This window comes from Microcaecilia unicolor, chromosome 1 (genome assembly GCF_901765095.1).
Source record: "Microcaecilia unicolor chromosome 1, aMicUni1.1, whole genome shotgun sequence".
NCBI classification, from domain to species: Eukaryota; Metazoa; Chordata; class Amphibia; order Gymnophiona; family Siphonopidae; genus Microcaecilia; species Microcaecilia unicolor.
In genome coordinates this window covers 278,000,121-279,125,699 of record NC_044031.1, presented here as the reverse complement: position 1 = coordinate 279,125,699, position 1,125,579 = coordinate 278,000,121, and the positions used below count along the sequence as shown (strand labels likewise).

The 1,125,579-nt window shown below is 45.5% G+C and overlaps 2 protein-coding genes across 6 annotated transcripts; one reads left to right on the top strand and one right to left on the bottom strand.

Annotated features, from left to right (window-relative positions):
• The first annotated feature begins 172,643 nt into the window (after positions 1-172,643).
• Positions 172,644-209,665, top strand: MB (myoglobin). Its single transcript, XM_030206998.1, has 3 exons — positions 172,644-172,809; positions 203,904-204,123; positions 208,425-209,665. Exons 1-3 carry the CDS (start codon positions 172,715-172,717, stop codon positions 208,569-208,571), a joined length of 462 nt encoding a protein of 153 aa, XP_030062858.1. The 5' UTR covers positions 172,644-172,714; the 3' UTR covers positions 208,572-209,665.
• A 122,680-nt stretch (positions 209,666-332,345) lies between these two features.
• RBFOX2 (RNA binding fox-1 homolog 2) lies at positions 332,346-1,101,680 on the bottom strand. 5 transcript variants are annotated; one of them, XM_030206954.1, is made up of 16 exons: positions 1,101,336-1,101,680; positions 1,072,237-1,072,272; positions 1,050,305-1,050,349; positions 812,435-812,659; positions 736,559-736,702; positions 730,306-730,359; positions 655,236-655,328; positions 617,349-617,409; positions 616,752-616,805; positions 616,503-616,595; positions 519,721-519,862; positions 417,625-417,654; positions 417,080-417,119; positions 366,870-366,961; positions 366,371-366,443; positions 332,346-332,654 (listed from the first exon to the last, which is right to left on the bottom strand). In XM_030206954.1, exons 1-16 carry the CDS (start codon positions 1,101,507-1,101,509, stop codon positions 332,610-332,612), a joined length of 1,401 nt encoding a protein of 466 aa, XP_030062814.1. In that variant the 5' UTR covers positions 1,101,510-1,101,680; the 3' UTR covers positions 332,346-332,609. The 5 variants fall into 5 exon arrangements, with proteins under 5 accessions (XP_030062814.1, XP_030062829.1, XP_030062822.1 ...); XM_030206969.1 differs by lacking the exon at positions 616,503-616,595; XM_030206962.1 differs by lacking the exon at positions 1,050,305-1,050,349.
• Positions 1,101,681-1,125,579: the final 23,899 nt, after the last annotated feature.

Sequence of the window (1,125,579 nt, the reverse complement as noted above, 5' to 3'; positions counted from 1 at the left end):
TCTTGGTTGTCTCAAAGAATGTGTATAGCATGATGTCATTAGCATACACATGATGTTCAATCCCAGAGCCTTTTGTAATCTCACAAAGAGGTTGCACATACAAGCAAAACCGGAGAGCACTCTGCAGAACTACTGATACCACCCTGACTCTTGAGAGCCTATCTACACTAGTTTTGTTTAGTTAGTAATATTTGACTGAAACAACTTTAAAACTGTAGCAGTTATCCCTACATTATGCAGATACTGTAGCAGTAATGAATGGTTCACAAAGTCAAAGCCAGATGTTAAATTCAGGAAGATCATTATGACCACAGTACTGGGTTTTCCAAGATAGCACCATAAGTTATTAAATAAATTAATTTTTTCATCTTCATGACCACAGTAAAATCCATGTTGTTGGTCATCCAAAGGCTGAAAAAGTCATAACTGTGCTACAACCCACTCAATCAACTTTGCTAAGAAAGACAGGTTTGGGATTCAGTGGTAAGAGTTAGACACAGTAGCATCTAAACTACCCTTCTTAAATTCAGGGTGAATATAAGCATGCAGATCATCTGGCATTACAGCCTTAGCAAGTGAAAATTCACTGATGCAAATAGCTTATGTCACTCGTAAGCAGCTTTATCCAACTAACAGAATAAGGATCAAGGGATAATGTGATATTAATTGCCAAAAGAAAGTATAACACTCCCTTCTCACTAAATTCCTGCAATTCAGCCTAAGTTTAATTGTTAATAGACAGACAGCTTCTGGGGCAAAAGTTAGTTAGTTTACAGACTATTATGGTTGCAGCATCTTAGAATCAAGGTGTGTTGTGAAATCACGAAGATCGCCCATAATTTGTCTCACTCTGTCAAATAACTCACAAGACCTATGCAATGCATGCAAGGCTCTCTGGGAAAGTCATGGGCGTAGTTTGACTGTTTCATTTGGGGGGGGCAAAGGATGGGGCGGGGGCATATTCATTGTGGTTATTCCCAAAAAAGCCAGCTCTTTCTCCCTTCTTTCCTTCTTACCCAGCACTCCATCTTCCTCTCCAGTAGTATTTCTCCACCCCCTTTCCCATACCATGCCAGTGTTGACCTTAGAAATGCATAGGCTCTATATGTAGATCCTTCGAGAGATAGTGTGTCATGATTTAGGCTCTAAAACCCTTTCTGATGTTTTGGTGCCACCTCAGTAAGGCCAACACACAATCTCTCCACTGCAAAACGCTATACACAAACTTGTGCAAAAACACACTCATAACCTTATCAAACCATAACAGCACTAATTCCAAGGACAGGACAAGCTACAACCTTATGCGTGAAAAGGCAGCACTGTAATTACACTGGGCTCTAAAACACCAGTACACTACCTAATGAAAAAAAACAAAACAAAAAGGGCTGCAAATACTACACACTAGCAGAATACTGCACCTTGATCACACATGAAAAACACATGACACAACAGACATGACACAAGGAACTAAAAATCAAAAAATATGAAGGCAAAATACTGAACTGGAAAGACCTCAAGAAGTCAGACTCAGCATGCAGCAATACTAGAGAAATTGAAACTTACATGCAAAATATCACAGATGCACATTTCCAAAAGCTGTAAACAAAAAGGTGGGAATATAAGCCAGGCTATCCAATAATTGGACCTGAAGTTAAGTTTAAAATAAACAAAATTTAATAATATTCAAACAAATAATAACACAATTCCACATTAAAAATGACTCGACACAACGTTGTGTTTCGGCCGGATGGCCTATATCAGGAGTCTTGTGGCTAATGACGATGATAAAATATTATCATCAAGTGACGTGATGAAGAGAACTCAAGTCACGAATGAGAAATGTGCAGACAAGGATTTAAAAATGGTCTTTAAAAAGACCGTTTGTTAAATGATCCGTCTGACGCTGCACGTTGCAGAAACAATTACAATGTTTTCCAAAAGCTGACATATTCCAATTATTAAATTCTGAATAAAATACTTTTTTCCTACCTTTGTTGTCTGAGCATTTAATATTTAAATTCGCTTTGGTCTCATTGTCTCCTGTTTTATGCAATGTCTTCTTTCCATTTGATATTTTTTCACTCACCATGTCTACCATCCTCCTGTGTCCTTATGCGTCCTGCTTACCATCTATAACCCTGTCCCTATCCTTCCTCCAGTTTCAGCATCTACTCTCAAAATGTTCTGATCCAGCCCTTAAATTCAGCAGTTCCCCTCCATCCATATCCAGCATTTCTCCTCACTCCCCTCCCCTACATCCATGTGCATCTACTTTCTCTTTCTTCCATCCCCTCCATCCCTGTCCAGCATTTCTCCTCTCTCTCTCTTCTCCTCCATCCATGTGCATCTCCTTTCTTTGTTTTTCCTTCCCTCCATCCTTGTCCAACATTTCTCCACTCTTCCCTGCCCTCCACTCCATCCATGTCCAGCATTTCTCCTCTCTTCCCTCCCCTCCATCCGTGCATCTCCTTCCTGTCTTCCTCCCCTCCATCCATCCATGTCCAGCAACTTTTCATTCTCCCCTGCCCTCTCCTCCCTCCATCCATCCATATCCAGCAAATTTCATCTCTCCCCTGCCCCCTCCATCGATCCATGTCCAGGAATTCTCCGCTCTCCCCTGCCCTTCCCTCCCCTCCATGTCCAGCGATTTCTCTTCTCTCCCCCTGCCCTCCCCTCCTATCCATGCCCAGCGATTCTCCCTGCCCTCTCCTCCATGTCCAGTGATTTCTGATTTCTCCCCTGCCCTCCCCTCCTATCCATGTCCAGTGATTCTTCTCTGCCCTGCCCCCATCCATGTTCGATTCTCCTTTGACCCACCCTCCCCTCCCATCCATGTCCAGTGACTTCCCCAGCTCCCCCCTTTTCAGTTCCTGAGTTTAGTTCCAACCCAGCCCCTCCTTCCTGCCCTCAGCTCCCCGACAGCCCTCCTCTCCGTTCCTGCCGCCCTGCGTTTAAACCTTTTATTTTAAGTCGCAGTGACGGCACTGAATACAGCACAGCAGGCTCGCCTCCAGCCTTTCCCTTCCCTCTCAGTGTCCCACCTTCCTCTGATGATGTATTTCCTGTTTCCGTGAGGGCGGGACACTGAGAGGGAAGGGAAAGGCTGGAGGCGAGCCAACTGTGCTGTTTCCAGTGCCGTCGCTGCGACTTAAAAGGTTGAAACGCAGGGCAGCAAGAACAGAGAGAAGGGCTGTCGGGGAGCTGAGGGCAGGAAGAAGGGATCGAGAGCTTCCTGCAGCTGGGTTGCACCAGCCCTGCGTTTCGGGAGGCAATGCCCCCCTCGGCCCCCCAAACTACACCCATGGGGAAAGTCATTCTTTTTCCTAGTTCCACAAATGAACAGTACCCAACTATTTCTGATAGTCTTTCTTTAAAGGTCGTCAGAATGTCAAAGGTTCTTTGTGCCATTTTGAACACCACTCTTTCTTTTTAACCTCAAGTAAATCATATTATAGAAGTTGTATTTTTCAAACTTTGTCAGTTATGTCAAATTTGTCATTTTTTTCATGCTCATCATTTTGCTACCTTAGTGCAGGCTATCATATTATCTCATTTTGACTATCATAATATTTTATATCTATCCATTACTATTAAACTTCATTCTTGCATAATACTGCAGCCAAATTGATATTGAGACTTCAAAGATTGGATAGCGCTTCTTCAGCTCTTATTTCCCTTCATTGACTCCCATTCCAAGCCCGTGGTTTGTTTAAATTGTCCAGTATAATATTCAAAATGTTTGATGGTTTTGTTCCTGCTTATATTCTTGATTTTTTTTTTTCATTTCCTACAGTTAACAGCTTTTTAGAACTAGAGATCCATTTTGCTTGTTTCTGCCTTCCTTCTTAAGGAGTCCGATACAAGCGTTATCTTGAAGCTTCTTTTATTTACCAAGCAACTCATTTTTGGTCATCTCTTCCATTAGAACTATGCTCTTTGGGTTCTTATTACTTTTTTCGCAAAAATTAGAAAACTTTTAAGAAATTTTGGGGATAATTTGGTTATATCATTCTTTAATTATTACCCTCTTTGAACCACTTTTTGTGGGATTTAGCGGGATACAAGAGTTGTATTATTTAATTATTTATGTATTGGGATTTATTAACCGCCTTTATGAAGAGATTCACCCAAGGCGGTTTATTATATTACATTACAATAACTGCTAAGTTATCTTATCATTATCAAGGTGGTACTTGCATCATTTCATTTTAGGGAGGCGGGGCTAGTGCTTGAGCAGACTTCTACGGTCTGAGCCCTGAAAATGGAAGATACAAATCAAGGTCAGGTATACACATAAAGTAGCACATATGAGTTTACCTTGTGGACAGACTGGATGGACCGTACAGGTCTTTCTCTGCCTTCATCTATTATGTTACTACGTAGTAGATAGAAATGCATATAAAAAACGTATTCGATCAATAATAAAACTCTTCACAACTTTTAAGTGGTAAATCTTGGCCTCAGAAAACAATAAAATACTTTTCATCCACAAATTAATTATTTATGACCAGATAGTATTGTACTAATCAAACCCATAACTCAACACATCTTATTTATTTGGATCTTGCTCACACCTTTTTCAGTAGTAGCTCAAAATGAGTTACATTCATGTGGACTGGGTATTTCTCTGTCCCTGGAGGGCTCACACTCTTAATTTATACCTGAGGCAGCAATGGAGGGGTAAGTGACTTATTCAAGATCACAAGAAGCAGTGGTGCTACCTCTGGATGTCAAGACTTGTATTCTAACCACTAGGGCACTCCTCCACTCCACAATAATGTCCCTTTATCCTCCAGCCTGTGATGACGCCAGACTTTATATCACTCCAATCACAATTCCTTCCTACCTTCCTTACCTTAAAAGCATGGCGGTGTTACATGTGCCTCATCAACTAAATTCCAATTATTCCCTATGACTAATCCTTCTAATAGTAACTTAACCTAACATTTAAGCTGCAACAATCTATGAGACAGACTCAGACCCCAAACCAAGCCAACACATATCCCTAACCACAGGGAGGGCGGGCGGGCAGACAATTTCTTATTAAAATTTTAAAATTAATATCTTCACAAGGCTGTTCTGACACCACTCCCCTACACGTTCCACACCAAGAGTCTTCCTGCCTTTCAGGTGCTCTTTGATTTTAACCAATCCCCTACATCTTCATGTCCTATGGTAACAACCACTCTAAAACTGAATACCAATTTAAAAAACTTACTGATTTACCTAGAAATATGTTCAGCCAAGTTAAGCACCCTTCCTTCAATTAAGTCGGGGTATCTAACTTATGCATTCACAACATTCTCAATCAGTACATACAAATGCATGCAAACTTCACTTATTCGATCAATAATAAAACTCTTGATAGCTTTTAAGTGGCAAATCTTGGCTGCAGCTTTATTCCAGTCTTATAATGGAAAACAATAAAATGTCTTTCATCTATAAATTATTAATTACTAGTAAAAAAAAAAGGCCCGTTTCTGACACAAATTAAACAGGCGTTAGCAAGGTTTTTCTCGGCTCCCCTGCAGCCACCCATGTCCAGCGACCCTCCTCTCCCCCTGCACCCACTGCAGCCACCCATGTCCAGCGAACCTCCTCTCTCTCCTGCCCCCCATGTCCAGCGACCCTCCTCTCTCCCCTGCCCCCCCTCCAACCACCCATGTCCAGTGACCCTCCTCTCTTCCCTGCCCCCCGCAGCCACCCATGTCCAGCGACCTTCCTCTTTCCCCTGCCCCCCTCCAGCCACCCATGTCCAGCGACCCTCCTCTCTCCCCTGCCCCCCTCCAGCCAACCATGTCCAGCGACCCTCCTCTGGACATGGTTCAGCTGTGAGGCATATTTTTTTCCCCTGGGTTCTGAAGTTGACATCATAATGGCTATGGTGATGTCAGCCTGTTCTACAGAGCCTAGCAGACCAACTCGGAATGAGCCACGGTCCCAGGCAAGTCAGAACGTTGGAGGTGAGAATTATTATATAGGATTTGTGACCAGACTATATCATACTAGTCAAATCCTTAATGCAACACATCAGCTTCCCTTTATCCCCCAGCCTATGGTGATGCAAGACTTTATGTCACTCCAATCACTATTCCTTCCCACCTCCCTTACCTGAAAGCACAGCAGTGTCACATGTGCCCAATTGCCAAAAGTGGGGACTGCCCCTGCATGTTCCCAACTTTCCATTATTGCTTAGCTGCTAGAAAGGATTTGCCACAGCCTTCTAAAACATCTTGAATACTACTCAAAAATATGCCCTGACCTATCTCTGATAGATGTACCCAGGACAATCATTTGTTAATAACGTGTGAGACAAAACTAAACTTTTAGATAAAACTACAAATTTTGAAACATCAAAATTTATGTGCTTTCTAAGCCTTTCAATAGCCTTTGGACACCTAGCAACTCTCCATACTCGTCGTTGAATAATTTCAAGCCAAATAATAGTAACATCAGGAAAATAACATGTTTGTCAAATAAGTTCCACACCTTTAATATAAACACATCATTTCCTCCCAAATAAATACAAATATAATTTGGAATAGAAAAAGTTTGATTCATCAATAACAAAGGCAATAACTGAGCCCACCTCATACCCTTAATCCCCAACCATAACAAATGTGTATTATAGAGAAGCTAACCCAAGATGCAGTCCCCAATTAGATTCAGCTGCTCTTTTTCTTGCCCAGAAAACATAAGAATGGCATGATGACGCAAACCCAGAAGGCCCCTCTAGAGGGCGGATTCCCAGTAAAACAACCCTAAGAATTAAAGCTCCTGGCTTTAGATCTAAGGGAGGAAAAGAAAAATCTGAATGCCCTCAGGAAGAAAGGAGTAGGATTGTTCCGTCTAAAAAAGATTGGACTTACCTTGTTTGGCAGTCAAAGGGAGTCCCAGTGAGGAAGTCCAGCTCCCCTGGGTGGAAAAAGCATGCCTCATCAGGAGGGGAAGCTTGGGAGAGGAGCCATTCCCATCGCCAGCTGAAAATAGGCAGATTTGAGCCAGAAGGGCAGAGAGGACCTAGGAAGAGGGTCACTCTTTCCTGCCCTGAGGTTAAAGAGTACATGGGGGAAGGCACCTCTAGCTCTGGTTGTGAAGTAGAGGGCGGATAGATGGAATGGAAAGCCTACTGAAGGAATTCCAGGTACTGCAAAAGCAGTTTTGGGAGGCCACAGAGAGAGAGCAGGGCTGTTGTGGAGCGGGGAGCTGCCAGCCCTCCAATAATGGAGGGGCAGACTGCTGAAAGATGTTTGTGAGAAACATTGGAAGTTGGACTGGATACCCCTGATGGAACAGTACAAGGTACAAAACTCTTAGGATTGATTTTGGATTTGTGGACACTGTGGGTTCATTGTTTTCCTTTTGTTTGCTGAACTTGTGTGAACACTGCTTGGCTGGAATAAAAGAAGAAAACCCAGAGTGGATCACTTTATGGCTTTGACTTGAACTCATGGGAACTACAAAGCCCTTGATAGAAGGGCTGAAGGGATCTGGGACCCAGGGTTATTATCACAATGTCCACACATCCATACGATCAATTCTTGAGTGTTCAATCTGAATGACACTGAAAGAAAACCACATATATCAATGTTAACACATGTAAGTTTTAAATGCACTTGAACGCCAGCGTCCAGTTTGCTTAATCTCTTGCGCTGTAAAACCTTGAGAAGCATCAAAAGATGCAGCCCCAATTCTAAATGAACGTGTACCATAAGACTTGGAGTTCAGTCCCAACTACTGTAAAGAAGCTTTCAAGATTGCACTAAATTGAAGTCTTGTGAGGGGAGAGCAATCTTTATGACACAACCAATAAAACCCATTCTGTGGGCACAATTTCAAAAATAAAATAGCCCTATGAACCATGCAAATTAGTAGCTCTCTTCAAAGTTATCCAAACTCCAACACCTTTCTGGTCAGTTTTTAAATGGCGGGTACATAAACATATTTCCTGTTTACAATCACATCATTAAATAATAAACCAAACTGACCATCTGCAAATTTTGAGGAAGCAACTAGTTCACCCGCACTTAAGGCTCCAAAACAAAATCGCACCCACCGAAAACGAGGTAATGAATCTGATATACCATTAGAAACTCCTGGCACATGTCTAGCAGTTAATGTTTTATTCATCTTTAAACATCGCAAAACCAAAATCCTAAGACATTCTACTAGCAGAGTAACGAGAATGATAAAGGGGATGGGATGACTTCCCTATTAGGAAAGGCTAAAGCGGCTAGGGCTCTTCAGCTTGGAGAAAAGGCATCTGAGGAGCGATATGATAGAGGTCTATAAAATGATGAGTGGAGTGGACCGGGTAGATGTGAATCGCTTGTTTACTCTTTCCAAAAATACTAGGACTAGGGCGGGGGCACGCAATGAAGCTACAAAGCAGTAAATTTAAAACGAATCGGAGAAAATATTTCTTCTCTCAATGTGTAATTAAACTCTGGAATTCATTGTGGTTTTCTTTCAGCGTCATTCAGATTACACACTCAAGAATTGGTCGTATGGATGTGTGGACATTGTGATAATAATCCTGGGTCCCGGATCCCTTCAGCCCTTCTATCAAGGGCTTTGTAGTTCCCATGAGTTCAAGTCAAAGCCATAAAATGATCCACTCTGGGTTTTCTTCCTTTATTCCAGCCAAGCAGTATTCACACAAGTTCAGCAAACAAAAGGAAAACAACGAACCCACAGTGTCCACAAATCCAAAATCAATCCTAAGAGCTTTGCACCCTGTACTGTTCCACCAAGGGGTATGCAGTCCAACTTCCAATGTTTCCCACAAACATCTTTCAGCAGTAGTAAAAGTGGTTAGCTTAAGGTTTGGATGGCTTCGGTTTGGATGGCTTCCTAAAAGAAAAGTCCATAGACCATTATTAAAATGGACTTGGGGAAACTCCACTGCTTATTTCTAGAATAAGCAGCATAACATGTATTGTACTGTTTTGGGATCTTGCCAGGTACTTGTGACCACGATTGGCCACTGTTGGAAACAGGATGCTGGGCTTGATGGACCTTCGGTTTGTCCCAGTATGGCAATACTTATGTACTGCACTATTATCTGAATACAGCACAAATCTTCTATTCTGCAATTCCTTACCCCATATAGATAAAATTATAACTGGGAATACTTCTAGAAAAGTTATATTCTTACACCAACCTCTCTCTAGTCAAAAGATTGGCCAACGTCTGACACACCACACTCATTTAAAATAAATTTCAAACCCAAGTCTACTGGATGCATTAGTGAATAAATTCAAATCAATACTAGAAATAGGCAGAAGTTGCCAAACACACACACTATTAAAATCTCTTTAGAATGTCTTCCAAATTTGTAAATCCTCTTTGACAGATTGATTCTATTATATAAACTTTAAAGTGATGTTTTCTCTTAATAACCATACTCAACAAACCTAATCATCTAGTACATACCCCCTCCCACTGGTATTACTCTATAAGCAAAGTTCAAATGCCCCAATAAACTTTGCAATTGATTTAAAGTTACCTCTTTTGCAGATGAAACCGTCTCTATCAAAACAACCAATCTTAGTCATTTCTCTTCTCGCAGACGAGATTCCATCTTTTCAGAATCAAGCTCGAATCATAAAAAAGTCAATTGCTTACAGGATCCCTTGGATTTCTCTACTGCTAATGGTATACCAAAAACTTTTACTAATTATTGAAATATAAACAAAGAAGAATCCGCAGGACCAACAAAAAAAATCATCCAAATAGTGATAATCAAATCAACCTGAACAACTTGCATCACTACCCATGGAAAAAGGAAGCAAATGTCTTGAAATAAACCCATGCCACAGAGCATCCCATAGATAAAAACTTATCCATATAATATTTCCCTGAAAAAGAAAAACCCAAAAGATGAAAAGATTCAGGGTGAATAGGCAATAATCTAAAAGCAGACTCAATATCTTTAGTAGCCATTCTTGTATTTGAATGTGTATTTTATGCTACTACCAGTAATTATGCAGTGCTTTTTGAAAGACGTTTTGGCTTTTTTTTTTTTTTGCAGAGAGCATTTGTTTGACCCCTGAGGCAGGCGCACTTTGCGCCGAAACATAGCCCGTGTCGGGTCTATTTCATTAAAGGATTCTCCATTGTTCCAGACTTGAGGGCTCATTTGTGCTTTTTTTGTCACTTTGCCATTAAGGAGCCAGCACCACAAACAGCCGGATCAAATGATGCATATTGCACTGAACGTACTGCTGGGTCAATAAAACTATTCACACTCATTCCAACGGGTAGGATAGATTGTGAATTAATCTAAGTTTTCCTTTTTCTTTCTTGGGGGTAATATCCAAAGGACAAATGGCCCAACACTTCTCCCTAATTCTAATTCTTTCTTTAATTTAGCTGCCACAATATCTTTCATTTTAGGAACAGAAAAAGCATTCCTTGCCTCATGTACTAAGCATGGTCCTTCATAAACAATATGAAATCCAAATAAAAATCCTTCTACCAACAGTTTCACAACTGAATGATCAGGGTATGTGCTAGGCCAAAATATCACTGCATTAACATTAATTGTAGACAGGGCTTTGCATAACATTTGGACTGACGAATTTCCCTGAGGGACAAAAAAACAAATCCCTTTGCACAGTCAGGTCCACTTGATGAACATTTAAACACAAGATGATTATTCCCACATAGGCTACATCTATGATTAAATCTACATGAAGGCTTGTCACAACAACTAGAATTAAAGTGAAAGCAGAAGTTAGGCTGACCTCCTACCATAACGAGTGCAGCTTAAGCAGCACCACTATTGATTCCTGAGCGAAAGGCAGAGAAAACACATTACTCATAGAATTCACTGTTCCCCAATTATTATAAACACCTTGCTTTACAAACTCACTTACAGCCTGCACAGAACCCATCGCTGTTACATTTACTGAAGTAGTGAGTCCTTGGTTCGTAGTGAACTACAATAGTCTGATCTCAGGACAGAAGCCAACATCAGCAGCCAGGCTAGAAGCTCAGGAAAAGGAAGACCAGGAGAAGGGCTTACCCAGAAACAGGAAGAGTATGTAGACCCCACTGATACAGGACAAGGCCTCACAGGACCCACTCTAACCCACTGAGCAGTGGCTTCACTGGAACCCACTCACACTCTGAAGCAAATGGATAGCTTCTCAGGAACCCACTTAGAAAATGGCAAAGCTAGCTGGAACCCACACACACAGAAGCGGAAAGCTTCACCAGAACCCCCACTCACAGAAGGCAGGCAGTGTAGTTGGAACCCACACAGACAGAAGCTGAAGGCTTCTCAGGAATCTACACTACACAGAAGGCAGGCAGCTTCTCAGGACCCACAGACTAGAAAGCACACAGGGTGGCATATGACGCAAAAACACTGGAACCAGTGTCGGCTGAGATTAAATGCTCTGCCAGCATTGTCCCATGTCTGACACCACTGCAGGCATGCACGCTGGATGCCCTGCCCCATGGGTCTTGTTGACACTCCCAGTTGGCAGAGGGAGTGTCTACATTTCTTTGAAGGGGTGAACAAACATGTGGATGAAGGTGAGCCGGTTGATATTGTGTATTTGGATTTTCAGAAGGCGTTTGACAAAGTACCTCATGAGAGACTCCAGAGGAAATTGGAGAGTCATGGATAGGAGGTAGTGTTCTATTGTGGATTAAAAACTGGTTAAAAGATAGAAAACAGAGAGTAGGGTTAAATGGTCAGTATTCTCAATGGAGAAGGGTAGTTAGTGGGGTTCCCCAGGGGTCTTTGCTGGGACCGCTGCTTTTTAACATATTTATAAATGACCTAGAGATGGGAGTAACTAGCGAGGTAATTAAATTTGCTGATGACACAAAGTTATTCAAAGTTGTTAATTCGCGAGAGGATTGTGAAAAATTACAGAAGGACCTTGCGAGACTGGGAGACTGGGCGGCTAAATGGCAGATGATGTTTAATGTGAGCAAGTGTAAGGTGATGCATGTGGGAAAAAAGAACCCGAATTATAGCTACGTCATGCAAGGTTCCACGTTAGGAGTCGCAGACCAAGAAAGGGATCTAGGTGTCGTCGTTGATGATATATTGAAACCTTCTGCTCAGTATGCCGCTGCGGCTAAAAAAGCAAATAGAATGTTAGGTATTATTAGGAAAGGAATGGAAAATAAAAATGAGGATGTTATAATGCCTTTGTATTGCACCATGGTGTGACCGCACCTCGAATATTGTGTTTAAATCTGGTCGCCGTATCTCAAAAAAGATATAGTAGAATTAGAAAAGGTGCAGAGACGGGCGACGAAAATGATAAAGGGGATGTGACGACTTCCCTATGAGGAAAGGCTAAAGCAGCTAGGGCTCTTCAGCTTGGAGAAAAGGCGGCTGAGGGGAGATGTGATAGAGGTCTATAAAATAATGAGTGGAGTGGAACGGGTAGATGTGAAGCGTCTGTTTACACTTTCCAAAAATACGAGGACTAGGGGGCATGCAATGAAGCTACAATGTAGTAAATTTAAAACGAATCAGAGAAAATATTTCTTCACTCAACATGTAATTAAACTCTGGAATTTGTTGCCAGAGAATGTGGTAAAGGCTTAGCGGAGTTTAAAAAAAAGTTTGGATGGCTTCCTAAAGAAAAAGTCCATAGACCATTATTAAATGGACTTGGGGAGAATCCACTATTTCTGGGACAAGCAGTATAGAATGTTTTGTACTTTTTTGGGATCTTGCCAGGTATTTGTGACCTGGATTGGCCACTGTTGGAAACAGGATACTGGGCTTGATAGACCTTTGGTCTTTCCCAGTATGGCAATACTTATATACTTATGAGGGCCACGACGTGTTGGGTCCAGGAGTCACGGTAAGACCGTGACAATCCTAAACATTCCAGCCCACACTGGGGTCATTTCTGCCAACCAAATATCCATGTCCCTAAAACCCCAGGCATCTAATCTCTTCTTAGCTAATCCTGGTCTGGAGAATTTCTTTGGAGTGAGAGTGAAGTTTATTTGCTCCCAGACTGATAAAAAAATAAGAGTAAAAGTGTGGCTTAAAACCCTACGGCCTACTGGAGTAAGTCCAGCCCCATCCTGTGTCCAGCTCAGAAAGAAACTAAACCTTTTGCTGTGACCCTGGTTTCAGGTGCTGTCTCGAAGAGCTAGTTGGTGCCCGGACCTTTATGGTGAGACCAGGGTTACACAAAGTGGCGCCCGTAATGTGAGGTGATAGGGTTTAAGCCAGGAGAGACTATTTAAACAAGGACCATGACCTGGTGGAAACAGGTGCCAGGACAATACTGCAAAGATATCATCTGAACTATGAGTACCTGGGAAGTGGCAGGAAGATTCTGCGAGACAAAGATGGCTGCTGTTCCTGCGCTTGCAGTGAAGGGATGGAGGACAGCGCGCCAAATTCTTGATCAATATATGGAATACTGGGACTGATCCTCCATTGGTGGGAAGCCGCGAATGACATCATGCACACCGCAGAATGGTGGAGGTCAAGCACAAGGGCCCAGGGCAACATGTGTGGAGATAAAAGGAGGAATGTAGCACAGGGACTGTGCAGAGGAGTTGGCATTCATTATCAATGAGAGCAGGAGTTGCGTGAAGGAAATGGCTCACCGGTGGCGAGCAGCCATCGAGCTGGTGGTGGAGGATGAGACAACTGTATACCAAGTGTACCCATCGGAGTGAGCCAGGCCCAGTGTGCTTGTGCTGTCAGGCATGTTGCATAGGAATCTACCAGCAGAAGGAAAGTGCGCGGTGGAACCCTCGGCCCTTAAAAAAACCAGGGAGGGGCAGCGATCTAGCAGTGACTGGAGCAACATCTGGACCGCAAGCGTTAATGGATTGTATTATGCTTCCTCTAGCCTCAGTTTCATGCGTTTGAAAGATAAGTGTATTTACTTTATCAATATTTTTGAATTAAGAATTTTGGTCTGTGATATCTGCAAGAACTGCTGTTAAATACTGAGGAGGTGTGATGACAGACAACAGTGGCCTTGATGAATGAAAAAAGCAAACATTTTGTTTTCACTGTATGGTCACGTTGGGTTTCTGAGCACTTCACACAAAAATTTGGGGGAAATTGTTTTGTTGAAATACATATTCATTGGTGATATTCTGAGAATAAGATTGGCCAGCGGTGCTAGGTTTCAGCTCATCTAATCAACCCTGGAACAGGAATTAAGCTTAGCTCACCTATCTAGGAGCAGAGAGCCCTAAAAGTGGCACAGAGCTCCTGAAAATATCATTCCTACCTACGCCTTGAAATTAGTGTCAAAGAAACCTCACTAATGGATTATAAGGTAGGAGGACAGTCACAATGAAAGACATATTCTGCTTTCACATGACACATTAGCAGCGAACAGACTCTAGCTTTAAAGTAACAGTGGAACAAAAAGAGAAACACAGAAAAGCAATGAAAACCCCCTTAGCCCTTTTTAAATGTTTAATTTTAATGAATATATTGAAGAGAACAATAAAGGGGTCCTTTTACTAAGCAGCGTAGGTGTGTAGGCGCGTCCTACGTGTATCAATTTGGAGTTACTGCCCAGCTACCGTGTGGCCCGGGCGGTAATTTTGTTTTTTACGCGTGTCCGCTACAGGCGACAGAAAATACTTTTTATTTTCCTGCGTGTGGCGGAAACCGGGCAGTAATCATCATTCTACACGCATAGATGATTACCGCACGGTTACCACATGAGGTCTTACCGCTAAGTCAATGGGTGGTGGTAAGGTCTGAGACCCAAAATGGCCGTGCGCCAATTTTTATTTTGCCGCAAGTCCATTTTCGGCAAAAATTTTTAAAAGGCCTTTTTTACAGGCATGCTGCAAAATGGATCTGGGTGCGCCCAAAACACACGCCTACATTAGCGCAGCCCATTTTTCAGCATACTTTAGTAAAAGGACCTCAAAGATTTTTTTTTTATCATAATACTTATAGGTAGAGTTTAAGAATAGTGGGAACAATAATCAAAGGAAGTATGCTCCTTTTAAAATGTACTAATTTTCAGCTGAGGACTTATCCACCTAAGTTTGACTAAAAAGAGAGCAAAAGTTTAAGTGCAGAAATTTAGGCACTCATGGGCTGATGCTCAGAACCAAACACGGGTGCTAGAGATGATTAGCGCTGAACCAGCACCCGCATTAGTGAGTGCAGAATGCTCAGCTCTACCATGGGGGACTGCGAGTGCATCAAAGATTAGCACAAATAGCATGCTAATGCAGTCAAATGGATGTTAATGACGTCATTTCCTATTCCCTCCCAATGCTCAGAGAACAGTACGCAAAACAAAGCCGCCTTACTGCTGAAAAAAATAATGCCAGCTCGAAGCAGGCATTAGGGTGTTTGAAGAAAGGATCATGAAAAATCCTTTCTTTTAAATCTGCCGGTTTTTATATAGTTTGGAAGCAGAAGGAAGCCTGTGCAAGTCCTTAAGCGCTGGTAATGAGAGACCAATGTGTGCAAGTCAGAGCAAACCCAAAAGTGAAAGCACACATTGGCGCCTGTTCCTGCTTTTAAATATAAGCTTTTCAGGTGAAAATTTTTTTGAAAAGCGTATATTTAAAGCACAGAAAAAAGGTGCTGATGAGTGCTTCATTTTTGTGTTTGTCAGGTGCATGGTCGATTTTCAAGGCCTGTCCTCTCAGACTCTGTAATGGGGAGGTGAATGGAACTGGGAGAATGGAGGAGCAGCCTAGTGCAGGGGTTCTCAACCAGTCCTTGAGACATGGCTAGTCAGTCAGGCTTTCAGGATACCGCAATGAAAATTCAAATCTTACTCATGTATATTCATTATGGGTATCCTGAAAACCTGATTGGCTAGGTTTGTCCTGAAAACTAGATTGAGAACTCTTGGTCTAGTGGTCAGAGCACTGCGTTAACAACCAGGAAAGCTCAGTTCAAATCCCACTGCTACTCCTTGTGATATCGTGCAAGTACCCTAACCCTATTGCCTCAGGTGCAACTTAGATTGTAATCTCTCCAGGGACAATGAAATACCTAGTGTACCTGAAAAAGATGTGACCTAAATCCAGATAAATAAAAGGGTGAAAAAGGTTGTCTTGGGTGAGGTAGAATGATAGAGGAATGTGATGGAGAATAGGAGATATACTGTAACTGAGGAATGGGAGGACATAGGGGACCATGAGAGACAGGCTCTGGGTGTAAAGTTGGAGGTAAGAGGAAGCAAAGAAGGGGGGGGGAACTAAATGAATTCATTTCTTCTCCTTTCTTGATTAACATTGGGGCCCTTCTTCTCTTCCAGATGCTAATGAATCCAGCCACAAACCTATAACTATCTGCCTGTCTGTAAATGTGTGCACCACCTTTCTGTTCCTATAGAAGACTCGGGATACCTACGCTGCGAGACAACCTGATTACTTGAAATAAATCAACAATTCTTAATTCCTTCCCTAGAATATCTTTTCTGTACTTTATTTCCCTCACTATTCTAGTTTCTTCCGGCTGGGCTGACTTCTTCCAGAAAGAAAGTATTCCTCTTAGGTTCACTCACACACAGCAATCAAAACTCTGAGCTGACCTCCTTTAAGAGGTGCCCTTTTTATTCTGTCAGGAAAATTTAGTTTATACTTTTTTTCTTGTTCCAAGCTAGCCAAGCTTAGGTCAAAGACAATTAATTCCATAAATTTCACAGAACTCTTTTAAAACCTTGTTCTATTTTTCTTAGGTCCCCTTTTACTAAACCACTCTAGCAACTCCCACATGGCAAATGTGACATTCAGTTGAATGGGCTGCGTCATATTTGCCGCACTGGGAATCAACTAGCACAGTTTATTAAAAAGGGCCCTTAATTACTTACAAGTGCTCATAAATCTCCCCTCTTTCCTAGAGGTTAGAGCACTCAAAGCTGTATTTAACTCAAAAGTTCAAATTAAGGTCTCTTTTTCTTCTACAGTATTTTTAAACAGACTGAGAAGTCAAAATCGAAATGCTTAGACCCAGACTGAAAGACAAAAAAAAAAACCCACAGGAGTTGGCAGATTTACTTACAATCTTGCTCTGCTCAGTCCTTTTCAGATTAATTACTAGGATTCACACACAGCTTCTTCTTACAAAAATGTTCAGCAGTATTTTTATAAAAAGCCCTTCAGTGCCTTTACAGTGCAACAACACTTAAATCACGTTCAAATATAAGAATCAGACTTCAGGAAAACTTTCAAGATTTACACAGCTTCATTCAGAGGAATTACATAAATACATAAGTACATAAGTACTGCCATACTGGGAAAAGACCAAGGGTCCATCAAGCCCAGCATCCTGTCTCTGAAAATCACTTTTCTTTGAGGCATTCAATGTTAAACCAAGTTTTCCTTTCTCTCAGAACATTTGCAAGTCCTGGCTCAAATAGTAGTTTCTACATTAACTTCAGCTTAGAAAAATATTTCTGTAACCCAGTGGGTTATATATATTTTTCCCTTTTTGTTTAGTACCTGGGGGTCCAATGACATTTGGGGGTCCTCCGGGGCTTCCAGACATCATTGGTGGCCAGTTCCAGGGCTCCGGTGCCCAAAGAGTCCCCAGAGTGGAACTGAGCTTTTTGCAGCTTACCGCAATGCTGCCCTGCCAAGGAGTGCTGTTTCCCAGCCAGCGCACTGAGAAGAATGGCTGGATTCAGCCTATGAAGCAGGAGGCACCGGGCATGTGCGCCTTTTCTCGCATGCATGGTAGCACACCTGGGCCGGCTCTAGGCCCAAAGTGAAGCCAGGTCCTCGATTTTTGAGGTGCCCCGGCAGGAGTTCCATGGTTGTTGCGGTAAATTGCAGTGGTTTGCCATGGCCGAGGAGGGACCTCCATGACCTGGACCAGTAGTGGAGGTCGAGTGAGAACCCTTCTGGGGACCAGGTAAGGGGACTGGTAACCCAAGATTTTGTTTAGCTTATTTTTAAAATGTATTTTTTTGGTCCCGTTGGGCTGGCATTTAAAGGATTAATTTTTGAGGGGTTCTAATAGTAGTTTGGGGTCCCTAAGAACCTCTTTAGGTGGCCTAGTACTTTGAAACATTTTGAAAAAATTATTTTGGGGGTTAAATGAGAAAGGTTTTAGTTTGGGCCAGTTCTGAGCCTTGGATTTGTTTATTTTGAGCTGGAGTCGCTTGAGTTTATGCATGGGGTGATGCAGAATTTTATTAGAGTGAATGTCTATTTATTTATTTATTTGTTTGTTTATTGCATTTGTATCTCACATTTTCCCACCTCTTTGCAGGCTCAATGTGGCTTACAATACATCATGGATAGTGGAAATAGGAAGAAAATAGACATTAGGTGTTACAGAAGGATTTTGGGTTGCATGATAGTAATATAACAGAAGGCATTATTAAACATTTCTGGATATATGTGGGGAGTTTCACATGTCTCTGGTTTTATGGGAGTTTTGATAGAGATTTATGACAAAAATATATGAACGTCTTTAAGTGTGTGTTTAAATTTATGAAAAATGTACTGTATGTGTAGTTCAACAGCACTAATGGTTAAAGGATATTGTGATCAAATTGCATAGTAATTTTTATGGTACTTTTTCTGAAAAATGTAACTTTTTTATTATTTTCTATGGAGGAATTCTTTTCCAAAATGAAGATTGTGAAAAATGCTAATTAGGGTCCATGCTGCAAACATCATGTGTTCTGAGACCTAATTGGCTAGCAGAGGTCAGCTGGTGACTCCGAGTTATCATCTCCCTTAGCAGCAGCTTGCCTGGGAGTGGGGAGAGGGGCTGAAGACACCAAAGAGTGAAGACCTGTGTGAGAGAGCTCTGACTGCACAATAAGATTTCTGAGCCAGAAAGTGGTTGAAAGTTAGTTTTTCTGCAAGTGCTGAGTATTGAGTGAAGGTGAAAAGCTGGAAGTGAAAAGTGCTGGATTAGAGCAGAAAAAAAAAATCTAAAACTGACCTTTTTTTTTCTTTACTTGTGTGCTGTTTAAAATTTTTGTAGTTAAGACTGAGGGAGAGAGACCAAGTACGTAACTGTGAGAAACAAGTTTGTTTAAGTAGATTAACCCCAGTTAAACCACTAGGAAAACTGGTCTCCAAGACTTAAGGTTGGGCCTGGGGTATTGCAGCTTGTGTGTTCTGCATGATTTGCTGGTGTGCTAATGTGGAAGTTTGCACCCTTTTGGAGAGACTGAGAATGAAGAGTGCCCTTATTTAGTTAGAATACACAGTAAAAGAATAGAAGAACTATTTAGGGTTGCAAAATTATTATTTATTTTGTCAACTAGAAAGCCACAGTTATCCCTATACCCCAGCTAGAGTTGTTCCTGGTGTTAGGAAGAAAGTCTTTGGTGATTTTCTTTAAATTGTGAGGCAGCAGGTTCCTAAGCTGGAAGAAAAGAACCTGAGCTCCATCCTTCAAGCAAGGTGAAGAAAGAAGCTCAAAGAAAGATCAAAGTACAGAAAAGTCTGCACTTCCTTGCACAGCAAAGAAAAGGGCATTGAGAAGTCACTGAGTTTAATCTTACCTGTTTAAACTTACCTGTTCTAGAGACTGCTTCTGGGTGTTCTCACCTGAAAGACATACATTAGTTCAAAAAGAATCAATTCTTGAGACATACACTACTAAGGAAAGTTATAACTATAGGGTAAGAGTAGGCAAATAAGATAATTTAGTCAATACTTATCTGATGGATTCACTGTTGTTCCTAAGCAATACTACTGCACCTGTTAGAGAAATTTGAGTTGTTAGTGTATGTTTATGCAACAAAAGATCCTAATGTTTACATCACCACATTTTCTATACCCCAAATTGGGTTTAACTTCATCCTCTCTCCTGTTTTCATCCAACCTCCTGGGCAGTGGCCGTGACAAAAAAAAATGCAAGTGTGGGGTCGCAGCAGCCTTCAGGCATGCGCTATTGGCTCTGCTGGTCATCTGCCCCGCTGACGTCATCTTCCAGTTTCGGGAGCAGAAGGCCGGCAGAACTGACAGAACATGCCTGAAGGCTGCTGCAGCCCTGTGCTTGCTTTTTTTGTTGTTTTGCCACCACTGCTGCTCATCGGGAGAAGCAGCGGCGGTGGTGGCAGTGTGAGAAAAAACAATTCCCTGTCTCAGCGAGAGACTTTCCTGCTTTGACAGAGTGCGGGAGATGACTTGCCAAAGTGGGAGTCTCCTGCTGAATGCAGGAGACTTGGCAAGTCTGCCACAATCACTCCCCCATCCATGCACAGTTCCCCAGCACATATCCCAGGACATCACAATCACTCTCCCCTCTGTGTACATTGTCTCGGCACATATCGGAGGCAGTGACATAGCCAGGAGGAAAATTTTAAGTGGGCCAACAGGCTGGATGGGTGTGCACTAGGGTTGCCAGCTTTTTGAAAGAGAAAAGCCTGCTGTCTTAAACACCCATGCTCTGCCCCACCCATGCTCTACCCCTACCCCACTCCCAATAACTTCAGTGAGGAGAGGAGAGAAGGCTTCAGTGGCTACAGGCCACATTGAGGGCTAGAGGAAGTACAAGAGACTGCACTCTTCAGCCTCCATTGAGCCACAATCTCCAAACCCACATATGCTCCCCCCCCTTATGTTATTGAAGCCAAATGCATTTTGTATCAAGCAAACCCCCTGGCCTCCCCCAACAATGGGTGCAGAGTTAGGACATTTTCCCATAAAACTCACCATAAAAAGACATTTTGTTTCTAGTGTAATCTCAATAACAGGCATATTGTAAAGTAATACTAAAATCTATAAAGCAAAAAAGTCACTCATAGCTGCTAACACAGCTTGATAAATGAGGAATTTCTGATCCCACTTCTATTTTAAGTGAACAACCTAGAGATATGAATTGGCTATTTGTAGCTACTGTTCCCTTTCCAGATAAAGTTCTGATAGGAGAAGCAATTATACTAATGGATGGATAACCACCCAATGGGTATCCCACACATGTTAAGCACATCAACAGCAAATCCACCATAATCTAAAGAGAAATGCAACACGGGGAGTCAAAAAAACACTAGCTAGAGCCTAAATAAACACAATTTATTTCAATAACATGCAAATAAAATTGGAAAAAACGTAGTAATGTCAATACAGTCAGCCTCAAAAGGATCCAGTGAATTTAAGGTTCATAAACAACCCAACACGTTCTGGTGCTATCATCTGTATTAGGAATCTGTCAATACAAAGGAAAACAGGGGAAAAAAAAACTCAAAGGAAAACATAAGAAAGAATAGAAGTCCTTCACATTTTCTGACATTTCATACATGAATAGTCTGCCACATTGATTCAAAACACTTTTGTAAAAACTCTAAGAAAGTAGAATCGTACCCCATCCCGATCAATCTCTAACCCACCCCAACACATTAATAACCTTGACCCATTCCCATTGCCCTACCTCCCCTCATTTCAAACATAGCTACAAGGCCCACCGTCGAAATCGTACTCTAGGCACACCACTCAAAGATAGACTCTTCCATCAACGTCTAACAAGGCACCAGAAACTATATAAAAGGTAAATGCCCAAACAGATCCCTTGCCCCCAGTGGGTGCAAAATTGAAAATCTTACTTCTAGCAGTGACAGTTCTAGTATACCAGAAAGGCTCTCAGATATCTTGGAAACACTGCCATTGAACTGATTGGGTATCTGACACTTGCAAGCATTCCAGCGAGAGCAGGTGAAGGAGTTGGGCTCACCAGAAGAATCTTAATAATTTAAAATAAAACCCACCCCTTCCCCCAGTATTCAACTAGTGGCAGTCAGCTTTTAAGCACTGTTCCTTGTCATCAAGCAGATGAAGCCATTACGTATGGGTTATGTCCATCAACCAGCAGGGGAGATAGAGAGCACTGAAACTTTCACAGTGCCCTCTTGGCCAGCTAGCTCCACTGCCTCTTCAGTATTCTCTATCTCCCCTAGTAGGATGGCTGCAGCTTGTTCGACCTCCAGAAAAATCTGCCGGGAGGTGGTTCCTGGCTTGCCAGTTGTTAACCGGGGTGTTGGAGGCTATAGCAGCCTCACTTTAAAGGCACATAGGTTAGCCCTTTCCCTACCTTACCCATACCTCTATGGATGTGGACATATTGCCTTGCTTTCCCTGCCCTTACCCACCAACAGTAGATGCAGGCATATAGGTTCGCCCTTTCCCTGCCTTTCCCACTCATCTGAGCCTCCGGAGTCTTCAATACCTCTGCTTTCCTCACAGCTTAAAAAAAAAAAAAAAAGTCGCGTCGCGTTTTTAAATGCAGAGACGCTGGAACAGAGGTTTTTGACCTGATTTTCAGCAGGATCGTAGTTGTTCACTAGATCCTTTGAGGTAAGAGTGTTTTCCAACTCCTCCAGGGTGGGCCCGCGATCGGGGCGATTTTGGCGCGAAACCGCCATCTTGGATTTTACCGCCGTTTTTCGGCGATGGCTGCGGACAATGTAAAGCGCTGTTCCACTTGTGGCAAGCGCAAATCAGCAGCAGGGCTATGTAAATCGTGCTGTACTGGCGTAGGAGCCGGCCCGAGCATGGCGAGCGATGTTTCTTCCTGCTCTGAGCTGGCAGCGGGCGCCATTTTGCTTACACCACATGGCGCGGCCTCCGTGGACACGGAGAGACCTGAGCCGGGTGGGGCACCTCGAGATGAGGTTATTTCAGGAGTGGCTAGCACCGGACAGGATTTGGGTGCCCAGGGTGAGATTTTCTCCCCGGATTTTGTGCTTTTGCTACATAAAGCATACATGATGAAAAGAGCCCTTCCTCAAGGGTCGCCTGAGGCTCCTCTGATTGCCCCCCCCCCCCCCCCCCCCGATGGATTCTGGCCTGGGACTGCCCAGTGAGGCTTTTTTCCCGGATGCTTGGCCTAAAGATAAGCGCAGAAGGGTTAATTCCCCTTCAGATTGTGGTGCACCTTTTTCCCCCCCGTGGTCGGGGTGTGAGGATTCGGAGAACTCTGACAGACGTTCTTGGTCTGAGGAACCAGAGTCAGGTGCGGATTTACCACAGGATCTGGAGGATCCCTCCGCGGTGAGGATTTTCCACCGTGATGAGCTGCCAGCGCTTATTTCAGATACCCTGCAGGCCCTCTCGATTGAAGATCCTGACAGTGGCATGGCCTCCTCGTGTAATCCCAGGATGGCTAGTACCAAGAAAGCTGCTCGGGCCTTCCCTTTGCATGACTCCATCCTAGAGTTTGTTTCGGCTCAGTGGGCTGACCCCGAGGGACCTTTGAGAGTTTCCAGGGCTATGGGGCAGTTATACCCTCTGCGTGAGGGACATATGGCTCGTTTTCAAATGCCTACAGTGGATGCCCTAGTCACTGCGGTGACAAAGAGAACTACCCTCCCTGTTGAAGGAGGTGTTGCGCTGAAGGATGTTCAAGACCGTAGGCTGGAAACAGCATTGAAACGGTCCTTTGAAATTGCAGGTCTCACTGTTCGGGCGTCTGCATGCAGCTGTTAGAGCCTGCCTAGCTTGGCTGCAACAGGCAGTGGCTCAGCCCGGAGATGGAGCGGAGCCCTTCTTGGATGTGGCTCCGCGGATGGAGGTGGCCTTGTCCTTTCTGGCTGATGCCCTTTATGACCTTGTCAGAGCTTCGGCTAAACAAATGGCAGTAGCAGTGGCAGCTCGCCGTCGTCTGTGGCTACGACACTGGGCAGCGGACATGGCCTCTAAGCAAAGGTTGGTGAAGTTGCCTTTTCAAGGACTTCTCCTATTTGGTGAGGAGTTGGAGAAAATTGTGAAAGGCCTGGGTGATCCAAAACCCCAGCGCTTGCCCAAAGATAGGCAGAGGCCTTCCTCTAAGGGCCAGGCGGTCCACTCCTCGTACAGACCTTGCTTCCGTGAAGCTAGAAGGTACCGCCCGGGGCGTTCTGCTGGGTTCACTTCACGTGCCCGTGGTCAGCAGAGGAACTCCTTTCGCTCGGACAAGCGTTCCGCAGCCGGTGGCTCAAGACCAGGAGTTCAGGGGCGACCCTCTCAATGATGGTGCGCCGGCCCTCTCCTCGATGCCTGTCATCAGAGGACGGCTTTCCCTCTTTGTCGAGGAGTGGGCCAAGATTTCCTCAGATCAGTGGGTTCTGGACCTGATCAGAGATGGATACAGAATAGAATTCAACGCCCCAGTAAGAGACGTGTTTGTGGAGTCCCAATGCAGTTCTACCGTCAAACGGGCGGCGGTGGAGGAGACTTTACAAGGTCTGATTCAGTTAGGGGCAGTGACCCCGGTGTCTCCCGCCGAGCAAGGCTGCGGCCGATACTCCATCTACTTTGTGGTGCCGCGAAAAGGTGGGTCCTTTCGCCCTATTCTGGACTTAAAAGAAGTGAACAAGTCCCTGAGAGTGCGACATTTCCACATGGAATCCCTGCGCTCCGTCATTGCGGCGGTACAGCCAAGAGAGTTTCTCACGTCTCTAGACCTGAAAGAAGCTTATTTGCACATACCGATTTGGCCCCCGCACCAGAAGTTTCTGAGGTTTGCGGTGTTGGGAAAACAGTTCAGGGCCTTGCCTTTGGCCTCGCCACAGCTCCCCGAACCTTTTCGAAGGTAATGGTGGTAGTAGCTGCTTTTCTCAGGCGAGAAGGTATCAGGGTTCACCCGTACCTAGACAACTGGCTCATCAGAGCAGACTCTGCAACAGAGAGCTTACAAGCTACAGCCAGAGTGGTCTCAGTACTGCAATCTCTAGGCTGGGTCATCAATATGGCCAAAAGTCACCTGTCCCCTTCACAATCTCTAGAGTTTTTGGGGGCCAGGTTCGACACAGTCTCGGGCTATGTGTTCCTACCCGAGCTAAGGCGGTGCAAGCTTCAGAATCAGGTCCGTCTGCTCCTGAGGATGCCCCGCCCGCGAGCTTGGGACATTGTCCAGCTGCTGGGATCAATGACAGCCACGATGGAAGTGGTACCCTGGGCGAGAGCGCACCTGAGACCTCTACAGTATTCCCTACTCCAGAGATGGTCTCCTATTTCTCAGGATTACCAATGCAGACTTACTTGGCTCCCTGCGGCCCGACTCAGCATGGAGTGGTGGCTCTCGGACAGCATGCTGCGGCGAGGAATGCCGCTGATGCTCCCTGTTTGGTGCCTGGTGGTAACAGATGCCAGCCTGAAGGGCTGGTGTGCACACTGCAAGGGGAAGCATGCCCAGGGTCTATGGACACCCGAGGAGTCGGAGTGGTCCATCAACCGCCTAGAGTTGAAAGCGGTGTTTCAGGCGCTTCTGGCCTTTCAAGTGATCCTGGAAGGATTGGCTGTCAGAGTGATGTCGGACAACACGACAACGGTGGCCTATATAAATCGACAAGGCGGAACAAGGTGCAGAGCACTAGCCGCGCAGGCCGAACTGATTTGCCACTGGGCCGAGCTGCATCTTCAGTGTCTGTCGGCAGCTCATATTGCAGGTCAGAGCAATGTGCAGGCCGATTATCTGAGCAGGCATCAGATCGATCCAGCAGAATGGAATCTGGCAGACGAAGTTTTCCTGCAGATCTGTGCCAAATGGGGCAAGCCTGTGATGGATCTAATGGCGACAAGTGCCAATACCAAAGTCCCGTGCTTCTTCAGCAGACAGAGAGATCCTCGCTCGGTGGGGTTGGATGCCTTGGCTCAACCCTGGCCTCCGGGTCTACTTTATGTGTTTCCCCCATGGCCCTTGATAGGGCGCCTGCTCTTGCGGATTCGGCTGCACCCAGGAGAAGTGGTCCTCATCGCCCCGGATTGGCCAAGGAGACCTTGGTATGCAGACCTCCGACAGATGCTCCTGGAGGCTCCTCTGCCGTTACCTCTGGTACCGAACCTGTTGACTCAGGGACCGGTAGCCATGGAGGACGCCGGCCGCTTTGGTCTTACGGCATGGCTATTGAGAGGGCGCAATTGAGGGATAAAGGTTATTCCAATAAAGTTATTTCCACTCTCCTGCAAGCCCGCAAGCGGTCCACTTCCGTGGCTTATGCCAGGATTTGGTGCCTGTTTGAGTCTTGGTGTGCTTCCAGAGCCATTGCTCCAATGCAGGCTCCTGTCTCGCCGATTCTGGACTTTTTGCAGGAAGGTGTACAAAAAGGCTTGGCCTATAATTCCCTGCGGGTGCAGGTGGCAGCGTTGGCCTCCCTTCGTGGTAAGGTGGAAGGCGTGTCTTTGGCTGCTCACCCAGATGTGGCACGGTTTCTTAGAGGGGTGCTTCGGCTCCGACCTCCAGTGCGAGCACCCTGTCCAGCTTGGAACCTGGGGCTAGTTTTGAAAACCCTGCAGGCATCTCCTTTTGAGCCGCTTCGGCGAGCATCGGAGAAAGATTTGACACTGAAGGCCGTTTTTCTGGTGGCCATTACCTCGGCGAGACGGATGTCAGAGCTCCAGGCGCTGTCCTGTAGAGACCCATTTCTGCAATTTTCAGAGTCCGGAGTCACGGTTCGGACCGTGCCTTCCTTTATGCCTAAGGTGGTTTCAGCCTTTCACCTAAACCAGCCTATTTTCTTGCCCTCTTTTTCAGAGGAAGAGTTTCCAGAATCTTTTGGGCAGCTGCACCTTTTGGATGTGCGCAGGACTCTGCTGCAGTATCTGCGAGTTACTAACTCTTTCAGGACTTCTGATCATCTGTTTGTTTTGCTATCCGGTTCTCGCAGAGGGTCTCCAGCGTCTAAAGCCACTATTGCCCGCTGGCTCAAAGAAACTATCTTTTCAGCTTATCTGCTGGCCGGCAGGGTTCCACCTGTAGCCTTTAAGGCACATTCTACTAGAGCGATTTCTTCCTCTTGGGCTGAAACTGGAGCACTCTCTCTTCAAGAGATATGCAGTGCAGCAACATGGGCTTCTAAGCTCTCCTTTGCCCGACATTACAGGCTGGATGTGGCTGCCAGGAGGGATGCGCGTTTTGGTGCACAAGTGCTGGCGCGTGGTGTGGCTTGTTCCCACCCTTTCTAGGGATTGCTTTGTTACATCCCATACGTAATGGCTTCATCTGCTTGATGACAAGGAAGGGAAAATTAGGTTCTTACCTTGGTAATTTTCTTTCCTTTAGTCATAGCAGATGAAGCCATGAGCCCTCCCTGTATGATTGTCTGTATGCTGTGAATCTGTTTTTCAGGTTCTGTTCTAATTTCCTGAAGTTCCTTCCTTGGGAGAAAGTTGGAAAACAATCTTCAGGATTCATGTTCAGTTTAAATTTAGGAGGATGTGTTCATTCCCTCCAGCATGTTTTTTTGTTTTGGAGGATGTGTTGATTCTCTCCAGGAGGTGCGTGTGTTCCCCTCCAGTTCTATAAATAGGAGGATGAGTTCATTCCCTCCAGTGTGTTGGGAGGATGTGTGATTCCCTCCAGGAGGCGCGTGTGTTCCCCTCCACTTATACAATAAGGAGGATGAGTTTATTCCCTCCAGGAGGATGTGCATTCCCTCCTTTATGAGTTCATGCCCTCGTGATGGGCCATCGTTCGCTGTGAGGAAAGCTCTTGTGATTCCCATTGCGGTTTGCCATACTGCTTTGGAAGCTTCAAATACTGAAGAGGCAGTGGAGCTAGCTGGCCAAGAGGCATATTTTCAAAGCACTTAGCCTCCCAAAGTTCCATAGAAACCTATGGAACTTAGCCTCCCAAAGTGCTTTGAAAATATGCCTCCAAGAGGGCACTGTGAAAGTTTGAGTGCTCTCTATCTCCCCTGCTGGTTGATGGACATAACCCATACGTAATGGCTTCATCTGCTATGACTAAAGGAAAGAAAATTACCAAGGTAAGAACCTAATTTTCCCATCACTGCCAACTAAATTAGACCCAGATATTCAATGCTGAGCCATGTCCAGGCGTCAACATTGTATAGCTGGGCATGAGCACTGTGGGGGGGGGGGGGGGGTATACATCTCCTCCCCTCTGCCATAACATTCAGTGTATCACATACTTTAGCTTATTTCCATCTGTAATGTTGGCTTTGTGATGTCATCAGACTACAGACATGCCTGCTTTGCATCTAAGAAAGACTCTTAGCAGTGCCCCTGACACTGTCTATCCAGACTGTATTATACCAGAATATAGGCAATATTAAATATAGCTCTCTTATTAAGGACTTAACATCTAACCACCATGATCTTCACAAGTCCCAATACGTGTTCTCCCCTCCACTATCTTTTTTTCTTCATAACTTTCACATATACTTCAAACACATCTGGCTTTATTCAGAGGCATGCAGTAAACTTGAGCAAGGGCATTTTGCTGATTCAGACCAGACTGCATAGAGCCTCAAGAACTGGGGATATCCAGATGATATCCAGATGATGTCAAATACATTCTTGTAGTTTGCCATATCAATAATAATCGGCCATGGACTAATTACATATCAAGATGATCTGAAGGACACTTCTGATAAGGTTTTGGATAAAAGATGCACCTGCAAAAGGCAGAAGAAGCACTATCTGGACCACAAAGAATAACATTATGCCACAGGGACCAAGACCATCGACAGAAGATTCCTGCTTTCTGCCTGAATTGCCAGCTACCAATGCAGATGACCAGATACCAACAGGCTGAGGTTACATACCTTTGCTTTATTCTAAAGTCTGCAATCACTCTGGGTCTTAGATAGCACTTGCCATAGGGAGTGTGTGTTATTCCAACTATCATCTGTTTGTTTTATTATTCTGTATATATGTACTAGGAACTTTTAAATTCTAATTTTACTTCTGATTTATAATTTTGCTTTTTATTTTATATTTGTAAATAAACCTTTTTCTATTTGTATATGTGGTCCTTGAATAATATGAGGGAATTCTGAACTCTGGGACCTCTAGTATTAGACATGTAGTTTCCTGGATTCAGTGTCATTATTTACACATCTTTGTCCTATGCTGCCTCCTACTGGTCAGTGTAATACTGTTACCATCATACCACCGCCCACAAACTAGCCGCCAGCAGTAGTTATTGGGGCCCTGGCTGAATATCCTCGACTTAAAGGGGTTCTGAAAGTCTGAACCCTAATAGCACTAACTTTCATGACATAAATATGATAAGAAATTGTATTTGAGAAGGCAGTACTGAAGATGAACACCAACACATTTCCTATTGGAAAAGCCAAACAAGTTGGACTGCTATAGATCCCCATACAGGAAATACATTACAGCAGAATCCCTCAAAACGGTCTTTAGTCACACAGAACATAGACCAACCCTCACCCATTTCAAAATAAAGGATCAAAAATTAGAAACAGAAGTCCTGAGAAAGCACAGTCTCTGTGACCAGTATAGCACAGGAAAAACAAAAATAGAAATGCATTTCCTCCTGTACTGAGCAAAATACAAAGATGTGAGAAATGCACGTTTCCAAAACTGACATTTCTCCAAACACTGAAAACTGAAAATAAAATAATTTTCTTTTTTTTTTACCATTATTGCATGGGTAATTTATTTTTTTTTATTGGGGTGGATTGTCTCCTTTTGCTTGTCTACCCCTAAATCCTTTCCTAAAGTTTCCTTTTTTATTTTTTCTTTCTTCCCTTTATATGTCTCTGACAGTAATCTTTCTCTTTTATCCATTTTCTCCATTTCTTTTCTCTGTGCCTCTCTATCCACTCCTAGCTAGATTTTACCTTTTTTTCCACTGTCTCCATCCTGTAGTCCTTAATCTCCCTTTTTGCTTCTTACCTAGCTACTTACTTTTCATCTTCCACTCTCACTCCTACCCAAGCCTTCTTTCACTTGATTCCTGGACCCGCATTTCTAACCCACTGTACTCAACCACTTCCCCAGTCCTCATATACCTGCCTCTGTCTCTTGTCCCCTAACCAGCCCTAGCTGCTTCCCTGTCAATCATCCTTTCTCCCTGGCCTCCAGCCAGGGGCATAGCTACCATTCAGCAAGCATGGCAAAAAGACCAGGGACACCTGGTCTGGTACCTCTCCTCCAATCAACTCCCCCATGCAAGCAATCTGGCATATCTCCTTCAACTCTGCCCCCCCTCCATGTCCTATCTTTAAACGTATTTTACTGCTAGAAGTTGCTTGCAACAGCAGCAATTCACTACTGCTGCCTTTGTCATGTCCTGTCCCACTGTTACACAACTTCCTGGTTCCATTTGGGTGGGATACATCAGAGAGAAGGCTCTGCATGAGGGCGCAGGCAGCAGGTTGAAGCTCTGCTGTTGCCGGTGACCTTTAGGAGTAAAAACAAATTTGAAGATAGATGGGGGGGGGTGAGAGAAAGGGCGATTTGCTAGATTGTGGAAGGAGAGAGGAGGGATGCTGGAGTGCAGGTGGAGTGGGAGAGGGAAAAAAGAAATGCTGGACAACAGGACAGAGGGAGGGAGAGGTGTTGGACCCAGGGTGGAAGGGATGAAAGGAGAGATGCTGGACAATGGGAGGAAAGAGAGAGAGGGAGAGATGCTGCCAAAAGATTCAGCTTTTCAAAATAATTGGGGGGGGGGGTTAAAATTTGCATAAATGACAGCTCCTCAAGATTAATACCCTGTATGTGAGGGGTTGCTAAACTATTGCCCTAGAGCTGATGCTGGGGTTTGGGGTTGCATGGGCTGGGGCGTGGGAGAAAAGGGTTATGAGCTGACATGGGAAAGGCAGGAGGAGGATGCTGTTTTCAGATTCTGGGGTAGTAGAAGGGAGCTCATACTAGTGCTGGGGAAAAGATCTGATGCTAGGGCCAGGAGAAGGGGATTTGGAGCTCACAGAGGGACTAGGCATGGAAGAAAGGGAAGATGTTAAGAGATGAATGTAGGAGAAAGGTTCTAGTGCTGGTACTAGAAGAAGGGGGCTGAAACAGAGGCTAGGGCTGACAGGGAGGCAGATAAGAGATAGGGTTGGAGCATGGATATGAGTCTGATGCAGAGTCTCGCGGAGGGGCCTAGGGGCTGATGCAGAGACTGCAGATAAGTAATAGGAGAAGGCATAGGTTGAGAAGAAGCTCAGACTGCAGGGGGGAGAGAGTAGAGTTCACTGGTGGGAAGAGGTCATAATTGAAGGGGAAGGGAAGTAGGGAGAAGGAATCGGAATGGAGGAAGAAGGGATAAGTAGGGAAAAGTTTGGATGGAGGGAAGTGAGAAGGGGGAAGGGTTGAAAGATCTGGTGGGGCTGGAAAAGGATTGAGAGGCACTAGAAAGGAACAGATGAAAGGGCAGATCTGAGAAGGCAATTTGACTAGCAGGTAAGACAAAGAAGAAAGGGGCTGATTGCCAGGAATGAGCTGGGGTTCGTGAGGGAATGAGACTTGAAGGAAGATAAATGAGGGGAGGAGAGGGGTGATGGAAAGCACATAGGTAGGTGAGATATGAAAAGAGGGTAACTGAAGCCTAGAGGGTGAGAGAAGGGAAGAATCAGGGCAAAATGTTGCTGCTGAGTGAAGATGCACAGAAGTGAGAAATAGAGAAAAACGATTAAGGGGAATGATTGATGTCAGAGACATATGTAGAGAGGAAACAAAGCCAGGAGAAGAAATTAAAAACATTAAAATGGGGCCATGGAAAAGAACTTAGATATGATTTATAGTAGTAGTAGTAGTAGATGAAGACAACACATGAAAAGTTCAAATGAGTGGGTGGGAGCTGATCATGACATGGGTGGGCAGAGGAATAACCAGCTATGATAGCTAGCACATGGGTTGATACTGTACACTAGCTGTCATGACTGTCAACATCAAGAGGAGGCAGTAAGTGCAGTCTCTCTACCACCAAATCAGTAGCCTGATGACAGAGTCCAACCCCCCATCAAAAGGTCTGGAACCCCTCTACCCTCCCGACCACCACATCTAACCCCCACCCTCTGATCACATGGCCTGAACTCCCTCATCCCCCTCGATCACACGGTCCAACCCCCCTGCCAAGCACTTCTCACAAGGTACAGCTTCTCCCAGACTCCCACCTGCCCCCAACCCAGCCCTGCACTCTTCCCAGAACCTCCATCCATCTTCAGGACTTACCCAGAGACGTGGTGATCCAGTGGATCCTGATCCATCTAGCTTCACGTTCAAAATGGCTTTGCTGACCAAGTGTTAGTCTTGCAATACCATCACTAGGGATCAGCCTTCCATATAAGTGCTGAGAGGAGTGGTAGAAGCAGGAGCGACAGCTGATTGGGTGATAATTAGGAGGGTGGAGGAAACATAGCACTACTGCAGCTACCTGTGCTATTGCAAGTTAACACACAGGCACCCCGTTACGTGCCCAGGTCAATAGTGTGAAGGATCCACACTCAGCCCTGTCATGTAAAACTGTGCCTGTATGTTAACCATCTGCCCTGGTAGGGCAGATGCAGGTCACACCACACGCCTGCATTTACTGCATAGGTTTTGCACATCACACATTACGTTTTGCTGTTAATGTGCAGTGGGTGTAAAACCCTACTGCACTTTTCTAAAATAGCCCCTCAGAGGAGAACTAGAGGGAACACACACAGAACAAAGCACAGAAGAACTGCTGCTATATTTGAGAGAAGAAGAGGTGATGCCCTGGGTATAATCTATACCCATGAATATGCCACCTACTGAGAAAGGAGAAAAGGGCTACAGAGTAGCACAAAGGAGAGTCAAGGCACCATGGTAAGGAGCAAGGAGTACAGAGGTGACCAAGATCAATATCTCTTATAAAACTGTTTGATTCTATTTGCAATTACCTGGTGTTGATTTTATTTTTATTTAATCATTTCAAATTACATTTCCAAGAATACACTTGAATAGGAAAGTGTTATAACTTCAAAATCTTCTAATAAAATAGAGAAGAAAAATAATGATTAGGTAATCATCATTAATAAGTGACAACACATAAGTCCTCATCAGTGGGATTCCAAGATTAAAGTAGGAGAAAAAGAAAACTTCAAGGAAATAAAGTACATAGCAAGCCTATTTCAAAGCTATTCTCATTGAACTCCAATAGCATTTTTTGAAGCCACAAATGCTGACAATTGGCTCGGGTCCATGAACACATATTTTAGGGACTTATAATTCACAATGCATTTGCATGGGAATTTTAAATAAAATGTTCCTCCTAGATGTAAAACGGCTGGTTTTAATAAAAGGAATAGCTTCCTCTTTCTTTGAGTATCCCTTGCAACATCGGGAAACAATAATACTTTGTGTCCCCAAAATAATTTCGCTTTATGCCGGAAAAAGAGTCTAAATATCCACTGCTTATCTGGTAGCAGGGCTACAACTGCAACCAAAGTTGCTGTCCTTGTCTGCTCTGTAGTTGATGTTTCAAGAAAATCTGTTAAATTCAAGGATGGTTGTTGTTCTTGTGCAACTCTCTATTTCTGTGGAATATAATAGGACTGGATAAGTGGAGGAAAATTAGATTCCGGTATTTCCAGTATCTCTTTCATATATCTTTTGAGCATATCTAGTGGACTAATCAAATTCACCCTTGGAAAGTTCACAAATCTTAAATTATGTCTACGCATACAGTTGTCGTATATCTCCCCCTTATTCCTAAGGTTCGATACATCCTTAAGAATAGTAACTTGAATATTTCCAACTTTAGAAACCTCCTTTTCTATTTTTTCACAGCGTTTTTCAAGAGTCTTTAAATCTGAGGCATTTTTCTCCACTTTTTTTTCAGTCTCAACTGATTTCTCTAACATAAGATTAGTTTGCTTAAAGAAAGCTTGAGACATCTGAACCATTAGGTCCCACAATGAATTTAGGGTTACCTCTGCCGGCTTTACCAACGTTCCAGGTGGTAAATCAGAGATTGGTTGGAGGACCCGTTCCATCTCTGTGGCGTCCCCCACCTCGAGAAAAATCGGGCTGCTACTTTCTGAGGGTGAACTCTGATCCTCAGACTCCCTCACCTGCTGTTCCGTAGGAGCTTCACTCAGAGAGGTTTCCCTTTCACCTTCCGGTACTGGGCCTCTCGATTCCAGGGAGGGGGAGCTCGTCCGCTGAGGTTGCAGGGGCAGAGTCCTTTCATTGGGGCTTAAGGTGACTTCTAGTCCTGGAGACGGCATAATGCCCTCCTTAGCCGTGGCGTCTCCTAAGGTACCGCTCCCAACCTGTGCACTTTGTCCCGCAGGCTGCGCAAATCTGTCCAAAGGACCAAGAGGAGTAGAGGTAGGCGTCGGGGGAGCTCGGACCGAGGCTTTCCATCTCCGTTTCGGCATAATGCTGAATGAGGTAAAACGCGGTCTGCTGCGTTGCAACATACGTGCGGCCATCTTGGAATCTACCTGGTGTTGATTTTATTATGGATAATTTGTCCCGTTTTTTGAAAATGTTTCTGCTTCTTTATATAATTGCACATTACTAGAGAGCTCATTAAAGGGGAGTTTCAGTAAAGCCACCAATCTTTTTGCTTTTATCTTTACTGTACTTAGATGATATTTTCAGCTCACTGGAAAGGGGATCCTTTATCTGCCTGTGTGCCATAAGGAAGAAAGCTGGAAGAGTTAGAGTGTATTCTGGCCATAGACACCACTAATTTGATAACGTTCCCATCTCTGAGATAGCCCTCAGCCCCAACTGATGAGAAAGCCGCTACACAAACTGATTGGTCAATGTTCAAATCTATTTATTCAGATAAGAGCTACTGTTTGTCTGGGAGCAAAATAACTTTCAAAATTAAATGGAAAAGGAAATTTGGCATGGGGGGGGGGGGGAACCAGTGAAATAGCACAACAAGTGCAAAAACGGGCCCGATTAGACTGGGGATTCCAGAGAAATAAGCCCCTCAAAAAATAAACCAATGGGAGCAGGAGTTCAGCCTCTGTGGCACTTTAACTATATTAAAGTGAAACATAGCAGTTAGGAAATACCTCCTTTCAAACTGCATCTCCCCATTCTCTACTCTCCATACCCCACAAACTGCCTCCACCCCCAAAACCTATCTCCTGCAACTTCCCCATCCTGCAAATTTTGTGTTTTATTTATGTACATTTATTATTTCTCTGTATTGTTCACCATCTTGAATGGCAATTTGTTTGCCAAGAAAGAAGAGGGTATATAAAGTTTTATAAATAAATAAATACATTTATCCCTGCAACTGCCGCACCACCACCCAAAGTGCTCCATCACCAGAAACTATCCTTGTAACTGCCCCATCACTTCCACACTGCACCCATCCAGTGGCGTACCAAGGGGGGAGGGGTGGGGGCGGTCCGCCCCGGGTGCACGCCGCTGGGGGGTGCCGCGGCGCGCCTGTCAGCTGAGTTTGGTAACTTCGCTGCAGCTCCCTCTGCCCCGGAACAGGTTACTTCCTGTTCCGGCCGGGGCAGAGGGAGCTGCAGCAAAGTTAACGAACTCAGCTGACAGGTGCGCGCCGCGGCACCCCCCCCCCCCCCGAGGCGTGCACCCAGGGGGGTATCATTTCGCCGGGGGGGGGGGGGGCGCATCAGCGATCTGCCCCGGGTGTCATGCTGGCTAGGATCGCCGCTGCACCCATCCTTCAAAAATTCACCTGCAACTGTCTACCATCCCTCCCAAACTGTTCCAACAAGAACTACCAGTCCTCAACTGTCTCATCAACCTCAAAGCTGCCCCATCTTCCTAAAATACCTCCTGCAACTGCTCCAACCCCCAAACCTACTCCCAACTGTCCCACAAGTTGCCTCCACCTGACAAACTACCCTGCAACAGTCCTACCACATCTAATCCCCCACTCAAAACTAACACTTCCCTGTAAATGTCCCACCACCCACAAACAACCCACCCTCCTACAATACTCCTGCAATTGCCCCAGCCCTCCAAACTTTCCTACCTCTTAAACTACCCCTACAACCACCCATTGATGCAGACAGAAATTTTTAACAAGGGGTGCACCCCATGCACCCCTCTTGATACCTTAAAATCACCTCGTTCCGCTCCCGTCTTTGCCCGGGCAGTGGCAGCGGCATTCATAGGTTGCCTGTGGCCTGCACTGGGGTTTTCTCTGTGAACCATCCTGCCCTTCACAAAATAGGAAGTTGCACCAGAAGGGGTGGGATGGTTCACAGAGAAAGTCCTAGTGCAGGCTGCAGGCAGCCTATGAGTGCCGTTGCCGCTGCCTGGGCAAAGACTGGAGGAAGATGATTTTAAGGCATAGATGGTAGGGCAGTCTGACAGGGGCTGCATACGCAACACATGCACCTAAAATAAATACGCCACTGCAGCCACCCCGACCCCAAACTACCCCCAAACTACCTCCTCCACAAATTCCCCAACTCCCAAATTGTCCCTGTCCCTCTAAACTACCCCTGCATCTGTCCCCAACCCCCCAAATTGGTTTATCCCCAAAACTACCCCCACAACTGCCACATCCCTAAACTGCCCCAATTCCTCAAAACTGCTCCCACCCTTCTAAAATATCCCAACTGCCCTCAACCCCCCCAAATTGCTCCCCACTCTCCAAAACTACCTCCTTGCAACTACCCTACCAAAAACTACATCCTGCAATCTACACACATACACATACATTCATAAACCCACAACAACATACCCATATGGACACACACATATACCTCGACATACCAACAGACAAGCAGATATACATCCCACATACATATACAATGGGGCTGAAAAAAATTCCATGCTTTCCCTACTTGTTATGTATTATATTCTATATTTTTATCTGTATACCAATTTGGGTAATCCCTGAATTTCAGGAGGTTTATAAGAATTTTTAGATAAATAAATATTACTCCCATCTTAGGCTCCCTTCATTGGCTCCCAAGATAAGATAGATGTCGGTTCAAGTTGTTACTGCATTTGTTCAAGGCCAAGTGAGGTCTTCTTTTAACACAAGCTTGCTATGCCTTATAGCCCTACTCTTTTCTTACGATCTTCTCAGGATGGACATTTTTGTTATTGCTTTTGCTTTCTCATACGCAAAATAGGGTCTTTTCAATAGCTGCTCCTCAGCTATGGGACAACTTCCTTCTTAGGCACATAAAGTTAGACCCTGATATTTGAGGTGGGGGTGTTTGTTGTGTTCAGAGGCATAGACAGACCTTGACAGGAGGGGGGGGCAGAGCCCAAGGTGGGGGGGCACATTTTTGCCTAACTCCCCGCCGCTGCCACCCCACCCCCACCACCACTTCCACCCCCCCCCCCCCCCCCCCCGCCGCTGCACAAAGGTACCTTGGCTGGCGGGGGTCCGCAACCCTCACCAGCTGAAGCATTTAGAAACATAGAAACGTGACGGCAGATAAAGGCCATATGACCCATCCAGTCTGCCCATCCTCTGTAACCCCTAACTCTTCCTTTTCCTAAGCAATCCCACATGCTTATCCCAAGCCTTTTTAAATTCTGGAACAGTCTTCGATTTCACAACCTCCACTGGGAGGCCATTCCACGCCTCCACCACCCTTTCTGTGAAATAGTACTTCCTTAGATTACTCCTAAGCCTATTCCCTCTTAACTTTGTCATATGCCCCCTCATTCCAGAGCTCACCTTCATTTGAAAAAGGTTCTCTTCCTGTACATAAATGCCCTTGAGATATTTATTTAGATTTTGCACACACCTTTTTCAGTAGTAGCTCAAGGTAAGTTACATTCAGGTACACTGGATATTTCTCTGTCCCAGGAGGGCTCACAATCTAAGTTTGTACCTGAGACAATGGAGGGTCAAGTGAGTTGCCCAAAATCACACGGCGCAGCAGTGGGATTTGAACTGACCACCTCTGGAGTCAAAGACTGGTGCTCTAACCACTAGGACTTAGTATTTTTATTGATTTTTGTTACAAGAAAAACATTAGTGTCAACAGTTGTAATACAATATATAATCTGATTTATCACTGAAAGTACAGAAAGAGAGAGAGAAAAAAAGGAGGATATGGAACAAAGTGTGATTCATGCATGTAGTACAAGATAATATGTATATATAAGGGCACTTCTCATTTTACATCTTTAAAATAAGATAACAAAGGAGACTACTTTTCTTTATACCAGGCAAAACAAAGTGAGTTTTGGCAAAATATGTTTCATATTTATAAGTTTCATGAATGGTGGAACCTGCGGTGTTCATACAGGCGATATGAGGAAATAGCTGCCATAAGATTTGGTCATATCTCATCTTTTTATAAAGCATGGTCACTGCTAGATAGCTATGTGTAATCTTGTAAAAGGGAATTACCTTCCTAAAAGTATGTTGCACATACTGTTCTGCTTTATTTTTACCAGCCCACTGTCACATTTATGTTTGGCTTGTTTTTGTTTTGTTTTTTTCTTTTTTTTTCTCACTTCTATAATGTATGCTGATGTATGTTTCTACAAGTACTGTATTGTTTTTAAATTAATAAATAAAGTTAAAAAATATATATTTATAAGTTTGAAATAACAAATTCCACCATTCTTGACAAGTAACTTGTTGCAGAACTTTCCAATGTGAGAAGATTACCCTCAAAGCTAAAGTCATCATGGTATTGACAGGTGCACATTCATTAATCTTTAAAGTGGATCTAAAACATTGATCTTTAGGTATCACATATTTATATAATATTAGACTAGAAAGATGGAATATATCTACTAATATGGACCAAATGGTCTTCTATTAGGGTTTGGTAGTACTATGATATTTGCGTGCAGAAAATGCCCTGGAGATGAAGAGTCTAATAAGGTTTGATAATAAGACATCAAATGAGTGGAGATGGAAGTAGAGAATGATTTATAAAATTCCACTGGTAGACCATCTGGACCTGGTGCTTTTGCTGGAGGTAATTTTTTAATTGCAGAAGTAATCTCCTCATGGGAAATAGGTTGATTGAGCTGATTAATTTGATGATCAGAGAGACGAGGGAGATTTAATGATGTGAGAAACTTGGAAATTTCAATATCAGGAGCTATGCATTCTGAAGAATATAATGACCTGTAGAAAGATTCAAAAGCTTCAAGTATTTGAGGAGAAGAGGCCAAGGAGGCTCCTGTAGATGATTTTATAACAGCTATACGTCGTTTTGATCTTTTGTCTTTAAGATAAGATGCTAGCAACTTACCAGCTTTGTTAGATTCCGTATAATATATAGCATTTCGCCTAAAAGTGATGATACTGGAGATGTTTGATAGAAAGAGTTGTATTGCATTTTAAGGAGTCTGAGATTTTGAGCCCTTGAGATATTTAAATGTCTCTATCATGTCTCCTCTCTCCCTCCTCTCTTCCAGCATATACATGTTGAGGTTCATAAACCTGTCCCTATAATTTTTGCATTCAAGACCGCTTACTAATTTCGTAGCTGCCCTCTGGACCGACTCCATCCTGTTTATATCTTTCCGTAGGTGTGGTCTCCAGAATTGCACACAGTACTCCAAATGGGGCCTCACCAGAGACTTATACAACGGCACTATCAACTCCTTTTTCCTGCCGGTCATGTCTCTCTTTATGTACCCAAGCATCCTTCTGGCTTTGACCGTCGCTTTTTCTACCTGTTTGGAAGCTTTAAGGTCATCAGACACAATCACCCCCAAGCCCCGTTCTTTCTTCGTACACTGAAGCACTTCACCTCCTATACTGTACTGTTCCCTCAGATTCTTGCGACTCAAGTGCATGACCCTGCATTTTTTGGGATTAAACCTTAGTTGTCAAATATCGGTCCATTCCTCCAGCTTCGCTAGGTCCTTCCTCATTTGTCCCGCGCTGGTCTCACATTGCCTGTCCTGTTCTCAGTCATGCCGTGCATGCTCGTTTTAATGAAACTGAGCATGAGCGAAGTGTCGCACATGCTCAGTTTCACTAAAATGAGTGAGCACAGCGCAACTGAGAAGAGCAGGGTAGGCAATGGAGCGAGACCAGCTTGGGACAAACGCTTCAGCTGGCGGAGGTTGTGGACCCCCTGCCAGCCAAACCGGGGTCCCCAGAGCCAATTTGGGGGACCCAGGCCCCCGTGGCCCCCATAGCTACACCACTGGTTGTGTTGTGTTTTGCTTTGTTTTTTGAAAACTTGGTTATTCTGATGGGTGTTTGCTGGTTGTTTAACATTTATTAAATATGCATTACTTTGTTTAATAATTGTCTATGTGAGCATTTGTATTTAAGTTGTGATTTTATTGTTGTACATCACTTTGAAAATGTGAAAAGTGATATATACATTTTATTAAAATAAAACAAAAAATGTAAACTAGCTACATAACTGGAAAGCTATTAATCCCAACACTCTTCGGTCATGTGGGGCTCTGGTAGATGGAGTTGCTGAGAACAGGATGGGTGTGTATGCTCAATACACTTACTGAGGATATGAGGAAGGGGTGTGCTGTCTCCAGAGAGAGAAATAATGGAAAGCCAGCTGAGCAAGTACAACGACCTGTGGAAAATCTGAGTGCAAATAGCTTTACCTTGCCTGTGTTTTGTTTTCCTTTGTTTCTCTGTGATATGAATTGTTGCTGGGGGGGGGGGGGGCGTGGAACATGGGCAAAGAGTCTTCCTTTTTTCTGGGCTTAAACTTGCTTAGTTGTTCCGAATAAACCTCTGCATTTGTTTGTTTGTTTGTTTGTGTGTGTGTGCATGCGTGTGTTTTATTTTCCTCTTGTGATATGAGCTGTTGCTCTGGAGATGTGGACAGAGAGTCCACAGGCAGCATTCTTGCACCTGTAGTATAGTGCAATTACACTGTGATAATAGTCTGATGATGAACAGTAATGCGGCGCTGTATGTCACTTAAATAGAAGTTAAACTGTTCACCCTATTTTTATTCCTATCTCCTGGATCAGAGATTCTTAACTTTTTGTGCCATGGATCCCTTTCAGAAACCTACAGACCCCTTCTCAGAAAAATGTATTTAAATGCATGGAGTGGAGGAGTGGCCTAGTGGTTAGGGTGGTGGACTTTGATTCTGGGGAACTGAGTTCAATTCCCAGCACAGGCAGCTCCTTGTGACTGTGGGCAAGTCACTTAACCCTCCATTGCCTGCTGCATTGAGCCTGCCATGAGTGGGAAAGTGTGGGGTACAAATGTAACAATAAATAAAATACATAGATATAGCCCCCCCCCCCCCCCCTTTTACAAAGCCACGCTAGCAGCTGTCGGTGTGGTAATGCTGCACTTTGAATAAGCTATGTTAGCACTGGAATGCGGCAGCTGCTAGCACGGCTTTGTAAAAGGGGATCATAGATTGTATTACAAAGAAAACCAATTATGCTCAAATACAGTTACTTTTTTGAACTTTATATTTTTGCTTTAAAGATTAATTCACAAATTAAAGTGAACAAGGAAATATTTACAAAATATACAAAAAATAAAATAAATATCATAAAGCCATCATCAGTAAAGTTAAACATCACCAGAATAAATGGCAAAGTTATTCAAAACGAAAATAAGATAATAATTACAATACAGTGGTGGAAATAAGTATTTGATCCCTTGCTGATTTTGTAAGTTTGCCCACTGACAAAGACATGAGCAGCCCATAATTGAAGGGTAGGTTATTGGTAACAGTGAGAGATAGCACATCACAAATTAAATCCGGAAAATCACATTGTGGAAAGTATATGAATTTATTTGCATTCTGCAGAGGGAAATAAGTATTTGATCCCCCACCAACCAGTAAGAGATCTGGCCCCTACAGACCAGGTAGATGCTCCAAATCAACTCGTTACCTGCATGACAGACAGCTGTCGGCAATGGTCACCTGTATGAAAGACACCTGTCCACAGACTCAGTGAATCAGTCAGACTCTAACCTCTACAAAATGGCCAAGAGCAAGGAGCTGTCTAAGGATGTCAGGGACAAGATCATACACCTGCACAAGGCTGGAATGGGCTACAAAACTATCAGTAAGACGCTGGGCGAGAAGGAGACAACTGTTGGTGCCATAGTAAGAAAATGGAAGAAGTACAAAATGACTGTCAATCGACAAAGATCTGGGGCTCCACGCAAAATCTCACCTCGTGGGGTATCCTTGATCATGAGGAAGGTTAGAAATCAGCCTACAACTACAAGGGGGGAACTTGTCAATGATCTCAAGGCAGCTGGGACCACTGTCACCACGAAAACCATTGGTAACACATTACGACATAACGGATTGCAATCCTGCAGTGCCCGCAAGGTCCCCCTGCTCCAGAAGGCACATGTGACGGCCCGTCTGAAGTTTGCCAGTGAACACCTGGATGATGCCGAGAGTGATTGGGAGAAGGTGCTGTGGTCAGATGAGACAAAAATTGAGCTCTTTGGCATGAACTCAACTCGCCGTGTTTGGAGGAAGAGAAATGCTGCCTATGACCCAAAGAACACCATCCCCACTGTCAAGCATGGAGGTGGAAATGTTATGTTTTGGGGGTGTTTCTCTGCTAAGGGCACAGGACTACTTCACCGCATCAATGGGAGAATGGATGGGGCCATGTACCGTACAATTCTGAGTGACAACCTCCTTCCCTCCGCCAGGGCCTTAAAAATGGGTCGTGGCTGGGTCTTCCAGCACGACAATGACCCAAAACATACAGCCAAGGCAACAAAGGAGTGGCTCAGGAAGAAGCACATTAGGGTCATGGAGTGGCCTAGCCAGTCACCAGACCTTAATCCCATTGAAAACTTATGGAGGGAGCTGAAGCTGCGAGTTGCCAAGCGACAGCCCAGAACTCTTAATGATTTAGAGATGATCTGCAAAGAGGAGTGGACCAAAATTCCTCCTGACATGTGTGCAAACCTCATCATCAACTACAGAAGACGTCTGACCGCTGTGCTTGCCAACAAGGGTTTTGCCACCAAGTATTAGGTCTTGTTTGCCAGAGGGATTAAATACTTATTTCCCTCTGCAGAATGCAAATAAATTCATATACTTTCCACAATGTGATTTTCCGGATTTAATTTGTGATGTGCTATCTCTCACTGTTACCAATAACCTACCCTTCAATTATGGGCTGCTCATGTCTTTGTCAGTGGGCAAACTTACAAAATCAGCAAGGGATCAAATACTTATTTCCACCACTGTATATTCAAAGAGCTAGACTACAATAACCCTGGACACATCAACCAACCTTAACAGCACATTTTTTCTGGTAATGATTACTTCGCATGTGAACTCTCTTGTAACTTAAGAAACTCAAGAAGTTGTTTTGGGTCAAAAAATGAAAAGGATTTACCCTCTAAAACAACCAAACACAAGGAAATTTTAATTTATTATTTGCTCCAAGCGCCAGCATTCTAGCTCTTAAAGCCAAAAACGCCTGACGTCTCTTCTGCGTAATTCTTGATAAATCAGGAAATATACGAACTTGAGACCCCAAAAAAACTTCATTCAAATGTCCAAAGTAAATACACAAAAATTGGTCCTGGTCAGGCTCCAACACAAATGTTACAATCATAGTTGATCTCTGCGTAACCACTTTTAAAGATGACTCAAGGAAGCTGGTCAAATCCATAGTAGCTATCTCCTCGCCTTGTTCTCCAACAACCCTTCCAAGGCCTGGAACATAGTAAGCTCTAACTAGGGGTGGTAATGCCTCAGATGGAATCCAGAATTTCAAGGAAATACTTGCAGACCACATCGAGAGGGAAATTAATGGTGAATGCGGAAAATTTAATAATCTCAAAATTATTCTTCCTCATTTGATTTTCCACAAATTCAAGTTTATGTTGGAAGTATTCCTTGTCCTTCATCAAGGCCAACATTCCTTCCTGTGATTGAGCAGATCTTTCCTCTATGGAATTTAGCCTCTCAGCATGTTGTTCCACACAGGCAGCCTGAGCTACAATCCGGAGGTTTGGAGATAGAGAAACCTACAGACGTGACTTACTGACTTTAGAGTCACTCTGGAAAGTGATTCAGGCAGTGAATAACTCTTTACAAACTATTGTTCAACAGTTGTTATCAGATATTAAAGATTCTCAAATACAGTTATCAAAATATTAAAAAATAGCAAATATTTGTTGACCGTGATCAATTACACATTTTCGGAGAAAAAGGTACTTCACATAACCAAATGTATTCTGGTCTCGCTGTTTTAGGGTATAATAATTTTAGATAGTTAAACAGTTTTGGGGGTATGTTTACTAAAGTGCATTAGTGTTTTTAATGCGCCTGTAAATTTAACGCGCGTTAAACGCTAATGCACCTATGCATTTCTATGGGCGTGTTAGCGTTTAATGCACATCATACACCATTTACATGCATTAAATACACTAAGGCGCCCGTAGCACCGCTTAGTAAACATAGCCCTAGGAGTCTAGAGGCCATAAATTACTTTGGGGGCATTTTCGATATGACGTCTAAGTCTGACTTTGGACATTTTGCAAAAAAACGAACAAAATCTGAACAGAAAAGGTCATTTTCAAAAATGAAAAAACATCTATTTTTTTTTCCCGAAAATACTGTTTTGAACAAGGTTTTGTCATTTGGACATTTTGTCTTTTGATCCATTTTCAAAACAAAAATGTCCAAGTGCAAAACATACAAAATCAAGCCATTGAGATGTAGGAGGAGCCAGCATTTTTAGTAGACTAGTCCTGAAAAAAAGGAGGTCCAATACTTCCACAAACAAACCAAGAACGTCAAAAAACACAGGAGTGGAAGAACACCAAATCCAAAGAGACCAATCCAGAAGACACAGAAGTAAGAGCACCAACACAAAGTTTATTGGGACCCTACACGGTCCGTGTTTCGGCTACACAGCCTTCATCAGGGGTCAACGGCTTGACGTATATGGATTTGGCTTCTTAATCTCTCAAAATGAAGAGCACATAAACAGCGTGGTGCAGTCCACAGTTCGCATTAGAGGAGATAAATGGGGCACCCTAGGGGGGCACTGTAGTGGACTTCAAAAACATACTCCCAGATACACATCTCACTGTTGCTCCATTATTTGGTCTGCTGAGCCCCTCAAAACCCACTACCCCCAACTAAACACCACTAGAGTAGTGCTTATGGGTGAAGGGGCACCTATATGTGGGTACAGTGGGTTTCTGGTGAGTTTTGGAGGGCTCACAGTTTCCACCACAAATGTGACAGATAGAGGGAGATAGGGACCTGAGTCCCCCCACACCACGGTGCACTGCACTGACCACTACACTACTCCAGGGACCTGCATGCTGCAGTAATAGACTTGCGTCTAACATCTGAGGCTGTCATAGAGTCTGGAAAGTCATATTTTTATTCACATTTTTGGGGGGTGGGAGGGGGTTAGTGACACTGGGGGAATAAGAGGAGGTCATCCCCGATTCCCTCCAGTGGTCATCTGGTTATTTAGGGCACCATTTTGTGCCTTATTCGTTATAAAAACAGGTCTAGCTCAAAAAGTCTTAGTTTTAGTTCTGGACGGTTTTGTTTTGTTCCATTATGACCGAAAAACGTCTAAGTCTTAGGAACGCCCAAGTCCCGGCCTGAACACGCCCCTGGCACGCCCCCTTGAGATTTAGACGCACTTCTGACGGACTTCATAGAAAAACGTCTAAAAATAGGTTTTGAAAATACTGATTTGGACATATTTATGAGAAAAACGTCCAAATGCTGCTTTATGCCACTTTTTAGACGTTTTTCTGTTTTGAAAATGAGCCCATTTGTCTACATTCATTGAATGAAAAGCTACATTTCTGTTAGAGGTTAGTGAAATTATAGTTGTATTTTTTTCCTATCCAAGGTCACAGACCTCTTGAAATCTATAAGAACCCCTGTCCTAGATCAATATGTACAGGCTGTGGCAATGGTGACAAACTCCAAGAACAGCAGGTACAAAGAACCAGACCTGGTAATACTTGAGATTGATACCAGGGTCAGAGGAAGCCCATGCTTGTCTTGTCATACATTTTGGAACTGTTTAGAATTTTGTTTTGGACATTATTCTCAGGAACTTTGCTCTATGTCATATGACACCACTCAAAAAATGTTTCAGTAGCATTGTCTACATCTTGTTGTAGACAGTGGAGTTTTCTCTATGTGGTCCTAACCCAGTGGGTCCCACAGTTATTGCTTCTTCTTAGTGAACAGTGGTGTAGCCAGATAGCCAGTTTTGGGTAGGCCTAAGTCCAAAGTGAGTGGGCACAAACGTTTCTCTCCATCCTCACCCTCTACCTCTGCCCACAATCTGGCATCTTTCCTTCTTATCCCCTGTTGACAGTCCGGCATCTCTCCTGGACTTTCAACCCCCACCAGCTACAGCAAGGATGTGCCATTGCTGGATGTGCCCACCCATGGCTATGCCACTGCTACTGAGGAAACCCAAGGAGCTGCAGCAAGCTAGCCAATACACTGCAGTCATAGTTGCCCAATATAAGAGACTTGAGGAAGCTAAGCCTTCCCAGAACCAGGATGGCAGATAGTAGGAGCAGGAGCAGAAGCTGGACAATTCAATACTGATAGTAAGGCTGAACACAGGGTAAGCAGGGTAGAGTCCAACTGAATTTCAGGTTCGGTTTCGGCACATAAATTGGCCTGAAATACATATTCAGTCTTGTTTCAGTTTCAACCAAATATGCCAACAATTTTAGCTGAAACTGAAATTTTGGGCTGTGTCCTTCCCCTTCTCCCCAGAGGAGCCGTGCCCATCCCTCCATCTTGCTATCCCTCCTCTTCCTCCCAACAACAGGAGGATTTCCTTCCCCCCCCCCCCCCCAGCCTACCTTAAATCCTGATGGTCTAATGGCCTAATCAGAGTAGGAGTAATTCCCACTTCCTCCTTCCCCTGCTGTTTCTGCCATCAAATTGGTTGTTGAGACCTTCTATTGACGTATTAACCAAAAAAAGACAATATAAGGAAATATGTCTTCAAATCCCTCTTAAAGTTTTGCAGATTAGTCTCTAAATGGAGATGAGATGGAAGGGAATTTCATAAGACTAGGGCTAGATAAAGAAAAAAAAGGAAAAGGAAAGCAGAGGATAAGTAAATTCACTAAATATCATGGTTATCCCATGTAAAAACCCTTATCAGTTTAAACTAACAATTTAAATTGCATATGAAATTTACACGGCAACCACTGTGCTTCTTTTAGAAGTGGAAAGAGTTTGTCAAAGAGCTTCGTCCATGTAACAAATAGCCATATGTTTGATGGATTGAAGTCTTTTAACCATGTATTGTGGTAGGCCACTGAAGAGAGAGTTAGCATAGTCTAGCCTACTCATTATCAACCTAGTCACTCCCACTACGTAAGGATAAATAGGGATGAGAGCAGTGATTGTCAACCAGGGTGTTGCGACACACTAGTGTGCACGTGGCACGTACTTGATTTCACTTCCGATGCGTGCAGCACACCAGAAGTGAAATCAGGTGAAGTACTTCTTGCAACTGTGATGCAAGGAAGGAGTGCAGCTCTCATGAAATAAAGTGCTGCTGCTTGTAGAGTCACTTCTTCTACTCTTGTCTTTCCTGCCACCACCGTTACTTCAGAGCCGCTGCCCTGACACCCATCAGACTGCTGGGGCTAGTGAGCCACTTCTGTACTGCTTAGGGGGGGAGGAGAGGGAAGATGCAGCACTGTAGAGGGAAACAGGGAGAGGGAAAATACGGCACTGTGGGTGGGGACAGAGGAGAGAGAAGATGCAACACTCAGCATTGTAGGGAGAACAGAGGGAAGGTAAATGCTTCACTGTAGGGGGACAGGAGAAAGAGAGGGTGCAACATTCTAGGGGGATCAAGGGAGAGGGGCAATGTAGCACTGTGGGAGGAACAGGAGAGATAGAAGATGCAGCACTGTAGGGGAATAACAGAGATGGGGAGATGCTGCACTATAGGGTGAATAGGAGAAAGGGGAGAGATGCTGCACTGTAGAAGGGGAACAAGAGGGAGGGGAGATGCTGTATTATAGGGGTACAGGATAGAGGGGAGATGCTGCACTATAGGGTGAATAGGAGAAAGGGGAGAGATGCTGCACTGTAGAAGGGGAACAAGAGAGAGGGGGAGATGCTGCACTGTAGGAGGAGAACAAGAGGGAGGGGAGATGCTGTATTATAGGGGTACAGGATAGAGGGGAGATGCTGCACTGTAGGAGGGGTATAAGGGAGAGGGGAGATACTGCACTGCAGGAGAAACAAACAGAGAACAGGGACTCAATGGTGCAACAAAGAATACAATACAAGGAGAAATAATTTGGGCCTCAGGAACTGGTGTAGAGAGCAATCTTTATTAAGATACCCGACATGGGCCATGTTTTGGCAAATGCTTGCTTCAGAGGTCTACAAAGTAAACAATAAAGCATGTGAACAATGTAAAAAGTATCAAACATAATAAATCTTTTTAAAAAGGTAACATTAGAAAGGAAATACAACTTAATAAATCTGACAAACCAGAAAATAAATACAAATGTAATACCAGGAAATAATTAATGTAATGCAATGAACTTAAAGTGGTCATTACCATTGTCTAAAGTAGGCTATCGTAGCAATATAAACTAAAAGTGCTAAGTTGTGCATAGGATAAGCAATGAAAAATGGAAACAAAGATGGGAAACTAATCAAGTTACCAGCTGTGATTGATATTCCAAAAGATTCATTTTAATATTTCAGTTCTTTTTCCATTGGATAAATATTGGAATGAATGCATTCCAATATTTATCCAATGGAAAAAGAACTGAAATATTAAAATGCCTAAGTAAAAAAAAAAAATCTAACATATACAAATGAGTAGTACATGAAATACTTCTAGAACTAGAGATATACATAATACATTTTGATCTTTGCATGTATATTTACAAACTTGATCTAAATCTGCACCATGATGGGGCCTAAAATACATAAACCATCTTGGTCATAAAACATCTGAATTAATAATGAAATATGCGCTTACAAATCCAAGTGGTATGTGATGTAGTGTGCCTACAAGTAATGCGCATAGACTAATGGCATGGGTGCGTGAGAGAACATATAGTAACATAGTAACATAGTAGATGACGGCAGAAAAAGACCTGCATGGTCCATCCAGTCTGCCCAAGACAAACTCATATGTGTATACCTTACCTTGAATTTGTACCTGTCCTTTTCAGGGCACAGACCATATAAGTCTGCCCAGCAGTATTTCCCGCCTCCCAACCACCAGTCCCGCCTCCCATCACCGGCTCTGGTACAGACCGTATAAGTCTGCCCTCCCCTATCCTCGCCTCCCAACCACCACCCCCTCTCCCATCAGCGGCTCTGGTACAGACCGTATAAGTCTGCCCTCCCCTATCCTCACCTCCCAACCACCACTCCCTCTTCCCCCCAACTGCTCCGCCACCCAATTTCAGCTAAGCTTCTGAGGATCCATTCCTTCTGCACAGGATTCCTCTATGCATATCCCACGCATGTTTGAACTCCGTTACCGTTTTCATCTCCACCACCTCCCGCGGGAGGGCATTCCAAGTGTCCACCACCCTCTCTGTGAAGAAATACTTCCTGACATCTTTCCTGAGTCTTCCCCCCTTCAATCTCATTTCATGTCCTCTCGTTCTACCACCTTCCCATCTCCGGAAAAGATTCGTTTGCGGATTAATACCTTTCATGAATAAAACTAAAGGGGATATAAGCTTAAAAGACAAATATGGTAAAATGTGTTGAAAAACGTGTCTTTTAAGGACATGCAGACTTACTTAGGTGCTCTGACACCGGACTGGATAGCATAAAGAACCTATTGTTTTGTTTTTTTAAAGGTGAAACATTTTTTTTTACATTAGATGCATCCTGGAACAAAATACTTTTGTATAACTTAGCCTTAATATTTAAAAAGGAAATAAGCGTGTACTTACTCTGATCAGCAATGCGAGTTGCTCAGATGAGTTCAGAAAAATGCTGCACAAGATCTTTTAAAGGAGAAAGCGTGACAAAAATCGATGTGTATAAATATGTACATATTAAAATTAAAACAAAATGTAGTCACAGAAGCAAAACAAATAGATAGATATAGATATAGATATATATAAAGGAGATGGGGAATATACATTTAAAAAGTGTCTTGCTCAGGTGAACAGGACATGTTAAGGAATATGAATGATGTCACATGCTCTGTTATCTATTAGAACCATGGTTCAAAAGGACCATTTTTAGGCATGGTGCTAATATGATAATATGCTTCTGAATGCATAAATAATGTGTGTATGATCTACGTGCATGAAACATGAAAAGCCACTGAAATATATAAAAAAATGTAAAAAGTATATAAAAGTATATCATATGTCCCTAAACTTACTAAAAATGTGTTTATAAAAATACAGACAGATCCAGTTCATTGTTCAATCCAACTGGTGTTTTTGTATGAGTAAGTTTAGTTTAGTTTATTTAATCTACCACCTTTAATAAAATCAAAGTGATGTGCAATAACAATAAAATAGCAATCAAAATGAAAGAGAAAAGGATAGGAATATGGTAAGATAAATTCATGAAGGCGCAAAACAGCTACAGTAAAAGCAAAGGGCAAACATAGCTGCCAAAACCTGCTGGGCCAGTACATCACAAGTCAAGGCTAGAGGAATAGGCAATAGTAAATAAGTGGGTCTTTAAAGTGACTTTAAAGCGTGGGTACTGTTCACTACAAAGCACAAAGGTTAAAGCATTCCAGAGAGTTGGACTTAAAGAGAAGAAAGTTGAATGACGGGTAGACTGAAGTCTGGTATGAGTAATGGCAGAAGTAGCCAGTTGATTCTGATTTGATGAACGTAAAGAACTTTTCGGACAATAAGAATTAATTAAAGAAGATAAATATGATGGGATCTATGTAGAGTATTTTCTGAGTCAAAATCAAAATTTTATATTGTATTTGGTAAGTTAGAGGAAGCTAATGATATTAAGTACTGAAAATATATGATCAAATAGTCGAAGACCTGTAAGGATGCATATGGAGTAAAATGGGAAATGGGAGAGATAGACACTGAGAAGAGATGGAAAATTGATAGGTTGCTGAAAATTAAAAAGAAGAAGGATGTGAGCAAGTGAATTTGAGTGGACAGAGGCAGAAAAAAAGGGAGGAAATAGCTGAAAGGGAAAAATCAATACATTAGAGATAGGTGTAGTGAGGGAATGGAGCGAGAGAAGAGAGGAGGAAAGAAAAATGGACAGCAGTCACTGGAAAGAGAATTAGCAGAAGACAGACAAGAAAGCAGGAAAAGAAAAAACTGGGATCAAGATGATGGAAAAACACAAATGTCTAGACAACAAAGGTAGAAAAAAGTGTTTTATTTTGAATTTATTAACTAGAATATGTTAGCTTTGGGATATGTGCATCACAGATGGGGTTTTTTGTATTGTATTCAGTGGCGTAGCTAGATGGCTGATTTTTTTGGGGGGAGGGGGGCTTGAGCCCAAAATGAGTGGACATCAAATTTTAACCCCACCCAAATACAAAATATAAATACTTGAGCTGGCAGGGATCCCCAAACCCCACCAACTGAAGACCTCCTCCTCCAGTCCGGCAGCCAGAAATCTCCAAGCTCTGAAGCTGGTGGCAGTATCCCAGAGCTCCTACTGCCACCTCCCCCCCTCCTTACCACATAAGTTTAGTTTTCAGGCATGTGTGAAAGCCCAGCAGGTGGGGGGGGGGGGGGGGCAGCAGCAGCTACTGGCTGCAGAGCTTGGAGAGTTCTGGTCACTGGACACGAGGAGGGGAAGGTGGTGGTCATCAGTTGGTGAGGCTTGGGGAGCCCCACCAGCCACAGCAAGGGAGATGTTAATTTTGGAGGGGCCTAAGCCTCCCTCCTTCGTGGCTATGCCACCAATTGTGTTCAGTACAAAATGAAGTGTATTTCTATTTTTGTTTCTTCAGTTTTGCAGTTTAACTTCTTGAAGTTTCCCAGTTCCGTTTTGGTGTTCATATTTCTAATTTGTGATCCCTTGTTCTGTTTTTGTTGAAGGTCTGTCTGTGTTTTTTGTGTGAAGAAGTAATTTTAATGTTGTTTTAGGTGTGATAGTAATGGTGTGTGGGGAAATCAGGGGAGGGGCAGGGAGGAGAGGGGATTGGGGAGCTCCCTCCTTAATTTTTGCCCTGGGCCCCAAAACATTTAACACCGGCCCTGCTTTGGAGGCATTTCCTTCTAGGTCAAGAGCCATGTGGGTAGTGTGGTCACAATACAGCATATGATATACATGTAACAAGTACCCTGTACCATGCATCAGCTAACAGAGACCAGGTTTTCTAACCACTTAAACACGTAACAAATGAGCAGTGTATGGGCCAAAATGATCTTTTCCTTGCAATAATATTGTCTATGTAATAGTCAGCTTATGGGGCAGGTGATCTCCATGCCCACTGTATCTAACTATTGGTAATCTAACGCTGACTTGACTTGAAAGGCATGTATATTGTATAACAATTAGCTTGTATTAATTAATCACATACACATCAATCGGAAAGGCAGTGAGGAGTAACCTAATGTTAGCACAGTAGAGGGCTGAGAATCTGGGATACCAGGTTCATTTCCCACTGCAGCTCCTTGTGACCCTAGGCAAGTTGCTTGACCCTCCATTACCCCAGGCACCAAATTTAGATTGTGAGCCCACTAGGAACAGAGAAAATACCTGAAAAGAATACGCAAACTGCTTTGGCTGTACCACAGAATGGTGGTATATCAAATCCATGCACCCCTTACAGAAGTGGCACCCCTCTATAGCTGTCATTACTTGATATTGTAAAAGCAGTCAATAGGACTGGGCAGGATTTCCTTTTTAAGACTTCAAAAGAGATAGACTTTAGCAAAGGTATTATTAAAATGATTTTGACACTTTATTATGTACATTCCTCTACTCTTGTTGTGATATATTTCTGGCAGTGGCGTAGCCAAAGTTGGGCCAGGATAGGCCCAGGCCCACCCAGTAGCAGCACACCTATGATGTGGCTGGCAGGGATCCCCAAGCCCCACCAGCTGAAAACTCCCAACAACTGTCCCTCCTGCACACCTTGTAAATAGCAGATCTTCACCTGCAGTGAGCAGTGACTGACACATACTGCTCTCACCGGTCCCACAGCCTTTCCTCTGATATATTCCCGTCTTTGCAGAAACAGGAAGTTGCATCAGAGGGAAAGCTGTGGAGCCAACATGAGCAGCGTGTACCTGTTGCTGCTCACTGCCAGTGAAAATCTGCTATTTAAAAGGTATGCGGTGTGGGGTGGGGGAGGGGGGTATGTTTGAGACACCATATGGCATGCAGGTGAGAGAGTGAGAGACCAAATTACTTCTGGGGCAAGACGGAGTTCTTCTGCCCACCCATCTTAGGCCCAGGCCCACCTAAAATTGGGTGTCTGGCTACGCCCCTGATTTCTGGAATGCCCAATTTTTGCTATCTTCAATGTTTGCTTTATCAATGGAGCCTTGTGCTCAAATTATCAAACAGTTCAGACATATCAAGCCTGTGTATGATTGGTATTGGCTAGCAAATGACAGGTCATTGATTTTGTCTAGACCCTAGTCATGCTCCCAAATGTTATGAAACTGTGTTCACATTTTTGAAAACGATCAGATGTTTGCATAAATGTTCCGAAACCTTCCAAAAAACCTCTTCCCTAATATAAAGAACTGACTCAAAAAGTGTTTTGTGCTTAGGTATAAGATTTGTTTCCTTATTTAGGCATCCATATTCCTGCTTATCTACAGAATCACAATAACCTTACATTTCTTCCAGTCCTTGAACAAATAAAATCAGATTATTTTAAGCGGTTCCATTAGGAAGAATCAGTAATGTAAAGTGAGTATCTCGCCTCAAGCACTGTTCTTATTGCATATGTTTCACTGAACTTAATAGGTTTACTCTGAACTGGAATGGTGCAGAATTAAACTAGTCATGCTTAGTAAAGCTTTAAAAAAATGGTAGGCTATCCATATGATCTCAGAGGCTTATTACCTTGCTGCTTAACTAAAAACAACCTCATAAAAGGGGAAGTGCACATATCTATCCTTATTAATCACATCTATCTATCTACTTATCATTTCTATAGCGCTACAAGGCATACGCAGCGCTGTACACCATACACAGAAGACAGTCCCTGCTCAAAGAGCTTACAATCTAGATAAGACAGGTAAACAGACAGAACAATTAAGGGTAAGGGAATAAAGAGGTGAGGACAAAGGACAGGGTAAGTGAGTTAGGAGTCAAAAGCAGTGGTAAAGAGGTGGGTTTTGAGTTTGGACTTGAAAACGGCTAAAGACGGGGCTAGACGTACAGGCTCGGGAAGTCCATTCCAGGCGTGAGGTGCAGCGAGATAAAAGGAACGGAGTCTTGAATTAGCAGTAGAGGAGAAAGGGACGGACAAGAGAGATTTATCAACAGAACGGAGCACTCGAGGGGGAACGTAGGGGGAGACAAGAGTGAAGAGGTACTGGGGAGCGGCAGAGTGAATGCACTTATAGGTCAACAGGAGAAGTTTGAATAGAATACAGAAATGGATAGGGAGCCAGTGAAGTTTTCTCTTTACTATAGCTGTTAGCTTGATGTGGAGAGCTTATTCCCCTTGCTGCTCTACAGTTCTCTGAAGGCTAGTCAAGCAGGTGGTACAGAGGACCATGCTTATTCACTTTACAGGAAATGATTATTAGTAGTAGTAGTGGGTCTTTTACTAAGCCGTAGTAGTGTTTTTAGCTCTTGGTAGAAATCAGCTGGCGGTAAATGCCAAAATGCCCATTATATTCCTATGGGTGTCTCAGCGTTTACTGCCAGCTGATTTCTACCATGAGCTAAAAACACTAATACGGCTTAGTACAAGACCCACTAAGTAATGAGCTTTGAAATCAAATTTGCAGATGATACAAAACTATTCAAGGTTGTTAAAACATGTGCGAACTGTGAAATATTGCAGGACGGCCTTAGGAAATTGGAAGACAGTGTCCAAATGACAGATGAAATTTAATGTGGATAAATGCAAGGTGATGCACATTGGAAAGAATAATCTGAATCACAGTTACCTGATGCTAGGGTCCACCTTGGGGGGTCAACACTCAAGAGAAAGATCTGGGTGTCATTGTAGATACTACGCTGAAATCTTCTGCTCAGTGTGCAGCGGCAGCCAAAAAAGCAAACAAGATGCTAGGAATTATTAGGAAAGGGATGGTGAATAAGACCAAAAATATTATAATGCCCTTGTATCACTACATGTTGCGTCCACACCTTGAGTATTGCGTTCAGTTCTGGTTACCATATCTCAAAAAAGATATAGCGGAGTTAGAAAAGGTTCAAAGAAGAGCGAGTAAAATGATAAAGTGGATGGAACTCCTCTCGTATGAGAAAAGGCTAAAGAGGTTAGGGCTCTTCAGCTTGGAAAAGAGACAGATCAGGGGAGATGTGATTGAGGTCTACAAAATCCTGAGTGGTGTAGAACAAGTAGAAGTAAATTGATGTTTTACTCATTCCAAAAGTACAAAGACTAGGCAACACTCGAGGAAGTGAAAAAATTTTACAACAAATAGGAGGAAATATTTTTTCACTCAACGAATAGTTAAGCTCTGGAACTCTTTGCCAGACGAGGTGGTAACAGTGGTTAGTGTATCTAGGTTTAAAAAAGGTTTCAACAAATTCCTGGAGGAAAAGTCCATAGTCTGTATTGAGAAAGACATGGGAAGCAACTTAAAATCGAGCGTGGTACTGGAAGATTGGAGGGTGGCCAATGTAACGCCGATTTTTAAAAAAGGTTCCAAAGGAGATCTGGGAAATTATAGACTGGTGAGTCTGACGTCAGTGCTGGGCAAAATGTTAGAGACCAGTGGCGTACCAAGGGGGGGGCGATGGGGGCGGTCCACCCCGGGTGCCGCGGCGCGCGCCTGCTGCAAGAGTTCGCTAACTTCTCTCGTTCGCTGCAGCTCCCTCTGCCCCGGAACAGGTTACTTCCTGTTCCGGGGCAGAGGGAGCTGCAGCGAACGAGCAAAGTTAGTAAACTCGCAGCAGGCGGGCGCTGCGGCACCCCCCCCCCCCCCAGCGGCATACACCCGGGGGGCTCTTTCGCAGGGGGGTCTTTCACCGGGGGGGTCCGCGCTGCATCGGGGGGGGACGCTGCACCCGGGGGGCGGGGCACAGCCCCGGGTGTCTGCCCCCCTAGAAACGCCACTGGTACAGACTATTATTAAGAACAAAATTACAGAGCATATTCAAAAGCATGGATTAATGAGACAAAGCCAGAATGGATTTACTGAAGGGAAATCTTGCCTCACCAATCTACTACATTTCTTTGAAGGGGTGAACAAACATATGGATAAAGGTGAGTCAGTTGATATTGTGTATTTGGATTTTCAGAAGGCGTTTGACAAAGTACCTCATGAAAGACTCCAGAGGAAATTGGAGAGTCATGGGGTAGGAGGTAGTGTTCTATTGTGGATTAAAAACTGGTTAAAAGATAGAAAACAGAGAGTAGGGTTAAATGGTCAGTATTCTCAATGGAGAAGGGTAGTTAGTGGGGTTCCCCATGGGTCTGGGCAGGGACCGCTGCTTTTTAATATATTTATAAATGACCTAGAGATGGGAGTAACTAGTGAGGTAATTAAATTTGCTGATGACACAAAGTTATTCAAAGTCGTTAAATCGCTAGAGGATTGTGAAAAATTACAAGAGGACCTTATGAGACTGGGAGTCTGAACATCTAAATGGCAGATGATGTTTAATGTGAGCAAGAGCAAAGTGATGAATGTGGGAAAGAGGAATCTGAATTATACCTACGTCATGCAAGGTTCCACGTTAGGAGTCACAGACCAAGAAAGGGATCTAGGTGTCTTCATTGATGATACGTTGAAACCTTCTGCTCAGTGTGCTGCTACGGCTAAGAAAGCAAATAGAATGTTAGGTATTATTAGAAAAGGTAAAGTCCATAGACCGTTATTAAATGGACTTGGGGAAAATCCACTATTTCTGGGATAAGCAGTATAAAATGTTTTGTACATTTTTGGGATCTTGCCGGGTATTTGTGACCTGGATTGACCACTGTTGGAAACAGGATGCTGGGCTTGATGGACCTTTGGTTTGTCCCTGTATGGCAATACTTATGTACTTATGCTTGCCCTGGGATTTGTAGTATGGAGTGTTGCCATGATTTGGGTTTCTGCCAGGTACTTGTGACCTGACTTGGCCACTGTTTGTAAAACAGGATACTGGGCTAGATGGACCATTGGTCTGACCCGACATGGCTACTCATGTTCTTATGTAAATCCCTGGGAAATAGTCCATACACACATAAACCTCTCTGCACCCAAGCCCAGGTCATTGAGTTCAGTTGGGCACAAATGGTGATAATTCCTACTTGCTAACAATTACTAAAACTTATACAAAGAAAAACAAAACATAGAGGTACTGCAGAAAATTAAACCATAGACTTCACAATTAAAAAACAACACCAACAAAAAAAACAAAGCTTACAGAAATAGTACATAAGTAATGCCACACTGGGAAAAGACCAAGGGTCCATCGAGCACAGTACATTAAAACAAAGTACATTAAAGCACATTATAACAACAACAAAAAAAATAACCAAGAATCTCCTCCATCTTGAATTCATTATCTGCCTATCCAGCATAATTCATTAGCAGAAGGGCATTTTAGAAAGGACATCCAGCTCAGAATATGGATGACCCAGTCATTATATCACAAATGGATGTCCATGTCACATGTATTTTAGAACAGCCAGTTCTACAATACATGTGAGATGGACATCCATATGTTGGAAACCTCCAGCATGAACATCCATTTTACAAACTGAAACATTCAAATTACAAACTGGGAAAATTAGGGACATGGACCTCTGTGTGGCAACATCCATATTATGAAATGACCACGCAACTGTCCATCTGGAGGAATGGTTAAAGCAGCCTGCTAAAAGACAGACTAGAGATCTAGCCTATTGGTTAAAGCAGCCTCTCAAGGGATAGAATAGAGATCCTGAGGTTGCAGGCTCAAATCCAACTGCAGCTATCTATAATTTTCTATTTTCTTTTTTAATTGTGACCACTCCAAATACAGACATCCATCTTTTTAGACTTGGACATCCTTTCCCCTTCTGTGATCACAGTTGGACTCCCGTGTTTTGGGCCCTCCCTAGTCCCACTCAAAACACACACATAGACCCCCCCCCCCCCCCCATGTCATATGAATGTACGGCAGTGTTAGACGTCCATATCTTGCCTTTGTAATATTGAGATTTGGATGTTCATGCAATATGGATGTCTAAATGCCAGTTTTCAGATACCCAAAACAAGAATAGAGCTTCTAAAATAACTACATTACTCTGTCCTGTGATTTAGTCTGAATCGTTTGACTTCTTGAAAGACAGATCATCATTCTTATGTGATCATGCTCCAGCTTAAATTCAGCTGGCCATAGGTCTGGGAGTACAGATTTGATATAATCCTTCCAGAACTGCATGTACAGGCCCCTTTACTAAAGTGTGTTAGGCACTTAGGAGGCCTTTTACAGAGCGTCAGTAAACCAAGGTGACTGAATGCTAAATTGGGACTACTGCTGGCCCAACGCAGCCACCGGTGGTACTTCCACCTCGAGCACACGCCATTTCCAGGGGAAAAAGAAAACCCCGGAAATGGCTTGTGTGGCGGTAACCCAGTGGTAATCAGACATCACCACGCACTACGTGGTTACCACCAGATTACCATGGGAGCTCTTATTGTCACCTCAATGGGTGGCAGTAAGGGCTTCCCACCGCATGGCCACACAGTAAGAGGTCTCTTACCACATGGCCATGTTTGTCGGGGGAGCTTTATACGTGCTGCGGTAAAAAGGGCCCTGGCGCACGGGAAAAACAGCCCCTGCTGCTAGTTGCAGGGTCCTTTTTCCTGCAGCTTGGTAAAAGGACCCCTTAAAGCATGGTTAATGTGCAAAAACAGGCAAAATATAGTTTGACCGTTATCACGCGGAAAACCACACGCTAGTGAATTTCTCTCTCAGAGGGAATGGGATGGGCGGGGAATGGACATGGAAATATTATTCAGTTAGCTCGCTTTACTTACTGCTAACAGGACCTTTAACCCACGACCTGAATTGAAAATATACTATAAATGCCTCCACTAATTGCCACATTAGATTTGCAGCTAATACATGTTAAGCTGCATTATCTGCAAATCTTAATGTACTTTAGTAAAAAAAAAAAAAAGGCCCCTTAGCTTACATTTTTATTCAAAGCTTCAGCAAAAGCTTTAGGAAATAAAAATAAACAGAGGTAAGTGCACAAGAACAGAAAGCTCCTCAGTCCTTCCATGGTGAGTCTCACTAATTACACTCCTGAGATATAACTGCTAATATAACTATTCCTTAAAGGCACAGGAAGGGCAGTTCTATAAACCAGGAGCTTACCTTATGCATGAGTTATATATGGAAATATGTAACATGAGTCAAACACAGCGAATGCAACAACAAATCGAGGCTAGATGATGTTCGAATAGTGCAGAAATTTTATTGAAATATCCAATGACTCAACACGAGCCATGTTTTGGCCACAATGGTCTGCCTCAGGAGTCTAGAAATTGACTTAGCATTAAATCTTAGTTGCCATTATCAGGCCATTCTTCGAGTTTCACCAGATCCTTCCTCATGCCATCCACACCCTCTGGGATGTCCACCCTATTACAGAGTTTGGTATCATCCACGAAAAGACAAACCTTACCAGACAGTCCTTCTGCAATATCACTCACAAAGATGTTAAAGAGAGCTGGCCCGGGACCGATCCCTGCAGCACACCACTGATAGCATCCCTTTTCTCAGAGCAAGCTCCATTTACCACTACCCTCTGTCTTCTCTCACTTAACCAGTTTTTGACCCAGTCAGTCACTTTAGGACCCATTCCAAGGGCACTCAATTTGTTTATAAGTCACCTGTGTGGAACCGTGTCAAGCAAAATCCAAGTACACCACACCTAGTGCCCCTCCCACATCCAACTGTTTGGTCACCCAGTCAAAGAAATCAATCAGATTTATTGACATGATCTACCTTTAGTGAAGCCATGCTACCTCAGGTCCTACAGTCCATTTGATTTGAGAAACCTCACAATCCTCCACTTTAGAAGCATTTCCATTAGTTTACTCACACTGATGTCAGACTGACAGGTCTGTAATTCCCAACCTCCTCCTTACTTCCACTCTTTTGCAGAGGGACCACATCTGCCCTTCTCCAGTTCTCCGGGACCACTCCAGACTCTAAGGAAGCATTGAAGAGGTCAGACAGCGGAGCCACCAGAGCATCTCTGAGTTCCTTGAGTACCCTCGGATATATCCCATCAGGCCCCCATCACTTGTCTACTTTTAATTTAACTAGCTCCTCACGAACACAGTCTTCAGAGAATTGGTCTTGGTCTACCATACATCCATCTCCATTAGCATTTATTTTCTGTGGTTTTACCCCCGGCCTTTCATCCATGAACACAGAACAGAAATAATTGTTAAGTAGTTCAGCTTTATCCTTATCTGCTTCTACATATTCCTCCCCCTTGGCTTTGAGCCTCACAATCCTATTATGGCACTTACTCTGGTCACTTATATATCTAAAAAATGTCTCATACCTCAATTTTACCATATCAGCTATCTTTTCTTCCATTTGCCTCTTTGCTTTCCTATGGAATAGATTAGCTCTGGAATTAAGGTTGGCATCTTCTTATTTTTCTTTTAGGAAAATGCTAAAAAAAAACTTTACTTATTTGAACAATAATTTTATTTTGAGTTAATGCTTGTTTCAGATTTTAATTTTTGTTCTTTTTAAATTTTTGTCAATGTAATTTCATTAGATTGTTATTCTCTCCTGATTTTTGGAGCTTCTTTTATAAATTGTAAACCACTTTCAGGGGCATTTTCAAAAGAAAAGGGCACCCATCTTCCGACACAAATCGGGAGATGGGCATCCTTCTCTCAAGGTTGCCCAAATCGGCATAATCAGAAGAGGTGTGGAACTGTGCAGTCAGTCTCTTTTCAAGTTTGTTTCAGTTAGCAGAAGAAAAGAAAAAGGCGCTATCAGCAACCACACCAAGTGACACAGAACTGAGACTATCAGTCTTATTTTCAAAAGAGAAGGGCGCCCATCTTCCGACACAAATCGGGAGATGGGCGTCCTTCTCTCAGGGTCGCCCAAATCGGCATAATCGAAAGCCGATTTTGGGCACCCTCAACTGCAGTCCGTCGCGGGAACGACCAAAGTTCACAGGGGCATGTCGGAGGCGTAGAGAAGGCAGGACTGGGGTGTGCTTAAGAGATGGGCGTCCTCGGCCAATAATGGAAAAAAGGGCGTCCCTGATAAGCATTTGGTCGACTTTACTTGGTCCATTTGTTTTCACGACCAAGCCTCAGAAAGGTGCTCAAACTCACCAGATGACCACTGGAGGGAATCCGGGATGACCTCCCCTTACTCCCCCCAGTGGTCACCAACCCCTCCCATCCTAAAAAAATTGTTTTTTTAATTTTTTGCCAGCCTCTATGTCAGCCTCAAATGTTATGCCCAGCTCCATGACAGCAGTATGCAGGTCCCTGGAGCAGTTTTAGTGGGTGCAGTGCACTTCAGGCAGGCGGACCCAGGCCCATCTGTTTCACTTGTGCTGGTAATTGTGAGCCCTTCAAAACCCACCCGAAACCCACCGTACCCACATGTAGGTGCCCCCCTTCACCCCTTAGGGCTATGGTAGTGGTGTACAGTTGTGGGGAGTGGGTTTTGGGGGGTTGGGGGGCTCAGAACCCAAGGTAAGAGAGCTATGCACCTGGGAACAATTTGTGAAGTCCACTGCAGTGCCCCCTAGGGTGCCCGGTTGGTGTCCTGGCATGTGAGGGGGACCAGTGCACTATGAATGCTGGCTCCTCCCACTACCAAATGCCTTAGATTTGGTTGTTTTTGAGATGGGCGTGCTCGGTTTCCATTATCACCGAAAACCGGGGATGACCATCTCTAAGGTCGACCATCTCAACATTTAGGTTGACCATCTCTAAGGTTGACCTAAATGTTGAGATTTGGGCTTCCCCGACCGTATTATTGAAACGAAAGATGGACGCCCATCTTGTTTCGATAATAGCGGTTTCCCCGCCCTTTCATGGGGCCGTCCTGCAGGGACGCCCTCAGGAAAACTTGGACGCCCCGTTCGATTATGCCCCTCTTTGAATCCTTTGGAATAACAGCGGTATAGAAAACTCCAATAGTATAGGGCTAAGGATTGGTAGAGGTTTATGTCATATACACAAATTGGCTTAACAGTTATACTTTCAGTACCAGGATGAAATTCCTTCAAAAAGGTGATAAATAAATCCTAATAAATAAATACATATCAGATTTGAATATCAATAATGTTATAAACTTTGCAAATTTAGCACAATGAGATTAAAAATCTTGGATTCTTATTATAAAGTAGACTGAGAAATATTTACTTGTTTTTTTTTCTCTGCTGGTGTAGTTGCATTTGCTTCAGACAAACTTCAAGATAATTGCTTTTTTAATGACTTGATACATAACAATAGCTAATACATGGCCATACATACAAAATTTCTAAAGCAATTCATTTCATTTATTTTTTTCCCTTTGCTAGTTTCATAATATGATAGAATGTTTTTGACAAAGACCCATGGGGCTACTGTTCTTAAGAAATTTGATACCTCAAGTTTTGCATGCAGAAAGAGTAGAGCGGATTGTGGGAAGAAAGTTCCTCATTATGCTTTGTAACTTTTTCTCAAAGCAAAAGCCATTGTGATATGTTGTTCAGCTCACTTTGGGCCTTTTTTTTTTAATCAAACTGCACTAGCCATTCCCACACAGCAATGCCAACTGTGGCGGAGTGGCCTAGTGGTCTAGTGGTTAGGGTGGTGGACTCTGGTCCTGGGGAACTGAGTTCAATTCCCACTTCAGGCATGGGCAGCTCCTTGTGACTCTGGGCAAGTTACTTAACCCTCCATTGCCCCAGGTACAAATAAGTACCTGTATATGTAAGCTGCATTGAGCCTGCCATGAGTGGGAAAGTGTGGGGTACAAATGTAACAAAAAAACAGAGCCCATTCAAGTAAATGGGCCTTGTCAGCATTGCTGTGCTGGGAATCACTAGCATGGTTTGGCAAAAAAAGCCCTTCATTAGGTGAACTCATAGTAAGGGCCTCTTTTACCAAACCATGAAAGCAATCACCAGCGCGGCAATGCCAACAAAGCCCACTCACTCCCAATGGACTTCGTTAGCATTGCTGCATGGGAATTACTAGCATGGTTTGATAAAAGAGACCCTAAGTTTTAATTTCTTGTAGACTATGAAAGGTAGAGTGTTCAGAGCTGTGGAAATGCTGCATTTTGGTATCAGGAAAGACCAACTAATTGAAGTGCTTCACCCTGTTGTGATCTAGTGGCCAGCACGAGAGAGTAACATCAGCAGCCTTTCTCCTTGTGTATAAAAGCTAGATGTACTGTGAAGACAAGTATTGAGAGCAGTAGAAATGCCACATTTTGGAGTCAGGGAAGATCTCCCTATTGAAGTGTTATGCCCTGCTGTGATCTGGTGGCCGGTGCAGGAAAGTGACATGGGCAGCCTTTCTCCTTGTATATAAAATCCAGCTGCGCTGTGGGAGGTTTTATCTGACAGATTTTTTAAAAGAAGCTACATGGTTGTAAAGATAATTCAAGATTTAGAATATACCACTTGATAGAAAGTAATTTAATTGGTCACCTTTCATTTTATTTTTATTTTCAGTTTCCTTAAACAGATAATTGTAGTGCACACATATCTTATATTAGGAATAATATATTATAGGAAGTGAGCAGAAGAATTTTAATGCTGAGTCAGAAGAAGAGAGGAATTTTATTTAATTGTTATACAATTACAGTAGTTTAATCTCTTTCTAAAATATCCATTTAAGTATATTTTTAAACAGGCAGGTAACAAATCTATACTAATGATGATTATGTAAAGGATTTGTTTATTTGAGGAAAAAAGTAGCTAGCTCCTACTGCCAAAACTCTAGGTGTCAGATGTAGAAATTGCTTTCTACAAAGCTGTATCTGTCTGGCTACGTCAGGAAATATAGAAATCTATTGATCACAAAAGGGAACATTTTTCTTAGAAAAATACAACTTAAATATCATGTTTTTCTCCAGAATTAAATTTCATCAGTAAAGTAGCATCATAGTAATTCATTCTTAAGATGACTCCAAAAATTGAGACACGTCAAGACTATCTATAGACACTATCAGACCCAAATCACTTTTAGTCACCTTAGAACTTCTCATAATATAAAATATATTCTCAACTGTCAATGAGTCAACCTGAGAATAGTGCAAAATCTTTTTCAAACACATTTTCAGAAGCTTCAAAGGTGCTAAATAATGAGTCTCTGGAAATTTTCAAAATTCTCAGATTTCTAATCTGAAAATGATTCTCCATTAATTCTGGTTGAAAGTGTGTCAAGCAACTATCCTTCACTACTGAATCGACAGTGGATTGCAAAATAGAGTGGACATGTATTTAAAAAAAGCAATCCTGGAAGCTCAGACCAAAAAGAAAGGCCAAACAACAGCCAGCAGGGTTAACAAGTGAGGTGGAAAAGGCTATTCGAGAAAAAAAAAAAAAAGCATCTTTCAAAAAAACGGAAATGAATGACAAAAATAGAAGGCAACAAAAGCACTGGCAAGCTGGATGCAAAGCATTGATAAGGAATATAAAACAGAATCTGAAAAGAAGCTTTGTCAGATACATTACAAGCAGAAAGCCTGTGAGGGAGTGAGTTGTACCATAAGATCCTCAAGGAATAATAGAGGCACTCAGGGAGGACAAGACCATAGGTGGAAAGACAGAATAAATTATTTTTTTGGTCTTTACTGAGGAAAATGTAAGGGAGCTAGCCTTGCCAGAAATGGTATATAAAGGTGATGATATGGACGAACTGAAACAAACCTCATGAACGTGGAAGATGTAAAAGGCTAAATCAATAAGCCAAAGAGCAGCAAATCACCTAGACTAGATGGTATACACCCCAAAGCACTGAAAGAGCTCACAATAAAATTGTAAATCTACTATTAGTAATCTATAACTATCATTAAAATTGTCTAAAATACTTGAAGATTCGAAAATGGTCAACATAACATCAGTAGAACATAATTACTGGGACAAGTCAACATGGATTTAGTCAAAGGAACTCTTTCCTCACCAATCTGCTGCATTATTTTTCAAGATGTGACTATACATGTAGATGAAGGTGAGTCAGTTGATGTAGTATATCTGAATTTTCAGAAAGCTTTTGACAAAGTCCCTCACAAGGAACTTCTGATGAAATTAAAAAGTCATGGGATAGGAGGCAATATCCTTTTGTGGATTAGAAGCTGATTTTAAGATAGAAGTCAGATTAGGGTTAAATGGATCATTCTTTCAGTGGAGGAAGGCGAATAATAGAGTACCAAAGGGGTCTGTAGTGGGACATGTGCTTTTTAACATATTTATAAATTATCTGGAAATGGGAGCAACGAGTGAGTTGATCAAATTTGCAGATAATGAAGAAGAGGGGTGTGTGAGCCTGCTGTGGAGGTACCTAGGGGATTTCCTGCTGCTGCTAAACACTTTCCCTGGATCCAACTCCCAGCCTGCCAGTGTGGGACCGGCGTTGGGGATAAAGTCCAGCAGCTTCTTGTGGCTGGTGGAAGAAGAGGGGAGCGTGAGCCTGGTGTGGAGGCACCTGAGGGAATTTTCCACTGCTATGGAACACATTCCCTAGATCCAACTCCTGGCCTGCTGATGTCATCAGTATGGGACCGATGTCAGGGATAAAGTCCAGCAGCTGCCACAGGGAATGGCCACAGGGCATGGCCAAAGAGGTGTGCCCTAAGGGGCACACCAGTCCCTTTGTAAGCCCCTTTGAAGCCCTGGTGGTGCCTTGGTGGGCCAGGACACTCTGCTTGTTTCACATCTGTGCAGGCTAGTTCTTTATTTTGAGGAAACGGAAAGTTAAAGTTAAACACCTAGCAGTGAGTGCTCCTTCCTAGGCATGTAGCCAGACCTCAACTTTGGAGAGGCCTGATCCCAAGATGGGGGGGCATATTTTGCCCTACCTCCCCGCTGCTCCCTGCCCTTGCTGCAACCCCACATACTTGGGCTGGCGGGGGTCCCTAAGTCCCACCAGCAGAAGCCTTCCTCCAGCGATGTTCACTGCCTCGATGCCTGCCTTGCTTCCTTTCCCCCATGCGCATGCTCAGTCTTAGTGAAACTGAGCATGCTCAAGGCTTCATGCATACTCAATTTCATTAAAACCGAGCATGCACGTGGAGGTGGGAGGAAGCAGAGCAGGCATTGTGGCAGCGAACATTGCTGGAGGAAGGCTTCTGCCGGTGGAGGTTGGAGACCCCCGCCAGCCAAACCAGCAGACTTTGGAGAGCCTGAATCCAAATTGGAGGGCCCAGGCCCCCAAGTCTCCCTCATGGCTATGCCACTGCTCCTTTCACACTGGGCCCAATAGAGAGACATTTGATAGCTTTGAATAAGAATATTTCCTCCTCTCACACTGCAGATATTGCCTCTGTTGCTTCTTTGAGTTCAGGGGAAAGGTATAATCCCTAATCCGCCTATTCCTTCCCATCTCTCCCCTACTGTGGGTTTATCCCAAGAAAGTGTTTCCCCTGATGCAGGGCTTCAATTTTGCAACAGTCATTGCCATATCCACCTTCAACTGTTGTATCTTTGATGGCTATTGAATTTTCTAAAGAAGTACCAACAGTGGATGTTGACATTTCACAAATTTCTTTATTTGATGTGTTGAAGGTGGCAAAGAGGACTGAAGCAATGCTGCAAGGTCCAGTACAACAACCCTACGGTTTTTCTCAACAAGTGGTCTCTAAAGATTAGCTCGAGTTATCTGCAGCAGGGCCCATAGGAATAAAATGGGACCTGATAACCTTTAATAAAAGACCCCATAAGCTTGATGATTTGTATTGTAAAATCCAGCAACTGGACATTTCCCTTAAGAAATATGACTCTCAAATTGGTTTGCTGTAACACGCAGAAACATCTGGGATTAAAGGTAATTTGTTTTTGCATAGATCGAAACGTTAGAAAATCAGACTAGAGTTTCCAGTTTGAGATTTTCCTGTTTGCCCATTATTATCCGCAGAGATAGTGTTGAGGAACTATTTCAAGGAAATCCTGGCTTTATCTAATGCTGATGCTATTGTTATCACTAAATGTTACTATTTTTCTAAGAAAGTTTTGAGGGAGGCCCAAGATCAGTTGGCACCAGATGTAATATCCATTAGAAAAAATGGAATGTTGAATTGAATTGCTTTCTTAGAAATTGCCCAGGATGATATTTCATTGTGCTCCACTCTCCTAGTCCTTTCTCTTCAGGAGCTGATAAAGTTACTATAATGAAAAATTACTTTTGAAAGAGAGATTTCTTGTTTTGTGGAGGGAAACTGCAGATATTTACAGATTACTAGAGCTGCTCAGGTTAGACATAAGCAATTTCTTCAGTTGAAAGCAAGTGCTTAATTACTTTTCCAGATGTAGGTTACGTCTTTTCTGAACCAGATCAGTTAGAAAGATTGATATTAGAGAGGGAAGTAAAGTGATGTGATCATGGGTGGAAATAAATATTTAGATTGTTTGATGTATGGTTCATTGATTTTCTTGTTGTAATTGATTATTTTCTTATTTGTTCCCCTCTTTTTTTCCTTGATGTAAACTTTCCTAGACATTTTCTAGACATTTTGTTCTTAGTGTGTCTATTTTTTTGGACAATTAAAAAAAAAACCATCCAAGTGAAACATGCACAAAATCAAGCCATTGGAATGTAGGAGGAGCCGGCATTTGTTGTAGACTGGCCACATAGACATCCCAGCGGAGCAGTAGGGCACCCTAGGGGGCACGGCAGTGGACTTCACATAAAAGGTCCTCGGTACACATCTCATCCTTAAGCCCTTATATCGTATGGTGAGCCCTCCAAAACCCACCAAAAACTTACTGTACCTAACTATACACCACTACAATAGCCTTTATGGCTGCAGGTATCACCTATATATGGGTACAGTAGGTTTTTGGTGGGTTTTCGGGGGCTGACACTTTCCACCACAAGCATAACAGTTAGAGTGGATTATGGGCCTGGGTCCCCTTCTCCACAATGCACTGCACTGACCGCTAGGCTACTCCAGGGACCTGCTTGCTGTCCTAATAGGACTGGCCATAACATTTGAGGTTGTCATAGAGGCTAGTATGTACTGTTTCATTCACATCTTTGGGGGGGTGGGAGGGAGTCATTAACCACTGTGGAAGTAAGAGGGTGTCATTCCTTTATTCCTCCAGTGGCCATCTGTCATTTAGGACACATTTTTGTGGCTTAGTTATTATTATAAGATTTCTACATAAACATATTCCAGCCGATATTCAGCCAGCGCCAGGCAGGGCGCTGTTCGCCCGATGCTGACGCTAAAATGATATTCAATGCCAGGTTGTTTCTGGTGACCGGCATTAAATATCTGAGGGGTTTTGTAGCTAGCTTAAAGTTAACCGGCTATGAAATATTCAGCACTGGCCGGTTAAGTTTATAGCGGCCAAAGATAGGCCTGCTATTTGGTCAGCCCAATTTGGCTGCCAAACTTAGCCAGCAACGCGCTGAATATTCAAGGATAGCCAGTTAAGTGCTTGGCTGGATAAATAGTGCTATCAGGCAAATTGGTTTTTATAACCATATATATCTTTTGCTGTTAATATAGGTTTTCTTAGAAAAGCCATTTTTGTGCTGTCATATGTTGCCAAGAGACAAGGGATATTTTTGAGATATTGCTTTGCAATTGGTTCAGAAGTGTCCTTGTGTAAAATCAATTTTCCTTTATTATGTGTTCTTGTCTCTTACAGAGTATTATGAGTTGTCAAATCTGTAATATGGAAGTGATTAGGCACAAAGTGAAGGTTTTGCTTCTATTATTTTGACGAGTCTACATTTAATTCTTAACCCCTTATCCACCTGTTCAATATCCATATTGTTTTAATCATTCCCAAAATAAATGTACTCTCTAATTCCTTATTTGTCCTGTTTGCTTGTCTTAAACAGATTGTAAGCGCCATCGAGCAGAGACTATTACATTTTTGTTTACAGCACTGTGTACATCTAATAACGCTGTAGAAATGATAAGTAGGAGTAGTAGTACTGTAGATAATTGATCCTTTACAGACTCTCGTCCCTACTTTCAATACAGCCTTTATCTGTATTGGCACCATCCATTGGTCCAGTGGTTTCCAAACCTGGTCCCGATGGCACCCCAGCCAGTCAGGTTTTCAATTAATATTTATGAGAGGTATTTGCATGCAGTGGAGGCAGTGCATGCAAATCTCTCTCATGAATATTCATTGTGGATATCCTGAAAACCTGACTGGCTGGGGTGCCTCCGGGACCAGGTTTCGGAAACAACACATTGGTCCATTTTAATAACTGAGAAGTAGAGTTATTTAAGCATATCTGCCCTAATGAGTGATTACTGTCAAATGTATGTAGTGACAGGTTAATAGGTGGCCAAAATAATTACTTAATGAGCGACAATGATTTAATTCTTGGAGCTAACAAGCACTTGATTGGCACTAATTATGATTTGAGTGCTGATCTGGCTGCACACTATGCTGTAACAATGGGCACCTAAATTGAATCTTATGCAACTCAGAGGGGGCGTGGCCATGGGAGGGGCATGGGCAGGTCAGGGGCATTCACAAAAGATGGACGCGCTGTTACAGAATAGTGGGGATCCAAGGCCAATGTGTGCACCAGGATTTACACCAGGTTTTAGCTGGCAAAAGTCCTCACGCACAAAATTGAGTGCGAAATTCAGCATCCAAAGTTTCAGTACCAAATTTGGCACTCGGTGCTATTCTATCAAGAGTGCTCATCGCAAAGTGCCCTTTATAGAATTGTGTTCAGCACCAAATTTTATCAGCACTGAATTTATGGCGCCATTTATAGAATCTGGCTCTAACTGTGCACTACACAAAATATTTAAAAACTTTTTGTTAAAAGGAGTGCGTCGGGGGGACAGAAAGTGTGTCAATATCAGTTCAGAGCTTAACCTGAAAGTTAGCCTAACTCAGGATTCAAGGCCTACTCAGAATGTCAGCTAAAGTTATCTGGGAAATAATGCAAGCAGCCCTGACCTCCCTCCTGGTCTGATCCCTAGTGATGTCACTGTAAGTAGATAGAATGTCTCTCTACCTGATGGGATTAATTGGCTTGATAAAATGAGTTGGCCTGAAGGGATTAGTTGACAAGGATAGCCAGACAGGCTATTTTTGAGAACTGGGCCTGGTAATCAGGAGTCATCAGATCAAACAAACCAAATTATAACACAGGCTGGTGCTGGGAGAAAGAATTCCGATATTTAAACCCAGAGGGGTACATAGGACATAGGATATACACACACCCAGACACTCACACCCAGGACATAAAAATACACTCAAGACACATACACACCCCACCCCTTCAGATATCCCCACATTCAGACACAGTACACACACACATTCCCCTTCAGCCCCAACAGAAGGACAGACACTCACTCACTGACAGACACACACAGAACCAGAGGGACACAGACCCAGAGACACACAGAAGCAGTTGCAATACCTTTCTGCCCTAAGTGCTGTAAGCCTCTCTCTCTTTCTCTGCACATATCCAACAGACTGCTAAAACCTGTTTCTTTCTCTATAATATCACCAAAATTTGTCCTTTTCTTTCTGAGCACACTACCAAAACTCTTATCCACATTATCACCTGTCGCTTAGACTACTGCAACTTGCTTCTCACAGGTCTCCCACTAAGCCATCTCTCTCCCCTTCAATCTATTCAAAATTGTGCTGCATGGCCCTTCTCCTCCACTGCCAACTCCAGACTCCATTCCTTTTATCTTGCTGCACCATATGCCTGGAATAGACTTCCTGATCCAGTACGTCAAGCTCCATCTCTGGCCACCTTCAAATCTATGCTAAAAGCCCACCTTTTTGATGCTGCTTTTAACTCTTAACCCCTATTCACTTGTTCAGTACCCATGTATGTTTTATCTTTCCCACCTTAGTATTTCTCTTATCCCTTATTTTTCCTGTTTGTCTGTCCTAATTAGATTGTAAGCTCTGTCTCCTCATGTTCAAGTGTACAGAGCTGTGTACGTCTACGAGCGTTATAAAAATGATAAGTAGTAGTAGTGAGCCTATTTCTAAATAAAACACCTTTTCCAAGTCACACTTGTGTGTTGTATTATTGTGTTACAAAACCCACTGCCCCTAAGAAGTGGACCCAGGACCAAAGAAAGGAACCCAGAACCAGATGAAAGCCAAAGCTGACATCTGACCTCTGGGGACCATGACTGACACTGTGTTAATCAGTTAGCGCATCTACATTACCACACGCTAACTAGTTAGCACAAAACAGCCACATGAGCCCTTACTGCCTACAAAATAGGTGTCGGTAAGTACTCTCACAGTAATATTGATTAAAAGCCATGCGCTAAAGGCAACATTAGAACATGGCTATTAATAGGAAAAACAGAACATTGGCCATTTTCTTGCTCTGGTAAAAATGGCCTTAGCACACAGGAAAAACCCATGTAAGGACACACCAAGGCCACTTTTTACCGCAGCTTAGTAAAAAGACCCCACAGTTAGTCCTTTGAATATCAGGCCCTTAGGCTTAGGATGAAAATAGGACACAAATTTAGAAGCTCAGTTGTTTGTTTGTTTTTTTTGGACCATCTGGCCCATCAAGGTTAGTTGAAGTGAGTTTACAAAAGGCTTTTGGACATATATCTTGAGGACAGGCCCTTTAGCAAGTGTTGGTCAGATAGACTGTAGTGCCTCCATTTCTTGCTTTGAGAAGTCTGCAGCATGGGACTGATTTTCTGCTGGGATCTGATGGGTATTTTTCAGGTGTCCGGCTACTGTCAGAATCAAAATGCAGGGGCAAGTGGACCATTTTTCCAACCAAGCGTGGTACATTGTATGTTTCTGTATTATTCCACTGTGGTAGCATAAACTGCCAGCTTTTTTCCTCCTCTGTGGAGGACATTTTATTTCTTTGTTTTTAATCACTTGTACATAAAGCAAATATAACAACACAAAACAATTCCACAATTCCAAAAATGCCACAATTCTAATAAAGTTTATGAGTTGGTGTGGATTTACATTATTATACAACACCTTCCTGTAGTAATATCCTGCCTCAAATGGAAAAGGATAATCCACTTTCTCTTAACTACTCGAGAATGAACAAAACATTTCTCGGAATGATACCTCTTTAAATAGATGAAAATGTTTTTTCAAGGACAGAACTGCATGTAACAACATTTCTTTGTGTTTATTTTGTTCATATATTTGACAGTATTTTTTTCTTTCATTGCTTAGTTACAGAAATGAACCATTAAAAAGACATTTTTTTTAAATGAGACAATGCAAAGGTTTAGCATCTCTGCCTTTTTATTAGATAAATCTGATGACTGCATTGATTATCAGGCCATTTAAATCAAAAGAAGTGAAAATAGAAATCTGGCCTAGGATATGACCTGAGGCGAGACTTGAAATAATATCACTACATTTTAAATTTGTTTATCCTTTGCAGATTTGCCAGGCTGAACTGTGTTTCAGATTGTTTGACTCCATCATGGATGAATAGGATTTGGACTGGGATGTCTGGTCAGGGCTGAAGAAGCTGCCAAAATGATGGCACCTTTTTTTTGAAACTGAGCTTTATTAAGCTCACATTTCAAACAACATGTGACATCACAGGCAAAAACTGTTAGCACAACTGTGAAACACACACCACTGTTCTGCAAAGGAAGACAGGAAAAACAGAAAATAGAAAAAAAAAAAAAAGGAAAATTAGCCAGGTAGCATTGATTTTAAGGTTGCAACAGGGGGGAAAGGCACAATTCTTGACAGGGAAGGATTTAGGGGCCCTTTTATTACAGCACGCCGAAAAGTGGTCTGTGCTGGTGAAGGCGCGTGGTTTGGACACGCTTAGGTCCATTTTTCAGCGCGCCTGGAATGGACGTGCGACAGAATTAAAACCGGCGCCTTTTTAGCCTGAGACATTACCACCACCCATTGACTTACAGGCTTATTTTCTAAAGTGATCGCCAGCCATTTCCCGACATAAATCGGGAGATGGCCAGCGATCTCTCAAAAGCGGCGAAATCGGTATAATCGAAAGCGGTGTTTTTGACAGCATCGCCGCTTTCCCGTCGCCTCGCCGGCAAAAGTTCTAGGGGGCGTGTCGGCGGCGTAGCGAAGGCGAGACATGGGTGGGCATGGGTGTGGCTACCAGATGGCCAGCTTTCACGGATAATGGGGAAAAAAAAGCGGCGTTAATCAGTATTTCGCCGGGTTTACTTGGTCCTTTTATTTTCACAACCAAGCCTCAAAAAGGTGCCCCAACTGACCAGATGACCACTGGAGGGAATGAGGGATGACCTCCCCGTAGTCCCCCAGTGGTCACCAACCCCCTCCCACACTAAAAAAATAAAAATAACAACCTTTTTTGCCAGCCTGTATGCCAGCCTCAAATGTCATACCCAGCTCCCTGACAGCAGTATGCAAGTCCCTGGAGCAGTTTTTAATGGGTGCAGTGCACTTCAGGCAGGCAGACCCAGGTCCATCCCCCCCTACCTGTTACACTTGTGGTGCTAAGTGTTGAGCCCTCCAAACCTCCCCAAAACCCACTCTACCCACATGTATGTGCCCCACCTTCACCCATAAGGGCTATGGTAATGGTGTAGAGTTGTGGGAAGTGGGTTTGGGGGGGATTTGGGGGGCTCAGCACCCAAGGTAAGGGAGCTTTGCACCTGGGAGGTATTTGTATATTTTAAAAACATTTTTAGAAGTGTCCCCTAGGGTGCCCGGTTGCTGTTCTGGCATGTCAGGGGGACCAGTGCACTACAAATGCTGGATCCTCCCACGACCAAATGCTTTGGATTTCGCTGGGTTTGAGATGGCCGGCATTTTTTTCCATTATCGCTGAAAAACAAAACCGGCGATCTCAAACCCAGCAAACTCTGGCATTTGGCCAGGTTAAACCGTATCATCGAAAGAAAAGATGGCCGGCCATCTTTTTCGATAATACGGTTCCGGCCAGCTGTAGTGCCGCCGCCAAAATAGATCGCCGGCAAACTATTTCGCCGGCAACGTTCAATTATGCCCCTCTTAACGGTGTCTCACACGCTAACTGGGCAGTAAGTGTCAGCACGTGTAAGCTGCCGATTACCACTGGGGTAAGTGCCATGTGGTAGAAAATAGAAAATATTTTATACCACGTGTTTTGGACACGTGTCAAAAATGGAATTACTGCCCGCATCACGCGGTAGCCGGACGATAGTTTCAATTTGAAATGCGTTGAATGCTTAGGCGCCTACACGCCTTAGTAAAAGGGCCCCTTAGTCTTACTAGGAAAGAAGGGCTGGTGTGTGGGGAACACTGTCCAGTAAAACACTGACTCACTAGAAGGAGAAGCAAGTGGTTAGGGTGCAGACATATGAACGCTCAAAGCAGTGGGTATGCTGAGAAGAGAATGGACTCCATTTGCAGTATTGTCACAATCTGTAGCACGCTGTCAGATAGCATTTCCTCCCTCTCCTTTATCCCTCTCCCTTTCATGGCCACCACAGGATGGGATCACCCAGCACAGGTCCAAGTTTCAGCATTTGGCAGCCGAGAACTGAATCCCAACCCCCCCCCCCCCATCAAAAGAGGCCCATGCACATACCGCCCAATATTCAGTGTTATTTAACCAGCCAGGAAGCGCTCCTGGCTGGTTAAATAGCATTGGCTGGTTAAATAGCATTTAGTTGACTAACCACTAATCTTCAGCGGAATATAGCTGGCTATCTCTGCTGAATATTTGTGGTTAATGGCTTGCCGTGAATATTCAAATGCTGGCCAACTAAGTTTTGCAGCCAAATCGGGCCACGTAAATAGTAGGCCTATCTTTGGCTGCTATGAACTTTGCCAGCCGGCACTTAACATTGACTTAGCCGGCTAAGGGGCCCTTTTACAGAGCAGCAGTAGTCCCAGGCTTACCACTCGCTATTCTGGGACTACTGCCAGCCCAACGCAGCCACCAGTGGTAGTTCCGGGTTAAGCGTGCACCATTTCCTGGGGAAAAAATTGGAAATGGTTAGCATGGCGATAACCAACTGTAATCGGGCATCATCGCGCGTTGCCCAGTTACCTTACCGCTACCTCAATGGGTGGCAGTAAGGGCTTCCCACTGCATGGCCAAGAGTTCTTTTACCACGTGGCCATGTTTGTCTTGGGGTTTTTTACCCACTGTGGTAACAACGGCTCCCGCCACTACTGCAGGGTCCTTTTTCCCACAGCTTGGTAAAAGGACCCTTAATTTTATAGCAGCCAAAAATAAACTGGATATTCAATATCGGTCACCAGAAATGGCCCAGAATTGAGTATCTGGACTCACCGCCGACTGCAGGAGTTAACCAGACCGCCACCCGTGGACTGAATATCAGCCCCATATCCAACATTTCAAAATGAATGGGGGTGCCAAAAACAATATAAATTACCCCTCCCTGGACACAGTGAAGGAGCTTGCTCAATATTGGAGGTGCTTAGCACCCTCTGGCACTCACTGAGCTGGCTCCTATGTCCAGACACAAACATCAGCCACTTAATACCTTGATGAGACCATAGAGGTCATGGCTTCAGAATCCATGGCATACCGGGCACAGAAGACTGTGCTCTGGCTAGACCTCATTCAGTTGCTCAGCATCTTGCTTCTTGCCCGCTAACCACTGTGCCTGCTGAACAGTTTTTCTCAATGGCTGGTGACATTGTGAGCTCATATTGTTCACAGTTGGTAGGAAAGTTGGCCTTCTTTATCATAAACCTCCCTTTGCTGGGTTTTCCCAAATTTCCATGCACACAGAAGGAGGACTGAGCATATGGGGCCAGGTTCTATTAAGATCTCACCAGTAACTATGGGCACCAGACTTGTGCTTGCTGAAACCTAGTGTAAATACTGGTGCCCAAGTTAGACGGATTGACCCAGTATTCTGCAACTATAGGACCAAATATTGGAATGCCCCTGATGCTGGCGTGGCCAAGCCCTCTTTTGAGATGCATGCTATGGGAGTTAAGCACACTGCATTATAGAATACTGTGCAGTCAGATGCGCACACAAATCCTAATGGGTGCCATTTGCTGTCAGTAATCGATTGTTAGCACCCAATTATTGCTGTTAATTGGCTTGTTAACCAATTAAGTTACACATGCATTTCAGAATGGCGTCCAAGTTTTGGCACGTAAGTTCAGGTGACCTGTATAGAATCTGGGGGATGATGCCTATATTTCACATCTTTAGGAGTTTCCTGTCCACTGAACACCGATGGCCAAAGCCCTCAGAACCTTGCTGGGTTGCTGCCCTGCCAATCTCTTGTCTCTACTGGTGTGCTTTGGCTCTCCAAGACAAAAAAAAAAAATTGTAAAAGAAAAAGAAATAAACTTTTCCTTCCCCGGTCCTCTCTGATGCCTTGGGATCTTGTTGCCACTTTTACTGCTGTTCTCTTAGTGCCACTAAGCTGTTTTACCCCCAAAACAGAAAAGAAAGTTTTAAAAGGAAAAGAAAAACTCTGCTCCTCTGCCCTGCTTTAAGATCTTATTGTCACTCCTGCTGCTTTGTCTGCCCTGCCACTCTCTTGGTTCAGTGACCTGTGTTAATGCCAATTTTCTTGATGTCGTATTCTGTGCTCTCTGCCTTGGGGTGTTGATACCTGAATTCTCACTACCTCGCTCTACACTCCATGTCTTAGGGTATCGATGTCTCACCCTTCATCTACCTAGCCTGCCTCTTGGTGTGTTCTGCTTTTTTGCCTCCTGTACTTTGGTTCTTACTATCGGTCTCATTCATTATTTAAGGGGGAAGTTATCAATGTGGGCTAAAATTAAGACTTGTTATTTTACCACTAACTCATGCTATTTTGCCACAGATCCCATTTTATGCAATGAGACTTAGTTACTAATAACCTGGGTTAACAGTAAAACCGTAGGAAGTGGCTGAAATAAGCTGACCCTAAGCAACATCCTCAAGTCCCTGATGTAGCCATGAGGGTTAGCCTGGCGAAATATTGGCATCCACTGAACATGATGGACAAAATCAGTGGCGTTCCTAGGGGGGGCGGTGGGTGCGGTCCACCCCAGGTGCATGCCACTGGGGGGGTGCCGCGCGCCTGTCGGCTCCACTCGTTCCATGCTCCCTCTGCCCCGGAACAGGTTACTTCCTGTTCTGAGGCAGGAGCAGCATGGAACGAGCGAAGCAGACAGGCACGCGGCACCCTCCCCCCCCCCCCCCAGCAGGTAAAAATGCACCCGGGGGAGTGTCCTTTCGCCGGGGGGGGAGGTGTCCTTTCGCCGGGGGGGGGGGGCGCATCGGTGATCCGCCCCGGGTGTCAGCCACCCTAGGAACACCACTGGACAAAATATGGGTGTTTTAAAGACAACTTCTGAAGTTTAACAAAAATTAAGTTGAATATGTGAATAGCCTTTTGAACTGTTATTGATGCAATAAGCAATTTTCAATAAGATGTTTTTTTATGCCGATGATCAGACTAGAGCCACCTAGCAGACTGATGTTACTGAGTCTGGACTCATTGAGGCTTTTTCCTCTTAATTGAAGTGCTATTTCACTGTTGTTTATGCTTTTTGGGTGGCGGTCTGAATATTAGAGTGATTTTTCAATAGTATTCCACTTCCTTCTGTGTTTATTAATGTAGGTTAATAGTACAACAACCTGACTTAACGGTAGCCCACGTTGATAATTTCCACCCCCCTTAGTCTTCAATGGATTTTAATACCCATTTAGTCATCCTCATGGAGTAAAAATAGAAGGGGTTCAGACTCTGTCCTCAAACTTGATTTTTATTTCCAAATTCATTTATAGTTTTTACTAACTATTGATCTTATCCAGTATATAGCCTTTAAATTATTTTAGTGGTCCATAGTCTGGAACTGACCTAAAACCACTCACAGTCTCAGTCTCAGTCAGAAGGACCGGGGCCTCTGAGTGGCAGCAGGGAGGAAAACGTCTATATGACATTTTCCATACTTGATCCCCTAGCCCAGTGGTTCCCAAACCTGGTCCTGGAGGCACCCCATCCAGTCAGGTTTTCAGGATACCCACAACGAATATTCATGAGAGAGATTTGCATGCTCTGCCTCTACTGCATGCAAATCTATCTCATGAATATTCATTGTGGGTATCCTGAAAACCTGACTGGCTGGGGTGCCTCCAGGACCAGGTTTGGGAACCACTGCCCAGCCCATTTCCCTATTGATTCCATATAGAACCTAACCTCTCCAGGGTTTCCCTTGGCTTCATCCTGAACAGACATAATTCACCAATATATCCAGGTCAGTTGACCAAATTATATTGAGGAAGTGATTGTTCTGGATGATGAGCTATTGTTATTGGTTCCCTTTGGCAGTTAACACCACTGTTTCTGCCTCTTTGCCCCACTTGTGGTACCATGAGATGTTCATACCATTATTATCAGCTACCTTTGCATCTTTCATGGTGCCTTGCAGTGTTCATGGCTCTGCTTACATCCTATTGTCCCATTTTGGTGTTTCTGGATGTTCATGTCACTGTGTAGCTTTATCCCTTTCATGCTGCCGTGAGTGCTCATTCTACTCTTTATGCCTCTTTGCAACTCTCAAGTTGTTCAAGCCACTGTTTGGTCACTCTGTTCTCTTGTGGCATCATAGAGTGTTCATGCCTCTGAGGGAGTGAATGATATAAATGCAGGTGGCCCTGAGAACACTCCCTCACGGAGGCTGCTTATTAGGCACCTTACGACAGGTGGCACTAACGTGCAAGGGGTGGGGCTCAGGCCGGGAGGTGGTAAAAAGCCTAGAGAATGACACGAGGACAAAGTTTGTCCCCATCCCTGCCCAGTCCCCGTGAGTTCTGTCTCCGTCCCCACCCCGTCCCCGCAGGTTCTGTCCCCATCCATACCCCGTGCCCATGGGCTCTGTCCTCATTTGCAGAAACCTTGAACAATTATGATTTTATATTTAAATCTTTTTATTAAAGTATGAAAAGGAACAATATGCTGTGCAACTATTGTGTATAAATTACAAATAGAAAACAATAATAACAGTGACCAGCTGTAATAACCCTCCTCACCACCACCCTCTACCCTTCGAACCCCCAACAATAGCTGATTTCTACTACCCCAAGAAATCCTAATCCACCGTGTTAAAATGTCCAGGGGTACAAAATACAACCCGTTCTGTATGCCCTAGAGGGGAGAAATATGCCCTATGAAGCACTGTTATGATTTTTTAATCTTTGGATGAGTAAGTCATCAACAATCTCAGGATTCAGTCTAGCTCTCCTATCTTCCACAGTCCTTCCTGTAATAGACGATGTCTTCTTAGAAGATGTGCTGGTAGCAGGATGTATAGGATCCCCCATGCAAATTTGGCTTGCTTGCTTGTTTTTCCAAAAAAAACATAATATCGTTGTCTGCATCACTCAAACATAAATAACAGTCCAGTTCATTAACAGGCTTCAAAGTAGAAAATGACATGGGAACAAAGTTTGTCCCTGTCCCCCGTGGGCTCTGTCCCCATTCCCGCCCTGTCCCCACAAGCTCTGTCCCCGTCCCCGTCCCCGCAGTTACAAGTGTCATTCTGTATAAATGCCCTGGAACTGAGTAGTTCAGAGAGGCCCCAAGGCAAGAGGTCTCCAAGAGGAAGACTGTGAGAAAAGAAATCCTCCCAAGGAGTTCGCTGGGCTAAAGTACCTGGGGGAGGCTCAGGGAAGCAGAGTTGTCTTCTAGTTTATGTCTCCAGAATCTATGTGGGAAAAACAATCAAAGTAGGAAGTCTCTGCAATTACTTTGAAGACTCATATGTTTTGTGTCCAGGTTGAAGGCTAGCCTGTGTTGGACTGTGTTTGGAATAGTAAAACTGTGTTTGGGGTGTGGCCAGAAGCCAGCCTTAGTAACACTGTTTCCTTAGGGTTCCACAAGAACACTGATAGCATTGAACTGAGCTATGATGTAAAAGGCTTTTGTATATTAGAACACAGTAATAAAGAATTCTTCTGTTTACTCGTACCCCTTTGTCTGCCTGTGTTTGTGAGTACTCCCTGCCTGTCGGTGGAGTCACATTATGACAATGCCATTCTTTATCTCACATTTTCCTTCACAATAGAAAAGAAAATCATACCACATGCAGCCACGTTCCCCTATTGGTGTGGTGGTTGTGTGTGATATCATTTCCCCTTTCCTGTTGGGAGGCAGGGAGGAGGACAGCCAGGTTGTGGATGAGTTAGAAAGGGTGGCCAGCGCTTGAAAAGTCAAGGAACTGCATGGCCCCTACCACCAAGCTGCTTGGTTTGGGGTTGGAGAAAAGGAAGAGGGGCTGACACTGCAATGCTCTAGTGTTTGGTGGTCCTGACAGCAGTAGTCAGGGAATGGGTGAAGTCTGACAGGGGTGCGAGATTTCCTTACTACTACTACTTAGCATTTCTATAGTGCTGCCAGGGTTACGCAGCGCTGTACAAGTTTAACATGGGGAAGGACCGTCCCTGCTCAAAAGAGCTTACAATCTAAAGGTTACAAACTATGTAGTCAGTGTAGGTATCATGAGTGGGGAAGGTGGTTATGCGCCAAAAGCAAGGGAGAAGAGATGGGCTTTGAGTAAGGACTTGAAGATGGGCAAGGAGAGCGCATGCCGTATGGGCTCGGGGAGGCTGTTCCAGGCATATGGTGATGCAAGGCAGAAGGGGTGGAGTCTGGAGTTAGCGGTGGTGGAGAAGGGTACAGATAGGAGTGATTTGTCCTGAGAGCGGAGGTTGCGGGTGGGAACATACGGGGAGAGGAGGGTAGAGAGGTAATGGGGGGCTGCAGATTGAGTGCATTTGAAGGTTAAAAGGAGAAGCTTGAACTGTATATGGTAGCGGATCGGGAGCCAGTGAAGTGACTTGAGGAGAGGGGTGATATGAGAGTATCGGTTCACGCGGTAGATAAGACGTGCAGCAGAGTTTTGGACTGATTGAAGGGGGGATAGATGGTTAAGCGGGAGGCCAGTGAGAAGAAGGTTGCAATAGTCAAGACGAGAGGTGGCTGCTGGATTGATGACTGGTTGACTGGCTGCCAGTGTGAGTGCTTCATTTCTCCCAGTGGTATGGGCCTCATCCATCCCATCCCACACAGCCAATTTACTTGCTCTCTGCCATGCTGGTGCCACCCTTAGAACTCTGTCACTCTATGCAGATGCCTAGTCTGGCTAGTGCTAGAGCTAGCCCTGTTGCTAACCCCAAGAATCAAGGGGGTATGAAGTCTATTTAATCAGCTGCTTATTGAACCAAACAAATCAGGCACAATATGGAGTAAATTATGGCTTGCATTAACCTTCTCACTATATGATAGTGCCAGTAAGTTACATACACTTCTGAAGGTGTAGTTTTCTTTGCCCCAGAAGCATCCACCCCCTAATTTGAGAGCCAATGCTTCCAGGGACTGGATTAAAAGAATTAGTGTGATTAAAACAAAAATGCCCCCACTCCAGCACCCCTTCCTGAAGACTGGCCTACCTCCCCACGCTGTCTGTCAATTGCTTCCTTTCTGGGGTGACCTGAAATCTCTGGCAGACTAGTAGCCCAAAAAGTGGCATCCAGCCCCAATAGAGGGCAAAAGCTGAGTGTAAACATCCCAGCAGGAAGCTCAACTCCACATGTGCCTAGCCTCATCTTGTACATTTTTGGGATCTTGCCGGGTATTTATGACCTGGATTGGCCACTGTTGGAAACAGGATGCTGGGCTCGATGGACCTTTGGTCTTTCCCAGTATGGCAATACTTATGTACTTATCTTCCAACAAAAAAACAAACTATCTGCCCCATAATACCCCCCCCCCCCCCCAAGACTCCAACTCACCTCTAAAGAACCATAGAGGGTAGGAGTTATCTAGAGTTCCTGTGTCAAACTAGCTCCCCAAAGAGATGGCTATATCAAGAAAGGTGGTAGGAGGATGGCCATAATGTAACTTGCATGTTATGGGAACATAAAAATATAAGTATTGCCATATTGGGACAGACCGAAGGTCCATCAAGACCAGCATCTTGTTTCCAACAGTGGCCAATCCAGGTTACAAGTACCTGGCAAGATCCCAAAACAGTACAATATATTTTATGCTGCTTATCCTAGCAATAAGCAGTGAATTTTCCCCAAGTCCATTTTAATAATGGCTTATGAACTTTTCTTTTAGGAAGCTATCCAAACCTTTTTTAAACCCCACTAAGCTAACTGCCTTTACTACATTCTCTGGCAACAAATTCCAGTGTATTTACATGCTGAGAAAATGAAATATTTTTTCTGATTTGTTTTAAATTTACTACTTTGTAGCTTCATTGCATGCCTTCTAGTCCAAGTATTTTTGGAAAGAGTGAACAAGCGATTCACATCTACCTGTTCCATTCCACTCATTATTTTATACACCTCTATCATATCTCCCCTCAGCAGTCTTTTCTCCAAGCTGAAGGGCCCTAGACACTTTAGCCTTTCTTCATAGGGAAGTCGTCCCATCACCTTTATCATTTTTGTCACCCTTCTCTGTATGTTTTCTAATTTCACTATATCTTTTTTGAGATGCGATGACCAGAATTGCACACAATATTCGAGGAGCGGTTGCACCATGGAGCACTACAAAGGCAATATAATGTCCTCATTTATGTTTTCCATTCCTTTTCTAATAATACCTAACATTCTATTTGCTTTCTTAGGCACCACTGCACGCTGAGCAGAGGGTTTCAATGTATCATCAATGATGACACCTAGATCTCTTTCCTGGTCTGATAAATTATGGCTTCTCAGAATGTTTTTTAGAAATAGGGATAAATTATTCCTTGGACTAAAAATAAATGTGTTTCCTGGTGCTTCGAAAGAGACTCAGAGAAGGTGGAAGCAATTCCTATTGTTAAAGCCAGCCGTTCTCCAACAGGGAGGAGTATTTCATTTAAGATTTCCTTGTAAATGTATCATTCAAAACAACTCGACAAAATATGTTGGGTTTTTTTTACCCTTCACATTTAACATCATTCATTGCCTCTAAAACAGCAACAGGAGTTTAAGTATATTAATTTAATGTCCTGTTCTAGGTGCTAATTACTTTAAAAGGGTTTTTTTCTTCCTTTTTCTTTTTGAAAACCTCCTGATTTTTGGTGTTCTTGGATTTCAACTTATTGTGGACTTGAGCGTTAGTACTTAAGTACAATATATTATAATATACTTTATTCTTCTTTCTTTGTATAATTGGAAGTACATAACACTTTTCCTGTTCAAGTGCATAACCTTAAAATATTATGTAAAATGTAAAAATAAAAGAACATTTTGGTTGCTTTTCACTTTCAGCCTCTTTATAGCTTTACTGAGATACAGGAAGTCACCGCACCTTGAGATGAATCCCAGATTCAGTGGCGAATTATCTTGAAGACTGGTGCATGGTCCTGTGGCCACCAGCAGGATTTTGACCAAGATCACTGGGTACCCTTGAATTGCCCTTCTTTCCCGTTGTTTTTGTATTTCTTGCTAAATTACCCCCAACCCCTACCCCTACCCCATGTTCCTGTGCAGGCACGCACCATCAAAGACAAAGTAACGTATTTAACTTGGTGGAATTCTGTGTGTATATTAGCTAAATATGAATATGCTGTGGCTGAAAAATATAACTCACTTGTTAAATACAATAAAATATGGACTTCTTTACTAGATCAACTACATAATAACCTCTCTTAGAGTTGAATTTATGTATGATCATGACTTATTATAGCAATAATTCTTGTATAATCTTAGTCTGAACATGTATGCTGATGCTTTGTTATTGTTAATCTGTTATGCTGGTTATTTGCTTTTATTTTAGCCATTTGTTATTGACTATAAAACACAATAAAAATATTGGAACAAAAAAGAATCCTGTGCATTTCAAATTTCACTTTTATTTGATATTCCAAAATCTGTGATTAAAGTCTAGATAGTTTCCACAAGTTATATAACTATGGAAATCAAATTGGCAGGGTAACGCTACATAAGAAGGCCTAGGTTATAGCATGCATCAGGGGAATATATATACTGTGTCCGGAAAAAAGTGAGCCCCCTAAATATTTTGCATGAGGCCAACCCTCGACCCTGCTACCACAGCATGAGCAAATGCAGCAAATCTTTACAGGAACCATCTTCTCGTCCAGGAGGAGATCAATGATCACTTAATTGGTTGAAAAAACACTGGTCCTCTGCCTCTAAAAGCCTGGCTATCCAATGAGACTGCACATTGTGAACAAGCAGAAAACGTGTACCTAGGGATTCTCACAGGTGCTCAGTAGTCACTGATTGGCTTGTTAAGCCAATTAAGTTACATGCGTTGTTATGGAATATGCTTGGACTTCGGCACAGAATGCTGGGCATGCTATATAGAATCTGGGGGAAAATGTGCAACTTTATTTAAATTAGTCCCCTTATTTTCTAATTCCTATTACCTATCTATATGTTCCATCTTTGCTTACACCCTGCACTATGAAAATGTTTTGCTACGTATTGTGCTGACATTGTAAGCAGAATATTATGCCATACTTTTATTGTTATTTGAATATTTTTACTACTATAATTGTCTATTGCTTGTGTTTGATTTATTCTTACTGTATACTGGCTTGAGTGAATTCCTTCAAAAAGGCAGTAAGTATATAAATCCTAATAAATAAATAAATAAATTTGCCTTGAAATCCGACTAGATGCAATAACACATTTCCCATGCAACATCGGGTTGACTTTACAAAATAGGCACATGAAAACACGTTAACTAGGTGTAACTATAAAATTACCCTCCACATTGAACAAGGCCACAACCTGAGAGCTGTCCTCTATGAAGTCACCTGTCATGTATTGCAAAACAAGATAGGGGCTTAAAGTGATCGTTACAATGACAAGCCAAAATCTCACTTTAATCTTGAACAGACAATCTGTTCACTTCTGTCACTCAGCTGTTGTCAGCTTAGAAGATAGTGAATGACAGAAAGAAAGATAGACAAGGACAAATAGATAAAAAGAGACAAAGAGGATGAGAGAAAAAGTGTCAGTTTTGTGAGTTCTTTGTACCAAATGGAGCACTGCTGAGTGTGAGGATACGCACCCTGACTGCTTGGCGGCCGAGCAACCCTGAAGCGGGTGGCTGACAGGACTTACGTAGAGAGAAAGAGAGGGGCGCTGAGGAAACCAGCTGGAGGAGAGTAGAAGGGAGTGGCCTGGGTACAGGCAAACAATCCAACAGGCAGGCAGCAGGGCCACCAAGAGACTGGGCTGGGTCCAGGGCAAGGCCGCCCACCCAGAGGTCGTCATCGTCGCCGCCCCCCTCCGTCCACCACCGGGCCAGGCCCCCCTGAATTCAAATCATAGCATCTCACCTCGACCTCGCTCCATGTGAAAGAAGCGCAGCAGCGGCAGTCTACAGATCGCCTCCCTTCGGGCCTTCCCTCCATGTGTTCCGCCCTCACGTAAGTTACATCAGGGCCCGGGGAATTTTGACCCCCCTCCCTGCCCCCCCGCCCCCCTCTCGGCGGCCCTGGCAGGCAGCTGGCAAAGGAGAGATCCAGGTACAAGCAAGGTCTTACAGGCAGGCAGCAGACGAGAGAGTAATCCAGGTATAAGCAAGGTCTTATAGGCAGGCAGCAGACGAGAGAGTAATCCAGGTACAAGTAAGGTCTTATAGGCAGGCAGCAGACGAGAGAGTAATCCAGGTACAAGTAAAGTCTTACAGGCAGGCAGCAGACGAGAAAGTAATCCAGGTACAAGCAAGGTCTTATAGGCAGGCAGCAGACGAGAGAGTAATCCAGGTACAAGTAAGGTTTTACAGGCAGGCAGCAGACAAGAGAGTAATCCAGGTACAAGTAAGGTTTTACAGGCAGGCAGCAGACGAGAAAGTAATCCAGGTGCAAGCAAGGTCAAGAACCAGGAACACAGGCATAATACAATGAAGATAAACGCTTACCAATTAGAAGCCGAAGCAATAAGGCAGAGGGACAGCTCTCCAGAAATAGTGCAGGTGTCTGACGTCAGCAGGAACCAGCTGGAGAGGAGAGCTTGTCATAGGTCAGGAAGGCAGCGAGGGAAGGAGAGCAGTAGTCCGCCCACAAGGGAGGCCAATCTCTGCAGAGCAGGGAGGCAGGCCAACAGCCCCAAGCAGCCCCGGGAGCTCCCCAAAAGCGCGCAGAGCCGGCAGGGACACAGGGTGACGTGGGCGACCTCGGGCACGTGTACCATGGCGGAGAAGACCACAGGGGAGCACAGCACAGTCCCGGACTGCCAGACCCATAGAGACTGCGGGGGAGCGCCCCCCACGCCACCGGAGAGCCCCACTGATGAGGAGGTAAGGGGCATGACAGTACCCTCCCCGGAACTTTCCCTCTCCATCCTCGTATGGGTAGCGGGTATGGAACTCCTGGATCTGTTCTGGTGCATGAACATGGCTAGCGGGCTCCCAGGAATTGTCTTCGGGACCAAAATGTTTCCACGATAGTAGATAGAACAGCCATCCCCTTTGGCGTTTGGAGTCCAGGATTTCATTCACCTCGAATTCTGGATACGGCTTAGTTTCAGGAACGATGATCCTTTTTGGCTCAGGGTGCCATTTCAAGGTCAAGAATGGCTTTAGCAGGGACACGTGGAAAGTGTTGTGAACCTTGAGGTTACTTGGTAACTGGAGACGATAAGTGACGGCTCCCACCCGAGATCGTACCGAAAAGGGTCCAATATATCAAGGAGCAAACTTGAAGGAGGGTAATCGGAGTCTTAAGTACTTGGTGCTAAGCCAAACCTTTTGTCCAGGTTGAAAGGTCGGTGCAGACTGCCTCTTGCGATCTGCAAAAAGCTTGTATTTAGCAGCGGGTCTCTGAAGATGTTGTTGGACCTTGTTCCAAACGTCCCAGATATCAGTGAGGGTCTGTTGGAGATGAGGCGAGGCTGAGGTCTGAGGGATCAGTAGAGGTAGTCGTGGGTGGCACCTGTATACCATAAAAAATGGTGATGTATGAGAGGCGGTGTGAAACCCGTTGTTATTGGCGAATTCAGCCCAGGGAAGTAAAGTGGACCAATCATCCTGATGGTTATTAGTATACATTCACAGGAATGTCTTGAGGGTTTGATTGACCCGTTCCACCATGCTATTAGTCTGTGGGTGGTAAGCGGATGAGAAGTGGGTGGTGATGCCAAAAGCGGAACACAGGGCTCTCCAGAAGTGAGAAGTGAATTGAGATCCTCAATCACTTATGATCCGGAGAGGCAGGCCATGCAAACAAAAGATATGCTGGATGAAATTCTTGGCAAGGGTAGCAGCTGTAGGGAGAGCTTTCATAGGAATGAAATGGGCCATACGGGAGAATCGATCCACCACTACCCAAATGAACGTGTGACCTTGGGACAGTGGTAAATCAGTAACAAAGTCCATGGATACGTCTTGCCAAGGAAGCTGTGGAACTGGCAGTGGCTGTAAAAATCCCCACAGCTTGCCAGGAGAGGATTTGTTTCACGCACAGATGGGACAGGTGGAAACAAAATGTAAGATATCTTGGGCCATGCGTGGCCGCGAATACTACTGAGAAATTAACTGAAAAGTCTTGCGGAATCCGGAGTGACCAGCAAACGTGGAAGAATGCCCCCACTTGAGAACCTTCTTCCTGGACTGGGATGGAACAGAGGTCTTCATGTTGATGGAAGGAACTACCGTCATGGAGGCAACACAGGCAGGATTAAGCATGGGGTAGGATTCCTCGGGTTCTTCGGGAGGATTGAAGGCCCTGGATAGCGCATTAGCCTGAATATTCTTTTCAGCAGGTCGAAATACCAGGCGGAAGTCAAAGCAGGCGTAGAAAAGACACCAGCGTGCCTGTCGCAGGTTTAGTCTCTTAGCATCTTGGAGGTATAGGAGATTTTTGTGGTCGATGATTACAGTGAAGGGGTGCAAAGCCCTCTCCAGGAGATATCTCCATTCCTGAAGAGCCAATTTAAGGGCCAGCAATTCCAAGTCCCCAATGGTGTAGTTACGCTCTACCGAAGAAAGGTTTTTGAAGAAACAGGGATGCCGCTTGCCAGAGTCAGAGGTTTGAGACAGAACGGCCCCTGCCCCCAGCAAAGAGGCATCTACCTCTAAAATAAGTGGTCTGTTGATATCCGGGCTTCGAAGCACAGGGGCTTAGAGGAAGGCTTGTTTTAAGGTGGCAAAGGCCTCTTGGGCCTCCAGTGTCCAGTTCGTCACATCAGCACCCTTCCTGGTCAATGCGGTAAGAGGGGCAGTGATAAGGGAATACTGATGGATGAACTGCCGGTAGTAATTTGCAAACCCCAGAAAATGTTGCAAGGCCCGGAGACCCTGTGGCATGGGCCAATCCCAGATAGCTCGGAGCTTGGTGGAGTCCATTTGGAGACCCTCTGAAGAGACAATATATCCCAAGAGTGGAATAGCTCGTTGGTGAAATGAACACTTCTCTAGTTTGGCGAAGAGGCGATGGTCCCAGAGGCGTTGGAGAACCGTGCGGACATGATGAGGGTGATCTTGAACAGAAGCAGAAAAAACCAAAATGTCATCCAAGTAAACTATGACTGAAGAGTACAGGAGATCTTGAAAAATGAAATTAATGAATTCCTGAAAGACCGCAGGTGCATTACAAAGGCCAAACGGCATGACCAGGTATTCGAAATGTCCTTCATGGGTATTAAAGACGGTCTTCCATTCGTCCCCATGTTGGATTCGGACCAGATTGTAGGTGCCTCGGAGATCCAACTTGGTAAAGATAGAGGCTCCCTGCAGATAATGAAACAGATCTGGAATGAGAGGGAGCGGATGCCGGTTCCTAATGGTTATTTCATTAAGCCCCCGGTAGTCTATATAGGGTCGCAGGGAGCCGTCCTTCTTGGTTACAAAGAAAAACCCTGCCCCCGCCAGGGAGGAGGAGGGTCTGATGAACCCTTTTTGGAGATTCTCTTGAATGTACTCCCGCATAACTTTGGATTCTTCCTGGGAGAGGATATACAGCCGACCCCGAGGCGGTGTCTTGCCCGGAAGTAATTCAATAGGGCAGTCAAATGGACGATGCGGAGGAAGGGAATCAGCTTCCTGGGCATTGAAGACATCCTGAAAGTCTCGATATTCCACAGGAAGGGAGGCATCACAGGGAAGCAGGACCCCAGGGGAGGCAGAGATAGTCCTAGGAGGAGGAACCAAAGCATTGGGAACCACAACTGTCTATATCGCTAGTGGTCCAATTAATACTTGGTGTATGTTGTTGTAACCAAGGCAGGCCTAAAATAATGGGATGGATGGCCTGGAGGAGAACCAGAAGCTGGATCTCTTCCTTGTGCAAGATTCCTACTTGCATCTGCAATGGCCAAGTGACATGGGTAATGGAGTAGGGTAATGTCAGTCCCTGAATGGAGGTCACTTGTAGCGTAGGTTTACAGGCCATTGAGGGGGTTCCAAGCTGGACTAGGAGACTGGCGTCAATAAAGTTTCCTCCGGCTCCTGAATCGATTAAGACCATGGTGCTAATGCAAAACTCCTTCCAGTGCAGAAAAATAGGGACAGAGACAAGATTATCCAGAAGAGGTGAGAATTGACCCAGAGCCACCCCCTTCAGAGGCCCTGGGCCAATGTGTTTCCTGGTTTATTTGGGCAATATCTCAGGAAATGACCGGCCTGCCCACAATAGAAGCAGAGTTGATTGCCCCGACGGTGAGCCCTCTCCTTCTCAGAGAGGCGATGCCGCTCAATAACCATCGGCTCTTCGGAGATTCCAGGAGTGGAGCCAGCTCCCTTAGGCGAGGAAGGACGTGACATCTGAGGCGATGGTCTCTGTGGTTGATGCTGAGCAGCGCGCTCCTGTGTCCTCTCTTGGAACCAGACATTGACACGAACGAAGAGGGTAATCAGGGCATCCAATGTGGGCGGACGTTCCCGGCCTGCCAACTCGTCTTTGATTTGGCCAGTTAACCCCTGGCAAAAGATGGCCATGAGGGCCTCCTGGTTCCATCTCACCCGAAGGCTAGGGTTCAAAAGCGTACGGCATATGCCCCTACTGAGCAATTGCCTTGTTGAATCCGTAGAAGTTCTCCGGCTGCCGAGGAGGGACGTCCAGGCACGTCGAACACTAACCTGAAGTGGCGGAGGAATTGCCCTAGATCGGTGAATAGGGGGTCCTGCCGCTGGTGGAGGAATTGCCCTAGATCGGTGAGTAGGGGGTCCTGCCGCTCCCAGAGAGGGGAGGCCCAAGCCAGGGCTGGTCCGGAAAGTAGAGAAATTATATACGTGATCTTGAGTTTATCGGAGGAAAAGTCTCTGGGTTGCATTTCAAAAAGCATAAGTCATTGGTTGAGGAACTCTCGACAAGAGGAAGGGATTCCCTCAAACCGGGGGGAGGGGGGGGGCTCAGGAAGCCTTAACCAAGGAGTAGGTAAAGCAGATCCAGACGGGACAGCCGGAATTTGTCATTGGGATTGAAAAGTAGACAACTGGGAACAAAAGTCCTGCAGGACTCCGGACAGACGATTCAGCTGAGCCTGTTGTTGCTGAAGAACCTGGGTCAAATCTGCCAAGTCGGGTTTGTCCAGCGAACTCATGGCTTCGGCTTACTGTCAGGTTTGTGAGTTATTTGTACCAAATGGAGCACTGCTGAGTGTGAGGATACGCACCCTGACTCTGCTTGGCAGCCGAGCAACCCCACGGTTCACCTGCAGTGACCGCTGTTCCCCAGGGGTTGAGCCCCCAGGTGCAGGCGGCCGACAGGACTTACGTAGAGAGACGATGAGAGGGGCGTTGAGGAAACCAGCCGGAGGAGAGTAGAAGGGAGTGGCCTGGGTACAGGCAAACTGTCAAACAGGCAGGCAGCTGGCAAAGGAGAGATCCCGGTACAAGCAAGGTCTTACAGGCAGGCATCAGACAAGAGAGTAATCCAGATACAGGCAAGGTCTTACAGGCAGGCAGCAGACAAGAGAGTAATCCAGGAACAAGCAAGGTCAAGGACCAGGAACACAGGCAGAACACAGTGAAGATAAACGCTTATCAATTAAAAGCCGAAGAAATAAGGCAGAGGGACAGCTTTCCAGAAATAGTGCAGGCGTCTGACGTCAGCAGGAACCAGCTGGAGAGGAGAGCCTGTCATAGGTCAGGAAGGCAGCGAAGGGAGGAGAGCAGGAGGCCGCCCGCGGGGGAGGCCAATCCCTGCGGAGCAGGGAGGTGAGCCGATGGCCCCAAGCAGCCCCGGGAGCTCCCCAGAAGCGTGCAGAGTCGACAAGGATACAGGGCGACGTGGGCGACCTCGGGCATGCACACTGCGCCGGAGAAGACCGCAGGGGAGCACAGCACAGTCCCGGAGTGCTGGACCCGTAGAGCCCCACCGACGAGGAGTTAAGGGGCTTGACAAAAAGAGAAAGAAGGCAAGAATGACAGAGAGAGGGGACAAGAGAGCACACATGGATGCAGACATTATAAATGGTGACTGGTTGCTATAACCTGGACACCCTTAAAAGGCACTTTTCTATTACCAACAGTGACTGCCACTTGGAGGCATCAAAGAGGCGTCTGTGGAATGACAGGCAAGAGTAGACTACCTTAGATTCTTCCACAGAGTTGATGCAGAGGACAGGACTCCTGGCAGACTGTTGTTCCCTCTTACTGCAGTTACTGCTGCCTACGTGACTGAAATAGTAGGAGGTAAATGACTTCTCTCAGCTAAAATAAAACCACAGAATGTAACCAGCAACTCTGATGCTAAATGATTGACAAGGTGGCTGCCTGTCATAATAGAAAAAGTAGGACATCTGTGATTCCCTGGTAAAATATATTTTTTTCAGGTCAATATTCAAAGCAATTTAACAGGTCAGAAACAGCTCCTGACTAGTTAAATCATCTGTTTGGGACTAACCCTTCATTTTCAGAGGAACTTAACCAGTTAGTACCACTGAAAATGTCTGGTTTGCACCTATCACAAAACCAACTATTTTGGGGATGTTCTGGGGACAGAGTCAATACTTGGTCAGTTAAATGCCGATATTCAGCATGTAACCAACCAAGGTCACCACATAAAAGCCAGTCCTATCTTTATGTGGTTTGCCATAGCCACTTAAGTACTGAATATTGCACTTAACTGGCTATGTTGTAGCCGGCTCTGCAAACCCAGAAATTCAATACCAAAGTCCAGGCATGACCCGGCACTGAATTTCTAGACATAACATCAGCAGCGATCAGCAAAATGCTGAACGCCACTGGCTGAATATTGACCCCCTTTATTCATGCAATCTAAAATTAGGCAAAATGAACTCTTAGAGAGCAATTCTACAACCAGATGCCCCAATGCAGCACAGGGAGTGCCTATCCTATAACTGCATCTGTGTGCTAAGACGCCATTATAGAATACTAAATCTGCTTTGACATGCCTACATTAAGGCATGACTACGTACACCAGGTCAACGGTCACGTGGAAGTGCACCATGCATTGTGTATAACCTAGAGTATTCCATAAGTTGTGCACAGGAGTTGGAGACTCACCCAGGTGTACATCCCTCTTACAGTTAAGACATAAGACACCCGCTATCTTACACTAACACTCACAAGGCACTTATAACTGCAGACACCCAGTTGTAGAATTGCTAAACAATGGTATAAGAATCATTTCTACTCAGCAGTTGACTGACAGTGATCTTGGCACCAGGACAGTAAAGGTCATTGGGCCCCTCTGGCTTCTGTCCACCAGTCCCCCACCACCACCACTGCCATGCTACTGCTGCCCCACCACTACCCACCCACCGCCGTGCTGATTCTACCCCCCCCCCCACACACACACTACAGCCCCCCTACTGCCACAGCTGCTCTTCCTTCCCACACACTACAGTCCCCCAAGCCTCAGTGGGCCCTTCCCGGTTCCACCTTGAAGGGCCCTGATGGTCTAGTGGCTTCTTCAGGAGCAGGAAAGAACCTGACTCTTTCCTGCCCACTACTGCTATTCTGCCCGGCGCCACTGTGTTTTCAAAATGGGTGCTGAGATTTCCCTTAGTAGTCTCGTGGGTCTCAACAGTCTCGCGAGACTGCCGCAGGGAATCTTGGCAGCCATTTTTAAAACTCAAGTGGCGCCGGGCAGAACAGCAGCAGTGGGCAGGAAAGAGTGTTGTTCTTTCCTGCCCCCACAGAGGGGCAGACCACCACAGAGGACCCACTGAGGCTTGGGAGGCTGTAGTATGCTGCAGTGGCAGCAGCAGGGAGGGGAAGCTTCTGGGCCCCCCATAGCCCTTTGACCCTTGGGGACTGCCCAGTTGCCTGAATGGTCAGTCCACCCCTGTTTCTACTAATATGGAGCCTTTATCTGAAACAGCATATTAACTCACATAACAACTTCAGCATTCTGGAAACAAGCATGCAGACACCTTTTGATGGCAGATCTAGCTATCAGTTTTGGTGGCTTATCTGAAGTAGAACCTCGTAAAGATGAAAGAAAGGAAAAACATGAAATACATGAAGAGCAGAAGGTCAGAAGTGGAAAGTCACTAGCAGCAGGGTAAGGCTCTTACTGATTGATACTGCAGCATGATACATTGATTGATGAGTCAAGATTCATTACATTTTTACTTTCCTTGACTACTTCTCTTCATGAGGAGAGACAGCGGGCTACTGCAGCTTACTCATTTCAGGGTCTTCACCTTGGCATTTACACAAAAGTTCATGCAGTTGTGACCTTCTAATCTATTTTTCGTGACCAAATGCCTAGGGCTATAGTGCCAAGTTGGGACTTAATACAGTGTCCTGGGGTTGCCAACTAGCTTCCAGTTGTAAGGGAGAGACTGAGCCAGTCCTGACTTGATACCCATTTCATCTATAGACTTTTAATGTTGCCTTTATTAGAAACATTGGAAAGATATTTCCATAGAGACAATGCAAAAAATTCAGACCTGGCTCAGTCTGCACTTCATGACACAAAGCTTGTTGGCAATCTAATTAGAAGCTGGTAACACCTGCTGTCTGCATCAACTATCACCAGACAGGAAAAGAAACAAGAATTCAGACTTCTGAAAAGGGAGCAATTTGAGACCCAGCATGTGCTGGTGCCTAGTTTTTAATTGTCTAGAGGGGTTTTTTTTTTCTTCATTAGCCCTGCAGTTTCCCTCCTGCTATTTTATACTTTGAGCTCAGCTGGAACCCAGGGTGCGATCTGGTACCCTGAGACTTCATTCACAATCGCTCAAGGACTTTTACCCTCTATTGCCTCCCTCCTCTCCCCCAAAACAACACACAGTGCCATCATTACAATGCTTCCCAGGATCCTGCCATTATGTGCCCTGTCACTAGCTGCCACCCTTAAGCAATACCGTAATTCCCCCCTCGTACCACGGCAGTCTTAGCCAATCTGGAGATTGATCCAGGAACCTTCTGGTTGGCAGTGCACAGCATTTACCACCTGAGGGGCAGATGCACTAAAAACCCCGTCAAAGCCCTTCCCTTACCGATTCCTTAGCAAATCGGTAAGCAACGGGAATGCATCAAGGATATCGCATGCAAATGAGCTGGTCGCTGCTAGCTCATTTGCATGAGATTTCCTTCCAAGCCAGTCGGCCAGCTGCGCATGCACAGAGCAGCCAAGCGTTATGCTGGCTGCTCTGCGCATGCTAAGGACATCCTTTATGGACGTCCTTCACTGAAAGAAAAAAAAAGTCATCCCCATAATCAGGAGGGAGATCAGGGCTACGAGGAGGCTCCCCATGCTGCTGGCAGCTATCGGCGGCTTCTGCTCCGGCCGCCTTGCTCCTTTCTGTCTGCCCCGGGGTGTTAGCAGCATGTCTGATACCCCTCCTCCAGGTCTCTCTCAGTCAATCACAGCGTGTTTAGCTGTCACTGGTGTCAGCTAAACGCGCTGTGATTGGCTGAGAGAGACCTGGAGGAGGGGCATAATCGAAAGAGACGTCCAAATAGTTTTTTGATTTGGACGTCCTCGCATGTCTCTCTCTGGTGGTGGTCATTACAGAAGGACACCCATCACAAAAAAATCTGGGGGAAAAATGTCCAAGTGCTCATCAGGGACGTCCTTTTTTTTGTTAGTGAAGGACGTCCATGTTAGGCACTTTAGAAGGACAGCCCTGACGAGCACTTGGACATGGCTAGGCAAAGGTTTCCGGCTAGTTGTTTTTTTTGTTGTTGTTGTTTTGAGTGAAGGACGTCCATAAAGGACGTCCCTGACGAGCCCTTGGACGTTTTTTATCCCGATTTTTGGGGGGGTTAAATTTATGGAAGTTTTTAGAGGCGAGTAAATCCCGCGTAGCCCCAACAAGAGGTACGGACCTCCCGTTAGATTTTCCACGGTTAGGCAATTGGAAAACAGTAGTGCATCTCATTACAATACGATTTATACACATTATAATACTAATTTGCTCATCTGCATTCTGTTTTCGATAGCTGCTACCGTGATAGGAAAATGCCTTTTTGTGCATGTCCTGGTTTACTACTTGCACGTTAAACTGGCTAGAACCAGTTTAAAACCCATGTTAATAGCTCGTTAAGTTTAGTGCATCTGGCCCTGAATCACCAAGCCAAACCACTCTAAACAAAAAATTGCTCCTATGCAAAGTGTATAGCACTACTTGCTAGTACTATATATTTCTAAGCTGAGAAGATTTATATGTAATAAATTTATATGTAAATTTTCCAGCGATACTACAGTGTGTGGGAGCAAGCTGCCATTTGTTTGGTGATCCCCTTTCACTTTGAAGTTGAGATTGTGCTGGTTTTTATCTGCCTTGGTACCATACTCAATTGATTCCCAATTGTGTATGGTGGAAGTTAACAAACACAGCATCTATTTTTTGTGGTGATGAACATTATAGTATAGCCCCTGACGCAGCCCTTTTGGCGAAACACAGCCTGTGTCGGGCATTTTATTTGATTGAGTTTCTACAATAAAGAGTGGTTTGGACTGATCACAGATCTGTTTTGTCTATTTCCACACTGGAGTTTGTGGATCGTTTGCCTTGTTGTTTCAAAGGAAAACAATTGCCCTAGGCCATAGGGGGGGCCTGAAACCTACCTCAGGCTGCAGGAGGTATAGCCTGAAGGAGGGCTTCCAGGCCTCCTCTACAGTTTATGAACTGGGACCCCACATGTCTAATACTAGCACTGTAACTAAAGGTGGTAATGCTGGGGACATAAACACTAGAACACTGGTTCTCAACTTAGTCCTCAGGGAACACCCAGCCAGTCAGGTTTTCAGGATGCCCACAATGAATATGCACAGGATAGATCTGCTTACAGTGGAGGTAGTGCATGCATATCATTGTGGGTAACCTGAAAGCCTGACAGGCTAGGTGTATCCCATAGAGGGATATGATAAATGGTTGATACAATCTATGCAGATGCAATGGGAAAGAAGTTTGCTCCTTTACAGGCAGGATATCCTCCTGGCTTTGTGTCCCATAGAACAACCACATGATGTCAGTCTTGGTTTTTCAGCCCCTCTTTTTCACCTGTGCAACATAGTTATATGTGGGTTACTACTCTATTGTCTATAAAGTTTTAGCTATAATGTTCTACTTCAGGTATGCTGCACTACTTCCCATCCCCCATCTTTCTTTTCTGCATGTGGCTATTAGTCTTTACTGTCAGCCATCGTATACAGGAATTTCTAGTACACCACGGGGCTCATTTTCAAAGGACGTAGACTTACAAAGTTCTATAGGTTACTATGGAGCTCATTTTCAAAAGAGAAAAAGTGGCATAAATCTGCATTTGGACTAAACCAATTTTTAGATATTTTTCTACGAAGTGCGTTCATATCACAAGGGGGCATGTCAGGGGTGAGATCTGGGCATTCCTAACACAGTTTTATTTTGTTCCATTATGGCTGAAAAACATCCAACACTTGGATGTTTTTCAGCCATAATGGAACAAAATAAAACTGTCCAGAACTAAAACTAAGACATTTTGAGCTAGACCTGTTTTCATAATGAATAAAGCACAAAAAGGTGCCTTAAATGACCAGATGACCACTGGAGGGAATCAGGGATGACCTCCCCTTATTCCCCCAGTGGTCACTGACCCCCCTCCCACCCACCCCCAAAATGTGAATAAAAACATTATCAGCCTCTATGCCAGCCTCAGATGTTATACTCGGATTCATTAGAACAGCATGCAGGTCCCTGGAGTAGTCTAGTGGTGGGTGCAGTGCACTGCAGACAGATGGACCCAGGCCTATACATCCCCCTACCTGCTACACTTGTAGAGGAAACTGTGAGCCCTCCCAAACTCACCAGAAATCCATTGTACCCACATATAGGTGCCCCTTTCATCTTTAAGGGCTATGGTAGTGGTGTACAGTTGAGGGTAGTGGGTTTTGGGGGGTTCAGCAGACAAAATAAGAGAGCAATGTTGAGATGTATACCTGGGAGCATTTTATGAAGTCCACTGCAGTGCCCCCTAGGGTACCCTACTGCTTTCCTGGCTTGATTTTGTGTTTTGTTTTTCAAAAATGGACTAAAAAAACAAAACGTCCAAATCACAAAACCTTGTTCAAAACAGTATTTTTGAAATAAAAAAGATAGGTGTTTTTCTTTTTTGAAAATGACCTTCTGTCCTCCACATATCTTTATAAGTCTAAGTGCTTTGAAAATATGCCTCCAAGTCATGTAGAGTGCAGAAGGGGGGCTGCATAATCCCTCCTCTCAGTACCCTTCTCCACCACCACCACCAACTCCAGGCTCCGCTCATTCTGCCTCGCCTCACCCTATGCTTGGAACAGCCTTCCTGAACCCTTACGCCAAGCCCCCTCCCTGCCCGTCTTCAAGTCTTTGCTTAAAGCCCACCTCTTCAATGCTGCGTTCGGCACCTAACCCTTACCGTTCAGTGAATCCAGACTGCCCCAATTTGACTGCCCCTATCGGACCGATCGTTCACTTGTCTATTAGATTGTAAGCTCTTTGAGCAGGGACTGTCTCTCTTTGTTAAATTGTACAGCGCTGCGTAACCCTGGTAGCGCTCTAGAAATGTTAAGTAGTAGTAGGTGCCTACACTGTCTTACTGGTCAGACTCATGCTGAGTGTAGAGATCCATCAAAAACAGTTTATCAAGCATAAGAATGTCAGTAACAATCTAATATTAGCTTACTAATGTTGAGGACTACAATCTGACACAGAGAAGATCCCCTGAGGCATTAGCTTGCATGCATGCTCTGTTCTCCAGAGATCTTTATAAAGCAGCTGTGGTCTTAGGATGCCTGAGAATCCCACAAAACTATGTGGTCCTGTAAAACTGCACTGTCTGATCTGCAAAGCACCTCCAGTGATGTGCCAGCCTCAGCACCGCTGCCTGCACTGGGCAACTGCTTTACCACAATGAGAATTTCTGGAGATGATCTGCTCTGAAATTGAAATTCAGGAATGTGGCATGACCCAGTCTCTGGAGGGGCTAGCCTGTTTCTTGGCATCCCCTCTCCTGATTCGGATGGAAGAAGTGGGACTATAAAGCATCACAAGCACGGTATTCAAATTCAAAACCACAGACCACTCTGGAAACAGGATCATATTAGCATCCCTGGGAATTGTAAAGCCAGGGTTAACTCACTTGATCCTCACAATCCAGAGCCAGAGTCACTGGAGAGTTGACTAAGAGCAAAAAAGGTTGAACATTAGAGAAGACTCAAGTGCAGCTGTTGAGAGAGAGAAATAACATGAAAAGCAGTCAGAAAACTAATGACAGGAGGACTATGATCCTGACAGGGCCTTCAGCTCTAGAGAGTGCTGCTGCTCTCAAGTGCATAGCACAGGCACTGCATCCCTTATCTCTTACGCTGCTTAGCTCTTTTGTACTGCTGGCTTTTGGAACTGAAGCTTTACTGGTTCCAGTGAACGATAACATAAAAATGACTTGTTAGCATGCATCTTGTGTCCTTCCGTGATGACCAAATGAAAAGTCATCCTCTCTGTATTTCTGAACAATTGAAAAATAGCGAAGCGTTCCCTAGTAGATTTTAAAGAATACATCAAGACTGGGAATGGGAACTCGCTGCCCTAGGCGTTCTGTATAACTCTGAACAGGTCATTTTATGCACCCTCCTCAGGATCGCTGGTCTTATTTGGAGGCTGGTATGAAATAGAAGTGAGCCACAGCTAGAGAACTGCACAGCAGTTAAAAAAAAATAACCTGAGCCCCATAGTGGGATGCAGCTGCACCACTATTGACAGCCTAAAAAGAGCCATGGGAGAGGTCGCCATGATTACATCTGCACTGCTGCAAGTGGGTCAGGTGCAGGCAGAGAGCAGGAGAACTGCAGCAATCCTGAGGACAGGACAGCCAGAGAAATCAGGGATGCTGCAATGAGAAGGGAATTAGCTGCTACAGAGGCAGCAGGGAACAGTGAAGGAGCCTGAAGCACAGTAAGTTACTACTACTACTACTTAGCATTTCTATAGCGCTGCCAGGGTTACGCAGCGCTGTACAAGTTTAACATGGGGAAGGATAGTCCCTGCTCAAGAGAGCTTACAATCTAAAGGTTACAAACTATGTAGTCAGTGTAGGTAACTTACAACTTATGTAGTCAGTGTAGGTAGCTTACAATCTAGAGTTGCTCTCTTCCCTAAGATCCTGGCCAGAGGGCAAGCCTGAAGAGATAGGAAGTCTGGCAGCTAAAGAAACACCACTCCAGGATCAACTGCAATTGAAGGGGACAGAGATATATTTTGCCCCAAAAGAATGAACATGCCATTGTCCAGACTTACAGCCAAGAAAAGTGCAGAGCACCAAACCATTGTGCCACTATTTATTCATTTATAATGGCAGCTGTATCCCGCATTATCCCAGAGTTCAGGTTCATTGTGGCTCACAACCCAGATAATTTAGTACATACATATTATAGTTATAAATCTTCTGATAAAGGAAAACTGTTGAGTAAATCTTCTATATACGACTATATGAAACTTTACAAAAATTAGTTTATTAATTATTTTACAAGGTTGTATTTATTTATTAGGAATTATTTATTGCCTTTTTGAAGGAATTCACTCAAGGCAGTGTACAACAAGAATAAGTCAAACATAAGCAATAGACAATACAGCAGCAAAATATTCAAACAATACAAAGTATGGCATAGTATGCTAGATTACAATCAGGCTTATTATCGAAAGTGATCACCGGCCATCTTCCGACATAAATCGGGAGATGGCCAGCGATCTCGCAAAAGTGGCGAAATCGGTATAATCGAAAGCGGTGTTTTTGACACCATCGCTGCTTTCCCGTCGCTGAGCCGGCGAAAGTTCAAGGGGACGTGTTGGCGGCAAAGCGAAGGCGGAACATGGGTGGGCATGGGCGTGGCTACCAGATGGCCGGCTTTTGCGGATAATGGAAAAAAAAGTGGCGTTCATCAGTATTTCGCCGGGTTTACTTGGTCCTTTAATTTTCACGACCAAGCCTCAAAAAAGTGCCCCAATTGACCAGATGACCACCGGAGGGAATGGGGGATGACCTCCCCATACTTCCCCAGTGGTCACCAACCCCCTCCCACACTAAAAAAAATTAAAATAAAACACTTTTTTGCCAGCCTATATGCCAGCCTCAAATGTCATACCCATCATGCCCAGCTCCCTGACAGCAGTATGCAAGTCCCTGGAGCAGTTTTTAATGGGTGCAGTGCACTTCAGGCAGGCAGACCCAGGTCCATCCACCCCCCCTACCTGTTACATATGTGGTGTTAAGTGTTGAGCCCTCCAACCCCCCCCCAAAGCCCACTCTACCCCCCTTCACCCATAAGGGCTATGGTAATGGTATAGAGTTGTGGGGAGTGGGTTTGGGGGGATTTGGGGGGCCCAGCACCCAAGGTAAGGTAACTATGCACCTGGGAGCTATTTGTGTATTTTTTAAACATTTTTAGAAGTGCCCCCTAGGGTGCCCAGTTGGTGTCCTGGCATGTCAGGGGGACCAGTGCACTACAAATGCTGGCTCCTCCCATGACCAAATGCCTTGGATTTCGCCGGGTTTGAGATGGCCAACATTTTTTTCGATTATCGCTGAAAAACAAAACCGGCAATTTCAAACCCGGCGAACTCTGGCATTTGGCCGGGCTAAACTGTATTATCGAAAAAAAAAGATGGCCGGCCATCTTTTTCAAAAATACGGTTCTGGCCAGCTGTTGCGCCGCCAAAATAGATGGCCGGCAGCCTATTTCGCCGGCGATGTTCGATTATGCCCCTCCATGTCAACACAATACACAATAAAACATTTTAATAGACAGCAAAGGGTGTAAGCAAAGATGGAACATATAGATAGATAAGAGAGAGTAAAAGGAGTAAGAAAATAAGGGACTATTTTAAGAAAGTTGCTTGAACATATCTTAACTAGGGTAGGAGTGGATAAACATGTCTTACTATAGTATGTGCAGCCGGTGTTATTTCCTTCTTCCGTTAAAAGCCTGGTTGAATTACTGTTGAATTATTGAAGTATTGTTTAACAAACATCAAATTATAAGCAGTTATACAGGATAAAGTTTGAAACAGCATTTTGCATTAAAGTGGTTATTCCTGTCTTCCATTATCTTGTTGCAGGAACTTTTTGAAAAGTTTTTAATAATTTCCGAAAGCAACTGCAATCATGTACAGATGATCTAACAGCCTTTGGAAGAAGATTCCACCAATTAGTACATTGATAGGAGAAGTCAGCAGAGAGGACTGTTTTGTAAACAATCTTTTTACAATTAGGATGATGGAGAATTAAGAATTCTCTGGATTTAGGGATGAATTACACGTAGGGAGGTCAATCAAGGGGAGCATATAGTCAGAGACCATACCGTAGATAATTTGGAATGCAAAGACACATAATTTGAAGGCAACTCTGGCTTTAATCAGAAGTCAATGTAATGAGTAAAGGAGTGGTGATGCCTTGTTAAATCGTGAGATGTTATATACAAGTCTTGCGGCAGTGTTTTGGGCAGTTTGTAGTCTCTTTATGATCCTGTCCTTACATCCTGAGTACATTGCATTACAATAATCAAATTGGTATAGTACTTGGGTTTGGGTTAAGTTCTGAAAATTTCTTTTGATAAAAGGGGTCTAATTCTTTTCAACCTCCATAAAGTTTTAGACTCTTTATCATTAGAGATACTTGCAGATCAAAAGAAACACGTTGATCAATTGTAATATCTAGAATTTTCATGTTCTGTTCTAGTGGGAACTTGCATTGATCTATAAGAATTCTTTGGCAAGGTATGAATGGAATGGATCAGTAAGGACTCATAATCTGTTTTTTTTCCCCCTATTTAGTTTCAGTTTGAAAGTGAATGCTCACGATTCCATCAGGTCTAGTCCTGCTTTAACAATATTCAAAATTGTGCTTAAATCGTTATTGAAAGGAATATAAATGGCCATGTCATCTGCCTAAATAAAGGTGTTGAATTCATTTTCTTCTAGTTTCCTATGATGATGTCACAGAGGATAGGAGAAAATGGAGAACCTTGTGGCATCAAGGATACCAGAAACTGGAGGATGTTCTTAAATAAAAAACTTTATTGAAGGTTTGAAGACTTCAAACCTTCAATAAAGTTTTTTATTTAAGAACATCCTCCAGTTTCTGGTATCCTTGGTCGTACTCCCACTTTTTACACATTATTGTTTTTACCGTGGGGTGCTTGAGTTTTCCGCTTGCTGGCGGATCTTCTCTCACATGAACCTTGTGGCACACCACATACAGGAGTCCATGATGGGGAGATGAGATCTGTGAATTTCACTTGCTATGCTCTTGAGGAAACCTTTGAACCACTGAAGGACTCTGTTTTGTAATAAGTGCAAGGCCTAATTGTTCATCTTCTATCCAATCACGGACAATATCTATTTTATTTATGAAAGAGCATATATGTAACCTATGGGAATAGGTGCATATGAATGATAATGGATTGTGTGGGTTTTTATTTGAACTGCTGGTTGATTTTATGTTTGGTGTATTTGATATCATTAATTTGATTTTTGGTAAAATATTATTATAGTTTATAGTTTATTAACATTTACTATACTGCTGAAATCAGAACAATATGGTTTACAAATCTAATATGCAACATGAAAGGAACTCCACGTTGAGCCTGCAAAGAGGTGGGAAAATGTGGGATACAAATGTAGCAAATAAATAAAATAAATACATAAATTATAGGAAAGTAATACAAGTACTGTCAAGAGACAAGCGAATCAGATGAGCAAAAACGAAGAGAAGACATAAAAAATGAGTCTAGTGGGTCACTGTCAGACAGTCCTAGAAGTTAGTCAGGAACACAAAATGCTTCTTTAAATAGGTATGTTTTAGGGTCAGCCCTGAAACTTTTAATCGAAGAATCACCACATAGAGAAAGTGGTAAGTTATTCCAAGGAAAGGGGCCAGAAAATAAAAAGCTGAATGTTGGGTGTAATTGTAATGGGCAGCTTTTGGATTTGGCAGTACAAGACGGTAGTTACTTAAAGATCATAAAATTCTATTGGGGCAGTATGATATAGTAAGGTTAGACAAATAATCGAGGATTCCAGTCCAGAAAGCTTTAAAGGTAAGTAAAGCAACTTTATAAATAATCTTTTGTTGTACTGGCAGCCATTGGTGTCTTTTGAGTAAGCTAATTATGTGATCAGAATGATGAGCATGACACAAAAATCTGACTGCAGTGTTTTGTATTGTTTGGAGTCTTTTCAGGGAATACTGAGGTAGACCAGCATACACAATATTGCAATCATCGATTCTGGATATAATAAATGAATTCATTAAGATGTGGAAGTCATATGGGCCCTGTTTACTAAGTCTCGCAGTAGGCGCACAAACTTTTTAGCGCGTGCTAACGATAGAGACACCCCATAGGAATATAAACAGGGCCCGTAGTGACTGATAAGATGTTGAATACTATGCAGTTGACAAACAGCACAGAAACAAGATTTTTTTATCAAGTTAGAAATTTGTGCAGAAAATGTTAGAGCGGAGTCCCGAATAGCAGAAAGAAGAAACAGGAGTTGTTATCGAATCAAAAAGCTTTACTGTAATAGGGAGTTGTAGCATGGTACCGGTAAACCAACAGGCAACTGGTTTTTTCTTTATTAAGGATGAATTTATGCTCTTTTAACCAACTAGCTACTTTATTAAGGCATGTTTGAAGGGGAGATAGATTAGAGGAAAAGGAATTGGTTGGGAAAAATAGGGAGGATGTCATCGGCATAAAAATAAGTTGAAATTCTAGAGGACTGAATTAGAGAGGCCAGCGGACTTAGGAATAGGTTAAATAGAAGAGGGGAGAACCTTGGGGAATGCCACATGTTAATTGGTGTGGAACTGAAATGGAATACATGGTGGTAACATAAAATGTATGGGAAGAAAGGAAGACAGTAAACCATGAAAGAACTGAACCAGTGATTCCAAGATCAGTAAGATGAGAAAGAAGTAACGAATGATCTACAAGGTCAAAGGCAGCCACCAGATCCAGTGAAACTGCCAGAACTATGTTAGGTACATCAAGGTGGAAATGTAACTCGCTTAGAAGGGCCTTAATGACAGTCTCAGTACTAAAATGGGATCTAAAACCAAATTGTCTGATGCAGGGCAAGAACTTTTTCAGAGAACTGAGTAAGCTGAGAAAAGACAACTTTTTCCAAAACTTTTGATGCAAAGCAGAGATTTGATATTGGAGGATAGTGACATGTACAGTAGGATCAAGGTGTAACTGGGCATTTCCATACAGAGTTCTAGAATGGGAGGTAAAAACGTTTTCTCTGGGAGGATGTCATCTTGGCCTCTGCTGATTTGATTGAACTAATGGGATGTTGTAGAATTCTGTGGTAGCTTTGATTAATGGACCTGTAATCCAGTAACAGCATTAAAGAAGTGACCCAGCTCTTCAATGATGTCATTATCTGTATTAAATGTTGGAATTTGATGAAAGAATTTTGAGAGGAATATAGAGACAGTTTAATTCTCTAGACAATTAATCTAAAGTAAGTTTGTACTAAGCAATAGGGTAGGTTGTGTGGCAGTATATGTATGTACAAGAAAAGAGCATATAGACAAAAAAAGAGCATCAGGGGTCCTCTTTGAAACAAATAGAAAAACACTTCAGTCCAACGTATGATGCACCAACTTCAGGGAAAGTGGTGGCTTCCTAATATGAAAACTTTGTTACAGAGTATGTTATTGCAGGTCATGTCTGCCTTTCTGTAACTCCATCCTGCAGACATTTGTCACCCCCTCTTGAGGCACACATCCCACAGCTGCAGGGCCCATTTTTGGAGTTATACATTGATATTAAATGCTTAAATGCTTCAACTCTGCAACACAGCATAACCTTAGATCGTATTGGACATTATATATTCCTTATTATCATTGACCCTTATTGTACCTTATTCCCTAACCTTACCTGACCCCTATTTCAATCTATATTTGTTTACCCCTACCGGACTTGGCATTCGCCTTTACGGTATTTTGTAAGCCACATTGAGCCTGCTAATGGGTGGGAAAATATGGGATACAAATGTTAAAAACAAATAAATAAATAAATATTACAGATATGCAAACCCCTTTTAAGAGAAAAAGATATTTACTGGTATGTGTGCGCCCTTACAATGGGTGGAAGCATTCCCATGTGTATGTGAATCTGCAGAATGTGTTGCTCATGCCTTATATATTTGGGATTCCTAACAAGATCCATTCCGATAATGGCACTCATTTCCAGAACAGTCTGATACAATAATTGACCTCTCTATTGCAGTGCAGTCACCATTTTGCTTTTGTTTACAGACTCCAGGCAAATGGTATCATTGAGTGCTGTAATGGCCTGTTGAAAAACCTTTTGAGAAACGTTTTTACAGCTACTGACCTTACATGGCTGCAAGCATTACCTTTTGCTTTGTTTTCCCTTAGGATTATGCTTCTGTCTCACTCAGCGTTGACCCCTCATCAGATTGGAAGAAAAGTATCCCCACCCTCTTTGGAACCATTACCTGTTTCATCCTCTGATGATCTTGTTTTATATTTTTCAGCTCTATCTGTGGCCAGTGACGTGATTCAGACAGCATGTCTGCAGATCCCTTCAGATACAACTCCTCTTCCTGTCTGGTATCAGCCTGGTGATCTGGTCTACCTGAAGTTGAACAAACATTTCCAGTGGCATTGTGGACCCTTCCAAGTGACCGCTGCCATTCCATTGGCTGTCTTGACCACCACTCTGTTGTCAGATCGTGCCCTACACCTGCAAAGCTTTCATGGATGAACTGTATGGACACTCTACATAAGCAAAAGAAATGGACTCACTGTTCTATCCTTTCTCATCAGACAAGTGTATAATATTGATCGTTGGGATATTCTTTTTCATTTTGGGCATCTTGGTTTTTCTCTATTTGGGTTTGAGGGTGATTCATTAACAGTATGAACATGATTACATTCTTTTGTTTTCTCCTCTGAATATTCCCCTATGACTCTGTGGTTATTCATAATTCATTGTTACAGCTTGTTGACTCCATCCACAATATAACCAATGTTGTTTGTTTTGTGCTTCTGCTCCTTTCTCTGTTCACACTGGATTTCCTTTTCTGGCTCTCCCAGTCCCTGTTCTGTCCCTATCTCAATATTCCTTTCTCTGGGGCAATTGTTCTGCTATTTATATTTATACCTGGGACAATTCTTCTCTTAATTCTCCTCATGCACCCTACTATGTAGCCCAGTATCTTCTTATGGTACACCTTTCTTTTGCATTTCCAATAATGGTTCTGGACCATATTTGGTTAATTCTAGTCATGATTATGTATGTACTCTTACCCCCTTGGATTGGAGAACGCAGAACAGGACTATAAAATTGGGATTTTGAGGGATGTGGAAATCTTATCGGGATCTACCTAGGCCCATTTACTTGCGGTACACTCCAACTGCATGACCCCCCAAATCTGCATGAGGACACAAAATTATATGCTCCCTTTCCTGTCTCTGGGTATTATTCCTGATGCCCCATCTGTGCCCTTTCCCTATGTTCCTCAAGGTTTAGTTGCTTTGGTAGGTCATTATTTTATTTGTGGACATCAAGCACAACATGTATCAGCTGACATAGTTGAATAGGTGGCCAGAGATTAGAACCAGTTCTGACCAGTACAAACATCCATAAGAAAAAGGGAAATTGAAACGAGGAGCACACCCAGCCATTGCACCAGAAAAAACTGTAGTGGTCCATTGGAAGCCTGATACCAAGCCTGATACCCTCTTCTCCTCTTCCCCCACTTTCTGTCTCTGTTGACAACACCCTCATCCTCCCCGTCTCTTCAGCCCGCAATCTCGGAGTCATTTTTGACTCCTCCCTCTCCTTCTCTGCCCATATCCAGCAGACAGCTAAGACCTGTCGCTTCTTCCTCTATAATATTAGCAAAATTCGCCCATTCCTCTCTGAACAGACCACCCGAACCCTCGTCCACTCGCTTGTTACCTCTCGTCTTGACTATTGCAACCTTCTCCTCGCTGGCCTCCCGCTTAGCCACCTATCCTCCCTTCAATCTGTCCAAAATTCCGCCGCACGTCTTATCTACCGCGTGAACCGATACTCTCATATCACCCCTCTCCTCAAGTCGCTTCACTGGCTCCCGATCCGCTACCGTATACAGTTCAAGCTTCTCCTATTGACCTTCAAGTGCACTCAATCTGCAGCCCCCCATTACCTCTCTACCCTCCTCTCCCCATATGTTCCCACCCGTAACCTCCGCTCTCAGGACAAATCACTCCTTTCTGTACCCTTCTCCACCACCGCTAACTCCAGACTCCGCCCCTTCTGCCTCGCATCACCTTATGCCTGGAACAGACTTCCTGAGCCCATACGCCATGCGCCCTCCCTGCCCATCTTCAAGTCCTTACTCAAGGCCCATCTCTTCTCCCTTGCTTTTGGTGCCTAACCACCTTCCCATTCCTGATGCCTACACTGACTACATAGTTTTTACCTTTAGATTGTAAGCTCTCTTGAGCAGGGACTGTCCTTCCCCATGTTTAAACTTGTACAGCGCTGCGTAACCCTGGCAGCGCTATAGAAATGCTAAGTAGTAGTAGTATTTTTGTGTTTTGACAGTTTCTTTTTTGATGACTTGTGTCACATGGTCAGTTGTTTATACACCTGAATAAAAAGGAACAACATAACTACAGGGGAGGCTGCCATCCGTAGGTAAGAAGTTAGCTAGGAGAGGTTCTCCCCTTAACCTGTGCTTTGCTTTGCATTATAGGCTGTATCTTATGTACTTCTGCTTTTGTATGACAACAATAAACGAACTGGGCTGCTGACAACATTGTCTGGTGTAAATTGGTAATCCACCACTAATGTGTTCGCCATAAGGGAGAAGGTGATCCCTCACAAGGGTGAGTGTAAATGAGTATAGGGGAGGGTCCCTGGCCCCCCCTCCTCTTACATCATTGACGGGATGCGGTGTGCTAATTCAATTTTCAGCAACTTGTCAAATGAGATGTCTAGTAATTTGGGGATTAAGGATTCCAGGAAGGCGACAGGGTCTTTGCCCTCTGCACCCTCCCGTATTTCTAGTATTCGGAGGTTGTTCCTGTGCGATCAGTTATTAAGGTCTTCAAGCTCTCTGCGTAGAATGTCAGTTTCCTTTGATTGGCATTGCAGAGATATAATGGCTGCTGCATTGGTATCACATGTGGCTTTAACTGTGTCTAGACAGGAGCCATTCTCTACAAGGTGCGTTTTGAGACCAGCGATCTCCTGCTTCATTTCAATGAGGGAGTTATGATTATGCTGCATAAGATCTTTTAGAGATAAAATCTCCTCCATTATGGTGTGGAGAGTAACTTCGCTGCATTCATGACTGGTGTTTTTCATCAATAAAAGCGGGGCCTGTTTCTGTCGCTTAGAAGCAGGAAGAGGGATATAGCTACCATCCACTTTTGTATTCTTGGTTGCCATTATTGTCTTCGCAGTGTTAAAAAAGGAAGCCTAGTTGTGCCTTTAAACCTTGCTGACCCAGGATTATTTCAGGTGGGAGTCAGGAGCTGAGGAATCAGGCATCCATATTCTCAGAGCACATCAGTGCCTCCCTCCTCTGTAGTTTTTTTTTTTTAATTTATTATTTATTCATTTGAACAATATTTACAAGAAACATCTTGCTTAGGAAAGTGTCGTATAACTAGGAACTATTACAAAAGGAAAATACTCTCAAAAAAAGCACATAAGTCTGTACACTTTCAAAATTATAAGACACTCAAGTCCATAATGGGAGATCCAAGACTTCAGGCAGTCTAAGGGGAGAATTATACTAAAGAAAAAAAAGATATTAGGTAAATCCTTCTCTGCTAAGAAATTATACATTATTCTTTAAAGCTTCTGCATTTTAACTGAGGCTACTAATGCTGACAGATGTTCAGGTTCAGTAAATACATATTTCTTCCCCCCTAGCCTTACTATGCACTTGCAGGGGTACCTTAAAAAGAAGGCACCCCCCAAGCGCAGAATTTCTGTCTTAAGGAGTAAAAATTGTTTCCTCCGTCGACGTGTCTCCTTGGAGACATCAGGAAATAACAATATTTTGAGACCCAAAAAGGGGTTCTCTTTATTACGGAAAAAAAGGTGGAAGATCCAACTCTTATCAGGTAGTAGGGCGACAGTCGCTACCAAAGTAGCGGCTGTCACCAGTTCGGAGTCAGAAGTCTCAAGCAAAAGAGAAACATCAATAGGTTTTTCAGTCTCTTGATTCAAGTTCCTTTCTGGGACATAATAAACTTGGGAAAAGGGTGGAAAATCCTTTTCCTGAACATTTACATTTTCACGGAAGTAGCGTTTCAACATATCAAGAGGAAGAACATTTTGAATCCTAGGAAAGTTAACGAATCTCAGGTTGTGATTTTTACTATAATTGTCAAAAACCTCTGTTTTCCGCCTGAGATTGGTTACATCTTTTACCATCGTAGTTTGTAACGTTTCCATCTTCATAACCCTTTGATCAATTTTTTCCATCTTTTCATTTAAAGCTTTAAACTCTTCCTCCTTTTTTTCAAGTCAGTTTCAATACTCTTTACTCTTGGTAAAAACCTCCTCTGTAGTTTTTTTACCATTTTTTATTATTATTCATTCATTAATATATTCTCCACTTTTTTCATTTTTGTGATCATAGTTTTAAATACAGCAAAAAGCACCAAGAGCCTTCAGAAACGGGACACAGTTCCTTTAATTATAAAAGTCAATATTCCAGTATGGACCCGACACGGACCATGTTTGGGCGCACAGCGTCTGCGTCAGGAGACAAATATGATATAATATAAAATGAATACGAAGAGACTTTCTGTTCCTAACACGTCGTGCAACCACTTTACAGGGTGGATGGAATTCCTCTCTATTTCATAAAGAAGAAGTTTGATCGCTGTACACAGTATTCATTTTACATCATATTTCACCCCTGACGCAGGCGCTGTGCGCCAAAACACGGCCCGTGTCGTGTCCATATTGAAATACTAACTTTTATAATTAAAGGAACTTTGTCCCGTTTCTGAAGGCTCTTGGTGCTTTTTGCTGTGTTTTGGACTTTGTTCTGTACTTTGGACCCTCTCTTTGTTGTTATATGTGATCATAGTTTTGTCATCAGCTCTTACATGAAGTACTTTTATTTATATGTGTTACTTATTTACCATTCAGTTCACAATTGTTGCTACCTATGTTTTTTCACTTCCATCATCATTTGATTACCGTGTTCACTTATTTTCTTACTCAACACCGTTGCACATTTGTCATTGTTTTTTAAACACTTCATTGAATCCTGCTCTGTTCACTCCAGCTTTCGGGGCATTACACTCTTCCTTATGTCATTAGTAACATCATTGGTTTTATTAAAGCAATATTTCTGGTTTCTCAGCATTTGACAGCATCGATTTTTAGACTGTGACTCATGTCTTTTTGGTAAGTGGCTCTATTCCAATGTCATTACTGCACTCTCACTATATTTTATCATCCGACTCACATTTCATTCATTTTTTTTTCAATTTTAATGTTCTTTATTTCACACACACTTCATATTAGTACGTTTACGGCTTGGTTAGTGTACTTTCATTCTCCCTGATTAGTTAACAATGTATGGTTTTTTTCAAGTGATGAGACCCTAATGGTTTCACTGAACCTTCACGGTATGCACACTAACCCCCAAATTCTATATAGTACGACTTCAGTTGTGTGCACAAATCTGGACGCATTCTGATTTGTGTGTGCAACTCAATTGGTTAACAAGCCAATCAGCAACGATAATTGGTTGCTAACAAGCAATTATCAGCACTAATTGGCACTAATCAGAATTTACACGTACTTGCTAAGCGTAGTCTATAAAGTAGTCCGCGTAAATTCTACCATGCAGATCTCAAAAGGGGGCGCGAACATGGGAGGAGCATGGGCGGGTCATGAGAATTCCTAAAATTTACATGCAATGTTATAGAATAACCAGTTCCATGCCTAAAGTTAGTCGTGGGCATTTACACCAGCTTTTCATTGTGTGGACAGTGCTATACATATTCTATAAAAAGTGCCTAACTTTAGGTGTGGTTTATAGCATACATGTAGGCTGTAAAGGGGGGGTCCGCTTCCTCCTCTTGGGTGGAGCCAGCAAGCCTGCAGGGCTCCCAGGGTTCCAGGACAGAATGCTGCAATTTCATACCAAAAATCATAATATATTCTTCAAAACAAAAAGTACAGCCCTCTTAATATAGTCTTCAAAAGAAAAAGGTACAGTCCTCATAAGATAATCTTCAAAAGAAAAAAAGGTACAGCCCAGGTCCCAAAATCCCTCAGGAAATGCTCAGCTCCTCAAGACCTCAGGTCTTCTATTAGGGCATTAGCTTTCCCTTCCCCCTCCTTCAGAATTTAGTAAGAGTTCAGCACATTTCCAATAAAGCACAACAGTTCAGAACAAATCTTCATGGACAGTCTTTGCACATCAAACCAATACCACAAATCACCTGCCTTTTCACAGCACAGAGGGAACCCTGTAAGGAGCAGGGTTGGCAATTTCCCCCACCTCTCAGCACCATGCCCGTTGTGGCCTCCTCCACTGCCTTCAAGTGCTGGGCAGGGCAACCTTTGAATTCTCCCATGGTAGCTGGCTCCTCTCCCTTAGGCAGCTCTAGTGGCAGGCTACTTCCTTCCTCCACATACTCCATGGAATCTCTCTCTCCATTCATCTCCCCTCTCTCCTGGTGACTGAGAGCCTCCAGGGAATCTGCTCTCCTCACAGCTGGGGGGAAATTATATACTGATGGCGAAGCCAGTTAAACTGAGCTTCATCCTCCCCTCACTCTCTAGTGGGGAAGGGAATAGCAGGCTCACCCTGCCTCGAGCCATTGCTCCCCCTGCTGGGACTGGGAATCCATTCCATCTTTTTAGGACTACTCTCCTCACTCATTCTTGCAAGGACTTCTGGGACCCGTAGTTCTGGGCTCAACTGCTTCACTGGGGAGTCTCTTGGGCTTGCCTTGTTACAAGGCGCTGATTTATATCATTAGTCTGGAACTCAGCACTTTTTTCATATTTACTGCATCAGTGGCTTATTTTCTGTACACTCCTTTCTGCGGTTTTCATATAGGGGCCCACTGTGGGCTTACCACACACCAATCTGGAGCTACCACCAGCCTAACGCGGGTACTGGTGGTAGTTCCTCCCCCAGCATGCTGCATTTCTGGTGCTAGCAGAAATTTTCAAAAAATATTTCCACAGGGTGTTACCCGACGATAATAGGTGCAGAAGTAGGTAGCTTCTGGTTTCTAGACTTGCGTTTCTTGGTGATAGTTCTATCATGTTTTGCATGTATTCTGGTGTCATTCTGAACAGTATTTTGAAAATGAGGGTGTTGGCTTTAAAGATTAGTCTTGCTTTGATTGGTAGCCAGTGTACCGATTCGAGTAATGTGGTGACTTTTTCATATTTTGACTTTTTGAAGTCTTGCTGCTGTGTTTTGAATGGTTTGTAGTGATTTTATTGTGCTTTCCTTACACCCTATATACACCGCATTACAGTAGTCTAACTGAGATAGTATTTGATTGTACTAGTGTCTGGAATGATTGTTTGGGAAAATAGTCTCCTATCCTTCTTAGTTTCCAGAGTGTTCTGAAGCATTTTGTTGTTACAGCTGATATTTGATTGTCCATTGATAGGTGTTTGTCTAGGATGATTTCCAGTATTTTCAGTTGTGTTTCAATTTGGTATGTTTGGTTGTTGACTGTGAAATTTTTCTAGGTTGTTGTGTTATGCAGGCTGGATAGGACGAGGAATTTGTTTTTTTTTCTCTATTTAGTTTGAGTTTGAAGGTTGTTACCCAGTTTTCCATTGTGTCCAAGCTTGTTTTCACTTTGACCAGTATATCTGTGATGTTGCTTTTGAATGGTATGTATATAGTGACATCATCTGCATATATGAAAGGGTTTTATGCCGAATGGTGCCATCATTACATTGTACAGTATTAGTGATATTGGGGATCCCTGTGGAACCCCACATTCTGGGTTCCAAGAAGCTAATATCTGGTTTGCCATCTTTACAATGTAGGATCTGTTTCTTAGAAATCCATTGCACCATCCTGCCACTGTGCCACATATTCCTATGTTGTCAAGTAGGGTCATTAGTGTTGGGTAGTCTACTAGATCGAACGTGCATGACATGCTGAATTGTAGCAGTAATATGTTCTGTCGTTGACTTATTAGGCTTCTGAACTTCGTTATCAGGGTGGTTACAACTGTCTCGGTGCTGATTGGGAGTTGTGAAGTATTGAGAATTGGGCTAAGTGTTCCATTAGTTGCTGTGCTACTAGTCCCTCCGCTGTTTTGGTCATTAATGGTATTGATGCCACTGGTCTATAGTTTGTGATAGCATTGATCTTGCTGGTTGTATTTTTTGGGATTGGTGTGACAACGTTTCCTTTGTCTGTTGGGAATTGACCTTTTGAAAACATATATGCGATGTGTTTGGTGAAGTGTTCGCTGAACCATTCTGGTGGGTCTTTCATCATATAGTTTGGGCAATTGTCCAGCATGCAATGTGCATGTGCGTATTTTACTGGTTTTAGGCTGGGTGTTTTGAAGGAGGACCGTATCCTGTCTGCCGTGGTGTGGGTGTCACTCTTTTTGCAGTCTTGTAAGAAGTCTAGTATGGATGTTTGTGGGTTTTTAGGTCTTATCTTGTCTTTATTATTTTGTTTTCAAAGTATTGTGTGAACTCACCTCATGTCGGTGGTGTTTCTGTTGCTGGTAGTACTTCTTAGGTATTTATTAGGTTGATATATGTGCTGTAGTAGTTTGCTTTGGCTTTCTTTATGTTATGTATGTATGTTCTTATGGCTTTTCTCCATGTGGTTTTGTTTGTGTCGGGGTTTTTTGGCCCATTTTCTTTCAAGTTTTCTGCATAGCTTTTTCATTTGTAGTAATTCTTCATTGAACCAGGGTCGTGGTTGTTTTTTAGTTCTTGTTTTCATTTTCAGTGGGGCCATTTCACTTAGTATATTTTCGATTGTTTCATCCCATTTTCTCATGAAGTGGATGTCCTCGAGTGTTATGTTGGTGTTTTCCTTCATCATTTTTGTCCAGAAGGTACGATTATTGTGGTTGTGTATGTGTGTGGCATTCTGTTTTCTCTTTTTTTTTCTGTTTTTTTTTTTCCATAGTAGTGTAAAAGTGAGCTTGTTGTGGTCTGACCATGGTACTTCTTCCCATTAGTGTTTTTCTAGTATTTGGTTGTTGTTCATTGAGAATCTATGCGCTAGTATGTCTAACTTGTGTCCTTTTGTGTACGTTGAGGTGTCTTGAGTTGTATTGAAATTCCATTGATATGAAATTCATTAGAGTTTTGTGTTTGTGTCGTTTTGTTTTTTAAGGTGTAGGTTGATGTCTCCTATAAGTAGGATATTTGGTTGGTTTGTGCATGTGTTCAATACGAAGTCCATGAAGTCATCTTGAGCATTTGTCCAGCTTCCTGGGGGGAGGGGCATAGAACAGTGTGATGCATATTTGATCTGCTAATGTTGTATTGCTGATTTTTGCATGCCAGAATTTCAATAGTTGAGGTTATGGTTTTGGCGATAGGCTCCACCTTAAGGCAAGATATATATATTATTGCTCAAAAGTAGCAAATCTGGTTACAAAAATTAGGGGTTAACACACAGTTTAGAAAGTCATGCGACAATGCCAATACAGCCCATTCAAAGTAAACGGGCTTTATCAGCATAAGCACACTGGCAGCCGCTAGTGCAGCTTTGTAAATAGAGGGGATAGCCAGTTAAGACGTGCTAGCCAGATTTGCAACTTGGAGCGCTTTTAAACATGTTTACTGGTTTTTCTTTTATCTTTTATTTCTTTGGCATCTTCAGCGGTTTGTTTTACTCCACTCACATTAATGGTTTTTTGTCTATATTTCAAATTTTAACAAATATGGGTACCTTTATTTGTGCAGCTAGCAGTACTCCTATTGATTCTATAGCTATCTGCATATACTATATCAGGTGCCCCTATAGAGCAGTGTCTCCTAAAGTGGGTCCTTATTTTCCTTTAGTACCTCTGCACTACATTTATACATCAGCCATATTTGCCTTTCATGTATACATACAGGTTATATCACATTTTCTGTCTGCATGTCCTATTTTCATGCTTTTTATCCCTTATACTTTTATACTTTGTACATTTGGATATATACATTATTTTTCTGCCACAGTAAGTATCATCATAATGAGTACCAGCACCTTTTTTCTACAAAAAAAGCACTGGTCTTAATTATAAACTATGAATCAAGTGATTTTTTAAAATTTAGTAGAAGTTGGGTAGGGGGGGTGGGAGTGATCTTTTCAGTTTGGACAGTTGTTGGGGTGAATTTTTTGCATAACTTTTTGTAATATTGTGGTATATGTGCGAAAGCTTTGCTTATACTGGTGTCTGTTTTTTGAGGCAACTGGTTCCAATAAAAAGACTTAACATGTTGGAAATGGGGTTGGGGAGAAAATGTGAAACTTTGATGATGATCTAGCTGTATGATTTAACTTCCGATGTATAACCATGGTTAGTTGTTTATTGTTTAGGGGAGACATATGGCGGTCTGTTTAACCTGTTGATCATCAATAAAAACTATTGAAACATAAAATTTAGTAGAAGTTGTTTTGTACATGCAGTCTACCACTTTTAAATTCTACATTTGGTTTTTAATTATGTATTGTTCTTCTGATTTGTGTATTTTTATTTATGTATTATATTTTAATATGTTTTGGTATCTCCATGTGAGATACTCATGCACTTTATTTATCTATTCTTATGCACGGTGTTTGCTTTCAGGCTTATTTTTGAAAGTGATCGCCGGCCATCTTCCAACATAAATCGGGAGATGGCCAGTGATCTCTCAAAAGCGGCGAAATTGCTATAATCGAAAACGGCTTTTTTTACACCATTGCCGCTTTCCCGTCGCCATACCGGCGAAAGTTCAAGGGGGCATGGTGGCGTAGCGAAGGCGGGACATGGGCGGGCATGGGCATGGCTACCAGATGGCCGGCTTTCGCGGATAATGGGGAAAAAAGCGGCATTAAGCAGTATTTCGCCGGGTTTACTTGGTCCTTTTATTTTCACGACCAAGCCTCAAAAAGATGCCCCAACTGACCAAATGACCACCGGAGGGAATGGGGGATGACCTCCCCGTACTCCCCCAGTGGTCACCAACCCCCCTCCCACACTAAAAAAATTAAAATAAAAACCTTTTTTACCAGCCTGTATGCCAGCCTCAAATGTCATACCCAGCTCCCTGACAGCAGTATGCAAGTCCCTGGAGCAGTTTTTAATGGGTGCAGTGCACTTCAGGCAGGCAGACCCAGGCCCATCCCCCCCTACCTGTTACACTTGTGGTGTTAAGTGTTGAGCCCTCCAACCCCCCCCCCCAAAACCCACTCTACCCACATGTAGATGCCCCCCTTCACCCATAAGGGCTATGGTAATGGTGTAGAGTTGTGGGGAGTGGGTTTGGGGGGGATTTGGGGGACTCAGCACCCAAGGTAAGGGAGCTATACACCTGGGAGCTATTTGTGTATTTTTTAAACATTTTTAGAAGTGCCCCCTAGGGTGCCCGGTTGGTGTCCTGACATGTCAGGGGGACCAGTGCACTACAAATGCTGGCTCCTCCCATGACCAAATGCCTTGGATTTCGCCGGGTTTGAGATGGCTGACATTTTTTCCATTATCGCTGAAAAACAAAACTGGCGATCTCAAACCTGGCAAACTCTGGCATTTGGCCAGGCTAAACTGCATTATTGAAAAAAAAGATGGCCGGCCATCATTTTCGAAAATACGGGTTCCGGGCAGCTGTTGCACTGCCGCCAAAATAGATCGCCGGCGATTTATTTCACCGGCGACGTTCGATTATTCCCCTCCACATGACCCCTGAAGCAGGCAGGTTGTCTGCCGAAACACAAACCCATGTCAGGAGGTTTTTTTTTTTGTGCCTTAATAAAGATCTGTCTGCAATTCTCATCTTGAGAGTCATGTGTCATACTCTGCTCCCTCTGCTCCTGTGAGAGATGATAGCATTCAGCTCCTAAGCCAATAAATGTATGACATGACTACTTTGTATATTGATACCTCAATGCAAACTTTTCTTCATTATAATTGTGTTCTGGTATATTGATTATTAGTGATTTGTAATTTTTTGGACACTAATGAAAAAAGAACACCCCAGATAGAGCAATAACATAATAAAATTCAAAATTCTACCAAACCAAGGGGTCCTTTGACTACGGTGCACCGAAAAGTGGCCTGAGCTGATGTAGACGCATATATTGGACATGCGCAGGTCCATTTTTCAGAGCACCTGCAAAATAGGCCTTTTTTTTTTAGCCAAAAATAGACATGCGGCAATATAAAAATTGGCGTGCGTCCATTTTGGGAATGAGGCCTTACCGCCACCCATTGACCTAGAGGTAAAGTCTCACACATTAACCGGGCGGTAATCATTAGTGCACGTACAGTGCTGATTACCACCCGATTAGTGCCACGTGCCAGAAATTTTCCAGGGCACGTGGTGGGCACGCGTAGAAAATGAAATTACCACCCGGGCCACGTGGTAGCCGAGCGGTAGCTCAAAACTGATGCACGTAGGACACACATACACGCTTATGAAGCTTAGTAAAAGGGCCCCCAAATCGACAATCATTTGTGCACACAACACTCTGTGCCAGCTGCTTTCAAAATTCATAAAAATGCAGGAAAAATATCTCAGTACTTACTGAGCCTACATACACATTGTGCTGAATAAGACATGTAACTGATCATCGGGGGTCATTAAAAAGAACCTCCATTTTTCAAATCATGCATGAAGATATGTGCTCAAATGACTTTTATACATTTTTATAAACATTGGGCAGTTACTTAACTTACCTTTATGTTTTCTTATTTAATTTGATTCTTACAGACAACAAGCAAACACCTATACCCAATGGTAGTTATTGTTATGCTTCTTCAGGAGTATTATTTCTATAAATATAAAAATGTCAAACATATCATATTAAATAAGCAGAATAAAAAAGTACTATACTTATTAGCATGTCCATTTACAGTGAGAAACTTTCCTTTTCAACTTGATACTCACAAAAAAATGGCTCTTCTATTTGAGTAAAATTCCAACCAGGATTTCAGCCAGTGAGCATCAGGCATGAAGAATCAATTGTTTACTTGACCACTGATCTCCTTTCATTTTCAACCAAACCATCTAACCTGTAACATCAGCTCTACTTAGCAAAAGGAAAAAAAAAAGCAAGCTCAAAATCATATCAACATTAAATGTTAATCAAGTTATACACTCTTAACGAATGGAATCAACACTGTAAAATATTCATTTTACGTTGCTGAGGTTCTACTACTCATACCTTTTTCCAAGATGATTACACAACAATAGCCAAAGTAACTGGCACCTGCCTTCCTGCACTGCTTACCCTATCCCCCCCAGCCCCACCCCCTTGATACTCCAGTGCCCTCCCATATCACCAACTCAACATACAATGAGCCCACATATTACTGAAATTTGGCTGCAGCTTTAATCAAGAACAGACAACAATACTGAAGTCAATTCACACTAATATGTTCAACCTTTTCAAACTGCACGCCAGCCACCAACATATTACTAGCCATCGACCCCATGAATTACAAAACCTATTTCTAATATCCCTTTCCTTCTAAACTTGCTGAAAAAGATAGTTTTCTCTCAGCTCACTCAACCTGTTGAGGCATCCAATATTCTCCTTCCGTCACACTATTCTCTTGGTTCTCTTCTTTCCTTACAAATTGTCAATATAAAGTGTGCACTCCTTTGACCAATTCAGAACTCCATTCTGTAACCTGCGGTGTCCTGCAAGGCTCAGTACTATCACCACTCGTCTTTAACATCTTCCTTGCTCCCCGGCCAATTTAATCCAGGCTATAGGAATGAGGTTCTACATACATGCAGATAATATTCTCTTTGTTTTCACCCAAAACCCCTATGTTCCTGACTTCTCCAACTTACAAACCTGTCGATTCAATTGATCAGTGGATCACCTCTAATCGACTGGTCCTAAACCCTTCCAAATAAATCACTCTCTGGATAACCAGTCACACAACCTAACCCTCTGCTGTCCCCTCAATTTGTGATACTCCTCTTCATTTAATAGAGTCTTTTAAATACCTTGAGGTACTTTTTATCCTCAACTTTCATTTTCACCACCGATTACAGCTGTTGTACAATCTTGTTTCTTGTCCTTATGCACTATATGTTCTATCTGTTCTTTTCTACATGTGGATGCCTGTGCAACACTCCTCCATGCCCTAGTCATTTCGCAGCTTGACTACTGTAACATTTCATACATTGGTCTTCCTGCCCTTCTTCTCATAAAACTTCAAACACTGCAAAATACCACTATCCATGTTCTTTCAGGTGTGTGCTGTTTCAATCATTAAAACAGCACCACTGGCTCCTTGTTTCTTTCCAAATACAATACAAAATGCTGACACAAACTCACTGGTATTCTCTCCTATCTATCAACACTGATGAAATCATTTAACCACCCCTTCCCTCTCATGTTCAAGACCTGAGTCCACTTCACACTCCACTTTCTTTTTCACTGATTCCTCTCTCTGGAACTCCCTTCCACCTAACCTCTGAGCTGAACCATCATATCCCCGATTTAAGGCTTCTCTTAAAACCAGGGCTTTTTTTGAGGGGGTACTTGAGGGTACTGAGTAGCGGTACCTTTTCCATGTCTGCTAAAATTGACCCATGGACCCCAAGTTTTAATGAAGGAGCACAGGCTCTACACTCCAGTTCTGCCTTGTCATAGATTCCGTGACTGGTTGCGGGGGGCCTGACTATTGTGGGGTGGGTGTCTCAGTGATCACCCCACCCCTGAAGGGTGGCCTTGCATTTGAGAACCGGCACCTTTTTTGCTGGAGAAAATGCACTGCTTAAAACCTACCTTTTTCTATGGCTTTTGATAGTGTCCCATAGCTTGGACGATGGGCTGGCAGTGCAGCAGACATCCTGGCTCTCTGCTCCCTTTATACTTTACCTTCCATCTCTTTTTATCTTTCCTATCTGTTTCCTGTTGTTTTAGCTATAAACTGCTTTGATTCACATTTTGAAAGACGATATACTGTGCAAATAAACTAAACTAAATTAATCTAGGTTGCCCAACAGATACCAAACCCACCCCTATACCCACAGGGATTAAAGATCTAACTCTGTGGGTACAGCGGTGGATTTGGTATCTTTTGGGGCCACATGGAGTGGACTACCATGCTGCAGCTTGTAGCATGGTAGTCCACTCCATGCTACAACTTGCAGGCTACCAATGCCATGCTTGGCACCCACTAAGCCCCTGAAAGGATTGATCAGCCCATTACTTTGACCAGGCCACCCCAGCATCAGACAACAGAACATATTCTTCCTCCATTTAGAGTCATTGGCTTGAGTACCCCACCTGCTGCAACAACAAACCCAGCCAGATGAGGCCCCCTCCCATCACTCCCCAAGGGCCCCAGGCAGGTCAGGTTTTCAGGATATCCATAATTAATATGTATGAGATAGTTTTGCATACCAAGGAGGCAGTGCACGCAAATCTATCGCCTGCATTTCCATTGTGGATATCCAGAAAATCTGACCTGCCTGGGGCTCTCAAGGGCCGGACTTGCCTACCCCTGACAATGGAGATCACGGGAAGGGGAAAGAAAAGGCATAACCAACAGGACCTAACTCCACCACAACTGAAGCCCCCTGTGAAGAACAAATCCCCATAGTCTCTAGTGACCCCCTTTCCCCACCTAAACTGTCATGATCCTCCCTATCTTCCAGTCAATCCCAGCATGCCAACCCTTTAATAACATCCCTAGCGACTCCTTGGTTTCTTCCCCTCCCCAATAAAAACCTTAACCCCTAAATCTCCTTCTCCATCACCCCTTGATGGATGTGTCCAGGACCAGAAAAGGGGAACCACCAAAGTGGAGGAACAAAGAGAACCTTACAAAGTCCATAGAATCAGTCAAACAGTAAGATCAATGGATGAGCCTTCCAACACAAGCACACAAATGAAAGAAGATTCTAAAAGGTGTGGTTTTATTGATGAACAAAAAGACCCGACATGGGACTGTGTTTTGGCTTTAAAAAGCCTGCCTCAGGGGTCTTTTGCAGTCTCTTTGGCAAGAGCGCGGGAGCAATAAAAATGTTTTTGCCAGAGAAAGCTATGACGGCTTTGTATGATCATCCCTGACCACATTGTTGCCTGATACAGGATATCCTTTGTGGTTTAGAATTGTGGAAGAACACCTGTTAGACTAATTGTCCTGCAAAAGACCCCTGAGGCAGGCTTCTTAAAGCCAAAACATGGTCCTGTGTTGGGTCTTTTTATTCAACAATACAACCACTCCTTTTGGCATCTTCTTTCATTTGTGTGCCTGTATACAGGACTGGGCCAGTACCCAGTTACACCTAGCTCCAGGACTGGGTCCGTCCACCTTCTGAAAACTTTTGTTCACTAGCTAGAAACTTCAATATCAATTAAGCTGAGCAGTTATATAAAGAGATTATTAAAAGTTCCAATTCTGCCCAATGGAATCAGACTTTTAAAAGTGTTCACTTTACACTACCAAGTTTCTAATTTTTTAATAATTATCAAAAGGTGAATACACAGTGAGATCTGTCACTTAATGGCTTCAAACCCTCAGTGTCAATGTAAATCTTTATCAAGCTAAATCACCATAAAGAAATTATCAATGCAGTTATCCAAGGACGGCTACACAGTGAGGGCTGTCACTCAATATCTACAAAACCATGGTATCAGTTTGAATTTTAATCAAGTCAAACCATCACACAAAGTTCTACTATGAATATGGTCTTTCATAAATGACTGAACGATAAAAGCAGCCTTTTCTTCATGTAACCTCAATCAATTGAGGAAGGTTGCGTTTATTGTTCAGTCATGTATAACTGCATTAATTACAGAATTTTTATGATAATCATTTCTTTATTGACTATCAGTTCCATGCTTAGTAGAGCATAGCATGCTTGTGGGTAGGACATGTTCTGAGATCTTTTTCTCCATTTATATAAATTTTGAAAGCAGTTGAATAGAAAGTATCACATTACGTAGACTGTTGTCTCAGTTTAGCAGAATTTTGGTTTAGTGTGTATTCTTTAAACACTGTCATTCTCTGAGGTTTTGTGAACCTAATATCTCCCCCCACCACAGCTAGAATTGTTCCAGATTTGAATGGTAGCAAACGTTCAAGTAAGGAACCTAGCCCCCTACCTTCACAGTGAGGCAGCTAGATCCTTTTTGAAAATTGCCCTCATTTTGAGGGTAATTTTATAACAGGGTACCAAAAGTAAAACCAAACAAATGAGATGATAGTGTTCAAAAAATACATTCAAAACCAAAGTTCTGCTGAACTGAGTCAACAATCTATGTGCATGTGATACTCTCTATCTAACGGAGGAAAAAGATCTCAGAACTATCCCCTTGCTCCCTCCAGACTCTCTGGGCCAACCTCAGTTTGTCCCTGGTGGTCCACTGCATCCTGGGCAGGAGTTATCCGCACTCATTCCTGTCCATATCAGCACTGGGATCAAACAGGTGCCAATAACCCCTAGTGTTATTCTCATTGTATTACTGATAGGGTCACAATTCTCTACAAGGGCAAAATATTGAAGCTGAATTCACCCAACCAACGCTAATCCCCATGACCACAACTCAGCCCCAGGCCATAATGGAGGAGGTACTTTCCACTCATGGTGATGCAGTATCTGGGGGATATTTGTCTTCCTGCTCCAGAAGTGTGCAAGTGGTTTTGGTTCCTGAAGTTACAGGACTGGAGGAAAGGGGGTGTATGTTCTGTAGCTGTAAAAAATCTAAATTCAGGGTGTATGTTGCTGCTCTCTGCCTTGAGTGTTGTATTCAACAAGGGGAGAAAGCATAGGATAGGATTATCTGCAATACCCTTGGGAATCATGTCCCCATCTTCTTCCCTGCTCAGCTTTTGATATCACTGAAAAGAGCTCCTAGTTCTCAGAGAATGGATCCGTTCTCTTGAGGCTAGAGTAGCAGACTTGTAGGAGCTGAGGGATACAGAGAGGTACATAGAGGAGACCTACAGGGACATTGTAGAGGAGTCCCTCCTCCAGTCTGGCAGCCTCAGTGCAGCCTTGGAGTATGGAGGTCTCCTAAAAGGAAAGCATCATCCTAGTGAAGTAGGAAATAATCCTGTAGCCAGGATCTGCCCACTAGGGGATGCAATATCCTCTTGCACTAAGAATCTGTCTCCAGGGACTTCTTCTCAGGAGGAAAGGACTAGGATAGCTGTTCTATTTGGTAATTCAATCATTAGGCATGTAGATAGCTGGGTTGAGCGGCTGGTGGACGTGAGAATCACCTGGTCACTTGCCTGCCTGGTGCAAAGGTGGCAGATCTCACGTCACCTAGGAAGGATTCTAGATAGTGCTGGGGAGGAGCCAGATGTCTTGGTACATGTGGGTACCAATGACATAGGAAAATGTGGGAGGGAAGTTCTGGAAGTCAAATTTAGGCTCTTAGGAAAAAGATGAAATCCAGATCCTCCAAGGTAGTGTTTTCGGAAATGCTCCCTGTTCCACACACAGGACCCAAGAGGCAGGCAGAGCTCCGAAGTCTCAATGCATAATTGAGATGATAGTGCAGGGATGAGGAATTTAGATTTGTTAGGAACTGGGCAACATTCTGGGAAAGGGGGATCCTATTTCAAAAGGATGGACTCCATCTTAACTGGGATGAAACCTGGTTGCGGGCACTAACATTTAAAAAGGAGAGAAAGAGCATCTTTTAAACTAAAATGGGAGGGAAAGCCGACAGTCACCCAGGAGCGCATGGTTCAGTATGGAGTATTCTTGAAGGATACAATTGAAACTGATATTGATATTTAGATAATCCCAATAGAGAGGTTTCAACAAAGGTGAAAAAAAACAGGAGTATTTCAAGGGAGAGTAGAGTAAAGGTTGCAAATTATCCCCATCAACTTCAAAGCAGCTTGTAGATGAAGAAAAAAAACACAATTTGAAATGTCTATATACAAATGCTTAAAGCCTAAAAAATAAGATAGGAGAGTCATAGTATATAGATATAGAGGTAGATATAATAGGCATCTCAGAGAACTGGTGGAAGGAGGGCAATCAATGGGACTGGGTACGAATTATATGGCAATGATAAAGTGGATCAAATTGGAGGGCGAATTGCGCTATATTTCAAAGAGAGAATTGAGTCAAACAAAACAAACATTCTACATGAAACATTTGTGAAGGAAAGGAGTATATGGAAGGGCTGTACTACCGTCTACCAGGACCGAATGAACAGACAGATGAAGAAATGTTTACATAAATTAGGAAAGGAAGCAAATTAGGCAATACTATAATAACGTGTGATTTCAATTACCCCTATATTGACTGGATAAATGTTACATCAGGGAGTGCTGGGGAGATAAAATTCCTAGATGTAATAAATGACTGCTTCTTGGAGAAACTGGTCCAGAAACCGACAAGAGGAGGCACTATTTTATATCTAGTCCTAAATGGAATGCAGGGCTTAGAATGAGAGGTAACGGTATTGGGTCCACTGGGAAACAGTGATCATAATATGATCAAATTTGATCTGAAATCACTAAGGAAGACTACTGTGACAGCATTTTCAAAAGGGCAACTATGATAAAATGAGGAAAATGTTTAAAAAACTAAAAGGATCAGCCACAAGGGTTAGGACTTTAATTCAGGCATTAACACTCTAAGAATACCATCTTGGAAGCCCATTCCAGATGTATTCCACATATTAACAAAGATAGAAAAAGGAGCAAATGACAGCCAGCATGGTTAAAAGGTGATGTGAAAGAGGCTATTAGAGCCAAACGAATATTCTTCAAAGAATCAAAAAAGGATCCGAATAAAGAAAATAAGCAACATAAGCACTGGAAAGTTAGATGCAAAGTATTGATAAAGAAGGCTAAAAGCTTATGAAGATAAACTTGCCACAGAGGTAAAAACTCACAGTAACTTTTTCAGATACATCAGAAACAGAAAGCCTGTAAGGGAATCTATGAGACCATTACATCACGAAGGAGTAAAAGGGGCACTCAGGGATTACAAGGCCATAGCAGAGAGACTGAATGAATTCTTTGCTTCAGCCTTTACTGAAGAAGACATAAGAGATCTACCTGTACCAGAAGTGGTTTTCAAGGGTAATGATGCGGAGGAACTGAAATAAATCTTGGTGAACTGGAAGTCAAATCAATACATTAAAGAGTAGTAAATCACCTGGACCAGATGGTATGCACTCTAGAGTACTGAAAGAACTCAAACATGAAATTCCTGATCTGCTGTTACTGATCTGTAACCTGTCATTAAAATCATCCATAGTACCTGAAGATTGGAGGGTGGCCAATGTGTTGCTGATTTTTAAAAAGGGTTCTAGATAGCACTCTGGCGGTTAAGAAGGCACCCTGTTGTGATAGTAATAAAGATGATTCACACATAAAGTATACCTTTAGCACGGATGGGGGGTGGTATTGGGGTTACATGTAAAATGTGTGATGGTTTCATGCTCTGTTCATTCAAGCATTATAGTTGTACTTACTGTGAACTTACCATCAATAAAAATGATTTAAACATAAAAAGGGTTCTAGAGGTGATCCAGGAAATTATACACCGATAAGCCTGCCATTGGTGCCGGGCAAAATAATGGAAACTATTATAAAGAATAAAATTACAGAACATGTGGACAGAAAACAGAGAGTATGGTTAGAGTTAAATGGAGAAGGGTGAATAGTGGAGTGCATGGGAGTGGGACCGCTGCTATTGAACGCATTTATAAATGATCTGGTTACATATGCAGATGACAAAAAAACTATTCAAAGTTGTTCAAACACATGAGGATTGTGTTAAAATAAGAATCTTGAATTTGGTTCTAGCATAGACAGGGAGCCAAAGTAGATGCATCAGCAAAACAGTGTAATATAATCTGAGCACTTAGCATTAAAAAGCAACCAGCCTACAAGGAAGATCACTAAGCAATGAATTGCAGTAGTCAATCTGATTAAGAATCAACGAATACACAAGAATAGTAAGTGCCTTGTGATTAATGAATGGTCTTAAGGGCCTACAGTAATTCAACAAGGGGAGAAAAAATGCTTTTTTTACTCATAGAAACAAAAGGTACAAAACTGAGATCACTATCAATTATACCCCTAAGGAAGTTATGCAGTCTTTGAACTCAGTAGCCAATTATTAATTATTAACCTTTACATGGAAAGGAAGAGGCTTATTCCTTCTCAAGAGCCAAAAAGCTTCAGATTTTTAGAATTGAGGATCAGCTTATTTGTGATAAGCCAGTCAGGAATCTGATGTTGTTGCCTAAGTAAGGTGGTGAACACAGTCGAAGAGAGCAGGTCCAAGCTGTCGAAGAAGTAGTAGTGCACCAGTGTGGCAGAAAACAGTTTATTGATAAGACCATCTCTTGTACAAAAACCTGACATGGCCACGTTGTCACGTCCGCTGCTCCTCCCGGCGCCTCTGCCGCAGGGGGCGAGAGCCGGCGTCCATCGCGGCAAGGGGCGGCGAGTCGGAAGCCGCGGCGGGGAGCCAAGGCCCGCCGCGGTGATGGCCGCTCGACCTGGGGCCAAGGGCAGATGCTGGCGATTGTGGCCGCCGGCCTCTCGGTCGCCGGCTGTGGGGGCAGGGTTGACGCTGCTGGAGGAGGCGGTGCCCAGGCGCGATGGCTGGCGTCCTCGTCTCTCCCGGGCACGGGGGTCTGGAGCTCCGCCTCCGAGGTGCCGGATTGGGCAGACAGAGCCAATCAGAAGGGCTCTGTCAGTAACCAGGCCCGGGTTGGTCGGCAATACCTGCGGGGGTGGGGCGGCTGATCCTGAGCAGTACTTAAGGGGAAAGACTGTATTAGAACTTTGCTTCAGGTTCTGTTCCCGAGGCCAGTCTCCGTTGGTTCCTGTGCTCCGTTGTCTTCCTTGTACTTCCGGTTTTGACTTTTGGATTGTTCCTGGTTTTCCCTGCTAGCCGCCTGCCTCAACCTCTTGCCTGATCTTGACTACGCTGTTAGCCGCCGGCTCTGAACTATTGCCTGTCATTGGATGTCCTCATTCTCCATCTGCCCTCTGCTCTCCTGGTCCCTGTCCGGGTCAGTTCGGCACCCCGCGGTTCCTGAAGTCCCGTTGACCGCCTGCAGCTGGGGGCTCAACCCTTGGTGAACGGCGGTCGCCGCGGGTGAAGACTTGGGGTTGCACGGCTGTCCTTTGAGGTCCCTCGGGACCTAAGGGCTCACCTACCTTGCAGATAAGACACACGTTTCAGCAAATGTCTACATCAGGGGATGACAAAATCACAAAAAATGAGACTAATAAGAAAGCAAGAACAGTTTGGAATTGATTGCAACTCAAGACACCTTATCTAGATCAAAAGAAGTAAGGAAAGAAGAGGAAAAGAAACAGCGCGTGTTTTCTAGCAAAAAAGGTGCCAGTACTCAAATGCCAGGCTACCCTTCAGGGGTGGGGTGATCATTGAGGGACCCACCCCACAATAGCCAGGCCCCCTGCAACCAGTCACAGAATCTATGACAAGGCAGAATTGATGTGTAGAGCTTGAGCTCTTTCATTAAAACTTGGGGTCCATGGGTCAGTTTTTGCAGACAATGGAAAAGGTGCCGGTACTCAGTACCCCCAAGTACCCCCTCAAAAAAAGCCCTGAAAAGAAATGACTCTGACTAGGTATTAAGGAGTCCAAGATAGATCCAGAAGAAGCCAGCTCCAGAGGTAGTGCAGAGAAGAAGTTAGTCAACAAAGCCAAAAAACCATGACAACCAACAATTTTGTCAAGCAGAAATTTAGCAAACTAGCCAGGTGTTATAATCAGGAGGTGAATATTGAGAGATTCCCTACCAATTAGAATAGCTGATGAGAAAAGGTTTCCTTGGAGGTAATAAGCCTTGAATAGTAACTTTTCTTAAAGTTGGAAGTAAGCAGCTTACGGTATGCACAATCGCAGGGGCGTAGCCATGGGTGGGCCTGGGCCCATCCATTTTCAGCACAGTCCCACCAAGTAGAAAACAAAACCAGCCACTATCAGTCCCTCCTCCCGTTGCAGCTTCAGCAGCAAAGTTATCCTCCCAGCTGCACACGTCACGTCAGCACAGCAGACAACGAATTGGCAGCATCCGAAGATCCGGCTGGGGAGATGTCATCCATTCCTCAGACTGCAGCGCGGGACCAGCCACATGCCCGCTAACAGCTCTACGCAGCATTCCGACTCCGAGTCCCGCCCCTTAAGACACAAACGTCCTGTTTCCGACACAGAAACAGGAAGTTTGTATCCTAAGGGGCAGGACTCGGAGTTGGAACGCTGCGCAGAGCTGTTAGCGGACATGTGGCTGGTCCCGCGCTGCAGTCTGAGGAATGGATGACATCTCCCCACAAATCTTCGGGTGATCCGGAGGCAAGCACCAATGAAGGTCGGGTCCAGCAGGGTTGCAGGGGAAAGGAGCTGCTGCAGTGAGTGAACAGGAAGATCATAAGATTAAGAGAGCTGAAGGGAGGGGGGAGGGGGATGGCTTGGCAGGCAGAAAATATGACCTAGATCATGTAAGGGCACCAGAGTTGGGGAATAAAGACATCAGAAGGTGGAGAGAAATAAAGAGGAGATGCTAGATTGGGGGGGGGGGGGGGAGAAAAAGCTTATAGAGAAGGAATGTTAGACTCGAAGAAAGGAATGAGAGAGGATTCTAATCTACACACAGGGAGAGACTGGACAGATAGAGGGCTTGCTCGTGGGGGGGGGGGGTAGAATTCTGGCCACAGGGAGGGGCAGGTCACAGAGAGGGGGTGATGGGTATGAGGGAAGGAATGGAAGAGATCCTTGCCATGGGGAGGGACAGGTCACAGTGATGGTGTGCTGGACATGAGGGAAGGAGTGGGGGAAATCCTGGCCACACTGGATCACAGGAGGGGGGGGCAAGACGAAAGAGAGAAGTGACAGGAAGATGCTGGGAGGGGGTGAAGGGTGGTGAGAAGAGAGGGAGCAGATGCTGGGCTAGAAGGGTGGAGGGAGAGAGACACTGGGAAAGGTGGAACCATGTGGGAGAGGCCAAGGGGGTGGCAAGGAAATAAACACGAGGAGGATGGTGATTACAGGGGAAAGAAATATGGTAATGGGGAATAGATTGAAGATGGAAGGGAATGGATGGCTGGGGAAGTAGAGAGATGGGGAATAGGAGAACTAGTGTGTGAAAAGGAAATGGAAATCTGACAGGTATCTGAAAAGTAAAACAAAGGAAAAGGGGTTAGGATAAAATTTGGGTGGACAAAGAAAAGAAAAGAAAAAAAAGAGAGGAAAGAGCTAAAATGGAAAGGTCAATATGTCAGAGGCAAGTGAAGTGAGGGAATGGAACAAGAGAGGAGAAAAAGACAAATGGACAGCAGCTGCTTGAAGGAGAAATAGCAGAAAGATTGGAAAGTTCAAAAGAGAAACTGGATCAACATGATGGAAAAAGAAAATGACCAGACAACAAAGGTAGCAAAGGCATTTTATTTTGAATCTTAACTGAAATATGATAGCTTGAGAAAATGTGCATAGCGGATGTCACTTTCCTCATGAGCTAAAGTGTTTCTGTTTCTATTTTGAGATGGGAGGTGCTGGGGGAGAGGTGGAGAATAGGGGGAGGAAGGGGCGGGGCAGAGAGAAAATTTTGTGCCCACCCACTTTGGGCTCAGGCCCACCCAAAATTGGCTGTCTGGCTACGCCACTGGCACGATCCAAACCCAACCTTGCCTTTCTCCACAGACACTCATCACAATGCTTTTGCACAAATGTATTTCCCAAAGCACAGAATAAAATTGTTTGCACATTCAGATCAGAAGGGAAGAAACATTTTAATGCAGTCTCTTGAGACTCAGCTTTCTTCTGACAAGGCTGAATGGGACACCAGCGAGCTGATTTAAACACAAATATATTAAAATATTCTGAAATTCCTAACAAAGAAAGAAAATTCTTGTTTTTCTACATAGAATTAGCAGGCAGTAGACGTTTCTGATTCTGTCACTTTAATAGAAAAGGAGTAGAGCCAGTGTTAAAAATTTGCCATTAAAATGTGTATTTCCAAGATAGCAGAGAGCACAGGTCATTTAAGGATGTAGAGTTCAACCTAAGAATGGAGACAGGCATAAATACAAATGTTATATTTGGATAAGAATGTGTTGTGGCAAGTCAGCCCAGGTTGCTTTGGCAGTGCTGAATGCTGCTATATGGATGGTCCCTATTTTGATTCCTGCATCAGACCTTTCACAGCCCAAAGCATCTGACAGCATTCACAGTGTAATGGGGGAGGGGGACGGTCTTGGCCATCACTAAGGATGATACATTGTGGATGGATTTAGATGACATGATAAAATGTTCCCAAAGGAGCCCTACTTCCTAGCTCCCAGCCTCAGGACGTTTACTGCAACGGCCAGACTAAGAACCCTAGAAGGGTCTATTAAAATAAGGGACAAAGCCACATATAGCTGCACATGAAGGCTCCAAGCAGCAGAAGCCCAGCACAGATTCCAATCAAGCCAGAAAACAAAATTGGCAGAAATGAAGAATTACTGGATCCCACCCCCCCCCCAAAAAAAAAAAACCAAAATCCGGTGTTATATGAGATCATCTGTTCGCAGAATCATTATGCATTTCAGAGATGGAAAGAATTACAGTAAAGCAATACCATCTGTCTGCAAGCCATTGAAATAAAATACATATTGATTGCCCAAGTGTTTTCTATGTTAGCATTGGAATTTGACCTAAGTGAAAATGAAAACAAATCCAAATGGTTTGAAAATATTCAAAAGAGTGATTAGGTAAAAATTGGGTGTCTCAGGGGAGTCTTCTAATAAGGCGGGTGGCAGCACAATGGATTTCAATTTATCAACCAATATTATGTCCATTCTAACTGCTAATGTACAATGCAAGCACTTATTATTATAAGGTAACATGGAGAGGTGTCTGAGTATCCTAATGGTGGGAGCAGTGGGCTGAGAACTTGAGGAACTCAGTTTGATTCCCGCTGTGGCTCCTTGTGACCCTGGGCAAATCACTTAACCCTCCATTGCCCCAGGTACAAAAACTTGGATTGTGACACCACTAGGGTCAAAGAAATTACCTCTATATATTACATATAAACCGCTTTGGTGGTACCAAAGAAAGGCAGTATATCAAATCATGCCCCCTCCCACTACACACAAACTATGCCTTGTGAACACCATTGCAAATGAAATTAGGATACAATTGGGCTGGTTGTGTTCACAAAAAAGATTCTAAATTGCGGTAGTTATGCCAAATTAGTGTAATGGAAGGTTCAGGGCCAGTCTTAAGAAGGGGCGACAGGGGTGTCCACGCAAGGCCCTGCATTTAACTGAGTCAGCTTTGCAACTGGCAGCTGACCAAAAATTAAAGCTTCTTTTCCCTTTCCCATCTCCCTTTCAATCTCCTTCACTCCCCCTCACCTTTGGTAATCCTGCTCCTCAGAACCCATGCTCTATACACCTCCCACCAGCCCACCAACCAGCCCTTACATTACATCTCCTCCCTCTCACTCTCCCTCACCCTTTGGTTTCATTGGGGTGGGGGAGGGAAACTCAAACTGGTCAGCCCAGGGCACTGCAATTGCTAAGGCCAGCCCTGAGAAAGTTAGGTTTAAAATGATGCTTTTCCGACAACTGGATAATTAATTTGTACTTGTCTGATTTACAACAAACACATAGAAATGTTAATATGCAATTTGATCAGATGATGCCAAAGAAAGGTGGAGCTTAAAAGTGCATAATGTTTCACTAAGGTCAAAGTGGTATTTGAATTCCAGTGCTGTTAAATGTGTATGTTTTTGATACTGTTTCACAGTAGATCTATTATTAGATTTCAATTTACTGTTTTCAAGTTTACCTCATTTATTGTATTTCGTTTATTCTTGATTATTTTACGTTATGCTGTTAACAACATCATAAGTTTTATGTTAAACTGTGCCTGCTGTATACCACCTTGGTTGAATCTTTTCATAAAGGCAGTTAATAAATCCCAATAAATAAAATAAATATCCTTCACCCTCCAAAGTATCATTGAAACCTCCATGGAAAGGCAGATGAATTCAGTATTATTAGGCAAGTGAGCACTTTGTAACAACATTTGCCATGAAACACCTGATTCTGTCGGCTACCTGCATTCTGAAAAAAGTGTGAAATACTTTTTTGGTTCCACGAGAAGGACCAAACCTTAGAAATTTTGAGGTTCATTTGTTTTTTTTTTACCATATGGTTCTGATAATTCACAATTCTATTAAGTTTTCAAATTTGTATTCCATCAAACAGGAACATAATGTTAAATCGGTACACTCATAAGAACATACCAGTAGCCATACTGGGTCAGACCAATGGTCCATCTAGCCCAGTATCCTGTTTTCCAAACAGTGGCCAAGCCAGGTCACAAGTACCTGGCAGAAACCCAAATTATGGCAACACTCCATACTACAAATCGCAGGGCAAGCAGTTGCTTCCCATGTCTGTCTCAATAGCAGACTATGGACTTTTCCTCCAGGAATTTGTCCAAACCTTTTTTAAACCCAGATACGCTAACCACTGTTATCACCTTCGGCAAAGAGATCCAGAGCCTAACTGTTGCGTGAAAAAATATTTCCTCCTAATTGTTATAAAAGTATTTCCTTAAGTGTCCCCTAGTCTTTTGGACCTTATTTATGATACAAAAAGATCATGAGGCCTCGTATCAAAAATCCCATAGCAGTGATCTAACATAAATATAGCAAGAGCAATGGGGCTTCATACAATGGTGTTGCTTTGTGCTGTTCAACTTAGAGCATTGTCAACACCCTTTATATAAACACATTCCTCTTAAAGGGCTCCTTTTACCAAGCTGTGGTAAAGAGGGCCCTGCGCTAGTGGCAGGGGGCCCTTTTTGCTGCGCACTGTGGCCCTTTTTACCGCAGCAGGTAAAAAGGCCAAAAATAGCAGGGCCATGCGGTAAGATTTCACTTACCATGTGGCCATGCAGGAAGGAGCACTTAACACCACCCACTGAGGTGTCGTGAAGGGCTCCCATGCTAACCCAGCGGTAACCGGGCAGTGTGCAGTGCTGCCCGATTACCACGGGGTTAGTGCCGCGCTGGAAAATATCTAGCTATTTTCCATAGCATGGGAAATGGCGCAAGCCAGGGCTGGAACTACCACCAGCACCAGCGTTTGGCCAGCGGTAGTTCCGGATTAGCGTGCAGGAAGCTAAAGTGCCCACAGAATCACACAATTTTATACTTCTTTAATAAGCAATGAAGGGCTCAGAGCTAAGCAGCATTCTCATAAAATACGTATCTTCAAAAAGTCAAAAGTATTAAGTCAGATTAAATACCCCCTATGAGGGTAATTCTATAAGGATGGCACCAACATGGTACATAAATGAGCAAAACACTGGCACACACACACACATACGTCAACCAAATTTTAAAAACAAGGTCTATAAATCAGTACTTTCCATTAATTTCACCCATATTGGAACCAAATGTTGGAACTTTCTCCCATAATCTGTTCAATCTCATCCTAACTACCTACAATTCCCAAAACTGCTAAAAACTGATTTCTTTACATGCTTATTTCAGAATTCACTCCATTAATTAATCTCTCTATATAATAATTTGTCCATCTGTGTCCCTGGATGGCTGGCCATCTAGGTTTGTAAATGTATGCAAATGAGCTTACGTCAGCTCGCCTCCAGTGTTCCCTTCCCTTACAGTGTCCCGCGGAAAGACAAAATGACATCAGAGGAGGGTGGGACACTGAGAGGGAAGGCAAGGGAAGGCTAGAGGTGAGCCGAGCCGAGCCTGCCGCTGCTGTGACCTCAGGTATGGAGTGGAGTGGAGGGGAGGATCGCTGGTCATGGAGGGAGGGCAGGGCAGGGGAGAATTGCTGGACAGGGAGGGGAGGGGAGGGAAAATCGCTGGACATAGAGGGGAGGGGAGAATCGCTGGGCACATAGGAGCCGATTCTGTAGATGCTTGAGCACCCCCAATATTGAGAAATTTCCTTGTATGTGTCCGGGGGAGAGTTATTTCCACTGGGCTTAGCACCCCCAATAATTCTGAAAAGTTGGCTCCTATAGCTGGGCATGGAGGGGAGGGCAGGGGAGGGGAGAGAGACGAGAAAACGCTTAGACGATAGCCTTCCTAGGGCCAGTGGCGTAGCCAAGGGTGGGCCTGGGTGGGCCCAGGCCCACCTACTTTGGGCTCAGGCTCACCCAGCAGCAGCACATCTATGAAGTGTCTGGCAGGGATTCCCAAGCCCCACCAGCCGAAAATTCCTGTCCTTCCTGCATACCAGCCTTCCCTCTGATGCCTATGCGGAAACAGGAAGCTGCATCAGAGGGAAAGGCTGTGGAGCCAACATGAGCAGTGTGTATTATTTGCTGCTTGCTGCCAGTGAAAATCTGCTATTTAAAAGGTATGGGGGGAGGGGGATGTTTGAGAGACCATATGGCATGCAGGCGAGAGAGGGAGAGACCAAATCACTTGTGGGACAGGGCGGAGTTCTTCTGCCCACCCATCTTGGCCCCAGGCCCACCCAAAATTGGGTGTCTGGCTAAGCCCCTGCCTAGGGCCTGTTTCATTTGTTCCGAAAAGGGCTTTTTTCCTTGTATAGCAATAACCAGCTGACAATACTATATCTTTCATATATTGTATATTCTATTAATATGCACATTACCTGTAGTTTATTTTCTAATATGTGACTCTCAACTACTTCACATTACTACTTTAATATATTTGTGTTTCTAATTTAACTGTAAGCCACATTGAACCCAAGCCTGTTTTGGGGATAATGTGGGATATAAATGTAATAAATTATAAATAAAAAATAAATAAATTAAATAAATATGTCTGCACATAAGCCTGAAAATGCCAATATTCTGGCTGCATGCTATTCTATAATAAAGCTGCTAAATGCAATGGTGTATTTGAGGTGGTTGCACATAGGCACACAGTTAAATATGTAGAAATATGTAAAATAATTTATGTACATTTTTCAGCAACCTAGATGTGGGTATTTACAACAGCTCTATGGTTGATGTAAAGTGCTTGTATCTAACTACATATGTGTGTATGTATCCAGTTACGTTAGTATTCTATAAAGAAAGTAAGCATTTATTTTCCTTTATTGAATAGGCTCCAAATATACCTTCCACAAGTGTAATCTAGTCCTATAGGACCCACACCATCTTCTGCTATTGGGATACACTATCTCATTATAGATTAGCTAATAGCCATAGAGTTCTGTTGTTACATCCAGCTTTTCAAGATCTTTATTGGCCCAGGCTATAGTTACAACACTGTATGTTGAAAGCTGATAGATGACTAGTATCTTATTCCATCAAGTTAAAGCACCTTCCAATAATAGATTCAGTCTTTGGCAATACTTTTTCTTGATCTTTTCTCCACTAATTTGTGCCGAATTGTTACACCGTCTTCTACTCAGATATCTACAATATACCATTCTGCTCAGGTTTCTTTTATATCACAGAGAGGTGTTTTCTGTTTTCCTTAGTTTCCATTAAGGCCTTTGCACATTTGTCCAGATCAAAAGTCATCCCGAAGTCATCTGAAAACTCTTCACTTCTTGAAGTTCTTTCAGTAAATGACCATTACAGGAGATGTACAGCTTTAAATCATCTACAAACAGTAGGTGCAATGTTATCTGAAGATTATTAGTGCCTCTGGGAATGAGACTACATACATAGCTCAATGAGTTCATAAGGGTACTAGAAAAAAACAAGAGTGATGTGAAGGAATTCCCATGTGATCCATCTTGTTCCCTCTCTCTTGGTCATATCTTGGCTTTGTTGGCACCACCTAAGCACAAGAGAGAGCCAAAGGTGTTTCCTTCAGAATATTCTGTCAAGACTGTTAACACTATTTCACCCAATATTTAAACGGCACTTAGCTGGCTATCTGGCAATATTCAGCGGGAAATAGCTGGCTATCTCGTGCTGAATATTGCCAGTTAATGCCTAGTGGACAGCAAATTATATCGTGCGATATAACTGGCTATCCACCAATACTCAGCATATCACCAGCTAAGTTTGGCAATAAAAATTGGCCACCAAAATAGATGGTATACCTTTGGCCAGTTTAAGCTTAACCGGTCAGTGCTGAATATCGGCTTGGCTGGTTAAATTTAAACTGGCCAAAATACACCCAGATATTCAATGCCGGTCACTGGAAACAGCCTGGCATTGAATATCTGGGTTCAGTGCTGACCAAGGGATGCAGCCCGGCTAACTCCCACTCTCTCTATATCGGGCCCATTGTGTCTAAGGACCATGTTGCCAGAGGTCTGAAACATGAAACTTAGGATTCTTGTAAAATATGTGGAAACGTGGGGAGATCTGAACCAATGTTGTCTGGACTTATGTTTATGCTTTATTACCAGCTTTGATATGCCACCTTTCCTGCATAGCAGAGCAAGGTGGTGTACAATCAATAAAAGGAAAAAAAGAAAAAGAAAAATGGAAAGGAACACCATCAACAGTAATAGAAAAGAGAAGAGGCGACCAGAAGGAAAGAATAAAAAAAGAGAGAGGGCAGGCTCAATGTATTATGGGCACCACATTGCCACCAATAGACAGATCATCAAAAGCCTTAATGGATTTTCAAGGCCTTAAAAAATTTGACATAGGACATTTTGAGCAGGGAGAGAAGTCTAGAGATAAAGGACAATACAAAGGGAGGGGAGGGAAAGGGAAGTGGGACTTGATATACTGCCTTTCTGAGGTTTTTGCAACTACATTCTAAGCGGTTTACATATATTCAGGTACTTATTTTGTACCAGGGGCAATGGAGGGTTAGGTGACTTGCCCAGAGTCACAAGGAGCTGCAGTGGGAATTGAACTCAGTTCCCCAGGATCAAAGCCCACTGCACTAACCACTAGGCTACTCCTAGTTGCTGAACAGATGGTTGGTAAACTCAATTGTCAGTGGTTTAAAGAATGGAATAATTTAGGAGGAGTGTATGGGTTTATAAGGGCTGAGAGATAAGAAGGAACTCTAGAGTGCAAAGCTCTATGTGTCAAGGTAAGAGTTTTAAAAATGCAGTAACTAATAGGCAACAAGTGATACTGGATGAATATAGGCATTACTAGGTCAAAGTGTTTTGCCTACACAAGTAATCGAATTGTACTATTCTGAATGGACTGGAGATGGTGGAGAAGGGATTTTGGAAGATCTGATTAGATGACATTGCATTAATTGAGACATGATATAATGAGGGCATAGAGAATGGTCATCTGGGATACTGTATCCAAATAAGAATGTACTAAGCAAAACTGCCTTATAACGAAGAAAGAGATCTTAGCAAAGTGGGCTATCTGAAGCTCAAATGAGAGTTCCCCATCCAGGAAGATACCCAGGTATTTAAGTTGTTGGACTAACAAAATCTGGGTAACCAGGAGCACTGAAGTGAAAGGAGGAAAAGAAGGAAAACATGAGATCAAAATTGCCATAATTTTCTCCAGATTTAAGACAAGTTTGTTGTTGAGGAACCAAGAGGAAACACCTTCCAAGGTGTGATTAGGTTTAGTAAACTCAGGGCACAGAAGGTTAGTGTAGTATATTAATAAAATGTCATCAGCATAATAAAAAGTTTGGACACCAAAATACTGGATTGGGATAGCCACAGGTCTTAAAAAGATGTTAAACGCAATGGTGATAAGACAGAACCAGGGATCCCACAGTGGATCAGGAAACTGTTAGAAATAGAGGAAGCAAAGGATACAGAAGAGGAGCGGCCAGAAAAAAAAAAAAAAAAGAGAAGAACCACCAAAATACAGTGCCAAAAAGACCAAGGGGTCCTTTTACTAAGGTGCGCTGAAAAATTGCCTGCGCTGCTGTAGATATGTGTATTGGACGTGCGCAGGTCCATTTTTCAGTGCACATGCAAAAATGGCCTCTTTTTGGGGGGGCTGAAAATGGACATGCAGCAAAATAAAAATTGGCACAGCTTCCATTTTGGGACTGAGACCTTACCGCCACCCATTGACTTGGCGATAAAGTCTTGCATGTTAACAGGGTGGTAATTGTCAGCGTGTATACACTGCCGATTACTGCCCAGGCCTTGAGGTAGCTGGCTGGTAGTTCCAAATTGGGCTCACATAGGCACCTAGGCAGCTTAGTAAAAGGGCCCCCAAGTTCCAAAAGTCTATTAAGGAGAAGGTGGTGGTCAATGAAATCAAAGGCAGCAGAAAGGTCCAGAGAAACAAGGACAGCAAGGACCTTTGTCTAAAGCCGAATGCAGGTCACTAAGAAGAGCAATGAGCATGGTTTCACAGTTGTTTTCAATCAAGAAACCAGATTGACGTGGGTGCAGGACATTATGCTGATCAACCAATTGTTGGAAGGCAATTCTTTTCATTTGTTTGGAAAGAAAACAGAGGTTGAAGATAGGTCAATAGTTGGAGTTAACAAACAGATAAAGGGACAGTTTTTTTAAGGGACTGGGCAAACAATTGTCCATTTCCAAGGAGCAGGTATTTCACCAGATGTGAGACTTCTTGCAATCATTGTGAGTGTCAGAGGAAGCAAAGCATGACAAAGCAGAAGGAGCCAAGAAAATGGGACAGAATCCAGAGCATAGGTCATTTTACATGTAGTGGAGATGAGTTTAATGAACTAATCCTCTTGTAAAGACTCTTTTTGGCAGATAGATCAGTTTGTAATGAGGATCACTTTATACGTATCTGCTTGCTTGTAACAATCACATAAAAGCAACGTGACGCAATTTGACACAGTTCCACATAGAGAACTAATAAATAAACTGAGTGCACTCGGTATGAGCCCTAAAGTGATTGACTAGGTTAGGAACTGGTTGAGTGGAAGGCAATAGAGGGTAATGGTAAATGGAGCTCATTCTGAGGAAAAGGATGTTACCAGGGATGTGCTGCAAAGTTTGGTTCTTGGGCCGGTTCTTTTTAGCATTTTTGTAAGCGATATTGCTGGAGGGCTTTCTGGTAAGGTTTGCCTCTTTGTGGATGATACCAAAATCTGTAATAGAGTAGACACCCCTGATGGTGTGGATAACATGAGAAAGGACTTAGTGAAACTAGAAGAATGGTCTGGAATTTAAGGCTAATCAATGCAGAGTCATGCATTTGTGCTTCAAAAACCCGAAGGAATGGTACAGTTAGGGGTGAAGAACTTTTGTACATGAAAGAGGAGCAGGACTTGGGTGTGATCATATGTGATGATCTTAAGGTGGCCAAACAGGTAGAAAAGTGGTGAAAACTAGAAGGATGATTGGGTGAATAGGGAGAGGAATGACCATTAGGAAAAAGGAGGTGATGATGCCCCTGTATAAGACTCTGGTGAGACCTTATTTAGAATATTATGCACAATCTTGGAGACCGCATCTTCAGAAAGATATAAACAGGATGGAGACAGTCCAGACTGTGGCTACTAAAATGGTCAGTGGTCTTCATCATAAAGTATATGGAGACAGACTTAAAGATCTCAATATGTATACTTTGGAAGAAAGGCGGGAGATATAATGGAGATAAATACCTATGCAGTATAAATGCATAGGAGGTGAGTCTCTTTCAATTGAAAGGAAGCTCTGGAAGAAGGGGATGAAAGAATGATGGTAAAAGGGTATAGATTCAGAAGTAACCTGAGGAAATTTTTCTTCATGGAAAGAGTGGTGAAGAGTGGTGGAGACAAAAACAGTATCTACTACTAAGTATTTCTATAGCACTACTAGATATACACAGTGCTGCACATTCACATACAGGTAATTTTTCTGCCTCTAGAGGGCTCACAATCTCAGTTATTTTTTTATTTGGGACAACGGAGGGTTAAGTGACTTGCCCAAGGTCACAAGGAGCTGCAGTGGGAATTGAACTCAGGTCACCAGGATCAAAACACTAACCATTAGGCTACTTCCCCACTCACCTGAATGCACAAGAGCTTGGGACAAGTACATAGGATCTCTAAGGGACTGCTATGGAGAGTGGATAGCATGGATGGGCAGATTGGATATCCATATGGTCTTTATCTGCATACATTTTTCTCTGTTTCTATGTAAAAAAAAAAAAAGTTGAGCCCAATATTTAAAAGAATTTAAACAGCCAGGAGAGGCTCCTGGCCATTTAAATCACCTGTCCAGGGCTTATACAGTGGAACTTAACCAGATAGGGCTAGATTCTATATATAGCGCCCAAAAGATTGGCACTGAAAAAAGTGCTATTCTATAAGCTGTGCTTAAAGTTAGGCACGGTTTATAGAATAGAGCTTATGCCCAGGAATCACACCTAACTTTAGGCGTAGCCATTTGCACCACCTAAAATGTGGTGTAAATGTATTGTGCCAAAATTAAGCGCATATCCCTGTTATTCTATAACAATGCAAATTAAGCACATAAGCACCGCCATACTGGGAAAAGACCAAGGGTCCATCAATCCCAGCATCCTGTCTCTGACAGCGGCCAAGCCAGGCTTCAAGAACCCGGCAACCCCCCCCCCCCCCACACACACACACACACACATACACACACACAAAAAAGAAAAATAATAATAATTTTTCCCTTCCCCCCCCCCCTTTTTTTCTTTTAATAATGTTCAATGGACTTTTCCTTCAGGAATCTGTCCAAACCCCCCTTAAACTCCGTAAGGCCAGCTGCTGTCACTACATTCTCCGGCAACGAGTTCCAGAGTCCAACTACACGCTGAGTAAAGAAAAACTTTCTCCTATTTGTTTTAAATCTACCATATTCTAGCTTCTTCTTGTGTCCCCTGGTTCTATTATTGTTTGAAAGTGTAAACAAACACTTCACATCTGTCTGCTCTACTCCACTCATTATCTTGTAGACTTCTATCATATCACCCCACAGCCGCCTTTTATCCAAGCTGAAGAGCCCTAACCTTTTTAGCCTTTCCTCATAGGGAAGTTGTTCATCCCTTTTATCATTTTCGTCGCCCTTCTCTGCACCTTCTCCAATTCCTTTATATCTTTTTTGAGATGCGGTGACCAGCACTGGACACAATATTCGAGGTGTGGTCGCACCATGGAGCGATACAACAGCATTATAACAATTTTTCCCCCTAAATCCACCTCCCCTCTTCCCCCATTCTCTATCTCTGTTAATGGCTCTCACATCCTCCCTGTCTCCTTGGCTCGTAACCTTGGAGTCATCTTTGATTCCTCTCTCTTCTTCTCTGCGCATATTCAACAGATTGCCAAAACCTGTCATTTCTTTATCTACAACATTAGCAAAATCCACCCCTTCCTTTCTGAATACGCTACCAGAACCCTTGTCACCTCTCGTTTGGATTATTGCAATTTACTTCTCACTGGTCTTCCTTTCAGCTATCTCTCTCCTCTCCAGTCTGTCCAAAATTCTGCAGCATGACTTATTTTCCGCCAAAATCGTTATACCCACACTAGCCCACTCCTCAAGTCACTTCACTGGCTCCCTGTCCGCTTCTGCATACAATTCAAACTTCTCTTACTAATTCATTCAGTAATGGAGTAGCTTCAGTATATTTTCCCTTCCCAAAAATCAGTTGAGCTGCAGTGTTATGGAGCAGTTGAAGTCTATTTCTATGCTTTCCCATTAGAGAGCAATATAAAGAGTTACAATAATCCAGATTAGGGAGCAATACCATCTGTGCAATAACTCTAAAATTATTAGGACTAAAGCCCGATCTAATAGCTCTAAGCCTTCGCAATGCACAAAAAAAATCTTCTTATCTTGTCCTAGGCTTTTCTCAAAGGATGTTTTCATTTTTTCTACAAGAGAAGAAGCTTTTCCAAGTGTGATATTAGTGCAGTGAAGTCCCTTATAAGCGATATGAACAATTTTCATTATCTCCTGAAAGATAATCTGTATGCAATTAATAAAATTGTTGTCACATGATAATAAAAACCACTCATTTCCATAGACTACCTTTCACCTCTTTTAGTCATATCTTCTAGCATATTGTATTTTCACTGCAGAAACACTTCATGCATTTAATTTTGTTACACAGTCTCTTTGGTGTCAATTCTGCAACTTGGCACCTCCTTTTTTTGCACCCCGATGCAGCGCAGGGAATTGCCAATTCTATAACAGCATCAGGGCTTCTTGATGCCATTACAGAATAGTAGCAGAAGTTGGTGTGCCAAAAAGAAGTCACACCTAGAGCTAGTCTTAGCAATTGCAGGGCCCTGTACACAGCAGTTCGGGGAGCCCCCTGGCTCTTTCCCTAGCTCTGCCCCCACCTAGCCCCATCCACTTTTCACAAGATGTTTATTTTTTTTATGTGCACAGCCCCCCCACCCCAGCCTCAGGGTGCCATCCCCAAACCTACCTTAATGTAGTGGTCTCTTTAGGGTAAGAAAGAACCCCACTCTTTCCTGCCCACTGCCGCTGTTCTGCTCACTCTTGTCGCTTCTTCAAAATGGCTGCTGAGACTTCAAGCAATGGTCTCGCAAAACTTCCATGGAAGTCTTGCATGGCCACTGCTTGAAGTCTCGGCAGCCATTTTGAAGAATGCGGCAACAGACAGCGGGCAGGAAAGAGTGGAGTTCTTTCCTGCCCTGAAGAGGCCACTAGACCACCAAGGTGTGTTGCATTAAGGTAGGTTCAGGGAGGACCATGGGGCCACTCTTAGTGTGAGGCCCTGTGCGGCAGCCCTTGTCACCCCTGCCTATGACTACTACTACTACTTATCATTTCTAAAGCGCTACCAGACGTATGCAGCGCTGTACACTTGACCGGTCCTGGGCACACCTACTTGTGTCAAGTCAATGGCAGACATAGGAGGGCATGTCTAGATCCTTCAATTAACATGCGTATCCAACAGTGTTCTGTAAAATGCATATATTGATGAGAAACACTTCCCTGTCACACACACACACCCCTGTGCTCCTGGCAGAAACCCAAATCATGGCAACACTCCATGTTACATGTCTGCCTCAATAGTAGACTATGGACTTTTCCTCCAGGAATTTGTCCAAACATTTTTTTAAAACCCAGATACACTAACCGCTGTTACCACATCCTCCAGCAAAGAGTTCCAGAGCTTAACTATTCGTTGAATGAAAAAATATTTCCTCCTATTTGTATTAAAAGTATTTCCATGTAATTTTCTCGAGTGTCCCCTAGTCTTTGTACTTTTAGAACAAGTAAAAAATTGATTTACTTCTACTCGTTCTACACCACTCAGGATTTTGTAGACCTCAATCATATCTCCCCTCATCCATCTCTTTCCAAGCTGAAGAGCCCTAACCTCTTTAGCCCTTCCTCATACAAGAGGAGTTCCATCCCTTTTATCATTTATAACATCATCTTTCTTGTATCAAGCATCAAGGGTTTGGAATGTATTACCAACTCACATACAAAGTCAATTTAACTATATGGGGCCAGATATTTAGCCAGTAGCGCTATTGCTGTCCGCCGCGGCATTAAACCCAGATAGTCAAGGTTGGCCGTTTCCAGCAACCAGCATTGAATATCTGAGGGGGGAGGGGGTTCACTGCTAAAACGCTAACCAGCTATGTCAATATTCAGTGCTAACCGGTCAATGTTTTAGCTGCTAAAGATAGGACAGCTATTTATGTGGTCCTATTTGACCACTAAACTTATCCGGTTAGGCACTGAGGGGCCCTTTTACTAAGCCGCGTAGACACGTACGTGTGTCCTACATGCGTCAATTTTTAACTACCACTCGGCTATCACGTGGCCTGGGCAGTAATTTCATTTTTAATGCGCATCTGCAGTAATCGGCATTGTACGTGCACTGATGATTACCGCCTGGTTAATGTATGAGACCTTACCAATGGGTCCTTGTCAATGGGTGGCGGTAAGGTCTCAGGCCCAAAATGGATGTGCACCAATTTTCATTTTGCTGCACGTCCATTTTCAGCCCCCCAAAAAGGCCTTTTTTGCAGATGCGCTGAAAAATGTGCCTGTGCACGTCCAATACACGCATCTACACCAGCACAGGCCATTTTTCGGTGCACTTTAGTAAAAAGACCCCTGAATATCGGTGCCTAACCAGATAAGTCACATGATATAAGCAGTTATGTGCTAGGCGCTAACCGACAATATTCAGCAGAGATAACCAGTTATCTCCCACTGAATATTAGCGGTTAAGAACTGATATGTTATTTAACCAGTCAATGGCCGTGTCTGGCCAGTTAAATAGCTTTGAATATTGGGAGATTGTTGTTTAAGAAATCTGTAAAAACTATTCTAATCCAGAAATACTTTGTGGATAGATGATTTTCCAGTTGATAGTTAGATATTGGATGTAAATTCATGTTATTTTATGAAAATGTTCTGTATTGATATAACTCCTGGGTTTCCAGTTTCTCCTAATGTAATCTGCTTCAACCTAATTGGTATTAGCAGAATATAAGAGATAAATGTAAATGAAGAGATGTTCAATAGTTTATGGCTCTTCAGCTTGGAGAAAAGATGACTGAAGGGGGATAAATAATAATCTATAAAATCATGAGTGGAGTGAATGATTAAATAGGGACAGCTATTTAACCTTTCAAACAACACAAAAACAAGAGGACACTTCATGAAACTAATGACCAGCAGACTGAAAGCAAATTATTTTATTTCTTGCAGCCAGTAGCATATCCAGGAACATTTTACAGGCGGTGCTTCTCCCTGAAGCCCCCCTACAACCGCAGCCCCTGCCTATAACCCTCCGCACCTTAAAATCCTCTTGGCTTTAGTCTTCACCTAGGCAATGGCAGCAGCACTCATAGGCTGCCTGGGCCTGCTCCAGGACTTCCTCCCTGAACTGTCCTACCCCTTCTGATGCAACTTCCTGTTTTGTGAAGGGCAGGACAGTCCAGGGAGGAAATCCTGAAGCAGGCCCAGGCAGCCTATGAGCGCCTCTGCCGCTGCTCGGATGAAGACTAAAGCTGAGAGGATTTTTAAGATGGGGGAGCTAGGTCTGATTAGGATTACTATATGGTTCCAGAAAAAGGAGGACAGATTGAGCCAGTCTGGGTTTTACTTCCATTGCTTTCAATGGAAGCAAGACCTGGACTGGATCAATGTGTCCTCCTTTTTCTGGAGCCATATGGTAACCCTAGATCTGATGGAGTGCGTATACCACTGATGCACCTAGTTTAAATACATCATTGCATGCAGCATGTGATTAAGCTGGGAATCTGTTCCTGGAGGATACAGTCAAAATGACTGACACAGAAGGATCCAAAATAGGTTTGGGTAAGTTCCTAGAGGAAAAGTTCAGATTAATTATTAGCCAGGAAGACTTGGGAGAGCTACTTCTCATCCTTGGAAATAGATCTGCTTTTTGAGATCTACCTGGTACTTGTGACGCGGTCTGGTCACTGTCTGACAGGATGCTTTTCTAATGTTTCTTATGTAGCCACTTAGAATACTATTTAGCTAGCTGCATCTTCGTCCCCCATTTTCCTATTTTCTAATAACCCTAAACTTTTGGAAACAAAAACTGTAAAACTACTTATGATCAGGAATGTGATAGGGTAGAGGGTCAGTATATTATGGTGAAGATCAAATGGATCATTCACACAAAAGGCTTTGGTAATCATACACTATTTGAACGAATCCTCAGAACTACAAATGACTACAAACACCCTTCAGGGATGTTTACCAGCATAATAATTTTGTGAGTTTGGGAAAATATTTAGGTCAGATTTTTTTTTAATTATGTTTAATTAAAACTCCCTGTATCGCCTCCTCTGACACACAGGTCGAGGAGGTTTACATTTAACAGAAAGAAACCTGATCATATCTGCAAGCTCGACAAAGGATACCAGCAGCTATATATGAAGAGACTGAATTTGCTTCAAACTAAACAGAGGAATGGAAGCCAAGACAGCATTACAGTAATCCAGCCAAGAAATCAATATTGCATGGAGTTGACCATGAAGCATAGTACATCAAAGTAACCGTGTATGGAACATAGTTGACGCAACACCAAAAATCCTGATCTAACTATGCTAGAGACTTGGAAAGCAAAAGAGAGTTCAGAATCTATTGTGACCCTCAAAATATGTAAAAGAATCTACAGGTTTAACCAGAATATCAAATAAAATAAGAACTAAGAAGGGATGAACTGAAGGACCCATAATTCAGTAGGCGGTCATCCTTACCCAACTGAGTACAAGTTTATGATGCTGCAACCAGTTTTTCACTGAAGCTAGGCGGAACTGTGGAAAAGTAAGATTTGGGGTAGAAGAGTAGGTATAAAAAACAGTAAAATATAAGCTGCACAATAATTTGCACTGATTCCAACATCTTGGATCAAAATGGCCAAAGGGCTGAGAAAGATATTCAACAAAAGGAAAGATAGAATGGAACCCTGTGGGACCCCACAGGACAGTGATTTAGGAGAAGAAGATAAAGAACTAGGCCCAATATTTCTATCTTGGCCAGACAGGCTCACCTTATTCTTAACTGTCCCTAACACAAGGTCAGTACAGAATGTAAAATACTTCATAATAATACATCATGTTTATAGCACTACTGGACATGCACAGTGCTTTAACAGTGGGGATAATTATTGAGGCTCTATGTGTCCTTGCCCTAAAGAGCATACTATTTCTAGGCAAGTGTCTGAGGTAACAGGAGATAAAATGATTTGCCAAGATTGCAAGGAGTATCAGTAGAAGAAGCCAGGCCTGAACCTGGTTTCCCTGGTAACACCTTAGACTTTGCATGATGGCTGTCTAGTGGCAAATTGATGAAAAGGGGTAAGGAAGGGAGAGAGGAAACATGAAAAAGTGAAATTCTGCCTTGTAAGATTCAGTACCTTTGCAGTGCACTAGGGTTCATTACACTGTAAAATTTCACAGTAGTAAATTTAGATCTGAACTTTACTTGGTGCCCGATATGGCTCTGGTAACTCTATCAGAATTTGTGGAGCTGAATCAACACCTGACTTTCATTTGTGTGCCTGAAATCTAAAGGGCATCACAACTATACTCAACCATATTCTGATAAAATTTGTACAAAAGCTAGACCTACACCTGTCCTTGAAAATTATTCGAAGGTCCATTTTCTTGGCATGCTTTAAAGTAGACAGGGTGACTCTCCTGTAGCAGCTGCTTTTGGCATTGTTAGCTCTGGCCGACATATATTATATGAGGCGGATGGGGAATAGTGCTGTTTCACATTTTGAGCTATGGACTCAGTGTCCTGAAATTGGCACTGAAATTAAGAGTGCCTTTTGCATTTGAAAGGAGGGCACCAATGCCATCCAAATGTTTTAAAATGCATTACTCATCACATAAATGTGATATACTGACACCCAACACAAAAAAATAAATCTTCTGAGGAGAGAAAAAGAGCACAAAACAGAGGAAGTGAGACAGACAATGTGTTAGCCAAAAATATTAATCGTAGGGTACAACCCAGGCCTCCAGTCACTTCCCTTGACACTTGCAGTCAGGTGGTCTGAGTGTGTCCAGTCTTCTTCCCCCTCAGACTGGTCTGCAATTTATAGGCCAGGTCTTCATCTTTCCGTTCCTTGCTCTTCAGGGTTACTTGTTCCTGTCATCAGTACCTCTCCTTGTTCTACTCTTTGACTTCTAACCACCACCCCCTCCCTCTACTGAGTATAGCCAGAGGCAAAGGGGTGGAGAAAACGTCTTCTCTCAAAGTTCTGCCTGGGGCTCTCCTTTTAGCGTTCCTTTCTTGGTATTTCTTTTCCAACTTGTCTGAGACCCTGGGCTGTCTTGCTACTCCTTTTCACATTTGACCTGCTGCATACCTTATGCTTTATTGTTAAGTGCCTCCATACATTCTGCTGGGGTCATGCTTCATGCTTCTCCCTTCCTGAAACTGAAGATTGGCGTTTGGGATCTGTTTTCCAGGTTGGTGCTGGACTTAAAACTTGGGTGACCCAGATGTAACTTAGCCCCTTGCTGTAAAAGTGCATGTTCTCTTTTTAAACAACACAGGGGAATAAATACCGAGATTGTTCTACTGATAGGCCATATGGTCTTTATCTGCCTACATTTTTCTATGTTTTGGTTTCTAAATTTGACTGAATAACTGGAGTGAAGTCACTAATGAAATCTACAGTAGCAGCATTTAATTTTCAAAAGGGCAACTATAGTAAAATGAGGAAAATGGTTTAAAAAAAAACTAACTGTATCAGCCACTAAGGTTAGGACTTTAAATCAGGCATCTCATCAACCCATCCCATCCCATCATAGCATCTTGAAATCCCAGGCCAGATATATTCTACTTATTAATAAAGGTGGAAAGAAGAACAAATGACTACCGGCATGGTTAAAGGGAGAAGTGAAAAAGGCTAATAAAGCCAAAAGAACATCCTTCAAAAAATAGAAAAACAATTCAAATGAAGAAAACAAAAAGCAACATAAACACTGGCAAATTAGATGCAAAGCATTCATAAAAAGGGATAAAAGAGAATATTTATATATTTATTTATTTATTTATGGTACATTTATACCCCACATTATCCCACAAGAGCGGGCTCAATGTGGCTTACAATATTACAAAAGGATACAATTCAGGGTGGGTACAGAATTACGAAGAGAAACTTGCCACAAAGGTGAAAACTCATAGTAATATCTTTTTCAGGTTTATCAGAAGCAGAAAGCCTGTGAGGAAATCCATGGGACTCGACTGTTCAATCATCAGGTGTAAAAGGGGCACTCAGGAAGGACAAGGTGATAGCAGAGAGACTAAATGAGACTAAATGAGACTTTACTCTTTATTAAAAATGTAAGAAAACTACCTGTGGGGGAGGGCGCGTTTCAAGATGGCGGCACGCCGCAATCTCGGATGAGACCTTTAGACGACGGCAGCGAAATTAATCTTTTTTCTACCATACCCGTATGCCGCACAAAAAGCGCAAAGGAGCGGTTAAGACCTGAGCCTCGGCGGTCAGGACCTCCTCCCCCTCGCAGCAGTCAATCGAAAGGTTCACCGTGAGGACTCCAGAAATTTTTACCGGGAGCCGCCCTGCTGTCTCTTTGCTGGGAGAGCTACGAGACTTGGGGCTCGATGTCACTCTTTCGCCCCGGGAGCCCAACATACCGCCTGTGCCCGAAGGTCCTCCCTCTCCTATTGGGACGCCAGAAACGGAAGTCGTCGAAGGGGTTTCCCAAGCAAGAGGTCAGGAAGGGAGTACAACCGACAGAGGCTTGAAGCCGGCAGGCCATCAAGCTTACAGAGTTTCTCTGATTAAACCTCAGACGGTAACTTTAGAGAGCATATGGGATGCTCTCCAACAACTTGATACCAAACTTACTGACTCAACGGAAGATATGGCAGCACTTGTGAGTACCGTGGACAATCTTTCTAAATCTATAGAAACAATTAAAACTGACTCTAAAACCCAAATGGTTCAGCTTAAAACTGAAGTGGAAAAGATTCAAGGAACTTCTACTATGTTAATAAAGGATAATGCTGGTATACATAGGAAGCTTGAACAACTGGAGAATTATAATCGTAGATTAAATTTGCGATTTTTAAATTTTCCACAAGCTACTGGGATCTCTCCTTTAGAAGCTTTTAAAAAATACTTGATAGAGGTCTTGAAATATTCCCCAGAACATATTCCTCCAATCAATCGAATTTATTATATGCCACAAAAGAAGAAAAGTGAACCAGGAATGGACATAGAGTCACAAAGGAAAACAAAATGGACAAAACTTGAACTTAACGGAACTTTTAGAGTCCTCATTAAATGAGGATTCTGAAAGAAATACTTTAATAGTGTCCTTTATATTTGAGCAAGATTTAGAAGCAGTCAAACGATTATTCTTTAGACATATACAGTCCCTATTTTGTGGGGCGAAAAATATGGATGTACTCCGATGTTGCCAAGCAGACACAAGAAAGAAGAAGGGCATTTTTAGCAATTAGAAAGGAGGCCCTAGAAATAGGAGCCTCCTTCTATTTGAATTACCCCTGTAGATGCGTGATAAAATATTTAGGGCTTAAATATATCTTCTTCAATCCTGAACATTTGAAAGCATTTATAGATTAAAAAAAAAATGTCAGTAACTTAGTATCTGATATTGGGCTGATTTAAGTTGAAGTCTGGATAGGCGTGTTAAGCTACAGTATATACATGTTTAATTTGTCTTATGTGGTTTTCCTTCTCCTGGAAGAATTGCCTAAACTGCCCCCCTCCTATATTGTGGTCTAAAGAAGATTATATTCAAAAATTTTTGGTTGTATTTATCCGCATTACTTATGCCTATCTGTTTTTCTTTACAAGTGTTATCACTTGAAATGTAAGTTTTAAAAAGCAAATAAATAAAAAAACTACCTGTACCAGAAATGGTTTTCAAGGGTGATGATGCAGAGGAACTGAAAAATATCTTGGTGAAGCTGGAGATGTACTGAGCCAAATCGACAAATTAAAAAGTAGTTAATCACCTAGGCTGGGTGACATAGACCCCAGAGTACTGAAAGAACTCAAACATAAAATTGCTGATCTGTTGCTAGTAATCTGTAACCTGTCATTGAAATCATTCGTAGTACCTGAAGCTTGGAAGTTGGCCAACATAACGCCAATTTTTAAAAAGGTTTCTAGGGTGATCCGAGAAATCACAGACCAGTAGGCCTGACTTCAACGCCGGGCAAAATAGTAGAAACTAGTATAAAGAATAAAGTAACAGAACACATAGACCAACATGGTTTAATGGAACAGAGTCAACATTGATTCAGCCAAGGGAAGTCTTGCCTGATCAATTTGCTTCATTTCTTTGAAGATGTGAATATAGATATGAATAATGGTAACCAGTTGATGTAGTGTATGGTGGTTACTGTAGAGAAGGATGTGAGTCTGGGGGAGGAATATGACTGAGGTGCATGTGTCAAGGATGTGTTTGGGCAGGGTGGAAAGTGTGGATGAACAGGTGAGTCAAGAGAAGGGTGTGATTGAGGGGGGTACACACAGTGGACCCAGTCATTCAGCCCCTGCACCTACCTACACACATATACGTATAATTGAGGAAGTTGAACAGTAGAGTGGGAGCTAGGTGAAACAGCTACTCTTGCTCATGCTTCCTGTGTCGACAGTGTGTCTTCTGCACCTGTTTAAAACCTGATCTCATGCTTTGCTGAATTGCAGCAATGTATAATATACATTCCAAACGTTCAAAAAACTGTCATGTGTCTCAGGTGTGATGAGCACATCAGATAATTACTTTAAAAGCATAGAATGAAGGAAATTGAAAATAGAAAGACAGGTCTACACATGCATGTCAATGAATTGGAGACTCCGACTCAAATGTTGCAGGCTACAGGAGTATCCAGGATGAAAAACAGTCTTCTGATTCACCACAAAAAATCACTAAAGCAAAAAATATACTTTTTTTGAATTTTCCTGTGATACATTTGCTTCTTCCTGATATCCTTCTCAGAAAATATTTCAAACAGTCCTATCTCGCTCTAATGCAGAAGAGATTGGGCTCTTGAACTGTTATTAGCTTTCTAAAAACATTTGCCTTGTTTCTGAGGTAGAGGGGGTAAGATTTTGGTAACAGCTGGGTTCTTAGGTGTGTCACAAGAAAACGTTTCTGATAGACCTACCTATGGGCGTAGTTTGTTTTATTTGGGGGGGGGGGACAAAGGGTGGGGCTTGATATTCATTTGCATACATACATCTCATACATATTCATTATGGTTATTCAAAAAACACATACACGCACCAGACTAAAACACTGCATATGAAGCCACCGTATCAAAACAGTGTTTTGTTTGTTTTTTTTTTAACTGAAACGAGCCAGCACCAAGGGAAATTTCTCTCATTATGCCCCCTCTCACATTCACATAAATTAGCAAGAGGAGAGCATACTTTCCCTCTCCCTCTTCCTTAAGCCTGTCACCAGCACCCTCCCCTTTTCTACTTCTCCAAATCCCAGCTTTTTCTCCCTTCCTCCCTCCTTATCAGCAGTTCCCCATACCATGCACATGGATAGAAAAACATAGTCCACTCTCCAACCCCACCCCAACAGGCAGAACATTTTCCTGGGGACATCCACAGGCAACACTTTTCCTCCTTCCCCCCCCCCCCCCGACCCCCCCCCCCCCCCACCACTTTTCTCTAGTCCTCTTCTCCCAGAGGTGGCACTTACCCCCCAGGCATAACTTTGATCCTGGGGAACTGAGTTCAATTCCCACTGCAGCTCCTTGTGACTCTGGGCAAGTCACTTAACCCCCCATTGCCCCTGGGACAAAAGTACCTGAATATATGTAAACCGCTTTGAATGTAGTTGCAAAAACCTTAGAAAGGCAGTATATCAAGTCCCATTCCCCTTCCCTTCTCTTCCCTATTTCTCAAAAAAGGATTTGTAGCAGTTTACAAGACAAAAATACATTCAATCAATAATTACAACAATGAGAAAATATAAAGTGTAAAATGGAATGACATACATCTCAAGATGTTTTTAAAGCACTTTGGTTTTGAATTTTAAGATCGTTTTTTTTTTCATTGTCGGCATTGCCATTTTTTAGTCACCATGGACTTTTGTACTGTATATAACACTCTTTTAAAACATTTTTTGAACAGTATTATATGTTTTTACTGGCAAATAACAGTTGGTTTTTGTTGTATTTATTGAAAATAAGTTTTTTTATTTGATTTTAGGCTCCTTACATTAATTATGTATGCATGGCATGCTGTATGTATAGGCTAGATTGTCACAGCTCATTTGTTTTCTCAATTATACAAATGCACTCGAAGGAAGGAGCATGTAAGTAGTTTGTTTGGCTTTTGCTTCAAAGTTTTAAAAATGCTTCACAGTCATTTTCATTTCTAACTTTGTGAGGTAAGCTTTCTTTTTTTTTTTTTTTTACTTCAGTGCTTTTAACCTTGTTATCTGTTCGACCAGACTTTTTGAAGTTTGTGCTTTTCCACCAGCTGGATAAGCCTTTGCCCCTTTTCATTTTAGGCGTTTTTTAACTGTTACTATTATTTATGTATAGTTTTTAATTATCCTATTTTTTCATGTGCTCATTTATTTATACAGCTAAGGAGTCATCTCCAAATGAAATATGGTTTTAATTCCTTATGTAAGTCTCTCAATTTTGTTTTTGATTTTACATATATTTATATGTGTGTTTTTATTTGATTTGTTAGCAACTTAGCCCCTGATGCAGCCATTTTAAGACGAAACATGGCCATGTCGGGCACAGATGTATAAATCAATGGAAGTCTTTGGATTTTAAATAAAGACTGTTTATCTTCTTATTATGTCTTCCTCTTGCTTTTATCCTCCACATTGGATTTGGTGGAATGTTTGCCTTGTTGTTTTCTCACCTCTTTTTACTGTGTCTACCTATAGCTTTCCATCTCTTCCACTCAGCTCAGCTCTCCTAGTCTCATATTCCCCAGTATCCTATTCTCTTGCTCTACTCCTTACATCCAGCATCTGTTTTTTTTCTCTCCCTTTCTGTCCAGCATTTGCTCTTTCTCTGCCCCCCTTCCATCCAACACCTGCCCTCTTCCTTGCTCGTTTTTTCCATCCAGCATCTGCCTCTCTCCTCCCTTTCCTCCATTATCTGCCCTCTTTCTCTCCCCCTCTTTGTTCAGCATTTGCCCTCTTTATTCCCTCCTTCTATTTAGAATTTACCCTCTTTCTCCCCCCCTTTACTCCATTGTCTGCCCTCTTTCTTTCCCCCATCCTGTCCAGTATCTGCCCTCTTTCTTTTCCTATCCTCTCTTTCCTCTAGTATCTGCCATTTCTTTGTCCCCTTTCTGTCCAGCATCTGCCCTCTTTCTTTCCCCCTTCTCATCCTAAATCTGCCCTCTCTCAGCTCGCTTCCATTCAGCATCTGCTCTTTTTCTTTACTCCTGCTATCCATTATTTGGCCTCTTTCTCTCCCCCTTTCTTTCCAGCATTGCCCTTTCTTACCCCTTTCCTCCCAGTGTATGGCAAATCTCTGTGCTTGCTCTTCTCCCGACTAAGCACAGCTGACTTCACATGTGAAAACCGAGTGTGTCACCAAACATTCCGCCGGTCAGGCTGCCAAAGAGAGGTGGCAAGAGAAGATGGAGGGGTCATCTGATCGAGTGTCCACGAGACTCAGGATTCACCTGAACAGAAGAATGGAAATTGCCTGCAAACACATACCGAGCCCCCTTGACCCCTAGCATGACGAGAACAGGAACCGCTGCTTCTCCTATAGTACAGCTCACACTAGTGGACATCCTTGAAGCTCAGGCTCCAGTCACAGGAGAAGAATGGAGGGCACCCACGGATCAATAACAGGCCCTCATGACCCCCAGCAGCCGAGACTCAGCCCGACGCAGGAAAACACAGCCTGCACCAAAGGACAACACAACCTGCTAGAGGAGCTCAACTCCCGACACTCCTCTAGATGAACATGTGCATGGCGAACGGTGGACCCAATGTCTAAAGAGAACGCAATCCACAAGAAGGAATTCAGTTCCTGACTCTCCTCTGCAAATACAAAGTGACTTCCGAGTGCACAGCAACCAGCACAGAGAAGAATCAGAGCTCCGTGCAATGCTTAAAGAAACACGAGCCTTAGAGAGGGAGTCCAGACCCAAGTACTCTTCTTTGAGACAACAGAAGCAACAGGCCTATGGGCTCTCTGCCATGGTAAAACCCCTCTTGAGAATGGGACATACACACAGAGAAAATCCATGCAGCACCTAAACTACAAAACCTAATCTAGGACCTTGCATCCAGAACACCTCCATTGGTGCTGAGCCCCCCAAAACCCACTACCCACAACTGTACAACACTACCATAGCCCTTAAAGGGTAACGGAGGGCACCTAGATGTGGGTACAGTGGGTTTCGGGTGTGTTTTGGAGGGCTCCCATTTACCACCACAAGTGTAACAGGTAGGGGGGATGGGCCTGGGTCTGCCTGCCTGAAGTGCACTGCAGTACCCACTAAAAACTGCTCCAGGGACCTGCATACTGCTGTGATGGAGCTGGGTATGACATTTGAGGCTGGCACAGAGGCTGAAAAAAATGTTTTTTAATTTGTTTTTTTGGGTGGGAGGGGGTTGGTGACCACTGGGGTAGTAAGGGGAAGTGATCCCCGATTCCCTCCGGTGGTCATCTGGTCAGTTTGGGCACCTTTTTGAGGCTTGGTCATGAACAAAAAGGGACCAAGTAAAGTCGGCCAAATGCTCATCAGGGACGCCCTTCTTTTTTCCATTATCGGCCAAGGACGGCCATCTCTTAACCACGCCCCCGTCCCGCCTTCGGTACACACCCCCTTGAACTTTGGTTATCCCCACGATGGAAAGCAGTTGGGGCCGCCCAAAATCGGCTTTCGATTATGCCGATTTGGGCGGCCCTGAGAGAAGGACACCCATCTCCCGATTTGTGTCAGAAGATGGGTGCCCTTCTCTTTCGAAAATGAGCCTGCAAGACACCCAAAAAAAATACTGTGAATTGCAGCCAAGAGGTCGTAGGCAAAACCAACAAAACAGCCCACATCTCACAACCAGCAAAACAACCCACATCTCATTTTGGCCCAAAAACGGTGCAGACACACAGCTTCACGTAGTTGCTGACTCACAATGACAATACAGCAAAACAAACAAGTACATAAATAGTGCAACACTGCTAGAATGAACCAAAACACATCATTAACAGTACAAACTGAAGACAATACTAAATACAACAGTAAACAATCAGACACATATAATTCATCCAGCGGATCATGGCATCTTTCAAAATACTAATAATACTGATACTTCTCATTCTCATTATTGGCACCTATGCCCTTATAAATGGAGGAATAGGCAATCCCTGTAATCACTCAACCAAGACAGAAACTGAAAAGCTACACAGGAGATGAAGGAACACACACTACTCACATCTCCTATAACTATGTCAGGAATGAAATCCCACCAGAAAAACAACATAACAGGAGATACAGAAGATACCGGAACAAGCACAGAGACCGCAACCACAGACAACTGATTAAGATAACATGAAAGCCTACACATGACGAAAATGTCTTACCCATTCCCATTGGTTACATTAACACACGATCAATACTAAACAAAGTAGACATCATCAAAGACTGGATCGAAGAAGAAAAATTAGGACTAGTCTTCCTCACAGAAACGTGACTCCACTCTAAAGATGACCAATTCTAAATGAGCTTTGCCCCCCCAGGATACACACTATCACACTGGATAACAGAAAAGAGAAGGAGGAATAGCTATGCTATACAGATTCTTCTTCAAAACCGAGACAATATCAGAAATCATAGCTCCCCATCTAGAAATAACTGCTCTCAAAATAATAGACAAATCACTACTGTGCCACCTTTGCAACATCCTACTTTATAGACCACCAGGCAACTGGAAAGAGTCCCAACCAGACTTCATGGACTTTATCTCAAACACCTGTGTGACTTGTTCCAATATCTTACTCATAAGAGAGATCAATACACATCTAAACAATGTGAAAAATGAAAACACAAAAAAGCATGCAGTGAAATCCTACAACTGTAGAATTTCCAACACCCAACAGTAACCACAACTCATTCAAAAAGTCATGTACTCAACCTACTAGCCTATAGATATACTGCCAACCATGAGTTATAAATGGAAGCCTACAAATGGGAGGAAATACTATAGTCAGAACACCAAAGATGGCACCTAACACTTCACTGGAAAGAAACTTTGTTTCCAACCAAGAAAACCCCAACCCAGTATGAAACTTGAGGCAAGATCAACAAAAAACAATTATGGGACAGAATCATCAACAGCAGCAGATACCCATCTAGCGAATCCACGGAATTTCTAAAAACATGGGACGAACAATGTAAATCCATACTAGACGAAAGTGCCCCAGTGATGAAGAAAAAGATATACAGAACCAAATCATCCCCTTGGTTCCATGAGGGACTAAAGGAACTAAAAGCCAGTGCAGAAGAAGAGACCAGAGATGGTAAAAAAAGCACAAAACAGACGAAACAAAGCTGGAATGGAAAAAAGCAATTAAAAACTACAAGGTGAGCATAAGACACACAAAATGGAACTACTACAGAGAACAAGTAGGAACAGACTACAGAAACACAAAGAGCCTATATGAGCTTGTACACAGTCTACTAAACATAAGCCCTGTGACATCGAAGAATGAACCAGCCCCATCCAAACAGGACCTAGCAAAATATTTTGAGAAAAATATCACAGGGGGCTAACACAAGACAACTGAAACCTAGACAAATACATAGAAGAAATGGAAGCAAATTCTCCAAAGCACACTGCATGCTTGACGACTGCCCCAACTAACTGATGAAGGAAGCCCCTGCACAATTTATTGACCAATTCTGATTTCACATATCGTACATGCTATCCACAGGTTTATTTCTAACAGAAAAGGGCAGAATAGTTGTGACACCAATCCCAAAGAACACACAAAAGAGCAAAAACAAAATCTCAAACTATAAACCAGTGGCCTTCATACCCCTCATGACCAAGATCATGGAAGGACTGGTAGCCACACAGCTCATGGACTACCTCAACATATTCTCTATACTCCATGACTGTCAATTGGGATCTAGGCCACAGTACAGCACAGAAATAGCATTCATAACACCACTAACCAACTTCAAAGGAGAAATCAGCAAAAGCAAGAAAATCCTACTCTCCAATGTGACATGTCAAGCACCTTTGACATGGTAGATCATCAGATCCTGATAAGACTACTGGACAAAATCAGCATCGATAATGAGATGCTAAAATGGTTCAAAGGATTCTTGACATCCACATCCGACCAAGTCAAGATGGATTGGATTTAGGACTTGATATACTGTATTTCTGTGGTTTTTGCAACTACATTCAAAGCAGTTTACATAGTATATACAGGTACTTATTTGTACCTGGGGCAATGGAGGGTTAAATGACTTGCCCTGGGTCACAAGCAGGGGCGTAGCTACGGGTGGGCCTGGGTGGGCCTAGGCCCATCCAGTCTTGGATCAGGCCCACCCAGAAGCGCTACACCCAAACCAATTCCCTCCACCCTCGCATGTCCGGCGCCTCTCTCTCCCCTCCCACAGTTCCGGCACCGTTACCTACGTGTTTTCCTTACCCACCCGCCATCCTTGCCGCGGAACTTGCTCTCTATGATCGCCGCCCAGCAGGAACTTCAAACAGCGCGTCAGCACTTTGTCAGAGCCTTCCTCTCTGACGCATCTCACGCAACTTCCTGTTTACGCAGGCTGGGTGGGACGCGGCAGAGAGGAAGGCTCTGACACAGCGCTGACGCACTGTTTGAAGTTCCTGCTGGGTGGCGATCATAGAGAGCAAGTTCCGCGGCAAGGATGGCGGGTGGGTAAGGAAAACACGGAGGTAGCGCCCTGGCGGTGCCGGAACTGTGGGAGGGGAGAGAGAGGCGCTGGACATGGGGGTTGGAGGGGAGGGAAGGGGCCCTGGACATGTATGCTTGTGGGTGGGAGGTTGGAGAGAAGGGAGAGATGTGCTGGGCATGTAAGGAGATGCTGGAGGGAAGGGATAGAGTTGCTGGATATGTAGGGGGAGAGAAGGGATAGAGGTGCTGGATATGTGGGTGGGAGGGAAGGGATAGAGTTGCTGGATATGTAGGGGGAGAGAAGGGATAGAGGTGCTGGATATGTGGGTGGGAGGGAAGGGATAGAGGTGCTGGATATGTGGGTGGGAGGGAAGGGAGAGAGGTGCTGGATATGTGGGTGGGAGGGAAGGGAGAGAGGTGCTGGATATGTAGGAGGGAGAGAAGGGAGAGATGTGCTGGGTGAGGGTGTGGGAGGGAAGGGAGAGAGCTGCTGGATTTGTTGGGGAGGGCAGGTGGGAAGGGGGAGAGGTGCTGGGCATGCAAGGGAGGCTGCAGCAAAGGGAGAGAGGTGCTGGATATGCAGGGGAGGACTGGAGGGAAGAAGGAGAGATGTGGACCTGCAAGGGGGGCGAGAACGAAGGGAGAGATGTACTGGACCTATGAGAGGGGGAAGGGTTAGTGTTAGAGGAAAGGGAGAAGGATGTTGGATCAAGGAGATAAAGGAATGGGGGGGGGGGGGGGTCAAATGCTGAACCCACAGTGGAGAATGAACCAGATGCATAAGGGGGAGGGAAGAGAGAAGGAAAGTTGCTGGTTAGAGAGGAAAGGTGTGTGGGAGGGAGAAAGGGGACATAGAGAGGTACAAAGAAACAGAAGGGATGAGCATTGGATGGGAGCATGGGGACAGGGACACAGATGAGATGCTGTATTGGGATGACATACGGGCACATAGGGGCAATGCCTGACATGGGGGTGGGGAGGGAGATATGGGAATAGAGATACAATGGACATGGGGGGGGGGGGGGTATGAGAAGAGATATAATGGACACAGAGGGGAGATACCAGACAAGAGGGAGAATAGGAACACAGATGGGAGATGCTGGGCATGGGGTACATGGGTGCACAAAGGAATGATGATGGATGCGGGGATATGAACACGGGAGATTCTGTATAAATGGACACAGAGATGGGAGATGGATGGTGGACATGGAGACAGAAGAAATGTCAAATGGGCAGGAAAGACACAGGGAAGCAGAAACCAGAGACAGGGACCAATATGATATGAAAAATAAAATGACCAGACAACAAAAAGGTACAAAAATTATTTTATTTCTATTTTGTGATTAGATTATGTCAGAGTTGGCATATGTCAGACATGGCTGGGGCCCAGGGAAGAAATCTAGGAGAGGACCCCAAAGCCCATTACCAGGCTGCACCTTCTTCAGCTTCTGGCAGGCTTGGGGCTCTCTCTGGCCAGAAAGCTAAGCACAATTGCCCTATTTGCACCCCCCCCCCCCCCCCCCAAAAAAAAAAAAAAAATCATCATCCCTGGCATGTGATACCTTTAAATTTTGCACAGGAGGAAATACCTTTCTTTTTTGTTTCTCTAGTGTTGTACTACATGCAAGGTCTGGTTTCTTGGGGTTTCAGTTTAATTTATATTTATAGAGTTTGTGGTCACTTATTCTGTATTTGGCTCTTGTGTTCTGTGTGCGTGGCCCCGAGGTATTCTGTCACCATGAAATTTCTATTTAGCATTCTGTAGTAATTTGGCTTGTTCAGTTTTCTTGATAGATGTATCGATATTTTAGAGCCGCTTTTCATAGGTAGAGGATCCTTGTTTTGGAAGTTAGTGCTGGCATGGTAGATTTGCTCTAGATTCTGAGTGACTTTTTGTTTGTATATTTTTTTAAATTACTTTACAACATGTCTATTATTGAGATTACCAGAATTTCTTTGTATGGTGAGTTTTATGGGGAAATGTCCTTGCTGTGCTCTGCATCCATTATTGATGGAAGGCCAGGAGGTGCTCTGGATGCAGAATATGTTTGGCGTTCAGTGTTTAGCTTTCAATACCATATGTGTGTTGGAGGACCTTGGCTCAATGGGGGCTGAAGAAGAGTGCAGTTCCTTGTACTTCCTTTAGCTCTCAATTAATTGGCCACTGAAGCCTGCACTGCTACCCTCATTGAAGTAATGGGGAGTGAGGTAGAGGTGCAGCATGGGGTGGGGTAGGGGTAAAGCATGGGTGTATTAGGTGGCTGGGTTTTTTTTCTTTCAAAAAGTTGGCAGCTCTAGTGCCCACCCATCCAACTTGTTGGCCCACCCAAAAAATGCCTTCTGGCTACGCCACTGGTCACAAGGAGCTGCAGTGGGAATCAATCCCAATTCCCCAGGATCTAGGTCTGCTGTACTAACCATTAGGCATCTGCTGTCTGCCCTCTTTTTCTCCTCCCTTCCATCTAGCATCTGCCCTCTGCCATCTTCTTCTCCCCTCTTTCCATCCAGCATCTGCCCTCTTGCTTTCCCCTTTTTCTATCTAGCATTTGTCCTCTCAACATCTTTCTTCCAGCATCTACCCTCTTTCTTCCCCCCTTTCTATCCCACATTGCCCTCTCCTCCCCCTTCTGTTCAGCATTTCTCTTCTTTCTTCTCCCCTTCTGATCAGCATTTGCCTTTCTCCTCCTTTCCTCCAGCATCTGCACTCTTTCTTTCCCCCTTTCTGCCCACCATCTGCCCTTTCTTCCCTCTCTTTCACCCAGCATCAGCCCTTTATTCCCCCTTCCATCCAGTATCTGCCCTCTTTCTCTTCTCCCTTTGCATCCATCTCCTTCTTTTGTGTCCTTAACCCACCACCACCACCACCGAACACCCCATCTGCTGCCGATGATGATTTTCCTGACCAGCAGCAGCAATAGCAAAACAGCAGACCTCACTTGTGGGGTTGAAGTTTCTCTTGCAGCTTCCAGCTCTGTTCCAGAATAGGAAGGTGACCAGAGGGGGCAGGATTTCTGTCAGGTAAAGCAGCGGCATGGGTGGCAGCAGGAGGGATGTAGGGGAGGGCTTGCTGACTTTGCTGCGTGGAAGTGCAGAACGGCTGCGTGGCACTCAAAAGAAATGTGTGTGGCCGAGCAGTGTAGAGGAAACAGTGGTGACACAGTCAAAACGCCAAGCATGGGACAAAAGATGAACTGCAGTATTATGGACTGGTTGTAGTAATACTTGCATATTAAACATTTTTACAATAGTCAACATGAGAAATGACAAGGGCAAATACTAAAGTACTATAAATCACTTCTATAGCGCAATTGAACATGAAGAAGACAGTCCCTGCTCAAAAAAGCTTACAATCTAAATCAGGACAAACAGACAGGACCAAAAAGGAGAAGGGAAGGACAGACAGAAGGACACATAAGGATAAGATAAAAGTTACAAGTCAGGAGTCGAAAGCAGCATTTAGCCTGGATTTGAAAGGTAGGCATTTAGCCTGGATTTGAAGGCAGCCAGGGATGGAGCTAGACGTAATGGCTCAGGAAGCCTATTCCAGGCATAAGGTGCGACAAGATAAAAGGAGAGGAGTCTGGAGTTAGCGATGGAGGAGAAGGGTGCAATTAGGAGAGATTTGCCTAGTGAATGGAGTTCTAGGGAAGGAGTGTAGGGAGAGATGAGGGTGGAGAGGTAGTGAGGGGCTGCAGAGTCAATGCACTTATAGGTCAACAAGAGGAGCTTGAATTGTATACGGAAATGGATAGGGAGCCAGTGAAGTGATTTCAGGAGAGGGCTGAATGGGCATAACGACTTTGGCAAAATATTAGTCGTGCACAAGTAGCACAAGATATGCCATCTATATAAACTCTAATAAAAGGAGGCAGGTAATGTAGAAGAATATGGAGGGAAGAGGAGGATTGTATCCCACGAAGCAGTGATTTTGAGCAAGATTGAGAACTCGAGGATAGTTCAGAAACTGACAATGAGGAGGGAACAAAAGCAGATACCCTTCCTCCCCTTTGTGTTTTTTCCCACACATTTTTTAATTCTCTTACCATTTTCATCTCTACCATCTCCCACAGGAGAGTATTATTCCAGGCATCTACTACCCTCTCCGTAAAAACGTACTTCCTGATGTTACTCCTAAGTTGACCCCTCCCCCCCCCCCCCCCCCCCCCCCCCCCCCCCCATAACCTCAATTCATGTCCTCTAGTTCTGCCACTTTCCCTTCTCTGGAAAAAGTTTGTTTGTATATTCATACCTTTCAAATATTTAAATGTCTGCATCATATCACTTTTATCCCTCCTTTCTTCTAGGGCCAGGTTCTCAACCCAGTCCTTGGGACACACCTTGCCAGTCAGGTTTTCATGATATCCACTATAAATATGCATGAGGCAGATTTGCACGCACTACCTCCATTGTATGCAAATTTATCTTAAAATATATTTATTGAGAGTATCCTGAAAACCTGACTGGCAAAGTATGCCCCGAGGACTGGGTTGAGAACCCCTGGGTATACATATTCAGGCCATCAAGCCTCTTCTCATACATCTCATGGCACAAACCCCATGAGAAACAGCCTCTGAAACTGAGCACGATATGCATAGAGGAGTGAAGCAGCAATTTGGTTCTAAATCCTATGGGACCAAGGAAAGAGAAGCCTCATTGAGGAGCTAGACTGGAAGTACAGATTATTTCTCATCAGAAGAGTCTGTGTGGATCTCAAGTTTCCAAGTTTCCACACATAACAAAAGTATGTCTACCACAATGCTTTTTCACCAACTAAATAGGAAACTTTGCTTATATTTGGAGGAAACGTCCACCAAGGGTGCGGAAGTCCATGCTATATCAACCCAAACTTAAGGGGGGTATTGGTGTGCCCCACTTTGAGCTTTACTTTAAGGCAGCTCAATTGTGAATTATAACGGACTGGATGCAAGGTGATGGGAAAAAAATGGATGCAATAGGAGCAGCATTGGCTGGGTGTTGTTCTTCTCTGGGCTATCCCGTGGCTCCCGAAGAGGGACCTTCTCCACTTGATCCGGAGGGTCCCTGTAGTAGTGAGCTATTCCCTTCACACATGATATAGGGTGTGAGGAAATTTTTCCCAAAAAGGAATTACCATCTCTCTACAGCTATACAGTATGCCCCCTCCTTTGCCCCAGGCTTACAGGATCAGGTTTATAAAAGGTGGGCCAGCAATGGCTTGCAAGTATTGGGACAGTTTTGGGAGGAGGGGGAATATATCTCCTTTTCAGACCTGAAGGATGAGTATGGCTTATTAAATAGGGACGAGTTTCACTACAGACAAGTAAGGGACTTTATCCAACGTAAAGCCCGGGCTGATCTTGGTTTACAGGAAACCTTTTTGGAAATAGCCCTCCAAATGGGGGGAGCTAGGGGAAGTATCACTCGCATATATACAGCTCTTTTGCTGTTTAGGTCTCCGCTGCTCTGTTATATTGGTAAATGGGAGTATGATCTAGATACAATCTTTTCAGGGGAACAATGGGACAGATCATTTAAATATTTGTTCAAAGTATCTGTTGCTAGTAATGTGGTTGAGAATGGTTTTAAGATTTTCTATCAGTGGCGTTATACGCCAGTGAAACTAAAACGAATGTTTTCAGGGGCATTGGATACGTGTTGGAGGGGTTGTGGAGAGAGAGGGATCTTCCTCCACATGTGGTGGTCTTGCTCAGTGGTGCAGACTCAGTGGGCTCTGATGGATACTTTGCGGGACATACTGGGACAGACATATCCTTCTGCACCACAAACCAGTTGCAATTACTGTCTCCCAACACAAATTTGTTACAATGTTATTCACAGCTACTAGACTGGTTATCGCTCAAGCATGGAAACAAGCTGTTTTACCTCCTCTTTTGCGCATCATGCAGAAATTGGATGTTATTTTTCAATTATCGAAACTTACAGCTTTGCGACAGGGTCGACTGGCTAATTTCTATGACATTTGGCGGGTTTATGAACAATGGAAGAGGAGAGATCATGACCCCTCAGGGTGAGGGACTACACCCTGGCTGACTCATTCTAGCCTTGAATCAGGATAAAGTCATACCACTGCATTAGATGGGTTGGGAGGGATGGTGGAGGGGGGACTTTCTTTGTATTTGTTTGGCTGTTATTCTTGTCTACAGTTTACTGCTTTGCAATCCTATATAATAAAACGCACCTCCAACATTCTGAAGCTGACTGCATGGCTGAGGCATTCCTGCTCTCTGTATCCATCTCCTGAATTGACATCACATACTTCCGGGTTCGTCACAAGCAGAAGTGACCAACCACATGAGGTTTCTCGGCTTCAGAATGTTGGACGTGCATTCTATTAAATAGGATTGGTCAGTTCATTGAAGCATAGTCAGAGCTCAGCGTCCTGCACATTAACGCTCAGACACCAGAGAGAGAGGGGGGGGGGGGCTGACACCAGAGAGAGGGAGGGAGAGAGGGAGGCCTGACACCAGAGAGGGAGGGGAGGAATCTCTGTCACACACACTCTCTCTCTCTCTCTCTCTCTCACAGTCAATGTCTTTCTCTCTCTCACTCACTGTCTCTCACACACTCTATGTCTCACACTGTATCACATTCACTCTCTATGTGTCACACAGTCACTCACACACTCTCTTGGTCTCATACACTCAGTCTCACAGAGAGTCTGTGTCTCACACACACTCACTCTCTCGCACACACTGTATCTGTGTGAAACACACTCTCTCTCACACTGGGTCTCACATACGCACTTGCACACACTCTCATTCTCACACACACACACTCTCTCTCTCTCACAGACACACTCGCACCCAGACTCACTCTCTCTCTCTCACACACACACACTCGCACATTCACTCTCTCTCTCACACTCAGTCACTCTCACATACATTCTCTCAAACATACACACTCCAAGGAAAGGTTGCCCAGAACCTAGCATTCCTGAAACCTTATTCAACCACAGTGCCTGGGGCCTCACCAACGACTTGTACAGGGGCATCAACACCTCCTTTCTTCTGTTGGTGATACCTCTCTCCATGCTACCTAGCATTTTTTTGTTACTTCTACTGTATTCTATCCTTCATTTCCAGCATAAAGGGGGGGGGGGTCCCAATCTTGGAGTGGTTCATGGCTAGAAGTACACCCCAGGCCCCCAAAGAACACTTATTTCTTCCCAGTCCTCTCTCTCTAATTCACTCTCAGCATGCACACTCTTATCTAATGGAGTAGGGTCTCTCCAGGAGGAAGGAATTTCTCTTCAAGGCCCTGGTGTAGAAATTTCTCCAAAGAGAACTTTATTGAACTTAAATGAAAAATGGCACAGTTCTGAGGTAGTATATGAATAGCTTGCAGTTGTATAGCATTAAACAAACACTTGTAGAACTCCACTTTCCTCCTCCATTAGTTTCTGCAATCCCTTGTTTATAATCATTGAATTGGGTAACAGGCATCCTGAGTTCTGGGCAACTTATCCCCTTCCATTCCAGCACACAGAGTTTTTCCTCCTTGGGATCCACTTTCACACAGACTCTTCCGAAACGAAATAATTTTGTACATTGTACTTACAGTCCAGCTCCTCTGTGGGGTTTCTCTTTCCTTGCTCCTGTTATACTCATTTCACAATGGGCACAGCTAAACGGGTCAAGGGAGTCTTCATAAGGCAGGAATCATTCACATCATAACCAGAACATGAATGGGTAAGTGGAGATAAATGGAAACCTAAGGATAAGTGACTGATATTTTCAGCCCTGGATAGTATATTACAGATAACATGGATTACAGCAAGCCTAGAAAAAAAAAGGTTCAACAGACATTTGTAGATTCTGTAAGAAAGGTCTGGAAAAGATTACTCATGTCATAGCTGGCTATGAAGTTATGGAAGAAATTTTCTGTACAGAAAGGCATATTTCATTCACTGGAAACTATAAACATTATAAAATTGCTCTATCAGAAAAACATTGGGATCACAATCCCAAGAGAATTATGGAGAATGGGTATATCCCCATCCCAACTGATAAAACAACTGGACACAGTGGTAAAAGAGAAAAACACCAGAACAGCACTGATCAGAGAATTCAGTCCCAAGTAAGTATTCTGAATCTGGATAGGTTGCCTTTGGCATGATATAAGTATTACAGTGAGCATTGACAGTAAATTTGAGAGACTGAAATCATACTTCATATACCCTGACTTAGGAGTGAGGTTTATTACTGTCATGGTATGTGCATGTGGCCATTGATAACTCTCAGAGAGGAATCCGAGTCATAGCACAAACTATCTGCTTGTGGATCACTCCTATTCAATCCTTTTCTCCCTCCTGGAAGAGCATGGGAAAAAGAAAACTCACAATAGACAAGAGGTTGTAGTTAGCATATACAAAGACCTTTGGAAGAAAGTCTCAGGCCACACTTAATTGAAGTGAGCTCACCCAATACTGTATCAACTTCCATAGGTCATTTTTTGCTCTTTTATTAAGAAAGCATTAAGTCATGGATTAACTGACAACAGGTTTACATCACAAATCATAGGATACAAACTCTGTAAAATCATTGGCTAAGTTATATTCTGCTTACATCTGCAAGTTAGAAGGGGTTCAGGACAAAGTTCAACAACTTCAAGAATTCCAGTAAGGTCTATGTCTATTATAAGATTTATATGAATGAGGAACTCTGCTTGGAGCTGGCCCACATTATTTCTGCATAGCCAGGGGTACTAAAGGCTAAGGCATAGATGTACATAAACAACCTAGTTCCTTGTACTTTATTTCTGCTTGCATAGGTTAATAATTTTGGTAACTTTCAACATCTGCTTCAGATATAGTTGCATGGCATATACAACTTGCTTAATAGAGAGTGCATGTCCTATTTCATATCTAATTTTTTTATCCTAACATTTAATTCTTAATATTCCCTTATGAACCATTTAAGAAAGGAAAAATAGGCACATGTTAGACAGAATAGAGACCAGGGAGTAGCTGGAATAGCAAGGCTGGAGACAGGAACAAGCAGGACTAGAGGACTGGAAGACTGGAACAAGCAAGGCTGGAAGCAGGAACAAGTAGGGCTGGAACAAGCAGAGCTAGACGCAGGAACTGGCAAGGCAACAAACACTGGAAAGGCACAACTCTGGATGCCTGTTGTCAAAGCACTGGAGAAGTGTAGACAGGAAGTTAGGTCATTTGTCAGCGCCCCATCTAGGGCTATAAAGGGAAATGTAGCAACCAGGAAGTAAACACTCAGAAGGCTCTTAGGCATGGCATGCTGCAGAACTCTAGTGGCTTCCTGAACCAGGTGAGGGATGTGACAGCATCCCCTCCCCAGCCCTCTAGGTTTGGACTTAAGAGGATAAAAGGTGATGAAAACACCAAATGAGTACTGGGACTCACATGTTGACAGCAGGTTCCCATCTTCTGGTCCGTACCCCTTCCAGGCCAGGAGATAGTGTAGTCTCCCCATGATTCTCTTAGCATCCAGTATGTCCTGTATCTTGAACTCAGGCTCAGTGGCAACTGCCAGTGTAGGTGGTGGAGGGTCTTTAGCCAATACTCACAATTGCCCCAGGTACAAATAAGTACCTGTATATGTAAGCCGCATTAAGCCTGCCATGAGTGGGAAAGCGCGGGGTACAAATGTAACAAAAAAAACACTACAGGTTTTAGCAGGGAGACATGGAAGGTGTTGTGAATTCGTATGGTAGGGGAAAGATGTAACCGATGTGTAACAGGACCCAGCTGACATTGCACTGCAAAAGGGCTGATGAACCTGGGTGTGAACTTTGAGAGGGCACCTTGAGCTGAAGCCACACCTTCTCCCCAGGGCAAAATGTGGGAGCTGGCTGTTGCTTACGATTGGCCTGCTTCTTGAAGCTGGCTGATATCTACATGAGTAGTCACTGAGTCTGGTACCAAATTTCCCGGATACCTCCAGCCTCCTGCTGGACCACAGGTGTGGAGGAGGAAAGGTGGACCAGTATTAGAATCCAGGGATGCAGGGCCGGCCCTAGGGTTTCTAGCGCCCTCCTGCAGTCTATTAGTCGGCGCCCCTACCTATCTAGGGGTGGGATCACTATGCTCCGCCCCCCACAGTAGACACACCCCTTTTACCAGCCATGGCATCACTGAAAATATTACACCAGTATAGAAGAAAAATAACTTAGTACACAGACCAGGAATTAGAAGAACAGACAGTCTTGCCAACTCTGAAAAACAGTGTGTTATCAACATTTCAGAATCTAACAAACAGATCCCTATTCAGACACATGTAGAACAGAGATAGCCCCTCTTCAAATTCTTCAAAAATTAACCTGAAATCCTAAGAAGTTAGACTCTGCATGCAGCACAATAGCCTTCCCATCCAGCACAGTTTAGGATCTAGCTAGGGCAGACTTAATCAGCATAAACTAACATATTCTACAATCTGAGTTGGACAGACTAACAGGAGTTACTGACGTGGGAATGAGAGATAGGAGATTGGTGATGGTTAGGAATTGAAAGCAGGCATCTAGCCCTCCTGTCCTATGAGTTGCTGTGTTGGGGGGTTGGGGGTGGAAAAGGGTGGGTCAGGTGCAACACTAAAGAGCAGTCTCTGACAAAACAAGGGTCCAGGCTCTGCTGTGCTGTCTCTGAGCCCTCTCTGGGCTGGATTCCAGCTCCTGGTTTCACTCTCAATCCCAATGTGTTGAAGGGGTGGCTGCAGAGAATACTATGCTGCTGCTTAGCTCCTGAGCTCAGCCAGGCATAGTGAGTGCCTGTGCTGGAGCCTCCTCAGGCTTTCCTTCTTGCCCTGAAGCCGCTTGTAACTGGGGGGGGGGGGGGGCAGGGGGCAGAGGTTAGCTGAGCTCCCACAAGTTATTTTGGAGCCAGATTCAGTTGGAGCAGTGACATCCTCTGACAAACACAAGGAGGATATTTCTCTGCTTGGGAGGGGGGAGGGGACAGGACGCTTTGGAGCCAGACTGAGATGAGCTGCAGAGATTAGATACTGAAAAACAAAAGCCTCAGCAGAGCGTGCTTGCTTGCAAAGCGGCGCCCTTGAAGGCAGGCGCCCCCCTGCAGTGCTTACCCTGCTTACCGGGTCGGACCGGCCCTGCAGGGATGTTGCTCATATACTGCATAGAAGGGAGAAGAGCTGGTCGCTGTATTAACATGGTTATTATAGAAGAACTTGTCCCAAGTAAGTAGGGGCGGCCAGTCACCTTGGCACTCATTAATGTAAGCTCAAAGAAAACTCTTTAGTGTCTGGCTTACCCTCTCTGCCTGGCCATTAGACAGAGTGATGGGCTGAGAAGTCCAACTGAACACTGAAGTTCTTAAACAGTTTCTGCCAGAAGTGAGAGTAAACTGAACTCCACAATTGCTATGCATTCCGGCAGTCCATGGAGACAAAAGATCTCCTTGATAAAGAGCTGGGCCAAGGAGTCAGCTGACGGAAGGGAGTTCAAGGAAACAAAGTTTGCCATCTTAGAGAAGCTATGTACCACCACCAAGATATTGGTATACCATTGAGAGGGTGGAAGATCAGTGAAAAAATCCATGGCAATATCTGACCAGGGTCATTCAGGAACTGGAAGAGGCTGGAGCAAGCCCCACAGGCATGCAGGCACTGGGTTATTCCAGACACAATTGGCACATCTGTTGACATATTCTTGCAGTTCCTGAAAACTTTGAGGCTACCAATAATGGTGTTCCAGCAGCTGGAGTGTCCTCTACTTCTGGGTGCCCTGACAATTTAGAGTCATGCACCCACTGCAAGATCTTCCTTCTTAGCCACTTGGAAACCAGCAACTGTAATCTTGGAGACAGCCAGAATCTTCCTTGGATCAGAAATCGTGCCAGTGGAGTTGAAGGACCTGGAAAGGGCATCAGCCTGGTCATTCTTCTCTGCTGGATGATATGTCAAGCGAAAATCAAAGCAGGAGAAGAAGAGTGACCTCCTGGCCTAACGGGGGTTCACACTTTTGTCTTCTTGTAAATATACTAAGTTCTTATGGTTGGTGGTGATGGTGAACAGTTAAGCAGCCCCTTCCAAAAGGTGTCTCCACTCCTCCAGAGCTAACTTGATGGCTAGAAGTTTGTGATCCCCAATGGTATAGTTCTGCTTGGCCAGGGTGAACTTCCTGGAGAAGAAAGAACAAGGCAAACGTCTCCCACTGGGGGAGGTCTGAGAGAGGACAGACCCAGCCCCTATGGCAGAGGCATCCACTTCAACAAAGAAGAGGTGTGATATGTCAGGTTGTTGCAGTAGGGGTACCAACAGGAAGGCCAGCTGAGCATCAGTTGACCAGTTGTGGGAGTCCGCCCCTTTGCAAGTGAGGGTGAGAGGTGCCGTGAGGCTGGAGTAATTGTGGATAAATTTCCGGTAATAGTTGGCAAAATCCAGGAATCTCCAAAGGACCTTAAGGCATGTGGGTTTTGGCCAGTCCTAGACTGCTGCAGATTTGTCCAGATCCATCTGAAGGCCAGAAGAAGAAACTATATACCCCAAAAGGAGAAGGGCCATATGCTCAAAGGAACATTTCTCCAGATTAGTGTACAGGCCACTCTCCCATAGGCACTGCAGCAGTTTGACATGAATTTGATGCTCGGACAAGGAGGTAGCAAACATCATCTAGATAGACCAAGACACCTCATTTATGAGGTGTTGGAAAACGGTGGGGGCATTGCATAACCCAAACAGTATCACCAAGTATTCATTTGTTTTCCTACGGAAGGGTGACTGGTAGACTGATAAGGGAGGTTGACATAATTTGAGGTGAGCATCTCTAATGTTTAGCACATGTCAATCATTAGTGCATGCTAAAAATGCTACCGTGGCTTAGAAAAATACTCCTTAGCATGCACTAAGTGCCATACAGCCCATAGGTATAAAATAGTTTGCACAGCAAATAGTGCGTGCTAATGTCTGTTCATGCATGCTAAGCTTTAATAAAAGGGCCCCTTAGTCATATTTCTTGCTAGATTCATACATTCAGGTGTAGCTTTGGGAGATGGTGTTCATTTGCATCTGTAGACGTGTTATCCAAAGTGATTATTTCACTGATAAACTTATACACTAGATCTGGACCTAATTGCTATTAATGGAAAGTGTCTGCTGCATTCTACAATCTTTTCATCCATTATTTATTTTATTTTTTATTTATTGCACTTGTATCCCACATTTTCCCACCTATTTGCAGGCTCAATGTGGCTTACAAAGATCTGTTATGGCAGTGCCATAACAGGGAAGAAATACAATTGTTGTAGCAGAGAGATAAAAGAAGACAAGAGGATCTGGTTATGCAGCTGTACAGTGAGACATTCTGAGTAAAGGAGTGTAAAGGTTGTGTTCAAATAGTTAAGGGTTCTCGTGGTAGGCTTTGTTAAAGAGATAGGTTTTCAAAGTTTTGCGGAAGTTGTTTAATTCGTGGATCGTTTTCAGGTGAGTTGGTAGTTCATTCCACATCTTCGTACTCATGTAGGAAAAGCTTGTCCCCCCCACACTGTGCTTGATGTGTGGTTATAGTATCCAAGAGTGTTCTGACCAGCTTTTCACCTCTTTAGAGCCAGGTAATAATGAACCGCTGAGTCAGATCTGCTTAATTACAACATGTTTTGAAACACATATAGAAATGTGATGAAAAAGAAAGGGAGGGGAGAGAAAGACCATGTGAAAAAAGTGAAAGAGACAGATACACAGTCAGTGAAAGTGAGAGGAGAAGGGGAAAGACAGACAATGACAGTAAGAGGGAGAAAGTGAAAGGAAAGGAGAGAAGAGAAGAGAGAAATATTTTTTTTTTAAGCAGGAAAAAGGGAAAGGAATAGAGAAGGAAAACATATAAAAATGTAGAATGGACATGACTGGGAGGAACAGGAGATACAAATGCTATGAAGTGAGACAAGGAAGAGTAGAAACTGGCAAGTGGAGTGAGAACAAATTATTTAGCAACTCTTTCCTTTAACCTTGCTATTGTGCTTGGGCTACGTGCACAAATTATCATGCCAATAAAGATTATGTAATCAGAAAAGAAGGGAGAGTGAAAGGGGAGACAAGGAAAGAATGAGAAGAAGAGAGAGAGTGAAACTAGCACTTGGGTAGAGAGAGAGAGACAGAGGACAGTGCCCATAAAGGACAGGGGGCTGGCACAGTGAACTAGGGAGGGCCATAGGTATACAGTGAAGCTTGTCACTTCTTGACTGACAGACTCCAGGTCAGGGACAGGCTATAAAACCAGAGCGATCTCCAGCAGTAGGATGCTTAGAGAAAGAAGGTTGTCTCTTCCTGCATTTGTTAATCAGCTGCCTCACAATGGCTCTCAGTGACCAGGAGTGGCACCATATCCTGCATGTGTGGGAGAAAGTGGAGGCAGATCTCACAGGCCACGGACACGCTGTGCTCATCAGGTAAAAAGCAAAATGATGTGTAGAGATATGCACTGCCTCTTAGACTGGGAATAAGAGGTACTGTTACCAGCTCTGGTTACAGCTCTATTCACTCTGAACTGCCTAAGACTGCAAGCAAAGTAACAGAGATTAATTAGAAAGTCAGGGGAATTAGCTGCTCATAGAGTTTTTAACAGAAAAAAAAAGCTAAGATGCTCAAACAAGATTTGTGCAGAATCCAGAAAATGAGAAGTATTTGAAGGAGCAGCTGCATCCCGGGCACTGCTGCTTCACCACAAGTCATGGCAGTCTTTTGCACAGGTATCAGATTGGGGGGGGGGGGGGTTCATATCTTTCTTTTTGTTTTGTTAAACATTTCTGTGCAACAATCAAGAGGTTGAAATCTTTTCTGCAAATATCACAGCAATAATTGCGATGCACTTGCGGCATACTAACACAGTACTACTACTACTACTACTATTTATCATTTCTATAGCGCTACAAGGCATACGCAGCGCTGTACACCATACACAAAAAGAGACAGTCCCTGCTCAAAGAGCTTACAATCTAGATAAGACAGGTAAACAGACAGAACAATTAAGGGTAAGGGAACAGAGAGGTGAGGATAAAGGACAGGACAAGTGAGTAATGGTTGGGAGTCAAAAGCAGTGGTAAAGAGGTGGGCTTTAAGTCTGGACGAAAGACGAAATGGGATGGGAAAGGATTTCGGAATTAGCTCACACCTTTTTTTTTTCATAGAAGCACAAGGTGAGTTACATCCAGGTACAGCAGGTTGTTTTGTGTCCTTGGAGGACTTACAATCTAGGTTTGTACCTGAAGCAGTGAATAGTATAACCCCCTCGCTCTAGAACTCAGTTCCTAGATGCCATTATAGAATTAGCATTCAGCGAGCTGCATCTAAGCACCAAATTTGTTGCCTTGACTTATCCAAGGTCACAAGGAGTGTCAGTGTGATCTGAACCCTGGCTTGGCTGGTTCTCAACCCACGGCTCTAACCCCTATGCTACTCTTCCTCTGGGAATGAATGGGGGAGATTAGGGATTAGGGTAGTAGCCGGGACACCTGGGTCAGAGCCAGGCTCTCCTGAGGACACGATGTGACCTCTAGCAAGGCACTTTAGCTTCCTGTGCCCAGTTAACCCAGCTGTAGTTCCTAAGACTATAAAGTTAGATAATCCCTGAGGATAACAGAAGACCAGAGAGAGGTCCCTGGAATCCAGCACAATTTCTGTTTGCCTTTGTGGAAGTGGAAGGCAAATCAAAACATTCCTCATTACATAAATGAAAAAGAAATTTCTCCCCAACTATGAGTAAAGTGGGGCGGCAGCTGTGTTAGTCCTCTTTTAAAGATAATAAATAGAAATAAAACAAAGCAAAGAAAAGAAAAGAAGATGATGCCTTTTTTATTGGACTAGCAATACATTTTTTGATTAGCTTTTGAAGCTAAAAGGGTTTGGATAATTTCCTAAAAGAAAAGTCCATAAGCCATTATTAAAACAGACTTGGGGAAATCCACTGCTTATTTCTGGGATAAGCAGCATAAAATCTATTTTACTGTTTTGGAATCTTGCTAGGTACTTGTAACCTGGATTGGTCACTGTTGGAAACAGAATACTGGGTTTGATGGACCTTCGGTCTGTCCCAGTAAAGCAACACTTATGTTCTTAATCCTTCATTTCCCCAGGTACAAAATAAGTACCTGTATATAATACGTAAAGCACTTTGTAACCACCAAAAGGCAGTATATCAAATCCCATCCCTTTTACATAAATCCTAATTAATTAATAATACCAGTGAGCTGGACTTACCTAGCTAGGAGCAGCAGCTAGCCAGAGAACTCCTACAGGCCAAGGTACACATGATGATATTTCCAAGGGTAATTTTCAAAGCCAGTTCCAAGGGCAGAACAGTGCTTCACCCATAGCAATGGGCGTATACAAAACTGTCTAATCAGTAGATGAAAGGATGTATATACAGCCCATATGTGTGTATTTTTACCCACAGCCAGCAGGATTTCTCTTTGGGAAATTCAAGCCAGTAACACTCTGTGCCCTGGAGAGCAGGTGTAAATGTGATTTTCAGAAAGGAAGCACCCATCTACTTTTGATTTGAAAAGTCTGCAACACTCACACAGAGGAAACCCTTCCTGTACGTTTTACCTAGGCCAGTGTTTGTCAAGCTTTTTGAGGCTCTGACCCCACAATGTACAGAATGATGTACCTATGGAGAGCCCACCTAGGTCGTGACCCCAAATGTGGGTTTGGTCACCCCAGTTGGGGTCCTGACCCACAGTTTGCAAGCTCTGACCTAGACACACTGTTTAAAATTATACCCTCAGTGAGTAATGAAAGTGGGGCTGCTGATATTCAGTTGGAAGAACAGTGCTCAGAGTTTGTCATGTAACCTTTCAGGACAGAGTGCTTCCATGTGCCCACTCAGTAGTAAATTTATCTGTTCAGTCTACTGAGTAAAATTACATTTCCTCTTCCCATTTACTGTACCCCCATGCTCCAGTGTCCAGGACGCACCGTCTGCTGGGCAGGAGGCTGCCAGTGATTATATGATCTCAGAAACAGCCATCTGTGCATCTGGGCTCAGTCCCCTGATTCGACTCTGAACCTAATTAATTAGACGCTGCCAGGAGGAAACTGGTTTCAGATGGGTTTGAGCCTGCAATTTAAAGGATGAAAAGTCAAATTTGAAATCTTCATGCCAAAAATGATACCAACGTCACTAAAATCTTTCCAAGAGGCTTGCATACTTCACTGACCTCTCTGCAAAGACAGGGTAAATGTTGAAAGCATCATACCAACTTATCACATGGCTCTGCAAGTACATCTAAATCCACTGCACCTCAGTCCTGCTCTGCAGCACCCCCAGCTATTCCTATAATGAGACCCACACTCAGCTCTGCTATTGCACCTCAATCCTGTCCTGCAGCACCCCCTGCCTTTCCCATACTGAGAACTTACACACAGCTCTGCTATTTCACCACAATCCTGTCCTGCAGCACCCCCTGTTTTTCCCATATAGAGAGCCACAACCATGTCTGCTATTGCACCTCAGTCCTGTCTACAGCACCCTCTGCCTTTCCCATAATGGGACCTTACATAAAGCTCTGCTATTGTACCTCAGTCTTGCCCTGCCACACCTCCTGCTATTCCAATACTGAGACCCTGCACACACCTCTGCTATTGCACCTCAATCCTGCCCTTCAGCATCCCCTGCTTTTCCCATACTGAAACCCTACATAAAGCTCTGCCATTGTACCTCAATCCTGCCCTGCAGCACCTCTTGCTATTCCCACACTGAGACACACAGCTCTACTATTTCACCTCAGTCCTGCCCTTCAGCACCCCTTGCTATTCCCAAACTGAGACTCTACACACAGCTATACTATTTCACCTCAATGCTGCTGCAGCACTCTCTGCTTTTCCCATACTGAAAGTCTACACACAGTTCTACTATTTCACCTCAGTCCTACCCTGCAGCACTTCCTGCTTTTCCCGTACTGAGACCCTACACACAGCTCTACTAATGTACCTCAATCCTGCCTTTCAACACGCCCTGCTATTCCAGTCCTGAGACCTTGCCTTTCCCCTCCCCATACACAGCTCTGCTAATATCTTTCAATGTTCTATCACACCTGCTAAGCCAATGAAAGTGTTAATTTTGAAATATGATTTACATCTACCAGGAATTGAACTGAGATTTAGCAAGCCTATATCATGTGCAACTTACCAACCCTACTACCTAGGTAGTTTCCCTTTGAATATTAATTATAAAGTTTGCCTGGTTAAAAAAAACAACATATTTTACAACTACACAGGCTATTCAAAATTTTCCCCAAAATGAAAAAAAAAACTATTGATACATACTCATGTTTTTGAATAGCACTTTCAAAAGACACGTGATCTCTTTAAATTGAGTTACAAGTTAATGTTAATAGGGTTTTTTTTTAGGGGAGGGGGGGTTCCAATAGTTGTGATGCATTTCTTCCTAAGTCTTGGTTTGAGGTTTTAAAAAATACACCTTTCCTTCTCCTGGACTAGAAGATGCACATACACGCAGGAAGTCCTACAGGATACTGTAGAACTTGAAAATTACAAATCGGTGGCCATAAATCTTGCAGATAAAGATGTAGGAGTGTGTTGGGGAAAAGGCAGTCATTACAAATAGACAATCGTAGGTAAATAGCTACTACAAAAAATGTTAGAGTTAATGGAAGGATGATCTGCCTTTATTATTGATTGCAAATTTGATTTTTTTTAATGTTATGAGTCATCACTTCTTTTCCACTGTTTGATTATATTTTCCACAAGAGCCACAGACATCTGATTCATGATACAGGAAGGTCAAGCATTTCTTTGAATGATTCTTGGCAGTAGTACTGCTGCACTCTAGCTATATTTAGGGGACCCACGTTCCAACCTGCAAGGATTCCCTGGAGATTAGTGACCCATTTCTGCCTAAAGTTTGCTATGTATGCAAACAAGCAAGAAACTTTGCTATGGGTAACCAAAAAAAAAACTATTTTTTTTGTGAAAACTGGCTTTTAAAAATGCTTTCAACTTGCCGGTTTCAGAAAATTCACAACTAATGAACTATTGTGCATGTTTTTGCATCACAGCAACTCTTTGCAGGAAGAAATGAGAGAGAGGAGGATAAGAGTAAGAGATATAGAGAAGTGATGGAAGGAGGGGAGGCAGGTGAAGACAGAGGGTGAGAGAGATGAGAGAGAATGGTGTGAAGGGCAGCAAAGAGAACTAAGAGGATGGAGTAGAGCTGCAGAGGGAAGGAAGGAGGGAGAAGAAGAGAAATGTAGAGGACAGAGACAGGGGGAGGAGAAGAGAACAAAGACTAAAAATATAGATGGGATAAAAAGAAACACTAGAAAATTCAGAAACAAAAGAAATGGTGCCTAAGAATGACATAAGCAGTGTCTTTAAAGAAGGTATTGTACTGTGCTCAGTTTGCTCCAAAAGTTCATTCAGTAAAGCTGGAGTTTCAGTTACATGACAGTGTGCTGTGGGCTTGTTTCTTGAACACCCCCTCTTCGAGGTATGGACTTGCTTTGGTACGCCCATCCAGACACAAGCTATGGAAGGGGCACCTGACAGGGGTCATTTGAAGAGTGAGTGGCTAGTTGTGTAGAGCCTTAAAGAAGGGTCTCCTTCCTTCCCTTCTCCACTCCCTCCCCCATGACCTCTAGGCCCACAAATGTAAAATTTGCTCTGTAGCCTCACAGATCTGCCCCTTTGAACAGGAGCTCCATCTGGGTCAGGCTACAAGCCAGTAGTGTATATCTGTGTCTGATCCTACCACCATGCCTCTCCTGATGAGTGTTCATGATGCTTAGATTTTCCACCCTGTACTCTTACTTTCAACCCCACGGTTATTCTGCTGATTTCTAATTTATCATTTTGAGAACTTAATGTTCAGATTATTGTGAGGTGTGTTTCCATTAAAGTATTCTTTTGGGTATGGTTTTACTACGATTCCCACACACTCTATTCAGATCTGGTCTGACACTGTCCAGTTAGGATTTCTTTCCTTCCTTTTAAATCCCACCTTGATCTTTTAGTTACACATAAAGACGCTGTTGTTCTTGTGCCTTTTTATCCTTTTCTTGCTTTCAGTCCTGATTTTCGGTTATCCGGTTTCTTCACCTTGTTGAACTGAAGCAGATAAAAATGCAGCACAATATTAAATATCCACTCTGATTAATGGGCTGACTGACAGTTCAGTTTTGTGATCAATAGCTCAAGCAGGCATCCTTTTAAAGGTGGGGGGGACAAGCTGTGCCAATAAATCTTACGGAGACCTCACATGGGTTCTGGTTACCCCTGAGGCAACAAAACAAGGGAGCATTCTCTCAGATTAAGGGAAAACAGATTTCAGAAGTTTCATAAGGCTCTAAGGAACTGTATTGATTTTGAAGATTTGTTTATGTGAACTTGTTAGCTGCCGAGAACAAGCTAGTAGGAACAGTGGGTGTAGATGCTTTTAAATAAATAAACATTTGCTCGCCTTGCTGCATGATCTGTACTCAGTTGCATAACCATCCAAAACAGCTGCTCAGTGGGAAAAAAATTACATTTCTTCTAGCTAACACAGTAGTTCCTAAATCTGATCTGGAGGCTCCCCAACCAGTCAGGATTTCAAAATATTCACCATGAATATTCATGAACTAGATTTCCATCCCTTGTATGCAAATTTCTCTCATGCACATTCATGGTGGAAATCCTGAAAACCTGACCGGATGGGGAGCCTCCAGGACAGGTTTGGGAACCATTGGACTAACAGACTGTGCAGCCTAAACATCATGGAATCTTGGGCAACGGCTTTCAAACTCAAACTCAACAAAGAAAAAACTCAATGCCTTATCCTCTCCTCCCAGTACAACAATGACCACCATACTACCATCAATGCCATGGACTCACCCCTCCCAATCTCAGACAAACTGAAAATCCTAGGCATAACTATAGACCGCAGCCTATCTCTAGAACACCAAGCTAAAATAACGACAAAGAAAATGTTCCACACAATGTGGAAACTTAAACGCATAAAACCATACTTCCCTAGAGACATCTTCCGCAACATGATCCAAACAATGGCGCTAGCCCACGTAGACTACTGCAATGGCATCTATGCAGGTTGCCAAGAACAAATCATAAGAAAACTACAGACAGCACAAAACACAGCAGCAAGAGTTATCTATGGGAAATCACGCTTTGAAAGCATGAAACCCCTCTTTCAAACCCTACACTGGCTACCAATAAATGTGCGCATAACCTTCAAGTTATGCACAATCATCTAATGCCCTACCTGCATCCCTTTGTCTGGTAATCTCATTTAAAACGTACCTATTTACTGACACATATAGGTTGTGACCAGCTGCAGTTCGGCCTACTGGTTGCTGGCTTATGGGCCAGTGTCCTAGCTCTGAGTATCCCTCTCCTTTTCCTCTATCCTATGAGATTTGTAGTTCTTTTCTGTTTCTCACTTATATTTATATTTACTGTAAACTGCTGTGACAGCTGCCTTAAGAGTGGTATATCAAGTCTTATTTAACAAAGCCAATCATACTGAATATACAGGAGTGAATGAAGCCATGACATACGGTACAAAGAAAGGGAGCATTTAGCATGTTTGCTGATAGAGAGTGAAGGAGCCTTGCTAACATGTATTAGGTCAAGAAGTGAGAAAGGCCGAAGGGTGTGCCAGTAGAATGAGCCTTGTAGACTAGGTTAAGGAGTTTATAGGTGATTTTATGAGTGACCAGCAACAAATGTTCTGTCTTAAGAAGAGGAGTAATGTTATCAAAATTTTCTAGAACCATTGATAAGTCACACAGCCACATTTTGAATAAGATCAAGATGGTAAATATTGTGTTGTCTGATTTTATGAGTGATCCTTGCGGGACTCCACTATTCACCCTCCTCCATTGACAGAAATGACCATTTAACCCTACCCTCGGTGCAGGGCAAAATAGTGGAAACTATTATAAAGAATAAAATTACAGAATACTTAGACAAACATGGTATAATGGGACAGAGTCAGCATGGGTTCAGCCAAGGGAAGACAGAAAACAGAGGGTAGGGTTAAATGGTCATTTACTTACTGGTCAGGCTTACTGGTCTATGATTTCCCGGATCACCCCTAGAACCCTTTTTCTTAAATCACTGAGGAGGAAGCTGCACGTTTTCTTTCCTCCTCCAAACAGACTACCTGTTCGTCTGATCCTATTCCCACCCATCTACTCAGCACTATCTCTCCTACTGTCATCCCTTCTGTCATATCCTCAATCTTTCACTTTCCACTGCCGCTGTTCCCAATGCCTTCAAGCATGCCACTCCTCAGAAAACCTTCATTGGACCCTACCTTCCCTTCTACCACCCATCTCCCTCCTCCTTTTCTTATCCAAGTTACTTGAACATGCTGTCCACCGCCATTGTCTTGACTTTCTTTCATCTCAAGCTATTCTTGATCCACTTCAATCTGCTTTCGCCCTTGCTAAAGTCTCCAGTGACCAGTTTCTGGCCATATCCAAAGATCTCTATTCTATCCTCATCCTTCTCAATCTATGTGCTGCTTTTTACAGTGTTGATCACCACCTACTCCTTGATATACTGTCCTCACTTGGATTTTGGAGCTCTGTTCTTTCTTGGTTTTCTTTTTCTCTCTCCTTTCGCACTTTTAGTATATGCTTTGGTGGATCTTCCTCCACTTCTATCCCACTATCAACTGGTGTACCTCAGGGCTGTGTCTTGGGACCTCTTCTTTTCTCCATCTATACTTATTCTCCCTTGGTGTTCTGATCTCCTCCCATGGTTTTCAGTATCACATTTATACTGATGGTTCCCATATCTACCTCTCCACACTAGAAATTTCAGCAGGAGTCCAGGCCCAAGTCTCAGCCTGCCTGTCTGACATTGCTGCCTGGATGTCTCACTGCCATCTGAAACTAAACAAGGCCAAGACTGTGCTTCTTATCTTTCCCCTAAATCCACCTCTCCTCTTCTCCCATTCTCTGTCACTGTGGATAACACTTTCATCCTCCCTGTCTCATCAGCTCATGATCTTTGGATCATCTTTGACTCTTCTCTCTCTTTCTCTGCACATATCCAACAGACTGATAAAACCTGTCATTTCTTTCTCTATTTCATCACCAAAATGCATCCCTTCCTTTCTGAGCACATTACCAAGAACCCTTATCCACACTCTTATCACCTCATGCTTAGACTACTACAACTTGCTTCTCACAGGTTTCCCACTAAGCTACCTCTCTCCCATTCAATCCATTCAAAATTCTGTTGTATGGCTTATTTTTTATTTTATTTTAATATTTTGTTTATTAGGCAAGTAAACGTTCAAACAGAGTGAGACATCAGTTTACAAATTGTGAGTTTACACTTATAGCTTTACTAATGTACATTTGTTGTCTCTATCATGTCTCATAACTCTCTCTACTCATCCAATTGCCTACTTCAGACTATGTGGTCTATTGTAAAGTACAAAGCTTAGGCCTAATTAAACATGCTAAGTCTTTCATTTAAACCATTCCTACAACTTCAAAACTCCCTTATTCTTCAGTCCCTTGCCTACATCTATGGCTCCTTTGACTATTCCTTCCCCCCCCCCCTTTTTCTGTTGTATGGCTTATATTTCGCCAGTGTCGCTATGCTCATATTAGCCCTCTCCTCAGGTCATTTCATTGGCTCCCTATCCATTTCTACATAAAGTTCAAACTCCTCTTATTGACTTACAAGTGTATTCACTCTGCAGCTCCTCACTACCTTTCCACTCTTATCTCTCTCTACACTCCTCCCCGGGAACTCTGCTCATCATCTTATCTGTACTCTTCTCCTCCACTGCCAACTCCAGATTCTGTTCCTTTTATCTTGCTGCACCATACGTTTCTGAGCCAGTATGTCAAGCTCCATCTCTGGCCTTATTCAAACCTAGGCTAAAAGCCCACCTTTTTGAGGCAGCTTTTAACTCCTAACTCCTAGTCACCTATTCAGTGCCCATATCTGTAAGTAATTTCCTTATCCCTTATTTGTCCTGTTTGTCTGTCTTGATTAGATTGTAAGCTCTGTCAAGCAGATCTTACATATTTAGTGTACAGCGCTGTGTATATCTAGTAGCACTATAGAAATAATAACTAATAGTAAATATTACTAATAGTATATTTTCTTGCTATTGTGCTTTGCTACTATTTGACTTGCTGCTGTTGTTACTTTCCAGGAGCCTGTTGCTGTTTCCCTGCTGTGCCCGCCTGATTACCTCCGGTGCCCATAGCCCTGCCCTGATTCAGGTGCATAGGTGATGTCACCACTGTCACTATTTTAATGCTACTACAAGCGGCATCCATGCCGCAGCAGCATGCACCCAAAGAGCAGAGACTCCTGGGCGACTCAGCTACTCCCCCGGACCTTACTCTATTTCATCCTTTGGTAAGGTTCGCCCTTTACTAGTAACATCGTTACTTTAATTTTTCTTCTGCCGATATTCCAGATAGCTTCTATTCAGATAATATAAGGTAAACATGTCCTACCTTCCCTTCTTTGTATTAGGCCTTGCACCCTAGTTTCTTTTGTCCCCTTTATGAAACCCTCAACTATGCCCCCCACCCTCAGCTGTTTCCTTAACAAATTTTCTTACCCTTTCTGCCCTGCTTCTGAACTGTCGTTCGCTTGGAAATAAATCTATGCTCATTGAAGATGTCCTTCAAGCCCATCCACAATCTCTCTTTTTCCTCATGAAAACTTGATTCGATGAAGGGGAGGCCCCCATGCTATTTTAATGTCTTCCCTCTGGCTATTCTGCTTATTCTACCTTCCACTGTTCTCTTTCTATAAGGAGTGAGGATGCAATCCTTGCCCCCTCCATGCTTCTTTTTTCTGTTATGGATTAAGACTCTGTCCCCTTTTCTGATTCTCCTTTGCTCCGCCTTGAAGGCATTCCCCCTGTTTATTTTCTCCTTCTTTACTTTCCTCCCTCTCCCCAGGCTTCCTTACTCGATCAATTTTTCCAATGCCTCATAGATATTACCTTAATTTTCCTTATTTTAGATGACTTCAATTTTCATATTGATAATTCTGTTCATTCTTTGGACAAACAATTTCTATCTTTATTGTCTGATCTTTCCCTTTACCAAAACGTTCCTTTTCAAACCCATCATGCCGGCCATACTTTGGACTTGAGCTTTTCTCGTAATTCTGATTTCATATCTTTAACTAACTTTTCCTTGTTGCCGCTGCCCTGGTCAGATCATCATTTAATCGAATTCTCTGTATCCTTAGCCTGTCCTAACCCCTCTATCCCTCAAATTAGTAAACCTTTCCTTGATTTCAGATCAGTGGACTCATCGACCATCCCTTCTCTTTTGACTGCCTTCCTGACAGATTTCACAGCTTTACCACTCTCTACCCAGGCCGATACTTGGAATATTACTTTTCATGCTGCTATTCAGTCCTTTATCGTACTACTTCTTCATCCTCAGTCTTTTGTAATCCCTGGTTTAACGGTGATCTACACTTCACTAAGCACCAGTTGTACCATGCTGAAAGGTTCTGGCATAAATTGCATTCTCATCTCCATCTTCATCATCAGCTTCTTAAGAATAATTATGGCCAACTGCAGTACATACACAAATTCACTGTAACATAGTGATTAAGGAATTGAATCTTTCAAAATGCCATCCTTCTCATCTCCTCTCCTGAACAAAGACACACAGAAAGCACACACAGATATATGCAAGCATGCATGCCTACACACACCAACACATATAAACATGTACACACATACATACCAATTCTCCTGCCCAACACACACACACACATACGCATCTACATGTAGAGGCTTTGGACAGAATTCCATGAGTGATGTTCTTCATGCTTTCCCCACTTGTGTTGGTTTTTCAACTATATAGTTTATCGATTTATTGGCCTTTCATTTATTAGTTTTATTTAACTGTTTATGATGAAATGCTGTTGTATTGGTTTTTAATTGTTTTTTTTTTAATGACAACTACATATATACAGTATATATATATATATATATATATATATATATATATATATATATATATATATATATATATATATATATATAAACACTAAAAATCAAGTTAGGGCAGCTATGCACACATGAGACAGGTTCACAAAACCACTTCATATTTCACTCATGTTTTTGATAAATGGCTGTAACATAATTCTCGTACATTTGTAGATGTGAATGCATCAACAATATTTCTAGAAAGCATTTCTCACTGGGCTGTTTTTCTGTTATTTATGTAGCTTACGGGTCTACATATTGTCTTCCACTAGAATTTCACCTCATGTATCACACACTGAAGCTTTATCAGCAGGCATGGCACAACCTATTGAATAGCACAGGAAGAGTCTTGCATTACTGGTATTGAAAACCTAATTTTGAGATCCCATTGTTAGCCTTCAGTTAAATTAAGATTCCTTTGGTTGGCTTAGCTTTACTCTGATTCCCATGCACTCTTAGCTAATCTGGCTTTGTATTGTCCATTTAGGTTCTCTTCCTTTTTTTTCATCATGTCTGGATCTTTTTGTTCTGAAATAGAGAGGTAATTGATTTTCTGCCTTTTTGTCCTCTTTTCTGTAGTCCAGTTTCAGGTCTCCAGTTTCTTCTCTCCATTTCAGTGAAGTAGATAAAATGTGATCCCTAAATTAAGCTCATGCTGTAAGTAGTGGGCTAGGAATTTATTTTTCTGATGAGTAATTCTAGCAAGCCCAGTGTCAAGAAGAAGAGTGAAGCTGGTCTCTCCCCCACAAAGAAATACAACCAGTCCCTCAGAGCAGTGTTGATTAAAATGAATTTTCAAGCTCACCTGGATAGTTTGCCTATACAAATGACATCTTATGAATTCCAGAAAGAAGCTCTCTTTGACAGGATGCAAGTGCTATGGTATGCGTTATCAGTAAATTTGAGAAACTGAGATCATATTCCACATATGAGGTTCATTACTGTCAGCGGTGACCCTATAATCTGGCCAACTGAGGTGGAGGCCTCAGGCGGTACTTTTCAGGGTGTGACATCTTGCCGACAACCAGCCTGCCTGCTTGCCAGCTTCTGCCCCCTCTTGCGAGTCCATCTCTCTCTTCAGCCCCCTCGCCCCAAGCCAGCATTTTGCCTGCCCCCCCCCCCCCAATCTTCTTCATTTGCAGGTCAAAAATCAACGGCAGTAGCAGTCATTCATATAGGCTGCCCTGCCCCTAGCCCCAACGTCTTCTCTCTACTGCAGCCTGTCTTAAGATTCCACGCTACTAATCCCAGGGCAAGCAGTGGCTTCCCATGTCTATCTCAATAGCAGACTAAGGACTTTTCCTCCAAGAACTTGTCCAAACCTTTTTTAAACCCAGATACACTAACCACTGTTACCACATCCTCCGGCAATGAGTTCCAGAGCTTAACTATTCATTGAGTGAAAAAATATTTCCTCCTGTTTGTTTTTGTTTTTTTATTTATTTAGATTTTGCTCACACCTTTTTCAGTAGTAGCTCAAGGTGAGTTACATTCAGGTACTCTGGATATTTCTCTGTCCCAGGAGGGCTCACAATCTAAGTTTGTACCTAAGGCAATGGAGGGTTAAGTGAAAAGTATTTCCATGTAACTTCATTGAGTATCCCTTAGTCTTTGTACACCACTCAGGATTTTGTAGGCCTCAATCATATCTACTTTCAGTCGTCTCTTTTCCAAGCTGAAGAGCCCTAACCTCTTCCAAGTTTCTAAGGTCTCCCTCCAATTTTTCACAGCCCGCATGTGTTTTAACAACTTTGAATAGTTTTGTGTCATCTGCAAATTTAATCACCTCACTTATAGTTCTGATTTCCAGATCATTTATAAATATGTTAAATAGCACCAGTCCCAGTACAGATCCCTGCGGCATTCCACTATTCGCCTTCCTCCATTGAGAAAAATGACCATTTAATCCTACCCTCTTTTTTCTGTCCAATAACCAATTCCTAATCCATAACAGAATAATGTCTCCTATCCCATGAGTCTTTAATTTTATCAGGAGTCTCTCATGAGGAACATTGTCAAAAGATGACTGAAAACCTAGATACACTATATCAACCTTTATCGACATGTTCATTCACGCCTTCAAAGAAATGGAGCAAATTGGTGAAGCAAGACTTCCCTTGGCTGAATTCATGCTGACTCTGTTCATTGCTTGCCTATGTGTTCTGTAATCTTATTCTTTATAATAGTTTCCACTATTTTGCCTGGCACTGACATCAGGCTTACCGGTCTGTAATTTCCCGGGTCACCCCTGGAACCCTTTCGAAAAATCAACATTACATTGGCCACCCTCCAATCTTCAGGTGCTACAGATGATTTTGACGACAAATTACAGATCACTAAGGCCCTGATGCTCAGAAGCAAATGCCAGACTAGCACCTGCACTTGCTACCACCAAATGCTCAGAGCTGGCAGCTCTGAGTGCAATGAGCATGCAAATGCTTGCTAAATGGGTCATCACCTATTCCTCCCCAATGCACAGTGGGCAGCGCACCAAACAAGGGCGCTCCTCCCTTGGCAAACCCTCCACCAGCTTGGAACTGGCATTAGGATTGTACCAAGCAGGGGAGGAATAGGGAAAACTAACCTGTAAAACCTAAGCCTTGGTGATCCAGTGGACCCCAGATCCTCCACCCCCCAAGGATGTAGGGGCCTGGTGGTCTGGTGGACCCAGTGCCATAGCGACGGCGGCTGACACCCGGGGCGGTTCGCCGCTGCACACCCCCCCCCCCCCGGGTGCAGCACGGCGCCCCCCCTCGGCGCGCACCCTCCCCCCCCCCGGAGCGCATTTTTAATTGATTTAAAAGCGAGAGGCGGGCGGGAGGGCCGATCTGCCCCCGAGTCCACATTGCTGGGAGCTGCATCGGCTCCATTGGTTCCTTGCTCTCTCTGCCCCGGAACAGGAAGTAACCTATTCCGGGGCAGAGGGAGCAAGGAACCAATGGAGTGGACACCCCCCCAGCGGCGTGCACCCGGGGCGGACCGCCCCACCCCCCCCTTCCTACGCCATTGGGTGGACACCGACCCCCCAAACACTAAACCCTAGTGGTCCAGTTTCTCCCTTATATGGTAGTTAAGTCCTGCCCAGTGCATCCCAAGATGCACTGGGCAGGGCGCTCCCATTTTGATGGTATGCCCAGCAGGAGGAGGGATGAGGACATCCCTTCACCTTTATCAAGGTAGAAGGGGGAGGGCTAGTCTTCAGGATGGAGGGGCATGGCCGGTGGTCCCATTGGACCACCACGGTTTTTGAGGGGAGGGTTGGGGGTCTGTGGTCCACCAGATCACCAGGCCCCTTCATCCTTAGGGGGTTCTGGGTGTTTGGGGGAGTGGTGGTCTGGGGCCCACCGGACCATCAGGTTTGCCGTTTCAAGGCTTTTCACTGAAATGTACCTGGGCATATGCTCAAGATCTGTGTGCACAATTCTCCCACATACATCAAAACAGTTCCCTAATGCTCAGCACTGACATTGCGCCTAAATTTGCATGTCATTAGCACTAAGCAATAGGGAGCTGTGTTGCAGCACCGTTGTGGCGGTATTTTTTCCGATGCTATACTAATCAGCACCAGAGTTTTGAGCATCTGCCCCTAACAGCAGATCAGCAATTTCATGTTTGAGTTCTTTCAGTCCCCTAGGGTGTATAACAACTGGTCCAGATGATTTACTACTCTTTAATTTGTCGATTTGGCTCAGTACATCTTCCAGGTTCACTGAGATTTTTCAGTTCCTGTGCATCATCTGTCTGCTTGGGGGCAAAATAACTCTCTAAAAATTTAACAGAATGGGGTCAAACATAGCATGAGGGAAAACTCAGTAAAAAAAAAAACACAGTGAGTTCTGAAATGGGCTGCATCAGAATAGGGGTTCCAGACAGTGGCATAGCTACAGGGGGCCATGGGGGCATGGGTCCTCCCAAACTGGATCTGTGCCCCTGGATTGGATTGGTGGGGGTCCCCAACTCCTGCCAGCTGGTGCATTTTCCAGCGCTGGTCTCCAGCGCTGCCATATTTCCTGCCTTGCTCTCTCTTCCCCTCACATCTGGCACGCTTGTTTTAGTGAAATTGAGCATGCGCACATGCTCAATTTAATTAAAACGAGCATGCCAGACATGACATAAGGGGAAGAGAGAGCAGCCAGGACAGGAAATGCGGCAGCACCGGAGACCAGCGCTGGAAAAAGCGCTTCAGCTGGCAGGAGTTGGGGACCCCCGCCAGCCAAGGCATGTGCAGCAGCGGTGGCGCCAGTTCTGGAGGTGCTTCACGGTGATGAGTGGGTGGGCGGTGGCAAGGTGATGGTGGTGGGGTTGGCAGGGATGCGGACCAAAATGTGCTCCCTCACTTTGGGCTCTGGCCCCCTCCCACCTCAAGGTCTGGCTACGCCCCTGGTTCCAGAGAAATGAACTCCCTAAAAAATGGCCTGATGCATTTGTTTGGGAAAAGGAATTCCAGCTTCTGTAACATACAAAAATTAAAGGAATGGGATAAAATTTGTCATGTGTGAAAAAATAGTAAAAAGACACATTGAGTTCAAAACTGGGCCAAATCAAACCAGGGATTCCAGAGAAATGAGGCCCCCCCCCCCCCCAAAAAAAAATACGGCCCAATGATTTTCTATAGGAAAAGGATTTTCAGCTTCTGTTGCGTAGATGAAGTGAAATGTAGCAGTTAGAGAACAGGGCAGTGCAGTTTACTTGGTGGACTTCTGTACTCTTCCAAACCCAGCCAAAATGAATGCACTAGTGCTTTCAGCCAGCCCCTGGGTCTTCTTTCTACCGTGAACTTCCACCTCTGATGCAAATGCAATTTCCTATGGGTGGGTCATGGCAGAGGGAAGACTCAGGGGCTGGCTGAAGGCATACTGTCATGCTGCTGCTGCTGCTGCTGCTACTGCTGCAGGCAACCACTGTAAACTTTACAGGACCACATAGGAGTGAGAGAGGTGAAGGGCACTGAGGAACCCACAGGAAGCGGGACATATGAGAGGAAAAAAGAGACTGGACTGGGGGAGAGACACTGAACCTGCGGGGGAGGGCAATGCAAAAGCAAATTGGGTAAGGACACCACTATCTCTTGAGCCAGCCCTGGGTTAAGGTGGAAGAAAATAGGGTAGAAAAATATTGGAGAAGGAAATGAGTGGATACTGGTGAAGTGGAGAAGGAAATATGGGAGAAGAGGTAGAGACAGTGGCTGCTGGGGAAAGGAAAAAACAGAGAGCTACAAAGAGTGTGAGGGATAAAAGAAGGTGATACAGATGAGAGAAAAAGCAAATAAGGAGGTAAAAGGGGGAATAGGAGCCTGAATAAGATGTAAGAAAGAGAGTGGAGGTGGGGAGAGGATGAAAAGAACATGGGTTGGTGAGGAGATGACAGGCAGTGATTGATGAAACTGTTTATGTTTTCCAAAAATACTAGGACTAGGGGGCATGCGATGAAGCAACAAAGTAGTAAATTGAAAATGAATCGGAGAAAGATTTTCTTCTCTCAACATGTAATTAAACGCTGGAATTCATTGCCAGAGAATGTGGTAAAGGTGGTTAGCTTAGCAGAGTTTAAAAAAGGTTTGGATGGCTTCCTAAAGGAAAAGTCCATAGACCATTATTAAATGGACTTAGGGACAATCCACTATTTCTGAGATAAGCAGTATAAAATGTTTTGTACTTTTTTGGGATCTTGCCAGGTATTTGTGACCTGGATTGGCCACTGTTGGAAACAGGATGCTGGTCTGTCCCAGTATGGCAATACTTGTGTACTTATGAGGAGGTGATGGATATAGAGGATAGAAATTGGGAATTGGAAAGTGAGTGAAATTCAGGGAATAGATGGCTGGGGAAGGAATGAAAGAGAGGTGGGACTAGGAGGAGAAGGGAGGAAAGCAGGGCTGTGGAGTTGGTACACCAAACCATCGACTCCGACTACTCTATTTGTCTACTGTCCGACCCTGACTCTGACTGATATTAGGCTTTACATTTTTAATTCTGGATCTAAAGTACTGGTAAATGTAACTTATATTTTTATCCTGGATTTAAAATACTTATATTTACCAGTACTTTAGATCCAGGGCAAAAATTATATATATAAATATAACATGATAAATTTCTCATATATTATAATGTAAGTTTTTATTTAGAAGCTGGAGTCGGAGTTGGTACATTTTTACTGACTCCGACTCCAGTGTAGGAAGTAGAATGCTGATAAGTAGATGAAAGAGTAGACAGAGGATTGTGGGGAGAAGAAGGGATGGAATCTAGTTACAGATACATAAAAAGGCAGATGAGAGAAATGGAGACAAAAATGAAACAGAAGGATCATTATCAGAGTTAGGTAGAAGGTAGAAGACAAGATAGAGAAGAAATAGAAAATGGAAATAAGATTCTGGAAAGGACTTGAAGAAAAGTAAGAAAAGGAATTGATAAAGAGAGACCAGGCACAACCCAATTGGAAAAATAAAATGGTCAGAAAACAAGAATACAGATAAATTTATTTTTGATATTTAGAGAAAGATAACAGCTTTGAAAATGTGAATTTCTTGTATTTTGTTCTGTACTGACAGAAATGTATCTCTGTTTCTCCTTTGAGGTTTCACTGCTCAGTCTGGTTTCTTTCGTTTTCCATTTCTTTTCTTTTTTTTTTTTTTGTCTGCATATTTGTTTCTAGTTTGTAGTCTCATTTTTTTTTAAACTAAATGATGGCCTCTGTTTTCCTTGTGTAACAGAGATGAGGAATTTGGTTGATATGTTGGTTCTGTGGAGGAATCTGTAACTCCCTATACTTAATAAAAGACCCTCCCCCCCCCCCCACACACACACACACACTCACATCCTGATCCCTGGAGGTGTGCTGGTGCCCTAGAGCGTTTGCAAAGCTGACTTTTTTTTTGTAGATAAAATTGGTACAGTTTATGTTCTAAACTTGGTGCTGATATGGTATATAGGAAGATTTTCAGTGTCTATTTGCAAGGTTATGTTTTACATCACACAGTGTCTGGTAGTGGAGGGAGTTTGTGTTGCTATCACTAATTTGACATCAGAGTTTGTACGTGGAGTTGTAAAGTAAAACATTCTACTTCTGCCCTATTCCTCATGTTAGGAGAGTTTTATTGGTTGATCTGGGAATGCCCATGCGAATGAATCATTATACTCTATATAATTTACATACAGTTGACTTCTCTTTGAGTTCTTGTGCTATTTACCCTAACCCTCAGAGGTGTGCAGCTAGGTCCTGGTGACCGCCAGCGCCAGAGGGCTCAACCCTGGTGGAATGAACTGTATATTTTTCTTTGTGTGTAATTCAACTCCATTAGGCTGTTCAACTTTGGTTTTATATGCATATAATCAGTGGCGTAGGAAGTGGGGGGCGGTGGGGCGGTCCGCCCCGGGTGCACGCCACTGGGAAGGTGTCGGCTCGCTAGTTCCCTGCTCTTTCTGCCCCAGAGCAGGTTACTTTCTGTTCCGGGGCAGAGAAAGCAGGGAAGCAGCAGAGCTGACTAAGCTCCCAGTGACGTGCACTGGGGGCGGATCGGCCTTCCCGCCTGCCCCCCGCTGCAAGGCAGGGTGCGTTTTGGGGGGGTGCGCTCCGAAGGGGGGGGGGCGCTGTGCCCTGCACCCGGGGGGGTGCGCAGCGGCGACCCGCCCCGGGTGTCAGGCACCCTCGCTATGGCACTGCATATAATATGTATGGTTTATGTATTTTTATGATTTTGTAATAAATTTAACTTCTTGATTCCTATCAGTTTGCTGTTTTCTATCACTACCAACCATCTTACTCCCTGACTGTAGTTTTGAGGAAGAGGAGGGGCATTACATCTTACCCCTTGCCTCAGGCAGCAGATTGCCTTGAGCTGCCCCCTAATTACTGTCATGCTATGCACAAAACTAACCCATTTGGAGACACCACACCTAGGAGAGGCATCGCACATTCTCCTTTAGGCTGCTTGCTTCTCTTTTTTAACCTGAGTTGTTCTCACAGTGCTGATCCAAATATTCTTCTTGGCACCAGGCCTCCTAAACAGGATCACAGAGTTAGAGAGTAGGTAGTTAACAAGTTGCTAGGAAGAGATACAGAAAATAATGCTAAAGATTGATTAATTTTCACCCAAACCCAGAAAATGTGACAGAAAGATACAGAAATTGCTGCAATTCCATTGGGCATCATTGCAAAGAAATTCCAAGCATGCCTGGCTATATTACCTGTATATAGGACACTCTATGAACTGCAGAAGGAAGCTCTGTCTGGCACAATACAAGCAAAAAGAAGAGCTCAAGCTGTAAATTTAAGAGATTGAGAACAAACCCAACACACCCAGGCTTATCAGTAAGGTTCTAAATAGAATATAATGACGAGACAGGGTTCCTCAGAAGTGGCGACTGTGCATCACATCAACCTGGGTCACTGATCCAGAATCTTTTTATTATTATTTTATTTTAGAATTTCAACATAATATTCAAGTATGTACTTGAAAAAGAAATCAGAAAAAGACATAAAAATACAGGGAAACCCCTCAAGTAATAACAAATCACCACCATTAAATTTTATGTGACATAAAACAGGACATTTTAAATAAGTAAGAGAGCCCCATAGCCAAGAACCTTAGGCAGAATCCCAAAAAAGTCCTTACGGCGACATGGGGGGGTCTCCAAAAAAGACTCAGGAAAAAATGTGAACATTAGAACCTAGAAATTGTTCATACATATAGCTGAAGTAATTACATAACACCAAATTTCTGTCCAGTTCCGGGGCAAAGGTTACTAACAGGGTGGATCTAAACACCCTGTATTTAAACCTTGGCCTGGAAATCCCCAGACTTCTCCAGAAACACCTTCACAGTTTGCTATAGGGCTTGATGGTTTCCCATAGGTCATCACAATTGACTATCGCTGGTTTCTGTAATCCACCAAGGGTGGTGCCATGCCGAACCAACTCAGCAGGCCAGAAGTTGTTGCAGGGTCAGGCCTTGATCCCCAATTACCTCTCTCCCAGCCACCTGGTGGGGGAAATGGGGCATTCCAAGCACTGGCTCCCTGCTCAATGAGGCTAACTTCTGCTCCTTCTAAGGCACTGCAAAAGCCAACTAACTGCTTCCCAATCTCAGTGGAACCAATCTATCTGCTGGGCTCAAAGACACTCACTCTGCACTAAGGCCTGATTCAATGAATGTTGGGCCCTCCAAAGTCACTGTAGCAGATCCATGGGTCATGATGCCAGCAACCTCAAGGATGGTCTGAATCAGCTCAAGAACAGAACAGAACCTAACGTTTCACCTGTGGGTAGGTACATATCTATCCTTTCTTCTTCTCCATTGTAACCAGCACAAATGGGGAGAAAATGGCTTAAAAGAGATGTCAACACTGGAGCTGACTCACAGCACTTCTGCCTCAAACACCCTCTTGACTCCCGCAGGTTTGGGACACTCTTCATCTGGTTTCTCCTCAGAGCCTGTCTGATATGAGTGGCCCTACAGCATAGCCCTCCGAGTCATTGAAACACACAAGCACCTCCACCACTACAAGATTGTGTCCCTTCAAAGGAGTAGAATCTTTGCCTCAGTGGTCAAAGGATCAGAAAGTATTATCAGTGGCCAAGGCTTCAGGCAGTGGCAGCAGCTGCCTTCTCAGACCAAAGAGAAAAAAAGATAGGAATTATCTTAGCAGTCCATGAGGCTGGAGCTAGCAGCAAAGGTACAGGGGGACAGGTATCGCAGTCCAGAAGCCCTGAAGCAGATTCATGAGAAAAGGAGAATCCCAAATGAGGTTTGTTTTATTACGGATCAGCCACCAGACAGGGACAGCAATGCTTGGTGCTCTGATTGACTCACTGATTGAGCGCATTAGTATTGGCCACAGGACCTCAGAATACGCACAGTGCTGTCATTCCTCACTCTATGTGCCAATGTCCTACTCCAGCATTCCCCTGGCCAAGACTGCTGGCTTTGTACAGTAAGAAGGAGAAAAGGGAGGGAAGGTGGATCAGGAGACAAAGGAGAGAGAGAGAGAGAGAGAGAAATAGAGGGGAGAGGCAGGGAAGAGACAGGAAGGGGGAAGACAATGGGAAAGAACGAGGGAAAGACATGAAGAGGAGAGCCATGGGATGAAAAAAGAAGAGAGAAGGAAGGAAGGAGAATGGTCCGGATGAATGTGAGGAAGGCGGGGAAGGAAGAAGAGAAAAAGAGGAGGAAGTAGAATGATGAGAGAAAAAGGAGTGAGATGAGAAGGGAAGGACTGAAGTGAGCGAAGGCAAAAAGCGAGGAAAGGGGAAGCAAGGAGAAGAGAGATAAGAGGGGAGAATTGAGAAGGAAAAAGGAGAGAAGTGAAGGAAGGAGGAGGAAGAAGAGGAAAGAGATGAATGAGGGGTAGAGGGGAGAGATGAATGTGAAGATATGGATGAGAGAAAAAAAGAGATAAAGAGGGAAAGAAGTGACATAAGACATAAGCATAAATGGTGTGGAGGATAGAGAGGAGAGAGGAAGGATGGTTGGAAGGGAAAAGAGATGAAAGAAAGAGCTAAGTTATATATAATGATATTCAAAATAAAATATGCGTTCACTGGTGGGTAGTAAATGCACAGTTGATTGGCTAATTAGAATCAGGTGCTTAAATGATTGGGTATTAAGTAAACCACCCTGCAGAGTAAACGTGTACAACTGAGTGTGGACATCCTGTTCTACATAAAGGTTTTGAATTCAGTCGCCACCATAAAAGTTAGTGGGAACTCATTATGCCACTATTGAAAGAAATTTCTGAGCACTTACAAAAAAAGAGTAGTTGATGCTCAAGCTGCCAGCCAGGTTTATAAGATCATTTCTAAACATTTGGGATTCTATCCATCCATGTTAGACAAATAGTCTACAAATGTAAAAGTTTGAAGACTATACTAACTCTACCCAGAAACCTTTAGCCTGTCACGATCACCCCAGAAGCAAACCATAAAATTATGCACAAAGTTACAGGGGAAACCCAGACTAACATATAAAGAAGATACACAGGCCTCTCTCGCTAAGGCGTAAGGGTTCCATTCATCAACCATCAGGGAATGGTGTTCATGGGTGGATAACTAGAAGGAAACCACTGTTTTCTTAAAAGAATATTGCTGCCATCTCAGATTCACTAATAAGCATCTGGATAACCCACAAGACTTCTAGAATAATGCACTCTAGACAGAGGAAACAAAATTGAACTTTTGGTCACAATGAGAAATGTTTTGCTTGACAGAAACACTGCCTTCCAAAGTATGAGGTATCATGGTGTACAGCTGCTATGCTACATCAGGACCTGAATACCTTGCAATCATTGACAGAACCAGGCTCTTTGACAGTTTAGAGAAAAATAAACATTTACAGTGGTGGAAATAAGTATTTGATCCCTTGCTGATTTTGTAAGTTTGCCCACTGACAAAGACATGAGCAGCCCATAATTGAAGGGTAGGTTATTGGTAACAGTGAGAGATAGCACATCACAAATTAAATCCGGAAAATCACATTGTGGAAAGTATATGAATTTATTTGCATTCTGCAGAGGGAAATAAGTATTTGATCCCCCACCAACCAGTAAGAGATCTGGCCCCTACAGACCAGGTAGATGCTCCAAATCAACTCGTTACCTGCATGACAGACAGCTGTCGGCAATGGTCACCTGTATGAAAGACACCTGTCCACAGACTCAGTGAATCAGTCAGACTCTAACCTCTACAAAATGGCCAAGAGCAAGGAGCTGTCTAAGGATGTCAGGGACAAGATCATACACCTGCACAAGGCTGGAATGGGCTACAAAACCATCAGTAAGACGCTGGGCGAGAAGGAGACAACTGTTGGTGCCATAGTAAGAAAATGGAAGAAGTACAAAATGACTGTCAATCGACAAAGATCTGGGGCTCCACGCAAAATCTCACCTCGTGGGGTATCCTTGATCATGAGGAAGGTTAGAAATCAGCCTACAACTACAAGGGGGGAACTTGTCAATGATCTCAAGGCAGCTGGGACCACTGTCACCACGAAAACCATTGGTAACACATTACGACATAACGGATTGCAATCCTGCAGTGCCCGCAAGGTCCCCCTGCTCCGGAAGGCACATGTGACGGCCCGTCTGAAGTTTGCCAGTGAACACCTGGATGATGCCGAGAGTGATTGGGAGAAGGTGCTGTGGTCAGATGAGACAAAAATTGAGCTCTTTGGCATGAACTCAACTCGCCGTGTTTGGAGGAAGAGAAATGCTGCCTATGACCCAAAGAACACCGTCCCCACTGTCAAGCATGGAGGTGGAAATGTTATGTTTTGGGGGTGTTTCTCTGCTAAGGGCACAGGACTACTTCACCGCATCAATGGGAGAATGGATGGGGCCATGTACCGTACAATTCTGAGTGACAACCTCCTTCCCTCCGCCAGGGCCTTAAAAATGGGTCGTGGCTGGGTCTTCCAGCACGACAATGACCCAAAACATACAGCCAAGGCAACAAAGGAGTGGCTCAGGAAGAAGCACATTAGGGTCATGGAGTGGCCTAGCCAGTCACCAGACCTTAATCCCATTGAAAACTTATGGAGGGAGCTGAAGCTGCGAGTTGCCAAGCAACAGCCCAGAACTCTTAATGATTTAGAGATGATCTGCAAAGAGGAGTGGACCAAAATTCCTCCTGACATGTGTGCAAACCTCATCATCAACTACAGAAGACGTCTGACCGCTGTGCTTGCCAACAAGGGTTTTGCCACCAAGTATTAGGTCTTGTTTGCCAGAGGGATTAAATACTTATTTCCCTCTGCAGAATGCAAATAAATTCATATACTTTCCACAATGTGATTTTCCGGATTTAATTTGTGATGTGCTATCTCTCACTGTTACTAATAACCTACCCTTCAATTATGGGCTGCTCATGTCTTTGTCAGTGGGCAAACTTACAAAATCAGCAAGGGATCAAATACTTATTTCCACCACTGTATGTTCCTAAAATGGCTGACATAAATGTTTATATTGCTATTTCATAAGATAAACGTTTATGTGCCCAAGTTGACCCATTGATACTTTATGTTTATAATTCTAAAATGGATGCTCCTGCCACATGTAATTGGTGTATAAATGTCCATTTCACTGTACATTTTAGAGGATCTGCATCAGCCGGTCCTGTTCTAAAGAACTAGAGTAACTTGCGGTATCCCAACCTGGACTTCTCAATTCCAATTTGTATGTCCTTCCTATAATCCGCCTTTATGTTTTGGATTGACCATTGAAATAGGGTATCCTTCTTTTTTCGTTTCTTTCTCTCTACCTTCTTTTTCTCTTTGCTTCCAAGTACTATATACTGTAGATGTTTTAATTCCTTCTCTTCTTCTCTTTCCTTTCTCTTCTCCCTATTCTTCTTTTTCTGCCTACTCACTTTTCCCCATTTTTCCTACCTTTCATCCTATACTATTATTATTGTTACATTTGTACTCCGCGCTTTCCCACTCATGGCAGGCTCAATGCGGCTTACATGGGGCAATGGGAGGTTAAGTGACTTGCCCAGAGTCACAAGGAGCTGCCTGTGCCGGGAATTGAACTCAGTTCCTCAGGACCAAAGTCCACCACCCTAACCACTAGGCCACTCCTCCTCTCCCTACTTGAAATCACCCTGCCCCCCCCCCCCCTCAAATCCTCGCTCCCTCTATCTTCGGTTCTTTCCTTCTCTCCCTCAACACAATTATTTTTTTAATACATTTGTATCCCATGCTTTCCTACTCATCGCAGGCTCAATATGGCTTACATAGTAACAAGAGAATACAATCTGTAGTATCAGAATCAACAAAGGAGGTATGTGGTAGGACAAATGAACAAGGGGTAAATGGGATAAAAGAGGTATGAGAGAAAGGATAGGGATAGGTAAGGACATAAAGCGATAAAGAAGAGGTAGGGGAAGAGTATGGAGGGTAAGAAGATTGGTAGGAGGTAATTTCAAAGTCATTGTTGTTAATGATAAGATGAACCAATCTTCTTCCTTTCCCCCTCATCCTTTTCTCTTGCACCCTTCTCTTACCAGAGCACTCTTTGCTTCAGTCTCAAGTCCTGCTGTATGGCATCTGCCCCCACCTCCCTGCGCCCCTTCCCCTCCATCCTGGTCCTCTATAGTAGTAGCCTAGTGGTTAGAGCACCAGGCTAAGAATCAGGGGAACCAAGGTGCAAATCCTATTGTCACTCCTTGTGATCTTGGGCAAGTTATTTCGCTATAATTTGCCCTCTGGGAACAAGGAAATATATACTGTACCTGAATGTAACTCACTTTGAGATACCAATAAAAATGCATGAGGTATATATAAATAAATCTCATCTTTCCAAACCAAGGTTCAATATTCCCTCTCCTCAGTCTCCAGAATGTTTTCCCCACATCACCATCCATCAATCTCCAGAAAAACCCTTTTATCAAATACTTTTCCTCTGGCAGAGCTGCAAAGGGAGAGCAATTTGTAAGCAGGAGATTTTGACCAAACATCCCAACCTGACTCATGCCCCACCTCGCCTCCACCCACTCCAAATTCACCACCTGTTCACTGCAACACTCTTCTCTGCCAGCAATGCAACTGTGAACAACTTCTGATCTTGCAGTTCATACTTCCTACCTGTTAATCTCACAACAGGAAGCGCTGGCCATGAGATTCAAAGTTGTTCACTGTCAAGTGCAGAGTCTCCCATGTGTTAAATTCCCTGGTAAATTGGGAATGAGAAAGTGTGTAGATTTCCCCAGGGGATTACTAGAACTGGTTTATAGAACTCTCCAGACTTACTGGGGAAAGGGTCAGTGTGAGTGGGAGGGTGGAGAACCCAGCCCAGAGGGAGATATTGGGAGATAAGCAACAAGGGATGTCATAAGTGGGGAGGAGTTTGAATGTTATAAAAGCTGTAGTATTAGAGAGCACATGGTCTTTGGTTACCTTCACCCCTGCCAGCACTCGAGAGGAGAGGGGGTACCCTAATCAGGCCCAATTACCTAAGGCTGAACCAAGGAGTAGTTTCTGTTAACCAGTGGCATTCCTACGGGGGCTGACACCCGGGGTGGATCGCCGATGCGCCCCCCCCCCGGCAAAAAAAACCCCGATCCCCCGCCGAACCCCCCCGGGTGCACGCCGCTGGGGGGGGGGGGGTGCCGCGCGCCTGCCGGCTCTTCGTTTTCATGCTCCCTCTGCCCCGGAACAGGAAGTAACCTGAGAGAGCATGAAAACAAAGAGCCGACAGACGCGCGGCACCCCCCCCCCAGCGGTGTGCATCCGGGGCAGACCGCCCCCCCCCTTGGTATGCCACTGCTGTTAACAAGAACAATAAATGTGAGGAGAGCTGCGGGTGGGTAGAAAGGGTTAACCCCCCCCAGGAGCAGAGCAGGAAGAAGTCTGTTCAGTGCCAGAGATAGCCGACAGGCGCGTGGCACCCCCCCAGCGGCGTGCACCCGGGGCGGACCGCCCCCCCTTGGTATGCCACTGCTGTTAACAAGAACAGTAAATGTGAGGAGAGCTGCGGGTGGGTAGAAAGGGTTAACCCCCCCTCCAGGAGCAGAGCAGGAAGAAGCCTGTTCAGTGCCAGAGATAGCAGGTCATGGAAGTGCACCTCTGGAAGTAGAGGATGAACAAGAAGGTCATCCTCTACTTTCTGAGTGGGTCTGGCAGCTAGGTAAAAGTCCAGCAGGACAGCTTGCCACGGGAGAGCAGGAAGCCACAGCCTTTGATTGTTCTGCCAGAAAGGATGAGTATTGGAGGACTGGATGATACTGTTAATATGTAAATACCCTAGAATTTTTCAAGAGATTATCAATTCAGTTACTAGAACCCTTGCCAATAATCTTGGACTGTTAGCAAGGCCTCTATCAATAATGAAGTTTGGATATCTACCCATTGTAGCATTCCAGTAAAGTTTGATATTACATGTAATATAAATCCTGGACTGGAGAGTTTCTTTGGAGTACTAGTGAAGTCAATTTGCTCATAGACTATTAGAGAAATAATAAAGAGCATGGCTTAAAACCCTACAGCCTACTGGGATCAAGCCCGGCCCCAGCCTGCACCCAGCTCTTAAGAACAGAACTATTGCTTGGGGCCCTTGTTCAGGTACCTGACCCAAGCGCTTAGCCGGTCCAGAACTTGTATGGGAGAACAAGGTTACACATGTTTAGCAGAAAATTTCTGCTTTTCTGAGGGGCATGTCTAGGGTATTTACATATTAACAGCAGGAGACTTAGCAGGTTTGCCCTGGAAGGCTTTCCTTGCATCCTCTTCATCACTGGAAGACTCTCCGTGCATTCTCCTCCTCCTCCTGGGAAGTTCCTTACACATTCTTCATTTCCCTCTCCCTCTCTAAAGGCCTCTCCACATTTTCTTGCCTTCTACAAAAGTCCACACTAGGTTCTTAGTATCATTCTAGTAGACAGCACTATTCTACAAAAGTCCTCCATGCATTATTCTTCTCCCAAAAGCTCTCATCCCATCCCCTCTCTAGCACCCTCTGATCCTGATCCTGGCCTCTTCTTGACCCTCCCTGCCCAGCAGGAGAAGCAAAACGTAACACAGAGTCAACTCCATGTGCTGTGTTGTGCCAGTCTTGCAGTATAATCCTTGAGATTTACAAGATCGGGCACCTTATACCACAAGTTTGAGCCAGGAAGCTGATGCTGTGATAAGTGTTGTGTCTCCTGCCCGCTGTGAGGGACAGGAAAAGGATAATCCAGGAATCCTCTCCACCATCTCATGCTGTTGTTCTGCTGCTGGGTGGCATCTTTGCTTCTTGGCTGACTCACATGGATGGAGGAAGAAAAGCCTAGATGCATCTCCATGATCTACCAATCTAGCTGGGCAGAAAACAGAGAGGATAAGCCAGGATCTGCGCTCCACCAGCAGTTCAGCTACAGGACGCTCCCCATCCGAGTTACTACTCCTGAAAGTGCGTGGTTTATAGAGCGGATCATGTCATGGCAGGAAAAGAAGCATCAGGGCAGTGCAGAAAAAGCAACTCACATGGGCCAGTCAAAAGAGGGAGCAATGTACAAAGAGTGTGCTCATTCATGAGCCTGCAGGAACCCCCCCTCCTTCTGCCCTGTGGCACCCTCATAGACCTGTTCCTGTATGACCCGAGCATGTGCCAGCAGAGAAAGGACTCAAAAGTGGTTCCTGCTGCCTCTCAGTGAATCAGATATGGCACAATCCATGAGATAAATGAAATAAAGAAGAAAAGAGGGAGAGAGGATCAGAGATCACACTGGAGAGAGGCAGTGTCAATCCATAGACCAAGCTGGGGAGAAGGAAGAAAAGAAGGGCAAGAGAACAAGGATCAAGCTGGGGAAAGAGAACAAGAAAGCACAAACTTTTGTATTTTGATCTGAAGAAAGGGAGGAACAGCCAAAGGCAAGAGGTTTATAGGGAGAGAGGGGGTATGGAAGAGATGAGTGGGAATAGCAAAGGGAGAAGAATGAAGCAGGAAAAGGACAAATAAGCACATAACAGTTCCTATACTGGGGGAGACTGAAGGTCCATCAAGCCCAGTGTTTCCAACAGTGGTCAATTCAGGTTACAAGTACCTGGCAAGAACCCAAACAGTACAATACATTTTATGCTGCTTATCCCAGAAATAAGCAGTGGATTTTCCCCAAGCCCATCTTAATAATGGCTTATGGACTTTTCTTTTAGAAAGTTATCCAAACCTTTTTTAAACCCCACTAAGCTAACTGCTTTTACCACATTCTCTGGTAACAAATTCTAGCATTTAATTACACGTTGAGTGAAGAAATATTTTCTCCAGTTTGTTTTAAATGTACTACTTTGTGGCTTCATTGCGTGCCCCTTAGTCCTAGTATTTTTGGAAAGAGTAAACAAGCGATTCACGTCTACCAGTTCCACTCCACTTATTATTTTATAGACCTCTATCATATCTCCCCTCAGCCATCTTTTTTCCAAGCTGAAGAACCCTAGCCGCTTTAGCCTTTCCTCATAGGGAAGTTGTCCCATCTCCTTTATCATTTTCGTCGCTCTTCTCTGTACCTTTTCTAATTCCACTATATCCTTTTTGAGATGTGGTGACCAGAATTGAACACAGTGTTCAAGGAGTGGCCACACCATGGAGCAATACAAAAGCATTATAATGTCTTCATTTTTGTTTTCCATTTCTTTCCTAATACTAACACCTCTGGAACCTTATTGTTAAAATCAGCATTACATTGACCACCCTCCAATCTTCCGTTACCATGCTTGATTTTAAAGATAAATTACATATTACTAACAACAGTTCTGCAAGTTCATTTTTCAATTACTCTGGGATAAATACCATCCAGTCCAGGTGATTTGCTACTCTTCCATTTGTCATATTGCCTCATTACATCTTACAGGGAGAGAGGAGTGGAGAGCTAAAAGAGAGAGGAGGACAAGGGGGAAGAAGGGCATGAAGAGAGAAACAAGAGATATCCTTCAAAGGAAATGCAGGTGGTACAGGGATTGTCAGGTCCCATAAGCTAGTCAAGAAATACACAACGCTACTCCAATAAAACAGGTATCACCTTAACAGTACATTTTTGGGTAGATCTCATCCAGGAGTTAGCTTTGCTTCTTCTCCTCACTCTCTCTCCCTCCTGTCCTGTGTTGAAGCTAAATCTGGCTGTCTTCCTTTCTCCCCATCCTGACCTTTCCTTCTGACTATGCAGGTGTGAACAAGGAGGAGTATAGTATGGCCTCAGTATTTGCACCTACCTAAGTTAGTCCTCAATCTTCTCTGGAGAACCTACTGGGTCTTTTGTTGCAAGCTTTGATGCCAAGCTGTTTTAGTAGTTGGCTTTCAGTTGCTGCAAATTCATTTCTTTTGTTGGTTTGGAAGGGTCACAATAAACATAGCTTTGAACTATTTACAGATTTGACTGACCCTTCTCCAGCTGTATCTCTTGTCCCAGTCTCCCAAATTCATATGATCCAGGCACACTCAGGAAACATGATCCACAAACTGCAAGTCACACGTTTTAGCTGAAGCATTCAAAGTTATCTTTTTTTTAACTAGTAAGAATGGCCAGCAGTCCAATCCTTAGAATAGGATTTTAGGGCAATGTTTTGCTTTTCAACCCAAAAGGGTGGAGGGAGATTATCTTACAGAATAAATTAAAAGCTTGGCTGTTTTCTGTATTATCTAGTAGCTGTAAGAAGTAACAGCGAGGGGATGCTGTTAGTTTATAATATTTCCTGATTTAAGGAAGAATATAATGAGATAGGGGAAAGGTTGAGCTGATGTGTGTTTTATGTTTTTATATTTTGTTTATACCTAATGTAAATCTCTTGGTGTGATCTAAGGCCGGGAGTGCAGCATATAAAAGTTTTAAATGTAATAAGTACATAAAAATTGAGAGAAATCTCAAAATTGCTACAGAATCCACTGGCCGAGAGCACATGTAAAAGTCGGGTTTCTGCCTCTGGTGCATGCAACCTCTTGCCATCCACACACACACTGATGCTTTTAAAGAACAGTACCAAGGCCTCAGGTGTTCAGCGCTGCGTGCGTCTGGTAGCGCTATACAAATGCTAATAATAAAGGCCTCTTTCACCATAACTTCTGCCTCCTACAGGCTCTTCCATGACGACCCTGACGCTCTGAAATTCTTTGAGAGGTTCAAGCACATGAAGCCCGATGAGCTGCAACACTCAGAGGATGTGAAGAAACATGGAAACACCGTCTTCACTGCCCTGGGTAAAATCATAAAGAAGAAGGGGCACCATGAGGCAGAGTTGAAGCCACTGGCAAAGAGCCATGCCACAGTACACAAGATCCCCATTAAGCAGCTGGAGGTATGTGGAGCTGACAGGGTGTGCATGCCATGCTCTTGTCACCTGATTAGTGACAAGAATTAGGGTTCCCTTTAACTTCAGGATCAACAGTGGATGATATAACTTTCTCTCCCTCTTGAGTTTGGGGGGAGAGAAGAAACTTAATACAAATGTATAAATTAGAATCAGGGGTGTCAAACTGCAGTCCTGGAAGGCTGCAAACCAATCAGGTTTTCAGGGTATCCCTAATGAATATGCATCACAACAAAAATGAATATCCTAATTTCAATCTAATTACAATCAAATAATGCTGCATTACTAGTAGGAGTGGAGGAGTGGCCTAGTGGTTAGAGCAGTGGTCTTGCAATCCAGAGGTGGCCGTCAAATCCCACGGCTGCACCTTGTGATCTTGGGCAAGTCACTTAACCCTCCATTGCCTCAGGCACAAACTTAGATTGTGAGCCCTCCTGGGACAGAGAAATATCCAGAGTACCCAAATGTAACTCACCTTGAGCTACCACTGAAAAAGGTGTGAGCAAATCTAAATAACTAGTAACCACTATCCACTCTTAAAATATATTCAAAATACTTTATTCAACATTTCTTATACCACTTACAAAATATATATATACCTTTATAAAAACCCACTAATCTACTACTACTACTACTTATCATTTCTATAGCGCTACTAGATGTACGCAGCGCTGTACACTTGAAGATGAAGAGACAGTCCCTGCTCGACAGAGCTTACAATCTAATTAGGACAAACAGGACAAATAAGAGATAAGGGAATATTAAAGTGAGGATGATAAAATGAGGGTTCTGAACAAGTGAATAAGGGTTAGGAGTTAAAAGCAGCATCAAAAAGGTGGGCTTTTAGCTTAGATTTGAAGATGGCCAGAGATGGAGCTTAACATACTGGCTCAGGAAGTCTATTCCAGGCATATGGTGCAGCAAGATAAAAGGAATGGAGTCTGGAGTTAGCGGTGGAGGAGAAGGGTGCAGATAAGAGAGATTTACCCAGTGAACAGAGTTCCCGGGGAGGAGTGTAGGGAGAGATGAGAGTGGAGAGGTACTGAGGAGCTGCAGGGTGAATACACTTATCTACTATAATAAAAGCACCTCCAACGTTCTGAAGCTGACTCCGTGGCAGTGAAGGGTTTGTGGGGTTCATGCTACGTGTAACGTTGTATACATCTCCTGTCCTGACGTTTGCATGCTTCCTGGTTCATCACAAGCAGCAGTGACCAACCACACGATAGCAGCACGAGGCACACCAATGTACCCTCAGTCCGCACCCAGCATCGCCGGCATCAACACTGCTGGTACTGACGCCGCTACCAGCCCCCTGCAAGCCACTCTCCTCACTACTCACAACCTTCATGCATACCACACACACTCAAACATCTCTCTTCAGAGCTTCAGATCAGGATATTTCTATTCAAACATATATATGTATTCAATATCTCTTCTGATTTACACTGTGTTAACACAAGAATTTAAACATTTAAACTGAAAAGAATAGTCCAGCTTCACATTAATAGTCCCACCTTCCTCTCGCTGGACAGTATAGTTCCATTCATAAGCTGTTACACAGGATCACTGATAGAAATTGTTCATTCATACTCCCAAACTGTGCTCAGAAATTCAATTTATCATTGCGTCGCAATTTTACTTCTTGCAACTCGTAACTCAACGAGTTGCCAATCTGAAATGCCAAATAACAGCAAACGCGAGCATGAGGGCTGTTTTGTAAGATTTATTCGGCGGCGCATTTCGGATTGGCAACTCGTTGAGTTACGAGTTGCAAGAAGTAAAATTGCGACGCAATGGCAAATTGAATTTCTGAGCCACAGAAATTAATTACAAATATCAACAAAGATGTGGATATAGCCCACACCTTTTTGTACCTGAGGCAATAGAGAGTTAAGTGACTTCTCGAGATCACAAAGATCAGTAGGTGGAGAGAAAATTTTAATTAAGCAATACCTCCATTTCCTTCTATGACGTTTGATTTTTGGATATTCTATATTAGCAGTCTGCCCCATGAAAAGAAAGTAGGCATTAGACTGAAAACGACTTCCAGCGCTAAGTTTACTCATTCACTAGGTGTCACTGTTTGCACGATATCTGGCATTCCCATTCTGCACCCAACTTCAATAGTGTAATGACAACAGAATATCAGAAGCCTAAGCTGGAAATTAAACCTAGAACCTGTTATGATGCTGTCCTGATAGCTCACAACATTGCAGTGCAGGGATCCAGGTTCACATATCTCATCTGATGGAACTCGTTGGGTCTGGGCATGCTATGGAGGTTATACAGTTAGTAGACTATATCATATGGGTATTGGCCAACCAGTGATGCTAAAGGTGCACCTTAGAGAGGTCTTCTTTCCAACTCTGAACCCAGCAAGTGGATTTTGTGCAACCCAGGCAAAACCATCTGGGGAAGGGAGGGTTATAAAAACAGAGGAAAAAGACATTCATTTCAGCATAGTCTACCTACCTTGCTGTTGTGAAATTAGGGTCACTACATTTTCAGGACTGACAATAGAACACAGTATACTGAATGCTGCTGAGGTCCAGGAAAGCAGGCATTCACATTTATCACTGAGGTGCTGCTCACAAGCCTGCATGGACCCCGACAAACAGCAGGGCATTAAAAGGTAGGCCTGAGAACCTACAGAGGGGTAGAGATGGTGGAGCCTGGTCTGGTTTCACACTTTGGGTGGGAGAGACCACGATCAGGGGGAGCAAGAGGTTCCTAAAACACTCTTCAGTCTCTTCTGGTATAACTACCAGTGTTGTCCTAACCGTGGCCCTTAACTGGTTAGCAGTGTGAATATCAGTGCTAACTGGTTATGTTTCAGCTCTTTCCAAGCTCTTCCCATGGACAGGGCAGGAGTGGTTAACAATGATATTCAGCGGCACTGTTCAGTTAAGTGCTGTGAATGTCAGCACTCAGATGGACACAAGCGATTTCACCTATCAGTAAAATCGCTGTTAAGTATCAGGCGGTAAACATCTAAAAGTAGGCAGGAGATTAGAGCAGCAGACTGAACACTAAACACCAAAGAAGATAGGGTTCAAATCCCACTTCTGACAACCGTTGTGACCTTGGGCAAGTTATGCCACCCTCTGTTGCCTCAGATAGAAACGTATAACCTCATTTAGTAACATATATTCATGTATGTTATATAATACAAGCCCAGTAGGGGTTATTTAGTAACTGTTGAGCCAATATTCCAAGGCACTTACATATGCGGAGACCCATTTTACATAGAGCACAGAGATCAGAATTAAGACATCCAGTTTGGGCTGTGCTCAGTGTCGGTGTCTTTTTAGAAAAGGATCTGCTGATGTTCCAGATTGAGATAGAATGACTTAAAAGTGGTACAGGACACTAAACTAACCAAAAGTCTTCTACTGCCAGGAAACAAAGGGGTGTTGAGCTTGTTTCTGCTAAGCTACCATTTGAGTCTCTCATGAGATTCATAGTACCTGGTCAACAATTACCAGGAAGATGCTAAGGCTCAAATAGGTATGCATAGTAGAGGTGCTGCTCCTCAGCACAGGGCCGCCGAGAGGGGGAGCAAAATTCCAAGGGGCCCGGGCCTCCAAGGGGGGTCCAGCGCCAGGGTCTCTCTCTCTCTCTCTCCTGCTCCTGACAGGACCCAGGTGATCGCATCCCAACAGGAGCAGGAAAGAGAAAACTCTGGCACCGGGCCCCCCTTGCAGGCTGGGGAGGACCCGGAGGAGCAGATACTGCAGGTTTTCCTCCAGCGCTGGTCTTCACTCTGCCCATTGCTTGCCAAGCAGCTGCTTTTCCTCTCAGGCCATGCTTGCTTGGTTTTGAAATTGAGCATTCGCTGAGAGAAAAAGCAGCCTCAAGGGCAGGCAACGGGCAGAGTGAGGAGCAGCGCTGGAGGAAGACCTCTTCTGCTGGCAGGACCTCGGGATCCCCACCAGCCAAGGTATTTTACATTGCAGTTGCAGCAGCGGTGGCGATCCAGGAGGGGAGGCGGCAACAGCGGCAATCCTGGGGGGGGGGGGGGGAGGCGGCAGCGGTGACGATCACAGGGGGGTGAGGCGGCCCTACCTGAACAGGTCAGATGTACACTGGCAGAGCTGTGAGAAAGCTTTCTGTGTTGTACCAAGTAGTAGATAAATGAAGGACTTAAGTTTCCAGCACTCTCTATGTGATGTCTCCCATCAGCAGTAAAGATTACAAATAGGAAGAAAGAAAAATAAAGTTCTGAGACTAAGAAAAGTAACCCAGAGACATGTTTCTCACTCTCTTCTCTCTTTGGTAATCTTTAGCATATTAGTGCAAAAATTATCGACGTTTTAAAGGAGAAGCACCCTGCTGACTTTGGCGCAGACGGACAAGCTGCCATGAAGAAATTTCTAGACATGTTCTGCCATGAAATGGCTGCCGGCTACAAGGAACATGGTTTCCATGGTTAAACCCAGCGAGGGGGAGAGAGTGAGGAGACTGCAACATTATCCCATCACTTTGTACCAGCATGCCTCAAAGCCTCTTCCCATTTCAGAGCACTAGCAATACTCATAGAGGCTCACAAAGTGTGCTATGCACAAATTAGAATTTAGTGTAATAAATATTGAATTTGGTTTAGGAAATAGCTGTGGATTCTTGTTAGCAAGGTGTAAGACTGGTAGTCGTTTTTCTCCTATTAAAAGGAAACAACAGGGCAGTAAATGCAAAAAGTCCACTGGCATGAGACTTAAAAATTTGTGAGCTGAAGCACAATTCCTCAATATTACTACCATGTTCTTGCATTTTGCTCCTTGGTACTAGGACCGGGCCTCCCATTGAGCAACCATGTTTTTCACCCGGCCTGCTTTTCAGCCTCTACTGACCTGCAAACGAGGCCCTACAATGAGTCTCTGCACATCTTCCACATCCCTCTGCATTCCCCATAGGCTGCCCTCGGTTAGTACTGGAGTTCAACTGGCAAGCTATGTATCACCAGTAGCTCAGTGGTTCCCAAACCTGTCCTGGGGGAACCCCAGCCAGTTAGGTTTTCAGGATACCTGCAATGAATATTCGTATTAGATTTGTATGTACTGTCTCCATTGCATGCAAATCTAACTCATGAATATTCAGACAGTGCATGCAAAATCTAACATGAATATTCATTGAAAATATCCTCAAAATCTGACTGGCTGGGGTTCCCCCAGGACAGGTCTGGGAACCACTGCAGTAGCTAAGTAGCAAGATTTCTTTATCCCATGTTCATCTATAGAAATCATCCATGGCTAGCTAATGAACTTAACTGTTACATAACTATACTTGTTATAAGCCGAGCGATCTGTATAACTGATTGTTGGCCAGTGTAACTCTGCCCAAATCACCAGAATTAGCTGTGTAGCCAGTTGTCCATCATAAGCAGAGAACAGCTTATAGAGAGACAGCTCAGCATTCAATGAGATGATTGGTCATCTTGAACACAATAAACTTTGTAGCATTTAATTTTAATGTGAGCATGAATTAGCTTGTTTTCTCAATGAATCAATAAAGTGTTTGCATACTAGACAAATGCAGTTGTTATCATTCTTGTTGAGCTGTGACTTGAGTAAGGAAGAGGTGCCTGACACCAGTGGCTCAGCCAGACACCCACAACCGTCTCTCCAGGTTACATCTCTTGGGCCTGCTTTGCTTCTGGCTATAGACACAGTACAGTCTCAATTATGTGACCTTTGCCAATCTGGCATATCTGACAGACACCCCCCCCCCCCAGGTGACATCATCACGTTGCCATTAAGAAGAGCGTAGGTTCTCTTCTGTTTTCTGGCTTCACACGCTGAAAGGAAGCCATGTTTGAACTGAGACCATGCTTCTCTGCAAGGGCAATGCTTTGCCTGCTGTACAAGAAGCACAATCATGCCCTATACAAACTTGTTTTCTTCTCTTTTTTTTTTATTTGTACCCCACGCTTTCCCACTCATGGCAGGCTCAATGCAGCTTAGGTACTTATTTGTACCTGGGGCAATGGAGGGTTAAGTGACTTGCCCAGAGTCACAAGGAGCTGCCTGTGCCTGCAGTAGGAATTGAACCCAGTTCCCCAGGACCAAAGTCCACCACCACTAGGCCATTCCTCCTTCAACTGTTGTTGATTAGTGTTAATAAACAATATTTTAAACACAGATACCCAATGCCTGTTCATGCATAAAGTATGTTTTCCATTCATTCTTTATGGGGTTACCATTGTTTTCTGTATTATCAGACTTTTCACTTATCCGACAACGGTTCGGTCCCATTTATGTCGGATAGTCGAGACTGTACTGTATTGCTACTGAGTCTTTCTACCCACAGGAACTCCAAAAGGTGCCTCTATGGTACCCCCGAGCTGGTCTCGGAATTGAAAACCGGTCTTTCCTCAGAGCAGTGCTCAGGACTTGTCAACAAGCCACCAGCCCCATTTGTGTTCCAATAAAAGAGCACACAGCAAGCAGTACTGCTCACTCTGTTTCAGGTATCAACCATGCTATTATTACTTTCACCATTCTCCAAGCAGTTGCCCCCTTCTTATTCTACAGAAGCTGCCAGGTTAGCCACAGAGTTATAAATCAAGTCCAACTGGTTTCATACTGTAGTCTCGCAAATGACCTCACATGTACACTGGATGAAGCATTTGAATCTCATTCTACACAAGGGGATTTGTGACATCATTATGAAAACACGACTGCTTTCAGGGACTCGAGGGAACAGTTAATGACTCTCACTGATAATGGGTTGGCAGTAAAATCTGCAGTTGCTAAAAGTGGATAATGATACGATTTGCTTCTTCAACTCTCTTCAAATGAATTTAAAATGTATTCATAAGTACATAAGTATTGCCATACTGGGACAGACCAAAGGTCCATCAAGCCCAGCATCCTGTTTCCAACAGTGGCCAATCCAGGTCACAAATGCCTGGCAAGATCCCAAAAAAGTACAAAACATTTTATGCCGCTTATCCCAGAAATAGTGGCTTTTCCCCAAGTCCAATTTAATAATGGTCTATGGGCTTTTCCTTTAGGAAGCCGGCCAAACATTTTTTAAAACTAGCTAACCACCTTTACCACATTCTCTGGCAATGAATTCCAGAGTTTAATTACACGTTGAGTGAAAGATTTTCTCCAGTTCATTTTAAATTTACTACTTTGTAGCTTCATTGCATGCCCCTTAGTCCTAGTATTTTTGGAAAGAGTAAACAGACGCTTCACGTCTACCCATTCCACGCCACTCATTATTTTATAGACCTCTATCATATCTCCCCTTTTCTTTTTAGTTCCATTTATTTATTGTTTTAAGCAAGAACAATAGGGTTCAGAAAAAAAAACATAATGATGCATTCACTGACACCCAAAATACGAGAGAGCAGATTTAACTTTCATCTCACTTTCTCATACATTTCCTCCAAGATGCTGTTTTTCCAGTTCTTTGGGTGAATTGGTTTAATGGGGCAGCAAAAGTGGATCAGGAAGCACTTTTAAAGTACTGCATGGTTTCCAAGATCCGTGCCTGGATGCTCCTTTTCTCCCAGAATCCAAGGATAACATTGTCTCTCTCTAACAGCTCTCCAGTTCTCTTGGTTTGCCCCGGAATCCACAGGCATCTTCCATTCAATTAGAGGCTCTGAAACTAAAAACCTCATTTACACAGCTATCAGGACAACTTTATTTTTTTTTTAATTTGTAGAAGTCTTTATTAAACTTTGTTGATACAGTACAGATCACAATTGACATTACATTACCATGTTGAGCTAAACATCCGCTGGTACATCAAACATATTGAACAATCACCTACCCTAGAGATAAAAAAAAATACAATCTGTATCATATTGATAATAACTCCCAAACGACCTTCAATTTTTTTTCAATTTTTTAAAACAAGTAGTTCTCCACCCCTCAAGTGAGAAACCCCCCTCTTCCCTGCACCTCCCCCCCTCCCTACTTATCCCGTCCTCTGATTCTCCCTTATATCATTATAGCCCTTTACACTGATCTCAACTGCGCACTCAGAAAAGGCTTCCATATCCGTTCCTATCTAGGCAAAGTCTTCCGCTTGACTGCTGTCAGCCTCTCCATTTCACATAAATAGTGCACCTTCGTTATTCACCGCACCAACGAAGGAACCAGGGGTGACTTCCAATGCTGTGCCAAATTCACTCGTGCAGCCTGCAGAATACACCTCATCAGAAGCCATTCATCCCACTTAATTCCCTCTGGTCTCTGCCCAAGTATAAAGACTAGCGGATGCCACCGCACAGACTTGCCCGCCCGCCCACACTTGGAGTCGGGATTGCACTCCCTTCCAGTAGGCCTTTGCCTTTGGACATGTCCACCAGATGTGACCCATGGTACCAACACCCCTGCATTTCCTCCAACAACTCTCCATAACCTGGACAAACATGTGGTGTAAACGCGCCGGTGTAAGGTACCACCTACACAGTATCTTCAGCGCGTTCTCCTTCATAGCCACCGACCTTGCTAAGCTCAAAATCCCCTTCTCCAGTTGCAACCACTTCTCATCTGGCAAAGTAAAATCTAATTCCTGTTCCCACTTCCTCCGGTGCCGTAATGAAGGCGCCTGATGTGCAATCAGTGAAGCGTATAAAAAGGTAATCATGCCTCTGGTAGTGTGAAACCGCATGCATACATCCTCCGCATACATTCTACATAATCAGGCCCCGTCAAGAAGTGCTTCAGTTGCAGGTAAACATAATAATCAGTAGGATGAAGGTGAAAATCCTCCACCAACGTTGCGTAGGGAACAAGAACCTCTCCCACATGCAGCTGCCCCAACAAATCCAGGCCAGATTCCGCCCATCTTCTGAAAGGCGTATATGCCCAACTCCCGGTTTAAATAAGGGGTTGTCCGCTATTGGCGCCAATCCCGAAACCGTAGGCCTACCCTCCGAGAACATATGGTCCCAATAACAGAAGGTAGCTTGTACCATTGGTGGAAAACGATCAACCTGCCCTCTGTATTTATGGGGAAGCCACATTAGAAAAACCTGCTGGACCCTACCAAGGATTGCTCAATGTGTACCCAGAGTTTGTGTTCTTCCCTCCTGAACCATTCAACCGCAGGTCGTGCCTGAGCCGCACAGTAGTACCAATATAGGTTAGGCACACCTAGACCCCCAAGTTGCCTACTTCTGTACAGAACCGCCCGTGGCAAGCGAGGTCGCTTCTGGTTCCATATAAATCTCATCAGCCGATCTTGTAGACCAGACAAAAACGTCCTAGGTAGCCTCAGAGGAATAACCTAAAAGAGGTACATTAGCCGGGGCAAAATATTCATTTTAATCCCTGCTATGCGGCCCAGCCAAGACAGTCCCGTATGCGTCCATCTATCCAGATCTCTATACAGCTCCTTCTGAAGCACCGGGTAATTGACCGCAAACAACTCTGACAGGTTTGCAGGTATATGGACGCCTAGATAACGAAGAGATCCAGATGACCATTTAAAAGCGAACGATGCCTGCAGCGCCTCCAACGTCTGCGAAGGCACCCCCACAGCCATCCCTGCCGATTTACTAGCTTATAACCCGATACCCTTGAGTATTCTTCTATTTCCTTCATCAAATTGGGCAGAGAGGTTATTGGACTAGTCAATGACAGCAGCACATCGTCCGCAAAAAGAGCTATTTTATGCTCCTGGGACCCCACCCTCACTCCCCCACCCCCCTGGATATTCACATTCACCCTAATAGCCTCGGCTAACGGTTCCATGGCCAATGCGAACAGCAGGGGAGAGAGCGAACACCCCTGCCTAGTGCCCTGCCCCAACAAGAACGCACTCGAGTTCCCACCATTTACCCGAACACACGCCTGTGGCAATGTATATAAAGCTTGAATCCAAGACCGAAAACCAGGTCCTATACCAGCTCTATCTAAAACCTTGTCTAAATACCCCCAATGAACTCGGTCGAAGGCCTTTTCCGCATCCAATCCCAATAATACAAGTGGACAGGCCCTCGACCGAGCTGCATAGATAAGGTCCAGAGTTCTATGTACATTGTCCATTGCCTGCCTCTTGATCACAAAACCCACCTGGTCTGGATGGATTAAGGTGGGTAGCATCTCCCACAAATGCAGCGCCAGGACCTTAGCCAAGATTTTAACGTCAGTATTTAGGATAGATATTGGACGGTATGAAGCACATTCCGTGCTATCCTTATCCGGTTTAGATATAACCGCTACCCAGGCCTCCATCATGGATCTAGGGAGAGGCTCCCCATCTCTTACTGAGTTAATAACCAATGTCAAGTAGGGAGCCACCTCACTGGCAAAGGTCTTAAAAAATTCGTTGGTAAAGCCATCTAAGCCCGGTACCTTACCCGTCGGGAGAGCTTTAATAACCTGCATCACCTCTTTTAGGGTCACCGGGACTTCCAATTCTCGTTTTTGCAGCTCCGATAGCACCACCAATCCACGAGCCTCCAGGTATCTATCAATCTCACCCATCTGTACAGTGGCATCCTCTTTATATAATGTCTCGTAAAATTGGGCAAAGCGCTCCCTAATCTGAGCAGATTTGTTTAACATGGCACCCCCCCGCACCCTTCACCCGCGCAATGTGTCTATCTGCCCTCAGCCTCCTGAGTTTCATTGCCAACAACCTCCCAGGCTTATTAGAGCCTTCATAATAAACCTGTTTTAACCTAGCATGCACAAATTTCAAGCTTTCCTCGTGCAACGCAGCCAGCTCCAACCGCACATCTTGCAACTTTCGATAATCAGACACCCGGCCTGTGGCCCTATACCTCTTCTCCAGTACACCCACTCTCACCATACATTGGGGCAAGCGTTCTTTCTGAATCTTTTTTCTCATACTCGCACATTTGATAAAATAACTTCTCGAGACCGCCTTAAAAACATCCCAGACTATATGTAAAGGCGGCCCCGAGTCCATGTTTATCAGGACAACTTTCTGAGGGTAAAAAGGGGTGTAAATCAGATATTCAAAAGCTGTGCTTTCTCTCAAAGCACACAATGTACTTTCAAAATTAGTGCTCTGTCCTTTCCTGGTTCTCTTCCTACCTCTCCCTCCGCACCTTTAGTGTTCACTCTGGTGGATCCTCTTCTACTTCTATCCCTCTGCCTGTTGGCGTACCTCAGGGTTCTGTTCTTGGTCCCCTCCTCTTTTCTATCTACACTTCTTCCCTTGGTTCATTAATCTCATCCCATGGCTTTTCCTACCATCTCTATGCTGATGACTCCCAAATCTACCTTTCTACCCCTGATATATCACCTTGCATCCAAACCAAAGTTTCAGCGTGCTTGTCTGACATTGCTGCCTGGATGTCTCAACGCCACCTGAAATTAAATATGACCAAAACCGAGCTTCTCATTTTCCCCCCCAAACCCACCTCCCCGCTCCCCCCGTTTTCTATTTCTGTTGATGGCTCTCTCATTCTCCCTGTCTCCTCAGCTCGAAACCTTGGGGTCATCTTTGACTCTTCTCTCTCCTTCTCTGCTCATATCCAGCAGACCGCCAAGACCTGTGGTTTCTTTCTTTACAACATCCGTAAAATCCGCCCCTTTCTTTCCGAGCACTCTACCAAAACCCTCATCCACACCCTTGTCACCTCTCGTTTAGACTACTGCAATCTGCTTCTTGCTGGCCTCCCACTTAGTCACCTCTCCCCTCTCCAGTCGGTTCAAAACTCTGCTGCCCGTCTCATCTTCCGCCAGGGTCGCTTTACTCATACTACCCCTCTCCTCAAGTCGCTTCACTGGCTCCCTATCCGTTTTCGCATCCTGTTCAAACTTCTTCTACTAACCTATAAATGTATTCACTCTGCTGCTCCCCAGTATCTCTCCACACTCGTCCTTCCCTACACCCCTTCCCGTGCACTCCGCTCCATGGATAAATCCTTCTTATCTGTTCCCTTTCTACACTACTGCCAACTCCAGACTTCGCGCCTTCTGTCTCGCTGCACCCTACGCCTGGAATAAACTTCCTGAGCCCCTACGTCTTGCCCCATCCTTGGCCACCTTTAAATCTAGACTGAAAGCCCACCTCTTTAACATTGCTTTTGACTCGTAACCACTTGTAACCACTCGCCTCCACCTACCCTCCTCTCTTCCTTCCCGTTCACATTAATTGATTTGATTACTTTATTTATTTTTTGTCTATTAGATTGTAAGCTCTTTGAGCAGGGACTGTCTTTCTTCTATGTTTGTGCAGCGCTGCGTATGCCTTGTAGCGCTATAGAAATGCTAAATAGTAGTAGTAGGACAACTTTCTGAGGGTAAAAAGGGGTGTAAATCAGATATTCAAAAGCTGTGCTTTCTCTCAAAGCACACAATGTACTTTCAAAATTAGTGCAAAAATTAGTGAAGGTCAAAAGTACCCAACAACTTTGCGCCTGTAACCCGGATCTTGTTGGGGTCCCAAGAAGACAGGGGGTGGAGACTACAATCCCAAGATCCTGACTGTATAGTCCCACTGTCTCCAAACCTCCCTCCACCACCACCACCGTAACTCAAAACAGCGTTTCTCCATAGAGGGCTCAGGGCAACAGCAGTGATTTGCATAGGCTGTCTGCCACCAACCCCGGAGCTTGCTCTCTGTTGCATCCCACCCCCTTCTGACGTAAGTTCCTGCTTCCACAAGGGTGGGACGCAGCAGAGAGCAGGCCTTCGGGCCAGCGGCAGACGGCCTATGCGAATTGTTGCTGCTGTCCTGGGCCATCTACAGAGAAATGCACGTTTTAAGGTAGGGGAGTTTGGAGACAAGGGGACATACCAGATCGCCAGGGCCCACCCAAACAGGTCCGCACAGGGCTCTGCAATTGGTAAGGCCAGTCCTGCTGAATGCCTGATACAGTGGGAAAAACTTCACACTGTTCCATACACAAAAAGAAATCCAGTCTCATTCAGAGGATATTTCCTTATGCAGTGGGTCTCCAGCAGACTGTGACAGGCATGGCTCCAGAGGCCACAGCTATGGAGGAGAAGACAGCTCCTTACCTCCTCACCGTGTATTAAGGGGCAGCAGGCAAGAATCATATTCAAGGCCCTGAATGACCAGTCAGTTTCTTAGTACATCTCAGTCTTTCCTCAGGTACTCAGCCACTCCAGAAATGCTGCCGTTCACACCCGTAGAAATAGATTAAAATATATGGGTCAATAGTTAAAAATATTTATCCATATAACAGCACCTGCTATCCAGCACTCTGTCCTTACAAATTCTGCCACTTTATATACCACAAATTCTCTTCTCACACAGGAGTCTGTCACACACACATCCTTTAACTTCACTGTCTTCAGCCCTTTGCTAACTGCCAACTCAGTTACTTCCCAAGAAAGTGTGACTCTGACATCATGGCTCCCACTGCAGCTCCTCTCAGCCAGTTCTCAGCATACACTTAAGAAATTTGTAAGATTCTGCATGCAAGCCACAACATTCTAAACTGCTTTTATCCATTAACTCTCAGTATAAATGATGGATTTTTCTCAGTTTTTCACAAAAATCACTAAATATTCCACTATTAATCTCTTCTTAGCCCATATTAAAAATGCCCTATCCATAGAGTGTTTTTTATATACTTAAAAGTACACAAATTCACATTTTCATACAAAACTCAGCCCAAACTCACTCCAAACCCCCTGATGTCCACCCCAAAAATTAAAACAAAGCTCCTTCTCACACTACAACCCATGTCTCTTTTTACAACTTTTTTCACCCATTCACAAAAGTACATTTTTAGTCAGTAAAACCCACTATACCAGACCCACAACCACCTCAGCAGACCTTCTCCACCTCTCACCAAACCCTGTCACCCTTAAAATAAGTTTTAAACTATTCCTAGAGCCCAAACTCAAAAAACATAAAGACTGTCCATAAATTTAAGATTCTGCAGCACAACTAGTCTCTTACCTGGCTCCCCTCATACTGCCCAGACTGCCACCATTGCTGGATCTGGTACCAGATTAAGGACCCCTCACTGCCAGCAGGAACAGTAATTCTTCGCCATAAGCCTGCCAGATACATTTAAAATGTAGTCCCTGGCTTCCTTTAGATTTACCAGAGCTCCAGAGAGCAAAATCATACATGCACAAAAATCCACGAATGGCCAGAAGCTCCAGAGGCCCGGCCCCAGCATTCTGCCGCTTTCCTGCCCATACTCCCCAATGCTGCCAAAGGCAGTTCAGCAGCTGCTGTGGCTTTAATGTTGGCTGCCCTCCCTCCTCTTGACCCAACTCGGGTCCGATGCAGTCCTCTGCAGCCTGAACTGGCACATTTAAAGGTTTCCCAAGCTCCGGCAAGCCTCTACGATTACTGGACCCAGTGTGGGTATGTACTGCCAATCCAATCCAATCCAATCCAACATTTATATCTCGCCTTTTTCAAGATAAGAATCAAAGTGGGTCACAAGATTAAAATTAAAACCAGCCCATAAAAGAAAAACAAAAAAAAATAATCTAAATACTTTTTGAACAAATAGGCCTTTAATGGTACAAAACGCTAAATAATTAGATGTGATCCATATAAATACTGGGAGACTGTTCTACAACCTACTTGGATTGATAACCAAATGAGCTTTCATGAAATCTTTTTAATAGAACTCCTCTAACTGTAGGAAAGCCCAAACTGCGAGTGTAGAACAAAATCGAGAAGTAGATCTAAAAGAAGGAACAGACAACAATTGTATATGAGAACTTGGGCATAGGCCATGAATAATTTTAAAAACTGTACATGCAACCTTAAACTCTACACAAGCATCGACCGATAGCCAATGCAACTCTCCCAGCAATGACGTTGCATGACCAAACTTCTTAGCTCCATAGATCAATTATACAAAGGTATTCTTCATCAAATGCAGTCTATTTAATAGTTTCCTATTAATTCCAGCATACCAAACATTACAATAGTCCAACTGAGTCAAGACTATTACATGAACTAATACTCAAAAATGTTCAGGGAAGAATAAAGATCTAATGGCTCTTAGCTGATGTAACTTGAAGTAAATCTTTTTATTCAAGCTTCTCAATTAATGTTTCATTGTTAGCTAAGAATTTAATATAACTCCTAAAACTCTTCCGGAAATTTCAAAATGTAATTGTTCCCCTGACTTTAAAGTAATGGCTTTAGGGATAGTCAATAAAGTAGGGCTGAAATATAATAATTTTGTTTTATCAGTATTTAATTTTAATAAAGTCTCTGTTGCCCAGCAATGAGTCTTTGCAAGAGAATCTGCAATTAATTTTTGACCATCCTCATAACCTGAAACAGAGGTACTAAAATAAAGATGTCGTCACTTCCGGTGGAGCGGCGAGCCAAGATGGCCGCTGTAAGGTGAGCTCCTGCAGGCAACGACCAGGGATCATACTGATTAAAACAGCCCAAGCCCCCAGAACAAGACAGAGAAGACGGGTTAGTGCGGAGGAGAGTCCCAGGCTCATAATTGGGAACCGCGAAGCCGCTTGGTGAAGACGGAGCGGCGAAAAACGGCGATCGCGCACCCGACTGCAACCACGTGGAGCCGGGGCCGGAGGAGGCCGGCGAGACGCGGGGAGCGGAACACCTAGCTCGACGCGGGCGGGAGACCTGGAGGCTCAAAGACAGAAAGGTCTCGCCGATGTTGCTGATGTGCTTGGGAGCGGGCGATTGAGACCGCAGCTAAGAGCAGCCAGATGAGAGCACGGCGGAGGACGGACAAGAACGTGGGGCAAAAGAAGCATAAGGTACCGTGCTATCAGGAGAAGATGGCGGAGAGATAGTGGGAAGAGAAGCGTGGGGAAACAAGAGCAAGGAATACAGCACCAATTCCTGTAAATGAACATGTGGCAATTGAAAAATAAAGAGACAGAGGAAAACTTAGCATAGAGACCAAGAATAATAAAACAGTATCCAGCACAAATAACAAGCCGAGTTAACTCACTGCAGCTGAGAAACGGGGACAAAAACAGTATTAAATCAGTGGAATAGACTGTAGTTGCCCCGTGCATTGCTGTATGGCTACCAGAAGCTCCAGGAGAGAGCCGGAGAAGAATAAGAACGGGGGTACAAAGATGGCGGACAAAAATTCCCCACCGTCACCAACAGTGAGCTCTGTTTGGGCCACGGAAATTGTCACGGAGGTAAAAATGGCGGTGGAGGAAACCATGAACAATAAATTGCAGCAAATAATTGACAAGCTTGAAGGAATGGACCAAAGAATCACCACGTTTACCAACGAGTTCCAAGAGGTTCAACAGCGACTGGGAGAAGTGGAAACCTCCACGCAGGAGGCATCAAAATCCATCGAGCATTTACAAGCAATGGTGACAACCTTGGAAGACAAAGTGGACGACCTGGAGAATCGATCTCGAAGGAATAATCTTCGGCTGGTAGGCATACCAGAATCAATACCAGAGGCGGAACTGAGAGGTTTTTTGGAGCCATGGCTCACCAAGCTTCTGACTAACCAGAGTACCGCGGGACCAATTAAGATAGAACGAGCACACCGGTTGGGTCCAAGAAGAGAGAATAATACACGGCCAAGAGTGGTCATATTGCGAATGCTACACTATCAACATAAGATGGATGTGTTGATAGCTATACGGAAAGGAGGGAAGCTGGAGGTGGACGGACATAAGATACTGTGTTTTCAGGACTATTCTACCAAAGTGTCCCTCCATAAGTACATAAGTACATAAGTAGTGCCATACTGGGAAAGACCAAAGGTCCATCTAGCCCAGCATCCTGTCACCGACAGTGGCCAATCCAGGTCAAGGGCACCTGGCACGCTCCCTAAACGTAAAAACATTCCAGACAAGTTATACCTAAAAATGCGGAATTTTTCCAAGTCCATTTAATAGCGGTCTATGGACTTGTCCTTTAGGAATCTATCTAACCCCTTTTTAAACTCCGTCAAGCTAACCGCCCGTACCACGTTCTCCGGCAACGAATTCCAGAGTCTAATTACACGTTGGGTGAAGAAATATTTTCTCTGATTCGTTTTAAATTTACCACACTGTAGCTTCAACTCATGCTCTCTAGTCCTAGTATTTTTGGATAGCGTGAACAGTCGCTTCACATCCACCCGATCCATTCCACTCATTATTTTATACACTTCTATCATATCTCCCCTCAGCCGTCTCTTCTCCAAGCTGAAAAGCCCTAGCCTTCTCAGCCTCTCTTCATAGGAAAGTCGTCCCATTCCCACTATCATTTTCGTCGCCCTTCGCTGTACCTTTTCCAATTCTACTATATCTTTTTTGAGATACGGAGACCAGTACTGAACACAATACTCCAGGTGCGGTCGCACCATGGAGCGATACAACGGCATTATAACATCCGCACACCTGGACTCCATACCCTTCCTAATAACACCCAACATTCTATTTGCTTTCCTAGCCGCAGCAGCACACTGAGCAGAAGGTTTCAGCGTATCATCGACGACGACACCCAGATCCCTTTCTTGATCCGTAACTCCTAACGTGGAACCTTGCAAGACGTAGCTATAATTCGGGTTCCTCTTACCCACATGCATCACTTTGCACTTGTCAACATTGAACTTCATCTGCCACTTGCACGCCCATTCTCCCAGTCTCGCAAGGTCCTCCTGTAATCGTTCACATTCCTCCTGCGACTTGACGACCCTGAATAATTTTGTGTCATCGGCGAATTTAATTACCTCACTAGTTATTCCCATCTCTAGGTCATTTATAAATACATTAAAAAGCAACGGACCCAGCACAGACCCCTGCGGGACCCCACTAACTACCCTCCTCCACTGAGAATACTGGCCACGCAATCCTACTCTCTGCTTCCTATCTTTCAACCAGTTCTTAATCCATAATAGTACCCTACCTCCGATTCCATGACTCTGCAATTTCTTCAGGAGTCTTTCGTGCGGCACTTTGTCAAACGCCTTCTGAAAATCCAGATATACAATATCAACCGGCTCCCCATTGTCCACATGTTTGCTTACCCCCTCAAAAAAATGCATTAGATTGGTGAGGCAAGACTTCCCTTCACTAAATCCGTGCTGACTTTGTCTCATCAGTCCATGTTTTTGTATATGCTCTGCAATTTTATTCTTAATAATAGCCTCCACCATCTTGCCCGGCACCGACGTCAGACTCACCGGTCTATAATTTCCCGGATCTCCTCTGGAACCCTTCTTAAAAATCGGAGTAACATTGGCTACCCTCCAGTCTTCCGGTATTACACTCGATTTTAGGGACAGATTGCATATTTCTAACAGTAGCTCCGCAAGTTCATTTTTTAGTTCTATTAATACTCTGGGATGAATACCATCAGGTCCCGGTGATTTACTACTCTTCAGCTTGCTGAACTGACCCATTACATCCTCCAAGGTTACAGAGAATTTGTTTAGTTTCTCCGACTCCCCCGCTTCAAATATTCTTTCCGGCACCGGTGTCCCCCCCAAATCCTCCTCGGTGAAGACCGAAGCAAAGAATTCATTTAATTTCTCCGCTACGGCTTTGTCCTCCTTGATCGCCCCTTTAACACCATTTTCGTCCAGCGGCCCAACCGACTCTTTGGCCGGTTTCCTGCTTTTAATGTATCTAAAAAAATTTTTACTATGTATTTTTGCTTCCAACGCTAATTTCTTCTCAAAGTCCTTTTTTGCCCTCCTTATCTCCGCTTTGCATTTGGCTTGGCATTCCTTATGATCTATCCTGTTACTTTCAGTTGGTTCTCTTCTCCACTTTCTGAAGGATTGTTTTTTGGCTCTAATGATTTCCTTTATCTTACTGTTTAGCCACGCCGGCTGACGTTTAGTCTTTTTTCCCTTTTTTCTAATACGCAAGCAATATTCGCAAATATGTGGGAGACTGCACAAAATGCAGATAAGGTTCAGTCTACTATATCCAGCAAAATTGAGAATCCAGCACAATGGTTCAGTCAGATTTTGTGACACGGTGGAAGCCGCTCAAGCATTCGTGGACCGGCTGGAGGAAGAAAGGCCTGGAACGTCGAGTAAAACCTGAGTAGTGCGGTGACAAGAAAAGAGAGACTGGTACAATAGTAAGAGGAAGAGCAGAAGTGGTGAGGAAACCAGAGACTATTTGATGCAGAGTTACAAAGTTTGAAGATGTTGATACTGTTTGTAAAGTTAATAAGGTAAACTGAGGGGGGAGGGGATAAATGACACATAAGTAAGGATTGGTCTAGAGGGATCCCTGGTCGGAAGCACGGAAGTACAGCACTATAGGTGCCAATAAGAATATGGGGGAGATGGGTAGTAGGGGGGAGGGTGGGGGAGGGAGGGGGAGAGGGTTAATGTGGAACAAAATCTTCATGGTAACAGAAGAACAGGGGAATACAGGCAATATAGTAGGGGACACACGAGTTGAACATCCATGTAGGAACAGGATCAACTACAGGGGGTGGGGGTATAGGCTGGGATGCCCTCCCCACTTAATCAGAGAAAGAATCAAGGTAGTAATACAGCAAACTTACGATATCACTTAATGGCCCTTAAAGTAGTGACATGGAATGTGGGAGGTATTTCTTCGCCGATAAAAAGGCAGAAGATACTCCGGGCACTCCACAGGCAAAAGGTGTCAATAGCATTACTTCAAGAAACACATTTAAATGCCAAGGAACATGAGAAACTATGCCGTTGGTGGGTGGGCTCATATTATGAATCCCCAGCGCAAGAAAAAAAAGCGGGAGTCATAATTCTAATCAAGAAAGGGGTGCAAATAACTACACACAAAGTAATAGCTGATAATGCGGGAAGATTTGTAATTGTACATTTAACTGTAGAACGTCAACCAGTGGTTCTGTGTAATGTATATGCTCCTAACACGTATAACAAAGCTTTCTACAAACAACTTTTACGTCAGTTAACAAGTTTTGAAGGAACACCCATGCTAGTTGGGGGAGATTTCAATGCAGTAGTGGATCCCACACTGGACAGATCACAGGGGGGAAGAAGAGGAGCAGGGATGGAATCAAGAGGACTGGAGGTGTTAAGTGAGGTCCTGGACCTGGTGGATGTGTGGCGAACACTGCATCCCGTAGAGCGGGACTATACTCACTTGTCTCGCGCACATGCCACCATGTCGAGGATTGATTACATATTTATATCTCGATCAATATTTACTAAAATATGTAGTGCAGAAATAGGCCCCATTAAAATATCAGATCATGCAATGGTAATGACCGTATGGGAGCCTATGGAGAGAGAGATTAGACAGTTCCAGTGGAAGTTCCCTATTTGGTTATACAAAGATCAGGGATTCCGAGATTTTATAATTAAAAAATATAAGCAGTTCCAAGACACCAATCAGGCACATACAACAACTCCTATACTTTATTGGGACACAGCAAAGGCTGTGCTTAGGGGAGAGATAATCGCGTATACTAGCCATCAAAAAAAGGCAAGGGAGAAGGAACAGATTTGGCTAGAGAAGGAAATAACAAGGGTAAGACGGGAGTATGGACGCCAACATACTGTTACACTAAAAGCCCAACTCTTGGAACTGCAGCAGACCCTTAATGAGAGACTTCATAGAAAGGCCCAACACAACTATGGCTCTTATAAATATAAATTATATAAATATGCTAACAGAGGGGGAAAGATGTTGGCTAGGTTAGCAAATCCAAGGCAAGGACCTCCAAAAATTAACGCATTATATTCGGCCAATGGAACTTTAGAAAACAAAGATACCCAAATAAACAGAATTTTGCAAGGTTATTACAGGCAGCTGTATGATGTCCCTGATCCACCCCCGATGGATAGTGAAATGTATCTGGAGGGACAAAATCTTCCGAGAATAGATATAGAGAGCCAAGAAATGTTAAATGCCCCCATAATGGAAGATGAAGTAGCATGGGCAATACAGCAGGGGCCTTTGGGGAAAGCCCCGGGTCCAGATGGGTATAGAGGAGAATTCTATAAAATGATGAGGGATGAAGTGGTGGTACCCATCACATTGATGTTTAATGCCATAGTGAAAGAAAAACAAATGCCTATCTCCTTGAGAACAGCTCAGATCATTGTGCTCCCAAAACCAGGAAGGGACACACAGAAACCAGAATCTTATAGGCCAATTTCGCTACTTAATTATGAGGCTAAACTATTTGCCAAGGTTTTGGCAAATCGTTTATCGCGAATTCTGCCAGATATTATTGAAGATTCACAGGTGGGATTTGTACAGGGGCGAAATATCACAAAAAATGTGAGAAAGATATTGGTAACTTTGGAGGCGGTAGCGGAGCGGGCCACGCCGTCGGTGCTGGTCAGCTTCGATGCTGAAAAGGCATTCGACAGAGTAGTATGGGACTTTATGTTCGGAATATTGGATGTGTATGGAATAACAGGGTTCTTTCAGGAGGCAATTAGAGCATTATACTATCTTCCACAAGCCCAGGTGTGGGCGAATGGAATATTGTCCCCTCCCTTTCCCATTTGTCGGGGAACAAGGCAGGGATGCCCACTATCACCTTTACTATTTGTATTAACTTTAGACCCATTGATTAGGAATATCCAACAAACACCCGATGTAAAGGGAGTTAGGATGGGCACGGAAACTTTTAAAATAGCAGCATTTGCTGATGATTTATTAGCACATGTGACTCAGCCAGAGGAATCACTACCAGCCCTCATCGAGTGTATGGCAGAGTATGGCGACTTCTCAGGCTTTAAGCTCAATCTAGAGAAGTCTGAAGCTATGCAGAGGGAGGGAGCCCAAGTTAGAGACTGGCAAAGACAATTACCATTAAAATGGGCGGCGGAATCGTTCAGATATCTGGGAGTGCGCTTAACTATGGATATAACTAATCTATATAAGATCAACATAGAAAAGCTGTTACAAGACACCAGCAGCTCTTTAGAGAGTTGGAATCATTTGCCTCTGTCATTAATAGGAAGAATCAATATGTTCAAAATGATTATATTCCCAAGGTGGCTCTACATATTGCAGGTATTGCCATTGCATATCCTGGGTAAGGACATTAGAAAGTTAAATAGAATAATCCGAAAGTTCCTTTGGGGGGGGAAGAAATCAAAAGTTCGCTTTGAATATTTGTATGATGGATGGACACAGGGGGGAGTGGGATTACCCTGTATAAAACGATACAATCAAGCATGCCTGTTGAGACATCTTAGGGATTGGCTGCTCAATACCAACCAGTATACCCCGACTAGCTGGGAGAGAACACTATTTGAGCCCTGGCACTTGAATTTTATATTGCAGGCCAAAACAAAAAACTTACCATTAAACCTCCGAAAAAGTATATTGTTAAGGCCAATGAGAAGCATATGGCGATTGCTCATGCAGATATGGAAGCAAAACCCCAATGTTAGCGATCAGCTACCAATCAAAGGAAATGGGGACTTTCCACCCGGTCTGGAGAAAGGTATATTTGACAGGTGGTCAAGGGCGGGGATTACCTTACTCGAACATCTAGTTAATGAGGAGGGAGGGTTGTATGGTTTTCAGGATCTGCAGCAAAGAATGTCTTTAGCAAACCAGGATCATTACTCATACAGACAACTACATCATTACTGGGGCAGTATGGACCAAGAAGCAATAGGCGCGAGGCTTGGTTGTAGACTTCGTGAATTCTTAAAGGGAGATGCACACGGGCAGGTATCAATATCGAGTTTACATAGAGCTTTAGTAGCATTGAGTCCCCCCCGTACCTATGAGATACTTAAAGAGGCATGGAGTAAGGATTTGGGATACGAATTGAAAGGAATAAATTTTGCAAAACTGATAAACGATATACCACATCAAGTAGGTGGGGCAGAGTTACAGGAGAGTCAATATAGGGTAATACACAGGGGATACATAACACAAAATCAAGCAGCAAGAGCGGGTTGGATAGGCGAAGCTCAATGCTCCAAATGTAATAGAGAAAATAATACCTTTTTGCATGCATTCTGGAAATGTGCTCGAATAAAAATATTCTGGAGAGCTATACAGAAGTATATCGAGCAGATCATAGGGCAAAGATTACTCCCCTCCTGGAGAGGAGTGTTGTTGAACAAAAGGGATGCATATGGGATAACAGACAGCTATATAGGGCTATTTTTATGCAAGGCATATGCAGTGGGGAAAAAATGCATACTTAAACACTGGATGCAGGAAGATCCACCTTCCTTTTGGTACTGGAGAAATAGGATGCATGAATTAATGCTTTGGGAGGCTAGGACGGCTTTTGGTAACTCAAAGAAAAGAAAGGAGTTTATTAAAATATGGAGTAAGTACTTGCAAAACATATCCCATAAAGCACGAAGTGCGGTACTAAATAGACTTGGAACGCCTTAGCCAGTGGGGTGTTTGGGAGATTAGCATTTCAGGATGTAAATGAGTATAGTCCTGTAATAGATATTGAAAAAGATTAGGTGCTATGAAGTTAAAAACGATCACTGTAAAGATGTCAACCCCCGGGGGGGGGGAGGGGAGGGGGGGGGGAAAAAATGATGATGGAAAATATTGATGAAGCAGTTATGATGTATGTATGCAACAGTGACCTGTTCTTAGGTTAATGAGCTGTTTGAATTTATGAACCATGTTTATAATGTTTATTGTCATCAATAAAAACTGTTGAAACATAATAAGCTGGTCAGTGTTGATGATTGGATGCTAACAGCCAATTATCGGCACTAACTGGCATTAATTACAATTTATGTGCAAAAAAAAAAATAAAAAAAAAATAAAGATGTCGTCAACATAAGAAGAAATGAAAAATGCTGAGAATTCTAATGTAGGTCCCAAAGTACTCATAATGACATTAAGTAATATCAGCAACAATGATGACCCCTGAGGGAAGCCACAAATAGGAGACCAACTCTTTGAATAATTACCCAGCTTTTTTACCTTATATCTCCTGTTCTGCAAAAAACCACTAAACCAATTTAGGACTGCCCCTGTCAAGCCAAGATCACTCCGTCTTTCCAACAGCAAAGAATGATCCACATCAAACTGTAATAAAACAGATGGTATTTTTTCCTACTCAACCATGTTTTTATATTAGAAACTAAAGTTAGCAACAAGGATTCTGTTTTATGTAAAAGTCTATAACCATGTTGTGTTGTGTGTAAACTTGAAAAGTATCCAAAAAATTCATTGTTTGAGAAGCTACTAATGATTCAATCAATTTTGCCATCCAAGGTATGCTAGCCACTGGTCGAAAATTTGAAGTTAAAGATAAATCAGCTCCCTCTGACTTGGAAATAGGTGTTAAAATTATTTCTCCTAAGGCAACCAGAAAAATTCCCTCCCAAAACAATGTAGTCACAAAATTAGTTATCCAAAGTACTAATTCTTTTGGAATACTCTTCAACAAAAATGATGGACATAAATCTAATGAACAAGACTTGTTTGACAATTCTTTCAACTTCATTGCGATCTCGGTTTCTTGAATCTCTTCAAAAGTAAGCCAAACTCTATCTGTTGGTATATTATCACTATAATTTCCTATAACTTTCTTAGTATCAAAAGAACCTCTATTAAAAGATAATCTAATTTTCTCCACTTTGTCAATTAAATAACTGGCCAATTCTTCCACTAAAGGATGCTGTCCTTCATAAGTACATAAGCATCGCAATGCTGGGACAGACCAAGGGTCCATCGAGCCCAGCACCCTGTCACCGTCAGCAGCCAAAAGAACAAGCAATTTGTCCCGCCCATCCTAGAAATATTGTATTCCCTCGTCTATTCAATAACATTCTATGGCTTTTTCCTCCAAGAAGCCATCCAACCCTTTCTTGAAGTCCGCTAAGTTAACTGCCTTAACCACCTTTTCCAGCAGCGAATTCCAGAGTTTAACTACACGTTGAGTGAAGAAAGATTTTCCTCTGATTCGTTTTAAATTTACCACACTGCAGCTTCATCGCATGCCCCCTTGTCCTAGTATTTTTCAGTCACTAATGAAGTCCTGGTGAGATTATTAAAAATCCCAAAAATGATTTTGTGTTCTGAGTTCCCTCATCTATTAATGTTTTTTATACTACTTTTTGGCATCAGATACCTCCCTTTGATATTTTTTAATCAATACACACCATAACTTCTCAGAACCTTTCTAACTTAGAACAAGATCTTTTCAAGTCTCAAAGTGTGTCAGTGTATCATGGTGATTTAAAAACTCTTTCATGTTGTTTAGTGCTATCTTCCGAGATTTGTTCTAAGGCCTCCTCAACAGTATTATTCCAATTTGATAACATGGCTTTAGTTGAAACTTCATTAAAAACTAAGTTACCTTCAAAATATCACCAAAACTTTCCTTCTTCAATCTTCCTTCTGGGACCCAAATTACCAAATCTCAGCTTATTCATTTGTTTAAATTTGCTGAAGTACATTGTAAACTTGGCAAGATAATGATCAGACCATAACACAGGCGACCGGAACGTTCCACTTCAGGTCTAATTTGTTGCATCCCTGACTGAGTTAATGTTGCTATCAACCTACCACCAGACTTCAACTCCAGCCCTACGGTACACCCTCTGCCCACCATCACCACAACAACCAGCAAGAGGTACATTTTTTAAAAACTTGAACCCAATAATAACAACCCCCACCCCATGCGGCCTTGTGATGCCTAAATTCAGGCACCCAGTTGTAGAATTGTCTCCATAATCATAAAAACAAAGTAAAGTGATGGCAAAAATTATCTAACAAGCTCAAAGTGTTTATGTATTCTCTGATCTTCTCTGTGGTGTGTTCTCTCTATTCTCCTGCATCTTGACTATGGCTATGGTTAATTACACTTGATCAGGGCTTTTTTTGAGGGGGTACTGAGTACTGGCACCTTTTCCACTGTCTGCTAAACTTGACCCATGGTTCTCGTATTTTAATGAAAGAGCTCAGGTTCTACATACAAATTCTGCCTTGTCATAGATTCTATGACTGGTTGCAGGGGTCCTGGCTATTGTGGGGTGAGTCCCTCAATGATCACTCCACCCCTGAAGGGTGGTCTGGTATTTGAGTACCGGCACCTTTTTTGCTAGACAAAATGCACTGCACTTGATATACAAACAGATTAAGGAAAAGGAAAGGAACACCATTAATCATAGAACAGAGAAAAAAAGGGGAGAAGGAGAAAGGGGAGAAAATTATAGGATATAATATGGGGGGGGGGGGGGGATATAGGCACTGATAACAGAATGTCTCATCAAGGCAGCTGTATAACAGAGTGCTGTCTGCCCCAAGGCTCATTTGGAAAGAAAAGTTTTGAGGGCAGCTTTAAACTTAAGGAAGGAGAGTTCTATGCAAAGTGAGGTTGGTAGCATGTTTCAAAGTAATAGGGTTGCACAATAAAAGGCACACTGATAAGCTTGGAGGAAAGGAGAAACAGGGGTGACATGATGCAGACGGTCAAATATTTGAAAGGTATTAATCCGCCAACAAACCTTTTCCAGAGACGAGAAGGCGGTAGAACTAGAGGACATGAATTGAGGTTGAAGGGGAGCAGATTCAGGAGTAATGTCAGGAAGTATTTTTTCATGGAGAGGGTGGTGGATACATGGAATGCCCTCCCACGAGAGGTGGTGGAGATGAACACGGTAATGGAATTCAAACATGTGTGGGATAAACACAAAGGAATCCTGTGCAGAAGGAATGGATCCACGGAATCTTGGAGATTGGGTGGCAACACCGGTAATTGAAAAGTAAAACCAGTGCTGGTCAGGCTTCTACAGTCTGTGCCCTGATCGTGACTGAATAGATATGGATGGGCTGGAGTGTAAATTTTAAGAGGCTTCAACTTTAACTTCAGAAATTTTAGTACAAGAACAGTGCTGGACAGACTTCTACAGCCTATGCCCTGAAAATTGCAAGGACAAATCAAACTCAGGTATACGTATAAAGTATCGCATACCATGTATAATGAGTTTTTCTTGTTGAGCAGACTGGATGAACCGTACAGGTCTTTACCTGCCATCATTTACTATGTTACTATGACTGGAGGAATGAATAGATGGCCGTCTGTAATCTTCTGGACTCTTTTGCTTGTATAAGGGTTTTGAACCTTCTCTGCTAGTAGTTAAGTGCCTTTCAACTCTCAGGGCCTTTGCAGCCCAATCTCTTCCTCCTAGATGTTTTCAAGTGTAATCTGCCTTTAGGGCATAGGATATACCCTGGTCTCCAGTCTCTCCTCAGTAGCACTTTGTGGCTCCTGCTCCACATGTATAAGGATTACCCTATTATATCTACACGATGCTAGGTTCCACATTAGGAATTACCAACCAGGAAGAGTGTTTAACATAATAACAATATAAATGATCTGGAAATGGAAACAGCAAGTGAACTGATCAAATTTGCAGATCATACAAAATTATTCAAAGCTGTTAATTCACATTTAGATTGTAAGAAATCGTAGGAGGATCTTGAGAGACTGGACATCCAAATGGCAGATGAAATTTAATGTAGACAAGTGCAAAGTGACCAGTATGGGAGAATAATCCTAATTACAGCTACATGGTGCTAGGTCTCAGAAAAAGGATCTAGGCATCATCATCATGGATAGTATGTTGAAATCTTCTGCTCAGTTTGTGGTGGCAGCCAAGAAGGAATAAAACAAAGAAGATCATAATGCCTCTTTATCAAGCTATCATGCCCAGTGGCGTTCCGAGGGGCGCTGACACCCGGGGCGGATCGCCGATGCGCCCCACCCCCCCATGCAGCGCGACACCCCCCCACCCCGACGAAAGAACCCCGCCGGGTGCACGCCGCTGGGGGGGTGACGCACCGGTCAGCGTCGTTCGTTTCCATGCTCCCTCTGCCCCGGAACAGGTTACTTCCTGTTCCGGGGCAGAGGGAGCATGGAAACGAACGACGCTGACCGGCGCGCGGCACCCCCCCCCAGCGGCGTGCACCCGGGATGGACCGCCCCCACTGCGCCCCCCTTGGTACACCACTGATCATGCCACTGTATCACGAGTACTGTGTGCAATCCTGGTCACTGCATCTCAAAAAAGTTAAGTTAGAATTAGAAAACGAACAAAGAAGGATGACCAAAATGATAACTGGGATGAAAAGACTCTCATATGATGAAAGAGTAATGAAGTTAAGGCTCTTCAGCTTGGAGAAGAGACAGCTGAAGGGAGATATGATAGGGAAAGGGGCTTGTGATGTAAAAGAAAAAGGTTAGCAATATAAAAAGTTTCCTTGAGGATGGGAAGAGGTAATTGATAAGATCAACAAAAAAATGAGGGGCCCGTTTACAAAGGAGCACTGAAAAATGGCCTGCGGAAGTGTAGACGCGTGTTTTGGGCGGCACCTACATGTGGGTACTGTGGGTTTTGGGGTTTTTTGGAGGGCTCCCATTTACCACCACAAGTGTAACAGGTAGGGGGGGATGGGCCTGGGTCCGCCTGCCTGAAGTGCACTGCACCCACAAAAAAATGCTCCAGGTATCTGCATACTGCTGTCATGGAGCTGGGTATGACATTTGAGGCTGGCATACAGGCTGGCAAAAAAATGTTTAAATATTTTTTTGGGGGTGGGAGGGGGTTGGTGACCACTGGGGGAGTAAGGGGAGGTCATCTGGTCAATTGGGGCACTTTTTTGAGGCTTGGTCGTAAAAATAAATGGACCAAGTGAAGCCGGTAAAATGCTCATCAGACCCGGCCATCTTTTTTCCATTATTGGAAAAAACCACACCCCCGTCCTGCCTTCTGTACCCTGCCGGCACACCCCCTCGAAGTTTGTCCGGCTCCGCAACGGAAAGCAGTTGGCGCCAGCCAAAATCAGCTTTCAATTATACCGATTTGGCCAGATTCAGGAGATCGCCGGCCATCTCCCGATTTGTGTCGAAAGATGGTCGGCAATCTCTTTCAAAAATACGCTGGATAGTAACATACTACTACTACTACTTATTTCTATAGCGCTACTAGACGTACACAGCGCTGTACACTTGAACATGAAGAGATACGGCGACGGCAGAAAAAGACCTGTACTGTCCATCCAGTCTGCCCATCAAGATAAACTTATATGTGCTACTTCATATGTATACCTGACCTTGATTTGTATCTGCCATTTTCAGGGCACAGACCGTAGAAGTCTACCCAGCACTAGTCCCACCTCCCAACCACCAGTGCTGCTAAGCTTCTGAGGATTAATTTCTTCTGAACAGGATTCCTTTATGTTTATCCCACGCATTTTTGAATTCCATTACCGTTTTCATCCCCACCACCTCCATCAGGAGGGAATTCCAAGTATCCACCACTCTCTCCATGAAAAAATACTTCCTGACATTTTTCTTGAGTCTGCCCCCCTTCAACCTCATTTCATGTCCTCTAGTTCTACCGCCTTCCCATCTACGGAAAAGGTTCGTTTGCGGATTAATACCTTTCAAATATTTGAACGTCTGTATCATATCATCCCTGTTTCTCCTTTCCTCCAGGGTATACAGGTTCAGGTCAGCAAGTCTCTCCTCATACATCTTGTAACGCAAATCCCATACCATTTTGTTGCTTTCCTTTGCACCGCTTCAATTTTTTTTACATCCTTTGCAAGATACGGCCTCTAAAACTGAACACAATATTCCAGGTGGGGCCTCACCAATAACTTGTACAGGAGCATCAGCACCTCTTTTCTTCTGCTGATCACACCTCTCTCTATACAGCCTAGCGACCTTCTGGCTACAGCCACAGCCTTGTCACACTGTTTTGTCGCCTTCAGATCCTCAGATACTATCATCCCAAGATCCCTCTCCCCGTCTGTACATATCAGACTCTCACCGCCTAACACATACATCTCCTGTGGATTTCTACTCCCTAAGTGCATCACTTTGCATTTCTTCGCACTGAATTTTGCCAAACATTAGACCATTCTTCTAGCTTCTACAGATCCTTTTTCATGTTTTCCACTCCCTCCGGGGTGTCCACTCTGTTACAAATCTTGGTATCATCCACAAAAAGGCAAACTTTACCTTCCAACCCTTCGGCAATGTCACTCAGAAATATATTGAACAGAATCGGCCCCAGCACCGATCCCTGAGGCACTCCACTATTCACCTTCCCCTCATCCGAGTGAATTTCATTAACCACCACCCTCTGGCGTCTGTCCATCAACCAGTTCCTAATCAAGTTCACCACATTGGGTCCTATCTTCAGCCTGTCAAGTTTATTCGAGAGCCTCCTCTGGGGAACCATGTCAAAAGCTTTGCTGAAATCTAAATAGATTACGTCTATAGCACATCCTTGATTCAATTCTCTGGTCACCCAGTCAAAGAATTCAATGAGATTCGTTTGGCACGATTTACCTTTGGTAAAACCATGTTGTCAATATTCAGCCCGGTGTGTGGATAGCTTGACAGATAAAGGGCAAATGCACTAAAGACTCGTTAAAGCCCTTTCCTTACCGATTCCCTTAGCGAATCGGTAAGGATCGGGCATGCATCAAGGAATAGGAATGCAAATGAGCTGCTCGTTGTAGCTCACTTGCATTCTCTATTCCATCATTAAACAGTCGGCCAGTCGGCATACGCAGAGCAGCCAAGCGTTATGCTGGCTGCTCTGCGCATGCCAAGGACGTCCTTCACTATATATTAAAAAAAAAGATGAGCTGTGCCTATGGACATCCTTTATGGACATCCTTCGCCCGCCCCCTCCGAGATCGCCGCAACCGTTCCCCCCTCCCTCCTGCATTGAAATGACAGCTTCCCGCAGCCCCGGCCTCCCTGCCATCCTCTGCACCCCCGCCCCCACCCCCCCTGAGGTCGTCGTCGCCACTGTTCCCCTCCTCCACCCGCCCCCCCTCCACCTGCTACCAGGTCGGGCCCTCACAGCGCCTCTCACCTCTGTGTGAATGCGCAAGCAGCAGGCAACAGCTGATCGCTTCCCTCCTTTCCTCCCTGGCCCGCCCTCATCTGACGTAAGTTACTTACGTAAGTTACTTACGTCAGACGAGGGCGGGCCAGGGAGGAAAGGAGGGAAGTCCGAAGAGAGGCAATCTGCTGTTGCCTGCTGCAGCGCCTTCACACGGAGGTGAGAGGCGCTGTGAGGGCCCGGCCCGGTGGCAGACGGAGGGGGGTGGGTGGAGGAGGGGAGAGGCGGCAGCGACAACCTCAGGGGGGCGGGGCTGCAGGAAGCTATCATTTCAATGTAGGGGGAGGGGGAGCAGCAGTGATCTCGGGGGGGGGGGGGGGCGAAGGACGTCTATAAAGGACGTCCATAGGCACAGCTCGTCTTTTTTATATATATAATGAAGTACGTCTATTAAAGGACATCCCTGATGAGCACTTTTTCCCTGATTTTTTTTTTGGTACATTTATAGATATTTTTCAATCCCACGCAGCCCCAACGACAGGTACAGACCTCTCATTAGATTTTCCAGCGTTAAGGCAATCGGAAAAGGTTAGTGCATCTCATTACAATAGGGTTTCTACACAATTTGCTCATCTGCATTCCGTTTTCATTAGCTGCTACTATCTCAGAGAAGTCTTTAGTGCATGCCAGGGGGTACTACTTGCTCGTTAATGGCTCGTTAAGTTTAGTGCATCTGGCCCACAGTTAGGACAGCCTTTGTGATGTCCTAACTTTATCCACTTACTGAACTTGTTAACAGATTGAATATCACCATTAACTGTTTAAGTACTGGCTCCACGAACACTCTGCCCACTGACTACCTTGGCACTAAGATGACACTGCCACAGCAGTCAGAGGCGATATTCAGCAGCACTGTCCAATTAAGTGCTACTGAATATTGGTGGCCAGGGCACTGAGCACTATTTAACCAGGCAGGAGCCAAATGACTTCGAATATTGACCCCTAAGTTATTATGGGGCCTTTACAAGTGGCTAGTAACATTTTAGAAATGCAGCTGCTTCTGTTCAGCAGAGTGGATATCTTTAAATCAGGGGTTCTCAATCCAGTCCTTGGGACACACCAAGTCAGTCAGGTTTTTAGGATATCCACAATGAATATGCATGAGATGAGATAGATTTGCATATGACACAGGAAGTGCATGAAAATTTATCTCATGCATATTCATTGTGGATATTTTGAAAACCAGACAGACTTGGTGTGTCCCGAGGACTGGGCCGAAAACCTCTGCTTTAGATGAAAACAACAGGAGGAACAGAGAGAAAAAAGTTAAAGAAGTAACACCTTTATACATGAAAATAACTAACCCCATTGCTGAATTCAGAGTTCCATAAGTGCAGGCTTCTTTGGGCATGAGTGAAAGAGAAAGGAATGGGAGTGAATTAAAAATAATAAAAAAAAGTGACATGGAGAAAAGGTGAACGAGATCACGGTAAGAAAGGAGGTGGAAATGTGAAATGAGACACACGTAGGGAGAGAAAATTTTTGAAAGAAAACAAAAACAAAAATTAAGAAGAGAAGGGAAAATGAGCAGAAGAGAGACAGGGAAAAAGAGAGAGAGAGAGAGAGTGAGAGGAGAGGAGAGGAGAGGAGAGGGGCTGAGCACGTACACCCAGACTCAAGTTACATCCCAGTCCTGTGACTTCCATAACATCACTTGTGAAAATAACAGCAAGGTGACCTCCATGGGAGCAGCTTATCTACTCCCCAGAAGGGGAGGAAGAGAAGCAGTTTGATTCTGTCATCACCCTCCTGTTCTCATTCCTCTCAGCCAACTGATTCCCTAATAGGAAGAACATCTAGGCAGAGAAGTGAAATCTCATTGTTAAAACGGACGGATTAGGGTCATGCTATTGAAGTTTATGGGGACAGGATAAGGTCAGCCTTAAAACTAATAAAACAGAGCTCCCCAAACCTGTCCACAGTCAGTCAGATTTTCATCATTGCCACAAGAAATGAAATGGGACATCACACAGGCAAATCTATGTTATACATGCTTATTTTGTGTATTCTGTAAACCCAAAGGGTCAGTAGACCAAGGTTTTGAAGCAGACAGATTTCTGCACAAGAGAAGCAGTTTCTGAAGATTTCAGTCAACTGTAGGTCCCCAATTCACATCATTTATCTCAAATGTAACAAATAAATAAATAAAATCTCATCTGAAAAAAGTTCTTAACCAGAAAAGGGAAACTTTTAGTTTGCTGATAATAAAACACAAATACACAATATATTCCAGATATAAGGTAGCACATAGACAAATGGCTGAATCAATACAAGTGTGAAACTTATGAGCAGTTTCACCATCACTGGGGGAGGGGAAGTCTCACATGTTACTTTTGCATTCACTCTTGCCTCACAAGGACCCAGCTCCCACACACAAATGTACAGGAAGTGGAAGAGACTGTGTTAAAGGTGAGGGTCTTTTATCTAACTTAAGTATTTGAATTGCAATAGGTCCTACTACTTTCCAAGTGAAGGAGGGCACAGCCTGCCAAGTACCTATTTCCAGGAGGGAAATTTTAGGGCAGTCCTGGGTTTCTAAGAGCTCTATCCTGATACATTGTGGGACCTGCAGTATTGATTTCAATGGGTAGAATGAGGAACTACAAACACTACACTGCATTGGGATGTAGGCAGACCTGCCACGTCTCCTGCATTCAGTGGAGTCTCCCACTTTTGCAGGTCATGTCCTGCAGTCCCACTGGGGAGCCAAGGCTTCCCACTCAGCTGCCTCCCCTTCCATCAGGAGCAGATGTGTTAAGACCAGGGCCAGTGGAACGCAGTAAACAGGGTATGCATGGCAGGGGATGCCAACATTTGGGGGGGGGGGGGTGCCAAAGACTGCCATGGTTACCCTTGCTTACCGTCCCCCCACTGTCACAGCAATGCCGCTATCCCTATCCCGTGTACTACTACCTTGCCGCCTGCCCTGGTGATGTAGTGGTCTCTGCGGCTACAGGGGCAGGAAAGAATCCCACTCTTTCCTGCTCGCTGCCGCTACTCCGTCTCCAGTGCTCTCCACTTTTTTCTTCTGTGCCGTGGACGGCCCCGCCGTATTTTAAAAATGGCTGCCGAGACTGCCACCAAAGTCTCGGCAGCCATTTTGGGAAAAACGGCGGTGGTGCCCGCAGCACAGAAGAGAAAAGCAGAGAGCACCAGAGACAGAGTAGCAGCAGCGAGCAGGAAAGAGTGGGATTCTTTCCTGCCCCTGTAGCCGCAGAGACCACTACATCACCAGGGCGGGCGGCAAGGTAGTAGTACACAGGATAGGGATAGCGGCATTGCTGTGACAGTGGGGGGACGGTAAGCAAGGGTAACCATGCAGGATGTCAGACTCACAGAAACAGAAGCCTGTGTGGCCACGTTGCTGATCTGCAAGGGCAGGCTTCTACATGGAATGTTGCTAGTGGAATAGCAACATTCCATGTAGAATCTCCAATAGTAGCAACAGAATCTCCAATAGTAGCAACATTCAATGTAGAATCTCAAATAGGGAAAGGGAAATGGGACTTGATATACCGCCTTTGAGGTTTTTGCAACTACATTCAAAGCTGTTTACATATATTCAGGTACTTATTTTGTACCAGGGGCAATGGAGGGTTAAGTGACTTGTCCAGAGTCACAAGGAGCTGCAGTGGGAATCGAACTCAGTTCCCCAGGATCAAAGTCCCCTGCACTAACCAATAGGCTACTCCTCCACTGTCAAGTACAAAAAAAAGAAACCAACTTTTGTTCTTCACCTATTAAGGCACTGCCTGAAAAGGGGGTGGGGTGGTAGAATGGGAGGAGGGAGAAGAAAGGAGATGCTGGAAGGGGGGGCACCAATTGATAGTTTGCTGGGGGGCACCAGAGACCCTAGCACTGGCCTTGAATAAGACATCATCTCTTGATACTGTGATACCAGTCTCGTGATAAGTACTGCAAAATCTCACAGTTCTTATTCCAAGTCTGGTCTCACAGCAGCAGATGATGTTTTATTAAGGCGCCTCCTAGAAAGGTGAGTAAACAGATCCATAGTATATATATATATATCCTGCCACCATCTTCTTGCCTGCACCCAGAACGCAGCCATCCTTTTCCTTTGGCTTTCCTTCTCCAGTATAAAACTAACCTATTCTACAACTTAGAACAGTTTTTATATTACCTGGTAACTCCTTCACTGCTTTTCCTTCTTTTATGAGCTGGATAGGAAAACTGAATGTTTATAGAAACATAGGAACATAGAAAAATGTAGGCAGATAAAGACCATATGGCTTATCCAGTCAACCCATGCATGCCATCTACTCTCCCTTTCACTCCATTACAGATCCTATGCAGGGCTGCCGAGAGGGGGGGACAGGGGGGACAAAAGTCCCGGGGCCCGGGCCTCCAGGGAGGCCCGCCACAGCCGTCTGGCCCGCCCTCTGTCGCCGCCTGGCCCGCTCTCCATCACTCCCAGAAGTAACCTTAAGCCTTTCACTTCGCAGCAAGCAGCAGCAGGTCAGGCCACTCCTTCCTTCCATGTCCCGCCCTCGCCTGATGTAACGTCCGTGAGGGCGGGGCACGGAAGGAAGGAGGAGAGGTCGGCCCTGCCGCTGCTTGCTGCGAAGTGAAAGGAGGCTTAAGGTTAGTTCCGAGAGCCCGGCCCGATAGCGGGTGGAGGGTGGCCCGGCAATCTCGGGTGGGTGGCGACCTCAAGTGGGCGGGGCCCGGCGATCTCGGGTAGGCAGCGACCTTTGTTCCGGGCCCGGCTCCGGTTCTCGGCGGCCCTGATCCTATGTACTTGTACCAAACTCTCTTGAATTCAGATACTGTTTTCGTCTCAATCACTTCCACTAGGAGGCCATTCCACAAATTCACCCTTTCCGTTAAGAATTTCCTCGTTACTTCTGAGTCTATCACCTTTCACTTTCATCCTATGCTCCCTCATTCCAGAGCTTCCTTTTAATTTAAAGAGATTCACTTCCTGTACATTTATGCCACAAAGGTATTTAAATGTCTATCATATCTCACCTCTTCTGCCTTTTTTTCCAAAGTATACATATTGACATCTTAAAGTCTGTCCCCATACTCTTTACGACGAAGATCGCTGACTATTTTAGTAGCTGGCCTCTGGACCAACTCCATCCTGTTTATATCTTTTTGAAGGTGCGGTCTCCAGAATTGTACACAACAATGGCGTAGCTACATGGGGGGCCACAGGGGCCTGGGCCCACTCAAACTGGCTTCAGGGCCCCCCAGTTTGGCTGGCGGGGTCCCCAACTCCCGCCAGTGAAGGTGTTTGTCCCGCTCTGGTCTTACATTGCTGGTGCCCTATCCTGCTTTTAAGCGCTGTGCACACTCAGTTTCATAAGTGAGCATGAATGGCACTAAAAGAAGGACATGGTACCAGGTAAGGTAAGAGCAGTGCGGGACAAACGCTTTAGCCAAGGTACCTTCCAGCAATGGCAGAAGCGGTACCTTCCAGAGGCAGCAGGGAGGCAGAAGCAGAGGGCGGCAGCAGGGAGGTGGGCCAAAATGTGCCTTGCCACCTTGGGCTCTGGCCCCCCCCCCCCCCAAATCGAAGTCTGGCTACGCCCGTGGTACACAATATTCTAAATGAGGTCTTACCAGAGTCTTATACAGGAGTATCATCAGCTGCTTTTTCCTATTGACCATTCCTCTCTCTGTGCACCCAAGCATCCTTCTAGCTCTTACCATTGCCTTTTCTACCTGTTTGGCCACCTTAAGATCATCACATATGATCACACCCAAGTCCCACTCCTTTTTCATGCACAAAAGTTCTTCACCCCCTAAACAGTACTGTTCCCTCGGGTTTTTGCAGCCCAAATGCATGACCTAGCATTTTTTGAGTGGAGGAGCTGCCTAGTGGTTAGGGTGGTGGACTTTGGTCCTAGAGAACTGAGGAACTGAGGTCGATTCCCACTTCAGGCACAGGCAGCTCCTTGCAGTGGCGTACCTAGGGTAGTTGACACCCAGGGCCGGTCATTTTTTAACACCCCCCCCCCCAAATCCAGTACTAGGCATGCCGAGAATACAAAACACTCAGGACCTATAGAGCAATTCTACCATACCATAAGCAGTCATTTCTACGAGTCACACAAGGAAAAGGAAAGCATCTTAAACACTATAGTGAGCACTAGAACATCAATTCACCTATTGTAAAACGAAACCAGACAGAATAGTACAAATCGTAGATCCTGCACAGTCAATGCCAACTGAAAGCCATGTCTTTTTCACAAACACAGATACACCCTAATCCACTATAGAATAAGTAATCATAAACTTTCTATTTAGACAAAAATTAAACTGAACCCCCAATGCCAGACTCTGCATACAATGCAACACCACAGAAACAGAAACTGTCCCCTAGTACTGTGCAAAATATAAAGACAGCAGATGTAAATTTGAAAAAAACTAACAAGTACCAATCACCACTTTACAAATTAACAAATAGAAATAAAACAAATATAGAAAGTAAAATAATACCATTTTATTGGACTAATACATTTAGCTTTCAGAGGCCAAAACCTCCGTCCTCGGGTCAGTACAGTATAGTGCTGTTACAGTATCCTATCCTGACCTGAGGAAGGGGGTTTTGTTCTCCGAAAGTTAGTCAAAATGTATTAAAATTAGTCCAATAAAAAGATTACCTTATTTACATGTTCTATTATAAACCTTTAACACATCTACAATACTTTATCCTAAAGCAAAAAAAATAAAAAAATATATTTTATTTACAGTTTGTTGTCTCTGGTTTCTGCTTTCCTCATCTTCTTTTCACTGTCTTCCTTCCATCCAGCATCTGTCTTCACTCTCTCTCTCTCTCTCTGCCATCCACTGCCTGCCCTTTCTCTCTGCCCCTTCAATCCACCATTTGCCCTCCCTCTCCCATCCATCCAGGGTCTGCCCTCCCTCTTGCTCCCCCTTCCATCTAGGATCTGTTCCCTCTCTCTGCCCCTTTTTTCAGCCCCCAGTTCCAGCCCCCTTCTCCCCTCAGAACACCCCCACCCCAGTCCCCTTCTCCCCTCCCCTTCTCCTGTCTGAGACCCCCCACCACAGTCCCCTTCTCCCCTCCCCTCCTCTGAGATCCCCACCCCAGTCCACTTCTCCCCTCCTCTGAGATCCCCACCCGTCCCCTTCTCCCCTCCCTCCACTCTGAACACCCCCACCCCAGTCCCCTTCTCCCCTCTGAGATCCCCACCCCAGTCCCCTTCTCCCCTCTGAACACCCCCACCCCAGTCCCCTTCTCCCCTCCCCCCCGTCTGAGACCCCCACCCCAGTCCCCTTCTCCCCTCTGAACACCCCCACCCCAGTCCCCTTCTCCCCTCCCCTTCTCCCCTCTGAGATCCCCACCCCAGTCCCCTTCTCCCCTCCCCTTTTCCCCTCTGAACACCCCCACCCCAGTCCCCTTCTCCCCTCTGAGATCCCCACCCCAGTCCCCTTCTCCCCTCCCCCCGTCTGAGACCCCCACCCCAGTCCCCTTCTCCCCACCCCAGTCCCCTTCTCCCCTCTGAGATCCCCACCCCAGTCCCCTTCTCCCCTCCCCTGTCTGAGATCCCCACCCCAGTCCCCTTCTCCCCTCCCCTTTTCCCCTCTGAACACCCCCACCCCAGTCCCTTCTCCCCTCTGAGATCCCCACCCCAGTCCCCTTCTCCCCTCCCCTGTCTGAGATCCCCACCCCAGTCCCCTTCTCCCCTCTGAACACCCCCACCCCAGTCCCCTTCTCCCCTCCCCCTCCCCTGTCTGAGATACCCACCAGTCCCCTTCTCCCCTCTGAACACCCCCACCCGTCCCCTTCTCCCCTCCCCCGTCTGAGACCCCCACCCCAGTCCCCATCTCCCCACCCCAGTCCCCTTCTCCCCTCCTCTTTTCCCCTCTGAACACCCCCACCCCAGTCCCCTTCTCCCCTCCCCTGTCTGAGACCCCCACCCCAGTCCCCTTCTCCCCTCTGAACACCCCCACCCGAGTCCCTTTCGCCCCTCTCTTTCCCCACCTCAGTGACTCCCGTTAAAACCGGCGAAGCAGCGTCGCAGGCAGCGCCTCGTGCCCTGCTTGTAAAAAAAAAAAAAAATCAAATCTCCTTCCTTCTCCTCCTCTTGACGTCGACTCGGGCCTTCCAATCAAATTGATTGGAAGGCCCTAGTCGACGTCAAGACGAGGAGGAGAAGGAAGGAGATTTGATTTTTTTTTTTTTTACAAGCAGGGCACGAGGCGCTGCCTGCGACGCTGCTTCGCCGGTTTTTTTAATGTGCGGCGCCGCGGGAACGGCCACGGGAGGCGGCGGGAGTGGAGCACCCCCCACCCACTGGCACCCGGGGCGGACCGCCCCCACCGCCCCCCCTTGGTACGCCACTGGCTCCTTGTGACTCTGGGCAAGTCACTTAACCCTCCATTGCCCCATGTAAGCCGCATTGAGCCTGCCATGAGTGGGAAAGCGCGGGGTACAAATGTAACAAAAATAAATAAATCTAAGCTGCCAAATTCCAGACCATTCATCTATGTTCGCTAAGTTCTTCCTCATGTTTTTCACACCATCAGAGGTGTGTCCACCCTATTGCAGATTTTGGTATCATCTGCAAAGAGGGAAACCTTACCAGGCAGCCCTTCAGTAATATCGTTTACAAAAATGTTAAAAAGAACCGGCCCAAGAACTGAACTTTGCGGCACACCACTGGTAACATTCTTTTCTTCAGGATGAGCTCCATTTACCACAACCCTGTGTCACCTTCCACTCAACCATAGGAGCCAACTTTTCAAAATGATTGGGGGTGCTGAATTTTTTTTTAACAGGTGGCGCATTCCCCCGCCCCCTCCCTCCCTCCCCCTCGCTGCCCCCCTCCCCCAAGTTCCAGGCCCCCCTCCTCCGAATGCCACTCCCAACCCCAGCCTGATCTCTTCTCCCACAACAGTCCTCCACCGGTCCATCCTCGCCTTCCTGCATGCCGCCCAGAATTTTAAAACTCATCTTACCTCGGGGTCCCCGCGGCAGCAGTGAAAGGCGAGCAGGCTCGGTGCTTCAGCCTTCCCTTCTCTCTCAGCTCTGGTCACGCCCTTGCGGAAACAGAAAATGAGAGCGGGACCAGAGCTGAGAGAGAAGGGAAGGCTGAAGCGCCGAGCCTGCTTGCCTTTCACTGCTGCCGCTGGGACCCCGAGGTAAGATGAGTTTTAAAATTCTGGGCGGCACGCAGGAAGGCGAGGACGGACCGGCAGAGAACTGAAGGAGAAGAGGGCGGGCACCAGGCAGGTGGGCTGGCTGGGAAGGGAACTTCCGACTTCCGGCGGGTGCAGAGCTGGTCCTAGGATTTCTGGCACCCTCTTGCAGCCTATTAGTCGGTGCCCCTACCCATCCAGGGGTGGGATCACAGTACTCACACCCCTTTTACCAGCCATGGTGTCATTGAAAATATTACACCAGTAAAGAAGAAAAATAACTTGTTTCTTTTTTGTTTTCATTATAAATAGTTTCTGTAAGCTGTTACAGCTCCATTATACTCTAAATGACACAAACCAAATTAGCATACGAGAACAGTCTTGCCAACTCTGAAAAACAATGTGTTAGCAAAATCTCAGAATCTAACAAACAGATCCCTATTCAGACACTTGGCCTTGCAGTCACACATGCAGAACAGAGCTAGCCCCTCTTCAAATTCTTCAAAAATTAACCTGAAATCCTAAGAAGTTAGACCCTGCATGCAGCACAATACCAGACAAACAGAAAGAAACACATTGCTATACATTGCAAAATAAGACAGCAGATGTAGCAGATGTAAATTCTCAAAGTGGACATACAGTGGGGGAAATAAGTATTTGATCCCTTGCTGATTTTGTAAGTTTGCCCACTGACAAAGACATGAGCAGCCCATAATTGAAGGGTAGGTTATTGGTAACAGTGAGAGATAGCACATCACAAATTAAATCCGGAAAATCACATTGTGGAAAGTATATGAATTTATTTGCATTCTGCAGAGGGAAATAAGTATTTAATCCCTCTGGCAAACGAGACCTAATACTTGGTGGCAAAACCCTTGTTGGCAAGCACAGCGGTCAGACGTCTTCTGTAGTTGATGATGAGGTTTGCACACATGTCAGGAGGAATTTTGGTCCACTCCTCTTTGCAGATCATCTCTAAATCATTAAGAGTTCTGGGCTGTCGCTTGGCAACTCGCAGCTTCAGCTCCCTCCATAAGTTTTCAATGGGATTAAGGTCTGGTGACTGGCTAGGCCACTCCATGACCCTAATGTGCTTCTTCCTGAGCCACTCCTTTGTTGCCTTGGCTGTATGTTTTGGGTCATTGTCGTGCTGGAAGACCCAGCCACGACCCATTTTTAAGGCCCTGGCGGAGGGAAGGAGGTTGTCACTCAGAATTGTACGGTACATGGCCCCATCCATTCTCCCATTGATGCGGTGAAGTAGTCCTGTGCCCTTAGCAGAGAAACACCCCCAAAACATAACATTTCCACCTCCATGCTTGACAGTGGGGACGGTGTTCTTTGGGTCATAGGCAACATTTCTCTTCCTCCAAACACGGCGAGTTGAGTTCATGCCAAAGAGCTCAATTTTTGTCTCATCTGACCACAGCACCTTCTCCCAATCACTCTCGGCATCATCCAGGTGTTCACTGGCAAACTTCAGACGGGCCGTCACATGTGCCTTCCGGAGCAGGGGGACCTTGCGGGCACTGCAGGATTGCAATCCGTTATGTCGTAATGTGTTACCAATGGTTTTCGTGGTGACAGTGGTCCCAGCTGCCTTGAGATCATTGACAAGTTCCCCCCTTGTAGTTGTAGGCTGATTTCTAACCTTCCTCATGATCAAGGATACCCCACGAGGTGAGATTTTGCGTGGAGCCCCAGATCTTTGTCGATTGACAGTCATTTTGTACTTCTTCCATTTTCTTACTATGGCACCAACAGTTGTCTCCTTCTCGCCTAGCGTCTTACTGATGGTTTTGTAGCCCATTCCAGCCTTGTGCAGGTGTATGATCTTGTCCCTGACATCCTTAGACAGCTCCTTGCTCTTGGCCATTTTGTAGAGGTTAGAGTCTGACTGATTCACTGAGTCTGTGGACAGGTGTCTTTCATACAGGTGACCATTGCCGACAGCTGTCTGTCATGCAGGTAACGAGTTGATTTGGAGCATCTACCTGGTCTGTAGGGGCCAGATCTCTTACTGGTTGGTGGGGGATCAAATACTTATTTCCCTCTGCAGAATGCAAATAAATTCATATACTTTCCACAATGTGATTTTCCGGATTTAATTTGTGATGTGCTATCTCTCACTGTTACCAATAACCTACCCTTCAATTATGGGCTGCTCATGTCTTTGTCAGTGGGCAAACTTACAAAATCAGCAAGGGATCAAATACTTATTTCCCCCACTGTATTACAAACACTAAAATGAAAATAAAATGATTTTTTTCTACCTTTGTCTGGTGACTTTGTTTTTCTGATTATGCTGGCCCAGTATCTGATTCTGCTGTTATCTGTCCTCTTAACTCCGTTTCCATGGCTTCATTTCCATTTATTTCTTTACTTTCCTCCTTTCTTCTTCATTTCTTGCTCTATATCCATAAGTAAAAGCTGGGTCCTCCTCTCTCCCTTGTCCTCCTCCATCCATCCATATCCAGCAATTCTCCTCTCTCCCCTGTCCTCCTCTCCACATCAAGCAATTTCTCCTCTCTCCCTGGGCCCTGTCCTCCCATCCATGTCCATCCGTGCTCCTCTGTCCCCTGCCCACCTCCATCCAGCCATATCAAGCAATTTCTACTCTCTCCCTGGGCCCTGTCCTCCCATCTGTGCTCCTCTGTCCCCTGCCCACCTCCATCCAGCCATATCAAGCAATTTCTCCTCTCTCCCTGGGCCCTCTCCTCCAAGCCATGTCCATCCATGCTCCTCTGTCCCCTGCCCACCTCCATCCAGCCATATCAAGCAACTTCTACTCTCTCCCTGGCCCTGTCCTCCAATCCATGTCCATCCATGCTCCTCTGTCCCCTGCCCACCTCCATCCAGCCATATCTACTCTCTCCCTGGGCCCTGTCCTCCAATCCATGTCCATCTGTGCTCCTCTGTCCCCTGCCCACCTCCATCCAGCCATATCAAGCAATTTCTCCTCTCTCCCTGGGCCCTGTCCTCCCATCCATGCTCCTCTGTCCCCTGCCCACCTCCATCCAGCCATATCAAGCAATTTCTACTCTCTCCCTGGGCCCTGTCCTCCAATCCACGTCCATTCGTGCTCCTCTGTCCCCTGCCCACCTCCATACATCCATCTCAAGCAATTCTCCTCCCTTCCCTCCCTGTACAGCAATTTCTCCACTCTCCCTGGGCCCTGCCCTCTCCTCCCATCCAGATCCATCCATCAATGCTTCGCTCTCCCCTACCCTCCCGCTCCCATGTCCATCTGCCCTACCCGCCCCTCTTCTCTAAATATTTTAAATTTACCTCCGTCGCAGCAGCTGAGCCTGCGCAGCGTCAGTGAAAGTGCTACCCCCTAGCCTTCCCTTCGCTGGTTCGTTCGTTCCCTGTCAGTGTCCCGCCTTCTTCTGACATCATTTCCGCGAGGACGGGACACTGACAGGGAACGAACGAGCGAAGCGAAGACTAGCGGGCAGCACTTTCACTGATGCTGCTTAGGTGGTACGGTGCTGCGACGTCGGAGGGGTAAGCGGCGCCCCCCGCCCCTGCCTGGGCGGGTGAAAACATTGGGGGTGCTCGAGCACCCACAGCACCCACGGAGTCGGCGCCTATGACCTCAACAAGTTCCTAATCCAGTCAGTCACTTTAGGGTCCATACTAAGGGCAGTTTACTTAATCATCTATGCAGATCCGTGTCAAAGGCTTTGCTAAAATCTAAATATCCAAGCCTCTGAATGGAAGCAGATAAAATTATCCTCTTTGTCTTCTATACTACCATACATGCCTTCTAGAACATCTCAACAATCTAGGGCAGTAGCTTCACGTTTGGAGAGGGTCAGAAACATTACTGCATCGTGCAGGGCCCTGAAAAATGTCCACCTTTCTTTTTCTCTCAGTGCATTGCAATTCCTCCAACATCTGGAGAGATAGAATATTCCAATGATTAAACCCTTTCTCTCGGTTGGGGGGGGGGGGGGGGAGGTGGCAGGGAAGAGAATCAATTCCAGAAAATACGCTCTTATATGGCATAGTACCATAATGAAGCTGCAAAATTTTTCTAGAACCTTTCCCATGGTGCAATCAGTATGTCGAGGAGTAGGCTACAGGTAGCCCCTGGGGCAGAAAGCTGGCAACACCGTGCAGAGTTTTTTTCTTCACTTTTTGCCAGGGCCTAGAGTTTGTCTTGTCAGCTTATAGGAAGCTGGTGTATTGTATTTCTCCTTTCAATAAAAACTAAAAGAACAGAAATTTCATCCCCCAGTAACACAGCAAAGAATAGCTTTCCAGGATCTCTCTCCACAGAACAAGTATAGAAAACCTTAAAATTCCCTTGCATAAAGGGAATGGAAGGGAAATGGGACTTGATATATCACCTTTCTGAGGTTTTTTTGCAACTACATTCAAAGCGGTTTACATATATCCAGGTACTTATTTTGTACCAGGGGCAATGGAGGGTTAAGTGACTTGCCCAGAGTCACAAGGAGCTTCAGTGGGAATTGAACTCAGTTCCCCAGGATCAAAGTCCACTGTACTAATCACTAGACTACTCCTAGTGTCAGGGCCAGCTAGGCTACTCCTAGCTGGCCCTGACACTAGTTGGACTAGGTGTCTGCTTTGGTGGCAGCACCACCTATGACCTTCTGCTCCAGTCCCAAAGCTCAAAAAAGCAGTAATTAAGTACATAAGTAATGCCACACTGGGAAAAGACCAAGGGTCCATCGAGCCCAGCATCCTGTCCACAACAGCGGCCAATCCGGGCCACGGGCACCTGGCAAGCTTCCCAAACGTACAAACATTCTATACATGTGATTCCTGGAATTGTGGATTTTTCCTAAGTCCATTTAGTACAGGCCCACAGATTTCCTGTCAGAGAAGGGTGGAATAAGGCAGCACTTCAGCATGGGCCTGTACTTTAAGGGCCAGTACAACATGCATTCTCCTTTAAGCCTGGGGCTGGCATTGAAGGAAGTAGGAAGGCAGTGGCAGCTGCGGTAAGCCCCAAAGTCATGAGGGAAGAGAGAGGGATATGCTGGTTGCAAGGTAAGGTAGGAAAGGGTAGATGAGATGCTGGACAAGTGAAGGAGGGGTTTAGACACACATGCAAGACAAATAAGAGGTTTTAAGCGCTTCTGTACCCAGAAAACATTGAAAGTCAAGAAAGCCATGAACAGGAAGGGTAAAGTTTTCAATTTGAACAGTGACTTCAAAAAGGTCAGTTCTTAGGCTGGATATGAATCCACTATGAGACAGAGAGGAAAGGAAGATTCTGGCCACCTTGGTAGATAGGGAGAGAGGGGAGGGGAAGGGAAGTTGCTGCAATAAGAGGGAGGGGTGCCTGGCTGAAAGTTCACCTAGAGTGTACAATATCCTTGGGCTGCCTCTATGTTCCTCTAACTTTTACCCAACCAAGTACCTGTAACATATCTAAAGCCTGCTCAGTAGTAGCCGATTCCACATCTTTAAGCACCCTCGCCTTTACACCAATTTTTCAACATTACAACATCCGCAGCCTCCATTTTTCAATATGGTTTATTAAACTTGCTATACCTTTAAACTACAATAGATCACGGTGGTTTAAAATAATAACAAAATAGTAACAAAACAGGAAATCCATTAAAAGATAACATAGAATTAAACACACAAAGAAAATCCATGCTACAGCTCACCAGTATGGAATATAGACAGCCTCCAAACATTTTATGTAGCACCCCCTTATGGTCATCCCTAGGTCTGTCAGTCCTTGAATGCTTGGTGCCTACTACCTCCACCTGACAGCGAAGGGCATTAGCTGGTAGGCTTTCCCTCCCTTCCCCCCAGGAAAAGCAAAACAAAGGAGTATGCTTACCAGGGGAGCTCAGTTTGTCTGACTCACTCATGCTGAGGTGTTCACATCATGGCAGAGATCTACGTCTTGGGGGGATTATTGGTTCATAGGTAGGTCTCTGTCCAGGTTCTGGTATCAGTTGCTCACAGTAAGTGATGGCAGATAAAGACCTGCACAGTCCATCTAGTCTGCCCAGTGAAGCAGCCAGAGCCACACCCACCACTCTCTGCAGGTTATAGCCATTCATGATTAAACACTGGTTGGCAATTTTGCCACAATGCCAACCATATAAGCAGTTAAATATGAAGCTGCCTTAGAACAATATCTGTTAAAAATCAAAGATATTGCTCACAGTATTTAACTTGCTAATTTAAACATTAAGATGTCTTCCCCTCCCCCTCAAGAGGCACAGCACCCTCACTCGTAGTACATGTTAATAAGGTAACATACAATATGCAGACTTGATCTTCATCTGTCTTTGCCATCTGTGGGACCCAGATCATAGAAGTATGTCTGGCACTCAGGGCCGGTCTTAGCAATTGCGGGGCCCTGTGCAAGCAAAACGATGTGCATGTAAGGACTGGATAAATGAATTAGAACAAATGCCCTTAATATGTAATACTTGGAAGCAATAATCAAACAGTGATTGAACATTCATTTAGCAAGCAGCCTGAGCCAACATATTTATTTTCCATTGAACATAATTAACTTTGTATGAACTTAGTTGCTAATAATGTGCTGAACTGGACAATGTTGGCACATTTAGACTGACTCTAAGGAAACCTTTCCCTCATTAATCAATACCTTCTCTGTGAAATAGTAGTAATGAATAAAAGGTAAGTGCATTTTTATAATATACCACTGCATTCCACAAAGCAAAAGGAGCAAGTTCCCATATGCCATCTTTTTTTCTTTTGATGTAGGCACAGGAAACAAAAGATGTTAAATGCTCCAAGGTTTTAACCTAATTCATGTTTATTATGGGATATAAATGCCATAAATAAGTAAATAGGTAGATAGAGAGAAACTCTGAATGTTGAGCAACTCATTCTCATAACATGATGTCTGTTTAGTGGTCCTTTACCAGGAGAAAATAAAATCTCAGCACAAATATAACAGTACTAGGGTGTCCCTTTAACCAGCCCCTCCAAATGACACACTGATTATGATTTATATCAAATTACTACTCTATCTATAAAAAGTTATTCTGTTATTATATTTCCTCTGTGTACAAGCCGGCATGTTTGAAAATCTAAGTGAGATTAAATAAAAATTCTACCAACAATAAAGAAAGACAACGTGGACGCAGCAGCTCATAGGTTTGCTTGCTTGCTTGTTTTGAGTGCACAAGGATCTGGCTACAAGAGGAAGGGGAAACAGATTAAAAAAAAAAAAAAAAACAAGGTAGATTAACAGTACCCTCCTCTCCCTTCCTCCCACTCTCCCACATATTCCAGACCTCCTCCCACTCCCCCAGTCCCTCAAGACACAGGGTGCCCTCCCGGCACATACCTCAAGCTACCCTGGTGGTCTAGTGGATTCTTCAGGGAAGGAAAGATCCCCAGTCTTTCCTGATCCGCTGCCGCTGACCCTCTTGAGGCCACATTTTCTTTAAAATGGCTGCTGAGACTTCCAATGGCGGCCTCGCAAGACTTCAGCAGAAGTCTCACGAGGCCACCAATGGAAGTCTTGGCAGCCATTTTTAAAAAGCGATGCGGCAGCAAGAGGGTCAGCAGCAGTGGGCAGAAAGACATCATCGTTCGTGTCACCTTTGCTGTGATTTGCCTGCTTACCCACTTGTGCGAGGGTTTGGTTTCTTCTGTTTTTGTCAATTCCTATTGACTGTTAAACTTATCCAGTTAGGCGCTGAATATTGGCGCCTAACCAGATAAGTCGCACGATATGTGCTAAGTGCTAACCGGCAATATTCAGTGGAGATAACCGGTTATGCCCTGCTAAATATTACCAGTTAGGTGCCGATATGCTATTTAACTGGTCAGCAGCCATGTCTGGCCGGTTAAATAGCTTTAAATATCAGGGGGAAAATGTACACACAACAAAGATAGGGAAAAAGTGTTTTATTTTGAACTTATTAACTAGATTATATTAGTTTGGGAAATGTGCATCTTGGAAGTCTTTGTATTATGTTCAGTAAAAGAGGAAATACATTTCTGTTTTTATGTCTCTTATACTGTGGTACATTTGTAGTTTGACGTCTTGGGGTTCCCAGTTAAATTTTTATCTTTATTTTTCTATTTCATAAGTACATAAGCACCGCCATACTGGGAAAAGACCAAGGGTCCATCAAGCCCAGCATCCTGTCTCCGACAGCGGCCAATCCACAACGAGTTTCAGAGTCTAACTACACGCTGAGTAAAGAAAAACTTTCTCCTATTTGTTTTAAATCTACCATAGTCTAGCTTCATCTTGTGTCCCTGGTTTTGTTGTTGTTTGAAAGTGTAAACAAACGCTTCACAACTGTCCGCTCTAATCCGCTCATTATCTTGTAGACTTCTATCATATCACCCCTCAGCCACCTTATCTCCAAGCTGAAGAGCCCTAACCTTCTCAGCCTTTCCTCATAGGGAAGTCATTCCATTCCCTTTATCATTTTCGTCGCCCTTCTCTGCACCTTCTCTAATTCCTTTATATCTTTTTTGAGATGTGGCGACCAGAATTGGACACAATACTCGAGGAGCAGTCGCACCATGGAGCGATACATCGGCATTATAACATCCTCGTGTTTGTTTTCCATCCCTTTCCTAATAATATTCAACATTCTGTGCGCTTTCTTAGCTGCCGCTGCACACTGAGCAGAAGTTTCTAACGTCTTATCAACGATGACTCCAGATCCCTTTCTAGGTCTGTGACTCCTAACGCGGAACCTTGCATGACATAGCTGTAATTCGGGTTCCTCATACCCACATGCATCACTTTGCACTTGTCAACATTTAACTTCATCTGCCACTTGCACGCCCAATCCCCCAGTCTCGCGAGGTCCTCCTGTAATCTTTCACACTCCTCCTGCGACTTGACGACCCTGAATAACTTTATCTGCGAATTTAATTACCTCACTAGTTACTCCCATCTCTAGGTCATTTATAAATATGTTAAAAAGCAGCGGTCCCAGCACAGACCCCTGCAGGACCCCACTAACTACCCTTCTCCATTGAGAATACTGACCATTCAATACTACTCTCTGCTTCCTATCTTTCAACCAGTTCTTAATCCATAGTAATAACCTACCTCCAATCCCATGACTCTCCAGTTTCCTCTGGAGTCTTTCATGAGGCACTTTGTCAAACGCCTTTTGAAAATCCAGATACACAATACCCACCAGCTCCCCATTGTCCATATGTTTGTTCACCCCCTCAAAAAAAAAGGTTCCAGGGGAGATCCGGGAAATTATAGACCGGTGAGTCTTACGTCGGTGCCGGGGAAAATGGTAGAGGCTATTATCAAAAACAAAATTACAGAGCACATCCGAGGACATGGATTACTGAGACCACGTCAGCACGGCTTTTGTGTGGGGAAATCTTGCCTGACAAATTTACTTCAATTCTTTCAAGGAGTAAACAAACATGTGGACAAAGGGGAGCCGGTTGATATTGTGTATCTGGATTTTCAGAAAGCGTTTGACAAGGTAACTCATGAAAGGCTACAGAAGAAATTGGAGGGTCATGGGATAGGAGGAAATGTCCTATTGTGGATTAAAAACTGGTTGAAGGATAGGAAACAGAGAGTGGGGTTAAATGGGCAGTATTCACAATGGAGAAGGGTAGTTAGTGGGGTTCCTCAGTGGTCTGTGCTAGGACCGCTACTTTTTAATATATTTATAAATGATTTAGAGTTGGGAGTAACTAGCGAGGTAATTAAATTTGCTGATGACACGAAGTTATTCAAAGACGTTAACTCGCGACAGGATTGTGAAAAATTACAGAAGGACCTTATGAGACTGGGAGACTGGGCGGCTAAATGGCAGATGACGTTTAATGTGAGCAAGTGCAAGGTGATGCATGTGGGGAAAAAAAGAACCTGAATTATAGCTACGTCATACAAGGTTCCACGTTAGGAGTTACGGACCAAGAAAGGGATCTGGGTGTCGTCGTTGATAATACACTGAAACTTTCTGCTCGGTGTGCCGCTGCGGCTAGGAAAGCGAATAGAATGTTGGGCATTATTAGGAAAGGTATGGAAAACAGGTGTGAGGATGTTATAATGCCGTTGTATCGCTCCATGGTGCGACCGCACCTTGAGTATTGTGTTCAATTCTGGTCACCGCATCTCAAGAAAGATATAGTAGAATTGGAAAAGGTGCAGTGAAGGGCGACTAAAATGATAGCAGGGATGGGACGACTTCCCTATGAAGAAAGACTAAGGAGGCTAGGGCTTTTCAGCTTGGAGAAGAGATGGCTGAGGGGAGACATGATAGAGGTATATAAAATAATGAGTGAACAGGTGGATGTGAAGCGTCTGTTCACGCTTTCCAAAAATACTAGGACTAGGGGGCATGCTATGAAACTACAGTGTAGTAAATTTAAAACAAATCGGAGAAAACGTTTCTTCACCCAACGCATAAGTAAACTCTGGAAATCGTTGCCAGAGAACATGGTGAAGGCGGTTAGCTTAGCAGAGTTTTAAAAGAGGTTAGACGGTTTCCTAAAGGACAAGTCCATAAACCACTACTAAATGGACTTGGGAAAAATCCACAATTCCAGGAATAACATGTATAGAATGTTTGTACGTTTGGGAAGCTCGCCAGGTGCCCTTGGCCTGGATTGGTCGCTGTCGTGGACAGAATGCTGGGCTCGATGGACCCTTGTCTTTTCCCAGTGTGGCATTACTTATGTACTTATGGGCTGGGCCTGGGGCAAGGCCGCCCCCAGGGCCATGCCCCCACCCCCTCCACCCGCCCCCCTCCGTCTACCACCAGGCCAGGCCCCCCTTAATTCAAATCATAGCGCTTCACCTCGACCTCGCTCCGTGTGAAAGAAGCGCAGCAGCGGCAGTCTGCAGATCGCCTCCCTTCGGGCCTTCCCTCCCTGCGTCCCGCCCTCATCTGACATAACTTGCGTGAGGGCAGGAAACAGGGAGGGAAGGCCCGAAGGGAGGTGATCTGCAGACTGCCGCTGCGGCGCTTCTTTCACACGGAGCGAGGTCGAGGTGAGGGGCTATGATTTGAATTCAGGGGGGCCCGGCCCGGTGGTGGACGGAGGGGGGCGGATGGAGGGGACAGTGGCGCCGGGCCCCCCTTAGAGGCCCGGGGAATTTTGTCCCCCCTGCCCCCCCTCTCAACAGCCCTGTCCTTACCCTCAAAAGGGGTCTTTTCAAACTGTGCATATGGATACCACATAACTGTGTATTCGTGGAGGAGTAGGAGACCCTAAATGGGACATGAAGTACATGCAGGAAGGTTTACTAGTGTAGGAGAAGTATGAAAAGAGACTTAATGGGCAATTTACAATGATATTTGGTAAACGGCAGCTAGACAGAGTAGACCACCTAGGAAATATGTGCCCTGAACTTTTCTGGATTTGACTATGCTGATTTCTTCCCTACTGCCCATTGAGAAGGGGGCGAATCAGTGGATTGCAGCATTTGAACTAAATGATACAAGACATGAATTGTGTACTGGGGATATCAAAGCATTACTAGCAAAATTACCAGGTGTTGATGTGGATGCAGTTTTTAAGAGAGCAAAGTTGAGTTCTGTTACCCTTACTACAACTTGGGGTGAGTTTTGGCACATATAGGCAGCAGGTGTGGCAAGCATTAAGGGATATGTTTCTGCACAAAGAGATTTCTCTTCCCTCATGCACAAGACCTGGGACCCCAATACAGAGTCCATACATACATGTTTTACAAACTTCCAGGAGGAATGGCGGAAGTAGATGGAGCAACCTTTTGATGCACTGGGAAGGCTTCCGCTATTCTTGCAATCACTAAAAGGGATGTTGCCACAGCCTGTAAAAAAAGAAACTTAAGAATACTGTAGCTTGGACAGAGGCATATGAATATATTGTACATTTTTGTCAGCAGCGTAAGTCAGAGTTGGAGAAGCCAGAAAAAGATCTTGTGCAGATGCACAGTAAGCTATGTAATCTTCAGTTACAGGAGAAGAAAAAGGACAGTGTCAAATCAAAAAAGAAAAGAGTGGTTACTAAGAAGGTGAAAGAGTGGATGTCAGATCCGAATTCTGATTGGGAGCACAGTGAGACGTCAGACTCCGAACTGGATTCAACAACTTTCAACAGCAGCACGGCCACGGAGTACGAAGAAGAACTTTAAAGATCTCGGGTCGGCTGGCGGGGGTTGGGGTCCCCTGCCAGCTGAAGAAATATTTTTAAAGGCAGCGGCAGGTGGAAGCGGACCTCGGCTGGCGGGGGTTGGGGTCCCCCGCCAGCAAAGGTAAGCAATGGCAGCGGGGGAGGGTTGACGGCGGTAGGGGGATCCAGGCCGAAATCTGCGGGGGCCCAGGCCCCTGTGGCCCCACGCAGATACTCCCCTGCTCCAGGGCGGGAATCTTTGTTCTGTTTCTATAACAGCTGCAGGCTTTGGAGGTCTTGATCAAACTACATACAGTGCAGAAGTGAGGTTACAGTTGCCCAACTTCTATATGCACCCCATTCTCCTGTAAATTTACTTGGTAGGGGCTTATTAACTGTTTTTCAATTTTCAGTTTCTTTTGCTCCTCCTCCTGAAACTGCATCGCCAGTTTTTCCAATTGCTATTGCAAGAGGCCAGAAGGGTGGCAGATTCAGAACCTGACTGTTATCCTTTACCTAATCATCATGCTGTAACTGATAACTCATATGGGAAAGTGAGATCAGTTGCGTCAGTTACTTTAAAGGCTAGATTTGAGGGCGTGGGACCCAGGAAGTCTCAATAATCCTCTTAGCAGAGCAGCTCTTGAAGGTATCTATCCAGAAATTCAAAATTAATTGGCACATGGTATAATCGAACTAAGTGACTCTTCTTTTAATACCACACTGTATCCAATCCCCAAGGGGGAGGCTCAGTGGCGTATTGTTCATGATCTGCAAAGACTTAATGAATTAGTGGACACTGAATTTTCTAATGTTGAAAATCCTGCTACTGTTTTGCAATCTGTTTCTCTGGGATCTTTCCACACTGTCTTGGATTTATCTAATGCGGTTTTTTGATGTCCCTTTAGATCCACAGAGTAGACCTATTACAGTTTTCAGTATGAGGGCCAAACTTATCAATGGACATAGTTGCCACAAAGGTATGTGGAGAGTCCTTCTATGTTTTTTAGGATGCTTTCTCACGATTTGTCGGCGTTTACTTCTTCATTGCCAGACAATGTCACTCTTCTCTCTTATGGTGATGACTTGCTTCTCTCTGCTTCAACTGCTGACTCCTCTATGTATTATGCACCACCTCATTTGATGACACTTCCCAAAGCAAATAGGTCTTTGCTCACTTCCCATCCCCCATCCCCCACACCCAACAACCACAACCCTGGATATTAATATCAACATCTCACTACCATGTGCTTACCTGTGTGGTCTTAGAGACACAGTAGTGCTATGGAACATTTACCTGGGAGCTAGCCTTCTCCAAATTTTCCATCGGAAACATTGCACTCTATTGCAGAGTTCAACCAAATGTAAGGATCATGGAAGCTCCCTAGAAACTTTGCAACCACATTGAGGATCTTCATTCTAGCAGCATACATGACCTGGATATTCAGTGAATAGAAATGTTTTTTGTTTTTTTGTTGCAGAATGTCACTTCTCTATTTGATGGAGGTATGAGAGCAACATGGGTGCAATCTGTTGCACCCAACATGTTTGACATGCCTGCAACATTAACAAAAAAAACCCTGTTTCAACTCCTGCCACTAAGCCTGCTGTTCTAGGAAGTATATATAGTCTCAGGCACACCTTGTGATAGCTCACAATACTTGAGTGAAGTGTCTGGAACAGGATAATTGGTACATCCCACTGGATACACCAACATTCTAGAATGTAAAATGTAGGATGGCCAAGTAGCTTTGTCAACTCTGGAATGGCATGCCCACCAGATCAATATCACACTTAATCTCTTCATAGAGGACTAATATCACCCCCCCCCCCCTTGTAGATAACTGGTAGTTACGCACTAGCCTCTGCCATCTCGCCCCCCCATCCCATCCAGTAATGTCCTTGGGCGATAAATACACTGTCTGGGCTGCCAGTTGGGAGCTCTCAACTCCTGGCATTGCTCTACCTTCCTTTCTTCAGCCTAATTACCACATTGTCCCCTGTTTTCACTATCTACTCCATTCTGACCATCTTCACAGACTGGAAACAAAAATTGTTTTAGAAGGGTGAGCAAAACAGAAAAGCCACCATCGAGAGGCAGGTTTCTTAAGGATCATACACAATTTTCTGCACAGAAGCACTGTTAGAAGGAAATGGCAAACTCGCAGGACACATGCACAGTCATGGTAGTTGCAAAACAACAAGCACAGCTGCAATAGGCACAGACAAAAGCATGCAGATGATAGGGCCCACTTCCCTCAAGCGCTTTCATGGTTTTTTCTTGTTTATTGTTCACTTTGCAGGAGATGAGCACAGAACAATTGGCGCCTAACATACTGAACAATTTCTGTATATTATTTATGGCCAAAAAATATTTCCCTTCCTATATATCACCTTTAGCAATTGTTCCTATGCTGTTATAGACCTTGGTGAAAATTTCAAGAGACAAAATCGACTCTTTCCTTTATTGAATTGTCGCAGAACTGACCTATTTACCACACATTTTAATACAATTTGCGGCCACATATATCCATGCTCAAACCTTTGGTGCATTACTCAGTCAATAAAGCGTTTATACCACACAGGTAAGCTTACAGTACTTTTCTGCATTGGACCCTCTGTTCCTTTAATCTGTGTCTTATGCCTGGAATAGAATTCCTTTTTAACGCTTAAACCCTATTCAACTGTTCAGTACTCATGTTTGTTTTAATCCTTCCCATAATAAATTACTCCTTAATTCCTTATTTGTCATGTTTCGAATAGATTGTAAGTTTGAGCAGGGACCATGTTGTATGTGCTTTGTGTACAGTGCTGTGTATTCTAGTAGCTCTATAGAAATGATAAGTAGGAGTAATACTAACAAGAATTGAAGTACTGTTGCTGCTGTTACCCTGAACCATCCACTGCAGCCAAAGCTACATGGCATCAAAACTAGCTACTGACGGTTTTTACCTTTTGCTGGCAGCAGCCTGGCCATGGAAAGCTGGTCAGGCTGGCTGAAAAACAGTCACAAAAATGTTTACACTATGGTACTTTGAAAACAAAAAGACCTTGGGGCCTGAAATTCAGCAGCCGCGGCCACTGGATAAGATAACATGCTGGCCATGATGCCAGGGGCGTAGCCAGACACCCAATTTTGGGTGGGCCTGGGCCCAAGATGGGTGGGCAGAAGACCACCGCCTTGTCCCACAAGTGATTTGGTTTCTCCCTCTCTCGCCTGCATGCCATATCAAACATCCCCCCTCCCTCGCATACCCACTTAAATAGCAGATTTTCACCGGCAGCGAGCAGCAACTAATACATACTGCTCATGTTGGCCCCACAGCTTTCCCTCTGATGCTACTTCCTGTTTCCGCATAGATGGGAATGCATCAGAGGGAAGACTCTGGGGCTGGTGCGAGCAGTATGTATCAGTCGCTGCTTGCTGCAGACAAAGATCTGCTATTTACAAGGTATGCAGGAGAGACAGTTGTTGGGAATTTTCGGCTGGTGGGGCTTGGGGATCTCTGCCAGCTACCGTGTTTCCCCGAATATAAGACACTGTCTTATATTAATTTTTGCTCCCAAAACGGCGCTAGGTCTTATTTTCAGGGGCTGTCTTATTTCGGGGAAACACGGTTGGCCCGCCCACCCTCCCTCCATCACTTCTGCAACTAACCCCCCACCCGAGATGGCCCCCCACCCGAAGTCGCCGGGCCACCCCTCCGTCGCTCAGAAACTAACCTGAAGCCTCCTTTCACTTGCCTTCCAGTTCGCATCGCAGCAAGCAGCAGGGCAGGCCTCTCCTTCCTTCCGTGCCCCGCCCTCGCCTGACGTTACGTTACGTCAGGCGAGGGCGGGACACGGAAGGAAGGTGTGGCCTGCCCTGCTGCTTGCTGCGATGCGAACTGGAAGGCAAGTGAAAGGAGGCTTCAGGTTAGTTTCTGAGCGACGGAGGGGTGGCCCGGCGACTTCGGGTGGGGGGCCATCTCGGGTGGGGGGTTAGTTGCAGAAGTGATGGAGGGAGGGTGGGCGGACCAACCGTTACTTTCGGAGCAACGGAGGGGGGGCGGCGATCTCGGGTGGGGGGTTAGTTGCAGGAGCGACGGAGGGAGGGTGGGCGGACCAACCGTGTTTCCCCGAAATAAGACATCCCCTGAAAATAAGACTTTGCTAGGCCTTACTTTCAGGGGAGGCCTTATATTTACTAAGGGCACCAAAACCTGGGTAGGTCTTATTTTCGGGGGATGTCCTATTTTCGGGGAAACACGGTACATCATAGGTGTGCTGCTACTGGGTGGGCCTGAGCCCAAAGTGGGTGGGCCCGGGCCCACCCAAGCCCACCCTTGGCTACGCCACTGCATGATGCTATACATATAAGAAATGCTGCAGAATATACGTTTTATGCAGCGACCATGTTGCCACTTTAATACCTAAGTTAGGCCAGATTTTTTTTTCTAGGTCTAATTTATGCATATAAATTATTGGGAAAGCGGCTGAATTTTGCCACTCCCTGGATTACTTCTAGTCTGGGCCTTGGCATGCCTCCGGCACCTCCTCTTCTTTTATATGCATAGCTTTTCTCTGTTTAATGACTTATGTGATTAAGTTACGCATGCAAACATCAGCAATTTCTAAAACAAAGGATTTATTAGTTCAGCACTTCCATACAATGCAGAAATCCTTTTGAATATTGCCCCTGATAAAACATTACAAACCAAAATTCATCAGTGTCTCGTTCTACCATTTTAGGTCTTGCTGCTGGCGTCTTTTACTGTCATTGCGCAAAGTACTAGTGTAGCTACTGTGTTAGCTCAATTTAGAGATAATAAATAGAAATAAAACATTGCACAGGCTTGTAGCTTGTTTTTCAATGCTAATGGCTGAACCAGCCTGTGCACATAGACATTCAAGCAAGAACCACACCTGTGGCTTTTCTTTGAGCCATCCTCTGCTCCCCTCTGCTGGACACTTGATTCATAACAAACCACAAAAATTGATTTGGTCATAATTACTAAGACAGGAGTGGGCAACCTTTATACACAGAGGCCACATGAATGTCAGTACTACCCATAGGAGGTGGCAACATTATATACTATTGGAAATAGAAATGCAGAGCTGCGTATGCCTTGTAGCGCTATAGAAATGCTAAATAGTAGTAAATAGTAGTAATAGAACTTGTGACAAATACATAAATAACATTTTAACTAAAAAAGACAGAAACAGACTGAAAATATTTGCAAAATACAGTATTTAAAATCGGTTAATGATATTTTCTGTGTATACTTTCCATGGTTTTGCAGGTCACATAAAATTCAATGGCAGGATATGTTTGGCCTGTGGGCTGCAGGTTGTCCGCCCCTGTACTAAGTTGATTAATGCCTTCCTTGCAAACTGAAATGTTAACATTAAAGGCCCTGTTTGCTAAGCTGTGCTGTAGGCACACGAGCTTTTTAGCGCACGCGGCCTACAATGGGTGTCTCTATTGTGAGTGCATGCTAATTTTTAGCGCATGCTAAAAAGTTTGTGCGCCTACAACATGGCTTAGTAAACAGGGCCCTAAGAGTATTGGGGGAAGGGGTAACAGACAAATTTGCACAACTTCAGTGTGTTTAGCAATCAATAAAAGTGTCTCGAAAAACACAACTTGGATGTCGTTATTTCACTGGCCTGTCTAATTTGTTTGTAAATATCTTCTGACAACTCATTTTAACTAGAAAAATAACATCCCATCTGTCAAAAATATACAGCCAGCCCTATTATTTTCAAAAAGAGACTGCTTTGGCCTAATACTCAACAAGCATACGAATCAAGTCAAAAGCAATTACAGAGGGAGATCATGCCAACTCTACATTCATCCCAACCCTGCCTGACCTAGGATTGAGGCCTAGATGGTCGAAGTCTTGGCCCATGGTAGTAAGTATTTGAAAGGAGCCAAACCACTTGTATCCCAGCCCAGGATACTGGGCACAATGACCCAACTAGGTATGTTTTATGAAGAATCATGGCTGTTGGAAATAATTAAAATTAGTTGAGCGGTATTATAGGAAGGAGAATTAGCTATCATTTGGTGATAAAGAATCATGGTGCCAGACCCCAGCCCATTTTTGACTGAGTCAGAAAGAACTGATTGGTCTAAATAAATAAAGACATATGTAAATACACTGAGTCCGGAAAAAGTGAGCGCCCTAAACATTTTGCAATAACTGCTAACCCGCACCAAATTAATTATAATTTTATATGCACAAAATTACACCTACTTCAAATAATGTTGTGTGGTTTCACAGAAATTCACCTTAATGTTACTGAGATGTCAATTTTTTTTTTTAATTTCTTTATAACATTTTAATATACATAATAATATTCAATCAAGAATAATAATACACAATACTGAAAAAAGCATTATCAGGAAAAAAGTAATAAGAAATTAACAAACTGTTATCGTCCACAAATTAGGTAAATGATCCAAGAATTAAGAAATATTAAACAAGCTATTTAGTACCCAGCTTATAATCAATTCTGTTAAACCAAGACTGCGCCATGTTCTGCCGACTTACTCGAAGCTGCTTTACAGTGTTACATTCGGGTCTAAATTTTCACAATAATACTCTCTTTACCTTTCAGAAAATCATTCAACTGTTTGGGTTCAAAAAATTGATATTGTTTTGTGTGAAGGAAAATCCTACACACACAAGGAAATTTCAAAAGAAAATTTGCTCCCAGGGCTACTGCCCTAGGACGCAAATCTAGAAATAACTTACGTCTCTTTTGGGTTTCCCTGGACAGATCCGGGAAAACCCTTACTTTTGAACCCATAAATAAAGAACTTAAATGTCTTAGAGATAATCTGAGCACTGCATCTCTATCTAATTCTAATGCAAAAGTCACTAACAAAGTAGTTCTTTGCGTGACCACCTCCAAAGATGATTCCAGGAAAGCCGTCAGATTCATTGCATTCTGGGGATTTAAATTTTCTGGAACTTGCCCAGGAATTTGAATATAATAAGCTCTTGTAATTGGTGGCAGTGAAGTCTCAGGCATTCCCAAAATATCAACAAAATATTTCTTAACCATTTGTACCGGGGAAAGTAATGGTGATTTTGGAAAGTTTATAAGACGCAGGTTAAGTCTCTTAGATTGGTTTTCCAAATATTCCATGCGTCTAGAAGCAAAATTCCTTTCTTTAATCAGTGATTTCTCCACAAGTTCCATTTTTTTCAACCTTTTCAGAGAGGCTTTTTACTTCAACTGCTTGGACCTCATTAATTTGCAATTGTTTAAGTGCAGTCTCAGCTAAAACTTTAATAGTTTCAGAATTCTTTGAAATAGATAACTGCAAAGCAGAGAGAGTTGTGGAATTCAGGTCCCAAAGTGACTCCAAAGTCACTATAGCAGGTTTTTCAATGTTCCCTTCAGTAAAAACCAGGGGAGGTGCTTGAACAACTTGTTCCAGGGTACTCACGATTGTAGATGCCACAAACGGAGTTGTTTTCTTCTCTGGTTCAGTCAATCGTTCAATTGATGTTCCTGCTGCCTGCAAGTTCCCTCCCTGCTCGCTCCCTTCACCACTTTGGTTGGAAGCGGCAGGACTCGTCTGGGAGCTCTCTCTTCCTGGTTGAGGGGGCGCTATACGTAAAACAGGGCTTAGGGAAGCCTCGTCGCCACTGTCGGTCAGCGCCGAGATGCTGGCACCAGCTGCAGGAGTAGAAGTGAGACCAGAACCGGACGCAATGCCAAAATGTTCAAGCGTCGGCTGTGAGAGCTGAGGTTTCCCGCCAGGGTCGGAGGGAACATCCCTGACTTTTCCTCGTCGCTTTCCCATCTCCTCGACAGGTAAAGGAGCTCTTTCCAGATTCTGCTTGAACACAGATTGGTAGCACGTCCGTCGGCGCAAGTCAAACCGTCGCCATCTTGGATCCCTTCGAGATGTCAAATTTTAAATAATACTATCCAAAAGTTAGTTTTTAACACAGTTAATGTCAACCTGAACAATCCAAATGTATAAATCCGATCTTTTAATGCCATATCCTTTTCCAATTTTGAGTATTTTAATTAAATATCTTCTTTTGACATTTTATCGACGCGCAATGACATCACAGATGACATCAGTAAGTAATTACTGTTCCGAGGGAATGGATCCTCAGAAGCTTAGCTGAGATTAGGTGACAGAGCCGGTCGTGGGAGGCGGGGCTGGTGGTTGGGAGGCGAGGATATTGCTGGGCAGACTTATACGGTCTGTGCCAGAGCCGGTGGTTGGGAGGCAGGGATAGTGCTGGGCAGACTTATACGGTCTGTGCCCTGAAAATGACAGATACAAATCAAGGTAAAGTATACACAAAAAGTAGCACATATGAGTTTTGGGGCACGTGTTGGGCAATCTGGATGGACCATGCAGGTCTTTTTCTGCCGTCATCTACTATGTTACTATCAGGCTCATTTTCAAAGCACTTAGCCTCCCAAAGTTCCATAGAAACCTATGGAACTTAGCCTCCCAAAGTGCTTTGAAAATATGCCTGTATGTATGTTTTATCAGTAAGTAATTAAGGGACGAGGGATTCCTATATAATTTGATGTCAGTGACGCAAATAGATGTCACTTTGTGCACGTACAATTTTAATTAATTCAGTGCAGGTTCAAGGTTGTTATTGCAAAATGTTTAGGAGACTCACTTTTATCTGGACACAAGTGTATATCCTACTATATAAATGAAGAATGACCGATGTGCGGCACGTCACACAACGCTTCAGACATTATTAGAAGCTGTAACAGCGCCAACAAGCAATACACACACTGCTACACACACGATTACAACGAACACGCATCCTCCTCCCGGTACTCACGCCACTAAGGGCAAATCAGAATTCCGTCCCACACTGACGGCCCAACCCGCACCCACCTCCTCTGCCCGCCCCTTACAAATGATCACATATGCTGAACACACCCACCTCCTGCTCCAGCCCATGTGTGGCACGTCACAAATCGCCGCCCCGGCGAGGTTGTACCGCTCCCTCTCTGAGGTCGCCGCCGGCCCCCCTCAACCCGGGCCATCTCCGTTGAACACTCTATTGAACACACCCATGTCCCCAAGCCGCATCTCTTAAGCGCCCAGATCAAGAGAGCTCCGGATCCCCCTGCCCTGCTTACCTTCACCTAACAGACCTTAGCCAGCACCTGTAACATGGCAGTTTTACAGCACTGCACGTACCCAACCAGCAGCAACTTACAGCGGCCCACAGCCGCAAATCACTATCCCGCCCACCCTGACAGATCTCCAGCAACCAACTCCTCCGCCCACCCCTTACAAACGATCACAGGTCTCCTGACATACACAGCAGGCGTGCCGGCACGAGTGCGGCTTCAGAAGGAAGCCTGGACGCTGACAGCTCACTTCCTGTGTGGTTGGGAATATGCACAAGCAGATGAGGGGAAGAACCGAAAGGAAGGAGGAGGCAGTAGCTACTATACGGCAAGCATGCGGCGCTGTCAAGGATGTAAACAACTATTCCCGCTGGAGCACGAGCATGAACAAAATTTCTGTTGTCAGAATTGGGGATAATTTTGCCTTTATGTCAGCCACCTATTTCCCAAAACTGGAGGGGGGGCAGAGGAGAGAGGAGAATCGGTGGGTGGCTGGAGGGGGGCAGAGGAGAATCACTGGGTGGATGGAGAGGGGGGGAAGGGGACAGAGGAGAATCGCTGGGTTCCTGGATGGGGGGGGGGGGGCAGGGGAGAGAGCAGAATCGCTGGGTGGCTACAGGGGGGGCACACACTCTCTGTCTCTCAACTCACTCTCACACAGACGCACACACACTTTCTCTCTCTCACACACTCACACACATATACACAATCTCTCTCTGTCTCTCTCTCCACTCACACTCTTGCACACACAACTTTCTATGTCTCTCTCTCACACACTCACACACATATACACACTCTCACTATCTCTCTCAACTCACTCTCACTCTCTCTTTCACACAGACGCACACACACACACTTTGTCTCTCACACACTCACACACACATATACACAATCTCTCTCTGAACTCACTCACTCTCTTGCACACAGACACACACACACACACATTCTATGTCTTTCTCACACACACATGTACACACACATATACACAATCTCTCTCTGAACTCACTCACACTCTTTTGCACACAGACGCACAAACACACACTTTCTATGGGGCTCATTTTCAAAACACTTAGACTTACAAAATTCCATAGGTTATTATTGAACTTTGTAAGTCTAAGTGCTTTGAAAATACGCCTCTATATCTCTCTCTCACACTCACACATATACACACTCACTCTCTCGCTGTCTCTCTCTCTCTCGCTGTCTCTCACTCTCTCTCTTTCACAGAGATGCACACACACACTTTCTCTCTCTCTCACACACACACACACACACACACACATACACAATCTCTCTGTCTCTCTCTGAACTCACTCTCTTGCACACAGATGCACACACACACACACTTTCTCTGTCTCACACACACACACACATGCACAAACATACGTTCTCTGTCTCTCTCACACACACATATACACACTCTCACTCTCTCCCTCTTTACATTTCAAAAATAAAATATATTGCCCGTTTGGCTATTTCATAGAAGACATAGTTCTATATATAAATCAATTTCTGTTCTCCAGTCTGCTGGAGGAAAGTTATCATCAATTCCATCTGTTAAAGTTGTGAGGCTGAGTGTCACATGCGGGTTTGCCTTTTCTGTTGTTGACCAACTGTCTGGAAAACCCTACCTGCAGAACTGACACATATATTAGGCTAATAGTAATACTGGGTTTAAGAAGTTGTTCGGTTCCCAATTAGTGTACTACAAATTCTCACAGAAACCAAATAAGTTGAAATAAAAACCAAACTATATGTGCAAAAAAAAGTCATATAAATAAAAAATTTAAAAAAAATGTTCAAATTGTGCTCATTTTTTTTGGTGTTTTACTGCGACTCGAAGGCTCGAGATATTGTAAAACCACCTATGCCAACATCATAGCACTCCCTGCCTCCACACCGCTATGTAGTAGAAACCATCTTAAATAATCTGTGTTTACAGCTTTTCAAAAATGACAAATGCAATAAATGGGTATCAACTTAGCTTGTTTTGATTATAGCTGGTGTGTTGCTGTTCATTAGTCAATGGGATGTTGCTATGCTGGAACTGTGCGAGCCTCCAGCCGGAGTGAAACTTTTTTTACTTCATAATCGTGAAAATAAATGTCCATTGTTCAATATTCATGGTTCCCTCAGGGGAACTGATCTAAAAATAATGTGGACAAAATTTAAAAAAAGAGAAAAAAAGAAAAGCTATATAAATGTAAGAATAAAAATAAAACAAAATAAAAAAATGAGCATAAAGCCAAAACTCAATCAATATCATGTATAATAAATACTCATTATACAAAACTGGTGTATAGTATAAATTCTATTACTTACGGATTAGCAACCGTAGGGAGGAACCTCTCCTATCTGAGTTAAAGCCTGCATGAACGCTCACACATGCGCACCTACTCTTATAGGCTATCAGCTGACCTGCTAGCGCGGGAAAATCTAGACAAGCGATTGCCACTCTATTTCCCTATTTAGACCACTAGGGGCCACTGTGTTCCATCGGAAAATCAGCTCCTGTTCTCTTCTTAAAAGAATCCTGGGAACATCACCACCTAAAGGTAAAGACACCTGGATAAGCATTATGAATTTCAAATCGTCCAAAGCATGCTGTTCCTGTGTCTAGTGATCAACCAATGGCGCTTCACTTTTATCAGTTCTTAAATTACTTAAATGTTCACCAATTCTTTGCTTGATCCATCTGTTGATATGCCCAATGTACCACTTAGTGCATGGGCAGATTATTCCATAAACCACCTGGGCAGAGTTGCAGTCCGTGGCACTGTTAAGATGAAAAGGTTTGCCAGTCTTCGGATTAGTAACTACTGAGGCTTGCCATGCATAGCGTCAGTAAACACATCTGCCACAACTCTTGTGGCCCCTTTCAACAGATGTAACTCCATTGACTGTAGTAGAACAAACAGAAGACAACATTTCGCCCACATTATGATCCCTGGTGTAGGCATAAGTGGGTAATTCATGAAATCCGTGGATTGCAAGCATAGGCCAATGTTTGTTAATGATGTTTCTAATGGCTCTGGTCTGCTGGGAAAAGGGCAGTACACACGCCAGTCTATCATTTCTTCGTGAGGGATTGGCTGAAGGATAGAGTAACCAATCACGGTTCGCATTTATGGCTCTCTTGTAAGCCCTATTGATGATCTTATTGGGATATGCTCGAGATCTGAATCTGTTGTATAAATCTGTTGCAGATTCTTTAAAATCCTTCCGAGTAGCAGCCAGTTTTTTCAACCGTAAAAATTGGCCAGCAGGAATACCATTTTTGGCTGCCATCGGATGGAAACTATGATAGTGAAGCAGTGTATTAGAGTCGGTGGATTTACGGTATATTTTCGTATTGAATCTCCCATTGTACAATTCAATAACAATGTCCAAACAATGAATGGATTGATCTCCCACCACAGTTTCAAATTTGATGTACCTATCCACAGAGTTTAGATACTGAAAAAACTGTTGAAGCTGCTCTTTGCTTCCTTTCCATATAAAGATGACATCATCAATGAACCTTTTCCACAAAACGATATATTGGAAAAATCTAGATGAATAAAGAAAGTTCTCCTCAAACTCGGCCATATAAAGGCATGCTATGGTTAGCGCGACTGTAGCACCCATGAGTCTGAAGGTAAATTTTCCCTTCAAATTGGAAATAATTTTTCCGTATCACAATATCCATGAGAGTATTCAGAAATTCCACTTTCTCAGAAGACATATCCAGTTGTTGAAAATGAAGATCTGCCATCTTATCTAAGAGACTCTGCGCACTTAATTCAGATTCTACATGATAGTGCATGCAGACTGGCAGAGCTCCAAAAATTAGAAGAATGGTTTAAGGTCCAGTAGATAAAATGTAATCAGAATCATACACAAAAGGAAGAAATAAATATATAAACTGTACTACTATAATAACTATCACAAGTACATAATTATATTAAAAAATCATTAATATATAAAAATACTTTATATAAACAAAAGTGCTCAGTGGCCAATCCAGGTCACAAGTACCTGGCAAGATCCTAAAACAATACATTTTATGCTGCTTATCCTAGAAATAAGCAGTGTTTTTCCCCAAGTCCATTTTAGTAATGGCTTATGGACTTTTCATTTAGGAAGCTATCCAAACCTTTTTTAAACCCCACAAAGCTAACTGCTTTTATCACTTTCTCTGGCAACAAATTCCAAAGTTTAATTACATATTGAGTGAAAAAATATTTTCTCTGATTTGTTTTAAATTTACTACTTTGTAGCTTCATTGCATGCCTCCTAGCCCTAGGGCCCCATTTACTAAGCCATGCTATAGGCACGTTAGTGTTTTTAGCACACGCTATCCATTAGTGTGTGCTGTGAAGGCGCCTACAATATTCCTATGGGCGCCTACACAGCATGCACTAATTTTGTGCATGCACTAAAATCGCTAGCACACCTTAGTAAACAGAGCCCTCAGTATTTTTGGAAAGAGTAAACAAGTGATTCATGTCTACCCATTCCATTCCCCTCAGTATTTTATAGACCTCTATCATATCTTCCCCTCAGCCGTCTGTTCTCCAACCTGAACAGCCCTAGCCGCTTTAGCCTTTCCTCATAGGGAAGTTGTCCCATCCCATTTATCATTTTCGTCACCCTTCTCTGTACCTTTTATAATTCTACTATATCTTTTTTGAGATGCGGAGACCAGAACTGCATACAATATTCAAGGTGCGGTCCACCATGGAGCGATACAAAGGCATTATAATATTCTAATTTTTATTTTCCATTCCTTTCCTAATAATACCTAACATTCTATTTGCTTTCTTAGCTGCCACTGCACACTGAGCAGAGGGTTTCAATATATCATCAACAATGACACCTAGATCCTTTTCCTGGGCGGTGATTCCTAATGTGGAATCTTGCATCACATAACTATAGTTCGTGCTCTTCTTTCCAACATGCATCACTTTGCACTTGCTTACATTAGACATCATCTGCCATTTGGATGCCCACTCTTTTAAGGTCCTCTTGCAATTTCTCACAATCCTCTTTCTATTTATTAACTTTGAAAAACTTTGTGTCATCAGCACATTTAATTATCTCACTAGTTATTTCCATCTCTAGATCATTTATAAATATATTAAAAACCACAGACCCCTGGGAAATCCCACCTCTACCCTTCTCCATTGAGAATACTGACTGTTTAACCCTACTCTATGTTTTCTCTCTTTTAACCAGTTTTAATCCACAATAGGACATAATCTCCTATCCCATGAACATAAGAATAGCCATACTGGGTCAGACCAATAGTCTATCTAGCCCATTATTCTGCTTCCAACAGTGACCAATCCAGGTCACAAGTACCTGGCAGAAACCCAATCAGTAGCAACATTCCATGCTACCAATCCCAGGGCAAGCAGTGGCTTCCCTCATGTTCATCTCAATAACAGAGTATGGACTTTTCCTCCAGGAACTTGTCCAAACCTTTTTTAAACCCAGATACACTAACTGCTGTTACTACATCCTCCGAGTTCAGAACTTAACTATTTTATGAGTGAAAAAATATTTCTTCCTATTTGTTCTAAAAGTATTTCCATGTAATTTCATTGAGTGTCCCCTAATCTTTGTACTTTTTGAAAGTTTGAAAAATCAATTCATTTTTACTTGCTTTACTCCACTCAGGAGTTTTTCATAAGGTACTTTGTGATATGCCCTTTGAAAATCCAGATACCTGATATTGACTGGCTCACATTTATCCATATGTGCATTCACCCCTTCAAAGAAGAAACAAATGTCCAAACAGTGTTATAAATCTGCATTTAGAAGTTTTTCTCACAGAAACAGCCAAAGTGGTATTTTCAAAACCAATTTTTAGACGTTTTTCTTTGAAGTCCGTCTGAAGTGCGTTCAAATCACAAGGGGTGTGCTAAGGGTGGGATCTAGGTGTTCCTAACACTTGGACATTTTTCTGACATAATGGAACAAAACAAAAACATCCAGGGCTATAAGTGTGGTGTTTTGGTCTAGACCTATTTTATTAATAAATAAGCCACCAAAAAGTGCCCTAAATGACCAGATGACGACTGAAGGGAATCAGGGATGACCTCCCCTTACTCCCCCAAAAATGTGATTAAAATATTATTTGCCAGCCTCAGATGTTATACTCAGGTCCATTAGAGCAGCATGCAGGTCCCTGGAGTAGTCTAATGGTGGGCATAGGAGCCAACTTTTCAAAATTATTTGGGGGTGCTAAGCCCAATGAAAATAACCCCTCCCTGGACACACACAAGGAATTTTCTCAATATTGGGGGTGCTCAAGCACCCACAGAGTCGGCTCCAATGATGGTGGGTGTAAGTGCACTGCAGACAGGTGGATCCAGGCCCATACCTCCCCCTACCTGTTACACTGGTGGTGGAAACCAGGGGCGTATCTGCATGGGGCCCTGGGCCCCCTAGATTTGTCCCTGGACCCCCCTACCGCCAACGCCTTCAACCCCCCTCCCACTGCCAACACTCCCCCGCCGCCGTTGGTACCTTTGCTGGCACCGCCAGCCGAACAAGTCCTGTTCTCCGGCGCGGATCTGGAAGGACAGGCTTCGCTTCTGTGAGTCTAACGTGCAGGACGTCAGACTCACATAAACAGTAGCCCACCCTTGCAGATCAGCAATGCGGCCGCGCGCTTCTGTTTCTTTGACGACGTGATGTCCACACGGTCCTTCCCGCCGAAGTCTGGCCTGATCTAGTTGGGTCCAGGTCAGCGGCTGTCCGACTCCACAATTCTTCCCGCTGCCGCCCTGTTGCTCATCGCCTCGTCGTGCCTCACTGCCGCCCTGGCTGGCTGCTCACCATGACCAGCCTCATGCCTCACAACTTCAGGTTTGCGAACTTCGCGCCAACCAGTTACCACTCACCAGAGGAGGAGGACTGGAGCACTGAAGAGCCCACCACCGACCAGAGCCACCATCCGCTGCCTAGCCTGCCTATCACTGCAGCAGCAGCATCAGTAGTCCTCCAGGCTCCACACTGCCCTGCCTGCTGTCCACTCCAGAGTCCGAACTGAGAATCCAGACACTCCAGGTAAAAAAAACAAACCCAAAACAAAACAAAAAACTTTGGGGACACTGGTGGAGTGATGCTGGGTTGGGTTGATGTTGTGTGGGTTGTGGAACTGTGGGAACTGTAGAGTTAACTCGTTGCTGGGTGATGTGGGGTTAGTGCCCCCCATTTTAACTCTGGCCCCCTCAAAATATCAGGTCTAGATACGCCCCTGGTGGAAACTGTGAGCTCTCCAGAACTCACAGAAACCCATTGTACCCACATATAGGTGCCCCCTTCAACCATAATGGCTATTGTAGTGGTGTATAGTTGGGGGTAGTGGGTTTTGGGGGGGCTCAGCAGACAAGATAAAGGAGCAATAGTGAGATGTGTACATGGGAGCAATTAAGTCCAGTGCCTGGTGACTTGTCTGCCTGATGCAAAGGTGGCAGACCTCACGCATCACCTAGATAGGATTTTAGATAGTGCTGGGGAGGAGTCGGCTGTCTTGGTACATGTGGGTACCAATGACATAGGAAAATGTGGGAGTGAGGTTCTGGAAGCTAAATTTAGGCTCTTAGGTAGAAAGCTCAAATCCAGATCCTCTAGGGTAGCATTTTCTGAAATGCTACCTGTTCCACACGCAGGGCCCAAGAAACAGGCAGAGCTCCGGAGTCTCAATGCGTGGATGAGAGGATGGTGCATGGAGGAGGGTTTTACATTTGTTAGGAACTGGGCAACATTCTGAGGAAGGGGGAGCTTATTCCGAAAGGATGGGCTCCACCTTAACCAGGGTGGGACCAGGCTGCTGGCATCGGCATTTAAAAAGGAGAAAGAGCAGCTTTTAAACTAGAAATGGGGGGAAGGCCGACAGTTGCTCAAAAGCGCATGGTTCGGGATAAGGTATCTTTCAAAGATATCACCAAAACAGGGAAGATAGGGTATCCTGATAGTGAGGTTGCAAAAGAGACCATAGTAGATCAGGTGTCCCTAAATAAAAATAAAAATCAGACAAAACATTGCAAATTAGTATTGTCAAGTACTAAGCATGATGTAAATAGGAGCAACAAACACAATTTGAAATGTCTATATGCGAATGCCAGGAGCCTAAGAAATAAGATGGGAGAGTTAGAATATATTGCACTAAATGAAAAATTAGATATAATAGGCATCTCTGAGACCTGGTGGAAGGAGGCTAACCAGTGGGACACTGTCATACCGGGGTATAAAATATATCGTAGTGATAGGGTGGATTGAATTGGTGGAGGGGTAGCATTGTATATTAACGAGAGCCTTGAATCAAATAGATTGAAACTTCTGCAGGAAACAAAACTTGGAATCACTGTGGATTGAAATTCCATGTGTAAAGGGGGAAAGGATAATGATAGGAGTGTACTACCGTCCGCCTGGCCAGAATGAACAGATGGATGCAGAAATGTCAAAGGAAATTAGGGACACAAATAAACTGGGCAACACAATAATAATGGGTGATTTCAATTACCTCGATATTGACTGGGTAAATGTAACATCGGGACACGCTAGGGAGGTAAAATTCCTTGATGAAATCAAGGACAGCTTTATTTATTTATTGCATTTGTATCCCACATTATCCCACCTATTTGCAGGCTCAATGTTGGAGCAACTGGTACAGGAACCGACAAGAGAAGGAAAAATTCTAGACCTAGTCCTTAGTGGTGCACATGATCTGGTGCGGGAGGTAATGGTGCTGGGGCCGCTTGAAAACAGTGATCATAATATGATCGGATTTGATATTAGCTTTGAAGTAAGTATACATAGGAAATTAAATACGTTAGCGTTTAACTTTAAAAAAGGAGACTATGATAAAATGAGAACGGTGAAAAGAAAAGTTAGAGAAGCGACTGCGAGGGTCAAAAATTTACACCAGGCATGGATGCTGTTCAAAAACACCATCCTGGAAGCCCAGGCCAAATATATTCTGTGTATTAAAAAAGGAGGACGGAAGATCAAATGACAGCCGGCGTGGTTAAATAGTGAGGTGAAGGAAGCTATTAGAACTAAAAGAAAATCCTTCAGAAAATGAAAGAAGGAACCGACTGAAAATAATAAGAAATGGCATAAGGAATGTCAAGTCAAATGCAAAGCGCTAATAAGGAAAGCTAAGAGGGACTTCGAAAAAAGATTGCGTTGGAGGCAAAAACATAGTAAAAATTATTTTTAGGTATATTAAAAGCAGGAAGCTGGCAAAAGAATCAGTTGGACTGCTAGATGACCGAGGAGTAAAATGGGCAATCAGGGAAGACAAAGCTGTAGCGGAGAGATTAAATGAATTCTTTGCTTTGGTCTTCACCGAGGAAGATTTGGGAGTGATACCGGTGCCGGAAATGGTATTCGAAGCTGACGAGTTGGAGAAACTTAATGAATTCTCTGTAAACCTGGAAGATGTAATGGGGCAGTTCTACAAACTGAAGAGTAGCAAATCTCCTGGACCGGATGGTATTCATCCCACAGTACTGATAGAATTGAAAAATGAGCTTGTGGAGCTATTGTTAGAAATATGTAATTTATCCTTAAAATCGAGCGTGGTACCGGAAGATTGGAGGGTGGCCAACATAACGCCGATTTTTAAAAAAGGTTCCAGAGGAGATCTGGGAAATTATAGACCAGTGAGTCTGACGTCGGTGCTGGTCAAAATGGTAGAGACTATTAAGAACAAAATTACAAAGCATATTCAAAACCATGGATTAATGAGACAAAGTCAACATGGATTTAGTGAAAGGAAATCTTGCCTCACCAATCTAGTACATTTCTTTGAAGGGGTGAACAAACATGTGGATAAAGGTGAGCCGGTTGATACTGTGTATCTGGATTTTCAGAAGGCGTTTGACAAAGTACCTCATGAAAGACTCCAGAGGAAATTGGAGAGTCATAGGATAGGAGGGTAGTGTTCCATTGTGGATTAAAAAATGGTTAAAAGATAGTAAACAGAGAGTAGGGTTAAATGGTCAGTATTCTCAATGGAGAAGGGTAGTTAGTGGGGTTCCCCAGGGCTCTGTGCTGGGACCGCTGCTTTTTTTTTATAAATGACCTAGAGATGAGAGTAACTAGTGAGGTAAGTAAATTTGCTGATGACACAAAGTTATTCAAAGTCAGTGGCGTACCAAGGGGGGGGCAGTGGGTGAGGTCCGCCCCGGGTGCACGCCGCTGGGGGGGGTGCCACGGCACATGCCTGTCAGCTGAGTTCGCTGACTTCGCTGCAGCTCCCTCTGCCCCGGAACAGGTTACTTCCTGTTCCGGGGCAGAGGGAGCTGCAGCGAAGTTAGCGAACTCAGCTGACAGGCGTGCGCCGCGGCACCCCCCCCCCCCAGCGGCGTGCACCCGGGGGGGGGGGCATCGGCGATCCGCCCCGGGTGTCATGCTGGCTAGGATCGCCACTGTTCAAAGTGGTTAAATCGCGGGAGGATTGTGAAAAATTACAAGAGGACCTTACGAGACTGGGAGACTGGGCGTCTAAATGGCAAATGACGTTTAATGTGAGCAAGTGCAAAGTGATGCATGTGGAAAAGAGGAACCTGAATTATAGCTACATCATGCAAGGTTCCACGTTAGCAGTCACGGACCAAGGAAGGGATCTAGGTGTCGTCGTTGATGATACATTGAAAGTTTCTGCTCAGTGTGCTGCTGCGGCTAAGAAAGCAAATAGAATGTTAGGTATTATTAGGAAAGGAATGGATGGAAAACAAAAATGAGGATGTTATAATGCCTTTGTATCACTCCATGGTGCGACCGCACCTTGAATATTGTGTTCAATTCTGGTTGCCGCATCTCAAAAAAGATATAGTGGTATTAGAAAAGGTGCAGAGAAGGGCGACGAAAATGAAAAGGGGGATGGGACGACTTCCCTATGAGGAAAGGCTAAAGTGGCTAGGGCTCTTCAGCTTGGAGAAAAGGCGGCTGAGGGAAGATATGATAGAGGTCTATAAAATAATGAGTGGAGTAGAACGGGTAGATGTGTAGCGTCTGTTCACGCTTTCCAAAAATACTAGGACTAGGGGGCATGCGATGAAGCTACAATGTAGTAAATTTAAAACGAATTGGAGAAATTGTTTCTTCACTCAATGTGTAATTAAACTCTGGAATTCGTTGCCAGAGAATGTGGTAAAGGGGGTTAGATTAGCGGAGTTTAAAAAAGGGTTGGACGGCTTCCTAATGGAAAAGCCAATAGACCGTTATTAAATGGACTTGGGGAAAATCCACTATTTCTAGGATAAACAGTATAAAATGTTTTGTACATTTTTGAGATCTTGCCGGGTATTTGTGACCTGGATTGGCCACTGTTGGAAACAGGATGCTGGGCTTGATGGACCTTTGGTCTTTCCCAGTATGGCAATACTTATATACTTATGTACAGTGTCCCCTAGGGAGCCCCATTGCTCTCCTGGGATGTTTTTGTGGCCAGTCTACTAAGAATGCTGGCTTCTTCTACATCCCAATGGCTTGATTTTGTGCATTTTTCCCTCGGACATTTTGTTTTTCCAAAAATGGACTAAAAAGACAAACACACAGAGCACAAAAACATCTAGCAAATAACCATTAAAAAAACAAACAAACAAACACGTTTTTCTGTTTTGAAAATGGCTATATTCCCCACTTGAATTTTGGAAGTTTTTAGCAAAATGTCCAACATTGGACTTAGACATCATATCGAAAATGCCCCTCCATCTCTTATTAATCTATGCTTATGTATATGCTTTGTAATTTTGTTCTTTAAAATTGTCTCTACCATTTTGCCCAGCACCGATATCAGACTCACCAGTTTATAATTTCCTGGATCACCTCTGGAATCCTTTATTTATTTATAATTACATTAACAGTCTCACAAGAACAATCTTGTTATAAAAACATGGACCATACAAACATAATTAGGCATATTCCATATCATAAAAAAAGAGAAAGAATCTAGTCACACTCTTAGACCACTATAAGAGGAAGTGGAGACTGGTAATTGAAAGAATATAAAAAATAATGAAAGAAAAAGGAAAAGGCTATTAACACATTATTAAACCCTCATACTATCTTAAATACTGCAAACTAAATCAGGCTTCAGGCAAAGACAACTTTTTAACATCAACGAAAATCTTCTGTTGCTTGGGAGCAAAAAAGACATACTTGACACCAAGATAACGGATTACACATTTACAGGTATACTTCAATAAAAAAGAAGCTCCCAGTTCTCTAACTTGTTGCTTTAGTGTTAAAAGACTTTCCTTCTTTCTTGTGTTAATTTTGTGACATCTGGAAAGATCCAAACTTTCTGTGGCAAGAATAACTCTTGTGACCTCCTAAAATAAAGCTGTAAAAGAAAGATCAGATCATTCTCAACAACAAATATTTTTATTTTTTTGTTACATTTGTACCCCGCGCTTTCCCACTCATGGCAGGCTCAATGCGGCTTACATGGGGCAATGGAAAATATCACACGCAATTTAGACCACTCAGTCACATCTATAGTAGAATTCTCCAAGAAAACCACCAAATTATTCACATCCACTCTGTCATTTTCAATCTGCTCTTCCATTTGTATATTTCCTTGGGAGGTATCGCTACCATTCTTTATAGAAGAAACTGGTAAAAAAGTAAACCTTAATAGTTGGAGAGATTAAGGCCCAGATGCACAAAACCTAATGAGCCAGCAATGTGGTTTTTAAACTGGTTCTAGCTGGTTTAGCAAGCAAGGAGTGCAGTCAGAAACAGTGGCGTAGCCACAGGTGGGCCTGGGCCCACCCACTTTGGACACAGGTCCACCCCGAATTCTAGTGCCCTTGTTATAGCTGGGTGGAGATCTTCAAGCCCCACCAGCTGCAGAGGTCCTCCAGAGGCAAGGACAGCTCACTTTCCTATTTGTTCCAGCCAGCGGCACTGTGCATGCTGCCTCCCCCTGCCGCACATGCTCAGTTCTTGCGCATGCATGAAAACCGAGTATGCACGAGCTGGCGGGGCAGGGCAGCAGCAGCATGTGCATAGAGCCAACAGCTGAAGCAAAAAGGAGAGGGAGGTGTTTTTGCCTCCAGAGTACCTTTGCAATTAGTGGGGCTTGGGGATCCCCATCAGCTCGGGTATTTAATGTTTTTTTGTTGGCGCCGAGGGGGAGGGGGATGTAGAGACTTCATGTGCCCACCCAGTTTGCCCAATGACTCATCCGGAATTTGAGGTCTGGCTACGCCTCTGGTCAGAAATGCACAAAATGGTTCTCTGAGCTCTTTTCCTATCACAGTAGCAGCTAACGAAAATGGAACGCAAAGCTATTATAATGAGCTAATTACTATACAAATGTGCATGCAAAGCGATGCACAGCCGTTTTCCAACCCGATACACAGTGGCAGCTCCTACCTTTACCATGGAAATTTTAATGGGTGGTCAGGAGCTGCTGGTAATGCCTAGCATGGCAGCTGAAACAGTGGAGGGATGGGGAGAAGATGATATCAATTCTAACAAACCAGCTGTGATAAAAAAAAAAAAAGCCTTATTATAATGTCCACTGCAAATTCCTAAACAGCCCTTTAATTGTCTAAGTCGCAGCTGCAACCACTTTCACTTTAAACCACAGCCAAAAGTTTGAGCACACATGCGGTCTTTTAAACTTCAGCAAAGCTTCCCAAATAAACGCACAAGTATGGACTACTTCATACACAGCAAGTGCAGGAATCGTTGCCTTACATGTAGAAGGAAGATGATTAGCTCTCACTTACCGGCATTAACAAAATCACTTGCCCCACATGCTCAAGCGCCAGCGATGAAAAAGTACTCCCCGGTAGCAAAAAGAAGTCATCATTTGTTCCTTCTCTCTCTCCTCGGCAGAAGGAAATCTGAGGAGCAAGTGCCATTTCATCAATCCTCCCCGAGGACAGCAAAAATCCAGCCGAAAGCTTCAAACCAGCAGCCAGGATGAAGGCAGCTGTGGACCTCAAATCCTAGAGAAAGTGGAGCTGAAGCCCTCCTCATATCCTGGTGAGTTTTCAGTATGTAAAAGACTGCTGCTCTGTATAGGCTGCACTGACCCCCCCCCCCCCCCCCCCCCCGACAGGAGAGTGCAGACTCCCGGTGAATTTTTGAAAGGAAAAGAAAAAAGCTACGCTGGCTTTCATACACCCAGCTTGTCTGCATGTATGAGAGCCATCTGTAACATGCTCAGAGCAGCCACCCTTAGTGATGGGCTGCTCTGCACATGATCAGCTGGCTGACTGACTTCCCCCACATCACATGCAACTGAGCTGGGTCGCAAAAGCAACTCATTTGCAAGTGATTCTCTTTGGGAATCCCTCTGTATTTTCAAATCAGTAATGTTTACTGATTCGGAAATACAGATGGATTCTTAACGGGGACCTTCATGCATCTGGGCCTAAATCTAGAGAATAATTCAGTACTTCAAATAAATTCTTTTTCAATATATCCAAGGGAGCCATACCACACACATTGGGAAAGTTCAGCACATGGAGATTTAACCCCCTGTTGAAATTTTCTAGTTGTTCAATTTTCCTATGTATGTTCAACTTATACTTTGCCAAAGCAGCAATAGTTTCTTGATTACACTGAACATTTTAACTTGTTGGAGCTGTGTTGTAAATTCCACTTTAACGTTATCCATATTAGTAGTCAGCAAATCAATCTTACTCAAGAAAGACGAAACATCTGTCAATGTCTTTGTTTGGAAAGCACCCTCCCCATCCAGGGTCACGTTGCTCGAGGCCAAAGATTGTGTAAGGCTAACGGCGGGGTTCTCAGCAGAATGAACCACCTCCTGTAGCCAGCCCAACTGGCTTTTGATCCTGCAGACTGGAGAAGCCTTGTAGACTGGAGGAGAGAAAGAATAATTCAAGCCCAAGCTCTGGGAATCCTTCCTTGCAGGGAGCAACAGGCTCTCAAACTCTGGATTCTTTATGAGGGGTCCCGAGCGCATACTGCTCAATAGTCTGAACTGGGGTCGACGTATGGCCCACAGAGGCAGTGGGCTTAACTACCCCTTTCTGCTTAGTACAAGGCATGGGAAGAAAAGAAGACAACAGAATTATTCTCAGTAGACGAGAAGCCAGCAAACCAAGTTCAGGAACATGCAGGCCATCTTGACTCAGTGGTGTGCTGGAGCAGGTTCTCACAGGCTCGCAAGAGCCGGTTGTTAAGTTTTTAAGAATTTTGGGAGCTGGTTGTTAAAGTAGGGCTCTCCATGGTTACTTTAACAACTGGCTCCCAAAATGTGGGCTTGGGCCCCCTGCTGAATTATCTTTTACTTTGCTGGTGGGGATGCTGAGCCCTGCCAGCCAAGTAAATAGACTACTGCTGCTCCCCGCTCAGAGCAAGACGTTGGGAGTGGTGGCAGTCCATTTATTGGCTGCCAACAAAGGTATGCCTAGCATGCCCACACGAAGGGAGGGAGGAGAGAGGCAAGTGTTGCTTCTCCACCCCCCACCGGCCACCCCTGGCCCTTCCAACTGCAGAGCTGGCTATGGAGAAAGAGCCTGTTGTTAAAAATTTACCAGCACACCCCTGTCTTGACTCCACTTCGCCCGAGGATCCCTCTTAGAATCCTTTTTAAAAATTGACGTTGCATTGGCCACCCTACAATCTTCTGTTACCATGTTTGATTTTAGATATAAATTACATATTACTAATAGCTCTGCAAGTTCATTTTTCAATTTGATCAGTACTCTGGGATGTATACCGCCTAATCCAGGTGCTACTCTTCAATTTGTCAAATTTTCCCATTACATCTTCCAGATTTACAGAGATTTGTTTCAGTTTCTCTGATTCATCAGCCTAGAATACCATTTCTGGCACTGGTATCTCTCCCACATCTTCCTCAGTACAGACTGAAGCAAAGAATTCATTTCAGCCCTTGGTCATCTAGTGGTCCAACTGATTCTTTTACTGACTTCTTGCTTCTAATATACCTAAAAATATTGTTACTATGCATTTTTGCCTCCAATGCAATCTTCTTTTCAAAGTCTCTCTTTGCCTTTCTCATTCATGTTTTGCATTTGACTTGCTATTCCTTATGATGTTTCCTATTATTTTCATTTGGATCTTTCTTCCATAAAGCAGTCCTTGAGTTCATCAAAGAATTTTACCTCCCTAGCGTGTCCTGTTACATTTACCCAGTCAATATCAGGGTAATTATTATTGTATTACCCAGTTTGTTAGTCTCCCTAATTTCTGATAACATTTCTACATGTGTCTCTTCATCCTGGCTAGATGCATCCACTCCTATCACTATCATTTTCCCCTATCATTTTCCACTATCCTGCAAGAATGAGATTTTCAGTTCCACGATATCCAATGTAAAATTAACATCCAGATTAGCGGTCTGAAACTTCCCAGTTGACCATCCCAAAAGAACAGTTTTCCTTCTACTAGCTATAGCCACCACCAGAGGTGCAAAATATCAGTTATAGATATGAATGATTCTTCCATGGTTATAGCAAAAATACAGAGAATGCATTAATCAAACAATAAAAACATTGCTGAACTGTCACAACTTAGCTCATTGCCAGCACGGAGGATACACCATTACAGTTACCATTTAGTGGCCTTCTCAGTCAGGTTAGATAATGAGATGCTGCTGCTCCCTAAAGTTCAATAGGTAGCAAACTCTGCAACAGAAGAGTGTCTACGGTCTGCTTGAATGGGTAAGATGAAGTCTGCATCTCCTCACCATGGTGAAATATCTGAAATCTCCTTGGTGGCTAAATTTGAACTTTGCAGGATACAGTAGTACAAAATTAATTTTTGTCTGCACCAGCTGCAAACAAATAAATGTTAATTCCTTCCATAGGTTGGTGACCTTGCTTGAATAATTCTGAAAGCTGAAAACCTTATGATCTCAATATTTAAATTTATTCTCTGGTCACACAGCCCTCAAGATTGCCTCTTTGTACACAAAATTAAGTAGGTGGAAAATCACACCTGCAGCCTTTGGTTTTGAGCGCACCTACGCCTTCTCGATTCTCAGTGGCCCAGCCATACTAGTAAGTTTCAGGCATTGGAGATCCAGGTCTCCAAGAAACACCTAAGTTCTGAGAGCAATCATCTCTGGGATGCCAATTAGTCTTGTTGTTCTGTCTGCTTTGATGTTCTAAATCATCAACCTTATCTTCTAGTTGTTGACATAGGGTTTTTTTTTTTTTACATTTCTGTTTTTCTTGGGCGAATTGTTTCTGCTTCTGGTGTATTCAGTCTTTGGGCCACTGAATGGAATTCCTGTGTTAAGGTCTCTAGTAATTCATCCATGCTGTCCAACTGATTCAAATCTTTTTGGAGCTTACATTCTAATGAAGTCTCCACAAGAGCCATGATCTCTACTGTGATTTCAGAGATCCATGCCGCTCCTGCTATAGGCGAGAAGGCCCTGCAGCATCTGTAATCTTGCTTTTGCCTGCTCTTCCTTGCTCCTTCTGTAGTAATTTCGTTATCTGGGGACCAGTGGCGTAGCAAGGGCGGGGCGGTGGGGGCGGTCCACCCCGGGTGCCAGCGGGTGGGGGTGCTCTGTCGAGAGCTCGTCTTCTGCCACCACCCTGCCTTTTTTTTTTTAATCCATGCAGCGATGCAGGCAGCGCTTCGCGTCTGCCCTGCATGTGCTGTGAAAGGGAAAATCGCCTCGCTGGCGTCGGGCCTTCCCTCGCTATGTCCCGCCCTCGAGGAAATAGGAAGTTAACTCAGAAGAGGGCGGGACACAGTGAGGGAAGGCCCGACGCTAGCGAGGTGATTTTCCCTTTCACAGCACACGCAGGGCAGACGCGAGGCTCACAGCACCCAACCCTCTCCAACAGCACAATCGTGCCCCCCCCTACAACATCCAACCCTCCCAACTGCCCATTTATCCACCATAGCACCCTCCTCAATGTGTGAAAACAAGGTCGACACATGGCAGCCTTCCCTGGCCCTCTCAACTCAGTCCCCAGTGTCTAGTAAGGCAGGAACAATGCCTACTACTACTACTACTATTTAGCATTTCTATAGCGCTACAAGGCATATGCAGCGCTGCACAAACATAGAAGAAAGACAGTCCCTGCTCAAAGAGCTTACAATCTAATAGACAAAAAATAAAAAATAAGCAAATCAAATCAATTAATGTGAACGGGAAGGAAGAGAGGAGGGTAGGTGGAGGCGAGTGGTTACAAGTGGTTACGAGTCAAAGGCAATGTTAAAGAGGTGGGCTTTCAGTCTAGATTTAAAGGTGGCCAAGGATGGGGCAAGACGTAGGGGCTCAGGAAGTTTATTCCAGGCGTAGGGTGCAGCGAGACAGAAGGCGCGAAGTCTGGAGTTGGCAGTAGTGGAGAAGGGAACAGATAAGAAGGATTTATCCATGGAGCGGAGTGCACGGGAAGGGGTGTAGGGAAGGACGAGTGTGGAGAGATACTGGGGAGCAGCAGAGTGAATACATTTATAGGTTAGTAGAAGAAGTTTGAACAGGATGCGAAAACGGATAGGGAGCCAGTGAAGGGTCTTGAGGAGAGGGGTAGTATGAGTAAAGCGACCCTGGCGGAAGATGAGACGGGCAGCAGAGTTTTGAACCGACTGGAGAGGGGAGAGGTGACTAAGTGGGAGGCCAGCAAGAAGCAGATTGCAGTAGTCTAAACGAGAGGTGACAAGGGTGTGGATGAGGGTTTTGGTAGAGTGCTCGGAAAGAAAGGGGCGGATTTTACGGATGTTGTAAAGAAAGAAACCACAGGTCTTGGCGGTCTGCTGATATGAGCAGAGAAGGAGAGAGAAGAGTCAAAGATGACCCCAAGGTTTCGAGCTGAGGAGACAGGGAGAATGAGAGAGCCATAAACAGAAATAGAAAACGGGGGGAGCGGGGAGGTGGGTTTGGGGGGGAAAATGAGAAGCTCGGTTTTGGTCATATTTAATTTCAGGTGGCGTTGAGACATCCAGGCAGCAATGTCAGACAAGCACGCTGAAACTTTGGTTTGGATGCAAGGTGAGATATCAGGGGTAGAAAGGTAGATTTGGGAGTCATCAGCATAGAGATGGTAGGAAAAGCCATGGGATGAGATTAATGAACCAAGGGAAGAAGTGTAGATAGAAAAGAGGAGGGGACCAAGAACAGAACCCTGAGGTACGCCGACAGGCAGAGGGATAGAAGTAGAAGAGGATCCACCAGAGTGAACACTAAAGGTGCGGAGGGAGAGGTAGGAAGAGAACCAGGAAAGGACAGAGCCCTGGAATCCAAGTGAGGACAGGGCTCAGGGTTCAGGAGCAAAGGGTGTGTGTGTGCTGGGGAAGGCTGCCATATGTTGGTCTCATGTCCACATGTGGGGGTTCCAGGGAGGTGGGATCCTTGCTGTAAAGGGTTGGGTACTATAGGGGGAGGGGTGATGGTGCTGTCAGGGAGATAGGAAAAGCTTGTGCTCTATTCCTTAAATATCACTCAAGTACAGTGGACTTCCATCATTTTCTGCTTCTCTAGAAACACAACTGCAAGCATCACCAGAAAAGTACGGCTGTCCACCCCTGTTCTAGGCCTTCCTGCCTACTATCTCTGCTCCTTATACCTTTACCTTGCTGATATCAATCTGTTTCAGGAAGGACATCCCTTTCAGGTTAAATATGATGCACCAGATGATGTTTTGTATGATGAAGAATACCATTTTCTTACCTAGCATTTGTTTCCTAAATTGTTTTTAGTTAATCACAAATATCCAAAATGTTCAAGTTTAACTAACATACATGTGCTCAATAATTGGTTTGATATGCAGTCAGTTACACCCCAAGCTAAGCAATTTCAACACAAACATGAACTCAGTTGAGGAAAGGCTACAGAGGTTAGAGCTCTTCAGCTTGGAAGAGAGATAGCTGAGGAGGAATATGATTGGGGTCTACAAAATCCGGAGTGGTGTAGAACAGGTAAAAGTGAATCAATTTTTCACTCTTTCAGAAGTACAAAGACCAGGGCACACTCAATGAAATTACATGGAAATACTTTTAAAACAAGTAGGAGGAAAAGCAAAGATACTTACCTATAAGCAGGTATTCTCCAAGGAAATTAGGCCTTATATTCTCACAAGTGGGTAACGAAATTCCACGTTGCCCAGTCCGGAACTTATGGACAAGCTTTACAAGTGTAAGGATAATGCTGTCCTGCTTGTCCTCGGAGAATACCCATTGTAGAACAGAAAATTGTTACTTTAGCACATGAAGAACCTCAGGCAAGAATATTTCCTGGGATATCACCAGTGATCAAGTACAGATCAAGCTTATTATTATCTTTAAAGAAACTCTTACCACAGCTTAATTAGGTCACTTTATTTGTCCAGATGGCTAGCACCAAATTACCTAAATTTGCTATAGTTCCCCTTGATTAGTGGACAGTGAGTGTTCCAATCTGTTCATCTTAAGAATGCTTTATCTGTACTTTGATCCCATGGTCAGGGCAACAAACAGTTATTTACCCTGGTGTCAACATTGGTGTGCAGCTTGATATGCTAATATATCCTCTGGTTTATCTCACATGGGTGCAATAACTAGACTTCATTCAAACCTATTGATCCCAGTTTGTGTGAGCAATCATGTTTTCAATGTCAAGTGTCAGCCAAATCAGTTTTGATAGGCTGACACCTCCTGCTGGTACAAAGCTCTCATTCACATACCACCTCCCACATCTTGTACCATCTTGGAGCTGGACATTTGTTTTTATCCCAGAATGTTTCTTTTACTATTGTTCATAAAGTATATGACATGCATCTTCTAAAGGACACTTTGCTGTACAAGTCCGACAATTTACTGAATAATACCTGGTGCACTCATATAGCACCAGTTACCAGTGCTTCTATTGACATTCCAGGCTTTATCTCATATGCTGTGCATCCACTGGCTGTTGACATGGGAGAAGAAACATTAAATGAAACTGTAACTTTTCATAACTCCATGCCTATAAGGGTCACCTTTAGACAAACCTCCAAAGAAATTAATCACACCATCACTTATGAGAATGGAAGAATTCTAGAAACTGTTGAAAACTTGGTACCAGGTGTTCATATTGCTGCATGGGAAAGTTTATTTGGATGTTCACTTACTGCTGGTCATGTTTTAAAATGATGATATAGTGTGAATAAGAAATTTAACCAGTTATTCAAATTTTGCTATGCATTGTCATGATTTTCTTGCGCTCTAAAATGAAACATATTCTGTAGCGCATCTCTTACAGCAGTGATTCCCAAACCTGGTCCTGGAGGCACCCCAGCCAGTCAGGTTTTCAGGATATCCACAATGAATAATCGTGAGAGATTTGCATGCACTACCTACCTCCACTGCATGAGGATCTCTCTCATGAATATTCACTGTACATATCCTGAAAACGTGGCTGGCTGGGGTGCCTCCAGGACCAGGTTTGGGAACCACTGTCCTATAGAAAACCATCAGCCTTTTAAGGTACAGTAGGACTCCAATCATCCAGACTATCCCCTGCAGGGGGTGGTCCGGATAATCATAAATCAGTATAATTGGACATTCCTTTTTTGAAAAGAGAATATGAGAGTTACATGATTATTATTTTTTTCAATTATAAATGTGAAAAAATATCAGTTTGTAATATTTTACTGTATATCAGGCATAATGTGATAACTATGATAAAAAAATGGGATAAGGAACAGAAGCAATCCAGATAACTGGACATTCACATGTCAGAGTTTGGATAATCAGCATTCTATTGTATTTACCTCTTATGTTTTTCAGCATCTGGCTAATTTGGCTTTTCCTACTATATTGCATACCAGGGTCAGTTGTAATACTGTATACTGCTACTTTCCATACCACCATAACTTCACTCATGGCATTCTGATACCTTGAGGCCTTAACCTCCTCAGAAATTCCAGCATCTCTTATGCATGGTTTATTCTCTCTCTCTGGGTATTGAAATGGCGTAGTGGGTTTTCCCACCCAGTAGTGAGTGCCCTACATAAGACAGGAGGGTTGGGCTCTCCTTAGCTATGGAGGAAATACTGTGCAGGACAGGGAACTGCTGGAAATATCAGCATATGTACTATTGGAGGTATTAGAGGCATACACAAACCACTGTGGTATATAAAGCAGTTGAGGCTTTGAATGCTTTACCTACAGGTACCACAAAGTTTGCATCCACATTCTCCCACGCACGCTCAACAAAAATGTAAAATTTAAAAACCTTTAGGAAATGTCAGCATTCCATAGTGCTATTCAGTAAACCTACTAATAATTCTGTTAAACTAAGTTAGTCTGATTAAGGCTTCTGAGAAGGATTATAGCTCTGAACGCTGGCCTCAGCCTTAAGATAGATGTAAATGGTAAGCCAAAAGCCTGGACATGTCAAATCTTTCTTACAGGCACATTGTTCCAAATAACAAAGACTGTACAGAAAGGCAGGCTCCATCTTAAAACAAACCATACCTACCTGCAAAAAAGATACCTCAGATCAAAAGACTCCACATAGAACAAAGTCTTGGAATCAGTCACATGCTGAGAAGTCTTATAATTCCTTCATGTATAACTGCAAGAGGGGTGAGGATGCTGGAGGGGCCTGGTGAGGCAGGGGTGTATCAAACAATTACAAACTAAGCTTTCAGAATACTGTCAGTTACATGCATAACTGACAGCATTTAGGTGTATTTACACCAGCCATTTAAGTGGCTGCGCCTGAGGTTACACATGTAAATCTACTCTAGTATTTTACAACCCCAATTAGGAACATAAGGAGACATTAGGGCTTACCTGCTAATTTTCTTTCCTTTAGACACTCTAGACCAGTTCAGATTGTTGGGTTTGGCTCACCTACCAGCAGATGGAAACTGAGAACATCTGACTTTGAACTGAATAAGAACCCTGTGCAGCTCCTTGAAGTATTTATTAGGATTTAATTACTGTCTTTTTGAAAGAATTCACCCAAGGCGGTGATGTCAAATAGCAAAGCAGATAATCCCTTGGGTACCCCAAATGGCTATCCCTTGGACTCAGGCATATTGCATGCAACCATTAAAATGGCTTCACAATCAGTTCAAACTTGTCTTTTTATTTTTGAACAACCACAGATTTCATTAAATCACAGAAAACTATGTACATGAAAAAACAGCAATACCAACTTGGTTCTCCTACACCTGTCCCCTAGACACTGAAAGATTCCACATCCCCCATTTCACAGCTTCATAGGGAGGATTCTGGATCGCTCTGGAGTGCCTAAAAAAAACAAAAATTACCTGCTAAAAATTAGCAGGTAAACCTTCAGACTGCTCCAGAATGTTGGGAAGAACTAAAGCAGTAACTGGTAAGGACAGGACCCCTGGAAATCGGAAGTTACCCCAGCACCAAAGGCTGCATTATCTTGCTTTGCCTGAACATCAATGCCATAGAACAATGGTTCCCAAACCTGGTCCTGGAGGCACCCCAACCAGTCAGGTTTTCAGGATATGCACAATGAATATTCACAAGAAGAATCTGCATGCAGTAGAGGCAGTGGATATCCAGAAAATGTCAGTCGTAGTCGTCACCAACGTCCGTGCCTTGCTCGTCTGTGCTGTATTCCTTCTTACCTACTAAAATTACCTGCACTTCCAGTCAGTGACCTGTGGGGGTCACTGTAGACTGGTGAAGGCCAAGCTGGTGATGTCATCAGCACAGAGCACTTCTCAAGCTGCCTTCTGAGAGTGCTCAGGGTTCTGGCAATTACCCTTGATTGGGCCCAGGTCCGCCTGGGACCTCCTAGTTCCAACTCTGTTTTGTTGTGAGGCCGTGGCCTGAAGCTTTGCTACAGCTTTTCCTTATGCTGTGTTCCTGCGGAAATCTGTTTCCAAGCCAGGAGTCCTGAGGAGTAAAAGCTTGGCCTACAGCTTTCCTTGTGCTGTGCTCCTGTTAAGCCTGCTTTCAAGCTTGGTAGTTCTGAGGAGTAATAGCTCTGCCTTCAGCTTTCACCTTTGTTGGGTCCAGTGAAGCCTGCTGCCAGCCCTGTGAGTCCAGAGCCTCCCTTGCCTCAGTTGAGATTCCAGTCGCCCACCATGAGTCCTTACTCGTATGCAGCAAGTGGCTTTGTGCTGTGTTTGGGACTGTGTGGGCTGGATGACAGGGAATGCTACAGGTGCATCGGCTGAGGCCATGTCGCGAAGTATCTCTGGACGAGGGAGCCGTGCTTGGAGTGCGGAGGGGTCCACGTGGGTTGATCCTAGCCCTTGGGAGCTGTGCAGGGCCGCCAAGTCTTCTACCTTAGGTGCGTCGGCTCGGGCTTTGTTGTTTTATCTTGCTTGCCTTGGGAGCATCGGCTCAGGTTTGATATCTTCACCTTGCTTGCCTTGGGAGCGTCGGTTCGGGCTTTGTTTCTTTATCTTGCTGGCCTTGGGAGCATATTCTGCTCGGGCACCTCAGTGACTGTCTTAAGTGTCATCCCTAGTCTTCTGAGTGGAGGGACCCGCTCTGGCCTCTACCTGTGGTGCAGGTCCTCAAGGGAGCTTGCAGAGGTTGTTCCGCGGCTCATCCGAGTGTATTGACAGAATGAACCCTTTTCTTAACCACTAGCGGTGTTACCTCTGTCAGCTAAGTATTGCCTGTTTGTCTTTAATGCGCTAGGGCAGGCCCTTTGCTTAGTGTATTGTGTTCTACTATATGCCATATGTTTGCATTGCTCTGCTAGTATTGAGAGGTGCAGCTAGGTTGCTTATGTTTGATTTCCCTATACAACTAGACTGTTTTACTTTACATTTACTGTATACTTTATGCTTTGCATTGTTTGCTAGTATTAAGATGCACAGCTAGGCCACTTATGATACAGCTAGGCTGTTCTACTTTACCTTATTCTCTGTTTTATGTTTGCCTTGCTTCAGCTAGGTTAGACTGTATAGCTAGGCTGCCTGTTTTCCTTTCTGTGCCATTTGTCTACGCTTTAGCCTTGTGTTTTCTGCTACTAATAAAGCTGCCTCAGTTCATCTCCACTTGTGGTCTGGTCCAGTTCTTGGGAGCACTCTTAGTTCTGAGGGGGACTCGGTCTACTCAGAGGTGGTTGGGTGATTCTCATGCAGCCACCTCTGGGCCAAGGGATCACAAATGTCACAGAAAAACCTTAATGGCTGGGGTGCCTCCAGTACCAGGTTTGGGAATCACTGCAATAGTGCTTCATGAACAAATGTAAAGAGGGGAGAGATTAGTAAGCTCGACTCAGGAGATGGGGTGTTGGTGTCTGAGGATCTGAAGGGGAAGAAACAAGGTGACAGTCATGGCCAGAAGGATGCAAGGCTGCATAGAGAGGGGGTATAACCAGCAGAAGAAAGGAGGTGTTGATGCCCCTCTATAAGTCGTTGGTGAGGCCCCACTTAGAGTAGTGTTCCGTTTTGGAGGCCGTATATTGCTAAAGATGTAAAAGGACAAAGTGGTGCAAAGAAAAGCTACAAAAATGGTATGGGATTTGCATTGCAAACCGTACGAGACACTTGCTGACCTGAACATGTATACCTTGGAGGAAAGGAGAAACAGGGGTGACATGATACAGACGTTCAAATATTTGAAAGGTGTTAATCCGCAAACAAACCTTTTTCAGAGACGGGAAGGCGGTAGAACTAGAGGACATGAATTGAGGTTGAAGGGGAGTAGACTCAGGAGTAATGTCAGGACGTATTTTTTCACAGAGAGGGTGGTGGTGGTGGATATGTGGAATGCCTTCCCGCAGGAGGTGGTGGAGATGAAAACGGTAATGGAATTCAAACGTGAATGGGACAAACACAAAGGAATCCTGTTTAGAAGAAATGGATCCACAGAATCTTAGTGGAGATTAGGTGGCAATGCCGGTAATTAGGAGGCAAAACTGGTGCTGGGCAGACTTCTAAGCCCCGATTGTGACTGAATAGATATGAATGGGCTGGAGTGTAAATTTTAAGGGGTTTCAACGTTAGCTTCAGAACTATTAGTACAAGAACATTGCTGGGCAGACTTCTACGGTCTGTTCCCTGAGAAGGGCAAGGACAAATCAAACTCAGGTATAAATTATCACATACCATGTAAAATGAGTTTATCTTGTTGGGCAGACTGGATGGACCGTACAGGTCTTTATCTGCCGTCATTTACTATGTTACTATGTAGGACCAAACCGCTGTCCAGCAAATATCCGACAGCAGAATCAAGCTGTTCTTTGCCTAGGAAACTGCAACCCCTCTCATGGAATGTGCTTTAAGTGCTTGTTCAACTGGTTGGTCCTTCAGAATATAAGCTGACACAATGGTGTCCCTGAGCCAATGGGCTATGGTCACCATTGATGCTGCTGCACCTTTCTTGTGACCACCAAAAAATACAAACAAGTGATCCAAATTCCTAAAGTCTTCCACCCTCTGCAGATATGCCAACAATACTGTCTTCACATCCAAGCATGACAAATAGAGATTTTCCTTATCACCACGCCCCCAGAACCAGCAAGGAAAGAGTCTGATTCGCATGAAAAGCAGAGAAGGGAGGGAACGACCAGACACAAAATCACTTTGTCACCAAAGAAATGCAAAAGGCCTGCAACTCAGAGACCCGTCTAAACGAGCTAGCCACCAGCACCATCTTCAAAGTGATATCTTTCAAAGTGGACTCCGACAAGGGCTCAAAGGGACTGGAAGAGAGAACGGCCACCAGCACCGTCTTCAAAGTGATATCTTTCAAAGTGCACTCCGACAAGGGCTCAAAGGGACTTGAAGAGAGAATGGAAAGCACCAAATTCAGATCCCACTGAGGAACTATCGGGTGATGCGGTGGACGAATGAGTTTAACTCCCCTCAGGAAACACACTATATCTAGAAGAGAAGCCAATGACTTTCCATTGACAGTTCCTTGAAAACATGCAAGCACCACAATCTGCACCTTCAGGGATGCCAAGGTCAACCCCTTCTCCAAGCCATCCTGCACAAAGGCCAAAAGTTTGGGAATGGAAGAACGAAATGGATTGCTATTCCTTTCCTGGCACTAACTTTCAAAGATATGCCAAACCCACACGTATGTTAAAGAAGAAGGCTGTCAGCACGACTTCAAATTCATAGCAATGACCCAAAGGGAATAGCCTTTCTGTCTTGTGTGCCCTCTCAAGAACCAAGCCATATGCGAGAATGGAGATGGAACCGGCATTGCTACCAGACCCTGAGCCAGAAACTCTGGTAGCCCGAGAAGGCTCAATGGAGGTCCCTTTGCCAGGCGAACCAGATCTCCATACCAGCCTCTGAGGCCAATTCAGAACCACCAGGACTACCCAGCAAGGGCGTTTCTTAATGCGCTGTAGAAGACGATCTCCCCCTCCCGTCGGCCATAGAGGAAACACATACAGAAGCCCCAAATTGGTCACATCAATACCTTTATGAATAAGGCTCCTTCTGCCGACTGCAGAATCCACAGGTGTGTGCATTGGCTGCTGTCACCATTAGATCCATTACTGGCCTTCCCCATGTGCGAACCATGAGATGAAAGGCCTCCTAAGACTCCATTCTCCTGGATCCAAAGTGTTTCTGCTCAGAAAGGTCGATGAGCAGCAACCTCCAGAGCCACCTGACTGCTTTTGGTGCCACCCTGATGACTGACATAAGCCACCGCTGTGGCATTGTCGGAGTGCACTCCTACCGCTTCACCCTGTGGAGAACTCCAAAAGGCCTGCAGAGCGAGGAATATTGTTCTGGTATCCTTGACACTGCACTTCTACAAGCGACCAGTGTCCTTGTGACACCTGGCCAAATGTAATGAGCCCCCCCAGCCGTGGAGACTGGCATCCATTGTTACTAACATCCACCCTGGAGCCTCCAGGCTTCTGCCCTGCTGCAAGTTGACATAGTAAACTCTGTTGTGCTTCCCCTTGCAAAAGAATACTGAGATCCATGTCCTGGGTCTGAGGGGACCACCTCAACAAGAGAGACCTCTGCAGAGGACACACTGGTCTATTGCACCACTTCCAGGGTGGCTACCATTGATCCCAGGACTTGCAAGTAATCCCTGGCTTGAGGAACCCTGAGACAAGGAGCTCTCCATGTTGTACGGCCATGATAACTGACTGCAATGAGTGGAGTAGCCTAGTGGTTAGTGCAGTGGACTTCGATCTTAGTGAACTGAGTTCAATTCCCACTGCAGCTCCTTGTGACTCTGGGCAAGTCACTTAACCCCCCATTGTCCTAGTACAAAATAAGTACCTGAATATATGTAAACCATTTTGAATGTAGTTAGGCAGTATATGAAGTCCCATTTCCCTTCCCTTTCATGTGGAAACTTGGAACCTTTAAGGACCCTGTTCACTCTTTTGAGATCTAAGATGGGCCAGAAGGTTCCCCCTCTTTCTTGGGAACGATGTCTGGAATCTCACTCTGCCGGTGGGACAAGAACCACCGCCCACAAATGAATCAGTCTTCGCAAACTGTCCCTGATGGCCTCCGCTTTTAAGCAGGAATGACAGGGAGATTCCAGAAATAGATCTAGCAGAGGTCACTGAACTCTAGGGCATATCCATTGTGTACCACCTCAAGAACCCACTGATCTGTGGTAATCTGGGTCCACCTCTGGTAAAAGTCCCTGAATCGAGCTCCCAAAGGCACCAGAAACTGGATGCCTACACCATCATTGAAAACCTCTGGCTTAAACAGGGGGAAAGGCACCCGACTCTTCCCCCACCCCGCCCTCCATGAAATGCCCAAGACTTTTGAAAGAACCATTCATGTTCCCTCCACCAGGCTTCCTTGTACGACAATGATTCACTTCTCTGAAATAGAACATAGCAGAAATTCCACGACTGAGACCTTAGGATTTGTCTTCTAGCAGACGGGGAAACTTGGCATCCCCTAGACCCTTAACCAACTTGTTGAACTCTTCACCAAAAAGAATGGAGCCCTTAATGGGTAAAGATCAAAGCTTACATTTGGAAGTGACATCTGCTGACCAATCTTGAAGCACAAGGCTCTGCACGCCATGACCACTAAGGCCATATTCTTTGCTGAGGCCCTCAACAAAGACTCACTTTTTCAGAAAGGCATACCCCAAAGAACCAACGTAAGTGCCTGAATACTAAAACACAACATAATTAAACTAGAAAATGGACAATATACAAAACTTGCACTGCATGATCCCACCCCATGCAACCTGCATGGGGCGAACCACACTATTTAATTATACTATACACTCTGTATTTGTCTACTCCGGAGTCTGTAATCCACCTCTCCGGAATTATGTAAGCCACATTGAGCCTACAAATAGGTGGTAAAACGTAGGATACCAAATGTAACAAATAAAATAACTCATAAGTGAAAGCCACAACAAAGAAAATGTTCCACTCAATGTGGAAACTCAAACGCGTGAAACAATTCTTCCCGAGGGAAACATTTCTCAAACTGATACAATCAATGCTACTAAGCCATGTAGACTACTGCAATGGAATTTATGCGGGATGCAAAGAACAAACCTTAAAGAAACTTCAGACTGCCCAAAACACGGCAGCAAGGCTCATTTTCGGAAAAACACAATTTGAAAGCTCAAAACCCCTCCGCGAAAAACAACACTGGCTCCCAATCAAAGAATGTATTGTTTTCAAAATCTGCACGGTGGTTCACAAAATTATCTACGGTGAAGCACCGGGATACATGACAGACTTGATCGACCTACCAACCAGAAACACATCTGAATCAACACGAATGTACCTAAATCTGCACTACCCAAGCTGCAAAGGACTCAAATACAAATCAACTTACGCATCCAGTTTTTCCTACATTAGCACACAACTATAGAATGCACTGGTGTGTTTTTGTTTTGCGGTGCCACCATTGGATGGCCATTTGCTCAGGTCAAAGTATGTTGTATTTTGTGTGCGCGATGTATTGCGTTGGTCCATGATGGCTGAGCCATTACTGGTTATCACATTGAAACCAGCATCCCCATCGCCATAGGGGCCACGCCCAATAGCCATGCAGTAACAGCCACGGGTGGGTATCTTTATTGCAGGATCCCAAGCCTGATTGTGTGTTTCTTTACTGCTTGTTTCCCAAGCCTGCCTTCTTCAGTTACTTCATCATTCTAAAAGCATCATTGATCTGCAAGAGAACGGTTTCAGGGAAACTATATTGCCGACCAGATGATGTCACTGATGGAGCTGGAATAACAGCAATGATAAGTTGTTCTGGTATCCAGCAAGTATTGCGTCTTACCGGCCAATAAAATGAAGTAGCGGGACCATGAGGATGCATAACGCTTATGAAAGCATCTCTCTGTTCAACTGACGTTTCACAAACGTTTCCAATCCACCATAACAGTGCACAATAAACGATTGGACAATCAACGAATAAAATACGAATGAATAAATAATTATATCAATACTTTAAAGCGACTATTAAGACTCAATTTCCTAGAAATGAAGAAAAAGTAGCGCATCAAGTGTACTAAATGTGACATACTTTGACCTGAGTGGATGGCTGCTTGGTGGTGGCATTGCAGGACGGTGTTGTGGAGCGTGGTTTTCTCTTTCGGATGGTGCTGTTCGCAGGCTGATTCAGGCGGACTCTTTTTTAATGCGAGGGCAGTAGAACGAGAGGACATGAAATGAGATTGAAGGGGGGCAGATTCAAGAAAAGTGTCAGAAAGTATTTTTTCACGGAGTGGATGCTTGGAATGCCCTCCCGTGGGAGGTGGTGGAGATGAAAATGGTAACAGAATTCAAACATGCGTGGGATAAACATGAATCCTTTTCAGAAGGAATGGATCCTCAGGAGCTTAGCCGAGATTGGGTGGCAGAGCCGGTAGTGGGAGGCGGGGATAGTGCTGGGCAGACTTATACGGTCTGTGCCAGAGCCGGTGGTGGGAGGCGGGGCTGGTGGTTGGGGGCGTGGATAGTGCTGGGCAGACTTATACGGTCTGTGCTCTGAAAAAGACAGGTACAAATCAAGGTAAGGTATACATAAAAGTGGCACATATGAGTTTATCTTGTTGGGCAGACTGGATGGACCATGCAGGTCTTTTTCTGCCGTCATCTACTATGTTACTATATAGGGCACTGGCCAGAAAGGAAGCCCCCATCTCCAACTCTGCAACTTCTCTACCCACCAAGAAATAATCCACCAGGGAACCATCTAAGACCTTTTCTGCCAAGCGAAAACAAGCCCTAGCTACCAAACCACCACATACAGAAGCCTACAATACCAGGGCAGAGATCAAAGCTATGCTTCAGAAGCTCTCCATTTTGTGGTCCTGAGGATTGTCTATTATCATTATAGCTAAGAGCTTTGGTTCAAGGCCTGACTTTGGTTCGGGATCTAAAATGAGAAAAAACCTTACAGGCCCATGACTCTAACCTGAACTTCAGTGTGACTGCAGAACTCATGATCTGTTGTGACATTTTCATGTAGCAGAATGAGGAACGGGCGTAAGTGGAAAAACAGAGTAACGTCGTTTAGCAACATGGTGGTCACAGATGTTTTAGTGAAAAACAGAACAAGTTAACTCCTCAGGAAGATGACTTAGGGGCAGATGCACTAAAGCTAAATGAGCCTTTAATGACTCTCCAACGAGGAAAATTTGATCCGTTGCATGCATCAAAGGGCTTTTACCGAGGAAGCCAGCAGCTAACGAAAACGGAATGGAGATGAGCAATTAGTGTGAAAACCCCATTGAAACGACATGCACTAACCTTTTCCGATTGCCTTTACGCAGGAAAAAGGCAGGAAATCTAACGAGAGGTCTGGACCACTCGTTAGGACAGCTCTGTGCCAGGAAAAATCATTAAGTAAAAAAATAAACAAACTTTGAGCCAATCCCAGCACATTAGCAGAGCTAAAAGCGCTGTGATTGGTCCAAAGGACGTCAGAAAAACATAAATAAAAATAAAAAAAGGATCGGGAGGGGGCAAGGGCGCTCATCAGGAGCGTCCTGTACGGGCGGCCTTGCCCCCCCCGCTGCTCCCCACTTTCCGCCGCTCCCCCCACCCCGAAAAAGCAAAATTCAAGCAGCCCCTGCCCCCTCCCTTCCTCACTACTCTCTCACCTCAGCTCCGCCTCCCGACATCCTCCGTCCTGTGCCCCGCCCCCTTTTGGGGTCGTCGCCGCCATTCCCCTCCTCCATCGGGCCCCCCTCCCTCTTACCGGGCCCGTGCAGCGCCTCTCTCCTCTGTCCGAAGGCGCTGCACGGGCAAGAAGACAGCTGATGCCTGCCTTCGCCCAGCTTCGATGGCGCGTCTTTCTCCTGCTGGGCCCGCCCCTGTCTGACGTCAGTAACCTACGTAGGTTACTGACGTCAGACAGGGGCGGGCCCAGCAAGAGAAAGACGCGCCATCGAAGCTGGGCGAAGGCAGGCATCAGCTGTCTTCTTGCCCGTGCAGCGCCTTCGGACAGAGGAGAGAGGCGCTGCACGGGCCCGGTAAGAGGGAGGGGGGCCCGATGGAGGAGGGGAATGGCGGCGACGACCCCAAAAGGGGGCGGGGCACAGGATGGAGGATGTCGGGAGGCGGAGCTGAGGTGAGAGAGTAGTGAGGAAGGGAGGGGGGCAGGGGCTGCTTGAATTTTGCTTTTTCGGGGTGGGGGGAGCGGCGGAAAGTGGGGAGCAGAGGGAGGGGGGGGGGGGCAAGGCCGTCCGTACAGGACGCTCCTGATGAGCGCCCTTGCCCCCTCCCGACCCTTTTTTTTTATTTTTGTTTTGATTTGGGAGCCATGTGCTTGTGATTTGACTGTGTTTTGACTGTTTGTGGCATGCGCAGAGCAGCTAACATAACGCTTGGCTGCTCTGCGCATGATTTGGGGGCCGATTAACGATGTGTATTGTGATTCTTTGATACATTGTACGTTTCTATACCGATCTGAGCATGTGTGACTTTTTTTTTTGGTGCATTCTTCGTTTTTTAAAAATCGTTAGGGCCTTTAACGATTTTGATTTTTTTACGTTTGCTTGATGCATCTACCCCTCAGTCTTCCAGGAACAGCTAGTCTATTATTAGCTTTTCCAGTAAATACTAACCAACTCATTACCATAGCCAATCAGTGTTAACTATGACATTAGCATAGATCCAATGTGTAATTACTGTCATATTATCTGTATCCTGAATGCACATATAAAACTGAGTGTACTTTCTACTTTAATGGGGAGAGCCAGTCACAGCCTGTACCTTTGTGCAAGCAGGGCTGCTCTCCCATGAGAAACCAATCAATTGGCAAGTAATCCTATTGCTTTCTCATAAGTAGCCTTGAGTCTTTTATATCTGCAAATTGGCTTTAGCTGGTTATTTGGGGTGAGGGCGAAAAAGACCCTAAAATAAAACATTAGAGACTCAGACCCAGAGAATACCTATGTGTAGCTGTGGCACTGTACTCCCATAAGCAATTGATTGTACATATACTTGGAGAATAATAAATAAAAGTATTTGATTGCTTATATATTCTTTGGCGTCTTAGATATAGCAGTACTTTTGTATAGCAATGTTCTGTACTCCCAGTGAGATATCACTGATCTGCTAATTGTACAAATACTTGGTAAGAAATAAGGTATCTAATAAAACTCCTGATGCAGCCTTGGGTGATTTATTTCTTCCTAGGTATTGGTGGGTGAACCACCAATATTGGGAGGGATAAACTGGCCTTAAAAAAATACAGGATTCTTCAAGGCCACACCCCCATTCATTGCTGTGACCAGCGAATCCATGGAAAGGGGCTTAAAGGTGTCTGTCCTCTTTTTTTTTTGTGTCTGTTGGCTGTTCAAAATAAGGCACTCAAGGCTCTAAGGAAAAAATACGCCTTCAGAACAGAGGCAGAATGGTCCTCGCGGCAAGGGGGGGGGGGGGGGGAGTTCCAGATGCCCAGGTGTAACACCCCTGGGGTCTATGTGGCCCCAACACTCCAAATGTCCTGAATCACTGTCGTCAGCCAAAGGTTTAAAAAAAAAAAAATCACATTTTTAAAGAAGGGCCCCAAAAGTACAAATCAGAAATTTAAGCACAGTACACCTGAATCTTGACCCTCCCTCCCCCCTACCAGACCAGGACAGACTGCATGTTCACCATCTGCTGCAGACCGAGAACATATTGGCTGGCAAGGGACTGCACAAAGTTCTTATTCAGTTCAAAGTTAGATGTTCTCAGTCTCCATTTGCTGGTAGGCAAGCGTAACCCAACAGTTTGGACCAGTGTGGTGTCGCTACTGAACTGCTGTTATAGAATTCACATTTAGCGCACATACTTTTTGTGACCTTACAGAATTACCTCTAAGAGCATAAGAAAGGTAAAATTATGTATCATACCTAATAATTTTCTTTCCATTAATCATAGCTGATCAATTCATAGACTGGTAGGTTGTGTCCATCTACCAGCAGGTGGAGATAAAGAGCAATCCTTTTGCCTCCCTATATGTGGTCATGTGCTGCCAGAAACTCCTCAGCAGGGGCGTAGCTACGGGTGGGCCTGGGCACCCAATCTTGGCTCAGGCCCGCCCAAGCGACGACTGGAACGGCGACTTTTACCCGAAGTCGCAACGACGAACGGGCAGGCAGCGCTGCGGTAGTAAAAACAACAAGGAGACTGGTTCGACTCTCCGTCCTTCACTTCCCTTCCTCTGCGTCCCGCCTTCCTCTGACGTCATTTCCTTTCGGGCGGGACGCAGAGGGAGGGAAGTGAAGGACGGAGAGTCGAACCAGTCTCCTTGTTGCTTTTACTACAGCAGCGCTGCATGCCCGTTCGTCGCTGCAACTTCGGGAGTAGACTGGAACGGAAGTTGGCTTGGAGATGCTGTGAAGGGGGAGGGGGGACACGCTGAATAGAAGGGGGAAGGGGATGGACAGAAACAGGATCGGCAGGGGAGAGAGGTGAATTGCTGGACAACAGGGATGGAAGGAGGGGAAAGGGGAGAGGAAATTTGCTGGAGATGGATGGCTAGAGGAGAGGAGAGGGCAGGGAAGAATGGAGAGTTGCTGGACATGGAGCAGAGGGCAGGGGAAAGAAGAAAATTGCTGGACATGAATGGATGGAGCGGAAAGGGGAGAGTGGAAATTTGCTGGAGCTGGATGGCTGGAGGAGAGGGCAGGGGAGAATGGAGAGTTGCTGGACATGGAGCGGAGGGCAGGGGAAAGAAGAAAATTGCTGGACATGAATGGATGGAGCAGAAAGGGGAGAGTGGAAATTTGCTGGAGCTGGATGGCTGGAGGAGAGGGCAGGGGAGAAAGCGAATGCTACATACCTGTAGAAGGTATTCTCCGAGGACAGCAGGCTGATTGTTCTCACTGATGGGTTGACGTCCTCGGCAGCCCCCTCCATCGGAAAGTTTACTAGCAAAGGCCTTTGCTAGTCCTCGCGCACCGCGCATGCGCGGCCGTCTTCCCGCCCGAAACCGGCTCGAGCCGGCCAGTCCAGTATGTAGCAAGACAATACACTTCAAGGGAAGACTCAACTCCAAAGGGGAGGCGGGCGGGTTTGTGAGAACAATCAGCCTGCTGTCCTCGGAGAATACCTTCTACAGGTATGTAGCATTCGCTTTCTCCGAGGACAAGCAGGCTGCTTGTTCTCACTGATGGGGTATCCCTAGCCCCCAGGCTCACTCAAAACAACAACCATGGTCAATTGGGCCTCGCAACGGCGAGGACATAACTGAGATTGACCTGAAAAATTTACCAACTAACTGAGAGTGCAGCCTGGAACAGAACAAACAGGGCCCTCGGGGGGTGGAGTTGGATCCTAAAGCCCAAACAGGTTCTGAAGAACTGACTGCCCGAACTGACTGTCGCGTCGGGTATCCTGCTGCAGGCAGTAATGAGATGTGAATGTGTGGACAGATGACCACGTCGCAGCTTTGCAAATCTCTTCAATAGAGGCTGACTTCAAGTGGGCTACCGACGCAGCCATGGCTCTAACATTATGAGCCGTGACATGACCCTCAAGAGTCAGCCCCGCCTGGGCGTAAGTGAAGGAAATGCAATCTGCTAGCCAATTGGATATGGTGCGTTTCCCTACAGCCACTCCCCTCCTATTGGGGTCAAAAGAAACAAACAATTGGGCGGACTGTCTGTGGGGCTGTGTCCGCTCCAGATAGAAGGCCAATGCTCTCTTGCAGTCCAATGTGTGCAGCTGACGTTCAGCAGGGCAGGAATGAGGACGGGGAAAGAAGGTTGGCAAGACAATTGACTGGTTTAGATGGAACTCCGACACGACCTTTGGCAAGAACTTAGGGTGAGTGCGGAGGACTACTCTGTTATGATGAAATTTGGTGTAAGGGGCCTGGGCTACCAGGGCCTGAAGCTCACTGACTCTACGAGCTGAAGTAACTGCCACCAAGAAAATGACCTTCCAAGTCAAGTACTTCAGATGGCAGGAATTCAGTGGCTCGAAAGGAGGTTTCATCAGCTGGGTGAGAACGACATTGAGATCCCATGACACTGTAGGAGGCTTGACAGGGGGCTTTGACAAAAGCAAGCCTCTCATGAAGCGAACAACTAAAGGCTGTCCTGAGATCGGCTTACCTTCCACATGGTAATGGTAAGCACTGATTGCACTAAGGTGAACCCTTACAGAGTTGGTCTTGAGACCAGACTCAGACAAGTGCAGAAGGTATTCAAGCAGGGTCTGTGTAGGACAAGAGCGAGGATCTAGGGCCTTGCTGTCACACCAGACGGCAAACCTCCTCCAATGGAAGAAGTAACTTCTCTTAGTGGAATCTTTCCTGGAAGCAAGCAAGATGCGGGAGACACCCTCTGACAGACCCAAAGAGGCAAAGTCTACGCCCTCAACATCCAGGCCGTAAGAGCCAGCGACTGGAGGCTGGGATGCAGAAGTGCCCCTTCGTCCTGTGTGATGAGGGTCGGAAAACACTCCAATCTCCACGGTTCTTCGGAGGACAACTCCAGAAGAAGAGGGAACCAGATCTGACGCGGCCAAAAAGGAGCAATCAGAATCATGGTGCCTCGGTCTTGCTTGAGTTTCAACAAAGTCTTCCCCACCAGAGGTATGGGAGGATAAGCATACAGCAGACCCTCCCCCCAGTCCAGGAGGAAGGCATCCGATGCCAGTCTGCCGTGGGCCTGAAGCCTGGAACAGAACTGAGGGACTTTGTGGTTCACTCGAGATGCGAAGAGATCTACCAAGGGGGTGCCCCACACCTGGAAGATCTGTCGTACCACACGGGAATTGAGCGACCACTCGTGAGGTTGCATAATCCTGCTCAACCTGTCGGCCAGACTGTTGTTTACGCCTGCCAGATATGTGGCTTGGAGCCCCATGCCGTGACGGCGAGCCCAGAGCCACAAGCTGACGGCTTCCTGACACAGGGGGCGAGATCCGGTGCCCCCCTGCTTGTTGACATAGTACATGGCAACCTGGTTGTCTGTCTGAATTTGGATAATTTGGTGGGACAGCCGATCTCTGAAAGCCTTCAGAGCGTTCCAGATCGCTCGTAACTCCAGAAGATTGATCTGCAGATCGCGTTCCTGGAGGGACCAGCTTCCTTGGGTGTGAAGCCCATCGACATGAGCTCCCCATCCCAGGAGGGACGCATCCGTGGTCAGCACCTTTTGTGGCTGAGGAATTTGGAAGGGACGTCCCAGAGTCAAATTGGAGCAAATCGTCCACCAATATAGGGATTTGAGAAAACTCGTGGACAGGTGGATCACGTCCTCTAGACCCCCAGCGGCCTGATACCACTGGGAGGCTAGGGTCCATTGAGCAGATCTCATGTGAAGGCGGGCCATGGGAGTCACATGAACTGTGGAGGCCATGTGGCCCAGCAATCTCAACATCTGCCGAGCTGTGATCTGCTGGGACGCTCGCACCCACGAGACGAGGGACAACAAGTTGGTGGCTCTCGTCTCTGGGAGATAGGCGCGAGCCGTCCGAGAATCCAGCAGAGCTCCTATGAATTCGAGTTTCTGCACTGGGAGAAGATGGGACTTTGGATAATTTATCACAAACCCCAGTAGCTCCAGGAGGCGAATAGTCATCTGCATGGACTGCAGGGCTCCTGCCTCGGACGTGTTCTTCACCAGCCAATCGTCGAGATATGGGAACACGTGCACCCCCAGCCTGCGAAGTGCTGCTGCTACTACAGCCAAGCACTTTGTGAACACCCTGGGCGCAGAGGCGAGCCCAAAAGGTAGCACACAGTACTGGAAGTGGCGTGTGCCCAGCTGAAATCGCAGATACTGTCTGTGAGCTGGCAGTATCGGGATGTGAGTGTAGGCATCCTTCAAGTCCAGAGAGCATAGCCAATCGTTTTGCTGAATCATGGGGAGGAGGGTGCCCAGGGAAAGCATCCTGAACTTTTCTTTTACGAGATATTTGTTCAGGGCCCTTAGGTCTAGGATGGGACGCATCCCCCCTGTCTTCTTTTCCACAAGGAAGTACCTGGAATAGAATCCCAGCCCTTCCTGCCCGGATGGCACGGGCTCGACCGCATTGGCGCTGAGAAGGGCGGAGAGTTCCTCTGCAAGTACCTGCTTGTGCTGGAAGCTGTAAGACAGCTCCCGGTGGACAATTTGGAGGTTTTGAGGCCAAATTGAGGGTGTATCCTTGCCGGACTATTTGCAGAACCCACTGATCGGAGGTTATGAGAGGCCACCTTTGGTGAAAAGCTATCAACCTCCCCCCGACCGGCAGGTCGCCCGGCACTGACACTGGGATGTCGGCTATGCCCTGCTGGAGCCAGTCAAAAGCTCGCCCCTTGCTTTTGCTGGGGAGCCGCGGGGCCTTGCTGAGGCGCACGCTGCTGACGAGAGCGAGCGCGCTGGGGCTTAGCCTGGGCCGCAGGCTGTCGGGAAGGAGGATTGTACCTACGCTTACCAGAAGCATAGGGACCAGTCTTCCTTCCCCCGAAAAATCTTCTACCTGTAGAGGTAGATGCTGAAGGCTGCCGGCGGGAGAACTTGTCGAATGCGGTGTCCCGCTGGTGGAGAGACTCTACCACCTGCTCGACTTTTTCCCCAAAAATGTTGTCCGCACGGCAAGGCGAGTCCGCAATCTGCTGCTGGAGTCTATTCTCCAGGTCGGCGGCACGCAGCCATGAGAGCCTGCGCATCACCACACCTTGAGCAGCGGCCCTGGACGCAACATCAAAAGTGTCATAAACTCCTCTGGCCAGGAATTTTCTGCACGCCTTCAGCTGCCTGACCACCTCCTGAAAAGGCTTGGCTTGCTCAGGGGGAAGAGCATCAACCAAGCCCGCCAACTGCCGCACATTGTTCCGCATGTGTATGCTCGTGTAGAGCTGGTAAGACTGGATCTTGGCCACGAGCATAGAAGAATGGTAGGCCTTCCTCCCAAAGGAGTCTAAGGTTCTAGGGTCTTTGCCCGGGGGCGCCGAAGCATGCTCCCTAGAACTCTTAGCCTTCTTTAGGGCCAAATCCACAACTCCAGAGTCATGAGGCAACTGAGTGCGCATCAGCTCTGGGTCCCCATGGATCCGGTACTGGGACTCGATCTTCTTGGGAATGTGGGGATTACTTAATGGCTTGGTCCAGTTCGCAAGCAATGTCTTTTTCAGGACATGGTGCAAGGGAACAGTGGACGCTTCCTTAGGTGGAGAAGGATAGTCCAGGAGCTCAAACATTTCAGCCCTGGGCTCGTCCTCCACAACCACCGGGAAGGGGATGGCCGTAGACATCTCCCGGACAAAGGAAGCGAAAGACAGACTCTCAGGAGGAGAAAGCTGCCTTTCAGGAGAGGGAGTGGGATCAGAAGGAAGACCCTCAGACTCGTCAGAGAAATATCTGGGGTCTTCTTCGTCCTCCCACGAGGCCTCACCCTCGGTGTCAGACACAAGTTCACGGACCTGTGTCTGCAACCTCGCCCGGCTCGACTCCGTGGAGCCACGTCCACGATGGGGGCGTCGAGAGGTAGACTCCCTCGCCCGCATCGGCGAAGCTCCCTCTGCCGACGTAGTCGGGGAGCCTTCCTGGGAGGTGGCCGCGGTCGGCACCGCACGCGGTACCGACGTCGGGGACCTCAACCTGGGCGATGGACCAGCCGGCACCACGCTCGACGGTACCGGAGGCGCAAGCACCGCCGGTACCGGAGGGGTAGGGCGCAACAGCTCTCCCAGAATCTCTGGGAGAACGGCCCGGAGGCTCTCGTTCAGAGTGGCTGCAGAAAAAGGCTGAGAGGTCGATGCAGGCGTCGACGTCAGAACCTGTTCCGGGCGAGGAGGCTGTTCCGGGCTGTCCAGAGTGGAGCGCATCGACACCTCCTGAACAGAGGGTGAGCGGTCCTCTCGGTGCCGATGCCTGCTGGGTGCCGAATCCCTCGACGACCCAGAGCTCTCGGTGCCGACACGGGGAGGAGACCGGTGTCGATGCTTCTTCGACTTCTTCCGAAGCATGTCACCGGAGCTCCCCGGCACCGACGAGGAGGACGTAGAATCCATCCGTCGCTTCCTCGGGGCCGAGACCGAAGAGGGTCGATCCCGGGGGGGCTGTACCGCAGGAGCCCTCAGGGTAGGAGGAGACCCACCCGAAGGCTCACCGCCACCAGCAGGGGAATGGACAGCCCTCACCTGCACTCCTGACGATGCACCTCCGTCCGACGACATCAGCAGACGAAGTCTCGGTACCACCGACGTCGATGCAGTCGCCCGATGCCTCGGCGCCGATGCAGAGGTCCGATGCCTCGATGCAGTCGATGGAGCGGCAGCCAAGGAAGATGGTCCGGACGCTGACGACGTCGATGCACTCGATGCCTCCTGTGCCGATGAAGAGCCCGAGAACAAAACGTTCCACTGGGCTAATCTCGCTACCTGAGTCCGCCTTTGTAACAGGGAACACAGACTGCAGTTCTGAGGGCGGTGCTGGGCCCCTAGACACTGAAGACACGCAGAGTGCCTATCAGTGAGCGAGATTACCCGGGCGCACTGGGTGCACTTCTTGAAGCCGCTGGAAGGCTTCGATGTCATGGGCGGAAAAATCACGCCGGCGAAATCAAAGGCCGAAATGGCGAAAATTGAAGCACCAAAATTTAAAGGGAGAAAAATCTCGACCGAGGCCAAACTAGGCCTACCCCGACAACGAAAGAAAACTTACAGGGCAAAAGCTGTGAAAATTACGGGAAGGGCAGAAAACCCGAAAGGGTCTTCCGGAACACTTCCCGAACTTTTTTAAAGAAAAACAAGGAAAAAAACACGTCGAAAAGGACGCGCGAGGTCGACTCTCTGGGGCACGAATGGCGTAACACGACCGTACCGAGCGCGGACGAAAGAAGACTGGCCGGCTCGAGCCGGTTTCGGGCGGGAAGACGGCCGCGCATGCGCGGTGCGCATGGGCGCGCGAGGACTAGCAAAGGCCTTTGCTAGTAAACTTTCCGATGGAGGGGGCTGCCGAGGACGTCAACCCATCAGTGAGAACAAGCAGCCTGCTTGTCCTCGGAGAATGGAGAGTTGCTGGACATGGAGCAGAGGGCAGGGGAAAGAAGAAAATTGCTAGACATGAATGGATGGAGCAGAAAGGGGAGAGTGGAAATTTGCTGGAGCTGGATGGCTGGAGGAGAGGGCAGGGGAGAATGGAGAGTTGCTGGACATGGAGCAGAGGGCAGGGGAAAGAAGAAAATTGCTGGACATGAATGGATGGAGCGGAAAGGGGAGAGTGGAAATTTGCTGGAGCTGGATGGCTGGAGAAGAGGGCAGGGGAGAATGGAGAGTTGCTGGACATGGAGCAGAGGGCAGGGGAAAGAAGAAAATTGCTGGACATGAATGGATGGAGCGGAAAGGGGAGAGAGGAAATTTGCTGGAGATGGATGGCTAGAGGAGAGGAGAGGGCAGGGGAGAATGGAGAGTTGCTGGACGAATGGATGGAGGGAGGGGAGAGAAGTCAGGAAGGAGGTGCACATGGATAGAGGGGATGGAAGAGAGGAGAAATGCTGGACATGGATGGAGGTAAGGAAAGACAAAGGAAGGAGATGCACATGGATGGAGGGGAAGGGAGAGAGGAGAAATGCTGGACATGGATGGAGGGAAGGGAAGACAGTGGAAGTAGATGCACATGGATGGAGGGGAGTGAGGAGAAATGCTGGATATGGATGGAGGGAAAACTGCTGAGTTTAAGGGCTGGGTTGGAACATGTTGAGGGCAGATACTGAAACTCGAGGAAGGATAGGGGCAGGGCTGCAGATGGTAGACAGGACGCATAAGGACACAGGAGTATGGTGGACATGGTGAGTGAAAAAATATCAAATGGAAAGAAGACACTGCGTAAAACAGAAGACACTGAGACCAAAGCGAATAGATCAGACAACAAAGGTAGAAAAAAGTATTTTATTCAGAATTTATTAATTTGAATATGTCATCTTTTGGAAATGTGCATCTGTGATATTTTGCATGTAAGTTTAAATTTTTCTGGTATTGCTGCATGCTGAGTCTGACTTCTTGAGTTAACTTTCCAGTTCAGTATTTTGCCTTCATATTTTTTGATCTTTAGTTCCTTGTGTCATGTCTGTTGTGTCATGTGTTTTTCAAGTGTGATCAAGGTGCAGTATTCTGCTAGCTTGTAGTATTCGCAGCCCTTTTTGTTTTGCTTTTTTTCACGAGGTAGTGTATTGGTGTTTTAGAGCCTAGTGTAATTACAGTTCTGCCTTTTCAAGCATAATGTTGTAGCTCATCCTGTCCTTGGAATTAGTGCTGTTATGGTTTTAAAGATATGAGTGTGTTTTTGCACAAGTTTGTGTATAGCATTTTGCAGTGGAGAGATTGTGGGATAATGTAATTATATTTAAAAATATCAATTTTTCCATTAAGTATGTATGTGGTTATACTGATGCAGGGCAGCTGTTGGGCAGACTACTTAGAAATCCATCATCAAGTGAATTCTTAGGCATTATTTTGTAGGATCCCAAGAGACACTACTCATACTTATATAGACAGTGCGTGCCCACCCATATTAGCTCTGGGCCCACCCAAAATCTCAGGTCTGGCTACGCCACTGCTCCTCAGTATGTCGATATCAAAGCTCCATCCGCAGGACTCAGCACTTAGAGAATTACACCCACAAAGGGACACTCTGCCCAGCTCACCACCGCCGAAACGGGGGAGGGGAATTAACCCAGCTCATCCCCACACAAGTGGGGGAGGGGAATCCGTCCAGCTCATCCCCGCTGAGTGGGGGAGGGACACCACCCCGCCGATGCGGGGGATCTGGATTATCCTGCAACCGCAACCGCGGGAGGAGCTGACTGACCCTAACACCGCTGAAGCGGGAGGGGTACAAAGCTGCCCTACAGCCGCACGAAGCGGGAGGGAGCGCCGGCAGAATTTAGGTCTCAATCCAGCCCCGTAAAACGGAGGGGAGAGGAATGCAGCAGCTCACTGTAACACAAAATCGTCTCAACTCCTGAAGAATCCGATTGAAAAAACTTGAACACGAAGTCCTTCTGAACAGGAACTGAAGACTAAACTTGAACCTGAAATGCAACCAGAATAAAAACAGTACAGATATCTGGGAGGGGCTATGGTTTGATCAGCTATGATTAATGGAAAGAAAATTATCAGGTATGATACATAATTTTACCTTCCATATCATCATGCTGATCAATCCATAGACTGGTGGGATGTACTGAAGCAGTACTCACCCAGGGCGGGACATAGAAATCCCTGACTGCAACACTGAAGCTCCAAACCGGGCCTCCGCCCGAGCAGCCACATCCAAGCGGTAATGCCTGGAGAAGGTATGAGCCGATGCCCAAGTTGCCGCCTTGCAAATCTCTTCCAAGGAGATGGACCTGGCCTCCGCCATCGAGGCCGCCTGAGCTGTCGTGGAGTGAGCCTTCAGCCGGATAGGCGGCACCTTCCCCGCGGCCACATAAGCCACTGCAATGGCTTCCTTGACCCATCTTGCCATTGTAGGCTTAGCAGCCTGCAGACCCTTACGAGGACCTGCAAACATGACAAACAGATGATCCGACTTCCGGAAATCATTGGTCACTTCCAAGTATCTGATGATGACTCGTCTCACATCTAGATATTTGAGAGCAGAGTACTCCTCTGGGTAGTCCTCCCTACAAAAGGATGCGAGACGAGTCATCATCAGATACTTGGAAGTGACCAATGATTTCCGGAAGTCGGATCATCTGTTTGTCATGTTTGCAGGTCCTCGTAAGGGTCTGCAGGCTGCTAAGCCTACAGTGGCAAGATGGGTCAAGGAAGCCATTGCAGCGGCTTATGTGGCCGCGGGGAAGGTGCCGCCTATCCGGCTGAAGGCTCACTCCACTAGAGCTCAGGCGGCCTTGATGGCGGAGGCCGGGTCCGTCTCCTTGGAAGAGATTTGCAAGGCGGCAACTTGGGCATCGGCTCATACCTTCTCCGGGCATTACCGCTTGACTGTGGCTGCTCGGGCGGAGGCCCGGTTTGGAGCTTCAGTGTTGCAGTCAGGGATTTCTATGTCCCGCCCTGGGTGAGCATGGAAGCGAGAAACAAATCTTGGGCAGGAAGGAAGGCACTGTGCGAATAGACACTCCTGCCTCAGTGAACTGTAGAAAGGGCTCTCTACATGATAGCGCCTGGAGCTCAGAAACTCTTCTGGCTGAAGTGATAGCCACCAAAAAGACTGCTTTCAACGTCAGGTCTTTCAGAGATGCCCTCAACAAGGGTTCAAAAGGTGGCTTCTGCAAGGCTCTTAGCACCAAATTGAGATTCCACGCAGGTACCACTGAGTGCAGAGGAGGGCGCAGGTGATTAACTCCCTTGAGAAAGCGCACCACATCTGGCTGCGAAGCCAGGGAAGCACCCTTCAGGCGGCCCCTGAAGCAAGCCAGTGCCGCTACCTGGACTTTAAGGGAACTGAGTGACAGGCCTTTCTCCAGACCTTCTTGCAGGAACGCCAACACTGAAGAAATTGGAGCAGTGAAGGGAGAAAGTGAGCCTGCCTCACACCACGATGCAAAGGTATGCCAAACCCTGGCGTAATCAGTAGAAGTAGAGCGCTTCCTCGCTCTCAGCATAGTGGCGATGACCTTGTCTGAGAAGCCCTTCTTCCTCAGACGCTGCCGCTCAATAGCCAGGCCGTAAGACCAAAGGGGGAGGGATCCTCCATCACCACGGGACCCTGATGCAACAGGCCCTGCTCCGCTGGCAGCCGCAGAGGGCCGTCCACTGAGAGCCTGATCAAGTCCGCATACCAGGGACGTCTGGGCCAGTCCGGACCCACCAGGATTACCCAGCCCAGATGCTTTGCCACCCGGTCTAGCACCCTGCCCAACATGGGCCAGGGCAGGAACACATAGAGAAGCTCCTGTGTCTCCCAGAGATCGAGGGTCCCGTCCTCTGCTGAAAAAGCGCGGCACTTGGCAATTGGCCGATGATGCCATCAGATCTAGGCTCGGCTGGCCCCAGCGCTTCGTGATGTCCAAGAACGCCTGAGCCGATAGCTGCCACTCTCCGGGATCCAAGGTATGGCGACTGAGAAAGTCCGCCTTGACATTCATGACTCTGGCAATGTGGGCCGCCGACAGCTGTTCCAGGTTCGCTTCCGCCCACTGGCATAGATTCATGGCCTCCTTGGCTAGAGGGGCGCTCTTGGTACCTCCCTGGCGATTGACATAGGCCACAGCCATGGCATTGTCCGACAGGACCCGTACTGGCTTCAACGCCAGTACCGGGAGAAACTCCAAAAGCGCCAACCGAATGGCTCTGAGTTCCAGGAGGTTGATAGACCACTTTGTCTCTGCAGGAGACCAGAGCCCCTGCGCTGTCCTTCCCAAGCAGTGGGCTCCCCAGCCCGACAAAGAGGCGTCTGTCGTGACAACAACCCACTCCGGGGTCAAAAGAGGCATCCCTGCGGACAACTTGTCTGTCCTCAGCCACCAGCTCAGCGCCATGCGCAACGCTAGGTCCAAGGGAAGGCGCACAGCGTAATCCTCCGACACTGGAGTCCAGCATTGCAGCAGAGAGAGAGTTGTAGTGGTCTCATATGAGCCCTGGCCCAGGGCACTACTTCCATCGTGGCCGTCATAGAGCCCAACAGCTGCACATAGTCCCAAGCCCGAAGAGGAGAGGCTACTAGGAACTGGTCCACCTGAGCCTGAAGCTTGACAATCCGATTGTCCGGCAGGAACACTCTGCCCACTTGGGTGTCAAAACGAACTCCCAGATATTCCAGGGACTGAGTCGGGCACAGCTGGCTTTTCTCCCAGTTGATGATCCACCCCAGGGAGCTCAAAAGAGCAATCACCCGGTCTACAGCTCTGCTGCACTCTGCATAAGAGGGGGCTCGGATCAACCAGTCGTCCAGATAAGGATGGACTTGTACTCCTTCCTTTCGTAGGAAGGCCGCGATGACCACCATTACTTTGGAGAAGGTCCGCGGAGCAGTAGCCAACCCGAACGGGAGGGCTCTGAACTGGAAGTGTCGGCCCAGGACTGCAAAACGCAGAAAGCGTTGATGAGGAGGCCAGATGGGAATATGCAAGTAAGCTTCCTTGATGTCCAAGGATGCCAGGAACTCCCCTGCCTTCACTGCCGCTATAACAGAGCGGAGAGTCTCCATTCGGAAGTGCTGAACTTTCAAGGCCCTATTGACGCCTTTGAGGTCGAGGATAGGCCGTACATAACCTCCTTTCTTTGGTATCACAAAGTAAATGGAGTAACGTCCCTTGCCAAGCTGATCTTCTGGCACCGGAATGACCGCACCCAGGCGGATCAGATTGTCCAAAGTCTGCTGCACTGCCACAGCTTTGACCGGAGACTTGCAGGAAGAGTGCACAAACCTGTCTCTTAAGGGTCGGCAGAACTCTAGCTTGTAGCCGTCTCTGATTACTTCCAGCACCCAAGCGTCTGAAGTTACCCTGGTCCACTCGCCCAGAAACGAGGAGAGGCGTTCTCCAATCTGCACTGGGCCATGGACCAGGGCCCCGTCATTGGGTACGAGACCCTGGGGGAGGACCGGAGGACGCACCTCCGGGACGGCCATCTCTGCGAAAGGAATGCTGCTTGGGGGAGAAGTTCCTCTTGAAGGAAGAGGGGGCAGAGGAGCCCGACTTGCCCGGGCGATACAGACGGGCTTCCTGAAACCGTCCTTTGGAGGAACCGGGGCGAGCACCACTGGCCTGAGCCCTGACCTCTGGTAACCTCTTGCCCTTAGACGTGCCGAGATCGGTCACAATTTTGTCCAGCTCGACCCCAAAGAGCAGCTTGCCTTTAAAAGGCAACTTAGGGGAGCCGAGCAGCAAGATGGCCGCTGCTCTGTGAGCTCCGTCGAGCCAGAGCTACAGCCACGCCATAATGACACGGAACATGCACAAAAATTAAACACAAGTGGCACCCGAGCTACGGAACACACGAGCAGGCAGAGGCGGAACGCCAACAGCTCGAATGTCGATGGAGAGAGAGAGAACCGCAACACGAAGGCCGAACTCCAACATGGCGCGGGACAGCGAGCGACGGTGCTGCCCCAGAAGCCCAACAACACAGTGAGAGGCAAGTGCGGAGAGGGGGCACCTGAGAGAGAGCTGGCGTGGAGGGCGAGCAAGCTGGGAGATAAACGAATTGCTCGACTACCCCCGTTTTCCCCGAGCGACAAAACCTGGGATTAAGGGGTCTGTGCCGGGGCGCGCCTAAAGCGGGCAGACGGCAAATAAAAGAAAGTACCGGAGCCAGGAGAAAACGGGCAGCTTATTTAGTAGCCGATCGGGGGCCCAGGAGAAGGTGACCACGGTCCGAATACTACCAAACAGGGGACATAGGAGCATATGAGGAGGTACGTCATAAGCTAGACTGGGCCCGAATCCTTGCCCACAGCACAGCAAAATCCCCCCCTTGTACGCAGTGGAAACGGTGCATGAACATAAGAATCAAACAGCATATGTTACTTGGTGCAAAAAGGCCACATCTTACACAGACTGCCCAAACGAAGGACTTACTGTAAAAACACTCTCCGCCCTTATTAATCGGGGGCTGAGACGGACCAGGGGAAAGGCCTGCACAACCTATGGAGCCTTTCTTACGGCCCATACCAAAAGGAACAACCCGCAGAGGAACAAAATTTGAGAAAGGGAAACTATCACCCCCCAAGCCAGGTGCAAAGATGGCGGAGGGGAAGCAGGAAGAAGCAGAGGAGTTCAGCAAAAAACAGCTAGCGCATATCACGATGGCTATCTGCGCAGCCCTGAACCCGAGATTTGACCTGCTGGAGAGTCAGCTAAAGAACTTAGAAACTTCCAGGGTTGCAACTGAGAAGAGACTGGGAGAAGTGGAACAACGGATCTCGACTGTAGAAGACGAGAGGTTGCAACATGAGCAAGAACTTTCCCGATTGCGGGAACTGAAGGCGCAGCAAGACAAAATGGAAGATATGGAGAATAGAGCAAGAAGATGTAATCTGAGACTTGTGGGAATACCGGAAACCATTCCGGAACAATCCTTAGGAACTATATTAGAGCAATGTTTGAAAAAAGAGCTGGCCTTATCAGACAGCTATGGAACACTATGCATAGAGCGCGCTCACAGGTTGGGCAGACGAACACAAGGTCAGATGAAGCTGAGGATTGTTATCATCAAAATATTCAACTACCTTCATAAAGAAGAAATTTTACGGGACTACCGTATGAAGAGAGATTCACTAGCATATGAAGGTGCCCCAGTAAGGATCTTCCAGGACTACTCGGCAGGAGTCCAAGACCAAAGACGCAGATTTCACCCCCTGTGTGCATCGCTAGTACAGAAGAAAACCCGATTCATGCTATTGTTTTTTTTTTTTTTTTGATTCATGCTATTGTATCCAGCAGTCTTGAAGATCCAGCATGGACAAAACTGGCGGACCTTTAAGACAGCCCCAGAAGCACAACGGTTCATAGATACTGAGCTGAAGGTGCCTGAGGACTGACAAATGAGCACTGGGCTGCCCTGACACAAATATAGAGGATGTTAAGTATGGTTGATGGTCGCTTCACCGAAGGGTCGAAGCGACGGGTAAGAATATAAAGGTTTAAGTTGAACTGTATTGCTGTTTATATCACATTGGGGATGGTTATTAATCTGTTCTGTTCAAAGTTAGCACTAAGTGGGTCAGGTTATTCGGGCCGGGCACACCAAAGGGACACTGGAACCGACTAAGGAGTGCACTAATCCTGAAAGTGGGTTGCATGCAAGGAGTAGGTTCAATGATGTCAGAGGTTGTAGACTGGTAACAGAAGTCAACACAGAAACGAAGGGGAAAGAAGGGAAGGGGGGGGGGGGGTAAGAGGGAGGGGGGAGGGCTCTGGGTGGGACAAGGGAAGGGGAGAACGAGGCAGTAATGCTATACAAATCGAACAACAGGAGTCATGCCATCGAGGGGTCGACTGCTATGCAGAGATTCTGGTACAGTCTAGCAAAGTCGATCCAAAGGCGAACTTTCAGCTTCACAGGGATCAGAGGGAGATCAATAAGGAGAGCCTGGGGAAGGGCTGGGACCCAGGGCATCCAAAGCAGGAAAGGCAATTGAGTAGTCACAATCTCCCATTGAGCAACACACTGTAGAATAACGACCTGGAATGTGGGAGGTATAACCTCCCCAATTAAGAGGAAAAATATTCTGGCTCACCTAAAACGCATGCATGCAGACATTGCTTGTCTACAAGAGACCAGGCTAACAGACCAAGAGCATGAGAAACTTGCTCGGGGATGGGTGGGGCAGATACTATATGCATCCTCAGATGGCCGCAGAGGTGGAGTGGCGATTTGTTTACATAAGAACCTAGCTTATTCAGCAGAAAAGATTTTACAGGACACTAAGGGGCGATATTTACTGGTTAAGTTATGGTTGCAGGGCAGGGAGCTGTACATATTGAACATTTATGCCCCCACCCCCGCAGAGCGCTCCTTTTTTCCTGAGCTGGTAAAATGTATGCTCCCTTACCAGGGCAAACCATTGATTATTATGGGAGATATGAACAGCCTGCTGGACCCAATAATGGACAGTACAGGGATTAGGAGGGAGAAAGGGGGGAGTCAGGGGGAGAGTAAGATATTACAAGAATTTAGGGACTCTCTCTCTGCGGTAGATGTCTGGAGGGTTTTACACCCCGAGACTCACGACTACACTCATAGGTCCCGGGCGCACGGAACTTGGAGCTGACTAGACTATGTGTTCATGACAACAGATCTCTTCCCCAGCGTAAAAGAGGCACAAATAACAGAAATAATGATTTCAGATCATGCAGCAGTGTGGGCAGATCTAGGGGCCCCTGTAGAGTATTTGAAGGCTAGAAGATGGATATTCCCAAGTTATTTAATGAAGGATAAGTCCTTCCAAGAGTTCTTAATTACAAAATGGGAAGATTTTGCATTGTACAACAAAGACCATATGTCTAACCCGCAGCTCTTCTGGTGTGCGGGGAAGGCAGTATTAAGGGGAGATATAATTGCATATGTGTCAGCTAGGCGAAGAACGCGATGAATCTGGTAATGTTGGGAAAACAGATGCAAAAGGCTAAACGCCGTTATACGGCGCGAGCAACAACAGCCAATAAAGAGACATACCTAGCGGTCCAGGCAGCAATAAATTCACTCCTGCATGAGCAAATGCAAAGGAACCAACTCTACCAAAAATATAGGTTCTATAGATTTGGGAACAGAGTGGGTGGACTCTTGTCCAGATTAACGCAGAGCAAAAGGGGGAATAGGACAATCAAACATATAAACGGCGAGTGACCGTACTCACTCGCAAATGCGCAGTAGAGACTTCCCTCTCTGCCCCGCCCCCGCTTCAATACGTGATGATGGGGCTTCCTTCTCTGCCTTTGTCCCGCCCTCACCAATGTTACGTCACACGAGGGCGGGACACAGGCAGAGAAGGAAGCCCGCCCCGACGGCAGCTTTGCTGATGTGCCAGCTGCTGTGTGCTGATGTAAGTTTACAGTGCTGCTCGGGCCGGGTGGAGGGGCGGCGGCGACTCTGGGGGGGGGGGGGCTCGGAAACCCCCCCCCCCCATTCCAAAAGTAGCCCATTTTCACAGGCTCAACGGCTAGTCCCTACCATGAAAGGAAAAAAGGGAAAGGTCACAAATGCCCCAGACAAGATAATACAGTTGTTACAAGAACACTTTAAAGAATTATATGTCTCGGGCATGCGTAGGGATGGGACGGAGATAAGAAAATTCCTCCAACGGGCAAGGTATGCCACGCTTAGGACCAGATGATGTCACCCTACTGGAGACGCCCATCCAACCCTGGGAGCTACAAGAAGCGATAAAAAGCTTAAAACCATTCTCAGCACCGGGTGTGGATGGGTACACAAGGGAATTCTATAAGCTAATGCAGGCAACCCTGATAGGCCCACTCTTTGCATATCACCAGGCTATCATTCAAGATGGGCAAGTTCCTCAACATGAAAATACTGCGAGTATCTCGCTATTATTGAAACCTGGAAAGGCGGCGGACGAGCCAGAGTCATATAGACCTATATCCTTAATTAATGTAGATATCAAGTTATTAGCGAAACTACTGGCAAAACGCTTAGCGAGGTGCCTGCCGAAAATCATTGACCCTGCACAGGTGGGTTTCATTCCAGGGAGGCATTCAGTGCTCCATGTACGGAGGGCAATGATGGCAATAGCCCACAATCGCTACCAACATATCCCTGGACTGGTGGTGAGCTTGGATGCCGCCAAAGCTTTTGATAGAGTGGGTTGGAACTTCCTTTTCGAAATAATAGATTGGGTGGGGTTCCCCAGTGAGACGCAGCAGGCCATCAAAGCCTTATACACAAACATGTTTGCATACGTAATGGTCAATGGCGGAATGTCGCAAAGATTTCCGGTGGAACGGGGAACAAGGCAGGGTTGCCCCCTTTCCCCTCTGTTGTTTGATTTAGCGTTGGAGCCCTTGTTAAGGATGCTGAATTCGGCGGCAGAGATTAAGGGGGTACGGATAGCAGATCGTGCGATCCGAGCCTTGGCTTATGCAGACGATATTCTTTTGATTCTCACGGAACCCCAAGGGTCCCTCCCGGCGGCCCTGGAGGTCATAGAAGAGTACGGCCGATTCTCAGGATTTACCCTCAATTATGATGTCAGGGGCTTTACCAGTAGATGACGATACACGCACCCATTGGAAGGGGGAGTTTCCCATAAAGTGGGTGGATTCCAAAATGAAATATTTGGGGGTGTATCTCTCCAGAACCGGAGACTCCCTGTACCGGGATAACATCGACCCATTGCTGGAGATGACCAGAAGTAAATTGGCCATATGGAGAGAATTACCCCTCACATTGTGGGGTAAAATAGCACTATTTAACATGATAATTGTACCAAGGTGGCTTTATGTGTTTCAGCAACTGCCCTTATTCCTGAAACGTAAAGATGAGGAGAGGATACGGCGGATGGTGCAAACCTACCTATGGAGAGGGAGGAGGCCAAGAATTTCGTATCAGCTGATTGCGTCGCCCCGGGAAGGGGGGGCATGGGCCTGTTGAATATCAAGTTCATGACGATCGCCTGCTCCATGAGGCACATCAATGACTGGTACAGGGGGTCCTCAGAGTTTTCTCTAACAGAAATGGAGACTTATAGATTCCCAGAAATACACTTTAGTCACTTACTGCACACTGGAGGGGCTCTACCTAAAGACGCATATAAAATACATCCAGTACTACGGGCCTTAAGGGAAACATGGCGATGGCTATGCCGGCGCCATTTCTTTTAGGCCAGAGTATCCCTGTGGCTGTCTATCTGTAATAACCCGGCCTTCCCGCCAGGTCAGGGGAAAAGCGTATTTGATCAATGGGCCATGAAGGGAATAGTGTACCTCACACATGTAATGAATGAAGAAGGCAAAATGTATTCCTACCCTGAGTTACAAAGAAAATATAAGATTTCATCTAACCACTATTTTGCATATTATCAGTTGAAACACTATATAGCTACATTAGAGTGGACTGATTTAACAGAAGATGTTGTGGAGGTTATATCAGAAGACTACACTTTGGGGGCTCAATTGCCGGTGCCACTGAAGTTTCACCATCAACCGTTAAAAGATATGACGGTGGAGTTAGATATAGTTAAGCTGGCTTCAGAGTGGTCTGGAGATCTTGGGTGTGAGATCTTGGTAGACACATGCGAAGTGTTTCTAAAGTCAATGTATAGATGGAGGATCTCCATACCGCAGAGAGAGAGATTATACAGATGGTTACTACGCACACACATACCCCCCCACAGAGCGGGGTTTGCAGAGAGCGGTGATTGTCCAAAATGCCGGGCACTTCCGCCACATTGGGGCATATGTTTTGGCATTGCAGGTATGTGGATCGGTTTTGGGGCAAGATACTCAGAGGGATAGAGGGGATGTGGAATTGCACTGTCAGCCGAGATCCACTGATACTATTCAATGTATTCACTTACTCACGAGCACCCCCGGAGGGATTTAAGGCATTCATTAGAATAGCAATGTATTTTGGGATCACGACTATCTTACTGTATTGGAGAATGAACGAAGAACCACCACTGCAGCTGTGGAGAGCGCAGCTCATAAAACAAATGAGAGTGGACAGGTGTGAAATTAGAGATTTTGATAGTATACAGGGCCAGAAGTTCCAGGCCCAATGGGAACCCTTGTGGGACACCTTGACCCCCAGAGGGAGAAGTTTACTATTGAATTTCTAAGTCTCAAGAGGTCAGATATGGTCAGTATTCCACGAAGCTAAATAGAGCTAAGCCATAACAGACTCCTGAAGTATTCAGAATTGGTAAAAGGAAGGGGGGGGGGAGGGGAGGGGAGGAAGGGTGGGATGGGGGGGGGGGGTAGACTAGACAATTCCAAGGGACTATGTACAGGGACTAGAGGTTAGAAACTGGAAGATCACAAATATTGGAATAATATACCTCCAATAAGAGGTTATGTGGTCAAGTTATCCAGGCAGCACAATTCCACTGACTGTAGATAGTACAAATGTGCAGGTATAAGACATAATGGGGTTGGGAGGCCTGGAAGGGAAGGGTATTTGTTTAACAAAAAAGGAACAGCTCTGTTTTGAAGAAACAACAACACACAACAGAATGGATTGGTGAAACCGCTTTAATAAACAAGGCATATTTAGACATCTGTGTTGACAATATTGTAGCATACTGCCATTCTGTTAGGCAAAATGGATTTCTATGTATCCTTACGTGCTGTTTTATTTAATAATGTCCTGAAGTAAGTAGTTAACGTTGATGGAAAGCTGTGGGATAAGGGGCTGGGAGGGAGTTGAAATACGAAGCTTGATGAAGCAGTAGGAGAGACTCACTGATGTATACGAAATGAAACCAATGTTAATATGGAACAGGTCAGTTGTGTGTACTTTGCTGATCATCAATAAAAATTTCTTGAACAATAAAAGCCAACTTAGCCAGGCGAGACTTAGAGGCGTGGTCAGCAGACCAATGCCTCAGCCAAAGCCGTGCAGAGACTGTCTGAGCCATACCTTTAGCTGAGGCTCTCAAGACATCATACAGCAAGTCTGCCAAATAAGCCAAGCCCGATTCCAGGGCCAGCCAATCAGCCCTCAAGGAAGGATCCGAGGGGGAAGCCCGCTGCACAATCGTCAGGCACGCCCTGGCCACATAGGAGCCGCAAATTGAGGCCTGCAAACTTAAAGCAGCCGCCTCGAAGGACGACCTTAAGGCCGCCTCCAATCTTCTGTCTTGGGCGTCCTTTAGGGCCGTGCCACCTTCCACCGGCAACGCCGTTTTCTTAGTCACCGCATATAGTAACATACATAGTAGATGATGACGGCAGAAAAAGACCTGCATGGTCCATCCAGTCTGCCCAACAAGATAAACTCATGTGTATACCTTACCTTGATTTGTACTTGCCTTTTTCAGGGCACAGACCGTACAAGTCTGCCCAGCAGTATTTCCCGCCTCCCAACCACCAGTCCCGCCTCCCATCACCGGCTCTGGCACGGACCGTATAAGTCTGCCCTCCACTATCCTCGCCTCCCAACCACCAACCTCTCTTCCCCCACCTGCTCCGCCACCCAATTTCGGCTAAGCTTCTGAGGATCCATTCCTTCTGCACAAGATTCCTTTATGCACATCCCACGCATGTTTGAATTCCGTTACCGTTTTCATCTCCACCACCTCCCGTGGGAGGGCATTCCAAGCATCCACCACCCTCTCCGTGAAAAAATACTTCCTGACATCTATTTTGAGTCTGCCCCCCTTCAATCTCATTTCATGTCCTCTCGTTCTACCGCCTTTCCATCTCCGGAAAAGATTTTTTTGCGGATTAATACCTTTCAAGTATTTGAACGTCTGTATCATATCACCCCTGTTCCTCCTTTCCTCCAGGGTATACATGTTCAGGTCAGCAAGTCTCTGCTCATACGTCTTGGAACACAAATCCCATACCATTCTCGTAGCTTTTCTTTGCACCGCTTCCATTTTTTTTAACATCCTTCGCAAGGTACGGCCTCCAAAACTGAACACAATACTCCAGGTGGGGCCTCACCAACGACTTGTACAGGGGCATCAACACTTCCTTTCTTCTGCTGATCACACCTCTCTCTATACAGCCTAGCAACCTTCTCGCTACGGCCACCGCCTTGTCACATTGTTTCGTCGCCTTCAGATCCTCAAATACTATCACCCCAAGATCCCTCTCCCCCTCAGTACCTATCAGACTCTCACCGCCTAACACATACGTCTCTCGTGGGTTTCTACTCCCTAAATGCATCACTTTGCATTTCTTCGCAAAGTGATTAAAGAATCCACGGTAGGCCAAAGAAAGGCCTCCCGTTCACCTTCAGGCAGAGGATAGAGGCGGGACATAGCCCTAGCCACTTTGAGGCTCGCTTCTGGGACATCCCACTGAGCCGAAATCAAGGTGCGCATGGCCTCATGCACGTGGAAGGTTCTAGGCGGGCCCTTCGTCCCCAGCATAATGGCGGAGCCAACAGAGGCTGAAGGAGAGACGTCCTCCGGAGAGGAAATCTTCAAAATGCTCATGGCCTGCACTAACAGGTTGGGCAAATCCTCTGAGCAAAAGATCCGCGCTGCAGAGGGGTCATCCGCTCCATCCGAGCGGGAATCCGTCTCCTCCAAGGAATCCCCAAAGGACCGTTGGGAGAACTCAGATACGCTGCCCTCATCTACATCAGAGGAGACAGAGTCCTCTAGGGCCTGGAAATCCACCCGAGGGCGTTTGCTTCCGGAGACCTCAACCCCTTTATCAGACAGGGGGGCAGGGGCAGCATTTTGCATAAGAAAAGCCTGATGCAGCAGCAAAATGAACTCAGGGGATAATCCCCCCGAACTGTGCACTTCTGCAGCTTGGGCCACGGCCCTAGACGCATCCTCAACCGGTGCTCGCAAGAGCGGGGGGAGAAACGTGCTGCGCATCCAAAATGGCGTCCGGCGTGAAACTCCGAGGAGCCGCGCGGGAAGAACGGCGCTTAACTTTGGCCGCTTTCTTACCGTCGCCCGAATCAAGGGCGACCATAGTATTAACATCTCCCAGCTCAAGGGCGGCCCAAGAAGAAGCCGTCCGAGAATGGCCGGCCAACATGGAGTGGGCGAGCAGTGGGGGATGGGCGCTTATGGCGGGAAAAACCGCCGCACCAGAGGAAGAACCGGGATACTGACCGGACTCCAAACTGATGCTCAACAAAGGCGATTCAGCTTTGAAACCCCCGCATCCCCGCTAGACGCACACCCGCGGTCCGGGGAGCGAATCTTCGCGCCCTCGCCCTCCGACGCCATAAGCCACGTGGAGACCGAACGGGGAACCCCCCTGCCCGCTATAAAAAGGTAAAATTACCTGCTTCTCGCTCCGAGCTGTAACGAACTTGTGTCCCAGTGAGCAGCTGCAATAAACGTTGACAAACGCCCTTAAAGGATGTCCAAACTTTTTTTTTTTTTTTTTAAACGGAGCCAGCGGGAGGGGGAGAAAAGGAGGGACCTGGCACCACCAGGTTTGCACTTGCTCAAGAAGAGCCCTCAACCCCAGGTACTCAACAAAACCTAAAAATTAGGCTTGGAGACCTAGCCAGAGCTGCTGCTGTGTGTGACCACCACCTGCTGAGATAGAGAACATACTGAGGAGTTTCCGGCAGCACATGACCACATATAGGGAGGCAAAAGGATTGCTCTCTATCTCCACCTGCTGGTAGATGGACACCACCCACCAGTCTATGGATTGATCAGCATGATGATATGGAAAGCCATGTTGAGCCAGACCAAGGTCCATCAAGCCTTGTATCTTGTCACTAACAGTGGCTAGTCCAAGTTGCAAATACTCCAAAAGTATAATTGCTACTGTTAATTTCCAGAGATGAATAATATGCCTCCCATCTACCCAGCTAATAATTCTTTATGGACTTTTGCTCCAAGAGTGCATCCAATCCTCTTTTAAATCCTTCTTTGTTGGTTGGCTTGACCACATTCTCTGGCATAGTCCACAGCTTGAGTATGTGCTGCGTGAAAAAGTCTTTCTACAGATTCTATTCAACCTGTTTGGCACTTTTATGAAGTGTATTCTTTTTCTTGTGTTGACAGCTGAACAACCATTCCTAATTTAACTATTACAAAATTTCTATCATATCCCCTTAAGTCACTTTTTCTCCAAGCTAAAAACCCCTAACCTGTTTAGCTTCTCTCTTGAATTCATTCTACAGTGGTTTCTGATAAAAAATAGGGGGTAGCCTTAGGCTGAATACCACTTTAAAGTCTATCACAGTAGAAAACTAATCACTTGAGAATAGGAAGCATGTGACAGCATAAACTATTAAGTCCTAATCTGTAATGAGGATATGTTGGTGTCTCATCTCATACCCCTAAAAACTCAGCAATAAGGAGCAGGATGTACAATTATTCATTCATTTAACCATTCTTAGGTCATCCTATTTGTTTTCTCTTACCAGTTGTCAGCTAACTGAACCATGTGCTGCTGTTACCACTACCTTTCCACAAACTGCCCTACAAATTTTCAATACCTCCTCTATGCTCTGTATCCCTCTCCCTCCATGTATCTTCATGTATGTTTATCCACCTCCTGAACTGATGGACTCTGGCCTTGAAATTTCATGCCTCAGTTGGGTGGTCTATAAGGTGCCACCTGCCAGTATTAGTTTTGTTACAAACATACACAGTTATCCCTTTGAAACAGATTATTTATTATTTCTGGACTCTTTCATCTTTGAGTGAAACACAGGGATGATACAAAATTATTTCCAGGATACACGCTTTTCAAGTTGGGTTGCCCAATTCTCAGAGTTTGTGCTAAGATCGGTGGGAGACAGACAGCCCTGGATTAACCTTTAAGCAAAATAAGCACATGCTTGTGGCACCAAGGGAAGGGGGCACCAAAGAGTTTTATTCCCTAGGTCTCATGCACTTAACTCTTTCATTGCAGTCTACCACATCCATTATCCAACATGAATTTCAGTGTTTTTCTAACCATTATAAATATATATGTTTTATTTTATACAATTTAATTCTCAGCACTTATTCAATGGAAGGACCAAAGGACACCATTGTTGGGCTGTGCTTTCGACATCAGTTGGCCTCAGTATGGTCCTGGGGGAAGGGAAGGATCGATAGGTGGCAGTCTTCCCAAGTCCTATAACAGGATACTGGAAATTGAGACTCAGGATTGACATATGCAATAGGTTTGTTTATTTTTATGACCATGGTACAATGTTTTCCAGATTGTGTTCTTCTATATACAACTGCGAAGGAAGTCAAAAATGTTCTTGATTTGATCAATTTTAGTGTATTTATACTCTTTTTAATTGATTACTGATGTAACTAATTTTTTGAGTAAGCTTCTACCTTGAACCTCTTGCTGGGATTTGTGCAGTGTACAAGTCTTGGATTAGATTCTCACAGAACAGCAATTCACACAAAAACATACCCCAAGTTTTTACTGTAGATGCTGTTTCTGCAAAGAAAGCCTCAAATATGTGAATTAGGATCGAGAGAGATTACCTTAAATTTGGTAAGATGTTACAAAGACCTACTTTTTTGAACACTGTTATTAAGTATTTCTGTTTTGGTTACTTATGTCATGATGTTATCTTGAATATCTTTTTAATTTAACTGTACATTGCATTGAACCCTCAGTATAGGGAAACTGCAAATAATAAGCCTATATTGACACTGAATATGATCATTTTTACTAGCTCCAAGCCATCAGTCCACAATGAGTTTTTAACTATCTTGTCATTATAATCATAAAGACTAATTCTTACATTTAAAAATTAAACCTTTTATAAAGTTCTCTGAAGAAACTCTTAATTTAACATTTAACCCAGTAATTTCTTTCTGCTCAACTGGCCTTTAAAATCAATTGGATTTGGCACCCATTTGGGGTATTTCTCCATTTTTAACCATCCTTTCTTCCCACTTGCCTAACCTTTGTAGTATCAGTCCCTAGTGGAGGAGTGGGTACAAATAGCACTTAGATTGTGAGCCCACTTGGGACAGATACTACCTGTACAAATACTTGTGTGTGAACAGCTTAGGTATAGGTGGTATATAAGTTATGAAAATAAACTAAATAATGGATAGTGCAGTGGTGTGAGAACCAGGGGAACTGGGTTCATTTCCTGCTGCAGCTAATCCTCCACTGCCCCAGTTACAAAATACATACCTGTATAAAATTTGTAAATGGCAAATGGCTTTGTAACCACAGAAAAGCAGTATGTCAAATCCCAAACCCATAAAAAGCCATAGCTAAGGGGCCATAGATTATAGCTCCCTCTGGAAACATATGTACGAGTCCTCACCTGGATAGTACATGCCCCAAATGTGCTTCAATATTTTTTGCAACAGACACAAAAACAACACTGTAGATTTTTTTAAAGATTTATTTAAAAACAGTGCTTAATTACCGTTTTGCAAGGGGGAATGGAGCCCGCTACCCCTCTTCCCTTCCTTGCTTAGAGTTTATAAAAGCCGGTAACATCCTCAATAATTTATACACATGAATAATACAAAAAAATATAATAAAGAATAAAAGCTAGAAATCTAACTACTCCGACCTTCACAATTCCAGCTACTCTATAATAATGGTAACTACCCCAATGAATACTGAATGGTCTGATCACTACTACTATACAATAATATACTTAGCAATTCAAAGGGTGGGGAATGGGCAGATTTTCATCACCCAGTTCTGGGAGCAGGGGGCTCAATACCCATTTACCTCAATTTGTCAGGTAACTGGAGAAAAGCATCTATAGGAAGAAGCTCTAGACAAAAATCTACAAATCCTAAATGTGAGAAATTTTCCCCAGAAAGGTGATACCAGTAAAATTTCTGTATTTTCTGAATGACATTAAACCTGACATTTTAGGCATCTCTTTTAGGATAAAAATCACTTTGCAAACTGAAGGGCCCTTTTACTAAAGCTTAGTGCGTGCTAACAGACATTACCATGCGCTAAATGCCACATGGCCCATAGATATAAATTAAGACATGAAGCATTTAGTGCACTGTGTTAGTGCGCACAAAGCATTAGTAAAAAGGGGGCATCTAGGAGACTGGATAGTATCCCTGCAACTTATAAGCCGTATCTGTTCAGTTTATCTAACAAAAGTAATTTCTTTGGCCCTTTCATTTAGTGTTCAATGAAAACAATATATAAATATCAAGAAGAGCTCCTTTCTGAACAGAAAGGTATTGAATAGTTTTTTTTTTACAACAAGATAGCCAGAACAATGTCAGTTTAGGGAAGGATACTGAGCTTAGCATTCAATTTTCAGTGGGCAGGAAAGGCTTTAAGCAACACTTCAGCATAGCTAACTGCAAAGATAACTCTGTTAAAATATCATATAAATATTTCAGTATTATATACTGAGCTTCTGATTTTAAATTTTAACTGATAGAACACCCTGAAGCAAAAGGAAAAAAAAAAAAGTGTTTACTGAATACACGCAGGAAAAACCACCATTTTCCCTAGCTCTCTCTCACCCCTCACCTCGTCTGTCTTGGATCTTCCTAGATTTTCCATACTGATTCCACAGCTAAACAAATATATGTATTTGATTCAACAACAAAAAAGTTACCCAGAAAGTGGTATGTAAACACTGATTATTCATACTGTTAAAAAGAAGCTCTAATCAGCTGGAAAGTGCACACCTAAATTTCTAAAATAGAAGCCCTGACTAAACAGCACTACTGTATATACTAAAAGGAAACAAAAAAGCTTTTAATAGGAGTATTTTTTCTTGTACCTTTGAAAATAGGTGTTGATTGACCCTGTCTGCTCTCAAGTATTTTGAGAAAGGCTTTCTTGAGGGGCCTGTTCTATCTAGAGAGAATTTAAGACTAGATTTACTAAACTGCACCAAAATGTTAGCACATACTACTGCTGTTAATGTGGATTAGTAAATAGACTTCATTAAATAACAGGGGCCTGTGCTAAATAAAGCATATTAGAATGCAGTAACATAGCATTTTTTAGTAAATATAACTCTTAGCTTCCAGCCAAATAAGCACAAAGGAAAAGAACATCTTAATTAACTTTCAAATCCTGTATAGCTATAGACCCCTAGAATAGTGTTCAAGTTATCTTGATACAGCTAATCTAAAAACTGGCAATACTGAAGTGCTACAAAAGTGATTTTAACTAGTAGTCAGTAAGGTGGACCACATGTCCTGGCAGACAAATGCATCTAAAGGCTTCACTTTTATATGCTGGACACTTTTCTTATACAAAGATGCACCAAGCAAATGTCTGTTCAATTCTTGGTTTAATCAGCTTATTTTTGTCAAAAGATAAGTACGTTAAAATTAAGGACCCCCTGCCATTCACAATGGAAACATATAAAGTAAATCACTGGGGAAAAAAAAACTGATAAAAAGAAATGTTTTCTCAATTCAGAAAGCCTAACCCACTTATTGTAATTTGTATATAAAGCCACAACAGAATATAATTATGAAATCACAACACCCAGCTTGGTGAAGATGGAAGAATTTACAAAGCAGGTTATCAAATCATCTTCCCCTTCTCTCCCCCATCTCAAAGCAAACCTGGAAACTTCCAGACATCATGGGCATTTTATGATATGATTCTGGTTCTGTTGAACAATTTGTGATTTAAATATCTGGAGCTACTTTGTTACCTGAGTGAGCAAGTGATTAACCTATACTCACAGTAAGGGGCTTTCAATAGTTCAAAGGGAGTGAAAAGGTGGTTTTAACCCTTAATCAGGCCAGCAAACACAGCAAAGGAGACAATGAAAATGATAACAAAACATCCAACAGACTCAGATTTCACATCAGAAGTTTATTTCACAAAAAATACTGGACACGACACGAATCGTGTTTCGGCCGCAGAGGCTTGATTCTGGAGTCCCTGTAGTTTTTAAGTGTTGTGATTTCTGATGCATTTTATCTGTGCACGTCAGTGTACTGATGCTGTGCATTTGAGACGAGTCAGGCTGTATGTTTCTTCTTACTGGTTCACCATTCACAGATACTCTAGTACTTTCAGAAATCGCAACACTTACAAACTACAGGGACTCCCGAAGCAGGCCTCTGCGGCCGAAACACGATTCATATGTCCAGTCCAGTATTTTTTGTGAAATAAACTTCTGATGTGAACTCTGAGTCCGTTGGGTGTTTTGTCATCATCTTCATTGTCTCTTTCACTGCGTTTGCTTGCCTGTTTTTACCTGCGCGAAGGTTCCTTGTTCTTCTTTAACCCTTTATCAACCCTGTGATCCTAAACTACTACCTGCCCTATCATTGCAAAATTTACCTCGAACAGGTGAACAATTAAGTCAGAGCAGTCAGAAAAGTCTAAGTGGAATACATGACTAATTTCTGACATGGAAATGAATATATGATGTAGAACTACATAGTTAAAGAAAATAATGGCTCAACTGCTGTTTTTTTTTTTTGGCGTGCAATTACAAACAGGAACAATTGAAAAAAAAAATCTTCAACTTATGCAGGCCTCCTGGCCTAATTAAAAACTGTTTTCTTCTAAACTAGTTCTTCCTTAAAATATTTTAGCTTAGTCAAACAAATCCAAAGACAATTTTTGTTTCACAGACAACAGTGAGTACAGAGCAGTGTGGTGTAAAATCATCACTTTCACTTGATTTTGCTATTTCAAACAGCCTTGAAAGAGTCACACTAATATAAGGTGAGAATGGGGATTCAGCACACTGCACTATGGTCCAACAGAACCACAAGTGCGATGTCACATCTTTTACCTGCATCTAGTCAGGGAAGAAGCTGAGCAGGCAGAACATGGGGATGGCAGTGGGACAGGGATGATGCACATGAAACCTCATAAGATACCTCAGCTGAAACGGATTTGTTTTCCTATCTCACTCAAGTCCTTTTTCACAAGCTACATTGGATATTCCATATGGCTTAACAGAAGCATGACCAGGGGAAGGGATTGTCAGCGTTTTATCTACTTGAACAGAAACGTAGCATGTTTTATACAACAAAGCAAGTCTGATCAGTGAAAAATACATACCAAAAAGAAGACAACTTCTTCCACAAGCATTACAACTCCAAGAGAATAAAAAACTTCTGACAGACATTTACAATTGTTGCCAGTCTAGGAACTTTACTACTTTCCTATGTAAACAGTGATAGTGTGTGGTGTTCTTTAATCTCTTCTCCTTTTCTTGTGGTAAATCAAAGTCAAGTCAGCTCCTTTTTCATTTTTGGAAATATGGAACGTTTTGCAAAAAAGGACTTGCTAAAACACCACCACAATAATAGCTTCAAATAGTCTTGCGCCAGGAGCTCTGAATCATGGAGATTTTTGGCACAAATTTAGCGGTGCCCTTTAAATCAATCCATGTCGTCGTCCTACTACTTATTAAAAAAAAAAAAAAAAAAAAGAAATGCAATCTTCCTCAAGTTCTGGATTCCATTAGTCCCTATTTGTAATATCCCACTTATAATAAACTTCCAAAACTACCCTTATAGAGACCTCCCTGCTTACTTTTCATGGGGCTCCTTTTACAAAGCTGTGCTACCAATTAGGGCACACTCAGGGCCTCTTTTACTAAACCATACTAGCGATTCCCTAACAGCACATGCAACGGAAGAGGCCCTGAATGTGAAGGCACCCATGGGAGCAGAATTGGCTTCTTTGCATTCAGGATACTGCTAATCAGTAGCGCAACTTTGTAAAAGGAGCCCTTTATTTGTACGACCAGAAGGAAAAAAATGTGTATACTCAAAATCGGGCACCATATATGGACAGACTTCTAACATAGAGAACTCACACATGCTAAGGATTCATGACATTTAACCTTTTCTTGTGTAATTTTTATTCAAATGCCAAATTTTGGAAAAGCCTAAATTTCTTCCCCCTTTTTTTTTTTTTCCCCATTTTATCTAAAATATATATTCAAAAAAATAAAGAAAGGACCAGTTTGTTTCCCCCTAACAGCAAAAAACCAAGTTTTGGCTTGAAAATAATAATAAAGTGGCCATTGGGATAGCAATATTGATAATTCTAGTGTCCTTTTATTTTTCCTTTAGACAGCCAATAACTACATGAATTTGCTTAACTAAACTGGCAAGAATGTTTTTGTGGCCATCTTTTCCAGGCACACAAACAAAACGGTATGGATATCTGGGCAAGTATACTTCTAGGGTTATCAAATGCAGAACAATACATATTAATTTCACCTATATCATTGTTTGCACTGATGGAGCAGAGCATGAGAGGATTCCCATCAAGGTTCTAGACACAGAGAAAGGGAAGCAAAGAGATTTACATGCAGATGGGTGCCAATAAAAAATTGGGAAGTTTACTAAATAAAAATATATGTACATTTATTCTTTCATGCCTATGTTAGTGTAAGATTAGCTCTAGCCCAATGAAAGTGGTGGAAACAGTCCTGTGCTGTTTGGTTTTACTCACATACAAACATGTTTTGGGATAAGTGGGTTCTTACCGCAACCCTTTTACCACTAGTTCAGTTTGCCTATCACTGGTTCAACATCTAGTTCTGCAAGAGGGCTGGTTGAAATCAATGAATTGTAACAGGGTACCTGCATAACTTTATCTAATAAAGCCATAATGAGTCTGCAAACTCTTAAAGAACTCTTTTCAAATTAGGACATATATAGGTGCATTATTTGTATCTACACATCTTACAAAAGCTCTCAAGCTTGTGCTTGAGACTCTGGTATATTGCCTGGAGTTAGAAAATTATTAAAATGTTGCAGTGACTCTAGTTAAACTTGGAGGGTAGGTACTTTTTATAGACGTTAATGGAATTGCATGCTCACTACTTCATCTTGCTAAAGTGTCAGCTGCCTGGCCTTAGTTTAGGAAAACACCGACATAAATTTCTCAGGTAAGCTCAAAGGGTGATGTAACCTTGCAAACTTTTCATGGCATCTCAGATCAGAAGTGGTATGACCCATTAGTTTTCCTTTTGAAACAGCATCACGCTGCAAGGTTGTATATGAAGGTGTGACGAGGGAGAGAAAATGACTTGATCAAGAGACAAGCCCTAATGGTCAACTAGTGGTAAGGAGGGACCCCACCTACGCTGGGTTCTTGTGATGCTTGACAAGAACTTCCCAGGCAGAAGGGGTAAGATTTAAAAAACCCCACACACAACAAAAACTCATGGTGACAGCTAAACAATGTCATTTGCAAGTCCTCACGTCTAATCTTTGTCATCATGGGATTCTGGGAGAATTCTCTTCTGGAGGTGTGAATTTGCAGGAAAGGCTAAACTTTTATTTTCAAAATCATAACAGGCCCACTCATTAACCTTTCATGTTCCTATTAAAGGAAGTGGTATCACAAGAAAACAACTATTTAGTACAGTCCTGATCCACCACTAGTGATAGGGTTAACCAAGTTATTAATAAATACATTTATATAAGGACAGCATGTGATTTTCATAATCTGTTTTTTGCTGCCTTATACATTCAGGGTCAGTTAAACACACATCTATGAAAAGTCAAAACAGTTTTTACTCATGCAAACTGGATCCTGTGTAATTTCTGAACTTCAAAAAAAAAAAATCAGCTAAGCACTTCTGGTGCCAATTCTTCTAGTGCAATTTCTACATGATCTTGTCCTATTCAGCACTATACCGATGAAGCAAGGGTTCTCAACCCAGTCTTCAGGACACATCAAGACAGCCTGGTTTTCAAGCTATCCACTATGAACATGCATGAGATAAATTTGTATGTACTGTCTCCACTGCATGTAAATCTAGCTCATGCATATGCATTGTGGGTACCCTGAAAACCTGACTGGCTGGGTGTGTTCCAAGGACTGGAATCCCTGAGATAAAGTATACCATCTGCAAACAACTCAAGACTAGACTAAGCTTGGGAATAAAGACCAGATTTTTTGCACATCTATTCACTGTTTGGAACGGACATGATATCATTAAACCCACCCCATTTTAGAAGTTTCAAAGACAGGGGCCCATGAAAGAACTGGGGAAAAAAAAGTGAAGATGGAGAACCACTACTTTCCCAAAGCAGAGATCTGGTTCTTTCCAAGAATGGCAGCAAAACTCTGCTTAGTAAGAAAAAAAAAAAACCCCAAAAGGAAAAAGCACCGATTCCCTTTGGGACAACAGTTTTCTGCTTGGACATCAATGGAAGGCCATATTTTATACACACATTTATTTATGGTTCAAGAGATAAATATAAAGGTGACGTGAGGTGATGAGAGGTAAAGGTTACCAACTCAGAGGATTCTGGGAGCACAATGGAGTACATAAAAGTCAGAAGGTCCATGCACTGTTAAGGTGGGACAAAGTCTAGCATTTCCAGAATCTCCTATCTTCTGTTTCTAAAAGCTCTATATTTGGTTGCAAAATTTTAAAGGCTCCTTTCTTCATCTTCCAAAATTCCCATGCAGCCAAGTACTGCATCCCATTGTTCATGTATGTACTGGTCAAGTAGAGAAGCATAAGGGAATTTCATTAATAGAATGGGGTCAATTTTTAGAATGCAACAAAAACAAAAAAAATTAAATTCTCAATAGAATGCCTTCCAGCAATATTTGAACAGTATGCTGAACTCTCAAAGGATCCCAGAGATCCCAACTGCATAAAGTTTTCTGTGTGGGTAGAAAAATTTCTTATTCCAAATGGGTACGATTCCTTGCACCCTCCTTCCTACCCTGGTAATGTAGCCTTTTGCACCTACATGAACTGCTACAAATGCCATGATCTATGTTCCTAAAAATCGTTACTTTTTGCCAATTGTGTTTTATCATTTCTTCCATGATCTGCATAATAAACTAAGCAAGTACATATTGTATATACATGGAAAAAAAGACTGCACTTTTCTCTTTTACCACAGTTTAAAAAAAACCTCACAAAACAAAACTAAAAAAAAACCTGCACAATCTTTGGAACAAAAAAAAAAATCAAGGCAGAAATTTAAAGGCAAAAAAATATTTAAAGAACACAGTGAGGTATAAAAAAGTACTTTCTTATTTTCTGCTTTTTTTTCTGTTGTAATTCCTCTTCGACTTTGCTATAGAGTTCCTTTACTAGTAGGTATTGCAATAGCCAGGCCTCAGGAACCAGGGGGGTCTTGTCCCACTGCACAGAGGAGTTTGGGGTTAGGAAGGGGAGGGTTTCACGTCACTTTAGTAAGGAGCAAATCGGCTGTAACCACCTCGGTATAAACTCGCCTGTAATGGAAAAGAGAGAGGATTATCTTTAGAAAGCTTAAAAAAGGCAAAGGCAACAGAATGACTACTGAATACCTATTGATTTTGCTAACAAAATTACCAGATGCATCATCATTCCACACCTGTAACAAGTGTTTTCTGTACACAACAGGATTAGTCCATTATCCAAGAGGGTGATGTCACCCAACAACTGCAGGAACAGCTTTCCAAGAGCTCATAACTAGTGAGGCTCATGGTCAGTGGCCTTTTCAGACCCTCCATAGTAAAATAAACTGTGTCCAATGAAAAAAAATGAAGTTACTTACCTGTAGCAGGTGTTCTCTGACTACGACAGGATAAATAACCTTAAACGTGGGTGACATAATCTGATGAAGCCCATGTGGGAACGCTCTCCAGCTTGTTTCCAGTGACTTTATAGACCATTGCATCGTGAATGTGTGCATGAATTTCTGCCTGCCACTGTTGTGCAGGACTTAGCTAGTAGAATTTTTAAGTTAATAGAATTCAACTGCAAAAGGAGAGAAGTGAGGGAATGTAAGGCTCTTTATCCTGCTTCTTCACAGAACATCTTCTACAAGTAACTTTGTTTTCTCTGAGGACAAGCAGGATACTGTAGTCTTACATGTGGGACTCCCGAGCTACAGACTGCCTTCAACAAAAAAAGGGGATAAGCAAAAGATCCCATAACTGATGAGAGTTTAAGTGATAACAAGTAAATAAGAACTTGTAACTTTGCTTTTTCTTTTTTTGAAGAAGTCTGCAACAGAAAACAATTGAGCTAAGGGAGGGTGGAGTTGGATACTGGATCCCAAAGGATTCTGAAGGACTGTCTGGCCAAAATGACTCCTGCATTAAAAGTCCTGTTCCAAACAGTAATGAGAAGTGAATGTGTGGACTGAAAATCACACTGCAGCTCTGTGAATGTCCTCCACAGTAACTGATCTGAAGTGGGTTATCAAAGCAGCCTTAGCTCTGACAGTTCAGCCTAGGCATAAGCAAAGGAAATGCATTTCATTAGCCAATTAGAAAGAGTGTGTTTGCCAATTTGAGTCAAAAAACAAAAAAGACTTTCTATGGGCTGTAGCCTGCTCGTGGTAGAAGGCCTATGCTGTCTTGCAATCCAAAGTGTACAGTGTGCTTTTATCTTTATGGGCATTAGGTCTTAGACAATTCTGTTGGTAGAACAACTGACTGGTTAAGATGGAACTATCTCAGGAAGAAACTTAGGACATGTGTGCAGGACCACTCTATTGTTCTAAAAGTTTGTATAAGGTAGATCAGCTACTAGGGCCTGGGGCTCGCCGATCCTGCGCACTGAAGTGAATGCCACTAAAAATAGGCCTTTCCAGTCAGATACTTTAGGTTACAGGTTATCTAGCAACTCAAAAGGTCAACTGAATTAAAACAATGTTTAGGCCTCATGACACTGCAGGAGGCTTGCTCAGCATAAAGTGAATAACTAACGGCAGAGTAGAGATGGGTTTACTTTTCACTTAGTAATGTTAAGTGCCAATTGTACTAAGGTGAGTCCTAATAGAATTGTTTTTCCGAGTTGACTGACAAATGCATGAGATATTCAAGCAATTTTTGTGTAGAACAAGGAAAAAAAAAATCTAGGGCCTCTGACCTCATGGCAAACCACAAGACCTTCTAGTGGAAGCTCTTCTGGAAGCCAAAAGCACTTCGAGACACACCAGGTCAGTTCAGTGAATCCAGTATTACCTTCTCAACATCCAAGCAAGGGATAGGAACTGGAGGCCAGGATGTACTACGGATCTGCAGATGCAGAGTTATGAACACTGGAAAAAAAGTCTCCGGTCTCCATGGATCTCTGGAGGAAAGCTCTAAAAGAAGAGGGAACCATACCTGTCTTGGCTAGTAAAGGGCAATAAGGATCATGATTCCTCGATCCTGTCCAAATTTCAGGAAAGGTTTTGTTAGAAGAGGTATTGGAGGATACAGGTACAGAAGACCCCCCCCCCCCCCCCCCCCCCCAATGGAGGACAAAGTCATCTGAGGCTAGATTCTTGTGTGATCCTAGTCTGGAGCAGAACTTGGGAACTTTGCTGTTGTGGAAAAAAACATCTATAGAGGGAGTGGCCGACTTTAAAATGATTTTCCAGGCTATGCTCTCTTCCAAAGACCACTCATAAGGTTGGAGAATCCGACTCAGTCTGTCCACCATACAGTTGTCTTTGAGGAACATCTTCAGAGATGGCCCACATCCACAATTTGACAGTTTCCTGACATAGAAGATATGAACCTGTCTCTCCCTGCTTGTTGATATAGCACATTGCAACCTGATTGTCTGAATTAGAATTACTTCATTAGACAGCCACTCTCTGAAAGCTATTAGCCCCAGGAAGTTTATCTGATGAAGGTTTTCCTGAGCACATCATAGACCTTTTCAGTCCATCTACATGAGCTCCCCCATCCCAGGCTGAATGCATTTGTTGTTAGAATCTTTTGAATTTGAGGAATTTGGAAGGGAAATCCTGTTATCAGATAGGACTGGACCATCCACGCCATAGTGGAGTGATTATAGATGATGTCCTGAAGATTCGACTTTTATCCACAAAGCTGATACGGTCATAAGTACATATGGACCAAAGGTCCATCAAGCCCAGCATCCTGTTTCCAACAGTAGCCAATCCAGATCACAAATACCTGGCAAGATCCCCCAAAAAGTACAAAACATTTTATACTGCTTATCCCAGAAATAGTGGATTTTCCCCAAGTTCATTTAATAACGGTCTATGGACTTTTCCTTTAGGAAGCCGTCCAAACCTTTTTAAAACTCCGCTAAGCTAACTGCCTTTACCACATTCTCTGGCAACGAATTCCAGAGTTTAATTACACGTTGAGTGAAGAAAAATTTCTCTGATTCATTTTAAATTTACTACATTGTAGCTTCATCACATGCCCCCTAGTCCTAGTATTTTTGGAAAGCGTGAACAGACGCTTCACATCTACTCGTTCAACTCCACTCATTATTTTATAGACCTCTATCATATCAGCTGCCTTTTCTCCAAGCTGAAGAGCCTTAGCCGCTTTAGCCTTTCCTCATAGGGAAGTCGTCCCATCCCCTTTATCATTTTCGTCACCCTTCTGTGCACCTTTTCTAATTCCACTATATCTTTTTTGAGATTCGGCAACCAAAATTGAACACAATATTCGAGGTGCGATCGCACCATGGAGCGATACAAAGGCATTATAACATCCTCATTTTTGTTTTCCATTCCTTTCCTAATAATACCTAACATTCTATTTGCTTTCTTAGCCGCAGCAGTACACTGAGCAGAAGGTTTCAACGTATCATCAACGACGACACCTAGATCCCTTTCTTGGTCCGTGACTCCTAACGTGGAACCTTGCATGACGTAGCTATAATTCAAGTTCCTCTTTCCCACATGCATCACTTTGCACTTGCTCACATTAAATGTCATCTGCCATTTAGACGCCCAGTCTCGTAAGGTCCTCTTGTAATTTTTCACAATCCTCCAGCGATTTAACCACTTTGAATAACTTTGTGTCATCAGCAAATTTAATTACCTCACTAGTTACTCCCATCTCGAGGTCATATATAAATATGTTAAAAAGCAGCAGTCCCAGCACAGAGCCCTGGGGAACCCCACTAACTACCCTTCTCCATTGAGAATACTGACCATTTAATCCTACTCTCTGTTTTCTATCTTTTAACCATTTTTTAATCCACAATAGAACACTACCTCCTATCCCATGACTCTCCAATTTCCTCTGGAGTCTTTCATAAGGTACTTTGTCAAATGCCTTCTGAAAATCCAGATACACAATATCAACCGGCTCCCCTTTATCCACATGTCTGTTCACCCCTTCAAAGAAATGTAGTAGATTGGTGAGGCAAGATTTCCCTTCACTAAATCCATGTTGACTTTGTCTCATTAATCCATGCTTTTGAATATGCTCTGTAATTTTGTTCTTAATAATAGTCTCTACCATTTTGCCTGGCACAGACGTCAGACTCACCGGTCTATAATTTCCCGGATCTCCTCTGGAACCTTTTTTAAAAATCGGGGTTACATTGGTCACCCTCCAGTCTTCCGGTACCACACTCGATTTTAAGGATATAAATTACATATTTCTAACAATAGCTCTGCCAGCTCATTTTTCAGTTCTATCAGTACTCTGTGATGAATACCATCCAGTCCAGGAGATTTGCTACCCTTCAGTTTGTAGAACTGCCCCATTACATTCTCCAGGTTTACAGAGAATTCATTAAGTTTCTCCGACTTGTCAGCTTCGAATACCATTTCCGGCACCGGTATCACTCCCAAATCTTCCTCGGTGAAGACCAAAGCAAAGAATTATTTAATCTCTCTGCTACGGCTTTGTCTTCCCTGATCGCCCCTTTTACACCACTGAGCTTGCCTCAAATTGAAGTGTTCCATGGAGGTTACATGAATTGTGGAAGCCATGTGGCCTAGCATTTTCGAGGGAGAGATCAGTCAAAGGATGTGGAAGAACGCTTTTATCCCTATGACCACAGTATACATGAAGCAGAGTAGGGTGGGAGGGCTCTTCCAAAAAACACAAGGGAGATGCCAAAGTACTTGTATATAAGGATATATTGCAATTACATTAAAAGTCTCTTGTTTTGTTTATTACGTATGTCCAAGATGTATACCGCCTAGGACAAATGGATAGAGCAGTTTAGAAATGCTTAATTTCTATGCTGTCTGGGCTAGAAATTCAGAATTTGGGTGTAAAAGGAATATCTTGTTCTGCACTAGTTACAGTTTATCTAAATTTGATATATCGCCTTTGTGCGCAACTTGGTGCACTATTCAATGGGGGCAGATACTCCTTTTTATTATTTTTAATGTTAATCACTTCTTAGTTAACTTCATCTCATCAAGATAATGCAAATTTTATATGCAGGTCCAAGGAAACTAGACAAGGTACGTATGTTTTGAAAATGTAGTAGCACATTGGATGCATTGGTATTTTACCTATTAGTTTTACTTACAGGGAACTATGCTTTTGATCTAGGGTATGGTCAAATCGGTAACCAGTTCATTTTAATAATACCATTGGCTCCAAAAACTAATTTAGTAGATTGTGAGCTGAGAATGCCCAGAGTGTTATGTAGACAACAAATATGCAATAGAAAGAATAGAAATTCGTCTAAATTGAAAAAGACTTATGTAGAAAGGAAGTAGAGTGTATTGAAGATAATGCTTCTTATATACCTGTCCCAGTAAGCTATATAAATGCCAGATTGATGGTAAACAAACATACTACTACACGTATGCAGCACTTACAAACATTGTAATATCAAAGACTGGATCAGCATGGAACCACCAGGCCTGGTTTTTATATTTACTTTTATTTCAGTATAATACAATCACATCCATAGAAGTGAATAGAAAAAAACATTAGTTTTTTATTACAGAAACATGGCTGAAATTCCACGATGATCATGGAATAAATGAGCTATGTCCAAGTAGCTATAAGATATCTCTCTTAACAAGAGAAGAAAGGAGGGGCACAGCTCTGACATATAAATTGTTTGTAGAGGTGAAGCTCCTATCTCAACTTATGACAACATCATTAGAAATTTTTTCAATTTATGATACGCTACATACTTCCTTAAGTGCGATTCTGTTCTATTCCCCACCTAGCAAGTGGAACTCAGCTCACGATGGTTTTATGGATTTTATTTCAAATGTCAGTATAAGTAATTCAAACATTATTCTGTTGAGTGATCTGAATTTACACTTGGAAAAGATGACTAACCTCAGTGTTAGAACAGTATAATTTTGGGGGGGTCAGCCGGTTTTACCTAGATCTGTTTGCATATAAAATGGGTGAAATCTATAAGACCTGTAAGTGGCTGACTATGGGTAGAAACCAACAATATGGTCAGATCATTACAAATTGAATTTTGCAATCTACTGGAGGGAAAAAAGTAGGAAGAGAGAACAGAAGCAGGCACAGAGACCTATAAGGAGAGGGAAAATTGAAAAAGAATTTTGGTACTAGGACATTAAGAACTGGACACTGGATAACTGGAATTAAGTTAGTTGGAAAATATTAGAGGAAATAGCACCTTTAAAGCAAGGTAGGAAATCAAGGAGTAGGCGAGCAGGATGGTTTACAAAGGAGCTGTTAGATGCAAAAAGGAACTGTACAGCTTTAGAGAGAAAATGGTACAAAGTCCAAATTGAGGGAAATAGACAAAATTGGAGGAAGGATTTGAGTGAATGCAAAGTAAAGATTAGGCAAGCAAAGATATGTTATTATTCATCCTTGATAGACTTTATATTCAGGGAATATTTCCCTATCTCAAGTGATGAATAAACTTGTCACTACATCTGGCTACTAGTGAGTTTAACACCTCATGCAGAAAAATTAGCAGAGCATTTTATGTTTAAACGATTTTTATTGATATTTCAATATTTTACACCATAACATTACTTTTAACTTAAGCAAAACATGCTATATAAATCCAACACCTTACTGGACAACTACCAAACTTTTTAACATTTTTCTCCCCTATCCCCTAACTTCCCCTTCTACCCCTTGTTCCCACCATTTTGCATGCCACATTTTATTGATGACAGTACAAGACATACCTATTTACAAGTACTATAACTATGCAAATGCTAACATTCAAAACCTTACTTCGCAAAGACTTTCTCCGCTCCATTATCAAACTTTAACCCCCCCCCCCCCCAAAAAAAAAAATGTCCCCCCCTTCCCTTCCTCTCCTCCCATTAGGTATCTATCTCCTACATCACAAGGTGTTGACAATAAGGCTTCTTCCCCTAGAACTTAGGCTGGACAAGTAGGGGTTCCATATCGCCAAAAAATCTTTCCTCCTCTTGGGGGATCCCCTATCCTCCCTTGCTTCCCACGTCATCAACAAATGCACTTGGTTCCTCCAATGCCAGTATGCCGGGGGATCATCCGTCACCCAATATTGTAATATAACTTTTCGGGCTACTAGGGTCGTTTTACGACATAAAAGGGTGGCAGGTTTATTCATCGGATAGTATGATTTGGGTTTGTCTAACACAGATTGTTCCACGGACCCCTGCACCCCCTCTTTTAGTGTATTAGCCAAAAACAGTCTCACCTGTTCCCAGAACTGCTGAATTTGGGGACATTCCCATATCGCATGGAAGAACTTATGTCTAAATTGTTTACATTTAGTACAATTAACCCCCTCTTGCGGTTTCATATATGCCAATTGTATTTCGGTTATATATGCTCTAAGCAGCACTCGTACTCCACACACCCTTAGTCTCTCATCTTTTGTTAATAGGACAATATTTTTAATGGTTGCAGCTATATTCCAATCCCCCAGAGATTTCCCCAGGTCCTCCTCCCATCTTCTCTTTACCTCTGTGTATACTCTACTCGGGGCCCTTTTATTAAGAGCCTGATTAAGCCCTGACACTGAACCCCCCAGTTCCCACATCTGCTGGAAAAATTCTTGAATTTTTGTTCCCAGCTGAGGTTTCATCCAGCTTGGACAGGTAATGCTTGATTTGTGTATATGCAAATCGGTTACCCCATGTGGGGCCTGCCTTCCCTTGTAGTGTTTCAAATGGCAGCAACTTTCCTCCCTCTGTTAGCAAGTCTTCCAGCAAGACTACTGCTTTCTGTTCCCATATTCTGAATACAGAATTTTCCAACCCCGGCTCAAAATCCCCATTACCCCTGATTGGTATCTGATCTGAGACCGTTGGGTTCCCTCCCAATTTGCTCACTAATCCCTTCCATGCTTCCCACAGAGGGTCCAGCAGAACACTTCCCTTCAAAGGGGTTGGTATTTGCCTCTTCTTACAATGTAGCAGATAATATAAATTATATGGTTCATAGAATGTTTTTTCCAATTCCACCGGTGGGTACTGTTGTGTATTTCCAAACCAATCACTCAGATGTCTCAGTAAACACACTTGGTTGTATGTTTTTAAGTCTGGCAGCCGTAGGTCTCCCTGTTTCCAAAATCCCAACATGTCCCCCAATTGAATTTTAGGCTTTTTCCATGCCTAACAAAATTTATTCCACATTCTATGTAGTATCTTTAAATCTTTTTTAGCACGTACAGTGGAAGGCTCTGAAGGACATATAACTGGCAAGGAAACTGGACCATCCGCACCAAGTTTATTCTCCCCAGCAACGACAGCGCCTTCCAGCTTTCCTCGGGTATCCTCCATAAGACACATAATAGTCATGCGATATAAGGTGTCCAATTCCATTGTCAGATGGATCCCCAGGTATTTAAAGGAATCCGCCGCCCACCGCAGTGGGAAATCACCGATCCATTGCCCCTTTACCTGCTGAGAGGAAGGCAACGCCACCGATTTTTCCAAATTAATCCTCAACCCAGCGTAATCCCCATAATCCCCATGTCTCCAATGACTCCCTCGGTGTCTCCAAATGTACTAGCAAATCATCCACGCCACCTTAAAACAGTGTTCCCCCACCTGAATACCTCTGATATCTGGATTGACCATTATCTCACTTATCAGAGCGTCTAATGTTAATACAAAGAGAAGTGGCGACAAGGGGCAACCCTGTCTAGTTCCTCTTAAGATTGGGAACGACTCCGACTTTCTTCCGTTAACCCTCACTCTAGCTTGAGGTGTCGAGTACAATGCTTTGATCACCGATACAAAAAGCCCCTCAAACCCATAGGCCTTTAAGGTGTCATACATAAAATCCCAGTTTACTCGGTCGAAGGCCTTCTCAGCATCAAAACTAATGGTATAGATTGAGACCCCCCCCCCTTTTCCATATTCTAGCGATGCCAGTATCTTCCGCATGCTCTTTGCCACCGATCTTCCCCCCACAAATCCCACTTGGGTCTCATGGAGAATATCCGGCAGCACCCGAGCCAGCCGATTCACCATTATCTTAGCCAATAATTTCACTTCCAAATTTAATAAAGATATGGGCCTATAGGATGATGCACTAGTAGGATCCCTTTCTGGTTTAGGTAACACTATAATCTGAGCTAAATCTAAAGACTTCGGCATTGCCTCATCCTCCACTATTTTATTAAACATTCTAGTTAACGGAAGAACCACCACCTCTCCCATGCTTTTGTAAAACTCAGCTCTAACCCGTCACTCCTGGGGCCTTCAATAGGGGACAACGCTCAGTGGTTGATGTCACCTCCTCCTCTGTTATTGGCGCATTCAATTTATTTCTAGTCGCCTGCCCCACCCGAGGATGCGCAACGTTCGACAGGTATAATTCCCTCGGGAGACCTTCATCTGGGGGAGCAGCATATAAGTTTTGATAGTATTTCTGGAAAGTTTCACATATCTCTTAGTCTGAATGTACCCTCTGCACTGCCAGATCCTTGATAGAAAGAATCTTGTATGATCCCCCTTTGGGTCTAACCAGTCTGGCCATCAACTTTCCACTTTTATTACCATATCTATAAAGCTTATACCTATAAAACTGCTGTGACCTGTGGGTTCTCTGTCGGAGAAGCATGTTCAATGCTGTTTGATATTCCAGAAGCTGCCTCTTGTGTTCCCCCATCCGCGACATCCCATATCGCTGTCTAGCTTTCCGAATCAGCCCCCCAGCCTTAATATTTTGCTATCTCGCACCTTCCATTTGTAATGGGTGTAGCTTATTATTTCTTCCCTAAAAACTGCCTTAGCTGCATCCCAGTACAGGGTTGCACTCATGTTCTCCATTCATAGTCTTATAGGAATCCCAGCATTTTAACATCTTTTCCCGAAACATAGGGTCCTTATATAACTCGATAGGGAACTGCCACTGCCCCCCACTTTCCCTAGCTTGTCCCACCTCCCATTCCATCCACACCCAGGCGTGGTCCGATATAGCATAAGGACCAATAGTTGATTTACGCACCTTGCTAAACTCCCCCCTATTTACCAGCAAATAATCTATACGAGCTTGTGTATCATGTGCTCTTGATAGGTGAGAGTAGTCCCTATCTAATGGATGTAGCTCTCACCATACATCCACCAGGTCCAGCAGCTGGTTCAACTGGTCCAGCAGCTATACTTATTAGCATAGTATCCAACCGCTGGACCAGAGGTAGACCTATCCACCTCCAGGTCCCATACTGCATTGAAGTCTCCTCCTACCACCAGAGATCCACATTCCTCCAAAGTCAAAGCTCTAATCACCCTGCTGTAGAACCTCCTGTCATACTGATTGGGGATATATGTTGCATATGTAGGACTGTTTGCTGGTTAATAACTGCTTTTACCAATATAATTCGCTCCCCTGGGTTCTGCCCATGTTATCTTTATCCCAGTAGCCAACCCTTTTTTTGAACAGTATAGCCGCTCCCCCTTTTTTCCCCTGAGCATCTGCGGCAACACATTCTCCCACCCACCATGTTTTTAACTTGGCGTGCTCTCTTTGCATTGAGATGGGGTCTCTTGCAACAAAGCTACTTCCACTTTGTGCCTATTCAGATGCTGTAAGATTTTTGATCTTTTAACAGGCGAATGGATTCCTCCTACATGTCCACGTCACCATTCTCACCATTACCTATAAACATATACCCGTTCTTTTTTCACCTATTTTTTTGAGTTTGCGTCTGCAGGGGATGTCCCAAGCCTCCGTCCCCCACCCAACATCCCTTGTCCAGCCAAACTTACTTTTCCCCCCCTTGCCAACACCTCCCTCCGTGTCCTTACTATCCCCAATAGATCTTGATACCTACTTCCCCTTACCCTATCTCCCCTATCCCCGCCCCGACTCCTCCCCACCTCTTCCCCAGCCCTTCCCCCAGTACCTTGTTACCCACATAGGAATGATCACATCTAACGCCACCCCCCCCTCCCGACATGACATGCTCCCTCAACCATTGTTACGTCTGTGCTCACCTCGCCTTCTGGTGGCCAGAACCGGTGGCTGCTGTGGACCGTCACCCGTTCCAGATTTCAGGCTAGTCCGGTCCGGATCTTCTGGGCTGCCAGACTTGCTTGCTTGGATTGAAACTACACAGCACCCATAGTTTCCTGGTGATTGTGGCAGCTGAGCTCCAGGTGCTGCTGGGCTTATTAGCCATTCTGAAACCTTGCTGCTTTGCCTTTGCATAGCGTCTAAGGCCCTGGTATGTTGGTGCTTTAGCACTTCAGCCTGAGTTTGTTTCCTTGCTCTAATTCTTGCCTGAAGTCTTGCCTGTTCTAGGTAGTCTGTGTTTAGTTTAGGGTATTGCTTGTTTACTGTACTGCTTGTTTCCCAGTCTTGTGTCGTGTTTGTATGTCTTTGCCTAGTTCTGGGTTTATCTGTGTTTGTTCCCTGCTTCAGTGGCTGCTTGCAGCTTTCAGTTCAGTCTCCTGTCTAGCTGTGTTTGTTCCCTGTTTCAGTGGCTGCTCGCAGCTTTCAGTCCTGTCCTTTAGCCTATCCTTTCCCTGCCTTGCTGTCCCTGTGCTGCCTAGCTGTTAGCCAGTCCTGCCCTGTCCAGTAAGTCCTGCCGGCCACCTGAAGCCTGGAGCTCAACTCTTGGTGGAAAGTGGCCAGGTGCAGGTGAAGCCTAACTGTTTGCCAGAGATCTGCCCTGTCTCTAGCGTGGGGTGGTTTTGCCTGCCACTGCTGCTCCGCGGCAGTGGCCCAAGGGCTCACAAACCCAGTTTCCAGCTTTGAAAATGTGACAACCATTCCCAACATGTACACATCTTAATCATTACCCCCCCCCCAACCTTCTCTCTCCCCTTCCCACAACCATTCCCCCTTATAACAAACACTCTTCTAGCTTCCAAGTCCCTGGTCTACTGTCTCCCCTGATACGGGGTCTTACGTGTCAGTCCACTACATCACCCGGACCTTGAGTAAATTTCTTTCTGCTCCCACAATTGCATAGTCTTATTGTACTTCTATTGCCAGCGTCTCTTTCTGATCTCCCAATGTTCATGGCTTTGCTGCTGTGCCTCTCTTATCCTTAGGCCGATTCCACTGTCATGTGCAGCCCACTAGGCAATTCCCTCACGTCTTCCTTGATCTTTCCGCTACCTCTTCCTCTTCTCGTGTCAGAAAGCTTTGGCCATCCCTCTACCGATCTGTATGATACTGTTGAACCCCATGTGTTACTTTAAGGATTGCCGGACAAATCAATGCAAACTTTATATGCATGGCAAACCACTTGGAGCAAATAGGGGAAAAAAGCTCTGTGCTGCGCTGCCACTCCAGTTGAATAGTTTTGAAAACATAATATTTTTTTGTTGTCGTACTTAAGTGTCCTTCCCGCTCTCAATGTGTGTAATATGTCCTGCTTGTGAGCGAAATTAAGAATCCGCAGAATGATCACCCTTGGTCTTTGTGGCGCCTGCTCCCTCGGTCCTATTCTGTGTGCCCTCTCAATGCGTAAGGGTCCGTTGCTATCTGTAATCTTCAACTCCTCTGTGAGCCACGTTTCCAGGAAAGCCTGTAAATTCCTGTCTGGCAACGATTCTGGCAAGCCCACTAGTCGCAAATTATTTCTTCTGGACCTGTTTTCCAGGTCCTCCACTTTAGCCTCCAGATCCGCACCTTTTTCTGTAGTGTGCTCTGGCCCCCCTCTACTGCAGCTACCCTGTCTTCCACCGCTGCAGTTTGGGTTTGCAAAGCTACCCAGTCCGTTGCTAAATCCTCCATCTTGGCGTGTAATCGTTCCATTTTAGAGTCTAATGGTGCCAGTCTCTTTTCCAACAGATCCTCCATGATGGTAGACATTTCCACGGTAATCTCCGCGATCCACGCGGAAGAAACCGTGGGGGCCTAGCAGAGCATTTTAAAAGTAAAGTGGATTCAATTAGAATTTCCTTGTGCACCCATGTTTCAGACTAACATAAGGGAAGAGATAGGAATAAATTCTAATAGAATTTGGTCCCAATTCTCTGAAACGACAATTGTCACCATAGAGAAGTACTTAAAAGTACTCAGGCTCACACTGCTCATTGGATATCTGCAACTCATTTGATGAAGTTGGTACCAAAAGAGTTTCTGAACTATTTGAGACTCTGTAAACATTTTCTCCATTGGATTTGTTCCACATGAAGATGGAAGAATTATTCTAACTCCTATTCCTGAGAATCCCAGATTAAAACTGAATGATCCTACAAACTACTGCCCATACCATTATTGATGAAGATGATAGGAGAGAATAGTGGCACAATTAATGGATTATCTGGACAATACTATTCTTCACCCCTCTCAATCTGGCTTTAGAATAGGGTCACTAAGATGATTAAGCGACATTGGGATATTATGAAATCCACCCTTTATTTAGTGATAGTCAGCTAAGAACAGCCTTTTCACGTTCTAGTAATTTAAAAGAGATTTTAAGTCCAGCGAAATTACCTGAGAAGGACGGAGAAGACAGACACCGCGATATCACATTACCAGCAGGTCACTTTAAGTGCAAAAAATCAAATTGTAAGACATGTACGATCACTCAAGAGGGAGACAATTTCATACATGCGGGTAAGAAATATATTTTAAAGGGACATACGACATGTAGGACAGTGGGAATCATATATATGATAAGATGCCCATGCGATAAAATATACATAGGAAAATCTATCAGGTCACTACATGTGCACATGACAGAACACCGTTCACGCATTCAAGCACACAATTTAGGAGCCCCTCTTGTACAGCATTGTATACAGTTTGTTCACGATATATAATCATTAAGATGTTCAGTTATAGAACAAGTTCTTCCGTCGTCGAGAGGCGGAGATTACAACAGAAAGGTATTACAAAGGGAGACTTTCTGGATACATAAATTGAACACTACAGAACCAAACGGACTTAATACTCATATACATTGGGGATGTTTCATGTAAGTTGGTATGTCAGTGTACATCACCGGATCCAGCGATCAGCTGTTTCCGGTAGCGGCAAAAGTTTTAAAACGCCGTCGCCATTTTAGGTTCTTGTTGAAGAAACCAGAGGTGTTACGATCAAACGTAAGTCTGATAGCTGGGACTAATATGAATAGAAACAGTTAGAAGTGCATTATAATTATAGGATTTTAAGGCATATTTGCTTGTATTCTGACAGATGAGGTGAAGCGCTCCCCCTTGACAAAGCAAGAATTGCGAAACAGGCTACCTGTCGGGGTTTGTGAGCACACCCGTTTAAGAACAAGCTAAGATAAGTAACACATTGCCTGAACTTTACATACAATGTTAAGAATAAAGGAATAAATAGTAAAGAATTTAGGTATTGGTAGGTCGGGGGTTAAAGTCTATGATTACAATATTGTACGGCAAGAGGTTCACCGAGGGAGTGAAGTGACACCAGCCGTTAAGTACATATGAGACTTACCCGCGCATAATATTATTACATATTGTACTTTTTTGGATCCTCTACTATTTTATTTGTTTTGAGTGTACATTTCAGTAGAGAAGTGCCTATAAAATTTTAGAATAGGGTCAGCATCGAAATGACACTGATCTCTTTATTGTCAAATATTAAAAGATTTGAGATCAGTAGGGATTGTAGAGTCTTAGTTATGCAGTTTGATATGTCCTGCATGTTTGATTTGGTAGATCATAAAATGATGTTGGATTTACTGGATTATTATGGTGTGACAGGAGTGGTAATGTTGAACTGGCTTAGAGGTTTTTTGACCTACCAGTTATATCAAGTCAAGATGGATAATTTTATGCAATGAATGGTTCCCTAAAAGTGGGATCACCTATATCTCCCATCCTGTTTAACATTATGTCGCAGTTAGGAATAAGGCTTTTGGTGCAAGGACACCATATGTTCATACATGCAGACAATATCCCTTTTAGGAAAGCCATTTCTGACATAATTATCTATTTTGGAACGATGGGCCTCGGAGTTTAAACGAAAATTTAACAGCAAGAAAACAAAGTTCTTAGTATTGAGTAGTTCTTATAAACCTTTTAGTTCAAACAATTTGCATTTACATGGTATGAATTTTAAACTTGAATCCCAACTTAAAATCTTAGGGATCATCTTTGACAACCACTTAACATTTGAAGATCAGATACAGTCCATGACTACAAAAGTATTTAGATTGATGTGGAAACTAAGAAGGATGAGAGCTAATTCTGATCACATGTTTTTTTTTACGCTGATTGTTCAGACTATTATACTGGCTCATATTGATAATTGTAACTCTGTTTATATTGGAGCCAAAGGTACTACAATCAAAAGCCTGCAAACTTTGCAGAACACTACTGAGCGCTTGATATACAGGTCATCAAAGTTTACAGAATTATCCTGCTGTTTTTTTTTTAAATTGCACTGGCTGCCAGCTACAGCTTGTATGATTTTTAAAGTTTGTACAATTAAATTTTTAATAATTCATGGGGGTTCCCCAGGGTATGTGTTAATTAACTACCTCTAAGGAACTATGACATTAATAATAGATTCTATTTGTCTTTACATTATCCTCATTTGAGGAAAGTGGTCTATAAATCGAGCTGGTTGGAGACTTTTTCTTTTTATATCAAGCCATATATTCAAATTCTCTGCCATCTAATTTAAAGACTGACGTTATACAAAGTACAGGAAATCACTGAAAACTTATCTTTTCAAGAAGTATGTGTCAGAAGATTAAGGTGAGGATTATATTTAAAAGCTTATTTGTCTGGTGGAATTTGGGTTATTATTTTATGTATTGTTCCTAGGAACACCTAGCTTTTTAACATTGTACACCACGCACAACTCCCAGTGGACTAGTGTAGGATATACAGTGGTGGAAATAAGTATTTGATCCCTTGCTGATTTTGTAAGTTTGCCCACTGACAAAGACATGAGCAGCCCATAATTGAAGGGTAGGTTATTGGTAACAGTGAGAGATAGCACATCACAAATTAAATCCGGAAAATCACATTGTGGAAAGTATATGAATTTATTTGCATTCTGCAGAGGGAAATAAGTATTTGATCCCCCACCAACCAGTAAGAGATCTGGCCCCTACAGACCAGGTAGATGCTCCAAATCAACTCGTTACCTGCGTGACAGACAGCTGTCGGCAATGGTCACCTGTATGAAAGACACCTGTCCACAGACTCAGTGAATCAGTCAGACTCTAACCTCTACAAAATGGCCAAGAGCAAGGAGCTGTCTAAGGATGTCAGGGACAAGATCATACACCTGCACAAGGCTGGAATGGGCTACAAAACCATCAGTAAGACGCTGGGCGAGAAGGAGACAACTGTTGGTGCCATAGTAAGAAAATGGAAGAAGTACAAAATGACTGTCAATCGACAAAGATCTGGGGCTCCACGCAAAATCTCACCTCGTGGGGTATCCTTGATCATGAGGAAGGTTAGAAATCAGCCTACAACTACAAGGGGGGAACTTGTCAATGATCTCAAGGCAGCTGGGACCACTGTCACCACGAAAACCATTGGTAACACATTACGACATAACGGATTGCAATCCTGCAGTGCCCGCAAGGTCCCCCTGCTCCGGAAGGCACATGTGACGGCCCGTCTGAAGTTTGCCAGTGAACACCTGGATGATGCCGAGAGTGATTGGGAGAAGGTGCTGTGGGTCAGATGAGACAAAAATTGAGCTCTTTGGCATGAACTCAACTCGCCGTGTTTGGAGGAAGAGAAATGCTGCCTATGACCCAAAGAACACCGTCCCCACTGTCAAGCATGGAGGTGGAAATGTTATGTTTTGGGGGTGTTTCTCTGCTAAGGGCACAGGACTACTTCACCGCATCAATGGGAGAATGGATGGGGCCATGTACCGTACAATTCTGAGTGACAACCTCCTTCCCTCCGCCAGGGCCTTAAAAATGGGTCGTGGCTGGGTCTTCCAGCACGACAATGACCCAAAACATACAGCCAAGGCAACAAAGGAGTGGCTCAGGAAGAAGCACATTAGGGTCATGGAGTGGCCTAGCCAGTCACCAGACCTTAATCCCATTGAAAACTTATGGAGGGAGCTGAAGCTGCGAGTTGCCAAGCGACAGCCCAGAACTCTTAATGATTTAGAGATGATCTGCAAAGAGGAGTGGACCAAATTCCTCCTGACATGTGTGCAAACCTCATCATCAACTACAGAAGACGTCTGACCGCTGTGCTTGCCAACAAGGGTTTTGCCACCAAGTATTAGGTCTTGTTTGCCAGAGGGATTAAATACTTATTTCCCTCTGCAGAATTCAAATAAATTCATATACTTTCCACAATGTGATTTTCCGGATTTAATTTGTGATGTGCTATCTCTCACTGTTACCAATAACCTACCCTTCAATTATGGGCTGCTCATGTCTTTGTCAGTGGGCAAACTTACAAAATCAGCAAGGGATCAAATACTTATTTCCACCACTGTAAGAGCTTATTGTATTATATTGTGGGGCAAAAGAACTCTGTTGAGCAGGTGGGATATCTGGTTCTAACTGCTCTGGATTATGTAGCTTGAACTTATATGCAATTGGGAAACCATGGAGTTTCTTAGTATAAGTGAAAGGAACCTGTGCCTCCACGTTTGCTGACAAAAAACTTGTTCATTAGAATTAAAGCTGAATAATTTTGCATAAGATGCAAACACACACAAAGGGAGTAAAATATCTGAGTGCTCCAGATAACCGATATGAGCAGGTGTCTAGCTTGAGACCAGGTTCCCTATGAAGAAAGAGTGATATTCTATGGGTGCAAAACCTTTTCTATGATACAAACTTAGGGTCCAATAAAGAAAATTGTGTGCCAATGGCTGAGCACACAGATTCTAATGAAAACCTATCATAAAAATTTAGCTCTCTGATGCAATAAACAAATGGCATTCAAATTACCGCTGTGCTAAAAAGTGGGTCAGAAAAAACACAGCATATACCACAGTGATAGTCTGTAGCTATTTGCTACTGAAGAGCAAAAAAAAAAAACAACTCCCTTCTTGTCAGTGCACAGCAGTGAATGGCTTACGCACTGACAGAAAGAGTGAAATATTTTTAAAACTATGCAGCTGCATGAGGGGTCACCTCTACATCCCTCCTGAAAGACGGGGGGGGGGGCTATTAGCTTTTCTACTCCAAAACAACTGCTGAAGAAGGGCAATCTAGCCCTTCAACGCCTCTTCAGCCTGGGCATTCAGGTTTCCATGCTGTGTTCACCTTAGTCTTCTGCAGCAGCTCTCTACATCCAGGGAGAACAGCTAATAGCCTCATTACCATTCATTTTCCTTTGATGTGCACTAGTGCCTAATACAAAGTTTTGCTTCCGCACAAAATCTTTTTCTGCACTTGGTGCCCAGAAACTTGCATACAGTAGACCTCTTGCTAACTGCGCACTTTTGTCCACTGTAGCTTTCTGCATCAGCCCCATAGACTGTAAGCCCTCTGGAGATAGGGAGATATATGTAACTCATTTTGAGCTCCAACTGAAAAGATGTGAACTATATCTGAATAACTAAATAGCAAACTTCTATAATACTGGCTATGCTCATTTGCCTTGAGGATAACAGACAGTGGGGGACACAGTCAAGAGGTATTGTAAATTAGAGCAGTGGTCCCTAACAGTATCCACAGTCTCTTACTTTAAGACTAAAAGGGAGTCTCCAGCACATGGAACATCTGTGACTTCATATGAAAACCTTCACAGAGGCAGAAGGCATGCACACTCACAAACAACAGAGATTCTGGACGAAGGGGTCATAAACTGAGCAAATAAGATGGGTTCCACACATATGTTTTGGTCAGGATGGCAGGCAATTCAGACCAACTGGGAAGAGAGGCTGGATGAGAAACCTTACTATCTTTAGGAACTAGTATGCGCATACTGAACCATGTAACATACATACATAACATAGTAGATGATGTCAGAAAAAGTAAAGTTAATGTACTGCAGAGTGAGCAGATAGTGCTGCACACTGAAATATTTTCTGACTTAAGTGGTTCAGAAGTCTGGGACTTTTACCAAAAAATTCATTAGAAAATTCCTATTTTCTCAGTGCTGACGCTTCAGAGAAACTGAAACGAATCTCTGTAAACCTGGAAGATGTAATAGAGCAATTTGACACAGTGAAGAATAGCAAATCGAATGGACCAGATGGTATACGTTATAGAGTACTGATAGAATTGAAAAATGATCTTGAAGAGCTATTTTTAATAATATATAATTTTGTTGTTTATAATAGTCTCTACCATTTTGCCCGACACCGACGTCAGGCTCACCAGTCTATAATTTCCTGGATCACCTCTGGAACCTTTCTTAAAAATTGGTATTACACTGGCCACCCTTCAATCTTTCGGTGCCATGCTTGATTTTAAATATAAATTACAGAGCATATACATAAACATAGAGTAATGAGACAAAGCCAACATGGATTTAGTCAAGGGAAATCCTGCCTCATCAATCTACTACATTTCTTTGAAGGTGTGAATAAACATGTGGATAAAGGTGAGAAAGTAAGAACTTCATGGGATAGGAGGTAATGTCTTACTGTGGATCAAAAACTGGTTAAAAGATAGAAAACAGAGAGCAGGGTTAAATAGTCTTCTCAATTGAGAAGGGTATATAGTGGGGTTCCCCAGGAGTCAGTGCTGGGACCGCTCTTTTTAAAACATATTTATAAATGATCTAGAGATGGGAATAATTAGTGAGGTAATTAAATTTGCTGATGACACAAAGTTATTCAAAGTTGTTAAATCACAAGAGGATTGTGAAAAATTGCAAGAGGACCTTACGAGACTGGGCATCCAAATGGCAGATGACGTTTAATTTGAGCAAGTGTTAGTTATGCATGTGGGAATGAGGAACACAAACTATAGCTATGTGATGCAAGGTTCACATTAGAAAACATCACCCAGGAAAAGGATCTAGGTGTCATCGTTGCTGATACATTGAAACCCTCTGCTCAATGTGCAGTGGCGGCTAAGAAAGCAAATAGGAATTATTAGGAAAGGAATTGAAAACAAAAATGAGAATATTATAATGCCTTTGCATTGCTCCATGGTGCAACTGCACCTCGAATACTGTGGGCAATTCTGGTCACTGTGTTCCAAAAAAGGTATAGCGGAATTAGAAAAGGTACAGAGAAGGGTGACTTCCTTATGAGGAAAGGCTAAAGTGGCTAGGGCTTTTCAGCTTGGAGAAGAAAAGGCTGAAGGGAGATATGATAGAGGTCTATAAAAACAGAGTGGAGTGGAATGGGCAGAGGTAAATGGTAAAATTATGTCTTGCCTGATAATTTTCTTTCCTTTAACCACAGCAGATGAATCCAGGAACTGGTGGGTTAAGTCCATCTACCAGCAGGTGGAGATAGAGATAAACAAACTGAAGGCAGTGATGCCAGACAGCCAGCCCCTTTCTCAGTTAGTATGTCATTCGTAAGCAGTAACCAAGAACACGAAACCAACAACAACAAGAAACCATCCTCATTATTAAAAACAGAGAACCAAACAACAAACTTGAAACAACTTTCACTTGTTCTACAAATCGGAATCCTTTCCGTGTTCCCATATCTGTCTGAACTCTGCAAAAAAGAACCCGGAAGGAAAACCATCTACTCCGCACGGAAAACGAGAACAGTCGGCTGAGCTAGGGAGGGATCCTGGATTCATCTGCTGCAGTTAAAGGAAAGAAAATTATCAGGTAAGACAATTTTACTTTCCTTGTCACCTGCAGCAGATGAATCCAGGAACTGGTGGGATGTACCAAAGCAATCCCTAAGTAGGGTGGGAAGCCGACACTCCCCGCACCAACACTCACGCCCCAAAACTCGCATCTTCCCGAGCCAACACGTCTAACCTGTAATGCTTCGCAAACATATGACGGGACGCCCAAGTAGCCGCCCGACAAATCTCTTCCAGAGAGATAAGGCAGACGCCTCCGCCCACGAAGCTGCCTGCGCTCGAGTAGAATGAGCCTTCAGGGCCACTGCAGGCGACTGACCATGTAACACATACGCCGCCCCAATGGCCTCCTTAATCCAGCGAGCAATGGAAGCCTTAGAAGCCGCCTCACCTCTCTTCGAGCCAGCAAAGAGCACAAAGAGATGATCCGAGCGACGAAATGCGAAACCTGCAGTTACCTGAACAAGGCTCTCCGCACGTCCAGGAAACGAAGCAACGCAAACTCTTCCGGATAATCCTCCTTTCGAAAGGAAGGAAGATAAACCGCCTGATTGACATGAAAAGCCGAAACCTCTTTTGGGAGAAACGACGGCACAGTCCGAATCGACACTCCTGCTTCAGAAAACTGCAAAAAAGGATCTCGGCAAGACAAAGCCTGAATCTCTAAAATCCTCCTGGCCGAAGCTATGGCCACCAAAACACTGTCGTGTAAGATCCTTCTCAGAGGCCTTGTTCAAAGGCTCAAAGGGCGGGGCCTTCCGGGTTCGCAGCACCACATTCAAACGCCATGGCGGGCACGGCTGTCACACAGGAGGTAGAAGACAAAGAGCCCCATGGAGGAAACGAACCACATCTGCGTGAGCTGCTGAGGAGCCGTCCAGTTTGCCTCGAAAACAGGCTAGCGCGGCCACCTGAACTTGAAGGGAATTATATGCCAATCCCTTTTGAAGACCGTCCTGAAGGAACGCCAAAATAACCGTCACGGATGCCCGAAAAGGCAACTCAGCATGCAAACCACACCACACCGAGAAAGCTTTCCACACCCGTGCGTACGCTGTCGAAGTGGACTGCTTCCGTGCCCCCAAAAGAGTGGCAATGACTGGTCCTGAAAATCCCTTCTTCTTCAGCTGCCACCTCTCAATAGCCAGGTTGTAAGACCAAAGCGGGAGGGATTTTCCATCTGTACTGGGCCTTGATGCAGAAGATCCGGAGTCACCAGCAGCCGAAACGGGGACTCTGAGCGCACCCCGAACGAGATCCGCATACCACGGATGCCGGGGCCAATCTGGAGCCACTAGAACGACCGGCCCCCGATGCCGCCCTATGTGGCAAAGAATCCTCCCTATCAGAGGCCACGGAGGAAACACATATAGCAGCTGCTGTTCCGGCCAGGGCTGGAGAAGAGCATCCAAGCCTGCGGTTCCTGGCTGTCTTTTGCGACTGAAGAACTGGGGAACTTTGGCATTGCAAGCCGAGGCCATGAAATCCATCACCGGCACTCCCCAATGCTGGCAGATCAACTGAAACGTAGAGTCCGACAGTGTCCACTCCGCTGCGTCCAAAAGATTCCAGCTGAGAAAATCCGCTTGAATATTGTCCTGACCCGCAACGTGCGCTGCCGACAAACAGAGAACATGTGCTTCCGCCCACACCAGAAGATGAGAGGCATCCTCTGCCAGAGGAAGACTGCGAGTGCTTTCCTGCCGATTGATGTAAGCCACCATCGTGGTGTCGTCCGAGAACACAAGAACTGCTAGACCTCGCAGAAGGTCTTGAAAAATCCGTAGCGCATTCGCGACTGCTCGCAACTCCAGGCAATTTATCGGCCAAGTCGCTTCGAGTGGGGTCCAAGATCCCGGGGCTACCCGATGTAGACAATGGGCCCCCAAACCAGCAAGGCTGGCATCTGTCATGACCACTACCCAATTGGGAGAAGCCAGAGGAATGCCCTTCTGCAAATTGGCCAGCCGGAGCCACCATGCCAGACTGTCCCTGGCTCGGCTCGACCAAGGAAGGCACCGCTGATAACCCATCGACGTCGGTGACCATTTGCTTAAAAGGAAGATCTGAAGAGGCCGCATGTGAGCCCTCGCCCACGGAATGACCTCTAAGGTCGCTGTCATGGAACCGAGGAGCTGAACATAATCTCACACTCGAGAGAAATGAGTCAACAAGGTCCGGACTTGGGAAAGTAACTTGGTCCTCCGACCCTAGAAAGAAACACCTTCCCCTGCTTCGTATTGAATCGCACTCCGAGGTACTCCGAGCTCTGAATAGGAACCAGATGACTCTTGTCCATATCGACCACCCAACCTAAGGATTGCAGGACTGCAATCACCCGGTCGGTGACCACTCGACTCTCCTCCGCTGTAGTCACCCGAATTAGCCAGTCGTCGAGATAGGGATGCACCCGAATACCTTCCTTCCGCAAAAATGCCGCCGCCACCACCATGACCCTGGAGAAGGTGTGTGGGGCAGTAGCCGTTCCGAAAGGAAGGGCCCGAAACTGGAAGTGCTGACCCAGCACTGAAAATCTGAGAAATCGCTGATGAGGCTGCCAAATGGGAACATGCAGGTAAGCTTCTCGCAATCGAGAGCTGTCAAAAACTCGCCTGGTTGAACAGTAGCAATAACTGCTCTCAACGTCTCCATGCGGCAGTGTCGAACTCGTAAAAAGTGGTTTACTTTCCGGAGATCGAGAATAGGTCGAAAAGCTCCGCCTTTCTTTGGAATCACAAAGAAGATGGAGTACCGGCCTGTGTGCCGCTCGAGAGGAGGAACAGGTACAATAGCCTCTATCTGCAGAAGGTCTTGCAAACATTGCAGAACAGCTGTCCTCTTGGCCTACGAAACAGCGGGACTCCAGAAAAAAGTGTGACGGGAGAGAAGAATTCTAGCCTGTAGCCTTCCCGCACCACATCAAGTACCCACTGGTCTGAAGTAATCCTGGCCCACTCTGGAAGAAATAAAGAGAGCCGACAACCGATCTTGCTCTCCTTCCGAGTGGACCTGCGCCCTATCATTGGGTAGCCCGGGAAGGAGCCCCCTGACGAGAAGGGGGTCCGGCTGGATGCTTGTTGTTGCAAAAGAAAGAACGCTGCCCAAAACGAGGACGCTGAAAGGCAGAGTTAGAACGTCCTGGGCGATACCGTCGCGTCTCTCTGTAACGCGACCTCGAAGCTCCCTGCCTGGAACCAGACCTGGGCCTATCCTCTGGGAGACGCTGAGATTTGGAATCCCCCAAATCCTTAACAATCTTTTCTAGGTCCTCCCCGAAAAGAAATTCCCCCCGGAAAGGCAATTTAATAAGCCACTGCTTAGGGATCATATCTGCGGCCCAATAAAGGAGCCACAGAAGATGCCTAGAGGAGACAGCTAAAGCCATGAGCTTGGCCGAAGCACGGACCAAATCATACAAGGCATCCGCCAAGTACGCCAGGCCTATATCCATCTGCAACATTTGAAGAGCTCCCGGCATATCAGACTCCGAAATCGAACCCATGACAGAATGTAGCCAACTGAGACAAGCTCTAGCTGCATAAGAACTACAAACAGAAGCTTAAAGTGTCAAAGCAGCCACCTCAAAGGCACGTTTTAAAAAGGCCTCTAGAAGCCTGTCCTGCATATCCTTGAGTGTCACACCACCCTCCACCGGAAGAGTAGTTTTCTTAGTGACCAAAGTCACAAGGGCATCCACCTTAGGCAGAGCAAACTGCTCCAATCGGTCCGCTGAAACCGGGTACAGCCGGAACATAGCCCTGGCCACTTTGAGCCCCCAATCCGGGTCCGCCCACTGGGCCAAAATCAACTCTTCTATAGCTTCATGCACTGGAAAGGCCTTAGAAGGTCTGGTACTGGCCATCTTGGGGTTGACTGCCTGAGAAGCTGAGGCCTCCAGGTCCTCTATATTCAAGGCCTCCAATGTCTGAGAGATAAAGGAGGACAATTCCTCCTTATGGAAAATTCTCACAGCCGAACAGTTCTCTGCCTGGTCAGTAAGGACACTGTCCTCCACCTCCTCTAGCCCCATCTGCTCCGAAAGAGCCACCACCAGGGGGCTGCAGGCAATTGTATCAAGGACCCCTCCTCAGACCCCAAGGAAACTCTACGCTTTTTAAGGGAGGAGAAATCCTCTTGGGAAAAGCCCAATAACTACTGACTACCCCCAGACTCCCCAAGAGGTTCAATGCCAGAAGCTGCAGCAGCAGCGCTGGGGGGGGGGGGGGAGATGGAGACACGTCCTTCTTCAGCAAATAAGCCTGATGCAGGAGCAAAATAAACTTGGGCGAAAACCCCTCCCCCGAAGTGGAAAAACCCGCAGCCATGGCCCCTGAGCCACAGTCAGCAGTGCCTGACGGTTCCCCAGACTCCCCTAACATCGGAGAAGAAACTTTGCCAAAAACCGCTACCAGAGCTGGCTTCGCGGTGGTCCGCAAAATGGCGCGCGAATCGCCAGGCTCCGGGCAGGAAAGCGTGCTCTTGGGGGGGGCACCGCTCCGTCAAGTCCCGCCAAGTCAGCACACCCTGCGCTGCAAAGACCCACTGCCGAACGTCGTCTCCCGCATTGGGAACACCGCTTAACAGCCTCAGCTGCCATCTGTCCCTGTACACAAAAAAACTCTGCAGCACTTACCCACAGCCGGGAAAAGCGCGGGACCTGCCACAGGAGTCGAGGAAAAACGCGCTGACTCTAATCCCAGTCAGGGCTCAGACAAGCCGGCAACACAAACAGAACTCAGACAGGCAGGAACACAGCCCTGTTCTCACAGAAAACACAGCTCCCCTCTGTTTCTGTTCTTTTTATAAATCTTACGGTTCTCTCTCTCTTTTTTTTTAAGTGAGGAGGCAGAAACAAATAGGGAAGGCAAAGAACAGCAAAAGCCTGTTCAGAGGGCATTTGAGGTGCAGCAGGGACCCAAAACCTGGGTATGCTGCCAAAGGGGATACCTTCAGTACGCCACCCCTGGCTCAAACTGGTTACCGGCCCAGGAGCACCCTCAGCAGCCTTGGATCCAGAAGATGGAGAAAAGCCATCCACCACCTGCTGGAGACAGAGACATACCTACTAAGAAAGGGGCTGGCCGTCTGGCATCACTGCCTTCAGTTTGTTTATCTCTATCTCCACCTGCTGGTAGGCGGACTTAACCCACCAGTTCCTGGATTCATCTGCTGCAGGTGACAAGGAATGCTTGCTTATTCTTTCCAAAAATACTAAGACTAGGGGTATGCAATGAAGCTACTAAGCAGTAAATTTAAAACAAATCAGGGAAAATAGTTCTTCACTCAACATGTAATTAAACTCTGGAATTTGTTGCTGGAGAATATGGTAAAAGCAGTTAGCTTAGTAGAGTTTAGAAAAGGTTTGGATAATTTCCTAAAAGTCCGTAAGTCATTATTAGGATGAACTTGGGAAAATCCATTGCTTATTCCTAGGATGAGCAGCAAAAAAAAAAAAATCTGTTTTACTGTTCTGGGATCTTGCCAGGTACTTGTAACCTGGATTTGCCACTGTTGGAAACAGGATACTGGGCTTGATGGAGCTTCGGTCTGTCCCAGTATGGTAACGCTTATGTTCTTAGGGAAAAATAGGAAAGTTGGATGTTACCGATTGAACTTTTCCATTTTTTTTTTTTTTTAAGAAAAGGCTAATCCCCTCGTTCTATAAGTTGGCACTTCAATTTTAAGCAGCATTTGTGCGCTATAACAGAATATTAGAACTTATGCAGGTAAGTGTACACTTATGTGCATAAGAGCTAGGTATGTGCTCAGTACTGTTCTATAAATGACACATGCAACTCGCTTACTGTGTAAATGCAAGGGGCCATTCACAGGAAAAAAGCATAGACTGAACAAACATTTATATGTGTAATTTACAGAATACTATAAGTTAAGTGCTAAAGTACTGTGCTTAGGCATATACATTTACACCTGCTACCATCATGGAATTTTAGCACCTAGATGCTGTGACACTGAATCTAGGCATCTATGAGGTCACCTTTTGGTCCGAGATGAGAGATTCCCTCAACCCCTGGACCCCACACAAGACTCAATTAAATCCCTCTGGGACACTAAAGTGGAGGCCTTGCTGAGCAAAATAGATCCAATTATCACTAAAAAGGTCAAAACAACCAGAAAATCTCTCTGATTTTCAGAAGAGATAGCCATCCTAAAAGGGGAATGCCGACACCTCGAAAAGCAATAGAGAAGGAACAAAAACACTACTAATAAACTCAAATGGAAGTCTGCCTTCCGATGCTATAAAAAAGAAGGTAACAGATTCCAAACGACAATACTATAGCTACCTAACAGGTCAAGAGGTTCCTGACAATAAAAAAAAACTGTTCTCCTTAGTTAAAAGCTTAACTTTGGCTAATCCTGGTGGCAACATGCATTAAGCAGGCCCAACTGCCCAAGAACTAGTTATCATTTCACTAAAGATCACTCAAATCAGATCCGAGCTTGCAAAAGCTACTCCAATGGAAGAATTTAGTCCAATCCATGATAGTTTTACGCAATGCTGAGTCTCTAATCCAGGTTCACAAAATTGACTAAACCTGGGAATCTTTCCAAATTCTGTCACTTGAAGAGGTAAGATCGCTGCTGTTGAAATGTCCTCAAGCCCACTGCTCTCTGGACCATTGCCCAAAATCCTTGCTCCTATCCATCCCCATCGAGGCAGTTCACTGATAACAAGATGGCATCAATGGACTGCTAAAATCTGGCTCTCTTCCTTCAGATATGGGTAAAAGCGTTCTCACTACTCTGCTGAAGGGATCTGAACTAGATGCAACATCAGCTGCAAATTACCATCCAGTGAACAGCGTACTACTTTTCACTAAAATATTAAAAACCTACATTAGCAAACAATTTTCCTTATATCTGGAAAGATTTTCCATTCTACATAGGTCACAATTTGGCTTCAGACTGGCACACAGCATAGAAACTTTGCTGCTAGTTCTAACCACTTATGTCAAAGAGCTATGCAAAGGAGACCAAGTAATTCTGCTACAACCTGATATTTCGGCGGTGTTTGATGCAGTTGATCACACATTACTTATGGAACGACTGGATCAGATAGGAATAACAGGTACTGTTCTCAAATGGTCCAGTGTATTCCTTGCAAACTGAAGTTATTCTGTTAAGCATAATAATCAACTGTCCAATTTCTGGTCTCCCAACTGTGGAGTCCCTCAGGGATCCCACTCTCTCCCATCCTGTTCAATTTCTTTATGTCGTTCCTCAGCCCAATACAACTGGATCTCAGAAAGCTTCTACTATCCTACACTGATGACATCCTGTTTCTCCTACCAGTGACCTCCTCAATTAAAGACCCAATTCAATTAGTGATGCCTGGTTAAATGCTGTCAGTACGGCATCCCCCTGCTGGAAAATGATCCAAGATGGCGATGGTTTGACTTAGCGCTAACGGACGCGTTCTAAGTTGGGCTCAGCAGACTCGGAAAGTGTTATCTTATCCGTCGTTGTGATGGGCAAGCGACGAGGGAAGTCAGGGATATTCCCTCGGACCCTGGCAGCAAACCTCCGCTCTCCCAGCCGACGCTTGAGCACTTCGGAATAGCATCCGGATTGACTTCCACTCCTGCAGCTGGTGTCAGTGTTTCAGCGCTGACCGACAGTGGCGACGGGGCTTCCCTCAGCCCTGTTTTTCGTGCAGCACCTCCTCAACCAGGAAGTGAGAGCTTCCAGTCAAGTCCTGCAGCATCCGCCCGAAGAGGTGAAGGGAGCGAGCAGGGAGGGAAGTTGACGGAGGCAGAAAGATCATCTCCTGAATAACTGAATGTTTCAGAGCAAAAAACAGCTCCTGTGGCAGATTCTGCAATCGTGAGTACCCTGCAACAAGTTGTCCAAGCGTCTCCCCTGGTATTTAACAAAGGAATGTTTGAAAAACCTGCTGTAGTGACCCTAGAGTCACTTTGGGACCTAAACTCCACAACCCTCCAAACTTTGCAGTCAGCTATTTCAAAGAATACAGACACTATCAAAGTTTTGGCTTAAGCTGCACGAAAACAATTACAAGTTAATGAGGTTCATGAGACTGAAGTAAAAAACCTTACTCAAAGAACAGAAAAAATGGAACTTGTGGAACAAACGCTAATTAGAGAGAGGAATTTTACTTCTAGACACATGGAATATTTGGAAAATCAATCCAAGAGACTTAACCTACGTATTATAAATTTTCCGAAATCACCTATTTTTTTCTCCTGTACAAATGGTTAAAAAATATCTAGTGGATATTCTGGGAATGCCCGAGAATTCATTGCCACCTATTACACAGGCATATTACATTGAAAATAACAGGGCAAGTCCCAGAAAATTTAAACCCGCAAAATGCAATGAATTTAACGGCCTTCCTGGATTCTTCTTTGGAGGTGGTCACGCAAAGAACTACTTTGCTGGTGACCTTCGCACTAGAGTTAGATAGAGATGCAGTTCTCAGGCTTTCCCTAAAACACTTGAATTCTTTATTTTTGGGTTCAAAAGTAAGGGTTTTCCCGGATTTATCTAGGGAAACCCAAAAGCGACGTAAGTCATTTCTTGCTTTGCGTCCTAGGGCAATAGCCCTGGGCGCAAACTTCCTTCTGAAATTTCCTTGTGTGTGTAGGGTTCTACTTCACACTAAACAATATCAATTTTTTGAACCCAATCAGTTGGATGTTTTTCTAAAAAGTAAAGAGTGTTGTTGTGAGACTTTAGACCCGAATGTAACACTGTATAGCAATTTGGAGTGAGTCCACAAGGCATATGGATTAAAAACTGGTTAAAAGATAGAAAACAGAGAGTAGGGTTAAATGGTCAGTATTCTCAATGGAGAAGGGTAGTTAGTGAGGTTCCCCAGGGGTCTGTGCTGGGACCACTACTTTAGAACATTTATAAATGACCTAGAGATGGGAGTAACTGATGAGATAATTAAATCTGCTGATGACACAAAGTTATTCAAAGTCGTTAAATTGCGGGAGGATTGTGAAAAATTACAAGAAGACCTTACGAGACTGGGAGTCTAAATGGCAGATGACGTTTAATGTGAGCAAGTGGAAAGTGATGCATGTGGGAAAGAGGAACCCGAAATATAGTTACGTCATGCAAGGTTCCACATTAGCAGTCACGGACCAAGAAAGGGATCTAGGTGTCGTCGTTGATGATACGTTGAAAGCTTTTGCTCAGTGTGCTGATGCGGCTAATGTTAGGTATTATTAGGAAAGGAATGGAAAACAAAAATGAGGATGTTATACTGCCTTTGTATCGCTCCATGGTGCGACTGCACCTCGAATATTGTGTTCAATTCTGGTCGCCGCATCTCAAAAATTATATAGTGGAATTAGAAAAGGGTGACACAAATGATAAAGGGGATGGGACGACTTCCCTATGAGGAAAGGCTAAAGCAGCTAGGGCTCTTCCGCTTGGAGAAAAGGCGGCTGAGGGGAGATGATAGAGGTCTATAAAATAATGAGTGGAGTTGAACGGGTAGATGTGAAGCGTCTGTTTATGCTTTCCAAAAATACTAGGACTAGGGGGCATGCGATGACGCTACAATGTAGTAAATTGAAAACAAATCGGAGAAACCTTTTCTTCACTCAACGTGTAATTAAACTCTGAAATTTGTTGCCAGAGAATGTGGTAAAGGAGGCTTAGTGGAGTTTAAAAAAAGGTTTGGACAGCTTCCTAAAGGAAAAGTTCATAGACCATTATTAAATGGACGGGGAAAATCCACTATTTCTGGGATAAGCAGTATAAAATGTTTTGTACTTTTTTGGGATCTTGCCAAGTATTTGTGACCTGGATTGGCCACTGTTGGAAACAGGATGCTGGGCTTGATGGACCTTTGGTCTTTACCTGTATGGCAACACTTATGTACTTATAAAACACAGCTGCAAGACTAATATTCAAATTGAACAGAAACACAAGCATTGCATCCTCTCTCATCAAACTGCACTGGCTTCCCATACCTGAAAGAATCAAGTTCAAAACTGCTTGTATAGGTTATCAAATCTTACAGGGTTTTACATCTGAACTGCTAACTAGAACTGCTTCACTATGCTTGGCCCAGTCTAACAGACTGAAAGAAAAACTGATGCTAGAGACGTTTCATAAGGCGATCTGGTATCATCAGATCTTCAACTCACTATTCCCTGTACTTTGAGTTACATTATGGAACTCTTTGCCTATTGACATCAGAACAGATAACAGCTACCTTAGCTTCCGGAAGAGACTAAAAAACTTTCTCTTCCCAAAGACTGTTTCATAACAATCCTTCTTGATGTCTACCTCCCATATTACCAATAGAATGTCCTAAAATGTCTTTTTTGTCACATGCATATTCTTTAATAGTTTTTGCTTCTGTTAAATCTTGAATGTAAAACCGCACTGAAACTTGAAAAGGGGATATTAGCGGTATACAAAAACTGATCTGAATTTTAATGATGAAGGATCAACCTAGGAAAGTTGACTGAGGGAGAAGGAGCAGACCTGGAAGGTGCTAATAAGAACTGAAGAGAGAAGTAATAATGATCTCACCAGGGCACTGCCTGCACTTGAAATTGGTAAGGCCCAATATAGAAGACTTATGAGAGATAATTAAGCCCAGCGTATATCCAGCATGATGTGTTGGAAAATCAATAAATTGGTGTAACTGAAGATATTCTAAAAAACATTAAAAAGCAAAACTGACTTAGGATCTGAAGAAGTGTCCACATGAAGGTTAAAATCCCCCAAGAGAAGGAAATCTAGTGGCAGCATCAGCAATCGTTGATATACAGTACCATTCCACTGCACCAAGAACAGGTGGGGCAATACAACAGTAGAAGATATGTTAAAGGCTGAATGGATAGTTCCAGCAAGAAGTTCTGAATACAGCAAGCAATTAGATTGCTTTTGCTCTTAATTCAGGGGAAGTAAAAATTGCAAGATCTCCTCCTAGTTGGGATTTGCAAGTTGAAGAGAACACAGAAAAAATGTTGGGAGACAATATACTAAAAGCGACTCCTCTCCTGGCTGAAGCCGGTTTTCTGTCAGAAAAAGAACATTCAAGCCCTTTGATATCAAAAAGAATTCTTAATAAGATGAGTTTTCCTTCTGAGAGACCTGCAGTTAATAAGATCACATAAAAACATACTCGACCACTGTGATAAGGATCAGAGCAGATGCCTTGGGGCTGAATGATTGATTGTTGCACAGGAGATGATTGTACATCAATAGGAGAGCAGGGCAACATCTGCAACTGGTCTGTGCTATTGGTGTATCATGATTCTTATTGCTGGAGTCGCCTTTTTCCCCATTCTGTACAGAGGGGCTGACATGATGTCTCCACTGATGAAGTATGATTGGAAGTCAACACTACTGTCCAGCAAGAAACTGTTCTAAAGGTGCAGATAGCACAGGAGATGGCAACATAGGTCTGCACTCAGGGACAAGTGAGGTTGCCTCGACATCAGGGTTGTGCAACTGAGCTGAAAATGTCAGCAATTTAGGTATGCAAGCCTCAGAGAAAGTTTGCACTAATTTGAATGACCCTGGGAGCTAATTCCTTGCAGTTGAATTTACAGTCATTGTACCAAAACGTTTCTTCTCCACCTCACAGTGATTGTGGAGGTGGTTCAGGTGGTGTTCAGGCATGTGGAGACATCCTGTCACGTTTGCAATAGCCTGATTATGATCCTGTCACATTTGCAGTAGCCTGACAATTTAGGTTTCTGGAATGAGTGTTGACGTTCTGAACCTTTCCCCCACACAGACACCCAGAATTCACATAATACATTTAACAGAACGAAAACAAATTAAAAAAGGAACTAATTAAACTCGTTTATTTTACGGAGAAAAAAAAAACAAGAAACAGTATTCAGAGACAAGGCAGACAAACAAAACTCTAAATTTGGGAAAGCTCTGCTTTCATGGCTGCTCAGCAGTGTAAAGAAAACAAAACTGAGAGGCTGAGGAGACTGCTATGTGGCTTGCACACAACACTTTATACTAGTTTTGAGCCCTAGGAAAGCTGTTCTGCCCTGGTGACATTGGGTGATGTCACCTACCTGTGCACTTGACTCATGAAAAATTTATTTTACTGAGCATATATTTACAAAATCCCACTTTTTAAACACAGAAATAAAGAGTATGACAGCATTTAAAGCCCATTAAGCCTGCCCATTTGACCTCCTACACAACTGGAGCTGGGCAAATGACATCCCACATGCCAACCCTGGATTGAGATGTCTACATTCCAGGCCCTCCAGTGAGCCACTGCTCATTTGTTGCTTCCACTGCCACTACTGAGATAAAGCAAAGGCAGGAGGTTGCTAGTGCTTCTGCCAATGCTCTGCTTTTGTATCCCTTTAAAATCCTTAATACACATTTATATTGGTATGACATTAAATATAGACAGCAGGCTCCAAGGGATATGGTGACAGGACAACCAGCAGGAATACTGGCATGCTCTTTCTTCCGCTTTATGTTGGCATAGTCATATTGACATTGTTGACTACTGGAAGGGGGGGGGGGGGGGTGAGAGGCAACAGCATCCAGTAAGAGTAGGTTCTCTCATACTATCAGTGCCACAGGTAAGTTTTACAGTGATAGAATCACTACTTGGTAATAAAATTGCCATGTAATGATTCTATCACTATAAAAATGAATGTATGTGGTACAGGTACTTTGAGAAAGCCTCTCATTTATACATATAGTTAAAGTAATGGTCCCCCCCCTTCAAATCACACCCAGCCTCCCCTATCTCTCTGGCCTAGCCACAGCTCCCAAAGTGGCCTCCTGTACCAAAATGTTTGGTACAACCCTGTCATAGGACAATACCAGGTCACTGCATAAGGGTGACCCATAATGGCTGGATTTAGGGCTCATGATTGCAAGTTTGCAGAAGCAGCTGGTACGCTGTCTCTGGGCCAGTACCATGACCACCAAAGCAGTGACCAGACTACATTTGTTCATCAAGAGAGGGGAGATTTGAAAGGAGAAACTCTCTAAGCCGCTAGAAATGAGCCAGATCTCAGTCTTGATTTCAATTGTGTTGGAAGTACAAAGAAGCAGGAAGCCGCTAGGTAAAAATTAAATAAAAATCAAGAGAAATAAGTGTATAAGGTAATATTGAAAATACAACATATGGGCCCTCCACCACCCAGTACCCCTACCTTCATCTGACAGCAGAAAGTATAAAGTGTTTGCTTACCACAGCGCCCACTCCGTAGCTGGCAGCGGGGGCCAAAGCATGGTAGGGATCAGCTGTGTAAACCCGTCCGTAGCTGAAAAAAGAAAGAAGATTATCAAATAACTAACTTCCTTGCTTATGAAGCGGAAGAGGTAGGGTGACAATAGGTTTCTCATTTTAAACCTGCATGAGTGAGATATCACACATTTTCCTTGTCCGAGAGTCTGGAGTGTCCTTCTGAGCAATGTTGGCTGTCTAGCAAACAGTACTGAAAGAACCCCATTCTCAACAATATTCCTGGCCTCAGCCAGCTTGAGTGGATTGAAATCCTGTGCTTCCTTTGACATTTGCCCATCGTTCAGGATACCGAATTGAAGAAGATATGAAGGACGACAGAAAGATGTCAGGAGCATTACTGGAAAGGGAGGGTTGAAATCCAATGACACCGAAGGTAAATGAGAAGAAATGATACATGGGGGGATGTTAGAACTGAGGGAATGTACTGTATATACTGCCATACCTGTCGCTGTAGGCAGCTGCTGCTGCGGCGGCTGCTGCTGTAGCTGCTGTGGCGGTGGCTGGCTGTGTGTATCGGTAGGCTGCATATCCACCCTGTAGGGGGTAGGGAGATAAAATGAGGCAATTCACAAATGTTTCCCAACCACAGTGACAAAAGAACAGAGGGGTGGGGGAAAGAAAGAAAAGTCTCAAACTGCATGTATTTCACATGTCACAACTGCAAAGTATATGGGGGGAATAGTGCAGTCAGTCAATGTGCCATGTATTTAAGGGACTATAACTAAAAGGGCTTCAGTTGTGGAGATTCCACTTTCTAAGAACCTTCAAACTAAGAAGTTGTAAGTATAGGATGGTCCAAACATTGTTTTGAAAATCAGCTTATTCTTATTTTCAAACTGAACTATATTTGTTTGTTACATTTGCATCCCATACTTTCCCACCTATTTGCAGGCTCAATGTGGCTTACATATGACCGTAACGGCGTTCGCCGGTTCCGGTATAACAAATACAAGGTGTAATAGTGGTAGGATAAGGTTCATGTATGGTAGATACATTGGGGGAACATAGGAGAAGAAGAGGGAGAGTTGGGTTGTGTCCATTACGATCTTTGGTTTTGTTGTGTTGCAGGTGCTTAGGTTCTTATGTTGAGCTAGTGGTGTTTCATTTTCAAAAATGATACTTAACTGAGCCTCTAGGTGATACAGTAGAATATATAGAACTCTTAACATGCCATCTGCCTGGCTGTGATTCTACCTATCATATCCACAGAAGCTGAAAGCCATATGAAGACTTCTTACTAAGAAGTATATGGTGCCTGACAAATATCAAACTATTTTACTTCTGTCACCTGCTGAACGCTAGGAATACAAGAAAAGCGTAATTTTATTTTTTTATTCTTCTCCCTCCCACTTCCAAGAGTGCATTAGAATGGTCTGCAGTCTCTTCCTGACAGCATAATTGAATCTGTCTAGCCCCACTGCTCTCAAATTGTAATGGAATGGTATTTGTATTTTTCTAGCGTACAGTGAACTCTCCATAGCTCTTCTTCCCTTAACCTCCCAGCATTCTAAATAAAAATCTTTCTAGTAACTTTTAATTTAAAATAATAGTATGCACAAGTTGGAACAGCATTCCTTCTAGGACTATACAAGGAATCTGGTAACCACTGACTTTGTATTTGTCAAATTCTGCCCCATCAGCTAGATAATGGTTTGCAAGAGATCAGAGGTTCTATTATGGGTGTAGGCCAGGGCAGATCAACTGTCAAAGAGTACAATTGCACTAGGCTGCAAAGGAGCCATAGGAATGTAAAGAGTAATTTTATAAATAGGACTATTTTCAAAAAGGCATCTATTTTATAATTGTACACCGCTGTGATGCTGTATAAAACCAAATGGTATAGCAAATTTTAATAAACTGTGAATTATTTTAAACATTAAAAATCTTAAATCTTTTGTTCCAAATCAGAACAATTGTGGGTTTATCACTGTTTGATCCTCTTTTTCGATTTAGCTGTTATCACTTTAAAAATATGGGTTTGTGGCCTTGCTATTAAATGATGATTTGAAATTAACACGATTATGCTGCCATTTAGCTCATCCAAAAGCATCCCTGAAGCAGGCAATTTGCTGAAACATTGATGCTGGATGGATACATAATGCTTCCAGTTTTGCACTATACAGGGTTTGAACACAAGATTGGCATGAGAAATTTTAATCTTGTGATCTTGCAATCAGATGATACACAATAGGGCATTTTGCTTTCAAACACAAGATAAATACATTTATTTTCTACATGAGTACAAACATTAGAGGGAAACATTATTTTCTGAGATGGCTAGCAAGTGCCAGTGAAACATAAATTGGTAAATATAGCACATTATGACATTTTTTTTCTCATATATAGGGCTCCTTTTACAAAACTGTGCACCATTAGCAGCGGGCTGAATGTAAAGAAGCCCATGGGAACAGAATCGGCTTCTTTGCTTTTAGCATGCTGCTATCAGTAGTGCAGCTTTGTAGAAACGCCCATAGTTTTACACAATAATTTGATTTGGGTTGAAAGATTTAAAATTTGTTTGATGCCCTAATTTGTTCTTTCGATATTACTTGATTTTTTTGGACATTGTGAATATACAAAGTTTGAATTTTTATAACAGCAATATATGCAGTATGTGCCTTTATAAAACAGGCTGCTGTAATAATTCCCAATAGCACACAAATGCTTATATACAAAATTACACCCATGCTGAGGCAGGTGCAAGTGTGTGTTCCATGGAGGTGAGTGTATTTGTAATGTATGCACATACCTCCCAGTACCAAATGAGCTCTGCCCAAATGCTGCCCTTGGGAATGCCTACCTACTAACCATGTAAAAGTATGTATACTCTTATTGGCATGTAGATGTGTGTACTATATGTACTATACACCCAAGCAATTTTTTAATACCCATTTATCCACATGGGAAAATGCTCTATAAAAATTACCCCTCCCTAAATGAAGAACTTTTACTGTATCAAATGAGGTTCACGCCATCTTTACTTCAGCATCTATCTCCTCAATTGTTTTAATCATGACAAACAGAACTATTCAATAAAGTATAGTAATTGGTGGTAACGTTAAATCTGGCTGTAATAATTTACCATAGATTACCACCACATACACTAATTGGTACAGCCCTATTAAGTTTAATGATCTGATATACTAATCCACTCACAGTAACCTGCAGTAAAATTACCATGAGCTGCACTTTAGTGAACAGTTCATATGTGGGGTATGAGTCTGTTCTGACTGCACTAGATGGGGCTAGATGAACAAAAATCAAATGCCCAACTTCCAAAATCATAGTTGCAATTAAACAAAAACAGGAGCTGTTGCATCACTTCTTTTATGTGTGTGTATATGTGTGTGAGATGTTGGCAAGGGGGGGGGGGGGGGGGAGGAAGGTAATTTGTGTTTGTCACACGTGTACACAATGCAGTATGAAACAATGTTTTAGAGATTTTTTTTTAATTAGATTTATTGTGGGGAAAGGAGTAAGAAGAAAAACAGCACGGGAGGGCAGGAGAATAAAGTGAAGTAGAAAAGGATACCAACAAATCACAGTAAAAATAACAATGATATACATAATTAGAGCATGCGAACATCTGGAGCTAAAACAATCAGCAAAGAAAAAAAAAGATATAGGAAGAATAAAAAGGGATACTAAAATCACCACGATCATACTCCATTAGCTAAATTCTATCTATCCCAGCATTCTCTTGGGACAGAAGATTCACCCTAGGCATCTAACACAAGCTTTGTGAAGAATATAAGACAGCCTCCAACTAGCACGTGCAATCACAACAGAACATTCTGGCAACAAGTCAGTCAAAATTGAAAGGGGGAGAAATAATAAGAAAAAAAAAATAAAAAATGCCAGTCACCAGTTAACATTCCGGCCTTGCACACCCACACTACAGGCCCTCCCCCGCCAATAATATGTAGAGAATTAAAATAAATTCTAGTACTCCCTTATCCTTCCCTCCCCCACCCAAGTCCCACACCACAAATGTTAATATTGATAACAAGCAATTCCCATCTGTTAAATCAGAGAGGGGAACAGAGACCTAGAGCTAGGGATTTAATGTCTCTCTGGGAGGCTGCATAAACATAATGGGTAAGTGATAGAAGGGCATAAAGGGAAAACCAAGAAAGGCAGTTAAAGATAAGAATGTAGACCTAAAAAAAACAACTTAAGGGTATTCCAAGTTTAAATACCCTTCTTTATATGGTGTGTTTCAAATAAATCCCTAAGTGAACAGAAGCCGATACAACTTCTACATGGTATAGGGTTGAACAGGACATCTTTTTACGAATTTTAATGCATAGTTATTTGTAGTTTTTTTCTTTAAAGATTCAAAATACAAAGATATCTGCAAATATGGCAGATGAAAAGTCTGGACACCCTTTTAGTATGTATTTTGCAAATCTTCCATTGGAAGATCATCAAGTTCAAAACGTTTTCTATAGTCAGCTAAGATTATGGGGACTGTGAAGGCAATTCCAAAACCTTAATCTTATTTTCCTGTAAGTACATCATGGTTAATTATGAGGTTTTTTTTTTTTTTTTTTAAATCCTTTGTATTCCACACAACCTACAATCCTTGGAGGATCACAAATAAAACACACATTAAGTAAAGCAACAATTCAGATATACAAGAATAAAATAGAACTATAGTAAGTTAAACAGCATCCTATTAATATGTCCCTTTTTCTCTCAAATCATTAATAGATAAAGTCCACTGGAACAATGCAGTTTTCAAGGCTTTATTAAAATAATTCCACATCCCTCATAGATCTTAAAGAGGTAGGCACAGTGTTCCATAATTTGTAGCCTGCAACATGAAAAATACAGTTTCAATAATCATCAAGGCATATTGTATGTAATGTAGGGACATCCAGTAAGTTTGCTGAGGCAGATCAGGCAGATTGTAAAGATCTTGCTAGCTGATGTAAGTGCAAGTATCAGGAAATTACAGATGGAACTAAATTAAGCAAAACTTTAAAAACAAGCAATAACATTTTACAATGTATTCTGTGTTCAACTGGAAGTCAGTGCAAATGTACTAAAGTTGGAGTGATATGGTCAAATTTAGAAGCCAATTGCAGTAGTTGAAATTATTTATTTATTTATTTTTGTTACATTTGTACCCCGCACTTTCCCACTCATGGCAGGCTCAATGCGGCTTACATGGAGCAATGGAGGGTTAAGTGACTTGCCCAGAGTCACAAGGAGCTGCCTATGCTGGGAATCGAACTCACTTCCTCAGTTCCCCAGGACCAAAGTCCACCACCCTAACCATCAGTGATGGGCAACCTTTTGAGCTTGGTGTGTCAAAATTCGCCAAAAAACCAAGCATAACTTGGGTGGTGTATCACTTCGAGAAAAAAAAAAAAACATAATTTCGCGATATTTATAGTTTAAATAACAAAAATGTATAATTGTAATATATAACTGTATTTAATAAACCAAAAACTAATTATTTAACTTACCTGCCGCTATTTCTAATGGCGGGAAACGGCACCCATGATTTATTCTCCCTTTTTGTTTTCCCTCTCTCATAACGAATTGCTACAAACAAGTAGTGAAAGGAGCATTATAAAAGCAATGAAAAGTGATTTCTTAGCTGGACCGGTATTTTTAGGAACTTCCCAAACAAGTGTGGAGCAGGAGCAGCAGTCAGTGTCCAAGCACAGCTGAGCTAAGGCTGCAACAGGATCACAGAGAGGAAGAAAGCGGCCGCTGACCCGACTATTTGTCTGAAGAGAGCAGCAGCTGCCTGGGTTACTCGCACTCAGCACTCAGGTTCGACATTTAATCACAATTGCCTCGAGCCTCAGGCAGTTTTTTCACCTGGCTGAGCTACAACTGCAGTGAGCTGTGATTGGTTGTAGGGAGCCTGTCTGGCGCCTAAAAGGGCACTCCTAATTGGATGATTCTGACAAAGAGGACTGCTGGTTACCAAGGCTGCGAGGTGGGGCGGAGCAGGGGGGTTCCGACTCGGAGGGGGCTTCTGAAGCTGCGATAAGACCACCAACGCCCCTGTCACCCCTGCCTAAGACCGGCCCTGGCAGTAAGAGCAGGTAGGCTGGGTTCTATTTGCTGCCGGCTTTCAACCCGCGTGTCATCCAAAATGGCCACGCGTGTCATAGGTTCGCCATCATGGACTTAAATAATCCTTCAAATGTCTAATTGATCTAAGTTTACAGAAAATCACCTCAACCACCTTTCTTAACATCATGTTTCATATTCAGAGCAGTGTTAAGAATTACCCCTAGTGATCGGATCTTATCGATAAAGAAAATCTCCTGACCATCAATAAAAATAAAAAAAAAAAGATTTTGGAGCATCACCAGCAGCATAACTAGATAAAAACATTACTTGTGTTTGACATGTTTAATTTTAAATGATTAGCCTACATCCAAATATAAACAAATCAATACTTTCTGCAAATGACCTATCAATCTTAAAGAAAAACTGTATATCACCTGCATAGATCCTACATTGCAACCCTAAGCCACTCAACAGAGTACATAGAGGTCTCAAGAAAATATTAAAAAGGGCAGCCAATAGTACATAAACTTGTGGTACACTGGATAACATATCAACTAAAGTAAATTTCCTGTCATTCTTCATAACATAATATTGTCTTTGTGATAAACATGATAAAAATCATTTAAATACTACTTTGTCAATGACCGCTGACAAAAGCCACTATAATAAGATGTCATGATTGACTCTGGCTGCTGAAATATCTAAAGGTATGCTTTGGGTAACTGTCTTTCTGAACTATCCAGCTCTTTTCAGCATCAATGTATTCACTAACTATGGCATAGGAACTTCTAGGATACATTGATATTGTCATTCTTCCTTCCACCCGTAGAGAATATCCTGTCCTACTGGCTGCCACATGACTCCAAAACATAACAGAACCACCCCCATGATGGCTGGCAAAGTGTTCAAATGCTTCATTCTTTTTTCTCCAAATGTATCAGGTATGGCTACGAACATTTAATTTTCATGCCATCATTACAAAACACTTTGTTCCAAAATATGTCAGTTATATCAAGATTTCCTTTGGTATACTTTAGACAGTGAGTTTTATGATTACGCTGTAAAAGGAAGTTTCCCTTTGACAACTTGCCATGCAGATTACTGTTGAGTAAGCAATGCTGTATTATGGACAACTACTCCATTGTCAGTTAAACTCTTCAGCAGCCCTTTTGTGGTGATCTTTGGGTTTTGTTTGCAGTTTTGATAAATTATCCTTTATCTTCTAGATCTGGACTTCCAAAAATTTCAAAGTACCTCCATTTTTTAAACAATATTTCTATTATAATTGCTTAATGGAAATGTTGATTTATTACAGCTTTCCTTTATTTTGGATGAGAAAATTATCTTCATTTTTAAATGCTCAGACAGCTACTTAGAGCCCATGGTTGTTGAAAGCACATAGAATCATCTTCAAACTGAGAGGTTGGAAGAGTCAGAATATCTGTTCAAATGAAGTACTGTCTTCACTTGATTAATTTAAGGCCTAACAACTCACTAAAAATTCTGGGTCTCATAACAGCTTCTAGTAATAAATCAACCAAAAGGGTGTCCACGTTTTCACACCTGCCACATAGCAGAGTTACTCATGTGCAGCAGGTGCTCCCTCGAGGACAGCAGGTTGAGTATTCTCATATCCAAGTAACATCATCCGACGAAGCCTGGTGCGTACACTGTGCATCGTATACAGCAGTGATGGTGAACCTTTCAGAGACCGAGTGCTCAAACAGCAATCCAAAATCTAATTATTTATCTCAAAGTGCCAACAGGGCAATTTAACCTGAATAACAGAACTTTAAAAGCATTTGGCATGTTTTTGAATAATTAATGTGATTTTTGCTGTTGCATGCATGCTGATAACTCCCTTCCCCTCCATCCATGTACATCTCTTTCCTGTCTTCCCTTCCCTCCATCCGTCCAACAATTGCCCTTCCCTCCATCCATGTCCAGCAAACCTCCTCTCTCCTGCCCTCCCCTCCATCCACCCATGTCCAGCAACCCTCCTCTCTCCCCTGCCCTCCCCCCATGTCCAGCAACCCTCCTCTCCCCTCCATCCACCTATGTCCAGCAACCCTCCTCTCCCCTCCATCCACTCATGTCCAGCATCTCTCCTCTGCCCTCCCCTCCATCCACCCGTGTCCAGCAACCCTCCTGTCTCCCCTGCCTTCCATCCACCTAAGTCCAGCAACTCTCCTCTCCCCTGCATCCATCCATACCCAGCAATTCTCTTCTCTCCCCTGCCCCCCCTCCATCCATCCATACCCAGCGATTCTCTTCTCTCCCATGCCCTCCCCTCCATGCCCTGCATGTAAATCTTTTTTATTACCTCCATCGAAGCGGCCGTGTCTTTGAAAGCCCTGCCCGCCTCTAGCCTTCCCTTTGTGAGTTTGTTCCCTGTCAGTCCCGCCCTCGCGGAAATGATGTCAGAAGGCGGGACTGACTCTGAGGGAACGAACTCACAAAGGGAAGGCTAGAGATGGGCAGGGTTTTCAAAGGTGCGGCTGCTTCGACTGAGGTAATCAGCGCCGGCGGGGAGGACATGCGAGGGGATGTTGGGTGGGCGGGCCTGTAGGGAAAGTGGCTGGGTCTGGGCCCGTCCAGGCCCGCCCGTGGCTACGCCCCTGGTGACGGCGCTCGTGCCAACAGAGAGGGCTCTGCGTGCCCTCTCTGGCACGCGTGCCACAGGTTCACCATCACTGGTATACAGCTATTAGAAAATTCCAGCAGCATCCCACCGCTCATGCAAGGGTGCCTTCCCAACTAACGCATGAGTGCAAGTTCCTCAGTAGGATAACATAGCTGAAAGAATACAATTCCTAGGGGAGGTGGGAGGGTATGTGAAAATACTCGGCCTGCTGTCCTTGGAAAACATCTGATTTCTCTAAGGACAAGCAGGTTATCAGTAATCTCACATCTGGGAATCTCTAACTATCAGGCTCACTGAAAACAACATGAGGACAATAGGGACTCAAAACACTGAGGCCTTGAAGTTAAATCAACCTTAAACTATACACAAACTAGTTGTGAAGATGTAGCCTGGAACAGAACAAAACTGGACCTAGGAGGGTGGAGTTCGATTCCAGAGACCAAACAAATTCTGCAGAACTGTCTGACCGAACTGGCTGTCACGTCAGGTATCCTGCTCAAGGCAGTAATGAGATGTGAATGTGTGGCCAAAGACCACGTCACAGCCTTGAAAATCTCCTCGATGGAGGCTGACCTCAAGTGGGCTACCAACATAGCCATTGTTCTGACATTACAAGCCTTGATATGGCCCTCTAGAATCAGCCCAGCATGGGCATAACTCAAGGAGATGCAATCTGCTAGCCAACTGGAAAGAGTGTGTTTACCAATGGCTATCCCCATCCTTTTTGGGTCAAAAGAAACAAAAAGCTGAGTGGTCTGTCTATGGACTTTAGTCCACTCCAGAAAGAAGGCCAAGACTTGCTTTATTTATTTATTTATTGTTTGCATTTGTATCCCACATTTTCCCACCTCTTTGCGGGCTCAGTGTGGCTTACAATAAGATATGAATACAGAGAATACAGTTGATACAAATTGGTTATGGGTTACATTGTACAAGTTATGATAATCAAATTATCATTAGGAATATCACAATGGGACATCAACAGGGAGACTTTGGGAGGAGATAATAGGAAGTTTAAGGGTAGTGTTAAGACATTTAGGCACATGGTTTACCTATTCCTGTAAGTATATGTATGAGTAATGTGGAATTGGGGGGAATGAGAGATCTTGAGTGGATGTGTGATGCATTGATGTAAGTGAGTGTAGACTCTATGTGTTTTGGTTTTTTCCGTAGCTTGCAGTCTAAGGTAGCTCTTCTCATGCACCTATGAGCTGAAGTGACCGCCACCAAAAAAAATAACTTTCCAAGTCAAATACTTCAGATGACAGGAGTCAAGCTTTCATCAGCAGGGTTAGAGCAACACTGAGATCCCATGACACAGTAGTAGGTTGACTAGGGCTTTGTCAACAGCAAACCTCTCATGAATCAAACAAATGGCTGTATAGAGAAGGGCTTGCCCTCTACATGAAAATTGTAAGCACTGATTGCCCTGAGATGTACCCTTACAGAGTTGGTTTTCAAACTAGACTCAAAGAGGTGAAGGGGGTATTCAAGCAGTTTTTTTTGTATAGGGCGAAAGAGATCTAAGACTGCCCTCACACCAGATGGCCAACTTTCTCCATTTAAAAGAATTAACGCCTGTTAGTGTAATCTTTTCTGGAAGCAAGCAAGATTTTGGAAACAACCTCAGGCCGATTTAAGGAGTGAAACCCTATGGTGCAGACAATCAGAAGCCCCGCACTGTTCCTAACAGCGCTCTAAAATTAGCACCAGAACAGCATGGGGCGTTAATATCCCTATGATCAGACTTAATAGTATGCAAAATTAGGCACTATTAGCTCTGATCATAGGGGTACTTCAGCAGGATGATTGTGCCTGGGCACGTGCCCAAGGCACAATCCTTTCGCAGAAGTTGTTTGACAAATCCAGGCTGTCATAAAATAAAAAAGCCCGGACCTGTCAAACAGCAGAAGAGGTTTACGACAGCTCTGAGATTTTCTCCTGGGCCTGTCAAACCTAAGTCCACCCCCATCCCCCAACACAAGGCCGGGAGACCTCCAGGCTCCCTCCCCAACACTAAAAAGACCCTTGTCGTCCAGTGGGACCGCTAGCCCTCCACATCCCCGCCCCCCCCCCCCGGTGGCCTACCTTGTAGTTGGGAGGAAGGAGGGACTAGCCCTCCCTTCCTCCTCTTTGGACACCCTCAAAATGGTGGTATCCTGCCTGGTGCATCCTGGGAGGCATTGGGCAAGGTTTATCCCTTACATGGAATTTAAGCCCCGCCCAGCGCATTACAGGGTGCACCAGGCAGGGCGCCACAATTTTGAGGAGGCACCAGCAGAGGAGGGATGGAGTGCTAGTCCGTCCCTCCTCCAACTACCACGTAGGCCACGGGGAGGAGATGATGATGTGGAGGGCTAGCAGTCCTACTGGACCACCAGGGTCTTTTTAGTGGGCGGGGAGGGGGGGGAACGGTCAATCTTAGGTTTGACAGGCCAGGGATAAAATCCAGGACCTGTCAAACCCTCTTCTGTTGGTCTCCCCCATTCCTCCCTTGCTGGCAAACCCTAATGCCATTTCTGAGCTGGCTTAGGGTTTGCAGTGGGAGCTACGCCCTTGTTTTGCACGCTGCCCGCTGATCATAAGGGAGGAATGCAGGAGACCCTCTTTTGAATGCATTTGCATGCAATTAGCGATCAGCCACGAATGCGTTGTTTCATGTGCTCGACAGGTCTGATCCTGGGGTGCAAGCAAACTGGGGTGCTAGTCTGGTGGTAATGACCTCTAGCATCCGCGTTTACTTCTGATCATCAACCCCTAAGCTCTCAACATCCAGGCTGTAAGGGCCAGGGACTGGATGTTGATATGCAGAAGGGACCCCTGATCTCCTCGACAAATCGGAGGACAACTTTAGAAGAGGAGAGAGCCAGAATGGAGCAATTAGGATCATTGCTCTCCGATTTTGTCTGAGTTTCAGCAGTCTTCTCTATGTGATGTATCAGAGAATATGCATACAGAAGATCTTCTCCTACATGAAGGCGAAAGGCATCTGACTAATGTGATCTGAGCATGGAACAGAACTGAGGGACTTTGTTGTTGAGACAAGTGGCGAATAGATCCACATAGGGGGGTGCTCCATTCTAGGAAGATTTTGCGGGCTATGCTTATATTGAGAGAAGGCTCGTGAGGTTGCATTACCCTGCTCAGTCTGTCCACCAAACTGTTGTTCTTATTAGCCAGGTATGCTGCTCGTAATACCATCCCATGAAAGAGGGCCCACTGTCACATCCATACCTTCTCCTGACATAAGGGGTAGGATCCCATACCCCATTGCTTTGTTAACATAATACATTGCAACCTGATTGTAGGTTTGGATGAGAACAATTTGGTTCTGTAGCTGATCTCTGAAAGCCTTTAGAGCATTCCAAATAGCCCTTAGTTCCAGGACGTTGATGTGGAGATTTGTCTCCTGAGCAGACCACACCTCCTTGGGTGTGAAGCCCCATCCCAAGTTGGATACATTTGTTGTCAATAAATTTTGAGGAGGTGGAATTTGAAATGGGAGTCCCACAGTCAAATTGGTTTGAATTGTCTACTGGAGAGATTGAACAAGCTCTGGAGGAACCCAGATGACATCTGCTAGGTTCCCAACAGCCTGAGACCACTGGGAAGCCAGAGTCCATTGGGCACCTCTCAAATGGAGGTGGGCCATGGGAATGACATGATGCACCGTGGAGGCCATATGGCCTAACAACCTCAACATCTGCTGAACTGTGACCTACTTGCTGCTTCAGATTTGCAAGGTGAGTGCTACCAAAGCATTTGCTCTCGTTAGGAGCAAAAAAGCCCTAGCTTGCACCATATCAAGCAGGGTTCCTATTAGGCTCATTTTCTAAAGAGAAGGACGCCCATCTTTCGACACAAATCGGAAGATGGGCGTCCTTCTCACAGGGTCGTCCAAATCGGTATAATCGAAAGCACATTTTGGACACCTCCAACTGCTTTCCGGCGCAGGGACAGCAAAAGTTCAAGGGGGCCTATCAGAAGCAGGACTTGGGTGTGCCTAACACATGGACTTCCTCAACCCATAATGGAAAAAAAATGGGCATCCCTGACGAGCACTTGAACGACTTTACTTGGTCCTGTTTTTCTTACGACCAAGGCACAAAAAGGTGGCCGAAATGACCAGATGACCACCAGAGAGAATTGGGGATGACCTCCCCTTACTCCCCCCCAGTGGTCACTAACCCCTTCCCACCCTCAAAAAACATCTTTCAAAATATTTTCTTGCCAGCCTCTATGCCAGCCTCAGATGTCATACTAAGTATTACGGTACCTGGAGCAGTTTTAGTGGGTGCAGTGCACTTCAGGCAGGCGGACCCAGGCCCAAACCCCTCCCTACCTGCTACGTTTGTGGAGGAAACAGCGAGCCCTCCAAAACCCACCACAAACCCACTGTACCCTCATCTAGGTGCCCCCTTCACCCATAAGGGCTATAGTAGTGGTGTACAGTTGTGGGTAGTGGGTTTTATGGGGCTCAGCAGACAAGGTACGGGAGCTATGTTCCTGGGAGCATTTTATGAAGTCCACTTCAGTGTCCCCTAGGGTGCCCGGTTGGTGTCCTGGCATGTGAGGGGGACCAGTGCACTACAAATGCTGGCTCCTCCCATGACCAAAGGGCTTGCATTTGGTGGTTTCTGAGATGGGTGTCCTTGGTTTCCATTATCGCCGAAAATCAGAAACAACCAAGTCTAGGGACGACCATCTCTAAGGACGACCAAAATTTCAAGATTTGGGCGTCCCTGATCGTATTATCAAAACGAAAGATGGACGTCCATCTTGTTTCGATAATACGGGTTTCCCGCCCCTCCATCGGGACGTTTTGCGAGGACGTCCTCAACAAAACTTGGGCATCCCTTTCGATTATGCCCCTCCACGTATTGCAATCATTGAGGTGGAAGAAGGTGGGACTTGGGGTAGTTTATAATGAACCCTAGGAGCTCCAGGACTCAAATAGTTCTCTGCATTGACTCTTGCGTTCCTTTTTGCGATGTGCTCATGACTAGCCAATCGTTCAGGTAGGGAAACAGTCTGTGTAACAATGCTGTGACTACTGCTACATACTTGGAAAAAACCCTGGGAACTGAAGCCAAAAGGCAGAACTTGATACTGAAAGTGATACCTATCACCGTACTCGAAATCTGAGATACTTCCTGTGGCTGGTATCAAAATGTGGGTACAGGCATCCTTCAAGTTCAGAGAGCATATCCAATCTGTTTCCTGAATCAAGGGAAAAAGGGTGCCCACAGAAATAATCCTGAACTGTTCAGGGCTCTTAGGTCTAGGATGGGACAGAATCCCTGTTTTTTTGGGCACAAAGTAGTACCTGGAATAGAAACCCTTCCCTTCTTCCCCTTGTGAAATGGGCTCAACTGCATTTGCCTGCAGAAAGGCAGAGATTTCCTCTAAGTACCTGCTTGTGTTGAGAACTCATATAAGATGTTTTTGGTGGGCAATTTGGTGGTCTCTGATGTCAATGACGTGCATAACTAAGGCGGACTATTTGAATAACCCACTGGTTTGTAGTTATAAGGGGCTATCTTTGTTGGGGAAAAAAAATCAGCGTCCCTTCCAACAGTAGGATGTCTGGGACAGTTACTTGTATGGCAGCTGTGTTCTCCTGGAGCCAAAAGCTTGCCTCTTGCTTTCACTAGGGAGTCAGCTAGGTCTTCAGCGGGCACTGACGTTGTTGGGAGAACTGCAGCCTGGGCTGCTGGGTACAGCGGGATGGCAGTGGATACCTACGCCTTTGAGAGTAATAGGTTTACCACCTAGGCCCCACTTGAAAATCTCCTGGTAAAGGAGGACGAAGCTGGATGCTGCCAAGAGAGGGACTGGATGGTGTCAATATATTTCTTGAGGAGGTCTGTGAACTCCTCCACCTTGTCACCAAAAAAGATTACCTCCTTGGCATAGAACGTCCGCTAACCTCTCCTGAACAACTGGTTCCAGGTCAGAGACATGCAGCCATAAGAGTCTGAGCATCCCCACACCCATAGCCAAGAGTTTGGATGTAATATCAAAGGTGTCATAAGTACCCTTGGCCAGATATGTCCTGCACTTCAGCTGTTTTTTTTGGCCAACTGGTGAAGCTCTTTGGCCTGCTCCTGAGGGAGTGAATCCATGAGACTGTGTACCAAAGACTTCAAAGTATAGGCATGTGTAGAACTAGTAGATCTGGATGTGGATAATGAGCATCGAGGCCTGATAAACCTTGCTGCCAAACGAGATCAGAAGCCAAGCCTCTCTACCTGGGGGAGCCAAGGCATGAGTCCTGGAACTTCTGGCCCATTTGAGAGCGGATTCTACCACCAGAGTGTGGTGAGGCAATTGTGCCCTCTCGAATCTGGGAACGTTCTGGATAAGATACTGATTATCTACCTTCTTTGGTACAACCTGCACTGAGAGGAGAGGATTCCCAATTCTTCTTAGTGCATCTTTAAGGATAGGGTGTAATGGAACTGTAATCACTTCCTTAGGACATGATTCATAGACCAGGATAGATATCTCTGCCCTTGGCTCTTCATCTGTCTCCAACTTAAATGGGATGGCTGAAGTCATCTCCTTCACAACACCTGTGAATAAGAGACTCTAAGGTGGAGATTTATGACTCTCTTGAGGTGGGGAAGGGTCAAAGGGACTCCATTGACTCGTCCTCCGAGAAATAATGTGGATCTTACTCCCATGAGAGGTCCAATACTCTCCAGATGGGAAGACTGACTCTATGCCTGCCCTGGTTCAGTAGAACCATGTCCATCGAGAGCACCAAGGTAAGCCCTATTCTCAGACTCTGGGGAAGCTTTCTTCCTCAATATTGAGATACTGACACCGGTTGAGGTGCCGGCTTCGAAGACTACTAAACAGGCAGACTAGGGACCTTAGGAAGGAGCTGAAGCTGAGCAGCATCTGGCACAAGCACCCTCAATGTCTGAGCGTCACGCAGCTGAAACATCTGTGCCAGCTCCTCCCTGAGAATGGCCCAGTACTGCTCGTTGAGGGCAAGCATCAGCAAAGGCTGGAGAGCTCATTTGGAGACAGTCTTAGAAAGAGCCGGTGTCGAACTGGAAGCAGGGACCTGTTTACTCAGAGACTGGCACACTACTGGCACCTCTACCAAATAAGTGGGAGCTATCCTCTCAGTACCAAAGCTTCTCGGGTACCAGCGATGACAATATCCTGGTGCTCCCAGCATTGTGTTTCGAAGGGGACCAATGCTTATGCTGCTTTGGCTTCCCCTCAATGCTGATGTTGAACCCTTACGTATCCTTGGTGTTGGGTCAGACGATGACCGGTACAGGGGCCTACTATTAGCGCTCAATGTCCAGGGAGGTGGAGACCATCTTGATGCTGTTACACTTCCAGATGAAGTCTGAGCAGCCATCGAAGTTGAAGATTCTGGTGCTGATGGATCGGCTTTGGAAGAATCAAAAGGTTTCTCCTGGTGTATCTGATACACCCTCTGTGTCCTCAACTACATTTTTAAACAGAAAGAACAAGTTAGGTTCATGATTAGGTTCAAGGCACCTGATGCACTAAGTGTGGTCCATTGCAGAGATCACCCGAATGAATTCAGCACACCTTTTGAAGCCACTAGGGGTCTTCCTGGACATCGAGAAAAGAATGCCTTTGTATCGCTCCATGGTACAACTGCACCTCGAATACTGTTAATTCTGCACACTGCATCTTAAAAAAGATATAGCAGAATTAGAAAAGGTACAGAGAAGAGCAACAAAAATGATAAAGGGGATGGAATGACTTTCCAATGAGGAAAGGCTAAAGTGGCTAGGGCTCTTCAGCTTGGAGAAGAGACAGCAGAGGGAAGATATGATAGAAGTCTATAAAATAATGAGTGGAGTGAGACAGATAGATGTGAATCGCTTGTTTACTATTTCCAAAAATATTAGGACTAGGGGGCATGCGATGAAGCTACTAAGTAGTAAATTTAACACAAATTGGAGAAAATATTTCCTCACTCAATGAGTAATTAAACTCTGGAATTCATTGCTGGAGAATGTGGTAAAAGCAGTTAGCTAGGCAGGATTTAAAAAAGGTTTGGATAATTTCCTAAAAGAAAAGTCCATACGCCATTATTAGGATGAACTTGGGAAAATCCACTGCTTATTCCTAGGATGAGCAGCATAACATCTGTTTTACTGTTCTGGGATCTTGCCAGGTACTTGTGACCTGGACTAGCCACTGTTGGAAACAGAATACTGGGCTTGCTGGACCTTCGGTCTGTCCCAGTATGGCAACACTTATATTCTCATAAATTCCTCAATCTTGAACGTCTAAAAAGGGGCAAAGCACTGATCAAGATGGCGTCCGTGAGAGGGAGTGCTGCCTGAAGCTCCCGAAAACCAGGCCGCTTTTCGCAGCATTTATCTTTCTTTCACCATTATTATGGTGAAAAGAAAGAGGAAACCTGGGGCTAAAGCCGCCCCGAGCCCTGCTGGTACCTCAACGCTGCGTCAGCCAACTCTGGAAGTATTCGGCCTATAGGCCCTGGGAACCCAAGCCCCTACCTTGGTTGGATCCCCAGAACAGCTTGGGGATCTTAGCATGGAGGCGGCATCTTTAAGTCCGCCTCGTCAGACTGCCCCGCCGAGACCGGGTGGAGAATAGGGACCGACCGGAGAGCCTCAGACGGAATCTTTGCAGGCTAGTGGCGGCCCGGTTGGCCATTCGACGCCGGATGGATTAACATCAGCACGGAGGGCGGGAGGTTTGGATTCCTCGCCCTCCCCCATCCAGGCAGCTCCACTTGCGGGACTCGGTGTGAGTTCAAGACCGGCAGTAGTAACCCTCGAGGCCCTATGGGATGTGATCCAGATACTTAATTTGTCCCTGCTTCAAATTTCCAATTCATTTAATTCTGAAGTGAAGGAGCTGAAACTACAACATCAGACCATGGAATCGAAGGTTAAGGCCCAGGAGGACAAATGTGAGTCAAATATACTTGAAATAAAGAAACTTCAAACTATTGTGGGTAATATAGTAAATGAAAAGGACATTGCACAAAGAAAGATTGAATTCTTTGAAAATCAACTTAGACGCAATAACCTAAGATTCCTAAATTTTCCCAAAACTCCTTTGATACCTCCTTTAGAAATGCTAAAGAAGTACTTTACCGAAATTTTGGGAATTCCGAAGGAAGCTTTACCTCCAATTGTAAAAGCATACTATATTACCAGAGCCAAAACAGTTGCTGTGGAGGCTCCAGAACTGAATTTAACTAAATTTCTTTAAACATCTTTAGAACCTATAACGGAGTGCACGACTCTTCTTGCATCCTTTGCATTCGAATCCGATAGGAATCATATATTCAGACTTTACTTCAGATTTATTTCATCTCAATTTTTCGGATCGAAGATACAAGTGTTTCTGGATATTAGTAAATCTACTCAGAGGAGGAGAGAGTTTCTGGGGCTGAGGCCTCGGATTCTTTCACTAGGTGGCACTTTCAAACTGAAATTTGCATGTAGATGTCTTATTTCCTTGAATATGGTTTACTATGTATTTTTTGAACCAGAAAAATTGAAACATAGTAACAGTTTATAGTTGCTAAAGAAAGGGGCGGTGGAAACTCCTGTAGCAAGCTAAAACCGCTGGCAGGGAACTGGATTCTACCCTCTCAATTTAGTTTACAGAGTGTTTTGCTCTTAACACTTCTTTATTTTCATTACTTTGTTTCTTGATCAACCATAATGTGGACTAAGTAACATTGTTCATTTCTTATATAGTCCTCATATGTAAAGGATGAAGGATATATTTTTGCTTTTCATGTAATTCTTGATTTTCCTACATTTGCGTTAATGTGAATGTATACTTGAAATTTATAAATAAAGTATTAAAAAAAAACATCTTTTCATAGTAAGATTGCCAGAGACCCTCCAGAGACTAGATAAATAAAAAGTTATATATTCGATTAAAAAAATAAAAATAAAAAGGGGCAAAGCTCAAATCGAGGTAGGTGCTCAGGCCTAAAAGGGGCCAGCGCAGCAGGTCTGAAGGGGAAGGTACTGAAAATAACAACTATGAAGGAAATGGGACAAATGGAGGAAAACCCGCATGGGAAGGCACCAAAAGAGTACCTGTTGAAAAGTGCTGAAGAGAGACCACGAAAATGTGATCTCTCAGCTCTGCGAGAAAACAAAATAGCAACCTGTGCTTGCGTGTTGAGTGGGAAGGCACCCACACATGTGCGGTGGGACCCTGCTAGAATTTTCCAATAGCTGTATATGATGGGCAGTGTCCATGCTGGGCTCTATTGGATGATGCGTTTGATAAATTGAGAACACATTTACAAATAATTTAGAAGTGGATGATAGCAATCAAAATTGAATGTCACCAAAGCACAGATGGGTATGGTTATACCTTATTTGAATATACCACTATTCACATTATATAGCATAGTGGCTTACAATATACAAAAAAAAAAAAAAAGAAGAAGAAAGGAACCACAAACTATAAACAGGAAAAGGAGAGAGGAAAGACCAGTCATTCAAGAAGCAAAAAGCAGAGATATCAGTAACATGTTCAAACTGTACAGACAAGTTCACTGTTGCTAGCACATGAAGTGTTCAGCAGGATATAAATACCAGAATAGAATAGATGATGGAATCTACCTAGAACACCGGCAATAGTACACAATAGAATTTTTTCACATAAATAAATGTGATAACACTGATAGCCTGCTTGTCCTCTGAGAATTACTTTTGAACTATTTACAATACGCTAAAATCCTCAAGTAAATAACAATTATGCATTAAATTCTGCAGAAAAATCTTCTGTTTAAAATTGTACCAATGAGAGTTTTTGACAGCTTCAGTTCACTTAGGGATTCACTTAAACATGAATGAATCAGATTTCCAAAACAGGCAAGAGTTCTCAGTATTTCCAATGAAAATTAGAAGGAAAAAGTTCTCTATGTCAAGCATCATCTTCAATATAAGAACATTAGTATCAGGAATTTAGGAATGTTTTGTGAAAACGTTAACACAATAGAGGCATTCTTAAGTATCATTGCAAAGATATAAAAATTATCAGCCTTCTAAACATTACCTAGTGTGAATGGGAGCACCTGCTTATTTTGGAATATCTGATTTTAATGACCTTTGAGTTAGGGTCATGCTTCCTGTTTAGAATCTAAAGTGCACAGCCACAAAAATGTGGAACACAATGCATTTAATGAGAATATTTAATTTTCTTTTAAGAAACTGTTTTTAAATCAATAGGAAACTTACTTTTTAAAAAACGATATTTATGTCAGACTAGTAGAAAAGGCCCGTTTCGAAAACAAATGAAATCTTTTCTGTTATTTTTGTCTCTTGATATTAAGGAATATAAGTGTTTTTAAAAAAGACAACATAGGTACTGCCATTTGCTTTGGCTTCTTGAGCTGTAGCATTGCTGTAGTGAAGAAACTAAAATGAAACAATGAAAGAAACCATCTATGTGCATTAGTTACATAAAAATTACCAAGCAACTCCCATATTGAACATGTTTAATGGTATTATAATTGCATTATACATATAAGATAGTGTCCATTGAAATGGTGAATATTTAATGTTTGTAAAAAATATATCCCCATGGTATGGTTATGATTTTTAAAGGGTTTTTATTTTAACACATATATAGTTGTGCATACATGCATTTTGTCATAAGCAGAGTGAAAAGGAAAGGCATCCCACTGTGTAGGTCGTGGTGTTTGACAAAATGGCCGCCAAAAAGAGGATATTGTCGTTTGAATTGCTCACAGAAAAGATTCTTTTAATGTATGTAGAAAACCTGTCCCCACAGTTGTTGTTGTGTTTAGTAATGTTATTATTGTTAACAGATTTATACTTTAGCAGACATCCATTTGTTTCAGTACTGGTAGTGGTGCTCAAAATGGCTGCCTATAATAGGGTTGAAAGTAGCGTGGAAATGGTGCGGGAAATAACAGCGAAGCTGCAAAGGTGTAGAAACAGAAATGAATCAGGGTAGAGGCGTGCAAGCAGATGAGCAGGTACTAAAGTAGTGTGTAAAGGTTCGTTTGTTGTTGTCGGTGGGCATTGTAGCAGTGCAATGATTATAAGACGGTGAAACGTATTGTGAAAATGGCGGGTGAAATACCGGGAAAGCAGCAAAGAGGAAGGAAGTGAATGAAATGAATGAGTGCAGATGAGTAGAAGCAGAGGAAAGCAGTTTGTTCGTTTGGTGGACGCTTTATTGTGAATTGGGGACACAGAAAGCAGCAAGAAGCAGAGGGTGAATTGCAGACACAGAAAAAAAATGTCCCAGCATAGCAGAGGGGGAAATTTGGACACAGAAAGCAGGAAGAAGCAGAGGGGGAATTGCGGACACAGAAAAGAGCAAGAAGTCGGTAATACGTTGTTGTAATTTTTGAAAAGTAAGTCCGTGTAGATGAGTAGAAGCAGAGGAAAGCAGTATGTTCGTTCGGTGGACACTTTATTGTGGGCACTAATGTCCCGGCATAGCAGAGGGGGAATTGCGGACACAGAAAACAGGAAGAAGTTGGTAATACATTTTTGAAAAGTAAGTCCGTGTTACCTTTGTTGGAAGAAAGTAAAGGAAAGCAATGTTGTTTTTCCAGTGTTGTTCGGCTCGTGTTACCCAGAGAAGGAGTGACCCCTTTGGCGTGTAATGCTCCTCCTTTCTTGTGTAGCAGGTGGCTGTGATAGGTCCATCATCCGTCCTTGCATTCCGTTGCTTGGCAACGATGGAGGCGCACGCAATGAGTGAGCCGTTCGCGTGTAAGGCACCCCCCCCCTTCTTCTTTTTGAGTTGTTTAATAGGTGCATGAGGCGTGATTGCATTCCGTTGCGTGGCAACGGTGCAGTCATAGAAAATGACTCCGACTGACGCCTTCGCCTCAGACGCTCCTCCCTTGTTCTATTCCTATTGGTGTGACGCTCATCCATGTGTGTTGCAGCTGTGACGCTCGTCCAGGTCATGGCGGCGCAGAGACGTACTGTGCTTAAAAGTGGTTACAGAGCTTCGAACATACGAACTATTGAAGCCTCAGAGTGTGGTTCAGAACGTTCAGGGTGCTTTTTATGTCCAGTTTGGGCGTGGCGTAGGTTGCAGATGGGGCGTGGCTGAGGGCGGTGGTGAGTAGTCCGAATAGCCTTCCCTACCAGGAGGACTACAGCAGTTCAGGGCTTCACTGCCACAGTTGGAGGGAGCTTCAGAATGTTCAAGGTGGGATTTATTTATATAGATGTTGGAATGCTTTACCTACATTAGAATATTTTTCTATCAAATAATTTTGAAATTGAAAACACACTTCAGCTATGAGTTATGGACTGGGGAAGGGATTTTTGTCTTTTTATAATTCATTTGTGATATCTGTTACATCAGAATATTAACAAAAATCATGGTGAATGATGCATTAAGGGCATATAGTGATGCATGGATTTCAAGGGATGTGCCTTCCCCTGGTTTGCATGGACACCTGCAAAACAACAAAAGTATAATTGATCTTGCCCGGGGAATTCCCTGGTAGAAAGCTAATATATTAAAGGTTTTCAAATATAACTAGTACAGCCTTTTGACAGAAGACTGCTACTGGGGAGAAGGTGCTAATGGAGCTATTAATTCATTGGATGTCCAATGGTTCTCTCAGGTAACAGCAAGAACAAGCCCAGCCATGAAATTCATATTATTAACAATTGGGGTGACATGCTCCTTTCAAGAAATAGGGATACACTAATGATGGGATACCAGTCTCTGCAAGCATGGAAAGATCTCCATGTGAATATGTTTTTACCTCCTTCCCAAATTAAACAATTCAGATTATTGGAATATTCTTAAATAAAAGGCAAGGAGTCAAATATTAAGTCTGAACAAGGTTAAGTGTGTTGGATAGTATACTTTTTTATGTCTGGGTACTAAAGCTTTTGGCTCAAATAAGTGCCATGGTAAATTCTGTTTTGATACATCAGTCTAACACATGTTCCACTTTCAACTGCTGAGATGTAGCCTGTACCAAAATGCAGCCTGATATGCCAAATATCTACTTTCTAGACAGGTGAGCATTTCACTTGGCTCAACAGGCATTGTTGAAAGAAAAAGACAAGAATTTTTCCTTAAGGGCCACATACTAAGAATGAAAACTTCTCTAACATTTAGAACAAGATATATGGCTTAAAAGTTGTGGATACTATGGAAACTTATTAATGTGCAAAATAAATCCAGCTGCTCTTAGGAAGAGGTATGTGCTACTTTCTGAAAGTAGATTTCAAAGTCTGGAGCAGCACTGTAACCTTGTCAGAACTGAACATACTATGCAAATTGTAATGATGAATGTTGTGGAATAATTCTTTGGGTTTAGGCAGGTTATTAACTGTGTTGACTCTGGCTTTCATTAATTTTCAGGTGTTTTAAAGGTTTGTGCTCATAGGGTGGGAAAAAAATCATTTTGGTCAACCCAAAGAAATTTTATTTCCACTAACCTGGCATTCTGATGTTGGGACTAACTAGCATTGTTTGGTTCCACGCTATGGAATGACCATGGATGGCGTATATGACTTAAATCAGTCAGCCTGCAGTTAATGAGCAGGGAACTTGACAGGTAAATCTGAAACCCTCCAACAAATGTTCTCAATTCTCATGTTTAACATGTGGCTACTGCTCACAGGCAACCATGAAGTACCTACTTCATTAGTGATATTCCTAAAGAAACCTGCAAACAGAAAGTTGGAGTCCTTTGCTTTCAGGTTTTGTTTATTTTTCAGTGTATTGTGTTCATTGTAAAAACAAAAATGGGAGAAAACTTGCATAAAAAAGGTGCACATGACTTTTTCAGATAAATATCAAAGTTTAGTGGACAGTAACTAGGCTGGAATTCCCTGGAGAAATAAAGTCCGTACAGATAGTCTACATTGTATATTTTATTTAGCTTGTCCTGGGTATCTTTAATTTGAAAAATGAAGCTGGGGTAGAGAAGAAAATGATTTAGAGAAATCTGATTTCTAAACTATAAACCCAAACAGCACATGGAAACAACACATTTATTAAAAATTGTGTTTAAACATTCTTGTTTGTAGGATCCAAGACAGTGACAGCCATGCAAATCTTGTTAACCTCAAGCAATATCTGGTGGGGATTTACCTAGTATTGGGAGAAGGATTATATGGAACATGCACAATCAGGCAGAGATTTCAGAATCTCTAGCCTCTTTCCCAGGCCAAATGATGGATATGTGAGCACAGCAGCAGACCACCAGTAACCAGTGATGCTCTTATAGAGAATGCCAGCAGAGTCATCAACCCTGTTGGACTTTGATCTAGACTTGAGTTCTGCGAATTGATTCCTCCCATCAACTACATCTTGGTCAGGGACTGGCTGGTTGTAGTAACCTCTGACACAGGGGGTCAAAGTCATAAGAGGAGTCATACAGTTATTGCAACTGAAACAGTGTTACTAAAGTGAGTATTCCCGCAGGTTCCAAAGACTCCAAGGATGGCCCATCCCGAAGCTGGAGATTTAAGGCCAATGAGTGAGATTTCTCTCACGGGCCCCTCCCATGTCTAAAAACAGCTCTAGCATATGTATATTCTAAAAACTGACATATTCTAATCAATAAATATAAAATAATTTTTTTCTATCTTTCTTGTCTAGTAATTTTACTTTTCTAATCGTGTTAGTCCTAGTCTCTGGTTTCTTAACTGTCTTGCCAGGGTCTCCTTGTCCATTTGGCACTTCTTTTCTCTCAATGTCCACCATCCATCTTCTTTCTTTATCCCTATCCACCCTACCCAGCATCACCTCTGTCTCCTTGCCCTTATTCTTGCCACCATGTTGAGCATCTCCCCCTTGTGTCCCTATTCAATATAATTGTGTCCCTATGCCTGCACCCTCCAACATCTATCCCTCGCCTTCCTGTCCCCCGTCAGGCCAGGGTCTCTCCCCTCTTCCTGCTCTCCCCCCAAGGGATCCAGCAAGTTCTCCATTTCCCTTGTTTCTGTTCCGTCTCCCCTTTGGAGGTCCAGAACACCACTCTCTCTTCCTTCTTTCCCCACAATCCTGGTATCTCTTTCTCTCCCCCCCCCCCCCCCCCCCCCCCCCCCCCCAATCTTGGTATCTCTTTCTCTCACCCTTCCATCCCCTATCCCGGTATCTCTTTCTCTCACCCTCTGCCCAACCATCCTGGTATCTTTTTCTCTCTTAATGCCCCCCCCCCCCCCCACCATCCTGGTATCTCTACTCCTCTCTTTTCTCCCCAGTGGCCCAGCTGGCATCTCCCACTTGCCTGGCTCCTGCAGTCTGCCAAAGTGACCTGAGACTGCTGTTGCCAGTAGCGCCGAACAGATGCTGCTTCCGGCTAATTCAGGGGCCTTTTTGTTCTGCTGCTCCTACCTCCTCTGATGCTACTTTCTGTTTCTGGAGGCAAGACCAGCAGAAGAAAGGCCCCTGCATTGGCTGGAAGCATCTGTTCAGCGCTACCTGTAGCAGCATCAAGCAAGTTCGGCAGACCATGGGAGCCAGAAAGGGGAGAGATGCAGGGCCAGGCTGTGGGAGTAGGGGTAGGAAAGGGAGAGAGAGATTGGCAATGCGTGAGATTGATGTATGAGCTGGAGAAGCAGCCCAGATGCGTGTGTCACATGCCAAATGAGTGTGACTTGGGAAATCTGAGGTTCCTGGATTATTACTGAGCACTGCTATAGCTACTGGATTAGCTTGGTGCCCCTTTGCAATAGATGTTTGGGTTGCAAATCCCTCTGCTTCTTCCCTTGCGAGGGGTATTCTAAACTAGCAGGGGACTGTACTTTAGAAGTTTAAGATGATAATGTAAGTCCATCTGGTATGCCACGTCATCTATGTTGTGCAGAAATAACTTCCCCTCTACATAGTTAGATCTACAGCATAAGGATTTGCTTTTCTCTGCACAATTCAACAGATCAGTGTTTCTCTATACTGCAGTTCTCCAATGTGATTAAGATAGAAATTAGAAAATTGCCTGAAAACTCTAGGAAACAATACTAACTGAGGTTCATGAATTTTCTCAAATTGGCTATAATGTCTCCTAAGGACATATGGATTAATATGTTCTAGAATTTTTCTGTCAACATCTCCTTCAGGGGAAATGGAAGAAAGTGTGAGCAGCTAGAGATAGGTGAAAACATATTTGGACCAAGCAGTCATTAGGATGACATGGTCTGTCTTGTATGTGCTGATGCTAATATATAATTCCCTGTAAGACCACTGGTATATACACTCTTAATAACCACAAAAAAATCAAGGTACTTAGTACACAAATATAAAAGCAGTGACAGATTGAATAAGAATTTTCTATCACAGCTATCACATATTCACGGAATCTATCACATGTCCACCATATCTATGAAAAGCACAAACTACCTTAATTTGTCACTGCTTTTATATTGTTTGAAATGTATGTTACATGTGTGAGAACAAGTACATAATATATAAAATACTGGGGCACAAGGGGTGCTTATAATAATTAAAAATAAGGAGAATTTCCACGATTGAGAAACTTATCCACCCTCTAGAAGTAGCCTTTTACCTTAGGGTTGGCACTCTCCTTGGATGAGTTTTATTTCTGAGAATTTGTCCTCATGATTTTGATATATGTTTCACACATGTACATAGTTTATCATTAAAGTGGATTGTGGAATTCTCTCACATGTTTTCCATAATATTTGTATACTAAGCACTCTGGGTTTTTGTGGTTGTATGTGCTGGAGCCACATGAAGAGTGAACTGGGAAGTTTTTCTAGAGTATAAATATGCAACTTTTAAGATATATTTATTTATTACATTTGTACCCCACATTTTCCCAACTATTTGTAGGCTCAATGTGGCTTACATAGTACCGGAGAGGCCTTTGCAGGCTCCGGTGTGAACAAATACAGGGTAATGTTGTGGTAAGATGTTGTAGTAAAACAACTCAGATGTCTTTGCATCAGGAAGTAAATTCTTTTTTTTTTTTTGGCGGCGGGAGGGGCATTTTTTTCTTACATTTCCATGAAGATGGCTTAAGCTCTCTGTGATAATGGAAATGCACTCTTTTCTCCTTTGCAATGGTAGTTCTAGCAAGTTCACTAATGGATCTGTTCAATAGATCTCTAGAGATGGGGAGTGATCCCTGAGGAATAAAAATGGGAAAAGAGAGAAGGCTGGAAATACAGGCCATACAGTTTACTTCAATGGGGAAGAAGGAAGGAAATTACTGGACTCTACTAAAGTAAACAATAGTGAATCCAGCAGGTTGAAGATCTAAGCCAACATGGCTTAATTAGAGAGAGATCACATCAAACAAATCTGATCAATTCTTTTGACTGACTAGGGAATTGTGGGCATCTGCTAGATGTGGAAGATGGCAAATGGAATTCACTTTCAGGAAAGAGAGGCAATTAATGGAGTGCCTCAAGGATTAATCCTGGGGTTGGTTCTATTCAACTCTGTGAAAGATATTGTGCAGGGGGATTTAAAGGAGATGAGAAGCTGATGTGTACCAATGGTGTATGATGATCTAAAGATAACAAAGAGGTGTCCAGAGCCACAGTGATACTAGGCTGTAGAGGTAAATGATGTGTCCTTGTCCAGAACTGTGTCTAACTCTGGAGGTCATGTCTCCGAACAGATACCAATAAGCTACGGGTGGGCCCAAAGAAAGATTATAATGTTATGATATCTGTACCAAAATGATACTTAAGGTCCTGAATATGTATTTCATAGATAAAAGAAGTAGTAGGGAAGATAAGGGGTCAAAATCTGGGTTATCTGACAAAAAAAAAGAAATATTTTCTCAATGTTCTTTATCCTGTTGTTCTAGTGTTCCACACTCTCCCAAACATCAAAAGGAGTTTTGAGTAACCTACCAGAGAGGTGAATAGTCTCAAGTACAGGATTTTTACTAGCACCTTTATCAATTTATTAGGATTGCTATTTGCGACTTTTAGTAAAGGACTTGTTCCCTACATTGATTCATATGATTTTATGGCTAAAATATCAACAAATCAAGGGAAAGCAGTGTGGTCATTTGCTGATAATAATTAGATATTAACTCTTTTTATACAGTGATCCCTACAGAAGGAAGCATCACAAATGACAATATTTTCTGGACAAAGTGTTAGAAATAAACACTCCTACTACTTTTGCTATACAATTGGTCTCTCTTGCAATGGCAACATTTTTTTTTTTCAACAAAATCATTGTTTTTTTTCAACATGTTTCAGAGGTGGCACTCTCAGTAACAAATTTGTTTGTTGCATTTTTTGAACAATAATTAATCATATCAGTTTTTATGGAAAAATAAAATTGTGGGTCAGATTTGATCACATTTTCAAACTTTGGTGTGGAACACAGCAAGAATAATTATTTTATGACTGGTTCAATAAAAGTCACGATAGGTTGAAATTTACTCTTCATTTCCGTCAGAGAAAGATATCATTTCTAACTATCCTGGTGATAAAATAAATTGAAGTCTTCTTCATCTGTGTCTTTCGTTAATTAAAAAATTGAAAAACATTGTAACAGCACAAGACTTGCCATCCTAAGGCTCTAAAAGATAAACTACCTTTCTCATAATTTCTGTACTTTTGTAGACTCTGTTTAGATATTGATTTTAAATGAATCTGTGTTATTGAAACATACTGCTACAGCTAGATATGTTGCTAAAATTATATGCAGGCATTGGATGTTTTAACACATCCAGTTTTGAAGTGTTCAATATATTTTATGTACAGCAGAGGAAGAAATTTAAAAGGATTACCAATGTCTGTTATAATTACCTGTAAGGAGAGAAATGGGAGGTTTGGAAGAACATGAAATCAATGGTCACTTTGCCTCTAGGAACTGTTTCACTTGTGATATTACATTAGAAACATCTCAGTTTGTTAACTCAACTAATCACTTGACACATGATCTATGGTATCATACAAACTGCAATGCAATCTATGTTGTTTTTTGTATAATATTGTCTATGTAAGCTATATACAGGACAGAGATTTAGGATATTTCACATATGCATGACTGAACACTGGAGCACCATTTCCATTCAGAAAGACGATTCCCCTTTTCTGGGTAGTTGGAACCACTGGGGTTTAATGGTAAAACAGACAGTGAAAGCAATTCCTACTTGGTCGATTTAAATATCAGAGTTTGAAATTTATGGAACCACCAGGATTGCAGAGTCCAGAGGAAGCAGAAATGCCATAAGCAAATACAGATGATAGAGTTTAAGCTCTAGCTTGGATATTTTCAAGAAACTTTGAGACTTTTTCCTTCCAAGTTTTCTGATTTTTCAAGTTTAGAGTGTGTTAGTACAACTGTTTGAACAAGTGGAGCAGGCACAACTGGAGATAGAAGAGAGATATTCAAATACCTTAAAGGTATACATTAAGCACAAGAAACAAATCTTGATAAGATAGAATAGTCTAAAAGAAAATAATATTATGGGGCTCCAAAAGTATATATTCAGGGCAAAGTCAGAAAATAATTCTTTACTGAAAGGATGGTGGAAGTACAGAATGGATCAAAAGAGCACTGAATAAGCCCTGGTGGTGAAAAAAATGAAAGGGGTGGGGTGGGGATGCAAAGAATGACAAGGGCCTACCTGTGGTGTTGTATACCAAATTAACCTGATGGCCCTTTCTACTGTGACAGTCAAACAATAGCAGGAACACAGTACTATAAGCTACTGTACAATGATCTATCAGTGTCAGCAGATTAGTGAAAACCAGGTATTGTCCTATAATGCCACACCAACTAGGATGACTGTTTAGATTTATAGCTCTCTAGGTTATGAAACTTGGTAGGATCAATTGTTATGACCCAAGGAGGCAGTTTCACGATCCCCCATTCCCTATCATCAAGCCGATCAATCCATAGACTGGTGGGTTGTGTCCATCTACCAGCAGGTGGAGATAGAGAGCAATCTTTTGCCTCCCTATATGTGGTCATGTGCTGCCGGAAATTCCCCAGTATGTTCGCTATCTCAGCAGGTGTGTGGTCGCACAGCAGCAGCTCTGGCTAGGTCTCCAAGCCTAATTGTTTAGGTTTTGTTGAGTACCTGGGGTTGAGGGCTCTTCGTGAGCAAGTGCAAACCTGGTGGGTGCCAGGTCCCTCCTTTTCTCCCCCCTCCCGCTGGCTCCATTAAAAAAAAAAATAATAAAATTTATAAACGATCAAAAAGGACGTCCATTTGCAGCTGCTCACTGGAACAAGTCGTCGTAGCTCGGAGCAAGAAGCAGGTAATTTTTACCTTTTACTAGCGGGCAGGGGGTTCCCCGAACGGTCTCCACGTGGCTATGGCCTTGGATGGCAAGGGCGCGAAAAGACGCTCCCCGAAACGCGTTCGCGCGCCTAGCGGGGAAGCGGGGGGCTCGAAGGTAGAGTCGCCTTTTTTGGGCGCCCTTTTGGAGCCGGGAGAGTTCCCCGGTTTTTCCTCCGGTGCGGCGGCCTTTCCCACCTTAGGCGCACATCCCCCGCTGGCCGCCCTCCCGGTCGTGACCGGCCACGCTGCTCGGACGGCGTCTTCTTGGGCCGCCCTCGAAGGGGGAGACGTTAACAACTTGGTTGTCCTTGACTCGGGCGACGGTAAAAAGTCGGCAAAATTAAAGCACCATTCTTCCCGCGCGGCTCCTTCTTGGAGTTTTGCGCCGGACGCCATTTTGGACGCGCAACACGCCTCTCCCCCGCTCCTGGAAGCGCAGATGGAGGGCGCCTCAAGGGCCACGGCACAGACTGGGGGGTTTCTCCCCTGAGTTCATTTTGCTGCTGCAGCAGGCCTTTCTGATGCAGAACGCTGCCCCTGCTCCCCTCTCTGATAGGGGTGATGAGGCCTCTATGCTCAAGCGCCCTCGGGTGGATCTTCCACCCCCGGGGCACTCGGTCTCCTCTGATGTGGATGACGGCAGCATGTCTGAGTTCTCCCAGAGATCCTTAGCGGACTCTATGGAAGAGACTGATCCTCGCTCGGATGGAGCGGATGACCCCTCTGCAGCGCGGCTTTTTCGCTCTGAGGATTTGCCCAACCTGCTTGTGCAGGCCATGAGCATTTTGAAGATTGCCTCTCCGGAGGAAGGCCCCCTCTCAGCCTCTGCTGGCTCCGCCATTATGCTGGGAACAAAGCGCCCGCCTAGAACCTTCCACGTTCATGAAGCAATGCAGACCTTAATTTCAGCGCAATGGGATGCCCCTGAAGTGAGCCTGAAAGTAGCCAGGGCTATGTCCCATCTGTACCCCTTGCCTGAGGGGGAACGGGAAGCCTTTGTCTGGCCCACGGTAGATTCCTTAATCACTGCCGTGACTAAGAAAATGGTGCTGCCGGTGGAAGGTGGCACTGCCCTGAAGGAAGCTCAGGACAGGAGAATGGAGGCGGCCTTAAAGTCGTCCTTTGAGGCAGCCACTCTGAGTTTGCAAGCCTCGGTTTGCAGCTCCTACGTGGCTAGGGCTTGCCTGACTGTTTTGCAGCAGGCTTCCCCCTCGGATCCTTCCTGGAGGGCGGAATGGCCGACCCTGGAGTCGGGTTTGGCCTACTTGGCAGACTTGCTGTATGATGTTTTGAGAGCCTCGGCCAAAGGTATGGCTCAGACGGTCTCTGCGCGGCGGTGGCTCTGGCTTAAGCACTGGTCTGCTGACCATGCCTCTAAATCTCACCTAGCCAAGTTGCCTTTTAAAGGCAAGCTGCTCTTTGTGGACGAGCTGGACAAGATCGTGACGGAGCTCGGCACGTCCAAGGGCAAGAGGTTGCCGGAGGTCAGGACTCGGGCCGGCAGTGCTTGTCCTGGTTCCTCTAAGGGCCGATTCCAGGAAGCCCGTCGGAATCGCCCGAGCAAGTCGGCCTCCTCTGCCTCCGCTTCCTTCAAACAGAACTTCTCCCCCAAGCAGCATTCCTTTCGCAGGGACCGCCGTCCCGGAGGTTCGTCCTCCGGCCCACCCCCAGGGTCGCGTACCCAATGACGGGGACCTGGTCCATGGCCCAGTGCTTATAGGAGGAAGGTTGTCCTCATTTCTGGGCGAGTGGACCAGGGTAACTTCAGACGCTTGGGTTCTGGAAGTTATCAGAGACGACTACAAGCTAGAGTTCTGCCGACCCCTAAGAGACGGGTTTGTAAACTCTCCTGGCAAGTCCCAGGTCAAAGCAGCTGCCGTGCAGCAGACTTTGAACAACCTGATCCGCCTGGGCTCGGTGGTCCCGGTGCCAGTAGATCAGCTTGGCAAGGGGCGCTACTCCATTTACTTTGTGGTGCCAAAGAAAGAAGGTTCTGCTCAGCCTATTCTCGACCTCAAGGGAGTCAATCGGGCCTTGAAAGTTCGGCACTTCCGGATGGAGACCCTCCGCTCCGTAATAGCTGCGGTGAAAAAGGGAGAATTCCTGGCATCCCTGGACATCAAGGAAGCTTATCTACATATTCCCATCTGGCCGCCTCATCAGCGCTTTCTGCGCTTTGCAGTACTGGGCCGACACTTCCAGTTCAGACCCCTCCCGTTCGGGTTGGCTATGGCTCCGTGGACCTTCTCCAAAGTAATGGTGGTCATCGCGGCCTACCTCCGCAAGGAGGGAGTGCAAGTCCATCCCTATCTGGACGACTGGCTGATCTGAGCCCCTTCCTATGCGGAGTGCGGGAGAGCTACAGACAGGGTCATTGCTCTTCTGAGCTCCCTGGGATGGGTCATCAACTGGTAGAAAAGGCAAGAGGTCAGGACTCGGGCCGGCAGTGCTCGTCCTGGTTCCTCTAAGGGCCGATTCCAGGAAGCCCGTCGGTATCGCCCGGGCAAGTCGGCCTCCTCTGCCTCCGCTTCCTTCAAACAGAACTTCTCCCCCAAGCAGCATTCCTTTCGCAGGGACCACCGTCCCGGAGGTTCGTCCTCCGGCCCACCCCCAGGGTCGCGTACCCAATGACGGGGACCTGATCCATGGCCCAGTGCAGCGCTGCGTATGCCTTGTAGCACTATAGAAATGCTAAATAGTAGTAGTAGTAGTAGAAAAGCCAGCTGCGCCCAACTCAGTCCCTGGAGTATCTGGGAGTTCGATTCAACACCCAACTGGGCAGAGTGTTCCTGCCGGACAACCGGAGCGTCAAGCTTCGGACCCAGGTGGACCAGTTCCTAGCCTCCTCTACTCTTCGAGCTTGGGACTATGTGCAGCTGTTGGGCTCCATGACGCCCACGATGGAGGTAGTGCCCTGGGCCAGGGCTCATATGAGACCAATACAGCACTCTCTTCTGTGGCGGTGGACTCCAGTCTCGGAGGATTACGCCGTACGCCTTCCTTTGGATCCAGCAGTGCAAAAGGCGCTGAGTTGGTGGCTGAGGCCAGGCAAGCTGTCCGCAGGAATGCCCCTTACGACCCCGGAGTGGGTTGTCGTCACGACGGACGCCTGCTTGACGGGCTGGGGAGCCCACTGCCTGGGGCGGACAGCGCAGGGGCTCTGGTCTCCTGCTGAGACAAAATGGTCCATCAACCTCCTGGAACTCCGAGCCATTCGGTTGGCAGTTCTAGAGTTTCTCCCGGTACTGGTGCTGAGGCCTTTGCGGGTCCTGTCGGACAATGCCACGGCTGTGGCTTATGTCAATCGCCAAGAAAGTACCAGGAGCGCCCCTCTAGCCAAGGAGGCCATGAGGCTATGCCTGTGGGCGGAAGCGAACCTGGAACAGCTGTCGGCGGCCCACATTGCGGGAGTCATGAATGTCAAGGCGGACTTTCTCAGTCACCATACCTTGGATCCCGGAGAGTGGCAACTGTCTGCTCGGGCGTTCTTGGACATCACGAAACGCTGGGACCGGCTGAGCCTGGATCTGATGGCGTCCTCGGCCAATTGCCAAGTTTTTGCAGCAAAGGACGGGACCCTTGATCTCTGGGAGTCGATGCTCTTCTCCAGCAGTAGCCAGCACAGGAGCTTCTCTACGTGTTTCCGCCCTGGCCCATGATGGGCAGGGTGCTAGGCCGGGTGGCAAAGCATCCGGGCCGGGTGATCCTGGTGGGTCTGGACTGGCCCAGACGTCCCTGGTATGCGGACTTAGTCAGACTCTCGGTGGACGGCCCTCTGCGGCTGCCAGCAGAGCGGGGCCTCTTGTTTCAGGGTCCTGTGGTGATGGAGGATCCCTCCCCCTTTGGTCTTACGGCCTGGCTCTTGAGCGGAAGCGGCTGAGGAAGAAGGGCTTCTCAGACAAGGTCATCGCCACTATGCTGAGAGTGAGGAAGCGCTCTACTTCTACCACTTATGCCAGGGTTTGGCGTACCTTTGCGTCGTGGTGCGAGGCAGGCTCTGTATCACCCTTCACTGCTCCAATATCTTCAGTGTTGGCTTTCCTGCAAGAGGGGCTGGAGAAAGGCCTGTCGCTCAGTTCGCTGAAAGTCCAGGTGGCGGCTCTAGCTTGCTTCAGGAGTCGTCTGAAGGGTGCTTCCCTGGCTTCACAGCCAGATGTGGTACGCTTTCTCAAAGGAGTTAATCACCTGCGCCCCCCTCTGCACTCGACAGTGCCTGCGTGGAATCTCAATCTGGTGCTATGGACCTTGCTGAAGCCGCCCTTTGAGCCCTTGCCAAGGGCATCGCTGAAGGACCTGACGTTGAAAGCGGTCTTCCTGGTGGCTATCACATCAGCCAGAAGAGTTTCCGAGCTCCAGGCGCTCTCGTGTAGAGGGCCGTTCCTTCGATTCACTGAGGCAGGAGTATCGATTCGCCCAGTGCCTTCCTTCCTGCCCAAGATTGTTTCTCGATTCCATGTGAATCAGCAACTTTACCTACCCTCCTTTCGTAGGGAGGATTACCCAGAGGAGTACCCTGCGCTCAAATGTTAGACGGGTCATCATCAAATACTTGGAAGTGACCAATGATTTCCGGAAGTCGGATCACCTGTTCATGCTGTTCGCAGGCCCTCGTAAGGGTCTGCAGGCATCTAAGCCTACGGTGGCACGTTGGGTCAAGGAGACGATCGCGGCAGCTTATGTGGCGGCAGGGAAGATTCCGCCTATTCAGCTGAAGGCACACTCTACTAGAGCACAAGCAGCCTCGACGGCGGAGTCCAGATCTGTCTCCTTGGAAGAGATTTGCAGAGCGGCTACTTGGTCGTCGGCTCATACCTTCTCACGACATTACCGCTTGGATGTGGCTACTCGGGCCGAGGCCCAGTTTGGGGCTTCAGTGTTGCGTTCAGGGATTTCCATGTCCCGCCCTGGGTGAGTACTGCTTCGGTACATCCCACCAGTCTATGGATTGATCGGCTTGATGATAGGGAAGGTAAAATTATGTATCATACCTGATAATTTTCTTTCCCTTAATCATAGCCGATCAATCCATAGCCCCTCCCAGATATCTGTATTGTTTGTGTTCTGGTTATATTTCAGGTTCAAGTTCAGTCTTCATTTCCTGTTCACGAGGACTTCGTGTTCAAGTTCTTCTAATTGAAGTTTCTTCGAGTTGAGACAATTTTGTGTTACAGCGAGCTGCTGCTTCCTCTCCCCCCATTCCGGTGGTGGCTGGATTGATAACTAAATTATGCCGGCGCTCCCTCCCGCTTCGTGCGGCTGTGGGGTAGCTTTGTATCCCTCCCGCTTCGGCGGTGTTAGGGTAAGCCAGCTCCTCCCGCAGTTGCAGTAGCAGGATAAGCCATTTCCCCCCGCGTCGGCGGGTGTGGTTTCCCGCCCACCGCCCCGGTGGTGGTGCGCTGGAATATTTCCCCTCCCCCGCTTCGGCGGTGGTGAGCTGGGCAGAGTGTCCCTTTGTGGGTGTAATTCTCTAATTGCTGAGTCCTGCGGATGGAGCTTTGATATCGACATACTGGGGAATTTCTGGCAGCACATGACCACATATAGGGAGGCAAAAGATTGCTCTTTATCTCCACCTGCTGGTAGATAGACACAACCCACCAGTCAATGGATTGATCGGCTATGATTAAGGGAAAGAAAATTATCAGATATGATACATAATTTTACCTTAAGGGGCCCTTTTACATGCCAACAGGGTTCATTTATATTATGTAACTCTTTATGACCTTAGGTAATTCACTTAACCCTCTATTGCCTCAAGTACAACTTAGATTGCAAGCCCTGAGATCCAAGATGGTGCTGTAAAGGAGACATGCACTTGCAGGTGCTTTGTCTATTCAGTGTTACGTGGGTTTCTTCGGGCTCCTTGTGAGTGTTAATGGGTAAGAGGAGAGCAAAGGTTGGAGGGTTTCTCCCAGTCTCTTCCTCCTCAATACCTCCGATGGAGATAGGCAACATTGGAGTCTTTCTGAGCGCCAGCTGGCTCCGCACCCACTGCTTCTTCACCCCTGCCTGTTGTGAACGCTTCGGGCAGCAGACTGAACAGGGTCTCCCTGAGCCACATCGAACATACAGCGCTTCCGCAACCAGGAAATAGCTATGCATTTGGTATGCCTCAGATGGGGGAAGAACTCAGAACTCAAGGGGGACAACCCGTAGCAAATGCGGCTCCTACTTTGAGGGAGAATCAGCTTTTTGTGAACAGAATCCTTAGAAACTGTAAGTAAACTGACCAGGCTCCTCCTGATGGAAGTCGGATTCTGGTTAAATCTGCTGTGGTGACCCTTGAGTCACTGTGGGATGCCACAGGCAGCACACATTCTTCAGATAGCAACAGGCAGAATTCTAAGGACACAGCTATAATTTCTGATACAATACTGGCTCTGGCACAAGCAAATGGCCCAGGAATTGGATTCCCTGAAATCTAAAGTGCATGCTGTGGAAAGTTTGAAGGCAGTCTCAATTAAAGAGAAAAACTTTACTCAACGCCGTTTGGAATACCTGGAGAATCAGGTTAGAAGACTTAATTTGAAATTACTGAGCTTTCCCAGGTCTCCATTTTTGCCTGCGATTGAGATGTTTAAGAAATATATGGTGGAGATATTGAAAATGCCTCCAGACGATTTGCCTCCTATCACCTGGGCTCAGTATAATCCAAGTATTAAGAGCTCCTACAGCCTGGTTTCTCAGCCTGGAGGTGAAGGGGATATGAATTTAACTTCTTTTTTGAAATCTTCTCTGGAGGTTATTATTCAAAGGGCTACTTTGGTGGTGACATTTGCAATGGAGACTGATCGCAATACTGTTTTAAAACTTTCTTTTCGAACACTTTTTGTCGCTGTTTATGGGATCAAAAATTAGGGTCTTTCTTGAATTGGCAAGAGGAACAAGGTAAGGTGCAAAACCTTCCTGGCCATTAGGCCTAGGGTTCAGGCTTTGGGAGCTAACTTTGTGTGACGATTTCCTTGTATTTGTTTTGTTGTATTAAGGGTGAGCAATTTCAATTTTTTGAAGCTAAGCAGCTTGAAGATTTTCTGAGTTCAAGGGAAGATGTTAATGTTGTAGCGTAGCTCTTATATGTTCACTGGTAGAGGATGGCTGAAGTAGTGGATGGGAGGGGAGTTTCTCTGATTTTTTTTTTAATAATATATATCATCTTGGATCTTATTCTTTAGTATGTGGTCGAAATTGTTATGTATAATTCAAAAGCTATGATTTTCTTAACAGTTTGTTTCTGATTTTCTTGGTACTGATGTTTAAGTGATAAATTAAAAAAAAATAGATTGTAAGCTCTCTGGGAACAGGGAAATACATTGAGGCATATTTTCAAAGCACTTTGGGAGGCTAAGTTCCATAGGTTTCTATGGAACTTTGGGAGGCTAAGTGCTTTGAAAATGAGCCTCATTGTGTACCTGAATATAACTTGCCTTGTGCTACTAGTAAAAAAGCACAAGATAAACCCAAAATAAATATATTGTTGGTTGTTAACCATTTTGGGTGCCCTTTTACGGACAGTAATGTGGTTTAAAAAGTTAAAATGCCATATTATCCCCTAAGGAGTCAAGTTTCTATAGTAGGGATACAACCTTGCTGCAGACAAATATAACGAGGGAGATTGGATGAGCCAATTGCTCTTTTTCAGCCATTAACTAATCTACTTTCTTCTTCACTATTTTTAGAGTTAATTCTCTTTCCCAAGTGTTGACCAGTGTTGGGAGATGTGTTAAATTTGTTAATATTCTTGATTTGTATAATCACCATAAGTTTAAATATGGTTCCATCTATTTTCGTTATTTGGATTCTCCAATGCAAAGTGTAAAAGTCCTGACATTTATTTTTTCTATTTCTTAATAAATGACTGGAGGAGCTCTAACCATATTTTCTACTATTGTCGTGTATGTGTGTGTGCACGCGCTACCAGAAAGTATCAAAAGCACCTGTAAGTTACTTACAAAATGTGGATGAAATTATGTATATATCAACAGTTGTTTAATTCATAATTTTTAAAGTAACTTCCACCTGCTTTTATTGCTTTCAGGCAGCAGATGCACTTACAGATTGTTGGAAAGAGCTGACAGGTGCAACAGGAAAGGTACCCTGTCAAAAGAAACCGGTCAAAAGAAACCAGACAAAAAAGTGCCAAATAAAAAAAAGTCCCCGACATAAAAGTCCCTGACAAAATAGACTCCTGACAAAAGGGCCTGATGAAATATTTACTAAGTCCACGGCTTGTCACTTGAAAGTCCTGGCATCTGCCTATGGCTTGACTTCACTATCCACACTTGGTATCTAGCGAGAATCATAAATCAGCTTGACAAGATAATCCAGCTTGATTAAGGTTTCCCTACCCTGTTTTGTGTAGAGTCTATTTTGTCTTGGATTTTTTTTTTTGGGGGGGGGGGGGGGGGGAAGGTTTTTTTGTCATGGTCTGTTTTGGTTTTAGTCTGTTTTGTTGGGGTTTTTTTGTTGGTTATTTTTTGTCATGGTCTATATTATGTCGGGGTGCCAACAGGAAAAGGTTGTCCCTTTGGTTCTCAAAAGTAGTAGCTGAAAAGGTAAGGAAAAAAAGGTTAGCATTTATAACTTCTAGAGACTGCAGAAAGAGCAAGACAGGTGACATATATGGAAAAACTAAAAGACGTTGGTAGAGAAGACTGGGGGACAAGACTTTTTTTTTTATTTTTTAGATATGCTAGTGATAGAAGGAAGTGCAGAAGTAGCATTATGAGACTCAAAAGTGAAGGGGAGGAATATGTAGAAACTGATAAAGATAAGGCACAATTGCTTAACAAATAATTCTGCTGTGTTTACAGTTGAAGGGCTGAGAGCAGGATCACAGAAGACAAACATAAACAGGAACGGAGGGGTGGTAAGTCCCTGAACAATTTTCAGAGGACTTTGTTCGTGAAGAACTGGCTAAACTAAAGGTGGACAAAGCGATGGGGCGAAGTGGCACATCCGAGGATACAAAAGGAACTTAGGGAAGTTCTAGCGGCTCCGCTGGCTGACCTTTTCAATGCTTCTCTAGAGTCGGGAGTGGATATGGAGGATTGGAGAACAGCAGATGTGGTCCCTCTTCACATAAGTGGAGGAGGTTGGGAACTACAGGTCAGTAAGTCTGACTTCTGTGGTAAATTAATGGACACACTTACCTGAGGCAGGTCTCATCAGACAAACTTGATTAATTTCTTTGACTGGGTGACTAGAGAGTTGGATCAAGGGAGAGCGCAAGATGTGGTGTATTTAGATTTTAGCAAAGCCTCGGTATGGGCCCTAAAGTGACTGTGTTAGGAACTGGTTGAGTGGAAGGTCACAGAGGGTAGTAGTAAATGGAGCTCATTCTGAGGACAAAGATGTTACCAGTGTCCGGCTGGTTCTTTTTAACATTTCTGTAAGAGATATTGCTGAGGGACTGACTGGTAATGTCTGCCTCTTTGTGAATGATACCAAAATCTGCAGTAGGGTAGACACACTTGATGGTGTGGATAACACAAGGAAGGACCTAGTGAAGCTTGAAAAAGAATGGTCCAGAATTTGGCAGCTTAGATTTAATGCTAAAAAATGCAGGGTCATGCAATTGGGTTGCATAAACCCAAGGGAACGGTGTAGTTCAGGGGGTGAAGAACTTTTTGCACGAAAGAGGAGCGGGACTTGGGTGTGATCATATGTGATAATCTTAAGGTGGCCAAACAGGTAGAAAAGGCAATGGTGAAAGCTAGAAGGATGTTTGGGTGAATATGTAGAGGAATGGCCAAGTAGGAAAAAGGAGGTGATGATGCCCCTGGTGAGACTTCATTTGGAATATTGTGTACAATTTTGGAGACTGCACCTGCATAAAAGATATAAACAGGGTGGAGACAGTTCAGAGGGCGGCTACTAAAATACTCAGTGGTCTCTGTCATAAAACGTATGGAGACAAAGGTATACTTTGGAAGGAAGGCGGGAGTTGGGCGATATGATAGAGACATTTAAATACTTATGATGCATAAATGCACAGGAGGCAAGGTTTAATTGAAAGGAAGGTCTGGAAGAAGGGAGCATAGGATGAAAGTGAAAGGAGAAAGACTCAGAAGTAGCCCGAGGAAATACTTCTTCACAGAAAGAGTGGTGAATTCATAGAACAGCCTCCTGGTGGAAGTGGTGGAAATGAAAACAGTATCTGAATTCAAGAGAGCTTGGGACAAGTACATAGGATCTCCAAGGGAGTGATAGGGAGAATAGATCGCATGGGTGAGCAGACTGGATAGGCCATATGGTCTTTATCTGACAACATTTTTCTATTTTTCTGTATGGTTTCATAAGAAACTTCTGGAAATCACAGAAATTAAAAAAGTTACATTAACTTTTAAAAAGTATTTTAAGAACTCAAAATTCTCCTTGTTTCATTTAATCTATGATCTCATCTTGAAGAGCTGAAGAAGTAGTCTAAGTCCACTGAACTGGCACTAAAGACACTATTAAAGTGCTGGAATCCTAGAGATATACCAGTTGCTTGGCTTTTCAGGGTATTCATAAGGAATATACATGGGGAAATTTGTATATATTGAGTTTTCAATATATGCAAAAGTATCTGCTGCTACTAGACCAAGTCTGGGAAGTTCTGTTCATTGCTGAGGCAAAAGAAATGTCATGGGATCAGCTTTACTCAGCACCTTATGAAACGAGACGTTCTGGGAGGACTAGGGTTAAGTGCAGCTAATTAAAAATAACACTACCTAGTGTTATCAGGAATAACACTTTCTAGGCACTTTTTAGGCTCTAAAGAGACTTTTTTTTAAAGTGTGGCAGAAAGTTTTGAAGATGGAGGGTGGAGGAGAAAAGACATTTCTGTGGAGTGAGATAAACTAAATATCTGCTATTTAAAATAACATCTCTGTATAAAGGGAATGCTACATACCTGTAGAAGGTATTCTCCGAGGACAGCAGGCTGATTGTTCTCACTGATGGGTGACGTCCACGGCAGCCCCTCCAATCGGAAACTTCACTAGCAAAGGCCTTTGCTAGTCCTCGCGCGCCCATGCGCACCGCGCATGCGCGGCCGTCTTCCCACCCGAACCGGCTCGTGTTCGTCAGTCCCATATGTAGCAAGACAAAGACAAGGGAAGGCACAACTCCAAAGGGGAGGCGGGCGGGTTTGTGAGAACAATCAGCCTGCTGTCCTCGGAGAATACCTTCTACTGGTATGTAGCATTCGCTTTCTCCGAGGACAAGCAGGCTGCTTGTTCTCACTGATGGGGTATCCCTAGCCCCCAGGCTCACTCAAAACAACCACCATGGTCAATTGGGCCTCGCAACGGCGAGGACATAACTGAGATTGACCTAACAATTTATCCAACTAACTGAGAGTGCAGCCTGGAACAGAATAAACATGGGCCAAGGGGGGTGGAGTTGGATTCTAAACCCCAAACAGATTCTGAAGCACTGACTGCCCGAACCGACTGTCGCGTCGGGTATCCTGCTGCAGGCAGTAATGAGATGTGAATGTGTGGACAGATGACCACGTCGCAGCTTTGCAAATCTCTTCAATAGTGGCTGACCAAGTGGGCTACCGACGCTGCCATGGCTCTAACATTATGAGCCGTGACATGACCCTCAAGAGCCAGCCCAGCCTGGGCGTAAGTGAAGGAAATGCAATCTGCTAGCCAATTGGATATGGTGCGTTTCCCCACAGCCACTCCCCTCCTGTTGGGATAAAAAAAAACAAAACAATTGGGCGGACTGTCTGTTGGGCTGTGTCCGCTCCAGATAGAAGGCCAATGCTCTTTTGCAGTCCAATGTGTGCAGCTGACGTTCAGCAGGGCAGGAATGAGGACGGGGAAAGAATGTTGGCAAGACAATTGACTGGTTCAGATGGAACTCCGACACTACCTTCGGCAAGAACTTAGGGTGAGTGCGGAGGACTACTCTATTATGATGAAATCTGGTGTAAGGGGCCTGGGCTACCAGAGCCTGAAGCTCACTGACTCTACGAGCTGAAGTAACTGCCACCAAGAAAATGACCTTCCAGGTCAAGTACTTCAGATGGCAGGAGTTCAGTGGCTCAAAAGGAGGTTTCATCAGCTGGGTGAGAACGACATTGAGATCCCATGACACTGTAGGAGGCTTGACGGGGGGCTTTGACAAAAGCAAACCTCTCATGAAGCGAACAATTAAAGGCTGTCCTGAGATCGGCTTGCCTTCCACACGGTAATGGTATGCACTGATTGCGCTAAGGTGAACCCTTACAGAGTTGGTCTTGAGACCAGACTCAGACAAGTGCAGAAGGTATTCAAGCAGGGTCTGTGTAGGACAAGAGCGAGGATCTAGGGCCTTGCTGTCACACCAGATGGCAAACCTCCTCCATAGAAAGAAGTAACACCTCTTAGTGGAATCTTTCCTGGAAGCAAGCAAGATGCGGGAGACACCCTCTGACAGACCCAAAGAGGCAAAGTCTACACTCTCAACATCCAGGCCGTGAGAGCCAGAGACTGGAGGCTGGGATGCAGAAGCGCCCCTTCGTCCTGTGTGATGAGGGTCGTAAAACACTCCAATCTCCACGGTTCTTCGGAGGACAACTCCAGAAGAAGAGGGAACCAGATCTGACGCGGCCAAAAAGGAGCAATCAGAATCACGGTGCCTCGGTCTTGCTTGAGTTTCAACAAAGTCTTCCCGACCAGAGGTATGGGAGGATAAGCATACAGCAGACCTTCCCCCCAGTCCAGGAGGAAGGCATCCGATGCCAGTCTGCCGTGGGCCTGAAGCCTGGAACAGAAGTGAGGGACTTTGTGGTTGGCTCGAGATGCAAAGAGATCTACCAAGGGGGTGCCCCACACCTGGAAGATCTGGCGCACTACTCTGGAGTTGAGCGACCACTCGTGAGGTTGCATAATCCTGCTCAACCTGTCGGCCAGACTGTTGTTTACGCCTGCCAGGTATGTGGCTTGGAGCACCATGCCGTGACGGCGAGCCCAGAGCCACATGCTGACGGCTTCCTGACACAGGGGGCGAGATCCGGTGCCCCCCTGCTTGTTGATGTAATACATGGCAACCTGGTTGCCTGTCTGAATTTGGATAATTTGGTGGGACAGCTGATCTCTGAAAGCCTTCAGAGTGTTCCAGACCGCTCCCAACTCCAGAAGATTGATCTGCAGATCGCGTTCCTGGAGGGACCAGCTTTCCTGGGTGTGAAGCCCATTGACATGAGCTCCCCACTCCAGGAGAGACGCATCAGTAGTCAGCACTTTTTGTGGCTGAGGAATTTGGAAAGGACGTCCCAGACTCAAATTGGACCAAATCGTCCACCAATACAAGGATTTGAGAAAACTCGTGGACAGGTGGATCATGTCTTCTAGATCCCCAGCAGCCTGAAACCACTGGGAAGCTAGGGTCCATTGAGCAGATCTCATGTGAAGGCGAGCCATGGGAGTCAACTTGAACTGTGGAGGCCATGTGGCCCAGCAATCTCAACATCTGCCAAGCTGTGATCTGCTGGGACGCTCGCACCCGCAAGACGAGGGACAACAAGTTGTTGGCTCTCGTCTCTGGGAGATAGGCACGAGCCGTCCGAGAATCCAGCAGAGCTCCTATGAATTCGAGCCTCTGTACTGGGAGAAGATGGGACTTTGGATAATTTATCACAAACCCCAGTAGCTCCAGGAGGCGAATAGTCATCTGCAAGGACTGTAGAGCTCCTGCCTCGGATGTGTTCTTCACCAGCCAATCGTCGAGATATGGGAACACGTGCACCCCCAGCCTGCGAAGCGCCGCTGCTACTACAGCCAAGCACTTCGTGAACACTCTGGGCGCAGAGGCGGGCCCAAAGGGTAGCACACAGTACTGGAAGTGACATGTGCCCAGCTGAAATCGCAGATACTGTCTGTGAGCTGGCAGTATCGGGATGTGCGTGTAGGCGTCCTTCAAGTCCAGAGAGCATAGCCAATCGTTTTCCTGAATTATGGGGAGAAGGGTGCCCAGGGAAAGCATCCTGAACTTTTCCTTGACCAGATATTTGTTCAGGGCCCTTAGGTCTAGGATGGGACGCATCCCCCCTGTTTTCTTTTCCACAAGGAAGTACCTGGAATAGAATCCCAGCCCTTCTTGCCCGGATGGCACGGGCTCGACCGCCTTGGCGCTGAGAAGGGCGGAGAGTTTCTCTGCAAGTACCTGCTTGTGCTGGAAGCTGTAAGACTGAGCTCCCGGTGGACAATTTGGAGGTTTGGAGGCCAAATTGAGGGTGTATCCTTGCCGGACTAATTGAAGAACCCACTGATCGGAGGTTATGAGAGGCCACCTTTGGTGAAAAACTTTCAACCTCCCTCCGACCGGCAGATCGCCCGGCACTGACACGTGGATGTCGGCTATGCTCTGCTGGAGCCAGTCAAAAGCTCGTCCCTTGCTTTTGCTGGGGAGCAGAGGGGCCTTGCTGAGTCGCACGCTGCTGACGAGAGCGCGCGCGCTGGGGCTTAGCCTGGGCCGCAGGCTGTCGAGAAGGAGGATTGTACCTACGCTTACCAGAAGAGTAGGGAACAGTCTTCCTTCCCCCATAAAAACGTCTACCTGTGGAGGTAGAAGCTGAAGGCTGCCGGCGGGAGAACTTGTCGAAAGCGGTATCCCGCTGGTGGAGCTGCTCTACCACCTGTTCGACCTTCTCTCCAAAAATATTGTCCGCACGGCAAGGTGAGTCCGCAATCCGCTGCTGGATCCTATTCTCCAGGTCGGAGGCACGCAGCCATGAGAGTCTGCGCATCACCACACCTTGAGCAGCGGCCCTGGACGCAACATCAAAGGTGTCACACACCCCTCTGGCCAGGAATTTTCTGCACGCCTTCAGCTGCCTGACCACCTCCTGAAATGGCTTGGCTTGCTCAGGAGGGAGCTTGTCCACCAAGCCCGCCAACTGCCGCACATTGTTCCGCATGTGTATGCTCGTGTAGAGCTGTTAAGACTGAATTTTGGCCACGAGCATAGAGGAATGGTAGGCCTTCCTCCCAAGGAGTCTAAGGTTCTAGAGTCTTTACCCGGGGGCGTCGAAGCATGCTCTCTAGAACTCTTAGCCTTCTTTAGGGCCAAATCCACAACTCCAGAGTCGTGAGGCAACTGAGTGCGCATCAGCTCTGGGTCCCCATGGATCTGGTACTGGGACTCGATCTTCTTGGGAATGTGGGGATTACTTAAAGGCTTGGTCCAGTTCGCCAGCAATGTCTTTTTTAGGACATGATGCATGGGTACTGTGGACGCTTCCTTAGGTGGAGAAGGATAGTCCAGCAGCTCAAACATTTCAGCCCTGGGCTCGTCCTCCACAACCACCGGGAAGGGGATGGCCGTAGACATCTCCCGGACAAAGGCCGCAAAAGACAGACTCTCGGGAGGAGAAAGCTGCCTTTCAGGGGAGGGAGTGGGATCAGAAGGAAGGCCATCAGACTCCTCATCAGAGAAATATCTGATGTCCTCCTCCTCCTCCCACAAGGCCTCACCATCGGTATCAGACACAAGTTCACGAACCTGTGTCTGAAGCCGTGCCCGGCTCGACTCCGTGGAACCACGGCCACGGTGGGAGCGTCGAGAGGTAGACTCCCTCGCCCGCACCGGCGAAGCTCCCTCCGCCGACGTCGTCGGGGAGCCTTCTTGGGAGGCGACCGCAGTCGGTACCGCAAGCGGCACCGATGTCGGAGACCGCACCCCGGGCAAGGGGCCAGCCGGCGCCTCACTCGACAGTACCAGTGGCGCAAGCACCCCCGGTACCGGAGGGGAAGGGCGCAACAGCTCTCCCAGGATCTCTGGGAGAACGGCCCGGAGACTCTCGTGCAGGGCGGCTGTGGAGAAAGAAATGGAAGCCGATGCAGGAGTCGAAGTCAGACTCTGTTCCGGGCGTGGAGGCTGTTCCGGGCTGTCCAAGGTGGAGCGCATCGACACCTCCTGAACAGAGGGTGAGCGGTCCTCCCGGTGCCGATGCCTACTGGGTGCCGACTCCCTCGGCGACCCAGAGCTCTCGGTACTGACGCGGGAAGGAGACCGGTGTCGATGCTTCTTTGACTTTTTCAAACGAAGCATGTCACCGGAGCTTCCCGGTACCGACGAGGAGGACGTAGAATCCAGCCGTCGCTTCCTCGGGGCCGAGGCCGAAGAAGGTCGGTCTCGGGGGGGCTGTACCGCAGGAGCCCTCAGGGTAGGGGGAGACCCACCCGAAGGCTCACCGCCACCAGCAGGGGAATGGACAGCCCTCACCTGCACTCCAGACGAAGCACCACCGTCCGACGACATCAGCACTAGTGGAGGTCCCGGTACCACCGACGCAGCCTTCCGATGTATCGGCCCCGACGATGCAGAGGGTCGATGCCTCGATGCAATCGCGGCCGAGGGCGGAGGTCTTGACGCTATCGACGCACTCGATACTCCCGGTGCCGATGCCGACGAAGAGCCTGAGAACAAAACGTTCCACTGGGCCAATCTCGCTACCTGAGTCCTTTTCTGTAAAAGGGCGCAGACTACAGGCCTGCGGGCGGTGCCCAACCCCCAGACACTGAAGACACGACGCGTGCCTATCAGTGAGCAAGATTACCCGGGCGCACTGGGTGCACTTCTTGAAGCCGCTGGGAGACTTCGATGACATGGGCGGAAAAATCACACCGGCGAAATCAAAACTCGTAATTGCGGTAAGGCACCAAAAAGAGGGGGAGAAAAAAACTCGACCCGAGGCCTCAAAGGGGCCTACCCCGAAAACGAAAGAAAACTTATCGGGGCCAAAAACTAGAAATACGGGGCAGGGAAAAAGACCGAAAGGCCCTTCTCCGAAATCCCTTTTTTTTTTTTTTTGAAAGCGAAAAAGTCAAAAGACGCGCGAGGGTCAACTTAAGGGGCGCGAATGGCGCAAACACGACCGTACCGAGCGCGGACAAAAGAAGACTGACGAACACGAGCCGGTTCGGGCGGGAAGACGGCCGCGCATGGGCGCGCGAGGACTAGCAAAGGCCTTTGCTAGTGAAGTTTCCGATTGGAGGGGCTGCCGTGGACGTCACCCATCAGTGAGAACAAGCAGCCTGCTTGTCCTCAGAGAATAATTGGTCACTCTGCTTCCCTGTATGGCTGGCTGGGTTCGTAACAGCATGCAAATGAGCTGACGTCAGCTTGCCTCCAGTGTTCCCTTCCCTCTCAGTGTCCCGCCCTCGTGGAAAGATGAAATGACGTCAGAGGAGAGCGGGACACTGAGAGGGAAGGCATGGAAGGCTGGAGGTGACGTGAGCCGAGCCTGCCGCCGCTGTGGCGACCTGAGGTAAGATGAACAGCTTAAAGGCAGGGCAGCAGGAAGGACAGAGTCACTGGCAATGGATGGGATGGGAGAAGAGGGGAGAATCGTGGGATGGGATGGGAGGGCAAGGCAGAGGAGAATCGCTGGCCATGGATGGGACGGGACGGGAGGGAAGAATCGCTGGCCATGGATGAGATGGGAGGGAAGAATCGCTGGACATGGATGGGGTGGGAGGGAAGAATCGCTGGACATGGAGGGGAGGGCAGGGGAGAGAGGAGAAATCGCTTCGACGAGAGCCTTCCTAGGGCCCATTTCATTTGTCATGAAACGGGCTTTGTTGCTTGTCTAATATAAATGGGATACTTACTACCCCAAAAAATAACCTTCAAAAGAGGATTTATTTTTGTCCTAGGCTAATTCTGTTTACAATTCTTAAAATTCTAATTCAGACCTATTGGTTGTAAGTGCAATACCAGTCTTCAGGGGGTCTGCTTACACAATGCATTTGGATTTTGACAACTGAAGTATTATTGTCCTGAGATATCTGTACATATCATGTAACCTGAAACGCTGTCAGAAATTTCTCCAGCAAACTGTATTTTGTTACGAGTCTAAGGGTTTTGGATTATAGAATGTAGAGAGCTTTAGAAAGTTTTGCAGAGTGCTGGCAGGTTTCCTGAATTCTCTATGATTTACAGCATCTGTTTACCACTTGAGTACAGAATAAAATGTAAGCCCTTACCAGCTCATTAAACAACCTCATATCCAATTAGAAAGTAAGCAAGATGCCTACAAACAAAATGCAAAGGTCCCTGCTTCCAAAAAATCTGGGCATAGGAAGGAGTGGCTTTGCTGTAGTCTCATAATAAAGGATTTGAACCTGGTTCTCTGGTTTAGTAATTCTAAGTTCAATCACCATCAGTTCACTACAAGCTCCTAATCTTTGAGCACAGAAAGTGATCTGATTTATGAAATATCATGTTGACTACTTTGAATCAAGTGACCTACACTAAGATGATATTTTTACGATCAATCATATGGTGTAAACAAAGGACAGTTGAATCAGTCGTCAGGACTATTGGATTCAAATCATGGCTCAACCACTATAGTTGTTTCACACTGGAAGTTATTTAATTCCTGCCTATACATATAAGGGTCACTGGGTATAAAATACTTCTTAATATATACATGCTGACTAGCTTAAATTGTTTTCGTGTACGGAACCCAACTATATTTATTAGGTTGACTTCAAAACGTTCCCTGAACAATTTATAGACTTGTTTAAAAAAAAAAAAAGAAGGCTTCTGTTCCCATCTCCAATGTGCTACTGGAATGGTTAGTAATAAAATTTTCCACAGCAATCCACAATTTGATTGGATGGCGGGTCACACGGGCACTCCTACCTGAGGTATTTTAGCGCTAATGATTGGTTCCTGTAAGACTATTCTATAACAGAACAACAGAAGAACAATTCAAACAAGAAAAACAGCTGCGGAGGGAAAGAAATTATACAGAACATCCAATGCCACCCCCAAAATAACAAAAAAAAAACTGAGGGCAAGCCAGCCTTTTCTACCCAAGAATCCATTTATGCGAGCAAGCTTCTCAATATCTTCATTTTTAATTAAGACCCACTGTAAACTCTGAAAGAACTTGCATTAAGTAGGTGGCTTTATTTCATTGATTGATGTTTAACTGTGTTTTTTGTCCCAGCTTGCTCCCAACCCTCTTCTTGGAAGTCATTTTATTAGAACCATGGCATCTTTCTTTCTTGACGTTCCTATAGAAATATAATTACATAAGGGTTTTAAAGATGCAAGTAAAGAAATATTAAGGGAAAAAATATTCTACTGAGTCTGTATACCGACCGTTATTCTCAAAAGGATTCACAGCGGTTCACAAACCAAGAGATCTCAACAATAAAGACAGAAAAAAAGGGGGAAGGATAAGCTAGTCTGAAATTAGTATCTTTAGCTCAAGAATTACTGTGTGTACTCGAGTTGCTTACAGAAATATGTGAGGATAATATTACTTCTCTGAGGATATGTAAGGTGTTTATAGGCCTCACTATCATCCTGTAATCTTACATGATTTGTTTGTGTATTGTTTTTAGGACTATGCTTGTGTTTTAGAAATGAAACCTAACAACACAGTTCTAAAACCTTACCCTGCAGAAGAATCCTGAACTCAATAATTATTATAGTGAAGGCAAAGATGGCAAATACAAAATCCCCTTTTCTTAAGCACTGGGAGTTGCTATCCAGGAGTAAGAGCTTTGAACATTTTGCCTGTTCCAGTTTGAAAAGGAACATGGCTCAACCCACTAACACAATACATGCTGCTACTTTTGTCCCCTTGTCTGCAAACCACAAAATGCAGTGTGTGTCTAAACACTTCCTTAACAGGGTGAGCAGTAAAAAAAAAAAAAAAAACCCAACACACCCAAACTTCTGTTTTCTCCAATGCACAATACCCAAGGGAAGGTTTAATTATTTCTTAATATAAATCAACAGCAACTGAACTTGTGTATGTGATTTCATTAATTTTTTGTTTTCCAGGCTTTTACAACAGTACAAATAAGCCTATTAAAACTGCAGTTCCCCCTGTCATCATACTGTGTAATTATAGTGTAAATGAATAGTTCTTGGGAATCAAAAATTCACAGAAAATGTACATTATGATGATAGTGACAATCATAGTTTGTAGGTAAAATTCTATAGACAGAGGAAAGGATTGTATGATAAAGAAATACATTTGAGTTGGACCATTAATGGCATGAAAACATGTGAAAAGTTATTTTAAACTAGATCACACACTGCTTTCCTCAACTTGTTAATATATCCTGGCCTAAAACTTTCCTATACAGATTCAATGCAGCAGCCAATTTGAGTTTTGAAATAGGGGACAACTATGACCAACTATCTCCTGCCACATGCAAGTGTAAAGAGGAACAGTTCTTTGGTAGGCAAAGGCTTGAATACATCAGTTCACATAAGGCTATACCATATATCCCCTCTAAAGTGAACTGATTTTTGATATCTTGGGATAGCATGTGATGTCACAATTAAGTAATATGATAAATTTCAACTATGACATTGGTACTCGCCTCAAGTCATGCTCTGGTAAAAAAAACAACAAAAAACAAAGAAACCCAAAACCTGACAATTGACTTAAGCTACATCTATGAACTGCTACTTTACTGGTAGGCCTAATACCTTATTTGAAAGCTAAAGGATGAGTGAGAGAGAGAGAGAGCGAGAGAGAGAGAGAGCGCTCTACAATGTTCCTCTAGGTAAGATCTAGAAACGTCAAGAACATAAAAGTTGACAGGATTTCCCACCCCAATCCCCTTTAGGGCAAGCATAGTTACAAGGAAAAGCATGCTCACATTTCTGATCTACACACATACTCAACAAGGAATGAATGGATAAAATAACTAAAAACTAAAGAAAAAAGGCTGGCTTGCTCAAAAAGGTTATGGATGATAAATGCAATTTGTGTACTTACATACAGCTCAGCGCCATAAAATCCATCCTGATAAACCACACTGCAGAATCACACAAGAAAAAACAAAAACAAAAACAAAAAAAACAAACAAAAAAAACAAACAGAAAAAAAACACATTCCGGTTATTGAGGACTGTGGCATGCACATGCGAGAATTCACAGGCAGGTGATGTATGAATCTGCAAAACACCCAGACTTTTCAGGCAGGAGCAAGAGACAGAGTGTGAGAGCAGTATAATGGCAAAATCCCATTTTCCAGCATGCTGGGGGTGGAGTTGGGAGAGAAGGCAGAGGAAAGGCAGGGAGGTAGGTGGACAACCTTTTAATCACAGTAAAAATCATTGGGAGGTTACCATTCCCAAAATCTTTTAGACCCTTTCCTTCCCCATAGTGAAAAGCATCTTGTTAAACTAAGAGACCCTGGTGCATTCAAAGAAAACAGGGAGCAGGATGAGATGGACCAGGTGCACAACTGGATTGCAGCCAAGTTCAGCACAGGCCACAGGGCCCCCTGGAGGTGAGGAACTGAACATGATCTCCACTTACTGTCCAGGTGACAGAGGTTCAAAAGTTCGCCTGCCATGTAGTAAAGCTCAGGTTCAGGTTACTTTGTTAAAAACAACAAACAAACAACAAAAACAAAAACAAGGAGATGGGTTACAGGTTACCAATTCCCACCTCAGTCACATAACTATTCCAAAGAAACGAGAGGTGCCAGTAAAGTTACAAGGAAAGTATACTCTATTCCCACATGTGGACATACTGAGGGTAATTTATAAATATTACATGCTGAAACTGGCTGTTATAAAACTATGCATGAGTATATACACATAAAAATGCTGCAAAAATGTGCCAACTTTTACGAGATCTGTGTGCAGATGTCTGGGGGGGGGGGGGGGGGGGGGGGGCACAGTTTGGGAGGAACTGTGATACACACAAGTATTATATAAAACATGTGTGTATGCATGGACATGTACACATTTACACCTTCTTCAGAACTGATGTAAATCTGTACAAGAGAATTTGTGCACTACTGTGGGTGCCAATATTGCCTTTATAAAATAAGCATAAAATAGGAGCACTCTTATGAAAATTACCCCTACTGCAATCAAAGCAACATAGCATTGACTGTATGTGCATCACATGAATTTCCAGGGAGTTCAACTGACCACAGCATGCCTAAATAAACCTCCTTTTTAACTTTACCGCTGCTCCTTTTTCTCGTTTGTTTGGAATTCTGTTTTGATAAGAGATATGATGCCTTGCATAACTGTTTTTAATATAAGGCAGCTTACAAATAAACAGTATTTTTCATAATAAAGGAATACAGTTACAAAATGATTACATATGCACACTCAAAATATATTACATGTTTTATTTTTATTTGTGCCAATAAAGGGGGAATTATAAAGGCAGTGTAAACATATGTGCAGGTGAACTTTTGAGACAATCTAGCAGCATGTGGAGTCATTCCATTGGGCTTGGCCATGTAGGTTAAAGAACATAAAATTTTTTTTGAAGTTCCTAATAATAAAAATTTCTGCAAGGTGGGGGGTATGCAGACAAACCAGGAAACACACTATAAATATATAACATGCATATCTCAATAATTGTTTACCAGGATCATCCCTTACTAAGAACACTTAGTTAAGCACGACGAAGGAAATGTTATACATTGCCCTACAGAGACCTAGATTCAGTACCCAGACATGGCTTCTGCTTATCTGCTGATGAGCAAATGATGCTATGGAGGCAGAGTCCCTGGGAAGGGGGAAGAATTCCAGTGATCACATGTGTGTGCATACTAAGGGTCCGGCGGAAGTCATGGTCTTTGGGTCCCTATTGTGGACGGTTTCTGCAATGCCTGAGTAATTAAGAAGGCAACCCTCAGACGGTTCACTATGAATATATGTGGCATTATGGTAAATTTTTTTAACTGGACTGAAAGATTACAAGAAGCAGCGGGATGCTCTCCTGTGCTAACACAATGAAAATATTAAAACCTTTACAATACCAGAAATTCCTGAAAAGAACTGTATCTTGGCAAAAATCCCAGAATTTTCAAGAAGCAGTATGTTGTCAAATACACTCATTTATTTACAAAATTGTTAGGACAAAGGTCTAGCTTGGTGGTTCCCAAACCTGTCCAGGGCAACACCAGTCAAGTAGGTTTTCAGGGTTATCTACTATACAATGAATATTCATGCAAGATATTTGCATGTGCTGCCTACCTTGCACGCATATTTCTCTTACACATACTTATTGTGGATATCCAAAAATCTGATTAGCTGGAGATCCTATAGGACAAGTATGGGAACCACTGGTCTAACTGAAGTGCTACAATGTTCGGGGGAAGGTCATTCTCTTGGATTTCAAACAGTTGTCAATAGAGCAAGATCTTAATGGATTGTAGCAGGGCCGTGCCAACACGGTAAGCGAGGTAAGCATGGCAGGGGGGGCGCCGCCGCACCATGCTCACCTCACTCGCCCTCCCGCTCCCATTGTTCAACTACTGCCCGCCCTCTTCTCCTCCCCCCCCCAACATCCCTTTTCTTTTTTTTGCCTTTTAAAATTTACCTCCGTGGCGGTCCAGCAGCGCAGCGTCAGTGAAGGAAGCGGCGCTCCCAATGTCTCTAGCCTTCCCTTCGCTGTGTTCCGCCTTCTTCTGACATCAAGGAAATGACGTCAGAAGAAGGCGGAACACAGCGAAGGGAAGGCTAGAGACGTTGGGAGGCGAGCGTCGCCTCCTTCACTGACGCTGCTGGACCGCCACGGAGTTAAATTTAAAAAGAAAAAACAAGAAAAGGGATGTTGGTGGGAGAGAAGAAGGCGGGCAGTAGAACAATGGGAGCAGGAGAGCAGGGGAGAGACGAGCATGGATGCGAAGGGGGAGGGAAGAAGAGGGCGGGCCAGGGCAACTGGGACATGATGGGAGCGGGAGAACAGAGGAGAGAGGAGCATGGATGTGAGGTGGGGGGGTCATGGAAGGGAGAGAGGGGAATTGCTGGATAGGGATTAATGGAGGGTGACAGAGGAGCATGGATAGGAGGGGCAGGGCTCAGGGAGACAGGGGAATTGCTGGATAGGGAATTAGGGATGAATGGAGGGCACAGAGGAGCATGGATAGGAAGGCAGGGCTCAAGGAGAGAGGGGAATTGCTGGAAAGGGATGAATGGAGGGGGCAGGGGACAGAGGAGCATGGATGGGCATGGATTGGGAGGGCAGGGCTCAGGGAGAGAGGGGAACTGCTGGATAGGGATGAATGGAGGGGACAGATGGGCATGGATGGATATGGATTGCAGGGCGGGGCTCAGGGAGAGAGGGGAATTGCTGGATAGGGATGAATGGAGGGGGCAGGGGACAGAGGAGCATGGATGGGAGGGCAGGGCTCAGGGAGAGAGGAGAAATTGCTGGACATAGAGGGGAGGGAAGAGAGATGAAGGAGATGAAATGAGGGAAAAGGAAGAGAGGAGAAAAACTGCACATGGATGAAGAAAATAGGCAGAAGCTGAGGACCAGAAATGAAGAAGAAAGGAGGAAAGGAAAGAAATAAATGGAAAGGAAGCCCTGGATTTTTATCTCTCCATATATATCTTTTTCTCTCTCCATATATATGCCCTGTAAAAATTATATTACAGAACAGGCGATAAGTATGAATTTAAAAGTGCAAATTATGGCATTCTGGTATTAGAGGTTCCAGTCATATAGTATATGTGTCTGAAATGCTGAGATACAATTACCACCATATACTATATGACTGGAACTTCTAATACCAGAATGCCATAATTTGTACTTTTAAATTCATACTTATCACATGCTCTGTAATATAATTTTTACAGGGCATATATGGAGAGATAAAAAGACCTTTAAATCAAGGCTAACAGGAATGAAGGGTATGCATTGGCTAGTCCTTCCTGTGAAGTGCTAATAGAAGACAAAAGGGAATTCTTCAAGTCAACATTACTTTATGAGTTAGTATGGCATATTCTTTAGTCAGTGTGTAAGATAAAATGAAACATAATACAGAGCTTCATGGATGTTGTGAGATTACATTCATCGTGAGTATATACCACCAAATTAACTAAATGCCCTTGGGATTAATCTGGATTATAATTTTACTTAGATTATATAATCTTTATCTTTCTTGCTATTTAAAAATTTCAAGGTATAGTGATGGCAATTGCATTAGAAACACTGTGTTTTCCCAGTGACCAACAATGTTATTTAAATTATAAACCATTTTAGTATGCAAATTTCACCTTTTAAAACTTGATCAAATGCTTTCATTCATCTGCAAAGTGGCATTCAAAACAAATTACTGTCCTTACACACTTCATAACGCAGAACTATGAATAAAAATACATATGAGATTTTGCACATGCATCTGATCGTAACTGAAGGCAAGGGAAACATTTTGGTACTAATATTAGAATTCTTTGGAAGACCAAGATGACTTCTACTCTACTGATACTCCTTTAGGAGAGGCTGGTATAGCTGGCATGAAATTTTATTGGGTTGGGATGTGTAAACTTTGATTTTATTATTGCATAATAAATTTTGATGGTTAAATATTTTATGTTTCGGAGAAAGTGTTATTTTAGCTGTATGGTGTGGTCTACTGCTCTCCTTAGTGAGGGCAGGGGATAGGATAAGCTTTTTTTCAATAGACGAATGTAACTCACCTTGAGCTACTACTGAAAAAGGTGTGAGCAAAATCCAAATAAATACATTTATTCTAGCAAATATAAACCACTTTGGATCCCATTTTAAGGGAAAAGGAAGTTTAGAAAGTTTGCTGTTTATCTCTTCTTTCTCCTCTTGGTTTAGATGTTTTAATTTGAGATCATGAAAAAGGAAGGGCAGAGGGCCAATTGACATTTCTGTATAGTAACTGGTGCAGCAGTGGGAATCTCATACAAATGCTGGAGATCCACATGAAGGCAACTGACTGATAGATCTCCTAGGCTCAGAAGTTGTAGGTTTTTTTTTTTTTAACTCGGACTCTTCCATCCCTGTATAGCTCTGTGTGGTCTGAAGGTCACTCAGTGTTTTCTGTAATGTTTTCAGGCTTAGTACTGTCAGAGATTAAAAGAACAGTTGAGCTGGGGAGAAATATGCAGATGGGATGCTTGAAAGCCCTTAGAGTGTTGGGTCGAAACAGTAAAGGTTTTGGTTGCAGGGTCACCTGTAATAAATTCTTTTTAAGGGCAGTGATGGTGGGGAGCATAAGAAGAGAACTAGGTGTGTGTAAAAGCAAGATCATAAAAAATTGGGCATTAAAATATGTGGCGAGGGGGAATGAATCCCTCCTCCTTGAATCTTCTGTGACTACCCATGTTTGGTGGGGATCACGGCAACTTTGAACACTAAGCATATATAGACATTGATGCTAGTGAGAGTGGGTGGAAAGGGGAAAGAGTAGTGAACTGCACTTACTGAGACTCGACTCCAAAGATGCAGTTGTACGTAGTTGGAACATGTTGGAAAATCACTAACTATTTATGTTTTAAAAAAGTAGAGAGGTGTGGTAGCCGTGTTAGTCCACTTTTAAAGGTAATCAACAGAAATAAAAAAAATAGAACATGAAAAAGAAAATATGATACCTTTTTTATTGGACATAATACATTTCTTAATTAGCTTTCGAAGGTTGCCCTTCTTCATCAGATCAGAAATAAGCAAATGTTGGAAGATGACAGTATATATAAGTGAAACATCAAAGCATTTCAGTGACAGTCTAACAGGATGGGGGTGGATGGGTGAGAGACAGGTAGATATGCATGGAGACAAGCAGAGCATTACAACTTTATGGTTTATAATGGGCTAGAAAACCCAGATGTTAAGTCCTGTCTGGTGGGTGTCAAAATATTTGATCATTCTGACTTCAAAGGTCTTATGTTCCTGTATTGTTTTAAAGTTACCCTTTCAGGATTCTTACTATGAAGTCATTGGTACAGTGTTCTGGTTTTGTAAAGTGCTGCCCCACGGGCATGGCATCTTGGTTGGCACTGGCATTTTTCATGTGATGTCTATGTAAATTAAACCTTGTCTTTAGCATCTGGCTCATTTCTCCAATATAGCATCCTTCGTCTCATTTTTTACACTGAATGATGTAAACCACATTGGAAGATGAGCATGTAAAGGATTCCTTTATGTTGAATTTTCCTTTGTGCATGACTGTGGGGGTCCTGTGAAATGTTTTGGCATAGTCTGCAGCTGGATATATTGCAAGGATATGTGCCATTTTATTCTTTTTGAGTCTGTGTTGGGAGCTTACTTCTAAACGTAACTTCTAAAGGTAACTTTAAAACAATACAGGAACGGTGCGCATGGGTGCGCGAGGACTAGCAAAGGCCTTTGCTAGTGAAGTTTCCGGTTGGAGGGGGCTGTCGTGGACGTCACCCATCAGTGAGAACAAGCAGCCTGCTTGTCCTCGGAGAATGTTAATCAAATCCAAAATCCAATTCCAACATATTCTGGCTAAAGCAGGGGCGTAGCCACGGGTGGGCCTGGACGGGCCCAGGCCCACCCATTTTCCCTCCAGCTGCTGTCTCTATCCCTTTTGTCCCACGGAGGCAGCGCTTCCATCCTGCCCTGTCTTTTACCGAAGCTCTGCTGCATCGGTCCCTCCCTGCAAGTAGAATCCTCCTTCGCCGGTCGCGCTGCGCTGCCATGCAATTGCACACGCAGCTACGCTCCTCCCACTGCCGCATCTATCTGGCCCTCTGTGATGCACTTCCTGTTTAGGGCCGGATGAACGCGGCAGGGGGAGGAGCGAAGCTGCGTGTGCAATTGCATGGCAGCGCTATAGAAATGCTAAGTAGTAGTAGTGGTAGTAGGATGGAAGGATGCAGAGAGAAAGGGGAGAGACTGGAAGGATGTGGAGAGAGAGAAAGAGGGAGGGGAGACTGAACAGAAAAGGGTAGAGAGATAGAGACACTAGATGGAAGGATCAGGAGAGAGGGTAGATGGGTGGAAGGATGAGGAGAGAAAGAGGGAAGACACTGGATGGAAGGGTAGGGAGAAAAAGGAGACGCTAGATGCAAAAGAAAGCGGGGAGCTGCTGGATGGAAAGAGGGAGAGGACAGAGTAGGGAAAGACTGGAGAATAAGAGGAAGGGGCATGTGGAGGACAAGGGTGAGGAAAAGATGAAAAGCCATAGGTGGTGAATGGACAGGAAACCCTGGCAAGAGAAAGACGAAGGAAAGCAGAATCTAGAGACTGGGAGCAACACAATGAGAAAAAGTAAATGGCCATACAACAAAGGTAAAGAAAATTTTATTTTAATTTAGGATAAAGTAATATGGTACCTGTGTTAATAAAGTTTCAGAGACCAATACTTCCTTCCTTAGGTCAGGAGAGGATACCATAACAGCATTATGCTGACCTGAGGCAGGAGGTTTTGGCCTGTGAAAGCTCATTGAAAAGGGTGTTAGGCTTTTAAATAAATTTTCTGAAACCTGATGCACTGAAAAGCAGCACTTTACCCCTATGTGACAAATGCATCTGATTAGTGTGACTAAATTTTGCTGGGGAAGGGGGATAGAGAGAAAATTTTGTGCCCACCCACTTTAGGTTCAGGCCCATCCAAAATTGGCAGTCTGGCTACGCCACTGGGCTAAAGGTGCCAAGAATTTTTTTCAAATTTCTGAGAAAATATATCTTTAAATATGAGGAGGCTTTTTTGTTATGTTTATCCCACAAGGCTCACATTATTTAACTTTCCCTATTCATTCAGATTTCCTAAGAAATGTGACCAGATATTATTTGTTGGTGTTAGAAATAGTATGGGTTGAGAGGACTGATGAGCTCACCCAGCCATTCAGGTTTTCAGGATATCCACAATGAATATGCATGAGATGGATTTGGATATTAAGGAGACAATGCCTGCAAATCTCTCATATGCATGTTCATTATGGATATCCTGAAAACCTGTGGGGGTGTGCTCCAAGCAGTGGGTTGGGAAGCATTGTACTAAACCAAATGCACTCAATATAGCTGAACAAATAATTCAATGCAAAAGGTTTATTAATGATTAAATATTACAAGGCATTGATATGCTTTAAAAAGTCAATACCTAGCAGGGATAGAAGTTTCAGATGGAAATCATTTACATTAAAAAAAAAAAAAAACTACACCTTCATCTGTTTAAAGATAAGCACCAGTAAATCAATATATTCTCCAAAGACCTTGGGATATAAGTCCTCACTGAAGAATATCATCTCAGCTTGGTGTGGTGAAGAGAAATCTTGCAAGTTATAGAGCTTTTCACCACAGTCATCTGCACTGGTGCAGGACTTATTTGCTGGCATAATTGCATTGACTCACCTCAGTTCTATGCTAAGCTAACAGTTACTGGAATGCAGGAGAAGTCAACTCCCAGGAAACATGGATAGGTACTGGGAGGAATTATCTGAAATCTTCTCAGAACATTTGTTACAGGTAAACAACTGTGTTTTCTGAGGACAAGCAGCATATCAAATCTTCAATGATGGGAATGTCTAGCTTTAAGTTGCCTTTAACAAAGGAAAAACAGAAAAAAAAAACCAAAGTGCACCAACCGGCAAATTATTTTTCCAGCAACAAGCTTTTTAAAAAAAACAAAACAATAACATAAAAGAATCTGAAATGAAATATAATGAGCCCTAGAGGGAATAGAATTTCCTCAAGATAGACTGACCAAATTTATTATCACACTGGGAATCCTTCTCCAAACAGTAATGGGATATGAATGTGTGAAGAAAAGTCCATGCCACAGCTTTCCAGATCTCCATGGAGGCTGATCTCAGGTGGTCTACCAATGCCACCATAGCTGACAGTATGAACCTTGACATGTCTCTCCATGGTCATGCTCTCTAGAAATGAAAAATGCAACATGCTAGCCAACTAGACAATGCATGCTTGGCAATGGAAACTCCAGTTTTATTTGGGGGGGGGGGGGGGGTCAAACAAAATGGCTCCAGATCTACATGTTCACCATTCTAGATATGTGGCTTAGGGAAAAATGTTGGAATGACGACTAAGACAGACATCACACTACCTTAGAAAGGATGGGTGGTCAAACGGAGCTTTCATAAGCTGGGATAGAAAAATGCTGAGGTTCCATGACACTACTGGAGGCTCAATGGAAGGCGTCAGTAGCAGCAGCACATAAAACAACTAAAAGCTGTAGAGCTTGGTTTACCTTCTACATGGTGAAAAGCTCCAACTGCACTGTTGATTTTGAAGCCTGTCTCAGAGATGTAAAAAGTATTCAAACAGTTTGTGAATGGGAAAGGAGAAGAGTCTAGGGCTTTTCTGTCATTCCAAGCCTCTTCCAATCAAAACCATAAGGTTCAGGTTTATTACATTTAACTGCACAAGGAACAAAAATCCATCAAGTTGGAGTACCTACAAGTATAATAAAGATACACATCAACAGAAAGGAACTCCATTATGACAGGATTGAGAAGAAAGAGTACTGTATATTTACCACAGTTCCCCATCAGCCAACCCAGCTGAGCCCATGAACTAAAGGTTCAGGGATGAAAATGAAAAAGCTTCCTGGAAAAAAAAAATAGTTATTTCTTAAATGTGGGTAAAGACGCTTCTGAATGCAAAGACAGCAGAAGCTGGCTCCAAAGCTCTGGGTCCACTGTATCGAATTCCTATAAGTTGTCAAAAAGACTTGGTGCAAAGATGGCACTGACAGCAAGTGCAGTTGTGCTGAACGAAGAGGGCAAGGTGAAACACTTAGCTTTCTCTGAGGACAAGCAGCACAATTAGTTCTTAACTTGTGGGAATCCCTAGCTACTGAAGACAAACAAATAATGGTCAATAGGGACTTGCAATGGCAAAGCCAATCAGAACCAATAACTCCAACAAACATTCCTATTGTGAAGGTGCAGCCTAGAACAGAAAAGAATAGGCCTAGGAGGGTGAAGTTGACCAAACAAACTGCATAACCGTCTGACCAAACTGGCTGTTGCGATGGGTATTCTGTTCAGGAAAGTAGTGAGATGTGAAGACCACACTGCAGCTCTGCAAATCTCTTCAATGGAAGCTGATCTCAAGTGAACTACCAATGCTGCCATGACTCTGCCATTGTGAACCATGACCACGACCCGCCAACGCTCAAGTGCAGGACCAGCAGTACTAAAGCTAAGACTCCTGAAGCAGGCCGAAATACAGTACTGTGTCAAGTCTCCAAATAATAAACTCTCTTCAAGCTTTTGAAGTCTCCTGGTCTGGTCCTGGAACACATGGAGGCATATTTTCAAAGCACTTTGGGAGGCTAAGTTCCATAGGTTTCTATGGAACTTTGGGAGGCTAAGTGCTTTGAAAATAAGCCTCATAGCCTATTTCCCACTGTTTGTTTAGTCCTGATGTGCTATCTGCAAATTGTGAAGCTGCTTTTGATGGAAAAATGGCCGAAGGGAAAAAAATGTTAAAGAACTTGACTAATGCTGTTTGATGCACTGTAACTGGTACGGGTCATGGCTGTGCACGAAAATTTAAAAATGACTGAAAACCTAAGGAAACTGAGAGGAAGGGATAAAGGGAAATAATCTGATGCTGAAAAAGTTACTCAAAAGGAAAACAGAGACAGACTGTGGCTCAGATATTAATTGTTGTTCTTTTTGCAACAGTTATTTATCAATCGCTCCACCCCTCCAATAAATAATATTTGACTTGGGGACTTTACACCCAGGTGGCTTAAATATGGAGACTGATTTATCTGTGTTTCTTTAAAATGGATTTTATATGTTGGATGATTAAAATTTTTTTTAAGGATATCCGATTTGTTTTTATTCATAATTTTTTCTCATTTTTAATATATTCTTAACCTCCATTTTTCTTTTACTTGTCTTTGGGGGGGAGCACAGAGATTACAGGGTATTGTATTGCCTTGCACTTTTGGTTAGCTGCGACATGCAATTAATATAAAAGACCTCATTTCCTCCACTCTGTTTTTTCCAGCAGCTGAGAGATGCAACCAGACTTACCCTGTGTATTGAGCTGAGTAAGTGCCAGTTTTAAGGGACATGCTGTTATTTAGACGTTTCCACAAGTGCTAGGGTTTTATTCCATCTTAAATATTAAGACTGTTAGGGACTGAGGCTCAGTTTTATTTGGCAGTGGTTGTGACATTTAACAATTTTGGGGTTTTAAGACTTCTGTTTTAAAAGACTCCACTTCCTTCCTGGTTTACAACAGCTGAGCAATCAAGCAGAGTAGGTGTTTGTGTATACTTGTCAGCTCTGAGTTTTCCATGCTTTCAGTTCAGTTTCACTTTGATCTCCATAGTGGACTGTTGCTTTTTGCAGCAATTAATGCCCAATTCAGGCATGTGTAGAGTTAGAGAGGTTTGGTTGGAGTTCTTTAAAAAAAAAAAAAAAAAAAACAACCCTTTGTATAATTTGATATTTATAAATATTGTAAAAATTTTATAATATTGTTATTTATCATATCTTTATATACATATGAATATATTTCATATTATTTTTGGAGGTATGTTACACATTGCTTTTAGTTCCTTTACATCTTTGGTGATTTTTTGACTTTTGTTTTAAAAACGCTACTCCCTGGGTGGTTTATAGCTGAGCAATCAAGCAGAGTAGGTGTTTGTGCACACTTGCCAGCTCTGGTTTTATTCCATGTTTTCAGTTCAGTTTCACTTTGCTTTCTATAGTGGACTGTTGCTAGTTAGTTCTTTGTAGCAAGTAATGGTTCCTTAAGGCAAGTGTAGAGATTGAGAGCTCTATGTATATAGCCTGTTTGTGTTATGTTAGCTCTCTGTTTATTTATTAAATAAGATTACAACTGCTATGACGATTTATTATTATTATTATTTTTTTTTAGTTACATTTGTACCCCGCGCTTTCCCACTCATGGCAGGCTCAATGCGGCAGGCAATGGAGGTTTAAGTGACTTGCCCAGAGTCACAAGGAGCTACCTGTGCCGGGAATCGAACTCAGTTCCTCAGTTCCCCAGGACCAAAGTCCACCACCCTAACCACTAGGCCACTCCTCCACTATTATCATTATTAAAGGAAGATTTAACTTTTAAAATATATATATAAATTTTTTTAAGTCTCCAAGTAGCACATGGAAAGTTTTTCCTTCTTCTTTTTTCTTACTTTTCCCAATTTGTTTGCAGTGTCCTCACCTTGATTGAGGAAAGCACCCTGCTGGTTTTTTACGTTTCAATCTCATGTCCTGCTTGGACTATTGTGAGTTATCTATGTTTTTATTATTTTGATTATGTATGTTTTCAAGTAACATTATAGTAATAGATTTCTCCTATTAAGGTATTCATCCAACATATATGCCATTCCTTTCTGAACGAGATAACTGATAAATTACATTTTAAATAAGTATTGCCATAGAATCTTTCTGTGTGGCCGTTGTCTTGTTGAATCATATGATTTATTTTGGTCCTTTTAATATTCTATTTTACCTTTTTTGTATATATATAATTATAACTGACATTTTAAAAGTATTATAAATATATATTGCCATATAATTCTTTTTGTGAGTTTTACTGAGTGATAAATTTGTGAGTTTTATTGAGTGATAAAATTGTATGAGGTATTTTGTTATAATTGTTGTGAGTCCGATTCTTTATATATGTAAGTATAAATGATATTTTATTATGTTAAATTATTGTTTGGACTATTGTTCTTATGCTATCTAAATCAGTTATCTCTATTTCAGATAATTATCATATGCATAACAGAGAATTTATGATTATGTCTTATTTGTGTTACTCAAATTTGTATGTTTGTAAACATAGGTTTATGCAGGTATTTATGTTTATTTCCTCGACGATATTTGATTTCTCCTTCCAAGTCTTTGATTGATTTTATATATCTGATATGGTTTCTTTTTCATTATTAATGTTTTATGATATAGTATTATACAAATATATATGTTTTAATTGTATTTGATTTTATTTGCTTTTGTAGAGCCCCTGACGCAGCCCTTGTGGACGAAACACAGTCTGTGTCGGGCGAATCTCTGAAAATAAAGTTTTGAACCATATCACTGATTGATCTGCTTTGTTTGTCTCCACGTTGGATTTTGCGGATCGCTTGCCATCTTGTTTCTTAGGAACGTCTAAAGCTAGTCAGTCCTTTGCTTCACTGGATATCATCCATAAGCGAGGACTTCATATCCTGCTTGTCCTCAGAGAAACATATATAATTTATGGAAACAACTTTCACAAAGTGAATCTATGGGTAGTCTGTGAGCATTTTTCAGCCACGGAAATCATGAGAAGTATACACACAAATCTGTGACTAATATTTGTTCAGGTACTCTTCCCAGTGAAACATATATGCATACTTGAGGAAATGTGGGAAGTATGCATACAAGTCTTCTCCCTACCCTAATCTTGAATTGAGGAATGTCCCCGTGATGTGTCTGCATGGAGGGTATACTACACACATTTACTTACAGATAGGGGGGCAATTTTCAAAAGCTCCATTTTCACACTTAAAACCCTATTATATGCAAGGGAATGGCTCTGAAAATTTATTTACTGGGATTTTTATTAACTGCTTTTATGATGAGATTTAACCTCCCCCCCATGACCTATATTATCACCTTGCAATGCAGTGAGTAGAACATAGCATATGAGAACTGAAAATAAGAAACAATGACCTTTGGGTACTGTCAGAAGACAAAGATATCACTTGTCCTATTCGGCTACAGAGGCTAGAACAATATGGAGGTAATTTACAGATGATTTTTCATTATACTGGGTGTATCAATACCTTGTTTCTCAAAGGTTGGAATGAGGAGATAAAATTCAATGTATCAAAATCATTAACACATGAAAAGAATTTATCTGATTATATTAGGCATGAGTTTGACTGATTTTATGGTATGAATATATTGTATGTCTTTACTAGTGCTCAACATTGTCATCATGGGCAGATCTATCATTCTTCTTCTATTCTGCCATCCTCCAACTCAACAGTGAATAACAATCATATATAAAAATTACATCTGACAGTGACTAATCAACCAACCCCTTGATGAAAGCAGAAGTGTGTAAAATGCAGTCAGTGAGTACTGTAGTTTCTTCTTAGTCTGGCCACTAAAGCAATTGTATAAAGGACTGTGATTTAATTACCAAAATGCTTCCCTTGTCATTGTTTATAATCCGTTACATGTGTGGAGCCTCCTATGTGTAACTTTTAAAGAAGTTGTTTGACTAGCTGCAGAATTCACAGAACTTCCTGAGTAAGGCATTTGTGTTGGCTATAAAATCAGCTGCAAATTCAGCATTAAAAATAGTTCTTTGCAAGGGCATATTTCAGAGTGACTTTTCTCCTCATGAGGAGCTTCCTGAATGTGACAAGAGGTTCGCATTTTAATATTTTTACTGTTAATTGCCCTTGTTTGCACTGAAGTATGTCCTATAAAACATTCTAAGAAAATGATACCATGATGCATGTTTCATGTCTTTTTAGTTCACTAATCAAGTTTAATTCCACATACCCAAAACCCCTAGAATCCTAGAGGTGTTTGAACTAGTTCTTAGTTTCCATCAAGCCAGTTCAGCTTTTAGGATATCCACGAAGAATATACAAAAAATTTAATTTGCATATATTACAGGCAGTGCATGTAAGAATCTGTCATGCACATTCATCATTGACATCTTGAAAACCTGATTAAATTGAAGGGAAATGGAAGCAAGGACCAGTTTGAGGATCTTGAGCTGAACCATGAGTCTAGGCTTTCTTTTCTTTACACAGTTCATAATACACTTCTGCTGGTCAATAATTCAAATAGAGGACAAAGTACAGCTCAATTGTTTCTCTGCCATCTTATGGTATCTGAGCAGACTGAAGCACGTCATAAAAGTTGAAGAGTTTATAGGATTTGTGCAACCCAGAGCTCTAATTTCTATTTTATTGCCTTCAGGAAACAAGGACTGTAAAAGATTGATTTACTCTGCATTTTTTTAATAAATGTCACCAGATTTAGCAGTTCAGCTAGCTATCCATTTTACACATATACATACATATTTTCACACAATGAAGACTGTTTTGAGTTGCTATTCATACATCACCTGCTGTACACCCTGGTAATTACATCTTAAATGCAGTCTCTCTGTGCTGTGATTAATCCAGAATGACAGATAAAATATATACTCAAACACTTTCATTGATAAAGGCACAAGCTGTTATGTTAGAAAGAAAGCGAAAAAACCTACAATGCAATGCATTTTTCCTGATATAGGATGATATTTTTATATGATTTGTTGAATGGTGGTTTAGGACTTGATTTACTTTCAAAACTGCTCTACTGGAGCCACTAGATGGTACTAGAATCAATGCTCAACACATGGATAGAACCAATTTTTTTCCCTTGTAGAAGTCTTGATTTTTGTTTTCGTTACATAAATGTATTATCCTAGCCTACAGAAATTACTTGTCTATTCCTTTCTATAGCAGAAATATTTAATGACATCATCATCAGTTTTATATTTTATTGAAGGAAGGCAAAATATTGTGAGTATAATCAGAGTCTTCATATTCCCCACACATAAATTTATCACATAATGGTTGACAGAACAACCATTATGTTTGATATTTTAGACCTGTTTGGCTGTTCTTGTCTTCTTGCTCGTATCTGGAATCCTTTCCCTAGCATATGTTAGATCTCATGCACTTTACAACTCTGCATATATAATATTCAAGACAAGTAACTTACCCATTCTCCAAGCATTCCTCATGAGAAACTGGTTACTAGGACACAAGACCAAAGGTCTTAAATGGTGGGAAAATAAAGCTTTTTAAGGCAGCAGTTCATGGCAGGATCAAAATATGTCCATGGAAACTGGTTATCCAAAGTCACAAAGTACTTTGCCAGTGGGGCTAATTTTGAGGATAATACTCGGAACAAGTAATGTAGCACAAACCAAAGAGATTTTGCTTTACACTGAGAGGCTCAAAAATCATACATAAACATGTAACATTTGTATATCATCTTGAGTATACTTCAGAGAGGGCAATTTAAAATGTGATTAAAAAAAAACCCAACAACAATCCAGAGTCATACTGTCACAGCTTTGCTGTGCCTTTTATCCCGACGCATCTTTTCTCCTGGTGGGTCCTGCGGTGTTCTGGGCCCACACTGTACAACGTGGCTGCCTCCGGCATCCTGTGGCGAGGTGCCTCTGGGTTGCCGGTCCTCCTAGGGAACAAGCGCACCAAAAAGGCCTTTTTTATTGCTTGTTGGTGGCAACCCTGATAGACCCTGCCGGGGGGGGGGGGGGGGGGGGGGGGGGGGGGGGGGGGGGGGGGAGGGGTCCTTTACTTCCTGGCTGTTTAAGGCCTGGGCTTGTTCCCATTGCCTTCACAATGAGGTCTCCAGCCCTAGCTTTGCCTCATGTCTCTGCCCTCTTTGGCTCCTGCTTTGCCTTGCCAAGTTCCTGTCTTCTTCCTGCCAAGCTCCAGCCCTGCCCTGTCTCTACGTTCCTGCCAAGCTCCAGCCCTTCCTTGTCTTCAAGTTCCTGTCAAGCTCAAATCCTGCCTTTTCTCCGAGTTCCTGCCAAGCTCCAGCCCTATCTTGTTTCCAGACCTTGCTTTACCTTAGATGCTTGTTCTTGCCTTGTCAAGTCTTGTCTTGTCCAATTCTTGCCTTGTTTCTTGCTGTCCTTTGTCTCGTCTCTTGTCCAGATTCAGCCCTTGCCCTGCCTGGCTTTGCCTTGTCTGGACCCAGTTTTAACCTAGTTTCTGTGTCTTGCCTTGTTCTGCCTGGGTTCTAGTTCTAGCCTTGTTAGCCTACTTTTTCTTGCCTTTTCTGGATCCAATTCTTGTCTTGTCTGCCTTGCCCAGTCCTGTTTAGTTCTTTTCTTGCCCTTGTTGTGCCTGTCTGGACCCAATTTTAGTCTAGTTCCTTGCTTTGCCTTTTCCTGTTTGAGATCCAGTTCTAGCCCAGCTGCCTTGCTTCCTAGTCCTGTCTAGCCTTGCCCTGTCTTGTGTTGCTCTTTGTTGTGTTCAGATCCAGTTCTTGCCCTGTCTTGCTTTTGCCTTGTCTGAACCCAGTTCTAGTCTTGTTCCATTCTGAGTTCTGTTTTAGCCCTGTTGCCTTGCTTACCTTGCCTGGATCCAGTTCCTGTCTTGTCTGTCTTGCCTTGTCTAATTGTGCCCAGCCTGGACTAGTCTTATCTTGTCCTGCCCAATCCTGCTTGCCCTTGCAGTAGTCTTGCTTCAGTTCCTGTCTTGTGCCAGCCCAGGAGACTTGTCTGCCGCAGCTCTGGCTGTGGTCCAAGGGCTCACCATTCCTGTGGTCATGACACATAGCTTCTGTGAGGCCAATATAGCAGCCAAGCAAGTACTTGCCATTTTATCTTAATTATATATTTTAATTACAGCTGCAGACAAATTCCCCATGCTTTCTGCAGCTCTTACACTAGTGGTCCATATCAGCAAAGCATTGGGAATCACAAGATTAACTACCAAAGCTTTGGTAGGCCACTGAAAGTAGTAGTCCTTCACAAGGCATGAAGCAACAACTCCAGTTACTAGAACATGATACTTCTGTAAACGTTTATCTTGCAGTTTCATCCTAATATATCCCAAGATTGTAGTTTTGCTTTATGCTTTTTTAACTTGAGACCAATACAAAAATGAGCCGAAGACAGAATACAAAATTTAATCTCTTCTAAAAGTTTCCAAACCAACCAAAAATAGCCCTCCTCTCTCAATGTGGTGAAGCTGTTTTGTTGTACTATGGCTGAACAGTTTTTACTTTGTCTTCTAAAATATGCAACCAGTCAAGGGTTTTATTTTTGTACTCCTCTATTATCCTATTCTATTTCATCCTTTTCTTTTTGTGCTAAATCAGTATATATCTATCCTTAGCCTACCACTTCTGCATAAGTCAATCAGCCATGCTGAGAGCTCTATTCCGTGTACTCAGTCTTCATGCACAAATCCTTTACAGGCCTAGTACTCATTTACTAATGATCCTATCAACTCTTTGGTTATCGATGAACACTAGATTTCTGGTGCACTGCCATATATTTGCTCTTAAAGTAATCCTGCAACCTTATTATAGCTTATAAGGCAAAGTAAAGAAACCAAATTATATGGAAGTCTGCAGTCGCATAACAAACAAGATTACAAAAAATGTTTAGGTAATTGATGTCCTTACTGTCACAATTTTCATTACTACACTGACAATCCACATTTCTCTACTAACAGTAAAACTGAAAAAGGAAGACTTATCTGAGGCCTTGTATCAGAAGAAGCAATTCTGACATCTGCAAATGATCATGTCAGAAGGGTAGTAATATCCCTATTAGTATGTGTTAAATGAGATATAAAAAGCAATATAGGAAAATAAACTCAAACATTTTGTATTTAGTTGGAAGATAAAGCGAAGGTACTTACCTGTAGCAGGTAATCTCCCAGGACAGCAGGCTGATTATTCTCACCTAACCCTTACCGTTCAGTGAATCCAGACTGCCCCAATTTGACTGCCCTTATCGGACCGACCGTTCACTTGTCTATTAGATTGTAAGCTCTTTGAGCAGGGACTGTCTCTCTTTGTTAAATTGTACAGCGCTGCGTAACCCTAGTAGCGCTCTAGAAATGTTAAGTAGTAGTAGTATGTCCAGCAGTGCTCCAAGGCACTGGATAGATCAGGAATGGGTATCGGTACCTGAGATGGTCCGGTTGTACCGAATACAACTTTTGAAGCCGTGGGAGTCTTTGTTGACATGGAAGGAAAAACGGCCAGCGAAATCAAAAGACGCCATTGTGCCAAAAAGGAAGGGCACACAAAAAAGGGAAGAAACCCGACTGTGCGTCCTAAAGGCCAGCCACATCAAAAAAACAAAGAAAACTTAAAATCAAGAAGAAAATGGAACTAAGGGAAACTAAGGGTAAAACTACTTCTTTTTTTTTAAAAAGGCAAAAAAAAAAGAAAAAACTCGCGAAAAAAAGAAGACTTTTCCCAAGCCTCAACAAGGAAGACGGGAGGAACCTGCCGCACATCGTCGCGGAGAAAGAAAAACTGAGGTACGTGCTCACGTGGCGGGCAGTCTGCACATGCGCGGTGTGCATTGCACGTGCGCCAGAAGACTCTGGCAAAACATTTTAATTTTTGCTGATGCAAAATGCCGATTCCTGGGCCGATGCGGATGTCGATCCATGTGTGAGAATAAGCAGCCTGCTTGTCCTCGGAAAAAGCAGCAAATCTAGTTAGAGTCTCAAATTACAAATATCTGATTTTGGTTCTAAGAATTCTTCTGCAGAACTAACTTATAGGGCTCCTTTGTTATATTTACTTAAAATCTGTATATACCATTTCCCCAACACCTTAAGGAAACATCCAAAACAGAGTACAATAAAAAAATATATGATGCCAAAATGGCAAAAGGTAGGAAACACCGAAAAAGCAGTAAAAAGTTACTTTTGGAAATGTTTTAAAAAATCTTATTTACAAAGTCCTCTTTGCAGCTGTTCATACTTTGCCCATGGTTTGGGTCAAAGCGATGCCTACATATGCTTACTAGGAACCCTCAAAGTTAATTATTCTTTGTTTTTACATACAGGCCTTTTATTCCTACATTAGAAAGTACTCTGTTCAGGATTAGCTCATCTGCCTTTGCCCCTGTTCCAATCACACTGTGGAATCACTCTAGTTCTCTATTTGTGTTCACACTTAATCCTAGAGTTGATTCCAAAATTCTATGCATTTAATCCAGCATCGATTACTGGACTATAATCCAGTGTGAAACACAGATTTGTTACTGCAAAATTAATGAAACTTGCTCTCTCTGATTGCCTTATAATGTAAAAACAGGCAGCAGTTAAGTCAAGTCTGGAGCGAATGTGCATTCACTACTATATTAGAAGGTTATAGAAAAACAGTATTAGATTAGGACAGGAGCAGCTCAAGAAAAACCTCAGATACAGAGAATATATAGAAAAGTAAATTCAACAGCATTGACTTGTTCCCAGTACTGCTGCTGTAAAACAAATTAATTTTCTACTATTAGACATATATATACCACTCATATCAATAAAACAGAGTGGTCATAATTCTACTTTCTCTCTCATTCATTTTAAGAAGCTGGAGTTTAACATTTTTGAACATTTCTCTTACACATGCTCACCACTACAAATCAGAGTATACAGAGACACTGCAATGCTGATCCCCATCATAACCACATGCAAGCAATGCACTTAAGTTCTGTGGAGAAAAATTATCAAATAACAGCAATAAAGGCACTAAGGTGAATTTTATTCTTTCCTAAATTTCTTTTCACTGAATCCTACCAGTTATGTCCTTTAACAGTGGGTGGAAGTAGAGGGAAAAAAACATGAATATTCTAATGGTAAAATAGGTGGTACAACCATAGTTCCTTGTTTTGCCTTGTCCTGTCAGTATGCTAATGCTAAAGCTTTAAGTACTGCTACTACTACTAATTTCTATAGCGCTACTAGACATACCACATTGACAATCCACATTTCTCTACTACTACTCATTTCTATAGTGCTACTATACGAAGAGCTGTACACATTATATGCAGGTACATTCTCTGTACCTAGAGAGCTCACAACCACATTGCAGCCTTGCAAATTTGTTCAATGGAGGACGACCGCAAGTGGGCTACCAACGCAGCCATAGCCATGACATTGTGAGCCTTGATATAACAATCCCCCCCTTAATCCTGGGCATAAGTGAAAAAAATACAATCTGCCAGTCAATTAGAAATGGTGCGTTTCAGGATGGTGACCTCCCCCCATCCTTTTGGGATCAAAAGAAACAGAAACCTGGGCCGACTTGTCTGTGAGGCTTAGTCCACTCCAATGCTTGCTTGCAGTCCAAGGTGTGCAAGGCACTTTCACCAGGATGGGCATGAGGTCAAGAAAAGAATGCTGGCAAGACAATTGCCTGGTTCAGGTGGAGCTCCCATACAACCTTAGGCAGAAACTTAGGGTGCGGGTGGAGAACTACTCTGTTGTGATGAAACAAGGTGCAAGGTGGCTGTTACCTCAGTTCATGGACTCTATGAGCTGAGGTAACAGACATAAAGAAAATGACCTTCCAGGTCAAGTACTTCAGATGGCAGGAATCCAGTGATTCAAAAGGAGCTTTTATCAACTGGATGAGAATGATGTTGAGGTCCCATGACACAGGTGGAGGTTCAACAGGGGGCTTTGACAAAAGCAAACCTCTCATAAGGCGAACATCTAGAGGTTGTCCAGAGATGGGCTTACCATCTACATGTTGATAATAAGCACTAATTGCACTGAGGTGAACCCTTACAGACTCAGAAAGGCATTAAAGGTATTCAAGCAGGGTCTATGTAGGGCAAGAAAGGGGATCTAGGGCCTTGCCCTCACACCAGATGACAAACCTCCTCCATTTAAAAGGGTAACACCTCTTGGTGGAATCTTTCCTGGAAGCCAGCAAGACCCGAGAGACAATGTCTGGAAGACCCAAGGAAGCAAATTCTATGCTCTCAACATCCAAACAGTGAGGGCCAGAGACTGAAGGTTGGAATGCACAAGACAACCCTTGTTCTGCGTGATGAGGGACTGTTTAGGGCATATCCGAGATGGACTATTTGGAGAACCCTCTAGTCGGAGATTATAATGGGCCAAAAACTCCAGTCTCCCCGATCAGCAAGTTGTCCGGGACAGACACTTTGACAGAGGGCGGGCTGAAACTGAGCCTGCCACTACTTAAGAGGAACCATGTCCTTGAGAGGGGAATCGACGAGTCGGCTCCCACCTCAACTTCAGCAAAGCTTCCTCCACAAACGCTGCGGGAGTACCGTCTTGGGTGGTACTCGACACCGGAGCCGCATGCAACACCAGTGTCAGAGGCTGCACCACAGGCAGAGGGCCAAATGGGTCCACAATGGGAGGCAGGGCAAGCGCAAGCACTCCCAAAGCTGATGCAGTCCATTGAATGAAGCCAGCCAGCAGCTCAGGGAGCAAGGCACGGATGCACTCATCGAGGGAAAATACCAGGAAAGACTGGGGCGTCTGCTCAGAGACAGGCTGCAGAACTGCAGGGGTCGCGACGGGAGGCTGGTGATCACCGGCACTTCTTGTATTGAGGGGGAGTGGTCCTCCCAGCGTTGATGCTTTTTGGGTGCCAAGCCCCTCGATGTCCCGGAGCTCCCGACACCATTTATCGAGGGGGATCAATGCCGATGCTTCTTGGCCTTTGCCCAAAGTCAATCATCAAGACTCCTTGGTGCTGACTAGGACATCATCAAATCGTCACGTCATCTCAGGGTCAGATCCGATGCAGATCAGTCCGGGAGTCCTGCACAGTAGCTGGCGTTGAGGCAGGAGACGACCTACTCGATAGCTGCTTCAAGTGTCCACAGGTCTGGCAGCCACACATACCGATGCAACAGTCGGTGCGGACGCCAACGATTCAGACCAGGCTCCAGAAATCCTTTCCTGTTCAGCCTCTCTGGCCACCTGGGTCTTTTTCTTCATCCAAAGACAGAAAGACAGAGGACACAGTTAGAAGGGCTATGGTCAGGCCCTAGGAACTGAAGACACACTGAATGGGTGTTTTTGCCAGAGATGATTTGACTGCACCGGGTACAGCGTTTAAAGCCACTGGGAATTTTTGTGGACATGGAAGGGAAAACATTTGCAGCCAAATCAAACGACACAATGGTGCCAAAAAAAAGGAGCAAGGCACCAAGAAAAAAACCTCGGGACAGTGTGGCAGAAGTCAAGGCCTAAAAAATGGCACAGTGATGAATGGGGGTACGACTAAAAAAACTAAAGGAAAAAAGAAGAAGGGATCCTGAACATGGGCACACCAAAAATAGCACACAAAAGTTGCTGAAAGGCACTTGCACATGCGCAGTGAAGCGTGGCTCGCACTCCACAAAGCTCTTAAATGCTTGTTACAAGCTCCAGACCGCACAATGCAGGAGCGCGTTACCCATTAGTGAGAATAGATAAGCCTTCTTTCCTCGGAGAACCCATTTTTTGACTGGTCCTGCTCCAAAAGAAATTTCACACAGATATGGCATTTTCCTTGCCATCAATCTACAACCTGCTCACTATCATATCAATGCATACTATAGATTATGAATGGTCACAGGGATGAGGTATCAACAGCCCTATCATCAGCATATTAGCATTATTATTATCGCTTTTAAGGATCCTATTGACATCCCCAGTGCCACAGGTTAGCCTTAGTTCTGAGAATTTCTCCAACACTAAGAAGTAAAGAGCAAAAACTTAAAGGAGTAGGAAATTATACTACAGACTGATATATCTCTCATCTGACTGAGCAAGAATAAAGCCATACAGATTAAACCACATACACTGGTGTCAGTTAACATTACATGCAAGGAAAATCATAATTCTGTGCTTCAAAAACCATCAGGCTTTGTCGGCGGGGGGGGGGGGGGGGGGGGGGGGGGGGGGGGGGGAATTCCTCTGTTCAAATACCAAGGATTTTGTTCCCTGACGAAGCCTGACGGATGATGAAACGGGGCTCTATCGGGATTTTCTACAAAAGCTAAGTTGAGCTAAGTACTTCTATTTTCCTGCTGAGTGATAAAATTGTGAAGGCAAATTGGATTTAATTATTTTTTGATCACAAATTATATATTTTTATTGAAAGTGGTATTTTGAAGATGTGAAGAATAAAACTTTTGAAAATTAGGAGGTTTTTAAGCTGATGACTAGTCTCAGTCACAAGGTGCTGCAACTTTTGGAGTGTGGTGAAAGAACTGTCACATGTATCAACCACAATTACAGCATTAACCTTTGACTGCTGAAGTCTTTTTTTTTCTCCTCTTAAATTAATAAAAAATTGACACAGACACAAACGATTCTGCATGAAGTAATGCAGGACTGTACTGAATGATGATTGTTATACAAGAGCACATTTCCTCACATTTTTTGTTGATTAGCTACACTCTCTCTCACACCAAGGTGTGGGTCATAGAACTCTTAGCCCTTTTGACAGCTGATTTGACCAGTCTGCCTTCTTGGGAACTGGTGCACAGAGAGAGGGGGCTTCCCAATTCTTCAACTGTGTCTGCTGATGGATGTCATTCACAGGAACGGGATGGTCATAGCCGCCTTAGGGGGATCCTTGTAAAGGACATCCAAAAATAGCTCGTCCTCAAACCCCAAATGAAATTGAAAAGTCCTAGCCATTTCCCTCAAAAAAACAACAAAGAAAGAGTGCCTCTGGTGGGGACTGGTCTGAAGGTAGAGACCAAGGGAACCCTCCACAAAAACTTTCTCTAGTTCTATCTCAGACAGCCAGGAACAATCAGATCCTATTCTTCTGGAGAAAGCTGAGTCTTTATCTGCCTTGGGCAACTAGAGTGATGACCTGAGTGCTGAAGGGCAGGTCCTGACCTTGTCACCAGGGGGATATTCCTCCCCAGATTGGGATGGAGAGGAGTACTGTCTCTTCAGAGGCCAATGCTGGCCTCCTCCTAGGCGCCCGTTTCAACACACAGGTGACAAAAGCAATGGCATCCAGTATTGGCTGGGGCGGAGCCATAGCTGGAACTGATGTTAAAAATCGTTACAGCCAAGATCTGCTTCAACTCCTCCTGTAGCCTGGTCCGGAACTGTTCATGGAAGGCAGGAATCAGTAAAGGCAGGGCCTTTTTGGGGACAGCCTGTGAAGATGCTGCTGCTGAAATGGAAGGCTGGTCCCAGCGGTCAAGAGGTTGGTGCATTGGCACAGACTGCACAGAGAGTGAGCAACCATTGCAGCAATGATGATTCTTGGGAATCAGAGATGTCGATGATTCTTTGCCTTCACATGACATAGGGGTTCCTCGGTGCCAACGAGGACAATGTTGAATCTAGGTATGTCCTCGACGACGGGTCCGACGTACACTGGCCTAACAGGTGTATATCATAAAGGCCATGAAAAGTTGGCAAACCATACATATATTTCTAGATTTTAATATAAGCTATTTTGCTTTTCATGAGCTGGAGCAGTCTTAAGAGTTGCAAGAGAATTATAAATGTGCTTTTTCTGAAAAATACCTTTCTATGGCTGTGGTCTGACATTTGACCTATGCTAACTTGTGATAAGTTGCTGGTCAGCACCTAAGAGCAAGACTCCTATGACTAAGGACACCTGCTGTATCCAGATAAACAATCAGAAGGAGAAGTGGATGTGGGTAAAAACTGTAGGCTAAGCAAGAGGGTGGATGGAGCTAGTATGATTACTGTGCATACCAAGGACATAGGTCAACCCATATCAAATGAAAACTTATGCTTATGTGCATGAGAGGCCCTAACTGCCAATATAATAAGGGAATACATGATAGAATTTGATGGAACATGACTCAACAGGAAACAGAATATTCTGGAAAGATGCATATTCATTAGGTAGGAAGGGTAATTATAATTAAGATAATGAAGAAAGGAAGAAAAAAAGTATTTATGAGGAAACAGAACTGAGGATGGCGGGCCTCAGTGTGTCCACTAGCAAGTGGACATATTGACAGCTCCCAGGGAAAACTATTTTTAATTTGCTACATATTATACTGTATTGGGAGTTTATTTGTTACTATTTCAATAATTACTGATTGGATTCTTTGACAATTTGAACAAACATTTATTATGTCTAATACTTATTTAGTAGCCAGAGTTTTTCTTGCCTGGAATTCTGCCTGGGGAGTAAAGATTTACTCGAGGCCAGGAGATCTCCAGAAGGTTACTTCTGTCTCTGAGGCAAGACATCAAGTGAACATTTGGCACACGAACAGGGACTGGAAAGGTGCATTGCCTCAGGTGGGTGATCTCCGTCCTCAAGGTAACTTTCTGGGCGAACGTCCCCAGTCAGTCCTGTAACTGACAAGAGGGGTTTAGGGGTTCAGATAAGTAAAAGGTTGAGTATTGTGAAAAGGTTAATGTTGTTGTTGAGAATTCTGGCCGAAGACGCTTGGTAAATGAAATATTATGAAGGAAAAGGAAAATTGAAAGGAAGCGTGATTTTTTTTTATTTATAGCAATTTATATTCTTACAAGTATAACTTGCAAAGTGAAATACAGAGAAAAATTGAATATAAAGGAAAAATATTATTCAGAAAATATAAAACAAATCTCTTTCTAAGACCACAAAAAACTTAGAGGGGGTGATTTACAGATGAGATCAAAATACCAGAAGAAAAATAAAAATTTGAAAGCGGCCTAGCTTGAATAATCCTATCCTATTATCAACAATCAGTTAGTTGTTCCTTCATTTATTCCTCCAGTCTACTAGATAGTTTCTTCATGTCCAAAAATGTTCGAAGTTGTTCTGGTTCAAAGAAAATATATTTATTGCCCAAGAATCGAATTAGGCATTTGCATGGATATGCCAGTAGAAATGATGCGCCCAAAGCCCTCGTCTCTTCTCTAAGAGCAAGAAACAGCTTCCTTCTGTCCTGTGTAGTTTTTGTCACATCTGGATATATCCATATTCTATGACCGCAAAATGTTTTTAAGGAATTCTTAAAGTATAGACTTGCGTATTTTTTATATTTCTGTCTTTCCCAGGTGTGATATATATTATGTTTGGTATAAGTACATGTAATTATGCTATGTCTCTTTACTGTTGCTTTTTTCTTGCATTTTTGTTATCAAATTGTCAATTAGAAATTTATCAGTATGATTTCCCCATTAGAGACTGTTTGTGTAGCAAATCCAGAGGAACAGAGAAAGAGTCTATAAAGTACAGTGAGAAATGGGTTAAGCTAAGTGAAAAGGATCCTTTCTTTTCAATGAAATAAGACAGGTAGTGTGTTGCCTAGTGATTTGTTGCTCAAAAAACATGAAAAGGGAAACTCATTACTAGAACATTTGAAAATGTTTAATTTGTGGAAGCAGGAGTCTGATAAACTCAGTGCTTTTTTTGTGCCGGTACGCACTGGGACAGCGTACCGGCACCTTTTTTCCTCCCGGTGAGTCCTGCACCCTTCTTCTCACTCCCCTACTTACTACTACGTCGGACTCGGCAGCGCAAACGGTGCAGGCGATTGAGAGAGGCTGGCAGCGTTGGAGCTTCCCTTTGCGAGTCCCGCCTACATTGTTTCAACTTCCTGTTTCTGCATAGGCGGGACTCGCAGAGGGAAGCTCCGACGTAGCCAGCCTCTCTCAATCGCTGTCTGTACCGTTAGCGCTGCTGAGTCCGACGCTGGCAGCCTTTCTATCTCGCTGGCAGGCAGTGGAGGAGGATGGGCTGGGGGAAGAATCGCTGGACATGGATGGGAGGGGAGGGGAGAGAGGAGAGAACTGCTGGACATGGATGGGAGGGGAGAGAGGAGAGAACTGCTGGACATGGATGGAAGGGGGAGGGGAGAGAGGAGAGAACTGTTGGACATGGATGGGAGGGGAGGGGGACGGGAGAGAGGAGAGAACTGCTGGACATGGATGGGAGGGCAGGGGAGGGGAGAGAGGAGAAGTGCTGAACATGGATGGAGGGCTGGGGAGAGAGGAGAAGTGCTGGACATGGATGAAGGGGAGGAGAGAGGAGAAGTGCTGGACATGGATGGAGGGGAGGAGAGAGGAGAAGTGCTGGACATGGATGGAGGGGAGGAGAGAGGAGAAGTGCTGGACATGGATGGAGGGGAGGAGAGAGGAGAAGTGCTGGACATGGATGGAGGGCAGGGAAGAGAGGAGAAGCCCTGGAAACGGAGTTAAGGGAACAGATAGAGAGCAGCAGAATCAGAGACTAGGACCAATATGGATAGAAAAACAAAGTCATCAGACAACAAAGGTAGAAAAAATCATTTCATTTTCATTTTAGTGTTTGAAATATGTCCAGTTTGAGAATTAACATCTGCTGTCTTATTTTGCACTGGGTATACTGGAGCTGTAACAGCTTACAGAAATTATTTATAATGAAAAAAAACACGTTATTTTTTCTACTATACTAGTATAATATTTTCAATGATGTCTGTTTATATGCGCCATGGCTGGTATAAGGGGTGTGGCTAACATAGGGGTGGAGCCATATGTGGTGACCCCGCCCATAATGAGTACCGGCACCTTTTCTTCTACAAAAAAAAGCACTGGATAAACTAATGGGAAATAAACCTCCCCCTTACAGCCCTTCAGTAAACAGTGCTTCCTCAAAGCCAGGGTTGTGCCCAGCTCTGACAGAAGTACCAAAAGTTGCTGAAGGTTATAAGCTTAATAACAGTACATCTGCTTCCCCCAAATTACCTGACACAGCTAGCAGTCCAGTAGGAAGTCTGCAACAGGGACCGATCACTTCACCTCCAGCTAAGGGAAGTAAGGGCTCTGTTCCAGCTTCAGCTGTCCCTTGGCTGAGTTCAGTGGCTCCATGTAAAAATAAAAGTTGCTTTTGGTTACTAATTACCCTTCAAACCTCCTCCTCCATTTGAGCTTGTGCTAAAACCTACACTTCAGCCATACTGAAAGATTAAATTACCTTTTTCTCTATACACTTCTATGTCACTGTTTCCTTTGTGTATCTGGTTTTTAGATGATGATTTTGTTTCCCTGATAAGCTAAAAAAAAACATGTAGTTCCCCACCATCTCTTTTATAGGGAGCTTTTAGTTTTAAAATTAGACTAATGGGCTAAAGGAATTAATATACACAGGGTCCTACTAGTGCCCGATGTCAAGGCAGGGGGAGACCTCCTTGATGCCTGTATACCTCATGCTTAATGCAGCTCCTCCAGTGTCAATGTCAATGGATTGGTCTTAGAAATGCCAAAACGTTTCTTTCACAGGTCCTCGGTGCTTTTTGGAGTCAGTTTCTGCGTTTTGTTTTTTTTAACAGAGAACACAATTAGGGGCCTTAAAGTCAGGGCCTAGGCATGACAGACACCAGTTAAGGGGGCCAGTCCCAGAAATGACCCTGCTGCATTAGAGCAATGCTTAAAACCACTGGGAGTTGGGGTCACGTAGTGCCATGAGGGAGAAAGGCTGCTGAAAAGCCAAGCTCCTACACTTCCTTATAATCTAACTCTCTCAGCTAATGGAAAACAGGCGTTTTTGCAACGGGCAGTTCCTGGAAGTTGTGTGAAGGTAGCAGGCGTGAGAAACTGGTACTGTTAAGCTGATATAAAATATTATGGCTGCAAGATTACAAAAAAAAGATAAGGAAAAAAGCAAGAGTGCAGAAGCCAAAATGGCGGACAGTCAGCAGCAGCAATGTTCATCAGTGTGCTCTGCGTGGACTAGTGAAATAACAGCTGAGGTTACTACTGCAGTCGAGGCTGCATTAGATAAAAAGCTGCAAGCCCTTTTTGACAGAGCCGAGGAGGAACATGAACGGCTGGATGGTTTCCATCTAGATTTGGACCACATGCAGCAATGAATAGTGATGTGGAGGACCACACAGAGAAAACCGCGGGACCAGCTGAGGCCCTAAGAAAGTAGACGAGCTGGAGCAGAAATTGGACGATTTGGAAAATCGTTCACGGCGGAACAATCTGAGGCTCATAGGATTGCCAGAGCAATTGAAAGAACCAGAGCTGGCGGAGTTTCTGGAGCGCTGGATTCCTAAGGAATTAAAAATTAATAATCTGCAGGGGCCCCTGAGAGTTGAGAGGGCACACCGCATCGGACCGAAAAGATCAACTAATGAATGACCGAGAGCAGTGATAATGAAAATCCTAAACTACAGCCACAAACAAGCGATCCTAAGGGCACTGAGATCGGGACAATTATTGCAGTATGAAGGGAAGAAAATTTTCTGCTTCCAGGACTATTCGGGGAAAGTTAAGGGGCGAGAAGGGCATTTGGGTCAGTTTGTGCAGACCTGTACGACCGGAAAATCAAGTTTGCCCTGACTTACCCGGCTAAATTGAGAATTTTCTCTGAAGGAGGGGAGAAGAGCTTCGAGTCGGCAGAGCTTGCTAGAGATTTTGTAGGTACTCTGCCTCCCAAAGCAGCGAGCAGGGAAGCTAAATGAAAAGCTGAGAGGGAGTGAGTATGAACTGTTTGTTATGTGGAAACTGGAGGTGGAAAAAGGAATTTGGAAATGCCTGCGGAACAGATGAGCAGTGCTTAGAGGGTGAGAAGCAACAGGATCAGAAACCAGCTTTCTGGAGGGTTGGCAGCCTGGGGAAATCGGCAGTCCTTTGAAAGTGTACTGTGGCAGAGGATGGAAAGCTTTTGAGTTTTGCTGTTAACTGCTATCTGTCTTCTGATAAGACAAATAATTCACATGATGTTGTTAGATAAAGGGTTTAACAAGGGGGGCAGGGTGTTTATGGGCTTAAGTTGTTAAGTATGGGAATAGATGGGGAGGAGATAATGTCGGAAGGCTATGTGCTATCAGGGGAAGCCTTAAGGAGAGTATGGGAGAGAGGTAATTTAGATACTACTATTTAGCATTTCTATAGCGCTGCAAGGCGTACGCAGCGCTGCACATAGAAGAAAGACAGTCCCTGCTCAAAGAGCTTACAATCTAATAGACAAAAAATAGATAATGGGCATATATGTTAGTTACTTACATTTCATGCTTGCTTCTAATCAGTTTTCAATGTATAAATGCCACAGAATGTTAGGATGCATATAAGTGTTTTTATTAATAGAATGTTTGAAGCCGATTTTTCCGGAGGGCTGACTGCCTGATGGGATCGGCAGTGTTCCGAAAATGTATTGTGGCAGAGGTTGGAGAATGTTAGAGTTATCACTTTTTTTTTTGATCAGACAACTGGTTAATATGTTATTAGATAAGGGACTAAAAAAGGGGTAGGATGCTTGTGTTGTCAAGGTGTGGGATCAGAAGGGGAGGAGCTATTGTAGAAGGGCTAGGTGGTATTAGGGGAAGCTTTAAGGATAGTAGGGGCGAGAAAGTAAATCCAGATAATGGGTATATATGTCAACCACAAACATTTCATGCTTATTCCTGTTCAAAACTCTGCTGCCCGTCTCATCTTCCGCCAGGGTCGCTTTACTCATAACTACCCCTCTCCTCAAGACCCTTCACTGGCTCCCTATCCGTTTTCGCATCCTGTTCAAACTTCTTCTACTAACCTATAAATGTACTCACTCTGCTGCTCCCCAGTATCTCTCCACACTCGTCCTTCCCTACACCCCTTCCCGTACACTCCGCTCCATGGATAAATCCTTCTTATCTGTTCCCTTCTCCACTACTGCCAACTCCAGACTTCGCGCCTTCTGTCTCGCTGCACCCTACGCCTGGAATAAACTTCCTGAACCCCTACGTCTTGCCCCATCCTTGGCCACCTTTAAATCTAGACTGAAAGCCCACCTCTTTAACATTGCTTTTGACTCGTAACCACTTGTAACCACTCGCCTCCACCTACCCTCCCTCTCTTCCTTCCCGTTCACATTAATTGATTTGATTACTTTATTTATTTTTTGTCTATTAGATTGTAAGCTCTTTGAGCAGGGATTGTCTTTCTTCTATGTTTGTGCAGCGCTGCATATGCCTTGTAGCGCTATAGAAATGCTAAATAGTAGTAGTAGTGTATACGTGATACAGAAGGTTTATTAATAAAATGTCTGACTCATAGAAGAAGGAAGTGAGGCGCTGTTACGTGCGGAGCTCTTTTAGAACTCAGAGGGATAGGTGGGGGAGGGGAGGTAGTCCTGCCACATGAGAGTCTACACAGTCCCTACAATGGTTGGAAAGGTATGGAGACTTGGATTGCGGCAGAAGAGAGTTGCAAGGACCTTTGAATTCCTGTGTGGATGGACATTTAGAGACTTAGTCCTGTACTCAGAGACCATTGCTTGTCATAGAGGCATAATTATGAACGCTTTCACTTACAATATAACGCTGGCAGCTGCTCTACATGTATGAGAAGGTACAGATATGGCACAATTGCAAGTGAAGAGAAATATGGTATTGACGTGAGAGTGAAACCCACCAGCATAACACAGGAGCCAATGGAGAATGCTGCACAGCAGTGGATTGAGTGTGAATCAGAGTTGCAGGACTGCCGGGGCACTAGAAAGTTGGTATTGGGCCTTTTGAATGGTATATGTACATGATGTTTTGTTTTCTAACAAGTTATTTCTTAATTCCAGGTTTCAAGTTATGGTCCCAAAGGAGGGACAAATTGTTGTGTTAAGCAGTTGGCTAAGAGTATCTTTTACTGGTTAAGCAATGAGAAGGAGTGGGGTACCTTTACGTGATGAGTTCAAGGGTGAACTCTATGGGGGTGGGGATTGGGGGGACTAGGAGGGGTGGGGGGCACAGAAGAAAAGGGAGGGGAGGGGAGAGGGTATACCATAAGACTCACAAGTTGCACCATATAGGTTATGAGGGAGAGAACTGTTGCAGTTGAACAATGGGGGGAGGGGTAGGCTGGGATCCCTCTCTCCAATAGGAATACACATCTGGAAAGGGACAATGTTACCTGTGGTCACCTAAGGGAAAGACATGGTTAAAATAGTATCATGGAATGTGGGAGGGGTAGCTTCTCCAAATAAGCACTCTAAGATCCTACAGGCACTGAATAGACATAAGGCGCATGTGGCTATGTTGCAGGAAACGCATTTAGATGCAGCAGAACACAAGAAGCTGTGTTGATGGTGGGTGGGTGAGGTGGTGGATAGTCCCACATCAAACAGAAAAGCAGGGGTCGTTATACTATTTCGTAAAGGGTTGCAATGTGTAATGCATTGCAGGATTACTGATACACAAGGACGATATGTAATGCAGCAAGTAACTTTGAATGGCAGACCACTGCTATTGGTTAATATATACGCCCATAATCAATATGACAAAAAAAATTTTCAGACTATCATCCAACATATACACAGTTTTGAACAAATCCCAGTGATTATGGGAGGGAATTTTAATCTGGTTTTTGATCCCTTGTTGGACAGCACAGGCCCCTCCAGGGTCAGACCGGTGAATTATGCCAGGGAAGTGCCATGGGTGTGCTCAGCTTTGGATTTGGTAGACTCCTGGCGCTTGCTACATCCGGCAGAGCGGGATTATACCCATCTCTCTAGGGCCCATGGTACGCAGTCCCGTATCGATTACTTGCTAATCTCTCAGAGCATTGTGACATACATGAAATAGGCAGAGATAGGCCCAACACAGGTGTCAGATCACACTATGATATGGATCACATTGGAGTGGGACACGGACCGGAAACGCCCGTTTTGTTGGAGATTCCCGAGGATGTTGTATTATGACTCCCAGTTCCATTCCTTTGTACTTGATAAGTGGGAAGACTATGCCAAGCTTAATAAAGAAAGTTTTCAATCAGACCCCATACTCTTTTGGGAGGCGGCAAAAGCAGTGCTGAGAGGCCATATTATATCTTATTCAGCTCACAAAAAGAAAGTATGGGAGGCTGAAATGCTGCGCTTAGAAACAAGAGTAAGGAGACTTAGACAGGTCTATGGAAGGACACATTCTTTTGCCCATAAGAAGTTATATATGACGGCACAAGTGGAATTGAATCAGCTGATTCACTCCCACACACAAAAATCTTTGATATATTATAGATATCAGCTGTATAAACATGCTATATTCTCCGCCGGAAGATGAGGGGCTAGAGGCGTCAGCATATTTAGAGGGGCAAGATCTTCCAAAGCTTTCGAAAACTCAACAAGATATACTCAATGCAGATATTTCTGAGGACGAGGTTACCTGAAATATAAGAGATAGTGCTCTCTATAAATCACCGGGGGTGGACGGATTCGCGTCGGAATTGTACAAAATTTTGGTTGAGGAGATTGCGCCGAGTGTGGCTAAGGTATTTAATCTGCATGTTACAAGAGGAGAGTTACCAAGCTCTTTAAGAACGGCGCAGATTATTGTATTACTAAAGCCGGGGAAGGATTCGACTCGTGCAGAATCCTATCGGCCTATATCTTTATTACCATTTGAAGCTAAATTATTTGCAAAGATCTTGGCCAATAGACTGGCTCGGTTTCTGCCTCATTTAGTGCTAACTCCTCAGATGGGGTTTGTTTGGGCACATCCTGTGGCAAAAAGCTTGAGAAAGATACTGCTGGCATTGGAACAGGTACATAAAGAGCGTACCCCTTCAATATTAGTAAGTTTTGATGTGCATAAAGCCTTTGATAGAGTGAAATGGGATTTTATGTGTGGGGTGCTGGACGCCTATGGTGTGGGTGGGTTTTTTAAAGGAGGCTATCAAAACATTATATCAGTGCCCGATGGCAGAGGTGTCAGTGAATGGAGTGATTTCTCGGCAATTTGAAATTGTCAGAGGTACTAGACAGGGCTGCCCACTGTCACCGCTCTTATTTGTACTGGTTTTGGATCCTCTAATCAGGGATATTATGGGTTCAGCGGCTGTACACAGAGTTGTTCTAGGGCCTGAGCATTTTAAGATCTCCGCTTTTGCGGACGACCTCTTGGTCATTCTTCAGAACCCACAGGCTTCATTATCAGGTTTGATGGCGATATTTAGAGAATTTGGTGATTATTCGGGGTTCTGATTAATGTAGACAAATCGGAGGTTCAGCCCATGAATATGACAGAAGCGGAATGGGTACGATTAGCGTGCCCCTTTCAGAGGACAGCTGCTTCGTTTACCTATCTAAGTATACAGTTGCCGGGGGGCCCAGTCCAATTTTATCAGTTGAATGTGACTAAGTTGTTAGACTTTACAAAGTAGATGTTGGGGAGGTGGTCCAATTTGCCCATATCACTGTTAGGGAGGATTTCCTTGTTTAATATGGTACTTTTTCCCAAGTGGTTATATTGCTTTCAGATCCTGCCACTGTATTTTACTAAAAAGGATTGGAGGCGGTTAATAGGCCTACTTTCCAAATTTTTTTGGAATAAGAGACGACCACAGATACGTTGGCAAAGTTTGCTAGATACTTGGGACAGGGGAGGCTTTGGGGTTTTAGACCTTCAACGCTATAACAAGGCATGCTTGCTGAGGCATATAGGAGATTGGTTGATAGGTACTTCACATTATACTCCGAGAGAGGTAGAAGAGGCTTGGGTTCGTCCACTGAGATTACAATATGTGATACAAGCTAAATCTACCACGCTGCCAGAGCACCTGAGAAGAAGCGTAGTGATTCGGCCTCTTAGACTGGTAAGAAGAGACCTAAGCCGAGCTTGGATGTCTGATGCACATCACAGCGGATTATTACCTATTACTGGTAATGGAGATTTTCTCCCTGGTATAGACGGCCTCCGATTTCAAATTTGGCAGCAAAAGGGGATTACTCTTATACAAGACATAGTGGATTCTGCTGGTACTCTTAAGAAATTGGAATCTTTGGGACTTGGTGAATTATTTGGATGGCTAACTTTGCTTATTTACAGCTCTCCCACTATATTGCCGCTATCCCTCACCAATCTCTCGCTGTTGATGTGCCCGGCATGATTGACAAACTTTTTGATATGCCTAATGAAGAAGCTATATCGATTTCGCTACTTCACAAGTGGTTGCTGCAGAGTATTGCACAGAGAGACCTGACACACCTTGCGACGCAGTGGTCCGCCGATTTGCATAAAATGATTTCATCACAAATGTTACTGACATGCATACAACAAATCCCAAAAGGAACAGCTACTGCTGAACTGCGGGAATGTCAGGGCAGGGTGATATTCAGAGCATAAACTTCTAAGTTGCGACTTTATAAAATGGGAGGGGTGGACTCACCTTAATGTGGCAAGTGTGGGGAGCCCAAGAGCAATTATTACCACGCTAGGTGGGACTGTCCGGAGATAAAGGCTTTTTGGGCAAATATTTGTAACTTTAAGAGGCATATAATGAAGGTCCCTATGTCACTGGGGCCTGAAAACGTTCTGTTGGGAGTGAGGGCGCTGAGAGGGGCTGGTGCTGTCCATTATAACGCACTGTTATATAAAGTGCTTCTAATAGGTAAAAAATGCATCTTAATTAACTGGGTAAAACAAGAGGCTCCTACATACTGGCAATGGCGTAACAAGCTACATGCGTTCTTACTATTGGAATTAAGAGATGTTCGTCTGAAACTTAAGCAACAGAGAGAGTTTTACTTAACCTGGCAATGCTACATACATGCCCTTGCACCGCGGGCCCGTAGTGCCATTCTTAATCAACTGGGTTACCCCATTCTGCATGTACGAGAGAAGCGCTTACCAAATGCAGGTGACTGTTGACTCCCTTTGTTGAGGAGATGGGATTCTTATGGTGGGGAAGGGGGGGGCTTAGGATTCGGGGGGGGGGGGGTGGTTGGGGGGTGAGTTAGGTTGGAGAGGGTTTGGGGAAAGGGACCTGGGGGGGGGGGGGGGAATTATAAACACGCTTCATGGCACGTAGTAACTATATAAATGTATGTAATGTATCACATTTATTGTCCTGTATATTATGGATACTATGTACTGTGAAATGTTCCATCAATAAAATTGTTGAAATATAAAACCACTGGGTGTTTTCTGTGACATTGAGGGGAAAATAGCTGATGTGAAATCAAATGTCTCAATTGAGATGAAAAAATCTCAATAAATTATAGAGAAGTTCCCTGACCAGTGCTTTGGCCTAACAGGGCCTCAAGAGCCATGAAAAAAAAAAGAGAAAACAAACTTGCTGAAAAACAAACTAAGGGGCAAGGAAAGAAATAAGGAGAAATTAGATCTTGCGTGCTAATGTTCATTCTTTTAGTTCCTCCAGACTGGCACATATGAATGGGTTATGCACATCTAGCAGCAAGTGGAGACTGAAAACTACTGACTTCCAAGCAACTTGGGCTATGCAGTCTAGAGTCTGTTTGTTTTGGTTTCTTGCTATTTTTTTTTTTGCCTCTCTTGTTTGGCTGGACTATTCAACAGACTAACAACAACAACAACAACAACAACAACAACAACACCTCAAAACCAACATCCATCTCAAAGCTGGGGGTCCTCCAGCTAATCCAGAGGACCAAATGCCCCTGACCAAAACATGAAATACCTCCCCTGTATGGTTGACCCTTTTTTGTTGTTGTTGTTACAGAACCTGGAAACCACACAGCAACCACACAAAAAACAAGAGAAATGAAGCCACTACGTAAAACGCGCCCAATAAAGGGATGGCTCTGTGCTGATCTGGAGGGATTAAAAGAAAGAAAATTAGCAGTTGAGATCTAATTTCTCCTTCTATAGTGCCCCTCCAGACTGGCACAGATGAATAGGAAGTACCAAACCACTGACCATTAAAGGTGGGACCCAGCAATCCCCGCCACTAAAACTCTCGCCCCAACACCGCATCCTGATGTGCTTGCATGTCCACCCGATAGTGACACACAAAGGAGTGGAGAGAGGACCACCCTGCCGCCTTACAAATCTCCAGTTGTGGAATGAGAGTGCTTTCAGCAAAGGAGGCTGCCTGCCCCCTGGTGGAATGTGCCTTGAGGCCACCTGGAACCAGCTTGCTCTTCAACAGAAGCTGAAGATATCGCCTTTTTAATCCACTGAGCTATACAGTGGCTTTAGAAGCCATCTCACTCTATCGATAACCTCCCGCCAAAACAAAGAGACAGTCAGTGCACTAGAACTCCTGCATCCAGCTCACATGTGCACAACACCCTGCGAACATCCAACTTCCGCAACTGCAGTTGCTCCTCGGAACCCTCACATGTTCAAAGGACCGGATAAGAAATGGACTTAATGACATGAAAAGACGATGGAACTGGATGCAGAACCACCTGCTCCCTTGAAAACATGAGGAAAGGAGGTCAGCGCAAAAGGGCATGAAGTTCCAAGATACGACAAGCAGAAGTAATGGCTACCAAGAAGGCCACCTTCAAAGCAAGATCCTTGAGCAAACAATTTGGAAGAGGTTCAAAGGAAGAAATAACTAAAGCCGACAAAACCAAATTAAAATCCCAGGAGAGAACCAATGGCCTGATTGGAGGATGAAAACGACATACCACCCACAGGAATCGAGCAACATCCGGATGAGAAGCCGAATGCTTACCTTGCACTACACCACTGAAAACTATCAAAGCCTCCACTTGAACTTGCAAAGACGCCAGTGCTAGACCCTTGCCAAACCTCCCTGTAAAAAATCCAAGATCTATGGTAAGGACGCCTAAAAAGGAGAAAAATGGCAATCCACACACCAGTCCTCAAAAACACGCCATATCCCACAGATGTAGTGCTCATCCTGGAACCTAAAAGGGTAAAGACCTCCTAACCACAGTACCCCCCTCTTCCTTAAACAGGCCCTTTCAAAAACCAAGCCTAAGACAAAATGGAGCCGGATCAAACATTCGCACAAGTCCCTGGGTCAGGAGACCCTGCGAACCTGGAAGGGGAAGAGGGTCGTCAACCTGAATGTGAACCAGATTTCCGTACCATGGCCTGCAAGGCCATTCCAGTGCAACCAACATTATCAGCCCGCCATGACAACTGAAGCATTGCAGAACCCTGCCGACCAGCGGCCACAGTGAAAACACATAAAGGAGACCCATCAGCCACCTCTGAACAAGAGCATCCAGACCCTCCAACTGGATATCTTTGCACCAACTGAAGAACCGAGGGAGCCTTGGTATTGTGACAGACGGCTGTCAAGTCCATGACTGGAGTCCCCCATGTGTGGAAAATCAGAATGGTCTCAGACCACAGACTACACACTCCGGAATCCAACACGTGCCTGCTGAGATAATCGGCCTGGATGTTGCCCACATCTGCTACACGTGCTGCAAACAGATCTGCCAGATGACAATGCCCAATCCAGAAGGATAGCCACCTCTTGGGCCACCACAAGACTCTTGGTTCCACCTTGACAACTGAAATACACTGCTGCCATCGTGTTGTCCGACAGAACTTGCACCGCCTTGCCCTGGAGGAGATCGATAAACACCACCAACACCAGGCAATTCACCCTGGTTTCCAACCAACTGATCTACCAATGAACCTCCTCGGAGACCATCTACCCAGGGATGACTGCCCCAGACGTGCTCCCCAGCCAGCCAGTGGCATCTTTCTTCACCACCATCCACTGAGGTGGTTCCAAGGCCATGCCCTGGCTTGACTGTAGCCACCACCCTAGGCTATGCTGCACTGGACCTCGTAGAGGGAGGGGAGCCTCCAAGATACGAATCTGAGGAGACCATCTGGAGAAGAGCAAGTGTTGTAACAGTTACATGTGAGCCCTGGCCCATTGTACCACCTCCAGGCTTGCCGCCATGAAGCCCAATGCCTGAAGGTAATCCTGAGATGCAAGAGAGTCAAATCTGACCCTGAAGCTTCTGAATCCATGCCTCCGGGAGAAACCCCTGACCCAGATGAGTATTGAAGTGAACTCCCAGATAATCCAACAGCTGCAAGGGAACCAGATAACTCTTGGCCATGTTGACCACCCAGCCCAAAGATTGCAAGAATTGATCACCTGCCTGGTGGCCACCGAAGTTTATGGAAGGGACTTCACCTAAGTCAGCCAATCGACCAGATATGGATGAACCAAGATATCCTCCTTCTGCAGCACTGCTGCCAAAACTACCAACACCTTAGAAAAGGTTTGGGAAGCCACTGCAAAACCAAAAGGGAGTGCACAGAACTGATAATGTGCACCCAAAACTACAAAGCGAAGGAATTGCTGATGAATATGAAGATACAGATCTCTGTAAGATCCAGAGGGGAAAACTCGCCCAACTGCATCACTACAAATCTAGAATGGAGCCCTCCCCTTTTCGGAACCACAAAATAAATGGAGTAATGACCCTTTCTGACTTCGTTGCTCGCATTGCTTGGAACAACCAACCATCTTGAGGTTGGCCTGCCTCTGTAAAGTTTGCCAGACTGCCTGTACCTTCTTTGGAGCCTGACAAGGAGAATCCACAAAGGCACCTTTTAGAGGCCTTGCAAACTACTTCTAGGACCCACTGTTCAGACGTAATGTGGGTACAAACCCGATAAAACTACTGCAATGCTGCTCCCACCGGAGCTAGCGGGTGGACAAAAATACCTTCACTGGGACCCTGGACTGGATCCCACTGCGGCCAGTTGGAGTCTCAACCACCTCTCTGGTTCCCATGAAAGGACTGAGTTCTCTGGAAAAATCTATTCCACAGGAAGCCCTAGCTCTACCTGGCCTATAGCAGACAGAACTGCCCCTGGGGAGAAAAAAACCCTACCCCCCAATCTGGGCCTATCTTACGGGAGCTGAGGCACCTTTGTCTCACCAAGACTCTTAATCAACTTATCCAGCTCCTCTCCAAACACCACCACCCCCAAAAGGGAAACTTACTGAGCTTAGTCTTGGAGGCTGAATCAGCCAACCAGTCCATTAGCCTTGGAGGCTTCATCAGCCAACTAGCCCCTTAGCCACAAAGACCTGTGGGCCACCATGCTAAGTGCCATCGATTTGGCCAAAGAATGTAGCAAATTGTATGTGGCATCTGAAAGAAAGGAAGAACCTTGGCAAATTCCTGATCCACCAGAGCCAAGTCATATGATGCCCTATCCAACACATGCTCCACCCAGCAGTAACAATGTCTCACCACAGAATGCTACAAATGGCTGCCAGGACTGCAACTTCAAAGCTTGTTTCAACAGTGCCTCCAATTGGTGATCCTCTGGATCTTTGAAAGTCATGTCACTATCAACTGGCACAGTATTTTTCTTTGAGATCACCAAAATCACTGCATCCACCACAGGAGGTGGGGGCCTCAAGGTTTATCTATCTTGCTCTGAGATGGGATATGGTCACACCATAGACCGGTCTACTTGAATAGGGGTATCAGGCACCTTCCATTGTGTCTGGATCACATCCTGGATATCTTGATGTCTTAGCAGCTTTCCTAATTCATTTTATAGGAGATCCACCACTCTTGAAGACTTCTTGGGCTCCTCCTCAAAAAGCAAAACCACAGAAACCCATGCAATCCCAACTCTTAAAACTCCTATGAAAAATTCTAACCCAGAGGAAGCTCTTCCATCCACATATCCTGATCCCCCAGATCTGATTCAGCCAAGGAATCCAATATATCCTTCTTCCTCCGAAAATGGGGGGGGGGGGGGGGGGTCTGTCTCCCTCCATTACTCCCTGTCCCAGAAAAGTTGCCGGTGATTAGGGTAAGGAGGAAGTGGAGAAGAGAGAGAAGCAGAAAGAAATCCTGAACGAAAGCCTCCTAGCTCAGTAGAAGCCTAGGTCCCCAACTTCCGGAGACAAAATGCCTGGTACATAGCCAGGATAAAATCCAGGGGAAAATCCACTCCGGGTGCTCCCTGAGAGACACCCCAAGCACTGATTGGTTGGTGGGAGTAAAATCTGTTCCATACATGGAGACTGCTCAGGGGCCACTGCTTCTGCTGGCAAGATGGTGGCAGTTCCCGCCAAAATCAGAACTGTCATCAAGCCTGGCTCCACCAAACTCAGTGCATTCTGCCACTAGGCCCTGCTCAGCATCTGCCTTAGCTACACTTCCAGCGTGCTCAGCACAGAATTGGCAGACCCCAGTGGCATCCAAGCCCTAGTGGGCACATTCAGCAAACCTCTTCAAACACTGCTCATGACGGTGGGTAGGGTGAACGGGAGCCACAGCCACTCATCCAAACAACTGTGGACAGAAAACGGGAGCTGAGGCAGAGAGGCTGTAAGGATAAGACTACCGAACTCCCAATGTTTTTCTTTTTTTTTAAATTTGTCTTTTCCTTTTTTTTTTGCAAGAAAAGACCTGGCAGACCTCAAAGGCTCTCCAGGCAACCATCTGTTCTCTAACAGCAAGGCTGCTGAGACATCACTAAAAATCTGGAGAGGATGGGGGGAACGGGGGAGGGATCCATCCACCCGAGTTTAACACCCCTCTAAGGCCTCACCAAACCAAAAACCAAAGGAATGCACAGACTTAACACCTCTACCACCTGCTGGAGACTGACTTTCGGGGGACTACACAGCCCACTTACAGGTTGCTTAGAAGTCAGTAGTTCTGTCTCCACCTGCTGGTGGACGTACATAACCCTTTGTCTGTGCTTGTGTGGAGGAATTCTAAAGAAGAAAATATTATGTACCACAAGGGAAGGTCCTCTGAAAAAAAGAATAACATTTGACACAGAGCTCACTAAACGTGACCTCTCTGCTCTGTGGACCCCCCCCCCCCCCCCCCCCCCCGGCTGGTCCTGCATATTCACGTCGGGTGGGAAGGCACTTGTGCATGCGCAGTGTGATGCCGTCAAAGGCTTTTGAAAGTGACAGAATATTGGGTAGCAACTGTACCAGGCTCCAACAGATGACATCATCTATACATGAGAAAAAGAGTCATGCTTGTCTTCGAAGAAAGATAAACACAACAAGCTTGGCAAGGTTGAAGGTCAATGCAAAAGAGGAAGACTGACCATTTGATGGATCAATAAAATAACAGCCGCTATGGATGCCCCTCTTAACAATTAACCAGCTCAATGTAGGCGAAACAAAGCTCAGGACAACTATCCATATGGTTGCAATGAGTTGACCCTAACTCAACCGAATATAACAGGAAAATTATATGTTTGCTAGTAGAAATACCCATCATTACATGATGGGAAGCTTAGATGATTAGGGTTTAAAAATCAGTGTCCTTTTCAGTGCCTTCTTCCCTGAATCTCTCTCCTTCGTGCAAGTCTTCCTTCCCTCTACAAACATGTTATAGGATCCTGAACCATTAATACAGTGGTTCCCAAACCTGGACCTAAAGGCACCCCAGCCAGTCAGGTTTTCAAGAAATCCACAATGAATATCCATGAGAGAGATTTGCATGCACTGCCTCCACTACGTGCAGATCTCTCTCATGAATATTCATTGTGGACGTCTTGAAAACCTGACTGGCAGTGTTGCCTCCAGGACAAGGTTTGGGAACCACTGTGTTAATATGTGCCCATCTAAGGCGTAAGGTAAAATTATGTATAATCATACCTGATAATTTTCTTTCCATTAATCATAGCTGATCAATCCATAGACTGGTGGGTTGTGTCCATCTACCAGCAGGTGGAGATAGAGAGCAAACTTTTGCCTCCCTATATGTGGTCATGTGCTGCCGGAAACTCCTCAGTATGTCGATATCAAAGCTCCATCCGCAGGACTCAGCACTTAGAGAATTACACCCACGAAGGGACACTCTGCCCAGCTCACCACCGCCGAAACGGGGGAGGGGAATTAACCCAGCTCATCCCCACACAAGTGGGGGAGGGGAATCCGTCCAGCTCATCCCCGCGGAGCGGGGGAGGGACACCACACCCGCCGATGCGGGGGGATCTGGCTTATCCTGCAACCGCAACCGCGGGAGGAGCTGACTGACCCTAACACCGCCGAAGCGGGAAGGGTACAAAGCTGCCCTACAGCCGCACGAAGCGGGAGGGAGTGCCGGCAGAATTTTAAGTCTCAATCCGGCCCCGTAAAACGGAGGGGAGAGGAATGCAGCAGCTCACTGTAACACAAACTCGTCTTAACTCTTGAAGAATCCAAGTGAAAAAACTTGAACACGAAGTCTTTCTGAAGTAACTGAAGACTAAACTTGAACCTGAAATGCAACCAGAATAAAAACAGTACAGATATCTGGGAGGGGCTATGGATTGATCAGCTATGATTAATGGAAAGAAAATTATCAGGTATGATTATACATAATTTTACCTTCCATATCATCAAGCTGATCAATCCATAGACTGGTGGGATGTACCGAAGCAGTACTCACCCAGGGCGGGACATTGAAATCCCTGACCTCAACACTGAAGCTCCAAACCGGGCCTCCGCCCGTGCAGCCACAGTCAAACGGTAATGCTTGGAGAATGTATGAGCCGAAGCCCAAGTTGCCGCCTTGCATATCTCTTCCAAGGAGACGGATCCGGCCTCTGCCATCGAGGTCGCCTGAGCTCTCGTGGAGTGAGCCTTCAGCTGGATAGGCGGCACCTTCCCTGCGGCCACATAAGCCGCTGCAATGGCTTCCTTGACCCATCTTGCCACTGTAGGCTTAGCAGCCTGCAGACCCTTACGAGGACCTGCAAACAGGACAAACAGATGATCCGATTTCCGGAAATCATTGGTCACTTCCAAGTATCTGATGATGACTCGTCTCACATCCAGATATTTAAGAGCAGAGTACTCCTCTGGGTAGTCCTCCCTACGAAAGGAAGGGAGACATAGCTGCTGATTCACATGGAAGCGAGAAACAATCTTGGGCAGGAAGGAAGGCACTGTGCGAATAGTCACTCCTGCCTCAGTGAACTGTAGAAAAGGCTCTCGACATGAGAGCGCCTGGAGCTCGGAAACTCTTCTGGCTGAAGTGATAGCCACCAAAAAGACTGCTTTCAACGTCAGGTCTTTCAGAGATGCCCTTGACAAGGGTTCAAACGGCGGCTTCTGCAATGCTCTTAGCACCAGGTTGAGATTCCACGCAGGCACCACTGAGTGCAGAGGAGGGCGCAGGTGATTAACCCCCTTGAGAAAGCGCACCACATCTGGCTGCGAAGCCAGGGAAGCACCCTTCAGGCGGCCCCTGAAGCAAGCCAGAGCCGCTACCTGGACCTTAAGGGAACTGAGCGACAGGCCTTTGTCCAGACCTTCTTGCAGGAACGTCAACACTGAAGAAATTGGAGCAGTGAAAGGAGAAAGAGAGCCTGCTTCACACCACACTGCAAAGATACGCCAAACCCTGGCGTAAGCAGTAGAAGTAGAGCGTTTCCTCGCTCTCAGCATAGTGGCGATGACCTTGTCTGAGAAGCCCTTCTTCCTCAGACGCTGCCGCTCAATAGCCAGGCCGTAAGACCAAAGGGGGAGGGATCCTCCATCACCACGGGACCCTGATGTAACAGGCCCTGCTCCACTGGCAACCGCAGAGGATCGTCGACTGAGAGTCTGATCAAGTCCGCATACCAGGGACGCCTGGGCCAATCCGGACCCACCAGGATTATCCTGCCGGGATGCTTTGCCACCCGGTCTAGTACCCTGCCCAACATGGGCCAGGGCGGGAACACATAGAGAAGCTCTTGTGTCGGCCATTGTTGGAGAAGAGCATCTACTCCCAGGGATCGAGGGTCCCGTCCTCTGCTGAAGAAGCGCGGCACTTGGCAATTGGCCGATGACGCCATCAGATCTAGGCTCGGCTGGCCCCAGCGCTTCGTGATGTCCAAGAACGCCTGAGCAGATAGCTGCCACTCTCCGGGCTCCAAGGTATGGCGACTGAGAAAGTCCGCCTTGACATTCATGACTCCGGCAATGTGGGCCGCTGACAGCTGTTCCAGGTTCGCTTCCGCCCACTGGCATAGACTCATAGCTTCCTTGGCTAGAGGGGCGCTCTTGGTACCTCCCTGGCGGTTGACATAGGCCACAGCCGTGGCATTGTCCGACAGGACCCGTACAGGCTTGAACACCAGTACCGGGATGAACTCCAAAAGCGCCAACCGAATGGCTCTGAGTTCCAGGAGGTTGATAGACCACTTTGCCTCTGCAGGAGACCAGAGCCCCTGCGCTGTCCTTCCCAAGCAGTGGGCTCCCCAGCCCGATAACGAGGCGTCCGTCGTGACGACAATCCACTCTGGGGACACCAGAGGCATTCCCGCAGACAACTTGTCTGTCTGCATCCACCAGCTCAGCGCCTTGCGCACTGCTGGATCCAAGGGAAGACGCACCGCATAATCCTCCGACATCGGAGTCCAGCGCTGCAGCAGAGAGTGTTGTAGTGGTCTCATATGAGCCCTGGCCCAGGGCACTACTTCCATCGTGGCCGTCATAGAGCCCAACAGCTGCACATAGTCCCAAGCCCGAAGAGGAGAGGCTACCAGGAACTGGTCCACCTGAGCCTGAAGCTTGACAATCCGATTGACTGGCAGGAACACTCTGCCCACTTGGGTGTCGAATCGAACTCCCAGATACTCCAGGGACTGAGTCGGGCGCAGCTGGCTCTTCTCCCAGTTGATGATCCATCCCAGGGAGCTCAAAAGAGCAACTACCCGGTCCACAGCTTTGCCGCACTCTGCATAAGAGGGGGCTCGGATCAACCAGTCGTCCAGATAAGGATGGACTTGTACTCCTTCCTTTCGCAGGAAGGCCGCTATGACCACCATTACCTTGGTAAAGGTCCGCGGAGCAGTAGCCAACCCGAACGGGAGGGCTCTGAACTGGAAGTGTCGGCCCAGGACTGCAAAACGCAGAAAGCGTTGATGAGGAGGCCAGATGGGAATATGCAGGTACGCTTCCTTGATGTCCAAGGATGCCAGGTACTCCCCTGCCTTCACTGCCGCTATAACAGAGCGGAGAGTCTCCATGCGAAAGTGCCGCACTTTCAAGGCCCGATTGACCCCTTTGAGGTCGAGGATAGGCCGGACAGAACCTCCTTTCTTTGGTACCACAAAGTAAATGGAGTAACGCCCCTTGCCAAGCTGACTTTCTGGCACCGGAACGACCGCACCCAGGCGGATCAGATTGTCCAAAGTCTGCTGCACTGTCACAGCTTTGACCGGAGACTTGCAGGGAGAGAGTACAAACCCGTCTCTTAAGGGTCGGCAGAACTCCAGCTTGTAGCCGTCTCTGATGACTTCCAGCACCCACGCGTCTGAAGTTATTGTGGTCCACTCGCCCAGAAACGAGGACAGCCGTCCTCCAATCTGCACTGGGGCGTGGACCAATACCCCGTCATTGGGTACGAGACCCTGGGGGAGGACCGGAGGGAGCACCTCCGGGACGGCGGTCTCTGCGAAAGGAATGCTGCTTGGGGGAGAAATTCCTCTTAAAGGAAGAGGGGGCAGAAGCACCCGACCTGCCCGGGCGGTACCGACGGGCTTCCTGAAACCGTCCTCTGGAGGTACCGGGACGAGCACTAGCCCGAGCCCTGACCTCCGGTAACTTCTTGCCCTTAGACGTGCCGAGATCAGTCACGATTTTGTCCAGCTCGACCCCAAAGAGCAGCTTGCCTTTAAAAGGCAATCTAGCCAGGCGGGATTTTGAGGCGTGGTCAGCAGACCAATGTTTCAGCCAAAGCCACCGCTGCGCAGAGACTGTCTGAGCCATGCCTTTAGCTGAGGCTCTCAAGACATCATACAGCAAGTCTGCCAAATAGGCTAAGCCCGATTCCAGGGCTGGCCAATCATTCCTCAAGAAATGATCCGAGGGGGAAGCCCGCTGCACCATAGTCAGGCACGCCCTGGCCACATAGGAGCCGCAAACTGAGGCCTGCAAACTTAAAGCAGCCGCCTCAAAGGACGACCTTAAGGCCGCCTCCAATCTCCTGTCTTGGGCGTCCTTTAGGGCCGTGCCACCTTCCACCGGCAATGCCGTTTTCTTAGTCACCGCAGTGATTAAAGAATCCACGGTAGGCCACAGATAGGCCTCACGTTCACTCACAGCCAAAGGATAGAGGCGGGACATAGCCCTAGCCACTTTAAGGCTCGCTTCTGGGACATCCCATTGAGCCGAAATTAAGGTGTGCATGGCATCATGCACGTGGAAGGTTCTAGGCGGGCGCTTAGTCCCCAGCATAATGGCAGAGCCAACAGGGGCTGAGGGAGAGACGTCCTCCGGAGAGGATATCTTCAAAGTGTCCATGGCCTGTAACAACAGGTTGGGCAAATCCTCCGGGCGAAAAAGCCGCGCTGCAGAGGGGTCATCCGCTCCAGCCGAGCGGGGATCCGTCTCCTCCAAGGAATCCGCAAAGGACCGTTGGGAGACCTCAGACACGCTGCCCTCATCTACATCGGAGGAGACAAATTCATCCAAGGCCTGGGAATCAACCCGAGGGCGTTTACCTCTGGGAACCTCAACCTCTTTACCAGAGGAGGGAGCGGGGGCAGCGTTGTGCATGAGGAAGGCCCGATGCAGCAGCAAAACAAACTCGGGGGAGAAACCCCCCAGACTGTGCACCTCCGCAGCCTGGGCAACAGCCCTAGGCGCGCTCTCAACCGGCGCTCGCAATAGCGGGGGAGAGACATGCTGCGCATCCAAAATGGCGTCCGGCGCGAAACTCCGCGAAGGAGCCGCGCGGGAAGAACGGCTCTTAACTTTAGCCGCTTCTGTGCCGTCGCCCAAATTAAGGGCGTTCATGGCATTAATGTCTCCAACCTCAAGGGCGGCCCAAGAAGAAGCCGTCCGAGCCGCGTGGCCGGCCAAGATGGCGGAGGCGAGGAGCGGGGGATGGGCGTTTATGGCGGGAAAAACCGCCACGCCGGAGGAAGGACCGGGACATGCATCGGTCGCGAAACTGTCACCCACCAAGGGCGAATCCGGCTTGAAGACCCCCGCATCCCCTCTAGAAGCGCTCGAGCGACCCGGGGAGCGACCCTTTGCGCCCTCGCCCTCCGACGCCATGAGCCACGAGGAGAAGAATCGGGGAACCCCCGCCCGCTATAAAAAGGTAAAATTACCTGCTGTCCGCTCCGAGTTGTAACGACCTGGTGTCTCAGTGAGTAGCTGCAATAGACGCTTAAATAAACGTCGAAATAAACGCCTTTAAGGCCGTTCAAAATTTTTTTTTTTTTTTTTTTTTTAACGGAGCCAGCGGGAGGGGGGAGAAAAGGAGGGACCTGGCACCACCAGGTTTGCACTTGCTCAAAAGAGCCCTCAACCCCAGGCACTCAACAAAACCTAAAGATTAGGCTTGGAGGCCTAGCCAGAGCTGCTGCTGTGTGTGACCACCACCTGCTGAGATAGAGAACATACTGAGGAGTTTCCGGCAGCACATGACCACATATAGGGAGGCAAAAGTTTGCTCTCTATCTCCACCTGCTGGTAGATGGACACAACCCACCAGTCTATGGATTGATCAGCTTGATGATATGGAATGGGTGGTTAAGCTGTGCTGGCAGGTGGTATGTCTGTGGTGTGGAAGAAGAGGGGGAAGGAAGAAAAGGGTTTTTGGAAATGAACAAATGTGTGGGTGGGAAGATGGGAATAAGTGTGGTTTGTGAGAGTGGGTTCAGATATGTGTGGAAAGGTTGTGTACGAAAGCTGGAATACACTCCTTCCCCCTTTCACACCTGTTATCCTTCTTTTTCTCTCTCTCTCTTTGCTTTGTCTTCTGGCTTTCCCCAAGCCTAATTCATTCTGGTGGCCCCTCCATTTTAATTGTGCTGATCAGTGACTGGAAACAGTGCTTATTCAGTTTGTGGTCATGGGTGCAAATCACCCCTCCCCTAACTCGGGCCACTGTCTTCCAGTAGAGCACTGTTTTCAGCTATTGGGGCTTTGGTTACCTGTCAGCTACACTGGCTCCATGCTGCCATGCACTATGTGCCCTCTTCCTGCACATACACATACCAGTTAATAATGTGAACAATAAATTGCCTTATATATATATTTTTTGTTTTGTTACATTTGTACCCCGCGCTTTCCCACTCATCGCAGGCTCAATGCAGCTTACATGGGGCAATGGAGGGTTAAGTGACTTGCCCAGAGTCACAAGGAGCTGCCTGTGCCTGAAGTGGGAATTGAACTCAGTTCCTCAGTTCCCCAGGACCAAAGTCCACCACCCTAACCACTAGGCCACTCCTGCTTGAATATGCAGATTATTCAAGCATCTAATACTGAACTTTCCAGATGTCTAAAAATGATATACTACTCCTCCTGAACAAGATGTCAGAGAGAGGAACACTGTCATTGTTGCTATTAGATCTGTTCTAATTATATAGTGCTCTCTTGACATAATAGACAGCTGTGTGGATGAAATCTGCATGCTTTCTTTTTAAACCCCTTTCATAGAAGGCTAAGAGGATAGGCAGTGACAAATTTTTTTGTGGTTTAGGAAAAGGTTTCTTACTTTCAGCCATAGGTTTAACAATCTGCTTCTAGACGCATGGAATACTTGGAAAATCAGTCCAAGAGACTTAACCTGCGTATTATAAATTTTCCAAAATCACCTTTAATTTCTCCTGTACAAATGGTTAAGAAATATTTGGTGGAGATTTGGGGGATGCCCGACACATCATTGCCACCTATTACAAGAGCATACTATCTTCAATTTACTGGTAAACCACCAGAAAATTTGAACCCTCAAGATTCAATGAACTTGACGGCATTCTTGGAATCATCATTAGAAGTGGTTACTCAGAGAACCACTTTGTTGGTAACATTTGCCTTGCAGCTAGATAGAGATGCAGTACTCAGGTTGTCTTTGAGACACTTGAATTCTTTATTTTTGGGTTCAAAAGTTAGGGTTTTCCCAGACTTCTCTAGGGAAACCCAAAAAAGACGTAAATCATTTCTTGTATTGCGTCCAAGAGTTTTAGCTCTTGGAGCAAATTTTTTGTTGAAATTTCCTTGTGTTTGTAGGATATTATTGCAAGCAAAACATTATCAGTTTTTTGAACCAAAACAACTGGAGGACTTTCTAAAACGTAGAGAGGGTATAAATGTGAAAGTTTAGACCTGAATGTAACACTGTATAGCAACTTGGATTAAACCGCCAGAGCTTGGCGCAGTCTTTGGTTTATTAGGTATGAGGATAAATCTAGCTATTGGGGTTAGAATTATATATATATATATATATATATATATATATATATATATTTCTTATTTCTTGGATCAGATTACTTTGATTTTGTGGTTGATATTTTTGAATCTATTTTCATATATTTCTTTTTCCCCCCCCATTTAATTCATGATGAACATTTGCATATATTGTGTATTACTATTCAAGATTGAATATTATGTATTATAAAATTCTATAAATAAAAAAAAAAAGGAGGTAAGATAGTAAAGTTAATGATGGCACTAAATAGGCCAAATTGGTCTACTCAGTTTACCAAGTTGATGTTCTTCTATGGGGGGGGGGAAGCATACAGAATTTCCATATCCAACACAACATCTTCTCTCCCTCCCCACTTCTTGTCTTTTACCTGACCCCTCAAATCTTTTTCTTATTGTTGCCCTTCATATCTGTCCCAAGCATAACCATGATCTGCTTAAGTGGGAAATTTCAGACATTGCAATCATCATCTATTATTCTTAGAAAGCAAACACTAAATCTAACCAGAATTCACTGTTACTTGGATTTCAGAAAAACAGTTGATACTATCCTGTATGAGCTCCTCATTGAATAAACAGAGTACCATGGGATCGAGTCCCAAGCTGGTTGACTGGCTTCAGAAAAAATTGAGTGATAAGAGCCTAGTGATGAATATAATTCACTCTGAGGAGAGAAAGGTGACTAATGTAGTGCGTTAAAGACTGATCCTAGGGCCATATCTGTTCAATACCTTTGAGTAATATTTTGTGTGTGCGTGGTGTAGAAGGAAAACATCAGGTCTACGTGATTTACAATCTACGAATAATGTAACAGAAAGGAACTCCATTTTGGTGACAGAAAAGAATGACCAGCTTGACTTGACCAAGGCAACACAAAGTCTAGGAACCACTCATGTAGTTGTAGAACTTGGGTCACCATTTGAGAGAGGCCCAGCACCGCAATCTGTTCCTCCTTGCTTGTTAATGTAATAGACACCAGGTTGTGAATTTGAGCTAGGATAATCTTACTGGCCAAGCAAACTCTGGGTTTTAGAGCAGTCCAAGCAGCCTATAGCTTGAAGGAAAGCTTATCAAATGAAGCTTTCCTCAGACAACCAAAAGCCCATCTATATGAAATCCCTATTCTAGTTTGGGAACACCTACAGACAAGACAAATTGAATGAGATGATTTTGGAAAGTACTTCCTATTGCTAGATTTGATTAGTTCAACCACCAGGACAGAGGCCCCAAGAGGTTTGAGGATGAGCACTAAAACCCGTTACCTGTGAGCAGTTTGAGTAGCTTACTGGGCCTATTCCATTTTGAGACGTACCAAGGAAGGTACATGTACTGTTGACACAGTCTCAACATGTCCCATGCTGATGTCCGACTCATTATTATCTCCTTCACCATGGACAAAGAGATCCAACCTGGTAGGAAGATTCTTGCATGAGTTGTACCTAGAAGAGTGCCTATGAATTCCAACTGAGGTGAAGTGGTAAGTGGAACCTTAATGATTCCAAAACCCAGATGGTTTCAAATACTGATTGTTGATCAAGAGCTCATTTCAAGAAGCAGCTCAAATAACAGTTCACACTGGATGTACATGTCTACTCCAGTTTGCTGAGGTTTGCTGCACCATAGTTAAGCATTTTGTGAACATACATAGAGCAGACGATAGGCTAAAGGGCTAAAGATTATAGCAATATTAGAATCTTCCTAATTCAAATCAGAGATACTTCTTGGGACTTGGATGCCACTATGTGGATATAAGCTTCAGGGCATCATTAATCCTCAAGAAGTACTTTGTCAAGGAGAGGATGGTGGATGCTTGGAATGCTCTCCCAGTGAAGATGGTGAAGCCAAAAACAGTGATGGAATTCAAAACTGTATGGGATAAACACAGAAGGGTTGACATTCAAAGCGATTTAACAACGCAGGAGAGGCTCTTGAGTGGTTAAATGCTTGTGCAGGGCTATCCACTAATATTCAGTGATACTTAACTAGATAGTGCCATTGAGTATTACCGCTAACCGCCAAGAATAATGCTGGTGATTTGGTGGGTAGTCTGGAAGCGGAGGTGGCATTTATGTTGTTAAGTGCTGATTGAAATGCATCTTTCAGTTCATCTCCAAAAGTATTTTCTTTTCTGCATGGCACATCAGTGATCTGTTCTCGCGCATTACAACATAAGTCAGATGCTCTCAACCAAGAGGGTCTGCAAGTTCCTATAACTATTGCGGAAGCTCTTAATGCTGTCTCAAAAGTATTAAAAGTTGACCTGACAATGTGCTTTCCAGAATCTTAACCCCCTTGCCCACTAGGGACTTAAGCTTTTCAGATGTCTTTTGAGGGATGGAATCTGAACCTAGTCTTCCACAAAGTGTCTTCTGTGCATTGTTACATGAAGAGCTAGTTTAAAAAAAAAAAAAAAAAAGAGACAATCGTGAGAGGATTGTGAAAAATTACAAGAGGATCTTACGAGACTGGGCGTCTAAATTGCAGATGACGTTTAATGTGAACAAGTGCAAAGTGATGCATTTGGGAAAGAGGAACCCAAACTATAGCTACGTAATAATGCAAGGTTCCACATTAGGAGTCACTGACCAAGAAAGGGATCTCGGCGTCGTTGCTGATAATATGTTGAAATTCTTTGCTCAGTGTGCTGTGGTGGCTAAGTAAGCAAATAGAATGCTAGGTATTATTAGGAAAGGAATGAATGGAAAACAAAAGTGAGGACATTATAATGTCATTGTATCGTTCCATGGTGTGACTGCACCTCGAATATTGTGTTCGATTCTGGTCGCCGCATCTCAAAAAAAGATATAGTGGAATTAGAAAAAGTACAGAGAAGGGCGATGAAAATGATAAAGGGGATGGGACGACTTCCCTATGAAGAAAGGCTGAAGCGTCTATGGCACTTCAGCTTGGAGAAAAGACGGCTGGGGGGAGAAATGATAGAGGTCTATAAAATAATGAGTTGAGTGGAATGGGTAGATGTGAATCGTTTGTTTACTCTTTCCAAAAAATACTAGGACTAGGGGGCATGTGATGAAATTACAAAGTAGTAAATTTAATACAAGTTGGAGAAAATGTTTCTTCACTCAACGTGTAATTAAACTCTGGAATTCGTTGACAGAGAATGTAGTAAAGGTGGTTAGCTTAGTGGGTTTAAAAAAAAGGTCTGGATTGTTTCCTAAAGGAAAAGTCCATAGACCATTATTAAATTGACTTAGGGAAAATCCACTACCATTTCTGGGTGGGATAATCAGAATAAAATGTGTTGAACTTTTTTGGGATCTTGCCAGGTATTTGTTGGAAACAGGATGCTGGGCTTGATGGACCTTTGGTCTATCCCAGTGTGGCAATACATATGTACTTATTGTTAAAACGTTTCCTTCGAAGAGAGTTCAAATTAAGACCATCTATCTTCAGGGATACTAAAGAGTGCATTTTTATGTCCATGTTCTAAACTGCATATTGGAAAAGCGATCAGATTGGTAAAAATCAAAAATCGTGTCTTACCGATAATTTTCTGTCCTTTAGTTGCAGCAGATGAATCCAGAGACTTGTGGGTTGTATCCCATCTACCAACAGGTGGAGATAGAGAGAACTGAACTCTGCCTTATAGGACAGTCAGTCAGTATTTCTCATAAAGCAGAAGAAAACAGTAAGCATAACATTTCTCCTCCCTCACAGTATACAAATGCAACTGGAACCACAGAAACCTTCTAACCTAAAAAAAGGAAGAGAATCGCCCCAAACCAGCCATAGCAGCAACAAGGTCAATCAAAGTGACCCAACAGATAAGTGACATCAAACCATTGCCCGGAGATTTGGGGGGGGGGGGGGGGGGGGGGGCTCCTGGATTCATCTGCTGGGACTAAAGGAAAGAAAATTATCAGGCAAGACATCATTTTTCATGCCTTAGCGTCTGCAGCAGATGATTCCAGAGATTTGTGGGATGTAGCAAAGCAGTCCATAAGTAGGGTGGAAAGCCACAAAATCTCGATGAAAGAACAGACACCCCAATGAAGCGTCTGACTGCACAGTGACATCTAGGTGAAAGTGTCTAGGAACAGTACGTAGAGAAGACCAAATTGTCAGGCAACTAGCTTTCCCCTAAGCAAAAAAACAAAGGTGAGTCTCAGCCCAGGAAATTGCCAGGGCTGGAGAGGAAGCACCAAGAGGCTGTCCAGAGCCCGGCTCCCTGCTAGGAGGAATGGGAATGTAAGCCAGTGCCCCAGCGAACTAGAGTCACTGAGAAGCTGTCTAAACCCCTCGAGGGCTGGTGAAGAAGAGGATCATAAGATCCGAATGGCAAAAACCCAATGGCAATCATGAGATACCAAAGTCAAATGCACTGACCATTCAGGACTGCAAGCAATCGAACTCCGTGCCTAACCATCCCTGAGACAGGAGGAAAGACAAAGGGTGTCAGAGAGGACAGGAGGATACCACCCTCTGGAGAAAAGGGAGGACTGTGCATATTATACACCCACCTCTGACAAAACAATAGAGAAATATATCCCGAAAAGAGAGCTTGTAGGGCCACCCACATGAGAGCAACAAGGAAATAGACTTTAGCATCCACGTCTGCAGAGTAGTTTGTCGCAAAAGCTCAAAGAAGTCATGCAGTAGAAACATAGAAACATGACGGCAGATAAGGGTCATATGACCCATCCAGTCTGCCCATCCTCTGTAATCCCTAGTTCTTCCTGTTCCTAAGCGATCCCACATGCTTATCCCATGCCTTTTAAAATTCTGGAACAGTCCTCAACTTCACCACCTCCACCAGGAGGCCATTCCACGCCTCTACCACCCTTTCTGTGAAATAATACTTCCTTAGGTTACTCCTAAGCCTATTCTCTCTTAACTTTGTCGTATGCCCCCTCATTCCAGAGCTCTCCATTTGAAAAAGGCTCTCTTCCTGTACATAAATGCCCTTGAAATATCTAAACATTTCTATTATGTCTCCTCTTTCCCTCCTCTCTTTCAGTGTATACATGTTGAGGTTCATAAGCCTGTCCCTATAATTTTTGCATTCAAGACTGCTTACTAATATCGTAGCCACCCTCTGGACTGACTCCATCCTGTTTAAATCTTTCCGTAGGTTCGGTCTCCAGAACTGCACACAGTACTCCAAATGAGGCCTCACCAGAGACTATAACCTCCTTTTTCCTGCTGGTCATGCCTTTCTTTATGCACCCAAGCATCCTTCTGGCTTTGGCAGTAGATTTTTTACCTGTTCGAAAGCTTTAAGGTTGTCAGACACAATCACCCCCAAGTCCCGCTCTTCCTTTGCACACTGAAGCACTACACCCCCTATACTGTACCGTTCCCTCGGATTTTTGCGACCCAAGTGCATGACCCTGCATTTTTTGGGATTAAACCTTAGTTGCCTGAAGCATAACAATAAGCAGTTATTAGGGTCCTTTCGCGGATGAAAGGCCGGGAGTAGGATTGGAGAAAACAAATGCTAAGAGGGATGGATGTGTGGTAGACTGGGATCGATTCTCAGAAGACTTTGTTCTTGAGGAGCTAGCTAAACTAAAAGTAGACAAAGCGACAGGGCCTGATGGGACACATCTGAGGGTATTTAAAAAAACTTGGAGATGTTCTGGCAGCTCCGCTATCTGACCTTCAATGCTTCCTTAGAATCTGGAGTGGTCTCAGAGGACTGGAGAATGGCAGATGTGGTCCCTCTGAACAAGAGTGGAAGTAAGGAGGAGGTTGGGAATTACAGACCTGTCAGTCTGACTTCTGTGGTGAGTAAACTAATGGAAATGGTTCTAAGTGGAGAATTGTGACGTCTCTCAAAACGAATGGACTGCAGGACCAGAGGCAGCATGGCTTCACTAGAGGCAGGTCGTGTCAGACGAATCTGATCGATTTCTTTGACTGGGTGACCAAACTGTTGGGACATGGGAGGGGCGTTAGATGTGGTGTGCTTGGACTTTAGCAAAGCCTTTGACACGGTTCCACACAAGTGACTGATAAATAAACTGAGTGACCTTAAGAAATTGACTGGATTAAAAACTGGTTAAATGGGAGGAGACAGAGTGTAGTGGTAAATGGAGCTTGCTCTGAGGAAAGGGATGTTATCAGTGGTGTATCACATGGATCGGTCCTCGGCCCAGCCTTTTTTAAACATCTTTGTGAGTGATATTGTGGAAGGGCTGTTTGGTAAGGTTTGTCTCGTTATGGATAATACCAAACTCTGTAATAGGGTGGACACCCTGGAGGGGGGTGTGGATGGCACGAGGAAGGATCTAGCGAATCTAGAAGAATGGTCTAAAAATTGGTAGCTAAGATTTAATGCTAAGAAATGTAGGTTCATGCACTTGGAATACAATAATCCAAGGGTACGGTATGTAAAGGGGGTGAAGTGCTTCTGTGTACGAAAGAAGAGCGGGACTTGGGGGTGATTGTGTCCAAAGACCTCAAGGTGGCCAAGCAGGTAAAAAGGCAATGGTCAAAGCCAGAAGGATGCTTGGGTGCATAAAGAGAGGGAAGACTAGCAGGAAAAAAAGAGGTGATAGTGCCCTTCTACAAGTCTCTGGTGAGGCCCCATTTGGAGTACTGCGTGCAATTCTGGAGACTGCACCTACATAAAGATATAAACAGGATGGAGACGGTCCAGAAAGCAGTTAAATTGGTAAACGGTCTCTGTCATAAAACATATAGGGACAGACTTATGGACTTTAACATGTATACGCTGGAAGAGAGGTAGGAGAGAGGGGATATGATAAATATAAATACCTCAGTGACGTTAACATACAGGAGATGAGTCTTTTTCAAATGAAAGAAAACTGGAATGAGAAGGCATATGATGAAAAGAGGAAACAGGCTTAGGAGGAATCTGAGAAAACACTTTCACGGAAGAATGGTGGATGAGTGGAATGGCCTCCCGGTGGAGGTCGTGGAGACAGGACTGTGTCGGAATTTAAGAAAGTGTGGGACAGGCATGTGAGATCCCTTAGGAAAAGAAGGAGCTAGTGGTTACTGAGGAAGGGCAGACTGGATGGGTCATTTGGCCCTTATCTGCCATCATGATTCTATGTTTCTATGACCTGGCAGAAAGAAGGGCTGAGCAGAGTACCCCTTAACAAGAGCTGAATGATGGTGGGATGCAAGGTGAGGGAGAAATTAAGAATTCTGCCCTGAGAACAAGCAGGAGCAGCCACCTGCACTTGGACAGAATTGCAAGCCAATCCTGATTCGCCCTCCTGGAAGAAAGCCAAAATATGCCCCAGCAAGGCATGAAAGGGAAACATGGTCCGCTCAGAGCACCATGTTTCAAAAATGCATCAACTGGAGCAGACACTGCATGTGCCTGAAGCAGAGTCGCAAAGACAACGCTACACAGTCTTTTGCCCTAAGCCCTGCCCGCTGCAAGGTTAAGCCGAAAGACTAAAGTGGGAGGAATCCTCCACTCTTACTGTACCTGGAAAAAGGAAGCTGTGTTTGCAGGGAAGCTGAAACAGCTGGTCTACTAGCAACTGGACCAAATCTGCATACCCCAGTCACCTGGGCCAACCTGGAGTTGTCAGCATGATGAGCCCTCAATGATGGAGAAGCTTACGGAGCAAACTGCGTGCCATCGGCCCTGGGCGCATTTCAGAGAGAAGACTGGATGTCATGTCTAGAGAAGATCCTCTCAGCCCCACACTATTTTCTACTGAAAAACCTACTATTCCAGAACCTGTGGTATGTACAAAACAGTCCCTAGAGTGGGTGGGATCCTAGCACCACCGTGCTGAAGACCAAAACTGGCTTCTGAGCGCACTGAAACATCCACCCTGAAGTGCTTGGCAAAGGTATGCAGGGTCGAACACGTCGCCCTCTTGCAAATATCCGCTGGAGACAGTAAGATGGTATCCATCCAGGTCGTCACTGTACGCCTTGTAGAATGAGCCTGCTTCCCTGAAAGTGAACAAACAGATGTGATATTCTCCTTTAGCTATCTAGCAATTGTAGGCTTGGAAGACATGAGTCCAAGCCTCTGTTTACCAAAAAGAATAAACAGTCTGTCCAATTTGTGAAACTCATTCGTGACTTACAGATATCTAATGAAGACTCTACACACCTCGAGAAACTTCAAGGAAGAATACTGAACTTCTTTGTCTTCTCTGCAAATAGATGGAAGATCCACAGATTGACTGCCACTTTTGGAAGAAAGGAAGGAACCGTGCGTAGGAAGACCCCTTACCTCTGAAAAACAAAGAAAAGGATCAAAACAAGAGAGCCTGAAATCTGAAACCCTACGCGCTGATGCAACAGCCACCAAGAACGCTCTATTTAGCGTAATCTCTTTTAAGAAGGCCTGCTGGAGTGGCTCAAAAGGAGGTTTCTGAAGAGCACAAAAGACTAAATTAAGGTTCCAATCTACATACTGCGTACGAAAGGGAGGTTGCAAGCACTGAATATCTAGGTGAGCCGCAAGAGATGTCCTCGTTGTCAACCCCTGAAACAGGCAAAAGCTGCAACCTGAACTTTTAGAGAACCCAATGCCAATCCTTTCTGAAGACCTGCCTGGAGAAATATTAGGATGTGCCCGATCTGTGCAGTGAAGGGATATAGTCTCTCAGAACACCAGCCCTTGAACATCCGCCACACCCTCACATAACCCATGGATGTAGAGTGTTTCTGAGCCTGAAGCAAGGTAGCAAAAACCTAAGCAGAATACTTTTTCATTTCAACCGAGCTCTTTCAATGGTCAAGACTTAAGACCAAAGGGGTACAGATCTTCCTTGAGCGCAGGACCTTGATTCAGTAGGCTGTGTACCAGTGGAAGATGGAGAGGTCCCCTGTCCATCAGTCGAATCAAGTCCGCATACCATAGCCTCCATGGCCAATCCAGGGCTATGAGAATTTGACTCCAGTGCAATGCGATCCTTTTCAACGCCCAACCAACCATGGGTCAAAGAAGAAAAACATACAGCAGATATGTCTCCGGCCAGGGCTGAAGCAGGGCATCAATTCCCATTCAGCATGGTTCCTTCTAACACCTGAAAAACTTGGGCACTCTGGCATTCCTTTTTGTAGCCATCAAGTCCAGAAACAGAGAACCCCACCTGTCCAATATCAGCCAAAACCCTTGGCTAGACCCGTTCTCCCGAGTCCCAGGAGTGCCTGCTGAGAAAGTTTGCTTCCATATTCAAAGACCCCGTGATGTGAGATTTTTCTCTGCCCAACTCATGAGGAAGGCTGCCTCCACTGCCTTCAGGTCCTGCCTTGCTTGTTGATATAAGCCACTGCTGTCGCATTATCAGAGAAAACTTGGACCGGGGGCCCCCACAAGAAAGAGAACAAAGTTGCATAAGGCACTCTGCATGGCCCTGTACTCCAAGTGATTTATCAAACACAGACTCCTATTCCGTCCAGGTGCCCTATGCCAGATGGAATGTAATGGAGCTCCCCAACCCGACTTGCTGGTGTCCGTTGTCACCACCTCCTATTACTTTATCGGAAAGGGAGCTCTGACAGTCACATTCCTGAGCAACCACCACCACTGCATACTCTGTCTGGCAACCAGTGTCCAAGGAAAATGAAGGTCATACTTGTGTGACACCAGAGACCAGCGGCTGAGAAGAGATTCCTGTAATGGCTGCATGAACCCTTGACCATGGTACCACTTCCATCACTGCCGTCATTAATCCCAGAACCTGGATGTAGTCCTAGACCCTGGGCCTGTTGAACCAGCTTCAACCTACTGCGATCCGTGAGAAAGATCCTCGCCCATGCTGTGTCGGATAGAACGCCCAGATACTCCAGCGTCTGTGATGGAGTTAGTCCTCTCTTCTCGAAATTGATCACCCAACCCAACAACTGCAGAAGCCAGATGATTTTCTCCATCGCCGCCATACTGTCCAAACAGGTTGATGTGAGAATGAGCCAGTCATCAAGATACAGGTGAACTTTGATTTCCTGGAGCCGAAGGAAGGATGCCATCACCAGTATAACCTAGGTAAATGTTCTTAGTGGCATGACAAAAGGGCAAAGCCCTGAACTGGAAGTGACAGTCCAGCACCGCAAAAAGTAGAAACATCTGATGTAGTGAACATATGGGAATATGCAAGTATGCCTCCATGAGATCAAGGATAGGGAGGCAGTGGATTAGACCTTTGAAACCTAAGACTGGATGAAAGGTGCCTTCCCTTCTTTGTGACAATGAAGTAGACAGTATCTGCCTTGTTCCTGTTTTGCCTGGGGAACTGGAACAATGGCCTGGAGTGCCAGCAAGTAATTTTCGGTGGCCTGAACCTCAACTGCCTCAGTTCCTCTTCGACAAGGAGACTGCAAGAAGAAAGGAGCAACCAGGTGGGAGAACTCCAACTTGTAAGCTTCTATAAGAATATCCAGAACCCACTGACTAGTCTGACATGATTTTGGCCCACTCCTCAATACATCCTCCCACTGGAAGAGAGGAGTGGACCAGCCTCGCATCACTGCGAAAGCTCTGGAGGCATTTGGCATTCTAGCAGATAAGAGGAGGCCTTCCTATCCACACGAAAGGCAGAATGATGTGCCTGAAAGTGGGAATTCTGACCATATTGCTGACTAACAGGCCAGTATTGTCTGCTGTCTTGAAATCAAGAGCCCCCTGATGACAGACGACTAGATGCATTCGGCTTATTCTCCAGCAACAACTGTGGCTTAGTCTCCCCCAGTTCTTTTACTAAGTTCTGAGATTTTCTCCAAATAGCCACTTGCTCTGAAAAGGTAGTTTAATTTGACGTGACTGACGCTGCATCCGCTACCCAATACCGAAACCAAAATTGCCGACGTGCTGTGACAGCCAAAGACATACTGTGAGCTGTAACCTGTAAAATATCATAAATAGCATCCACCAAGTAGGCCAAGCACGCTTCTAGCTGGGCGTTATGGCACCCATCTTGTGTTGTCAACTGCTGATGTCACTTCAGGCATGCTCTTTCCACGAATGAGCTAAACACTGCCACTTGAAAGTTCCAAAGAGGCCACTTTAAAGGCTTGTTTCAGTGAGCCTTCTAGCTTCCTATCCTGTAGGTCTTTTAGGGCAATGCCCCCTTCCATCCGGCAATGTGGTCTTCTTAGTCACCGTTGTAACCAGGGAGTAACCTGGGAAGCTGCAATTTACTCTTCTCCTCTATAACTAATGGAAGTGACCCATTCTGCTGTAATCAAGTCCTGAATGTCTGGATGCATCAGGAAGGCCTTAGAAGGACCTCATGATCGATGAAGATGGAACTCCTGATGCTAAAACAGAAGACTCCCCAGAAATAGGAGTACTGAGCTCCTCCTTATGAAACAGCCTCAGTACTTTTGGATCATTCCCCTCCTCAGGAGGGAGCTCACCCTACTCTAATGGCTCCTTCAATGATGGCTCCTTTGAATAGACTGAGGCCACATCAGATAAGGAGAGAGAAGCAGAAATAGCCTCATCTGCCCACTTCTAGAGATCTAAACGAGATCTCTTAGGAGCTGGAGGGGCAGCGGGGCGAGAAACTGAAACACCTTGCAGCAAATCTGACTTTCCCTGCTTCAGTAAATAGGCTTGGTGTAAGAGCAATATAAATTCCAGAGAAAACAAAGATCCCAATGCACCTGCATGCTCTGTCAGGCCCTGAGGCTGTAAAATGGCAGCTGTGCTCTGCGCATGATCAGACAGAGGCTTCTCTTCACTGCCAGTGTCCCCAACAAAGTGGCGGCTGTTCCCATGCTCTCTTGCATTAAACTGCGCACTGGCCCTGCTGGAGAGCCCAAAGAACCCAGCATATTTTGGATGCTGTGCCAAATCCAAAGGGTGCTGCTGCCGACTGTTTCCTCTGTGCCCCATGGGATTTCCAGCCTGCATGACTGCAACGTCCTGATGCTGGCTGGTAGGTCCCACAGTGGAAACATCGCTTAACTGCCTCCATGAGAGTCACTGTTCACACCGACTGTCACAAGCGCAGCCCAACATGTCTCAAGCTGTGAGTCAGGATCCTTCCCCTACACTAAGTAGAACTTGTATCCCTCCAAGAGGTTCTGAGTCAAACTTTAGTCCAACATACCACTGTCAGCTGCTCCTCCTAAGCTCACAGTCACCACAAGTCTTACCATAGATGAAAAAGGCTCAGAAGTGATACCCTGACACATGCTGTCCAGCAAACCTCTTTTTTTAAGGTAGTTGTGCTGGAAAAGGCGAGCTCTACAGCAAACATGGGAGAAGTAAATGAAGGGAAGAAAAATTTACAAGGCAGCAGAGAAAGGGATCTGAAGACATCTAGATATGACTCTGCAGACTCAAGCCACCCGCAAATGTCAACTGGGGACCAGCTGACCAACTGAACCAGGAGCAAAGCACTCAGAACCACAGGCTGAAAAATGTGTTCATCCACTTGCTGGAGATAGAAAAAACTGAGGAGCAGGACTGAATGCCAAGAGAGGTGATTCAGTTCATTTTCAGTTCTCTACCTCCACCTGCTTGTTGATGGACAGAACTATCCCACAGGTTCTAGAACAGTGGTAATCTACATTATGTCCACTGTCTTTCTTTCATGATGGCAAGCTGAACATTTTACTCATTTATTACATGGTGCAAACCTACTTCTTCAATGCCAACTGAGTGCATGAATGATCCTGTACACCAAACAGGGCAGAAAGCTTCATCAGAGAATGTAGAATGCTGACCTACTACCAGCAGGCAGTGACTAACAGCTGTGTAGCGCATGGGGCTACTCATGCTTCTTCTCAGAGATGTGATGCTGTTTCTGTGGTGCTGCTCTTTTACTTATCCTCCCAAATCAGGAGCAGCCTGCAGGAAATTAAAAACTGGTTCCACTGCATGACTGTATACAACTGAGTAGCTCCTTTTTGTTTCCAGAGCACAGGGAGAACATACATTTAATTTTATATAAAATCTGAAACCTGAATATTCTAATCAAATATAGTTCTAAACTGGTAATATTTACATATTACTCATTTTCTTCCTGTTAACACAGGAGAAACTTCCCATCCTCTTTTGGTTTGAACTGCTGCTTTAAAACAAAGGGAAAAAAATTGCATATATGCAACAGGTGTTGCATGAAGTCATCAGTTCACCACCAGTCACATGCATGTTTGGTGACATCTGCTAACCTTAGCATGGAACACATTTTCTAGAGCTGGTTCATTGTGCATCATTTCAGTATTTAAGCTAATGAGCTCAAATCAAATCTTATATATACTGCTAAAATCCCCTTTTTGGTTTATATCAATTAAATTACTGTATTTTTCGGACTATTAGACGCACCGGACCATAAGACGCACCTAGGATTTAAAGGAGGGAAATAGGAAAAAAAAAATTCGGACTATAAGACGCACTTTTTCCCTCCTCTAAAACATAGGTGCTCCGGTGCTCTTTCCTGCCCCGACGTCACTAGACCACCAGGGAAGATCACGTGAGTAAGGGCAGAGGTGGTGACAGGGCCGGGGGGAGGGGCGGTAACCCTAGGGAGGGCGATCCCGAACTTGGAGGGCGGCCTGCTAAATCTCTACCTTCGGACTATAAGACGCACCCCCCATTTTCCTCCCAAATTTGGGGGGAAAAAAGTGCGTCTTATAGTCCGAAAAATACGGTACATGACAGAGCAGGAGTGTTGAAAGGGGGGGGGGGGCATAAATGACAGGGGAACTGTCTTCAGAGAACACTTACAGGTAACTTTCTTTTCTCTAAAGAGAAGCAGTGCATACTTAGTCACACACAAGACCCCCAAGCTAAGGGTTCTTTTTTAAGAAAAAAAGAACCATTAAAGAGAAAAGAACTGTTTGTGGTAGGTTTTGTTTTAAGAGGTCCATAAAATGGACAGCTGGAATTTGGTTCAAATCTTCCAAAAAATATTCTGGAAAACTGACTACCCAAATCTGCTGCTCTGTCCAAAGAACAGCATAATGTAAATGTATTAACTGATGTCAACATAATAGCCTTACATATCCTCCTGAATATAGAATAGATTGCTGATGCAGCCACAGCCCTATTATTATGGCCCTTGACCTGCCCTTCCATGGTCAAACAAACTTGGGTATAAGTGTAATATATGCGAGATGGCATTTTAGAAAGGATATGCAAATTGGAACCGAGATTGGGATATCTCAAAGTTTTGCTAGTATTTTAGAAAAGCATCTACTGATGTAAAGCCTTTTCTAAAATGCTTGGAGAAGTGGACATTTATGCACAGTTTACATGCAGAAGTATCCATTTTATGTGAAATAATTTTATTGAAGAATTCAATAAACAGTCAAATACAGAATACAGTGTGTCAATTTTGGTCACAAGTACCTGGAAGAAACCCAAATCGTGGCAACACTCCATACTACAAATCCCAGGGCAAGCAGTTGCTTCCCCATGTCTGTCTCAATAGCAGATTATGGACTTTTACTCCAGGAATTTGTACAAATCTTTTTTAAACCCGGATATGCTAACTGCTGTTAGCACCTCATCCGGCAAAAAGCTCCAGAGCTTAACTATTTGTTGAGTGAAAAAATATTTCCTCCTATTTGCTTTAAAAGTATTTCCATGTAATTTCCTCGAGTGTCCCCAAGTCTTTGTACGTTTGAAACAAGTAAAAAAATTGATTTACTTCTACTTGTTCTACACCACTCAGGATTTTGCAGACCTCAATCATATCTCCCCCCTCAGTCGTCTCTTTTCCAAGCTGAAGAGCCCTAACCTCTTTAGCCTTTCCTCATATGAGAGGAGTTCCATCCCATTTATCATTTTGGTCACTCTTTGAACCTTTTCTAATTCCGCAATATCTTTTTTGAGATATGGCGACCAGAACTGAACACAATACTCAAGGTGTGGACGCACCATGGAGTGATACAAAGGCATTATAGTATTTTCGGTCCTATTCACCATCTCTTTCCTAATAATTCTTAGCATATTGTTTGCTTTTTTGGCTGCCGCCGCACACTGAGCAGACGATTTCTGCGTATTATTTACGACACCTAGATCTAATTCGTGAGTGCTGACATCCAAGGTGGACCCTAGCATCAGGTAACTATGATTTGGATTATTCTTTCCAATGTGCATTACCTTGCATTTGTCCACATTAAATTTCATCTGCCATATGGATGTCCAATCTTCCAATTTTCTAAGGTCTTCTTGTAATATTTCATAGTCCTCATATGTTTTAACAACCTTGAATAGTTTTGTATCATCTGCAAATTTAATCACTTCACTTGTCGTTCCGATTTCCATATCATATCATATATAAATATGTTAAATAGCACCAGTCCCAATACAGATCCCTGTAGCACTCCAATGTTCACCCTTCTCCATTGACAGAAATTACCTTTCAACCCTACCCGTGTTTTCTGTCCAATAACCAATGCCTAATCCACACCAGAACCTTGCCTCCTATCCCATGGCTCTTTAATTTTCTCAGGAGTTTCTCATGAGGAACTTTATCAAAAGCTTTCTGAAGATCTAGATATACTACATCAACTGGCTCACCTTTATCCACACATTTATTTACGCCTTCAAAGAAATGAAGCAAATTGGTGAGGCAAGACTTCCCTCAGCTGAATCCATGCTGACTCTGTCCCATTAAACCATGTTTGTCTATGTGTTCTGTAATTTTATTCTTACAAAAGCGAAGAATTCATTCAGTTTCTCCGCTATGACCTTGTCCTCCCCTAGACACCCCTTTTGCTCCTTCGTGATCGAACGGTCCCATAGCTGCCCTCACAGGCTTTCTGCTTCTGATGTACCTGAAAAAGTGGCTACTGTGAGTTTTAGCCTCTGCGGCAAGTTTCTTTTCATAGTCTCTTTCAGCCTTCTTTATTAACCCATTAGTGCCCAATAATCTTATAATAAGCCATATGGGAACAAACTGATTCGTGTTTATGTTGCTTCTTATTTTCTTCATTTGGATCCTTTTTCCATTCTTTGAAGGACAATCTTTTGGCTGTAATGGCCTCTTTTACTTCACTTTAATCATGTTGGCTGTCATTTTCTCTTCTTTCCACCTTTGCAAATATGTGGAATGCAACTGGAATGGGCTTCCAAGATGGTAGTTTTGAATAACATCCACGCTTGATTGAGTGACCTAACCTTAGTAGCTGATCTTTCTAGTTTCTTTTTAACCACTTTCCTCATTTTATTTTAGTTGCTCTTTCAAAAATTAAATGCAGCTACAGTAGATTTCCTTTGCGGGGTCATCCCAGACAATAGCTCAAACTTGATCATGTTATGATCACTGTTTCCCAGGGGACTCAACACCTCTCGCATTATGCCCTGCACGCCATCAAGGACCAGATCCAAAATGGCTCCCCCTCTCACTGGTTCCTGGACCAGTTGCTCCAAAAAGCAGTTGTTTATTACATCTAGAAATGTTATCTCCCTGCCACACCCTGATGTAACATTTATCCAGTCATATCCTACTAACTCCCATCCTAAGAGACACCCAAAAAAAAAAAAAGAAAAAAAAAAAAAAAAAAAAGAAGACACCTTGAATTACAGACCGATAGCATCCATACCTCTAACAACCAAATTGACAGAAGGCATAGTCGCAAACAACAGACTACCTCCCTGATTTCAACATACTGCACGAATCTCAATCTGGCTTCAGACCTCACCACAGTACAGAAACAATACTAACCACACTCCTGACCAGATTCAAGCAGGAAATAGAAAGGGGTAAAAACATCCTCCTACTCCAATTTGACCTATCAAGCGCAATTGATATGGTCAACCACCACATACCACTGAGAATCCTCAACAAGATAGGAATTACAGGAAAAGTACTCTCCTGGATCAAGGGATTTCTGACATCCAGAACATACCAAGTCAAATCAAACTCAGATATATCTCCACCTTGGAGAGCGGAATGTGGAGTACCACAAGGATCACCGCTCTCACCTACATTATTCAACATAATGATGACACCACTGGCTAAATCTCTATCCAAACAAGGCCTCAATCCATTTCTCTACGCAGATGACATCATCTATATTCTCTTCAAACAGAACCCCACAGAAATCACCAAGGAAATAATAAACAGCATGACCATCATGGAATCCTGAGCATCGGCATTCAAGTTAAAACTCAACAGAGAGAAAACCCAATGTCTCCTTCTCTCGTCCCAATACAATAATGTTCCCACCTCGGCAGTTGATAGTTTTTATGGAAGGAAGATGTTGGATAATTTTCAGTATGGCTTTCGGCGTAATCATAGTGTAGAATTTTTGTTGCTGTCTATGCTTGATGAGCTTCAAATTGTTATGGACAAGAATATTTGTTTTTGTGTTACGTTAAATATTGCATCTGCTTTTGACACCGTTGACCATCAGCTTTTTCTTAACACATTGTAAGATTTTGGTATTTGTGGATGTGTGCTATTCTTGGCTTTATTCCCACTTGCAGGGTCAATCATGTCGTGTTAAGGTAAAAGAGATTTCTGAAAATTTCTTGATTACGAGGTGTTCCGCAAAGATCTTCCTTATCGGCAGTATATATTAAAAAGCAGCGGTCCTAGCACAGACCCCCGAGGAACCCCACTAACTACCCTTCTCCATTGTGAATACTGCCCATTTAACCCCACTCTCTGTTTCCTATCCTTCAACCAGTCTTTAATCCACAATAGGACTTTTCCTCCTATCCCATGACCCTCCAATTTCCTCTGTAGCCTTTCATGAGGCACCTTGTCAAACGCCTTTTGAAAATCCAGATACACAATATCATCCGGCTCCCCTTTGTCCACATGTTTGTTTACTCCTTCAAAGAATTGAAGTAAATTGGTCAGGCAAGATTTTCCCCACACAAAAACTGTGCTGACTCGGTCTCAGTAATCCATGTCCTTGGATGTGCTCTGTAATTTTGTTTTTAATAGCAGCCTCTACCATTTTCCCCGGCACTGACGTCAGACTCACCGGTCTATAATTTCCCGGATCTCCCCTGGCTTCTTTGGGTAACGTTTTTGGGATTTGCGTATTTCTTATGGAATGTATGCAGATGATGTACAGTTTTTCTTCCCTTTGGAACACGTGATCCTAGATTGCAATTTAAAAAATTCTTTGATGAGATTATAAACTGGATATGACAGAATAAATTTTCATTGAATGTTTCTAAAACAGATATAATGTATGTAGGTAGAACTTTGGATTAATTTCTACCAATGGTTTTTGATTACCAAGGGGAAAAGACTGCTGTTAAATCATGTATTTCTAGCCTTGGAGTTTTTTTGGATAGTAATTTTACCATGCAGAAAGAAGCAACTGGATCAAGTTATTTCTCTGGTTTTTTTTTTTCAACTTTGGGTTTTGAGTAAACTGAAGGGGATGGTGTTGCCATATGATTTTCAGATGATTGTGCAGAGCCTGGTCCTAACAAAAATTGATTATTATAATTCTTTATATTTGGGTATATCATCATTTAGGATTCAGGCTCTGCTGGTTGTACAAAATGCTGCAGCACATTTGATTACTGGAGTGTCTAGATCAGAACATATTACTCCAGTATTAAAACAAACAAAAAAAAAATAACACTGGCTACCTGTTAAGTTCAGAATTGTTTTTAAGGTTCTTATGTTGTTATACCAGCGTGTATATGAGATTGTTCCTGATTACTTATGTATCAACTAGGTCAATCATTATGATCCGGAAAACTCAATCAACTTTGTGTGCCTTCTCCAACGTGGTACTACTATGTTGATATGAAGCTGTGAGCTTTGTCGATTGCTAATCCTTCATTATGGAATGTTGCCTGGACATTTAACATTGTGTGACAATACTCAGCAGTTTGAACGATTTTTTAAAACTCATTTTGTGGAGGCCTTTTTGGAAGAACGAGGTGTACTGCCGTAAACCTATGTCTTACCTGGACTGATTGTTAATTGTTATTTAGTGAATCCTGTGTTTGTTTTTATGTTTCATGAATTGTATGTATGTTTTCTTGTTACTAGCTTTGGGTAAAAATGGGATACAAATACAATAACTAAAATGAAAATAATAGGTCAACTTGACCACATGCTTTCCACACTCCTTTTCTTTGCCAACTAAACATCCAAATTCCTCATACCTCTCATGAAGAAAGAAACAAAGTGTTCTACCTTTCCCAGCATGTCTCTCATATTCTGGCCTCTGAAAAGCTGGTAAAAAGCAATGTGAGAAGACAGCATAGTGCTCTCAAGTGACTTTCTCCTAAGAAGGTCCAGTGAAATGAGCATCTCTCTCCAGATCTGTCAAGAAGTGGGTTCTTGTACTTTCGGCTCTCTTGAACCACCACTGAATGATGTGGTTGTTGTTCTCTTTCAAACCTGGAAGCCTTTTTTCCCATATATGAAGTTCACCACCTTGTTTGCACAGTGCATAGAGAAGGTTTCCCACATTCTCATGTGCATATCCCTAATGAATGTCAATCATATGTTCTTTAGAAGGGTCAAAGAATTGAAAGACAGTCAACATTTCAGCCCTCAAATTGAAATGGAACTGTGTTATTTCCTTGACAAAATCTGAGGAGAGATTTTCGAGAAGGGATTTACTTTTTTTCCTGTTAAGAATAGTTCAAAGGGTGACCTCTACATCTGCAGTATGACTCCCAGGATTGCTCAGATTCTTAATCAGAAAACTGTTCTGTAATTTAAGTCCAAGTACAAACTTCTCTGCCTTAGTAGTAGAGGCCTCAGTTAAGGATTTTGTTTGACGGACCTTTGACCCAGATGTCAATCCATGCCTTGGGGATACTTCCTCTCGCAGTGCATGTGATACCGACCTGCAGCAGCTGACATGGGGCCCTATGATCAGCAATATGCCTTCAGGTAATTGTGGATTGGTATTTCTTCCTTCTGTTTCAATGCTGACGGTGCTGGTACATGGAATCAAGTCAGATTATCATGCAAGCCTCTCCTTTATTCTCCCGTTCAGTTGTTCATTGAAGACTTGACGATGCCAGTACTGGATGGGATGAAGTAGGTGAGGATACATCCTCCTGGTAACTTGAAGAGTATCAGAGGCTTGGACGCAGACTCCTGATCCTTATATTGCTGTCTGATGTTGAGAGGTTGAGTGATCCCTTCAAGAGGCATCTGACAGATATGACAGCTGCTAATCTCTCTTGGATCCTGGAATCAAGCTCTGAGGGCTGATGGTCCTTGCCTACACTTGATGCACATCAAATGTGTTAATATTGAAGGGGCAGAACCCTCCTTGTGGCAGGACTTGGTGGATGCCTGATCCTGACAGGGTTTATCAATGTTCACCATCGAGGGACATCAATGCTTCCTTGATGTTGATGAATCCCCAGTATTTAATGCAGTTATTGGATCAGTTGGGCTCAATGACGATAAACCTTGATCAGCCTTCACTAGAACCCAAGCCTTTCCTTCTGCTCTTCATGGCTATGAAAACCCCTATATGTCATAAGTTGGCAATTAGATTTCATGATCTGGACCTAGGTATTAAAAACCACCAATTATGAGTACTGGTTCTATAATGATCTTGCTGCTTCACCTGAACTTTTTAAAACTACTAGCACTCATCTTTTATGATGTCTGGAAAAATGATCGAGAAGAAATCAAGTGACTTAATGAAGGCCTGAAAATGTTCTCAACAAACTGTCACATCATTCTGCTATCAGTAACAATGATGAGTGTCAACAACAACAAAAACTAACGCAAATCCTGACTAGAAGAACTAAGAAAATTAAATGAAAATATGAAGACCTATGCACAAAACTGATGAAAAATTATTAAAAATTTTTTTTTTTAAAAAGAACTAGAGAGACACGACTTACAGGATCCATAGAAAGAGAGAACTGAGGTGGCCCCTTAAGTCAGTACTGCATAGGAAGTGCTGCACGTAAGTAGTCTGAATCATAAAAAGCTCTACAGTACTGTAGTGTTAAGGGACATCTCCCATACCAGACTCCGCTACATGTTGCTGCCCCAGTTATGGGGACTTGTCCTGCTTTCCCTCAGAAAAAAAATGTTTTTTTGCATTCTTTGTCTTCAGCCAAAAGCAAGCTTAATTTATTTACATCCTCCTGAATAAGATACTCAGTAAATCCTTGTTCCCTTGATCCAATGTCTCAGGCTGGAATTCTATGAGAAAAAGGGGTAAGGATGTGCTTAGCTTTTTGACTGTTGCAGTGCAGATTCAACCACGACTACCACAGCTATGTCAGTTGGGAATGTTTGATTCTCTCAGTCACTTGAGCACAATCTTTAAGTGTCTGCCTTCCTACCAACTAGAAGGTGTATGGGTTTCACACATTCTCCTACACATACCCTAGTAGAGGGAGAAGGATTGGTACTACTATCAACACTTTTGCAGCATTTAGAAACTTGTGAAGGCTGAATTATACTGCACTGGACTCTTTTTTTGCCTGCAACTGAATGATGGTGTTAGTCTGTACAAATTTGGAAGAAGAAAGGTCTTCAGCTAGAAGAGAGGGATCAGAGGAGAGTTCAAGTGAGAACTCTCAGTCATGAGGTGATTCCTATGAAATTTCAGAAGTAAACTGGAGAAGATTGCTGAGGGTGTGATGATTAGCTGCATTTCTGCACCAATACATCTCTTGGGACAACAAAGTCAGATGTCAACAAGAGTACAAAGATTCCTTCTTAGGGTTAGTCAGATCATAGCTCAGCATAACCTATGACTGCTCAAGGGTACAATTTGTTATTAGGGAAGACTCATAAATTAAAAACAGTAGAGATATTAGCAACTGAGAATTATTCTAAGGTTTTAGGAGTTATATTAGATTCAACTTTAACTTTTGAGTTACACATAAAGGCTTTGTCCAAGAAATTGTTTTTCCGAATGAGGCAGCTTAGAGTGATTCGCTCTAGTTTTAGAACAGTAGCACAAGCTATTCTGCTTCCATATTGTAATTCATTACTTGAGGGCTGTAGTAAAAAACTGCCACACAAGTTACAGTTTTTGCAAAATACGGACGCTAGACTAATATATGGTTTGAGAAAATATGACAGGGAGTCATACAGGTTGAGGAAATTACATTGGCCCCTAAATCAATTTAATAATTCAGTTTAAAATTGCCTGCATGGTGTATAAATCATTATACGGAGAAAGTTCTGATAAGTTAATTATTTAGCCTTTCCTTCATCTTTTGTCTTAGTAAGAAATTATCCTAGCTTGAAGGGTGTCTTTAAAAAATCTATACTGGAATCATATTTTTCGTACCAGGGAGTTAAGTTATGGAATAGCTTACCACTGACTATTAGATTAACACCTTACTATACTTTAAGAAGAGAATTAAAGACATTGTTCTTTTAAGTGAGATTCACATCTATAAGAATTAATAAGATATGTGCTGAAATTCTGTTTATCAACTTTGTATGTTTCCTTGACTGAAGGAATTTTAAGTTGTTATCCACTTAGAATCTATTTCATATTAGCGGAATATAAGAACACTAGTAAAAAAGGCCCGTTTCTGAGAGCAATGAAACGGGCACTAGCAAAGTTTTCATTGAAGTGTGTATGTTTGAGAGTGAGTGTGTGAGAGAGAGAGACAGAGTGAATGTGCGAGTGTGTGTGTGGAGTGTGTGTGCGAGAATGAGAGTGTGTGTGTGTGAGAGGGAATCCCAGCTTCAGGGTGTTCCCTCCGTTGCCCGACGTTTTTCCCCCTGCCTTCCCTCCCCCCTTCAGGTTCGAGTGCCCCCCCCCCCCTTCCTGCACCTTTCAGGGTCGTGGCCCTCCCTCCGACTGTGATGTTGAAGCTGGCTCCCTTCGTGGCACGTTCAAGCAGGCAGGCAGGCTCCCTCCGTCTGTCCGACGTTCTGGCTGCCTGCGTCGCTCCCTCCGTGTCTCCGAGTTTGTGCAGGGCAATGGGAGTCCTGCGGATTTGGAAATTGGCCGCGGGGGGGGGGGGGGGGGGGGGGGCAAGGGGAGATCGCATGTTGCCAATGCCTGCGCCCCTGCCTCCCTCCCTCCGACGTTGTGCGGGCGATGTTAGTCCTCCGGAGGTGGGAAATGGCCGCCGAGGGTCAGGGGAGATGGCGTTTGGCAGAGTGTCATTGCGCCACCCTCGACATCATGACGTTTTGACGTGAGGGCGGGCCAGACACTCCTGGCCAAACCGGATATCTCTGGCGCCTCAAGTTTCCGGCTTGAGGCTTCCTGGAACGTTGGAGGTGCCTTTTATTATATAGAGATGTATAATACAGTATAGTAGTCAAAAGATACTTGGCTCTGTCACAGAGAAGGCTATAGTTTGATAGATGGCAAAAGAGCAAAATGAACCTATAGTCTGAAGGTCTGTCAGAAGCTATAGCATTAGATGTCCACTGGAAAAAGAAAACATTTAAAGATGCTTAAAATCCTAATTGAAGAGATAAAAATATTAATTTAACTTAATTAAATATTGCATTTATAATCCACTCAGCTCAAAATCAACATTTTAATATTGGTTCTCTTTATTTTAGGACCATAGTGTATGTCTTTCCAGATCTACCTGTCAGGACTCAGAAAACAAGGAAAGGCTTTCTTCAATTTTACCCCCATGCTTTGGGTCTAGGGATAAACTTCTTTTTTGAAGTTTCCTAGAAACTGCTTTTTAAATTCATGGGTATAATTATCTCTTTATTCATTATGTGACCTGCAAGAGCTTGTTACTAGAGTTGAACAGAACCATAACAGGGTCCAGGCTGAGGGAGCCATAGACTCCCATTGTTGAGATTGAGAGAGGTGTTACATCTATCTGCAGTCTGAATATACATGATTTATGCTCTCTCTGCTATTGTTCATGTCTACATATTCTCCATCCATATTTCTTCTAGTTTCATTTATAACAGTTTTTATTTAGAATCCCTATGGATAGAAATTCAATATATAAAGGGGAAAAACTAGTGATAGGAGTGTACTACTGCCCATCTGGTCAGTATGTATAGATGGATGTAGAAATGTTATCAGAAATTAGGAAGGTTAACAAACTGGGGAACACAATAATAAGTGATTTCAATTACCCCAATATTGACTGTGTAAATGAAACAGCAGGAAACACTAGGGACTGCTTTATGAAGCATCTGGTTCAAGAACCGATAAGATGGGGAATAATTCTAGACCTAGTCCTTGGAAAAGTACATGACCTGGTACAGGAGTTAGTGGTGCTGGGGCCGCTTGATAACAGTGATCAGAAATGATATACACTCTCGAAAGGAAATCCAATAAATGTACTGAACTTTCGAAAAGGAGACTATGATAAAATGAGAAGAAAGTCAAAGGAAAATTTAGAGGTGCAGCTGCAAAGGTAAAAAATGTATCAGGCATGGATGCTATTCAATAATACCATCCTGGAAGCCCAGACCAGATACATTCCATGTAGTAAAAAAGTGAGGTGAAGGAAGCTATTAGAGTTAAAAGAAAATCCTCCAGAAAATGGAAGAAGGATCCGACTGAAAATAATAGGAAACAGCATAAGGAAAGTCAAATGCAAAGTGCTGATAAGGAAGGCAAAGAAAGACTTTGAAAAGAAGACTGATTTGGAGACAAAAACAAATAGTAAAAACATTTTTAGGTACATTAGAAGCAAGATGCCAGCAAAAGAGTCAGTTGGACAGCTAGAAGACTGAGGGGTAAAAGGAGCATTCAGGGAAGACAAGGCCATAGCAGAGAGATTTAAAAAAAATTCTTTGCTTTAGTCTTCACCGAGGAAGATGTGGGAGAGATAACAGTGCCAGAAATGGTATTCAATGCTGACAAGTCAGAGAAACAAACAAATCTCTGTAAACCAGGAAGATGTAATGGGGCAATCTGACTAACTGAAGAGTAGCAAATCGCCTGGACCGGATGATATAAATCCTAGAGTACTGAAAAATGAACTTGAAGAGCTACTGTTAGTAATATGTAATTTATCTTTAAAATCAAGCATGGTACCTGAAAATTGGAGGGTGGCCAATGTAACACCAATTTTTAAAAAGGGTTCCAGAGGTGATCCGGGAAATTATAGACCAGTGAGCCTGATGTTGACGCCAGGCAAAATGATAGAGACTATATTTATTATAAAGAGCAAAATTACAGTGCACATACATAAGCATTGAGTAATGAGACAAAGCCAACACAGATTTAGTTATGGGAAATCTTGCCTCATCAATCTACTACATTTCTTTGAAGGGGTAAATAGACATGTGGATAAAAGTGAGTCGGTCAATGTCAATATATGATTATTAATCTCAATTTTCTTACACTGAGGGTTCAATGTGATGTAGTGTTAAATTAGAAAGACAATCAAGATAACATACAAAAATACTTTAATTACAGCTTTCAAAAAAGTAAGTCTTTACCATCTTATGAAATTTAAGGTAATCTCTCTCGGTCCTAATGCACTGTGGGAGAGAGTTCCCTAATGGGACAATCACAACCCAAAAAACTGTATGAAATAATTTCTGAAAGCTCATCTTGCGGAAACATGCAGAATGTGGTAAAAGCAGCTAGCTAAGCAGGGTGGATAATTTCCTAAAAGAAAAGTCTATAAGCCATTATTTGGATGGACATGGGAAAATCCACTGCATATTCTTAGGATAAGCAGCATTGTTCTGGGATCTTGCCAGGTACTTGTGACCTGATTGGCTACTTTTGGAAACAGAATACTGGGTTTGATGGACCTTTGCTCTGTCCCAGTATGGCAACACTTATATTTTCCTTTTTTTTTTTTTTTTTTTTTTGAGTGTTTTCAGCTGTCATTTCTCTTATGGCTGTATGAGTTTGCTTATTTTATTGTATGGTTCTTTTTTATGTGAATCAAAAAATATTCAATAAATTCAGTAAATAGAACGTGATAAATACTTCTCTTCAGTGTTTATGGAAACAAATCCTGGAGAAGGACCGCGGTCAGTTGCAGAGGCAATACCTTGGAATGGAGTGGATGTTGCGTCGTTCACGGAAGAAGGCGTTTATAGAGAGCTTGAAAATCTGAAAGTGGACAAAGCTATGGGGCCAGATGGGATACATCCCAGGATACTGAGAGAGCTCAGAGAAGTCCTGGTGAGACCTCTTATGGATTTATTTAATAGTTCTTTAGGGATGGGAGAGGTTCCGAGGGGTTGGAGATGAACTGATGTGGTCCCTCTTAACATAAGTGGAGATGGGGAAGAAGTGGGAAACTACAGGTCGGTAAGCCGCATGTCGATGGTAGAAAAAAAATAATGGAATCGCTGCTGAAGGAAAGCATAGTTGACTTTCTAGAAGCAAACGTGTTACATGATCTGAGGCAAAGGAAAATCCTGCCAAACGAATCTGATTGACTTCTTTGACTAGGTGACCAAAGAACTGGATGAAGGACATGTGCTAGATGTAATCTACTTGGATTTCAGCAAAGCCTTTGATACGGTTGCTAACAGAAGACTCATGAATAAGCTGAAAGGTCTGAATTTAGAACCAAAGTAGCGAATGGGATTGGAAACTGGTTGACTTGACAGGCAGCAGAGGGTGGTGGTGAATGGAATCGGCCTGGAGGAAAGGAAAGTGAGTAGTGCAGTGCCTCAGGGGTCGGTGCTGTTTAATATATCTGTGCGAGACATTGCTGAAGGGTTAAAAGAAAAGTTTGCCTTTCTGCGGATGACATGATGATAGCCAATAGAGTTCATACCCTAGAAGGTGTAGAAACCATAAGAAGGGATCTCCAAACACTAGAAGAATGGTCAAGCATCTGGCAGTTGAAATTTAATGCAGTGTAGAGTGATGCACTTGGGGTGCAGGAAAAAAAAAAAAAAGAGAGACATACCAGATAGGAGGGGAGAAATTAATAAGCTTGACTCAGGAGAGGGTCCTTGGGGTGATGGTGGCTTAAGATCTCAAGGTGACGAAACAGTGCGACAAGGCAGTGGCCACGACCAGAAGGATGCTAGGCTGATTACAGAGGTGTTGATTACAGAGCAGAAAAAAAGAGGTGTTGATGCCCCTGTACAAGTCATTGGTGAGGCCCCACTTAGAGTACTGTGTTCAGTTTTGGAGCCTTATCTTGCTAAGGATGTTAAAATACTTGAAACAGTTCAGAGAAAAAGAGACAAAAATGGTAGGGGGTTTACGTAGCAAGACACAGACGGAAAGACTTGCTGACCTAAACATGTATACCCTGGAGGAAAGGAGAAACAGGGGCCATATGATAAAAACATTCAAATATTTGAAAGGTATTAATTCGCAAAAAAAAAAAAAAAAAAAACCTTTTCCAGAGACAGGAAGATAGTAGAACTAGAAGGCATGAACTGAAATTGAAAGGGGGGCAGACTCAGGAATCATGTCAAAGTACTCTATCACTGAAAGGGTTGTAGATACCTGGAATGCCCTCTCAAAGAAGTGGCAAAGATGAAAACTGTAACGGAATTCAAAAATGCAATGGACAAACACAAAGGAATCTGGTTTAGAAGGATTGGATCCAAAGTAGCTTAGGGAAGATTAGATAGGAAAACCAGTGCTGGGCAGACTTCTATGGTCTGTGCCCTGACTGAAGCTAAATAGACTTGGATGGGCTGCAGTGGAGCTTTTCAGAGGCTATGACAACAACTTCAGAAATTTTAAAACAAGGCCAGTGCCAGGCAGACTTCTATGGTCTGTGCCCCAAAAAAGGCAAGATTAAATCCAGATCAGGTAGAGCGAACGATACATACCTGTAGCAGGTATTCTCTGAGGACAGCAGGCTGATTGTTCTCACTGATGGGTGACGCCCATGGCAGCCCTGAGGTCCGGAAATCTTCCCAGCAACAAAGTTTGTTAGAGCCTTCGGTCGTGCGCGCGCACCGCGGCCATCTTCCCGCCCAACGCGCGGGGACATCAGTTAGATCAAAAAGCAAAGATGAAAAGAAGGAACAACTCCAAAGGGGAGGCGGGCGGGTTTGTGAGAACAATCAGCCTGCTGTCCTCAGTGAATACCTGCTACAGTTATGTATCATTCGCTTTCTCCGAGGACAAGCAGGCTGTTTGTTCTCACTGATGAGGTATCCCTAGCCCCCAGGCTCACTCAAAACAACAAAGAAAGGTCAATTGGACCTCGCAACGGTGAGGACATAACAAGGATTGACCTATGAAGAAAACAACTAACTGAGAGTGCAGCCTGGAACAGAACAAAAATGGGCCTAGGGGGGTGGAGTTGGATCCTAAGACCCAAACAGATTCTGCAGCACCGACTGCCCAAACTGACTGTCGCGTCAGCTATCCTGCTGAAGGCAGTAATGAGATGTGAATGTGTGGACTGAAGATCATGTTGCAGCCTTGCAAATCTCTTCAATAGTGGCTGACTTCAAGTGGGCCACTGACACTGCCATGGCTCTAACACTATGAGCCGTGACATGACCCTCCTGAGTCAGCCCAGCTTGGGCATAAGTGAAGGAAATACAATCTGCTAGCCAATTGGAAATGGTGCGTTTCCCGACAGAGACTCCCCTCCTATTGGGATCAAATGAGACAAACATTTGGGCGGACTGTCTGAATGGGCTTGTCCGCTCCAGGTAGAAGGCCAATGCTCTTTTGCAGCCTAATGTGAGCAACTGACGTTCAGCAGGGCGGGTATGAGGACGGGGAAAGAATGTTGGCAAGACAATGGATTGGTTAAGATGGAACTCCGACATCACCTTCGGCAAGAACTTAGGGTGAGTGCGGAGGACTACTCAATTGTAATGAAATTTAGTATAGGGACCATAAGCTACCAAGACCTGAAGCTCACTGACTCTACGAGCTGAAGTAACAGCCACCAAGAAAATGACCTTCCAGGTCAAGTACTTCAGATGGCAGGAATGCAGTGGCTCAAAAGGAGGTTTCATCAGCTGGGTGAGGACGACGTTAAGATCCCATGATACTGTTGGAGGTTTGACAGGGGGCTTTGACAAAAGCAAACCTCTCATGAAGCGAACAACTAAAGGCTGTCCTGAGATCGGCTTACCTTCCACACGGTAATGGTATGCACTGATTGCGCTAAGGTGAACCCTTACAGAGTTGGTCTTGAGACCAGACTCAGACAAGTGCAGAAGGTATTCAAGCAGGGTCTGTGTAGGACAAGAACGAGGATCTAAGGCCTTGCTGTCACACCAGACGGCAAACCTCCTCCATTTGAAAGAATAAGACCGCTTCGTGGAATCTTTCCTGGAAACAAACAAGACTCGAGAGACACCCTCAGAGAGACCCAAAGAGGCAAATTCTACGCTCTCAACATCCAGGCCGTGAGAGCCAGAGACCGGAGGTTGGGATGCAGAAGTGCCCCCTTGTTCTGAGTAATGAGGGTCGGAAAACAGTCCAATCTCCACGGTTCTTCAGAGGACAACTCCAGAAAAAGAGGGAACCAAACCTGACGCGGCCAGAAGGGAGCAATCAGAATATGGTTCCTCGATCTTGATTGAGTTTCAGCAGAGTCTTCCCCACCAGAGGTATAGGAGGATACGCATACAGAAGACCTTCCCCCCAAATTAGGAGAAAGGCATCTGACGCTAGTCTGTTGTGGGCCTGAAGTCTGGAACAGAACTGAGGACCTTGAGATTGAGCTGAATGGCAAAAAGATCCACCAAGGGGGTGCCCCACGCTCGGAAGATCTTGTGCACCACATGTGAGGTTGCATTATCATGCATTATCATGCTCAATCTGTCGGCCAGACTGTTGTTTACACCTGCCAGATACGTGGTTTGGAGCCCACATCTGTATGGCTTCCTGACACAAGGGGCGAGATCCGGTGCCCCCCTGCTTGTTGACATAGTACATGGCAACCTGGTTGTCTGTCTGAATTTGGATAATTTGGTTGGACAGCCGATCTCTGAAAGCCTTCAGAGCGTTCCAGATCGCTCGCAACTCCAGGAGATTGATCTGAAGACCTGATTCCTGGAGGGACCAAAGTCCTTGAGTGTGAAGCCCATCCACATGCGCTCCCCACCCCAGGAGAGATGCATCCATCGTCAGCACTTTTTGTGACTGAGGAATTTGGAATGGGCGTCCCAAGGTCAAATTGGATCAAATCGTCCACCACCGAAGAGAGTTGCGAAACCAGATGGACAATTGGATCACATCCTCTAGATTCCCGATAGCTTGGTACCACTGGGAAGCTGGGGTCCACTGAGCTGATCTCATATGAAGACGTGCCATGGGAGTCACAAGGACTGTGGAGGCCATGTGACCAAGAAGTCTCAACATCTGCCAAGCTGTGATCTGCAGCGACGATCTGACCATGGAAACAAGAGACAGAAGATTGTCTGCTCTGGTCTCGGGAAGATAGGCATGAGCTGTCGTTGAGTCCAGCAGAGCTCCTATGAATTCTAGTCTTTGAACTGGAAGGAATTGGGACTTTGCTTAATTTAAAACAAACCCGAGTAGCTCCAGAAGTTGAATAGTCATCTGCATGGACTGTAGAGCTCCTGCCTCCGAGATGCTCTTTACCAGCCAATCGTCGAGATAGGGGAATACATAACGACGCTGCAACCACCGCTAGGCATTTGGTAAAGACCCGGGGTGCCGAGGCCAGACCAAAAGGCAGCACACAATACTGGAAGTGCTAGGTTCCAAGACAAAATCGAAGATACTTCCTGTGGGTTGGAAGTATCGGAATGTGGGTGTAAGCATCCTTTAAGTCCAGAGAGCATAGCCAATTGTTTTCCTGAATCATGGGTGCCCAGGGAAAGCATCCTGAACTTTTCTCGGACAAGGAATTTGTTCAGGGCCCTTAGGTCTAGGATGGGTTGCATCCTCCCGTCTTCTTTTGCACAAGGAAGTACCTGGAATAGAATCCCAGCCCTTCTTGCCCAGGTGGAACGGACTCGACCGCATTGGCGCTGAGAAGAGCGGAGAGTTCCTCTGCAAGTACCTGCTTGTGATGGGAGCTGAAAGACCGAGCTCCCAGTGAGCAACTTGGAGGTGTAGAAGCCAAATTGAGGGTGTACCCCAACAGTACTATTTGGAGAACCCACCGATCGGAGGTTACGAGAGGCCACCTTTGGTGAAAAAATTTTAAGCTCCCTCCGACTAGTAAGTCGTCCGGCACGGACACGTTTACTGCGGCTATGCTCATCTGGAGCCAGTCAAAAGCCCGTCCCTTGCTTTTGCTGGGGAGCTGCAGGGGCCCGTTTAGGCGCACGCTGTTGACACGAACAAGCGTGCTGGGGCTGAGCCTGAGAAGGCTGTCGAGCAGGTGGGGTGTACCTACACTTATTATAAGAAAAGGGAGCATTCCTCCTGCCCCGGAAAAAACATCTACCAGTTGAGGTAGATGCTGAAGGTGCCCGGTGGGAGAGATTGTCGAGGGCGGTGACCCGCTGGTTGAGCCGAAAATGTTATCCCCCCGGCAAGGGACATTCGCAAGCCGCTGTTGAGTTCTACTCTCCAGGTCAGAGGAACGCAGCCATGCGGGTCTGCGCATCACTATACCTTGAGCAGCGGACCTGGATGCAACACCAAAAGTGTCATAAGTACCCCTGGACAGGAATTTACGATACGCCTTCAGCTGCCTGACCACCTCCTGAAAAGGCCTGGCTTGCTCCGCAGGGAGCTTATGCACCAGGTCCACCAGTTGCTTCACATTATTCCGCATATGGATGCTCGTGTAGAGCTGGTATGATTGGATCTTGGACACGAGCATAGAGAACTGGTAGGCCTTCCTCCCAAAGGAGTCGAGAGTTCTAGATTCCCGTCCCGGGGGCGCCGAGGCAAAAGCTCTAGAACTGCTAGCTCTCTTCAGGGCAGAGTCCACAACCATAGAGTCATGAGGTAACTGGGTCCTCATCAACTCAGGTTCTCCATGGACCCTATACTGGGACTCAATTTTCTTAGGGATGGTGGGATTAGATCAGGGTTTCGTCCAGTTCCTAAGCAAAGTTTCCTTGAGAACCTTATGCAAAGGAGCCGTGGACGACTCCTTAGGTGTTGAAGGATAGTCGAGGACCTCGAGCATCTCAGTCCTGGACTCATCCTCAGTAACCACCGGGAAGGGAATACCCACAGACATTTCCCAGACGAAAGAGAAGAAAGAAAGACTCTCCGGTGGAGAAAGCTTTCTTTCAGGAGAGGGAGTGGGATCAGAAGGAAGACCACAAGACTCCTCAGAACAGAAATATCTGGGATCCTCTTCTTCCCCCCACGAGGCCTCCTCCTCAGTGTCTGACAAAAGTTCACAGCAGTCTGAAACCGGGCCTGTCTCGACTCCGAGGAATGATGTCCTCGATGGTGTCATCGAAAAGTTGACTCCCTTGGCGGTGGCGATGAAGCTCCCTCCAATGACGTTGATGGGGAGTTGACCCAGGTGGCCGCCAAAGCCGCAAGCGGTACTGGTATCGGGGACCCCACCACAGGCAAGGAGCCAGCTGGCGCTGCTGCCAACAGTACCGAGGGCGCAAGCACCGTCGGTACCAAAACAGATTGACACATCAGCCCTTCCAGGAGATCAGGAAGCACGGCTCGGAGGCACTCGTCCAGAGTCTCTACCGGGAAAAGCAGGGAAGCCGGTACAGGAGTCGGAGCCAGAACCTGTAAAGGATGAGGAGGTGGTACCGGGCTGTCTGTCGACCGACGCATCGACACCTCCTGTATAGAGGGGGAGCGGTCCTCCCGCCGTCAACGCTTCTCGGGTGCAGATTCCCTCGACGCCCTGGAGCTCCCGGAACCATGGCGAGAAGGGGACCGGTGCCAATGCTTCTTGGTCCGGTGAAAGGATCCGAAATGACAGCAAAAAAGATGGTGTTGGACATCAAAGCTTACATGTTTAGAATTTTATATATGTTTAAAAATTAAAAAAAAAAAGCAAGCAAGCAAATTTTATTAGCTAGTCTAGGTTTAAAACGAAGTTTCTGCCACAGCTTAAAGAATAGGGTTTAAGAGGAACTATAGGATATTGATAAACACAGTAAGAATTTTAAAATAAAAAAAAAATAAGCATAATTTATTTGCTAGCCTCTATACCCTTTTCCCACAGGTTTAAAACTCAAAGTTTCTGGCACACCAAGAACGAACAGAAGAGCCCAGTTCAGTCCTCATTCCCACCCATCCTCCCCTAGCTCAACTCTTCATTTACAGTCAATCATTCTAATTAAGACAACAAGAGGGGAATTTTCAATTTTCATTAGAGTCTGAATTACATTTAATTAGTTTCAAAGAAGCAAACCTTAAATAAATTACAAATTACAACAGTCAAAAGATCATTATATTCATAAGTACATAAGTACATAAGTAGTGCCATACTGGGAAAGACCAAAGGTCCATCTAGCCCAGCATCCTGTCACCGACAGTGGCCAATCCAGGTCAAGGGCACCTGGCACGCTCCCCAAACGTAAAAACATTCCAGACAAGTTATACCTAAAGATGCGGAATTTTTCCAAGTCCATTTAATAGCGGTCTATGGACTTGTCCTTTAGGAATCTATCTAACTCCTTTTTAAACTCCGTCAAGCTAACCGCCCGTACCACGTTCTCCGGCAACGAATTCCAGAGTCTAATTACACGTTGGGTGAAGAAAAATTTTCTCCGATTCGTTTTAAATTTACCACACTGTAGCTTCAACTCATGCCCTCTAGTCCTAGTATTTTTGGATAGCGTGAACAGTCGCTTCACATCCACCCGATCCATTCCACTCATTATTTTATACACTTCTATCATATCTCCCCTCAGCCGTCTCTTCTCCAAGCTAAAAAGCCCTAGCCTTCTCAGCCTCTCTTCATAGGAAAGTCGTCCCATCCCCACTATCATTTTCGTCGCCCTTCGCTGTACCTTTTCCAATTCTACTATATCTTTTTTGAGATACGGAGACCAGTACTGAACACAATACTCCAGGTGCGGTCGCACCATGGAGCGATACAACGGCATTATAACATCCGCACACCTGGACTCCATACCCTTCCTAATAACACCCAACATTCTATTCGCTTTCCTAGCCGCAGCAGCACACTGAGCAGAAGGTTTCAGCGTATCATCGACGACGACACCCAGATCCCTTTCTTGATCCGTAACTCCTAACGCGGAACCTTGCAAGACGTAGCTATAATTCGGGTTCCTCTTACCCACATGCATCACTTTGCACTTGTCAACATTGAACTTCATCTGCCACTTGCACGCCCAATCTCCCAGTCTCGCAAGGTCCTCCTGTAATCGTTCACATTCCTCCTGCGACTTGACGACCCTGAATAATTTTGTGTCATCGGCGAATTTAATTACCTCACTAGTTATTCCCATCTCTAGGTCATTTATAAATACATTAAAAAGCAACGGACCCAGCACAGACCCCTGCGGGACCCCACTAACTACCCTCCTCCACTGAGAATACTGGCCACGCAATCCTACTCTCTGCTTCCTATCTTTCAACCAGTTCTTAATCCATAATAATACCCTACCTCCGATTCCATGACTCTGCAATTTCTTCAGGAGTCTTTCGTGCGGCACTTTGTCAAACGCCTTCTGAAAATCCAGATATACAATATCAACCGGCTCCCCATTGTCCACATGTTTGCTTACCCCCTCAAAAAAATGCATTAGATTGGTGAGGCAAGACTTCCCTTCACTAAATCCGTGCTGACTTTGTCTCATCAGTCCATGTTTTTGTATAATTAAACAACTCTATAATATTAAGATTCAGACAGTAGTCCAGCAGTGAGAGGGGTGTTATCCAGTCTTCTGAATTGAGTGCCACATGTATGATTATCTCCCATTTGGTGAGATGTCATATGTGTGTGCTCGATGCAAAGAGCTCTTAGCTCTCAGAGAATAAGTCCGTTCTTCTCTTGAGGCTAGAGTAGCAGACTTGCAGGAGCTGAGGGAGACAGAGAGGTACACAGAGGAGGCCTACAGGGACATTGTAGACAAGTTCCACTTCCAATCTGGCAGTCCCTGTGCAGCCTTGGAGGAGGGAGGCCTCCTAAAAGGAGATCACCACCCTAGTGAGGCTGGAAGTAATCCTGTAGACAGGACCAACACACCAGGGAATGCAATATCCTCTCGCACCAAGGATGTCTCTCCAGGAGCTACTGCCTAGGTGGGAAGGGTTAGGACAGCTGTTGTAAGGGGTGATTCGATTATTAGGCATGTAGATAGCTGGGTGGCTGACGGATGTGAGGATCACCTGGTGATCTGCCTGCCTGGTGCGAAGGTGGCAGACCTCACGCGTCACCTAGATAGGAATTTAGATAGTGCTGGGGAGGAGTCGGCTGTCTTGGTACATGTGGGTACCAATGACATGGGAAAATGTGGGAGAGGGGCTCAGGAAGCCAAATTTAGGCTCTTGGGTGGAAAGCTCAAATCCAGAACCTCCAGGGTAGCATTTTCTGAAGTGCTGCACGTTCCACGCGCAGGGCCCAAGAGACAGGCAGAGCTCCAGAGTCTCAATGCGTCTATGAGATGATGGTGCAGGGAGGAGCCTATTCTGAAAGGATGGGCTCCACCTTAACCAGGGTGGGACCAGGCTGCTGGCATCAACATTTAAAAAGGAGATAGAGCAGCTTTTAAACTAGAGAATGGAGGAAGGCCGACTGTCGCACAAAAGCGCATGGTTCAGAATAAGGTATCTTTTAAAGATATCACCAAAACAGGGAAGATAGGGTATCCCGATAGTGAGGTTGTGAAAGAGACTGTAGTAGATCAGGTGTTCTTAAATAAAAATAAAAATCAGTCAAAAGATTGCAAATTAATACTGTCAAGTACTGACCATGATGTTTGAAATGTTTATATGCGAATGCCAGAAGCCTAAGAAATTTGATGGCAAAGTAAGAATATATTGCACTAAATGAAAAACTAGATATAATAGGCATTTTGGAGACCTGGTGGAAGGAGGATAATCAGTGGGACTCTGTCATACTGGGGTACAAATTATATAGTAGTGATAGGGTGGATCGAATTGGTGGAGGGGTAGCATTGTATGTTAAGGAGGGCTAAGAATCAAATAGATTGAAAATTCTGCAGAAAATAAAACACATCTCAGAATCCCTGTGGATTGAAATTCCATGAGTAAAGGGAAAAAGGATAGTGATAGGAATGTACTACTGTCCGCCTGGACAGGATGAACAGACGGATGTAGAAATGATATTGGAAATCATGATAATAATGGGTGATTTCAATTACTCCGATATTGACTGGGTAAATGTAACATCGGCGCATGCTAGGGAGGTAAAATTCCTTGACGAAATCAAGGATTGCTTTAAGGAGCAGTTGGTATAGGAGCCGACAAGAGAAAGAAAAATTCTAGACCCAGTCCTTAGTGGAGCGCATGATCTGGTGCGGGAGGTAATAGTGATGGGGCCGCTTGATAACAGTGATCATAATATGATCAGATCTGAGATTAGTTTTGGCGTAAGTATAATCAGGAAATCCAATACATTAGCATTTAACTTTCAAAAAGGAGACTATGATAAAATGAGAAGAATCGTGAAAAAAAACAAAACAACTTAGAGGAGCAGCTGCAAGGATCAGGCATGGATGCTATTCAAAAATACCATCCTGGAAGTCCAGGCCAAATATATTCCGTGTATTAAAAAAGGAAGGAGGAAGACCAAATGACAGCCAGCATGGTTAAAAAGTGAGGTGAAGGAAGCTTCTAGAGCTAAAAGAAAATCCTTCAGAAAATGGAAGAAGGAACCGACTGAAATTAATAAGAAACAGCCTAAGGAATGTCAAGTCAAATGCGAAGCGCTGATAAGGAAGGCAAAGAGGAACTTTGAAAAAAACATTGCTTTGAAGGCACACACAGTAAAAAATGTTATAGGCACATAAAAAGCAAGAAGCCAGCAAAAGAATCGGTTGGACTGCTAGATGACCGAGGGGTAAAAGGGGTGATCAAGGAAGACAAAGCCATAGCGGAGAGATTAAATAAATTCTTTGCTTCTGTCTTCACCGAGGAAGATTTGGAAGAGATACCGGTGCCAGAAATGGCATTCAAAGCTGACGAGTTGGAGAAACTGAATGGAATCTCTATAAACGTAGAGGATGTAATGAGGCAATTTGACAAACTTAGCAAATCTCCTGAACCGGATGGTATTCATCCCAGAGTACTAATAAAATTGAAAAATGAACAGTCAGAACTATTGTTAGTAATATGTAATTTATCTTTAAAATCGAGCGTGGTAACGGAAGATTTAAAAAAGATTCCAGAGGGGGTCACGTGATGCTTTAGATCAAGGCAGACGTGGTTTTGTGCTCTCCCGGGCCCCGACTTGATTTTTTTTTTTTACTTTAAAAACCCTGCACACGCGAAGTGAGCTCGAAATTTAACGGGCAACAAAAAGGAACTGCATGGACAAATATATGAGCGTCGTCTCCAAGCAAATGCCGCCCAAAAGCACAAAAAAAGACAAGGAGCCAACGAAGGCGGGAGGGCCGGAAATCAGTACACCGCCACCCGACTCCGGGACGTTCACGGCCGAGCAACTAAAACAGCTAGCAGAAGTCGTGAGTGCCGCGATTGATCCGAAGTGGGAGAAAGTCGCCGCACAGCTGAACTCACTAAAGCTGCTCACCACAGAAACTAAAAGAAGGACCGGAGAGCTGGAAAAGCGGGTGGCGGCAGTAGAGGACACATTGGCTCCCACGCTGCAGCGGCTGGCAAAGATGGAAGCTAAAACAGAAACTTATCAAGAGAAACTCGATGAGCTTGAGAATTGCTCCCGTCGAGCGAACCTCAGAATTGTGGGCTTACCGGAGTCAGTGGGAGCTTCAGTCTTGTCATCGGTGCTGGAGAAATGGCTGTCGAAAGAGTTTGCGTTGTCAGACCACGCGGGGCCCTTGTGTTTGGAAATGGCTCACCGCGTGGGTAAGCAACAAGATGGCTGGCGTAACCCAAGAACAGTGATTCTGAAGGTCCATAACTATATTCATAAAGATGAAATCTTACGGGGATTTCGACAGAAAAGAAATGATACCAAATTTGACGGTCATCCAAAATTAGTATTTCAAGACTACTCGGCAGGGCTCCAGGAAAAGAGGAAAAAGTACACCCCATTCTGTAAGGAACTACACGAGCGGAAAGTTCAATTCATGCTGGCCTACCCGGCAGTGTTAGAAGTGAAAGACAACGGACAATGAAGAGCTTTGGGAACCCCCGAAGAAGCACAACAATACATGCAAAGCTTAGAGTCTCAGGAGAGGGACTTAAATAGCAATGACTGAACTGAACACTTCAAGATGTGGAGCTTGCTTGAGCAGGAAAGTATCCATGCAAGTAGCATCTAGTGCAGAGGGGTTTATATTGCTTGTTCTGTGTTTATGAGGGTCGGGGACCGGGAGGTGCAGAAGCCCCCGGGACCCATTGTTTATGGGCAGTTTTTGTGAGGGATCAAGGGGTTGGGAGGAAGGGGGGAGTTGGGAGGGGTGAGGGGGTGGAGAGGGGGGAATGTAGGCACACAAGCTGAATTTAGCATGGTAACAAATTGTCAGAATGACCAGATCAGATGGTACACCAACACCTTAGGTAATTGGGGGGAGCAGTTCCAGTGGTGGTGCGCAGTTGGGGACTTAGATCCTCAGGGTAAGGCTGGGTACCCTGGGGAGCATAATGGCAGCATCTTTCAGCGGAGCACACACCCTGTGGTCAAGCGCGGCCTTAGGTAGAGTACGCATTGTCTCTTGGAACGTTGGCGGCATCACCTCCCCCATTAAACGAGCTAAAATTTTGGTGGCTTTAAAGAGACATGGGGCGGGGATAGCCTGCCTCCAAGAGACCAGGCTTTATCAAGATGAACACGAGAAGCTGCGGCGTCATTGGGTGGGAGCAGTGTTCTGCTCCCCAGCAACCAGTAGAAGAGGGGGGGGGGGCCCATTTTGGTTCACAAAGCATTAATGTGTCAGGCACAAATGATGTTTAAGGATGGGGAGGGGAGGTTAGTGGGGCTCAAACTCAACTTACAGGGGACAGAACTACATTTAGCTTCCGTGTATGGTCCTAACACTCCAGCACATGTCATCTATGCCCAACTTTTAGCAAAATACAAGGGGCATACGACACTCCCGCTGATACTGGCGGGTGATCTGAACCCAACGATGGACATAGAGCTGGGTAGATCTAGCCAGCAGCATTCGAGGCAGAATCCCACATCATCGTTATTGCAGGTCTTTTGCAGGGAGCTGGGCTTGGTGGATCCATGGAGGATTTTACATGGGGAAGAGAGGGACTACATGCACACCTCCAGGGCGCATCGTACGCAGTCTAGAATTGACTATATTCTTACCACACAGGACCTCTTCCCTAGGGTCATCGCAGCTCAGATTGGCCCAGAAGACATCTCGGATCACGTGCTAGTGTGGTTGGATGTAGAGCCGACGGCATACTTTAAGCAACAGCCAGGGCGGCGGTTTCCAACTTACTTATATTCCTCTAAGGAATTTGAGGGCTTCCTACAGAAAAAGTGGGAGGAATATTCGATGCATAATCAGATCCACCGGGAAGACCCAATCTTGTTCTGGTCGGCTGCCAAGGCCGTTCTCAGGGGCGACATCATAGCCTATGTTAGCGCCCGCAATAAACAAATATCACAAGGGATAGTAAATTTAGAAAAGAAGTTAAGGACAGCTAAGAAGAATTACGCCAGAGCCCCAACTCAGGCGACATATGAGCTTCTGGTGTCCACCAGGACAGCCTTAAACAGTTTACTATACGAGCGATTAACCCGATCCCTTGTATATAGAAAATATAACCTGCATAAATTTGGAGACAAGGCGGGCGGGATGTTGGCCAGATTGGTGAAGGGGTCCCGGAAATCTCATTTTATTACTGCTATACGAAAACCCACGGGAGAGATATCGAACAATATGGAAGAGATAGCACAAGCCTTTCGGGACCACTTCGCCACTGTATGGGGGGGGGGGGGGGGGCGGCAGGGAGGACTAGGGGAGGAATATGGCAGTACTTGCAGGAACGGGGGTTGGAGAAAATCCCGGCAGACCGTCTGGCGCCGCTAGATAGCCCGGTGACGGCTAAAGAATTGCAAAAAGCTATAAGCGCGCTGAAGTTGCACTCGGCGCCTGGGCCCGATGGTCTGTCGGGAGAGTTTTATAAACTGTTGAAAATACAGACAGTGAGCCCCCTAACCGTGGAGGAGGGCCGCTTTCCGAAGTATGCTAATCTGGCGACAATAAGTTTGATACCTAAAAAAGATAGGGACCCATTACAGCCCAGTTCCTACAGGCCCATTTCCCTCAATGTAGAAGTCAAGCTGCTGTCCCGTATACTGGCAGATAGGCTGGCGCCCCTGATGCCAATCTTTATTAAAGAAGATCAGGTGGGATTTGTGCGGGGACGTCAGTCGGTCCTTAACGTTAGGAAACTAATTATGGCCATGCTCCCGGAGGATGGCCCTGGCACTGGTAGGATGGTGGTGAGCCTGGACGCCGAGCGCGCCTTTGACCAGGTAGATTGGGCATTTATGTTTGAAACGTTGAGACAGGTGGGCTTGACGGGATGGGCTCTGCAGGCCATAGAGACGTTATACTCCTAACCACGGGCCGCGGTGCGAGTGAATGGGGTCCAAACGACAGCTTTTGAGATAGGAAGGGGTACGCGGCAGGGGTGCCCCCTCTCCCCATTACTCTTTCTGTTAACTTTAGAACCCTTGTTAACTGAAATTCGTGCACGCAGCGACATCGGGGGTATATTGGTACATGGGGTGGAACTTAAGGTCCTAGCGTATGCGGACGATGTCCTGTTGCTGCTGCGCGACCCTCAGACTTCCTTAGAGAACCTCTTGCACGCCATCGACACCTACGGCAAGTTGTCCGGATACACACTGAACCAGGCAAAGTCACTAGCCTTGCCGTTGGACGATGCAGTTCGAGGTACTTGGAGGGGCCAACTCCCATTACAATGGGCGAGTCATCAACTGTGCTCTTTAGGAGTACATATCCCAACAGAGATGGAGACATTATATGACAGGAATGTGCGACCATTACTAAACACTACGAAGCGGTTGTTACAGCTTTGGAGTTCCTGCCCACTCTCGCTAACGGGCAGGGTAGGGTTGGTAAATATGTTAATAGTCCCCAAATGGTTATATAAGTTCCAAATGTTGCCAATATATCTGAAACGGGGGAGGAGTGCGAACTGCATCGTCTAATACAAAATTTCTTGTGGAGTAAGAAAAAGCCTAGGCTCCTGCTACATATAATTCAGAAGCCGAAACCACAGGGGGGTGATGGGGTTGCTAAACGTACGCCACCTAACAATAGCCTGTGCCATGAGACACATTAGAGATTGGCTGACAGACAGCCATAACATTTCAGCTACTCGTTTGGAGATGGCAATGTCCCCAACTGCGCACCTGGGATGGGCACTACATGCATCTAGTAAGGCGCTTCCTGGGAGGATGGGGAAGAATCCTTTAGTGGCCTCAGCGAGGGCAGCATGGAGATGGCTCTGTAAGAGATATCGCTTCGACTGGAGAGTGACACCCTTCTCGCCTTTGTTTCATAACCCTGACTTTCCAAAGGGCACCTCCTTGAAGACTTTTAGTCGCTGGAGACAGCTGGGGATCAAATATATCTATCAGTTGGTCACGGAGGAGGGTAAGACCCGACCATTTTTGGAACTAAAAAAGGAGTTTAAGCTTAGAGAGTCGGACCACTTTGCCTATCTTCAGGTTCAACACTACATCAGATCCCTAGGCTGGTTGAATTTAAGCGAGGATGTTCAGGATACATTGAGTTCTGATCTGACTTTGGGGGCTCAAACAGCAGTGCCTTTAAAATACCACCACAGATCCTTACAAGACTCGACAGAGAATATAGACTTTCGCACCAGCGCTCAACGCTGGGCTAGAGATTTACTGTCGGAGGTAACGGAAGAGATTCTGTGCAACTTTCTTTCATCCATCCATAGGGCTTCCATTTTCACCCAGCACTGGGAAATGCAGTACAAATTCGCTCTCAGACTGTATATCTCACCAGATAGAGCGATGAAGGCAGGCTTTGGAGGAGTTGACACTTGCCCGTGGTGTGATCAGAATCAAGCCACACTCGGTCACATGTTTTGGTACTGCCCGCACGTTTTACAGCTGTGGACACAAATTTTACGAGAGATCAAGAGATATTGGGGATGTACAATCCAGAGACATCCCCTGATGCTTTTTCGGGTCTACAAGTATGTTAAACCTACTCTTCTGGGCTTCTTGTCTTTCCTACAGAGAGCGATTTTGATGGGAAAGAAAGTCCTTCTACAACATTGGCGAGATACCAGAGCCCCAACAGTAGGTACTTGGAGAATACAAATGATCAAACTCCTCAAACTAGAAAGACGTGGCCTTTTGGATCTATCTTCTGAGGAAGGCAAGCGGTTTCAAAGAACATGGGAGAAATTTTGGGACACTCTGCAACCCCTTGCAAGGAGCAGAATTCTAAACTAGAGGCGTTTGGCTTTGTGTTACCGGCTGGACTTGATGACTGGGCAGCTTGTGTTTGGGGAAGGGACCGGGGGGGGGGGGGGGGGGATTAGGATGGGAGGTTGGGATTCAGAGAGAGATGGGGGGGCGGGAGGGTAGCAGTAGTTGAGGGACAGGGGAGCAATAAGAAACAACCTGGATTTTCCTGCAATCAGTCTGTTGATGGCATTCAGTGCTTTTGCTACATTCCTGTAATATTTGGGTTGTTTTCGTTGGTTCATGCATTTAATAGAATTATGCACAAATGTTCAGCTAAACCAGAAGGAGGGGAGAGATGGGTTGTTTGGGGGGGGGGGGGGGGTGAAAAATGGAAAATCAGTTGACGTTGGAAGAAGTACTGATAGTTGCTTGTTGTATTAGTGCCACAGTTGGTAGAAAATTGTGTTTGTATCACATTTTGCATACTACGTCAATAAACAGATTTAAACATTAAAAAAAAAAAGATTCCAGAGGGGATCCGGGAAATTATAGCCCGGTGAGCTGAACGACGGTGCCGGGGAAAATGATACTGACTATTATAAAGAACAAAATTACAGAGCATATTCAAAAGCATGGATTAATGAGACAAAGCCAACATGGATTTAGTGACGGGAAATCTTGCCTCACCAATCTATTGCATTTCTTTGAAGCGGTGAACAAACATGTGAGTAAAGGCGAGCCGGTTGATATTGTATCTGGATTTTCAAAAGGCGTTAGACAAAGTACCTCATGAAAGACTCCAGAAGAAACTGGGAGAGACATGGGATAGGAGGTAGTGTCCTACTGTGGATTAAAAACTGGTTAAAGGATAGAAAACAGAGAGTAGGGTTAAATAGTCACTACTTTCAATGGAGAAGGGTAGATAGTGGGGTTCCTCAGGGGTCTGTGCTGGGACCGCTGCTTTTTGACATATTTATAAAAGATCTAGAGATGGGAGTAACTAGTGAGGTAACTTACATTTCCGGATGACACAAAGTTATTCAAAGTTGTTAAATCATAAGAGGATTTTGAAAAATTACAAGAGGACCTTACGAGACTGGGCGTCTAAATGCCAGATGACGTTTAATGTGAGCAAGTGCAAAGTGATGCATGTGGGAAAGAGGAAACCGAACTATAGCTACGTAATGCAAGGTTCCACGTTAGGAGTCACCGACCAAGAAAGGGATTTTGGTGTCGCTGCTATGTTGAAATCCTCTGCTCAGAGTGCTGTGGTGGCTAAGTAAGCAAATAGAATACTAGGTATTATTAGGAAAGGAATGGAAAACAAAAGTGAGGACGTTATAATGCCTTTGTATCATTCCATGGTGCGACTGCACCTCGAACATTGTGTTCAATTCTGGTCGCCGCATCTGAAAAAAGATATGGTGGAATTAGAAAAGGTACAGAGAAGGGCGACGAAAATGATAAAGGGGATGGGACGACTTCCCTATGAGGAAAGGTTGAAGCATCTAGGGCTCTTCAGTTTGGAGAAGAGATGGCTGAGAGGAAATATAAGAGGTCTATAAAATAATGAGTGCAGTGGAACGGGTAGACATGAATCGTTTGTTTACTCTTACCAAAAATACTAGAACTAGGGGGCATGCGATGAAGCTACAAAGTAGTAAATTTAATACGAATCGGAGAAACGTTTTCTTCACTCAACATGTAATTAAACTCTGGAATTCGTGGCCAGAGAATATGGTAAAGGTGGTTAACTTAGTGGAATTTTAAAAGGGTCTGGACGGCTTCCTAAAGGAAAAGTTCATAGACCATTATTAAATTGACTTGGGGAAAATCCACTGCTTATTTCTGGGATAAACAGCATACAATGTATTGAGCTTTTTTGGGATCTTGTCAGGTATTGGTGACCTGGATTAGCCACTGTTGGAAACAGAATGCTGGGCTTGATGGACCTTTGGTCTGCCCCAGTGTGGCATTACTTATGTACTTATGAAGAAGCATCAAACCAAGTTAGCTGCTAGCGGAGAAACAGAAGTAGAACTCCAAGAGATGAACCAGCATACAGAGTGTGAACCAAAGACAGCTGGATATCAGTTGCCTGGCTTCAGGGTGCTGTGGAAATGGTTCCATGAATTCAAAATGAAAATAAAGGTACAAGACATCCAAAGCTCTCTGGAGATTGGCTGATTTCGTAGAGATCTGCCTTCAAACAGTTGAAGAAAGAAGAGGAGGAGCAGGAAGATATAAACACCCTGCAAAAGCACCTGAAAGACATGGAGAGGCTTTATGAAGAGAATATTTTAAAGCTAGATCTGGAAAACCAATCCAGAAGAAACTTGAGACTGAGGGGAATATGAGAGATTGTTAACAGAAGGGTATTTTTTTGAAATCACAAAATAAGTGCAATCCTCTCTCCTTCAGCAAGCAAATCAAAGCCATAGTAATAGAAAGAACACAGAGCACTGGGCCCTAGAGATAATAGGTCCAGAGACACTGTAGTGTGTTTTCTCCTGATTATTCTCCAAGCAGCAAGGCAGATGGGTCAACTGGAAAGGAACAGGCATGAAATATAAATACTTGCAGACACTGCTTCTGCTATGCTGTGAAGGTTTTAGAAAAATGATAAAAAGCTAAGGAATAAAAGTATCAGGCTATATCCCTTTGGACTGTTTTTCTCTTTAAAAAAGGGACATCCTATAGAGTACGAATATTAGCGGAGGCTGGCCTTCAAGAAGTACAGGAACCCTCAGCCAATCCCCCTCCTCCTTTATCCTGTGAGGAAACCGATGAACAAAGTGCCTATACCCAGTGGTGTGCTGGTAAATTTTTAACAGGCTCTCTCCATGGGTATAGCCAGTCCTGCAATTTGGGGGGGGGGGGGGGGGGGGGGCCCAGAGGTGCACCAATCTAGGTTTCAATCTAATTCATGTTTAATGTGGGATAAAATGCCATAAATAAGTAAATAAATAGATGGAAACTCTGAATGCTGAGCACCTGATTCTCTTAACATGATGTCTGTTTTAGTGGCCCTTTACCAGGAGGAAAAATAAATTTCTGCATTAATATAATATGTGCTAGGGTGTCCCTATAATCAGCCCCTCCAAATGACACACTGATTACGATTTAGAACAAATTACTACTCTACATGTGAAAAATTATTCCTTTATTATACTTCCCCTGTATACATTCGTATGCACAAGCCGGCATGTTTGAAAATATAACTTTTTTTTTTTTTAACAGTATCCTTCCCCATGGTCACTTTTTTTTTTTTTAAACAATATCCTTCCCCATGGTCCCCACCCCACCCACCTATTCCAGGCCTCCTCCCCGCTCCCCCGAGCCGCAGGGTGCCCTCCCAGCACATATCTGAAGCCTCCCTGATGGTCTTGTAGATTCTTTGGGACAGGAAAGATCCCCAGTCTTGCCCACTGCCAGCGCTGACCCTCCCTCCTGAGTCCTGCAGCATCTTCTTTAAAATGACTGCTGAGACTTATAACGGCAGCCTCAAGACTTCAACGAAGGTCTCACAAGGCCACCGCTGGAAGTCTCGGCAGCCATTTTTGAAGAGCATGTGGCAGTGGGCAGGAAACCTAGGGATCTTTCCTGCCCCAAAGAATCCACTAAACCACCAGGGTGGCTGCCTTCAGGTATGTGCTGGGATCCTGCGGCTCAGGGGAGGAGAGGCAAACTGGCTTGCCCTGCCTGAACAACTGGCATGCAAAATATTAAAAAATTTAACAGCCTGCTCTTGTGAGCTGGTGCAAGCCAGCTCCAGCACACCACTGCCTATACCTAAATGTCACAGAACAAAAAAAAGGAGGAAAATGCCTACAGCGACAGTCGGGAGAAAGCAAGGCAGGCATCTATGAATCAAGACTGAAGTTTGAATGAACCTCATAATGGAGAAGAGGTGAGCAAGGTGGACTTCAACTAGAGATTTTGTTTTTTTAATATTTTAAAGAGCACAGAAGACGACGACATTAGGAACTAATTATAGCTTAAAGACGCAGGAACCATTAATGTGCTAGAGCATGCTTTCTCTGAAGACCTGCGAAAGGGAGTGATGAAAGATGCAGGTAATTAAAGATGGGAGGTGTGGGGAAAAGGGAATGTGGGGGAACTTCTATACATTGGGATTATTAAATGAGTTGAGTGGTGGAGTGAATGGATGATGCCTAAGCTAAGAGAAAATGGCTGGATAATTGAGAGGGGATAGAAGTATGGCCAGGGTAAAATGATTAGATTTGTTTTTAATAATGTAAAATGGCTAATGTCCCCCCCAAAACAGTTTTTGATAAAGAAGCTGTCATGGAAATAACTATTTATTACCCAAACATGAGCATTTGATTTTCCATGAGAACCCAAACTCACAAGGCGCAAAAGTTAGAAGTCTCAAGAAATTTGGAATAGATGCATAAGAGGGCAATGGGCACCAAGAGCTTGGTAAATTGGTAAAGCATATGGAAAAAGTTAGGAATATACTCAAAAGAATTGGAGCTAGAGGAAGTTAACTTTCAGCTTAATAAAATTAAGCAAACCTATTTTGAATAAGGAAATATAGCCAATAAACTCCTAGTTCTTAAAATAAAAGAATTGAGAAATGATAATATATTGTGTGTAAAGGACAAACGGGAATATAGGTTAGGGGAAAAAGGCAACTTAGGATATGTTTTCAGCAGTTCTGTTGAGAACTTCATACTCCTAACCATATTGTACAAATGAGGACACCAACTGCTACTTGCAAGTGGCACAAAAAGGGATTGACAGAGCAAGATAGATATATAGGCCTGCCTGACCCACATTGAGGGGCCCTGTTTACTAAGCTGTGCTAGCGTTTTTAGCATGCGTGCTAAAATTAGCATGTACTGAACTCTAGAGTTGCCCATATGTTCCTCTGGGCAACTTAACATTTAGTGCATGCTAATCATTAGTGCACGCTAAAAATGCTAATGCACTCCTAGCGCTGCTTAGTAAACAGAGCCCTTAGTTATGTCTTTCAGATTCTTATGTATTATTGTCACATCTGCCATACTCAGATTATGGAAGAAGGGGGTTCCAAGCCAATGCATTATATAGTTGGACCAAAGGCCACACCAATTGTTCTTCAAATGTTTTATAAAATGTCATACTATAGCCATCAATACCTGGGCCTTTAGTTAATTGTATAACACCTAGACAGCTTTGTTTGATAGGCAGTATACCAAAAACTAAAACAAGTTTTCCTTAACAACATTTTGCTACTTTAAAGGGCATGGCCCAGGCAAGGCAGAGCAGGGAGGGTGTGGGGCAGGCAGTGAGATGACAACTCTGAGCGCATGCAGAACAGGAAGGCCCAGGGAAGACCTCCAAAATATGCCTTCACCACATATGGCTAAGCAGCAGGTAGGCCAAGTTATCTTGGAAAATTGAAAATCACTAATCCTTGAGAACTCATTAGCACCAGGTCTGCTATTGGTTACTTATGGAATTTGGGTACACTGAGAATGTGCAGCATGTCAGGACAGGTTGCAGGAAGATTATGTTTTGAATTTCCAAATGTTTTTGATCCTAAACTTATTTTTGCCTGTATAGGGAACATGTTTTACTGAATGAAGTGTTTTTGTTTACTTGCATCTCTCTGTGTGGCTATATTTGTTGAGGCTCTATGCCTGGCCACCACCCACATTACCACGAAGACTAAACCTCAGATACTGAACATAAACCCCCCACAAGTAGGCTTAAATAACTCTATACTCACCTAAGTTTACAGAGGACTAAGAAGCTGGATTTCAAATCTGATGGAATTTGATCTGGAAAGGTTAGTTTGGAGTCCGGTGTTACTCCAAGGTATTTAAACTTATCAACAGGCTGAACAGTTGAGTGATAGTCCATGTTCTGACAACCACTGGACTGTAGCTTAAAAACAGTCCACTACTACAGATAGAAACATTTCTTCACTTGTACAGAAACGGGTATAAATCTTTATGCTAGCTGCGTGAAGGTGAGAGTAGGCACTGAAAAGCTTAAGCACATCAAAAAGCTTCAGTATGTAAATTAACAGTGCAGAACCCTAAGGAACATCTTGAGACAGTTTAGGGCATTCAGAGGTTGTTAATCCAACTCTCAACTGCTGCTCATGTCATATAAGGTATGAGCAAAACTAATTCAAGACTACTGTCCTTATTCTCTGTAACTGTATTTGCCCAAGCAGACATTCATGATATACCGAATTAAATGACACTGTTATTTCTGAAAACATTTACCACAAAACCAGATCTTATAGTCTCTAGACCCTGTATCAATCTGTCAAGCATGGCAGTCATGGGTACATAAATACATAAGTATTGCCATATTGGTATTGGGACAGACTGAAGGTCCATCAAGCCCAGCATACCGTTTCCAACAGTGGCCAATTCAGGTCACCAGTACCTGGCAAGATACCAAAACGGTACAATACATTTTATGCTGCTTATTATAGAAATAAGCAGTGGATTTTCTCCAAGACCATTTTAATAATGGTCTATGGACTTTACCTTTAGGAAGCCATTCAAACCTTTTTAAAACCCTGCTAAGATAACCGCTTTTACTACATTCTCTGGCAAAGAATTCAAGAGTTTTATTACACGCTGAGTGAAGAAATATTTTCTCCGATTCATTTTAAATGTATTACTTTCTAGCTTCATTGCGTGCCCCCTAGTCCTAGTATTTTTGGAAGGAATAAACAATCGATTCACATCTACCCATTCCACTCCACTCATTATTTTATAGACCTCTATCATATCTCCCCACCACAGCCGTCTTTTCTCCAAACTGAACAGTTCTAGCTGCTTTAGCCTTTCCTCATAGGGAAGTCATCCCATCCCCTTTATCATTTGTGTCGCCCTTCTCTGTACCTTTTCTAATTCCACTATATCTTTTTTGAGATGTGGCGACCAGAATTGAACACAATATTCGAGGTGCGGTCACACCATGGAGCGATACAAAGGTATTATAACGTCCTCATTTTTGTTTTCCATTCCTTTCCTAATAATACCTACCAATCTATTTGCTTAAAAAAGTGTTTTATTCTTCAACTTACTAGGATTAGGAAAATGAGGACGTAACCAATCTCAAAAGTTTTTTTCATTTGTTGGAATATCAATACTTTCTGTTAGGTACAAAGGTGTCAAACCATAAAGAGATCTGAAAAGTAACGTACAAATCTTAAAGCGAGGCGCAGTGCCCCCGGTGCACGGAGCCGACATTAACATGGCGCCGTGCACCAAAGGGCCTGCCTGCCCGAAGCAGTGGGGAGCGAGCGAGGGGGTGAGGTCAGGACCCCACCTCGCAGGTGCTCCCCGCTGAGAGGGGTTGGGACTAAGGGGGGTTTAAAACCCCTAGGCTGAACTCGGACGGCCTCTTCGGCGTCCGGCACCAGCCAGCACCCGCCCACCCCCTCCCCGAGTGAAAATGAATTTGTACTGTATATATTTGTCGCACCTTTGGCGGGGTACCCAAGCCTGATGGTGTAAGCTAGACAGCTGGGATAGCTGCGCTTACGGTTGAGATCCCTTGCTGCACGGTGGGGAGCTCTGTGTATGATTGGTCAGTCTTGCTGTGACGGCGGACTAGGTTGGCTACTATGCCGCGAGCTGATTGGCTTGGGTATACCTGAGGGTTTATGTTTATAAGTGTTTGGATTTAAAATAAAGCTGCGGCCGAGTTGTGCCATGTTAAGAAATTACCATGTGTCTTGACTTATTATTATTATACAATGTATCGAAAGCCTTAGGCCCGAGGGGTCTCGGTTGCCTATGTTAAATTGGATGCAAGCTTCAACTGATAACCAATGCAACTTTATTAGAACTGGGGACACACAGTCATGTTTTTAGGCCAAGCACTGGTATTCTGACATCCTGCATATATACTATTGCTGTAATCTATGACAGAAAGAAACAAGCACTGAACCACCAAGTGAAAGACATGAGTTTCAAGTAAATTATGGACTCTTCTCAGTTCTCCGAGTAGAAGAAATGATTTTTTAACTAAAATATTAGTTTCGAGATCTAATGTTAATGTACTGGATAAGGTTATTCCTAAAAATTTGATGTTATCCACAAAAGAGAAGGTCTCATTACTCTATTTCAACATATTGTCATTCCAAATATCATCATCTTGACACAACAGCAAGAATTTAGTTTTTTCCTTATTGAGTTTCAGATGATGGTGTTAATACAGTCCATAATCAAACCTTTAAACCATCCCAGAACATTATTCCTGATACCTAATCCATCCAGGATACTCAATATCAATTGATGATCTACAAAACTGAACCACATTAAATAAATCAAATTGTAGTATTTTTGCTTAGTTCCCTTTCCCAAAAGTGACCAACCCTCCGTAAGTAAAGTAGTTAACACTGTTTGTGCTAAAATGTTTACAAAAACCTGATTGTGAATAATGCAGCACATCGAACCTATCCATATACTCCATCAACTGCTTCATCATCAAACCCTCCATAATTTTAACAAACAATAGGATCGAAGCTACAGGACGATAGTAACATCTGAGATTTTTTCCTTGTTATTTTTGGGAATTGGCGTTAAGAATTATATGATCCATCTCCCCTAAAAATTTACCTATGGCCAAATCCAGTCTTTAAATCTATGGAGAAATGGACTTGGGTCTGTTTTTATTATACATGGTGGACATACAACATAAAAGATCTATATTGATGAAAATACATACAAATCCTTATCCTACAGTGGGGAAAAAAATCCAACCAGTATCTATCAGCTGGAAAGATATCCTCCTTTCCTCTGTTAATAATCAACATCTCCATAGGAGCTTGAAGTAAAGAGAAGATAATTACCTGTAGCAGGTATTGTCCAAGGACAGCAGGCTGTATATATATAGTATTTAGGTGTACATTTGTATTCCTCAATTGATTTATTTTTTATATAATTTCAGGTTCTTGAGCCTTATATTTGTGTATGCGCTATTCATTTGCATCTCTTATTTATGTTTAATTTTATTAAGTGTATAGTCATTTTTAATGTTTTAATTATATGGCATTGTTAATGTATAGTTTATCTTATTTGTACAAGTTCTAGCTATATATTTATGCTTAATATTAATGTTTATTATCTGTCCTTTACTAGTTTAGACTCCCAAAGCAGGCTTTACAGCCGAAACATAGACCAAGTTGAGTAGAAGCAAGCCTAGCCCGTAACGATGTAAATAATTGTTGAAAGCCCATCGGGTTTCTTTGTGTTTTCATGATCTCTGCTGTTTATTACTGTGATTGGTCTGGTTCTTCTGATTTTATCTTTTGCCAAATGACAACAACAACAAGCATCTTGACAAGGATTCAGGGGAACAACTCTCTTATTAAAACTGCTTCCAAGCTCCTAACTTGATTAATGTTGTCAGGGCAAACCCTGTCTAGATTTCATGAGGAAAGTTTAGATTACCTGAAGCTAATGCCATTCACAAGTGAGACCAAATTAATGAGCTTATGAACATACTCTCTAGAGAAAACCCATTTAGCAACCTTAGACTTAAAATGATCAACTGCTGGGCCATTCATTTCAGGCTGAACCTAAATATTGGTAGCTTTCACCAGAATTATTAGCAATCTAAAATAGTTCCCTAATGGAATGACCTTCCTGGCAATTTATTTAGATTAAAACTGTTATTTGGCCTGTAAACTATTATCTATTGAACTTATAGCACATCATTCTTGTTGTAGATGTCTATATTCTTTTTCATATCCCTATGCATCTCTGTATACCACAGTAATGACAGCTGTTGTGGGACCTGTCTCCTTATCAGGTATATACCACTATAAAAAAACAGAAAAACATGTGAAAACCACTAAAAAAAATACTACAAGAAACAGTGAAGAGCTATAAAATGTAATTGTCAGCTGCAATGGAAAAAACTGAGGCGTGCTGTATGAATACAACAAATCTTGCACATTCCAAAAGAGGCCTTCAAGTCTTTACTCAAAAGATTGGGAACATGAGCTCTATGCTAGCAGAACCCATGTGTGACACTATGGTAATCTGCCTGACTTTAGAAAATAATTATTTTTTTCAGGCTCATTGGGTAAAGGATTACTATATTGCACTGCCAGGAATCTAGTTTCTCCCTGACCTCTCAGGAGTCTGAGGTGGTACAAAGACTTGTTGAGAACAGTACGGATGCAGAACCTTGTGCTTACCCTGGGTAGGTGGGAATAGCGGCTGGGGGCACAGCCCTCACTGCTCCATACACAGTTCGCCCTCGACCTCGCAGGTGAGCTCCTCGGAAAGCAGCTGCTGTTGTGGCAGCGGCAGCAGCAGTAGGGTATGGAAAGCCTGGAACTGTAAGGAAAGAAAAGAAAAAAGGTAAGACAACAATATCCATAAAAGCCACAAGCAAGTGTGTCTAAGCAACCCATCTAGAGGCTACCCGACATCAACAGTAAAAATAAATACAGAAAATAAATTAGAAAGCAGATGCTTACGTTAAATACTAGAGATGGGCAAAACTGACCAGAGTTCATTGTTTTCATGTTTATTAGTTTCCAAAAAAGTCTTATCTGTTGAGAATAAGTGTCTCTATCTGTGCCTAGTCTTTAGGATCACATGTATGCACATCAACTCCAATGGGGGGAAGAATACCTGGTGATTTCCTTTCCTTGAAACCCATTAGACCAGACAACTGGGTTATGTTCTCCCTACCAAAAAATGGAGGCAGAGAAACTGAACTAGTGGAATTGCCAGTATAAGGGCTGGTACAGTCCAGAACGTTTAGTATGCTAATGCCAAAGAAGCTTCATCCCACTGAAAAACTCACTGCAGAACAGTTTAAAATCTCTTACCAACTAACTCTGTATAAGAGGCTGAAGGAGGGAGAGTGAGCAATACTCTTAAATGCACCCTGGCACCAGTCTTCTAGAGCAGGTCCTGGACTGGTCGAGCAGGATTCAAGGAAAGGAAATTAACAAGTATGAATAAATTTGACCTCTTTTTATCCTGCTAGACCAGTCAAAGATTGGAATGTGCAAGAACAGTACATCACAGCGGTGGGGAAACCAAAGATCCCTGAATGATGATGCTGCAAAAGTCCACTTCTTCTCTTAGCTAAGAATGAAACAATGACCAAGTTGTTGCCTTACAGATATATTCTGGAGTGACTGCCTGAGTCTTTGCCAAGAAGCTGCTTGTGCCCGAATGCATTAGTACCATCTTCCAGAAGAGGATACAGGTGACCTCAATGGTTGCCTTAATCCACATGCTTTGGAGGACTTTGAGGCTGACTCCCCACTGCCTGATCCATGAAACAAGATGAACAGCACCCATCTGACTTACTGAAGGCTTTGCTACAATCAGATAATGCAGTAGCATTGTGCGAACATGATGAGCCCTCCATGAGCATAAGAATAACCATAATGGGTCAGACCAATGGTCTATCTAGCCCAGAATCCTGCTTCCAACAATGGCCAATCTGCTTCACAAGTACCTGGCAGAAACCAGCCATCCATGAAACAAGATGAACAGCCCATCCAACTTACTGAAAGATTTACTACAATCAGATAATGCAGTAGCACTGTGCAAATATGATGAACCTCCATGAACAACATAAGAATAACCATACTGGGTCAGACCAATGGTCCATCTAGCCCAGTATCTTGCTTGTGACAGTGGCTAATCCAGGTCACAAGTACCTGGCAGAAAACCAAATAGTAGCAACATTCCATGCTACCTATCCCAGAGCAGAGCAAGCAGTGCCTTCCCCCATGTCCATCTCAATAGCAGGAACTTGTCCAAACCTTTTTTTAAACCCATAAAAGCTAACCGCTGTTATTTGTTGAATGAAAAAAATATTTCCTTTGTATTTGTTTTAAAAGTATTTTCATGTAACTTCATTGAGTGTCCCCTAGTCTTTGTACTTTTTGAAAGAGTAAAAAATTGATTCACTTCTACTCATTCTACACTACTTATGACTGTGTCAAGTATGAATCCCTGTGGGACTCCAAAAGTCACATCAATTATCCTCATGAAGTTAAAGCGAATGCTACATACCTGTAGAGGGTATTCTCCGAGGACAGCAGGCCGATTGTTCTCACTGATGGGTGACGTCCACGGCAGCCCCTCCAATCGGAATCTTCACTAGCAAAAGCCTTTGCTAGCCCTTGCGCGCCGCTGCGCACCCGTCTTCCCACCCGAAACCGGCTCGTGCCGGCCAGTCTCATATGTAGCAAGACAAAGAGAAGGGAAGACACAACTCCAAAAGGGGAGGCGGGCGGGTTTGTGAGAACAATCAGCCTGCTGTCCTCGGAGAATACCCTCTACAGGTATGTAGCATTCGCTTTCTCCGAGGACAAGCAGGCTGCTTGTTCTCACTGATGGGGTATCCCTAGCCCCCAGGCTCACTCAAAACAACAAACATGGTCAATTGGACCTCGCAATGGCGAGGACATAACTGAGATTGACCTAACAATTTATCCAACTAACTGAAAGTGCAGCCTGGAACAGAATAAACATGGGCCTAGGGGGGTGGAGTTGGATTCTAAACCCCAAACAGATTCTGAAGCACTGACTGCCCGAACCGACTGTCGCGTCGGGTATCCTGCTGCAGGCAGTAATGAGATGTGAATGTGTGGACAGATGACCACGTCGCAGCTTTGCAAATCTCTTCAATAGTGGCTGACTTCAAGTGGGCTACCGACGCTGCCATGGCTCTAACATTATGAGCCGTGACATGACCCTCAAGAGCCAGCCCAGCCTGGGCGTAAGTGAAGGAAATGCAATCTGCTAGCCAATTGGATATGGTGCGTTTCCCCACAGCCACTCCCCTCCTGTTGGGATCAAAAGAAACAAACAATTGGGCGGACTGTCTGTTGGGCTGTGTCCGCTCCAGATAGAAGGCCAATGCTCTCTTGCAGTCCAATGTGTGCAGCTGACGTTCAGCAGGGCAGGAATGAGGACGGGGAAAGAATGTTGGCAAGACAATTGACTGGTTCAGATGGAACTCCGACACAACCTTTGGCAAGAACTTAGGGTGAGTGCGGAGGACTACTCTGTTATGATGAAATTTGGTGTAAGGGGCCTGGGCTACCAGGGCTTGAAGCTCACTGACTCTACGAGCTGAAGTAACTGCCACCAAGAAAATGACCTTCCAGGTCAAGTACTTCAGATGGCAGGAGTTCAGTGGCTCAAAAGGAGGTTTCATCAGCTGGGTGAGAACGACATTGAGATCCCATGACACTGTAGGAGGTTTGACAGGGGGCTTTGACAAAAGCAAACCTCTCATGAAGCGAACACCTAAAGGCTGTCCTGAGATCGGCTTACCTTCCACAAGGTAATGGTATGCACTGATTGCACTAAGGTGAACCCTTACAGAGTTGGTCTTGAGACCAGACTCAGACAAGTGCAGAAGGTATTCAAGCAGGGTCTGTGTAGAACAAGAGCGAGGATCTAGGGCCTTGCTGTCACACCAGACGGCAAACCTCCTCCATAGAAAGAAGTAACTCCTCTTAGTGGAATCTTTCCTGGACGCAAGCAAGATACGGGAGACACCCTCTGACAGATCCAAAGAGGCAAAGTCTACACTCTCAACATCCAGGCCGTGAGAGCCAGGGACCGGAGGCTGGGATGCAGAAGCGCCCCTTCGTTCTGGGTGATGAGGGTCGGAAAACACTCCAATCTCCACGGTTCTTCGGAGGATAACTCCAGAAGAAGAGGGAACCAGATCTGACGCGGCCAAAAGGGAGCAATCAGAATCATGGTGCCTCGGTCTTGCTTGAGTTTCAACAAAGTCTTCCCGACCAGAGGTATGGGAGGATAAGCATACAATAGACCTTCCCCCCAGTCCAGAAGGAAGGCATCCGATGCCAGTCTGCCGTGGGCCTGAAGCCTGGAACAGAACTGAGGGACCTTGTGGTTGGCTCGAGATGCGAAGAGATCCACCAAGGGGGTGTCCCACACTTGGAAGATCTGGCGCACCACTCGGGAGTTGAGCGACCACTCGTGAGGTTGCATGATCCTGCTCAGTCTGTCGGCCAGACTGTTGTTTACGCCTGCCAGGTATGTGGCTTGGAGCACCATGTCTTGACGGCGAGCCCAGAGCCACATACTGACGGCTTCCTGACACAGGGGGCGAGATCCAGTGCCCCCCTACTTGTTGATGTAATACATGGCAACCTGGCTGTCTGTCTGAATTTGGACAATTTGATGGGACAGCCGATCTCTGAAAGCCTTCAGAGCGTTCCAGACCGCTCGTAACTCCAGGAGATTGATCTGCAGATCGCGTTCCTGGAGGGACCAGCTTTCTTGGGTGTGAAGCCCATCGACATGAGCTCCCCACCCCAGGAGAGACGCATCCGTAGTCAGCACTTTTTGTGGCTGAGGAATTTAGAAGGGACGTCCCAGAGTCAAATTGGACCAAATCGTCCACCAATACAGGGATTTGAGAAAACTCGTGGACAGGTGGATCACGTCTTCTAGATCCCCAGCAGCCTGAAACCACTGAGAAGCTAGGGTCCATTGAGCAGATCTCATGTGAAGGCGGGCCATGGGAGTCACATGAACTGTGGAGGCCATGTGGCCCAGCAATCTCAACATCTGCCGAGCTGTGATCTGCTGGGACGCTCGCACCCGCGAGACAAGGGACAACAAGTTGTTGGCTCTCGCCTCTGGGAGATAGGCACGAGCCATCCGAGAATCCAGCAGAGCTCCTATGAATTCGAGTCTCTGCACTGGGAGAAGATGGGACTTTGGATAATTTATCACAAACCCCAGTAGCTCCAGGAGGCGAATAGTCATCTGCATGGACTGTAGAGCTCCTGCCTCGGATGTGTTCTTCACCAGCCAATCGTCGAGATATGGGAACACGTGTACCCCCAGCCTGAGAAGTGCCGCTGCTACTACAGCCAAGCACTTCGATAACACTCTGGGTGCAGAGGCGAGCCCAAAGGGTAGCACACAGTACTGGAAGTGACGTGTGCCCAGCTGAAATCGCAGATACTGTCTGTGAGCTGGCAGTATCGGAATGTGCGTGTAGGCGTTCTTCAAGTCCAGAGAGCATAGCCAGTCATTTTCCTGAATCATGGGGAGGAGGGTGCCCAGGGCAAGCATCCTGAACTTTTTTTTGACTAGATATTTGTTCAGGGCCCTTAGGTCTAGGATGGGACGCATCCCCCCTGTTTTCTTTTCCACAAGGAAGTACCTGGAATAGAATCCCAGCCCTTCCTGCCCGGATGGCACGGGCTCGACCGCATTGGCGCTGAGAAGGGCGGAGAGTTCCTCTGCAAGTACCTGCTTGTGTTGGAAGCTGTAAGACTGAGCTCCCGGTGGACAATTTGGAGGTTTGGAGGCCAAATTGAGGGTGTATCCTTGCTGGACTATTTGGAGAACACACTGATCGGAGGTTATGAGAGGACACCTTTGGTGAAAAACTTTCAACCTCCCTCCGACTGGCAGGTCGCCCGGCACTGACACTTGGATGTCGGCTATGCTCTGCTGGAGCCAGTCAAACGCTCGTCCCTTGCTTTTGCTGGGGAGCCGAGGGGCCTTGCTGAGGCGCACGCTGCTGACGAGAGCGAGCGCGCTGGGGCTTAGCCTGGGCCGCAGGCTGTCGAGAAGGAGGATTGTACCTACGCTTACCAGAAGAGTAGGGAACAGTCTTCCTTCCCCCATAAAAACGTCTACCTGTGGAGGTAGAAGCTGAAGGCTGCCGGTGGGAGAACTTGTCGAAAGCGGTATCCCGCTGGTGGAGCTGCTCTACCACCTGTTTGACCTTCTCTCCAAAAATATTGTCCGCACAGCAAGGTGAGTCCGCAATCCGCTGCTGGATCCTATTCTCCAGGTCGGAGGCACGCAGCCATGAGAGTCTGCGCATCACCACACCTTGAGCAGCGGCCCTGGACGCAACATGAAAGGTATCATATACCCCTCTGGCCAGGAATTTTCTGCACGCCTTCAGCTGCCTGACCACCTCCTGAAATGGCTTGGCTTGCTCAGGAGGGAGCTTGTCCACCAAGCCCGCCAACTGCCGCACATTGTTCCACATGTGTATGCTCGTGTAGAGCTGGTAAGACTGAATTTTGGCCACGAGCATAGAAGAATGGTAGGCCTTCCTCCCAAAGGAGTCTAAGGTTCTACAGTCTTTGCCCGGGGGCGCCGAAGCATGCTCCCTAGAACTCTTAGCCTTCTTTAGGGCCAAATCCACAACTCCAGAGTCGTGAGGCAACTGAGTGCGCATCAGCTCTGGATCCCCATGGATCCGGTACTGGGACTCGATCTTCTTGGGAATATGGGGATTACTTAGAGGCTTGGTCCAGTTCGCCAGCAATGTCTTTTTTAGGACATGATGCATGGGTACTGTGGACGCTTCCTTAGGTGGAGAAGGATAGTCCAGGAGCTCAAACATTTCAGCCCTGGGCTCGTCCTCCACAACCACCGGGAAGGGGATGGCCGTAGACATCTCCCGGACAAAGGCCGCAAAAGACAGACTCTCGGGAGGAGAAAGCTGCCTTTCAGGGGAGGGAGTGGGATCAGAAGGCAGGCCATCAGACTCCTCGTCAGAGAAATATCTGATGTCCTCCTCCTCCTACCACAAGGCCTCACCATCGGTATCAGACACAAGTTCACGGACCTGTGTCTGAAGCCGTGCCCGGCTCGACTCCGTGGAACCACGGCCACGGTAGGAACGAGAGGTAGACTCCCTCGCCCGCACCGGCGAAGCTCCCTCCGCCGACGTCGTTGGGGAGCCTTCCTGGGAGGCGACCGCAGTCGGTACTGCAAGCGGCACCGATGTCGGAGACCTCACCCCGGGCAAGGGACCAGCCGGCGCCTCACTCGACGGTACCGGTGGCGCTAGCACCCCCGGTACCAGAGGGGAAGGGCGCAACAGCTCTCCCAGGATCTCTGGGAGGACGGCCCGGAGACTCTCGTGCAGAGCGGCTGTGGAGAAAGACGTGGAAGCCGATGCAGGTGTCGATGTCAGAGTCTGTTCCGGGCGTGGAGGCTGTTCCGGGCTGTCCATAGTGTAGCGCAACGACACCTCTTGAACAGAGGGTGAGCGGTCCTCTCGGTGCCGATGCCTACTGGGTGCCGACTCCCTCGGCGACCCAGAGCTCTCGGTGCCGATACGGGAAGGGGACCGGTGTCGATGCTTCTTTGATTTTTTGGAACGAAGCATGTCACCGGAGCTTCCCGGCACCGACAAGGAGGACGTAGAATCCAGCCGTCGCTTCCTCGGGGCCGAGGCTGAAGAAGGTCGGTCTCGGGGGGGGGCTGTACCGCAGGAGCCCTCAGGGTAGGGGGAGACCCACCCGAAGGCTCACTGCCACCAGCAGGGGAATGGACAGCCCTCAGCTGCACTCCAGTCGAAGCACCACCGTCCGACGACATCAGCAGAAGTGGAGGTCTCGATACCACCGACGCAGCCTTCCGATGTCTCAGCCCCGATGCAGAGGGTCGATGCCTCGATGCAGTCGCGGCCGAGGGCGGAGGTCTTGACGCTGTCGACGTTGATGCACTCGATACTCCCGGTTCCGATGCTGACGAAGAGCCCGAGAACAAAACGTTCCACTGGGCCAATCTCGCTACCTGAGTCAGCTTTTATAAAAGGGCGCACAGACTACAGGCCTGCGGGCGGTGCCCAGCCCCCAGACACTGAAGACACGACGCGTGCCTGTCAGTGAGCGAGATTACCCGGGCGCACTGGGTGCACTTCTTGAAGCCGCTGGGAGACTTCGATGACATGGGCGGAAAAATCACGCCGGCAAGATCAAAACTCGTGATTGCGTACGGCACCAAAAAGAGGGGGAGAAAAAATTCGACCCGAGGCCTCAAAAGGGCCTACCCCGAAGACGAAAAGAAACTTAACGGGGCAAAAACTGAAAATAGAGGAACAGGAAAAAGACCGAAAAGGTCTTCTTCCGAAATCCTTTTTTTTTTCTGTAGCGAAAAGTCAAAAAAGACGCGCGAGGTCAACTTAAGGGGCGCGAACAGCGTAACACGACCGTACCGAGCGCGGACAAAGAAGACTGGCCGGCACGAGCCGGTTTCGGGCGGGAAGACGGCCGCGCATGCGCGATGCGCATCGGCGCGCGAGGGCTAGCAAAGGCTTTTGCTAGTGAAGATTCCGATTGGAGGGGCTGCCGTAGACGTCACCCATCAGTGAGAACAAGCAGCCTGCTTGTCCTCGGAGAATCACTTTCTCCCTGATAGTCACAGAGAGGTCCTTGGGGTGATAGTATCTGAGGATCTGAAGGTGACAAAACAGCGGTCAGAAGGATGATAGGCTGCTTCCACTGAGTCCATTGCTGTGAGGCTGGAAGAGATCACCTACATTTGGAAACATGGGGAAACTACATTTGGCAAGAATGGGACTGTATGGAGAGAGAATGTCTCATCCATGAAGCCTAAGTACAGGTCCCTACAAGGAAGGCCTGTAACTCTAAGAACCACTGTGCAGAAAAACCAGCCAGAAGGAAAACATCTTCAATGCAAGGTCCTTTAAGGAGGATCCCTTCACAATGTCAACTGGCTGCTCACCAGGGCACCAAGTCAAGGCCTCAATGCGGTCAAATGCATTTGCTGCCTCTTAAGAGCCACACTACATTAGGGTGAGTCAAAGACAGACAGATGTCACCTGGACCCTCAAGAAATTGACAGTTAGGTTTGATCCAGGCCAGTCTGCAAGACATCCAGGACAGAAGTCATATTTGGTTGGCGAGGGGGTGCACATCACCCCTCAAACCTCATCACACGATGTATGCACCAGGACAAAGAGTTTTCAATATTGTGGCAATCACCAAGGAAGGGTAAGCCTGGTTTCTCAGATACTGTCCTCTTCTTCATGACTACCAGGGCGTGACCCCACACAAGAGGCAGAGCACCCACCAGAAAGCAGACTATATGTGAGCACCATGGCCACTGGGGACAGTCCAGAGCTATCAGGATCACCTGAAATGGCTGTCTGGATACATGCAGAAGGACCCTGCTGAATAGTTCAAGGTGCACCTATGTTGGTTGATCCAAACTCTTTTCTGAAGCATAGGGGACACTGGGCATTCTGCCGCAACATCAATATGTTGTAATACTGCTGGCCCGGCAGGGTCTGAAAGGAGTCAAAATCCAACTTCCTTGGATCCAATGTGCTTTGGCTGAGAAATCCATCTGCATATTTGTCAGTCCCCGCGATGTGGACTGCTGAAGGTGCCATGAGGTGCTTCTCCACCCAACTGCACTACCAGCTGGCTTTCAAATGTCACTTCCACACTCCAGGTGCCTCCTTGCTGGATGATATAGACCAGCTCTGTGGCATTGTCTGAGATTACCTGAACCATCTTGCCTCCCACCAGGGGAAAAAAAGTGCTCTTGGGCTAAGTCAACCACTCCTGTCTCTAGTTAATTGATGGACCATGCTGATTCAGACTGAGACCAAAGATCTCTGATGGGTCGGCCGGGGCAGTGGGCTCCCCAGTGATACAGGCTTGCATCCATGGTCACCAGAAGTAAACTCTGAAGAGTGGTTCATACAGCCTCTCAGTTGAAGACAGTGCCACAAGGAGATGCCATAAAGGTCTCTGAAAATGTCATGTGAACCTCCAAAGTGTACTCCCTACTGGGGAACATTTTGGAGGGCTCATTACCTCTACTTTGATCTGAGGTAATGGGCCCACTCATGGGAAAGGTGACAGTGCCTTCCACCTGCACCAGCTGACCCTCATTGAGGCTGTTTACCCCCTTTTGGTCCTTTGCCCTTCACACGCCCTGTGGGACGGTCCAAGACAGACTGCAACTTGGACCCCCCCCCCACGATGCGCTTCACAGATTGCTCAGATGAAACTGCCCCTAGTCTTTGAAACAAGACCTACCCTTTACTGCACACTTTTATCGCCAAAGGGCAGGCCTCTGGAAGCCACCGGTACTGGGGCTCCCCTACGATCTCTCCGAATAGGCACCCCCAGAAGGGCAGCTTGCTGTGGCATGACTTGGAGGCCATATCTACTGCCCCACTGTGGGGCCACAGCCACCTGCAGACCACATAAACATAACATTGCCTGGGAAGAAAAACGTACTAAGTGATAAGGCATATCCACTAGGAAAGCTGCCCCAGATTTAAGCAAACCCCTTCGTGGACTCTGGCCTCTGCTGGGCCCATCTCAACTTGAGCCCAGGCCACAAAGCCCCAAATTTTCTGAAGTCCCTTGCTGGAGCCCCCCTGATATCAAGGGGATGCTCCCAATGTGGCCTCATCACTCTTGCGGCAAAAATAACCAGCTGTGATGCTTTGCCACTGTCTCTCAGAGGCTCTGCACCTGTGTGCACTGGGCATACCCAAATGACTGGCCAAAATCTCATCAGGGTAAGGTGGGGAGGGGAGGGATTGGCCTGAATGCTCTCCCTGCCAGAGATGTCCTTCCAGCAGTCTACACCACTCAAAGTCTCTCCAGAAAATGGCAGCCACAGAACTTTATTTCAGCAAATAGCTCCAATTTTTTTCTCCAAAGGAGTTCTGCAGGGCACTGAGGAGGGGAGACCGGGTGAGAAGGGGAGGAGGTTCCACACAGAGACAAGGGGACCACTGCCAGAGTGCCTCACCAAGTGCAAGTCTATGGGTTAGCCTCAAGGCACTACAGAGATACTCAACATGGCCCAATCACCAGGAGCAGTTAGTCATGGGAGTCAATCTCGGGGACCGCAAGCCATGTACTGCTGGCAGTCAGGCCCAGGAACCAAACTGCTATACCAGCCAAAACTACACCATTTGCTGGAAGCAGAAAAATACCACAGGTTACCAGACTACACCAGCCCTTATACCGGTAATCTCAATGGAAGTGTTCAGTTTCTCTACCTCCCTCTGCTAGTAAGACAACACAACTCAACTGTCTGGACTGGTTTAGCAGGATAAAAAGGAGCCATCCAGTTAGCCTGACAGATGTTTCAGCAACCTGAAACATTGCCAGTAGGTGTATAGTGTTAGCATATAGCACTATACAATACTTGTGTAAACTTAAAAAAATTACAATTGTAGAAAAGGAAAGGAATTAAAAACACACTTTTCTATACCTTCTTAATGTCCAGCAAATTCAGATAAGGACAAGAGAGGATGCTGCAGAGTCCAGTCTTCTGACTGAACATTCAAATTTGAAGTACAGCTGTCCAAACAAGGTGCTCTTCAATAGTCTTCATAATTACAGAAATATTTTTAATAAATACAAGCTGTACTGCATGAATCCAAAGGCAGTATTCATTCCGTTCAAGTCCCAAGGTTGCAAGATAAAATTTTATTTTAAACATACTACTAATCTGTACCACCACACCTTAGCTATTTCAACAAAAGTACTTTACGAGTTTATTAGCACAGAGGCAACTAGGACATAGTGGGTCAAATATACAGAATTAAAATTATTAAAATAGGCTCAAAGCTGATCACCTAAATCAAGTTATGTCTTTACCTCTAACACTGCCAAAATTGCACCAATTTGGATTATAATTGTCCTTTTAAATCATAGTCCAATTTGCCCATCCCTAGGCAAAACAGCAACTCTGTTCAGTCTATCACGTACAGCGTGCAGCTTGCAATGAAGGGTGCATGCGTATGCTTCCACAGACAGGCGCCACTCACATGCCTCTGTGTTACTATGCTACACAATTAATGAGAACTTCAGACTGCCATGCTGTACATAGTTTTCATATTCATGCCTAACTTAATTAGGATATACTTAATCTATACATTTTTCTATTGATACAAATAACCCTTTTTCCAGCAATTTCTTACTGGAGTGCATGCAGGGTCTGACATACAACATTCCTACTGTTTTCTTCCCCCTCTCCTAAAAAGCATGCAGTCAGAAACAAGCAAGATGAAATTGCCACATGCTTTATAGAACTTTATTTTTGCTTAGAAGTGAGGGTGAAAAAGAAGGGGTAAAAGATTTGCATAACTCTGCAGCACTAAAAAAGTGCTATATTAACACGTTACATGACCTTTCTATAGCAGTGTACGATGCTCATCATGTTGACCATGTGGAGGCCAATCTTTATAAACCCAGTGTTTCCCCAACTCACATTCCCTGAGGACCATCAACAAATCTGCTTTAAGGATATCCACAATTAATAATCACGATATGTATTTACATGTACTTTAGGTCAGAGAATCAGGATCATTTCTATATTTTCGGTTATCCTGAAAATCAGTGCTCTTTAGGATAATCAAGGAACAAATTTGGGAATTACTTATAAAGTATATCCTTTTCATTGTAAAAGTTACTGTAAAAAAAAAAAACAAACAAGACTGGTTGAATACAACTGCCCTGTGATGAAGTCCTAGTTTGCATTTTAGCTATTACTATACATATATAAGCCATACAGCAAGCTATGGCATTCAAAATGTTCTCCAGTGAAACAGGAGAACGCTGAGAAGGAATCTCACAAAGGCATCATACTGATTAACATGTTTCCTTTCTATACAGCAGACTGAACAGATATGGCTTGTGTTTCCCCGAAAATAAGACACTGTCTTATATTAATTTTTGCTCCCCAAGACCCCCTAGGTCTTATTTTCAGGGGAGGCCTTATTTTTCGGGGAAACATCGGGTCGCCCCCCCCCCCCCCAACCGAGATCGCCGGCTCCCCCTGCCCTCAGTCGCTCCCGGAACTAACCTCTTAAACGCTTCCTTTCACCATTCATCTTCGCACTCGCCGCAAGCAGCAGGGCAGGCCACTCCTTCCTTCCGCGAGGAAAGAGTGGCCTGCCCTGCTGCTTGCGGCGAGTGCGAAGGTGAAAGGAAGCGTTTAAGAGGTTAGTTCCGGGAGCGACTGAGGGCGGGGGGGGGAGCCGCCGATCGAGGGGGGGAGCCTGCGATCTCGGGTGGGGGGGTGACCCCGATGTTTCCCTGAAAAATAAAGCCTCCCCTGCTAGGTCTTATTTTCGGGGGAGGCCTTATATTTTCAAATTGCAGCAAGACCTCTACTAGGTCTTATTTTCGGAGGATGTCCTATTTTCGGGGAAACACGGTATATTAGTTTACACAGAAGCAATTTAAATTTTTCATTTCAGTATCAACTCACCAAAAGAGAATTTTCAGATCAGACACAAGCTTGCAATTTAACTTTCACAAGGGCTGTTGCCTGCATTAACTTATGTTATGATCTTCAGTTGCTACAGTGCTCCAGAATTATATTCTATACCAAACCATCTGGAGTCTGCTATACTTACGGCCACCACTATAAAACTAAGGGATTTAAGGGAGCAGTTCATCCCTTTAAATTGGGATGTTTTCTTTGGAAAATTATGCATGGATTAATACCACTTTACTTGATATCTCTTGTGCACTATGCGTCAGGTGGAAAATTGTATAACATTTTTAAACATTTTAATTCTCTCCTGTTTGATTTTCAGAATCCTAAGGGTATTATTTTGAAGAGATATTTTATGCGTCTGTTTGCATATCAGGCAGCCAAGTTTTGGAAATCTTTAGCCAATAATTTACAATTTTTATCTTCTCTTGATATGTTTAAGAAGGGTCTAAAGACCCTGTTGTACTCTCTAGTCTAGTGGTTAGTGCAGCAGACTTTGATCCTGGAGAACTGGGTTTGACTCCCACTGCAGCTCCTTGTGACTCTGGGCAAGTCACTTAACCCTCCATTGCCCCTGGTACAAAATAAGTACCTGTATATACTATGAAAACCGCATTTAGTTGCAAAAACCACAGAAAGGCGGTACATCAAGTCCCATTTCCCTTTCACCATTCATTGCCCCAGGTACAAATAAGTACCTGTATATACTATGAAAACCGCATTTAGTTGCAAAAACCACAGAAAGGCGGTACATCAAGTCCCATTTCCCTTTCCCCTGAATATGTGACTAATAAATAACGAGTGTTAGCTCTGTTGAGTTATTCTATATTTCTTAGATCCTAGACGTACTGCGGTCTAAAGTATTACTGTACCCTGCTTTGAACTATTCAAATGGAATTAGTGGTCTATAAGAAATTAACTAATTGTATGTTTTTCTCCTAGTCATTTGTAGTATTTTGATATGTCATATTTTAGACTTGAACCCCTATCTGAACCTGCTCAAAATTTGCATATGTCACCATGTTTATGGAGGATCCTGGTATGTTCAACATGACAAGTACAGTAGCACTATGAATGCCTAGATGAAAATACTTTCAAGCTTATTAGATCATATTTATATACATTTTTCTCTATTTGCAGAAAATTAGATGGTTTACAACATAAAATACGCACACTATACATTCATCAGATTCTTCTAACAAATTATTTAGAAGCATTTATATTACACCTATCATATAAAATCCTAAGAAAGGCACAATGAAAATCTGAAACAAATTGATCAAATAAAATAAACAACTAGCCAGTCAATAATACCTCATCCACAAAATGTTTCACTTGCATACCCATAACTTAATTCAACAAATATGCCTGATTGAACTTGGTGCATTTCTTATAAATACAAAAACAAAAAAAAAGACAACAAAAAAAGAATATAAAGAAAAGCAATACTGCTTGGGACCACAATGTTCATAGCTTCAAATCTCCAGCCTAGAACATAGACAGCAGCCCTATCCAAGGACTCGTTAGTGTGAAGATGTTATAATTTCAATTGGTCTGGCCCAAAGACAAGAATCTTCACTTAGATCACTAAAGCTGTATGGGGCAGCTTAGCTCTACTGTTGCTTTGTATAGTTCTTAATTCAGCAGGCCATGCTCTCCCTTTGTGTTCCTTACATAGTATATTACTAGAATTCCTCAGATTTTATTTTATTCAATACCTATTTTTCAAAGAATCCACCTTAAAATGAAAGCTGATTTGTAATTCACTCCAGCAACAAGCGTTAGTAAAAGCGGTTAGCTTAGCAGAGTTTTAAAAAGGTTTGGACGGCTTTCTGAAGGAAATGGACTTTGAGAAAATTCACTATTTCTGGGATAAGCAGTATAAAATGTTTTGTACCTTTTGGGATCTTGCCAGGTATTTGTGATCTGGATTGGCCACTGTTGGTCTTTCCCAGTATGGCAATACTTATATATATATATATACATACACACTAGCTGATGTCATATGGAGCTGGACCCACCAGTGTGCTCTAGAAAGCTTGTGGGTAGGTTACAGAAACAAGACTGCTCAAGGATGGTGTGTCCAAAAAGGAAAAAATAGTTTTAAAAAAGAATAAATGCACAAAAATGTGAGAGGTCTATACCATTAATAAAACTAAAGGTCAAAGCAGTGCAGAAGCTAAAATGTAACTATGAAAGATACAAACATGCGTTGCTTGTAGCTTACCTATAAGCTTGATATGGTGGTTTCAATTACTGCAGAACACTGCAGCATGTGTGGCAGGTGGTTTGAGATGTTGCGATCATGTGGCGCCCCTACTTATGAATCTTCATTGGATGCGCAAAAAAATAGGGGATGGCTTAAAATTTTGGTGCTGGTTTTTAAGGCCATGCTTGGGAAATGTCCCCAGCGGAGAGTAGGAGAAGAGTAGGAGAGGTTTGACGAAAGCGATGAAGGCGAAATGTACTCAGATAGAAAGGAGATGGATGCATGGAAGGAAATGTTGAAGGTTGAGAGAGCAGAGAAAAAGGAAGAGGAAAAAAAAGATGGTGAGATAATTAATACAGAGGGTGGACAATGTGTTCCTGCAGTGTACAGTGGTTTCAGATGGAGAAACAGATTAGGAAGGGACAGTACCAAGAAGAAAAAGTGTACTGGAGCCGTAAGTAGTAAATGGGAGAAAAATAAATGTAAAGAGAAAATGACGGCGCACAGCACCTAGAGCGGAGGCCCTGAGTGGATCGGAGTGGACCTGGGAATCACCCCGGAGAAGGCTGTAAAGGATATGCAGATGAGCTGCAAGTCCTCCATAGCACCTGAAATGCAGCCGGTGGTAGAGCTGGGCACCTCTCAACCAAGGAAAGGCTTACCAGGGGTTAGGCCGAAGCCAGCATTCCTCCTCCTGAGGGTCGCAAGATCCTAGCAAAAAAGCACAGTCATTGGTGAGGCCCCCACTTGGAAGTATTGTGTTCAGTTTTGCAGGTTGTATCTTGCTAAGGATGTAAAAAAAGACGAAGCGGTTCAAAGAAAAGTGACAAAAATGGTATGGGGTTTACATAGCAAGGACATAGGAGAAGAGACTGATGACCTGAACATGTATACCCTGGAGCAGCGGTTCCCAAACCCGGTCCTGGAAGCACTCCAGTCAGTCAAGTTTTCAAGAAATAAACAACGAATACTCATGGCAGAGATTTGCATGCAGTGAAGGCAATGCATACAAATCTCTCTCATGAATATTCAGGACCAGGTTTGGGAACCATTGCCTGGGAGGACTACTACTACTACTTACCATTCCTATAGCGCTATTAGACATATACAGCACTGTACACGACACGAAGAGACAGCCCCTGTTCGACAGACAAGCAGGACAAATAAGGGAATTACCAAGGTGGGAATGATAAAACATGGGTAGTGAACGAGTAAGGGTTAGGAGTTAAAAGCAACATCAAAAAGGTGGGCTTTTAGCCTAAATTTGAAGATGGCCAGAGATGGAACTTGACATACCGGCTCAGGAAGTCTATTCCAGGAATAAGGCACAGCAAGATAAAAGGAACGAAGTCTAGAGTTAGAAGTGGAGGAAAAAGGTGAGATTAAGTAAGATTTACCCGGTAAACGGAGTTCCCAGGTAGGAGTGCAGGGAGAGAGAAGGAAGGTGGTAGAAATACATGACATGAATTGAAGTTGCAGGGGGGTCGACTCAGGAATTATGTCAGGAAGTACCTTTTCACGTAGAGGGTGATATTTACCTGGAATGCCCTCCTGTGGGAGATGGTGGAGATGAAAATGATAACGGAGTTCAAAAATGCATGGGATAAACACAAAGGAATCCCTGTTTAGAAGCAATGGATCCATAGAAGCTTAGAAGTGATTAGATGGCAACACCAATAATTGGGAAGCAAAGCCAGTACAGGGCAGTCTTCTACGGTCTGTGCCCTGATTTGGATGGGCTAGAGTGGGACTTCAATAACAACTTCAGAAGTTTTAGAACAGTTTTTCAACTGGTGTGTGCTGTGGCTGCTCCCCAGGTATGCCGCGGGAGATCAGGAATCCACAAGACACTGCCTTTTTTTTTTGTTTGCATCTGCATCGTTTCTCTTTCCCTCCTCCACGCTGCACCTCCCCCTACCCTGAGCCAGCAGCTCCCCCGACACCCCCTGCATGTCCAAACACCCCTCTCATCCTCCCCTATGCCCGCAGCACCCCAAACCCCTCTCCCCCCTGCAGCAACGATCAATACATGCCGCCTGCAGCTAGCCCCAGAATCTCTCCCCTGCACATCCCGCCCTCCTGCTGATGGATTTTCTTGTTTACACAGGGGCCGGGACAGGCAGAGGAAAGGCTCCAGGGCCAGCTGCAGACAGCGTGCGCTGACCGCAACAAGGAGAAAGGTCTGAAGCGCCACAGGCATGGGAAGAAGAGGAAGAGGTGCCCAGACAGACGGGGGGAGAGTCAGGAGAGCTGCTGACTCGCACATGGGGAGGAGGGAGGGAGAAACGCAGCATGAGGGAAGTTGAGAAAAACGATGCAGGTGCAAACTAAAACAAAAAAAGGCACTCGGGAAGGAGGGAGCAAAAAGACAGATTAGGAAGTGCCATGGGGCTAGGCAGGGTGAGGGAGAGCTGCTGGATTCAAGGGAGGAGGGTTAGGAGAGATGCTAGACTGGCAGGGGAAGGGGCAAAAGAAAATCTTGCCCTGCGGGGGGGGGGGGGGGGGGGGGGGTTGATGCCAAGCTGCCTAGAGGAGTTATAAACTACCAGGGGGTGACTGGGCAGAGAGGGGAAGATGCCAAACTACACAGGGGAACCCAGAGAGGGGGGGGGATATGAGATGCCATAGTGGGGAGAGATGTGGGACTTTGGTCTGCGGAAGATGGAGGGAACAGCTGGGGGCATGCTGGACTCAGTGGTAAGTGGTAAGGGACACATGCTACACTGGGAGAGGGAGACAGGGAATGGGAAAGAGACATATTGTGCTGTGGTGGGATAGAGGGAAGACAAGGGAGAGATGCTGGACACAGGGTGAAGAGAAAAGAGATGTAATGGATCATGTGGAGGAAAATAGCAAAGATGCTGGGCCATGTTGGGCAAGGAGGGTATAGAGAAAGAAGTAGTTGGACATGGGGAGGGATAGGAACACATTGTGGGCATGGAGGATCAGGGACAGAGTGGGTCAATGCTGGATAGAGGGTAGGGACACAGAAGGGAAATACTAGACTTTTGGGAGCCTATGGTCAGGGGAAAGGGTGAGGGGGGACATGGAGGGATAGGGACACAGAGGGGTAATGCTGAACACATTGGGGTGGTAGGGATACAGAATGCAGATGTTGGGCAGGGGAAGTGAGATGCTGAACGTGGGGGCAGGATAGGCCAGGGGCATAAAGGGAAGATGGATAATGGATATGGAAGAAAAGAGGAGACAGGCTGTACATATAGGGAAAAGAAGAGGGGGAGACAGGCTGTACAGATATTGGAGGGAAGATGGGAGACAGGCTGCACATATAAAGAAGGGAAGAGAAAAGGGGAGACAGGCTGCACAGATAGAGAAGGGAAGATGGGAGACAGGTTATATAAATAGAGAAGGGGAGACAGGCTGCACACATATGGCAAGGAAGAGAGGAGACAGGCTGCACGTATAGAGAAGGGAAGAGAGAGAAGGGGAGACAGGCTGCTCATATACGGAACAGAGAAAAGGGAAGACAGGCTGCCCGTATAGGGAAGAAAGAAAAGGGGAAACAGGCTGCTTGTATAGGGAAGAGAGAAAAGGGGAAACAGGCTGCTCATATAGGGAAGAGAGAAAATGGGAAACAGGCTGCTCATATAGGGAAGAGAGAAAAGGAGAAACAGGCTGCTCATATAGGGAAGAGAGAAAAGGGGAGACGGGCTGCACACAAAGGGAAGAGAAAAGGAGAAACAAGCTGCACATGAAGAGAAGGGAAGAGGGGAGACAAAATGAATTTGAGGAGGTGGCAGAGAAACTGAAGAAAGCTGAATGTGAAAGATCAGAACCAGACACACATAGGGCAGGAGGTGAGATAAACCTGTAAACAGTTAAGAGCACAGACAGAGGAAAGCAGAACCAAAGATTGGGAACAAGATGACTGGAATAATAAAATCACCAGACTACAAAGGTAGGAAAAATGATTTTATTTTCAGTTTAGTGATTGAATTATGTCAGTGTTGAGAATTTGCATGTGTCGGTTTTATTTCGCACTGTAAAGGACACACATTTCTTTGTTTCTTTGGTGTTGCATGACATGCAGAATCCTGTATCTCTGCTTTCAGTTTTTGTTTGTATGGTTTTTGTGGTTCTATATTTTGTATACGGTGAGAGTCATGTTCTGCACCTGCAACTGAAGTAAATGATTCTGATGGCATTTGGTGTCTGTGTAGGAATCTGTAACAGCCCACCTTGTTCTAGTTTCCCAGTAGCATATTTAAATGAAATAACTACATATTTAATGCATTTCAGTAGCGTATTTAAATGAAATAACTACTTTTGAAGGTTACAGGTATGGGTGGGGATGGAATGAATCTTAGCAGGGACGGGCAGGAATGGGTTAGATTCCAGTGGTGTGCCTCAACAATGTTTGCACCTTTTAAGTGTACCACAAGATGAAAAAGGTTGAAAATCTCTGTTTTAGAATAAGAACAGTGTGGGGCAGACTTCTACAGCCTATGCCCTGAAAATGGAAAGGACAAACCAAGATTAGATACTCATATAAACCATCACATCATACCTTATGCTATGAGTTTATCTTGTTGGGCAGACTGGATGGACTGTGCAGCTCTTGACATCTACTACATTACTAATTGATGCCCACTGCAATGGTGGTTTTATGCAATGTGAAAGTTAAGCAAATGGACTGAAACCAGTTTTTGCCCACTCTTCTTGCAGAATAACCAAAGCTCTTTCAAGCTGTTTTTTTTTTTTTTTTTGGGGGGGGGGGGGGGGGCGCGATGTACTTTAGTCCAAGTTTTATTACAGACTAGTAAAAAAGGCCAGTTTCTTAATGCAATGAAACGGGCGCTAGCAATGTAATGACTTCCTGCCATTAATGTTTCCACGGTTGTATTCTGAATGTAATTGTTGTTTACATGTGTAACATTTCTTTATATACAATATTTTTTTGTGTAAACTGTGTTAGAATGTGGTAAAAGCTTTCCTTGTTCAGGCCCTTCAATCAGTTTAACAATCACATCAGAAGAGCTCCTTACTCGTGAGAATGCAACATACAGTTGCCCGTGTGAGAGACTGAGAGTGAGTGTGTTTTACAGACAGTGTAAGAGAGAGATACACAGAGTGATTGAGTGTATCTGTGTGTGTGTGGTGTGAGTGACAAGTGATTAAATGTTTGTCTTCCCTTCCATTCTGTGCACTTGCCTCCACTGATGTTCGTACCTCCCTGTATATGATTGATTGTTAGCAGGGTTGCCAGGTGGAAAATTTTTTTCTAGCCCAATCCAGCCCAAAACCCGCCCAAACACAAACCCCGCCCCTGACACCCCCACCCCCGCGTCATCACCCCCGCCCCCGCCGTCACCGGCCCCGCCCCCGCCGTCACCGGCCCCGCCTCCCCCGTCATCGGCCCCACCTCCCCGTCATCGGCCCCGCCTCCCCGTCATCGGCCCCGCCTCCCACGTCATCGGCCCCACCTCCCACGTCATCGGCCCGCCCAAAACGTCACTAACCCCGCCCAAAAAACGTCACTAACCCCGCCCCCCCGCGGCCGAAAAAGGCAAAAAGCCGCCCGAAAAACCGCACAGAAACCCAAAAAGCCGCCCAAAAAACCGCAACCCGCCGCGGGCAAAAATTTCCCGCGGCGGGTCGCGGAAAACCGCCCAATTGGGCGGTAAAACCGCCCACCTGGCAACACTGATTGTTAGAGATTCAATCCACTCCACTTCCCTCCTCCAAGTTCCATTCTGTCTGATTGGTTCTTCGTTCCTGTGATGTCACGTTTGTTTGCTTGGCAACTATGCAGCATTCCGTTTCCTCGACGAGAGGGCGGGGACAGTGAGAGCCAATGAAACGCTGAACTACAGACTTACGAACCCTACACTGCCACAGTGCCACAGAGTCAGCTTCAGAATGCTGGAGGTGCTTTTTATTATATAGGATTTCTACTGGATTCAGGTCTAGACTTTGATTGGCCCACTAGATCTTCACCTTTTTCTTGCTGAGCCATTTCATTGTTCCTTTTAATTTGTGTTTAGGATTACTGTCAGAAGCTGTATCCTCTCCCCCATCCCAAGGTCTATGGCAGAGTAGAATAGGTTTTTCTCCAGAATCTACCTGTACTTTGTACCATCCGCCTTTTCCTTGATCATCATAAGTTTCCCTGACCTTGCTAGGTAAAGCATCCTCAAGATATAATACTGCCACCACCACACTTTACAGTTGGGACAGCGTTGGTAGGGTAATGTTGTAGCACAGAAACCAGAAAGTTCCACTTTGGTCTCATCAAACAACAAAATCTTGGTGGGGGGGGGGGGGGGGGGGGAGGAGGAGGGCAAATGTTATAAGGTACATCATATGGCTTTTCTTCAGCAAGGTCTTCTTATCTCCCTGTCAGACAAGCCATGTTTGTGAAGTAATCTTGAAACTGTTGAACTGTCAACATTTTTATCAGTCTCATCCAGAGACATATGTAGTTCTTTTAAAGTAAGTAATCTAAGCTTCAAAGTGACCTCTTCTCAGTAATTTCTTTAACATATTGTCTCGCCTGTTTCCAGAAGCTCCCAAAGGGCTCTGACAGCCTTTTTCTGTGCCTGTGGAATCTTTTTTACTTCCTGGAACTCAGAACTTCCTTTATAGTCCTGCTAGCTGGCACTGATTGATGACATCATATCCTGCCTAGGAGTATTTAAGGAAGTTCTCCACTTACAGCCAGTGCCTCAGCAACAGGCTTCTTGGTATCCTACTGATGCCTTGTTCCTGGATTCCTGCCTGCCAGCCTGTTCTAGAGTTCCAGCCTTGCTCCAGCGTTCCAGCCAGCCTGGGCCTATCCGGCCTTGCTAAAGCATTCCAACCAGCCTGGGCAGGTCCAGCCTTGCTCCAGTGTTCCAGCCAGCCTGGGCCTATCCGGCCCTGCTTCAGCCAGCCTGTGCCTGCCTTGACATCTGACCTATGTTTGCCTGCGACCTATTCTTGACTTTGTCCAGTGGCAGCGTCAGCCACCATCAGTGAGGGCCCTTGCTGCGCTTGTGATATACAGGAGGTACACATCGCTATGGCCCAAGGGCTCACTTTCCTGGATTGTGACACATAGCTACTGACTTTGGAGGCAGTGTCAAGTGATCAAGGCAGTGTCTTGGTGGTGTTGAATTGTTTCCACTATATAATGATGGATCTCAACTGTGCCAAGGGGTATTCCAACCTAAATTTTCTTATTGCTTACTCCAAATTTGTACTTATGGATAACTAAGCTGGAGGCCTTTCAGCAGCTCCATGTTCAATATGTTTAGATCTTTGCTTCAAATTTATTTCATACATTAAAAAGCTTCATTCTCACTCCAGGAACATTCAAATTAGCTCAACTGCTGAGACTGGACACCCAGGTGGACGCATTTACTAAAGGCCTTTCCAAGGAAATTTTGAAAATGAAGCTAATATGGGTTTGCTATGACATTGTGACAAGACTTATGTGATCAAGATACTTTACTTTTTAATTCTTAATTACTTTTTGGATATTTCTGTAATTGTTCTAGTGTAGGGTAGGTTATATATACCAGTGAAAAATTCCTACTCTAAAAAAATACAGTTCAGAAGGCATTAGACAGAGAATGTGAAAAAAAAACACAAGGCAGCAAAAAAATTAGCAAGACACTATCTTAGGGAAGACTAGAACAGTGGACAAAACTAAAACTAGCAATTATTGATAACAAACCTAAATAATGTGAATGAAAATAAATGCAAAAGAACCTGGACATGCACCTACAGTTCGATAATCATGTGCATCTGGTCTCCAAAAGAATGTTTCATGCTATGTGGAGGCTCCGGCGCATACGACATTTCCTTACCAGAGAGCTGTTCCGTATCCTTGTGCATTGGTTAGTCCTCTCCCACCTAGACTATTGTAGTGGGATCTATGCGGGCTATAAGATCTCTTTATTGAGAAAGTTCCAGACAGTCCAGAACACAGCCGCAAGACTGATTCTGGGTAAACAATGATTTGCATATGCTCAACCTCTGCGCTACAACCTACACTGGCTACCAGTAAAGGAACACATCATTTTTAAAGTCTCCTTAACCCACAAACTCATCTATGGCCTTGCTCCAGACTACATGCTCAACTTGATTGATCTTCCGCCAGGGAATGCAACACCTGCAGCACGGTCATATCTCCAATTACACTTCCCAAACTGCAAGGGCGTCAAATATAAGCTGATTTTCACCTCTTATTTCCGCTACTGGAGTCCTAAGCACTGGAATGCTCTTCCGCAACACCTGAAAACGCAATTGGACCACACCCTTTTCAAAAAATTGCTGAAAACTTATTTCTTTGTTAAAACATACTCCCCTAGTTGCTCTGCTGATTAGTATTCCCATCACACTATCCTACCCTGCTTAGTTCCCCATTGTTAGCTACTGCTCCCCCTGTCTATCCTTAGTCACCTTTAACTGTATTATCTCAATTTGTAATTTTTTCTTAAATTAACTGTAAGCCACATTGTGCCTGCATGTGTGGGAAAATGTGGGATACAAATGAACTATAAATAAATAAATATATAAAGGTAGTATGACTGAGAAGTAATAGCCAGCAAGATAGCATTTTGAACAGCACCTTATCAGACTTTTTATGGCCATAACCCCATCCACACAACCACCAAGCATGTTCCAGCTCCCCCCCCCCCCCCCCCCCAGGCGAAGGTGAAGACTAATTACATCACCATTTGGGGTCACAACCCACAGTTTTAGAAACTCCAATTTTTTAAAAACTTTTATGTTTATTTATTTTTCAAACCTTAGTAACAAGATGTTAAAAAAAAAAAAAAAACCACTCAATAAAGCAAGTGTTGACTGCCATCCTATTACAGGTCATGTACCCCCTCTCACCCCCCACGGAAAACTTGCAGATACATTCAGGGGTAAAGGTTCCCAACCAAGACCTATGAAGAGCAGCAATAACTCCGCCTAAGAGTCCCCTACAGAGTTCTGTGATACCATATATGGAAAGGAGTCCAAGTCTGTTGAAAAGCAGCTAATCAGCCCCATCTTTGAGCCGACAATTTGCTGAGGTAATAAGCTTCCCACAGAGCTGTCCATAAGCGGAGTAACTGCGGTAAATCCACCAATCTCTAGCACTTGGCTACCTCTCATTGAAGAAAACTTATATATGGTAACACCACTCGCAAGATATCCGGAGAGAGGGAGCCAGCTGGTAGAAGAAGCAGAAATAAGGCAGAATCAACTGGTACAGTAATAGAAAATATCTGTGAGAAAATCCCTGCCCAATTATGCCAAAACTGAATTATGGGACAATCCCACCAACAGGCTCATTTTCGAAAGAGGAGGACGCCCATCTTTCGACACAAATCGGAAGATGGGCATCCTCCTCACAGGGTCGCCCAAATCGGTATAATCGAAAGCTGATTTTGGGTGTCCCCAACTGCTTTCCGTTGCGGGGACGACCAAAGTTCAAGGGGTGGGGGGGGGGGGGGGGTCAGAGGCATAGTGAAGGCGGGACTTGAGTGTGCCTAACACATGGACGTCCTTGACTCATAATGGGAAAAAAAAGAGTGTCCCTGACGAGCACTTGGACGACTTTACCTGGTCCTGTTTTTTTTTTTACGACCAAGGCACAAAAAGGTGCCCGAACTGACCAGATGACCACAGGAGAGAATCGAGGATGACCTCCCCTTACTCCCCAAGTGGTCACTAACCCCCCCCCCCCCTAAAAAAAACATCTTTAAAAATATTCTTTGCCAGCCTCAAATGTCATACTCAGGGTCCATCACAGCAGTATGCAGGTCCCTGGAGCGGTTTTAGTGCGTGCAGTGCACTTCAGGCAGGCGGACCCAAGCCCATCCCCCCCTACCTGTTACACTTGTGATGGTAAATGTGAGCCCTCCAAAACCCACCACAAACCCACATCTAGGTGCCCCCCTTCACCCGTACAGGCTATGGTAGTGGTGTACAGTTGTGGGTAGTGGGTTTTGGGGGGGATTTGGGGGGGCTCAGCACACAAGGTAAGGGAGCTATGTACCTGGGAGCAATTTCTGAAGTCCACTGCAGTGCCCCCTAGGGTGCCCGGTTGGTGTCCTGGCACATCAGGGAGACCAGTGCACTATGAATGCTGGTTCCTCCCATGACCAAAGGGCTTGCATTTGGACGTTTCTGAGATGGGCGTCCTTCATTTCCATTATCGCCGAAAATCAGAAACGACCATGTCTAGGGATGACCTAAATTTCAGGATTTGGGCGTCCCTGACCTTATTATCGAAACGAAAGATGGACGTCCATCTTGTTTCGATAATATGGGTTTCCCTGCCCCTCCACAGGGAGGTTTTGTGAGGACGTCCTCAGCAAAACTTGGGCATCCCTTTCAATTATGCCCCTCCAAATGTGAAAATAGGTGCCCTCCATATCACAGCCCCTCCACAGCATGCCTTCGTCAGGTTAGGGACAAAGAGGCATATTTTCAAAGCACTTAGCCTTCCAAAGTTCCATAGAAACCTATGGAACTTTGGAAGGGTAAGTGCTTTGAAAATATGCCTCAAAGTGTACTAATGGCGACTTATACCACCTATAAATGGACATTACCCCATTTTCCATCGTTGGCTGAGACAGATTATATAAATACCTCTCGCTTATCTATCTCCCATTTCTGCTTCATAAGACAGCGTCCAAAATCAGCTTCCCACTGTTGAATAAATTTGGGAGGCTATTGTAGGCTAGGATGAAGTACTAAGTCATACAACTGTGATATCATCTTGGGCTTGCGTGGGGGGGGGGGGGGGGGGGCTGTGCCAGGAAAATCTCAAAAGGAGAGGGTGGATCTGAGAATCCCATATCATAAAGGTCCCCATGAAGCAAATGCTTAAGTTGTAGATGCATGAAAAAAAAAAAAAGCTGTTCACAATTAGTTAGTCCCTGCTGCTCTTAAAAGTCGAAGGCATATTTAGACCAACATGGTATCAGGTAAGCTAGAACTGAAAGTGGGGTACACCTTATGACCCTTCTACTACCCAACAAACAGATAAATCAATAAACCCCATTCTGGATCTTCCATGCACATCAAGTGGGGTCGAAAACAATTGAGGACTGTAGACCTATCAACATGGCCCTCTCTATGTGCACCCAGGGCATGGGAGAAGACATCTCCCAAGCCATCAAAGCCCTAAGCTGTGCAGCCCAGTAGCAGCATCTCAAGAAGGATCCCCAAACTACCCTCACTCTGCTTCTGCTGTAAAACCTGCTTACTCTTGGGGGCCTCCTCTTCCAAATACATTGAAAAAGTTTTCATTGAAGATTAAACAAGAGCATGTTTAGGAACATGCACTGGAAGGGTCTGGCATAAATATAAAAATCTAGGCAACATCATCATTTTGCACACTGCCACCTGTCAACCAAGTATATGTCAGACCATGAAACTGACCAAGAGCCACTGACAATGCCTGAAGAACCTTCCTGTAATTCAACTTATACAGGTCATCGTGATCAGAACAAATATTTACTCCTAGGTATCAAATATAGCCCCTGGCCCACCCAAAGGGCAAAGAGGATTTTAAGAGGTGTGCCCTGCCCATATCCAATGATATGTTCAATATCTCAGACTTAGTAGCATTCATTTTAAAGCCAGATAATGCACCATAATCAGTAAACAATATGTGGGAGGGACATTTCAGGGTCTATAACAGACAAGATGATGTCATCAGCAAATAAGGTCATTTTAAATTCTTCAGGCCCCACCTACACTCCTTTAATCTCCTTGGCCTGGTGGATATAAGCAGCCAGGGGTTCAACCGTCAAAAGCAAACAACAGAGGAGACAGAGGGCACACGTCTGGTACCTCGCCCTTACTGAAAGGTCTCAAAATAACCCCCATTCACCCGGATTCTGGCCTTGGGTGAGGTATAGAGAGCAGATATCCAGCCCTAAAATTAGGACCAAAAACCCAGAGTATTCAATGCATAAAAGACCATTCCATCCAGTTAAAAATGCCTTCTTGGCATCTGTAGTTAACAAGACCACAGGAGTCCTCATAAAGCAAGCACACCAAGTCAACCATATAGCCCTTCTAATATCTCCTGTCATTCTTGTGTGTGGGGGGGGGGGGGGGGGGGGGGGGGGGGGGGAATGAAATCACACTGGTCCTCACTAATAAGGTCGGAGATATGTGCATTTAATCTCCTTGCTAAAACACTGGCCAATAGTTTAACATCCAAATTAAGGCGAGAAATTGGCTGATAAGAACTACATAATTTGGGGTCCTTCCCAGGTTTAGGAAGAACCATGATACCAGCTTCCAACATAGATGCAGACAAAGGATCACTCTGAAGGCCCTCATTAAAAACCTGAACTAACAAGACAGCCACCATGCCCACAAATGTCTTAATTTGGTTGTAAAGACATTCAAATTCAGTGGATTTACCCAGCTTCAGTGACCTTATGGCTACACTCATCTCCTCAAGCCAGATCTCCTGTTACTGCATCTCTCTGGCAGTCTGAGAGCTGAGCAAGATCAGTCTCATCCAGATAATGTCTAATTTCTGACTGGCTCATGTCTCAGAGGTATAAAGTGCATGATAAAATTTAACAAAATTGTGCTGCAAATCCTGTTTACTGTATTCCTTTCCAGCAATTACCTGTGCTTGTGTCCATTGTTACTTCAACTGTGAAGCTAACAAATTTCTAGCCCTGTTGCCCTCTTCAAAATAAATTTATTTGAGTTCCTCAGCCCATAGCAATTGGTGGAACTCGTCAATTTGAGTTATCAGAGATGGGGGTGAGTGAAAGGACACACCTCTGTTCTAGCTAGGAAATGTGCTTTCTAGGTCAGTATCTTCACTCTTTTTTTTTTTCAGTCTGCTATCCCACATAACAGCCTCAAACAAAGGCCTTAAAACTGTCCCAGACTGTACCCAAAGGGCATTCCCAGGATAAGATTGTCAGACAAGAAGAGAGAGATCTCCATATTAAGATCTTGTCTCCTCCAGCAAGCTCTCATTAAGCCTCCAAAATTGTAGCTTACCATCTTACCCCCTCGCCTACATACAGACCAGGGAATGGGTCGACCACACAATCACATCAATTTCTACCCTATCCATGCCAAAAATCAGGCCTTTTAACTTAAAAGAAAATCTATATGTGATGCAGAAGCATGAGGAGATGAAAATTAGGTAAATTTTCTCTGTGTGCCATGAAAATGTCTCCACACATCCACAAGCCCCATCTGAGACAATAAAAAAAAAAAAAAAAAAGAGAGAACCTCAGAAGGGTCTTCCTATCTGTTTGTATACCAGCTGGGCAGTGGAATCTAGTTTGGGTTACAGGGTCACACCAAAATCACCACCTATGATCCAGAGGCCAGTATGCCACTGCAACAGAGCTTGCTCCAACTCCAAAATAGAAATGCTTTTGGTTTTCATTAGGGGCACATACTGACACCAGGTTATAAAGGCTTCCCTGAAGTTCAATCTGAAGAGACAAAACACTGCCTACTGAGTCAATTAGGGTTTAACTCCCAGGAGGAGAGTGCCTCATACCAGAATACCCATTCCCTGCTTCTTAGCAGTAGGGTGGGAGGCAAAAAAATTGGAAAGGATATTTGTAAGTTTCCTCAATAGATGTGCTTCATGCACATAGCAAATGGACGTAAAGGTCCAAGGCACTTCCTTAAACATTTATACTTTGAAAGTCAAGTTCAGCCCCTTAACATGTATTGAAACAATCTTAATATCACATATCCACTAGATATATAAGTAAAAAATATAGCCAACATGTAAACCATAGCCGTTGCCCTTCTACCTCAAAACCTACCATCTGGAGTAATTTTGTACCAAAACCCCCAACTCCCTCCTCAACCCTTCCATGCCCCCCCCCCCCCCCCCCCCCCCCCATCCATCCAGTATTTCCCCCTAAACAACCATCTTAACCCTCTCCCCTGCGGGTGTATGATACTTAATGTAAGGAAGCTGTGAACCCCTTCTCTCCCCCCCTCCCCAATGCCAAACTGCATAGAACACTAACATGACCCATATCCCGCATATATATCAGCAGCACCAAGAGAAACGAGCTCTTGCTCAGAGAGATATGTTGGAATAGGAGATTTGCCTTGAAGAGAAGTCTAGCTAACAGTTATCAGTAGTAGACAAGGGTCTCGAATTGTAGCCAAATGATGACCAGCTGTACTACTAAACAAATCCCTGTTCAGCTGGCACTGGGCATTTCAGTTCACTGAGAAAGGAAAGATTTAAAAAACAAAACAAAAACAGAGCTGTTGAAGAACAGTACTCCATAATATATCCTAGTAAGCAATCCAAAAGAAGAGATGATGATACTCCTCAAACAATGGATCCAGACCATCAATGTGTAGGAGCTCTCAGAAGATCTGGCGCTGAAGCCTGCCGCTGCAACCTGAGGACTCTGCCATTTGGGCCTTTCTTGAATTTGTTCTATCACCCAGGGGGCTTACTCTGAAGCAGGGTCGGGATCCAGTATGCCCTGAGGAGGGACAAATTTCATAGCTACCTCTCAAGATTTAATTTTATACAACTGCCCATCTTTTGTAAAAGTCAAAGTGAAGGGAAACTGACACTGATACCTCACCCCCGCTTCTTGCAGCTTCTTGGTTAGGAAATGAAGCTCTCCTCTGTGCTGTAAAGTTGAGGCAGGCACATCTTGATAAAGGGAGAGAGGGTACGTGTCCCTAATTTTTTTTCTCTTTATTCCAGGCAGCTCCATAGACCGCCTCTAACTTGAAGCTTTGAAAGCAGGCCACAACATCTCTTGCTGTATTAGCTCATGGTTTCCCAAGGGAGCGGTGCGTCCAGACAATCTCACCCGCTTCAGTCAAGAGCTGGCAGGTCAGCTGTTGTATTATGTTCTCATAATCAATATACTTCAGAGTTTCAGGAAACCCTTGGACCATGATGTTACACCTGCAAGATCTGTTCTCCAGATATTCAACCTTAAAGACCAGGTCCTGATTACCAGCTTTCAGTAAGTATGGCCTCCGAGTGATCCTCCATGCACTGATTAGTTTCCTCTATATGACGCTCTGCATCTGCAATATCTTTCCACAAATTAGCTCCCAAAGTGGAAATTTCTGAGTGGGCAGCCTTTATATCAGCTTTAATTTCCTGCAGCCACTGCCTAATTTCCAGGATGGATCCAGGTCACGGACTGGAAATGCAACAGCTGTGTTGTTTGGTGCCAGGTCTACCACTTCAGTGTTCCGGTCCCCCACCATCTTACCTGCTTCCATGTGTGGGGTCTGCACCACCGCCAAATAGGAGAACTGGTTTAAATCGAGGCTTCTGTTCCTGGTTCATATGAAAACGCTATATAGGGTTCAGGTACTTTCTCGATAGCAATACATCTATTCAGGTTTGCAGTATGGCTAGGATACATCATTGATTTAGCTTGGGGAGTGAGGAGCTTCAGCCTCAGCCAGCCATCTTGGGTGGTGATGTCCAGAAGACCTGATTTAGAAGGTACTAGTGCTCGGGAAAGGCTGCAGGAACCAGGGAAGGTAGAAAAGCAAGGGCACAACTGGAGAATATATTTTTAATTTTAAAAAATCTATTTACTGCATTAAACAATGTTGGTAATGATGTTATGGTTAGTTTTGGGCCTATAGGGAAGTTAGGTTAAATTAAGCTTTGCTTCCTAGCTGTCCAGACCAGGCCTGAACTGTGTTTTTAGGAGATTAAGCATTATTGATCCAGGAAGGTGTACCATAGAGCACTGCAACGTGGAACTGGACAGTTGACTCTAGGTGAGCTCATGGGACAGAAGAACCATGACGCAAGGTCTGTAGTGTCACAATCTTGGACAATTTTGCCTGCCCTCAAAGGTGGTCAGAGGGTAGGTCTGTAGAGACTCCCCTTTGATGAGACTATCAGAGAATGGACAGTGTATGCTTAAGCTGGCTAGGCCTTTGCATCATAGGACCAATCCCCATGATATAGTCCTCTTTAAGCTGGACCAATCATGAATTGCCAAGCTCCATTACTTCCATGTTAGCCTCTAAACAGCAATTGACATATCTCAGACATATTAATGACTATGGAAACATCACATATAACATGAGATTTCTTGGATATGAGTTAAGAGACGGGGAGTGTAAGAAAGTGAGGGAGATGGAGTAAGTGAAAAACGGTGGACTCCAGCCCAGCAGAGGGACTGAAGTGTGCCATGGAGGAAAATGTCTCACAGAACAAAAGAGAAAGGATCTCTCCATAGAAAAAAGGTTAATCTTTATTATATCCAAACTATACCTTCATATAAATATTACAATCTTAAAATTTTAACACTTTGCTGTTCTAATAGATATAATTCCAACTCACAATAAATACCCTCACTTCAAACCCCCTAAAATCAATCCTTACAAATATGGGACCACAAAATGGAGTATTTACTACTACTACTACTATTTAGCATTTCTATAGCGCTACAAGGCATACGCAGCGCTGCACAAACATAGAAGACAGACAGTCCCTGCTCAAAGAGCTTACAATCTAATAGACAAAAAAATAAATAAAGTAAGCAAATCAAATCAATTAATGTGGACGGGAAGGAAGAGAGGAGGGTAAGTGGAGGCGAGTGGTTACAAGTGGTTACGAGTCAAAAGCAATGTTGAAGAGGTGGGCTTTCAGTTTAGATTTAAAGGTGGCCAAGGATGGGGCAAGACGTAGGGGCTCAGGAAGTTTATTCCAGGCGTAGGGTGCAGCGAGACAGAAGGCGCGAAGTCTGGAGTTGGCAGTAGTGGAGAAGGGAACAGATAAGAAGGATTTATCCATGGAGCGGAGTGCACGGGAAGGGGTGTAGGGAAGGACGAGTGTGGAGAGATACTGGGGAGCAGCAGAGTGAGTACATTTATAGGTTAGTAGAAGAAGTTTGAACAGGATGCGAAAACAGATAGGGAGCCAGTGAAGGGTCTTGAGGAGAGGGGTAGTATGAGTAAAGCGACCCTGGCGGAAGATGAGACGGGCAGCAGAGTTTTGAACCGACTGGAGAGGGGAGAGGTGACTAAGTGGGAGGCCAGCAAAAAGCAGATTGCAGTAGTCTAAACGAGAGGTGACAAGGGTGTGGATGAGGGTTTTGGTAGAGTGCTCGGAAAGAAAGGGGCGGATTTTACGGATGTTGTAAAGAAAGAAACGACAGGTCTTGGCAATCTGCTGGATATGAGCAGAGAAGGAGAGAGAAGAGTCAAAGATGACCCCAAGGTTTCGAGCTGAGGAGACAGGGAGAATGAGAGAGCCATCAACAGAAATAGAAAACGGGGGGAGCGGGAAGGTGGGTTTGGGGGGGGGGGGAATGAGAAGCTTGGTTTTGGTCATATTTAATTTCAGGTGGCGTTGAGACATCTAGACAGCAATGTCAGACAAGCACGCTGAAACTTTGGTTTGGATGCAAGGTGAGATATCAGGGGTAGAAAGGTAGATTTGGGAGTCATCAGCATAGAGATGGTAGGAAAAGCCATGGGATGAGATTAATGAACCAAGGGAAGAAGTGTAGATAGAAAAGAGGAGGGGACCAAGAACAGAACCCTGAGGTACGCCGACAGGCAGAGGGATAGAAGTAGAAGAGGATCCACCAGAGTGAACACTAAATGTGCGGAGGGACAGGTAGGAAGAGAACCAGGAAAGGACAGAGCCCTGGAATCCAAGTGAGGACAGGGTATCAAGAAGTATGCTGTGATCGACAGTGTCAAAAGCAGCGGAAAGATCAAGAAGAATGAGGATGGAATATTGACCTCTGGATTTAGCCAGTAATAGGTCATTGGAGACTTTAGTAAGCGCAGTTTCGGTTGAGTGGAGAGGGCGAAAACCAGATTGTAGTGGGTCAAGAATAGCATGTGAGGAGAGAAAATCAAGGCAGCGGCGGTGAACAGCACGCTCAAGTAATTTGGAGAGAAAAGGAAGGAGGGAGATGGGTCGGTAATTAGAGGGACAAGTAGGGTCGAGTGAAGGCTTCTTAAGGAGAGGTGTGACCACAGCATGTTTAAAGGCAGCAGGGACAGTCGCAGTGGAAAGTGAGAGGTTGAGAATGTGACAGATAAAAGGAATAAGAGCAGGAGAGATGGCATTAAGAAGGTGGGTGGGAATGGGATCAGAGGAACAGGTGGTACATTTTGAGGAAGAAAGGAGAAGTGTAGTTTCCTCAATAGTAACTTCAGGAAAGGAGGAAAGGGAATGAGGGGAAGGAGAGAGAGAGGGGAACAGACTAGTGGAGGGAGAGGTGGTGAGGTAGAGAAAGCAAGGTTTATCTTTTCAACCTCGTTGTGAAAGAATTCAGCAAGGGTCTGAGGAGATAATGAAGGGGGAGTTGGGGGAGGGGGCACCTTGAGGAGAGAGTTCAATGTGGCGAAGAGAAGTCGAGGGTTAGAGCCAAGAGAGTTGGTCAGTTGGATATAATAATCCTGTTTGGCACGTAAAAGAGCAGATTGGAAGGAGGTCAGCATGAACTTAAAGTGTAAGAAATCTACATTTCTTTTGAGAATAGTTCAAACAACAGCACCACTGGCTCAACATATATCTAAATGTCTCATGCAGTTTTCCAAACTCTGCACCTTCCGATTACCACTTCCCACATAAAGGGTTTCAAAGAGGGGGTCACGTGATGCAGCTGAGCTAGGAGGCTGTGTTCTCTTCGAGCTCCCCGACCCCCTCTCATTTCGAGTGCCTTTGTGCTATGATCTCTGGAATTTCTTCTCCTTTACCGGTGAAGGATGAAGTGCCCCATTACTTATGGAGAAACATCTTTTGAAATCTGGGGTGGAAATGACTTCTAAAAGCGCTAAAAAGGACAGCGCTAAGGCGTGCTCTGTGTCAGTGAGTGAAAGCAAGTTGACGGATGAGCAAGCGGAAGGCCCCGCGATTTCTGACGTGCTCATTGAAAAACTTTCGGCAGTGGTGGTGACAGCACTTGGTACAAGACTAGATGGGATTCACTCTAGTGTGCAGGGGCTAACTCAAGCAGTGGTGGACTTCAATGTCAGAGTGACTGAGCTAGAATCCAGAATCAGCGCCACAGAAGACGGTGTTCAGGGAGTCTTGGAAGAACTTGCAAGACTCAGGAAGGAAGTGGCAGGCTGCACTAACAAATTGGATGATTTGGAAAACAGGTGCCGCCACAACAATATAAGTGGTAGGGCTGCCGGAGGCGGCGAAAGAAAGGGACCTAAAGCAGTTAGAAAAATAGTTCACAGACTCGCTGTTGACTGAGTCCTCAATGGGGACTATTCAGATAGAATGCGCACATCACATAAGAAGACTCGTGGAAGGTGCGGCTAGGCCCCGCGTGGTGGTGGCACAGATTCTGAATTTTGCGCATAAAGAACAAATTTTACGGAAATATAGGTCAACATAAGATTTGCGGTTCCAGAATACTAAAGTACTATTGTTCCAGGATTATTCGGCTTCAGAGGCACAACTTCATAAAAGTTATTCGGAGATATGTAAAACACTGGTGGAGAAACAATTAAGATTCACTCTACAGTTCCCTGTCCGACTTCGCGTCATTAAGGAGGGAAAGGTTCATATTTTCGATACTAGTGAAGCGGCTAAGTCACAAGTGTAGCAATGGTTTCCGAATTGATACAACTATGGAAGACTTCTATAGGATTACCTACCTATACCCTGTCGGGGGGGGGGGGGGGGGGGGGGGGGAGGATGGACGCAGCAGTTTGATTCTCCATCTGTTGAATTAGTGCTGAGAATTATGTATTTTTCTTTCCATCTCTGTTGCACGATGCACCTAGCCAGGTTTTAGGTATATGCTTATGTCAACATTCTAGGTTTCTAAGGTGTGATTTTGTTGGTAGTGAATGATTGGAAAGAGTGGGCAGGTTCTGTATAGTGAGGAGCAAATATGGAAGTCGTACGGGAAGCAGATGATTATATTGAGTGTTGAACAGTGAGTGTGGTTAGTTGCTTACCAGAGGGGAGGCTGGGCTCTCTGGTGGGTTGTCAATGCAAATGTTACATTGTGTATCTGTACTCATCTCTATGTTGCCCATGATGGCGACTAAGGGTTTGAAATTAATATTGTGGAATGTGTCGGGTGTTAACTCGCCAATAAAAAGATCTAAGATTTTGCAGTACCTGGGAACGCACAAAGCTGATATTGTGGGACTGCAGGAAACTAAACTTAATGATACTGAACACCAGAAATTAAGATGGTCATGGGTGACTCAATGTTGTTATGCTTCTGCACCCAAAAGTAAGGCAGGGGTACATAAGTAATGCCATACTGGGAAAAGACCAAAGGTCCATCGAGCCCAGCATCCTGTCCCCAACAGTGGCCAATCCAGGTCGAGCACCTGGCAAGCTACCCAAACGTACAAACATTTTATACAAGTTATTCCCGTAATTGTGGATTTTCCCCAAGTCCATTTAGTAGCGGTCTATGGACTTATCCTTTAGGAAACCATCCAACCCTTTTTTAAACTCTGCAAAGCTAACCACCTTCACTGCGATAAGCATCCAACTGTGGCATTTAGGCACTCTTTAGAACAGGTGCAGATGGCTTTAAATAATCTTTTCCAGGAGCAAGCTCAGAAAAATATTTTCTATTATAAGTTTCGTCTTTTAGGATTTGGAAATAAACCTGGTAAACTTTTGGAGAATCTTACAAAAAGCTGGACTGGGCCAACTGCAATATCTGCGCTTCGAGATCCGCAGGGTCAGATTGTAACTGAGCAAAAGAAGCTAGAGACACTCTTTATCCAATTCTATTGCTCTCTGTATAGGGCAGAGGGCAGTGGACAGCAGGAGAAAACTCATTCTTTAATACATAGTTCTGGAGTCCCGTGTTTATCAGACGAGGAAAAACCCAAATTGAATGAGCCCTTATCTGGACCTGAAATACAGAAAGCTATAAAGAGTTTGAAGCTGCATAAGTCGCCTGGGCCTGATGGGTTCAGCAGAGAATTTTATAAAATCTTAAATACGGGAGTGATGCGTCTCTTGGGAGCCTACTTTGACACAGCTATACAGGAGGGGGGGGGGGGGGGGGGGTTCCTCAGTGGCCCAACCAAGCATTGATTATGGTCCTACCTAAGCCAGGGAACGATCCTTTACAGTCAGAGTCCTACAGACATCTCTCTCTCATAAATGTAGATCTTAAATTGTTAGCGAACATTTTAGCTGAGAAACTAGTCATGGTGATACCCAAAGCTTGTGGGATCTGATCAAGTGGGGTTTGTGAAGGGACGGCATGCTGGAGTAAATGTAAGGCATCTGATTTTGGGGCTGGAGTGTTGTGCTCAATTGTCCACCCCTGCTCTGGCTACCAGTTTCTGCTCTGAAAAAGCTTTTGATAGGGTGGAATGGTCTTTTTTATTTTCGTTACTGGGCTTATACGGTATAGAGGTTTTTTTTTCCTCCAGGCAATTCGAATTCTGTATACAAACCCATCAGCGGCTGTGTTAGTGAATGGAGTATGATCTGAGGCTTTCTCTCTGGGGAGAGGAACTAGACAGGGCTGCCCGCTATCGCCTTTGCTATATATATATATTTTTTGGAGCCTTTGCTGGTGCAGCTTCGAGGTAATAAGCATATAATGGGGATTGAAGTATCAAGGACATGTGCTCCACTAAAGTGCACGGCTTTTGCAGATGATATAATGCTACTTGTGGTGGAACTGGGGCGGACACTGCCTCTGGTGTTAGATGTTTGTAGACTTTGGCCAAATATCTGGGCTTAAGTTAAACATCTGAAAATATGAGGCGCTACAGATCAATTTGCGGGTTGATACTTTGGGGGCTGACTTCCCGCTGAGAGAGGCGGCAGGCTCCATTAAGTATTTATGAGCAAGTTGTATGAGTTAAATGTCTCCACTCTCGCAGAAATCTGTGGATTGCTTGCGGTTATGGTCAGGGATGCCTTTGGCACTTTAGGCAGAATTTTCCTGTATAACATGCTTATAGTGCCCAGATGGATATATCAGTTGCAGACACTGCCTTTGTGGTTGAGAGAGGCGGATTTGCGGAAATTGTATAAAGCATTACTGATATTCCTGTGGAAGGGTAAGAGGGCTAGGATTCCTTTATCTACACTCATGATCCCTGGGTCGAAGGGTGGGATGGGGCTTATGGACCTGAGACAGTATAATTTAGGCTGTGGAACGCTACACGTTAGGGATTGGCTATTGGGTACATCGGGGTTTACGCCCTGGGAGGTGGAGGATATGTTTCTGCACCCCATGTCAGCATCATATATGTTACATGCTCAAGCAGCACACTTGCTTGAGGCTTATGGGAGACGTGATCTGGAGGTATATGAGGGACTTTTGGAGGGCACTGTGTTCCACTTTACAGGGTTTTAAATATGTTTCCCCGTTTCTGACTTTGAAGGGGAATCCTGACTTCCCTCCTGGCATGGGGAGTGGAGGAATTTTGGGGGAAGAGAGGGGGAGGGAGATACGTTGGGTAGGAGATCTGCTGGATGTAGAGGGTAAAGTGCTTCCCTTCTCTACTTTGCGAGAGAGATACGAGCTGGTGGACTCTCATATTTTTTATGTTCTTGCAGATGAGGCATTATATCTCCTCCTTGCCTGTGACCTACCTTGGGGCTTCTTTTGCTCAGCAGGTTACGGTATGTTTGAAGCTGGAAGACATGGAGCAGCCTCGCCTCTGCCAATACGTAAAAGCTCTTTATGAGGTTCAACCTGACCTAGCTCTACAGAAGGTGGCGGAGGCATGGTCAGGGGAATTGAAGAGCAGTGTTTCAGTAGCAGTGCTTCAAACCTTTCTTACTAATATCGTCAAAACATCTATAAATATGCTTCATAGAGAACAGGAATATAAATTTTTATTGCAAACCTATATTGCTCCTTGGAGGGCTTTTAAATCCTGGTTTGCTGAATCAGGCAGATGTCCCAAATGTAGGCAAGATGGGGCTACACTAGGCCATATGTTCTGGACATGCGAAAGGACTCAAGTTTTTTGGGAAGGGGTGAAGAGTTTTTTGTCCAGGTGTCTCAGAAGAAAGATCCTGCTATATCCTGTGGGCTTCTTATTCCAGGATAGAACACAATTGCAGGTGGAGTCAAACGCGCAGCGCCTTTATTTGGCAAAGTCTTTACTTCTGGCTAGAAAGGTCATTCTTGCCCAATGGCGAATGCACAGAGTTCCCCAGTTAGCAATGTGGCGTTCACTGTTGTTTGATATTGAACTCATTGAGCTTAAGATAGTGGGTAACAGACCTGAATCTCAGTGGAAACGTTTCCAGGATCTTTGGGAACCTTATTGGTCTATGCTTCCACAAAAGGAGCGTAGCCTGCTCTTGAATGTATAAGGGGTAGGGTGGTTGGAGTGGCCTAGTGGTTAGGGTGGTGGACTTTGGTCCTGGGGAACTGAGGAACTGAGTTTGATTCCCACTTCAGGCACAGGCAGCTCCTTGTGACTCTGGGCAAGTCACTTAACCCTCCATTGCCCCATGTAAGCCGCATTGAGCCTGCCATGAGTGGGAAAGCGCGGGGTACAAATGTAACAAAAAAAAATAGTAAATGGTAACTTTGTATATTGATATTTATGGGTTTAATACAGTACACCTTGTACAAACTAATGTGTTAGACCTGATGTATTTAGCTTCCTGCTATGTTTAATATGTTTTTCTGTTTTGGTTGGGGGAGGGGGAGGGGAGGGAGGGACGGGTGGTATACATGAAAAATGTGATGGAAGTCTCATATGTTTTGACTAATTGCCGGATAATGGCATATCCTACTATATAAATGAGCTGTGACCAACGTGCTGCGCATGCGCAGAACAGCTGTTCTGCACATGCGTCACTTCACAGGTCTCTCCCGAGCCACCTAGCGACTCTCCTCTCTCCCCTGCACCCCCTCCAGCCACCCAGCGATTCTCCTCTCCCCCCTACCCCCCCCAGCCACCCAGTGATTCTCCTCGCTCCCGATTACCTCCGTCGAAATCCTGCCCATCTCCTGCCTTCCCTTCGAGTTCGCTCCCTCAGAGTCCCGCCTTCTGATGTCATTTCCTCTTTCCGCGAGGGCGGGACTCTGAGGGAACGAACTCGAAAGGAAGGCTGGAGACTGGCAGGGCTTTCAATGATGCGGCCGCTTCGACGGAGGTAATCAGGGGAGCGAGAATTGCTGGGTGGCTGGAGGGGGGGCAGGGGAGAGAGGAGAATCGCTGGGTGGCTGGAGGGGGGGGGGCAGGGGAGAGAGGAGAATCGCTGGGTGGCTGGAGGGGGGGCAGGGGAGAGAGGAGAATCACACACACTCTCTCACACACACACACTCGCACCTAGTCTCACTCTCTGTCACACACACACACTTGCACATTCACTCTCTCTCTCACACACTCTCTCAAACATACACACTCCGAGGAAAACCTTGCTAGCGCCCGTTTCATTTGTGTCAGAAACGGGCCTTTTTTACTAGTGTTAAGTATAAATAATGGGGATGTGGTATGAGAAATACAATGTTTAACACTTTTTGCTGGTTTGTCTATTAATATGGACAGCGTTTTTCTCTGTAATGGTGAGAACTCCAAATAAAGATTATGTTTAAAAAAAGGGGGGGGGGGGTTCAAAGCTGAATCTTTAATTGCTCACATTCTCTTCACTCCGATATAATTAGAGCCACACCTTGCACCACTTAAGAGGTAATCCTTCGGCGCAACGACAGATGTCAAGCATATGACTACTCCAAAATTGTTCCTCTCTCTTTATGTCACCATATACAAAAAGCCTTGTTTGAACGACGCTAAACTTCATATCGTATCTTTTCCACTATGACCAAGCACTTTCATGTTTCACTCTCCCGAGCATCATCAGGGGTCAGTATATCTAAATAGAATAGCAATAGCATACTTTTACTTACAAACACCCCCAATCTAATACAACATATCTATATATATAAAACTCACCCTCAACGTTCTATTGGCTGCTGACATCACTGAAGCCAAGGTTCGTATGTTCGAAGCTCTGAAGCCTCGAAAATCACAGTCTCTGGGCCCCGCCCTCGCGTCAAACATTATGACGTTGAGGGCGGAGGCGGAGCAATTCACCGCCCTCGCGTCAAACGTTATGATGTTGAGGGTGGAGCAATTCACCCACATCGACGACGGGTGGGGAGGGGGCCACAGGAAAGCCTTGCTAGCACCCGTTTCATTGGCTCCAGAAACGGGCCTTTTTTTACTAGTAAATCCATATTATGGAAGACCACGTGATGCACTGAGCAAGGCGGTTGTGTGTTGCTGAGGCTCCGGGACCCCCAGCCCTCAACTAAATCAACCTAGCAATTTTGGAGCAGGGACGCCTTCATGTGGCAATCAATTTTAATACATATCTTATGGACAAGTATCTGGGAAAGAGTCCGTCACTCATGGCCCAAAAATCGCTGAGAAAGGAGAAGACCAAAACTAGTAATGGAGAAGCCAAGATGGTGGAGATGCCAGATGCTACGGCTGCAGTGTTTACAGAGCCCAACTCTAACAGTTAACTACGGCAATAACAAAAGCACTAGAACCCCGCTGGGAAGAGCTTAATCAAAAACTGGAGGCAGTCCACACAACAATGGATGGATTGGCGATCTGCACTGGGGATCTGGAGGCCTGCGTCTCGGCACTGGAAGACGACACACGCAAGCAAGGCCCGGATTTAGCCTGCCTGACAAAGCAACTTGAAGAACATCTTACCAAATTAGAAGATCTTGAAAATCGTTCAATGCATAACAACTTGCAGATTGTAGGACTTCCGGAGTACATCCCAGAGCGGAATTTAACCCCCTGGATCGAATCTTGGCTGTCGAAGGAACTGGCGATCACGGACTTAGTAGTGAAGCGTGCTCACCGCATGGGCCAGCTGACTGAGGATAGGAAGAGGCCCAGAGTGGTATTGTTAAAACTGCTAAATTACCATCACAAGCTAGAAATCCTCCAAGGCTTTCGTTTAGAGAGAGAAACCTTAACCCACGAGGGTCAACGTATTTTGATTTTTCAAGACTTTTCACCAGCCGTACAGGAGCGGCATTGGAAATATCATTCACTATGTCAGTCTCTCAATAAACTGGGAATCTGATTCATGTTGATGTATCCAGCTCATCTAAAAGCTTTTTTTTTTTTTTTAAAGGACAGTGGCAATCTTTTAAGTCGGTGATAGAGGCAAGAACTTTTCTGGCAGAAAATGGCATAGAAGTCCCAGACCAATGAACCAGGGACGGTATTATCAGATCAGAGTGGGTCCTTTGCATTAAACACTCCCAGGTAGCCCAATGCCTATCAGAATAGCTTCATGGAATGTGGGAGGTATTACCTCCCCAAATTAAGCACTCAAAACTCCTGATGGCCCTAAAACGACACAAGGTAGATATTGCATGCCTGCAAGAGACCAGACTCTCACCAGAAGAACATGCAAAATTACAACGCCACTGAGTAGGAGAGGTGTTTTCAACCTCCTCTCAGAGTAGACGAGGAGGGGTAGCAGTTTTGTTTAGAAAAGGAGTATCCTACAAGTCTTCAGTGCTACTTAAGGGGGCGGACGGAAACTATTCACTATTACACATTTGGCTTCAAGGTACAGAGTTCTTGCTGTTAGTTTTGTATGGTCCAAATCAACATAACCCCAACTTTTTTCATTCTCTACTGCAGCAATGTGTGCAGCATGGTTCATTGCAAATGATGGTCCTGGGTGACTTTAACATGGTTTCTGACCCTACCTTAGACTGCTCTAGTCCAACGTCTGCATTATAGAGGGCCACAAGCAAAAACCTTTGCCAATTTTATGCAAACGCTTAACTTAATAGACACAAGGCATATGTTACACTTGGGGGAATGCGATTATACGCATAGATCCCGAGCACACGGTACACTAGCACGGCTGGATTACATCTTGGTATAGCAAAGATTATTTTCAAAGATAAAGACTTCAGAGATTGGCCTGGAAGAAATTTCAGACCATGCTTTACTGTGGGTAGATATGGAGACAGCTGCAGATGTTAGAGGAGGCATGAGATGGCGTTACCCATCTTATTTTCACACAGATACTGCCTTCCAAAAATATATTCAAGAAAAGTGGATTGAATACACTACCAATAATGCAATACATGTAGAACAACCATCTCTATACTGGTCGGCCTCAAAGGCAGTAATTCGGGGGACATAATAGCAAACGTATAAGCCCGCAAGAAGCGACTGGCAGCGGGCATCATCCAATCAGAAGCTCAGCTGAGGAAACCTAAGATGGCCTATGCTAGGTGTCCTACTAGGACCTCACTGGAGAATCTACATGCCACTCAGGCAGCGTTTAACACCATGCTACATGAGAAAGAATCTCACTCATTGTTACATTGCAAATACAAACTGCACAGATTTGGTAACAGACTAGGTAAAATGCTGGACCGAATTATTAAAAACTGAAGCGGGTCACGATCGGTGACATCTCTGTGAGACTATCAGGGAGTCCTCACAAACAACTTAGAAAGGATAGCAAAAATTTTCGCAGACCATTTTCCCACACTTTATGCAGCAGGAACTCTACTGAACCCCCAGGAGTTAATAGCTTATTTGTCCACACTGGGTCTTCCTGAGTTAACTCCAACAGAGCTAGATTATTTAAATGGCCCATTTTTATTATCAGAGCTACAGGCAGCTATTAAAGCTTTAAAACTATGCTCTGCTCCAGGACCAGATGGATTTGCGGGAGAGTATTATAAAACGCTTAGCCTCCCAGGCCCTGGGGGCGTTGTTGGCTTATTTTGAGGAAGTGGTAGAGAAAGGTTGTTTCCCCCCACATGCTAATACTGCACTGATAACACTCATACCTAAGCCGGGCCGGCCCCCAGAGAATGCCAACTCATAGCGGCCTATATCCTTATTAAATGTAGATGTTAAACTGCTCTCTAGAATACTGGCGGAACGCTTGGCTCAATGTCTCCCTAGGTTGATAGGACCCAAGCAAGTAGGATTCATCTATAGGCGTCAACCCGCTCATAATGTGAGTCATTTACTACTGGCATTGGCACATTGTCAGGAATCAAAGACACCATCACTATATGTGAGTTTGGATGCTGACAAAGCTTTCGGCAGGGTGGGATGGGATTACTTATTTCACACCTTGTCACACATGGGATTTCGGGGTTGGTTTTTACAAGCGGTCAAGTCCCTATATAACACAACCCATCAGCCTGTTTACTGATTAATGGTATTAAAGAAAAAAGGTTTCCCATAGTAAGAGGGACTCAGAAGGGGTGCCCACTATCCCCATTACTATTTATACCATTAGAGCCACTTCTGAGGAAGCTTTCCATGTCAGGGGAGGTGAGGGGAGTAACTCTCTCCAGTCACCAGATTAAACCCTTAGCATACGCAGACAACCTGTTGGTAGTGCTGACTGATCCAGTTAACTCACTTAAAAATTTGCTTGATTGCACACAATTATATTAAACTTGGATAAGTCACAAGTGCTCTCCCCTCACCTGATGTTCAAGGGCTCAGTAGAGTGGATTTTCCCCTTAAGTGGGTACAAGATTCACTCAAATATCTTGGAGTACAAATTCCAGCAGACCTATCCCAGCTACATCAGTTGAATGTGCAGGGGTGGCTAAAGGACACTCAACAGAGATTCAGGTCTTGGGAAGCCTTTCCTATTTCCCTGTTGGGCTGGATAGCCTTGTATAACATGATTATTATCCCTAAATGGTTGTATGTTTTTCAGCAATTACCACTGTTCATGAAGCTGTCTGATGAGAAAAAATTGAATGTCATGCTCCGCAAGTTTCTATGGAAGGGGAGGAGGGCACAACTCTCTTTGGCCACCATGTGTATTCCAGTGGTGTATGGAGGTCTGGGACTTACAGTGGGGGAAATAAGTATTTGATCCCTTGCTGATTTTGTAAGTTTGCCCACTGACAAAGACATGAGCAGCCCATAATTGAAGGGTAGGTTATTGGTAACAGTGAGAGATAGCACATCACAAATTTAATCCGGAAAATCACATTGTGGAAAGTATATGAATTTATTTGCATTCTGCAGAGGGAAATAAGTATTTGATCCCCCACCAACCAGTAAGAGATCTGGCCCCTACGGACCAGGTAGATGCTCCAAATCAACTCGTTACCTGCATGACAGACAGCTGTCGGCAATGGTCACCTGTATGAAAGACACCTGTCCACAGACTCAGTGAATCAGTCAGACTCTAACCTCTACAAAATGGCCAAGAGCAAGGAGCTGTCTAAGGATGTCAGGGACAAGATCATACACCTGCACAAGGCTGGAATGGGCTACAAAACCATCAGTAAGACGCTGGGTGAGAAGGAGACAACTGTTGGTGCCATAGTAAGAAAATGGAAGAAGTACAAAATGACTGTCAATCGACAAAGATCTGGGGCTCCACGCAAAATCTCACCTCGTGGGGTATCCTTGATCATGAGGAAGGTTAGAAATCAGCCTACAACTACAAGGGGGGAACTTGTCAATGATCTCAAGGCAGCTGGGACCACTGTCACCACGAAAACCATTGGTAACACATTACGACATAACGGATTGCAATCCTGCAGTGCCCGCAAGGTCCCCCTGCTCCGGAAGGCACATGTGACGGCCCGTCTGAAGTTTGCCAGTGAACACCTGGATGATGCCGAGAGTGATTGGGAGAAGGTGCTGTGGTCAGATGAGACAAAAATTGAGCTCTTTGGCATGAACTCAACTCGCCGTGTTTGGAGGAAGAGAAATGCTGCCTATGACCCAAAGAACACCGTCCCCACTGTCAAGCATGGAGGTGGAAATGTTATGTTTTGGGGGTGTTTCTCTGCTAAGGGCACAGGACTACTTCACCGCATCAATGGGAGAATGGATGGGGCCATGTACCGTACAATTCTGAGTGACAACCTCCTTCCCTCCGCCAGGGCCTTAAAAATGGGTCGTGGCTGGGTCTTCCAGCACGACAATGACCCAAAACATACAGCCAAGGCAACAAAGGAGTGGCTCAGGAAGAAGCACATTAGGGTCATGGAGTGGCCTAGCCAGTCACCAGACCTTAATCCCATTGAAAACTTATGGAGGGAGCTGAAGCTGCGAGTTGCCAAGCGACAGCCCAGAACTCTTAATGATTTAGAGATGATCTGCAAAGAGGAGTGGACCAAAATTCCTCCTGACATGTGTGCAAACCTCATCATCAACTACAGAAGACGTCTGACCGCTGTGCTTGCCAACAAGGGTTTTGCCACCAAGTATTAGGTCTTGTTTGCCAGAGGGATTAAATACTTATTTCCCTCTGCAGAATGCAAATAAATTCATATACTTTCCACAATGTGATTTTCCGGATTTAATTTGTGATGTGCTATCTCTCACTGTTACCAATAACCTACCCTTCAATTATGGGCTGCTCATGTCTTTGTCAGTGGGCAAACTTACAAAATCAGCAAGGGATCAAATACTTATTTCCCCCACTGTATAAGTATACGCCACATAACAATAGCAAGCAGTATGAGGCACATTAATGACTGGTTTTGATCAACACAGGATTACTCCAATACAACTTTGGAACTGCAATTATCACCCACTATTAATTTCAGCAATCTCCTGCACATGGTGGGGGACCCTAACCCGCAACCTCTAAAGACCTCTTCCATAGTTCCTACCGCCAAGGCCTCTTGGCGGTGGGTCTGCAAACTGCATCAGTTCTCTTCCAAGGTGACACTGTTCCTTTCGATATGTAACAATCCGGCTTTTCCTCCCGAGTACCTCTACCCCACATTCCACCGATGGCAGAGATGTGGAATCATTTACTTATTACAGCTGGTAACCCAAGAAGGGAAACCAAAAACATTTGAGGATCTCTGAGGGGAATTTGCTCTTGAGCAGAGGGATGAGTTCCGTTATGCTCAATTAAAACACTATGTGCAATCTTTGCCGCTCAATTGAAACACTATGTGCAATCTTTGCCATGGGAAGCTCTATCAGAAGATGTACAGGAGAAACTTGCATTGGCGTTCTCTCTAGAAGCAAAACAAAAGGTGCCACTCTCATTCCACCACAGACACAGCCAAGACACCATTCCACAGCTGGACTATAAAAACCTGCTTTTGATGTGGCAGAAAGACATTCAGGTCACCCTAAGCTTAGTCCGGTCCGGATCTTCCAGACTGCCAGACTTGCTTGCTTTGTTTGAACCTACACAGCACCCGTAGTTGCCTGGTGATTGCTGTACCTGAGGTTCAGCTGCTGCTGGGCTTATTAGCCATTTTGAAACTCTCTGGCTTTGCCTTTGCATTGTGTCTAAGGCCCTGGTATGTTGGTGCTTGTTGCACTTCAGCCTGAGTTTGTTTCCTTGCTCTTGCCTGAAGTCTTGCCTGTTCTAGGTTAGTCTATGTTTAGTTTAGTTTGTAAACGTGACACATATGTTCTGGCAGTGCCCTGTTGTTGCATCTCTCTGGAAGGCAATTTTATCACAGGTCTCAAAAATGTGGCAAGTAGGATGGCATTACAACTCAGCACTTCTATTTGGTTTTCCCAAATTGAGTCCCCCTACTACCACGGGGTACGCAAACTTTGTACAGAAGGCTACACTAACTGCGAAACAAGTAATCTTATCTGAATGGTTGACTTACAACAAACCTTCAGTTCAGCAATGGCGCTCACGTATGACTCTCCAGTTGAGACTAAAATGTCTAGAAATTCAAGATTTTTCTTCTGCTGCAGGTGTCTGCTTTCAGAAATGTTGGAGCCCATTTTGGAACACTAACACCCACTGCGCAGAGTAGACTGCTCAATATGTAATGGACTCTCTGTTTTTGATTGTAATGGACTCGGCCCTGCTCTCTAATAGGTTTTTTGTTTTGTTTTTTTTGAGGGGGAGAGGGGGATGGGAGGGTAAAGCGTTGGATTTAACATTAAAATGGTATCTGCATAATTGTTCTGTTGATATCTATTTGACCAATAAAAATGATTGGAATATAAATCCATATTATGCATACACAAACAACTTACATGCGTATGGCCCATGTAAGGATAGCAGGGTTTAAATATCCTTCCTCTCTAAAGGCTAAGTCAATCAATCTCTTTATTGAGACCATGGAGATTTAAAGTATTCCATAGAAAAAAATCAAGCACTGTTCCTTCCTAATCAACATAAGGGGAACATTGCCCCGCCTCAGTGCTGTTACTTTGTGTAATACTACAAAACACAGCTCCTGCACTAGGTGGCCCTTCTGCACCCAATGGGACACCAAGGGGGCCTCCGTGAGGGTGGTAAGTAAATTACTAAGGCGCTGAGCTATCCGTATCTTAATCTTCCGCGTGGTCTGACCGATATACCACAGACGACACGGATAGCATATACCATAGACATATTGTGCAGAATTGCAATCAGTAAACCCTTGTAACTTACACACCTTACCCTGCAAATGGGGAACTTGAATCTCCTTCACTTGAACAGCATACTGGCAGTACACACATTGATGATATGAATGATGGCCTCTATATATTATACCATCTGTAGAGTGGCTTACCCCTGTTCTCCTAGATCTAAGCCGCTCTCCCAGGTTTGTACCCCGAGTGAATGCGAACATAGGCATTGATCTAAATTGAGAATGTATTGCCAGTAATGCCCAATGGTTTTTAATAGTTTGCACTACCAATTTAGATGTGTGTATACGGTAAAACACACGTCAAACGAGATACTGCTTGTTCAAGAGTACACCATTCCCATTGAACATTATGAGGCATATTTTCAAAGCACGGTAAAACACACGTCAAACGAGATACTGCTTGTTCAAGAGTACACCATTCCCATTGAACATTATGAGGCATATTTTCAAAGCACTTAGCCTTCCAAAGTTCCATAGGTTTCTATGGAACTTTGGAAGTCTAAGTGCTTTGAAAATATGCCTCTATATGCACATTTTAAAGCTCTCCGTATCACCCTCCAAGGATAACCCCCTATTTAAATCGGGTCATCATCTGGCTTGCCTGCGCTTGAAATTCTAAACGGGAACTACATAATCTCTGAATAAAAACTGACTGGTAGGAATACTATCTTTTAAATTCTGAGGGTGATGGCTGCGGTAATGAAAAATGGCTTTCCAATCTATATCCTTAAGATACGCTCATGTGACAAAATGTCCTTCAGCCCCCTAAATACTGACATCCAGAAAATTCACACTACATCCACCAACATGGTGTACAAACTTAATATGTTAATTTCTGGAGTTCAAATACTTAATGAACCAATTTAGACTTTCAATATTAAAAAATATTTAACCTCGCCATATCAACAACACATCATCAATATACCGCAACCAAATCACCACATCAGAAAAGAAACGAGATAGATATACAGAAAGTTTCTCAAATTGGGCCATATAAAGGCATGCCACTGTGGGGGCTACTGGAGCCCCCATGGCAGCACCCTTCACTTGATGGAAAAACTGGCTCTGGAAATTGAAAAAAATTGTTGAATATGACCAACTTTGCCATCTCCACCAGTAAAGACACCGTAGATGCAGATAAAGGCAATCTATTTAGAAGATCTTCAATCATTGTAACAACATGCCCTTGTGGGATATTCGTATACAACGAAGGGACATCTAACTTCACTAAACAAATTTCTAAGTCTCTTGCTTCCTCTACTTCAACTAACAATTCCAAAAGATGACCCAAGTCCCTCACATATGACATAATGAGGCATATTTTCAAAGCACTTAGCCTTCCAAAGTTCCATAGGTTTCTATGGAACTTTGGAAGGCTAAGTGCTTTGAAAATATGCCTCAATATGTTTCAAACAGGGACAAAGGTGAAAGTCTAAAAACTGGGAGAGCAGCTCACCAATAGAAACAACAACTAGAAACAATAGGGCAGCCAGGGGGGTTAACAAGGGTTTTATGAATCTTCGGGGTGAAGTAAATGACCAGAACTTTAGGAAACCAATTAAACAAGTATTGAAACTCACGGGTGTATATACTACCCTCTCAAACAGCCTCAGACAATAATGAAAACAGTTGCTGTTGATATATTTCTGTAGGATCTAAACTAAGCATCTTATGTATCATCTGATAATTGTCTTCAAGCTTCCTGCTTATATTTCCAACTGTCCTGTACCACCACCCCACCACCCTTGTCTGCTCGCAACATCACTATCAACTCATCAGATTGCAAATCATATAAAGCACGTTGATGTTCATATGATAAATTACTATAGCCCTTTTTCATATGTTGTTCAGAAATCTGGAGATCATGAAGGACCCATTATTGAAACATGGCCACCACCGGGACAATAGGACCCTGTGGCAGGCAAGTAGATGGCAAGGGAAAATTAGGTTCTTACCTTGATAATTTTCTTTCCGTTAGTCACAGCAGATGAATCCATTAACTGATGGGTTGTATCCGCCTACCAGCAGGTGGAGATACAGAACACTGAAAGCACATGGTGTTCTAGGGCGCCCAACCCCCTCTGCCTTCAGTATAAGAAATTTCCAAAGCAGAGTAAATAAAAAAGGCAATATAACAAACTTTCCGCACAGAAAACAAACGCCCCTGAACCGGGACAATAACCAAACAAAGGAGGAACGTTATCAACCTCCTGCAATAAAAACAGGATGTAGAAACTCTGATAGCTTGTCTTCAAGTACTCCTGATGAGGCACAATGTCTGTATGCAACATCTGTACAAAAACTAAAGTCAGACAGGGAGGGATCATGGATTCATCTCCTGTGACTAAAGGAAAGAAAATTATCAAGGTAAGAACATAATTTTCCCTTCCTTGTCATCAACAGCAGATGAATCCATTAACTGATGGGATGTACCAAAGCACTCCCTAAGTAGGGTGGGAACAGGCAACTCCGCGAGCAAGCACTTGCACTCCAAAATGCGCATCCTGCCGCGCTGCCACATTCAGCCTGTAATGCCGCACGAAAGAGAGCTGAGAAGCCCAGGTAGTCGCCCGACAGATCTCCTGAAGAAAAAAAAAAAAAAACACCCGTTTCAGCCCACAAAGAGGACATTGCCCTCGTAGAGTGCGCTTTAAATGCTTCAGGCGGTGACTGCCCTGAAAGCAGATAAGCCGAAAAATTAGTTCCTTAAGCCATCGGGCTATAATGGCTTTAGACGCCGGAAACCCCCGTCAGGGACCTGCCAACAGAACAAATAAATGATCAGAATTCCTAGACTCATTTGACATCTGCAGATACTGCCACAGAGCCCTGCGGACATCCAAAAGGCGCAATTGCACAAAGGAGTCCGGAAACGCCTCCTTAGAGAAGGAAGGAAGAAAGATGGGCTGGTTGAGATGAAAAGCTGAAACCACCTTAGGCAGAAAAGAAGGCACCGTACGAACAGTTACCCCTGATTCCGAGAACGGCAGAAAAGGATCCCGACAAGAAAGAGCCTGAAGCTCAGACACTCTTCTAGCCGACGTCACATTGCCACAAAAAAAACTGTCTTGAGAGTCACATCCTTCTCAGAAGCCCGTTTAAGAGGCTCAAACGGAGATTGCTGGAGCGCCTTCAACACGAGCCCCAGGTTCCAAGCCGGACAAGGCGACCACAAAGGAGGACGGAGACGAAGCGCACCTCTGAGAAAACGGAGCAGCAAGGGACAATCCGGAGACTTTTCCCCGGAAGCAGGCCAACGCTGCCACTTGAACTCAAAGGGAATTGTAGGCCAGGCCCTTTTGTAGCAAAAAGTTCAGCAAGAGCGAGTCTGTCGCCAGAGTCAGAGAGATAGACTTTGGCGTACACCACGCCTCAAAAGTGAGCCATATCCGAGCATAAGTCGCAGAGGTAGACTGCGTGCGAGCCTACAAGAGCGTGGAAATAACCTTATTAGAATAGCCCTTGTCCCTCAATTGCACCCTCTCAAGAGCCAGGCCGTAAGACCAAAGCGGCAAGGATCTTCCATAGTCACCGGACCCTGAACTAACAGGTTCGGAACCTGAGGCAAAGGAAGAGATGTGTCCACCAGCATCTGCCAGAGATCCACGTACCACGGACGCCTTGGCCAATCCGGGGTGATGAGAATCACCAATTCTAGGTGCAGACGAACCCGAAGTAGAATTCGTCATATCAAGGGCCAAGGAGGGAACACATACAGGAGGCCCGAGGGCCAAGGTTGAGCCAGAGCATCCAACCCCGCCGAGCGAGGATATCTCCTTCTGCTGAAAAAGCGAGGGACTTTGGCATTTACGCTTGACGCCATGAGATCCAAGCCTGGAGTCCCCAATTTGGCATAAAATCTGAAGAAAAACTTTGTCTGCCAGTTCCCATTCCGCCAGGTCGATTTGATGTCTGCTGAGGAAATTGGCTTGCATGTTGCTCTGACCAGCAACGTCAGCCGCAGACAGCAGCTCTAGGTGGAGCTCGGCCCAGTCGCAGATCTGAGATGCCTCCGCAGCCAGGGCCCTGCACTGAGTGCCGCCCTGGTGATTGATGTAGGCCACTGCTGTCGTGTTGTCCAACAGAACTCGGACAGGAAGACCCTTCAGCGTCCTGTGGAAAGCCAGAAGAGCCTGCAATATCGCTCTCAGTTCCAAGCGATTGATGGGCCATCCCGCTTCCGCGGTGGACCACAAACTCTGAGCATAGCATCCCCGACAATGAGCTCCCCAACCCGAAAGGCTGGCATCCGTTATCACCAGACACCAAAAAGGAAGAGCCAGTGGCATCCCCTGCCGCAGCCTGCTGTGGGAAAGCCACCAATCCATACTGCGCTGGGCCGCAGGAAGCCACCGTAGTCTGTGTTGGTATTCCTGGGAAATCGGAGACCATTGCTGAAGCAGAGCAAGTTGCAGTGGTCTCATGTGAGCTCTCGCCCAGGGAACCACCTCTATGGTGGCTGTCATCGATCCCAGGAGCTGAACAAAGTCCCAAGCTCGAGGGCGAGGCATCCGCAGGAGCAGGCGGACCTGATTCTGAAGCTTGAGCCGCCTGCTGTCGGGAAGAAAAACGAACCCCGAAGCCGTGTCGAACCGGACCCCCAAATACTCGAGAGACAGAGGGGGTCAGGTGACTTTTGGGCATATTGACCACCCAGCCCAGAGTCTGAGTAACTGTAACAATTCTGGCTGCCAAATCCGCTCTGATGAGCCAGTCGTCAAGATAAGGGTGAACTCCGATACCCTCTCGCCTGAGAAAGGCAGCCACTACCACCATGACCTTAGAAAATGTCCGAGGGGCAGTCGCCAGGCCGAAAGGCAAGGCGTGAAACTGGAAATGTTGGCTCAATACCGCAAATTGGAGAAACCGCTGATGCGGCGGCCTGATGGGAATATACGCTTCCTTGAGGTCCAGAGACGTGAGAAACTCTCCTGGCTGTACCGCCGCAATGACGGAGCGCAGGGTTTCCATGCGGAAGTGTCGCACTCCTAAGGCCTCGTTAACTCTGCGTAAGTCGAGGATAGGTCTAAACGACCCGCCTTTTCGAGGCACCACAAAATAGATGGAGTAGCGACCGAGGCCGTGTTTGGCAGGAGGAACCGGAACCACCGCTCCGAGCTTCAGCAACACCTGCAAGGTCTCGTATACTGCCGCCCGCTTGATGGCAGTGCCGCATCGGGACTCCAAAAACGCGTCTCCTACTGGGACGGCAAATTCTAGCCAGTAACCTTCTCAGATCAGGTCCAGAACCCACTGATCCGAAGTAATCTTGGTCCACTCCTTGAAAAAGAGGGAGAGTCGACCCCCTACTGCGGGAACCAACGAGTGGACCGGCGCCCCATCATTGTAGAGGATGCCCCTGAACTCCTGGACGTTGCCCGGCCACCGCCGCGCGTTTGTCCGAATGAAAGGAGTTCCTCTGCTGGAAACGGGTACGTTGACCAAACCCCGCAGAGCGCCCTGGGCGATACCTGCGAACTTTGCGAAAACGTGGCCTGGATGAGGAGGGAAAAGAAGGACTTTTGGAAGAAGGCCTCGGCCAATCCTCAGGCAACCCTAGGTCCTTAATCTTCTCCAAATCCTCCCCAAATAAAAGAAGGCCCGAAAGGGTAACCTCACCAGCCTTTGTTTAGAGGCCATGTCAGCCGCCCAATGCTGGAGCCAAAGAAGGCGGCGGGCAGCAACTGCCACAGACATCTGCTTAGCCAGAGCTCTGACCAGATCAAAAAGGGCATCAGCCAAAAAAGACAGGGCAGACTCCAAACGTTGGCCGACCTCAGCGAGGGAACCCGCTCCCTCGGCGGGCTGCTCAACCGCCTGCTGCAACCAGGAAAGGCAGGCCCGGGCTGCATAGGAACTGCAAATAGCTGCCCGTAAGGAAAGGCCCGAGATATCAAAGGACCGCTTCAGCGCGGATTCCAGCCGCCGGTCCTGCATATCTTTCAAAGCGACCCCTCCCTCCACAGCCATGACTAACACATCCACTTTAGGCATCCCAAAGAGGGCCAACTGACTTTCACTCAGAGGATAAAGGTGACACATAGCCCTGGCCACCTTCAAGGGACCATCAGGGCCAGACCATTGAGCTGAAATAAGCTCTTGGATGGAAGCTTGCACAGGAAAAGCCCGAGAAGGCTTCCTAGTGCTAGCCATCCTAGGATTAATAGAAGAGGCAGCGCCCTTGTCAGGATCTTCAATATAAAGGGCCTGTAAGGCATCAGAAATGAGAGCTGGCAGCTCGTCGCGGTGGAAAATCCGAACCGCTTTAGGGTCATCCAACTCCTGTGGCAAGCAGCCACCCTCATCTGGATCATCAGTCTGTGAGGGCCTGCCAGACCCCTAAGACTCCCCAAAACTAGACCATCGGGGAGAACAGAGTGAAGAGTCCCCCTCAGATGTGGTATTCACTCGTCTACACTTAGCATCAACCAAAAGCTTGGGGGAAGGAATGAAGTCTCCAGCAGACGCTGGGCTATAAAGAACCAGAGGCATCCCAGACCGACAGGAATTGTCAGGCGCCTCAGGCAGTGCTCTTTTTAACATAAAAGCCTTATGCATCAGCAGCACATATTCAGGGGAGAAAAACTCACCTTGTACATCTGGCCCCACATTGGGGGACGCGGAGGCAAAAGCTCCTCTAGAAACCTCGAAACGAGGCACCCCCCTGCACTCAGACCCCTCCGCAACCGCGAGCGTCTAGTCACGTGGCACCTCAAAGATGGCGGCCGCTGCCAACTCCGGCTGGTGGGAAGAATCACCACCCGCCATGCTCTTGCCAGCATTAGCATCTAAGCAGCATGTGCTGCAAAGCCCCGCTGATCTGCATTTTCCCAGCGGGAGCAGCGCTTAACCCCTTCAGCAGCCATCAAATACAGAAAACAAAGTGACGCCTTCACGCCAAAACTTACCCCGCACAGAGCGCTGTCAGTGGGAACCTCCCCGGAGGAGCTGGGCACCACTCTCACCTCCAGAGACTGAGTCAAACGAGCTGCGGTCAAGCTGCACCGAACCAGGAGCTCAGGAGAAAGCCTCTCTCTGTTGTTTTTTTTTTTTTTTTTACTGTGAGGAAAGTTAGAGGTAGGCAGCCACAGAGGAACTCCGGGAGGAGGGGGAAAGGGGTAAGGCAGGGACAGGGAAAACCAAGTATTCCTTTAAAGTGGGCACCACCAGCCATAACACCCCCTGCTCTACTGGCAAAGCACAGGAGCCACCCCAGGCAGAAATCCAGGAGCTGAGAACCGACGTCCACACCTGCTGGGAGATAGAGTTATACTGAAGGCAGAGGGGATTGGGCGTCCTAGAACACCTTGTGCTTTCAGTGTTCTCTATCTCCACCTGCTGGCAGGCAGATACAACCCATAAGTTAATGGATTCATCTGCTGTTGATGACAAGGAAACAATATTTCTGCAAAAACTTTGTTGTAGATGGATCAGACACCTTATAACTGTCAGATTGAGCATTTGCAAAATGTAATCATAATTTACAAAAATGTTTTTTGTAAATTTACACGTACATCAAATGAATGATGAAATAAGGTAGAAACAAAAGTCAAACCCAAACCCAACACTTGAGTCTGCGATGGAGTTAGATGTTTAGAAGACAAGTTGAAAACTATTGAGGTGTTTTCTTGCCCTGTCTCTTTGGCCATACAACCGGCTGCACGGATGCCCCCTTGGTCCCGTGATTGGTTGTTGTTTGAACTATTCTCAAAAGAAATGTAGACAACAAATACTCCATTTAGTGGTCCCATATTTGTAAGGATTGATTTGAGGGGGATTGAAATGAGGGTGTTTACTGTGAGTTCGAATTATATTTATTTGAACAGCAAACTGCTAAAATTTTAAGATTGGAATATTAATATAAAGGGATGGTTTGGATATAATAAAGAATATTTGAAATAATTATAATTGTGGTAGCTACAAATAGTATGACAATTGTATAACATTTTACCCTATTATATAGAAAAAAGGTGAGACATTCCTATTCAGACTGAGCTAACATCAAAAATGCTGGACATGAAATTCTGCTTTAAAGCCAGATTCTTTTTGGAACCGTACTGGCCTGACAACAACTAGCAAAATCTAAGTCCATTAACCAAACTAAGGGTAAGCTAGAGTAAATATGTGGTATTGACTGTGTGGAAACATTAAACATAACATCTTATTGAAACACAGAGATTGTAAGTTTCTACATATTTCATTAATCAGACCTTAATTACATTTGTTAATCTGTGTACCTATTAAACTGAGCTAAATAAAAGCCATACTCTACTTCCCAAGTAAAGTTGTATTTACTGAGCACCTCTTGTGTATATAAAACGTAACATTGGAAGGGTAATTCAGATAATGCCTAATAAGATATAAATAGATTTTTTTAACAAAAAGCATTACTGCGGAAATGGAACTATGACTAAAATATATGAGGTAAAACTTGAGAAGAAGAAGACACGGAATATATTTGAACAGTACTTGCTCAAGGTATGGAAAGAATCTCAAATTGTCAGCAACAAAACACAGTAGTAATTTATCCATCTCAGTTCATTTATGGTATTTGTGCATCACTTTTCTCCTCCTCCTTGCTCCCAACTGTCTGTGGATTTCTGCTTCCCCAAGTACGCTTATTTTTTTCCATTCTTACTATCTATTGCCTATTTGAATAACAAAGTTTGCACTGACTTAACAAAAATATCCATGGATGAGGCAATGGGGCCAGACAAGATAGTGAAGATACTTAGCTGTAGCAAGTATTCTCCGAGGAGGACAGCAGGCCTTATATTCTCACATATGGGTAACGCGATCTATGTTGCCCAGTCCAGAGCTTGTGACAAGCTTTTACAGAGCTCTTTGGAGCACGACTCGTGCTCCACCTTGCATGGGCAAGTGCCTTCCTGCCCGCCGCAAGAGCGCGGGACCATCAATACAATACTAGACCATAAAAGAGGAAACAACTCCAAGGGGAGGAGGAAGGTTAAGTGAGAACATAAGGCCTGATGTCCTCAGTGAATACCTGCTACAGGTAAGTATCTTCGCTTTCTCCAAAGACAAGCAGATCTATGAGTCTTAAATGTGGGAATCCCTAACTACCAAGCTCAATGAAAACAATAACCATTGGTCAAATTAGACTGTGCAATGGCGAGGTCAAACACAGATTAACTTGAAACTATATACAGTTTGAGTGAGAGTGCAGCCTGCTCGAGGCAGTAGTGAGATGTGAATATGTAGACCAAAGACCACGTTGCAGTCTTGTTTCTTCAATGGAAGCTGACCTCAAGTGGGCTACCAACATTGCCATGGCCCTAACATTGTGAGCTTTGACATAACCCTCATGGGCTAGTCCAGCCTGGGCGTAAGTGAAAGAGATGTAATTTGCCAGCCAATTGGAGATGGTGAGTTTCCCCGATGGAGACCTCATCCTGTTGGGATCAAAGAAACAAAAGGCTGGGTGGACTGTCTATATACAGACCAGTAGCATCCATACCACTAATAAACAAAATAACCGAAGGGATGGTAACAAAACAACTTACAAACTATTTAAACAAGTTCTCAATACTGCATGATGCCCAATCAGGATTCCGATTGAACCACAGCACAGAAACAGTACTAATTACCCTAATGACTAAATTCAAACAAATGATCGCAGCCGGCAACAATATACTTCTCCTACAATTCGACATGTCAAGTGCCTTTGATATGGTTGACCACGAAATTCTATTGCACATACTTGAATACTTCGGCATCGGAGGAAATGTCCTAAACTGGTTCAAGGGGTTCCTAATCCTGCGTTCATATCAAGTCACATCAAACTCAACTACGTCCGCTTCATGAACACCTGAATGTGGAGTACCGCAAGGATCACCCCTCTCACCAACCATCTTCAACATAATGATGATCCCATTGGCAAAACTCCTATCAAATCATACCCTCAACCCATATATATACGCCGACGATGTAACAATACACATCCCTTTCAAACAAGATATCAAAGAAATATCCAACGAAATCAACCAAAGTCTACACATCATGAACACCTGGGCAGATGCATTCCGATTGAAACTAAACGCGGAAAAAACTCAATGCCTAATACTCACCTCCCAATACAACACGAATGAATTCACCACCTTAAACACACCAAAACTAAACCTTCCAATCTCAGAAACTTTAAAAATTCTTGGAGTCACTATCGATCGCCATCTAACATTCGAAACCCATGCAAACACAACAACCAAAAAGATGTTCTACTGCATGTGGAAACTGAAAAGAATAAAACCATTCTTCCCAAGATCTGTCTTCCGCAACCTAGTGCAATCCCTCGTTCTCAGCCATCTGGATTACTGCAATTCACTACACGCAGGTTGTAAAGAGCAAATACTGAGGAGACTTCAAACAGCCCAGAACACAGCAGCCAGACTCATCTTCGGAAAACCAAAATACGAAAGTGCAAAACCCTTACGAGAGAAGCTACACTGGCTCCCACTTAAGGAACGCATTACTTTTAAAGTATGCACATTAGTCCACAAAATTATTCACAGTGAAGCTCCAGCCTACATGTCTGACTTAATAGACCTACCACCCAGGAACGCTAAAAGATCATCTCGAACTTTACTCAACCTCCACTTCCCTAATTGCAAAGGCATAAAATACAAGGCGCTGCACGCATCAACCTTTTCTTACATAAGCACGCAATTCTGGAATATACTACCACGCAACTTGAAAACAATCCACGAACTAACCAACTTCCGCAAACTACTGAAGACTCATCTCTTTGATAAAATTTATTGCAAGGATCAATACACATGAAGTCCACACTCACTGTCCCAGAAATACACCAATACATTCTTTTCTGAACTCTCATCCCCCGTAATTTTATCACACTTAAACATTCACTCACAGAAAATGTTATACCGAATGTTCTTTTGCCAAGGTTCTATTACCCTATTAAATTCCCGTTGTCTCTTTCCATTGTTCTTTTCCTTGTCCTATTCCCTAACGATACCTTGACTCTGTCTTCGCTTAACTTCTCACAATGTAATCCATAACTGAATTGTAACAAATTGTATTTCCACTATTTACAATGTATTGTAAGCCACACTGAGCCTGCAAATAGGTGGGAAAATGTGGGATACAAATGCAATAAAATAAATAAATAAATAAATAAATAAATAAATAAATAAATGGCCTAGTCAGCTCTAAGTAAAAGGCCAAATGCTCACTTGCAGTCCAAGCTGTGCAGTACGCTTTCACCAGGATGGGCATAAGGTAGAGAGAAGAATGTTGGTAAGACAATCGACTGGTTCAGATGAACTCAGACACAAATTTAGGAAGGAACATAGGGTGCATGTAGAGAACTATTCTGGTGTGATGAAGTAACAGCCGCCAACAATATTACCTTCCATGTTAAGTACTTTAGATGACAGGTATCAAGTGGCTCAAAAGGAGGAAAAGTTCATAGTCTGTTATTGAGATGGACATGAGGGATACCACTGCTTTCCCCAGATGGGTAGCATGGAATGTTGCTACTAATTGTGCTTCTGCCAGGTACCTGTGACCTGAATTGGCCACTGTTGGAAGCAGGATACTGAGCTACATGAACCACTGGTCTGACCCAATATGGCTATTACTATGAGCTTTCATCAGCTGGGTGAGAACGACATTGAGGTCCCAAGACACAGATGGAGGTTTGACAGGGGGCTTTGTCAATAGCAAACCTTTAATGAAGCAAACAACTAGAGGCTGTCCAGAAATGGGCTTATCCTCTACATGGTATGGCACTAAATGCACTGAGGTGAACCCTTACAGAGCTGGTTTTAAGATCACACAAATGTAGAAGGTACTCAAACAGAGCCTGTGTAGGGCAGGAAACAGGATCTGTCCTCACATCAGACAGCAAACCTCCTCTATTTAAAAGGGTGTCACCTCTTAGTGGAATCTTTCCTGGAAGCCAGCAAGATCTGGGAGATACCCTCAGGAAGATGCAAGAAAGCAAATTCTTAGCTCTCAACATCCAGGCTGTGAGGGCCAGAGACTGGAGGATGGGATGCAGAAGAGATCCCTCGTTTTGTGTGATGAGGGTCAGAAAACACTCCAATATCCATGGTTCTTCAAAGGATAACTCCAGAAGAAGAGAGAACCAGATCTGTAAGGGCCAAGGAGGAGCGATCAGAATCAGGGTTCCTGTGGTCTTACTTGAGTTTCAGCAAAGTCTTCCCTATGCGAGGTATGGGAGGATACGCATACAGAAAACCTGACCCCTAATGAAGCAGGAAGGCATCCGACACTAGTCTGTCGTGGGCCTGTAGCATGAAACAGAAATGAGGGCCTTTGTGATTGGACAGAGTAGTAAAGAGATCCACTGAGGGGATTAGATTAAAACGAACCCTAGTAGCTCTAACACCCAAATAGTCAACTGCATGGACTCCTGAGCACCATCCTTCGACAAGCTCTTCACCAGCTAATCGTCAAAATAGGGGTACATATGGACTCCCAGTCTGCATAGCGACGCTGCGACTACAGCAAGACACTTGGTGAAAACCCAGGGATCCTATGCGAGTCAAAAGACAACATGCAGTACTGAAAGTGATGTGTCCCCAGCTGGAAGTATCTGGATGTGAGTATAAGCATCCTTTAAGTCCAGAGAGCATAGCCAATCATTCTCCTGAATCATGGGGAGAAGGTGCCCAGGGAAACCATCCTGGACCTTTCTGACCAGGAATTTGTTCAGGGCCCTTAGGTCTAGGATGGGACGTATTCCCCAACTTCTTTAGCACAAGGAAGTACCTGGAATAGAATCCCTTCCCTTTTCCCCCTGGTGCACTGGGCTTGACAGCATGGGCCTTAAGGGCAGAGTGTTCCTCTGCAAGTACCTGCCTGTGCCAAGAGCTGAAGTAATATGCTCTCGGTGGGCAATCTGGCAGTTTCTTTCACCAATACAGGACGTAACCGAGATAGACTATTTGTAGGACCCATCGGTCAGAGATTACAAGGGGCCACTCTTCCTTGAAAAAACTCCAGCCTCCCCCCGACCGGCAAGTCATCCGGGATTGTCACTTTTACAGTGGATATACTCTGCTGGAGCCAGTCAAAAGTTTGCACCTTGCTTTAACTGGGGAGCTGTCTGGGCTTTAGGCGCACACTGTTGACGAGAATGAGCATGCTAGTGTTGAGCCTGCTGAGAAGTGGTGTACCTACACCTCTGTGAGTAGTAAGTACTCCTCTTCAACTTGCTGAAAAACCTCCTAGATCTAGAGGAGGTAGTTGCAGAAGACACCCAGCGGGAGACAGTATCAATAGTATCAGTGTGCTTCTTGATAAGGTCAGTGATGCCCTCCACCTTCTCTCCAAAAAGATTATCGTCCCCAGCACGTAGTCATCTGCCAACCTCTGTTGGACCGCCAGGTCCAAGTCAGAGACACACAGCCACGAGAGTCTGAATATCGCTATACTCTGAGCAGAAATCCTGGATACTACATCAAAACTGTTGTAGGCACCCCTGGCCAAGAACATACGACACATCTTCTGCTGCTTGACCAGTTGGCAAACAGATTCAGCCTGTTCTAGTGGGAGAGAATCTGCCAATCAGACATACTACGCACCAAGCACTGCAACTACAGGCTCATGCAGAATTGGTACAATTGGATATGGGAGATGAGCATAGAAGCCTGATACATCTTCTGCCCCAAAGAATCCAGGGTTCTAGCTTGTCTGCCAGGGGGTGCTGAAGCATAGTCCCTAGAACTTCTGGCCCTTTTCAGCACAGATTCCACCACTAGGGAATGATACAGCAACTGAGCCCAGGGGAAGACTGAATCCGGTACATAGTGTGAATCTTCTTCGGAAGGACAGGGAGCGAGAGAGGGGACTCCCAGTTCTTCACCTGAATGTCCCATAAGATCTTGTGAAGCGGGACCATCACAGCCTCTCTAGGAGAAGATTTATAACCCAGGACCTTGAACATCTTAGCCCTAGGCACGTCCTCCACTTCCAAAGGAACTGAAACGGCATTTCCCATTTCCTTAACAAAAGATGGGAAGGAAAGGCTCCCAGGTTCAGACTTTCTCCTTTCCTGTGGAGGGGAAGGATACGACAGGATGCCGTAAGATTCCTACTCCGAGAAGTACCATGGATCCTCCTCTGACCCTCATGAATGCTCCTCATTGGTGTCAGGTAGGAACTCTTCATGGGAGGGCTGAGGCCGAGCCCACCTCAACAAAGAGGAACCATGTCCCTGAGAGGGGGCATCGAGGTGTTGGTGCCAAAGATTCCTCCACCGTCAAGAGGGGTGCCAACAGGGTGGCAGTCAACGCAGAGGCCACAAGCAGCACCAGCATCAGAGACCTCACTGCAGGCTGATGGCCATTCGGGACAGCAAGAGGCATTGCAGGTGCAAGCACCCCAGATACTGAAGCACGCTGTTGTATAAACCCTGCCAAAAGCTAGGAGCAAGGTCCAGAGGCACTCATCAAGGGCAGACATCAGAAAAAGATGGGGCGCTGGTGAAGAAGCAGGCTGCTGAACTTGTGGGGTTGAAGCAGGGATGCCTGGACCTGGCTGCTTGGCATCAACGCCCCTCGGTGCCAACGAGTATGACACTGAGTCCTCACATCGCCTCGCAGTCCAAAGCTGATTGGTCCTGGGGGGCCTGCACAGGAGCCAGTGTGGAGGCAGGTGGTGACCCACTTGATGCACAGTCACCCCCAGTGTCTAAGAGTCTCACAGCCATATGCACTGATACATCCAATGCCGATGCAACATTCGATGCTAACGTTTTGGACCTGGCTCCAAAATGTCTCTCTCTTTGAGCATCTTTGGCTGTGTACTTTTCTTCATATGAAGAAACAGAAGACAGAAGGGGGTATGTTCAGGTCCCACACACTGGAGAAAGCAAGAATGTGTATCTTTGAAAGAGATGGTCTTATTGCACCGGGTACAGCGCTTAAAGCCACTGGGAACCTTAGATGACATGGAAGGAAAAAACAGCCTTAGCTAAATCAAAACACTTGATGGTGCTGAAAAAGCGTCAAAGTACCAGAGAAAAATGAAGGGAAGAATCTGACCAGTCAGGCCTAAATGTGGCCTACTGAGCATGGTAAAATAAAAGAAACCTATAAAAACAGGAAAATAAACTAAAAATTTAAGGAAGAATACCCCAAATGAGATATAAAATAAAATAAAATAAAAGAGAAACCAGGAAGGCACAAAAAAAAGTTTGTAGAAAACTGAACGCGGTAGCTATGAGATGAGAAGAGAAAAACACGTTCACTCCTCACCAAGGAAAAAACAGAACTGATGCTCCCGGGCTCTCTTGGTGGGCGAGAAAACACTTGTGCATACATGATGGAACGCGACTTGCACTCCAAAGAGCTCTGTAAAAGCTTGTCACAAGCTCTGGACTGGACAACATGGATTGCGTTACCTACATGTGAGAATCATAGGCCTGCTTGTCCTCAGAGAAACCTCCTAACACATTAAGGAAGCTTAGACAGATGTTGCCAGTTTCACTAACATTTCTGTGGAATCATAGCGAGATACAAGCTATCCAGACATTTGCATTGAATGTCACAAGTGTAATTATCTCCCAGTTGATGAGAAGTCAAGTATGTACTCTGTCTGGTCCCTGAAGGCTAGAGTAGCAGACTTGGAAGGAGCTGAGGCAGACACAGATTTATAGAGACCTTCAGGGACATAGTAGAGAAATCCCACCTCCAATCTGGCAGCCTCTGTGCTTCAATGGAGAAGAAAGGTCATCTGAAAGGAGAGCATCAAATGGTGTGGCAGACGTGACCCTATACCCAGGACCTGCCCTCCAAGTGATACCAGATCCCCCTGCACGCAGGATGAGTCTCCAAAGACATGTTATCAGGAGGTAAGGGTTAGGACAGCTGAAACCTACCACTGGGAACAGATAGTTCAGAGGATCACAGATGTAGAAAATAACTCAAATTGTATGGAAATCTGAGTCCCATATAAAACTCCAGAAGTAAACAACAACAACAAAAAATTCTCACGATGTTTCCATGCAGCTCATGCTCCACTGCAGTTTAAGGACATCCACTGAAGCAGCAATTCACCAAACAGGTGCCCTGACTTTTGATATAAGTTATGAAGCATGAGTTGCATGGAAAGCACATGGAGATTTTTTTTTTTTTTACTTCTGGAGTTTTTGAATTTTGAAGATTTTTATATGGGACTCGGATTTTCATTCGGTTTAAGGGAAAAGTGAACTATTTTCTACATCTATGGTCCTCTGGACGATCTATTCCTAGTGGTTCTGGTTTCAAATTTTGGACATTTACATTAATATATAAGAACTTACTGGGAAAATGATAAAAACTTTTCTGACCTAAGAGGTTTTCAGTTGGAGCATAATAATAATAATAATAAAACCTTTGTTTCTAACCCACTATGTCTGGAACAGTCTAAGCGGGGAACAAAAATATATAATAGAAATCCAATACACCAAATAGATAATTAAACAAATCATACATTACATCAACTAATACAGACTTACACAGTGACTCTGGAATTGCTATTCTATATTAACTGAAGTCTTTTTTTCTCCGTCCTTGTGTTACTGTCTGTGGACATCAGACCCCACTGGTAATGCATTATCAATAGAGTTTGGCATTGTTTTCTGATTTCAAATACCCCAATGCTGACTGGATAAATGTATCGTCAGAGCATGCTAGGGAGGTAAAGTTACTACATGAAATAAAGGATTGCTTCATGGAGCGGTTGGTTCAGGAACCAATAAGAGGGGGAACAATTCTAGATCATCCTTAGTGGGATACATGATTTGGAGCAAGAGGTAATGGTGCTTGGGCCCCCGGCAACAGTTACAACATGATCAAATTTGATTTAGTAACTGAAGTACACAAGGAAAACCACTAAGTTAGCATTCAACTTTCAAAAATGAGACTATGATAACTGAGAATGGTCAAAAAAATAAAATAAAAATCTTGGGGGAGCCGCCGCAAAGGTCAAACATTTAGATCAGGTGTGGACATTGTTAAAAAAATATCATCCTGGAAGCCCAGACCAAACATATTCCATGTATTTTAAAAAGGCAGAACAATGGCCAAATAGCTGATTAAAAAGTGAGGTGAAGGAGGCTAGTAAGAGTTTAAAAACAAATTCTTTAGAAAATGGAAGATCCAAATGAAGATAATAGAGAACAGCATAAGAAATGGCTGGTCAAATGGAAAGCAATGACAAGGAAAGCAAAGGAAGACTGAAAAAAAGCTGACAAACTAAGAGTCGCCATCACCTGGACTAGATGGTATACACCCCAGAGTTCTGAGATCTAAAATATGAAACTACGGATCTATTATTAGTAACTTGCAAGTTCTCTTTAAATGGTACCTGAATATTGGAAGGTGGCCAAAGTAACAATTTTTAAAAATGGTTTCAGAGGTGGCCTGGGAAATTATAGACTGGTGAGTCTAACATTGGTCCAGGCAAAATGATAGAGACTGTTTATAAAGAACAAGATTACTGAACATATACATAGGCATAAATTAATGGGACAAAGCCAATATGGATTTAGTAAATGGAAACCTTGCCTTACCAATCGGTTACATTTTCTCAGAGAGATGAATAAACATGTAAATAAAGGTGAGCCAGTTGATACTGGGTATTTGGAACTTCAGAAGGCATTTGACAAAGAACCTCATGAGTGAGTCTTGAGGAAATTAGTAAGTCATGGTATAGAAGGCAGTGTCCTACTGTGGCTTAAGAACTAGTTAAAAGAGATACAACAGAGTAAGGTTAAATGGTCAACATTCTCAATGAAGAACGGTAAATAGTGGGGTTTCCTAGGGATTTGTGCTGGGACTGTTGCTTTTTAACATATTTATAAATGACTTGAAAACAGGAATAGTGAGTGAGGTGTCAAATTTTCTGATGACACAAGAGCATAAGAAATTGCAAGAGGACAATATAAGACTTGGAGACTGGGTATCCAAATGGCAAATGAAATTTAATGTGACCAAATGTAAAATTATACAAAGTAGGAAACCGCAACCCAAACTATAAATACATGATGCATGCTTCGACATTAGGTATCACTACCCAAGAAAAGAACCTGGCATCATCGTTGATGATACATTGACATCCTGTGCTCAGTGTGCAGTGACAGCTAGAAAGCAAACAAAATGCTAGGAATTATTAGGGAATGAATGGAGAAAAATACCCAAATTATTACGATGCCTTTGTGTATCTCCATTGTTTGACATGTCTCGAATACTGTGTAATTCTGGTCATTGCATCTCAGAAAAGCTATAGTGGAATTAGAAAAGGTATAGAGAAGGGTGGCCAAAATGATAGAGGAGACAGAATGACTCCATTATGAGGAAAGGCTAAAGAAGCGAGAGTTCCTTCAGCTTGGAGAAGAGATTGCTAAGGGCAGATATAACAGAGATCTATAAAACAATGTGTGCAGAGGAACTGATAGATGTGAATCGCTTGTTTACTGTTCCCAAAAGTACAAGGGCTGGGGAACGTTCAATGAGGTTACTAAGTAGTACTTTTAGAACAAACTGGAAAAAATATTTAGTAACAATGTATAATTAAGCTCTGGAATTCACTGTCAGAGAATATGGTAAAAGTAGTTAGCTTAAATAGGTCATACATTTAATATACCACCTTCCTGTGGTATAACCAAAGTGGATTACATATTATATACTTTGTCTCTAATGGGCTCACAATCTAACAGGGTTTAAAAAAAAAGGTTTGAAAAAAATTCCTAGAATAAAAGTCCATAAACCGACTTGGTAAAACCCACTACTTATTCCTGGGATAAACAGCAGAAAGCTGTTTTACTCTTTTAGGATCATCGGGTTCTTGTGACCATGACTGGCCACTGTTGGAAACTTGATGGGCCTTTGGTCTGTCCCAGTATGATGATTCTTATATACTTTTTGACAATAGGACTAGAGAGATACTCTCCATTTGGAAAAGAAGCTGGTAACTATAGGCTAGAAAGTTATTTCTTGATGGGAGATTATTTATAGAATCATTACTAAAGGAAAAGATTGCAGATCCCGAGTTGAGTCCAACAAATTACAAGATCCTAAGCAGCAATGTATTTTTGCTTTGATTTTATGTTTATATTGAACTTCACTTTAATTCTACTTAGGAGGCATATAATTAAATATGACAAAAAATAAATCTGATAAAATAACTACATCTGATTAGCGGCGCACAGGTTACAGTGTACTTAAGATTTCAGTAAGGCCTGTGATACTATTTGACACAACACAGCTCCAGTGACCTTTTGGGTATGAACTATTGCATATTTCTATATGAAGGTTCTAGTTTGATTCCCGCAGTGAGTCTCCAGTACCCTGGTCAGCTATGGTGGGAATACTGCAAAGGTAGCATTCAAAGCAGGAAGGGAGTCATCATCAACAAGAATTATCATCTGGTAGGTAGATTAGGTACCTAGGATACAGGGCTCTGGAAAGAGTCCATAAGCATGAATCCTGACCAGTTGTAAATAGGGTCTATTAACAAAGGGAGAAAAAAAAAATCACAGGGTGGTTGTGAAAGAAGGCTCCTAACAACTGGATCCCAATACTAGTTCAAGCAGACCTTTAAGTAGGAGAAAGCAAGAAAGATCCCCCCCCCCCCCCCCCCCCCCCCAATTATCTAAAATGATGAGCCTTGGGTGCATTCAAAAGCTGCAAACCCGACACCTTCTTCAAGGAAAGAAGTGTCTGTCAATAGGAGTCACTAACTCATAGATCAGTTAGTTCAACAGTTCCCTAAGTGACATTGTAAAGGTTAGGAAAAGGACTTTTTTTTTTAGCAAATAAAATATTTGCAACAGGGAGAACACTTATCAGAAATGGAAACAAAAAAGAACAAAAAAAAAAAAGCCTGTGAAGTGGACAAAACTTGGGTATCATTTACTATAAAAACAAAACCAAACAAAAAAACCCCCAAACCCTGCAATTGTACTTAGGGGACACAAGCATAAGGAGTAGTACAAGAGGAGACATCTACTGATCTGCAAAAAGAGGGATCTGTAAATCACTCTGGTCTTATAACAATAGTGCATAACTCTAAGAACAGAGCAGAAATATAAAGTAGAAGTGATTGATTTATTAGGATTTCGCTCTCATCTTTTCAGTAGTAGCTCAAGGTGAGTTATATTCAGATGCAGTGGCTATTTCCTTGTCCCCAGAGGATTAGCAATTTAAATTTTAGCCGATAAAGCGAAGTTAATTAACTGTACCAGGTATTCTCCGAGGACAGCAGGCTGATTGTTCTCAATGATGGGTGACGTCCACAGCAGCCCCAGGATCGGAGATCTTCCTAGCAACAAAGTTTGCTAGCCCCCGCGCGCATGCACGACCGTCTTCCCGCCCGTAACGCGAGCGTGCTCCTCAGTCAAGTAAAAAGCAAAGACAAGGGAAGACACAACTCCAAAGGGGAGGTAGGCAGGTTTGTGAGAACAATCAGCCTGCTGTCCTCGGAGAATACCTGGTACAGGTAAGTAACTTCGCTTTCTCCGAGGACAAGCAGGCTGCTTGTTCTCACTGATGGGGTATCGCTAGCCCCCAGGCTCACTCAAAACAACAAACATTGGTCAATTGGGCCTCGCAACAGCGAGGACATAACTGACTGACCTAAACAGAAACAACTAACAGAGTCCAGCCTGGAACAGAATAAAAATGGGCCTGAGGGGGTGGAGTTGGATTCTAAACCCCAAACAGATTCTGCAGCACTGACTGCCCGAACCGACTGTCGCGTCGGGTATCCTGTTGTAGGCAGTAATGAGATGTGAATGTGTGGACAGATGACCACGTTGCAGCCTTGCAAATCTCTTCAATAGTGGCTGACTTCAAGTGGGCCACTGACGCTGCCATGGCTCGAACACTATGAGTCGTCACATGACCCTGAAGAGTCAGCCCAGCTTGGGCGTAAGAGAAGGAAATGCAATCTGCTAGCCAATTGGAGATGGTGCGTTTCCCGACAGACTCTCCCTTTCTGTTGGGATCAAAAGAGACACACATTTGGGCGGACTGTCTGAATGGGCTTGTCCGCTCCAGATAGAAGGCCAATGCTCACTTGGAGTCCAATGTGTGCAACTGACGATCAGCAGGGCGGGTATGAGGACGGGGAAAGAATGTTGGCAAGACAATTGACTGGTTAGGATGGAACTCTGACACCACCTTCGGCAAGAACTTAGGGTGAGTGTGGAGAACTACTCTGTTATGATGAAACTTAGTATAAGGAGCATGAGCTACCAAGGCTTGAAGCTCACTGACTCTACAAGCTGAAGTGACTGCCACCAAGAAAATGACCTTCCAGGTCAAGTACTTCAGATGGCAGGAATTCAGTGGCTCAAAAGGAGGTTTCATCAGCTGGGTGAGAACAACATTGAGATCCCATGACACTGTAGGAGGCTTGATAGGGAGCTTTGACAAAAGTAAACCTCTCATGAAGTGAATAACTAAAGGCTTTCCCGAGATAGGCTTACCCTCTACACAACAATGAAAAGCACTAATTGTGCTAAGGTGAACCCTTACAGAGTTGGTCTTCACACCAGACTCGGACAAGGGCAGAAGGTATTCAAGCAGGGTCTGTGTAGGACAAGAAAGAGGATCTAAGGCCTTGCTGTCACACCAGATGGCAAACCTCCTCCATTTGAAAGAATAAGACCGCTTCGTGGAATCTTTCCTGGAAACAAGCAAGACTCGAGAGACACCCTCAGAGAGACCCAAAGAGGCAAAGTCTACGCTCTCAACATCCAGGCCGTGAGAGCCAGAGACTGGAGGGTGGGATACAGAAGCACCCCCTCGTTCTGAGTGATGAGGGTTGGAAAACACTCCAATCTCCACGGTTCTTCTGAGAACTCCAGAAGAAGAGGGAACCAGATCTGACGCAGCCAGAAGGAAGCGATCAGAATCATGGTTCCACGATCCCGCTTGAGTTTCAGCAAAGTCTTCCCTACCAAGGGTATGGGAGGATACGCATACAGGAGGCCCTTCCCCCAATAAAGGAGAAAAGCATCTGACACTAGTCTGCTGTGGACCTGAAGTCTGGAACAGAACTGAGGGACCTTGGGATTGATCTGAGTGGCAAAAAGATCTACCAAGGAGGTGCCCCACGGTTGGAAGATCTTGCGTACTACTCTTGAGTTCAGAGACCACTCGTGAGGTTGCATTATCCTGCTCAACCTGTCAGCCAGACTGTTGTTTATGCCTGCCAGATGCGTGGCTTGGAGAAACATGCCGTGTTGGTGAGCCCAAAGCCACATCCTGACGGCTTCCTGAAACAGGGGGCGAGATCCGGTGCCCCCCTGCTTGTTGATGTAGTACATAGCAAACTGACTGTCTGAATTTGAATAATTTGATGAGACAGTCAATCTCTGAAAGCCTTTAGCGCATTCCAGACTGCTCGTAACTCCAGGAAATTTGATCTGAAAACCTGCTTCCTGGAGGGACCAACGTCCTTGGGTGTGGAGGCCATCGACATGAGCTCCCTACCCCAGGAGGGACGCATCCGTAGTCAGCACTTTTTGCGGCTGAGGAATTTGAAAGGGACGTCCCAAGGTCAAATTAGAGCGAACTGTCCACCAATGTAGGGATTTGAGAAAAACTGTGGACAGTTGGATCACGTCCTCTAGATCCCCAGCAGCTTGAAACCACTGGGAAGCTAGGATCCATTGAGCTGATCTCATGTGAAGACGGGCCATGGGAGTCACATGAACTGTGGAGGCCATGTGGCCGAGCAATCTCAACATCTGCCGAGCTGTGATCTGCTGAGATGATCGTACCCAGGAAACAAGGGACAGGAGATTGTCTGTCCTCGTCTCGGGGAGGTAGGTATGAGCAGTCTGGAAGTCTAGCAGAGCTCCTATGAATTCTAGTCGTTGAACTGGAAGAAGGTGGGACTTTGGATAATTTATCACAAACCCTAGTAGCTCCAGGAGTCGAATAGTCATCCGCATGGACTGTAGAGCTCCTGCCTCTGAGGTGTTCTTCACCAGCCAATCATCGAGATAAGGGAACACATGCACTCCCAGTATGCGTAGAGACGCCGCCATGACTGCCAGGCATTGTGTAAACACTATGGGCGCAGAGGCGAGACCAAAAGGTAGCACATAATACTGAAAATGTCGTGTTCCCAGACGCTTATTATAAGTGTAGGGAGCATTCCTCTTCCACCCATAAAAAAGTCTACATGATGAGGTAGATGCTGAAGGCATCCAGTGGGAGAGTTTGTCGAAAGCGGTGTCCCACTGGTGGAGCTGCTCTAGTACCTGTTCGACCCACTCACCAAAAATGTTATCCCCCCAGCAAGGAGCATCCGCAATCCGCTGCTGGACTCTATTCTCCAGGTCAGAGGCACGCAGCCATGAGAGCCTGCGCATCACTATACCTTGAGCAGTGGCCCTGGACGCATCATCAAAAGTGTCATAAGCACCCCTACACAGGAATTTGCGACACACCTTCAGCTGCCTGACCACCTCCTGAAAAGGCTTGGCCTGCTCTGATGGGAGCTTATCGACCAAGTCCGTCAGCTGCCGCACATTGTTCTGCAAGTGGATGCTCGTGTAGAGCTGGTACGCCTGGATCTTGGACACGAGCATAGCAGAATGGTAGGCCTTCCTGCCAAAAGAGTCCAGAGTCCTAGACTCCTGCCCCGGGGTCGCCAAGGCGTAATCCCTAGTACTCTTGGCTTTCTTGAGAGCCGAATCCACAACTCCAGAGTCATGAGGCAACTAGGTCTTCATCAACTCTAGGTCCCCGTGGATCCGATACTGGGACTCAATCTTTTTGGGAATAGAGGGATTACTTAATGGTTTCGTCCAGTTCGCCAGAAATGTCTGTTTCAGGACATTATGCAGGGGAACAGTGGACGACTCCTTAGGTGGCGAAGGATAGCCCAGGACCTCGAACATCTCAGCCCTGGGCTCATCCTCAGTAACCACTGGGAAGGGAATGGCCATACACATTTCCCGGACAAATGAAGAGAAAGACAGACTCTCAGGGGGAGAAAGCTTTCTCTCTGGCGAAGGAGTAGGATCAGAAGGAAGACCACAAGACTCCTCATCAGAGAAATATCTGGGGTCTTCCTCTGCCTCCCACGAGGCCTCACCTTCGGTATCGAACACAAGTTCTCTGACTTCAGTCCGAAGCCGAGCCTGTCTCAACGCCGAGGAACTAAGTCCTCTATGGTGATGCCGAGAAGACGACTCCCTCGCCATCGGCGACGAAGCTCCCTCCAGCGACGTCGACGTGGAGTCAACTTGGGTGGCTGCGAAGGCCAATGCCGCAAGCGGTACCGGCGTTGCAGTCCTCACCACGGGTGGGGAGCCAGCCGCCGCATCTCTCGACGGTACCGACGGCACAAGCACCGGCAGAACCAGAACAGATGGTCGCAGCAGCCCATCCAGAATCCCTGGAAGAATGGCTCAGAGGCACTCGTCTAGAGTGTCTGTCGAGCAAGGCAGTGGGCCGGTACAGGAGACGAACTCAGAATCTGCCTGGGGCGAGGAGGCGGTACCGGGCTGTCCGGAGAAGAGCGCATCGACACCTCCTGTATGGAGGGTGAGCGGTCCTCCCAGCGCTACTATCTCCCCTTTTTATATTTCTCTCTTTAGCATCGCGAAGAAAAAGAGAGAAATAAAAAAAGGGGAGATAGTAGCGTTTTGCATTGTTGGCACTTGAATTAACTACAGAGAGTTGGCTTTTTTCAATAGCCTCTCCAGCACAGCTTTATCTATATATTTGTCCTCTGTAGACATTGTTTTAGGATGTTTTTACATTCTTAGGGACATTCTACAATAATGCCATCATATATGAGGCATTTGTTACCTGCTCTGCACAGTATTCTATATCTTTCAACTTTGTGTAGTATCTAATATCCTTAAGCGTCTACTTTTTACATTATTGAATGCTTTTTAGCTCTATGAAGCTTGAATTATGCGTTGAGTATTCCTGAGTTAGGTGGGTTTTAACAATTTGGCTCATTTGCCTCATTAAAGTTTATAGAAATGATTGTCAAGTTAAGATTTTGTTTGCTGAATAAATGCTTTATATTTTATATTAGGTGAAACCCCATTTAACATTTATACTGGGCAAAACCTGAAGAAGCCTGTAAGAAGGCGAAACGATATGGGCCCGTTGTTGACTTTACCAGAGGGCTTACTGTGTAACTTCAGTGAAAGCTAAGTGTTGTTTTTCAAGTTTTTGCTGCTGTTTATTAAGATCGCAATATTCAACAAAAAAGAATGATTATATAATGAATGATTTTTGTATATAAGCAAAGTATTATGGGTATATAACAGCCCCATGAATGAGATAGGACCGCAGACACTACCATCTCATGTAGATATTGGAGTCAGACCTCGGTTTATCCTTGGTCTCTGAGGGCTATACCAATTAATTGAAAACCTTAATCTATTTTACCCTTTGGGGTTTTTTTTTTGGGTGTTCACTAGTTCTTATTGGTATTAGATTACGGAAGTAGGGGGGGGACAGCCCATACTGTTTCTTTCCATTTAAAGGATAAGACTCAACCTGGCTCATACAGACCAATTTCATTGATGAATGTAGAATTGAATTCTTTGCCCAGGTGTTGGACGATCAATTGGCAGCCTTTTGCCCGCCTTGATTTGTGATGTACAGGTAGGGTTTGTGAGGGGTCACCAGTCGGTCCTTAATATGCGTAGGGTGTTGGTTGTAATGGCACATGCAACAATCTATAAGACTCCCAGGTATGCTGGTGAGTCTGGTCCTGAGAAAGCATTTGAACAGGTGACTTGGGATTATTTCAAGTACTACGCTACGTGGAGATTGAGGGTTAGTTTTATCAAGCTATCAAGGCACTGTATCATTCACCCACGGCAGCCAGTTTGGTTAATGGAGTTGGGTCTGACTCATTTTTTATTTTTAGAGGCACTCGTCAGGGGTGTCCCCTTTCTCCTTTGTTGTTTTTACTATACTGGAGCCCCTCCTTTGGTCAACTTTAAAGGAGGTAGATATATGTGGTATAGAAGTGGGGGAAGGAGAAGTTTGGACTTTACCTTTTGTGGACAATCAGCGAATGCTACATACCTGTAGAAGGTATTCTCCGAGGACAGCAGGCTGATTGTTCTCACTGATGGGTGACGTCCACGGCAGCCCCTCCAATCGGAAACTTCACTAGCAAAGGCCTTTGCTAGTCCTCGCGCGCCCATGCGCACCGCGCATGGGCGGCCGTCTTCCCACCCGAACCAGCTCGTGTTCGTGAGTCCCATATGTAGCAAGACAAAACAAGGGAAGACACAACTCCAAAGGGGAGGCGGGCGGGTTTGTGAGAACAATCAGCCTGCAGTCCTCGGAGAATACCTTCTACAGGTATGTAGCATTCGCTTTCTCCGAGGACAAGCAGGCTGCTTGTTCTCACTGATGGGGTATCCCTAGCCCCCAGGCTCACTCAAAACAACAAACATGGTCAATTGGGCCTCGCAACGGCGAGGACATAACTGAGATTGACCTAACAACTTTATCCAACTAACTGAGAGTGTAGCCTGGAACAGAATAAACATGGGCCTAGGGGGGTGGAGTTGGATTCTAAACCCCGAACAGATTCTGAAGTACTGACTGCCCGAACCGACTGTCGCGTCGGGTATCCTGCTGCAGGCAGTAATGAGATGTGAATGTGTGGACAGATGACCACGTCGCAGCTTTGCAAATCTCTTCAATAGTGGCTGACTTCAAGTGGGCTACCGATGCTGCCATGGCTCTAACATTATGAGCCGTGACATGACCCTCAAGAGCCAGCCCAGCCTGGGCGTAAGTGAAGGAAATGCAATCTGCTAGCCAATTGGATATGGTGCGTTTCCCCACAGCCACTCCCCTCCTGTTGGGATCAAAAGAAACAAACAACTGGGTGGACTGTCTGTTGGGCTGTGTCCGCTCCAGATAGAAGGCCAATGCTCTTTTGCAGTCCAATGTGTGCAGCTGACGTTCAGCAGGGCAGGAATGAGGACGGGGAAAGAATGTTGGCAAGACAATTGACTGGTTCAGATGGAACTCCGACACAACCTTTGGCAAGAACTTAGGGTGAGTGCGGAGGACTACTCTGTTATGATGAAATTTGGTGTAAGGGGCCTGGGCTACCAGGGCCTGAAGCTCACTGACTCTACGAGCTGAAGTAACTGCCACCAAGAATATGACCTTCCAGGTCAAGTACTTCAGATAGCAAAAGTTCAGTGGCTCAAAAGGAGGTTTCATCAGCTGGGTGAGAACGACATTGAGATCCCATGACACTGTAGGAGGCTTGACGGGGGGGGGGGGGGGGGGGGGGCTTTGACAAAAGCAAACCTCTCATGAAGCGAACAACTAAAGGCTGTCCTGAGATCGGCTTACCTTCCACACGGTAATGGTATGCACTGATTGCGCTAAGGTGAACCCTTACAGAGTTGGTCTTGAGACCAGACTCAGACAAGTGCAGAAGGTATTCAAGCAGGGTCTGTGTAGGACAAGAGCGAGGATCTAAGGCCTTGCTGTCACACCAGACGGCAAACCTCCTCCATAAAAAGAAGTAACTCCTCTTAGTGGAATCTTTCCTGGAAGCAAGGAAGACACGGGAGACACCCTCCGACAGACCCAAAGAGGCAAAGTCTACGCTCTCAACATCCAGGCCGTGAGAGCCAGAGACTGGAGGTTGGGATGCAGAAGCGCCCCTTCGTCATGTGTGATGAGGGTCGGAAAACACTCCAATCTCCACGGTTCTTCGGAGGACAACTCCAGAAGAAGAGGGAACCAGATCTGACGCGGCCAAAAAGGACCAATCGGAATCATAGTGCCTCGGTCTTGCTTGAGTTTCAACAAAGTCTTCCCTACCAGAGGTATGGGAGGATAAGCATACAGCAGACCTTCCCCCCAGTCCAGGAGGAAGGCATCCGATGCCAGTCTGCCGTGGGCCTGAAGCCTGGAACAGAAGTGAGGGACTTTGTGGTTGGCTCGAGATGCAAAGAGATCTACCAAGGGGGTGCCCCACACCTGGAAGATCTGGCGCACTACTCTGGAGTTCAGCGACCACTCATGAGGTTGCATAATCCTGTTCAACCTGTCGGCCAGACTGTTGTTTACGCCTGCCAGGTATGTGGCTTGGAGCACCATGCCGTGACGGCGAGCCCAGAGCCACATGCTGATGGCTTCCTGACACAGGGGGCGAGATCCGGTGCCCCCCTGCTTGTTGATGTAATATATGGCAACCTGGTTGTCTGTCTGAATTTGGATAATTTGGCGGGACAGCTGATCTCTGAAAGCCTTCAGAGCGTTCCAGACCGCTCGTAACTCCAGGAGATTGATCTGCAGATCGCGTTCCTGGAGGGACCAGCTTCCCTGGGTATGAAGCCCATCGACATGAGCTCCCCACCCCAGGAGAGACGCATCCGTAGTCAGCACTTTTTGTGGCTGAGGAATTTGGAAAGGACGTCCCAGAGTCAAATTGGACCAAATCGTCCACCAATACAGGGATTTGAGAAAACTAGTGGACAGGTGGATTACGTCTTCTAGATCCCCAGCAGCCTGAAACCACTGGGAAGCTAGGGTCAATTGAGCAGATCGCATGTGAAGGCGGGCCATGGGAGTCACATGAACTGTGGAGGCCATGTGGCCCAGCAATCTCAACATCTGCCGAGCTGTGATCTGCTGGGAAGCTCGCACCCGCGAGACGAGGGACAAGTTGTTGGCTCTCGTCTCTGGGAGATAGGCACGAGCCGTCCGAGAATCCAGCAGAGCTCCTATGAATTCGAGCCTCTGTACTGGGAGAAGATGGGACTTTGGATAATTTATCACTAACCCCAGTAGCTCCAGGAGGCGAATAGTCATCTGCATGGACTGTAGAGCTCCTGCCTCGGATGTGTTCTTCACCAGCCAATCGTTGAGATAGGGGAACACGTGTACTCCCAGCCTGCGAAGCGCCGCTGCTACTACAGCCAAGCACTTCGTGAACACTCTGGGCGCAGAGGCGAGCCCAAAGGGTAGCACACAGTACTGGAAGTGACGTGTGCCCAGCTGAAATCGCAGATACTGTCTGTGAGCTGGCAGTATCGGGATGTGCGTGTAGGCGTCCTTCAAGTCCAGAGAGCATAGCCAGTCGTTTTCCTGAATCATGGGAAGAAGGGTGCCCAGGGAAAGCATCCTGAACTTTTCCTTGACCAGATATTTGTTCAGGGCCCTTAGGTCTAGGATGGGACGCATCCCCCCCTGTTTTCTTTTCCACAAGGAAGTACCTGGAATAGAATCCCAGCCCTTCTTGCCCGGATGGCACGAGCTCGACCACATTGGCGCTGAGAAGGGCGGAGAGTTCCTCTGCAAGTACCTGCTTGTGTTGGAAGCTGTAAGACTGAGCTCCCGGTGGGCAATTTGGAGGTTTGGAGGCCAAATTGAGGGTGTATCCTTGCCGGACTATTTGAAGAACCCACTGATCGGAGGTTATGAGAGGCCACCTTTGGTGAAAAACTTTCAACCTCCCCCCGACCGGCAGATCGCCCGGCACTGACACGTTGATGTCGGCTATGCTCTGCTGGAGCCAGTCAAAAGCTCGCCCCTTGCTTTTGCTGGGGAGCCGAGGGGCCTTGCTGAGGCGCACGCTGCTGACGAGAGTGAGCGCGCTGGGGCTTAGCCTGGGCCGCAGGCTGTCGAGGAGGAGGATTGTACCTACGCTTACCAGAAGAGTAGGGAACAGTCTTCCTTCCCCCATAAAAACGTCTACCTGTGGAAGCAGAAGCTGAAGGCTGCCGGCGGGAGAACTTGTCGAAAGCGGTATCCCGCTGGTGGAGCTGCTCTACCACCTGTTCGACCTTCTCTCCAAAAATATTGTCCGCACGGCAAGGTGAGTCCGCAATCCGCTGCTGGATCCTATTCTCCAGGTCGGAGGCACGCAGCCATGAGAGTCTGCGCATTACCACACCTTGAGCAGCGGCCCTGGTCGCAACATCAAAGGTATCATATACCCCTCTGGCCAGGAATTTTCTGCACGCCTTCAGCTGCCTGACCACCTCCTGAAATGGCTTGGCTTGCTCAGGAGGGAGCTTGTCCACCAAGCCCGCCAACTGCCGCACATTGTTCCACATGTGTATGCTCGTGTAGAGCTGGTAAGACTGAATTTTGGCCACGAGCATAGAGGAATGGTAGGCCTTCCTCCCAAAGGAGTCTAAGGTTCTAGAGTCTTTGCCCGGGGGCGCCGAAGCATGCTCCCTAGAACTCTTAGCCTTCTTTAGGGCCAAATCCACAACTCCAGAGTCGTGAGGCAACTGAGTGCGCATCAGCTCTGGATCCCCATGGATCCGGTACTGGGACTCGATCTTCTTGGGAATGTGGGGATTACTTAGAGGCTTGGTCCAGTTCGCCAGCAATGTCTTTTTTAGGACATGATGCATGGGTACTGTGGACGCTTCCGTAGGTGGAGAAGGATAGTCCAGGAGCTCAAACATTTCAGCCCTGGGCTCGTCCTCCACAACCACCGGGAAGGGGATGGTCGTAGACATCTCCCGGACAAAGGCCGCAAAAGACAGACTCTCGGGAGGAGAAAGCTGCCTTTCAGGGGAGGGAGTGGGATCAGAAGGAAGGCCATCAGACTCCTCGTCAGAGAAATACCTGATGTCCTCCTCCTCCTCCCATGAGGCCTCACCATCGGTACCAGACACAAGTTCATGAACCTGTGTCTGAAGCCGTGCCCGGCTCGACTCCGTGGAAACACGGCCACGGTGTGAGCGTCAAGAGGTAGACTCCCTCGCCCGCACCGGCGAAGCTCCCTCCGCTGACATAGTCGGGGAGCCTTCCTGGGAGGCGACCGCAGTCGGTACGGCAAGCGGCACCGATGTCAGAGACCTCACCCCGGGCAAGGGGCCAGCCGGCGCCTCACTCGACGGTACCGGTGGCGCAAGCACCCCCGGTACCAGAGGGGAAGGGCGCAACAGCTCTCCCAGGATCTCTGGGAGAACGGCCCGGAGACTCTCGTGCAGGGCGGCTGTGGAGAAAGACATGGAAGCCGATGCAGGCGTCGAAGTCAGAGTCTGTTCCGGGCGTGGAGGCTGTTCCGGGCTGTCCAAGGTGGAGCGCATCGACACCGCTTGAACAGAGGGTGAGCGGTCCTCCCGGTGCCGATGCCTACTGGGTGCCGACTCCCTCGGCGACCCAGAGCTCTCGGTACCGATGCGGGAAGGAGACCGGTGTCGATGCTTCTTTGACTTTTTCAAACGAAGCATGTCACCGGAACTTTCTGGTACCGACGAGGACGTAGAATCCAGCCGTCGCTTCCTCGGGGCTGAGGCCGAAGAAAGTCGGTCTTGGGGGGGCTGTACCGCAGGAACCCTCAGGGTAGGGGAAGACCCACCCGAAGGCTCACCGCCACCAGCAGGGGAATGGACAGCCCTCACCTGCACTCCAGTCGAAGCACCACTGTCCGACATCAGCACTAGTGGAGGTCCCGGTACCACTGACGCCGACGCAGCCTTTCGATGTCTCGGTACCGACGATGCAGAGGGTCGATGCCTCGATGCAGTCGATGTAGTCAATGCCGAAGTCTATGCACTCGATGCCCCCGGTGCAGTTGCCGACGAAGAGCCCGAGAACAACACGTTCCACTGGGCCAATCTCGCTACCTGAGTCCTTTTTTGTAAAAGGGCGCAAAGACTACAGGCCTGCGGGCGGTGCCCAGCCCCCAGACACTGAAGACACGACGCGTGCCTATCAGTGAGCGAGATTACCCGGGCGCACTGGGTGCACTTCTTGAAGCCGCTTGGAGACTTCGATGATATGGGCGGAAAAATCACGCCGGCGAAATCAAAACTCGTAATTGCGGTAAGGCACCAAAAAGAGGAGGAGAAAAAACTCGACCCGAGGCCTCAAAAGGGCCTACCCCGAAAACGAAAGGAAACTTAACGGGGCAAGAACTGGAAATACGGGGAGGGGAAAAAGACCGAAAGGCCTTTCTCCGAAATCCCTTTTTTTTTTTTTAAAAGAAGCGAAAAGTCAAAAAGACGCGCGAGGGTCAACTTAAGGGGCGCGAACGGCGCAAACACGACCGTACCGAGCGCAGACAAAAGAAAACTGACGAACACGAGCCGGTTCGGCCGGGAAGACGGTCGCGCATGCGCGGTGCGCATGGGCGCGTGGATGCCTTGTAGCGCTATAGAAATGCTAAATAGTAGTAGTAGTAGACTAGCAAAGGCCTTTGCTAGTGAAGTTTCCGATTGGAGGGGCTGCCGTGGACGTCAACCATCAGTGAGAACAAGCAGTCTGCTTGTCCTCGGAGAATTCTATTTACATTATCACATCCACAGCTTTTTTTGTCACGACTCAAACATAATACATGAATTTCAATATTACTCGGGATTTAAACTGAATTTACATAAATCAGAGGCATTGCCATTACAGGCATCATTATGTACCCATTAGGTGAAACCATTTCCAGTACCTTGGGCAGACCACTCTATAAAATATTTAGGAGTAATCCTTCCTTAAGAGCTGTCATAACTTAGAACACGTAATTTGGATCCACTTTTTGCGGACACTAAGAGTAGGTTAAAAGCCTGGCAGGCCTATCTACTTTCTCTGATGGGGAAGACTATATTATATAACATGGTTCTACTGCCTTGTTGGCATTGTGCGTGTCATATGCTCCCACTGGTTATCAATGTGCCCCAAGAACGACAACTAAGTTGTTAAATGTTTACCTTTGGAATGGTAAATGTGCCTGTATAGCCTTGAATAGACTATATCGACCTAGAGATCGACGGGGCCTGAATTTAATGTCCATTTGCCTGTTCACTTTAGCCTGTGGCATGTGAAACAAACGACTGGTATTGGATGATATCTCATTTTTCTTATGCACCGGTGGATTCTCTCATCCATTTCATTTTAGTTTTGTGTTGAATGCCCCGGCCCATCACCTGGGTCCATTCTAGCATACATACCTTATCTTTAAACCTTTAAGTGTGACCTGGAAATGGGTGTATAAACTTTTGAAATTGCCTTGGTGTCACATCTGTGGTCGTGACCACCCTCAGACTTACCTTATTTCTGGGGGTCAGCATCTATGCTGGCTTCTGTCTCTGTCTGTTTCTGTGTTAGTCTTGTCTCTGTGTACTGATTGCTTCACTAGACCTCACCTGTGTGGGCTATGCCTCTCTGAGGAGCCAGGATCTAAGATGGCTCCCGCTTGTTTTGTGCCAGCTTCCAAGATGGTTCCTGCCTGTTCTTCCTGTGTTCCAAGCCTCTCCTTGGTGTGAGTGTGTTCCCTGCTCCTGTCCTGCAGTAGGTGACATCATCAGTGAGAGCCTTCATAAGGAAGTGCTGTGCTTGCATTCAGGGCCTTTGCATAGTAAGTGTGTTATGCCAACAGGCCGTGAGGTTAGTGAGAGCACTGTAGCGTTGCTACTTAGCCTTTCTCTGGGGCTCTTGCCCATCTGCTATTTGTATCTGTGGACTGCCAGTCCTTCTGTGTGGGCACTGCCCTTCTGCTTTCTGTCTATGGACTGCTAGTCCTTCCGTGTGGGCTTTTGCCCTTCTGTTGTGTGTCTGTGAACTGCTACTACTTCCTTTGCCTTGCTCTGCATTTGGAGTCTGAAGCTTCAGCCATTTTCCCTCTGTCTGTGTTTGGAGCTGCTGAAGCTTCAGCCCTGACTCTGTTATCCCTGGTTTATTCCTCTGCCTGCTGCCTGCCCAAGACTCTGTTAGCTCCTGGTGTATTCTTCTGTCTGCTGCCTGCCCAAAGACTCTGTCTGCTCCTGGTTTATTCTATGGTCCGCTGCCTGCCCAAAGACTCTGCTAGTTCCTGGCTGCTTCTTCTGTCTGCTTGCCAAGCTTGCTTGTATATCCCGAGTCCCATTTCTGCCAAGCTTGCTTGTATATCCTGAGTCCTGTTTCTGCCAAGCTTGCTTGTATTCCCTGAGTCCTGTTTCTGCCAAGCTTGCTTATATATCCCGAGTCCTGTTTCTGCCAAGCTTGCTTGTATACCCTGAATCCTGTCTCTGCCTAGCTAGTGTGTATATCCTGAGTGTATATCCTGAATCCTGTCTCTGCCTCGCTAGTGTGTATATCCTAAGTGTATATCCTGAATCCTGTCTCTGCCTAGCTAGTGTGTATATCCTGAATCCTGTCTAGCCTTTGTGTACGTCTTGTTCCCTTAGTCTGTCTTCTGTTTCTGGCTTATTGGCTGCGTGCTGCTTTCAGTCCAAGTCTAGTATTTAGCCTAGCTTCCTTCATGTATCCCAGCCCCAGGGTGGGTCCTCTGGATCTTCAGTTCCTGCCTTATTCTGCTGGTCACCCGCACTCCGCCGCTCCTCGGCAGTGGCCCAAGGGCTCACGAATTCCGGTTCTGCCTCGAGAACCCGACACTTGGAATATCTCACCACTTATCTTTTATTGGAAATGGACATTTCACACCTGGAATGTCAGAAGCCTGCTTTGAGTGGAAACGTCTAGGCTTTTCCTTTCTTTTTCAAGTGGTCACGTATTACGGGAGGATGCGTTCCTTTGCTGATTTATGTGCAGAATATCAGTTGGATAATAAGAATATTTTTCCCTATTTACACTTAGTCATTATATTTTAACCCTACCGACGGTGAAGGGTTCAGGACAGCAGACACTGGGGAGTGATCCTTGCACTCCCAGGTGAGACGAGCTGCTCTCTCGGCCCGGTGGGAGGAGACGCCTTGATTGCTCTGTGCCAGAGGAAGACCTCACGGGCCGACACATGGAAGAGAGTCGGCATCCGGGACAAGAGTTGTGCTCCCTCCTGACTGCATCCTGCAGTTCCGTGGCGCTGCTGCATTGGAGCATACCTGACAAAGGACTTTGGAGTGGAAGCGGAGCCCCGGCCAGGAGACAGCTCCCACATGGCCTGAATCTGCTGGCCCCCTAAGCACCTGGAGACAAGAGGCCTGAATGAACGTCGAAGCAGCCTGAAGGCGCATCGTGGCAGGGGTGATTCCCTTGAAGAAAAGAGCCGTGCCTACATCCATGCCGCCCCCTTGTTCATATTGGCACCGGATCCCAAAAAGAACTGCAGGAAAGAAGACTTGGCCTGAACCCATGCCACGATGAACTCGATCTGCTGAGGATTGCGATGAGAACTATGGAAGGAAAGAAGTTGGAGAGTAGACAAAAGATTGGGAGAGGATAAAGTAGAGAATAAAGAATAAGAAAGGGAAGGAATGAAAAAATTAGGAGGAGACAAGGGAAGAGGAAAAGAAAAGAGTAACGAAAAAAAAAAGGAAAGAAAAAAAGGAAAACAAAAGAAAGAAGGAAAGAGAGGGAAGGGTAGGGAAGAGGGAGGGAAAGAAGAAAGGGAGAAAAAACTAAAGAGGGGAAAATATAAATTTAAAAAAATCCCAAAACAAATACATTACAAAGAGAAAATAACCTGCAAGAACTCTCAACTCGCATACCAAAGGGACGAAAACCCGCCCACAAAGGTGGAGGAGACACAATAACTGGAATCTCACCACCTCTACAGCACAGGGGATAGTCACTTAACAACCATGGATACAACTCCTTTCTAACTAACAGAGGCCAGAAAACACTGACCTTTATGCTCATTACAAAGGGTAAATGCACATCACAAGAATTGTAGTCAGGCTAACCACTCTAACGCTACTAACCACCTCAGGGACTTTAACACTAGAGGAGAACAACATACCAGTACTATGCAACCAGAATCACCCATCGATAAGCATCGCCTTTCATTCAAGCAAAGCTCAAAAATACAGTTGGACTGACCTAAGCAACAGAGATCACTCAAAAATGGTCCCAACACAACAGAGAACCAAGAAGGCAACCAAACAATCCTAGGAGTGGCCTAGTGGTTAGGGTGGTGGACTTTGGTCCTGGGGAACTGAGTTCAATTCCCACTTCAGGCACAGGCAGCTCCTTGTGACTCTGGGCAAGTCACTTAACCCTCCATTGCCCCAGGTACAAATAAGTACCTGTATACAATATGTAAGCCGCACTGAGCCTGCCATTGAGTGGGAAAGCGCGGGGTACAAATGTAACAAAACAAAACAAAACAAAAAAACCCCAAATGAACTCCAAGTAGCAAAAAATCACCAGATGCCGCCTATAAAGGACAATTACCTACTAATACCAGTGGGATACATCAATATTAGATCAGTGGTAAACAAAACAGAGACAATAAAAGACTGGATACAAGACTAAGACCTCGGCCTGGTATTCCTCAACGAAGCATGGATCTATAACAAAGACGACCCCATAATCCTAGACCTATGTCCTCCTGGTTATAAAATACTAGTAAAAAAGCCCCGTTTCTGATGCAAATGAAATGGGGGCTAGCAAGGTTTTCTTCAGAGTGTGCATGTGGGAGTGTGTGTGTCCCTGCTCTCTGCCCTCTCTCCCTTCCCCTGTGCTGTCTGTCCCCTCCACCCCCCTCCGAGTCCAGTCCTTCAGTGTTAAGTTTCCTGCTGTGCTGTGTTTGTGTTACAGAGAGAGTGAGGGCGTCTCTCTCCCCTCCCCCTCCCCCCTCTGAGTCCTTCACTGTTACAGAGAGAGGGATTTCGTGCTGTGCTGTTTTCCTTCACTCATGGGGAAACCAGATATCTCTGGCGCTTCACACTTCCGGCTGGAGGCTTAATTAGAACGTTGGTGGTGCCTTTTATATATAGAGATTACATTGGACCAGAAATGGAAACAAAGGTTGTGGCATCACTCTGATCTACAGATATTTTTTTTAACAGTGGAAGCCATTGCAGAATCCGTAACACTGCAACTAGAAACAGCGTTGATTAGAATCACCAACAGTACCCTACACAACCACCTGTCCTGCATATTATTTTACTGACCCCCAGGAAACTGGAAAATGGGTAACTAACTTCATGGACTTCATTTTGCATACATGCATATCCAACTCCAATACGACGGTTATAGGAGATATTAATCTACACCTAGAAGACCAAAGAACAAATAGCATCAAAGAATGCTACGAATTCCTTCAACCATGGGACTTCTGAAAGAGGAGTAGCCTAGGGGTTAGTGCAGCGGACTTTGATCCTGGGTTCGAGTCCCACTGCAGCTCCTTGTGACTCTGGGCAAGTCACTTAACCCTCCATTGCCCCAGGTACAAAATAAGTACCTGTAATATATGAAAACCGCTTTGAATGTAGTTGCAAAATACCACAGAAAGGCGGCATATCAAGTCCCATTTCCCTTTCCCTTCCCATCAATAACATCGACCCATGTCAAAGGCCATGCCCTAGACCTATTTGCATACAAATTCTCTCCAGACATGGACTTCAACATACAAGACCTCAAATGGACAAACTCCCTGGTCCGATCACTTTAAACTAAACTTAACTCTCTACTGGAAAGAACATTGGACCTGGCCAGACAATAACACCATACAAATCATGAAGTAAGGTTCATCCAACTAAATTTTGGTCAGCTTTATATGAAAATCAATGGTCCCCAAGAACTGACTCAGAAGAATTTCTATCAGACTGGGACAGAAGCAGCACAATCATACAGCACCCATGAAAACAATCCGGACAAAAATCACAAATCAGCCTCTTGGTACGATGAGGTGCTGAAGGCATTAAAATCACACTGCAGAAGACAAGAACAAACCTGGCTTAAAAACAAGAACAAAACCAACAGAACCACACGTAGGGAAGCACGAAACAGATACAAAATCAAAATAAGACAGGCTAAAACAAAGTAAAAAAAAAAACAAAAAAAAACCAGGTAGGCACAGATTATAGAGAAACAAAAAAAATATATATAGATCTGGTAAACCTACTACTAAATACCAGACCACTAACAAAAACAAATGAACCCCCCCCCCCCCCCCCCAATCAATAAACGAACTGGCCAGACACTTCTAGGAAAGATTCTCAACCTAAGAAAGAGCTTAACACAAGTTGACACCAACCTAGATATTTCTAGTGACGAAATGGATTATCACCTTGAAAACCCCCCCGCGGACAGAACCCGGACGACCTTTCCCTCACTCACAAACAAGACAGTAGCACAAGCAGTAAGAAAATTCTCCATTGCATGCTAGGCACATGTCCCAATTACATTCTGAAAGCAACTCCTGATCAATTCATCGATCACTTTACCTCCCTCTTCAACTTCATGTTCAAGGAAGGGCGATTCCCAATAATAATAAAAAAAAGGCAACATACTGCTCACTCCAATCTCAAAGGATACCAAGGAGGACATCAAAGACACCTCTAACTACAGGCCAGTAGCATCCATACCTCTAATGACCAAAGTAACGGAAGGCATAATGGCCAACTGGCTGGTTGACTATATAGACAAATTCTCCATACTTCACGACTCCCAATCAGACTTCAGGACTCACTACAGCACAGAAACATTGCTGATCACACTACTGGTGAAGTTCAAAAAACAAATCTCAACTGGGGAAAACATCCTCCTATTACAGTTCGACATGTTCAGCGCATTCAACATGGTTGACCACCACATCCTACAAAAAAATACTTGATAAAATTGGCATCAGAGAAAAGGTGCTCAAACAGTTCAATAGATTTCTAACCACCAGGTCCTATCAAGTAAAGATGAATTCCACAATCTCTTCCCCATGGAAAGCAGACTGTGGGGTCCCCCAGGGCTCACCACTCTCTCCAATACTATCCATTCTAATTATGGCACCCCTTGCTTGATCTCTGTCCAGACAAGGCTACAACCACTTCACATACACTTTCAAAAAGAATCTGCCAGAAATTACCACCAAGATCTAGGACAACATAAACACCATGGAAACCTGGGCCTCGGCGTTCAAACTAAAATAGAACAGGGAAAAAACATGTTGTCTAATACTATCACCACCACACAACTCCTCACAAATATCAACACAATGGGAACACCCATCCCATTAGCAGAGAAACTAAAAATTCTAGGAGTTACCATCGACTGCAACCTCCTTCAATGACCAGGTTACAAACATCATTAAGAAAATGTTCCACACTATGTGGAAACTCAGGCGTAAAAAAAAAAAAAAAAAAACTATCTCCCCAGAGACGTATTCTGCACACTTGTCCAAACCATGGTCCTCACCAATGTAGACTACTGGAAAGGAATCCACACAGGATGCATGGAACAAACATTAAAGGGACTACAAAAAACAGCACAAATCAGCAGCTAGACCTATATTCAGAAAGGTCAAATTAGTCCTTACCTGATAATTTTCTTTCCATTAGTCCTAACAGATCAACCCAGAGACTTGTGGGTTATGTCCCTCTACCAGCAAGTGGAGACAGAGAGAACTTCAGAGGTTTACTATATGTGGTCATGTGCAGTCACCTTAACTTCAGTATTGTTGATACCAAAGCAGTGGAACACAAAAAAGGAAGTCCTCTCTTGCCTGCATAAAGCCCATGTAAGCTCCTCAACCGCTCTTGCGGGAGGGTCACAGAAGGTTTCCTTTATGTTTTGTTTTGCCTATTTTTTTTTTGTAGCCAAAAATCAAATGAAGGAATCTGATGAAACTGAGGCAACTAGAAGAAAACAACAAAGGGTGGGCCTCTGGATTGATCTGTTGGGACTAATGGAAAGATAACTTTTCAGGTAAGGACTAATTTTACCTTCCATAGCGTCCCACAGATCAATCCAGAGACTTGTGGGATGTACCAAAGCAGTCCTCAAGTGGGGTAGGGTACTACAACCTCAGCAGACTGGAGCAATGCTCCACAGGCCACAGTTACATGTGCTGCCATGTCAAACCTGGAATGCCTAGTGCTGCCACGCCAAGCTTGCAAAGCCTGGCAAGGGATGGACAGCAAATCAAGTGGGTGATCTGCAAAAGCCATCCACAGCAGGGCAGAGGACCAAGTGGCCGATCTGCAAAAGCCATCCACGGCAGGGCAGAGGACGAAGTGGCCGAACTGCAAAGGGCAGCCACGGAAGCCAGAGGGGACTTAGAAAAGGAAGTCAACTGCACTGGAAGAAAGCGCTGCCAACCACAACGGGAGAGACTGTCCTATACAGAGGCCAGCTGAAGAAATTGCCTCTCTCAGCCAACAGCCACTGCAGCTCTTGAATCCAGATCCCCTTTCTTGTGACCAGCCAGAGGACAGCATGAGGGTATGTCGGGAGGCATTTCTTCTCAGCAGGTCAGGAATCTGATGATCCTACCACAGTGAGTGTTTTGTAAGGAGTCACCACCTTCCTATATACCTAAGGGTCTCCAGGTTCTGAATGTCTACTTCTGATCCTGCCACCGCTGCATCTGCTAATCTTAAAATGGTGAGCACTAGAAGACCTCTACAGTCTTTAGCAGTGCATAAGGATATGTAGGAAGTCACTTCTGCTCACTGGGTCATCCCAGGCACTGCCCCACTATGCAGAGGCGTAGCTAGGTGGGGTGCAAGGGCAGCAGTGCTCCCCTAAAAGGATTTTGAATAAAATGGTGCTTATGTGAAACAGCTCTTCAGCGTCACACTGACGCCTATTCTACAAAAGGTCTGCTCCTCCTGACATCAAAACCGCTACGCCCACATCTCCAATCATCAAAACCGCTGTGCCCACATCTGCCAATCTAAAAATGGCAAGCAAGCGTGGCTTTGGAAAGGGCATTATCCTCCTATGGTCCCCAGCAAAGCAAGACGCAAAGCATTGACCAACGGAACTCGCTGGTCACTTCCAAATAGTATAGGAGTATATGGTGAACGTCCAAGAAGCGGGATGAGACAAAGGTGGAATGGGATAGAAGGTAGAAACCACCATATGCAGAAAAGACAGGACTGTGCGCCCCGTCACCAGTAGAAATCCAGAGGATCTCAAATGGATGAAGTCGGGAGTTCCAAGAACCTGCTTGGACTGGATTGCTAAAGAAAGCTAGGCTGCCCTGAACGATAGTCCTGGTGTAGTAAAGATAAGGGTGACCTTGACCTGACCGAAAAAAACTTGTAGACATGTCCTCAGGAAGACGCCGAGTCTATAAAAGTCACCCAGATCTTCCACCAACATCATGGAGTCCTCAAACAATAGCTTGCCCTGAAAAGGGAGCTGAACCAGCCATCATTAGAAGCCGCATTCACCGCCCAGCAGCGCAACCACATCAAACGACAGGCTATGACCGCCAAAAAGTCTGCTTGACGCCCGAAACAAATCATGGAAGAAAACTAGCAACGAAACCACTCTCAACTCTACATCTGGCAAGTGGGGAGGTGGTAGACTGTCTGCCTTCTGGAAGGGATCCGGAATCTGTTGCTGCCAGCTACGGCACACCCTAACAGCATACAAGCTGCAGATAGCCACCTCCAGGGAGAGAGAACTTCTGAAATATCAGCGGAAATCTGTGTTGAAATCACCCAATGAGACTAAGTTGGCTTGAAGGAACCATAGAGATAGGGACCAAAAACAAAGAAGGAACCCCAGAAGCGGTCTGATACGGAATCAGGCCATTGGGGGATGTCCAAGAAAGAGAACATTGTGCCCATAACTTGAATCTATTCTCATATCCTGGATCAGGTAGGGAAAGTAAAACCTGACTTGGGTTGGCACCTGTTGCTGAGGCGCAAAAGGAAGAAAGGACTTCCCAAGCCTATATGGAAAAGCACTCCCCGATAAGCCAAGATGTCTGCTGGAAACAACTGACTCTTGGTGACACTGATTATCAATCCTAAGGACTAAAGACGAGTAGGTATCTTGGATGAAATTTGCAGAGTCTCTTGATAGACAGAGTAGCAAATCAGCCAGTCACGAAGTATGGATGAACCTGCAATCCATCTTCATGAAGGAAAGCTGCCACTACCACCATGACCTTGCAAAAATGTCTTTGGCAACATGGAAAGGCTGAATGATATGGTCATAAATTGCTAAGATCCCTCTGCAGCAAGAAGCACTGGGAATATGGAAGTACGTTTCCTTGAGGTCCAGGAAGGCTAGAAACTCTCCCCATCAGATAGAACTATTACGCACTGCAAGGTTCCCATTGTGAAAAGTTGAACCGTAAACACCCTCTTATAACACCCTCTTATAAACGTCCAAACTCAGCTGGAAGGAAAGCTGGGAGTCGCTTTTGCTCTGCCCCACCGGTGCAGATAGGGTAATGACTACTCACCCCCACGGGAATCGCTGTCACATGCCAAGTCGGTCTTCACACCCCTCAGCCGGTACTGCAAACCAGCATGAGCTCGCTGCGCTGGACAAATCAGACTGAGGATATTTTTGTTTGTTTGTTTTAAACAGTGCTCAAACAACATTTTTTTCCCCAAGGCAGGAAAGGGAAAGGGAAATGGGACTTGATATACCGCCTTTCTGAGGTTTTTGCAACTACATTCAAAGCGGTTTACATATATTCAGGTACTTATTTTGTACCAGGGGAAATGGAGGGTTAAGTGACTTGCCCAGAGTCACAAGGAGCTGCAGTGGGAATCGAACTCAGTTCCCCAGGATCAAAGTCCACTGCACTAACCATTAGGCTCCGCCGGAGCAAAAAGAACCTCAGACTCCTTTTAAAGTCAGGAGAGTGAGAACCACAAACCCCAGTCAGGCAGAGAGGAGGGGTTGATGGGGGAGGAAGGGAGGGATCTGGCACCACCAGGTGTGCACCCAAGTCCCAGGACCGGGACACCTCAGACCCCAGAAGCTCAACTAGACCCAGGGACCAGGCCAGGAGCCAATCAATCCAGAGCTGCACAGATATGACCATCCACCTGCTAGACAGAGAGAATACTGAAGTTAAGATGACTACCTCTGAAGTTCTCTCTATTTCCACCTGCTGGTAGAGGGACATAACCCACAAGTCTCTGGATTGATCTGTGGGGTGCTATGGAAAAAACGATTCAAAAGAGCGAACCCACTACTTCAAAACTTATACTGGCTACCGATCAAAGCACATGTATTTTTCAAGATATGCATTCTGGTCCACAGAATAATCTTCAGCCTCGCTCCAGAATATATGGCTGGCTTGACAAATCTACCACCATGCAATGCAAACAAGAATGCAGGATCCTATCTAACTCTTCATTATCCCAAATGTCAAGGCCTAAGATACAAATCTACGCACACAACCAGCTTCACGCATGTCTGCACCAAAAACTGGTACTCTGTACTGAAAGACCTAAAAGGAATGAACTATGTAACATTCCAAAAACAACTGCAAGCTCATCTCTTCAGGAAATTCCTGTCCAACAAAATCACATAGCTAAGGAGATCCCGGCCAACACACCACATCACACAGACATAGTTGAATCAGGCCAGCGATGACCCTCACAACTTGATAGTTGTCTATGCAAGTTAATTGTAAGCCACACTGAACTTACCACTAGGTTGGAAAATGTGTGGTACAAATGCAGAAAATAAGTAAATAAAATCCTCAATACTCAGAGTGGCATGAATTGTTTTCAGAAACCTACAGTTTGGAAGTTCAGCAACAAATTCCATTACGTTTTCAACATAGATTTTATTGGACATTTTACCTGCATTTGAATTGCCTCCTTTGGCTCAGAAGTGGACAGAAAACCCGTCCATTCCTGTGAAGGCTGATCATTTATTCAAAAGTCTTCAAATATATTGCTCATTGACTAAGAACATTTTACACTGAGAAATGCAATATAAACTGGTTATACGATTATATATTTCACCCTTTAGGGCCTATTAAGCTCACTTTGGTACCTTAGACCGCTATCTGAAGTGTCATCAGTCTGGGGCCACTTTGGTACATATGTTTTGGAAGTGTCCTCATATTCAATGCCTTTGGAATCGATTGGCAAAACAGGTTTATTTATTTAATACATTTATACCCCACATTTTCCCACTAGTTGCAAGCTCAATGTGGCTTACACAAAACTGTAGGAAAGGCTACAGTACAGAAAAGTACAATTAAACAATGTTACCACAATATGGCATGTGCGGTGGATTCCATGCCCATTGATATTATTTGCTATATACAACACTGTTCCCTCCAAACCAAAGGGTTTTGTACGTTTTGGGAAACAATGTTTTATTGGGGATTAAACATATTTCATAATGTTGGATGAAGCCTGAGGCTCCCTTCGGTGGCACATTGGAGGACTGCTTTGATTCATCAAGCAGCGCAGTGAAGTTTCGGACTTGGACTCTCCAAAGGGTCATCTTGCTTTGACTTGGGGACCCTTCCGGAACACTTAACACCGATCGCTTGTAGTCATACACTTAATTCTTAAGTGTGATATTGGAGGATGTTCTGGATCTTGTTGGGCTCAGGGATGATCTAACTAGTTGTTGATGTGGTACCACTTTTTTTTTTTTGGGGGGGGGGGGGGGGTGAGGGTAGGTGGGTAGGGAGAGACTTTGCTGTACAACTGGTTATTAGTTTGTATTTGTTGTTGTTGTTGTTTATAAAAGTTAAACGTATTTCAAAAAATAAAAATCACCATTCCAGTGGGAGAAGAATCTTCCATCTACCCTGGGACTCTCTCTTGTTTCAGAACTCCAACTTACAGAGCAACTTCATCATAATAAACAGCCTTTCCCATTATTCAGGCTGCCGCTACTTCGGCTCAGGACACGGCTTAGCCACTAGATTGGTAAAGCCTTATGAGAGAAATTAAGCCTAACACTGCTTCCAGCCCATACCTTGCTCCTGCCATCTGACACCCCCTTCATTTCCCTCTGGCTACCATCCCAGATCTTGTCCTCAAGCTAAGCTTGCCATACCCTTTCCTTGTCTTCCATTTTCAAGGACCTCCTTGCCCCAGGAATGGAAATTCTTGTCCCTTATTCCTGGCCCAGCATCTACTTTGGGATCCTTATGGCCCCAGGTTGGGTAGCCTGTTTACTCTGGCTGGCCAGTTCTAAGGGAGTTCCATTTTCTCCTTTCTCCCTCCTTCTCTCCTCTCCGCCCTCTCTGCTTATCCCAGGAATGTTTTCAAGTCTGTGCTCCAGGCTGTGTGAGCCCTGAGCTCCTTTCCTTTTCAGTTTTTCATTGGTGTTTAACTTTTCAACTACATTCCCCAGACTGCACTGTCTGCCTGAATGCTTCTGGGGTTCCACTGCCTGCAGAAAAAAAAGTCTGTAGTCAACCCCTTCCACTATAGGAACTGGGAAAGTATCCATGTTCTTTAGATGCAAGCTACTTTCTTGTATTTCCAGGTAGGGATATTTATAATTATTTAACATACAGACTGGTCCCTTGCATGAGGTGGAACTGCTTTCTTTATGGGATTTAAAATAATTACTACTCTTTCTGGAAACCTGCCTGGTTTTCCCTGGGGTCTTGAGGGACTGAATACTGTACCTTTCCCCCTTTCACTCAGTAAGACCTCCTGTAGGGATCACACTATACAGCTGTTCACAAAAATATGTTCTATTTGTTTTAAATGCCTTTAAAACTTAATACAATTTATCAAGGTGAAAAAGAATTGTGTGCTAAATTGAAAGGGTATGTTAAAATGGAAGTATAGTTAACTTTACTTCCATTTTCACTTTGATAAATACAGGTGGAACCTAGGTTAAACCTTTAACCATTGTTTTGAAGGATCTCTGATTCTTTCTCAAATGACCTGGTAGCCCAAAGAGGTCTGTGAAGCGGGGGGGAGGGGGGGGAACGGGACGGGACTCTGCTCTACAACAGAAAGCCTCATACATGCATCCACACTAATACTCAAATCCAAGTCCCCTATCCATCTACCTCCCTCCAACTCCACCTATGTAACCCCCACCTATGTATCTAAACCACAGCTAAGGAAAGTAAGTAGGTAACTGAATATAAGGATGGGGAGTGGACTGGTTGATGGGAAACAGTGGATGGTGTTTTGGGTAGGTGATTCGATGGCTAAGTAGGTTGGTGAATGGGTTAGTTTGTGGATAGAGGGCTAGATAGCTGAAAGGTGGGTTTAGCTGACATGGTGGCGAGTGGATGAGGATAGATAAGAGCCTGGGGAGTAGGTAGGTAGACAGATGTGGCAGGTCATTGGTTGGGTTGAAGACAGGTGGGGTGGGAGGCGGGCATTGGTTAAGGGTCATAAATTATTGAGTACCCAACTTTGGAATCCAACATCTTTGTTTAAACTGATATTATTTTAAGTTAAATTTAATCATCAATTCACCTTCAGCAGTGAGGTAAAGATTCTGCGGTGAGGTGTAAGTTTAAAAAAACAAACAAAAAAACCCCATAGTAGTTTTGTTGCATTGAAAGTAATTACATAGAATGTGAATTTGTTTAAAATGACATGAGAAACATCAGCAACAATTCCCACAAAAGGAAAAAAAAGAAAGAAATTTTCAGGTTTTACACTGTCATCAGTTGTAAGCACTACTGGCGACACTGCCTTGAAACAAAACAAACCCAAATAAAAATCCTGTAAACAAGGTATATTAAGCAAAAAAATTAAAAAAAAAATTGGATCTGCACAACCTATTATGTAAGCTCATTAGTATGCATTTGCATGCTCATTTCACTAAGACTAGCGCAGTAGTCCGCTTCGACTTTAGACCAGTTATTTTGTGAACTAAACCGCTTGCTACACTGTAGGTTATATTACAAACAGAAAAAAATCTATGCTAAACCCAAAATGTTTATGTTTATTAAAATTTCTGAATCACTTTTCTTAACGTATAAGTCAAAGCGATGTACAATAAAGCAAATAAAAAACAAAGTAAAAAACCAAGGAATTCAAAGCAATGAGAGAAAGGAACACCAATTGTAGATAGGATAGACCACAGTCAGACCAAGAACTCATCACTCTGAGGCATTTCAGCCTGAGTTATAGACTATCCAGAGAAAGACCAAGTTAACACTGAATCTGCAACATAAGCTCTTAGAGGTGAAGATGAAGGATTCAAATGATAAAGGGGGATATGATAACCACATCCACAAATGAAAAAATAGCAAAGAGGAGATCAGATTTTTCACTGGAAAAAGTAGTTTTAGAAGAGGTGGGCAAACTATGGCCTGCAGTCCACATAATCTGACCTCTGGTGCTGATAATGTATCACTTTTGGCCAGAAGTATCACTATCTCGCTCCTCAAACTTCAAGACTGTCATTTGTGCCACCATATATGGACTTGCGGTCTAACGTTAGCCCATTACTGTTTTGAAATAAGAGGCTATGATAGAAGCTGAACAGGATTGAATCAGGGATAACACAGGGAAATCTTTTTTGTGGTGACACACACACTTCTACAAGCAACATTCACAGAGATGAATGCTGTAGAGTTGCAAGGGTCACAATCTGCCTCAATATGCTAGTCTATACTCTCTCAAAACCAGCCCACAGCAGTGGTTAAAGTAAACCTTGAACTGGTTCTTTAAAGGGACAAAAGTGTATTCTTAAAGTCCTTTTGACTTTGTGCTCCTCCCAAGTTAAAAGCAGTACTCCATGACAACGAAACAGATCTTTACAGTCAGCACGAACCATTCTCTTACGTGAGTGTACAGCACTGCTATGCACTAAATATATTTGAAGCCAAACCTAAAGTAAAAAAAAATTATTTTTGTCTTCTATTTCCTCTTCCACTCCTCTGCCAGCTGAGGTCTGGAGTAAACTGCCCTTGACTTTCTGCACCTGAAACTGGTTTCAGCAGGCAGAGGAGAAGAAAAGAATAACTTTTATTAAAAGATAACTACATACATTTAAAGCATATAGTGTCTATAGCACTGGCAAGAGAACAGTTTATACTGCTGAAAAAATATTACACAATGTCAAATGCTGTAGTCAAAGAGAACAAAAAAAAAAAAAAGGAAGAAAGGAAAGAAGAGAGGAAGAAAATGGCCCCAGTACATGCCCCCGACAGGCTTTCCCCTTTCTTAAGCCCACTTACAGGGCTCCTCCATCCCATCCACGCATGCCCTTGCAAATGTTACTACAAATGTAGTTATTGGTCCCTGTTTTATTACCATTCTCATGCTGGAGTAAACTGGCTCAGGCCAATGCAGAAACAAGAACACAGATGGGGAGAGCAACAAAGCAAGGGAAAGATAGGAGAGAGCCACAGCACCACAATGCTAAAAGCACGAGGGAAAGAAACAGACTGCATATTGGTGTTGGAAGGGAAATAAGCACAGAGAAGGCCTTGGGAACCAAGCAAAAGAAAAGCCCAAACTGAAGCATACTTCCATGTGCCATGGGGTGTCCAACAGTTGGCTCAGAGCTGCATGGTTTGTATAATATATACTTGGTCCTCCCCACCCACAACTTGGAAGATGATTCATTTATTTATTTATTGTACTGTATTTTTTTTAAAACATTATCATCCTATTTTAGGTAGCTGGAAACCCTATTTTTAGTTAGTAGCATTTTTTTTGCCTTCCTTTTCAAGGAACAGAAATTTATTCTTAATTAGCTCAATAATTAAGGGTGTGCCACCAAGAAGTTCACTTCCTATTTATCTACTACAATCCTAGAGGTTATTCCTCAGACTGATAATGAATGGCTAGTGGCACAATTTCTATGGTAGGAGTCACTAAGAAGCACTTTATTATACTTAACAATGAAATGTGTTTTTAAAAAAAAGGTGGCTATGTAAGTCAAAGAAACAGTAATCTCTTCCTCAAAAAAAATATGCACTAAAGATATATTTCTTGTGATGGTTAGCTACCAGTGCATTCTTAAAAACATGATTCTACTCCTGAGCTGTTAATTCTAGAGTAGGATATTTACAATTCCCTTGACCTTTTAAAGGACAACTAAATCAGAAAAAAAGATGTCCCCCCTGAACATTTTAAACAAACTTCATTTAGATAATTTCATTATTGCTTGCAAAATCTAAAAACTAGAAATATTTCCTTTCCTGCTAAGTACACAACTTGTATTTTCCGAGTCCTTTTGTGCAAGGATATGACTTCAGTGTAAAACTTGCTACAATATTCTGTGTTAAGTGTGAGGATCACACTCATGCAGCAATAGTGTAATACAGCTGCTGATACAGTGCAGACAGCTGGGAAGATTATCTTATTAATCATGGCTTTTTGTAATGTTATTTCAATAAAAAAGGTTGAATGACAAATTCCTGACAGTTAGGCCATAGGAGATGATGGAGACCAAAAGGAAATGCCCCAGTGCTTATGAAATCACTTAGTTTCTCCCTGACCAAAAGAATTAGAGCATGCTCTGCACATACTAATAGTTAAGGGCATGCTTTGTACAGGCTAGTAATTAAGCACATGCTATGCACAGGCTAATAGTTATGGCAAAGAGTTGCACAATCAACACATCAAAATTCACATCTGAAAGCTGCCAGCAATTGCTAAGTGACTTGAGCAAGCCATTTGACTATCCAGTGCTGAAACTTGATTTGTAACTCTTTAAAGGAAAACAAAACATGAAGCCCTGTAATTTATCTTATATAGTATGACATAGAATGAAAGCACTTCATAATAGTATTTTACAGAGGGGAACAGGAGGGACCCAGAAACACCTTGTCAAGTATATATTATACAGACTGAACGCAAGAGGATAACAAATTCATAGTTTACTCAAGCAAAAGGAACAATACAGGGGCCAATCTCATGATTACTTACTGAGTAAAGGAATGTACGTGTTTATGCCCCCCCGTCCCGCCAGGGGCACTGCCGCATCATTGCCTAGTGAGACATCTGCTTGAAAGCTGGATGCTGATTCCAATTTTTTTACAGGATAAAATGCAAAAAAAATAAAGGTGTTAAAAAAATGCCAAAAATCCAGAATATAGAATAGCAACACTACTGCAGTCATAGGGCAAAGTACTAAGACAACATATATACGCTGGTGAGCGCCAAGAGCTGCTGTACCTGCATATAACTCTGGCCCATAGACTGCTCCCATGACCGGGCTTAGCTTCCAACCTGCAGGGGTAAGAGACAGCAGTGAGTGGACAGAGTAGAAGGAAGCATAACCCAGCAAGTGCTCGAGCCAGCAGAGATCACACCAAACAGTAGCATGGAGAAGGCAAGAGCAGGGAGTACCGCACGGCCACACCATGAGGCAAACCATATCCTAAAAGGATGACAGTAAGACACATTAAGAAAGAAGAAAATGTGGGTTGACAAAAGTCCGAGACTCATCCCTCCTTGAGTCTTTCTTATAGTGATCTAATGATCCATGGGTACCAGTATATTATCTTGTGCATGTACCAGTGCATATATACTTCACTTCTTACATGTTCAGACAAGGGTGTCATCATACTATTTGTATGCAAAAGTGCCATTTCATTAAGAGTGCTACATAAAGGCTGAGTCTTCCAACATCTGTAGCTGTACTCATGTGGAGTGCCACAGCTGCCTTTCAGTCTGCAGGTGCCCCTTCTTGCCATCAGCTGACACTATCTCACTTGCAAGTTTAAGTGCTGTACCCTATATACCTTACCATTTGCAAGTGCTATGCCTTACCATTTGCATATGGTGTGACCATCTTTTTGTTAGTCATTACTCGTGCTGTAGCGTTATTCACCTAAAAGGCAGGGTGTGGGAAGAGGGAGAAGAACATCATGTTAAGGTAAAGTAAGCAACCTGATATTTTACACAACTTACAAGATAAAAATAAAAGCTATAAAAACTCAATGTACAAGTCAACTACTGATACAGTTACCATGTAAAGAGCTACTGAGCAGGTGCAAATATGACCATCCTTGGGGTAAAGATGACTAAAGCAGCAGGTTCAAAGTGTTGAGAATGGCTGATTTTTCATGTCATGCGTCCATAAGCAGTTTGAAAAAGTTACATGTTTGAACTTCTGTAACTTCTTTAATTTTTTTCACATTAATTGATGGGGGTTTGAACTGTTCTAGTACAAATTGTTTGCTCTTAGAAAATTCATTAAAACCTAATTTTTTTTTTGTTTTTGGTAGCTTTAGTCATCTTTTCCCGGAGATGGTCACATATATGAAAGTATAATATTTAAACAAAATAGGTTTCCCAAGTCTCTTTCCTTATATCCATCTTATCATTGTTGGCAATACTTGACCGTTTTCTTTAAGCTTTGACTGGTAATGCTCATATTTCTGCTAGAAATATGTAATTTTATAGAAAAAGTCTAATATTTATAATGAGGATTATGTTGCTGAAATCAATGAAAATGCAAGATAAATGATCATAATGATCAATATAAAAATAGTCATAACTGGAAAAACAGACCTATTTGATTTCAAAAGCCAATGTACTATACCTTATTTTTTGTAAATTAGTATGTTGGATTCAGTAAAATCTTATTCACCATGCATAAAGAATCTATCGTTTTACAGGACCAGTGGGGCTAATAAAACTCCACAGTACAGAAGTAACAAGAAGAATTAGGTGATTTTATATAATACTTTTCAACTAAATAAAACCAGTTGGCTGCATGGTTTGACAGGCCTCATCTGGTGTGCAGACTACACAGTGGAAAAGGGGCTATATCATCCTTACTAAATTATAGCTGGGTAAACGGAGGTGCTAAACAAAGCCAAGTCACAAGAATAGCCCTAAAATAAGGGCATCACTGTTGGGGTAAAGATCAAATAGTGAAAATTCTTCAATAAATCTGCTGATTTCAGCACATTCCAGCTTGGGAGTAGAAGATAGATGAGCTAAATACCAGGCTGTATGTATGCTGGGCTAGTGCAGGAAAAGGGCAAACCCAATGGAGCCTTTTGTAGCAATATCATAAGGAATCACAAGAACCATCTTACCTCAGATCTCCTGATACAGACTCTGCGGACCACAGTTAAGTGCCAACATTTTCTGTTTGAAATATTTCTTTTGGTTGAAAACTTTCCCAACTAAAGTACACTACTGTTTTAAAACTAAACCAAATTAAAATAATTAAATTTTTAGTTTGTATGAATTAGAGGATATTGGTTGCAAGCACACTAATATGTAGCACCTCATGCTTAGCCCAGCAAGGTACAATAGTTTCACCAGAGTCCTGAGAATCTGCTCTATTTTCCTTCCTCTAGCTCCAAGATTTTTCTTAACATTTCTAGCATCTGTTTGTGATGAATATTTTTTTTTTTTTTTTACAGAAACTGAAAAATAAAATTGATGGCCTTTAAAAAAAAAAGTGATCCATTATGAGTAAGCTTACTTTTAATGGATAATGAAATTCTTGCATTATTTGGTTTAATTTACTACCCTTGTATACTATCTTAAACCTTTAACTTTCTAAATTACTGCACAGAAGCAAATGTTCAGTGAGCTACAAAAGTTCAGCATTCCGATGATCCAGACAGAAAAAGCCTGCACCAGTTCAAGGGCTCTATTCTTATAAAGGTTGAGTTATTTTAGGCTGTTTTAACAAAAATGTGACCATCAATGGGAAAAGGTGGCTAGAGTTACCAGAAACAGAAAATGAGGTTTTAATGAATTCTGTTAGAGCAATTTGTAATAAATAGTCCAAAACTTCATCCTTTTACGTGACCCCCCCCCCCCAAAAAAAAAAAACCTACAGAAGTTGTAATATGCAACTTGTTCAGACTACTTTATGGACCCATGGTATGAAAAATCACCCACTCAATATTTTGGATCCGCTAATAGCATCACTTTTTTCCAGAGACAGGCTGAACTAAGCCCTGTAAAACTAGATTTCTTCCACTTATCACTTAAGGTCACTGACCTCAGCAAACAGAGAGAAATTAGGTCTTACCTGATAATTTTTTTTTCTATTAGTCCTTCCCACTATTCCAAAACCTGTAGGATAGTTGTGTCCATCAACCAGCAGGTGGAGACAGAGAACTAAAAACTGAGCTGAGATGTATCTCTTGGCATCCAGTCCAGCTCCTCAGTATTTATACAGACAAGTAGTAAGTGTAATCCATTGGGTTGGTCGTGAGCCCTTGAGCCCTGGCCGAGGCCAGCAGAGCACCGACCGACCACTGCACAACCCAGCTACTCAAACCCCTAACCTACCCTCCCCCGCAGCACCTCAGGAAGAAAGGGAAATAGGCATACAGGCGGGCCTCACGGCCGAACAGGAACCCAGGCGCTCAGAGCCACTCATGCGGGCCTCAAAGCCGAACTGGAACCCAGACACACACAGGAGGGAGTGAAAGAACCCAGGAGTCCCCCCCCCCCCCCCGGGCCCCAAGGTGCCAGCCACGCGCTGAACACCAGCCACAGGGCAAAGGGAGTAACAAAGTAACCAGAGTGGGGCCACACCCCCCAGGGGACCAGCGCAAAACAGGAGAACTAATACAGGAAGCCCCCTGCACCCGCGGGCAGATGAAAAGACAACAGCCCAAAGGACCCCCCCTCCCCGGGGCCAAGGGGAGAAGGAACACCCCACCCCCACAAGCCAGAGACAGGAGCAGCAAACAAAAGGAAAACGTAGGCCCCAGCCAAATGCCAGGGAAAAGACACAACAGAAGAGAAAGGAAATCTCTGACAGAACACCCAGAAGACAGAGGCAGAGCCACAGCACACAAGGGGTTAAACTTACTGAGCCAGCAGGCAGGCACACGAGGGAAGGAGATCCTTAACTAAACAAACAGAGAGAAAGCTCCTGACCCACAAGAGCCCAGCTGGAGGCAGTGAGCTGATTACAGCTCCACACACACATGCTGAAACCAGCTAACACAAACAGAGGGCAGGGAAATAGGAATCCCTGAACAGAAACACAGATCAAAGCCAGAGCACATTCTAAGAACTGTCCGGCTTTCTAGTCACAAAGAAATGTAACGCCAAAGCAGGGAAGGCAGAAGGAAGCAGGCTAAAGTACACCCCCTGACAGTACATCAGTCAGACCCTGCCAGTCAATCAGGAATGAAGTCCACCCCTTCCAAACCAGCAGAATCATAACAGTAAGATAAACACAGAATAAAAACCGTCACTTTAAAAACGCACTTACCTAACAATAACTAGATGAGCAAACATGTATGGACCTCTCTCATCTCTGGACAACTTGTAGAAAACAACAGATATGCAAAAAGCACCATGAAAGACAACAGTCGTTATTTGACCCATTACTTCACACTGACTAAACATCTCAGAAATCTTGGGCAGGCCTCTGGAATAGTGTGAAGGACTAATGGGAAGAAAATGATCAGGTAAGACCTAATTTTTCCCTCCATTACATAGCTTTCCACTATTCCAGAACCTGTGGGATGTTCAAAAGCAATCCCTAGAGTGGGTGGGATCCTGGTACAGCTGCCTAAGGACTGATGTCCTAAAACTGGCTATCAAGAACACTGAAATGTCCACCCTACAAAGGTATGCAGCATCAACCACATCACTGCCTTGCAAATATAAGATTGGTTGAGATAAAATCGATACCACTTTAGGAAGGAAGGAACAGTGAGAAAGGAGACCCCCGCCTCTGAAAAGCAAAGAAAGGGATCCCAACAAAAGAAAACCTGAAGCTCTGAAATCCTAGGTGTCAACTCAACAGCCATCAAGAACGCTGCCTTTTGCGTAAGAACATTCAAGGAGGCCTTCTGGAGTGGCCCAAAAGGAGGCTTCTGAAGAGCATGAAAGACTAAATTAAGATTTCTCTGTATATGGCATACGAAAGGAAGCAAGAATCAAACAATATCAGGGTAAACAATAAGACGCATTCTGTAGTTGGCCCCTGAAACCGCCTAACGCCGCAAGCTAAATTTTACAGAACCCAACATTAAACCTTCCTGATAACCTGCTTGAAGAAATGCTAGGATTTGTGCGATCTGAGCAGAGAAGGGAGATAGTCAACACCAGCCCTCGAACATTAAAAGTAGCCATACTGGGTCAGACTAATGCTCCATTTAACCCAGTATCCTGTTTTCCAAACAGTAGCCAAGCTAGGTCACAAGTACCTGGCAGAAACCCAAATTGTGGCAACATTCAACACTACAAATCCTAGGGCAAGCAGTTGCTTCCCCATGTCTGTCTCAACAGCAGACTATGGACTTTTCCTCCAGGAACTTGTCCAAACCTTTTTCAAACCCAGATACACTAACTGCTGTTACCACATCCTCTGGAGAAGAGTTCCCCATAACTATTTGTGAGTAAAAACAATATTTCCTCCTATTTGTTGTAAAAGTATTTTCAGGTAACTTCCTCGAGTGTTCCCTAGTCTTTGAACTTTTGGAACAAGTAAAAAAAAAAAAAAAAAAATCAATTTACTTCTGCTTGTTCTATACCACTCAGGATTTTGTAGACCTTAACCATATCTCCCCTCATCTATCTCTTTTCAAAGTTGAAGAGACCTAATCTCTTTAGCCTTTCCTCATACAGGAGGAATTCAATTGCCTTTATCATTTTGGTCGCTCTTCTTTGAACCATTTCTAATTCTGCTATATCCTTTTTGAGATACGGCAACCAGAACGGAATGCAATACTCAAGGTGCAAATGCACCATGGAGCGATATAATGGCACTATAGTATTTTCAGTCATATTCACCATCCCTTTCCTAATAATTCATAGCATCCTGTTTGCTTTTTTGGTCACCGCCACACACTGAGCATAAGATTTCAGTGTATTATCTACACCACCACCTAGATTTTTTTTCTTGAGTGCTGACCCCCCCACACTTCCCCCTAGCCCCCTAGCATCAGGTAACTATGATTGAGATTATTCTTTCCAATGTGCATCACCTTGCATTTGTCCACATTAAATTTCAACTCCCATTTGGATGCCCAATCTTCCATTTTCCTAAGATCTTCCTGCAATACTTCACAGTCCGCACATGTTTTAACAACCTTGAATAGTTTTGCATCATCTGCAAATTTAATCACCTCACTCATCGTTTCAATTTCCATATCATTTATAAAGCGAATGCTACATACCTGTAGAAGGTATTCTCCGAGGACAGCAGGCTGATTGCTCTCACTGATGGGTGACGTCCACGGCAGCCCCTCCAATCGGAAAACTTTACTAGCAAAGCTTTGCTAGTCCTCGCGCGCCAATGCGCACCACGCATGCGCGGCCGTCTTCCCGCCCAAACCGGCTTGTGTTCGTCAGTCCCGTATGTAGCAAGACAAAGACAAGGAAAGACACAACTCCAAAGGGAAGGCGGGCGGGTTTGTGAGAACAATCAGCCTGCTGTCCTCGGAGAATACCTTCTACAGGTATGTAGCATTCGCTTTCTCCGAGGACAAGCAGGCTGCTTGTTCTCACTGATGGGGTATCCCTAGACCCCAGGCTCACTCAAAACAACAAACATGGTCAATTGGGCCTCGCAACGGCGAGGACATAACTGAGATTGACCTAACAACTTATCCAACTAACAAAGTGTAGCCTGGAACAGAATAAACATGGGCCTAGGGGGGTGGAGTTGAATTCTAAACCCAAAACAGATTCTGAACCACTGACTGCCCGAAACGACTGTCTCGTCGGGTATCCTGCTGCAGGCAGTAATGAGATGTGAATGTGTGGACAGATGACCACGTCGCAGCTTTGCAGATCTCTTCAATAGTGGCTGACTTCAAGTGGGCCACTGACGCTGTCATGGCTCTAACATTATGAGCCGTGACATGACCCTCAAGAGCCAGCCCAGCCTGGGCGTAAGTGAAGGAAATGCAATCTGCTAGCCAATTGGATATGGTGCGTTTCCCCACAGCCACTCCCCTCCTGTTGGGATCAAAAGAAACAAACAATTGGGCGGACTGTCTGGTGGGCTCTGTCCGCTCCAGATAGAAGGCCAATGCTCTTTTGCAGTCCAATGTGTGCAGCTGACGTTCAGCAGGGCAGGAATGAGGACGGGGGAAGAATGTTGGCAAGACAATCGACTGGTTCAGATGGAACTCCGACACAACCTTTGGCAAGAACTTAGGGTGAGTGCGGAGGACTACTCTGTTATGATGAAATTTGGTGTAAGGGGCCTGGGCTACCAGGGCCTGAAGCTCACTGACTCTACGAGCTGAAGTAACTGCCACCAAGAAAATGACCTTCCAGGTCAAGTACTTCAGATGGCAGGAGTTCAGTGGCTCAAAAGGAGGTTTCATCAGCTGGGTGAGAACGACATTGAGATCCCATGACACTGTAGGAGGTTTGACGGGGGGCTTTGACAAAAGCAAGCCTCTCATGAAGCGAACAACTAAAGGCTGTCCTGAGATCGGCTTACCTTCCACACGGTAATGATATGCACTGATTGCACTAAGGTGAACCCTTACAGAGTTGGTCTTGAGACCAGACTCAGACAAGTGCAGAAGGTATTCAAGCAGGGTCTGTGTAGGACAAGAGCGAGGATCTAGGGCATTGCTGTCACACCAGATGGCAAACCTCCTCCATAGAAAGAAGTAACTCCTCTTAGTGGAATCTTTCCTGGAAGCAAGCAAGATGCGAAAGACACCCTCTGACAGACCCAAAGAGGCAAAGTCTACGCTCTCAACATCCAGGCCGTGAGAGCCAGAGACTGGAGGCTGGGATGCAGAAGAGCCCCTTCGTTCTGTGTGATGAGGATCGGAAAACACTCCAATCTCCAGGGTTCTTCGGAGAACAACTCCAGAAGAAGAGGGAACCAGATCTGACGCGGCCAAAAGGGAGCAATCAAAATCATGGTGCCCCGGTCTTGCTTGAGTTTCAACAAAGTCTTCCCCACCAGAGGAATGGGAGGATAAGCATACAGCAGACCTTCCCCCCAGTCCAGGAGGAAGGCATCCGATGCCAGTCTGCCGGGGGCCTGAAGTCTGGAACAGAACTGAGGGACCTTGTGGTTGGCTCGAGATGCAAAGAGATCTACCAAGGGGGTGCCCCACACCTGGAAGATCTGGCGCACTACTCGTGAGGTTGCATAATCCTGCTCAACCTGTCGGCCAGACTGTTGTTTACGCCTGCCAGATATGTGGCTTGGAGCACCATGCCGTGACGGCAAGCCCAGAGCCACATGCTGACGGCTTCCTGACACAGGGGGCGAGATCCGGTGCCCCCCTGCTTGTTGATGTAATACATGGCAACCTGGTTGTCTGAATTTGGATAATTTGGTGGGACAGCTGATCTCTGAAAGCCTTCAGAGCGTTCCAGACCGCTCGTAACTCCAGGAGATTGATCTGCAGATCGCGTTCCTGGAGGGACCAGCTTCCCTGGGTGTGAAGCCCATCGACATGAGCTCCCCATCCCAGGAGAGACGCATCCGTAGTCAGCACTTTTTGTGGCTGAAGAATTTGGAAAGGACGTCCCAGAGTCAAATTGGACCAAATCGTCCACCAATACAGGGATTTGAGAAAACTCGTGGACAGGTGGATTACGTCTTCTAGATCCCCAGCAGCCTGAAACCACTGGGAAGCTAGGGTCAATTGAGCAGATCGCATGTGAAGGCGGGCCATGGGAGTCACATGAACTGTGGAGGCCATGTGGCCCAGCAATCTCAACATCTGCCGAGCTGTGATCTGCTGGGAAGCTCGCACCCGCGAGACGAGGGACAAGTTGTTGGCTCTCGTCTCTAGGAGATAGGCACGAGCCGTCTGAGAATCCAGCAGAGCTCCTATGAATTTGAGTCTCTGTACTGGGAGAAGATGGGACTTTGGGTAATTTATCACAAACCCCAGTAGCTCCAGGAGGCGAATAGTCATCTGCATGGACTGTAGAGCTCCTGCCTCGGATGTGTTCTTCACCAGCCAATCGTCGAGATAAGGGAACACATGTACTCCCAGACTGCGAAATGCCGCTGCTACTACAGCCAAGCAGTTCGTGAACACTCTGGGCGCAGAGGCGAGCCCAAAGGGTAGCACACAGTACTGGAAGTGACGTGTGCCCAGCTGAAATCGCAGATACTGTCTGTGAGCTGGCAGTATCGGGATGTGCGTGTAGGCGTCCTTCAAGTCCAGAGAGCATAGCCAGTCGTTTTCCTGAATCATGGGAAGAAGGGTGCCCAGGGAAAGCATCCTGAACTTTTCCTTGACCAGATATTTGTTCAGGGCCCTTAGGTCTAGGATGGGACGCATCGGCCCTGTTTTCTTTTCCACAAGGAAGTACCTGGAATAGAATCCCAGCCCTTCTTGCCCGGATGGCACGGGCTCAACCGCATTGGCGCTGAGAAGGGCAGAGAGTTCCTCTGCAAGTACCTGCTTGTGCTGGAAGCTGTAGGATTGAGCTCCCGGTGGGCAATTTGGAGGTTTGGAAGCCAAATTGAGGGTGTATCCTTGCCGGACTATTTGAAGAACCCAACGGTCGGAGGTTATGAGAGGCCACCTTTGGTGAAAAACTTTCAACCTCCCCCCGACCGGCAGATCGCCCGGCACTGACACGTTGATGTCGGCTATGCTCTGCTGGAGCCAGTCAAAAGCTCGCCCCCTGCTTTTGCTGGGGAGCCGTGGGGCCTTGCTGAGGCGCACGCTGCTGACGACAGCAAGCGCGCTGGGGCTTAGCCTGGGCCGCAGGCTGTCGAGGAGGATTGTACCTACGCTTACCAGAAGAGTAGGGAACAGTCTTCCTTCCCCCATAAAAACGTCTACCAGAGGAGGTAGATGCTGAAGGCTGCCGGCGGGAGAACTTGTCGAAAGCGGTATCCCGCTGGTGGAGCTGCTCTACCACCTGTTCGACCTTCTCTCCAAAAATATTTTCCGCTCGGCAAGGGGTGTCCGCAATCCGCTGTTGGATCCTATTCTCCAGGTCGGAGGCACGCAGCCATGAGAGTCTGCGCATCACCACACCTTGAGCAGCGACCCTGGACGCGACATCAAAGGTATCATATACCCCTCTGGCCAGGAATTTTCTGCACGCCTTCAGCTGCCTGACCACCTCCTGAAATGGCTTAGCTTGCTCAGGAGGGAGCTTGTCCACCAAGCCCGCCAACTGCCGCACATTGTTCCCCATATGTATGCTCGTGTAGAGCTGGTAAGACTGGATTTTGGCCACGAGCATAGAAGAATGGTAGGCCTTCCTCCCAAAGGAGTCTAAGGTTCTAGAGTCCTTGCCCGAGGGCGCCGAAGCATGCTCCCTAGAACTCTTACCCTTCTTTAGGGCCAGATCCACCACACCAGAGTCGTGAGGCAACCGAGTGCGCATCAGCTCTGGGTCCCCATGGATCCGGTACTGGGACTCGATCTTCTTGGGAATGTGGGGATTACTTAGAGGCTTGGTCCAGTTCGCCAGCAATGTCTTTTTTAGGACATGATGCATGGGTACTGTGGACGCTTCCTTAGGTGGAGAAGGATAGTCCAGGAGCTCAAACATTTAAGCCCTGGGCTCGTACTCCACAACCACCGGGAAGGGGATGGCCGTAGACATCTCCCGGACAAAGGCCGCAAAAGAGACTCTCAGGAGGAGAAAGCTGCCTTTCAGGGGAGGGAGCGGGATCGGAAGGAAGGCCATCAGACTCCTCTTCAGAGAAATATCTAATGTCCTCCTCCTCTTCCCACGAGGCCTCACCATCGGTATCAGACACAAGTTCATGAACCTGTGTCTGAAGCCGTGCCCGACTCGACTCCGTGGAAACACGGCCACGGTGGGAGCGTCGAGAGGTAGACTCCCTCGCCTGCACCGGCGAAGCTCCCTCTGCCGACGTCGTCGGGGAGCCTTCCTGGGAGGCGACCGCAGTCGGTACCGCAAGCGGCACCGATGTCGGAGACCTCACCCCGGGCAAGGGACCAGCCAGCGCCTCACTCGACGGTACCGGAGGCGCAAGCACCCCCGGTACCGGAGGGGAAGGGCGCAACAGCTCTCCCAGGATCTCTGGGAGAACGGCCCGGAGACTCTCGTGCAGAACGGCTGTGGAGAAAGACATGGAAGCCGATGCAGGCGTAGAAGTCAGAGTCTGTTCCGGGCGTGGAGGCTGTTCCGAGCTGTCCAAGGTGGAGCGCATCGACACCGCTTGAACAGAGGGTGAGCGGTCCTCCCGGTGCCGATGCCTACTGGGTGCCGACTCCCTCGGCGACCCAGAGCTCTCGGTACCGATGCGGGAAGGAGACCGGTGTCGATGCTTCTTTGACTTTTTCAAACGAAGCATGTCACCGGAACTTTCTGGTACCGACGAGGACGTAGAATCCAGCCGTCGCTTCCTCGGGGCTGAGGCCGAAGAAGGTCGGTCTTGGGGGGGCTGTACCGCAGGAACCCTCAGGGTAGGGGGAGACCCACCCGAAGGCTCACCGCCACCAGCAGGGGAATGGACAGCCCTCACCTGCACTCCAGTCGAAGCACCACCGTCCGACATCAGCACTAGTGGAGGTCCCGGTACCACTGACGCCGACGCAGCCTTTCGATGTCTCGGTACCGACGATGCAGAGGGTCGATGCCTCGATGCAGTCGATGTAGTCAATGCTGAAGTCGAAGGTCTTGAAGCTGTCGACGTCGATGCACTCGATGCCCCCGGTGCAGTTGCCGACGAAGAGCCAGAGAACAACACGTTCCACTGGGCCAATCTCGCTACCTGAGTCCGCTTTTGTAAAAGGGCGCAAAGACTGCAGGCCTGCAAGCGGTGCCCTGCCCCCAGACACTGAAGACACGACGCGTGCCTATCAGTGAGCGAGATTACCCGGGCGCACTGGGTGCACTTCTTGAAGCCGCTGGGAGACTTCAATGACATGGGCGGAAAAATCACGCCGGCGAAATCAAAACTCGTAATGGCGGTAAAGGCACCAAAAATAGGGAGAGAAAAAACCCGAACCGAGGCCTCAAAAAGGCCTACCCCGAAAACGAAAGGAAACTTAGCGGGGACAAAAACTGGAAACACGGGAAAAGGGAAAAGACCGTAAAGGTCTTCTTCTAATTCCTTTTTTTTTTTTAGCAAAAAACGCGAAGACGCGCGAGGGTCAACTTGAGGGGCGCGAAACGGCGCAAAACACGACCGTCCCGAGCGCGGACAAAAGAAGACTGACGAACACGAGCCGGTTCGGGCGGGAAGACGGTCGCGCATGCGCGGTGCACATTGGCGCGCAAGGGCTAGCAAAGGCCTTTGCTAGTAAAGTTTTCCGATTGGAGAGGCTGCCGTGGACGTCACCCATCAGTGAGAACAAGCAGCCTGCTTGTCCTCGGAGAAAATATGTTAAATAGCACTGCTCCAAATACAGATTCCTGTGGAACTCCACTGTTCACCCTCCTCCATTGAGAGAGATGACCATTAAAACCCTACCCTCCGTTTTCTGTCCAATAACCAATTCCTAATCCACACCAGAACCTTGCCTCCTATCCCATGACTCTATTTTTCTCAGACGTTTCTCATGAGGAAGTTTATCAAAAGCTTTCTGAAAATCTAGATACACTACATCAACCGGCTCATCTTTATCCATATGTTTATTGAAGCCTTCAAAGAAATGAAGCAAACTGGTGAGACAAGACTTCCCTCGGCTGAACCAATGCCGACTCCGTCCCATTAAACCATGTTTCTATATGTTTTCTGTAATTTTATAATAGCTTCCATTATTTTGCCCGGAACTGACGTCGAGCTTACTGGTCTCCAATTTCCCAGATCACTCCTAGAACCCTTTTTAAAAATTGGCATCACATTGGCCACTCTCCAATCTTCAAGTACTATGGATGATTTTAACGACAGGTTACATATTACTAATAGAAGATCAGCAATTTCATGCTTGAGTTCTTTGAATACCACTGGATGTATGCCATTCGGTCCAGGTAATTTACTGCTCTTTGTCAATTTGGCTCAGTACATCTTCCAGGTTCACCCAGATTCCCTTCAGTTCCTCCACATCATCACCCTTGAAAACCGTTTCTGGTACAGGCAGATCTCTTACATCTTCTTCCGTAAAGACAGAAGCAAAGAATTCATTGTTTCTCCACTATGACCTTGTCTTCCCTAAGTGCCCCTTTTGCTCCATTGTGATCTAACTGTCCCACAGATGCCCTCACAGACTTTCTGCTTCTGATGTACCTGAAAAAGTTGTTACTGTGAGTTTTAGCCTCTGTGGCTAGTTTCTTTTCATAGTCTCTTTCAGCCTCTTCAACTTAATGATGACCCCAACTAGCCAAGTCCTTATCCAACCAAGGACTAAACCCTTTCATCTATGCACACAATGTCACAATATACATTCCTTACAAACATGATCTGTCAGAAATCATCAACAAAATCAAACTCAGCTTGAACATCATGGACTCATGGGCAAATGCATTTCAACTAAAACTCAATACAGAAAAAACACAGTGTCTCATCCTCTCATCCCAATACAATGCGGACAACCCCACAAATATGAACACCTGTTCAAAAAGGCATACCCTTCCGATCCACCTTAAATGCCTGAACTCTGCAACACAACGAAACCAAAGCACGTAATGGACATAATATAACTCTTCCGCAGTACAATTCCACAGTGTGTCTGTTCCACATGAACCTTATCCTACCACAACATTACTTTGTATTTGTTCATACCGGAGTTGGCGATCGCCTCTCTGGTACTATGTAAACCACATTGAGCCTGCAAATAGGTGGGACAATGTGGGATTCAAATGTAACAAATGAATTAATGCTTTGCATTTGACATCAGTGCTTATGTTGCTTCTTATTTTCTTCATTTGGATTCTTTTTCCATTCTTTGAAGGACAGTCTTTTGACTGTAATAGCCTCTTTTACTTCACCTTTTAACCTTGATAACTGCCGTTTTCTCTTCTTTTCACCTTTGCAAATACATGGAATGCATCTGGACTGGGCCTCCAAGATGGTATTTTTTAATAATGTCCACGCCTGATTTAGTGTCCTAACCTTAGCAGCCAATCTTTTTAGTTTCTTTTTAACCATTTTTCTCATTATAGTTGCCCTTTCGAAAATTAAATGCAGCTACACTAGATTTCCTTTGCAGGTTCATCTCAGATAGTAGCTCAAACTTGATCATGGTATGATCACTGTTTCCCAGAGGACCCAACACTGCCACGTCTCACACTATGCCCTGCACACCACCAAGCACTAGATCCAAAATGGCTCCCCCTCTCGTCGGTTCCTGGATCGGTTGCTCCAAGAAGCAGTCATTTATTACATCTAAAAATTTTAACTCCTTGGCACTCCCTGATGTAACATTTATCCAGTCAATATCGGGGTAATTGACATTATCCATTATTATAGTGTTGCCCAATTTGCCAACTTTCCTAATCCCTGTAAACATTTCTTCCTCCGTTTGTTCGTTCTGTCCCGATTGACGGTAGTACAGCCCTATAAGAATACTCCTTCCATTCATAAATGGAATTTCCATCCCCAAAGACCTGAAGAAAAAACTAAACAACATAACTAATTACCGCCCAGTTGCTTCTATCATTTTTTCGGTTTTACATGCATCTCAATCTGGATTCCGTGCTAACCACAGTACTGAAACAGTACTTATAACACTTCTAACTAAATTTAAACAATTGCAGTTGGCTGTAATGTTCTCCACTTACAATTCGACAAGTCTAGCACGTTCGATATGGTTAGCCTTGATATTCTGCTGAACGTTCTGGAATACTTCGGAATCAGAGGAAATGTTTTGAATTGGTTAGCTTCCTAACTGCAAGAACTTACCAAGTAATACCAAAATCGATTATATCATCACCACGGAAACCTGAATGTGGAGTGCCTCAAGGATCACCGCTTTCACCAATTCTCTTTAATTTGATGATGTTACCATTGGCCAAATCACTGTCCGACCAAGGCTTAAACCCATACATCTATGCTGATGATGTTACGATATATATCCTGTTTAAAAATGACTTATCAGAAATAAAAAATACAATCAACCATAGCTTCCAAATAATGAATTCATGGCGGATGCATTCCAATTGAAACTTAATACAGAAAAGACACAATGCCTTATCCTTTCATCACAATACAATAAAACCAATTATACCAACATAAACATACCAAATCACACTCTTCCTATTGCGGACACTCTGAAGCTCCTGGAAGTCATAATAGACCGTAACCTTACTTTAGACAGTCATGTGAAAAATGTAACAAAGAAGATGTTCCATGCAATGTGGAAGCTAAAATGAGGGAAACCTTTCTTCCCAAGGGAGGTATTCCGTAATTTGGTGCAATCACTTGTTTTAAATCATTTGGACTATTGCAACTCCATTTATGCTGGATGTAAAGCCCAAATTATTAAGAGACTTCAGACAGCCCAAAACACTGCAGCCAGACTCATATTTGGAAAAGCGAAATATGAAAGCGCCAAACCCCTTAGAAAAAAATTACACTGGCTCCCACTAACAGATAGAATTACATTCAAAATCTGCACCCTGGCTCATAAAATCATCCACGGAGAGGCCCTGTCTTATATGTCAGACCTTACAGACCTACCAGCAAGAAACACAAAAAGTTCTTCACGTACTTTCCTAAACCTCCATTACCCTAACTGTAAGAGACTTAAATATAAATCATTATATGCATGCAGCTTCTCCTACATCTGCATGCAACGTTGGAATACACTACCGAATGCCTTGAAAAGAACTCATGATCTGACAGCCTTCCGGAGGTCACTGAAAACCAAATTATTCAACGAGACTTATAATAAGAATCCTTCATAAAAGACTCACTATGTTATCTGCATTAGAGCCAATCAACACTGTACTCCTCAATTTGTTTCCTTTAACTATACTGTTATTATCTAATGTTATACTTTATCCTACATTTTGCATATCTAATATGTATTATTTCTTTACCCTTATTTTCTTGATATCTTATGTACCTTGTGCCTTAATTGTAACAATACTCTGTTCTTCTCATACCGTTAATGACGATTGTCATTGCGGCATAATGAGACTGCAAAGAGGTGGGAAAATGTGGGATACAAATGTAGCAAATAAATGATTCCACACTGCTATTTGTTTCATATGGAATGTTTATTTTATTTTACTCAATTCCCTCTTTAAAAAATAGCACAACCCCCCCCCCCCCCCCCCTTACAATTTGATTTTCTATCACTGTGATACAATCTGTACCCTTTTAACACAGTGTCTCATTGTTTGTCCTCTTTCCACCAAGTCCCTGAGATGCCCATCATATCTACCTCATCACTTATCTACCTTTCCTCTTTATATAGTTTTGAATCTAAGAGGACTGCTTTAAACGAACCCTTTGAAACTAACTCAGTAATCAGATTGCTTTTAATAATCTTTACAAATATTCTACTTCCTCACACCTTAATTAACACCTAATTCAGGTCAGTAGCAGTGCTACCTCTCCAGCAGCCAAAGAACAGAAAATAACAGTCTTATGAAACAAAATGAGATGAAGCCAGCTGGCAGATCCCGCAGCAGGAACACCACTTAACTGCCTCCGTGAGAGTCACCATTCACCCCAACTGTCACAAGTGCAGCATAACGTGTTCCAAGCAGTGAGTCAAGATCCCTCTGCTGAACCAAGTAGAAATTGCAGCCCTCCAAGCAGCTCTGCGTCAAATTTTAGTCTGGCTTACCACTGCTAGCTGCTCCCCCTCAAGCTCACAGTCTCTACAAGTCTTGTCACAGATGAGAACAGCTCATGACTGATATATCCCCATGCTCTCTAGCAAACTTCTTTGCCCCCCTTTTTTTTTTTTTTAAGGTCGTTGTGCTGAAAAAGGAGAGCTCCAGAGGAAACAGAGGAGAGGTGAGGGAGGGAAGAAGAAAATTCACGGGACACCAGAGACAGGAATCTGAAGGCCTCCAGATTCAACTCTGCAGACTCAAGCTACCCACAAAGCTCAACTGAGGACCTGGAGAAAAACACTCAGAACCAGTGGCTGAAAGGTGTGTCTATCCACCTGCTGGAGATAGAAAATACTGCAGCTAGACTGGATGCCAAGAGAGATATGTCTCAGCTCAGATCTAAGATGATCTGGAATAGTGGGAAGCTACGTAATGGAATGTGACATTTAAAGCAAAGCAATATAGTTATAGGTAAGGAGAAACAGAACACATTTGTAACATGCAAAGATGTAACTTTCAGCAATTTTGCTGGTTGCAATCAATACAAGAAAAAAAATGCATTTAAAAATTTGTGGGAAATAAACCATATATTGTGTTTCTAGACTATGCATATTCAGGCATCAGTTGCTCTTAACTGTGAACTGTTTAAGTACACATTTATTATTATGTTACATCATAGCAGGAAGAAAACGAGAGTAAACTGATATTCTTTTGCTTTCCCACTTGAGACAAAATTTAAAGGGCATTAACTGATAGTTAACACTAAGGCCCTGGTGCTCTAAACTCTGGTTCTTTTCCGAATAGTACTGTAAAAATACTACCAGATCAGCGTGAAGAACACCACCCTAATGCCCAATGCTAATGAAATGCAAATATAGGAGTGTTCATAGAATAAAGCATTCGGCGGGAGGATTGTGCTCGGCACATGTGCAAAAGAGTTTCATGGTAAGCTCGGCTCCTGTGTGCATGCTCCTGGTACAACCCAAATATGAAGCACACATTAGCGTCTATTTTCTGCAGCCTAAATATAAGTGTTTTAAATTTTTTTTTTTTTTTTTTTAGATCGGACACATATTTAGATGCAGGAAACAGATGCCAATGTGCATTTTCACATTGGGCTTTTTTTTTTTTTTTTTTTTAGCAGGAATGCTTTAAATTTAGACGCTGGAAACAGAAGCCAATGTGTGGTTTCGCTTGGGTCTGCTGTTTCTCATGACCAGCGCTTAATGGCTTGCATGAGCTTCCTTCTGCTTCCAAAAGCAATCAAAACCGGCAAATTTTGTAGAAAGAATCATGAGAGAAGCATGAGAATCATGAGAAATCCTCTTTTCCAAAACCCTAACTCCTGTTCCAACCTGGCGTTATTTTGTGCAACAGTAAGGCTGTTTTGTTTTGGGTGCTCTTTTCTGAGCATTGGGGAGGAATACAAAATGACCTCATTAACATGAGCTTGACCACATTAGCATGCTACTTGTGTTATTTGTCTGCACGCTCGTTTGTTCCCATGATCTGGGCCTCTGAACATTCTGTGCAGGAAAACGTGGATGCTAGTACGGAGCTAATGGCCTCTAGCACCCACATTTGCTTTTGAGCATAGGGGCCTAAATCTGGTCAGTGCAATTAATACATAAGTAGTAACCAGGGCAATTTGTTTTCTTTTATTAAAAAAAAGGTGGCTTAAGTCATTAGACTCGGCTCTAGGAAATAAGTGCTGATGAAACCTGAAAGATCTGTTGACTTAAGATTTATATTTTCTAAAAAAAACTATGCTCTGAATTAAATCACTTGAAGTACAGATGGTGAAGTGTAGGGCTTCCTTTCTGCTGCAGGCTATGAACTTGGGGGGGGGGGGGGGGAGAATAAACTTGCATCGGTGGCCATATTTTCATTGGACCTATAAAATCCATTTTTACAAGTACTACTGTACTTACTAATTCTGAGAAATACAAGAATGAAAAAAAATGGCTTTTAAATTAGCTATGTGCTATACAACTGCGCATATCGCTCAAATCTGCCCAAATTTTAATTTGTTAAAATAAAGGTCAATCATTCTATAAATGATACCATTTTATTGGATTAATATACTAGCTTTTAACAGGTATGCAACATTTATCCAAAAGCTATCTGAAAGGACCCTGTCTGATCTTCAAAGTTAATGTACAATATTTTTATGTACTGGTTCTTTAAATAGTATCACTTCAATATGTTCTACAAGCTATAGAGTACTGACATTTTCTAGTTTAGCTTTTGTTAGTATACAGTAAAAATGGCTTCTAAAAATGACCACAATGGTAAAATTCCACTGTCAGGGCTAAAAGGGTCTAGCTTCAAAATATGAAACAGAAGAAAGATCGGGTTGGCATAATGTTTCAGACTGTACTCTATACAATGACACAGGAAACATAGTTTTAATTTCTAAGCTTAGTCAGGCTGGGGATGCTATAGAGACAGAATTTAAAACCTCAGGGCTTAATGCAGGAAAAGTGCAGCAAAGGTCTGTGCAACATTAGCATGACATGAACATAAAATTTTGTGGGTGCCCTATGCAGAAAGAGGTTTTGCACGGCAGCTAACACCACGCAAGGCCTTGCTTCAAAGCTCATTGAACTGTAGTTAGAGTACACCGATGATTGAAAAGCTGACTGCAAAGACTGAGCTGTATCATGAAGTCTGAGGCAGTATACAGCTCACCTTGCACTTTGCTGCACTGAGCCCTGATTTTGCATCTCAGATGAACCAAGATCCCCAGGGTCTAGTGGACTAACCCCCCACCCCCACCCAAGCTCTGGTGGTCTAGTAGACACTTCCCTCTCCATCCAATCCTACCCCCTACCCATACAAAGCCCTTGTACTTTAATGAATCTCTTTTCTACCCTCACATAAAAAATAAGCTCCCAGTAGTTTAGTGGACCCCCCTTCTCCACCTTGAACCACACAGAACCTTCTCCACCTACCTCAAAGAGTGAAAAGGCATACACCTCTAGTAGTCAGTTAACCAAATAAGGCAAAGATTTTGAATGATGGTGGCACTGGAAGTAAAAGCAAGTGGGCATCACTCCAGCCTTTCCACTCTTTTGATGTGGAAGGGAAAATTAGGTTCTTACCTTGGTAATTTTCTTTCCTTTAGTCACAGCAGATGAATCCATTACGAGTGGGTTGTGTCCATCAACCAGCAGGGGGAGATAGAGAGCACTGAAAAAACATAGTGCCTCATGGCCAGCTAGCTCCATCTGCCTCTTCAGTATTTGAAGCTTCCAAAGCAGTGTCACACCGCAAAGCATAGTAACATGAACTTTCCTCACTGCGGATGAACGCCCCAAAACTGGAGATATAATTCAAAAGAAGGGAATGAACTCATCCTCCTGTAATTGAACAGAAATCCTGAAGACTGTTTTCCAACTTCTCCCAATGAGGGAACATATCTACAGGAAAAACTGAACATAAAAGTAACATGAATCACATAATGAACCACTGAGGGAGGGCTCATGGCTTCATCTGCTATGACTAAAGGAAAGAAATTAGAAGGTAAGAACCTAATTTTCCCTTCCTTGTCATCAAGCAGATGAATCCATTACGAGTGGGATGTATCAAAGCAATCCCTAGATAGGGTGGGAACAAGCCACACCACGCGCCAGCACTTGTGCTCCAAAATGCGCGTCCCTCCTGGCAGCCACATCCAGCCTGTAATGTCGGGCAAACGAGAGCTTCGAAGCCCAAGTAGCTGCACTACATACCTCTTGAAGAGAGAGTGCTCCAGTTTCAGCCCAAAAAGAGGAAATCGCTCTTGTGGAATGTGCCTTAAAGGCTTCAGGCGGAGGCCGGCCAGATAGCAGATATGCTGAAAAGATAGCTTCTTTGAGCCAACGGGCTATAGTTGCCTTAGACGTTTGAGACCCTCTGCGCGGACCTGACAAAAGAACAAAAAGATGGTCAGAGGTCCTGAAGGCATTTGACATGCGCAGATATTGCAACAGAGCCCTTCGCACATCCAGAAGGTGCAACTGCCCATATACTTCTGAAAACTCCTCTTTAGAAAAGGAGGGCAGGAAAATAGGCTGGTTTAGGTGAAACGCTGAAACCACCTTAGGCATGAAGGAAGGCACGATTGATGGACCCACTCCGACTCCTCGGGTGTCCAAAGACCCTGGGCATGCCTTCCCCGGCAATATGCACCCCAGCCCTCCAGGCTGACATCTTTTTCCACCAGGCACCAATCGGGGAGCGCTAGCGGCATTCCTCGCTGCAGCATGCTGTCTGAGAGTCACCACTCCATACTGAGCCGGGCCGCAGGGAGCCACGTGAGTCTGCATTGATAATCCTGAGATATTGGAGACCACCGTTGAAGCAGGGAACACTGCAGAGGTCTCAGTTGCGCTCTCGCCCAAGGCACCACTTCCAAAGTGGCCGTCATCGACCCCAACAGTTGGACTATGTCCCAAGCTCGCGGGCGAGGCATCCTCAGGAGCAGACGGACCTGTTCTGAAGCTTGCACCGCCTTTGCTTGAGTAGGAAGACCATCCCCGAGGCTGTGTCGAACCGGAACCCCAAATATTCTAGAGATTGAGAGGGGGGGTCAGGTGACTTTTGGCTATATTGACGACCCAGCCCAGAGACTGCAGTACTGAGACCACTCTGGCTGTAACCTGATGACTCTCTTCTGCAGAGTCTGCTCTGATGAGCCAGTCGTCTAGGTACGGGTGAACCCGGATACCCTCTCATCTGAGAAAAACAGCTACTACCACCATTACACCTTGGAAAAGGTTCGGGGAGCTGTGGCGAGGCCAAAAGGCAAGGCCCGAAACTGGAAATGTTTTCCCATCACCGCAAAACGCAGAAACCTCTGGTGCAGGGGCCAAATTGGTATGTGCAAGTACTAATACTACTACTTAACATTTCTAGAGCGCTACTAGGGTTACGCAGCGCTGTACAGTTTAACAAAGAAGAACAGTCCCTGCTCAAAGAGCTTACAATCTAACGGACGAAATGAATATGGTATGGTATGGTGGTTAGGTGCTGAAGGCGACATTGAAGAGGTGGGCTTTGAGCAAGGATTTGAAGATCGGCAGGGAGGGGGCCTGACGAATGGGCTCAGGGAGTTTATTCCAAGCATGGGGTGAGGCGAGGCAGAAAGGGCGGAGCCTGGAGTTGGCGGTGGTGGAGAAGGGTACTGAAAGGAGGGATTTGTCTTGAGAGCGGAGGTTACGGGTAGGCACATAGGGGGAGATGAGGGTAGAGAGGTAGGGAGGGGCTGCAGATCAAGTGCATTTGTAGGTTAGTAGGAGAAGCTTGAACTGTATGCGGTACCTAATCGGAAGTCAGTGCAGTGACTTGAGGAGAGGGGTGATATGAGTATATCGGTCCAGGCGGAAGATAAGACGTGCAGCAGAGTTCTGAACGGACTGAAGGGGGGATAGATGGCTAAGTGGGAGGCCAGTGAGGAGTAGGTTGCAGTAGTCAAGGCGAGAGGTAATGAGAGAGTGGATGAGAGTTTGGGTGGTGTGCTCAGAGAGGAAAGGGCGAATTTTGCTAATGTTGTAGAGGAAGAAGCAACAGGTCTTGGCTATCTGCTGGATATGTGCAGAGGAGAGGGAGGAGTCGAAGATGACTCAAAGGTCAGATGAAACGTGGAGGATGAGGGTGTTATCCACTGAGATAGAGAGTGGAGGGAGGGGAGAAGTGGGTTTGGGTGGGAAGACAATAAGCTCAGTCTTGGCCATGTTCAGTTTGTTTGTTTATTTATTTATTTGTTGCATGTGTATCCCACCTTATCCCACCTCTTTGCAGGCTCAAAGTGGCTTACAATACATCATGAGTAGTGGAAGAGTGTTAGTAATATAAACATTTAGTATTGCATGATTTTGGTTAGTATGATGATAAAAACAAGGTAGTAGTATACAAGCAGATTTTAAGAAACAGTTCTGAAATTAAATAGGCGAGTTGTGTGGTGTATATTCACTTGGGTTGGTCTTTTTGGTATGCTCTTTCAAAGAGATGGGTCTTCAGTAATATGCGGAAGTTCGTTCTTTCATAGATCGATTTCAAGTTGCGTGGCAGTGCGTTCCATAACTGTGTGCTCAAGTAGGTGAAGTTTGACGCGTGCATTGATTTGTATTTCATTCTTTTACAACTGTGGAAGTGCAGATTGAGGAATGTGCAGGATGATCTTCTGGAGTTCCTAGGTGGTAAGTCTATTAGGTCAGACATATAAGCTGGTGCGTCTCCATGGATAATTTTGTGAACTAGTGAACATATTTGAACGTGATTCGTTCCTTGAATGGAAGCCAGTGTAATTTTTCTCATAAGGGCTTGGCACTTTCAAATTTTGGTTTGCCAAATATGAGTCTAGCTGCAGTGTTCTGGGCTGTCTGGAGTTTCTTGATTATTTGTTCTTTGCAGCCGGCATATAATGCTTTGCAATAGTCTAGATGACTAAGCACTAATGATTGTACTAAGTTACGGAAAACACTTCTTGGGAAGAAAGGTCTTATTCTTTTTAGTTTCCACATTGAGTGGAACATCTTCTTGGTTGTGTTTCTCGCGTGGTTCTCTAGTGTTAGGTGTCAATCAATGGTGACTCCAATAATTTTTAGGGTTTTTGAAATAGGAAGGTTTAGAGTTGGTGTGTTGATGGCAGTGTATTCTTTCTTGTTGTGTTGGGAGGTTAGTATTAGGCATTGGGTCTTTTCTGCATTGAGTTTCAGCCGAAATGCGTCCACCCATGAATGCATGATTTTGAGGCTTTGGTTGATGTCATTAGAAATTTCTTTTAGGTCTTGTTTGAATGGGATGTAGATCGTTACGTCATCCGCATAGATGTATGGATTGAGGTTTTGATTTGATAGTAATTTTGCCAGGGGTATCAACATTAAGTTGAATAGAGTCGGCGAGAGGGGGGATCCTAGTGGTACTCCGCATTCAGGTACCCAAGCGGCTGAAGTAGTCGAGTTAGATGTTACTTGGTATGACCTTGCGGTTAGGAATCCCTTGAACCACTGGAGGATGTTGCCTCCAATTCCGAAGTAATCAAGGATGTGTAGTAAGATTCCGTGGTATACCATGTCGAAAGCGCTTGACATGTCAAATTGTAGAAGTAGTATATTCTTACCAGATGTAATCGATTGTTTGAATTTAGACATGAGGGTTACTAATACTGTTTCGGTACTGTGGTTAGACCTAAACCCTGATTGGGAATCGTGGAGTATAGAAAATTTATCTAGATAGTTTGTAAGTTGCGTAGTCACTAACACCTCGGTTAATTTGGTTATTAAGGGAATAGATGGTACCGGTCTATAGTTAGTTAGTTCACTAGCGCTCTTCTTTGTGTCTTTGGGTATGGGGGTGAGTAAGATGTTTCCTTTTTCCTTTGGGAAGAATCCATTTTGTAGCATGTAGTTCAGGTGTTTTGTTATGTCGTTTATGAATTGTTGAGGGGCAGATGTCATCAGGTTGTTTGGGCATAGGTCTAGTTTGCAATGGGATTTGGCAAATCTTTTGAGCGTTTGGGAGATGATGTTCTCTGATAGTATCTCGAAGTTGGTCCATGTCCTGTCCGTTGGATGAATGCCAGGGGCTGGGTCTAGGCAATTAAGGAGTTCAGTATAGTCGGTGGTGCTGACAGGTATTTTAAGTCATAGTTGTACTATTTTTTTGTTGAAGTATTTCACAAGATTGTCTGCTCCAGGAGTGTCTTTGCTGTTGGTTGTGACTGGTGTGGTGTCTATTAGTTTGCTCACGAGTTGGAAAAGTTTGTGTGTGTCCTTGTAGTTTGGTCCGATTAAGGTTTTGTAGTGTAGTCTTTTGGTTTGTCTTATGGTGTATTTGTATTTTCTTTGGAGTTGTTTCCAGGCGTTTAGTGTGGTGTCGTCTTTCTTCAGGTGGTGGTTGGACATCCAGGCAGCAATGTCGGATAAGCAGGCCGATACCTTGGCCTGGGTATCTGCAGTGATGTCTGGTGTGGAGAGATAAAGCTGGGTGTCGTTGGCATAAAGATGATAATGGAAACCATGAGCTGAGATCAGGGAGCCTAGGGAAGAGGTGTAAGCTTCTTTCAGGTCCACAGACGTGAGAAACTCTCCTGGCTGTACCGCCGCTATGACGGAGTGCAGGGTTTCCATGTGAAAATGCCGCACGTTCAGAGACTTGTTGACTTCTTTTAAGTCTAGGATAGGCCGAAAAGACCCTCCTTTTCGTGGCACCACGAAGTAAATGGAGTAACGGCCAGAGCCGCATTCGGCAGGAGACATGGGGGAAACCGCCCCTATGTGAATCAAGCCTTGCAAGGTCTCCTCTACCGCCGCCCGTTTGGCAGCAGAACCGCATCGGGACTCCACAAACACGTCTCTTATCGGGGCATTGAATTCTATTCTGTAGCCTTCTCTGATCAGGTCCAAGACCCACTGATCTGAGGTAATCTTGGCCCACTCCTTGAGAATGAGGGAAAGTCGTCCTCCTATCACAGTAATCGAGGAGAGGGCCGGCGCACCATCATTGAGAGGGTCGCCCTTGAACTCCAGGTCTTGAGCCTGCTGCTGCAGAACGCTTGTCCGAGCGGTACCTTCTAGCTTCACGGAAGTGAGGTCTGTAAGAGGAGGGAGCCACCTGACCCTTGGAAGAAGGCCGCGGCCTATCCTCGGGTAAGCGCTGGGGTTTGGCATCCTCCAGGCCTTTCACAATTTTCTCCAACTCCTCACCAAACAGAAGGCCTTGAAAGGGCAACTTCACCAACCTTTGCTGCCCAATGCTGTAGCCACAGAAGATGGCGAGCTGCCACCGCTACAGCCATCTGTTTAGCTGAAGCTCTGACCAGATCATAAAGGGCATCAGCCAAAAATGACAAGGCCGACTCCATCCGCAGTGCCACCTCTGTAAGGGGCTCCGCTCCATCTCCGGGCTGTTCCACTGCCTGTTGTAACCAAGCGAGGCAGGCTCGGGCAGGGTAGCAGCTGCATGCAGATGCCCGTAAGGATAGGCCTGAAATTTCAAAGGACCGTTTCATAGCTGCCTCCAGGCGACGGTCCTGCATTTCCTTCAGGGCAACTCCTCCTTCCACTGGGAGGGTAGTTTTCTTTGTCACAGCTGTGACTAGGGCATCCACTTTAGGCACTGCTAGGCGCGCCAAATGCTCCTCACTTAGAGGGTATAATTGCCCCATAGCCCTGGCTACTTTCAAAGGCCCCTCAGGGTCAGCCCATTGAGCCGTATAATAGCTCTTGGATGGAGTCATGCAAAGGAAAGGCTCGAGCAGGCATCTTAGTACTTGCCATCCTCGGATTACCGGAAGAGGTCTCAGTACTCCCAGGGTCTTCTATAGAGAGGACCTGCAAGGCATCAGTAATAAGCGCTGGCGGCTCATCACAGTGGAAAATCCTCACCGAATGATCATCTGGATCTGGTGGCAATCCTGCACCTTCTTCTGGCTCTCCAGACCACGAAGGCCTGGCAGACCCCTCACATCCCGACCAATGGAGGGGGGGGAGGGGGTGCGCCACCACTCTCTGAAGGGGAATCCACCCTTCTGCGCTTGTCTTGTGGCCATCTGTCAGAGGAAAACGCGTCTGACAGTAATCCAAGGCCAGACTCCACTGGAGGGGATACAGAAAGCAGGGCCGCAGAGGACCCCTGCGGAACAGCTCTTTTTAACATGTATGTATTATGCAGGAAAAAAAAATTCAGGGGAAAATGGCTCACCCTGGCCTCCCGGTTCCAGTCCGGGGGAAACAGCTCTTTTATTAGCCTCTACACGAGGCGCCCCTCCAGGCTCAAACCCCTCCGCCTCAGCGGGGGTCGCGCCATGCTGTTCCAAAATGGTGTCCGCTGCCAGCTCCACGGAGCGGGAAGGAACATCGCTCGCCATGCTCGGGCCGGCTCTACCGTCTGAAAAGCACGCCTTACAGAGCCCCGCTGCAGATCTGCGCTTGCCACAAACTGAACAGCGCTTTACTTTCTCAGCAGCCATCGCCGAAAACGGCGGAAATTCAAAATGGTGGATTTGCGCCAAAATCGTCCCAAACGCGGGCCCTCCACGGAGCAGCTACAAATGCTCTTACCTCACCAGACCGAGTCTCCGAGCTCCGGTCAAGCTGCACAATCAGAAGAAAACCTCTTCTGGGATCGCAGCACCAAAGCGGGACACAACTTTTTTTTTTTTTTTTTTTTTAACGCTGTGAGGAAAGTTTGAGGCAACAGCGAAAGAGCCAAATTTCCAACTCCGGAGGATCAGTATTATTTATTTTTTGTTACATTTGTACCCGCGCTTTCCCACTCATGGCAGGCTCATTGCTGCTTACATGGGGCAATGGAGGGTTAAGTGACTTGCCCAGAGTCACAAGGAGCTGCCTGTGCCTGAAGTGGGAATCGAACTCAGTTCCTCAGTTCCCCAGGACCAAAGTCCACCACCCTAACCACTAGGCCACTAGGCAGGGAAAGGGCGAACCTATGTGCCTGCATCCACAGCGTGGGCAAAGACAGGGACAGGGCTTGCCTATTTGTCTACTTCCACATCGGGGGCCGGGTAAGGTAGGGAAAGGGCTAACCTATTTGCCTTTAAAGTGGGCACCATCAGCCACAACACCCCTGCTACAACTGGCAAAAGCACAGGAGCCACCCCAGGCAGATTTTCTGAAGGAGCTTTAACAAGCTGCAACCACCCTGCTGGGGAGATAGAGAATACTGAAGAGGCAGATGGAGCTAGCTGGCCATAAGGCACTATGGTTTTTCAGTGCTCTCTATCTCCCCCTGCTGGTTGATGGACACAACCCACTCGTAATGGATTCATCTGCTTGATGACAAGGAAAGGAGGGATTAGGGTGGTTCATGGGTCCACTAAACTATCAGGGCTTACTTGTGAGTCCAGGGCATGGGGATCAGGGTCCAGCGGAGGGAGGAGGACTGTTGGACTATAAGGGAAAACTTTGGGATGTCTAGGGTGGGGGCTGGAGGGAGAAAGATGGGATGTAGATCTGGCAGGATTTAAAAAAGAAAACGTCCCCCTTCCTGTCAGAAAAGAAGGAAGAAACGCTAATGTGTAATGCAAAATCCAAAAGAAGCAAAAGTAGGAGTGGTACACACACAACCTTCCTGTCACAGTGTATGAGCTGCTGATTACTGTGGCGGTATGCACATTTTTTTATGACAGCGTACACTTATTAATGCAAAAGTAATTTGCATGTTCAATGTTTACTGCATTGAAATGCTAAACTTTTGCAGTAAGCTTGTGTTAGCAAACCATGTAGTCACCGTCTGCACACAACTCTACTACAAGCTTTCTGCATCAAGCCATAGCAGGGAAGGAGTCCGGCCATTGAATAACAATGGCATATAGTGGCCAGATTCTAGATGAACGAGTAGCAGTTTCCATAAGCATGTCTATAGCATGCAGTGGAGGACCATCTGTGCTGAATGGACTAGAAAGGAAGAAATGAAGGTTTAAAAATGAAGGCAAATATTCAATCGGCTGCAAACAGAAGTCATGGCCAGCTCTGAGCTAAAAGTCCAAAGGAAGAGAATGAAACCGCCAGCCCAGTGCATTCTTTAAAGATATCCTGAAATCTATGTCTGTCTGTAGCCTGGAGGATTGACATTTACCATAAGGACTTCTGAATTTGGCTAGAACCAAAAAAAACCCTGAAGAGGAAACTGGTCTTTCTATATTATAACTAAAAAAACCCCAAGCCTTGGAAAATATTTTAGCTTCTATCAATCATAGATGGATGATGTGACAGAAGCGGAATTCTTCTCTCATCTCCTTTTGGCCCAAGAAGCAGTGTTTAGTGGCTGGAGCATCTCTCCCTCTCCACACCAGCTACCATCTGAATTTTGATTTTTTTTTTAATAAATCATTTTTATTGAAACAGAGCATAGAAACAAAACCATCACAACAATGTTTTTGACATTATTATCCAAGTCCCATCCTTTCCCTCCCCCCCCCCCCAAAGGAAAAAATAAAAACCCACACACCTCCAAGAGCTGGTACACTCTTATCCAAGTCTAGAGAACCAATATCCACGATGGGTATAAAAGATGGAAGCAGAGATGCTGAACTCTTCCAGTGAGATCACTGGTATAAGAAGTGGAACAGCCTATGATCAAAAAATTCCCCAATGGGCCCTCTGCAAATTTAGCTAATCAAAAAAGAGACATTGAGGGAGCAAGGCAGAAATGCAGGCAAATGCCACACTAATGCCCCCAACACTGCAGTCTTCCGAGGTGGGCCCTTGGTTGGTCTAGCAGGAATCAAGAAACAGAAATCATCAGGTTAAGACCAAATTTCACCTTCTAGATCCTAGATCTAGGTCCAGAACAATGAGGTGTATAAAAGCTCTATCCCTCATGATAGGATGTAGACCAGGCTTCCACCATTACTGCTCTGCCAATGGCAGTAACCTCTCTAAGACATCTTTCCTGTAGTGTCTCACAAACGAATGCAACAATGACCATGTACATAAGTACTTAAGTACATAAGTAATGCCATACTGGGAAAAGACCAAGGGTCCATCGAGCCCAGCATCTTGTCCACGACAGCGGCCAATCCAGGCCAAGGGCACCCGGCAAGCTTCCCAAACGTACAAACATTCTATACATGTTATTCCTGGGATTTTGGATTTTTCCAAGTCCGTTTAGTAGCGGTTTATGGACTTGTCCTTTAGGAAACCGTCCAACCCCTTTTTAAACTCTGCTAAGCTAACCGCCTTCACCACATTTTCCGGCAATGAATTCCAGAGTTTAATTATGCGTTGGGTGAAGAAAAATTTTCTCCGGTTTTAAATTTACTACACTGTAGTTTAATCGCATGCCCCCTAGTCCTAGTATTTTTGGAAAGCGTGAACAGACACTTCACATCCACCTGTTCCACTCCACTCATTATTTATATACCTCTATCATGTCTCCCCTCAGCCGTCTCTTCTCCAAGCTGAATAGCCCTAGCCTCCTTAGTCTTTCTTCATAGGGAAGTCGTCCCATCCCCGCTATCATTTTAGTCGCCCTTCGCTGCACCTTTTCCAATTCTACTATATCTTTCTTGAGATGCGGCGACCAGAATTGAACACAATACTCAAGGTGCGGTCGCACCAATGAGAGATACAACGGCATTATAACATCCTCACACCTGTTTTCCATACCTTTCCTAATAATACTCAACATTCTATTTGCTTTCCTAGCCGCAGCAGCACACTGAGCAGAAGGTTTCAGTGTGTTATCGACGACAACACCCAGATCCCTTTCTTGGTCCGTAACTCCTAACGTGGAACCTTGCATGTCGTAGCTATAATTCGGGTTCTTTTTTCCCACATGCATCACCTTGCACTTGCTCACATTAAACGTCATCTGCCATTTAGCCGCCCAGTCTCGTAAGGTCCTCTTGTAATTTTTCACAATCCTGTCGCGAGTTAACGACTTTGAATAACTTTGTGTCATCAGCAAATTTAATTACCTCGCTAGTTACTCCCATCTCTAAATCATTTATAAATATATTAAAAAGCAGCGGTCCTAGCACAGACCACTGAGGAACCCCACTAACTACCCTTCTCCATTGTGAATACTGCCCATTTAACCCCACTCTCTGTTTCCTATCCTTCAACCAGTTTTTAATCCACAATAGGACATTTCCTCCTATCCCATGACCCTCCAATTTCCTCTGTAGCCTTTCATGAGGTACCTTGTCAAACGCCTTTTGAAAATCCAGATACACAATATCAACCGGCTGCCATGAAAACATCCAATGGGGTGACTGCCAGGGCAGGTCTCTTGAAATCTTGTTGAATGAGCCTGGAGATCTGACAGATTGCTTTAATCTGGTGGATCTCCAGCTCTCCTAACCCCCACCCCCAAAAATAAAAGCCCTGGTGGCCAAGTGGGCCGCAAACACAAGTCCCTCAACCTTGTCTAGCGGCCCCTTCCCTGCCCCCTCCCCTGTATCTGAGTGGAGGAGGTAGTAGTACACTCCATCCTCTACCAGTGCCACCTTGAAAATGGCGCTGGGAAGAGGAGGGAGTCTACTACTTCCTCCTCCACCACTAGGTACAGGGGGGGCAGGGGAAGGGGGCCGCTAGACCACCAGGTTGGGGGACTTGTGTTTGTGGCCCACTGGGCCACCAAGGCTTTTATTTTGGGGTGCGAGAGGAGATAAGAGGGACAGGAGATCCACCGTCTCTAGCCCCCTGTGAACTTGTGTTGGGGGGGATTGGAAGTCTGCTGGACCTCCAGCCCCCCATGTCGCTGGCTTGAGTGGGGGGGGGGAATCTATTGGGGGAATAGGGGGCCTGCTAGCATGCAAATGCATGCTGGATAGGGCTCACCATTCCTCCCCAATGGTCTGCAAACTCTAACGCCAGTTCTGGGTTTTGCAGTAGACAGCATGCCAATGTTTGGTGTGCTGCCTGCTGATTATTGGGGAGGAATAATAAAATACATGTTTAGCATGTATTTGCATGCTACTTGTGGCCAGAGCAAACGAGTGCATTGTTTGATGCACCTGGGGGCTCTGATCATGGGGCGGTAGCAAACATAGGCACTAGTATGGCACTAACCACCTCTAGCGCCCGCATTTGCTTCTGATCATCTGCCCATTAGAAAGCCTGCACAAACCTTCCAAAACAAGACCCCCATCAGGAACTCGTTTTCCTCCTCCAGAGAGAGACCTTCAGGCTCTGGGAAGTCCTCAGCCAGGGGAGAACTTTCACCATCATCTTCGTCCTTGGACTAAGTGTCCTCCAAGACAATCAGAAGTGAGACTAGAGCTCTTTTGTCCCCTGAACCACTGCTTGGAATGCTCAGTCACTTAGCTGCCTGGAGCCTCTATCACACACTGTGGCCCTTGATCCAGAGGTAGATACCCCCGAACCGAGACCTGAAAGACCAGAGCACCCTCTGAAGGAACTACATAAGGACATGACAGAAGAGAGGCCCTAATTCTGGCATGGGGCCCCTCCAGGGACCCTGACACCCCACAGAGGCACTCCCAACCATGAGGATGTACCTGCTTCCAGTGGGGCAGGAATCTTGCAACCTACAGAGTAAATGGCTGTCATTCTCATCACAAAATCGCTTCAACCGTGGGGGCGTGGACACAGAAGAGCAGATGTGGCAACAAGAGTTCACAAATAGGGAGAAGAGTCCTGTATAGAGGACAACACTGCTCTGCCATAAACAGGGTAGTAATCCCCAGCTGCACTATTCACCTGGCATTAAAACTATGTTAGGGCTGCTTCAAAATAGGTGACACACCTCCTGGGAATTCCCTCCCCCACCACCAAGTTAAATTCTCTTTACTTCTGACCAGGTCTGCCCTATGCATCTGCTTGATGCCTCTTTTCGTCTTCTTTCTTTTACCACATTTATTGTATACACAGGCCTGTGAATCCAATACTAAACCAAGGGCTGTGGGTTTTTTTCATCTTCCCGAGGCCTTGTGACTTGGAGGAGATAAGTGGGGGAAGAGGGAAAGAGACATCAACAAAAAATTACTCACCCTCAACTTGCGGAAAGCCCCATGAGACTGCCAGCAAGCCTCACCAAGTGAGAGCACGTTAGACTATGGCTGAGGGCCAGGGCTCAGAGAGAATATACCCCTCTGGACTTGACCAGGGAAATATATCAGTGTTCTGCTGTTAGGGGACATAACCTATTGCTTTGGACTGGTATAGGAGAATGAAAAAGAATAATATTTTGTGCATTCAATGAAGTAAAGAAAAAAGGAAGATGTAGGGAAATGAAGCAAAGTTACTCATCTGTAGCAACTGTTCTCCAAGGACAGCAGGGTGATGTCATGTGACAGAGCCAGGTGCAGACGTTGACTAGCAAGAAGACTGTAGAAGTTTCAGAAAGCTTTTGACAAAGCCCCCATGAGAGACTCCTGAGATAATTAGAGAGTTGTGGGATAGGAGGCAATGTTCTGTTGTAGACTAGGAATTTGTTGATGGACAGAAAAAAAGAGGGTAGTATTCAATGGCCATTTTTCTCAATGAAGGAGGGTGAATAGTGGTGTGCCAAAGGGATTTGTACTGAGATTGGTGCTATTTAACATATTTATAAATGATCTGGACATCAGAATGCATTGATTTGTTAAAAAACATGCAGACTGTGAAAAATTACAGGAAGACTTTAAGAAACTGGAAGACTAGGCATCCAAAAAGCAGATGACATTTAATGTGGACAAATGCATTGTGATGCACATTGGGAAGAGTAATCCGAATCATAATTACCTGATGCTAGAGTCTGCCCATCTAGGTGTCATTGTAGCCAAAACGCTGAAATGTTTTGCCCAATGTGTGGAGGCAGCAGCCAAAAAAGTAAACAGGATGCTAGGAAATTAGGAAAGGGATGGTAAATAAGACCAAGAATACTATAATGCCTCTGTATCACTCCACGGTGCAACCTCACCTCAAGTATTGTGTTCAGTTCTGGTCTCTGTATATCACAGATATAGCAGAATTAGAAAAGGTTCAAAGAAGAGTGACCAAAATGATAGGGGATGGAACTCCTCTCCTAAGAGGAAAAGCTAAAGAGTTTAGGGCTCTTCAGCCTGGAAAAGAGATGGCTGAGGAGAGATATGAGTGAGGTCTACAAAATCCTGAGTGGTGTAGAATGAGTAAGTGAATTGAATTGATTTTTTACTATTCTTTCAAAAAGTACAAAGACTAGGGGACGCTCAATGAAGTTACATGGAAATACTTTTAAAACAAACAGGAGGAAATATTTCTTCACTCAACAATAGTTAAGCTCTGGAACTTGTTCTTGAAGGATGCGGTAACAGCGATTAGCGTATCTGAGTTTAAAAAAGGTTTGGACATGTTTCTGGAGGCAAAGTCCATAGTCTGCTATTGAGATAGACAAGGGGAAGCCACTGCTGCCCTGGGCTTGTAGCATGGACAATATTGCTACTTCTTTGGGTTTCTGCCAGGTACTTGTGACCTGGATTTGGAAACAGGATACTGGGCTAGATGGACCAATGGTCTGACCTGGAACAGCTATTCTAGAATTTAACCTCCAAGGGGAAGATGGGAAAGTTTGTGCACAAATACTGGCCTGCTGTCCTCGGAGAACACCTGCTCTGAGTAACTTTGCTTTCGCGAGGACAAGCAGGCAGTGGGAAGCCTCAGCTACCAGGCTCTCCCACAAACAACAACGGACAATAGGGACTCGAAGCGTCGATGTCTTGAAGTCAAATCAATCTGAAAAACTATATAATAATATAAACATTCTAGTTGTGGAGGTGAAGCCTGGAACAGAACAAACTGGGCCAGGGGTGGGAGTGGAATTCGATTCTAGACACCGAACAAATTCTGCAGGAACTGTCTGACTGAACTGGCTGTCATATCAGGTATCCTGCTCAAGGCAGTAATGATATGTGAACGTGGTGGACAGAAGATCATGTTGTAGCTTTGCAGATCTCCTCCATCTGACTCAAGTGGGCTATCATTTTGAGCCTTGACATGGCCCTCTATAGTCACTCCAGCCTGGACATAAGCAAAGGAGATGCAATCTACTAGACAATCAGAAATTGTGTGCTTGCTGATGGCTACTCCCTTCCGGTTTGAGTCAAAAGAAACAACAAGCTGGGTGGCCTATCTATGGGCTTTAGTCCACTCCAGATAGAAGGCTAAGGCTCACTTGCAATCTAAGATATGTACTTACATTTTCAACAGTATGGGCATGTAGTTTCGGGAAAAAACATTAGTCCAACTGCCTGATTAAGATGGAACTCCAACACTACTACCTTAGGAAGGCACTTAGGGTGCATGAAGAGAACTATTCTATTGTAATGACAAGAAAGGTGGTAGGGCTGAAGCTCACCGGCTCTGCAAGCGGGAAGTGATGCCATCAAAAACACAATTTTCCAGGTCAAATACTTTCAGATGACAGGAATCAAGGGCTCAAAAGGAGCTTCATCAGCTGGGTGAGGATAATTTTGAGATCCCATGACATAGTGAGAGGGGCTAGACAGGTAGGCACTGTCAACAGCAATCCTCTCATGAAGCAAACAACTAGACTAGAGGCTGTTCATAGGTGAGCTTACCTCCTACATGTTGATCATAAGCACTGATTGCAATGAGATGAGCCCTTACCAAAGTTGGCTTTTAAACCAGACTCAGAGAGGTGCAGGAGGTATAGAAGACGCAGATCGTCGACCCACTTGTGAGAATGATTCAGCCTGCTTGTCCTCGGAGAAAGGTCTTTATCTGCCAACGTCTACTATGTCACTATGTTTAACCGGTCTTTTTTTTTTTTTTTTTTAAGAATATATACAATGAATTTGCATATCTGCATGCACTGCTTCCACTGCATGCAAAGCTATCACATCCATTTCATTGCAGATATCCTGGTACTCCAGGACTGACCTGAGAAACACTGGGTTACAAAACTATGAGCTTGCATTCACAACATGTCTGTTTTATATCTCCTCCTAACTCATTTAGTCCAGTCATTGTACCAATCATGGGCTCTAAATCTGATCACTGGGATTCTTTCCTGCAGGGTCTGTAAAGGCCGTCTCTGCAGGAAATCAAACCCCAGTCCCTTCATATATTAGTTTATCACCACTGAACTGCTGAGTCAGTCCCAGTAAAATGAAATATTCTTGGGCAAATTTTTCTATTGACTATGCCAACTGTTCTCTTTGGTGGCAAAATATTTTGTTAATAGAATTAAAACCAAAAATGAGTAGTTTGGATGGTCTAAAACTCTTCCAATTTTATCTGATAATACCCCAAAACACAAGATCCTCATGTCTGTGTGCAGCTCAGGGTCAGGAAAGGCAGTTCCATACAGCAGGGTCACTGTACTATTCCCTGATGGTAGTACACGATACTTAGAAACCGAGAACTAATCTTCCACTCAGGTCCTGAACCTTTGGTCAGAGAAAACCTTCAGTCTAAGAAAAAGACTTTAAAATAAGATATTTAAGTAAATATCTATTCTAGCCCATTTGCTCAGACCAAAAACAGTTGCAATATCAAAATAATAAATCAAGATGGCATATCTAAAAATAAAAAAAATGTGATAAAAAAACAAAAACTCCTTCGCCATTCAGTGCTAGTCAGTTCACTATTTTGAAATGTATAATTTTCTTTTCTCAAAAAACTGGTACTGGATTCTTCTTCAAGAAGGGTATGGAGTCCAGGTGTGCGGATGTTATAATGCCGTTGTATCGCTCCATGGTGCGACCGCACCTGGAGTATTGTGTTCAGTACTGGTCTCCGTATCTCAAAAAGATATTAGTAGAATTGGAAAGGTACGCGAAGGGCGACGAAAATGATAGTGGGGATGGGACGACTTTCCTATGAAGAGAGGCTGAGAAGGCTAGGGCTTTCAGCTTGGAGAAGAGACGGCTGAGGGGGAGGATATGATAGAAGTGTATAAAATAATGAGTGGAATGGATCGGGTGGATGTGAAGCGAGTTCACGCTATCCAAAAATACTAGGACTAGAGGGCATGAGTTGAAGCTACAGTGTGGTAACTTTAAAACGAATCGAGAAAATTTTTTCTTCACCCAACGTGTAATTAGACTCTGGAATTCATTGCCGGAGAACGGGTACGGGCGCGTTAGCTTGACGGAGTTTTAAAAAGGGGTTAGATAGATTCCTAAAGGACAAGTCCATAGACCGCTTATTAAAATGGACTGGAAAAATTCCTCATTTTAGGTATAACTTGTCTGGAATGTTTTTACGTTTGGGGAGCGTGCCAGGTGCCCTTGACCTGGATTGGCCACTGTCGGTGACAGGATGCTGGGCTAGATGGACCTTTGGTCTTTCCCAGTATGGCACTACTTATGTACTTATGTACTTATCCTAAGTGACTGACCATCCTTACAAGTTATAAAACAAAAACAAATGTTTACTGTACATCTACTAGGTGTTTTAAACCTACTACTAACAGAAGTAAGCCACCAATTAGTATATTCAGTGGCGGGACATGGTTAAACTCCCTATTTATGAGGCAACTCTTGTGATTGTGAAGAATGTAGTACTCACTCTGTATGAACTATAGTCATATCGTTTAAGTCATTAAATGCTGAAATTCATCTCTTTTGAGCTTACAATTCTTTAGCCCTTGTCCTTTTACTGCTGCTTCCCTGAGCTACCCATTACCACCAGTTTGAAAAAGGGTGTTGCAAATTACAGCACCAGAGATGCAAACACTATAAACAGGAGTGTGTCTTAATAAGTGACAGTAAATTCAGTGTATTCTGGGAATATTTTCCTTTTAAAAACCAGTTAGGGAGCGGCAGAAAAAGTTTACTCTTGTTTTCTATTCCTTGTATAAAAAAAGAAAGAAATATTAAAATAACATTTCCTATTTGTAAAATATGACAGTAAATACAAAATAAACTGATGAAACCATCATGCAAATATTACGTACCATCAAAGTAAAATAAAATGAAAAACCCAGAGAGGTTAAACTTGATACACAAGTTGAAATCCAACAGCCATTAACAAAGAGCAAATGTTAGGGAATTAATTCTGAACAGCAAAGAGCAATAAACAGCACTAATTAATCAAAGAAAAGGAAAATAAAATGGTTAAGATGGAAAGGACAATCAAACATCCAACCAAAAAGGAATCAGTAGCCCCAGAGTGAGATAATACAGCAATCATTCAGAGTGCTTACACACACACACAAAAAATGTTTTTATGAGAGGAGAGAGAGAAAATGGAGGTGCATATTAACCAAATAGGGTGCATTAAAAACAGCCAAACTAGAATCAAGTCACTCTGAGTAAGATGTGCAGGGGAGGTTCAAAAACTAAACGTAAAATCACTAATCAGCCCACTATATAACAATGAACAAATCAGATGACTGCTAAATAAAAGTGGTCAAAGAAAAAAAATTATAAACCAGCAGCGAGAAAAAGTCAAATGATAGGTGGATATCCTTTTTGTTGTTGCCACAGATTCTTTTTGGATGTGGAGTTTCACTTACCGCCTGCGCTGTACTGTTGCCAGCGAGAGTGAACAGATTACCTCACAGAAAGAGTGACTCAACGAAGGGGTCTAAACACTATAACTGCCAACCAATAAAGCAAAAGAAAAAAAAAATGCAGACATCTTACTCAAAAAAGCTGACTTATTTTATTTCAATGAGAATTTATGATGGCAGACAGATTTCTACAGAATTGAGGGGGAAAAAGGGCCTCAACTAGGATGACTATTTTAATAGGCTGCAGCAAATCTACTATTTTTTTAAAATCTGTGCAAAATTCTCTTTTCATTTCTCGTGCCAATATTCCATGGGCTTTAAAAAAAATTTGATAATGATTTTGTGAAGTTCCTTTTTGTCCTTTTCTTATTAATTTTAGAATGGAATCAGTTTCCATGATAATGGACCAATCTGTTCAGTGATCTCCTACAAAAACTAAAAAGAAAAAAAAATGTAAACTTTGTATGCTTGCAAAAGCTTTACAAACCATGTGAAAAATGTGACACTTCCTACAAGTCACAGGAACTCATCATTTGCAGTGTCTTTCACTGTTTCACTGGAGGAGAGTATCTACACATAAAACTTTTTTTTTTCTCTAAAAGAGTGTAAGAGAAAAGCTAGGCAGAATAGGGAGGCGGTAGTTTTATGACCTGGAATGAGGGAAAAAGCAGCTTTGGGCGATATGCAGGTGAAATGGCAGAAAGGCAGCAAGATTTATTTTCAAAGGAATGTTTATCATTTTAGAAGTGATAAATTTTGACCATAACATGCTTAGAAACTGTCAGGATAATTAATAAATACAAAAATTAATAAAAGTTGTCAGTTGCAAGGTTATTAGCCATAGATAATGACAGGGTGGCTAAAACATACAATCTTTCTGCAAAAAATGGATTTGAGAGTCATCTAAAGGGGGGGGGGGGGGGGGACACAAAGAAAAAAACGTCAAAACTTTTCCTTTGCAGAAGGAAGAGGCCTGTTTCTTAAACTGCAAACAATAGAATAAAATGCCCAAAATGACATACACACACACACACACACAATGAAAGGGGATAGTGAAGCAAGACAGCAACAAAACGAACTAAAGAAAATATGAGAGAGAGAAAGAGAGAGAGAGAGAGAGAGAGAGAGGAGTAATTTTAATTACTGAACATGCACCTCGATTTTACGACCCTCTACCACCGTGCTGTGTAATTTCTCCCGGGCCCTGTCGGCATCCGCACTAGTCTCAAAAGTTACGAAACCGAATCCCTGCATGCAGAGGGAAAAGGGGAGAAACGTGCACATTTGTTAAATGGAAATACTGACCAAAATGAGTAAAAAATACATTTCACAGTACAAGATACATCAGTTCAAATCAGCAAATTATTTAATAACACTGTTGAATACATGCAATATTTGACTACAGAATAAAAAAAACCCAAAATAAATCATCAAGAGAAAAAGAAATTGAAACCAGACCCCCCCTTCCCAAATAAAACACAGCTCAGGTTATACTCCCAATTTGCATGCTCATAATTATAACTCCATAATAAAGAATTATTCCCTTACATTTGAAATGAAATCTCAATTATGTTTATATCTTTTTATTGATGAACTACAACTCAAAGTGACAAAGACAAATCTCAGCAAAACACATGAACCAATCACGGACTATGCCGATCTTACAGTTGAAATAGGTCATCATTCAACAGTTTTACATTTCCTCCCCAATTCTCACCTCCCCCTCCCGCTACTCTCTACCCCTTCCCCTGAAATCTCAATTATCTAATCCCACAAGTATGAGGAGTTGCATATATGGTCTCTGTAATATGGTCTCTGTACTGGAACAGCCAGGACTAAAGGTCACAGGATAAAGCAAAGCAGATTTTAGGCAATAAGTGGGAACAAAGATCAATTTTGGGATCTTTGGTACTCCACCAGGAAGTAAACAGGGCAAATTGGATGGGACTTATGGCCTTCATATGCCATCATATTCTATGCTGTGCACATCTCTCGGTATGACAGGATTGAGATGCACTGGTAGAGTTGTGTGGTGTCTTAGTACGGGGACAGCAGAAATTCAAAATTCCAGGATTGAGGCGCACTGACAGAATTGTGCGTTGGTCCCAGTACTAGAATTACACGAGCCAGTTACACAGGATCAACCCTATTACAAGTGCCTCATATTTATAAATGATACAAATGTCACCAAAATAAATGCAGCTGACATTTATCCATGCTTACATACCTAATGCAAAACTTTGTATTTAAAATTAAAAGCAACAAACTTGTAATATAAAAGTATGTGGCTAAGACTGTGCTGATGTAGTGGAAACTTCAAGAGAGCAAACGTAGAGAATAATAAACATGCAAATATAACAGAAGGCTACACACCAGGCAGGAACAAATGCACTGCTCTTCAGCTCATATGCTCAGGGATTCAGTGCAAGTATTCAAAAGATTCTGTACATGATATTTTAGAAGTCTGCATACTTTGTTAAAATACTTTAATTGCTGATTATAATAAATTTAGCACCCATTTTAAAAATTACTTAAAGATGTGGAATTGAATTTTTTAGCATAATTCCTTGAGTACTGAATATCATAAGGCTCAGTACACACACCAGCTAGCTTGCTCAATCTTTCCCTTGGTTTGACTCTTTTGTTATGGCTATGTATCCTCCCAGCTTGCTCTTCCCCTCAACCCCAGCTCACTCTCCTCCAGCATCCCCTCCCCCTTCACCCAGGGGTTGTTTTACTAAAGATTAGCTCAAGTTATCTGCAGCAGAGCCCCCCCCCCCCCCCAGTGCATCATCTTCCCCAAGTACTGATTTTCTATTCCCCTTTCTTAGACCCTCCTCCAGCTCATCCCCACCCACATTTACAGCTCTAATGCAATGGGCATCTGCCACCTCTCCCTTCTCTTTGGGTCCATAATGCCCAACAACAACATTCTCTCTCTTATAACTGCCATGGGCCAAGTAGCCACCTCTCACATCCTTTTCTGGCTCTGTACAGCCACCTCTTTCTTATCATTCTAAATATATTCACCCAAGTACCTCTCATTTCCACTTATGATCTGAATGGCCAACCCCGTCACCTTTTCACTAAAATCTCAATGAGAATTTATCAATAGAAATGTGTTAGCAGATAGTATATATAACAGAAACAGCAAAGCATTACTTTGACAGTCTGACAGAGTGGGAGGGTGGGGGTATGCATGGGGACATCAAAGCATTTCATTGATATTCTAACAGGATGGGTGTTGGTAGGTGAGAGGAGAGTAATAAACAGAGAAATAAACACAGAAATACAACTTTATGGTTTATAATGGGCTAGAAAACCCAGATCCTTATTAAGTCCTGTCTGTTGGGTGTCAAAATATTCAATCACTCTTACATCAAAGGTCTTACGTTCCTGTATTGTTTTAAAATTACCTTTCAGTATTCTTACTGTGAAAGTGTTTGAGACGGGAAGGGAAAAGTTTGGAGTGGTTATGGTGGAGAATTTGTTCATGTTATGTTGTAAGGTGAGTATAAGACATTGTGTTTTTTCTGCATTGAGGCCCAGATGCATCAACCAAACGTTAAAAAATAAAAAACGTAAAAGTGCTTAACGATTTTTAAAAAAACGAGAATGCACTAAACAAACACTTCAGAAATGTTCGGAGCGATATTGAAAAGTAGGATGTATCACACGATCGTAATTCCTGTCGTTAATCGGCCCCTAAAGCATGCGCAGAGCAGCCAAGCGTTATGCTGGCTGCTCTGCGCATGCCACAAAGGCCCAGATGTCAAAACAAAAAAACCCCACAAACACGTGTGTTTCGGGAGGGGGCAAGGGCGCTCATCATGAGCATCTTGTATGGACGGCCTTGCCCCCCTCCCCCCCCCCCCCCCCCCCCACCCCCCCCCCCCCCCCCGCACGAGAAAAACTCCAATTTTAGCAGCCCCGGCCTCGGCCCTCCTCCCTTACTGTTCTTCTGTGTATTCTCCCACACTAGCTCCGCCTCACACCATGCTCCGCTCCCGTGCCCCGCCTCCGCTGCCCCCCCTTAGGTCGCCGCCGCCGCTCACCCCCCTCCAATGAACCCCCCCCCCCCCCCTTTGTCTTACCGGCACATGCAGCGCCTCTCACCTCTGCTGCACGGGCAATAACAGCTAATCGGCGATTCAGCAGGCCTCCTCAGATGTCCTTCCTCTTCCTGGACCCGGTTGTTGGAGGGGGGAGCGGCGGCAACGACCTAAGGTGGGGGGCGGCGGAGGCGGGGCACGGGAGCGGAGCATGGAGGGAGGCAGAGCTAGTGTGGGAGAATACATAGAACAGGAAGGGAGGAGGGCCGGGGCTGCTAAAATGGGAAAATTAGGTTCTTACCTTGGTAATTTTCTTTCCTTTAGTCATAGCAGATGAAGCCATTACGTATGGGTTATGTCCATCAACCAGCAGGGGAGATAGAGAGCACTCAAACTTTCACAGTGCCCTCTTGGCCAGCTAGCTCCACTGCCTCTTCAGTATTTGAAGCTTCCAAAGCAGTATGGCAAACCGCAATGGAAATCACAAGAGCTTTCCTCACAGCGAACGATGGCCCATCACAAGGGCATGAACTCATAAAGGAGGAATGACCTCCTCCTGGAGGGAATAAACTCATCCTCCTTATTGTATAAGTGGAGGGGAACACACGAGCCTCCTGGAGGGAATCACACATCCTCCCAACACACTGGAGGGAATGAACTCATCCTCCTATTTATAGAACTGGAGGGGAACACACGCGCCTCCTGGAGAGAATCAACATGCTGGAGGGAATGAACACATCCTCCTAAATTTAAACTGAACATGAATCCTGAAGATTGTTTTCCAACTTTCTCCCAAGGAAGGAACTTCAGGAAATTAGAACAGAACCTGAAAAACAGATTCACAGCATACAATCATACAGGGAGGGCTCATGGCTTCATCTGCTATGACTAAAGGAAAGAAAATTACCAAGGTAAGAACCTAATTTTCCCTTCCTTGTCATCAAGCAGATGAAGCCATTACGTATGGGATGTAACAAAGCAATCCCTAGATAGGGTGGGAACAAGCCACTCCACGCGCTAGCACTTGTGCACCAAAACGCGCATCCCTCCTGGCAGCCACATCCAGCCTGTAATGTCGGGCAAAGGAGAGCTTAGAAGCCCATGTTGCTGCACTGCATATCTCTTAAAGAGAGAGTGCTCCAGTTTCAGCCCAAAAAGAGGAAATCGCTCTTGTGGAATGTGCCTTAAAGGCTACAGGCGGAACCCTGCCGGCCAGCAGATAAGCTGAAAAGATAGTTTCTTTGAGCCAGCGGGCAATAGTGGCCTTAGACGCTGGAGACCCTCTGCGAGAACCGGATAGCAAAACAAACAGATGATCAGAAGTCCTGAAAGAGTTAGTAACTCGCAGTATACTGCAGCAGAGTCCTGCGCACATCCAAAAGGTGCAGCTGCCCAAAAGATTCTGGAAACTCTTCCTCTGAAAAAGAGGGCAAGAAATAGGCTGGTTTAAGTGAAAGGCTGAAACCACCTTAGGCATAAAGGAAGGCACTGTCCGAACCGTGACTCCGGACTCTGAAAATTACAGAAATGAGTCTCTACAGGACAGCGCCTGGAGCTCTGACACCCGTCTCGCCGAGGGTATGGCCACCAGAAAAACGGCCTTCAGTGTCAAGTCTTTCTCCGATGCTCGCCGAAGCGGCTCAAAAGGAGATGCCTGCAGGGTTTTCAAACTAGCCCCAGGTTCCAAGCTGGACAGGGTTGCTCGCACTGGAGGTCGGAGCCGAAGCACCCCTCTAAGAAACCGTGCCACATCTGGGTGAGCAGCCAAAAGACACGCCTTCCACCTTACCACGAAGGGAGGCAAACAATGCCACCTGCACCGCAGGGAATTATAGGCCAAGCCTTTTTGTACACCTTCCTGCAAAAAGTCCAGAATCGGCGAGGACAGGAGCCCGCATTGGAACAATGGCTCTGGAAGCACACCAAGACTCAAACAGGCACCAAATCCTGGCATAAGCCACGGAAGTGGACCGCTTGCGGGCTTGCAGGAGAGTGGAAATAACTTATTGGAATAACCTTTTATCCCTCAATTGTGCCCTCTCAATAGCCATGCCGTAAGACCAAAGCGGCCGGCGTCCTCCATGGCTACCGGTCCCTGAGTCAACAGGTTCGGTACCAGAGGTAACGGCAGAGGAGCCTCCAGGAGCATCTGTCGGAGGTCTGCATACAAGGTCTCCTTGGCCAATCCGGGGAGATGAGGACCACTTCTCCTGGGTGCAGCCGAATCCGCAAGAGCAGGCGCCCTATCAAGGGCCATGGGGGAAACACATAAAGTAGACCCGGAGGCCAGGGTTGAGCCAAGGCATCCAACCCTGCCGAGCGAGGATCTCTCCGTCTGCCGAAGAAGCACGGGACTTTGGTACTGGCACTTGTCGCCTGTAGATCATCACGGGCTTGCACCATTTGGCACAGATCTGCAGGAATACTTCGTCTGCCAGATTCCATTCTGCTGGATCGATCTGATGCCTGCTCAGATAATCGGCCTGCACATTGCTCTGACCTGCAATATGAGCTGCCGACAGACACTGAAGATGCAGCTCGGCCCAGTGGCAAATCAGTTCGGCCTGCGCGGCTAGTGCTCTGCACCTTGTTCCGCCTTGTCGATTTTATAGGCCACCGTTGTCGTGTTGTCCGACATCACTCTGACAGCCAATCCTTCCAGGGTCACTTGAAAGGCCAGAAGCACCTGAAACACCGCTTTCAACTCTAGGCGGTTGATGGACCACTCCGACTCCTCGGGTGTCCATAGACCCTGGGCATGCTTCCCCTTGCAGTGTGCGCCCCAGCCCTTAAGGCTGGCATCTGTTACCACTAGGCACCAAACGGGGAGCGTCAGCGGCATTCCTCGCCGCAGCATGCTGTCCGAGAGCCACCACTCCATGCTGAGACGGGCCGCCGGGAGCCAAGTAAGTCTGCATTGGTAATCCTGAGAAATAGGAGACCATCTCCGGAGTAGGGAATACTGTAGAGGTCTCAGGAGCGCTCTCGCCCAGGGTACCACTTCCATCGTGGCTGTCATCGATCCCAGCAGCTGGACAATGTCCCAAGCTCGCGGGAGGGGCATCCTCAGGAGCAGACGGACCTGATTCTGAAGCTTGCACCGCCTTGGCTCGGGTAGGAACACATAGCCCGAGACTGTGTCAAACCTGGCTCCCAAAAACTCTAGAGATTGTGAAGGGGACAGGTGACTTTTGGCCATATTGACGACCCAGCCTAAAAACTGCAGTACTGAGACCACTCTGGCTGTAGCTTGTAAGCTCTCTGTTGCAGAGTCTGCTCTGATGAGCCAGTCGTCTAGGTACGGGTGAACCCTGATACCTTCTCGCCTGAGAAAAGCAGCTACTACCACCATTACCTTCGAAAAGGTTCGGGGAGCTGTGGTGAGGCCAAAAGGCAAGGCCCTGAACGGGAAATGTTTTCCCAACACCGCAAACCTCAGAAACTTCTGGTGCGGGGGCCAAATCGGTATGTGCAAGTAAGCTTCTTTCAGGTCTAGAGACGTGAGAAACTCTCCTGGCTGAACCGCCGCAATGACGGAGCGCAGGGATTCCATGTGGAAATGCCGCACTCTCAGGGACTTGTTCACTTCTTTTAAGTCCAGAATAGGGCGAAAGGACCCACCTTTTCGCGGCACCACAAAGTAGATGGAGTATCGGCCGCAGCCTTGCTCGGCGGGAGGCACCGGGGTCACTGCCCCTAACTGAATCAAACCTTGTAAAGTCCTCCTCCACCGCCGCCCGTTTGACGGCAGAACCGCATCGGGACTCCACAAAACACGTCTCTTACTGGGGCGTTGAATTCTATTCTGTATCCATCTCTGATCAGGTCCAGAACCCACTGATCTGAGGAAATCTTGGCCCACTCCTCGACAAAGAGGGAAAGCTGTCCTCCGATGACAGGAAATCGAGGAGAGGGCCGGCGCACCATCATTGAGAGGGTCGCCCCTGAACTCCTGGTCTTGAGCCACCGGCTGCGGAACGCTTGTCCGAGCGAAAGGAGTTCCTCTGCTGACCACGGGCACGTGAAGTGAACCCAGCAGAACGCCCCGGGCGGTACCTTCTAGCTTCACGGAAGCGAGGTCTGTACGAAGAGTGGACCGCCTGGCCCTTAGAGGAAGGCCTCTGCCTATCTTCGGGCAAGCGCTGGGGTTTTGGCTCACCCAGGCCTTTCACAATTTTCTCTAACTCCTCACCAAATAGGAGAAGTCCTTGAAAAGGCAACTTCACCAACCTTTGCTTAGAGGCCATGTCCGCTGCCCAGTGTCGTAGCCACAGACGGCGGCGAGCCGCCACTGCTACTGCCATTTGTTTAGCCGAAGCTCTGACAAGGTCATAAAGGGCATCAGCCAGAAAGGACAAGGCCACCTCCATCCGCGGAGCACATCCAAGAAGGGCTCCGCTCCATCTCCAGGCTGAGCCACTGCCTGTTGCAGCCAAGCTAGGCAGGCTCTCACAGCATAACAGCTGCATGCAGACGCCCGAACAGTGAGACCTGCAATTTCAAGGACCGTTTCAACGCTGTTTCCAGCCTACGGTCTTGAACATCCTTCAGGGCAACACCTCCTTCAACAGGGAGGGTAGTTCTCTTTGTCACCGCAGTGACTAGGGCATCCACTGTAGGCATTTGAAAACGAGCCATATGTCCCTCATGCAGAGGGTATAACTGCCCCATAGCCCTGGAAACTCTCAAAGGTCCCTCGGGAACAGCCCACTGAGCCGAAACAAGCTCTAGGATGGAGTCATGCAAAGGAAAGGACCGAGCAGCTTTCTTGGTACTAGCCATCCTGGGATTACCCGAGGAGGCCATGCCACTGTCAGGATCTTCAATCGAGAGGGCCTGCAGGGTATCTGAAATAAGCGCTGGCAGCTCATCACGGTGGAAAATCCTCACCGCGGAGGGATCATCCAGATCCTGTGGTAAATCCGCACCTGACTCTGGTCCCTCAGACCAAGAACGTCTGTCAGAGTTCTCTGAATCCTCACACCCCGACCACGGGGGGGAAAAAGGTGCACCACAATCTGAAGGGGAATTAACCCTTCTGCGCTTATCTTTAGGCCAAGCATCCAGGAAAAAAGCCTCACTGGGCAGTCCCAGGCCAGAATCCATCGGGGGGGGGGGCAATCAGAGGAGCCTCAGGCGACCCTTGAGGGAGGGCTCTTTTCATCATGTATGCTTTATGCAGCAAAAGCACAAAATCCGGGGAGAAAATCTCACCCTGGCACCCAAATCCTGTCCGGTGCTAGCCACTCCTGAAATAACCTCATCTCGAGGTGCCCCACCCGGCTCAGGTCTCTCCGTGTCCACGGAGGCCGCGCCATGCGGTGTAAGCAAAATGGCGCCCGCTGCCAGCTCAGAGCGGGAAGAAACATCGCTCGCCATGCTCGGGCCGGCTCCTACGCCAATACAGCACGATTTACAGAGCCCTGCTGCTGATTTGCGCTTGCCACAAGTGGAACAGCGCTTTACATTGTCCGCAGCCATCGCCGAAAAACGGCGGTAAAATCCAAAATGGCGGTTCGCGCCAAAAACGCCCCGATCGTGGGCCCACCCCGGAGAAGTTGGAAAACACTCTTACCTCAAAGGATCTAGTGTACAACTACGATCCTGCTGAAAATCAGGTCAAAAACCTCTGTTCCAGCGTCTCTGCGTTTAAAAACGCGACGCAACTTTTTTTTTTTTTTTTAAAGCTGTGAGGAAAGCAGAGGTATTGAAGACTCCGGAGGCTCAGATGAGTGGGAAAGGCAGGGAAAGGGCGAACCTATATGCCTGCATCCACTGTTGGTGGGTAAGGACAGGGAAAGCAAGGCAATATGTCCACATCCACAGAGGTATGGGTAAGGTAGGGAAAGGGCTAACCTATGTGCCTTTAAGTGAAGCTGCTATAGCCTCCAACACCCCGGTTAACAACTGGTAAGCCAGGAACCACCTCCCAGCAGAATTTTCTGGAGCTCGAACAAGCTGCAGCCACCCTGCTAAGGGAGATAGAGAATACTGAAGAGGCAGTGGAGCTAGCTGGCCAAGAGGGCACTGTGAAAGTTTGAGTGCTCTCTATCTCCCCTGCTGGTTGATGGACATAACCCATACGTAATGGCTTCATCTGCTTGATGACAAGGAATGGAGTTTTTTGGTGCGGGGGGGGGGGGGGGGGGGGGGGGGGGGGGGGGCAAGGCCGTCCATACAGGAAGCTCATGACGAGCGCCTTTGTCCCCTCCCAATCCTTTTGGTTCGGTTTTTTCTTTTTTATTGCAGGGGGAAGCGGGGAGCCATGTGTTTTGTGGGTTATTTATTTTTTCTAACATGCCAGAAGCTTGGATTTATGCTGCAGAGAGAAGCGGGGAGCAGTGTCACAACACGCTGTGCTGAGCCAATCACAGTGCGTTTATCACAGCTATGGGCTGGGATTGGCTCAAGGTTTGTTTGTTTATAGTTTTTCCAAGCCCGTGCAGCCCTAACGAGAGGTGCAGACCTCTCGTTAGATTTCACGGCGTTTCAATCGCTTTCCCTGCGGTAAACCAATCGGAAAAGGTTAGTGCATGTCATTTCAATGGGGTTTGTAGAAGAATTGCTCAGCTGCGTTCCGTTTTCGTTAGCTGCTATTGTCGTCGGAAAATGGGCTTTAGTGCATGGAAAGGATAGGAAATTCTTCCTTGAGGGCTCATTAAACGATCAAAAACGTTTAGTGCATCTGGGCCTGAGTTTTAACTGAAACTGTGGAATGACTAGACCTAACAGTACCAAGTTTTATGTGGAAGAATCAGACTTTTTTCTACTTCTGAAAGCTGAAAAGTTATTCATGAAGCATGCAAAGAGGGGAGCAAAGCTTATGTTTATTATATTTTTGATATACTGCATTTCTGTGGTACAACCAAAGCAGTTGGCACTTTTGCCATAGGAAATGAATGTGCGAGGGTTCAACCAAAGCTACCTACGATTTCATATTGGTTTGGAGGCAGTAGTGCTGGTAAATTTTTAACAACAGGCTCTCTACCCGGTCCACCTCGGCGCGCCCCCGTCCACCACTGCACCCCCCCCCCCCCAAAAAAAAAAAAAAAAAACCATTGCAGAGCTGGCTATAGCCGGGGGGGGGGGGGGGGGGGGCAATGCATTACTCTCTTCAAGAAAAAAAAAATTTAAATGATCCCAGGTTCCAATCTAATTCATGTTTAATATGGGATAAAATGCCATAAATAAGTAAATAAATACAAACAGCACCTGATTCTCAAAGTGGACATATTCCAAACACTACAATAAAAATAAAATTATTTTTTCTACCTTTGTTGTCTGGTGACTTTGTTTCTCTGATCATGCTGGCCCAGTATCTGATTCTGCTGCTATCTGTTCCCTTGACTCCGTTTCCAGGGCTTCCTTTCCATTTATTTCTTTTCTTTCCTCCTTTCTTCTTCATTTCTGGTCCTCCGCAGACTTGACTGTACAGTGGATCCAGCTTCTGCCTATTTTCTCCATCCATGTGCAGTTTCTCTCCTCACTTCCTTTTCCCTCATCTAATCTCCTTCCTCTATCGTCCCTCCAAGTCCAGCATTTCTTCTCTCTCCCTTCCCTCCCCTCCATCCATGTCCTGAAACTCTCCTCCCTCCCCTGTCCTCCTCTATCCATCCATACCCAGCAATTCTCTTCTTTCTCCTGCCCCCCTACTTATCCATGCCCAGGAATTGTCTTCTCTCCTCTGCCCCCCTCTATCCATCCATGCCCAGCAATTGTTTTCTCTCCCCTGCCCCTCTCTACCCATCCATGCCCACCGATTCTCCTCCCTACCCTGCCCTTCCCTCCATGTCCTGCGATTCTCCTCCCTCCCCTGCCCTTCCCTCCCGCTCCCATCCATGTCCAGCGATTCTCCTCCCTCCCCTGCCCTCCCCTCCTGCTCCCATCCATGTCCAACGATTTTCCTCCCTCCCCTCCGGCTCCCATCCATGCCCAGCGATTCTCCTCCCTCCCCTTCCCTCCTGCTCCCATCCATGTCCAACGATTCTCCTCCCTCCCCTGCCCTTCCCTCCCATCTCATACCCAGCGATTCTCCTCCCTCCCCTGCCCTCCCATCTCATGCCCAGCGAGGAAAAGCTTGGGCAGCAGGGCTTTAACGCGGCGCTTCAACGGCGAGGAGGTATTTAAAAAAGATGGATGGGAGCGGGAGGGGACATTGGGAGCAAAGGGCAATCGCTGGGCATGTTTCGGAGGGGAGGTAAGCATGGCGCCCTCCTATCATGCTTACCTCCTGCAATGGAGCCGGCTCGCCCCGAACAACAACCGGCTCCAGCACACCACTGTTTGGAGGTGTTACTTTCTTTATCCTTACAGCGCTCTTCTTCCTTTCTCGAATTTCATTTTTTCCTCTTACCCCTCTTCACCCTTGAAGCTTCCCATTCCACCTCCACTAACCACATTTTTGTCCTAGGCAACTTGGAAGATTTCACACCAGCCACATCCACAGATTTTCTTCTGGTAGTCAATCAGCATGCTCTTTTGTCATAGGAAATACATGTGGGAGGGTTGAACCAAAGCTACCTACGATTTCATATTGGTTTGGAGGTGTTACTTTCTTTATCCTTACAGCTCTCTTCTTCCTTTATCCAACTTCTTTTTTTTCCTACCTCTTACTCTCTTCTCCCTTGAAGCTTTCCATTCTACCTCCACTTACCACACTTTGTCCTAGGCAACCTTGAAGATTTCACACCAGCCACATTCACATGTCTTCTTCTGGTAGTCAATCAGCAAACTCTCCTCCTACAGCGACCCCAAGTCAAAATTGTCCATGTGAGCAAGTAAAGGTTGCAACAGTGTTTTCTTTTCTGAGAACACAGTGCACATGCCCTCACCTCTTATCATGGCTGGGCTGAAGTGGCACACCCTCCTCAGCATGGATCACATTATGTAGGTGTCAGGAAGGAACTTTTAATCACCCAAGCAACCAGCATTGTCCATAGGTTTTGTCATTTGCCAATGACCATCGCACCATTAGATGATATTCCCTCAGAAAAGGCCTAAGGGAAGGTTTAGAATGTACTACAAATATGCATTCACTATAAAGAAAAAGTTTCACTACTGATAATTAGGCTTAGTGAAATCGTATTTTTACTTAGAGAATGAAAAGTCTGCTGCTAAGCATCTAGTTTGAAAAAACAGAACAAACTGTGGAAAGCTTATCATAGCTTAATGAGAGTTTATGAAGGATAACGAACAAATTCATGCTGTCATTATCTATTATTAATTGCTGAATACTTTTATCTAAAGAATGGCATGATACACAGTTAAACCAAGGCTGAATGGACAACTGGAAAAGCAATAGGGAAAAGGAAAAAAAGGCTACCTAAGACGTGGGAGTTTGTATCAAAGCACAATGAAATGAGAGGATGAGTGCAAATGTGTGTAAAGAACACTAAGGAGATGCATGGGCTCAGGTTTAACTTCTGTAGCCAACACCTCTTGCTCCAAAGGTAGAGTACAAAACTGCATAACACTGTTCCATTATCTTCAACTCATATTCAGTGGAAAAACAAAATGAGAATGGGGGAAACCCCTACAAGTGAACCCCTACAACTGCCTCAGGAATTGACAAATCAGTATGGGTGAGTATGAAAAGCAGTGTTCACAATTTTATGTACATAAAGGGCAAGGTACATAAAACACAGCATTCTTGATAAAGCAAAGATACTTACCTGTAGCTGGTGTTCTCCAAGGACAGCAGGTCGCTTATTCTCACATGTTTGTGATGTCATCCGATGGAATCCCAGTGCACATGCTGAATAGCTAGCACTAAAGAACGTTCTAGCATTGTCCCACTGCCCATGCGCTGCAGCCTTCATGCCAGATGCTCGAGCGCAGGTCCCTCAATCAGATGAAAAGAACAAAGAGTACAATGAAAAACAACTCCTAGGGGAGATGGGAGGGTATGTGAGATAAGCGGCCCAATGTCCTCAGAGAACATCAGCTACAGATAAGTATTTTTGCTTTCTCTAAGGACAAACAGACTGCGTTATTCTCAAATGAGGGAACCCCTAGCTACCAGGCTAACCAAAAACAAGAACGCTAGGAAAATGGAGTCTCAAAACGTCGAGACACAAACACCAATCACTCTGAAACCATATACAAACTAGCTGTGTAGGTGCAGCCTGGAACAGAATAAAACAGGCCTAAGAGGGAGGAGTTTGATTCTAGGCACTGAACAAATCTCCTCTAAGGAGGATGATCTCAAGTGGGCTACTGACACAGCAATGGCTTTGACATGCCCTGTGACATGTCCCTCAAGAGTCAGCACAGCGTGAATATAAGCAAAGGACATGCAGTCTGCTCTCCAATTTGAAAGTGTGTGTTTGCCGATGGCCATCCCCAACCTGTTGGGGTCAAAAGAAACTAAAAACTGGGTGCACTGTCTATGGGTATTAGTCTGCTCAGATAGAAGGCTAAGGCACGCTTGAAGTCTAAAGTACACAATACACTTTTGCCAGGATGGGCATGAGATCTGGGGAAGAACAACTGACTGGTTAAGATGGAACTCCGACATGACCTTAGGAAAAAGGGTAGAAGTATTCTCAATGGAGAAGGGTAGATAGTGGGTTTCTCCAGGGGTCTGTGCTGGGACCGTTGCTTTTTAACATATTTATAGATGATCTGGAGATGGGAGTAACTAGTGAGGTAATTAAATCTGCCGATGACAAAAAGTTATTCAAAGTTGTTAAATCGCAAGAGGACTGTGAAAAATTACAAGAGGACCTTATGAGACTGGGAAACTGGGAATCCAAATGGCAGACGATGTTTAACGTGAGCAAGTGCAAAGTGATGCATGTGGGAAAGAAGAAACCGAACTAGAGCTACGTAATGCAAGGTTTCACATTAGGAGTCACCGACTAGGAAAGGGATCAAGGCGTCATTGTTGATGATACGTTGAAAGCCTCTGCTCAGTGTGCAGCGGTGGATAAGAAAGCAAATAGAATGTTAGGTATTATTAGGAAAGGAATGGAAAACAAAAATGGAAAATGTTATAATGCCTTTGTATTGCTCCATGGTGCGACTGCACCTCAAATATTGTGTTCAATTCTGGTCACCGAATCTCAGAAAAGATATAGTGGAATTAGAAAAGATGAAGAGAAGGGCGACGAAAATGATAAGACGATGGGACGACTTCCCTATGAGGAAAGGCTAAAGCAATTAGGTCTCTTCAGCTTGGCGAAGAGATAGCTGAGGGGAGATATGATAGAGGTCTATAAAATGATGAGTGGAATGGAACGGGTAGATGTGAATCGCTTGTTTACTCTCCAAAAATACTAGGACTAGGGGGCACGCAATGAAGCTACAAAGTAGTAAATTTAAAACAAATCAGAGAAAATATTTCTTCACTCAACATGTAATTAAACTCTGGAATTCGTTGCCAGAGAATGTAGTAAAAGCAGTTAGCTTAGTGGGGTTTCAAAAAGGTTTGGATAGCTTCCTAAAAGGAAAGTCTATAAGCTATTATTAAAATGACTTGGGGGAAATCCACTGCTTATTTCTAGGATAAAAGGCATAAAATGTATTGGGATCTTGCCAGGTACTTGTGACCTGGATTAGCCACTGTTGGAAGCAGGGATGCTGGGTTTGATGAACCTTCTGTCTGCTCCAGTATGGCAATACTTATGTATTTACATCTACTCTGTTGTGATGAAATTTAATATATGGTGGGTGAGCTACTAGGGCTTGGAGCTAACTGACTCTGCGAGCTGAAGTGACCACTACCAGAAACACAACCTTCCAGGTCAAAATCTTCAGATGGCAGGTATCCAGAGGCTCAAAATGAGCTTTTATCAGCTGGGTGAGAACTACGTTGAGATACCATGACACTGTAGGGGGTTTTGTCAAGAAACCTTTCGTGAAGCGAACTAAAGGCTGTACAGAGATGGACTCATCTCCTGCACACGAATGATAAGCACTAACTGCATTAAGATGAACCCTTACAGAGCTGGTTGTCAAACCAGACTCAGAGAAGTGCATGAGGTATTCAAGCAGTTTTTGTGTAGGGTAAGAGAAGGAATTTAAGACTTTACCATTAAAGAGTAACACCTCTTAGTGGAGTCTTTCCAGGAAGCACACAAGGCACAGGAGACACCCTCAGGCAATCAGAGGGATTCTAGTTCTACACTCTCAACATCTAAGCCATGAGGGCCAGGGATTTCAGGTTCGGATGCAGAAGGGACCCCGTGTGCCTGACGAGGGTTGGAAAACAGTCCAATCTGCACAGATCTTCTGAAGGTAACTCCAAAAGAAGAAGGAACTATATCTGTTGCGGCCAATGAGAAACAATCAATATCATGGTGCCTCTCTAGCAGAGATACAGGAGGATACGCACACAGAAGTTCTGTTCCCCAATGTAGGAGAAAGGCATCTGACGCTAGTCTTCCGTGTGATCCGAGCCTACAGCAGAACCGAGGAACCTTGTAGTGGCAAAATGATCCACCGAGAAGGTGCCCCACTCTCAATCTTCTGGACTATGCCCTTGTTGAGAGACCACTCATGCAGCTGCAATATCCTGCTGATTCTGTCCACCAGGCAACTATTCTTGCCAGGAAGGTATAAGGCGCAGAGACTCATCCCATGAACGAGAGCCCATTGCAATATACCTACTGCTTCTTCACACAAGAGATAGGATCCCATATCCTCTTGCTTGTAGCCATAAAACATCGCAACCTGGTTGTCTGTCTGAATTTGGATAATGTAGTTTTGGAGTCGATCTCTGAAAGCATTTAGAGTGTTCCAAATGGCCCATAGCTTGAGATTGATTTGAAGATGAGCCACCTAAGCGGACCACTGACCTTGAGTGTGAAGCCAACCCACATAAGCTCCCCAACCCAGGTTGGATGCATCTGTTGTCAACACCTTTTGATGTGGTGGAATTTGTAATGAAAGTCCCAGAGTAAAATTGGACAGGATTGTTCACCGGAGAAGGGCGTAAGCAAACTCTGGCAGGACACGAATGACATCTATTAGGTTCCCCATGGCTTGAGGCCACTGGGAAGTTAAGGTCCACTGGAGCCGTACCATGGGAACAACATGCACTATGGAGGCCATGTGGCCCATCAGTCTTAACATTTGCTGAGCTGAAACCTGCTGGCTGCTGTGGACCTGCAAGGCAAGTGCTACCAAGGTATCCGTTCTCACTAGAGGGAGCCTGAGGTGCATCTAGCAGGGCTCGTATGTACTCCAACTGCCATACTGGATGGAGACAGGACTTACGATAATTTATGACATCTGAATAGTCAACCGCATTGTCTTGATTGCCCTCTCCTGAGATGTGCTCTTGACCAGCCAATTGTCCAGATAAGGAAACACATACACTCCCAGTCTTCCTAGATATGCTGCAACCACTGCCAGGCCAAATGGAAGAATGTGATACTGGAAGTGGCATTTCCCCACTCAAAATCAGAGATACTTCCTATGACTGGGAAGTATCGAAATGTGGGTATAGGCAACCTTCCAGAGAGAATACCCAATCGTTTTCTTGAATGAGAGCAAGTAGGGTGCCCATGGAAATCATCCTGAACTTTCTCTTCACCAGAAATCTTTTCAGGGTCTTTAGGTCTAGGAAGGGCTGGAGTCCTCCCCCTCCCCACTTACTCTCTAAATAATCTTCCAATTTCTTGGCAGGGCACATCCGTCAACCTCTCCTGAACAGTCTGTCGTAAGCTCCCCTGGCTCAGGAAGTTTATTCCAGGCGTAGGGTGCAGCGAGACAGAAGGCGCGAAGTCTGGAGTTGGCAGTAGTGGAGAAGGGAACAGATAAGAAGGATTTATCCATGGAGCGGAGTGCCCGGGAAGGGGTGTAGGGAAGGACGAGTGTGGAGAGATACTGGGGAGCAGCAGAGTGAGTACATTTATAGGTTAGTAGAAGAAGTTTGAACAGGATGCGAAAACGGATAGGGAGCCAGTGAAGCGACTTGAGGAGAGGGGTAGTATGAGTAAAGTGACCCTGGCGGAAGACGAGACGGGCAGCAGAGTTTTGAATCGATTGGAGAGGGGAGAGGTGACTAAGTAGGAGGCCAGCAAGAAGCAGATTGCAGTAGTCTAAACGAGAGGTAACAAGAGTGTGGAAAGAAAGGGGCGGATTTTACGGATGTTGTAAAGAAAGAAACAAAAAAAAGCAAACGACAGGTCTTGGCGGTCTGCTGGATATGAGAAGAGAAGGAGAGAGAAGAGTCAAAGATGACCCCAAGGTTTCGAGCTGAGGAGACAGGGAGAATGAGAGAGCCATCAACAGAAATAGAAAACGGGGGGAGTGGGGAGGTGGGTTTGGGAGGAAAAATGAGAAGCTCGGTTTTGGTCATGTTTAATTTCAGGTGGCGTTGAGACATCCAGACAGCAATGTCAGACAAGCACGATGAAACTTTGGTTTGGATGCAAGGTGAAATATCAGGGGTAGAAAGGTAGATTTGGGAGTCATCAGCATAGAGATGGTAGGAAAAGCCATGGGATGAGATTAATGAACCAAGGGAAGAAGTGTAGATAGAAAAGAGGAGGGGACCAAGAACAGAACCCTGAGGTACGCCGACAGGCAGAGGGATAGAAGTAGAAGAGGATCCACCAGAGTGAACACTAAAGGTGAGGAGGAAGAGGTAGGAAGAAAACCAAGAAAGGACAGAGCCCTGGAATCCAAGTGAGGACAGGGTATCGAGAAGTATGCTGTGATCAACAGAGTCAAAAGCAGCGGAAAGATCAAGAAGAATGAGGATGGAATATTGACCTCTGGATTTAGCCAGTAATAGGTCATTGGAGACTTTAGTAAGCGCAGTTTCGGTTGAGTGGAGAGGGCGAAAACCAGATTGTAGTGGGTCAAGAATAGCATGTGAGGAGAGAAAATCAAGGCAGCGGTGGTGAACAGCATGCTCAAGTAATTTGGAGAGAAAAGGGAGGAGGGAGATGGGTCGGTAATTAGAGGGACAAGTAGGGTCAAGTGAAGGCTTCTTAAGAAGAGGTGTGACCACAGCATGTTTAAAGGCAGTAGGGACAGTTGCAGTGGAAAGTGAGAGGTTGAGAATGTGACAGATAAAAGGAATAAGAGCAAGTGAGATGGCATTAAGAAGGTGGGTGGGAATGGGATCAGAGGAACAGGTGGTACATTTTGAGGAAGAAAGGAGAAGTGTAGTTTCCTCTATAGTAACTTCAGGAAAGGAGGAAAAGGAAAGAAAATTACCAAGGTAAGAACCTAATTTTCCCTTCCTTGTCATCAGCAGCAGAGGAATCCATTACGAATGGGATGTATCAAAGCAATCCCTAAATAGGGCGGGAACAAGCCACACCACGCTCAAGCACTTGTGCTCCAAAAAGCGCGCCCCTCCTGGCAGCCACATCCAGCCTGTAACGACGGGCAAAAGAGAGCTTAGAAGCCCAAGTAGCTGCACTACATATCTCTTGAAGAGAGTGCGCTCCCGTCTCAGCCCAAGAGGAAGAAATCGCTCTTGTGGAATGTGCCTTAAAGGCGTCAGGCGGAGGCCGGCCAGACAGCAGATATGCAGAAAAAATGGCTTCCTTAAGCCAACGGGCTATAGTGGCTTTAGACGCTGGAGACCCTCTGCGAGGACCTGACAACAATACAAAAAGGTGATCAAAGGTCCTGAAAGCATTAGACATCTGCAGATACTGCAACAGAGCCCTGCGCACATCCAGAAGGTGCAACTGCCCAAAAGATTCCGGAAACTCCTCCCTAGTAAAGGAGGGCAGATAAATAGGCTGGGTTAGGTGAAACGCTGAAACCACCTTAGGCAGGAAGGAATGCACAGTACGTACCGTTACTCCGGACTCTGAGAATTGTAGAAATGGGTCTCAACAGGACAGCGCCTGGAGCTCAGATACCCATCTCGCCAATGTAATGGCCTCCAAAAAGGCTGTCTTTAGAGTCACATCCTTCTCCGAAGCTCGCCTCAGCGGCTCAAAGGGCGAACACTGAAGAGCCTTTAATACTAGCCCCAGGTTTCAAGCCGGACAAGGGGCCCGCATGGGAGGCCGAAGCCGAAGCACCCCTCTAAGAAACCGTGCAATGTCCGGATGCGCAGCCAGGCAGAGGCCCAAGACCTTCCCCCGAAAACATGCCAAGGCTGCCACTTGAACACGCAGGGAATTATAGGCCAAGCCTTTTTGTATACCATCCTGCAAAAAGTCAAGTATCGGCGAGACAGAAGCCCGCATGGGTGTAATCGCTTTAGAAACACACCAAGCCTCAAACTGGCGCCAGATCCAAGCATAGGCAACCGAAGTGTAACGCTTGCAGGCCTGCAAGAGAGTGGAGATGACCTTGTTAGAATAGCCCTTGTCTCTCAATTGCGCCCTCTCAATAGCCATGCCGTAAGACCAAAGTGGCAGGGATCCTCCATGGTCACCGGACCCTGCATCAACAGGTTCGGTACCAGAGGCAAAGGAAGGGGAGCCTCCACCAGCATCTGCAGGAGGTCCGCATACCACGGCCGCCTGGGCCAATCCGGGGCAATGAGGAACACCATTCGTCGCAGGAGTCGCCGCCCTATTAAGGGCCAAGGAGGGAACACATACAGGAGGCCCGGGGGCTAGGGTTGAGCCAAGGCATCCAACCCCGCCGAGCGAGGATCTCTCCGTCTGCTGAAAAATGACGGGACTTTGGCATTTGTGCTTGAGGCCATAAGATCCGCTACGGGTGTTCCCCATTTGGCACAGATCTGAAGGAACACTTCGTCTGCCAGTTCCCACTCCGCAGGGTCGATTTGATACCTGCTTAGAAAGTCGGCTTGCACGTTGCTCTGACCTGCTATGTGAGCTGCTGACAGAAGCTGCAGATGTAGCTCGGCTCAGTGGCATATCTCTGCGGCCAGTGGCATAGCTCTGCGGCCAGTGCTTGACACTGAGGGCCGCCTTGTCGATTTATGTAGGCCACTACTGTCGTGTTGTCCGACAGAACTCTGACAGCTAGTCCCTCCAGAGTCATGTGAAAGGCCAGAAGAGCCTGGAATATCGCTCTCAGTTCCAAGCGATTGATGGACCACCCCGTTTCCTCGGGTGTCCATACACCCTGGGCATAGCTTCCCTGGCAATGTGCTCCCCAGCCCTTTAGGCTGGCATCCGTTACCACCAGGCACCAATCGGGAAGCGCTAGCGGCATTCCTCACAGGCATCTGTTTAGCTTAAAATGACGTGGCTGACTCCATGCGCGGTGCAACCTCAGCGAGGGACTCCGCACCATCTACGGGCTGTTCCACTGCCTGTTATAACCAAGAGAGGCAGGCTCGAGCAGCATAAGAACTGCAAACAGACGCCCTTAAGGCTAGGCCCGAAATCTCAAAGGACCGTTTTAGCGCTGATTCCAGCCGCCGGTCCTGAATGTCCTTCAGGGCGACTCCTCCCTCTACTGGGAGGGTGGTCTTTTTTTGTCACCGCCGTGACTAAGGCATCCACTTTAGGAAACCCAAAACGGGACAAGTGCTCCTCACTCAGAGGATAAAGATGCCCCATCGCCCTGGCCACTTTCAAGGGCCCCTCTGGGTCAGCCCATTGAGCAGAAATAAGCTCTTGGATGGAGTCATGCAAAGGAAAGGCACAAGCAGGCTTCTTAGTACTCGCCATCCTCGGATTGCCAGAGGAGGCCTCGCGTTCAACAGGGTCATCAATAGAGAGGGCCTGTAAGGCATCAGAGACAAGTGCTGGCAGCTCATCGCAGTGAAAAATCCAAACCGCAGTGGGATCATCCAGATCCAGTGGCAAACCGGCTCCTTCCTCTGGCTCTTCAGACCACGAAGGCCTGTCAGATCCCTCAGAATCCCCACAGCCCGACCACGGGGGGGGGGGGGGGGGGGGGGGGGGGAGGAAGGGGGGGAGCGCCATTCTCCGACAGGGAATTTACCCATCTATGCTTAGCGTGCATCCAACGCTCAGGGGCATCCACGTCTGGCATCAGCCCCAGGCCATTATCAGTCGGAGGGGAACCAGGTAGCAACGCAGTGTCAGACACCTGCGGCAGAGCTCTTTTCAGCATGAAGGCTTTATGTAAAATAAGCACAAACTCTGGGGAGAAAAACTTACCCTGACCTCCCATCTCCAAATTAGGAGCCACGGGGAACGGAGCTCCTCTGGTAGCCTCGGCCCGAGGCGCCCCTCTGCTCTCAGACTCCTCTGCAATTGCGGGGGTCGAGACATGCGGCACTTCCAAGATGGCACCCTGTACCAGCTCCATCGAGCGGGAAGAATCATCGCTCACCATGCTCGTACTGGCTCTACCGTCTAAACAGCACGTTTTACAGAGCCCCGCTGCTGATCTGCGCTTGCCACAACGGGAACAGCGCTTAACTCCCTCAGCGACCATCGCCGAAAAATGGCGGAATAAAATTCAAAATGGCAGCTTTGCACCAAAATCACCCCGATCGGAACGTCATCCGCGGGCCCTCCCTGGAGGAGCTCAGTACCGCTCTTACCTGAAAAGACCGAGTCCATGAGCTCCGGTCACACTGCACAGTCAGGAAAAGCCTCAGAAATAGCAGTGCTGAAAAGCGCGTTTTTTTTTTTTTTTTTAACGCTGTGAGGAAAGTTGGAGGCAAACAGCTACAGAGGTACTCCGGAGGAAGAAGAGGGTGAGAAAGGCAGGGAAAGGGCGAACCTATATGCCTGCATCTACACAGGGGGAAAGGTAAGGCAGGGAAATGGCGAACCTATGTGCCTTTAAAGTAGGCTCCACTTAGCCACAACACCCCTGCTACAACTGGCAAAAGCACAGGAGCCACCCCAGGCAGAATCTTCAAGGAGCTGAACAAGCTGCGTCCAACCCTGCTGGGAGATAGAGAAATACTGACAGGCAGATTGATCTAGCCGTCCTAGAGGCACTGTGGTTTTCAGTGTTCTCTATCTCCCCCTGCTGGTAGGTGGACACAACCCATTCGTAATGGATTCATCTGCTATTGCTGACAAGGAATGCTGTGTTTTATGTTATCTTGCACTTTATGTACATGAAACTTTGAACACTGCTTTTCATACTCATCCATACTAATTTGTCGACTCCTGAGGAAGGAGTCTCAGCATCGATTCTGAACAATAAACTATTTACTTTACCTTTGTGTTGGAATTGGATTGGTCCTCCCCTACTCTTTCTTTTTCTGATATTCAGTGGAACCATTTCATTATGGCTTTAAAAATAATAGGATTAAAGGATACGCAGAGGTATTTCAAATCAAATATAAAAAAAATATCAATCAACTGAAAGGGGGAAAAGGCAGCAAATGTGAACATTTCCAGAATAAGAAAACAGATTTACCAAGGAACTATAAAGAGATAAACCAAGACCAAAAGTACCTCCTGAGGAGTGACCAAAATCAATATCAATCAATAAAATAAAAGCCAAACACAGAGAAAATAAATAAATAAATAAATAAAAATAAAATAGGAGGAACCTTTTGGAAACACTGCTACACCTGTGAAGTATCACCACAAAAGAGAGAAAAATGAAGGAAGAAGGTATTTCTCTTAAATTATAATTCATTGTCTGCTTCTTGCATATCTGAACAATGTAGTGACACCTGTTGAATTAGCAGACCTACATTCATCATTTCAGAATCCCTTCTTGTGTTCCTCCTCATTCTAAATGTTTTCCCACCAATACCGCAGGTATAAGAATACAGAAAGAAAGAAAACTGAGACAAGTTAGAATATGAGTGTAAAAGATAGCTGGCTAAAGTGGGCAGGTCCTGAGTCTATAAATATGTATCAAAGTCGAAGAATAAAGTGTCAAAAAATGTTTCAACAGTGTAAACTTCAAAAGGTGTATATATTCTCTTAGGCAATTGAATGAAAACAGATTGAAAAAAAAAGTGTTCATAGATGATGACTCCATATAGGTGTGCAAGCCAGTCTGTCTCTCTTGTCTCTTACACATCCCACGTCCCCTCAGCCAGTACACCTATGGAAACAATTCAACTGTATTTAAAGATCCCTTAAGAGGTAGTGTTTTATCATTTATACTCTAAAACCCTGTCTGATATTATGACAAACTAAAATTATATTATAGTTTTAATGTCAGTAAGGCCTACACACACACAGTCCTTCCACTGCAAAACACTATACACAAACTTGGGCAAAAAGACATTCAGAACCTTACCATACCATAACAACGCTAACTCCCAGGACATGAAGAGCTACAACCTCATGCAAGAAAAGGCAGCATTTTTATACTGGGCCCTAAAATACCAATACACTTACCGCATGACTCCCAACCCCCCAATCCCAAAACAACAGGAGTGGAACAAGATCTTTACACAGATACTACGTTCTAGCAGAATACTACACCTTGGTCACACTTGAAAAACACATGACACAACAAATAGGACACAGAGATGTGAAGGCAAAAAACTGAATTGGAAACCTCAAAAAGTCAGACTCCGCATACAGCAATACTGGAGAAATTTGAAACTGAAATGCAAAGTATCAAAGATGTGTATTTCCAAAAGCTGACATATTCTAAGTAACTTCAGAATAAAAATACTTTTTTCTACCTTTGTCTCACCATTTAATTTTTTTATTTGCTTTGGTCCCGGTTTCTCTCTTCTGCATTTTTCTGTTTTGTTTTTTCTTGTCGCTGCAATGTCTCCTGTCCATTTGAAATTTCTCTCCATATCCCTCCTGCATCTCTACCTGTCCCGTCTAATCTCCCCTCTGTGTCCCTGTCCTTCGTCCAGATTCAGCATCTGCCCTCTCAGTGTCCCAGTTTCAGCATTTCACCCTTTGTGTCTCTGTCTTTCCCTATCCTGCATTTCCCCCGTGTCCCTATATCACCCTGTGATCAACACTGCCCCTGTGTCCCTATCCTTCCTTCTTCCATCTCCTTGCCCCTCCCATATCCCCAACCCCGAGGCCAGTATCTCTCCTGTTGCTTCCCACCCGCACCTCCCTCACAGTTCAGTATGGCTCCATCCTCAGCCTCCAGTGTCTCTTCCCGTCTTCCATCCAGCATATTCCCAACATTTTTCTCCCCCCCCCCCCCCCCCCCCCAGTCTCTCTCTATTCCTTCCTGCACAGATTTGTCCCTTTCATGCATATCCATTCTGGATATCCTGAAAACTTAACTGGCAAGGGGGTGCTCCAGGACCGACTTGGGAAACAGTGATTTAACTCTACGTGCCATCCCGGGCTGCCGGCAGTGATTGAAAAAACGCAGATTTGCTAAACAAATTCTTGTGTGTTCATGGAGGAAAATCCTGGAGGATTGCAGTTGGCTGCAAAGGGTGTTTAGCGAAGATACATCTGTAGCAGGTATTCTCTGAGGACAGCAGGCTGATCATTCTCACAATCGGGTTGATGATCCGTGTTGGCCCGGGAACCGGCATATTGCATAGAAAAAAGAAAAAGTTTTGCTAGAGCCTTTTGGCGTGCGTGCCTCTGCAGAGTGCCTTCCCGGCCATCGCGTGACCACGCTCCTCAGTTTTATACAAAAACATAAATGAAAGAAAAGAAACAACTCCAACGGGAGGTGGGCGGGATTGTGAGAATGATCAGCCTGCAGTTCTCAGAGAATATCGGCTACAGGTAAGTACCTTCTCTTTTTCTGAAGACAAGCAGGCTGAATCATTCTCATAAGTGGGGTATCCCCTAGCATCCAGGCTCACCCAAAACAATAATCATTGGTTAACTGGGCCTTGCAACGGCGAGGACATAACACAGATTAACCTGAAACTATACACAAACTACCTGAGTGCAGCCTGGAACAGAACAAAATGGGCCTAGGAGGGTGGAGTTGGATTCTAGACACCAAATAGATTCTGCAACACTCATTGCCCAAACTGATTGTCGCGTTGGGTATCCTGCTCAAGACAGTAGTGAGATGTGAATGTGTGACATAAAGACTACATTGCAGCTTTGCAAATCTCTTCAATAGAGGCTAAGTGAACCACGGACGCAGCCATGGCTCTGACATTATGAGCTGTGACATGACCCTCTAGATCAGTCCAGCTTGGGCATAAATGAAGAAAATGCAATCTGCTAGCCAATTGGAAATGGCGTGTTTAACGATGGCGACTCCCCTCCTGCTCCTCCTGTTGGGATCAAAAGAGAAACAACTGGGCGGACTGTCTGAAGGGTTTGTCCGCTCCATGTAAAAGGCCAATGCTCTCTTACAGTCAAAGGTATGCAAGCTACTTTCGCCAGGGTGGGCATGAGGATGGGAAAAAAAAGTTTGCAAGACAATCGACTGGTTCAAATGGAACTCCTACACCACCTTCAGCAGGGTGTGTGCGGAGGACTACTCTGTTATGATGAAACTTAGTACAAAAGGTAAATCCATTACTAAGGCCTGAGCTCACTGACCCTACGAGCTGAAGTAACAGCCACCAAGAAAACGACCTTCCAGGTCAAGTACTTCAGATGGCAGGAATTCAGCGACTCAAAGGGAGCTTTCATTAGCTGGGTGAGTACGACATTAAGATCCCATGACACTGCTGGAGGTTTGACATGGGGCTTTGACAAAAGCAAACCTCTCATAAAGCGAACTAAAGGCTGACCAGTTATAGGCTTACCTTCTACACATTGATGATAAACACTAATTGCACTAAGGTGGACCCTTACGGAGTTGATCTTGAGACCAGACTCTGATAAGTGTAGAAGTATTCAAGCAAGGTCTGTGTAGGACAAGAAAGGGGATCTATGACCTTGCTGTCACACCAGACAGCAAACCGCCTCCATTTAAAAGAGTAACACCTCTTAGTGAAATCTTTCCTGGAAGCCAGCAAGACCCAGGACACAACCTCCGAAAGACCCAAGGAAGCAAATTCTAGGTTCTCAACATCCAGGTCATAAGAGCCAGAGACTGGAGGTTGGGATGTAGAAGTGACCCCTCGTTCTGGGTTTTAAGGGTCAGGAAACACGCCAATGTGGACAATACCAGAAGTAGAGGGAACCAAATCTGACGTGGCCAGTAAGGTGCATCAGGAGCATGGTTCCCCTGTCTTGCTTGAGTTTCAACAAAGTTTTTCCCACTAGAGGTATTGGAGGATACGCATACAGAAGGCCTATTCCCCAATGAAGGAGAAAGGCTTCTGACACTAGTCTGTCATGGGCCTGAAGCCTGGAACAGAACTGAGGGACCTTGTGATTGAGTTGAGTGGCGAAAAGATCCACCGAATGGGTGACCCACGCTAGTAAGATCTTGTGGGCTTGTCAGATAGCACTTCTCTCAAGGATATCCGAGACCGTGCCCGCCTCGACTTCGAGGACCCATGGCCCCGAGAACGGCACTGAGGAGTCTGTTCTTGCCTCAACTCCGGCAAAGCTTCCTCCACTGACGGAGAACCGGCCTGGGTGGCAATCAACACTGAAACCACAAGCGGTGCCAGGCTGGGGGCCAGGCGAGGATGTAGTGGAAGGCATGGTAGGCGCAAGACCCCCGGTGCACATCACGGCATAAAGGCCTCCAAAAGATCTGGGAGCAAGGCCCGGAGATGCTCGTTGAGAGCCGCCATCGGTAAAGGCTGCGAGGCCGGTGTGGGCTCAGGTTGCCTAACCGCCTGGGGTGTGGGAGAAATATCTCGGCTGCTGGGAGACAGGTGTGCCGGCACCTCTTCAATGGAGGGGGAGCGGTCCTCCTGGCGCCGATGCTTCTCGGGAGCCAGATACCTCGATGTCCCGGAGCTCCTGGCACAGTGTGTTGAAGGAGATTGGTGTCGGCGTTTCTTAGCCTTCGCCCGGTGCCGACAAGGACGTGGAATTTTCACAACGCCTCAGGACGGTTGGTCCCATGTGGCCTGCACAGCAGGAGGCCTCGAGGCAGGTGGAGACCCACTCGACGCCTCACTGCTCCCAGTGTCCCTGGGACTCGCAGCAGCAGCCATCCCTACTGCGACTCCTGATGCCTCCGCTGACGCCGCCAACCTCAATGACGATGTCGAAGGACCGGATCGAGCTCCACAAAGCTTCTCTCTCCGAGCTTCTCAGGAAACGTGTGTCCTTTTCTTCATACGAAGACAAAGGATGCAATTTGCCAGGCTATGGTCGGGCCTGAGACACTGGATATACTAAGAATGTATCAGTACCCAAGATGGTCCGGTTGAACCGAGAACAACGTTTGAAGCCACTGGGTGTCTTCAATGACATGGAAGGAAAGACAGCTTTGGCGAAATCAAAAGGCTCGATTGTACCTATGAAAAAAATAAAGGCACAAAAACAGGGACTATCCCGACCAAGTCTAAGTACAGCCCGCAATGGAAAAATAAAGAAAACAAACATGGGCCAAAAGTACTAAAGAAAAATAAGGGAATTCCCCCCCCCCCCCCCTTAAAATAAAAGCAAAATAGTAGCTAAAAAAAAAAAAAAAATAGCCGAAAGGCACAGACAAAAAGAAGGATCTTTCCCGGGCAGTAGAGGAGCCACAGAAAACATTGCTGCTCCTCACGCAGAAAAAAAAAACCGAACTGTGGAGCACAGTCATGTGATGGGCAGGAAGGCACTCCAGGCATGCGCGGTACAGCATGCACACCAGAAAGTTCTAGCAAAACTTTTTTTTTTTTTTTTTTTTTTTTGCTATGCAATATGCCAGTTCCCGGGCAGACGCGGATCATCAACCCACTTGTGAGAATGATTCAGCCTGCTTGTCTTTGGAGAAATATATGAACAACTTAAAAATTTGAATGTAGACAAAGCCATGGGGCCAGATGGGATACATCCAAGAACACAGAGAAATCTTGGTGGGACCTCTTAGGTTTTATTTAACAGATGCTTGGAGACCTCGTTGAGGTTAGACCACAAATCCTGCCAAACAAAATGATTGATTTCTTTGACTGGGTGACATTCTTGGATAATGGACAGGTGCTAGATGTGGTTTACTTGGATTTCAGAAAAGCCTTTGATACAGTTCCTCATAGGAGGCTCATGAAAAAGCTGGTTAGGATCCAAAGTGGAGAACTAGATTGGACAGTGGTTGACAGACAGGTGACAGAGTGGTGGTAAATGGATCCTGCTTGGAGGAAAACAAGATGAGTACTGGAGTGCCTCAGGGATTGGTGCTATTTAACATATTTGTGAACGATATTGCTGAAGAGCTAGAAGGAAAGGTTTGCATTTTTACAGATGGCATGAAGATTACTAACAGTGTGGACACTCCAGAGGGAATAGAAAACATGACAAGAAATCTCCAAAAATTAGAAGAATGGCCTAATGCAGAGCTCGACCGAACCAAGGATTTTCACTGTCTACGAAACCGAATCTGTGACTGAAATTGGGCATTCAGTTTTGGCAGAAATCAAAAAGAAAACTGCCCCTTACTCCCAAATCAAACCCCCCCAGCAGTGGCCCCTCTTGCTCTTCACCCCCTCTATCAATCCCACAGGCCCTCTCCGACCTAACTTATGAAGCCCTAGAGGTCTGTGGCCTTACAGATACAGAAATGAAACATTTATTCTGCCCCTGTGCCACTGCTCCATAGTAGAGTTGCACAGGGACAGAAATCTTACCCATCCCCGCCTGTCCCTGCTGGAATCTTACCCATCCCCACAAGAATTTAACCCGCCCCCACCAATCCCCCGCAAGAATTTAACCTGTCCCCACCCAGACCTGCAAGAATTTAATGGTACATAAAAAGAAAAATTCCAGCCAACTCTCTCGGTCTTTCTTCGGGTTTAAGCCACAGCACTGCAGGCAAGGAAGAAATGGAACTTGGAACACTCTGGTGTGCCCAAGCAAGACTTGTCTCTGATTCACTGGCACTGTGTGCTGAGAGGTCGACACATGCATGTGCCAGTAGTTTAGGTGGCCTCTGATGCTTGTGCCTGTGTCAGAGCTAAGGTCTGTGCATCAGCCCGGGAACAGAGAAGATTAGTAGTAATATAGTAAGTAACTGCAGATAAAGACCTGAACGGTCCATCCAGTCTGCCCAATAGTCACACTCATTATCAATTCATGATTAAATCAACAATGAATGTGACATTATATACTAGATTATGGTCTTTCTTTGGCGTTTCTGGGACCTAGATCATAAAAGTCCACCCAGCCCTATTCTTATGCTTCAACTCTTGGGAGTTGATGTCGAAGCCTACTCCAGCTTATTTGTCTTCTCATTTGCAGGACGCAGACAATAAAAGTCTGTCCAGCACTGTCCCAGTCACTGAAGTTACTGTCTAAGCCCTTTCTAGCTCATCCTAAATCAGACTGCCATATATGAGACACAGATCATACAAGTCTCCCCTGTATCGGCCCTAGTTTATCACAGCCAGAGTCGCCATATAAGCACCACTAGACACATCCACACACGTGCAGCCATTTAAGTTTAGGTGTTTTTTTTTATAACTTCCATTTTCTAATTAGAGATCCTCTGTGTTCATCCCACGCCTTTTTGAATTCCGTCACCATTTGTGACTCTACCACCTCCTTAATGGGAAGACTTTCCACATCTGTGCTGTTAAAGCAAGGAGGAGGAGACAGAACTCAAAGAACGTGGTACTAGGTAGATAAGAGGCTGGCATACGGGTGGCTTACACTTCCATGGGAACAGAGAGGCTGGCGTAGGTGTAGTTTACATGGAAACCCTGCAGGAACTGCTTTCATCCCCGCGGAAACGCCACAGAACTGCTTCTGTCCCCGCGGGTTCTGCGGGAATCTCACAAACCCCGTTCCTATGCAGGTTTCTACTCTATAGCAATGGCTGCCAAGATTGTCATGAGAGGTCCTGGCAGCCATTTTGCCTAAATTTGGTTGATTTCTAGATTAATGTTTGTCAATTAAAATACAACGTAAAGAAGTACAAAGTGATACACTTGGGTTGCAGAAATCCAAAGGAGATATACGAGATTGGAGGCGAGAGACTGATAAACACAGCTCAGGAGAGACACCTTGTGTGACAGTATGAGGATCTCAACATGACGAAATAATGTGACAAGGTGGTGGCTATAGCCAGGATGTTAGGCTGCATAGAGAGGTATAACCAGCAAAAGGAAGGAAGTGTTGATGCCCATGTACAACTCATTAGTGAGGCCCTGCTTGGAGAATTGAGGTCAGTTTTAGAGGCCATGTCTTGCTGAGAATATAAAAAGATGAAATGGTTCAGACAAAAGTGACAAAAATGATACAGAGTCTGCACCAGATGATGTACGAGAAGAGAGACTTGAGGATAAGAATATGTATACCTAGAGGAAGGAGGGATGGGGTGATTTGATTCAGATGTTTAAATAACTGAAAAATATTACTATGCAAACAAACCTTTTCCAGAGAAGGGTAAGAGGTAGAATTAGAGTACATGAATTGAGGTTACAGGGGGTCAACTTTGGAGTAATGTCAGAAGTTCTTTTTCCATAGAAAGGGTGGTGGATGCCTGGAAAGCTCTCTTGTTGGAGGTGGTGGTGGTGATGATGAAAATGGCAACAGAATTCAAGAATGCATGAAATAAACACCAAGTATTCCTATATGAAAAGAGAAAGGAATCAAAACAATCCAGCCGTGCTTAAGCGTCAAATCAAGCAGTTGGGAAGTAAGGTTAGTGCTGGGCAGATTTCTACGGTCTATGTCCCAATTATGGCTAGCTGGTTGAGCTGGCGCAGGTTTTGACAGCAACTCCAGTACTTGAAAAGTAAGCCAGTGCCAGGCAGACTTCTACGGTCTGGGCCCTGAAAATGGCAAGGACAGCTCAAGAGCAAGTATGAATATGTTATCTCTTGTTGGGTAGGCTGGATGGACCATGTAGTACCTGCCGTCATCTACTATATTACTATATTCATTGCCTACCCCTTGCATTCCAAATTGATTTAAAGATATTAAGGTATTTTTAAATTAATGTAACCCTAAGGGGTTAAAATAATCTTAACTGGGCTCCTCCAGAGGAAAAAATAAGGGTTCTATAGAGACGTCACTATGGGACAACAGCTGAGCAAGCTGAGACCTAGAGGCATATTTTCAAAGCACTTAGCCTTCCAAAGTTCCTTAGAAACCTATGGAACTTTGGAAGGCTAAGTGCTTTGAAAATATGCCTCCTGGTTGTCCTGGCAACGGGCGTGCTAGCAGTTGAGGAGAAGGCTGAAGCACTAAGTGTGTGAGGATGTGTTGGTGGTGATGTGAGGAAGGAAGGGAAAAGTTTTAAATTTTATTCAGGAGAGGTGTGAATGCTAAAGAAAACAGTTGAGAGACAGGTGGTGAGTGTCTGGCCAGAGAGGGAGATTGTTTGTAAGTATATTAAATGAGAAAAATCATAAGGGTGTCAGAAGAAAGGGTGAAATGGGTTTTGAAGTGTGACAGGGGAGAGACTGAAGGTGAGTTTGAGATCTGGAAAAGGAAAATCCTTAGGCTGTGTCTGGGTGAAAGGGGAGTTGTGTGATAGCGTACTGTGATCTGTATAGGGTAATGTTATGTATTTAAGTCTGTAAGATGGAATGTTAAATCACCATTTGAATATAGAATGTGGTACTGTGTGAGGTCTCTGAATGCAGTGCAAGATGCGGAGTTCGAGCCGAGTTCCACCTCCAGCCGAGATGCGGAGTCCATGCTGAGTTCCAGTTCCAGCACAGATGCTGAATCCAAGCTGAGTTTCCACTCCAGCCCAGATGCTGAATCCAAGCTGAGTTCCCGCTCCAGCTGAGATGCGGAGTCCGAGCCAAGTTCCAGCTCCAGCCGAGATGCGGAGTCCGAGCCAAGTTCCAGCTCCCGTCAAGATGCTGAATTCACTCCGAGTTCCAGTTCCAGCCAAGATGCTGAGTCCAAGCCGAGTTCCGGTTCCAGCCAAGAGGTGAAGTCCAGTCCTGATGCCAGTCCAGGTTTCAGCCTTGAGCCTTGTTCAAGCTCCAGCCCAGCTGCCCCGGTCATGTTTTGAGGCTCCTCCGTAGATTTCACCATTGTTACCCGTGGAGATCTGAATTCCCCGTGGAGGTCCGGGGGGGGGGGGGGGGGGGGGGCTTGAGGGGGAGATACTGTTACATCTGTGCTCACCTCGCCCTCTGGTGGCCAGAATCGGTGGCTGCTATGGACTATCACCCGTTCCAGACTTTAGCCCAGTCCAGTCCGGATCTTCCAAGCTGCCAGACTTGTCTGTCTTGTTTGACCCTGCACAGCTCCCATAGCTGCTTGGTGATTGCTGCAGCTGAGCTTTAGTTGCTGCTGGAGATTATTAGCCATTTGGAACTCTCTGCCTTTGCATCGCCTAAGGTCCTGGTATGTTGGGGTGCTGGTGCCCTTCTGCCTAGTCCAGTTGATAGTCTGTATTCTTGCCTTGATTCCTGCCTGTTTCTAGTTAGTCTGTGTTTAGTTTAGTCTAGGTTTTGCTTGTTTGTAGTTCTGTGTTTAGTGTCTTTTTGTGTTCTGGCTTTGTGGCTGCTTGCAGCTTTTAGTTCTGTGTCTTGTTAGTCAGTGTTTGTTTCCTGTTTAGTAGCTGTTCAGCAGCTTTCAGTTCTGCGCCCTGCTGCCCCTGTTTGTTCCTTTCCCCTCTGACCCTCAGTCCTGGTTCAGCTTAGTGGGTATCCAGTCCTGCTTTGCCCAGTAAGTCCTGCCGGCCACCTGAAGCCAGGAGCTCAACTCTTGATGAAAAGTGGCCAGGTGCAGGTGAATAAGGGTACCTGCTCTGCTTTAGTCCTGCTTGTTTACCTCTGCTGCAACTTCAGTCCGGAGTTCCAGTCCTGTTTTGCCTAGTCTCCGGTGTGGGGTGGTTTTGCCCAAGGGCTCACAAACCCAGTTTCCAGCTTTGTAAACGTGACAGTTCATGAATAAGCATAGGTAGTTTAGGGTTTTGCCTCCCAAGTTAATTTCTTTACAAGTGAGGTTTAGGGAGAAGAAAGCCGTGTGGCTTACATTAAAAATGATTCAGTTTCATAAGGGACGATAGGCAGATCAGATGTTGCTTGCAGAATAATTTTCTATTACTGTCATTAGGAAGAGGGACAAAACAGGGACATTACAGAACTTTTTCTTTTAGTACTCCTTATTTGTGGAATTGCCAAATTAAATTAAGATGGTTGATTTATTATTGTTTAAAAATAGTTGAAATGTTTATTTGTTCAAGCTTTTAACTTATAGTTGACTGAAATTAGTGCAGAGTCATGGTGTCTGTGTATATTTACTGTGATAGGCCACGAACCTGGTGATTTAGTAGCATAAAAATGTTTTAAATAAATAAAATACCACAGATGTATGAAGGTCTCAGTTCAGGATTAGCAGGAGGTGCTGTACATCAGGGATGAGGAGCATTGGTAGAGCTCAAATTACAGGAAATAGGCAGCAGGGCAGTTAAGGTTCTGCCTGTTTCTGGCCTTTCGCATCTATAGATAATAAACATCTGATTAAACAAAGATTTAAAAAAATGGAGGCAACATTTATCCTATCCTTCTGAGTGATAAAGCAAGTTATTGAAATAAAAAGCTTAATGAACTGCAGTAAACCAAAAAGCCTCCTGCTTTTTAAGTTTTGAGGATGCTTTGAAGAGCCGTCAATGGATGGTTTAGAGTCAAGGTTATCATTATTTGTCTCAAACTACCGCTCCAATTTCAGGTTAGGATTTTGGCTTCCAAAAACAAACACCTTAAGATTCACTATAAGCTTTTCTCTAAAGAAGACACGGATATAAAGTAGAAATACCACTAAAACACCTCAAGATTCACTGTAAACTTTTTTCTAATGAAGACACAGGTAAATATCACTATCTGGTCCAAAAGAATGGCAAATTCATCTTAGGTATGAAACAAATGTCCTTATGCCTATGGGACTGAAGAAAAGGAGAACAGAACATCACTGCCTGAAAAATTAATAGATTTGTCAAGAAACTAAAAAAACTAGTACTGCAGCGCAAAGGTGACTTCAAAAATGCCTTCAAAGTCAAATTTTAACTTCAATTTGACAACATACTTCTAAACTAAAGATTAGATGATGCACTAAAAAACCTTACAATATCTGGGTGATAAAATTATGCCTTACTTCCTGCTGGACCATGTACTGCCAACTATGCTGCTTCTTCAATACTTAACAGCACCAAAAATTCCCAGAATAGATTTCAAAGAAGTTTTCAGTAGTGAATTTGTTCCTCTCCAGATATCATCAGAAAACAAGCTTTCTCCAAAAAGCAGAGAGCTGCTTTGTTTGCAGAATCATTTCTCAAGAGTAGTGAGCCTTCCATTGTTTTCTCAAGAGAGCCCTCACCCCCCCCCCCCCCCTTTTCATTCTTTTTGGTAGGAAAAACTTTCAACTTCCAATAGTGATTCTGGATTCAGTTAGTATCCTTTTATTTCACTCTACTGCACATCTCCACACAGATCACGATGAAAAAAACATAGCAGTGAGTTCCTCCATAACTAAAAAAGTACATCTATAGCTACAACACACGGATTTTTTAAATCCACTGAAAAAACCTGGGGAAGTTTTCTGGTAAAGCAAAGATACTTACGCGTAGCAGGTGTTCTCTAAAGACAACAGGCTGATTGTTCTCACATGTGGGTTGACGTCTGCGTCAGCCTGGGAACCACAGTTTTGCAAAAGCAAAATATAAAAAAAGTTTTGCCAGAGTCTTCTGGCGCACGTGCAGTGCGCACTGTGCATGCGCAGACTGATTTCCCGCCCGCCACGCAACCGTGTCTCCTCAGTTAAATCAAAAGCAAACAAAATAACCAATAACAACTCCAAAGGGGAGATGGGAGGGTTGGTGAGAACAATACCTGCTACAGTTAGGTATCTTCACTTTCTCCGAAGAGAAGCAGGCTGCTTGTTCTCACGTGTGGTATCCCTAGCATCAGGCTCACTCAAAACAATGAACATTGGTCAACTGGGCCTCGCAACGAGGAGGATGTAACGTAGATTAACCTGAAAATATACAGCTAGCTGAGCGTGCTGCCTGGAACAGAATAAAAATGGGTCTTGGGGGTGGGGGGGGGTGGGGGGGTGGAGATGGATTCTAAACCCCAAACAGATTCTGCAGCACTGACTGCCCAAACCGACTGTTGCGCGGGTATCCTTCTGAAAGCAGTAGTGAGATGTGAATATGTGGACTGATGACAACGTGGCAGCCTTGCAAATCTCTTCAATGGATGCAGACATGGCTCTAACATTATGAGCCACGACATGGCCCTCCAAAGTCTTGGTCATAAGTGAAGGAAATGAAATCTGCTAGCCAATTGGAGATTGTGCGTTTTCCGGTGGCAACTCCCCTCCTTGTTGGGATTGAAAGAAACAGATAACTGGGCAGACTGTCTGAAGGGCTTCGTCCACTCCACATAAAAGATTAATGCTCTCTTGCAGTTCAAGGTGTGCAAACTGCTTTCGCCAGGGTGGGCATGAGGATGGGGAAAAATGTTGGCAAGACAACTGACTGGTTCAGATGGAACTCCGACACCACCTTCGGCAGAAGGAGCTCCTGGTGGGCAATTTGGAGGTTTGGATTCCAAATTGAGGGTGTATCTTAACTGGACTATTTGAAGAACCCACCGGAGAGGCCACCTTTGGTGAAAAAACATTAACCCCCCCTCAACAAGTCATCTGGTACGGACACGTTTACAGTGGCTATGCTGAACTGGAGCCAGTCAAAAGCCTGTCCCTTGCTTTTGCTGGGGAGCAGCAGAGGCATTAGGTGCACGCTGTGGATGAGAACGAGTGCGCTGGGGCTGTGCCTGGGCAGGCTGCCAAGAAGCCGGAGTGTACCTACACCTAGCATAGGATTAGGGAGCACTCCTCTTCCCTCCAAAATACCTCCTAGTTGAGGAGGTTGTAGCAGAAGATGCCCGGTGGGTGAATCCATAGCATCATTGTGCTTGTTGATCTGATAAACAAGATCCTCTACTTTTTCACCAAAACGTTTGTCCCCCCCCCCCCCCCCCCTGGCAAGGAACATCCGCCATTCGCTGCTGGACCGAATGGTCCAGGTCAGAGACACGCAGCCATGAGAGTCTGCACATCACTATACCCTGGATAACGATTCTGGATGCTACATCAAAAGTGTCGAAAGTACCCCTGGCCAGGAATTTACAACACACCTTCTGCTGCCTGACCAACTGGCGAAAAGGCCCGTCCTGCTCCGGAGGGAGGGCATCAACCAAGCTGGACAGTTGCCTCACTGAGTTCCGCAAGTGGACGCTCGTGAAGAGCTGGTATGACTGAATCCGGTCGGCGAGAATTGCGGCCTGATACGTTTTCCTCCCCAAAGAGTCCAAGGTCCTAGCTTCTCTGCCTGGGGGCGCCAAGGCATAGTCTCTAGTTCTCTTAGCTCTTTTGAGGGCAAAGTCCACCACCATAGAATTGTGGGGTAACTGAGACCTCATCAACCAAGGCTCACCATGGAGCCAATATTGGAAATCAGCTTTTTTGGGGATCACGGGGGCCAGACAAAGGGTACGACCAGTTCTGCATAAGGACCTCTTTTAGTACCTTATGTAGAGGAGCCGTCACAGCCTCCCTAGGTGGAGGATAGTCCAGGACCTCGAACATCTCAGCCCTGGGCTAATCCTCAACCTCCATAGGAAAAGGAATAACAGTAGCCATTTCCCAGACAAAGGTCTTCCTCTGATTCCCACAAATGCTCCTCTTCAGTATTGGATAAGACCTCCCTGAGAGCACTCAGAGACGTAGCCTGACTCGACGCCGAGGATAGACGTCCTCGATGGCAATGTCGAGAGGCCGACGCCCGCCTTGACTGCGGCGAAGCTTCCTCCACCAACGTCGAAGGGGAGTCGAACTAGGTGGCAGCAGACACTGAGGCCGCAAGCGGCACTGAGGATGGGGGGGACCTCACCGCAGGTGAAGGGCCAGACGCAGCTGCAGCAGATGGTACGGAAGGCGCAAGCACCCCGGACACCGAAGCAGACTGGCACAGCAGTCCTTCTAGAAGCTCTGGAAGCAGGGCCCGAATACGCTCGTCGAGAGCCACCATCGAAGAAGTTTGCGGGGTCGGTGGAAGAACTGGTGGCAGAATCTGTCAAGGTTCGAGAGCAGGAACTGAGCTGGCAGGAGACCGACGCATCGGTACCTCCTGTAAACAGGGGGAGCGGTCCTCTCTGCGCCGACGCTTATCGGGTACCGAGTCCCTCGACACCCCGGAGCTCCCGGTACTTTGTGTCGAAGGAGATCGATGATGGTGCTTCTTCACCTTCGTTTGACGCCCGTCATCGAGACTCCTCGGTACCGATGAGGACAACGTAGAATCTTCACGTCTCCCTGGGGGTCAGGTCCGACGAAGGTCGGTCCTGGGGGGCCTGCATAACAGGAGGCCTCGAGACAGGTGGAGACCCACTCGATGCCTCACTGCTCCCAGCGTGACTTGGTCTCTCAGCAGCCATTGCCTCTGCTCCTGACGTCGACGACCTCAGTACCGATGTCGATGTCAAAGGACTGGATCGAGCCCCAAAAAGTTTTCCTCACTGGGCTTCGAGACACTTGAGTCCGTGTCTTCATACGAAGACACAGACTACAAGCGGCGGGGCTATGGTCGGCCCCAACGCACTGGATACACCATGAATATCGGTGAGATGGTCTGGTTGCACTGAGTACAACGTTTGAAGCCGCTGGGTGTCCTCAATGACATGGGAGAAAAAACGGCTTCGGCAAAATCAAAGGACATGATTGTGCCAAAAAAAGAAAAAGGCACAAAAAAGGAGAAACCCGATCATGTGGCCTAAAGACCAGCCACATCGAAAAAGATATAAAACTTAAAATTGAAAGGAATAAGTAACTAATACAAAAATAAAAGGATTTTTTTTTTTTTTAAATAAACAGCGAAAAGCTTGTGAAAAGCGAAGACTCTCTTCCCGGGCCTAAACGAGGAGCACAGGAGGAACCTGCCGCACCTCATCGCGGAAAAGAAAAAAACTAAAGGAGACGCGCACCAGAAGACTCTGGCAAAACTTTTTAAATATTTTGCTTTTCAAAACGCTGGTTCCCGGGCCAACGTGGATGTCGACGCACATGTGAGAACAAGCAACCTGCTTGTCCTCGGAGAAAGTAAGCTGCCATGAAATCTGGCACTGGAACATCTCACCTCCTGTGTATTGAAAGCATACCTATTTAATCCCCACACTCCTAGTTGTAGGTGGTGAGTGACTATATGTGACTCAGTTCTTTTTAGTCAAACTTTCCCCCTACTGATTTATGTTGCATTTCTGACAGTACCCGATACCTGCATTAAATTTTCAGGTTGCTTTTACTGGATATAACACACTCAAAGAAATATCATAGCAGTGTACAATGTCAAAATAAAAAAAGACTTAGAAAAGGAACTACAAACATCAATAGGATAGAAAAATCAGTGACAGAAAGAAAATCAAGGGGGAGAAAGGGAAAGTGGGGTGGGGGACAGCTTATGTATTGAATTGTAACCTGCAGTGGACAAAATGGCTTTTCTTTTTTAAAGTGTTTTTTTTTTTTTTTTGTATTTGCAGGCTATAAAACTGTTGGCTCCTGGTAACCAAAGTTTTCATCATCTATGAACAGCCTTATTTTAGGACCATCTGTAACTGCTTTAAGTATATTGTTACAAAATTACATGATTTTATGTGAACACCTTTTTGAAATTATTCAAGAATTCTCCATTACTCTCATTTCTAGAATATTCACTTGAGTTTTCTCTCTCCCCAAGACAAAATTCCTCAAAACTGGTAACTTAACTTAGTTGCTTCCCATCAAATCAAACTTTCATCCATCAAAATAAATACCTAAGATTTTCTCAACAAGGATTTTACCCGCTTCTGAATGGTCTTCAGGTTCAATAGTTCAGGAATCAAGTAGCTTTTTGCAATGATTAAAACTGCTATCTTTTCCACGCTCAGCAGTTTCCAGTTATGTTAACAACGGATGATGATAACATGCTAATATGGTACCACGACTATTAGGTGCCATCTCCATCATTGCCACCACATACCATCACTTTTCTTTGGGATTACATCTAGCCTATCCATCAGTTAAGCCACATTCTTCTAGCAGTCATGTCATATTATTCAGTATGACAAAGCATTTCCAGATGATAAATTTTGAAACTGCTGAGAGCATGATTCCCTCCCAAATGAAGACACAGAAAGGATTTCACAGTTAATGTCTCTATGATTGTAGCTTTAATCACTATCCAGCTTTTAATTGAAAGTGATCGCCGGCCATATTCCAACACAAATCGGGAGATGGCCGGCGATTTCTTAAAAGCGGCGAAATCGGTATAATCAAAAGCGGCATTTTTGACAGCATCGCCGCTTTCCCGTCGCTTCGCCGGCGAAAGTTCAAGGGGACGTGTCGGTAGATTAGCGAATGCGGGACATGGGCGTGGCTACCAGATTGCCAGCTTTCGCAGATAATGGAAAAAAAAGCGGCGTTAAGCAGTATTTCGCCGGCTTTACTTGGTCCTTTTATTTTCACGACCAAGCCTCAAAAAGGTGCCCCAACTGACCACTGGAGGGAATGGGGTATGACCTCCCCATACTCCCCCAGTGGTCACCAATCCCCTTCCAAACTAAAAAAAATAAAACTAAAAACCTTTTTTGCCAGCCTGTATGCCAGCCTCAAATGCCATACCCACCTCCATGACAGCAGAATGTGTTGTATCCTCCGACAGCCTTTCCCTGGTTGCGATGTGGCTCTCGGGTGAGTGTGACACCTTTTCTGTTAGGTGCCCTGCAGAGTCACATTAGCAATACATTGTGGTGGGTGTAGGGTACTGGGCTCTACTCCCATGGGGCTTTTCCCCCCTGCTAACTGGGTCAGAGTGTGCCCTGTTTTGTTTCCTGTTGTAGTACATGCGGTAGTGGCCATTTTTGTAAGCCAATTTTAGTTCCCTTTCCTGTGTTACCCAACGTTAGAGAACGTAGTGCTTACCTTGAATGGTGCTGAAAGAGGGCATTGTACACCATTGTGCCAGCTCTGACCTACTCTTAATCTTAGTACCAGGGGACTCTTTGCCAGTGGGGCACAACCTCTGATCTGCAGTTAACTGTGAGTAAACTTGGTTATTTCAAGAAAGGATTTTTTCAGAGAGATTAGTCTTCAGGTGTGAACTGGTGTGCCAAAGTTATATAGCAGCAATAAGTCCTAGAGGCTGTATGCAGTCCCTGGCACAATTTTAGTGGGTGCAGTACATTCGTGGGTAGTGAGGTTTTTGTTTTGTTTTTTGTTTTTTTTTTTTTGGGGGGGGGGGGGGGGTTTGCTCCCAAAATAAGGGAGCTATGCACGTGGGAGCTTTTCTGAAGTCCACCGCAGTGACCCCTAGGGTGGCTGGTTGGCGTCCTGGCATATCAGGGCGGCCAGTGCACTAAAAATGCTGGCTCCTCCCACGGCCAAATGCCTTGAATTTGGCCGGGGTTTGAGATAGCCGACATAACTTTACATTATCGCTGAAAAACAAACCCGGCCATCTCAAATCCGGCGAACTCCACGGCATTTGGCCGGGCTAAACCGTATTATCGAAAAAAAAGATGGCCGGCCATCTTTTTCGATAATACGGTTCCAGCCAGCTGTAGCACCGCCGCCAACATAGATTGTCGGTGATCTATTTGGCCGGCGACGTTCGATTATGCCCCTCCACGTTATCCAGATAAACTACAAACACATTTCCAAAACATTACAACTATTGTAACCAGTTGTGAAAACCCTTAGGGCCCATACCAGGCCTAGTGAATGGGCTCTATACTAAAATATTAATAAAACAAAAATGAAATACTACTAGTGACACTGAGTGATAGAATTATAGAGGCAGACATCCTGAAAATCCAGAAATTCTCGTGGATTGATTGCCTCAATGAACGCAACTATTACATTTAGAAAGTCCTCTCTAAATCCAATTCCTTCTGTTTCTGAAACTCCAAAATTGGGGAAATATCCCAAAATCTTCAGCACCACAAATTCTCTCAATTAGACAACTGAAGCCTTTCTGCTTAACACCTTATAGCATCTCCCTGTTATTTTTTTTTTGTTTTAAATCTAGAGCAAAACTTCTGAACTAGAAAGGGATCCTTTTTTTTTTTTTGGGGGGGGGGGGGGGGGTAACTTTTTTATTACATTATGAGGCATATTTTCAAGTACTTAAGACTTACAAAGTTATGTGGAGGGGCATTTTCGATATGATCCGTATATCTTTTTTTCTGAAAATGGCTATTTTCTAGATGTTTTGTGTTCAAAACGTTTATCTTTTTGGTCCATTTTCGGGAGAGAAAAAAAAAAAAGAAAAGAACTTGCAAGTGAAAAACATTGAAAATCAAGCCATTGGTATGTAGGAGGAGCCAGCTTTCCTAGTAGACTGGACCGACAGGCATCCCAGCAGAGCAGTGGGGCACCCTAGGACTGCAGTGGACTTCACATAAAAGGTCCTAGGTAAACATCTCACCATTGCCCCCTTATATTGTATGGTAAGCCCTTCAAAACGTACTGTACCTAACCATACATCACTACAATAGCCCTTATTGCTGCATGTCACCTATATGTGGATACAGTGGGTTTTGGGGGCTGACACTTTCCACAACAAGAGTAGCAGAGTGGAATATGGACCTGAGTCACCTTCTCTACAGTGCACTGCACCAACGACTAGGCTATTCCAGGAACCTGCTTGCTGCTCTAATAGGACTGGCCATAACATCTGAAGCTGTGATACTGTTTCATTTACACAACTGCAGGGTGGGAGGGGGATCAGTGACCACTGAAGGAGTGTCATTCCTTTATTCCTGCAGTGGTCATCCGGTCATTTAGGGCATTTATTTTGTGGCTCATTCGTTAATAGAACAGGTCTAGACCAAAACGTCCAACTTCTAGCCCTAGATGTTTTTATTTTGTTCCATTATGGCAGAAAAACATCCAAGTGTTAGGAACAACCAGATCCCACCCTTAACACATTCCTGACACTCCCCCTTGCAATTTGAATGCACTTCTGACAGACTTCACAGAAAAACGTCTAAAAATTGTTTTTGAAATTACCAATTTGGACGTTTTTGTGAGAAAAACATCCAAATATCACTTTTTGGACATTTTTCTCTTTTGAAAATGAGCTCCATAGCACACAACTCGTCTCTTATTGACGCACTCAACTACTTAGTACCACTGACATTTTCTGGGCTTTTCCGATTCTAGATTCCCCTTAATTCTGGAACAATAATGAACTTTAAGACTAGGCATTCATGTAGAGCTTGAAAATGAACTTTTCAGTATTCTTCAGAAAGATCTACAAGGAAAGTACCTCCAAATCTATCTTTACCAAAGACTTGGAAAAATATTACTGTCTGATCATCTATTTTATCCAGACTTGAAACAAACAGATGCTAACCTTGAAAGGGTAACCAGAATAAGCGTACCTTAGAGGAAAGTCAACTGGAAACAAACAGATGCTAACCTTGAAAGGGTAACCAGAATAAGTGTACCTTAGAGGAAAGTCAACTGACCACTGCTCTAGCAGGAGTTCCATTCTAAAATGAACCTCAAACACCAATGCCTTTCATAGAATTGTTACAAATAACAGACCATAATCATTAGGAACTTAACCACCAGTTATTTAGTGCCATAGGAGATTATGATCAGTGCCTGTTTTTCCCTGTCACCAGGTCCTCTTTCCAGTTGCTGAGCTCATTCCATGAAAACTCCACACCTCAACCATGTCCCTTCCTGCCATCTCCCATGTTGAGCAGCTAACCTGAGGATTTTACAACAGCAGCTGCCTTTTTTTTTTTTTTTTTTTAACCCAGGACATAGTATCATGGGTCTGCATTAGGTTCTACTGTATGGTGAACTCCACTTCAGCTGCTTAATGCATCTTAATAACTTAGTTACCCGTTGGTTTCTTTATTTGGATATTTTGGTGCCAATTTTTTTTTTCTTTCTTTCAAGGGTTTTCTTGTAAATTAATTGTCAGTATTGCTAAAAAAAAAAAAAAAAAAAAAGGTCTCCCTTATTCAGGAAAGTGTGTCATCTTTCTCAATTGTAATCTACCATCTATGGCACAGAAGATCCCCCTATAGACAGTGAAAGCAGTGGCTCATTTAAATTCTGGCACTGCTCATTTTGAGCATATTAAGTCTGTGTTAGCAGAGCTGCATTGGCTGCCCATTTATGAAAGAATGTAGTTTAAGATAGTCTTGTGGATACACCAAGTTCTGAAATAAGCACCACAGTATATGTCGACAGCATTGCATTATCTATCAACTAGGCTGAATGCTGTGATCTAATGGAGCAGGGTTTTTTTTTTTTTTTAGTAGTTCCAGCAGGAAAGAAGTTTATTTGGAAAACAGAAAATGCACTTTTTCAACTGCTGGACCCGAGGGATGGAACTGCCTCCCCAAGTACCTAAGATTGATCTATGACACTTTTACCTTTAAGGGGCCGCTAAAAGCTTTTCTATTTATACATACACATGGAGTGGGAACTTAATATTGTTTGTCTCAGATTTTGCGATTCAGTTTGCAGTTTGTGGGTCTATGAGATTTTGGCGTTGCTGTTTTTGCAAAACAGCACAGAAGTTAAGGATGCAAGAATTTTGGGTAGTCGGAATTTTGGAAGCGATGCAGGCAAAAGTCCCCTCTCCCCCTCACTGACCTCTGGTATTCACTGGAAACAAGGATGTGCCTGCTTGCTACAGCCTGGAGTCTTTGGGCAGAAGGGAGATGCAAGCTGCCCCAGTTGGTGCCTGTGAGGAAGGAATGTTCTTCAGGAAGCCTGTTCTGTCCTGCAGAAGACACTGCTACTGTCTCAAATCTAGAAAATCATTTTTACCTGTCTATACTAGGCTTCAGGAAAAACTTTTCTCACTATGCACTTGGATAACTCTGAGACAGTGGTTTTCAGCTTAAGAACCAATGCCCATAGGTTCATTTAGTCCTTATCAGTGGCATACGGTGACATTTACTGCAGGGGACTCAGAATATGTGCTAAACCAGGGGTGTCTAACCTTAGCCTTCGCCAGGTCGGGTTTTCAGGATTTTACCGTATCTGAGTTTAAAAAAAAGGTTTGGACAAGTTCCTGGAGGAAAAGTCCATAGTCTGCTACTGGGACAGACATGGGGAAGCTGCTGCTTGCCCTGGGTTTGGTAGCATGTAATGTTGCCACTATTTGGGTTTCTGCTAGGTACTTGTGACCTGGCTTGGCTACTGTTGGAAACCGGATACTGGGCTAGAGGGACCATTGGTCTGACCCAGTATGGCTATTCTTATGTTCTTATGAGATCTATCTGCATACAATGGAGGCAGTGCATGCAAATATATCTCATGCATAAACAATTGTCTTGCCTCACTTGTATATTACCATACGCATACATCTAAAGTGGTGGTACAAATTATTTAAAAAAACATTGGGCTATGCTGGCCATACATGCTCAATTTAGACAAATGCCTATGTTTGCATTTACTCGGGGTATGAACTTGGGTGAGTGACTGTTTCAGAGGAATGAGGGAGGGACAATATACTGAGGGTGAAGGGGCTGAAAGGGGCCACCATGTGTGCCATCAATGTGTATACTGTCAGTATGCCCTACAGCTGAAAGAAATTGTAGTCCCGCATTCCCATGGGAATATGTTTAAATTGCAAAAGTATACAGATTGTAACTCGTCTCAATGTGTATATGGGATATGCTGCCCGTGTGGTTTGTGGTATATTGGACAGACCACATGCAAAATTAAGGCTCATATAGCCCAGCACTTGAGTAATCTACGCACACAATGCATGGAAGCTCCCTTGGTATCTCATTGGCTGCAGGAAGCCATCTGGTTGAGTTTTGTGGTATTATATAAACTGATAGCTTTGAGGGGTGGTAATGTTCCCCTTATGTTGATTAGGAAGAAACAACACTTGATTTTTTCATGGAATACTGTAATCCACCATGTTCTCAATAGAGAGATTGAATGGCTTAACATATTTAAATTCTGTAATCCTGACGTGCACCATACACCTGGGCGGGCGGGTTTTTTTTTTTTTTGACCCACCCGCGGTGGGATGGCAGCATGCTCAATGTCTTGGTGGCTCTGAGTAGCTGGTAAGTGGTGTTGGAATTTTCTGTGAGTTCTATGTATAATTTGAATGTTGTGTTATGTTAGTAGGTGACGAATATGTTACAATGATTGTTGTTCGATTTAGATATACTGACCCCTGATGACATTCTGGCGAGAGAAACACAGACCGTGTAGGGTCAATATCAAAGTGGATTGACATGGTGTGGATTTCTAACCTCATTTAGACAATGGATTATCTTATATGGCAAGAAAAGATAATGGAATGCCCTTGGAGAAAGTTTATGCGCTCATCAGCAGTGTTGGAGAATTAACGGTTCGGTACAACATATATATATATCGAGGAGCATAAACTAAGGATTTTGGCGATACAACAGATTAATCCTCCGTTGCTTCAGTGAGCAGGTTTTGTTACATTGAAGAGTTTGGATTGAAGATCTTTGTGATAAACAATATGGACATAGACAAACATTCAGCAATGGTACTATGAGATGGATGATTTTCAAGATAAGTGCAGAGACTTTTGTACTCCATTAGTGGTTCCATGTGGAAAGGAAATTGACTTGTTGCTGTTTGAATGAATACGTTTGAATGAGTATGGGTGCATGATGTTGTACGGTTGTGTATGTAAATCATGAACAACAGGCTGCTATTTATAGATGTTTATTTTGTGAAAAATAATTTTGATACAATAAAGATTTATGATTTGATATAGCTGTCATAATATAATTGTGTTATGCATATAGTATGACTATTGTAGAATATTTGTTACCCCGATACTTAGATTGTATAATACATATTCATTGGTGAAACCCTGAAAACCCAACTGGATTGCTGCCCTTGAGGACCAAGGTTGGACAACCCTGTGATAAACATTAGTGCAATGTGTACCCTTAAACCAAAATTAATTTACTCACTGTTTGTGCTATGTCACATCTTGGTCTTTTTCTGAGAGTCACCTATAACATTTGCTCTCTCCTTTTGACTTACGTGTTGATGCGAAGAAACAGAAGTTCTGCATCACTCCCACCTTTCTGAAATCTGTCCTTCAGTGTTATAGACAGACTGACATTATGTGGTGTAGAACTCCAGATTTCTTGTAAAAATACTGAGAGCAATACAAACTTTCTATGGTGTAGAACTGCAGATTTCAAGTAAAAATACTGAAAGAAATACAGACTTTCTATGGTGTAGAACTGCAGATTTCAAGTAAAACTACTGAGAGCAATACAGACTTTCTGTGATATTCTGAGGCTGAAGCAGCAAGTTGTTGTGCACCCACAAACAAGACACAACAGCAGAGAGCAGAAGACGCATGACCTCCTGGGTGTATGGAAAATAAAATAAGAAAAAGCTTTGCCTTGTCACCCATTCCTTCTTCAGGGCATACTTAAATAGGAGCAACAGTGGACAAAAAGTAATTGTCACTTTGGGCAAAACCAATATCACAGCTCCCTGAAACATTCATGAAAATTCCCTTAACACTGGAAACAGAACCAGTTAACAAGACTGCAGACACTATGGCTTTGGACCAAACTGATGGTATACAGTTGGTTGCAACATCTATGAAAATTTATGAAAATTTCCTTAACACATGAAACAGAACCAGTTAAAAAGATTGCAAACAATGTGGCTTTGGATCGAATTCATGGCACAGAAGGTGAGAGTGCAGGGTCAGACACCTCATGGGATTCCAAGCTTTAAAAAAAAAAAAAAAAAACAAGCTAGTCACACAGGTTTTGGTGTTGCTCCAAAAATGAAGTTCACAAGAACCACAAAAATGTGTGGTAAAAAACACCTTTCTCTGGTAAAATCCACAGCAGCAGCAGCACCAGCAGCAGCCACAACATTCCCAACAGTCAACAAAAATCAGTTCATCAGCAAAAAAATATCAAAAGCAGTTACAGGGGTTCTTCCAATGCTGCTCTACTTTGATAGTCCTGAACATGATTATATTTGGACACACTTTCATCTTTTAGGCAAGCATTCATCAAAAAGTCTTCTGGGAGTGCATCCTGGCATGACATACTTACACAGATGCACTGGCATCTAGGAAAAGGTGAAAAGGCATAAAGCCAGTGTCCTAGCTCGTCACCATTTTGGATACCTCTATAATACAAGGTAACATTATGTATCATACCTGATAATTTTCTTTCCATTAATCATAGCTGATCAATCCATAGACTGGTAGGTTGTGTCCATCTACCAGCAGGTGGAGATAGAGAGCAATCCTTTTGCCTCCCTATATGTGGTCATGTGCTGCCGGAAACTCATCAGTATGTCGATATCAAAGCTCCATCCGCAGGACTCAGCACATAGAGAATTACACCCACAAAGGGACACTCTGCCCAGCTCACCACCGCCGAAACGGGGGAGGGGAATCAACCCAGCTCATCCCCACACAAGTGGGGGAGGGGAATCCGTCCAGCTCATCCCCGCAGAGCGGGGGAGGGACACCACACCCGCCGATGCAGGGGGATCTGGCTTATCCTGCGACCGCAACCGCGGGAGGAGCTGGCTGACCCTAACACCGCTGAAGCGGGACGGATATAAGGATGCCCTACTGCCGCACGAAGCGGGAGGGAGCGCCGGCAGAATTTAGATCTCAATCCAGCCCCGTAAAACGGAGGGGAGAGGAATGCAGCAGCTCACTGTAACACAAAATCGTCTCAACTCCAGAAGAATTCAATCGAAAAAAACTTGAACACGAAGATCCTCCTGAACAGGAACAGAAGACTAAACTTGAACCTGAAATGCAACCAGAATATAAACAGAACAGATATCTGGGAGGGGCTATGGATTGATCAGCTATGATTAATGGAAAGAAAATTATCAGGTATGATACATAATTTTACCTTCCATATCATCATGCTGATCAATCCATAGACTGGTGGGATGTACCGAAGCAGTACTCACCCAGGGAGGGACATAGAAATCCCTGACTGCAACACTGAAGCTCCAAACCGGGCCTCCGCCCGAGCAGCCACAGTCAAGCGGTAATGCCTGGAGAAGGTATGAGCAGATGCCCAAGTTGCCGCCTTACAAATCTCTTCCAAAGAGACGGACCCGGCCTCTGCCATCGAGGCCGCCTGTGCTCTAGTGGAGTAAGCCTTCAGCTGGATAGGCGGCATCTTCCCCACGGCCACATAAGCCGCTGCAATGGTTTCCTTGAACCATCGTGCCACTGTAGGCTTGGATGCCTGCAGACCCTTACAAGGACCTGCGAACAGGACAAACAGATGATCCGACTTCCGGAAATCATTGGTCACTTCCAAGTATCTGATGATGACTCGTCTCACATCCAGAAATTTGAGAGCAGAGTACTCCTCTTGGTAGTCCTCCCTACGAAAGGAGGGTTGGCAGAGCTGCTGATTCACATGGAAACGAGAAACAATCTTGGGCAGGAAGGAAGGCACTGTGCGAATAGACACTCCTGCCTCAGTAAACTGCAGGAAGGGCTCCCGACATGATAGCGCCTGGAGCTCAGAAACTCATCTGGCTGAAGTGATAGCCACCAAAAAGACTGCTTTCAACGTCTGGTCTTTCAGAGATGCCCTCGACAAGGGCTCAAAAGGCGGCTTCTGCAAGGCTCTTAGCACTAGATTGAGATTCCACGCAGGCACCACCGAGCGCAGAGGAGGGCGTAGGTGATTAACTCCCTTGAGAAAGCGCACCACATCTGGCTGCGAGGCCAGGGAAGCACCCTTCAGGCGACCCCTGAAGCAAGCCAGAGCAGCCACCTGCACTTTAAGGGAACTGAGCGACAGGCCTTTCTCCAGACCTTCTTGCAGGAATGCCAACACTGAAGAAATTGGAGCAGTGAAGGGAGAAAGAGCGCCTGCCTCACACCACGATGCAAAGGTACGCCAAACCCTGGAGTAAGCAGTAGAAGTAGAGCGCTTCCTCGCTCTCAGCATAGTGGCGATGACCTTGTCTGAGAAGCCCTTCTTCCTCAGACGCTGCCGCTCAATAGCCAGGCCATAAGACCAAAAGGGGAGGGATCCTCCATCACCACCACGGGACCCTGATGCAACAGGCCCCGCTCCGCTGGCAGCTGCAGAGGGCCGTCCACTGAGAGCCTGATCAAGTCTGCATACCAGGGATGTCTGGGCCAGTCCGGACCCACCAGGATTACCCGGCCCGGATGCTTTGCCACCCGGCCTAGCACCCTGCCCAACATGGGCCAGGGCAGGAACACATAGAGGAGCTCCTGTGTCGGCCACTGTTGGAGAAGAGCATCTACTCCCAGAGATCGAGGGTCCCGTCCTCTGCTGAAAAAGCGCGGCACTTGGCAATTGGCCGATGACGCCATCAGATTACTACTACTACTATTTAGCATTTCTATAGCGCTACAAGGCATACGCAGCGCTGTACAAACATAGAAGAAAGACAGTCCCTGCTCAAAGAGCTTACAATCTAATAGACAAAAAATAAATAAAGTAAGCAAATCAAATCAATTAATGTGAACGGGAAGGAAGAGAGGAGGGTAGGTGGAGGCGAGTGGTTACAAGTGGTTACGAGTCAAAAGCAATGTTAAAGAGGTGGGTTTTCAGTCTAGATTTAAAGGTGGCCAAGGATGGGGCAAGACGTAAGGGCTCAGGAAGTTTATTCCAGGCGTAGGGTGCAGCGAGACAGAAGGCGCGAAGTCTGGAGTTGGCAGTACTGGAGAAGGGAACAGATAAGAAGGATTTATCCATGGAGCGGAGTGCACGGGAAGGGGTGTAGGGAAGGACGAGTGTGGAGAGATACTGGGGAGCAGCAGAGTGAGTACATTTATAGGTTAGTAGAAGAAGTTTGAACAGGATGCGAAAACGGATAGGGAGCCAGTGAAGGGTCTTGAGGAGAGGGGTAGTATGAGTAAAGCGACCCTGGCGGAAGATGAGACGGGCAGCAGAGTTTTGAACCGACTGGAGAGGGGAGAGGTGACTAAGTGGGAGGCCAGCAAGAAGCAGATTGCAGTAGTCTAAACGAGAGGTGACAAGGGTGCGGATGAGGGTTTTGGTAGAGTGCTCGGAAAGATCTAGGTTTGGCTGGCCCCAGCACTTCGTGATGTCCAAGAACGCCTGAGCAGATAGCTGCCACTCTCCAGGATCCAAGGTATGGTGACTGAGAAAGTCCGCCTTGACATTCATGACTCCCGCAATGTGGGCCGCCGACAGCTGTTCCAGGTTCACTTCCGCCCACTGGCATAAATTCATGGCCTCCTTGGCTAGAGGAGCGCTCTTGGTACCTCCCTGGCGATTGACATAGACCACAGCCATGGCATTGTCCGACAGGACCCGTACCGGCTTCGCCGCCAGTACCGGGAGAAACTCCAAAAGCGCCAACCGAATGACTCTGAGTTCCAGGAGGTTGATAGGCCACTTTGCCTCTGCAGGAGACCAGAGCCCCTGCACTGTCCTTCCCATGCAGTGGGCTCCCCAGCCCGTCAAAGAGGCGTCCGTCGTGATGACAACCCACTCCGGGGTCCAAAGAGGCATTCCTGCGGACAGCTTGTCTGGCCTCAGCCACCAGCTCAGCGCCTTGCGCACCGCTGGATCCAAGGGAAGGCGCATAGCGTAATCTTCCGACACTGGAGTCCATCGCTGCAGCAGAGAATGCTGTAGAGGTCTCAAATGGGCCCTGGCCCTGGCCCAGGGCACTACTTCCATTGTGGCCGTCATAGAGCCCAACAGCTGCACATAGTCCCAAGCCCGAAGAGGAGAGGCTATTAGGAACTGGTCCACCTGAGCCTAAACCTTGACAATCCGATTGCCTGGCAGGAACACTCTGCCCACTTGGGTGTCGAAACGAACTCCCAGATACTCCAGGGACTGAGTCGGGCGCAGCTTGCTTTTCTCCCAGTTGATGATCCACCCCAGGGAGCTCATAATAGCAATCACCCGGTCTGAAGCTCTGCCGCACTTTGCATAAGAGGGGCTCGGATCAACCAGTCGTCCAGATAAGGATGGACGTACTCCTTCCTTGCGTAGGAAGGCTGCGATGACCACCAATACTTTGGAGAAGGTCCGCGGAGCAGTAGCCAACCCGAACAGGAGGGCTCTGAACTGGAAGTGTCGGCCCAGGACTGCAAAGCGCAGAAAGCGTTGATGAGGAGGCCAGATGGGAATATGATGTCCAAGGATGCCAGGAACTCCCCTGCCTTCATTGCCGCTATAACAGAGCGGAGAGTCTCCATTCGGAAGTGCCGAACTTTCAAGGCCCGATTGACCCCTTTGAGGTCGAGGATAGGCCGTACAGAACCTCCTTTCTTTGGTACCACAAAGTAAATGGAATAACGTCCCTTGCCAAGCTGATCTTCTGGCACCGGAACGACCGCACCCAGGCGGATCAGATTGTCCAAAGTCTGCTGCACTGCCACAGCTTTGACTGGAGACTTGCAGGGAGAGTGCACAAACCCGTCTCTTAAGGGTCGGCAGAATTCTAGCTTGTAGCCGTCTCTGATGACTTCCAGCACCCAAGCATCTGAAGTTACCCTGGTCCACTCGCCCAGAAACGAGGATAGGCGTCCTCCAATCTGCTCTGAGCCAAGGACCAGGGCCCCGTCATTGGGTACGAGACCTTGGGGGAGGACCGGAGGACGCACCTCCGGGACGGCGGTCTCTGCGAAAGGAATGCTGCTTGGGGGAGAAGTTCCTTTTGAAGGAAGAGGGGGCAGAGGAGCCCGACTTGCCCGGGCGATACCGACGGGCTTCCTGAAACCGTCCTTTGGAGGAACCGGGGCGGGCACCACTGGCCCGAGCCCTGACCTCCGGTAACCTCTTGCCCTTAGATGTGCCGAGATCGGTCACAATCTTGTCCAGCTCGACCCCAAAGAGCAGCTTGCCTTTAAAAGGCAACTTAGCCAGGCGAGACTTAGAGGCGTGGTCAGCAGACCAATGCTTCAGCCAAAGCCAGCGCAGTGCAGAGACTGTCTGAGCCATACCTTTAGCTGAGGCTCTCAAGACATCAGCCCTCAAGGAAGGATCCGAGGGGGAAGCCCGCTGCACAATCGTCAGGCACGCCCTGGCCACATAGGAGACGCAAACTGAGGCCTGCAAACTTAACGCAGCCGCCTCGAAGGACGACTTTAAAGCCGCCTCCAATCTTCTGTTTTGGGCGTTCTTTAGGGCCGTGCCACCTTCCACCAGCAACGCCGTTTTCTTAGTCACCGCAGTGATTAAAGAATCCACGGTAGGCCAAAGAAAGGCCTCCCGTTCACCTTCAGGCAGAGGATAGAGGCGGGACATAGCCCTAGCCACTTTAAGGCTCGCTTCTGGGAAATCCCATTGAGCCAAAATCAAGGTGTGCATGGCTTCATGCATGTGGAAGGTTCTAGGCGGGCGCTTCGTCCCCAGCGTAATGGCAGAGCCAGCAGAGGCTGAGGGAGAGACGTCCTCCGGAGAGGAAATCTTCAAAATGCTCATGGCCTGCACTAACAGGTTGGGCAAATCCTCTGAGAGAAAGATCCGCGCTGCAGAGGGGTCATCCGCTCCATCCGAGCAGGAATCCATCTCCTCCAAGGAATCCCCAAAGGACCGTTGGGAGAACTCAGATACGCTGCCCTCATCTACATCAGAGGAGACAGAGTCCTCTAGGGCCTGGAAATCCACCAGAGGGCATTTGCTTCCGGAGGTCTCAGCCCCTTTATCAGACAGGGGAGCAGGGGCAGCGTTTTGCATAAGAAAAGCCTGATGCAGCAGCAAAATGAATTCAGGGGAGAAACCCCCCAGACTGTGCACTTCTGCAGCCTGGGCCACGGCCCTAGACGCACCCTCAACTGGCCCTCGCAAGAGCGGGGGAGAAACGTGCTGCGCATCCAAAATGGCATCCGGCACAAAACTCCGAGAAGGAGCCGCGCGGGAAGAACAGCACTTAACTTTTGCCGCTTTCTTGCCGTCGCCCGAATCAAGGGCGACCATAGCATTAACGTCTCCCACCTCGAGGGCGGCCCAAGAAGAAGCCGTCCGAGCAGAGTGGCCGGCCAAAATGGAGGGGGCGAGCAGCGGGGGATGGGCGCTTATGGTGGGAAAAACCGCCGCACCGGAGAAAGAACCGGGACACTGACCGGCCTCCAAACTGACGCTCAAAAAAGGCGATTCAGGCTTTCAGACCCCCGCATCCCCGTTAGACGCGCCCACGCGGTCCGGGGAGCGAATCTTCGCGCCCTCGCCCTCCGACGCCATAAGCCACGTGGAGACCGATCGGGGAACCCCCTGCCCGCTACAAAAGGTAAAAATTACCTGCTTCTCGCTCCGAGCTGTAACGAACTGGTGTCCCAGTGAGCAGCTGCAATAAACGCTGATATAAACGTTGAAATAAACGCCCTTAAAGGACGTTCAAATTTTTTTTTTTTAACGGAGCCAGCGGGAGGGGGGAGAAAAGGAGGGACCTGGCACCACCAGGTTTGCACCAGGTTTGCACTTGCTCAAGAAGAGCCCTCAACCCCAGGTACTCAACAAAACCTAAGAATTAGGCTTGGAGACCTAGCCAGAGCTGCTGCTGTGTGTGACCACCACCTGCTGAGATAGAGAACATACTGAGGAGTTTCCGGCAGCACATGACCACATATAGGGAGGCAAAAGGATTGCTCTCTATCGCCACCTGCTGGTAGATGGACACAACCCACCAGTCTATGGATTGATCAGCATGATGATATGGAAATTTAATTACATTACCTAGTTCACCCTGAAAAGGTTGGCGGCCAGAAGGCTTAATATTCAGGACAGGGAGCTAATTATGTACCCACCCTTTGCTTAAATGAATAAACTAAGGTCTTCATGCACAACAATAAGTTTATCTTGATTTTCTATGCTAATGGGAAGAATGGGTTCTGTCTACATTAACACCGAGCGACCAACTTGGTGGGACTCTCTGGTCCTTCAGGCAGCCTGCTTATTCCCTTCATTATCCCACACTGTATTTTATTATTTTTTTTAAAGAAGCTTTGTGTAATTCCTTGATATTTATAAAGTGGAGCATAATATAAATAGAATATAACATAACTGCATTCACGGTACCACCTGGAACAATCACAGTATTGCTGGTGCTTAGTACCTGCAGGACTCTCGCTGCTTAAGGCCATACGAGTCCTCGAAGCAGCAGCAACAGTGAACTCCTCTCCCACTCTCTCTTACCATTTTTCTTTATGGAAAATCCACTTATAGACGCAATAACTAGCTCCGGTACTAAAAAAAAAAAACAGCCCTAACGAACACCATAGGACAAGCCCAGGCCTAGTATCTCCCATCCCGGGTCAGAGCCGCTAGAGATCCAAAGAGCCTAGAGCCTGGTCGAATGAAACCAAGCCATGCAGTTCCCTAGGCTGAGCTTCACTGCCGCCTGAGTTACAGAGGCAGGTTTAACCTTATTCATTTCAGTATGTAAAATGTTTAGAACAGTGGTTCTCAACCTTTTTTTGGTCGGAACATACCTGACGGACAATGCTTCCAAATGTGACACTACATATATGATCCCCATGGACCTTTAGGTGCTCATTTTCAAAGCACATAGACTTACAAAGTTACATAAGTCTATGTGCTTTGAAAATGGGCCTCCACATCTAATTCAGTATGATAGTTCTTATGAATTAAATGTAAACATGCCCTGCATCCACAAAAACACTTCCAACAGCAAATGCAGATCATAATTAGCACATTCTCATGAAAGTTATCATGCAATCTAGGGGTGGCCCAAAGCAATCTGCTACCTGAGGCAAAGGATGAGATGGCACCCTCTCCTCCCACTCATAACTACAATCAGGAAGTAAGGGATTTGGGAGTCAAAGAAAACATTTAAGCAATTATTACACAATCATGAAAATACATATGAGTTATATATTTGTTTGAATTATTAACAGCAAACAAGGTACAAAAAAAAAGGCAAACTCACACAACTTTACAATATGGAAGCATTGAAAAGAAAAAACAAATAAACAACCCCAATCCCTTCCTGATTCATATATTTATTTGCACATAAAACCAAAATCGAACAGCCTGATGGATTAGAAAAACGTCCAGTATTCTACCATGGTTCAGCCCTCTGGTGCTGGCGGTCGCCAGGGCCTAACTGTAAAATCATGAGGCCTAGGGTGAGGAGCACAAGTACTCTCAGAGAAGTCGTATGTAAAGTAAAAAGACAAAAAATGAAATGGAAAAAAAAGAAAAGAAACCAGGCTGTGAGCACTGAAACCCTGGAGAAACAGAGATGCATCTCCTTCGGGACAGAATGAAAAACAAGAAGTGCACATTTTCAAAGCTGATACTAACTTTCGCTAAATTTGTATCCTTATCATCTGCCCTTTTTTATGTTTCCAATTGGGTTGGCCCTGGTCTCTCCTTACTACTTCCTTTTGTTGCTTTTCTCCAAGTCCTTTTCCAGGATCTCATTTCCATTTTCTGATTCTTCACTATCCTCTCTTCTCCTAACGACTCTGACACTGATCCTTCAGTTTATATTTTGTCTCCATTTTTCTCATCTGCCTTTTTATATATCTACTAGTAAAAAAGGCCCATTTCTGTAGGCAAGGAAACGGGCCTTAGGGCCACCGCCGCCGTGTTGTTCTTCCCTTCCCGTAGGTTCTTCAATCATCTTGTCTGGAAGTTCCTCTGCGTGCGTCTGACGTCAGACGCACGGAGTTAAACTTTCTGAGATGATGATTGAGGAACCCACCCGAAGGTAGTGCACAACAGCGGCGGGAGGGGGGGGGGTGCGGTTTTCGGCGTTCCGGGGGGGATCGACAGGTTCGCGGGAGGGGGTGGGTTTCGAGGGGGCCGTAGCGCGGGGGGAGGGGGGGTGACAGCTGATTCCGAGGCAGTAGGAGGAGTAGGGAAACACGCTGCGCATTTCCCTACTCCTCCCCTTGCCTTGGAATCAGCTGTGTTGACGTCAGTGACGTCCGTGCGTGTCTGCCTCGCAGACCACTTGCAGCCAGGGAGCCACGGTCCCAAGCATAGAACGTTGGAGGTGATAATTATTATATAGGATAACTAGATTTCATCCCTCCTTCTCCCCGCAATCCTCTGTCTACTTTTTCAAATACTTAGCTTTCCACTTCCCACATTTTCCTCTCTTCTCCTCCCATTCCCACCCCACTCATTTCCCAGCCTCCTATTCCCTAAATTTCACCCACTTTCTAGTCTCCCATTTCCATCCTCTGAATTCATTGCCTCCTCAATATCTGCCTCTCATCTCTTCATCAACCTCCTCCTTCATCCCCTACCTCCAGGCCCTTTCTTATGTTTTATCCCCTTATTTAGGCTCTCATTCTCCCTTTTACCTCTTATTTCTCCCCCTCTCATCTACTTCACATTTTTTATCCTGCATACTCTTTGTAGCCCTCTGCCATTTTCTCCTTTCCCAGCACCTATTGCAACATTGGAGAAATAAAAACAAATGCATTTCCTTTTGTACTGAACACAATACATACACATCTTCAATGCACATTTCCCAAAAAATAACATATTCCAGTTAATAAAGTCAAAATAAAACATTTTTTCTCCGTCTGAACATTTTTATTTTTCCATCACAATGGTCTGACTTTTCCTCTTCTGCTTTCCTGTCTTCTGATAATTCTGTTTCCAGTGGCCTCTGTCCACCTATTATCTTTCATCTCTCCTCCTATCTTGTTCCATTCCCTCACTACACTCACCTCTGAAATACTGATCTTTCCCTTAAAGCTCTCCTCTCCATTTTTTTCTTCTCTGCCTCTCTGTCCAGTCAAATGTCACCCTCTCGCTCTACTCCTTTTCACTTTAATTTGCCTATCAACTTTGTCTCTCATCCCCTTGATCTCATTTTCCAGCATTCTACCTGCTCCCCATTACCACATTTTTACCCTCTGTACTCACTAACCTCTCTTTACAACTCTCCCATGGCCTCTCCCACATGGATCCATTATTCTAGCATCTCCACTCCCTATCCCTCACTCCACCTTTGTAGCCCAGCATCAACTCTCTCTCTACTTCCTTCCCTCCCATTCTCCTAAGCCCATCTCTCCCTCTCCTCACTTTCCTCCAAGCCCATCTTCCCCTCAGTTCCCGAGCCCACCTCTCATTTCTGCCCTCCTGTCCCAGAGTCCATTTCTCCCTTTCCGTCCCCCTCCACTAAATCTGATATCTCTTCTTCCTTCTCTTCCATCACCCCTCCCTGGGGTCTGTCTTTCCCTACCTCCCCCCAAGTATGATATTTCTCTCTCCCTTGCTCATTTCTGCCCCCGTCCAACATCTCTCCATAACTTCCCTCCATAAGGCTAACATTTTTTCCCTCTCTGCCGGCTCTCTCTCTTCTCAATCCCTCTCCCCACAAGTAAGACACTTTTCCCTCCCTCCCCGTGTTCAATCGCTCTTCCTCCCTTCCCTCTAGGAGTCCAACATTTTTCCCTAGCTGTCTCCTGCACACTCTCTCCCCCTGTCCTCGTTCCTGCACCCTCTTCCCCCTTCCCCAGTGTGATATTTCTCACTCCCTCTCTCCTTCCTTTCTGCTCCCTGTCCAACATATCTCCCTGCTTTTTCTTCACAAGTCCACTATCTCTCCCCCCTTTCCCTCCTGCACGCACTCCACCCACCAAATCTACCTTCATTTGTGGTTCAAAAGACGCCGCCAGCAGCAGCAATTCACATACACTTCCCTGCTACCTGTGTCTTCTATCTACTGTGGCCCGCCTCTAACATAACTTCCTGTTTCTTCAGAGGTGGTCCACAGTAAAGATGCTGGGATGGTGGCATGGCACCATATGTTAATGGCTGCTGCCAGCGGCATTTTTTTGGCTGCACATGAAGGTAAATCGCTGGGGTGGGAATGGAAGGTGAGATGTTGGTCTTGGGTGGGGAGGGGCTAAAGGGGGATGGAAAGCAAGATGCTGGCCTGGGCAGGAGATGGCTAAAGGGAAAGAGGGTCTCACAGGAGAGAAGCTGGCAAGCAAGCAGGCTGGTTGGCAAGATGCCATTGCTTAAAACGTACTGTCTGAGTCTTCCGCCTCAGTTGGCCTAATCATATAGCCATCCCAATGACATTTAAATAATAGCAATGTAAATCTCTCCACTACTAGGCACACTGTGAAATACAAAACCTGAAAAAATCCTAACATACTTGTAAGAAACCTGCCATACAACAGTAGCACAAATTCCTATGATTCAAACAAGAACCCTACTTAAAGGAGTCCTAGAATACACTTACTACTGGTAAAACAACAAGTGGGACTACTACAAAGTTCTACACAGAAACCGTATGCAAACAGAACACCATACCTCCAACACACGCAAAAACACAGACACACCCTCACCAAATACAGAACAAGGGATCACAAATTTGAAATACAACTCTGATGACAGAAATTGAATTGGGAAGCCCAAGAAGTCAAACATAAGAGAAAAAAAACAGAAATGCATTTCTAACAAAATATAAAAACATCTGTGACACTTTTTTACTACCTTAGTTGTCTGGGCATTTTATTTTTCCAAGTATGTTGGTCCCAGTTTCTCTTTTCTGCTTTGTTGGTCTGCTTGGAATGCCCTCCCGCGGGAGGTGGTGGAGATGAAAACGGTAACGGAATTCAAACATGCGTGGGATAAACATAAAGGAATCCTGTTCAGAAGGAATGGATCCTCAGGAGCTTAGCCGAGATTGGGTGGCAGAGCCGGTAGTGGGAGGCAGGGATAGTGCTGGGCAGACTTATACGGTCTGTGCCAGAGCCAGTGGTTGGGAGGCGGGGATAGTACTGGGCAGACTTTTACGGTCTGTGCCCTGAAAAAGACAGGTACAAATCAAAGTAAGGTATACATAAAAAGTGGCACATATAAGTTTATCTTGTTGGGCAGACTGGACGGACCATGCAGGTCTTTTTCTGCCGTCATCTACTATGTTACTATGTTTGTTGGTCTTCTGCTCCAGTGGGTGGTGTCCATTTGTCCTTTCTCCATATTCTTCCTAGCTTCCATCCCCTCAATATATCCGTCTCTGACATATTTTCTCTCTCTTTTCTAACTCACAAGGCTCTTCACCTTGGCTCCCCCTCCTATCTGTCTTCTGTCACTATTCCTTACAACCCCACTCGTGCACTTTGATCCTTGGATTCTCACCGGCTAGTTCTTCTATCACCTAGGAATGCACATTACTAATCTACCTGGAGCTCGGCCTATTTTATCCTGCTCTCTTTTGAACAGTCTTCCCCTGTACCTCTGTTCCAAATTGTTATTTACCAAGTTTAAAACCCTGTTAAAAGGCTTACTACTTTGAGTAAGCTTTTGGTTATTTCTTACACTTCCTGTTCTTTGGGACCAGTGTATCTGCACTATTGCAATAAGTTAAAAATTGGGAGTTGGGTAATATAGTTTCTAGTATGTCTGTTGTATGCCTGTTATTCTGTCCTATTGTTTGTTTGTTTTTTCAGCATTCTTTTCAGATTTTATTTTCGTCATGATTTTTATTATAAGCCACCTTGACCTAGTATCAGATTTGGCGGGATATCAAACTTGAAATAAACACTCAAATTTCACCGTCTCACTCGTCAGTTCTCTACCTATATTTCACTTACCTCCCCTCTCATCCTCTAGCTCAACTGTCTCATTCATTCCCTGGCCTCCTATTCCATCCTCTTTCACTCACTTCCTATTACTACAGTTCTACCCTCTGTACACACCATACTGCTCTCACTTGTGTCCCTGAGAACCCTCATGGTCTCTTCCACCATGTCAAGCATCTTCCCTCCCTCTTCCTTCCTACACTCTTGTAGCTCAACATTACAGTATCTCCCTGACTTGTCCATCAGGGCTGTGGAGTTGGAGTCGGAGCTGGAAGCAATTCTGGGTGATGTCAAAATAAATAGTTATAACACTGCAATAATATGGTAAATTTATCATCTTATATAGATTTTTTTGTCCTGGATCAATTCACTTTTCATAGGCAAAGGTTTAGTGTAACAACTCCATAGCCCTACTGCCCACCCTTCTCTCCTCTATCCCCCTCCCTGTCTCGATCTACCCTGTGGTCCAGCAACTCCTAGTTACCCCTCTCTCTCCTCTATCCCATGGTCCAGCATTTCCTTGTCCCCTTTCCCTTCCACTCCACACCTATGGCCCAGCATTCCCTGTCCCCTCTTTCCCCCTCTCCCCTAATGATTCAGCAATTCACTGCCCCCTCTCCCTTCACCCCCATGATGTGAGGAAATTATACAAATGGAAGGCAGTCACAGAAAAAACAGCCTGGCAGCAGGATATGTAACTACATAAATCCCAGTGCCCTGCTTCTTTCTGGGCTATGCAGATAGAAACTACACAGCCCAGGAAGTGAAAGCCTGCCAAGTGAGGTTTACCACTTACACAACCCAGGAAAGAAACAGCTCTGAGGTCTGTGTAGCTGAATCTCTCCCCTTTTCCCTTGCAGTCCAGCATTTATCTTTTCACCATGGTCTGATGTGCCCCCCTCTCCCCACCCGACAGTCTTGCATGTATCTCATTCCTCACCCCCAGCCCCACAGTCTGATGGATGCCACAGCCCCCACCTGCATCCTCAGTCTGAGCTGAATTTGATTTTTTTCCCTCTGTAGCATCTCGCCTACGCATAAACAGGAAGTTACACGGGCGGGACACTGCAGAGGGAAGGAACCAGTCCAGCTCAGGCATTGCGCTGCAGCTTCCAGTAAGGAGCAGATCTGCTTGACCAATAGTGATAAGGGATGCACTGGCGAAAAAAGGTTTGATGGACCGGGGATGCTGAGGGAGGCCGAGGAAGAGGATCCAGTTTAGCTCAGGCAGAGCGTTACCACTGCCGCTGCTACTGTCACAGAACAACAGGTTTGCTTGACCAGGGGTGCCGGGGGAGACAGAGGAAGAGACAATGAATGAAAGGTTTGATTGCCCACGGGAGGTTGCAGAAGAAGTTCTGGATCCAGGGATGGCAGGGAAGGGAAAAGAAGGGAGAGTGCGCTAACACATTGAGCCTGCAAATAGGTGGGAAAATGTGGGGTACAAATGTAAAATAAATAAAAACTGGAAAGGAAAAAAAAAAAGGCTGCTCTCTATGCCAGCTCTGTGACACACCTCCCATGTGAACCGCTGGTTTACCGTTAATAGATATTGGCATGGCAACCGGGATGCGACTATGCCTCCTGAGCTCCCCCTCAGGGCCTTCTTTGGCATTAGTGAATCTCTAGCTCCTTTTTTTTTTGTTTGTTTACCTTTTGCAGGTCAGCGATTGGTTTGCTGGCATTATGCCAGTCTGGAAGTAAAGGATTTTGCCAAATTCTTTCATGCAATCCAATAAAAGTTCATGTACAAGCAGAGTCAGCGCTTCCTTAAGGGCATCCAGATACTTCAAAACTCTTAGAAACTTATGGGATCTGGCTGGTCTTGAATATTCAAGGTCAGCTCTCCATTTTGAATTGTAGAAATTAGGATAGGACACATCCTCTGGTTTTGATTCCTAGGTAGGTCATGGTAAGGAAGGATCAGATGGAATTCCTTGACAGTAGTTAAGCTCAGGAGACTCATGAGACCTTTCATTTATTGAATGAATGGTAGAAGACAACTTATCAGAATCTGAAATTTGGTCTGTTGCTAATGAATACTCATGTATTTTCAACTAATTTGCCCCAAAACAGGAAGTAGCATCAGGGGACCGGCAGAGCAGATAGCCACGCACTTGCTCCGCACACCCCCTTGCTGCCTGCTCCCGGGGTTTACCGCCCCCACCTTAGTACACTAATGGTTGCAGGAGGCTAATGGGCTCATTTCCGAAAGAGGACGATGCACATCTTTCGACATAAATCGGAAGATGGACGTCCTTCTCACAGAAACGTCCAAATCGGTATAATCGAAAGCCGATTTTGGATGTCCCCAACTGCACTCCATCGCAGGGATGGCCAAGGTTCACGGGGGCATGTCGGAGGCTTAGCGAAGGAGGGACTTGGGCGTGCCTAACACTTGGACGTCCTTGACCCATAATCAAAAAAAAGGACGTCCCTGACGAACACTTGGATGTTTTCACCCAGACCTGTTTTTATTATGACTAAGAAACAAAAAGGTGCCCGAAAAGACCAAATGACCACCGGAGAGAATCGGGCATGACCTCCCCTTACTCCCCCAGTGGTCACTAACCCCCTCCCACCCTCAAAAAACATCTGTAAAAATATTTTGTGCCAGCCTCAGGTCCATCACAGCAGTATGCAGGTACCTGGAGCAGTTTTAGTGGGTGAGTGCACTTCAGACAGGTGGACCCAGCCCCAACCCCCCCACCTGTTACGTTTGTGGAGGAAACAGCGAGCCCTCCAAAACCCACCACAAACCCACTGTACTCACATCTAGGTGCCCCCCCTTCACCCGTAAGGGCTATGGTAGTGGAGTACAGTTGGGGGTAGTGGGTTTTGGGGGGGGGGGGGGGTTGGGGGGCTCAGCACACAAGATAAGGGAGCTATGTACCTGGGAGCATTTTCTTAAGTCCACTGCAGTGCCCCCTAGGGTGCCCGGTTGCTGTCCTGGCATGTCAGGGGAACCAGTGCACTACAAATGCTGACTCCTCCCACGACCAAATGGCTTGCATTTGGTCGTTTCTGAGATGGATGTCCTTGGTTTTGTAAAATCGCTGAAAATCAGAAACGCCCATGTCTAGGGACGTCCATCTCTAAGGACGACCAAATTTAAGGATTTGGACGTCCCTGACGGTATTTTCGAAACGAAAGATGGATGTTCATCTTGTTTCGAAAATACATGTTTCCCCGCCCCTGGATGGAGACGTTTTGCAAGGACGTCCCTTTCGAAAATGCTCCTCTATGACTCCTGAGGGTGTCTCTGAAATATCCTGACAAAGGTGGAGATAGATAGGTCTTCAAGATGTCCTGACCTTTCTGAGCCTGTCTGCCTTCTTACTGATGCAGGGATGATGGGGATCTGCTTTACTGATTAATGCCTGTAATAAGGGTTAGATAGGTATGCTACATAGTATTAGCATGTACTAATTAGTTGGTGTTTATAGTTTTCTTGTCTATCAGATAAGGCTGTCTGGGAGGGGGAAGGTAGAGTATGACATGGGGCTGTCAGGGAAGTATTACAAGATGTGTGGAGTTTGTAGGGTAGGGAAGGGTCAGCGACTACGATGTGGGTATGGAAGGGTCAGGAGGGCTGGGGAATTAGGTAGGAAGCTGCACTTGTGACTATGGGGCATACTGAAGACAAGATTTCTTTGTCAGATCCTGTGTTTGTGGGTTTACGCAGTGACTTGTGGTAATTGGGGGTGGGTAGGGGTGAACCCTGTCACAGCTAGTTTTTGCACATGGGGGCAGCTGGAGGATGAACATCTCTTCTGCATTTCATGATAGACAATAAGGAGCATCTGCTCTCCATGATACTTTACTGGTTCCCTGTTCATATACCTGCCACTTTAGTTAATTTCATGGAATGTGGGGGAATATCCTCACCTATAAAAAGGCAGAACATTTTACAATTCTAAATAGGCAGAGAACTGATATAGCTTGCTTGAAGGACACTCAAACTCTCAAGAACACTTTAAACCTCAAAGCTGGTGGATTGCCAGTTTTGTTGAGTCCCCAACCATAGCTAAGAAGGCTGGGTCCATTTTTAGAAAAGGACTGCTGATAGAACAGAAAAAAGTAATTACTGATACAGAGAGTCAGTTTGTACCGGTAGAACTTGTAGTGCAGCGTCAACCACTGTTGCTTTGCAATATTTATGCCCCTAATGCTTATAGCAAGAAATGCCATAGTTCTTTAATTAAACATATACAATCCTTCGCTTCCCTTCCCAGACCTATAATGAGTGATTTTAATCGGGTAGTGGACCTATCTTTAGACAAGTCTCAAAAACGTCAGAATGAGTACTCTGATTATACTAAAGGCATCCCGTTACTGTGTGATATCCTGAATGTTTTGGATGGCTGGAGGGTGTTGCACCCAACTCAGGGGCACACTCCACACATTCTAGAATAGATTACATGTTTTATTGAGAGACTCTTTTGCCAGGGTGGTGGAGGCAGAAATAGGCCCCATAAAGATTTTCGATCATGTGATTGATGGCTTAAGCTTGAGACAGGTAATGTACCTAAAGAAAGGCCTTTATGGAGGTTTCCTCCAGAACTATTACATAACACCAAATTGGGGGGGGGGGGGTAATACCTCCTTCACAAATGGAATGATTATAAATTACGTAATATTGCTCAAGAGTAAAAAAAAAGGCCCGTTTCATTATGAAATGAAACGGGCGCTAGCAAGGCAATCCCCCACCCTCCCTCGCTGTCTCGTTCTGTCCCCTCCGAGTTCCAGACCCCCCTCCACCCAGTTCAAGGCCTCCCACCCACCCTCCCTCCCAGTTCAAGGCCTCTCCCACCCACCCAGTTCAATGCCCCCTCACGCCCCTCCCACCGAGTTCGACTCCGCCCTCCCTCCGATTTCAACACCCCCCCCTCCGCGTTACGGACCCCTGGACAACCCTCCGCAACCCTGTTGACTCCCCCTTTCCGCCGAAAACGTCCCCCGCCGCTGTTGCGTACCTGTGCTGACGGGGGACCCCAACCTCCGGCAGCCGAAGTTCTGTTCTCGTCTGCGCCGGCATTGCTTGTTGAATGATCATCTGTTCAAGTTTCTGTGCGTGCGACATTCATCAAGCAACGCCATACAGCCGAGAATAGGACTTTGGCTGTCGGGGGTTGGGGGTCCCCCGTCAGCACAGGTACATGACGGCAGCGGGGGGAGTGTTTTCGTCGGGGAGGGTCGACAGGGTCGCGGCAGGGGGGTCCAGGGGTCCGTAACGCAGAAGAGGGGGGTGTTGAAATCGGGAGGGCGGAGTCTGGAACTCGGTGGGAGGGGCGTGAGGGGATCACATCACTGATGGTGCCTAGCAGACCACAGGAGCCACAGTCCCAGGCAGGATAGAATGTTGGAGGTGAGAATTATTATATAGGATGTGGGGCAAAAGTCAGCATTACAGCAAAAAGATGTATTATGCAGCATCAGGTGGTTGCAGACTCACCCTCTTTTTGGTACTGGAGAAACCAGCTGTATGCACTCATGACCCTGGAGGGTAGGGATGCCCATATTTCACTCAAAGGAGGAAACTCTTTTCTATTTCGGAACTGTATATTCAATCATTGCCTACAAAAGTACGAAGTAAAATTCTGAATGAATTGCTGTGTAGACCTATCACATATTGCTCCTTTTTTCTATCTTTGACACTGCCCTTTGGTGGTGGCGGGAGGGGGGGGTTGTCAACGGTATTATGGTGGAGAAGGGGTATGGGAGGTGGGGTGGGGAACGGGTATGGGAGGGTAGGTGCAGTATGGGGAGGTGTTTGCATATTATTTTGGATGTTATAACAGAGCAAATACAGTAGCTGGAGTGTTTCTTTCAGTTTGAAATGCATTATTTTCTTATACTGATGTTTATTCATTCAGTAAAGGGAAATTTAAATAAAAATAAAAGGAACTTAAAACCTTTTCCTTATGTGTCCTTATCAAAGTGTCACACCATATAAAGTGTAATTTCCACTGAACAAATCCACAGCTAAAAGGTAAACAGAGCAGGAAACAGAGAGCAAACAGCTAGTTGCTATGGCAGTAGGAAATACCATTAGCAGAAGACTAAAGTAGCAGGTCTTTGAAAGCTGTTTCTCTGGGTTTTTCTGATTCTCAGCAGCACAATGGAAAACGTTGCGTCTTGCCAGATGCTCAAAACAAAGCTGTGTTCACTGTGTACCATATAGAGGGGCATAATCGAACGTGGCGCCCAAGTTTTCCTGAGGACGTCCTCGCAGGACGTCCCTGCGAAGGGGCGGGGAAACCTGTATTATCAAAACAAGATGGGTGTCCGTTTTTCGTTTCGATAATATGGTTGGGGACGACCAAATCGCGAAATTTAGGTCGACCTTAGAGATGGTAGTCCTTTGAGAAGGCTGTCCCCGATTTTCGGCAATAATGGAATCTGAGGACACCCATCTCAGAAACGACCAAATCCAAGGCATTTGGTCATGGGAGGAGCCAGCATTCGTAGTGCACTGGTCCCCCTCACATGCCAGGACACCAACCGGGCACCCTAGGGGGCACTGCAGTGGACTTCAGAAAAAGCTCCCAGGTGCAAAGCTCCCTTACCTTGTGTGCTGAGCCCCCCAAACCCCTAAAACCCACTCCCCACAACTGTACACCACTACCATACCCCTTAGGGATGAAGGGGGGCACCTAGATGTGGGTACAGTGGGTTTGTGGTGGGTTTTGGAGGGCTCATATTTACCACAAGTGTAACAGGTAGGGAGGGGGATGGGCCTGGGTCCACCTGCCTGAAGTGCACTGCAGTACCCACTAAAACTGCTCCAGGGAGCTGCATACTGCTGTCATGGAGCTGGGTATGATATTTGAGGCTGACATAGAGGCTGGCAAAAATATTTTATAATTTTTATTTTTTTGGATGGTACAGGGGTTTAGTGACCACTGGTGGAGTAAGGGGAGGTCATCCCCGATTCCCTACGCTGGTCATCTGTTCATTTAGGGCACAGTTTTGTGGCTTGGTCGTAAAAAAAAAAAAAAAGGACCAAGTAGAGTTGTCCAAGTGTTCGTCAGGTACGCCCTTTTATTTTTCCATTATTGGCCGAGGACAATCATGTGTTAAGCACGCCCCAGTCCCGCCTTCGCTATGCTTCCGACAAGCCCCCGTGAACTTTGGTCGTCCCTGCGACGGAAAGCAGTTGAGGACGCCCAAAATCGGCTTTCGATTATGCCGATTTGGGCGACCCATGGAGAAGGATGCCCCTCTCCCGATTTGTGTCGAAAGATGGGGGCCCTTCTCTTTCGAAAATAAGCCTGATAGTATTTCAAAAATACACAAAGACCAGCTCCTTACCTGAATTACTAAATTTGACTGTAATTTAGAACATTTCATTTACTTAATGTACTGTTCACTACACAAAGCAGTGCATGATAAAGACACAATCAAAAATAGACAAAAATGAAAACTAACTAAAAACAAATCATAAAATTAGCAAGTCAATTTAAAAAAATCATTAAAAAGAAAATCAATCCATATTCTCAAAACAGTAAAATAAAACGGATAGCTTCCAAAGTACTCAAAAAACACTCCTTTATTTGCTCTGAAAATTGTAGATGATAGCAGTAGGTTCCACAGAAAACAGTAAAAGAAACAAAATGCTTTGGAATTTGTTAAAAATAAACATCAGACAAGGACAGTAAATTAAGTAACCCTTTTGAGATGATCACACGGGGCACCCAGTACATCATCCTTACAAGCAATGTCAATTCTGTGGGCGCAAAGCTGGGCCACATATGGGCCCTAGCTTGATGAGAGGGAATCCTGGATGGAAAATTTGTTGCAGGCCTTCTTAGAGAGGCAGCAGCTATATGAGAAAACAATTTAGGAGCTGGCAGTTACAGTGCCACTGTGGCAGTACATGGAGCTGCAGGGCAGCTAAATTTTTCCTTGCAAAGCCATAAGAACGGTAAACGTAAATCAATTTTTCAACCTTTCAAAACGTACAAAGACCAAGGGACACTAAATGAAATTACATGAAAATACTTTTAAAATAAATAGGAGGCAATATTTTTTCACTCAAAGAATAGTTAAACTCTTGAACTCATTGTCAGAGTGGTTAGCATTATCTGGGTTTAAAAAAGGTTTGGACAAGTTCCTAGACGAAAAGTCCATAGTCCTAATTGAGATGGACATGGGGAAGCCCCGGGATTGGTAGCATGGAATATTGCTACTAATTGGGTTTCTGCCAGGTATTTGTGACCTGGATTGGCCACTTTTGGAAGCAGAATAATAGGCTAGATGACCCATTGCTCTGACCCAGTATGGCTATTCTTAGTCTCATGTTATTAAGGTACAAGCTAGAGCTGAAGCAATAGAAGCCACTAACACCAAGCTCCAGATTAGAGTCATCCTTAGGGAGGTTAACACACAAGAGAGAAAAGGTAGTCTGGCAGGAATGTATGCAGCTGGTTTTAGTGAATATGGTGTTACAGTGGCTTGTGGACTTGCAGTTCAGGACTAGCATGGAGTATGTCAGTGTGCATAAATAGAGAGAGAAAGTGACAGTGCAGGAGAGAGACACACAGATACTGCAGGAACAGCTAACACAGGAACAGACCAGGAATGAATGCTTCCAGAGATCAGAGTTGGATTGGCTGTGGTCAGCAGAGCACAGCGAACCCTCAGAATTGGTGTGATGCTTATTCCCTGAGCAAGGAACCTAGATCTGTGAGCCTAAAAATTCAGACCCAGTTGGGAAGAAAGAACCAGCTGAAGTTTATATAGGACCCAAAGGTCCTGTTACTGTACCCATTCAGGGAGACTTAAAGGAGCCACAGGTTCACATGTGGCAGCTTCATGTGTTCCTCAAATCTGTCCTTTGAGATTCTCCGCAAGGGCGATCACTAACAAAGACTGCAGCTGTCAGCATGGTCACATCCTTCAGAATAACCTGAGATGTATCAGGTGCAGTCTCGGCTTCTTGGAGGCCAACGTGTCCGGTCTGATACCAAGGATGGTGAGCTAACCCCATGTGTGGAGCACTCCAAAGGCACCAGTGACATCAGTGCCTCCATGCTCTTGGTTTTGTGCTTTGAAGGGCAGCATGCGCCATGTCTTCCACCCAATGACTCACATCAGCACCCCTCAGTGCTAGACAAGGATCAGACAATCTTCCTCATCTTCGGAAGGGGGATCAGAAGATGGCTTGAATGGCCTCTTATCAATCCTCAAAGTCAAGAGAGGTCAAGACTCTGTGTCCCTAGTGTCTGAGGCAGCTCCTGGAATTATGTAGACTGGTGCTCCCAATGCCAACAGACTAGGATTCTCTTGTGCTAAAAATCTTTTCATGCTGCTTCTCATGACCTGTATCATCTCTGTTTGACAACTGCAAACAGAGTTACCAAACAGAGGAATCACGATCAAGCTCCATGCACTGCCGAAACCAGTTATATGTGCCTGTAATGGATATGGTGCTGTTAGCCTATGAATACTTCTTAAAGCCAGAGGGAGCATTTTGTTGGGATAGGTAAAAAAAAAAAAATAGTCGCAGAGAAGTCAAACAACTCGATTATGAAAAAACGTATCTGATCGCCTATCTGAGACCTAGTGGACCACGGATGCTGTGCAACTTATCAGATTCAAAACAAATAAAGAATGTACACTGCAGGGAGGAAGTGATGTCATCGCCACAGATGGAATTCAGAGCTCTGTCGGGACGGTGGAGAAATTTGTAATTTTCCCAGACTCCCAAGTTCTGAGCGTAGAATAATTGTAGCCAGAGAAAAGAGCTGATGGCAACACGGAAGAGGCTAGAGAAGTTCAAATATGCAGCGGACCAGTGGGCGGAAGCGGCGAACTCGCGCTGCACCCTGCACAAGCCACGTGGCAAAATGGCTGACGCTGATTCGGGATCGGAGACGGAGGGCCCAGCGGAACAGCAGGAAAGCGAAACAGAGCTTACCAAACGAGGTAACTCGGTGGTTTAAGGCTCTGAAAGCCGAAATGTCGGCGGTAAGAAAAACAATAAAAGAGGCTGTTGCGGACATACAGAAAGAGATGAGAGAGATCGGCAGCAGAGTCAAACAGGCAGAAGAAACGCTTGAGCATGTGGAGGGAGAAGTTCAGGAACTCCGAGCCGAACTTAAATCTATGAGAGCAGAGAAAGCAAAAATGCAGCTTGATATAGAGGATTTAGAGAATCGCTCAAGAAGAAGCAATTTAAGATTTAAGGGAGTCCCTGAAACAGATCAGAACATGGACAGCGCAAAGGTAATCGGAGAAATCTGTGCACGCATTATGGACTCAGGAGGAGAGGGACAGACGAGCGGTGTGGAGACTGAGATAAAGTTCAACAGAGTGCACAGAAGTTTGGGACCTAGAAGGGACTAACAACCCAGAGATATTGTGGTATGCTTCCTTTAAGTCCAGAGAGCATAGCCAATCGTTTTTCTGAATCATGGGAAGAAGGGTGCCCATGAAAAGCATCTTGAGCCTGAGAAGGCTGTCAGGAAGGCGGATTGTATCTACGCTTATTGTAAACATAGGAAGCAGTCCTCCTTCCCCGGAAAAAATATCTACCTGTAGAGGTAGATCCTGAAGGCGCCCGGTGGGAGAGCTTGTCGAGTTTCCTGCTGGTGGAGCTGCTCTACCACCTGCTCGACTTTCTCGCCAAAAATATTATCCCCCCAGCAAGGAACATCCACAAGCCGCTGCTGCGTTCAATTGTCCAGGTCAGAGGCACGCAGTGGATCTGGATGCAACATCAAAAGTGTCGTAAGTACCCCTGGACAGGAATTTGCAACACGCCTTCAGCTGCCTTACCACCTCCTGAAAAGGCTTGGCGTGCTCCACACGGAGCTTGTCCACCAAGTCCACCAGTTGCATCACATTGTTCCGCATGTGGATGCTCGTGTAGAGCTGGTAAGACTGAATTTTGGACACGAGCATAGAGGACTGATAGGTCTTCCTCCCAAAAGAGTCCAGGGTTCTAGATTCTAACCCCGGGGGCGCCGAGGCAAAATCTCTAGAACTACTTGCTCTCTTGAGAGCGGAATCACAACCATAGAATCGTGAGGTAACTGCATCCTCATCAACTCCGGTTCTCCATGAATCTGATATTGGGACTCAGCTATTTTGGGAATGGTGGGATTAGTTAGTGATTTCATCAGGTTCCTAAGCAATGTCTCCTTAAGGACATTATGCAAAGGGACAGTGGATGACTCCTTAGGTGGCGAAGGATAATCAAGGACCTCGAGCATCTCAGTCCTGGGCTCATCCACAGACACTGCAGGGAAGGGGCCCACAGACATTTCCTGGACAAATGAAGAGAAAGAAAGACTCTCCGGGGGAGAAAGCTTTCTTTCTGGTGAAGGAGTAGGATCAGAGGGAAGACCGCTTCATGGGTGCCAAATCCATCGACACCCTGGAGCTCCCGGTACCATGTCTAGAAGGAGACCGATGGCGATGCTTCTTAGCCTTCGCTCGAGGCACGTCATCAGTACTCCTCGGTACCGACGAGGAGGACATGGAATCCACACACCTCCTCGGGGTCGTGTCCAAAAGGGGTCGGGCACAGCAGGAGTCTTCGAGACAGGTGGAGACCCACTCGATGGCTCACTGATCCCAGCATGTGGTGGTCTCCGGACAAAATTACCTGCACTCCCGATGTCGATGCCATCTCCGGTGCCGCCCTCGACGCCGCCGACCTCGGTACTGATATCGACGTCGAAGTCCCGGGCAAAGCTCCAAACAGACGGTCCCGCTGAGCTAATCTCGATGCCTGTGTCCACTTTTTAAGGCTAAGACACAACTTACACACGTCTGGGCGATGGTCGGGCCCAAGACACTGAACACACCACTAGTGGTGATCGGTACCTGAGATTGCCCAGTTGCGTTGAGCGCACTTCTTGAAGCCGCTGGGAATCCTTGATGTCATGGATGGAAAAATAGTGGCGGCGAAGTCAAAGTTCTCGATGGTGCCAAAAAGAAGGGCACAAAAATGAGAAACGCGTACGCGCGGGACGAAAAGAAACTTAACAGGGGACAAAAACCTAAGAAATAAAGGTAACAGGTTTTTTTTTTTGTTTATTTAAAGAAAAACAGCTCACCAGAGCTAAAAATGAAAGAAAACAAAAAAAGGAGAAAACCGTAAAACGAAGGCTCTTTTCAGGGGCACACGGAGGGAGACCGCAAGCAGTCACTCCCTTACCGCGGAAAGAAAAGAACTGATCGGGACTCTCGCACGACGGGTGGGAAGATGGCCGTGCGCGCACTTGAAGGCTCTAGCAAACTTTTGTTGCTAGGAAGATTTCCATTCCTCGGGGCTGCCGTGGACGTCACCCAGTCGTTAGAACAAGCAGCCTGCTTGTCCTCAGAGAATTCCTATTTTTATATTTTACTGAAATGTGCAGGAAAAAAGGAAAGGATTTTTAAAAAATGTATTTATATCTATTTCCCTTACTGGTCCAATCCTGGTCTTTTTGGCAACACAGCCAACATAGGTAAGCAGGAAATGAAACAGATGCTTTACTCAGAGCTATCTTTGTTTTACTTAAAAAAAAATAGAGCAGACTAGTCTGGCGTATTAGTTTATTAGTATCATCAAAACTGGCTTTAAGTTGCCTACAAACCCCCTTCTTCTCAGAACAATAGTGTGCAATCAAACTCTTTTACTACTACTACTAATCATTTCTATAGCGCTACTAGACATATGCAGCGCTGTACACGGAACAAGACGTATGAGGAGAGACTTGCTGACCTGAACATGTATACCCTGGGGGAAAGGAGAAACAGGGGTGATATGATACAGACGTTCAAATATTTGAAAGGTATTAATCCGCAAACGAACCTTTTCCGGAGATACGAAGGCGGTAGAACGAGAGGACATGAAATGAGATTGAAGGGGGGCAGACTCAAGAAAAAAGTCAGGAAGTATTTCTTCACGGAGAGAGTGGTGGATGCTTGGAATGCCCTCCCGCGGGAGGTGGTGGAGAGGAAAACGGTAACGGAATTCAAACATGCGTGGGATAAACATAAAGGAATCCTGTTCAGAAGGAAAGGATCCTCAGGAGCTTAACCGAGATTGGATAGCAGAGCCGGCAGTGGGAGGCGGGGCTGGAGGTTGGGAGGCGGGGATAGTGCGGGGCAGACTTATACGGTCTGTGCCAGAGCCAGTGGTGGGAGGCGGGACTGGAGGTTGGGAGGCAGGGATAGCGCTGGGCAGACTTATACGGTCTGTGCCAGAGCCGGTGGTGGGAGGCGGGGATAGTGCTGGGCACTCTTATACGGTCTATGCCAGAGCCGGTGGTTGGGAGGCGGGGCTAGTGCTGGACAGACTTATACGGTCTGTGCCCTGAAGAGCACAGATACAAATCAAAGTAGGGTATACACAAAAGTAGCACACATGAGTTGTCTTGTTGGGCAGACTGGATGGACCGTGCAGGTCTTTTTCTGCCGTCATCTACTATGTTACTATGTTACTATGTAAGAGACAGTCCCTGCTCGACAAGAGCTTTCAATCTAGTTAAGACAAACAGGACAAATATGGGATAAGGGAATTAATTCAATTTGAAATTATAAAATAGACATGGGTACTTGAATACATATGTACATGTCCACTACAAAACTTTTAAAAAAAAATGTTTTGATCAGAATTTCTTTCCTCCTCTACCTGCTACTTTCTCTTTGGGGAGTCCCAGCTTTTGATCTGCTTAACTGTTTCCCTTTCTAGCTGCCTGTGCTCATGTTCACCCTAAGCAAGGGAAATTACATCAATTTGTCTCCACCAAACTCTTTATCAACAACTAAGAAGAACACAGCAAGCTGCTGAAATTGAGACTAACAGGAAAGAAAGCCTTTATAAAATGTCTCCGCAAAATGAAAAGCATCAAGAACTGCTCAGAACAGGGCAAACTGTAGGGGATAGAAGGGCAAGTAACAGGTACTTGGGTCTTAATTTGTACTAGAAAGAGAAAAAACCGAGTTTCAGCACTTCTTTAGCATCCAAGCAAGAAGCAACACCAAGGTTGATTCTACCAACAAGGAGAACTGGTATACAAGGCAGCCCAAGAAGGGAGAAGTGCTACTCTGCACCTGGTCCATTCCTGCTCCCACTCAAAAGAACACTTTGGTTTATTCCTTACTCTGGTATCATCTCAGTGCCAGTTTACATTAGATACTCTTCAGCTCTTCCACTGGCATTCATATGTACCCCCAGCACCCCATAGTGACAGCACAGGGCTCCAAGCAGCCTACTCAAATACTACCAGTAGAGGGAGGCAGAAGAGGTGGCACCAGGTCCCCTGATGGTATGCATTATAACTCGGACAAATGCCAGCAGAGCAGAAACTCAGATCCAGTGGTGGGAGTAATAAGAGGGAGGAAGGTTAGGTTATTTAATATGGAGGACGACAAGGGAAAAGAGGCTGGATTATATTGTGAAAGAAGGGTAGGGGAGAGGAGAGGAGTCAGTTAGAATGTGAGGGACAGAACTTGGGTTGTAATATATGAGACGAGCAGAGAAGGGTAGCCTAGCTTATAATGTCAGGGAAAGGAAGATGAGGGTAAGAGTAGATAGAAGGGAAGAATAAGAGAGAGAGAGGCGAGGAAGGGAGAGATTCAGACATCAAACCCTATGAAATACATTACAACTACTCTACCCACAAACAACCCATACAGACACACACACTCCCAAAATACAAGTCACCCATACGCATCCACCTTACCTACACATTTGTAAACATTCTTCCACTCAATATGGAGTGCACCAAGTCACACTCAATCACTATCCATACAGATACCACCTCATCCAAATCCACTCAGTTACACTTCTTCCCTTTCATTTGCTCGGGCATATGCACACAGAAATCTCAATTATACACTTTATTATTTGTTTGAGCATATCATAAAAATTGATGCTACATATAGTCTGTTGAACTTATTTTGGAATCAGGAGTATTTTAGGAGCTTTTGGATACTGTTTGTCTTGTTTTTAATTTATTGTATGCATAAGAAGATTATGCCTTAATATTGTTATCTTCAGAGAATGTACATTCTGATACATACTGATAAAATAAAATAGATATTCTTCTTCCCATCCTACCTGCCACTCATGCATCTCACCAAATTCAAAATGTAAGTTAAATAACCCTACAAAGAGAGATTAGAACCTTAAGAACTTAAACAGCTGGCACCTAGATATTTGGCCAGAGTCTTCTATAATAAGGTGCGTTGTGGCTCTATTTCACTCTGGGATTATTCAAACTCACAAATTGGACATTTGTGTGTTTTGGAGTTAGACAGTTCACTCCTGTCCTGGCCCCACCCCCAACTGCGCCCTCTCCCCCTTTGCAGCACCCCCCACAAAAAAAAATCAATTTCCTTTTTATATACAAATTAAACCCTGTAGGTAACAGCTGATTTTCATCAACAGAGCTCTGAAGTCAACATCCTGATAGGAGGGAAAAAAACAGAAGGATATTAAATGAATAACTAATTTTCCCATAGTACCAAATTAAACTTCTGCACTCAGTTATTACTGCAAAATGAAAATGGAATACAAAAGTTCCTGGCAGATAAATACTAATCTAGTGTCTTTTGATGATGAGTGAAAATGAATGAAATTTGATATTTGTATGCTATACAGTGAAAAAAAAAAACTGAGTAAAAGAATCATGGAAATTTTGGAGAAGTCATATGCAAACAAATAGAATGCCCCATTTTCAAAGTGACCATTAGAGAAAAGGTTGACTTACAAAACAGAAGCTTGGGCATCGTTAGCCATCTTTTCACTGTAAGCTGATCTTTTTCAGAATAGTGATTAAATACTATTGCAATCATTACTACCCAGAACCCACAGGAGAAAAAAAAACAAAAAAAAAAGCACAGGATCTTACCTTGGAACCACGCTCATTGAAGATAATTTCCACGTCCAGAATTTTGCCAAATTGCTAGTGGAAAAAAAAAAAAAAAGACATTTAATGGCAAATGTTGCTTTTTAAAAAAAATTATTTCAAAGCTCACTATAGAACAGTAGATCTCAATCAGTGTGTCACAGGGCCAGCACATAGAGCAGCATTTTTTTTTTTAAAGGCTGCAGCTTGTCTTGCTCTTCCCTCGCATTTCCCTCCCCTCCTACAATGGATCTAGCACCTCACCCTCTTCCTCCTCCAGCACCATCCCAATCATCCATTAAACCTCGCCTTTTAGTCGGCAGCGATATCAAGCTGTTTGGGTTGACCCTTTCTTCTGCCATGTCCCACCCTCGTGTACACAGGAAGTTGTAGCAGAGGGTGGAGACACGGCAGAAGAAAGGATCTGGGTCAGCCCAGCCAGCCTATTATGGATTCCGTTGCTGGCAAAGATGTGAAGGGGGGAGGCAGCTGATTAAAGAAGAAAAAGAGGTGCAGCATCCACTGAGGGGGGGGGGGGGGGGGGGGGTTGCAGCATCCACCGGGGGTGGGGTGAGAGGTGCACTATCCACTGGGGGGGGGGGGGGGGGGAGAGAGGGAAAAGGTGCAGCATCCACGGGGGGGGGGGGGGGGGTGAGAAGTGCAGCATCCACCGGGAGGGGGGGGGGGGTGAGAGGTGCTGCTGCATCCACCGGTGGGGGGGGGGGGGGGCGAAAAAGAGAGAGGTGCTGGACTCACCGGGGTGGGGGGTGCTGAGGGAAGAAGAAACTATACTTGAGAGCAGTTGAGAAAGGAAAAGGAAGATGTGCTGCACCTGATTGGAAGGACAGCTGAGGGAGGGAGGGGAGAGAGGTGCTAGACCTGTAGAGGGAGTTGGAGAGGAGAGGGGGACATGTGCCCACATGAGAGATTAAAAATGCCTTTATAACCAGAGGACAGCAGCTGAACGAATTATCTGAAAAACTCAAGAGTCCACTTAAAATAGAATACAATCAAGGAAGATGGAGAGATTGAGAGAGATATTCAGGTGTGTAGGAGTATTTTCCTGTAGTCTCACCTTTGCTGGTCAGAGGCCTGGTAAGCTTGAACATCCTTTCCTGTTCTAATATGGATTCTACAGCCCGTGGCCTGAATACATCAGAAAACCAGCTTTCTACAAAGGAAAACTACTGCTTGGCATAGCTGTGATGACTTCATCCAAGGACATGCTGTTTACTGCAAACTTGCTTCCAGTTATCCCCTGGGAAGCGCAGAGGAGCTTACCTCTCAGAGACAGTATCTCTCGAAGTATTTGTGAACCAAGAGGGAGTTTGCTACCATCAGACTTGTGATTGCAGCAAAGAAACTCTTATCAGTCACAAAGCCTCTCATTGTCATCACCATGAATTCTGCTGGATAGAAGTACACAGTTTGTGATTGGTCACTTGGACAGAGAGGGATGCATAAGTACATAAGTACATAAGTAGTGCCATACTGGGAAAGACCAAAGGTCCATCTAGCCCAGCATCCTGTCACCGACAGTGGCCAATCCAGGTCAAGGGCACCTGGCACGCTCCCCAAACGTAAAAACATTCCAGACAAGTTATACCTAAAAATGAGGAATTTTTCCAGTCCATTTAATAGCGGTCTATGGACTTGTCCTTTAGGAATCTATCTAACCCCTTTTTAAACTCCGTCAAGCTAACCGCCCGTACCACGTTCTCCGGCAATGAATTCCAGAGTCTAATTACACGTTGGGTGAAGAAAAATTTTCTCCGATTCGTTTTAAATTTACCACACTGTAGCTTCAACTCATGCCCCCTAGTCCTAGTATTTTTGGATAGCGTGAACAGTCGCTTCACATCCACCCGATCCATTCCACTCATTATTTTATACACTTCTATCATATCTCCCCTCAGCCGTCTCTTCTCCAAGCTGAAAAGCCCTAGCCTTCTCAGCCTCTCTTCATAGGAAAGTCGTCCCATCCCCACTATCATTTTCGTCGCCCTTCGCTGTACCTTTTCCAATTCTACTATATCTTTTTTGAGATACGGAGACCAGTACTGAACACAATACTCCAGGTGCGGTCGCACCATGGAGCGATACAACGGCATTATAACATCCGCACACCTGGACTCCATACCCTTCCTAATAACACCCAACATTCTATTCGCTTTCCTAGCCGCAGCAGCACACTGAGCAGAAGGTTTCAGCGTATCATCGACGACGACACCCAGATCCCTTTCTTGATCCGTAACTCCTAACGCGGAACCTTGCAAGACGTAGCTATAATTCGGGTTCCTCTTACCCACATGCATCACTTTGCACTTGTCAACATTGAACTTCATCTGCCACTTGCACGCCCATTCTCCCAGTCTCGCAAGGTCCTCCTGTAATCGTTCACATTCCTCCTGCGACTTGACGACCCTGAATAATTTTGTGTCATCGGCGAATTTAATTACCTCACTAGTTATTCCCATCTCTAGGTCATTTATAAATACATTAAAAAGCAACGGACCCAGCACAGACCCCTGCGGGACCCCACTAACTACCCTCCTCCACTGAGAATACTGGCCACGCAATCCTACTCTCTGCTTCCTATCTTTCAACCAGTTCTTAATCCATAATAATACCCTACCTCCGATTCCATGACTCTGCAATTTCTTCAGGAGTCTTTCGTGCGGCACTTTGTCAAACGCCTTCTGAAAATCCAGATATACAATATCAACCGGCTCCCCATTGTCCACATGTTTGCTTACCCCCTCAAAAAAATGCATTAGATTGGTGAGGCAAGACTTCCCTTCACTAAATCCGTGCTGACTTTGTCTCATCAGTCCATGTTTTTGTATATGCTCTGCAATTTTATTCTTAATAATAGCCTCCACCATCTTGCCCGGCACCGACGTCAGACTCACCGGTCTATAATTTCCCGGATCTCCTCTGGAACCTTTCTTAAAAATCGGAGTAACATTGGCTACCCTCCAGTCTTCCGGTATTACACTCGATTTTAGGGACAGATTGCATATTTCTAACAGTAGCTCCGCAAGTTCATTTTTTAGTTCTATTAATACTCTGGGATGAATACCATCAGGTCCCGGTGATTTACTACTCTTCAGCTTGCTGAACTGACCCATTACATCCTCCAAGGTTACAGAGAATTTGTTTAGTTTCTCCGACTCCCCCGCTTCAAATATTCTTTCCGGCACCGGTGTCCCCCCCAAATCCTCCTCGGTGAAGACCGAAGCAAAGAATTCATTTAATTTCTCCGCTACGGCTTTGTCCTCCTTGATCGCCCCTTTAACACCATTTTCGTCCAGCGGCCCAACCGACTCTTTGGCCGGTTTCCTGCTTTTAATGTATCTAAAAAAGTTTTTACTATGTATTTTTGCTTCCAACGCTAATTTCTTCTCAAAGTCCTTTTTTGCCCTCCTTATCTCCGCTTTGCATTTGGCTTGGCATTCCTTATGATCTATCCTGTTACTTTCAGTTGGTTCTCTTCTCCACTTTCTGAAGGATTGTTTTTTGGCTCTAATGATTTCCTTTATCTTACTGTTTAGCCACGCCGGCTGACGTTTAGTCTTCTTTCCCTTTTTTCTAATACGTGGAATATATTTGTCCTGAACCTCCAGGATGGTGTTTTTAAACAGCATCCACGCCTGATGCAAGTTTTTTACTCTGCGAGCTGCTCCTTTCAGTCTTTTTTTCACCATTTTTCTCATTTTGTCGTAATCACCTTTTCTATAGTTAAACGCTAGCGTACTTGATTTCCTAGTTTCACTTCCTTCAATGCCAATATCAAAACCGATCATATTATGATCACTGTTATCAAGCGGCCCTCGTATCGTTACCCCCTGCACTAGATCATGAGCACCACTAAGGACTAAGTCTAGTATTTTTCCTTCTCTTGTCGGCTCCTGAACTAGCTGTTCCATGAAGCTGTCCTTGATTTCATCAAGAAATCTTATGTCCCTTGCGTGTACAGATGTTACATTAACCCAGTCTATATGCGGGTAATTGAAATCCCCCATTATTATTGTGTTGCCCAGTTTGTTTGCGTCCCTGATTTCCTTTAACATTTCCGCATCCGTCTGTTCGTCCTGGCCAGGCGGACGGTAGTACACTCCTATCACTATCCTTTTCCCCTTTGCACATGGAATTTCAATCCACAGTGATTCCAAGGAGTGTTTTGCTTCCTGCAGAATTTTCAATCTATTTGATTCAAGGCTCTCGTTAATATACAATGCTACCCCTCCACCAATCCGATTCACCCTATCACTACGATATAATTTGTACCCCGGTATGACAGTGTCCCACTGGTTATCCTCCTTCCACCAGGTCTCAGAGATGCCTATTATATCTAATTTTTCATTAGTGCAATATATTCTAACTCCCCCATCTTATTTCTTAGGCTCCTGGCATTCGCATATAGACATTTCAAACTATGTTTGTTGTTCCTAAGTACATCATGCTTAGTACTTGACAGTATTAATTGGCAATCTTTTGTCTGATTTTTATTGTTATTTAAAGATACCCGATCTACTACAATCTCTTTTGCAACCTCACTATCAGGATACTCTATCTTCCCTGTTATGGTGATATCTTTGAAAGATACCTTATCCCGAACCATGCTCTTTTGAGCGACTGTCGGCCTTCCCCCCAAATGTTGGACAGAAGAGAAAGAAAGAAGATCAGAAGAAAAGAAGATTGGTTGGTGGATAGATATCTCTCAGAGGTGCTAGAGAGACTGATTTCCCAAAATAAGTGTAGAAAAAATGTTTTGCTAACATACGGTTAATCATTCTTACAATTTCTAAAATAAATGTAGAGCCTCTGAAATGTAGATTCTATGACCTTGTGTACAAGTAAAATATTACAACTAAAATGGAATATGCCTAGATATGCTTCGGAGCCAGACAAGATGACTAGTAGCCTAGAAATGTAACATGTTAGAAAATGCAATAGTGTTGACAGACACACAGGCACTGAGCTTCCTTTGTGCCCCTGCAGGTAGAGAAACTTATAAGGGCAGAGGAGAGAAATGTTGGGTCAGACAACCTTCTGGCTGCAGTGGGATCTGTCTCCTTGCAAGTAAATAAAAATGCTTAAACCTGACTTGGTCTGATGGTATTCGTATGTTAATTAGAATTCTTTTAACAGCTTGGTCCTTCGGAGCCGGAACCAATAGGTCTTCCTTTTGTTAGCGTCAGAACAGCTGTGCACATGGATTTTGAATAAATCCTTGAATTAAAAGTCCCCCAGGAAATCAATCCTGTAAACAGGGGCCTGTTCTTCTGATACTTGGAAGACTGACGGTTTTCTTGTCTGTGTATCACAAATCTCAATCGGACCAACTTAGGTACTGTGGTGTCTTGTTTTTCTTTGAATTAGTGTGTCTTTTAAATTTGTAATTGAGATTTAGAGTGAGGAACTCTAAAGCCACCTCTAGGACAGGAAGCCAAATAAATTTGCTCAAACCAGAAAAACATTAGTGTCAACTGGAAATAAACAAGAATCAGCACTAGAAGAAAGCTAACAAGGAAGGAAAGCCTAGAAATGGGACTAGTAAAATATGGACAGATACCAGCTGCTGGAATTTTTAACAATACCCTCCTTAAAAGCAATATTGCACAGTTTTTTCTGCAGGTACTATATAAGAATAGTTAGTGTACAGCTGGAGTCACACAGAAGGCAGAGCAGATGGCTTGACATTTATAGTCAGCACACATAGTTTCTATCTCAGTTTATGGCTCAGCAGTACACAGAGTTCTCAGTATACCACTAAGGCTGATAATGAACTAGTCACATATACAGCTAATGATTATACTCAAGAGCTTTTATGAATGCTAATTCTGTTTTGGAAGGAAAAGCCAAGAAAAAGGAAGACTAAATCAATATAGTGGTAATAATGAGAACTACCTACATTGGAAAATGAAGTCCCTCTTACAACAAATGGAAGCTGTGCATACTTTAGCCACATAATATATACAAAATACTAACAGAGAAATGATGTCTTAGGTATGGCATATGAGTGCATAATTCAGATCCTTGGTTATAGTGTTACTTATTATTTAGTGATAACTTAAGTGAAACTGGACAAAGGCTAACAAATTACATTTTCTTCTCAAATGATAGGATGGATAATCATTCATCTCTGGGGCAAATAACCCAAATTCATATTTTGAAACAAACATAAAAAATGCAAGATTCATGTATTATTTTTTCCAAACACTTCAAGAAAAGAAAATGATTTGAGATTTACCCCAAACATCTGTCGAAGGTCTGGGTCACGAAAACGAAAGGGTATATTAGAGACATGTAGGCGCTTTGGGGTGGATTTACTCTCACTGGTCTCATTGCTCTGTGTCTGTGATGGCTGTCCATCCGTCTGTGCTCCTTCTGTCTGCTGCAAAAAAAAAAAAAAAAGATGAGTAAGATATTGAGGGATCAAATAGCGCAAACAGATTATCTGACAATCACTAAACAAATTTTTCAACCACACCTAACATTGGGTGTGCAGCTGAAAATTTTCATAACTCTAGCTGGACAATAATAAAACTGGACAGCTTAAGATACACATTTGCATAACTAGAATTGTCCAGCTAAATTTGAAAAATGATTAGTGTGGCGATAAAGACTTATTGACTGTTAACACCATTCCATTATGGGGAAAAATCATATTGAAGGCCTGGAACTCATTCACTCTGCTCAAGAAGATTAGATTGAGAACAGGAGACGGCATGAGCCTATCTTGCCCATTAAGGGCTGCAGAAAGTAGGTGGAGCTTGCCGCCATTTTAATTCACCCAAAACAATGGGAAACGCTACTGAAAACAATAGCAAGTGTGTGTTCCATTTGTAAGAAGTCTAAAGCTGTTCCAGTTGGATAGGAAGTGCCTTAAAAAGTGGAGGATAATGGATTTTATTTCTTTTATTATACAGCTTTTTTTTATTTGAAAGCTTCTCATATCTAGATATAAATATAATGAAATAAAATCAAATACCACTAAAACAGCTTAAAAATTATTGCAGCTGGTAGAAACAGCAATAAAACTATTTTGTGCTCATTTTTCTACACTGTTCTATAGAATACAGTAATACATGGCTAAATCTCAGTGAGGATACCATGTTTCTTGATGGGTTCATAACTGTTGTTGTAATTTGCCTTGGAAAGCCTGGTGTTATAAAGATGGAATACATTGAAATTAAATGGAAGTAAAATTAAACTCTCCTTTCACTGGGGCACATAGAATCACATCTTCACCTCATATCTTTTGTAGAAGTTTAAATTTTAGATACACAAATGGATTACTCTGTTTTAAACATGATTCAGGGATAAGTGGTTTTATAAGTCAAAATAATAAAAACAAATATTTGGTTTCATGCAGATTTCTCATTTGATGAACTAAATAATAAGTCCCTAATGTAGTCTATTGGTTTTCTTATATTTTGTTCTTATGACGACTTATACTGTGCCCAAACTAAAAACTTCTCTCTTCTATCTGGTTGATAATAAAAGGAGCTCATTATGAACACTATCTACCCTAAAAGGTTGTTTTGTGGCTATACATGAGAAATTGTGATATTGCACATATAAGTTTATGTTTTTGTTCCTAGTCATGCACCCAAAGGTTATATAATCCTTTCAAGAAACCAGTTAATCGTTTAACTTATTAATAGAACATAACCACAAAGGTATGGTCACATTTTCAATATGATAACTAGAGCCCAGCTAAGTTTATTTTGAGTTAGTCTTCACTGGACCAAACTTGCTTTCCTTGTGCCACCACCATCTAGTTGGATAGACAGTGCCTTTTACAAAGGAGAGGAAGTATTTTTTTTTTAATTGGCATTTACATCCCATGTTATCCCAAGCAAACTCTGGTTCCATGTGGCTTACATTTGAAAATACAGTGAGGTAGAATAATAGAATTCAGTAATATCATGGAAGTAAGTCGATGGATATATCCAAAACATTTAACAAAGACTCATCATATAGACCCAGCTGGGCATTTAAAAGTCTGTCCTTTAATGATGTCGCATGTTCAGAAATTATAACTATAAGTATAGACAGTTATTCAAACATTATCACATGCCAAAACAGGCATCCATACACACACTGAAAAAGTAAACAACAACTTCTACAGCACAACACAGTTCGCTCCAAATTATTTAACCACCCTTGGGTTTCATCTTTGGGTTTAACAAGAAATACCATGTGCACATGAGGTCTGGATAAATGAATTAAAACAATGAAAGCTTAAAGCAAATGCCCATAATATGTAAAACTTGGCAGCAATAATTAAACACCCAGAGATGGAATATTCAAATAACAGGCAACCACCAGATTTATTTTCCACTGAACATAATTAACTTTGTATGAACTTGACGACTAATAGTGTGCTCCTAGCTACTGTATTTTCATGGTGTACTGTTTGCCTTCCTAATGAAATCACACTCATCTATATACAAACAAACACAGCTAGGAGACAAAGATTTTTAAAAAATGCCTTTTACAACCACACAGATTTGAAGAAGAAATAAATATATACAACAGAATTAGACAATGTTAGCACGTTTAAACTGACTCTGGACAGAACCTCAGCGTGAAAGGAACTCTTCCCTCATTATTCAATTCCTGTCTTTGAAGGAGTAGTAATAACAACTTAAGTATTTTTATAATCTACCACTGCATTCCATAAAACCAAGATCCTTTCTCTTTTGATGTACACACGGGAAAAAAAATATGTTAAATGCTCCCAGCTTTCAACCTAATAAGATTTAAAAAAAACAAAAAACCTTTGTACTTATAAATATAAACTGTGAATGTTGAGTACCTGATTCTCATAACATTGTCTGTTTTGGTGGCCCTTTACTAGGTAAAAACATTTATGCACAAATACGCCTGCTGGGGAATCCCTATAGCCAGCCCCTTCAAATGACACACTGATTACGATTTAGAACAAATTAGTACTCTAAACAATGAAACTGATATTTCCTCTGTTTACATCCATAAGCTGCACAAGCCGGCATGTTTGAAAATATGTGAGATCAAATAAAAATGCTACCAACAATAAAGGACAATGTGGATGCAACAGCTGATAGGTTTGTTTGCTTTGTTTTGGGTATACAGGGATGACCGGCTGCACGGGGGAGGAGAGGCTGAGCCGGCATCAACGTTTTGACATCATGCCATTTTCTGTTCTCAATCTAACCTCCTTGTTTTAAAATCACATTGAGAGAGGTCATGTGTTGCAATGTTGCAATGACCTGAATCATGAGGTAATCTGTGCTGCTCTTCCACTTGGAGAAATTGGTGTGAATTCTTAGTTGAATTGCTGTGCCAGAAGGTATAGTGTCCCTTGAAAAACTCATCCAAATTTACTCTAGAGGGCTGAAAAAGCCAATAAAATATTCAATAATTGTGACACATTAAATTTTAAGGTGAAAATGGGTAGACCTTCATATTTCAAGATCACTGGAATCACAACTGTTACCCGGAGTGAACTCACAGTTTAATGAACTAGTTATCATAGACCTTCGTATTTCAAGGTCAGTGGAATCACAACTGTAACCCGGACTGAACTCACAGTTTAATGAACTAGTCGTCAGATTGTGACATCAATAGTGGCTCCTTAATTTATTATCAGTCTTGCCCATTTAAATTAATAAATGAATAACTGTGTGGTAAATTATCTACAATGCTCTAAATGTCCAAAAATTGTATATTGTGATAAAGTCACATCCAGGATAGTTGGGTTAAGGCAGTGTCAGTTTGAAATACAAGTCCCAGAAGGCATTGCAGGCAAGGAGCCAGGGGGTGAGATGAAGAACCAGGACTGGACTCCTAGCTGCAATAGGGGAAGACAAGGGTGTAAGCTGGCAGGATGTGTAGATTGGCTACCACTAAGGGGAAAGAGATAGAAAACCCTGTGTGCAGGAGCTCATCATTAGTCTAATACTCAACTCAGCTGGTATGGGTGTGGTGGAAGCTAATGGAAGGAGAATGACTGGTTGTGAGAGGAGAAGCTAGGGATTTATTAGGCAGGGGAAAGAAACCTCAAAGGAGGGGAGCTTGAAAGCACTGAGGAGCGCAGCACCTGAAGGTTTGCAAATCTACATTGTTTGGAATTTATTTTGGTTTAAACCCTGCTTAACTAGAGAAGCCTGCTTTCTTTTGTGGGACCTGTTTGCTTTGGGAGAAACCCTGACTTGTGGAAAGATTGCTAGGGAGAATTACAAACCTGTTTCCCAAACTGAAACCTGATTATTTTGAGAAACTCTGTTGAATTTGAAAGGCTTGTTTATGAAGGGGGGGGGAGGCTTGTTTATGAAGGGGGGGGAAGGCTTGTTTATGAATGGGGGGGGGGAATCCTGCTTGGGGGCAGGTACTGTTTTGTTTGCTACTGATTTTGACAACAAGGAGGGATTTCAAAAGGACTATTGCCTCCCCCTTAGGGAAGGGGGCACAGACTTTGTGTTTAGTGGGCAGATGTACTAAGCAAGGCAGAACAGCCCTGCCTGAGAAGCCCTAACCCAGGGCTCTGGAGTGAAGTTTTGGTCATTAACCTGAAAAATAAAGGAATGTTTTGATGTATCCCCCGGTGGCAGTTTATGAAGATCTGGCTATTCGCGGGAGGCGGCTTCCTCCCCCATACTGGAGCAGCGGGCTCGTTTACTATATCCAACTGCTCTATATAAGGAATGAATGACAATATTGTAATTTAATCCTCATATAAAATACTAACGTCTGCTGGATTCAAAAAATATGTAGTTCACCAAATAACTCTAAACAATTGCTAATCGCTTATCTGTTGTAGCCCGACTTTCTTCTGCTGCAACAGCAGGTAGTGTGACCTGCTGATTGGGTGGCAGAGCCGGTGGCGGGAAGCGGAGATGGTGCTGGGCAGACTTATACGGTCTGTGCCAGAGTCGGTGGTGAGAGGCGGGGATAGTGCTGGGCAGACTTATACGGTCTGTGCCCTAAAAAGGACAGGTACAAATCAAGGTAAGGTATACACAAAAAGTAGCACATGTGAGTTTATCTTGTTGGGCAGACTGGATGGACCGTGCAGGTCTTTTTCTGCCATCATCCTACTTTGTTACTATTTAAGTTAAGTTGATTTATTCATTTGTACCAGATTTGTGCTCTGGAAGATACTGGCTGATGTGTTATATTTTTGATTTGACCAAATAAAAATAAAGTCCCCTCCCCAACCACAAAAAGATTTTATGTGAATTCATACTGATGATCTCTGTCTTACAATCTTCCCACCTTGAGCCACACCAGTCTCTCTCGCAATCCTTCTACCTTGCGTTGCCAGACTGTTTCAGCAATCCTTCTACCCTGCGTTGCCAGATTGTTTCAGCTCCCCAATCTCGTTTCCAGTAGCCTCTCTCACATCCCTAATCCTATCATCATTTTCTGTAAACATTCTCACCTATTTTTATACCTTGTCTCCCTCTCTCAATGCCCCTAATTTGTTGCTGCCCTGGATCCTCATCTCTCAACCACCACCTTTTACAACAGTCTCTCCCCATTCCTCTATTTGATCCACAGAAGCTGCCTCAAAATCTACCTTGTCTCCCAACACTATCAATTTCTCAGTCTCTTCAACCTACCTCAAAGCAGCAGCCTCTCAACTCTTCCTTTCACCTGCCCAAAGCAGAAGCTTTTTTTTTTTTTTAAACACTTTGGAGGTGGATCCTGGCTAGGAAGATGTTTCCTATACTGGCAGCTTCTCTTGACCCACAAAGCTGCTGAACTGATTGACGGCATTGCTAGTATAGGATATCTCCCTCCCACATCTGCTACTGCTCCTCTGCAGCTGGTACAGGCCAACTGACTTTTTTTTTTTTCTATCATTGGTTTGCACTAACATTCCTTTCCTGTTTTCTCAGTCACTGGCCTGAGCAGAAGTCTCCTTGTTTAACTGCACAGGCTGCTGACAATTTAACTACACATACACATAACCCTGGATTGCAAACCAGAGGCTGCATCAGAGGTCTGCAGGACTGTCGCTCACTACCCATACAGCAAAGAACACAAATCTAAGGCCTCTTTCTTATAATAGAGAGCATATCTCTTGCAATTAAAACCAGGAGGAGAATGTTGGGCACTACAGCCAAATAGTTTGACTAGTCGAAATGGGTAGAACAGGATTTTTTTTAACCTGTTAAGAATTTAACAATTAAAAATCCAGATACACCAGCAATATATATATTCCACAAGATACATAAATCTTTCAAATCACCACCCAGGAGACTAACTGTCTCATGACTGGTTCACTACTAGAACCTCTTTCCATCTTTACTGATAAATGTTTGAGACAATTTATGCTACTTTATGCCACCATACGTTAGTTACTCTACAGATATGATTAACATTTTGGAAAATGTTAAACATAATAAACAAGTTTGTGTCGAACTATGGACATCAAATCACTCTACGTGAATGTGAGGTTATCTGAAGCTATTTATATTATTAGGAATGCCCTACAACTAGAGATTTTTCCTTAAGGATTCCAACAATATTCACTGTAGAATTAGCTATATTAGCATTGAGGGAAAACTTTTTGTTTTGATAATTATAAGCAGATTAAGGGAACTGTGACAGGGGCCACCATGGCCCCTGACATAGCTAATCTCTATGCGGATACTACTGGGAAGACATTTTTAACCAAGCCTCCTTTTGATAAAAAGGTTTTATTGTGTAAACACTGTATTGATGATTTTATGATTTAGCAAGGAAATGAGAAGCAACTGATTAACTCAAGAGATACTTCTTTGGATATTGCCATTAGATGGGAGAATGGCAAATAGATTTACATCTATTGTAAACCTACAGATATGAACAAATTTCTACAGTACAAAGTAGAGTGATGTGGTAGCCGTGTTAGTCCACTTTTAAAGGTAATAAATAGAATTAAAATAAGAACATAGAAAAGAAAATAAGATACCACCTTTTTTATTGGACAATTAAAAAAGGTATTTTATTTTCTCTGTTTTATTTTATTTCTATTTATTACCTACAGCAAAGCAAAGTTACTCACCTGTAGCAGATGTTCTCTGAGGACAATAGGCCAAGTGTTCTCACAGCTGGGTGATATCATCCAATGGAGCCTGGTGTGGATGCTGACTAGTGCTGGTGCCTTCTCGCCCGCCATGCGAGCTTGGGTCTCTCAGTCATATACGATAGCTAAAGAATACAACCCCAAAGGGAGGTGGGAGGGTATTGAGAACATCTGCTACAGATGAGTAACTTTGTTTTTTCCGAGGACAAGCAGGCCTTCATATTATCAAAGCTGGGAACCTCTAGCTACCAGGCTCACCGAAAACAATGCTAGGACAATAGGTGCTCGAAATGTTGAGGCCTGGAAGTCAATTAATCTGAAAATATGCACATATTAGCTGTGAAGGTGTAGCCTGGAACTAAACAAAATGGGCCTAGGAGGGTGGAGTTGGATTCTAGACACCGAACAAATTCTTCAGAACCACAAATCTAAACCGGGTATCATGTAAGATATCCTGCTCAAGGCAGTAATGAGATGTGAATCTGTGAACAGATGAACACATCACAGCTTTGCTGCAAATCTCCTCTATGGAGGCTGACCTCAAGTGGGCTACTGGCGTAGCCATGGCTCTGACATTATGAGCCCTGAAATGACACTCCTGTCTCAGTCCAGCCTGGGCATAAGTAAAGGAGATGTAATCTGCTAGCCAACTGGAAATTATGCATTTGCCGATGGTTGCCCCCATCCTGTTTGGGTCAAAAGAAACAAAAAGCTGGGTGGACTGTTTATGAGCATTATTCCGTTTGTGCAGCGCTGTGTACGCCTTGTAGCGCTATAGAAATGCTAAATAGTAGTAGTAGTAGTAGTAGTAGATTGAAGGCTAAGGCTCACTTGCCATCTAAGGTGTGCAGTACACTCTCACCAGAATGGGCATGTGATTCTGGGAAAAATGTTGGCAGGACAATTGCAAAGAAAGCTAAATTACTTACCTGTAGCAAGGTATTCTTCAAGGACAGAACCAATTACTCTCACATGTGGTGACATCATCCACAGAGCCAGGTGTGGAAACACTGCCTAGCATAATATTTCTTAACAGCTCAAGGCAGTGCTCCTACCGTGCATGCTCAGGGTGCCTTCACACCCACCTCACAAACGCAGGACCGTCAGTACAATAATTTAGCTACATGAGAACTCCAAGGGGAGGTGGAAGGGTATGCAAGAATAACTGGCCTGCTATCCTCAGAGAATACCTGCAATAGGTAAGTAACTTTGCTTTCTCTGAGGACAAGCAGGCCATGTGATTCTCATATTTGGAAAATCCCTAGCTATAGGGCTCACCAAAAACAACACTACGCGGTCAACTGGAATTTGCAACAGCGAGTCCAAACAAGTCAATCAACCTCAAATGTTGTGGAGGTGCAGCCTGGGACAGACTAAGTAAAATGGGCTTAAGAGGGTGGAGTTGGATTCCAGATCCCAAATTCTGAAGGACTGTCTGTCCAAACCGACAGTTGCGTCAGGTATCTTGCTCAAAGCAATAGTGGGATGTAAATGTGTGAATTGAAGACCATGTTGCAGCCTTGCAAATCTCTTCGATGGAGGCCTATCTTAAATGGTTTACAGACACTGCCATGGCTTTAACATTGAGAGCCTTGACATGACCCAAGTCAGTCCAGCCTGGGCATAAGTAAAGGATATGCATTCTGCTAGTAAACTGAAAATTGTGCGTTTACAGATGGCAGCTCCATTCTGTTGGTATCAAACAAACAGCTAGGTGGACTGTCTGTAGGGCTTAGTCTGCTCCAGATAATAGTCCAATGCTTGCTTGCAGTCCAACATTTGCAGTGTGCTTTTGCCAGGATGGGCATGAGGTTTTGAAAAGAATGCAGGAAGGACGACTGACTGATTAAGATGGAACTCCGAAACTACTTTGTTGTGATGAAAATTTGTGAAAGGTGGATCCACTACTAGGACATGAAGCTCATTGACCCCGCGAGCTGAAGAAACTGCCACCAAAATAAAGACCTTCCAGGTCAAGCATTTCAGATGACAGAAATAAGTGGCTCAAAAAGAACTTTCATCAGCTGGGTAAGGACAAATTGAGGTGCCAAGACACAGGTGGAGGTTTCACAGGGAGCTTTGTCAAAAGAAAACTTTGCATGACTCGAACCTTTGCACCCGATACCTTCGCTCCTGCACTCGATCGGCTGAACGCCTCTGGAGGAAATCTCTCACCCATACTGATTTAATTCATTACAAATTCATGCTACCCTCCTTCCAGTCCTCCCTATTCCTCGCCAAACAGGACTATTACACCCAATTGACTAATTCCCTCAGCTCTAACCCTCGTCGTCTCTTCGCCACCCTTAACTCCCTCCTCAAAGTGCCCTCCACTCCCACCCCCACCCCCACCCTCTCCTCAATCACTGGTTGACTACGTCCACGACAAGGTGCATTAGATCAACCTCGAATTCACCACCAAACCATCTCCTCCTCTTCACCCTATAACCCACTCCCTCAACCAACCAACCCAGGCCTCCTTCTCCTCGTTTCCTGATATCACCGAAGAGGAAACCGCCCATCTTCTTTCCTCCTCGAAATGCACCACCTGTTCCTCTGACCCCATCCCCACCAACTTACTTAACACCATCTCTCCTACTGTCACCCCCCCCCCCAATCTGTCATATCCTCAACCTCTCTCTCTCTACTGCAACTGTCCCTGACACCTTCAAGCATGCTGTAGTCACACCACTCCTCAAAAAACCATCATTGCCCCTACCTGTCCCTCCAACATCAGCCCCATTTCCATCCTACCCTTCCTCTCCAAGATACTTGAACGCGCACCGTTCACAGCCGTTGCCTTGATTTTCTCTCCTCTCATGCCATCCTCGATCCGCTTCAATCCAGCTTTTGCCCCTTACACTCGACAGAAACGGCACTTTCTAAAGTCTGCAATGACCTGTTCCTTGCCAAATCCAAAGGTCACTACTCCATCCTCATCCTCCTCGACCTATCCGCCGCTTTTGACACTGTCAATCACAATTTACTCCTTGCCACACTGTCCTCATTTGGGTTCCAGGGCTCTGTCCTCTCCTGGTTCTCCTCTTATCTCACCCACCGTACCTTCAGAGTACATTCTCATGGTTCTTCCTCCACCCCCATCTCGCTCTGTTTGAGTTCCTCAGGGATCTGTCCTTGGACCCCTTCTTTTTTCAATCTACACCTCTTCCCTGGGCTCCCTGATCTCATCTCATGGTTTCCAATATCATCTTTATGCTGACGACACCCAGCTTTATCTCTCCACACCAGACATCACTGTGGAAACCCAGGCCAAAGTATTGGCCTGCTTATCCGACATTGCTGCCTGGATGTCCAACCGCCACCTGAAACTGAACATGGCCAAGACCGAGCTTATTATTTTCCCACCCAAACCCTCTTCTCCTCTCCCTCCACTCTCTATCTCAGTTGATAACACCCTCATCGTCCCCGTCTCATCTGCCCGCAACCTCGGAGTCATCTTCGACTCCTCCCTCTCCTTCTCTGCACATATCCAGCAGATAACCAAGACCTGTTGCTTCTTCCTCTATAAAACATTAGCAAAATTTGCCCTTTCCTCTCTGAGCACACCACCCGAACTCTCATCCACTCTCTCATTACCTCTCGCCTTGACTACTGCAACCTACTCCTCACTGGCCTCCCACTTAGCCATCTATCCCCCCTTCAGTCCGTTCAGAACTCTGCTGCACGTCTTATCTTCCGCCTGGACCAATATACTCATATCACCACTATCTTCAAGTCACTTCACTGGCTTCCGATCAGGTACTGCATACAGTTCAAGCTTCCCTCCTTACCTCTCTACCTTCATCTCCCCTTACATTCCTACCCGCAACCTCCGCTCTCAAGACAAATCCCTCCTTTCAGTGCCCTTCTCCACTACCGCCAACTCCAGGCTCCGCCCTTTCTGCCTCACCTCACGCCTGGAACAAACTCCCTGAGCCCATACGCCAGGCCCCCTCCCTGCCCATCTTCAAATCCTTCCTCAAAGCCCACCTCTTCAATGTCGCCTTTGGCACCTAACCACTATACCTCTATTCAGGAGATCTAGACTGCCCCAACTTGACATTTCACCCTTTAGATTGTAAGCTCCTTTGAGCAGGGACTGTCCTTCTTTGTTAAACTGTATAGCGTTGCGTAACCCTAGTAGCGCTCTAGAAATGTTAAGTAGTAGTAGTAGTAGATTGTACAGAGATGGGCTTACCCTCTATTCTGAGAGTGGGGTACCCCCTTAGGGGATCTGTTTGCCACTTCTTACAATCAGAAAGTCCCTCAGTACTGTTCCAGGCTCAGATCACACGAGACACATTGGATGCCTTCCTCCTGCATTGGAGGACAGGTCTTCTCTGTGTGTCCTCCCATTCCTGTTGTGGGGAAGACCTTGCTGAAACTTGAGACAAGACCAGTTCCATAAACCTTATCACCTCGTATTTGGCACTGGCAGATCTGGTTCCCCCTTCTTCCAGAGTTATCCTCTGAAGAACCATGGAGATTGGACTGTTTTCTGACCCTCTTCATGCAGAACGAGGAATCTCTCTTCTGCATCCCAATCTCCAGTCTCTGGCTCTCACAACTTGAATGTTGAGAGCTTAGAATTTGCTCTCTTGAATCTACCAGAGGGTGTGTCCTAGTTTTTGCTGGCTTCCATGAAAGATTCCTCTAAGAGATACTATTCTCTCAAATGGAGGAGGTTTGCTGTCAGTTGTGAGGGCAAGACCCTTGATCCACTTACTTTCCCTACACAGGACCTGGCTGAATACCTCCTGTCTGTCTGGTTGTAAGACAACTCTGTAAGGGTTCACATCTATGCAATCAGTGCATACCATTACCGAATAAAGACATGCCAAAGGAGTGACATACACAGTGGAGGCCATGTGGCCTAACAGCCTCAACATCTGCTGAGCCATGAACTTCTGGCTGCTGTGTAACTGAGTGGCAAGAGCAACCAAAGTGTTGGATTGCATCACAGGGAGAAAAGGTCACAACTGCTTTGTATCTAACAGGGCTCCTATGAACTCTAATTGTTGAACTTGGAGCAGATGGGACTTGGAGTAGTTTAAAACAAACCCTTGTACCTCTAGCACCTAAATCTGAATAGTTTTCTGCATGGACTCCTGAGCACCTTCCTTCGATGTGCTCTTCACTAACCAGTCGTCCAGGTAGGGAAACACGTGGACTCCCAGTCTGCGCAGCAATGCTGCGACTAAGAATAGACACTTTGTGAAAACCCCGGAAGCTGATGCAAGGCTAAATGGCAGAATGCAGTACTGAAAGTGGTGTGTTACCACCCAAAATCTGAGATACTTCCTGTGACCTGTAAATAACAGGATATGTGTATAGGCTTCCTTTAAGTCCAGGGAACATAGCTAAACTTGGTCCTAAATCATTGGGAGAAGAATGAACCAAGAAACCATTTTGCCGGAGAACGTGGTACGGGCGGTTAGCTTGACGGAGTTTAAAAAGGGGTTAGATAGATTCCTAAAGGACAAGTCCATAGACCGCTATTAAATGGACTTGGAAAAATTCCGCATTTTTAGGTATAACTTGTCTGGAATGTTTTTACGTTTGGGGAGCGTGCCAGGTGCCCTTGACCTGGATTGGCCACTGTCGGTGACAGGATGCTGGGCTAGATGGACCTTTGGTCTTTCCCAGTATGGCACTACTTATGTACTTATGGGGGGGGGGGGGGGGGGGGAGACAGGAGGGGGAGGAGGTTGGCTACGATTTATAAGTCTTTTCTCAAATTACAAATGGAATCAAACTATGTTTCCCCTTCCCTGGAAATGATGGCGTCGTCTGTTCAAGATGATACTTTTAAAGAAAGGATGTGCTGTATACTATTATACTGCCTACTAGGGAAATGGAAATTGGCATAGCAGGACTTTATGGATTTCAGTGAAAGCTTGAATTATGCAAACGTATTATTGGTGGGAGACATTAACATTCATTTGGGAAAACAAAACAACCTTAACTCTAGAATGATATCTGATCTGTTACAAAATTTGGGAAATGTTTTTTCTCCTACTATAGTTACCCATAGCAAGCATCATTAGTTAGATTTATTTGCATATAGAGTGCAGTCTTCTGACTATTTTATTATTGGTGACTGCAGAAGGGAGCCCACAATCTAGTCAGATCATTGTAGACTGCAATTTACAATCAAATGTAAAGAAAAAGGTAAATTAGACAGGAAATACCAGCACAGGAGCAGGAACCATAAGATTATATTCAGATGTTAGATTATATGGAGGATGCTATGATTTATGACAGGAGTTGGGTAAAGATTACCCTCCCTCGGTTCATTCAGTTAATAGATATTTATGGAAATATGCTAAGTCAAACTGTTTATTGGATAGCTGTCCTGCACACTTAATACTAAAAGTAACTCCTGAGTTTTTGTCGATTCTGAACCAAGGAATCACAAGGATGTTAGATATGGGAAAATTTCCGCGGAGAAGGTGAATATAATACTCACCCCATATCAAAAAAACTCCTCAAAGCAACTGAGTATTTTGTCAAACAATAGGTCAGTGGCTCCCCTACCTGTGTTAGTAAAGGTCATCGAGAGTACTGTAGTTCAGCAACTCAACAGCTGTCTGGCTCAGCATAATATCTTACATGACTCCCAATCGGGCTTTAGAAGTGGTTACAGCACAGAGACAGTAGATGCATCATTAACAGCTGAGGTTAGACAGGAAATTAGCGTAGGAAAAATGGTCCTCCTAATGCAGTTTGATATATCCAATGCATTTGATATTATTTATTGCATTTGTATCCCACCTATTTGCAGGCTCAATGTGGCTTACATTGTTTTGTTATGACATTGTCATTCCAGAATATCAGATACAGTTAGTAGTGTGCAGAGATTAAATAGGGAAGAAAGAGGAAGTGATTAGGCGGGTGATTGTAGAAGTGGATTTTCGTAGCTGGTTGGGTTGGGAAATTGGATCAGTGAAGCTATTGGTTCTCGTTGTAGACCTTGTTAAAGTAGTATGTCTTCAGAGATTTGCAAAAGTTATTTGTTTTGACAATTGATTTCAGGTCTGTGGGTAGAGCATTCCATATCTGTGTGCTTGTGTAAGAGAAGTTAGTGGCATGCATCAACTTGTACTTTAGTCCTTTACAGCTGGGGAAGTACAAATTGAGAAATTTGCGGGATGTTCTTGTGGCGTTTCTGGGAGGTTGGTCCACTAGGTTCAGCATGTAGATTGGGGCATCTGCGTGAATGATTTTGTGTACTATCGTACATATCTTGAACGCAATGCGTTCCTTAAGTGGGAGCCAGTGCAGTTTCTCTCTTAGGGGTTTTGCACTTTCATAGTTAGTTTTTCCAAATATGAGACTGGCAGCAGTATTCTGGGCTGTTTGGAGTTTTTTGATAGTCTGTTCTTTGCAGCCCGCATATAGTGCGTTGCAGTAATCCAGATTGCTTATTACCATTGACTGTACCAGGGTGCGGAAGATGTATCTCGGGAAGTATGGTTTTACTCTTTTGAGTTTCCACATGGTGCGGAATATCTTTTTCGTCGTGTTCTTCACGTGGGTATCAAGAGTGAGGTTTCGATCAATAGTAACTCCGAGAATTTTCAGGTTTTGTGAGACGAAGAGAACAGTATGGTGTGATTATGGTAGAGAAGTTTTTTTGTGTTATGTTGGGAGGTGAGTACCAGACATTGTGTCTTTTCTGCATTAAGTTTTAGCTGGAATGCATCCGCCCAGGTGTGCATGATTTGGAGGCTTTGGTTGATCTCGTTGGTGATTTCATTTAGATCATGTTTGAACGGGATGTAGATTGTGACATCGTCTGCATATATGTAAGGATTGAGGTTTTGATTGGCTAGAAGTTTGGCTAACGGTGTCATCATTAGGTTGAATAAGGTTGGTGAGAGGGGGGATCCTTGGGGTACTCCACATTCGGGTGTCCATGGGGGTGATCTGTCTGCGTGCGTTGTTACTTGGTATGATCTTGTGGTCAGGAATCCTTTGAACCATTTAAGAACTGTGCCTCCTTCTCCAAAATATTCTAGTATATGTATTAGTATTCTATGATTCACCATGTCGAAGGCACTAGACATGTCGAATTTTAGGAGGAGTATGCTTTCACTCGTTGCAATTGCTTGTCTGAATGAGTTCATTGCAGACACTAGAACGGTTTCAGTACTGTGATTTGACCGAAATCCTGATTGAGAATCATGCAGAATTGAATATTTGTTTAGGTATTCAGTAAGTTGTTTCGTCACTACGCCTTCCATGAGTTTGGTTATGAGCGGAATGGATGCTACTGGGCGGTAATTGGTTAGGTCCAATGTGCTTTTCTTGGGATCTTTTGGCAGCGGTGTGAGTAGGATGTTTCCTTTATCCATGAGGAAGAGTCCATTTTGAAGCCTGTAGTTTATGTGGTTCATGAGGTCTGTTTTGAATTGTTTGGGTGCAGATCTTATCAGACTAGTAGGGCAAGTGTCTAGTTTGCATTGCGATTTGGTGTATTTTCCGAGCCAGTGAGAGAACTTGTCTGATGAGAGTGTGTCAAATTTGGTCCAAGATCAATCTGCTGGGTATTCTCCGGGTTTTGGGTATAGACATTCAAGGATGTCTGTGTACTCCATTGTGTTGGTAGGTATCATGTGTTGGAGCTTTATTTTTTCATTGAAGTATTTCGCTAGATTGGTTGCTGGTGGGGTGTCTGTGTTGTTGGAGGTAACTGTTGTAGTAGTTAGGAGATTGTTTACGAGTGAGAAGAGTTTGTGTGTATCCTTGTAGTTAAGTCCTATTATGGTTTTATAATACGTCCTTTTAGTTAGTCTGATAGTGTATTTGTATTTTCTTTGTAGTTGTTTCCAGTCTTTGAATGTGTGCATCTTTTTTCTTGCTCCATGCTCTTTCTAACCTTCTGACCTGTGTTTTTAGTTCTTTCAATTCTTCGTTGAACCATGGTATTGAGTTTTTTCTATGTGAGGTTCTGGTTTGCAGTGGTGCTATATTGTCTAGTACTGTTCTGCATCTGTTATCCCATTCTTGGAGAAACTGGGGTGAGTCTGTAGGTATTGTCCAATCATCAGTGTAGAATTGTTGCCAGAATATTAGTGGGTCTATTTTACCTCTCGTTGTATAGGTTTGTTGTTCTCATTTTTGTTGTATCTTTTTTTTATTTTCCAATGGAGGGAGAGGTTTGCACTGTAGTGATCAGACCATGGCATAGGTGTCCATTTTGTGTCTGTTAGTGTGAGATTTGGTTCTGATGAGAATTTGTGGGTGATGATATCTAGCATATGTCCTTTGTTGTGGGTGGGTTGTATGTTCGACCAGTGGAGCTCCCATAGTTGGAGGAAGTCCTTGCATTCACGTACATTGCTTGCATTATTATCATGGTGGGACCATAAGGTTTTATCATCTATTTTGGACTACTATGGCATTGGAGGAGCTATTGTAATGGTATCAGTTTATTGTATTTTGCTGGATTATATATACACCAATATATTTGTGTAGCTTTTATATATTTGACACTGCAGCAGAGAGAATAGTTTCATTTCAAGCCCCTCTCTCCCCATCCCTTTTTCTGGGAACTTCAGATAGCAGGGATAGTTAATTACAAACACTTAAACACAAAAGAGCTTCCTCTGCCCTCCCACCTAACAAAAGATGGACTAAGGTGGGCACCTGAATACCCCATTGAAAACAAAGAACTCAGAGGGAAACCATAAACAGGACATTTGCTTGTCAAAGGTATACCTGCCCCTCCCATCAGCTTTCAGACATGTGCAGAAAGGAAGGACTTGTAATGTGTATCTACTCCAGAGACTAAGCAGGAAGCCCTGTACATAAAAAGACCATTTGCCAGCAAAATCCAGACAGCAAGTCTCGTGATGTCATAAGACATGAGACCAAGACTCAGGGGTCGTGTGCAGACATGAGACCAAGATACCACAATGCTTTGCAAATGCCCAAGGGTCGTGTGGAAACCAGGACAAAGATCCACATGGCATATCCTCCTGCAGCTTGCAAGGTATAAAAGGACAAGCTGTTTCCCAAGAGTCAGATTCTCTTCAACTGCAAGCAACTCAGGAATCCACTCACTGCAGAAGCTCTCCTGTCCTGCAAACATGTGCTTACCTAATGCTGTTCATACTGTGTAACAAGGACTTGTAAGTAACATAACTTTTGATCGACCTGCTACCTTGCCTTACTTAAGCACAGATTATCTGTAAAGATCTCTTAAAACCTACCTCTCGTGTGTAATTGTATATTAAATCAACCTTTCTGAAGCTAAAAATACGGTCTCTTTGTGTTCTGAGTATATGGTATCTTTTATATATACTTAATCTATTTAATTTATTGCAATTATCACCTTTGGTGATTGGTGGAGAAATTAATATCCTAAAACTTATAAATACAGCATCTGCTCTTAAATTATAAACAGTAGCGAGTGCTCTCGAGTTATTTTCCCCAAAATAAATAATTTCTTGTAACACTATCTTGGAATGGTTTAAAGGTTTTCTATCGAGCAGATATTAAGAACATAAGTATAGGCATACTGGGACAGAAAGAAGGTCCATCAAGCCCAGTATCCTGTTTCCAACAGTGACCAATCTTGGTCACAGGTACCTGGCAAGATCACAGAACAGTAAAACAGTTTTTATGCTGCTTATCCTAGAATATGCAGTGCATTTTCCCAAGTCCATCTTAATAATGGCTTATGGACTTTTCTTTTAGGAAACTATCCAAACCTTTTCAAACCATGCTAAGCTAACTGCTTTCACCACATTCTCTGGCAACGAATTCCAGACTTTAATTACTCGTTGAGTAAAGAAATATCTTATGTTTCATATAAATTTACTACTTAGTAGCTTCATTGTGTGCTCCCTAGTCCTAAGATTATACAAGCAATTTACATCTATATGTTCCACTCCACTCAGTATTTTAAATACCTCTATCATATCTACCCTCAGCCATCTCTTCTCCAAGCTGAAGAGCCCTAGCTGCTCTAGTCTTTTCTGATAAAGAGGATGGGACGACTTTCCTATCATTTTCGTCAGTCTTCTCTGTACCTTTTCTAATTCCAATACATCTTTTTTGAGATGCGATGACAGGAAATGCAGTATTCGAGACATAGTCGCACCATAGAGCAATACAAATGCATTATAACATTCTCAGTTTTGTTTTCCATTCCTTTCCTAATAATTCCTAACATTCAATTTGCTTTCTTAGCCACCACTGCAGATTAAACAGTGTTTAAACCTATCATCAACGATGACACCTAGATCCTTTTCCTGGGTAGTAACTCCTGAAGTGGAACCTTGCATCACGTAAGAACACATAAGAGTAGCCATACTGGGTCAGACCAATGGTCCATCAAGCCCAGTATCCTGTTTTCCAAACAGTACCCAAGTCATAAGTACCTAGCTGAAACCCAAAGTATGGCAACACTCTATACTACAAATCCCAAGGCAAGTAGTTGCTTTCTATGTCTGTCTCAAAAGTAATGGATATAGATAAAAAGCTAACATAAAACCAATTTTAATTGCTCTTAAGTTGTTGAGCACAATGTGTCCATAATATATATATATATTTTTTTTTAAGGTCTGTTTTATATACTTTTTAATGTCTCATGTTTTTTTGTTCATTATATTTATATTCATGTTCATACCCACTTCCTTTATTAATATTCAGTGTAGTTACCATGGCTTACTATGTATGGTTCGCAAACATACATGTTTTGGGTTAATGTATCTTTTTTCATTTGTACTTATTTTACATTTTATATCTTTATATATGCTTTGGTTTTATGTTAGCTTTTAATCTATATGTGTTTTGTGTATCATCTAGGGAGTCCTGAAGCAGGCCTCTGTGGCCGAAACACGATTCGTGTCAAGTCTGTTCTATTCTGAATAAAGCCTCTGATGTAAACTTTTTTAGCCCATTGGATGTTTTTGTTCTGCATCATCCTTTGTGTCACCCCCGCTGTGTTTGCTTACCTGAGTTCACTTGTGCAGAGGATTCCTTCTTATTGTGTGTCGATGTCTCAATAGTAGACTATGGACTTTTCCTCCAGGAATTTGTCCAAACCTTTTTTAAACCCAGATACACTAACTGCTGTTACCACACCCTCTGGCAAAGAGTTTCACAGCTTAACTATTCACTGAGTGAAAAAATTATTTCCTCTTGTTTTAAAAGTACTTCCATGTAACGCCTTGAGTGTCCCCTAATCTTTGTACTTTTGGAACGAGTAAAAAATTGATTACCTCTACTCATTCTACACCACTCACGATTTTGTAAACCTCAAACATATCTCCCCTCATTCATCTATTTTCCAAGCTGAAGAGCCCTAACCTCTTTAGCCTTTCCTCACATGAGAAGAGTTCCATCCTCCTTTATAATTTTGATCGCTTCCACTATATCTTTTTTGAGATATGGTGACCAGAACTGAACTCAATACTTAAGGTATGGACGCATCATGGATCGATACAAAGGCATCACAGTATTAATCACATAATTATGGGTTTGGTTCCTCTTTCCCACATGCATCACTTTGCACTTGCTCACACTAAAAGTCATCTGCCATTTACATACCCAGTCTCATAAGGTCCTCATTCAATTTCACACAATCCTCTTGCGATTTAACAACTTTGAATAATTTTGTGTTATCAACAAATTTAATTACCCAACTAGTTATTCCCATCTAGATCATTTATAAATATGTTTAAAAGCAGTAGTTCCAGCACAGATCCTTAGGGAGCCTCACTATCTACCCTTCTCCATTGAGAATACTTACCATTTAACCCTGCTTTATGTTTTCTATCTTTTGACTAGCTTTTAATCCACAATAGCAAATTGCTTCCTATCCCTTCACTTTCCTCAGTAATCTTTCCTGAGGTATTTTGTCAAATGCCTTTTGAAAATCCAGATACACAATATCGACCGGCTCATTTTTATCCACATGCTTATTCAACTCTTCAAAGAAGTATAGTAGATTGGAGAGGCAAGATTTCCATTGATGAAATCCACGTTGGCTTTGTCTCAATCTATGCTCAGCAATTTTGATCTTTATAATAGTGTCTACCATTTTGCCTGGCACCGATGTCAGGCACAAGAGTCTATAATTTCCTAGATCACCTCTGGAACCATTTAAAAAAGTCGGTGTTAAATAATAACACAGTAAGTGATGGCAGATAAAGACCAGAATGGTCCATCCAGTCTGTCCAACAGTCACATTCATGATCATTTCAAGATTTAAATCAACAATGAAGATAATATATACTTGATCATGGTCTCTCTTTGGTATTTCTGGGACATAACCGATAGAAATCTGCAAGGCTCTGTCCTTATGTTCCAGCTACTTGAGCTGCCATCAAAGCCCACTCCAGCCTCTCCAATTCCGTCTTGTCATTTGCAGGATAAAGACAGTAAAAGTTTGCCCAGCACTATCCTCATGTTCCAAACCACTGGAATTTCCATCAAAGCTCTCTCTAGCCCTTTGGCCACCCTCCACTCTTCCGGTACCATGCTTGATTTTAAAGATAAACTAACTATTACTAATAATTCTGTAAGTTCATTTTTCAATTCTATCAGTACTAGGGATAAATCCATCCAGTTCAGGCAATTTGCTACTCTTCAATTTGTCAGATTGCTCCATTACATCTTCCATGTTTTCAGAGATTTGTTTCATTTTCTCTGGCTCGTCAGTATTGAATACCATTTCTGGAACTGGTATCTCTCCCAAACCTTCCTCGGTGAAGACTAAAGCAAAGAATTAATTTAATCTCTCCAATATAGCATTGACTTCCCTGATTGCCCCTTTTATCATTCTGCCATCAAATGGTACAAAAGGTTCGCCAGTTTCTTGCTTCTAATATACCTAGAAAAGTTATTACATGTTTTTGGCTACAGCACAATCTTGTTTTCAAAGTCTCTGCGCCTTCCTTATAAGCACTTTGCATTTGACTTGCATTCCTTATGTTGCTTCTTATTATTTTCAATCGGATCCTTCTTTCATTTTCTGGAAGATTTCTGTTTAGCTCTAATAGATTTCTTCACCTCACTTTTTAACCATGGCGACTGTTTGGTCTTCCTGCCTCCTTTTTCAATACATGGACTAGAACTGGCCTGGGATTCCAGGATGGTATTTTTGAACAACATTCACACCAGATATACATTTTTGACCTTCGCAGCTGCTCATCTAATTTTTTTTCACCGTTCTTCTCATCTTATCATAGTCTCCTTTATGAAAATTAAATGCTAACATACTGGATTTCCTGAATGTACCTATTCCAGAACTGATATCAAATCTAATCATACTAAGATTACTGTTTAAAAAGGTCCCAGCACAATTACCCCCTGCACCAGATCATGCACTCCACTAAGGACTAGGTCTAGAATTTTTCCTCCTCTTGTTGGATCCTGTAACGGCTGCTCCAAAAAGCAGTCCTTGATTTCATCAAGAAATCTTACCTAGCATACCCTGATGTTCCATTTACCCAGTCAATATCGGGGTAATTGAAATCACCATTATTGTGTTCCCCAGTTTATTAGCTTCCCTAATTTCTGATAACATTACTAAATCTGTCTGTTCATCCTGAACAACTGGTTGGTAGTACACTCCTTTTACTATCTTTTTTCCCCTTTACACATGGAATTTGAATTCATAGGGATTCCAAAACATGTTTTATGTCCTGCAGAAGTTTTAGTCTATTTGATTCAAGGCCCTCCTTAACATACAATTCATCAATTCGATCCACCCTGTCATTACTATATAATTTGTACCCTGGAATGACTGGTTATCTGTAGGGGTATTTACCTGGGATCTCACCTTTGCTAGTCTGGGCCTATACAAGCCTGAACCATTCTTATAACAATATGGATTCTTCAGGCTGTGCCCTGGAATACATCTGTAACTATCAGAATCCGGCTTTCTTGCCAAAACCAATTACTGCTGAGCATTGAGACCAGTTACTGCTGAGCATTTCAAGATTACTTCATCCAAGGACATATACTTTGGTGCAAACTAGCCGCTACCTCCTGGGAACATTTGAGGAGTATAGCCAGGCAGGGAGTTTGCATACCATCTATAACAAAGGCTCTGTCCTTGACCATGCAGCTGGCTAGACATTAGGTCATCGTATTTGATTGGTCCACAGGTATCTGACGATTAGATACCAAAGGCTTGGACTGAAGAAAGTTCAGAAGTTGGAAGAAGCCCAGAAGAGAGACACACTGGAAGATTTGCAGGTAAACAGAACGCTCGGAAGAGCCAAACACTGATTTTCCTAACACCAGTGAACTGTGTGCCTCGTAACAAACTCGCAGTGTCTGCTAAGCTACAACTTCAGGCCTAAGACTGTGTAATCTATATTCAGATATACCCTTGGACTTATCTCTGAACTAAGACTTGCAAAGACTTCAGCTCGAGTCAGAGGAAAAATCTGTTTCTCCACCATTGGGAGTCTGTCACAGACGGCAAGGTGAGAGAAAGGATTTATTACCTATAGTTGGGGAAACTTAGTCCTTAGTTGTCTGAAACAGATAGGTTTACGGCAGGACTTTTGGTCTGTATATTGAGCTGATAACTGTATTTTGTATAACACGTGTGATAAGTTCTTATAACAGTCATTAGGAACTCATGATTGTACTGGGTTGTGTAATCACTCCTTAGTTAGAGCATTAGGATAATCAGATAGTAATCTATTTTGGTGATAATCTATTTGTATAGCAAGTTATTTTTGTATTTTGCTTGGCACTTTGCTTCAGAACTATGGGAAAATTAGGTTCTTACCGTGATAATTTTCTTTCCTTTAGTCATAGCAGATGCAGCCATTACAGATGGGTTGTGTCCATCAACCAGCAGAGGGAGATAGAGAGCACACTTTTTCAGTGCCTCATACCAGCCTGCTCCACTGCCTCTCTTCAGTATTTGAAGCTTCCAAAGCAGTATGGCAAACCGCAATGGGAATAACATGAGCTTTCCTCACAGCGAACGATGGCCCTACAACAAAGGGCATTAACTCAGAATTAGGGAATGAAACATCCTCCCGGAGGGCATAAACTCATCCTCCACTGAGACATAACTGGAGGGAATAAACTCATCCTCCAAAACATGAAAATGGAGGGAATTAAGTCATCCTCCTTTAATTGAACAAGAATCCTGAAGACTGTTTTCCGACTTTCTCCCAAAGACGGAATCTCCAAGAAACATGAACAGAACCTGAAATAGATTTACAGCAGATAGCAATCAGACAGGGAGGGATCATGGCTGCATCTGCTATGACTAAAGGAAAGAAAATTATCACGGTAAGAACCTAATTTTCCCTTTCTTGTCATCAAGCAGATGCAGCCATTACAGATGGGATGTATCAAAGCAATCCATAGATAGGGTGGGAACAAGCCACACCACGCGCCAGCACTTGCGCTCCAAAATGTGCGTCCCTCCTGGCAGCCACATCCAGCCTGTAATGTTGGGGCAAAAGAGTTTAGAAGCCCATTTTGCTGCACTACAAATCTCTTGCAGAGAGAGTGCTCCAGTTTCAGCCCAAGAAGAGGAAATTCCTCTGGTGGAATTGCCTTAAAGGCATCAGGCGGAGGCCGGCCGGCAAGCAAATAAGCTGAAAAGATAGATTCTTTGAGTCAGCAGGCAATAGTGGCTTTAGACGCTGAAGACCCTCTGCGAGGACCTGATAGCAAAACAAACTGATGATCAGAGGTCCTGAAAGAGTTAGTAACTCGCAGATACTGCAGCAGAGTCCTGCGCACGTCCAACAGGTGCAATTGCCCAAAAGATTCTGGAAACTCCTCCTTGACAAAGGAGGGCAAGAAAATAGGTTGGTTTAGGTGAAACGCTGAAACCACCTTAGGCAAGAAGGAAGGCACGGTCCGAACCGTGACCCCAGACTCTGAAAATTGCAGAAAAGGGTCTCTACAGGACAGCGCCTGGAGCTCTGACACCCGTCTCGCCGAAGTAATGGCCACTAAAAAGATGGCCTTCAGTGTCAAATCTTTCTCTGAAGCACGCCGAAGCGGTTCAAAGGGAGCACCCTGAAGGGCTTTCAGCAATAGCCCCAGGTTCCAAGCTGGACAAGGTGCACGCACGGGAGGACGGAGCCAAAGCACCCCTCTAAGAAACCGTGCCACATCTGGATGAGCAGCTAAAGACACGCCTTCAACCTTGCCACGCAGGGAGGTCAACGCTGCCACTTGCACCCGCATGGAATTATAGGCCAAGCCTTTTTGTACACCATCCTGCAAAAAGTCCAGAATCGGCGAGACAGGAGCCCGCAGGGGTGTGATCTCTTTGGAAGCACACCAGACTTCAAACTGGCGCCAAATCCTGGCATAAGCCACGGAAGTGGAACGCTTGCGGGCTTGCAGGTGTGGTAATTACTTTATTGGAATAGCCTTTGTCTCTCAATTGCGCCCTCTCAATCACCAGGCCATAAGACCAAATCGGCCGGCGTCCTCCATGGTCACCGGACCCTGTGACAACAGGTTGGGAACCAGAGGTAACTGAAGGGGATCCTCTATGAGCATCTGTCGGAGGTCTGCATAACAAGGCCTCCTGGGCCAATCTGGGGCGACGAGAACCACTTCTCCTGGATGCAGCCGAATCTGCAGGAGCACTTGCCCTAACAAGGGCCACGGAGGGAGCACATACAGTAGGCCCGGAAGCCAGGGTTGAGCCAAGACATCCAACCCCGCCGAGCGAGGATCTCTCCGTCTGCTGAAAAAGCACGGGACTTTGGCATTGATGCTTGTCGCCATTAGATCCATCACGGGCTTGCCCCACTTGGCACATATCTGCAGGAATACTTTGTCTGCAAGTTCCAACTCCGCTGGATCGATCTGATGCCTGCTTACATAATCGGCTTGCACGTTGCTCTGACCTGCAATGTGAGCTGCCGACAGGAACTGTAGATGCAGCTCGGCCCAGTGGCAAATTTGTTCGGCCTGCGCGGCTAGAGCTCTGCACTGAGTGCCGCCTTGTCGATTTATGTAGGCCACTGCTGTCGTGTTGTCCAACATCACTCTGACAGCCAATCCTTCCAGGGTCACTTGAAAAGCCAGAAATGCCTGAAACACCGCTTTCAACTCTAGGCGGTTGATGGACCACTCAGACTCCTCGGGTGTCCATAGACCCTGGGCTTGCTTCCCCTTGCAATGTGCGCCCCAGCCTTTCAGGCTGGCATCTGTCACCACTAGGCACCAATCGGGGAGCGCCAGCGGCATTCCTCGCCGCAGCATGCTGTCTGAGAACCACCACTCTATACTGAGTCGGGCCGCAGGGAGCCAAGAGAGTCTGCATTGGTAATCCTGAGATACTGGAGACCATCTTTGGAGTAGAGCAAACTGTAGAGGTCTCAGGTGCGCTCTCGCCCAGGGCACCAGTTCCATGGTGGCCGTCATCGATCCAAGCAGCTGGACAATGTCCCAACCTCGTGGGCGGGGCATCCTCAGGAGCAGACAGACCTGATTCTGAAGCTTGCACCGCCTTTGTTCGGGTAGGTACACATACCCCGAGGCTGTGTCGAACCTGGCCCCCAAATATTCTAGAGACTGCGAGGGGGTCTGGTGACTTTTGTCCAAATTGACGACCCAGCCCAGAGATTGAAGTACTGAGACCACTCTGGCTGTTACATGCTGACTCTCTGCAGCAGAGTTTGCTCGAATGAGCCAGTCGTCCAGGTATGGGTGAATCCAAATACCCTCTCGCCTTAGAAAGGCAGCTACTACCACCATAACTTTCGAAAAGGTGCAGGGAGCTGTGGCGAGGCCAAAAGGCAAGGCCCGGAACTGGAAATGCTTTCCCATCACCGCAAACCTCAGAAACCTCTGGTGCGGGGGCCAAATTGGTATGTGCAAGTAAGCTTCTTTCAGGTCCAGAGATGTGAGAAACTCTCCTGGCTGTACCGCCGCAATGACGGAGCGCAGGGTTTCCATGTGAAAATGCCGCACTCTCAGGGACTTGTTTAATTCTTGTAAGTCCAGAATAGGGCGAAAAGACCCTCCTTTTCGCAGCACCACAAAGTAGATGGGAATAGCGGGAGGTACCGGGGACACGGCCCCTATCTGAATCAGAAATTGCAAAGTCTCCTCTACCGCCGCCCGTTTGGCGGCAGAACCGCATCGGGACTCCACAAACACGTCTCTTACAGAGGCGTCGAATTCTATTCTGAAACAGTCTTTGATCAGGTCCAAGACCCACTGATCTGAGGAAATGTTGGCCTACTCCTCGGCAAAGAGGGAAAGACGTCCTCCGATGACAGGACTCGAGGAGAGGGCCAGCGCACCATCATTGAGAGGGTCGCCCCTGAAGTCCAGGCCTTGAGCCAGTGGCTGTGGCAGGGGCGTAGCCACGGGTGGGCCTGGACGGGCCCAGGCCCACCCATTTTCCCTCCAGGCCCGCCCATCCGCATTGCTCTCTCTATCCCTTTTGTCCCACGGAGGCAGCGCTTCCTTCCTGCCCTGTCTTCTCCCGAAGCTCCGCTGCATCGGTCTCTCCCTGCAAGTGGAATCCTCCTTCGCCGGTCGCGCTGCGCTGCCATGCACATGCAGCTTCGCTCCTCCCCCTGCCGCGTCTATCTGGCCCTCTGTGATGCACTTCCTGTTTAGGGCCGGATGAACGCGGCAGGGGGAGGAGCGAAGCAGCATGTGCATGGCAGCGCAGCGCGACCGGTGAAGGAGGATTCCACTTGCAGGGAGAGACCGATGCAGCGGAGTTTGGGGAGTAGACAGGGCAGGAAGGAAGCGCTGCCTCCGTGGGACAAAAGGGATAGAGACAGCGCGAAGGATGCGGACCTGGAGGAAAAATGGCTGAGCTGCTGGGACATGGGAGGGAGAGGAGGAAGGGGCTGGAGGGAAGGGAGAGAGTTGCTGGGACATGGGAGGGAGAGGAGGAAGGGACTGGAAGGGAGAGAGCTACTGGATATGGGAGGGAGAGGAAGAAGGGACTGGAGGGAAGGGAGAGAGCTACTGGATATGGGAGGGAGAGGAAGAAGGGACTGGAGGGAAGGGAGAGAGCTGCTGGGACATGGGAGGGAGAGGAGGAAGGGGCTGGAGGGAAGGGAGAGAGCTGCTGGACATGGGAGGGAGAGGAAGAAGGGACTGGAGGGAAGGGAGAGAGCCGCTGGGACTGGAGGGAAGGGAGAGAGCCGTTGGGACATGGGAGGGAGAGGAAGAAGGACCTGGAGGGAAGGGAGAGAGCCGCTGGGACATGGGAGGCAGAGGAAGAAGGGACTGGAGGGAAGGGAGAGAGCCGTTGGGACATGGGAGGGAGAGGAGGAAGGGAGAGAGCCGCTGGACATGGGAGGATAGGGAGAGAAAGAGGGGTGATGGATGGAAGGATGCAGAGAGAAAGGGGAGAGACTGGAAGGATGTGGAGAGAGAGAGAGGGGAGACTGAACAGAAAAGGGTAGAGAGATAGAGACACTAGATGGAAGGATCAGGAGAGAGGGTAGATGGGTGGAAGGATGAGGAGAGAAAGAGGGAAGACACTGGATGGAAGGGTAGGGAGAAAAAGGAGACGCTGGATGCAAAAGAAAGAGGGGAGCTGCTGGATGGAAAGAGGGAGAGGACAGAGTAGGGAAAGACTGGAGAATAAGAGGAAGGGGCATGTGGAGAACAAGGGTGAGGAAAAGATGAAAAGCCATAGGTGGTGAATGGACAGGAAACCCTGGCAAGAGAAAGACGAAGGAAAGTAGAATCTAGAGACTGGGAGCAACACAATGAGAAAAAGTAAATGGCCATACAACAAAGGTAAAGAAAATTTTATTTTAATTTAGGATAAAGTAATATGGTACCTGTGTTAATAAAGTTTCAGAGACCAATACTTCCTTCCTTAGGTCATGAGAGGATACCATAACAGCGTTATGCTGACCTGAGGCAGGAGGTTTTGGCCTCTGAAAGCTCATTGAAAAGGGTGTTAGGCTTTTAAATAAATTTTCTGAAACCTGATGCACTGAAAAGCAGCACTTTACCCCTATTTGACAAATGCATCTGATTAGTGTGACTAAATTTTGCTGGGGAAGGGGGATAGAGAGAAACTTTTGTGCCCACCCACTTTAGGTTCAGGCCCATCCAAAATTGGCAGTCTGGCTATGCCACTGGGCTGTGGAACGTGAGTCCGAGCGAAAGGAGTTCCTCTGCTGAAAACGGGCACGAGAAGTGAACCCAGCAGAACGCCCCGGGCGGTACCTTCGAGCTTCACGGAAGCGAGGTCTGTAAGAGGAGTGGACCGCCACACCCTTAGAGGAAGGCCAAGGCCTATCTTCGGGCAAGCGCTGGGGTTTAGCCTCACCCAGGCCCTTCACAATTTTCTCCAACTCCTCACCAAACAGGAGAAGGCCCTGAAAGGGCAACTTCACCAATCTTTGCTTAAAGGCCATGTCCGCCGCCCAATGCCGTAGCCAAATGCCATGTGTTTAGCCGAAGCTCTGACAATATCATAAAGGGCATCAGCAAGAAAGGACAAGGCCGACTCCATCCGCGGAGCCACATCTGAAAAGGGCTGTTCCACTGCCTGTTGCAACCAAGCCAGGCAGGCTCTAGCAGCATAACAACTACATGCAGACGCCCGAATAGTGAGACCTGCAATTTCAAAGGACCGTTTAAGTGCTGATTCCAGTCTACGGTCTTGAATATCCTTCAGGGCAACACCTCCTTCAACAGGGAGGGTAGTTCTCTTTGTCACAGCTGTGACTAGGGCATCCACTTTAGGCATAGCAAAGCAAGCCATATGCTCCTCACTCCGAGGGTATAATTGCCCCATAGCCCTGGAAACTTTCAAAGGTCCCTCGGGGTCAGCCCATTGAGCCGAAATAAGCTCTTGGATGGAGTCATGCAAAGGAAAGGCTCGAGCAGGCTTTTTGGTACTAGCCATCCTAGCATTCACAGAGGAGGCTGTGCCACTGGCAGGGTCCTCAATAGAGAGAGCCTGCAGGGCATCAGAAATAAGCACTGGCAGCTCATCACGGTGGAAAATCCTCACCGCAGAGGGATCGTCCAGATCCTGAGTCACTTCTGCACCAGACTCTGGCTCCTCAGACCATGAAGGCCTGCCAGAGTCCTCCGAATCCTCGCAGCCCGACCACGGGGGAGGGGGGGGATGGAGGTGCAGCACTCTCTGAAGGGGAAAGAGCCCTTCTGCGCTTCATATTCTGCCAATTATCAGAGAATAACGCCTCAGAGGGCATACCCAGGCTAGAATCCACCGGGGGGGGGGCATTAGAAGAGGCCCCTGCAGGGCTGTGTGGGAGAGCTCTTTTAAGCATGTATGCTTTATGCATTAATAAGACAAAATCAGGGGAGAAAAACTCACCCTGGGCACACGGATCTCTGCCGGGGCTAGTAGCTCTCATATCAGCCTCACTCCGAGACCTCGCCCCCGGGCTCAGGACTCTCCGTCTCAGCGGAGGTCGCGCCATGTGGTAAATTCAAAATGGCGTCCACTGCCAGCTCAGAGCGTGAAGAATCGTCACTCGCCATGCTCGGGCCGGCTCCAACGTCTGTACAGCACGATTTACAGAGCCCCACTGCTGATCTGCGCTTGCCACACTTGGAACAGCGTTTTACTGTCTCCGCAGCCATCGCCAAAAACAGCAGTAAAATTCAAAATGGCGGTTCGCGCCAAATCGCCCTGATCGCGGGCCCACCCCAGAGGAGTCAGAAAACACTCTTACCTCACTGGACCGAGTATCACAGCTCCGGTCCCACAGAAAAAGGCAAGGAAAAACCTCTGTTCCTTTTTTTTTTTTTTTTTTTTTTTAACGCTGTGAGGAAAGCAGAGGTAAATAGAATTCCGGAGGCTCAGGTGAATGGGAAAGGCAGGGAAAGGGCGAACCTATGTGCCTGCATCCACTGTTGGTGGGAAAGGACAGGGAAAGCTAAGCAATGTGTCCACATCCACGGAGGTATGGGTAAGGCAGGGAAAGGGCGAACCTATGTGCCTTTAAAGTGAAGCTGCTATAGCCTCCAACACCCCTGCTAACAACTGGCAAAAGCACAGGAGCAACCTCCAGGCAGATTTTAGATGGAGCTCGGAGAAGCTGCAGCCACTCTGCTAGGGGAGATAGAGAATACTGAAGAGAGGCAGTGGAGCAAGCTGGTATGAGGCACTGAAAAAGTTTGCTCTCTATCTCCCTCTGCTGGTTGATGGACACAACCCATCTGTAATGGCTGCATCTGCTTGATGACAAGGAATTATATATATTTTTCTTTACATAATAAACCATAATATATTGCATCTGTGGCATGGTTTTGGTTTATTTGCACAGCTAAGCTGGCATGTCATTAGGGCTATAAGAGGTACCCCTAGACACGAGTTCATTCCATTGCTATCTGGTAATGATATCTGATATAAATACCTCTAGTAGTTAATGCCCTACATATCCTCCTTCTACTAGGTCTCAGAGATGTCTATTATATCTAATTTTTTATTTATTGCAATATATTCTAACTCTCCCACCTTATTTCTTAGGCTTCTGGCATTTTGTTGTTGTTCCAATTTATATGGTGTCTCTGGCATTTAGCGCGCGCTAATTTTAGGCGCGCGCTAAAAACACTAGCGTGTCTTAGTAAACAGAGCCCTTAGTTTGGAATATGGGCATCATGAGCATTCACTGGCAATTCAGTAATTATTCTGGGCTGGGCTTATAAACCCAGGTTCCTTCCAGAACCCTGCAATCATGGGACTTAAGTCTCAACAAAAGGTGTAGCTGTTAGGTAACATCTGGTACTCTCTAAACCCATACGCTGTAAACACTGCTTCTGCAGCATTTCCAGTTTGCATAGAAAGACCTAACCCAGAAATCTAACCAAAGTCTTTCCTATGTTAGCACACAGCACATACTGCCATCATGCTGGCCACAATAAAGCACAATAACTAACTGAGCCATCGAGTCTCTCACTGACAAATAATCACACAGTGCATTTAGAAATACAGCATACACTGTTCATTTTAACATGCAAAACAACCTACTTCATGTTTGCCAGGATATTTATTGTCCAATCTGATTCTAAGAATATTGCTAATTCTTTGGAGCCGCAACAATGCAAACAAGCCAAAAATCTACGAAATCAAGCTGCCTAACAAAATAATTAACTGGTTGCATGTCTTCTCTATTACTCCCATTCCCAAAAACTTGCATCAGCAACATGAGCATGTAGCAGAGATCATCATATAATTGCACCTCTACCCACACATTTTCTAATAATTACTTAACAAGAGGCTTAAGCACTTAGAAAACCTTTTACCACTTGTAGAACCTTCCCCAAGTGCTCTAAAAGTGGCATGCTGCATTAAATATCAGAAACAAGGAAGCTATTGCTCCCTAATTCTTTTTGCTCTTTTCCTTAATTTGGTGAACTTTAGTCTAGGGCAAAACATTTTTTCCATGTATAATTCCTTTTTTTTTTTTGGTCTCCAATTCTACTTTCCATTCAAGATACAACAATGTACTACCTAGACTGTGAGCCCAATAGGGACAGACCCAGTACCTGTAAAAGTGAAGCTGTAAATCGCTTACGTCTAAGCAGTACATAAATACTCAAATGAATGAAGGAATGAATATAGTAAAGATATCTGCATAAATAAACTCTTGAAAAAATTAAACACCTAAAAATCTTGGTCAATTCTAATTTGCTTCAAAATGGATCAAAAAGTGGATGATCAAACATCTTTGTTCCTTTTTTCACCCAGGTAGAAGAAGAGTGTTAATTGTAACCTTGAAATCAAATATCTTTAAAAAAAAAAGTTAATGGGATGTAGGCAGATCGATGAGACAGCAGTACAAGACAAATCATTGTTTGTTTACCTACTTTAAATTCAAAAGTTTGAAAGAGTAAACTATAGATTAGCATTCACTTACATTTCACTCAGAATTGTATACATCTCTACAATATCTACCCCACAGAAATCTCAGTTCCATTCCAATTATCATTTTGGTCTCCCTTCTCTGTACCTTTTCTAACTCCAGTATGGTGTTCATTTTAGAAGTGCTGCTCAGGTTTCAGATGTGCATAAACATCTAAATCTGTATGTCTAAAACTAGCATGGGCCATAGTCTGGGTGTGTTTTGGCTGAAAAAAATAAATGATCAGTAGATTCCTCATTTCAGAAGGGGAATACATGTCTATATTTAAAAAGTTCAATGTTTGGATTTACACGTTACCAGGCTGTCTAGAGTTCAGATAAAGCTAAAGCACTTACCTGTAGGAGGTGTTCTCAGAGGACAGCAAGCTTTATATTCCCACCAGTGTGTGACGCCAAACGGCATCACCCAGTCCAGGACTTATAACAAGTGTAAGTAGAGCTTTGTGGAGCGTGAGAGACGCTCCACTACACATCCGTGAGTGCCTTCCCATCTGCCGCAAGAACACGGTCTCCTCAGTTAAATACTACAGCAAAAAAATAAAAATAACAAAGGCGTCAACTCCAAAGGGAAGTGATAGGGATTGTGAGAATATAAAGCCTGCTGTCCTCTGAGAACACCTGCTACAGTTAAGCACCTCAGCTTTCTCCAAGGACAAGGAGGCTCATTTATTCTCACAAGTGGGGAATCCCTAGCACCCAGGCTCACCAAAAACAAACATTGGTCAACTGGGCCTCACAACGAGGACATAACACAGATTAACCTGAAACTATATACAATCTGAATGACAGTGCAGACAGGAACAGAATAAAGTGGGCCTAGAAGGGTGGAGTTGGATTCTAGACCCCAAACAGATTCTGAAACACCAACTACCCAAACAGACTGTCGCATTGGGTATCCTGCTCGAGGCAGTAGAGTGATGAGAATGTGTGATCACGTCGCAGCCTTGCATAGTTTCTTCAATAGAGGCTGACCTCAAGTGGGCTACCAACGCAGCCATGGCTCCGACATCATGAGCCGTGACATGACCCTCAGCCCCATCTGGGCATAAGTGAAGGAAATGCAATCTGTCACCCAATTAGAAATGGTTCGTTTCCACCAAAGGTGATCCCCATCCTGTTGGGATCCAAGAAAAAAGCTGGGCGAATTATATGTGGGCCTGCTTTGCTCCATGCAGTATGCAATGCTCTCTTGCAATCCAACGTGTGCATGCTGCTTTTGCCAGAATGGGCATGAGGTCAGGGAAAGAATGTTGGCAAGACAATTGACTGGCAAAACTAGCATGGGCCATAGTCTGGGTGTGTTTTGGCTGAAAAAAATAAATGATCAGTAGATTCCTCATTTCAGAAGGGGAATACATGTCTATATCTAAAAGGAACTCAGACACCACCTTCAGCAGGAACTTAGGGTGAGCGTGGAGGACTACTCTGATGTGATGAAACTTAGTATAACATGCAACAACTACTAAGGCCTGAAGCTCACTGACCCTACGAGCTGAAGTAACAGCCACCAAGAAAACAACCTTCCAGGTCAAGTACTTCAGATGGCAGGAATTCAGTGGCTCAAAAGGAGCTTTCATCAGATGGGTGACAACGATGTTCAGATCCCATGACACTGGTAGAGTCATTTAAGTTGCTGAGACGCTCACAGAGGGTCCTGTGCTGGACTCATGATTCCTAAGGGTAATGTTCCTCCTGAAGAAGGAGTATTCGAAATGCGGTCTCGCATCGAGGAACAAGAGAGAGAAGGTGTGAAGAGTTAGAAGGTGCTTAAAGTCTGGAAACAGTATGTAAATTCCAGGAAGCCCTTGACACACTGCACTGATTCACTCTGCTGAAATAACACTACTCCAAGAAGAGTGCTAGAGAGACTTTTGTTGTGAACATTGTGCTCCTGTTTGATGTGATTTAGAAGATTTTCATGATTTACAAGGACTATAATTTGAACCTTTAAGGACAATATCTAAGACACAAGTGGAAGATTTGAAATTGAGGAAAACAATTAGGGAGCATGTACACAGTTTGTGGATATATAGAAATGTGTCCACACAAGGTTTATGTGAATGGGTGGTGAAGTGAAGGGTGTGACTGGGCGAGTTCCGGAACTTGCATAGCATAAGTTGTTTTATATGATATTGTAATAAAAGAAATTAAATATTTTAAAGGAAGAACGTTTTTTGTGATATAGTTTTGGGATCTGTTCTTCTAGCTTAAATATTTATCCCCAGTAATATATATAACTGGTAGATGTTTGACAGGGGGCTTTGAAAAAAAGCAAACTTCTCATGAAGAAAACAACTAGAGGGTGTTCAGAGATGGGCTTACCCTCTACATGCTGATTAAGCACTAATTGAACCCTTACTGAGTTGGTCTTGAGATCAGACTCGGGTAGGTGTAGAAGGTATTCAAGCAGTGTCTGTGTAGGGCAAGCAAGGGGATCTAGGGCCTTGTTATTACACCAGATAGCAAACCTCCTCCATTTGAAAGAATAGCAACTCTTAGTGGAGTCTTTCCTGGAAGCCAGCAAGACCTGGGAGACACCCTCTGAAAGACCTAATGAAGCGAATTCTAGGTTCTCAACATCCAAGCTATGACAGTCAGAGACTGGGATGCAGAAAAGATCCCTCATTCTGCGTGATGAGGGTCGGGAAACACTCCAATCTCCACGGTTCTTAGGAGGATAACTCAAGAAGATGAGGAAAACAGATTTTCCGCGGCCAGTAAGGTGCAATCAGAATCATGGTTCCGCGATCCTGCTCAAGTTTTAACAGTTTTCCCCACTAGTGGTATGGGAGGATAACCATTCAGAAGACCTGTCCCCCAACTAAGAAGGAAGGCATCCATCGCTAGTCTATTGTGGGCCTGAAGCCTAGAACAGAACCGAGAGACTTTGGGTTCATCTGAGGTCCACCGAGGGTGTGCCCCACACTGGGAAGATCTTACCAGCTATGCCCATATTGAGAGGCCACTCATGTGGTTGCATTATCCTGCTTAGTCTGTTGGCCAGGGTATTGTTTTCGCCCGCCAGATAAATGGCTAAAAGGAACATGCCATGTTGGTGAGCCCAATGCTACATCCTGACGGCCTCCTGACACAAAGGATGTGATCTGGTGCCCCCCTGCTTGTTGCTGTAATACATTGCAACCTGATTTTCTGCTTGAATGAGTACAATTTGATGAGACAGCCAATCTTTGAAAGCCTTTAGAGCGTTACAGATCACCCGGAACTTCATGAGATTGAACTGAAGATTTATTTCCTGGGTGGACCAAACACCTTGGATGTGAAGCCCATCTACATAAGACCCCCCATACCACGAGATGCATCCATCATCAGCACTTTTTGTGCCTGAAGAATTTGGAATGAAGTCCCAGAGTCAAATTGGATCGAATGGACCACCACTGAAGAGAGCATACAAGCTCTGGGGACACTTGGATGACATCTTCCAAGTATCCCATGACTTAATACCACTGAAAAACGAAGGTCCATTGAGCTGATCTCATGTGAAAGCATATCATGGGTGTAACATACATTGTAGAAGCCATGTGGCAAAACAATCTTAACATCTGCTGAGCTGTGACCTGCTGAAAAGCTCGAATCTTGAAAGCGAATGCAACACGAATGTCTGCTCTCGTCTCAGGAAGGTAGATTTGAACCTTCTTTCAATTGAGCAGGGTTCCTATGAATTCCAATCACTAGACAGGGTGAAGATGGGACTTGGGGTAGTTTAAAATGAACCCTGATAGCTACAGCACCCAAACAGTCATTCGCATGGACTCCTGAACGCCATCTGAAGAGGTGCTCTTCACCAGCCAACCATCGAAATATAGGAACACACAGACTTCCCAGTCTGCATAGCCATGCAGCAGCTACCGCTAGACATTTGGTGAAGACCCTGGGAGCTGATGCGAGGCCAAAAGGCAACACTCAGTATTGAAAGTGATGTGTTCCCAGCCAAAATTGAAGATACTTCTGGTAGGCTGGAAGGATTGGGATGTGAGTATATGTATCCTTTAAAAATACAGCCAATCGTTTTTCTGACTCACTGAGAGAAGGGTGACCAGGGAAACCATTCTGAACTTTTCTCGAGCTAGAACTTTGTTCAGGGCCCTTAGGTCTAGGATGGCACGCATCCCCCATTTTCTTCTGCACAAGGAAGTACCTGGAATAGAATCCCTGCTCTTCCAACCCTGGGCCTTCAGAAGGGCTGAGAATTCCTCTGCAAGTACCTGCTGTGCCGAGAGCTGAATGAATGAGCTCTTGGTGGGCAATTTGGAGGTTTTTGATACCAAATGAATGCGTACCCGAGATGGACTATTTCAAGAACCCACCGATCAGAGGTTATAAGGGGCCACCTTTCATGGAAAAAATTCAACCTCCCCCCGTCCGGCAAGCCATCTGGGATGGACACTTTTGCCAGTCAAAAGATCGTCCCTTGCTTTGACTGGGGAGCAGCAGGGGTCTTTTTTCGCACGCTGTTGACATGAACGAGCATGAACAGGCTGACGAGCCAAGGGGTTGTACCTACATCTCTGATAGTAATAGGTATGCCTCCTTGGCTTGACAAAAGTTCTCCTAGCTGAGGTAGATGCAGAAGGTGCCCGGAGGGAGAGAGAAAAGAAGGTACTGGTATGTTTTTTGATTTGGTCAGTGATCTCCCTCAACCTTCTTTCCAAAAATGTTATGACCCCAGCATGGGGAATCTGCCAACCTCTGCTGAATAGAATGTTCCAAGTAAGAAACATGCAGCCACGAGTCTGCGCGTTGCTATACTCTGAGCAGAGATCCTGGATGCCACATCAAATGCGTCATAAGTGCTTCTGGCCAAGAACTTTCGACGTGTCTTCTGCTGCTTGACAAACTGTCAAAGTGACTCTGCCTGCTCCAGAGGGAGCGTCTCAGCCAGGTCGGACAATATGCACACCGAGTTTCATAAGTGGATGCTCATGAAGAGCTTGTGTGACTGTATTCAGATGAGCACTGAAGCCTGGTACATCATCCTCCAAAAAGAATCCAGGGTTCTCGCTTCTCTACCTGGGGGTGGCGAGGCATAGTCCCTGGAACTCCTGGCTCCATTGAAAGTGGATTCCATCACCATGGAATTGTGAAGCAACTGAATCTTATCAAAACCAGGTGCACTGTGGATCCAATACTGGGTTGTCGATCTTCTTGGGCATGATTGGGACCGACAGAGGGGACTTCCAGTTCCTAACGAGGACTTACTGGAGTACCTCATGGAGAGGGACAGTCACAGCCTCCCTAGAAGGAATTGTGTAACCCAGGACCTCAAGCATCTTGGCCCTGGGCGCATCCTCCACTTCCAAAGGAAACTGAATGGCATCAGCCATTTCCTTAACAAAAGAAGGGAATGAAAGCTCTCCGGAGGAGACTTTCTCCTTTCAGGTGGAGGGGAAGGTTCAGAGGGAATTCCATAAGACTCAGAGAAAAAGTACCTTGTATCCTCCTCCGAATCCCATGAGCGCGTCCCCTTCGGTGTCAGACAATATCTCCTGATGAGAGTGTCGAGACCAGACCTGCCTCAAGTGGGGCCGCAAAGGGAGACAGGGTAGGGTACAAAATAAGATATGGAAATGCAGACAGGTAGGGGGAACGTGGACAGATAGAGGAAGACTTGGATCATGGGCCTCTTAATCAAACAAGTCATGTTGAAGCAACACCCACATTGAGGGCATAATATCAGCATCTGTAATGGCTGAGGGGTGGAATGCTGGAATAAACTAGGGGGGGGTAGATGGGGGAGGGGGAGGAGAGGAATGGGGTAAAAATAAAACTATTGGAAACCAACTTGTACCATGCTATGAAACTGTCACATGGCCAGCCGCACATTACATACAGATGTATCTGTGCATTCTATTCCTGTTGTAATGGTTCCAATAAAAATTGATTTAAATATAAAACAGGATCTGCTGGTATAAAAACTGTTCTAAAATACATGAAGAAATAGACATTTATGTTCTGGCTACATGTAGTAGGAGCATCCATTTTAGAAATGGCTAAAATATCAATGAGTTAAAACGGGCACATAAATGTTTTATGTTATGAAACAGAATGAACTGTGACAGAATCTGATATCTTATATATGCTTTGAGAGCAAAATTGACATCAACCACAGAGAGATTACAGGGATTATCTCTCCTAACCCTCCAGCACTGCTTAATGTGAGCATTTCTCTGAGGACAAGCAGGCTTATTTACTGTCACAAGTGGGTGACGCCAACCCACGTGGCCGGTCTTGAACTTATAACAAGTATAAGTAGAACTTTGTGGAGCGCAAGACATGCTCCACCATGCATGCGTGAGTTACTTTATGCCCGCCGCAGGAATGTGGTCTCCTTAGTTCTTTTTCTATCGTGGTGAAGAGAGTCTGTGTTGTTGTTTTTTTACTATCTCCTCACAACACTCGCTCCTAAAGATCTTTTTCGTGCCCTTCAACAATTTTTTTTCATTTAAAATTGTATTCCCAGTTGTGGAACCCCCTTTTATTTGTCTTTCCTATATATTTTTAGCTTATTTTGCCTGGTTTGTTTTTCCTCTCTTTTTCATCGTCATTAGGCCTTGACTTTAGCCGGGAATTTTCCCTTTGGTTTTGCCATGCCTTACCCCTTTTTCAGGCACCATCATTTCATTTCATTGAGCTGAAGTTTTTCCTTCCATGTCCACGAAGGTTCCCAGTGGCTTTAAGCGCTGTACCTGGTTCAGTCAGAAGATCTCTGGGAAAGACACCCATTCTTGGTATCTACAGTGTCTTAGGCCCGACCATAGCCCCACTAACCTTGTTTTTGGTCTTCACATGACGAAGAGGCCCCAGTTTTCCAAAGAGACTCAACGAGAGAAGATTTTTGGAGCCAAGTCCAGTTGTTCAAGGTTGGAGGCATCTACATTGATGTCGAGTGTCGCACTGGGAGTGTCGGTAAGCAAGGCTGCTGCGAGACCTTTAGACATTGGGAGCAGTGAAGCATTTAGTGGGTTTCCACCTGCCTCAAGGCCTCTTGCTATGCAGGGCCCCTGGGACCGTCCATCGTTGGATCCAACCCCAAGGAGATGTGTGGATTCGGCTGCGTCCTCCTTGTCGCTACCAAGGAGGCTCAGTGACACACTTCAGATGAAGGCCAGGAAGCATAGTCATCAGTCACCCTCGAAGCATGGGGGGAGCTCCAGGCTGTTGAAGGATTCGGAACCCCTGAAGTGTTGATGCTGGGTGGACCGCTCCCCATCTTTACAAGAGTTGCAAATGCATCGGTCTCCCAGCAGCCAAGACCCAGCTCCCCGCATTGACCACAACAGCTCTGTAACCTGTGCCTGAACCGGCACCCCAGTATTTCCATTTAGTGCTGTTTCTAATAATTTGAGATCATGCAGGACCAGTTTTATAAAGGTACTAGGAAAAAATGCCCGTTTCTGAGCGCAATGAAACGGGCGCTAGCAAGGCGCCCCCTCCCTCCGTCCGAGCTAGTTGCCTTGTTCGGGGTTGGCGTTCGCCTCGCGTTTCGGCCCTCCGAGTGTTATAGCTCCGCCCTCGACGTCATGACGTTATGACGCGAGGGCGATGCAGACCCTCCCTCTGTCCCTCCGAGCTACTTGCATTGTTCAAGGTTCACGTTCGCCTCGCGTTTCGGCCCTCCGAGTGTTATAGCTCCGCTCTCGACGTCATGACGTTTTGACGTGAGGGCGGTGCAGACACTCCAGGGCACACCGGATATCTCGGGCGCCTCAACTTCCATGGAGGCTTCAGAACGTTGGGGTTGCCTTTTATATAGAGAGATTAATTACTGGATCAGCTATAGGTGGATACCATTTCAATTTACATATAGAGATATCAATGGTACCTACATTAGTAGAAAAGAATTTTTTAATTTGTAAGGACCTATTGAACCTCTGCAAGGCAATTCTAGTTTTAAACAATTTTGGATCTACACTTTAAACACAGTTGAACCTCACATTGATTTGAATACATTGTATTAGAAATGCATGCGTGCGTGTACGTCGGATCTGCTGTTCCAGACCGGAAGTACGATTGACGCCTCAGCAATTTAATCCTTTAAAAGCGTAAAATGAAGCAGGCACAAATGAGAGACCGTAATTTAGTACATCATATTGTGATTTAGTTAGTGATATCGATGAGATATTCATAACTATTGATTCTGCCCTTGATATGATCTGGTCGTGGGTCCCCGACCTATTTGTTGATGACTCCGACCCTTCCTGTATCCATGACGTCCTCTCTCTAAAAGGATATCTGTACGGGTGTTACTCTGATCAAATCGCACCCCTGTCGTGTGTTATCAATCATCACTATTTCCTTCAGAGTCTCCCGATGATCCTTCAAATACTTGTCCCTGCTGCACCTCCTTATTCATTTTATTTCTTCTCCACGAGTACACTCTATCTTGATGATAGTCTCGCTCATCTCGTTTATATTTTATCATCTTAATCTGTTTCGTAGACTCTTTGAATGCATTAATCGTGTTCAATAAGTCAGAATGTTTATTAAATTCCTCTAAATTATATTTATCTTTAAGTTGTACTTCAATCTCATTAATTTGGGTCTTGATTTCATTTTCAGTAGCAGCTGTCTTCTCCACTATCAGCATCATTAAATCTCGACTGCATCTATTAAGTACTGCTACCCACTTATCCGTAAATTCCTTATCAAATAAGAATTTAGGTATTTCTAGGACACACGGCCCTCTTGGTATCATTGGTATCTTGGTATCAATATAGAAAAACTGCTGAATTATAGAGAACAATTTTGGATCTACACTTTGAACACAGTTGAACCTCACGGTATAAATCGTGAAATTGAATGGACTACATTGATTTGAATACATTGTATTAGAAATGCATGCGTGCACGTCGGATCAGCTGTTCCAGACCAGAAGTACGATTGATGCCACAGCGATTTAATCCTTTAAAAGCGTTAGTTGAATATAATTGCGGCCATTTTAAAATGCCACAATGAGGACACAGGTCTAATATAAAGTTCTTTGGCTTATACTCTGACTTGAATAAGGAGGTATGAAGATATGTGTATTTATTCTGACACATTTATTTTTGATTTACTTCATAGGAGACTACCTTGACACAGCATACAGCGAAACATAGACTTATGTCGGTGGAATAGTGTCTCCAGTATGAACTATATTAACTGTGAAAGTTAAGTACTTTAGTGAAAAGTTATTTAAATAACGTATATTGAAAAATTGAGAAAAAGAAATAATACTATAAAAGAGAATTAATATGAAGAAAAATCAATATGAGGATCAATGAGGATTGCGGTGGTGCCCCTTGAAAACTGAATGGGTCAGTTAAGCCAATACAAAAGCACACACGCTGATCTGACGATCCCATAAATAAAATAAAGCCTGAGTAGATCTGTATAGAGCTATCAAGCTTTATATTGATGTGAAGTTGAGCATTCTGAAGTTGTTGATCGATACGCTCCCTTCACCAGCTTTACATATTTGTGGCATGTGGCAACTTGAATTGCCAGTGCTGTTCAAAATACTAGGTCAAATTATCAAGTACAAGTAAAAATAAATGCATGCTTTAATACTTAAGTACAGTGAAGAACACACAAGGTAAAATTGTGTCTTAACTGATCATTTTCTTTCCTTTAACACAGATGAATCCAGGAACTAGTGGGTTAAGTCCGCCTACCACCAGGTGGAGATAGAGATAAACAAACTAAAGGCAGTGATGCCAGACAGCTAGCTCCTTCCTCGGTTAGTATGTCATTCATTGTTTGAATGAGGATTTTAGTCTAGTGAGGGATTGCTAATTAGTGTCTATTTGGGTGATTTATATTCATAGTGAGATTTAGTGTTGTGGGTATTTGGATCTGTATTGTGTTAAATTGTGTTACCCTCCCTTCTGTTTTTTTAAACAGACTTTTCTCCCACTTCTTTACAATTTTTGAAATATTCTGGGAGTTTTTATCTGTGTTTTTTTTCTCGGAAGGTGGTGGAAGCCTGTGATGGTAATATTTACAGTGGAGCATAAAAGTCAGGCTCCCTGTTACACTGAGGCTATATTTTTTAAAATTTAATATATTTTATCCTTCAGATCTGAATCCCCAGTGTGACACTATATTGGAGTGATGTGTTTGATAGTTTCTTTGTTATAACTACTACTACTACTTAACATTTCTAAAGCTCTACTAGGGTTACGCAGCGCTGTACAATTTAACATGGAAAGACAGTCCCTGCTCAAAGAGCTTACAATCTAAAACACAAATGTACAGTTAATCTGATAGGTCAGACAGATAGGGGCAACCTATATGTTCGAAAGGTTAGGTTCTGAATGCAGCATTGAAGAGGTGAGCTTTAAGCAAGGATTTGAAGATGGGTAAGGAGGGGGGCTTGGCGTATGGATTCAGGAAGATTGTTCCAGGCATAGGGTGAGGCAAGGCAAAATGAGCGGAGCCTGGAGTTGGCAATGGTGGAGAAGGGTACTGAGAGGAGGGATTTGTCATGTGAGCGGAGGTTACGGGCAGGAACGTAGGGGGAGATGAGGGTAGAGAAGTAGTGAGGAGCAGCAGAGTGAGTGCATTTGTAAATAAGGAGGAGAAGCTTGAATTGGATGCGGTATCTGATCGGAAGCCAGTGAAGCGACTTGAGGAGAGGGGTGATATGAGTATATCGGTTCTGGCGGAATATAAGACGTGCGGCAGAGTTCTGAATGGATTGAAGGGGGGATAGATGGCTGAGTGGGAGTCCAGTGAGGAGCAAGTTGCAGTAGTCGAGGCGAGAGGTAATGAGAGCGTGGACAAGAGTTCGGGTGGTGTGCTCAGTAAGGAAAGGGCGAATTTTGTTGATCTTGAAAAGGAAGAAGCGACAGGTTTTGGCAGTCTGCTGGATATGCGCAGAGAAGGAGAAGGAGGAGTCGAAGATGACCCCGAGGTTGCGGGCAGATGAGACGGGGGGATGAGGGTGCCATCAACTGAGATAGAGAGTGGGGGAAGAGGAGAAGTGGGCTTAGGTGGAAACACTCGTTGCAGATTGTTTATTTGTGAGAATTCATAAGCATTTGCAAAGGCCAAAAATATGAAACCAACAACAACCAGAAACCAGCCTCAATATGAAAAACAGAGAACCAAATAAGAACTTCAAAATAACTGCAACTTGATACAGAAATCAGAATCCTTTCTGTGTTCCCATATCTGCCTGAACTCTGCAAAAGAGAACCCGTAAGGAAAAAATAGCCACACTGCGCGGAAAATGAAAAAAAAAACGTCGGCTGAACTAGGGAGGGATCCTGAATTCGTCTGCTGCGTTAAAGGAAAGAAAATTATCAGGCAAGACATAATTTTACCTTCCTTGTCACTTGCAGCAGATAAATCCAGGAACTAGTAGGATGTACCAAAGCATTCCTTAAGTAGGGTAGAAAGCCGACGCTCCCCGCACCAACTAAACTTGCAACCTCCCGAGCAGACACGTCTACCCTGTAATGCTTTGCAAAAGTATGGCGGGATGTCCAAGTAGCCACCCGACAAATCTCTTCCAGAGATAAGGCCAACGCCGCCACCTAAGAAGCCGCCTGTGCCCAAATAGAATGCGCCTTCAGGGCCACTGGAGACGCCCACCCTTGTAGCAGATACGCCGCTCCAATGGCTTCCCTAATCCAGCGAGCAATGGAAGCCTTAGAAGCCACCTCACCTCTTTTCGATCCCGACAAGAGCACAAACAGATGATCCGAGCGTCGAAACTCATTAGAGATCTACAAGTACCGAAACAAGGCTCTCCCCGCACGTCCAGGAAACGTAGCGAGAAAAACTCCCCCAGATAATCCTCTCTTCGAAAAGACGGAAGATAAACCGTCTTATTGACATGGAAAGCTGAAAACACTTTAAGTAGAAAAGATGGCACCGTCCGGATCAACACCCCTGCTTCAGAAAACTGTAAAAAAGGATGTCTGGAAAACAAAGACTGAATTTTAGAAATCCTCCTAGCCGAAGCAATGGCCACCAAAAACACTATCTTAAGTGTTAGATCCTTCTCAGCAACCTTATTCAACGGCTCAAACAGTGGGGCCTGGAAGGCTCGCAGTACCACATTCAAAAGCCACATCGGGCACGGCTGCTGCAGAGGAAGCCGAAGAGCCCCGTGTAGGAAATGGACCACATCAGAGTGAGCTGCTAAAGAGCAACCGTTCAGTTTGCCCCTAAAACAAGCTAGCGCGGCCATCTGCACTCAAACGGAATAATATGCCAATCCCTTTTGAAGACCATCCTGAAGGAACTCCAGAATAACCAGAATGTCCGCCCGAAAAGGCGATTCAGAACGCAAAGCACACCATGCCAAGGAAGCTTTCCACACTCGCGCGTACGCTGCTGAAGTAGACTGCTTCCATACCCCCAAAAGAGTGGCAATGACTGGTCCTGAAAATCCCTTCTTCCTCAGCTGCCTCCTCTCAATAGGAGGCCGTAAGACCATCTGAACTGGTCCTTGATGCAGCAGATCAGGAGTCACCGGAAGTCGCAGTGGTGGATCTGAGTGTGCTCGAACGAGGTCCGCATACCACAGCCGTCGGAGCCAGTCTGGGGCCACTATAACGACCGGCCCCCGATGTCACCCTATGCAGCAAAGAACTCTCCCTATCAGAGGCCACGGAGGAAAAACATACAGTAGCTGTTGTTCCGGCCATGGCTGGAGAAGAGCATCCAATCCTGCGGATCCTGGCTGCCGTTTGCGGCTGAAGAACTGGGGAACTTTGGCATTGCAAGCCATGGCCATGAGATCAATTAATGGTCTTCCCCAACGTTGACAGATCAGCCGAAAGGCCGCGTCCGACAGCGTCCATTCCGCTGCATCCAAAAGAGTCCGGCCGAGAAAATCCGCTTGAATATTGTCTTGACCCGCAATGTACCCTGCCGACAGACTGTAAACATGCGCGTCCGCCCATACTAGAAGACGAGACGCTTCCACTGCCAAAGGAAGACTGCGAGTGCCCACCCTGCCGATTGATGTAGGCCACCGTCGTGGTGTTGTGCGAGAATACACGAACCGCCTGCCCCTGCAGGTCCTGAAAACTCCGCCGCGCATTCATGACTACTCACAACTCCACACGATTTATCGGTCAAGTCGCTTCAAGAGGAGTCCACGATCCCTGGGCTATTCGATGAAGACAATGGGCTCCCCAGCCCGCAAGGCTGGCATCCGTCACGACTACCACCCAATTGAGAGATGCCAGAAAAACACCCTTCTGCAAATTGGCTGACCGGAACCACCACGGGAGACTGTCCCTGGCCCGGCTCGACCAAGGAATGTGTCGTCGATAATCCAGCGACGTCGGTGGCCATCTGCTCAAAAGGAAATTCTGAAGAGGCCGCTTGTGAGCCCTTGCCCATGGAATGACCTCCAAGGTCGCCGTCTGGAACTGAGGAGCTGAACACAGTCCCACACTCGGAGAGTGCAACAACTCAATAAGGTCCGTACCTGAGAAAGCAATTTGATCCTTCGCTCCTCGGAGAGAAACACCTTCCCCCGCTTCGTATCCAATTGCACTCCAAGATACTCCAGACTCTAAGTAGGAACCAGATGACTCTTGTCCATATTGACCACCCAACCTAAGGATTGCAACACCGCAATCACTCGGTCGGTGACCACTCAACTCTCCTCTGCTGTCATCGCCCAAATCAGCCAGTCATCGAGATATGGATGCACTCGAAACCCCTCCTTCCGCAGGAACGCCACCACCACCACCATGACCTTGGAAAAAGTGTGTGGGGCAGTGACCATTCTGAAAGAAAGGGACCGAAACTGGAAGTGCTGACCCAGCACTGCAAATCTGAGAAATCTCTGATGGGGCTGCCAAATGGGAATGTGCAGGTAAGATTCCCTCAAATCGAACGCCATCAAAAACTTGCCTGGCTGAACAGCAGCAATAACTGCCCTTAATGTCTCCATGTGGAAGTGACGAACCCGCAAAAACTGGTTTACTTTTCTAAGATCGAGAATAGGCCGAAAAGCCCCTCCCTTCTTTGGAACCACAAAGAAGATGGAGCACCGACCTGTACCTTTCGAGAGGAGGAACAGGCACGATAGCCCTTATTCTTAGCAGCTCTCGCAAACACTGCAGAACAGCTGTCCTCTTGGCCCATGATACACAGCGGGACTCCAGAAAAAAAGTCTGTGACGGGAAAGAAGAATTCAAGCCTTTAGCTTTCCCGCACCACATCAAGTACCCACTGCTCTGAAGTAATTCTGGCCCACTCTGGAAGAAACAGAGAAAGCCGACCGCCGATCTGATCTGCTCTCCTCCCGAGTGGACCTGCGCTCCATTATTGGGAGGCCCGAGAAGGAGCCCCCAGACGAGAGGGGGGTCCAACCGGACCCTTCTCGTTGTGAAAGGAAGAACGCTGCCCAAAACGAGGATGCTGAAAGGCTGCGTTGGACCACCCTGGGCGATACCGTCGCAACTCTCTGAAATGTGACCTCGAGGCTACCTGCCTGGAAGTAGACTTGGGTCTATCCTCCGGAAGACGCAGAGATTTGGAATCCCCCAAATCTTTAACAATCTTTTCTAGGTCTTCCCCAAAAAGCAATTTCTCTTGGAAAGGCAATTTAATGAGCCGTTGCTTAGAGGCCGTATCTGCAGCCCAATGACGGAGCCACAAAACATGCCGATAGGAAACGGTCAAGACCATGAGTTTGGTCAAAGCATGGACCAAATCATACAAGGCATCCACCAAGTACGCCAGCCCAATATCCATCAGCGACATCTGAGGAGTTCCCGGCATATCAGACTCCGAAATCGAATCCATGACAGAATGTAGCCAACTGAGACAAGCTCTAGCCGAATAAGAACTACAAACAGAAGCTTGAAGTGTCAAAGCGGCCACCTCAAAGGCACGTTTTAAAGAGGCCTCTAGCCGTCTGTCTTGCATATCCTTCAGTGCCACACCAACTTCCACTGGAAGAGTAGTCTTCTTAGTGACCGCCGTCACCAGGGCATCCACCCTAGGTAGAGCAAACTGCTCTAAACAATCCGCTGAAACCGGATACAGCCTGGCCATAGCCCTGGCTACTTTCAGCCCCCCATCCGGATCCGCCCACTGGGTCAAAATCTTCAACAGCTTCATGTACTGGAAAGGCCTTAGAAGGTCGTCTGGTACTAGCCACCTTGGGTTTGACCACCTGAGAAGCCGCAACCTCAGGGTCCTCTATATTCAGGGATTCAAGCGCCTGAGAGATAAAGGAGGACAACTCCTCTTTATGGAAAATCTTCACGGTGGAAGAGTCCTCCACGTCCTCTACCCCAGTCTGCTCCGAGAGAGCCACCTCAGAGGAAGCTGCAGGCGACCATATGCAGGACCCCTCCCTCAGACCTCAAAGAAAGCCTAGGCTTTTTAAGGGAGGAGAAATCCTCTGGGGGAAAAACCGAAAATCTCTTGGTTAACCCCAGACCCCCTAATCAAGGCCAAAGCTGTCGCAGCCGCGTGAGGGGGGGAGGGGCAAGGCCCTTTTCAACAAAAACGCCTGGAGTAGCAAAATAAACTCTGGCGAAAACCCCTCCCCCACAACGGAGGAGGTCGCAGCCATGGCACCTGCACCACTGCCCACAGTGCCTGACGCCCCCCCCCCCCCCGACTCCCCTACCACTGGAGAAGAAGCTTTGCCCAAAACCACTACCTGAGCTGGCTCTGCGACTGATCGCAAAATGGCGCGAGAATCGCCAGGCTCTGGGCGGGAAAGCACGCTCTCGGGGGGGGGGACGGGGGGACCGCTCTGTCGAGTCCCGCAAAATCAGCGCACCCCGCGCTGCAAAGGCCCACCACCGATTCCCGCATCGGGAACAGCGTTTTACTGCCTCCGCTGCCATCATCCATCCCCGAACAGGAACCCAGCAGGATTTACCCAGGACGGGAAAGCGCGGGAACTGACAGCTGAGCCAAAGAAAAAAAAAAACTCTCAGACTCCACTTCGAGGCAGGCTCAGACAAGCAGGCAACAGAAAACAGGACTCAACAGCAGTAACACAAACCTGCTCTCAGCAAAAACACACTTCCCTGTGCTTCTATGTTTCTCTTTTAAATAAATTCTATGGTTCTCTCTTTTTTTTTTTTTTTTTTTTTTTAGTGAGGAGGCAGAAACAAACAGGAAAGGGAAGGAAAGAGACATACTAACTGAGGAAGGAGCTGGCTGTCTCACATCACTGCCTTTAGTTTGTTTATCTCTATCTCCACCTGCTGGTAGGCGGACAACCCACTAGTTCCTGGATTCATCTGCTGCAAGTGACAAGGAAAAAAATGTTACTTAAGTAAAAACGTCATTGCCTAATATAATACCTTTTGAGTAAAAAGTATAAGTACTACAAATACAATGAATGCAACTACTCAACGTTTTTATTCTAACAACTATTGCTTTTGATCTGCTTTGCTTTTAGCAAAACTAAATTAATGAAAATGACCATCATTCAAAGGTGCACTGAGTCATTATTAAACCCGCATGGCCAAAAAGGTAATCAATAAAAGCACTGGCAGGAAGTGAAGTGTTCAGTCTGATAATTAGTTCCTTCAAGTCAGGCCAGGCTCCAATACTACTGACTAGATCTGCAAGTACTGATCAAGGGAATCTCAGTCAATCACTTGACTTTGGATAACTGCCTAAAAGAAAGGTCCATAACCCATTGTTAAGAGGGACTTGGGAAATTCCACTGTTTATTTCTAGGAAAAGCAGCATAAAATCTGTTTTACTCTTTTGGGATCTTGCCAGGTACTTGTGACTCGGATTGGCCACTGTTGGAGACAAAATACTTGGTTTGATGGACCTTTGGTCTGTCTCAGTAGGGCAACGCTTATGTTCTTATGTACCATGTGATTCTGTAATAGCCGTGGCACTTTGATAACTTCCCCCTAAATTTTGGTGAGATGGTGTTTGGTGACAAGGGCCACTCCCATGGATCTGCAAGCTATACAATATAAAACTACCAATGTAATTGCGCTCATTATAATGAGCTCTACTTCCATCATTCATCCTCTCTCATATAAAGCATACAATCAGTGAAAATGTGATTTTACAAATCTACTGTGTGTCCATCTTCTACTGTTGTGAAACCCGCGAGATTTGGATCAAGAAATTCAATGTAAACATGCCCAAGAATGTTTTTGAGATCCTTCAAACTTCAAGAACCGACTCCCACTTTGTTATAAAGTCAGCTGATAAGGGCAGATTGATTGTCATTTGGCACTGCGATCATCATCAAACAGGTGTGGATAAACAGCGCCAGATTTTTACCACCCAATCAGTGCAGCTGATCAACTCCCTCATGCTCAGTGCTAATGACATGCATATTTAAGCACGGTCATAAGTGTTGAGCATGATGGACAAGTGCAGGCAGATTATGCCTGGGCATATGCTCAAGAGCTGTACATTAGGCAAATGTCTTGAGCGCATGCCCAGAAAGCACAGGAGAAGAGTCCTCACCTGTCAAACCTGGGTTGACAGGTCAGGGCTTAAGGCCTGGTGGTCCACTGGACCTCAGGATCCCCAGGCCCCCCATCCACCCCTGACATATTTTAAGGGCCCCCCCATCCCCCCAAAGATATGAGAACCTGGTAGTCCAATGGACCCCAGGCCCCCTCCCCCCAAAAATGGGAACCTGATAGTCCTAACCCCCCCTCCCCAAACAAACTGTAACTCTGGTAGGACCAGTGGGTCCCTCTACCCGCCCCCCCCCCCCCCCCCCAATGGCCTATCTTGAAGTTGGAGAAAGAGGGACTGAGTCCTACTCATTTCTCCTGTAGGCGCCTCCTCAAAATGGCGGTGGGATGCACTGGGCAGGGCACTGCCATTTTGAGAATGTACCCGCAGAAGGCAGGAGTAGGACTCTGTTCTTCCTCTTCCAACTTTGCAGTAGGCCACGAAGGGGGGGAGGTGTCATGGATAGGGGATCCCACTGGACCACCAGGGTTAAAATGCTTTTGTGGGAAGGGTCCCGCTGGATCACCTAGACGTCGAAGGACCGAACCAATTCGCAAAAAGTGGGAACATTAGGTTCTTACCTTGGCAATTTTCTCTCTTTTAGTCATAGCAGATGAATCCATACGAGAGATCAACCAGCAGGGGGAAATAGAGAGCACTGAAAAACCACAGTGCCTCATGGCCAGCTAGCTCCATCTGCCTCTTCAGTAATTGAAGCTTCCAAAGCAGTGTTACACCGCAAAGCATAATAACATGAACTTTCCTCACAGCGGATGAACGCCCCAAAACTGGAGCTATAAGTCAAAGGAGGGAATGGACTCATCCTTCTGTAACTGAACAGAAATCCTGAAGACTGTTTTCCAACTTCTCCCAATGAGGGAACACATCTACAGGAAAAACTGAACATAAAAGCAACATGAATCACATAATGAACTACTGAGGGAGGGCTCATGGATTCATCTGCTATCACTAAAGGGAAGAAAATTACCAAGGTAAGAACCTAATTTTCCCTTCCTTGTCATCAAGCAGATGAATCCATTACGAGTGGGATGTATCAAAGCAATCCCTAGATAGGGTGGGAACAAGCCACACCATGCGCCAGCACTTGTGCTCCAAAATGCGCGTCCCTCCTGGCAGCCACATCCAGCCTGTAATGTCGGGCAAACGAGAGCTTAGAAGCCCAAGTAGCTGCACTACATATCTCTTGAAGAGAGAGTGCTCCAGTTTCAGCCCAAAAAGAGGAAATCGCTCTTGTGGAATGTGCCTTAAAGGCTTCAGGCGGAGGCCGGCCAGATAGCAGATATGCTGAAAAGATAGCTTCTTTGAGCCAACGGGCTATAGTGGCCTTAGAAGCTGGAGACCCTCTGCGCGGACCTAACAAAAGAACAAAAAGATGATCAGAGGTCCTGAAGGCATTTTACATGCGCAGATATTGCAACAGAGCCCTTCGCACATCCAGAAGGTGCAACTGCCCATAGGCCTCTGGAAACTCTTTAGAAAAGAAGGGCAGGAAAATAGGCTGGTTTAGGTGAAACGCTGAAACCACCTTAGGCATGAAGGAAGGCACCGTACATACCATTACTCCGGACTCTGAGAATTGCAGAAATGGGTCTCGACAGGACAGCGCCTCGAGCTCAGATACCCGTCTTGCCGATGTCTCGGCCACCAAAAAGACCATCTTTAAGGTCACATCCTTCGGGGGTCACGTGATGCTTTAGAGCGAGGCAGACGTGGTTTTGCGCTCTCCCGGGCCCCGATCCGAAATTTTGATAATTTACAAGCCCTGCACAAGCGACGTGAGCTCGGAATACAACAGGGCCACAGAAAAGAACTGCATGGACAAATATTTGAGCGGCATCTCCAAACAAATGCCGCCGAAAAAACGCAAAAAAAGACAAGAGCCGTCGAAGGCGGGAGGGGCCAGAAACCAGCGTACCGCCACCAGACTCCGGGACGTTCACAGCCGAGCAGTTAAGACAGCTGGGCAAAGTTGTAAGCGCCGCGATAGACCCGAAATGGGAGAAAGTCGCGGCACAGCTAAACGCACTAGAACTGCTCACTGCAGGAGACTAAAAGAAGGGACCGGAGAGCTGGAAAGCGGGATGGCGGCAGCAGAAGACACATTGGCCCCCCGCGCTGCAAAGATTGGCAAAGATGGAGGCCAAAACTGCAGCATACCAAGAGAAACTTGATGAGCTCGAAAACCGCTCCCGCCGAGCGAACCTCAGAATTGTGGGCTTACCGGAGTCGGTGGGAGCTTCAGTCTTGTCATCAGTGCTAGAAAAATGGCTCTCAAAGGAGTTTGCGCTGTCTGACCACAGCGGGGCCCTTATGTCTGGAGAGGGCTCACCGCGGTGGAAGACAACAAGATGGGCCGACGCAATCCGAGGACAGTGATCTGAAAGTACATAATTACATCCATAAAGATGAGATATTACGAGGATTTCGGCAGAAACGAAATGACACCAAGTTGATGGGCACCCAATACTAATATTCAAGAATTACTCAGCAGGGCTCCAGGAAAGAGGAAAAGTTCACCCATTCTGTAGGCAACTACACGAGCAGAAAGTTCAGTTCATGTTGGCCTATCAGCAGTGCTGAAAGTGAAAGATAACGACAATGGAGAGCATTGGGAACCCCAGAAGAAGCACAACAATACATGCAGCGCCTGGGAGTCTCAAGAGAAGGATCTTAAATAGTAACGATTGAACTGGGCCTGAACGCTCACTAAGACGTGGAGGTTGCTTGAGCAGGAAAGTATCCATACATGCAAAACTAATGCAGAGGGGATTATACTGTTTGTGATGTGTTTCTGAGGGTCGGGGACCGGGAGGTGCAGAAGCCCCCAAGACCCATGTTTATGGGTAGGTTAGTGAGGGAGTAAGGGATTGGGAGGTAGGGGGGAGTTTGGAGAGGGAGGGGGGAGTTGGGAGGAGGGGGGAGTAGAGAGGGGGGAATGTAAGCTCACAAGCTGAACTTAGCACGGTAACAAATCACAAGAATGATCAGAATTACATGGTACACCAACGCCCTAGATAAATGGGGGGAGCAATTCCAGCGGCGGTGCACAGTTGGGGGCTTAGACCCTCAGGGTAAGGCTGGGTGCCCTGGGAGCGTAATGGCAATACTTTTCAGCGTAGCAGATACTTTGTGAACAAGCGCTGCTGCAGGTAGAGTGCGCATCGTCTCGTGGAATTGTAGGTGGCATAACCTCCCCCATTAAGCGAGCAAAATTTTGGCGGCTTCTTAAAGAGACACGGGGCGGGGATAGCATGCCTCCAGGAGACTAGGCTTTCCCAGGAGGAACACGAAAAGCTGAGACGCCATTGGGTGGGGCAGTTTTCTGTTCCCCAGCAACTAGTAGAAGAGGGGGGGGTTGCCATTCTGGTTCATAAGGCACTAATGTGTCAGGCAAAAAATGATGTTTAAAGACGAGGAGGGGAGGCTAGTGGGGGTTAAGCTTAATTTGCAGGGGACAGATCTACACTTAGCTTCGGTTTACGGCCCTAACACTCCAGCACATGCCTTTTATGCACAACTCCTAGCAAAATACAAGGGGCAAGCATCACTCCCACTGATTCTGGCGGGACCTGAACCAAACGATGGACATAGAACTGGATAGATCCAACCAACAGCACTCAAGGCAAAATCCCATCACCACCTCGCTACTGCAGGTCTTTTGTAGGGAACTGGGTTTGTGGATCCGTGGAGGCTATACATGGGGAAGAGAGGGATTATACACACACCTCCAGGGCACACCGTACGCAAACCAGAATCGACTACATTCTCACCACACAGGACCTCTTCCTTAAGGTTATTGCAGCTCAGATTGGCCCAGAAGAGATCTCGGACCACGCACTAGTGTGGTTAGATGTAGAACCGACGACATACTTTAAGCAACAGGCAGGGTGGCGGTTCCCAGCTTACTTGTACTCCTCTAAAGAATTTGAGGGCTTTCTGCAGAAAAAATGGGAGGACTATTTAGTGAATAACCAGATTCATCGGGAGGACCCAATCTGTTCTGGTCGGCGGCCCAAGGCCGTCCTCAGAGGCGACATTATAGCCTACGTTAGTGCCCGCAATAAACAAATATCACAAGGGATAGTAAACTTAGAAAAGAAGTTAAGGGCAGTTAGGAAGACCTACACCAGAACCCCAACTCAGGCGACATACGAGCTGTTGGTGTCCACCAGGACGGCCTTGAACAGTCTATTACACGAGCGTTTAACTCGATCCCTTATATACAGGAAATACAAACTACATAATTTGGAGACAAGGCGGGCGGGATGCTGGCCAGACTGGTAAAGGGATCACGGAAGTCTCACTTTATTACTGCTATACGGAAACCCACAGGAGAGATATCAAATAATATGGAAGAGATAGCACCAAGCTTTTCAAAGCCATTTTGCCACATTGTATTGGGGGGAATAAAGAGGCGGGGAAGAATGGGGAAGAATCCGACAGTATCTGCAAGAACGGAGGCTGGAGACGATCCCGGCAGGCCGTCTGGCGCCACTAGATAGTCCAATAACGGCCAAGAACTGCAGAAAGCGGTCAGTGCACTGAAGTTGCACTCGGCGCCGGGGCCGGATGGTCTGTCGGGAGTTTTATAAACTGCTGAAAATACAGGACAGTGAGCCCCCTAACTGAATAATCTTAATGCCGTGGTGGAGGAGGGTTGCTTCCCGAGACATGCTAATCTGGCGACAATTAGTCCTGATACCTAAAAAGATAGGGACCCATTACAGCCTGGTTCCTACAGGCCCATTTCCCTCATTAATGTGGAGGTCAAGCTGTTGTCCCGTATACTTGCAGACAGACTGGCGCCCCTGATGCCGATCCTCATTAAAGAAGACCAGGTGGGGTTTGTGCGGGGACGCCAGTCGGTCCTTAACGTTAGGAAGCTGATAATGGCTATGATCTCGGAGGAGGCCGCTGGCGTTGGTAGGATGGTGGTGAGCCTGGATGCTGAGCGCGCCTTTGACCAAGTGGATTGGACATTTATGTTTGAAACGCTGAGACAGGTGGGTCTGACGGGGTGGGCTTCTACAGGCAATAGAAACATTATACTCCCAGCCACGGCCACAGTGCGGGTGAATGGGATTCAAACAGCAGCTTTGAGATAGGAAGGGGTACGCGGCAGGGGTGCCCCCTTTCCCCATTACTCTTTCTGTTAACCCTGGAACCCTTGTAGCTGAAAATTCGTGCACGCAGCGACATTAGGGGTATACTGGTACAGGGGGTAGAACTCAAGGTCCTAGCGTATGCGGACGATGTCCTGTTGCTGTTGCGTGACCCACAGACCTCCCTAGAGAACCTCTTGCATGCCATTGATACGTACGGCAAACTGTCTGGGTATACTTTGAACCAGACAAAGTCCCTAGCCTTGCCGCTAAACGAGGCAGTCAGAGAGGCTTGGAGGGGCCATCTCCCGCTGCAATGGGCGGACCAACAACTGTGTTATTAAGGAGTACAGATTCCAATAGCGATGGAGACATTGTATGACAAGAACGTGAGACCGTTATTAATACCACGAAGCAATTATTACAGCTCTGGAGTTCCTGTCCACTCTCGCTAACGGGCCGGGTGGGGCTAGTAAATATGTTAATAATTCCCAAATGGTTATATAAGTTTCAAATGTTGCCAATATATCTGAAACGGAGGGAGGAGCGCGAACTACATCGTTTAATCCAAAATTTCTTATGGAATAAGAAAAAGCCTAGACTCCCGATACAAGTAATTCAGAAGCCGAAAACACAGGGGGGAATGGGGTTGCTAAATGTACGACACCTAACAATAGCCTGTGCCATGAGACATATTAGGGATTGGCTGACAGATAGCCATACCTTTTCAGCTACTAGCCTGGAGATGGCAATGTTCCCAACTGTGCACCTGGGATGGGCACTACACGCACCTAGCAGGGCGCTTCCCGGGGGGATGGGGAGGAGCCCTCTGGTAACTTCGGCGAGGGCAGCTTGGAGATGGCTCTGTAAGAGATATCGCTTTGACTGGAGAGTTACACCCTTTTTGCCTTTGCTTTATAACCCTGACTTCCCGGAGGGTACCTCCTCAAAGACATTTGGTCGATGGAGACACAGGGGATCAAGACATTTATCAGCTGGTTACAGAAGAGGGTAAGATAAGACCATTCTTAGAACTCCAAAAAGAATTCAAGTTCAGAGAGCTGGATCGCTTTGCCTATCTTCAGGCTCAACACTATATCAGAGCCCTAGGCTGGCTGAATTTGAGCGAGGATGTACAGGATATATTGAGTTCAGATTTGACTTTGGGGGCCCAAACGACAGTGCCTTTAAAATATCACCACAGATCCTTACAAGACTCGACAGAGAATATAGACTTTCGAACCAGTGCTCAACGGTGGGCCAGAGATCTACTGTCAGAAGTAACGGAAGAGATTCTATACAATTTTTCTTTCCTCCATCCAGAAACTTCCATCTTTATCGGTACTGGGAAATGCAGTACAAATTCGCTCTCAGACTATACATCTCACCAGACAGAGCGATGAAGGCAGGCTTTGGAGGAGAGGGGGTCTGCCCGTGGTGTGATCAGAGACAAGCTACTCTTGGACATATGTTTTGGTACTGTCCACACGTCATACAGTTGTGGACGCAAATTCTGCGAGAGGTCAAGAAATATTGGGGACGTACTGTCCAGAGACATCCATTGATGCTCCTTCAGGTCTATAAGTATGTCAAACCGACCCTGCCGGATTCTTGTCTTTCATACGGAGAGCGATTTTGACTGGGGAAAAAAGTTCTTTTACAACATTGGCGAGATGACAGAGCCCCCACAGTTGGTGCTTGGAGGATACAAATGATCGAACTCCTCAAACTAGAAAGACGTGACATTTTGGATTTGTCCTCGGGGAAGGCCAGAGGTTTCAACGAACATGGAGAAATTTTGGGACACTTTGCAACCCCTTGCAAGGAGCAGAATTTCTAAATTAGAGGTGTTTGGTCTTGAGTTACCGGCTGGACTGGATGATTGGGATCGGGGGGGGGGGGGGAATTAGGTGGGGGGGGGGGGATCTAAGAAGGGATGGGGGGTGGGAGAGTAGCAATAGAGGAGGGGCAAGGGAGCAATATAGACTAACCTGGATTCTTTTTGTACTCAGCTTCGTTAATGACATCCAATGCTCCCATATATGCCCGTAATGTTTGAGCTGTTCAAGATGGCACATGTGTTTAAATGAGTTATACAACTGTTTAGCTAATCAGAGGGAAGGGATGGTGGGAGGGAAGGGGGGGGATAAAATAGAAAATCAGCAGATGTTGGAAGATGTACTGATAGTTGCTTGCTGTGTTAGTGCCGTAATTGGCAGAACTGTGTTTGTAATACATTTTGCATCTTATGACAATAAATAGATTTAAACATAAGGTCACATCCTTCTCCGAAGCTCGCCTAAGAGGCTCGAAGGGCGAACACTGAAGGGCCTTTAAAACTAACCCCAGGTTCCAGGCCGGACACGGAGCCCGCATGGGAGGACGGAGCCAAAGCACCCCTCTAAGAAACCGTGCCACATTCGGGCAAGCAGCCAGAGAGAGGCCAGAGACCTTCCCTCGAAAACATAAGGCTGCCACTTGAACACACAGGGAATTATAGGCCAAGCCTTTTTGTAAACCATCCTGCAAAAAGTCAAGTATCAGCGAGACAGAAGCCCGCATGGGTATGATCACTTTAGAAGCACACCAAGCCTCAAACTGGTGCCCAAATCCTGGCATTAGCCACGGAAGTGTAACGCTTGCAGGCCTGTAGGAGAGTGGAAATGACTTTACTGGAATATCTCTTGTCTCTCAATTGCGCCCTCTCAATAGCCATGCTGTAAGACCAAAGCGGCAGGCGTCCTCCATGGTCACCGAGCCCTGTGACAACAGGTTTGGTACCAGAGGTAACAGCAGGGGATCCTCTACCAGCATCCGCCGGAGGTCCGCATACCACGGCCTCCTGGGCCAATCCGGGGCAATAGAACCACCTCTCCTTGGTGGAGCCGAATCCGCAGGAGAACGCGCCCTATCAAGGGTCACGGAGGGAACACGTACACGAGGCCCTGAGGCCAGAGTTGAGCCAAGGCATCCAACCCTGACGAACGAGGATCTCTCCGTCTGCTGTAGAAGCACGGACTTTGGCATTGTGCTTGACGCCATAAGATCCATTACTGTCTTTCCCCATTTGGCACATATCTGCAGGAATATTTCGTCTGCAAGTTCCCATTCCGCTGGGTCAATTTGATTCCTGCTCAGATAATCGGCTTGCACGTTGCTCTGCCCTGCAATATGAGCTGCTGACAAAAACTGCAGATGAAGCTCAGCCCCGTGGCAAATCTGGCGATTTATGTAGGCCACTGCTGTTGTGTTGTCCGACACAACTCTGACAGCCAATCCTTCCATGGTCAATTGAAAGGCCAGAAGCGCTTGGAAAATCGCTTTCAACTCCAAGCGATTGATGGACCACTCCGACTCCTCGGGTGTCCAAAGACCCTGGGGGCATGCCTTCCCCGGCAATGTGCACCCCAGCCCTTCAGGCTGGCATCTGTTACCACCAGGCACCAATCGGGGAGCACTAGTGGCATTCCTCGCCGCAGCATGCTGTCTGAGAGCCACCACTCCATACTGAGCCGGGCCGCAGGGAGCCACGTGAGTCTGCATTGATAATCCTGAGATATTGGAGACCACCGTTGAAGCAGGGAGCACTGCAGAGGTCTCAGGTGCGCTCTCGCCCAAGGCACCACTTCCAAAGTGGCAGTCATCAACCCCCAACAGCTGGACAATGTCCCAAGCTCGCGGGCGAAACATCCTCCGGAGCAGACGAACCTGGTTCTGAAGCTTACACCGCCTTTGCTCGGGTAGGAAGACCATCCCCGAGGCTGTGTCGAACCGGAACCCCAAATATTCTAGAGATTGAGAGGGGGTCAGGTGACTTTTGGCTATATTGACGACCCAGCCCAGAGATTGCAGTACTGAGACCACTCTGGCTGTAACCTGACGATTCTCTTCTGCAGAGTCCACTCTGATGAGCCAGTCGTCTAGGTACGGGTGAACCCGCATACCCTCTCACCTGAGAAAGGCAGCTACTACCACCATTACCTTGGAAAAGGTTCGGGGAGCTGTGGCGAGGACAAAAGGCAAGGCTCAAAACTGGAAATGTTTTCCCATCACCGCAAAACACAGAAACCTCTGGTGCGGGGGCCAAATTGGTATGTGCAAGTAAGTTTCTTTCAGGTCCAGAGACGTGAGAAACTCTCCTGGCTGTACCGCCGCTATGTCGGAGAGCAGGATTTCCATGTGAAAATGCCGCACGTTCAGAGACTTGTTGACTTCTTTTAAGTCTAGGATAGGCCGAAAAGACCCTCCTTTTCGTGGCACCACGAAGTAAATGGAGTAACGGCCAGAGCCGCATTCTGCGGGAGGCACAGGGGAAACCGCCCCAATGTGAATCAAGCCTTGCAAGGTCTCTTCTACCGCCGCCCATTTGGCGGCAGAACTGCATCGGGACTCCACAAACACGTCTCTTATCGGGGCATTGAATTCTATTCTGTAGCCTTCTCTGATCAGGTCCAAGACCCACTGATCTGAGGTAATCTTGGCCTACTCCTCGAGAAAGAGGGGAAGTCGTCCTCCTATCACAGTATTCGAGGAGGGGCTGGTGCACCATCATTGAGAAGGTTGCCCATGAACTCCAGGTCTTGAGCCTGCTGCTGCGCAACGTTTGTCCGAGCGAAAGGAGTTCCTCTGCTGAAAACGGGCTTGCGAAGTGAACCCAGCAGAACGCCCCGGGCAGTACCTTCTAGCTTCACGGAAGCGAGGTCTGTAAGAGGAGGGAACCGCCTGACCCTTGGAAGAAGGCCGCCGCCTATCCTCGGGTAAGCGCCTGGGGTTTGGCATCCCCTAGGCCTTTCACAATTTTCTCCAACTCCTCACCAAACAGGAGAAGGCCTTGAAAGGGCAACTTCACCAACCTTTGCTTAGAGGCCATGTCAGCTGCCCAATGCCGTAGCCACAGAAGACGGCGAGCCGCCACCGCTACAGCCATCTGTATAGCCGAAGCTCTGGCCAGATCCTAAAGGGCGTCAGCCAAAAATGACAAGGCCGACTCCATCCGCGGTGCCATCTCTGTAAGGGGCTCCGCTCCATCTCCGGGCTGTTCCACTGCCTGTTGTAACCAAGCGAGGCAGGCTCGGGCAGGGTAGCAGCTGCATGCAGACACCCGTAAGGATAGGCCTGAAATTTCAAAGGACCGTTTCATAGCTGCCTCCAGGCGACAGTCCTGCATGTCCTTCAGGGCAACTCCTCCTTCCACTGGGAGGGTAGTTTTCTTTGTCACAGCCGTGACTAGGGCATCCACTTTAGGCACTGCTAGGCGCGCCAAATGCTCCTCACTTAGAGGATATAATTGCCCCATAGCCCTGGCGACTTTCAAAGGCCCCCCGGGGTCAGCCCATTGACCCGTGCTATGTTCTTGGATGGAGTAATGCAAAGGAAAGGCTCGAGCAGGCTTCTTAGTACTTGCCATCCTCGGATTAAAGGAGGAGGTCTCTACTCCCAGGGTTTTCTATAGAGAGGACCTGCAAGGCATCAGTAATAAGCGCTGGCAGCTCATCGCGGTGGAAAATCCTCACCGCGGAAGGATCATCTAGATCCGGTGGCAATCCTGCACCTTCTTCTGGCTCTCCAGACCACGAAGGCCTGCCAGACCCCTCAGAGTCCTCACATCCCGACCAGGGGGGGGGGGGGGGGGGGGGGGGGGGGGTGCCACTCTCTGCAGAGGAATCCACCCATCTGCGCTTGTCTTACGGCCATCTGTCAGGGGAAAACGCGCCTGACGGTAATCCAAGGCCAGACTCCACTGGAGGGGATACAGATAGCAGGGCCGCAGAGGACCCCTGCGGAACAGCTCTTTTTAACATGTATGCATTATGCAGCAATAAAAAATTCAGGGGAAAACGGCTCACCCTGGCCTCCCGGTTCCAGTCCGGGGGAAACAGCTCTTTTATTAGCCTCTATACGAGGCGTCCCTCCAGGCTCAAACCCCTCCGCCTCAGTGGGGGTCGTGCCATGCTGTTCCAAAATGGCGCCCGCTGCCAGCTCCACAGAGCGGGAAGAAACATCGCTCGCCATGCTCGGGCCGGCTCTACCGTCTGAAAAGCACGCCTTACAGAGCCCCGCTGCAGATTTGCACTTGCCACAAACGGAACAGCGCTTTATTTTCTCAGTAGCCATCACCGAAAGCGGCGGAAATTCAAAATGGCGGATTCGCGCCAAAATCGTCCCGAACGCGGGCCCTCCCCGGAGGAGCTACAAAATGCTCTTACCTCACCGGACCGAGTCTCCGGTCACGCTGCACAATCAGAAGAAAACATCTTTTCTGGGATCGCAGCACCAAAGCGCGACGCAACTTTTTTTTTACGCTGAGGGAAAATTTGAGGCAACAGAAAACAAGGCAAATTTCCAACTCTGGAGGATCAGTAGGGTGGGAAAGGCATAGAAAGGGCGAACCTATGTGCCTGCATCCACAGCGTGGGCAAAGACAGGGTCAGGGCTTGCCTATTTGTCTACTTCCACATCGGGGGCCGGGTAAGGTAGGGAAAGGGCTAACCTATTTGCCTTTAAAGTGGGCACCATCAGCCACAACACCCCTGCTACAACTGGCAAAAGCACAGGAGCCACCCCAGGCAGATTTTCTGAAGGAGCTTGAACAAGCTGCAACCACCCTGCTGGGGAGATAAGAGAATACTGAAGAGGAAGATGGCGCTAGCTGGCCATGAGGCACTATGGTTTTTCAGTGCTCTCTATCTCCCCCTGCTGGTTGATCACTCGTAATGGATTCATCCACTTGATGACAAGGAATTTTCTCGTTGAGCCTCCCGAGACACTTCCGTTTTTTCATTAAAGAACACAGCTTACAAGCAGCTGGCAGATGATCGGGCCCAAAGCACTGGAGACACCACGCGTGGGGGGTCAGTACCCGAGATGGTTAGAGGTTGCACCGAGTACAACACTCGATGACATGGACGGAAAAATGGTGGCTGCGAAATTCAAGGACGTAATTGTGCCAATTAAAAAGGCACAAAAAAGGAAAACAAAAATCAGCAGAGCAGCCTAAAGCCAGCCACGACGAAAAAGGAGGAAACTTGAACTTTTGTGGGAAAACTAAAGAAAACAAAAGGGGAAAATAATTTTTTTTTTTTTTAATTTTGTCAAAACAAAAAACGTAGAAGAAAAATAAGAACAAGGTTAGCGGGATCGCACAAAAAGTCTCCTGGACCAAAGAAACACAGAGAACACCGGTCACTTCAGACACGGATGAAAAGAAACTGATGTCACGCTCATGCCGCGGGCGGGAAGCCGTTTTGTGCATGGTGCGGTGCTCTCTGCCCGCATTCTAGAGAGTTTTTTTTTTCTTTGCTTTAGATATTTTTGCCGGTCTCCTGGGCTGTCAGGGACGACGACCCTCAATCATGAGAACAAGCAGCCTGCTTGTCCCCGGAAATATATCATATGGGAAATTATAGCACTATGTTCAATGCCCATTCTCAGTGGAGGAGGGTAGTTAGTGGGGTCCCGCAGGGGTCTGTGCTGGGTCCGTGCTTTTTTAATGTATTTATAAATGACCTAGAGATGGAATAACTCAGTGAGGTAATTAATTCGCCGATGACACAAAATTATTCAGGGTCGTCAAGTCGCAAGGAGGAATGTGAACGATTACAGGAGGACCTTGCGAGACTGGAGAATGGGCGTGCAAGTGGCAGATGAAGTTCAATGTTGACAAGTGCAAAGTGATGCATGTGGGTAAGAGGAACCCGAATTATAGCTACGTCTTGCAAGGTTCCGCGTTAGGAGTTACGGATCAAGAAAGGGATCTGGGTGTCGTCGTCGATGATACGCTGAAACCTTCTGCTCAGTTGTGCTGCTGCGGCTAGGAAAGCAAATAGAATGTTGGGTGTTATTAGGAAGGGTATGGAGTCCAGGTGTGCGGATGTTATAATGCCGTTGTATCGCTCCATGGTGCGACCGCACCTGGAGTATTGTGTCAGTACTGGTCTCCGTATCTCAAAAAGATATAGTAGAATTGGAAAAGGTACAGCGAAGGGCGACGAAAATGATAGTGGGGATGGGACGACTTTCCTATGAAGAGAGGCTGAGAAGGCTAGGGCTTTTCAGCTTGGAGAAGAGACGGCTGAGGGGAGATATGATAGAAGTGTATAAAATAATGAGTGGAATGGATCGGGTGGATGTGAAGCGACTGTTCACGCTATCCAAAAATAATAGGACTAGAGGGCATGAGTTGAAGCTACAGTGTGGTAAATTTAAAACGAATCGGAGAAAATTTTTCTTCACCCAACGTGTAATTAGACTCTGGAATCGTTGCCGGAGAACGTGGTACGGGCGGTTAGCTTGACGGAGTTTAAAAAGGGGTTAGATAGATTCCTAAAGGGACAAGTCCATAGACTGCTATTAAATGGACTTGGAAAATTCCGCATTTTTAGGTATACTTGTCTGGAATGTTTTTACGTTTGGGGAGCGTGCCAGGTGCCCTTGACCTGGATTGGCCACTGTCGGTGACAGGATGCTGGGCTGGATGGACCTTTGGTCTTTCCCAGTATGGCACTACTTATGTACTTATGTACATTTCATGTATACGAGAACATTCATGTACAAAAAAGGTATAGTAATTGTTTTCTTTCACAATCTGCGAATCCACTTAGGTAGTGTATGTAATAATTTTGCACCTGTGAGAAGTTGTACCTGGGTCATACTATCAGCCTGAAAACATCGTAGTCATCTCAACATTCAAACTCTTACTGCTCCTATGGATGCCCATTGCTTGGAAAAAAAAATCTATATTTTATTTCCCATTTGTTCTCATTTGTAATTTAACAGGTTCCAACCACTGTTGAGAGAAACAGAATTGCTAGTCTTTCTTTGCGTGAACAGTTCTAAATATCTGAATTACAGTCAAACATCAAGGACTGAATGATAATATTTAAATCACTATTGTTATTTTAGTGTGTGGTTATTCAATAATGTTTCATCACTGTGGTGACACTACATTCTCCTTTTTGTAGGGTTATGGAGCTGCATTCTGGCAAGTCTGCCACAATTACCAGAGAGTGAGAAGATGCCAAGATTACAACTTTTGCAGCAGCTACTAGTGATTATAAGCCATTCAGATAAGTAACTTTTGTTAAGAAATCGCCAGTTTGGTAAAGAGATCCTTTTGCATATAAACATAATTTTTGAATGGATGGGTCTTGTTCATTATATATTTTGTGGATATTGTATTAATATAGGGGACTGTTTTGTAAAATCACATTTTCAGATTGTACAATTTATATGAGAGAGGACAAATGATAGAACTAGAGCTATTATGAGGCAATTACATTGGCAGTTTCATAAAATATAGCTTGCAAGTCCATGGGAGTGACCCTCATTACAGAACATCCCCTTTCCAATACTTAATCATTTAAATATTCCCATATTATGGAAAATTACTTACCTGATACATTTCTTTCCTTTAGTCCCAAAGAATCAGTCCACACAAATGAGTTGTGACCATCTGCCACCAAGTGGAGACAGAGAACTCTAATGAGTTGTGGTCTCATAAGCTCCTACACTTAGCAACCAAGCCAGTATTTGATAAAGCAGTAAAAGAGTGACTTCCAGAGGAAAAAAAAACTCCAGCCACTAGACAGAAAAAGAACTATGAAATAAATGGCAAAACTCATGCCTTAAAAATAACAGAACCAGAACAATACAAACACCAGAAATTACGAAGAACCCAAGAAAACCGAAACCATCACAGAAGGGTGGACTCTGGACTGATCCTTTGGGACTAAAAGAAGGAAAATCATCAGGTAATTAACTAACATTTCCTTTCATTACGTCCCAAGGACCACTCCAGAGAAATGGGATGTACAAAAATAATCCTTAAGAGGAGAGGGACAGTGATATCCCTGCAGCAAGAACTGTGGGAAGGAAGCATATGCTTGAGCAGCCCTTCAGAACTTTGGAGGAGCGGCTCCTCGAGAGCAACGTCTCTGCCCTCTCGTCGCCGTGCACTTCCCGCCTCCCTGCTAGGAGTAGTAACGTCTCCTGACGTCAGGCAAGCAGGGTTCTAGTGTGGGCCAGTGACATCAGGAGAGGTTACGATCCCAGTGAGACACATTCAAACGTTGAAGGAGCAAATTATTATATTAGATATCATCCAAAACATGCATTGGACGAGCAGGTGCTCTATAAACTACCACAAAAATAAAAAATAAAACTCTTTTCAAGGCCAATAGATGTTACGAAACATTCCATAGCCTCGAATGCAATACATTCTATTAATTGTTGGACAAAAGTAGGCTTGACTATTAACACTACTCCTGACTTCACTTTTCAATTCAAAAAAGAAGCAAAAGCTTAACAAACCAAGTTTCAGTTAGAAAAAGTAAATCCCAATTCTCATCTTTCAACAAATGAACAATATGTTTTTTGGATTAACAGATCTAGCAGTGACAAGGGCAACCTTAAAATTTAGTCACACTCACTTGGAACACAAGAATGAAGCAACTGCAGACAACATGAGTTAATACTCAACTTCTTTTAGAACTTCTCCCAATTCTCCATATCATCCCTGGCTAATAACAGATATGGGCAATCCCACCTTTTATAAAGGTGACAAGCACATAAAGCGAATGCTACATACCTGTAGAAGGTATTCTCCGAGGACAGCAGGCTGATTGTTCTCACTGATGGGTGACGTCCACGGCAGCCCCTCCAATCGGAATCTTCACTAGCAAAGTCCTTTGCTAGTCCTCGCGCGCCCGCGCGCACCGCGCATGCGCGGCCGTCTTCCCGCCCGAAACCGGCTCGAGCCGGCCAGTCTCATATGTAGCAAGACAAAGACAAGGGAAGACACAACTCCAAAGGGGAGGCGGGCGGGTTTGTGAGAACAATCAGCCTGCTGTCCTCGGAGAATACCTTCTACAGGTATGTAGCATTCGCTTTCTCCGAGGACAAGCAGGCTGCTTGTTCTCACTGATGGGGTATCCCTAGCCCCCAGGCTCACTCAAAACAACAACCATGGTCAATTGGGCCTCGCAACGGCGAGGACATAACTGAGATTGACCTAAAAAATTACCAACTAACTGAGAGTGCAGCCTGGAACAGAACAAACAGGGCCCTCGGGGGGTGGAGTTGGATCCTAAAGCCCAAACAGGTTCTGAAGAACTGACTGCCCGAACCGACTGTCGCGTCGGGTATCCTGCTGCAGGCAGTAATGAGATGTGAATGTGTGGACAGATGACCACGTCGCAGCTTTGCAAATTTCTTCAATAGAGGCTGACTTCAAGTGGGCTACCGACGCAGCCATGGCTCTAACATTATGAGCCGTGACATGACCCTCAAGAGCCAGCCCCGCCTGGCCGTAAGTGAAGGAAATGCAATCTGCTAGCCAATTGGATATGGTGCGTTTCCCCACAGCCACTCCCCTCCTGTTGGGATCAAAAGAAACAAACAATTGGGCGGACTGTCTGTTGGGCTGTGTCCGCTCCAGGTAGAAGGCCAATGCTCTCTTGCAGTCCAATGTGTGCAGCTGACGTTCAGCAGGGCAGGAATGAGGACGGGGAAAGAATGTTGGCAAGACAATTGACTGGTTCAGATGGAACTCCGACACAACCTTTGGCAAGAACTTAGGGTGAGTGCGGAGGACTACTCTGTTATGATGAAATTTGGTGTAAGGGGCCTGGGCTACCAGGGCCTGAAGCTCACTGACTCTACGAGCTGAAGTAACTGCCACCAAGAAAATGACCGTCCAGGTCAAGTACTTCAGATGGCAGGAATTCAGAGGCTCAAAAGGAGGTTTCATCAGCTGGGTGAGAACGACATTGAGATCCCATGACACTGTAGGAGGCTTGACAGGGGGCTTTGACAACAGCAAACCTCTCATGAAGCGAACAACTAAAGGCTGTCCTGAGATCGGCTTACCTTCCACACGGTAATGGTATGCACTGATTGCACTAAGGTGAACCCTTACAGAGTTGGTCTTGAGACCAGACTCAGACAAGTGCAGAAGGTATTCAAGCAGGGTCTGTGTAGGACAAGAGCGAGGATCTAGGGCCTTGCTGTCACACCAGATGGCAAACCTCCTCCACAGAAAGAAGTAACTCCTCTTAGTGGAATCTTTCCTGGAAGCAAGCAAGATGCGGGAGACACCCTCTGACAGACCCAAAGAGGCAAAGTCTACGCTCTCAACATCTAGGCCGTGAGAGCCAGGGACCGGAGGTTGGGATGCAGAAGCGCCCCTTCGTCCTGCGTGATGAGGGTCGGAAAACACTCCAATCTCCACGGTTCTTCGGAGGACAACTCCAGAAGAAGAGGGAACCAGATCTGACGCGGCCAAAAAGGAGCAATCAGAATCACGGTGCCTCAGTCTTGCTTCAGTTTCAACAAAGTCTTCCCCACCAGAGGTATGGGAGGATAAGCATACAGCAGACCCTCCCCCCAGTCCAGGAGGAAGGCATCCGATGCCAGTCTGCCGTGGGCCTGAAGCCTGGAACAGAACTGAGGGACTTTGTGGTTGGCTCGAGATGCAAAGAGATCTACCAAGGGGGTGCCCCACACCTGGAAGATCTGGCGCACTACTCGGGAGTTGAGCGACCACTCGTGAGGTTGCATAATCCTGCTCAGTCTGTCGGCCAGACTGTTGTTTACGCCTGCCAGGTATGTGGCTTGGAGCACCATGCCGTGACGGCGAGCCCAGAGCCACATGCTGACGGCTTCCTGACACAGGGGGTGAGATCCGGTGCCCCCCTGCTTGTTGACGTAGTACATGGCAACCTGGTTGTCTGTCTGAATTTGGATAATTTGGTGGGACAGCCGATCTCTGAAAGCCTTCAGAGCGTTCCAGATCGCTCGCAACTCCAGAAGATTGATCTGTAGATCGCGTTCCTGGAGGGACCAGCTTCCTTGGGTGTGAAGCCCATCGACATGAGCTCCCCATCCCAGGAGAGACGCATCCGTGGTCAGCACTTTTTGTGGCTGAGGAATTTGGAAAGGACGTCCCAGAGTCAAATTGGACCAAATCGTCCACCAGTACAGGGATTCGAGAAAACTCGTGGACAGGTGGATCACGTCTTCTAGATCCCCAGCAGCCTGAAACCACTGGGAAGCTAGGGTCCATTGAGCAGATCTCATGTGAAGGCGGGCCATGGGAGTCACATGAACTGTGGAGGCCATGTGGCCCAGCAATCTCAACATCTGCCGAGCTGTGATCTGCTGGGACGCTCGCACCCGCGAGACGAGGGACAACAAGTTGGTGGCTCTCGCCTCTGGGAGATAGGCGCGAGCCGTCCGAGAATCCAGCAGAGCTCCTATGAATTCGAGTCTCTGCGCCGGGAGAAGATGGGACTTTGGGTAATTTATCACAAACCACAGTAGCTCCAGGAGGCGAATAGTCATCTGCATGGACTGCAGGGCTCCTGCCTCGGACGTGTTCTTCACCAGCCAATCGTCGAGATATGGGAACACGTGCACCCCCAGCCTGCGAAGTGCTGCTGCTACTACAGCCAAGCACTTTGTGAACACCCTGGGCGCAGAGGCGAGCCCAAAGGGTAGCACACAGTACTGGAAGTGACGTGTGCCCAGCTGAAATCGCAGATACTGTCTGTGAGCTGGCAGTATCGGGATGTGTGTGTAGGCATCCTTCAAGTCCAGAGAGCATAGCCAATCGTTTTCCTGAATCATGGGAAGTAGGGTGCCCAGGGAAAGCATCCTGAACTTTTCTTTGACCAGATATTTGTTCAGGGCCCTTAGGTCTAGGATGGGACGCATCCCCCGTTTTCTTTTCCACAAGGAAGTACCTGGAATAGAATCCCAGCCCTTCTTGCCCGGATGGCACGGGCTCGACCGCATTGGCGCTGAGAAGGGCGGAGAGTTCCTCTGCAAGTACCTGCTTGTGCTGGAAGCTGTAAGACTGAGCTCCCGGTGGACAATTTGGAGGTTTTGAGGCCAAATTGAGGGTGTATCCTTGCCGAACTATTTGGAGAACCCACTGATCGGAGGTTATGAGAGGCCACCTTTGGTGAAAAGCTTTCAACCTCCCTCCGACTGGTAGGTCGCCCGGCACTGACACCTGGATGTCGGCTATGCTCTGCTGGAGCCAGTCAAAAGCTCGTCCCTTGCTTTTGCTGGGGAGCCGAGGGGCCTTGCTGAGTCGCACGCTGCTGACGAGAGCGCGCGCGCTGGGGCTTAGCCTGGGCCGCAGGCTGTCGAGAAGGAAGATTGTACCTACGCTTGCCAGAAGAGTAGGGAACAGTCTTCCTTCCCCCGAAAAATCGTCTACCTGTAGAGGTAGAAGCTGAAGGCTGCCGGCGGGAGAATTTGTCGAATGCGGTGTCCCGCTGGTGGAGCTGCTCTACCACCTGTTCGACTTTCTCTCCAAAAATGTTATCCGCACGGCAAGGCGAGTCCGCAATCCGCTGCTGGATTCTATTCTCCAGGTCGGAGGCACGCAGCCATGAGCGCCTGCGCATCACCACACCTTGAGCAGCGGCCCTGGACGCAACATCAAAGGTGTCATACACCCCTCTGGCCAGGAATTTTCTGCACGCCTTCAGCTGCCTGACCACCTCCTGAAAAGGCTTGGCTTGCTCAGGGGGGAGAGCATCAACCAAGCCCGCCAACTGCCGCACATTGTTCCGCATGTGTATGCTCGTGTAGAGCTGGTAAGACTGAATTTTGGCCACGAGCATAGAAGAATGGTAGGCCTTCCTCCCAAAGGAGTCTAAGGTTCTAGAGTCCTTGCCCGGGGGCGCCGAAGCATGCTCCCTAGAACTCTTAGCCTTCTTTAGGGCCAGATCCACAACTCCAGAATCATGAGGCAACTGAGTGCGCATCAGATCTGGGTCCCCATGGATCCGGTACTGGGACTCGATCTTCTTGGGGATGTGGGGATTAGTTAAAGGCTTGGTCCAGTTCACCAGCAATGTCTTTTTGAGGACATGGTGCAGGGGACCAGTGGACGCTTCCTTAGGTGGAGAAGGATAGTCCAGGAGCTCAAACATTTCAGCCCTGGGCTCGTCCTCCACAACCACCGGGAAGGGGATGGCCGTAGACATCTCCCGGACAAAGGAAGCGAAAGACAGACTCTCAGGAGGGGAAAGCTGTCTTTCAGGAGAGGGAGTGGGATCGGAAGGAAGACCCTCAGACTCCTCGTCAGAGAAATATCTGGGGTCTTCTTCCTCTTCCCACGAGGCCTCACCCTCGGTGTCAGACACAAGTTCACGGACCTGTGTCTGCAACCGTGCCCGACTCGACTCCGTGGAGCCACGTCCACGATGGGGGCATCGAGAGGTAGACTCCCTCGCCCGCATCGGCGAAGCTCCCTCCGCCGACGTAGTCGGGGAGCCTTCCTGGGAGGCGACGGCAGCCGGCACCGCACGCGGTACCGACACCGGAGACCTCACCTCGGGCGATGGGCCAGCCGGCGCCACGCTCGACGGTACCGGAGGCGCAAGCACCGCCAGTACCGGAGGGGTAGGGCGCAACAGCTCTCCCAGGATCTCTGGGAGAACGGCCCGGAGGCTCTCGTTCAGAGTGGCTGCAGAGAAAGGCATGGAAGTCGATGCAGGCGTCGACGTCAGAACCTGTTCCGGGCGTGGAGGCTGTTCCGGGCTGTCCAGAGTGGAGCGCATCGACACCTCCTGAACAGATGGTGAGCGGTCCTCTCGGTGCCGATGCCTGCTGGGTGCCGACTCCCTCGGCGACCCAGAGCTCTCGGTACCGACACGGGAAGGGGACCGGTGACGATGCTTCTTCGACTTCTTGGAACGAAGCATGTCACCGGAGCTTCCCGGTACCGACGAGGAGGACGTAGAATCCAGCCGTCGCTTCCTCGGGGCCGAGGCCGAAGGAGGTCGGTCTCGGGGGGGGGCTGTACCGCAGGAGCCCTCAGGGTAGGGGGAGACCCACCCGAAGGCTCATCGCCACCAGCAGGGGAATGGACAGCCCTCACCTGCACTCCAGACGATGCACCACCGTCCGACGACATCAGCAGACGAGGTCCCGGTACCACCGACGTCGATGCAGCTATCTGATGTCTCGGCGCCGATGCAGAGGGCCGATGCCTCGATGCACTCGATGCACTGGCAGCCGAGGATGAAGCTCTGGACGCTGAAGACGTCGATGCACTAGATACCCCCGGTGCCGATGCCGACGAAGAGCCCGAGAACAAAACGTTCCACTGGGCCAATCTCGCTACCTGAGTCCGCCTTTGCAAAAGGGAACACAGACTACAGGCCTGAGGGCGGTGCTCGGCCCCCAGACACTGAAGACACGACGCGTGCCTGTCAGTGAGCGAGATTACCCGGGCGCACTGGGTGCACTTCTTGAAGCCGCTGGAAGGCTTCGATGTCATGGGCGGAAAAATCATGCCGGCGAAATCAAAAGCCGAAATGGCGAAAGTGAGCACCAAAACTTTGAGGGAGAAAAATCTCGACCGAGGCCGAAAAGAGGCCTACCCCGACGACGAAAGAAAACTTACCGGGGCAAAATCTGAAAAATACGGGAAGGGGCAAACGAAACCCGAGAGGGCTTCCGGAGCACTTTCCGAACAGTTTTTGAGGATTTTCCGAAGAAAAAACACGTCGAAAAAGGACGCGCGAGGTCGACTTTCCGGGGCTCGACACGGCGAAAACACGACCGTACCGAGTGCGGACAAAAGAAGACTGGCCGGCTCGAGCCGGTTTCGGGCGGGAAGACGGTCGCACATGCGCGGTGCGCGCGGGCGCGCGAGGACTAGCAAAGGACTTTGCTAGTGAAGATTCCGATTGGAGGGGCTGCCGTGGACGTCACCCATCAGTGAGAACAAGCAGCCTGCTTGTCCTCGGAGAACAAGGTTTAAAATCAAACCCCAATATGATAAAATCCCCATATACAAAACTAATAAAATTGCATCAAATGCTAAAGTTCTGAGCAATTGCTTAAAAGATGGAAGTAAATGTGTTCCTCTCTAAGAGTCCATTACCTTTCCTATCTTTAAAAAGTGTAGTATCTCAAGTTTGTGTAAGATAAGAATAAGTTTGATATTGGACACAAAGGATTTAGGGTAGGCTTGGGGACAGATCAGGCCTGACTGCCATTATGAGTATACTGCACTTTCATTCAGATAAAAAACATTCAATACTATATTGATATGTAAGTGTTTTTTTGACATGGTAAATCATGATCAAGGATAATGTCCTACCTGATAAATCTGACTCCAGCAAAAGGTGGTAAGCCTTAAATAGAATGAAGGAGATCAAGAAATAGATCAAAACGAAGCTAAGGACCTACATTAGGAAGGACAAAAGAAGCTGAACTGATGAAACTTCCACTCAAGACAAAGGTTTGTGACCAACAGCTTCTACGAGATAAGAATATTGAAGGATTTCATTACTAGGATGAAATCCAAAACTATTAGGACTGAGCAATGGGACCAAGGAGAAAGAGCCTACCTGCTAATTTGCTTTCCTTTAGTCCTTCTGGACTAGCCCAGAATGACTGATTGGTTGTGCAAGCCTACCAGCAGGTGGAGACCGAGAAGATTGATTTTGAGGCAGCCAATAAGAGCCGTGCTCAGCCCCTTGGAAACCTCAGTACTCGCATAGCAAAGCAAAAGGAGAGAGACACACTAAATATCTGTGCGCCAGTCGGTTCATACAGCCACCTACCAACAGAGACCTTGCTGGCCACTGTCAAAACATTTCGACTACTCCAAACTGAGTCAGCAACATCAGTAATGCGCCTATGTGCAACCATGTAGAAATGGTTGAATAATTGGTCTCTGCGAATACAGACATATCCATGGATGTACATTTTTTTAAAATTTTTAAATCAAACAGCTTCCTACAGAGACAAGAGCGAATGAATTATCTCCAAGAACAAATCGGATACCCAATAGGGAGGGATATGGGCCAGTCCAGAAGAACTAAAAGAAAGCAAATTAGAAGGTAGGACCAGCCCAGAATGACTGATGGGAAGTACCAGAGCAGTAAACCACGGGCGGGACCAAACTACAACCACTGCCAGATCCCAGTAAACAAAAATGCTGCAAGGGAGTTATGAACTCATATGTAAGCTGGAAATAGATTGCACATGTTCAAAGTTTGGCCATAAAATACCTGACACTATTACAATCCACATTTGCTACTCCATAATAGTTAATGTAAAGTACCTTGATGAGACCGCAGACAAAAATTGCCCTAGCGAAATCCTCAGCCGCTGACCGCAAAGGGTGGTGAAACGTCCAACTTGCTATGAACTTTCAACAATAGGAAAGCTGCTAGGCCTGTTCACTTTCAAGCACCCTGCTGCACCCAATTGTTCCAGTGAAGTTCTCAACCGAAAGGTACTGCATCTACTGCGACCAATAACCAGTAGACTCAGTCCTTGGGTAAAGATCATCTTAAGTATGGAGAACAGTGAATGAACAGAAAGGGAACGGGACTTGATATACCGCCTTTATGCAACTACATTCAAAGCAGTTTACATATTATATAGAGGTACTTATTTTGTAACTGGGACAATAGAGGATTAAGTGACTTGCCCAGAGTCACAAGGAGCTACAGTGGGAATCAAACCCAGTCCCCCAGGATCAAGGTCCGCTGAACTAACCACTAGGCTGTTCAAGCCTCATAAAAGGCCAAAAGTCCAGGTCAGACTACAGATGTCGCTCTCCATTCCAGGGCTTGTACCCCATTTAGAACCTCTATTTTAAGGTAGGTGTTAAGGCTAATCCTAATCAAAAGACCTCAATTGTTAAATCTGAGTTGTGTTGTCCCACAGAGGTGGTCTTTCTCCCAAATGTTTTGTTTATCTGCAGCCCTTGAGTGAAACAGCAAGATCTTTTGGTCTCTTAGGGAGGGTACCTGGATCTCTCAACTGACAAGCTAAGTTCTTGTATTGAGACTGTGATTTCCTGGTTAAGGTCTAATGGTTTGGAGATTCACATTAAAAAAAAAAAAAAAACTGTGGGACTGGTTTCAGATTGTGCCAATTAACTGAGAAAAAAAAGGATTCCCTCTGCATACTCTGATAAGAATTTGAAGATGAAACTGGATGTACAAGCTTTGATTAATCCCCAAATAACTAACTTTTCCAAATGCTCATTTTAAACCACATATGGCAAGACTACTTAAACCTGTTGAGGAACCAGCAGCTCTTTTGATTGCTATGCAGACTTTATTGCTAAGCATATTAGACTAACATAATGCTTTGTATATTGGTCTTTCAAAGAGAAGACTACAGTGCAGATAGCTCAGAATGCTGCAAATGAGTTAATAAACTGTGTGTGGTAAGAGGGAGGCGGCTTGATCACCTCTGGCTAACATCTATTGGCTACCAGTAATGGAGCAACATAAACTAAGATCTTAATATTGACATGAATTCTCCACATGAATAGATTTGCCTAATGTGTCAGCTTAGAGTGGTATGGCCCACTGCTAGCTAAATAGATCACTTGGCAATTCCTCTAGATATCTGATTCTTAAGGTATGCAGCAGGTATATTCTTGCAGACAATTCTGCTAAACAGCAAATACATTTGCTGACCTTCAGAAAAATAAAATTGAAACGCCACCCCCCCCCCCCCCTTTTTTTTATGGCTCCTTGCTGTTTTTGCACCAGGTTATTGTTTTAATTTACTGATGGTTTGTTTTTATTGTAATTCTTGTGGTTTTTATTTCTTTTTTTTTTTTAAGTCCTGTTTTATTACTTTTGTTCTATGTTCTATGCCATTGATTTAGCCTAGGTCATTGAAGGCAGGCAGTATAAAAATCTTATGATTTGCTTCTCTGACACCACCAGAAAAAAATGACAAAGATCAAAATACATAATTATAGTAAAACTCAATCATTATGGTGAACCACACAGCGGCCTAAAGAAAACTGATCAGTGTGCACAGTGTATTAAAAAAAAAAATAAAAAAAAAAAACTTTCAAAATTTTGAAAAACCATTAAAAGTAATACAACACAGGCAGCATAGAGGGAACAAAAGGCCACAAATGAGTGAAAAAACCAATGTGAAGAGAATACATATTCATGGTGAACCGAACAAAAACAAACTACAGAGGACCCTATGCCAACAGTGATAGCATGGGACATCCTGCACATAAATATTCAATGAGAGCATGTAAAAAGGTCTGAAAACTTTTGAAGACACCCATCCTGGGCTCCACTGATAGCAATTCCCACAGCTAGTTGACATCTTGCTTGTCCTCCGAGAACTATATTAACAATGCACTCTGCACAGCTAAAAGTTTAAGACTTATAACCAGGGTGGAGTTCTATCAACAAAAGTCAGTTTATAAAATGGGTAGCCTTTGGGTTGTCCATGGATCTCCTTTCTACAACTTGGGAACCTAACCTCACTGCTTCAATTTCTTCAGTATACAAATCAATAAATTCAGATACAGCATGTTAAAATTCCACCAAGATTTAATATTGATTTCTAATATTTTCCTATAGCATACGCTTCAAAAAGAATCACCCTCAATTTTTTTATGTATTTAGCAAAAATAAATAAACAAAAATAAAAATCACTATCAAGTTTATTTTCGAAAGAGAAGGGCGCCCATCTTCCGACACAAATTGGGAGATGGGAATCCTTCACTTGCCCAAATCAGCATAATCGAAAGCCGATTTTGGGCGTCCTCAAATGCTTTCCGTCGCGGGGATGACCAAAATTCACGGGGGCATGTCGGCAGCGTAGCGAAGGCAGAACTGGGGCGTGCTTAAGAGATGGGCGTCCTCGGCCGATAATGGAAAAAAGAAGGGCGTCCCTGACAAGCACTTGGTCGACTTTACTTGGTCCATTTTTTCTTGCGACCAAGCCTCAAAAAGGTGCCAGGAACTGACCAGATGACCACCGGAGGGAATCGGAGATGACCTCCCCTTACTCCCCCAGTGGTCACCAACCCCCTGCCACCCTCAAAAAAACTTAAAAAAAAATTTTTTACAGCCTCAAATATCATACCCAGCTCCATGACAGCAGTATGCAGGACCCTGGAGCAGTTTTAGTGGGTGCAGTGCACTTCAGGCAAGCGGACCCAGGCCCATCCCCCCCCCTACCTGTTACACTTGTGGTCGTAATTGTGAGCCCTTCAAAACCCACCAGAAACCCACTGTACCCACATCTAGGTGCCCCCCTTCACCCCTTAGGGCTATGGTAGTGGTGTACAGTTGTGGGGAGTGGGGGGGCTCAGCACACAAGGTAAGGGAGCTATGTACCTGGCAGCAATTTATGAAGTCCAGTGCAGTGCCCCCTAGGGTGCCCAGTTGGCATGTGAAGGGGACCAGTGCACTACGAATGTGGGCTCCTCCCACGACCAAATGGCTTGGATTTCGTCGTTTCTGAGATGGGCGCCCTTGGTTTCCATTATCGCTGAAAACCAGGGACGACCATCTCTAAGGTCAACCTAAATGTTGAGATTTGGGCGTCCCCTACCGTATTATTGAAACGAAAGATCTTGTTTCGATAATACGGGTTTCCCCGCCCTTTCACAGAGCCATCCTGCAAGGATGGCCCCAGGAAAACTTGTGCGCCCCGTTCGATTATGCCCCTCCACGTAATCATTAAAGGAAGAGGAATTCCTGATAGTTACTTTGGAGCTGTTGAACAGATAAGATAAAGGAGTATGTTTCAGTTTAACTCTCATCAGTTAAAGTGGAGAGCACTACCTACTACCTACCTATCCAAGTTAGGATAGCTTTGCAAGGAAGGTACAAGTTAGTGGGATACATGCACACATACCGTGAGAGCGCCATTTTGAGTGTTTGATGTGCTTGTGCTCTGCTCGCCATGCGTCTGAGTGGTTCCATAGAGTGACAGGTTGTGCTCGCTGGTCTGACCTGCATAGTCCTGAGTCTGTTGCACCCCGTATTCTGTGGAGATGCCATTCTGTGGGGGGGGTGGAAATGGAATGGTCGCAAAGGGTGGAACCATTGCATCAGGAGTGGCTGCTGGCTCCTGATTACCCTAGAAGCAAAGAAAAAAATGACTGGTAAGATCTCACCTTATAGAACATTGCAATACATTGCTAAATGCAGGATTCTGACCAGAAAAAGAGTTCATTAATTGTCACACACTGGTTTAATTTCCAGCAGGCTCCTGCTTCTGAGATTAGGGGGCTCCAAGGGGGAAATATGTAACTAGGTGCACGGTAGAAGCCTATTGTATAAAGGAACTTAGTCATCTAATTTCCTTCACAGAATACCAGCACAAAAGCAAAAATAAATGCATGTAAGTTAAACACGCTCTTGAATTCAATTGTTTTTTTTTTTTAAGTGGGAAAATGCAATTATGCAGGAGCCTCAGCAGCAACTCATTTCACTCAGGAATAAACCTTGAGACTTGCCTATATCGTCATCGGCTTCCATTACAAAACTTCTTAATTCATATTTCAATAATTTTATTTATTGGGCTTTATTAACCACCTTTATGAACAGATTCACTCAATATATCCAATCTACCCATGCAGGTCCAAATATAATATTCTGAAACTAAAAAGATAAGTTTTAAAGTTTAAACATTTTTAGCTTTGTAATGGAAGCCGATGACTATTCTTGTGGGAAACGATTTGCTGCTGAGGTTCCCACATAATTGGACTTAACCACTGTTTTAAAAGCAATTGGAGAATTCAAGAGCGCAGGGTTGTGTTTTGAGTCATTTATATTACCCCCGCTGCTTACACAAGGTTATTTAACAGTGATCTATGTAAGTTAATGTGAACACTTATGGCAGCAATATGCCTAAGTTTTGGTGATACGCACGCAAGTTACAGTATTTTGTAAGTTATGCACATGAGTCATTCCGTGTCAAGTGGACCAGGGGTCCCCACCTCACCATCTCAGATTTTGATGAAATTTGGTACATAGTTTCTTTATGATAAAAAACTAAGCTGTGCAAAACTTTAGTTCAAAAGACTAAAAATTGGAGGTTCTAGGGGACCTCAAGTAAAGGGTTGCAAAATGTCGCCTGAGCAAAAATGACATTTTGGGCCAACTTCCAGAAGCTGTAAAACTGGACGTTTTAGTAGTACAAGGGGGATATTTGGAGAACCTGCACTACTTTTAGGGCTTAATGAACTGGCAAAACCCCATGTTCCTAGTCCTCTTACGTTTTGAATGGTTTAGGCTCAAACGTTGCCAAAAAAACGGCAAAAATCAATTTACAGCGATGTTGAGGCTGCTGTAGTTTCTAAACTAGTTGGCCTTTCAGGTTGATTTTTGGTAGGTTTACTAAATGCAGGGCTGTAATGAGGCATTCCAATTTGCAGCACTTTCCTTCAAGTGGTTGAAAAATTATAAGTGTTCAAAGTTGGTATAAAAAGCATTTTTGCCCATTTTGGGCTATCTTTGATGCCCTTGACCTCCAGTGGGACAGCTTCAATATTCTTTCTTTTAGCACCATTAGAAAGAGCAGATTTCCTTCTATCAGAATATGTAGTTTTCATTTTGGAGTCTCATCATATAAGGATTGCAAAAATGCCCTCAAATGTTTGCGGGCAGCAGCCTGTGATTTCTTCACTACACCCTTGATACAAGTGTAGTAAAAGTGATTCTTCTTTCAAAAAGCACCAATTTTTTAAAATAAAGAACACATTATGTTATAAAACTGTATTCAAGAAAACTAAAAAACAGGAATGTTTTTTAGGATGTGGAAGGATGAGGCCAGGTTTCATGACAGGTTTAAAGAAAACTGCAGTCAGTTAGGATGACCGACTTGGTCAATTATGATTGGTGGACCCTGTTGCAAGGCGTCTGAGTGTCTGTTGCTGGTGTTTCTTCACCCTTGCTACAGTTTGACCTCTTAGTGAACTGTAGGCATCAAAGTAAGCCTAGCAACAGACACTCAGGAGCCAGGAGGTACCAGAAGCATACAATTGGGCAATGAAACAAACAATTCTGCCTTGCAACAGGGTTCACCAATCATAATTGGCCAAGTCTAACTGGCTAGTTTTCTTTAAATATTATGTTATAAAACTGTGTTCAAGTAAACTAAAAAATAGGGTGGAAACCATTGTATACATACTTCTTGTTGAAGAAACTCGCACCTGCACCGACAGGCTCATTTATATTGAATTAAATGCCACAAATGAAGATATTAATCACTTTAGACTGAAGTAAAATTTTACCCATTGAAAACCTGATTGCAAGAATAAACGCGTTTGTTGACCTGATGCTAATGGTCATCAATGGATCCAGAAAGATCAGATGAATTTCCACTTTGCTCAGTTGGCTGTTCAAGTACATCAGAGTGTCATTTACTGACATACAATAAAAATAAAGGTTTGAAATTAATTGAAGAGCTTCTGCCTGATCAACAGAAGTTGTTACAAGAGCATTCTGGTCAACTTTTCTATGCTGGATCAACTATTTGCCTTCATCATGAATCCTTACTGTTGAAAAAGTTTGAATTTTTGCAAAGAACCTGCTGTAACCCATTTTCCAAAGGTGGTCATAATGCAAAAAGGGGCTTAAGAGTGCTGGATGACACACTAGCAGCCCAGCTAAAGGCCTTAACAAGCAAAATATTTGTGCCGGGTCAGAAACTATGTCCATCTTGTCGAAAAGACGTCAGTAACAGAGCTGCTGATTCTTTATCATCATCAACAGCAGCAGATGATGAACACAGTGACATTTCTGGCAAGTTGAACACAAGTTTGACATCTCTTGGTTTTTCTCCATTAAAGTTCAAAAAAGTCAGCAAGCGTGATGTACGAGGCTACACCAAGCGCAAAATCAGGCGAGTGCAAAATACTTTGAGAGTCATCATCTTGCAGTTGCTGGTGGCTTAGACATTCTACCAGTCAGAAATGTGACAAATGTTCTGATTATGATGACCTGCTAAACGAGTTGAAAAACAAAGTCCAAGTTTCAGCAAATCATGCAGAAAAACTGCAAATACTAACTTTAGCACCAAACAGCTGGTCTATTCAAAGAACTGCCTCAGAATTCATGGTTTCAACTAGAATGGTTAAAAAAGCAAGAAATCTGAAATCAGTTTGTGGAATTCTGGCAAAACCAGACAAGAAGAAAGGTAAAGTTTTACCAGAAGAAACAGAAAAAAAAATTCTTGGCTTTTTTTGAAGATGATGAATTCAGTAGACTATGCCTAGGGAAAAAAGATTTTGTCTCTGTCAGAACTGGCACTGAAAAAATTCAAATGCAAAAGCACTTGCTGCTTAGCAATCTAAAAGAAATGTATGTTGCATATCGTACTCGAAATGGGCCAGAAGTGGGTTTTTCAAAATTTTGTGAGCTAAGGCCAAAATGGTGTGTCACTGTTGGCTCATCTGGTATGCATTCAGTGTGTGTTTGTGTCATTCATCAAAATGTGAAGCTTATGCTTGCTGGAAGCCATCTGCTGAACGAAGATTACAAAGCACTGATGGCTAAAACTGTGTGCAATTTGGAATGCAAAGAATGCATGCTTCACAGGTGTGAAATATGTCCAGGTAAAGATGTGCTTGAAAATTACCTGACAGAAGTGTTCATTGATGCTGACCCAGGTGAAACAATCGAGTTTAAGCAATGGGTTCATACAGATTGCACCACACTGGAGACCAAACAAATGTATGTTGATGATTTTGTATCTGAGCTTGCATTGAAAGTTTCAAACCTGTCAATTCACCATTACATTTCCAAACATCAGACACAATACTTAAAGAAAACCTAAATCCTTGTGAAATTGTTGTTCTCTTGGACTTTGCTGAAAACTACTCCTTTATTGTCCAAGATGCTGTTCAAGGTTTCCACTGGGAAAACAGTCAAGCTACACTGCATCCATTTGTTGGGTACTTCCGTGATGCTTCAAGTGAAATTCAGTGCATAAGTGTTTGCATAATAAGTGACGGCTTGCGGCATGATGCAGTTGCTGTACATGCATTCTTGGAAAAATTAATCGCGTTCTTGAAAAGCAAAATTGGAGAAATAAAATATGTAACATACTTTAGTGATGGCTCAGCTGCACAATACAAGAACTTCAAAAACTTTGCCAACTTGTGCTATCATCAAACAGAATTTGGAATAAGTGCACAGTGGAATTTCTTTGGCAGAAGCCATGGCAAGTCACCATGTGATGCCATAGGTGGTACAACAAAGCGACTAGCTGCTCAGGCTAGTTTGCAACGACCTAAAAATAGCCAAATTCTCACAGCACAAGGCTTGTTTGAATTTTGTGATCAAAAAATAAATAAAATCAAGTTCTTTTTTGTTTCCAAGGATGAAATTGAATCTTCAAGATCTGCACAAGAGGAAAGATTCAGTAAAGCTTCCACAGTTGCTGGAACTAAATCACCAGTTTATTCCCATTGACTTGAACCAAATTTCAGTCAGTAGAATGTCAAATGATTCCTCCTCATTTGTTGTCAAACTTTGTCAGTCGGATGACCCAGTGAGTGTACCTGGCATAAATGTGTCTCAACTTCAGCCTGGGCAGTATGTTGCCTGTGTTTATGACAACAAATGGTGGATTGGCAATGTCTGTGACACATCATTTGAAGAACATGATGCCTTGGTCAACTTTATGCATCCATGCGGGCCTGCACGATCATTTCATTGGCCTAGCAGAAGAGATTCTTGTTGGATTTCTGAACAGCATATTCTAGCAGTTCTTCCAGTACCAGCAACTACACACTTGGACGACAGTATACATTTCCAGAAACAGCAGTGAAACTTATCAGTGAAAAATTCTTGTCACTTCAGCACTGAGGTTTTACTTGGGAACCATTAAGACACCCCCATTAGGCTTGAGAAACTAGGCAAAGACAACCAAATGAGGCTTGGGAACCTCAAGTAAGATGCCCACCTTCAGGCTTGGGAACCTGTGCCAAGTGGCTGGACTTGCCTTGCTATCGGGCGTGACCTCTTGGCGATGAGGTTGCCACTTCCTATTGAATTGGTAGTGGCATAGCCACCATGGACCAACGCATGCTTAAAGCAACTGAGTGACTTATACAGCAATTAGAAACATTGATGGGCCCTATATCCGTTTCATCTATCATTCAACAATACTGGCCAAAAAACACTTTTTTTTGCAATCCTTATATGGAGAGACTCCAAATTGAAAACTACATATTCTGATAGAAGGAAATCTGTTCTTTCTAATGGTGCTAAAAGAAAGAATATTGAAGCTGTCCCACTGGAGATCAAGGGCATCAAAGATAGCCCAAAATGGGCAAAAATGCTTTTTATACCAACTTTGAACGCTTATAATTTTTCAACCACTTGAAGGAAAGTGCTGCAAATTGGAATGCCTCATTACAGCCGTGCATTTAGTACACCTACCAAAAATCAACCTGAAAGGCCAACTAGTTTAGAAACTACAGCAGCCTCAACATCGCTGTAAATTGATTTTTGCCGGTTTTTTGGCAAAGTTTGAGCCTAAACCATTCAAAAAGTAAGAGGACTAGGAACATGGGGTTTTGCCAGTTCATTAAGCCCTAAAAGTAGTGCAGGTTCTCCAAATATCCCCCTTGTACTACTAAAACGTCCAGTTTTACAGCTTCTGGAAGTTGGCCCAAAATGTCATTTTTGCTCAGGCAACATTTTGCAACCCTTTACTTGAGGTCCCCTAGAACCTCCAATTTTTAGTCTTTTGAACTAAAGTTTTGCACAGCTTAGTTTTTTATCATAAAGAAACTATGTACCAAATTTCATCAAAATATGAGATGGTGAGGTGGGGACGACCTTTAAAATTGGTCCACTTGACACGGAATGACTCACATGACTCCTGACCATGCACTGCCCAGACACTACCTATGTGTATATCTCCCAGTAAGATACACACATATTTAAAGAACAGCGCTATACACACCATGTGTGCATCTATATATTCTAATGAACTACACATGTAACTGGCACATAACAGTGACTGTGTGCTTTACAGAATTGCCAAGCAAGTGTGCAGTTGAAACATCATAATAGCAGAGAGTATTCAAATACTGGTAGGAAGAGGAGAAAAAGAGAAGAGTTTTTAAAAGTTATTCCTAACAGTTACATCAGGGGTTCCCAAATCTGGCCTGTGGGAATCCCAAAGAAACAGAGCGAACAATCAGCAAAATCCAATGTGGTAGTAGAAAACAGCAGATCAGACAGGAAAACTTTATATCAAGGTTTATTCACTATAGTAGATAAAATATAAACATAAAAGCCCAGCACAGGCTGGGTTTCACCTACCAAAGGGCCCTTAAATGGGAGAAACATGGTCTGTGTCGGGCCATGGAGGGTGGTCAATTTAACACCTATTTTTAAAAAGGGTTCTAGGAATGATCCGGGAAATTATAGATCGGTAAGCCTGACGTCAGTGGCGGGCAAAATAGTGGAAACTATTATAAAGAATAAAATTACAGAACACATAGACAAACATGGTTTAAAGGGACAGAGTCGGCTTAGGTTCAAGCAGCCAAGGGAAGTCTCGCCTCACCAATTTGCTTTCTTTCAAGGCATGAATAAACGTGGTTAAGGTGAGCCGGTTGATCTAGATTTTCATTAAGCTTTAAAATACCTCATGAGAGAATCCTAAGAAAATTAAAAAGTCGTGGGATAGAAAGAAAGGTTCTGGTGTGGATTAGGAATTGGTTATTGACAAGAAAACAGAGGGTAGGGTTAAATGATCATTTCTCTCAATAGAGGAGGGTGAACAGTTGAGTGCTGCAGGGATTGGTACAGGGACCGGTGCTATTTAACACATGTATAAATGATATGGAAATCAGAACGATGAGCAAGGTGAATACATTTGTAGAGGATACAAAACCATTCAAGGTTGTTAAAACACATGCAGCCTGTGAAATATTGCAGGAATACCTTAGGAAATTGGAAGACTGGAGAACCAAATGGCAGATTAAATTTAACGTAGATAAATGCAAGGTGATGCAAACTGGAAAGAATAATCCAAATCATAGCTACCTGGAGGTCAGCACTCAAGAAAAAGATCTGGGTGTCGTTGTATGGACTCAAGCTGAAGAGCCTTCAGAAAGGCAGAGAGATATTCCAGAAGGAACTTCGCATACTGAGAATTGATTTGAGCTGCTCTGGGCAGACAAGCCGGCTGCCTGAAGCCCAAATAACCATGGCCTCCGTGCACCAAGGAAGGCGTAGGGGAACTGACTACTACTAAAGCAATTTCCCTCTGGAGTCATCAAAAAGGGATACAGGGCTGCATATGGAGACCCATCCAGGATGAAGCGCATGCGGATAATGGAAGTAATACGCTGGGTTAAGTCCATGAAGGCTAGCAAGAAGAGGAGGTAATGAAAAGACCTCTGGTTTGACTGAGTAAAGAGCTTCATAGACAAGCTGGAAGTCAGGTGTCTGAGAGGAGAGAATGCAACGGCGGCTGTGCAGTCCGTGAAGAGGACAGTGAGCCTTTCCAACCGTGTTCTAAAAGAGTCATCTCTCCAGCACTTGGCAGCCACCAGCCTCCGCCTAACACCCAAAAGCAGAGAGACGCAGACACCAAGGATCACGTGGCCATAGTGGAGGTAGAACTACTGGAAGCTGCAGCCAAGACATGACACAAAAAGTAGCACATATGAGTTTACCTTGTTGAGCAGACTGGATGGACCTTGCACGTCTTTTTCTGCCGTCATCTACTATGTTACTAGCCAGCTCATTTTCAAAGCACTTAGCCTTCCAAAGTTCCATAGAAACCTATAAAATTTTGGAAGGCTAAGTGCTTTGAAAATATGCCTCTATGTTACCTTGAGCACTGAAGGATAGCTTGTAGAAATCCATACTCCCGTGAGCATTAATCCAACTCCCCTGAAGGGAGAAGGAAATAGAGCCCAGGAAAACCAGAAGAGTTCTGAAAACTGGTGCATGGAGGCTATATCTGAGAAGTTCTGAGAGGACATTTCTCTGGTAAGAGAACACTATTTTGCTTTGTGAACTGGGGTTTAAAGGAGGAATTGTAGGTTAGTGATAGGCAGAATAAAAATATAAAAAAGCAAATTTGTATCAACTAATCTCCATAGCCTTTTCCCCTTAGTTTCAAAACTTGAACTTTGTACCACAGAATTAACAGATAGCCTCTAGCAGGCACTGCAGGATCCAGAAGGGATGACAGTATGTATGAGAGAGAGAGCAGAGTAGATGGGTGGGAATAGGATCAGAGGAACATGTAGTCAGTTTGGAGGAAAGAAAATGTGCAGTTTCCTCCAGTGATTTCAGAAAAGGATAAACACATAGCAGGGGTTGAAGGAGGGTTGACAGATAGGACTGGAGGAAGCAGAGGTGGAGATGACTTCGTTGAGAATTCAAAGTTAATCTTATGAACCTTGACATGGAAGTACTCAGCCATTGTCTGGGGAGCAAGTGAAGAGGGTGGGTTGGAGATAAAGGCACTTTGCGTAGAGTTGCTTTTAATTAGTCAAAAGATTATACAGGACTGCTTGTCCCAACCAGCCATTCCAGACTAGAATGCTGCTCTAGACAGTAATGACTAGTGAAGGTGTGAATAGAAGACTACGTAACCTCTTTGCAAAATTTCTTCAATGGAGGAAGAGCGGAAACAGGCTACTGAAGGTGCTATGGCTCTTACACTGTGACCAGCGACACAGCCATGAAGGGTCAAGTCCAGTCTGAGTGTACATATAGGAAATATAGTCAGCCAGCTAAGTATAGTACTTTTAAGTGAGGGGTATTCCTCATCTCTTAGAAACAAAGGATACAAAAAGCTGGGAGGACTTCCTATGAGGTTTTGTATGCTCCAGATAATACACTAGAACACACTCGCAGTCTAAGGTTAGTGTTGTTTCTCCATGATTACAGTGTGGCTTTGGAAATAAGACGGGTAGTATAATGAACTGAGGTGGAACTCCGATACCACTTTAGGGAGGAATTTGGAGTAGATCCAGAGCACAACCCTGTCATGGTAGAACCTGGTATAAGGTGGGTCAGCTACAAGGGCTTGAAGTTCACTGACTTCTGGCAGAAAATCAAGAGCTATAAAGAACACTACTTTATATGTGAGGAGCTTTAGAGAAAAGGAATGAAGTGGTTCAAATGAAGGTTTCATGAGAGCTGCTAGGATAACATTTAGATCCCACAACATTCAGAGGTGGATTGATAGGAGATGTTATGTGAAACTAACCTTTCATGAATCTATTAAGGGATGAACTGAAATTGGCTTAGTGTCCACCACAGAATGAAAAGCGCTAATGGCACTCCGGTGTACTCTGAGTTAGTTTTGAGGCCAGAATCTGAAAGATGAAGGAGAAAACTTTTACCACTTTAAATAGTAACATTTTTGTGTGAAGGTTTCCTAGAAGCTAGGAATTTTCTAAAGACTGCTTGAGGAAGGATTAAAGAACCTAAGTCTATGTTGTCAGAAACCAAGCCATGAGGGCTAGAAAGTGAGGGTCTGGATGACGTGAGAACCCCACGTTCTGTGTTATTAGGGTTGGAAAAGAATCCAACTTCAATGGTTCTCTGGACAAAACGCTACAAAAGGAGGGAACCAGATTTGACATGAAAATCTCAAAGGCTCTTGATGAAAAATAAGTTGGAGAGAAGGAGAGCGTCATTGTGGCACAGACACTTCCCATTCGAGGGCATCGATGAAGGGGAGGTGTGGGATGAGTGCCTGAAGGGAGAACAATGGTGATGCTTCTTAGGCTTTTTATGGTGCAGGTCCCTTTATGCATCCAGCTCCCTTGATGCATCCAGCTCAAACAACGAGGATGCAGAGTTCCTATGCCTTGGACCTTCTCGATGTTGTGTTGGTGCAGACACTAATGCAGATTCCATGTCCAGGGAGCTTGAGTAGTTGCATACCTGAAAATGGTCGATGCTTCCTGGGAAAAAGAAGGGCTCAGAGGCCTCAAAAGGCCGAAAACTGAAGAACGAAAAATAGTTGAAAAAAAATGTTTAATTTGAACTTAATACAGACATATCAAGAATATGAAGCGAAAATGTCCAGAAAAAGAGAAGGCACGGAAAAAGCAAGTTTGATGTGCTGTGAAGAGATTAAAAAAAAATTCTCTACTCTGCAGAAAACAATACACTGCTGATCCCACACTCAAGAGTCAGGTGGGAAAGCACATGAGCATGCATGGTGGGGGTACTGCCTCAAAGATTTAAAGTGACAGGTACTTGGTGGTGTCCCCACTGGGCTCTGTGGATGAGGTATAAAAGATGGGAGGGGGTTAGTGAAAACCTCACCCACACACAAAAAAAGGCACACTTAGGATACAGTGAGCTTTATAGCTAGAAGACAAACTAAGGTTCAATCTCTCATAAAATTGTAAAATTATTAAAACTTTACATAATCACAAAGGCAAGGCTAGTCCTCTGAAGTAGATATCTTCTACTGCCACTGTACAGCATCAAGTAGGTTGTTAATCATTTAAAGGTCCATGAATATTTTAGGGAGAATTCAGCCAAATGAGAAACAGTCTATTAGAATTAAAGAGGTGACATGAATACCTGTGCCCTCTTTACCATGCACCCTACACTTTAAAACATTAATGAAGAGAAGCTTCAGTGTCATTAGGTGTGCAAAAGTGGTCTTGAAGAGATCAGATGAAAGAAGGCCAAAACCTTAGACAATTATTTCCCATATACTGGAACAAAGGGGGGGGGGGGGGGGGAGGACAAGTGTCTTTTAAACCCAAAGTTCTGTGAACTTGAAAACTTGTTGGTGGCAAACAGGTTACCAAAAGGGTTGAAACATAACAGGAATTATGCTTAATGTTCCTTTCAGTTTTATACAAAGCAGAGTGCAATTTCTAGAATTAGACAATTAAAAAAAACAAGGCACATCTTTCAACTTTCCACAAAATCCTAGAAATAGAATATTTCTATTGATTACCTTTAAAAGTGGACTAACACGGCTACCACATCTCATAGTAACATAGTAACATAGTAGATGACGGCAGAAAAAGACCTGCACGGTCCATCCAGTCTGCCCAAGAAGATAAATTCATATGTGCTACTTTTTTTATTTGTACTGTCCTCTTCAGTGCACAGACCGTATAAATCTGGCTAGCCCTATCCCCGCCTCCCAACCACCAGCTCTGGCACAGACCGTAAAAGTCTGCCCAGCACTATCCCTGCCACCCACCACCGGCTCTGGCACAGACCGTATAAGTCTGCCCAGCACTAGTCCCCCCTCCCAACCACCAGCCCCAGCACAGACCGTATATGTCTGCCCACACTAGCTCCGCCTCCCAACCACCAGCTCTGCCACCCATTCTAGGCTAAGCTCCTGATGATCCCTTTCTTCTGCACAGGATTCCTTTATGTTTATCCCACGCATGTTTGAATTCCGTTACCGTTTTCATCTCCACCACCTCCCGCGGGAGGGCATTCCAAGCATCCACCACCCTCTCCGTGAAAAAAATACTTCCTGACATCTTTCCTGAGTCTGCCCACCTTCAATCTCATTTCATGTCCTCTCGTTCTACCACCTTCCTATCTCCGGAAAAGATTCGTTTGCGGATTAATACCTTTCAAATATTTGAACGTCTGTATCATATCACCCCTGTTCCTCCTTTCCTCCAGGGTGTACATGTTCAGGTCAGCAAGCCTCTCTTCATACGTCTTGGAACATAAATCCCATACCATCCTCGTAGCTTTTCTTTGCACCGCTTCCATTTTTTTAACATCCTTCGCAAGATACGGCCTCCAAAACTGAACACAATACTCCAGGTGGGGCCTCACCAACTTCTTATACAGGGGCATTAAAACCTCCTTTCTTCTGCTGGTCACTCCTCTCTCTATACAGCCTAGCAATCTTCTAGCTACTGCCACCGCCTTGTCGCACTGTTTCGTCGCCTTCAGGTCCTCAGATACTATCACCCCAAGATCCCTCTCCCCGTCCCTGCCTATCAGACTCTCCCCGCCTAACACATACGTCTCCCTTGGATTTCTACTCCCTAAGTGCATCACTTTGCATTTCTTCGCATTGAATTTTAATTGCCAAACGTTAGACCATTCTTCTAGCTTCTTCAGATCTTTTTTCATGTTTTCCACACCCTCCGGGGTGTCCACTCTGTTGGAAATCTTGGTGTCATCCGCAAAAAGGCAAACTTTACCTTGTAACCCTTCGGCAATGTCACTCACAAAATCATTACACAAAATCCTAGCACTCACTCAAAATTTAACATGGAAAGAACACACCCTTACACCTCATTTTATGAATCTTGTGAGCTACCTTTTTGTATTGTGACCTTATCCTCCACTGCTAATTTTCTGTGATATTAGAAAACTCATGTGGGGGTCAAATTTTCCATTAACTTATTATAAATCAGTCTTACAGTTGGGAGTTTATTTTGCAAGTTTAGAAGACTGATGGTGCTTCTTGGCCACCAGAAATGCCAATTACGTTTTGTCACCCCAGCTACTAGAAGCACAAGACTACTCTTCTGGTAATTCGGAGTCCACGTCAAGCTTCAAGCTTTGAAGAATAAAGATGTCCAACTGTAAGCTCTAATTGTAAAGTGGCTGCAACAATCTGCAGGTCTACCTTGCACTGGAGCAAAATTTAATAAAATGAAAGAGCAGATAGTGGGTCTGAAGCAAAGATTTCTAGTGGCAATGAGAAAAACATTGATCATCATTACTGTATAAGCTACATTCCAAGATGTGCCTGCTTCCATAGTGGCCAATATAATAAGGCGTGTGTTAGAACATAGAGCTTCAGCAAAGTTTTTGGTACAAACCCTAATGAAAACTTTTACTCTTGATCCAGAAAACTAATAGCATGCAAACTACCATGGGACTAAAACATGTGTGGACAGAAAAGGATTCACAAACAGCTAAGTCTTCAGCACAGCCAAAAGAGGAAAAGGATTCAGTGGGGTGAGAGGGGTTTGCAGTTTTAGAAACACTCTTGTGGGCTTATCTGTGCTGGTATGTCCAGGCTCAGGGGGTTTAAATTGTAAGCTCTCTTGAGCAGGGACTGTCCTTCCCCATGTTTAAACTTTACATCGCTGCGTAACCCTGGCAGCGCTATAGAAATGCTAAGTAGTAGTAGTAGGGGAGCAGATTCTCTATAAAGGTGTGCCCCCTCCCTTCCCAGCTTGATCCCCAATACTTGCACCAAATCTCTACCAAGATGTGAATTTATAGAAACAAGCTTATCTGCTGCTACAGGAGTTTTCCCTCAACCCTGTGGGTATTTTTCTTGGGGATCCTATATCCAGAATCTGGTGCTATTTTAACTTGCCAATGCCTTCCATTGAAGTCAGTTTCCCAGAGGTTGAGTAAAACCTGAGGAGGTAAAGTAATAAACTGTGCTAACCTTTAGCACAATTTACTGTATTGCCAGTAATTCTACAGGCAACAAACACATTAACATACATTTGTATATCTGCAGTAAAATCAACACAGCTGTCTACCTCCAGTCTAGCACTGATTTTTTATTTTTTTTTATGAACTCTAATACTCGTTATGTATGAAGGTATTAGACCCTAAATCAATCTCTCAAAGAGATAATTGATAAACAGTAATAACTGCTGCGCTTTGATTAGCACAATTACATTAGCCCCATGGTATTTCTTTATGGCACTGTTTGATTAGTAACACCACAGATAATACATTAACATAAGGACGTCAAAGCCACAAACCATATAGTGCCAATTTCATTCACCTTGTTCTTGAGTGACAATCTCCTTCTGCATCTCCTAAGGCAGAACAGGTGAAGCTCTGGGAGCTACCTCTTTCTTTACTGCATTACCTGGGCTACCCCACTGAGAAACTGAATGTCCCCTGCAGAACAAGCATTCCTGTCTTCCTCCAGTGCTCACTGTCCCTGCTGCCTTCCTACTGTCTTTGCTTAATAGCTCCTGTGGTCCTGAAAGATTAAGTGCTGTGCCAAGGAGATATGAAATGAAGCAAGTACTGAGGCATATGCCATAGCTCACTGGGTGCTGATAAAGGTAAGGGTGGCTCACGTAACTAGCTAGAGCTGGATATCCTTTACAGCTTTGACCGCTTAGCTGGATGCTTACCACATATGCTCCTGTCTTCATTCTCGTAGTGTGGTACTTCTCACCTTTATTTTTTTTTTATGCTTGTTCAATTCTCACAGCACACCAAACCAAATCTTGCACTACCTCCCACCAGTACAAAGGTGGCAGCAGCAATTTTTTAACCTACCTCATTCTAATGGATTCAAATGAGGGTTATAGCAAGCAGCCCACTTTGTTGGGGGGGGGAGTCCAGGGTGGATTAGGGAGCTACCCATTCTTCTCATCTCTCCCCAATCCCATTAAAATTTTTACCTTTGCTTGTGAGGATGCCCACGCCACACCAGCCGAAGAGCACCTAACCTCAACCACTTCACGGAAGTTGGTGGTATGCTTTTTTTTGTTTGTTACATTTGTACCCCGCGCTTTCCCACTCATGGCAGGCTCAATGCGGCTTACATGGGGCAATGGAGGGTTAAGTGACTTGCCCAGAGTCACAAGGAGGTGCCTGTGCCAGAAGTGGGAATCGAACTCAGTTCCTCAGGGCCAAAGTCCACCACCCTAACTCCTTTCCAGCCTGTACTCCTCCTGCATGCTCAGTTAATGCACAAGGAGTGCCGGCATTGGCAGCTAGAAAGCACACCACCATCTTCTTCATACCAAGGGAGGTTTGGACCATGGAGCTCTTCGGCTGGTGGAGTTTGGATGTCCCTGCCAGCCATTCTGGGTACTGCAGTTTGAAGTGGGGGGGGACCCAAAGTCCCTTGCATGGTATGCCACTGTTTCAATCTCATGCTCAAGTGTATGAGGCCAACAGGTCCTGCAAGATTACAGGAGCTCAAACTCTTACATTAAATTGAAGCCAGAAGAGACGGCATACATGTAGAAAGCACAGCTCTTCTGCCAGTGAGAACGAAGGGAGAGGGGGTGGGTAAGATTACCAGTTTTCTGGTGGGCGAATACGAGGCTTGTTCCCCGTAATGCAAGTAATGAGCAAGAAGTTCATTTTTGGGGGAGGGGGGGGAGGGTGAGGAGAATGAAGGAAATCTAGTGGGGAAATTATAGAATCTACACTCAAATTATACTTAAAACCACATTCCTTAAAGTTTGTTGCTTACCGTGCAAATCGTTCCCATGAATATTCATTGTGGATATCCTGAAAACCTGACTGGCTGGGGTGCCTCTAGGACCAGGCTTGGGAACCTTTGCTTTACACTAATATCCCCCAAGCAAAAGCATTAGATTTAATTGATAGTCATCTTCATCAATTGCCTCTATGAGCAGGTCACATACAAATGCTGAATAATCTGGCTAAGTTGGTAATTACAAACAATTATTTTCAATTTCAAAGTCAATATTTTTTTCCAAATTAAAGGAGTAGCTTTGGGGGCAACAGTAGCACCTACCCCTTCAGGTCTCTATATGGATACATTTGAACAAAATTTTGTCTATAAAATTAAATCCAATCTAAACATATAGCAGCCTAGAGATTTATAGATAAGTTTCTTATATGGTCAAGAGATCAAGAGACATTGAAGATGTATTTGGATTATCTTAACAATGGTGATCCACATAACCTCTCCACAAGAGCAGGAGGAGGTTGGGAATTACAGACCTACTACTACTTAACATTTCTAGAGCGCTACTAGGGTTACGCAGCGCTGTACAAATTAACAATTAAGGACGGTCCCTGCTCGGAAGAGCTTACACTGTCAGTCTGACCTCAGTAGTGAGTAAACTAATAGAAACACTTCAAAAGCGGAGGATCAAATGTTACAGGACCCGAGGCAGCATGGCTTCATTAGAGGCAGGTTGTGTCAGACGAATCTGATTGATTTCTTTGACTGGGTGACCAAACAGATGGATGTGAGAGGGGTGCTAGATGTGGTGTACTTGGATCTTAGCAAAGCCTTTGACATAGTTCCACACAAGTGACTGATAAATAAACTGAGTACCCTCAAGGGACCTAAAGTGAATGACTGGGTTAAAAACTGGTTAAATGGGAAGAGAGAGGGTAGTACTAAATGGAGCTTGCTCTGAGGAAAGGGATGTTATCAGTGGTGTACCTAAGGGATTGGTCATCAGGCCGGCTCTTTTTAACATCTTTGTCAGTGATATTGCGGAGGACTGTCAAGGATCTAATGGGGGGAGGAAGTGACGTCAGCGAAGCGAATGGCTGCTTAAACGCTGAGCTCCAAGGCACCCGCGGCTAGAAAGCAATCTCCTTCTCCCCCACGGTGGCGAATTGATAGCCAACAGAGTTATCAGAGATACCCAGATAGTGGTAAGGAAAAATTCAGGATGCAGGCGAACGGAGGAGCGGTAAATCTTACGCAATTCGCGTTTGAAGGCAGTGCGACGCAGAAAAAAAAAATGGCGGAACAGCCGGCACTGACCGCGTGCACACAAGACACGGCGCCAGAACTATTCACCTCTCAAGAACAAACAGATAGGTTGGGAGAAATCCTACCCGAGTTACGGGACTGGCTGCAGGAAATAAGATCTGATCTGAAGGTGGTTCGGGAGGAACTCACGAACCTGGGGGCCAGCTTGCGAGGAGAAATCGCGGAGATTGGCCAAAGAGTAGAAGAAGTAGAAACGCGAATGGAAGACCATACGGAGGCTCTGACAGCAGTTGAATTGCAAATCTCTGATATTAGTTTGGGGCAACAACAAATTAATGACAAGCTTGAGGACTTAGAAAACAGGAGCAGGCGCTGCAACCTCCGTTTTCGAGGCCTACCAGAGACTCCTGCCTACCGTGAGGCTGAGAATGTGATACAAAAAGTGGCTAGTGCGCTACTATTGACGGATGGAACCGAGGTGAGCCCAGAGGACATCAAACTGGAAAGGGCACACAGGGCGCTGGGCCCGACAAGACAGAATCTGCCCAAAGATATCATCGTGTGCTTTCGAGAATATGGGATGAAGGAGAAAGTGTTACAAGCAGCTCGCAAAAGCACAGAGTTTAAATGGGACACCCACCGCATAGAGGTATATCAAGATCTGGCAGCGGCGACATTAAAGCGGAGAGCTGAATTGAAACCGGTCACAGCGAAGCTACGAGAGATGGACATACGCTATAAATGGAGACATCCTTTCGCACTGGTGTTTTATAAAGAAGGCAAAATGCAGCAGATTCGAACGAGAGCAGAGGCACAGCAACTGTTCCCAGAGGGGCTGGCCGAGTTCCCACCAAGTGCAGGAGGAAAAAGAGGCCACTCGGGAGGGAGGGCCACCCAGCCAAAATGGCAGCGAGCAGGACGCAACAGGCTGCAGAGACAACAATCAGCAAACCGTTTGACTTGAGATTCCCGGGGCTGAAGCAAGCAATCTTAGCGATTGGAGAATACAGCCCCCATGGCGTGCTGAGAGGACTGAAAAGATGATTGAGTGGTATCAAAAAGAGGGGTATATAGAGATGTGGGGGGGGAGGGATTGAGATGCTTAAAGTATTGATTTTACATGTATATAGTTGAAGATATGTATCAATGCTAGAAAAGAATGACAATAGGGTGTGGAGGAGCCACTTCCTTCACGGGTAGCACCTAGCAACTAGAAGAAGAAGGGTGCTTAAAATGTATGAAGAGGAGGGGGTGGGGGGAGGGGAGGGAAAAGGGGGAGGGGGGAGGGTGGGAGGAGCAGACAGATATGATATAATCAAACGAAGGGAGACCCCGTGGGGAAGGCCAGAGGAAGCCTGGATGTACGAACAATATAAAAGCAAATGCCATGGCTCTTAACTGTGTAACGTTGAATGTGAGAGGGCTTAACTCCCCGCAGAAACGCAACCAGATGTTTAGAGAAATGCTGCGTTTGAAGGCAGATGTTGTGTTCCTCCAGGAGACGCACTTGAAGCGCGGGCATGAAAAATTGGTCAAACATAAACGATATCCCCTAATATACTATGCATCTAATATTGCAGGAACCAAAAGCAAAGGGGTCCTAATAGCGCTTTCCAGTGCGTGCCCATGGAGTGTGAACGAAGTGATACGGGACCCCGGGGGAAGGTATTTGATTCTGGTGGCCTCAATGCTAAATGTGCAGTACACTTTGATGAATGTGTACGCTCCCAATGAAGACCAAGGGGGGTTCATAAAAGAAATAGAGGGAGTAATTAGGAGGAGAGCAAAGGGCCTTCTATTGATTGGAGGCGACTTTAATGTCACCTTAAATCCGAGCGTAGATAACTCAGGGGGGACAGCAGGCTATGCCCAAAGGGATAGAGATGCAATGAATGAATGGATGGCCCGCGAGGGCCTTGTGGATATGTGGAGGGAAATCCATGGGACTGAAAGGGACTATACATATTTCTCCCCTAAGCATAAAACGTACTCACGCATAGATTACTGGTTGGGGGAGGAAACCTTTCGAGGCAAAATTTATAGGACTAAGATTGAGCCTTGCTCCTGGTCAGATCACTGCTCGGTCAGCATAGAGCTAAGCCTTATAAGAGAGAAGAGGGGCCACAGGAATTGGCGTATGAATGAAGCACTTTTGTTAGACCCTCAGCATGCAAGTGCAGTGGAGAAATGTATTGAGGAATACATCCGGTTGAATGACAATGGAGAAGCACGACCGGTGAGTGTATGGGAAGGTATGAAAGCGGTGGTGCGAGGGCATATCATTGCGCTGCAATCTCATGTAGATAAGGAAAGGAAACAGGGAGAGGCCACACTGCGGCAGCAACTAGACAATCTGGTAAAGGCACATAAGGCAGACCCCAGGGATAATGAGCGAGAGAGACAGATACAACAAATACGTAGACAACTAAATGAGACCCAACTAGCGGAAATAGCAGCTCAGTTACAAGCAGCGCAGCAGGAGCACTTTGAGTTCGGGAACAAGGCTAGCAGGTTATTGGCCCGTAAACTGCAAAAACGAGCACAACGTAACTCTATAGCTGCTATAAAGTCGGAGGGTGGAGAGATGTGCACCTCCACAGGGGCTATACAACACGCTTTTTGGGAATACTATGGCCAGCTTTATGAGAGGGAGCAAACTGCAAATAGGGAAGAGCAGGAAGAGTATATAAAGGACCTGGGCTTACAGGGGGTTTCAGAGAAGGACCGGGATGACATTTCAGCGCAAATAACAATAGAAGAAGTGGAAGAGGCGATAACAGGGATGCCTACACATAAGGCTCCAGGCCCAGATGGCTTCCCAATCAGATTCTATAAGATGTTTAAGAAATGGCTTGCCCCCCTGCTACTGCGGGCGATTGGGTCCTTCGACGAGGAACATTCACTGCCATACTCTTGGAGAGTGGCAGAGGTAGTACTGATCTTGAAGCCAGGGAAGGACCCGCAGAAGTGCGCGTCGTACCGACCCATATCCCTGCTAAATAATGACTACAAAATCTTTACTAAAATTTTGGCCAATCGATTGGGAGGGATAATGCCTCGTGTGGTCCATCAGGATCAAGCGGGGTTTATTGAGGGACGTCAAGGCAGTGACAATATAAGAACCCTGATGCATGTGATCCAACAGATTGAGGAGGAGGGGAGCCCAGCCCTGCTGCTGTCGATAGACGCAGAGAAGGCCTTTGACCGGGTAGACTGGGCCTTCCTGCAGTCTTTGATAGGGAGGATGGGCATGGGTGAGAGATTTGACAAGTGGATAAATCTTATATATGATAAACCTCTAGCCCTACTTAAGATCAATGGGGGGTTAACCGAGCCGGTCCAATTGTATAGAGGCACGAGACAGGGGTGTGCTCTGTCTCCCTTGCTGTTTGCATTGTCGATAGAACCACTGGCCAGGAAAATTAGAGAACAGGTTGATATTAGAGGGGTGGTTCGGGGTTCCCGTGAGCAGAAAATAATGCTTTTCGCAGACGATATCTTATTGACAGTTTCGAACCCGGTGCTGTCATTGCAGAAGGTGATGGAGATATTTGAACAATATGGGAGGATGTCAGGATTCAAGATAAATATGACAAAATCTGAGATTCTAAACCTGTCAGTAGACCAGGATGATATGAGAGAGATACAACAGCGTTACCCATTTGTATGGGCACAAAAATCTATTAGATATCTGGGAGTGCAGATAACAGCAAAAATAGATCAGCTATATCAGGCAAACTACCCCCAAAAAAGTAAAGAACTATTTCTGGAACTAGATAGATGGGAAGCCAGGACAGTGTCATGGTCGGGTCGAATTAATGCAATAAAAATGATTATACTACCCAAGTTATTATACATGTTCATGGCCTTACCGGTGCCTATTCCGCGTTCCTTTTTCCAGCAACTGCATAGAAAAGTATTTGCCTACATCTGGAAAAAGAAACCACCAAGAATCCGTAGGAGAGCAATGCACCACCCCCCAGCATTAGGAGGGATGGGTGTCCCTGATTTTTTCCTATACTATCAAGCAGCCCAATTAAAAATTTTGGCTGAATGGCAGCCCAGTAATAACAAGAAATGGCTCCACTGGGAAAGGGCATGGATGGGCACTAAATATTTAGGCAATGTGTTATGGGGACCGAAACAACAGATCCTGACAGCTCTTCGCAAGGTGCCGGTAGGACTAGCTCATCTGCTTAACACGTGGCTACAAGTTAGAAATAGAGTGTTCCCAGAGAGGCAATATTTCTTACAAACGGCTATAAGTGATGCCCCGGGTTTTTCTTTGGGGACGGAGGAAAAGACCTATCAAATGTGGGCCCGCAAAGGGCTATATAGGTTGGGTCAGTTATGGGATGAGAATGCGGTAAAAGATTTTGAGATAGTGAAGGAGGAATATGACTTATCCCCCAGGGACCTCGTGTACTATCACTGTGTGAGAGACTATATTCAGAGGAAAGCAAGGGATGAGCTGGAGCTGGCGGAGACGGGCTTAGAGCGGGCGATAAGGGTAGGAGGAGGGAAGGGATGTATAACTAGACTCTATAAGGCTCTTTTGCTCATGGGCTCCCCGATTGACTTTTATACAGACAGATGGGAGAAAACGTTACAAAAGAATTTCCCTACAGGCTGGTGGGCTAATAGCTTCAGGTTCCTGGTGCGCTCATCAATCACTCAGCCGATGATTGAAAGTGGGTACAAGATATTGTTTTGGTGGTACTATACGCCCCTACGCCTCCACAAGATCTATCCAAAGATATCTAAGGACTGCTGGCGCGAATGTGGGGGGCAGGGATCCTTTTTACACATCTGGTGGGAGTGTCCCAAGGTATGTGCCTTTTGGGAACAAATTATAGCTATAGTCAATGAACTGGGCACAGGGGGCTATACACGCCAGATAGAATACTGCCTATTGCATGCCCGCCCACAAAAAACTAGAGTACAAGAACATAAGCTTATTGTTCAGATATTTGCTGCGGCCAAAATGCAGCTGGCAAGGGCTTGGAAGACACGGGAAACTCCACCCTTGCAAAGAGTGGGATATAAAGTAGAATATATATACCAAATGGCAAAACTGACTGCGATGAGGAAGGGTTTGCTAGGGATGTTTCAGAAAACATGGGGCCCATACGAGGAGAAACGTGAGAAAATCTGGCTCCGGGGGGGAGGGGATAGTAATGGGGGCGAGGAGGGGAGGGAGGGAATGATGGAATAATAGTAAAGAAGGAATTATATTGTGTTGATAAAGTTGGTTGTGGGATGTTTTCTAATAGTAAGTTATTCCGTATGTGTCTGTTCGATCAGTGATGTTTCCACATTGATGAAAAATTTCCATAAAATCTTTAATAAAATATGGTTAAAAAAAAGGATCTAATGAAGTTTGGAGAATGGTCTAAAAACTGGCAACTAAGATTTAATGCTAAGACATGTAGGGTCATGCACTTGTGTTACAATAATCCAAGGGAACAGTACAGTATAGGTGGTGAAGTGCTTCTGTGTACAAAAGACCAGGACTTCGGAGTGATTGTGTATGAAGACCTTAAGATGGCCAAGCAGGTAGAAAAGGCGATGGTAAAAGCCAGAAGAATGCTTGGGTATCATAAGGAGAGGGATGAACACCAGGAAAAAAGAGGTGATAATGCTCTCTGGTGAGGCCCCATTTGGAGTACTGACTGCAATTCTGGAGACTACACCTACGGAAAGATATAAACAGGATGGAGTTGGTCCAGAGGGTGGCTACTAAATCGATAAACGCCTCTGTCATAAAACATAGAGACAGGCTTATAGACCTCAACATGTATATGCTGGAAGAGAGGCAGGAAAGACGGGATACGAAAGAGACGTTTAAATACCTCAGTGGTGCTAATGTACAGATGGTGAGCCTTTTCCAAATGAAGGTAAACTCTGGAATGAGGGGGCATGGTATGAAATGAAGAGGAAACAGGCTTAGGAGGAATTTGAGAAAATACTATTTCACGAAAAGAGTGGTGGATGAGTGGAATGGCCTCCCAGTGAAGGTCATGGAGACGAGGACCATCGGAATTTAAGAAAGCATGGGACAGGCACGTAGGATCCCTCAGGAAAAGGAGGAGCTAGTGGTTACTAAGGAAAAGCAGACTGGATGGGCCATTTGACCCTTATCTGCCATCATGATTCCATGTTTCTATTTCTTTTCCCTTCCATAGAGGACATCATAGTATTAATTTTTAGATATTACAATAAATTATGACCATGGTCAATTCAGCACTTCAGTATTCCGAAAACCCACACTGGAATGCACTGCTTCACTATAGTAGCTACCACCCCAAAAAGTTACGAGACAGTATACCAGTTATGCAGTTTTTGTGGATCAAGAGATTATACTCCAGTCAACAAGATTTTAGACAACATGCCTTACAGATGGCTAGTAGCACTGTGGATACCCTAGCAGGATAATTAAGAAGGCATTTACAAGGGCTAAGTATTCTAACCAAGAGTGTTTATTTAAAAAAAAACAAAAACATTACTGCAAGTTTGGTCTGAAGCTTTACCTTATTCATCTCAAGTAATGCGTTTTCGTAAAGTTATCATTGGGACATTTTGAAAGTTCACCTTGTTTTTATCATCCCCCTAGATTTGCGTATACAAGTAGCAGGAACATGGCAGAAATATTATCAACCAAAAGGACTTATCCAGAAATTTCTGCAAGACCAGGGAGACATCAGATATGCAGTAACTCTGCTTAGTGCAAATATGACAGACTACATTGCTTATGCATCCTAGGACTGGTAAGACATTTCAATTGAGATCAGTTGCTGATAAGCACTAATTGCACTAAGGTGAACCCTTACGGAGTTGGTCTTAAGACCAGACTAGGAAAGGTGTTAAAGGTATTCAAGCTGGATCTGTGTAGGGCAAGAAACAGGATCTAGTGCAGTGATTCCCAAACCTGGACCTAGAGGCACCAAAACCAGTCATGTAGTCATGATATTCACAATGAATATTCATGAGAGAGATTTGCATATACTGTTTCCACTGCTTACAAATCTATCATGAATATTCATTGCGGATATCCTAAAAACTTGATTGGCTGGGGTGCCTCTAGGATCAAGTTTGGGGAACCACTGATCTAGTGCCTTGCCCTCACACCAGATAGCAAACCACCTCCATTTAAACGAGTTAACAGCTCTTGGTGGGATATTCCAGGAAGCTAGCAAGACCCGAGACACACCCTCTGACAGACCCAAGGAAGAAAATTCTAGGCTCTCAACATCCAGGCTGTGAGGGCCAGAGATTGAAGGCTGGGATGCAGATCCCTCCTTTTGCGAGATGAGGGTTGGAGAATACTCCAATTTCCACGATTCTTCAGAAGATAACTCCAGAAGAAGAGGAAACAAGGTCTGCCGAGGCCAGTAAGGAGCGATCAAGATCATGGTCCCGTGGTCTTGCTCGAGTTTCAGCAAAAGTCTTCCCCACAAGAGGAATGGGAGGATAACAAATACATTAGACCTGTCCTTCAATTAAGAAGGAAGGTATCCAACACTTCTATGTCGTGCGCCTGAAGCCTGGAACAGAACTGAGCAACTTTGTGATTCAGCTGAGTGGCAAACAGATCCACCGAGGGCAGATATCGCGGGCAACACCCATGTTAAGTGACCACCTGTGAGGTTGCATAACCATGCACAGCCTGTCAGCCTGACTGTTTTTGCCCTCTCCAGATAAGTAGCTGGAAGAAATATGGCATGCCAGAGATCCCAGTGCCACATCTGGATGGTCTCCTGACACAAGAGGGCATGATGCAGTGCCCCCCTGCTTGTTGGTGTAATACAAGGCAATCTGATTGTCTGTTTGAATGAGCATTTAGAGCATTCCAGATCACCCGGAGCTCCAGAAGATTGATCTGAAGATCTGTTTCCTAGGCGGACCAAGCTCCTTGAATGTGAAACCCATCAACATTAGCTCCCCAACCCAGAAGAGATGCAGAAGTTGTCAGCACATTTTGCAGCTGAAGAATTTGGAATGGAAGTCCCAGAGTCAAACTGGATCAAATGGTCCACCACAGAAGAGAGCAAACAAGCTATGGGGACACTAGGATGACATCTTCCAGACTTCCCTTGGCTTCATACCTCTGATAAGCCAGGGTACATTGGGCTGACCTAATATGAAGGAATGTCAAGAGTGTCATGTATACCATGAACGCCATGTAGCTCAACAACCTCAACACTCAAAGAACGCATCATGTTCAAACTATGTACCCTAGTTCACAAAATCATTCACGGATTTTTTTTAAGGGTTCCAGAGGAGATCCGGGAAATTATAGACCGGCGAGTCTGACATCGGTACCGGGCAAAATGGTAGAGGCTATTATCAAGAATAAAATTACAGAGCACGTACAAAAACATGGGCTGATGAGACAAAGTCAGCATGGATTTAGTGAAGGGAAGTCTTGCCTCACCAATCTACTGCATTTTTTTGAGGGGGTGAACAAACATGTGGACAATGGGGAGCCGGTGGATATTGTGTATCTGGATTTTCAAAAGGCGTTTGACAAAGTGCCTCATGAAAGACTCCTGAGGAAACTGGAGAGTCATGGGATCAGAGGTAGGGTATTACTATGTATTAAGAGCTGGTTGAAAGATAGGAAGCAAAGAGTAGGGTTGAATGGTCAGTATTCTCAGTGGAGAAGGGTAGTTAGTGGGGTCCCTCAGGGGTCTGTGTTGGGACCGCTGCTTTTTAACATATTTATAAATGACCTAGAGATGGGAGTAACTAGTGAGGCAATTAAATTCGCAGATGACACAAAATTATTCAGGGTCATCAAGTCGCAGGAGGGGTGTGAAAGATTACAGGAGGACCTCGCGAGACTGGGGGATTGGGCGTCCAAGTGGCAGATGAAGTTCAATGTTGACAAGTGCAAAGTGATGCATGTGGGTAAGAGGAACCCGAATTACAGCTATGTCATGCAAGGTTCCGCGTTAGGAGTTACAGACCTAGAAAGGGATTTGGGAGTCATCGTGGATAAGATGTTAAAAATGTCTGCCCAGTGTGCTGCTGCGGCTAAGAAAGCGCACAGAATGTTGAGTATTATTAGGAAAGGGATGGAAAACAAACACAAGGATGTTATAATGCCGTTGTATCGCTCCATGGTGCGACCGCACCTCGAGTATTGTGTCCAATTCTGGTCGCCGCATCTCAAAAAAAGATATAAAGGAATTAGAGAAGGTGCAGAGAAGGGCGACGAAAATGACAGAGGGAATGGAACAACTTCCCTATGAGTAAAGGCTGAGAAGGTTAGGGCTCTTCAGCTTGGAGAAAAGGCGGCTGAGGGGTGATATGATAGAAGTCTACAAGATAATGAACGGAGTAGAGCGGACAGATGCGAAGCGTTTGTTTATACTTTCAAACAACAACAAAACCAGGGGACACAAGATGAAGCTAGAATGTGGTAGATTTAAAACAAATAGAAGAAAGTTTTTCTTTACTCAGCGTGTAGTTAAGACTTGAACTCGTTGCCGGAGAATGTAGTGACAGCAGCTGGCCTTACGGAATTTAAAGGGGGTTTGGACAGATTCCTGAGGGAAAAGTCCATTGAACATTATTATTATTTCTTTTTTGGGGGGGGGGGGGGGGGGGGGGGGGGTTGCCGGGTTCTTGAAGCCTGGATTGGCCGCTGTCGGAGACAGGATGCTGGGCTTGATGGACCCTTGGTCTTTTCCCAGTATGGCGGTGCTTATGTACTTATGTAGGGTGTCTGCTCTTGGCTCTGGGGGAAAGCCTTGAACCTTCTGTATATCGAGTAGAGCTCCAATGAATTCCAGTTGCTGAGTAGGGTGAAGATGGGACTTGGGGTAGTTTAAAACGAACCCTAGTAGCTTTAGCACTTGAATAGTCCTCTGCATGGACTCCTGAGTACTGTCCTCTGACATGCTCTTCACCAGCCAATCATCAAGATAAGGGAACATATGGACTCCCAGTCTATGCAGCGACTCTGCGACTACCACTAGACATTTGGTAAACACCCTAGGAGCTGATGCGAGGCCAAAAGACAACTTGCGGTATTGGTAGTGATGTGTTCCCAGCCTAATTCAAAAATAATTCCAGTGGGCTGGAAGTATCAGGATGTGTGTATATGCATCCTTCAAGTACCAAGAGCATAGGAATCGTTTTCCTCAATTATGGGTAGAAGGGTGGCCAGGCAAACCATCCTGAACATTTCTTTGACCAGGAATTTGTTCAGGGCCCTTAGGTCTAGGATGGGACATATTCCCGTGCTCTTTTGTACGAGGAAGTACCTGGAATAGAATACCCACCCTTCCTCCACTGGTGGAATGGGCTTGACCACATGGGCCTTCAGAAGGGCAGAGTTCCTCTGCAAGTATCTGCTCGTGCTGAGAGCTGAAGTAATGAGCTCTGAGTGGGCAATTTGGAGGTTTTAGATGCCAATTTAGGGTGTATCTGAGCTGGATGATCTGGAGAACCCACCGGACGGAGGTTATAAGGGCCACCTATCATGGAAAAACTTCAGCCTCCAACCAACCAGCAAGTCATATGGGATGGACACTGACAGCGGCTATGCTCTGGGGGAGCCAGTCAAAAGCTCATCCCTTGCTCTGGCTAGGGAGCAGCTGTGAACTTAGGCGCACACTGTTGATGAGAACAAGAAAGCTGGGATTGAGCCTGAGCATGTTGGCAAGAGAAGCTGGCATACCCATGTCTCTGGGAATAGTAGGCACTTCACCTCAAATTGACAAAAGGCCTCCTAGATGAGGAGGCTGATGCAGAAGGCACCCGGCAGAAGCGGGAGAGAGAAGAGATGGTAGTGTGTTTCTTGCTTTGGTCAACAATCTCCTCAACCTTCTCTCCAAAAAGTTCTCTCCCTGGCATGGGGTATCCGCCGATCTCGGCTGAACCAACAGTTCCAAATCAAAAACATGCAGCCATGACAGAGTCTGTGCACTGTTATACTATGGGCAGAGATCCTGTACGTCAAAGTGTCATAGGCAACCCTAGCCAAAAATTTACGCACAGACTTGGCCTGCTCCAGTGGGAAAGAGTCAGCCATATCCACTCTCTCTCGCCTCTCTTCTAGCGTATACATGTTGAGGTTCCTAAGCCTGTCCCTATATGTTTTATGACATCCACCGCTTACTAATTTTGTTGCAGCCCTCTGGACTGACTCCATCCTGTTTATATCTTTCCATAGGTGCTGTCTCCAGAAGTGCATGCAGTACTTTAAATGGCGCCTCACCAGAGACTTATACAAGGGTATTATCGCCTATTCTTTTTTTACTGCTGGTCATCCCTCTCCTAATGCACCCAAGCATCTATCTGGCTTTGGTCATCGTCTTTTCTACCTGTTTGGCCACCTTAAGGTCATCAGACACAATCACCCCCAAGTTCTGCTCTTCTTTCGTACAACAGTTCAACAGAAGATAGAGTTGGGGTGTTGATTTTGCAGGATCTGGTGACTTGTGTCCAGCTGTCCTCTTTCTGCACAAGATCTTCTCTCCCTTTGTGGGAGATCACCAATGTTTCAACATGCCTCTCTGGGATGAATTTCCGGTAGTCCCAGATGCTTCTTAGTTTTGCCACCTCCTCTCATAGTTTTTGTACCACACCACGAGATCTACTACTGGTGCCCCCAGCTGTGAGTGATCAAGCAAAATGCCGACTCCACCAGCTTCCATTCTCCCTGGGACAATACATGTCTGCTGAGATAGTGCACCCATGCTGAGATAGTCCACCCAGACATTCAGCGAGCCTACAATGTGCGCCACGGAAAACTGTTGTAAATAGGTCTCTGCCCACTGAGCTAGCATCTGAGATTCTTGCGCCAGATCCACGCTGCAAGTGCCCCCTTGTTTGATGATGCAGACCACCACAATGTAGTCGCGTTGTCCGAGAACACTCGCACAAGTTCCCGACACCATGGGTAGAAATGCCAGAAGAGCTAGGAGAACAACTCGAAGCTCCAGATAACTAACCAGAGACTCTTCTGAACACGAGAAGCCATGAGCCACCTGACTCAGAGAGTTAGCTCCCCACCCAGAGAGGCTTACATCTGTCATCATAATCCTCCACAGCGGGATTACCAGTGGCAGGCCTCACCGTAGGTTGAACATCTGAAGCCACCACTGCATGCTGCGGTGAGCCTCCAGTGTCCAACCGAACTGCAGGTGGTAACGTTGAGACACTGGAGACATCTGCCTAAGTCCTTCCCGGTCATGAGGCCATGCAGGAAATTATTTCTGCTCAGTGGGATATACTCATTGCACCCTTGGGAGTAGCGAAGGCTTTATCCTGTGGCTTCTGCAGAACTGGAGAAGCTCAGTACTCCAACTGTGGATGCGTTGGTGACAGTGGTCACCAAGAAGACCATTCTCCCCATTGAGGGAGGAGTGGCATTTAAAGATGTGTAAGATTGAAGGTTGGAAACGTTCCTTAAACTGTCCTTTGAGGTGGCAGTGCTGCCCTTACAAACAGCGATGGAAAAATTATGTTCTTACCTTGATCATTTTCTTTCCTTTAGTCACAGCAGATGAATCCATTAACTGATGGGTTGTATCCACCTACCAGCAGGTGGAGATAGAGAACACTGAAAGCACATGGTGTACCTGGACGCCCAGCCCCCTCTGCCTTCAGTATATGAAATTTCCAAAGCAGAGTGAATAAGAAAGGCAAAATGACAAACTTTCCTCACAGAGAACAAACGCCCCTGAACCGGAGCAATAACCAAACAAAGGAGGGACGTTATCAACCTCCTGCAATAAAAACAGCATGTAGAAACTCTGATAGCTTGTCTTCAAGTACTTCTGACGAGACACAATGTCTGTATGTAACACCTGTACAAAAACTAAAGTCAGACAGGGAGGGATCATGGATTCATCTGCTGTGACTAAAGGAAAGAAAATTATCAAGGTAAGAACCTAATTTTCCCATCCTTCTCATCAACAGCAGACGAATCCATTAACTGATGGGATGTACCAAAGCACTCCCTAAATAGGGTGGGACAAGGCAACTCCACGAGCAAGTATTTACGCTCCAAAATGCGCATCCTGCCGCGCTGCCACATCCAGCATGTAATGCCGCACAAAAGAGAGCTGAGAAGCCCAGGTAGCCGCACAACAGATCTCTAGAAAAGACACCCGTTTCAGCCCACAAAGAGGACATTGCCCTCGTAGAGTACGCTTTAAACGCTTCAGGCGGCGACTGCTCTGAAAGCAGATAATTAAATGAGTTCTAAAGCCAGCGGGCTATAGTGGCCGGAAACCCCCGTTGGGGACCTGCGAACAAATAAATGATCTGAATTCCTAAACTCATTTGACATCTGAAGATTGCCACAGAGCCCTGCGAACATCCAAAAGGCGCAATTGCACAAAGGAGTCTGGAAACTCCTCCTTACAAAAGGAAGGAAGAAAAATGGGCTGGCTGAGGTGAAAAGCTGAAACCACATTAGGCAGAAAAGAAGGCATCGTACGAACAGTTACCCCTGATTCCGAGAACTGTAGAAAAGGATCACGACAGGAAAGAGCCTGAAGCTCAGACACTCTTCTTGCCATCATTACCACTAAAAAAAAAAAAAAAATGTCTTTTGAGAGTCACATCCTTCTCAGAAGCCAGTTTAAGAGGCTCAAACGGAGATCGCTGGAGCGCCTTCAACACGATCCCCAGGTTCCGAGCCGGACAGGGCAACCGCAAAGGAGGATGGAGACGAAGCGCCCCACTGAGAAAACGGACAATATCCGGATAAGCAGCAAGGGACAAGCAGGAGACTTTCTCCCGGAAGCAGGACAACACTGCCACTTGAACTCGAAGGGAATTGTAGGCCAGGCCCTTTTGTAGCCCATCCTGCAAAAAGTTCAGCAAGAGCGAGACTGTCGCCAGAGTCGGCAAGATAGACTTTGGAGTACAATACACCTCAAAAGTGCACCAGATCCGAGCAAAGTCGCAGAGCAAGACCGCGTGCAAGCCTGCAACAGCTTAGCAATAACCTTATAGAATAGACCTTGTCCCTCAAGAGCCAGGACGTAAGACCCAAAGCAGCAAGGATATTGCATAGTCACCGGACCCTGAACTAACAAGTTCGGAACCCCAGGCAAAGGAAGAGGCGCGTCCACCAGCATCCGCCAGAGAACAACGTACCACGGACGCCTTGGCCAATCCGAGGCAATGAGAATAACCAATCCTCAGTGCAGGCGAATCCTAAGTAGTACTCGCCCTATCAAGGGCCAAGGAGGAAAAACATACAGGAGGCCTGAGGGCCAAGGTTGAGCCAGGGCATCCAACCCCGCCGAGCGAGGAACTCTCCTTTTGCTGAAAAAGTGAGGGACTTTGGCATTTGCACTTGATGCCATGAGGTCCAGGCCTGAAGTCCCCCATATGGCAGAAATCTGAAGAAAAACTTCTTCTTCCAGTTCCCATTCCGCCAGGTCAATTTAATGTCTGCTGAGGAAATCGGCTAGTACGTTGCTCTGACCAACTAAGTGAGCCGCGGACCGCAGCTCTACGTGGCGCTCGGCCCAGTCACAGGACCTGAGACGCCTCCGCAGCCAGGGCCCAGTAGAGAGTTCCACCCTGACGATTGATGTAGGCCACTGCTGTCGTGTTGTCCGACAGAATTTGGACAGGAAGACCCTTCAGCGTCCTGTGGAAGGCCAGAAAAGCCTGGAATATCGCTCTCAGTTCCAAGCGATTGATGAACCATCCCGCTTCCACGGTGGACCACAGACCGAGCATAGCGTCCCCAGCAATGAGCTCCCCAGCCCGAAAGGTTGGCATCCGTTATCACCAGACACCAAAAAGGAAGAGCCAGTGGCATCCCCTGCCGCAGCATGCTGTCGGAAAGCCACCAATCCATACTGCACTGGGTCGCAAGAAGCCACCGTAGTCTGCGCTGGAATTCCTGGAAAATCGGAGACCATTGCTGAAGCAGAGCAAGCTGCAGCGGTCTCATGTGAGCTCTCACCCAGGGAACCACCTACATGGTGGCTGTGATCGATCCCAGGACCTGAACAAAGTCCCAAACTCACGAGCGATGCAGGAGCAGGCGGACCTGATTCTGACGCTTGAGACGCCTGTTGTCGGGAAGAAAAAACGAACCCCGAAGCCATGTCGAACCGGACCCCCAAATACTCGAGAGACTGAGACTGAGACTTTTGGGCATATTGACTACCCAGCCCAGAGTCTGGAGAACTGTAACAACCTCTGGCTGTGGCAAGTCGGCTTTCATCTACTGAATCCGCTCTGATGAGCCAGTCGTCGAGATAAGGGTGAACTCTGATACCCTCTCGCCTGAGAAAGACAGCCACCACCACCATCACCTTGGAAAAAGTCCGAGGGGCGGTTGCCAGGCCAAAAGGCAAGGCACGAAACTGAAAATGTTGACTCAATACCGCAAACCGGAGAAACCGCTGATGTGGCAGCCAGATGGGAATATGCAAATACGCTTCCTTGAGGTCCAGAGACGTGAGAAACTCTCCTGGCTGTACCGCCGCAATGACGGAGTGCAGGGTTTCCATACGGAAGTGTCGCACTCCTAAGGCCTCGTTGACTCTGCGTAAGTTGAGGATAGGTCTGAACAACCCGCATTTTTGAGGCACCACAAAATAGATGGAGTAGAGACCGCAGCCACGTTTGGCGGGAGGAACCGGAACCACCACTCCGAGCTTCAGCAACACCTGCAAGGTCTCGTTTACCGCTGCCCGCTTGACGGCACTGCCGCATCGGGACTCCAAAAACACGTCTCCCAACGAAGCAGCAAATTCTAGTCGGTAACCTTCTCAGATCAGGTCCAGAACCCACTGATCCAAAGTAATCTTGGTCCACTCCTCGAGAAAGAGGGAGAGATGACCCCCTACTGCAGGAACCGACGAGTGGACCGATGCCCCATCACTGTGGAGGACGCCCCTGAACTCCTGGACGTTGCCCGGACGCCGCAGCGCATTTATCCGAACGAAAGGAATTCCTCTGCTAGAAACGGGTACGTTGACCAAACTCCGCACAGCGCCCCGGGCGATACCTGCGAACTTTGCAAAAATGTGGCCTGGAAAAGGAGAGAAAAGAAGGACTTTTGGAAGAGGGCCTCAGCCTATCCTCGGGCAACCGTTGGGACTTAGAGTCCCCTAGGTCCTTAACAATCTTCTCCAAATCCTCCCCCAAAGAAAGAAGGCCCCGAAAGGGTAACCTCACCAGTCTTTGTTTAGAGGCCATGTCAGCCACCCAATGTCGGAGCCAAAGAAGGCAGCGGGCAGCAACCGCCACAGACATCTGCTGAGCCGAAGCTCTGACCAGATCAAAAAAGGGCATCACCCAAAAAAGACAGGGTAGACTCCATATGCGGGCCGACCTCAGCGAGGGAACCCGCTCCCTCGGCGGGCTGCACAACCGCCTGCTGAAACCAGGAAAGGCAGGCCCGGACTGCATAGGAACTGCAAATAGCCGCCCATAAGGACAGGCCCGAGATTTCAAAAGACCGCTTCAGTGCGGATTCCAGCCGCCGGTCCTGCATATCTTTCAAAGCGACCCCTCCCTCCACCGGGAGAGTAGTCTTTTTAGTCACAGCCGGTACTAATGCATCCACTTTAGGCATCCCAAAGAGGGCCAACTGACTTTCACTCAGAGGATAAAGGTGACACATAGCCCTGGCCATCTTCAAGGGACCATCAGGGCCAGACCATTGAGCTGAAATAAGCTCTTGGATGGAAGCATGCATGGGAAAAGCCCAAGAAGGCTTCTTAGTGCTAGCCATCCTAGGATTAATAGAAGAGGCAGCACCCTTGTCAGGATCTTCAATACAAAGGGCCTGTAAGGCATCAGAAATGAGAGCTGGCAGCTCGTCGCAGTGCAAAATCTGAACCACTTTAGGGTCATCCAACTCCTGTGGCAAGCAGCCACCCTCATCTGGATCATCAGTCTGTGAGGGCCTGCCAGACCCCTAAGACTCCCCAAAACTAGATCACGGGGGAGAATGGGATAAAGAGTTCCCCTTAGACAGGGTATTCACTCGTCTACGCTTAGCGTCAGCCAAAAGCTTGGGGGAAGAAATAAAGTCTCCAGCAGACGCTGAGCTAAAAGGAACTGGAAGCAACCCAGTCCAAAAGGAATTGTCAGGAGCCTCAAGGTAGTGCACTTTTAAACATAAAAGCCTTATGCATCAGCAGCACAAATTCAGGGGAGAAGAACTCACCCTGTGCATCCGCCCCCACATTGGGGGAAACGGAGGCAATAGCTCCTCTAGAAATCACGAAACAAGGCGTCGCCCTACACTCAGACCCCGCGAGGGTCGAGTCCGGCGGCGCCACTAAGATGGCGTCCGCTGCCAATTCCGTCGGGCAGGAATAATCACCGCCCACCATGCTCGGTTTGACAGCATTAGCATCAAGGCAGCCTGTGCTGCAAAGTCCCGCTGCTGATCTGTGTTTCCCACAGTGGGAGCAGCGCTTAACCCCTTCAGCAGCCATCAAATACAGAAAACAAAATGATGCCTTCGCGCCAAAACGTACCCCGCACAGAGCGCTGTCAGCAGGAACCTCCACGGAGGAGCTGGGACTACTCTCACCTCAGGAGACCAAGTCAAACGAGCTTTGGTCAAGCTGCACCGAACCAGGAGCTCTGGAGAAAGCCTTTTTTTTTTTTTTTTTTTTTTTTTACTGTGAGGAAAGTTAGAGACAGGCAGCCACAGAGGAACTCCGGGAAGAGGGGGAATGGGGTAAGGCAGGGACAGGGAAAACCAAGTATGCCTTTAAAGTGGGCACCACCAGCCACAACATCCCCCGCTCTACTGGCAAAGCACAGGAGCCACCCCAGGCAGAAATCCAGAAGCTGAGAAAGCGACGTCCACACCTCCTGGGAGATAGAGATATACTGTAGGCAGAGGGGGGCTGGGCGTCCAGGAACACCATGTACTTTCAGTGTTCTCTATCTCCACCTGCTGGTAGGCGGATACAACCCATCAGTTAATGGATTCATCTGCTGTTGATGACAAGGAATTGTAGTTCTTACACAGCTCGTGCCTGCCTTAGCTGGGTTCCGCAAATAGCAAATGCCTTTCCAGGGGCTGAGATCCCGCTGCCCGCCCAACTGCTGGACATGAAGACTGGTCTGGCTTATCTAGTGGATTCATTGTATGATTTGCTGTAGGCATCAGCGAAGCAGATGTCTCTGGTGGTGGCAGCCCAGCGTTTGCTGTGGCTCCGTCACTGGGCGGCGGACTTGGCATCTAAGCAATGCCTCATGAAGCCGTCATTAGGCAGACTATTATTTGGGAGGACTTGAGAAGTTGGTGAATGATCTAGGAGATTCCAAGTCACAGCGCTTGCCGGAGGACAATGCTAAAACTTCCGTTTGCTTTGGGTCTACTTGTCCTCATTTTCGGGACACCTGCTGGTATCACCTGGAGTGTCCTTCTCTGTCCCAGCGACCTCACCTTGCCTCTAGACTGTCCTATCAGACTGATGAGAGAAGATCTCCCGGCCCAGCCATGCTTCTTCCACTGCTTAGCCCTCCCAGTGATGGGGTGCTGGGCCATTCCAACACCAGTTGGGGGGGGGGGGTGACTGTTCATCGAGGAGTGGTCCCACAGTATCACAGACCAGTGGGTCTTTGACATTATTCGCAATGGCTAGAAGTTAGAATTAATGGCTTCCATTGTAGATTTTTCTTCATGGAATCCTTGTGTGGCAACTCGGTCAAAAGAGCAGCAATTCCCCCTCCGAAGGGACACCACCTTGTAAGTGGTGGAGGGGCTTCCGTGTTTCAATGACTCAGAGGGCTATGCTGAAGGGTTACCCACTGAGGAGAAACCAGACAAAGAGTGTCCCAAATTAGGGAGAGGGGAAAGATGGTGACCTGAAGCTCGTACACTCAACGGCCCAGCTGTCCTCTGAAGTTCAGTTTTTGTTCACTTGAAATTTCCTCTCTGCATTGCAGTTGCCTTAACAGAGGAAGGGGACAATGGGGGGTCAGCCGCCGATGACCAGCGTTTTGTCCCCTGTGCAGCAAGTGTGGGACCGCTGTATGACGAGCTGCCCATAGATGACTGGGTTGATCAGTCCTCTGATTAGCGCCGACGAAGGAGCGTCGATGCTCTTGGACCTGGAAACAACTTCATCGCTCAAAATCATTTAACCACCATGCCCAAAGGAGTGGAGGAGTGAGTCAGGAGTGTATGCTGAAACGGAAGTCGTTTACAATTGAACCCGTGTCGGCGGTGCTACTCCTAAACCCTTAAGAGTTATCAGCTTGGAGTTTTTGGCTCCCGTGGAGGCTGCATTGAATGTCATCTGGAGGGTGCTCCAGGACCTGACGGTGGTAGAGAATGACTTTGCTTCAGATATAGTCTTGTTAATGAGCCACATGGATAATCTAATCGAATCCTTTGAGAATATACAGCAAATGAAGTTCCACTGAAGTAGGAAACGGTTAAGATTTGAAAATGATAAAAGACCAGAAAAATTTGAACAAAATGAATATTGTTACAGATGAATAATATCGAGATTGTTGTTTTCCCAGAGTTCCGGGTATGACTCCTAATGTTTTTTTTCCTCTGAAATGATTCCTCTTAATATATTAATTCAAAAGGAGTGAAGCCTATGAAACTGGGATTACTTTAATCAGCGGGAATTGGATTGGAGATTCAAGGGTTTGTATTGTTAAACAATTTCTGGTTTTAAAAGGGAAAAAAATGAAATTAGGTGTATTACTTTCACTAATATTGGACAATAAGTATGTTTCCAATGAAATTGATGGACTATGCACTGTTATGGTCTTGAAGAAACCAAACAGATGATCAATGTGGAATAATGATTTAGATAAATAATAACTGGGGATAATCGGGTTAATACCACGTTTTGTTTGCTGTTTAAATTGATCTCCTTGTTTCACTCTCCCTATTTATTTTGTGGTCTAAGAAAGAGAAAGATTGTATAAAATCCATTTATCTTGTTGAGATTGTTTTCTTCTAATATTGTTTTAATGTACAATCATCTCTGTTTTACTGTTTTGCAAGTGACCCTTGTAAAATGAAAAAATGATAAATAAATGATAAAAAAAAAAAAAGAGCAGCAATTCATACACTATGGAAGCTAAGGGACCTGGGGACTGTCATCCTGTCCCTCCAGAGGAATAGCATTAGGGCTGGTATTCAATTTATTTTGTGGTGCCCAAAAAGAAGGGAGAGGCCTTCAAGCCAGTTTTTCACTTAAGTAAGTCAGCTGGTTCTTGAAGGTCCGACATTTTTGCATGGAAACAATCGGTTATTTCAGCGGTACGGCCAGGCAAATTTCTCATGGCCTTGTACCTCAAAGAAGCGTATCTACACATTCCCATTTGGCCTCCTCAGCGCAAGATAGTTCATTTTGCTGTTCTTGGGCAGCACTTCCAGTTTCAAGTGCTCCCATTTGGCCTAGCCATCGCTCCTCTGACCTTCTCCAAGGTCATGGTGACGGCCTTCCTACACTGCCATGGCATACAGGTTCATCCCTACCTGGATGACTAACTCATATGGGCACCCTTGGCGCAGGAGAGCAGCCGTGCCACCACTGATGTTACCAGTATACTAAAAGCAAGAATTTTCATAGGATACCCAGGTAGGCATCAAGACATGTATATTTCCTTGTTTTGTATATATTTTACAAAAAGCCTATTGAATGCAAAGGCTTTATAAAATACATGTAAGAAAGCAAGGAAACACATAATGGGAACAGCCATTTTTGTCAGAAAAAGTAGCATAACTGACTTTTGACTGTAAAGTTCCAAATCTGCTCAGCTGGAAATTACCAGTTGTCATGCTTCTTTCGTCAGGGAACCAAATCTGATGCAGCCAGAAAGGTGCAATCAGGATCATGGTTCCACAGTCTTGCTTGAGTTTCAACAAAGTTTTCCCTACTAGAAGTATGGGAGGATACACATACAGAAGGCATGTTCCCCAATGGAGGAGAAAGGCATCTGACGCTAGTCTGTCGTGGGCCTGAAGCCTGGAACAGAACTGAGGGACCTTGTGATTGATCTGAGTGGCAAAAAGATACACCAAGGGGGTGCCCCACGCTCGGAAGATCCTGCGGACTACGCCCAAGTTCAGTGACCACTCGTGAGGTTGCATTATCCTGCTCAACCTGTCTGCCAGACTGTTGTTTACGCCTGCCAGATAAGTAGATTGGAGAAACATGTTGTGACGGCGAGCCCGAAGCCACACCTGGAAGGCTTCCTGACACAGAGGTTGAGATCTGGTGTCCCCCTGCTTGTTGGTGTAAAAAATGGCAACCTGATTGTCTGTCTGATTTAAGGTTACTCAGTTGGACAGCCGATCTCTGAAAGCCTTTAGAGCGTTCCAGATCACTCTTAATTCCAGGAGGTTGATCTGCAGACCTCTTTCCTGAAAGGACCAGGCTCCCTGAGTGTGGAGCCCATCTACATGAGCCCCCCACCCCAGGAGAGATGCATCCATTGTCAGCACTTTTCGTAGTTGAGAAACTTGGATTGGTCACCCCATGGTCAAAATGGATTGAATCGTCCACCACTGAAGAGAATTTCAAAATTCGGTGGACAGTTGGATTGCATCCTCTAGATCCCCCGCAGCTTGAAACCACTGGGAAGCTAGGGTCCATTGAATTGATCTCATATGTAGGCGTGCCATGGGCGTTACATGAACTGTGGAAGCCATGTGCCACAGAAGTCAAAATATCTGCCAAGCCGTGACCTGCTGAGACGCTTGAACCATTGACACCAGGGACAGAAGGTTGTCCGCTCTTGCCTTGAAAAGATAAGCTCGAGCTGAGTGTCCAGCAGAGCTCCAATGAATTCCAATTTTTGGACTGGGGTGAGATGGGACTTCGGATAATTGATGACGAACCCCAGTAGCTCCAGCACCCAAATAGTCATACGCATGGACTCCAGAGCACCTTCCTTGGAGGTGGCTCTTCACCAGCCAATCGTCGAGATAAGGCAACACATGCAATCCCAGCCTGGTTAGCGATCCTGCAACTACAGCTAGGCATTTTGTAAACACTCTGGGCACAGACGCCAGGCCAAAAGACAGTACACAGTACTGAAAGTGCTGTGTTCCCAGCCGAAATTGAAGATACCTCCTGTGAGCTGGAAGTATCGAGATGTGTGTGTAAGCATCCTTTTAAGTCCAGAGAGCATAGCCAATCGTTTTCCTGAATCATTGGAAGAAGGGTGCCCAGGGAAACCATCTGAACTTTTCTCAAAAAAGAAATCTGTTCAGGGCCCTTAGGTCTAGGATGGGACGCATCCCCCGTTTTCTTTTGCACAAGGAAGTACCTGGAATAGAATCCCAGCCCTTCTTCCCCTGGTGGAACGGGTTCGACCGCTTGGGCCTGTAGAAGGGCGGAGAGTTCCTCTGCAAGTACCTGCTTGTGCTGGAAGCTGTAAGAATGAGCTCCCAGTGGGCAATTTGGAGGTTTGGATTCCAGATTTATTGATATCTGAAAAACTAGATTTCAGATTTCAAAACTGCTAGATAGTATTAGAACTCTCTTTCCTTGACTATAATTGTGCTGAAATCTCTCCCATCCCCCATCCTCATCCCACCTGGCTTTCTGCAGACAATCTAAAACGATTAGGAGGGGCTAGTTTCTGTTGAGAACTGGGCAGCTTCAAGACCCTTACTTGTCTCCTGCCTCAAGGAAACTCACTCAGATAAGACTTGTGCTGGCTTTCTTCCTGGATTTTCCTACTCTAAAACTGTGCTTTTGGACATTTCTGGTGCATTTTGTAACCTTGTCTTCCCCTTATCCTAACCAGCTGTGTAGATAAAGCGAATGCTACATACCTGTAGAAGGTATTCTCCGAGGACAGCAGGCTGATTGTTCTCACTGATGGGTGACGTCCACGGCAGCCCCTCCAATCGGAAACTTCACTAGCAAAGTCCTTTGCTAGCCCTCGCGCGCCCGCGCGCACCGCGCATGCGCGGCCGTCTTCCCGCCCGAAACCGGCTCGAGCCGGCCAGTCCAGTATGTAGCAAGACAATACACTTCAAGGGAAGACACAACTCCAAAGGGGAGGCGGGCGGGTTGGTGAGAACAATCAGCCTGCTGTCCTCGGAGAATACCTTCTACAGGTATGTAGCATTCGCTTTCTCCGAGGACAAGCAGGCTGCTTGTTCTCACTGATGGGGTATCCCTAGCCCCCAGGCTCACTCAAAACAACAACATTGGTCAATTGGGCCTCGCAACGGCGAGGACATAACTGAGATTGACCTAAAAAATTTACCAACTAACTGAGAGTGTAGCCTGGAACAGAACAAACAGGGCCCTCGGGGGGTGGAGTTGGATCCTAAAGCCCAAACAGGTTCTGAAGAACTGACTGCCCGAACCGACTGTCACGTCGGGTATCCTGCTGCAGGCAGTAATGAGATGTGAATGTGTGGACAGATGACCACGTCGCAGCTTTGCAAATTTCCTCCATGGTGGCTGACTTCAAGTGGGCTACCGACGCTGCCATGGCTCTAACATTATGAGCCGTGACATGACCCTCAAGAGCCAGCCCAGCCTGGGCGTAAGTGAAGGAAATGCAATCTGCTAGCCAATTGGATATGGTGCGTTTCCCTACAGCCACTCCCCTCTTGTTGGGATCAAAAGAAACAAACAATTGGGCGGACTGTCTGTGGGGCTGTGTCCGCTCCAGATAGAAGGCCAATGCTCTCTTGCAGTCCAATGTGTGCAGCTGACGTTCAGCAGGGCAGGAATGAGGACGGGGAAAGAATGTTGGCAAGACAATTGACTGGTTCAGATGGAACTCCGACACAACCTTTGGCAGAAACTTAGGGTGAGTGCGGAGGACTACTCTGTTGTGATGAAATTTGGTGTAAGGGGCCTGGGCTACCAGGGCCTGAAGCTCACTGACTCTACGAGCCGAGGTAACTGCCACCAAGAAAATGACCTTCCAGGTCAAGTACTTCGGATGGCAGGAATTCAGTGGCTCGAAAGGAGGTTTCATCAGCTGGGTGAGAACGACATTGAGATCCCATGACACTGTAGGAGGCTTGACAGGGGGCTTTGACAAAAGCAAACCTCTCATGAAGCGAACAACTAAAGGCTGTCCTGAGATCGGCTTACCTTCCACTTGGTAATGGTATGCACTGATTGCACTAAGGTGAACCCTTACGGAGTTGGTCTTCAGACCAGACTCAGACAAGTGGAGAAGGTATTCAAGCAGGGTCTGTGTAGGACAAGAGCGAGGATCTAGGGCCTTGCTGTCACACCAGACGGCAAACCTCCTCCAATGAAAGAAGTAACTTCTCTTAGTGGAGTCTTTCCTGGAAGCAAGCAAGATGCGGGAGACACCCTCTGGCAGACCCAAAGAGGCAAAGTCTACGCCCTCAACATCCAGGCCGTGAGAGCCAGGGACTGGAGGTTGGGATGCAGCAGAGCCCCTTCGTCCTGCGTGATGAGGGTCGGAAAACACTCCAATCTCCACGGTTCTTCGGAGGATAACTCCAGAAGAAGAGGGAACCAGATCTGACGCGGCCAAAAGGGAGCAATCAGAATCATGGTACCTCGGTCTTGCTTGAGTTTCAACAAAGTCTTCCCCACCAGAGGAATGGGAGGATAAGCATACAGCAGACCTTCCCCCCAATCCAGGAGGAAGGCATCCGACGCCAGTCTGCCGTGGGCCTGAAGCCTGGAACAGAACTGAGGGACCTTGTGGTTCACTTGAGATGCGAAGAGATCCACCAGGGGGGTGCCCCACGCCTGGAAGATCTGTCGCACCACACGGGAATTGAGCGACCACTCGTGAGGTTGCATAATCCTGCTCAACCTGTCGGCCAGACTGTTGTTTACGCCTGCCAGATATGTGGCTTGGAGCACCATGCCTTGACGGCGAGCCCAGAGCCACATGCTGACGGCTTCCTGACACAGGGGGCGAGATCCGGTGCCCCCCTGCTTGTTGACATAGTACATGGCAACCTGATTGTCTGTCTGAATTTGGATAATTTGGTGGGACAGCCGATCTCTGAAAGCCTTCAGAGCGTTCCAGATCGCTCGCAACTCCAGAAGATTGATCTGTAGATCGCTTTCTTGGAGGGACCACCTTCCTTGGGTGTGAAGCCCATCGACATGAGCTCCCCATCCCAGGAGAGACGCATCCGTGGTCAGCACTTTTTGAGGCTGAGGAATTTGGAAGGGACGTCCCAGAGTCAAATTGGAGCAAATCGTCCACCAATACAGGGATTCGAGAAAACTCGTGGACAGGTGGATCACGTCCTCTAGACCCCCGGCGGCCTGATACCACTGGGAGGCTAGGGTCCATTGAGCAGATCTCACGTGAAGGCGGGCCATGGGAGTCACATGAACTGTGGAAGCCATGTGGCCCAGCAATCTCAACATCTGCCGAGCTGTGATCTGCTGGGACGCTCGCACCCGCGAGACGAGGGACAACAAGTTGTTGGCCCTCGCCTCTGGGAGATAGGCGCGAGCCGTCCGAGAATCCAGCAGGGCTCCGATGAATTCGAGTTTCTGCACTGGGAGAAGATGGGACTTTGGGTAATTTATCACAAACCCCAGTAGCCCCAGGAGGCGAATAGTCATCTGCATGGACTGCAGGGCTCCTGCCTCGGATGTGTTCTTCACCAGCCAATCGTCGAGATATGGGAACACGTGCACCCCCAGCCTGCGAAGCGCCGCTGCTACCACAGCTAGGCACTTTGTGAACACCCTGGGCGCAGAGGCGAGCCCAAAGGGTAGCACACAGTACTGGAAGTGGCGTGCGCCCAGCTGAAATCGCAGATACTGTCTGTGAGCTGGCAGTATCGGGATGTGTGTGTAGGCATCCTTCAAGTCCAGAGAGCATAGCCAATCGTTTTGCTGAATCATGGGGAGAAGGGTGCCCAGGGAAAGCATCCTGAACTTTTCTTTTACGAGATATTTGTTCAGGGCCCTTAGGTCTAGGATGGGACGCATCCCCCCTGTTTTCTTTTCCACAAGGAAGTACCTGGAATAGAACCCCAGCCCTTCTTGCCCGGATGGCACGGGCTCGACCGCATTGGCGCTGAGAAGGGCGGAGAGTTCCTCTGCAAGTACCTGCTTGTGCTGGAAGCTGTAGGACTGAGCTCCCGGTGGACAATTTGGAGGTTGAGAGGCCAAATTGAGGGTGTATCCTTGCCGGACTATTTGGAGAACCCACTGATCGGAGGTTATAAGAGGCCACCTTTGGTGAAAAGCTTTCAACCTCCCTCCGACAGGCAGGTCGCCCGGCACTGACACTTGGATGTCGGCTATGCTCTGCTGGAGCCAGTCAAAAGCTCGCCCCTTGCTTTTGCTGGGGAGCCGCGGGGCCTTGCTGATTCGCACGCTGCTGACGAGAGCGAGCGCGCTGGGGCTTAGCCTGGGCCGCAGGCTGTCGAGAAGGAGGATTGTACCTACGCTTGCCAGAAGTATAGGGAACAGTCTTCCTTCCCCCGAAAAATCGTCTACCTGTAGAGGTAGAAGCTGAAGGCTGCCGGCGGGCGAACTTGTCGAATGCGGTGTCCCGCTGGTGGAGAGACTCTACCACCTGCTCGACTTTTTCGCCAAAAATGTTATCCGCACGGCAAGGCAAGTCCGTAATCCGCTGCTGGATTCTATTCTCCAGGTCGGCGGCACGCAGCCATGAGAGCCTGCGCATCACCACACCTTGAGCAGCGGCCCTGGACGCAACATCAAAAGTGTCATAAACTCCTCTGGCCAGGAATTTTCTGCACGCCTTCAGCTGCCTGACCACCTCCTGAAAAGGCTTGGCTTGCTCAGGGGGAAGAGCATCAACCAAGCCCGCCAACTGCCGCACATTATTCCGCATGTGTATGCTCGTGTAGAGCTGGTAAGACTGGATCTTGGACACGAGCATAGAGGAATGGTAGGCCTTCCTCCCAAAGGAGTCTAAGGTTCTAGCGTCCTTGCCCGGGGGCGCCGAAGCATGTTCCCTAGAACTCTTAGCCTTCTTTAGGGCCAAATCCACAACTCCAGAGTCATGAGGCAACTGAGTGCGCATCAGCTCTGGGTCCCCATGGATCCGGTACTGGGACTCGATCTTCTTGGGAATGTGGGGATTAGTTAATGGCTTGGTCCAGTTCGCAAGCAATGTCTTCTTCAGGACATGGTGCAAGGGAACAGTGGACGCTTCCTTAGGTGGAGAAGGATAGTCCAGGAGCTCAAACATTTCAGCCCTGGGCTCGTCCTCCACAACCACCGGGAAGGGGATGGCCGTAGACATCTCCCGGACAAAGGAGGCAAAAGACAGACTCTCGGGAGGAGAAAGCTGTCTCTCAGGAGAGGGAGTGGGATCAGACGGAAGACCCTCAGACTCCTCGTCAGAGAAATATCTGGGATCTTCCTCTTCCTCCCACGAGGCCTCACCCTCGGTGTCAGACACAAGTTCACGGACCTGTGTCTGCAACCTCGCCCTGCTCGACTCCGTGGAACCCCGTCCACGATGGGGGCGTCGAGAGGTAGACTCCCTCGCCCGCATCGGCGAAGCTCCCTCCGCCGACGTAGTCGGGGAGCCTTCCTGGGAGGTGGCCGCGGTCGGTACCGACGTCGGGGACCTCAACCTGGGCGATGGGCCAGCCGGCGCCACGCTCGACGGTACCGGTGGCGCAAGCACCGCCGGTACCGGAGGGGTAGGGCGCAACAGCTCTCCCAGAATCTCTGGGAGAACGGCCCGGAGGCTCTCGTTTAGAGCGGCTGCAGAGAAAGGCTGAGAGGTCGATGCAGGCGTCGACGTCAGTACCTGTTCCGGGCGTGGAGGCTGTTCCGGGCTGTCCAGAGCGGAGCGCATCGACACCTCCTGAACAGAGGGTGAGCGGTCCTCTCGGTGCCGATGCCTGCTGGGTGCCGAATCCCTCGGCGACCCAGAGCTCTCGGTGCCGACACGGGGAGGAGACCGGTGTCGATGCTTCTTCGATTTCTTCCGAAGCATGTCACCGGAGCTCCCCGGCACCGACGAGGAGGACGTCGAATCCATCCGTCGCTTCCTCGGGGCCGAGACTGAAGAAGGTCGATCTCGGGGGGGCTGTACCGCAGGAGCCCTCAGGGTAGGCGGAGACCCACCCGAGGGCTCACCGCCACCAGCAGGGGAATGGACAGCCCTCACCTGCACTCCACCCGATGCACCACCGTCCGACGACATCAGCAGACGAGGTCCTGGTACCACCGACGTCGATGCAGCTATCCGATGTCTCGGCGCCGATGCAGAGGCCCGATGCCTCGATGCACTCGATGCAGGGGCGGCCGAGGAAGATGGTCTGGACGCTGACGACGTCGATGCACTCGAAGATCCCGGTGCCGATGCCGACGAAGAGCCCGAGAACAACACGTTCCACTGGGCTAGTCTCGCTACCTGAGTCCGCCTTTGAAGCAGGGAACACAGACTGCAGTTCTGAGGGCGGTGCTCGGCCCCCAGACACTGAAGACACGACGAGTGTCGATCAGTGAGCGAGATAACCCGGGCGCACTGGGTGCACTTCTTGAAGCCGCTGGAAGGCTTCGATGTCATGGGCGGAAAAATCACGCCGGCGAAATCAAAAGCCGAAATGGCGAAATTTGAAGCACCAAATTTAGAGGGAGAAAAAATCTCGACCGAGGCCGAAAAGAGGCCTACCCCGACGACGAAAGAAAACTTACCGGGGCAAAAAAGCTGGAAGTACGGGGAGGATTTACACGAAACCCGGCGGGGGGTTTCCGGAGCACTTCCCGACTAGGACAAAGCTTTCCCGAAGGAAAAAAACAAATTGGACGCGCGAGGTCGACTTTCCGGGGCTCGACACGGCGAAAACACGACCGTACCGAGTGCGGACAAAAGAAGACTGGCCGGCTCGAGCCGGTTTCGGGCGGGAAGACGGCCGCGCATGCGCGGTGCGCGCGGGCGCGCGAGGGCTAGCAAAGGACTTTGCTAGTGAAGTTTCCGATTGGAGGGGCTGCCGTGGACGTCACCCATCAGTGAGAACAAGCAGCCTGCTTGTCCTCGGAGAAGTGGCTTAATACAATTCTAGAGATAGGTTTTACAACAAACACATTCCACACGTTTTAAATTTTAACCCCCCCCCCCACCCTGCCCCTCATCCCACCCACCCCAAGACTTCCACTTCCTAAATAGCTTTCCTAAATACACTACTTATCACAAATTAACTCCACCCAAATACAAATCTCTCTGCCTGTGTGGCTTAAGAGTAAAGTAAATCTTGCATACTCTTAACCCCATCATAGCATACCTATTCATACCAAATAAATCAGGATGACTCTTATTCTCTGTAATAATTGTGGTGCTTTAGTTTCAAGGCCAATCATCTGGACACTAAAAGCTTGTCCTATATGTCATCAGCTCGCTAGTTTAAAACAGGAGCTTAGTAAACTAAAGGAGGAATTAGATGCACTTAAAGCAGCTTCAAAGACTCCACAAAATCATACTGCTCAGAATCAAATCAAATTCACACCACTGCCTCAAAGGATAAAACACCACTGCCTCAAAGGATAAAACCACCTAATCATAGATGGTTCACAGTAGGCTCAAGCAGAGTTCGTTATGTGACACACTAGCATCCGCCCTCACAAGAGTTGCCCCTACAGAATTCTTTTGCGCCATTACAGCACTGTGATATTCCTGAAAATAGAACGGATGCAGAAGAAAAAGGAATGAAGGTGGAACAAAAAGATAGGAAGGTACCCAAAGGGTTAAGACATCCCCAAACCACTAATGTTAAAACACATACCAGGAAATGTAGATGGAATGCGATGACCACAAATGCTCGCAGTCTAAGCAATAAAGTTCATGACCTTCAAGCCCTGATGGTGGAGGCAGCCTTAGACATTGTTGCAATCACAGAGACGTGGCTAAATAGTTCCCATGAATGGGATGCAAACATACCAGGCTATAATCTATTTAGGAAGGATAGAGAGGGTGGTAAAGGTGGAGGAGTAGCTCTGTATGTGAGAAATATCACGGCGACTGAAATGACAGGGACCTGGGGAAAAGAAGAAGCGATATGGATCACCTTAAAAAGAGATGATAGAACCTCGGTCCACGTGGGTGTTGTCTACAGACCCCCGACACAACTGGAGGAACTAGATAGGGATCTGATCGCAGATATGCAAAAGTTAGGAAAGAAGAGAAAGGTGCTGTTGCTGGGAGATTTCAATCTGCCTGATGTAGATTGCAAGGCTCCATCGGCGGAATCGTAAAGAAGTAGACAGATCGTGGATGCTTTCCAAAGTGTTTTGCTCAGACAAATGGTGAAGGAGCCCACGAGGGAGGGAGCGACGCTGGATCTGGTGCTCACAAATGGGGATAGCGTGTCAAATGTCCGAGTGGGTGCCCACCTGGGCAGCAGTGACCATCAAACGGTTTGGTTTGATATGACTGCTGTAGTGGAGGGCAGCCACTCAAAACTCAAAGTCCTGGATTTCAAGCATGCTGACTTTACTAAAATGGGGGAATACCTGAGGGAGGAGCTGATGGGCTGGGAGGAAGTACAAGAAGTGGAAGGACAGTGGTCCAGGCTGAAAGAAGCTATAAATAGGGCCACAAACCTTTATGTAAGGAAAGTAAATAAAAGCAAGAGAAAAAGGAAACCGATATGGTTCTCCAAACAAGTGGCTGAGAAAATAAAGGCTAAAGAGTTGGCGTTCCAGAAATACACAAAAACTCAAGAACAGGAACACGGGAAGGAATACTGGAGGAAACTGAAAGAAGCCAAGAGAGAGATAAGTCTGGAGAAAGCGCAAGCGGAAGAACAAATGGCTAGAAATGTAAGGAGGGGTGACAAAAATTTCTTCAGGTATATTAGTGAAAGGAGAATGACTAAAAAGGGAACTGTGAGACTAAAAGATACTGCGAACCGCTATGTAGATAGTGATGAAGAAAAAGCAAATTTGCTAAATAGATACTTTTGTTCTGTTTTCACAGAAGAAAATCCTGGAGCAGGACCGCGATGGACCGGAAAAAGTACAAATGAAAATGGAGTGGATACAGCATCATTTACAGACGAGAGTGTGTATGAACAACTTGTAAAGCTAAAGGTGGACAAAGCCATGGGACCGGACGGGATCCACCCCAGGATATTAAGGGAGCTCAGAGAGGTTCTGGCGGATCCTCTTAAAGATTTGTTTAATAAATCCTTGGAGACGGGAGAGGTTCCGAGGGATTGGAGAATGGTGGAGGTGGTCCCTCTTCACAAAAGTGGTGATAAGGAAGTAGCTGGAAACTACAGGCCGGTAAGCCTCACTTCGCGGTTATTGGAAAAGTAATGGAAGCGATGTTGAAGGAAAGGATAGTGAATTTCCTGGAAGCCAATAAGTTGCAAGATCCCAGACAACATGGTTTTACCAAAGAGAAATCGTGCCAAACGAATCTCATTGAGTTTTTTTGATTGGGTGACAGGAGAATTGAATCAGGGACGAGCTATGGACGTAATCTACTTAGATTTCAGCAAAGCTTTTGACACGGTTCCCCACAGGAGGCTTTTAAATAAACTGGTTGGGCTGAAGATAGGACCCAACGTGGTGAACTGGATTAGGAACTGGTTGACGGACAGACACCAGAGGGTGGTGGTGAATGGAGTTAGCTCGGAGGAGGGAAAGGTGAGTAGTGGAGTGCCTCAAGGATCGGTGCTGGAGCCGATTCTGTTCAATATATTTGTGAGTGACATTGCCGAAGGGTTAGAAGGTAAAGTTTGACTATTTGCAGATGATACTAAGATCTGTAACAGAGTGGACCCCCCCGGAGGGAGTGGAAAACATGAAAAAGGATCTGAAGAAGCTAGAACAATGGTCTAAGGTTTGGCAATTAAAATTCAATGCGAAGAAATGCAAAGTGATGCACTTAGGGAATAGAAATCCACGGGAGACGTATGTGTTAGGTGGCAAGAGTATGATAGGTACGGACGGGGAGAGGGATCTTGGGGTGATAGTATCTGAGGATTTGAAGGCGAAGAAACAGTGTGACAAGGCAGTGGCTGTATCTAGAAGGTTGTTGGGCTTTATAGAGAGGTGTGACCAGCAGAAGAAAGGGAGTGTTGATGCCCCTGTATAAGTCGTTGGTGAGGCCCCATCTGGAGTATTGTGTTCAGTTTTGGAGGCCGTATCTTGCTAAGGATGTAAAAAGAATCGAAGTGGTGCAAAGAAAAGCTACGAGAATGGTATGGGATTTGTGTAACAAGACGTATGAGGAGAGACTTGCTGACCTGAACATGTATACCCTGGAGAAAAGGAGAAACAGGGGTGATATGATACAGACGTTCAAATATTTGAAAGGTATTAATCCGCAAACGAACCTTTTCCAGAGATACGAAGGCGGTAGAACGAGAGGACATGAAATGAGATTGAAGGGGGGCAGACTCAAGAAAAATGTCAGGAAGTATTTCTTCACGGAGAGAGTGGTGGATGCTTGGAAAGCCCTCCCGCGGGAGGTGGTGGAGATGAAAACGGTAACGGAATTCAAACATGCGTAGGATAAACGTAAAGGAATCCTGTTCAGAAGGAATGGATCCTCAGGAGCATAACCGAGATTGTATAGCAGAGCCGGTAGTGGGAGGCGGGGCTGGAGGTTGGGAGGCGGGGATAGTGCGGGGCAGACTTATACGGTCTGTGCCAGAGCCAGTGGTGGGAGGCGGGACTGGAGGTTGGGAGGCGGGGATAGTGCTAGGCAGACTTACACGGTCTGTGCCAGAGCCGGTGGTGGCAGGCGGGACTGGAGGTTGGGAGGCGGGGATAGTGCTGGGCAGACTTATACGGTCTGTGCCCTGAAGAGCATAGGTACAAATCAAAGTAGGGTATACACATAAAGTAGCACACGAGTTGTCTTGTTGGGCAGACTGGATGACCGTGCAGGTCTTTTTCTGCCGTCATCTACTATGTTACTATGTAGATTGAGGGTGTACCCTAACCGGACAATTTGAAGAACCCACCCGTTAGAGGTTGTAAGAGGCCACCTTTGCTGAAAAAAACATTAACCTCCCACCAACCGGCAAGTCGACTGGTACGGACAAGCTTACTGAGGCTATGCTGAACTGGAGCCAGTCAAAAGCCCAACCCTTGCTTTTGCTGGGGAGCCGCAGTGGGGCCTTAGGCGCACGCTGTTGACGAGAACAAGAGCGCTGGGACTGAGCCTGGGTAGGCTGCCGAGAAGCAGGAGTGTACCTACGCCTAGCATAGGAATAGTGAGCACTCCTCTTCTCTCCAAAAAACCTCATAGATGAGGAGGTAGTAGCAGAAGACTCCCGGCGGGAGAGACAATCCATAGCATCATTGTGCTTCTTGATCTGGTCAACTAGATCCCCTACTTTCTCACCAAAAAGGTTATCCCCCCCCCCCCCCCACCCCACCGGCTAGGAACATCCGCCATCCGCTGCTGGACCAAATGATCCAGGTCAGAGACACGCAACCATGAGAGTCTGCGCATCACTATACCTTGGGCAGCGATCCTGGATGCTACATCAAAAGTGTCGAACGTACTCATGGCCAGGAATTTTCAACACACCTTCTGCTGCCTGACCATCTGGCGAAAAGGCTTGGCCTGCTCTGGAGGGAGTGCATCAACCAAGCTCGACAGTTGCCTCACAGAGTTCCGCCAGTAGACGCTCGTGAAGAGCTGGTATGTTTGGATTTTGGCAGCAAGCATAGTGGCCTGATACATCTTCCTCCCAAAGGAGTCCAAGGTTCTAGTGCTCTTGGATCTTTTGAGGGCGGAGTCCACCACCATGAAATTGTGAGGTAGCTGAGACCTCATCAATCCAGGCTCACCGTGGATCCGATATTGGGATTCAGTCTTTTTCGGAATCACGGGATTAGACAGAGGGAATGACCAGTTTCGCATAAGGACTTCCTTCACTACATTATGCAAAGGAGCCGTTCCAGCCTCTCTAGGTGGAAGGATAATCCAGGACCTCAAGTATCTCAGCCCTGGGCTCATCCTCAACCTCCATAGGGAAGGGAATAGCTGCAGCCATTTCCCAGACAAAGGAGGTAAAGGATAGACTCTCCGGTGGAGAAAGTCTCCTTTCTGGTGGAGGGGAAGCTTCAGAGGGAATCCCATAGGACTCGTCAGGAGAAAAGTAGCTGGGATCTTCCTCTTCCTCCCACGAACTCTCATCTTCAGTATCGGACAAGACATCCCTCAGAGCAGTCCGAAACTGAACCTGCCTCGACGCCGAGGAACGACGTCCACGATGGAGGTGCAGAGAAGTCGAAGCCCGCATGGACTCCGGTGAAGCTTCCTCTACCGAAGTCTAAAGGGAGTCAACCTGGGTGGCAGCCGACACAGATGCCACACGCGGCACCAAGGTCGTAGACCTCACCAAAAGCAAAGGGCCAGATGCCGTTGCAGCAGACGGTACAGAAGGTGCAAGCTCCCCCGGCACCGAAGCAGACTGGCGCAGCAATCCTTCCAGAAGTTTTGGAAGCAGGGCCTTGATGCGCTCGTCGAGAGCCGCTGTCGGATAAGGCTGCGGGTCGGTAAAAGAGCTGGTGGCAGAATCTGTCAAGGCTCGGGAGCAGGTACCAGGCTGCTAGCCGACGCATCGGCACCTCCTGAATAGAGGGGGAGCAATCCTCTCGGCGCCACTTCTTCGGTGCCGATTACCTTGACGCCCCGGAGCTCCCGGCACCGTGTCGAAGGAGAACGATGACCGTGCTTCTTCACCTTCACTCGACGCCCGTCGAGACTCCTAGATACCGATGAGGAAGACGTGGTTATACTCGCGCCTCCTAGCGGCCGGGTCCAACGAAGGTTGGTCCTGGTGGGGGGGGCCTGCATGGCAGGAGGCCTCGAGGCAGGTGGAGACCCACTCAATGCCTCACTGCTCCAAGCACGAATAGGTCTATCAGCAGCCATTACCTCTGCTCCAGACGTCGATGTTTCCCTCGAAGTCAATGTCGACAACCTCGGTACCGATGTCGAATGACTGGCCCGAGCCACAAAAAACTTCTCTCGTTGGGCTTCTCAAGACGCTTGGGTCCGTTTCTTCATACGAAGACACAGACTACAAGCGGCTGGGATATGGTTGGGCCCAAGGCACTGGATACACCAGGCGTGGGTATCGGTACTCGAGATGATCCGGTTGCACCGAGTACAACGTTGAAGCCGCTGGTTGTCTTCGATGACATGGAAGGAAAAACGGCTTCAGCAAAAAAGACGCAATTGTGCCTGTTAAAACAAAAAGGGCACAAAAATAAGGGAAGAACCTGACCACACAGCCTAAGCCGCCGCGTCGAAAACAAAGGAAACTTTAAAAGGTGGACAAAAATAAAGGAAACTATGGGAACTTTTTTTTTTTTTTAACTGCAAAATTGTAAAACAAAATAAAGAAAAATAAGGCAAAAGGCCAAAAACTGTCGAAGACTCTTTCCCGGGCCTGAGAGAAGTGCAGAAAAACTCTACCGCACCTCAACACGGAGAAAAGAAAACTGAGGAACGCGTTCATGCAGTCCACTCATGAAGGGTGCGCGCTGCACGCACACCAGAAGACTCTAGCAAATCTTTTTTCATATTTTGCTTGCAAAATGCCGATTCCTGGGCCGACGCAGATGTCGACCCATATGCGAGAATAAGCAGCCTGCTTGTCCTCTGAGAAAATACTATACCCATTTATGTCTAAGACCTCTTTTTTCTAATACCACCTCCTATTCTCTTCAAACAACCCATCAATAGATCTCACAGAAGTTGTTGAGAGAGCTCATCATTCTTCTGCCCCTTAAAAATCTGAAATAGCTTTCCCTCTGCTTTTAGAGTGGTGAATTCTTTTGTTTTTATCCCCCGTTTTAAAAACAAATTCTACCTATCGCCCATGTAAGCCTCTCCACTACCCCTCCTGAATTTGAACAGCATTGGCTGCTGGTTACAGCTCGAATTAAGGTAAAATTAGGTCTTACCTGATCATTTTCTTTCCTTTAGTCCAAGCAGATGAATCCAGGAACTGGTGGACTGTAACCATCTACCAGCAGGGGAAACAGAGATAGCCAAACTGAAGGCATTGATGGTAGACAGGCAGCCTGTCTCAGTTAGTGTATGTCACATCTAAAGGAGTAAGAAAAAACTGAAAGCAAACCTTCCTCACAAGCAAACAGCGTAATTCTATAACAATCAACTAAGATTTAACCTAACAAGTTATATACAACAGAATGGATGAGTCCCAAGCATCAGTCCATCTTCTGCTTCTTTTCTTTTTTTTGTAGTAACGTGCACCTGAAAAGAAGCCCCCCAAAAAGAGAGACATCAGGTGGTCAAGCAAGACAACGGAGCAATCAGGGCAGCCTAAGAAAACAGGGTAGATATCTTGGATTCATCTGCTGCAACTAAAAAAAAGAAAATTATCAGGTAAGACCTAATTTTATCTTCCTTTGCATCAGCAGCAGATGAATCTAGGAACTGGTGGGATGTAGCAAAGCAGTTCCTAAGAAGGGTGGCAAGCCGTCGTCCACCAAGACAACACTGCAGCCCTGAATTACGTCTGCTCACACTGCAACATCCAATCTGTAATACTTCGAAAAGGTATGTCGAGAAGCCCAAGTAGCCGCTCGACAAATCTCGTCCAAAGGAAGCACAGAAGTCTATGCTCACAAAGTTGCGAGAGCTCACATGGAATGTGACCAGCGAACCTCTGGCACCACCAGACCATCCAAAATATACGCAGACATAATGGCCTCCTTAAGCCAGTGAGGAATGGTTACCTTACAAGCCGAATTCCCCCTGCGAGGCCCCAAAAACAGCACAAAAAGATGATCAGACTGCCTAAAGTGTCGTTTGAGATCTGCAAATAACAAAGCAGAACGCAACGCACATCCAACAAGCGTAGTTGGGCAAAAGTCCCTAGATAGTGCTCCTGTCTAAACGCAGGTAGAAAAAAAAAAGGATCGACTGAGATGAAAAGAAGAAATGACCTTAGGCAGGAAGGACAGAAACGGACGAACTGTAACACCCATTTCCGAAAACTGCAGAAAGGGGTCACAACATGGCAATGCTTGAAGCTCTGAGACCCGATAAGCCAACGCCACAGCCACCAAACACACTATCTTGAGAGAGATCCTTTTCAGACAGCCGGTGCAGAGGCTCGAATGGAGACGCCTGAACCGCCCTAAGTACCAGATTCAGACACCAAGCCAAAAAAAGTCAGCAAAGGGGAGGGCAAAAGATGAAGTGCCCCCCCCCCCCCCCCCCGAGAAACCAAACAAAATCCGGGTGAGCCGCCAGCGACACGGCCTCTGAAACAAACGAGAGTAGCAAACTAAACTCGAAGAGAATTATAAGCCAACCCCTTCTGCAATCCGTCCTAAAGAAAGGCCAGCATCTGAGAAGCAGTAACAGTAAAAGGAGATCCCCCCGCGTGCAAAGCACAGCATAAGGATTCGCCATACTCGTGTATAAGCCATCGTGGTAGATAGCCTCCTAACTTGCAGCAAGGAAGCTATCACTGTATCTGAGAAACTCTTCTTCCTCAAACTAGACCTCTCAAGAGCCAGGCCAAGACCAAAGTGGGAGGGAGCCTCCATTTGAATCAGACTTTGATGGAGCAGTATGGCAACACCAGAAGAGGTGTGTCCCTCAGAAGGCGCATCAAATCCACATACCAAGGCCAACACAGCCAGTCCAAGACCACTAAGATGACCGGACTCTTGTGTCGTGGAAATCCTGTACAGCACTCGGCCTATTAAGGGCCATGGAGGGAAGGCATAAAGCAGATACTCCTCCGGCCAGGGCTGAAGAAGAGTGTTCAGTCCTTCAGACCAGAGCTGTTGCTTACTGCACTTTGGCATTCTTTCCGGTCGCCATCAGATCAAAGTCTGGAGTTCCCCACTTCTGACAGACCAGGCAAAACGCCTCTGCAGACAATTCCCATTCTACCAGATCCAGTCGGTTCTGACTGAGGAAGTCCACTTAACATTGCTCTGTCCTGCAATGTGTGCCGCTGATAGACACAGCACATGACCTTCCTCCCATTCCAGAAGGTGGTGCGTTTCAGCAGCTAGAGGTAAACTCTGCGTGCCCCCCTGCTGATTGATGTAGGCCACTGTCGTCGTGTTGTCCAACAGCACCCGCACCACCTTGCCATCCAACAAGTCCTGAACGGTATTCACAACCGTCCACAGCTCCAGAAGGTTGATGGACCACTGTGCTTCCGCCTCCGTCCAGCACCCCTGGGCTTAACAGTGGAGATAATGGGCTCTACAGCCGGAAAGGCTGGCAATCCGTCACCACCACACACTGCGAGGATGCCAAAAGCATTCCCCTGCACAAGTTGGCCAGACGAAGCCAGTAGGACATGCTGAGCCTCGCTCAGGCCAACCACCGCAGACAACGCCAACAGTACTGAGAGATTGTGACCATATGCTCAGAAGGGCAAGTTACAAGAAACGCATGTGTGCCCTTGTCCAAGGGACCACCTCCAGTATGGCCACCGTCAAGCCTAGTACCTGCATACAATCCCAAACTTGAGGACCAGACAACCGTGAAATGCTTCAAACTTGCACACACAGCTTGAGTTTCTGGTCTTCTGGCAGGAATACCAATTCTCGTATCGTGTCAAATTGAAAACCCAGGTACTCCAGGGACTGAGTCAGCAACAGGTGACTTTTGGCAAAATTGATCACCCAGTCCAGAGACTGAAAAAGAGCTACAATTCTGTCAGTAGCCAAACAACTCTCCTGTTCCAAGTCCACCCGAATCAGCCAGTCGTTGAGATAAGGATGAACTCGAATGCCTTCTTTTCTGAGAAAGGCCACCACCACAACCATGACCTTGGAGAAGGTGCGAGAAGCAGTTGCAAGGTCAAAGGAAAAGACCCAAAACTGAAAATGTCGCCCCAAAATGGCAAACCGAAGGAACCGCCAGATTGGAATAAGTGTATGTTTACTTGAGGTCCACAGCTATTAAAACTTTCACAGCTGGACTGCCACAATGATAGACCACACGGTCTCCATACAGAAGAAATGAACTTTCAGAAGGGAAAATTAGGTTCTTACCGTGATAATTTTCTTTCCTTTAGTCATAGCAGATGCAGCCATTACAGATGGGTTGTGTCCATCAACCAGCAGAGGGAGATAGAGAGCACACTTTTTTCAGTGCCTCATACCAGCTTGCTCCACTGCCTCTCTTCAGTATTTGAAGCTTCCAAAGCAGTATGGCAAACCGCAATGGGAATAACATGAGCTTTCCTCACAGCAAACGATGGCCCTACAACAAAGGGCATTAACTCAGAATGGAGGGAATGAAACATCCTCCCGGAGGGCATAAACTCATCCTCCACTGAGACATAACTGGAGGGAATAAACTCATCCTCCAAAACATGAAACTGGAGGGAATTAAGTCATCCTTCTTTAATTGAACAAGAATCCTGAAGACTGTTTTCTGACTTTCTCCCAAGGACGGAATCTCCAGGAAACACGAACAGAACCTGAAATAGATTTACAGCAGATAGCATCAGACAGGGAGGGATCATGGCTGCATCTGCTATGACTAAAGGAAAGAAAATTATCACAATAAGAACCTAATTTTCCCTTCCTTGTCATCAAGCAGATGCAGCCATTACAGATGGGATGTATCAAAGCAATCCCTAGATAGGGTGGGAACAAGCCACACCACGCGCCAGCACTTGCGCTCCAAAATGTGCGGCCCTCCTGGCAGCCACATCCAGCCTGTAATGTCGGGCAAAAGAGAGCTTAAAAGCCCATGTTGCTGCACAACAAATCTCTTGAAGAGAGAGTGCTCCAGTTTCAGCCCAAGAAGAGGAAATTCCTCTAGTGGAATGCGCCTTAAAGGCATCAGGCGGAGGCCGGCCGGCAATCAAATAAGCTGAAAGATTCTTTAAGCCAGTAGGCAACAGTGGCATTAGACGCTGGAGACCCTCTGCGAGGACCTGATAGCAAAACAAACAGATGATCAGAGGTCCTGAAAGAGTTAGTAACTCGCAGGTACTGCAGCAGAGTCCTGCGCACGTCCAACAGGTGCAATTGCCCAAAAGATTCTGGAAACTCCTCCTCGACAAAGGAGGGCAAGAAAATAGGTTGGTTTAGGTGAAACGCTAAAACCACCGTAGGCAAGAAGGAAGGCACGGTCCGAACCGTGACCCCGGACTCTGAAAATTGCAGAAAAGGGTCTCCACAGGACAGCGCCTGGAGCTCTGACACCCGTCTCGCCGAAGTAATGGCCGCTAACAAGACGGCCTTCAGAGTCAAATCTTTCTCTGAAGCATGCCGAAGCGGTTCAAATGGAGCACCCTGAAGGGCTTTCAGCAATAGCCCCAGGTTCCAAGTTGGACAAGGTGCACGCACGGTAGGACGGAGCCGAAGCACCCCTCTAAGAAACTGTGCCATATCTGGATGAGCAGCTAAAGACACGCCTTCAACCTTGCCACACAGGGAGGCCAACGCTGCCACTTGCACCCGCAGGGAATTATAGGCCAAGCCTTTTTGTACACCATCCTGCAAAATGTCCAGAATCGGCGAGACAGGAGCCCGCAGGGGTGTGATCTCTCTGGAAGCACACCAGACTTCAAACTGGTGCCAAATCCTGGCATAAGCCATGGAAGTGGAACGCTTACGGGCTTGCAGGAGAGTGGTAATTACTTTATTGGAATAGCCTCTGCATTTCAATTGCACCCTCTCAATCGCCAGGCCATAAGACCAAATCGGCCGGCGTCCTCCATGGTCACCGGACCCTGTGACAACAGGTTGGGAACCAGACGTAACTGAAGGGGATCCTCTACGAGCATCTGTCAGAGGTCCGCATACCAAGGCCTCCTGGGCCAATCCAGGGCGACGAGAACCACTTCTGGATGCAGCCGAATCCGCAAAAGCACTTGCCCTATCAAGGGCCACGGAGGGAACACATACAGTAGGCCCGGAGGCCAGGGTTGAGCCAAGCCATCCAACCCCGCCGCACGAGGATCTCTCAGTCTGCTGAAGAAGCACGGGACTTTGGCATTGGAGCTTGTCGCCATTAGATCCATCACGGGCTTGCCCCACTTGGCACATATCTGCAGGAACACTTTGTATGCAAGTTCCCACTCCGCTGGATTGATCTGATGCCTGCTTAGATAATCGGCTTGCACGTTGCTCTGACCTGCAATGTGAGCTGCCGACAGAAACTGTAGATACAGCTCGGCCCAGTGGCAAATTTGTTCGGCCTCCGCGGCTAGAGCTCTGCAATGAGTGCCGCCTTGTCGATTTATGTAAGCCACTGCTGTCGTGTTGTCCGACATCACTCTGACAGCCAATCCTTCCAGGGTCACTTGAAAAGCCAGAAATGCCTGAAACACCGCTTTCAACTCTAGGCGGTTGATGGACCACTCAGACTCCTCGGGTGTCCATAGACCCTGGGCATGCTTCCCCTTGCAATGTGCGCCCCAGCCTTTCAGACTGGCATCTGTCACCACTAGGCACCAATCGGGGAGCGCCAGCGGCATTCCTCGCCGCAGCATGCTGTCTGAGAGCCACCACTCCATGCTGAGTCGGGCCGCAGGGAGCCAAGAGAGTCTGCATTGGAAATCCTGAGATATTGGAGACCATCTTTGGAGTAGAGCATACTGTAGAGGTCTCAGGTGCGCTCTCGCCCAGGGCACCAGTTCCATGGTGGCCGTCATCGATCCAAGCAGCTGGACAATGTCCCAAGCTCGCGGGCGGGGCATCCTCAGGAGAAGACGGACCTGATTCTGAAGCTTGCACCGCCTTTGCTCGGGTAGGTACACATACCCCGAGGCTGTGTCGAACCTGGCCCCCAAATATTCTAGAGACTGCGAGGGGGTCAGGTGACATTTGGCCAAATTGATGACCCAGCCCAGAGACTGAAGTACTGAGACCACTCTGGCTGTTACATGCTGACTCTCTGCAGCAGAGTTTGCTCGAATGAGCCAGTCGTTCAGGTACGGATGAACCCGAATACCCTCTCGCCTTAGAAAGGCAGCTACTACCACCATAACCTTCGAAATGCTGCGGGGAGCTGTGGCGAGGCCAAAAGGCAAGGCCCGGAACTGGAAATGTTTTCCCATCACCGCAAACCTCAAAAACCTCTGGTGCAGGGGCCAAATTGGAATGTGCAAGTAAGCTTCTTTCAGGTCCAGAGAGGTGAGAAACTCTCCTGGCTGTACCGCCGCAATGACGGAACGCAGGGTTTCCATGTGAAAATGCCGCACACTCAGGGACTTGTTTAATTCTTTTAAGTCCAAAATAGGGCAAAAAGAACCTCCTTTTCGCGGCACCACAAAGTAGATGGAGTAGCGGCCGCAGCCATGTTCGCCAGGAGGTACCGGGGACACGGCCCCTATCTGAATCAGACCTTGTAAAATCTCCTCTACCGCCGCCCGTTTGGCGGCAGAACCGCATCGGGACTCCACAAACACGTCTCTTACAGGGGCGTCGAATTCTATTCTGTAACCGTCTCTGATCAGGTCCAAGACCCACTGATCTGAGGAAATGTTGGCCCACTCCTCGGCAAAGAGGGAAAGACGTCCTCCGATGACAGGACTCGAGGAGAGGGCCGGCGTACCATCATTGAGAGGGTCGCCCCTGAACTCCAGGCCTTGAGCCAGTGGCTGTGGAACGTTTGTCCGAGCGAAAGGAGTTCCTCTGCTGAAAACGGACACGAGAAGTGAACCCAGCAGAACGCCCTGGGCGGTACCTTCGAGCTTCACGGAAGCGAGGTCTGTAAGAGGAGTGCACCGCCGCACCCTTAGAGGAAGGCCGAGGCCTATCTTCGGGCAAGCGCTGGGGTTTAGCCTCACCCAGGCCCTTCACAATTTTCTCCAACTCCTCACCAAACAGGAGAAGGCCTTAAAAGGGCAACTTCACCAACCTTTGCTTAGAGGCCATGTCCGCCGCCCAATGCCGTAGCCAAAGAAGACGGCGAGCCGCCACTGCTACTGCCATGTGTTTAGCCGAAGCTCTGACAATATCATAAAAGGCGTCAGCAAGAAAGAACAAGGCCGACTCCATCCGCGGAGCCACATCTGAAAAGGGCTCCGCTCCATCACCGGGCTGTTCCACTATCTGTTGCAACCAAGCCAGGCAGGCTCTAGCAGCATAACAACTGCATGCAGACGCCCGAATAGTGAGACCTGCAATTTCAAAGGACCGTTTAAGTGCTAATTCCAGTCTACGGTCTTGAATATCCTTCAGGGCAACACCTCCTTCAACAGGGAGGGTAGTTCTCTTTGTCACAGCTGTGACTAGGGCATCCACTTTAGGCATAGCAAAGCGAGCCATATGCTCCTCACTCAGAGGGTATAATTGCCCCATAGCCCTGGAAACTTTCAAAGGTCCCTCGGGGTCAGCCCATTGAGCCGAAATAAGCTCTTGGATGGAGTCATGCAAAGGAAAGGCTCGAGCAGGCTTTTTGGTACTAGCCATCCTAGCATTCACAGAGGAGGCTGTGCCACTGGCAGGGTCCTCAATAGAGAGAGCCTGCAGGGCATCAGAAATAAGCGCTGGCAGCTCATCACGGTGGAAAATCCTCACCGCAGAGGGATCGTCCAGATCCTGAGTCACTTCTGCACCAGACTCTGGCTCCTCAGACCATGAAGGCCTGCCAGAGTCCTCCGAATCCTCGCAGCCCGACCACGGGGGGGAGGGGGGGGAGGAGGTGCAGCACTCTCTGAAGGGGAATGAGCCCTTCTGCGCTTCATATTCTGCCAATTATCAGGGAATAACGCCTCAGAGGGCATACCCAGGCTAGAATCCACCGGGGGGGCATTAGAAGAAGCCCGTGCCGGGCTTTGTGGGAGAGCTCTTTTAAGCATGTATGCTTTATGCATTAATAAGACAAAATTAGGGGAGAAAAACTCACCCTGGGCACCCGGATCTCTGCCGGGGCTAGTAGCTCCCATATCAGCCTCACTCCGAGGCCTCCCCCCGGGCTCAGAACTCTCCATCTCAGCGGAGGTCGCGCCATGTGGTAAATTCAAAATGGCGCCCGCTGCCAGCTCAGAGCGTGAAGAATCGTCGCTCGCCATGCTCGGGCCGGCTCTAACGTCTGTACAGCACGATTTACAGAGCCCCGCTGCTGATCTGCGCTTACCACACTTGGAACAGCGCTTTATTGTCTCCGCAGCCATCGCCGAAAACAGCGGTAAAATTCAAAATGGCGGTTCACGCCAAAATCGCCCCGATCGCGGGCCCACCCCGTAGGAGTCAGAAAACACTCTTACCTCACTGGACCAAGTATCACAGCTCCGGTCCCACAGAAAAAGGCAAGGAAAAACCTCTGTTCCAGCGTCTAAGCGCCAAAGCCAGACGCAACTTTTTTTTTTTTTTTTTAACGCTGTGAGGAAAGCAGAGAAATAGAACTCCGGAGGCTCAGGTGAGTGGGAAAGGCAGGGAAAGGGCGAACCTATGTGCCTGCATCCACTGGTGGGGAAGGACAGGGAAAGCTAAGCAATGTGTCCACATCCACGGAGGTATGGGTAAGGCAGGGAAAGGGCGAACCTATGTGCCTTTAAAGTGAAGCTGCTATAGCCTCCAACACCCCTGCTAACAACTGGCAAAAGCACAGGAGCAACCTCCAGGCAGATTTTAGATGGAGCTCAAAGAAGCTGCAGCCACTGTGCTAGGGGAGATAGAGAATACTGAAGAGAGGCAGTGGAGCAAGCTGGTATGAGGCACTGAAAAAAGTGTGCTCTCTATCTCCCTCTGCTGGTTGATGGACACAACCCATCTGTAATGGCTGCATCTGCTTGATGACAAGGAAAATACCGTATTTTTCGGACTATAAGACACACCTAGTTTTTAGAGGAGGAAAATAGGAAAAAAAAATTTTGAAGCAAAAAGTGTGGCGGAGATCTGCTGGAGGACCACAGGTTGTGCAACACTCTTGTATGGGGACAGGAGTTTTGCACAACCTGTGTGGCTCTGAGGTGGAATTTGTCCTCTCCTGCCATCCATGTCCAACAATTCTCCTCTCTCCCCTGCCCTCCCCTCCATGTCCAGCAATTCTCCTCCCCTCCCCATGTCCAGCGATTTGTTCAAACCCCTCACCCGCCTGCCTGTCCGCCCTCAGCTCCCCGACTTTCCATTCGTGCAACTGTGCTCCCTGCCTTGAAATCTTTAATTTACATACCCAAAGTCGCGGCAAACCAGCAGTAAGTAAAAGCAGCAGGCAGGCAGGCTCGCCTCCTCGTCGCTTCCCTTCCCTCTCAGCGCGTTCCGCCCTCGCGGAAAGGAAGTTACATCAGAGGAAAGCGGGACGCGCTGAGAGGGAAGGAAAGTGACGAGAAGGCGAGCCTACCTGCTGCTTTTACTGCTGGTTCGCCATGACTTCGAGTAAATTAAAGATTTCAAAACAGGGAGCACGGGTACACGAACGGAAGAGAGCGAGCAGATGAGCCGGACCTCACCAAAAAAGCACTGGGCGGAGTTGAGGCGCACCGCACGGGGCCCCTTTGAGCGCGAGGCCCTATGCGGTCGCAACACATGCCTCGGCCTAAGACCGGCCCTGGCCGCCCCCCCACAGCGAGCAGGTACACTACATTCAGGCTATAAGACACACCCAGATTTTCCTCCCAAATTTGGGGGGGGGGGGGGGGAGTGCGTCTTATAGTCCGAAAAATACGGTAGTTGAGCTTCCCGAGATCTAAGATGGAGTATAGAAATGCTAAATAGTAGTAGTAGTAGTAGTATCAACCTGTGCGCAGCTCGGGAGGAGGTACCAGAATGATGGCCCCTAATTGCAGAAGATCCTGCAAGGTCTAAAGAATTGCCACGTGTTTGGAAGCCGTAGCGCACAGACTCAAAAAAAATGTTGCTGACGGGAGAGAAGAAATTGAGAGTCAGCTGACCCCCCCCTACTTGGGACACCACAGAGTGGACCGATGCCTCAAATTTGAGAGGCGCGTGTAGGAGGTCCCTGTCGGGAAACCGTACCTGAAGGTCTCTTGTCAGCATGAAAGGAAGACCGTTGCTGGAAACTTGGGGGCCCCAAAGAGCAGCCAGGTCTATACTGACAAGCCTCCTGAAAATGAGGCCGCGCAGAACCTGCCCGAGGAACAGACTTGGGCTTCTCCTCCAGTAGGCTGTGAGATTTAGAATCCCCCAAATCTTTAACAAATCTTCTCAAATCCTCCCCAAACAGCAATTTATCCTGAAAGGGTAACCTAGTAAGCTGAGGCTTAGAAGCTATCTGACCAGTGATGGAGCCAGAAAAGTCAGCAAGAAGAAACTTGCACCAAATCATAGAGCTCACCTCCACGTGACAGTAAGTGGCAGAAGAGAACGATGTCTCCTGGTGCTGCTCCAGCAACTGCTGAAGCCAACTAGGACATGCCCTAGCAGCATACTAACATCAAATCGGGTGGGGATATGTGAGGGAGAGAAGTGTTGGTCACCACAGGTGGGTAGGAGAGTGAGAGAAATAGCAGTCACTGCAGACGGGTGAGGAGGGCAAAATGCTTCATCATACCCAACAGAGTCTGGAAATTCTTTGGAATAACCCAAATAGTATCCAAACCAGAATATATATAATAATTTAAATAATGATCATATTTTATCTTCAAGCAAAATAGCCTCTGCACACATGGATCTCAGCTAATGAAAAATTAAGAGACACAGTGCTTTTACAACGGCTGACTCTTTGCAATATTTTGAGTGACAGCTGATTCCTATCTCCACAGAGATGCTAATTCCTAAGGAGCTTATCATCCCAAATGTACACACTGGAAGTCCTGCTATTCTTTTATACCAAAAGCATTTATTTGGTGCATTATTTACCATATAAGCTAGTATGCAAGAACATAACTGTATTACTTCACATTACACAACACACAAAAAGCGAAGATACTTACCTGTAGCAAGCATTCTCTGAGGACAGCAGACTGATAATCCTCACAAGCCGGCCCGCGAACTGGCATTTTAAAAAACAAAAAAAAGTTTGCTAGAGCCTTCTTAGTGCACCGCGCATCCGACTGCGCATACGGCAGGTGCCTTCCCGCCCACTGAGTGGCTGCGCTCCTCAGTTAGGTAAAACGTAAAAGAGAGACAGAGGAGACAACTCCAAAGGGAGGAGGACGAGTTTGTGAGGATTATCAGCCCGCTGTCCTCAGAGAATACCTACTACAGGTGGACAAGCAGGCTGAATTATTCTCACAGATGGAGTATCCCTAGCATCCAGGCTCACCCAAAACAAACATTGGTCAATTGGGCCTCGCAACAGCGATGACATAACGTAGATTAACCTGAAACTATATACAAACTAGCCGAGAGTGAAGCATGGAACAAAATAAAACGGGCCTAAGTGGGTGGAGTTGGATTCTAAACAGATTCTGCAGCACCAACTGCCCAAACCAGATTCTGCAGCACCAACTGCCCAAACCAACTGTCGCATCGGGTATCCTGCTCAAGGCAGTAATGTAATGCGTGGACGGAAGACCACGTTGTAGTTTTGCAAATCTCTTGCATGCAGGCTGACTTAAGTAAGCCACTGAAGCAGCCATGACTCTAACATTATGAGCCATAAACATGGCCCTCCAAAGTCAGCCCAGCTAGGACATAAGTGAACGAGATGCAATCTGCTAGCCAACTGGAGATTATGCGTTTTCCGATGGCGACTCCCCTCCTGTTGGGATCAAAAGCAAACAAACAACTGGGCGAATTGTCTGAAGGGCTTCGTCCGCTCCATGTAAAAGGCCAATGCTCTCTTGCAGTCCAAGGTGTGCAAGCTGCTTTCGCCAGGGTGGGCATGAGGACGGGGAAAAAAATGTTGGCAAGACTGGTTCAGATGGAACTCCAACACCACCTTCGGCAAGAACTTAGGGTACCTGAGGAGGACTACTCTGCTGTGATGAAACTTAGTATAAGATGCATCTACTGCTAGGGCCTGAAGCTCACTGACCCTACGAGCTGAAGTAACCGCCACCAAGAAAACGACCTTCCAGGTCAAGTACTTCAGAAGGCAGGAATTCAGTTGTTCAAAAGGAGCTTTCATCAGCCCTACTAGTTCCAGTACCTGAATAGTTTTTCACATGGACTCCCAAGCTCTGGACTCCGAAGTGCTCCTCACCAGCCAATCGTCAAGATAAGGGAACAAATGCACTCCCAACCTGGTAGCGACGCTGCAACTACCGCCAGACATTTTGTAAACAATCTGGGAGCTGATGCTAGGCAAAAGGGCAGCACACAGTACTGGAAGTGCTGAATTCCAAGCCAAAATCAAAGATACTTCCTGTGATCTAGAAGTATCGGGATGTGTGTATATGGAAAAATTATAACTTACCTGATATTTTTCTTTCCTTTAGTCGCAGCAGATGAATCCAGGAACTGGTGGGTTGTATCTGCCTACCAGCAGGTGGAAATAGAGAATACTGAAAGAAGGTAGTGACCCTGGACAACCAGCTCCTTTCCTCTTCAGTATATGTCGTATTCCAAAGCAGAAAGAAGAAACACTAACAGAACTCTCCTCACAGTTAAAACTGCTCCTCCAACTGGAGCGAATAAGAAACAAAGGAGGGATAATATCAACCTCCCCCTCCAAAACCTAATGGTTTTTGTGCATTTTCTTCGAACTGTAAACGAAAGACACACTGGAAATGCAAGCAAGAGAACAGGATTCATCTGCTGTGACTAAAGTTAAGAAAATTATCAAGTAAATCCTAATTTTTCCTTCCTTAGCTTCAGCAGCAGATGACTCCAACTGGTGGGATGTACCCAAGCAATCCCTAAACCGGGTGGGAAGACGACGCCCCTCGAGAGAACTGCCGCTCCAAACCTAGCATCATCATGCGCCGCCACATCAAGTCTATAATGCCGTGCAAAGGAGAGATAAGACGCCCAAGTAGCCGCCCGACAAATCTCTAGAATCGAAAAGATGATAGTCTCTGCCCACGAGGAAGCCTGTGCTCGAGTGAAATGTGCTTTCAACGCCTCCGGCGGGAACCTGCCGGACACAATGTACACTGAAATAATGGTCTCCTTGAGCCAACAAGCTATCATGGCCTTAGAAACCGGAAAACCCTGACGCGGCCCCGACAACAAAATGAAAAGATGATCAGAGCACCAGAACGCATTCGACATTTGCAACAGTCAAAGCTACTGGAACGAATCTGGAAGAAAAAGAAGCTGATTCAGATGAAAAACTGAAACAACCTTAGGCAGGAATGAAGGGACAGTGTAACGGTAACTCTGGACTTCTAAAATTGTAAAAATGGATCCCGGCAGGAAAGAGCTTGAAGCTCCAACACTCTACGTGCAGAAGCTATGGCTACCAAAAATAACGTCATCAGTGAAAGATCCTTTTCCGATGCCTGTCGTAGGAATTCAAAGGGAGCCATCTGCATAGCCTTCAGAACTACATTCAAATTCCAGGAAGGGCAAGGACAACGCAAAGGACAAAGATGCAAAGCCCCCCACAAAAAACAGACGACATAGGATGAGCGCGTCAAAGAAGCCTCCAAACGGCGATTCTGCATATCTTTCAAGGCCACCCCTCCTTCCACAGAAATGGTGGTCTTCTTGATAACCGCTATTACCAGCTCGTCTACCTTCGGTAGCACAAAAAGACCCAGATGAGTTTCACCCACCAAGTAAAGGCGAGCCATAGCTCTAGCCACTTTCAGGCTCCCATCTGGATCTGACCACTGAGCAGAAATAAGTTCTTACATGGCCTCGTGAACAGGGAAAGCCCAAGAAGGCTTTCTAGTACTGGCCATTTTGAGGTTAACAGAAGAGGCTGCAGCTACCTCCGAATCCTCAATATTTAAGGCTTCTAAGGCATCAGAAATGGGCAAAGGGAGCTCATCGCGATGAAAAATGCAAACAGTCTTAGGGTTGTCATGCTCTTCCTGCAGCATCTGTCCTTCTTCCAGATATTCAATCCTAGAAGGCCTAGAAGATTCACCTGAGCCCCCAAAAAGGGACTGGGGAGGGGAATGAGAAGCAATGGAGCCTGTGTCAGAAGACATTCTCCTGCGCTTAAGGTCAGTAGCTTCTAAAGAGACAGTAGGGGTAGACTACGCACTAGAGAAAGACACCTCTTGGGCTGAGGAAGAAAAGGGCTGCATGGACATACTGTGAGCATCTGGGCAAGCTCTCTTCATTAAAAAGACCCGGTGCATCAGCAAAATAAACTCCGGTGAAAAAAAGTCTCCCTGATTGTCTGACCCCAAATCTCTTGTAGAGACCGACCCTAGAGCGTCCCTCACCGGAAAAATCCCTTCAGAAGTAATAGTCTGCCCCAAACGTTCCCAGTCTGAGGCACCGACATCTCCGAGTTCCCCGACGCATCAAAGATGGCACTGCCACCGAGCCCCAGAGTGCGGGAAAGTTCCGAGTCAGCTGACACCGCCACACTCAGCTACACTGATGCCTCTAAACAATTCGCGCTGCATAACCCCGCTGCAGTCCACCTCTTGCCACAGCGGGAGCATCTTTTAACCACTTCAGCTGCCATAGAAAAACAATGAACTGGAGCCCAGGAAACGCCGCGGTGCACAGAGAAACACTCACCCTGCCAGAGAAGAACTCTGCCGCGGACAGTCCCAGGAGGAGCCCAGACAGGATCTCCAACAACCAAGCAACCCAGTCTGGAGGAGCTTGGGTCTTGCCTGCAATATTGCCGAAAACTGAACCGTCAAGGAAGCCTCTTTTTTATTTTCTTTTTTACTGTAAGGAAAGCTATAGAGGTTACTAAGGCAGGCACACAGCACAGCACACTATGAAACAGCTGGGAGATGGGGTAAGGCAGGGACTTGAAAACAAGTATGCCCCCAAAGTGGGCACCCTCAGCCACACACCACCTGCTCAACTGGCAAAGCCCAGGAGCCTCACCAAGGATAGAATTCAAGAGCTGGAAGAAATCCGCCACCATCTGCTGTTGATAGAGATATACTGAAGAGGGAAGGAACTGGTCATCCAGGGTCACTACCTTCTTTCAGTGTTCTCTATCTCCACCTGCTGGTAGGTGGATACAACCCACCAGTTTGTGGCTTCATCTGCTACTGAAGCTAAGGAAGCATCATTCAAGTCAAGACAGCATAACCAATTGTTTTCCTGAATCATGGGAAGAAGGGTGCTCAGGGAAAACAGCCTGAACTTTTTGTGGACCAGGAATTTCTTCAGAGCCCTTAGGTCTAGGATGGGATGCATCCGCGCCCCCCCCCCCCCCCTTTTTCTTTTGTACAAGAAAGTACCTGGAATAGAATACCAGTCCTTCTTCCCCTGGTGGAACGGGTTCAACCGCTTGGGCCTTTAGAAGGGTGGAGAGTTCCTTCTCAAGTACCTGCTTGTGCAGAGAGCTGAATAAATGAGCTCTCAGTGGGCAATTTGGAGGTTTGGTTTCCAGATTGAGGGTGTATCCTAACCAGACTATTTGAAGAATCCACAGGTCGAGGTTATGAGAGGCCACATTTGGTGAAAAAACAACTTTCCCCCAACTAGGCAAGTTGTCTGGCATGGACACTTATTTCGGCTATGCTCTTCTGGAGCCAGTCAAAATCCCATTCCTTGCTTTTGCTGGAGAGCAGAAGGAGCCTTGGGAGCACCACTTTGACAGGAATGAGCGCACAAGGGCTGAGTCTGAGTAGGCTGGCGAGATGCCGGAGCGTACCTACGCCTAGAATAGGAATAGGGAGTACTCAGTGACCCACCAAAAACACCTCCTAGTTGAGGACATGGGAACAGAAGGTGCCCGGCGGGAGAGAGAAGCCATTGCATCTGTGTGTTTCTTGATCTGATAACACTAGATCTTCCACCTTCTCTCCGAAAAGATTATCCCCCCCCCCCCCCAGCAAGGAATGTCCAGAATTCTCTGCTGGACCGAATGGTCCACGTCAAACATGCAGCCATGAGAGTCTGCGCAGTGCTATACCTTAGGCACAGATCCAGGATGCCCCTGGCCAAAAATCTGTGACATGCCTTCTGCAGTTTGACCAGTTGGTGAAAAGGTTCGGCCTGCTCCGGAGGGAGCGCATCGACCAAACTGGACAGCTGCCTCACTGAGTTCCGCAAGTAAATGCTTGTGAAGAGCTGGTATGACTGAATATGGGCAGTGAGAATGGTGGCCTGATACAGCTTCCTTCCAAAAGAGTCCAAGGTCCTAGCTTCTCTGCCTGGGAGCACCAAAGCATAGTTGAGGAGTGCGGCTGCGCAGCAGGCGGGAAGGCACTTGGTGCATGTGAAGTCAGACACGCAGTGTGCTTGGAAGGCTGTAGCAAACTTTGTGCTTTTTTAAATGCCGGTTCCCGGGCTGGCGCGAACGCCGACCCACTTGTGAGGATTATTTCAGCCTGCTTGTCCTTGGAGAAAAGACTATCTTGTGGCCTAAGTGATGTGGTAAGGACAGGAGTAATCTCCAGTCACTCTTGCCCACATCAGCTCTACTTCCAAAATGGCTGCTATGAACACTTGTGGCAGTCTCACGAAATTTGCCATGACTATTCTGAAAAAATAGTCAGTATGGGCAGGAGTGACTGGGGATCACTCCTGCCCCGGATTACACCCCTAGACCACCAGAGATTGTAAGATAGACCATTTGGAGGTACCAGTGAAAGGCAACTCCTGCTGGGTGGGGAGGGGGAGAGAGGGAGACAAAAAAGACAAAGCACAAACTTTCAGCTTCCACCAAAAATACATGGTCATTTTCAGTCGAAACCAAAACCATGGTGGCAATAGCCCTTTGGCCAAAATTGAAACCAGGCAGAAAAAGGACTTTAGGCCAGTTTCTGCCTCTAATTACACGAAAGCAAAGATAACCAGTATACCATACTTGAATATAAACCCCCCCACCCCCACCCCGAACCGTTTCCCCCCCTTTTTCTGGGGAAAACTAATTCAGCTAGGATTATATTTCAGTATATATGGTACTTTGCAACAATTAAAAAGCATACTATTAGGAAGGAACAAGCAGCAAAAGCTTGATTGGAAAGAACATGGTATCTTAATTGGAGTGGAGGAATGGCCTAGTGGCTAGAGCACCGGTCTTTCTTGACATCCAGATGTGCCCAGTTCAATTCCCACTGCTGCTACTTGTGATCTTGGGCAAGTCACTTAACCCTTCACTGCCTCATATACAAACTTAGGGGGGGTCTTTTACTAAAGCTTAGCTCGAGTTATCTACAGCAGGGCTCATTTTATTCCTATGGGCCCTGTTGTGGATAACACGAGCTAAGCTTTAGTAAAAGACCCCCTTAGATTGTGAGCCCTCCTTGGACAGAGAAATACCCAGTGTACCTGAATGTAACACCTTGAGCTACTACTGATAAAGGTGTGAGCAAAATCCATTACTACTGAAAAATGTGTGAGCAAAATCCAAATAAATAAAATTACTACTCAATTTTTATTACATACGGGTAGTAGCATAGTAAATGACGGCAGATAAAGACCTGTACGGTCCATTCAGTCTGCCCAACAAGATAAACTCATTTACGTGGTATGTGATACTTTATATGTATACCTGAGTTTGATTTGTCCTTGCCTTTCTCAGGGCACAGACCATAGAAGTCTACCCAGCACTGTTCTTGTACTAAGTTCTAGAGCTAACGTCGAAGCCCCTTAGAAATTTTCACTCCAGCCCACCCCTATCTATTCAGTCACAATCAGGGCACAGACCACAGAAATCTGCCCAGCTCCTATTTTGTTTCCCAATTACCGGCATCGCCACCCAATCTCCGCTAAGTTTGCCTTACGTTTGTTTTTAAAAGTTCTTGGGTGTTTCATTTGCCTCAGGTACAAATTTGTAAGCCCTCTGTGAACAGAAAAATACCTACAGTACTATGCTTGAATGTAACTTATCTTTTCAATGTAATTTAACTTGAGTTAAATCGAAAATCCCTTCCCCCTTCACCTGTTCAGGTGGCAGGGGTGTACATCTGTCTGTATCACAAAGAAACATGAATATTTTTTTAAAGTATTACCCAACCACCGGAAATACTCAATTACAAATTAAATAAAATTTTAATTTAATTTAGGCATTTATAGTCTGCTTAACCGTTAAGTTCTAGGTGGGAAGTTCAATTAAGATTATAACTAAATGGCTTTTATATACAGAACAGGATCACAATCTACATAGTAACTAATTACATAATTGGGTTCATATATAAAACTGGAAAACAGAGCAACAGATAATTGAATATGCCAGGAGTTATGTTTAAGTTGCCAGTGAAGAGACGTAGACATGTTAACTGACTATATGATTGGTATTGTAAGGTTCCAGGGACAAAGACATTTCCTATTTAATGCCTCAGCTTATAAACTTATTTTAGATTTATTTTACTCCTTGATGCAAACTAAAGTGGAATTGGATCCATCCTGCTGAGCTTCCATTCGTTGCTATTTCAGCCTCATTCTCAAAAGCAACCAAGAGTACATTCTGAAAACGACCGATTCTAGATTCCTCAGACTTCAAACAACTAAAAGAAAAAGGGGAAAAATGAAGTAGCTCATACTCATCTGCTAGATGTGTTATTTCACTGTTACTACTACTAAACATTTCTAGAGCGCTACTAGGGTTACGCAGCGCTGTACAATTTAACAAAGAGAGACAGTCCCTGCTCAAAGAGCTTACAATCTAATAGACAAGTGAACGGTCGGTCCGATAGGGGCAGTCAAATTGGGGCAGTCTGGATTCACTGAACAGTAAGGGTTAGGTGCCGAACGCAGCATTGAAGAGGTGGGCTTTAAGCAAAGACTTGAAGACGGGCAGGGAGGGGGCTTGGCGTAAGGGCTCAGGAAGGTTGTTCCAAGCATAGGGTGAGGCAAGGCAGAATGAGCGGAGCCTGGAGTTGGCGGTGGTGGAGAAGGGTACTGAGAGGAGGGATTTATCCTGTGAACGGAGGTTACGGGCGGGAACGTAAGGGGAGATGAGGGTAGAAAGATAGTGAGGGGCAGCAGACCGAGTGCATTTGTAGGTAAGAAGGAGAAGCTTGAATTGAATGCGGTATCTGATCGGAAGCCAGTGAAGTGACCTGAGGAGAGGGGTGATATGAGTATATCGGTTCTGGCGGAATATGAGACTGCAGCAGAGTTCTGAACAGATTGAAGGGGGGATAGATGGCTAAGTGGGAGGCCGGTGAGGAGTAAGTTGCAGTAGTCCAGGCGAGAGGTAATGAGAGCGTGGACGAGAGTTCGGGTGGTGTGTTCAGAGAGGAAAGGGCGAATTTTGCTGATGTTAAAGAGGAAGAAGCGACAGGTCTTGGCTATCTGCTGGATATGCGCAGAGGAGAGAGAGGAGTCAAAGATGACTCCGAGGTTGCGGGCAGATGAGATGGGGACGATGAGGGTGTTATCAACTGAGATAGAAAGGGAGGAAGAGGAGAAGTGGGTTTTGATGGAAAGACGATAAGCTCGGTCTTGGACATGTTCAGTTTCAGGTGGCGGTTGGACATCCAGGCAGCAATGTCGGATAAGCAGGCCGATACCTTTGCCTGGGTCTCCGCGGTGATGTCTGGTGTGGAGAGATACAGTTGGGTGTCATCAGCATAGAGATGATACTGGAAACCATGAGATGAGATCAGGGAGCCCAGGGAAGAGGTGTAGATTGAGAAGAGAAGGGGTCCAAGGACAGATCCCTGGGGAACACCAACAGATAAGGGGATGGGGGTGGAGGAAGATCCATGAAAGTGAACTTGAAGGTGCGGTGGGAGAGATAGGAGGAGAACCAGGAGAGGACAGAGCCCTGGAACCCAAATGAGGACAGTGTGGCAAGAAGTAAGTCATGATTGACAGTGTCAAAAGCGGTGGATAGATCCAGGAGGATGAGGATGGAGTAGTGGCCTCTGGATCTGGCAAGGAACAGGTCATTACAGACTTTAGAAATTGCTGTTTCTGTCAAGTGAAGAGGGCGAAAACCGGATTGAAGTGGATCGAGGATGGCATGAGAGGAGAGAAAATCAAGGCAGCGGCTGTGGACTGCGCGCTCAAGTATCTTGGAGAGGAAGGGTAGGAGGGACATGGGGCGGTAGTTGGAGGGACAGGTAGGGTCTAGTGATGGTTTTTTGAGGAGTGGCGTGACTACAGCATGCTTGAAGGTGTCGGGGACAGTTGCAGTGGAGAGAGAGAGGTTGAGGATATGACAGATGGAGGGGGTGATAGTAGGAGAGATGGTGTTAAGTAAGTTGGTGGGGAAGGGATCAGAGGAACAAGTGGTGCATTTTGAGGAGGAAAGAAGGCGGGCGGTTTCCTCCTCGGAGATATCAGGAAAGGAGGAGAAGGAGGTCTGGGTTGGTTGGTTGAGGGAGAGGGTTGAAGGGTGACGAGGAGGAGGTGGCTTGGTAGTGAACTCAAGGTTGATCTTTTGCACCTTGTCGCGGAAGTAGTCAGCCTATGCTAAAATTGCATGAGGCAGTGGTAAAATACAGCTAGATGGTAGCCCACTTTGGTAAATGCCCCAAAGTCAGTAATTACTTGTTACAGACAAAAGGGATGCAAGTACTGAGGGGAAATAGTAACACATTTATTTCCCATAATAAAATCTTCATCTGAATTAAAACATTTTTCTCCTGAGAAAAAAATAGCTGCTAAAAGCAAGAAAGCTGCTCAAAATACTGCCTAAAATACTGTGTTTCTAATCATACAGACATGTTTAAAACTGGATCTAAACACACCTAACGTGAAAAGGTCCAAACTCTGTAGAAAGGCTGTTAACAGTAACTTCTTTCAGCTCCTGCTGCAGTCTCAAGAAAAGCAAAGTCCTTTTAAGGAGTTTTCAAACTTCTACAGACTCCCAACTCCTTTAGGTGATTTTGACTGTTACATGCTGTTAGAGACTTTTGAAAGAAAAGATTTGTTGAAGGGTAAGGTTAAAAAGTAGAGGGGGGGGGGGGAAGAGTAGGTCAAGACAGGCAGATGGAGAAAATATGAAAGAAGAGAAAGAAAAAGAAGGGATCTGTTTTTCACAGGACTGCACCCACTTTTTTTTAAATCAAAATGACTGTTGTGCTTGAGAATATGATCTCTCTAGGAGAAGCAGAATCTGAGTCTGTGCCAAGATAAATGGGGTCTCAGATTCCAAGGCAGGAGATCTGCCAGACTTGCTGGGAGGAGCACTGGCAGATACACTACAGAGAACACAGAAACATACCTCATGTCTGCCCTGAAACAAGGAAAAGGCTCAGGACTGTTAAGGAACTTCTTAAGAAGACCAAATGGCCTTTTTACTAATGCTTAGCACATGCTAACAGGCATTAATGCACACTAAATGCTGCATATCCTATTTTATACCTACGGGCCCATTGGCATGCACTAAACTTTAGTAAAAGGCACCCAAGTTTCCAAAGATCAATAGTTGGCATGGAACATCCCTCCCTTGCTCGCCAACCAAAGGGTAGCAGTACTATAGAAATGGTAAGTAGTAGTAGTAGTACTGAAACAAGAAATTAGAGAACTTTAAACCAGGAAAAAAATGAGCCAACATCCAGCACAGAATTGAGATATAAGCCCATATAATATTTAATGTTTCTAGAATGAAGCCTTTGGATTTTTTTTTTATTCTCACTTTTTTCAGCCAAGAAAATCTAAAGATAGCATAATGAGAACTTTAGATGATCATATAGCAAGGACAAAGCTGCTAAAAAAAAGGCCCATGAATGAAGACTCCACACTCTTCTTTCAACACACACTGAAGTTTCCCCTCCCTTGCAGGCTGAATTGCAAGGTATTCTAAAGGGAAAAAAAAAATGTTATGCAACAGTGATGCGATCCAGGTGTGAAAATTGACTTATTGATTCAACTTTCACCAAACACTATTCTAAGTACATGAATTCCAACTGAGAACAACTATCAAAAAGTCTATTATACAGTAATAAGCTGTTCTTAAACATACTTTCAGGAAGTACTGTTCCTATAAGCTCCTGTTATTGAACCTGAAGATTTGTATTTCATTACACTTTGTATTAAACATTGTTACCTTCTCTTTTTATAACAAAACCAATAAAAATATTTAGACCTAAAACATATAACCACCTTTAGTCATAATACATCTTGTTAATGTCTTCCTGAAATTGGTGGCCTTTTAACTAGGAAAAAAGGTTAGACAATTCACCATGCCAATGCATTTTCACAAGGTGAATTCTACCCTCACAACCAAGCATTCCTTTCCATGGATGTAATGTAAAAGGGAAAAAAGAATGAAGGACCAGGTGGAGGGAATCTGAACTTTGCAAAATGTGATTTTATAGTTTCACAGCATCTGCCTGCCCTCTCCAGTTGAACTATTAAAGAACACACTGGCACGTGTCAGTAACTTAAATCACTTTCCAGAAATTGTTGGGCCTCTAAATCAAGGACTGCACTATGCGAGCAGCCTGAAAAACCAGCCAGAAGTACCAAATGAAGAACTCCCTACCATATAGCCTCCTACTGCACTGGGTATTCAGGTCTTCAGCAGGAAGACTGTGCAGGGTAACAAACATGCAAAAAACAAAGTGGACAACGGGACTAATCGTTCCACTAGTAACACTTCCATACATACTCTGCCTCATAGAAAAAATAGGAAAGGACGGCAATCCCATTCTCTCCCTATCCCCTTCAGGTCCTCTGTCTCCAGTTTTTGATGAGAAACAGATCCACATCAGGAAAAAAAAAAAAAAAAAAAGCCCTGCCAGCACAGCACTAAGGCATCCAAGAAAGGGCAGGGCTCTATCCCCAAACAAGCATATATCTTCAACTTGCACTGTGAATTAAAAAAAAAAAAAAAAATCTCGTTCTATATGCTGTACTATTTCTGTATCATACTTCCTTGTAAAAAACATATTTTTTCCCTCCAATCAGCTGCCATTCACATTTCCTGACTCACCAAGATCATGCTGGGAGGACAGAGCAAATCTAAGATGCATACACTGAGCCATTTCTTGTTTACAAATATACCACACCTAGCTTCTAAGAAGAAAGCCATAATCAATCCAGAACCTGGACTAATTTACTACTGATCCCCCTAGTCACCAGGGAAAATATGCTTAAGAAAGTAGAATGGTAATAATGCTTCCTGTTGCCACAAGAGACATCACATTCTGAAAACAAGTAAAATGTTACTTTTATTCTTGTTGATTGAATGAATTACAACACTGGATCAGATCAAAGGTCCATCTAGCTCAGTATGCTGCATCCAACAGTGACAATGATAGATCACAAGCAGAATCCCAAAAAGTAGCAAGATCTCATATTACCTACTCCTAGGGAGCAGCAGCAGCTTTCCCTGGGTCTACCTTAACAACAGTTTACAGCCTTCACCTCCAGAACTTTTTCTAAAGCTTTTTACTACATCCTGCAGCAATGGATTTCAGAATTTAAGTGAAAAAATATTTTCTCATATTTGTTTTAAAAGTATTACTATCTAACATCATTGTAACCTAATCTTTTTTAAAAATAAACGATTCATACGCCACTAGGGACTTTGTAGACCTCTATCATCCCTCAGCTTCTCTTCTCCATGCTAATGAGCCCTAACCTCTTTAGCCATTCCTCATATGAGGTCCTTCATCACCTTAATCATTTTTGGCTGCCCTTCTAAGCTATACCTTGTTTGAGATGCAGTGACCAGAACTGCACACAATACCAAGGTGGGACTGAACCATGGAATTATACAGAGGCATTATAAAGCAAAGATAATTACCTGTAGCAGGTATTCTCCGAGGAGAGCAGGCTAAATATTCTGACAGATGGGTTGAAGATCCACGTTGGCCTGGGAACCGGCATAACGCATAGCAAAGAAGAAAAATATTTCCTAGAGTCTTCTGGCGTGCTTGCAGCATCGCACCGCGCATACACGGACTATCTTCTCGCCCACCAGTTAAGTCCAAAAGTATAAAGAAATAAACAACTCCAACAGAGGGGGGAGGGGATATTGTGAAAATAATCAGCCTGTGTCCTCGGAGAATACTTGCTACAGGTAACAGGCTGCATTATTCTCACAGATTGGGTATCCCTAGCATCCAGGCTCACCCAGAACAATAAACACTGGTCAATTGGGTCTTGCAACAGCGAGGACATAACGTAGATTAACCTGAAACTGTATAAACTAGCAGAGAGTAAAATTTGGAACAGAATAAAATTGGCTTATGTGGGTGGAGTTGGATTCTAAACCCCCAAACAGATTCTGCAGCACCGACTGTCGCGTCGGGTATCCTGCTCAAGAGAGTAATGTGATGTGAATGTGTGGACTGAAGACCATGCTGCAGCTTTGCAAATCTCTTCCATGCAAGCTAAATAACCAACCAACACAGCCATAGCTCTAACATTATGAGCCGTGACATGGCCCTCTAGAGTCAGCACAGCTTGGGCATAAGCGAAGGAAAAGCAATCTGTTAGTCAACTGGAGATTATGCGTTTTCCGATGGCGACTCCCCTCCTATTGGGCTCAAAAGAAACAAACAACTGGGCGGATTGTCGAAGGGCTTCATCTGATCAATTTAAAAGGCCAATGCTCTCTTGCAGTCCAAGGTGTACAAGCTGCTTTTGTCAGGGTGGGCATGAGGATGGGGAAAAAATGTTGGAAAGACAACTGGTTCAGATAGAACTCAGACACCACCTTCAGCAGGAACTTAGGGTGCCTGCGGAGGACTACTCTTGTGATGAAACTTAGCATAAGGTGCATCTACTACTAGGGCCTGAAGCTCACTGACCCTACGAGCTGAATTAATCGTCACCAAGAAAACGACCTTCCAGGTCAAGTACTTCAGAAAGCAGGAATTCAGTGACTCAAAAGGAGCTTTCATCAGCTGGGTGAGAAAGACATTAAGGTCCCATGACACTGTTGGAGGTTTGACTGGGGGCTTTGACAAAAGCAAACCTCTCATGAAATGAACAACTAAAGGCTTCCAGAGATAGGCTTACCCTCTACACGGTGATAAGAACTAATCGCACTAAGGTGAACTCTTACTGAGTTGGTCTTGAGACCAGATTCTGATAAGTGTAGAACGTATTCAAGCAGGGTCTGTATAGGACAAGGAAGGGGATCTATGGCCTTGCCATCACACTAGACGGCAAACCTCCTCCATTTAAAAGAGTAACACCTCTTAGTGAAATCTTTCCTGGAAGCAAGCAAGACTCGGGAGACACCCTCCAAAAGACCTAAGGAAGCAAATTCTAGGCTCTCAACATCCAGGCCGTGAGAGCCAGAGACTGGATGTTGGGATGTAGAAGTGACCCCTCTTTCTGCCTAATGAGGGTCGGAAAACACTCCAATCTCCACGGTTTTTAGGAGGACAATTCCAGAAGAAGAGGGAACCAAATCTGACGTGGCCAGTAGGGTGCAATCAGGATCATGGTTCCACAGTCTTGCTTGAGTTTCAACCAAGTCTTCCCTACTAGAGCAATGGGAGGATAAGGCCTGTTCCGCAATGCAGGAGAAAGGCATCCGACGCTAGTCTGTCATGGGCCTGAAGCCTGGAACAGAACTAAGGGACCTTGTGATTGGTTTGCACGGCAAAAAGATCCTCTGAGGGGGTGCCCCATGCTTGGAAGATCTTGCGGGCAACGCCCATATTCAGCGACCACTTGTGAGGTTGCATTATCCTGCTCAACTTGTCGGCCAGGCTATTGTTTACGCCTGCCAGATAAGTGGCTTGGAGAAAGATGCTGTAATGGCGCACCCAAAACTACATCTGGACGGCCTCCTGACACAGAGGGCGAGATCCGGTGCACCCCTGCCTGTTGGTGTAGTACATTGCAACCTGATTGTTTGAATTATGATAATTTGATTGGACAGCCAATCTCTGAAAGCCTTTAGAGCGTTCCAGATCGCTCAGAGTGCCAGGAGATTGATCTGATGGCCTGTTTCCTGGAGGAAAACCAGGCTCCCTGATTGTGAAGCCCATCTACATGAGCTCCCCATTCCAGGAGAGATGCATCCGTCGTGAGCTCTTTCTGCAGCTGAGGATTTTGGAATGGTCGTCCCACGGTCAAATTGGACCGAATTGTCCACATTGGAGTTTCAAAAGTCAGTGAACAGCTGGATGACATCGTCTAGATTCCCCGCAGCTTGATACCACTGAGCAGATCTCATGTGTAGGCATGCCATGAGAGTAACATGAACTGTGGAGGCCATGTGCCCCAATAGTCTCAACATCTGCCAAGCTGTGACTTGTAGACACGCCCGAACCGTGGACACCAGGGACAGAAGATTGTCTACCCGTGCCTCAGGGAGTTAGGCCTAAACCGTTATGTTCAGCAGAGCTCCAATGAATTCCAGGTGTTGAACAGGAGTGAGATGGGACTTGGGAAAATTTATTACAAACCCTAGTAGCTCCAGCACTTGAATAGTCATCCGCATGGACTGCCGAGCATCATCCTCTAAAGTGCTCTTCACTAGCCAATCGTCGAGATAAGGGAACACATGCATTCCCAGCCTGCGTAGCGATGCTGCTACTGCTAGGCATTTTGTGAGCTCCCTGGGAGCTCACGCTAGGTCAAATAGCAGTACTGAAAGTGATGAGTTACAGCCAAAATCAAAGATACTTCCTGTGAGCTGGAAGTATCAGAATGTGTGTGTAAGCATCCTTTTAAGTCCAGAGAGCACAGCCAATTGTTTTCCTGAATCATGGGGTGACCAGGGAAACCATCCTGAACTTTTCTTGGACTAGGAGTTTGTTCAGGGCCTTTAGGTCTAGGATGGGACGCATCCCCCCGTTTTCTTTTGTACAAGGAAGTACCTGGAATAGAATCCCAGCTCTTCTTCCCCTGGTGGAACGGGTTCGACCGCATGGGCCTTTAGAAGGGAGGAGAGTTCCTCAGCAAGTACCCGCTTGTGCTGGGAGCTCTACGAACGAGCTCCCTGTGAGCAATTTGGAGGTTTGGATTCCAGACTGAGGGTGTATCCTAAACGGACTATTTGAAGAACCCACCGGTCGGTTATAAAAGGCCAGCTTTGGTGAAAAAAACTTTAACCTCCCTCCAACCAACAAGTCATCCATTACAGACATTTGTATTGCGGCTATGCTTTCTTAGAGCCAGTCAAAAGCCGGTCCCTGGCTTTTGCTGGGGAGCAGCAGGGACCTTGAGAATACGCTGCTGACGGGAATGAGCGTGATGGGGCTGAGCCTGAGGGCTGGCAAGACACGAGAGTGTACCTACGCCTAAAGTAGGAACAGGGAGCACTCCGTGACCAACCAAAATACCTCCTAGATGAGGAGGTGGTAGCAGAAGGCACCTGGCAGGAAAGAGAAGCCATAGCATCAGTGTGCTTCTTGATCTGGTCAACCAGATCTTCCACCTTCTCTCCAAAAAGGTTATCCCCCGGCAAGGAACATCCGCAATCCTTTGCTAGATCGATTGGTCTAGGTCAGAGACACGCAGCCACGAGAGTCTGCGCATCGCTGAGCAGAGATCCTGGATGCTACATCAAAAAAGTGTCGTATGCGCACCAAGTTCCGTAAGTGGATGCTCGTGAAGAGCTGGTATGACTGGATACGGGCAGCGAGCATAGTGACCTGATACGTCTTTCCAAAAGAGTCCAAGGTCCTACCTTCTCTGCCTGGGGGCACCGAAGCATATTTTGGCCCTTTTGAGAGCGAAGTCCACCTCCATGGAGTTATGGGGTAACTGAGACCTCATCAACCCAGGTTCACCGTGGATCTGATAATGGGAATCAGTCTTCCTGGGGATCACGGGGCCAGAGGAAACGCCCAGTTTCACTTAAGGACTTCCCTGAGTACCTTATGCAAAGGGGCTGTTACTGCCTCTTTAGGTGGAGAAGTGTACTCCATCTCAGCCCTGGGATCATCCTCCACATCTACAAGAAATGGAATAGCCTGAGCCATTTCCCATACAAAAGAGAAGGAGAGACTCTCAGGAGGAGACAGTCTCCTTTCAGGCGGAGGGGAAAGTTCAGAGCGAATTCCAAAGGACTCATCTGAGAAGTACCTGGGATCTTCCCAACTCCCACGAGCGCTCCTCCTCATTGTCAGAAAGCACTTCCCTCAGTGACCTCCGAAACTGAACCCACCTCAACGCAGAAGACCTACCCCCACATGGACTACAATGAAGCTTCCTCCACTGACGAAGGGGAATCAACCTGGGTGGCCCCCGATACTGGAGCCACAAGCAGCACCAAAGTCAAGAGCCTCACAACGGGTGGAGGGCCAGACTCAGCTGGCACGAAAGGTGCAAGTACCCCTGACACCGAAGCAGATTGGTGCGGCAGCCCTTCCAGCTGCTCTGGAAGCAAGGCCTGTATACACTCATCGAGAGCCAACATTGGAGAAGGTTGTGGGGCTGGTGGAGCAGTCAGTGGCAGCCTCGCCTGAGACCCAGGAGGAACAGGACTGCTGAGAGGCCAATGCGCTGGCACCTCCTGTATGGAGGTGAAGCGGTCCTCCCGGCGCCGACGCTTCTTGGGTACCGAATCCCTCGGAGCACCCGGCACCACTCGAAGGAGAACGGTGCCGGTGCTCCTTAGCCTTCACTTGATGCACCTCGGTGCCAACAATGATGAAGTATCCCCACGTTGCCTCGGAGTCAGACTGACTATGAGTGGTCCCGAGCGGCCTGCCTGCATTGTAGGAGACTGAGAAGGAGACCCACTCGATGCCTCCCTACTCCCAAGCGTGTCGTGGCCTCTCAGTAGCCATGGCTACCTCCATTCCCGACGTTGATTCATCCCTCAATGCCGACACCAACAACCTTCATGTCGATGCCGAAGGACCGGACCAAACCCCAAAAGGTTTCTCTCTCTGGGCTTCTCAAGCCAGCTGAGTCCTTTTCTTCATACGAAGACAAAGGACACAACAAACTGGGTTATGGTCGGGCCCAAGGCACTGAATATACCACCGAGTACAACGTTTGAAGCCGCTGGAAGTCTTCGATGACATGGAAGGGAAGGCCGCACCAGCGAAATCAACTGGCTCAATTGTACCGAGAAAAAAAGGCACAAAAAAGGGAGAGACCTGACCGTGCAGCCTAAAAGACGGCCGCTACGAAAATAAAGGAAATTTTAAAAGGTGGGGAAAAAAAATAGACTCAAGAAAAATCTTTTTAAACAAAAACAAACTGAAAACAACCGAAGGGAAAAACTGAAAAGCCAAAGAAGGCTTTCCCGGGCACACACAGAGGAACCACAGAAGAGAGCTGTCTCGCACGGAAGAAAAGAAACTTATGAGTGCAGTCGCGTGATGCTGTCTTGAAAAAGATGCTAAGTGCAAGAGAAAGGTAGTTGAAGAGGGGTTAAAGTAGGTGATCACTGTAAAACAGGATGCACTGAGCGTCTTTTTCAAGACAGCAAATGCTCCAAATTCCCAAGCTTATATATTCGGGCATTGCGAATAAAGTTTTTACTACTATAAGCTCCATCTTCCTATTGTTGTTGGAGGTGCCCTGCAGGTCAAACTCATAACCAGATGTTATGTTATCCTTCGGTTAAGCAGATTAAAATGCAAAAATTATTTGATTCTTCCCTTCACTATCAAGCTGCTTCAGTATGGAATCTGTTACCTGCAGAGATTTGTATGCTTAATACTTATTTGGTCTTTCAAAAGGCTTTTAACAAATATGTAACATTCAAGCATTAGACAGTTGAGGATGTTATGTTGTAATTCCTGGATTATTGTTTTTATCTACAAAATATAGTTGCTATCTTGATAAGGTTCTTAATATTTTGATATCTAGCAAATGTGTATTATTCAAGGTTAATATAATACGATCGGTAGATTGTAATTCCCGAGGTATTGTTTTCCAATTCTTGAAATTGTAATCTACAATGAAATAAGATTTGCATAACACAGCTCCATAAACCTCCTGTGATAAATAAGTAAAACTAACTTTAAAACGATGGAAGGAAACTGCTAGAATGGCTATTGTGAAACTATTTGCAACATACAGTATTTAAAATTGACAAAACTTTGGTTAATAATAGTGTTTTCTTTGTATGCTTCCTGTGATTTTGCAGGCCGCATAAAATTCTGTGGCAGGCTGAAGGTTGCCCACCCCTAGTTTAGAGAATTGGCCATTTAGCCCTACTTTGTTTTCTATTCTTTAACCAGATCCAAATCCAGAACAGGATGTTGCCTCCTATCCCATGCTAGTAGTCCCTGTGACCTTCCTTTTAATTAAAAAATAAAAATGAACTGCTTCATCGTGCGACACACAGTAATAGCAACTGTAAAAACTTACATGTAAGTATGAGGTATTAAAAAATTCTCTCTCCCCCCCCCCCCCCCCCCAAGCATTTCTTTTCGTGCAGCTTGCAGGCAAAAAGTCATGTCAAATTTGTATTTGTGCCAAACCCGCTGCAAAGGGATTTGTCCAATCTGAAAATAATGTGAAATTAGTTGCCACTCAGAACATCACAGCAGTGCTGCAGCACACTTTCTAATAATTTTGTTTGGGGGGAAAAATGCAACAATAGTTAAAAGTGCCAGAAGTATTTTTAACAATCCAGTAATAACTGCCACTTGTGGCTCACTGCAGTGTACCAGGGATGGTCAACAGTGAAAGCCATAGCTGCCCCACAGTACTTGGAGTTTTGTAAAATTGCACTGGCTTCCAGCAGAGAGGCCAGGGTCATTTTTAAGTTGGTTCGCTTCCTGTTTAAAAATCTGAATGGTCTGGCACCAAATTATTGGAATGATCATTTTCAATTTCCCATGGTGCAAAAGGGCAAGACCTAATGGAGATACATTTTTTACTTTCCGTCAGCCAGGGGGAAAAGGATATTTCATCTCTTTCAATTTATTTTGGCATTTCAGCCAGCCAAACATTGGAAAAGGCTAAAGGTTTTGTTTAACTCTACTTCATCGTACTCTTTTAGGAAAAAAGGTTAAAACCCTATTTCAAAGATACGTTCTGGTTTCTGTCCCTTAGGGCTCTGTTTACTAAGCAGCATTATAGGCGTTAACGTTTTTAACGTGCGTTAAATATTCATGCGCGTTAACCATATATGTGCCTACAATATCCCTATAGGCGCCTGCATGGTTAGCATACGCGCTAACTGTAGGCATGCTAAAAACACTAACGCACCTTGGTAAACAGGGCCCTTAATTTGATGATATTTTTAATTCCCATATGATTGTCTTTGGTTTCTTGTACTCATGTTACTCGCTTAGAACAGCTAAGGTATTAGGTTATAAGACCAGTTTTTTATTAATATTATTATTATACAGTTTAATTCCCATAACACATCAGTAAAAATTTTACAACTGGCAAAACTAGCATCAGGCTGAAATCTCAGAATATCCACTTATTTTATGGAGCTATACACATATATTAAACAAGCAAGCATTGAAATGACAGATGAGATTTAATATGGTCATGGTACAGGAAAGAGTACAAAAATCAGAAACCAAATATGGCATATACTGAGAAGGAATGTACAGGGGACAAATGGTGATTATGAATACAAGAAGGACATTTAATTTAGAATATAGCATTTTGGGTCCCATTCCTACAGAGAATATCCAAATTCAAGAAAATACACATAAAAAAGTACCACTAGACAAATAAGGGTGACAAACTTATCTATGCTAAAATATTTAAACTTGTGCTATATTTTCAGGGTGAAAAAAAACAACAGAGAAGGTTAATCATATATAAAATAAAATCAATGACCCTTTCAAGAAAATCTATTAAGCTAGAACTTAACTTGAAAACGGAAATGAGGAAGATGGTTAGAAAATACCAAAAGGGACAGCTGCAAAGATTAAGAGTTTTACATCAGCATCTCAGATAGCGCTGGAGAACAGCAGGCTGTCTTGGTACATGTGGGTACCAATGACATAGGAAAATGTGGGAGTGAGTTTCTGGAAGCCAAATTTAGGCTCTTTGGTAGAAAGCTGAAGTCCAGATCCTCCAGGGTAGCATTTTCAGAAATGCCCCCCGTTACACGCCCAGGACCAAAGAGGCAGGCAGAGCTCGGAAGTACCAATGTGTGATTCAGACCATGGTGTATGGATGAGGGATTTAGATTTGTAAAGAACTAGGCAACATTCTGGGAAAGGGGGAGACTGCTCCAAAAGCATGGACTCAGGCTGCTGGCACTAACTTTTAAACTACAATGGAAGGGAAAGCCAACAGTCGCCCAGGAGCGCATGGTTCAGTGTGGAGTATATTTGAAGGATACTACAGAAACAGGACATTTAGGGAATCCCAGTAGAGGTTGCAACAATGCTGAAAGAAAGTCAGGTGTGTTTAAGAAGAGAGCACGGAAAAGGATTGACATTATCCCCGTCAACTTCTAAGCAGCTTGTAGATGCAAGGAAAAAACACAAGTGCCTATACATAAATGCTAGAAGCCTAAAAAATAAGCTGGGAGAGTTGGCACTAAATTATGAGGTAGCTATAATCGGCATCTCAGAGACTTGGTAGAAAGAGGACAATTAATAGGACACTTAACAGGGTACAAATTGTATAATAATGATAGAAAGGATCAAATTCTATTCTCCAGGTCGGAGGCACGCAGCCATGAGAGTCTGCGCATCACCACACCTTGAGCAGCGGCCCTGGACGCAACATCAAAGGTGTCATACACCCCTCTGGCCAGGAATTTTCTGCACGCCTTCAGCTGCCTGACCACCTCCTGAAATGGCTTGGCTTGCTCAGGGGGGAGCTTGTCCACCAAGCCCGCCAACTGCCGCACATTGTTCCGCATGTGTATGCTCATGTAGAGCTGGTAGGACTGAATGTTGGCCACGAGCATAGAAGAATGGTAGGCCTTCCTCCCAAAGGAGTCCAAGGTTCTAGAGTCCTTGCCCGGGGGCGCCGAAGCATGCTCCCTAGAACTCTTGGCCTTCTTTAGGGCCAAATCCACAACTCCAGAGTCGTGAGGCAACTGAGTGCGCATCAGCTCTGGGTCCCCATGGATCCGGTACTGGGACTCGATCTTCTTGGGAATGTGGGGATTAGTTAGAGGCTTGGTCCAGTTCGCCAGCAATGTCTTTTTGAGGACATGATGCATGGGTACTGTGGACGCTTCCTTAGGTGGAGAAGGATAGTCCAGGAGCTCAAACATTTCAGCCCTGGGCTCGTCCTCCACAACCACCGGGAAGGGGATGGCCGTTGACATCTCCCGGACAAAGGAAGCGAAAGACAGGCTCTCAGGAGGAGAAAGCTGCCTTTCAGGAGAGGGAGTGGGATCAGAAGGAAGACCCTCAGACTCCTCGTCAGAGAAATATCTGATGTCCTCTTCCTCTTACCACGAGGCCTCACCATCGGTGTCAGACACAAGTTCACGGACCTGTGTCTGCAACCGTGCCCGGCTCGACTCCGTGGAACCACGGCCACGGTGGGAGCGTTGAGAGGTAGACTCCCTCGCCGCACCGACGAAGCTCCCTCCGCCGACGTAGTCGGGGAGCCTTCCTGGGAGGCTACCGCAGTCGGTACCGCAAGCGGCACCAATGTCGGAGACCTCACCCCGGGCAATGGGCCAGCCGGCGCCTCGCTCGACGGTACCGGCGGCGCAAGCACCCCCGGTACCGGAGGGGTAGGGCGCAACAGCTCTCCCAGGATCTCTGAGAGAACGGCCCGGAGGCTCTCGTGCAGAGCGGCTGTGGAAAAAGACATGGAAGCCGATGCAGGAGTCGATGTCAGAACCTGTTCCGGGCATGGAGGCTGTTCCGGGCTGTCCAAAGGGGAGCGCACCGACCCCTCTTGAACAGAGGGCGAGCGGTCCTCCCGGTGCCGATGCCTACTGGGTGCCGACTCCCTCGGCGACCCAGAGCTCTCGGTGCCGACACGGGAAGGGGACCGGTGACGATGCTTCTTCGACTTTTTGGGACGAAGCATGTCACTGGAGCTTCCCGGCACCGACGAGGACGTAGAATCCAGCCGTCTCTTCCTCGGGGCCGAGGCCGAAGGAGGTCGGTCTCGGGGGGGCTGTACCGCAGGAGCCCTCAGGGTAGGGGGAGACCCACCCGAAGGCTCACCGCCACCAGCAGGGGAATGGACAGCCCTCACCTGCACTCCAGACGAAGCACCACCGTCAGATGACATCAGCAGACGAGGAGGCCTCGATACCACCGACGCCGACGCAGCCCTCCGATGTCGCCCCGATGCAGAGGGCCGATGCCTCGATGCACTCGATGCAATCGGGGGCGAAGATGAAGGTCCGGGCGCCGACGATACTCCCGGTGCCGATGCCGACGAAGAGACCGAGAACAAAACGTTCCACTGGGCTAATCTCGCTACCTGAGTCCGCTTTTGCAAAAGAGAACACAGACTACAGGCCTGCGGGCGGTGCCCAGCCCCCAGACACTGAAGACACGATGCGTGCCTGTCAGTGAGCGAGATTACCCGGGCGCACTGGGTGCACTTCTTGAAGCCACTGGAAGACTTCCATGTCATGGGCAGAAAAATCGCGCCGGCGAGATCAAAACTCGAAATGGCGAAAATGGCACCACAAAAATAGGGGGAAGAAAACTTCGAACCGAGGCCTAAATAGGGCCTACCCCGACGACGAAAGAAAACTTACCGGGGCAAAACTAGAAGTACAGGAAGGGAGCAGACCGAAAAGGTCTCCTTCCGACACTCTTTTTTTTTTTTTTTTTTTTTAAAGCGAAGTCGAAAAACGACGCGCGAGGTCAACTTTCGGGGCGCGAACAGCGAAACACGACCGTACCGAGCGCGGACAAAAGAAGACTGGCCGGCACAAGCCGGTTCGGGCGGGAAGACGGCCGCGCATGCGCGGTGCGCATCGGCGCAAGGACTAGCAAAGGACTTTGCTAGAAAGTGTTCCGATTGGAGGGGCTGCCGTGGACGTCACCCATCAGTGAGAACAAGCAGCCTGCTTGTCCTCGGAGAAAATAAATTACACATGAAACAGCAGGATGGAATCATTATGGATAGAAATTCCATGTGTGAAGGGAAGTATTATTCTTGTAGGGCTGTACTACCATCCATTGGGACAGAACAAACAGACAAATGAAATGTTTACAGAAATTAGGAAAGCTGGCAAATCAGGCAATAGTATAATAGGCAATTTTAATTACCCCAATATTGACTGGATAAATGTTACACCAGGTAGCGCCAGGGAGAAAAATTTCTAGATGTAATAAATGACTGCTTCTTGGAGCAACTGGTCCAGAAACCACAAGAGGAGCAGCCATTTCAGATCTAGTCCTTGGTGGCATGCAGGGCATAGTATGAGAGGTAATGGTCTTGGGTCCCCTGGGAAATAGTGATCATAACATGATCAAGTTTGAGCTACTATCTGGAATGAAGCCACAAAGGAAATCTACTGTAGCTGCATTTAATTTTCAAAAGGGTGACTATTATAAAATGAGGAAAATAGTTACAAAGAAGCTAAAAGGACTGGCTGCTTAAGGTTAGGATACTAAATAAGGCATGGATGTTCAAAAAAATATCATCTTAGAAGCTCAAACTAGATGCACTGCACAGATTAACAAAGGTGGAAAGAAGAGAAAATGACAGCCAACATGGTAAAAAGGTAAGTGAAAGAGGCTATTACAGCCAAAAGAATGTCCTTCAAAAAATGGAAAAGGACTCAAATGAAGAAAATAACAAAACATAAGCAATGGCAACTTAGATGCAAAGCACTGATAAAGAAGGCTAAAAGAGACTATGAAGAGAAACTTGCCACAGAGGCTAAAAAGAACTCGCAGTAATTACTTTTTCAGATACATCAGCCTGTGAGGGAATCCATGGGACCATTAGATCACGAAGTAACAAAAGAGGCACCCATGGAGCACAGGGCCATAGCAGAGAAACTGAATTAATTCTTTGCTTCAGTCTTTACAGAAGAAAATGTAAGAGATCTACCTGTACCAGAAGTGGTTTTTAAGGGCGATGGTACAGAGTAACTGAAAGAAATCTCGGTGAACCTGGAAGATGTACTGAGCCAAATCAACAAGTTAAAAAGCAGTAAATCACCTGGACCGGATAGCATACATCCAAGGAGACTCAAAAAGCTCAAACATGAAACTGCTGATTTGCTGTTATTATGTAACCTACGTTAAAATCGTCTGTAGTACCAAAGATTGGAGGGTGGCCAATGTAATGCTGATTTTTAAAGAGGGCTCCAGGGGGTATCTGGGAAATTACAGACCGGTAAGCCCATCAGTGCTGGGCAAAATAGTGGAAACTATTATAAAGAATATAATTACAGAACACATAGACACGCTTTCTTTGAAAGCGTGAATAAACATGTGGATAAAAGTGAGCCGGTTGATGTTGTGTATCTAGATTTTCAGAAAGCTTTTAACACAGTTCCTCATAAAAGACTCCTGAGAAAATTAGAGTCATGGGATAGGAGGCAATGTTCTGGTGGATTAGGAATTGGTTACTGGACAGAAAACAGAGGGTAGGGTTAAATGGCAATGTCTCTGAAAGGAGGAGGGTGAATAATGGAGTGATGAAGGGATCAGTATTGGGCTCGATGCTATTTAACATATTTATAAATGATATGGAAATTGGAATGGCAAGTGAGGTGATTAGATTGGCAGTTGACACAAAACTATTCAATGTTGTTAAAACACATGCGGACTATGAAAAAGACCCTTACAAAATTGGAAGGCTGGGCATCCAAATGCTACTACTACTATTTAGCATTTCTATAGCGCTACAAGGCGTACGCAGCGCTGCACAAACATAGAAGAAAGACAGTCCCTGCTGAAAGAGCTTACAATCTAATAGATAAAAAATAAAGTAATCAAATCAATTAATGCGTACGGGAAGGAAGAGAGGAGGGTAGGTGGAGGTGAGTGGTTACGAGTCAAAAGCAATGTTAAAGAGGTGGGCTTTCAGTCTAGATTTAAAGGTAGCCAAGGATGGGGCAAGACTTAGGGGCTCAGGAAGTTTATTCCAGGCGTAGGGTGCAGTGAGACAGAAGGCGAGGTCTGGAGTTGGCAGTAGTGGAGAAAGGAACAGATAAGAAGGATTTATCCATGGAGCGGAGTGCACGGGAAGGGGTGTAGGGAAGGACGATGGCAGATGAAATTTAATGTGGATAAATGCAAAGTGATGCACATTGGAAAGAATAATCCAAATCATAGTTACTTGATGCTAGGGTCCACTTTGGGGATCAGCACTCAAGAAAAAGATCTAGGTTGTGTTGTAGATAATACATTGAAATCTAGCATGCTAGGAATTATTAGGAAAGAGATGGTAAAAAGTCCAAAAACACTATAATGCCTCTGTATCGCTCAATGGTGCAACCTCACCTTGAGTACTGCATTCAGTTCTGGTCGCCGTATCTCAAAAAACATATAGCAGGATTAGAAAAGGATCAAAATGATAAAGGGGATGGACTCTTCTCATAGGAGGAAAGTCTAAAGAGGTTAGGGCTCTTCAGCTTAGAAGAGACACGGATGAGGGGAGATATGATTGAGATCTACAAAACCCTGAGCAGTGTAGAACACAAAAGTGAATTTATTTTTTTTTTTACTACTTTCAAAAGTACAAATACTAGCAGACACTCAAGGAAGTTACAAGGAAATACTAAAACAAATAGGAGGAAATATTTTTTCACTCAATGGTTACGCTCTAGAACTCTTTGCCGGAGGATGTAGTAACAGTAGTTTGTGTATCTGGATTTTAAAAAGTTCCTGGAGGAAAAGTCCATAGTCTGCTATTGACAGACATGGTGAATAGACATGCTTGCCTGGGATTGGTAGCATGGAATGTTGCCACTATTGGAGTTTCTGCCAGGTACTTGTGACCTGGCTTGGGCATTGTTGGACTACTGGTGTGACTCAATATGGCTTTTCCTATGTAGTTAAAAGGACCCTTAAATTAAAAAATAAAAATGGCAAAAATAGAAAGCAGCATAAGCACTGGCAAGTTAGATAAGACAGGCAAGAAATCTGAAAAAGTTTGCCATAGTGCAAAATCTCATAATAAAATAAACACTTTTTCTGGTACATTGGAAGAAAAAGCTTGTGAGGGAGTTAGTAGAACCTGTAGATGTCAAGGGGTAAGAGAGGCACTCAAGGAGGACAATGCCATAGCAGGGAGACTAATTATTTGCTTTGTTCTTTTCTGAGGAAGATATAAAGGACATGCCCATGCTGGAAATGTTAACTATGACAGTATGCAGGAACTGAAACAAATCTCAGTGAACATGGAGGATGTAATACAGCAAAGAGCAGCAAATCACAGACCAAAAGGTATATGCCCAAGGGTACTGAAAAACTCAAAATGAAATTAAATTACAGAGCAATTATTAATTTACCTACTACTAACATTTTGTACAATACCTGGAGTTTGTAGGGTGGTCAACTATTGGTGATCTAGGATACTACAGAGAAGTGAGCCTGAAATTAGTGGGGGGAGAAAAAAAAGAGCTATAATAAAAAATAAAATTACTGAATACATGTAATACAGGGCAAAGCAAACACGGACTTAGTCGAGGGAAGTCTTGTCTCTCCAATTTGCTACTTTTTTTGAAGGTGTGATTGAGCATGTGTCTAGAGGTGAAACACTTGATATAGTGCAGTGATGGCGAACCTTTCAGAGACCGAGTGCCCAAACAGCAACCGAAAATCTAATTATTTATCGCAAAGTGCCAACAGGGCAATTTAACCTGAATAACAGAACTTTAAAAGCATTTGGCATGCTTTTGAATAATTAATGTGATTTTTGCTGTTGCATACATGCTGCACAAATTTCTGCGTGTTCAAGACTGAGTCTACAAAAAAACTAAATAAAATAAAAATAATATGAAACTCCCAACACAAATCTATCCCTATACCAAAAATAGCTAACACTATGATATTCTTACAGACAAGCCTCCAGTGAACAACAAGTATATACTAGTAGAGGAGAAAAAAATAAAAAAAAATTTTCATTATAAATCATTTCTGTAAGCTGTTACAGCTCCAGTATACCCAGTGCAAAATAAGACAGCAGACGTAAATTCTCAATTTGGCCATATTCCAAACACTAAAATGAAAATAAAATGATTTTTTTTCTACCTTTGTTGTCTGGTGACTTTGTTTTTCTATCCATATTGGTCCCAGTCTCTGATTCTGCTGTTCTCTATCTTTTTCTCTTAACTCCGTTTCCAGGGCTTCCTTTCCATTTATTTCTTTACTTTCCTCCTTCCTTCTTCATTTCTTGCCCTCCATCCATAAGTAAAAGCTGGGTCCTCCTCTGTGGAATTGACTGGAGGAGGTATAATGTGGATCCAGCTTTTGCCTATTTTCTCCATCCATGTGCAGTTTTTCTCCCCCGTGCCCTCCCCTCCATCCACCCATGTCCAGCAACCCCCCTTTCCCATCTGCCCTCCCCTCCTGCCACCCATGTCCAGCAACCCATGTCCAGGGATTCTTTTCTCTCCCCCTACCCCCCCTCCAGTCACCCATACCCAGCGATTGTTCTCTCTCCCCTGCCCTCCCATCCACCCATGCCCAGCAACCCTCCTCTCCCCCCTGCCCTCCCCTCCAGCCACCCATGTCCAGCGATTCTCTTCTCTCCCCCTGCCCTCCTCCAGCCAGCGATTTGTCCTCTCTCCCCTGCCCCCCCTCCAGCCACCCATACCCAGTGATTGTCCTCTCTCCCCTGCCCTCTCCTCCATCCACCCATGTCCAGCAACCCTCCTCTCCCCCCTGCTCTCCCCTCCAGCCACCCATGTCCAGCGATTGTCCTCTCTCCCCTGCCCCCCCTCCAGCCACCCAGGTTGTTCAGTGGATTCTTTGGGGCAGGCAGGAAAGATCCCTAATCTTTCCTGCCCACTGCCGGTGCTGACTTTCCTGCAGCGCTACTGCATCGCTCTTCAGCAGAAGTTTCGGCGGCCATTTTTAAAGAGCGATCCGGCAGTGGGCAGGCAAAACTGGGGATCTTTCCTGCCTGCCCCGAAGAATCCACTGGGCAGCCGGACGGTAAAAAAGCGTGCCAGCAGTTCTACTCTGGCTGAGGCGACAGCTTGCGTGCCCTCTCTGGCACGGGTGCCATAGGTTCGCCACCACTGATATAGTGTATCTGGCTTTTCAGAAAACATTTGATAAAGAAACTCACGAGACTCTCCTGAGGAAATTAAAAAGGCATGATAGAAGGTACTGTGTTATTATGGACTGGGAACTGGTTATAAGATAGAAAACAGAGAGTGGGACTAAACAGTCAGTTTTCTCAAGGCAGAAAGGTGACTACTGGTGTGCCCCAAGAATCTATACTGGGACTGATGGCGCTCATTTGTTTGTTTTTTACATATTTATAAATGATATGGAAATGAGAAAAAATGAGAGAGGTGATCAAATTCTGCAAATGACACAAGATTATTCAAAAGATTTATTTTCCACACTTTCTTTCGGATTCTAGGCGGATTACAACATTACATCCATAATCCAATACATTTAAAACAATACAAACTTTAAAATACCAAAAAAATTCAATTCTACACTGAAAATTTCAAAATATTAATTCATAAAAGTAAAACAACCTAACTATAGGCCTGACAAAATAAAATCTTAAGAGAAACTTTAAAATCTTTCAGTTCTTTCAAAGAGCAGACATCCAATGGTAACTCATTCCACATTTTGGGTTCTGCTACATAAAACAGATATGTTCTCTTCCACATATATCATGTGAAAAGATAAGCAGTTGCTCAACGTAAACAGTGAGATGGCTGATGCAAATGCAAAGTTGATAAAACAACCGGATGAAATTTAATATGGACAAATGCAAAGAAATGCTTGTTGGAAAGTACAGTCCAAATAATTGCTATGTGATTCTATATATCAGGAGACATCATCCAGGATAATGATCTAGAAATTATCTTGGACAATACACGGGCATCCTCTGTTCAGTGTGCAACAGCAAATTAAAAAAAAAAAATGCAAATAGAATATTTCTTTCCTAACAAAGACTTGGAAACAGAATATCATAATGTTTTTGTAGGAGTATTTTGTGCAATACTAGTTACCACATTTCAAAAACAATATAAGGGAATTGAAAACGTACAGAGAACCGTTATCAAAACAATAAAGGGAATGAACAACTTCTGCTATGAAGAAAGGCTACAGAGGTTAGGGCTTTTCAGCCTAGGGAAAGACATCTGAAAGAAGAAACGATAGAGGTCTACAAAATCCTAAGTGGAGTAAAACAGGTAAATGTGAATCGATTGTTTACTCTTTCAAAAAGTACAAAAACTAGGCACATGTCATTAAGTTACTATGTGGCAAATCTAAAATAAGAACATTTTTCACTTACACATACATGTATAAATACAGCAAGCACTGGAATTTTTTTTGCCATAGGATATGCAAAAGCAGTTATAACTGGATTTAAAAAAAGGTTTGGACAAATTCCTGGAGGAAAAGTCCATAAACCATCTGCTGCTGACCTCTGAGGGTAAGCCATATGGAGTCTACTTTTGAAGGCTGTATCTTACCAAGGACATAAAAAGACAAAGCCATTCAGAGGAAAGTGACCAAAATGGTATGGGGTCTATGCCAGAAAATGAATGAGAAAAAACTAAAGACAAATTATGAATAAACTGGAGGAAAGTAGAGAGAGTACAAAATATTTCCACTCACAGTAGAGCTTAACTTTCACATCTGAAAAAATATTAAAGAGAGATGTAACAGGAGTAAGGTGGGGTAGTCTGCACTGGACATCAGTTACAACTATGCTGGTCTTTATCTGCTGTCATCCACTATGTAACTATTTGGGGTTCTGCCAGGTACTTATGACCTGGATTGGCTATGGTTGGAAAACAGAACACTAGGCTTGAAAGTACTTTGATCTGACCTAGTATGGCAATTTTTATGTTCTTAACAGGAAATCACACCATACAGGGAGTAAGCAAGAAGGAAGGGTAGACACTATTACAAGCAGCTGAGAGTACAGTTACAAACTAGAGACAAGAGGAAAGGGGGGGAAAAAAAAAAGACTGCAGCATCAGCTCTAACACTTATTCAAACTGAAGATCAGAGAGAAAAACCAAAGACTTAATTGCAGATTTAAAGCATGGATATAACCTCTTGGCCCTGAACAGTTGAAACAAAGAGTTCCATAATGAGGGGGCAGGCTAACAGCAGGGAATATGAAAAGTTATTTCAAGACTAATTACTGCTGGGGGGGAGGGGGAAGAGAGATGCAGAGAAGCTTGTTTTGGGAAAACAGGACAGAAACAGTGTACAACATATAAGGCTGAAGAACTGTTGTGCAGAGCATGATGAATAATCAACAGAATTTTAATGAGGTAAGAAATTAATTTCTCATCATAGAATTGAACACCACTGAATGGAAATTTAAAAAAAAAAAAAAAAAGGATAGCAATGCATTAGACATTACGACCCAGATGACTAAAACTTAAGCAATATGCTTTTTATACTGGTTAGAGCCAGTTGAGCGAGCAGAGTTCAGCAACACATGACCAAAGGGGCTCTGTGGTTTCTTTTCCCATCTAGCAGCTAATGATAATTGTATGCAAAACTATTATAATGAGCTGGTTACTATTCAAATTTGCATTCCGAGTGATGCACAGAAAAGACAGCCTACCATAACGATAAAGCTTTCACAGGTGGTCAGGAACTGTCGGTAATGCTGTTTCCTTCCCAATACTGCAGAAATAGCAGCTGCCTATTGGCCGAGCGCTATGGCATCTGTAGCTCCCCCTCCACCCTGCTCGCCAAGCAGCCCTTCGCTCTCTCCTTCAACTGGCTTGCTTGCTTCCTTCCCCCCCATCAACACCAGCTCCACTGTTGTCAAGGGCCATTGGGCAGGTCTGGCTGCAGGAAAGGGAGTGCTGCAGAGGAAACAGCTGGCAACAATTAAAAAAAACATTTGAGAAAATAAAGCTACACACTGTTTTCATACACACAGCTTGTATGTCATATATGAAAGACTTCTGCAGCATGCACAGAGGAGCCACTTAGCGATTGGCTGTTCTGCGCATGCTCAAGTGACCGATTGCCTTCCCGAGCTGCTCACTACTTTTGCGAGCAGCCTATTTGCATCCCGGTTTGAGCATCCTTCACCATTTCCAATTCGGTATTTTACCGAGTTGGAAACAGCAATCAGTGCTTTAACAGGACTTTGATGCATCTACCTCTGCATGGCTTATTTAAATTTTAGCAACAAGAATTTAAACTGAAAAAGAGTAGTTTTCTAATGGTTACAGCAGTAGGCTGAGAGTCAGAAAAGCCAAGGTTAAAACCGCTTTTCTCCCACTAGAGGTTCTGGTGACCTTGGGCAAGTCAGTTAAATTTTGCCTCAGAAAGGTCATCTGGGACAATTACTTTGACTGTGACTATGCTCTCCTGGAGCCAGTAAAAAGCTCATCCCTTGCTTTGATTGGGGAGCCAGCTGTGGCTTCTGAGGGCGAGACTGACGAGGGTGAGAAGGCGGCAGAAATCTATGCCTTTGAGAGTAGTAGGTCCATCGCATAGGACCACTTGAAAATCTCCTAGTAGAGGAGGATACACCAGCAGAATGCAAAGAGAAGTACTGGAAGAGGTCAGCGACCTCCTCCACCTTGTTCTGAAAAAGATTAGCTCCTCAGCAAGGTACATCCGCTAATTACTCCCGGTTCTAGGTCAGACACATGCAGCCATGGGAGTCTGCACAGACTCACCCCATACCCATGGCAGAGAGACTGGACGCAATGTAAAAAGTGCCATAAGTGCCCTTGTCAAATACTTTCTGCACTCCAGCTGCTTACCGGTCAACTGGTGAAGCTCAGCAGCCTGCTCCTAAGGGAGAAAATCTGTGAGACTAAGAGTACTGCATAGCAAAGACTTCAACTAGATGCTCACGTGAGCAATAAGCATTGAGGCCTGATAAACCTTCCTTGCAAACAAGTTTAATGTCCGAGCGTCTCTACCTGGGGGAGCCGAGGCACGAGTCTTGGAACTCCTGGCTCGTTTGAAAGTGGATTCAACTACCAGAGAGTGGTGAAGAAGCTGAGCCCTCTTAAATCCATAAGCCTTATAGATACAATGCTGCTTATCCACTTTCTTAGGTGCGACCTGCACTAAGAGAGGAGAGTCCCAGTTCTTCATCAGTGCATCTTTAAGGACAGGGTGCAATGGAACCATGACCTCTTCCTTAGGAGGCAACTCATAATCCAGGACAGATAACATCTCTGCCCTGGGCTCCTCCTCCATCTCCAACTTAATTGGGATGGCCAAAACCATCTCCATCACTAAACCAATGAAAGAGACCCTCAAGTGGAGATTTACATCTCTCTTGAGGTTGAGAGAGATTAGAAGGGACCTTCTGAAAAGTAATGAGGATCCTCTTCTGAGTACCATGAGCAGTTCCAATCAGACTCCTCACAGACTAAGCAGAGTAAGTCTGCTGCCTGCTCTGGCTCAGTTGGACTACAGCCACACCCCAAAGCAGTGGTGTACCTTGGGTAGTTGACACCCGGGGCCGGTCATTTTTTAACACCCCCCTCCAAAATCCAGTACTAGGCATACCGAGAATACAAAACACTCAGGACATATAGAGCAATTCTACCACACCATAACCAGTCATTTCTACGAGTCACACAAGGAAAAAGAAAGCATCTTAAACACTACAGTGAGCACTAGAACATCAATTCACCTATTGTAAAACGAAACCAGACAGAATAGTACAGATCGTCAATCCTGCACAGTCGATGCCAACTGAAAGTCATGTCTTTTTCACAAATACAGATACACCCTAATCCACTATAGAACAAGTAATCATAAACTTTCTATTTAGACAAAAATTAAACTGAACCCCCAAGATGCCAGACTCTGCATACAATGCAACACCACAGAAACAGAAAATGTCCCCTTGTACTGTGCAAAATATAAAGACAGCAGATGTAAATTTGAAAAAAAAAAAACACAAATATCAATCACCACTTTACAAATTAACAAATAGAAATAAAACGAATGTAGAAAATAAAATACCATTTTATTGGACTAATACATTTAGCTGTCAAGAGGCCAAAACCTTCCTCCTCAGGTCAATACAGTATAGTGTGTTACAGTGTCCTATTCTGACCTGAGGAAGGGGGTTTTGTTATCTGAAAATTAGTCAAAATTTGTCCAATAAAAAGATTACCTTATTTACATGTTCTATTATAAACATTTATTAGCACAGCTACAATACTACTTTATCCTAAAGCAAAAAAAATAAAAAATATATATTTTATTTACAGTTTGTTGTCTCTAGTTTCTGCTTTCCTCATCTTCTTTTCACTGTCTTCTTTCCATCCATCATCTGTCTTCGTTCTTTCTCTGCCATCCAGTGTCTGCCCTCCCTCTCTCCCCCTTCCATCCAGTGTCTGCCCTCCCTCTCCCCCCCCCCATCCATCCAGGGTCTGCCCTCCCTCACCCCTCCATCCATCCAGGGTCTGCCCTCCCCTCTCCTCCCCCATCCATCCAGGGTCTGCCCTCCCTCTCCTCCCCCATCCATCCAGGGTCTGTCCCCTCTCTCTGCTCCTTTTTTCAGGCCCCAATTCCAGCCCTCTTATCCCACCTATCCCTAGTTCTAGCCCCTGCCCACATCTCCCACTTGCCCCCCCCTTTTCAGCCCCGCTATCCCACCAGTCCGCAGTTTCAGCCCCAGCCCTTTTCTCTCACCAGTCCCGAGCTTCAGCCCCAGCCACTTCTCTCTGTCCCCTTTTCAGCCCCCAGTCTCAGCCCTGCCCCTTTTCAGCCCCCAGTTCCAGTACTAGCCCCCTTATCCCACCTACCCTCCTTTTCAGCCCCCAGTTCCAGCCCCCTTCATCCACATGCCTTGCATTAGGGACCCCTTTTCAGCCCAGACCCGGCTCCCATTTTCTCGCATAGCCCCTTCCCCACCCCCCTTCTCCCCTCCCCACTCCCCCATCTGAGACCCCCTCCCCACCCCAGTCCCCCATCTGAGACCCCCCTCCCCACGTCCCCTTCTCCCCTCTGAGACCCCCCCCCCCCCCTCTCCCCTGAGACCCCCCCCCTCTGCACCCCAGTCCCCTTTTCCCCTCTGAGGCACCCCTCCCCAGTCCCCTTCTCCCATCTGAAAACCACCTCCCCAGTCCTCCTCTCCCATCTAAACCCCCCCAACCCGACCCACCTTCGTCGAGAGACGACAGCCCTCGTCTCCTGCCTCCATCCTGTGCCTTTAAAGAAAAATCTGAAAAACGGCATGGCAGGCAGCGCTTCGCGTCTGCCCTGCCTGCTTGTAAAAGAAAACAACAGATCTCCTCGTCGACGTCGCACGGAGAGCTGGACCTAGTGAGAGAAGACCAGACGCGAGTCACGACATCGACGAGATTTGCTGCTTTCTTTTACAAGCAGGCAGGGCAGACGGGAAGCGCTGCCTGCCATGCCGCTTTTCAGATTTTTCTTAAAGGCACAGGATGGAGGCAGGAGACGAGGGCTGACTGCAGTCTGCAGCGCCAAAGGAGCACCCCCCACCCACTGACACCTGGGGCGGACCGCCCCACCGCCCCCCCTTGGTAAGCCACTGCCCCAAAGGATGCTGGGGTACAGCTCTACCTTATCACTCCAGGGAAGCTTACGCCCCCCAATGTCGAGAGCTGTAGAGCATAGGTAAATGTCAACACCCAGCAGGTAAGGTATGTAGGAGTCTCAGGAAGAAGCTGGGATTGAGCCACAGCTGGCACAAGCACCTTTGATGTCCGAGCAGTGTGTAGCTGTAGCTTCTGTACCAGCTCCTCCCCGAGCATTGCTCAGTACTGCTCATCAGAAAAGGCTGGGCAAGGGACAGCCTGCGAAAGAGCCGTGTGAAGAGGACCTATGCTTGTGCTTCTTGTGCTCCCCACCCCCGACACTGAGAATCATGGTCCTTCTGTGCCGACGAGGATGGCAAACCTATTTGCATCCTCTGTGTCGGGTCCGATGCTGACCAGTCCCAGGGCCGACTGTCAGTGCCTGATGTCAAGGGAGTTGGAGACCTACTCAATGCTGGTGTACTCTCACCAGTAGTTATGAAAGCCATCGAAGTCAATGCTTCTGATGCCGACAGATTGGCCTTCAAGAAGGCAAAAAAAACTCTTCTGCTGGACCTGACATGCCCTCTATGTCCTGGACTGCATGCTTAAACAGAGAAAACGAGAGTTCGGCTCACAGCTATGCCCAAGGCACCCGATGCTCTAAGTCTGCGGGTCTGACACCAAATCACCCGACCTACATTGGAAGCAGGTCTTGAAGCCACTGGAGGGTTTTCTTTGACATCACAAAAAGTATTGTAACTAATTTATTGAAGTCCTCAATTTTGAACTATAAAAAGGGACAGAGTCCAAATCGAAGTTGGTGCTCAGGCCTAAGCAAACCTATTGTGAAAATAGAAAAAACTTGAAGGGCTGAAAACACCAAGAACTAAAAGGGGAAACAAAAAGAGAATTGGAGAAAAAGAAAATGAGTGGGAACATGGAAAGGCACTGCAAAGGCAGAGAAAATGGCGCTGAGGGAGACCGCAAAGAAACACCCTCCCTCCTCCATGGAAAAACAAAAACGGAGGGACCTGCGCATGCAGGGTGGGACATTAGTACAATTTTCTTGAAACATCTAAACGCTGGCCAGCATCTGCACCAGGCTCTGTTGGAGGACACCATCCACATGTTGAGAATGCAACTGGGCCTGCTTTTCCTCAGAGAAAATGTTTCTGGGGCCTTGAGCAGAGATGAGATTCTAAATTCAAATCCAAAACTTAGTATTTGGATCTTCTCACAGATATTACCATATTCAATCTGTTGAAATAATCATAAATAACCAATAGTAGATTTAAGATGCAGACAGTGGCTGAGGCTTAGTTCCATAAAATCATCATTGGGAACTCCTGACAATTCCCATTATAAAACTCCTCTTTTTTTCTAGATCCCTAAGAGTATAGTGATTTCCTATTGAATAACTCAGAAAGGAGTTCACCTGGAAACTCACCTGATACTGACCTTTCATTCTTACTGTCACTACTACAGTAGTTTCTACTGTTCCCTCTCTTCTTGTAGATGGGTACTGTCTGTATTATCTGTTGCCAATCTGGTGTGAGATACTTAATCTAATAGACTCTGGTGCCTCACTTTTATGTTTTAATAGAATTAATCTGTTTAAATCAAAGTAAAAAGTTAACTGGGAAGCAAAAGGAATGCTTTGCCTGAAAGGCAAAGACAGATTAAATGGCCAAAATTGGTAGCAATGGTGTAGCCATGAGGGGAGGAACTGAGGGGCCTGCCCCACCGCCACAACTGGATTCAAACCTCTGCTGGTTTGGCTGGTGGGGGTCACAAAGCTCTGCTAGAAGAAGCCTTCCTCCAGCACTGTTCACTACTACTCTTGCTCTCCCCCCCCCCCCATGCTCAATTTTATTAAAGCAAAGCTTGCATGCACGGGGGGGGGGGGGGGGGGGGAGCAGCGCATAGCTGAAGTGATGGAGGAAGGCTTCTGCTGGCAGGGCTTGAGGACCCCCAGCCAGCTTGGGTATTTGGGTTGCGGAGGTAGGAGGACAGCAGTGGGGAAGTGGGGCAAAATGCCCCTCCCCCTACTTTGGGCTCAGGCCCACCTCCCAAAATTGAGATCTGGCTACGTGCCTCACAATAGGAATGAGCAGCCCTAGCATATGAGAGTGACCAAGATTAAAATCATATGGGTGCAGACTTATAAATTACCCTATTCTAATTTGTTTGCATGACTTGGGAGGCAGCTAAAGATTATGACTACAATGGTAATGAAACACACATATATATGGTAATCAATCATACTAAGTACATTTATAACATTTCACATCTAAACAGCATATTTCTACTGCATAATTTAAAAAAAAAAAGTTATGTAGATGATTTCAGGGAAACAATATATTTTTGTTATTTGTCACCCATTTACCACATATCAAGAGGCACATTTTCAAAGCACTTCAAACTTTGTAAGTCTAATTGCTTTGAAAATCAGCCCCTAAATGAAACAAAAGGAAATATGTTATAATCAATTTTCAGCCATAATGGGGCCTACTTACTAAATGTTTTCTCATTCTCCGTGGGGAAAAAAGTTTAGTAAAGAAGGTCCTGAGTGTGACTAAACCACTAACTTGTATCCTTATCACATGTGTAACTGTAAACTTTTTTTTTACATTATTTTCCTTAAAATGGCCAAGTCTTTTTCCCTTTCTTTTTAATAAATAATTTCCAAATTACAGTGGCTGTTTACAAACCTCCTTGCCATGGTAGAAATTTCCACATAATTCTCCTAAATGCTAAATATTTTGAAACAGATTGTATATATATATATATATATATATATATATATATTTATCTTAACTTGATAGGGAAAAATAAATATGTATATGTAGTTTTTAGGTCTACATTTCAATTAAAACTTTAATTGCAATTAAAGGTATATTATCCCCCTCCTCCCGTGCCTCCTTGTGACTCTGGGCAAGTCACTTAACTCGCTTGAGACTGTGGGCAGTGGAGAGTTAAGGACTCCTGTTACAAAGCCACAGAAATGATTCTCACACAGCAAAAGCAACAAAGTCCATAGGAATTGAATTGGCACCATCATATTTAATGCGCCAGGAATCACTTTGTAAAAGGAGCCCTGAGTTAAGTGACTTATCCAGAGTCACAAGGAGCTACAGTGGGGGGGGGGGGGGGTGGGGACAACAAATAGCATACCTTAAATTGCTCAATCATGATTACAAAATTTAATCAAAATGCAGACCTAAAATACTAAAGAATAAATAACAAAAAGATAAGAAATTCAATTGAAAAATTACAAATTAAAGAATCTAAAACAGCATACAGAATACCTACAAACAGCCTTACAGTTTTCACAACCTACTTCAGAAAAGATATAGATATATACACACACACACACATAGTATGGTGTTATTATTAAACTGATAGCGTTCTGTATTCAACTATCACAGCAGATTTACGTATATTAAATTACAAACAAAACACTGCAAAGCTAATACAAAACAAAAAAATTATACTATAGGTTTTATTACTATGTTTGGTACATGGTATATGTTTTCTGTATTTAAATGTATGCACTATTATTTGTATGTTGTCTCTTTGTATGTTCCGCCTCTCAATTCCCTGCAGACAGGCTACTTAATGGTCCTCTCCCCAAGACCCAAGCAGGATCTGACAATGCTGTGCCTGACTTCTAACCATGAAACCCATAATTTAGAAACATTGCAGTGGACTGTACATAATTGTATTTCACTGTCCTCTCACACTCCACCTCTCTTGGATTTTAAACTGCAATTTCGGATACAACACAAGAAATCCTAGGTACCAAAAACATCCTTATAAGGACAGTCAGAACCCGATGTAAATCTTCCTTAACACTGCATTAGGAGATGGGATAATCTGATCCATTTCAGCTTGAAATCATGAATGAGAGTGCCCCTTTAATTCTTCAGTATCACAATGATGGTAAATCTTGAACATTCAAGTCTCGTCTTCTCCCACCCAACCAATTCAACCATATTTAAAAATGTTATTGATCCTTGAGATACAACAATAAAAGCAAACTACTACCTCTGCACATTGGGTTGCAAGTGAACTCCATCTCAAACACAACCTGTCTTTTTGCGGTGAAGGGGGCAATAGTGGAGATGTACTCATTGTCGCCTCAGCCCTGTTAGGTGTGCATATGTTTTAAACTGTCCTTGCAGCCATGCTCATCATAACAAAGCAGTTTTACAGTTACTTAAAAATAAAATATTTAAAAGGGCTCAAATATAACTAGATGTTATTTAAAGGGCTGTAGGTGCCAGAGTGCATCAAACTCCCAGCCCTTCTGCTTCTTTCTGATCTGTAGGAAATGGTGTTAAGAAGTCCAATTATGAAATAGCAAAAATTAACCTCTACCTTCCACATTTAAGAGAGGCCTAGAGTTTTAAGTAGACGGTCTCCTTCAATTCCCAAAACCCAATGGTTGTTTACAACCTTTCTTGCAGCACAGAATATCCCATCTCTCCCTCCTCCCGAGAGACACACACACACACGTACGTACATATGTAAGCAAGCGCGCGCGCGCGCACACAAGAAACTGAGTTCTGTGCAAAAACAAGTTAAAATTAGAAAACGATGTAAAGAACCGGATTCCCGAGGCCCCTCCCTCTATCTAACCCAAAATTCCACTTTCAACCTTTAATTTTTGTTCTACCTCCCCCGCCCCTTCCTGCTCAAAGTCAACCTCCGTACCTCTGCAGTCCCCCTCCCATGCTGCACACAGCACAAAGACAAAGGAACGATACTATTCCCTGTAGAGCTAGCTGCAGCTGCTCTGCGCAGGAAACGGGAAACTACCAGAGTGAAATTAAAGACAGAAAAGGCATAACCTGGGGAATGCGGGTATGCCCTCACACTCCCCAGCTTGCCTTAGTGCTACTCCCTACCGCCCCCATCTTTCGACATACCGAGCCAGAAGCCTCGAGAGCCGCGGCTAGCACTCCAGACCATACCTGAGTTACCATTTTCTTTTTCTCCATAAACCAATGCGGCACAGAGAGGTCGAAAGATAAAAGTCTGGCTCCTGAGCCGCCACCGCAGTTGTCTCCCGACCGCCTTCTTTCCTGTGGTACTCCCTTATTGACCTCAAAAGCTGCTTATTTTCTTTTCAAGTATGTTTTTATTCTTCGTTTTCTGCCTTTTCTTCCCTCTCGAGCTATCTTCTTCCTTTCTTTCCCCGTTCTCTCACTCATCCAGATGGCTGGTTTAAGCCCCACCTCCCAAGGCCTGGGATAATTAATCAGAGACGGGCCACGCCTCTCGCACTTTCCCCTCCTCTTCTGCTGCTGTCCGTGCCTCCACCCCACAGCCACGCTCTTCTCAGACTTGCTTCCACAAGGCAGGAAGCAGCCTACCGGGAAGAATGAAGATGTAGTGTTAGATCCTTTGATCTCGCTTCCAAGAGCTTGGATTTTCTAACCTCTCTCTTAGCTCGCAACATTAGTTTTCCTTTTATAAAATACATTTACCTTGTTAGCTTTTCACAGCTACGTTTTTTTTTGTTTTTTTTTACTCTCCCTTTTCTCCATGGGGGACTTCTGGTCACTGCAGTTGTGAACAATAATGAACATATCCTGGACGCTATTAGCAACACTGACCACATCTCCTCCCTGAGGCTATTGCCACTATCCAGCCTTCAATGTAGCCAAGTGGAGGAGTGGCCTAGTGGTTAGGGTGGTGGACTTTGGTCCTGGGGAACTGAGGAACTGAGTTCGATTCCCGGCACAGACAGCTCCCTTGTGACTCTGAGCAAGTCACTTAACCAGGGGCATATCTGTGTGGGGCCTCAGGGGCCTGGGCCCCCACAGATTTTGCGCTGGACCCGCCTACCGCCATCAACCCTCCTCCGCTGCTTACTTTTGCTGGTGGGGGACCCCAACCCCCGCCAGCCGAGGTCCGCTTCCACCTGCCGCTGCCTTAAAAACTACTTCAGCCGGCGGGGGACCCCAAACCCCCGCCAGCCGCCCCGAGGTGTTTAAAATTCATCTTCGGCCTCCGTGGCCGTGCTGCTGTTGATAAGCGCTGTTGAATCCACTTCGGAGTCTGACGTCGTTGTACGTTGTACGTGCTGCGACGTCAGACTCCGAAGTGGATTCAACAGCGCCTATCAACAGCAGCACGGCCACGGAGGCCGAAGATGAATTTTAAACACCTCGGGGCGGCTGGCAGGGGTTGGGGCCCCCTGCCAGCAAAGGTAAGCAACAGCAGCGGGGGAGGGTTGGCGGCGGGAGAGGAGGTGGAGAGAGTCATTGGTGGCGGTGGGGGCTCTGAGAATGGCGGGGGGGGGGGCTAAAATGTGCCCCCTCCCTCTGGCTCTGGCCCCCCCTACCGCCGGAGTCCAGATACGCCCCTGCACTTAACCCTCCATTGCCCCGCATAGCGCCTGCCATGAGTGAGAAAGTGGGGGTACAAATGTAAAAAAAAAAAAAAACCACCCTCCCTACACTTCAATGCTTCTGTTATGGCACCATTCAAGTCTACTACTACAGGTTGGATCCTGAAAACTGGAACTGAGCTAGCTATGGATGTAAGCCAAATCCACCATCTACATCACTCATGGGGGTCCTGTTACACCCTCCCTCTCCTCCTCTATTGCCTGTATCACAATTTGACATCCAGCCCTTGTGTTACCACCACCAGTGCACCATCTTTTTTACTTTCATTCTCCACAATCATCTCTACCTTACATCTCTCTTTCCATCATTATTTTTCCAAACACATTTTAGCATTTTCACTCCTCCAGTTTTCTCTTGCTTTTCATTTGTCTTCCAATCACCTCGACTGCCGCTACCCCCACAACCTCCTCCTTCTCCTCTTTCATCTCTACATCATTTCCCATTTTTACCCCTTAGCTCCTTGGTCTTCCTGCTTAGTCCTTGAGATCCCCCTACTATTCCTAAGGAATATGGATGAGAGACTTTTATAACTTCTACCTCCATTGAATGCAAATCTCTCTCATGCATGTGTATCGGGGGTTTCATTAAAACCTGACCCCATTGGCAACACTCACAGACTGCAGTAAACACAAAGGCCTGAGCAGCACAAACCTTCCATGTTTCCCTTCCTCAGCATCCACTTCCTCCTATTCATTTTTCCAACATCTATCCTTGCCCCTTATCTCCATTCCATAGCATCCATCCCCCTCATTTCCCTAATCTGACTGCAGCATCCATTCCTTTCTGCATCTGAGAAGGGCTATTTTCCTTACCATTCTGTGCTAGCACCATACACATATTTAACTCATAGGTCAGCATTTTCTGGCTACTGATCTAGTGATAAGAGAAAGATGATGATGATAATACAGCACAAAAAAATTGATCAAATCTTTAGGCCTTCAATTAGTAAACTAAAGCCAAGTGCCGGGCTGAACATATAATCTGACACATTTAACCTCTGCAGTTGTGATAGCTGTACTCTACTTTCAACAACTATAGTCCTAAGCACCTTGTTTTGAGAATTAGAAAATTAACGTAATGGGGCAACGCTATAATAATGAGTGATTTCAATTTCCCCAATATTGAATGGATAAATGTTACATCAGGGAATTTCTAGATGTAATAAATGACTGCTTCTTGGAGCAGCTAGTCCAGATACTGAGAAGAGAAGGAGCCATGTTGGATCTGGTCTTTGGCAGCATGCAGGGCATAGTGTGAGAGGTGGCGGTGTTGGGTCCCCTGGGAAACAATGATCATAACATGATCAAGTTAGAGCTATCTGGGATGAACCCTCAAAGGAAATCTACTGTAGCTGCATTTAATTTTCAAAAGCGCAACTATAATAAATGAGGAAAATGGTAAAAGAAACTCAAAGGATCTAATGCAAAGGTAACTACACCAGGCATGGAAGTTATTCAAAAATACCATCTTGGAAGCCCAGTCCACTTACATTCCATGTATTTGAAAAGGTGGGAAGAGAAAACGTCATCCAGCATGGTTAAAAGGTACATAAGTACATAAGTAATGCCACACTGGGAAAAGACCAAAGGTCCATCGAGCCCAGCATCCTGTCCACGACAGTGGCCAATCCAGGCCAAGGGCACCTAGCGAGCTACCCAAACGTACAAACATTCTATACATGTTATTCCTGGAATTGTGGATTTTTCCCAAGTCCATTTAGTAGTGGTTTATGGACTTGTCCTTTAGGAAACAGTCTAACCCCTTTTTAAACTCTGCTAAGCTGACCGCCTTCACCACGTTCTCCGGCAACGAATTCCACAGTTCAATTATGCGTTGGGTGAAGAAACATTTTCTCCGATTTGTTTTAAATTTACTACACTGTAGTTTCATAGCATGCCCCCTAGTCCTAGTATTTTTGGAAAGCGTAAACAGACGCTTCACATCCACCTGTTCCACTCCACTCAATATTTTATATACCTCTATCATGTCTCCCCTCAGCCGTCTCTTCTCCAAGCTGAAAAGCCCTAGCCTCCTTAGTCTTTCTTCATAGGGAAGTCGTCCCATCCCCGGCTATCATTTTCGTCGCCCTTCGCTGCATCTTTTCCAATTCTACTATATCTTTCTTGAGATGCAGCAACCAGAATTGAACACAGTACTCAAGGTGCGGTCGCACCATGGAGCGATACCACAGCATTATATCATCCTCACACCTGTTTTCCATACCTTTCCTAATGGTACCCAACATTCTATTCGCTTTCCTAGCTGCAGCAGCACACTGAGCAGAAGGTTTCAGTGTATTATCGACAACGACACCCAGATCCCTTTCTTGGTCCGTAACTCCTAACGTGGAACCTTGCATGACGTAGCTATAATTCGGTTTCTTTTTTCCCACATGCATCACCTTGCATGTCCTTGGATGTGCTCTGTAATTTTGTTTTTGATAATAGTCTCTACCATTTTCCCCGGCACCAACATCAGACTCACCGGTCTATAATTTCCCGTATCTCCCCTGGAACCTTTTTTAAACATCGGCGTTACATTAGCCACCCTCCAATCTTCCGGTACCACGCTCGATTTTAAGGATAAATTACATATCACTAACAGTAGCTCCGCAAGCTCAATTTTCAGTTCTATCAGTACTCTAGGATGAATACCATCCGGTCCAGGAGATTTGCTATTCTTCAGTTTGCTGAACTGCCCCATTACGTCCTCCAGGTTTACCGTGAAGTCAGTAAGTTTCTCTGACTCATCCGCTTGAAATACCATTTCCGACACCCGTATCCCACCTAAATCTTCCTCAGTGAAGACCGAAGCAAAGAATTCATTCAATCTCTTCTCTACGTCTTTATCTTCCTTGATCGCCCCTTTTACCCCTCGGTCATCCAGCGGCCCAACCGATTCTTTTGCCGGCTTCCTACTTTTAATATACCGAAAAACATTTTTGCTATGTTTTTTTGCGTAATCCCTCTTGGCCTTCTTTATCTGCGCCTTACATTTGCTTTGACACTCATTATGCTGCTTCTTGTTATTTTCAGACGGTTCCTTCTTCCATTTTCTGAAGACGTTTCGTTTAGCCCTAATAGCTTCCTTCACCTCACTTTTCAACCACGCCGGCTGTCTTTTGGACTTCCGTCTTTCTTTTCTAATTCACGGAATATGTTTAGCCTGGGCCTCCAGGATGGTATTTTTGAACATCGTCCATGCCTGTTGTACAGTTTTTACACTCTCAGTTGCCCCCCTAAGTTTTTTTTTTTTAAAGTTAAACGCTAACGTATTTGACTTCCTGTGTATAGATACTTCAAGGTTGATATCAAAACTGATCATATTATGATCACTGTTATCAAGCGGCCCCAGTCCTTAACGTCCCTCACCAGATCATGCGCTCCACTAAGGACCAAGTCTAGAATTCTTCCTTCTCTCGTCGGCTCCTGCACCAGCTGCTCCATAAAGCTGTCTTTGATTTCATCAAGGAATTGTACCTCTCTAGCGTGTCCCAATGTTACATTTATTCAGTCTATATTTGGATAATTGAAGTCACCCATTATTATCACATTGCCCATTTTGTTTGCGTCTCTGATTTCTTTTATCATTTCTGCGTCTACCTGCTCATCCTGTACACTCCTATCACCGTCCTTTTCCCTTTTATACATGGAATTTCAACCCACAATGATTCAAAGGTGTGATTTGTGTCCTGCTGAATTTGTAATCTATCTGAGTCAAGGCTCTCGTTAATATACAATGCTACCCCCTCCACCAGTCTGGTCCACCCTATCACTACGATATACTTTGTACCCCGGTATGACAGTGTCCCACTGGTTATCCTCTTTCCACCAGGTCTCAGTAATGCCATTACAGCCAAAAGATTGTCCTTCAAAGAATAGAAAAAGGACCCAAACAAAGAAAATAAGAAGCAACATAAGCACTAGCAAGTCACATGCAAAGCATTAATAAAGAAGGCTAAATGAGAATATGAAGAGAAACTTGTCGCATAGCCTAAAACTCACAGTAACAACTTTATCAGGTACATCATAGGCAGAAAGCCTGAAAGAGAATCCATGGGACCGAGGAGAAAAGGGGTGCTCAGGGAGGACAAGACTATAGTGGAGAAATTGAATTAATTCTTTGCTTCTGTCTTTACGGAAGAAGATGTAAGAGATCTGCCTGTACCGGAAATACCTCTCGCCTTTGTGGCCACACCTCTCCTACTCTCCTCCGCTCTCTTTTACTCCTTCTCTTACTCTCAGCCGCTGACATCAATCCCAATCCTGGCCCTCCTCACCAACTATTATCCCAACTCTACAGATCTCACCGCGACCTCTCTAACCTCATCTCTATTCCTCTACTCCCCTCCTCTTCTCTGCCCTTCTCTTTCGCCCTATGGAATGCCCGCTCTATCTGTAACAAACTCCCCTATATCAAGGACCTCTTTATCTCGCGTCACATCCATCTGCTCGCCATAACAGAAACCTGGCTCTGCCCTGATGACTCTGCTTCAGTCGCAGCCCTCTGCTATGGCGGTTATCTTTTTTCACATACTCCTCGCCCTGCTGGGCGCAGGGGCGGTGTTGGACTACTTCTCTCTCCCTCCTCCAGATTTCAACCCCTTCTTCCACCTGAATCTCACTGTTTTTCCTCCTTTGAAGTCCACTCTATCCGCCTTTTCTCTCCTCTGCCTCTTCGAATAGCGGTCATTTATCGTCCCCCTGATAAGTTCCTTTCATCCTTTCTCAGTGACTTTGATGCCTGGCTTGCCTTCTTCCATGATCCTTCCTCCCCCTCTCTCATCCTTGGTGACTTTAATATTCCTGCTAATGATCCTTCCAACTCTTATATTTCCAAGTTACTCGCTTTAACATCCTCCTTTAATCTCCAACTATGCTCCACCTCCCCCATTCATCAAAATGGTCACTGTCTTGATCTCATCTTCTCCTCCAACTGTTCACCCTCTAGTTTCCTTGCCTCTGATTTCCCCTCTCTGATCACCATCTTGTAACTTTCACACTTAAATCTCTTCCCTCCCAGTCCCCGTCCTATCTTATCTAATTTATCTAGGAATCTTCACAATATTGACCCATCATTTCTATCCTCCCATGCTTCAAACCTCCTCTCTACTGTGGCACCGTCCACGTCTGTCAACGAGGCTGTTTCTTCTTACAACAATACTCTATCCTCTGCCTTAGACACACGCACCTTTGATGACCCGCCCTATAAGGCGTACAAAACCCCAACCTTGGCTGACTTCTAATATCCGCTACCTACGTTCCTGTACCCGCTCCGCCGAACGCCTCTGGCAGAAATCTTGGGCCCTTGCTGATTTCTTACACTTTAAGTTCATGCTGACCTCCTTCCAATCTGCTCTTTTACACGCCAAACAGGATTATTATATCCAACTGATCAACTCTCTTAGCTCTAACCCTCGACTTCTCTTCACCACATTGAACTCTCTCCTCAAGGTGCCCCCTCCCCCTACTCCCCCTTCATTATCTCCTCAGACCCTTGCTGAATTCTTTCACGACAAGGTTCAAAAGATAAACCTTGAATTCTCTACCTCGCCACCTCTCCCTCCATTAGTCCGTTCCCTTCTCTCTCCTTCCCCTCATTCCTTTTCCTCCTTTCCTGAAGTTACTATAGAGGAAACTACACTTCTCCTTTCTTCCTCAAAATGTACCACCTGTTCCTCTGATCCCATTCCCACCCACCTTCTTAATGCCATCTCACTTGCTCTTATTCCTTTTATCTATCACATTCTCAACCTCTCACTTTCCACTGCAACTGTCCCTACTGCCTTTAAACATGCTGTGGTCACACCTCTCCTTAAGAAGCCTTCACTTGACCCTACTTGTCCCTCTAATTACCGACCCATCTCCCTCCTCCCTTTTCTCTCCAAATTACTTGAGCATGCTGTTCACCACCACTGCCTTGATTTTCTCTCCTCACATGCTATTCTTGACCCACTACAATCTGGTTTTCGCCCTCTCCACTCAACCGAAACTGCGCTTACTAAAGTCTCCAATGACCTATTACTGGCTAAATCCAGAGGTCAATATTCCATCCTCATTCTTCTTGATCTTTCCGCTGCTTTTGACACTGTCGATCACAGCATACTTCTCGATACCCTGTCCTCACTTGGATTCCAGGGCTCTGTCCTTTCCTGGTTCTCTTCCCACCTCTCCCTCCGCACCTTTAGTGTTCACTCTGGTGGATCCTCTTCTACTTCTATCCATCTGCCTGTCGGCGTACCTCAGGGTTCTGTTCTTGGTCCCCTCCTCTTTTCTATCTACATTTCTTCCCTTGGTTCATTAATCTCATCCCATGGCTTTTCCTACCATCTCTATGCTGATGACTCCCAAATCTACCTTTCTACCCCTGATATCTCACCTTGCATCCAAACCAAAGTTTCAGCGTGCTTGTCTGACATTGCTGTCTGGATGTCTCAATGCCACCTGAAATTAAACATGACCAAAACCGAGCTTCTCATTTTCCCCCCAAACCCACCTCTCCCCGTTTTCTATTTCTGTTGATGGCTCTCTCATTCTCCCTGTCTCCTCAGCTCGAAACCTTGGGGTCATCTTTGACTCTTCTCTCTCCTTCTCTGCTCATATCCAGCAGATTGCCAAAACCTGTCATTTCTTTCTTTACAACATCCGTAAAATCCGCCCCTTTCTTTCCGAGCACTCTACCAAAACCCTCATCCACACCCTTGTCACCTCTCGTTTAGACTACTGCAATCTGCTTCTTGCTGGCCTCCCACTTAGTCACCTCTCCCCTCTCCAATCGGTTCAAAACTCTGCTGCCCGTCTCGTCTTCCGCCAGGGTCACTTTACTCATACTACCCCTCTCCTCAAGTCGCTTCACTGGCTCCCTATCCGTTTTCGAATCCTGTTCAAACTTCTTCTACTAACCTATAAATATACTCACTCTGCTGCTCCCCAGTATCTCTCCACACTCGTCCTTCCCTACACCCCTTCCCGTGAACTCCGTTCCATGGATAAATCCTTCTTATCTGTTCCCTTCTCCACTACTGCCAACTCCAGACTTCGCGCCTTCTCTCTTGCTGCACCCTAAGCCTGGAATAAACTTCCTGAGCCCCTACGTCTTGCCCCATCCTTGGCCACCTTTAAATCTAGACTGAAAGCCCACCTCTTTAACATTGCTTTTGATTCGTACCCACTCGCCTCCACCTACCCTCTTCTCCTCCTTCCTGTACACATTAATTGATTTGATTTGCTTACTTTATTTTTTGTCTATTAGATTGTAAGCTCTTTGAGCAGGGACTGTCTTTCTTCTATGTTTGTGCAGTGCTGCGTACGCCTTGTAGCGCTATAGAAATGCAAAATAGTAGTAATAGTAGTACCGGAAATAGTTTTCAAGGGTGACGATGCAGAGGAACTGAAAGAAATCTCAGTGAACCTGGAAGATGTACTGAGTCAAACTGACAAATTAAAAAGAGAAGTACATCACCTGGACCGGATGGCATACATTCAAGGGTACACAACAAACTCAAGCATGAAATTTCTGATCTGCTGTTACTAATATGTTGTTAAAATCATCCGTAGTACCTGAAGATTGGAGGGTGGCCAATGTGACACCGATTTTTAAAAAGGGTTCTAGGGGTGATCTGGGAAATTATAGACCAGTAAGCCTGACGCTGGTGCTGGGCAAAATAGTGGAAATATTATAAAGAATAAAATTACAGAACACAGACAAAAATGGTTTAAAGGGACACAGCCAGCATGGGTTCAGCAAAGGGAAGTCTTGCCTCACCAATCTCCTTCATTTCTTTGAAAGCATGAATAAACATGTGGATAAAGGTGAGTCGGTTGATGCTGTTCAGATGTTCAGAAAGCGTTTGACAAAGTTCCTCATCAGAGACTCCTGAGAAAATTAAAGAGATGAGATAGGAGGCAATGTTCTGGTGTAGATTAGGAATTGGTTATTGGACAGAAAACAGAGGGTAGGGTTAAATGGCCATGTCTCTCAAAGGAGGAGAGTGAATAGTGGAGTGCTGAAGGGATCTGTACTGGGACCGGTGCTATTTAACATATTTATAAATTATATGGAAATCAGAAAGAGTGAGGTGATTAAATCTGCAAATGATACAAAACTATTCAAGGTTGTTAAAACAAATACGGACTGTGAAATATTTCAGAAAGACCTCAGGAAATTCAAAAACTGGGCATCAAAGTGGCAGATGAAATTTAATATGGACAAATGCAAGGTGATGCACATTGATAATCCGAATCACAGTTACCTGATGCTAGGGTCCTCCTTGGAGGGTCAGCACTCAAGAAAAAGATCTAGGTGTTGTTGTAGATAATATGCTGAAATCTTCTGCTCAGTGTATGGCAGTGGCCAAAAAAACATGCTAGGAATTATTACGAACAGGATGGTGAATAAGACCGAAAATGCTATAATGCCTTCGTATCGCTCCATGGTGCGTCCGCACCTTGAGTATTGCATTCAGTTCTGGTTGCCGTACCTCAAAAGAGATATAGCAGAATTAGAAAATGTTCAAAGAAGAGTGACAAAAATGATAAAGGGGATTAATCTCCTCTCGTATCAGGAAAGGCTAAAGAGGTTTGGGCTCTTCAGCTTGGAAAAGAGATGGATGAGGGGAGATATTGAGGTCTACAAAATCCTGAGTGGTATAAAACGAGTAGAAGTACATCGATTTTTTACTCATTGCAAAAGTACAAAGACTAGGGGACACTTGAAGAAGTTACATGGAAATACTTTTAAAACAAATAGGAGGAAATATTTTTTCACTCAACAAATAGTTAAGCTCTGGAACTCTTTACCGGTGGATGTGGTAACAGTAGTTAGGTTTGGGCAAATTACTGGAGGAAAAGTTCATAGTCTGCTATTGAGACAGAAATGGGAAGCAACTGCTTGCCCTGGGATTTGTAGTATGGAATGTTGCCACGATTTGGGTTTCTACCAGGTACTTGTGACTTGGCTTGGCCACTGTTTGGAAAACAGGATACTGGGCTAGATGGCCCATTGATCTGACCCCAATATGGCCACTTTTATGTTCTTGTGAACCATTACAGCAATAAAAAGGGGAAAGCTATTAAAAAAAAAAAAAAAAAAAAACCTCTAAATGAGTCCAGGTAGCAATTTCAACTATCAGAAATATGGTGAAGAAATGGACATGGAACTGTTAAAGCCTGATGTGGAAAATCACGAAAATCCCCTGAAAGACTTCCCTGAAAACTTGTCAGATTTTAAAACACAACCCACAGATCCCTGCAAATGACTTGCTGAAAATGAAGTAGGTGTTCATACTACTGGTTCTTAAACTTTTCCTGGAGTATGCCCTAGCCCTTTGGTCTTAACTCCCAGTCGTCTGGGACCACCAACAGAGCATGTTTTCAGGATACCTCCAATGAACGCATATGAGAGATATTTGCATACAATGGAGATAGGCATGCAAATCTTTCATACATATTCATCAAGGATATCCTGAAAACCTGTCCCATTGGCAACTAAAAAATAAACAAACCAACCCTGTGTAGCATATACCAAGATTCTTGCCAGTCTGATTTTTATGATATCCATTAGGTAGATTATATGTATATTCATTATGGAAACCCTAAAAACCAGACTGACTAGGGCAGTTCCAGAGAATAAAAGATGGCTAAGGAATTGCAGTATGGTGTTTGAAGGACACAGAAGAGTCTTGTTCACTGGTGAAACACCAAATTTAAAACCTTTTGCATCTGAAAGCAAATGGACATCTCAGAGAGTTTCCTTGCAAACACCACGATGGATTGAATGGGAGGTGGCAGGCCCAAGAAAACAAGGCACTGTTCAGTTTTCACCATCAGAGCCAGCGGTTTAAGATGGGGTGCAGTAGAGCACCCTTGGTTCTGTGTTAAGTTTTGAAACAGCTGGAGACTGTATGGAGGGCGACCTGAGAGTCTTTAGAGAAAGGGAAATGGGACTTGATATACCGCCTTTCTGTGATATTTTGCAACTACATTCAAAGCGGTTTACATATATACAGGTACTTATTTTGTACCTGGGGCAATGGGGGGTTAAGAGACTTGCCCACAGTCACAAGGAGCTGCAGTGGGAATCGAACCCAGTTCCCCAGGATCAAAGTCCGCTGCACTAACCACTAGGCTAGTCCTCAGTTCACATGGGAGAGATGGTGAATAAGTGTAGAGGATTGGCCAAGCTAAATCTACACCTAACATGTTTTATGCTAAGCTGGAGATGGGTACAATGAACAATGAAGAGATAGCTTTGCATTCTTGCAGCTATTTGATGAATGTGCCAATTTAAAAAAAAATTCCTGAAGAGTCTGAGGATATAGGGTCCAGTGAAAAACTCTGCTGAACTTATTTGCTATGTGGTTCTGCTTCATCAGTATGTAAATAGCTTGAATTTTTTATTCTACTGCAAATAAAGTCCTAGCATGCTGCTTTTTGTCAAACTAAAGGACACAGATTCCTATTGTTGGAATAAAGAAAAAACAGTTGCTTGCTGGTTTTCAGGAACTTGTTCGCCACCATCGATCCCCATATCCTTCTTTGGTACCTTAATTACTCCAGTAACACACTTTCGGTATTTAGGTGTTATTCTGGACTCAGCTTTCACATTTCAACCTCAGATTTCACACTTGATCAAAGTTAGATTTTTTGTTTTCCATCAACTATGGGCAGTACGTCACTTCTTTAATCATGATACTTTTCATGCATTGATTCAATTCTCTCTATGACACATCTTGACTACTGTAACATTATCTATGCTGGTCTCTCCCACTCCTCATTTAAGAAACTTCAGCCTTTACAAAACACTTCTTTGTAATGCTTGCTGTAGTGATCACATTACTCCATTTCTGAAAGCACATCATTGGCTACTGGTTAATCAATGGATCATCCACAAAGTGGCTACTCTCACATTTAAGGCTTTTCAGATACGTACTCCCAATTATTTATCCATCTCACCATCCCATACTCTCCAGTTAAGCTTCTGTGATCTTTGAATGACTACCGTTGGTTCTCCGTGGTCCCAGATTCACTCAACTTGAATCCACTAGACAGTCTGCATTATTTTCTCTTGCACCTTTTGTTTGGAATGGGTTACCTTTATCTCTTCATAGTAATCTTTCTTTTAAATAGTTTAAAAGCGAACTAAAAACTTGGCTTTTTACCCAGGCTATCAGAATGGTTTTCTGAAGTTGTAACTGCAGTCCAGCTCTCCTCACCTTTACTATGCTGTCTGACCCTTCCCCGTCTCGTCTTGTGTGTTTGGTGTGCTATCCTATTGCTATTGTAGTTCTTTTTCTTTTATGTAGTTCAATATATTTAATTTGCAAACCACTATGCTCGCCAGCCAGCCAGCTACAGCGGTATAGTAAATGCAATAAACTACGACTATGATACAGAACATTACCACCTGGATGGATGAGCACAGACTGTCCTCAGAGAAAATGAGTGAATACTGGATGAGGTAATATGTTGTTATCAATTCCTGATGATTGATGTAGAGTAGTTTCTTGCCTTTTGACCAGGCTCCATGTGGGAGTAAAGTGCCGAGATGCACAACTTAGTAAATACTGAACGCATTTGTGGTTAAGACACAGCAATGTCCACTGAATGAAATTTTCTCTCTCATGAATATTCATTCTGGACAGCCTGAAAACCTGACGGGCTGGGGTGCCAACGGGTCCAAGTTTGGGAACCACTGCTCTAGAGGTTGAAAATGGAGACCTTTAACCAAAAAAGGCCTCAGAAGTCCACCACTGCAGCACTGTATAAAGTGAAGCTGACAGCTGAACTTTAGAGCTTAAGAGGGATTTGAGATGCCATTGGGGCTCTCTCTCATTTTGAGGTGAACAAAGAGTATACTACAGCAGAAGGCATATAGTCTAGCATTTAAAGATAGGATCTAAGTGATCAATGAGGAGCACCAAACATTTTCAAAGGAACATATTAGTTTTCTCATTCTCTCTTGCATTCATGTCTATGTAAGTTCCTATGAATGAGATTTAGCTTGCAGGTTGAAGAGATGATTTTGAAAAAGACAAGGAGGTATTATCTTCTTCAGTGAGACAGATAAGATACATTAATGAAGTTGCTAGTAGCCAATTGTCAAGGTATGGAAATACCAGAAATCCCTGCTCGTACAGGTAGTCTGTTACAACACAGCCTTTGATGAATACCATGAGACGGTAGATACATTAATGAAGTAGCTAGTAGCCAATTGTCAAGGTATGGAAATACCAGAAGTCCCTGCCTGTACAGGTGGTCTGTTACAACAAAGCCTTTGGTGAATACCCTGGAAGCGAAGTAAAGCGGACCTTGTATTAGTAAAGGTTGGTTTCTAGAATTTAAAAAAAAAAAGCCACGAGTCAAATCAAGGTTGTCCAAGCCCAGCATCCTAACTGTCAATGGCCAGTCTGGGTCAAGTAGATGGCAAATCTATCCCCCTCCAAAACACACACAACAAAAATATTTATTTCTCACACATTTCCACGTATGAGCAATAGCTCACTCAAATCCACCTGGCTAATAATTTTTTATTGACTTTTCCTCCAAGAATTTGTCCACATTTCTTTTGAATTGCACTATGTTACTCAACTTGACCACATCCAACACAGATTCTGCAGCTTAATTACGCACTGCATTAAAAAGAAAACCTCTGGTTTTCAATCTACTGATCAGTTTAATGGAGTGTCCTTTTGTTTCTGTATCAACGCTTAACTCTTCCATATTTTAACCATTCCATCCCACTCATGATTTTATCAACTTCTATCATATCTCCTGTCATCTTTTTCTCTAAGCTGAAGAGTCTTGGGTGTTAATTTTCAAAGCACATAGGCTTACAAAGTTTCATGGAGGAATATTCTCAAAGCACTTAGACTTACAATAGGTTTCTATGTAACTTTCTAAGTCTAAGTGTGTGCTTTCAAAAATGAGCCCCATTGTAACATAAGGAGTGGAGGAGCAGCCTAGTGGTTACTGCAGTGGACTTTGATCCTGGGGAACTCAGTTCGATTCCCACTGCAGCTCCTTGTGACTCTGGGCAAGTCACGTAACCCTCCATTTCCCCTGATACAAAATAAGTACCTGAATATATGTAAACCACTTTGAATCTAGTTGCAAAAAACTGAGGGAAACATTTCGCAACATGATACAATCAATGGTACTAAGCCACGTAGATTACTGCAACGGAATTTATGCGGGATGTAAAGAACAAATCATTAAGAAACTTCAGACTGCCCAAAACACGGCAGGCAGACTTATTTCTGGAAAAACGCGATTCAAAACCGCCAAACCCCTCCGATAAAAACTGCACTGGCTCCCAATCAAAGAACGTATTGCTTTCAAAATCTGCACCCTAGTTCATAAAATTATCTACGGTAATGCCCCAGGATACATGACAGACCTCATAGATCTACCTACCAGGAACACAACAGGATCATCACACTTAAATCTCCACTACCCAAGCTGCAAAGGACTCAAATACAAATTAACCAGCTTTTCCTATATAAGCATACAACTTTAGGATGCATTACCAACAGCCGTGAAAACAACGTATGATCACCTAAACTTCCGGAAATCAATCAAAACGAACCTGTTCGACAAGGCATACCCTACAGACCCAACATAAATGCCTAAACCCTGCAACACAACGTAACCAAGGCTCAGATAAAACACAAAATAGCTCACAAAGGACATAAAATAACTCTTCCTCTCTACAATTCTTCACATACGAACCTTACTCTACCTGTCACAACCTGTATTTGTTCATACCAGAATTGGTGAATGCCTTTACGGTTATACGTAAGCCACACTGAGCCTGCAAATAGGTGGGAAAAGAGAGGATACTTACCCGTAGCAGGTATTCTCCGAGGACAGCAGACTGATTCTTCTCACATGTGGGTCGGCGTCCATGGCGGCCCAAGAACGGAGATTTTTCCAGTAAAAATCCATAAAGCTTTGCGACAGCCTCCAGAGCAGGGGACGGACGCAATGCGTATACGCCGCCATCTTCCCGCCCGTGTCCATTCCCGCCTCAGTGACAGCGAGCCCAAAGCCACACCTGGACAGCTTCCCGACAGAGGGGGCGAGATCCGGTGCCCCCCTGCTTGTTGATGTAGTACATGGCAACCTGGTTGTCTCTCTGAATTTGAATAATTTGACTGGACAGCCGATCTCTGAAAGCCTTTAGAGCATTCCAGATTGCTCGCAACTCCAGGAGACTGATCTAAAGACCTGATACTTGGAGGGACCAAGCTCCCTGAGTGTGAAGCCCATCTACATGCACTCCCCACCCCAGGAGAGATGCATCCGTGTTCAGCACTATTTGAGGCTGAGGAATTTGGAAGGGACGTCCCAAGTTCAAATTGGATCGAATTGTCCACCACTGAAGGGAATTGTGAAAATTGGTGGACAGCTGGATCACATCCTCTAGATTCCCCGCAGCTTCATACCACTGGGAAGCTAGGGTCCATTGAGCAGATCACATGTGAAGCATGTGAAGGCGTGCCATGGGCGTCAAATGAACTGTGGAGGTCATATGGCCTAGCAGTCTCAACATCTGCCGAGCTGTGATCTGCTGAGACACTCTGGCCATGGAAACGAGAGACAGGTGGTTGTCTGCCCTCATCTCGGATAGACAAGCCCGAGCTGTCTGAGAGTCCAGCAGAACTCCTATGAATTCTAGTTGTTGAACTGGAAGAAGGTGGGACATTGGGTAACTGATGACAAACCCTAGCAGCTCCAAGAGTCGAATAGTTATCTGAATGGACTGTAGAGCTCTTGCCTCTGAGGTGTTCTTCACTAGCCAATCATCAAGATAAGGGAACACATGTACTCCCAGTCTGCTTAGCGATGCTGCAACTACTGCCAGGCATTTTGTAAAAACCCTGGGCGCAGAAGAGAGACCAAAGGGTAGCACACAATACTGAAAGTGCTGTGTCCCCAGACGGAATCGAAGATACTGCCTGTGAGCTGGCAGTATCGGGATGTGCGTATAAGCATCCTTCACGTCCAGAAAGCATAGCCAATCGTTGTCCTGAATCATGGGAAGAAGGGTGCCCAGGGAAAGCATCCTGAACTTTTCTCGAATCAGATATTTGTTCAGGGCCCTTAGGTCTAGGATGGGACGCATCCCCATTTTCTTTTGCACAACGAAGTACCTGGAATAGAATCCCAGCCCTTCTTGCCCCGGTGGAACGGGCTCAACCGCATTGGCGCTGAGAAGGGTGGAAAGTTCCTCTGCAAGTACCTGCCTGTGCTGGAAGCTGAAGGACTGAGCTCCCGGTGGACAATTTGGAGGTCTGGAGATCCAATTGAGGGAGTACCCTAACCGGACTATTTGAAGAACCCACCGGTCGGAGGTTATGAGAGGCCACCTTTGGTGAAAAACTTTTAAACTCCCCCCGACCGGCAGATAATCTGGCACAGGTACTTTTATGGCGGCTATGCTCAGCTGGAGCCAGTCAAAAGCACGTCCCTTGCTTTTGCTGGGGAGCTGCAGGGGCCTGTCTGGGCGCAAGCTGTTGACGCGAACGAGCGCGCTGGGGCTAAGCCTGGGAAGGCTGTCGGAAAGGTGGATTGTACCTACACTTATTGTAAGCATAGAGAGCATTCCGCCTTCCCCTGAAAAATCGTCCACCTGTGGAGGTAGATGCTGAAGACGCCCAGTGACAGTGTTTCTCAAGGGCGGTTTCCCGCTGGTGGAGCTGCTCTACCACCTGCTCGACCTTCTAGCCAAAAATATTATCCCCCGGCAAGGGATATCCGCAAGTTGCTGCTGGGTCCGATAGTCCAGGTCAGAGGCATGCAGCCATGAGAGTCTGCACATCACTATACCTTGAGCAGCAGATCTGGATGCAACATCAAAAGTGTCATAAGCACCCCTGGACAGGAATTTACGACATGCCTTCAGCTGCCTGACCACCTCCAGAAAAGGCCTGGCATGCTCCGCAGGGAGCTTGTCCACCAAGTCCGCCAGTTGCTTTACATTGTACCGCATGTGGATGCTCGTGTAGAGCTGGTAAGACTGAATTTTGGACACGAGCATAGAGAACTGATAGTCCTTCCTCCCAAAAGAGTCTAAAGTCCTAGCTTCTCGCCCCAGGGGCACCGAGGCAAAATCTCTAATACTCCTGGCTCTCTTGAGAGTGGAATCCACAAACAGAGTCATGAGGTAACTGCGACTTCATCAACTCAGGTTTTCCGTGGATTCGATACTGGGATTCCACTTTCTTGGGAATGGTGGGATTAGTTAACGGTTTCATCCAGTTCCTCAGCAATGTCTCCTTAAGGACATTATGCAGAGGGACAGTGGATGACTCCTTAGGTGGTAAAGGATAGTTAAGGACCTCGAGCATCTCAGTCCTGAGTCCTCAGTTACCACCGGGAAGGGAATGCCTACAGACATTTCCCTGACAAATGACGAGAAGGAGAGACTCTCTGTCGGAGAAAGCTTCCTCTCAGGTGAAGGATTGGGATCAGAAGAAGGACCACAAGACTCCTCGGAAGAGAAATATCTGGGATCTTCCCCTTCATCCCAGGAGGCATCCTCCTCGGTATCGGACAAGAGTTCTCGAACTGCAGTCTGAATCCAGGCCCATCTAGACGTCGAGGAACCATGTCCCCGATGGCAATGCTGAGACGTCGACTCCCATACCGGCGGTGATGAAGCTCCCTCCAACGATGTCGACGGGAAATCGACCTGGGTGGAGGCCGATGCCACAAGCGGTACCAGCGTCGGAGACCTCACCACAGGCACGGAGCCAGCTGCCGCTTCCATCGACGGTACCGAGAGCCCAAGCACCCCCGGTACAGAGGCAGACTGATGCAGCAGCCCTTCCAGAAGGCCTAGAAGAATGGCTCAGATGCTCTCCTCCAGAGTCGCTGTCGAGGAAGGCTGTGGGGCTGGTACAGAAGTTGATGTCAGAATCTGTGGAGGCCTGGGAGGCGGTACCGGGCTCTCCGAAGATCGATACAACACCACCTCTTGTATGGAGGGTGAGCGCTCCTCCTGGCGTCGACGCTTTCCAGGTGCCGAATCCTTCGACGCCCCAGAGCTCCCGGTACCGTGCCTCGAAGGAGACCGGTGCTGATGCTTCTTCGCCTTCGCTCGAAGCACTTCACCAGTACTCCTCGGTACCAAGGACGTGGAATCCACATGCCTCCTCGGGGTCGGGTCCGACAGGGGTCGGTCCCGGTGGGCTTGCACAGCAGGAGCCTTCGAGACAGGAGTAGACCCACTCGACGGCTCGCTAATCCCAGCTAGTGGTGATGTCCGAAGAGCCATTACCTGAACTCCCGATGTCGACACCGAGGAATCAGTGAGAGCTCCGAAAACACGGTCCCGAAGAGCTGTTCTCGACGCCTGTGTCCGTTTTTTCAAACTCAGACACAACTTACAAGCATCTGGGCGATGGTTTAGCCCAAGGCACTTCATGCACCAGGAGGGCAGGTCAGTGCCCGAGATCGACCGCTGGCACCAAGCACACTTTTTGAAGACGCTGGGAGGATTCGATGACATCAGCAGAAAAATTGCGGCAGCGAAATCAAAAGGGTTGATTGTGCCGACCAAGGGCAGAAAAAGGAGTACCGCGGACGTGCGGCCCAAGAAGGCCGCAACGGAAGCAAAAGGAAACTTAACAGGGGAAAAAACTAAGATAAAAGAGGTTTTTGGTTTTTTTTTTTAAACTGGAAAAAAGACAAAAAAGGCAACGTAAAACGAAAAGAAAGCACTAAAGAACAACGTGAAGGACGCCCAAGTCTTTCCTTGAGCCTGAGGAAGAGAGATCGACATGCAGCCACTCTCCACCACGGAAAAAGAAAAACTGAGGCGGGAACGGATGCGCACGGGCGGCTGTTGCAGAGCTTTGTGGATTTTTAATGGAAAAATCTCCGTTCCTGGGCTGCAGTGGACGCCGACCCACATGAGAACAAGCAGCCTGCTTGTCCTCGGAGAAATGTGGAATACAAATGCAACAAATAAATAAAGTGAATGATACATACCTGTAGCAGGTGTTCTCCGAGGACAGCAGGCTGATTGTTCTCACGACTGGGTGACGTCCGCGGCAGCCCCCACCAACCGGAAGAAGCTTCGCGGACGGTCCGCACGCAGGGCACGCCCACAGCGCATGCGCGGCCGTCTTCCCGCCCGTGCGCGACCGTTCCCGCCAGTTGAATGACAAGCAAAAATGATGAAACGCAACTCCAAAGGGGAGGAGGGAGGGTAGGTGAGAACAATCAGCCTGCTGTCCTCGGAGAACACCTGCTACAGGTATGTATCATTCGCTTTCTCCGAGGACAAGCAGGCTGCTTGTTCTCACGACTGGGGTATCCCTAGCTCTCAGGCTCACTCAAAACAAGAACCCAGGTCAATGGAACCTCGCAACGGCGAGGGTACAACAGAAAATTGACCTACGAAGAACAACTAACTGAGAGTGCAGCCTGATCAGAATAAATGCGGGTCCTGGAGGTGGAGTTGGATTTACACCCCAAACAGATTCTGCAGCACCGACTGCCCGAACCGACTGTCGCGTCGGGTATCCTGCTGGAGGCAGTAATGTGATGTGAATGTGTGGACAGATGACCACGTCGCAGCCTTGCAAATCTCTTCAATAATGGCTGACTTCAAGTGGGCCACTGACGCTGCCATGGCTCTAACACTATGAGCCGTGACATGACCCTCAAGAGCCAGCCCAGCCTGGGCGTAAGTGAAGGAAATGCAATCTGCTAGCCAATTGGAGATGGTGCGTTTCCCGACAGCGACCCCTAGCCTGTTAGGGTCGAAAGAAACAAACAATTGGGCGGACTGTCTGTGGGGCTGTGTCCGCTCCAAGTAGAAGGCCAATGCTCTCTTGCAGTCCAATGTGTGCAACTGACGTTCAGCAGGGCGGGTATGAGGCCTGGGGAAGAATGTTGGCAAGACAATTGACTGGTTAAGATGGAACTCCGACACCACCTTCGGCAGGAACTTTGGGTGGGTGCGGAGCACTACTCTGTTGTGATGAAATTTGGTATATGGAGCATGAGCTACCAGGGCTTGAAGCTCACTGACCCTAGAAGCTCACTGACCCTACGAGCTGAAGTAACTGCCACCAAGAAAATGACCTTCCAGGTCAAGTACTTCAGATGGCAGGTATTCAGTGGCTCAAAAAGAGGTTTCATCAGCTGGGTGAGGACGACGTTGAGATCCCATGACAGTGTAGGAGGCTTGATAGGGGGCTTTGACAAAAGCAAGCCTCTCATGAATCGAACGACTAAAGGCTCTCCAGAGATGGCTTTACCTACCACACGATAATGGTAAGCACTAATCGCACTAAGGTGATTCCTTACTGAGTTGGTCTTGAGGCCAGACCCTGATAAGTGCAGAAGGTATTCAAGCAGGTTCTGTGCAGGGCAAGAACGAGGTTCTAGGGCCTTGCTCTCACACCAAACGACAAACCTCCTCCACTTGAAAAAGTAACTCTTTTTAGTGGAATCCTTCCTAGAGGCAAGCAAGACACGGGAGACACCCTCAGACAGACCCAACGCAGTGAAGTCTACGCCCTCAACATCCAGGCCGTGAGAGCCAAGGACTGAAGGTTGGGGTGCAGCAACGCTCCGTCGTTCTGCGAAATGAGAGTCGGAAAACACTCCAATCTCCACGGTTCTTCTGAGGACAACTCCAGAAGAAGAGGGAACCAGATCTGACGGGGCCAAAAGGGCGCTATCAGAATCATGGTGCCGCGGTCTTGCTTGAGCTTCAGTAAGGTCTTCCCCACCAAAGGTATGGGAGGATAAGCATACAGGAGGCCAGTCCCCCAATGAAGGAGAAAAGCATCCGACGCTAGCCTGCCGTGTGCCTGAAGCCTGGAACAGAACAGAGGCAGCTTGTGGTTGGTCTGAGAGGCGAAAAGGTCCACCGGGCGGGGGTGCCCCACTCTCGGAAGATCTTGCGTACCACTCTGGAATGGAGCGACCACTCGTGCGGTTGCATGACTCTGCTCAGTCTGTCGGCCAGACTGTTGTTTACACCTGCCAGGTATGTGGCTTGGAGAAGCATGCCGAACTGGCAGGCCCAACGCCACATCCCGACGGCTTCCTGACACAGGTGGCGAGATCCGGTGCCCCCCTGCTTGTTGGTGTAATACATTGCAACCTGATTGTCTGTCCGAATTTGGATAATTTGGTAGGACAGCTGATCTCTGAAAGCCTTCAGTGCGTTCCAGATCGCTCGGAGCTCCAGGAGGTTGATCTGCAGATCCTTTTCCTGGAGGGACCACAGACCCTGGGTGTGGAGCCCATCGACATGAGCTCCCCACCCCAGGCGAGATGCATCCGTCGTCAGCACTTTCGTAGGCTGTGGAATTTGGAATGGACGTCCCAGGGTCAAATTGGTCCGAATGGTCCACCAGAGCAGTGAAGTACGGCAACTGGTGGAGAGGCGGATGACATCCTCTAGATTCCCGGTGGCTTGGAACCACTGGGAAGCTAGGGTCCATTGAGCAGATCTCATGTGAAGACGAGCCATGGGAGTCACATGGACTGTGGAGGCCATATGACCCAGAAGTCTCAACATCTGCCGAGCTGTGACCTGCTGAGACGCTCTGGTCTGCGAAGCCAGAGACAAAAGGTTGTTGGCCCTCGCTTCGGGAAGGAAGGCCCGAGCCGTCTGGGTATTCAGCAGAGCTCCTATGAATTCCAGAGACTGGGTTGGCCGGAGATGGGACTTTGGGTAATTTATCACAAACCCCAGCAGCTCCAGGAGTTGAATAGTGCACTGCATGGACCGGAGGGCTCCTGCCTCCGAGGTGTTCTTGACCAGCCAATCGTCGAGATATGGGAACACGTGCACTCCCAGCTTGCGTAGATACGCTGCCACCACCACGAGGCACTTTGTAAACACCCGTGGGGCAGAGGCGAGCCCAAAGGGCAGCACACAATACTGAAAGTGCCGTGCGCCCAGGCGGAATCTGAGATACTGTCTGTGAGCTGGCAGTATCGGGATGTGAGTGTATGCGTCCTTTAAATCCAGGGAACATAGCCAATCGTTTTTCTGAATCATTGGCAGAAGGGTGCCCAAGGAAAGCATCCTGAACTTTTCTTTGACCAGGAATTTGTTCAGGCCTCTCAGGTCTAGGATGGGACGCATCCCCCCTGTTTTCTTTTCCACAAGGAAGTACCTGGAATAGAATCCCTGCCCTTCCTGCCCGAGTGGTACGGGCTCGACCACATTGGTGCTGAGAAGGGTGGAGAGTTCCTCTGCAAGTACCTGCTTGTGATGGGAGCTGAAGGATTGCGCTCCCGGAGGACAATTTGGTGGCAGGGAGGCCAAATTCAGGGCGTATCCGCACCGCACTATTTGGAGAACCCACTGGTTGGAGGTTATGAGAGGCCACCTTTGGTGAAAAAATTTTAACCTCCCTCCGACCGGCAGATCGTCCGGTACGGACACTTTGAGGGCAGCTATGTTCCCGTAGATCCAGTCAAAAGCCCGTCCCCGGCTTTGCTGTGGAGGCACAGGGGGCTGCTTAGGCGCACGCTGTTGACGCGAACGAGCGCGCTGGGGCTGTCCCTGTGCCTGACGAGGCCTTCGGGCCGGCTGGGTGTACCTACGCTTGGCAAAAGAATAGGGCACAGCCTGCCGGGCCCGGGAAAAACGTCCACCTGCTGAGGTGGATGCTGAAGGCGCCCGGTGGGAGAGCTTGTCGAGGGCGGTTTCCCGCTGATGCAGTTGGTCCACCAGCTGCTCGACATTCTCACCAAAATATTATCCCCCCGGCAAGGGACGTCGGCCAGTCTCTGCTGGGTGCGGTTGTCCAGGTCAGAGGCACGCAGCCATGAGAGCCTGCGCATCACTATACCTTGGGCCGCAGCACGAGATGCCACGTCACAGGTGTCATAGATACCCCTGGACAGGAACTTTCTGCACGCCTTCAGCTGCCTGACCACCTCCTGATAAGGCCTGGACTGCTCCGGCGGGAGCTTGTCAACCAGGTCCGCCAGTTGCTTCACATTGTTCCGCATGTGGATGCTGGTGTAGAGCTGCTAAGATTTGATGCGGGTCACGAGCATGGAAGATTGGTAGGCCTTCCTCCCAAACGAGTCCAGAGTGCGAGACTCCCGCCCCGGGGGCGCCGAGGCGGTATCCCTCGAACTCCATGCCCTCTTGAGAGCAGAATCCACGACCGCCGAGTCATGGGGCAATTGGGGCCGCATTAACTCTGGGTCCGAGTGGATTCTGTACTGGGACTCTGCTTTCTTGGGAATGGTGGGATTAGATAATGGTCTCATCCAGTTCCGAAGCAGTGTCTCTTTGAGGACATTGTGCAACGGCACCGTGGAGGACTCTCTAGGTGGTGATGGATAGTCGAGGACCTCGAGCATCTCAGCCCTCGGCTCGTCCACAGAGACCACGGGGAAGGTAATGCATATAGACATATACCTAACAAAGGAGGCAAAGGAGAGGCTCTCAGGAGGCGAGAGCTTCCTCTCCGGTGAAGGCGTGGGGTCAGAGGGGAGGCCCACAGACTCCTCTGAGGAGAAATATCTGGGGTCCTCCTCTTCCCCCCACGAGGCCTCTTCCTCGGTATCGGACATAAGCTCATGTTGCTGAGTCCTTAACCGGGCCCGGCTCGACGTCGAGGCACCGAGGCCTCGGTGTCGTCGAGCGGTGGACTCCCGCGCCGGCGGGGACGAAGCTCCCTCCATCGACGTCGACGGGGACTCCACCTGTGTGGCGGTCGAGACCCCGGAAGGATGGCTAGGAGGCACTCGTCCAGGCCCGCTGTCGGGAAAGACGGGGGGGCCGGTAGAGGCGTCGGTGCCGGAAGCTGCTCGGGTCCAGGAGACTGCACCGAAGTGCTGGGACCCTGACGTGTCGGTACCTCCACTACCAAGGGGGACCTCTCCTCTCGACGTGGACGCTTCGGCGTCGACTCCTCTCCGGCACCGAGGGCCGGGCGCACCGATGGGGACCGATGACGGTGCTTTTTCTGTTTTTTGCGGTGCCCGTCATCGGCGCCAGGTGGAACGGAGGAGGAGATCGATCCCCCTCGGTCTCGAGGGGCCGGGTCAGACAGGGTTCGGTCCCGAGGGCCATGAGCAGAGGGAGTGACCGGGGCCGATTGCCCATGCGGCCTCTCACCCCTACCGTCACCGGAGGACCGGCGGGCCGACGGGACCTGTACTCCTGGGGTCGATGCCATCGGTGTCGATTTCGCGGACATCGATACCGGTACCGAAGAACCGGCCGTCGATACCGATGCCGTCGAGGTCGACGTCGAGGGGCCGGCGCAAGTTCCAAAAAGACGGTCCCGAAGAACTTGCCTCGCAACCTGAGTCCGTTTCCGGAGACCAAGACACAAAGAACACGACTTGATATTGTGCTCCGGCCCGAGGCACTGGAGGCACCAAGCGTGGGTGTCGGTCTGCGAGATAGGCCGGCCGCACCGACCACACTTCTTAAATCCACTCGGGACCTTCGAGGACATCGACGGAAAAATCGCGTCGGCGAAGTTAAAGTCGTCGATAGTGGCGGTAAATCACACCTCGAAAAATAAATCGACCGCGCGGCCACAAGGCCGCAACGCGACGCCCCCGCTAGAAAACGAGGGAAAAATAAAGCGCGTTCTCTCTTTTTTTTTTTTTTTTTTTAAAGGAAAAAGTAAAGTCTGGAGCGCGCGGCAACAGAAACAAAAAATAAACGAATTCGCGAACAACGCGACGGTTTTCCGGGGCTGACTAAGAGAGAGCGGTGACGCACGACTCTCTCCAGCGCGGAAAAGAAAAGACTGGCGGGAACTGTCGCGCACGGGTCGGAAGACGGCCGCGCATGCGCGGTGGGCGTGCCCTGCGTGCGGACCGCCCACGAAGCTTCTTCCGGTTGGTGGGGGCTGCCGCGGACGTCACCCAATCGTGAGAACAAGCAGCCTGGTTGTCCTTGGAGAAAAATAAATACATAAATTTATGAAGACTAATCTTATGTTCCTTTCTTTTGCAGGTACTAATTTTGAGAACCACAAGTGGCATTTTCTTCTTATTTTTGTTTACTTTCATTTGTACCCATAAAATAGTTCCTTTCAGTTTTGCCCACTGCTTTTCTACTTCCCCCAAATGTTCCATCCAGCTAACAAATCCCGAAGATATTCCCCCATCTTGACAAAGTTAGTTTTCTATAAAGTCTAGAATCTTCACTTTTGAATAAACCCTCTCCATGTGTGTATAATATTCAACCTCATCATCCGGTGATCACCAGATAATCATCCACTATAACATAGAAACTCTTCTCATTCATAACCACTAGATCCAACATGGCCCCATCCCACAGGGATTCTATTACCAATTGCTGTTCTCTACAGTTCTCCCTGTAGAAAATTCAGGATCTCTCTGCTTCTAGATGACCCCGCAGCAGGGATGCCCCAGTCAACATCTGGCATATTGAAATCACCTATTAGTAGTAGCACTCCTTTCATCTCTATTTTGTCAGTGTCTTCAATTAAGGCATCCTTCAGCCTATGAAGGGTGCCTGTATAATCACACCAGTGTAAAATGAAGATATATACCTGTATCAGGAATTCTCCGAGGACAACAGGCTGGATTTCATCACTGATGGTTGTTGTCCACGACGGCCCAGGAGACCGGAAGTCTAACAACAAAGTTTTAGAAAGTTCGGGAGCGGTGCACGCGGCGACAAACGCACTGCACAGGCGCAAGTGACTTCCCGCCGGTGACACCCACGCGCTTCCCTCAGTTATAAAAAAAGCAAAAAGAAGAACAACTCCAAAGAGGAGGAGGGTGGGTTGTGATGATATCCAGCCTGCTGTCCACGGAGAATACCTGCTACAGGTATGTATCTTCATTTTCTCCGAGGACAAGCAGGCTGAATATCATCACTGATGGGTACCGTAGCACCCAGGCTCACTCAAAACAATGAACGTTGGTCAATTGGGCCTCGCAACGGTGAGGACATAACTGAGATTAACATGAAAACAAACACAACTAAGTGAGTGTGGCCTGGAACAAAACAGAAATGGGCCTAGGAGGGTAGAGTTGGATTCTAAACCCCAAACAGATTCTGCAGCACCGACTGCCCAAACTGACTGTCGCGTTGGGTATCTTGCTGAAGGCAGTAGTGAGATGTGAATGTGTGGACAGATGACCATGTTGCAGCCTTGCAAATCTCTTCAATAGAAGCTGACTTTAAGTGAGCCACTGACGTAGCCATAGCTCTGACATTATGAGCCATGACATGGCCCTCTAGAGTCAGCCCACCTTGGGCATAAGTGAAGGAAATGCCATCGGAAAATACACCATCTCCAACTGGTTAGTAGATTGCAACTCCCATCCGATTGGGATTAAAAGAAACAAACAGCTGGGCGGACTGTCGATAGGGCTTTGTCAGCTCCACGTAAAAGGCCAATGCTCTCATACAGTCTTCACCACGGCGGGTAAGTGAACGGGGAAAAAATGTTGGGAAGACAATTGACTGATTCAGATGGAACTCCGACACCACCTTCGGCAAGAACTTAGGATGAGTGCAGAGGACTACTCTGTTATGATGAAATTTAATATAAGAAGCATGGACCACCAGGGCTTGGAGCTCACTGACTCTACGAGCTGAAGTAACAGCCGCCAAGAAATGACCTTCCAGGTCAAATACTTCAGATGGCAGGAATTCAGTGGCTCAAAAGAAGCTTTCAACAGCTAGGTGAGAACGACGTTGAGGTCCCATGACACAGGTGGAGGTTTAACAGGGGGCTTTGACAAAAGCAAACCTCACATGAAGCGAACAACTAAAGGCTGTCCAGAGATAGGCATACCCTCTACACGTTGATGATAAGCACTGATTGCACTAAGATGAACCCTTACTGAGTTAGTCTTAAGACCAGACTCTGATAACTGTAGAAGGTATTCAAGCAGGGTAATTATTGGAACAAAATGCAGTGCGCTGGAGCAAAAACGTATGAATCAATACTATGTAAAAGCTCAAGCCTGAACTTATTGGTGTTGGATTGGTGTAACAGAGAAAAGCCCTCAGAAACCGCTGGCAAAATGCCTGCGGTTTAGTGCATGGTTATATATTGCTCAAATTATAACTCACACAGCGTTTCTATCACTGGGCAAAAAAACTCTGTCACCTTTGGGCTAAATTATTTAAAAGCCTCAATCAAAATTGTACTAACTGACAGCGGTGGTTTTAAATATCAGGCCCCGCTAATGACCTGAATCAAATCAGCAAAAAAGAAAAAAACTTAGCTTTGAACTGAATTCAAGCACTCTTCATTGTCCGTTCTACGGAGATCACCGTTTCACCTAAGACCACGGCTTCATCAGGAACGGAGCGCTGATTGTATGCTGAAATCTGGAACAAACAGTGCATATAGTTACAAACCCCAGCAGCTCAAGCAGTTGAATAGTTATCTGCATGGATCGTAAAACTCCTACCTCCAAGGTGTTCTTCACCAGCCAATCGTTGAGATAAGGGAACACATGCACTCCCAGTCTGCGTAGCGATGCTGCGACAACTGCCAAACACTTTGTAAAGACCCTGGGCGCAGATGCGAGACCAAAGGGTAGTACACAGTACTGAAAGTGCTGAGTTCCCAGTCGAAATCGGAGATAGTTCCTGTGGCTTGGGAGCACCGAGATGTGAGTATAGGCGTCCTTTAAGTCCAACGAGCACAGCCAATCGTGTTCCTGAATCATGGGAAGAAGGATGCCCAGGGAAAGCATCCTGAACTTTTCTCGAAGGAATTTGTTCAAGGCCCTCAGGTCTAGGGTGGGACGCATCCCCTGTTTTCTTTTGCACAAGGAAGTACCTGGAATAGAATCCCAGCTCTTCTTCCCCTGGTGGTACGGGTTCGACCGCATTAGCCTTTAGAAGGGCGGAGAGTTCCTCTGCAAGTACCTGCTTGTGCTGGGAGCTGAAGGATTGAGCTCCCAGTGGTCAATTTGGAGGTTTGGATACCAGATTGAGAGCCTATCCTAACCGGACTATTTGAAGAACCCACCTGTCGGAGGTTATAAAAGGCCACCTTTGGTGAAAAAATATCAATCTCCCCCCAACAGGTAGATCATCCGGCACGGATACTTTTACTGCGGCTATGTTGCTCTGGAACCAGTCAAAAGCCTGTCCCTTGCTTTTGCTGGAAAGCCGCAGGGGCCTTAGGCGCACGCCGCTGACGAGAGCGAGCCTGCTGGGAGCGAGCTTGAACAGGCTGTTGAAAAGGTTCAGCAAGCTCCGGAGGGAGAGCTTCAACTAAACTGGACAGTTGCCTCACCAAGTTCCGTAAGTGAATGCTCGTGAACAGCTGATATGTATGGATCTTGGCGGCAAGCATTCCAGCCTGATATGTACGCCTCCCAAAAGAATCCAAGGTCCTAGACTCTCTGCCTGGGGGCGCCGAGGCATAGTCTCTAGTACTCTTGGCTCTTCTGAGAGCAGAGTCCACCACCATAGAATCGTGAGGAAGTTGGGCCTTCACCATCACAGGCTCACCATGGAACCTGTACTGGGACTCGGACTTCTTGTTGACAACTGAATTAGAGAGAGGGCAAGACCAATTCCGCAACATCGCTTCCCTGAGCGTATTGTGCAGGGGGGCCGTTGCAACCTCTGCAGGTGGAAAAGGATAATCCAGGACCTCGAGCATCTCTGCCCTGGGCTCATCCACAACCTCCATGGGAAATGGAATATCCTTAGACATTTCCTGCACAAAAGATGAAAAAGTAAGACTCTCAGGTGGAAACTGTCTGACTTCAATAGGTGGAGTAGGATCAGAAGGAAGCCCACAGGAGTCTTCCTCCGAAAAATACCTGGGTTCTTCCTCTTCTCCCCATGAACGCTCCTCTTCGGTATCGGACAGAAGCTCTCGAAGAGCAGCCCGAACCCGAGCCTGTCTCGACTTCGAGGATCGATGTCCTCATGGGGGATGTCGAGAAGTCGACCCCCTGCCTGGACTCCGGCGAAGCTTCCTCCACCGACGTCGAGGCAGAGTCGACCCGGATGGCAAGCAGTACCGAGGGTGGGGACCTCCTCACAGGGGATGGGCCAGACGCAGTCTCAGCAGTAGGAATGGGAGGCGCACGCACCTCTGGTACCGAAGCAGATTGATGGAGCAGTCCTTCCAGAAGTTCTGGAAAAAGGGCCGGGAGATGCTCATCAAGAGCTGCCATCGAAAAAAGGCTGTGGGGCCGGTGCAGGAGTCGGTGCCAGAATCTGACGGGGCTCGAGAGCCGGTACCAGGCTGCCGGACGACTGACGCATCGGCACCTCCTGAATGGAGGGTGAGTGGTCCTCCCGGAGCAGACGCTTCTCGGGTGCCGACTCCCCGGAGCTCTCGGTACCATGTCTGGAAGGAGATCGATGGCGATGCTTCTTAGCCTTCGTCCGACGCCCATCATTGACACTCCTCGGTACCGAGGACGTGGAATCCTCACGCCTCCTCAGGGCCAGGTCCGACTCAGGTCGGTCCCGGGGGGGCCTGCATAGCAGTAGGCCTCGAGACGGGTGGAAACCCACTTGATGCCTCGCTGCTCCCAGCTCGAAGTGGTCTCGCGGCAGCCATTACCTGGATATCATAGGCATCTCTGAGACCTGGTGGAAGGAAGATAACCAATGGGACACAGTCATACAGGGCTACAAATTATATCGCAGCGATAGGGTGAATAGGATTGGAGGAGGGGTAGCGCTGTATGTAAATGAGAACCTTGACTCAGATAGGCTGCAAATATTGCAGGAGACAAAACCCCGACTGGAATCCCTGTGGATTAAAATTCCACGTGAAAAGGGAAAAGGGATGGTGATAGGAGTGTACTACCATCCGCCTGGCCAAGACGAGCAGACAGACGCAGCAACGACAAGGGAAATTAGGGAAGCTAATAAAAAGGGCAATGTAATATTAATGGGTGACTTCAATTATCCGGATATAGACTGGGTGAATGAAACATCTGTACACGCAAGGGAGGTGAAATTTCTTGATGAAATCAAGGACGGCTTAATGGAACAGCTGGTTCATGAGCCGACGAGAGAAGGGAAAATACTAGACTTAATCATTAGTGGGGCTCATGATCTGGTTCGGGGGGGTAATGGTGCGAGGGCCGCTTGATAACAGTGATCATAATACGATCGGTTTTGATATTGGCTACGAAGTAAATGAACTCAGGAAATCAAATACACTAGCGTTTAACTTTAAAAAAGGAGACTACGATAAAATGAGGAGAACGGTGAAAAAAAGACTGAGGGGAGCGGCTGAAAGGGTAAAAACCTTGAATCAGGCGTGGATGCTGTTCAAAAACACCATCCTAGAAGTACAGGACAAATATATTCCGCGTATTAGAAAAAGAGGAAAAAAGACCAAACATCAGCTGGCGTGGCTAAACTGTAAGGTAAAGGAAGCTATTAGAGCCAAAAAACAATCCTTCAGAAAATGGAGAAGGGAACCGACGGAAGACAATAAGATAAAGCATAAGGAATGTCAAGCCAAATGCAAAAAGGAGATAAGGAGAGCTAAGGAGGACTTTGAAAAAAAGTTAGCGATAGAAGCGAAAACACATAGCAAAAATTTTTTTTAAGTATATTAAAAGCAGAAAGCCGGCTAAAGAATCGGTAGGGCCGCTGGATGATGGTGGTGTTAAAGGGGCGATCAGGGAAGACAAAGCTGTAGCGGAGAAATTAAATGAATTCTTTGCTTCGGTCTTCACCGAGGAGGATTTGGGAGGGATACCGGTACTGGAAAAGGTATTTGAAGCGGACGAATCGGAAAGACTAAATGATTTCTCTGTAAACTTGGAAGATGTAATGGGGCAGTTCTGTAAACTAAAAAGTAGTAAATTGCCGGGTCCGGATGGTATTCATTCCAGAGTATTAATAGAGCTGAAAAATGAACTTGTGGAGCTGCTGTTAGTAATATGCAATTTATCCCTAAAATCAGGTGTGGTACCGGAAGATTGGAGGGTGGCCAATGTAACGCCGATTTGTAAAAAGGGTTCCAGAGGAGATCCGGGAAATTATAGACCGGTGAGTCTGACATTGGTGCCGGGAAAAATGGCGGAGGCTATTATTAATTTTTTTTTATTTCTGTTACATTTGTACCCCTTGCTTTCCCACTCATGGCAGGCTCTATTCGGCAGGCAATGGAGGGTTAAGTGACTTGCCCAGAGTCACGAGGAGCTGCCTGTGCCGGGAATCGAACTCAGTTCCTCAGTTCCCCAGGACCAAAGTCCACCACCTTAACCACTAGGCCACCCCTCCACTTAAGAATAAAATTACGGAGCACGTACAAAAGCATGGGCTGCTGAGACAAAGTCAGCACGGATTTAGTGAAGGGAAGTCTTGCCTCACAAATCTACTGCATTTTTTCGAGGGGGTGAACAAGCATGTGGACAAAGGGGAGTTGGTGGATATTGTATATCTAGATTTTCAGAAGGCGTTTGACAAAGTGCCTCATGAAAGACTCCAAAGGAAACTGGAGAGTCATGGGATCGGAGGCAGTGTATTATTATGGATTAAGAGCTGGTTAAAAGACAGGAAGCAGAGAGTAGGGTTGAATGGTCAGTATTCTCGATGGAGACGGGTAGTTAGTGGGGTCCTTCAGGGGTCTGTGCTGGGACCGCTGCTTTTTAACATATTTATAAATGACCTTGAGATGGGAGTAACTAGTGAGGTAATTAAATATGCAGATGACACAAACTTATCCAGGGTCGTCTCGTTGCGGGAGGAGTGTGAAAGATTACAAGAGGACTTCGTGAGACTGCAGGATTGGGCGTCCAAATGGCAGATGAAGTTCAACGTTGACAAGTGCAAAGTGATGCATGTGGGAAGGAGGAACCTGAATTACGGCTATGTCATGCAAGGTTCCGCTTTAGGAGTTACAGACCGAGAAAGGGATGTGGGAGTTATCGTGGATAGGACGTTGAAATCTTCCGCTCAATGGGCTGCGGCGGCTAAGAAGGCAAACAGAATGTTGAGTATTATTAGAAAAGGGATGGAAACCAAGCATGAGGATGTTATAATGCCGTTATGCCGTTATACCGCTCCATGGTGCGACCGCACCTGGAGTATTGTGTTCAGTTCTGGTCGTCTCATCTCAAAAAAGATATAAAGGAATTGGAGAAGGTGCTGTTGCGTTCTCGAGGGCCTCGGCATTCTGTCAGGTCCTCGAGGCAGGACTGGAGTTCGTGAGCCCTTGGGCCACTGCCGAGGAGCGGCAGCGGCAGGCAAGACCACCTCGGGACTGGAAACACAGAAGAGCAGTACTGGAACTCTGGACTGGAGTAGTACAAGGCAGGCAACTAGAACAGATGAGACAGGAACAGCTTCACCTGCACCTAGCCACCGTTCCTCCGGAGTTGAGCTCCGAAGTGCAGGCGGCCGGCAGGACTTGCAGGATAAGGCAGGAACTGAAGATCCAGAGGACCCACCCTGGGACTTGGGATACAAGAGGGCGACAGGGCACGGAACTAGACTCAGACAGTGTGCTGCTGCACAGCCACTAGCAAGACCCAGAAGACAGACCAAGGAACACAAGGCGTACAGAAGCTAGCAGGAGCAAGGACTAGGGCAGCAACACACTAGATTAAACGGGGATCAGGAAATACCCACAGGGTAAACCCTCTAGCTAGGAGGAGACAGGATACAGGAATAATCACCCAGGAAAACACACTAGCCAGACAGATACAGGATTCAGGATATGCCCTCAGGATATACAAAGAAGGGTAGGCACACAGGCTAGGCAAGGCAGGGTTCAGGGTAAAGAGAGCAAACCAGGAATAACAGGCCAAGGGTCTTGGGCAGGCAGCACAGCAAACAGAGTAACCAGGAAGAACAGGCCAAGGGTCTGAAGCCACAGCCGTTCCACACACTGACTGGGGAACCCACAAAGGCTGAGGCTTCAAATACAGACAGAAAACAAACCCCGGACAAAGGCTTCACCTTGGGGTAAGCCAGGGTAAGCCAGGAACAGAGGCTTCACCCCAAACACAGGGTAAGCCAGGAACAGAGGCTTCACCCCAAACACAGGGTAAGCCAGGAAGGACCCGCAGTCCACAGACAGACAGTGGCAGGGAAGACCCCCCCACGGAAGGACAACAGAGACACAGAAAGAAACTGGGCTGGAACCCAGAGAGAGGCTAAGCAGTAGTGCAGCAGACACTTACTAACCTGACCTGGCCTAAGAGCATAACACTTATGCAGAGGCCCTGACTGCAAACACAGCACTTCCTTATGAAGGCTCTCACTGATGAGTCACCAGCAGTAGGACAGAAGCAGGAAGTACACTGACCCGAAAGAGAGGCTTGACACACATAGGAAGTGAGCCCACAGGAAAGACAAGCAGGAGCCATCTTGGAAACTGGCACAGAGCCGGTGGCAGCCATCTTAGATGCTGGCTCCCTAGAAAGGCATAGCCCACACAGGTGAGGTCTAGTGAAGCAATCAGCACAGAGACTAGAGACAAGACAAACACAAACACAGACAGAAGCCAGCAGAGCTGCTGACTCCCAGAAAGAAGGTAAGGCTGAGGGTGGTCACGGCCACAGACGTGACAGGTGCAGAGAAGGGCGACGAAAATGATAAAAGGGATGGGATGACTACCTTATGAGGAGAGGTTAAGACGGCTAGGACTCTTTAGCCTGGAGAAAAGGCGGCTGAGGGGTGATATGATAGAGGTCTACAAAATAATGAGTGGGATAGAGCGGACAGATGTGAAGCATTTGTTTACGCTTTCTAACAATAATAGAACTAGGGGACACAAGATGAAATTAGAATGTGGTAGGTTTAAAACAAATTGGAGAAAGTTTTTCTTTACTCAGCGTGTGGTTAGACTCTGGAACTCATTGCCGGAGAAGGTAGTGACGGCAGCTGGCCTTGCTGAGTTTAAAGGGGGTCTGGACAGATTCCTGAAGGAAAAGTCCATTGATCGTTATTAAATTCTGGGTTTTTGCTAGGTTCTTGGGGCCTGGATTGGCCGCTGTCGGGGACAGAGTGCTGGACTTGATGGACCTTTGGTCTTTTCCCAGCATGGCAGTACTTATGTACTTATGTCTCCTTCCCCGGGGAAGTCATGAAGTGCTTGGCTCTTCTGAGGGCAGATTCAACAACTATGGTGTGGTGTGAAAGTCGGAACTTCTCAAGCACTATACAAAGTGGCCTGTATCTGGGGGGGGTCTACCACCCTAAGGATGCTGTGCATGGCCAATGTCACAGCTTCCTTTGGAAGGATATCAGAGTTAAGTATCTCCAACGTTTCTGCCCTGTGCACATCCTGTATTGCTCTGGTTTTACAGTCTGCCTCACTAACACAGACTACTCAACAATTACTGTGGATTCTTTTGGATTTGTATTAGGTAGACTTTTATTAGAGGTTCACTTCAAACAGAGAGTGCATAAGTCAGTGATGGCGAACCTTTCAGAGACCAAGTGCCCAAACAGCAACCCAAAATCTAATTATTTATTGCAAAGTGCCGGTACTCATTGTGGGAGGGGTCACCACATATGACTCCACCCCTATGATAGCCACACCCCTTACACCAGCCATAGCGCATATAAACAGACATCATTGAAAATATACTAGTATAGGAGAAAAAAATTACATGATTTTTTTTCATTATAAATCATTTCTGTAAGCTGTTACAGCTCCAGTATACCCAGTGCAAAATAAGACAGCAGAGGTAAATTCTCAAATTGGACATATTCCAAACACTAAAATGAAAATAAAATGATTTTTTTTCTACCTTTGTTGTCTGGTGATTTTTTTGTCCATATTGGTCCTAGTCTCTGATTCTGCTGCTCTCTTAACTCCATTTCCAGGGCTTCCTTTCCATTTATTTCTTTACTTTCCTCCTTTCTTCTTCATTTCTTGCCCTCCATCCATGTCCAGCAACCCTCCTCTCCCCTCCAGCCACGAATGTCCAGTCACCCTCCTCTCCCCTCCAGCTACCCACCTCTCCCCCTGCCCTCCCCTCCAGCCACCCATGTCCAGCCACCCTCCTCTCCCCCCTGCCCTCCCTCCCAGCACCAGGCAGGCCTCCCTCCCTCCCACCAAGCACCAGGCCTCCCTCCCACCGAGCATCAGGCCTCCCTCCCACCCAGCACCAGGCCGCCCGCCCGCCCTCCAACCAACCCAGCATCAGCCCGCCCACCCTCCCTCCCTCCCAGCACCAGGGTCCCCCCTCCTCCTCTGAAATTTAAAAGGCGTACCTCGGGGTTAAGGCGGCGTTGGCAGCGAAAAGCGTGTTCTTTGCTCGTCGCGCCTTCGGCCTTCCCTTCTGTCTCAGAGCTTGAGAGACAGAAGGGAAGGCCGAAGACGCGCCGAGCAAAGAACACGCTTTTCGCTGCTGCCACCTTAACCCCGAGGTATGCCTTTTAAATTTCAGAGGGGGGGCTCTGGTGCTGGGAGGGAGGAAGGGCGGGCTGGTGCTTGGTTGGTTGGAAGAGGGAGGGAGGGCGGCCAGCCTGGTGCTCAGAGAGAGAGTGGGCAGACCAGCGACGGCGCGCGTGCCCTCTCTGGCACGTGTGCCATAGGTTCGCTATCACTGGTATATCATTACTTTCCAAGATACACAATGATTAAGATTGATTATATATATATATATATATATATAATCTCTGAAGAGAAACACATCACTGGTCATGCATCACTATATCCAAGCAAAGCCAGGAGTCTCTAGACCAGAAGAAGCAATAATAAAGAAAGAAATATCACATACATACATCACTGGTCATGTATCACTACATCCAGGCTCTTGTCATCAGTTGGGGGGGGGGGGGGGGGGGGCGTTTACAGCGATAGTCAGGATTCTCTAGACCAGGAAATACAGTCCCCTGCGTAGTACATCTGTTTACTCACAGGTGAGCTCCCAATTTCGCTGTCAGAGAGTTCCCTTTTTTTATTAGGCTTAGAACTCATGTTCAGAGAGATAAGGCAAATTACAGACTCTGCGTGAGAATTGTGGTCACATGCCTCTCTCTCCAGGTGGCCAGCCTGAACTTGAAACATGCTCCATCTCCCCCTGCACATACTAAATTAGAGACGTGCCTTATCTACCACATTCCAACTTGTTTTTTTTGCATGAACAGGGAAAAGCAAGAAAAAGTTACTTTTGGTCAAAAACAGAAACTTCAGAGTGTACTGTCGGCCAAAGCAAAGTTGCAAAGTAGGATGGCTTTAGCAATATCCTTTAGAAAATCAGTGAAGAACTCTTCAGAGGGAGACCTTCTCCTGTCATGAGGTGGAGTGAGTGACTGGATCAAGTTTCATATTTATTAAAATTTACTATCCCACAAAACAGACCATCTGCTAGGAGACCCCTTCTCCAAGAGGACCTCTGGCTCCTGGTTGAATCAGATGCAAAAATAAAAAAAGCCACTATTGAGGAAAGACTCGAGTCTGTGCCTGCCTTGGAACACCAGCCTGAGGGAGCTTCCTCCCTGATACACTGGACAATGACACATTCCATTGGTGCCAACTCTGAAGCCATCAACAAGCATTAGACATCACAGAGGTCTCCAGGATGGACTGAGGATCCATTGGGGTAGACAGTAATGTCCTCTATGCTCCAGCACGTCAGTCAAAAAGGTGCCACAACTCTTCCCTGCAGCATGGCCTGGATCCACCCCTCAAGGTCCAGCATGTGTGAAATTTACGGCCTAGCCAGTTGGGTCTCATCCTCAGCAGACACTGGGGCTAAACCAGAGGCCTGGTCACGGTTCAGAGGAGGCTGATGTATCTGCTCTAGTGCCCTTGAGGGTGAGCTCTCCTCTCAGAGCAGATGCTTCTTGGCTGGAAAATTAAGGAAAACAATGAAAATGCTAAAAACACTAAGAAAAAACTATGAGGAAGAAAGGGAACCTGGCTCCCATGTGAGGAAGTTAGAACAATGCAGGCAAAAAAGAACTGGACAAATTTGAAGAATAATTAAACAAAATGGCGAATGCAAGGGGAAAAACTAACAGCATCCTCTCAGCTCTGCACAGTGTGCGTGCACGGTGAAAGGTCCTACAAGCTTCTAGAAGAAGTCAGAATACTGGGGAGCATCTCCACTGAGTGTTCTATTGAATGAAATCACCCAGACGTCATCTGACACCAAAGAAAACGTTTGTCCTCAAAGAAACACATTTTTAAATCCTTACAAATGTATTAAAACCAGCATACCAGTATCCCCAAAGCTAATCAGATCACTCTCCCTTATCCCATCTCTCTCCCCTCCAACCCTCCAATATCACTTTCAACCTGCCTAATCCCCCTCTAGCTGGGAAAAATCTTTTTTTTTTTTTTTTATTTACAGTTGCCATCTCCTCTGCAGTTGAAACTGCATGGGGCTCTGGTGTCAAGACCTACCAACCCTGCTTAATCACAGCTGCAAAGGAAAGCTGGAAGGATAGCAGCAATAGCAGCAAGCAAGAAGCTCTGTTCACACTCTTCTTGCAATCTAGAAGGCAGTAATGCAGGGAGTGAAGAAAGAAAGTTTTCCACACTGACTGATGCTCTAACCCAGGAGTGGCAAACATGGTTGAAAGGGCTACAATCCAGTCAGGTTTTCAAGACTTGCACGATGAAAATGCATTACCCTTACCTTAAAACAAGAGGAGAGCAGGGAAAGTCATATTTTGCCATTAGTTTTGCAACCTGTGAGATAATGCTACATATATCAGGATCCCTACTTTAAGTGGGAGACTCTCACTTTAGAAGTCCATGCCCATCTCTCCTAGACAAGATCAAGATATCACAGGCGAGAGAGAAATTATTGGGTACAAGGTGGAAGGTGAGAGAGGGATAGGACCAGTGATGGAGGGGAAGCAGACAGAACAAAGAGTTGGAAAACAGAGGACTAGGAAGGAGTGTTAATAAAAGGTGAGCACTGGATTTGGTGAGGGAGGGGTGCATCCAAAGAAATAATGGAGGATGAAAGGAATGGAAGACGAATAAGTAGAAAGGACTGGAAAAAGAAAGCATGAAGATAAGAAGAATGGAGACAAGCAGAGAAAGTATTAATATATTCACTTGGATAGAAATACAAAGATGGCGGCTCAGAAATAGAAAAGCAAAAGGTAAGAAAGAATCAAAAGGTAGAGATGGAACTCGGAGAAGAGAAAACAAGTAGAGATAAAATGATAGAAAGCAATATATAGACACCAAAAATAGAGAATTCTTTATTTTAATTTTCACAAGAATTTCCTGCCTTTTTTCTCCAATGCTAAGCAGCTATTCTAAAGAAGGAGAAACACCTTGTCTGCATGTCTCAATCATCACTGTAGTCAATATCTAAGTAAGGGTTTTGATATGAAAGGACAGAGTGAGAGGAGAATATGGAGGAAGGGATGGAGCAGTGCTAGACTGTGCAGCACTATAGCATGCAGAGAAAATCTAATTCTCTCTTATAAAAATTGCTTCCCCTTGGCAGCTCTGTAGGGAATAGGCAGGAAAGCAGTGATACTTACCTGTAACAGGTATTCTCCGAGGACAGCAGGCCATTTGTTCTCACATGTGGGTGACATCATCTAAGTTACTCGGCATGGAATGCTTGAAATAGCATACAACAGCTTTAAGACCATCAAAAGAGTGCAGGAACAGTAGTACGGCTACCAGAATATGAGACAACTCCAAGGAGAGGTGGAAGGGTATGTGAAAATGAATGGCCTGCTTACCTTGGAAAACACCTGCTACAGGTAAGTATCCCTGCTTTCTCCAAGGTCAAGGCGTCCATATTCTCACATGTGGGAATCCCTAGCTACAAGGCTCACTGAAAACAACAGTAGGACAATAGAACCTCACAATGGTGAGTTAAAAAAACGAACATGGAACTATATACATACTGTGTGATAGTGCAGCCTGGAACAGAACAAACCAACCATTGCATTAGGCATCATGCTCTAAGCAACAATGAGATGTGAATGTATGGACTGAAGACCACGTTGCAGCCTTGCAAATTTCTTCTACAGAGGCTGATCGCAAGTGGGCCACTGACGCAATCATGGCTCTGACATTATGAGTGTTGATATGACCCTCAAGACTCAGCCCAGCTTAGGCATAAGTAAAGGAAACGCGATCTGCTAGCCAATTGGAGACTGTGATTCCCAATGGTAACTCCCATCCTATTGGGATCGAAAGAAAGGAAAAGTTGGGTGGACTGTCAGTAGGGCCTAGTATGTATAAGGCCAATGCTCACTTGTGGTCTAAGGTGAGCAGTGCACTCTTTTGTTTGGTTTGACAATATACAGTGGCACAGCTTGGAGCGGGTTACTTTAGTTTGAAAATCATACACGTAACTGCACTGCCAGTTTGGAATCTTTCAACCTAGTACAATTGTCTTTTTCAAGACAAGTATTTCCTTACAGCGGATAATTGATACCCATAGAAACTGATAGCATCTATAGACCCATGACACAGGCGTTTTTAGCTGCAACATGGAATATATCGGGTCTGATCAATGAAGTCAACCAGAGACGCCCCTAACTTAAAAGGCTCCTTGTGTTTTTTTACAATGAACAGTGCACATTTGCAAGGATGAGAATGAAGTTTGGGAAAAAATGTTGGAAAAAACAATTGCTTCAAATGGAACTCAGACATCACTTGGCAGGAACTTAGGATACAAACTGAGGACTACTCTGTTGTGATAAAATTTAGTGTAAGGTGAATCCACTACTAGGGCCTGAAGCTCACTGACCCTGCGAGCTAAACAGACACCAAGAAAATGACCTTCTAGGTCAAGTATTTCAGATAACAGGAATCCACAGACTCAAAAGGAGCTTTCATCTGCTGGGTTAAGGACAACGTTAAGGACCCATGGCACAAGTTTGACAGGGGGCATGATAACAGCAAACATCTCATGAAGCAAACTAGAGGCTGTCCTGAGATGGGCTTACCTTCTACATGGTGATGCAAAGCACTAACTGCACTGAAGTGAACCCAAGTATTCAAGCAGGGTCTGTGCAGGACAAGAAATAGGAACTAGAGCCCTGACCTCATACCAGATGGCAAACCACCACCATTTGAAAAAGTAACAACTCCAGGTGGAATCTTTCCTGGAAGCCAGCAAGACTCTGGAGACACCCTCTGGAAGATGCAAGGAAGCAAAATTATAAGCTTTCAACATCCAGGCTGTGAGGGCCAGGGACTGGAGGTTGGGATGCAGAAGAGATCCCTCATTCTACATGATGAGAGTCGGGAAACAATCGAATGCAAGGTTATTCGGGGGATAAGTCCAGTAGAAGAGGGAACCAAATCTGCCTGGGCCAATAAGTAACAATCAGAATCGCAGTCCCCTGGTCTTGCTTGAGTTTCAGCAAAGTCTTCCCCACAATAGGGATGGGAGGATATGCATACAGAAGATTGTTCCCCTAATGAAGGAGAAAGGCATCCAACGCTAGTCTGTTGTGTGCCCTGACTCTGGAACAGTACTGATGAACTTTGTGGTTGAGTGGAGGGGCAATGAGATCCACCGGAGTGCCCCACGCTCACAAGATCTCATGGGTAACACTCATACTGAGTGGCCACTCATGTGGTTACATGATCCTCCTCAGTCTGTTGGCCAGGATGCTGGATTTGCCCACCAGGTATATAGCCCTGAGAACCCTCCAGTGTTGGACAGCCCAGTGCCACATCTGTACGGCCTCCTGACACAGAGGGTATAATCTGGTATCACCCTGCTTGTTGGTGTAGTACATTGCAGACTGATTGTCCATTTGAACGAGTACAATTTGATTAAACAGTCTCTGAAAACCTTTAGAGCATTCCAGATTGCTTGTAACTGCAGGAGGTTAATATGAAGATCTGATTCCTGAGCTGAGCAAGCACCTTCAGTGTGAAGCCCATCTACATGAGCTCCCCACCCCACGCAGGATGCATCCATCGCAAGCACTTTCTGAGGCTGAGCAAATTGGAATGGAAGTCCCACAGTCAAAACAGGTTCGAACTGACCACTAGAGTAGGGACTGAACAAGTCCAGTGTCACTCGAATGACATCCACTAGGTTCTCGAAGGCTTGACACCACTGGGAAGCTAGAGTCCACTGGGCAATTTTCATGTGAAGATATGCCATGGGTGAGTGTGACTAGAACATCTGCCCTCAGAATAGGGAGTTAGGCTCATGATTGTTGTGTGTCCAGTAGGGCTCCAATTAACTCTAATTGCTGAACCAGGAGTAGATGGGATCTGGGGTAGTTTAAAATGAACACTAGCAGTTCCAGCACCCAAATACTTCTCCGCATGGACTCTTGAGCACCATCTTTCGATGTACTCTTCACCAGCCAATCATCCAGGTAGAGAAACACATGGATTCCCAATCTATGTAACGATGCTGTGACCACTGCTAGACACTTGGTGAAAACCCTGGGAGCTAATGTGAGGCCAAACAGCAACATGCAGTACTGGAAGTGATATGTTTCCACCCAAAATCTGAGATGCTTCCTGTCGCCTGGAAGTATCAGGATGTAAGTGTAGGCATCCTTTAAATCCAGAGAGCATAGCCAATCGTTTTCATGAATCATTGGGGGAGGAGTACCCAGGGAAACCATCCTGAACTTTTCTTTGACCAGGAATTTGTTGAATGCACTTAGGTCTAGAATGGGGACACATCCCCCCCGTTTTCTTTGCCAAAAGGAAGTAACTGGAATAAAATTCCTTCCCTTCATTCTTTGGTGGAACAGGCTCGACCGCGTGGGCCTTTAAAAGGGCAGAGAGTTCCTCTGCAAGTACCTCCTTGTGATGAGAGTTGAGGTTAGATGCTCTCAGTGGGCAATTTGGTGGTTTCTGCTGCCAATGCAAGGAGTAACCGAGATGGACTATTTGATGAACTCACCAGTTGGGAGGTTACAAGGGACTACATTCCTTGAAAAAAGTTCAGCCTCCCCCCATCGATACGACATCTAGGACAGTTGGCTATGCTTTGCTGGAGCCAGTCAAAAACTCATCTCCTGTTTTGACTGGGCAGCCAGCTGGGACTTGGGCACACCTGTTAACAGAACGAGAGCACTGGGTCTGAGCCTGCTGAGACTGATGATGAGCATACCTATATGTCTTTGTGAGTAGTAGAGACCCCTCTTTGACTTGCCCAAAAACCTCCTGGATGAAGAGGAGCGTGCAGAAGGCGCCTGACAGGAGATAGCATCAGTGGTGTCAGTGTGTTTCTTGATGTGGTCAGCGACCTCGTCCATCTTCTCTCCAAAAAGGTTATCCCCCTCCCCTCCCCCCCCCCCCCCCCCAGCATGTGGCATCCACCAATCTCTGCTGCACTGCAGGGTCTAAGTCAGAGACATGGCTGCATGTCTCTGACTTGGACCCTGTGGTCTAGCAGAGATTGGCAGGTGCCATGTGCCAGGGGGATAACCTTTTTGGAGAGAAGGTGGAGGAGGTCACTGACCATATCAAGGAACACATGGACACCATTAATACTTTCTCCCACCGGGTGCCTTCTGCACATCACTATACTTTGGGCAGAGATGTGGAATGCCACATCGAAGTATCATAAGTGCCCCTGGCCAAGAACTTACAGCATGCCTTCTGCTGATTGATCAGCTGGTGAAGAGATTCGGCCTCCTCTGTGGGAAGAGAGTTTCCCAAATCAGACATACTGTGCACCAAGTTCCACAAGTAAAGGCTCTTGTAGAGCTGGTAAAATTGTATGCAAGAGATTAGCATAGAGGCCTGATATATCCTTCCGCCCAAAGGAATCCAGGGTTTCAGCTTCTCTGCCTGGAGTGTCGAAGGATAGTCCCTAGAACTCCTGACTCTTTGGCTTGTTTTCCACCACCAGGGAATGATAAAGCAACTAAGGCTTGTCAAATCCTTGGGAACTTTAAATCCAATACATGGTATCATTTTTGGGGGGCAGGACAGGGACCAACAGAGGGGGCTTCCAGTTCTTCACTTGAACATCTTCCAGCATCCGGTGAAGCAAGACCATCACAGCCTCTCCAGGAGGAGAACTGTAGTCCAGGGCCTTGAACAGCTCAGCCCTGGGCTCATCCTCCATCTCCAAATGAACTGGAATGGTGAAAATATTGGGGGGTTTCAGCCGCCATTTCCCTTTACAAAACCTAGGAAGGCATTCAAGTGGAGACTTCTTCCTTTCCTCATGAGGGGAGGGGTCAGATGGGATCCCATAGGACACTTCCTCCGAGAATTACCTAGGGTCCTCATCAAATATCCATGATAACTCCTCATCGGTGCCAGCAAAATACTACTCAACGGAGGGCTGAGATCAAGTCTGCCTTGAGATAGAGGAGCCATATCCTTGTCTAGAAGAGCACTGAGGTGCAGGCGCCACCCTCAATTCTGGTGAAGCTTCCTCCACCGACTTCGAGGAGGTGCCAGCACGGGCAGCTGTCAATGCTGGTAGTGAAAGTGGCACCATGGTTGGAGGCCTCACCATAGGCTGAGGGTCTGGTGGGGCAGCAGGAAGAGGAATGGCTGGTGGAAGCACCCCAGACGCCGATGCCCTCAATGCAGCCTGCTGAAGTATCCCTGCCAAACATTCATGGAGCGTGGCCAAAATGCATTCATCGAGGGCCGCCATTAAGAAACGTTGAGGCATCAGTTGAAAAGCAACCTGCTGAATCGTCAGGGTCAGTGCAGGTGCCTCGTCCTTGCTGCAAGAATAACCACACATCAGCAACTCCACAATGGAGGGAGAGTGGTCCTCCTCGTATCAATGCTTTTTGGAAGACCAGATCCCTAGATGCCCCAGTGCTTCCAGCACTGTGCATCAAGGAGGATCAATGCCAATGCTTTTTGGTCTTCACCTGATGCCAATCATTGATGCTCCTCGGTGCTGATGAGGACGATGTTGAATCCCCATGCCTCCTTGGTGTCCGGTCTGATGCTGACCGGTCCTGGGGGCACTGCACAGCGGTCTACACAAAGGCAGGGGGAGACCTGCTCAATGCATGACCACTCCCAGTCTCTGATAAGGGCCTGGCAGCCGTGGAGGGGCATAATCGAACACGAACGCCTATCTCCATGGGCGTCTATGTCCGAAAACGGGTACGTGAAGAGGCGGGACAGACCGTATTTTTGAAAAAATGGACGTTTTTCAGCTGGGCGTTTGTTTTTTTTTTAGCAATAATGGAAACTAAAAACGCCCAGCTCAAAAATGTCCTAATCCAAGCCATTTGGTCATGGGAGGGGCCAGGATTCATAGTACACTGGCCCCCCTGATATGCCAGGACACCAACTGGGCACCCTAGAGGTCAGTGCGGTGGACTTCAGAAAAAGCTCTCACATGCATACCTCCCTTACCACGGGTGCTGAGCACCCAACCCCCCTCCCCCAAAACCCACTACTCACAAATGTACAACACTACCATAGCTCTTAGGGGTGAAGGGGGCACCTACATGTGGGTACAGTGGGTTTTGGAGACCTCCCATTTACCAGCACAAGTGTTACAGGTAGGGGGGGCTGGGTCCACCTGGCTGAAGTGCACTGCGGTACCCACAAAAGGTGCTCCATGGACCTGCATACACGCAGGCCTCCAGGACTTGTTGCTGCTATATAACCTTGGCACACCAGTTGACACCTGAAGACTAATCTCTCCGAAAACGTCCTTTATTGGAATAAGCACGCTTACTCACAGTTAACTGCAGATCAGAGGTTGTGCCCCACTGGCAACGAGTCTCCCTGGTACTGAGATGAGCAGTAGGCCCTCTTTCAGCCACATTCAAGGTAAGAACTAAGTTCTATACCGTGGCTAACACGTGAAAGGGATCTAAAACTGGCTTACAAAAATGGCCACTATCTCATGGACTACCGGAAACATAACAGGGCACACTCTGACCCAGTAAGCAGGGAGAAAACCACCATGGGAGTAGAGCTTACCAACTACCAACATCGTGAGCATTTGCCACAAGCTAGTGGAATCACGGAGCCCAATACCCTACATCCACATAACAGAAAAGGTGTCACACTCACCCGAGAGCCACATCAAAACCAGGGAAAGGCTGTCACAGGATAGAACACATTCTGCTGTCATGGAGGTGGGTACGGCATTTGAGGCTGGCATAGAGGCTGGAAAAAAAGTTTTTTAAGTGGTTTTTATTTTGGTGGGAGGGGGTTAGTGACCACTGGGGGAGTCCGGGGAGGTCATCCCCGATTCCCTCCAGTGGTCATCTGGTCAGTTGGGGCTCTTATTTGGGACTTGTTTATGGAAAAAAAAAGGTCCAAAAAAAGTGACCCAAAATCGCGGTAAAAGCGCCTTTTTTTTCCGATTATCAGCTAAAGACGCCCATCTCTCCTCGGCCATCACCACGCCTCCAACACGCCCCAGTACCGATTTGAGCGCCCATGGGAGAAAGACGCCCATCTCCCGATTTGGGTCGCAATATAGGCGTTTTTCTCTTTCGATTATAAGCAGCTTAGGGACCAACATACCTGGTGCAAGGCTTGACATTGATACTGAAGCTGAGGTTTCGGACCAGGCTCCAAAAATTATTTCTCTTTGAGCCTCTCTGGCCAGCTGAGTCCTTTTCTAAATACAAAGGCAAAGAACACAGCTGGAAAGGGTATGTTCAGGGCCTCAAACACTGGAGACACCAAGAATGGGTGTCTTTACCAGAAATGGTCCTATTGCACCAGACACGATGCTTAAAACCACTGGGAACCTTCGATGCCATGGAAGGGAAAACAGCCGATGCCATGGAAGGGAAAACAGCCATGGCCAAATCAAACAACTCAATGGTGACCTTAAAATGGGCAAATCACCAAGAAAACAAAAAAGGACCAGAGCCCAACCGAAGCTCAGGCCTAATAAGACCTAATGAGCACAGAAAAAATACAGAAAACCTAAAAGTGGGGGATCCACTCAGGGCTGATGACTCCCAAATCTACCTTTCTACCCCTGATATCTCACCTTGCATCCAAACCAAAGTTTCAGCGTGCTTGTCTGACATTGCTGTCTGGATGTCTCAACGCCACCTGAAATTAAATATGACCAAAACCGAGCTTCTCATTTTCCCCCCCAAACCCACCTCCCCGCTCCCCCCGTTTTCTATTTCTGTTGATGGCTCTCTCATTCTCCCTGTCTCCTCAGCTCGAAACCTTGGGGTCATCTTTGACTCTTCTCTCTCCTTCTCTGCTCATATCCAGCAGACCGCCAAGACCTGTCTTTCTTTCTTTACAACATCCTTAAAATCCGCCCCTTTCTTTCCGAGCACTCTACCAAAACCCTCATCCACACCCTTGTCACCTCTCGTTTAGACTACTGCAATCTGCTTCTTGCTGGCCTCCCACTTAGTCACCTCTCCCCTCTCCAGTCGGTTCAAAACTCTGCTGCCCGTCTCATCTTCCACCAGGGTCGCTTTACTCATACTACCCCTCTCCTCAAGACCCTTCACTGGCTCCCTATCCGTTTTCGCATTCTGTTCAAACTTCTTCTACTAACCTATAAATGTATTCACTCTGCTGCTCCCCAGTATCTCTCCACACTCGTCCTTCCCTACACCCCTTCCCGTGAACTCCGCTCCATGGATAAATCCTTCTTATCTGTTCCCTTCTCCACTACTGCCAACTCCAGACTTCGCGCCTTCTGTCTCACTGCACCCTACGCCTGGAATAAACTTCCTGAGCCCCTACGTCTTGCCCCATCCTTGGCCACCTTTAAATCTAGACTGAAAGCCCACCTCTTTAACATTGCTTTTGACTCGTAACCACTTGTAACCACTCGCCTCCACCTACCCTCCTCTCTTCCTTCCCCTTCACATTAATTGATTTGATTTGCTTACTTTATTTATTTTTTGTCTATTAGATTGTAAGCTCTTTGAGCAGGGACTGTCTTTCTTCTATGTTTGTGCAGCGCTGCGTATGCCTTGTAGCGCTATAGAAATGCTAAATAGTAGTAGTAGTAGTAGTAGTACTACTTGACATTTATAGAGCGCTACTAGTGTTACGCAGCGCTGTATATAATAACGAAGAAGGACGGTCCCTGCTCGAAGGAGCTTACAATCTAAACAACGAAATGTCAAGCTGGGGCAGTCTAGATTTCCTGGGTAGAGGTGTAGAGGTTAGGTGCCGAAAGCGACATTGAAGAGGTGGGCTTTAAGCAGAGATTTGAAGATGGGCAGGGAGAGGGCTTGGCATATGTGCACGGGGAGTTTGTTCCACGCGTGGGGTGAGGCGAGGCAGAAAGGGCGGAGCCTGGAGTTGGCGGTGGTGGAGAAGGGTACTGAAAGGAGGGATTTGTCTTGAGAGCGGAGGTTACGGGTAGGAACGTAAGGGGAGATGAGGGTTGAGAGGTAAGGAGGGGCTGCAGATCGAGTACATTTGTAGGTTAGTAGCAGAAGCTTGAACTGAATGTGGTATCTGATCGGAAGCCAGTGAAGCGACCTGAGGAGAGGGGTGACATGAGTGTATCGGTTCAGGCGGAAGATAAGACGTGCAGCAGAGTTCTGAACGGCTTGAAGGGGGGATAGGTGGCTAAGTGGGAGACCAGTGAGGAGTAGGTTGCAGTAGTCAAGGCGAGAGATAACGAGAGAGTGGATGAGAGTACGGGTGGTGTGCTCAGAGAGGAAAGGGCGGATTTTGCTAATGTTATAGAGGAAGAAGCGACAGGTCTTGGCTATCTGCTGGATATGCACAGAGAAGGAGAGGGAGGAGTCAAAGATGACACCGAGGTTGCGGGCAGATGAGACAGGGACGATGAGGGTGTTATCAACCGAAATAGAGAGTGGAGGTAGAGGAGAAGTGGGTTTTTGGGTGGGAAGGAGTAAAAAGAAAAAAAAACCCTAAAGGGAAAAATGAGGAAAAACGGGTAAAAATCCCACCGGGAAGGCATGAAAAACTGCAAAAATAGAGAACTGCACCAGAAGCAGTGAGGGAGCCGTGAAACAGCACATCTTCTCCTCACAGCAGATGAGAGAAAACTGCTGGTCCTAAGCTCTCGCTGCAGATAGAAAGGCACTCGCGCATGCAGTGGGGACGCTGGTGCGTGTCTTAAAGCTGTAGAACACTATTTCAAGCGTTCAGAGTTGGGCAACATGGATGGCATCACTCTCATGTGAGAATATGGCCTGCTTGTCCTCAGAGAAAGGTTTCTCTGATGTGGGTCATTCCCAAAAGTTTTGTACTACCAACTCACAAATACCAAACAAAAGGTACAAGTCCTCATTTTGCATCCACAAAAAGAAACATAGCAGACGACAGCAGATAAAGATCAAAAGGGCCTATCCAGTCTGCCCAGTAAGGTAGTTGGGTTATGAACTAGTGCTTTATTTTATTTATTTGTTGCATTTGTACACCATATTTTCCCACCTATTTGCAGGCTCAATGTGGCCTACACAGTACCATAAAGGCGATTGCCAAATCCGGTAAAGAACAGATACGAGGTTATGTTGTGTTCGAATAGGTAGGTGTAGGTGTATTCTAGGCTCCTTTAAGGTAGAAAGGAGAAAGGTTGTATATTGTCCAGTACGATCATTGGTTTAGTTGTGTAGCCAGATGTGGGGATTTACGTTGGATCTGTAGGGTAGGCAATTCTGAAGAGGTTGGTTTTTAGTGATTTTCTGAAGTTCAGGTGGTCTTGGATTGTTTTCACAACTTTTGGGAACGCGTTCTATATTTGTGCGCTTATGTAGGAGAAACGATGCATAGGTTGTTTTGTATTTGAGTCCTTTGCAAGTTGAGGTATGTATGAGATGATCTGGATCTGTTTCTGGTTGTTAGGTCAATAAGGTCTATCATGTATCCTGGGACTACACCGTAGATAATTTTGTGGACCAGGGTGCAGATTTTGAAGGTGATCCGTTCTTTTATTGAAAGCCAGTGTAGCTTTTCTTGGAGGGGTTTGGCACTTTCGAAACATGTTTTACCAAATATCAGCCTAGCTGCTGTGTTTTGAGCGGTCTGGAGTTTTTTTTAGTGAGTTGTTCTTTACATCCCGCATAGATTCCGTTGCAATAATCTGCATTGCTTAGAACCATTGATTGTATTAGGTTTCAAAATGTTTCCCTCAGGAAGAAAGGTTTTACGCGTGTAAGTTTCCACACTGAGTAGAACATATTCTTTGTTGCGGAGTTTATTTGGCTCTCAAGAGTGAGGTTGCGGTCAAGTGTGACACCCAGTATTTTGAGGCTATCTGAGATAGGGAGGGTTTGTTCTGGGGTGGTTATGGTTGTGGGTTTGTTCTTGTTGTGTTGAGATGAGAGGATGAGGCAATGTGTTTTTTAGTGTTCAATTTCAGTTGGAATGAGTTTGCCCATGAGTCCATGGTATTCAGACCTGCTTTGATTTCATTGGTTATTTCTGACAAGTCATGTCTGAAGGGAATGTATATTGTAACATCTGCATAGATGAACGGGTTGAGGCCTTGATTGGATAAGGCCTTTGCCAGTGGGATCATCAGTATGTTGAAGAGTGTTGGTGACAGTGTTGATCCTTGAGGTACTCCGCAGACTGCTTTCCACGGTGATGATATGTTTGTATTTGATTTAACTTGGTATGTTCTGGAGGTTAGAAAACCCTTGATCCAATTGAGTATATCACCATCAATCCCGAAGTGGGCAAGGAGTCTTATTAGTATATTGTGGTTTACCATGTCAAATGCGCTAATTGGAGAAGACATATGCTTTTACCTGTAGCTATTTCCTGCTTGAATTTGACCAGGAGAGTGACTAGGACAGTTTCAGTACTATGGTGGGAACGGAATCCTGATTGTGAGTCGTGTAGTATTGAGAATTTGTCCATGCAGTCAGTGAGCTGTTTGGTCACCAGGCTCTCTTGTCATTTTGACTATTAGGATGGATGCAACTGGGCGGTAGTTTGTGATATCATTTGTATTTTTCTTGGTGTCTTTTGGTATTGGGGTGAGTAGTATGTTACCATATTCCTCAGGGAAGAGACCTTGTTGTAGCATGAAGTTTAGGTGGGATGTGAGGTCTGTTATGAAGCGGTCAGGAGCGGATTTAAGTAGATAGCTGGGGCAGGTATCCAGTTTACAGTGGGTGTTGGCAAAATAAAAGTTGCTTACCTGTAACGGTAGTTCTCCTTGGACAGTTGATCATCTTAGCCACACAGCTGAAGTGACGTCAGGGTGACGTTAGCGACCTGGGCTTCCAATAGCACAGAAAACTCAGAGCTCTCTGTGCATGTACAAACATTCCTGCCCGTACCGTAGTATAAATAGTGGACCCCCCCCCCCCCCCCCGGTCAAACCAGTTGATATTCCAGCTGGCAACAACTCAGGGTGGGAGGGCGGGTCTGTGTGGCTAGATGGTTAACTGTCCAAGGAGAACTACCGTTACAGGTAAGCAACTTTTATTTCTCCATGGACAGTGTGATCATCTAGCTACACAGCTGAAGACTCCCAAGCTAGACTCAAAAACATGGCAACAGTTAAATACAGAAGTAACATGTAAAGTAGGAAACTGTTACCTGAGTTGGTGGAGGAGGTGAGTTGGTGCCTCACAAGGACGAGGACAGAACCAATCTGCCAAACAGAGCGTCAGCTGCCGATGCATCGTCAATACAATAGTGCTTTGAAAAAGGTATGCATGGTTGTCCAAGTTGCAGCTCGGCAAATCTCCACAGGAGAAGCATGCTGAAGGAGTGCTGAAGAAGTTGCCACAGCTCGTAATTGGTGTGCAGTGACATGAGGAACATCAACACTTGGTGACTGAAAAGTCTGTCTATAGCACAACGAAATGCAGTCAGTTATCTAGCGAGATAAAATGGATTTCTTTACTGGTTTTGGTTGATGTACTGACTAGATAGAAAGAAAAAGCTGCAACGGATGATTCAAAAATTTTGTCCTCTGCAGATATATGGTAACAGCTCGAACACAGTCAAGAGTATGTAACAATTTGTCCTGATCCGAACTGTGAGGAGGAGGATGAAATGACGGCAGTACTATGGTCTGATTGAAGTGGAAGGGAGACACAACCTTAGGTAAAAATTTTGGATGTGTTCTTAACAAAACTTTATCATGTAAAACTTGCAAATATGGAGAATAATGCACCAATGCTTGAATCTCTCCTATCCTCCTAGCAGAGGTTATGGCAATCAGAAATAAAGTTTTCCACGAGAGATATTTAAAGTCAGCTGTCAGCAATGGCTCAAATGGCGAACTCATAAGATTATGTAAAATAAGATTGAGATCCCATGCAGTTACTGGAGTCTTTACTGGAGGTCTAGAATGTAATAAGCCCTTCATAAATCTTTTGGTGACTGGGTGACGAATAAGAGTGGTCTCATCAACTCGATCATGCAAAACAGACAAAGCCACTAAATGGACCTTGACCGATGGAAATAATAAACCTGCATCTGAAAGATGCAATAAATAGTCCAGAACAGTAGAAATAGAACAACTATATGGATGTTGGGAATTGCTTGTGCACCATAGTTCAAAACAGTGCCATTTAGAAGCATATGAACATCTGGTCGATTCTTTACATGCTGCTTGCAGTATTTGTAGAACTTGTGTCGAAAGTAGTCTAGAATTGGTCACAGTTTTTGAATGAGCCATGCTGTAAGTTTCAAGGAATGAAGGTTTGGATGATGAAGTGTGCCATTGTTCTGAGTAATTAGATCTGGCACTATGGGTAAAATGACTGGTGCGTCCTGCAAAATTAACAGAAGTATTGGGAACCAACACTGTCTTGGCCAGTGAGGAGCAATCAGGATCATGCGAGCTGAGTCTGTGATCACTTTTTGCAACGTCCTTGCTATGAGAGGAATGGGCGGATAGGTATATATCAGTCCTTGGTCCCAATTGATGGAGAATGAATCGGATGCTATCCTGTTGTGACTGGGCCACTTTGAGCAATATCTGTGGCACTTCCTGTTGAGAGGGGACACAAATAGGTTTATTACAGGGTAACTCCACTTGTGGAATAACTGTTGAGTAATTATGGTCTTCAAAGACCATTCGTGCGGCTTTAGTTTGCGGCTGAGTGAATCTGCTAGACAATTTAAATGTCCTGGAATGTAAGTGGCTGTTATATCTGATCCCATCTGTAGAACTAAATACCAGAGTTGGCTCGCTTCCTGACATAAGGATCGGGATCCGCTTCCCCCTTGTTTGTTGACAATACATTGCCACTTGATTGTCTGCCTGGATCTCAATATTTTGACTGTGCAGGATGTGAGCGAATGCTAGCACTGATAGACGGATTGCTCTGAGTTCCAGAAGATTGATACTGCAGGCCTGCTCGTCCTGCGACCAGATCCCTTGGGTTGATTGATTCTGACAATGTGCGCCCCAGCCCTTCTTGGAGGCATCTGTTGTCACTAATATTGTCAGCTTTGGAGTCTGAAAAGGTGATCCCTCTGCCAGGTGAGGTAGATGCATCCACCATGTTAATTGGAATTTGATGTATTTTTGCAGAGTTATCTTGGTGGATAGCGGCTGGTGATATTGAGACTAATGATCTTTCAAACACCACTGAAGAGGACGCATTCTTAACCGTGCTTGTGGTATAACACGGACAGTCGCAGCCATGTGACCCAACAGTACTAAGACAGTTCTGGCTGTGGTTATTTGAGAGCTTAACAAACTCTGAACCAGTTGGATTACAGTCTGTATTCTGGATGAAGGTAGGCGTGCCAAGGCAATGGGTGTAATGAGACACGCTCCTATGAATTCCAAACTCTGTGTCGGCTGCAAAAGTGACTTTTCGTAATTTATTAGAAATCCGAGGGAAGTGAGGATTGTCTTGTGCAATGTCTGGAGAACGATCTGCTGAGTGGAGTCTACAATGAGCCAATCGTCCAGGTATGGAAAAATAATGCAACCCTGCTGACAAAGATAGGCTATGACCACATTTACACTCTTGGTAAATACCCTGGGTGCTGATGTGAGGCCGAACGGGAGAACTTTGTATTGATAATGAATGCTTTGTAGTGTAAATCGAAGGTACCGACATGAGGGTGTATGGGGATGTGGAGCTATGCGTCTCTGAGGTCCAACGACGCTAACAAAGCTCCCTGTGCAGAAATGGAAGGATGTTTGCGAGAGTACACATGCGGAATCGTTCCTTTCTGATAAATTTGTTGAGGAGTCTGAGATCTAAGATGGCTCGAAACCCTCCTAGTTTCTTCGGTATTAGGAAATACTTGGAATAAAAACCGGTCCCCATCTGCTCCTGTGGTACTAGCTCTATAGCTTGAGCCTGAAGCAATCTGTGGACTTCTGCGTGTAGGAAAAGAGCTTGTGAATTTGATGTCGCAGACCTCCTCGGAGGATTGGATGGTGGATAAGAGAGAAAATTTATTCAATATCCCTTTTGTATCACTTGCAGCACCCATGAATCTGTTGTTACAGTTTTCCAGACTTTGCTGTAGCAAGACAAACGCCCTCCTACTGGAAGACTGAGGTGATCCTGTTCGTCAAAAACTGAGATTTGTCTTTTGTTGTTGGATAGTGCTACTGCACACCTGTTTCTTGTTATGAGAAAATTTAGATGGGACATATTGTCTTTGTCTATGTTGCCTATTAAAGTAAGCAGACTTCTGAGAAGAGTAAAGTCTCCTTCCTTGAAAACGTGATTTAGATTGAAAATATGGCAGGCGTTTATACACAGCCCTTGAGCTTTTTGAGTGATCATCTTCCAAAGTGTCCAGCGTCATGCACTCATCTTTGATCGAGGTAATCATCTCTGCCACCTTGGGACCAAACAGGCTATCTCCTACACAAGGGAGGTCTGCTACCTTTTCCAATAAATCATCAGCTAAAGCTGAAGAACGGAGCCAAGCCATACGTCTAGTGGAGATGGCAATTGCTGAACCTCGCACTGCTGTCTCATAATTGTCAAATGCTGCACGAATCATAAATTGGGAACAAAGTTCTAGGTCCTGCATTATAGACGGCAGCGAATCAAGAGAGGTTGGATCTGACATGTCCTGTAATTTAGCAATCTTATCCATCACAGTGTATAAGTATTGAACATAGTGGAAGGAATGAACTGCTATCCTAGCCTGAACATCATATTCTGATAGGGTTTCTTTCCTAGAAGATCCATACACTTTAAGTCTTTATTTGGTGGGTAGACGTGCTCTCCTTCCCTGTCTTATGCTTTCTCATGGCTGATTTCGCTACCACAGACTGATGTGGAAGTTGGTGGAGACCATGACCCAAAAGAGATTGGACTCTATATTTATCATCTAACTGTCGATTTGTAGCTCGAACAGTAAATGGGGTAGACCAAATCTGCTTTATGATGTTCCTGCAATACATTGTCAATTGGAATAACTACTGTTTCCTTGTCATTAGAAAGATATTTCAAAACTGACCTTTTCTGCTGCTCTGCAGACGGCAAGTGAGAGGTATGTGGTAACTGAAGTGCCCTGGCCATTCTAATGAGGAATTGAGGATATGCACAAACATCCTTTGCAGATTCCTTGTGAGGAAGATCATCATGTAAATCTGTAAAGCTAAACCTTTTGTCCATGGAACTAGGAGAGCCAGGAGAAGAGGCTCTGGAGTAGGATCTAGCATCTTCCCTGGACCGCGATTCCACCAGTGAAGAAGAAGAATGAGAGATTGGCCACTTTCTCTTTCTAGATGAAGGAGCAGTGCAATGGGATCTGAGAGAAGTCTGCTGATTAGTCAAGGATTGCCCCTCCTTAAGAGACATTGAAGAATCTGGTGCAGCTGGCATATGCTGTTTTAAGAACTGAGCCATTAATTGGAAAAAAACCTGAAGAGACTGAAGTCTCAGCTGAAACTGAAGGCACAGGAACTGGTTGAAGAGAAGTAGAGCTAGTATCCAAAGGTGCCTCAGGAAACACTGTTGGGCGTCGCAATCTCGAGTAACTGCTACAAGAAGATCTGCATCCACGGCATCGAGTACTCTTATGAGGACTCTGATGCCCTCTCTTATTACTAGCCGTTAAGCCCGTAAAAACGGGCGAGTATTGCAGCCCTCCTCTCTCCCCTGGCCTCACCCTGTCCACCGATCCCCCCCCCCCCCCCATATCCAGCGATCCTCCTCTTTCCCTTGGCCTCCCCCCTCCCCCCATGTCCAGCAACCCTCCTCTGTGCCCTGCTCTCACCCCAAGTCCAGCAACCATGGCCTCCCCCCCTGCCCTCCTCCCATGTCCAGCTACCCTCATTGCCGCCGCTCCCTCCCCCCTCTGTGCCGGGCCCCCTGCACTCTGCTGCTGCTTGCAGTGCTTCCACACGGAGGTGAGAGGCGCTGTCAGGTCAGTGGAGGGGGGGGCGGGGGCGGCGGCGGGAGGGGGGGAGGTTGTTTCGCGCAATGTTCCTTTCCAGGCGGCAGCGTCCAACAATTCGACTCCATTTCCCTCTCTGTTCCGCCCTCTGACGTCATGACGTCTTGACGCGAGAGCAGGACAGAGAGGGAAGTCTGTACTGCGCATTTGCAAGTGAGTACGGTCACTTGCCGTTTATATGTTTGATATTGTGTGTGTGTGTGTGTGTGTGTTTGGGTGAGAGAGTGAGTGAGAGAGAAAGTGTTTCTCTCTGGGAAAGAGACAGAGAGCATGAGAGTGAGCTGTCACAGTGGTGGTGGTCAGTGCCTCCTTATATCCATTTTTTTAAAGTGGCAAATGGTTTGGTTTTTTTTGCCTTACCCCACCCCTTCTTATAACACTGTGTGTGTGTGTGTCTGTGTGTGTGTGAGAGTGAGTGAGGAAGTGTGTTTCTGTAGAAAATTGACAGTGAGTGTGAGAGTGTGCAGCTAGTTCTCCCTGTCAGAGTGGAGTGTTAGTTGCTCCTTTGTTTTTTTTTTTTTAAGTAGGAAATCAGGGTGTGTTTTTCATTTGTCTGCCCCCACCCCTTCTTCTCAGTGTGTGTGTGTGTGTGTGTGTGAGAGTGAGAGAGAGTGCTAGTGAGCTGTTATGACTCCCGGTCTCAGTGGAGGTTCATTGTGTTAGGCAGTTGTTAGAGCTTTTTGAATGTCAGGTCCTTTTGCAATCGCGTGCCGGTTTTCTCCCCCCCCCCCCCCCCCCCCCCCCCCCCGCATACATGTTGTTGTTGTTCTGCCCCTTCTGCTGACTCCCACTGTTCAATGAGCCAAAGGGGTGGGACAGCTATGCCTTTGCTTCAGGCAGAAAAGCAGGGCTCCAGCGTGTGTGTGTGTGTGTGTGTTGCATGTGAATGCACCTCCTTACCTTTTTCTGTGTGGCCGATAACATTTTTGGATCTCTTTTTGTTTTCTGCTGCTGTTCTTTGTTTTGCCTCGCCCATGTCACCGTTCCTGCTGTGTCCTTGCACATCGTGGTTCTCTTCTTTCCTTCCTTAGTTTCTCGTCGTTCAGGTCTCCGCTTTGGCTCCTCCCCGGATTTTAGCGCCTCTGCCCATTGGTTTTCATCATTCTTGGCTCCTCCCTGTTGCTCCTCCCACAATCGTTGTGCCTCTGCCCATTGGTTTTCATCATTCTTGGCTCCTCCCTGTTGCTCCTCCCACGATCGTTGCACCTCTGTCCATTGGTTTTCATCATTCTTGGCTCCTCCCTGTATGTTAGCGCTTCTGCCCATTGCTTATGTTAGTGCAAGTTGCCGCAGTTGCTCCGCCCACGATCATTACGCCTCTGCCCATTGGTTTTAGTTCTCTAATTCGCCGTAGCGGCTCCGCCCATTGACGTTGCGCTTCTGTGCATTGGATAACATTGCTGAGCTCGTCGCTGGTGCTCCGCCCAGCTTCATATTGGTTTTTGTTGTTGTTAATCTTAACGCCACGCGAGAGGAGGTTAAACGCATGCGCAGAACATTCAGGACATGCTCCCTACTGCGCATTTGCGGGTGAGTCGGTCACTTGTCATTTATATGTTTGATATGAAACAGATGCACTGTTTCTAGAGATTGAAGAACAGTGAAATCTCTTTCTTCTCTTAGGAAAAGGAGAACAGCTTCTAGAAGTAGAGGAAGTCGACGAAATCGAGCTGTTACTCAGCTGATGCCGTCTTGGCGTCGACAGATCACTTGGAATCGATATTATTGACTCCAACTGTTGAAGCGGAGCTGACAGAGGTTGTCTTTCTTGCCGATTACTCTGCTGGGTCCCTGCAGTACTATTGGAGCTCACAGAAGCATCCAATTTTGACTGTTTATCGGGAATACCCTGATCCTGTCCCCCGGGCATAGCAGCAGGAGGGAATACAGAATCTGCAGACACATCAGAGAAACAGCTGATACCTGTTCCGGCTTGACTATGTACTTAGTCTTTGCCTTCTTTTTTGTCGATGCCGAAATGTCAGAGGCAGAGGTAGATCTTGAGAGATCCTGTAATTTTAATAAACGAATCTGCAAGGATTTGTCAGACATCTTCTGACAGTCCAGCACAATCTGCCAGTATATGCTGCTGTCCCAGACAGTGGAGACATTGAGCATGCGGGTCCGTAACTGACATCTTCCTCTAACAACAAGAACAGGTTTTAAACCCTGGTTTCTGTGACATTCTGGCCAAAATAATAAGAAAACTGAGTAAATAAAACAACTAAAATTATGTGGAGAACCTGTTGAAAACTTACCTCTTCAAACAAGCCTATCCAAGCGACCCGACTGAATTTACAAACCTAATCCACACCACTAACATTACCCACATTTAATTTACGAACCTAATCCACACCACTAACATTACCCACATCTCAATCCTCCCCCCCCCCCCCACATCCTCTTCCTCTTGTCCTACTCTATTCAATTGTGTTATCTCTGTGATACTTTGTAACCCATACATTGTAAGCCGCACTGAACCTGTTATCAAGCGGGAAAGAGCGGGGTATAAATGCTACAAATAAAGAAAGAAAGAAGCACAGCGGGTCGTAACTGAATCGCGGACAAAATAAAACTGGTTTGACGGGGGGGGGGGGGGGGGGGGGGGTTCCACTATTTATACTATGGTACGGGTGAGAATGTTCGTACATGCGCAGAGAGCTCTCAGAGCTTTCTGTGCTATTGGAAGCCCGGGTCGGTAATGTCACCCTGACGTCACTTCAGTTGTGTGGCTAGATGATCACACTGTCCATGGAGAACCTGTGGGTTGCTTGTGTAACTGATTCAGTGGTGAGGGGGGTAAATGTTATCCAGGTTCAGTCAGCTGGGCATACATCAGGGGTTTGGTCCAGATCATTAATGAAGTTTTCAATGTCGGTGTTGTGCTAAGGAAGTGTACTACGTAATTTTGTTATTTTTTCATTAAAGTAATTAGTAAGTTTGTCAGCGGGTGGGATGTCTTGAGTTGGTTTTGGTGATTGGATTGGTGTCTAATAGCTTATTTACGAGTTGAAATAGTTTCTTCATGTCTTTGTAATCCGGTCCTATTTTAGTTTTGTAGTAATACCTTTTGGTTTGTCTTATTGCATATTTGTTTTTTCTATGTATTTGTTTCCATGCATTGAGTGTATGTTCATCTTTCCTCTTTTTCCATGCTCGTTCAAGTTTCCTGGATTGTGTTTTGAGTTTTTTTAAGTCGTCGTTAAACCATGGTATCAAGTTTTTTTCTTCTTCATACTCTTCTCTTTAATGGTGCTATTTCATTTAATATGCTTCTTGAGGCAATGTATGGAGTCCGTTCGTGCTGTCCATTCGTTGTCGTATATCTGTTGCCAGAATACTTTTGGGTCTATTTGCCCTCTCGTACTGTATGATGTTTGTTCTGGTATGCAATTTAATCCCTTCTTCCGCAGTTTGCCACATTACAATGCCTCACACAACTATGATGAAACTCAATACTAATTTACATGAACCAGGGACTCAACTAACACTCTCATGGTGACTTATCTAGATTTTGGATGCAATTATCAAGATGCCTCTGTGACATCTGATACACCTTCCCACAGCCTTACAGCAGCAGCCCAGAACAGACAGCTGTGCCTATTTTTCATCTGCTGGGGTTTCCCATACCCGATCTCTGCCCTGTCCACTGTGACATCATTGGCTGCATAACTAATGGGTGCTCATGCTGGACAAGCAGCAGCTGTCTAACACATATGATATGCTGTTTTGCCTTTCCACAGCCTGAAGCGATAGTCCCGAACATTTGATTGCTGGGCCATTTTCCATTTGCGGGGTTTCCTGTGCCTGGATGATTTCTGCCCGCCTACTGCAACATGTTTGTGTTTATTAAAATTTTATATACCGCTTAACTTTAGAAGACCAAAGCGATTTACAATACAATAAAAGAAATTAAAAAGTAAAAAAATGACAATCTTGACAGGAAAGCCTTACCCATACATACCAGCAAACAGTAAGTAAAACATTCTCCTAGCAGAGAATTACCAGCATCACAGACCCTAGTGCAATGATCCTTCACAATATACAAATTAAAAGCTTTTTTAAATAATAAAAAGTTTTCAATATGACTTTAGATCTTTAAAAATTCTGTTCAAAACAAATATAATTTGGAAGATGATTCCACAAAAAGGGAACCAGACAGAAAAACACTAAAGCTCTGGAGGAACTTAACCTACTCCTCTATACATCCAGAACCACCAATCTGTCATCCTGGAAAGATCTTAGAACCCTAGACGGGGTATAAGGAAAAGTCAAAGAATGCAGATACCCTGGTTGCAGGGAATAATACTCATCATTATTCCCTTCAATACACATCATTGGGTGTGTGAGTATAACTAACAGGACCTCAGGATAGAATTACCATGCACCATAGAGGGCATGCCGACACAGTTGTGCTGGCAAAGAACTGTGAGTATGGAACTTCTTTGAGAGCTCCTTAGGGCAACTGGGGTGGTAAGATTATATTGGATAATTGAAAGGGTTTTGTTTAAAGGTTCTTTCCTCTTTCTGTGATGGCAACAATATCTGTAATTATAGGCCAAGCCACATTGAGCCTACAAATAGGTGGGAAAATATGGGATATAAATGTAACAAATAAATAAAAATAAATAAAGTATGAGGAAGTTGGAGGGAAGATTGAGAAAATGGGAAGTTGGAGGGAAGATTGAGAAAAGTGTAATCTAGATCATCCGTGAGATTTTTTTTTTGGGGGGGGGGGGGGGGGGGGGGGGACTGAAAATTTTTTAACAAAATACCATACATAAAAGAAATAAGAAAACACCCGTTTCTCCTCCCCCCATTCCTAATCACCCCCCCCCCCTTCCACTTCCTATCCCACCCTAATTTCCAACTTAAATAGAATCAAAGGAAATCTGTAATCAAGTCTGCAGATGCGGGATGAGAATATATTGTAGTCTATATCACTGAATAGCTGTTAGCTTTTCCATCAACATTACATATTTAAGTCTATGGTGCCATCTGGTGGATAATAAGCAGCTAGGATCCTTTCAAGCTGCAGCGACAGTAGATCTAGCAGCACAAATACAGCCCTTCAATGCCAAAAGTATATCTATATCAAAGCACTCTGGAAATAAATTCAAACATTTCCTTGAAAAATGTCATATTACATCCCATAATAAAGCAAAGGCACTTACTTGTAGCAGATATTCTCCGAGCATAGGCGGCTATTAATTCTTACATGTGGGTGACGTCATCCACAGTGCCCAGTGTGGATATGCTGCCCAGAGTATTACAGGTTTAAGAGTTCACGCAGCAGTGCTCCAATCGTGCATGCACAGGTGCCTTCACACCCACCTTGGGACAATCAGTACAGTAATTTAGCTACTTGGGACAACTCCATGGGAGGTGGGAGAATATGAGAGAATTAATGGCCTGCTGTCCTCAGAGAATAACTGCGACAGGTAAGTATGTTCACTTTCTCCAAGGACAAACAAACCAGTTGATTCTCACTTGTGGGAATCCCTGGTTACCAGATCATGGGCATTAACAGTAGGATAATGGGAACTTGCAGGCCAGCTGATTCTCACATGTGGGAATCCCTGGTTACCAGGTTCATGGAAATTAACAGTAGGATAATAGGAGCTTGCCACGGCAAGTTCAAAAGGGTCAATTAACCTGAAACTATATATATAATGGCTGTGAGAGTACAGCCAAAAACAGAATAAAATAGGCCTAGAAAGGTGGAGTTGGATTCTAGACACCAAACAAATTCTACAGAACTGTCTGTCCAAACCAACTGTTGCGCTGGGTATCTTGCTCAAGGCAACAGTGTGATGTGAATGTGTGGACTGAAGTCCAAAATTGCAGCCTTGCAAATCTCTTCAGCAGAGGCTGATCTCAAGTGGGCTACCGACGCTGCCATGGCTCCGACATTGTGAGCCTTGACATGACCCTCTACAGTCAGCCCTGCTTGTGCATAAGTAAAAGATAATAGAGAAACTCTATAATGAAGCAGGGAATTTCAAACTTAATCAATAAATATTGAAGGACTCAGAGTGAATGAGTTGTAGGCTGTAGTAAACAAGCTACAAGGATTGCCGGTACACCACTCCGATCCAGCTTTATCTCCACATCCACCTCAGCCTTTAGTTAAGTACTTTTGGATTTTAGGATTGATGTTAAGTGGCCCTGGGGTTCATTGATAGTGTAAGTTTGCATTAGTGTTTGAACGGGCGGATGTCCCTGCATTTAGTGATTCCATTTGAGTCGGTTACAGTCTGTAGCAGGTGTTTCCCACTTCATTAATTTGGTGTAAGGTGTCTCTCATCAGGTGATAAGTTAGGAGGAAAAGAGTTTTTTTAAATCTTCGTTTTCCTCACGTATAGTGAGTTTTTGCATTTCTTTTTTCTCCTTACTGGAACCAGTGATATTAACTTACTCCTAAGTTGATAGTGGTTTTTTCAATACGTTAGTATTTCCCTATCTGGAGCTTTGAGGTTCCCATTTGTGTAATTTAACATTACGGATTCCTTACTGGAACCTTTAGCACATCACGGGGAGACACCCACGAACTAATTTTCAAACTTCCCTTAAGTGTTAAGTAAAAGATAAGCAATCTGCAGTCAACTGGAAATTCTGCATTACTAGACCCATCGATAGGACCTAGTCTGCTCCAGGTAAAAATTAAATGCTCGCTTACAGTCTAAAGTGTACAGTGCGCTTTCAGCAGGATGAGCATGAGGTTTGGGAAAAAATGTTGGAAGGATGACGCATTAATTTAGATTGAACTTTCAGTGGACAGGAATCAAGTGGCTGAAAAGGAGCTTTATGAGCTAGTACGATGACGCTGAGGTCCCATGACATAGGGAGAGGTTTGGCAGGGGGCTTTGTCAAAAACAAACCTAAAGTGAACTAGAGGATGTCCACAGATGGGCTTGCCTTCTACATGGCAATGGCAATGGTAAGCACTAACTGCAATGAGGTGAACCCTTACAGAGTTGGGCAAGAGACCAGACGCGGAGAGGTGTAGAAGGTATTCAAGCAAGGACTGTGTGGGGCAAGAGAGGATCTTGCCCTCACACCCAGACGGCAAACCTCCTCCATTTGAAAGAGTAACACCTCATAATGGAAACTTTCCTGGAAGCCAGCAAAACTTGAAGACACCCTCAGGAAGATACCAGGAAGCAAATTCAAAGCTCTCAACATCCAGGCCCTGATGGCCAGAGACTGGAGCCTGGGATGTAGAAGAGATCCCCTCGTTTTACGTTATGAGGGTCGGGAAACACTCCAGGTTCTTCAGAGAGTAACTCCAGAAGAAGAGAGACCAGATCCACATTGGCCATACCAGGCAATCAAGATCATAGTCCCCGGTCTTGACCAAGTTTCAGCAAAGTCTTCCTCAATCAGACAAATAGGAAGTACTCAAAAACAGAAGCATTTCCCACACTGGAGGAGGAAAGCATCTGATAATAGTCCTGTCAATGTGTTCTGAGACTGAGCAGTAGTGAAGGACTGTGTGGTTGTAAGGAAGTGACAAAGAGGTCCACCATTCTGAGTGATACTAGTGAGGTTGCATAACCTTGCTCAGTCTGTCGACCAGGCCTTTGGATTTTCCTGCCGGGTACATGGCTCTGGGAACTATCCAATTCCAGACAGCCCACTGTCACATCTGGACAGCCACTGACACAGAGGGGGTATCCCATACCCCCCCCCCCCCCCCACAAACACACACACCTTATTGTGTTTGAATGAACACAATTTGGTTGAACAGCCAATCTCTGAAAGCCTTTAGAGCGTTCCAGATTGCCCGGAGCTCCAGAAGGTTGACATGAATGTCTCCAGAGCTGATCAAGCAACTTGAGTGTGAAGCCCATCTAACGGGATGCATCCATCGTCAAGCAACTTCTGGGGCTGAGAATTTGGAATGCCAGTCCTATGGTCAAATTGGATCAAATCGTCCACAGGAGGAGGGATTGAACCAACTCGTGTTACTTGGATGACATCCACTAGGTTCCCCAAAGCTTCTTGGGTCCACTGGATGGTTCTCATGTGAAGGGAGCACAGCATGGTACAGGCATGTGGCCTAGTAACCTCAACATCTGATGAGCCGTGACCTGCTGGCTGGCACAGAACTGAGTGGTGAGAGGGACCACAGTGTTCACTCTTAGCACTGGGAGAAAAAGCCCCTACCTGTCTTGAATCTAATCAGGGCTCCATGAATTCCAATTGCTGTACAGGGAGCAGGTGGGACTTGGGGTAGTTTGAAACAAAACCCTAATAGCTGTAGCGCCCAATAGTTCTCCGCATAAATCTGGAATATCGTCCTTTGTTGTGGTTTTCACCAGTCAATCGTCCAGGTAGGGAAACATATGAATCCCAGTCTGAATCGCGACCCTATGACTATCGCTAGACATTTGTGAAAAGCCCTGGAAGATGACACGAGGACAACATGGAGTGCAGTTACTAGAAGTGACGTGTTTCTACCCAAAATCTGAGATACCTCCTGTGATCTGGAAGTATCAGATATATGCTTTTTAGGCTTCCTTTTAAGTCCAGAGAGCATAGACAATCTTGTTTCTGAATCCTGGGAGAAAGGTGCCCAGGAACACAACTGAATTTTTCTTTGACCAGGAATTTGTTCAGGACTTTGAATCTAGGATGAGGATGCATCTCCCTGTCTTCCTCAGCATAAGAGGCTACCTGGAAAAGAATCCATTCCCTTCTTCCCTGGTGGAACAGATTTGAATGGATTTGAACACATTTGAATGGATCAGGCGACCCTCAGGGGGAGGAATGCTGGCTTCGGCCTAACCCCTGGTAAGCCTTTCCTCGGCTGAGAGGTGCCCAGCTCTACCACCGGCTGCCTTTCAGGTGCTGTGGAGGACTTGCAGCTCATCTGCATATCCTTTACAGCCTTCTCAGGGGTGATTCCCAAGTCCACTCCGATCCACTCTGGGCCTCCGCTCCTAGGTGCCGTGCAACATCATTTCTCTTTACACTTATTTTTCTCCCATTTACTGCTTATGGCTCCAGTACACTTTTTCTTCTTGGTACTGTCCCTTCCTAATCTGTTTCTCCATCTGAACCACTGTGCACCTGCAGGAACACATTGTCCACCTCTGTATAATCATTACTCACCATCTCTTTTTCCTCTTCCTTTTTCTCAGCTCTCACCTTCAGCATTTCCTTCCTTCCATTCATCCATCTCCTTTCTATCTGAGTACACCTCGCCTTCGTCGCTGTTGTCATACCTCTCCTACTCTTCTCCGTACTCTCTTGCTCCTTCTCCTGCTCTCTGCTGGGGACATTAATCCCAATCCTGGTCCTCCACATCAGTTCTCATCCTATTTGTGCAGGTCACACTGTGATACCTCCAATCTAATTTCTGTTCCTCTCCTCCCCCTTTCTTCCATGCCTTTCTCTTGCACTCTGTGGAATGCCCGCTCTGTCTGTAACAAACTTTCCTACATCCATGATCTCTTTATCTCTCATATTCTCCATCTGCTTGCCCTAACTGAAACTTGGCTTTACCCTGAAGACTCTGCTTCAGTCACGGCCCTATGCCATGGAAGTTATCTTTTCTCCCATACTCCTCGCTCGGTTGGCCGCAGAGGTGGTGTCAGGCTACTAATTTCACCCTCTTGTGGATTTCAACCTCTTCTTCCACCTCAGTCTCACTGTTTTTCTTCCATCGAAGTCCACTCCATCCATCTATTCACTCCTCTGCCTCTCCGAGTAGCAGTCACTTATCGACCCCCTGATAAGTCCCTTTCTTCCTTTCTCACTGACTTTGATGCCTGGCTTTCCTTCTTTCTTGAACCTTCATCTCCTTCCCTCATTCTTGGGGATTTTTAACATTCATGCTAATGAACCCTCTGACTCTTGCTTCTCAGTTTCTTGCTTTAACATCCTCTTTCAATCTTCAACTGTGCTCCACTACCCCCACTCACCAGAATGGTCACTATCTTGATATTATCTTCTTCTCAAAAAGGTTCACTCTTCAGTTTCTTCCCCTCTCTGACCATCATCTGATAACTTTCACCACTTAAACACCCTCCTCCCCAGTACTGTCCATACAGTTAGGAATCTTCAGGCTATTGACCCTTCTACTCTGTCCTCCAGTGTTTCAAATCTCTTCTCAACCACTATGTTATCCAAGTCTATCAATGAAGCTCTCTCTTCCTATAATACTATTCTCTACTCTGGATACTCTCGCTCCTCCCATACCCCGTTCTGTAAAGCATACCAAACCCCAGCCTTGGCTAGAATCCGCTACTGTTGTAGGAGGTGGAAGGCCTCCAATTATTTAATAAACAGAATAAATTCCTCATATTTGGACAGGGAGAAATGGAGGTTTTTCTCTTTCCAAAAACAGGGAAAAAGCTTGCTGGAATAGCAAGTCACTTCACTCTCTACCTCCCCCCTCTTGCCAAGTCAGGTGATTAAACCTGATTGCCCACAATATCTCTCTCATTGAGCAAGATCAGGCCTCAGGGAATACTACAGACGGAAGTCTTTCCCAGATCTTTTGTGTGGGGGCTATTTCAAAGCAAATGAGATTGACTTATCTTGTAACAGTGAGGGAAATAACACTTGCAGAAGACTTCTTCTCTGCCTAGAGCAATTGGATCAAACGCTGTATTTCCCTGCTATATTATGACATGGACGCAGGGTCTGAGCTGACGGAGAGATGTAGCACGTCTGAGGGGAAGCAGTTTTTAACTCACTGCATCTTCAAAGGAGATGTAAACAGATGCTGTGTATTTTATTGATACTAGAGATCCTGACTGACTGTAAGGTGCTAACTAAGGGGGTGTGACAACCCCTCCCCTTGTGCTCCCTTTTGTCTTGTAAGGGAAAAGAAAACCCTATATAATATATTTCTCTGCCAGATAGGAGGTTGGGCAGTGTACATCTCTTTGGCTCCCAAGCCAGGGAGTTTGAAAGAATGTCCTGCTCCCCACTTTCCATTGTAATTTCCATTTCTATATATGTTCTCATTTCTGTCATATTCTAGACTATTTCTATGACTATTTCTTATTATTTATCCTAAATCTCTGGATAAAGAATAAACTTGTGTTTTTTCCCCCCAATGGAAGCTTCTCTTGGGTTTTTTTCTCTTTTTGTCTTATTTGTTGTAGTGCAAGTAGTCCATAATCCAGCTGTCCGGTTCTAAAAGATAACAGTTGAGAGGGTTTGTCTGCGTAGTACGTGCTGGCCTCATTGGACTCCGCTGGCCGCAGGTAACAGGCGCAAACACTACCTACATTCCTGTGCCCGCTCTGTCGAAATGCCTTTGGCTGAAGTCCCATGCCCATGCTGACTTCATACATTTCAATTTCTTGCTGACCTCCTTCTAGTCTGCTCTTTTACTTGCCAAATTTGCTTGGCTCAAACCTTCAATGTCTCTTTGCCACACAGAACTCTCAAAGTGCCTTCACCTTCAATCCCCTTCACTTCTCCCAGACTCTGGCTGAGTACTTTCATTACAAGGTTCACAAGATTAAACTTGACTCCTCAACCAATGTGGAGGGAAGGGGGTACAGTGAGTTCTAAGAGGAAATATCTCACTCCTTTGTTACAGAATTGAGTTCAGGGTGATACTGAGATTATTTCCCAATGCTGTACAGAATCAGACTTCATTCCCATATAGGTGAATGCGTTGAATGTTGTGTTCAGTGTGCAGTGGTGGCTAAGAAAGCAAATGTTAGGAATTATTAGGAACAGGAATGGAGAACAAAACTGAGATTATTAAAATGCCTTTGTATCGCTCCATGGTGTGAGCACACATTGAAGGCAGAGGAATTAGAAAAGCGTACAGAGAACAGCAAGGAAAAATGATAAAGGGGTGGGATGACTTCCCTATGAGGAAAGGCTAAAGTGGCTTGGGCTCTTCAGTTTGGAGAAGAAACAGCTGAGAGGGAGATATGATGAAAGTTTATAAATACTGAGTGGCGTGAAATGGGTAGATGTGGAATCCCTTGTGTTACTGTTTCCAAAAATACAAGGACTAGGGGGAATGCAATGAAGCTATCAAGTAGTAAAATTTGAAACAAATCGGAGAAAATGTTTTTTCATAAAACATGCATTAAACTCTGGACTTGATTGCCAGATAATGTGGTAAAAGCGTTAGCTTAGCAGGGTTAAAATTTTCTGAAGTAAAAGTCCATAAGCCATTATTATGATGGGCTTGGAAAAATCCACTGCTCATTTCTAGGATAAGCCTCTTTACTCTTTTGTAGGGTGTGGGCAGTGATGAAAAAATCTTAATAGAAATTAATTGCGTATTAAAAATTTGACTTGCACGATTAATCATGTTAATCATGGCATACATTTAGGGCAATAAAAAGTAGTTTCAAACAAATAACAGTTATTGCAAAATAACTAAAGCATTCAACAACAGTACAATTAATTTGTAACACAATAGCTAAACTAGATATATAAATCAAAGCTAAACACTCATCTGTTTGTCTGATGGTGGTGGATGGTGCTAAAACAACTTCTGCTCTTTCCCTATGCTTCCTCCCCATGTCCCACATAACATCACAGCCCTCTCTACTTGAACAGAAATGGAGAGCGCTTCGACAGGTACAGTGGGACTTTCAATGGTCTACTGGAACTTCTTCAGTCCTTGATCTTACTGTACTGTTTTGCCTCCTGAAAGATAGCAACACCCAACCTGGGGTCCGGTTGGATAAAGTCTTCTCTTCAATGATAACTGGTGCAGGAGTTCCCAGTTTCAAAACCAGCCTTTCTCCTCTTGAATTTCTGGCAGCGGCAGCAATTAACTCTTTTCCATGTTTAATGGACCGATTTTTTTTTAACAGACCTTCTCTTAATGGAATCTCTGGCAGCGACTTTCCTACACTACCTGCAGCTGACTTGAAAGCTTTGTCTTTGCTGCGTTTTGCAAAATAGAAGTTGTGGCAAGAGGCAAGGTTATCCAGGTTAGCAACATGCATTATGTGGGAATCACTGCTGCTGCCAGAGATTCCATGAAGAGGAGGTTTTGTAAAGGTAAATGCGGGGGGAGCGTTAAATAATAGTTAACGTTGTTAACAATTAATCATGTTTACCATATGGTAACGGCCCAACCCTACTCTTTTGGGATCTTGCCAGGCACTTGTGACCTGGATTGCCACTGTTGGGAAAACAGGATACTAGGATGATGGACCTTCAGTCTCTCCTAGTATGTCGATGCTTATATTCTTTCTAGAGGTGTACACGGAGACATAATCTGGTCCCCATCCCAAGTCAATTCCGTTTGGTTCCCACCGTGTCCACAGTTAATTCTGTTCCGTTCCTGCACCATCCCCATCATATTGGTACTGTCTCTTCACCATCACCACAGTTTTCTTTCCCATCCCTGTACCCAACCGCTGTTTAAAAGATCTTGCAAATTCAAACTAAGCATAAAATGCCTCCCATAACATGTTAAAATTTAACAGAGAACATGCACAACTTTGTTAATAAATATGCAAGAAGAACATATTTATTAACATGGACTGGAAGGGTCATGTGATGCGCTGAGAGTGGAGGCTGTATGTTAGCTGAGCTCCGGGGTCCCCGCTCCGTAATTTAGCATCAAAACAGCTGATTTTCAGGTTGGCGATCTTGCTCCAACGGCCAGACTCTCCCAAGTGTGTATGGAACAAATTTTGGTGCCAATGCCGAGCGGTACAGCTAAAAAGAGCGCAAAGACTGAGAAAACTGGTTGGTATCGGGGAACATTGGATTTTTCCATTACTCCGGTGGAGGTCTCTAGATTTCGGGAGACACATTTCAGTTACCTCCTACACGGTGGTAATAGATTGCCAGCCCAAGCATTTGAGAAGCACCCGCTTTTGTATTCACTTAGGGCCACCTGGAGATGGGTGTGTAAGCGTCACCACTTCTCATCTAAAACAACTCCTCTGCTATCAATTAGTAATAATCCAGATTTTCCTCCGGGACAGGGGTTTAGTGTATTTAGCCAATGGGCACGAAAGGGGATCAAATACTTAGCACAGGTGATCAATGAGGAATGGATGACACGGCCCTTTCAAAGTCTTTGTGAGGAGTTTGGTCTCCCGGGGTCACATCAGTTTGCATATATTCAATTACAACACTATGTATCAACATTGAAGTGGACTGATCTGACGAAGGATGTGACTGATGTGCTCACCGAAATGTATACGTTGGGAGCTCAGCAAAAGGTCCCCTTGAAGTTTCACCACCAACAATTAAAAGATACCACCATGGAGTTGAACTATGCGCGCTTGGTCCTAGCCTGGTCGAAAGATTTAGGTTGTCAGATAACTGCAGCATATATCAGGCCTCTATAGTATACTATATAAGATGGACTTGTCAGCTTCGCAGGGTTGACAAATTTTATTGTTTCCTCGTACGAACTCATGTGCCAACCAAGGAGAGCAGCTAGATTTATTGAGTCGTGCGATGGCACATGCCCTAAATGTGGGGAGGGAACAGCATCCTGGGTCATATGTTCTGGCAGTGTCCTTTAGTGTTGCAGTTTTGGGATATGGTTCTCAAGTATATAGATAAAATCTGGGGGTGCACTCTGGTACTAGACCCACTATTGCTCTTTTCAACACATGCCTATACCGGGACCCCGCCAAAAGGGTTTAAACACCTTCCTGCTGTTGGCCATCTTATTTGGGAGTTTCGACTATTTTGCATGGCTGGCTGTCGGACCAGAGTCCCTCCCGGGTCATCTGGAGAACTCAACTGATTCAGCAAATGAGATTGGAGCGATGTGGAGTTAGAAATTTGAATACTATAATGGGAGCTTTTTTTCGTGCACACTGGGAGCCCCTGTGGTTAACTCTGCCCGCCAGAGGGAGGAGCTACATTTTAAATATTTGAACAAGTCTCGGAAGGAGGGGGGGAGGAGGAGGGGAGGGGGGATGGAAGGGGAGGGAAGGGTTTTCTGAGCGGGACTAGAGTGGGATTGGGGGGTGGGGTAGAGGGGGAGAGATGTTTGTTTTTCAAGTACTTGGTTGAAATTCCTGCTACTCAGTCTGGAATATGTTCTGTCAAGTGTTTTGTCACGTTTTGTGCAAGGTTAATTAAAATGATTAAACATTCACCCAACAGTACTACTATTCAAAAACGTAATTGATGACATATTAGTAATTTGTAACCATCATTAAATTTGCCAATGGCAGAGGCGTGGTGGTTTAGTGAAGGGCTGTAAGGAGTAAGGCCCTTTGTGGTATACTATGTTGATTTGTACTTTGCCTCATGTAATCTGATGATCTTATTTGTTCTGTTGTTGGTTCCTGTTTATATCTTGAAATCTTAAAAACAGATTTAAACATAACATGGACTGCGAGAAAACAATTTCAAACTGTAAAAATAATAAACCATCTACAGAGCCAGAGTTAAGTTCCATTGTTCATCCTGCAACCGAAAAGAAGGTTCTGATTATGTGACGGTGGTAGGAATTCCAAGCAGGGAACAGGCAACTATTGTCAGTTTTGACCACACATGGGACCTCTGCTGCCAGTAGGTAGTAAAAGACAAGCAGAATTCTACATCTGAGCTCGAGGGGAGACATGATAGAGGTATATAAAATTATGAGTGGAGTGGAACAGGTGGATGTGAAGCGTCTGTTCACGCTTTCCAAAAATACTAAGACTAGGGGGGCATGCGATGGACCCTTGGTCTTTTCCCAGTATTGCGGTACTTATGTACTTAAGGACCTAGTGAAACTTGAAGAATGGTCCAGAATTTGGCAGCTAAGATTTAAGCTAAAAAAATGCAGCATTTGGGCTGAAAACCCCAGAGGAAATGGTACAGTTTAGGGGGAGAAGACTTTTTTGTACAAGAGAGGAGCAGGACTTGGTGTGATCGTAATGTGATGATCTTAAGGTGGCCAAGCAAGTAGAAAAGGCGAAGGTGAAAGCTAAGAAGCTTGGTACATTGGAAGAGAAACCGCCTGTAGGAAAAAGGAGGTGATGATGCCCCTGTATAAAACTTTGGTGAAATCTCATTTAGAATATTGTGTATAGTTCTGGAGACTGCACCTTCAAAAAGATCCAAACAGGATGGAATCAGTCCAGAGGATGGCTACTAAAATGGTTGATGATCTTCATTGTAAAGTGAAAGGGGACAGACTTAAAGATCTCAATATGTATACTTGGAAAAAAGTGGGAGAGGGGAAATATGAGAGAGACATTTAAATACCTCTGTGCAGTGGCGTAGCAAGGGCGGGGCGGTGGGAGTGGTCCGCTCCAGGTGCACACCGCGGTGGGGGGGAGGGGGGTCAGCTCTGCTGTTCCTTCTCCCTCTGCCCTGGAACAGGTTACTTCCTGTTCCGGGGAAGAGGAGTAGGGAACCAGCGGAACCGACACCCCTCCAGCGGCGTGCACACGGCAGGTAAGAATGCACTCGGGGAGGGGGGGGGGGAGCTTGGGTGATGCGCGGGGGGGGGCTGATGCGCCCGGGGGGGGATGCGCAGCGGCGAACTGCCCCGGGTGGCAGCCGCTCTCGCTACGCCACTGCCTCTGTGGCATAAATGCACAGCAAGCGAGTCTCTTTCAATTGATAGGAAACTCTGGAATGAGGGGGCATAGGATGAAGGTGAAAGGGGACAGAAATAACCTGAGGAAATACTACTTCAGGGAAATGGTGGTGAATTTATAGAATGTCTTCCCAGTAGAAGTGGTGGAGACAAAAACTGTATCTGAATTCAAGAAAGCTTGGTACAAGTACACAGGATCTCAAAAGGAGCGAAAGGGATTGTAGGATGCTATCACATGACTGTCTGAGTTTGCAGTTGTCAGATGGCATTTCAACTGATAGTTTGTTGGGATCACTAGATGAAGTGAAGGTGTTGCATCTGTTGACAGTTCTTTTGTAGCCCTGACAAATGACTCCAACACTATCACCCTCCCCACATCCCACCCACCCCAGGGTTTTCCACTCATTTATAGACAAGACAAAACTCATTAAATTTGCTCCTCAATCATACACAGGCAATCTTACAGAGTATTCACCCCAACATAGTACACCTGTTCATACCCATTTCAGCCAAACAGGATGACTTTTATTCTCTGTAACAATTGTGGTGCTTTAATTTTAAAACCAATCATCTGGAGATTTAAGTCTTGTCCTATCTGCCTTCAGATATCTAGTTTAAAAAAGGAGCTCAGTAAAGTAAAGCAGGAATTGGATGCTCTTAAAGCAGCTTCTAGGACTGCACAGAATCATAACTTCTCACCACTGCCTCAAAGAATAAAACCACTTAAGAATAGATGGTTCACAGTAGGCTCAGGCAGACTTCGTTATGTGACACACAAGCATCTGCCCTCACAAGTGTTGCCCCTACAGCATTTATTTGCTCCATTACAGCACAGTGATGATCCTGAAAATAGAACTGAGGCAGAAGAGAAAGAAATGAAGTTGAAACACAAGGATATGAAAGGACCCAAAGAGAATGATGATCACAGTGATTATCCTGATAATAGAACTGAGGCAGAAGAGAAACAAATGAAGTTGAAACAAATGGATATGAAGGGACCCAAAGAGAAAAGACACACCCAAATCACAAATGTTGAAGCACATAACAGGAAATGTAGATGGAAAGCGATGACCACAAATGCTCGCAGTCTAAGCAATAAAGTTCATGATCTTCAAGCCCTGATGTTGGAGGCAGACTTAAGACGTTGTTGCAATCACAGAGACGTGGCTCAATGGTTCCCACGAATGGGATGCAAACATACCAGGCTATAATCTATTTAGGAAGGATAGAGAGGGGCGTAAAGGTGGAGGACTAGCTCTATATGTGAGAAATGATATCACGGCAACTGAAATGACAGGCACCTGGGGAAAGGAAGAAGCGATATGGATCACCTTAAAAAGAGATGATAGAACCTCTGTCCACGTGGGTGCTGTCTACAGACCTCCGACACAATTGGAAGAATAGATAAAGACCTGATCGCAGATATTCAAAAGCTGGGAAGCAAGAGAGGTGCTGTTGCTGGGAGATTTCAATCTGCCGGATGTAGATTGGAAGGTTCCGTCTGCGGAATCGGAAAGAAGTAGAGAGATTGTGGATGCTTTCCAAAGTGCTCTGCTCAGACAAATGGTCATGGAACCCACGAGGGAGGGAGCGACACTGGATCTGGTGCTCACAAATGGGGATAGTGTGTCAAATGTCCGAGTGGGAGCCCACCTGGGTGGCAGTGACCATCAAACGGTTTGGTTTGATATGACGGCTGAAGAGGAGGGCGGCCACTCAAAACTCAAAGTCCTGGATTTCAAGCGTGCTGACTTTAGCAAAATGGGGGAATACCTAAGGAAGGAGCTGACGGGCTGGGAGGACGTACGAGAGGTGGAAGGACAGTGGTCCAGGCTGAAGGAAGCTATAAATAGGGCCACAAACCTTTATGTAAGGAAAGTAAATAAAAGCAAGAGAAAAAGGAAACCGATATGGTTCTCCAAGCAAGTGGCTGAGAAAATAAAGGCTGAAGAGTTGGCGTTCCAGAAATACAGAAAAACTCAAGATGAGGAACACGGGGAGGAATATCGGAGGAAACTGAAAGAAGCCAAGAGAGAGATACGTCTGGCGAAAGCGGAAGAACAAATGGCTAGAAATGTAAGGAGGGGTGACAAAATTTCTTCAGGTATATTAGTGAAAGGAGAGTGACTAAAAATGGAATTGTGAGACTAAAGATGCTGCAAACCGCTATGTAGATAATGATGAAGAAAAGGCAAATTTGCTAAATAGATATTTTTGTTCTGTTTTTACTGAAGAAAATCCGGGAGAAGGACCGCAATGGTCTGGCAAAAGTTCATTTGAGAATGGAGTGGATATAGCACCATTCACAGAAGAGAGTGTCTATGAACAACTTGAAAAGCTAAAGGTGGACAAAGCCATGGGACCGGATGGGATCCACCCCAGGATATTGAGGGAGCTCAGAGAGGTTCTGGCGGGTCCTCTTAAAGATCTGTTTAATAAATCCTTAGAAACGGGAGAGGTTCCGAGGGATTGGAGAACGGTGGAAGTGGTCCCTCTTCACAAAAGTGGTGATAGGGAAGAAACTGGAAACTACAGGCCGGTAAGCCTCACTTCGGTTATTGGAAAAGTAATGGAAGCGATGCTGAAGGAAAGGATAGTGAATTTCCTGGAAGAAAATGAGCTGCAAGATCCGAGACAACATGGTTTTACCAAAGGGAAATCGTGCCAAACGAATCTCATCGAATTCTTTGATTGGGTGACCGGAGAATTGAACCATGGACGTGCTATAGACGTAATCTACTTAGATTTCAGTAAGGCTTTTGTCACGGTTCCCCACAGGAGGCTCTTAAATAAACTGGATGGGCTGAAGATGGGACCTAAAGTGGTGAACTGGATTAGGAACTGGTTGACGGACAGGCGTCAGAGGGTGGTGGTGAATGGAGTTCGCTCGGAGGAGGGAAAGGTGAGTAGTGGAGTGCCTCAGGGATCGGTGCTGGGGCCGATTCTGTTCAATATATTTGTGAGTGACATTGCCGAAGGGTTAGAAGGTAAAGTTTGCCTATTTGCGGATGATACTAAGATTTGTAACACAGTGGACACCCCGGAGGGAGTGGAAAATATGAAAAAGGATCTGAAAAAGCCAGAAGAATGGTCTAAGGTTTGGCAATTAAAATTCAATGCAAAGAAATGCAAAGTGATGCACTTAGAGAGCAGAAATCCACGGGAGGCGTATGTGTTAGGCGGGGAGAGTCTGCTAGGTACGGACGGGGAGAGGGATCTTGGGGTGATAGTATCTGAGGATCTGAAGGCGACGAAACAGTGTGACAAGGCGGTGGCCGTAGCTAGAAGGTTGCTAGGCTGTATAGGGAGAGGCTTGACCAGCAGAAGAAAAGAGGTGTTGATGCCCCTGTACAAGTCGTTGGTGAGGCCCCACCTGGAGTACTGTGTTCAGTTTTGGAGGCCGTATCTTGCTAAGGATGTAAAAAGAATTGAAGCGGTGCAAAGAAAACCTACGAGGATGGTATGGGATTTACGTTACAAGACATATGAGGAGAGACTTGCTGACCTGGACATGTATACCCTGGAGGAAAGGAGAAACAGGGGTGATATGATACAGACGTTCAAATATTTGAAAGGTATTAATCCGCAAACGAACCTTTTCCGGAGATGGGAAGGCGATAGAACGAGAGGGCATGAAATGAGATTGAAGGGGGGCAGACTTAAGAAAAATGTCAGGAAGTATTTTTTCACGGAGAGGGTGGTGAATGCTTGGAATGCCCTCCCACGGGAGGTGGTGGAGAGGAAAACGGTAACGGAATTCAAACATGCGTGGGATAAACATAAAGGAATCCTGTTCAGAAGGAAGGAATCCTCAGGAGCTTAGCCTTGAATGGGTGGCAGAGACGGTTGGGAGGCGGGGCTAGTGCTGGGCAGACTTATACGGTCTGTGCCAGGGCTGGTGGTTGGGAGGCGGGGATACTGCTGGGTAGACTTATACGGTCTGTGCCAGAGCCGATGGTGGGAGGCGGGGCTGGTGGTTGGGAGGCGGGGATAGTACTGGGCGGACTTATACGGTCTGTGCCCTGAAAAAGACAGGTACAAATTAAGGTAAGGTATACACAAAAAACTAACACATATGAGTTTATCTTGTTGGGCAGACTGGATGGACCGTGCAGGTCTTTTTCTGCCGTCATCTACTATGTTACTTCTGCCAGCAAGGAGACATCCACTGCACACAGTTTGGTCTGGACCTGCTTGTTTGCATCTGGTTGAGTGGCAATTGCACACATTCTCTGCTACAGATTTCAATGTACTACTACTTATTTCTATAGCACTACTAGACATATGCAGCGCTGTACACTGGACCAGAGACAGTCCCTGCTCGACAGAGCTTACAGTCTAATCAGGACAAACAGGATAAATAAGGGAATTAAGGTGGGGATGATAAAACAGACATAGGTACTGAGCAAGTGAATAGGGGTTAGGAGTTAAAAGCAGCCTCAAAGAGGTGGGCTTTTAGCCTAGATATGAAGACGGCCACAAATGGAGCACGACGTACTGACTTAGGAAGTCTATGCCAGGCATATGGTGCAGCAAGATAAAAGGAACAGAGTCTGGAGTTGGCAGTGGAGGAGAAAGGTACAAATAAAATAAATTAATCTGTGGTGTTACCTCAACAGCAACACTTTGCTTCCTTTTCCAGACACTCAGATGGAAAAGAAAACCCTAACAAAAACACTAACTGTCTATATAGCAAAATTATACGTAACCATCTCTGGGAAAAGGTGACTAAAGCAGCAGATTCAAAATGTTGAGAATGGATGATTTTTCATTTGATGGATCCATAAGCTGCCTGCAAAAGTTACATGTTTTAACTTCGGTAACTTTTTTTTCTCCCATAAAAGGATGGTGTCTGGACTGCAGTATTACAAATTGTGCGCTGTAACATAATTCATTAAAACCTTTTTCTTTTTGTTTTTTTTGTATGTTTGGTTGGTTTTGTTTCTGGTGAATTTAGTCAGCTTTTCCCAGAGATGGCCACATATCATAACTATCATTTATGCAAAGGCAACACTGTTTATAGTACACCAAGTCCAAAAACACCAAAGCACCCTCAATTGGGAAAATTCAACAATCCAGACTGCTACCATTTACTTCATGGAAACTACACACTGACTGAATTCTTCAACTTAGGTCGCACATGCAGAAAAAGCGAGGTTACTAACCTGTAGCAGGTATTCTCCGAGGACAGCAGGCTGATTGTTCTCACTGATGGGTGACGTCCACGGCAGCCCCAGGATCGGAAAATCTTCCTAGCAACAGAAGTTTGCTAGCTCTTGCAAGATCCGCATGCATCGCACATGCGCGCCGTCTTCCCACCCGCTTCTAGCGTGCTCCTCAGTCCAGTAGAAAGCAAAGACAAGGGAAGACACAACTCCAAAGGGGAGGAGGGCGGGATTGTGAGAACAATCAGCCTGCTGTCCTTGGAGAATACCTGCTACAGGTTAGCAACCTCGCTTTCTCCAAGGACAAGCAGGCTGCTTGTTCACACTGATGGGGTATCCCTAGCCCCCAGGCTCACTCAAAGCAACAGTCATTGGTCAATAGGGCCCCGCAACGGCGAGGACATTACTGAGATTGACCTAAACAGCAACAACTAACTGAGAGTGCAGCCTGGAACAGAATAAAAATGGACCTAGGGGGGTGGAGTTGGATTCTAAACCCCAAACAGATTCTGCAGCACCGACTGCCCGAACCGACTGTCGCGTCGGGTATCCTGCTGGAGGCAGTAATGAGATGTGAATGTGTGGACAGATGACCACGTCGCAGCCTTGCAAATCTCTTCAATAGTGGCTGACTTCAAGTGGGCCACTGACGCTGCCATGGCTCGAACACTATGAGCCGTGACATGGCCCTCAAGAGTCAGCCCAGCTTGAGCGTAAATGAAGGAATTGAAATCTGCTAGCCAATTTGAGATGGTGCATTTCCCGACAGCCACTCCCCTTCTATTGGGGTCAAAAGAAACAAACATTTGGGCGGACTGTCTGAAGGGGCTTGTCCGCTCCAGATAGAAGGCCAATGCTCGCTTGCAGTCCAATGTGTGCAACTGACATTCAGCAGGGCGGGTATACAGTCTGGGAAAGAATGTTGGCAAGACAATTGACTGGTTAAGATGGAACTCCGACACCACCTTTGGCCAGAACTTAGGGTGACTGCGGAGGACTACTCTGTTATGAGGAAATTTGGTATAAGGAGCATGAGCCACCAAGGCTTGAAGCTCACTGACTCTACGAACTGAAGTGACTGCCACCAAGAAAATGACCTTCCAGGTCAAGTACTTCAGAAGGCAAGAATTCAGTGGCTCAAAAGGAGGTTTCATCAGCTGGGTGAGAACGACATTGAGATCCCATGACACTGTAGGAGATTTGATAGGGGGCTTTGACAAAAGCAAACCTCTCATGAAATGAACAACTAAAGGCTGTCCCGAGATAGGCTTACCCTCTACAAGGTTATGAAAAGCACTAATTGCGCTAAGATGAACTCTTACGGAATTGGTCTTAAGACCAGCCTCAGACAAGTGAAGAAGGTATTCAAGCAAGGTCTGTGTAGGACAGGAACGAGGATCTAGGGCCCAGCTGTCGCACCAGACGGCAAACCTCTTCCACTTGAAAGCATAACACCTCTTTGTGGAATCTTTTCTGAAAGCAAGACTCGGGAGACACCCTCAGAAAGACCCAGGGAAGCAAAGTCTACGCTCTCAACATCCAGGCCGTGAGAGCCAGAGACTGGAGGTTGGGATGCAGAAGCGCCCCTTCGTTCTGAGTGATGAGGGTTGGAAAACACTCCAATCTCCATGGTTCTTCTGAGGACAATTCCAGAAGAAGAGGGAACCAGATCTGACGCGGCCAGAATGGAGCGATCAGAATCATGGTTCCACGGTCCTGCTTGAGTTTCAGCAAAGTCTTCCCTACCAAGGTTATGGGAGGATACACATACAGGAGGCCCTTCCCCCAATGTAGAAGAAAGGCATCCGACGCTAGTCTGCTGTGGGCCTGAAGTCTGGAAAAGAACTGAGGGACCTTGTGATTGATCTGAGTGGCAAAAAGATCTACCAAGGGGGTGCCCCATGCTTGAAAGATCTTGCATACTACTCTCGAGTTGAGAGACCACTCGTGAGGTTGCATTATCCTGCTCTACCTATCGGCCAGACTGTTGTTTACGCCTGCCAGGTACGTGGCTTGGAGAAACATGCCATGGCGGCAAGCCCAAAGCCACATCCTGACGGCTTCCTGACACAGGGGGCGAGATCCAGTGCCCCCCTGCTTGTTGATGTAATACATGGCAACCTGATTGTCTGTCTGAATTTGGATAATTTGGTTGGATAGCCAATCTCTGAAAGCCTTTAGAGCATTCCATACCGCTCGTAACTCCAGGAGGTTGATCTGAAAACCTGTTTCCTGGAGGGACCAACATCCCTGGATGTGAAGCCCATTGACATGAGCTCCCCACCCCAGGAGAGACGCATCCGTAGTCAGCACTTTTTGCAGCTGAGGAATTTGAAAGGGGCGTCCTAATGCCAAATTGGAGCGAATTGTCCACCAATGTAGGGATCTGCGAAAAACTATGGACAGCTGGATCACATCTTCTAGTTCCCCCGCAGCTTGATACCACTGGGAAGCTAGAGTCCATTGAACAGATCTCATGTGAAGATGGGCCATGGGAGTCACGTGGACTGTGGAGGCCATGTGGCCAAGCAATCTCAACATCTGCCGAGCTGTGATCCACTGAGATGCTCGTACCCAGGAGACCAGGGACAAAAGATTGTCCGTCCTGGACTCAGGGACGTAGGCATAAGCAGTCTGGGAGTCCAGCAGAGCTCCTATGAATTCTAGTCTTTGAACTGGAAGAAGGTGGGATTTTGGATAATTTATCACAAACCCCAGTAGCTCCAGGAGTTGAATAGTCACCTGCATGGACTGTAGAGCTCCTGCCTCCGAGATGTTCTTTACCAGCCATTCGTCGAGATAAGGGAACACATGCACTCCCTGTCTGACTAGAGATGCCGCCAATACAGCCAGGCATTTCGTGAACACCCTGGGTGCAGAGGCGAGACAAAAGGGTAGCACACAGTACTGAAAATGCCGTGTTCCCAGACGGAATCGAAGATACTGTCTGTGAGCTGGCAGTATCGGGATGTGAGTATAAGCATCCTTTAAGTTCAGAGAGCATAGCCAATCGTTTTTCTGAATCATGGGAAGAAGGGTGCCCAGGGAAAGCATCCTGAACTTTTCTTGGACCAGATACTTGTTCAGGGCCCTTAGGTCTAGGATGGGACGCATCCCCGTTTTCTTTTCCACAAGGAAGTACCTGGAATAGAACCCAAGCCCTTCCTGCCCCGGTGGCACGGGCTTGACCGCATTGGCGCTGAGAACGGCGGAAAGTTCCTCTGCAAGTACCTGCTTGTGCTGGAAGCTGTAAGACTGAGCTCCTGGAGGACAATTTGGAGGTTTTGAGATCAAATTGATGGCGTATCCTAGCCGGACTATTTGAAGAACCCACTGGTCGGAGGTTATAAGAGGCCAACTTTGGTGAAAAAAACTTTAACCTCCCTCCGACCGGCAGATCATCCAGCACAGACACTTATCTCGGCTATGCTCACCTGAAGCCAGTCAAAAGCCCATCCCTTGCTTTTGCTGGGGAGCTGCAGAGGCCTGTTGAGGCGCATGCTGTTGACAAGAACGAGTGCGCTGGGGTTTAGCCTGAGCAGGCTGGCGGGCAGGTGGATTGTACTTACGCTTACCATAAGCGTAAGGAGCATTCCTCCTTCCCCCATAAAAACGTCTACTAGAAGAGGTAGATGCTGAAGGCGTCCGGTGGGAGAGCTTGTCAAATGCGGTGTCCCGCTGGTGGAGCTGTTCTACCACCTGTTCCACACGCTCACCAAAAATATTATCCCCCCGGCAAGGAGCATCCGCAATCCGCTGCTAAACTCTATTCTCCAGGCAGGGCTGGTCTTAGCAACTGCGGGGCCCTATGCAGGCCAATTTGGTGGGACCCCATCCTAGCCCCACCCCGCCCCCCACTATTATTCAATTTTTAGAAATAAAGACAAATGAAGCTAAACTTGTACAGAAAAACTGATTGAAATAATGGGAAAATTAGGTTCTTACCTTGGTAATTTTCTTTCCTTTAGTCATAGCAGATGAAGCCATTACGTATGGGTTGTGTCCATCAACCAGCAGGAGGAGATAGAGAGCACTCAACTTTTCACAGTGCCTCATGGCCAGCCAGTTCCACTGCCTCTTCAGTATTTGAAGCTTCCAAAGCAGTATGACAAACCGCAATGGGAATAACATGAACTTTCCTCACAGCGAACGATGGCCCCCATACCAAGGGCATGAACTCAAAAGGAGGGAATGAACACATCCTCCTGGAGGGAATAAACTCGTCCTCCTTATTGTATAACTGGAAGGGATACACGCAACCTCCTGGAGGGAATAAACTCATCCTCCAAAACATAAACTGGAGGGAATGGACTCATCCTCCTATAAGTGAACATGAATCCTGAAGACTGTTTTCCAACTTTCTCCCAAGGAAGGAACTTCAGGAAACAAGAACAGAACCTGAAACAGATTCACAGCATACAATCATACAGGGAGGGCTCATGGCTTCATCTGCTATGACTAAAGGAAAGAAAATTACCAAGGTAAGAACCTAATTTTCCCTTTCTTGTCATCAAGCAGATGAAGCCATTACGTATGGGATGTATCAAAGCAATCCCTATATAGGGTGGGAACAGGTCACACCACGCGCTAGCACTTGTGCTCCAAAACGTGCATCCCTCCTAGCAGCCACATCCAGCCTGTAATGTCGGGCAAAAGAGAGCTTAGAAGCCCATGTTGCTGCACTGCATATCTCTTGACGAGAGAGTGCTCCAGTTTCAGCCCAAGAGGAAGAAATCGCTCTGGTAGAATACGCCTTAAAGGCTGCAGGCGGAGACCGGCCGGCAAGCAGATAAGCTGAAAAGATAGTTTCTTTCAGCCAGCGGGCAATAGTGGTTTTAGACGCTGGAGACCCTTTGCGAGGACCTGATAGCAAAACAAACAGATGATCATAGATCCTGAAAGAGATAGTAACTCGCAGATACTGCAGCAGAGTCCTGCGCACATCCAACAGGTGCAACTGCCCAAAAGATTCTGGAAACTCCTCCTTATCAAAGGAGGGCAAGAAAATAGGCTGGTTTAGGTGAAACGCTGAAACCACCTTAGGCATGAAGGAAGGCACGGTCCGAACCGTGACCCAGGACTCTGAGAATTGCAGAAATGGGTCTCTACAGGACAGCGCCTGGAGCTCTGACACCCGTCTCGCCAAAGTAATGGCCACAAGAAAAACGGCCTTTAGTGTCAAATCTTTCTCCGATGCTCGCCGAAGCGGCTCAAAAGGAGAAGCCTGCAGGGCCTTCAAAACTAGCCTCAGGTTCCAAGCTGGACAGGGTGCTCGCACGGAAGGCCAGAGCCGAAGCACCCCACTAAGAAACCGTGCCACATCTGGATGAGCAGCTAAAGACACGCCCTCAATCTTACCACGAAGGGAGGCCAATGCTGCCACTTGCACCCGCAGGGAATTATAGGCCAAGCCTATTTGTACACCATCCTGCAAAAAGTCCAGAATCAGCAAGACAGGAGCCCGCATGGGTGTGATCGCTTTTGAAGCGCACCAAGACTCAAACTGGCGCCAAATCCTGGCATAAGCCACGGAAGTGGAACGCCTGCGGGCCTGCAGGAGAGTGGAAATGACTGTGTTTGAATAGCCTTTGTCCCTCAATTGCGCCCTCTCAATCGCCATGCCATAAGACCAAAGCGGCAGGCGTCCTCCATGGCTACCGGGCCCTGTGACAACAGGTTCGGTACCAGAGGTAAAGGAAGGGGAGCCTCCACTAGCATCTGTTGGAGGTCCGCATACCTAGGCCTCCTGGGCCAATCCAGGGCGATGAGGACCATTTCTCCTGGGTGCAGCCGAATCCGCAGGAGCACGCGCCCTATCAAGGGCCACGGAGGGAACACATATAGTAGGCCCGGAGGCCAGGGATGAGTCAAGGCATCCAACCCTGCCGAGCGAGAATCTCTCCGTCTGCTGAAGAAGCACGGGACTTTGGCATTTGAACTTGTCGCCATTAGATCCATCACGGGCTTGCCCCATTTGGCACATATCTGCAGGAATACTTCGTCTGCTAGTTCCCATTCTGCTGGATCGATCTGATGCCTGCTTAGATAATCGGCTTGCACGTTGCTCTGACCTGCAATGTGAGCTGCCGACAGAAACTGTAGATGCAGCTCGGCCCAGTGGCAAATCTGTTCAGCCTGTGCGGCTAGAGCTCTGCACTGAGTGCCGCCCTGTCGATTTATGTAGGCCACTGCTGTCGTGTTATCCGACATCACTCTGACAGCCAATCCTTCCAGGGTCACTTGAAAGGCCAGAAGCGCCTGAAACACCGCTTTCAACTCCAGGTGGTTGATGGACCACTCCGACTCCTCGGGTGTCCATAGACCCTGGGCATGCTTCCTCTTGCAATGTGCACCCCAGCCCTTCAGGCTGGCATCTGTCACTACTAGACACCAATCGGGGAGCGCCAGCGGCATTCCTCACCACAGCATGCTGTCTGAGAGCCACCACTCCATGCTGAGTCGGGCCGCAGGGAGCCAAGAAAGTCTGCATTGATAATCCTGAGAAACTGGAGACCATCTTTGAAGTAGGGAATACTGTAGAGGTCTCAGGTGCGCTCTCGCCCAGGGCACCACTTCCAATGTGGCTGTCATCGATCCCAGCAGCTGGACAATGTCCCAAGCTCGCTGGCGGGGCATCGTCAGGAGCAGACGGACCTGATTCTGAAGCGTGCACCGCCTTAGCTCTGGGTAGGTATACATAGCCCGAGTCTGTGTCGAACCTGGCCCCCAAATATTCTAGAGATTGCGAGGGGGTCAGGTGACTTTTGGCCATATTGACGACCCAGCCTAGAGATTGAAGTACTGAGACCACTCTGGCTGTAGCTTGATAGCTCTCTGTTACAGAGTCTGCTCTGATGAGCCAGTCGTCTAGGTACGGGTGAACCCTGATACCTTCTCGCCTGAGCAAAGCAGCTACTACCACCATTACCTTCAGGGAGCTGTGGCGAGGCCAAAAGGCAAGGCCCGGAACTGGAAATGTTTTCCCAACACCGCAAACCTCAGAAACTTCTGGTGTGGGGGTCAAATTGGTATGTGCAAGTAAGCTTCTTTCAGGTCTAGAGACGTGAGAAACTCTCTTGGCTGTACCGCAGCAATGACGGAGCGCAGGGTTTCCATATGGAAATGCCGCACTCTCAGGGACTTGTTTAATTCTTTTAAGTCCAAAATAGGGCGAAAAGACCCACCTTTTCGCGGCACCACAAAGTAGATGGAGTATCGGCCGTAGCCGTGTTCAGCGGGAAGTACCGGGGACACAGCCCCTAACTGAATCAGACCTTGCAAAGTCTCCTCTACCGCCGCCCGATTAGCGGCAGAACCGCATCGGGACTCCACAAACACGTCTCTTACTGGGGCATTGAATTCTATTCTGTAGCCATCTCTGATCAGGTCCAGAACCCACTGATCTGAGGAAATATTGGCCCACTCCTCGGGAAAGAGGGAAAGACGTCCTCCGATGACAGGAAGCGAGGAGGGGGCCGGCGCACCATCATTGAGAGGGTCGCCCCTGAACTCCAGGCCTAGAGCCGGTGGCTGCGGAACGCTTGTCCGAGCGAAAGGAGTTCCTCTGCTGAAAAACGGGCACGAGAAGTGAACCCAGCAAAACGCCCCGGGCGGTACCTTCTAGCTTCACGGAAGCGAGGTCTATAAGAGGAGTGGACCGCCTGGCCCTTGGAGGAAGGCCTCGGCCTATCTTCGGGCAAGCGCTGGGGTTTAGGATCTCCCAGGCCTTTAACAATTTTTTTTTCCAACTCCTCACCATGTCCGCTGCCCAATGTCGTAGCCAAATAAGATGGCGAGCCACCACTGCTACTGCCATTTGTTTAGCCGAAGCTCTGACAATATCATAAAGGGCATCAGCCAAAAAGGACAAGGCCAACTCCAGCCGCGGAGCCACATCCGAGAAGGGCTCCGCTCCATCTCCAGGCTGTTCTACTGCCTGCTGCAACCACGCCAGGCAGGCTCTAGCAGCATAACAACTGCATGCAGATGCCCGAACAGTAAAACCTGCAATTTCAAAGGACCGTTTAAGTGCTGCTTCCAGCCTACGGTCTTGTATATCCTTCAGGGCAACTCCTCCTTCCACAGGGAGGGTAGTTCTCTTTGTCACCGCAGTGACTAGGGCATCTACTTTAGGCATTGCAAAGCGAGCCAAATATTCCTCACGCAGAGGGTATAATTGCCCCATAGCCCTGGAAACTTTCAAAGGTCCCTCGTGGTCAGCCCACTGAGTGGAAATAAGCTCTTGGATGGAGTCATGCAAAGGAAAGGCTCGAGCAGGCTTTTTGGTACTAGCCATCCTAGGATTCACAGAGGAGGCTGTGCCACTGGCAGGCTCTTCAATAGAAAGGACCTGTAGGGCATCTGAAATAAGCGCTGGCAGCTCATCATGGTGGAAAATCCTCACCGCGGAGGGATCATCCAGATCCTGTGGTAATTCTGCACCTGACTCTGGCTCCTCAGACCACGAAGGCCTGCCAGAGCTCTCCGAATCCTCACAGCCCGACCACGGGGGGGAGGGGGGGGGAAGGAGGTGCACCACAATCTGAAGGGGAATTAGCCCTTCTACACTTTTCTTTATGTCAATTATCAGGGAAAAATAGCCTCAGCGGGCAGTCCCAGGCCAGAATCCACCGGGGGGGGGGGGGGGGGGGGGGGGGACAATAGAAGGGGCCTCAGACGACCCTTGAGGGAGAGCTCTTTTCAGCATGTATGCTTTATGCAATAACACCACAAAATCAGTGGAGAAAAACTCACCCTGGGCACCCAGATCCCGTCCGGGGCTAGCCGCTCCCTGAATAGCCTCAATTCGAGGTTCCCCCCCCCCCCCCCCCCCCCCCCCCCGGGCTCAGGGCTCTCTGTCTCTACAAAGGCCGTGCCATGCAGAGAATTCAAAATGGTGTCCGCTGCCAGCTCTGAGCGGGAAGAATCACTCGCCATGCTCGGGCTGGCTCTTACACCTGTACAGCACGATTTACAGAGCCCCGCTGCTGATTTGCGCTTGCCACAACGGGAACAGCGCTTTACATTCTCTGCAGCCATCGCCGAAAACGGCGGGAAAATTCAAAGTGGCGGTTTCACACCAAAAACGCCCCGATCGCGGGCCCACCCTGGAGGAGTTAGAAAACACTCTTACCTCACCGGACCGAGTATCACAGCTCCGGTCCCATAGAAGAATCAAAGGAAAACCTCTGTTCCATTTTTTTTTTTTTTTAAACGCTGTGAGGAAAGCAGAGGTAATAAGAACTCCGGAGGCTCAGATGAGTGGGAAAGGCAGGGAAAGGCGAACCAATGTGCCTGCATCCACTGAGTGGGAAAGGACAGGGAAAAGCAAGCTAATATGTCCACATCCACGGGGGCATGGGTAAGGCAGGGAAAGGGCTAACCTATGTGCCTTCAAAGTGAAGCTGCTATAGCCTCTAACACCCCAGCTAACAACTGGCAAGCCAGGAGCCACCCCGAGGCAGATTTTTGATGGAGCTCGAAGAATTTGCAGCCACCCTGCTTGGGGAGATAGAGAATACTGAAAAGACAATGGAGCTGGCTGGCCATGAGGCACTGTGAAAAGTTGAGTGCTCTCTATCTCCCCCTGCTGGTTGATGGACACAACCCATACGTAATGGCTTCATCTGCTTGATGACAAGGAAAAGCACAATGCTATCATGAACCCCCCCCCCCCCTGAAATTATTCAGTTCAAGTCCACTACAATTAGTAGTTCCAATTCTCATAACCCCGGGGGGGGGGGGGGGGTCAGAGGTGCGGACACACAATCTCTCCACTGCAAAACACTACACACAAACTTGTGCAAAAACACACTCATAACCTTACCAAACCATAACAGCACTAATTCCAAGGACAGGACGAGCACAACCTTATGCGTGGAAAGGCAAAACTGTAATTACACCAGGCTCTAAAACACCAATACACTACCTCGTGAAAAAAACAAAACAAAAAGGGCTGCAAATGCTACACGCTAGCAGGATACTGCACCTTGATCACACATGAAAAACACATGACAACAGATATGAATGCAAAATACTGAACTGGAAAGTTACCTCAAGAAGTCAGACTCAGCATGCAGCAATACTAGAAAAATTGAAACTTACAAGCAAAATACCACAGATGCACATTTCCAAAAGCTGACATATTCCAATTAATAAATTCTGAATAAAATACTTTTTTCTACCTTTGTTGTCTGATCATTTGGTTTTTCTATTCGCTTTGGTCCCAGTATCTTCTTTCCATTTGATATTTTTTTCTCTCACCATGTCCACCATTTTCCTTTGTCCTTATGTGTCCTGTCTACCATCTGTAGCCCTGTTCCTATCCTTTCTCCAGTTTCAGCATCTGTCTTCAAAGTGTTCCAATCCAGCCCTTAAATTCAGCAATTTCCCCTCCATGCATATCCAGCATTTCTCCTCACTCCCCTCCTTCCATGTGCATCTACTTTCCTCCCCTCCCCTACATCCATGTCCAGCATTTCTCCTCTATCCCTTCCCCTCCATGTGCATCTCCTTCCTTTGTCTTTCCTTCCCTCCATTCCTGCCCAACATTTCTCTTCTCTCTCCTGCCCTCCATGTCCAGCAATTCCCCTCTCTCCCTGAGCCCTGCTCTCCCATCCATGTCCCTCTCTCCCCTGCCCCCTCCATTCATCCCTATCCAGCAATTCCCCTCTCTCCCTGAGCCCTGCCCTCCCATCTATGTCCCTCTCTCCCCTGCTGCCCCCCTCCATTCACCCATATCCAGCAATTCCCCTCTCTCCTTGAGCCCTGCCCTCCCATGCTCCTCTCTCCCCTGCTGCCCCCCTCCATTCACCCATATCCAGCAATTCCCCTCTCTCCTTGAGCCCTGTCCTCCCATGCTCCTCTCTCCCCTGCCCCCCTCCATTCACCCATATCCAGCAATTCCCCTCTTTCCCTGAGTCCTGCCATCCCATCCATGTCCCTCTCTCCCCTGCTCCAACTGCCCACCCTCTTCTCCCCCCCAAGAAGATCCCTTTCCTTTTTTTTTTCTTTTATATTTCAATAATTTGTATTAGTAAATTAACAAATCCAATACTCTTGACTGCGAACATCATAACTAATACATCCCCCATAGTGGAGCCCTTCTTTGACCCCAGTCTACAATGTTTTCTCCTTTTCTCCCTCCCTCCCCACCCACCCGCTCCTTTATGTTCAACATTTTCGGGTTTTTTATGAATGACATCACCAAGGACACAAATGAGTCATATATCAGCAATAACAATCAAACAAATGCAATGAATTTCAATTGAGACCTTCTAATACAGTCCAGCAGTAATCCTTTAACATATATCTCTACCCCTTCCCCCTAATACTACGGTGCCAACATTGTTATTATAAACGGTACCAATTTGGCATCTGCATTATTTAAGCTACTAAAGTCAAGCAGGGACTATATCCAGCAAGACCAAGTATTATAAACCATCATTCAACTGTGTTATATTTGCCCCCAACCCAGTACTGTAATGTGATTAGCCCCTCTTCCAGTTTGATGAAATCCCAAACAAATTTTTTTTCTTTTAAATTTACCTCCAGTCCGGCAGCGCAGCAATAGCGTCAGTGAAGGCGGGACACTGAGCGAAGAGAAGCGCTTTTACTGGGAGCGCTTTCACTGACGCTATCGCTGCGCTGCCGGACTGGAGGTAACTTTAAAAGAAAAAAAAGGAAAGGGGTCTTGGGGGCAAGAAGAGGGCGGGCAGTTGGAACGAGGCTGAGGCGCGCCGCGTGGGCCTCCCCTAAGCGCGAGACCCTAAGCGTTCGCCTCAGTCACCTCGGCCTAAGACCGGCCCTGTCTCCAGGTCAGAGGCACGCAGCCATGAGAGTCTGCGCATCACTATACCTTGAGCAGCGGCCCTGGACGCCACATCAAAAGTATCGTAGGCACCCCTGGACAGGAATTTCCTACACGCCTTCAGCTGCCTGACCACCTTCTGAAAAGGCTTGGCCTGCTCCGACGGGAGCTTATCAACCAAGTCCGCCAACTACCGCACACTGTTCCGCATGAGGATGCTCGTGTAGAGCTGGTATGATTGGATCTTGGACATGAGCATAACAGAATAGTAACATAGTAGATGACGGCAGAAAAAGACCTGCACGGTCCATCTAGTCTGCCCTACAAGATAAACTCATATGTGCTACTTCTTGTGTATACCTTACCTTGATTTGAATCTGCCATTTTCAGGACACAGACCGTAGAAGTCTTGCCCAGAACTAGCCCCACCACCCAAACACCAGCCCCGCCTCCCAATCTCGGCTAAGCTTCTGAGGATCCATTCCTTCTGCACAGGATTCCTTTATGTTTATCCCACGCATGCTTGAATTCTGCTACCGTTTTCATCTCCACCACCTCCCGCGGGAGGGCATTCCAAGTATCTACCACTCTCGCCGTGAAAGAATACTTCCTGACATTTTTCTTGAGTCTGCCCCCCTTTACTCTCATATCATGTCCTCTCGTTCTACCAGCAAAGAAAGCTACTTTTTTGTTGTTTGTTTTTTTCCCCCAAAGCAAATCTGTGAGGAAGGGAAGGCTGGAGGATAAACACCCGGGAGAGGAGTAGGGGTGGGAGAGGGAACTAGGGTGACCAGGTGTACCCCCTAAAGCTGGTGCCATTCAGTCAGAACACCCCCAGCTCTACTGAACCAGCAAAGGCAGAACAGGAGCAAACCAAGCCAGGAGCCAGTGGAACACATCCTTCACCTGCCGGAGATAGGGAATACAGACTAGCCAGGAAGTGTGACACCCACTAGGCACTGTACAAATCAGTGTTCTCTATCTCCATCTGCTGGAAGATGGACACAACCCATATGTTTCTGGATTCATCTGCTGATGACACTAAGGAACTGGGCTTTTTAACGCATTATGAGCCATAAAATTCTAATACCTGTCCCCGTCTAATCATCTCTCTTCCCCCACAGACTGATATTGAAATATTGGTATTACCATCTCTTATTCATTTTGTTCTGACCTGAGGAAGGGGGTGTTAGAACCCGAAAACTAGTCAACAAATGCATTGTTAGCCCAATGCAAAGGTGTAGTTTTTCTTTTTTTCAAAAAAACTTGTTTCAGTACATTCAAATGGATGAACAACCTTCACACTACTTCCTCCCAGATAGAGAAATTACATTCAAACCCAGGACCAGCTGAACCAGCAGAGAAAGTCAATGAATATAATGAATATACACTGTAAAAGCTGATATTGCAACAGGGAAAGCTGGACAACATTTCCATGAGGCTTGATAACAAAACATTCCTCCATGCACGAAAGAATACACACTCACTTCCACATGCATTGGTTATGATAATACTTTTTGCCAGTGTGTTTTTTTCTAGCAAAAAAGGTGCCAGTACTCAAATACCAGGCTAACCTTCAGGGGTGGGGTGATCACTGAGGGACCCACCCCAAAATAGCCAGGCCTCCTGCAACCAATCACAGAATCTATGACAGGGCAGAATTGGTGTGTAGAGCCTGAGCTCTTTCATTAAAACTTGGGGTCAATTTTAGCAGACAATGGAAAAGGTGCCGGTACTCAGTACCCCCTCAAAAAAAGCCCTGCTTTTTGCACAGATACACTTTGCTAGAGAAATGCAGCCAGAACACTCAGTGGATATCAGATGCCAAGGGACAACATGATCTAGGCTTTGTCCTCTTACGAGTATCAGAGGTATTTTGGTGGGCTGTCCTCCTGCTACCTTACTACTGCCATCTGTAATCACTTTTACTAAAAAGAAAAAAAAAATAGACACTATACCATTAACCATCCAAAGTGTTCCACAATCTGTATGCGGCTCAAAAAAAAAAAAAAAAAGCGAGTATCAATGCTTAAAAAGAATGCTCTTACTCACCATCATTCTAAAACAGATAGAAAGCCAATTACTTGAATGTTAAATCAGGATAACCCTTTATCCTTTTCAAATTAGAAGGCTGAATGCCAAACATATTCTCTGAATCAGACTTTGTGTCACTCTGCTCAATAGTAGCCTAATGGTTAGTACAGCAGGCTGAGAACTGGGTTCAATTCCCACTGTGGCTCCTTCTGACCCTGAGCAAATCACTCAAGCCCTCCACTGCTCCAGGTACAAAACAAAACTGTGAGCTCTGTAGGGTCAGAGAACACACCAGTACGTAACTTTGCTTATACCACAGAAAGGAGCTATATATCAAGTATCTAACAAATACATTCATTCCTCTAGATCAGTGGTAAAACCACAATTCTCACCAAAGTTCAGATAAAAGGGTTTTAAAAATACCAGCGTTCTCTAAACAGCATTAGGCAATAAAGTCTACTACATTTTTTTCACATCTATTACCTTCAGGGCAAAACATTTTGAAGAAATATCCTGCTTTACTACATTCCAAATTTAATCTTTCATACTTTACATGCAACTGTTTTGCACACTTAACATGCACATACAAAAAAAAGTACCAAATTTGTTTGATTTTCACTCTAAAAGTACATATGAAATAGGCATATAATGGGGGTAAATTTATAAAGCATTTACTATGTATAAAGCTTGTTTTACACCTGGGAAATTGTTGTTAAAAATCTGTGCAGAGATATACATATGTAAAGAGCACGTGCACCGCAACTGCACCTATTTTTTCACCATCTGCGGGCGGGCATTTCTGAGTATGTACTTTGGGTCAGGATGGGGCAGAGCTATAAATGTTTTATAAAACAAATGAGTATACACAGAGCACTTGTACACGTATATAGTATACAACTTCTTCAGAACAAGTGCAAATTTGTGAAGCAGAACGTGTACTCTGCTGAGAGCCACTGTATGAGCCTTTTTGGATATTTCACTCAGGTACCCTGTTATGACATTACCCCTAGTGGTGCAAAACTGACATTTTTAAAGTCATCTGATGCTATGTAACCTGTAACAATTATATAAAATCATGCAATCACTACAGATCAAATCAATATTGTAGTAAAATAGCTGTTTTGCAGACGTGAACTGCAAGTCTATCAAAATAGAAAAAAAAGGCTCCCTTTCTAGAATACAGTTATTAAACATTTACCTAAGAAAAGCATAGATACATGTTCTAAATCTCTCACAACACATACATACACTTCTTTAGAAGAAACAGACACTTAAAAAAAAAAGTCCACCATATACTGCAATACATTTGACCAATGTCTTGTGAAGAAGTTTCTTTCTAATCAACACGTGATGAAAAGTATAATGGCAAAAAATGAACCAATGTCCATACCAGTTACATTTCCCTTGCATAGACACATCAAGAAATACAGGGCCTACTGCAGGTAAAAAGCTAGAAAGAAGCCTATTATTCCCAAGCAAGAGTCATCCCTGCAGCATCCATCTTCTGTTAGATATCAACATTACGTTTCTAAAAGCAAAAATACTGTAAATTAAATCAAACAAGCTCTTTAGCAAGAACATGAAAAACAAACATATATAAAGGTATTAGGAGCACACTATAAATCTGACAAAGCTACTAGGTTACCACTACATCAATAAGTTCAGAAAAACTTTCATACAGAACAGTACAGACTGACACAACTTTCTGACAAAAATCTACAAATAAAGCTATTTCAATTTAAAATTTTCAATCAATATTTGAACAAATTATAAATTATAAAAACAAGAAATGCAGTAAGGTCTGATTTAATATCAACCTTAAATAGTGAGTGTCAAATCCACTCCACTGGGAGATCAGTACCCAAACTTATAACAAATCTCATTGGGGCGAGATGTCATATGATTGTTCAAAATCTATCCATGTGTGTGTGCATGCACGACACACATCCAAGCCTTGACTGATAAAAAAATAATAATAATTTGGCGAGATTTATAAGCCTAAAATATATGCTGTATAGCAAGAAGTCAATAAAGATACTGTGCCTGCTTATTCTCTTTAATGTTTATCACAAGGCCTTCCGTCTCCTACAATCATCTAACCCATTCTCCTTTTTACACCATTTCCTATCCCAGGGCTTTCCCTTTTTCAAGGCACCAGTTCCAAGGCTTTCTGCTTTTTAGACTGTTGGCTTTAGGAGGGGTTTCCTTTCCTTATATTGTGTCATCAGGCTTTCCTCTCAACTCCTTATATGTTCAGAATACGATCTCCTCAGCATTACTTACTTACCCAAAGGTACATCATTTTAGTCAAAGAAAACCACAGGACTTCCACACAAGCAGGTCAATGTGATAACCCTGCACTCTCACCGACAGAAAAATCAAACTCCCACAGTGAAAAAGAACTCAAATTAGCTTTGTTGTTCTCTCCTTGCCTTATTCACGCTCTTCTGTGCTGTTGTTCTCTTTCTCCCTCTCTCTGGGAGCTCCCAGCCTGTGTGTCTGTGCTGGCGTGTAAGAGCACACTCCTTGCATTGCCTTTTGCCTGCAGGGAATTACTCTTCACTGCCACTCAACTAATAAGAGAAAAAAAAAATCAACGCATCTCCATACTTTTACTAAAGCAGGGGAGGGTGGAGCTCATAAAAGCAGAAAATGTACATATATACTAATGCAAAAAGACACAGACATTAATATATGCCTTTCACACACAGATATGCTTGATTCCTGCCTGAAAAGGTCAGTCCCATTTGCTGCCATAACTAAAAGAGGGTAACAAAACGGTCTTCCCAAACACAGACCAATGTTAATAAATTATGGTATTTAAATTCTGTACAGAAAGTAGTACTAATAGCAAGCATAATTAATGAGGGCCAGGGTATCAGTATTTCACATTTATGCACCATAACTTCCAACACAAAAGCAATGTGTCCTTCATTCCACTACAACACATGCAGTTTTTAAATTGTACTCAAATTCCTTCATCCCTTACTACCAAAAGTGAAAATTTATACAACTACAAAACTGTATCATGTTCAAACTCAAAGCATCTTACCTTCCAACATGTCCTCCTTTGAAGCAAAACTGAAAAATGTTTTCAGCAGTGAAATGCCCTCTTGTTTTCTTTCTTGGCAGAATTCCAGAATCTGATCATCTGCTGCATGTTCTGATGGATTAGTTATCTCTGTTCATTGCTCCTCTCTCAGGTCTAAAACAACCTTTCCACATTACAGGGGTATTCAGTAAGATGCTACTTTCAAAATTAATGCCACTAAGATTTTTTTCCATTCACTTTCTCTATGGGCAGCTCAAGCCTGATTTGCAGAGTCTGCACTACAATATACTCACTTAGAGATACCCAGACATGAGGAGTCTTCTGGAAAAAAACAGGTCCAAACAACATTGTTTGTTCTGTTATGATTCTCTGATTGCACTTGCTGTACTGTCTTCTACAAAGATGCAAGAACTCTCACCAGCTGGGGGGTGGGGAGCATGGGAGCCATCTGACAATTTATAAAATTTAGGAGGGCTATAGTCAAGCCTGGAATCACAAGTTTTCTCTCATATGCATCCAACATATTGTAAATAACTATATTGTACCCAACCCTTAAAGCAAAGTTACTCACCTATTGCAGATGTTCTCCAAGGACATCAAGACGCATTCACACAACACTGGAAAATTTCCATCTTCTTCACCAGAATCTTTAGTGAATCCCACTGCACAGGAGTGTGCACCTTCCCACTTACTATGATTACGTGGTATCAGCCAATCCATTAGAAAGCTAATAGAATATAACACCTAGGGGAAGAGAGCTCGATGTGTGAATATGTGTCTTGCTTTCCTCAGAGAACATCTGTACATGTGAGTAACTTCGCTTTTTCTAAGTACAAGCAGAACAATTCACACATATAAGAAACCCTAGCTACCAGGCAGCTCAAAATAAACAGAGGAAAAATGAATGAGGCCTGCAACAACCTACAGGTCTATAACCATTTCATTTTTATTTTATTTTTTTTAACAGCCTGGAACAGAAAGAAAATCAGCCTAGCGGGGTGGATTCTAGACAAGATTCTGTAGGACTAATTGACCAAACCAACTGACATGTCAGGAATCGTGTTCAAGAAAGTAGTGAGATGTGAATGTGTGGACAGATAACCACGTTGCAGCACTGCAAGTCTCCTCAATAGAGGCTGATCTCACGTAGGGATAACAATGTAGCCAAGGCTCAGATATTATAAGCCATCACATAACCAGCTCAAGTCAATCCTGCATGGCGTAAGTAAAGGAAATGCAATATTCTAACCAACTGGAAAGAGTGTGCCTGCCGATGGCTGTCCCAAGCCTGTTAGGGTCAACAGAAATAAAAACTTAGTGGACTGTCTATGGGCTTTAGTCCACTCCAGAGAAAAGACCAATGCTCTCTTGCAGTCCAAGGTGTGTCATCTGCTTTCATTAGGATGGGCAAGAGGTCTGGGGAAGAATGTTGGCAGGAAAATCAAATGATTAAGATACAATTCTGACAGCATTTGAAAGGAACTTAGGATGTGTGTGAAGAATTACCCTGTTGTAATGAAATCTTATATAAGATGATCAACTACAACAGCTTGAAGCTCACTAACTGCGGGCAGAAGTGACCGCCAAGAACAAAAACTTCCAGGTCAAAAGCTTCATATGGAAGGACCCAAGCAGCTCAAATTGCGATTCACCAGCTGAGTGAGAGTAACTGAGATACCATGACCCTGTTGGAGGTTTCAGGGGAAAAGTAGGGAAGGACCAATTAAATTCCAACTAACTACAGAGATGAATAAACATACATAAAGAGAAGATACTTATCTGTAGCAGTTATTCTCCAAGGTCAGCAGGCTTTATATTCTCACAAGTGGATGATGGGGATCCGTGTTACCCAGCCTAGAATTTACCAAAGCTAAATGAGAGCTCTGTGAAGCGCAAGATGTGCTCTATCAAGCAGGCGTGAGTGCCTTCCCGCCTTCCACAAGAATACGGTCTCCTCAGAATAATACTATAGCAAAAATTAAAGTAAAAATAACAAGGGAGACTGAGGCAGCCATGGCTCTGACGTTATGAGCCGTGACATGGCCCTCGAGAGTCAGCCCAGCTTGGGCATAAGTAAAGAATATGCAATCCGCTAGCCAATTAGAGATTGTGCGTTTTACAATGGTGACTGTGACTCCCCTCCTGTTAGGATCAAAAGAAACAAATAACTAGGCAGATTGTCTATAGGGCTTTGTCCGCTCCATGTAAGGCCAACGCTCTCTTACAGTCCAAGGTGTGCAACTTGTCCTCACCAGGGCAGGTATGTGGATGGGGAAAAATGTTGGCAAGACAATGGGAAAATTAGGTTCTTATCATGATAATTTTCTTTCCTTTAGTCATAGCAGATGCAGCCATTACAGATGGGTTGTGTCCATCAACCAGCAGAGGGAGATAGAGAGCACACTTTTTTCAGTGCCTCATACCAGCTTGCTCCACTGCCTCTCTTCAGTATTTGAAGCTTCCAAAGCAGTATGGCAAACCGCAATGGGAATAACATGAGCTTGCTTTCCTCACAGCGAACGATGGCCCTACAACAAAGGGCATTAATTCAGAATGGAGGGAATGAAACATCCTCCCGGAGGGCATAAACTCATCCTCCACTGAGACATAACTGGAGGGAATAAACTCATCTTCCCGGAGGGAATAAACTCATCCTCCAAAACATGAAACTGGAGGGAATTAAGTCATCCTCCTTTAACTGAACAAGAATCCTGAAGACTGTTTTCCGACTTTCTCCCAAGGACGGAATCTCCAGGAAACACGAACAGAACCTGAAATAGATTTACTCAGACAGGGAGGGATCTGGCTGCATCTGCTATGACTAAAGGAAAGAAAATTATCACGGTAAGAACCTAATTTTCTCTTCCTTGTCATCAAGCAGATGCAGCCATTACAGATGGGATGTATCAAAGCAATCCCTAGATAGGGTGGGAACAAGCCACACCACGCGCTAGCACTTGCGCTCCAAAATGTGTGTCCCTCCTGGCAGCCACATCAAGCCTGAAATGTCGGGCAAAAGAGAGCTTAGAAGCCCATGTTGCTGCACTACAAATCTCTTGCAGAGAGAGTGCTCCAGTTTCAGCTCAAGAAGAGGAAATTCCTCTAGTGGAATGTGCCTCAAAGGCATCAGGCGGAGGCTGGCCGGCAAGCAAATAAGCTGAAAGATTCTTTAAGCCAGCGGGCAATAGTGGCTTTAGACGCTGGAGACCCTCTGCGAGGACCTGATAGCAAAACAAACAGATGATCAGAGGTCCTGAAAGAGTTAGTAACTCGCAGATACTGCAGCAGAGTCCTGCACACGTCCAACAGGTGCAATTGCCCAAAAGATTCTGGAAACTCCTCCTCGACAAAGGAGGGCAAGAAAATAGGTTAGTTTAGGTGAAACGCTGAAACCACCTTAGGCAAGAAGGAAGGCACGGTCCGAACTGTGACCCCGGACTCTGAAAACTGCAGAAAAGGGTCTCTACAGGACAGCGCCTGGAGCTCTGACACCCGTCTCGCCGAAGTAATGGCCACTAACAAGACGGCCTTCAGTGTCAAATCTTTCTCTGAAGCACGCCGAAGCGGTTCAAAGGGAGCACCCTGAAGGGCCTTCAGCAATAGCCCCAGGTTCCAAGCTGGACAAGGTGCACGCACGGTAGGACAGAGCCGAAGCACCCCTCTAAGAAACCGTGCCACATCCGGATGAGCAGCTAAAGACACGCCTTCAACCGTGCCACGCAGGGAGGCCAACGCTGCCACTTGCACCTGCAGGGAATTATAGGCCAAGCCTTTTTGTACACCATCCTGCAAAAAGTCCAGAATCGGCGAGACAGGAGCCCGCAGAGGTGTGATCTCTCTGGAAGCACACCAGACTTCAAACTGGCACCAAATCCTGGCATAAGCCATGGAAGTGGAACGCTTGCGAGCTTGCAGGAGAGTGGTAATTACTTTATTGGAATAGCCTCTGCCTTTCAATTGCACCCTCTCAATCGCCAGGCCATAAGACCAAATCGGCCGGCGTCCTCCATGGTCACTGGACCCTGTGACAAAAGGTTGGGAACCAGAGGTAACTGAAGGGGATCCTCCACGAGCATCTGTCGGAGGTCCGCATACCAAGGCCTCCTGGGCCAATCCGGGGCGACGAGAACCACTTCTCCTGGATGCAGCCGAATCCGCAGGAGCACTCGCCCTATCAAGGGCCACGGAGGGAACACATGCAGTAGGCCCAGAGGCCAGGGTTGAGCCCAGGCATCCAACCCCGCCGCGCGAGGATCTCTCCCGTCTGCTGAAGAAGCACGGGACTTTGGCATTGGAGCTTGTCGCCATTAGATCCATCACGGGCTTGCCCCACTTGGCACATATCTGCAGGAACACTTCGTCTGCAAGTTCCCACTCCGCTGGATCGATCTGATGCCTGCTTAATCGGCTTGCACGTTGCTCTGACCTGCAATGTGAGCTGCCGACAGAAACTGTAGATGGAGCTCGGCCCAGTGGCAAATTTGTTCGGCCTGCGCGGCTAGAGCTCTGCACTGAGTGCTGCCTTGTCGATTTATGTAGGCCACTGCTGTCGTGTTGTCCGACATCACTCTGACAGCCAATCCTTCCAGGGTCACTTGAAAGGCCAGAAGCGCCTGAAAACACCGCTTTCAACTCTAGGAGGTTGGTGGACCACTCCAACTCCACGGGTGTCCATAGACCCTGGGCATGCTTCCCCTTGCAATGTGCGCCCCAGCCTTTCAGACTGGCATCTGTCACCACTAGGCACCAATCGGGGAGCGCCAGTGGCATTCCTCACCGCAGCATGCTGTCTGAGAGCCACCACTCCATGCTGAGTTGGGCTGCAGGGAGCCAAGAGAGTCTGCATTGGTAATCCTGAGATACTGGAGACCATCTTTGGAGTAGAGCATACTGTAGAGGTCTCAGGTGCGCTCTCGCCCAGGGCACCAGTTCCATGGTGGCCGTCATCGATCCAAGCAGCTGGACAATGTCCCAAGCTCGCGGGCGGGGCATCCTCAGGAGCAGACGGACCTGATTCTGAAGCGTGCACCGCCTTTGCTCGGGTAGGTACACATACCCCGAGGCTGTGTCGAACCAGGCCCCCAAATATTCTAGAGACTGCGAGGGGGTCAGGTGACATTTGGCCAAATTGACGAACCAGCCCAGAGATTGAAGTACTGAGACCACTCTGGCTGTTACATGCTGAGTCTCTGCAGCAGAGTTTGCTCGAATGAACCAGTCGTCCAGGTACGGGTGAACCCGAATACCCTCTTGCATTAGAAAGGCAGCTACTACCACCATAACTTTCGAAAAGGTGCAGGGAGCTGTGGCGAGGCCAAAAGGCAAGGCCCAGAACTGGAAATGCTTTCCTATCACCACAAACCTCAGAAACCTCTGGTGCGGGGGCCAAATTGGAATGTGCAAGTAAGCTTCTTTCAGGTCCAGAGACGTGAGAAACTCTCCTGGTTGTACCGCTGCAATGACGGAGCGCAGGGTTTCCATGTGAAAATGCCGCACAGGGACTTGTTTAATTCTTTTAAGTCCAGAATAGGGCGAAAAGACCCTCCTTTTCGCAGCACCACAAAGTAGATGGAGTAGCGGCCGCAGCCATGTTCGGCGGGAGGTACCGGGGACATGGCCCCTATCTGAATCAGACCTTGTAAAGTCTCCTCTACCGCCGCCCGTTTGGCGGCAGAACCGCATCGGGACTCCACAAACACGTCTCTTACAGGGGCGTCGAATTCTATTCTGTAACCGTCTCTGATCAGGTCCAAGACCCACTGATCTGAGGAAATGTTGGCCCACTCCTCGGCAAAGAGGGAAAGACATCCTCCGATGACAGGACTCGAGGAGAGGGCCGGCGCACCATCATTGAGAGGGTCGCCCCTGAACTCCAGGGCTTCAGCCAGTGGCTGTGGAACGTTTGTCCGAGCTGAAAACGGACACGAGCAGTGAACCCAGCAGAGCGCCCTGGGCGGTACCTTCGAGCTTCACGAAAGCGAGGTCTGTAAGAGGAGTGCACCGCCGCACCCTTAGAGGAAGGCCGAGGCCTATCTTCGGGTAAGCGCTGGGGTTTAGCCTCACCCAGGCCCTTCACAATTTTCTCCAACTCCTCACCAAACAGGAGAAGGCCTTGAAAGGGCAACTTCACCAACCTTTGCTTAGAGGTCATGTCCGCCGCCCAATGCCGTAGCCAAAGAAGACAGCGAGTCGCCACTGCTACTGCCATGTGTTTAGCCGAAGCTCTGACAATATCATAAAGGGCGTCAGCAAGAAAGGACAAGGCCGACTCCATCCACGGAGCCACATCTGAAAAGGGCTCCGCTACATCACCGGGCTGTTCCACTGCCTGTTGGAACCAAGTCAGGCAGGCTCTAGCAGCATAACAACTGCATGCAGATGCCCGAATAGTGAGACCTGCAATTTCAAAGGACCGTTTAAGTGCTGATTCCAGTCTACGGTCTTGAATATCCTTCATGGCAACACCTCCTTCAATCGGGAGGGTAGTTCTCTTTGTCACAGCTGTGACTAGGTCATCCACTTTAGGCATAGCAAAGCGAGCCATATGCTCCTCACTCAGAGGGTATAATTGCCCCATAGCCCTGGAAACTTTCAAAGGTCCCTCGGGGTCAGCCCATTGAGCCGAAATAAGCTCTTGGATGGAGTCATGCAAAGGAAAGGCTCGAGCAGGCTTTTTGGTACTAGCCATCCTAGCATTCACAGAGGAGGCTGTGCCACTGGCAGGGTCCTCAATAGAGAGAGCCTGCAGGGCATCAGAAATAAGCGCTGGCAGCTCATCACGGTGGAAAATCCTCACCGCGGAGGGATCGTCCAGATCCTGAGTCACTTCTGCTCCTCAGACCATGAAGGCCTGCCACAGTCCTCCGAATCCTCGCAGCCCGACCACGAGGGGGGGGGGGGGGGAGGAGGAGGTGCAGCACTCTCTGAAGGGGAATGAGCCCTTCTGCGCTTCATATTCTGCCAATTATCAGGGAATAACGCCTCAGAGGGCATACCCAGGCTAGAATCCACCGGGGGGGGGGCATTAGAAGAGGCCCGTGCCGGGCTTTGTGGGAGAGCTCTTTTAAGCATGTATGCTTTATGCATTAATAAGACAAAATCAGGGGAGAAAAACTCACCCTGGGCACCTGGATCTCTGCCAGGGCTAGTAGCTCCCATATCAGCCTCACTCCAAGGCCTCCCCCCTTCCGTCTCAGCGGAGGTCGCGCCATGTGGTAAATTCAAAATGGCGTCCGCTGCCAGCTCAGAGCGCGAAGAATCGTCGCTCGCCATGCTCGGGCCGGCTCTAACGTCTGTACAGCACGATTTACAGAGCCCCGCTGCTGATCTGTGCTTGCCACACTTGGAACAGCGCTTTACTGTCTCCACAAACATCGCCGAAAACAGCGGTAAAATTCAAAATGGCGGTTCGCGCCAAAATCGCCCCGATCGCGGGCCCACCCCGGAGGAGTCAGAAAACACTCTTTCCTCACTGGACTGAGTATCACAGCTCCAGTCCCACAGAAAAAGGCAAGGAAAAACCTCTGTTCCAGCGTCTAAGCGCTTTTTTTTTTTTTTTTTTTTTTGTAACGCTGTGAGGAAAGCAGAGGTAAACAGAACTCCGGAGGCTCAGGTGAGTGGGAAAGGCAGGGAAAGGGCGAACCTATGTGCCTGCATCCACTGGTGGGGAAGGACAGGGAAAGCTAAGCAATGTTTCCACATCCACGGAAGTATGGGTAAGGCAGGGAAAGGGCGAACCTATGTGCCTTTAAAGTGAAGCTGCTATAGCCTCCAACACCCCTGCTAACAACTGGCAAAAGCACAGGAGCAACCTCCAGGCAGATTTTAGATGGAGCTCAAAGAAGCTGCAGCTACTCTGCTAGGGGAGATAGAGAATACGGAAGAGAGGCAGTGGAGCAAGCTGGTATGAGGCACTGAAAAAAGTGTGCTCTCTATCTCCCTCTGCTGGTTGATGGACACAACCCATCTGTAATGGCTGCATCTGCTTGATGACAAGGAATGAATGGTTCAGATGGAACTCCGACTCCACCTTCGCCAAGAACTTAGGGTGAGTGTGGAGCACTACTCTGTTATGATGAAACTTGATATAAGGTGCATGCAGTACCAGGGCTTGCAGCTCACTGACTCTACCAGCTGAAGTAACAAGGGCTTGCAGCTCACTACGAGCCACAAAGAACATGATCTTCCAGGTCAAGTACTTCAGATGGCAGGAATTCGGCGGCTCAAAAGGAGCTTTCATCAGCTGGGTGAGAACAACGTTGAGATCCCATGACACTGGTGGAGGTTTGACGGGGGCTTTGACAAAAGCAAACCTCTCATGAAGCAAACAACTAAAGGCTGTCTAGATATAGGCTTACCCTCTACATGTTGATGATAAGCACTAATTGCACTAAGGTGAACTCTTACGGAGTTGGTTTTAAGACCAGAATCTGATAGAAAGTATTCAAGCAAGGTCTGTGTAGGACAAGAAAAAGGATCTAGGGCCTTGCTGTCACACCAGACAGCAAACCTCCTCCATTTGAAAGAATAACACCTTTTCGTGGAATCTTTTCTGGAAGCAAGCAAAGACACGGGAGACACCCTCTGAAAAACCTAAAGAGGCCACTTCTAAACTCTCAACATCCAGGCCTTGAGAGCAGAGATTGGATGTTGGGATGTAGAAGCGACCCCTCGTTCTGAGTGATGAGGGTCGGAAAACACTCCAATTTCCACTGTTCTTCGGAAAACAACTCCAGAAGAGGGAACCAGATCTGACGAAGCCAGAAGGGAGCAACTAGGATCATTGTTCCGCGGTCTTGCTTGAGTTTCAGATGTATAGGAGGATACGCATACAGAAGGCCTGTCCCCCAATGCAGGAGAAAGGCATCTGACGCTAGTCTGTCGTGGGCTTGAAGCCTGGAACAGAACTGAGGGGCCTTGTGATTGATCTGAGTGGCAAAAAGATCCACCGAGGGGGTGCCCCACGATCGGAAGATCTTGCAGACTGCGCCCATGTTCAGTGACCACTCGTGAGGTTGCATTACCCTGCTCAGTCTGTCGGCTTGTTGGTGTAATACATAGCAACCTGATTGTCTGTCTGAATCAGAATGATTTGGTTAGACAGTCAATCTCTGAAAGCCTTGAGAGCGCTCCAGATCGCTCGTAATTTCAGGAGGTTGACCTGAAGACCCTTTTCCTGAAAGGACCAAGCTCCTTGAATGTGCAGTCCATGTACATGAGTTCCCCACCCCAGGGGGGATGCATCTGTCGTCAGCACTTTTTGTGACTGAGGAATTTGGAATGGACGTCCCAAGGTCAAATTGGATCGAATGGTCCACCACTGAAGGGAACTGCAAAAGTCGGTGGAGAGATGGATGACATCCTCTAGATCCCCTGTAGCCTGGCACCACTGGGAAGCTAGGGTCCATTGAGCTGATCTGATATGCAGACGTGCCATGGGAGTTACATAAACTGTGGAGGCCATGGGGCTCATTTTCAAAGCACTTATCCTTTCAAAGTTCCATAGAAACCTATGGAACTTTGGAAGGCTAAGTGCTTTGAAAATATGCCTCCATGTGTCCTAAGAGTCTCAACATCTGCCGAGCTGTGATCTGTTGAGATGCTCAAGCCATGGACACGAGGGCCAGGAGATTGTCTGCCCTTGCCTGGGGAAGATAAGCTCGAGACGTCTGGGTGTCCAATAGAGCTCCAATGATCTCCAATTTTTGAACCGGGACTAGATGGGACTTGTATAATAGTGCTACAGCTATGAGCCTTGGTCCCATGCCTAGCTTTGGTTCAGGCTCCAAAATGAGAGAAAAGCTTGCAGGCCTCTGTAACTCTGACTTGGCCTCCAGTGTTTGAGCACTGCAGAGAACAACAGGAAACCACAAGGGTGGGGGTCTAACTGACAGAGTGACTGTTTAGCAACATGGTGGGAAAGGAAGTTTGTGGTTAGTGGACCAGATGCAAGAGAATTGCACAAGTTTGTGGTTAAAGCTAAGATTCGAAGCTATTCATTTGCATAGCCAATCAGTGCTAACCATGACATAACATAGATCCTATCAGATGTGCTTACTGTCATATTACCAGTATCCTGTATGAGCATATAAAAGTTAGGGTACTTCCTGCTTCAAGTTAGAGAGAGGGGTGGTCACTCTCACTCTCTGTGGGAAACCAATATATTGTGTCAGAATTGGCAAATTACCCAATTGCTTTCCCATGAATACCTTTGAGTGATAAAATATATCACATAAGACTAAAACCCAGATAGCACCTATATATTCCTATAACCAATTGAATGGTATTTCTCATGACAAATAGTGTTCTGTAAATTGTGTCTGCAGACTAATGGCTAATTGTAATTATACTTGATACCTAAGAAATAAAAGATACCTACTTATACTCTTAACTATATTCAGTATGTGTTCTTGGCTACTTATGAGCTGGTACACAGCTCTGGTAAGTAAGTTCATATATACGAGGTGAATATATTAAAAGCAGCCTTAGGGAGTTTCCTGTGCTCGAAATACCTCCATTTGGTCTGGGGGTGTCTCAGGGACTGGGAATAACCCCGAATTATTCAGACTTGGGATAATTGATCACGAACCCCAGTAGCTCTAGAACTCAAATAGTCATCCGCATGGACTATAAAGCACCTGCCTCCGAGGTGCTCTTCACCAGCCAATCGTCGAGATAAGGGAACACATGCACTCCCAGTCTGCGTAGCGATGCTGCGACTACAGCCAGGCACTTTGTAAAAACCCTGGGCGCAGACACGAGGCCAAAGGGCAGTACACAGTACTGAAAGTGCGGAGTTCCCAGTCGAAATCAAAGATACTTCCTGTGAGCTGGGAGTATCGAGATGTGTGTACAGGCATCCTTTAAGTCCAGAGAGCATAGCCTATCGTTTTCCTGAATAATGGGAAGAAGGGTGCCCAAGGAAACCATCCAGAACTTTTCTCGGACTAGAAATTTGTTCAGGGACCTTAGGTCTAGGATGGGACGCATCCCCCCTGTTTTCTTTTGCACAAGGAAGTACACCTGGAATAGATTCCCAGCCCTTCTTCCCCTGGTGGAACGGGTTCGACCGCACTGGCCTTTAGAAGGGCGGAGAGTTCTTTTGCAAGTACTTGCCTGTGCCGGGAGCTGTAAGAATGAGCTCCTGGTGGGCAATTTGGAGGTTTGGATTCCATATTGAGGGTATATCCTAACCGGACTATTTGAAGAACCCACCGGTCGGAGGTTATAAGAGGCCACCTTTGATGAAAAAATATTAACCTCCCTCCAACCAGTAAGTCGTCCGGAACGGACACTTGCACTTTGGCTGTGCTGCACTGGAGCCAGTCAAAAGCCTGTCCCGGAGCCGCAGGGGCCTCAAGCGCATGCCATTGACGGAAACGAACATGCTGGGACTGAACCTGAAGAGACTGCCGAGAAGCAGGAGTGTACCTACGCCTATTATAGAATAGGGAGCACTCCTCTTTCCTCCAAAAAACCTCCTAGATGAGGAGGTAGTAGCAGAAGAAGACGCCCAGCGGGAGAGAGAATCCATAGCATCATGGTGCTTTTTGATCTGATCGACCACATCCTCTACTTTTTCGTCAAAAAGGTTACCCCCCCCCCACACACACACACAGCAAGGAACATCCACCATTCGCTGCTGGATCTTATGATCAAGGTCAGAGACACGCAGCCATGAGAGTCTACCTTGAGCAGTTATTCTGGATGTTACATCAAAAGTGTCGTAAGTACCCCTGGCCAGGAATTTGCGACACGCCTTCTGCTGCCTGACCACCTGGTGAAAAGTTTCAGCGAGCTCCGTAGGAAGCGCTTCGACCAAACTGGACAGTTGCCTCACCAAGTTCCGCAAGTGGATGCTCGTGTAGAGCTAGTATGTCTGTATCTTGGCTGCGAGCATAGCGGCCTGATACGTCTTCCTCCCAAAAGAATCCAAGGTTCTAGACTCTGCCTGGGGGCGCCGAGGAATAGTCTAGTACTCTCGGCTCTCTTGAGAGCAGAATCCACCACCATAGAATCATGAGGTAGCTGAGACTTCACCATTTCCGGCTCTCCGTGGACTCTGTACTGGGACTCAGCTTTTTGGGGGACCACTGGATTAGAGAGAAGGAACGACCAGTTTCGCATAAGAACTTCCTTGAGTGTATTATGCAAGGGAGCCGTTGCAACCTCTGTAGGTGGAGAAGGATAATCCAAGACCTCAAGCATCTCGGCCCTGGGCTCATCCACAACCTCCATAGGGAAGGGAATATCCTTAGACATTTCCCGAACAAAGGAGGAAAAAGAAAGACTCTCAGGCGGAGACATCCTTCTTTCAATGGGCGGAGTAGGATCAGAGGGAACCCCATAGGACTCTTCTTCAGAAAAGTATCTGGGATCTTCCTCTTCCTCCCACAAGCACTCATCATCAGTATCGGACAAAAGCTCTCTAAGAGCAGCCCGAACCCGAGCCTGTCTCAACTTCAAGGAACGACGACCTCGAGGGGGATGTCGAGAAGTCGACCTCTGCCTGGACTGCAGCGAAGCTTCCTCTGCTGAAGTCAAAGGAGAGTCGACCTGGTTGGCAGCTGATGCCGCAAGCGGCACCGAGGTCGGAGACCTCGCCACAGGTGAAGGACCAGATGCCGCCTCAACAGACGGTGCAGAAGGCGCAAGCACCCATGGCACCAAAGTAGACTGGTGTAGCAATCCCTTCAGAAGCTCTGGAAGAAGGGCCCTGATGCGCTCGTCGAGAGCCTCCATCGGAAAAGGCTGTGGGGCCAGTGCAGGAGCCAGTGGCAGAATCTGAGGAGGCTCGAGAGCCGGTACTAAGCTGCCAGAAGACCGACGCATTGGCACTTCCTGGATAGAGGGTGAGCGGTCCTCTCTGCGCCGACGCTTCTCGGGTGCCGAATCCCTCAGCCCCCTGAAGCTCTCAGTACCGCGCATGGAAGGAGAACAATGACGGTGCTTCTTAGCCTTCGCTCGACGCCCGTCATCGAGACTCCTCGGTACCGAAGAGAAGGATGTGGAATCCTCACGCCTCCTCGGGGCCGGGACCGACGTGATCGTTCAGCAGCCATTACCTGTGCTCTTGAAGTCTATGCTTTCCTCAACGTTGACGCTACCAACCTCTGTACCGATGCCGAAGGACCGGACCAATCAGCAAAATGTTTTTCCCGTTGAGCCTCCCAAGACACTTGGGTACGTTTTTTCTTTAAAGGACACAGCTTACAAGCAGCTGGAAGATGATCGGGCCCAAGGCACTGGAGACACCACAAGTAGAGGTCAGTACCTGAGATGGTCCAGTTGCACCAAGTGCAACGCTTGAAACCGCTGGGTGCCCTCGATGACAGATGGAAAAGCGGCGGCTGCGAAATTAAAAGATGCGATTGTGCCAATTAAAAGGCACAAAAAAAAGGGAAAAAGGAAACCCGACAGTGCAGCCTAAAAGAGGGCAACGACGAAAAAGAAAGAAAACTTATACTCAGGGAGAAAACTAAGAAAATAAGGGACTAAATACAACTTTTTTTTTTTTTTTAATTTTTGATAAAACTAAACAAAAAGAGAAGCAGCAAAAAAGAAAAGGGAACACGCTACGATCTCCTGGGCCGAAGGTAACACAGAACCGAAAAAAATTGTGTCACCTCAGTCGTGGGAAAAAAGTAGCTGACGATGTCACGCTCGTGCCGCGGGCAGGAAGCCATTCGCACATGCGCAGTGCGCTCTGCTCAAGCGCCGGAGCATTCTACAGAGATTTTTATTTTGCTTGCAAAGTTTTCCCGGTTTCCTGGGCAGTCGCGGACGTCGACCCAATCGTGAGAACAAGCAGCCTGCTTGTCCTCAGAGAAAAAAAGACCCTTACGCCACAAGCATCAATCATCCAAACAAGGAACACACCAGTGCATTTAACCATGTTGCAACTCCAACAACAAAAATCAAACACAGGGAAGAACACAAGCTCTACCCAAAGAAAGGGCCACACCCAGGAGATCTGACAACCACCTCTAAGGTCACTCCATCAACCACTGAACAGACACACTCATACCAAGGGAATTTTCAGGCCCATGATCACGTCCTCCTTACAAGCAACTCAACCAACTGAACACTGGCTTAAGACAGACACCAGAACTGAATGTAAGACTGAGGAGGGGGAAGGGCATACACTACCTTGCATAGTGCTGAATTACAGTTGCTGGTATCCCCAACTTCTATGTTGGATATTCCCAAGGACCACACGAGAGGCCAGAGCCTACAATAAACAGCATACCCTAAAGAAGAGAGCTAATTCCAGATCCTAGAGGTAACCGTAGCTGTTCCCACCTTAGAACGGACTTCCCCACTGAGAAATATCTGATCCAAAGGGCTCACTATCACAACTACAACTTCCTGACTAGAAGCCAGTACAACAGTACTGACAAAAAGCCAGCGTAACAGAGCAGATCTTCACTTACCGATCTTCAACCAAAGAACCAGGCCCTTTGGCATTCTAAAAAAAACCCACTAATTGATGATCAGAAAATTCATCACCCCTCATGGCCTGGGAAGATTGAGAATCCAACTTCTAGTCCTATCAGCTGTCCGCCAGGAGAGCGAGCCACAGAGAATACAAACAAATGAGCCTCCACCCACTGAGAACTCAACTCCTTGAACTATTGTTACACTCCATCCTATGCACAGCCCTGGCTCTGCTGGAAAATCCAAGACCACTGCCTGCCCAAACTGCCAGGAGCTTTTCAACACAATCAAACCCTTTAGGCACCTGATCCTGGTAGTGTACCAACAGGGCCGTGCCAAGGGTCTCTGGCGCCCCCCTGCAGACTATCAGTTGGCGCCCCCACCCCCACCCCAGTTAACATGATCGCTCACCACTTGCCACACTGACAGGAATTGTCAGCAATATTCTTAGAAACAAATTGCTATACATTGCAAAATAAGATAGCAGATGTAAATTCTCAAAGTGGACATATTCCAAACATTAAAATGAAAATAAAATGATTTTTTTCTACCTTTGTTGTCTGGTGACTTTCTTTTTCTGATCATGCTGGCCCAGTATCTGATTCTGCGGCTATCTGTACTCTTAACTCCATTTCCAGGGCTTCCTTTCCATTTATTTCTTTCCTTTTCTCCTTTCTTCTTCATTTCTGGTCCTCAGCTTCTGCCTATTTTCTTCATCCATGTGCAGTTTTTCTCCTCTCTTCCTTTTCCCTCATTTCATCTCCTTCATCTCTCTTCCCTCCCCTTTATGTCCAGCAATTTCTCCTCTCTCCCTGAGCCCTGCCCTGCAATCCATATCCATCCATGCCCATCTGTCCCCTGCCCCCTCCATTCATCCCTATCCAGCAATTCCCCTCTCTCCCTGAGCCCTACCCTCCCATCAATCCATGCCCATCTGTCCCTTGCCCCCTCCATTCATCTCTGACCCTATCCAGCAATTCCCCTCTCTCCCTGAGCCCTGCCCTCCCAATCCATGCCCATCCATGCTCCTCTGTCCCCTCCATTCATCCCTATCCAGCAATTCCCCTCTCTCCCTGAGCCCTGCCCTCCCAATCCATGCCCATCCATGCTCCTCTGTCTCCTGCCCCCTCCATTCATCCCTATCCAGCAATTCCCCTCTCTCCCTGAGCCCTGCCCTGCAATCCATATCCATCCATGCCCCTCTGTCCCCTGCCCCCTCCATTCATCCCTATCCAGCAATTCCCCTCTCCCTGAGCCCTACCCTCCCATCTGTCCCTTGCCCCCTCCATTCATCCCTGACCCTATCCAGCAATTCCCCTCTCTCCCTTCCATGAACCCTGCCCTCGCATGCTCCTCTCCCCTGCCCTCCCGCTCCCATGTCCCAACTGCCCGCCCTCTTCTCCCCCCCCCCCCCCCCACCTTCCAACATCCCTTCCTTTTTTTTCTTTTAAATTTACCTCAATCCGGCAGCGCAGGCGCAGCGTCAGTGAAGGAGGCGGCGCTCCCGACGTGTCTACTGTCTAGCCTTCACTTTGCTCATGTACCGCCTTCTTCTGACGTCAAGGAAATGACGTCAGAAGAAGGCGGAACATGAGCGAAGGGGAAGGCTAGACAGTAGACACGTCGGGAGCGCCGCCTCCTTCACTGACGCTGCGCTGCCGGACGGAGGTAAAATTAAAAGAAGAAAAAAAGGAAAGGGATCTTCTTGCTGCGGGAGCGGGAGGGCGAGGTAAGCATGGTGCGGCGGCGCCCCCCCAAAGGATGGCGCCCCCTGCCATGCTTACCCCGCTTACCGTATTGGCCCGGCCCTGTGTACCAACCAATCTCACATCAGCCAGTCCCAAAATGCAAATAAGTTCCAGACTCCAGCTTTGAAATAGAGAATGAGAGAATCTCCACTAAGTCACCTTCTCTCCACACAGAGATGAAGCGGCAGATGAGAAGGAACTGAAGACTCGAGAGAAAAAGAAAACGGAGACACACGCAACTTGATCAACCTGAAGGCCATGGTATACTAGCCAGGGGATCGGGCCTACCTTACCAAGCCTTAATACACCAACCAACCTCAAATCAAATCATGTCTTATATACCGCCAATATCCCCCATCCTAGTGTTCAGTGCAATACACATCAATTAGCTTACATGAAGATATACAGCTTGAGATTAAACCTCACCATCTACTGGAGAAAGAAAATACTGGAGAATGCCAGCCTACTAGCCTCTTGTACCGGTATCTCTACCTTCATCTGCTGGTCAGGAAGAGGTACAACTCATTGATTTGGACTGGTTTATTAAGACAATTAGAAATGATACAATATTTTCCAGTCACAGTTGTGCGCAGTAGTGTCACTACCCCCATTCTAACTTTAAAAATTGCAGGTACTGTTAAGCTCAAAGCAAAAAAGAGGCTTTAAATCCTCACAGATGCTACTGCAGAAGAACAAGTTAACTCTTTTTGCCTCCTCAGACCTAGCATTCAAGTTCCTGTGTTCTGCTTGCCCTAGTCTTCTACGCTGTGTTCTGCTTGCCCTAGTCTTCTACGCTGTGTTCTGCTTGCCCTAGTCTTCTACGCTGCATCAGAACACAATAGCTAGTAGCCTCACTAACATTGATTTTAACATGCTGTGTACTAGTGTCTAACTTAAGTTTTTGCACAGGGTTAGTTTCTACACAAAACTCCCTTTTCTACTGTGCTATCCTTTTGCATTAGCCCCTTAATGTAATAACTCACTGGCTCACTACTCAGACTGAAAAATCAATCTACCAAGCCTGGACATTTGGTTTTCTATCTCTGCACTAATATTTATTTATTTTAGAACATTTATATCCCACAGATTCCCACCATGGCGTGAGGTTGTGTTCAATATCACCAACTATCGCTGATTTCTCTATTTCATTTACAGTCTGACAGTTCTAGACGTAACTACTGATAGTAAATTAACCTTTAAATTGAACTTTTCATAACTGACAAGAAAATCCTTTTGTGCTTTATATAATATCTTCACTCTTAGGCTATTTATTGATCAGAAAGCTCTTCTTACTCTTGTCCATGCTTCAATCATCAATTATTTAGATTACAATATTGTTTTGTTTGATGCTCTTCTAGTATCCTCTCTCAAGTGCTTACAATTCATTCAGAATACTGGCATCAAATTAGTTTATAATGTAAAACAATGGGATCATTTCACTCCATTTTTTGTATGAACAGCACTGGCTGCCCACCCTGGTCAGAAAATAAACTCAAAATGCTATTAATGACATCAAAGCCTTTCATACTAGACTGCTGCCATTCTGCTGGGGTTCTCTTCTGATTCCATACAGTCAAACCATACTCTCTACACTCCTCTCAAGATATTAATCTTATCTGTTCCTTCCATTTTACATATTAGGCTGGAAGTTGGAACCATAAGAGTCAGCTATATGGGAGCTATGGGCGCTTGAGCACTCCCAAAATATTAACCAAACTCATTGACTTTGTCCAGAGAGATGTAATTTCCATTGGGTTTAGCACCCCTAATAATTTCAAAAAATTGACTCCTATAGCTGAAGCAAACACATTGCTTACCATTTTGGTGCACTGCTCCTGTTCTACAGAATTCTTTGCTTTTAAGAACAAAGTTACCAAAAATTCTCCTTTGATCTCTGCTGATAGGTAGGATGGTCTTTTCTGATGCTGCAAATTGATTTTCCTTATCTGATTATTTTTCTATGCTTATGCCTCTGACCTAATCCAGTTGCATGCATATCCATGTAAAGCGAATGCTACATACCTGTAGAAGGTATTCTCCGAGGACAGCAGGCTGATTGTTCTCACTGATGGGTGACGTCCACGGCAGCCCCTCCAATCGGAATCTTCACTAGCAAAGTCCTTTGCTAGCCCTCGCGCACCCGCGCGCACCGCGCATGCGCGGCCGTCTTCCCGCCCGAAACCGGCTCGAGCCGGCCAGTCTCATAAGTAGCAAAAGAGATACAAGGGAAGACACAACTCCAAAGGGGAGGCGGGCGGGTTTGTGAGAACAATCAGCCTGCTGTCCTCGGAGAATACCTTCTACAGGTATGTAGCATTCGCTTTCTCCGAGGACAAGCAGGCTGCTTGTTCTCACTGATGGGGTATCCCTAGCCCCCAGGCTCACTCAAAACAACAACCATGGTCAATTGGGCCTCGCAACGGCGAGGACATAACTGAGATTGACCTAAAAAATTTACCAACTAACTGAGACTGCAGCCTGGAACAGAACAAACAGGGCCCTCGGGGGGTGGAGTTGGATCCTAAAGCCCAAACAGGTTCTGAAGAACTGACTGCCCGAACCGACTGTCGCGTCGGGTATCCTGCTGCAGGCAGTAATGAGATGTGAATGTGTGGACCGAAGACCACGTCGCAGCTTTGCAAATTTCTTCAATGGAGGCTGACTTCAAGTGGGCTACCGACGCAGCCATGGCTCTAACATTATGAGCCGTGACATGACCCTCAAGATCCAGCCCCGCCTGGGCGTAAGTGAAGGAAATGCAATCTGCTAGCCAATTGGATATGGTGCGTTTCCCCACAGCCACTCCCCTCCTATTGGGATCAAAAGAAACAAACAATTGGGCGGACTGTCTGTTGGGCTGTGTCCGCTCCAGATAGAAGGCCAATGCTCTCTTGCAGTCCAATGTGTGCAGCTGACGTTCAGCAGGGCAAAAATGAGGACGGGGAAAGAATGTTGGCAAGACAATTGACTGGTTCAGATGGAACTCCGACACGACCTTTGGCAAGAACTTAGGGTGAGTGCGGAGGACTACTCTGTTATGATGAAATTTGGTGTAAGGGGCCTGGGCTACCAGGGCCTGAAGCTCACTGACTCTACGAGCTGAAGTAACTGCCACCAAGAAAATGACCTTCCAGGTCAAGTACTTCAGATGGCAGGAGTTCAGTGGCTCAAAAGGAGGTTTCATCAGCTGGGTGAGAACGACATTGAGATCCCATGACACTGTAGGAGGCTTGACAGGGGGCTTTGACAAAATCAACCTCTCATGAAGCGAACAACTAAAGGCTGTCCCGAGATCGGCTTACCTTCCACATGGTAATGGTATGCACTGATTGCACTAAGGTGAACCCTTACAGAGTTGGTCTTGAGACCAGACTCAGACAAGTGCAGAAGGTATTCAAGCAGGGTCTGTGTAGGACAAGAGCGAGGATCTAGGGCCTTGCTGTCACACCAGACGGCAAACCTCCTCCATAGAAAGAAATAACTCCTCTTAGTGGAATCTTTCCTGAAAGCAAGCAAGATACGGGAGACACCCTCTGACAGACCCAAAGAGGCAAAGTCTACGCTCTCAACATCCAGGCCGTGAGAGCCAGGGACCGGAGGCTGGGATGCAGAAAGAGCCCCTTCGTCCTGCGTGATGAGGGTCGGAAAACACTCCAATCTCCACGGTTCTTCGGAGGATAACTCCAGAAGAAGAGGGAACCAGATCTGACGCGGCCAAAAAGGAGCAATCAGAATCATGGTGCCTCGGTCTTGCTTGAGTTTCAACAAAGTCTTCCCCACCAGAGGAATGGGAGGATAAGCATACAGCAGGCCCTCCCCCCAATCCAGGAGGAAGGCATCCGATGCCAGTCTGCCGTGGGCCTGAAGCCTGGAACAGAACTGAGGGACTTTGTGGTTTGCTCGAGATGCGAAGAGATCCACCAAGGGGGTGCTCCACGCTTGGAAGATCTGGCGCACCACTCGGGAGTTGAGCGACCACTCATGAGGTTGCATAATCCTGCTCAGTCTGTCGGCCAGACTGTTGTTTACGCCTGCCAGATATGTGGCTTGGAGCACCATGCCGTGACGGCGAGCCCAGAGCCACATGCTGACGGCTTCCTGACACAGGGGGCGAGATCCGGTGCCCCCCTGCTTGTTGACGTAGTACATGGCAACCTGGTTGTCTGTCTGAATTTGGATAATTTGGTGGGACAGCCGATCTCTGAAAGCCTTCAGAGCGTTCCAGATCGCTTGCAACTCCAGAAGATTGATCTGTAGATCGCGTTCCTGGAGGGACCAGCTTCCTTGGGTGTGAAGCCCATCGACATGAGCTCCCCATCCCAGGAGAGACGCATCCGTGGTCAGCACTTTTTGTGGCTGAGGAATTTGGAAAGGACGTCCCAGAGTCAAATTGGACCAAATCGTCCACCAATACAGGGATTCGAGAAAACTCGTGGACAGGTGGATCACGTCTTCTAGATCCCCAGCAGCCTGAAACCACTGGGAAGCTAGGGTCCATTGGGCAGATCTCATGTGAAGGCGGGCCATGGGAGTCACATGAACTGTGGAGGCCATGTGGCCCAGCAATCTCAACATCTGCCGAGCTGTGATCTGCTGGGACGCTCGCACCCGCGAGACGAGGGACAACAAGTTGTTGGCTCTCGCCTCTGGGAGATAGGCGCGAGCCGTCGAGAATCCAGCAGAGCTCCTATGAATTCGAGTCTCTGTGCCGGGAGAAGATGGGACTTTGGGTAATTTATCACAAACCCCAGTAGCTCCAGGAGGCGAATAGTCATCTGCATGGACTGCAGGGCTCCTGCCTCGGACGTGTTCTTCACCAGCCAATCGTCGAGATATGGGAACACGTGCACCCCCAGCCTGCGAAGTGCTGCTGCTACTACTGCCAAGCACTTTGTGAACACCCTGGGCGCAGAGGCGAGCCCAAAGGGTAGCACACAGTACTGGAAGTGACGTGTGCCCAGCTGAAATCGCAGATACTGTCTGTGAGCTGGCAGTATCGGGATGTGTGTGTAGGCATCCTTCAAGTCCAGAGAGCATAGCCAATCGTTTTCCTGAATCATGGGAAGTAGGGTGCCCAGGGAAAGCATCCTGAACTTTTCTTTGACCAGATATTTGTTCAGGGCCCTTAGGTCTAGGATGGGACGCATCCCCCCTGTTTTCTTTTCCACAAGGAAGTACCTGGAATAGAATCCCAGCCCTTCTTGCCCGGATGGCACGGGCTCGACCGCATTGGCGCTGAGAAGGGCGGAGAGTTCCTCTGCAAGTACCTGCTTGTGCTGGAAGCTGTAAGACTGAGCTCCCGGTGGACAATTTGGAGGTTTCGAGGCCAAATTGAGGGTGTATCCTTGCCGGACTATTTGGAGAACCCACTGATCGAAGGTTATGAGAGGCCACCTTTGGTGAAAAGCTTTCAACCTCCCTCCGACTGGCAGGTCGCCCGGCACTGACACTTGGATGTCGTCTATGCTCTGCTGGAGCCAGTCAAAAGCTCGCCCCTTGCTTTTGCTGGGGAGCCGAGGGGCCTTGCTGAGTCGCACGCTGCTGACGAGAGCGAGCGCGCTGGGGCTTAGCCTGGGCCGCAGGCTGTCGAGAAGGAGGATTGTACCTACGCTTGCCAGAAGAGTAGGGAACAGTCTTCCTTCCCCAAAAAAAATCTTCTACCTGTAGAGGTAGAGGCTGAAGGCTGCCGGCGGGAGAACTTGTCGAATGCGGTGTCCCGCTGGTGGAGCTGCTCTACCACCTGCTCGACTTTCTCTCCAAAAATGTTATCCGCACGGCAAGGCGAGTCCGCAATCCGCTGCTGGATTCTATTCTCCAGGTTGGAGGCACGCAGCCATGAGAGCCTGCGCATCACCACACCTTGAGCAGCGGCCCTGGACGCAACATCAAAGGTGTCATACACCCCTCTGGCCAGGAATTTTCTGCACGCCTTCAGCTGCCTGACCACCTCCTGAAAAGGCTTGGCTTGCTCAGGGGGGAGAGCATCAACCAAGCCCGCCAACTGCCGCACATTGTTCCGCATGTGTATGCTCGTGTAGAGCTGGTAAGACTGAATTTTGGCCACGAGCATAGAAGAATGGTAGGCCTTCCTCCCAAAGGAGTCTAAGGTTCTAGAGTCCTTGCCCGGGGGCGCCGAAGCATGCTCCCTAGAACTCTTAGCCTTCTTTAGGGCCAGATCCACAACTCCAGAATCATGAGGCAACTGAGTGCGCATCAGATCTGGGTCCCCATGGATCCGGTACTGGGACTCGATCTTCTTGGGGATGTGGGGATTAGTTAAGGGTTTTGTCCAGTTCGCAAGCAATGTCTTTTTTAGGACATGGTGCAAGGGAACAGTGGACGCTTCCTTAGGTGGAGAAGGATAGTCCAGGAGCTCAAACATTTCAGCCCTGGGCTCGTCCTCCACAACCACCGGGAAGGGGATGGCCGTAGACATCTCCCGGACAAAGGAAGCGAAAGACAGACTCTCAGGAGGAGAAAGCTGTCTTTCAGGAGAGGGAGTGGGATCGGAAGGAAGACCCTCAGACTCCTCGTCAGAGAAATATCTGGGGTCTTCTTCCTCTTCCCACGAGGCCTCACCCTCGGTGTCAGACACAAGTTCACGGACCTGTGTCTGCAACCGTGCCCGACTCGACTCCGTGGAGCCACGTCCACGATGGGGGCGTCGAGAGGTAGACTCCCTCGCCCGCATCGGCGAAGCTCCCTCCGCCGACGTAGTCGGGGAGCCTTCCTGGGAGGCGACGGCAGCCGGCACCGCACGCGGCACCAACGCCGGAGACCTCACCTCGGGTGATGGACCAGCCGGCGCCACGCTCGACGGTACCGGCGGCGCAAGCACCGCCGGTACCAGAGGGGTAGGGCGCAACAGCTCTCCCAGGATCTCTGGGAGAACGGCCCGGAGGCTCTCGTTCAGAGCAGCTGCGGAGAAAGGCATGGAAGTCGATGCAGGCGTCGACGTCAGAACCTGTTCCGGGCGTGGAGGCTGTTCCGGGCTGTCCAGAGTGGAGCACATCGACACCTCCTGAACAGAGGGTGAGCGGTCCTCTCGGTGCCGATGCCTACTGGGTGCCGACTCTCTCGGCGACCCAGAGCTCTCGGTACCGACACGGGAAGGGGACCGGTGACGATGCTTCTTCGATTTCTTGGAACGAAGCATGTCACCGGAGCTTCCCGGTACCGATGAGGAGGACGTAGAATCCAGCCGTCGCTTCCTCGGGGCAGAGGCCGAAGGAGGTCGGTCTCGGGGGGGCTGTACCGCAGGAGCCCTCAGGGTAGGGGGAGACCCACCCGAAGGCTCACCGCCACCAGCAGGGGAATGGACAGCCCTCACCTGCACTCCCGACGATGCACCACCGTCCAACGACATCAGCAGACGAGGTCCCGGTACCACCGACGTCGATGCAGCTATCCGATGTCTCGGCGCCGATGCAGAGGGCCGATGCCTCGATGCACTCGATGCACTGGCGGCCGAGGATGAAGCTCTGGACGCTGAAGACGTCGATGCACTCGATACCCCCGGTGCCGATGCCGACGAAGAGCCCGAGAACAAAACGTTCCACTGGGCCAATCTCGCTACCTGAGTCCGCTTTTGCAAAAGGGAACACAGACTACAGGCCTGAGGGCGGTGCTCGGCCCCCAGACACTGAAGACACGATGCGTGCCTGTCAGTGAGCGAGATAACCCGGGCGCACTGGGTGCACTTCTTGAAGCCGCTGGAAGGCTTCGATGTCATGGGCGGAAAAATCACGCCGGCGAAATCAAAATCCGAAATGACGAAAATGAGCACCAAAAACTTTGAGGGAGAAAAATCTCGACCGAGGCCGAAAAGAGGCCTACCCCGACGACGAAAGAAAACTTACCGGGGCAAAGTCTGAAAATACGGGAAGGGGAAAATGAAACCCGAGGGGGCTTCCGGAGCACTTCCCAACAATTTTGAAAGATTTTCCGAAGAAAAAACAACACGTCGAAGAGAAAGGACGCGCGAGGTCGACTTTCCGGGGCTCGACACGGCGAAAATACGACCGTACCGAGTGCGGACAAAAGAAGACTGGCCGGCTCGAGCCGGTTTCGGGCGGGAAGACTTTGCTAGTGAAGATTCCGATTGGAGGGGCTGCCGTGGACGTCACCCATCAGTGAGAACAAGCAGCCTGCTTGTCCTCGGAGAATAACCATGTTTTGTTTATAGCACTGGTATTAACCACACCACCTTTTGTAAACTGCCATATTTTCATGAATAGAAGTATACCAAAAAATGCAAATAAATACTGAATTTCAGCACAAATGGAAAGTTGAATCAGCATTCCCTGCTTCCCAGTTCTGAAGTATAGTTTTCAAAACAGCAATAGGAATGTTATAGATAAATTATGTCCTACCTGATGTCTTTTTTTTCGTCAGCTATACTGTTCTGCATGAATGGGGTGTTATTGGGTCCTACCAGCAGGTGGAGGTAGAGAAAACTGAATTCTACCAGTGACATCACTGGTATAAGTGAAGGTGCTTCCTGGAACAATCCAGTAGGCATCTGCCCAAGTAGCACAAGGTCCCCTTATGTTAATGCACCCATGCACAACCAACCACTGCAGCTGCAATGATAATCAAGTGAGAATAACACCACAGAGTGGCAACTTGCTACCCTACGTATACCAGGATATAGCAATATCACAGGAATCTCATACTGCTGCCAATCACAATCAGACTAAACTGTTTGATTTTTTTTTTTTTTTTAAACAACTAAAAAGGAAGCAGAGCACACCCAGAACCCCTGGCTGAGGTCTTTAAGGGCGGGATGCAGAACATGTAGCTGACTAAAGGAAAGAAAATTATCATGTAGAACAATTTCTCCTACCTTAGCATCAGCTTCACTGTTGTGCATGAACAGGATATACCAAAGCAGATTTCTTGGGTGGGAGAAGACAACCCCATCGATTGAATGACCACTCTTCCAAACTCCAAGTGTGGAGCAACGACAAAGTCACCACTCTACAAACCTCCTAGGAAGCATCCGCCCAGGAAGAAAACTAAGCTCTGGCAATTAGCCTTCAGCCCCTGAGGTACTGGATGATTCTTGCAGATGTAGGCAGATTTAATACCTGCCTTGATCCACCTCACAACGGAGGCCTTAGAGACCACCTTGCCCCTCCGAGGATCATGGAAAAGGACAAAGAGGTGATCAGATAAACCAAACTCATTCATCTCCTGCAGGTACCGGAGCACTATCCTCTGGACATCTAGCTTGTGGAGCCTCCAGTCCACAGGAGTCAAACCCTCAGCCACAAAGGAAAGCAAGCAGACCTCCTGATTCACATGAAACTGAGACACCACCTACAGCAGAAAGGATGGGACTGTAAGAAGGGACACTGAGTACTTCATGAAGGAAAGATACAAATCTCAACAAGACAGAGCCTACAGCTCAGACACCCTACAAGCAGAGGTGACAGTAACCAGGAAAACAAAGATACTTACCTTTAGCAGGTATTCTTCATTTTCTCCGAGGACAAGCAGGATGTATCAAAATCACAAGCAGGGAATCCCTACAATCCAGGCTCACCCAAAACAACAAACATTGGTCAATTGGGCCTCGCAACGGCGAGGACATAACGTATATCAACCTGAAACTATATACTAACTAGCTGAGAGTGCAGCCTGGAACAGAACAAAATGGGCCTAGAAGAGTGCAGTTGGATTCTAAACCCCAAACAGATTCTGCAACAGTAACTGCCCCAACCACTTGTTGTGCTGGGTATCCTGCTCAAGGCAGAAGTGAGATGTTAATATGTGGACTGAAGACCACGTTGAAGCCTTGCAAATCTCTTCAATGGAGGTTGACTTCAAGTGGGCTACTGACGCAGCCATGGCTCCGACATTATGAGCCGTGACATGGCCCTCTACAGTCAGCCCAGCATGGGCAAGGAAGCGAATTCTAGGCTCTCAACATCCAGGCTGTGAGAGCCAGAGAATGGAGGTTGGGATGTAGAAGCAACCCTGGGTGCAGGTGCCAAGTCAAAGGGCAGTACACGGTACTGAAAGTGCTCTGTTCCCAGCCGAAAATCGAAGATACCGCCTGTGAGCTGGAAGTATCGAGATGTGTGTGTAAGCATCCTTTAAATCCAGAGAGCACAGCCAATCGTTCTCTTGAATCATGAAAAGAAGGGTGCCCAGGGAAACCATCCTGAACTTTTCTCGGACCAGGAACCTGTTCAGGGCTCTCAGGTTTAGGATGGGATGCATCTCCCATGTCTTTTTCTGTACAAGGAAGTACCTGGAATAAAACCCCTGGTGGAACGGGTTCAAACCCATGGGCCTTTAGAAGGGCGGAGAGTTCCTCTGCAAGTACCTGCTTCTGTTGAGAGTTGAATGAATGAGCCCTTTGTGGACAATTTGGAGGTTTGGATACCAGATTGAGGGTGTATCCTAACCGGACTATTTGAAGAACCCACCAGTCAAAAGTTATGAGAGCCCACCTTTGGTGAAAAAAATGTTAACCTCCCCCCAACCAGTAAGTTGTCCGGCACGGACACTTTTATGGTGGCTATGCTCTGCTGGAGTCTCTCAAAAGCCCGTCCCTTGCTTTTGCTGGGGAGCAGCAGGGGCGCGCTGGGATGTAGCCTGAGCAGTCTGGAGAGCCACCGGAACATACCTACGCCTAAGAACAGGCATAAGAAGTACTCTGGGACCCACCAAAATACCTCCTAAATGAGGAGGTGGTAGCAGAAGGCGCCTGGCAGGAGAGAGAAAACATAGTATCGGTATGCTTCTTAATCTGGTCAACCAGTTCTTTGACCTTCTCTCCAAAAAGATTATCCCCTGGAATGGGGCATTCGCCATTCTCTGCTGAACCGAATGGTCCAGGTCAGAGACACGCAGCCATGAGAGTCTGTGCATCGCTATACGCTGGGCAGAGATTCTGGGATGCCATGTCAAAAGTGTCATAAGTGCCCCTGGCCAAGAACTTGCGACACGCCTTCTGCTGCTTGACCAGCTGGCTAAAAGGCTCAGCGTGCGCCAAATGGAGTGCATCAACTAAGTCAGACAGCTGCCTCACCGAGTTCCGCAAGCAGACGCTCGTGAAGAGCTGGTATGATTGAATACAGGCTATAAGCATCGGCCTGATACATTTTTCTTCCAAAAGAGTCCAAGGTCCTAGCTTCTCTGCCTGGGAGAGCTGAAGCACAGTCCCTAGTACTCTTGGCTCTCTTGAGAATGGCATCCACCACCATGGCGTTGTGGGGTAACAGACTTCGCCAACCCAGGTTCCCCGTGGATCTGATACTGCGTGTCAGTTTTCTTTGGGACCACAGGAGCAGAGGGGACGCTCAGTTCCGCATGAGGACTGCCTTGAGTACCTCATGCAGGGAGGCTGTCACTGCCTCCTTAGGTGGATCAGTATAGTCCAGGACCTCAATCATCTTAGCCCTGGGCTCATCCTCCACTTCTACTGGGAAGGGTATGGCCTCAGTCATTTCCTGCACAAACAAGGTGAAAGAGAGGCTCTCAGGTGGGAATAGCCTTCTCTCAGGTGAAGGTTCCAAAGGAATACCAAAGGACTCATCGGAGGAAAAGTAGCTGGGATCCTCTTCAGACTCCGAGCGCTCCTCCTCGGTGTAGGACAGCACTTCCCTCACGGATGTCCGAGACCATGCCCGCCTAAACTTCGAGGACCCATGGCCCTGAGAATGGCATTGAGTCGTTGGTTCTGGCCTCGACTCTGGCAAAGCTTCCCCCACCGATGTCGAAAGAGAACTGGCCTGGGTGGCAGTAGACACCGGAACCGCAAGCAGCACCAGTGTCGGGGGCCGCACCTCGGATAGGCCAGGCATGGATGCAGTGGAAGGCACGGTAGGCACACAGACACCCTCGATGCACATCGCTGCATAAAAGCCTCCAAAAGCTCTGGGAGCAAGGCCCGGAGACACCCGTACAGAGCAGCCATTGGCTTCAGGGCCGGTGCGGGCTCAGGTTGCTTAACTGCCTGGGGTGTGGGAGCAAGATTTCGGCTGCTGTGAGACAGGCATGCCGGCTCCTCTTGAATGGAGGGAGAGCGCTCCTCCCAACGCTGACGCTTCTCGGGCGCTGGATACCTCAATGTCTCAGATCTCCTGGCACCATGCATCAAAGGAGATTGGTGTTGGTGCTTCTTGGCCTTCGCCTGATGCACCTCACTGAGACTCCTCGGTGCCAATGAGGACAACATGGAATCAGCACAATACCTTGGGGTTGGGTCCGATGGCGGTCGGTCCTGGAGAGCCTACACAACAGGAGGCTTTGAGACCGGTGGAGACCTACTCAACGCCTCACTACTCCCAGTGTCCCTGGGTCTTACAGCAACAGCCATCCCTACTGTGACTCCAGATGTCGATGCATCCGTTGACCTTGATGCCAATGCCGAAGGACTGGTCTGATCTCTAAAAAGTTTCTCTCTGAGCTTCTTGGGAAATTTGCGTCCTTTTCTTCATACGAAGACAAAGAATGTAATTTACCGAGCTATAGTCGAGTCCGAGGCACTGGATACACTAAGACTGTGTATCAGTACCCGAGATGGTCCAGTTGCACCGAGTACAATGCTTGAAGCCACTGGGAGTCTTCGATGACATGGAAGGGAAGACAGCTTCGGTGAAATCAAAAGGCTTGATTGTGCCTATGAAAAAAATAAAAGCACAAAAATAGGTATTACCCCAACTGAGCAAGCCTAAGTACGGCCTATATCGGAAAAATAAACAAAACTTAAACGTGGGCCAAAAAAAACTAACGAAAAATAAGGGACTTTTTTTTTTTGAACAATAAAAGCAGAATAGGTAAAAAATAGCCGAAAGGCAAAGACAAAAAGAAGGTAGGCTGTTTTCTGGGCAGTAGAGGAGCCGCAGAGAACACAGCTGCTCCTCACGTGGAAAAAGATGAACTGAGGAATGCGGTCATGCGACAGGGCAGGAAGGCACTCCGCGCATGTGCAGTGCAGCATGCGCGCCAGAAGGCTCTAGCAAAACCTTTTTTTTTTATTGCTATGCATTATGCCAGTTCCTGGGCAGACACGGATCGTCAACCCACTTGTGAGTATGATACAGTCTGCTTGTCCTCGGAGAATACAGTCTTCAGAGTAAGATCCTTGAAGGAGGCAGAGGCTCAACAAGGGCCTCACTAGCATCCGTAGAACCAAGAGGTCCCACAAAGCGGGGGGTGTAGATGCACCACCCCCTTCAGGAACTGAGCCACCTTTCTATGCAGGGCCAGAGAGGCACCCTTCACTTTCCACCGAAAACTGCAAAAAAGCAGCTACGTGGACCCTCAGAGTTCAAAGCCTGCCCCTGCTCCAGACCTTGCTGCAGAAACTCCAAGATATCAAGAATCTGATCCCTCCAGGGAGACAAGAGCCGATCCCCACACCAGGGTTCCAAAAACGTCCGATCCTGGCATAAGCCAGGACATAAAGGACTTCTTAGAGCACAGTAGAAACTACTGAGGGGGGAGAACCCATGCTTCTCTAAGCGCTTCCTCTCAATGGCCAAAATGTAATCCAAAAGGGATCCAGGTCTTCCATTTCTACTAGCCTTTGCCTAAGTAGACCAATCCCTGGGCAGTGGAAGAAGATCCTTCACCATGAGGCACTGGAGATACGTATACCAGGGCTTGCAAGGCCAGTCCAGAGCCACTAGTAAAATCAGATGAGGATGATGTACAATCCTGTGCTGCAGGCGTCCAATCAGAGGTCAAAGAGAGAAGATGTACAGAGGATCCTTCAACAGCCACAGTTCAACCAAGGCATCTATTCCTTGTGAGGTTGGGTCCCTCCATCAACTGAAAAAATGCTTTACTCTCACACTGTCCAAGGACACCATCAGGACAAACCCCAGAGGGCCCCAGCGATCCAGAATGAGCTGAAAGGCCTGGCGGCCCAGCTCCCATTCTCAGAGTCTCAAGAGTGACTAAGAAAGTCCAATTCCACATTGTCCATACCTCAATATGAACCACTGAGAGTGCCTGCAGATGGTTCTCTACCCACCGACAGACACATGGCCTCCAGAGCTACTGGCTGACTCCTGGTTCTGCCCCGTCTCTTGATGTACAATTGTTTGACAGCACTGCGACTGCTTTCTCCTTGAGCAGCCAAAACTTCCACTGGGCTAGACGAACCTCCCGACTCTACAGACAACTGATGGACCAGGATATCACCTGGTTTGACCAGGTTCCTTGAGCCACCCAACCCAGTGAGCTCCCCAGCTGCAGAGGTAACAAGAACCCACTGAAGGGGACGCATGGGAACCCCTCTCAGCAGGTGAACCCAGCTATCCCACCAAGCCAGACAGATTCACCTTGGGCAGGAGAGGCAAAGAACAATGGAAGTCCTGCAAGGCCAGAGCCCAGAGGGACAACAGGGCCTACTGAATGTGTATGTGAGCTCCCACCCAAAGACCACCTCCAGAGTCACTGGAACCCAGGAGCTGCAAATAGTCCCAGACCAGCAGCACCGGGAGCTCACACAACATGTGCTACTGTGCCTGAAGCTTCTCCTTCCAGTCCTCTGGAAGGAACACAACCCCCCCCCCCCCCCCCCCCCCCCCCCCCCCCCCGGCTGCATCGTACCGTACTCAAGAGACTGAGACAGAACCAGATGGCTCTTGGGCTGATTCACAACCTAGCTTAGAGATTACAGGAGTCTTCCAGTTGAGCATCCATGCTGGGCGGACATGAGTAAAGTCGCTCCGCAATCTCAACTCTCTACCCTCTCAATTTGAGTCACTGCAACAGAACAAAGCTAACAGAGCAACAGCAGTGTGTCAGTGAAAGAACTGTGAGGAGCGATGCTGCAGATTTTGAAAGGCAGCGGCACCCCATCGATTAAGGAGATGTATGCCGGTAAGGCCCCTAAGCAAGGGGCAGTTGGGGGGTAGCAGCCCAGTAGGAAGCATGCCATTAGTGGGGTGTAGTGTGCAACATACACCTCCAAAGACAGCGTTAACAAGTAAAGTTGCTGAGGATGCACTTGCCTTGGTTCTACAAGAGTTGAGAGCGGCTAAACTTGAAATTGCAGACTTGGTTGTTAGTAAGCTGGCGACAAAAATGGCAGAGTCGACGGAGCACATGAACTATCTGGAGGGGAGACTCCACGAGGTAGAAGTAGTGCAGGAGCATGGTGGCGATTTGTTGCACTATCAAATTAAATCAGTGCATTTGAAAACCGAGAAACTGGAGGACTTGGTATCCCGGAAGGCACGGAGGGTGGGCAGCCCATTTCCTTTGTGCAGAAGGTTCTGGGTGCCTGTTTCCCGAATTCACCAACACAACTGAAATTTGAAGTGGAAAGAGCACATAAGAGAGTTGCGTCCCAGGCCTGACCCCAACCTTCCTCCTCGTGCTTTTATAGTTAAACTTTTGAGATATGTAGAAGTGGAGTATGTGTTGAATATGGCTCGCAAGCAGGTGGTGTGTAAATTGAGAACTGAGAACTTAGAATTTTTCCTGATCTTAGTGCTGAAACCATGCATAAACAAAAAGATGTGGAGCTTATTATAAACAAGTGTTGATTGAGTGTGGCCTTCAGGCTGGAGCGTGGTACCCAGCTAGATTGGTTATTTTCCGAAATGGAAGAAGCATGTCTTTGACAACATTAAGGTCATAGAAAGCTTTATAAAATCCTTGGATTACACTCATAAACAAAGTGGTGGTCCCCTTGGGGCCAAAGACCACACTACAGGCACTCCTTCTGGCTTTTCTACAGATAAAAAGTTGCTCTCAGCAGAGTTTGAACATTGTCATGATAATGAAGAATCCACAGAACAAGCCGATAGTTTGTTCTTATTAAAGGAAAGGATCTGGGAAGTAGATTGAGGCTGTTAGGCTGAGATTAACTCCAGGTTCCCAACATCAGCGGACCCTCCTCATTCCCCCCGCAAAGGAGTGCAGGCTCCCGGCTTGTTTTTGAAAGGGAAATAAAGAAAAAAAAAAGCTACACCGGCTCTCGTACTGTCTGCATGTATGAGAGCCAATCCAGTCGGTCATACTTAGCGATGTGGCCGACTGGATTGTGATTGCTCAGTTCCCCCTTACTGCATGTAAATGAGCTGGGTCGCAAAAGCAATGAGCAGCTCATTTGCATACGATTCTCTTTGGGAGTCCATCTGCATTTCCAAATCAATAATTTTTACCAATTTGAAAATACAAATGGATTCTTAACAGGGATCTTAGTGCATCTGGGCCCCAGATGGAAGTGGTTCTGTTTAAGGACAGCCACTGGAAGAGACTACTTTCACATCTGTATGCAGAACTCACTCTCCTGCACCCTTGTTCCAGAGGAACAGCAGAGGAGAAAAGGTACAGGTGAACAGCTCCTTTTTTAGGGGTAGATGAATGAAAGCGGATATACTGCATGGCCATAAATATACAGCTATTACTAAATACAATCAGCTACAATTCCAAATCCTTCATAGAACATATTGGACACCGGCAAGAGAGGAGCACCTTGGGGGACGAGTGCAGGGTCAACGCTGGTGTTTATGTGGGTAGCGGGGCACATTGGAGCACATGTGGTGGGATTGCCCTGTTCAAGTATACTGGCGTTTCATCTGATCCAAAATGCAGGAGTGGACAGGGGAAGACTGGGCGGATAATAAGTTTGCATGTCTGTTAGGCTTACTGCCTCATGTTCTACCAGAGGAGGATATCCCAACAGGAATTGCCAAACTACTAATATTAGCAGCTAAAATGGGTACTGTTCGATGTTGGAAAGGGAGTACTGGACCGTTACTCTCGACGTGGAAATTATCTATTACCGAGATTGGTCTATTTGATAAGATCACTTTGGAATTAAAGGAAACGGGCATCTGTTTGACCAGAAGTGGCATTTAGTGAAGGGATGAAAGGCACAGGGTGCCTACTACACTATTATATTATTAATACTACTTATTATACATACCGGGTTTCCTACCCGTGGGGTTCACATCTATGGGAAAATTAGGTTCTTACCTTGGTAATTTTCTTTCCTTTAGTCATAGCAGATGAAGCCATTACGTATGGGTTGTGTCCATCAACCAGCAGGGGGAGATAGAGAGCACTCAAATTTCACAGTGCCACATGGTCAGCTAGCTCCACTGCCTCTTCAGTATTTGAAGCTTCCAAAGCAGTATAACAAACCGCAATGGGAATAACATGAACTTTCCTCACAGCGAACGATGGCCCCCATAACAAGGGCATGAACTCAAAAGGAGGGAATGAACACATCCTCCTGGAGGGAATAAACTCGTCCTCCTCTTTGTATTTATAGAGGGAATACACACATCATCCTGGAGGGAATGAACTCAACCTCCTACACATGAACTGGAGGGAATGAACTCATCCTCCTATAAGTGAACAAGAATCCTGAAGACTGTTTTCCAACTTTCTCCCAATGAAGGATTAGAACTTCAGGAAACAAGAACAGAACCTGAAACAGATTCACATCATACAGACAATCATACAGGGAGGGCTCATGGCTTCATCTGCTATGACTAAAGGAAAGAAAATTACCAAGGTAAGAACCTAATTTTCCCTTCCTTGTCATCAAGCAGATGAAGCCATTACGTATGGGATGTATCAAAGCAATCCCTATATAGGGTGGGAACAAGTCACACCATGCGCTAGCACTTGTGCTCCAAAACACGCATCCCTCCTAGCAGCCACATCCAGCCTGTATTGTCGGGCAAATGAGAGCTTCGAAGCCCATGTTGCTGCACTGCAAATCTCATGAAGAGAGAGTGCTCCAGTTTCAGCCCAAGAGAAAGAAATCGCTCTTGTAGAATGTGCCTTAAAGGCTACAGGCGGAGGCCGGCCGGCAAGCAGATAAGCTGAAAAGATAGCTTCTTTGAGCCAGCAGGCAATAGTGGCTTTAGACGCTGGAGACCCTCTGCGAGAAACTGATAGTAAAACAAACAAATGATCAGAGGTCCTGAAAGAATTAGGAACTCGCAGATACTGCAACAGAATCCTGCGCACATCCAACAGGTGCAACTGCCCAAAGGATTCTGGAAACTCCTCCTTAACAAAAGAAGGTAGAAAAATAGGCTGGTTTAGGTGAAACGCTGAAACCACCTTAGGCATGAAGGAAGGCACAGTACGAACCATGATCCCGGACTCTGAAAATTGCAGAAATGGGTCTCGACAGGACAGCGCCTGGAGTTCTGACACCCGTCTCGCCGAAGTAATGGCCACAAGAAAAACGGCCTTTAGTGTCAAATCTTTCTCTGAAGCTCGCTGTAGCGGCTCAAAAGGAGAACCCTGCAGAGCCTTCAAAACTAGCCCCAGGTTCCAAGCTGGACAAGGTGCCCGCACGGGAGGATGGAGCCGAAGCACACCTCTAAGAAACCGTGCCACATCTGGATGAGCAGCTAAAGACACGCCTGCAACCTTACCATGAAGGGAGGCCAATGCTGCCACTTACACCCGCAGGGAATTATAGGCCAAGCCTTTTTGTACACCATCCTGCAAAAAGTCCAGAATCGGCGAGACAGGAGCCCGCATGGGTGTGATCGCTTTTGAAACACACCAAGTCTCAAACTGGCGCCAGATCGTGGCATAAGCCACGGAAGTGGAACGCTTGCAGGCCTGCAGGAGAATGGAAATAACATTATTGGAATAGCCTTTGCCTCTCAATTGCGCCCTCTCAATAGCCATGCCGTAAGACCAAAACGGCAGGCGTCCTCCATGGCCACCGGTCCCTGCGACAACAGGTTCAGTACCAGAGGTAAAGGAAGGGGAGCCTCCACTAGCATCTGTCGGAGGTCCGCATACCAAGGACCCCTGGGCCAATCCGGGGCGATGAGAACCACTTCTCCTGGGTAAAGCCGAATCCGCAGGAGCACATGCCCTATCAAGGGCCACAGAAGGAACACATACCAGAGGCCCAGAGGCCAGGGTTGAGCCTAGTAGCGCTCTAGAAATGTTAAGTAGTAGTAGTAGTAGTAGTAGTAGCCAAGGCATCCAACCCGGCTGAGCGAGGATCTCTCTGTCTGCTGAAGAAGCACGGGCCTTTGGCAGTTGAGCTTGTCGCAATAAGATCCATTACGGGCTTGCCCCATTTGGCACATATCTGCAGGAATACTTCATCTGCTAGTTCCCATTCCGCTGGATCGATTTGATGCCTGCTTAGATAATCGGCTTGCACGTTGCTCTGACCTGCAATGTGAGCTGCCGACAGAATCTGTAGATGCAGCTCGGCCCAGTAGCAAATCTGTTCGGCCTGCGCGGCCAGTGCTCTGCACTGAGTGCCACCTTGTCGGTTTATGTAGGCCACTGTTCTCGTGTTGTCCGACATCACTCTGACAGCCAATCCTTCCAGGGTCACTTGAAAGGCCAGAAGCGCCTGAAACACCGCTTTCAACTCTAGGAGATTGATGGACCACTCCCACTCCTCGGGTGTCCAAAGACCCTGGGCATGCTTCCCCTGGCAATGTGCGCCCCGGCCCTTCAGGCTGGCATCTGTCACCACTAGGCACCAATCGGGGAGCGCCAGCGGCATTCCTCGCCGCAGCATGCTGTCTGAGAGCCACCACTGCATGTTGAGTCGGGCCGCAGGGAGCCAAGAGAGTCTGCACTGATAATCCTGAGATACTGGAGACCATCGTTGAAGCAGGGAATACTGCAGAGGTCTCAGGTGCGCTCTCGCCCAGGGCACAAAATCCAAGGTGGCCGTCATTGATCCCAACAGCTGGACAATGCCCCAAGCTTGCGGGCAGGGAATCCTCAGGAGCAGACGGACCTGATTCTGAAGCTTGCACAGCCTTTGCTCGGGTAGGAATACATATCCCGAGTTTGTGTCGAACCGTGCCCCCAAATATTCTAGAGATTGCGAGGGGGGTCAGGTGACTTTTGGCTACATTGACGACCCAGCCCAGAGATTGCAGTACTGAGACCACTCTGGCTGTAGCTTGATGGCTCTCTGTTGCGGAGTCCGCTCTGATAAGCCAGTCGTCTAGGTACGGGTGAACCCGGATACCTTCTCGCCTGAGAAAAGCAGCTACTACCACCATTACCTTAGAAAAGGTGCAGGGAGCTGTGGCGAGGTCAAAAGGCAAGGCCCGAAACTGGAAATGTTTTCCCATCACCGCAAACCGCAGAAACTTCTGGTGCAGGGGCCAAATTGGAATGTGCAAGTAAGCTTCTTTCAGGTCCAGAGACGTGACAAACTCTCCTGCTTGTACCGCCGCACTGACGGAGCGCAGGGTTTCCATGTGAAAATGCCGCACTCTTAGGGACTTGTTTAATTCTTTTAAGTCCAGAATAGGGCAAAAAGACCCATCTTTTCGCAGCACCACAAAGTAAATGGAGTAGCGGCCGCAGCCGAAATCGGCGGAGGCACTGGGGGAAACAGCCCCAATGTGAATCAAGCCTTGTAAGGTCTCCTCTACCGCCGCCCGTTTGGCGGCAGAACCGCATCGGGACTCCACAAACACGTCTCTTATCGGGGCATCGAATTCTATTCGGTATCCTTCTCTGATCAGGTCCAAGACCCACTGATCTGAGGTAATCTTGGCCCACTCCTCGAGAAAGAGGGAAAGACGTCCTCCTATAACAGGAAACGAGGAAGGGGCCGGCGCACCCTCATTGAGGGTCGCCTGTGAACTCCAGGTCTTGAGCCTGCTGCTACGGAACGTTTGTCCGAGCGAAAGGAGTTCCTCTGCTGAAAACCGGCCACGAGATGTGGACCCAGCAGAATGCCCCGGGCGGTACCATCTAGCTTCACGGAAGCGAGGTCTATAAGAGGAGTGAACCGCCTGACCCTTGGAGGGAGGCCGCGGCCTATCCTCGGGTAAGCGCTGGGGTTTAGCATCTCCCAGGCCTTTCACAATTTTCTCCAATTCCTCACCCAACAGGAGAAGGCCTTGAAAGGGCAACTTCACCAACCTTTGCTTAGAGGCCATGTCCGCCGCCCAATGCCGTAGCCACAGAAGACGGCGAGCCGCCACTGCTACAGCCATCTGTTTAGCCGAAGCTCTGACAATATCAGAAAGGGCGTCAGCCAAAAAGGACAAGGCCGACTCCTTTCGCGGAGCCACTTCAGACAAGGGCTCCGCTCCATCACCATGCTGTTCCACTGCCTGTTGCAACCATGCCAGGCAGGCTCCAGCAGCATAACAACTGCATGCAGACGTCCGCATAGTAAGACCAGCAATTTCAAATGACTGTTTAAGTGCTGATTCCAGTCTACGGTCTTGCATGTCCTTCAGGGCAACACCTCCTTCAACCGGGAGGGTAGTTCTCTTTGTCACAGCTGTGACTAGGGCATCCACCTTAGGCACTGCAAAGCGAGCCAAATGCTCCTCACTCAAGGGAATAATTGCCCCATAGCCCTGGAAACTTTCAAAGGTCCTTCGGGGTCAGTCCATTGAGCTTAAATAAGCTCTTGGATGGAGTCAAGCAAAGGAAAGGCTCGAGCAGGCTTTTTGGTACTAGCCATCCTCGGATTTCCAGAGGAGGCCACGCCACTCCCAGGATCTTCAAAAGAGAGGACCTGTAAGACAATCTGAAATAAGGGCTGGCAGCTCATCACGGTGGAAAATCCTCACCGCGGACGGATCATCTGGATCCAGTGGCCCTTCTGCACCTTCCTCTGTTTCCTCTGGCCACGAGGGCCTGCCGGACCCCTCAGAGTCACCACATCCCGACCACGGGGGGGGGGGGGGGGGGGGGGGGGAAGGGGGGTGGCGCCACTCTCTGAAGGGGAATTTACCTTTCTGCGCTTCTCTTGCGGCCAGCTATCAGGGAAAAACGCCTCAGAGGGCAATCCCAGGCCTGCATCCACCAGAGGGGCAGTAAGGGGGGCCGTAGAAAACCCCTGTGGCTGAGCTCTTTTAAGCATATATGCATTATGAAGCAATAATACAAAGTCAGGGGAGAAAAACTCGCCCTGGGCACCCGGTTCCAGTCTGGGGCTAGTAGCTCTTTGACCAGCCTCAATTCGAGGGTCCCCTCCGGTCTCCAGACCCTCCACCTCAGCGGGGGTTGCGCCATGTGGTGCTTTCAAAATGTCGCCCGCTGCCAGCTCCACCGAGCGGGAAGAATTATCTCTCGCCATGCTCGGGCCGGTTCTTACGCCTGAACAGCACGTTTTAGAGAGCCCCGCTGCTGATCTGCGCTTGCCACACTTGGAACAGCGCTTAACACTCTCTGCAGCCATCGCCAAAAAACAGCGGAAAATTCAAAATGGCGGCTTTGTGCCAAAAACGTCCCAATCACGGGCCCTCCCCGGAGGAGTCAGAAAACACTCTTACTTCACTGGACCGAGTATACAAGCTCCGGTCACGCTGTAGAAACTGAAGAAAACCTCTTGCTTTTTTTTTTTTTTTTTTTTTTTTTTTAACACTGTGAGGAAAGTAGAGAAAACAGCAAAAGAGGTAATCAAATCAACTCCGGAGGTACAGAACATTGGGAAAGGCGAACCAATGTGCCTGCATCCACCAAGTATAGAGTGGGAAAGAGCAGGGAAAAGTGAAACTAATGTGCTCACATCCACTGGGGGGATGGGTAAGGCAGGGAAAGGGCTAACCTATGTGCCTTTAAAGTGAAGCTGCTATAGCCTCTAACCCCGGCTAACAACTGGCAAGCCAGGAGCCACCCCCAGGCAGATTTTTTAAGGAGCTTGATCAAGCTGCAACCACCCTGCTTGGGGAGATAGAGAATACTGAAGAAGCAGTGGAGCTAGCTGACCATGTGGCACTGTGAAATTTGAGTGCTCTCTCTCTCCCCCTGCTGGTTGATGGACACAACCCATACGTAATGGCTTCATCTGCTTGATGACAAGGAACTGTGGTTTGTTTCACATTTGGGGAATGGGGGGGAGGGGTATAGTCCATACGGTGCAGGGCTTCTATGGTGGAGTAAGGAGTATGGTGAAGTAAGGAATCCTATTAAACTGGTTGTTAATTGTTCTCTCATGGCCATTTTGCTTTCACCCAAAGGGGAATGTTCGGGCTGGTTCCATGGGGATGTGATACTGGCTTGATCTATGTCAATTGTATTTGATGTAAGGTGGGAGTTCCCTAAGAAGAAAAGTTGGGTGCTTGAGGGTCATAACTGTATTCATGTACTAATTCAGGGGTATTTACTTGCTCATTTTGTAATTTGTGTGTTCATCAGTTCTGTATGGACTATATGCTCTGCTCTATTTAATAATAAAAAAAAACAATGTTTCAAAAAAACATAAATAAAACAATTACAGGAGGGAAATTATAGCTCAGAGGTGACCAAACTGACTTTTGCAGCCAAGTTGGCCCGAATCAAACAGGTGTCCAGGAAGGGATGAACCTGAATACCTTGGCATCAGAGGTGTGTAGTCACTACAACCATCAACCCTGGAAAATGTACGGGGCACCTTAGCTAGGCGAAAAGGCGAGGCCTGAAACTGAAAGTGCTGACTCAACACACAGAAGTGCAGATATCTCTTGTGATGAGATGCGATGGGACTCTGGAGGTAGGTTTCCTTGAGGACCAGGGAAGTCAAAAATTCCCCAGCCGTATCAATGAAATGACCAAGCAGGTTTCCATTCGAAAATATAGGACCCACAGACAAGCATCCACCCTCTTGAGGTCTAGGATGGGACAAAAAGCACTGCCCTTCTTTAAGACCACTTCGGTGGAAAAAAGTGGCATATCACAATTTCTTTTCTTCAATCACTAAAACAAATGGAACACAAAAAATGCCCAACACTGGCCATGTTTTGCCCGTGCAAGGTCTGAGTCAGGGGCAAAAAAAAAAAAACAGCTAACAGCAAAATTTTAAAATATGTTAGTTCATATAGTAAAAATGAAGATAAAATATATGGAATGTTATGATTAAAATCAAAACCAAAACATGTACATAAATATGTAACACAGAGAATCAAATAATTACCAACATGTAAAGGAACAAAATCCAAAATATAAAGTACATACATAAATATAGAGGTGAAAGAGACACTTACCCAAACGGTGTTGTAAAATAAAATCTCACCAGCCTGCTTCTTAAGCTAGAAAAATAAGAATAAAAAGTGCCAATTACAAGCTGCCTACAGGCTCACAAAACTAGCAAAGCAAAAAGAAAAGACCAGCAGAACTTACTAATGTTATGCACAAGATGGCAGCTTAATACAGAAAATCAGCTCAGCACAAAACTAGCAGCATGACTGAATATCATTCTCATAGCTGCAGTTATATGCGGATGCTTTGAAAAGGGGTCAAATGTCACTAACCAAATAAATGATTAATAAAAACTGCACTTCATCAATTTAGGGATTATGCCAGTCGATCCAGGCATCTTTCATCTATAATCCTGCAACTTACTCAGAACATCAAAACCTCCTTCTATAAACATCTACAACTTGCCTCCCAGCAGAAACCATCTACGATACTCAAACATATCTGGGAAGCAGAGGTTCAAATTACAGTCTCAGAGGGAGAATGGGACTTGCTATGGACTAGCTTAGTTCGGTGCTCTGCTTTGGCAGCTCTGAACCAATCCTTATTTTTTGTATGTCGCACAACGCTCTTGACCACAGCAAAATTAAAAACTATGAAACTGACTGAGACAAACTGTTGATGGTCGTGCTCTACATCAGTGGGCATCTTGGACCATATGTTCTTTTTTTTTTTTTTGTACTCCAATTCACCTAGTCTGACAAAACGTCTGGTCAAAACAGTGTTATTTTTGGTTTTCAGACTACCCTATCACCATATCCTTTTTGCATTTTCTTCCAATCAATCCTTTATACTGGAGAAAAATAGATTTCTATAGAACATTAAGCGAAAGCTACATACCTGTAGAAGGTATTCTCCGAGGACAGCAGACTGATTGTTCTCACTGATGGGTGACGTCCACGGCAGCCCCTCCGATCGGAGATCTTCACTAGCAACAGCGTTTGCTAGCCCTCGCATGCGCACGCACCGTGCGCATGCGCGACCGTCTTCCCGCCCGAACGCGCTCGTGTTCGTCAGTCTAGTAGATAGCAAAGACATAGACAAGGGAAGACACAACTCCAAAGGGGAGGCGGGCGGGTTGGTGAGATCAGCCTGCTGTCCTCAGGTATGGGAGGATAAGCATACAGGAGGCCTTCCCCCAAATCCAGGAGAAAGGCATCCAACACTAGCCTGCCGTGGGCCTGAAGTCTGGAACAGAACTGAGGGACCTTGTGGTTGGCTCGGGTAGCAAAGAGATCCACCAAGGGGGTGCCCCACGCTTGGAAGATCTCGTGTACCACCTTGGAATTGAGCGACCACTCGTGAGGTTGCATGATCCTGCTCAACCTGTTGGCCAGACTGTTGTTTACGCCTGCCAGATATGTGGCCTGAACACACATGCCGTATCGGCGAGCCCAAAGCCACATTCTGACGGCCTCCTGCCACAGAGGGCGAGATCCAGTGCCCCACTGCTTGTTGATGTAATACATGGCAACCTGGTTGTCTGTCTGAATTTGAATAATTTGATGGGACAGCCGATCCCTGAAAGCCCTTAGAGCGTTCCAGACCGCTCGTAACTCCAGGAGATTGATCTGTAGACCTTGTTCCTGGAGGGACCAACTCCCTTGGGTGTGAAGCCCATCGACATGAGCTCCCCATCCCAGGAGAGACGCATCCGTCGTCAGCACTTTTTGCGGCTGAGGAATTTGGAAGGGACGTCCCAGAGTCAAATTGGAGCGAATTGTCCACAACTGCAGGGATTGAAGAAAACTGGTGGGCAGCTAAACTACATCCTCTAGACCTCCAACAGCTTGGTACCACTGGGAAGCTAGGGTCCATTGAGCTGATCTCATGTGAAGACAGGCCATGGGAGTCACATGAACTGTGGAGGCCATGTGGCCAAGCAATCTCAACATCTGCCGATCTGTGATCTGCTGAGACGCCCGCACCCAGGAAACGAGGGACAGAAGATTGTCGGCCCTCGTTTCCGGAAGGTAGGCACCAGCTGTCTGAGAATCCAGCAGAGCTCCTATGAATTCGAGTTTCTGAACTGGAAGAAGGTGGGACTTTGGATAATTTCACACACCTAGTAGCTCCAGGAGTCGAATAGTCATCTGCATGGACTGTAGAGCTCCTGCCTCGGCGGTGTTCTTCACCAACCAATCATCGAGGTAAGGGAACACGTGCACTCCCAGTCTGCGTAGAGACGCCGCTACAACAGGCAGGCATTTTGTGAACACCCTGGGCGCAGAGGCGAGACCAAAGGGTAGCACACAATACAGAAAGTGCCGTGTTCCCAGACGGAATCGAAGATACTGTCTGTGAGCTGGCAGTATCAGGATATGAGTGTAAGCATCCTTTAAGTTCAGAGAGCATAACCAATCGTTTTCTTGAATCATGGGGAGAAGGGTGCCCAGGGAAAGCATCCTGAACTTTTCTCGGACCAGATATTTGTTCAGGGCCCTTAGATCTAGAATGGAACGCATCCCCCCTGTTTTCTTTTCCACAAGGAAATACCTGGAATAGAATCCCAGCCCTTCTTGCCCCGGTGGCACGGGCTCGACCGCATTGGTGCTGAGAAGGGCGGAGAGTTCCTCTGCAAGTACCTGCTTGTGCTGGAAGCTGAAGGACTGAGCTCCTGGTGGCAATTTGGTGGCTTTGTGACCAAACTGAGGGAGTATCCTAGCTGGACTATTTGAAGAACACACTGGTCGGAGGTTATGAGAGGCCACCTTTGGTGAAAAAATTTTAACCTTCCCCCGACCAGTAGATCGTCCAGCACAGACACTTTGATTGCGGCTATGCTCTGCTGGAGCCAGTCAAAAGCCCATCCCTTGCTTTTGCTGGGGAACTACAGGGGCCTGTGGAGGCGCACAATGTTGACGAGAACGAGCGCGCTGGGGTTTGGCCTGGGCAGCAGGCTGGCGAGGAGGAGGAGGACTGTACCTACGCTTATTAGAAGAATAGGTAACAGTCCGCCTTCTCCCATAAAAACGTCTACCAGTTGAGGTAGATGCTGAAGGCGACCGGCGGGAGAATTTGTCGAAAGGGGTGTCCCGCTGGTGGAGCTGTTCTACCACCTGTTTGACCTTTTCTCCAAAAATATTATCCTCTCCGGCAAGGAGAGTCTGCTATCCGCTGTTGGAGCCTATTCTCCAGGTCTGAGGCGCGCAGCCATGAGAGTCTGCGCATCACCACACCTTGAGCAGCGGCCCTGGACGCGACATCAAAAGTATCGTAAACACCCCTGGCCAGGAATTTACGACACACCTTCAGCTGCCTGACCACCTGCTGAAAGGCTTGGCTTGCTCAGAGGGGAGCTTGTCCACCAAGTCCACCAACTGCCGCACATTATTCCGCATATGAATGCTTGTGTAGAGCTGGTAGGACTGGATTTTGGAAATGAGCATTGCAGAATGGTAGGCCTTTCTCCCAAAACAATCCAAGGTTCTAGAGTCTTTGCCCGGGGGCGCTGAAGCATACTCTCTAGAACTCTTGACCTTCTTAAGGGCCAGATCCACCACACCAGAGTCATGAGGCAACTGAGTCCGCATCAACTCCGGGTCCCCATGGATCCGATACTGGGATTCGATCTTCTTGGGCATGTGGGGATTAGTTAGCGGCTTCGCACAGTTCGCCAGCAATGTCTTCTTGAGGACATGATGCATGGGTACTGTGGATGATTCCTTAGATGGCGAAGGATAGTCCAAAAGCTCAAACATTTTGGCCCTTGGCTCATCCTCCATAACCACAGGGAAGGAAATGGCCGTAGACATTTCCCGGACAAAGGCCGCGAAAGATAGACTCTCGGGAGGAGAAAGCTGTCTTTCAGGAGAGGGAGAGGGATCAGAAGGAAGACCGTTAGACTCTTCATCTGAGAAATATCTGATGTCTTCCTCTGCTTCCCACGAGGCCTCAGCATCGGTGTTGGACACCAGTTCATGAACTTCTGTCTGAAGCCGTGCCCGCCTCAACTCCGTAGGAACATGGCCACAGTGGGAGCGTCAAGAGGAAGACTCCCGTACCGGCGGCGATGGAGCTCCCTCCATCGATGTCGTCGGGGAGTCCGCCTGGGAGGCAGCGAAGACCTCACCACGGACGAGGGCCCAGCCGTCGCCTCAGCCGTCGGTACCGGCGGTGCAAGCACCCCCGGTACCAGAGAAGGGCGCAACAGCTCTTCCAGGATCCCTGGAAGGATGGCCCTGAGGCTCTCGTTCAGAGCGGCTGTCGAGAGAGGCAAGGAGTCCGGTACCGGCGACGAGCTGCAAATCTGTCCAGGACGCGGAGGCGGTACCGGGCTGTCCACAGGGGAGCACATCGACACCTTCTGAATGGAGGTGAGCGGTCCTCCCGATGTCGACACTTGGGTGCGGGTACCGAAGAGGAGGACGTCGAATTCAAACGTCTCCTGTGGGCCGGGTCTGAAAGAGGTCAATCCGGGGGGGGGCCTGTACCGCAGGAGCCCTCGAGGCAAGCGGAGTCCTACTCGAGGGCTCACCGCCACCAGCAGAGGAATAGACAGCCCTCACCTGCACTCTGGAAGACGAAGCACCCTCCGACGACATCGATACCACCGATGACCTCGGTATCGTAGACGCTGGACCACCGGCAGAAGAGCTGGGTACCGCAGACATCAACGCACCGGACGATGACCTCGATACCGAAAACGTCGAAGCTCCGGACGAGGCCCAGAACAACAGATTCCACTGGGCCAATCTCACCGCCTGAGTCCGCTTCTTCAAGAGAAGGCAGAGAGTACAGGCCTGGGGGCGATGCCCGGCCCCCAGACACTGAAGGCACGAAACGTGCCTGTCAGTGAGGGAGATAGTCCGGCTGCACTGGGTGCACTTTTTGAAGCCTCTGGCAGGCTTCGAGGACATGGGCGGAAAAATCACGCCGGCGAAGTCAAAATTCGCGATGATGGCTAATGGCACTAAAAAATTTAGAAAAAACCCGTATGGAAGGCTGCACCCGACAAGAAAAGGAAACTTACGGGGAAAAACTCAACGTAAGGGAAGTTTTTTTTTTTTTTTTAAACTAAGAGACAACGGAAAAAGAGAAATACCGGACACTTCCGAACAGAAAAACACGGTGAAAAGACACGAGGGGTCTCCTTGGGGCACAGACCGACCGAAAAACAGCCATCCTGAGCCGCGGAAAAAATAAGACTGACGAACACGAGCGCGTTCGGGTGGGAAGATGGTCGTGCGTGCGCACACGAAGGCTAGCAAACGCTGTTGCTAGTTAAGATCTCCGATCGGAGGGGCTGCCGTGGACGTCACCCATTCATGAGAACAAGCAGCCTGCTTGTCCTCGGAGAATAACTGCTACAGCAATTCATCTTATTATTGAGAAACTGGAAACAGGCTAGTAACCTTAACATTTTTGGTGGCATCATGTCTGTTTTATAAATATGAGGCATCTATTGTTGAATGTAGGGGGCAAGTGCAACGATTTTTGAATAGATGATCCACACTGAAGGTATTTTTATCTGGTAATGTTTGAAGTTGATTGTTTTCCTCTGGTAAGGTAGAAATTTGGGGTGGGGGGGGTCCTCTTACTGCTGGGCCTGCATTATGGTTGTATTCCTTTTTAATCATTTCTCCTTTTGTATGCAAAAACCAATTTGAGAACTAAAATTAAAACAAAAATCAAAGTCAACACAGGTACTGAGTTATTTAAATAACTATTTAAAAGTTTAATAAATAATAAATCAAACTATATGACCAACTAAAGAAACGCCAGCAATAAGAAGTGTCAATGGTGCTTAAAATAAAACAAACTAAAAACCTTAGAAACTACCACCTCTAAATCAAAATCGCAAAATTGAATATGAGCAGCACGTCACAGATCACTCCCAATGTGGTTAGAGGCAGGACGGACCAGCGCCAGTACAGAAATCCACAACGCCCGGGCAGCGGAGAGAACACGAGCGAGTACGAGAGCCTTCAAAGGGATGCAGAACATCGTTAGGAGGGGGTTCTTTGTATCTGGTGCCTTGGCGAGGAAAGCTGGTGATGTGATTGGGGGGGGGGGGGGGAATCAGTGGGTCTGAACCGCAGCTGCGGGGCCATGAATCCGGACGGCTCTGGCCGCAAGCACTGGGTCTGGCTGGCTAGGGTTGGAGGGTGTGGGAAGAAGGAGGTGATAGAGGGGGGATACAGGATTCATGTGCTTCTCTCTCCGCCCCTGAGCAGGCTGAGCTCCAGGAGCCAAACCCACCTGCTGTGGTCACAAGGACATAGAGGCAGGGGGAGCCTATAAAAAGCCCCAGAAGGAACCCAAAGCCTGAGAGAGACAGCGAGCCGGGGCCACACGTTCACCGGGAGAGAGGCAGGCTGAGCTCCAGGAGCCAAACCCACCTGCTGCGGTCAGCGGGAGATAGAGGCAGGGGGAGCCCATAAAAAGCCCCAGAAAGAAGCCGTGGGCTGAGACAGCGAGCTGGGGCCACACGTTTACCGGGACAGAGGCAGACAGAGGATGGCACATCTGTGGGGCTATGACAGTCACAACGGTGAGTGATTAGCAGGGGAGTTGCGGCTCAGGTCCTGGGGCCAGGGACCCGGGACTCAGAGTAAGTGCAATACTGTGTGTGTGTGTATGTGTGTAAATCCAGAACTAAGTAGTCAAAATACATACTCACAGCTTGCAGGGTAGATACAAACACGGCAACAGTCTCCCTCATAAAATCCAGAACTAAGTAGTCAAAATACATACCCACAGCTTGCAGGGTACATACAAACACGGCAACAGTCTCCCTCATTCAAGAGAACTCTGCCTACTGCTGTGCTAGCACATTTAAATATGCTTCCTGCCAGGGAGCAAAGCCACTAACAAAATGTTTAAAATAAGAAAAACTCAAAACACTAAAATATATAATCCAACAAAAAAAGGGAGTAATCAGGAAAAGAAAAAGAAAATAAAATATATTATAGCTAATTAAAAACATGCATATTAATGAACCACTTGCTAAAGTGTCCAATGACCTGTTCCTGGCCAGATCCAAAGGCCTCTAACCTATCCTCATCCTTCTCAATCTGCTGCTTTTGACACGGTTGATCACAGCCTACTCCTTGATACGCTGTCCTCGCTTGGATTTCAGGGCTCTGTTCTTTCCTGGTTTTCTTCTTATCTCTCCCATCATACCTTTAGTGTATACTCTGGTGGATCCTCCTCCACTTCTGTCCCACTGTCAGTTGGTGTACCTCAGGGATCTGTCCTGGGACCTCTTCTTTTCTCCATCTATACTTCTTCCCTTGGTACTCTGATCTCATCCCATGGTTTTCAGTACCACCTTTACGCTGATGACTCCCAGATCTACCTCTCCACACCAGAAATCTCAGCAGGAATTCAGGCCAAAGTATCAGCCTAATACAAAAAATACAAACTCAGCAGATCATTTGCATAAAGTGCTGAAAGAATACTTTGGAGAAAAGCCCTCAGAAACAGACAACAATTTTGCCGAAGGTTTTGAACGCTCTTACTTGATGTGTTCTGACGTATAAGGCGTTTAGTTTCTATCATTGGGCATGAAAAACTACAAAGAGAAAGTATTTTTATATTTTTTTTTATTTTTGCTTTTTAAAGCCTTAATATTTACTTCTAATAATGAAAGTGAAAAATAATCCTCTCAGCGTAATCGTTAGAAATCGGCACTTAGCTTGATTTTCTGAGTTCCAGCACTATCTTTTAAATGTTCGACGGGGGCCACCGTTTCACCCCGGCAAAAGGCTTCCTCAAGAACAGAGTGCTGATAACAATGCTGAGGGTCTAGGCATATAGAAAATGTAATCAGAAATTTCAAAAGAAAGAAGTAAATGATGCACATAACACCACAATCCATATGTACACTTACTTGTGAAGAAAGCGCTCAACGATCCAAAATGGCGCCTCAGCGTCAAGCATTGAGCAGCTGGTTTAAATAGAATTATTAAGTGCATTCTTAAAGAATTAACACCTGGAGTATCTAATTAAATTTGTAGTTAAATGATTTAATAGAAAATGTGCCAATCAATTGAACTATTCAATCCATAAGGCTCAATTGTATTGAGGTCAAAGATCCACTTAGCTTCCCCTCTAGATGTGTGCTCGCTCTACACTTCTATTCTGCAGGAGGATGCCATGTCAACTATAAAAATTACATTGGAATTCAGGACTAAACCACATCTAATACCGACTGATTTTTTTTTACTATCACTGGCAAGGTTAGCTCTGAAAGAAAATTATTTTCTATTCAATGGGAGCTTCTATTTACAAACTAGTGGAGTAGCGATGGGAGCTACTTTCGCTCCCTCCATCGCAAACTTGTTCATGACCCAGTTCGAACATGAATGGATGGCCAATTCACCATTTAGTGTTGCTATTACACACTGGTGGAGATTCATCGATTTCTTTATGCTTTGGAAAGGCACAACAGCAGAACTAGAAAAATTTATGTTATGGATCAACAGTTGCAACCCTGATATTCAATTCACGGAACAACATTTATTCTCCACTATTCATTATTTAGATGTAGAAATATCGATCAGAGACAACAAATTTGCAACTAAAGTTCACAAGAAAAATACTGATCGCAATACTTTCCTCCATAACTCTAGATGTCATCCAGCTCAGCTCAAGAATAGTCTTCCATTCTTACAAATGCTCAGGATCAGAAGAATCTGCACTGATCAAAATGATTTCAAGCAGCAAGCTAGAATTCTGATGGATGATTTAGAAGGAAAAGGTTACTCCAAAAAAAATTCTTAAGAGAGCATACAGAAGAGCAAAATTCAATAATAGGGAATTACTTTTATCAACATCAATAAAAGAAAAGATGATGATGATGATAACACCTTCACTATGGTGATGAAGTTCACTGAAACAAGTTCCCATTTGGTGCAAATAGTTAGAAACAGATGGGATGTTATGCAATCAATTCCTATTTTTCAGAACAAAAGCTTGCGGGTGGCATTCTCGAGAGGAAGCAACTTCAAAAACATTCTTAGTCCTGCAGACGTTGCGTTGAGGAATAAAAGCAATGTAAATAAGATTTGCGGTCATTACAAATGTGGAACATGTCAGATTTGCAAAATCACCAGACAAACTAAGACATTTTTTAATGCTTTAACTAGCAAGACATTTTAGCTTTATCATTTTACTGTCTTTCTGACACGTTGTTTATCTCATCAGGTGTCCCTGTGATAAGAAATATATCAGCATGATGACTAGAGCTTTAAAGATCAGGATTTTAGAGCATAGATCAAACATCAGAAGAATGGCTCATAAAGAACCGCTTGTAGAGCACTGCATAGAGAAAACACAGATTTGAGGATCTGGAACGTTTTGCTATAAATAAAGTGAATAAATTGAACAGGTGGCGATCGAAAGTTATCATTACAAAGAAGGGAAGTGGATCTTTGACCTCAATACAATTGAACCTTATGGATTGAATAGTTCAATTGATTGGCACATTTTCTATTAAATCATTTTCTATTAAATCATTTAACTACAAATTTAATTAGATACTCCAGGTGTTAATTCTTTAAGAATGCGCTTAATTCTATTTAAACCAGCTGCTCAATGCATGACGCTAAGGCACCATTTTGAATCGTTGAGCGCTTTCTTCACAAATGTACATATGGATTGTAGTGTTATGTGCATCATTTACTTCTTTCTTTTGAAATTTCTGATTACATTTTCTATATTTCTAGACCCTCAGCATTGTTATCAGCATTCTCTTCCTTTTATTTCTTTTTTCTTTTTACGTCTTTTCAGTGTTTTTAGACTTCGTTTTTTAGGTTTAGTATGGATTTAGAGTTGTTTTGAGTACTTTGATTGCTTCTACTACTACACTTATCATTTCTGTAGCGCTACTAGATGTACGCAGCGCATGCACTTGAGCATGAAGAGACAGTCCCTGTTCGACAGAGCTTACATCTAATTAGAACAAACAGGGACAAATAGAGATAAGGGAATTACTAAGGTGGGGATGATAAATAAGGGTACTGAACAAGTGAGTAAGGGTTAGGAGTTAAAAGCAGCATCAAAAAGGTGGGCTTTTAGCCTAGATTTGAAGACGGCCAGAGATGGGGCTTGACGGACCGGCTCAGGAAGTTTATTCCAGGCGTATGGTGCAGCAAGATAAAAGGAATAGAGTCTGGAGTTAGCGGTGGAGAAGAAGGGTGCAGATAAGAGAGATCTAAACCTACAACTATAAACACCCCAGGACACACACTCCCTACTTTGTAATGATAACTTTCGATCGCCACCTGTTCAATTTATTCACTTTATTTATAGCAAAACGTTCCAGATCCTCAAATCTGTGTTTCTCTATGCAGTGTTCTACAAGCGGTTCTTATGAGCCATTCTTCTGAATGTTTGATCTATGCTCTAAAATCCTGATCTTTAAAGCTCTATCATCATGCTGATATATTTCTTATCACAGGGACACCTGATGAGATAAACAATGTGTCAGAAAGACAGTAAAATGATAAAGCTAAAAAGTCTTGCTAGTTAAAGCATTAAAAAAATGTCTTAGTTTGTCTGGTGATTTTGCAAATCTGACATGTTCCACATTTGTAATGACCGCAAATCTTATTTACATTGCTTTTATTCCTCAACGCAACGTCTGCAGGACTAAGAATGTCTTTGAAGTTGCTTCCTCTCGAGAATGCCACCCGCAAGCTTTAGTTCTGAAAAATAGGAATTGATTGCATAACATCCCATCTGTTTCTATTTGCACCAAATGGGAACTTGTTTCAGTGAACTTCATCACCATAGTGAAGGTGTTATCATCATCATCATCTTTTCTTTTATTGATGCTTGATAAAAGTAATTCCCTATTATTGAATTTTGCTCTTCTGTATGCTCTCAAGAATTTTTTTTGGAGTAACCTTTTCATTCTAAATCATCCATCAGAATTCTAGCTTGCTGCTTGAAATCATTTTGATCAGTGCAGATTCTTCTGATCCTGAGCATTTGTAAGAATGGAAGACTATTCTTGAGCTGAGCTGGATGACATCTAGAGTTATGGAGGAAAGTATTGCGATCAGTATTTTTCTTGTGAACTTTAGTTGCAAATTTGTTGTCTCTGATCGATATTTCTACATCTAAATAATGAATAGTGGAGAATAAATGTTGTTCTGTGAATTGAATTATCAGGGTTGCAGCTGTTGATCCATAACATAAATTTTTCTAGTTCTGCTGTTGTGCCTTTCCAAAGCATAAAGGAATCGATGAATCTCCACCAGTGTGTCATAGCAACACTAAATGGTGAATTGGCCATCCATTCATGTTCGAACTGGGTCATGAACAAGTTTGCGATGGAGGGAGCGAAAGTAGCTCCCATCGCTACTCCACTAGTTTGTAAATAGAAGCTCCCATTGAATAGAAAATAATTTTCTTTCAGAGCTAACCTTGCCAGTGATAGTAAAAAAAATCAGTCGGTATTAGATGTGGTTTAGTCCTGGATTCCAATGTAATTTTTATAGTTGACATGGCATCCTCCTGCAGAATAGAAGTGTAGAGCGAGCACACATCTAGAGGGGAAGCTAAGTGGATCTTTGACCTCAATACAATTGAGCCTTATGGATTGAATAGTTCAACTGATTGGCACATTTTCTATTAAATCATTTAACTACAAATTTAATTAGATACTCCAGGTGTTAATTCTTTAAGAATGCACTTAATAATTCTATTTAAACCAGCTGCTCAATGCTTGACGGTGAGGCGCCATTTTGGATCGTTGAGCGCTTTCTTCACAAGTAAGTGTACATATGGATTGTGGTGTTATGTGCATCACTTAGTTCATTCTTTTGAAATTTCTGATTACATTTTCTATATGCCTAGACCCTCAGCATTGTTATCAGCACTCTGTTCTTGAGGAAGCCTTTTGCCGGGGTGAAACGGTGGCCCCCGTCAAACATTTAAAAGATAGTACTGGACTCAGAAAATCAAGCTAAGTGCCGATTTTCTAACGATTACGTTGAGAGGATTATTTTTCACTTTCATTATTAGAAGTAAATATTAAGGCTTTAAAAAGCAAAAATAAAAAAAAATATAAAAATACTTTCTCTTTGTAGTTTTTCATGCCCAATGATAGAAACTAAAGCGAATGCTACATACCTGTAGAAGGTATTCTCCGAGGACAGCAGGCTGATTGTTCTCACTGATGGGTGACGTCCACGGCAGCCCCTCCAATCAGAACACTTTCTAGCAATGTCCTTTGCTAGTCCTTGCGCGCCGATGCGCACCGCGCATGCGCGGCCGTCTTCCCGCCCGAACCGGCTCGTGCCAGTCAGTCTCATATGTAGCAAGACAAAGAGAAGGGAAGACACAACTCCAAAGGGGAGGCAGACGGGTTTGTGAGAACAATCAGCCTGCTGTCCTCGGAGAATACCTTCTACAGGTATGTAGCATTCGCTTTCTCCGAGGACAAGCAGGCTGCTTGTTCTCACTGATGGGGTATCCCTAGCCCCAGGCTCACTCAAAACAACAACCATGGTCAATTGGGCCTCGCAACGGCGAGGACATAACTGAGATTGACCTAAAAAATTTACCAACTAACTGAGAGTGCAGCCTGGAACAGAACAAACATGGGCCTAGGGGGTGGAGTTGGATTCCAAACCCCGAACAGATTCTGAAGCACTGACTGCCCAACCGACTGTCGCGTAGGGTATCCTGCTGCAGGCAGTATGAGATGTGAATGTGTGGACAGAAGACCACGTCGCAGCTTTGCAAATCTCTTCAATAGTGGCTGACTTCAAGTGGGCTACCGACGCTGCCATGGCTCTAACATTATGAGCCGTGAACATGACCCTCAGAGCCAGCCCAGCCTGGGCGTAAGTGAAGGAAATGCAATCTGCTAGCCAATTGGATATGGTGCGTTTCCCCACAGCCACTCCCTCCTGTTGGGATCAAAAGAAACAAACAATTGGGGCGGACTGTCTGTTGGGCTCTGTCCGTTCCAGATAGAAGGCCAATGCTCTCTTGCAGTCCAATGTGTGCAGTTGACGTTCAGCAGGGCAGGAATGAGGACGGGGAAAGAATGTTGGCAAGACAATTGACTGGTTCAGATGGAACTCCGACACAACCTTTGGCAAGAACTTAGGGTGAGTGCGGAGGACTACTCTGTTATGATGATATTTGGTGTAAGGGGCCTGGGCTACCAGGGCCTGAAGCTCACTGACTCTACGAGCTGAAGTAACTGCCACCAAGAAAATGACCTTCCAGGTCAAGTACTTCAGATGGCAGGAAATCAGTGGCTCAAAAAAAGGTTTCATCAGCTGGGTGAGAACGACATTGAGATCCCATGACACTGTAGGAGGCTTGACAGGGACCTTTGACAAAAGCAAACCTCTCATGAAGCGAACAACTAAAGGCTGTCCTGAGATCGGCTTACCTTCCACACGGTAATGGTATGCACTGATCGCACTAAGGTGAACCCTTACAGAGTTGGTCTTGAGACCAGACTCAGACAAGTGCAGAAGGTATTCAAGCAGGGTCTGTGTAGGACAAGAGCGAGGATCTAGGGCCTTGCTGTCACACCAGACGGCAAACCTCCTCCATAGAAAGAAGTAACTCCTCTTAGTGGAATCTTTCCTGGAAGCAAGCAAGATGCGGGAGACACCCTCTGACAGACCCAAAGAGGCAAAGTCTACGCTCTCAACATCCAGGCCGTGAGAGCCAGGGACCGGAGGTTGGGATGCAGAAGCGTCCCTTCGTCCTGTGTGATGAGGGTCGGAAAACACTCCAATCTCCACGGTTCTTCGGAGGACAACTCCAGAAGAAGAGGGAACCAGATCTGACACGGCCAAAAAGGAGCAATCAGAATCATGGTGCCTCGGTCTTGCTTGAGTTTCAACAAAGTCTTCCCTACCAGAGGTATGGGAGGATAAGCATACAGCAGACCCTCCCCCCAGTCCAGGAGGAAGGCATCCGATGCCAGTCTGCCGTGGGCCTGAAGCCTGGAACAGAACTGAGGGACTTTGTGGTTGGCTCGAGATGCGAAGAGATCTACCAAGGGGGTGCCCCACACCTGGAAGATCTGTCGCACTACACGGGAATTGAGCGACCACTCGTGAGGTTGCATAATCCTGCTCAACCTGTCGGCCAGACTGTTGTTTACGCCTGCCAGATATGTGGCTTGGAGCACCATGCCGTGACGGCGAGCCCAGAGCCACATGCTGACGGCTTCCTGACACAGGAGGCGAGATCCGGTGCCCCCCTGCTTGTTGATGTAATACATGGCAACCTGGTTGTTTGTCTGAATTTGGATAATTTGGTGGGACAGCCGATCTCTGAAAGCCTTCAGAGCGTTCCAGACCGCTCATAACTCCAGAAGATTGATCTGCAGATCGCGTTCCTGGAGAGACCAGCTTCCTTGGGTGTGAAGCCCATCGACATGAGCTCCCCACCCCAGGAGAGACGCATCCGTGGTCAGCACTTTTTGTGGCTGAGGAATTTGGAAAGGACATCCCAGAGTCAAATTGGACCAAATCGTCCACCAATACAGGGATTTGAGAAAACTCATGGACAGGTGGATCACGTCTTCTAGATCCCCAGCAGCCTGAAACCACTGGGAAGCTAGGGTCCATTGGGCAGATCTCATGTGAAGGCGGGCCATGGGAGTCACATGAACTGTGGAGGCCATATGGCCCAGTAATCTCAACATCTGCCGAGCTGTGGTCTGCTGGGACGCTCGCACCCGCGAGACGAGGGACAACAAGTTGTTGGCCCTCGTCTCTGGGAGATAGGCGCAAGCCGTCCGAGAATCCAGCAGAGCTCCTATGAATTCGAGTTTCTGCACTGGGAGAAGATGGGACTTTGGATAATTTATCACAAACCCCAGTAGCTCCAGGAGGCGAATAGTCATCTGCATGGACTGCAGGGCTCCTGCCTCGGATGTGTTCTTCACCAACCAATCGTCGAGATATGGGAACACGTGTACCCCCAGTCTGCGAAGTGCCGCTGCTACTACAGCCAAGCACTTCGTGAACACTCTGGGCGCAGAGGCGAGCCCAAAGGGTAGCACACAGTACTGGAAGTGACGTGTGCCCAGCTGAAATCGCAGATACTCTCTGTGAGCTGGCAGTATCGGGATGTGCGTGTAGGCGTCCTTCAAGTCCAGAGAGCATAGCCAATCGTTTTCCTGAATCATGGGGAGAAGGGTGCCCAGGGAAAGCATCCTGAACTTTTCTTTGACCAGATATTTGTTCAGGGCCCTTAGGTCTAGGATGGGACGCATTCCCCCTGTATTCTTTTCCACAAGGAAGTACCTGGAATAGAATCCCAGCCCTTCTTGCCCGGATGGCACGGGCTCGACCGCATTGGCGCTGAGAAGGGCGGAGAGTTCCTCTGCAAGTACCTGCTTGTGTTGGAAGCTGTAAGACTGAGCTCCCGGTGGACAATTTGGAGGTTTTGAGGCCAAATTGAGGGTGTATCCTTGCCGGACTATTTGGAGAATCCACTGATCGGAGGTTATGAGAGGCCACCTTAGATGAAAAGCTTTCAACCTCCCTCCAACTGGCAGGTCACCCGGCACTGACACTTGGATGTCGGCTATGCTCTGCTGGAGCCAGTCAAAAGCTCGTCCCTTGCTTTTGCTGGGGAGCCGAGGGGCCTTGCTGAGGCGCACGCTGCTGACGAGAGCGAGCGCGCTGGGGCTTAGCCTGGGCCGCAGGCTGTCGAGAAGGAGGATTGTACCTACGCTTGCCAGAAGAGTAGGGAACAGTCTTCCTTCCCCAAAAAAATCTTCTACCTGTAGAGGTAGAGGCTGAAGGCTGCCGGCGGGAGAACTTGTCGAAAGCGGTGTCCCGCTGGTGGAGCTGCCCTACCACCTGCTCGACTTTCTCTCCAAAAATATTATCCGCACGGCAAGGCGAGTCCGCAAGCCGCTGCTGGATTCTATTCTCCAGGTCGGAGGCACACAGCCATGAGAGTCTGCGCATCACCACACCTTGAGCAGCGGCCCTGGACGCAACATCAAAGGTGTCGTACACCCCTCTGGCCAGGAATTTTCTGCACGCCTTCAGCTGCCTGACCACCTCCTGAAAAGGCTTGGCTTGCTCAGGGGGGAGCTTGCCCACCAAGCCCGCCAACTGCCGCACATTGTTCCGCATGTGTATGCTCATGTAGAGCTGGTAAGACTGAATTTTGGTCACGAGCATAGAGGAATGGTAGGCCTTCCTCCCAAAGGAGTTTAAGGTTCTAGAGTCTTTGCCCGGGGGCGCCGAAGCATGCTCCCTAGAACTCTTACCCTTCTTTAGGGCCAAATCCACAACTCCAGAGTATTGAGGCAACTGAGTGCGCATCAGCTCTGTGTCCCCATGGATCCGGTACTGGGACTCGATCTTCTTGGGAATGTGGGGATTAGTTAAAGGCTTGGACCAGTTCGCCAGCAATGTCTTTTTTAGGACATGATGCATGGGTACTGTGGACGCTTCCTTAGGTGGAGAAGGATAGTCCAGGAGCTCAAACATTTCAGCCCTGGGCTCGTCCTCCACAACCACCGGGAAGGGGATGGCCGTAGATATCTCCCGGACAAAGGCCGCAAAAGACAGGCTCTCGGGAGGAGAAAGCTGCCTTTCAGGGGAGGGAGTAGGATCCGAAGGAAGGCCATCAGACTCCTCGTCAGAGAAATATCTGATGTCCTCCTCCTCCTCCCACGAGGCTTCACCATCGGTATCAGACACAAGTTCACGAACCTGTGTCTGAAGCCATGCCCAGCTCGACTCCGTGGAACCACGGCCACGGTGGGAGCGTCGAGAGGTAGACTCCCTCGCCCGCACCGGCGAAGCTCCCTCCGCCGACGTCGTCGGGGAGCCTTCCTGGGAGGCGACCGCAGTCGGTACCGCAAGCGGCACCGATGTCGGAGACCTCACCCCGGGCAAGGGGCCAGCCGGCGCCTCACTCGACGGAACCGGTGGCGCAAGCACCCCCGGTACCGGAGGGGAAGGGCGCAACAGCTCTCCCAGGATCTCTGAGAGAACGGCCCGGAGACTCTCGTGCAGGGCGGCTGTGGAGAAAGACATGGAAGCCGATGCAGGAGTCGAAGTCAGAGTCTGTTCCGGGCGTGGAGGCTGTTCCGGGCTGTCCAAGGTGGAGCGCATCGACACCTCCTGAACAGAGGGTGAGTGGTCCTCCCGGTGCCGATGCCTACTGGGTGCCGACTCCCTCGTCGACCCAGAGCTCTCTGTACCGACGAGGAGGACGTAGAATCCAAACGTCGCTTCCTCGGGGCCAAGGCCGAAGAAGGTCGGTCTCCGGGGGGGCTGTACCGCAGGAGCCCTCAGGGTAGGGGAGACCCACCCGGAGCTCACCGCCACCAGCAGGGGAATGGACAGCCCTCCACCTGCACTCCAGACGAAGCACCACCGTCCGACGACATCAGCAGAAGCGGAGGTCCCGGTACCACCGACGCCAACGCAGCCTTCCGATGCCTCGGCCCCGACGATGCAGAGGGTCGATGCCTCGATGCAATCGATACCGTCATGGCCGAGGGCGGAGGTGTTGACGCTGTCGACGTCGACGCACTCAATCCTCCCGGTGCCGATGCCGACGAAGAGCCCGAGAACAAAACGTTCCACTGGGCCAATCTCACTACCTGAGTCCTTTTCTGTAAAAGGGCGCAAAGACTGCAGGCCTGTGGGCGGTGACCAGCCCCCAGACACTGAAGACACGACGCATGCCTATCAGTGAGCGAGATTACCCGGGCGCACTGGGTGCACTTCTTGAAGCCGCTGGGAGACTTCGATGACATGGGCGGAAAAATCACGCCGGCAAAATCAAAACTCGTAATTGCGGTAAGGCACCAAAAAGATGGGGAGAAAAAAACTTGACCCGAGGCCTCAAAAGGGCCTACCCCGAAAACGAAAGAAAACTTAACGGGGCCAAAAACTAGAAATAGGGGGAAGGGAAAAAGACCAAAAGGCCCTTCACCGGAATCCCTCTTTTTTTTTTTTTTTTAGCGAAAAGTCAAAAAGACGCGCGAGGGTCAACTTAAGGGGCGCGAACGGCGCAAAACACGACCGTACCGAGCGCGGACAAAAGAAGACTGACGAACACGAGCCGGTTCGGGTGGGAAGACGGCCGCGCATGCGTGGTGCGCATGGGCGCGCAAGGACTAGCAAAGGCCTTTGCTAGTGAAGTTTCCGATTGGAGGGGCTGCCGTGGACGTCACCCATCAGTGAGAACAAGCAGCTGCTTGTCCTCGGAGAAAAGGCAATATACCATAAATTTTCCTCACAGAGAACAAACGCGCCAGAACCCGGGGCAATAACCAAACAAAGGAGGGACGTAACAACCTCCTGCAATAAAAACAGCATGTAGAAACTCTGATAGCTTGTCTTCAAGTACTCCTGATGAGGCACAATGTCTGTATGCTACATCTGTACAAAAACTAAAGTCAGTCAGGGAGGTATCATGGATTCATCTGCTGTGACTAAAGGAAAGAAAATTACCAAGGTAAGAACCTAATTTTCCCTTCCTTGTCATCAACAGCAGATGAATCCATTAACTGATGGGATGTACCAAAACACTCCCTAAGTAGGGTGGGAACAGGCAACTTGCGCTCCAAAATGCGCATCCTGCCAAACTGCCACATCCAGCCTGTAATGCCACATGAAAGAGAGCCAAGAAGCCCAGGTAGCCGCACGACAGATCTCCTGAAGAGAAAAAAAAACACCCGTTTCAGCCCACGAAGAGGACATTGCCCTCATAGAGTGCGCTTTAAACGCTTCAGGCAGTGACCGCCCTGAAAGCAGATAAGCCGAAAAAATGAATTCCTTAAGCCATCGGGCTATAGTGGCCTAGAGGCTGGAAATCCCCGTCGGGGACCTGCAACAGAACAAATAAATGATCAGAAAACCAAAACTTACCCCGCACAGAGCCTCCCCAGAGGTGCTGGGCACCACTCCACCTCAGGAGACAGAGTCAAACGAGCTGCAGTCAAGGTGCACCGAACCAGGAGCTCAGGAGAAAGCTTCTCTTTGTTTTTTTGTTTTGTTTTTTTTTACTGTGAGGAAAGTAGAGGCAGGCAGCCTATGAGGAACTCCGGGAAGAGGGGGGAATGGGGTAAGGCAGGGGACAGGGAAAAACCCAGTATGCTTTAAAGTGGGCACCACCATAGTCTGCATTTATTAGTAACGTGGGACAGCTAAAGATGCCAGAGGAACTTTAAACCGGAAAAAAGAATTCTGGGCAACAAGGGAGCCCTATGTTCAAGCCTTAAGTAGTAGGGCCCGTAGTTTAGTAATGAACACCAATACAAGCGTAGTATAATCTCATCATGGTAGTACTGAGAGTGAAGAGAGCAGTATTTCAACATGAACATAACAGGGAATTAGATGTATAACAGTTGAGGGAGGGTGGGCTGTAGAACATTAGGAGACAAGGGGGGGGGGAAGAGGTTAATGTTGATGAATAATTCTAAGTCTGCAGTTTATATGATAAGGCTTGATTGTGTAATATATATAATCGATATGTTGACATCTTATGTAACATTGTTGATACCAATTCTTGAGCACAAATGGGGGGGGGGGAGGATAAAAATGGTTAAAAGCTTGACGACGAACCACAATCTCACAATTAATCAAGAGGCCATGTTATCTTTTTGAACACGATTTATTTATGTTATTGGAAATACCTCTTTGAAGTGTCATCATAAAAATGTTGAAAACTAAAATAGTTGAAGGGGGAGGGGTAAAATGTAAAAGTTTGATGACTATCAATAAAGGATGTGTACCTGTGGAGTTTCATGTCAAACATGCTATTAATGTGTTATAGTAAAGCTGTATTTTCTGATTTGTCATCAATAAAAAATCGTTGAAAACATAAAGTGGGCACCACCAGCCACAACACCCCTGCTCTACTGGCAAAGCACAGGAGCCACCCCAGGCAGAAATCCAGGAGCTGAGAAGCGACGTCCACACCTGCTGGGAGATAGAGATATACTGAAGGCAGAGGGGGGTTGGGCGTCCTGGAACACCATGTGCTTTCAGTGTTCTCTATCTACACTGCTGGTAGGTGGATACAACCCTCAGTTTAATGGATTCATCTGCTGTTGATGACAAGGAAACTACCTTTGTCTATGGTTACAACCAAAGCAGTTTACATATTACATACAGCGAGACATGGGAAGAGAGGAGGTCCCACCGTGTCAGAATATCCACTCAAAGAGCTGACATATTTTAGCTCCAGAGTTTGAGGCCCCCAAGCACTGAGAGGAAAAGCAGCTCCGCTCCTGCCCCCCGGGGACTGAGGGTGCCCTCCTGTCACAGCCTGCTTAACACAGTCCACAACAATCTGCAACCATTTGGCCCTAGACCCCCTGGTCCCCACCACCCCAGAGACTGCTCTCAACCTGCAGCATCACAGCAGAACAAATAGTGGCAACATGGATACTATTCTCACGGGCAGTGTGTATGGGCTCAGAAGGGATTCAAGAACACTGTGATTTCCCTCCCCCCACAGCACTACAAAGATCATTGGGGATGAAATGGGAGCAGACTCATCATAATTTAGACAGTAGGGACCAGCAGTAGTGCTGAGCTGCCGGCTCCAACATAACAGCCCTAGACACCGACTTACAAGCACCTGTAGGCCCCCTTGTTTACAGAAGAACATTTTCTTTGTTTGTTTCAGGCCACTCATTTAATCTAATCTGGATTACTGCAACAGCTAGTATTCTACACTTACAGTTAAATTTTGCACCAAGCTTCAAACACTTCAAAATGCTGCAACCAAAATGATTTTTTATTTGAAGAAATTTGATAGAACTACTCCTGCCCTGATTTGCTTACACTGGTTGCCCCCTGTGTGTTCAACAGTTTTAAGTTGGCATGCTTGAAATATACCATTTTTTGAAGTCTAGTCCTGTTTGTTCTCCTTTTCTAACAGTTCCAATCATCTAGAGCAAATGACTCCACATAATGTTTTCCTTCAGTGTCAGCAGCAGTGTTTTACAAAAAGTTAGTAGTTAGCTCAGTCTGCTACCAAGCCATTCAAGACCAGTGTTGCTTGCCAAAGGAACTATGAATTTTGAATTCCTACTACTCCTTTTGAAAATGTTTGAAGACTTATTTGTTCAAGAATTTTTTGTGATTCTTTTCCTTTTTATATTTATAGTTTCTTCTTTTATTTTTTATTCTTGCATTAAATCATGTTCCTCGTTGAACCTTAATGGGAGTTGGCAGAATACAAATGTTATATTACATCACAAATACCTCCCCCCTCCTCGCGCCCAGGGCCCAGCTGCCTCCAGCAGAACCAAAATGACTCCTCAAGAAGTGTGAGATTTGTTTCTCTTTCCTTTTTTTTTTTTTTTAACAACTTTATTTTCCATCTGCTAGAGGTAGAGAAATACTCTGCACCAGCCCTTATACTGGTGAGATCACAGGAATCGTTTCAGTATCTCTACTTCAATCTGCTGGTAGGAGGACTCAGTCCTTGGTCTGGAGTGAAGTGATGTAGCAGGATAAGGAAGTATGGTTTACTGTAGCAACTACTGGGATCATTCCAATGTAAAAAGAGCAGGTCAAGATTTTATGGAATTTTAAAATACAAGCTGACAGGCACTTGGAGCACAACACTCCTGAAATCAGGGTCATACAAATATGGTAATACCTGGTATTAGAAGCGATTGAAAAACAGATGGAAAAAAAAAGAGAGGAAAAAAATAAATGGTAATAAATATGATTAGAAATCTCACTGGACTACAAAATACTTCAAAATTTTATAATTCCATCAATTTTGCAAAAAAACTTCTTTACTTAGAACAGCATAAATTCTACACCAATATCTATGATTCCCAGGTCCTTTAACAGAATCCAAATCAGGTCCTTTAACAGAATCCAAATTAATAGAATTAAAAATCAGTCAACATTGGCTGTGACATGTCAAGAATAAAAACATGATAATAATAATGATTATGATGATGAATACAAATGGACAGAGGATGGGCATATGTGTATAAGAATCATACCTGGAATCCATGAAAGCTAGACATCAATGGTTCTGTCTGGAGAAAGAGAGAAAAAATATCAGCATGAGACGTTATCGAAATGTACACTAGTAAACTTGAGTTCAGTGAAACTATTTACTCCCACTTCTTAAACCAAAACAGAATTTACACAATCAAGGTTGCGAGTACCAAAGATAAGTAGGGAAGGCACATAGAGCAAGGCTCATGGAATTTTTTTTCTAAATCCTGGACGTGTGTGTGTGCATGACTGTTTATGCTTGAATGCTTCCATGTATGTATATTTATACATCTGTTGATTTTCTAGTGTCTGATCAGGAGAGATGAGAGGAGAGGGAATTGAAAGATGCATTTACTCAACCACTATCTTACAGCGAATCACAGTTTGTATGCTGCAGCTGTTGGACCTGCTTCTCCTATGGAAATGCCTGGTACATTGTGCGTGTGTTGAGAAGAGGCTTCACTTCCCTTGCCCTACCCCCTCATCTAGAAGCCTCACTTACACCACAAGAACTTCCCCCACTTCATCAACTCCCTTGCTATAAACAACAGTGGCATTCCAGTGGCCCACTCCCATAGCCTTCTGATTGGTTTGCATGCATGCTTGCATATATGTGCACATGCATACATGTATATTTCTATCTGTGTTGGAGGAGGAGTGGAGGAGGAATAGCCTAGTGGTTAGTGCAGCAGGCTTTGATCCTGGGGAACTGGGTTCGATTCCCACTGCAGCTTCTTGTGACTGTGGGCAAATCACTTAACCTTCCATTTCCCCAAGTACAAAATAAGTACCTGTATATATGTAAATATATCAAGTCCCATTTCCCTTTCTACATGTCTGATTGGGAGAGAAGATAAGAGGAGAGAGTACTTTGAAAGGTGCCATTCTTTAATTGTTATGTCACAGAGAATTAGTATTTGTATGCTTCAGCTATTGAACCTGCTTTTCTCCCATGGAAATGCACTGGGACATTTTGTGTGAGACTGGGGTTTCATTTCTCTTCTCCCCCTTCCTACTACACACAGAAACCAGGGCCGGTGCAACCCGATAAGCATGGCAGGGGGTGCCGACCTCTGGAGGGCACCACAAGCCATGCTTACCGCCGCCGGGCGGCTCACAGTTCCAGCTCTAACTGCAGGAAGCTCTTGGTCCTCACCTGCCCTCCCTCAGCTTCCCGACAACCCTCCTTTCCTTCCTGCCGCCCTGCATTTACATCTTTTATTTTACCTCAAGTTGCAGCAGCAGTGGAAGCAGCAGGCTCACCTCCAGCCTTCCCTTCCCTCTCAGTGTCCCGCCCTCGCGAAAACAGGAAATTACATCAGAGGAAGGCTGGAGAGGAGCCTGCTGCTTTCACTGCCGCCATGACTTGAGGTAAAATAAAAGATTTAAACGCAGGGCAGCAGGAACGAAAAGGGTAGGATATTCTGGGAGAGGGCCGGCAGGAGGGGCTAGGGTTGGAACTGGACCTCGGGGGCTGAAAAGGGGGCAGGTGGGGGCTGGGGCAAGTTACTGGACATGGATGGGAGGGGAGGGCAGAGGAGAATCGCTGGACAAGGATGGGAGGGGAGGGCTGGAGAGAGAGGAGAAATCACTGGACATGGTTGGGAGGGGAGGGCAGAGGAGAATTGCTGGACATGGATGGGAGGGGAGGGCAGGGGAGAGAGGATGGATAGAGGGGAGGAGAGACAGAAGAAGTAGATCAACATGGATGGCGGAGAGGAAAGACAGAGTTAGTAGATGCACATAGATGAAATGCTGGACATAGATGGAGAGGAGGGAAGACAGAGGAGGAGATGCACATGGATTCAGGGGAGAGAGGAGAAATTTCGGACATGATGGAGGGGAGGAAAGAAAGAGGAAGTGAGATGAACATGGATGGAGGGGAGGAAAGAGAGAGGAAGTGAGATGAACATGGATGGAGGGGAGGAAAGAGAGAGGAAGTGAGATGAACATGGATGGAGGGGAGGAAGAGAGAGGAAGTGAGATGAACATGGATGGAGGGGAGGAAAGAGAGAGGAAGTGAGATGAACATGGATGGAGGGGAGGAAAGAGAGAGGAAGTGAGATGAACATGGATGGAGGGGAGGAAAGAGAGAGGAAGTGAGATGAACATGGATGGAGGGGAGGAAAGAGAGAGGAAGTGAGATGAAGATGGAGGGAGGAAAGAGAGAGGAAGTGAGATGAACATGGATGGAGGGGAGGAAAGAGAGGAAGTGAGATGAACATGGAGGGAGGAAAGAGAGAGGAAGTGATGAACATGGATGGAGGAGGAAAGAGAGAGGAAGTGAGATGAACATGGATGGAGGGGAGGAAAGAGAGAGGAAGTGAGATGAACATGGATGGAGGGGAGGAAAGAGAGAGATGAGATGGAGGGGAGGAAAGAGAGAGGAAGTGAGATGAACACGCACCATATGCCTGGAATAGACTTCCTGAGCCGGTACGTCAAGCTCCATCTCTGGCAGTCTTCAAATCTAAGCTAAAAGTCCACCTTTTTGAGGCTGCTTTTAACTCCTAACCCTTATTCACTTTGTTCAGAACACTTATTTTATCATCCTCACTTTAATATTCCCTTATCTCTTGGTTGTTCTGTCTGTCCTAATTAGATTGTAAGCTCTGTCGAGCAGACTGTCTCTTCATGTTCAAGTGTACAGCGCTGCGTACGTCTAATAGTGCTTTAGAAATGATAAGTAGTAGTAGTAGTAGGAAAGAGAGTGGAAGTGAGATGAACATGGATGGAGGGGAGGAGAGACAGGAGACAACCCAGATATGGATGGAGGGGAGGAGAGACAGGAGACAACCCGGATATGGATGGAGGAGAGGAGAGACAGGAGAAAATCTGGATATGGATGGAGGGACCAGAGGAAAAATGCTGGACATGGATGGAGGAAAGGGAAGAGAGAAGGAGGAGATGGATATGGATGGAGGGCAAGGAACACCGCTGCCAGACTCATATTCGGAAAAACCAAATATGAAAGACCCCTAAGAGAGAAACTACACTGGCTCCCACTTAAAGAACGCATCACATTCAAGAAATGCACGATTGTACAGTAAATCATCCATGCAGAAGCCCCAACCTACATGTTAAATCTCGTAGACCTACCTCCCAGAAATGCTAAAAGATCAGCTCGCAAATTCCTCAATCTGCACTTCCCCAGCTGTAAAGGACTAAAATACAAGCTGTTACATACCACTACCTTCTCCTACATGAGCACGCAACTGTGGAATGCACTACCTAAGGATTTGAAAACAACTAATGAAATGACCAAATTTCATAAATCTCTGAAGACATATCTTTTCAACAAGGCCTACAAAGAAAACCCATAATCCACTGAACACTTCGCCAACCCAACCAGTTAAGACAATTTACCTTCTATACTCACCCACCTTACTCTCTTTTATACCCTCACATTTCTTTACCCTCACTTAATCTTAACACATCACTAATGATATCTAATATCCTGTAATGTTAATGTCATAACAAGACTACTTAAGCCACATTGAGCCTGCAAATAGGTGGGAAAATGTGGGATACAAATGCAATAAATAAATAAATAAGGGAAAAAGAGGAGAAAAACTGCACATGGATAGAGAAAATAGGCAAAAGCTGGATCCAATCTATGCCTCCTCCAGTCAAGTCCGCGGAGGACACAGCTTTTACCTATGGATATAAGGCAAGAAATGAGTAAAGTAAAGAAATAAATGGAAAGGAATCCCTGGAAACAGAGTTAAGAAAACAGAGAGCAGACAAATCTGAGACTGGGACCAACATGATTAGAAAAACAAAGTCACCAGACAACAAAGGTAGAAAAATGTATTTTATTTTCATCTTAGTGTTTGGAATATGCCCAATTTGAGAATTTACATCTGCTGTCTTATTTTGCAATGTACAGCAATGTGTTTCTTTCAGTTTTTCTGGTTTCAGTTTTCTGTAGAGTCTGTATGCTAATTTGTTTTGTGTCATTTTTCTTCTCCTATACTAGTGTAATATTTTCAATGATGACTTGTTTATGTGCCTCATGGCTGGTAAAAGGGGTGTGGCTACTGTAGGGACAGAACCATAGTAATCCCGCCCCTGGAAGGGTAGGTCGCCGACTAACAGGATGCAGGAAGGCGCCAGAAACCCTAGCACCAGACCTGACAAACTTCAATTGCATAGCTCAAGAGCTGTTCTGTGACTAGAGCTGCGTCCCTACAGCCTCTAGTGCCTTCAAATTATCTGGATCTTATCCACAGTTTCTGTTGCTAGCTTCACTGAAAAGGCAGGGCAGGCTTACTCCATAGGAAGGATGATGGAAGATCTGTAGATAGGTTAAAATTCAGAAAAAAAAATAAAATAAAATGTCCAGATCCATTCTTCCAATTACTGGACATTAATGCAAAAAAATATGTTGAAGCCTGAAAATAGAACACTCTTGTCCCAAGACCTGAGCACCTCTGATATGCCCCCCCCCCCCCTAAACTCTGGACCTTAGGCATGTGCCTAGTTTGCCAATAAAGCAAAGATACTTACCTGTAGCAGGTATTCTCCGACAACTGCACGCTTTATATCCTCACAAATGGGTACCTACACACCCGTCACAAAAACACGGTCTCCTCAGTTTAATACTAAAGTAAAAAATAAAGTAAAAACTACAAAGGAGACAACTCCAAGGGGAGGTGGGAGGGATTGTGAGAATATAAAGCCTGCTGTTCTCGGAAAATACCTGCTACAGGTAAGTATCTTTGCTTTCTCCGAGGACAAGCAGGCTCCAATATTCTCACAAGTGGGGAATCCCTAGCATCCATTCTCACCCAAAATAAATAAATTGGGCCTCACAACGGCGAGGACATAACACAGATTAACCTGAAATCTATATACAAACTGAGTGAGAGCAGCCTGGAACTGAATAAAACGGGCCTAGTAGGGTGGAGTTGGATTCTAGACCCCAAACAGATTCTGCAACACTGACTGCCCAAACCAACTGTTGCGTTGGGTTATCCTGCTCAAGGCAGCAGTGTGATGTGAATATCTGGACTGAAGACCACATCGCAGCCTTGCAAATATCTTCAATGGAGGCTGACCTCAACACAGCCATGGATCTGACATTATGAGCAGTGACATGACCCTCCAAGGCCAGCCCAGCGTGGGCATACGAAAATGCAATCTGCCAGCCAAATTGAAATGGTTTGTTTCCCAATGAAGACCCCCATCCTGTTGGGATCAAAAGAAACAAAAAGCTGGGTGGACTGTCTATGTGTTCAGTACTGGTCTCCGTATCTCAAAAAAGATATAGTAGAATTGGAAAAGGTACAGCGAAGGGCGACGAAAATGATAGTGGGGATGGGACGACTTTCCTATGAAGAGAGGCTGAGAAGGCTAGGGCTTTTCAGCTTGGAGAAGAGACGGCTGAGGGGAGATATGATAGAAGTGTATAAAATAATGAGTGGAATGGATCGGGTGGATGTGAAGCGACTGTTCACGCTATCCAAAAATACTAGGACTAGAGGGCATGAGTTGAAGCTACAGTGCGGTAAATTTAAAACGAATCGGAGAAAAATTTTCTTCACCCAACGTGTAATTAGACTCTGGAATTCGTTGCCGGAGAACGTGGTACGGGCGGTTAGCTTGACGGAGTTTAAAAAGGGGTTAGATAGATTCCTAAAGGACAAGTCCATAGACCGCTATTAAATGGACTTGGAAAAATTCCGCATTTTTAGGTATAACTTGATCTGAAGATTCATTTCCTGGGAGGACCAAGCACCTTGGGTGTAAAGCCCATCTACATGAGCTCCCCATCCCAGGAGAGATGCATCCCTTGTCAGCACTTTTTGAGGCTGAGGAATTTGGAATGGAAGTCCCAGAGTCAAATTGGATCAAATTGTCCACCACTGAAGAGAGTGTACAAGCTCTGGGAACACTCGGATGACATCTTTTAGACTCCCCATGGCTTGATAACACTGAGAAGCCAGGGTTCATTGAGCTGATCTCATGCGAAGACATGTCATGGGTGTAACATACACTATGGAAGCCATGTGGCCCAACAATCTCAACATCTACTGAGCTGTGACCCGCTAAGAGGCATGAACCTTGGACACGAGCAAGACAAGATTGTCCATTCTCATCTCTGGGAGTAGGCTTGAACCCTCTGTGTGTCGAGCAGGGCTCCTATGAACTCAATCACTGGAAGAGGCGGAGATAGGACGGTGTAGTTTAAAATGAACCCTAGTAGCTCAAGCACCTGAACAGTCATCCGCATTGACTCCTGAGCACCATCCTCAGAGGTGCTCTTCACCAGCCAATCATCAAGATACAGGAACACCTGAACTCCCAGTCTGTGTAGTGATGCTGCAACTACCGTTAGACACATGGTGAAGACCCTGGGAGCTGACGCGAGGCCAAAAGGGAATATATGGTACTGAAAGTGATGTGCTCCCAACTGAAATTGAAAATACTTCCTGAAGTATTGGGATGTGAGTATATGCATCCTTTAAGTCCAGAGAGCATAGCCAATCGTTTTTCTGAATCACTGGGAGTAGGGTCCCTAGGGAAGCTGTCCTTTTTTCTCGGACTAGGAAAGAAAAGAACTGAGGAGACAATGTTCGCTTGACTGGAGGGAAGGCACTCGCGCATGCGTGGTGAAGAATGGCTCTTGCTCCACAAAGCTCTACTTTTTACTTTGCAAACATGACAGACCAGGCAAAGCGGATCAGCGTCACCCATTTGTGTGAATATTGGAGACTGCTTGTCCTCGGAAAATGTAAAAATACGCTTCCTTGAGGTCCAAAGCCATGGGGAACTCACCAGGCTGCACAACCGCCAGAACTGACCTCAGGGTTTCCATGCAGAAGTGCCAGACTTTCAGGAGCTTGTTGTCCCTTCTGAGATAGAGAACTTGCCAAATGAGCCCCCTTTTTGGGAACCACAAAATAAATGGCTTAACAACCTGTCTGCCATTCTCTGGGAGGAACCGGAACCATGGCTCATAAGTTTAGCAACAACCATAGAGGACTTTCCCCAAGTCCATTTAATAACGGTCTATGGAGTTTTCCTTTAGGAAGCCGTCCAAACCTTTTTTAAACTCAGCTAAGCTAACTGCCTTTACCACATTCTCTGGCAACAAATTCCAGGAGTTTAATTACACGTTGAGTGAAGAAACATTTTCTCCGATTCGTTTTAAATTTACTACATTGTAGCTTCATCGCATGCCCCCTAGTCCTAATATTTTTGGAAAGCGTAAACAGACGCATCACATCTACCCGTTCAACTCCACTCACTATTTTATAGGAATCATTCTTGGGCTTCTTTCCTATTTCCGGGAAGACTGCTGCTGAACTCGCATAATAGATCTTGAAACAACTGGATAGTGATGGCCTGGACATAAACCTCTGTCGTGGTCAAGGACATGACAACGCTGTAACTATGGCTGGTATTCATGGTGGTGTTCAGGCAAAAATCTAAGAAATTAATCCCAAGTCTTTATTTGTGCCTTATGTAAATCATTCTCTGAACCTCTGCGGAGTTCACTCTCTTGGAAGTGTTTCTTCATGTATGACATTTTTTGGAACTTTGGAAAAAATGTATTCATTCTTTCCAGTCTCAACCCATTGATGGGAAATGTTGCAAAATGTAGGTATAACAGTAAAAAGACTTTCCTAGACAAGGTGGCGTGCTCATTATGAAGCTGTGCGCACAGTAAAGACACATTTTGAAAAGTTAATCTCCACCTTTGAAGTACTGTGTGATCCAAAAGAAAATGTGGATATAAGAGGATCAGCTCAGATTTTGCTCTGTGCTGTGTGTGATTTTTCTTTTCCCAGTTATCTTTTTTCTCTGGTGTGAGGTTTTAGATGAGGTTCATCAGACATAAAAATACTTGCAAACAGCCAGAATCAGTCTTGAATAATGTACAGTGAAAATGCAAGCTTTAAAATTGTTCCTTGAAGATCAGTGCACAGAAATTGTGGAGAAGGCCATTAACTATGCAACAACAAAATGTAAGGAAATGGACATTGCCATAGAAAAAAAATGAATCAAATTTCAAAGAAGAATGCCTGGAAAAAACAGCAAAAGATGCTGGTCTTACATTGCCAGAAGAAATCAAAAGGGCTATGTTTGAACGCCTTGATCGTTTTCACCAAGAATTGGAGACTCATTCTAAAGCAATGGATCAAATAATGTCAGTGTTTGCTATCATTCAGCCACTCTCTCTGATTTTTGCAAAAGAAGAAAAAACTTCGGAAGTTTTTACCAAATATAGTTGAAATTTATGATGATTTTTCTGGTGAATAAATTTTAGTGGAAATTGTTCGACTGCTGAGACATTTAAAAGCTGCTGGAATCAATCCCGAAGAAACAAAGTCATGGACGGTATTGCAATTTCTAGAATTTATTGTGAAACTAGTAAAAAAGGCCCATTTCTGAAGCAAATGAAACGGGCGCTAGCAAGGTTTTCCTCCCCAACCCCCCCCCCCCACCCACCTCTTCGTTGTTGTGAAGGCACTGACGCCATTGCTCCGCACCTCGTCAACGCACGCCACCTTCATCTCCTGAGTCCTTGTTTGTTGTGAAGCCACTGACGCCATTGCTCCGCCCTCGATCTGTGACGCCATTGCTCCGCCCTCAATGTCATAACGTTTGACGCGAGGGCGGGGCCCAAAGACAGTGATTTCGGTGGCTTCACCACCACGAACCCTTCGAACCCGAAGGAAGTGCCCGGAGGAAGTGACACTGACGTCAAGTGTCCTCAGAACGCTGAGGGTGAGTTTTATTATATAGGATGATATTTTTATGAATCTGTGCCAAACATCCTTAAATTTAAGACTTTTTCTAACTATTTGTATATGTTGCTTTAAGTAAAAGAAACTTTTCAAAATTACAAATTAATAAAAAAAGTGTTCTTCGATCAACTATGACTAAAGATAGATTGACAAATATGGCTATACTGTCCATTGAACATGAATATGCAAAGGAGATCAATTCTGAAGAAGTCATTGTCAAATTTGCTTAAGTTAAGGCTCAAAAACAAACTATAATGTTGTTCTTCGTTACTCCAATATATAGGTTTTCACATTTTTTGTCAAAAAATATATTAATGTAATTAAAAAGTATTAATCCTTTACTTTTTCCCTTTTTTTGTATTGTAATTTTACGTTTGTTTTTACTGGTCTGGCATGATTACATAAGCAAGTTTCAATAAAAGAAAATATTCTCTGTTTCTTTTCTGACCATTTATCTCATTCTATGATTATTGCTAAAAATAATTTTTGCATTGGGGGGGGGGGGGGGGTTAAAAAAAGGTCGGCCCCGGGTGTCAAGTATGCTAGGTACGCCACTGAATAGGAATATGCAAGTAAAGACTCCTTGAGGTCCAGGGCTATCAGAAACTCTCCCGGCTGTACTGCCATTACAGACCGCCGTGTCTCCATGCGGAAATGCCAGACCATCAGAAATTGGTTCACCTTCAGGAGATTGAGAATGGGGTGAAAAATGCACCCTGTGCAAGGCACCACAAAATAAATCAAATATTGACCCAAGTGAGTCTCAGGGTAGAGCACGGGCACCAGGAACCACAATATGGCCTTGACCACCTCTTGTTTGGAAGCCATGGAACATCGGGACTCCAAGAAAACCTCGCCTAAGGCCAAAGAGAATTTGCGCTTGTAACAGTCTCTGATATCTAAGACCTAACTGGTCTGAAGTGACTTTGGCCCACTCTTCACAAAAGAGAGTCAGTCAATGCCCTATTCTAATCATCGAAGAGTAGACCAGCGCCTCATCGCTGGGTAGGGCGTCCTCCGGCTCCCTGATGTGCCAAAGTGCCTGAGGGCCACTTATCCCCACGAAAGGAAGATTGCTGCTGAAACTGGGGGTGCTGGAACACCCCTGATGCTTGGCCCAGCTGATATCGCCGAGCTTCCCGAAGTCGAGGCCTCTAAGCCCTGTATAATCCTTTCTATACTGCCATGTTATATGGTGCAAGGCCTGTAGAAAGATTCAGCTGGATCTCAGGGCTCTGCTGGCTCTGGATCCCAAGGCTTAGCAGGCTATCAGTATGATGGGCCAGCAGGCTCCCAAGTTTTCCTATCCTTGTGCTCCTTCAGTTGTACAATGCTTTCTTAGGATATGGGATATGCATGTTACATGTCAAGGTGACACAAGGAAGGAGCTGGGGGCCCTGCAGTCCATATATGGCAGATATAATTGGATGTAACCTTGAGACTGAGGACCATGTGAGCTCAGGATGTTGCTATGGAAATATGTGCTTGGAGTGGAAGAGACACCAGGTGTTTCATGATACGAACTAGCTGGTTTCATGGTCATTTTGCTATGAGCACATCCATACTGATAAGAACTAAGTTAGTGGTCACAGGTGCGAATGTGCACATAAGAGGAGAGGATGATATAATGTAGGAAATAACCATATATGTATACATATAAAGAATAACAGAATATTACAGGAATATCCATATATTGTCATAAGTTAGTTTGGGCGAAGTCACATGATTTCTGGGAAGGCAGAACTTGTAACAGTATTTATGTGATGTCCAGGAGATGTTAGCTGAGCAGTCCTTGTCTTTCAGGGTGCGCACCTGACTGACAGCCTGCTCCAGAGAGAAAACAATTATTTTGTATATTGGCTCTGTGAGATATAAAGAAAGATATGGCTGATTGCACCTAATTGAGTCTAAGTTTTCTCTCTTATTTTTTACAGCCTATGAGGCTGTAATGTTTCCCCCCTCCCTATCAGGGCTAGGAGATGGGAGAAAACACAGCCCCCACCCATGGCATGGGCTTATCCTCAGGAAGTCTCTGAGACAGAGTCACCGAAATCCTTCACAATCTTCTATGGGTCCTCCCCAAAGAGGAGTTTGCCCTGAAAGGGCAGCCTAATGAGCCACTGCATTGATGCCATATCCGCTGCCCAAAGACGGAGCCATAACAATCGGTGTGAAGAAACCACCAGAGCAATTTGCTTGGCCAAGGCACACACCAAATCATAAACGGAGTCTGCCAAATAAGCTAGCCCCGACTCCAAGTGGGGCATCGTGACACCTAAAGGCAGGAGCAGAGTCCTGGTCCTGTTCCAGAGCATGTTGCAACCAGCTAAAGGGGGGGGGGGGGTAAAATTATGCCTTACCTGCTGATAATTTTCTTTCCTTTAGTAGCAGCAGATTAATCCAGGAACTGGGTTGTGTCCATCTACCAGCAGGTGGAGATAGAGATTACAGAGCTGAAGGCAGTGATACCAGACGGTCAGCTCCTCTTTCACTTCAGTATATGTCTCATCACCAAGCAGAATCAGACAAGAAACCAGCAAGCCTTCCTCACCAACCCAACACAACAAATTCATTAGTCCGACTTAGAGAAACCATGACTGCAATGGACTCCTCTTCAGTGGTTTCTGTTCTATAGACCAGAACAAGAACAGACAGGCAAAACCATCGCGGCTGTCAGAGGGCGGAATCCCGGATTCATCTGCTGCTACTAAAGGAAAGAAAATTATCAACAGGTAAAGCATAAGGTAAAATTAGTTATTACCTGATAATTTTCTTTCCATTAGTCCCAACAGATCAATCCAGAGATGAGTGGGTTATTGCCCCCTACCAGCAGGTGGAGATAGAGAGAACTTCAGAGATCCACTATATGTGGACATGTGCAGCCATCTTAGTCTCAGTATTGTCGATACCAAAGCAGCGGAATCAGAAGAAAGGAAATCCAACAAGTAAGACCTCTCCTGCCTCTACAAAGCCCATGAAGGCTCCTCCTCCACCGCTACAGCAGGAGGGAAATCGCCATAGCGGCGAATTGTAGCAAGTTGATCCTCCACCATCTTTACTCTTTGACACACATCTTGTTGGACAAGCAGAAAAATGACGGAACCTAAAGAAACCAAAAACAGTAGAAAAATATCCCTCCATAAAAAGCGAGAAACACTCAGCCAGAAACAGAAAAGGGCGGGCCTCTGGATTGATCTGTTGGGACTAATAGAAAGAAACTTATCAGGTAATAACTAATTTTACCTTCCATAGCGTCCCACAGATCAATCCAGAGATGACTGGGATGTACAAAAGCAGTCCCCAAGTAAGGTGGGATCCCCAAGACAGGCCAAAGCCCGAACGTCCTTGTTGGAACTAAACCCCAAGATGGGAATCGGATAAAGACAAGACCCCAAGAGGTCTCCCCACCTTCAAAATGAGCCAAAAAACGTCCTCTATAAGGAAAAAGGGAAAACAACAACAGGCATGAGAAGGGAACCCGATCTAGCCACTGATTGAAAGAAGGCTCTGTAAGCCGCAAGACTCGATACCTTCAGTCGGAAGGCAACCCAAACTCCCGAGTCGAGAGCATCGCAGAACTCAAAGCTGCAGAAGAAAGGCCGGCCTCAGACGGCCTCTACCAATACCTCATCCCGAAAAGGAAGAAGCTATGACAGACAAAGAAAAAGACAATAACCGGAAGGCCCTAGAGCCCAAAAACCGGTCCCATCTGAACAACAGGGGTGACTGCCGCACCCACTCACTACTATACCAGGAACAGCAGCCAGAACTGAGGATTGAAACGTCCGGAGTAACAGCACTATCGAGAGCTAGAAAAAATGCCCAGGTCACTCCCCAGAGGTTTAACAGAGGACATCAATCAGCCAAAACGCAGGGAAAGAACCCACAGTCCTACTCTCCACCAGGACCAAAGGCCCACGAGCCCCAACCAACGCCATAGGTGGCTCCAGTACAACGTCTAGCAAGAAGGCAAGACCCAGTCGCCAGAGAAGAGCTAGGCCTGACAGAGGACCCATGCCGAACAGCCAACAATAGATCCAGGCGAAAAACAGACCAAAAGCTGGCCAACCTGGTAGAGACCGAACAAGGCCCGAAACCAGGAAGAGCGGAAAACTCGAGAGAGAAAAACTAGACTCCCAGGACACAGCGCCATAGCAACCTGCCAAAATGAGCCAGTAGCACCTGGAACAGGTGAACCAGCAGAGCCCGGACAAGGGAGAAGGCTTGGTCTCAGAGCAAGAAGAATGGAAGCCTCCAGAAACTGGGCCAGAGTGTATTCCCACACAGAGTCCGACTAGACTTGACAGACGGAGCGAGACCAAGTATCCAGCAGAACGGAACGTGACAGCCAAGGCCAGCATGAGAACTCCCCTGTGCCCTGGTCTCATCCAGCAATCACAACTGGATAAGCCTCGGCCACCAAAGGTCGAGAAAGAGCCGACAAGCTGAACACAGCAATACTGGGCATCCTGAGACCTAGCCCAATCCATGCAGCATAGACGGATAGTGCAGACCTCATCTGGCTGCACTTGCCTTGGAACCCAGAGACGTCAGCCTCAGCACAGTATCCAGGCCTGCCGCACAGCAAGTAGGAATGCTGCACATCCAGCAAAGGAGTGGCAATTGCGTGAGTGCTCACGCGGAGACAAGGTTCGCTGTCCATAGAAAAAAAGACTGGCTCAACATCCGGGGACGGAGCTCGGCTCTATGTCCAGAAATGTAACATGCCTTGACAGCAGCAGTCGGAGCAGGGCTCTAGATCCAGGGACAAAGAAAGGCCGTCAGGTAGAGACTGAACAAGGCCTGAAGTCCAGAGGCAGAGCATGGTGCTAAGGCCAGAGATGACTCTACGTTCAACAGCAACAGCTGGAGAAAGGCTCAACAACCAGAGAAAGACCAACGCCTCATGCAGAGCAAGGCCCTCCGTTCAGAGATTGAAATGCTCCAAGGTCACAGCCTGAGTCAAACTCGATGTCCAGCAACAGAACAAGGCCCGATGGCTGCAGGCAGCGCAAAGTTCACTTCCCTGAACCACATTGAGGCTAGCTTCCCAAACGTCGAGGCCAGTCGCCCTAAGAAACTGCGAGGAGCAACGGGTTGCGACAGAGCCACACATGATGCCCTGAAATGCAAGAAAGCTCAATGTCCAAAATCGGAGCAAGACGCACCCTGTCAAGAAAGTGCTAGGCACGAGGGCCAGGGGTGGAAGCAACCTGTCAGACGTCCTCCAAAGCTGAACTAGCTGACACTGAAAGGCAGAGAGAAGGACATCAAGGACGGAAAGTCCCACAATCCAAAGACGGGGCAAGGCCCGATGTCCATTGATCATGCAAAGGCGGATGTCCAATGATGGGGCAAGCCCCGAGATGAGGCAAGGCCCGACGTCCAAAAACAGAGTCAATCCCCAACGTCGAAAGACGGAGCAAAATCCCAACATCCAAAGACAGGGGCGAGGTCCGACAATTAAAGTCGGGGGCCAGGCCTGACTGCAAAAAAACGAGACAGAGCCCAACTACCATTGGACTTCCAAAGACTGGTCGAGGACCGAGGTGCCAAGACTGGGCGAGGTCCGAAGTGCCAAGACTGGGCGAGGCCCAACATCCAAAGACAGAGCATGGCTTACCGGCCCCAAAGGAGCAAGAAATAAGGAGAAGTTCAAACACAGCACAAGACGGAGAGACGCAAGTCTCCACAATCAAAGACGGAGTCTGGCAGAGCCACCCGGAAACAGGGAGGCGAACCAGCACAGCTAGGGCTACATGCTGACCCTGTGGAGCCCACCTGAATGCCAACTACCGAGGTGACCCAGGAAGCTGGAGACTCCTGGAGACACGCAGCCGTGGCATACCATGTACCTTGCACCAAACAGCCTACCAGAAAGGTGGCCGATGTCACTGCCAGGATGCCCCGCCCCAGGGAAAGAGCACCACAGACCAAAGCCTGTCAAAACCCAGGGAACCAAGATGCTGCCACCAGCAGCCAAGGGAACACAACTGCTTCCCTAATAATTTCAACCCCCTGAGGAAAAATTCAGTGCAGACTAGGGCCCCCCAAGGATAGCATGCACAGCCCCTAAGAAATTGGCCCCAGCTGGTAAAGGTAAAGGTCCCAAACAAAAACCCCATGCAGGGAACAGGAAACATAGAAGACTGCCCCAAAGAGACAAATAGGAAGACGTGCCAAAACATGAGAATCCAGGGGGCTAAGTGCCCGTTAACCAGAATTGACACGTCAGCACTGGCACTAAGACCTGCCCTACTGACCCCAGGAAAGAAGAGTACCTGTCCCCGAGAGCCAGGGGCCAAGGAATACCAGCAACACCAGACCCTGGAGAGAAACCTTAAACTTCAAGAAAATAATCCGAACAGGGTAGAGGCGAGGGCAGAGAAACCCCACAACAGCATGAATTCCTCACGGAACAAGCTAGGGACCGGCAGGAGAACATCTAAGAGGCCCGCAACAGCACATGCAGCACTGCCCTCTGCAGTGTAGTAAAAATAAAAACAAAGCGAACCCTGGTGCAGACCAGTGAACAGGGCATAGACGAGTGCCCCGGTGCAGCATACTGGTCATAGCTCAAAGCCATAAGGCCCCGCCAAAGAGAAGAAAACTACCTCAAGCCACTCAGGAACTGGCTACCTGTGTCAGAGTAAACCACAGCAACCCTGCAAGACGAACTCATGATCCGGAGGAACTCCGGCTGTGCCTACCAAATGTGCTGAACAACCAAGAAGCACCAACAAGATGGCGACTGTCAGCGAGCCACCACCACGGAGCCCGCCAAAAGACAAGCGTGCTCCCCTGCCAAACCGGCACCGCCAAGCCTCCTACCCGCACCTCGAAGACCGCAGAAACAAGTAAACTCAGACCACCTGAGGAGGACAGCAGAGAGAGAATTCTGGCTTGCCAAAACAGCTGAGAAAAACCTGCCAACAAACAGAATGGGCTCGCAACAAAACTGACCTAGGCATACCATCCTGCCATGGGACAAGGTCCTAAGGTTTACCAATTGGCCCCACCAAACCGAAACTCGTTCTCCCATTCTGGAGACAACATTTCCCCAAACAATCAAGAAGGGCCGTTAGGAACGCAACCACTTCACAAAAAGCGCAGGAATAGTGAGCCGACCACGGTCTGAACTCCGAACCCCGCTGCCTAAATAAACAGACGAAGCTGAAAAAATACAACTCCACTGAAGTTGCTCCCTCAATGCCGGCTGCAGCTGCGAAAAACTGCTGCCTCGATAGGACGTCGCCCAATTCAGACGAGAAATGAAGTGCGGTACAAAAAACGGAGCCTGTTAAGAATTACCGCCACTGAAAGAAAGGCCTCTCCGAATCGCAACCAAGAGCACATACTGCCCGAGCCTCCACAGAATGGAAGCTAAAAATAGCAGACAAGGCTTCAGGGAGAGCCACAGTTAGCAAAAATTAGAAAAGTATAACAAACCTTACCGGAATGAAGCAGACAGATTCACAGTGAAGGGTGGTGCTTTCCTGTTTTTTGGGCTGTTTTTTTTTTTTTTAAGAGGAGGAGAACACAGGAACCCCTGAGGAGAGCAGAGGGGTTGGGGGGGGAGAGGGAGGGACCTGGCACCACCAGATGTACCCCAATAGGCCATCACGGCAACGCCATGCCATAACCCCCAGCTCAACTAATCCTGGGGAACAGGCTATGAGCTAGCACCAAACCACAGCTGCACAAGCCACCTGCTGAGATAGAGAGAATACTGAGACTAAGATGGCTGCACATGTCCTCATATAGTGGTTCTCTGATGTTCTAGCTCCACCTGCTGGTAGGGGGACATAACCCACTCGTCTCTGGATTGATCTGTGGGACGCTATGGAATTTCACCTTCCTTAGCACATGCAGCAGATGAATCCAGGAACTGGTGAGATGCACCAATGCAATCCCTACATAGGGTGTGAAGTCGCCGCTCCCCAAGACAGAATTGCCTCTGCAATGGCAGCATACGAATAGCGAACGCACACTCGTTCTGTCCAAAAGATAGACAGCAACCTTGTGAAACAAGGCTGCAACACCAACGGCGGGACACAACCTTCCAAAAAATCCATGGAAACAAAGTATCTGCAATCCAATGAGAAAAAACTGAGGGGACTACAAACTCTGTCAATGAAAATACTAAATAAGCCTTTCAGAGGCCCAACTCACAAGGAGCCCTGCTCTGATGCTGTTCACTGTTTCCCACACTAGGAAGGGAAAATTAGGTTCTTACCATGATAATTTTCTTTCCTTTAGTCATAGCAGATGAAGCCATTACGTATGGGTTGTGTCCATCAACCAGCAGGGGGAGATAGAGAGCACTCAACTTTTCACAGTGCCTCAAGGCCAGCTAGCTCCACTGCCTCTTCAGTATTTGAAGCTTCCAAAGCAGTATGGCAAACCGCAATGGGAATAACATGAACTTTCCACACAGCGAACGATGGCCCCTTAACAAGGGCATAAACTCAAAAAAGGAGGGAATGAACTCATCCTCCTGGAGGGAATAAACTCATCCTCCCAAAACATGAACTGGAGGGAATGAACTCATCCTCCTATAACTGTAACAAGAATCCTGAAGACTGTTTTTAGACTCCCCAAGGCAGGAATATCACTTCAGGAAATAGGAACAGCACCTAAAATCAGAATCACTGCAATACAGACAATCATACAGGGAGGGCTCATGGCTTCATCTGCTATGACTAAAGGAAAGAAAATTATCATGGTAAGAACCTAATTTTCCCTTCCTTGTCATCAAGCAGATGAAGCCACTGCATATGGGATGTAACAAAGCAATCCCTAAATAGGGTGGGAACAAGCCACACCACGCGCTAGCACCTGTGCTCCAAAACGCGCATACCTCCTGGCAGCCACATCCAGCCTGTAATGTCGGGCAAAAGAGAGCTTAGAAGCCCATGTTGCAGCACTGTAAATCTCATGAAGAGATAGTGCTCCAGTTTCCATCCAGGAAGAGAAAATCGCTCTTGTGGAATGTGCCTTCACGGCTTCAGGCGGAGCCTGGCCAAACAGCAGATATGCTGAAAAGATAGCTTCTTTGAGCCAACGGGCAATAGTGGCTTTAGACGCTGAAGACCCTCTGCGAGGACCTGCAAACAGCACAAAAAGATGATCAGAGGTCCTGAAAGAATTTGTAATTCGCAGATACTGCAACAGAGTCCTGCGCACATCCAAAAGGTGCAACTGCCCAAATGGATCTGGAAACTCCTCCTCAACAAAGGAGGGAAGAAAAACAGGCTGGTTTAGGTGAAACGCTGAAACCACCTTAGGCATAAAGGAAGGCACGGTCCGAACCGTGACCCCTGACTCTGAGAATTGCAGAAAAGGGTCTCTACAGGACAGCGCCTGGAGCTCTGACAGCCGTCTTGCCGAGGTAATGGCCACTAAAAAGACGGCCTTCAGTGTCAAATCTTTCTATAAAGCACGCCGAAGCGGTTCAAAGGGAGCCCCCTGAAGGGCCTTCAATACTAACCCCAGGTTCCAAGCTGGACAAGGTGCCCACACGGGAGGACGGAGCCGAAGCACCCCTCTAAGAAACCGTGCCACATCTGGATGAGCAGCTAAGGACATGCCTTCAACCTTGCCACGTAGGGAGGCCAATGCTGCCACTTGCACCCGCAGGGAATCATAGGCCAAGCCTTTGTGTACACCATCCTGCAAAAAATCCAGAATCGGCGAGACAGGAGCCCACAACGGAGAAAGCGCTCTTGAAACACACCAGACTTCAAACTGGCGCCAAATTCTGGCATAAGCCACGGAAGTGGAGCGCTTACAGGCCTGCAAGAGAGTGGAAATTACCTTATTTGAGTAGCCTTTATCTCTCAATTGCGCCCTCTCAATCGCCATGCCATAAGACCAAAGCGGCAGGCATCCTCCATGGCCACCGGACCACGACAACAGGTGCAGAACCAGAGGTAACGGAAAGGGAGCCTCCAACAGCATCTGTCGGAGGTCCACATACCAAGGCCTCCTGGGCCAATCCAGGGCGATGAGCACCACTTCTCCTGGATGCAGCCGAATCCGCAGGAGCACTCGCCCTATCAAGGGCCACGGAGGGAACACATACAGCAAGCCCAGGGGCCAGGGTTGAGCCAAGGCATCCAACCTGGCAAAGCGAGCATCCCTCCGTCTGCTGAAAAAGCACGGGACTTTGGCATTGGAACTAGTCACCATAAGATCCATCACTGGCTTGCCCCATTTGGCACATATCTGCAGGAATACATCGTCTGCTAGTTCCCACTCCGCTGGATCGATCTGATGCCTGCTTAAATAGTCGGCTTGCACGTTGCTCTGACCTGCAATGTGAGCTGCTGACAGGGACTGTAGATGCAGCTCGGCCCAGTGGCAAATTTGTTCGGCCTGCGCGGCTAGAGCTCTGCACTGAGTGCCGCCTTGTCGATTTATGTAGGCCACTGCTGTCGTGTTGTCCGACATCACTCGGACAGCCAATCCTTCCAGGGTCACTTGAAAGGCCAGAAGAGCCAGAAACACCGCTTTCAACTCCAGGCGGTTGATAGACCACTCCGACTCGTCGGGCGTCCACAGACCCTGGGCATGCTTCCCCTGGCAATGTGCGCCCCAGCCCTTCAGGCTGGCATCTGTCACCACTAGGCACCAATCGGGGAGCGCCAGCAGCATTCCCCGCTGCAACATGCTGTCTGAGAGCCACCACTCCATACTGAGGCGGGCCGCAGGGAGCCAAGAAAGTCTGCACTGATAATCCTGAGATACTGGAGACCATCGTTGAAGTAGAGAATACTGTAGAGGTCTCAGGTGCGCTCTCGCCCATGGCACCACTTCCAAGGTGGCAGTCATCGATCCCAACAGCTGGACAATGTCCCAAGCCCGCGGGCGGGGCATCCTCAGGAGCAGACGGACCTGATTCTGAAGCTTGCACCGCCTTTGCTAGGGAAGAAACACATAGCCCGAGGCTGTGTCGAACCTGGCCCCCAAATATTCTAGAGATTGCGAGGGGGTCAGGTAACTTTTGGCCATATTGACGACCCAGCCCAGAGATTGAAGGATTGAAACCACTCTGGCTGTAGCTAGATGACTCTCTTTTTCTGAGTCTGCTCTGATCAGCCAGTCGTCTAGGTAAGGGTGAACCCGGATACCCTCTCGCCTGAGAAAGGCTGCTGCTACCACCATTACCTTGGAGAAGGTTCGGGGAGCTGTGGCGAGGCCAAAAGGCAAGACCCGAAACTGGAAATGTTTTCCCATCACCGCAAACCGCAGAAACTTCTGGAGCAGGGGCCAAATTGGTATGTGCAAGTAAGATTCTTTCAGGTCCAGAGACATGAGAAACTCTCCTGGCTGTACCGCCGCAATGACGGAGCGCAGGGTTTCCATGCAAAAATGCCGCACTCTTAAGGACTTGTTTAGCTCTTTTAAGTCCAGGATCGGGCGAAAAGACCTGCCTTTTCGCGGCACCACAAAGTAAATGGAGTACCGGCCTAAACCTTGTTCGGCGGGAGGCACAGGGGTCACAGCCCCTATCTGGCACAGACTGTGCAAAGTCTCCTCTACTGCCGCCCGTTTGGCGGCAGAACCGCATCGGGACTCCACAAACATGTCTCTCACCGGGGCATCAAATTCTATTCGGTATCCGTCTCTGATCAGGTCCAAGACCCACTGATCTGCGGAGATTTTGGCCCACTCCTCGAAAAAGAGGGAAAGTCTTCCTCCGATGACAAGAAACGAGGAGGGGGCTGGCGCACCATCGAGAGGGTCGCCCCTGAACTCCAGGCCTTGAACCGGCAGCTGCGGAACGTTTGTTCGAGCGAAAGGAGTTTCTCTGCTGAAAGCGGGCATGCGAAGTAAACCCAGCAGCATGCCCTGGGCGGTACATTCTAGCTTCACGGAAGCGAGGTATGTAAGAGGAGCGGACCGCCTGACTCTTAGAGGTAGGCTTCGGCCTATCTTCGCGCAAGCGCTGAGGTTTGGAATCCCCCAGGCCTTTAACAATGTTTTCCAGCTCCTCATCAAACAGAAGGCCTTGAAAGGGCAACTTCACCATCCTTTGCTTAGAGGCCATGTCCGCCACCCAATGTCGTAGCCAGAGTGCGGTGAGCCGCCACTGCTACAGTCATTTGTTTAGCCGAAGCTCTGACCATATCATAAAGGGCGTCAGCCAAAAAGGACAAGGCCGACTCCATCCGTGGAGCCACTTCAGATAAGGTCTCCGCTCCATCACCGGGCTGTTCCACTGCCTGCTGTAACCAAGCCAGGCAGGCTCTAGCAGCATAACAACTGCATGCAGACGCCCGAACAGTGAGACCTGCCAAATTAAAGGACCGCTTCAGAGCTGAATCAAGCCTGCGGTCTTGAATATCCTTCAAGGCAACATCTCCTTCAACAGGGAGGGTAGTTCGCTTTGTCACAGCCGTGACCAGGGCATCCACTTTAGGCATTGCAAAGCGAGCCAAATGTTCCTCACTCAGAGGGTATAATTGCCCCATAGCCCTGGCAACCTTCAAAGGTCCCTCGGGGTCAGCCCATTGAGCCGAAATAAGCTCTTGGATGGAGTCATGCAAAGGAAAGGCTCGAGCAGGCCTTCTGGTACTAGCCATCCTTGGATTAACAGCGGAGGCTGTGCCACTCCTAGGATCTTCAATCGAGAAGGCTTGTAAGGCATCTGAAATAAGCGCTGGCAGCTCCTCGCGGTGGAAAATCCTCACTGCAGACGGATCATCAAGCTCCTGTGGCAATTCTGCACCCGACTCTGGCTCCTCAGCCCAAGAAGTTCTGCCAGACCCCTCAGAATCCTCATAGCCCGACCACGGGAGGGAAAAGGGGGGTGCGCCACACTCAGAAGGGGAATTAGCCCTTCTGCGTTTATCAGGAGGATAAGAAACAGGCAACGCCAACTACAAAAGGCCAGAATCCACCGGGGGGGGGGGGGGGCAGGCAGAGGGTCCGAAGATCCCTGTGGAAGAGCTCTTTTAAGCATGTACACCCTATGCAGCATTAAAACAAAATCAGGGGAGAAAACCGCTCCCTGACCGTGCCCAGGGCTATCAGCTCTATTATTAGCCTCACTCAGAGGACCCCCCCACCCCTGGATTCAGGGCTCGCCATCGCAACGGAGGCCGCGCTGTGTGGAAAATCCAAAATAGCATCCGCTGCCAGCTCAGAGCGCAAAAGATCGCCGCTCGCCGTGCTCGGGCCGGCTCTATTGTCTGCACAGCACGAATTACAGAGCCCCGCTGCTGATTTGCGCTTGCCACATTTAGAACAGCGCTTTACAGTCTCCACAGCCATCGCCAAAAACGGCTGAAAAATTCAAAAACGGCGGTTCGCGCCAAAAACGTCCCGATCGCGGGCCCACCCCGGAGGAGTCAGAAAACACTTACGTCACTAGACCAAGTATCACAGCTCCGGTCCTGCAGAAGAATCTCAAGAAAAAAAACCTCTTTTCCAAGATCGCTGCGCTGAAGCGCGATGCGACTTTAATTTTTTTTTTTTTTTTAACGCTGTGAGGAAAGCAGAGGCAAAAGAGGTAAATAAAAACACTCCGGAGGCTCAGATAAGTGGCAAAGGCAGGGAAAGGCGAACCAATGTGCCTGCATCCACTGAGTGGGGAAGGACAGGGAAAAGCAAGCTAATATGTCCACATCCACGGGGGCATGGGTAAGGCAGGGAAAGGGCTGACCTATGTGCCTTCAAAGTGAAGCTGCTATTGCCTCTAACACCCCGGCTAACAACTGGAAAGCCAGGAGCCACCCCCAGGCAGATTTTTGATGGAGCTCAAAGAAGCTGCAGCCACCCTGCTTGGGGAGATAGAGAATACTGAAGAGGCAGTGGAGCTAGCTGGCCATGAGGCACTGTGAAAGGTTGAGTGCTATCTCCCCCTGCTGGTTGATGGACACAACCCATACGTAATGACTTCATCTGCTTGATGACAAGGAACAGCCTTTAACCAATGCAGGAACTATAAGAAAATCTTAACACGCCACAGGCAGCGAGACCTGTTGAAGACTGCTGCCATCAACACACCCACTTAGGAAAACATGGCTTTCCAGCTGCCTCTGTGCAGAAAGGGACTACGCTGAAATGACTCCCTCTGAACAGAGGAAGACAGGGGAGCAATAGACCCTCCTGCTAAGCTAGAGAACAAACATCCCCTCTTTGGGGCACGGTCCATCAGTGGAGACAGACTGGGAACAAGCCAGAAATCTTCAAAGGCTAAACTAAAAAGGAACTGTCAGTTCCCCTACCAGACTTCTGCAACAAATAGGCATATGGAGCAAAAGAATGAACTCGGGGGAAAAGGTCAGAAGACCAGCTGACGTGCATCCCCAAGAACAAGGCACACCGCAGCAAAAGCATCAGATTCCTTCTGGAAAACCTTGCCATCTAGAACCTATCCGCCCGAGGTGGGCATAAAAACTCCCCTGAGTCCGAAGCTAATCGAGAGGGAACCAGAGAGGGGTCCCAACGACCTCACCTCCAATGCAGCACCCAGCTGCCTCTCCTGAAACAGCAGATCTACCAAAGAAACCCCCAAAGGGGGTGGGCTACAGACAAATGCTGAGGGGGCAAAAGCCACTTCAAGAAGTGAACGTGGAGAAAAAGGACGACGAAATCTGGGCACAAAACAATTCCTCCAAATCAGGAGAGGTTGGTACAAAGCCTAAAGGGGTCCCCATAGCAGAGGCAGGACCCCAGAGACGAACTCTGCAGTCCAGCTGACTGTGAAGCTGAAAACGCAGCCAACAGCCAGAAAGCGGGAGCCATGTCGGGAGGCGCAAAAAGAAAATGGCACACGCACCTGATGCCTCAGAGCAGGAATCCAACTCAGGAGAAAGAAGTCCCTGGTGCCTGCCTGTGCCTCCATGCACCCGACAACACACAACCCCACTGCTGTCAATGCCTGCTCTCAATATGAGCCTCCTAAGGTGGCCTCCACTGCCAATACCATGCTTCCCCCAATGGCAGAAAAAATATGCACTTACCGGAGACGCACAGGCAGACTTCCTGCCGACAGCGGAACACCCAGGCAAGCCTGCCGCCAAACTGGCTCAGCAGGCTACACACACACACACAGTGACTCCAGAAATGTTGCCCCAAGACTCCTCTTAGCAACCTGCTGCCTGTTACAGCTGTTTTTTTTTTTTTTACTTCTGAAAACAGCAGCAAACACGAGGTCTGTTGTGGACCTAGAGTTTTTGTTTTGTTTTTTGTGAGGAAGACTACAGTCCAAACAGCCCAAAATCTGGGAGGAAAGGGACCACAGGGTGAGGCAGGGACCCAGGCCACCAGGTATAACCTTAAAGTTGGCACAGAGCCCAAACACCCCCTAAGCTCAACTGACCAAAAGACCCTGGAGCAGGCCCAAGAGACACATCCAGGAGCTGCAAAGACACCGTCTACCACCTGCTAGAGATAGAGGTAAGTGAAGGAGGAGCAGACCGTCTGGTATCACTGCCTTCAGCTCTGTAATCTCTATCTCCACCTGCTAGTAGATGGACACAACCCACCAGTCCCTGGATTCATCTGCTACATACGCTAAGGAATGGGACTTGATATACCACCTTTCTGTGGTTTGTAACTACATTCAAAGCAGTTTACATAGTATATATACAGGTACTTATTTCTACCTGGGGCAACGGAGGATTACGTGACTTGCCCAGAATCACAAGGAGCTGCGGTAGGAATCAAATCCAGTTCCCCAAGATCAAAGTCCACTGCACTAACCACTAAGCTACTCCTCCACCCGTTCTTGCGGTGTAAGAGCTACAGATAGAGGCCTGCTGAGCTAGCACAAACACCTCAAAAGCACGCTTCAACAAGGCTTCCAGACGCCGATCCTGCATGTCCTTGAATGTCACCCCTCCCTACAGCAGAAGGGTGGTCTTCTTAGCGACCGCCATGACCAAGGCATCTACTTTAGGAAGGGCAAACCTTTTCGCCTGGTCCACACCAACAGGATACAAGAGACATCGCCTTCATCACCTTCAAATCCCCCATTAGGGTCGGACCACTGGGCCAAAATAAGCTCTTGAATGGCCTCATGCACTTTAAAAGCCTTGGACAGCTTCCTCGTGCTAGACATCTTAGGATTCACCGTGGCTGCAGCTTGCTTCTCCAGGTCGGCAATGTTCAAAACCTCCAAGGCGCTAGAAATAAGCGAAGGCAACTCTTCCCTATGGATCAGGCGCACCGCAGAAGGGCCATCAGATTCCTTCTGGAGTAATTCATCCTCCTCCAGCTCGTCCACACGAGGACGTAAGAACTTCCCAGAAAACATCGCCAGCGAGGGGGAGGCAGAAACGGGGCCCAACGACCCTACCTCAGAGGCCATCCGCCTCCTCTTCTGAGCTGGATCCTCAGCGGAAGTCTGCAAAATCTGTCCCAAGTCACGAGAGGAAACCCCTGGGAAAGAGTGTACAAAAAAAGGCTGGGACCGAGGCAAGGTCCTTTTTAGTAAATAAGCCTGGTGCACGAGAAACACAAATTACGGAGAAAAAAAAACATCACTAGGGCCTGCATTGTCCCCCACTATTGTTTCAGAACATCCTGCCACACAAAGCCCTACTGCAGATCTTTGTTTTCTACAGCAAGAACATCATTTCACAGTTTCTGCCTCCATGCCACACTGCACTAATTCTGCCGCCAAAAAAAGCAAAGCAGGTCAAGTCACTCACCCACGCAGGAAGAAGCAGCGCATTCCCAGGCAGCAGCGGAGCCTCCCAGCAAAGATCCTGCTGCCAAACCAGCTCACCAGGCTCAGGTCAGCAAAACCCATTGAAAATACAGAGAACTCCTTGTTGTATGTGTCTTCTGTTTTGGGGGGGGGGGGGGGGTGGAATTCACTGTGCAGCGGCTGGAACATTTTTTTTTTTTTTATTGGTGAGGAAGGCTACAATCCAAAGCAACACACACCGGAGACCACAGGGTGAGGCAGGGACCCAAGCAACCAGGTATGCCCCTAAAGCAGGCTCTACTGGCCAAACACCCAAAAACTCAATTGGCTTATTTTTATTTGTTACATTTGAATCCCATATTTTCCCACCTGTTTGCAGGCTCAATGTGGCTTACACAGTACCGTAAAGGTGATCGCCAATTCTGGTATGAACAATTACAAAGTGATGTAGTGGTAGAATAAGGTTAATGTGCACAAGACACAATAGGGAATCATAGAGAGGGAGTTGTGTTATGTCCATTACGCTCTTTGGTTTCGCTTGTGGCAGCCCAGGAGCTGTCCCACAAGGAAAAATCCAGGAGCTGGAGAGAAGCCATCTACTACCTGCTGGAGATAGAGATATACTGGCTGAAGGAGGTGATGGCTGTCTGGTATCACTGCTTTCAGTTTCGTAACCTCTATCTCCACCTGCTGGTAGATGGACACAACCCACCAGTTTCTGAATTCATCTGCTGCAGAAGCTATGGAATGTCTATTTTTTACAAGACCATGCCCTAACACAGCTTTGAGAAACATGATTCATGTTGGTGGAGGTCCTACATAATCAAAGGAGTTATTTTGGAGTTGTAAATATTTACGATAAATAATACTTTCGATATTAAAGCAATGATAGAAATATACATGCACAACTGTGGCGTTCTCCTTAGAAGCTGATGATGAACTGAGCAAGGCCCTGGGCTAAGTCCTAATGTAAAAGCTAGAGGCTTCTTCCCAGTTCGTATTTACCCATACTTATGTGTTTAAGTTAGACTGAAAATTAAAACAATGGGCTGTTCGTCTTATTAGTATTGATTACCTCCGCTATTACAAACTTAGGTTTAGGTACTTCCTATTTTGCCTTTAAACCTCGGGCAGCACCAGTAGCTGAATGTGGAAAAGAGTACAGTAGTAAGAGCAAAGCAACATGCTCTTGCTGCTGTAAAACAGCAGTTAGAGATGAACTGATGTTGGCATTGGGGTGGAGGAGGCGGATGCAGACAGGGGATGCCAATGCACCAGAGCAAAGGTTGAATCAGGGCAACACAACCCCTTGAGCCAGCACTAGCATAGTAACTTTACAACACCCCCCCCCCTGACAACAACAAAACAAAAGCCAACATTCAACACTGCTGGCATGCAAGTTTGATAACGTTTATTACTACACAATGGTGTAGCATGGTATTTCAACTCTTTTGGGACAGAAATGTATTAAGCATTTGTCTACAGACAAAAATAGAAAAAACACTGTAGTATGTTAAATCAGGCATATTTATTAAAGGTTTTCTCCATTAGGGCAAATGCTTAGTAGGCAGAGCCCATAGCTAAGCCCATAGGCGCCCGGTATAAGAGGCTTGGACAGGCTAAGCCTCCCCTGCTGTGCTCTGAGAGGTTTAAATTGTTGATTTACCTCCATCCTCACAGCAGGAGCTGCAGTGAAAGCCCTCTAGCCTTGTGTAACCAATTGTAGAAATTGGTTTATGGTTTGTTTACCTTACTGCTGGGAGAGCAGGAGGAGGGGGGGTTGGCTGGGTTGCCAGGGAGATATTTAAGGAGGATGACTTCCTGACCTGCACTGAGAACAGATAGCAGCAGAATCGGACAACCAAACATCAAAGGTAGAAAAGATCATTTTATTTTCATTATAGTGTTTGGAATATGTCCACTTTGAGAATCAGGTGCTCAACATTAAAAGTTTATATTTACTTATTTATGGCATTTTATCCCACATTAAACATGAATTAGGGTGTTTTGTGGCTCTACAAGAGAATTGTGATGATATGATCCCTTGTTTCATATTGTTGAGGGTCTGCATTTTCCGTATGGGTGGTATATTGGTGTATTAGGTTCTGCCCAGTGTAATATTTATGGTACAGTTAGGTTCTGAGTGTGTTTTTGCACAAAGTTGTGCATAGTGTTTTACAGTTGAGCAATTGTGCTTAGAATATGCTTTGAGCAACCACTTTATTCTTTGACATATGATACATATCAAATATCTAAATTTAATAAAAGGTATTGTGACTTATTTTTATTTATTTTTTTCTGTGTGTTATCAAACAATTATGGATTTAAGCTCCACCCCTGGCCCCACCCCCTTTAGCCTCTCCAAACAGTTGGGCCACCGACCGCCTATGGCTAAGCCATTAAAGACCTTCAATGTAAGTTTTAGGGCCCTGTTTACTAAGCCACGCTGTAGGTACGCAAACATTTTTTATTTATTTTATTGCATTTGTATCCCACATTTCCCACTTCTTTGCAGGCTCAATGTGGCGTGCGCTAACACTAGAGCCACCCAGTATGTTATATCAGGCATATTTACTAAAAGTTTTCTCCATTAGGGGAAATGCTTAGTAGGCAGTACCCATAGTTAAGCTATTAAAACCCATCAGTGCAAGTTTTAGGGCCCTGTTTACTATGTTGCACTGTAGGTGTGCAAACATTTTAGCGTGTGCTAACTCTACAGACACCCATAGTAATACAATGGGTGTCTCTATTTTTAGCTTGCCTACAGCACAGTTTAGTAATCTGGGCCCTAGATTATGTTATCGTGGTTTTAAGAATAGTTGATTCAAAAGGAAAACTTTCTAATTTATGCATAAAATAAAATTAAACATTTACTTTGAAAAATGGAATCGTGTTTTTCCCCACTGATTTTCTCAGTTTCATTCTAATTGAAATATACACTGACAACTTTCCTGGAAAAACAAACTACCCTAATGACCTGTTAAAGCCCCACTGCGTTCTAGGTCAGGATAGCTGGGCTTCTTTTCCATATCCGCAGACCACCTCTACTTAACTAGTAAGAGGAACCCATTAAATACCCCCCCCCCCCCCCCCCCCCCCCCCGAGTTCAGGATAACATGTAAATTGAAACTGGAATAAAAACCACGAATAAAACTCGTTCATTTGAAATTCTGGGATAAAATTTTAATAACAAAGATCAAAGTTATCTGGAAAAAATGTTGTTTTTTAAAGAAGTGTATAGTTTTTTTTTAATGTATAAAGAGGTATCTCTCGATATTCAACAAGTTGTTTAGTTTTTTATTTTTGAGGGTGGATTTTCTCCTCCTTAAATACGGCACGGGAGAAAAGCTTAAGCGACAGAGGTCCTTCGGTGGTTGTGTATTTCCCGGAGTCTGGGCTACGGGTGGGGTTCGTTTGGCAGAAAATGGACCGGTTACTATCTGTTCTCAGGATGGGGAAGTGGGAAACGGCTTCTCCAGATTTTCGTATCTGATTTTGCAGCTTTTTTTTTTTTTTTTTGCTGGGCTACGGAGATACAGAAGGTTACCGCTCTGACCGCCCACATCAATAAACGAGCCCTTCAGGCTACCCCATCACAGGCCACACACATAACAGGGGAGGGGAGGAGGATGCTCAAGGATACTGGGAACGACCTTTCCCCTCCCCCTCCACACGTGCCCACCTGCAGTAGCAGAAGCCCGCCCGCCGCCTCCTCTCCTTCCAGCTTCTGCTTCTTACTCTCTCCACTTTCGTCGCCGGCTCCTCCGGGCCCTCGCTCCGGCTCCCGCTTCAGGCCCCGACTGGGGTTGTTCAGCAGCAGCTGTTGTGGCGGTAGTGGTAGTGGCACCTCTGCCATGACCAACTTGACCCCCAACCGTGAAAGCTGAGAGTGAGCGCACGCGCGTATAGGAACGAATGAATAAGAAGATGAGGCGGGATAGGAGTCCGGCGGCGTCTGTGTGGATCCACACAGCACGACGCACCAACTGCAGCAGGCCAGTAGTCTTCTTGTACCGCGCGCGCGGAGACCCTGCTGGTGACGAGGGAGCGCGCGGAAGAGGGGGGAAGGGTGGAGCGAGAGACTAGAAGCCGCGAGCGCGCGCGTCTAGCAACAACACACGGAATGAAGTCACTTGCCACGATCTCAGCTGCAACGGTGTGTACCCAGAGTTACAATCTGGTGTTTTTTTTAATGTGATAAAAAAAGTACATAAAACAACTTGTTATGGAATGACTGACGTTCAACATTTGAAACTTAGAAAAATAAGGACATAGTCCAGTTAAAGCAGTGGCTGACTTCAAAATAAATACACAATTGTACAATTACTATTATATTAAAAGCATACATTGCGTTATGTTCGGCTTAGAATTAAAGGGGAAGTGATACCTGGTCGATATTTAACAGGACAGCCGTGGAAAACCAGGAAGGGAAGTAGGGGACAGTTCAATTAGGAAAAAAAATGATATGGATTATGGACTGCACGAGCGCGATGAGCAGAGCAACGAAGAAGGTCTTGGAGACACTTCGGTCACTTTCGGCCAGTAAGTGCCAGCCTTCGACTATCTACGGAATCGGAAGTTCTCGGAGTTCGGGGTTTACCATTTACAAGGGAATGGATGCATGCTGGACGTTAATGGGGTTGCTGATCGCCTTGACTCCGTTTGTACCTGAGCTAGTTATGTATTTTCTTTTGTTTTCATTTTTCCACTAGACTTGCTACATTTATCTGCCTAGATTGAGAACAGGAGACGGCTATTTGAAGCCAGTAAGCGGAGTCACAAGTACACCCAAAACAATAGCAAACGCTATGGAAAGCAATAGTAAAAGATCACTAGAAATAATGGACTGCCGTGTGTAAAAAGTCAAAAGGAGGAAAGGGAATGTGACTTCATATACGCCTTTCTGTGGAGGGTTAAGTGATAGATAGACAGTGCCTTAAAAAGTGGAGGACAAAATACTTTTTTTTACTTATTTGACTGCTTTTTCATTTATTTGAAAGGTTTCCATATATAGATAAAAATATGAAATCAAAAGTGAATATCAAAAATTATTGCAGCTGTATTTTGTGTTCATTTTTCTACACTGTGCTATACAGTCTATCTATATAATAATTTGTCAATCTGCATCCCTGGATGGCTGGGTTCCTAACCGTATGCAAATGACTACTACCACCACACAGTGGTTCAGGGAAGCAGAGGGACACTCCAACCTGCTGTACATCACATGCCATCTACTGCAACACACCTTAACTACTATCCACCACAATCTGCCAAATTTAAAATAGTGTGTCGGTTCAGAAGTGCAGAACTGACTCCACGTGTTTTCGTCTAACACAGACCGCCCATTTACATTGCGTCGAAATCAGTTTCCTGTAAAATTGACGTTTGCAATGACAATTAACAAACCACAAGGGCAGACTTTGGAAAAAGTTAGCATTTTCTTGCCAGAACCAGTATTTAGTCATGGACAACCTGTATGTGGCATTTTCCCGAGTTCGAAAGTCTTCGGGTGCAATTATAAAAGTCATAGATGGTCCTGAGCAAGGAAAGCTTTTCCCTCATTGTGGCAAAGTTTTCACCAAAAATGTATATAAAGAAATTTTACATAAGTAAAGGAGGATTATATTCTGAAATCTTTCTACGTTATTTTGTATTGTTTTACTTTTATCAAATTGCATAAAGCCAAAACACAAGAAAAGACAAAAAAAAAAAAACATTTGAGGCAGCATGAGGAAGGGGGTCCACGTCCCCTTCCCCGGGAGGATATTCCTGCATTGTAAAGCAGGGGCATAGCCACAGGTGGGCCTGGATGGGCCCAGGCCCAGCCACTTTTGCTCCAGGCCCGCCCAGCCTCTTCTGCCCGCTCTCCCCGTCCGCGTGGTCTGCTCACTTTTACTGCCCTGAAGCACCGTTCTCCCTCCAGCACCAGCGATTCCCATAGCCAGCCTTCTGCCAGTGCGCGTCGTCAGGGCCTCTTCTCAGGCACATCCCGCCTACTCTGTAATTTCCTGCGTCCCACCTTTGCGGAAAACAGGATGTTGCAGAGTAGGCGGGACGCGCCTGAGAAGAGGCTCCGACGACGCGCGCTGGCAGAAGGCTGGCTATGGGAATCGCCGGTGCTGGAGGGAGAACGGCGCTTCAGGTCAGTAAAAATGATCAGAACTGACCATGTGCAGGGGGCTGTCGCAGGGGGGGGGGGTAGCGGGTAGAGAGGAAATGCGGCGGCGGGCAGATGGAGAGGAAATGCGGCGGGCGGGGGGGTGGTAGCGGGTGGAGAGGAAATGCGAGGCCTGTGCCCACCCAGTCCACCTCCAGGACCATCTAAAAATTAAACTCTGGCTACGCTATGTCACAAAAAAACATTGGACATCAGAGCTTTAAAGATTCAAGAATATGCCCGTTCATCTTTGTCGGGTACATCTTCAAACAGCTCTCTTCAACAGAAACTATTTTCAAAGAAAGATTCTTCAAAGACTTTGAAGTCATCAATAACAACTACTGAAGAATTACCTGCTCTCCCCCTTGCTTGTATGCCCGGGGATCAGGTCTTGCCACTGCCTGCTGTCCCCCTTGCTATTCATCCTAGGGATCAGGAGTCAGCATTTTCAGTGGCTCAAGAAATGCTTGACACCATCATCACACACAACATCATGACACACGATGCCAAGATTGGTGTCGAGGATAAGATGCAACTATTACTGGACCAACCTGCGGTACTTTCCCCAGCAAAGAGTACAAGAGCTGCTACTGTGTCGGTGCTGAGACAGCATCATCGCCATTGAACATCTATGTCATCAGCCTCTCCACCATGCAAACGAAGCCGGCATTTTTCTGGGGCTAATGTTGCAGAGCATTACTCTCATAAATGAAGTAAGTCTTGGCATCGACATGATTCCACTTTGCCTTCAGGTTAGGCACTTTCTTCCAGATCTCGCTCCACATGTGTTTTTCATTCACACTCATGTGTTACTACGTCGGCATCAAGTCAACATAATACTCAAGTACCATCTAATTTGTTACAATTGCTTGCGCATTTTTTACAACAACAGGATGCAGGTACTACTTTTAACACCATCGGCTCCGCTATTACAGCAGTCTTCAGTACCGGAGGATAAACCATCAACTTCAAGATTACAGTATCAGCAAATTTCACTAAGACAAGACACTTGGTTGTTGTCCTCTTCTTCACCTCAAAGGGGGGGAATTACTTCCACAATCAGTATCCTCATCTTTGAATTCTCAGGCAGTATCCTGCCCTCAATCTCCTGCTAGTCAGACTGCACAGGAGTCTAAATTACAATTCAGCCATCAGTCCTCTGAGAAGTAAGTGCAGCCTGTAGAAGAAAATATCTCTTATTCAAAATTTTGCTTAAATTAGCACAGACTTTGGAATTGCAACTCTCTTCTCAGTCAATTCAGTCTTCTGATAAAAGAACTGTAACTAACTATTTGAACATAACAAAAGAGAACATAGCATTACCAGTAAGATCACTATAAAAGACATTCCTAATCATCCACCACCAAAAGATCTTAAATGGATGGATATAATGGTGAGACGCTAGTTTTAATATGCTATGCTTTCAGCACGCATTTCAGTCCATAGTTTTCACCATATAAATATATACCATGTGAGAGTGCAGGTGAAAGGGGATCCGGGAAGGCATGAAGAAAGGGGGTACAGGGAGCTGGGGAATCCCAACGGGGCAGATTTCATGTGCACAACACCCACATTCAGAAAGCTGGGCTACCGGAGGCAGAGAGGTTGGCTGGGTTAAGGAAGACGGGGAGGAACTACCAGTCCCAGAATCCTTCTCTTCCCCACCCGGCTGTGCAAGAGTTAGGGGAGGAGATAGAAGATTGGGAAATGGTCTCTGAGGAAGGTGATGAGGGCCAGCTGGAGAGATTGGGGCGGGGGGAGTTGAAGAGGAGGATAAAATGGAGATTACTGAAGGACTAGGGGAGGAACAGATGGAGATTGGAGCCCTGACTCAAACCCAAAAAGCTGCTGTAAGAGGGTGGCTAGCTGTACCTTGGAGAGCCTGGTGGAAGACCGGAGGAGAGAGGCTGAGGCACTGGGGGAAATCACTACTAAAGAGGAAACAGGTGCAGCCTGTGGGAGAGAAAGAGAGCTGGGCACAATTGAAACCCCAGCCTGAACCAGGTGGGAATAAAGCTGTGTAACCGTGCTGTAAGAAGGTGCAAGAACGACTGTGTAACTGTTTCATACTAAAAAGGTCTGGGCTGCAACCTACCAAGCTATTTGGTTTTTCCCTCTGATAATGTACTGTTCCCTAAGTGAAGTAATCTGAGCTAAAGTGAAGTTATATGGACTGTTTTTGGAACCTGAGTTTGAAGTTATATGGACTGTTTTTGAACCTGAATTTGACTGTGTTGAACCTGAATTGTGCTCTGGGCTGCTAGCCTAAACAACCTGGAGTGAAGGGTGTTTTGTTGATTTGAAGCAAGAAAATAAAAGCTCTTACTTATAAACAGTGGGCTTTGAATGTGCCTCTGTGAAAGGAATGGAGGGAGGAGGAAGTCCTGGGAGTTCACAGGGCCTGGAGTCAAGGCTCAGAGGAGCCAGATTGCTGTGGAGTGAAAGCAACAGTCGTGTGGAGGAAGAGGCAGCTAAGCAGGGTCGAGCCTGGCTGGGTCCTGGATGGGCAACCCAGCTACAACTATCATGGACAATCTGGCAAAGATCTAGTCAGTACTACCAGAAGATCAAGTTCCTCATTTTCAAGAAACTATGCTGAATCTAGATGAATGCTCTAAACAAATGAATAGAGCAGCACATGATAATTTTGGATACATCTATATGAAAAACAGCTACTGCTATAGCATCCAGTTGGCCTGCATGGTTACGAGCTTCAGCATTTGGAGAGATTTCTTGTTTGGAGAAAAAGTAAAAGAACTAATCGACGGACTTAGAGAAGATTATACTACATTGAATACGTTAGAACAAGATAAAACTCAGCTTTATTATACGACGTGCACAAGACGAGCTAGAACTAGACGAAACAACCCTAGAATTAGCAATGCGTGGGGGAGGGGGCAGAGGCAGTGTATCCCAGATATATCTTGCATTGTTGGGAAGGACTGACCCTCAAGGTGCCTACCACAAGAAGTGGGAGAAAGAGCTACAAACCATCCATCCCAAAGCAACATGGATGAGTAGCTACAAATACTTACTTAAAGTCTCTTCATCACAGTCTATAAATGAAAATGGATTCAAAATACTATACTGGTGGTATTACACCCCAGATAGACTACAAAAGATATATCCGGGAACCTCAGGGCAATGTTGGCGAAAGTGTGGCCTTCAGGGCACATTTTACCATATATGGTGGGAATGTGAGAAAGTAAAACGGTTTTGGGATGAGGTGGTGAAGTTGGTAAATAATGTATTACAACAGCCATACCCGAAAAGGGTAGAACATTGCCTTCTCCATTTTAGGCCCAGGTCAATCGCTAGTGGCCAACACAGGCTGGCCACTCAGTATTTTGTAGTGGCTAAGATAGCACTAGCACGGGCCTGGAAGCAAGCTGAAACACCAACATTGCACAAGGTGACTCAAAAAGTAGACTTTCTTTACCAGATGTCGAAACTGACGGCCAAGCGGAAAGGCTCCATGATGACCTTCACAAGAATATGGTCATTATATGAACAATTCCAAGAGCAAGAGCCAACACCACTGGACTGAGGGGGGAGGGAGGGAGGGAGGATAGGGGAAGGGAACAAGGAGTAGATATTGGTTGAAGATTCATGTAATTGGCTTGATATGTTTGCATATTGTTGCATTATTAATAAAATACTTAAATAAAAAAGAAAATGCCCCTCCACGTCAGGCAGATGTAATAGTGACTGATGAGATGAATAAAGGAGCATCTGAGGCAATATAATGCAACAAGAAAAAAAACAAAAAAAAAAAACAAGATAAAACTTCACTAACTAAATCCAATTATAAAAATGTACTATATTACGGCGGACCTAAGATGGCGGTGCAATAGGTTGTACGGAACAGCAGCTCTGAACCCGACTTGGTAAAAATTATTTCCTCGAGGAAGAATGCCACATACTAAAAGAAAGGGGACAATGAAGGTAGTTCCCCCACCTACCTCAACTCCCACGGCACCTCAGTCAGGTCTTGAGTGCTATTTCGCGCCTATTTCCCGAACAACAGGAGATACGGATCCTATAGCGGGGTCCTCTGGGGAAGCGGAGGCCCTGCTAGGAGAGGAAATATCCCTTTCACCACCTGCAATTGTGAGACCTCCATGCCCGGCGTCCACGACGGGGCCCGATGAACAGCGACGCCCTACCGGAAGTGTTTCGGGTGAAGCTGTTAGTGAGGGGCGGGAAGCGCCGGAGAAGACGCCGAAACCACAAGAAACATCTTTAAGAACTACGAGAGAGGTAAATCTGACAATGATTTGGACAATGTTGGGAAAAATGGACGAGACATTACAACAAACTTCAGGAGAAGTGAGTACATTTAAAAAAAAGTTTCAAGAGTTGAATTTAAAGGTGGACCAGTTAAAAACGGATATTGCTGAAAAAATGACTGATTTCCAAAATAAAGCTGACGCTTTTCAAGAGTTTAAAGTTAGTGTGGTTAAAGATAATGCTGATATTCGAAGGAAACTGGATCAAATTGAGAATTTCAATAGAAGATTAAACTTGAGACTATTGAACTTTCCCAAACTCCCTGGGACTAATTCTTATGATTTATTCAAAAAATACTTAAATGAAGTTTTAAAAATGCCTCTGGAAGCAATGCCGCCTATTAACAAGATATATTACATTTCAAGCCCCAAAGGAGAGAATGGGAAAAAACAGAATGGACAACACTCTAACTTAGACATTGAGAATACTTCAGCTATACTAGAACAGACGGTGGATGAAAATGTAGACCGGTCCACTTTGATAGTCTCCCTGGTTTTCGAACAGGATTTGAATAATATAATGAAACTTTATTTTAAAAACCTTCAAACCTGTTTTGGTGGGATAAAAGTACAAATCTTCCCTGATGTTACTAAATCGACTCAACTGAGAAGGAAAGCTTTTCTAGCATTAAAATCAAGAACACTGGAAATAGGCGGGATGTTTTTTCTTGCCTATCCGTGTAAATGTTTAGTCAGGTTGGGTCAGGTTAAATACACTTTTTTCTCACCAGATAGTCTAAAATCATTTCTAGATTCTAAACAAATTTAATAGCCAAATAATTTGGGAATATTTGCGCCACCTTATTTTCCTTTTATAAGTTTAATTTAAAATTTCTTCCCTAACTCTGTTCGCCTCAGGATTAAATGTGGTCTAAGGAAGCTTAAAATATATGTTTGTGACAATATGTATTAATTTCTTTTTTAGTTTTAATTGCTTATATGGGAAATTATTGAATTTCTGTTAATGTAATTATTGCTGTATTTCAAAACAAGTGTAATCTTGTTAAAATTGAAAATTAATAAATAAATTGAAAAAAAAAATGTACTATATTACTCATCAAGATCTTGTTTTTATCAACTAAAAACTTACAACAACCCTAGGTCTTCCTATGCTTTCATACAGGTACGTCAACATCCTCAATTTCCAAGTCAGAATTCCAGATACAGGAAGGGTAAAAAGCCTCCACCATAACCCCAGACTAAACTTTTACCTAAGTTTTGACATTCTGCAGGAAAATAACTTTCCATTAGGAGGCAGATCACAGAGGTTTTATGCTGCTTGGGAAAAAGTTACCACAGACAGATGGATTTTATAAATTATTCAAAGAGGCTATCAACTGAATTCCCATCAATGTCTACCTTTAAATCCATCGCGATTTCATAGGATGCCAACATTCCATAATTTATTGCTGCAACAGGAGTTACAAATTACTTATGGTTCATGCCATTGAACCATTCCCAATCTCAGAGAGAAACAAAGGGTTCTATTCCAAATACTTTCTCATTAAAAAAAAGACAGAGGTAATTGGGCGATTCTAGGCCTCAGACACCTCAACAAATACATTTGCAAAGAAAATTTCTGTATGATTACAATTGCAACCATTCTACCATACCTTCAACATCAGGTCCGGCTTTCGTCCTTGGATCATCAAGATGCATATTTACACATCCCGATTCATCCAGCATCTCAACGTTATCTCAGTTTTGTAGTCAATTCCCAACACTATCAATACCGAGTAATTCCTTTCAGCCTCACCTCGGCTCCCAGAGTTTTCACCAAATGCATAGTGGCAGCGGAAGCCCATCTCCATCACAAGGGAGTGTTTCTCTTCCCTTATCTGGATTATTGGTTGATAGCAGCTTCGTCATTACAAGAAAATCAAGCCACATTAAACCTCACAGTATGCCTTCTCGCAGAGTTAACTTTCATAGTAAACCACAGAAAATCACATATGACCCCAACACAATGGTTGGAAATCAGTGGGGTAGAACTCCTTTCCACTATTTCAATAGCACGCTTACCGCTTTCCAGGGTAACAGTAATAACTCAGTTCATCATGTCCAATTTCTGCAGGTAACAACAGCCAAAACTATGTTGATTCTTCTGGGACATATGGCCTCAACAGTCAGTGTAATCTCACTTGCAAGACTTCACATGCAACCCCTGCAATGGTACTTGAAACAAAGATGGATTCAAGCACTTCGGCCTCTGAATTTCAAAATATACCTAACACATCAAAATCAAAATTCTTTAACATGGTGGACTCATCCAATCTTTCATGAGGCGTACTGTTCCACAAGCCCCTTCCAATAAAAGTTCTGACAACAGATGCATCCAAAATCAGGTGGGGAGCTCATTTGGACACTTATTTCACACAGGGAGCGTGGTCTCAACAGGAAACATACTATTTGATCAACCTTTTGGAACTCAGGACATTCAGGTTAGCTCTTCAGACCTTCCAGGATCTTTTAACCAACCAAATAATTCAAATCCACACAGACAACCAAGTTGCCATGTATTATATAAACAAGCAAAGAGGCTTAGGATCCCAATTTCTCTGTTGGGAGGCACTTCTAATTTGGAAATTAGTTCCCTCCATTCAATCAACAATACAAGCAATTTGCTTTCCGGTCAGGAACAACTGTTTAGTGGATTCCCTCAGCAGGAGATTACAACTTCATTAATGGTCTTTCAAGATCACAATTATTCAAAAGCTCTTCATATCCCTTCATAATCCCAAGTGCAACAAATTCTGCTCAAAGTGGCCCAATCCAAGGCAAATAGCAGAAGATGCGTTTTCCAAAACTTGGCCAGCAGTTCTTCTAAATGCATTACCTCCAATTCTTTTTATTCCAAGGACATTACTCAAGATAATACAAGACAAGGCCACTTTGATTCTCACAGATTCCACAATACAATATTATCATCAACATCCTGAAAGCCATATACCTACACTCACCTTGAGCTACTACTAAAAAGGTGTGAGCAAAATCCAAATAAATAAATAGCACCTTATTGGTCACGTCAGATTTGGTTTCCAGTGCTCCACCGTCTAGCAATTCACCTGCCACAGTTATTGCCTCAGGATCCAGATATGATTACACAGAATCAAGGTACTCTAATACATCTGGACCTTCACAGACTCAGATTAACAGCGTGGTATCTACAAGTCAACTGATAGATACATCCTTATTTTCTGATTTGGTGTTGCAGATTTTAATGGCATGCAGAAAAGAATTTACACGACGTTCATATTCAGCAAAATGGCATAGATTTCTCCTGTGGTGTAACCAGCACCATTATATTCCAACTATGTTTTTTTTGTTTTGTTTTTTTTACTTTAAAATTTTTTATTGACAAACTTAACAATGTAACAGAGTTATTCATGTACAAATTCTTTTATCTCCCCCTCCTACCCCCTACCCCATCTCTCTCTCCCCCCTCTCCTCCCTCCCCCACTCACCTCCCTCAGCTCCATTACAACTACCTCATTTGGGTCAAGTCCTGGAGTTTGGACCATAACTCAGAAGTTGCATTGTATATGCCCACTCTTTTATCCATGAGCTTCTCCATTTCCCCAACCAGGGACAATTTCAGAGTCCAGTCATGTTAAGGTGGTGCCTGCTCTTGCTTCCAATGTTTCGCTACTACATTCTTGGCCGCTGTTAAACATAGCCTCTTGAAACGTCTCTGCCATTTAGTACCACATCTATTGCCTATACCCAGCAGTTACCACTGTGGTTCACACTGAAACAGTTTGCCTGGGTACTCTGTGATTTTTGTCATTACATTTCTCCAAAATGGTTGCAGTTTACGACAGGACCACCAGATGTGCAGAAAAGATCAAACCTTCTTGGGTTACATTGCTCAAGGAGGTTGAAATCGGAAGTTGCATCATAAGAGGGCAGGACGACGGAGAAGGAGATATAGACATTCCCTCCCTATTTGGATAGTATATAAGATCAGCATACAGTGAGAAGACTCCTGACGCAGGCCTGTATGGCCGAAACACAGCTGTGTCGAGTCCTTTTCTCCCTGCTATCCGTTGACAAATAAAGTTTATTTTTGAATTTCAACAACCAAGTGTTGACGCCTTACATTTTTTATATATATTTTTTTATATATATTTTGTTTTTTTTCTGTTTTTAACTCTTTATTTTTTTCCTCATTTTGTCTTTTTTCTTTTGTTGGTCCTCTTCGCTGTTTTGTTTGTTGCTATTTTTTGCGAAGACTGGTTTCTTCTGTTTTTTGCACCACATGCATGAAACTCAGACATTATTTTACAATTCTGTGGTGGAGGCACAATCATCTTTGGTGACCCTGCTCAATGGGGACAATGACACGTAAGTGCAGATGGTCAACTGCTGGAACAAGGAATCAAGTTTTATAATTACTGACAATGGCAACTATTTAGGCCATGTGTCTTCTCTTTTGGTTTGTCATGATACCAAACTGACTGGGTCTATTAAAAGGAAATACCCTAGGATATAACTCCTATGTGATGGGTGTGAGATCAATGTTGAAGCTATAATGGTATGTGTGCAGGAAGGGGGGATGGATGGTCAAATAAACACTTCTCGCGTGCACCTGGTCATGTCTCATATAGACTATATGTTAGTGACATCATTAACATTTCACAGAGTATGTGGGGTGATCATTGCAGTCCCAACCTTGTCAGATCATGCAATGAAAGGGCTGGATATGTAGGGCATATTAGGGGAAAAAGGCAGGAGAACATGGTGCTTTCAAGTCCATTTATATTGGGATCCCCATTATAAAATGGACATAGTTAAAAAATAGTTTGTAGAAGACAATAGTCACATGTCTCGAACCCCATTTTATTCTGGGAAAGAGCAAAACCTGTTCTAAGGGGGAAAACAATAGCATATGTAGCTGGTAGAGAAAACAGCTAGCAAAGGAATTTTTGTATTTAGAAAAACAAATTGAAAAGTGCAAACAGAGCTGGCTTATTTATAGGATCCAAGAAGCTAGAGACAACTTGCAGGCTGACAGAGTGGCACTGAGTGCTAAAATTCATGAGAAGACTATTAAATCTCAGTTATATTACACCCATAAATTACAGTATATTGCTGTGGGAACTGTACTAGTAAACTGCTGGTGCATCTAGTACATCTCTGGATGAGGCTGCAGTTTTGCAGAGGTCTAACTCATAGGGACACCATAGTTACAAACAATGCTCAGTTGAATTATTTATTCTCTCAGTATTATAAAGCTTTTTTATCAATGTCAGACAGTCTCACCAGAGGATGTACATTCCTATGTATCTTCATTGAATCTACCACAAATAAGTACATATGTATTGCCATACCGGGACAGACTGAAGGTCCATCAAGTCCAGCATCCTGTTTCCAACAGTGGCCAATCCAGGTTACAAGTATGCAACTTATCCTTAAAATCGAGCGTGGTACCGGAAGATTGGAAGGTGGCCAATGTAACACCCATTTTCAAAAAAGGCTCCAGGGGAGATCCGGGAAATTATAGACCGCTGAGTCTGACGTCGGTGCTGGGGAAAATGGTAGAGGCTATTATTAAAAACAAAATTACAGAGCACATCCGAGGACATGGATTACTGAGACCAAGTCAGCATGGCTTTTGTGTGGGGAAATCTTGCCTGACCAATTTACTTCAATTCTTTGAAGGAGTGAACAAACATGTGGACAAAGGGGAGTCGGTTGATATTGTGTATCTGGATTTTCAAAAGGCGTTTGACAAGGTACCTCATGAAAGGCTACAGAGGAAATTGGAGGGTCATGGGATAGGAGGAAATGTCCTATTGTGGATTAAAAACTGGTTGAAGGATAGGAAACAGAGAGTGGGGTTAAATGGGCAGTATTCACAATGGAGAAGGGTAGTTAGTGGGGTTCCTCAGGGGTCCGTGCTAGGACCGCTGCTTTTTAATATATTTATAAATGATTTAGAGATGGGAGTAACTAGCGAGGTAATTAAATTTGCTGATGACACAAAGTTATTCAAAGTCGTTAAATCGCGACAGGATTGTGAAAAATTACAAGAGGACCTTACGAGACTGGGAGACTGGGCGGCTAAATGGCAGATGATGTTTAATGTGAGCAAGTGCAAGGTGATGCATGTGGGAAAAAAGAACCCGAATTATAGCTACGTCATGCAAGGTTCCACGTTAGGAGTTACGGACCAAGAAAGGGATCTGGGTGTCGTCGTCGATAACACACTGAAACCTTCTGCTCAGTGTGCTGCTGCGGCTAAGAAAGCGAATAGAATGTTGGGTATTATTAGGAAAGGTATGGAAAACAGGTGTGAGGATGTTATAATGCCGTTGTATCGCTCCATGGTGCGACCGCACCTTGAGTATTGTGTTCAATTCTGGTCGCCGCATCTCAAGAAAGATATAGTAGAACTGGAAAAGGTGTAGCGAAGGGCGACTAAAATGATAGCGGGGATGGGACGACTTCCCTATGAAGAAAGACTAAGGAGGCTAGGGCTATACAGCTTGGAGAAGAGACGGCTGAGGGGAGACATGATAGAGGTATATAAAATAATGAGTGGAGTGGAACAGGTGGATGTGAAGCGTCTGTTCACGCTTTCCAAAAATACTAGGACTAGGGGGCATGCGATGAAACTACAGTGTAGTAAATTTAAAACAAATCGGAGAAACTTTTTCTTCACCCAACGTGTAATTAAACTCTGGAATTCGTTGCCGGAGAAAGTGGTGAAGGCGGTTAGCTTAGCAGAGTTTAAAAAGGGGTTGGACGGATTCCTAAAGGACAAGCCCATAAATCACTACTAAACGGACTTGGAAAAATCCAAAATTCCAGGAATAACATGTATAGAATGTTTGTACGTTTGGGAAGCTTGCCAGGTGCCCTTGGCCTGGATTGGCCGCTGTCGTGGACAGGATGCTGGGCTCGATGGACCCTTGGTCTTTTCCCAGTATGGCATTACTTATGTACTTACAGTATGTACTTAAGTACCTGGCAAGATCCCAAAATAGTACAATACATTTTATGCTGCTTATCCTAGAAATAAGGAGTGGATTTTCCCCGTCATTTTAATAATGGCTTATGGACTTTTCTATTAGGAAGCTATCTAAACCTTTTTTAAACCCTGTAAGCTAACTGCATTTACTATATCTCTGGCTTTGAATTCCAGAGTTTAATTACATGTTGAGCTTAGAAATATTTTCTACGCTTCGTTTTAAATTTACTACTTTCTAGCTTCATTGCTTGCCCCCTAGTCCTAGTATTTTTGGAAAGAGTAAACAAGCAATTCACATCTACCCACTCCACTCCATTCATTATTTTATAGACCACTATCATATCTCCCCTCAGCCATCTTTTCTCCAAGCTGAAGAGCCCTAGCTGCTTCATCCTTTCCACATAGGGAAGTCGTCCCATCCCCTTTATCATTTTTGTCGCCCTTCTCTGTACCAGTTCTAATTCCAATCTATCTTTTTTGAGATGCGGTGACCAGAATTGAACACAATATTCGAGGTGTGGTCGCACCATGGAGTGATACAAAGGCATTATAATGTCCTCATTTTTGTTTTCCATTCGTTTCTTAATAATGCCTAACATTCTATTTGCTTTCTTAGCCGCACACTGAGTAGAGGGTTTCAACATATCATCAATGATGATGCCTAGATTCCATTCCTGGTTGGTAACTCCTAATGTGGAACCGTGCATTACGTAGATACAGCTTGGGTTCCTCTTTCCCACATGCATCAATTTGCAGTTGCTCACATTAAACATCATCTGCCATTTGGATGCCCAGTCTCCCAAGGTACTCTTGTAATTTTTCACAATACTCTTGCAATTTAACAACTTTGAATAACGTTGTGTCATCAGCAAATTTAATTACCTCACTAGTTATTCCCATATCTAGATAATTTATAAATGATCTACTAGATGTTAAAAAGCAGCGGTCCCAGCACAGACTCCTGAAGACTCCACTATCTATCTTCTCCAAATACTGATCATTTAACCCTACTCTCTGTTTTCTTTTAACCAGTTTTTAATCCACAATAAAACACTACTTCCTATCTCATGACTTTCCAATTTCCTTTGGAGTCTTTCATGAGGTACTTTGTCAAACGCCTTTTGAAAATCCAGACACATATCGACCAGCTCACCTTTATCCCCATGTTCAATCACCCCTTCAAAGAAATGTAGTAGATCGATGAGGCAAAATTTCCCTTCACTAAATCCATGTTGGCTTGGATTCCAGGGCTCTGTCCTTTCCTGGTTCTCTTCCTACCTCTCCCTCCACACCTTTAGTGTTCACTCTGGTGGATCCTCTTCTACTTCTATCCCTCTGCCTGTCGGCGTACCTCAGGGTTCTGTTCTTGGTCCCCTCCTCTTTTCTATCTACACTTCTTCCCTTGGTTCATTAATCTCATCCCATGGCTTTTCCTACCATCTCTATGCTGATGACTCCCAAATCTACCTTTCTACCCCTGATATCTCACCTTGCATCCAAACCAAAGTTTCAGCGTGCTTGTCTGACATTGCTGTCTGGATGTCTCAACGCCACCTGAAATTAAATATGACCAAAACCAAGCTTCTCATTTCCCCCCCCCCCCCCCCCCCAAACCCACCTCCCCCCATTTTCTATTTCTGTTGATGGCTCTCTCATTCTCCCTGTCTCCTCAGCTCGAAACCTTGGGGTCATCTTTGACTCTTCTCTCTCCTTCTCTGCTCATATCCAGCAGATTGCCAAGACCTGTCGTTTCTTTCTTTACAACTTCCGTAAAATCCACCCCTTTCTTTCCGAGCACTCTACCAAAACCCTCATCCACACCCTTGTCACCTCTCGTTTAGACTACTGCAATCTGCTTCTTGCTGGCCTCCCACTTAGTCACCTCTCCCCTCTCCAGTTGGTTCAAAACTCTGCTGCCCGTCTCATCTTCCGCCAGGGTCACTTTACTCATACTACCCCTCTCCTCAAGACCCTTCACTGGCTCCCTATCCATTTTTGCATCCTGTTCAAACTTCTTCTACTAACCTATACATGTACTCACTCTGCTGCTCCCCAGTATCTCTCCACACTCGTCCTTCCCTACACCCCTTCCCGTGCACTCCTCTCCATGGATAAATCCTTCTTATCTGTTCCCTTTCTACACTACTGCCAACTCCAGACTTCGCGCCTTCTGTCTCGCTGCACCCTACACCTGGAATAAACTTCCTGAGCCCCTACGTCTTGCCCCATCCTTGGCCACCTTTAAATCTAGACTGAAAGCCCACCTCTTTAACATTGCTTTTGACTCGTAACCACTTGTAACCACTCGCCTCCACCTACCCTCCTCTCTTCCTTCCCGTTCACATTAATTGATTTGATTTGCTTACTTTATTTATTTTTTGTCTATTAGATTGTAAGCTCTTTGAGCAGGGACTGTCTTTTTTCTATGTTTGTGCAGCGCTGCGTACGCCTTGTAGTGCTATAGAAATGCTAAATAGTAGTAGTAGTAGTAGTAGTAATCCATGCTTTTGAATATGATCTGTAACTTTGTTCTTTATAATAGTCTCTATCTACCATTTTGCCCAGCACCGACGTCAGGCTCACTGGTCTATTATTTCCCTGATCACCTCTGGAACCCTTTTTAAAAATCGGTGTTACATTGGCCACCCTCCAATCTTCTGATACCATGCTTGATTTTAAAGATAAATTATATATTACTAACAATAGTTCTGCAAGTTAATTTTTCAATTCTATCAATACTCTGGGTTGTATACCATCCGGTCCCGGTGATTTGCTACTCTTCAATGTTGTCAAATTGTCCCATTACATATTCCAGGTTTGCAGAGTGCCCCTTTTACCCCTCGGTCATCTAGCGGTCCAACTGATTCTTTTGCCAGCTTCTTGCTTTTAATATACCTAAAACAAAATTTTACTATTCGTTTTTGCCTCCAACGCAATATTTTTTTCAAAGTCTCTGTTTGCCTTCCTTATCAGTGCTTTACATTTGATTTGCCATTCTCTATGTAGTTTCCTATTATTTTCAGTTGGATCCTTCTTCCAAGTTATGAAGGATTTTCTTTTAGCTCTAATTGCTTCCTTCACCTCTCTTTTTAACCATGCCGGCTGTCGTTTGAACTTCCTTCCTCATTTTTAATAGATGGAATATATTTGTCTTGGTCTTCCAGGATGGTATTTTTGAACAGCATCCCCACCTGATGTACATTTTTTACCTTCACTGCTGCTCCTCTAAGTTTTTTTTTTTTCACTGTTTTTCTAATGTTATCATAGTCTCCTTTTTGAAAGTTAATGCTAATGTATTAAAATTTCTGTTTACTTACTGCAGAGCTTATATCAAATCTGATCATGCTATGATCACTGTTATCAAAAGGCACCATCACCATTACCTCCTGCACAAGATCATTCACTCCACTAAGGACTAGGTCTAGAATTGTTCCTCCTCTTGTTGCCTCCTGAACAAGCTGCTCCATAAAGCAGTCCTTGATTCATTCAAGGAATTTCACCTCTGTAGCATGCACTGATGTCAAATTTATATACTGAATCTATGTTGGCGTAATTGAAATCAACCATTATTATCATGTTCCCCAGTTTGTTAGCCTTCCTAATTTCTGATAACATTTCTACATCTGTCTCTCCATCCTAGCTAGGTGGACGGGAATACACTTCTATCACTATCCTTTTCCCCTCTACACATGGAATTTCAATCTATAGGGATTCTAAGATGTGTTTTGTGTCTTGTAGAAGTTTTAGTCTATTTGATTGAAAGCCCTCCTTAACATACAATGCTACCCCTCCACCAATTCAATCCACCCTATCAGTATGATATAATTTGTACCCTGGTATGACAGAGTCTCATTGGTTATCCTCCTTCCACCTGGTCTCAGAAATGCCTATTATATCTAATTTTTCATTTAGTGCAATATATTCTCACTCACCCATTTTATTTCTTAGGCTTCTGGCATTCGCATATGGACATTTCAAACTATGTTTGTTGTTCCTATTTACAACTTTCTCAGTAGTAATAATCAAATCACAAACTACAACAGCTGTCCTAATCCTTCCCTCCTGGAGATACATCCTCAGTACGAGAGGATATTGCTTCCCCTGTTGGGCTGGTCCTGACCACAGAATTATTTATAACTTCACCAGGGTGATGCTCTTAATTTAGGAAACCTCCCTCCTCCAAGGCAGCACAGGGGCTGCCAGACTGGAAGTGGGACTTCTCTAAAATGTCCCTGTAGGCCTCCTCTATGTACCTCTCTGTCTCCCTCAGTTCCTCCGTCCGCTACTGTATCCTCAAGAGAACGGACTAATTCTCTGAGAGCTAGGAGCTCTTTGCATAGAGCACACACATATAATCTCTCAACAGCTGGGAGATAATCATACATGTGACACTCAATGCAAAAGACTGGATAGCACCCCTCACGCTGCTGGACTGCTGTCTGCATCTTAGTATTATAGAATTGTTTAATTAAAACTACTTCAGGTACTAGGGATATTAGATGAATATAAACAGCCTTAAGATTATATGGTATAACGTGTAACTTATTAGGTGTTTGCTTCCCAGAAACTAATTAAATGTAATTAAAAATCTAATACACTTCTCTTGTTATCCTAATTAGAATTATGACTATAAATGAAGAGTTATGCTAGGGGTGGATGGGAGCTGGGAAGGGGATGGGAATGAAGACTGATCTAAGTCCTGCTGTGCCTGTTAGAGGCTGTTAATGCTGTGGTACACAGTTAAAGTTTTAAAACTAGGGGAGGGGAAAGGGGTATAGAGACTAGTTTATAACATTTGCTTTTTCTTTGTATTCTGCCTATCATCAATAACCTATAATTCCTCCTTTAAACCCCAATTTTTAAGTTCCCAAAGCACAGAGCAAAATAATGTTCTCTTACTAGAGAAATGTCTTCTCTCAGAAAGAAAGTTAAGTGGGACCTTTCCTCTCTATATAGTTTTGATTCTAAGGGAACTGCTTCAAACAAACCCATTGAAGCTAACTCAGTAATCAGATTTCCCTCAGTAACCTTTGCAAATATTCTAGTTCCTCACACCATAACACCCAATTCAGGTCAGTAGGATAGAATCTGAGCATTGCTACTATCCTTTTTTAAAGTTCATTGGCTGTTAAGTTTCTACCTCTAGAAAAAGTTTCAGTTTAAAACTATGGGAAAAGGGTTGTACACTATCCAGCTTATAATCGAAAGAGAAAAACGCCTATATTGCGACCCAAATCGGGAGATGGGCGTCTTTCTCCCGTGGGCGCCCAAATTGGTATAATCGAAAGCCGATTTTGGGCGTTTACAACTGCAATCCGTCGTGGAAACGGGTAAAGTTGATGGGGGCATGTTGGAGGCGTGGTGAAGGCAGAACTGGGGCGTGGTTATCGGCCAAGGAGAGATGGGCGTCTTTAGCTGATAATCGAAAAAAAAGGTGTTTTTACCACGATTTTGGGTCACTTTTTTTTTTATCCTTTTTTTTCCACGAACAGGTCCCAAAAAAGTGCCCCAACTGACCAGATGACCACTGGAGGGAATCGGGGATAACCTCCCCGGACTCCCCAAGTGGTCACTAACCCCCTCCCACCAAAAAAAACCCACTTTACAAACTTTTTTTCCAGCCTGTATGCCAGCCTCAAATGCCGTACCCACCTCCATGACAGCAGAATGTGTTCTATCCTCTGACAGCCTTTCCCTGGTTCTGATGTGGCTCTCGGGTGAGTGTGACACCTTTTCTGTTATGCGCACTGCAAAGTCACATCAGCAGTGCATTGTGGTGGGTGTAGGGTATTGGGTTCCGTGATTCCAGCAGCTTGTGGCAAATGTTCACGATGTTGGTAGTTGGTAGGCTCTACTCCCATGGTGCTTTTCCCCCTGCTTACTGGGTCAGAGTGTGCCCTGTTTTGTTTCCGGTAGTCCATGAGGTAGTGGCCATTTTTGTAAGCCAGTTTTAGATCCCTTTCACGTGTTAGCCACGTTACAGAACTTAGTTCTTACCTTGAATGTGGCTGAAAGAGGGCATTGTACAGCATTCTGCCAGCTCTGACCTACTGCTCATCTCAGTACCAGGGAGACTCGTTGCCAGTGGGGCACAACCTCTGATCTGCAGTTAACTGTGAGTAAGCGTGCTTATTCCAATAAAGGACATTTTCAGAGAGATTAGTCTTCAGGTGTCAACTGCTGTGCCAATGTTATATAGCAGCAACTAGTCCTAGAGGCCTGCGTGTATGCAGGTCCCTGGAGCACTTTTAGTGGGTACCGCAGTGCACTTTAGCCAGGCGGACCCAGGCCCATCCCCCCCCTACCTGTAACACTTGTGCTGGTAAATGGGAGGCCTAAAAAACCCACTGTACCCACATGTAGGTGCCCCCTTCACCCCTAAGAGCTATGGTAGTGTTGTACATTTGTGGGTAGTGGGTTTTGGGGGAGGGGGGTTGGGTGCTCAGCACCCGTGGTAAGGGAGCTATGCATGTGGGAGCGTTGTCTGAAGTCCATCGCACTGACCTCTAGGGTGCCCAGTTGGTGTCCTGGCATGTCAGGGGGGCGAGTGTACTACGAATCGTGGCCCCTCCCACAACCAAATGGCTCGGATTAGGACGTTTTTGAGCTGGGCGTTTTTAGTTTCCATTATCGCTAAAAAAAACCAAATGCCCAGCTGAAAAACGTCCATTTTTTAGAAAATACGGTCTGTCCCACCTCTTCACGTACCCGTTTTCAGACATAGACGCCCATGGAGATAGGCGTTCTCGTTCGATTATGCCCCTCCACGGAAACTAGTTAATAATGCTTGCTTCTCTGCTACCTCTCACACTGATCCTCTTTTCTACAACGTTAAAAATGTTTTTGTGGAATAATAAGAAACCTAGGGCCACTATGCACCACCTCTCCTTGCCCATTGGTCGGAGGTTAGCCTTGCTGGATTTGTATAGATATTTGGCCTGTATCATGAGACATTTAATAGATTGGAGAAAAAGAACATCACACTTTACTCCTACTCTCTTTGAGCAACAGCTCATTGCACCAGTGCACATGCTGTATTATCTGCATGCTACAAAGCCTTTTTAAATACTGCCTGCTAAATGTCATCCAATCTTGAAATCTATGAGGCAGGGATGGCACTGGCTAGTCTGCACAAAAATGAACATTTCCCCAAGATCAATGATGTTGCTTCCACTGGGGAGACCCTGATGCCACTAAATTGTACTTGAAACACTGGGCAGATCATGGTTTGAGCTTTGTACGAGATTTGGTAACAGAGGTGAAAATGAACCCCTTTGAGACACTGCAGGAAGAAGAGTGGCTGTTGTTGAGACTCTGGTATGTGTATCTTCAAGTCAACCATTATATTGATACGCTGAATACTACTACTCTGAAGGAAGAATTAATGGATTTAGTGTTTGAAACATTTAGGTCCCCTTTTACCAAACCGTGCTAGCGATTCTCAAGGCAAATGCAATGAAGCCCTTTTCAGCTTACACTGTCTGCTCCCTACTTAGGACTATGAGCAACTGGCCTCTGCTTAGAATAGGGATCTGTTGCGAGATGAACTGCATCTATTGATAAAGAACATTAAAAAGCATTTCAAACCCAGAAACAGGAACATTGCTTGCTTCACTTTTATCTGCTGGACCAACCGTGAAGTTCGTAGTTTTACACCAGCTGGTAATCCCTGACACAACCAGTTTTCAGGCGAAACATGGCCATGTTGGGCACAGATGTCTGAACTCCTGGGAGCCTTTAGTTAACAATGCAAAGATATTTACCTGTAGCAGGTATTGTCCAAGGACAGCAGGCCTTATATTCTCACAGTTGGGTAACACAATCTCACATTGCCTGGTCTGGATCGTGTAAGAAGCTACAAAAACAGAGCTTTGTGGAGTACAGGAGCTGCTCCATAGTGCATGCATGAGTGCCTTCCCACCCTCCGCGAGAGTATGGTTACCGCAGTTAGGTACTACAGCATAAAAAAAGGAAAAAATAGGGGACTACTCCAAGGGGAGGGGGGAGGGTTTGTGAGAATATAAGGCCTGCTGTCCTGGGAGAACACCTACTCCAAGGACAAGTAGGCCATTAATTCTCACACTTGGAGTATCGCTAGCATCCAGGATCAGCAAAATTAACAAACATTGTTCAATTGGGCCCACAATGGGGAGGATTTAATCAGTTAAGTCCTTTAGATACCTTGGGGTCATAATCGATTCTTCTCTGACTTTTGAGGAACAAATATCCAATGTAGTGAAAAAATCTTTCTTCCATCTTAGGAGACTTAGATCAGTTAGGAATTCGATTAGTAGGGATTCCCTAAAAAAAACACTGACATCTGCATATATCACTTCACGCTTAGACTATTGTAATATCATATATGCAGGTATTACTCAAGCTAGCTTGAAATGACTACAAAGAATACAGAATACAGTGGCACTTATGATTTGTAGGGCCCGGAGGGATGACAGAGTAACACCTTTATTACATCAACTGCATTGGGGGGGTCACGTGATGCTAGGCGACGGGGAGGACGCCGCTTGTTAGAGCTCTGGGTCCCCTCGGGTAACAACAGCCCCTAGCACCGTCAAAATCGAGTCAAAACCCACAAAAAAGCAACAGTAGAAATCGGAATACTCACGCAATAAGCTGCAGGAAAACCAAGCGGTACGGCGGTCGGAATGGCCACGAAAACAACTCGGAAAGAGGGAGCCCGAAGCCGCGTGGGAGAAAACAAAATGGCGGAGACCGGCGCGACTGGCGAGTCCGTGAGCTCAGCCTGGGCGGCGGAGATAGCAGCTGAGGTCTCGGCATTGCTGGAGGTGTCGGTAGACAGGAAGCTGCAGAAAATATCAGATCAGATTGGGCAGATGGACGATAAACTGGAAAGTCTGCGAACCGATTTGACGGGATTCCAGCAGAGGATGTCCGATGTAGAAGATCAATGTCTGCAAACTGAAAAGCAGCAAAAAGAACTGAAAGATAGATTGGACAAGTTGGAAGCAAAAGTAGAGGATCTGGAAAACAGATCGCGGCGCAATAACTTGAGGCTGATCGGTTTGCCAGAGTCGCTCCGAGAGGTGGAGTTGGCGGGATTTCTGGAATCATGGCTGCCAAAAGTGCTAAATAAGCCACAACTGGAGAAGGCATTGAAAATAGAGAGAGCACACAGGCTGGGGAGAGCCGAACAGAATGCGGAGAGACCGAGAGTGGTAATCTGTAAGATACTTAACTATGCACATAAACAAGAAATATTGAGGGAATGGAGACTAAAAGGAAAGATTTTATATGAAAACAACAGCGTGCTCTGCTTTCAGGATTTTTCAACCGCAGTTGCAGCCCAACGTCGACAATTTACTGAAGTATGCAAACGCCTCTATGCAAAAAAAGCAAGATTTGCTCTGATGTTCCCGGCAAAATTAAGAATACAGCAAGAGGGCAGATGGCATGTTTTCAGCTCACACGTGGAAGCTTCACAGTTTGTCAACCAAATGCTGGGAAGCGGGGGAGCAGAGAGTGAACAGACACAAGTAAGAGGCCAGAGGAGTCCATGAAGAGAACAGCTCGCCAAGGCAGGCGAAAACAATAGAGGAAGACGACAGTAGGAGACACAGTGGAATATTCAAAGCCACAGGGAACTTGGACTCACATCAAGACAGATGATAAAATCTAAGAGCCAAGCAGGGACATTAGAGAATAATATGCTGAGCACTCAGGAGCATAAGCTGGGTAAAGTATAAAGAGAAGTTGAAAGTTGAAGCTGTTTAATAGGTTGATTATAACTGTTATAAGTGAATGAGGGCTATATCTGTTACAAGTCCATGAAAAGAAACGTTTAGCCAAGAAAGGCTAAAATTCTAGAAGAAGAAGACAGTGGAGGACATAGTGGAATACCCAGAGTCAAAGGGAACTTGGACTTACATAAAGACAGTGGATAAAAACTCTGAGCCAAGCAGGGACATTAGGGAATCATATGCTGAGTGCTCAGGGTTATAAGCTGGGTAAAGTATAAAACAGAGTTAACAGTCTGAAGCCGGGTTCCAAGATGATTCTATCTGTTATAAATAAATGTTGGTTATATCTGTTACAAGTAAATGAGAGATAAAAAGATAGAAGTTATGGGGAACAGCAGAATAACAAGGAGGACGGTGGGGGGGGGGGATGAGGGGAGACAGGGGCGTGACCAGTTCTCTAGCGAGAACGGTAGTCTGGTCCTTCGGGAGCAGCATGAAGGAAAGGGGACAGGGACGGGAGGGAGGGGGGAGGGGGGTAGCAAGGGGTTTAGATGTTTTGGTTATAAAGTTTCCTTTTGTTTTAATCTCTTTTCTCACAACACAGGTAACAGCGAGAGGGCGGAGACAGGAAGTGGGTGGACGCGGAGAAGGGGGAGGTACCCAAGGGCTGGGGGGTGCATCCTCACCAATACGAGATATGGAACAGAGAAATGTCAATAAGAATGTGAAATGGGATCGATTAAATTAGTTTCATGGAACGTGGGGGGGATTTCATCACCCATTAAAAGAAC

Coding starts and splice junctions, on each gene's coding strand:
- MB (XM_030206998.1), top strand. CDS start 172,715: ATGGCTCTCAGTGACCAGGAGTGGCACCATATCCTGCATGTGTGGGAG. Junction 172,810..203,903: donor GGACACGCTGTGCTCATCAG/GTAAAAAGCAAA, acceptor TGCCTCCTACAG/GCTCTTCCATGACGACCCTG. Junction 204,124..208,424: donor TCCCCATTAAGCAGCTGGAG/GTATGTGGAGCT, acceptor GGTAATCTTTAG/CATATTAGTGCAAAAATTAT.
- RBFOX2 (XM_030206954.1), bottom strand. CDS start 1,101,509: ATGGCAGAGGTGCCACTACCACTACCGCCACAACAGCTGCTGCTGAAC. Junction 1,072,273..1,101,335: donor GCGGGCTTCTGCTACTGCAG/GTGGGCACGTGT, acceptor CTCTTTCTCCAG/ACAGAACCATTGATGTCTAG. Junction 730,360..736,558: donor ACCTTCGACAGATGTTTGGG/GTAAATCTCAAA, acceptor TTTTTCCACTAG/CAATTTGGCAAAATTCTGGA.